This window comes from Rhinolophus sinicus, linkage group LG10 (genome assembly GCF_036562045.2).
Source record: "Rhinolophus sinicus isolate RSC01 linkage group LG10, ASM3656204v1, whole genome shotgun sequence".
Lineage (NCBI taxonomy): Eukaryota > Metazoa > Chordata > Mammalia > Chiroptera > Rhinolophidae > Rhinolophus > Rhinolophus sinicus.
In genome coordinates this window covers 25,295,131-26,448,563 of record NC_133759.1, presented here as the reverse complement: position 1 = coordinate 26,448,563, position 1,153,433 = coordinate 25,295,131, and the positions used below count along the sequence as shown (strand labels likewise).

The window sequence follows — 1,153,433 nt, the reverse complement described above, 5'->3', positions numbered from 1 at the left end:
TTTTACTACCAATTATTAGATCTTGCTTGAAGACAAAATAGCAACAATGTTCAAACATATTCCCTCTTTTTCTTTCCTTTCTACTGCTTGAATAGCATTTGTATTAGCATTATTTAGTAATATTTGAAGATTCCCCATATCTCTCTTTTCTATGGCCTCTGATAAGAACTTAACCAGTCTTCTTCCTCCTCCAATTCCATGTAAAGAGTCAGGCAACTTGGAATTAAGATAGACAACTTGGCACCACAAAGTCTGAGATGATCAAAACATCTTACGGTTGGGTAGGGCTGTGTCCAAAGGGCATCAAAATATGGAGCCATGAAAGAAGGACAGTATAACAGTGGTATGTTGGATCATTGCCCCCAGGTATTCACTCCTTTGGCACGCATCTTTTCATTCCTCCCACTCTGGGCTGGGTATACGCCCGGTCTGACAATGAAGTTCATGAACTTGTTGCAACGATGTTGCTAACCTATTTTGATATCAGAGGGCTTATTCATTATGACTTTGTGCCAATTGGACAAACAGTTAACCAAGTTTACAATTTGGAAGTGCTGAAAAGGCTGCGTGAAAAAGTTAGACGACCTGAACTTTTCGCCAACGATTCATGGCTCTTGCAATATGACAATGTACATTTCACATGGCACTGTCTGTGAGGGAGTTTTCAGCCAGTAAACAAATAGCTGTATTGCAACAGCCTCCCCACTCACCTGATCTGGCCCCCAATGGCTTCTTTCTTGACCAGAAGATAAAATAAATAATGAAAGGAAGACATTTTTATGACATTCAGGACATCAAGGGTAATATGTTGACAGCTCTAATAGCCATTCCAGAAATAGAATTCCAAAATTGCTTTGAAGGGTCGACTAGGTGTTGGCATCAGTGCATGGCTTCCAAAGGGGAGTACTTGGAAAGTGACCACAGTGATATTTAGCAATGAGGTATGGAGCACTTTTTCTAGGATGAGTTCACAAACTTAGTTGTCTGATCTCCCTCACTCCATCAGTGTTGACCTTGGCCATGTGACTTGGTTTGGTCAAGACATGACTTGAAGAAAGGTTTTAAATTTGCTTGCATGGTTTACTTTGCCATCTTTATTCATTGAATGATGAGAAAAAACATGCCTCAGATAGTGGTTGTCCCTTCAGCCTGAGCTCCAGAATGACCCATGGTAGAAAACAGCCATACCTGATCTGTAGCCTGGAGCCAAGTTTAGGCAAACCTATGGAAATCAGCCAAATCGCTGCCAACCTACAGACCTGTATTTCAACAAAATTAGTATTTCTTTATATGTAAGTCACTGAGATTTGGTGTTAGTTTCTATACAGCAAAAAAATCAATGAATAGCCACTTTGGAAAACAATTTGGCAGTTGTTTATAAAGTCAAACAGACACCATTTCACTCAACAATCCTACTCCTAGAGATTTATATAAAAGAAATAAAGAATATATTCACACAAATATGTTCTTAGTAGCTAGAAAGTGGAAACAATACAAATGTCCATCAGTAGGTAAATAAATACATTGTGTATCTATACAATTGAATACAACAATAAACAGAAGAAAAATACTAATACATAGAACAATGTGGATGAATCTCAAAGGCATTTTGCTAAGTCACAGAAACCAGAATTGAAAGACTCTATACAGTATGATTCTATTTATATGAGGTTTTAGAAAAGGCAAAATCATACTGACAAAGCCAGTCAGTGGTTGCCTGTACCCAGGGAAGGGTTAACTGCAAAGAGACACAAAATAACATGTGGATGATAATAATATTACATATTGTTATTGTTGTTGTGTTTCCACAATTTATATTCATTTGCCAAAACTCATCAAATTGTACACTTGTAATTGGTAAATTTTTTGTAAATCTGATTTTTAAAAATTAAATAGAGACAACAAATGTGAAAATGTCACAAATTATGAAAAGTATTATTATAAAAGAGCAACTTAACAAATTATTAAAAGAAAGTAGCAGAAGTTCCTTTTTCGGTTCTTGGTATACTACTAGCTCTAGTGAAATACCTAACGGATCCATTACCTAAATGGGTCAAAACTTTAGTACCGGTGAGTACTTATATTCTAACAACTTAGTAACAGTGTTTAAAAATGATCCTCACAAATTAAAATAAAAATGTTTTTATTTTATTCTTACATAACCATATTTACTAATGCATCTGTTGAGTGCCATGCAATTTCTTAAACTTTTGAATCAGATTGGTTATTGTCACCTTCATTTTTTCTTCCACATTGAGTTTTATGCAGTGCTCGTTTCCATCACAGCAACTGCTAAAACTCAGCTTTACAAAAAATATGGCATCATCAAAAGGGCTGTAGACTGCATGATCTCATGTTGAAACTGAACTACCTCAAGCTAATAATTTGCAGGGTCTGACATACATCATGTTTTCGTGAAAAGTTTAAACTATCCCTCCATGCCACTGTCACGTTGATGTACTGCCATGTGGACCTTAGATTACAAACTGTGAGACTAATACAAGAAGCCATTCTACCACACTCCATGTTTTGGGAGAGAAGGTCTTTGAGATCTCTATAAGCATGAGTTAAAAAAAGTCTTTTGAAATGAGCTTGAGGCATCACATTGATTTCTGCCATAGTGTCCTCAATTTGTACCAAATGACTCTTAGTGCAGGACTTCAAAAAAGAGTGTTGACATCGAGAATCTTATAAGAAAGTTGAAGGATTCTTCTCAAGGAGGGTATCAAGAGTAGACACACAGCGAAGAGAGACCTTCCCAACCCAAGAACATTGTATGAACTTGCATATTTTGTGCAGGTACAGTTCCAAATGATGGGGATAAGAGAAACTGGTCATAATATGCTGTGAAAATGATGTCAAATCCAGACACTCAGAATCCAGCTACAAATATACCATGAATGGGATCCTTTTATTTGGAGTCTGGCAGAATTTGAATGAAAGAATAAAAGGCATTTAAGTAAGAATGGACCTGCTTGTCTTCTTGCTAATATTTATGATTTAAGAAACAAAAGCCACAGAGAGAGAAAATCCTAAATTCAGATATCATACGTGGAATGTATCACAAGGGCAGTGAAATCAAGACCATATGAGTGATGAGAAATGAATTAACTCAGTTCATTTGGTGATACAAAATTCCAGGGATCTCACCAGCTCTTTTGGGATCTTCTATGGGTGGCTTAACTTTTTTGGATATCCATTCCCCCTCTGTAAGTAAATGATGGCTTTGGTTATGAGAATCTCTATGGCCCCTTCCAACACTCACGTCCATAATTTTCTTACGTGCTGTGTATGAGACCCATTATAACTTCCACCAGTATTTACGAGGACAATTCCAAAATCCAAAATTTATGGGAGAAAAATATATTCTTTTATAGGAAAGTAGACTGTATTTTCATATTGGATTATTCAGCATTTCAAAAATGCAAACATAAAAACTTTTCAAAAGGACAAAATGTGCACTTTCAAAGTGTTCTTGGAATAAATGTTTATCATCCTAGTGATAATGTTTTGGTTTGAGAACTAGAGGATTTAATTGTTCATCTAACCATTCTGTAAAGATGACCTGATCATTGCAGTGTAAAAAGTTGATTTGTAGAAGCTATTGTTTTTAATCTTCTCTGAGGAAAAGAAATAATTTGTGTGTGTGTGTGTATGCGTGAAGCCAGAAAGATATCAAAGCCAGTAAGATAACAAATCCCAGATTCGGCTGCTTTTGTAAGCCATAGAAGTCTCTCTGTAATAAAAATGAATAAAATACTTTACCATCATCAACTGAAAGGAGGAAAAAGATAGTTTGATGGCTTTGGTACTAAGGTGCTTATTTCCCCTTCAGTTTTTTACAACAGTTTTCTATTGTAAACCTGGCTTGTCTCTTCTATTCTGTGATAAAGCTCTTTATTGAGTTTGAAGAATGAAGTACAAACAAAACATAATTTTATTATGTGAGGAGTGGTCCTTTCTGAGAACTGTAGACTTCTATTTAACTTCCTAAAATTTTTGAATTTGTTTATCCCAAAGCTGTGTCTTGTGGTACCTGCAGTATAAATGTGTGTGTTTGTAATGGTCCTAGAGTCTTTAAAAACTTTTCCCCCATTTATTATTTTATTTTTGGATTTTCTTAAATATTTATTGAGCTCCTATTATGCTACGGTCATTGAAGACACCAAGATATAAACAATATTGTCTGGTTGAAGAGAGTGGCATGTTAATATCTTGCAACAAAACTAGGATGACTCTGGGAGCTAGAGGGATGTAGGTAAAGGATAGGTATGTATGCATAGTGCTGTACAGGTGAGAGGTTGGAACAGTGGTGATCTACAAACTCTCCACTCAAGGTGTGGTCCATGAACCAGCAGCGTGGGCTTCATCTGGGAGCTGACTAGAAATGCAGAATCTCAGGGTCTAACCTTCAACTGCATAATCTGAATCTTCATTTTATCAAGATGCAAGCTAATTATTATACAGGAAAGTTTGTGAAGCACTGTTCTACATAAAGTTATTTTATATATTAAATAAGAGATAAAGAAATTTACAGAGAGAATGAAATTTGTGAGTAGACTATTGGGGCAAGTGTGGAGAGGAAGAGCCCATGTCTCCTGGGAAACTGGAGAGAATGTTAAAACTTGTGATCAACACTTTGGGAATGGGAATATGGCCACGGGGTGATTTCAAACTTGGGTATTGGCCAGAAACCATATCAGTAGATACACTAATTTACACCATTGTCCCCAACACTGAATTTCTAGCTAGCTACAGAGTACAGAAATCTGTTTGGGAATGCTCCTGGCCTGTGAACTCACAAATATTAAATTTGCCATTTTAAAGTACTAATTGAGTAATTAATTAAAGATCAACAACTACCTCCCATGTCATTATATTTAGAGAAGACAAATGGAGGCACACAAAATGGATGGAAATTTACTCTTTGGAACAACTTTCTTTTTTATCCCATGTACAGTCTAGAATTTGTTGAAATAATTCAGATTTCACTACAATGGAACCATATTTTGAGGGTAAGTTCAGAGTCAATGTACAATGTGAAAATTTTGCATGGTCACAATAATACTTGGAGGTTCCTTGAACATGCATTGGATCAGCAAAAACAGCAATGGCATATTTAATTGGTCCAATAAATCTAGCTCTTCCTCAAATATTAAAACAGATTATTTTCTTTTCTGATGAGCACTGTATGAACTGGTTGGCTTCTGTTGAGGGACAGTTTTGTATGAGAAAATAAGTCTTTAACTTTTGAATCACACTAAATCCTGAACCTTAACTAAATTTCTAAATCATTTCTGTCACAATTTTTATAAGCCAATGTCTTTATGATTTGACTCTGTCAGCCTTGTGAATCCACCTGAATTGTCTCCTCTCCGTCCTCAATGGTTTCCATGGCAGAAACCAAAGATTCAGTGTTTCTTTACCTGGAAGGAAATTAACATATGTTCTAAACAGTATTAATTTACTTTACTGAGACATAATTATCACACTACAAAATGCACAGGAAAAATGCACAGATGTACAATTCTTAGAGATTTCACAGTTAAATACACTCATGTCATTACCACTCAAAACAAAAACATAGAACATTATTATCTCACTAAATTAAATGGGCCTCTTTCCAGTTATCATCGTCAACCTTTTTTTGATGCTGTGACCACAGATTAGTTTTGACTATTCTTGACTTTACACAATGGAATCACATAGCATGTATTGTGTGTGTGTGTGTGTGTGTGTGTGTGTGTGTGTGTGTGTGTCTCATTTCTTTTGCTTACTGTGATATTCTTGAGATTAATCTAAGCCATTTCACATATCAGTAGTTCATTTAGATTTTATTCAGAATAGTGGGTCATTGTATGAATATATTATAGTTTTTTATTCTTCTGTTGATGGATATTAGGATTGTTTCTTGTTTGGAGCTATTACAAAAAAAAGCCTTCTATGAGTATTGTTATGTAAATTTTTGTGAAGATATATTTTTGTGTTTTTTTTGATAGATATTTTATATACTTCATACTAGATCATCAAAAGGGCAACCGGCAAGGTATGAGAATTTAATTTGCTCACCAACTTTAGGTATTATTGGTCTTTTGAATTTTAGCCTCTCTAGTTTTGTATATGTAATGATATTTCAATTGTGGTTTTGATTTTATTTCCTCAATAATTCAGGATTTTAGTCACCTTTTCAGATATTTACTGTGTATCTTCTTTTGTGAGATCTGTTAAAGTCTTTTACCTATTATCTGTTGAGTAGTCTTCATATTACTGATTTGTAGGAATTTGTTCTATATCCTGATAGCATTCTTTTGTCAGATATTTTTGCTAATTTTTTATTTCAGTGTGTGGCTTACTTATTCACTTTAATTAATAGTAGTTTTTGATAGTATAAATATTAAATTTTGATGAAGGCCAGCTAATGTATTTTTATCTTTTATAGTTAGCACTTTTTGTGTCCTGTCAAAAAGTGTTTTTCTACCCCAAGTTTGTAGGGATAGTTTCCTACGTTTTTTAAATTATGATTCTGGTTTTATATTTAGATCTATGATCTATCTCAAATTAATTGTGTATGAAATGAGATAGAGACCAAGGTTCATTTTTTTTGTTTTTTATATATATATAATATTCTATTGTTATAGCAACATTTGTTTGGGGGGAAAAAGGAAAGAAAAAGAAGACTTCTCTCTCTCTCTATTAAAATAGCTTCACACCTTAGTCAAAAATCATTTGACTGTGTATGTGTAGAGCTATTTCTGGGCTCCTATCTTTGATCCTTGATTTATTAGTCTGTCTTTATACCACTAGCACACTGTCTTCATTACTATAGCTTTATAGTTAGGTTTAAAATCAGGTAGTATATGTCCTCTAACTTATTCTTTTCCAAGGTTGCTCAAGCTATTCTATGGCCTTTGCAATTCCATGTAAAATTAGGGTCAGCTTTTCAAAAAAGCCTGATAAAATTTTGATAGGAATTGTGTTTAATCTACTAACCAATTTAGAGAGAATATTGAGTAAATATTGTTTAGGTCTTCTTTATGCATAAATGTAAGTAATTATATACTTAAAGTAAGAAAGTAGAAAAATAAAAATAATGATTAAAAATAAGTTTTATTTAATCAAGAAAGAAAATACATATATTGTTCCTTTTTCTCCTTCTAGTGAAAATTATTATTATTATTATTATTATTAGCAATAAGGTTATAACTATTAGAATAGAAAACAGAAATGTATCTGTTTTCTTGTAAAAAATCTTAGAATTCCTGAAACTAATGTTCCTTGCTGGGGTATTCTGAACCACATTCTATTTATTTGTTATAAATATTCAATTAAATAAAACGTTTTCAATAGTTCATTTGAAATCTTCAATAATAATTTGATTGATATTGGGAATTACTGATTTTCATATTTTCCCACATTGAACATTATATGAGCGAGGAAGATACAGAAGAGTCTTAGAGACTCGCTATTCTTTCTCAGTGTAGGTTTAGATCAATAAGTTACATACTGTTTTTTCCTTAATAAATGACTGTGGTTTTTAGTTTTTCCTAGCCTGCACTCTCACACTGACTTTTTAGCAGTGGGCTATATTCTTTCCTGTCCCTGGGCCATTACATTTCTTTAGCCTGTAATGCTCTCCTCCCAAATCCTCCCATGGCAAACAACTAATTGTTCAGATCTCATCTCAAACCTATCTCATCTGGGATTCTCCCTAACAAATATATGTAAAATGCTCTCTTCTATAATTCTCTATCCCAATACCCTTTGATTTTCATTATTTAGTTTTTCACTTTCTGAAGTCATTCACTCATTTATTACATGTTCACCATCTCTTTTCCCTCCAGTAGAATGTAAGCTCCAAGAGGCAGGAACCACATTATCCTCAGCATGTCGGGTGCATATTAGCAAAGCAAGTAATATCTGCTGAATGAATGAATGGATTTTAAATCGATTATATTCTTACCACCAATATTATATGAGTCCATCTATTCTACCTTTCAAACTTGAACTTCATGTTTGTAGATAGTTATTTTTATTTGCCTTTCTGGGATTCTTGACAATGCCATACATTTTTATACATTATATCAATACTTATTTTTCCTCCTGTGTGATAAAGTGGAATTGGATCTGGCCTAATAGTCAAAACAATGAGTTCAAGTTTTAGTTTTATAACTTACTAATTGTTTAAGCTTGCACAGCCTCTTAACCCTCCTGAGCCTCAGTTTCCTCATATGTAGATTTTAGATAACAATTCTTGCTCTACTCGTTCCATAATATTTTTGTGAAGGTAAAATTAGATATTTATGAAAGTATTCTGTAAAGGGAATATGTAAGGCTTTATTATTAAATTTAATGTATTAATTCATTGCTTAATGGACCAAAACAGCTAATTGTTCTTCCAAAATTATCTAATTTATTTTCAGGGTTGGGGAGAATTCTGTGCAAGGTGCTACTAATAGATAATAATAACTCATTTGTTCCTCTATCATGCCTTTCCTTAGAGGACTCAGAGAGCTTTACTCTATCTCATTAATCCTTAACAGTACCTCTGAATCATTAGACAGCTTGACGATAAGCACTGTTCTCCTGATTTTTACAGCTGGAGCAAATGAGGCACTGAGAAGTTAGGTGATTTTTTTCAAAGTCATACAGAAATCAGTAAGGTTGCTGTGGAAAGGGCAGCACCCTCTAACTGACCGCAGATGACAACATCTAGTGTGGATCATTACTAAGCCCCAGAGGGAGGTCCAAAGAAGAACATGACAGCGGTATTGTCCTCAGTGAGCTTCATTCTTAGAGTGAGAAGAGCATGTAAATTGGCTAAAATGGGAACAGAATTGAAATGCCATGAGTTGTTTTTTTTAAGTGCTCTGAAGTTTCAATATGAGTAGATCTTATTAAATCAGAATAGAAAAGGTGATACTTCCAATACATAACAAAATATTGATGTTTTGAAAGAAGTAAAAGTAGAAAGAAATTAGGTAATATATTTATGAAAGCACTTTGTAAATGGAATATGAAAGGCCTTATTATTAAATTTAATGTATTAATTCATTGTCTAAAAGATAAAAATAGTCAATTGTTCTTTCTATGCAAATGAAACAGAATGAACAAAACATAAGAAAATGACAGACATATCTGAGGAAAAATAACTTATACTCAATAATTTGATATATGCAAATAGCATAACAATGCTAGCTAGGTACATACTAAAAATCACCTAAAATGATCTTTATTGTTATAAGTAATTATAATAATTATTGATTCATAGCTGTCATCGTAGTTAAAATAATATTTATTATCAGTAGTCATCAAACATTAAAGGGAGTAGTAAATAAATAAGGCTGCTGTGATACACTGAAACATGTTTTTCTCTTGTGTCAGAGTATACTTCCTTGACCAGACCTTGGATTTGGGATTCACCCATAGGATTTTCTTTGGCTAATGGAACGTGATCAGACGTGACTCAAGCTGAGGGTTTAAATATGTTCACACAGTTTGGTTTGTCCCTTGCCATAAAACTGGCATAAGAGCTAAAAATCCCAAGAGTAGCTTCTGTTCTAAAAAGGATGAGAGACATGTAGAACAGTTCTGGATCCAGTGCACAGGGTGGATCTAAATCCACTTGAAGCAAAGCTATTCCACCTGACTCACAGACATGCAAGTGAGAAAAAGAAATGCTTACTTTTCTAAGTCATTGTATGGTGGAGTGATTTATTATGCAATCATAGTTGATTAATCTAGTAGCAATGTCTAATGAGGATATACCCTATAAAATGCAGGATGTACTACCTCTCAATTTAGTGAACATAAAAGGTCCTTTTCAACAAGAATTCTTCCTTACAAATAATTCATTCATTGTTAAGCCTATGGATGGGCTCCAGTTCTCATAAATGGAATAAAATGTTAATTTAAATATAGATGTGTATATTTTTCTGCACCATCCCCAAATGATAAGGACCATTATCCTGAAGTGTTACAAATGCAAGAGTAGCATAACTTAAGCTTGAGTTTAATAAGAATCATTGGCTGCGTGTGTAGGACAGATGTAGTATTCGGAGTCCAGGCAGGACAGTATTGCCAATACCTAAGTGATAAGCAATGATTAATTTGGGTAGAAGTAGAAGAAAATGACAGGAAGAAAATCCATGCAGGATGCTTTGCTGGAGTTGACTCTATTGGATGTGACAGCTGACGGGATGATGAGGATAAGAAAAATCAAAAGTGACATGGGTCTTTGAGGCAGCTGTTGCTTGTAAGACTGGTGATGCCATCCTCAGAAATGAAGAAGACAGAGAAGGATGATTAGGTGATTTGAATGATGGAGAGATAATAAGTTTCATTTTTATTATATTGAGTGTGAAGTACAGGCAGGGATTTGAGGAACTGGCATAAAAGATAAAACCATGGAGTCCACTTAACAGATTGTCAAATGATTTTAAATGGAGAGTGTCCTTGATGCCAAGGTGGAAAGTATTGCTCACATATTATATTTCAAACTCCAGACAGAAGTTTTAAGAAGCTAAATCAATGGACTGCTGCTTGAAGCAAAGAAGATTATGGCAAGAGTTTGGTTTTCATTGAAATTCGATTGCCAGTACATTAGCAATCTCTTCATACTGAGAGAGGAAGCCTAGTATGGCCATGCAGGTGCTGCCTTTGGGGGATATTCTAAGTGTGGGACTGATAAAAAATACAGCACTCATACACTTCATCACAGAAAACAAACTTTAAAATTAGTTTTGTATTTAAATATGAAAATGCAATGTTCTACACCTGTTAGTGGTCAGTCAATGATAAAGAATTTTGTAGAGGTGTACTTTACTGGCCAGTAACTTGAGACAAGTGATAACTTATGACCTATAGACTCGGTATAAGAAAGTAGCAGTTGAAAACATTGGCTTTGGAAGCAGCCCACTCTGGGTTGATTCTATGCTCTGCCAGTTACAGTCTATTGATCCATTTATTTAGCAAATATTTGTTGAATTCTTATTATGTTCTATGTATGAGAACAAAAACATACAAAGACCACCACTTTCAGAAGTTTATATCTAATGGAAGGAACTATTCAACAAATACTAAACATAATACATAAATTGCAAAGAATGTCAAAATGTTATAAATGGTTATGGAGAAAAAAGGAGAGGCATATAAGGAGGATTAGAAGTTTGGTCAGAGTGGGGGACAGATTGCATTATTAATACTAGGGTCATCATGATAGATCTCATTGAGATGGTGCTATTTGAGTGAAGACTAGAAGGAGTTAAGAGAGTTAGACAGGAAGACATAAGCAGGTGAAAGATCTGGAGTGCAGGGCCTAAGAGGGAAGTGTGCCTGATATGTTTGATGAACAGCAGAGAGGCTGCAGTGGAATGAGCGGTTTGAAGAGCAGTGGGAAATGAAGTCAGAGAGAAAAATGGGTACCAATCGAGAGGGATTTTGGCTTTTACCCTGAGTGACAAGGAGAGTCATTAGAGGATTATTTTTATTTTCTCTTTATTATAGAAAATTTCAAAAGCATATAAAAGCAGAGAGATGAGTACCATTGAGCCTCATCATCCAGCTTAAATAATTATCAATATGAGGCCAGTAATGTAGCCTTGCTCAGTCCCTCATTCCCGGGTTATTTTAAAACAGATTCAAGGCATTTTATTATTTGACTTGTAAATATTTTAATAATATCTTTAAAAGATAGGACCTGTATGCTTTAAACATAACCACAAAACTATTACACTTAAAAAATAAAGATCTTGATTGTTACCAAATATCCAATCAGTATTTGCTTTCCCCCAATTATTTTAGAGACTTGATTTTTTATTTTTTATTTATTTTGTGAATTAAAAATTATAGAGCATTTTGAACAAAGGGGTAACAGAAACACTCTGGCAGATGTAGTAAGAATATACCTGTGGTGTGGCAAGGAAAGAAGCAGGAAGAACAGCTGGAATCTGTTGTAGTCATTTAGAAGAGAAGTAATGGCAGCTCAAATTAGGATGGTAGCTCCGTAAGTGGTGATAAAGTTTTGATTTCCGAATATATTTTAAAATTAGGGCCAGTTGGTTTTTTCCAAAGATCTTAAATGTGGAATGTGTGAAAGAGAAATCTAATAGGTGTTTGGATTAAGCAGGCTAACAGAGTTAACAGGTTGGTGGGAGATAAAGAGTTAAGTTTGGGTATATTGGGTTAAGATAGCAATTGGGCAGTTCAAGACTGCACGTAAAAATTAAGAGTCATCAGCATATTGTTGATGTCTAGAGATATGAGACTGGATGAAATCACCAATATATTTAGTGTAGATTGAAGAGAGAAGATGACCAAGGACAAAAACCTGGAACATTCCCAAGGTTTTGAGTAAGAGGGAAAACCAGCAAAGAGGAGAAACCAAGGAAGGAAATGTTCTGGGAATCTAGTAGAGGAGGCAGCCATCGACAGTGTCAAAAGTGGGTGTTATATCAACTAAAATGAGAACTGTGATATAGGATAATATTACTTATTCATTCATCTAATTTTGTTTATTTAAAAAAATATGCCTTACTTATTATATTCCCGCCACCAATTAGACACTGCAGATAAAAATGATAACAGGGCATCATTTCTACTGTTGGAAATCTGATACATCAGTGGGTATGCAGACAATTAGAAGAAATTATAAAATGCTGTTATAACTTGCTTATCTTCTTTATACTTCATTTGGTTCACTTATAAAATAGGGCTAATTGTACTGTCATCATCTGTTGTTGTGAGCATTAAACAATATTATGCTTATATAAAAAGGTGAAAAAATTATTCCAGCCTAGAATTATTTGGTTAATTACTCTTCTCATTTGGAAAAAAAAAATAGTAATACATTTGCAGTAAAGGATAAAACCAAGAGGTCAAGTTTAATTAACAAAGATCATCTTTAAGTCGTAGGCTTAAGAAGAGGAAAAAACTATGAGTATCTCTAGAAAGGACTTTGGAAGGAGAGTGAGGGGGCCCAAAATAAAAATAAGTGGGTAGAAGATGAGATCATGGGCTGGCAAGGAACCAGAAGGAGGAAGGCTTGGTGGTCTATGGTTGAAGCAGGACTTAGGGCAAACAGAAACATCTAGAAGGGAATTGCAAATGAATCATTTTTAAACTGTGGAATTGGATTGACATAAGATGAAAAACTGGGACAGCTTGCAAGGGCACAGGACTACTTTCTCCAAAATTCATAAAAATGAAGAAAAGAGTGTAACATTGTCCTAGGCCCTAGAATGGAGTTCTGTTAAATCCAGCGAAGACTTTAAGAGCCAGAAAAAGCTGAGCTGACATCTGGTCTAAATATGTGGAGAGCTTAGCATGGCAAAAGAGTTTAGTAAATGGCAGCATTTACTGTGGCAGGATATACCCAACCCCCAAGAAGTCTATATACCAACGTGTTAGCAGCAGCTGTCTCTTGGTCAGTGGCAATACGCTTGCTTGCTTTTTACATTCTATGTGATGGCTTTTTGTTTGTTTGTTTGTTTTTCTGAAATAAGTTTATATTACTTTTATAATAAGAAAAACAGTATTGAAAACTTTATTGGAAGAGAAATAAAAGTTAGTCATATAAAGCTTATCTAGTTCTTATGAAGCCAGTCTGAAAGTGAGATAAATCCACTCCTGCAATCACCTTGAATACAATTTTCTAATATAAACGAGACCCCAAGGCCTTCCAGATACAATGGTACCACCAGCACTAGTGGTGTCACTGAGTCAGGTGTCCTGATGTTTTCTGTTTGCACCTAATTCTAAGAAAATATGCGCATTTGTAAATATAATCACAATGTCCTCTTTTTGTGTATTCCAACAACCTTAATTCTGATTTTTTAAGTTTTTTGTTTGTTTGTTTGTTTTTAATAATTTATAGGCAAGGCAGGGTGATCAGGGAAAGGGTACATAGAAATACACAGTTTTAAAAATCCTCCGAAGAAGCTTCTAAAATATATTACTTGTAAAGGTAATACTTGAAAAGATTATTCAATTAATTTAAAAAATCCGAATTGACCTTTGTGGAGTGCTGGGAATCTAGACGTGACTAAGACACAGGAACTGTCTCCTACTAGACAGACTAGAGACTGTCTCCTACTGTCTATTCCCTCATTTGTCACTCTCTCACTTATTTGTTATGCAAACAAATAAGTGAGAGAGTGACAAATGAGGGAATAGAAGCATAGAGGAGTTACCTGGAAATGCAAGTTTAAGAGTGATTCATTTTATCTGTAAGTTCAGGAAAATATTTTTGAAGTGGGAGAATCTGTGAGCTCAGGACTAAAAGGAAGATCCTGGGCATCCAAAATGGAAAAATTCATTCTGAATAGTGAATCACACTTGATACTGGATGCAATGTGTTAGAGTAAGTAACAGAGGGCACACTCTAAGACCCTGGGTGTCTCACTGTACTTGATGAGGTACATTTGGCAGTGTGCAGAGAAATGGTTAGGAAGAGCATTAGGGGCAGGCAGCATGTTGCATGAACCGAGGAAGATCTATTACGGCACGTAACAAGATGGCGAGCACCCATCTAAATCCTTTAAACAAAGCAACAAAATGTGCGCATACACTATGCAATAGGGATGAAGAATGAGTGCAGGATTTGGGCAACTTTCAAGAGATGAAAGAGTTGCATATAAAAAAAGAGAAGGTATACGGACATATGAGTTTTGTGATACATGATTGGAACGCTGGGGGATTCTGGATAGGAGAAGATGTCTCAGAGCATAAATAATGTAAGATTAAGAAAACCTTCAAAGCTTGAACATAGGAATTATGTCAGGAAATAACAAGGAATCTGCAATGACAGATTTTGTGGAATTTAACAATTTAAAAAGACTCCTTAAACATACATTCAAAACATTCTTAGTTTCTTTATAAATCAGAGGGAATAAAACGAGTATCAGAGGGAAAAAACAAAACAGGATTCATTGGCTTTAAGTGGACGAATGCTATAAAAGTTTCTTCAAATTTCAGCTCCACAGACATTTTTCTGAGCCTATTATGTGTCAGAAATTGTTTCCTATGATGCTATGGGTATACATTTGTGTGAAGTATTGTACTAATTTCTAAATAACTTGCATTCTACTTGGGTTAGCAGATCGATAAACAGTTATACTGAACATATATTCTCAGTAATATGACATACAGAAAAAGAACAACAACAAAATCCCAAACTCTGTGGAATTGATTAATGCAATTAGTGCAGTAAACTAGTCAGGTAGTCATCATGGATTGCATCATTGTTGTGTAAATTAGCTTAACAGTGTCCCATGACCAGAAGATACTCCTACAATCCAAGCTGACATCCTAAGTTTACCTTTGGGAAAAGATGGGATACCTGATAGGAATAGAAAAGCAATTTAGAGCAAATATCATATGGCTGGGGTATGATGAATGATAATAGTCAGTGAGATAATAACTATCATTTATGGACTGCTGTTCTATGCTTTTAACATGTGTTTTCCTTATTTCGTTGTTATATAGCCCTTAGTGACAATATGAAGTAAATTGCACAATATCACAAGGGCTATCCTGATGGAGTAGGATTTGAACCCAGGCAGTTTGGCTCTGGACTGTATATATTAACCAATATGCTCGATGGCTTCTCAAAAGTCAGAAACAACAATATGTTATAAGAGATTAAATAGGATTAAACACAAGTGAAGGATAAAAAAAAACACAGCACATAGAAAAGTGTATGTGGCTTTTGAAGGGAAGAACTATTGTCTTGTATGGTAATGTGTCTTATGTGGTTGTTTCAAATTGCTAATGTGGTTGTCCAGCTTGGGTGAAGAAGAGTATGTGTGAAGTAAATATGCATGAGCTATTGTGCTGTGGGATTCCAGCACTTGGCAAATTCTTGTTTTAATTTTAAGATCATTCTGGGGACATCCTGTAAGGAACAGAAGGGGGACACGAGGAGACCACATTCACTTAAGGAAAGCCATTGCCTGTGCCACTGGTTCTCAAACTTTATGTGAAGCACGAGCACCTGGAGAACCTATTAAAAATGCATTTGTCTGGTCCCTACCCCAGAGTTTCTGATTGAGCAGGTCTGAAACAGAATTTGCATTTGCATTTTCAGCCAATTCTTGCCTGATGCTGATGCCGCTGGTTCAGAGACCACAGTTTAAGAACCAATGGTCTCTGCTGTTCTCGTACTTTTTTATGCCTACAAAAGGTTTGTAAGTAGCCATCCTTATCTCACCTCTCAGCCTGGCTCTGGCAGCAGTGTGATCTACTCAGCTCAGCAACACGTTGGACCATCTCAGCCCTCCTTTCACAACGGGGGCACTAGAAGCAGGGGCAGCATCTTCTAGTAGGGACAGCATCTCAGAGACCACCATCCACCTGCTCTCTACCAGATGGAAAAGGAGACTCATGCCAAACAGATCTGCTCTCCCTTCCCCCACAGAAGTAGCCCAGCAACATGAGGCAAGTACTTTCTGTCCCCAGAGATGACAGCTGCTGGGATTGATTAGGAGCCCTGGGATCACCAGAAGAATGCAGCAGGCCCAAACAGCATTGCAATGGCTCTAAACTGTCAGTAAAACTAAACCCCACAAAAGTTAGCCAGAACCCAAATCGAAATCTAAAAGGGCATATGGTAGCTAAAATAGAAGGTTTAAAAAAGACTAAAAATCACCTAATACAATAACCATTATGTCCAGGATAAAATGGAAAACTGTATGTCATACCAAAGACAAGGAAAACCATAACTGAAATGAGAAAAACAATAGATGCTAATACTGAATCGAATCAGATGTTGGAATTAGTTGATAAGATTTAAAGCAGCTGTTACAAAAACACGGGAAACAAGAGCAACACAAAAAAACAATTGCATCTATGTATACTGATAATGAGCAAGTGGAAACAAAAATTTCAAATGCAATAATACCACTTTCCATCTCTCCACAGGGGAACAAATACTTACATATAAATCTAACAAAGTATGTACAGAATTTATATAATGAAAATTATAAAATACTGATGAAAGAAATCAAATGGGACCTTAAATCATTGAGAGACACACCATATTTTTGGATTGGAACACTCAGTATAGTAAATATGTCGATTTTCCCTAAATTAATTTACAGGCTTGATCCAAATATTATCAAAATCTCAGAAAAGTTCTTTGTAAACAAGTTTATTCTAAAACTTAGGTAGAAAAATGAAGTCCCTATAATAGCTAAAACAACTTTGAAGAAGAAGAAAAAAAAGTAGGAGGCATAATCAGTCTTCCTAATGTTAATTTTAATATAGCTGCAGAAATCACAGCTGTGTGGTATTGGAGGGGGTGTGGGGGAGACAAATGGATCAATGGAACAGAATAGAGAAGGCAGAAATAGGTCTACACAAATATGTCCACATAATTTTTGACAAAGGAGCACAAGTCAATAAATAGTGTTAGAGCAATTGAACATTCATTAGCAAAAATGAATCTCCATGTAGGCCTTATCTGTTACATACAAGAGATCATGGTCTTGAATATAAAACTTAAGTATATTAACATAGGAGAAACTTATGGGGACCTAGGACTAGGTAAAGAGTTCTTAGATTTGACACCCAAAACACTATTCTTAAAAAGAAAAATTGCTAAACTGAACCCTCATGTAAATTTTAAAAATTTGTACTTTGAAAAACACTGTTAAAAGGATTTAGAAAAAACAGACAGAGGGAAAATATTTTTAAATCATGTATCTAACAAAAATCTTGTATATAGAATATGCTACAAAGAACTCTCAAAACTCAATAGTATAAAACAACAATTGATCCAATTAGAAAAGGGGCAAAAATATGCACAGACATTTTAATAATCTACAGAAGACAAGGGAACACATGAAAAGATGTTCAGCATCATTAGCTAATAGAGAAATGAAAATTAAAACCACAGGGAGATATCATTACACATCTATCAGAATAACTAAAATGAAAAATAGTGGCAACAAATACTGGCAAGGATGTAGAAAAACTGGATCCTTCATACATTGCTGATTTGAATGCAAAATGGTACAGCCACTCTGGAAAATCGGCAGTTCCTTTCAAAACAAAATTAATTTACCATACAGTCGAGCAATGGCACACTTGGACATTTGTTTATTCTCAGAGAAATGAAGACTTACTTTCATGTAAAAATTTGTATGAATATTCTTAACAGTTTCATTCATAATAGCCCAAAACTAGAAATTATCCAGATGTCCTTTACAGGGTGAATGGTTAAACACACTGTGGTACATTCATATCATGGAATACTACTCAGTAATTTTTTTAAAATGAACGACTTACACACTCAAACACTTGGACGAACCTCAAAGAAATTATGCTGAGTGAAAAGAATCAATCTGAAAAGGATACATAACTGCATGATTACAGGAATGTAGCATTTGTGAGATAACATAATTATAAATATGGAGAACAAATTGGTGGTTGCCAGAGGCTAGGGAAGGGAAAGGGGAATGGGGTGACTCTAAAGAGTCATACAAAGAACTCATATGATGATGGTGTATAGTTGAGTATCTTGATTGTGGTGGTGATTACACAAGACTACACATGTGACAAAATTGTGTAGAATTGTGTGGACAGACACAAATGGAGGCATGTATAGTTAGTAAAATCTGACCTGCTCTTTGTATGGTGTCAACGTCAATTTCTTGGTTTTGCTAGTGTTCTCTGGTTCTGTGGGATGTTGGCGTTGTGGGAGGAGCTGACGAAAGGGTGCATGAGATTTCCCTGTACATTTCTTTGCAAACTCCTGTGAATCCATAATTATTTCAAAAAACCACATACATTTTAATTCTTGTGAGTAGAACGATGGATGATCATGAGTTTCGTCTGTCATCTTTGAACACAGGCGCTGTATTATTCACAGTTCTGGGTCCTAACATCCTTTTATATCCAAAGTACAAATCTTATGGTGTAGATGCCTGACCACTGCAGTGTATACCTGAAGCTGAACCTGAAAAATAATGTCAACTATAATTTAATATAGATAGTCACAGGATGTGGAGTACAGCATAGCGAATAGAGTCAGTGGAATTGGAACAGGTATATACGATGTCAAAGCTGTAGCAGATTGGGGGTGGGGAGTTATCACTTAGGGAGGGGTGTAAATGTCTATTACAGTGTTTTGCACACCTGAAATGAATGTTTAAAAAAAAGTACAAATCTTAGCAGTGCAGGCTGAGGAATAACCAGATTTATACTAAAGAAATTCTTTACAGAATACCAATGTGATTGATAGCTCTTACTTTTGCTTCCAATTTTAATCAACACTAATTAACTGGAAAGGGGAGGGGAATTGTGATTTGGGGAAAAAGGCGGGTAAAAAAAAATTCAGAGCAAAAATTAATACTAATATGAACATTTTTGAAATAACCACAATTTTTGAATTTGGGGCAATATTTCCTTTTTGTCTCTGTGACACCAAAGTGTACATGTCCATGTTGCCATTTTATGTTTAGATATATTTTAATTGTTGCATTTATTTGTTGCTCATACCAAAATCTTGGATTTTGTGTCAATATACAGCAAAAGTCAAAGTCTTTATGCAATAAATGAAAAATCTAAGGAAAACGTAAGAATCAGGGAAAATAGATTTTAAAGATGTAGGAGGTAGTAATACTCTTATATTAAACTCCTACCAGCTTTTCTCTTTCTTTTTCCAACATTTTCCTCTTGAATCTTAATATCCATCATTTCCTCCCTTCTCAAAGGGAAAGGACTTAGACTAGAGGTCAAAAAGTTAGAGCACGTGGCTCTATCTCTGTCATATATTAGCTATGTGACTGTCGATTGACTAGCCTCAGTTTCTTCATCAGTTTCATTTTGCAGGGAAGGAAAGATGGCGCAAGAAAGCATTTTGTAATGCTGTACAATTTTTAGGGCACTATTAGTAATAGCTTCTCAGCTTCTAGAAAATTGCCTAGTTTGAAAAAGCTGAAAAACTCGGATTAAGCCAAAGAAACATGAAGAACTTCCATAAGAGGAAGCCCAAATATAAATCTGTTTGTGGAGTGAAATTCTATTGTCCCGTGTAAGGAATATGTGGCAAAAGGATCACATAGCCTACAATATCACCTTTTCATGAAAGTGTGATGAGTATAAGTAAGATGAATTATATGCGAGAACTTACCACTGAAAAGAAAATTTAGCTAAAATAAATTTTAAAATGTAATCTTAAAAACGTTAAAAATAAAAAGATGATCCAGAATAGGAGAATATAAAATAAATACATTATGTTATATGTTCTGAATCTATAGATAAATTGGTCCTTATGTATAAATTTGCTGTAAGTTGGACATTAGTTTTCCATTTTTATTGTAGCTCAATATTTTTCTTGATTTTGAACGCTTTGTGCTCTGATCATTCTTCTTTGGAACGTTTCTAACTGCTTTGGGTAAGAAGCTACCATGTTTATCGCTCTTTGATCTTAGCAAAAATAGCAAATAAAAAATAGCAATCAAGTGAGTTATGACTTTAAACCCAGAAATTACAGACATAAAATAAAATAAAACAGACATTAATGAAAGAAAAATGGTGAGCTCTAAAATATCCCACAGCAAAGAATTTGGTGCTATGAGCAATTGGGGAGCAGGAAAAGGAGGTGACTTTTTGAGTCAAAGATGCACAAAGTAGGTACTGTGTGCTGCAGCTCTCCAGTAAAAGACAAAAGAATCATCAGTTTCCCTGACTGTCCAGCACTAAGGTGTCGGTGGTTTATAGTCCCATAGGGCCAAGACCCAGAACTAGGGCAGGATGGCTGATGCAGTCATCATCTCAGAGAAACCAGATAGTAATTTACTAAAATAGGCCACTTAGAGAAATGGAGTCAGGATAGGCCATTTCCCAGAGATGGATATCATGGCCTTTCTCTGTGTGGCTTTGCACATGAATAGCCTGAAAAATTAGAGGATGATGGAGGGAGAGTTTGAAAAAGCCATAAGGTCATGGAAACTGAAAAACATGATGGAGTAAAGATTTGAGAATCTTAGGTTTAACAGAGGAAGCAGGGGCATTGGAGCAATTTTAAGGCTTGCAGCATGTAGTATGTGGAATCTTTGTCTTACGGGCAAAGATTCTGAAAAAAGGTTAAGAAAATGAAATTAGTTATCTGATATCAATTTTCTCTATAGTTTTTAGATTGGAGATGATCAAATTATTGCAGTACCAGGAGCTCATGTATAAAGTAGTCCCCATCCTTGTGTATTCTGAAGTCTGTTGCTTCTTGGTGGACTTCTTTCCCTATGCCAGGCCCTTCCCCATTACCCTGTGATAAGCCTGAGAAAAAACAAATATGCACGATGTTTCGTCTACATAAAATTGTTTTCTTCCCTGGCTGATATAAGAGATTTTCATTGGAGAGCCCTATTTAAAGATTCAATGTAGATTTCTCTGAAGAATGAGAAAACTCATCACTGCCTTATTATGTCTCCATATGACCATTCCTATTCTTGTTCAATCTGTTCTCTGGACTTGGAATAACATTACCTTCTACTCCTTATTCAAATTCTCCTTATCCTTCAATGCCCAACTCAATTATTAATTTTCCTCTATGAAGCCAACTCCAATTCTTCTCCCTTTCTCCACTCAAGCAATTACTTGTAGCTTGTGGTATTTCCTTAATGTGTTAATGTTCGTATATTAATGTCTTTATTATTGTATTTTTATTTACACACAGCTCTCTTCTCCACTAGACTGAAAAATAATATCTGGCATTTGATTTGTGTTAAAATCCTGATTTAGACACTTCTTAGCTAGATAATCTAAGACAAATCACTTCCAACCTTTTTGTCCTCACTATATTCAAGTAAAATGAGAAAATAATAATAATAATAATAATAATAACCACATATGATTATTGTCAGGATAATGTAAACAAATATAATTAACATACTCCCCAAATGCATGATATATAGTAAGTACTCAATAAATGTCAGCTATTGCTATTTTTATTACTTTCTTTGAGGGCTTCCAGATTTTTACAGTTATTGGCACATGATAGGTTCTCAACAACATTTGTTTGTTACTGAGAAACCCTGATTTTCTCCTAATATACATAGGCACTGGGTTAATCCCTCTTTGGTTTGACATAAGAACAATAGGCTTTTCTGATTAGTCACCACTGTATGATGGCCCACGGCCTGAAAAATTTGTAATCTATACTTGAAACATTAAGATGGGCAGTGCAGGTTTTTTGTTGCTGTTGTTTTTAACTTAATTTTATTATTAGTTTCAGGTGAACAAAGCAGTGAAGTTTTAGGGTAGTGAAAGATTATGCCAGGACCTCCTTTTTCGTGAAAAGGGACATGTTGCTACCATGAATCTGAAGACAGAACAAGAATCACAGTTAGGGCATGTTGTAAAATATTAAGGTATCGTCAAAGTTTAGAATGAGCAAATGCATTGGCACCTGAATCCTGAAGGTTAAGGTGGATGTGGACTAAGTATGGGTCAGAGGCTGACATCAAAAGGTGAAACAGAAAGGTGTGAGTTGAAGTATCATTGGAATAACAAGGGTGGGGAGCTCAGGTTGACCATTGAGATAAAGAATAAGGAGACGAAATTTGGGCTGCCAGTTTAGGAATGGGGCCACAGCAGGCTGGAACACAGAATGCGGTTTGAATCTTCAAGCCTGGCAATGCTCACTGACCTTCTCCCCTGGCTCTAAGCAGCCTCCTTGGTGCGTGCAGATAAGGAATGGCAGGTGTAATCTGCTTCCCTGGGTGAGGGAGAAATTTTCAGATGCCGGTGCCTGCAGGGAAGATTCTTCTCACCAGGGAACTAATATCTGATATTAAGTGCCCAAAGCTAATGGAGGATCCCTAAGGGCAAAGACACGCTGTGATAAAATGCTTAGTCAAGGATTAAGTTCAGTCATTCTAGTTAAATCCATCTTTAAAGACAGGGTGCTTACAGGAGCTTGTTCAATCATGCCTTCATTATCATGATTATTTTCTTAATGCAGCTTCTTCCAAATGTTAATCTATAGTCAATTTATTTACTCAAGTTCTTATTCTTCATCTCCCTAATATTTCCTACACTGTTTCTTTCATGCAATCGATATTACCTTGCTATAAAATCACACCAGTCATTGTCTACTGTAAAGAGGTGATATTTTTTTCCCCTGATCTCAACTTGTATTATAAACTTCCCATATCTTTTCTCAATATGTTTTTCCACAACCCATACTTATTGAGTAGTAGGCCATATTAAATACCTACATGCCCACAGTTGCTTGATCCAAGAAATCAGATTCTCTCTCTTAGGGTTTTGTAATTGAGATTCAGAGACTTTAATGGCTTCCTGTTGATCCCTTGGATTGGGGCATTATTTAAGCTGCTATAGTTCTTTCCTTCCATGTGCACAGAGAAGTAAATAAAGCTATTATATTAGTACTTTTGGTTCCAAGATAGAAATCTAACTCATATTAGGTTAAGCAAAAGAGGACACGTATTATTTCACTGAACAATCCAGAAGTATATAGTATGGATGGCTGGAGCAGGGTGTTTATACATAGTTCTGAAGAACTTTTCATCTTTTAGCTGTGTGTTTTTTCTGTTTATCTTATTCTTAATCAGGAAAAATGGCTCTAGCAGCTAATGTGTATGTGATTCTTAACCTTTTGATCTCAGAAAGAATGAGAGTCCATGTAGCTAATATATATTAAGAACAATTACAACTTAATAATAACCCTATTTTTAAAAGACAAAAGGTCTGAACATTTCACCACAGAAGATATGTGGATTGCAAATTAACATAGAAAGAGATTTTTAATTTAATTAGTTGGCTAAAATAAAAAAAGACTGACCATACTAAATATTGGAGAGAATGTTGAATAACAGAAAAAAATGCTGTACTTTGGAAACTTCAACAAAGTTGAATAAACTATTAAGACTCAGCACAAAATAAATAAAAAGAGAGAAAAGAAAATGTATTGGAAATGTAAGAGACAATAGATTTTACCATACACCCTACAGATGTTGGAAAGATAAAATGAGAAATATTATGAACACATTTTTGCAAATAAGTTCAACAATATGAACAAAATAGATAATTTAAAAAAATCACTATTTACCAAAATTGAAGGAATTTGAAAATCTGTATATTTATAAAATTTAAAAAATTCATTCATAATCAAAATTCTTGTCACAAAGAAAATATCAGATCAGATGGTTGTAAGCAATATTAAAGATTTAAGGAAGGAATAGTACCAATATTATAAAAGCTCTTTCAGAAAATAGAAGGAACAAATCCCAACTTCCTTTTTTAAATCCAGAATAACCCTGACAAGAAAACATGACAAAGACATTATAAGAAAAAAAAAAAAAGATTACAGAACAACATCCCTTATAAATATAGACACAAACGGCCTTTACAAAAATATTGACATATGAAATGTAGAAATATAAAGCAATGAACAAGTAGGATTTATTGCAGAAAGTCATTTGAATTAAAAATAAAAAAAATAAAGCAATGTGATTTATGTTTTTCATATAACAAAGGAAAACATATACATGAAAATTTCAAAGTGAAAAAAAGCAGTTAAGTTTATTTAGCATTTATTCATGATAAATATTCTCAGGAAACTACAAATAGAAGGAACTTTCCCATTTGGAAAAAGGATGTCTACTAACAAATATAGCTAAAATCTTCGTTAATGGTGAACTATCGAACATTTTTTCCTTAAGGTGGAAAACAAGGCAATAATGTTGAATCTTACCACTTTTGTTCAACATTGTACTGGAAGTCCCAGCTAATAAAATAAGACAAGAAAAAGAAATAGAAGCCATAAAATTTGGGGAAAAGAAGTAAATTATTGGCAGGTGATATAACTTTTTATCTTGAACATTCTAGGGAATATTCAACCCAAATACTAGAACTAGTAAGTGAATTTAACATGGTTGCATGATACAAGATCAATATATATAATAATTCATTGTTTTTCTATTTATGAGCAGCAAATACTTGGAAAATAAAATGCAAAACGCAAATGCATTTATAAGTACATCAAAAAGCATAAAATAATTCAGAATAAATTTAATGAAATATATACAAACATATAAACTGTAAACTAAACACATTCCTAAATCCTATATAAGCAGAAATGAACTGTATATGGATTGGAAAACTTAATATTGGTAAAATGTCAACTCTTCTAGATTGGTGAATATATTCCATGTGAACCCAATCATAATTCTAAGACTTTTTCATAAAAAAATTGACATACTGATTCTAAAATTTATTTGGAAATTCAAACGATCTAGAAAAGTGAAAACAATGTTGAAGAAGAAAAAACAAAAATGGAAAAACTGACATTACCTGATTTTAAAACATTGTATAAAACTATAGTAAACAACAGAGTATGATACTTGCATAAAGACTCACAAGCACACATTAATGGAACAGAGTAGGGAGCCCCAAAATAGACACCCATGTATATGGTAAATAGTTATTTGATGAAAGTGCCAGCCAATTTAATGAATAACAAAAAATAGTTTTTTTTTTAAAAATCATGCTGAACAAATTGTATATCCATATGGGAAAAATGAACCTTAGCCCATTCCTTGACCACCCACAGCAGTTAATTATATACATTGACTATAAACATTGCTGAATGTTTATGAGTGAAATGGTACAGCCACCTTGGAAAATATTGGTATTGTCTCATAAAGTTAAAACATAAAAACAAAAGCTATAAAGCCTGTAAAAAGAGGGGGGTGAGGGGTGAGAGATGAGAGTAAGGGAGATCAAATATATGGTGATGGAAGGAGAACTGACTCTGGGTGGTGAACACACAATGGGATTTATAGAAGATGTAATACAGAATTGTACATTGGAAATCTATGTAATTTCACTAACAATTGTCACCCAATAAATTAAAAAAAAAAGAAAAAATAAATATTGGAGAATACATTTGTAAGCTTGGAGTAGAAAAAGATTTCTTAGGGAAGACACAGAAAGCACTAAGGAAAAAGAAATAATTGATAAATTTGACTTCATCAGATTTGAAAGTCCCTGTTTACCTTAAGCTACTGTTAAAAACAAGAAAGGCAAACCACAATCTGGGAGAAAATTTTTTACAATAAATATTTCAGACAAACAGCTTATATCCAGGATATATACCTACAAATTAAAAAGTAAAGCAACAACAGCAACAACAGCAAAAATAACTCCATATGAAAATGGGCAAAAGACTTCTAGAGACATTTAACAAAAGAAGATGCATAAATTAACAATGAGCACATAATATTACTGGTAAGTAGTGAAATGCAAAAATAAATCCACAATGAAATACCACTACTCACATATGGGATGGCTAAAATTAAAAAGACTGATAACATCAATATTGACAAGAGTGTGTGTGATGAGACTAACACTTTCCTACACGGCTGGTGTGCGTATAAAAACATATGGTCATTTTGGAAAATTGTTGTGGCAATTTCTCATATAAAGATTGTTTTACACTATCACACAGCAATTCCACTCCTAGGTATTTACCCAAGAACACTGAAGACATATATCTTATACAAAAAGATTTGTATAAGAATGTTCATAGCAGATTGATTAACAAACAAATGAAAAACTGGAAATAACCCAGGTGTCCATTAAGAGTTGAATGAATAAACAAATTGTTGAGTATACAAACGAATACAACTTAGCAATAAAAAAAAATTAACTACTGATACATGCAACCACATGAATGAATTTCAAAATATTAAGCTGAAGAAGCCAGACACACACATTCACAAAAACACATACAATTACTCTATTTGTAAAAGTTCAACAGCAGGCAAAATTAATTTGTAATCATAGAAATCAGAAAGTGGTTGCCTGGAGAGTGGAACTCACTGAAAAGAGGCACAGAGGAATGTCCTGGGGTGACCAAAGTGTGCACTGCCTTGTTTTATGTGTGGCTATATAGATATGTGCAATTGTCAAAACACATATGTGTGTTTCATTGTTTGAAAAGTGTCCTTCAATTAGAAGCTAACAAAAAAGAAAGAAGAGGTATGTTTTAAAAGTACAGCCAGGATGGTTGCTAGAGAGAGGAGGGTTGGGGAGCTGGGTGTAACAGATGAAGGGATTAAGAAATACAAATTAGTAGTTCCAAACTGGTCAGGGGATGTAAAGTACAGCATAGAGAATTTCATTAAAATGTTGCAACAACTATGGACAGTGCCGGGTGACTACTAGACTAATTGGGGGATTCACTGCACAAATGATAAATCAGGTGTGCTATGCTGTACAACTGAAACTAATGTAAAATAATATTGAATGTCAACTGTAACTCGAGAAAAGAATTAGTTTTGTTTTGTTTTGTTTTGTTTTTAAAAGGAGAAAGTACAATTAGGAGGAGAAAATAGTCAGCAGAATCTCAGCTAAAGACAATTACCTTTCAATTTGTTTGCAGTTCAAACTTTCAGGGAGCTTGGAATAACTGGCCTCAGTCAGTTGGTACACTTGAATTTCAGTTTCTCTTCCTTTGCTTTTTTGCTGTGCTACCCTGGGCCAACTTCTTAACCTTTCTTGACCTTAATCTGTAAAATAAAATAAATAAATAAATAAAATGGACTAAATGCTATCTAAGTTTCCTTCAAACATAGTGAAATGCATTTTAGACAAACGTTGAAAATTCAGTCTCTATCAGTGATATGGCACTCAGCCAAGTTTCCAAATATCTTACTACTGGCACGTCGCTTGTCATCCAGGCATTTGCTATTTTAGCTCAGCGCTGGACTATCCCAGTTGAGAAACAGAACAAACAATGTGTCCCCAGGTGCAGAATTGTGAACTTTCTGCCTTGTGCATAGAGATTCTTTCCTGAGCGGGTATTTAGCCATAGGAAAAAGAATATGACTGTACAGCTTATCTTGATTTTTAAACAGAATTTGGCGATGCCTGTTTAGAGTTCCTGTCCTAATTCTCTGACTGTGGATGAGCCACTTAAAATAATCCACTGAACCTTATTTTTATTATCTTCAAAATAAAGAGGCTTTCCTGGAGGAGGTAGAAAATTCATTACAGCAATTATAATAAATCCCTTCTCACCTGGAGTCTGCACTTTGGTCTCTTTAACTCTACAGGATTATGTTTTCTCAGTGTGAGACTCATTTTACTGCTCCTCAGGTTAAATCTTTGACTGACTCCCTATCGTACCCTTGTACCATGCAGAGCTTTGCACCTGGACATAGTACCTATGTTATCTCCAATTACATCTCCCATTGCAGTCTTTTGAACTACTGAGCATTAGGTGTTCCTCAGATTCACCAGAAAATTAAATATCTCCCCAACTTTGATCATCTGTTCCTTCTGTCTGAGAAACCAATCAACAACTTACGGAATTAGCTGATTTCTATCTTCAAGCTTCTGCTAAAACTTTTCCTGTCTTTGAAGAATGATTTAACCACTTGCTTCCCTTCTGCCTAGCCTCCCTCTCCTTGACCTCTATGTGGAGTGTGGTATCCATTCTTAACACTCTATTTTGTAACTTTGCAGATCTTTATTGAGAAACAAGACCCACCTCCCGGCCACGCATACATACATACACTTACACCTTTATATAAAACAAAAGCTGAATTACCTACTTGCTAAGGAAGGGAAAACTGCCCCTCCTAGGACATACAACCTTGGTTAAGGTTAGAAGTGTGCTGCTTAGGGGTTAGCTGACTTTCAAAAGTAACCGAGTTTACAGAATTGCTGACTTTCCACCTGCCTGGGTATTGAAAGGAGGCTGCTACAGATGGGGTGGAATTAACACTAAATCTGGGGTTACTTATTTATAGTTTGGGGCTAGAGCCAAATAATAGAATATTTAATTCCCACCTTAATCATAAAACTTAACATTTTGTATATTAACCATTGATTTTTTTTTTTTTTTTTGGTCTCTTCTCACTAGACTTACACTCCTTGATGGTAGGAATGCTGTTGAGTTCAACTTTGTATCTAATAGATGCTCAAAAATGAATTAATTATTGAAAATACCATATAATAAAAACAAAAGTTAAAAAACTATAGAGAATATTCATATTTACCAATGGAAACATACAAATTTAACCCTAATATGATGGTCCTAACTCAGTGTATGAAAGTATTTATGGTGCGGCCCCCGCAGAAAAAAGAATAAAGAGCATCTCTGAAAAATTAGCACCAGTTGTAAAATTTTGATATTGGCAATTTGAAAGATTTTTTTTTTTCCCTTAATGCCTCCCTCACTCTCTTTAAAAACTTATTTCCTGTTACAGCAATTGATGCTGGTTGTTTATGTATTATTGTCTGTTAATCTCTGTTTATGATTCCCACTGAGAACATGGCTGGTGGAGAAACACAAAGGAGACCAATAATTAGCAGACAGACAGCCTAAGTAACAATGAAGGAAGTGTGAAATTTCTTTCCTTTATGTTTAGGATTTTAAAATCCAGGAAGAGAAATGAACTACATAAAAGGAAGTGTAAATTACTTTGTCATCGGATAGTTTTCATATGTAAAAATGTAAAAAATTGAAGGCATTCTATTTGCATTGGTGTCAGGGGCTGCCATTTGACATATTTTATATACACAATCTCACATTTGCTAAAAACACCTTTGGTAAGTGTTTTCAGGAATGCCTGTGAAAGGTGATTTACCTGCTGCCTCCCACCTGTAGAGCTCTAAGAGTTGAGATTTATCTGGGGGTGGGGGGGGGAAGCTTGCTTAGAAATACATCACCCATCAGCAGAAAATCACTTAGTTGCAGAATAAGCTTTATGACATTTATGAAATAGAGAGGCCATCTTTCATACAGAACAATCAGACAGAATGGGCGGAGAATTGAACAGCTCATGTTGGCATTCAGCTTTACACCAGACGTTTTCGTTCTGAGAATTTTTCTAAAAGGGATCATGCTTACTCTCTGTCACTTTTTTCAGTTTACCTAAACGATGAATTTAGACAAAAATTTTGTGTTTCTATGAAAATGTTAATAGGTGATCAGCCATATTACTGTGGCCAAATGGTTTTTTCAGGCATGTAACAAGATATGTTAGACACAAAAATAGAAGAAAATATTCCTTCAAACATCATTGCCTTTACATGAAACAACTTTTGAAAGTACTTTGAGTAGATGTAATTGTCCCACTTTCTCTCATTTATGAGCCCACAAGATGGTGTCAGTAGGCATTAGTTGGTGTCCAGAGAGACTTTGATTTGGGGTGTCATTTTTGTGTGTGTTAACACAGTAAAGTCTGGCAGATAAACAATCCTTCCTTTAGAACTCAATGTGGAATTGAAACTGAGGCTTGCTCTGCTATGGGAAACATTCATGTGGCTGGTGTTCAAGCTCCAAAAATGGGTCCTTATTTCCATAGGTCCTTGGGGATTCTGGGATAGTAATGGTAGGCTACCAAGTATCCTATTTGTAATGAGAACTCCACTGGATTTGCCCAGTTGAGGTTTTAGGAAAGGTTCTGAGTGAGAATGATCATATTAGGACTCAGGAATATCCTCAAGAAGATAACTGATGACTGAAACAGTACTCTCCAGAAGAGCCCCGGGTCGAAGCAGGACTGTTCTCACTTGCTTCATGGGCATGCAGTCTGTGAAGTCACAAGGGCCCTGTACTCAATATAATGCCCTGCTATCTGCTGTCTTGAATTTCTTAATTTTTTTTTTTTTTTCAAACAAGGGCTCCACATTTTAACCTTTCATTGGGTTCCACCGATTATGTAGCTGGTTTTGCCTCTCAAGCCAAGAAAAATTCAATGGCCGTCTGTCTTTGTTCCAGGACAACAAACGGGTGTGAGAGAGAAGCATTTCAGTGTTATGCTAAAGAGGTTTACTAGTCTGACACCATGCAAAGCTGTTTAATTCACACAACATGGGACATTGTGCAAAACCTTGCAAGGGAAAGGGTAGCCCCTGGAGTTTGCAGCAATGCTGACAATGAGAAGCAAGGTCACTTTGGGCTGCCACTGGGAGACCTGGAGCTTGAAAGCAGCCCTGGAACTGAGGTCCAAAGTATCTCTGGGCCAGAGAGACTCTTGGTTTGGACACTCACATGGAAGCAATCTGAGCCACTCAGGACACATGTGGAAAAGACAAGACTCATGATTGTCCTCCCAGATGTAACATTCCAGTACAAATGAAGGATACTGCAAGGGTAGGAGGAAGGGGAAACCTACTGAAAGCAGACGTTAGATATTCTGAGTAAAACTGGAATCTTGAAGAATGGGAAATAAAATCAAGACTGAGACTTGCTTCTGCCAGGTACGATCTTGGAAACAAATGTCTGTGTTATAATTTCTATGATTTTAAAACTTCTGTAAAAATAGAGCTGCTTAGTTAGGGCTTGAAGGAAAGTTGAGAGGAGGCCCTTCAAGAAATATCAGGAGCTTAACTGTGTGTTTCCATTACACTTTGTGAAAACTAGAAGGAAAATATCTATTCTAAGCTATTTCTTTAGTGAAAATTTGAGTATTGTGAATATATACAGATTTGCACAAAACAGTCTTCAGGAGAAAAACTGCAAAATTGGAAATTGGTGAAGACTAGTGGAAATGTGGATATAGAATAGGCCATTCACACAGGGATAAATAGATTTTTAAAATATGTCTATAAAGCTGGCTTGGACTTTGTTATAGAAACAGATGGTTTTGTAGACAGTTTGGATTGGAGTGAAAAGAAATATTGCTTGCCATGAGATGGCCCAGCATTCAAATGAGACCAGCACCTCAGTCCAAAAGTAGGGTTGAAATTTGACCATGAAAAGGCACATGGGGGCACAATAATTGCCTTCTTACCACATTTCAATTGTAAACTAACTGAGGGCAGGACCAGCATCTCTCACACAGCGCTGTTGATAATGAATGCACGAGCTTCATGATGACGAGCAGAGCTGTGTTCATGAGCAGCAACATCAATAAACAAATAAAGAGAATATTTAAACCAGTCATGGAAGTTAGTTTGCTTGTGTGATGGGGCAGGACTCCAATTTGTAAAAGTCTAATTAATCATCAAAAACCTTCCCTGCATTATTCAGTGTCCTGCTGGAGTGAAGTTGCTGAAACACTTTTCTTTGCTTAGGTATCATGATATCTGATGAATTGCTCCCAGAGAAATTCTGCTCTGACATCATCATTCAGAGGAGAAATAGATAACAGCAGTTAGCACATGTTCTCCATCTAATCATCTTCAAAAATAAAATATTATGTAGTACAAATGCTTATTTGTAAGAGATGGCTCCGGAATCATGGGTGAGGCCACTGTGTACCTATTGGCTGCAAACATATCTACAGACTTCAGACATTTAGAAGGCTGAGAAACTCAGTTTGCAAGGTAGCCTGGTAAAGCAAAACCAACAAGCAGCCTTGATAAAATGAACTTGGATTTGAATTATAGTCCCATCTATCACTGTCCATGTTATATAGGAATAATTAATGTTTCCTCTCATGTTAATGGACATTAATTATTCTTGATATGCCAGCTTATGTTGCTATAACAAACAATCCTCAAATCTCAATGCCTTTACTCAAAAATGTTTCTTTCTTGCTTATAACACATGTTCACTCTGGGCTGATGTGGCTCTGGATGGTGTAGTCACTTGAGGACCTGGGCTTATGGAGCTTCCATCATGAGAGGTGCTTCCATGGAACCATGGAAAAAGAAAAAGTTCCTGCATATTATGCATTAGATCTTACAGCTTCCACACAAAAACGACACATGTCAGTGTAGTCCCTGTTCATTGGCCAAACAAACCACATTGTCATGACAAACTTCAAAGGGGGGTGAAGTGTACTATCCCACCATGTGTCCAGAGGAGAGAAGAATGGGAATATTTTTGTACAGCACCAGTGACTACCACAGAAAAACAATGCATATGCTGTAGTGTTGTTGTTTAATTGTGTCTGTAAAGCACCATAACTGTAGTAGAGGTTCAATGAATGGTAGTTATTATCTGAAGTAGGTTTGATTAAACGAAATAGGCTTCTAGGTAAGTGTGGCAGATTAAACAGTCATGCAAACTTTCCCCAAATTTAAGTGAATTGATAACTATTATGTAATTATTAACCAAAATTATAACAGTTATTTTTAAAATTATAAACTCACAATAATAAAGAAAGTGGGAGAGTAAATGAGAAGATGAAAAATGTCAAGGATTTTTAAAAGATGCCTCAAGGCATATATAAATGAGCTCAATGAATCAAAGCCAGAAAGCAAGTATGAATGCCAGCTCTGCCTTGGGATTTTAGGAAATTCGGAAATTTTGGAAATTCTTAATGAGGAAGAAATTGGAAGAGTAGGTCTTGAGAATATGCTGAACTGGCAGCTGGAATCCAAGATCCACACATTTCGTTGGAATTTTTGAAGGGCCAAGAGCTTCTGTGAAATATGGATTGAAAAAAATTGTCTGCAGCAAAGTCTACAAGGAAATCTATCAATCTCTGCCACAGTTCTGAATGGAAAAACAAAAATAAAAAATATTCTCCTATAGAATGTTTAAGTAGGATTTGTTCCCAAGCTGGTCTTGGCTCTTAATTTATACTATCTAACCAGTCTGGGAAATTCAGAGCAGACATTAAATTAAAGTGCTTCTAAGTTAGTGGTTCTCCCTCATGCCCAGTGGAAGCAAATATTGTCCTGAGGAAAAGTTGTGGTTGCTAAGAGTCCCATGGGTTAAATTCAGTCAAAACAATGAATTTGCTATTAAAAATTAACACAGACACAGAGAAAAGTCACCATGAACAACAGTAAAAGTTAAAAAGCAGAAGAGAAACCCACGTGATTAGGTCAGTGGTAGAAAAACTACCACTCATGGGCCAAACTTGGTCTGCTGCTGTTTTTAATAAATAAAGCTTTATTGGAACTCAGCCATACTCCTTTATTTATGCATTGTCTGTGGCTACTTTTGCTTTATAGTGCTATAGCTGAGTAGCAGTGAAAGAGATTGTGTAGCCCACAACCTAAAATATTTACTCACTGTCCCTGAACAGAAAGTTAGCCTACCTCAGATTTAGACAGTCAAGAACTTCATGTTTTAGAATTATCAGAATTGGAAAATAAAATACCTCTTTGAAGTGAATAAAGACATATAAACTGATTTTTCTTAAGTGAATAAAGAATAAAAGCCTACCAAAAAATGACAAGGGAACTCTTATATTGTTGCTGGGAGTGTAGATTACTGCAATTTCTTGGTAAACAATTTGGCACTATTTTCTCAGCATGAAGATGCTATCATTTGATCAAACTCTTCTATTTTTAGGAAATCTCTTGCACATGTGACATACACAAAGTATGCATAACAATATTTTCAATAGTAAAAACCTAGTAATACCGAAATATGCACAGCCAGAGTGATTCAATAATTTGGAATATAATCATATAATAGAAGATCATAGAGCAGTGAAGATGAATGGTAGCTATAAACATACATTTTAATAAATCTTAAAACATTGGATGGAAAAATAAAATATAATGCCACATACACAGTTTGAAAACATGGACAACTTATTATAATATGTGGAAATTTACATATTTATGTGTGTATACATTTAATATATATTTATCATTTATAATAAAAAACAAATAATGAAAACAATTTGAAATAGTGGTTACTCTTCATAGAGAGGGAAGATAATACAAATGGGATAAGAATAAAATTGAGACAAGAGCTTGAAAGTTTTGAGAAATATTTCTATTTTTAAGCTGGATGGTATTATACACATATATATGACCACAGTCATCTTAGAAATAAAAATAATTCTATATGTATGTATATATACATATATAATTATTTAATTATATATACTTATATTTAATTATATATAATTACATATGATTATATAATTATATAATATATACATGTATGTAATTATTTATACATATATATGCATATATATGTATACACATAGAGTATTGTTACTGCTGTAAAACAAACTGCTTCAAATTTAGTGGAATAAAATGACAACCATTTCGTTATGCTCATATATTCTTTGAGTCAAGAATTTTGCCAGTGCACAGAGGAATAGCTTGTCTCCGCTCTGTGATGTCAGGAGCCTCATTTGGGAAGACTTGAATGTTGGGGATAACAAAAATGGCGAGGGGATTGAATCATCCTGTGATTTCATCATTCACATGTTTAGCACCATGACTAGAATGCTTTCAAAAGTGAGCTCAGATGGGGTCATCAGCTAGAATACCCATATATGATCTCCACATATGCCATAAAGGGGATGGGTTTCAAGACTGCATTCCTAGATAACCAAATAGAAGCTGCATGGTGTTTTCTTACCTAGCTGTGTGAATAACGCATCAATTTCATTGAATTCATTGGCTACAAGAATGTCATAAGGTCAGCACAGTTTTGAGGGAAATTAGACTCCACCCACTGCTTGATGGGAGAGTGACAAGGTCCCATTGTAGAAAAGTATGTCGAATTTGACATATTTTTATGGCCATTATTGAAAATACAATATGCTCAAATTATTTTAATTTTTAATAAAATATATATTAACCACAACATTTTATCGTATAAAATTATATCTATATATATACACAGATGTACATGTAGAGTATTATGTACACATGTAATTTTACATGTGTATAGGTAAGTGCAGAGGGTACCAAAAAATTTACACACATTTTAAGAAAGGAAAACTGTGTTAAAATTGTAATACTCAATATATACTGAAAACAAAAGATGAATACAAGTCACGTTTGACTTCTGCACTTACAAGAGGTACTCAAAGTGGTTACCATCAGTGTCCGCTTGTATACCTTTTTTTGGCACCCCCTGTATATGCTTATTTATAAATATAATTTTATACATGTGTAAACTTGACCTGAGCTTTGTGGAATGGTAGGGGGTGGAGAGAAACAGTATGTATTCTCATCTAGTAATAAGATTTCCCTTAACACTTTTCCACATATATGTCATCATCTAGTAAAATCCTCATTTGTACTATCACCTTTCAATATTATTTAAAAGTTCAAGATAAGAATTCCTTCGCTTAATATAAACCATTCCAGAAAACTAGTAAATACTTTCCACTGCTATGGTCAGCTCTCTATTGACATTCCATTCCTTGCCATTTCAGGGTTATTTTGTATTGTTCTATAAAAACAAAGCTTTTTGCTCTTAATCTTTTGTCTACTTCTTTAAGCTCTATATTAATATTTCCCCTTGATAGATAACTAGTTGTCTAAGTAGATAGGTAGATGCAGATGGACCATTTTATATTTTGCAAACTCATATCACTAGAGACACAATCTGAAAAAGCTTTTCTTGCTATTGTTGTTTTACTTTAAATTCATATTTTTGTTATTATACTATAAAGCTAGTCACTTTAAATATTAATGAAAAGAGAGTTAGTGATTACTTTTTCACACAGGTTAGTATTGCCATAGGAGAAAAGAATGGTGTAAACAACATGATTTTTAGAAATTCAGTCTCTCTAAGGGAATTTCTTTCTCTTGATGCTTTGATTCACATCTTGTCAATGTCAAAGCTGACCTGCGATTTGAAGAGTGTGACCCCTCCCACAGGGACACATCTTCATATGTTCTTTGCATCTCAACTCTTTAGCTAGGACTTCATTATTCTAATTACATCAATTAAGTTTAAAGATGTGAAATCTTTATATATTGTTTTCTTTAGCCATCATTTTGAAAAAAAATTTACTGAGAGCTTTGACAAATGTGTAATTGTGTAACCACTAACACAGTCAAAATATAGAACGGTTCCATCATACACATAAAATTTTCCTCACATTCCCCATTTGTCAAGCAGCACTGCCCACACCCTCAGCCCTTGGCAACCACTGATTGCTTTTCTGTCCCTATAGTTTTGCCTTTTTCAGAATGAATGCAATCATAAAGTGTACAGCATTTTGGGTCTGGCTTCTTTAATTTAGCACAAAGCATTTGAGAGATTCATCCAGGTTATTGTATTTGTATTTTTTTTCCCATTGTTGTTGAGTGGTATTTCATTGTGTGGGTGCATCACAGTTGGTTTATCCATTCTCCAGTTGAACGATTCTTGGGATTGTATACTCCATACTGAGTGCTATTCTCAACCTTACAGAGCTCATGGTTGTAACTCAACCCTTGGGTCCTTTCATTTTATAATTGATAATTTATTCCAATAAATTAATGAGCTCCAGTACTACCTATTTCTGTGGTAGGTAATGAAAGATATAGAGATGAGAATAGCAGAGTCTCAACCTCATATAATTTACAATTAAATGGGGAAACAAATTAGAAGATAGGTATAATAAAAATTTTATAAAAGAGTTATCCAGTAGTTGTTACAATGTACAATAGAAATGCCTAATTTGCTTAGAAAGATCCAAAATTTTGTTATATATCGTATATAATAAAATGCAGTAACTTCTAGCATATTAAAATTGCTTCATGGTATACTTAGTTGTGAAGTATCTCAGAATTGAACTTTTTAATATGACCTGACAATCAAAGACTAATGTAATGGTGCAATGCAATGAGGGAAATTATATACTGGGGGTATCTTTGCTAAGTCAGAGGAGAAAAGATGCATAGCATTAGAACACTCTTAAGTGAGAAAAGTAAATGGCTTATTTATATATGTCAGTAACTATATATAATATGATATACTTTATAACATAATATATATGATATATTTATATTTAATATATTGACATATATAGTTCATATTTTGATATATTGCTATAGTAATATATAAATATATTACACGTGACATTATATAATAATAAAACATAATGTATAGACTAATTTATATAGTAATCCCATGTATGTAAATCCTAAAGGAATTGCATAAATTTATTTATATAGATCTGTATGTTTATAAGAAAGAGGTTCTATAAGAAAGGGCTTGGTGAACTTCAAATAGATTTTTTTACTTGTCACACATAATTTTTAAAATGTGATTGTTCTAAAGATTATTTTTACTTTTTTGGGGTATATTGGAGTTCAAAATTTGTACAAAAATCACATCAATCCTTCTGCATTGAGCATAACTGGGAATCTAGGTCAGAGTCAACTTTGAGTTCAAGGACCAGGTTCTGGATTTATTTCTGTGAAAAATGGCAACTTACTAAATCCCTGAATGATTTCAAGGAGGCATTCTTATTATTTGATTTATTTCCTAGGAAAAAAAGCTTCACACCTTATGAGTATGTATGATATCAAAGATAATTATTTTCTTTATGTCTCACTGAGCTTAGATTTTAGCTTAGATTAAAGCTTACATTTAGTATATGTAACTGAATGAGGTCAGAGGCTACAGAATTGTTTTCTCAAATATGTATGTTACTAACACAGTCCTAACGTTACTTTTTTACAATCCATCAAGTCTTTTTCAGCACTTCCCATCTTTAAACATTGCAAGTACTTTAGGCAAAAGTAAAATAAAATACTCGAAAGGACAATGCCTGCTTTGATTTGTTCTCATGTTTGCTTCCTTTGAGTTGACATAGCCAGTTCCAGTATTTGCTTTTGTTCCCTCTTCCATTTTTAATGATAGACATATACTGGACCGGTGCACTTAAGGATTCTTCTACAGCCCCTTTAAATCTCATTTTATCTTATATGACTCAATATACTACATGTTCTCCTTTCTGTTCCCTACTCTTAGACTTATTGCTTTCCTGAGGTTTGTGTTCTGCCTCCGTATATTTTCTCATCTGTGGAGTTGAGTTTCTGGGATTGCTGATTTTGATATTTTATATTTCCTGCTCTTCTTAAGTTATTTACTTTTACAATGAGGAAGAGATGTCATATGTGTGACCCTTGGAAACATATTCATTCTACGAAGCTAGCCAAGAGCCTGCTTCATAAACCCTCTCTATCTTCTAATCTTATCCTACCCTTCTCTCTGGTGCATTGCTCTTTTGTACGTCTTAATGCTGTGATCCTTTATGGACACTTATCTCATCACTGCTCTAGTGTAGAAGCACCTACTACAGGTCCCTGGTTGGCTTTGGAGTGAGATTTCACTGTGACTGTGTAAGTTTGAAGAGTGATACATGAGTAGGAATAAGACTTCTAAGCTTTACTTCTCACAGAAAAATCTGAAATCATTGCTCACTCTTTCATCTCTATTTTCTGAATTAAGTATGTGTAAAATCTAATTATGTTATATAAAGTAATGCAAGGGAAAGCTAGTTTTTTAAGAGAAAAGACAAAGGTAGAGAAATGGGGAAGAAAAAGAAAAGAGAGGCACTGATTAAGTACAATGAATCTTTAGTTTTTGCTTCCCCATGACAAATAACCGACTCAGTTGACTTTCTTTTTTTTTAACTGTCTATGTAAGCCTCTCTTGAATTTTAAAGTTAATGTGGATTGTGTAAAGAAAAGGTTCCAATCATGACTAAGGAGCCAATTCACTGTTAACCTTACAAAGGGACTGACTTTCTGGGCCTTAGTTTCCTCTAAACTGAGGTTTTCTAAACTATGTTACTGGGAGTTCTTGGCCGCTCCATGAAGGTGCATGGGAGCCCATCTGCAGTGAGATCTCCCAGAGTGGCTGTGTGTTTAGCTATTTTTACCTATTGCCCTGCTACTTGGGAATGATTTAGAGGAAAATTTCTATGTTGACAGTCAAACTTCTAAGTGATCTCATTCTATGAGTCTATGAAAGCTATCATCTCACCAATTCTTATAAAAGGTGCTTTCAGTGTTAAGCCAATGATTTTCAAGTCTGTCTAGATATCAAAATTATCTTTGAAGGTTGTTTATTTGTTTTTAATAAAGATTCCTGCATTTCTTTTCAAATTACTAAATCAGAATTGTGGGGGAGGAAAAATAATTTCCTTCTGTTGAAATAAAATTCTAGGCTAAGATGGAACTGCTTCTGCCTGGGGTGTCATATCAGAAAACTAAAACTTAGGTAACTTTTGTTTCCCTGTAAATGCTCTGCTTGATCAGAAACATAGTATATCCAGTCAGCCAATTCTCAAATGCCAAGCCAACTCTAGGCTCTATATACTTATTTTCTGGTTTCTTTCCCTTCCCCAAACAAGGTTGATTGTGTAGACCCAGCCAATCAAATATTTTCTATTTGTTGCTTCCTTGTTTTTTATTCTCTATCCTATAATATCTTCTTGCTTTCTGCCCCATTTTGCAGTTTTCCGAAAGGAGACTGTCCACTTCATGAAATGTTAAATAAAATTTGTTTGTATCACCTAAATTGCTTTCCTTTAACCATTTTTAACACATCTACCCTTCATTGTTCTTGGCTGAGACCCCCACCCGCATAAATTTTAATGACTTACATATGTATGGGAGCCCCATAAAGATAATGAGACTCAAAAGGTGACCAGATAGTTGAGGCTGATATACCATCTAAGCTAAGGAAAGGGATAAAGGTGTGGGACTTCAAAGGAAGGAAAGGCAGTTCATAGGAAGTTGAGAAGAGCAAATGTTTGGTCATCAAAGGTTGCCCTGCTGCATATATAAGTCTCCCAGATGAAAAAGTTATCTCTAAAAAAAAAAAAAAAAAGTTATCTCTAGTAATTGCTCTGTTCCTGAAACAGGCCCCCCTTTTAAAGTATATTTTCCTTACAAAAGGGTTACTTCTTTGTTTTCAGATTCCTTCTGTGTCTCCAGTTTCTCAAAATAATCAACTGAAAATGATCCTTATGTCAAAGACACATATTTTGGGGTAGCATATTCTGCTACACTTTAGGATTTCTATGGCAAGGGCTGGGCAACTGCAAGTTTCAAATCACTCCCGGGTCATCCACATATGCAGGCAACATTGGAACCACTGCCTAAGATCCAAAGTGTGGGGCTGAACTCAGAAATTCAGATGTGCCATACCTATAACTTGATATAACAGCTAGCAATTTCTACGTATTTTACCTATAAACGTGAAGTTTACCTATAAACTCATAAACGTGAAGACTCTGATTTAGTAGGTCTGGCATAGCTCCCAGGAAGTTGGGAAAAGAAGCATTAGCATATAATTTTTTAAACTCTCTGTATAATGGGATATATGTGTAAATAATACTTTTTTTTAATTTGTTTTTACCTTTCACACATTTTGAGCATTTTTGTTACGCTAGCTAACAAGTAAAGGTGATTCTTCGGTGTTCCAAAATTTAAACTGACATAAGGGACATTAACAGGAAAAAGCATACAAGTTTATATGTTTTAAATGACACAGGAAGCCTTGTATGGAAGGAAGACTCAAAAAAATTGTGGCCTTTATGCTTTTGTAGTAGTACGAATAAACAGACGCCAACGTGGAAAAGTAACTAAACATTGTGGGGAGGTTAGAGAATAAGAATTATTTTAATAAGGTCTATTTGTATAAGAATCTCTAGGTGTCAACTTCTTGTCCTTGATGATAAAAATGTCATTTACCTTCTGGTACAGGGAGGACATCTTTCACAGGAAAATTTCATGCCCCACTTTTAAGCAAAAGAAAGATCAAGGTGGTTTTTGTTGTTGTTGTTGTTGTTGTTGTTATTTTTAGTACTTTTAACTCAAAATAATGCAAAAGTGGCATATTTTGAGGTGGCATATTCTGCCACTCTTCACTACATAAAAGTGTTATAATTGTTTTTTAGTGCATTTTTGTACCATCATAACATTGCTGAGAGATAGATAATTATCATACCCATTTTATAAGTAAGAAAATGAAAGCACAGAATATACAGGGCACTAATGGAAGGCTGCAAAGCTGGTAAACGTCAGAACTGGGATTCAAACCCAAACTCTGACTTACAATATATGAACTCTAATGTACTTTGCCTCACTTCAAAGTTATTTGGAAAGCACTCACGTCTGGTGGTACTACCATCATCTGGCAAAGCACCCCCTACAAATGGGAATAGAAGAAGTGAAGGAAGATTAGTAGCAATTGATTCATAAGGCTATGTGTTATATAAGACTTTTGCACAGACCTCTAGAGAGAACATATGTTGGTCAGAGACAGAGTTGGAGGTGGAAGTAATAAGAGATAAAAGCAGGTTTGCTGCAACCCACTCCCTACTTATCATTTCCACAGAAGCTTGGTATTGTTGAAGAACATTTTTGCAGTAAGAAAGCTGATTTTGGTCCAGGGTTTTGCTTGGGGATAGGATTTAGAGAAGTTTTTGTATTGCTATTATCATAATAAATAGCAAATTTAAAGACTTTAATTTTATAATTTGCTGGAACCATCTGGACTTGGAATTATACAATAGCGAGAAAATTTGTAAAATCACATTATGTAAACCTTTCCCCTACAAAATCTAAGGAGAAAATATTATTTATTTATAAAGTGGAAATAAAATTATGGGTATGTGAAAGCCAATTATCTAGGATTCTTTTGTCAATCTTACGTTTAGCTCCTGAGTTGGAAATTATACTATTAAATGTTCTTTGAGAGCAGTTCATGGCTTGAAAATGTGCTTGTTCTGGACTTCTTGTAACTTCTTTCCTGCATATCAAATTAAATGTCTATACAACATTTTAAGAAAAAAAAAAATGAAGGTTGTATCAAATTTTTATTTTAGTTTGCTCAATGGTATCTATCACACCTTGAGATCAGGGAAGTAGCTGACCTTCAATCTGGTGCTTAGGAAAGCCCACCCATTCAATTTTGGTTACTTCACTGATTTCTAGCTCTGGATTTGAGAAGAGTGCTTTTAAACTTCTCTTTTGGACAGAGTTGGTTTTAATGATTCTCTTGATAGATGTGATCAGATAGGTGTTTATGACCTTGGTACTCTGAAAGATTATCTTATTGGCCTTCTATATAAAGTAATAGTTGATACTATTCCTACAGTCTGTATGGAATGCATGCTGCTCTCCTTTTCTCCCTCCACTTTAGTCAAGCTCTTTTCTTGGTTTATCTCTTACAATGGTCTCTGAGTTGGTGAGAAGGTACAATTTCCATCAAATAAATATTATATGTCCAGCAATCTAATGTTTGAGCACAGAATACATTATGGCACTACAGCCCCCTACTGTATTCAAGGGAAAGGGCTTTTGGGCTCTTTTCTAAGTCAATCTAGGCAGGATTTATAATTCAGCTATTTTGACACTAATCAGGTTGGAAATTCCTACACTCACACAATTTTTACTTGATTAAAATTTGGCCTAAATATGTCAGGCTGTTTTGTCACAATGCATTACCAAAGCAGGAAAGGAAAAAAAAAGTACCTGGGATTTTTCTTGAGTTCATTGAGTGGTGGGGTGTATGGTATATATCTATGCTTCATGTATATATATTTATTTCCCAATTATTCTACACAAGTTTGATTAATTTGCTCTTAAAGTGCCATGAAACTGTTCTTTATGATAACTGTTTACTTTGAATTATTTATTCAATGAATGTAAACTGATACAGAAAATGATTTACTTATATGAAAGATAATTATGTGACTAAAGATCCTGATTAATTGCATTATTCAATACACATGAATACTGAATCTAAAATGTGGAACCATTCTATTCCATTTAAATGGGGGTGGGGAACTAGCATCACTTTTTAAAAACGAGAGTTGAAGACAGGGTTTTTGTTGCTATGATTATATTTGTGGTTTTAATTGCTGAAAAGTTCATGTTTGAAAAGCATCTGCTGTCAAGGCAGAAAAGCAGTAAATGTTTATAACACTTTTCATACAATGGCAATTACATTGACAATCTATTTTGAGAATAACCAAAATGGTTCCATTTACTGTGTGTTCTGTGAAGGACAATCAGGGTCAATATAATGCCTATGAAAATGTCTGATATAACAGATACTTCTACTATGTCACTTCCATTGATGTTATAAAGGGAAAATGGAGACCTGAACCCTGAAATAATGGAGAAGAAAAGGAGCCTTTTATTATGCTACTATTATCACATCTGGGAGTCACTCCCTTGGGAAGCCATGCAGCAGAAACTTCCATTTGAGCATTTTAATGCTGCTTTTCTTTAGAATATTGAAAAGAAAAAAACAAAAACAAACATAAAAAACCACACTGATATTTCAAAATACATGCAAAAAACTCGGAAATGTTAAATTGTAAAGGCACATTAGTGACCTACCAGTCTATTATTTCTTCAATAAAGTCCTGCTTGAAGACTAGAAGAAAGATAAAAAGAACTTTATGACCCACTTTGATTTTCAAATTATATGATACAGGGAAGCTTTTGGAAAATCTAGAGCAATTAACATCAGCCTTCAAATAAAAACTAAAACAAAACATTTAAGAAACCCTAATCAACCCAAATGAGTTTACTCAATTCCAAAGTATCTAAAATATGTTTTCCTATTTTGTTTTGCTTCTGTTGAGAGTGCTGAAAGGGAAAGCTTTTAGAATGGAGATCCAAGAGGCAGGAAAGATTTCTGGAATTCTGCTTCTTCTTTTCAAGGTAGATGGAGTAAGTCGTAAAGATAGGCTAGCACATATGTACCTGTGGTGAAATGCTGCCGCTGGCTCACCCTGGCTCAGGAGAGTCAGTTGTTAATTTTCAGGAATTTCACAAGTCAGTTGTTCAAGAAAAGAATGATTTGGAATAAATATAAACATAGAATTAAACTATATTAAAACAAAAGTAATAAATATTTAAACTCATCATTTTCCAATTATTTTATTACATTTTACTATTATCTGTGCTTTGGAGATTATTTATGTCTATTGTATCTGTATTATGGAAATACTATAAAACAGCATGCTGCTGCACATTTCTTCCCAAGACTATGTGGATAACTTCTTGGTAGCTTGAAACCACCTATGATGGGAGTATTAGCACATGGTCATGGTAGTAATATTTATACCACATATATCAGATATTGGCAAATGCTATTATAATTCAGACTTAACTTAAAAGTGTGTATTGTTGATTTGAAAAATTGCCAAAGACCTTAACAGACACCTCATCAAAGAAGATATACAGATAGCAAATGTGCATTTGAAAAGATTCTCCACATCATATGACATCAGGAAATTAAAACAACAATGAGATACTAGTAGACATCTATTGCAATGGCCAATGGCCAAAATCCAAAATACTGACAACATCAAATGCTGACAAAAATGAGGGTCTCATACATTGCTGGTGGGAATTCAAAATGATATAGCCGGTTTTGAAGACAGTTTGGAGGTTTCTTAACAAAACTAAACATAGTTTCACAATATGATCCGGCAGTCATTCTCCTTGTCATTTACTCAAAAGAGTTGAAAGCTTATGCTCACATAAAAACCTATAAACAAATGTTTATTGCAGCTCTTCATAACTTCCAAAACTTGCAAGCAACCAGGTTGTCCTTCAGTAGGTGAATGTGTACGTAAACTGTGGTATATCTGGACAATGGAATATTATTCGGCACTAAAAATAAATGAGTTATTGAGCCATGAAAAGACATGGAAGAAACTTAAATGCATAGAAGCCAATCTGCAAGGGCTAGATATTCTACAATTACACCTATCTGACCTTCTGGAAAAGGTGAAACTATGGAAACAGTAAAATGATCAGTAGTTGTGAGGGGTTGGAAGGGAAAAAGGATGAAAAAGCAGAGCACAGAGGATTTTAAGGGCAGTGACAATGCTCTGTGTGGTATTATAATGATGGATATATGTCATTATACATTTGTCCAAACCCATAGAATGTATACAATTCTATGAACTCTAATATAACCTATTGATTTGGGGTGATGACGTGTCAATGCAGTCATCAGTTGTAATAAATGTACCAGTCTAGTGTGGGATGTTGACAGTAGAGAGTCTGTGCCTGTGTGGGGTAAAGAGGGAAATGAGACACTGCTATACCTTCCTTTTAATGTTTCTGTGAACCTAAAACTGCTCTAAAAATAAAACTGCTCTCATAAAAAAAGTGTGTAGTGTCTATAGTTATTACATTGCTATAAATTGTAATAATTTATAAATTGTTACAAATTTCGGGAATATTCTTCCAGGATCCCAAACTGTTATACAACTTAGTCAAGAAATTACCCAGTCATTGGCAAAGCAGTGAAGTTCCAACACACATCATCATTGTTTTACTTTTATCCTAATTAACATAAAGGAGATGTAAACCAACATTCATGTAGGAACTACACTTGTTCATCAATTGCAATATTTGGCTGTTTATGGACACAAAAATTGTGCCAAAATCAATGAAAGCATTCTATGAGAATCAATTGGCTATATGAATTTATAATAAAGAATATTGTGTATTTTAGAATTTGCAAATATGTGCGCTACATATTCTTTTTGTCAAAAAATTTATAATAAACATTTATGAGTGCGTGTACATGCATGCACATATATTTTTCCAGAGCAAATTGTTAAATGTGACCAGCATACCACTGTGTACCTAAATACTATAATTTCAAATAATGTAGCCTAAGAACATCTCTGTCCCACCTACCTGTTGTGAGGCTTGAAATTTCTCCTTTATAGGTGAACTCATTAGCTTAAAATGTTGAACACTTTCAAAATGCAACTGTTTCTCAAAAGGGTACTGATGGAATTTCAATCATGTACACCTAAATTGGAATTAATATGTCAGATAAGGGTTCATTTTAGTGCCTTGCAAGATTTTTTTCTTAATTAAAGTTTATTGGGGTGACAGTTGTTAGCAAAGTTAAATAGATTCAGGTGTACAATTCTGTAATACATCATCTATATATCACATTGTGTGTTCACCACCCAGAGTCAGTTCTCTTTCCATCACCATATATTTGATCCTCTTTACCCTCATTTACCCCTCGCCCCTTACCCTCTGGTAACCACTAAACTATTGTCTGTGTCTATGAGTTTTGTTTCTTCATTTGTTTTTCTTGTTCATTTGTGGTATATATACAAAATGGAATACTATTCTGCCATAAGAAAAAATCAGAGTGCCATTTGCGAAAATATTTTTTTTAAATTGAGATTTTATGATTTTGAATACTAGAAAGATAAAACTCAACAAAACTTAGAAGAGGAAAGTAAGGCTCAGAGAGTTGATGGTCAAGAAATCACAGAAATATTTAAATAATAATAATATGAAAAATTCACTTAATAAATGGTCATTATATGCTATGATCTAAATGTTTGTGTAGCCCCAAAATTCATACATTAAAATCTTAACCATCAAAGGTGCTGGTATTTGGAGATGGGGACTTTGGGATATGATTAGGTCATGAGGCTGGAGATCTCACGAATGGGGTTAGTGCTCATATAAAAGCGACCTCACAGAGCTCCCTAGATCCTTCTGCCATGAGAAGATACAAAGAGAAGTCTATGACCTAACAAGGGCCCTCACCCAGATCATGCTGGCACCCTGACCTCAGACCCCATAACTGGGAGCAGTAAATTTCTGCTGTTTATAAGCCAACTAGTCTATGATATTTCGTTACAGCAATCTGAACAAACTGAGACACAATATGTCATTCAACATACTAAGAACTTAGTACGAATTATTTTATTTAATTCTCCCATTGATCTTCTTTTGGTACTTCACTTTGTCCATTTTACAGGTAGGGAAACTGAGACACAAAGCCTTTTGAAGTAATTTGTTCCCAAGGTCCCACAGTTGGGATCATAAATCTAGGATGTGGGCCACAACTGTATCATTAAAGGACATATTCTTTTTTTCCTCCAGCTTTATTGATAGATAATTGATGTATAGCATTGTATAAGTTTAAGGCATACAATGGATTGATTTGATACAACTACATATTGCAAAATGATTGCCACCATAGTGTTAACTAACACCTCCATTGTGTCACATAATCACCATGTATGTTTTGTGGTTAGAACATTTAAGATTACTATCTTAAAAACTTCAAGTAACAATGCAGTATTATTAACTATAACCACCATGCTTTACATTAGATCCCTAGAATTTATTCATCTGTAACTGGAAGTTTTATCTTTGACCAACATCTTCCTATTTGCCTCAACCTCCAACCCCTGGTAACCACCGTTCTACTCTCTCTTTTTATAAGTTTGACTTTTTAAGTGTCCACATATAAGAGATATTGTTTAGTTTTTGTCTTTCTCTGTCTGACTAATGCCCTTGAGATCCATCCATGTTGTCAGAAATAGCAGGATTTCTTTCTTTCTCATGGATAAATAATATTCCTCTGTGTGTGTGTGTGTGTGTGTGTGTGTGTGTGTGTGTGTGTGTATCAATCACATATTCTTTATCCATTCATCCATTAATGGACACTTACATTGTTTCCATATCTTGGCTAACGTGAATAACGCTGCAATGAACATGGGAGTACAGATATCTCTTCAATATTCTATTTTCATTTCCTTTGGATATTACACAGAAGCAGGATTGCTGAATCATATGATAATTCTATTTAAAAATTTTTGAGGGGCATCCATATGGCTTTCCATAGTGGCTGAACCAACTTGCAATCCCACGAACAGTGCACAAGGGTTCTCCACATCCTCACCAACACTTGTTATCTTTCATCTTCTTGATAATAGACAATCTAATAGGTTTGAAGTGATATCTCATTATCGTTTTGATTTGCATTTCCCTGATGATTAGTGATGTTGAGCATATTTTTATGTACCATTTGACCATTTGCATGTCTTTGAAAAAAGGTTTATTCGTTTCCTCTGTGCATTTTTAAATTGGATTTTTTTTTTTTTTGTATTGAGTTATATGAGTTCTTTTTATATTTTGGATATTAACATACATATGATTTGCAAATATTTTCTCCCATTCCATAGCTTGACTTTTTTATTTTGTTGGTTGTTTCTTTTGCTGTACAGAAATTTTTTAGTTTGATGTAGTCCTATCTTTTAATTATTTGTTATTGTCGATTGCGCTTTTGGTGTCATATCAAAAAAATCATTGCCAAGATCAATGTCAAGATTTCCCCCTATGTTTTCTTCTAGAAGTTTCATAGTATCAGGTCTTGTTTACGTCTTTAATCACTTTCAAGTTAATTTTGCATGTGGTGTAAATTGGGGGCCAATTTCATTCTTCTTCATGTCGTTATCTGGTTTTCCTAGCACCATTCGTTGAAGATACTGTCCTTTCCCCATTGAGTATTCTTGGCTTAAAGAGCTTATTCTTTAATCCATTACTTTTGTATCACTCCTAGAATCCAGAACTTTAATTCCTGAATTAGAGTTTATCATACAATTTTGTGCCCCTCCCTTTAGTATAACTATTACATAATATAAATAAAGGCAGAAAAATTATGTTCTGAAATATTAACTGATTGGAAGAGGTTCAGAAATTGATGCCTAGGTAGCTCCAACGTTAAGAAGTTATATAGAACAGGAGAAATAAGGAGAGGAGGCTACATTTGTTAAGTAAGGCCACAATAATGCTGCATACGAAACAGTCCCCCAAATCTCAGTGGTGTAACAAGTACTTGTCTAGCTTGAATTAGCTGCTCTAGGCTGGGCTTAGCTGATGCTCACTGTGCTCACTCAAGTGTCTACATCCTAGCTGGAAGCTTTGTTTTAGGCAGGGCTGGACCAGAGCAGCTTATCTGCAGTAACTCTGTTCCACAGCAGCTCATGCTGCATTGGGCAAGTCCAGGCGTGTCCTTCTCATAATGATGGCATTTTCATGACTCTACTTACAAAACATTTGCTAATAAACCATTGACCAAAACAAGTCACACAGTGTAACTAAAACTCAAACAAAGGAGAAGTAAGCTACACTCACAATGGTTTGCCATTGTAAAGTATTTTTGTTTTTGCAAAGATGTGTATTGGGGGAGGTAAATGAATCTGTTCACGAAATCTACCTCAGAAGCTAAAGTTCAGTGACCAATGACATTGGAAAAAAACAGTGTTTCACTAGAAGCCAAGTAAAGAAACTGCGTCAAGGAGAATACAAAGGTCAGACAATTAAGTTCCTGAACTCATCCTAGAAAAAGTGCTACAAACCTCATTGCTGAATATCACTATGGTCACCTTTGAAGTGCTCCCCTTGGGAAGGTATGTGCCGACACCAGCACCCAGTCCATCCTTCAAAGCAAGTTTGGAACTCTTTTTTCTGGAATGACCATCAGAGCTGTCATCTTATTACCCTTGATATCCTGAATGTCATCAAAATGTCTTCCTTTCAATACTTCCTTTATCTTCTGTAAAGAAAAAAGTCATCGGGGGCCAGATTAGGTGAGTAGGGAGGGTATTTCCAATACAGTTATTTGTTTACTGGCTAAAAACTCCCTCACAGACAATGTCGTGTGAGCTGGTGCATTGTCGTGATACAAGAGGCATGAATTGTTGGCGACAAGTTTAGGTTGTCTAACTTTTTCATGCAGCTTTTTCAGCACTTACAAATAGTAAACTTGATTAACTGTTTGTCCAGTTGGTACAAATTCATAATGAATAGTAGCTCTGATATCAAAAAAGCTTAGCAACATCATTGCAACAAGTTCTCGAACTTAATTGTCAATACCTGTAGTACAAGGAATAGAGAATTGTTAGCATATGTCTTTGAATAGGCAGGATGGGATAGGGTCTATCATTATTAGAAGGATTGTCTTTATATAGGAGCCTGAAGACTTTATCTAGAGTAACAGAAGGTGGAGTATATCCTGGTATTGGATAGCTGTGGTCATGGGAGTTTGTAGAAATTCCCTAGGATACCACAGACTTCCAAACTGTGGAATTCTGTAGTTTAAATGTGAGAGAACCATCAGCATAATCATTTACAGCTGAACACTTTCACTTTCTGTGACAACTCTCAATTTTACTTTTCATGACTTTCAACTAGCTTATGTATATACTGGAAATCAGCATAAAACATTCCTCCCTCCACTCCAAGAAATCGCATTAAAGCACATCAACTTCTCAATGTTTCTTTTAGACCTGAGAGTTTAAAAGACTTTTTATCCCAACTGAACAAACTGCCTGGTTAAAATTACTCTTGAAGTACCTCTTACAGGATTAAACATCTAAAACATTTAGTGATAAAAATCAACCGCTCCCTTTGTACTGATTGAGTATTAAGAGTTTTCTTTTTCCTGAGACTAGAACTTGATTGACTCAATGAATACGAAATCCCAAGAACACTTGTAGCAACTAAAAGAAAAGAAGGAAAAGAAAGGCTAAGAATGAACAAAATATTCTATAATATCTTAGCACCTACGTGGAATTTTCCAAAGATGCTATTAGTTCTCTTTATTATGAATTTTGTTTTCAGAAAGTAACAAAAAAATGTGTCCCTCCTGAAGTACTCATAGTCTTCAATTAGAGCCTTTCCATATTTAGTCACAAAATATCTGCCTTTTTTTTGTCTCCTGTCATCAATGAAAGCGACCTCTTGCAATAGTCTGCAGTGACCTTATTTTTACATCAGATTGCTTAGCTCAATGTTGGAATGAAAACAGATAATACTACAATATAAATCTGTTCTTATAATAAAAAATTGGAAATGATGAAGGGTGGCAGATGGGTTTCAAACTAAAGGAATCCATTGTCCATGAGCTTTGGCATTTAAAAAGCAGATTCTATGCCAAGGATAAGATGGACATTTGGGACACGTTTGGCCAAGGATCTTGTCCTCATTTCTGTCATTGGGACCATCTTTGTGATACAGGCTTCCATATACATGCTGCATGGTGTGACGTCAGCCTACCTCCTTTGCCAGGTTGTGCAGACTTTGTGTGGGGCTCTCAGTAATCATCATCATCGTCATCTTCATCATCATCATCACCTAGGTGATTTGCTTGGGTGGAAGCACAGCAATGTTTTCTAACTCTGTATTATAGCCTGCTATGGGGAAATTATTTGAAATAACTGCTTTAACACTGAGCCGTCTTTGATGAAATCTTGAAATTTATTTCTTTTACAAAGAGGACATACATACTCATTTAACATGAAAACCAATCTTAAAAATGAGCTGAAACTATGTTCTTTCCATTTTAACTAAAAAAGTCACATTCTTCACACCTTTTGCTAAATCATGTCTAAAGAAAATCCAATATAGTGTTCTCAGAAAGGAACTGGGACTGTTCATGGCAATGTCTGGAGACATGTTTGCATGTCACAGTGTGGGAAGGGGTTGCTCCTTGACCATGAGAGGTAGTACCGGAGACACTGCTCAGCATTTTACAATGCATGGGACAGTCTCCCCCACCCCCCAAAATAATTATCCTTCCCCAAATGTCCATGGTGTAATACTGAGGTTGGGAAACCCTCTGTAAGGAGATAATCATGTCAGATCTTCGTACCACGTCCTAGTGAGTCCAGAAAAAGTTCATTTCCCCCTCAAATACTCAAATAGATCTTCAGTAGATTTCCACCTCTAATGCAGAATGTGAAACGACACAAAAGACCTTCACTGTGGTAACACCAAGGAAAATATAGATAATGTAAAAGTCACACACGTTTATGTGACTATTTCAGAATTCAAGACGCAAGAAAGCCTTGGTGAACTGACTTCCAGAGAATGGAACCCTGCACAGCTGATCAGCGAGCCGCAGCAGGTTCTGGGGCAAAATCGTGTCTGGATATAGATAGATGATGAAGAAAGCCTGCCAGACACCTAAACCTTTGAGGCTGAGAAAAAGACAGCCAAGCTACTGGTAGCAATAGCTGGGAGCAGGTAGGATGGATAGGGGTCTGGAAAATACCCAAACACAATACTTAACAGTTTCCAGGGAACAACAAAGCTCCCTGCTTCTCCTTTCTTCTAATTTTTATGAGAAAAATAAAATGAAAGTAGGACTAAGAAGCAGAAAGAACCCGGGCATTCTCACACACTCTCCAAGTGCCTGGAACAACTGAACCAAATCATTCAGCCTCAGTCCATCCCTTTCTTGGCTTCAAGCCCAGACACTGGTTAAAAAAAAAAAAAAAGTCTAGTCCCTGGATGACAATAGGGGCAGCACCGTAAGAAAGGCAGCAAGAACAAGAGTGGTGGGTGGTCACTCAATTTTCTTAACACTGTGGCTCAGTCACAGACTCATGGTGAAATGTCTTTACTTTAGCAAACAGATGACCAAAAGACTTTCCACTCTCAGGGAACAGTAACAGTCGTAGTAGTATTAGTAGCAGTAGTAGTAATAGTAAATTGGCAATATTCCTCAGCCTCTATTATTCTTCCCTAGATAATATCCCTATGCTATAAAAGAAAAAAAAATTGCAAGACATACAAAGAAGCAAGTAAAGAGAACTTATGTTCATAAAATAACATTTGCTTAGACTAACCTACAAATAACACAGGTATTGAAAGCAGTTGACAAGGACTTGAACATAATTTTTATGGACATGTTGAAGAATTTGAGAAAAGAAGGGAAGAATGAAAGAATAGACAGAGAAGTCCATTAAATAAGTGGAAACTGCAAAAATAGCAAAAAAGAAAATCTAGATATACATCAAAATATATGAAATTTAAAAATACATTAAATTAATAGCTATAAATAACAGAAGAACTGTAAATAGCTCTGTAAATAACAGGATAAATTATCTTAAAAACAGAGCAATAAAATTATCTGAAATGAAGAACAGAGAGAAAAAAGATTTAAAAAGAGCAGAGCACATATCAGCTGTGGGATCAAATGATCAGACAGGCACACTAGGATTAACAGAAGGAGAGGAGAGATTGGACCTGAAAAAATTTTGAAGATAAAAGAGTACATGCTTTATGTTTCAATTTATCTGAATTTCAAGATTGTTTAAAATTCATTATATATTAATTTATAATATAACAATTTATAATATAACACTTATACTATAAATACATAATATAATAGTTTTTAATAGTATTTTATAAATATACAGAGGGTGCCAAGAAAAACGTATACACCTTTTAAGAAAGGAAAACTGTATTAAAATTGTAATAGTCAATATATACCGATAATAAAATATGAATACAAGTCACGTTTGACTTCTGAATTAGAAGAGGTGCTCAAAGTGGTTACCGTCAGCGTCCAGACACTTCTGATTATGGGAAACTACTGCTTGAGCAACGTTGACCAAAGTGTTCACTTGTATACATTTTTTTGGCAATTGGAATACTGGTTTTGGAAGTAAATAGACTGGAAATGATCATTAGGGAACTTTCTAGGACAATTTCATGGCTCTATATTTTGATTGGGGTATTGGCTACAGGATGCACATATTTGTCAATGCTCATTCTATGCACTTAGTATGTATGCATTTTTCTCTTATCTGTGATTTTAAAACGAAATAGTAGTGTCAGAAGCCAATACTAGATACAACTTCCAATAACACGCCTAAGTTATAAAGTACTTTAAAAAAGAATTTCTGATTTCCTTTTATTCCTAAATTTTTTCTGTATGCTACCTGAATAGCTATGAATACAGGCCTTTCTTATTATATTATAATTAACATCTTACTACACTTCCATAATACAACCCCTTCCTGTGCACATGTACTGAATACAGTCCCTTTTCGCACACACACCCCTGGGGAAAATCAGAATACAGTCATGTACCTTTATCCCCAGACTTTAGTATGACAACAGAATTTGAAACTTGGAAGACCACTTTGAAAATTTGCTATTCTTTGATAAAATCAGAACTTTGAAACTTTGTGCCTTCCGGTTTCAATAGCTTTTTCCTACTTAAAAGTTTTCTGTTTAATATTTTTGAAGTATAATATACCTATAGAAAAGTGTACAAAGTATAGAGCTTGATAAGTTTTCACAAAGTAAGTACATGTGTGCAACCATCATCTATTTTCAGAAACAGAACAATTTAGAAGCCCGGATCTGCTCAAATGTAGTCACCATCCCACCTGCAAGGGTAATTAATATCCTGATTTCTAAAAGTGTATTTGAGTTTTGCTAAGTTTAGTACTTTTATATTTATGGGTCTATATACTATGTGCCATTTTGATCTGACTTCCTTTGTTCAATAATACATGTGTGAGAGTCGTATTTCTGTGTAGTTGATTACTTAGTTTCATTGCTATATGGTATGCATTGTAGAACTACCTGATATTTATTTCTAGTTAGAGAAAATTATGAATAGTGCTGCTATGGATACTCTAGAGCATAAAATGTCTTTTGGCAGACAGTTATGTGAATTTCTATTGGATATGTACTTGAGTGGAATTGATGGGTTATACAATATACATATGTTTAGCTAATCAATTTTCCAAAGTGATTGTATCAAATTATACTCTCATAAGTAGTATATGAGAGTTATGGTTGTTCCACTTCAAAGCAACAGTGCGTGTGATCTGACTTTTTCCTTTCAACAGTTCTGTATATGCGTATGTGTGTGTATACGTTTTATTAAGGTACAATCAACATGCAATCATCTTCACATAAAATACACCATTTGCTACATTTTTACAAGTATACAGTAGTCCTCTTTTATCTGTGGACGATAACAACTACCAGGAGAGTTTAGCTCCCATCTTCATGAGACTAAGTCTCCAAAAACAGGCACTGGTTTCTGAAATCAATATGCTGACATTTATAAAACTCTTCTCATGTGCTAGTAGTACTCTTCAAATCATGTTTAATATGTTAAATATTTAATTCACAGAAAAATCCCATAAGATCTGCACTATTATTAGCCCTGTCTGTCAATGTGATTCTCAATCAGAGGCAATCTTACCCCCAGGGGACATTTGGAAATATCTGGACAAATTTTTGATTATCAAAACTCGTGAGAGGAGTGGCAGTGACATTTACTGGGTAGAGAGGCCAGCGATTCAGTTAAATATCCTCTAAGTCACAACAAAGCTTTCCAAACAAACCTTGATAATAAATGACGAAACAAGACAAAAAAAAGCAAGTAACTTGCCCAGGACTACACATCAAGTAAGAGGGAGATTATGCCAGAGCCTCTGCTTTTCCACCGCATTGTACCTCATCATTAAAGTTATCACAAGAAACGGGTTCAACAGGAACAAAATACAAAGATAATAGTAAGAACAGGGTATGTGTGCACACATGCACGCACATGTGTGATGGTGGTACAAAATATAAAGCGTTAAGTATTCAGCTAAGAAATATGTTTATCTAAAGAGCAATACAAAATGTCTATACTTATTAACAAGATGGATATTTTGGAAATTAATTTTAAAAATATATCAGAATGAGGTTAGGTTTGGTGTTAGTTATTATGGATTTAGACTAGGGTGCTGAGACTAAAGAGATCGTATTAAACTAAGAGTGTGAAGAAGGAAAAAAACAATGAAAAGGGCTTGATGGATGAATGACTATTCCAAGTAAAGGAAAGAGAAGAAGTGAAAAAGAAAAAAAAGATTTTGCTATTCTAAACTATAGGGGCTAGGAGGATTATGGTACAATATATAGAGGTGGGAAAATTGAGGGAATAAACTGGCTTGGAAAAAGAAGCATTGATATCCAAACAATGCTGTCTCGTAGCCATCTGGGCATATAGGGTGTAGGCTTAACATAGTTTGGTTCCAGACTTTATATATCCTGGTTTGCCTCAGAAAGTCCCACTATAAGCCTTTGTGTGGACATGATTTTTAATATTGGTCCTTTTACTTATAAAAGTGTCCTGTTTGGATAATAAATTATGCAGTTACCCTAACAGGAATACAGTAAGGTGTGAAATCTTGTAATCCTCTGATATTTCCAGATGATGGTAAGCTTGAGAAATAATGCTAGAGAATTTTGATAAATACTACCATGACTCAGTGGTACAGATAATCTTATCAGCAGACAAACTATATACCTCAGAATGTGGGACATCTCTTCCAAGGTCACAATTAAAATCTGGAAACTAAATTGTTGGTTTTTGTTTTCCAAGGACATGAAAATGCTGTACTTCACATGCAATTAAGTGGGGGTGGTGGAGAGAAGAAGATAATACTAGAAATATATCTTCTATGATGGATCACTGTTGGGGGCATTCATTTAACCAGACAGGGATGGGAAATGTAAACAATGTGTCTGAGAATAGCTTTAATTTATATTATCTTTAACATTGAAAAATAACATCTGTACTATACCTGTATGAGGAATTAGTCTCTACCTGAGTTTAGGAAAACTTGACCGTCTTGACACAACTTTAAACTTTATTTGACCCTAAATTGTTTAAAGTGAATTTTAAAACACAGAAACGGATATCTCTCTGGTTGCTCTCTGACTGTGGAATGTTTTCGGTCAGGCAGAATATTGGAAACAGAGGAAACTAATTTTAGCTTGATAGATTATAATACTATACCTTCAAATCATTCTTATTCTTGCATACTTTACATATTGCATCTGTTTAGGGACCTTTCTCAGTGGAGCAGTATGCAAACCAGATGCAGACTTGGGAGGATGTTAGAAACACCAAGAAGGTCCTATGGACTTCATTCAGCTGAGTACAAAATTTAACATCTCGATCCCAGTTCTGCTACTGCCTTGTAATATCACTCAAGGAAAGATATCTCTCATTCCCTTTGGGCTCCAATACGCTTATTCTTAAGTATTAAGAATGGGAAGCATCCTGATATCAATTGTAGGAGTTGAACATATAATTAGTTAGTTCACTTCAATGAGTTGAGTAAATTTACAAACACAATGTAAACTACAATTAAACTTTGGTCAAGACACACATAATTTATCTTTAGAAATGCCATTGACATCTGTAAATTTGCAAATTCTGCTCCAGGTGTGTTTTTTGTTTGTTTGTTTACAAAATCTTTGGAAGATATGTTGGAAAGATGCTCTTTTCATGAAGCCTCTTCACCTGAAATGGCTGCTTTGGAGCTAGCCAAATTATTGTCTCTAGCTCGTAAATTAGTACTGTCCCATGACTCTATAAAACCCTGCCTCAGTTCTTAAAAATTTGATAGTAACGTCATACATTTTCATTTTAGAAGGAAAAAAAAAAAAAGATAAACAGAAAATTTTAAAATAAAATTACCTGTTAAATCATTACTCAGGAATCTCTTTTAACACTGCATTGTATATACTTTGTCTCATTTTGGGAAGTAGATTTGTAAGTGATATGAGTTTATATATGTATATCATTGTGTATGCATCCTACATTTTCTGATTAACGTACCCTTTCACTATCTAAAACAAGTTTGATTCACATCTTTCCCATGTCTTTAATTTTTTAATGCTATGTCTACCTCTTTGTTCTCAGCAAATGACCTCACCTCTAATATTGAGGAACAAGAGGCCATCAATTGGAAATTATCTCAGCTTCTTGCTACCGGGCCTACAAATTTGACATTTTTGACTATTCTTTCCTTTTTCATCCAGGTGAAATGGAGAGCATGTCAATTTGCCTTCCATGACAATGGATCCAATTGTGCATATTCTCAGGAATCTCATAACAATTATTCTTTCAGCTTCCTCTTCTTTAGTTGATTCACTCACACTGACATTTCAGTTTTTTGTTTTTTTTTTGGATGTGCGGAATGTTGTTTTCATAATAGCTCTCAGAGGCATATTTGAATTACTCATACTCCTCAGTTCATGACTATAATCAATAATTTCACAATTTCTTCCTTTAATCCTAAACTAGTTCCCCTCCAGACAGGGGGGCCTTCTCCAATCTGTTTGTACCCCCACACAATATTATCCTTATATACTTGTAAAATATGTAGTGTATTTGTGTTGGAATTTTCTGCCTCATATTAGAACCAAAAATAGTATTATCAGATGCATATGAAAATATTAGTTTTATGAATAGTAAAAAAGAAGTAGGTAGAGATTTTGGCCCTGGTGTGAAGCCAAATGGACTTGCTGACAGTCTTCTCCACATACCACCCTTTGTTATCTTTTCTTCTCTTGCCTTTTTGCACAGGTTGGGGCTGCCAATGGGATCTTAAATCAAAATTGTGAGATTAGACATCCTTGCCCTGTTCCCAATCTTAGAGAGAGAATATCTGTTTTATCATTATTTAAGATATTAGCTATAGGTTCCTTTATATGTGCTTTTTTTTGTTGTTAGATTGAAGATATTTCATTTAATTCCTAGTTTTATAGAAAGTTTCATCAGGAACTTGTAGATTTTTGTCTAATGCTTTTTCTGCATCTGTTATAATAATTATATATTTCTTTATTCGTCAAATTGTTAATATGGTGAATAATATGGATCAGTTTTCATGTGTTAAATCTATCTTGCATTTGAGGGATAAACCATGTTTGGACATGCTCTAGTAACCTTTTTATGGATTGCTGGATTCAATGTCTAACATTTTGTCTAAGAATTTTTTTTATCTATGTTCATGAGGGATATTGGTGTATAGCTTTGTTTTCCTATAATATCTTTGTCAAGTTTTATGTAGAGTATGACTAGGAGCACAAGATGATTTGGAATGTGTTTTTCTTATCTTCTGTTTTCTATAAAGGTTGGTATGGAATTAGCATTATTTATTTTTTAAACGTTTGTTAGCAGTCCTGGGCCTGCAATTTTCCATGTGTGTTTTATAAACCTTTTAGTAGCTATAGGACCTGGAAAGATAACCTCTCTTATCATTCATAATTTTTCTACTAGATTCTTAAATTAGAAGCTTAGATGATTGATTTTAGCTCTTTTTTTCTTATCTAACGTAACTGTTTAATGATATGTTCTTTCTAAAATCTGCTTTAGCTGAATGTCACATTTTTATTTATTTTCATTTAGTTTAATTTTTGTCTAATTTTCTTTGTGGCTTCTTCTTTGACCTACGGGTTATTTAAATTTTTTTTGTTTAATTTCAAAAGACTTGGCAATTTTCCAGATTTTAGTCTCATGTTCATTTCTACTTAAATTTCATTTTGGTCATAGGTAGGTCTCCTATATCTCTCAGTCTTTGCCAGGTGACCTTATGTAGCATGTGTCCAGTGGTGCAGTCTCCTTTATCACCTGTACATGTGTTGCAGGAGTGTCCCTTGTGTGTTTTGTGTATAGATCTACCTAATACACAGAAGCAAACACAAAGGGGCAGCCAGAACGAGGAAACAAAGAAACATGTCCCAAATAAAATAACAGGAAAAACCTACAAAAAAAGAACTAAACGAAATGGAGGCAACCAACCTAACAGAAGAATGCTTAAGAAACTTAGCAAGAACTTAAACAAGAAGATATTAAGCATAAAGAAGGACATAGAAATAATGAAGAAGAACCAGTCAGAAATAAAGAATACAATAACTGAAATGAAGGATACATTGGAAGGAATCAATAGCAGATTAGAAAAGCAGGAGAGCGAGTCAATGATTGAGAAGACAAGGTAGCAGAAAACACCCAATCAGCACAACAAAAAGAAAAAAGAATTGACAACAACAAAAAAACAAAGATAGTTTAAGGGATCTTTGGGACAACATTGAGTGTAACAACATTCACATCATAGGAGTACCAGAATGAGAAGAGAAGTTGTAGGGCATCGGGAACCTATTTAAAGAAGTAATGACTGAAAACTGAAAACTAAAGGAGAATGAACAACACACACAGACTGAAAGTAAAGGTATGGAAAAAGATATTTCACACAAATGGAAACAAGAAAAAAGCTGGGATAGCATTTCTTATATTGGACAAAATAGACTATGTAATAAACAGTGCAATAAGAGATAAAGGAGAGCATTACATAATGATAAAGAGATCAATCCAGTAAGATTACGTAAACCTAGTAAACATCTATGCACCCAACATAAGAGCACCTAAATATGTAAAGTAACTATTGACTAGCATGAATGCAGAGATTAACAGTAACACAATCATAGTAGGGGACTTTAACACCCCACTGACACCAATGGGCCAAACTTCCAGACATAAAATCAAATAGGAAATGATGGCCTTAAATGATACAATAGGCCAGGTGGATTTAATTGATATTTTTAGAGCATTTCACCATTAAGCAGCACAATATACATCCTTTTCAAGGGCACATGGAACATTTTCCAAGATAGACCACATGCAAGGACACAAAACAAGTCTCAATAAATTTAAGAAGATTGAAATTATATCAAGAGTCATATAACAATGATATGAAACTAGAAATCAATTACAAGAAAAAAACTGAAAAACACAAACAAATGGAGGCTAAATAATATGTTACTAAATAATGAATGGGTCAACAATGAGATAAAGAAAAAAATTAAAAGATACCGTGAGACAAATAAAGATGAAAACACAATGATCCCAAATCTATGTGACATAGCAAAAGCAATCCTAAAATGGAAATTCATAGCAATGCCATTCATTGTAAGGCAAACAACAACAAATCAATAAAACCAAGAGCTTGTTCTTTGAAAAGATAAACAAAATTGATAAATCTTCCCAGACTGATCAAGAAAAAGAGAGGACCCAAATAAATAAAATCAGAAATGAAAAAGGAGATCTGACAATGGACACCCAGGAATACAAAAAAATTAAGAAGATACTATGGGCAACTACCAGGTAGTAAGTGTTCCTACTCAGCAAAAGGCACAGAGCACACTGAGATCAGCTGCCACCTGCCTGGGGCCTACAGACACCACAGAATTGTCCAAGAAAGGCTGCAGTTCAGGCCAATGCCAGCTGCTGAAAGAACTTCCAGCGGTGTGTGAGTTGGGTTGGTCAGGGTCCCAGAGAGTTACTAGGAGCAGAGTTCATCAAGCCAGTGTAGATTCATATTTGACAGTATGGGGCAGAGGTCAACACAAAAAAGATGGCACCCATATGCCAGCTACACAGGCAGACGGTTCAACACAGAGACAATAGCATGTATTCCTCTAGCCTTTGCCATGAAGCCACAGTTTCTCCCTGTATGTCTTTGGCACCTCCCAAGCCTCTATTTCTCTGCCAGAGCCCAGGATGAGTGCCTGGGCGTGAGACAGTCTGTCCACAGGCCCTTTAAGAAGACACCTAAGTTTCCAACAGGACTCCTATCTTAATAAGATTCACCTTCTGCAATCATTCCAGTACTTATTCAGTGCTCTCATGAATACTTTATTCAGTGTGGCAGTAATAAAACGGAGTGCAATTATCCAAAACCACAAATTTCCACCTACCAAGGTTGGCCTGGTTATTGCCACTATTAAGTTCCTAAATTTCCAGAACAGTGATCAGCCTTGAAGTTGTGGAATGGTACAAACACCTGAGAGGGACTAGCAAGTGCCCAGTGGAAGCATGATTATACTAGACCCCTTTTGTCATAGGAAGGGCAGTACAGATTTTTTTCTTATTAGAATAATAGCTATTCTGTTTAGGATTTTTTTTGGCCTGCCATTTTTCTGGACTTAGTACTTAGTGCACCATAATGATGCGATCAATATATCTTCCAGAAAACCCTTATCAAAGTGAAGGATGTAAGGTAGCGAGAATATTCCTATGAGTTTCAGTACTCATATATACTATCACTCACAAATAGCTGGCCTTTCGAAATGGCTCAGTTAAACCTTAATTTCAGTGCCAGCTGGGAAACATTATTCAGCCAAGTGAGGGAGGCTGTGTATACCCTGAAAAAGAAAAAAAAAAAAATGGTGCTATGTTTTCCCTAGTTAAAATATACATTTAGTAATCAAGGATCAGAGATGGGGTGGTGCCTTTTACATTTATACAAAATGACCCATATTTTAAATATTTAGTCCTGTCCTCATGAATAGTATATCTGCTGGGTAAGTTTTAGTGACTGATAGATTGGAAGCTGAGGCTGCCATTTGGCTACTGTGTTCTCCTTTTAAAAAGGGGGGTTAAGGCATTGAGAGTGGTGATTGACATTTACCTTCAAGGGAAAACACAATTGCTTCCAGATACAGCGGATAAGAGGATATGGTTGGAGCTTAGCTATTCCTTATGCTCCTCTTTGTACTTTTGATCCCAGTGGATACAATTTTTAGAAGACTCTACAAACTTACATAGGTAGTATCAAAAGCATATACGCCTCTGGGGCATGAATGTTTGGGTCACATCTATCTGCAAAAACTCCTGACCAACCCGGGGACTGGCTAAAGGACAGAGATATATGGAATATGTTGAAAAAAAAAAAGTGAAAAATTTGGATCTACAGCTTTGTGAGCAATTGACTAAATAAAGGTCATAGTATTTACTGCTATTTTCCTGCTTCCTCTATTATTCCTTATTTTTCCTTTTGACTAATAGCCTATCCTAGATTTTTGAGTTGTGGTTATATTTATCCTGTCATCTGTAGATTGTAGAATAACAATATGGAATAATGAAATTAGAAAAGAGGTGGGCATCAATCAGAGGACCAGTTGCTAAAGCCATCGGCAAGAACTGTGTCATCATGCGCATCTTTTTGGGACTAAGGATAAGAGTTTGTTTGCCCAGCATTATTTCCCTTTCTTTTAGTAATGAAATGCTTCATTTCTTATAGGGATTACACTTGCTCTATTTCATGAGGTTCTGGTGGGATCTGCAATCTTCTGGCACGTGAACTGAGTGAGGACATTCGGATAAAACAAAGGCATCTGAAAAGGTGAGTCTCTAGAGCCCCACCACAAGGCTGCAAACAGTTGGAGCTCAGACCTTGCAGCACCCTGAGGAAACTCCCTATTATTTTCTCCTAACTAGTTCTCGTGGCTTCTTTGCTTTCTCTTCTTTCTGAGATTTTATAAACTCTTGGAATTTATGAGCTTCCCAAAAAACTTTCAATAAATTCACTTTGGCTAAGTTAGCCCAAGTTTGGGACCAAAAAGTCTAACTGGTACCTTTTCTTAATCTATTTCACAGGCTTTTATACCCTGAAAGCAATATTGAATCCTGTTCTTCAGGCTTTCTCTCTTTTTGTTCTTTTATCAAAACAAAATCAAAGGTAATGTTAATTAGCTGGGCAAGTCATTCATCGCTCTAGGCTCAGAGTCTTCATGTATAAAATAAGGTAATTTTGTACCCTACCTAGCTCACAGAACGGTTGTGAAAATTAAATTTTAAGCAATATGAGAACATATTTAGAAGGACATAAGGTATAATCTATAGCACTCATGGGCATAAGCCTAATTAAGACAAGCTTTTATTAGAAGGCTATTTCCCTAGGTTTATCCTCTCAGCACCAGAAGTTTGCTGATAAATAGTTAGGTACAGTCTGGATAGCCCAGGTTGTATTCGTTATAAGACTGTCTCCTATATAAAGGCTTCCACAATGACTGTCCATTTCTTCCTTCCCCCAAAACAATTTCTTTTCCTGTGCTTTGCCCTATATTTTTATAGCATTTTGCACTAACACTACCATAATCTTTACCACACTTAGTATTAAATACTCGTATGTCTTCCTTTCACCTGTTAGTGATTGAACGTTCCCAAAAGACAGTAACCATGTCTTAGTTATCACTTGTCTACATTCAGTTTTCAATTAATTAATAAAAAATAAAAATAAAGATTCAGAGAACAAAGAAAAGCCCAAAGTGGTAATATTAACATTCCACTTGCATGCTTTGATAACTTTCCAACACCAGACATGGTGTTCATAAATGTTACACAATGGAACTGCTCTTACCAGGAGATGGATGCATGAAACTCTTCAGAAAGTATTACTATAAGTCATAATAGGGACATTTTTCAAAAGAGGAGGTAGTTGGTAGTTAGGTTTGTAGGTAGTAGGTAGTTCAATTTTAGGGCAGATATTTTGTTGAAGAGTTGGATAGAAAGACCAACTGTTCATGACATCAGGACACATTACCAGTGCTACTGGGTGTACTACACAAAACAGTCGTCACCCAGATGCCCCCAGAATTACCATCAGAACACTGAGAGGTTTATTACCAGAATAAATAATTCTTCTAACATTGGTAGGAAGCTCTATCTGAGCAAACTCCAACCATTTATGGACAGCTAGGTAAGTAGTTTTTCTTAGGCACTGCTTTCTAAGAGACCATAGGTAATGTAATCTCTTGTGCTAATTTTCATAACATATAAGAGGGTTTCATTGATACTGTGCATGCAATTTTGGTTCATTGAGACCAGGGTCCTATAAATGGGGGAATCAGTGTTATTGCACAGAGCAAATCATTAAGAATCATATTAAGAAAAGGGTGCTAGTTTAACTTCTTAAATAATGTTTACATAAGTTTTAAGTTCAAAAGTGGAATCCCAATTTAAGTAGCTTCTCTGTTTCATTAAAGGGCATAAGAACAGTTAAATTATATCATGGACCTGCCAACGTTTTATTTAATTTCACGCTAAAACCAATCTGAAACAATCTTTATCTCTAAATATTTTTCCTAAGAATTCAAGGGAAGTTATGTTTGAATGGGAGGGAGGCTGGGAATTTTTTTTATTTGAATTTAAAATTTCTATTTCAGTCCTATTTTTGTTCATTGTAATTCAGAGTGTATGTATATTGCTATCATAAGTTTGTGAAGCACTCTTGAAAATCAATGGTGATTTTTACTCACTGCCTTCGTAGAAAAAAAAATGTTGTCCTATGCAAATTAAAATGAAGATAGTTTCATAGAATGAAAAGGGCTTTAGAATTAGAGCAAACATAACTTCATATCTAGGCTCCAACGGTTAGTTACTGTATTATTTAAGTATGTTGCTTGACTTGGCTCTCAGTTTTGACATCAACAAAGTGAGAATGTTTTTAAAAGCCTATTAGAATTTCAGAAGAATTAAATAAAAATAAGTAAATAAATAAAGATGTGGCTCCCAGTAACAGCTGATTATATAAATTTATTTTGACTTTTCCTATTATTTTCTAAGAAAGGGATGGAAGGCAAACAAAATCATAGGGTTCGAGGGCAAGCAGATGGCAGAGCAGCCCCAGATCACTGGAAAGGAGAATAAAACTAATGTGGAACTACATTTTAAGTTTTCCCATATAATGGTGGAGCAGGAGTGAGAATGAGAGTCCCTTGAATCCTGTGTGATATGCAAATGACTGCCTGTCAGTTGCACCATGTCTGACATCCAGGGACTCCTGCATGTGCAAGAGCTCTGTTACGTTCAATGATTAACTATATATTTCTTGACATTTGTTTTATGAAATATTATTTCTATTTAAAATGTAGAAAATATGATTAATGTGCTTCCTTTTAACTTTCATGATTTGAGAAAAAAGCCTGGTCTATATAACATTAAGAAAAATGAGTGTCAGAAGTTTTAAAGGAGGGAGGTTTCTCTATTCAAATCTTTTAATTTATGTAGTAAGTTAGTAATGTGATTTAAAAAAAAAAAAATCAAATTCACTAAACATCTATCCATGCAAAATCCATCTTTTGTTTAATTTATTGTATTATTTTTTTCCAATTCAATCCATATCTTCACAATCTTTGACATGGATATTATTTTCTATTGTTGCTGTAACAGACTACCACAAATGTGGTAGCTTACAATAACATAAACTTATTTATCTTACAGTTTTGTAGGTTAGATGTTTCACACAGGCTCACTGAGCAAAAATAAAAGTCTTTTGGAAGCTGCATTCTATTCTAGAGGTTATAAGGATAAAGAAATAATTTACTTCCTTGCCTTTTCCAGGTTCTGGAGTCCTCATTCCTGGACTCACAACCCCTTTCCTCCATCTGCAAAGTGCACAATGGTGAGTGGAATCCTTTTCACATAGCATCACTCTTACCTCTGCTTCTGCTTTCTTGTTACACTTTTAAGGACCTGTAAGATTATATTTGGCCCACCCAAAGAATTCAGGATAATCTCCCAATCTCAAGGTCCTTAACTTAATCATACTTGCAAAATTATTTATGCCAAGTAAGTTGACATATTTACAGGTTCCAAGAATTGTGATGTGGATTTTTTTGAAGGACAATACTGTGAAGCAGCTGTCCTTGTTTTTATTCTCTCCTTATTCTCCATCCCTCTCTTTCACTTGGTATACTTTAGTGTGTATTAATTTACTTCATTACATCTAAATGCTGCCTGGTGTTCTTTCTTGCACATCTACCATATTTGACTTATCCATTCCCCTGTTGACAGACAAGTAGGTTGACAATACTTCCTGCCAGAAACAAAGCTATTAGGAAGAACCTCATGCATATTCCTTTGTAACCAGCATGGAAGTTTTCTGGAGTATATACCCAGGAACAGGGTTACTGAGTAGAATAGTATAAGCACCCTTAATTTTCATTAAATACTGTGTCAGAGTTCACTCCAGCAGGCAGCAGAAGTTTACACTCCCGTCCCACAGTACATGAAGTTTCTCACAAACCCCTATTGCAAACACTTAATGTTATCTGATTTTATAATTTTTGCCAATATCATGGATATCATGTGGTTTTTAACTTGTATTTTGTTTAATACTCTTTATGTCAATGTGACATACATACATACAGAGCAGAGTACAGATCATAAGTGTACACTTCAATCAATTATTACAAATTGAACATACCTTGTTTAGCCAATACCCTCAAAATAGATGGAGGCCTCCGCATCCCCCCTTTTAGTTACTATCCTCTCCAAGTATAGCTTTTACTCAGATTCTATCTCTATGGAATCATTATCTAAGTAATCTAAATTGGGTCACATTGCATATTTTGTTTATTGTTTGTTTGGCTCTGGCTTTGTTCGCCCAACATGGTTTGTGAGATGTAGCACTAATTTTTTATTTTCATAGTCTCATAGGAAATTAGGTGATTCAATAGTAATGTCTAGTGTATGGTGAACACCCAATGAGTGGTGGTTGTTGTTTCTAGGCTTTTGTGTTTCCAAATCCCTTTCTCTCTTAGTCCCTAGATGTGCAACTCCTGAAATGTGGCTTTCATACAAACTGCTTTCATTGTCAAGTTCAAATTAATTGGACTTTCAGCCCAGTCCCCACCTGCCTTTATCTTTATCTCCCATAACTCAGGCTCCACATCATCATTCACTGTTAACTCACTTGAACTATAATTCCCGCTGCCTGAAATAACTTGTCTGCAGCGATAAATTTCTACAAATTCATTGCATGATTTATTTATATGTTCTACAATAGCTGTACATTTACACTGCTTTTGCATATTATGAATACTGTTATGATAAAAGTAGTGGTAGATGACCTTTGGTGAATATGTGTATGCATCTTTAACGGGTCCATAACTGGTGGTGGAATGGATGGGTCATATTGAATGAGTATGAGTATGTTAATTATCTGTAGATAATATGGTGGTGTAATTCCTCCAGCTTTTTAATTTTTTTATTTGCCTTTGATATCCTTGGTACCTTCCACTTTTGTATTAGTTTGTTCCAGCGGCTATAACAAAGTACCATAGATTGAGTGGCATATGAAAAAACAGAAATTTATTTCTCATAATTCTAGAGGCTGGGAAGTCCAAAAGCAAGGCACCAGCAGATTCAGTATGTAGTGAGGACCCACTTCCTGGACAGCCGTCTTCTCCCTGTATCCTCACATGGTAGAATAGGCAAGGGAGCTCTCTGGGGTCTCTTCTGTAAGGGCACTAATCTCATTCCTGAAGACTCTACCCTCATGACCTAATCCTCTCCCAAAGGCCCACTTCGAAATACCACCATATTGGGGATTAGGTTTAAATATATGAGTTTGGGAAGGGGAGGGTTCAGAAACATGCAGTCTATAGTCTTCTATATGGATTTAAGAATTAGCCAGTAACTATGCATAAAAAATTTCTGGCATTTTTATTGGGATTACAATGAATCTAAAGATCAATTTCTAGAGACTATATACTTTTAAAATAGTATCTTTCAACATGTAAACATAGTATACCTTTATTTATTTATATTGGTTTTCTTTCATTTCTCTTCAAAATTTTTTGTGTCAACAACAAAAATCAAATAACCCAATAAAATATGGGCAAAAGACTCAAATAGATATTTCTCCAAAGATGACATATAAATGGCTAATATCACATGAAAATATACTCAACATTACTAATTCTTAGGGAAATTCAAAATAAAACCACAATAAAATACCATCTCACAAGCATTAGTATGGCCACTATCAAAAAATCAAAATAACAAGTGTTGGCAAGGATGTAGGGTAATTGGAACCCTTGTTCACTGTCGGTGGGAATGAAAATATTTCAGCCTCTATGGAAAACACTACGGTGATTCCTCCAAAATTAAAAATAGAGTTAACATATGATCCAGCAATCCATTTCTGGGTATACACCCAAAATAATTGAAAGCAAGATCTTGAAGAGATATTTTTAAACCCGTGTTGATAGCAGTATTATTCACAATGGAAGCAATCCAAGTGTCCATGAGTGGATGAATACATAAACAATGTGATATCTACATACAGTGGAATATTTTTCATCCTTAAAAAGGAAGGAACTTCTGGCACATGCTATAACAAGATGAAAATTGAGAACATTATGCTAAGTAAAATAAGCCAGTCACGAAAAGATAACTACTGTGTGATTCTACTTATATAAGGCAAATAGAATAACCAAATTCAGAGAGACAGAAAGTAGAATGGTGGTTGTCATGAACTGCAGGAAAGAGGAAATGGGCAGTTATTGTTTCATGTTTATAGTGTTTCAGTTTTGCAAGATAAAGAGTTTTTGACATTAGTTTCACAACAATGTGAATGTATATAACACAACTGAACTATACACTTAAAAATGGTAAAGATGGCAAATTTTATGTTGTTTGTATTTTATCACAATTAAACATTTAAAATGTTTTTGTGGTTTTCATTATAGAGATCTTGCATATTTTTCATTAATTTATTTTTAGATATTTGATTTCTTTTTAAAATGATATTATTAATGGTTTTATTTATAATATTTATTTTCTACTTTTTTGTTACTTATATAAATAAATATAATTGGTTTTGTGAAGTTAGCATCTATCTGGCAATCATGCTAAATTGTTTATCTTAATGTTTTAAAGATTCTTTTATATTTTATATGTACACATGTACAAATAAGAAAAGGTTTGTGTCTTCTTTGGGACTCATATATTGTTTGTTTCATTACATTGGCTAGCACTTCTAGTATAATTTGAAAATAATTGATTTTAAATTTGACTATTTCTCTTTTTAGTTCTGCCAACTTTTGCTTAAATATTTGTTACTGGAACACATACATAGGCAGAGAAGTAAACATAACATAACTGTACCTCTTTGTAAATGTTCATTAACTGCTCCTACTCATATAGTCAGCTCTCAGATTGAGAACAAAATATCATAACTCAAGGAGTTAACATTGCTCTCCAGTCATTATCTCCTGAAGGAAAAATCACAATTCTACCTTCTACACACATTTTACATGTGTTTTAACATTTTTACAAATAGAATCATACTATGTATTCCTTTGCATCTGTCTTCTATGATTGAACATTATGCTTTGAGATTAAACTATGGAATTGCTAGATGTTATAGATTATTCGTTGTTGTTGTTGAATAGTATTCCACTTTCTGAATATACTACATTTTATATATTCATTCCAATGTTGATGGGCATTTAGGTTATTTCCAGTTTGGAGTTATTTCCAGTAGTACTGCAATAAATAGTTTAAAACTAGATTTTGGATAACATGTGTACAAAACTGGGATAGATACATACTTACAAGTAGAATTGATAGATCCTGGGTTTTGCATATGTTCAGCTTCAGTAGGCATTACGAAAGACTATTGCAGAGCAGCTGTACCAGTTTGCACTCTCACCAACAGAGCATGAGCGTTCTGGTTGTTCTGCTGTGCTCAAAAACAGTGGTTATTTTCTGACTTTGGCATTTTAGCCATTCTGACTGGTACATAGCAACTTGTCATTGAGAAATTTGCATTGCTAGGAAAGTTTAACACCAATTCATATGTATGGATATTGTTTTTGTGATTTGTCTGGTCATGTCATTGGCCCATTATCTGCTTTTTCTTATTGATTTGTAAGAGTCCTTTAATTTGAGTTAGGTATTTTATTAAATATAAGAATAATGAGTATAGTTTCCCATTTCATGTGCTGTCTTTTTATTTTGCTAATGGTGTCTTGATAAATATGTTATTTTCTCCATTTTCTTTTTGTCTGTGTGGATAGCACTTTGTGCTCTATTAAGAAATCTTTGCTCACAAATAGGGAATAAAGATTTTCTTCCATTTTTCTCCAAATGGTTTATTTTTTTACATGTCACATTTAATATTTGATTTATCCAGAATTGTTTTTTGATGATGTGTGAGGTAAGAGTCTAATACATATTTTCATATGCCTATCCACTGCATTACAATGTCACCTTTGTCAAAAAACAGGTGATCACAATGTGTGGGTCTCTTTGTGTTCTGTGTATTCCTTTCCATTGGTTTGTATCTCCTTATATCTACACTGAACTCTCTTAATTATAATATCTTTATAATTGATCTTGATAACTTGTACTATATGCCCTTTGTATTGTATCTTTAAAATTGCCTTAGCTAATTTTCATTTGCCAGTCTGATTAGTGAGAAGTGATATCACATTATTTTCATTTTTATTTTTTTGATTACTTTGACTTATGTTGACAAAAAATTCATTTAATCTTTTCTTTACTTATGCATTATTTTGTCTGTTATGTATTAATACAAAATACACATTTGCAAGTTCCAGATAATTACCTTTTATTATTTTAAAATGTTGTACATACTTTTCTCAGTGTGTGTCTTTTTTATTCACTCTTGATCTACAAAAGATTATACATATTAATATGGTCAAATTTATCAGTTTTTACTTTTATAGTCCATGATTTTGTGTTTGTGTTATATTTAAGAACACTACATTCACTTCTAAATTTTATTAAAGCTTGTTTTACTCATTTAAGTCTTGAGTCTACCTGAAATTATTTTTTCTTTATAATATAGGGCGAGACCCCAATTTTATTTTATTTTTTCCATATATTTCGCTAACTGTAACATTTATTGATTAATGTTTATCCTTCATGTGCTTCTATGCAAATGAATCTCAATTATACTTCAGTCTTCGTGTAGAATTGGGTTTATTTCTGGGCTGCTTTTTGTCTATTTTTGAACACCTTTCATCAATATTGCTCATCCTTCTACTCCCTTAATTTCTAAAACTTTTTAAAATATGATTTTGATCTCTGCTACAGCAAGTAATTCCAAGTAACTCCCTGCAGTAATTTCAGTTATAAGGTCTTTAAGGAACAAAGGGATTTTCCATTATTGTTCTGTGAGGACTTGAATGATAAATAGGTATCGAAATTTGTGAAGTGCTTTTACTATAATTCCTTTATTTTGCAAATGAAGACACTGAGGCATAAAAATACTGTTTTGTAAAGCAATAATTCCTGATTTTCAGTATACTTCCTTTATTATGTAAAAACATGCAAAAATGAAGTTATGTGAAAAAAATTATATTGCATTGATTCTCTCAGAAGAATCAAAATAAGTGTGCATTTTTGTTTTGTTTTGGACAACAAAACATGGTCCAAAGAACTATTTCATTTCAAAGCTTAATTAAAATCACAAAATCCAAAACAGGAGCATTGAGTTGCCATTAGTCAAAGTGGGTTTTAACAACAAGTGTACCAGTCATCAGTATGCAACTGAAGACAATTTTTCTATTTATCAATTGGGTGGAACTTGTCTGGTGATTTTAGGTCCCAGCTGATTTTTAGCTCTGTATAATTTTATTATTACATTTTTAAAATAATAGCTATTGCTCATGCTAGTAGAAAGAGTGAAACATCTTTTGTCACGAACAGTTTGTAATTACAAAGAGTTATTTTGAAAGTAAGATCAAGATAATGAATTAATATTAAAGAAGAACAAATAATAGGAGCCAATATGAAAAAAATCAGATGGAATCCTTGTATTGTATGGGTCCCTACACTATCTTGCAACTATATTTAGATTAATTAAAGACAATATAGTTTTACAATTTAAGTTCCTAAATTGTTATTTCTAGTTGGTGATAATAATCTTAAAAATCTTAACACAACATATTTTCTATCTGAATTACTTCATGAAGTAAATGGTAAACTTCTTTAGACAATGAGTTTTCGCTGTACTGTGAATATCTTATCATTGTTATAGATATTTACTCTACTATATGTATCTAGCAATAATATATTTGATCAATATTTAAAAATCATGAGATGTTGTCATAGGATATGACATTGATGGATAGAAATATTTAATTTTCTTGGAATAATATACCAATTAGAAAATACCATCGTACACTAAATAATTAGTTTGTGTCTTTTATACTGTAGGACTGATAAATTTTAGCTTTCTGTCTGGAAGAGTAGGCCTAATGAACAAAAAATATTTTAGAACAAAATAATTATTTTTAAGAATTGATATTTACTTTCTGTTAACTTGTGAGTTATAATTTGAAGTACTTAATATGAGGTCAGTGTTAGAGTATTTATAAAATATTTTTCAGGTTTAGGAATTCTCTAGTTCATTTTGAAAGTATATACAATGGGACTGCTGGATAGATGGTGGTGATGCACTTAAAATCCCCAGAAAGATGGTGACGAAACCTAGAGAAATACGTATTAGGTTGGTGCAAAAGTAATTGCAGTTTTTGTAATTATGTTTAACCTTTAAAACCACAATTACTTTTGTACCAACCTAAGAAAATAAAATTTGGTGAAAACACATCTTATTGTATGTTTAAACATAAATGGCTGGAGACAAGCAAGTAAGAGCTAAACAAGCACTCTAAATATCTGTAGTATGAAACAAAAAGAATGAATAGTTATCTGGGAGACCTAAGAATAGTAGACCCCACACAGCCAGCAGATAGTTACTGCAAAGATCAAGGGGTAGTTTGAAAATAGTAGTTGAAACTGAAAGGCTATTATTACACATGGAAAAATGTTCATGGTAAGATTTGAAGGAGCAGAAGAAGTCTGTGCCCTCCCCATGAATTCCTAAAACCAACACTCCAAGACTACCTTATCAAACAAAGCCAAATACTGAGGAAAGACTACTGAGATTTGGATCTATATTGAATAGGACAGGGCAAAGATAAGGCCCAAATAGAAGTCGCAAATGAACCAGTGCCTCGAGATCTCTGCAAGTATGAGAATATTAAGCAAACTAAAGAGTCTGGAAACTTTGGCTAGAAATAAATGACAAAGATTTTTCAAGGGTCCTAAGATTTGGAAACCCGAAACACAACTAGGCAATCAATACCCAGAGTATTCTGAAGACAAAAAGAAAAGCTAAGAGTCCTTACAGTAAAAAGTATTCTTGAGAAGAATTAGTCTGCTTTCTTACCCTCTGGATTGGTGGGAGTTCTCAGTCAGATATCAGGTGGTATGCATGATGGCTGCCAGGTCGTCTGGAAGATATGTGCCAGGAGGTCTGGTCACATCTGGTGGTCTGGATAATGGATGTCAGGTGGTCTGAATATGTGAGTCCTTCAGGGGGTAATCAGAGGGGGTTATTTGGAGGTCTGTTTTATGTCCAGGAATTGACACGGGACTGGAAAGTTCAAAAGGTTAAGTTCCCAGTATAGTTAAAACATGAATAGAATAATTTCCTTATACCTCAGTTTATTTGATTTTAGTAACTTAGCAACTTGACAATAGAGACTCTATTTTATTTCTTCACTCTATTCCTCAAAACGATATATATATATTTTTTATTAGTTTCAGGTGCACAATACAAAGCAAAACTTAGACGTTTATCATTTATATCCCTCACACTGTGTGAACCCCCCTCCCCCCATCCACTATCCCTCTGTACGTTCCCCAAATTAATTTTCAAACCCCCATGACCATCTTGTGGTTACCGACTATTTTTCAAAACCTCTCACCTTCCCCTTATCCCCACCCCCCCCTCTAGCAACCCTCTGTTTTTCCTCCATGTTTCCAAAACTGTCTCTGATTAGTTCATTCACTTATTCTTTTCTTTAGATTCCGCATATAAGTGAGATCATATGGTATTTGTCTTTCTCTTTCTGACTTATTTCACTTAACATAATGTTCTCTAGGTCCATCCATGTTGTTGCAAATGGTAAGATTTCTTTCTTCTTTATGGCATAATACTCCATTGTATAAATGTACCACAGTTTCTTAATCCAGTCGTCTACTGATGGGCATTTCGGTTGTTTCCAGCTCTTGGCTATTGTGTATAGTGCTGCAATAAACATAGGAGTGCATAAAAATTTTTGAATTGGAGTTTTGGATTTCTCCGGATAGATACCTAGGAGTGGGATTGCTGGATCATAAGGTAGTTCCATTTTCAGATTTTTGAGATACCTCCAAACTGTTTTCCATAGTGGCTGCACCAATCTGCATTCCCACCAACAGTGCACCAGCGTTCCCTTTTCTCCACATCCACGCCAGCACTTGTTGTTTGTTGATTTATTGATGATAGCCATCTTGACTGGGGTGAGGTGGTATCTCATTGTGGTTTTTATTTGCATTTCTCTGATGGTTAGTGAGGTTGAACATTTCTTCATATGTCTGTTTGCCATCTGTATGTCCTTTTTAGAAAAATGTCTCTTCATGTCCTCTGCCCATTTTTTAATTGGGTTGTTTGTTTTTTTGGAGTTGAGTTGAGTGAGTTTTTTATAAATTTGTGATATTAACCCCTTATCAGATATATCATTGGCAAATATCTTTTCCCATTCAGTAGGATCCCTTTTTGTTTTATTGATGGTTTCCTTTGCTGTGAAAAAGCTTTTTAGTTTGATGTAATTCCACATGTTTATTTTTTCTCTTACTTCCCTCGCGCGAGGGGATATATCGGTAAAAATTTTACTCCAGGTAACGTCTGTGAAGTTTCTTCCTATATTTTCTTCTAGGAATTTTATGGTTTCAGATCTTACATTTAAATCTTTAAGCCATTTTGAATTTATTTTTGTATGTGGTGTAAGGAGGTGATCCAGCGTCATCTTTTTGCATGTCTGTCCAAGTTTCCCAGCACCATTTATTGAATAGACTATCTTTACCCCACCGTACATTCTTGCTTCCATTGTCTAGATTAAATGGCCATATAGGCATGGATTTATTTCTGGACTCTCTATTCTGTTCCATTGATCTATGGGTCTGTTTTTATGCCAGTACCATGCTGTTTTGATTACTGTAGCCTTGTAGTATAATTTGAAGTCAGGTATTGTTATACCTCCCACTTTGTTCTTATTTCTCAAGATTGTCAAAACGATATTTTTTGACCACCTCACAAAAGTAAGAGAAGGTGATTCTCTACAGTGTGAAGCTGAAAAACTCTCTTGATCCAACCCTCCTTCTTCAAGTTCATAAACATTAAAATTATATAATAATTAGGAATAGAAAATGTGGTGTTTGAATACCAAACAGAGATATTACCAAAAAAAAACCAAAAAACAAAAAAACAGTATGCCAAACAAATAAACCTGTAACCCACTCTTTCAAAATGGGCTAAAGTAGACTAAGAAAATAATAGAGGGAATAAAATCAAACAGAAAAGCACAAATTACAAATAGGAAAAAATCAGAAATTAAATTGTAGATATCAAAAAAGAATTAAAATTAAAAATTTTTAGAAATTAATATTAAATTAGAAAAGGCATACATAGAAATTCAATCACCAGATGAATAAATTAATTTCTGATATTTTTATTCAAGAAGAATAAAAGTTGAAGAGGAAAACTATTAAAAATGAAAATGATAGGACACATCTCAGATAGAATTTGAAAGAAAATTGTAAATGTAGAAAATATACAGAGGATTTAACATATATATAATAGGAATTCCCAAAGGAGAAAAATCAAAGGACATAAGTACCATTAATAAAATTTAAGAAATTTGAAAGTCACTAGAATGATCAACATTGAGATGTAATCTAGTAAGATATAACAATAAACCTTAAAAATACTTTTAAGACATACAAACAAAAATGCAAATCACTTAAAAGGGAAAGATTATCAAGCCATATGACCTTTTTAATAGCAACACTTTATGTCAGATGACAATGCTTACTCAAGAAAACACATTCAAGAGGAGAATATGTGAATCAAGAATATTATATTATATATTATATTATTATATTATATATTATATTATATCTATTTTCAAAATAAAAGCAGCATTAACAGTTATCAAAATGCAAAATTCCAGAGAATATTATTTCCATAAAACATTTCTAAAAAGTCTGCTACAGAATGAGCTTTATATTACCAAAATAATTTGGAAGATATAGCTTTTAAAAAACACACAAAAAAACAAAACTATGAGCATATAAATAAATTCCATTTAGAACTAAGAATAAATTGTGGTTATAAGGGAGAAATGATAGTATATCATGGTTACATGCTTTGCCAAAAGATATAGTTCAATTATTTTATAAAAATAAGACAATGGAAAGAACATTTCAAAATACATAATGCCAGTTATTACCTGGAGGCAAAATTATATTTTTTCAAATTGTATTCTATGGAAGAGCTTGGAGAAGGGGAATAAAAGATTATTAGCTAATTTCAGTCTTCTTAGGAATACACCAATAAAAAATGATTCTTGAGGGGATGTCATAAAATTGTATTAATATTGAAGATAGGAACAAAAATGCAAATCTCCCTAAAATAAACTGAATATTAAAATATGATAGGCTAGCCTCTATATTATGGGTAATATTGTGTAGTTATTTTCTCTTCCTAAAAAATAAATCATTAATAATTATTAATGTGATAAATGATTAATATTTAATTATTAATTAGTCTGTAAGAATAGGAGGAAATAGAGTTGAGAGAATAAGAATAGAGTTTACACTTATTTAAATGTGAATTATTTGTATATGTGACTTAGAAATATGTAAATATTTTATGTAAAAATGAAACAATATCAAACACTTTTTAAATTTCTAAAATTAAAAATATGATTATCTAAATGAAGTAAATTGGCACGTATTCTAAGTCATTTGGAACACATTAATTTGATACTAATGTGTCACATTCACTTACAAGAAGAACTGCAAAATAAAAATTTATACACTTTTTAGTAATTATATTATCAGTGGTAGTTGTCAGATTATAACTGTGTTTCACTGTGTGTAATGTGAGATAACATTAATGAGTAATTATGTGATATTTTAATTCTAGCATCTCTAGTGTCCTTGACAACTGGAATTTTCCAGCAAAAAATTGAAGAGTATAGATGAAAATGTAAGAAAAGTTATGTAAAAATCGTATAATCCTGACTTTGATTTTAAAGTATCTGCATGATTTCATTACATATTATATTACAAAATTATTTCTTGATATATCTGATAAAAAGGAATAAAAACAACAAATAACCCGGAAGCATTGTGTACACTTAATTCCCAAATTGCGGTCACATCACTAGGAATCAGGGTATTTGAAGAAATTGCTGATTTCAGATCTGGGGCAATAAGTGTATAAATCTGGAACAACTTTACAGACTGATAATGAGAAAATTATCAATGACCACTAGAGTTGTGTCAAAAGAATTCAAAAGACGAATATGAAGAGGCTCTCATGGCCAAAACTGAAACAATTTGTAAACCAATAAAAGTAATAATATCAGAGATTTATAGTTTCAAGTACACTTAATCCATGATTAGAAAATCATTCAAAAAGATTGATCACCATTGGAGAATGATAATTAATTAACTCATTTTTAAAAGACTATAAAAATAAAGGCAAAGAATTATGCATTTATCCTTTTCAGTATGAACTGTACCATGGGGTAAACAAATAGTAAAAGAGGGTGTCTTTTTAAAGAAGTATTCCAGGTAATAAATAAAAAAGAAATAATAGAAGAAAAATATTGTAATTTTGCAATGTATTACATATATATGTGCCTATGCATATTCACTTTATATATTATTCTATAATAGTTAAGAACTTAAAGACCCTGAGGAATAACAGCTGCTAATATCACAAAATGAGAGACAACTAGATATGTATGCCCCTGATGAAAACACTCACCATAATCTCGGAGGTAACGATGTGAAAACCCAAAGCAAAACCAAAGCAAGCTCACATTTGATCAAGATTCTAAATCCAGCTATCAGGTTATAGGACATGCACAGCCCAATGGACCATGTTAAATGCCATGAGTTAAACCCCATGTCAACAAAATCTAAACTATGAAAATTCTATAGGACCACATGTTTTGAACAAATACATTCCACGAAAAGAAAAAGAGAGAAAGCAGTAGAAGTAGGGTAAAGAAAATAAGAGACTTAAAAAATATCAAACATTTGTATTACATGGACATTATTTAAATCTTGGTTCAAACAAACAAAATGTAAATGTAAAAGATCTTTCACATTTATAATGCAACTGAAAATTTGAACTGTCTGCATTTTTGATGATACTAAACTATTGTGTCAGTTTTTAGATGTTATCATGATGATGTGGCTATGTTAAGAAAAGAGCTGTCATGTTTTAGAGACATATAAAATTCTTTAGTGATAAAATTTTACGATATTTGATATTTGAATAAAAAAGGGATGTAGAAAGTGGATGGGAATTAGAATGAAACAAGTTGGCCGTAAATTGATAATACCTGTTTGGTGGTACAGGAGGGTTCATTTCCCACTCTCCACTCTCCCTAGTATTGTGTATGCTTGAAGTGGTCCATAATTAAAAGTTAAAATTATGTAATAGTAACAATAAATACTGATGTTAGGGACAGCAGAGCACATAAATGACATACATGGAAAACAGCCTATCTCCTCTTTCTCCCTGGGCCTTCACGGCGGGTATTTTTATTCCTCTGCCTCCAGGAAAATTCCTTCCGTTTTGTATGCCATACATGCTTAGAGCTGCTCAACCTCTTCTCGTGAGCTGTCAGTCTTAGCATCTCATTTATCTTTTTTTTTTTTGGTCTGTCATTTATAGAGCTTGTCATCCTTCCATCGTGTTTATTATACTAGAACAAACCTTGTCCCTGAGACCATCTGGAGTTCTGTTCTTTAATAACATCTTTCAGCACCTACTAATCCTAAACTGCCTGTGAGCATATTCCTAGGCTAAAATAGACATCTATGTCATGGCCAAGTTCTGTCAAATTTGTTTATTTGAATGTTGTGAGATCAATTTGTTATGGACTTTTGGTTAGATCATTGTATTTCAATTGGCACTAGGCATGCACTGGATTTTAAATATAGCCTTGACATCCCTAGTTTCAATACAACTTATTACCCTGTTCTGGTAAACACCTGCTTTAGAGAAGTCATCCCATTCAAACTTCCAATATGTTTGCCAGGTGTTTCTAATAGACAACACCAGTCACTGGGCTATAAAAGACAGTCATTTTAAGTCCCTTGTAATCATGGAGCCTCCAAGAATTAAAAAGGAAAAATTGATTTATTGAGCAATAACCTGAAATCATGAAGTAGTCTATTTTGAATATGAGTTCAGTTCTATTCGGTTGGTGCAAGCGTAATTGTGGTTTAAAAGGTTAAAAATAATTGCAAAAACCGCAATTACGTTTTCATCAACCTAATATAAGACCAAGTGGACTGGTGAGCAAGAAAACAATTATCTTCTAAAATTAATAGAGAGAATAACGCCATAATTTATTAAGTTTTAAACAAAGCTAATGGTATGTTTTTCCTTATGTTTCAGAAGCAATTTGATTATTTTTTTATTTTTTTATTTTTTAATTAAATTTATTGGGGTGACAATTGTTAGTAAAATTACATAGATTTCAGGTGTACAATTCTGTATTACATCATCTATAAATCCCATTGTGTGTTCACCACCCAGAGTCAGTTCTCCTTCCATCACCATATATTCGATCCCCCTTACCCTCATCTCCCACCCCCCACCCCCCGCCCCCGTAACAGCAAGGATTTTATTCATTTTATTTAAAATATTTTTTTTGCCAAGATGACTCAACTTCAGGATCCAAATAAATTAGAAAATTATATTTCCAGTTACATCAAATTATTAACTTAATCATTGTCTTCTAACTTAAGATGTACATTTCCTTGCAAACTGATCCATTTAATAATTTTACCACATGTTCTTCCTCTCTGATGACCTTGGCAATTATGATCATAGCCATTGTCATCAAAATTTTTACATAAATATGCTATGTCCAAGAAGGTAACATTATATTGTATCCCTGGAGTACATAGACTACAATGAGAATATTGCTCCTTGGAGTTGTGCAAAGTGGTGGCACTGATATTTAAAATGCATATAAGCAAATAGCTTCCACACAAGCCTGAATGTTTTTGTTCCCCCCAAATTCATACCCCCAGTGTGATGACATTTGGAGTTGAGGCCTTAAGAAGATAATTAGATTATGCAGGTGGGGCCCTTATGAGTGAAATCAGTGCCCTTGTAAGGTGCTGAAAAGAACAAAGTTCTACCCTTCTCCTTATGAGGACCGAGTGAGAATATGTCAGTCTATAAACCAGAAAGCAGACCCTCACCAGACACCAAATCCGCAGGCACCTCCATTATGGAATTCCAGAACTGTGAAAAATAAATTTGTGTTGTTTATGAGCCATCTCACCTATGGTATTCTGTTGGGCATCCAGAATGAACTAAGACAGCTCCCCTAAAATGGAACAAGTTAGTGTTCCAAGCTCCACAAAATCTCTAGGAAACATTCTGAAACACACTTACCTTCTCCAATGGTGAATCATTGTTGAACTTCACAGCACATTTTCTCTTTGATTGAAAACATGGATTTTTGAAATAAATTTAATTAAAGGTAAAATGTTTCTTTAATCAAATAAGAGACTGTGATATTTAAACTATAAAGATTCTTATTTAAAGGTAATTGTTGATTTGTTTTTAAGGCTATGGAAGGAATAAAGTAGAAATTTAAATGGCAGGCTTGAGGAAAGAGGTCAAATATTGCCACAGGCAAATAGAATGTGAAGTTTAAAAGCTTCTGTGTCACACTGAACTTCAAAGCTGTTATTTTTAACAGGGCTCTGAAGTTGGCAATCAAAATTCTCCCATCCTTACATGACAAACAATGAATTTAGTTATGCTCTTAAAAATAAATAACTAAAGTGGATGTCTTGGTTACTTTAGAGCTGGATAATCTGATCACAAACCCCAGGAAGAAAGAAGAATAATGTATTTTTGGGAAATGATTTGGAAAGTGAGGACTGCTCTCCTCACACATATTTCCTTTAGCTTAATTACAAAATACTACAGCTAATTTAGGTATTTCCCAGTGATCCTCTTGTGGGCCAATGAATTTTCCCATTTTCTACACAACTTTATATATTTCTGCAGTTAGCTAAACCTGTCTAAAACAAAAGTATCTTCAAAACATAATGTCTAACATGATAAATATGACAGGTCTGCCACATAAATCTCTTGCTTAGAGCTGCTCAACCTCTAAAAGGGGGAGAGATACACATTTTTTAGTGTTTACATTATCATAATGATAATCAGAATGTCTGTTTGTTGGTCAAGTTAGGAGACAATTCCTGACTACCTACTATTCTCTTAAATGGTGCCGTGTATTAAGACAAAAATCTCAATAACCCTCCACATATCAGTCATGCTTCTAAATAGCTATTCATCCAGATTTATGTAAAGTTTGGTTCTAAGAGTATTATCAAATATAAGGATGTAAATTGCTGTGAAAGAGTAAAACATGCTAATGATTGTACTCGGGATTCGTAAAGCTCTCTTTCTCCTCCTGCCATAGTTCACAATCAATAACTCTGACCTTAACATCCTAAAAACCAAAACCAAACAAACAAACAAACAAAAACACTAATTGCTGCCTCTCCGATTGCTTTCAGATTCAAATACAATACAAATTTCTTGACATGGAATACAAAAGCCTTTTACAATTTGGTTTTATTTATTTTGATAATAGATTTCAAAAAGCAAAGATTTCAAAAGCAAGACAACTTTCAACAGCATTATCCATCTCCTAGGTTCCTCACCTAGGTGGTGGGCTCACTGTCAGTACAATAGGAAAACCACTTGGCTGTACTCTTTCAGATGGGATGCACGAGCAAATGGAAAACCAGTATAGTAGATAATGTATGGTCAGACTTTCAAGGTTGAAATTACAACTTCTCTACTTACTGGCTTTATGCACTTAGGCGCATTACTTTTGTGTATTTATCATCATCATACTTACTTTCTTCATAAAATTGTGTGAAGATCAAATCAGATGCCACACAGAAATGGGGTAATCATATAATTTATCATCCCAATTGAGTTACTTCTGAGATTGAAGAGGAGATTGTTAATAATTATGTCAAAACAACAGGTGTTCTATCCTGGGTATTCTACGTATAAAACATCTTAAAAATTGCCTGGCACAAACAAGTGAAGGGAAGATGTTAACTCTTATCATTGTTGTGATATTACTATTGAGTTTTTTTTTTTTTTTCCCCCATTTGATGTCTTGAAAGAGGTGACCCTTAAAGTTTCTTCCTGGCCTTGAGATTCTAAGATTTGGTAATAAATAGCTGTCATTTGCCAGCCCTGGTGAGTCCATTACTAAATGACCCAGCTCAGGAGGGAGCTGAGAGAGGGAGAGGTGAGGAAGAAGGTTTATTTCCAGAATCAATGTACTTTGTCTTCAGCACACCAGCTAAGTGTAAAATGGAGCGTACCTCTGTCAAATGTGTGGGGGAGAGTTTATCATGTTGGCAACTTTCTTTCTTCCTATCAACTTTGTATCATAAAAGATAAGTTAATTGTGCTGATATTCTCTGTTATGACATGCGCTGACATGATTGATATGAATCAACCTTCATGTTGCATACAAGATAAGAAAATAATGGCACCTTGCAGCCAATGGACAGTGTCAGGCACAAATGACTTCTGAGTCTGTGCACAGACTGAGAAACACTGGTGTTCTCATTTGTCCTCAAGCTAAGAAAAAAAATAAAAAAGACGAAATCACATTTTCACAAGATTGGATGTCGTACAGGTACTATGCTAGGTAGTAATTTTTGCTATATTGTTGTTAAAGGATAACTTTCCAAAAAAGTAATATAGTGACTCACAGATAGGTATAAATATTTTATTTAATTCATTCATGAAATAAGGGAACCAGCAGATGTCACGTCAGTTCAAAGGAGAATCCAAAGAACACCATACGTGTAAATTGAGACTATTGAAGTGCACGTGCATGTGGAAAACAAAACTGGCTTCAATGGGAGAAAAAAGTCAGTTGAACCTCTGATAAACAGAATTTGTCTGTCTATGAGCGTGAATTATTCTGCATTATTATTCGTTATCTAACACTAACAGTGTTGGTTGTAAGATCGCTCCCATAGAGTCAGAATCAGATAACTCAAAGGTGAGCTTTAGAATAGGAGTTGGCAAACTATAGCTGAGGGCAAGCCGCCTGTTTTTATAAATCAAGTTTTACTGGAACACAACAATGCTCATTTGTTTATCTATTGCCTATTATCCTAAATGGCAAAGTAAATAGATGTCACCTCATGGTCTGCAAACCTAATATATTTACTATTGGGCCCTTTAAGGAAAATTTGCTGGCCCTTCATATAGCTAATGCATAGGTTTCCATTAGAGCACAATATTTCCCCTATATTGTGTAGTGGTAAATAAAAGATTTGGGAATTAGATAAATCTGGATTCAAATCTTAACTCCATTACTTAATAAATGAATCATTTTAGGCAAGTTACATAAGATTCCAGATATTCTGCTATTAAATAAGTATAAAAACATTATTCTTTATTAAATAAGTAGGATAATGTATCTCTTGCATGGCCAGCATTAGGGTGAACTAAAATAGTAGGTATAAAGAGCTTGGCAGAATTTTCAGATAAAAAGTAAATAAAGAGTCCAAAAATGTTAAATTCTATTCATCATCTTCTATTAGAATTCATCTTTAGGGCCCAAACTACCTGTAAATTAATAGCCTTAAATTACTGGGCTTCTCATCAAAAGAGAGTTGGCCATTTATGCTGCCTCCAATGGAATCTAGCCACCATGCTATTTTTTTCAGATAATAAAAAGCAGCCTAGTGCATCAGCCAGCACACTAAACTGGGGATTAGGAGATTAGAGATCCAGCCTGGTGAACTTGGAAAACTCTCAAATCTCTCTGGTTGTTGATTACCTTATTTTTAAAGGGAAAATGTGGAGTTAGAGGCAGAATAGTGCTGGGGTCCTTTAAGGCTCTGAAATTCTGTGAAATGATGTCATAATAGCCTCTTTCTACTATCATTTCACAGCTGAAAGAGTAAACTTTTGAGTAAACATAAAAGATGACAGGAAACTGTGGCCATATAGAGGGCATTTTTTTTTTTTTTTTTTTTTTTTGACAGTGTTATTGCTTGTTTCTTGTGTTTTCTAACAGGTGTTCCTTTAGGCAGAATGTGATGCCTGATATAGTCTTTGTTATCCACCCATTCTGCTTTTTATAGAATTAATAGAGTTCTGCACACAGTGACAGTTAATAGCCAATGAATACAGAAATAATTCTTTAATGATTAATATCATTAACTCTTCCGCATAACATTACTGGGAAACAATGTCAGTATAAATGCCTTGGTTTTACTCGTGAGAAATCTAAAGCCCAGAGAGGGTGGAGCCACGTGGCTAATGTCACACTTAGTGGTTAGCAGAGCTGGAATAATACTCAGCATTCCAAGTCCTGGGACTTTATTCAAACAAAATTATTTCCACAGCCTGCCAAGGGACTAGGATCCTTGGGGAAAAAACATTCCCCTGAAAAGACCAGAGCCTAATATTGTCAGCCAAAAGCACTGAGTGGAGTGGACTCCTGGGAAGGCATTTATTTCTCACACATTAATATACTATCTCAGTCTTGATGATGATTTCTATATGAAAATGTCCTTGTGATTCCAGGCACCTTGTTAACATGGCTTTCTAATTCTTGGGTGAAAAGTCTAAGCTTAACGGTCATACCCTAGCAATGAGGTTAGTGAGTTTAAAGCACTGATAAGAAAGGAGGTGGCACAGGAAGCATGATCTATTATTTCACTTACTTATCCAACACATATTTATCGAATGCCTACTACTTGCCAGGCACTGATCTAGATATTAGAAATATAGCCATGAGCCAAAATTCCTCTACTGATGGACTTTACAGTCTGGCAGGGATACAGAAAATAAGTAACTATAGACAGAGTTTAGGGAGTTTGTTATTTTTATATGCAATTGTCAGGGAAGGCCTTTCTAAGGAGGTGACATTTGAGAAGAAGCCTAAGTAAATTTAGGAGATGATACTGGAAAAGAGAGTAGCTGGAGGATGTAGCATGTGCCCCACAGCTTCAAGATATCGTATGTTTGGTGTTCATGAACAGCAAGGAGGCCGGTAGGGATGGAGCGTGTGAGTGAAGGGACAAGGTCAGGAAATCATGTGGCAAAGAAAGCTGTCCAGGCCCACGGGCTGAGGTAAAGACTTTGAATTATATTCCAAGTGAGAAGAGAAAGCCTTGGAGGGTTTGAGGCAGAGAAGTAACATGCTGTAATTTATACAGAGGGTGCCAAAAAAATGTACACACATTTTAAAAAGGAAAAAAAATTGTATTAAAATTGTAATAATACATATTGATAAGAAAAGATGAATTCAAGTCAAGTCACATTTTTTTCACACCCCTGGTATTTTACATTTCAGTGGTACTATGAAGAATAGACAACAGTGTAGAGCGAGAGAAGTGAGAATTCATAGGGCATTACGTCGTTGAGGTGAGAACTTATGTGGTGGTTATTGTGGAAGTGATGGATAGCTTGGAATTTAAATATATTTTGAAGATAAAGCCAATTTACTTTCCAATGGATTGGATGTAGAGCATGACAGAAAGAGAAGGGTCATAGAATTCCAAGTACTTTGGCCTAAGCACCTAAGTGTCTAGTGATACAATTTACTGAGCTAGAGAACTCAGTTAAGGAAGAATTGGGGGACAATGCAAAATTTCAGTTTGGGATAAGTTAAATTTGAAACGATTGTTTGAAATCTGAGTGAAGTTGTTCCATAAGCAGTAGGATTTGTGAATTTGTAGTTCAGAGAAGTTGGGACCAAACACATTTTTGAAGTAATTAGTGTGTACATGGAATTTGAAGCCATAAAACTGGTCAAGATCACATGTAGAAAGTTGAATCCTGAGACACAACTTTGCAGTGCTTTGATGCTGGGTAGTGGAGGAAGAGCCATAGAGTAAACAGAAAGAGGAAAAGCCAGGTGAGTGTAGAATCCCAAGGGACAAGTGAAGAGTATTTCAAAAGAGGGCAAGACCACCCATGTCAAATGATGTTGAGAAATTGAATTAGAAGAGGACTGGTAATTGACTGCTGAATTTGGTAGTGTGGACTTTGATAACAAGGTCCTTGATGACTTGATAAAAGTGGTTTTAGTGGAAAGGTAGGAATGAAAGCTTTCTCAGAGAACATTCAAGAGAGAATTGGTGGAGAGATGTTGGAAAGAAAACAATAAAAAATTTCTTTTTCTTTTGAGATTTCCTTTAAAAATATCAGAAATGGAACATTAACTGGATGGTTATATTAGGTAAAGAAATGACTTATTTTTCAATATTGTAGACAGTATATCATGTTTGAATGCCAATGGGAATAATTTAATACAGAGGGGTTTGCCAGGCAAAGGGACAAGGAATGGATGGGGTGATAGGCAATGAAAATGTATAGGACTGATGGATTAGAAATTTTTGTGGGATTAAAAATTCATTGTATTGTATTACTGGAAGGAGTGAGTCGGAAATATAAGAAACAAGAAACTGGGATGCTTGAAGTTAAGATCTTGTTAATAGGGAGTAGAAGAATGAGGCTGTCATCTCCTTGTATGTTATACTTAACAGACTGGTTCTAAGAGGACAGTATTAGTTCTGTTTTCTATTTTCATCATGAACACTCAAAATATAAGTATCTGAAATAAAATCTCAATATAACTAAAATTTTTCTTATTTAGAAGTTTTGATTTCTATATTCATAGCATTCTGTACGGGAAATGAAAATGAATAATGGAGAAGGTATAATTGGTGGAGTTAAGGCTGTGTGTGGGCTCCAGGGCACAGATTGATGGACTGACTTTAGGATTATAGACAATTTATCTACTCTACTGTCAATGAACAATACATCCATTCAGGAGTTTCTGAAGACAAATAGAGGCAAGTTGATAAACTTGGAAGCATTAGGATATGGAAGCTGTGTCTTGATTACAATTTTCTCAGACAAAAGAGAAGCAAGAGCTGGAAAGAAGGGAGAGTGAATTGAGTGGGAAAATGAAGGAGAATTTGTCAGCATCCCTGAGGGCCTGTTTGAAGTTTGTGGTCATAAATAATTTTTTTGAAATAATTTTTTTAAATTGAATTCCCACTTTATCTTTTCTTGCTTACTGCTATCCAACATAATATCTTTAGGCAATGAGAAAAGGATTTTGTTTGCATTGAAAATTGGATGATAAAATTAGGCAGCCCACATTCACTCTTATTCTGAAAGTAAATGGACTCTGTGCTTAAACTAATTTCTTTGCTTCAGTTGAAGAGCTTTTCAGACAAATTGCTTCTTCTAGAGATATGCATGTTAACAGACTTATATTTCATTTAAAAAATGCCAGTTAAAAATATAAGGACATAAAAATCATCAGTGTTCCTATCAACCAGTGATAATCTCTAGTAATGTTTTAGTAAATTTCTTTCTAAGAGTATCTAGATAGATTTTTTTTTCTCTCCTAATGGGGGCCATACTTTAAAAAAGTTCTATTATCTACTTTTTTCATGTAATAACTTATATCCGAAATGTCTTTCAATGTCATTCTTCTAGCATGTCTTTTGAATGAATTTATGTCTGTGGTATTTCTAATCATATTTTGCCGTTTCTTCATGGAACTGACAAATTGATCCTAAAGTTCAAGTGGAGAATATCTTACACAAAGTGTAAGAATATTTTAGACCATTTTTTAAAAGGAAAAACATTCCCATTTTTTAAAAAAGGAAAAACAGCAAGATAGTGAATATCTTTTACCTTAACAATGCCATTTATAAGATATGTTTTATAATAATATTAGTACTTAAAAATAATGTTTGTATAGGGAAATTTACTGAAGCATTTCTTCTAATAATTTAAATTTAGAAATCACTCAAATGTTTTTCAGTAGGTGAACAGGTCAATAAATGATGATACATTCAATTGAAAAGATAGTTTCTAAGACGTATTGTTCAGTGAGAAAAATCTCATCTAATTATACGAAGGATTTTTTTATGTGAAAATGAAATAAAGAAGAAGAATAAACTTTGTATATTTAAATGCCTATAAAAAGAAATCTACAAGGCTGTTTACTAAACCGATAATAGTGGTTATCTCTGGAGCAATAAATGGGATTTAGAGAAAGATGAATAAAGAAATCATGTGGAAAATCCTTGCATTTTTTTCTCTCTGTATATTTGTGATTAGTTTACCTTTATTTATGTTGTTAAGGTGATTGTGCATTATTTATCAGTTATTATTTACACATATATTTTTATAAATAGTATATAATACATTTTATAAAGCACCAAAATAAAAGTATAAATAAAAACAGAATTTATTGGCAAATTTTTGGAGCCTCTTATAGCTCACTTTGGGATATGTGTATTTATGGATAGGGGAAGCTGAGGTTTCACTGAATAAGTGAATTTAAAGTGCAAAGGATTAACATATTAGGCAAAAAATATTACAGATATAGAAAACTATGTAGGAGAGTTCAGAGGTAAGAAAAGTGCATCGTATTTGAGGAACAAAACTAAAGTATGGCTAAAGCATCAAATTAATGGGGAGAACACATAGAATAAGGATGGTGAGATTAGCATAGTTCAGACCGTGAAAGGCCTTAATCTATGCTAAGTATTACAGATCATAGTAGAAAGCAGCATTTAAAGATTCTTTTAAGTGTAGGAGAGACATTATCAGGTTCACATTTTAAAAATCTCAGGTGTGTTTGAGAATGGAGAGTGGATTGGAGGAGGGCATATCTGGATAAGGAAGGTCTGTCTACATGTAGTGGTCCAGGTGAGACATGACAGTAAAATGGACAAGGATGGTAGCAATGGATATGGAAACAACTGCATTGACACAAAAAATATTTACAAATGCAGGAAAATTTACAGGACTTGCTAGCAGGTTGAATATGAAGGTAAAGACAAGAAAAGTCAAGCCTTATCCCTCAAAGAAAAGGCGCATGTAAAACAAACACACAGGAAGGTTGAAAGTTAAACGATGAAAAAATATAGATCAGGCAAGTACTAATCTAGCATCCAAATATTTAAGAACTTCTACAACTTATTAAGAAAAAAAGTCTCATTTATTTATTTATTTATTTATTTATTTATTTATTTATTTACCCAGCTCTATTGAGATATCATTGACATGTAAAATGTGTAATTTTAAGGTATACAACATGATGATTTGATACATGTATGTATTGCAAAATGATTACCACAATAAAGTTAGTTAACACCTCCATCCCCTCACATAATTACTTTTTTGTGGTAATAATACCTAAGATCTACTATCAAAAACTTTCCAGTAATTATTGTCACCATGCTGTACATTATATCCTCAGAACTTATTCATCTTAAATGTGGAAGTTTGTACTCTTTGACTAATATCTCCCTATTTCCCCCACCATTCTTCTCTTGACAACCACTATTTCTTTTTCTATGAGTTTGGCTTTTTTAGGTTCCACATATAAGTGAATAATGCTCTTAAGGTCCATCCATATTTTCATAAAGGGCAAGATTTCCATTTTTATTCCTGAATAATATTCCTGTGTTTGTATATGTGTGTGTATGTGTGTGTACACAGGTGCATGTGTGTGTGTGTGACATTTTCTTTATTGTTCATCCTTCAATGGACACTTAAGTGATTTCCATGTCTTATCTATTGTGAATAACGCTGCAATGAACATGTGAGTGCAGATATCTCTTCGACATAGTGATTGCATTTATTTCATGTGTATATACCCAGAAGTGGGATTGCTGGATTATAAGGTAGTTATATTTTTAATATCTTGAAGTAATGCCATATGTTTTCATAGTCCCTGTACCTAAATTTATTTCCTTTGACAGTGCACAAAGTTTCCCTTTTCTCCACATCCTCACTAGCATTTTTTATCCTTTTTTTTTTTTTGATAATAGCATTAGAAGAGGTGTGAAGTGACATCTCCTTGTGGTTTTTATTTTATTTCCCTGGCGATTAGTGATGTCGAGCATCTTTTCATGTACCTGTTGACCATTTGAATAGCTTCTTTGCAAAAAAAAAAAAAAAATGTCTATTAAAGTCTTCTGATAATTTTTTAATTGAATTGTTTGTTTTTGCTATTAAGTTGCATGAGTTTCTCATATATTTTGGGTATTAAACCCTTATCATGTATGAAGATAAGGTACTTTGCAAATAATTCCTCAGTTCCATAGGCTGCCTCTTCATTTTGCCAATTGTTTCTTTTGCTGTGCGGAAGCTTTTCCATTTGATGTAGTCCCACTTGTTTAGTTTTGCTTTTATTGCTTACCCTTTTGGTATCATATCCAGAAAATCATTGCCAAGACCAACGTGAAGGAGTATTTTCCGTTTTCATCTAGTTTTTGTCATCTTAAAAAGAAACCCTGTATCTTGTACCTCTAACATCTACCTGTGACCCCCTCTCTAGGCAACTGCTAATCTACTATGTGTCTATAGATTTTCATCTTGAAGAAATTTCATATGAATGGAATCCCAAAATACGTGATCTTTTGTGACGGGCTTATTTCACTTAGCATAATGCATTCCCATGTTATAACATGTAGCTATACTTCATTCCTTTTTATGGCTGAAAATTATTCCATTTTAAGTGTCTTAAAAAAACAAACAACAACACGATTACAGGTAAAATTTTTATTTAAAATAAAATAAATTATACTAAATATAAATTTATTTGTTCTATACTAAAAATAGTAATTTGAATACTAGTGATGTGAAGGTCTCTAAGTCCACTGCAAATAATATTCTTTGAGCCTATAATTCATCTTTTCTGTAACTAGAGATCCCACTGAATATTCCTGGTGAACAGGGATCCCAACTCCCTTTATTCTAAAGAGAAGTTGAGTTAGTGTATGATCGCCTTTGGTAGTCTTTTCATGTTAAAGACAACTGTGCCAAATCAAGTCTTCCTCCTTTGCAAAATATAGTGTCCAGGACCTTCCCTTATATGTCAAATCTCTTAAACCAGCAAAAAGATAGTAAAGTGATCATGTCTGTGTTCTTTCTAGAGTTCACCAACTTGGATTTTAATCCTGGTTCCATTATATTCTATCTTTGGGATCTTGGGCAAAATGTATATTCTAAGCTTTAGTATTTTTCATCTATGAAATAAAGTAATAATTACATATGCATCATAGGGCTTTCCTGGAGACAATTTAATGAGACAATATACATAAATTTCAGGCACAGTTTCTGGCATACTGAATGGTAGTAATTTATTCTTCTTCTTCACACTTCAATCCCAAGATGTGGCATAGTGCTTAATACATATTAATTTCTGCCCCTCCAAATATTTGTTTAATGAAAGAATAGATGAATTAAGAAGGCGCTCATGAAAGGGAGCTCTATGTTATATTTGTCTCCTTATTAACCCTGAATTTCACAACAGAGCCATTCGTTTTGTGAAAGTCATTTGGGGAAGCCACTGGGGGAAGTTTGTCTCAATGACGGAAGTTACTACTAATGGGGAAATGTGTCAGCTTCTCTCTTGAACCTCTCACTGTCATCTCAGGTAGAAGAGTAGATGACATGCTGTTTCATTTCTATGTTGATAAATAGTGATGATGTCACATCCCCTGCTCCCCCCCTCCCATGGTGAGATGACAATATCGGAATTCTTGGAAGTATTTCTTCTAGAACCACCTGGCATTGATTTTTTTTTTTTTTTTAAAGTTGGTCTTCCTGAGGACTCAACACATTCACAAAGTAAAAAAAAAATAATAATTAATTTTCTGGCCAAGAAACTGCTGAAATAAAGCCACATGTTCTTTCTATACCCACTGGTAGAACCCAGAGCTAGCCTGACAAAATGCTAAACCCTTACTGCTTGAAACTGTTAATTTCTGAGGAGTGGAGAGCTTCCAGTTCTATCTCTGTATTTTCGTTGTTCTTCATATCTTGTGGGTGTGGGCATTTTCCATTTAATTTTCAAAGTTTTAGGGTGCCTTGATTTCAGACAGGGTAAGCCCAGAGTTGGCTTTTAGGGATAAATTACAATTTAATGAAGGCTTGCTTTTTCTCCGCAAGTTTTTAGATATATAATAAAACATAAACTAGGATTTTTTTCAAAACACTGTGAGGGGAAGATGACACACTTCTGCCTGGTTCTCTAACTTTTGGGTCTAAGCAATTTGGGAGGTTAGATCGTGGTTTTCAGCAAGCATGCGAGTGACACTTTGGAATTTTGTAAGGAGAATGAAATTTAGGAGGGAAGGTTTCAGCTGATCACAGCTGTCTCTCCTTCTGTGTCTTCAGTGCCTGTCTTCCAGTGAGCCACCAGCTCTCCTTCTGGGACTCGCGCTGTCTCCACTCTGCCTCTTCTTTGCACTCATCACAGCCCCTGGGCAGAATGGGGACACATTCTTTTTATGTTCAGGCAAGATAAGCGTGTCGTTTTTCCAAATGACTGTTTTAGAGAAAAGAAAAGAAGAAAGCTAAAACAATACTCAAGAAAACGAATCTCTCCCCAGAGAAAAATAGAGAAAATATATGAAATGGAAGAAATGGAAGCCATAGAGATAGACTCATTGTTCTCAGTGCAGCAATAGATTGGCTCCATGATCATGCCTTAACAGGGATACAACACTTAGTTTCTTCTCTCTGCTTACCTGAAACATCTGCCCTTACTTCAAACCTGTGTTTGCCCTGGACTTTACAAGGACCCCCTAGGAGCTATTTACCTAGTTCAATTCCCTTTGAAGCCACTTGACCCAAATAGTAAGTGTTATCATCCTTGGAGCCTCTGTGCTATAAGTGATGTTTCTTAGAAGGCCTTGCTTAAATCCTGGATTCGCTACATTCTAATTGTATAATATGTCTAGGGCATAATTCCATCAAGTCGAGTAGACTGAAATTCTAAAACCTTCTTTGGAGGGCTGTTGTGAGTATTATTGATATTATCTTCATAGTTATTACTAGAGAGTCTGGCACAATGTAGAAGCTTAGGAAAATGGTAGATATTTTTGTTATTACCATGGCTAATTGGAAATGTCTGTCTCGTATGGCTGAGCTTTGACACCTGTTAGAATGTTTTAAGTTTCCAGCTTCTAGTTTTCAAAACATAAGTGACTGACACATTATGGCGAATCACTTGTTTATTACTTAAGTTTGTTGCGTATCATTTCCGATTATAGTACTTCTTGTTGCTTCTGGTACTTCACAAGACAACTTCTATAAAGTTCCTTCCATAGAGTGAGATGCACAGTAGGCATTTAATTATTTCCTTCTCTGACAGCAATGCTTAATGTTTCCCATCTTGGAGGTGCTAGAGAAGCTTTTGCTCTTGTGAGTACTTACTTGCTTATCAGAGCTGGAAAGGAAAACAAACATGTAAATTCTGCTCTCCTCTTCCGGGCTTATTTGTCTAAGAGTGACTTATCTAATTCATATTCAAATTTCACTTTTCTGTGTTCCATTGGCATTGCCTTAAACACTGAGTAATGTAATAAGCCATGTGTCACACTGTCTTATTTTTAGTTGGGCATCAGCTAGGCTAGGCTTGGGCAGTGAACTGGGCTAGAAGACAAAACCCAAAAGATCTGTGATTTCAAGAATGAAGTATAAGGTGAAGGCATATACTAGGTGTAGAACTGTGTGGCAGACTGACACCACTAATGAGCAGAGCAGGATGTCACAGTGGGGCAATGGTCAAGAGAGCAGGAGCAGTCGCTAGGGAAAAGAACACATTCATAGAGAAACAGAGTTTATTTAACATAAAATGAAGGTTGTTGAAAAGAGTGTGAGTTAGGGCTCAGAGCTGTATTTAGTCTTTTTCATGTCCTGGATATCTGATTATAAGCAAGTCACTTCACCCCTGTAAATTGTATTTTCCTTACTGGGAAAATGGCAATAGTATTTATGTTACCTACCTTCCAAGACTCTAGTGATATAAACATTAGTAAAGCACTTAATAAACAATTGAGTAGTGTGTGCATTATAAGGTGAAATAGCCTGTGGGTTAGATGCCACATGCAGATGTATTTGTTTGCTCAACATGTGGCATCTGACCCATCGGCTACAGACAGTATAGATTTCCTTGAAATACAAAGACCTGGAGCCTCTGAGTTGGTGTTACTGTATAACAATAGGCTGGGCGTTTGGGTTTGTCACCTGTAATAAGAGAGGCATGTGTCCCCTCTGCTCAGTATCCAGACCTGACAGCCCAGGATATGATTAATCAGGGCTCAGGGCTCAGGAGGCAGCTCTCCACACCTGGCAGAGCCTGACAAAAATCTTTGCAATCAGATTAACAGAGCAGTGATAGGATGTTCTGTCAGAGTGGGCACGAACGTGTAACATCATTACGCAGAACAATTCATTAGCATAGCTGACCTTGCACTGGACTTTTGACCGCGTATTGATGTGGCACGCTCACTGAAGATGCCTGGATAAATGCTGTGGCGAAGGCACTGCGAGGGTAATTGGTAGCAGCCAGAAAGCTAGCTCTTTCCACCCCAAACTCAGCTTGAAGACAAACACAATTCTGGGGACATCATTCATTATGGTATTTCTGAGTCCTTTCACCTCTACATCAGCAAGGAACAGTGGCTTCTTTTCTGAATGAATTTTTTTCAGTTTCTCCTTCAATTTTTCTTCCATCCTGGTGGTTTAGATGATTACTGGGATGAGATAATGATGGGGCTGGCAGTTTTTCATTATTTTTTAAAGATACTGTTTCTCCTCTTCTCCTTTTTGAATAGTCCAGGATATACCTGCTTCCTACAGAACCTTCTTTTTCTCAAAGCTTGTTCTCCACACTCAACAGGTCTCTCATGTCATTCACAGGTTGTACCATGTGGCATCACTTCCTTGCATCTACTTTAGGCCGCTGCCTCCAAGCACCAATATATTTTCATGACTGTTTACTGGAATGTCCAGCAAGATTTTTAGAATCATACAGAACTCCAATCATGCTCCAACGTAGTTATTTAATAAAAATGGAGACCTTGGCATAATTTGATTAACTCTTTTGAGCTTTAGTTTCTTCTTTCTTAAAATGGCAATTATGTGGAGAATGAACAGTAAACTCTGTTTCATCTGGCTATTTTCATAGCATTAAAATGCCAAGGTAAAGGGATTAGAAAGTATAAATTTGTAGCCACAATATTGCTGTGGGGAATATGAAAGATAGTTTGGGAGATATAATCAATAATGTTGTAAAGATTTTGTGGGGTGTCAGATGGGCACTTGTCTTATTAGGGAGACCACTTCATAGACTATGTAGATGCCTGGCCACTGTGCTGTACATCTGAAGCTAAAGCTGAATAATATTGAATATTGAATGTCAACTATAATTGTATCTATCGATCGATCGATCGATTGATCGATCGATAGATAGTCACGGGATGTGGAGTACAACATAGGGAATAGAGTCAATGGAATTGTAACAGCTGTGTGTGATGTCAGAGGGATAGTAAATCGGGGGAGAGGGGTCATCACTTTCTGAGGGGTGTAAATGTCTAACTATTACATTGTTTTGTACACCTGAAACTAATAAAGAAAAAAAATGCCATGGATTTCTGGGTGCATAGTGAGATGGTGACCAGCCAGATATCCAGGTTTTAGGGTGCTTGACAGACTTGGTGACCTTAGAGTTAGGAGGGAGGACACAGTGTGTCCCACTGAGACCTACAGTAAGCCACATCCTTCAAACCACATTTATCTGAAGGTTCTTGAGTGCATAGCTCCCTTATAAGAAGCAATTGCAATGGTAGGGGAGTAACAACTAGTTTTATTCACACACCAAAACTGCACCTCATCCAATACAATATTGGTAAAATATGCTCATCGTTTTCAATGAAACAATGTTTGTCACAGGTTAGGTTATCCAGGAAGTGTGCTCTTAGGTTGAAGTTTATATATGGTAAGTTTATTAGAAAATGCTCTTGAGAGCAGTATGCATGGAACAGAAAAGAAGGAAGCAGGATTGGGCAGGAGGAAAGCTTGGTCTATAATGTAATTTCTATTTAATTTTTAGCCAATCCATGGACAAAAATGGCTGAGATAGCTGTTCAGAGTTTTCCTACACATCAGGAGTAAGGGTCATTTACACCCAACATTGACAGATCATGGGTTGGGTGCTACCTCTGAGAAAGGAGTTTAACCTTCAAAGAGGCAAGTCCTTCTAAGCCAGAACAATTGCTTAGAAGGGTCATGGGACAGAAAAGTTGGATGAGTGATAGATTTTATGCTTTTTCTTTGTACAGACATTTCCCCTTTCAACCACTCAGATCTTTACATGTAACAACCCTTTACTTTTGCATAATGCTTTACATTTTACAGACATTATCACATATGTCCTTCCTCCTGACATTCTTTAAAGATGGAGAAGCAGATATCGATCCATTTTAAGAAAGAGGAGCAGAAATTTACAGTCTTTCCAATCACTCCTTCCTTGTTTAGCCTTCAACAAATTATAATCTCTGTAGGACTTAGCTTTCTTTACAACAAAATGGAGGTGAAAACAGTTTACCTACCTAATGATTCATCCTAGCGTTAGGATCATGATTGTGCATTTTGCACAAATTTATGTGTTTGCTAAGCCAACCATAGCATCCACGTCCTGTGGATTACTGCTCCAGGGTTCTTCCTACTGTCTACACCGCCCTGACCTGTCAATAATGGGACTATGCTCTGAGTTTGCAGAGGCAACAGCGTGTGAAAGATCTAGAATGCAATCTGAGAAAATTGCAGTGTACAGGTGTCCTTGGAGTGTTTGGAATTGCTTGAATAACAATGAGCAATGTTTCTGGTGTTACATATTTCCTGAGAGTCTTTCTTCCCTCCCAAATAGAGTGACTTGTGCTCTGAAAGTGAAATCCCATGGAGCAGACTTGGCAGGATTCTATGCAACACTCGTGGCTCAGTTTTTTGAAACAAATTGTTGGCACAAGCCTTTTTGGGGTATTTACGCTATTCTCTAAATTTAGCTTATTCTATTAGTGAGAAACAAAAGCCCTGACGTCCAACTCAAGTCTTTGTCATTCTATCACCCGGGTATTTTAGTTAACACTCTTTTCAGCTGAGACGGTTTAGAGAACCACTCTATATCCGTGGGTAGCATCTGTTCCCCCCCTTCTCCATGAAGGTGACATTTAGCCTACCAGTTTTCTTGCAGTTTTAGCCAGCATTTAGTGCCCAAGCAGATGACTTGAAAAATGAGGGACTGGAGCTGACCCAAGTCAGACCTCATCAACATTCAGCAATATAGGTACAAGGTGAGTGAGAAAAAAAGGCATGACATATGGGAAAGGGTTCTGAGCAAAGAAAACCAGGGAAACAGAATACGGACATATCCAGAATTTTTGGCCCCAGGTTCACATTCCTTACAAGCTGCTTATTACAACAACGCGAGGCTTCCTGACCTACCTAAGTGTGACTTTTCTAATACTATAGTTCTGGTATTTTGGGAAACCTGACTGTGTTGTATAAACTTTGGTTTTAGAGAAAGGAAGCAAAAATATGCAATAGGGTCATCAATTTAAAGGAGAGGATATTTCTAGCTCCCTGACGTGGAAGAAATGGTGTGAGGCAGGAAGGAAAGGGAAACAGTTTTAGTTTTGCTCTGCCTTTGTCCTTGACCACAGTTTTTGGAAGCTTAGGCTGTGAACTACCCTCTTAGACTTGTTTAGATTTTTTTGGATAAACCCTGTTGAATGTCTATTCTTTGTCTCAGGTACTTCTCTCTTAAGCCTTCACTTTGACTTTTGAATCTCTTTGAAGAAATTTCTTAAAGTGTGATACTGGTTTAAATCGCATTCTTTAATATACCAGTTTATTTATTTGTAACCACAGATATTACTAAATGATGCATTTCCCATCATTGGAAGGAGCCAAAGTGTTCTAGTCACAGTAAATACTGAGTTTCACTTTTCTTGTCCCCTCCTAATGTGTTATAGTAATGTGAGCTGAAGTGAAGTCATCAGAGAAAGATGTAAAGTCCCTCAGCCTGAAGTCCTGTCACCTTTTGATGGTCACAGGAACTTATCAGTCAAATTATAGCATTTAGAAATGGGATATAAGATTTGAAGTGAAATTATATGGCCAGCCTGGTTCATAGAGGTCCTATCATAGCCACAGTGGACATGAGCTGGTAATAATAACTTCAGCTATAAGATCAATGTCATATTTTACAAAGGGAAAGAAGAGTTAGAGCTTCCCTAGAATATTGTTGACAGTGTGGTGTGAATTAAACCAAATGGAACTAAACATAACAGTTATGTCAAAAAACATAAATTATGTCAATTATAAACTCTCAGAAGTCACCTCCCAAAGCTATTTTCATCCTCTTCCTATCTTCAGGATTATTCTAATCCTCATTTAGACATCAGGTCTGTCCCATCTTACACAATCAGACAGACCAACAAAACCAGTGAAAGGAATCAGTGATTATTCAAAGAGAAAAAAAATCTTTTAGCCTCAATTTCTCCTCTAGCTATTTAATCATAGCTCACCACTGTCTCTTCTGTTCAGAGTGAAATATCTGAAAACAGTGCGCTCTATTGTAATGTTTAACAATGGGAGAAACTGGGTGTGGAGTCCATAGCAACTCTGCAGGATCTTTGTATGGTTGCGGTAATCGAAAAGCGTTCTAAAGTAAAAAGTTTATTTAAAAAAGACATCAATGTTCTCTCTCCACTGTCTCCATTTTCATCAACTCCCACTCACTCCTCAAACTACTGTATTCTGAGTCACTCAGCACTGAACAGAAATCACTGGGCAAAACTACCAATGATCTCCATGTTGAGAAATCCAGTGATCACTGTTAGTCCTGTCTCCTTTAACTTCTCAGTCAGATTGAACACTGCTGATTCTCTTTTTTGAAACGCAAAGGAAAAGGCTTCTACTTTTAGGTGAAAAAGAAAGCTGAATGTGTTGTCGGGTTAGTAAAGGAGAACTATATTTGAAAAGCACACTCTTTTTCAACAACCAGTAGAATCTGGGGAGGTCTGGAGTACAAAAACAGACAGATTTTTAGAAAGGAATATTTAGGGATAAGTTAAATTCAGCTTTTGAAGATTGATTATTGGAATAAGGCTGTTGCTGATTGGCTGACTTTTAAATATAGGGTTACCAAAACCAGTTGTAGACATGCAAATCGTTACTGATGAACTGAAATGGATTTCAAACTAGCTCTGGAGATTATCTTTCATACCTTGGACTGTGGCCAAAGGACAGCCATTCTTTTTTTCTTTAATTATTGGAGTGAATCAACTTTTTAATTTCTCCCTAGGCCTCTGTTCCTCTCCTAACTTTCCTCCTATGTCATCAATAACCTCTTTGAAGTTTTAATTACCTTTTTAAATGTTGGACATTTAAATCAGAGTCCCTACATTCTATATACTTTATGTGTATGCAATTTCATCCAGCGCTTGGACCTCTTCTCTCCTCATCAATCCCTTGATGATTTCGTTTTGATGATTTTATCATAAGATTACATGGTTTTAAGCACAATTTCCTCACTTATATTTCTCCAAAGTGTATTTCTAGCCGAGGCCTTACCTCTCTACCCCATATTCCGATATCTAACTGCTTCATGAATATCTTCATGAATACCTAATGTACATTTCAAGCTCAGCATTGCCCAAGTGACTCTTTCCTCCTAAAATTCACCTGTATTCATAATCTTGCTCCTATCAGTTAATGGCAATTCAATATTTTTTATTGAGATATAATTGACATAGTCTGTGTAAGTTTAAGGTGTACAACTTGCTGATTTCATACATTTCTATATTGCAATATGATTGCCAGCATAACATTAGCTAACACCTCTTTCATGTCATACAATTATCATTACTTTGTTGTGGTGGGAACACTTAAGGTCTAGTCTCTTAAAAACTTTGAAGTTTGTAATACAATATTGTCATCTATTATCACTATGCTGTGCATTAGCTCTCCAGGACTTTTTTATCCATTAGTTGCAAGTTTGTTCACTTAAACAACATATCTTTAAATTCTCCATTCCCTAGCCTCTGGTAATCACAATTCTACTAGCTGTTTTTAATGAGGTCAGCTCTTTTAGATTCACATATAACTGATATCATACAGTATTGGTCTTAGTATGATTTATCTCAGTTCAAGGTCCACTCATGTTGTCCCAAATGAAAGGATTTGTTTCTTTCTTGTGGCTGAATAATGTATTTGTGTGTGTGTGTGTGTGTGTGTGTGTGTGTGTGTGTGTGTATAATCACTTCTTCCTTTATTTATTTATCTGTTGATGAATACTTAGGTTGTTACCTTATCTTGGCTGTTGTGAATAATGCTGCAGTATACCTGGAAATGCAGATATCTCTTCAATATCCTGTTAATTTTCTTTGGATATACTCATATACCCTGAAGTTTTCTGTCTCTCTGTCTCTCTCCCCATCACTATTTTTTCTCTCTTTCTACCTAGACAGATATGTATATATTTCTCCTTTCTTAACTATATTACTAGACCATCCTACTGGACTTTCAGACTCAATGTATTCAAAGTTTAATTCATTACCTTCCTGCTAAAGCCACACCTCTTCCAGCGTGCTCTATACTAGTGAATGATCAACCATATTTTATATCTGATTATGCAAGCTAGAAACTTGAGAGTTACCTATGCTACTCATTTTTCCATGACCTATTATATCTAAAATCCTGTCCTCCTGAATAAGTGGAATCTCTTCATTTTCCTCCACCTACACTATCAATATCCATGCCCACATTTCTATCATTTCTCAGATGGTAGATCTCCTTAACTGATCTTTTTATTTTATCTTCTCTCCTCTTTTTTATTTATTCTCCACCCTGCAGCCAAGCTGAAACACAAAAATATAATTATGTCACCTCGTGAATACACGCATACTACATCACCATGCTAAAACACTTAAATATGTTTTATTATCTTTAGAATAAATACTAAATCATCAATATGGCCTCTGAGGGCAGGCATGATCTGGCCCTTACCTACCTCAACCTCATCAAGTGCTAACAACCTCCTCCTAGTTTTCCTAATTCTAGTCATAGAACTCAACTGTATTCCTTAAAAGCTTTATTGCCTTTCTGGCTTGAGGCTTTCATACCTGCTTTCTTTCTGTCTGAGATGGTCTCCCTTTCCACCTTTCCCTAATTACTACTTGCTTCAGAGCTTGGTTCAAACATTGATCCCTTTAGAAAACCTTTTATGACTTGAAACCTAATCGTGTCTCTAGATAAGCTCTCATAAAACCATGTGTTTCTCTATATAGTCCTTTCAGAAAGTAATTTAAATAATTAGGTGATCACTTTTTAAATGTTTATCTCCCTACGAAAATATCAGGTATATGAGGAAAGAGACAGTTTATTCTTTTTACTGCTGTTTCTCTAGCATTTAAACAATTTGTCTTAGTCCAGCTGGGCTGCTATGACAAAATACCACAGACTGGCTAGCTTATAAACAACAGAAATTTATTTCTCACAGTTTCTGAGGCTGGAAGTCCAAGATCAGAGTGCCAGCATGGTTATGTTTTGTGGGAGGCCCTCTTCCAGGTTGCAGACTACCAACTTCTAGTTGTGTTTTCATATGTGGAAGGGGCTACTGAGCGCTCTACATTCTATTTTATAAGAGCACTAATCCTGTTCATGAGGGCTCCATTCTCATGACCTAAGTACCGCACAAAGATCTCATCTCCCAATACCATCACATTGGGCATTAGGATTTTAACTTATGAATTTTGATGGAACACAAACGTTGAGATTATAGCACAATGCTTTGCACATTTTAGCTATTCACTAATGTTCATGAATGAATGAATAAATAAATGGAGAGTAAATTCTGTTCGACACTTCCCCAATTTCGTTCTTCCTCTTTCTTCGTTCTCCTTATGATATGTTGATGAAAGTCCTTCAAACTGCATGATAATTATATTTTGAGTATCACATCTAGGCAGCCTTTTTTTCAATAGCGACAAAGAATTACTATCCTTCCCTTGGTAAGCATAGCTGCAAGTTAGTCAGTACCTAATTTTCAAATGTTTATATGTATCATATGTATAAAATAGAAAAATGTCTGCATGCTTTTACCTTAGTATAATATGCTGATGAGGTGGGAAATTTCTGTGAGTGTTGGGATCAGGGTCTCGCAAAATCGAAGAATGAAAGCATGGACCAGAGAGAGGCGAGGAGTTACAAAAGAGGATAGTTTATTAAAGGTAAAGAGTCGCAGCTTTCAAGCAAGAGGGGTTCCCAACTGGGGTGCCTACTGACTAAAGAAAAAGCCTCTTGTATCTTCTCTTGCCCGTTTGGAGAAGGGAGTTGGCAAGTTCAAATGGGATTTGTCTATCAATTTGCTCTGTTTGTCCATCCTGAAGGGATAAACGGAATAATCCATTTTTATCTATCAGATCTGCTTTGTCTGTCCAGCCTAAAGGGATTTGCGAGATAACTTATTAACCTCAGGGAGCCATTACATTTTTGTCCTGGAGTGAATGAGCTATTTCAGAACCCGGAGTTTCAGGATATGCTTGCCTTTGTTTATTCTACCAGGGACCTTCCTGTCTTCCTAACAACATGCTAACTAACCTGTCTCACTGACATGAAGCCAAGATATCAGGAAACTGAAAGCCTGGGAGATACTCTTACCTAAATATGTCATAGGGTCAAATTAGGATGATTAGAGAGTGTCTGAATGGCAGACACCAAGTGCTGACTGGGGTAGTTATCAGAATTATAAGTATAGATAAAAGCAAATGTTAGTAAGGTGAATTACACAACAGAAAATTTCTGCTCAGGGAAAAAACATTAGGCAAATTATTTAAATTCTCTTGGCAAAACCTTGCAGACAATCTTGTAAAAGCTTCAGTCACATATATACTTCTCTTGTCAGCCACATTAAGGTAAGTATCTTATTTGTGGTTATTCCCACCTCCCACTTTGTATTCTTAACAGAAATGTACAGATTTGAGTATATACAATTCCCAAAAGTATTGTAGAAATACGTATTAGGAAACAGAATGTTGCATTTGTTTCTGAAATGAAGGACTATTAGCAGCATTGTACAATTAAGATTAGATCTTCTAACAGAGAATCAAAATAATAATGGCTTAAACAACAAAACAAATTTGAAAAAGTGCACCAATATGTGCACAAGCTGGGTTAGATTTTTCATTATGTTAGGACCCAGATGTAACGCCTGCTCTTCCATCTCCAGGATGCTGCTTACGGGCCATATTAGAGCCTCTGACAAGGGCACCAGGGGACAGGAGGCTCATGCCCTAGAGAGTGCACACATCAATTGTTCTCACGTCTCATTGGTGAGAACTAAGTGGTATACATACCTGTCTCCAAGACAAGTTAAGAAATCCACTTATCATGAATGACCCTGTGCCTACTTAAAAATTGGGGATACTATTACTATGATAAACAAGGAGGGACATGTTTCATGTGAAAACAAGCCATCAATTGTAAGTAAATCAGATCTCATCCATTGTATACAAACTTCTCAACAAACTTTTTTTTTCCTTCTTCCTTCTTTATTTCTGGAGTTAGTTTCAAGGGAAAATATTTTTTTTTTTGGAGTGCTTTCTGCCTTTGGTTAAATAAACCAATAATAATAAGTAAAAATATTGGTAATTCATGTCAACAAGTGAATGAATGCAAATTCTTAAATGAAAAGAATAATTAACAGGAAATGAAGAACACAAGTCAACTGAGTTACTGCGTTTTTTGATGCAAACAAAAATTTGTGAAAATAGACTATGTGTTCTGGAGGCTCTGTATCCATCTTATTTTCTTTTCATGTCCTGAGTGGCTGGTGTTTTTCCTAGTTAATTCTGGCTCTGATCCACAGCAGCCACTGAATTAGGGAGAGAACCATCTTCTATCCCTCTTATGGCACCTCATTTACACATTGCTGAAGCTCAGATGTAGAACATAGTCAATCTTCTTTGATCTCTCTAAAACGTTGCTTCCACAAAGCATTAATGTATATAGCTGAATTTACTGAAGGATTATTTTTTGTAATGCTATGTATATGTTCATGTTATGCATCCATATTGAAGACAGCAAAGTATTATTAGCTTAGTTGTTCCTTAAAGTGTCTCTTTAAAATTTCTGCCAACTTAGTCTTGAGCCTCTCCTCGCTCTTTTCTTTCCCTTCTCTTCTCTCTCTATCCCTCCTCTAACTTACTAATTATTTCCTGTCTAGAACAATTTTGCTTTCTTCTATTTCTTATTTTCTTCTCAGCTCTGCTCATATGAAAGTATTCTTTTAAGCATAGGTGGTTATTAACTAATTTTGGAGACCAAATATTAACAACTGGTGTGTTGTTGTTTTTTGTTTTACTATATGTGTTCTAACTATGTGTACTTCCTGGATCTGAAACATCCAGCAGAAATATAATGGAAGCCACATATTTAACATTTTCTAATATGACATTAACAAATTAAAAATAAACATAATTAATATTAATGGTATATTTTGTTTAACCAAATAAATGTAAACTATTATAACTTTAAGATATAAAAAGATTGAGACATTTAATCTTTTTTGTACTAAATCTTTAAAATCTAGTGTGTATTTTAAACCTGTGGCACATCTCAATTCAGATGCTAAATTTTCATTGGATATGCTTGGTCTCTAATTAGATTTCATAACATTTGTAGTTGAAAGATTAAATTTATACATTCAAGTCATTTCCAACATAAATAACATTTTCTAATAATTAAATTGAATACCAAATAATAATAATTTACCTTTAATATCACATCTACATTAATAAAACTTGTTCATCCTTTATAGGAAACTTGATTTGACTTTGAAACAAAAGCATATCAATTTTAAAACTACTTCTGTTCATTTTAAATTCATAACTCTTGTGTCAATTTGGGATTATTAACATTGAATTCAAACAGGCACTCCATAAATTGAAGAGCAATTCTCAATCTGACAATATGAACCAGTCTTTAAAAAATTTTTCTTGTGGTTTGGCAGCTAATTGGACCACAGTCCATTTTGCATTTTGATAAATATTAGAAAAATTTGTAAAATCATTATTGATTTATATATTAAAGTCTTAATTTCAAAATAAAGTCTTATACCTATATAAACTCTTCCTTTTTTTTGAAGGTTTCAGTTTAGTTCGTACATATGAGTGCAAAAAAAATCTAGTTCATGTTACCATTTTTGTCTTTGATTATTGAATATTTGACAAGCAATTCTTTTGTTTCAAGAAAATTTTGAATTTGAGTTAGCAGTGCAAGTATATATTTTTAAAACTCTTCCATGGCAAACCAATGAGCTTTGGCAAAGAATTTAAGGTGATTAAATATGCTGTCTTCTATTTTTTTCAAAAGTTCCAAAAAGTGTCTATGATTCATGTATTTATAACACGTTTCACATTCTACTTCAAAAACATAAGCATAAATATTTTTAACATGTATCATACAGTGGACTGAAGCAATAGGGAACTATCCATCTCTTGTTTTAAAATCTCAGTAAATCTGGGGGTTTAATCTAATGCAGAGCACTGTTCATAGTTACAAAAATGTTTTTTTCATATCTAGTTGCAATCCTCTTTGAAAGATGTAAAATATTCAAAAGTATGTATGCCTCGAGGTTGATATTGTAGATTGCAAATTGACAACATTGTATCATAAATTTGAAAGTCCATTGAGACAAAACATGCCCAAATCAGTAGTTTATTTTACCATCTCTTGTTCTAAAAATGGCATTTTGTGTATGTGCAAGAATCCAACTTGTTTTACAGCTGACCAATGTCACAGCCTTAGATCCTGTTCAAAAAATAATTTGCACATGTTTGGACATTTAATTTTTATTGTAGATGATTAATTTCTTTAGTTTTTTTGTCTTTTGAGATTAAATTTCTTATCAAATTTATGATGTCCACTTAACATTGTTCTCTTTATTATCCCTAAGATTGATTTTACAAATCATGCAACTTTTTCATTTTGCTCTGCTACAGCTAATTTTAATTACCATATTTGCCTTTTAATTAAAATAATTTATGTACATAATAATTGAAATAATAATAAATAATCCAATTTAATTGACAATTTCAATGTACACAGGTACCACTACAACTCTTGCTATCTACATAAAATATTTAAACAAATACATTACAGTGTTACAATAGTGCATTAAAAAAAATATTCAAACCAAATCAATCCATAGACACCAGCTGGATCGATGATAGGTTTATGTGTAAAACTAGAAATGATGAATATTCCCAGTATGTGCATTATAACTGCATTATTTTACACGATCCACAACAATTAAAGTGAAATGTAGCTCTACCAAAACAATAAAATTGTGTAACACAAAAATATCTTACACTTATTTATATAAATAAATTAAAATTAAGCTAAAAGTTAAGTTCCTTAGTCTCGCTAGCCACATCAAATGTTCAACAGTCATATATAGCTAGTGGCGACCTTATTGGATAGGACAGTTCTATGTGATACACTGACAATAAGTGATACATAAATGTTTATCACATTGTGATTTCTTACATTTCTTAATTGCAATAACTTTTAAAAGAACATATTTCTCTGGATTGTATGAGGTCGGACAATTAAGTTCCAAAGCTCATCCTAGAAAAAGTGCTGTATAACTCATTGATGAATATCACTGTGGTCACTTTCAAAGTACTCCCCTTGGGAAGATATGCACTGACTTCAGCACCTAGTCCACCCTTCAAACCAGTTTTGGACCTCTTTTTCTGGAATGGCCATCAGAGCTGTTGTCATCGTATTACCCTTGATGTCCTGAATTTCATCAAAATGTCTTCCTGTTAGTATTTCCTTTATCTTCAGATAAAGAAAGAAGCCACTGCGGGCCAGATCAGGTGAGTAGGGAGGGTGTTACAATACAGTTGTTTATTGGTTAAAAACTCCCTCACAGGCAGTGCCCTGTGAGTTGGTGCATTGTCATGATGCAAGAGCCATGAATTGTTGGCAACAAGTTCAGGTCGTTTTTGTTTAACTTTTTCACGCAGCTTTTTCAGCACTTCCAAATAGTAAACTTGGTTAACTGTTTGTCCAGTTGATACAAATTCATAACGAATAATCTCTCTGATATCAAAAAAGGTTAGCAACATGTTGCAAAAAGTTCACGAGCGTAATTGTCAGATCTCGTATGCTTTGTCATAAATTAAGTATTCTATGTATTCTTTCTACCTAGCACATAGCCTTGGCCCCGGTTATATTATATGAATGAATAAATAAACAAACGTATACTTTTCCACTGCCTAATATTATTTCCAATGATAACTTTGTCAATATATTTAGAACAACCTTTTTGAAGAAAGAGAAATAACCCATTTAATTCTTCTTTATCTCTCATTTACTATCAGTGTGTTTCAGAAAATTTTACTTGATTCTGTCTTAAAACCTCTTATGAAAATTTCAATCGCAAGAGTAGAATGAAAAATATGAAAATCTCTTCCCTAAATAACCAGATTTAACATTTATTAACATATAGCCAATTTATATCCCCTAAACCCTGGCCCTCCCCAACCCTACAACAACCACTGTTGGATTACCGTAAAGGAAATTACAAACATACTCATGTTTTATTCAGAAATATTTTGACATTTTCCTCCTCAAGATAAAGTATGTTTAAAATATAAACACTGTACCAATTTTACATATAAAATATAATATCATAAAATATCTAGTCAAGGTTTAAATTTCCTAAATTGTCTCATAAAGGAGTTTTAAAGCTAGTTTGTTCAAATATGGATCTAGACAAAACCATATGCCAGTTAATTCTCTTTTAATCTGTTTCTTCTACATCCATGTTATTTCTTGATATTTGTTGAAGAAACACAATCAATTTTCTTGCAAAATTATCCCCATTCTTTATTTTACTGAGGGTATTCCTATGGTGTCATTTAACACATCCATTTTGTGTGAACTGGTAGTCAAATCCACAGACTAGATCAGCTTTATGGCCTTCTCTGCCACAGTCAGCTTTGGTTACAATTCTCTTCAGTCATCTCAATCATTATTCCTCATTTAATGTTTTCCAGTCACCAAACATTGGTGCTATCATTCTCCCATATTCTCCCAGTCCCAGTGGGTTTATATTTTTTAAATATTAACTCGGGTATAGAAATAACTGCTTGTATTCAATTACAACGTTTCCCTTTTCTCCTTCAATTCAATATAATCTGCATTTTAGCTTTCTCTTTATCACAGATACTCTCTCTGAAGTTACCAATTACCTCCACTTTAGCAAATTCCACTGACTGTTTTTTTCCCCATAATATTTTATGAAAGACTTTTATCTCTTCATATTCTGCAGGTAATTTTCTCTTGGTTTTATTTTTGAATTCTTACTTTTTCTTTAATTCTTTTCATTCTTTCCTCTTCTTCTGTTTTTCTCTTAAAAAGCCTCTATTTTCTTGTCAAAACTTTCTTTTTTGTTTGTTTGTTTGTATAGACATTCTTCTTTTCATTCAACTTAAGACTATCCAAAATGGAACTCATTGTTTGCTCACAGACACCATTCTCTTATGTAAACTCTATCCAGGCAGAAAATATGTTTTCTTTGTGTGTAATTTTATTCCCAATTCTAACAACTGTCTGGCATGTGGTAAGTATATAGTAAATGTCATTGAATGGCTTAATCAATGAATGAAAACTCATTTTAAAGGGAACTTTTGTTTTCTTACACCTCTAAATAGATATCTTAAATTTCTTTCTTTGTATTTCTTTTCCTTGCCATCAGTTAAATGTTCTCCACATTTCATCCTAGGCTTCTATTCATCGTACTCCAAACTCCCTTTCTATGTTTTCTCTTAGACAGCCATGACTATGACTGTTATGTTTATATTGGTGACTCCTTGCATTTGATCTCTAGTTCCAAATTTTACAAAAACCTTCAGACTCACGTTTTCAGTTTGCTACTGTATACCATCAGAGTTCACTCTGGCCCCTAAAACTTAACACTTAACATGTCCAAATATCTGTTTTCCACCATCCATCTCAACCTACTCTTTATCTTTAATTCACTATTCCTGGATTATGGAATCACTATCCACAAACTTGTCCAAGATAGACTCTCCCTTTCTCTTCCCGTACCATTGGATCAATCACCAAATCCTATGTTGCCCAATTCATAGAATTTCAAATCCAGTTGCCTTTGTATGTTAAATGCTACTATCTGATTAATATTGCTATTTTCCCTTTCCTCCTAACAACAGTCTTCTAAGTGATCTTCCTGTCACCACTGCTTCCCATCTTAGTCCATTTCCCATATTCCCACATTGTCTAGATGGTTGTCTTCTAAAATAGAACTTGGATGGATATCTCCCTTGAATAATACCTTTTTTTTTTTTGGCTCCCATTATCTACACACAGAAAGATCTCACAACATATTTTTCTAGACTTAGCTCATGACTCCTCCATTCTTAACTCTCCTTTTCCTTCTCTAGTGAGCAATAGTGGGCTCTCTATTAATGAACCCAGTGGAATTCTTTATCCCTGAAACTGCTACCTTCTTTAATGTCTTTCTGTATATATTTTAAGAGAAACATATATATTTCCCTCTGCCTGGAATAACTTTTTGCCTCACCTTCACCTGAGGAATCATTCAATACCCTTTTCAATAGATAGTCAGAGCATATCTGTGGGTTCTAATATAGAAGTGCAGATATAAATCTATCATTATTTGAAAAACAATCTTTCTTTATTTGGGAAAGCCTCTAGCTTCCAGAGGGAAAATATGTGGGAGGAAGGGGACAGTGCCGAACCACACAGGATCAAACAAGTCAATTCTGCTAAGTAGTAGAATGGCAGAAGTGGAGTTTGGCCAGGCTCACACATGGCTTAGAAGCAGCTCAAATCCTATTTCTGCTTTAATGCTTTCTTGCAGGCAGCCAACCACTTTCTGTGTTTTCTTAGCATTCTGCTCATAGTTCCATTAAAACACATATTATTGTATAGTTTTCTAGTCATTTGTCGACATGCCTACTGAGATGGGAATTTCTTATGGAGCAGTTCAATTCATGTTTATATATCAGGATATATAGTTTACTCTAAACTTATTTATTTGTAAATAAATTTGGAATAAAAAAGAGTGAGAGGCATGTTGAAGAACTATGAATAAAAAACATATTCTTGATCTCTCTCAAGTTTCTTAGATTATGTATTTCTAGAAGGTAGACTGTCCCTGCCATGGCAAACATTTTTAGTAAATGGTTCCTACTAAAGTAAGTCTTTAATAAAATATCAGAGCTTCTTATGTCTGCAGATTGAGATTTCAGGTTATCTGGAATAGAACTTATTGGTTAGGAGCATTTTAAACAGCTTCATGTATCAAGATTAGCTCCCCATGGACACTTCTGTGGCAGGAGCAAGGCCACGACTCCTGTGATCACTGGTATGTAAAATTGCTAAATGGGAAGGAGAAAGACGACTTTGCCCAAGAATTCCAGGGTCTACTCAGAAGCAAATGAAAACTGTTTTCCCCCTTCCTCATTCAGTATAAAGGAATATTTTTTTATTTAAAAGTCTGCCTTTATAGACATTGTATAAATACTATTTTAATCATCAGATCATTTATTAGAAAGTATGGTATTATATGGTGATGGAAGGAGATTTGACTTTGAGTGGTGAACACATAATGCATTATAGAGATGATGTATTATAGAACTGTACATTGGGAACTTATATAATTTTATTAGCCAATGCCGCCACAATCCATTTAATAAGACATAAACCATTAACATACTAAAATAAAAGTACGATATTGGCCCCACTGTTAGTCTCTACCCTCTAGGAATATATAATCTAAGAACTTGAGAACTATCAAGAATAGGTTTTACATTTCAGTGTTAGGGAGATTTACTTTAGTGAATTACAGAGCTCTAATCAAGACTGATTGAAGTATGTTTTATAAGGTTCCTCTAATAATATTACCTTAGGGAGGCAGGAAATCTAAGCTTCAGTAACCTGAGTTACTGAGGGCAAGTGTAGGTTTACCTGTGGCTACTTCTGGTAGTTGTTCTAAATCCAAACACTTGTCAAGAAATTTGCTCTGAGGAATACTATCTGTACGTATTAGTGTGAACTAAAACAGCTATAATTTGGAATCCAGAAGTGGCACCACGTTAGAAGCTTTGTAGTCATATAGACCTGGTGATACCCTATGGACAAGTTTCCAAAAGACTGTCGGATTCTGCTACAATAACAGCAATAGTATTTCTACCAGTCTCCAAACCTTTCTATGCTTGGTGTCAAGAGAAAGCTGACTTACCTTTGGCTAGTGGTCAAAGTAAACTTTGGACTGAGTAAACCCCTGGAATTCCTTGAGAATTAAAGGGCAGGGAATAAAGTCTTGATGGAACTGATGAAAATCCTGCTAAGTCAAGGGGCATTTGAATGATTGTAGAATAAAGAGATGTTATATTTATTCTCTGCAATTATGATGAGGCTCTTAATAGTTAAGAGAGCACTTTGTAAAAGCAAAGTTTATATACTTTGTAGAAGTCCAATATGTGACAGCTTTTAGTGAAATGCAGTTATGAATACTTAATAAGTAAAAATACTATACACATAAAAAACTTTATAATATATTATTAGTATGAATTTAGAATTTACATAATATCTATGACAATATTATAGTAGCAGTTACTCTTGAGTAAAATTATTTTCAATAATTTGAATAAAGTAACCTTACCAATATTATTTCCCTGATCTCATACAAGGAAAGTATTTCAGGTGTACATCTTTTATAAACCACTTATCCAAGGCTGTGATACAGATATACTTAAGTCTAACGTGCAAAATGATATATATTTAGGGGAAAAACATATTCCAAATAGGAGAAAAAAGGTAAGACTTTTGTTATCTTTTGTGACACATTTAATCATATTGCTTTACATTCATTGTGGATATCTCTGAATAATGCCAAAATAGACAGGTGAAAAGTAGCAGATTAAATCATGTTCAGTCAACCAGTTGTTTGCCCGCATTGTGCCAAAAATAAATATGCTATTTAATTTTTTTCTTCACCAAGTTGGCTGATTTTTCCCTCACTTTCATTTTTATTATTTTCTTCCTTCTCCTTGATTTGAATTGAGTTTGTTTTTCTGCTAGTTTTTGATGGTAGGAATTTAGGTTATTTACAGCAAATTAAAACACCACACATCTTGCTGTTCTTACGGATAGTCAGCTACTTTTCTCTATTAAATACACCCCAGGTGGCTTTAAGCCTTTGGTTAATTTCCAGAGTTTTAAAAAGTTCATTCTGACAATTATTTTCCAGTTTATTTATTTTTTTAAATTTTATTGAAGGACATACTTTCAAAGGTCCTTAATCCACCATTTTCACTGAAGTCACTATCAATGATTTTTTTTTTTAATTATAGTGATGTTGAGCTCAGGTATATACATAAAAGGAGATTTTAATAACTCAACCTCCAACGTAAAATAATTATATCTATATTGAACACATGTGATTGCAGAGTACTAGGGGATTCATTGTATTATTAGATTTAATCTTTTTAATACCTGAATCTGGTTAGTACCATTATTTACTTCCATTTTATACATAAAGAAACCGAGGAAAAGAAAAAAATAGTGAATTAATTTGCCTAGGGGCCAAAGCTAGCAGACTAACTCAAGATCCATTGCATATGTTAACTATCATGTTACGTTGTCTTTCAAAAATTCAAGTTTAGGATAACTGAAAATTCTCAACAGGATAAATAACATTGATGTTGAGAGCATTTTTGCATTATATGAATGGTAGGTTCAGATGATCTTGGGCATTTACTATACAAAACACTTTACCTATAATGTCATATTAGACCTCAAAACTACTTTATGAGATACTTCTTATCTTTTAAATGTGAAAAATACTTAGAAAGTTTAATGTCCTTCCCAAAAATCAGTTCCACAGATGAAATTTAATCCAGAAATGATTAACTAAAAAATGTCATTATCTTCATCTCAAATCGTTGGACTTAGTGAAGTATTTGGGAGGAAAAATAAATGAGATTATTCTCACATAGTAACCCATTACTTTCCAGGAAATAATTGAAGAAAATGAATGTATAGAAATTCTAATCTTATATTAATATTAACTAGCATCCATTTAGCATCTACTGCATTCTACATTCTTGCCATGTATTATCTCTATTCCTCATGTCAATCCAGTAAGGTAGATATCTTGATTCCTTTTTTATATAAAAACTAAATGTCAGACAATGTAAGTATTGCCTAAAGTTACACAGTAAAAATGGTGAGCTGAAAATCAATTGCAGACTTATCCCAAAGCCCAAGCTTTTCCATTGTGTACAGTTGCTTAGTACTTTGTAGACAAAGTATTTGGGAGACACTGTAGGTGACAAATGGGCATCAATAGCACAGAATAGCAAGGCACCATACTCATGCTAAAACTTAATTGAATGGTTATACAATTTTTTGAGAAGAATTTCTTTCTATTTTGGAAGCTCAAAATGGAAAATTTCAAACTTAACACAAATGGAAACTTATATCCCACTAAGAATACTTCTTTTCAGACACCAGAAAGTGTTCAGATACAATCCAAAATGTACTAATCAATTCTTCTCTTTTAAAACCTGAAGAAAAGCAGAATGAAACAAACAAACAAACAAACAAAAAAACATTTTCTTCTCTGTCCACTGGTGCAATGCCAATCCTCAAAACTACTGCTGGTTCTCAATAACGTGTTTTATTATAATGCCTTTTCCCTAATATTCTGCTAGGTTCTTGGGATACAGAAGGGAAAACTGAATCTCCAATTTCAAGGAGTTCCCATTATTTTTCTAATGAATAAAATATTGCATCATTTCTGTAAAATACATTCACATATTCTATAGATGGAGAAAAGGAAGGGCTGGTAGTCTTCCTTTGTGATTCTCCAATGATTCACAGCCCATGAGTTTAAATCTCAATTTATTCATGTAACATAATGAAGAGACGAAAAATTGATCCATGGGTTCATGAGAATTAAATGTCTTATCATAATGATAGCTATCATTTGATGAGTAATTATTGTGTATAAGACACTATCCTTCCATCACCATATATTCGATCCCCCTTACCCTCATTTCCCACCCCCCACCCCCCGCCCCCCTTACCCCCTGGCAACCACTAAACTATTGTCTGTGTCTATGAGTTTCTGTTTCTCATTTGTTTGTCTTGTTCTTTTGTTGTTTTTGGTTTATATACCACATATCAGTGAAATCACATGGTTCTCTGCTTTTTCTGTCTGACTCTGGGTGATGAACACACAATGGGATTTATAGATGATGTAATACAGAATTGTACACCTGAAATCTATGTAATTTTACTAACAATTGTCACCCCAATAAATTTAATAAAAAAAAAAAAAAAGACACTATCCTAGTTTTACCACCTTCTAGTATCAGCATTACCCTTGCTTTTTGGATTAGAAAATTAAAGCCAGAATGAGTTAAGCAACATGCGAGTACATTAAATCATGCAACAGATGGACATTAGGGATGGGATTTGAACTAAAAAATTTTAGCACCCAAATCCTTTTTATACCACTGCATTATAAAGGCTGACATATGAAGCCAATGAAAGCAAGTATGTACTATTTAATTAAATAATAGTGTCTTGAGCATCAGTAAAGTATGACTCCAGTATGATTAAGGACATAATTAAAATAAGTTACAAAATGGACATATTTGCAAAAGTCTTTGAAACCTATGTGATGGAAAATAATTGGTATCTTAAACATAAAAGTTATTTAAAGTCAATAATAAAATGACATCTTACATATTAAAATAAACTAAGATAAGAAACAAAACAAGAGTTGTAAGTGGCCAATTAGTGCAATACAATAGCTTATATTCCCTGGTAGCTAAAAGAATGCAACTCAAAGTCTCATGAAATGCCAGTTTAACCTATGCAATTAGCAAAGGTTAAAATTTTTAAAAAGCAATTTGCATTTTTGGAGAGTATATAAGATACGTCTCATATGCTCATATGTATATAATGATTTTATTAAGCTTTTGCAACGAATGACACAGGAAACAAAAATATCTGATAAGCAGAAATGCAATTGTCTACATTAAATGAAATATATATAATACCAACATGACTAAGGATATAATTAAAACAGGTTAGAAAAGTAGATGTATGATTCAAACCAAGAGTTTGAAGTATGCCTCGAAGATACATAAAACAAAACACTGTTCTTCCCCCCGAGACTTGTGGAATATTCCCTTAGACCTTATGCTTCTAGTGCTGGCAAGTTTTTCATTCAAAAATTCATGTGTATAATTTTTTTCAATGAAATGTGGAGGAGGAAGAAACTTTCCTCTACCCTCCTAAGTTCTTTTGGCTGGTCTAATAATTAAATCTACATGAGTCAGGTTAGGTTAACAAGAGAAAATAACCAAATTTAATTGCATACAAGAATATGGGACCCCACATACATGAGCGAGTCAGAGATCCCACATACAAGAGAAGTTTAGAGACAGAAAGTTAAAATGAAGTGTATGTGCCATTCTGAGCTAAGGATGAGATAAGGTACCCTGGTGCTTCAAAGGAGAGGAGGGTCATTTGCACAATGATTAGAAGAACAGATTTTCAGTAATTAGATGGTTGCTTTGCAATATAGGTAGATCATGAAAGATTATCTCTGGTGATAACACTTATTATGGGCAAGGCCCCAAATTCAAATTCTTTGAGGGAGAGGTAAATGTTGCTTATAAGACCACAGGGTCTTCATTGCCTTCAGCTCAAAATAATTCACAAGCTAAAGTGGCACATCTTGGGGAGGCCTGTTCTGAGCCCCTTCAGGAATATGGCACTGTGTTTTATAGATTTTAAAGTATCAAGCTTACATGAAATGTAAGTGAGCTGGCTCTAAAACTGGCTCTACATTACCCTTTTTTATTTGAATAGAGTGAGTGTAAGGGACATAGAACAAATCTGAGTCTGAAAAGTGTATGTTGTCACAGTTTTAAAAAATGTTTTATGATAGAAGCAGTAATTATATTACTATTGTAATATGAAAGTCTAATTGAATCCTTAATATGATTTGGAATGAACAGAAACTTCTTTAATGTCCATTAAATCATTCAAATGTACTACCTGTAGTCTCAAACATTATTTAGAAAGAGCTATATTTTCTGTTCGGATATTAAATCCCTAATTTGCAGGTATTTCCTTTCTCTACAGTAATAAAGTACTTATATATACCTTCCTAAAGTGCTTTAATGCATGTTTTCACATCTGATTGTGATAGTTATGTAACGAAAGCAAATATAATCACCTCTATTTTAAATACTAGGAAACCGAGGAATAGTGATTTCAAATGCTATATGTAAGGCTCAGAGAATCCCACAAAGTGTTGTGTTGTTATTTTATTTTAATTTATTTTTGGTCTAACCTTTCATTTTCTTTTCTTTAAGGGTCGTTGAAGCACAGGTTGGGGAAAGTCCTACTCTTTATTCAGTTGTACAGTCATTTAATGAATGACACATTTAAAATTCTATGGAACCAGCTGAACCTCTCTTCTCCTTTCACACTTTCCTGTCAAAGTTACTTTTCTGCATGAGGTTTTGTCATCACATATTTTCCCCTAACCCTGAATTGGGAAGAAAAAATAAAACATGCTATATATCGCTTAGCACAGTATTCTTTAATAGGAGTGTAAAGTTATATATTATAACTTTTCTACATTTAAAAAATTAAAAGAAAGAGTTAAAATTAACTTTTTATTACGTTTTATTTAACCCAATATGTCTAAGGTGTAATTTGAACTTATAATCAATATAGAAATTATTAATGAGATGTTTTCCATTCTTTTTCTGTACTGTCTTTGATATTTCATATATATTTTAAAGTTACAACACATCTCAATTTGAACTAGCCACATTTCCAGTTCTTAGGGTAATAGCTAAATGACTGGACACTACAGTCTGAGAACAATTGGGACCTCTGATTGTCTACTTTGACTCTTAGTGAAATAAAATTTTAAATATTTCCAGACTTTAAATGGACTCTGGGGAATACGAGTATGTCTGCTTGCAAAGTTGCCATTGAAGCTCTGCTACTTAACCTTTCTTCTCATAATCTGTGCATAATTTATTAACTGAAATGTGAACTTTTTTTTTTTAAACTGACTCTGTGCTTTCTTAGCTCCTCACTTTATTCTGACCTTCTTCCTCCTTTCAGTAAGATCTTTCTCATCTTCAGAAGGACAGGAGCAGTAAATCATGTGTCTTGAGAGCAAAGAAGTTTTCTCTTCCAAAAGAATCACATTTCCCTTATTGATGACTGATTTCCACAGAAATTACTTAGTTTCTCTTGCTTATTATTTTATTAATCTACTAGATTAATAGAGATCTGTAGTAGACAAACCCTAAAATTTCAGTTGCTAAATCCATAATTTACTTCTCTCTCAAATAATAGGCCAAATAGGGCTTTTTAGCAAGGGCCTTGGGGAAGGGGTGGTGGCACTTCCATTGCCCACAGTCATTCAGAATCCAAACAGACTAAGGCCTTTCCTTCTTGAACGTATAGTTTCCAAGACAGTATTTTCAAGCATTGACATTCAATAGACAAAGAGCAAAGACAAAGAAGACAATACATTGCCTAACTACCTAAATCTATAAGCAACACACATCATTTTTACTTATGTTCCATTGGCAAGAGCTAGTCACATACTCAGACTAAACGCCAAGGAGGATGGGAAATATACTGTCTGGCGGCTCTGTGTTTCTTAGCATCAGTTCTTGTAAGTGAATATAGGGCATACATCTTTGGTGGAAACTAAGCCTTCTCTGCCGCAAATTCTGATTTCTTTTAACCACAAATCTTCTTGTGGGGGATCCACCTAAATTTAAAAAAGCAGCTGCAATAAACTAGAGATATAGAGACCTGATTTCAAGTTCTGATTCCAGTACTTGAACAAATTAATCAGCTTCACTGAATCTAGTTTTTCCAATGTCTGTCAATATGGTTGGGAATTTTGGTAGAAAGGGAAATGGTTTTCCCAATATCATTATACTCATTTATAAAATGAACCCCAGTTTTGTTGCAGTGGAAAATTCATCCAGCTAAAACCTATATTTACCAGTTGGGGATGAACATATAATTCATTTTTGGCCAATGGCAAAATTGATCATTCATTACTTTTGTTTAGTTAATTTGCTTCCACTTGAGAGTATAAAAAGAAAATCAGAGGTTCAGGTCCTTTCTTAACAGTATATCATAGGGAGTAGGTAAATGTACACAGAATTTCTGAAGAATCAAAAAAATTGTGTACAGGATAGGATAAGCTATGCTATGCTCTAGTAACAAACAATCCCAAATTTCAATGGCTCAGCTCAAAAACTTCTTTATCAATCACACTAATTCTGCTGCAAATTTAGGTAGCTCTTTATGACAACTATTCTCCTTGTAATAGATCAGTAGGAGGGGCTGGAGATGTATTTTCTTTCCCTCAAATCCAGAGATTCCCAGGAGAGCAGCACAGAGACCTGCAATAAGGTGACTTGTGTCTAAACTATGCAGACGTTAAAATCTTACTGACAAGACAATGAAAGAATCTTTACATGTGTGAACGTATCTCTAATATCCTTCAGTTCTGTGTACAATTTGTTAATATGTGTGAAACCTAAAAAACTCCTTTGAGAAGCTTTAAATCATTTTTAATAAGTAGCTTTCATTTCAAAATATATTGTGTGCAATTACTCATCCACTTTGCCACCAACTCTGTGTTCGTTAAATAAACATGATTCTCACGTAAAGACCTCTCTTCAAAAGCTATCTCCAAATCACTATTTTCTGAAAATCTCCAGTTAAAGAGTGACATCTTTCTAAGGTAGCCTAATGGAAGTCAAATTCCATTGTAAAAGCGGAACAGAAATTATGCTTCATGCACATATGGCAACACATCCATTTGTACAGAAGAAAGGCGTGAATAAGATTATGTCCCAAATAATTTATCCACTGATTATGACAATTATCTAGTTGTCATAGGTATTCACTTATCTAATTATCTGCCAAAATTGTGTGCCAGGTGTTTCCTATGTCCAAATTTCCATTATGTTACATTTTATTAACAAATATGCTTCATTTTGAGGAACATTCTTACTTAAAATACACAGACTTGATCAATCTATTTTCTTTCTTTGCGTTCATATTTTAAAGACCCCAATTTACAAAGGAAGCCATTTGAATAATGTATGCAGAATGTGTATAGATTCAAACTCATTTGTCCACATCACAGAAACTGTTTGTACTGGCCCAACTGCTTACTGTGCATGCAGATGTTAAATTGTGCATCCTTGATCATCTGTTTATAATGCGAAATGACAGGTTGACTTGACTTTATGTAGCAGAAATAATTCAGGCATTCACATTGGCAAATTTGACCCAGAAGGTTTTATGAAATGTTTTGCAATGGAACCTGTGGATGAATTAAAATGCATTTCCTCATTTCTGTGTGTGAGCATGTACGTGTATGTGTGTGTTCATTGCACAGTGTTTTAAAAAGACTAGAGATTTTCCTTCTTAAGCTCCACAAAGAAGCAATTTTCCTCATCAATCAAAAGAGTGTAAATAACACTGTTTCTCCCTTTTGGTTTTACCTCCCACTATAAAATAGCTGTGAGCAATATGCTCAGGACTACGGGTACCTGCTTTAGCAAATGTAAAGAAATAAGTTCTTTGAAGCTGCATTTTTATTTATACAGAATTCATGTAAGATTTTACAAAGACTTGTTGGTCTCCACTCTCTTTGTGGTGGTGAATATAACTCCCACTGAAAACAGCAATAAATCTTGTTCTACAAAACAAGTGACTTTAGAGGCCTTTGACTGCATTGTCCAATGTTGTATCAAAAGTACCCATACATCGATGAACACAAAAACAAAAATATCTAAATATAAATGCAAAGAACACAGGGAAAGAAAGCATTAAAAAAAAGAAACTATTTTCTAAATACATGGTTCTGATTTTTGATAGAGCCAGAGTTTACTGTAATTCTTTTCCCATTGTTCCTTTCTACTTCAGATTCTAACTAATTACCTAGACATTTTCAAAACCTAGCTGGTCTTTCTGCCACCTGTGCTGTTCCCAGCCATCAACATTGTGAAATCTAAATAGAGTTTCAAGAGAACATCTTTAAGAGCCTGATCTTATCATCTTATTATGCTATTTCCCTGTGAAGATTGTGTGGGTTTGGGGTTAAGAATAATCTTTGTAAGGCTCATATGGAGAACCAACTCTGAATTATTTACTTAGCTGATGGGGATTCTCTACTATGGAGCTACTAACTGTTTTTCTGGCCTTACTTCTTGCCATATTCCATTCTCTTCCTTTTTCCTACGCATTTCCAGTACCTCAGTAATACTCATTTGAACATTACTCTCCCAAGTAACATATATTGCTCCACGTGAGAATCCTTGCTTATATATATATATATATATATATATATATATATATATATATATATAATATTTATATAATTTATGTGTATTTTACATATAATCATATATATGTGTGTGTGTGTATATATATATATATATATATATATATATATATATATATATCTTTCCTGCAATATCCACTTGTCAAAACATTGGCATATTTTTATAGTTCTGCCAATTCCTCTAAGCAACCAACCTTGCCCATCCGAGCATATCCACAGCACTTTATTAATTTTATTGTCTCATTCATATATCTGTGTTTCATCTCACTATCAGAGGTATTTAAAAATAACTACACTAATAAATTATAAGGTATTACATTTCACTGTGGAAACTATATATTTTCCTTTGTCCTGCCTTCACAATTATCAAGAAGCTGAATGCAGGAGAGGTAATCTTTCTTAAAATTTAATTTAGATCATGTATTTAATAAGCTGTTATTAGTCACTTACATGCTTGGTGTGGAGCTAAGAGTTTAAAAGGAAAATATGAATGAAGCACAGAAATAAAAAATATGTAATTCAGGGAGTGATATCTACAAGATCGTGGAATAGAAAATCCCAGTCCTTGTCCAACATAGAAACACCAATTAATAACCGTATATAGACCAAAATACCTTGATGAGAACCACAAAATCCAGTTAAGAAGATACAGCAGCTCAGAAGAACACAGGATCAGGAACAATCACATTGAAATGGGGAAAAAAAGTAGTTTCACTTCACCTACATCTCCCCTTCCCCAAAATCATCACAGTTAAGCACAGAGAAAGATCACATTGGTGATTTCTTCCCCAAGGGAAAGAGTATGAGGGGATGCATCCAATATTCCCAGCCTCTCAGGGTGCTGCCTGTGAGACTCATTCCTCTCTCACCTTACCCAGAGTGTTGAAGGATCTAGTATAGGTGGAATGCCTTGGAACAACTAAAACAATAGAAGAGATGGGTTACTCTTAGCATATGGCAAGGATCTTAGCAGCCATCCTGGGTCTACAGGACTGAGTAATGGCATACAATTCTGAGACTTCTCTTTCAGGAAGGAGAGAAATGGGACTTACACCCAATATCCCAGCATCTTAATGTACTGCCTTAGACAAAACAGGAAGGGAGCTCTCAAGCACCTGCCAAGGATCTGTGGGATTGGGAAAAGGTGCAGAATCCTGAGACTTTAACCCCAGAGTGAGAAGATCATGCATATCCATAAAAGGGTTTGAGATACTCTCAGAATCTCTACCTAGGTTGATTTATGAAGGTCTTTTCCTGCCAAGGCCAGTCCATAAAGACTGGAAGAGGTAACTGCTTCTTCAAATGTACAGACACCAGTGCAAAGCTATAAGGGACACAACAAATTATGGATATATGACTCTTTCAAAGGTACAAAAAGTGACCAACACTGAAAAAATCCATGAATTGCCTGACAAATAATTAAAAATAATTGTGTTAAAGAAGTTCAGTGAGCTACAACAGAATGCAGATGGATAAGTAACTGAAGTCAGTAAAATGGTACATATACAAAATCAGAATATCAATGAAGAGATAGAAACATAAAAAAAGAATCAAAAAGACATTCTTGAGCTAAAGAATACAATAACTAAATTGAAAAATTCAATAGAGAGCTTTAATAGTATAGTAAATCAAACTGGAGAAATAATCTGAGAACTCAAAGACAAGTTTTTCTTAAATTACCCAGTTAGAGAAACAACAACAACTACAACAACAACAACAAAAGAGTGAAGAAAGCTTTAAGATACCATCAAGATAATCAATATATGCATAATGGGAGTCCCAGAAAGAGAAGAAAGAGAAAAGGGCAGAAAGCTTATTTAGAGAAATAACGGCCAAAAACGTGTGTGTGTGTGTGTGTGTGGTGGTGGTGGTGGTGGGGGGGGAGACGTCCAGATTGAGGAAGTCCAAAGGATTCCAAACAGGTTGGTTCCGAAGAAGTTTACAGTAACACAAATTGTATCAGAAATTTAAAAGTCAAAGACATGGAGAAATAATGATGGAAAACTTCCTTAAACTGGTGAAGGAAATAGACATGCAAGCCCAGGAAGCAAGGGAGTCCCAAACTAGATGAACCCAAAGAGGCCAACACCAAGACACATCATAATTGAAATGCTAAAAGTTAAAGACAAAGAGAGACTCTTTAAAGTAGCAAGAGAAAAGCAGTTAATTACCCACAAGGGAGCCCCCATAAGACTGTCAGATGATTTCTCATCAGAAAGTTTGTAGGCCAGAAGGGGTCAGCACGAAATATTCAAAGAGATGAAAGGCAAGGATCTACAACCAAGTTTACTCTGCTCAGCAAAGCTATCACTTATAATTGAAGGACAGATAAAGATCTTCCCAGACAAGAAAAAGCTAAAAGAGTTCATCCCCACTAAAGCAGTACTATAAGAAAGGTTCCAGGGACTTCTTTAAGACAAAAAAAAAAAATAAAAATAATAATAAAAATATGACTGACATCTAAAATTACTTTCATTGTAAATGGATTAAATGCTCTAATCAAAAGACATAGGGTGGCTGAATGGATAAGAAAACAAGATCCTTACATGTGCTGCTTACAAGACACTCACTTCAGATTGAAAAACACACAGACTGAAAGTAAAGGAATGGAAAAAGATATTTCATGAAAATGGAAAAAAAAGAAAAAAGAAAAAAAAAGGTGGTGTAGCAATATTTATACCAGACAAAATAGTCTTTAAAACAAAGGTGATCACAAGAGACGAAGGACTCAGTAAAAAACAAATACCACACACCTAAGTTAAATTCTCCCCATCAGTTACTGCTAATTGGGATTCTGTTACTTGCAGCTAAATTTTCCTAATTGATACATTCCTGTAAATATTATGAGGCCATACAATGTGTAAAGCATACAAGTAACAAACAGATTTGTATTTTACAAATATCAGTCTTGGTACAGTGGGGGGAAAAACATAGCAGGGGAGAAGAATGGATGTAAGATTAATTAGAAGGCTTTTGTATTAAGATAGGTAAATGATGATGGGAAAATAAAATAAGCACCAAGAGCTATGTTAGAGCACCATTTTCTCACGGGTGTTCCATGGGATGTTAGTTTTGAAGGGTTTTTGTAGAGAGTAAATAGAAAAGTTTGTGGATCGAATAACTTGGAAAAGCACCAGGTTAAGTCAACTTAAATAAACTCTTATTTGCTAAAATGCAGTGTAAACTCTTAACTGCGGTACTGAGTAACAGAATTTACTTTTCACTGTAAAATAATTTTCTTTTCATTGAAGCATTTTGTGGAACTAGTATTTCACAGAACACATTGTTGGAAATTCTAGACTTAGATTATATTTATTTGATAGAATCCCCCAAATCTGGGGATTACGAGATAAAATGCCTCAGTTTCTGTTTAGAGTGGTAGGATGGATAGTGGTACCATTAATTGTGACAGAAACTTTTCTGAGAAGCTAATCATTTCATTCTTGGGCATGCTGAAGTTTGAGTTATCTGTGTGTCATCCAAATGGGAAAATTTCTGACAGCTCTTTGAATATACATCTGAGGTTCAACAGTATTTTTCCTAGCTATGTGGGCAATAATTAAAGTCTTAAGAGTAGAAGAAATTGTTCTATATTCAGTTCTTTAGTATGGGCTTTGATTGAGCTTCCTGTCTGTCTAACTGAAGGCATTTGAGGTTTGGAGAATATTCTTTGCAAATAGAAGTGGGCAGTGAAATATCTAAGGTAGGGAGATATAGGGTTGGTGGAGGCTGCACATTTTTAACATAACTGTTCATCTTATATCTTCTTTCTCCACTGAAAAAGGTATCTTTCAAAAGCATAGATTCACTTGTTAGAGTTTACGGGTAGATAATGAGTGTTAGCCTCCAGCAATATCTGTGATGTACGAACTTTGGGCAATATCATGAAATCTGTCAGATCTCTCAGTCTTGAGTGCAAAGGTTTCTGTTATTAACTTCAGCTGAACTTGAAGCAGGAATCTGGAAATGAAATAACTTGAGCGGACATTATGAGCTCTCTGAGTGACAAGGCCCTATAAACCCAATTAAGTTTTTATTTTTAAAGAGGACAAAAATGTAAACTTAGTATTTTTATTTTATTTTTTAATGTGCTTAAGATATAATGTGCAATGTTATGTCATAATAAGGTTGTGACACCATATTGTTTTCTAGTATATCTGTAATTTTAGGCAGGACAGCAAGAGCACCATTTCGTGGACTCTGGAACAAGTGACTCAAGAAAACCACTAGTAAACACTCTCCCTCCTGAAGGCAGTTTGAGTGTTTATCCCTCTAACATTCCATGTCACAGTGCATACTGAACTCTCTTCTTTCTTATCCAGCTTCTAGGCTTTAGATGATACATGATATGGGAAAACTGCAGAGTAAAATTGCCAAGTCTGCCATCACCTCAGTCTAACTGGCTGAGCCCAGCTATATATAGGTAATGGGATCACTGATGCTATTGCTATGTATTCAGGGAACAACTACTGCAGTGGCTTAAACCTTTGACATAGAAACAAACACAAGCCAATAGTAATGAAACAGGAAAGAGAAAACAGTCAAGTATGTATAGAGCATATATAGGAGATTATATAAAGCATACTTGACAAGAGGAAACACATTATGTAATTTTCCCTCCCAAGATTTACTTCAGTTTCATTTTATTTAGGGTAGTTATACTGAATGTCTGACTTGTTACACTTGGCAAGGAAAAAATCAGTAAGAAGAGGTTCTTACACTACACCTCAGAATTTTGAGGTTAAATAAAATAAGAGATTTAACATTTTCTTATGATACTCAAAATCACTATTGACTAAGCATTTGGTGCACTAAAGATAACTATCAATTATTTGTCACAGCCCTATGAACAAAGGGCATTAATTTGCCCTTTTCTTGCATTTATTTAATTAGTTAATTTAATTAATTTATTTATTTTGTTGTGTGACTATATAAACAATAGAGTGTGATAGAAATCACAGTGTCAGTTGCAAGTTCAGCCTTTGGTTACAAACACTGTTGAAATGCTTTCTCTCAATATTGGTCTTCTGCTCAGAAACCAAAGTCACATGGAGAGGCCATGAATGTAAATTCTTCTCAACAATCTCAATTGAGCTCCCAGCCAAAAGATAGTATCATCTACCAGCCATGTGAAGAAGCCATTTTGGATATTCCAGCCCAAACAAGTTGCCAGATGATGTAGCCTTAGCTTATATCATACAGAATAGAACTACTCAGTTGACCTTGATCAAGATATAGAATCATGAGAAATAATAAAATTGTTATTTTTAGCCACTACATTTTGATATGGTTTGCTATGCAGCAGTTGAGAGTTGAAACAAATAACATAGTTTATTTCTGGGGACAAGTACACTCTTAATTCTTAGAGTCTATTTAGTAACACTGAAGGAAATTCCTGTCAAGTGACACTGATGAGAAAATAAGGAATGGTGCAGTATATCACTTATGAAATACTAGAAATTGATAAGATTCATGATTAGCTGCATTAGGGGATCCAAAGCACACATCAGTCTGTTATCTATAAAAGAAAAACAGAAAAGAACTATGTTGAGCCAAAAAAGTATGGCGAAGCCACTCTCTAGAATATAACATAACCATTTAGAATTATGTAAAGGAAAACCTTATAGTATCAAGGCTAACTGAAAAAGATTGGGATATACCACTTTATATGGAGTATAATTATAACCACATGAACTGAATAAGACAAAAATATGTCTACAAAAAAAAGGCTAAGAACAATGCTTCAAGGTATGCATTAGCTTCCCTAGATATACATGCTTAACTCTTAGGGGTAAAAACAATAGCAAGCAAAATCTATAGAGGTACAAACAAGGAAATAGTTAGATCTCTCCTGGTCAATCAGAGATGGTTTCACTGAGGAGTTTTCATTTCAAATGAGTTTTACAGTACGAGTATGAATTTGTCAGATGGGCAATGGGAAAGAAAATTCTAAGCAGAGGAAGTAACCTATGCAAACTCACGAGAGAGACAAAATGGCAAAGAACACTAACTTCAAGTAATTGCAATTGTTCTGGTGTAGAATTTGTGGAAGGAGACAAGAGATAGGAGGGCAGGTTACAGTATTATCGACCAATCTACTAAACTCAGTAGTTCTATTTGAATTGTTTTCCCCTTTTTCTTTGAATAGCCATGGTACTTTGTTTAATTATCCTTTATATTATAGATATTTGACTGCATTTTTTTTTTTTTTTACATTTTATTCTACATCATAAATTCCTTGTACCTGAGGCATTCATTCAACAAATACCCATGTGCTCACCTAGATTTCCCAGGTTCCCTTTGGTTGTTTAAGCTTTTTACAAAAGACGTTGGGACTCTAACTTTCTAACAGCAGAAAGTGAGCTGAGAACGTTACACAATTCCAAGATGGTCATACTCCACAAAGCCCAGTACAGATTATGGCTGAGAAAGAAAATGGAAGAGGAAGAGAGAAGAGCCAAGGGGAAATGAAAAAATAAGGACTTTTTAGAGAGACAAATCAGGGCCTAATCAAAGGCCTACCTCCCCAACCCCCAGTAGGGTTCCTTGTAATGTTTACCTAGTGGAATTTAGACGTGTTATGTTCCAGAAACTACAGTATGTCTCCCATTCTCTCCCTTCCAAAATACAAAATGTGTATTATTGTAGTTATCCTATTTCAGCATTGGTGTGGAGGGTATGATAACTGGCCTTGTTATTCAGCAATCTCAAGAAAGTGGTGGCTACACCCCTGCTGATAGAGAAACTGCTGCTCCACACCCATAGACTCCAGATTTGGAGGATACAGTGTCTGTGTGGGGCTTTGTGTTGTCTGTGTGGGATTTATTCACTGTATTTGAAAAAAGGAGCAAGGGATTATGTCAGTTCTAGAAATATGACCTATGCTCACCAAATATTTGTATGGTCCCTACTCCTTTCCCAGACATGTTTACAATTAGATTGCAGTCATGTGATTAGATACAGCCAATAAACTGTGAGCAGAACTAATGTGTGTCACTTCTGTAACAGTGCAGTTAAGATCTAGGAGGATGCATCTAACCCTCTCTTCCACTGCTATGACATTTTGAAGTGTATCTGGTTTATACAGTATAGCCAAAGACAGAAAGATATCCTAGCCTGCATTGGACTGTGTTAAATTACTGAATCTGGAAGTTTGTTTATTGCAACAACTAGTGTTAATCACCTTAACGAATGGATTCCTGGGAGAAAGTACTTAACAAGAGCTTTCACATAGCAAGGCTAAAAAAACTAGCATCCCTCGTTTCTTCTCCAATATTACACACATCTTTGTGAGCAATATTTACATCTTTTTTTAAATCTTTGAATCCTTTATTCAATCTCTTCTCCTTTTCCACAATTAATATAACAAAAAGTTTGCTAATTTGGCCTTACACTCTGTGCTTTCTGAAGTGAAGTAACATATCTCTGGCTATGGCCTATTTTCCAAACATGAGTAAATTTATTATCCTACCATCCAGCCAGAAATTACTTTTCCTTCTCTGTTTTGCAATCCAGTCTACTAGATTGTCAGCTGCAGTGTCATAACTTGAAATGTTCTCTCCAACTTGTTGGAGCTACAACATCTCTACTTAAATTGCCAGGGCTGTTGTTTCTCATTGTGTATCTTTGCTTCTGCTAATTTAATATCAGAATACTTCCTTTCTCCCTGCACATTTCTTCAAAAAGAAGGCAGTAGTCCATTTTTAATACAGAACTGAAGAGTTTGAGGGCTCATTCACATATGGTAATGTATTTGATTCTCAAAATAACTCTGTGGAATTGGGCATGAGAGATATTATTTATGCCTTATCCCCATATTCCAGATGAGGGAAATGAGACTCAGGGGACTTTCCCAAGTCCCCTGGCTGTGACTCTGCACCCATAAATTTTTATTTTAAGTCTCATTTTTCCATTATACCTTTATTACCTTTTACCAATTCTCTCGTTGTTCCTGCTCCTGTATCTTGCATGTCCATTAATCACTCCTATGAAATCTAGCATGTTTTGAAATCTGTATTATTATGCCTAAAATTATGTTAATACAACATAATATAATGCTATGCGTTTTAAGGAAGAAAAAATTGAAAATCCAAACAGGAATTAACAAAGCTAATAGTAAAGGAAAGAGAAAAGCAGACATTTGAGTTGCTTCCAGTGGCTTTTGTTTGTTTAGAGTTTGTGTATATGGACGCGTGCTTTGTTTTTATTTTTGCTATTAAAGGCAGTTGTACTGTGGATGCGTTTATTCATCTCTTGATGCTCATAAACAAGCCTAAGTTATAGAGCTTGGAGTGAAAATGCTGGAAAACTTTGAGTGAAAAAAATCAAACAAAGCTATAGATAGATATGCGTGCGTGTGTGTGTGTGTGTGTGTGTGTGTGTGTGTGTATTCACAACTAGCTCAAGGAAGATCCTCAAAAAAGCACAATAACCTTGAAATCAGCAAAACACAATTCAGGCAACGGAAATAATTTCCTTGCTTATGGAAAGCTACTTGCAAAAAGTTATCTGGCAATCAAAAACTTTTTCACTTGGTTGGCCAGAAGGATAATTTTCTGTGCATATTTAGCCAAAAAAAAAAAAAAAAAAAAAGACATTTTAGGTATTTGTTACATTCCAGTATATTGTGTGATATAACAAAACGTACGCTGACTCCTCATTATTATTGTTATTAGTTTATATTGTATTCTACTGGCTTAGGTCAGAAACTTCACTTTCTGTTTTGGAAGTTTACCAACTTCCTTCCTCTAGGTTGTTTACTAACTTAATAGTACCTCAGAAAATAACTAATTGTTTAGAGACTAATTAACGGTGAGAACATGTCTTGCCATAGGTTTCTTCAAATGCTAAGTTCTATGATATAATAAATCCATGATAAAACTGTATGTGTAGGAACCAAAAAACAGGATTGCAACCTGCCTCCAGACTATGAGATATTTGACTACGAGATATTTGAGGGCAGGGGTTGTACCATATTTTTCTTTGTGTTCAACTTTGGAGAGCATTCAGGACTTGTAGGTATTTGTGAAATGTTTCCTATATTGAACTGAAATCTAATTTTTGGTTATTTTGTGCCAGTGAATCAATCTTTATTACACTAAATTTCACTGACAATGATGGCCAATATTTACCATGAGAATTGGATGGGAGTATTTAGAGTTGAATTTCAACGTATATTATTTGAAGGATCTTCCATTCTTTTCACTTTGTCAGGATCTTAAATGAGAATTTGGAGCTGTATGTCGCTAAAATAGCAGAAAGCATTTATTGGACTGCAGATGTTTGGGATTATACCTAATTGCTTTTTTTGCTGCTGCTATTTTTATCAGCCTGCTGAAGGGATTTTTGTAAATGATGGAAGAAAGCCTAACTTTTGAAGGGGTTAAGCTTCTAAACTGCTGTGATCTACAGTCAGTTAGAAGTGACAAATTGTAAGCAAAAGATAATCTCTTCCACTTACAGAAATGCCAGCCCAAATATCATCCATAGGAAGATTTCAGCAACTTTAATATATTCATGTTAGAGAAGCAGAATTTAAAAATAGGTATTTGTGGATCTTTTAGGTCCCTGCTGCTTTATAGATTTTAACTATGCTGCTTAGCAAGTCTTTTCAACTGTGGTCTGATGGTTTACATGGAGACTCTCTCTTTAATGGAGATTTATGAAAAACTTGTACCACAGAGGTTTCCCAGACTCCCAACTTGATGTATCTTCTACACAATGGAACAGAGTTTATGAAGCAAGGGGTCTTGAATCTATTAGGAAAGTTTTAAGCTGCAGGTAACAGCACACTACAAACGTGGCTTTAAAAAAGGAAAAAAATAATAAATTAAATATAAACTATGGAAGTATACTTTTTTTCTGACCAGCATCTCAATTATATCAGGATGCACTTTTTATCATCTCTAGTCCTTCCCTTATGGTTGTAAAACGGCAGCTGTAGCTTCCAGCGAGCAGGGCATGACACGGCACGTTCCAAACAGGAAGGGAAGAAGGAAGGTAGAAAAAGGGCTTTCCTTTTGTTGAGAAGTAAAATCATTTTCAGATTTCCCAAGTAGTCTCTCTTTATGTCCAATTAGCTAAAATCAGATAATATGGCCATCTCCGGGTACAATGGCGGCTGGGAAAGTGAGGAGATGGAAAAGAAGAATGACATACTCATAATTGGCTTAGATAAAGCATGTTTAATTCTATGGACTTGGATGCAGTTTTCCTGTTGAAAAAATTTGAGGATTTTTTAGCAAGGAAAATAGAAAGAAAGCTATAAAATAGCCTTGCAACAGTGTTTGTAAACTCCTAGTCAATCCTCTGATTGTCCTAATTTGAAGGATAGTCAAATAAATTTCTCTACCTGTCTCCATATATCCCAATGTTGAGACTTGTTCAATATGAAAAGACCAACAAACACAAACTTAAATCCAGTAAAAATTGACAACAGTCAAGACACTTAAAACTTATCCATAATTTGATCACAAAAAAAGAACCTGTGTTCAAATTTGCATATTACCATTGACTTGTCCATATTATTTTTCCACAGTTATAATTCTAAAATTTGTATTCTTTTGCATTCTTCTATTTTCATTTGTCATAAATGTTTTGCCATTTCTATATTTTAATTTTCACTTAAGCTTCATAGTTTTTCATCTGTTGTTGTACTCAAGAATATGTAACAACTTTCCTATTATTGGAAGTCAGTGTAGCATAGAGGGAAGCCCCTTAGCAGGTCATGAGCTATAACATAATTCTACCTGGCCTGAAATCTGTTATACCACTTAGAAAGTGGGTGACCTTTCTAAGTTATTTAACTTCCCCGAACTACAGTATGTACATCTGTACAATAAAGTTAATAATAAGACTGTAAAGTTAATAATGATTATGATATTTTAAGTAAATTATTAAGTGCATTTTTATTAATTTAATAATAAAAAGCTGATAATAATTACACAAGATATTTCCTGTAAATTGCTAAATATGGATCTTACTGTGCAGTTCAATATGGTGGTCACCAGCCACATACGACAATTTAGATTTAAGTTTAAATGAATGAAAATGAAATAAATTCAGTTTCTTAGTGGCACAATACACTTTAAGTGCTCTGTAGCCACATGTTGCTACTAGTTACCACTTTCCATAGTGAAGGTAAGGGTCATTCACATCATCATAGGATATTTTATTCGACAACACTGGCTAGAATATAGTAAGAGCTTTATAAGTAGTTGTGGATTTAGCTTTTCCTTCTTCTGAATGTCCTAATGGATTTTCCCTGCTGCATTTGGGACCATTGAGAAACCAGTGAGCTCTTCTCAATCTCTTAGCTAGATTTTATAGTTAATGCTCTTACAGTGTGTGCTTAACTTTGCATAAACAACATTTATCTAAATGTATCTTTTTGAAGTGTTTTTACTGACCAGAAGATGAAAGGTTTTTCAATGTCAGTTTGATATGGATTCTGCTATAGAATGAATGTTTATGTCTTCTCTAAAGTCGTATGTTGAAACCTAGTCTCCAATGCGATGGTATTTGGAGGTGAGGCCTTAGGGAGGTAATTAGGTCATGAAGGTGGAGCCCTCATGAATGGGATTAGTGCCCTTATAAAAGAAATCCAGAGAACTTCCTCTACCCTTAACGCCATGTGAGGATACAGTGAGAAGAGGGCAGTCTGAAACCAGAAAAGGGCTCTCACCGTAATCTGACCATGCCGGCACCAATCTCAAAGTTAAGTCTCAAGAGCTATGAGAAATGAATTTCTGTTGTTTATAAACCTACGCAATCTATGGTACTTTGTTATAGTAGCCCAAACTGACTAAGACGGACTTGAGTTAAATTTAAGTAGAAGTTGACAGAAACTATTGAGGCAGATGATTACATCCCATAAATTCCAATGGCTGAAGCTTTGTGAAATAAAAGAGGCTCAAAGAAAGAAGAATCATGATATATCATTCAGTAAAATGTGTGGATGTTGGGTGATCTGTGTGTTTGTGTCACATATCATCCCAAGGGAAATCAGTCGTTTCTTTTGGTTCCTAAACTATTTCTGGATGAAGCAAAGCAATACAACCTCCTTCCTAAATGAATCGTCACAGATTAAATATAATCATGTTGTTTTACAGTAGGAAGGTCATTTGTAATCTTATTTTCAAACCATTGCTCATGGCTATATGGACCAATTTAAACACATGCTGTGAGCTCACTTTTCTGTATTGTACGTTAACATTTATCACATATATAAAATATTATCTATTATATTGCTTTTAAGTCAGGCAAAATAGTGAGGATCAATTTGGTCTTGATCACTTTCCTTTAAAAATTGTAGAAATGGTGAAATTGATAAAAATATGATATAAATTTAACAAAATTTTCTATAGAAGGAAGTGTCTGTTGTGGACCATGATCACAAATAACTGGTCCAATAAACCCTGATTCTTCTATTTATATAATTTTGTACATGACCCTGAATTAGGAAATTGTAGGGACACAAGAGTTAATCAGGCTTCCCCCCTGGCCAGCTGGTGACCTTGACTGGCGGAGCCTGCCAGTCCGATAAGGTAGAAGGTCGCGCAATCGCTGTCCATCCTGAAGATGTTGGTTGTGTATACCCTCATGTAAACACCATTGGCTGTAAGCCACCTTTGTCTCGGTGGGGTATAAAGGGCACAGCCATTTTAGGGGAGACGGAGGGAGAGCAGGCTGGCGCAGAGACAAAGAGGCAGAAGCAGAGACTTGGCAGAGATCGTGGGCCGTGCCTTATGTGCTGTGTTGCTGACTGTGACCAACAACGGGCCTATGGGGCCTGTGACCAAAAGGTGGCTGCTGTGGGCTGCTGAGAAGCAGGCTGCTGTGAGTTATGAGGCTGCTGCTAGCTGCAGGCTGTAACCTGAGAACGTCCAGCTGTATACAGCAGTAAAAACTCCTGGCTGTATCCCAGGAGGCATGTGAATAAAGTACGTCTACTTTGCCTTGGGCTCCACGCATCTTCTTCTGGCTCCCCGATACTCAGACACCTTACCGCCGGGATGCCATCCACTCGGACATTGACCTGACAGAAATATACCCAGGCTTCTAATAAAAGTATAGAATTGGACCATTATTTTTTAGTATAGGTTATCATAATCTAACTCTATACTTTTTATAATAATGATGCTGATATATCATTTGTTAATTGTCTGATATCTATCAAATTATGAGATGTATCACTTCTGTTTATAAATTAGTGCATTAAACATACAAAAAAAGTTATGTGCATTTATAATCAAGGGTCATAAAAGCCTCAAAGGGCAAGGAGATGGGTGTGTAGATACAGGTATTTGTGCAGCAGTATGATAAGCAGTGGGGTGGAATAAGAAAACTATTGTTGATTGGATAGCTTCTGTGTTCTAAGCACTGTTATGGATATTTTAAATTCATTTATTTATTCTTTGGATACTTTTCACTAATTATATTTGAGGTGTCAATCCACCCAAATATAGCAACATTTTGTCATGAAAAACATCTGAATTGGTCCACTTGGTGGTATTAAAAACAATTCACATTTCATCTTTTGGCAATGCCGTTAGTTTTTGAAGTTAGTATAAATGAGTCTAAATGCTGCTTAGCTATAAACAAATCTTTTAGTCCCAGAAGGAGACTGAAATTAGCATATCTAGTAAACATCCTTATTTAAAAAACAAAACTATTTTTGTTTGTGCCTTTTAGATAAAAATGTGACTGTGTGTATACTCACACAAATTTAGCACAGTATATTAAAATTGATACCTAATATGATATCAAATGTAGTATTTACAGAGGTGGATTAGTCTGTTAGAGCAGCCATAGCATAATACCACAGACTGGGTGGCTTAAATAACAGAAGTTTATTTTCTCCTATTTCTGGAAGCTGGAAGTCCGAGATCAAGGTACCAGCTGACTCATTTTCTGGTAAGGGCTCTCTTTCTGGCTTGCAAATGGCTGCTTTCTCTCTATGTCACATGGCTTCGTCTCTTTGTGCATGTAGAGAGAGATATCTCTGGAATCTCTTCCTCTTCTTACCAGGACACCAACTCTGCTGGATTAGGGCCCCACCTTTAGGGCCTCATTTTACTTTAATTACTTACTAAAGGTCATAGCTCCAAATGTAGTCATACATTAACTCTTTGAGTATTGCCGAACTCTCAGCACATAACTCTCTCAAAATCCCTGCACTAAGAGACTTGACTAAAGTGTATCATGGCTTCTAGCAGCATAATCCATGTCCCTAGTATTACCTCAGAGCTCCCATTAATATACCTGCCTGCAAAAACTCATTGTTGCCCAGCAAATTTACTTTTGTTCTAGCCAACACCGGAGGACAGGCCCCTGACCCCCTTTCTTAGAACATTTGCTAAAAAGGGCTTACAATGCTGAATACGTATCTCTTACAACACGTGTCTTTTTCAAGGACCCAAAAGCCATTCCTTTGAAATACCATCATCAGAAAGAATAGAACCAATGTCTTCCAGTCTTTGTAGGAAGATAGAATCCTAATTTCAATAACTGCCAGCTCACAGACACAGCTGATCTAATTGCATTTACATTAGCAACCATTAGTAATTTTTTACTTCTCTAACCCTACTGAAACCCTAATCTCTCCCCTCCTTCCATATTCCTTGAAAGCATCTAATCACTTTTGCACAAATGAAACAGAGCTCAGTTCTTTCCCTTACTGTCCGTAGTTCTCGAATAAAACCTGTTTCACCACTTTGGTGTCTGTCATGTTTATCTTTGACAACTTCAGCATATGAACTTAGGGGGTCATAATTCAGTCCATAACAAGGAGGTAGCATTAAAACTACAAATAGGTGAATGTAGATGAATACAACAGGTCAGTATGCTTTCTCATTTTTCTAGGAAGAAGAATTGTCAATTGTTTCCTGCCTCCTCTATTGTTGCCTAGAGTGAATTTCTGCCAGTATTTGCCATCAGTCAACTCAACACTGTACTTACCTTTCTGAGTGATGACTTCTCTGCAGTTGGTGTTGGCCAATTAATCTAGTAACTAGGTGCCATGGAAGCATCTAATTCCTTGGAAACTAAAGGAGCACAATCTTTTCCTCATTACCCAGGTCACATGATCATGACAATGGCAACTCGGAAGCTGAAGGAAGCTAACTCTAAGAGGGAGATTAGCATGAAGAAGCTTGAGTGGGGAATACTTTTAGAAGGAAGTGGGAGTGGCAGGAGGGAGAAGCTGAGCTGCAACAGTCTCAATGGAGGTCTCTACTGATGCCACAGGGAGCCCTGGAGCTATGATGACCCTTTCATATTGTGCTGAGTTAGAACAAAGGGAAAGACCCATGTCTGTCACTGTATGCAGACCACTTCAGTTAGGGAGAGTGTGGCTTTCTTCAGCTAAGCAATCCCCAGAGGGGCTGTCAGCTAAGGCTTTCTATTACCAACACTCCCCACATCTGGGAGAAGTCCTTCATTCCTGAAGGGGAATGTCCGTGGTGTGTTACAACATGCACGACAATGCCCAATAACAGATCCCTTTTTGAGAAATTAAATATTGAGCTAATAATACAAGAAAAGACAGAATGGTCAGTATTCATTCATCCTGGTGACAAAATGGCTAGATTTCACAAATCTAATATTCACCAAAAGAAGCCAGAGTCAAAAGAGTACACACCTTATAATTCTGTTTTCCCAAGATTTAAAAATCAACTGGCAAAATCAATATATGAGTGTTAGAAGTCAGAATTACATTTACATTTTTTAATTAGTAGAATTTTTATCATTAATTTGTTAATTTTGGTTGTTATTTATAATTATAAAGAGCTTTAAGTCCAAAAAAATCTACACCTAGTTTTAAATGTGTATATGTAATTCAGCAATATAATATATTAAACTATACTTATTAAATAAATATGTATATATTTATAACATATATTTATAAAGTTAATAAAAATTGGAGGTTTGTAAAAATTTTTATTCAAGAAAAGTCCATCAGTTTTTCAAGCTTTTAAAATACTGTTTTGTACAAATTCAGTTGGTAGAAGCCAATGTTTGGACACAAAGGTATAAGCAGGTAGGAAAAATGGAAGCTTGATTACCTGGGATAAAAGGCAAAATGTGGAATCAGAATGGAGGGACCTGAGGTAAACACTGGAAAGCACAATACTAACTAATAGAAACAGGAAACTAAAAACACAGAGCTGTCATATGAGGTTTGGGGATGATTTTTCACATATAATAATACTAGTATAGTATTACTTCTACTAATAGTAATAGTACTACTACTAATAATAGTAATAATAACTGTGGTATATGGAGCACTTCAGACATCTGGCCCATGCAGTTGAAAAACATTATCTAAAATGTTCAGAACAAAAAAGCTGATATTTTCATCTGAAGTTTTACTGAAGCAGGCAGTGATGCTCAGAGTGGTTAAGTAATATGCCCAAAGTCACGTAACAAAGCATTTGAGGCAAGATTCAACTCAAGTCTGTTCCAGAAAGTTTCTGTTCTCTATATTATCTAATAATGAACTAAAAGTGATTTAAAATATATGCATACACATTAGATATTTTTTTTGTATATAGAAATGTATTTAGCCACAACAGCTGTGACACAAACCATGAGGAATAGATCCCTCAAATTAGAGATAATCTAAGAGAAGCCATTCAATTCCAAGGCCATTCTGTACATACTTTTGTTTCCTTTTTCCTCATTCTAATCAGCAGGGAATTTACTTGGAAGCAAAAACCTTGGTTTCTTAACTATTATTACCCACCTGAAGTCATCACTTCTGTTTATTACATCATAATCAACTCTACTTGCCACCAATTGTACATTCCCAAAGAGGAAATTATGATTTCAAGTGAAGACAATGAAGCAGGAACAGATGTGATGCTAAAAGAGAGACATTCTATTATCCTGAACTCTACTCCACAATGAAGAACAAGGGAAAAGAGATCAGAAGGTATTGTCATATTTCAAAATAGAGTCTGTTCTAGTATCAGGTTTACATTTAACCAGAAAGATATGCTGAAATTTCCACATACCAGTCATAGTACTTTATGCTTGACACTTCATGTACTAGGGAAACTGCAAAAAATTAGAAAAAAAAATTACTCTGCAGCATGTTTGGCAAATCTTTGACTGTTGCCTTTGCACCATTTTTCTGTTTTAATTTTCTTTAGGCAGAGCAAGTGACCCTACTTCCAATTATGACACCTCACTGACTCCCTTATTCTCAAGACAACTGTTGGATTGTACCACCTACTCCTTTAGAGGTCTTCATAAAATATGTGTGTCTTTTTAACTCTAGGGAAGGGGATACTGACAGAATGGGAAACAGGGTAATGTTTCATACTGTTTTTAAAAATGAATATTTGGTCACACCAATTCATTCATAAACGCTGGTCTTAATGTGTGTCAGATATTTGATGGGCTAAAGGTACAGAGATTAAAGACCTGTTTTATAAACTCAAAGCAGCCATGGTAGAGTGAGGGAGACAAATAAGGTAATGGATAATCATAAATCGGCAGGATCAAAGCTATGACAGAGATATTCACTATGTGCAATGGAAGTTCCTTGTAAATACAGACTAAGAAGCAGATCAGCCTGAAAGAGGAAGACAAAAAATGAGCTAGAACAGTGTATGCAAAGATACAGAGGTAAAATCAAGAATGGTATATTAGAGACAGGGTCAAGTACAGTAGTTGCCCCTTACACATGGTTTCACTTTCTGTCATTTCAGTTACCCAAGTCAACTGCAGTGTGAAAATATTAAACGGAAAGTCCCATAAATAAAAAATTCGTAAGTTTTAAATTGTGTGTTATTCTGAGTAGCATGATAAAATCTTGAGCTGTTCTGCCACCCCAGCTAGGACGTGAATCATCCCTTTGTCTAGTGTATACAGGTTGTTTATGCTCCCTGCCCATTTGTCACATAGTAGTAGCCATCTATTAGGTTGGGGCAAAAGTAATTGCAGTTTAACAGGTTAAAAATAATTGCAAAAAAAGCAATTGCTTTTGCTCCAACCTAATAGGTTATCAGATTGGCTGTCACAGTATTGCAGTGCTTGTGTTCATGTAAACCTTTTTACTTAATAATGGCCCCAAAGTGCAAGAGAAGTGATGCTATCAGTTCAGATATGCCAAAGAGAAGCCATAAAGTGCTTCTATTTTATTATTAGTTATTGTTTTTAATCTGTTACATGTCTAATTTAGAAATTAAACTTTATCATAGGTGTTGTATATAGGAAAACCAGTATTTATAAGGTTCAGTACTATCTGTGGTTTCAGGCATATATATACGGTTTCTCATATATATATATATATATATATATATATATATATATATGAGAGTAAAGGGAGAGAGAGAGAGAGAGAGGCTATTGTCTTTGGAAGAGTCAGGTGAAGATAGCAAGGTGGACAAAGCAGGACCAAATGAGTTATTTTTAATCAGTATTAAAATTCACAGACGTTTGTGTTATATCTCGGAAAATCCCTACACTTAATCTGCTGCTGATGTTTTCAAAGCCTTTTGGGAAGCCAGCGAAGATCAACCTGTTTGCTTCTCTGTGAGCTGGCCTGTTATCTTCCTTTCCCAGCTTTGAATACTTTGTGCTATTTTAATGAGAATAGAAACATTCCTTCTGCCATCTCCTTTTCATTTGTCTCTCTTCATCTACCCCTTTCCTATTGGTCTAGTGAGTTCGCTTTAATTGATTCAGGGTCAACTGATTAGTAACATCATTATACCTACAAAATCCCTGGACTGATATACCATCATATCTAAATATTTCGCCCACATCCAGCAAAAAGGGTTGTATGAGGCGTGTGCACCAGCAAACAGGAGTCTTGATGGCCGTCGTAGAATTCTGCCTACCCCATGGACTATCCCACAATGCCTATACCACAGTCTTTTCCACTGTAGGTTCTCAATATATATTTGTCCATTGATCGAGGATATGTATTACCTTTATAACAAAATTATATAAATAATACTTAAAAATTTAATCATGTTGTCTCTCCTCCCTGGGTAAAAGCTCAGCTGGTCATTTAGCACTCTGTATGTCTCTCCCTTTAATCTTTATACATTATAATCACTAGTACTATTTGGATTTTTTCAACATTTTCTCCAGCTTCTGTCAAATGTGGAATTTTTCAATGGTCTGAATAGTCTGGTGCCTACAGATGATGCAGAACAAGCTTGCTTAGGTTTCTGAGTTTTGTTTTGTTTTGTTTTTCAGAACCTAGAGCTGATCTGTTATAGAAACAACCTCATGACTTTTTTAAGGAAAACAAAGTACTTTACTTACTTTAAATATTTCTTTTGGGGAAGAAATTAAGAACCCATAATGATCTCTAGTTGCAAACATTTCTTGTTTTAGTCTGGGCACTGATGGGTAAGTGTTTTCCTATTTTTTAAAAATATTTATTTACTTGTTTATGTATTGACTGATTTTAGAAACACATGGTAAAAGCAAGTATATGTGAATTCTGCAGAAAATGTGTGCTGACTCTTCAAGTTCCGCTTCCGATTGACAACATGCAACACACAAACCAGCAAAACTTGTCTTGTCTTACTTACAAACATGAAATAAAAGTTATAAACTGTTTATTATGCATACTGCTTCATATAAGAAAAATATATTGCTACTTGGTTGTATCGGGGAGTTTCAGATACTAAGTATGGATTTTTTTCTCTCATAATAAACATATAAAATAAAAACATAAGCAGATACACAAAGCTTATATTTTATTAAAATCCATAAAAAGGGAATAGGGAAAGGCAATAAAGTTTACTATACATCTGTCATGTATAGCTGTAGAATTGTGAATGTAAGTGAAAAAAATCATAGTTGCTCTAACACATTTCCCAAAATTTGGGATATAGAGCATAGCTTCATATGCCCATCTAGTTCAGAGAGCGATGCTAATGTAAAGGGACGGAAACAAGGCATAAAATTGTAACATGGTCCTAGTTAACTATAGGAATACTCAAAAATGAAGTATTACATTTACATTAATGTACATTTCTTAAAGTTGATAATTTATGTTGAATTAAGTTGCTTAAAATAGAAATTTGAATGTTCGCTAACTTATTTTTAATTATGAATTCAGTGTGATAAAAATCTAGTACTGACAATACTGAAGAAATCCTCCAAACATGCACCTTATAAAAAGGTGCTGGGATTTATAAAGGACAAGTAAACCAAACTGAGTTAATTTCTTCTGTTGATGGAATTAGCACATGACAATGGGAAGGACTATGTTATATACAGAAGGCACCGAAAAAAAAATGTACATACATTTTAAGAGAGGAAAAAAACTGTATTAAAATTCCGCCGATGGTAACCACTTTGAGCACCTTTTGTACCTGCAGAATTCAAATGTGACTTGTATTCAACTTTTGTTACCAGTATATATTATTACAATTTTAATATGTTTTTTTTCTTTCTTAAAATATGTATACTTTTTTGTTGTTGTTGGCACCCTGTGTGTTTTGAATTTGAATCTGTGAAGTTTCTTAATACAGGGTTCAAGATATTTTGACTTACAAAAATTGATGCAAATTTGGCTAATTTTTTTTTCTTCATTTTTTCACTTGGGCAAGCAACTCAATACCAAGATTGTTTCATGAGACAAATGGGATTGCATTTAACATGAGTTGTGTTCTATTAGCAATGAACTGCATGGGAGAATAAAGGAGACATCCACAGATTGATAATATATTGAAAGATACCATACATTGGAGATAAAATCATACCAGAGACATGAGCAAGGACAGGCAAATTGGGAGTCAGCTTCGAGAGAGCACTTTGTTCTGACAGTGGCAAATTAGTTTGAATCAAGGGTTTGAGTCTTAAAGAAAGAGTGCTTTAAATATCATCACAAATACCACTCTTCCTCCTTTTTGTTACCTAGTTTGGCCTTCTCCTCCACAATTCTCTTTATTCCTACAAGATTTCCACTTTGTTTTATAATTGATTTCTGCAAAGGACTATTAAGCCCTAAGTACACATCAAATTAGGTGGTTCTTTTTAAATAAAAATACTGGCTACCTAAACACAGTATGTATAATACTTGCTTCTTGCTAATATTATTTTCTTCTCATTAATTAGAGTCTTGGATGACTCATCTACATTCACACACATACACACACACACACACACACACACACACACACACACCCCAAATACACAAGCACACAAATGATCCCAAACCTGCTTTTAGCCTGGAAATTGAAAAAGTCATAATTGTTTGGTTGGCAGGATTTTTTTATTTTATTTTAAATCCCCATTACAATTGTTATTTTGCTGTCACATAGGCAGCTATCAACCACTATTTCTTGTGCTGTGCCAAAGTCCAACAAATGAGAAGAAAAATGGAAGGCAATATTTTGGTGATGTCCTTGGGTTTTTCCTTTGCAGCAAAATAGGAGAGAATGGCCGAAGATAGTTATACTCATCTTGCTGGATTTACACAGTATTATATGATTTCATGATGAACCGTGGTGCAACATGTGGAAAGCATACAAAAAGATTAAATAAATAAACCTGAAGGAGAGGAAGGAATCACTCTCCTTCTTAGGAACAAAGCAAGGACTTACAGGCTAATGGTAAGAGAAAGAAGAATTTACTCTGAAAATAGCAGAAATTGATCTGACCACAGTGATAACTTGTCAATGAAAGAAACTGAAAATTCCTTCAATAGTTTTATCCCTAGTGCATTTTTAAACCAGAGTGGAAAGCATACAACAATGTATATTAATACAAACAAAAATAAGCAGGCAGAAGATAGAGTGAGAAACCTCTTAGGTCATTTTCATTATTATTCATCAGTTCTTAAAAATGCATTTGATATCTTAAGAGGTCTTGGAGTTTATAAACACATTGTTCTGCAGTGTTCTAAGCCAAAAAATAATAAAATAAAAAATATCTTGAAAATATCTAATTGTGCCCTGAGAGCAATTTTAACCATTTTCTCAGCACGTTAAACATTTAGAAATGTCTTATGATGCAAATTAATAGAGTATCTTAAGATTTATGTGGCAGTAAGAAATTCCTGGTTCCAGAAACATAAGCCTTACACTTAGCACTTAAAGCTTTTAAAGACCTCATTTCCAAGTTACATTCTGAGAGCATCTTACCATAGCCTATGTTGTTACCAAATGACAACAACAACTCTAGTCTCTTCTCTGCTGATATACCACATGTTTTCAGGGCTCCGTGCAATTGTTAACATGCTTCCACATATCCAGCCACAACCCCACTCACATCCCAAACATTCTCCAACATCCTATTCATTACTCCCCTATGTAAGTTCCCAAAGACCTTTGTTAATGTCTCTTTTCTAGTATGTTCCGTTTTGTGTTTTAATTATTTGTGCATGCACTTTATTTCCACCATAACCGTAGTTCCCCAAACCTAAACCTTCAGCCCTGAGGGAGAAACGGAATTATTGAAGGGGCCCATAAATTTATATGTACGTGTGTATTTTTATTTTCAATCAATAGGGTAGTAAAACTGTAGCCATTGTTGTGTGAAGAAATGTAAAATATGTAGTTTAACAAGAGACAACAAATTATGACTTGTGGGCCAAATTCAGCCTTCTGCCTGCATGAGTGAATGAAATTTTATTAGAGCACAGACACACCCATTCATTTATATATTGTTTATGGTTGCTTTCATGAAATAACAGCAGAATTCAGTGGTTGCAACAGAGACCATATGGCCTACATATATTTATGTAGGCTAAAATATATATTTATGAGGCTAAAATATTTACTCTCTGGCTGCTTACAGAGTAATTTTCGCTACTCCAGGTCTAGAATATAACCATTTTGAGGGCTGTGGTAATATAGTAGATATATTTGCATCACCCCTGTACACAACTTACAGAAAGTTCTCAACCTCTGGAGAATGAATTAAAAAATTATTATATTCCCCTCAAACATGCTCTTCTTCCTCCTTTATTACCACTCTTGCTTACTGTTATCAACAAATATTCACTTGTTTGAGTTTAAAAATATCAATCTAACTCCCTTCTCTTTCCTGTTCATGTCAATTAATCATGTCTTATTAATTTTGTGTTTATTCAATTAAATTGTCTGGATATTCCCTCCTCAATCTCAGTCCCCACCTTTTCCTCAAATGTGACACTTAATTGAAAGTGTATCCTTTCCATACATGATTTCATATTATCAGGATACATCTTTGCACATATCTGTATTCTTAATACAGAGTAGTATTTTTAATGTTTTTAAGAATTTAATTATATGGTATCATATTGTACCTACATTTTATAAAGCAAATATTTTTTTTCCTTCCACTCAACATTGTATTTTTGTGAATTATCCATTTTTTGGACATCTTTTCTGATTCATTCATTCACTGTCCCATTGGAGGACTAGATTATTTATCTATTTCACTACTGATGGATATCCAATCATTCCAAATATTTCTATTACAGATGGCACCAAAATTTCTTGACCACATGAATGCGAGTTTCTTTCAAGCCTATACCTAGATGTAGAAATACTGATCATAGGGCATTATATTAGTTTCTTAGTGCTGTTATGACAAATTACTACAAATCTAGTAGCTTTAAACAACACAAAATGTATTGTCTTACAGTTTTGGAGATCAGGGTCCGAAATAGGTTTCATTGAACCATGATCACTGTGTCAGAGGGGCCATACTTTATCCAGAGGCTCAAGGGATAATTAATTTGCTTGCCTTTTCCATTTTATAGAGGCTGCCTACAAGACTTTTCCCTCCATTTTCAATGCCAGCAGAGTAGTATCTTCAAATCTCTCTGACTCTGACCCCTTACTTCTATCATCATATTTCCTTTGGCTGTGACTCTCCTGCCTTCCTCTTAAAAGGATCCTTTTGATTACATTGGCCCACTCAGATAATCCAGGATAATCTCTCTATATCAATATTTTTAACTTAATCACATTGCAAAGTCCCTTTTACCATGTGAAGTAACATTCTGGACATATTCCAGACATTAGGATGTGGCTATCTTTTCAGGGACACTGTTCAGTTTCCCACAAGTATAGACATCATCAAAGTTATTAAATACAATCAATTTCCTCCTCTATGCAGTTGGAGCAATTTAAACACTCTCTTTGGTGTTTCCAAGTCTTCATCAGTGCTTGGCATTGTCAACCTCTCTGGAAGTTATGAAACCTAAACTTATTGGTATTGCTTATAACTTTAAATTCTGTTATAATTTCAAACATACAGAAAAGTTTCAAGAATAGTAAAACTAGCTCATATACCACCTACTCCATTCTCCTAGTCTTTATATTTTACACTATTTGAGACTAAGTTGAAAATGTATGTCCCTTTTTCTCTAAACATTTCAGGGGGTATTTCCTAAGAACATGGATATTCCATCATTTAGCCACAATGTAATTATGCAAATCAGGAAATTTAATGTTGATTCAATATTTTCACATAATTCCCAGTCACTGTTGAAATCCATCATATCCAAAATATCTTTTGTCGCTATAGCAGTTTCGCAAATAACATTATTTTATGCAATGTCCTTCCCTTATAAGGATGATGAGGAAAAACAGATTGATTCCCGACTGGGGCAACTGTCTGTGTGGAGTTTGCACGTTCTTCCCCATGTCTCCATGGGTTTTCTCCAGCTACTCCAGCTTCCGACCACATCCCAGAGATGTACATGTGAGTTGAAATGGCATGTCTACATTGTCGCAGTCTGAGTGAGTGTGGGTGTGTGTGAGTGTGCCCTATGATGGAAGGGTAACCTGTCCACGTTGTCTTTCTGATTGTGCCCTAATTTCAGTATCCATGGATGACGAATTCCATCATCCATTCTATATTTATTTAAGAAAGAGATTTCCTCTCTTTTCCCATTTATTTACTTATATCCCTTTCAACTCATGTATTTTTATTTTATTCAATGGATTATAATTCATTCGTATAGTTTATTTTTATGTTCCAATTTTCCAACATTTGACTACTTTGAGCCCCCTCAAACTGGCTCAAGGAGTTTTTAACACATTCCCTGAATCACAGGGAGAGACTCTAGCCAACTGCAAGTGACCCTGAACCGGAATAAATGGGTTGGAATATAATTATCTTACTTGTGTTTATTAATCTTTCTTAAATGAATGTATAGCTCATGCTTATTTCAATGTTTAATATTGGAAGTGTTTGGGTCTTTATTTAGAAGTTTGGTGATGTTTTCGTGACCAGAAATATAAGCACTTAACTCTTGTTTGTATCAATTAGGCTATGATAAAATTGGTTTTGTTACACGAGTGTCATTTTGCTTAAAGTTGCAGTTTCCATCAAGTGAGGACTTACTGTATTTTCCTTTTGGTTCACGATTCAACCCAGGATCACATGTTGTATTTTTTTATTGTTTGTTTGTCGTCTCTTAGTAGACTACTACATCTGGAAAATGTCCTCAGTCTGACATTTGTACATAGTACAGGCCAGTTATTATATAGAATGCTCTTCAGTTTGGGTTTGCCTCATATTTCTTCACAATTCTACTCAGGTTATGTACATTTTTGGCAGGAATACCCCAGAAATGATTTTGTTTCCTTCTCAGTGCATCTTTTTAGGAGGTGCATGATATTGATTTATTCCCCAAACTAGTGATATCTTTAGCCACTTGCTTAAATGGTTTCTGCCAGATTTTTTCACTCTGTTATTATTTTTCCCTTTGTAGTTACTAGTAATCTGTGGGGAAATACTTTGATCCTATGCATATATATCTTATTCCTTGTCAAACTTTCACTCACTAATTTCAGTATCCATGGATGACTAATTCCATCATCCATTCTACATTTATTTAAGTAAGAGATTTCCTCTCTTTTTCCATTTATTTTCTTATATCCCTTTCAACTCATGTACTTTTATTTATTCAATGGATTATAATTCATTCATATAATTTAGTTTTATGTTCCAATTTTCCCAGATTTGACTATTTCAAGCCCCCTCAAACTGGCTCAAGGAGTTTTTAACACATTCCCGTCACCCATTGAGCGATCTCTTATTGTATGGCACAAAAAGATGTTTCAGTCTCATCTGTGCCTATATTTGTTTATTTTCTATCTACCTTATCTTACAGTTATGATGAAATAGTGAGTGGCTTGATGGTTAGTCTAAGGAAAATGAATTTGAATACTATAATATGATTATGTAATGATCTAAATCTCCTTAAATAAAGAGAGAAGAGAATGACAGTGATGCTGAGAAGGAAATGATACCAAGAAAATATCAGTATTAAGGTAGTGTTGTATCTAATGAGCATTACTGTACTCCTTGAAAAGTACTGTATTTATTTTACTATTTTCCCTGATGAGGTTTCCTAGGCCTTTTTTATGTAACACTAAAACCCAGAAGAGTTTAGTGAGGCAGTAAGTGATAAAAACGTGTGACAGTACTTAGTTGATCAGAAGGTCTTTCAGCCTCCTGTTTCCTCAACAAAAATATTATGTAAAATTTCGCGTTCGTAAACCAAAGCACTAAGATGCATTCCATAGAATGGTATGTATCTTTCTATACATAATATATAAAATATTGGATATAATTTCAATTAAATATTTTTACATTGAAACTCTGATACATATTTGTCCTTGTGTGTGCATGTCTGTGTGTGTTTATTTTTACTTGTCACTGTCTGTACCATCTTAAACTGTGGCATCATTATACTACAGTTGATTGTGCATTTCTTCATTAATTTATAAAACACACATACACACGCATACACACACATTTACTTGTTGGTATGGTACAGTCACCGTTCTTGGCACTAGTGACAGAGTAGTAGGGGAAATAAATTATTGATTAGCAATATAAGTTTCTTATTGCTGGTATAACAAATTGCCACAAATTTAGTGGCTTAAAGCAGCAAATATTTATTATACACCTCTGTAAGTCAGAAATTCAAAATGGGTGTCACTGGGCTATAATCAAGTGTCAGCAGACCTCTGTTCCTACTGGAGGTTCTAAGGGAGAATCCAGTCAAACACATAACGAGGATTCAATAGGTGAACTATAACTGATAAGCTGAATCCATTTCCTTACCATTTCTAGGTGCTAAAAGTCACTCGCGTTCCTTGGTTTGTGGACCCATTCCTTGATCTTCAAAGCCAGCAATGCTGAGCTAGCTGAGTCTTCCTACTGCCATCAGTTTGGTCATTTATTTAAGAACCTGGATAATCCTATCTTAAAGACAGATGATTAGTAGACTTAATTCAGTCTGCTACTTTAATTCCCCTTCACCACGTAATATAACATATTCAGTTTCTAGAGATTAAAACATGGACATAGTTGAGGGATCATTATTATGTCTACCATAGTTTCTAAGGCTGATAATATCTCTGCCCTGATGGAAATTGTATTTTAATGGGCGAGAAAGTCAGCAAACATTGAAACATGTCATAAATTTCCAAGAATAGGTAAATATTTAAATAGAGCAGGGTAAGTGGAAAGGGATTGATAGGGATTGGAGTTATAAAAAGTTGGCTCTCCCTTTTATAAGTGAAAAATCAAGACTAAGGAGAGTCAGGCAATTTCCCCAGTATTAATGTGGTATCCCTATCTCTCTGTTTCCAAATCTCATGCACTTCCCATGATGCAGCTCTGCCTCATCCTCTTCCCAATTCTCAGGTCAAGATGGGAATTAATCTACCCATGTTACCCATAATTGTTTTAGTAGTGCCTGGCATCATGCTGAAGCACAAGAAAACCTCAATAATTATATGTTCTTGGTGTTGATATTCCTCTAAGCCATTGTCATCTCCTAATTTTTTTATTGTTGCTCTGAGACAAAAGAGTAAGAAAATTATTCTTCAGACAGATACTCAAAAGTTTCCCTTGAAAAATGTCTATGAGAGACAAAGTAATAGAAATATCCATAACCTATAATATTCTCCACATTTATCCACAGATTTTTTTAATGCTCTCTGCAGGTGGGCCAGAGTCAAGGATGAAATATCAGTAAGCAAAAGATATGCCCACTAAGAAAACAAACAGGAGAAAACTGCTAAAAAATTATGACCAAATGGCCCATATAATCATAAGAGGTCATTGTTAATAATACGACATTTCTTTGAAGTAGAGAATAATACTTAAGAACCAGATTGCTTAATTGTTTGAAGAGGAAATAATTTTCTTCACTTTCTTGATATTGCTATTTGAGTCATCCCACTGCTTTAAAGTAAAATCCACTGATTCCTCGTTACCTAAAGTAATCCAAAATCCCTGTCATCACATTCAAGGCCCTTCACAATCTGGACGCAATCTATCATTCCAGCTTCATTTATTACCACCCTGTATTTTATTGTAGACTGCATCATGTTGTATCATGAATTTTCCAACTTCCAAGGAAGTTCCTTGCATTCTACAGTTTCCTAAGAGTGTGAGTTCTATAAAAGCAGGGACAGTGACATGTATTTTTGTAATTCTTGCTTAACACAGAGTCAGGCACATCACAGGAATACAATAGATGAACTATAACTGATAAGCTGAGTAAATAAATAAATTAATTAATTAATGTCCTTATCGGACATTTTGACTGCTCAATAATTCTGGTTTCATTTCTTAGATCTGTAATTGCATTTATCTCTATTAAAAATATGGAACACTTCCTTTATTTTAGTGCTGAATTAGCTCAAGCATGTTCTATTTCTTTTCTTTTTATTGTTTCTTTCTCTTTCTTTCTTTCTTTCTTTCTTTCTTTCTTTCTTTCTTTCTTTCTTTCTTTCTTTTTAATTCAAGGCATTAGCTTGACTATATCTCATGGTGGATGACTCTAAGGAAACTTTGGGCTATATGTGTCCATCCCTTGATCAGCTCCTTACCTTTTTTGGGGGGGTATATTAGCACTTTAATAGAAAGTACCTAGTGTGCAGGTAAAATCAGCAAGAAATGAAATGTAGGTCATTACTCAGTGTTGCAGAGCAGTAAAATGTAAATCATTGATTAATGGAGATGGTTCATGCTCTTTTGCACTTTAAAGTAAGTCTGAAGACTTCGTGTGGCTAAGAGGTCCCAGGGTTCACGTTAGAAAGTTGAGGAGCAAATCTCTTCCCTGTAAGAGTCAACCAGGTACCAGCAACTCTGAGCTCTAGAGAAGGTAAGACTTAGTATTTTTGCCCTGTGCTCTGCAATTGTCTAGCCCTATCCTTTAGGTACATACATTGTAGTATGCGACCTTAAGCCTGTCACTTGGGTTCTCCACACCTCGGCTACTTAATTTATTAAAGGATGATATCATCTATTCTACCTACTTGGGACTATTCTTTTTAAGCATTAAATAAAATGAGCAAAAGGATTTGGGTAGCAGAACTTGTCTGCTTCAACTATTACTCTAGTATTTTTAAGTGTCCTCTGGCCAATACCCAGCTTCCAGTACCTGGAGCTCTGCAGATACTGGCTTTTGTTGCTGTTGCTGCTGGAACTGAAAAAATCCCACCGCCTGTGTTCTCTTGTGTGTATGAGCACATGGAACAGCCGGACTACTGGGGAATTAATACCTCCAGGAGCAGCTCTTGACCATTGGTTCTCCAGCGTTAGTACATAAAATATTCTTATTGCCTAATATTCAGGTTGGCTAATTATGATGTGTGTATTTTGTATCAATTTCCAGCCGGATTTAGCTTAAGTTGCACAACATTACAGCTGGCTTAATAGCATACCTTCCATTGGCTGTTTTCCATTCCTTTTATCATATCTCTACCTGTGTTATCTGAACTTCCCAAATACATGACTTACAAATGAATCCTGGTCTTAATCTGCAATGAGGAGCATGCAAAAGCAGCCTGTACATGGTGAAAAACACCAGAGTGGGGAATAGTGATGCTATTTTGATAAATTAGAAGCCTAAAGCTAAAAGAACTTTCTGTGTTTGGGGCTTCTCAGGGCATAAGGAAGGGATCTGTGAAAAGATCTTGTTGACAGCCTGAGGCAGGGTAAAAGTAGTGCAAAGCAATTGGCTAGCTGAGCCCAAGGATTTAGCCTAAGGACGGATCATCAGACTTCAGCTCAAAAAAACCATTTTTCAAACTCAGTAATGGTCTCCAGTTTCATTTCATGAATATAACTCAGGCAAAGAAAGGAGTGGCAGCAAATTGCACCTCAGGCACATTCCAATGTGTGGGAACATCTATAGCAGAGAACTTTAGACCTGAAAGGGACCTTACCAGCTCACACCAATTTACCCTCATAGTGTTTGTTTGTTTTTGGCTATTTCTAACAGGTTAATTTTCAACATGGTTCCAGAGGGGGAAAAAATGGAGAAAGAAAATAAATAATGATAGTATGGGATGTACCCATCGAGTAAAATAGGCCATGAGTTCATACGGATTAAAAAATATAAAGAAAGAGTAAATAGTTGGGAGGGAATGGTACTTCCTTAAAACAGAATTCCAACTAACAAATTTAGAAGGAATGAAAGAAACATAATAATTATTTCTGTCCAGAATCATCTGTGGATGCTAAGCAAAAGTCTGATGAGAAAAAAGTATGTTTACATAGTTTCAAGCATCAACCCAAATCATACTTACTAAATACAAAGGGAAAAATAGTAACTTTACAGGGGAGAAATTTGGCAGAGTCCACTTTAACTTCACCAGTAATGAGTGTGGGGACAGAGTCCCAGAGAGCAGTTTCCAGGCTCTCGGCCTCCTGTGGGGAGGTGTTGGCTCCCGTAGTGAATGATCATCAACTGTGATTGGTTGGCCATCAGCTGTAACCAGTTAGCCAATTGGCTACTGATGTAACTGCGGGGCTGTGTTGATTGGTCGGTCGGTTGGCAGGCAGAGAAGCGGACAGCAGGTTGCAGGTCGTGTGACTCCAGCCTTCAGTGAGACTATAGTGCCACCAGTGAGAATATAGTGGTATGACTCCACTACCTATGGCTCCTTGGGTGTTCCTTTTTGGCCTTGCCATATCCTGTGTTGCTATGTGGGGAGCAGGACTAGAGACCCCGCAGGCCACCCCACATGACAAATGGCAGAGGGAGCAGGGTCCCTCGCAGGACAATAAGACATCCAGGCATCAGAAGCCTGACATAAGCATGATGCACTGAGATGACACAGCATTTCTTCTGTGGCATTCTTATCAAAAAATACATAGTCATGGCAAAACATCAGAATAAATCAAACTAACATATTACAAATTGACTATCCATTGCTCTTGAAAACTATTAAGGTTATGAAAGACAAAGGTCAATGAAAGAACATTTCAAGATTAAAGGAAAATAAAAAGCCATAGCAACAAAATATACCCTCATCTGATGCTGGGTCCTGGGTCAGTACAAGAATCTTTGTGGGTCAATTGGAAAAATTAGTCTGTAAATTTAATATTAACATTGTGTCAAGGTGAATTTTCTTATTTTGATCATTAAACTGTTGTTATGGAAAATGTTAACATGTAAAGAATCTAGGTAAAGAGTATAAAGAATTCTGTGTACTATTTTTACAATTATTTTGAAGTCTAAAATTATTTCAAAATTACAACTAAAAATAAAAAACTTCTAAAATATTACAGACATAATCACTCAAGGTGACCCATACATTAATCAGAAACATGTCAATGTCAACCTCAAAACTAAGGACCAAAGTTTAGAAATCATACACTGTTTAAATTAAACTTTGGATTTAAATCACAAACTGTTTAATGAAATTATTACATTATCATTCATTTATTTAAAAACATGTTTTATAGGAATTCATTTTGAAAAGGACTCAAAAAAACAATATTTCTGTTTCTACCACTTGGTTATACATCATTGGATGTCTCTGTGTCCATTTATTTCTCTGAAAAAAGAAAAATAACGGAGATAACAATTAACTGCCTCTGAAATCTTGCAAGTACTTATAACTAAGATGATCAAAACAATTGTAATGACATTCCTCTAATGCAGCCCTTGCTATCCTCTGTATACTCAGGTTCAATATTACATTCTGAATTGAATGTGTAAAAATTAAAAAAAGCTACTAGTGTTTTTTTCTTTAAAAGTGAATTATTTTCAAATATCATTACACTTTTCAACAGGTTTTTTTTTTATTGGAACTGGATTTTTTTTAACCCCCAAACCTTTTCAGTTCTCAAGAGGCTGCCTTTTAATTATATCATTCCTTGACCTGGAGTCTTTCTTATTATTTGTTTAAATGTTATTGTTTGGACTTCAATTGATCGCTCCTGTTCAATTTCAGGGTTAGCATTTGCTGCGACACAGAGAGAATTTTTTCTTCCTTTTGCCTTGAGAACACTCATCAGAAACATCATGTTACACTTGATGGAGATTCTCCTGATGAAAAGGTTCACAACAAAGAACAAATTAATTTTTGGTAACAATCAATGGTACCATCCAATGCATTTTCTCATGTCCTTTACTTTTCCATTCTCTTTTTCATTGTCCCCAGTTTCCTGATTCTCTTTTGTAGAAAATGGACTGTAATTTATTTTTAAAGATCTCCCATGGCTGTCTCCTAATCTTAATTAAAACAGAGACTAGTTTATCTGGATTCTTAATCTTGCCATTGAATTCTTAACAAAGAGCTTCAGAACCACAGCTGATACCAGAAAAACACACTAAATAAGTAAAGAATCAAGAGGAATCTATCTGTCATATTGCTAAAGAGAAATGGGCCCTCCGGAATACGAGGACACACATGCTATCACAGTCAACTTCCTTCTCTTATGTTTTAAATACACACACACACACACACACACACACACACAAACACACATATGGGGGTGCCAAAAAATGTATACACATTTTAAGAAAGGAAAAAACTATGAAAATTGTAATACTCAGTATATACCAATAACAAAAGATGAATACAATTCATGTATATACTTTTTTTGGCATAAATATATACATGTACATATATGTATATATATATGTACATGTATATATATACATACATATATGTGAATATATGTATGTATACTCATTTGAAATTTGTTTTGTTGTGGTGTGTTATTTCCACACTAAATGGTGTATTATAAATCTACTTGGAATGGCTAAATTATCTGTGAGTTTATTGTACACTAACTTTTTCACTGCTGTTAATCTTGTGTAGCACTTAGGGGACTTCCTTTATAGTACATAAGCTTGTAGATATAAAATACAGAGTTATTATGACATTGTTCTGCATTCAACGCAACATCAAGGACAGCCAAGCTCACCTGAAATAGCTAATTTACCCAGCTCACTTGGTTAGAGTGGTTTTGCATGTTGAAAATTATCTATTCAACTCAGAAAGAGCATTTTCTCTCACAAATATGTATTTGGTATCCCTATGTGTTGTTAACTGTATGCCAAGTGTTATTCTCCTTAAATTGTTATAAGAAAATCAAATGACCCATGTTTCTGAAGTGTTTTGGATAGAAAAAAAGCAATTCTAATTTAAGAATATACAGTCTAGCCTCTTAAGGGAGCAAGTTTACATCTCTAGAGCACTCAAGCAGTTCTTATAATTTTAATACTCAAAAGGAATTCCCAGTATTCTATATACACTAACTAGTGCCTACATAATAGAATGTATATGGTCCAATGACACCGTAGGGGTAGCACTTGTTGCCTGGAAATTCAGCTTATGATTAAAGAGATTGTTGTGTATTGGTTTTTGTGTTTTTCCCCACAGAGCTAATACCATCTTCAAAATACAGTAAAGAGCACACCAAAGTGCATATCAGTAGAGAAAACTCAGGAGTCTGGATGAAGCCTGTCATGGAAACATCCCAGGTAAGGTAAGAGAAATGGGGAAGAGTAATCACAGAGGGAGGAGAATGGACACATAGATTATAAAAATATGTCCAATTGAGCCATCTGCAGCTTCTCAAGATTAACTTAGGCCAAAGTTATCCTTCTGACATTTCTTAAATGTGGACATAGAATAATTTCTCTTTTACTTATAAATATTCTGAGAGTGTAGGTCATCTGTGTAATGATTTCCATTAAGATTTTTTCAATACTTCTTTCTGTTTGATTTTCATATAAGTTGTGAACATTACCATAGAAAGTTCTGCTAAATTAAAATATTGTTATAGCTAAATGTTACAGGTGTTACATTATAATTCATGATAAAAGGTTATTCATTAGTTCAAGGTTCTGTTCGTACAATCTTTCTGCCTTCATGACTAAGAGGTAACAAACTTTCTTGGTTTTATAATAGTGAGCTAATTGTTCATTTTCCTAATGTTAGCCCTTAAGAAAATGTAAAGAACGTGGTGACAATATTGCTCCTTGCCTAGTTAAGTAAAGCATAGAATAATGTACTTGAAAGAGCTACAATCACAAAGTTAGAAAAACTGGGTTTGAGATTCACCTTCTGTGCCTGTGTGTCATTAAGAAAATAATCTCTTCTTTCTGAATTTGTAAAGTGGGGGTAATAACAATTGAACCTATTTCTCTAAGTGAGACAGGAGAGTTAGCATGTCACTAGGTAGACAGGGAGGTCCCTGGTGGAATAAACAAAGACAGGCATATCCTAAAACATCAGGTTTTGAAATCACTCTTTCACTCCAGGACATAATATAACAAGGCCTTGAGGTTAATCATAAAATTCCTTTTGGCCTGACAAACGGAGCAGATCTGATAGATAAGAGTGGGGTACTTCAGGAATTCCTTTGGGATGGGCAAGCAGAACAAACCTGGCAGACGAATTTCATTAGAAGGCGCCAGTTCCCTTCTTCAAACAGCTCCCCTTCCCCAAACAGGCAAGGGAAGGTATAAAAGTAAGAACTTTTTCCGCAGTCACTGGGCATCCCTATTTGGGACCCCCTCTGGCTCAGGAGCTCTGACTCTTTGCTTTCAATAAACTATCCTCTTTTTAAAACTCTTTGCCTCTCCAGGGTCCATGTTTCCATTTTTCAGTCTCACGAGACAGACACAATCCTGCCCTACACCCAGAAACTGCCGGCAGATCCAACATCATCTACATCATTTGGGGACTCACAGGAAAATATTCCTCCATCGTAAGGATGTTGTGAGACTCAAATGTAATAGTATATGTGATCATGTATGTATGCACTTTAAAGTGTAAGGTATTATTACCATTATCTTTAAATTTTTAAGCATTTGCCTGTGAGTACATACGACCAGCTCCCCCTTCCCAAAGCACCAAAGGCTCTGAACTAATATTATGTTGTGTGTTTTTTTAGATATTCACATGCAATCCACGATACAAGTACACATCTTTAAATAACCATAAATTGTACTCACATTGAAAGCTATTTAAAAGAAGGAAAATATTAGACCACAGATATATTTAATATCATTGGATATTGAAACTTTAGGAAATCATGTGGAATACTTTGATGGGTTCTGATGAACTCTGCCTCCTCCTCAGGCATTCTTGTGTAGTGGGATCGACTGGCACCTACACACATCCCAAGGCTCACAATTTTGTAAGGTGTCTGGAGAACGAAGCTCCATTTTCCTGGGAGGGCAGTGTGTTTTGTTAGGGAATGTCTAAAGATGTAGAACTGGTGAATTTAAATGAATTTCCTCCCTGCTGCAGGGAGGAAATGGGAGCTAGTGGACAGTGAGATCTGGTGTAAGAAAGCAGATCCAGGACCCTGAAACACTCTCACTTCAACAGCTGAGTCCGGAAGAGCCTCTGCATAATGTAAGTGACCAAGGCATTCGGTTAGGGCTTCCACCTTCCTTTCTCCACACTGCACTTTTCTGAGATTTGCCTTGCCATCTATTAGAGATTCTCCTATAACACACTGTAAACCTGACAGGCCTGGAAAAGAGACAGACCTTATTTATTTCCAGTCTTCTCCAGAGGAGCAGTGACCATAGACTTGCTCATCCACACTACCTAAGAGTTTCACCAGGCAGAGGCACCACCCACTGGTAACAACTGCTGTGTGATGCAAGACCTCGCCCCGCCCATCTTGTAAATTTCATCCCGCTCCATTCTCCTGGACTCACTACAGTCTAGACACACCTACCTCCTATTTGTTCTTAGCAAAGGAGATCTTTCTCGCCTCAGGACTTCCACATTTTCTGTATTCTCAGCTGAGAACACTCTTCTCACTCTCCTTCGCATGGTTGGCTTCTCCTCATCCATGAATTATAAACGAATAGACTGGTGGACGAGCGTGGGATCAATAGTAGCCCCACAAATAAGTGCAGCATGGTATACAACAAAGCTGGCATTAACGCTTTGAGAAGAAAGGCTGGACTGTTAAACAAATGGTATTAGGACATTTAGTTATAAAATTCGGAGAAAAATTTAGTTTCTAAAAATGAGTTCAGATGAATTGAAGACCGATATACCACTCCCCGACCCCCCAAGAAAAAGCATTAGAACATAGAGGAAAATGGGTTTTTAAATTTAGAGTAGGAAGGGCGTTCTTAAACGAACACAAATCACAAAATCCTTTATTACTCTCTATAAATTAAAATTCTTCTGGAGGAAAAGCACACGAATAAGGTTAAAATGTAAGCATCAGACCTGAACAAAATATTTTTAATGTGATGTAATTTCAAGGGACTGATATCCTATGACCAAGGTGGCCCTCTCAGCTCCTTCCTGGCTCTAGGTCCTGACCTACCTTCTTTAGAGCATTTTCTTTAGAAAATTGTTGTCTGCCCTTTGAGATATATGTAAATCTTACTTTCACCATTATTATTGTGCTAAAATACACATAACCTAAAATTTACCATCTTAACCATTTAAATACATCATTTAGTGATATTAAATACATTCATAATGTTGTTCAACTACCACCACCTTCGAACTCCATGACTCTTTTCATCTTGTAAAAATTGAACTCTATACCCATTTAAAAAAATCACTTCTCATTCCCTGCCCTCCCAGCCCCTGAAAACTACCTTTTTACTTTCTGTCTCTATGGTTTTCACTATTGTAAGTATCTTATGTAAGTGAAATCATGCGGTATTTGTCTGTTTGTGACTGGCTTGTTTCACTTAGCAAAATGTCCTTAAGCTTCATCCATGTTGTAGCATGTGTCAGAATGTACTTGCTGTTCAAGGCTGAACAATGTTCCATTGTATGTACATGCCACGTTTTGCTCATCCTTCTGTTGATGCACACTTAGATTCCTTCCGTGTATTAACTATGGTGAATAATGTTACTTTGAACAGTAATATACAAATATTTCCTGGAGAATCTGCTTTAAATTCTTTGGGTACGTACCCAGAAGTAGGATTGCTGAATTAGACGGTAATTCTATTTTAAATTTTTTAGGAACCAACGTATTGCCTTTCCCTGGGCATATGTAATCACTTTCTAACTTTTTCCCATACATGCAGTTGTTTTTTAATGTTCTAGTCTTGAATGTGTGGCTCCCAAAATGTAAAAAGAGAGAAAAATGAAGGGGAAGGAAGGGCACTGGCCATTTATATCCTCAGAAATTACTTCAATGGGAGGGGGAGTGTCTTGCAACAGTGGCGGGAGGTGCAACAACAATGGCTGCAGCTTTTTGTCTGCACCTCTGTGACCAGAAGCAGCAGTCAGCAATCAGAGTACTGATCCTTAATATTTGGCATGCAGGGTGCTTTTGTCCATCCTGATTCCCTCAAGCTGTGTGCATAGAACATCTGCATAGCTGTCTACCATGACTGGGGGGTGGAGGATAGGTAGCTGCTATGGCAATAAGAGGTGTAATTGAGCAAAACTAACTACAAGTTACCAACCAAGTCTTCCCCTGGAAGTTGCAAGCTTTCCATAGACTCCAGGTTTCCAAAATAGCTGCAACGGTGCTGGCTTTGGCAGCACATATACAAAATAGCTACAACAGATAGATTGTTCAAGTTCAACTAGTGTCTAGGTGGGGAGGTAGAGTCATGGTCCTTCCTACTCTGCTATCTTCCCAGAATCCTCTCTACAAATCTTTTCAAAAGAATCTTTCTAGTTTTATAACCCAGGAATGTCTTTCTCAAGAACCTGGGAATTATCTCTAAAATGTAAACATCAAGGGAGATAGTTCCCTTATCTCCTGGGTTCTGTGCAAAGGTAGGAGCCTCCTTCCCATTTGTGAACCTACCCTGTCATGAAAATGTAAGAAAGTTTAATTTTCCTTTGGGTAAAGCTATCTAGCAAACACAGACAGCCTGTGTTCTCCATTTCACCCCAGTACTTAAAACTTCTCTGCCCTTTGATTCAGCAGAGTTGAGTTCACACTGAGCTGTGGCCTCTCTACTCTATTGCAATAGCCTTGAACAAAGCCTTTTTTGTGTATTTAATTTTGTCTAGTGCAATTTTTGCTTTGACACCAGAAAATGCAAAGAGCTAACCCAAATCAGAAAAATAAAGAAAACCAAATTTAAGTGGTGAATTAAACAGTATAGTCACATAATAAAAATCTAAACTGGCCAATATACATATTCTTTTATATTTATTAACTATTTTAGGTCATGTTGAATTCTAAGAAAAACTAACAGATTTTTTTTTAACAGGGAATTGCAAATCATAACAATAATAAAACACCAAACTTCAACCAATATTCGAGCGTGGCAAGGGCATGACCATATGGAAATTCTCATATATTACTTGAAGGAGGGGATTTTTAGTGTATGTGTGTGTGTGTGTGTGTGTGTGTGTGTGTGTGTGTTTAATTGGTTGTTATCATCAAAATTTTAAATGGAATACTTTTTTGTCCCAGGAATATAATGTCTTATTATCTACCATAAAGAGTTTCTTACTAATTAGCTATTAAAAATAATAGAAATCATTGGTTAGAATGTTTAATGAGAAAATACTTATATTTTAATGATGAAAAGAAAATTTTAAATTTCAGAAGTCTTTCCTAATTGGAAAAATTACTGAATAGAAATGTAGCACCCAAAATAGTAAACATGGTGGATTTAAGGAATTAGCTATTATTATATTCTTTATACATTTCATACTTTCCATAATTTCTCTTATTAACTTTGTAATCAAAACCAGTACTAAATTATTAGAGCAAAAGTATACAATCAAATTTAAAATTTCGGATAGTATTGACTCACATCAGAATATAAATCCTCAAAATGGATCAAGGACTTAAGCATAAGACCTGACACAATAAACTGCATAGAAGAAAACATAGGTACTAACCTTATGGACCTTGGGTTCAAAGAGCATTTTATGAATTTGACTCCAAAGGCAATGGAAGTAAAAGCTAAAATAAATGAATGGGACTATATGAAACTTAAAAGCTTCTGCACAGCAAGAGAAACCATCGACAAAATAAAGAGGCAACCAACTGAATGGGAGAAGATTTTTGCAAACAGTGCCTCCGATAAGGGGCTAATATCCAAAATATACAAGGAACTCATGAAACTTAACAACAAAAACAAACAAACAACCCAAATGAAAAATAGGCAGAGGATCTGAAGAGACATTTCTCCAACGAGGACATACAAATGGCAAATAGACATGAAAAAACGCTGAACATCACTAATCATCAGAGAAATGCAAATCAAAACCACAATGAGATATCACCTCACCCCAGTCAGAATGGCTATCATTAACAAGACAATTAGTAACAAGTGTTGGAGAGGCTGTGGAGAAAAAGGAACCCTCATACACTGTTGGTGGGAATGCAGACTGGTGCAGCCGTTATGGAAGGCAGTGTGGAGGTTCCTCAAAAAATTACGAATAGAATTACCGTATGACCCAGCAATCCCTCTCCTGGGTATCTACCCAAAAAATCTGAAAACATTTATCCATAAAGACACGTGTTCTCCAATGTTCATTGCAGCTTTGTTTACAGTGGCCAAGACATGGGAACAACCAAAATGTCCTTCGATAGATGAATGGATAAAGAAGTTGTGGTATATATACAACATGGAATTCTATTCAGCGGTAAGAAAAGATGATATAGGAACATTTGTGACAACATGGATGGATCTTGAGAGTATAATGCTAAACGAAATAAATCAGACAGAAAAAGCAGAGAACCATATGATTTCACTGATATGTGGTATATAAGCCAAAAACAACAAAAGAACAAGACAAACAAATGAGAAACAAAAACTCATAGACACAGACAATAGTTTAGTGGTTACCAGGGGGTAAGGGGGTTGGCGGGTGGGAGATGAGGGTAAGGGGATCAAATATATGGTGATGGAAGGAGAACTGACTCTGGGTGGTGAACACACAATGGGATTTATAGATGATGTAATACAGAATTGTACACCTGAAATCTATGTAATTTTACTAACAATTGTCACCCCAATAAATTAAAAAAAAAAGACATACTTTAAAAAAAAAAGAATATAAATCTTAGCTTCAGTGAAGACTGTTTGCCGTAATTCTACAGTAAACTCCCTGAAATTAATGCATTCTCAAAGTGATTTAACATCTTAAATGTAGCACTTGAATAAGTAAGTGCCCCATCCACTTCCTTTACCTCATTTCTGGGAAAAAAAGAGAGAGGGCATACCCTTAAAGTAACATCAAAACTTATTTTGATATCAGGATCATTGCTTACAAAGATTTTCAAATCTCACCTTTGATGCTTTCGAAGGCCTGTTATGCAGGCGGGGAAGTTTCCCACCAGCATGTACAATCTCAAGACTCAGAAATAAGTAGCATCTTTCTGAATATTGCGTGTACCTTGGATGGAGCCTGGGTGTTTGTTTCATCTTTGGCACAGGCTGGCTTTCATCTGCTCCTCTCTTCTGAGGCAGAGTGATGCCTGCAGCCTGTAACACACAAGGCACATTGTGGACACCCTGATAAATAGTAAATGACGATAATGGTAATGACAGAGCCGAGCCCTGTCTTTGCAGCTGTATAATTTTTCCCTTCCATTGTGTGCCTCCGCAGACAGCTGTCATATCCTTGCTTTCAGAAGCAGAGAATCCTTGCCAAATTAAAGCTTGAGAGGAGCACATTACATCCTCCTGTCATCGTGGGAGTGTGAGATGTGAATGCCTACAGCTATACATGTCACTCAGAGACACATCTATTTGATAAATACTGTCTCAAGAGCCAATTCAGATTGATTACCTGGCCAATTCAATCAATTGTACAGATCTCTGATCTAGAGAATTGAGTTTATATGATGCCCAAATTACTGGCAAATTCCAGGGGGAAAAACGCCCGGCACATCTGAGACCTTTTCAGCATAGTTTAGATGAATTATATTAATTAAATAATCATGTATTTTTAGATAAATATTTTTAAACATGCAATTTAATGAACTTGTTTATTGAGGGATTGAGTAGATATCATCAATATCAGCATCAATTTTTACGGAATGGAGAATATTGATAATCGAGACTTACAATTTGCTAAGGACTGTACTAAGGATTTTCCATCCCATTTCTTATTTAATATTCAAACAAAAACCCACTAAAGGTAAATACTAATACCATACTTTTGTACGCGTGGAAAAACCAAGGCCAAGGAAGGGTAAGCAGTTTGCCATGGGTCACAAGTAAGTAAGGGCAGTAGTCCAATTCAGTTTCCTGTGACTCTACTGTTTTTATAAGCTTTTTGGAGAGTACTTTCAGAATAGAAACAACACCTTAACCGTAATATTACTCATTCACTTATGCATTTTAAAAATCTGTTTTTCAAGGTCTAATGAGAAATAAGCATAACCAAAAAGTAAGAATTTCAAGTGTATGTGCTTCATCTAGTAATTCTACTTCTTATATCCATTTTTAAAGCGATAATTCTATTCAAATTACAAAATATCCAGGTCCAATAATAAATGAATGGTTTAAAACTATGTAATGGAATATTCTTCAACCATTAAAATTGAGTATTGCAAAGACTAATAAACTCAAAATGCTGACTATAACACAAAATAAGAAAAACTGGCTGACTACATGATGTTAAAAAAGAGCTGAATAGGAAAAAAGACAGAAAAAATGCAACAAAATATATGTTAGGTTGTTAAAATTATGAGTGGTTTTCTTTCATGTTCCAGTAATTGCTAAAAATGTGTTATGTTAATTTATAATAGAAAACATTTTAAAAAGAGATCCACTATCAATAAAATCAGATCAGCTTTTGTATTCTAACTGGTGGTCTAACTGGTGTAACTAAAGTTTAATCATATGTATATATATATATATAATATATTAATATATATATATATATATATATATATATATATTTGTTCTCAAATAGCTAATTAATTTAGCAAAAATAACAGTCATGATTTATCAAAAGAGTTTTCAAAAAACATTACTTTGCTAAATCATGGGCCAGATTCATTTGCATGATGGATTCTCCTTGATCATACATTTCCAACTATATGCTTACTGAAAAGTTACTTTTTTATAAGGGAGAGAATGTTAGAAATTTTTATTATGATTTATATAATTTCTGATTTACATAGTTGACCATTGCTCTACGTTTTAATTAACTCACCATCACTAGTACATTGAAATTATAATTTTAGTGCACCAGTTGAAAAAAAAGTTGTCATTTTCTGCAGTCATGCAGCTATAAAATTTATTGTCTCTATCATGAGATTAAGGAGTGTCCCATTAGGACAATGATTTTAATCCATGAATTCATGAGGCATTTCCTAAACTTTCCTTGGTTTCTGCTAACCTTGCATAATCATCTAGAGTGTAAAGGCAAGCCACATCAGGAGGACAAATGATTATCGCCTTCTCTTGGGAATAGAAACAGATTCCTACAGAAGCTCCTCATAATGGGACATGAGAAGGCCTGCTGTGAATCCTTGGCATTCAGTCAGACCTCCAGAGAAGTGGCTTGGAAATCAGCAGGGCAGGCAATAGTGGGTAGGAACATCTTGAGGAAAGGGGATGTCAATGCCATCTTTGTAGTAAATCATTTTCTTTAAAAGTATCTTATCTTAACTTTAAATGCTGGCAACTTCTGATATTAATTCCAAACTAACAACATCTACAGTAAAGCTTTTCAACTAGAATTGCTTGTTTAAATTTAGCATTTGTACTATGCAAGAAGGTATTTTATTATTCAAACTTGAAAAATACTGTTCTTGACTTCACAGGATTTGGTTGAACACCATCTACTTATCCACCCATTCATCCATCTGTCTGTCTGTCTGTCTATCTATCTATCTATCTATCTATCTATCTATCTATCTATCTATCTATCTATCATCTGTCTATCTAGTTGCTATTTCCTGCTGAGTATTCTGTTACTTTCCTCACTTATATAATAACAATAAACATAGTCCTTCTTTAAGTACTAAAAAGTCATTATTATTTGTGATAGGAATTATTTATCTTTTTTTCAACCTTTGAGCTACTAATTTCCTTTAAAAATTCTTTCCAAAAATGTCTATATTAATTCTCTGTTCAACTGCACATACCAAAACAAGGATTCAAATTTGTTTCTATTGTTTCTTGTCATAATCCTTAAAATACTCACTCAAAAATATATTGCATTTTAAGAATGGTTTTGTGGGAAAAATAGTTTTGCTTTGCCATTCTAAGGTCTATTATCATAAATATTGCTGTGAAGAAATTAATAGAGACTGAATGCTTTATAAACACAGTGGACAGATTTATTATTCTATTCAGAGATGATAATTTATACTATCCTACTGCTGACTTAAAATGCAATGGTTGAAGATATAGGCACAGACAAAATTGAGTTATATCAAGGTGCTGTGTGTCACAGGTCTAGCCAGGATATCTAATGTAATTTGTCTGTTACAATGTTTATGAAACATTCCATCTGGCACAATAGGCCTCTAAGACAGAAGGTGTTGGCATATTAAAGATGCGAGCATCTCACACATGACTACCCATTTATTATTTCAGCAAAAGGGAAGACAACCTTTAGAATATAGTGGAGAGATTAGGCAACTCGGATATTTGATTCAGATATATATTTGAGGACTACTACATCACAATACATCAAGATATTTTAATAAGAAATGGAATTTTTGTTTTGAAGCTAAAAACGTATAAATCCCAGTGACTTTTTTCCTTTCTATTCACAGATACTGTATTTTTACCTTGCTTGGCTGATTTTCATTTTAAGAAAAAGGGATTTTTAAAATAAAAATTGCAACGTTACAACAAGCTATGTTACTGGAGCAAATTTTCAGACAAAATCCAAGAAGGAAATCACTCTATTACAGATCCAGTTCTCTCATTAAAAACAAACAAACAAAAATTACTAAATGGTTGTTGATTACATTTCATGAGTCTTTAAACAAATTGCTGTGAATGCTATCTTACCATGCATTCCCATCATTTAACTTCACACATTTTTATTTTGTTTTTTATAACTTCCAAGATGGTAAGATATAGAATTACAAGGAGGGAGTGCCATCATTCCATTGAAGGAGAAAAAAGTTAAGTGTCCTATTTTACATACTGGGAATAATGAATATGTTGAAATTAAAAGGATGTTCACATTCTCAACGGCATTCTGTAATTATCATTATTTGAGAAGATACTATGTAGAAGATATCTATCCTGGCACCTCACACACATCATCTTATTTAACCCTCAAAACAAATCTTATGAGGATGCTTTTATTACTCCAATTTGTGTCTGAGGAAACTGAGGTTAAAAGAGGTTAAGCAATTACTCAAGCTTCACTTCATTCCCCAGGAATGTCTTACGCCAACTCGTATATTCCTTCCTTTGAGATTTTTTTGTTTTAATTAAAGTTTATTGGGGTGACAATGGTTAGTAAGGTTACATAGGTTTCAAGTGTACAATTCTGTAATACATCATCTATATATCACATTGTGTGTTCACCACCCACAGTTCTCCTTCCATCACCATCTATTTAATTAATAGTGAAAAACTGAAGCCCTTCACTCTAAGTTCAGGAAAAAGACAGGGTTGGCTGTCCCCTATTACCACTGCTTTTTAACAGGGTTGGTTGTCCTGTTGAAAAGCAGTGGTAATAGGGGACAACGAACCATGTCTTGGGTCCACAGGGTTGTCCCCTATTCCCACTGCCTTTCTTGCTCCGAAAGTCCTAGCCAGAGCAAGCAGGCAAGAGAAGAAATAAAAGGCATCTGAATTGGGAATGAAAAAGTTAAATTGTCACTTTTTGCAGATGATGTGATGCTATATATAGAAAATCCATTGAGATTGTTTGACATTGAATATTCCAGGAGGAAGTCACACTATGGCAGTGTTTTGATAGCATCTGATTTAAAATATTCTACATCCCAATAGAAGCTCGGGGGTTTCCCTGAGTAGATTATTCAATATTATTTCCCTGATTTGATATTTGAAGAGTTCATCAAATGCCAATCCAGTTACCTTACCACTCGAATGCATTCCAACAGATTTGCACCTCTAGCAGTTCTTTTCTGTTTGAACTTCAATTTTTCCCTCTCCTGAACATATCTTTTTAACATGTGAAACAAAACGTATTTCATGTTGACTTGATTTTCCTCTCTGCTAAAGTGTTATTCCCTTTAAATATTCCCGTTGTTGACAAAACCTACTTATGATAATAAACTTGGCATTCTCCCTCCTTTTGGTTTTTCATGTCTTTGTAACAATAGACTCCTGCCATTTCTGACCCACTGCATTGCACAGAAAGATATCTTCTTTTTCAGACCTAAACTGAAAAAGAAACACTTTTAATTTCAAGTATTTTTCTAGATGCCTTCTTTCCCTCATAGGTCTTTATTTGACATCACCCTGCTATCTATAACACACAAGATCTTATCCTGTGAGAACATAATGAAAATATCTTACATAATCAGAACAATACTCCTTACAAACTATTGCCTTAATCTACTTCTCTGATATAATAGTTTCAACTTCTTCTCAAATTAAATAAAAATTCCATGTCATGGCCTTTCCTTTTCTTCATAAGTTAATAAATTAACCCCACCCATCTATACTGGCTGCCTTAATGTCTCCACACAGGAGTTTGTTCTTCTGCAAGATGAACTCTACCTGTCTCTTCTCTTCTTCATGAACATTATATGTATATATTTACAGTTGAACCTTGAACACTGCCAGGAGTAGGGGCACCAACACCCCCACACAGTCAAAACTTGACTCCCCAAAAAACTTAACAACTAATAGCCTATAGTTGACCGGCAGCCTTACCAATAATATAACAGTGGATGAACACATATATTGTATGTCATATGTATTATATACTGTATTCTTACAATAAAATAGGCTAGAGAAACAAAATGTTAAGAAAATCATAAGGAAGAGAAAATACATGTATAATACTGTATGTATTTGTTAAAAAATAACTCCATATAAAAGTGAACACACACAGTTCAAACCTGTTATTCAAGGATCAACTATACGTATATCTGTATAAGTTATTTATATATATATATATATATATACATATGTATCATACATATGTTATATATTTATATATGTTATATATGATAATATAATATACTATGATACAATATAATCATTTCTTTCTCTTTTTTTTTGCAGAGTTCAAAACACTGGTTATAAGGATGCTCAATGATCTCAATCAGAACTTCAACAAACAGACAAGAAACTAAAATGGAGATAGAAAAAAACATATAATCATTTCTAATGCAGGTATTCATGGTGTTGAAATCCTTATTACTATCAATCTCAATGGTAGCATTACCTAATAATTACTAAGTAATGTATTAGGTGCTTTATAGACATTATGTCACGTAATTATTAAAATAACTATGAGGAAGAAATGACAATGAAAGAACTAAAGGTGTGACTTATAAATATTAGTAAGGAGGGGGCTAGATACCTATATGTTGTTTTCTGTGTTTTCTATTGTTAAAAAAATAGATTCAAGATAGTCTGCCAATAAATTAGAATTCAAAAGCAAAGTCACCAATCCTTAATGCTTTAGCCCACTTTTTTTTCATTTCCTGAGGTAGAATTACTACATAGTGAAATGTACAAATCTTAAGTGAATTTTAAAAATGTATATACTCAGTTAACTCCCACGCTATTCATGATATAAAGCATTTCTTCATCACCCCAGAAAGTTCCTGTATGCTCCTTTAAGCCAATCTTCATCAACATAAATGATCAGTGTTCTAATTTCAAACACCATTGATTAGTTTTACCTTATCTTGAATTTTATATTAATTAAATTAAACAATGTACACTGTTTTATATCTGGCTTCTTTCTCTTAACATAATGCTTTTGATTCACTCATATTTTACATATATCATTTGTTCATTGTTTTTATTGCTAAGGAATGGTCCATTGTGTGAATATACCACAGTTTCTTAATTTATTCACCTATGAATTGATATTTGGATTATTTCCAATTATTATATATTATTAAACATTTTTGTGGACATCGGATTTCCTCATTGAGTTTTTAAGAATGACCTGGAAAAGTTATGTTACATTTTTACTTTCTTCCCACCAGGAATACGCATTTAATTTCTCTCTATTCAGCTGTCGTCTTCTGCTAGATTGCAATTATCATGGGTAAAGGGACTGTCTCTTTTTATCTACCTTCCTCTTCTGTCCAGCCAATGGCACATGCTAGATCACAGTCAGTAAGTATTAGCTGAATTAAACTTTGTCAGATGACTGTTAAGACAGCTCCTCTGAGAATCTTGTTTTGATACACAGAACTATCATGAACATTGTTCTGTATTCTGTCCTTTCTGTGACTTTTGTGTGTGAGGCTCTCGGGTCTCTCCTGTACTCTTTAGATAACTTGATTCGTATTTCCTTTATGATGTTCCACAAAGACCTTCACGTGGTTATTACCCACTAAATATGGGTGGCTGCTTTATCAGCCTCATCCCAAGATCACACACACACACACACACACACACACACACACGCACTCACACACACTCACACTCGCACACATTCACACACACTCACCCCAACCATTAACTCTGGGGTGAATGCTCACCTCAGGGAAGAAGGCTGTAATGATTCTGCTCATTCAGATTCATCTCTTTATGGAATTATGTCCCTGAAGGAAGAGGATAAAATATGAAGGAGGAGGGAAAATTCAGAAGCCTCACTCTTTAACCCTGAACAAAAGCATTATAAATCAGAAGACACTGCAGTACCCCAAGCTAGCCACTAATATGAACATCTTTCTCAAAATCACCTTAAGAGTCACAGGATAAGCCTGGAAAAAAATCTTCCAACCAATTAAAATATAAATCTTACTAGCATATGAGAGCAAAAGTTAAAATTTCTGTTCTCTCACAATGGCACAGTATGACAGAAATGATTGATTTTCAGACCACACAAATAGTTCTTAAATTTTAGTGTGCAAAAGAATCTGGAGATTGTGTGGAGAACTCAGATACCCAAACCTTATATTCAAGTGTTCTAATTGAGTAACTATGGCACAGTAATTGCATTTTAAATAAATGTACCAAGTGACTCTTAGACAGGTGTTTAAGCTTTTGTTACAAAATGTGATTTTTGGGCCAGCAATGTCAGCATCATCTGAGAGCCTTGTAAGAGATGCAGTATCTCAGGGCCATCCCTAGACCTACCAAATCAGAATCTACATTTTATGAAAATCCCCAGATTATTCTTATGCCCTATATATTTTGAAAAGTACTGCTCTAAATACACATTGGAAAAAACACCGGGTATTCAAACCAACGAGTGATGGTAATCCTGCTGACTGTTTGCTGGTTATTTCTCAATCCTTAGCAAATTCTAGATGTATGGTAGGTAGTACAGTATAAAAATGACATTCAGCATTAGTTAAGCACCAACAGTGTGCCAAGTCTGCACTGAATGGTTCCCGTAATAATTTCATTTCGCAGTTATTATTTCCTGGTAACTGGAAAGCATTGCATGCTTCAGGAATGAGTACGCCCGTGGGGACTGGACAAGCTTGAGTTTGAATCTTGATTTTTGTTTTACTTGCTAAGACTATAACCTTGAACATGCTTTGTAATCTCTCTAAATATTAGGATTGCTCCTTTGGAAATAACATCTCCACTGCAGAATTTGGTGAGAAGTGGAAGGAAAAACATCCATGAAGTGACTTACCACATGGTAAGTGTTCAGTTTTCTCATTTCTGGATGCAAATAAAATACACACGCATAGCCCATTTACCCTGTCCCCCATGTAATGCTGACTTGTTAGCATTCTTTTTGGTCTTTTAACACTTTAACTATAAATATAGTTATTTTCATTACAGTGCATTGTAATGTCCTGAAGTTTTTTTTCTCATTCATTCAGTCAAGGAATATTCTACCATTCTGTCATGAATCAAATCTTTTCTGCAACGTGTCACTTACTCCACTGCAACCCCTCTTCATTTTGTGTTATCTCAAACTGTTTTGAACCTATAATGGCTGGCAAAAAATTTGCAAGTGATAGTGGTAGACATGCCCCAAATAAATGAGGAGATCATATAATGCTGCTTATTAAAATGCAAGTTTTACATGGAGTACCTGTAAGGAGATTGTTGAGGAAAGAGCTATTAAAGATCAGCCAGCCCATAGGTATAGGTGTGCAGCCTTTGACATTATGAAGACACCATGAGCTTCATTGCACCCTGGAAAGCTGATCAACAATTGTATGACTGAAAGAAACTAGTCCTGGAGGCAGGTCATGACTTTAGAGTCCTAAACAGAATGAAAGATAATTTGACCAAATAATTCTGAAAGCACAGCTACACTGTGACTGGACTATAACAATATCACATAGTACTAATTCCAGCAGTGTTCCTATTTTTAGAAATGCATCTTCATGAAACTAGTCAGAGTCAGATATGGATTCTTTTTTCTTTAGTCAACTTGCTGCTGCAAAGAAGTCATAAGCGGAAAAGGCAGCAATGAAATTGTAGTCATATCCTTAGGATATGAATGCCATTGCGAACTTGAGTCTGAATCAATGCACACAGTCATGGGAAATAATTAAATTATTTCCTAGTAGGGCTATGAAATTTATATGACTAGCTGCCCTCTCGGGAAACCGAGTTATCTTATAATATGGAGCTTTCTTTATACACCTATTGTTGAAACGATTTGTTTCAATTAAGGCAGGGACTGTAACTTGTTTCTATGTTTTTCTGCAAGTAGCACACTGCCTGGTACAGAAAGAGTCCTCAATTAGTGTTTTTGAACTGAACTAAAAATAGTAAAGCAGGCTATAGAAATTGAGATTCTCTGACCCAATGAAAAAAAATTTGGTATTAAAATAAATGATTTTTTCTGTCACAATTTTATATCATATAAAACATTTTAATTGTTAATATTGGCGGATTATTGTCCAATTCTGCTAAATCTGGATAAAATGGTTTATTTACCATTACACCAAGAAGTATTTTCACAAATTACATAAGTAGTTCTTGACCAAAATGTGTTAGACAATAGAACACATGTATTAAAGATATTGGAGAACCTCTTAGAATTAAAACAAATGGGGGAAAAAAAAATCACACATATAAGATGTGACAATTAAATTCGCGAACTTGTGGCAACAATGTTACTAACCATTTTTGATATCAGAAGGATTATTCATTATGAATTTGTACCACTGGGCAAACAGTTAACCACGTTTACCATTTGGAAGTTCTGAAAAGGCTGCCTGAAAAAGTTAGACGAAAATGACCTGAACTTTTCACCAACAATGCATGGCTCTTGCATCACAACAGTGCACCAGCTCATATGGCACTGTCTGTGAGGGAGGTTTTAAGCCAGTAAACAAACAAGTGTATTGGAACAGCCTCCCTACTCACCTGGTCTGGCCCCTCAGTGACTTCTTTCTTTACCTGAAGATAAAGGAAGTATTGAAAGGAAGACATTTTGATGACATTCAGGACATTCAGGAGTATTCAAGGGTAATACGATGACGGCTCTGATGGCCATTCCAAAAAAAGAGTTCCAAAATTTCTTTGAAGGGTGGACTAGGCACTGGTGTCAGTGCATAGCTTCCTAAGGGGAGTACTTCGAAGGTGACCGCAGTGATATTTGGCAATGAGTTATGTAGCACTCTTCCTAGGATGAGTTCGCGAACTTAATTGTCCTACCTCGTATACATTCTTCTATAAGATATCTTTCGCAATTTTAAAATGCCTTTTAAAAATACACAGAAGTAGGATGATATTTGGATTTTTAAAAAATCACTTGGGAAGCTATTGGAATTTTCTAGGAAAGAAGTGATGGTGTCTTGTCCTAGTGGAGACAGAAAAGAATTCATGACTAAGTAGATATACAAAGTGTATTTTTTTCAATGACAGTATTTGTTCTGTGCTTTACTACTGTGATCCAATGAGACTAGTTTTCTAGATTGATTCCCAGTTTATGACCTTGTCCAACGTAATGGATTTTGGAGCCATTTATAGAAAAATAAATAAGTTGGTTTAGGCAAGTATTTTTTTAATCGTCATTCAAATAACTTGGACTTTATTATTTAGCTTAGTGAATATTTGCTAAAAAATAAGTTTATCGTTTTTGAGCTGATATAGTGTTACTTATCTATAGTTAGAATTGCCAATCCTAATAATTTTAATAGCTTGAAATACTTTTATCTATAGACTATAGTTTATATGAGAGCCTATTTGCATGTGTGTTCAAACGACCATATAAGACATCATACTTGAAGTTTCTGTCAGTTACCCGTTTATTTCCTCTCCACACCAAATCCACCCTTTCTTTGTCTGCTTTGTGATATTGTAGCTGGACCATGAAAACATTTCTTCTTTGCAGCTAGGACAATGTTAAGCTTTGTTAAATGGCCCTGGAGGGACACTGCAAAGGAAATAATTTCTTTTCCTGGTTCTACTGTGCTTCCCTGAAAATAGGATCGGGTCTTATATTAATTTTTGCTCCAAAATACGCATTAGGGCGTATTTTCAGGGGATGTCTTATTTTTTCATGTACCACAATCTACATTTATTCAAATACAGTCATATCATCTTCTGGAACATCGTCATAATGTACTAAATGCGTCTGTCTGGCTGATGATCTTAACTGGGGCTTATTTTCAGGGTAGGTCTTATTTTCGGGGAAACATGGTAGTGTGCTTTGCTCTTCCTGTTCCTGCAACACTTGTCTGATGTGCAGGACACCCACAGGCATCTCCTGCAAATGCATTGCAGTGTTTCCCAGAAGGAGGATTCCCAAAGAGCTTTAGTGGTGTCCCTCAAAGCAACTTTTCGGTGCTGCACCTGCACCTTACCTGGCATATTCCTGCCTTCCAGCCCCATCCTGCAGCACCTTGGCAAATTTCTCTGCCATTCAGTGCACTAAAATCACTTTTTCCCCAACAAAGTCTGAATTTCAACCTTGGTTAGGGGTGGGGAACTTCTTCCAAATGTGTTCCTTGAGTTCTGGGTCTTAGCCCTAGAGGTGGTGGATGCTTCCTAAGTCCCCTACTCTTGAATTCTTTAGAGTTCTCTTTATGTCTTAGTAGTTAGTCTCCTGATGTTATTTAATAATACTTTGCATTGAAACTTTTCTTATTCAGTTTACTGTGTGATTTCTATCTCCTTATTGGACCCTGACTGATACAAAGATCAAATCCCTTATTGTGATAAGTGCCCTATAATTGATTTTTCAAGAACTACCTCATCTATCTCCACTTCTGTGTTAATTTGTAGTCTAAATCCCTCTAATCAAAGGCTAACCTATAATTTTGTTTGAATAGTATTTGCTTTCCTTTACCTTTAAATGATCAGGTTTTGTACCTTTTGCATGACTCTGATGGTTTTCTCTGACCTTTGGTGACAGGCAAATTGCCTCTAAAGAGTTCTTCAGAGAGGCAGAATAGCCACAGTTTTTACTGAATATGCTTGTAGATCAGAAAGCTTCATGTTCTTTGAACAGTGAAAATAAATAGTAAAAGATAAATTTTAAAAGCCAATATATTTCAACAAATGATATATTTGTGTGCCACAGAGAATAAATGACTTCAATAATCATAAATGCATGCTGCTGGAATTACAATATTTTTTTCCCCCAACCAGACTTCATTCTAGGAGATAAGTAAACTATGCGTCATCCACTGATTTTGCCTTCATTTGCCACTATGTTTCTGCTCATTGAAAATGAAAGGCCCCCTTTCTTTTCCCTAAATGATTAATGGCACATGCTAATCAAGTCTTTCTTTCTGCATAGTTCATTGCAAGTGTGAGAAATAATGTCAGAAACTAAATGAACCTTTTGGAGTTGACTGATTTCTCCAAATTTTTGTGATTTTACCCAGCATCTAACTGACAATATTATTTTTAAAATAAAGTAAAAGAAGAAAACATGCCCCAAGGTTTTGATTCTGACTCACTTTCCTAAGACAGAAAAAAACATAATCTAAATAAGTTGTTTCTAGAATTTACCTAGTAAAATCTCTTGCCTTTGTAAGGCCTTATCAAAATACATTTAAAAAGCAAATTAATTTTTTTTTTATTATTGTTGCTCCACTTTTTGATTAGGACAAATGTGAATAAGCTATATTTTATCAAAGGTACTCTTCTTCTAAATTTATTGTACCATTCAAACAACAGAAGACATTTGCTAACAAATGTAACATTTTAAATTTAACACATGTTATTTGTAAACAAAGAGAATGAGATGTTGACGGTGTTATTCAATTTTCTGAATATGTCTAATTTGAAAAGTTAAGCATAGTTTAAAAGAATTCACAGAAAACATGCTTATTGACTGATAATCATGAATATTTCATTTATATCTTATACCTATATATATTATTTGTATTTATATAAATATAGAAACACACACAAAGTATATGCATATCTTTATTAAGGATCATTAAAACAGTTTTTAAAAAGTCAAATCCATGGAATTCACATATGTCAAATATTATTATTGAAAGTAAATTGAAATCTTGGGACCATGGTGTTTTTAGAGTCCAATTTGTGATGACCTATGGATTTCTTTCTTTGTTTTGTTTGTTGTTGTTGTTGCTATTGTTTTAATCTGAGATAGAGATGCCTCTCACTAGAGGAAAACTGAGTCCATGGTAGCACAGTGTTTAGAAAAGTGTGGGTCTTCAAGACTAGAGAGTCTGAGTTGAAACCTCATGCTTGCCCTACAACTTTGGACCAATTAGTTTAGTGCTTTGGGCATCAGTATCTTCATCTATAAAACAGAGATAACAATATCCAACTCAGACTGTTGAATATTAGGTGATGCAAGTAAAACCAAAATTTCTTATCACAAAATAGGTCATTTCCCTTCTCTACTACAGCCCCTGCATTTAGGGAACACAATTTAAAAAACTCTTCAAAACAGGATGGAAAGGGCCAGGCCTACATCCTTATGGTACCTTCTGCATTTCAAGGTCCATCTACGGAATACTTACCTGAATGTAACCATGCCTCACTCTTCATCAGTAGCTGGTGGTAAATTCTTGATCCTCATGTATCTATGAGCCCTGACATATTCAGAATGAATTGGTAAGATGCATGAAAACATAGGTCACTTTTGCGTTGTCTATATTGCCCTAAATGTTATTAAAGAACAATCAACATATGGAAAAATCCACAGGCTGATGAACTTTTATACATTAAAAATACTCATGAAACCAGCACAAAGTCCAGGGAACAAACAGTGTGTGAGCTCCAGAAGGCCCCATTTGTTTCTTAGCAGTCAGTCCTCCTAGCTCCACCTTAAGGACAACCACTTTCCTGGATTTTAATGGCAGAGCTTAGTTTTGAGAATATATTCAGTTTTTAAGTCACTTTTTAGTTGTTTAAACATTCAATATTTGTATTCAATAAATATTTATTCAGTAGCTCTTAATGGTCCAATAATTATATGGGTTACATGGTAGTAAATGAAATAAAAATTAGTCCCTGGTCTCGTGGAGCTTGTGATCTAGTAAGAGTTAGAAGACGATGAAATAATAAAAAATCTGATTGAATAATATGCACTTGGTGAGCCAAATTCCAAATTTATTTTCTAGGAGAAGGATACATGCAAATTACTAGTAATTTGTAGTTCTCTGGACCAGTTGTTGATCATGTTTCACACAGAAGACTTTACATTAAGGCACCAGCTCTCTAAATTCTACTCAGGGTTCCATATTGAACTTAGAAACCTTCATGAACAAACAAGAAAGGCTTTAAATAAAATCATAAACATAATTTTAAGAGAAGGGATGGATACGTAGGAGTAGGTCACTTTTCTTTAGCTCATGATATCCAGTTATGTTCTTTCTATATGAGAAGTCGATAACATTCTCCAAAAATATTTCAAAGTTATAAAGATTTAGAAAATAGTGGGTTATACAAAGGTGTTTTATTTTTAATAAATGCTGGGATTTCTCATAGCCTTTAATATGTTCATGTATTTCTAATTATCTAAGGGCAGGGGTTATATATAATATGTATCACTTTCTGAACCTATTAAATTGCAGAACAACTTTTCTTCTTGAATCACTGTAGTAAACAATTTGGTAGGAAATAGATAATGTAGAATAAGGGTTAAGAAAGGGTTTTGGTGTTTGACAGTTCTGTATCTGAATACCTCCCATAGGTACGGCAAGGAACTTGACATGTTCTGAGCTCTAATTATCTCTTCAGTAAAATGGAATTAATTATATATACCGCATAGAATTGCTATCAAAATCAAATGAGAGACCATATATAACATGTTTTATATATTCCTTGTCACAGAGGAAACACATTTGTGTGTGTGTAAAAACAGACAAAGATAGTTATGAAGATAGAATCTCCATTGTATGCAAACAAACCTGGTTTAACCCAGAAGTCAACAATTCGGCTTGCATGGCATGACTTGAGAAGCACAAAACCAAATTGTAGGTTCCCCTCTCCTGTTTTATTTAGTCTTCATTCAAACCTCTCCACTCCCTTGGTGCTCTTAGCCCCACCCCAAAATGTGTCCTCTGTGACCCCGTTCCTCCCCCCAAACATCTACCACAGATGCCCTGATCGTCTGTTCTTTACAAGGAATTAAGGAGCTCATTATCAATAAAATATTTACTGATAATTTCATAGAGAATGGCCCTATCTCAAGAATATATTTAATTGAAAAGAAAATTCATGAAGATACAAAGAATCTTAAAGAGTCAACATAATGAAGCTCTGATGAGAAAATGATGGGATGTCCTTGAGGATTGAGAGAGAGTTTTTATTTTACCCACCCACCTACTGGCTAGGATTATAAACACAGGTTTCTGCATATATGTAATACTTGTTTTCTTTTTTTAAGCTAAGCCTTTGACATAGTCCAAGGATCCAAGTCAGAGCAAAATCCCATTTTGTCCTTAATGCCCACTTTTTACTAGCAGACAAATTAGTGTCCTCAACCATCCTTGCTCTTACCCCCACACCCACCATTGAAATCCCAGAGCTCTCAACAGAGTCCATCCAATTTCAGGAAGGCATCTCTGACAGGTGGACACCACCTAATCTAAACATTTACTTTTTTTTAATTGTTAGTTTCAGGTATACAAAACAATGTAATAGTTAGACATTTATACCCCTCAAAATGTGATAACCCCCTCCCCCAATCTACTACCCCTCTGACATCATATATAGCTGTTACAATTCCACTGACGCTATTCCTTATGCTGTGCTCCACATCCTGTGACTATACATATATATATGTGTATATATATATATATATATATATATATATATATATATATATGATTATAGTTAACATTCATTACTATTCAGCTTCAGCTTCAGGTGTACAGTGCAGTGTTTAAGCACCTACACCATCCATGAAGTGGTCTCCCTAATAAGATAAGTGCCCATTGGATACCCTACAAAATCTTTACATTTTATCTTCTGAAGAGGGTATTTATTTAAAATATTACACACACCTTCATAAAATACCTAGTTTTTATGAGAAACAATGTTTATTCCCAAATGACAGAGTATCCTTAAATAGGCTCAAATTATACCAATCTTGTAGACTTTATGAATTTTAATTACATGATATGATAGAATGCAATGTATAGACATTTTCATGTGTTTGGTTTTCTTTTTTCTAGTTTAATATTCCCCTATTATGATTGCACGATAGCATCAAATGTTAAAATGTTACTTACTGGAAATGGCAGATAATCACAAGGAAAGAAAACTGTGGGAGTTGGGCAAAAATTCCTGGATATGAATAATAACGCTTCCTATTTATAAAGTACTGTTCTTCTCCAAAACTCAAATTGCTTTAATGGTGTTATTCTACTGTATATCTCTCTCACCTTGTAGTAAATAGGGGGCAATACTACCTATTTATTTGTTGAATTAGACTATAGAAAGGAGATCATTTTAGTGCCCTGTAATTCAAAGGTGAATAGCACACATGATATTAGAATTCAGGCATCTAAACTGACCCTCACTCTTGCTAGATTGAATGGGCCTTATTTCATTCATTGACAGTTAAACTTTAACTCTATTACAGCAGCAAGAGATGGCACATTAACCCAGCAGGGTGTTATTATTGTAATGCCATGCATAATTTTATAATAGCTAAACACAATTTGTTTTCCAATGTAATTTTTGTTTTCTTGAGCCTTCAGATGAGGGAGGCAATAAAACACTGACATAAAAATATCATGTGTTTCTTTTTTTTGAAAAACCAAATATGGCAAATGAAAGGAAGCCTCTTTTGATGGTAAAAATAAATGAGTGGTATTTTCTATTTTAGAGGAAGCCATATGGAATTATTCTCATGAAATGGAATCGCAGTAAGGTTGAAAATGGAAGAATATTCAGTGGTTTTTATTTTACTACATTGTGACATATTTAGTATAGACATTATTAGTGGGGTGCTGGTTCTTGTTTAACAACCATTTGTGATCAGTGATTAGAGATGCAGAACAAGGATCCTAGTAGAGTTAAACATGTTTAAATGCAGAAATAAATGCCACTTGTTTGATGACATCCACTTTCAACAGTGAGTTCTTGAGCTTCCCCTGTTCTTCCTTTTTATACTCTTGAGAGAATTTCAGGGCTCATGGACTATTAAATCCAATAAGAAAATAAGTGAGTCAACATGGCGTCATGCACCTTGTATTGTCTATTTATGTGAAGGAATCAAGAGATGAAAAGAGTTTCATTCTCCCCTCTCAGGCATAAAGCTTCTGATGTTTTAAGAACAGAGGAAAGTTGAGGGAATTCTGGTTCTTAAATAAAATGCTGCTAACTTAAAAAGAAACCCACGAAGATTCCATTTTCTTATGATAACTTAAAATGCATCAAACTTTACCTTGCTTTCAAATCATATTTGCTTGTATCTGTTTTGTCTATCTTTTGAAAAATGGTTTCCTGGCTATTGGTAAATTATTATCCCCTCTTATTACTTCTGTAGAGGAGTACTGTTGAGGACAAGGCCACATATACATTTTTATTCCAAAGTTTAGCATACAGCCTGGCATGTAGTAAGTGATTAAAACATATTTCATGAGTAGATGAAAGTTCCTGTTTTAACCTCCATTCCTCTTCCCATTTGCATCTTCCCCATTTTCTTCTGTTTCCATGCCACCAGGGCTTTTGATAAAAAAATAAAGAAAACTGGTATCACAAGGCCTATTCCATTAGACACCACTGATCCCGCAATTTCTTTCTCTCTCTGCTTTCTTCTTAATTCCCTGAATGAAAGTGTAAATAGGAGGAAGATGGGAAAGCAAAAGGGTCACAGAGAAGTCACTGACAAGGGCAAATTTGAGGGATTTTTACTCATTTATTATTGGAGGAGTAGACACTGTATCTCATTTCAGCCTCACAAGGAGGGTAAAAATTATGAACCTGATTTAGAGAATGCTAAAGAATGAGGATAATAAGGTGTGGAGTGAGGGCATGACCTAGTATGATCTATTCATTCATTCCCCATACTTACATATACCTTCTGGAAATTTCTTCCAACTTAAAGGCTAGGGGACCATTTTTTCCTCATCTCTGCTCAGTGTCAGACTCTGCACCCCATTCTTGTTTCTTTACCTCTTTGCTGTTCTCTCTATTAGCCAGTTTCGGTGAAAACCAAGTCCAGTGAAAACTCAGCCAGAATAAATGAGTAACCTGCTAAGTAAAGTTACACAGCTTCTAGTGTAAGGGAATTCGAGACTGCCTTGATGTCTATCTATCAAACCTGCTGAGTGTAATAAAATCAGCCCTCCCATAGTAGAGGTAGATGGGCTGGCTGACCCTGTATCTCAAATGATCCCTGGTAATTTGTGGTTCCTCATGATAATTAGAAGTCCTGCAAGAGGAAAAAAAAAAAAAAAAAAACTTCAAGTGATGGATGCTGTTAAGAAACAGGACTTATATACTTGTATTTCTCTGTGACCCTCTAATCAAGTATCTGGAGCAGCACATTTTGTAAGATGGTAGGTAGATTTGAAATGGCAAAGTGGATAAGATAGAGGGAAACTAGGGGGAAAAAAATTAGGGCTGTCTTGAATTCCACATCTGCCCTTGACTCTGAATGTGGAAGCATCTGCCTTTGTCCATAAGCAGAGCTTAGGACAAGACATATAAACTTCAAGGTGCCTCTTCTCTTCTTGCTAGGCTGGGTGGGGGCGAGTGACAGAATGTCTAGGTAAGGATTTCTGCTTCTGAGAAGATGGACTAGACTTACTTTTCTCGATTCCTCTCACTAAGTACAACTAAAAATATCAGGAGATATAGATATAGATATAGATATAGATATAGATATAGATATAGATATAGATATAGATATAGATATAGATATAGATGGCCAAGAAAATTCACATACATTTTAAGAAAGGAAAAAAACTGTATTAAAATGGTAATACAATGAATGATGCTCGCATTCATTTGATTAATGTCATCTTTTGAGCAAACATCATACTACACATAGCTACTATAATTCAATTCAACTTCAAAAAGTAACACATAGATAACATCTCTTAAAATGTGTACTTTTTGTGGACCCCTGATATATGGAGATATATATATATATATATATATATATATATATATATATCTCCAAAAATATATATACAAGTGGACACTTTGGTCAATGTTGCTCAAGCAGTAGTTCTCTGTAATCAGAAGTGTCTGGACACTGATGGTAACACTCAGCACCTCTTGTAATTGCAGAAGTCAAATAGGAATTGTATTAATCTCTTGTTATTGGGATATATTGAGTATTACAAATTTTAATACAGTTTTCCTTTCTTAAAATGTGTATACATTTTTTGGCATCCTCTGCGTTTGGATATTTATATATATAACATATTATATATATAATGTATATATTACATATATATTATATATGATGTATATAATATATACTACATACACACATATCACTATTCATAGGGGTTCTAAATGTATGTAGAGAAAATATTTAAGAAAATTATATTGTAAACAGAGAGAATAAAGGACATAAAGGGAAGTAAGGCATTTATACTTCATATGACTGGTAAAATGACAACAACAATAGGCTGTAATAAGTTGTGTACATATAATGTAATGCTCAGAGCAACCACTAAAAAAACTTTACAGAGATAGCCTCAAAAAATAACTATGGATAAATAAAAATAGTATTCTAAAACATATACAAATAATCTACAGAAAAGTAAGAAAAGGAAAACAGAAAAACAAAAAGAAGGAATCGAAAACAAAAAATAAATTGGCAGACTGAAAACCTAACACATCAATTATTAAATTAAATATAAAAGACCTAAACATACCAATTAAAAGTGTGGGTTAAAATATGGTACAAGAAATTCACATCACACATGATGTAAGCAGGTTAAAATTCAAAGGATAGAAATATATAAATATATATATATATATATATATATATATATATATATATATATATATGATGCAGACATTAACCAAAAGGAAGCAGAAGTTGCTGTTTTAACATTAAAGTAGACTTCAGAGTAAAGAAAATTACCATAGACAGAAATTTAATTATGTGTGATAACAAAAGGGTTAATCTACCAAGAAGATATAGCAATCTTAATTATGTACATACAAGAGTTACAAGTATGTAAAACAAAAATTGATAGAAGTGAAAGGAGAAACACATAAATTCACAATTATAGTAAGAGAATTCAATGCCCCATCTAGACAACAGAACAACTAGAGAGAAAATCAGGAAGTACATAGAATTCAACAATATCATCAATCAACAGAATCTAATGGACATTTACAGAAAATACCATCCCCAAAAAGCAGAGTACATATTCTTTTCAAGTTCCCATAAAATGCATTTTAGGATAGACCATATATTTGCCCACAACAACCCTCAACAATTTTTTAAATTTAAAATAGTTAGAATATGTTCTTAGAATAAAATGGACTAAAGCCAGAAACAAATCAATAACAAAAATATAACAGGAAAAACTCCCAACACTTAAAAACTAAAAACCATACTTCAGAATGATACTCAGTCAAAAAAGTAAGTCCCAAGGGAAATAAAATTAAGTTACATTGAACTGACTAAAATGAAAATACAACATAGCTTGTGTTGGGATGCAACCAAAAAAGGGCTGAGAGGGAAATTTGTAACCTAAAATGCATACATTATAAAAGAGGGAACGACTCAAATCTGTAATCTAAGCTTCCACCTAAAAAAACAGCAAGTAATAAAAAAGAACAAAATAAACCCAAAACATGTGGAAAGAAGGAAATAATAAAAATAACAGTAAAAAGAAGTGAAATTAAAACCACCAAAACAATAAAGAAAGTCAATTAAACAAATAGGTGTATATTTGAAAAGATCAATAAAATTACAAACTTCTAGCAAGAATGATAAAGAAAAAAATGGTGAAGACACAAATTACCAATATCAAGAATTAAAGGAAGATATCACTAAAGACCCTTTAGACATCAAAATAATAATAAGGGTTTACAACAGACAATTCTAACAGGTGGAGTTAACAAGTTAGACAAAATGGACCAATTCCTTAAAAAACACAGCAAGCAAACTTACCTAATATAAAATAGAGAATTCAAATAGGTCTATAACAATTAAGGAAATTGAATTCATAATTTAAAAATTCCAAAAAGTAAATATCTAGGTCCAGATGGTTTCACTGAAGAATTCTACCAAACATTTAAATAATTCCCATCTACACAATTTTCAGAATATAGAAAAGAAGGAAACACTGATCTATGCATATTATTAAATTAGTATTACCCTGATACCCAAACCAGAAAAAGAATGTAAAATGAGAAAACTACATTCCCTCATAAATAATGATGCAGAATCCCTTTAAAATATTGGGATATAGAGTTCAGAAATATGTTAAAATATTACACACCATGACCAAGTGGGGCTTATTCCAGTAATCAAAGTTTGGTTCAATATTCAGAAATCAAACAATCTAAACCTCCATATGGACAGACGGAAAAAAAAAAAATCCCACGATTATATCAATCTATGCAGTAAAGATTTTGATGAACTTCAACAGTCATTATGATGAAACCTCCAAGAAACATAGGAATAGAAAGGAATGCCAATTTGAAAAAAAAGCATCTATAAAAACCCTGCAGTTAACATTATTTTTAATGGTTAAAGATTGAATGCTTTCTCCCTAAAATAAGGAGCAAGGCAAATAGTGTATATCCATATCACTACACTTAGTGTTGGAAATTCTAGCTAGTGCATTAAGGCAAAAAAAAGAAAAAAAGAAAGAAAAAAAGAAAAGGAGGGAAGGAGGGAGGGAGGGAAGGAAGGAGGGAGAAAAGGAAGAAGGAAGGAAGGAAGGAAGGAAGGAAGGACATTGATCCTAGAAAGGAATAAATAAAACTGTCTATTTGCAGATGACATGATGTTCTATGTAGAACATATTTAAGAATCAGTAAAAATCTCCTAGCACTAAGTGATAAGTGAACTTAGCACGGTTGCAAGATACAAGATCAGCCATCAAATTTTGGTGTACGAAAAATCAATTGTATTTCTATATACTAGCAATGAACATGTAGACACCATGTTTTTTAAAATACCATTTACACTCATTCAAAAGGAAATAAAATAGGGATACATTTAACAAAACACATAGTGCTGAAGCTATACAAATCTGATGAAAGAAATGAGAGAAAATCTCAATAAATGGAGAGATATACTGAATTCATGGGTTGGAAAACTCTACATAGTGAAGTTGTAAATTCTGGTAAATTGATTTACAACTTTACAACAATGCCTGTCAAAATCTCAACAAGAATTTTTGTAGATATAGGCAAGCTGATTCTAAAATTTGTATGCAAAGGCAAAGGAAATACCGTGTTTCCCCGAAAATAAGACCGGGTCTTATATTAATTTTTTGCTCCATTAGGGCTTATATTCAGTGGATGTCTCATTTTTTCATGTACAACAATCTACATTTATTCAAATACAGTCATGTCATCTTTTTCTGGGACATCGTCAGTACTAAATGCGTCCATCTGGCTGAGATCTTAACTGGGGCTTATTTTCGGGGTAGGTCTTATTTTTGGGGAAACATGGTAGATAGCTAAAACAATTAGGGCAAAAAAGAATAAAATGGGGAGAAATCCATTTTCCTTATTTCAAAATTTATTACATATTTATAATAATCAAGACCAACTGGAACTCAGAAATAGACTTACAAATATGCTCAAGTTGCGAAAGCAATGGATTAAAGGAACGATGAAATGGAGGCCTTGTCAAGAAATGAACACCTATAGGTCAAAAGAAAATAGAAAAGCTGATCTAAGCCTCACACCTTATACAAAAAAATAAATAACCAAAATGAATCTTATACATAAATGTAAAACAAAACTACCTATAGAATAATGGAGTGTATAACAAATATTTTAATTTCATTTTTAGTCTTGGATTATCAGGATTTGCTTATCCAAATGTAATAACTATATAAAGAATATTAATTCGAGTAATAAATGTCAACAAATAAAAGACTTAGAATAATCCAGTTAAGTTATACAGTGTTATACAACATTGACTTAAAGATTTATTTAGAATTTGGAAATTAGTGATTTGGACAATTTAGAATTCACTTTTGGATTCTCCATAACAATATTTAATTGAGAGTGTGGTCTGTGCTTGGGGACAAAAATTGAGTAAACAGTATTTTGTATTATTTTTTAAATGTCAGTGATCAGTTAATCAAAAATAAAACAAAATTACGTTTTTCTAACTCTGAGACAGGCTTTTCTAAGTCTGAGGCAGGAGGCTTCAATTAGAACCTAAGTGCTCATATGATTGTTATCTCTGATCTGTGGAAATTTTTTTCATTATTGTTAGGGATTCCATGCTTCAAAAAAGTGAGGGAGATAACATTCTTACAAACACTTGTCATGTATAATCCCATTGCATTGTATCCACTTTCATCTCCCTTATCAGAAACAGGTTTTTTCTTCCCTTGAAAAATCATGCAAACTTTTAAAAAAGGACATTGGAGAAAAGAGAAAATAATTGAAATCTTACCCTTATTTTATACCTTAGAGAAGAGATGTCCAGTAGAAACATGATGTGAGCCACAAACATAAGCCACATATGAAATTTTAAGTTTTTTAGTACCAATATTAAAAAATTAAAAGAAATAGATTAAATTACTTTAACCATATATTTTTTAACCTAATATATTCAAAGTATTATTATTTCAATATGTACTCAACATAAAAATTAGTGAGATATTTTACATGCTTTTCTTGTAGTAAGTCTTTGAAATCTGGTGTGTGTTTTACAGTTGCAGAGCAGTCGTTTCAGACTAGCCACATTCAAGTGCTCAGTAGCCACTGCCTTGTGGCTCTCACATTTGAGCTTTGTGAATAAATAGCAAATGTTTTCTTTGTTCTGAAAGATTTCATGTACTGATTGCAGCCACGGTATTTTTTGGTGTCCCTACAATCTTCATATGTTTATGCTGCTATATTGTTCTACAGATTAGAATGGATGTTTACTAGTAATATACAATTACGTATTCAGGGTTGGTATATTTCTTCATCGGGTCTTTATTTCTGTTTGTGAACTAGAAATTGCCAGTAATTGTGTGGAAAATCAAGAACAAGCTGTAACAGTTTGCAATAGTTCTACATTACATTAATCCCCCTTATCCATGCGGGATATGTTCCAAGACCCTTAGTGGATGCCTGAAACAATAGATAGCACAAAGCCCTATCTATATATACTGTTATTTTTTCCGTATGTACATACCTATGACAAAGTTTAATTTATAAGTTAGGGAATTTCACAGATAGATTTGTTCTTACTGTAGATCTTATCATCCTCAGCATACGATTTTTTTCTTTCTTGAGAACTTTCAGCTTTTCACTTAAAGGAATCACTTTATGGTGTCTCTTCGGTATATTTAAATTGCCAGCATCCCAATTCTTGCACTTTGGGGACATTATTAAGTAAAATAAGAGTGGCTTGAATCCAAGCACTGCAGAACTGTGACAGTCCATCTGATAACTGAAGTGGCTGCTAAGTCACTAACTGGCAGAGCATCTATAGCATGGAGACACTGGACAAAGGGATGATTCACCTCCAGGGTGAGACATGTCTGGATGGAGCGAGATTTCATCTTGCTGCTCTGAACAGTGGGCAATTTGAAACTTATGAATTATTTCTGGAATTTTGTATTTAATATGTTCTGGTTGCTGTTGACCTCCACTAACTAAAACCATGGAAAGTGAAATTGCCAATGGGGGGGTTACTACTGTAGTAATATAGTAATAAATCACATTCATCAAAAAATAAAAGACATGCTCTTGAATTTTTTGAGTTCTCCTAAAAGACATGTGTAAGTAAGTTCTGTAACAGAAAAAGAAATCATGAATTATCACTCAATTGAGAAATAAACTGCTTACTACTTTTCAGCTGGGATTCCAGGGCAATGGAATTGGGTTGGAGGTCCCTAAAGATCCAGAAAATGCAATTATTTTGCCTATGCAAATGGCAAATAGAACAAATGGCTAAACAGAACACCATATTGAATTTGCTCTTCTTTTTTGGGTCTCTCTCTCTCTCTCTCTCTCTCTCTCTCTCTCTCTTTCTCCCCTTCCTTCCTTCCTTCCTTCCTTCCTTCCTTCCTTCCTTCCTTCCTTCCTTCCTTCCTTCCTTCCTTCCTTCCTTCCTTTCTTTTTTACTGTATCGACTCTTGACATATTGCGTTGGTAGACACAGAATCCAACCCCAGCCTCTCACCCCATTGCTACTACCCGTTTCTAAGCCAGCACCATTCCAGTATCAATTCCTATAATTGCTCCTGGAACCTCTTCCTCCCTCTACCTGTGCCCCTCTACAGTCCATTCTGAACATAGCAACCAAGCAAATGTGTCAAATTATGTGATTTCTCTAAGAAAACTTTGCAATGCTTTCATTTTCCTGTAAACACAATGTCTCTGGCCTCCATTACCTCTCAATCTTCAGCTTCTACTCCCCGTTCTCATTCCACCCCAAACACCCTGGTCTCATTGATGTTCTTTGAACAAACTGGCAAACTTCATTCATGGGTTTACACTGGCATTACCCTCTGCCTAGAGTGCTTTTCCCCACATATCTGCCCGACTGCTTCTTGACCTCCCTCAGCTCTTTGCTTGCTTTCACTTTTTCCATGAAATCTACCCTGATCATCATATTTTAATGTGCTACCCATCTCTGTCTCTACCCCTAGCATTCCTAGTTCCCCCTTTATGCTATCTCTCTTTCAACACTTATCATCTTATATAATTTATATATATAGAGAGAATATAATATAAATTATATAATATATTATGTAGTTTATAATTTACTTATTGATCATGTCAGTTTTATTTTTCTGCTGTCAGACATTAGAATGTTAACTCCACCAGGGTAAGGGTTTGTTTTTTTTCTCATATCACCTTTGAGTTAATGAAAGAGTTTTGATATGTACGTTTCTACATGGTAGAAATATTAAATTTTAGATTGTATCCCTCATACTTTCTTTTCCTTTACCCTGCTTTATACTTAGCATTTATCATTTATAACCCTCTTTAACAGGCTGCATATTTCAGTGAGCCCTTTTGTTTAATGGCCCTCATTCCCAGCTGAATATATATTTCCTGACAGCAGAAAATTTGTCTGTTTTGTTCACTGCTGTATCCTCATACCTAGTAGAATGCAATTACATATTCAATATATACTCATTGCATATATGAATGATGCTGAAACTTTTACACTTCAATGGGCTACCTGTTGCATTTGGACTTGTGGATTAGTATCAAAAGAATTTTCACATCTGTGAGAAATCCATCAGATTTGTGCTTCTCCATGGTCTATTCTATTTCATTCATTATATTCTTGCCAATGAATAGTATTGGACCTTTTAATTAGGACTCTGCATACACAAACTTGGCAATGAACAGTAAGAAAAAAGTAACCCCATTTGGCATCTTTAATCAATGACCTGACTATGTTTTCATTCATGCACAATTTCCCAGGCAACATGAAACCAGAATCACTTCAATAAATTGTTAAGATAGTCTATAATGTAGAAGACATACAAATAAGGTAAGATAAGGATTAGCAAAGGAGAAAGTAATCATGTACATACAGAAAGAATCCTTTATTTGAAACCTCCTTGGATTGTGGTTTATCAACCCTAACTGTATCATTGAATTAGTTAAGTAACTAACTGGCAATAATTCACGTGTGTTTGAAGCCAAAGATCGTTAGCAAGGTGTGAGGTTTCAACGAGTTTGGCTAATAGGTTGAAACAGGCTACTCCAGCATGTAAATGCTTAGAGGACACTATGTATTTCTTATAATTCTTTGAGCCATTTTCGAGAACTAGCAGCAGCTCTGAATAAGCAAACCTGAAACCAACGTGTGGAGTCTCTGTTTGGACTTTTGTTTCAAGCTAGTTGGTTAGGCTTTTTCTGTTTCTATTTCAAGTTGGAAAACTCCTTCCTATACATTACAAATTGGCTGGGAGAATATGACTATATATGTTAACCTTACTTTAGATGTCAATAATCACCCCCCGTGTGTTGGATAATTAGCACGAAGATTAAAAGGATGTAGGTTGTTGAAAACTTGAAAATTAAATATGTCAAAGTTTAATTTGGTACTAAATACATCACTTTTGAAACACTCTCCAAAAATAAACATCCTTAAGTCAACTACATGCTACCCAAGAAATCTCTATTTTCTCTGCAATGAATTCCTGCACGCGGAAACTGGATTTAGACTCAAAGAATAAAGTAAAACCAATTATCTGATAAATATAAGTAAACAGTTTCAAAATCTTACTTCAAAAATTTTATAAATGATTGGTTAAAAAATAATGTTTTCTCTTGAATGTTTAGGTCAATACTTTTTGCTGAATTCACATTCTGTGTGGATTCAAAGTCCAAGTAACCCAGAGAAATAGATGAGGAATTTGGTGTCTTGTGGCTTGAGGAATTCATTATGGTAAATCAAAGTGACCAAGGAGGCTTTCTGGAAACAAAGATATGGTAATGCCAGTATTTATTAATAAATTTATCTGCTGTCACATGATATTGTCCATTGTGGGTTTGAAATATATGCATTCCAAGTTTGTTTGGTAAGTTTGAGTACAATACAAAGATGAGATGAAACCTGAACTGTTTCTCTCCCTCATGCTTTGGTTGTGGCACATGGTTTAGAGACTATATAATATACATACAGAAGTATATATTTTTTTTAAAGTTTAAATTTTACACATTCTGAATTTCACAGGAGGAGCCGACACTCAGTACATGAAACCTTCATATTAGCATATACACTAATCATTTGTTTAAGTTTATGTGTATATTAACTCTTGTTGTTGTTTTTTGTTGTTTGTTTGTTTATTTGTTTTCATGAGAATTATACTCAAAAATTTAAAAACTGAAGATATTTCCAAAACATTTTTTCTTCCTTTTTTGACTTAACAGCATCACAGGAAATTAATGAGCACCAGAACCATAGTTATTTAACCCCTGTGTTTTGTTTCTCATTTTTTCTTTTAAAGAACAGTTGAAAGGTCAGTTGCTCTACCGAAGTTTACCATTGATTTTCCTCTTTAGACCTCTATTCATCAGAACTATTACAAAGCTATTTTATGATAAATGTGATCATCATGATACTCATTATCAGTAGTAATGTTTTATAGTCTACAAATTAAAAATATATCTCTTCAAATTAGAAATATTCTACAAATTATAATATAATATACCCTAGATGTCTTTCACAAAGACTTCCAAGAAGAATTCAGAGGAATAGCTTATTGCTTTACAGCTTTAACTATACTGGAATATACTGTATCTTTGTTTTAGATAAGAAGCTCTAGCTACAGTTAAATTGCAATTAATTATACAGGGACTGCTTATTCATTTTATGGATTATCCAAGTCCTTTGCTTCTCCTGTCATTAATTCAAGGCTCATTAGTTCCTCTTTCTTTCAATAAATGGGGAAAGAATGAGGAGCTAGAGCTCAGAGTAGCCTTGGATGCATTTTGATATGGGAGTAAATTAAACTGTTAACCAAGAGGAAGATTGAAATGATCCAGGGACCAGGTCAGTCATACAGTTGAAGCATTTTAGGCAGCTGTTTGTGTGGGGTAAATTAAAGGAAACCTGCCCAAATATTGTGCTAGTGAATCAATGTCTTCATTTCCTACTGCTGCCTTGACAAGTCACCATAAACATAGTGACTTACACAACACAAATTTATTATCTTATAGTCCTATAGTTCAGAAGTCTGATGTGGGTCTCCCTGAGCTAAAATCAAGGTGCAGCATGTCTGCATTTCTTTCTGGAGGTTGTTGGGGAGAATCCATTTTCTTGCCTTTTTCAGTTACTAGATGTTGCCCACATCCCAAGGCTCTTCGCCTCCTTCCTCCATTTTCTAAGCCAGCCATGAGCATCTCTCTGACCTCTCTTCCATCATTACATCTCACTTTGACCAATGCTGGGAAGAGATAATCAGTTTTAAAGACTCATATGTTCAACGTGGTCCACCCAAATAATCTCATCTCAAAGTCTGTACCTAAATCACATCTGCAAAATCCCTTTTGCCATGTAAAGAAAGATATTCACAGATTCCCAGGGATTAGGGCATGGGTATCTTTGAGGAGTCTTCATTCTGCCTGCTGTACTCAGTGAATTCTACATTTTCATATGGCTCTACTTTTTCTGGGTAAAATAGCAAACTACCATGATACTAAGGAACCCAAGAGTAATAGCTCCTATTTACTGAATTCTTATTTTTTAGATACAAATAGTATCACATAATTCTCACAACAACTCCACGATGTAAGCAATATTTTGTTGCCATTTACAGATGAGGAGAGGGAGGACAATAGCTGGGGTGAACTTACACAGCTTCGACCAAACATAGAGGCAAAGCCAATGTTTCATTCCAGATTCTCCTGGCTCCAGGTTCCACTTGACTCTCATACTTTTATAAGTAATTTATGCTCAGATATTTACACCCTGACTCAAAGACCTTTGCTAAATGAAGACCACGAAGGAGATGAAAGGGCATGGCTGAAAGCAATGTTTTTTAAAACTTCTTGTATGTGTATCAAAACCACCAGAGATCACTTGATAAAATGTAGAGTGCCAGGCCCCACCCAAGATTTATGATTCAGCATGTCTGGGGTGGGGCCTGGTAACCTGCATTTCTCCAAATACCCAGGTGATGCTGATGCTGCTGGACCATACTTGGAGAACCACTGGCCTAGAGAATGGAAAGCCTGAGTTAGGCTGAGATTCTGCTCTAAATGTTTTTGGCAGAAAGTGAACATGGAGGAAATGATTGAAAGAAAGGGCAAAAAGTAAAAAAAAAATAATAAAAATAAATAAATAAATAAAGGCGAGAGAAAGAAGTCATAGGACATTATAGAATAGAGGGGTTGGAGAGAAAAACTAATAAGCCATCTTACCCTCTTGACCAGGACAATTTGTTATAGGTGGTGACAGAGCTGGGACTAAAACCCAAGTCTTCACAGGTACAGAACAACTGTTGAGAACAAATATCACTTACGAGAGTATTTTAAGCCTTTCCTTCATCTGACGCTTTAATTATCAACACTGTCTCCATTCTTATGTCAGTAGATGAGTGGAGGCTGGCATCCTAGGTCTATTTGACCAATGCTTTGAAAAACATTTTGGAACACTTGGGTATAAATAAAGACTGAAATCTGTTTTTATAGCCATCATTTTATTAATTTAGGCTGTTCATAAAATACACTCTATTTGAACATGAGGGGGATTTTGCTAATTTTTTTCTCTCAGCGAACGTCATTTTGGAACAAGGTCTTGATGTGCTGTTTCTCATGTTTTTCTCTAAAGTTCCCTGGCAAGGCATGTGCTAACAGCCCGGCCTCACTGAGCATCTGGTTGGCACTAGAACAACGCTAAGAGAGACAGAAGGACCTGCTCTTCATCATGTTTTCAGAAAGGATTTCAAGTCTCTGGAGCTTGGCGGGAAATCACGTCTTTACTTCATTATTTTCTAACATTGGCATTTCTTCTGAAAGCCAATTTATTGAGGTTTCTGAAATGCCTTCTCTGACACCAAGTATGGTCATCATCTGAACATAAGATAATCAAAAGGATCTGGGAAACATTTGGAGTGAAATGTATGGCATGCCTTAGAATTGAGGCAAAAGGGGAAAGTGAGATGAGACAGATGGGAGAGCTATAGCTTATGCACTGCATTTCTAGATGTCAGCAATGTTGAAATATGTAGCTTAAAGCAAATGTAGATCAGCAAAGGCCTGAAATAACACTCTATTTCCTGGGATGATTCATTGAAAGAGGCTATTTATTGTGTATGTAGTTTCAAGACCATGTGCCTATTTTCTTCTACGATTGTTCATACATAAATATATTTTACTGGCCCTAAAAGTAGTCTGACATTTCCTTAAAAAAACAAACAAACAGAAACAAAACAACAACAACAACAAAAATGGTGGGGAAAGAGTTCATCTCTGAAGCCTGCAATGTCAAGGTTTAAACATGTTCAGATTATTGTAGTACCGATTGATATCTTTAACATAAGGTCACCAAGGATATTTGGTCCTTGACTGTTGATTTGCATCAGAGATTAAGTGGAACACAACTCTCCAGGCCAAAGCTTCCTCAGAAAGGATGGCTGGGTAAGAATAACTTTCAACCACATGGAGGGTTAAGCACAGCATTCTTGGGTCAACCACTGGAAGTCTTCCATTTTGGCTCTCCAGTAGAAATCTGCCTAGGAGTTCTCTATCTGTGGTAGTATGGATGGGATATACCCAGAGTTCAACTTTATTTCTGTGGCCTTGATTAAGAATTTGAGCTGATTTAGAGCTCCTTGATTTGAAAGCAAAGCCACTCAGAAAGAGTTGCCAGAAGTCATTAAGTGGGATGCAGGTGTTTCTTAGGCTAGGCTTAAAAAGATTGTGGATTTCCAGCCTGTATATCGAGCCTCACTAAGGAATCAAATCACCTCTTTTTGGTAACATTCCAACAGGCTCTTCTTTTGCTTGGCTAGTTCCGCTTTTTTTTTTTTTTTTTTACCAGTCATGTCATCTCCTTCTATCCAGGAATAGTTCCAGCAATCTACTTATCTACTTAGGATATTTTTATCAGGAGGCTATGCAACAAAGGTATCCTATCTTCTGACTTTCCCCTGCTGTAAGGTCATTCCCCTCCTTCTTCATGTTCCTAAAGTTTATCGTTGCAAACAAGAGTACATTTAAATGACTCTCTACTACCTTTTAGCTTCACAAACGAGCAATGGGTATAACAAACACATAGATTTTGCATTCCATCTGCAGGCTCCTGTTTCAGGATCCATAGCATTTTAAAATTCCACCCTAAACATGAGAAATAATATGAGGGTGAAGACATAGGAATAAGAATTACCTAGGTACAAATAAGTATTAAATTAAATTCAGTTTTATTAAGTATGGTCTCCAGAGAGAAATTGCTAGAGTAGTAAAGAAATGAACTTCATCCCTGCAGTGTTGTACTGAGGTCACAGAAAACATACTCCATATAAAATTTGCTAAGACTTTCTCCTGAGGTTGGCAGAGTGGATGATGATGATGAGGAGGAGGAGGAGGAGGATTATGTTTTTCTAAATGAAATAATTTAATATAATTTGACTAATTATTTAAGTTTGAGGTATATAGTTAACATTTGTATAAAACTCTGGAGTTTCCAGACAGTTTTGTGTGCGTGCGTGTGTGGGTGTGTGTTTGTATTGTGTGCACAAACGCATTCTTAAAAATACCCCAATAAATAATAATCCCAATCAAGTTAGCATTACGATACCCCACTTTTAAAATGAGGAATGTGAGTTACACAGAGTGATGTGGCCTGCCTAGAATCAGACAATCGATGACAGAGATAACCTAGATCCAGTGCTCTTTTCACTACACCAGTGGTTCCAAATCCTGCCTCCAGAGCTTCCTATTACAGGTACCCAGGAAATTCTGGAAAAAAACAACAGAAAAAACAAAATCAGTGCTCAAACCCCAACCCAGGAAAAATAAATCCGAATATCTGAGGGTAGGGTCCAAGAATCAGTATTTTCTAGAAATTCCCTGGCAGATTTGATATGCAGCCAAGGGTGGGGCCTATAGAACTAATTCTCATGGCTTCCTTTAACATAGCTAATATTGGAGCACAGTTTATTTAATCAATTCAACATTTTGTAGCATGGCCAGGCAGGCTAAAAGCAAAACATGAAGCATGCCATTTTTCATCTCCCATTCTCCTTCAGCAAGTATTTTAGGATATGTTTTTAGCAAAGAAGATACGATGAAAACATGGGGATATTTAATACAAATAACTAAACCCTTGGAACAGCAGGAAGAGCATACAAAGCAAGCAAAGAGAAGGTCCTAACTAGGAAACTCTACTGAGTAGTCCAATTCCACTAATGTCATGTGCACAATGCCCTCTTCTCATTGAACCAATCATTGGCATTAACCTTGCCATTACTCATAGGAAAGGTGAAGTGACCAGTGGAACTGCAGTTCCTGACCAGATTTATATCAAATACTTTTTTCTCCAGGTCAGTGGCTATCGAAATGTGAACTTCCATTCAAAATGGCCCTGACCTTTACTTTATTGGTCATTCTAAATGCTCCTACAATTCCTAGTGAAACAGAAAAAGTATTTTGTAAATATCAAGTGTATGCCTTTACTCTTCCCTCACACCTCTTTTTAATCAGTCTTCTTTCTCTGAGACTTAGTCTAGAGGCTTACCTCCTAAAATAGAAGATGGAATAATTTGATATCGATTTGCTTAGCATGACACTAGATTAGAAAATATGATGTGGGGAAAAAAGGGAATTCACTAATTTTCATGATGGTAAGTGGAGCTGCAAAGTTTGACGGAGACTCCTTCTAGTTGCTAAGAATGGAGAGAAGGGACAAAAAAAAAAAAAGATAATATATGGAAGGCCTCAGGTTATGTTCCAATATCCCAGCTTCAGAACTTGGGTAGATTGTGATAGAGTGAAAAGAAGCTCAAGTGCTTCTGTCCTGGTTGACGTTTTTGAAAGAGAACCTGTGCATTAGTTCATCTACTCATTCAACAATATTTATTGAGAGCCTAGTCTGTGCCGATTACAGTTCTCAGTTACAGAGATAGTGCCGCAAACAAAACACACAAAAATCCCTACAATAAGGAGGCCCTCAGGCTTGGTGAGGCTGCTCTACTTTGCACTCTTCAGCCTCACTCAGTTCTCTTGGAGCACCGATGACAGCAGAGGGGAGCATTGTCAGAAGGTTGACTTAAATCTGAAAGAAAGATACAGCTATTGAATTACCCAGAGACTGAGTTAATCATAGAGTCTGAATTATTAAATTGGTCTGTGATTAGTGAACTCAACTGATAGAAAAATGTTGGTTCCCTTCTCCCAGAGGCAGTGTTCTAGAGCATATCATATCACTTCGTTCTAAAAAAACAAAGAAACGAACTAAACTATGTTCCTCAGCCCATATGTTAGTAATTTTGCAAGTGCTCTATCAGGAAATGGGGATGTAGTAAGACGAAGAGTACGTGAGAAAACGACAAGCTGGGGATAGAGTGTTGTTATTGTCATTGTCAACACTGTTTAAGCCTAGCAGGCCTCAGAGAGTCAAGATCATCAAGAAATGAAACGTATGGAGAGATAACATTCTACTGTTGTTTGTGTGTGCTATTGGTGCATTTTCTAAAACTCTCTAGGCTGAGAACTAGAATTGCGTCCCTAGTTACAAAGATCAACTTCCTAGGACAAAGAGCAGGGTAGGTAGCCTGCTTTGGTCATTGAAATTAGGAACTGCCATGCTTGAAGGAATTTGTTTATATTTATGTATATTCTAAGTCATTGAAACAGTTGCTATGAACTGCTATAGATGTCAAAACACTCTCATGATTAGTGGAACCCTCCTATAAAATATGAAAAACACTTACGTCCTCTGCCTAAGCATCATGAGCCACATCTCAGGTTGCATCCTCTGTTGGACATCCATTTAGTATTTGACATCATCTTACTAATGTTTTACTCTCACTAGACTCTCCATATTATTTGTGTGCAGTGTCTCTAAATACACCATTAACAATTCCATAATCAAGGGATTGTATGGGACCGCATCTAAAGATTTAAGAGCTTTGGCAAAATGTAACTACTACTTCAAAGAAGATTCAAGCATGGCAAAAAGACTCTTTTTAGACTTTCCTTTTGCCCATTTAGTGTCAGTTACGTATCTACAGTGCCGGGCATGTTTCCTAAGTATAGCTATATGCAATAAGATACTCAGTGGCATCCAACCACTGCTGCTTAATTTTCTACTTATATATTCAGGAAAGAGCCTGAACTGTGAGGCTATGGGTACAATGAATGCAATTCAGTGGTAATGATGATGAAAGTAAGCAATTCTCCTCCAAGGAAAGATCATCTTTCCCCCTGGTTCATTAATTGGTTAAAGACCTTGGATCAGCATAAAATGCCTTCAGCTGGTAATTAGCATGCAAATAAGCACTGGTGCACAAGCCCAGGGTTTAAAAGAAATGAGGCTGGGCTTCAAAGGAATGCTGGAGACAAGCATACTTTAAGAAAAATTTAAAAAAATAATTCCCAAAGCATTGGTAATATTTGCTTTATGATGTTTTCCTTTATAATTCTGTGAACCCCACTTTAAGAGTTGACTCTGTTATTAACATTCACCATTGAAGTCACTGGAACGAATCTTTTAAGAAATAACTGTGAGAAGAGAACATGTTGTTTCTGGGGAAGACCTGTGGGTTTTCCATTAGGAAGTTTATGAAATATTTATATCTGATGCATAAAGCGAGGGCTTTACACAACAGTACATTTTACAAAGTTTATAAAGTCACTGCTGGGATTAATAAATTTGAAACCCCAGTATCAACTTCGTATTGCAAAACTTGCAATCAACGTTTGTACCAATCACGATAGGCTAGGCTATGGGGCTATAACAAATTAACCCCAGCATTTCAGTGATTTAACACAGCAGAGTTGACTTCTCACTCAGGCTACATTTCTAATGTATATGAGCAGAGGCTACTTCTCTACAATGTCCCGCAGGGACCCGCGCTGTTAGAGGCTCTGCCAATTTGTAGCTGCAACATCTCGAACACACGACACTGACTCTTGAATAGTTCACCCTAAAAGTGAGACTTGTTACTTTTGCTTTGAGCCCATTGGCCAGCACGAGTCATGTGGCCCGACCTAACTGGGAAGGGGCTGAGAAAGCTGGTGGGGCACGCTGTGAACATTACTCTGTGATTCTTCACACAGCAAAGATTTTACCCAAATCTTCACATCCTGCTTTGCTATGAAAACCTTGATCAATCTTAGAATCACCAAAATGATTTTTCAGAACAAAAATAAGAAGAAATGTGGACAGTTTTACCAGAGTGATGTAATAAAACTGTGGGGGGAGGGAGGTAGTGGGGGGAGGGAGGTAGTGCACTGACCACTTTGATGTGATAATTAAAATGTACTAGGCTACACATTAAGTTCGTGAAGTCATCCTAGGAAAAGTACTACATACCTCATTGCTAAATATCGCTACGGTCACCTTCAAAGTACTCACCTTGGAAAGCTATGCACCGGCGCCAGTGCCTAGTCCACCCTTCAAAGCAATTTTGGAACTCTTTTTCTGGAATGACCATCAGAGCTGTCATCATATTACCCTTGATGTCCTGAATGTCATCAAAATGTCTTCCTTTCAATATTTCCTTTATCTTCAAATAAAGAAAGAAGTCATTGGGAGCCAGATCAGGTGAGTAGGGAGAGTGTTCCAATACAGGTATTTGTTTACTGGCTAAAAATCTCCCTCACAGACAGTGCATGAGAGCTTATTATTATTCATAATGAATAAGCCCTCTGACATCAAAAAAGGTTAGCAACATCGTGGCAACAAGTTTGCAAATTTAATTGTCAGACCTCATAGTTTCCGTAGAATTCTGCCAAACTGCTCCTAGTTTTCAACTTTGAAAATTGTTTATCTAGATTAATATTTCTCAATTTCTTTTCATTATCTCCTCCCAAGGAGTCTTTTTAGACATTTGTTTCCTAAATGGCCCCTCATGAAATATTAATACTACAGATATACTAGATATCTGTTTATGTACTATATATATATATATATATATATATATATATATATACATATATATGAGCATTATGCATGAAAACAATAAGGTTTTTTTGTGTGTTTTTTTTGTCACCCAAGAATAAATTTTCACCCCATTGGAGGTGATATCACCGTTCCTCCCCACCCCCCACGGGAATGCATGCTCTAAATTTAGGAGAATATAAAAGAAACATGATCTATATTCTGGAACTGATGTAGTGGATTTCATGTACTTGGGATAGTTCTATCATATTTTATAACGCTATATATTTTTTCTGATGAGCCATTAGGAATCATGTGCCCTCACTCCATTTTCCACTTTTCTCTACTAGTGCTATGAAGGCGGCATAACTGACTGATTCAGAACGCAGGCATGGAATCAAAAAGCACACTTTGAAATCCTACCACGCTCAGTGGGAGATATATTTGATCTTGGACAAGTTATTATAATATTTATAAGTATTATAATATTTTGAACCTCTAGACCTCAGGATTTGTTTGTTTGTTTATTGTTGTTGTTTTTTAATCTATAAATTGATCCTAGAAGAACCTACGTTATAGCATTTTTGGGAAAATGGATATCAATATTTTTGGATATTAACTAGAACATAGTTCGTGGTAAGTAGTCTTGTCGTTGTTTTTTGATGACCTTATGTTTATGTGGGCCTATTTCATAGCCTCCAAATTCCAGAATTCCTTAGTAGGAAGGCCGGAAGCTGAAGCTAAAATTTCTCTATCACACGCCTTAATCCGTGTCACTTTAGGCCCTAATTCTTGTTTTCTCTTTGGCAGTGCTGCATTCCTGGCTTCAGACCCTGAGGTCACCTAGGGCTGTTAGTATTAGGTTCTAAACAAGGAACCTAATACTAACCTAGAAATCCCTTTGGTTTGGGACAAGCCCAAATCTGTGTGGAAGGTCAAATGTTCTTTTTTATAACTGTTGGCCCAAATGCCCTGAAAGTAATAAGATTGAAGGTTAGGACACTCATAAATTTTGAAGAAACAGTTTCCTAGCAGAAAAAACAGCTGAAGGAGAAACAAGTTGCTATGGTTTCTCCAGATCTGTTTATCAGACGCATCTGTGAGTGAGAATGGAGGAAAACACTTCCTGAGCTTGGAGTTCAAAGTTCTGAGTTCAAATCTTAGGAATATCATTTACTAGCTAGGGAAATGGGCAAGTTACTTAATCCTGCCAAGCTTTGGTTTCCTTATCTATCAAATGAGGGGTATGTCTGTCTCACTGAAGGATTTTCTGGGCTCAAACGAGTTAGTCCTAATGTATTGATGAGAATATTCAGTATAGATTAAGACTCTATATTAATTTAAAAGGTTATTATTATTTCTACCTACTTTCACCCATACTTCAGTTCATAAATTTTCCTAATTACTGTGGGAAGGAGGAGATGATTTTTTGATTACAAGTTTTTCTTCTATCTATCTACTTACCTATCAATCCCATATCATGGCCCCATTCAATTAGAACAGGTAATGCTATTGAATTATGAGTACTCAGAGGTCTGATATTAATTTTTAAAATGTCTGAGATGCCCCAAAATGCACTGCCATTTTCCCCTAGTATCTGCCAAATATATTCAAGACTAGATGGATTTGGATGGCAGGAATCCACATCTGCCTTCTCCTTTCCTTTCCTTTTTAGCTAATAGAGTGAAAATCTGTTAAAAAGAACCTATCCCCATACCTTGGACTATTTCCAGCTGTCTCTATAAATAAGGCTATAGGAAGGAATATAAATTGACGTCTTTTGAAGTTTGGCATGGAGCATTAGTACGACTCGTTTGGGAGGATGCTAAAGATCATAAAATGCCAGGAGTTCACAAGCACAGGATTGAATCGGAAATCTCTCAGGATAAAGGGCAAAAGCGGCACGTGCAAATCAATTCACCTGGATAGTTTCCTTCTGCCCTCCTTGCAACATCTCCCTTTCCTCACCATGCAAATGAATGGGAAGAAGTTGATCAAAGAGGCGTGAGAAGTTACTGCAATTGGAATCTTATGAAATTACAAATAGAATTACCATATGACCCAGCAATCCCTCTCCTGGGTATCTACCCAAAAAATCTGAAAACATTTATACATAAAGCCATGGGTGCTCCAATGTTCATTGCAGCTTTATTTACTGTGGCCAAGACATGGAAACAACCAAAATGTCCTTCGATAGATGGATGGATAAAGAAGTTGTGGTGTATAAACACAATGGAATACTATTCGGTGGTAAGAAAAGATGAAATAGGACCGTTTGTGACAACATGGATGGATCTTGAGATTATAATGCTAAGCGAAATAAGTCAGACAGAAAAAGCAGAGAACCATATGATTTCACTGATATGTGGTATATAAACCAAAAACAACAAAAGAACAAGACAAACAAATGAGAAACAAAAACTCATAGACACAGACTCATACCCTCTGGTAACCAGAGGGTAAGGGGGGTGGGGGAGGGAGATGAGGGTAAGGGGATCAAATATATGGTGATGGAAGGAGAACTGACTCTGGGTGGTGAACACACAATGGGATTTATAGATGATGTAATACAGAATTGTACACCTGAAGTCTATGTAATTTTACTAACAATTGTCACCCCAAAACTTTAATTAAAAAAAAAAAAAAGAAAGAAAAGAAAATCTCTCAGAATTGGATACATCAAGGGATATTCGTCCCTCCCATGATGTGAGATGTCCCATAAGGAAAATAACAAGCCCCTGAGCTTGTGCCAATCAGTTCACTTAAGGAGATGATGAAGGAGATGGGATCTGGAATGGGCCTCTGTTTAGCTGACAAAAGGACACTAAATTTCCAATTTTCTGCTGCATTATATACTTTGCCTTGTATCAGCGGGAAAATTTGAGCTGCTTTGCATGAATATTTTTAAAAAATGAATGCAATCAGTATATTATTAATATTTTTAAAGATACGCTATGTCAAGTTTTACCAATACTATACTGTTTTATCCATGACCTGTAAGTTAGCCTTGCTTGGTACCTTGCTCTTGCATCTCTTTCCCCTTGTGTATTTTCCAGGCAGTCTGTTTATCAGGGCAGCTGCCTAGCCATGGGAATTGCGATTCCACAGTGTTTATTTCACTTAGTAAGAAATCTGTGAAGAAGCCAGAGCAGCATTGGTGCAGAGTGGCAGAAAATTGGGGTGTTGAACATTAAGCATAGATACATCTAATAATTTACACAGAATTACTAAGGCACTGGGTTGTTTTTAAGACCTATGATCAAGTGACTGTTACAGATACTATTTACAAAATTGATAGTTTGCTGGGAGACAAGCCAAGATTAGTCATATAATTAAATAGAAATTAAATTGGGGAAAATGCATAATCATATTCTTATTAATATGTTAACTTTGTAAAGATTATTTGCCTATTGCAGGCATTGAGCAAGATAACTAAGGCAAGTTAATTAGATTTCAAGTGAATTGCCACCATGTTAATTCATATTTTATAAGAATAGTAATTAAAATTTACTATGTTATAGCTACCAGTATGGTATTTTATTATATCCTGTACTAACATTTCCTTATAAGTAATTTTAAAACATCAGCTTAACGGATTAGTAAAAGTACAATAGTGTGACTGGGCATTTATTGTTAATAAAATCCAGATTATGAAGTGAATTTTTATTATTCTTAAAGTCATTCACAGCACAATTTTAATGATATAATACATTTGGTCAGGTTTTTTTGTAGCAACTTTGTGCTGCAAATAACTTTCTATATGTATATTTAAATACATATTGGTTTTACATCTATTTCTCTAATCTTATTCATATAAGAAAACGTAATTATCATGGTCTTTGTACTTGAATATCAAGCTCAGTGGTACTATAATATGTCACAAGTTTTGTGCACTGGGATTTTATTTGGTCTGACCATTATAGCAGTTTGCCAGACATTTCCTGTGTTTGAACAAGGGAAAGGATGTAAGGGGTGATTCTGTTTCTTTCATGAAAGATTAATTATAATAAGGATAATGAGACAAATATTAAAACGTGTGAAGTCAGGTCAGGTCTTCCCTCTGGCAGGTAAGCTGCCCCCTTGGTCATTTGCCATTTAGAGAAGAGAAATTTCATGCTCTTCTGACTCAGAGTCTTAGCAGGGTCCTAGTAGTTGAGTCTAGCGTGTATCCACGGAAAAATGTTGCCTAGAAACTAGTGAGAAATCCTATCAGAGAGTTGTTAATCAAATCAGCTTGAAATAGCAGCTATCTTGCTGAGAATCTTGTGCAAAGAGTTTCCATGCTGTTGGTTAGAAGGACTCCCTCTTCTTTTCCCTCAGTGGTTGAGGTCAATGAGGAGATACGGCTCATTTGGCCAAGGGCAGGGTCTTAAACATGTTTCCAATAACATTGCAAGGAATGTATTAATGTTTCCACGTTTCACTTGAGGAAACAAAAGTGTAGCTATGTAATGTGCAGTGCCTAACGGGTCCTAACGGGTCCCGACTTTCCCAGTGAGTGACACTGGTTGCATTCACCTTGTGAATACTTGCTATCAACCTCTCTCAACTGCTGTTCTTGACCCAAATTTCAACCACTTATTTACATTTATACTTTTGTGGCATTTAGGCTCTCTGTACCACTTTACCCAAGTGGAGTTACAGTCTTGTGGTGGATGCTATAACTTGCTGCCCAAATCCTCCTTTGGGAATGAAGGATTTAATCTCCCAGCTGCTGGAGCTTCAGCTTTCAGCCCCCTCCAGGTACATGCTTGGGTACAGAGATCTGTCTCACTCAAAGTCATGTCCACTTCCAGGACAGCCTGCAGTCAATGACTACTCAAAGGTCAAATGAACCCACCATCTAACCCCAAAGTGGGGAAAGTTTTGAAGGAATATCCCATCTTTAAAACTCTCTGCATTGAACTTCAGTTTCTCAGTTTGCCCAATCTTACTCTTTTCCTTTCCCTACCATAGGAAGTGCACTTCCCTTCCAGCGCACTCCCTGATAAACTTCCTGCATGTTTAACTCCACCTCAGAATCGGCTTCCCAGAGAAACCAATTGCAGAAACCTTGTGCTGTTTCTAGAGCTTCTAGATTTGCCATAGTTTTGTGGAGATCATAGAGCTGACTCCACATCAATGTTATTTTGTATTTTCATTTTGAAAATACTTCCTGAATGGCTTAAATAAATGAAAACAACAGTTGAATTTAGATGATGAGGTTAATAAAAGAGATTGAGTTCATAGGTTCAAGACGGCCCTAATCTTAAGGGGCATTAGATAAAATGAGGGAATCTTACAATGAGATATCATTAAATTCAGATGTTGAATGCACTGATTAGAAATCAAGGATATAAATTTAAGTGTCTATCTGAAAACAAGAAGGAACAGTTCCCTTTGCAACCTTCAGTGTTTGATAATAAGATACCAGGCTCAGAAGAAAGTATGTTTTGTCTTGGAAGCTTCAATCATCTGATGACTACTGGAGCAAAGACATCAAGTTTTCTATAGGGAAAGGGGATTGAACAAGTGAGCAAATGTCTCTTGCAGATGCTACCAGTGTATAACACTTAAGCTTATTACTCTTTACACATAACGAAATCATTCACTGAACTTCTTAAGTACTTTTTGGCTAAACACATTCCAGGAAAACAAAATGGAGCATGGTGCCAAGAGGAAAACAAAATTCTTTCATTATAATACTTTTGGAGACATTTCATGGAACATTTCCAAATATTTGGGAAAAAAACCCTAAATAGATTGTTATAAGGAGTTTTATTTTAGCGTTCAGGAACTATCTAAACAGCTATGTAACTATGAGGTCTCTACGAGCTATTATCTATGTTTCTTACACAGATAAGATATCACACAATGTCTATGTTTTTCAGACTAGCTATGAAAGATTCCTATTTTCTCTGAGTATTTTCAGTCCGAGATTCAGGAAGTTTTTATGTTTCTTTTTCTTTCTTTATTTTTCTTCCTTCCTTCCTTCCTTCCTTTCTTCCTTCCTTCCTCTCTTTCTTTCTCTCTCTCTCTTTCTTTCCTTCTTTTTTTTTTTTTTTGTTCGTCATACCTTCCTGATGCCATTAAATCATGGCAGTCTCTGGGCCCCCCGGCCCCCCACGTAATATTTACTGAGGCTTAAAAACTAAAGATTAGCTAGGGTTGTATGTAAATGAGAAGTCTCTAAAATGTGCATTAAGGAAAGTCACTGCCTTCTGTGTCCATGAAGAAGTCTCTGTGATGTGAATTTATTTGCTCTTACACTTATTTTTTTTACAATTTATTGGGGTGACAGTTGTTAGTAAAATTACATAGATTTCAGGTGTACAATTCTGTATTACATCATCTATAAATCCCATTGTGTGTTCACCACCCAGAATCAGTTCTCCTTCCATCACCATATATTTGATCCCCCTTACCCTCATCTCCCACCCCCCACCCCCCTTACCTTCTGGTAACCACTAAACTATTGTCTGGCTCTTACACTTATTTTACTTAAATAATAGTATTAATTATGACTTCAAACAAACAAAAATATTGAAGATAACCTTTGAAACCAAGCAGATTCCGTCCCTACCACCTGTTCTTTTTCTTCCTATTTTTTATTTTCTTCTTCGTATGTATACTCCTTGAGTATATTGTCAACACTGATAGATGCTAATAATGCAAAAATTGGCACATTGACTTTTTCAACAAATATTTATGGGACGTCTATTATGTGCCCAGACATGTGTTAGAAATTTGGAATACATTTATTAACGATGTAAGCATTTCTCTTTCCTAATAATGAAGGGGAGGGAGAGCCATCTTTCTATACTCCTAGGTTTTATGGCTGAACCTAAGATATAAATTGACATAAGACAGATGAACAAGATGAAAGCAAAAAAATAATAATATTTTTATGCGTGTATAGGAGTCTTTAAAAGGAAAATGAAGACACAATGATGTTGTTGGGCCCCAAAACTTATATACCATTGTAAACAAAGAAATTGTCAGGATGTGACAAGGCTAAGGGGCTTGGATTAAGGGTAGTGAATTATGGAGCAGTGACTAGCAATATGTGGGGGAAACTAATGGAAAATAAAGGTTATTTCAGTAGGGTTGTTTGTAAAGATCCATTTTAGTATTGACTCCTAGTCAGGTGATACAATGTCCTACTCAGTATAGGGAGGGCACTTTTCTCATGAGAAATTTTATAACTTGCTTTTAGGTAGAAAGGGGAGGTCAGAGAGACCTTCCTCTGCCTGCTGTTTATCAAGTGGCTTCAGCTCAACATAATCAATTTGCCAAAGCAGCATATTTTGGGGTATCACGTTTTGAAACCCTCCAATAACCTAAAGTGATCCCTGATTTCAAGAGTTCACTATGGAGTAGGAAGCCCAGACATGTGACAGCTATGCATCATATGTGTTATATGTATCCGTTTCTATACAAAAATGAGTTTGAGAATTTCCCAATTCTACTTTCACATTGAGGAAACTATCAGCAAGAAAAAGAAAAACCCATGCAAGGAAACAGCTGTGTAGAGTTCTAGGGGCTTAATGGTAAAATCCTGGAACATAGTTCGAAGGTGCAGAGATGCATGTCTTGCAAAGATGAAACATGGGGAAAGAGGCATGTTTAGCAAAGGGTCATATTAGGAAAGGGCTAGATCATCATCTTGCATTTCTACTCAGAAGTCTGGTGATGGAAATTATGTAAGAGAAAGCAAAGTGACCCTCAAACTTTTGGGGTCTCCTTCTGTCATATAGAATTACTGCTAAAAATAGCTTCCCAGCCAGAGACTACATGTTTTAGTCTCTGGTGAATCTAGATGGTGATTAGTATTCATTAATTGAATGTAAGCAGCAGGGTAATGTGTCATTCCCAGGTCAAGGTGGGGAAAGACCAATCATTTGTCTTATCAACTACCGACAGCACCTGTTTGAATAATGACACCCACGGCAACCTTGGAAGTTACTGACACGTAGAAAATGGCTGTCTGCAGCAACCTGGGTTCTTGAGTGATTGGATGAGGCATAGCCCCCACCTCCACTAACCAAGAACACATACATTGGATACAAGTGAGAAATCAACTTTTATTCTATTATGGCACTGACATTTTCAATTTTCTTGGTCACTGCAGCTAGCTCTACCCTAACTCTACCCTAAGTATTTGGTTGGTGCAAACGTAATTGTGGTTCAAAAGGTTAAAAAAAAAAAATTGCAAAACCCACAATCACTTTTGCACCAACCTACTAATACAAGGGGCCATTAGACAATTTTTCATATAGGTATGACATAATCAGATGTATGCTTTTGAAAAAGGAAGATGTATTGGTGTGGGCAGGAAGGTCATGGTATTGGAAGGCTGCAATCAACTACCAGAAAATTAGGCCTGTCTCATCAGGACTTTTACAGGAAAAGTCCAGGATCTCTTCTGGCAATATTTGCATGGTCCATCCTACAGGAATTTCTTCTAGCTTAGTGAGGGATAAGTTTAGATGGCTCCCAGCTTTTCAAATATGAGTGGCAAGTTTAAAAAAATAATACAGAAATATCCAGTTAATAATAGAACTTGTGGTAGAGGAAACACGCATATTAGATTTGGAGCACCCAAAATATAATGATTAGGGGTGACTGGGTCTTGGACCACCCCATTAAAACATTTGAAATGAAAGATTCTTTTTAATGGAAAATCTACATCTGTTGTAAAAAGGAATACATTTGGTTCAACTCTTCTTCATAGAAAAAGGTTCTTTTGTCATATGGACGTTAGCCACTTCATAAAGATCGGACTGCCATGATATATTTCAGGCATGAGTGCCTGGAGGCTTATAAATGCATGGCGAGTGGAGCTTATAGAGAGAAATCCCCTCTGCCATCATGTAGAAAGCCAGATAATGAATCTTCACGGAGACGACATTACAAATTGGGCTGGAAGAAGAGAAGTCAAGGAAAGAGGAGTCGTTATACAATGAATGATTGTGGTAATTAAGGTTATGGGTAAAGAAGGGTTTAGTTGCAATGCAAATAAATCAGGAGTGTGTTTTAGGCAATGAAACAGTGTGCCTCCTGAAATTTGTCAAGTTTTTGCTTTTTTTCTGTTTCCATATAAACTAATGCTCTAGTCAGGAGGTGTCTTACTCTTGTAAAACATATAGAAAAAAGGTAACTGCTAAAATGTGAAAAGAGGCTTATAGATACACTTACCTGCCTTGAGCCACTTTGGGATTAAAACAACAAAAAAAGACATCAATCATATTTCTCATTCAGCATTTAGCATATCATTACCAACCTTGGCAGGTATAAATGACACATTTGTAGATGATGCTGATGAAGATGACATTTTAAATTCAGACTGACAAAACACAAAGCTTCTACTTGTAAAATAACCCCCAAATGTGATACTGGATCTCTAAGGGAATGTTTGAATCACTAAATCAGAGTATTGTTTAGTTAAATGTTTCATATACAAATTGATTAAAATCTATTTCTCTTTTTTTAAGCCATACTTCAATGAAGTCATATGTGTGTGTGCTGTTTAGTAGTTGTTCTTGCTTTTTGGGATGAGGTGGGATTTTTGTCTTCTGTTATTCCACTGTTAGAAAGCTCAGTGATAGAAAATATAATGTAGCATTCAGGGAATTGTCTCAGCATTTGGGTTTTCAAACTCATTTATGTGATTATGGACAAATTTGCATTTATATTTAGTATAAAAAAGTTTGTTTTTCTCATAAAATTACATGCTCAGTCTATAAAACAAATTATAAAAAGTATAAGAACATTCAAATATTTGTAAATATATGTGCTTTTTTCCCTCTGTGTGCTTTTTTCTGCAATGTTTTATTACATAGTCCTATGTCAAAAATATTACTCGAAACGTGATTTTAATAGTTGCACAATGATCCATCACATAGATGTGTCATATATTTTTTAATAAATCTTTTCTTTCTGAACATATGGAATATTTCTAAAATTTTGCTATTGTAAAACACACACACACACAGACACACACACACACACACACACACACACACACACACACACGAGGAAAACTCCTACATGGATAAGTCTCCTTATAATATATCTATATCTGTATGTGTTGTTTTCTTGCCGAAGATGCCTAGAGATGAAATTTCTACACCAAGGTATGTAAACACCTTTACAGGCTCTGGAAGCATATTGCTAAATTGCCCTCCAAGTCACCTGTAGCAATTTATATTCCCATCAGTGGCCATTGTTAGCTTGGCCTAGCAGCCTTGATTACCCTTACGGTTTCTAACCTGTGTCAATTTGATAGATGAAAAATGGGATCTTACTGTACTTACCATGTTATGTTCATTTCTCTATAAGAGGGAATGGATTTTTTTCATTTGTTAATTAGCCACTCATATTGTTCATTCTTTGAATTGACTTTTTAAAATCTTTGCATATCATTGCTTTCAAGATACTGATTTATAATGGCATATTTTTAGAGATACATATTCTAAGAGCTTTTAAGTTTTATTTTTACTTTTGTCCATATATCTTTTCATTATTCTGTAGATAAATATAAATTCTTCAACTGATAACATCCTTAAAAATCTTTACTCATGATGTAATCATTTAAAAGTTTAGCTCCATTTTCTTCTAGCTATTTTTTCATTTATTTGTATAGTTAATTCTGTAATTTCTAGATTTATTTTGATGTATTTTACTTGATCAACATTTAAGGTGTGTGTGTGTGTGTGTGTGTGTGTGTGTGTGTGTGTGTGTCTGTTGTACTTTCCAAAGTTGTTGGGGAGGGAGTATATAAAGTAACTTGTAGTCTTTAAACTGATAGCTCCTTCATACATTCTTTAATAAATGAATAATTTCTTTCACTGCCCTCTCAATAATATATTTACAATTCCTTAACCATAAGCCTCTCTTTTATGTATAGAATTTATACATAAGTATATAAGTATAACTATGCAATAATATAAATATCTGCTGGTCAGAATTTACAGGCAAATAAGGATTCTAGCATTTATTGGAATATCCATATTCCTTCCCTGTGTTGTTTTGTAATGCTTATTATATAATATTACATATCATATATCATATCATATATTACCATCTTACATATTCTTTGTTCTGTTTCAGAACTACTTATGCTAGCTCACAGATCTATCCCATGTTACACCAATAAATCACTCACTTAATTTTTGTACTTTTGAATACATATATTTTACTCATATTTGATGATGAAAGGTCCTTGTTTTCCTTTTACAAAATAGTTTCTCCAGATGTTTCCAAATAATTTAGATCGTATTTTGTCAAAATCAAATAATTTTCCATTGGGATTTTTAATGAGATTTCAGCCAATGTAAGAAATATTTTGGACATAAATAATGAATCGTTTTCAGTATTCAATCGTTTCATGCAGGGACATTTTATTTCTTCATTTATTTAAATTTTCATAGTGCCTACAAAGTGTTACAGCTTTGCTTATATGAATTAGCATTATTTCTATACACTTTATATATTTACATTGTTTTATTAAAGGAAACTCAATACATTATGTGTTCTAACTAGTTTTACTGATACATAGGAAATCTGTTGCTTTTTTAATTAGCTATTTTACTGAATTCTGCTATTAATTCTATTACAGTTAATCCTCTAGATGCTTTTTAAAAATGGATATGATGAATCGCTGCAATCATGTTGCTTCATTATTTCCACTAGGTTTAACTCTTGTTACTTGTTCTTTTCTTTCTTCCTTCTTTCCTCCCTCCCTCCCTCCCTCCCTCCCTCCCTCCCTCCCTCCCTCCCTTCCTCTCTCTCTCTTTCTTTTTCCTTTTGGCTTTGACCAGAACTCTCAGAATAATGTTAAATAGCAATGGCACTAACAAACTTTATTCTATGATTTAAAAACCGGGTGGAATTCCACTATATCTGTGTTTTCCAAAGTATTATCCTTCGAAAATCAGTCTCTGTAGATGTTCTTGGAAAAAAGGATTCCATGTTGACAAAAGTCTGTAAAACTTCTCATTAAAGAGTTATAATATATTTTTGCATGTTAAAGATCTGAGAAATCCCATAGTAAAAAAAAAAATGTTGAATTTTGTTTTACTTCATTTTCTAACAGATCATAGAATTTTGATAATATTTTAGTTACAAACCATTAGATTTCCTGTTTCATTGAACATCAGCCGTCAATTCAAGCAAAAGTCCTTGTCCTATTTACCCAATTGAGGGAGTACCAAAGGTGGAAGGAGTATTCTGCCCTGAGTACATGCAATAATGGGATACATTCACTGAAAAAAACTTAAAAACAGTAATAAAACCTACAAAGAGCAGTGTTATTACCACGCTGCAGTTTCAGTTCTCACTTCAAAAACCTTTGGTTCGTCTTAAGTTCCAAACTGAAATAATTGTTTCAGTTTCTGTTGTGACTTTGTAATATCTATTTAAGCTTCAAATTTGGGCATTTGTATTATCTTTTAATATGTATTCTATTCCACTTGGAAGTTAATTTGAAATTCTCCCATTTATGTAGTGGGTCCCAACACATGCAGATTCAGCTACATTCAGCTAATTGGTAAAGGATAGAATGGACTTTATTCATTTTGGGTGATGTTTGTATCACTGTGGAGCTACATAGTCTTGCATTTAAATAGTAAATTTGAAATAAACAGCAACAGTGGTAGTAAGGACAAAGATAGAGAATTTGAGTTATTTATTACATAATTCATTGTGACTCGTGTTTTTATTTGTGCTTAAAATTTTAATCAGTCAAAAAAGGTAGGCTGCAATATTTTCATGTAATGCAAGGTCTCAGCTCCCGCTCCCCGCACAAGAACGCAGGATATGGTGAGGCCAAAAAGGAACACCAATGGAGCCATAGATACTATATTCTTGCTGGCAACTGGATTGGAGACACCGAAAGTAGAAGCCACACGATCCGCAACCTGCCGTCTGCTTCTCTGCCAACCAACCTCACTTGCTAACTGCAATCCGCCTCTCTGTAATCCGCAATCCACAGTCTGCTGCTAGCGTAACCATGGCAGCTACATCAGTGGCCAATGGCTAACCGGTAACAGCTGATGGCCAACCAGTCACAGATGAAGGCCATCAAGCACCCGAGCCAGCACCCTTCCACGTGAGACTGAGTCTGGAACCTGCTCTCTGGGACTCTGTCCCCACCTTTCATTTGCTAGATGCAGATTTGAGTTTCTACATGAAACATTTTGCTAAATTATAGAGTCACATATTTAGGTTGATATGCATAACTATTATTAAGGTAGTAGAGCTGGCCTTTTGTGCCCCTGTATCAGTCAGTCACTGGCTGCAGCCTAGGAGTGAGGCGTCTTCCATTAGCAGGTAATTCTCCAGAGAAGAAGCCAGCTGTTGGGCAGTTAGCGCCCACCCCTCATAACAGGTGAGATGGTTCACTGGCCTAGCTTATTAAGGGCTCTGAGTAGGGAACCAACAGAATGTACTGCAGGTTCAAACTTTTCTTCCCTTTTATTCTGTTGAAGAGTTCTTCAATTATTTGTCAGGAAGACACTTAAAACAGCCACATCCTAATCCTTGGAAGCCAGGGATGTTACCTTATATGGCAAAAAAACCCAAAACAACAACAACAACAACAAAAACAATGAAAAAGAGACCTTTACAGGTGTGATGATGAATTTTGAGATGGGGAGAAGAGCCGGGATTATCCAGGTGGACTCTTAATGCAATCACTTGCATCCTTATAAGAGGGAGGCAGAAGGAGATTTTTACGCAAGAGGCATTGAAGATAAGACGGTGTGGGCACAAGTCCAGGAATACTGGCATCTACAAGAAGATGAAAGGGACAAGGAGTGGATTTTGTCTTAGACCCTCCAGAGTGAGGGTAGCCCTGCTAGCACCCTGACTCTGGCCACTGGAGCTATGAAGGAATACATTTCTGTTGTTGGAAGGCACCCAATTTGCTGAAATTTATTACAGCAGCCATGGGAAAGGAATGCAGCAGCCCTGCAATCACATTCACAGGTATGCAGCTCTGAAGTAGGCTGGCCTTTTTATTTAAGTAAGTACACTTACATTTCTGCCGTGTCTGTGAATACCAAACTTTTTTCCTATGTTCATGGATTTTTTTTCCATTAGCAATTTTTTCTGTGTGCATATTGTTGGTACTACAGAAATGAATCTTACTATGTATTACTTATTCATTGTGTATCTATTCTCTTTTATTCATTAGCTTATAAGGTTCTCTTGAGCAGAATTTACTTTGATAAAGGTGGGAAAAAGAGAAGTTTTAAATTCTACTACTCCTAGTTCTGGATTCCAAACGTTAGGCAAATGACTTAATGTATTGAAGCCTCAGTTTCCTTGTGTATAACCTAGTGATGATGATAGTACCTGTGGTATAATAGATAATTAGTGCGTGGACTAAAAGAGATCATCAATACAGAACACCTGGCTCAGTTAAAGGGGCACCCTTACGCCCCCATATTGTTCAAAGGTCAATTGTAATTCAAACTGCAAATTGGTTGCAATGTTTTTTACCAATTGATATTTACAAAAGTTACATACATTATTTACATGCAAACATTATACATTGGAGTAAATGGTGAACTTGGAACATATTTATAGCTATGAGGGTTGCATATTCATTTTTAGCCATATTATGAATCATTTTTGTAGGATGGAGTTGTCAAAATCAGCTGTTAATATCATTTTTGAATCTAATACTTCCTTTGCAATCTGAATGCAAAAATCAACAGTGGTAACTTGGCTTTGGATATACCAAGATGTGTGACTTCTATTTGGTTATTTTGTGTGGTCCAGATATTGCCATCTGTTTCCGTATATGTTAACAGGCTTAACTAATTGTTTAAGTGTTCGTAGGTACTAAAAATACAAGTGGCACATCCAGGCAAGAAGACTCTTTCTGGGGCCTTAGATTGAGACACTTTGGTAAGCAAGAGAAAAAAGAAACAAAAAGAAAGTTAATCAGCTGAAAAGAAAGGTGACTTCAAAAAGACTTGAAATAATTGGGGATAGCATAATATCTGGTAGGCATTTTGGGGCCTCAGTAAGTCCAGGACATGCTGGATATGTAGAAAAGCCTACGGATCTCAAAAGATATATTTCATTACTACAACAGTTTTTTATTTTTTATTTTTATTTTTTAATTTTTTTCCCCTTGTAAACTAAATAGCAAGTGGCTTAGGGTGTGTCCTGTGCTGCTAGATCAAACTGACTTTTGGAGTTAATTAAGTGCTCTAATTTGGTGCTTGACCCATTATGAGTGTTTATCCCAGCCCTACCAGTGAGGTCCTGTGTTGTCTTTGTTTGCCTGTGTGAAATAATAGAATATGCAGTGTATATTCTTTCTCTCTCTCTCTCTCTGCCCCCATATACAAGGTCAGACAATTAAGTTCGCAAACTCATCGTAGAAAAAGTGCTACATACCTCATTGCTGAATATCACTATGGTCACCTTCGAAGTACTCCCCTTGGGAAGCTATGCACTGATGCCAGTTCCTTGTCCACCCTTCAAAGTTATTTTGGAACTCTTTTTCTGGAATGGCCATCAGAGCTGTCGTCATATTACTCTTCATGACCTGAATGGCATCAAAATGTCTTCCTTTCAATATTTCCTTTATCTTCAGGTAAAGAAAAAAGTCATTGGGGGCAAGGTCAGGTGAGTAGGGAGTGTGTTCCAATACAGTTATTTGTTTACTGGCTAAAAACTCCCTCACAGACAGTACCATGTGAGCTGGCGAAAAGTTCAGGTCATCTAACTTTTTCATGCAGTATTTTCAGCACTTCCAACTAGTAAACTTGGTTAACTGTTTGCCCAGTTGGTACAAATTCATAATGAGTAATTCCTCTGATATCAAAAAACGTTAGCAATAGCATTGCAACAAGATCGTGAACTTACTTGTCAGACCTTGTATAAATTCTGCCCCCAGTTCCTGGCACCGGGCTCTTAACACCCTTGTAATGTCCTAAGTGATCAGAGCACTACACTAGGAGCATCTCTTGTTCTAATATTTGGTTTTTGACCCTGATTTCTGATGCAGACTTTCTAAATCTCTTGGAATTTCCTGGGTAATAAAAGTGTCTTTTAATTCTAATGACACTGGCCCTTGGTGGGCTCCTGGAAGGAGGCTAGTCACCAGAAAGATGAAGCCATGATTAAAAGCTTGGAACTTTCAAACCCAGGCCCTATTCTCCAGAGGGGGCAGAGGGTCTAGAAATTGAGATAATGATTGATCATGCCTATGTGATGAAGCCATCATTGAAATCCCAAAGGCACAGGCTCAGGGAGCTTCTGAGTTGGTGCAACTGTCTACATGCATCAGGAATGTGGCATACCCCAACTCCTCAGGGACCGAAGCTCCCGTACTGGGGACCGTCTATGTTCCTTTTCATATCCTTTATAACAAACTGCTAAAGGGAAGTGTTTCCGTCATTCTGTGAGCTGTTTAGCAAATGTTCGAACCCAAGGAAGGGGGTTATGGGAAACCCAATTTATAGCCGGTCAATCAAAAGTACAAGTAATAACCTGGGACTTGTGATTGCTATCTGAATTGGAGGGAGCAATCTTGAGGATCTGAGCCCTTAACTTGTGGGATCTGAGGCTATCCCAGGGAGACAATATCAGAATTGCTTTAAGTTGAAGGATACTCAGCTGGTGCCAGAGAATTGCTTGTGGTGTGGAAAATCCACACACCTAGTGCCAGAAGCATTGTATTCAATAGGAAAAACAAAACAAAAACAAAAACAGAGGCATGTATTTCTTTACATCCTGCAAATTTTGACCAGTAGCAAATGTGTGTCTGTGTGTGTATAGCAGTTATATATGGATGCATATTGTACCTTTTATAAATAAACACTAACCTATACCAGGAATGCCAAGAATTTATTGAGAACTGGGTAAGGGGAAGTGTTCATTTTTAAAGGTTACATATCAGTTTACCGACAAAACAGTTCTTATATACTATATTATTGTGTTCCTTCCAACAATTCCAGGAAAGCAAATTTATTTCTGACTTGTTCCAAATCTCAAAAATGTTATGACTTCCCCTAAGTCGTGAAACTAGTAAATGAAAGTGTTGTGGCTCAGAGCCAGAGAGGCCCAGTGCTCTTATCCATCCCTTACATTTTTCTCAGAGAGAAACTCCAGGAACTTAAGTGACAGGGATGTCAGGAAGTCACGTGCGCTTCAGAAGCAGCTTTCCAGCACATTGGAGGGTAAGAACGGTGACACCGAAGGAGAAAATGCTTATCTGAGTTGGGATGGCACTGGGGTAAACCTTGTTGGGGTTTCTCACATTCCTGAAATCTATTTAGTATTCCCAGAGGGTTCCTGAAAGACTCAGCAGACACAACACAGGGGAAGTTCTATGCAAAGGAGCACTTGTTAATGAACATGACTTTTACCTGAAAGAACAGCCAAGAGCCCCAGAAGTTCAAAAGGCCTTCCTGAGTCAAATGTCTTTCTTCCCTTCTACAAAATCCCATACAACCCTCTGAGTTAAAAAAACAAACAAAAAAAACAACAAAAAACAAAACAAAACAAAAAACAACCACTGCTTTTTATCCTTTTTATCATTCCACCATTCCCGTCATACCCAATTACTCTTCAATTCAACTTTGAGATTATGCAATTTTGAAAGAGAAGAAAGCTCACTTATACCATTCTATCTGTTTGTAGCTGAATCTGTCTGTCTCTATCCATCCATCCTTTTCTGATTTCTATTGAATTTCATTCCTTTCCCATTACTTGCATTTTGGAAAAATGTCATGGTTGCAACTTTGCTTTTCCACTGTGTCTAACTCCTTGGTGGTTAATTGGATGCATTCTAGAACTCGCTCTTTGAAAAGGTTGAGACAACTGGAGAGAGATATACAACAGAGTCCCAGTTTTCACAAATCAGCTGAGTATTAGTTGTGCTTGCTAGCTTGCCATCTGATTCCCTATTTGTGATTAAACTGACACATGTAGTAAAAATTGTTTCCACAAAGGAGAATTGTGTTTGATACCATGTGTAAAAGGACTCAGGACCTTGAAGTAATCACTGTACAGATGTGAAACTGTACACAGTTGTTTGGTGACTATTCTATCAACTCTCTATCTAGTGAAGCTCCCGTAGATGGGCCATGTCTCAGGATATCATTTCAGACATCATCATGACATCACACACATAATTAGCTTAGAGAAAATAATCTCCTTTTCAACCAATTTAGAAGAGACTGTAATGGCCAGTGTCTGCCCTGAACTTAAATCATTCATAGAACATGTTTTATTTACATTATCACATTAAATGTTCTATATAATACTGTGAATTGATTAGTCCTTTTATCTCCATTTTAAATCATAGTTTAGCAAGGGCAAAATATTCAGAAATTGTGAGTTTAAAAAAAATGGCATATGTGGTGCTAAAATGTAGGTCCTCTGGCTTTAAATCTTATTATTTCCAATCTTAGAACATTCTATATTTATGTACAATTTTCATTACTGAATGAAGGAGAAATAAGAGCTTAAAAATTATGATGTAAAGGAGATGTGAAAGAAATATGCCTACTGTAGTGAATAAACTTGTTCAATGCCTGTTCTATTTAGAATCCATTTCCGTTTGCCACATTATCTACTTTGGGGATTTGAGAGTCAACTCTGAAATATCCAACTTAAAAAACAAACAAACAAACAAACAAATGGTTGTGTAATGAACTAGCAATGTGTTAGAACATAAGCAGAATGAAGTTCTACGAATTAAAAGAAAGGGTAGGAACTTTGCCAAAGACTGTAACACTTAGATTATTGCCCTTTATCAGTTTAACTCTCAGATGGTGATTGTCTTCCAAAAGGGAGAACTCGTTCTAATGCGGAGTAGAGTGCTATTTTCTAATATATTTTCTTTCATCACTACCTTGCTGAACTATTGATATATTTGATATCTTAAAACAAAATATAACTTAATTTATGAGTACCTAATATTAAGACAGCACAGGATGACTATGCATATTCACTCATTTCCTCAACAAAGAATAAATACATTGCTACCATGTGTTCAGTCACTAGGTTGGTTGGGATGCTGAGGTGAAAGGAACATAGCATTATTTGCTTTCAGTGAGCTCAAATACTACCAATGGAGCATGGAAAGCATGCATATATCTATCATATAGCATGAGATATATAACAACTGAGATATAGGCAAAGTGCTTTGATAGCAGCAAGTGGGGAATAATTGTCTCTAACTGTAAATGTTGAAGGAAAATTCACATAACAGATCAACTTGATCTATTTAAGTTGAATTTTGTCAGATAGGAAAAAATGAGGTGGTGTGAAGCATTCCGGACTTGTGGAAAGACACATATAGGTGAAAAGAAACAGAGTGTGATTGAGCATGGAGTATTCAAGAAACTATGAATTCTCTGATAATGGCTGGATTGTGTCAAATGCAGGCGCCCCAAAATATAAGCAAACATCCAGGTTGGAAGACAAAATGAAGTTTATTGCTGACCTCCATAACAGATATATGTACCTCCGTAGTAGTAGTGACAGAGAGGGAAGGGCAAAGTTGGAATATTTATTGAAAGTTTGAAATCAAATTTAAGGCTTGTTTTTAAATGTGAGGGTTGTAACAATCACATAATTGGGATTGGTACACAACAACAAGGCAAGGATTTTGAAGCTAGGGGTTCAAAGCGTCTTAGGGTATTGTTTGACACTTTCTATTGAAGAGCAACTTAACTTGCTCATGAACCTAATACAAAGTGGTCATGGTGCTTTATCCCATGGCGAGTACTTCTGGAGGCATGTGTCTCCTGACCAGGTCTTTTTTTCTTTATCCAATTTCATTGTAATTTATTTGAGCTCCTTTTTCTCACATTTTATATAGAAATGAACATGGAGCTCTTCAGTACATGATTGAGGCAAGATTTGAATTTCCTAATCAGTAGCCTCATTTAAGGATAGGTATATTTTTAGACTAGCTTAACACTAAATAGATTTATAGACGGGGACAAAGGCAAACCATCACCCATTTTCACCAGTGACTTGGACAATCATGTGAACAAGTTGCAGCATTTCCTTGCATCTCAATTATTTATGCATAAATGGGCATTGCAATGCCAACTCCACAAAGTTTTTGTGATGCATTTTTTAAGTATAAAGTACTTTACAGGGGCATTTTTACATTTTTTTTGGTGAATATAGATTTCATATCATCACTCCAATGCAATTCTGTATTCTGAATCAGTCTATTTTGAAACTTGCAAGTTTATCTCGATTCTGTTTTTAGGCAAGTCACATTCTCTTTATCGTTTTTCAATCTGATGTATCTGCCTTCATAAATCATAAATAAAGTTGATAAAAGTAAAGAGCACAGCCTTAGGAAAATCCAACAGGTCTGCAGCTATTTATAATTTGGCAATTTATGAGAACAAATGTCTCCATTACATAAATAATTCCCTTGCATTTCATTTGCGTACACACCATTATTTCTATAAGTTTGCCACAAAAAGAATGGAGATCGATTTATCTTCTTAGCTGGCACAATAGGTAAATGTGAGCACAGTACATTCTTTTAGTTCTGTTTGCTAGGAAGGTAATAATAATCTTTTATTTTACAAAGACATACCTGATTTTTTGCCAAAGGTTAATGATGGGAAAAAAAACAAAAACAAAAAACATAAAAAGCCCTATGAGTAATTTGACCTTGAGCTTCTTCTGTGTACTCCAGTGATCACTTGGCTAGTTCCACCAGAGTCACTGTCTTTGAATGGAAATGCGAATTGATCTTACACGTTATTTAGCCTTTTATCTTATCAGCATAAGAGTAAGAGTGATATTATAGAATTGTTTTAGGGCATGTTTGTGGGCCTATGCATAGGTAAAAAGAGGATTGCATATTTTGAAGATCAGGTAACCTATGTTCTAATCATGATCTCTTATTGTTCTAATCATGACCACTTATTGGACATCCTTGTGCCAGTCACTGACAGCATTCTGAGAATCATTTATAAAATAAAGATCAGGTATATCTATTTATAAAATCACTTATAAGTGATTTTAAAATCATATCATTTATAAATGATAACATCATTTATAAAATAAGGAGACTAGACTATGTGCTTAAATATGTTTTATCAACTTGGCTAAGATTGGAAGCTATATTTCCCAGAATCCCCTTACCTGTATGGTTCCAGAATAGAGTTGGCTAAGAAAGGAACTTGTACAAGGTTGGAAGGCAGAAATGAACCCAAAGCCATTATTCTTAGAAGGAACATGGCAGTTGGACCTTAAGACAGCAGACCAGAAATGTCCAGGGAAATCCAGTTGATCTTTACTCTCCTCTCAGAGTCCATCTTGTCTTAATTACTGGCCCTGTCAATTTTCAGTGAACCCAAGCCCACCAGTAGGCACTTGACTACAAGCCCAGAAAGGCACCAGTTATAAATAGGCACCAGTGTCCTCAGAAGGGGTAGTTGTGACATGTCTCCCACAAGTTCTCCCTTCATGACCCCACTTAGATGTCCAGGGGTACTTTGCTTCTAGAATTTTCCTGCAAGCTCTAAATTGTCCATGTGCTCCAGTACTTCAGGCTGACATGGTTAGTGACTATTTTTCAGATCTCCCCTTCTTCACTTTCTCCCACATTTATGTGAGATCTAATTCCTGTTATACACTGTTCCCAAAATACTTGTAAGTGGCTCCATTCTCCTGACAGAACCCAGACTGAGACAGACCAGGATTCATCAGGTCTCTTCTAGTTACCACATAAAATGGTTCTATAACTTTTTTACAGAGTCAACAAATTAACCTAAGAGTGATAATTCGTTTTTATTTAATCCTCAGGGCAAGTATACAAACTAGGTATTATTAATAGGCTCCTTTTATATGTGAGGGAACACACTGTAAGCGTAATATCTAATTTGATTCTTATAATTCAAACACAATGTGTCTCCAAAATAGAAGTTCTCAGGTTGCACAGATATCTACAGATCCATAGATGTGACTCAGATCATCTGTGAAAACTTGTGAAGTATGTGTTTGCATTAAACATTTCTTTAGGTTGTAGAGGTCCATAGTTTTCAGCACAGTTATACAGAATTCTATAAGCTCAAATATTAAAATTAATGCTTCAAACTATACTATGCAATGTGGCCTCCACTGATGACATGTGGCTACTTAAATTTAATTTAAAAAGATAAAGGGGTTAGAAAGTACAAATTGTAGTCACAAAATCGTCACAGGGATATGAAATACAGTGTGGGGAATATAATCATTAATGTTGTAAAGACTATGTGTGGTGTCAGATGGGTACTGGACTTATTGGGGGATCACTTCATAGATTATATAAATGCCTAACCACTGTGTTGTACACCTGAAACTAATATTAAATAACATTGAATGTCAAATATATATATAGTCACAGGATGTAAAGTGCAGCATAGCATAGGCAATATAGTCAATGGTATTGTAATAGCTATATACAATGTCAGATGGCTAGTAGACTTGGTGGGGTTATCACTTTGTGAGGGATGTGTCTAACATGTTATTTACACCTGAAACTAATAAAAAAATAATAAAATTAAAAATTCAGTTTCTTAGTTATACTAGTCAATTTTCAAATGCTCAGTAGCCATGTATGGCTAATGGCTACTATAATTGGACAGTCCGGGTAGAAAATATGTCCATCATCACAGAAAGTTCTATTAGACAGTGCTAATTGAGGATAATCAATGTTTTAAGGAAATGCAAAATGTCCATTGCTCTCTCTATATTAAATGAGCCAAATCCCTTTTTTTTTTCTGTTCCCTAAACCCTGCATGTCTCCCCAAAACACAAAATCCCCATTCAAGTAGAACATGAATTTATTGAAGAGCTCAGGAGAAGGTCTTATTTCCCTTTACAAAGGTCAGTGCTTTTCTTACAGCGTGGTTGCATACAGAGTTGAAAAACAGATCCAATTCACCTACAGAGCCATATAAATATTTTAAGACTGTGTTTTATAAACTGTAAACTTTATTATAGGCTTTGCTTCCAGAGCAGGTGAAGTCTATATATCATTGAGTCCCACCACTCATGGCTATTGTTTTAGTAGCCTGCTTCTTCACTTGTGCCATACACACCCCAGCCGACTGGATTCATAGCTCTCCAGGGCCCCTTTCTACCTTCCAGGAGAAATGCTGATTGAACCAGAAGCAAATTCCTCCTTCTCTGACTTTTGTGCATAAAAGAAAAAAACCTAGGATTTACCAACAGAACAATAGACTACAAACAGGAAACCGATCACCTTCTTTAGGGAGAGCACTAAAGAGTTTATCATCTTTTCAGGCCAGGAAGGTTTTGAGTGGTGAACACACGCCTTTACAGCTGCAACAGACTTCTTTGCATTTTTAAGGAGCAACATAATAGCATTCCCCATTAGGAACTAATTAGAAAAATAAGTAGCGGTTCTACAATTTTGGCAGCTATCCCTCAGAAAGCAATCAAAACACTTGAAATTCACCTGCATAAAGAAGAAGTGGAGTGGGTATCAACATCAGTTCTGTCAAAAGCGGAAATATAGTCAGTTGTCTTAAAGTGCACTCGCCTTTTTTCCATGCAGCCTTTTTAGGAATAGCTTCTCTGCTTCCCTATGGTAGTCATTCAAAAAACAATGTAGGTACAATTTGAGGTCTGAGAATGTTTTCTACTAAACTATTTCTTAAACTGGGATGTCTGTAGAACTAGGGTCTGGAAAGTACTTGGAATTTTGTAATATCTATAAGAATTTAAAAATTTTGTAGTTTAATTAAAATATGAATATATTATAATTTATTAGGAGTATCATAGTCTTTAAAAATATCTTACCAGTTACAAAGATACACTTTCTTTGCCATTATGATTTTCAATTGAAAGATAGTTTCATAGAATTAGACATTCTCTGTTCAGGTCAGTGTTTCTCAAGCTGGGGTGCATGGATGGTAGGATATATTTTTAAAGGTCCTTCAGAACTTTGAAAGGGTTTCTTCTACTACTTAGGTCTGAGATAAAAATTTACTTGACTGGGAATTTATTAAAATGCACTGAGATCTAAAGTCAGATTGGGGGTGACCTGGAATATGTTATTTGGTGGCTATTTGCCTCAATTTATTTATTTTGCAAATACAAAGTCTGCCAATTAAGTTCACGAACTGGTTGCAACAATGTTGCCAACATTTTTTGATATCAGAAGGATTATTATGAATTTGTACAAGCTGGACAAACAGTTAACTAAGTTACTATTTAGAAATGCTGAAAGGCTGCGTGAAAAAGTTAGATTACTTGAACTTTTCGCCAACAATTCAAGGCTCCTGCATCACAACAATGCACCAGCTCACACAGCACTGTCTGTGAGGGAGTTTTTAGCTAGTAAATAAATAACTGTATTGGAACACCCACACTATTCACCTGATCTTGCCCCCAGTGACTTCTTTCTTTACCCAAAGAAAAAAGAAATATTGAAAGAAAGACATTTTGATGACATTCAGGACATCAAGGGTTATATGATGACAGCTCTGATGGCCATTCCAGAAAAAGAGTTCCTAAATTGCTTTGAAGGGTATACTGGGCACTGGTGTCAGAGCATAGCTTCCCAAGGGGAGTACTTCGAAGGCGATGTAGTGATATTCAGCAATGAGATATGTAGCATTTTTTCTAGGATGAGTTTGAGAACTTAATTGCCAGACCGCGTATCCCTGGCACTTTTTGAGATGCTGCCCCTTCACTGGAGCTTAACATGAGTGAGTTTGTTCACTGGCCTTTTAAGAGCAGCATGTCTTGGTCTCCTGCAGCCCTTTTTTTCTCTGGGACACAAACCCCACTGGGTTTCACACCCAGATGTTATGGGGACTTCTCTTCCTAGCACTGATGCCCAGACTGGAGCCTCTGGTGTGATCCCTCCAGCTGAAATATCCCTCCAGTTTCTTAATCGCCACACCATTGGTGTGAGATCTGACTGGTCTGCAACTCTGCCCCCTTACTAATGTCCATGTGGCTTCTTCTTTATATCCTTAGTTATAGAAAATCTGTTCAGCTAGTCTTCAAATGGTTCTCAATTATGGTTGTTCTGTAATTTAATTGTAATTTTGATGTTATCATGGGAAGAGATTACCTCTGAGGTTACCTACTCTGCTATCTTGACCAGAAGAACTATTTGTAATACTTTTAATGTGCCATAGAATTGATCTGCTAGTATTGAGGATTTTTGCAACGATAGTCATCAGAGACATTGTTCTGTAGTTTTCTTATAGTATATTTGTCTGGCTTTAGCATCAAGGTAATGTTGGTCTTGTAATGTGTTTGGAAGTGTTCCCTCAATTTTTTTGGAAAAGTTTGAAGAAAAATATAATTTGGTGAGATTTTTTCTATAATTTTTGGTAGAATTCTCGAAATTCATTGAAGCCATCTGGTCCTGAGCTTTTCTTAGTTGGGAGTTTTCTGATTACTGATTCAATCTCTTTACTAATTATAACTCTGTACAGATATTTTATATCTTCATGATTTAGTCCTGGTAGGTTGTATGTTTCTAAGAATTTATTCATTTCTTCTTGGCTATCAATTTGTTCACATATAGTTGTTCATAGTAGTTTCTTATAATCCTTTTTATTTCTGCAGCATCATTTGCAATGCCTTCTCTTTTAGTTCTGATTTTAGTTATGTAAGATTTCTCTCTTTTGTTCTTAGTTATTCTAGCCAAAAGTTTGTCAATTTGGGGAATATTTAAAAAACAACAACAATTGTTTCATTGTTTTTCTATTTTCTTATTCTCTATTTTATTTCTGCTCTAATCTGTATTTCCTTCCTTCTGCTAACTGTGGATTTAGTTTGCTCTTCTTTTTCTAGGTACTTGAGGTATATATAATGTTAGATTGTTTATTTGAGATCTGTGTTTGAGATACTTCTTTTTTTAACATAGGCATTTATCACTATAAACTGTCCTCTTAATATTGCTTTCATGGTGTTCCATATGTTTTGGTATGCTATGTTTTTGTTTTTATTTGTCTCAAGATACTTTCTAGCATCCTTTGTGAGTTTTTCTTTGGCACATTGGTTGTTTAAGAGTCTTTAATTCGCACATATTTGTGCATTTTATAGTTTTTCTTCTGCTATTGATTTTTAGTTTTATACCATTTTCGTTGGAGAGCATGGTTTGCATGATTTCAATCATCTTAAATTTATTAAGACTTGTTTTGTAGCCTTACATGTAATCTATCCTAGAGAATAGTCTACGTGTGCTTTGAGAAAAATGTATATTCAGCTGTTATTGAGTGATCTATTCTGTTACATCTGTTAGGCTTAATTGTTCTTTAGTGTTACACAAGTCCTTTTTTAAAAAAAAATTGATCTTACATTTGGTTGTGTATCCATTATTGAAAATGTTGTACTGAATTATCTTACTATTATTGTGTTGCTATGTATTTCTCCCTTCAACTCTGTCAATGTTCACTTCATCTATTTGGGATCTGCCCTGCTGTTAAATGTGTATGTATTTATAATTGTTATATATTCCTGGTGAATTGGCCTCTTTATCATTATGTAACATCATTATTTGTCTCTTGGGACAAGTTATTGACCTATGTATATTTTGTCTGATAAATATGGCCACCTCTACTCCGTTTTGGTTACCATTTGCATGGAATATCTTTTATCATCCTTTCTCTTTCAGCCTATGTATACCCTTACATCTAAAGTGAGTCTCTTGTAGACAGCATATAGATAGGTCTTGTTATTTTATCTATTCAGTCAATCTGTCTTTTGATTGGGAGTTTAATCCACTTCTATTTAAAGTAATTACTAATAGCAACAGAATTTCTATTGCCATTTTTTTTAATAATAGTTTCTCTGGTATTGTAGCTATTTTGTTCCTTACTAGCTTCCTTTGTGTTCTCTCTCTCTCTGTGTGTGTGTGTGTGTGTGTGTGTGTGTGTGTGTGTATATATATATATATATATACATATGTATATATATATATATATACATACACACATATACATAAAATTTTTTTTTGGTAGTGAAATTCTTTGATTCCATTCTCATTTTTTTGTGTGTGTATCTTCTAGAGGGAATTTTGGGAGTGTTTCCATGAGGCTTACATATAATATCTTAAAGTTATAGTAGTCTATTTTAAACTTGCATTACATACACAGACTCTATTTGTTTACATCTCCACACCCTCCACTTTGTTACTGATGACACAAATTACATATTTTTATATTGTTTATCAATTATCATTGTTTTACGGTTATTTTTTATGCTTTGAAAATTATTTACCAAAATTAAAATTGATTTATACTCAAACATTAAATGCTATAGGACTGTATATTTGTTTATATATTTACCTTTATCAGAGAACTTTATATTTTGTATGTATTAATTTCCTGTCTAGCATCCTTTTCTTTCAAATTTAAGGACTTCCATAAACATTTTGGTACGCCAAGTCTTATGGTGATGAGTTCCCTCACCTTTTGTTTACCTGGGAAAGTCTTAATTTCTCATTCATTTTTGAAGGACAGTTTTGACTGACACAGTATTCTTGGTTCGCAGGTCTTTCTTTCTTTCTTTTTTCTTTTTTCCTTTCATTACTTTGAATATCACTTCCCACTCTCTTTTGACAGATACCTCCCTCTTCAAAATCAACATTGTGGCTGGACAAGCCTTTATGGTTCTTATTATGATTGCAAGACACCCTCAGCAATAATCATCAGGAAGCCTTGGGAAAAAAACAAAAGAAAGCAAAACAAACACACAAAGTTTATCACTCTCAAGTCCTGGAGGGTACACAGCATACCTGGGGCCACACATCAAAGTCACAGGGGTTGGGGAGGGGGAGGAGAGAGAGAGAGAAAAAGAGTGAGAGAATGGACCTGGGGTTCTGCTTGTATTGGGCTCATGTGCTGGGATCTAGAGGTTCACAGCTCTTTATTGGTGAATTTAAAACACAAGAGCAGAACTTAAAGCATGGAAAGGGAAAACAAGCAGCCAAACGGTCAGTTATCTAACTCAACCAGAGATCTCTGAAACAAAGGAAACTTTAGGGGGAGGGTGGCCTGGTCTTTTATCTGATAATGTGGCTGGCAATGTGTACATTTGAGATAGCTGTCTTTGAAGTAGATGCCTTGGCAATCCAAAAAAGCTTAAGTAAGGCATTTGCATTATAATAAAAAAACAACCCTCGGTTGCTGACATTACAATCCCAAATAAGGTGAACTCACATAATAAATGCTTGATATCTTTGCCGAACAGAATGGAAAAGGTGCTCATATCAATGGCATTGAAGAGGTTCAGCTATTATATAAAGTAATCTAATGTAGCTAGAATATTCTGTGAACATACCAAACTCAAAAAAAGCAACCAGCAAGCATTGGTACCTCTTTCAATATGCTTATTAGAGGGCACTCTCTAGGTCCCTACCTCCCCCAATTTTTATCCTTTTTTAGTAAGTTCTCCATTTGCCAGCTAGACATTTTGATGTCAGGACAGAACTAGGAGAGCTTAATCAATAGTTTGGTAGCTGTGGGGCATGTGCAATGGATGGCTTCGGGGCAAGAGGTGGCCTGCAATCGATTTGTCAGGAGCCTCCAGTTTTATATTCAAAAGCTCTCTTGCTTTAGTTCTGACATTTCAGGTGTGACGAGCAAGTAAGCAAGTTCTCTTAGTGAATATTAAAAAATTATGCCAGAAGACTCTCGGGAGGAGATGGGGAAGCAAAAGGCAGGTAGTGACAGGAAAATATATAAGAGAAGTCTTTCAAGGGAAAGGGAAGACCATCAAGCATTCTGATATGGAGAGCCACTGTCCAGGGATACTTAGGCTTTTTCTGGGGCAGGAAGGAATCTATTCTTTCTTTTGCAGTCATTCCCAAATGCCTTACAGACAAATAAAATGATAGAAACATATTCTTCTTAAAGTACAATGTGGACATTATTTGGATAATCTTATGGTGTTTTTTTGTGTGTGTGTGGTTTTTTTTTTAAATATTTCTTCTCTGATGGTGAGAGAATGCGTTTATAAAACTCAGAGGAAAAAACAAGTAAGTCATCCTAGACCAAAGTGGAGCTTGCAAAATCTTTTGCCCTTCTTTCAACCTTTATCTCAATTTTAGGGCCCCACTGACCCATCTTATGTTGGATATTTTAAAACCATCAACCAACCTATGTCCCTTAAAGCATTAGAATCAAATGCGTTGGAATATAGACTCTAGATGGAAAACAAATGAGCTACATGGGCTTAAAGGAATGATGGTTTAACGGTGGCATTTCCAGTGTGAGGATGATTTTTCAATGCCTCTTGAATCCTTACATTTTAACAACCATCTATTCCACTATTGTATCCATAGAGGGTTTTTGTTTTTGTTTTGTTTTTGTACAAAAGTAGAGAGAGAAAATTGGGGGACTCTAAGTTCCAGTGGTATAAACCCCAGATAGAACCCAACTTAAGTGATCTGTGTACATGGTATTTATCTAATATTTAAAATTAATCTTTTTTTGTTCAAATTAAAAGTTCAATCTTTTTGTTCAAATTGATATTCTACACTGACTAATTTTATAACAATGGGATATGGTACATGCTATCATGCAACTTATTGTCAATCCTCTGAATCCTACCTACCCTCTAAGGAACAGACTTGGATATAAGCCTACTTGACATGTTTCCTGATCACCCCAACCTTCTGATGTCTTTCTTTTCACTCATGCCCTATAAATCTTTTTATCCATATATATTTAGCACTTATATCCTCTCTCAAATTTCAGTTTTTTAAGGATGTATTTTGTGGCCTCATTTAAAGGTTATGCTCCTGTAAAGCCAAAGTCATGCCTTACGTTATTTGTCTGATGTATTGGTCCAGTGGCTCTGTGCTTGACTGATCATGTTCAGCCCAACTTAACAAAAATATATTGAGCATTTACTATGTGTTAAAAACGGAGTTTCAGAGATGGATAAAATAATATCCCTGCCCTTATGAAGATAACTGGCTAGTCCAGAAAGAAATAGGAGCTGGGTTTTCAGCAGCCAAGATCGTTTCCAACAAAGCACATTAGAATGTGAAGCCCTTGAGATCAGAGACTGTGCTAATTCATGTTTGTGACTTCAGCATGTAACACAGTCAAGCCCTGACTTCACTGTTGGGCACCAGACTCATACACCCAATGGCCTGCATGACCTTTCTGATGTAACAGGCCTCTCTTGCTTACCACATCCCACAGAGAACTGTTGGTCTTCACTCCACAGGAAGCCTGCTTCTCCTATTTGCAAATGACAACTTCTGGCTAGCTGCTAAAAACCTAGGAGCTACCTTGACACTCGCATTATCAGCCAATCACATTGATTTTAGATCTAAAAAAAATATGCCTAGATATCACCAGCTCTCTTTCCATAGTTGAAGCCAGCAAGTGTTTCTCTGTAATAAATACAGCAAACTCCTAATGCATTTCCTTGCTTCCTCACTCATCTCCTTTCTGTTTGTTTTGTTCCACACAAAGGTTATTTCCACCTCAGGGTTTCTGGCTTCGCTGTCACCCTTGCCTGGAATTCTCTTTTTCTAGGATAGAAATTTTGTCTCATGTACCACTAAATCCCTAACATATAGGAGATTTCCTGGTACAAAACAAGAAATCAATATTTTGGTGATTGTTGCTGAATATATGTAGACATAAATGAATGACTTGGGTACCCATTGGTTGTGTGGCTAGGAGCTGACATAGTCTCTGACCTCAAGAAGGTTATGGCTTCAATATGTTTGATTATATGGGCTCTCTGTATAAATAAATGAGTAATCCTCTGCTAGGCATTAAATGGGTGATGGAAATAGTAGGTCCTGGGTGAGCTCAGAAAACCAATGGCAGTCAAGCACAATAGTTCAGATGGTTTTCATCTTCAGTACCTGCTTTTATGTTAATAGAAGCTTACTCTTAGCCAGATGGAATTACCTTTAGCCTTTTAGGGCTGGAAAAGTTCCCAAGTGAGCAAACATCAATTTCATGATTTATCCTACTGACTACATAAATCAGTAATTTCCTGGAAACTGTAATATGTTGAAAAGAAGTCTGGATTTGCGCCCCTGTCTACAAATCTCTTCCTCTTTTAATCCTTTACTTGATCTCAGATTTTTTTTTTTTACTTTTTTTTCCCTGAAAATTGGGAATATAGTAGTAACTACTGAAGGAATGGTTGTGTAGCTTTAGGATAGTAATGCACATAAATGAATTATGACAGGGTCTGGTACAGGTCTGGTACTAAGTCCTCATAAAGATACCATGATGACAATGATGTATTAAAGCATTTCAGCTGTAGAATCCTTTATCAATATAAGGAAGAAGATATCAAGGCCTTGAAAATAGAATGTCTTGTTTCTGACATAGAGTCTAGATCACTTTGTATCGTACATAGATTTTACTATTTTAGCCATGCATATACTAGGTACTCAATAAAACTTTTTGTAAAAAAAAGTACGTTTAGGGTTTTTCAAAAGAGAGTCAGAGAAATTCAGGAACATTTTCTTTTTTATTGAAAAAATAATTCATATCACATTGAAATTGTCCAGATTATAACTAACTCTTGGGAGATCTGCATATTCCTTGGAGTAATTGAAATAATAGTGACATTTTCTGCAAAAAGACCTAATTCAAAACCTATATTTTGTTCTAGCCAAGTTTAAATTTTATTCACGGTCTTCTTTAAAGAGTAAATTTAAGGCATAGGATTTTCAGGCAAGCCTTTTTAAGAAAAGGTTTTATTTTGTCACAATTTGACCTTGATTGCACTTTCATAGTTTTCATTATTTACTTTAGCCATACTCAATATAAGGGCCCAATACATGTCTCTTAAATAAATGAACAAATGTGTTCAGGAATGATACATATAAGCTTCATGTGACCTAAGAGACAAGTATGTAGATGGTTGCAAAGTCCTTAGTCCCTTGTGACAGAGCCCATTTGTCATGACTGATAATGTCTATGGCATGGCTTCTTCACCTTAGTTTTGCAGTCCCTGCTTTCAAAGAACTTACCCATTTCTAGGAGTTGCACCCCAGGCTGCTCAGCATGAAGCTGCTGTTTTTCAAGCTTCCCACTGATAAAAAAAAATAACAATAATAATAATAAATAATAATAATAATAATAATGCTCCTTAAACCTGTGGTGACTTCCTTCCAGCTCTCTATTATAAAGTGTCTATGGCACTCTGATACCCACCCACATAGACTGGTCACAGGAAGCCTAGCCTTTGAGGCTCCGCAGATACAGGAAGCTAAATTACACCAAGATTGTGAGAATAAGCTGGCTGAGTGATTGAGCACCACTCCAGGCCTAATGGGGTCTCGGACTGGCCTCAGGAAGGCTTTCAGCTGCCTCCGACTTAAGCAGACAGCTGTATTAAAAAGATGCTCTTTCCTGGGTGGCCTGTTGGCTCAGTTGGTTGGAACACAGTGCTCATAACACCCTGGTCGCCAGTTCGATTCCCACATGGGCCAGTGAGCTGCGCCCTCCACAACTAGAGTGAAAAACAATGGCTTGACTTGGAGCTGAGCTGTGCCCTCCATAACTAGATTGAAAAACAAAACAAAACAAACAACAGCTCCACAACTACATTGAAAACAACGACTTGACTTGGAGCTGATGGGTCCTGGAAAAACACATTGTTCCCCAATATTCCCCAATAAAAATTTAAAAAAAAAAAGTTATTTCCTTACAGAGCACCATTCATCATAAGCACCATTCCCCCTCATTCATGACTCTTAACATACTGAAATCCCCTGTGAGGAGCTCTACCTAAGTTCACAAAGTTTGTTTTTAGAGTGGGTCTCTTAAAACCAGTTTTAAAAAATGACAGTATTGACTGAAAACCTAGGCAGAAAGATTTAAATGTTTCTTATTGGATTTCTGCTCAACAGAATACAAAACTGGGATTTGTCAGAAGAGCAAATGAAGATATGCTTTTGGCTCTAAAACAGGTCCCTTGCTTTAAATGTATCTACCAACATTAAAACTAGGACTTGATAACAGTCCCTTCACCTAGTACTTTGCCAGAAATTGTATTATAATCTTGTGGAAAAATTAATCTAGATATCTGTCTGTCACTTCTTGCCTGCACTGGCTATTGGCATGTTTAGCCACTGTAGGCCCAGGGACATTAAAATATCTGGTGGAACTTCCCTGCCCTGGACTGGGGTTTTAGAAGCCTTGTATCTTCACACAGTGTTTCAAATGAGTGAATCTGGTCCTGAATGCAAAATAAACACCAGATGTGCAGCCTCTTTATTTAAATTTCACTCCATGTAGACAGACAGTTTCTGCTTTGGTTTTCAGTGACCTCTCCAGTTTCCCATCAGGACTGTATCTGAGTTCAAGCATGGTCACGTGAGATAGTCTCTCCTTTGCCTTTTATTTTCCCCCTGCCAGTTCCTTCCCCTAACCTGGATTAGTATCTCTTACATCAAAGCAGATGATTACCTCTTTCATAAGACCTTGACACTCAACCTGATCATGAGAAACACCACAATCAATATGTTTAGCACTGCTGAAAATATGACCCTGAATTTTACTCAAGTTAATTATATCATCTCTTCTATAGCCCCTTTGGCTTCTGGCCCCTCCATCTGTTCTGTCCCCAGCTCTAAGAAACAGATCCCGACATTTTGCATGGCTTGGGCAACACAATTCAAACTAGAGTAAGACTGGGTATTCGATTCTACTGCTAAGAACACAGCTTCCTGGTTTGAGTAGCCCCAGAAGTGATGATAATAATTCTAAGTGATCCTAAAGTAATTCAATTGTCCTGACTTCAGGGAAGGAGTTGGATTTTATTTCCTTTATATGACCTACATGTGTTATGCAAAACCAAGCTTTTTAAAGAATGGGAATGTGGCCAAAGAAGGCCTTAGGCGTTTCATCTTGCACCCTGCCCTCCCCATTGCTCAGGAGGCAGCTGCTGAGGAGGCCACGTTGCTTTTCCCCAGGGGCCAGCTAGGACCCCAGATACTAAACCAGAGGAATGCATCTTCCTCCTTGTCTCTGGCAAAAATTTATCATGAAGAAAAGTAGTTTTACTTTATAGTTTTTTGGGTTCTGGTCACTGGATCTATCTGACCAGGATAAAACCAGAGGAAAAGGGAAAGAATGAAAAGGGAAGTTTTTTGGGTTTTTTTCTTCCAGTCAAGTGAAGAATTTTTAGCCAGTTTTATATTCCCATGGTTTCCAAGCTGTTTTGAATGAAAACCAGCCTTCCAGCTAACTCTTATGGGTGCAATATTGATCAAATAAAAGAGCTCGTGAAACAGTTGGTTGGAGGCCCAGTGAAAAGAACTGTGACAAGTTTCCCACAGATTCCTCAACCAAACGGATAAAGGGTGTGAGTTCACTGAGAAACAGCAAAGCATTTAATGGGAACTCTCTCAAACAGTGCCTGCCCAAGGAGTTCCCAAGAATTCCCCTCTCGCCCAGGGCTCCCTGTTATGAGCATGAAAGATTTTTGATCATGTCATTTCAATTTGTCCTACAAAACATGTCTCAAAGAGTGAAAAAGGGAAGTATTCACTTCACAAACGCTAGCTGTTAGCCCAGCTAGTATATTTTTTTACACTTTTTCTTTCTTGTTTCACTAGAGATGTCTCCTGAAGGTTTACTGCTTCCTGCACTCACCAGCGTCTTCTGTATGATGGCAGGATTCAAAATAACAGTTGAAGAAAGTGGGAAATAAAAAAATAATAATAATACATCACCTTAAAGGAAGTCATATTCTCAAGTCTATTACTTCTGTACTCAGGTCTGCAAAGTCTGATTGATCTATTTACTTCAGGCAGCTTATTCTGGGAGGGGCAAGTTAGTTGCCTATAAATCAGAGTGAGTTGAACAGGAGAAGCTACAAGGTCAAATCACAGAAGTATTTTGTAGGGCTGCTAAGAAAAGGCAAGCTCCAGCTCTGACGCTTCCTGCAAAGTTGATTTGTCAGCTATTTTCCCTCTGACAGATAAGAAGTCTAATTGGTCTCTCTGTCTAAGCAAACGGTGATTTGTTATGGCTCTGAATAAATTTAATTTTTAGCAACCAGTGAGCCTTATACTCAGAAAAAAATCAAAATAATTTGGATGAAAGATAATGCTTTAAAAATAATCATCATTATCCTTACAAACAAATGTTTTGGTTCCCTAAGTAGAAAAATATAAATTGTCTCTTAAAAACGTACAATCTAAAATAGAAAACTTTGATTCTGCTCTTACATTATTATTATTTTTATTTTATTTTATTTCATTCTCTTTGTCAAATTTGGTCTGCATTGCAAATGATTGACCTTGAGAAGGTTACATAGTCCCTGTATATCTCAGTGTCCTCATCTATCAAAGGGGCTGATAATGGTACCTACCTCATTGGGTAGTTAAAGATATTAAATGAGATACTGAGGCCAGTGTATGGTAAGCCCCAGCTGCAATAACTTGGTGAAATATGAGTTTAAAGTAATTGCAGACAATATTAGTTTTCTATATGCCAGGCACTATCCTAAATGCTTAACACAGATAAGCTCATGTAATTCTAACAGCCCTGTATATATTAGTCTATTTTTCATATGCAGGAAATGAGGCACAGAAAGGCCAAATAAACTGCACAAGCTCATACAGTTAATAAATGTTTGTCTTCTGTTCTAAACTATGAACATCTTGAAGATTGGGGCCTTGTTTTATAGATGTTTGTACATAAGTGCTTGAACCACTGTAGGCTCTTAATAAATATTTGTTGAAGTAAGTGTAAAGGGTGGATTTGTTTTTTAAACATGGTGAGAAGAAAAAGGCATATATATATATATATATATATAAAAATACATACATACATATATATGTGTGTGTATATATATACACATACATATATGCGTGTGTATATATATATAAAAGTGCCTCTATAGGCCATATTTTTTGAGTATTCTGTTCTCTTCCCATATTCTCTACCCATAACAAGGTGAATGAGAAGATAGAATTCTACTTATGTATCAAGATGAATTCACAGCAGGGTAAATTCTTAAGGGAACAAAGATTGCCTTCAATATTGAAAAAGAAGAGGAAATGCATTCTCTAAACTGTTATTATCACTTGTCTCCAGGGAGGGTAATAGAAATTCATTGGGGGAGGGGCACAGTGGTGAATAGTAAGTTTGTGTTGTACTCCATGTACTTTATGTACTTCCACAGTATTAGAGGGTTTTTTTTTTATATGCATATTTTACTTTTAAACTTAAAAAAGTATTTAAAAATAAAACAAAGGAAAACAGAAGATAGAAATAATCAAAGATCGTCGACTGCACACCCCTATCTTATCACGGGGTGTGCCATCAATCTTTGATTATTCCATTCATTCTTTGCACTCTGTTATCACCTTAGTCCAAGAACTCAATACCATATTCTTAAATTATTGAAATTTACCTTGTCATGCTGTTTCTAGTCTTTTTCTTGTCTTCAATCTTTTATTTTTCTAGTTTTATTGAGCTGTAATTGACATATATCAGTGTATGAGATTAAGGTGTAAAGTATAATGGTTTGATTTACATATATTGTGAAATGATTACTGCAATGAGTTTAGTTAGCATCCATCATCTTATATAGAAACAATATAAAGAGAAAGAAGAGAAAAATATATTTTCCTTGAGATGAGAACTCTTAGGATTTACCCTAACAACATATGTATATATCATACAGCAGTGTTAACTATAGTCATCATACTGTATATGCCGATTACTTACTTATCTTTTAATTGGAGGTTAGTAACTTTTGACCACCTTCCTTCAATTCCTCCTCTCCCTACCTCTGGTAACCACAAAACTGGTCTCTTTTTCTACTATGGATAGTTTGTCTTTTCTTTCTTTCTTTCTTTCTTTCTTTCTTTCTTTCTTTCTTTCTTTCTTTCTTTCTTTTTTGATGGTTTCTTTTGCTATGCAGGACTTTTTTATTTCCACGTCATCCTACTTTCTTATTTTTTATTTTATGGCTTGTGCTTTAGGTGTCATAACCAAAAAGTAATTGCCAAAAAACCATGTCAAAGAGCTTTTTTCCCTAGGTTTCCTTCTAGGAGTTTCATGGTTTCAGGTATCACATTCAGGTTTTGTTCCATCATCAATTGGCTGTGTATGCTTGGGTTTCTTTCTGGGCTCTCAATTGTTTTCTGTTGGTCTATTTGCCTGTTTTTATGCTAGTACCATACTGTTTTGATTACTATAGCTTTATAGTATAACTTGATAGGAGGAAGTGTAATGTCTCCTGCTTTGTTCTTTTTTTTCAAGATTGCATTGATTATTTGAGATCTTTTGTGGTTCCATATAAATTTTAGAATTGTCTGTTATACTTCTGTAAAAAATGCATTAGTATCTTGACTGGGATTACATTGAATTAATATTGTTAAAATGCCCATACTTTTAATAATTCTTCCAATACATGAACACCAGATACCTTTCGGTTTATTTGTGTCTTCTTTGATTTCTTTCACTGATGTCTTGTAGTTTCCAGAGTAGAGATGTTCACCTCCTTGGTTACATTTATTCATAAGTATTTATTGTTTTTGGTACTACTGTAAAATAGTATTGCTTTCTTTATTTTAAAGATAATTTGTTAGTATATAGAAATGGTACTGATTATTGTACATTAATTTTGTATGCTGCAGCTTTATTGAATTCTTTGCCTAAATGTAACAGTTTTTGGTGGAGTCTTTTGGATTTTCTATACAGTTATGTCGCATAACAATGGGAATAAGTTGTGAGAAATGTGTATTTAGGCGATTATGTTGCTGTGCAAACACTTAGGAGCCATGATGAACGAAACAGCCCAACATTAAACCAAATACAGTAGAAAACTGTAATCAACAGATGCAGTAAACACAAAATGTATGAGGATGCTACTAGCACAACAGGGCATACTATGTTACAGCAACTTCTTTTATAAATAGAAAGAGTACACTCTAAAATAACAATAAAAATAATAGTATGGTACATAAACCAGTAACATAGCCATTTATTACAATTATCAAGTATTATTTGATCATTTGAGCGAATATCATTATCAAATATTCTTGTACATAATTGTATGTGCTATGCTGTCATAAGACTGGCAGTACAGTAGGTTTATGAGTGAACCTGTGAGTAATGTGTTGCACTATATTGATATGATGGCTATGATATCGCTAGGCAATACAATATTTTAGCTCCAGTATAATCTTATTGGACCACTATCATGTATGCAGTCTGTCGTTGACTAAAATGTCAATATGTGTCACATGACTATATAAAATTTTGTCATCTGCAAATAGAGAAAATTTTACTTTTTCCTTTCTAATTCTTGTCTCTTTTGTCTTCTTGTCTGACTGCTCTGACAAAGACTTCCAGTACCATGTTGAATAGGAGTGGTGAGAATGGGTCTTGTTCCTAATCTTAGATGAAAAGATTTCAACCTTTCATCACTGAGTGTGATGTTAGCTGTGGGCTTTTTGTATATGGCCTTTATTATGTTGAGATATCTTCTTTCTATACCTAATTTTTTTAAGAGTTTTTATCATGAACATATACTTATGTCAAATGCTTTTTCTATGTCCATTGAGATGATCATATGATTTTTTTCTTTCACTTTATTAATGTGATATATTCATTGGTTGATTTGAGTATGTTAAACCATCCTTAAATCCCAGTTACAAATCCCACTTGATCACGGTGAATAATCCTTTATAATGTGCTGCTGAATTCAGTTTGCTAGAGTTTTGATGATAATTTTTGCATCTATCTTCATTGGGGATATTGGTCTGCAATTCTCTTTTCTGATAATGTTCTTATCTGGCTTTGGTATCGTATAATTGCTGGCCTCATAAAATGAGTTTAGGAGTGTTCCCTTCTCTTTGATTTTGAGAAGAGTTTGTGAAAGATTGGCATTAGTTCTTCTTTAAATGTTTGTTAAAACTCACCAATGAAGTCATCTGGTCCTGGACTATTTTTTGTTGGGAGATTTTTGATTACTGATTCAAATTTGTCTGTTCAGAATTTTCTAATCTTCCTGATTCAGTCATGGTAAGTTGTATGTTTCTAGAATTGTTCCATTACTCCTAGATTGTCCAGTTTGTTGGCATATAGTTAATTGTAGCTGCTTATGTTCCTTTATATTTCTGTGGTATCAGTTGTAAAGTCTCTTTTTTCACTTCTAATTTCATTGATTTGGGTCTTCTCTTTTTTCCTTGGTTAGTTCAGCTAGGTTTTTTCAATTTTGATTATCTTTTCAAAGAACCAACTCTTATTTTGGTCAATCTTTCCTATTATTTTCTGTTCTCTAGTTAATTTATTTCTGCTGTAATCTTTATTATTTACTTCCTTCTGCTAATTTGGGGATTAGTTGTCCTTAATTTTTCAGTTCCTCAAGGCATAGTTAGGTTGTTTGGGATGTTTCTTGCAGTTTAATGTAGGCATTTATTGCTATGAGGTTTTCTCTTAGAAATACTTTTGCTGCATCCCATAAGTCGTGGTATGTTGTTTTTTTCCTTTTTGTCTCACAAAACTTTTTATTTCCCCTTAAATTTCTTCCTTCATCAGCACTGTTTGTTCAGGAGAGTGTTGTTTGCTTCCCAGGTGTTTATTTTCCTGTTTTCTTCGTGTTATTGATTTCTAGTTTCATGCCATTGTGGTCATAGAAGATACTTGGTATGGTTTCAGTCTTTTAAAATTTGTTAAGTCTTGTTTTGTGGCCTAACATATGATCTATCCTTGAAAATGTTCCATATATGCTTGACAAGAATGTGTGATCTGTGGTTGTCAGACAAAATGTTCTGCACATAACTGTTAGGTCCATTTGATCTGTAGTGTTGTTCATATTTCTTATTTCCTTACTGATTCTCTGTACGGATTATCTATTCATTATAGGAAGTGGGGTATTAAACTAATAAGTATTGTTGCCTTGCTCCTAAGTTTTTCTGTTAGTTTTTAGCTCTTTTAGTTTTTGGTTTATGTATTTAGGTGCTCCAATGTGGGGCACATAAATATTTACAATTGTTATAGCTTCTTTATGTATTGACCCCTTTATAATTATATAATGAGTTTCTTTGTGTACCTTTTTACATGTATGGTTTAAAGTCTATTTTGTCGAATATAAATATAGCTACTCCTGATTTTTTTGGTCACCATTTGCTTGAAATATCTTTTTTCATCCCTTCACTCTATGTGTGTCTTTAAAGCTAAAGTGAGTCTTTTGTAGGCAGCATATTGTTGTGTTTGCTTTTTGATCCATTCCACCATTCTACTCGTATGTCTTTTGATTAAGTAACTTAATCTGTTTGTTATTACGGTGATTATTGTTAAATATGAACTTACTATTGCCATTTTGTTGTTTTCTGGTTGTTTTGTACATCCATTATTTTTTGTTTCTTATCCTACTGTCTTTTGTGTTTTGATATCTTGTGGTATCTTTGCATGCTTTGAGTTCTCTGTTAGGTTCTTTAGCATAATTACTACAGGTTTCTTTTTCTTGTGGTTACCATGAGGCGTACATTAAATATCTTAAAATTATAACACGCTATTTTAAACTAACAACAACTTAACTTCAATAGAATTCCTTAGCTTTAGACTTTTAATTTCTCTTCATTTAGCTGTCTTTGTGTTCTTATGGTTCCCTAAACTTTAGGAGAATAACTCTGAATTCACTGTCTGACAGTTCATGCATCTCCATTTCTTTAAGGTCCATTATTGGCACTTGATTAGTTTCTTTTGGTGATTTTTTTTTTTTTTTTACCTGATTGTTTATGATCCTTGATTCCTTCCATTGGTATCTGTGCATTTGAGTAAGTGGTCTCCTCTTCCAGACTTTGCAGGTTTGCTTTGGCAGAGACAGTTCTACACCAGTCAACTCAGTTTGGGACTTTGGACAAGTCAGCTGGTAGTGTCTCTGGGCAGGTTGGGCCTGATTTAGGGTCTATTTTGGGGCAAGGCAACTGTTTGAACTCTAAGGTTGGAGGTCAGAGTGTGTACCATTAGCTGAGAACAGCTGAATAGAACTGCTGGCCTGGTTCCCTGCTCAAATGAGGCTGTGGTATTAGCTTCACAATTGCCTAGATTCTGGTCAGGCTCACCAGAAGGCTGGGACTGGGTACTATACTCAGTAGTAGGTGGGGATGTGAATTAGCTTCCTGGCTCTGGCAGGGCATCAGGATGGGACCCTGGGCCTGTATGGCTCATTGTTGGGGGACCTGAATTGGTCAAGAGTGTGCACTGAATTCCTTGGACAGGTAAGGCCACTGGTTTTGCTGTGTTGAAGGGTAGAGACACGAGTTATGCTCTCTGTCAAGTGCCATTGTAAGCAGGGCTGTTGGATGAGCTACACAGCTTCCCATATGCTCTGATTAGGTTTTCTGGTCAGGTAGGTTGAGGCTAGAGTCAGCAATGAGTGGGGCTATGAATTAGTTTCCCAGTTTGACCATAGCAGGAGAAGCAGCTCAGCTCTAAAGCTGGTAAAGCTCTCTGTTTCTTGTATTAATTCAAGCTCACTTGTACCCACGTTTCCTGACTGAGCAGGTCAGTTATCATTTCCTCATTATGTCCTCCTTGTCATATCATTTAACTCCTCAAGTACTCCAAGATTCATAGTCAGACAGTCATTGATGGTAGAATCCACAAGTTTTTACTGAATAATATAGACTTTGTATTCAGTATAATATTGACTTGTTAATTGTTTTATGTGTAAATATTGACTCTCCCACTGCTAGGTTACGGTTTGGCTCTTCTGCTGCTTTTAAAAAACATTGTAACTAGTGTTATGCTAAATGTATAGACGGTATGCAATTTGGTTGGATTGCTTAAAATAAAAGAATGACTTTGACAATTATATTTTTAGGAAATGGTCCAGTGTGTTAGGTTGTTGTGGGGTTATCTGAGGACAAATGGGTGTTGTAGGGGGAAAAAATTCACACTCAAATTATACTCTGTAGACATCCAACTCACTTTTTTTTTCAACCCACTAATTTTTTTTACTGTTTTAAGAATGAATGGGGTCATATACATTCATAATATTTGAAGCAGTCCAGATTTAGGTATTTGTATGTTTCACGTGCTTAAAGTCTTATGAAAGAACCCAGAATATAAATGTGCCAAATACTAGGCTAATGCGATGTCTACATGTAGTTCAGCTATTGTATTAGATGTGAGTCATGTGCATTTGGTACAAGATGGACTATCATATGTCAAAGCATATGCCTGCCACTGAAGCCAAATGCAGATAATGTACACTTGGAAGTAAAATATTTGTAAGTTTTATTGCTTATCAAAAATTAATTAGAACAACTGTGAGTGTTTATACTATTTGGGGTTTGTAAACAGACCAGCAGGGTTAATTGTAGCAACTGTTTTTGCAAAACAGTCAAGTATAGCCTTTTCAAGCTGTGATGCTATGTTTCTACACCTCCACTCTGAAACACACACCCACCCACCCCTCTCCACACAAGCACACATGTACCAACACATATTTACTGTGGGGGTGGGGTAACTATCAGAAGCCTTATGAATAGATCCTCTAGCTCAGAGTTTCTTTACTCCACAGTGTAGGAGACTGATCATTAAAAGTACATTTCATAGTAGGTTTTGATAGAGCCAGGCCTTGAACCTTTATCTGCTGCCTCCACCTCCAGTGCAGTTTCCACTGCGTGTAGCTATTCTGCATCATTAGAGAGTGATATCCTATTAGACAGTTGATGTATGGATTCATTGCTTCACAGGGGATGAGAGCTGGGATAGTTGTGTTGGGCATTATCACCACCATGCCTGCCATTTGTGAATCTCAGGAGAACGTTTGGTACACAGAGGTTTGGCTGCACCTTCAGGGCATGCATGCAGCGATGCCTTTGGTCCTTTCAAAGGTGATGACATTTCCTCTTTTCAAACAAAACTATCTGCAAACTGAGTACTTACTCAGTCTAATTCCATGGTGTACTTCACAGCAGATAGGTGGTGTGGACTCTTCCTAAACCCCTACATTTAATTATTATTCAAATCATGACTATTTTATTTCCATTATATCCATTATACACTCTCTCCTCTATCTTACCTGTACACTTCCCGTCGGGCCTCCATCACTTTTCTCTAGGACTAGGTTAAAATCCTCTAAATGAATTCCTGGCCTTAGTCTCTCCTTTTTCAATTATACCTTGCACATTGCCATGGTAGTTATTTTCTTAGTGAAAATCTGATCAAGTCTCGTACAATCTCATTTGTTCTCAAGAATCTTCCAAGCACAAGAAATTATATGTATTTTTCTAATTATGGTATCAGGAATAATCAGCATTTTTTTTATCCTACCTATGCTTGTGCTGAGGCAAGGTTGCTGTATGTACATATTGTACATTTTAAGTCCTGTCTAACTCTTTAAACCAAGTACCAGATAGATTGTAATACATACAGAGAGCTTAGGACACTATTGGCTATTCTACTCTTAGCCTAGAAAAACATTGCTCAAGCCATTTATGTAATTCTAGTAAGTATATTAAACAAAATTTAAAAGAAATAGATTAATGTTACTGGTAATTTTACTGAGCCTACTATAGCTAATATATTTCTATTTCAACATATAATCAATACAAACATTATTAGTGAGATATTTCCTGTGTTAATACTAAGTATCTGAAGTCAAATAATTTTATGTTTTTACTTACAGCACATCTCAATTCAAACTAACCACCATTCAAGTGCTCAGTAACTACATGTGACTATTAGCTGCCACATTTGACAGCACCATTCTAGAACTCCCTGTCCAGCTGCCTTCTCTCTCTGTCATTTCATGGCCAGACTTACAGAAAATGTCTGTTCTTGTTCTCTGGACGTAATCACCATTCATTATCTTCAACCCCAGCAGTCTTATTTTTGCCACACCTATATGCTAACATGATTCTTGCCAAAATCCCCCACAATTTTCTTGTTGCCATATGAATACTAGTTTTCTCTAATCACCAGGAGTTCTGAATCAATTAAGGTCCAACCAGGAACACGCAAACTATGCCGGATGCTTCAAATGGAGGGGATTGAATACAAGCAAGCTCTTTGAAAAGTGGAAGTATTAAAATAACCTTACATCTGTTTAGAACATTGACTTTAAAAGGGGGAATAGCCTGGTGCAAACTGAAACTAGAAACTTATTCAGAGAAAGATAAAGCAGTCTTGCAAGCCATGCTTAGAAATTTGAGTTTTGGTGGGCTGAGGGAGCCTAGTTAGTATAGGAAGTAACTCCAGGAAATTTTAGCTGTCCCTAGGGTAAATAAGACCAGAAGTAGTTTTGCCACCCCTCAGGAGCACACTTACAGCTGACAATGGTGGAAGTGAATGCTACTGTTTTTAAAACCTATGCCCCTGGCTACCAAAGTCACTGTTGCTGAGACATTGTCAGAAAGAGCGACCAAAAAAGAGCAGTAGTTTCTCCTTTCGTCACATCTTCCAATTTCTGGTAGGCATCTCTCATTGCCCAAACCAAAGTGGAAGCTAACTAGCAAAGAAATCTGTGAAATATAGTTTTGAGTGGTTCATTCTCCTGCACAACACAGCTGACCACAGAATGGGGATGAACTGACTAAAAACAGGTAAATGACAAGCTGAACATTCTAGTGACATTTGGTACAGAAAAGATTTTTTTTCTTCATCTCTGACCACTCCCCCACTCAATCCCTTTACCACGCTATTTTTCCTCCTAAATATTATTCAATGTTAACCTAAGTTCTATACTAGGTCCCTTCCCTCTTCTAGGCCTACCTTTAGTAGATGATTTTTATACACTCTCCCTGGACCCCCTCCCCCCACCCCCCTGTTACCACTTATATTCTTTATACTGATTATTCTTAAATCTCAATTTCTCTATCTTCTCTGAACTTTGGATTCAAACCAAACAAACTGCCCACTGGAGAACCCCACTTGGATATACCATGCACATATAAAATTCAGAATTTTGAAATAGAAGTCATTCTATCCTCCCTGTCCTCCAAAGACTGTCTTCATCCTCTATCATAGTTATTCCATCTTGGCCAACAAACAACATAATCCAAGCTGAAACGAATCAAAGTTCTCTCTCATCCCAGCATCCAGTCAACAAGCCATATCTACTCTACTTACTAAAGATTTTTCAAAATTGCCCCTTTCCACAATCCACGGATGTTTTCCTAGCTCAAGATATCATCTTTTGTTTGGGTCACTGCATCAGTTTCTTAGCTGGTTTCATTCTGCTCATGTATTTTCCATATAGCAGTCTGAGCGATTGCTTTAATATGCAGATCATATCACATTATTTTTCTGTATTAACCCTACTGGGCCCTGTAAGATCTTCTCTGCTTATATGTCTAGCCTCATTTCATGCCATTTCCTGCCATCTTTAGAGGTCACCACTTGGACAAAACTGAATTAATTCCATTTTCTGCTTTTTCTTTTTTCTTAACCTTGGTGTTTGCTATTTCTTTTGGGTGCCACAAAACCCTCGTCCTCTTCTTTGCTTCATTCCTCACTGCTCTCCTTATCTGAATACTCCTACTCATAACTCAGATCTCATATATGTTTCCTCATCTAAAAAGACAAGCTTGATTCCTGGCACCCCCACATCTCCATCTATCATAAGAGAAAGAATTACCTGTCTTAACTGCCTGCTCCCATTGTCCTGCACTAAAATATAAGAATTTATCAGTTTTCTTTCTTAGCATAATATTTGGCACATACTAGATGTTTAATAAATATTTTTTTAATAAAAATGGTTAAATGGTTGAATGGAGACGTGTGGCTAGATGGAGCCATGGATGAATTCCCTAGCAGCCTTTAAAGTATTTACTCTTTTCACTCTGATATATTGCTTCAACACAGATTGCTCATCATATTTTAGTCCATCCTATCTTCTTGGACCTAACACTTGAATGGTAAAAGGGCATATTCAATTTCAAGTGATTTCCTCGGCATCCCCTTTTCTAAGTAACAAATTAAGAAACAGTATACCAGGCCAATGGGGGATTTATGACTTTCTTGATAATTGTGTCTCCCAATATGTGATTCTGGGCTTCATTAACATTAATGATGACTGGGAAGAGATTTTTATTCACTTTGGCAGTTCTCACAGCGCCCAGGACTCAGTTGGTGTCCCACGACCATTTGATGAATGAAGTAATAAGTGAAGGCATAATGAATGAAAGTTTGTGTTCTAAGGTATAAAACTTGGTGTAAATTGTGCTCAAGAACCACTTTCTTAAAAGAAAGAAAACCCCTATCAACCTGAGAAAGCAGGTCATTGGGTTTGGGAGTTGTTGCAAGTACTTTATTAAAGCCTTAGAGCACTGGGCTTAAGCAGTTGGACTGTAAAACCAATGGTTATTTGCCAACGTTCATAAATTCAGCAAACTATTCACTTTTCATGGAATGGGTGCTTACGAAATAATTAAATTAACAAGAAAAAAATGACTCTGTGTGAGAGTTCTGCTACTAATATTTATTCCATTTTTAAACTTAATTTGGGACTACAAACAGGCACAAACAGGCATATCTTAAGATGTCTCTCTCCCCATAAAAGCATAAAATGCGAAATTGGAAAGGGGCCTTGAAAATTCTCTTGTTTAACCCACCTTCCAACACCATAACTTTATATTATAGATAAACAAATTGGTGTCCAGAAAAGCCAGGTGATTTTCCCAAACCCACATAGTTCTTATGACTCTCCTGGGACTCTAACATAAGTTTCCATGGATCAAATAAGAAGCAATGACTACCGCACGCACTGAGAACTTACTATGTATTTGGAAGTAGCTAAGCATTGTAGCGTTTAGGCTTCCGTTCAACAAATGTAATTATTCACACAAACACTGACTTTAACCTAAATTTCTGCCAAGATGTATTGGCATCCAACAGGCAGATACTGAGCACTACTTTAGTTATGAGATTGAAGTGAAAAGGGTAAACTAAAAATAGTGCATAGAACAAACTGCTAGAGCTACCTTATCTCCTTAGTCTTAGAATCCCAAATTATAGTGACACATTTCAAGATAATTCTATTTAGTGTTTTCCCTGAGTGCCTGCTGAAGAAAAAAAAAAGAAAAAGTTGCACACTGATGGGCACCTTGAAACCAGGCAGTTGCTTTGGAAGAAAATTTGAAACAATGTGAAAGAGGTGACCTAGAATAGTAAATTTGAAGGTGGGTGTACAGCAAAACAGTGCCCAATGAAGTGGTTACATGCATTCCAACTCTCTCTATTTCTATCCCTTTTATTCAGTAAGGACTAGTGCAGGGTATCTGCTGTTGACCCACATAGCACTCCACCAGGTGCTACACTGTCACTTGGGCAGCCACAAATCTGCAGTGATATCAGAAACAAATGTGTTTATTGACATCTCCATTTACTGCTATCTAAAACATTCATGTAAAAACACCCACCTGACCCCCTGCCCACCTCTCCATTTGCACACTGCTGGCAAAGGGAAAACTCAGCTAAAATCTCTCTTTGAGTCCCCACCATTCAGCCAGCTTTCTGAGTGGAGATGCTGGCTTCTGGGAGGGACACCTAAGGTCCAAGGATGCATTAAATGACGCTGTGCAGGAAGCCAACCTTCTGTGGCAGAGCCGCACAGCCCTGAACTCTCCTAGGAAGGTGAACACATCCCCTAAGGAAATGAAGCTGATGGGGTAATGCAGCGAAGCAGCTGCCTCCAGCATTCCCCAGCCTGCAGTCACATGGGGCTCAAATCCGTGTTTCTAATTCACCCGCTCTAATTTTGATGGATTAGAAGAACATGCAAAGCACGCTGCCTTTTTCAGGAAAAGCTTTGGAGGTCATCAAGGATCACAACATTTAACAAACTCAGGCATATCCTAATAAGGAAAAAGAGTGGGGCCTGTCTTGGCAGAGGAACTAGAACCTTTGTAAGAAACACAGATCTCAAACGATCCTCATTTTCTGATAAAAACAAAGAGTTTATGGATCAGATAACTTGTATTAGCTAACATCTGAGTGAGTGATTATAGAGGACAATAGTCAAAATGATTGTGTTGTCCACTTGAAAGAGATAATATCTTCTGGAAAAAAAATAGTCCAATATGTAATATTTGGCTACATCAATTGAATAATTGGACACATTTTTATTCACACAAGGCCTCTCAGGGGATTTCTGAACATTCAAAATATATCAAGTCCCCTTCACCAACAGAAACTTGAGTAAATCAGCTTGGTCTAGCAGTCACCTTAGTTGTAAACTACATAGACTTGAAACTACACTCAAAAATAATTTTATGGGTCCATGATTGTCCTATGGAGACCCTGCAATCTCAGAAAAAGATCTGATCACTCAAGCCCAAAGGCAAAAACATGTAAAAGAAGGATATTTCTCTTCCCTGTTCCCTAAATGACCCGAATCCATGAGTTTTGTAATAATTTTAATAACTATGAGTTTTTTTGAGTCAAATAATCGGTTTGATGCTGTTCAATTGCAAAAATACTTAAATATGAATTACGTTCCTTTGCTATGTGTGGTAATAAGTAAGACAAGAATCTTACCCTCAAAAAGTTTAACTTCCTTCTTAATTTAAAATACATTTGAAATAGTTACAAAACATTATGAGATTTCCATAAGAGGTAAAGATAAAATGTGTGCAAAGCCAGGAATTAAGGAAGAAACAAAGAGAAGACTAGAACTATTATAATGGCTTTATTTAGAAAAAAAGAATGCTGCTGGTGTCTTGAAGAATGAATGAACTCTTATGTGGAGAAAGGGAGGGGGAGATTCAGTGAATGAAGTTGAATATTGTCAAATAAATTGGGCTGAATCAGGTAGAGAACAATGATGTGTGGAGAATACCACTTCATTGGGAGATAGAGTTGGGTAGATAATATGAGCCTGTTCACAAGGAGACAAGAATGGATTCTTAAGTAGTTAAGAACATGCTAAACAATTATTATTTGGGGAAGAATTACTCTAGAATTGCTTTGAGATTGTTTTTAATGCCATAAGAAACATATTTGTCTCATGGGTACTGTCAGCACCTTTTTGAGTTCAAAATGTGTGGAGAGTTCTCCAAAGTTGTACTAAAAGTGGCCCAAATTCTGACCTTCTTGGACTTAATCTGGTGTTCTTGCTCCATCCTTTTTCCATCCTTACTTTCATTCTAGAGATGATTTTCTTTCATGGAGGCTGTAGCACAGGGACCAAAAATTTGGCTGTACCCTGCCGTTTTACTGAGAATTCTGTTTTTATTCCAGTTCTAGTTCTTAACATCACCTCGTGCATAAGCAGCATGAGAAGTCATATGTGCATTGGAACCAAATGAAAACCCCAACAATAACCAGTTACTCTCTAGGAGTAATGCACTGTTTCCAGAGGACTTCAGTTTCAATGCAAATATGTTCCTTCATTCATTGAACATTTACTGGATGTTTTCTTTGAGCTATGTAGTATGACAGGAACTCTAAAGCACAAATCCACTGACAACTAACAGTACCTAACAGCTAGTAATTTTTTCCCTGAGTGTGTCAATCACAGTGACACATTGACAAGCATCTTCATAGAATAAGAGTTCAGGTTTGTAGGTGCAATTTATGAATGGTTGACAAAGACCCATCAAGATGCTTCTAGCTAGGAAGGAGTTGTAAAACTGGTGGGTACTGCTCTACAGGATAGACATTAGGGTACTTGGGGCAGTAGAGAAGGGACACCTAAAGAAAATTATTCCTAGTTTTATGTTTGCCCTGAGGCCAAGTCTACTCTCTGTACCATCGGGGAGTAGTACATTCTTTGTTAATCTAGTTCAAGGCCCAACTGTAGAGGGTCCATACATACATCTTCCACATTCCAGAAGACCTTATCTGTCAATAGAAGTAGTAAATGTTACATTTTTAGAGATTGAGGTCCTAAAATTACATGCAGCTGGCAGCAAAGTTGGGACAACAGCTTTTGTGTGTGGTCAGGGCAATCTACCTTTGCTTGGAAAAAAAAAAAAAATCAGAGAAAAGACAAAATGGGAAAAGGGAAGGAAAAAACTTTCCTTCTGGGTTTTTTTTTTTTTTTTTTGCCAAAAAAAGAATATTAAAATAATTTCAGCTGGCTGATGAAGGGTGAAATATCCCAGGCAGGGAGCTGCACAGCTCAAAGAAAATTAATTTTGTAGTTTTCTGCCAATTTTTTTTCTTCCTAACCTCTCTCCCACAGAAACGCTTATGTCTTAGTCACATACTGGATGAATAAAATAAGCGCATAGCTTGCTGTAAAGAGCTGGGGTTTTGGTCATCGTTTTCTTTGGAAGACAGTCAAGAATTAATTAGGCAAGTCTCTCCCCCTATCAAGTTTTGACAATCTGGAAATTTGGTGGCAGCACAAGAAGAGGTCTGCCAGTGGAGACTCTTGACAGTTTTCAAGACCGAGAGACTTACAAAGTTAGGCATCTGGTATTATTTGTCCTATTGCTTGCTTCCTGTCTCTCCTACAGTGGTGCTATTAAAATCTGGCTAATGATTGGATCCATTGGGGAATATTTTTTTCTTCAAATGTGTGTGTGCTCAACCTCCACTTTAGATTTTGTGAATAAGAGTTTCTCAGGGCGGGTATCAATAATCTACAATTTCAAAAACGTGTCCTAAGTATTTCTAATAATCACCCAAATTACACATCCACAATCTAAGATGATGATAAGACTTTAACTGGAGGGGTCCCCTACTCCAGGATAGAGCCACAAAAGAAGGAACGCTTTTCTGTTTTATATACGAGGTCTGACAATTATGTTTGTGAACTTGCCACTGTGTGCTTACATTGGCCGCACTGTACAAACAGCTCAGTAAGGTTTCATAACCCTGGTATATTAGTGTCTCACAGCTGTGTTCATGTCAACGTGTGGTGGTGTCTTGCTGAGTGGCATTCATTATTGTTGCGTGATTTTGTGTACCATCGCAAGAATATCTGAGCTTGAAGTAGAGCAATGAACAAACATTAAAGTTCTTGTTAAACTTGCCAAGGGTGGAACTGAAATCAGGAACAAGTTAGTCCAAGTTTGTGGGGACTCCTCTTCCCAGCACTGGTGCTTTGGGCTGGGTTGCTTGGTGTGGGGCTGGGATTGCTTGCTCCTCAGGGGAGACCTCCCTCAACCAAGGTATCCCTCCTGACTCTTAACTGCCACACTTGGTTGCAGGACCAGCCTGTTTCATACTGTCCCTCTTGCCAGTCTTGTTATGGCAGCTTATTTATATCTTTAGTTACAGGAATTATATTCAGCTTGTCTTCAGGTAGTTCTTAAGGTGGATGTTTTGTAATTTAGTTGTAATTTTGATGTGATCATTGAAGGAGGCAAGTATAGCATTTACCTACTCCCCCATCTTGACCAGAAATCATTTAGTGACTATTTTCAGAAATTATTCACTCAGCAGTAAACAACACCCTGATAGGTAAACATTTGGGATATGGCCACCAGTGTTTGTCAAATATCACATTTTTAAACCAAGTACCTTTCCAGGTGTCCTCTGGTTGTCAGATATTCTCTTAGGACACTGAACCTCTCTCCCAGAGAGAATATTCAGTGCCTTCCTTGTCATGTTGGGTCACTCCACAAGTTAGGAATGATATCCTGGCACCCACCTGAATGACTGTAATCTCTCCATTCCCACTGAATTATTGAATGTATTCAGCTGGGGTTTTTTTTGTTTTTGTTTTCTATTTCTGAAAAAAATACCATTGGAATCTTGATATGAAATGCATTGAACTTTTAGAAGGCTTTTGGTATTTTAATAGTAATAATTCTTCCAACCCTTGAACCCTTTCCATTTATTTGTCTTCAGTTTATATTATGAATGTCTTGTACTTTCATAATAGAGATCTTTCATCTCCTTGATTAAATCTATTTCTAGGTATTTTATTGTTTTTGATGCTATTATAAATCTTATCAATAAATTTCTTTTTTCTTGGCTTGAGCTTTAGTCATTACGCCAGCTGCCAGGTGATTTTACCAGCTCTTTTAGTGTGATGGTGCTCAGGAGTCATAGTGGTTGGGGTATGTTTCAGTTCACTTCCTTGGGCAAGATGGGTAAGGGTCACTCTAGGCAACTCACAGTTCTTTTCAAGCAGGTTTTCTGGTGAGGACTGATCAGGCCTACCACTTTCTACAGTGGCTATGAATTATTCCCCTGTCTGGGCATAACAGAGGAACTCTCTGGTCCCAGGACTGGCTTTGCTCTGCAGACAAAGCTCTACTGACCCACGTCTTAGCCCGAGTGTTGTTTTGTATGCTTTAGGTGCTCTTGCCAGCCCCTTTAGCCAGTTGGGACTGGGAGACACACTTCCCAGTGGATGGGTCTATGACTCAGGCACTTGCTTTGACATGGGCAAACCAGTCTCTAGGGCTGGCAAATATGTACTCCAATGACTAACCTGGTCAGAGTGTACCACCAACTTGGTTCATCTGATGAGCAAAGTTGTTGGTCGGGGTCACTACTTGGGTACTTCAGGTCAGTGTGTAACTACTACTCTTACCCTTCTAATGAGGTCTATCTTGGTCTCTGTGGTGCAGGGGCAGGGCAAAGGGGTTTCTTAAGCCTTACCCCTGTGTTCCAGGATTCTTTCAGCGGTATCTTGTTCATTAGTTGTTAGTTGTTGTTCTTAATTGCAGGGGGGGGGGGTGAAGTCAGGAATGAGCTCACCATTGTGATGTCACCCCTGTGTAATGTTTTTATTTAGAAGCTAGGTCACCAATTTATTATAATAATTTATTATCAGTTCAGGAATGGCAAGATGGAAGAGACCTATAGTACAAGGTATGTGGGAAAGAGCATGGAACTTCCATGCCCTTTCCAAGGGAGCCACTCTACCCAAATTTCCATGTGTTCACCAACCCAGAAACTCCCATTGTGTTAATTTAGATAAAGACAGTTTACAAGGAACTCTGGAAGAAGCAGCCCACCAACTCTGAGTCAAGGTCCAATTTGTGTCTGTGTTTGATTGCAGAATGATGCTTCTCCTTGTACAGGAAAGGTTTCTGTCCTCCCCAAATGGTCTGCAGTGCTAGGGGATAGGGTCTATAGCTTGTGGTTCCACACACATGATAGGGCACATCATGATCAGATGGCAATAGAATGCTTTCTTAGAGGTTTATCTGCTATTTACCAAGATAAGACTTTCTGTATAGCTGGAGCTGCTCTTCTTGAAAAGGGCTATTGCATTCATCCCAGTGCTAAGATTGTATCTCTTCACTTAGCCATTAACCCTCTTCACAGTTCCCCACCTTCAACTTTCTAATCCAATGTGTCAGCCGCATAGACAGCTGTGATTATAATTAATGATGGAAAATCAGTGCATGTTCACGTGTGAAAAGTGGCTGCAATGGGGACTGACATGTTGAGAATTCAGTGCTATTTGGCCGAAAGTAGAGTCTGCTGGCTCTGCACTGCTTCAAGGATAGGCAGCAGCTACATCTCAATTTCTGGCAGAAAGCATCAGGGACTCAGGATTCCAAAATCTTCTGCAGAGATGACTATTTCTCCATGTTCCCCTTGCTATGTATAAAGTATTAAAGGCAAAAGAGTCAAGAAATCCAATTAGAAGAGTATGGCCAACAAAATATATTTGGTTGTTCCTGACAATAAACAACGGAATCTTGAATGAATGTGGGATAAGTCCAAATAATAATGTCACTGTAGTTTAGAAAGATGATTAATCTCAGTGGCTACATAAGTTGAAGCCAAGAGAGAATGCTGGAGACAGGAAAATGAGTTTCCAAAAATGGAAAGAAAAAGGAAAAAAAAGATAGCAGTCACTAAGTCAAGAAGAGAGAATGAACATCCAATGTAACTTAGGCTCGAAATATCTGTCATCAAGAGACTGCTTTTCTGCTATTAACCCCCAAATGATATAAAATTTGGATAAGATGTATGACTTCTCTTTTTAACTACTTTTTAAAAACATTTCTTATATTTATCCCTAAAAAAAAAAATTCCCACTGTTACTATCCTAACTCAGAGACAAACTGTAGCTTACAGGAGGTATCTGATTTTTCTAGTTTGCCTAGGCCAGTGGTTTTCAAAGTGTATTCCCCAGAACAGCAGAATCAGCATCTCCTGAGAACTTATTAGAAATACATTATTTTCAGTTCCACTAGAGATCTACTAAATTTGATGCATGCTCAAGTTTGAGAGCCACTAAACTGATTTATGCTATAGAAGTAACCCTAAATCTCAGAGGCATAACCTACTGTATATAGCCAAATATATTTTTTATCACTCATATAGTCTGTTACTGTGACCTCTTCAGTGCAGCACCTTACCAAACGGTGATTCAGAAATTCAAACTTCTTTTTATCATATGGCTTTTACTATTTCAACGTGAGGCCTCCAGGACCCCCAAGACAAAAGAAGAGAGATCTGGATAGTTACAGTCTATTCATGAATTACCTTGGAGGCAACACATTTCCAACCATAGTTCATTGGCCTCTCACACTTACAAGGAAGATAGGGAAGAACATGGATATTGAGTGAGCATGACCCATAATTAATGGATTTAGTGCCAGTCTTTTCCTTGATCAGTATAGTCCACATAAAGATAAGAGGATACATTTTCTAACCAATGTTTCCTTTATGGCTTTTCTTCTTTGAGAATTATCAGTTTCCACTGTCTACAGTCTAATGGGTAAGTGTAAATTATTGTCATAATATTCAATAATTTTCACAAACTAGTTCCTTCCTACTTTCCCAATTATTGCACTTAAACACAAATTTGCAGTATTAACATGCATTATCTGTTCACTAATGTCTTTCTTTTGCTTCCTCATAAATTCTTCTCATGAGATGTGTCCTCTCATTTCACAGTGCCTTCTTTTTCTACTTTCCTATTCACATATTTCTCATCCTCGAAGACTGAAGTCAGCAATTCTTGCATGTATATCACTGTTAGAGATACTCCTGCTTTAGGAATATCCCCCTGGTGCCATGTGTACATTATTTGACTCTTCTCCCTTGGTCATAGCTAATGGAGCCAGAGGTACACATGTACCCATCTGAGACACTCACATTTTTGAAGCAAACATTTAACTGTATATTGTCAATAACACTGAGAAGTCTCCTAATGATTGTATACTTGATTGTGTACTTTAAGATTAAAGAACGTTTAATCTTAGAGTTCATGGATCACGAGTTCTGTTAATACCTCGTATATATGCATTATTAAGGAACCTATACTTAACCAAGTTATATATACCGGGGTGCCAAAAAATGCATACACATGACTTGTATTCATCTTTTGTTATCAGTATATATCGAGTATTACAATTTTAATACAATTTTTTCCTTTCTTAAAATGTGTATACATTTTTGGGGGGCTCTCTCTCGCTCTCTACTCGTGTGTGTGTGTGTGTGTGTGTGTGTGTGTATACACACATATATATGCACAAAATCATATTGAGGTTTCAGTTTAATATACTGCCTGTAATAAGCAGCAGTATATGTTTTATTTTCTTTTAGGCGCATCGCTTTCACAAAAGGAAAGATGTATTTTGATCCTAGTATCCACTCCTGTTAGAGACATTGAAAATTTCCCAGAATATTATCTGCTAGCTCCCCAGTTAGGAGAGAGAAAAGAAAAATGCTTCATCACCTCCTTGTGTCAATAAAACCAAGTGGTTTCAAAATCAATTCTCTTGTCCCCGTCATAGAAACAATTTTTTTAATTAGAGTTTGCCATATCACAGCTTCTGCTTGGTAGTCCATTATTTGCAGCCTAAGTTTCAGAGAAGAGACTAATCCACTAGGTCTTTTAATGAGTTTCCAGAATTATCTGAGACAGATAATTCTGTGAGGTTAAATAACTGAAATAGTAATTGACCTTTGTCTTCTCAAATTCAGGTATAATTCCTTCCTCAGTAGCTTATACCTAGATTGCACTATGGAGATTTATATATTTCTGACCTTGGTCCAGACTTTATCTCTTTTGCATTAATTGACTATGCATGTTGCACACTTAGGGAACACTATCACCTCAAGTGAGGTTTATTGTATATGCTTACATTGCAAACTTCCCAAAAAATAGATTGGAATAAATTCAAGAATATATACATGAAGGAAATTACCTTTGCTATCTATATAGTTGATCATATAGTATATTTTTCATTAACTTTTTGAATGCATAATTTAATTGCTTGAAACACTCTACCAGTTTTGTTTATATTTTATTTACAGTTACAATTTTCATGGGTTTTTTTTGTGATTCTTTTTAAGTAGCTTGATTATGTTTCTGTGTACTAAAAGATAGACATAAATTATAGAAGCATTTCTTCCTGAAAATGGGGTTATTTTTCCATAATTTTCACAAATATAGAAATCATAATTAAAACAGCTGGACATTAAATAAAAACTGTTAAAGAAAAATGTGTTTAAAGAAAACTGCTTATTTTTTTGTATTATGATTTTGAAAAGAAAAATAAAATGAATTGTTGTACAAAAAATTTACATAGTGACAAAGGAAAAAGCCAAACTCATATGAATATCTTGCCACCACTAAAATTATCAGTTTAAAATTATTGTCATATGTCTGTTTTATATAAGCAGCAATAAGACCATATATACAAGCTTACCTCTTCTTATTTTTAATCTAAAATGTTTATATTCTTGAACTATTTATCTTCATAGTCATAATTTTAATTTTTATATTTTGTCCCAATATATGATGTTTTCGTAATTAATTATTCACACATAATTAAACATGTGTATTGTTTATTTCACCGTTACAACATAAAAGTCACCGTTACAATTTTTCACCATTACAACATAAAAGTCAAGTTTTTGTATACTAATATTTTTCTATATTCTGAGTTATCTTCTTAGAAGAAAGTCCAGAAGTTTTACTACAGAATTGGAAAATATAAACATTTATATAACACTTGCTATACATTGTCTAATTGCTCTTGAGAAAAAGCTGTAGGCCATAGCGTCAGAAGGAAAAGGTCAATGCTACCATATTTCTATTTCTTCAGACAATGTTAATATTAACAGCATCATTTTTATTTTAATCTTTATTTAATTAACAGATAAAAATGTCTAATTGCTTTTGATCTGTTCCTTTATCATTAGATTTTCCATTTTCATACGTTTTAATAGTTACTAGTTACTCTTTAATACTTAAGTATTCATGTTTTTATCCTTCATTGAGAGCTAAATGTTTTCGTTATTAATGTCGATGAAAGAATGTCCAGCATATAAAAAAGTTTTATGAGTTTATTTGAGCCAAAATTTTGAGGACATGATCAGAAGCAAAATTTCAACAGATTGAGAAAATGCCTGGAGAATGGCAGTTCTGAAGCTTTTATACATTGGAACAAAAGAAGATGTAGAGAGGGTCACATGAAATTCATTGGTGGTAGATTAAGGTGGCAGGAGAAAGCTAAGTGGGAAAATCTCTAAGAATGGATAAAAAACAAAATGGAGACACACACATACTTCTTTTACATCAGTGGGTACAAGATAGTTCATAACTAACATTTATAGCACATAGAGATGCTATGTGGGCAACAGGATAACAGTGAGGGGTTCTGTGGTCCTGTGTTCTGGTGCTAGCAGTTGTGCCTTCAAGGTGTTTAGAAAAGAAAATTACTCTGACATTTCAGAGATATGTTATCCTAAATGCACAGAGACAATAGACAAGAATTAGTTAAGGTGAAGATTGGCCTTTATCAAAGAAGGCCTATGATGTGACTGCCCACCATGACCCACTCAGTTAGGGATTTTTATGTTCAGGCCAATCTGTGTGGTTCCTTTTAGTCAATTTGTAAGGCCTGCCATTCAGGTCCCCTGTGAAGATGTCAGGTTTGCATGGTACATGATCCCTTTTGTGTTCACATGAATATTATAAATATTTTACGTAATAAAATAGGCTTCTGTTTGTCATATTTAAAGTAATTAGGTTTCAATATAGTTTTGCCAATTTATTTATGGGGAAGATTAAGGGAATTGCAAATACTTTTAATTTCTAAGAAGTCAAATGTATCTAAATTTTTTTTAAAAAATTGTGTGTGGTTTTTATGAATAGTCATCCCCATTTTCCTTGACATACCTTCTCCCTAAATTATTTTCAGTAATGTGTTTCCATCTATGGGCTGACTTTTTTTTTTTTTTTTTTAATATTTGAATTTCCATCTGTATTAGTCAGGGTTCTTCAGAAAAACAGAATATACATACTGAAAGAAATTCATTTTAGGGACTTGGCTCATGCTTTATAGGTGTTTCCCTCTCTGTACTAGGAAGAGGAAGATAACCAAATCTCTAGAGACCTTTATCAATGGAGAAGGCATCAATTTAAATCTGCTTAACAACCATACTGTCATTTACTGTGCTTTGCCACATAAACTCCCATAACTGACTCTCCCTGACCCCATCTTTTGTCTTTTGCTGAAGATGGTATTTAAGGTGGTAGCTTAGGCCACTTGGGCCACTTAGTCAGTTTTTGTGGAGGTACACATGTTATTAAACTTCTGTTTGCTCTTATCCTGCTAATCTGCCTTTTATTACAGGGCAAGAGGGAGCATTTAGGCTAAGAACTGGAAGGGTAGAGGGAAAATTATTTTTTCTCCCCTACAGATTGGCGATTTATGATAAGACCTGCTGAGCCTGCTGATAGGAAAACTGGCAGAAGCCAGCAAACAGTAAGAATTCTTACAAAAGTCAGCACTCCCCAATTTCACTCTGTAGTGCCCAGTTGAGAGAGGAAGGTAAAAATTTAATCTTGTCCTTTCCTTTCCGAATGTAGAAATTAGCAGGAGAAAATATGTGAACTAGTTCCTCTGGTAAAGATTTGTTATGCGTACTCTTGTTTTCTATTGATACTTCCCCCCCCCCGTGGTCATTATTTTCTTTTGTCTCTGTCTTTTGTATCATTTGTCATAAGAGGAGAACCATGCATAGGCACATGAGGTTTTCCTTTTGTTTTGTTTTATGTCTTGAGAGCTTGGCTTTGCGACTAGTGACAATACTTTCACTGGTCTCTGCCAGCCAGAAGATACGTGTGTTGGCATTCATCTGGTGGACAGCTGAACAGGCTATGGATCTTGGAAGCAGCATGTTCTTTTTCCACCATGCCAGCTTTCAAGGGAGTTGGTCATAAGGAGCCTTTGTCACCTCAACCGTTATTGTCTTGTTAGCTCTGGAAAACTTTCATTCCAGTAATGCCTCTCTTGTATTAAGATTAGTGAGTCTGTGACTGGAGGTGTCTCATGTTTTTATGGGGAAATGAGAGACACTGTTTTCACCATAACATTCTTACTGCCTGTGACATGGAAGGTCTTTGCCTTTTTAGGCTAACCCTGAAAGTGAAATTTTTGGATCTTGTGAGGGCTGCATCCTTTGCATCCTCTTTGAGATGCCTCTTACATCCATGGTTAAGCCATTAAAAGGCTTACTGGTTTGACACTTTGAGATTAATATAAGATCCTTCTTGTCAATGGAAGATTAGATTCTATTGCTGTTAATTCTTTGTGGTTTTGTTTCCTACCTGTAAACTGGGCTGGGTCTTGAATTACTCTAGAGGTCTCAAATATCTAACTATGAATCTCCAAACGAACATTTCTAATTTTCTTCCAAACTTTTGACTTGGAATCACGAAGAACAAAAAGTTTTCTTTCCCTTAAGCTCTGCAAACTGATGGGAACAACTTGATATAAACTTCAGAGAAATTACCACAATAGCTTACATTTAGATAATCCTTGGACCTGTTGCTATGTGGTCACTCAGAAAGTTTACCTCAACATAAAAGATATCAATCTGAGATATTCAAACTGCAAATGATTCTTTGAGCCCAGCATCTAGAAACCTGGAATGGACCCAGACTACGTTTATAGTCTGCTCCAACATTAATCTTTGTTTTTCTTTTGTCTCAATAGAAATGCCTCTTATTAAATACCTGATTGCTCACATCACATAGCCTACATTTGGAAGCCCACCTACTGAAATGAGAGACACACTGTTTCACTAGACTGACCTATCCTCAGGACTGAGAGATGGGCTCAATGAGAGATAGAGCAACTATCAAATTGACTTCTGAAACTTCACTTGAAGTTTCAAAGTTAGGACTGAAAAGGAGCACATATCACCCTAAAATATGCCTCTTTGGCATAAGGATACTTTTTAGCTGGTTATTTTTAAGAAACAGCAGACATAGAAAAAGCTCCAAAAATGAAGTAGAAATTACCCTTTAGTAAGAGACATTTATTTACAAGGGAAATCTGTTTAAGGGTGTCTCCCTCAGGGTCCCAGGTATGAGAATAACCAACTCGCCAGACATTCTTACCAGTGGAGAGGGCACCAACTTAATTGGCATAACAACCCTGCCCTCAATAACTGTGCTTTGGCCTGACAACTCTCCATAACAGCCCCACACCCCCAACATCTTTTCTTTTCTTTTTTTCTTTTTGTCTTTAGTTCAAGGTAGTATTTACGATGGTGTCTTAGGCCATTTGGGGAAGTCGTTCAGTTTTCCTGGATATCTCCCATGTACACAGGAGCTATATATGTAATTAAACTTCTGTTTGTTTTTCTCCTAGTAAGCCACCTTTTATTACAGGGGGATCTCAGCCAAAAACCTAGAAGGGTAGAGGGAAAATTATTTTTTCTCCTCATAATATTGTAGTCTTGCGACTGAACGCTGAAATATTCAGGCAAAATTTCTAGATTACAGACTGGAGGCTGAATTCCTTCCTCTGTAGGATCCTCAGGCTTTTCTCAAGGGCCTTAAACTGATTGGATGAGGACCACAGACATTATAGAGGATAATCTGCTTTATTCAAAATCTACTGATTTAAGTATTAATCACAGGAGTGAAGTCACCAGAATGACAGCATAGGACATTCCTGACTTTGCTTCTCCTTACAGAAATAACAACTAGTCATGAAGAAGACTTCACTGAGAGAGAGAATGCTGGATCACAGGGGTGAGGCTGAAGTACCCCACTGTACCACAGAGACCAAGAATTCACTACAAGGTAAGAGAAGCAGCCACACACTGACTGTGTTGCTCCTCCCCGGGCCAGCACAACACCATGCAGAGGGGTCTCCCCTCAGCCTCTGGTTCCTCCAGTAGGAGAAGGGAGCACAGGGGGATCAAGCAGCCCCCCAGTATGAGGTTTGCTTTATGGGAGACCCTGTTCTGGTTTTGCTCTGTAGTGACTGCAGGGGAACATATGGGCACAACCACTGGAAACCTGACTATGATGGGGAGGGGCTTCAAACAACAGGATCTTGGCAAACTGAGTGCACAAGTAGTGCCAGCAGAGACTTTGCTCATAACACAATCAAGTCAGTGACAGGCTGACCAGGGAACTTGGGGAGATGCAGATCTGCTTGACTTGGGTCCTCAAACAAAGATTTTTTGCCGGCCCTAGACCTGGTTTGCACATACCCAGGCAAGGAGCTGAGTCATAGCACTACCCACTGGGGAAGAGTATCTCCTGCCCCATATGGCCAGAGGGGTGGCAAGAGCTCCTGGAAGCCATTCAGCCAAGCAGTGCTCAAGCTGAGGAGAGGCTTAGGGGAGCTGATCACTCCCAGAGCAAAACCAGTATTGGGCTTGGAAGGTTCCTCTGGTACACCCAGCAAGGGAAATAATTCATAGCAAAGGTTGAGGGTAGTATGGACTTCTAGCCAGAAAGCCTGCTTGAAAAAATTTGGGAGTTGCCTAGCGTGGTCCCTTCTCACCCCACCCAGGCAGGTGAGCTGAAACATGGCCCCCTCTGTCCAGAAGGGCTGGCAAAAACACATGGAAACTATATTCACCTGCAATGCTCAAGCTGAGAGAAGGGCAGGTAAAGCCAATAGTCTGCAGATGAAAGACAGTGGCCCTGTTTGACAAAGAAATTTGGATTACAGTTTGGCTTGAGTTAGGAAAATAAAGAGCTTTATGGCTGCTTCTTCCACTGTGCCTGAGAGGGAAAATAATTCGTAGCCCCACTCATTGCTAAATATTGCTGTTAGCCTGCCCAACCAGGGAAACTAATCAGAGCCCACTGGACACTGTGGAGTGTATCCAACAGCTCTGCTACAGTGGCAAGTGAAAGGCGAGCACAGCCCTTGGCTCCCCACCTGCAGAGCAAAACCAGTGAACTCACCTGACCAGCAAGATCAGTGCACACTGTTGCCTGATTTGGGTCCTCAACAAATAAGTCATACAGACCTGTCATGCTGTCCTGCCAGGGCAGGGTAGCTAATTCACACTCTGTCTACTACTGAAATATAGTACCCAGTCTACACCATTCTAGTAATACTGACCAGAGAATCAAGTCAACCACAAATCCCATCTCAAAGCTTCACTTGGGTAGAGAATAAAACCAGCAGTTCTACTCAGCTGTTCTCAGCCATTGGCACACCTACCCTTGTATCCTTGACCTCAGAGTTTGAAAATTCACCCTGCCCATAAAATGACCCTCATAGCAGGCCCCATGTGCCAAAGGCCAATGCCAGAAGACACACCCAAAAACCAAACTGAGATGATCTGTCTCTGTCAAAGCAAACTTGTGCATTCTGGAAAAGGAGCCTGATTACTCAAAAGTGCAGATACCAATGTAAAGAGTCAAGGATCACACACACACACACAAAAAAAAAATTAGGTAAATAAGACAGAACCAAAGGAAACGAATAAAAGCTCTTATAAATGACCCTAAAGAAATGGAGATCTATGAACTGTCAGACAAAGAATTCAAAGTAATCCTCTTCACAAAGTCTAGCAAAGTACAAGAACACAGAGACAGACAACTAAACAAATTGGAAAAACAATACATGAACAAAATGAGAAGTTTGACAAAGGAAAACCATAAAAAAACTAAATAAATAAATAACAGAAATCTTAGAGTTGAATTTTTCAGTTCAGTTATATTATTTTTGATAGTTTCAAAAGCAGACTTGACTTGCAGAAGAAAATATCAGCAACCTGGAGGATAGGACATTTGAAATTATCCAGTGAGAAAAACAAAAAGACAATAAAAGAATAAAAAGAGTGAAGAAAGCTTTCAGGATTTATGGGACACAATGAGAAGATACAATATTTGCACTGTGAGAAATGCAAAGGAGAAAAGAAAGTATATTTAAAGTAATAATGGCTGAAAACTTTCCAAACCTGGTAAGAGAAATGACTGTCCACATCCATGAGGCCCAAAGGACCCCAAAAAGGTTGAGCTCTTATAGGGCTTTACCAAGACACATTATAATTAAATTGTCAAAAGTTTAAGACAAAAAAAGGACTTTAAAAGTAGCAAGAGAAAAGAGAGAAGTTCTATACAAGAAAACCCCCATAAGAGTATCAGTGGATTTCTCCATTGAAACTTTTCAGGCAAGGAAATAATGGGAGGACACATTCAAAACATTAAAAGACAAAAACCATCAACCAAGAATTGTATCCCAGGAGAAGCTGTATTTTTAGCAATATTAAGGAGGTATAATGACCTCAAAAAAAAAACCCACAAGAGCTGAGGGATTCATAACCACTAGACCTGCTTTACAAGAAATGCTAAAGGGAGTTCTTTAGTGGAAGTAAGAGGATGCTAATTAACAGCATAAAAATATAAAAAGTAGTGTAAAACTCCATTAATAGTAAATATATACCCAAAGTTAAATTCCGTAATATGGTAGTAATGCTACATAATTCACTTACAACTCTAGCTCAAAAGTTTAAAAATAAAATAACTATAAGTACAATAACCTATTAATTGCACAATATTTTAAAAAGAATGTAAATTGTAACAGCAACAACCTCAAATGTGAGAGGAAGGAGAATTAAAAATAAAAACTTTAGAAATTCTATTGAAGTTATCAGTTTAATTAGTGTTTTATGATTTTAACATACTTTATGCAATTCTCATGGTAACCACAAGGAAAAAACTTGTAGCACTTATACAAAAGAACATGACAGAGAAATAAAAAGATACTGATAAAGAAAGACATCAAAATACTGAAAAATACAGCAGGGTAGGAAACAAGGAACAAAGAATTTACAAGACAGCCAAAAACAAGTGAACAAAATGGCAATATTATACCTTATTTATAAGCACTTTAAATTAAAACAGTAAACAGATTAAAGTATCTAATTAAAAGACAAAGAATGGCTAAATTAAACAGATTCAACAATGTATTGTCTATAAGATTTTAATGTTAGCCTTAAAAACACACATAAACTGATAGTTAAGGGATAGAAAAAGACATTTAAACAAATGGTAACCAAAAAAACAGGGATAACTATACTTATCAGATAAAATAGACCTTAAACTATACAATGGTAAAAAGAGAAAAGAAGGTCATTATATAATGGTAAAAGAGTCAATACATCAAGAAGATACAACAATTTTATATATTTATGCACTCAATATTGAAGCACTTGAGTATGTAAAGCAAAAACTAACAGCTAAAAGAGAAACAGTAATACAATAATACCTGGGAACTTTAATATCCCACTTTCAACAATGGATATATCATCCAGAAAATCAATAAGAAAAGAGCAGATTTAAGCAACATTATAGACTAATGGATCTAATAGACATAGAATGTTCTGTAACCTTCTATCTGACAACCACAGAATACATATTCTTGTCAAGCACATATGGAACATTTTCAAGGATACACCATATTTTAGGTCCCCAAATGAGTCTTCACAAATTCAAAAAGATTAAAATCATACCAAGTATCTACTCTGACCACAATGGCATGAAACTAAAAATTAATAACAAGGAAAACTGGAAAAATCAGAAATATATGGAAATTAAACAATACTCCTAAACAACAGTGTGATCAAAGATAAGTTAAAGGGGAAATAAAAATGTTTCTTGAGACAAACAAAAATGGAAACACAGAATAACAGAACATATGGGATGAAGTAACAGCAGTTATAAAAGGGAAGTTCATAGCAATAAACACCTACATTAAGAAGCAAGAAAGATCCCAAATAAAGAACCTAACTTCACAACTTTAAACTAAAAAAAGAATAAACTGAGCCCAAAGTTAGAAGGAAGGAAATAATAAAGATTACAGCAGAAATTAACTAAAGAACAGAAAATAATAGAAAAGATTAATCAAACTAAGAGTTGGTTCTATATAAAGAAAAACCCTTATACTAATCAGGAAAACAAAAACAAAACAAAACAAAACAAAACAAAAAGGAGACTTTACAACTGATACCACAGAAATACAAAGAAACATAAGCAGCCGCAATTAACAACTATACATCAACAAACTAGACAACCTAGAAATAATGGAACAATTCTTGGAAGCATACAATTTACCAAGACTGAATTAGGAAGATTAGAAAATCTGAATAGACAAATCAATAGTAAGGAAAGTGAATCAGTAATCAAAACCTCCAACAAAGAATAGCCCAGGCCCAGATGACATCACTGGTGAATTTTACTAAACATTTAAAGAATTACCACCAATCCTTCTCAAACTCTTCCAAAAAGTTGAAGAGGAGGGAACACTCTCAAATTCATTTTAGGAGGCCAGCATTACTCTGACACCAACGCCATATAAGAACAGTACGAGGAAAAAAGAAAACAATTACTCTTCAATATCCCTGATGAATGTAGATGCAAAAATTCTCAACAAAATGCTAGTAAACAGAATTCAGCAGCACATTAGCAAATTTATTCACCATGACCAAGTGTGAATTATCCCTGGGATACAAGGATGTTTCAACACATGCAAATCAATCAATGCAATACATTACATTAATAGGATAAAAGTAAAGAATCATATGATCATCTCAATAGATGCCAAAAAAGCTTTTGGCAAAATTCAACATCTGCTTATGATAAAAGTACTTAAAAATTAAGCATATCTCAACATAACAAAGGCCATATATGACAAGCGCATAGCTACCATCATACTCAATGGTAAAGTGTTAGAAGCTTTTTTTCCTAAGATCAGGAATAAGACAAGGGTGCCCACTTTCACCATTCCTAGTCAACATAGTACTTAAAGTACTAGCTAGAGCAATTAGGCAATTAAACAAAATAAAATGCATTAAATTTGGAAAGGAATTAAAATCATCTCTATTTGCAGAAGACATAATTTTATGTGGAGAAAATTCTAATGACTCAACCAAAAACTGCTAGGAAAAACTTACTAATTCAGTAAATTTGCAGGATACAAATTTATATACAAATATCAGGAGCGTTACTATACAATAAGAACAAAGTTTTTTTAAAAGGAAATTGATTCCATTTACAACATCAGCAAAAACAATAAAATAATTAGGAATTAACCAAGGGAGTGAACGATCTCAACTCTGAAAATATAAAGCATTGATGATGAAAGAAATCAAGAAGGCACAAATAAATGGAAAGGTATTTTATGTTCAGGGATTGGAAGAGTTAATATAGATAAAATGTCCAGACTATAGAGTCAATGCAATCCCCATCAAGATTCCTATGGCATTTTTTGCATAAGTAGAAAAAACAATCCTAAAATTTATATGAAACCATCAAAGAACCTGAATAGCCAAAGTAATTCTGAGAAAGAAGTAAAAATCAGGAGACATCACACTTTCTGATTTCAAGCTATACTATAAAACTATAGTGATTAAAATACTGTGCTTTTGGAATTAAAACAGACAACTAGATCAATGGGACAATCAAAAGCCCATAAAAACCCAAGCATATATGGTCAACTAATATTTGACAAAGGAGCCAAGAATACTCAATGGAGAAAAAGACAGTATGTTCAACAATAAATAGTGCTGAGAAAACTGGATATTAACATGTAAAAGAGTAAAACTTGACCCCTATCTTATACCACTCAGAAAAATTAACTCAAAATGTATTACATGCTTAAACATAAGAGCTGAAACCATGAAATTTCTAGGAGAAAAGAGGAAAAAAATTCTCCTTGACATGAGTCTTGTAATGATTTTATGGCCCTTACAACTAAAGCACAAGCAACAAAATTAAAAATAAACAAATGGGAATATATCTAACTAAAAAGTTTCTGCACAGCAAGGTAACCATCAACAAAATGAAAAGGCAACCTGCTGAATGAGAGACAATACTTGCTAGTGTTATATCAAATTAGGAGATAATAGCCATTCTATATAAAGAACTCATAAAATTCAACATCAAAAAACCCCACAAACAATCCAATTAAAGAATGAGCAACTTACCTGATTAGACACTTCTCCAAAGAAAACTTGAAGATAGCCAACAGACACATGAAAAGATACTCAACATTACTAACTACTAATCATCAGGGCAATACAAATCACAACCACAATGAAAAATGACCTCACACCTGGCAGAATGGCTATTATGAAAAAGACAACCAAGAGCAAATGTTGGTGAGGCTGTAGAGAGAAGGCAACCCTTGGTGGGATTATAAAGTATTGCAGCTACTATAGGAAAACTGAATGGAGATTCCTCCAAAAATTAAAATAGAGCTGTCATAGGACCCAGCAGTTTCACTTCTGGGTAATTATCTGAAGAAAGCAAAAACATTTGAAAAGATATAGGCACCCACGTTCATTTCAGTATTGTTTACAATAGCCAAGATATGGGAGCAACCTAGGTGCTCATCAACAGATGAATGTATAAAGAATTAGTGATATATCTATACAATGGGATATTACTTGGCCATAAAAAATGATGAACTCTTGACATTTACAACAACTTGGATGGACCCAGAGAGTATTATACTAAGTGAAATATGTTGGACAGAGAAAGACAAATACCATATGCTTTCACTTATATATGAAATGTAAGAACAAAACAAACAAACACACAGAATGAAACAGAAACAAAGTCATAGCTACTAAAGCAAACTAATGTTTGCCAGAGAGGAAGGGGATGGCGGAATAGGCAGAAAAGGGCAAGGGGATTAAGAAGTACAAACTTCCAAGTATAAAATTAGTCATGGGGATGTAATGTACAGCATAGGGAATATAGTCAATAATATTGTAATAACTATGTTGACAGATGGTTACTAGACTTATTGTGGTGACTATTTCATAAAGTATGTAAATCTTGAATCAATATGTTGTGTGAAACTAATATAATATTGTGTGTCAACTATAACTAAAAGGAAAAAAAAAGAAGAAAATTCCTGAAAATCTAATAGAAAACCACCAATAAATCTATGGAAAAATAAGATTGCTTAAAGATATGTTAGACATTTGATAGAAAAGGAAATAAACATACTACTAAATGAATGTGCCTCCTTTTGAGTTAATCATCGTTAGTAGTAAGATAAATTCAAATTAAAACCACATTAAATTGGGTAGACTTACCACAATGGTCCCTCAGTGAATCATACCTCCAAGTAGTAATGCTCTTGTGAGGTTCCCTCCGTTTTGACTCTGCGCTGGAACATATAACTTGCTTTGCCATTAGAACATCTGAAAATGTGGGGCACGTTTGGGATTACCTCTTGGAATGCTGCTGCCACCCTGTGAGAATACACAGTATGACCTCTTTTAGGATTAAAGACCACACAGAGAGAGATGACCAGCTTTGGAGCTGTCTCAGAGGGACCAGCCCCAGCAGTCCCTTCTGCTACATGTAGCCAAACAAATAAACCCAGGAAAAACCAGCAGAAATGACCAGCCAACCCAGAGAATGGTGAGAAATAATGTCATGGTTTTTTTTAGTTTTTTTTAATGAGTGTGTTTTTTGGGGGGTGGGGGTGTCACATATTAATAGATTAAACATTACACTGATATACCATTTTTACTTATGGAATTGGTAGAAATCCAAGTTTCACAATTCACTTTGGTGATAAGCTATGGGGAAAACATACACCGTCATGCACTGCTGGTGGGAGCATAAATTGAAACAATCCCCTGTAGAAGGCAATTCAGTAATATCTACTCACATTTCAAAAGTTCATTCTTTTCTACGCAACAATGACATTTCTAGAGATTTATTCTACAGATACATTTTCTCAGCCAATCATCTCCACCCCTCCATTTCCGAAAATTTTCATCTCATTTAATAAAAAAATATATATTCAAGTATCCCCAATTATCCCTAAATGTCCTTTACAGGTTGTTTGTTCAAAACAGTATCCAGTACAAGCCCACATATTACATCTGGCTTCTGTACCCTAATTCAACGTAGTAAAAAATGATTGACTGTGTCATGTTAAGGCAAAGCTTTCATTTTTTCATCTTTTTAAACCATTGTTAATTTGGTCTTTATTTCTGCATCTGATCTTATATAAGAACCAATCTACAATTTGCTATTTAGAAGTGAGGTGCTGCTACAAGATAATTTAAAATAAATAGCTTTGGCTTAGTAGGTGGTCAATAGTGAAGACAAGCAGAATGGAAAACTGTAACCTTGTGATTTTAGGACAAAGTTTTGGTTAAATTGTCCTCTAGTTATATTTTGGAATCTGTTGTATTTGTAACTCAAGTGAAATGGGTTGAAAATTTTAAAATGTAGGTATAAATGGCCTAATTGTTGTAGTTTTGTTTTTTAATCAAATTACTACAAGAGACAATCATTTAACTCATACGAGTTTAAAAGGTACTTCCACAGAGACAACCCAGGTATTTTATGAGCCTGTGCCTCTACTCATTATTTCCTGGTGAGTTGATCATCAAATTAAGGATTGTGCCTCCTCATCCCCAGCAGACCCTGTCAGCACTCTGCCAGTATTTATTGTGATCCCTTTACTGTTTTAGTGCACACCAGCTCCAGCACTGCTTCCTTTCCCTCTAGTCAACACCTGCATCTCTTTTTTGGCAGGCTGCTTTGCCTCAAACTATATTAGAGCCAGAAATGCCTGTGAATGCAAATTCCTTCATTTAACCTGGGGCAGCCCCAAAACAATGACCAATGAACGCAGAAGTATAAATATTCCAGCTGCCTTGTTACTTGATTAGGACATCATTAAGGTTGTGACTGCCACCATTTTACCACCTCCAAAGCTTCCCTGGGCAATTGAGGCAATGTTGCCCTCCACTGGCATTCCTTGTCATCCTTAATATCCTGTCCCACTTTCCCACCCCATTTTTGGTTTTCCTTGATCATACTTGCTAACGAATCATTTTCTCATGAATACTTGTCTCAGGTTCTACTTCCTGTGAGTCCAGTTGAAGATGTCATCCAAGATCATTATTTTAATAGGATTCCCTTGTTCTTCTAATTCAGGTGAAAAAGATGGAGATGGGTAAATCATTGAGATTAAGAAATAAAGGAGCAAAATTTTAAAGTAGAAAAAATACAGAGGGTGTCAAAAATGTTTACACATTTTAAGAAAGGAAAAAGATTATTAAAATTGTAATACTCAATATATACCGATAACAAAAGATGAATACAAGTCACGTTTGACTTCTGCAATTACAAGAGATGCTTAAAGTGGTTACCATCAGCGTCCAGACACTTCTGATTACAGTGAACTACTGCTTGAGCACATTGACCAAAGTGCCCACTTGTATACATTTTTTGGAACCCCCAGTATATATGTGTGTGAGTGTGTGTGTGTGTGTGTGTGTGTGTATATATATATATATATATATATATTTTATTATTATATCATTAGCCATGTTTCTGGAACATAGGCTTGACTGAAAGCAAATAGATTAGAAACCTACCATATCGTTGAGGTTATTTTTACTATTCAAGAAACTACAAGCCTGTAGCTGTTTGACACCTAAAGCCAACCCAGGGTTACATAGGCCTCAAGAAGGGAATTTTCTCCAATGCCCATTTCTGAGGTAGCCATGGGGGATGAAATACAAGGCATAAAACCTGAAGAGGAAAATTCCTGAACCATAGAAGAAAATGGACCCCAAAACAAATTAACAACAACTAGATGTGCTAAGTGAGAAACTTAACTCATGGGCAGGACTAAGAATGTTCAAAGTTCTTGCTCAGTAAGATTTAATAACTGTTATGAAGAGCAACTGCTGTGTGTTCCCCATTCCAAACCTTCTCCAAAGAGAAGATTTTATTGTAGATATTCCATGCCCACTCATTCTCCATCATTCTGTATTGGGTATAGTGAGGATTGAATTGGAAGTAAAATATTTATATTTTAGTTTTTAGGTTGTAAGGCAATAAGAGTATACACTCAGAACTGATGGAAAGCACCTTCTACAAACTGAAGACCTTGGATCTTGAGCTGAAGGCAATAACTAGATGGGATTTTACTTCGTTGGGAAGGAGTGAGTGAGTCTATCCCCAAAGAAGCTTCAGTAAGTATAATAAGGGTGCCTGTACAAGATAGTTTTCCACGCATATCTATTCTTCTTTTATTCTTCCATTCTTCTACCTTAGTAATAGAATCTCTAAATTTTGATGGGATGTGGATTTAGCATGGCTTCCCACTAAAGTCATTTCCCAACCTCCTTTGCAGATAGGTGAGACCAGCTAAGTTTTGACCAAAAGTATATGAACAGAAATGAGTTCAGCTTTCAGTTTATGCCCTCAAGGAAAATTGGTGTGTCTTCCCTCGCCCTTTTCTCTTGTTACTGCAGCTAGAATGTGCTTGTGATAGTGAGATCTGAATGGCATGACCATACCAGACCTGGACTACTTATGATTGGAATATTAAACAACAGAGAAATAAATCTCTACCTTTTTAAACCACTTTTATCTGGGGCTTTGTGTTGGCTGCTTATCTGAGGAATTATTCTAAGGAATAATAAGAATATATTTGAATACACTCATGAATTTGAACTTCTGGGAGCACATACATCACCTCATTCATCTTCTTGACTTTAACCAGATAAAGATTAGTTGTAAACGGACTTCAAGTTCTCTAGGCTTCCCAGACCCAACACTGTCAGGCGTCTGCAACCTTCTAGCCACTTTGATCCTAGAAAGACAAAAATGACGTGCATCAATTATTTTAGGCTTGTGGATAAGGCTACCAAGGATAGACTTTTCATTTACCATAATAAACTATCATAAATTTCATAATGATAAAGTATTTCATTATCATTTCTAAGCTCTTTCTTTACATTTTTTTTTTTCAATCCTTGCAACATTCTATGAAGTTTGTACTATTACTATTCCTGTTTTAGAAATGAGGAAACTAAAACAGAGGTAACAGCTAGGATTAGAATCCAAGCAATTGGAACCAATATTCTGGGCTTCTAACCACCACTCCCTACTCCTTTGCTACATCAGGTAATATGCTAAGGACTTGCAGGAGAAACTTTATTTTCATATAACATTATTTTCATATAAACTTTATGAAAACACTGATGTGTCTGGACTACATAACAGATCTAAGGAGGATTATTAAGAGACCTCTCAAAACCCATATAGCTTGGGGCCCAAGGCTATAAATATCTACTTTTGTTTGGAAAACATGTTTGTCAATGAATTAAAAGGGGTAGATATGCAAATACAAAATATTTTGTTAGGTTGAATTTAAAGGTCATTTCACCTGACTTCTGTTCTGAAGAGGTGGTGAACAGAATCAGAAGACCTCAATAAAAAAAGTGCCAGCTTAACCTCATCACGGGAAAGTAAAAAGATGTGTAAAGTTGGGGGGTGAGGGGCAGTGGGCATTAAAGGCCAGTGATGACACAGTTTAGAATCAATGAAAGCATAGGAAAAGGAGACAAAGAACTATGAAAGAAGGTAAGCAAAGTACCTGGAATTGGATTTAGCCTGGAAGAGGAAAAGAAACATGATTATTCCAAAAATGCTGTGCAGACTAGCTGAAAAAAAATTCCAAGCGAAGCTGAGGATAGGAGTATATGTTAAAAGCAAATGTCTTTCAATGCATAAACTCACTGAAATGTCAAATGTACATTAATTATCTAGGAACCACTATGATGAGATCCTATTGTTAATTCATTTGTCAGACAGCAAGAGTTAGCAGCTCCCAGAAGGAAACCATCAAATGTGTAGCAGACAGGGAGAGTTGGCAGGCAGGCAGGGAGACTTCGGCCAAGCCAATACTAAACCACTTAAGGAAATGTAAAACTTAAGACTGTCCTGAGTAAGTCCCGGAACTTGCCACCTGGCAGATTTAGGCCCCAAGGACAAAAATATATATTCACTTACATATGTAGGAATAGGACTCTTGGAAACTGACCTAATTTAATACAGGTTTATATGCTTGACAGTTTTGCTCTTCCTCACATACAAGTTATGACAGTTAAGTTCGCAAACTTGTGGCAACGATGTTGCTTACCTTTTTTTGATATCAGAGGGATTATTCATTATGAATTTGGGCCAACTGGGAAAACAGTTAACCAAGTTTACTATTTGGAAGTGCTGAAAAGGCTGTGTGAAGAAATTAGCCGACCTGAAATTTTCGCCAACAATTCATGGCTCTTGCATCACGACAGTGCACCAGCTCACAGGGCACTGTCTGTGAGGGGGCTTTTAGCCAGTAAACAAATAACTGCATTGGAACACCCACCCTACTCACCTGATCTGGCCCCCAATGACTTCTTTCTTTACCTGAAGATAAGGGAAATATTGAAAGGAAGATATTTTGATGACATTCAGGACATCAAGGGTAATATGATGACAGTTCTGATGTCCATTCCATAAAAAGTTCCAAAATTGCTTTGAAGGGTAGACTAGGTGCTGGCATCGGTGCATAGCTTCCCAAGAGGAGTACTTCGAAGGTGGCCATAGTGATATTCAGCAATGAGGTATGTAGCACTTTTTCTAGGATGAGTTCCCAAACGTAATTGTCTGACCTCGTACAACCTTTCATGTAATAATAACAAATGCTTTTTCTGGTTCTAGTTTGCAATATACGTCACAAAGAATTATATCTATATATCTATATCTATCTATATCTATATTTATATCTGTATCTGTATTTCAATCTCTATCTCTATATCTATAGCTATATATATGTTGGTGCAAAAGTAATTGCGGTTTGAAAGGTTAAAAAAATTGCAAAAACCATAATTACTTTTGTACCAACCTAATATAGATGATATAGATATAGATATATAGATATGTAGATATAGCTATAGATATAGATAGATATAGATCTATCTTTCTTCTTACTCACCGCATTATTTTAGCTCTGAAGACACTTAACCTAAACAAAATGCCCCTGCAAAAACATGATGTAATTTCCCCAGTTGCTTAGGAAAGTAGATAGGGACTTGAAAATTTCAGAGGATGAGATTTAGACAGTGCAGGGTCAGGCTTCGTTATTTGATTCCAGGGGGCTATCTTCCTCTTTCCTTGCTCGTAGAGAAGCCCAGATACATCCAGCTTTAGCACTGACATGTGAAAGTTACACGATTGCCTGTTTCATACTAGGCAGGGAACACTGAGTTCAGGAAGGCCCTGATTTGAATAGGTTTATTTAAGATAATGCTCCAGAAATGATTCTTAGAGAGATGTTCTGAATACCTTGTCCAACAGAGAACAGCTGTTTAGATTGGGGCTATAGGAGATGTGTATCACTTCTACATGGAATTCTGCATGAAATAGTGCTGTGTGACCCAGAAAGTGACATAAGCGCTCCAGACAATCCTTGCAGCTCAAAAATGAGCAACAATGACTGGAGAGTCACTAAAGTTACTTAGGAAACTAATACTCCATAAATTAACACTTCAATGTCCTACACGGAGGAAGACTTTGGAAAAGGATCTCCTAATCCCCAAAGGAAAAATTAAGATATTGAAGATCTCTTAATTGCCACGTGCATTCTTTTCTCAAAGCATTATAATTATCCTTCACATAATTCTTTTCTTTCACTGTTTTATTCTTGTTTAAGACACATTTAATGTCCATTTTTAAAAGGATAATTCTTTTTCTTACAGCACACTTCATTTACTCTTTATTCAGTAACCTTCAACAGGAAGTAGCTCAGCTTTTAATGGATTTGTTGAACAAGTGTTCTGGAAAGTCCTTAGACTAGTGCTGTCCAATAGAATTTTCTGAGATGATGCAAATGGTCTTCTATCTCTTTGTTGTCCATTACAGTACCCACTAGTAACTTGCCGCATTGAGCTCTTGAAATATGGCTAGTGTGAATAAGAAACTGAATTGTAATTAATTTAAATAGCCACAGGTGGCTAACTAGTGGCTACCATATTGGATACTGTAGCCTAGAAGATCAGAAAACCTGCCAGCAGAATTCTATTAAACAAAATCTGAGTGACTGTTTATCTCACATTTAAATGGAAAACTTGCCTGAAGTGTTCAAGTAGATATTAGGACTGGTGGTATGTTCAAAGCAGAAGAATTTGTGGGGATTAGAAGTCCAGTTTTTTCACCTAGCCGAGGTAGGGTGTTTGACAGAAACTGATTCTGTCTGTATTAATCAAAGAAGGGCAATTTATGTGAATTTATAGGGAATCTTGTAGAATCAGAAAACAAAGCTGAGTAGCCAGGCCTCAGAAAGTGTAGCATCCAGTGATGGTTCAGAGAAATGGGCAGTGGGAGTAAATGGAGAACCTCTTCTGGAATGTTCCATTAGGAGGAGACCCTTCCAACTATGTTCCTTCTTGGAGCTTTCTTTCCCAAATTCAAACTCCAGCTGTGAATTGGTGGTCAGATTGGGCTAGCTTGGATCACAAAGCGCATGTTCAGAGAAAGTCAGGTACCTCGGTTAAGAATCCTACCATTAATTTTCCTAAAAGAAAAACCCAGGGGCTGCTAACAGAAGTCAGGACAACCAATGATAGATGTCAGTTTTTATAAACTGGCAAGTTTAACAAATGCCATTTTCTAATTACAGATTTGCCCCACTACAAAGACATCTCCGTCCTCTTGGCCTTCATACTTAGTATATTACAAGTCTAAATACAAAGAGGTATGATATCAAGCCTTCATCATATTAGGTGCTTTGATATACACTATCTCATTTAAGTCTTAACAGAAAATTTTTGAGGGAGGTATTACAGTTTTCCATTTTTCTTTCCATGTGAAAACCGCCAGCCGTTTCAAGGGCTATTGAGCCCTTGAAATGTGGCTAGTCTGAATGGAAATATGTTGTAAGTATAAAATATATACTGACTTTTGCAGCTCTAGTGTGAAAAAATAATGTAAAATAATCATTTTTAAATTGATTACATGTCAACATAAGTAAAATATATGTTTAAAAATAACCACTTATTTCTTTTAATTTTTTAATGTGGGTATTAGAAAAGAAAATCCAAAAATATATTATGTGGCTTATAGTTGTTGCTTGAATTTTAACTAATTGGACAGCACTGATCTAGAAGGTTAAATGACTTACTCCAGTGCTCAGAGCTAGAGAGTAAGTAGCAAGGTAGGAATCAAACCTAGTTTCTTGTGACTTTCCCCCACCAGTGTTGCAGCTGTGCCTTTGCTGTCCTGATACTTTCTTGCTTTTTTTTTCCTGTTGGTATTCTACATAACATCTTTCTGTCCCTCTAAAAAATATTGAACCTCTCAATTATGTAAAGTTGATTAGCTGTAATTATTATAATTAAGAAACCACAGCCCAATAAAAAAACACTAGGCAAGGAGAAATTATGTCAATTCATTCTTTTTTCAAATTCAGATGAGATAAGCATTAAGGGACATGTGACCCTGAAATACCTATACACTGGTTTTAAATATCGTCCCCCAGAAATTAGGTGTTGCACCATTTCATGCCTTACCTTGAAGATGGCTCAAGAGTAGCTGGGTCACAGCAGCTGTCCAGGTTTACATATATTAATGTTAATTTAAATATAAACCTCCTTCCTCTCCTCTATTCCTTTGCATTAGCATTTGGGAATCTTTAAAGGTAATTCCCTACCCCACCCTTTCTTTTGTACATGGCGGCAGAGGATTCCTACGTCAGCCTAGGAAGGCCTCTCACAAAGCCATCAGCAGGTAGATACACTTAGGAGCTGGCTGTCCAGCTGCTCTGAGAAGAAAGAGACACCGCCAGGGAGGTGCTTAGGGAGGACTTAATGACTCCTCCAACCTGGAAACAGAGGAGTGCTCCATGTGGACTGATAACCAATAGAGTTCTAGAGACTAGAGATTTCAGGTATTTAAACTCACTAACATACCTGGAGAGATGGTGAGAAATGTGGGAACTGTCTTTTCAACATGTTTTACTTTGCATTCCTCAATCCAGTTCTATTTGCAAGGAAGTGAGGGAATGAATTGACACATTTTCAGTTATTTAGACAGGAACTCAAAACTCATACCATGTTTCCCTGAAAATAAGACCTAGCCGGACAATCAGCTCTAACGCGTCTTTTGGAGCAAAAATTAATATAAGACCCAGTCTTATTTTACTATAATATAAGACCGGGTCTTTATAATCATATCATATCATATCATATCATAAATATAATACCAGGTCTTATATTAATTCTTTGCTTCAAAAGACACATTAGAGCTGATTGTCTGGCTAGGTCTTATTTTGGGGGCAACAGGGTATATATATATATATATATATATATATATATATATATATGCAGTAAAACCAGCATACCTCACAAAGAATAATAGTTTTTAAAATGTGCTAAGCATCTTTTGGTAAATATTTAACCTCATATGCCTATGTTGTGAAGAAGACATGAAAATCTTCTGAACCTATTGCTGCAAAAACAAAATCTCCAGACATGACTGTCTTACTTACCTTCCTACAAGTATGTGCCCCAAATCATCACAGTGAGTCAATTACATCCTTAGGCTATAGCAAAAATCGGTCCCATTTTGGAGGGCAGTTATCAATAGTGTCAGTTTCAATCTGAATCCAGTCATCCAGGTTTTGTTGATCTTTAGGTGATCACTATGTATTTTTAAAATTAATCCTAAGAGGAAAAAAAAATCCCAATTAGTTCAATTATTCTCATTATAATAAATATTTAAATAAATAGAAAGGAAGGAAGGAAGGAAGGAAGGAAGGAAGGAAGGAAGGAAGGAAGGAAGGGAGGGAGGAAGGAAGGGAAGAAAGAAAAGAAAGATAGAAAGAAAAGAAAGAAAGAAAGAAAGAAAGAAAGAGAAGAAAGACAGAAAGACAAGGGGAGGGAGGGGGGAGAGAAAAAAGAGAGGAAGGAAGAAAGAAAGAGAGGAGAGGGGGAGGAATCAGATATTGAACAGAAACAAAGCTTTTCTTAAAACTGAGTTGTCGTAAAGCTTCTTTTTTTTTTCATTTATAAAGGAGTAATCATACACTCTTGGAACTGGTATGAGAAGTAAATAAAATAATACACGGGTTTTTTAAAAATACTACTTGAAATAATGACACAGTATTACTAGATAATTTTTTTTAAGTGTATCTGACTCCTCATCCAAACTATCTCTTTTTTAATTCCTCTCACTTGTCCATTATTGGTGCCAAGAACAAACTGAGGTCCCAGGGAAAGAAGACTATTGATAATTGATAAAACTGTATCATAAAAATTAGGATTTTACTATACATTTCATCATTTGAAGGCATTTTTCAGCAAATGTTTTGGCAATGTATTTCTGAACTTTTAATTGAGTAGCTTCATTGAGAATTTATTACATACCATGTTCTCTTTATGTTACAATCACACAATGTTTCTAGTAACTCTGTGGAACAGGTAATTTCTATCTCCTTTTTGGATATGAAGACACCTAACGTCGGAGGAACAAAGTGTCTTCCAAGGTTGTGAAGCTACTTTATACTACAACTGAGATTTTAACATTTGTTTTCTGACTCAAAGGTCTATCCAATTTCTTTCTACCATACTAAAAATATTTCTCAAACTCTATGTACGCACAGTTGTATATTATATATGCAATATAGCAGTGCATTTAACACCTCGTTTGTTATCCTCACTTTTTAATCTCTAGTAAATGTGAAGTAAATAACGTTATTCATGCTGCCTGCTTGCTTCCAATATCTTTCTTGTTTTGAATTTATTATTTCTATCATCAGTAGAAGTTAGAGAGAGAGAGAGAGAGAGAGAGAGAGAGAGAGAATATTTCTCAGCATGTTTATTCCATTTGGCTCTCACTTCCTTAAACCTATGCTCATAGTGTACAATGCTGTGAATACAAAGGAATGTGTTTTATAGTTAATTTGACTCTTTGACTCAGAGAAAGTCAACCAGGAAGCTGAGAAATATCTGGAACAGATAATGCATTTATTAACTTCCACTTTAAAAGGTAGAATAACCTCAAAGATAAGGTTGTCTCAGGATGTATTGAGACTTTTAAACAGGGGACACACAAGCTAAGTGACCTGGCCTAAGACAATACTCTGACTAAGTAAATGTGTACGAGCCAGTTGTGTTTCTTGGAACAATTCACCAGGAAAATATATATATATATATTTTTAAATATGGCCATTAAAGCTGAGCTTAACAATTTAAGACCTGAGAAATGGGATGAGAGTTTTGAAAAAAGAAGAATTTACTTGCCACTAGAATAGGAATTACTGAAATAATAGATCAAAATTTCACTTTATTATTATATTTGGAATTTTAAAAACTTTTGTTGCTCTTTTTGCACTTGTTCTGTTTGGATTTCACAATATGGATATTATTAAGGTAAATTTTGCAAATTCTTTTCATCATTTGATATATGAATATTTACATTTAAAAGACTGATGAGTAATTTCAAAATGTGTATCTTTGTTTTCCTTAATTTGTTTTCTTTAAAATGTCAATGCATAAACTCCTCCATATCATATCAAATAGTGGCACCATCGAGTTGATGCCGATAATAAGTAATAAAAAGATTAAAAAGAGCTTCACAGTTTGCTTAAAACATCAACGATGGAGCTACATTTAGAAAATCAATTGATCATGATGTCAACCTCTTACATAAAACTCTTCTTTTTTTAGGGGGGAGGGCACAGCTCACGGTGGTCCATGCAGGGATTGAACCAGCAACCTTGGTACTACCAGCACGACACTCTAACCAACTGAGCTAGCTGGCCACTCCCCTTACATAAATCTCTTAATATTGAGAAAGAGAGAGAGAGAGTGAAAAAGAAATTAAGTCCAGTTATAACCAGTTGGAAACATACCCCTCCCACCCCAAGTGCTGCACTTCCTACCTTGCAGGGTAAATGCCAATCAAGGCATGAGTAAGTCAGAAGGAATGCCTATCAGAGGAAGAGATGCATGCATGGCATTTAATCGCCATGGCACATTTTGAGGCTCCAATTGCTCTATTAGGAGATGCATAAGCATTATTGCATGAGTAGTTTAAAAGGTTCCTGACAGAAAGCTCAGGGTAGAGTTCTATGGGGATCCATTCTTCTTTGACAAAGGGCAGCTGAAGGAGAGGCATGAGAATTTCTATAAATAATTTACATTAATTCATGAGCATTACTCACTCGGCACAATCAAATTTAAGTCAGTTGGGGGATATCAATGTTCATTGCCATGATTGCATATTTGCTGCAGTTCCATTATTTAAAACCTTTCTCTCACTTTGATTCTAAATAATAATATTTTGAAAGTTCTTTTCAGAGAACAGGCACTTCAATCATCTAAGCCACTTTCAACAGTAAAGTTTTGACTTTGTATGCATTGCTGTCCCTCAAAACCCATTAGTAAAATCTGGCAGGTCAAAACTCACAATTCTGGATACATTATTGTTTTTCTTCCTTGTTTTGCTGCCATCTTCGTAACAATTGAATCACACAGGTTTTGAGTTGGGGTCTTAACTGAATCAGCTCCATCCTATCCGCAAAGCAAGGCCACTTACCTCTTCATTGGTGTGTGTAAAACAATTTGCTCAGCTCTGTCCCTTTTATTTCAGTGAAATAACGAACTCTAATCATTTAACATGATAGGAAATGAAATCCAAACATCAGCTTGGCACTCAGCTTAATAGACCATTTTCAAATTCTGCCCTTGCCAAACTTTGTTCCAGATCTGATGTCATGCAACCCAAAGAGAGTTCATTTCTCCTTCCTTTGAACTTCTTACAACTGAGCAAACAGTTTAATTGAGGCCAAGACAGAAAGAAGGAGGGGCTTGAGGAAGCCTGGGGGAAGCCCTAAACAAGAGTTGCTCTTAAAAATCTGAAATTGCTAAAGCGAAAAAACCATTAGCTTTTGCATACATCCACAGACCCCCTCAGGGTTGGAAGAGTTTTAGGTAAAGTAGGAACCAGATGTAGAAGGAAGGCTTATTATTGGGACCATCTAAGCCTACTGCAAGTTTTAAAAAATGCTGTTGTTAATCTGTTTCTAAAAGAGAGAAATAATTGCAATAGGTTTAATTAATTAATTTATTAACTGATTGATTGATTAAAAGAGCAGGAGTGTTATCTCAGTACAGATTTCACAAACCTTCTCTCAACAGTGTCAACAACTCTTCCAAACTCTCAAATCCTTTCTAAGCAGACAGAGATGCAGGTACTTTCTCACAATGTCAGATACACCCGATTTACTGGATTAAGAAATTTGCAAAATATTTACCTTTGTGAGAAATTTGTAGTTTTAAGAATTTCTAAGACAAAAACACTGTATTGGCTGAACTACAAGTCCATTTTTGTTCTCTCAAACACCTTGAACAGGTTGCCGTTTAATTCTTAATACTACTTGCCTTTTATGTTCAAGGCTTTTTGGAGATCATGCCATAATTATGAAATAATGAATTTCCTAGTTCCCTTGTTGATGACCTTGAGATCAGATCATTCACACCCTAGTGAACTTCAGCGCCAAGCTTCAGTCAGGTAGGTAGATTTTGGAAATTTCAAGCTGCAGTTTCAATCCTTCCTATTGCTTCACCAAAATTGCTTCACCACTTGAACTTCTCCCACGCCACCTGTCTGATTAAATCGTAGAAATTTCCACCCTGGATACCTTAACTTGTGTACATTCCTGCTGTGCTCTTTTCCAGCAGGGAAGGGCAAAGAGCATTTCAGTGGACTAGTAAGATTCAGAGACTACATCATTTAGTTCTGAGGGTGTACTTGATAGGCCTGTGATGATATATGCTATCTGGTCTGTGTTGTATTCCTCCTGAATGTATCATGGTGTCTAATCAGAGCCCAGGTGAATGCTAAATGATTCGGGATCTATCTGTTTGCTGGGAATAATGTATAGAGTTGTCCACTTTGAGATTCAGAGGGAGATTGTTGTCTGTGCACAAATGAGGAGTAGCCAGGACTGACACTCAATGCACAAGATTATTCTTATTGATCTACCTCAGAAAAAGAAAGCTTGTATTCTTGGGTGTCAGAAGGAATGCGGGTTCCATTTAATTACGGAGAGAAATGTGCTTACACAACTGTCCTCAAAACAAATCCACTGCCTTGGAGAAATCTAAACATACCAAACTGTTCCTGATGACTGCAATGTGAGTGGAGGGACTAGGGGAAGGGAGGGAGGGAGGGAAGGAAAGAAGAATACACTGATTTCCAGAATTCACGTGTGGAGAAAGAGCTTTTACACTTAGGATAAGTGATATTTTTTCCATGTTTGTCGTTAATCCTCAGACCCAAGGTAAGCTAATTGAAAAGAAGCAGAGGTATTTTTCCTCTCTTATGGAGGTAGCTTAGAAAGATCAAATTACATCAGGCCCTCAGTTTAACCAAGCCCTACGGAAAATGTGATCTCATTCTTCTTTCCTCTAACTTTCCAAATCCCTGCAGCCTGGTAACATAGCAAGAGATACTCAGATGCAGAAACTGAGGCAAGTTCTAATAATACCTAAATCCATAACACTTCTTGTTCAGGCTGCTCATTTGGCAATTGGTCATGTACTGCTATGTACCCTCACACATTCTTGTAGTGATTTTTAAACTTTGAAAATTAATTCAGTATTTATTGCTTTTAACATGTCTTTCTGTATTATGCATGTATATAACTATTTATATTCAATCTTCTTTTATTGTCATTTCCCTCTGATCTTACCAAAAACAAACAAACAAAAACACACACATTTTCTTTCCACGTTGACTCTTATTTATCTTCCATACTCTGCAGTCAGACTTTTCAAAATAATCACAAGAATTATTTGATACTCACGGCTTTCTAATTTTCAATTTTCACCTCTCCTTAGCATCCATCTGAAATTCTATCTTTGCCACACGGTTCAAACTGCTCTTACAAAGGTAACCACAAACCTCTTAACTCCTTGGCCATAGGACTTACTTTCAGAAGGGTAGATATTATTTTTAATGCTTACACCTTCTGGAATGTTCTTCCTCCTTTCTAAATCTATCCTATCACTTCCATCTGGTTTTCTTCTGGTTTTTATTCAAATTTTGTATATTTTGTTCTCTGCTGATTTCTGTTTCTCATCTACAGGCCTCTCTTTGCTTTCAGATCTCCTCATATTTTTACTTTCAGCAGTTACATGTATGCCATTGGCCCTCCCCTTGAGTTCTGGACATTGGACGAGCAATTGTTTGGATGTTTCACACTTCACACTTAACATCTCCAAATTCTCCCTAAGCCTGCCACTTCTCATGCATTTCTTCTCACAGTTAAAGGCAAAATTCTTCATCCAGTTGTCTCAGATACAATTCTTGGAGTCGTATATAAATCCTCATCTTTCCAATCTTGACTAGCAGTACCTCACAGAGCTTCTATGTTTGTAAAGTTCATCACCTCCACTTCCTAAGACTTCATCCTTTCCTGCCTGGACCCTGGATTATTAAAAAAGTTTCCTAACTTATTTCAGTGTTACTCTTATCCTCACTATTAGTAACCTTATACTGATTCCAGAGACATGGCTGCCACATATATAATTTGTACACACAAAAAAAAAAAAGCCACACCTTACAACCACCATTTACATGTCTGACATTATAGATTTTTATATTGCATTATGGCAAATTTCCAGCAGATGATAAAGTGCTTTGTTCTAAAAGAAATCAGTATATTGAAACATTTTTTTCTAATGTATGGAAGGAAAGGGACTTAAGAAAGGAATGTCTTTTACAAATTTGAACCCAGGTACCATAGGTTGAACTGTGACATTTCTCTTGTCGGGTCTTCTATTGCTGCTGCTTGTATAATAGACTCTAAACTTCTTAGCAAGTTGGACAAGGTTTCGGGCACTCTGGCCCAACTTTTTTCAAGTACATCTTTCATATTCACCTTGCGCTTCAGCCCCACTAAGGAGGATTTGGTGTCATAACAATCTCTGTTTTACCCACTTGGATACTCTGTATCCCCTCTCTTCTGTCCTCTAGCTGCTTATCAAAATCTGAATAGAAATGTGTCTTTCTGATGACTCCCAGGTAGCATTGATGTCTTGACCTGTGAATTTATATTTATAACAAGTGTGCAGCTGTCCAGAATTTTAATTTGTAGTAAATTGGACTTAACATGTAGGTTGGATCATATAAAATTACCATAAAAATATGGTCAACTATTGGCAATTTCATTTGGCTCAAACTATTGTTTTTCCATTTGTTAATGAAACCATCTTTTGTATATTATTTATTTGTTCATTAAACCAAGGATCTGCTTTTGTATGATTGTGACCCTAGAATGGTTTTTACACTTTAAATGATTCTAAAACACTAAGAAAAAGCATAGAGCAGAGACTGTATATAGCAAATATATATATATGATATTTATACATGGATTGTATACAGAAAAGTTTGCAGACTATGACACTAAATCATTACCAACTGTGGGTAGATCTTTGTTTTATCATCATATAACTCAGTACTGGGACTCTATAGTCTCAGTAAATGCTTTTCAAACTGAACTAAAATTTCTTAAGAAAAAGTCTGATAAAAATGGTCCTAATTTTCCTCTGTTTTCTCAATGAAGCCTGTTTGAAAAATAGAAAACACAAATATTACTATTTTGAGCACACTTTGCAGCTCACCTAAACCCAAGACTCTGTGACCAAGCATGTTACAATAGTTCCCCCCAATCCATGGGGGATACATTCCAAGACCCCCACTGGATGCCTGAAACCAAGGATAGTACCAAATATATACGTGTGTGTGTATATACACACACACACACACACACACATATATACATATATATGTACATATATATATACACATACACATGTGTTATGTTTTTTCCATACATACGTATGCATGATGAAGTTTAATTTATAAATTAGGCCCAGTAAGCCATTTACAATAACTAATAATAAAATATAATAATTATTAAAGTATACTTTAATAAAATTTCATCAATATGGTCTATCTGTTTCTCAAAATATCTTATTGTACTGAACTCACCTTTTCACTTAAAGGAAGCACTTCCAGTTTCTCTTTGGCATATCTGAATTGCCAGCATCATTGCTGTTATGCTTTGGGGCCATTATTAAGTAAAATAAGGGTTACTTGAACAGAAGCACTGAGATACCAAGACAGTGATCTGATAACCAAGGAGGTTAAGTGACTCGTAGGTGGGGAGTGTATACAGTGTGGAAATACTGGACAAAGGATTGTTTCACTCCCTGGGCAGGACTGAACAAGATTTCGTTATGCTATTCAAAATGGCACACAATTTAAAATTTATGATTTGTTTATTTTTGGAATTTTCCATTTAATATTTTTGGATCACGGTTGACCACAGGTAACTAACACTGCAAAAAGTGAAACTGGATAACGGGGGACTATTGTACAGTCAAATAATCTAAAGCAAGGGTTTTCTTATGCGGCCAGCAACAAGGCCACTGTGTCAGAACTATCTGTCAGTAATCCAAATAAATCCTGGGAGGAACTAGGGATGGTGGTGGGAAAGGGTGTGTGTAACATAGGGCTGCTATTAGCTTTAAAATTTGTTGACACTGTAAGTCTTAAAAAATATAAATAAATAAACCTCTTCCTGAACTGCATCATTGCAAAGTGCTTAAGAACCTGGTCCAAGAGCCCAAGCACTTCATCACTGGCCACAGTCCCACTGAAGAAATGATCTAGAGAAAATAGCTCTTAAATCAAAAAATGTGAACTTGTACTTGGCAGCCCCAATGCAGGGAAGAAAAATCCTGCTTGGAACAACAGCCTTTTTCCTCTATTTTGTACACTCACTTTCTTCTTCTTTTCTCTCTCTTTTTATTTTTATGTTTGGTGTATCCTGACAGCTTCGAGAAAAGAGTTCTTTTTCAGAATCTTTTTGAAAATGGCATCTTTTGAACGAGTTTAGTGAGTTAAATCCATCCCTTACAGTTAATCTCAAAAGGTATTGTTGGTATTTTCACCACAACATTTAAGAAGTACTTTGGAAATGTAGAATTACTGAAACACTCATTTCCTGTTTTAGGTCTGTGCCATATCACAGCTGTGCTCAATTAAGGCTTTTTGAAAAGCAGCAGACAGGAAAGAAAACAATGCCTTTTTCACTCTATTCTTTGTAATTCTTTGTGATAAATAAATAAATAAACCGAACACTTCCAACTAGAACCCCTCCCCCAATACTTTTAGAATTATAGACATATTAAGATATAATTTCTAAACACTAGAAAAAAGCAGCACATTTCTCACGAAACAGCCCAGTGTATGGAAGCCCTTTATTTCCAACCATGTCCCACACATGCTAGTTCCTTTTTGAACTTATAACTGCCAAACTCAGTCATTTCAAACTCAACATGAAAAGCTTCTTTATGTTGCAAGTACAACAGTGAGTCAGGGCCTAGGTATACAAGGTAGAATCTTCTTCAAGACAGTAAAAGGCATGAGGAATTTAAACAGTAGCTGCAACACTCAGTCCAGGTTGAAGAGTTTATCCAACATATTGGCGTGTATTATTCCCCCATGCTGATGCACAAACATCAAAGAAATCTTTCTAAAACATGGATGTAACAATGTCACTGCCTGTCCCCATGGGATCAGTGACTCCCAGTGACTAAATGTGGTGATTATGACTTTGGATGGGCATCAAAATATCCTGCAGAGTTTTAAAAATGTGCCTATGCTCTTTTCCACTCCAAAAGTTTCTAGGTTATTGGGTCTGGGTTGGGAATATAGGCATCTGCATATTTAAAACGCATCCAGGGGATTCTGAGGCATAAAACTCATGCAAAAAAAAACCAAAAACCCAAAACAAAACAAACAAACAAACAAAATCACTGGACCACAGAACAAGAGGCGAATCCTTTAGCAGCATGTATAACACTTCACAGTTGGGCTTCTTATGTTTCAAGCCCAGTGAGTGCATTTTAGGACCTATCTTCATTGACTTCTGGACAGAATTGATAGCATTGACTTAGAAAATGTTTTTCCCTTTGCATTTTGATAACATAGATAACATTTTCCCCTCTCTCCCCCCACTTTTTTTTAAAAATATCTTTTTCTTTTTGTTTCAATCTTTGAAATCTTGGTGATATTTGAGAGCCCTGGGTCCTCTCCAAGACTGCTTCTATCATCACTACATATTTCCCTTGGGTCATTTATTAACCTGCCTATGGCTTCAATTACCTTGGTGGTTAAGAGCATGGATCCTGGGGCCAGGTCGTTTGGATTCAAACTGGCTCTGTCATTTACTAACCTCTCTGTGACTTTGTTTTCTCATTCATAAAAGGGGAATAAAAATAATCACTATATCAAAGGGTTATTATAAGAATTTAAGGAATTCCTGTGAGTAAAGTACTTAAAATTGTGATTAGGATACAGAAGTTCTAAATAAGCATTTAGTTTTCTTCTCATTATTGTGTTTATGTTGGTGACCTACTAGCTTATTGCTTGTGTTCAAACCTCTCTCTTAAGTCCAACAACTACCACATCTGGCTGCCTACTTGACATTTCCATTCAGAGGTCACTCAAACTCCAGACTTAACTTTCCTGAAACCAAATCCCTGTTCTTGTCTGCCAATCACAGTTTGCTCTTTTTTCTGGGGTCCATAACTCACCTAATGACCACCAATTCAAGTGCTTAACATGGAAAATTGGGCATCGAATCTGATAACTTTCTAATTCTCTCCACATCAAATCCATCTCCAAGTCCCGTTGATCCTATGTACACGTATGACTCAAATTCTTTCATTTCTCTTGAATGCCACTTGTCACAACCCTATATACAGTGTTTCCTTGAAAATAAAACCTATCCTGAAAATAAGCCCCAGTTAAGATCATCAGCCAGACGGACGCATTTAGTACATTATGACAATGTTCCAGAAGATGACATGACTGTATTTGAATAAGTGTAGATTGTTGTACATGAAAAAATAAGACATCCCCTGAAAATATTCCCTAATGTGTCTTTTGGAGCAAAAATTAGTATGAGACCCAATCTTATTTTCGGGGAAGCACAGTATCAAACCACATCAACCTTTTATATATGCCTTCCTTTCTAAGTATGTTGCCTGTGATGCTATCAAATATCCCATTTTCCTTCTATAATTCTACATGTCAGTCATTGTCTACATTCTAAAGCGTGTCAACTAAAGATGTCCAGTGGCTTCCCATTGCCTTCAGAATTAATTTAGGTGTCCTTATCATGGCTAACCATATCCTTCAGGGTCTTTCATGCTGACCTCTCCAGCCTAATCCTATATTATTCTCCATGCTGTACTCTACACTCAGCTTAGGCTGAAATCTCTCCAGTGTCCTAGCATCATCTCCAAGGAGATGGACTTCTGCATGATTTCCTCTCTGCCTGGAATACTCTATTACCCTCCAGTTTGCCTCAGCTAGGATGTAGCTCCTTCGGGCAGCTCTCTTAACATACCAGGTCCCATTTAGGTGTTCTCTCTCTGGGTATCCCATTATAACTGTTGTATTAGGTTGGTGCAAAAGTAATTGCCGTTTTTGCAATTTTTTTAACCTTTTAAACCGCAATTACTTTTGTACCAACCTAATATTTATTACGTTATTTTGTAATTGCTCTATCTTCTCTTAAAATGTTACCGTGAATGCAAGATCTTAACTGTCTATCTATTCATTGCAATTAGCACACTGCCTGGCACGTAGTAAACATTTAAACAATCTGTGATGAATAAAGGAATGGATAAATATATGAATACATAAATCCTTATCACACACTTTGCTTTTCATCCATGTCAAAACTTGGTTCTAACCACACCTATATTAAGACCTCTGATGATTGATTTTTCCTAGTATGTGTAAATATAAATAAGATAAATTTCAAACTTCTAAAACAAGTAACATCTGTTAAGTACTATTTGTGATACAGATGTAGAGTGTTACCATTCTTTAATAAAATAGATCTGTTACGAAAAAAATATTTGCAATAGCAGGGTTTCAAAGTCCTATAAGTACTGGTCCCTTGGGCATTTACCCAAAACCTTCTCTGACAATGAGTAACCACAGCATCTTTGACATTAATCGGAGCATCTTATGAGATTTTCAGTTCTTCCTCATTTCTGCTTTCTGGTTCAATTAGCTTATAAAACCTGGATTTTGTTGATTTAGTACCTCATTTTAGAAGAAAAATGAACAAAAAATACATGAAATGAACATATGGGAAAGATATTACTTAAGTTTGCAAGGAGTGTCAATGCTTATAAAATACATAATATGAAAACTGGAAGAGATTTTAAATATCACCAAGTCCAACCCAGTCATTCTGTAGATGAAGCGAGCTACTACTTAGCCAGAGAGGCTAGGTAATGGGCCACAAATTACCAAGCTACTTATTCGCAGAGCTGGGTTTGAATTGGTTTAATCCTGAGCACTTTCTGCTTACTCATATGACTTAGCAAGACTTTTACATACAGCTTTAGAGGACTATAAATTTATTTGTATGAGGCTAGTGATTGATTACTAAGAAAGATTCACAGATAGCACTGGCTGTGAAAGTATGGAAGAAAATACCACTGTGATCATCTTCATACATCCTGTCTACTTTTAAAGAAATTCTTAGCCTTGAGGTCAATGCGTACTTGCTTGGCTCAGGTGGGAACGAGGGGGACAACTTAGTGGGTTAGACTATGCAGAGGAATGAAAATGTGGCAAGGGTCAAGCAAAGTAACAAACAAACAACAAGCAAAGCCAATAATATTTTGGAGAAATTTTTTCTGTAAAGATTTTTTTTTTAAATGTAAAATGTATTGTTTAATTTTACCCAGTTCTCTTTGAAACCCTGATTCCATATACTTCCAAGGAATAGAAAGAAGAGATACTTGGTTACTATGGGTCAAAAAAAATACGCTTCTATATTTGCTTTCCTCGTGTCTTTAGACAGTCTGAGGACTATAGTTGTCCAGTCCAGGATGAGAATTTTTATTCAGATTCCTGCCTATGACATGTCTGCTTTTTAATTGGTTTCCCATTCTCAGGTCTTGCTCTGATCCAATACATTCTTCATGCTGCCACCAGATTTTTTTTGCAAACCAGAGTTTATAATCTGGTCAGAGTTTATAAGGGGTCATAATCATAGACTTTGATAGTCCCAATGAATCTCGCCTTCCACTGTTCATGGTTGTTGTTTAAAGCCAATACATTTTAATGCTGTAGTTATCTAGCAATAGGTAACTTAGCAATAGGTAACTAAAACATTGGTCATGTCATTCTTCAGCGTAAATTGCCTTGCAGAAGCTCCATATTGTCTATAATCCTTTGCCTGGTAGACAAGTTCATTTATTTTCTGGCCAAAACCTACCTTTCCAGTCTCATTTTCTCTCAGTATTCCACTTCCCCACCCACCTAAGTAGAACTAGACTCTCACACTGCTTTTACCAGTCACGCCAATACCCCTTGAACATGTCTCACACTGTTCATCAACTCCTCCTGTCTGCAAAGCATTGCCTGGTTCTGCTCATCAGGAAATAATCTAAGAGACCTCAAAGAATAGCTTTAGCTTAATGAATTTTAGCTTTAGCTTAAATATTCATTAAAGCTTTAGCTCAATGAACAAGACATTAAAAGTCTTGTTTCTTGGCATTCTAAGACCATTTTCACCTCTGAAGAACAGATTCATATTAAACATCTCATAATACTAATAAATAAAGATTGAATGCCCTAATCATTTTTTTTTCCTTTGAAGGAAACTCCTAATTCAGTTCTCCAATTTATCACATTATCCCTGTAAGCAGAATCCCTGGAGAGCCAGTTTATAATTAGAAGGTGGTCTAGACACTGAGATTAGACACTGAGATTAGACACCGAGATTAGAACAGGGTGTGAGGACATTCATGAGTTTAATGTCACCATGTCAACTCAGCCAGATTCATCCTTCTTCACAACAGGAAGTCACAGGGGAAATCATTTTGTTCAATACCTCTCCTTGGGCAGAGTTTTCAGGAGCTCTGCCAGTTCCTTTTTGAATTCTCATGTCACTCATTTCCATAGCTGATCAACCCATTCTCTTTTTAGCCATGTTTACACCTTCGTTCATATTGCATTTTAGTGTCACTGACCTGAAAGCCAATCTTTTAAAGATTATTTTACAGATGGATGTATTAATACATAATGTGTTTATTTTCAAGTTCAAAGAGGACAGTTTTGTTTTCCTGTGTTTCAATCTCTATGAAAAGTTTTCTGCCCCATAAACTGACCTCATTGCTTTAATATATATTTATCAAAGTATATTATAGTTATTTCTGTATGTTTTCAGAGCAATAATATGACCTTACTTAATAAGAACAAACATCATATATTTTTATAAAAGATACTCATCTATCTGAGTGAATTATTTTGATGAGTGATAAGAAATTAAATATCTTAAAAATAACTTACTAGAAAGTTGCCACAGAGTCTAAATTTTCCATCATTACAACTCAGGTTAATTAAATTTAGGCAGACTAAAATGCTTTAAAATAGAGGGGGAAACTAATATTTATTGAAAGCCTACTATGTATCAGATACTTTACATAAGTTTTATTTCAGTATTGAAAACTAGTAAGAGATTAAAAAAGAATAAGGCAAAATGAGAATTAGCATCTTCCAGGAAACTGAAGATCAAAAAGAATAAATAACCCCAGTCATGTTACTACTAAAACAGATTTTAAAATCAGGTTTTTATACCAAATTTTACTATATTGTGGTGTCAGGAGAAAAGGAGAGAGGGTATATTTAAGGAGCATGGTGCTGAAATATAATTAGGCCTATGAGATATTGTATAAAGGTTTTGGACTTTGCAAGGAAAAATAAAGAGGCTAAAAGAGAGCCTCCTTCATAAGACTACCAGAAAGCTAAAGACCAAACTTGACTCTAATGGATGCGATTGAGTTCTGATCTAACCGAAACTGCAGGAGCTGTCAGCCAGTCAGCCCATCACTTCATAATGAGCTTTATGAAGAAAGAGGGCAATGAGCTAGGTTTTAAGAGACACGTATATATTTTTGGAACTTTTTTTTTTTCTCCTCATAAGAATGGAGTAACTTTCCACTACTTTTCTTCTGAGTAATTTCCTATAGGTGTTTATTTTCAGAAATGACACTTTACCTATAATTTTAAAATAAACAAAAAAACCCACAGAGCAACTAAAGAAGAACTTCCTCAACTTGATAAAGAACATCTACAAAAACCTGGAGGTAGCATTATGCTAAGTGGTATGAACTCAGTTCTTTCCCTTTAAGATTGGGAACAAGGTAATGGGAACACCAGTGCTATTCATCATTGTGCTGGAAGTCCTAGCTAGTGCAGGAAGATAAGGAAGTAGAAGGTATACAAATTGGCAAGGAAGAAATAAAACTGTCTTTGTTCACAGTTGACACAATCGTCTATGTAGAAAGGCCCAAAGAATCAGAAAACATATTCCAGAAACTAAAAAGCAATTATAGCAATGTTGCATGACATAAGATTAATATGCAAAAGTCAATTGCTGTCCTATATGCCTACAACTAACAATAGAATTTGAAACTAAAAACACAGTGCCATTTATAATGACATCAAAAATAACAATAGGTGTAAACCTAACAAAATATGTACCAGGTAATCATGCAGAAAACTATAAAACTCTGAAGAAAGAAATCAAAGAATATTTAATAGAGAGATAGTCTGTGTTCATTAACTAGAAGGCTTAATATTTTTAACGTCAGTTTTTCCAAACTCAATCTGCAGATTCAATGCAATCTCAATCAAAATCTCATCTAGCTATTTTGTAGATCTCAGCAAAGTGGTTCTAAAGTTTATATGGAAAGTAAAAAGACAAAACAATCAATGTGACGCTGAAGAAAAAGAATAAAGTTAGAGGACTGATACTAATCGACATCAAGATAGTATAAAGCTAGAGTAATCAAGACAATGTAGTTAGTGTTGGTGAAAATATAGACACACAGATCAATGGAACAAAACAGAGAGCCCAGAAGTAAATTCACACAAATATAGTTAACTGGTCTTTTACAAAGGAGCAAAAGCAATTCAATACATGAAGAAAAGAGTTTTCCAACAAATGGTGCTGGAATAATTGCATCTCCATATGCAAAATATAAAACAAGACACAGACCTTACTCTTTCACAAAAATGAAATAACAATGAATTGCAGACATAAGTATAAATTGAAAAACTATAAAATTTTAGAAGAAAACACAGGAGAAAATCTAAGGGACCTTGTGTTTGGCAATGAGTTTTTAGATACAACACCTGAAGCACAGAACATACAGAAAAAGTGACAAGTTGGACTTCATTAAAATTAAAGACTTATATCCTGAGAAAGATACTCACTGTTAAGAGAATAAAAAGACAAGCCATAGACTTGGAGAAAATATTTGCAAAACACATATCTGATAAAAGCCTTGTGTCCAAAATCTACAAAGAACTCTTAAGATGAAACAATAAAACAGAATCCAACTTAAAAATGGGCATGAGATCTGAACAGAAAATCAACATATGGAAAATATGCATTGGAAAAGATACATCATTTGTCATTAAGAAACTGCAAATTAGAACAACAATGAGATCCTGTTGTACACCTAATAGAAAGGCTAAAATCCAAAAAACTGACTAGACATAAGGTTGGTGAGAGTGCAGTGCAGCAGGAGCTCTCATCCATTGCTGGTTGGAATGCAAAATGGTACAGGCACTTTGGAAGACAATTTGGCAGTTTCTTACAAAGCTAACATAATTTTGCTGGACAATTCATCAATCCTGCTCTGAGTAGTTAACCAACCAATTTTAAATTTATGTCCACACAAACATCTGTGTATGAATGTTTATAGCAATTTTACTAATAATCACCCAAACTGGAAGCAACCCAAATGCCTTTCAATAGGTTAATGATAAAACACTATGGTACACCCATACAATGGGATATTATTCAGTGGTGAGAAGAAATGAGATGTCAAGCAACAAAAAGATATGGATACATCTTAAATGTATATTGCTAAATAAAAGACACCAGTCTGGAAAAATCACTACATACCGTAGGATTTCAATTATATGACATTCTGGGAAAAGCAAAACTATAGAGATGGTATAAAGAAAAATGGTTGCCAGGGGGAAGAGAGAGGAATGAAGCGTTAAATAGGTGAATCACAGAATTTTTCAGGCAGTGAGTCAACTGTGTATGATGCCCAATGGTGCAAACATGACATTATGCATTTGTCAAAACCCATAGAACTTTATTGCCTAAAATGAAAGCCTTAATGTATTAAAATTAAAAGAAAAACAACTTAGTAGTTCGGGGATCCAAGAAGGAATAAAAACTATGACAAGAGAATCTTGCTGTATTAAAACATATGTTAACTAGATGTTAACATTTTTATTATGATTAATGTGACTTATTGTGATTATTTTGCAACATACACAAATATAAAATCATTATGTCATACACCTAATGTTATATATCAATTATACCTCAATTAAAAAATGTATGAAACCACATTTCTGAAAGGTATGGGGGAAAAGGTGCTAATGTAAGAACTTTTAGAAATTAGTGAAGTCTACAAAACTAAAAGCAAAAAGTACTCTACATTAGCACTGTACATTCACTGATACAGTTGTCTCCAGTGGGGGTTTGGATTAAGAACTCTAATGTATTCTGGAATTAAAGGGTTCAGTAAATGGATGGGCAATGATGGGATCTAGATTTCTCCCTACAGGAGTGTGCGACTGCAGATGAGCAACTGAAGAAAACTAAAATAATCCATGTAAGAATAAATCAGAGCTCAAGACATTCATATGAATTTACGTTTACTTCAAATAGATACAGATGGCTACCTGCAGAAATATTTATAGGTACGTGCATATACAGAGCTTCCTATAGAGCTCCATGTGCTTGCTCTGTTGGATGAAAGGACATGAATGGCAACTCAGTAGCAAGGAGCACATCTAATCCAGATCATGGTTTCTGCTAAAAGAACCCAGGACTACTCCTCTGGGAAATGACTGATTCTAGGACTGGGACAGGAAATATGGAAGATGACTACAGAGCCTCTTAGAGTGCCAGAAAGTCAGGAAGTGCTAAAATAAAAACAAACAAATCACACGGAGGGAATATGTCAAGGGGACACGAGTGCCAACTTTTAGTTTCAGCTCTTTCTGAGCTCCAAATGGCTAAAGCCAAAATAATTTGAGCATAAAAAAAGTAGAATTGTTATATAACCCAAAATGTAAAATAAACATCCATGATTCCATAACGACATAAATAAATACCTGAGTAAATTAAATAAGTAAATAAATGGGGAAAGATAGACATATTCCTACTCAGAAGAATTCCAAATAGCCAATGTAAATATTGCCCTCAAGGAGAACAAGCATACGTACCCGTTCCTTAAGTGCGCACTCTGTGTAATCACTTCCTTCCCAAAAGTGAAGGAAAGGGAGGGCATAAAAAGAGTAGATTTACAGCGGAGAAACAGTACTCAAGGTTAACATCAACAGTGACAAACCATGTTGCTGGTATGTACTCTTGATGTGATGTGATGAAAATGACAATTTACCCCTCTCCAAATCTCATAACGACAGTTTAGTTATGAAAAATATACCAGGAAAATTCCAGTAGAAGGGTATCCTTCAAAATGCCTGATAAATACTCCTCAGAAAATATCAAGGTCATCAAAATTAAGGAAAGTCTGAGAAACAAACCATCATAGCTAAGGGACACAACAAATAAATGCAATGTGGTATACTGAATGGGATCCTAGAACAGAAAAGGGACATTCGGCAAAAACTAAAGAAATCGGAATAAACTATTAATTATAACAATTGTATTATACTAATGTAGGATGTTAATCACCGGAGAAACTGGAGGTATATGAGAACTTCGTGTACTATTTTCATAAATCTGAAACTATTCTAAAGAATAAATTTTACTTAAAACAACAGCAAATAAAATCAAAACACTTAATGGGTTTAGGTGGGGCAGTTTTAGCAATAAAATAAATAATGATAGTATTGGATTGTAATCCTAAAAATAAAATAAATATCCTTGGGTCCACACCAATGAAAACAAAAATAAGAATGTGGAAGCAATAGTGAAAATAGAAAGTTCTCATTAGAACATCACAGTAATAGTTGCTGCGAGCACGAACCATGGAAAGATGTTGAAATTAGGGGACAGAGTTTTAGGGGAACAGGATATTTGCATAGTCTCAAAGCACCTACACTAAATATTTATTAACCGCAAACATTACAAAAGGAAAAATAATAACTTTAGAGTGGAGAAACTTCGACAGACACCACTTTAACCAGGGATAAAAGGTAACATCACCAGTAACTAGACATTTTGACCTCCTGTACCCGTGATACAATACACTGAGAAAACCACCACATCGCTCTGTGGTTCTCTTGCTAATAATGCATAACCCCAATGTAGTCATGAGAAAACATTAGACACTTAAACAAGGGACATGATACAGAATAATCATTCAGTAATATTCAAAAGTATCAAGGTCATAAAAGACAAGGAACAACTGAGGAACTATCATGTTTGGAGGAGAATAAGGTGACAATGAAAACTAAATGCAATGTGTGATCCTGGATTAGATTCTGGAACAGGATGAAATATAAAAAAGGTGTGTAGTTTAGTTAATAATGGCATTGCCACGTTAACTTGCTAGTCTGGATAACTGTAGTAGTTTTATAAGATGTTAACATAAGGAGAGCCAGGACGAAGGGAATAAGGGAAATTGCTGTACTATTTTTGTAGCTCTTCTACAATTCTAAAAATATCTCAGAATAAAAAGTTAAAAAACAAAGTGAAACAAAACTTCTTTACAAAATATTTTATACCAGTAAGGGTTTGCCCATTTTGTTTGAGACTATTATTTTGAGGCCGTGTCTTTTTAAGCTAAGTGGTGGCATTTAGCAGTGAACCACCAAGGGACAAATAATCCCTGAGCACTTAATTAAATGACAATATTTTCCTCCTTCAAGAATGTAGTAACTCCTTCAAAATAAGTCTTGTTCCCTCATTTTTAAATAACAGATTTCTTGTCCTTTTTAGTGTGTTCTAGTGTATTTAAGTTTGGGAAGATTTGGTTCACAGTCAGGTGGATTTCAATTCTTTGAGAAACTGTTTTTACCTATGACTTAAAGCCAGGTGCATAATAGATGCCAAGGGAAGAAATTACTCATCCAGACAATTCCTACTTCCAATGACTTTCTTTAACCCAATAAACTATTACATCCAATGTATATAAACATAAGACCTCAATTTATCAACAGCCGAATCTCTTTAGACACAATGTGACTTGGAGTATATCATAAATTCATTCATTCCAACAGTAATTTTACTGACGAAATACCCTTATGTATATAAAGCTTATGTACACATAAGCTTTATAAGTTACATGCAAATTCTAGAGGAGTTTGTAAGTAGAAACACCAGAGATTTTAATCTAATAGTCCAGAAACTTGATGGTAGGACTAGATATAAAACTCATGTCTTTTGGTACTCTTCCCAAAGTTTTGTTCCTATTTTCAAGGCCAACTATAAATGAACTGCTAGGCACTGAAAAGATACCGTTCCCTTTCATAGAATGTTCTCCTTCTCATCCCACCCTTAGGCCTTTTGCACCTACTCAAATATCCCTTTCTCCGTTTGCTTTCTTGAACCACATATCTTTATTCTTCCTTAATTCATTTATGTATTCCACAAATATTTATCATTTATCAGAACCTACTTTGTGCTACGTACATGAAAAGGAAGCAACACATTCACATATTAGTGGGGGTGATGTGCATGTAAACTCATCACAATTCTATTTGAAAAGTTTATCAATTGGAGCCTTGGAGTAACACTGAGATGGCGCAGACTGGGGATGATGCACCATGGGGAGAGGGGTGGTAAAGCTGCCAGGAGAAGTATGGCAGTTCTCTATTGTCCTCATTGAACTATGCTGCTCTTGGGGATCATATTTTCCTCACATTCCATTAGAATGACTAAAAGTTACTAATGATGAGTGAAAGAATGAATGAATGAATGAATGAATGAATGAATGAATGAGCAAGCTTTATTTTGGCCTTTCCAATGGAAGCTCTAATGTAGATAATAGCTGGCATACCCACATTTGAACAGTGCCCTTTTCTGGGTCACTGTGAAGGAGTATTTCTACAAAGCATTTCCTAATTAGTCATTTTAATTAAGAGTGATTGATTCTAAAGCTCTGACTCATGCTAATCTGTCACTAAACTCATGGGAAATTTAACCTGATAATGTGTCTCAGAATTAGGTTCAAATTACCCCAGAACCACCAATAATTTTTTCGGTTGCTCTTTTTCAACTGTAGATAGCTAAAAATGTCAGGAAAATACAATTTTCATCAAGTGTGTATGAAATCATTTATGATTTTTTTCCCCCAATCTCTGCCTAATAGTGTTATATTTATTTGCCTTGGGCCATTGTGCTAATCACTGTGACTAATTATTCTATAGAGCCTCAGCATGCAAAGCCTTGAACCTGAAACTGAGGCAAATTATGGGGATTTAGATAAGGAAGTATTGCTTTGGGCTGGAGGTAGGAATCAACATATGATATACAGAGGAGATGGCAGTTGAGATAGAACTTGACACTTATTAAAGGAGGCATTACAATTGGAGGAAGCAACATAAGATTAGAAACCAGAGTATACAGAAAGAAATAGGACGCCATTAGTTACCAGCCAAGTAGGATGATAAAAAAATGAATGAGTCTGTGATGGAATTCTTTTCCTCACAGAACCCAGTCTAATGAGATATTCCTGGAAATTCACTATATAGTGAGATATGCCTAGAAAGGCAAGTTAGGAATATGGTTTTGAGAAGTGGCTGGGATTATTCTTCAAGATATAGAGAGCTACTGAAGGTTTTTAATTAGGAAAATTAGGTGCTCAGAACTATGCTTTATAAAATTTAAGCATGAAGAACTATTTAGGACAGGTTGAAATGTGGACAAGAGACAGATTGACAAGTCATATAACATGAGTCTTATAAAATGTTATTTTGTGGGGGTGGCCAGATGGCTCAGTTGGTTAGAGCACGAGCTCTGAACAACAGGGTTGCTGGTTCGATTCTCACATGGGTCAGTGAGCTGCACCCTCCACAACTAGATTGAAGACAACGAGCTGCCGCTGAGCTTCTGGAGGGGCTGCCAGATTGCTCAGTTGCTTAGAAAGCAAGCTTTCAACAACAAGGTTGCTGGTTCAAGGGATGGTGGGCTGCGCCCCCTGCAACTAAAGATTGAAAATGACGACTGGCCTTGGAGCTGAGCTGCGCCCTCCACAACTAGATGGAAGGACAATGACTTGGAGCTGATGGGCCCTGGAGAAACACACTGTTCCCCAATATTCCCCCAATAAAAATGTAAAAAAGGTTAAAAAAAAAAAGTTATTTTGCAAGGTAGAGAGGTTTTTTAAATCCTAGGAGTCTATAAACTCCAGGGGTACAAACTATATCTGCTTTCCTCACCAAATACAAAGTAGGATGCCCTTTACTGAGGAGGAGGAGACATTGTACATGGATCACAGTATGAGCAATAGGGTGTACTTGGACATACATGTAGATTGCTAAGATAAAGCTCCAGGAACACCTACAGCAGTTCCATTAAATGATCTTGAATATATAAGATAAACGTGTTTGATTCCATTCAATACCTATTGTAGTTCACCAAGAACTGATAGCAAATGGCATGAACTTCTAGGAACATTAATTTGATTAAAATGATTTAGAAGATAAGGTGACAGCATCCAGAGTGCCCAGGTAAAAGGGTAACATATATAAACAAGAGATGAAAAGCCCTTGAATTGATTTCCAGTTTCTAGGCCAGGATATAAGAAGCTGGAAGTTGACAGTCCATCCTAAACAATAAGTCAAAAGCTGAACTGGGAAATCAACAATTCTTCTTGGAACCAACAGAGAAGTGAGGTCACCACCAGGCAAACCACTGCCCTCCAAGTTGGAAACCAACAGGCAAATACAGAGAATCATGACTTACCACAAGCACATACTTCTTCAGGAACCAGTTCCAGGATAGAAAATCCTGAACTCTGTTGACCAATTGCTGGAGGCTCAGTGTAGACAAATCAGAGAGATAAATACTCCTGGGGCACACAGTTATCAGGAACTCCCAAATTTTATGAATTTTGCCTCCTGGAGTTCAAGCAACTTTTTATAGTAAAAAGAGAACTATCCCCTTTCCTTCCAGAAGAGGGCGAGAAAAAGGAACTACAGTAGTACCTCGGTTTTCAAACGTCTCCATTGATGAACATTTCGGTTTACGAATGCCATCAATTTTATGGATCTATGGTATCATTAGACAGTAAAAGTCATGCTAAATTTGCAGTTTTAGGGGTTGATTTTAAAGGTCTGGAATGGATTAATCCATTTTGCATTACTTTCTATGGGGAAACTGTGCCTCAGTTTTCGAACATTTCAGAAGTCGAACAGTCTTCCAGAATGGATTATGTTAGAAAACCGAGGTACCGCTGTATTTTGAAACAGGCCAGAGCAGTCTGTTCTTCTTAACAAGGTCTGCCCTCAGGAGAAGCTGTTTAAGCAGAGCCTAACATGCTGGGGTTTTATCAGTAACTAAAACTGTGTATGCAGCTAACAATACAAGGGCACTGTTCAGGGCAGGGAAATACCCAATTCCAGCTGACTCCACACTGGAAGGGATGGGGAGGGGAGACTGAGATGCCGGTGTGAAGTTTATCATCCAGAGGCACAGACTCACTAAAAGACTGCTGAGATGCTGAGACCAACTATAGAACTATAGAATGCTTCTCTTCCTCACCACCTTACCACCACATTACAAAACATCTATCTACAGCAGTTCCATTTACTGAGTACATTATTTCCAGCTATAATATATATATATATATATATGACATACTAAAAGTCAAAAAACAAAATTTGAAGAAACAGAACAAGCATCAGAAGCAGACTTAGATATGGCAAGTATGTTGGAATTATCAGACCAAGAATTTAAAACAATTATGACTAAGATGCTAATGGCTCTGATGGATATAGTAGACAGCATGCACGGACAGATAGACATTGTAAGTAGAAAGATAGAAATTGTAAGAAAGAACCAAAAAGAAATGCTAGAGCTCAATAACAGTATACGAGAAATAATGATTTTGATGGGCTTATTAGGAGACTGGCTATAGCTGAAGAAAGAACCTCTGAGCTTGAAGATATCTCAGTAGAAACCTCCAAAGCTTAAATGCACAGGGGGGTAAAAAAGTCTGAGAAAAACTAAAACAAAATATCCAATAATTGTGGAACAACTACAAGAGGAGTAACATAGGAATGTAATACGAATTTTAGAATGAGAAGAAAGAAAGAAACAGGAGAAATATTTTTAAAAATAATGACTGAATATTCCCCAAAATTAATCTTGGATATTAAACCACAGATTCAAGAAGTTCAGAGAACACAGAGCAAGATAAATGCAAAAAACAAACAAACAAAAAACAAATAAAACCAAAAAACCCTACACATAGGCATATCATTTTCACACTATAGAAAATCAAAGATAAAGAAAAAATCCAAAAAGCCAATGGGGAAACAAAACAAAACAAAACAACATCAAAAAACCCACTTTACCTATAGAGGAACAACTTCGCTTCTGATCGTGAAAGCAAGAAGAGAATGTAATAAAATATTTAAAGTGTTGAGAGAAAAAAATTATGACTTAGAATTCTGTGCACTGCAAAACTATGTTTCAAAATTGAAGAAGTAAACTTTCTCAGACAAACAAAAATTGAGGAAATTTGTGGCCAGTATACCTGCCTTGCAAGAAATGCTAAAAAACATTCTTTAGAGAGAAGGAAAACAATAAGAGTCAGCAACTCAGATCTACCTTAAGAGATAAAAAGCATCAAAGAAGGCATAAGATTAAAACAAAATTATTTCTTTTATTCTTAATTGCTCTTACATAAGTCTGTTCAAAATAGTAATAGCATCAATGTACTCAATTACCTATGCTTATGTATATATGAGGTCAGACACCTAAGTTTGTGAACTCATCCTAGAAAAAATGCTCCATACCTCATTGCTGAATATCACTACAGTCACCTATGAAGTACTCCCCTTGGGAAGCTATGCACTGACACCAGTGCCTAGTCCACCCTTCAAAGCAATTTTGGAACTGTTTTTCTGGAATGGCCATTAGAGCTGTCGTCATATTACACTTGATGTCCTGAATTTCATCAAAATGTCTTCCTTTTAATATTTCCTTTATCTTCAGGTAAAGAAAGAAGTCATTGGGGGACAGATCAGGTGAGTAGGGAGGGTGTTCCAATACAGTTATTTGTTTACTGGCTAAACACTCCCTCACAGACAGTGTCATGTGAGCTGGTGCATTGTCGTGATGCAAGAGCCATGAATTGTTGGCAAAAAGTTCTGGTCATTTTCATCTAACTTTTTCATGCAGCCTTTTCAGCACTTCCAAATAGTAAACATGTTTGTTCAGTTGGTACAGATTCATAATGAATAATCCCTCTGATATCAAAAAAGGTTAGCCACATCATTTTGACTCTTGATTTGGACTGATGGAAATTTTTTGATCGTGGAGAATTGACTGACTTCTATCGTGTACTGTGTTGCTTTGTTTCAGGGTCATATTGATACACTCATCATGTTTTATCACCAGTGATAACACAGCTTAAAACATCATCTTGCCTCTCCAAAAGGTCTTGGCAAACTTCAACTCTCCTTTGCTTTTGCTCATTGATGAGCTCCTTCAGGACCATTTTTATACACACTTTTCTTATCCCAAGATTTTCAGTTAAGATTTTCCTAACTATTTCTCTATTGATGTTTACTTGTCTGCGATGATTTTGATGCACAATTAGACAAAGTTTTGCAATGTTTTAATCAGTTCTGCTTGTTTCTGGCCTCCCTGACCTCTCTTCATCAGTGACTCGGTCTCTCCCCTCAGAAAAACATTTAATCCATTTGTACACTGCCATTTTCTTCAAGGCATTATCCCCATAAACTTGGACTAACATGTCCCTGATTCACTTCCACTCTTGCCAAGTTGGACAAGAAATTCAATGTCTGTTCATTGCTCTAATCCAAGCTCAGACATTTTAACGACAGCACACAAAAACAACAATAATGAATGCCACTCAGCAAGATACTGCCACACGTTGACACGGACACAGCTGGGAGACTCTGATACACCAGGGTTATGAAACCTTACCCAGCTGTTTGTACAGTGCCAATGTAAGCACATGGTAGCAAGTTCTCAAATTTAATTGTCACACCTCGTATGTATACATGAAATGAATGACAGCAATGATACATGGAACAGGAGGGAGAAATTAGAATCATTTTATTGTTACTGGCCTATCTGCGAAGTGATAAATATTATTTGATTAGTTGTAAATGTATATTGCAAATTTTAAAGCAACCATGAATAAATGTAAAAAATAAAATTAAAAAGTATAACTGATATATTAATGAAAGAGATAAAATGGAATTATATGAAATGCTCAATTAAAACCCCAAAAGACAAAAAAAAAAAGGTGTGGAAGACAAAAATAGGAACAAGGAACAATAGCAACAGTAGTAACAGAAAACAGTAACAAATATGGCAGATATTAATCCAACTATATCAATAATCACTTTGAACATCAGTAGTCTAAATGCACCAAATCAAAGAGATTGTCAGAGTGGACCAATAAATTAAACCTGACTATATGCTAACTAGAAGAAGCCCACTTTAAATATAAAGACATATATAGATCAAAAGTAAATGGATGGAGAAAGATACAGCAAGCTATAACACTAATCAAAAGAAAACAGGGAAAGCTATATTAATTTCAGACAGAGTAGATTTCAAACCAAGAAACGTTATCAGGACCAAGAGAGGCATTACATAATAACAAAAGGGTCAGTTCTCCAAGAGGACAGAAAATCCTTAAGCTAACAACAGCACATTTGATAAAATCCCACCCATTTTCATGATAAAAATCATTCAACAAACTAGGAATAAAAGGTAAATGTCTCAACATGATGAAGAGCATTTATAAAAAACAAAAACAATGAAACCAAAACCAAAAAACCTCACCACTAACATCATACTCAATGGTGAAAGATTGAAAACTTTTCCTCTAAGGTAAGGACAAAAACAAGAATGCCTATTTTTGCCACCCTAATCAGAATTGTACTGGAAGTCCTACTGAGATGAATTAGAAAAGAAAGAGAAATAGAAGGCATCCAAATTGGAAAGGAAAAACTAATACTATCTCCATTCACGGTTACATACATACACATAGATATAGATATAGATATAGATATAGATATAGATATAGATATAGATATAGATATAGATATAGATATAGATATAGATATAGATATAGATATAGATATAGATATAGATATAGATAGATATAGATATCCATCCATATATATATATATCCATATATGTGTGTGTGTGTGTGTGTATATATATATATTCATATTCCTCAAGAATCCACCAAAAAACCCCAGGAACTATTAGAGATAATAAATTCAGCAAAGTTGCAGGATACAAATAAACACACAAAATCAGTTGTATTTCTACACAAAAGAACAACTAAACAGTAAGAACAGAACTTCAAAACAAGCTATAAACTGATAGAACTGCAAGGATATATAGATGAATCCACTATAATAGTTGGAGACATCAACACCTCTCTGTCAGAAATGGACAGATCTGGCAGGCAGAAAATCATTAAGGTCATAGTTGAACACAACAATATCATCAATCAACTGGATATGATATATCTATAGACTACTTCATTCAACAACAGCAGAAAACATAGTCTTCTCAAGTTCACATGGGACATTCACCAAGATAGATCACATTGTGGCCCATAAAACACACCATCACAAATTTAAAACGAGACAAATCATAAAATGTAGGCTCTTAGACTACAATGGAATTAAAATAAAAATCAATAACAGAAAAATAGCTGCAAAATCCCCAAATACTTGGATATTAAACATCACTCTTCTAAACAGCACATAGGTCAAAGAACCCTCTAGACAACTTAAAAAACACCGGGGCAAGGTATGTATTGACTATGAAGAAGTTTCTGAGTAGGATTTCGATTTTATTTAAGTCTCATTTTTCTCCTCAATGTTCCATTTCTTTTTTCGCAATATTGGCATTTTATATTTTAACAAAAATGTACCTAATTCAACCATATTTTTATGAAGTAATATTGTCAAAGGTTTTCAGATGTATTAGGCTCTTTAAGGAACCAGATTTTAGGATTTTTAAGTCATTGCTATTAGGTTTTAGATCATTATGTGTTTCTATATTTTTCATACAAATTATTGTACTTTTTTGTTTTGTTTGTGTTGTAATTTTTATAGATTCTATATCTAAACAATCAGCTCATTTGAACTCTTTCCCCTTTTATTTAAATTTTTAGCCTTATTAATGTACAATGTGATGACTGTAGTTAACACTACTCTGTGAAACATAGAAAAGTCGTTAAGAGAGTAGATCCTAAAAGCTGTCATCACAAGATTTTTTTCTTTCCTTTTCCTTTTCATTGTATCAATGACATGATAGCTGTTAACGAAATATATTGTGCTAATCATTTCACAATATACGCAAATCAAACCATCATGCTATACACCTGAAACTCATAAAGTGGTGTATGTCAATTTTTTCTCAGTAAAACTGGGACAAAAATAATTAGATATGTAGCATTCAGAGTTGTTCTCACTTGCTCCTACTTTCTTATTTTTCCCTGAGTTAGTGATGAAATAATATTGAACTATTTTATGCCTAAATTCATTTGTATGTATATTCAAACTTTTATTTCTCATATACACAAATCTCATATAGATATCTCTTGTATCTATCCAAAATTCAAATTGTAATGTGCAAACTCTTCTATAAAACATTTTTCAAGACTGTTCTTTGAATGAAATGAATGTCATCCATACTCTTGCCTCTGAACCCGCTACCCTGTTATAATGTGTTTCTCTTTTTTGTCTGCTTTTATGAAAACAACCACTCCCAGAGCTTAGCTCAAGTTATTCTTCTTTGAAGGACTTGTTCTTTCTCGTTTTATTCTTTCTTACTACCTATCCACATTTAAATTCTTGTGTTGCTTTCATAATATTTACTTGGTACATGTGCTTTCTTGTTTTGTCAATCTCTTTTTGTATGTGTCTTCTCTATCTAAGAGAAAGCTCTACTTTTCTACCACTGAGGGGAAGGACAGTTTTCCTATCTGTAATATATATATATATATACACACACACACATATATATATATATATATTATTTCCTATCTGTAATATATATGTGTATATATATATATATATATATTCGATTCATTTATTCAACATTATGTGTGTGTGTATACATGAATCGAATATATGAATCGAATATATTAATGATAATTTTAGCATATGCATATTCTTTTTTATTATAATTTATTGTTGTGACAATGGTCAACAAAATTATATAAGTTTCAAGTGTACAATTTTATAATACATCATCTATATATCACATTGTGTGTTCACCACCCAGAGTCAGTTCTCCTTCCAGCACCATATATTTGACCCCCTTTACCATCTTTTATACTCCCCTCCCCCCTTACCCTCTGGTAACAACTAAACTGTTGTCTGAGTCTATGAGCTTTTGTTTCTTTATTTGTTTGCCTTGTTCCTTTGTTGCCTTCAGTTTTATATCCCACATATGAGTGAAGTCATATGGTTCTTGACTTTTCCTGTCTGACTTATTACACTTAGCATAATAATCTCAAGATCCATCCATGTTGTTGCAATAGCAATATTTCATCTTTTCTTGTGGTAGAATGTAAATTGGCACAGCTGCTATGGAACAGTATAGAGGTTCCTCAAAAAATTAAGAATGAAATTACTGTATTACCCAGCAATCCCTCTCCTGGGTATCTACCCAAAAAATCTGAAAACATTTATCTGTAAAGATATATGTGCTCCGATGTTCACTGCAGCATTATTTATGGTGGCCAAGTGTCCTTCTACTGATGATTAGATAAAGAAGATGTGGTATATATACACCATGCATATTCTTTAGGAATAGGTTGCTCATATCCTTATTCTCTGAATTTTTAAAAGATTTATCTACAGGATTTTGTATCACTGAAATTGCTCAGTCATATTTTTGGCTTACGAAAACCAACGTAGGAGATACATTGACCCTATTTAAAGTTTGTTTCCCAGAGCTCACATTCTGCCCCACAAATAGCGAAAGCTACATTAACTGTGTGTAGTTAGTTGTTCTTGGTGATGGTACATTTTGCTATTGCAGTTTGTATTCAAGTCTTTTCCTTATTTGAGGAAATGGGCATTATTTCCTTTCAAGGGTATTTGCATTTTAACCAGAAGAAAATAAAATTAGAGTAATAATGGTTTGAGAAATGTTAAGTAGCAGGCTGCAGATTTTTAAGGGGGTTGTATAAACTACTTCCATTTATATTCTTCTGTTGCAAAGGAAGACCTAACACCATAAAAGAGTAGTGACATTGGGCTGATAATCCAGGTCCAATGAAGGAGATAATAAATTACTGCTACAAGCTCTCATTAGGTAAAAATTCTTCCTATTCAAGTTTGTTGTCTTTAAGTTAAATTGATCAGTCATGATATTGAACCTCACCTGGTATAGCTGTGAGTCCTTGGTGTGATGGGAACATGAGTTAAGTGTAGTGTTTTCTATGGCAGTTCTGTTAAGCCCATCCTTAACACTCCTATTCCCATATTAGCAACATGGGAAGCAGTGTTTTCTTTCCACCGTTATTATGTTTGACCCTCGTACCCGGAATGGAAGCAAAAAAGCCCTTAGTCCTTGCTGCTCTTCTCTCATTCGTTTGGTAACTTGAGACCAAACCTAAGGTGCTTAGGAGATCCCCCTCAACTCAGAAAAAGCTATGTTTGAATTCAATCTGGTATTACAATGTTTACTGAGGCTCTTTAGAGTCAAAACATATTTAAAAAATTAGTTGAAGTGTCGTTATTACAGTTGTGTCTCTATTCTAATGCTATGATTATTTCTGAAATTGGTTCCATTGCTAAAATTTCAACCTTAAAAAGACTGAATAGATATTTAGATTTTCAATGGATATTTAGATTTTTGCCTTCTGTGTGATTTATGTTTCTGCTTGTATATGAGTTTCTTAAACAACGTCAGATTGCAGTGCGGGACTTCTGTAGATGGCTGTGGATTCTTACTCTGTGAAAACTAAAAAGAGAGTAGGTTTACATTTTCATTTACCTTCTCTCTTTTTTCAGTTCATTTACTTTGTCTAACATGGTAATGAAATACTCTCCTTTGTGAAGGTTCTATATACACAGCCCTAAATTAAAGGTGATAATTGTTTTCTGTGGCAAAGTTTCAAAATATGAGAAAAGTTCTCCAAAATAGACTTGGAGAAAAGAAATGAAATGTTATATTTGAACACCCGTAAGCACATTTTTCTTCATCAAAAAGAAAATGGTTAGAAAAAAATAAGCTTAAAAGTTAGCCTAAAACAGATTAATTTTAATTAAGGCTCAGAGAAAGATGACAAGTATATTGAAAAATGACTTTCTTTTCTTTGCTTTCCTTTTCATTTCCTTTCATGGTTTATGCTTGAGGTCAGAAGATTTTCTAGGCTTCAGTAGATGCTCATTATGGAGTAAAAAATGTTTCAGGTATTCCAAGTAAGGATCTGCTAGTATTGGGAAAGGTGGATGATACATACTTACCCAGACTTCACAATTGTTTTAGTCTAACATATTTATTCATTGAGCAATTGCTAACCCAAAGACACTGATCTATGTATCATAAATACTACAGAGAGGGATCAACTTCAAAAACATACAGTGCTATTGACATGAATGTACATAGTCTATGTAAGTGGAGGCAGGGAACTGGGTTAGAAGTTCATGACAGGTAAAGAAGTGAACGAGGCTTCAAGACGACCAATGAATACTGCAGTGCCCAGAGGGGGTGCTACATCCACATGGGCCTTTTAAACCTGGAACTAAAGTATACAGGGGAAAGGAAACTATGGAGGGGGACCAAAGTTTTGTCATCCCAAAATATGCCTTTTGGGATATTGATTTTAAGCTGGTTATTATTAAGAAACAAGAGTCAGAAAGAACCTTTCATTTACCCCTTTACCTGCCTAAAGGAAATCAGATAGAAAAATCTTGCATATTCATCGGAGCATTTTTATATTAAGTGTGTCAAACAGGGAGCAATCTAGTGAAGCCTGTTTGTTAAACTCCTCTCTGTGTCCCATTGTTTCTTGGGGGCTCTGCAAGAATTTGTTTACCACATGCTTGCTCTTTTTCATCTATCTGTGAATTGCCTATTTTCCCTGTGAAATCCCAGACCCCTGCCTCTCTCTCCTTTATTCAGAATGGCATGTAAACCTCAAATGCTCAGTGTGTTCTTGGGTCTCATATTCTTATGGCACCCCCATATGTATATATGTAACAAATTTGAACGTTGTCTCCTATTACTCTATTTAATATTTATTTGATTATTAGTCCAGCCAGATGAACTTCTAAGAGTGGGAGAAAAATTATTTTTGTGCCCTCATACTACTATTGATTAAGCACCTACTATGAGTTCAGCACTTTGGTGAGTGATTGATATATGCTTTCTCATTTAATTTTCACAGTAGTTATATGAAATAGACATTACCCCAGATGAGAAAACTGAGACTCAAAATGAATATATAATTCCCTCTAGTAGATGTCACTAATTACAATCTATGTATTTCAACATGGTTTCTGTGCTGTCAGTGAGACAAAAAGTGAAAAGAGATAAAATTGCTGGTGATTCTTTTATGTATTTATTATGCATATGCCACTTTATTATAATACTATACTCTTCAGCAAGAAATCTCAACCATTTATCTATTATAAGATATATCATGGCAGGTAATGTTTAGAGTTAAGAACATTCTTCCAGAGATATAATCAGAACTATCCCCTTTCCCCTCCCCCCAAAAAAACACCTTAATTTTGAAAAAATAAGTCAAACTTACTGAAGTTAGATTCAACAGTTAGATTCAAAATTTTGGAACGTTTGCTCTATCACTCCTTTTCTATTTCTTTCACTCTCTCTTTCCCTCTTTCCCTCCCTCCCTCACTCCCTCGCTCCCTCCCTCCCTCCCTCTCTTCCTCCCTCTCTCCCTTTCTCCCTCTGTCTGTTGTCTTATAAAACATCCTATAATCATGTTTTTTGATTATATCCTCATGATTAGATTCAGGAGAAACATATTTTTTTTTTTGGGCAAGAACACCACATAGGTGAGATTATTTACTTTCCATTGTATCATATTGGAGGCATATGATATCTGTTTGATTCATAAATGGCCATTCTAACTTTTGTCTCCGAGTTTAGATGAATTCTACCACGTATCTCCCTTATAAAAGAAACTTTTCCCCTTTTATAAGTAATAGTCTATGGGGCATATGACATGAAACTTAATGAACAAATATTTTGTTTCCCAATAACTTTTCGCTCACCAACTTTTGCATTTATTGGATGCCCTTTGCCCGAATCAAATATACATTATAGTTGTGTAATGGTGATTCTGAAATTCTAACATTTCTGCCATATATTTCAGATGGCATATAGCAATGTGCTTTGGGGTTTATAATATATGTAAGAATAAAGTTTATGACAATTATAGCACATGGTCAAGAAGAAAAAACTGAACTATATTATTGCAAGTTTGCTATATGTGCAGTAATATAGTATCACTTAAACTAGATTATAATAAATTAAAGATACACAATATGAATCCTAAAATGACCATTAAAATAACAATAAAAATAATTATAAATGAGAGGCCAGAAAAGGGAATTCACTGAAGTCATTTTTAAAAAAATCAGTTAATCCAAAAGAAGGCAGAAAAAAGGGGGAAAAACACAAATTATTGCAGGTGGTTCAAGACATAGGAAAATCTTAAAATCATATTCTCTCATGGACACAACGAATCAATAGTAACAAATGAAAAAATTGTTCTGAAAAAGACATGAAAACTAGCTGAACAGTTTCTTCAAATCAGCAAAGGACAAAAGGGCCACACTGAGGCAGGTCGGAGAGGCTAATATGCAATCTCACCACAAACCCCACCCTTGGCACAGCCACCCACAATCTGGAGGGAACTCACAATTCTGGCACTTCTCTCTGTGGAGCAAAGGGTTTATACCTCAGACTAGGCACCCCAGCTTTAAAGACCTGCACATGAGAAACAAGCCCCTGAAACATCTGGCTTTGAAAATCAACAGGGCTTGCTTCCATGAGATCCAAAAGGCCTTAGCGAACTGAGAAACTGCTTTTAAAGGGTTTGTGCACAGACTCACTCATCTCAGGGCCCAAAACAAAGCAGTAGTTTGAAAACCTCCCAGACTATATGTGATGGTGATTCTTTTGTTAATCTTATAGCATCTGTCAAAGGCATAGAGGTCTATTGACATACTCTGCAGGGACAGAGTCACTACTAGGTATCATTTTTGTGTGTTCCCTCTACCTTGTTAAAGCCAGTAAGCACAATTTTTTTTTTTCTTCCTCACTGGGGACCATCTTCATGCTTTCCTGCTTAGTCACACTCCAGTGTCAGATCTACCAAAGGAGAGCTTTCACATATATGTCTAGTGCCCCAGTGTTTGCAGCTGTGGCTCAGGAAACACCCCTTGATTGCCTGCCTCTGGAGGTCAAGGGGCTTGCATTCCTGGGTCCCATGGAGTTGTAACAATTGACGAGATAGTTCTTGGCAGCCTACCACCCCTAGAGCACTACACAGAGACCATACTGAAATACAGCCCCAGTCTTTCTGAGAAAGAGGCCTATTTGTGTGTCCAAGCACTTTGGCCTGATCAGGATTCTGGTCTGGCCTATGGAGGTGCTCTCAGGGAGTGGAGGCCAGTGGATGCAGTCTTTGGGCTTACCCTCTGCCGCACTCCAGCTTGCTGGGATCTCCCAGAAAGGAGCTTACACACTTGTCTGTTGCTCTAATTTTTGCAACTGCTTCCAGGGGACACCTGTACATCACCTGGCTCAGGTGGCCAATGGAGAAAGAGTTCTTAAGCAGTCTCCACCCTCTGGGTATATACAGCAAGAAGCAAAAGACCCAGGAGCTCAGTCTTCCTGTGAAGGAAGCCTATTAGCTTATTATCACAGTTGCAGACTCAGGAGAAAGCTTCTAATTAAACACTCATCTGAGAGCTGATTGTATACCTTTCCAGAGACCTTGGAATATGAGTGCTATCTTTGTACATGCCCTCTTCCATCTTCCAGAGCACCAATACCTATTGCAGGAGAGCTCCATCACGTGTCTGGTGCCCCCAGGTTTCACATCTAAAAGCAGAAGTATACACGTTTTTCTCAAGTACACGTGTGATATTCTTCAGGATAGACCATATGTTAGGCCACAAAGCAAGTCTTAATAAATTTAAATCATACCAAGCATCAATAGTATGAAACTAGAAATCAATAACGTGAATAAAACTAGAAAATTCACAAATATGTGGAGATTTAACAACATGCTTCTGAACAACCAATGAGTCAACGAAAAAAAAAATCAAAGGAGAAATCAAGAAACGTACTTTGAGACAAATGAAAACTGATTTGATGCAGTAAAGGCAGTTCTAAGAGGGAAGTTCATAGCGATAAGTATCTACCTCAAGAAACAAGGGAAAAAACCTCAAATGCACAACCTAACTTTATATTGCAAAGGACTAGAAAAAGAAGAAGAAACAAAGCCCAAAGTTAGTAGAATAAAGGAATAACAATGATCATAGTAGCAATAAATGAAATAGAGACTGAGAGGACAGTAGAAAAGATTAATGAAACTAAGAGCTGGTTCTTTGAAAAATAAATAAAATCAACAAACCTTTAGTTAGACTCACCAAGACAAACAAAGCAAAACAAAACAAAAAACAGAAAACAGAGAGGGCTTACATAAATATCGAGAATGAAAGAGGAGATGTTACAATTGATACCACAAAAATAAGAGACTACTATGATCAGAAGAGACTACTTTCAACAATTATACGTGAACAGGTAGGATAACCTAGAAGAAATGGATAAATTCCTAGAAACACACAACCTTCCAGAATTGAATCATGAAGATATAGAAATTTGGAATAGACAAATTACTAGTAAAGAGATTGAATCGGTAATCAAAAACATCCCAACAAACAAAAGTCTGGTACCAGACAGCTTCTATGGTAAATTATAACAAATTCCTAAATGAATTAATATCATTTTTTCCTCAAATTCAAAAAAGAAGAGAATGGAATGCTTCCTAACTCATTTTATAAGGCCAGCATTACTCTGATAACAAAATCAGACAAGTAGACCACATACACAAAGAAAAAATTATAGGCCAATATCCCTGATAAACACAGATGCAAAAATTCACAACAAAGTATTAGCAAACTGATTCATCAATACTTTGAAGAATAATATACCACAATCACGTGGGATTTATTCTAGGGATACAAGAATAGTTCAACATTTGTAAATGATCAGTGTGATACACCACATTAACAAAATGAAGGATAAAAATCATATGATCATCTCAATAGATGCAGAAAAAGCATTTGACAAAATTCAACATCCATTTATGATAAAAACTCTCAATAAATTAAACACAGAGGAAATGCACCTCAAAATAATAAAGACCATATAAAAAAGGCCACGGCTAACATAACTCTCAACAATGAACTACGGAAAGCCTTTCCTCTAAAAACTCAGGAGCAAGACAAGAATGTCCATTCTCACTACTTTTATTCAATATAGGATAGTGAGTCCTATCTAGAGCAATTAGAAAAGAAAGAAAAAAACATAAATGAAATAAAGGGCATCAAAATTGGAAAGGGAGAATTGAAACTGTCACTATTTGTAGATAATATAATATTTCTTGAGAAAGAACAAAGATGGAGGCATTATGCAATCTGATGTTGAAGATTCTAAAGATTCCACCAAAAAACAGTTAGGATAAATGAGTTCAGTAACTGTGCAGGATACAAAAATCAATATACATGCTCTGTTGTGTTTCTATATACTAACAGTGAACTATCAGAAAGAGAAATTAACAAGCAAACAACCCCATTGATAATTGCATCAAAAAAAGACTGAACACCTAGGTAGGAATAAATTTAATCAAGAAGGTGAGGTACCTGTACATTTAAAAGTATAAAACATTGATGACAGAAATTGAAGAAGACACAAATAAATGGAAAGATATACATGCTCATGGATTAGATTTAATGTTGTTAAAATGTTCATACTGCCTAACACAATCTACAGATTCAATGCAGTCTCTATCCAAATTTCAATGGCATTTTTCACAGAATTAAAACACACAATTCTAAAATTTGTATGGAACCACAAAAGACCCCAATTAGCCAAAGAAATTCTTGAGAAAGAAGAACAAAGATAGAGGCATTATGCAATCTGATTTCAAACTATATTACAAAGCTATAGTAATCAAAACGGTATGGCAAAACAGACACATAGATCAATGAAATAGAATCGAGAGCTCAGAAAATAATCCCAAGAATATGTGGTCAATTCATTTACAACAAAGTATGAGAGGATATACAATGGGGAAAGGACACGGTCTTCCGTAAATGGTGTTGGGAAAATTGGACAGCCATATACAAAATAATGAAATGAGAACACTGTCTTACATCATATACAAAATTAACCCTAAAGGGAGTGAAGACTTAAATGTAAGACCTGAATTCATAAAATCCTAGAAGAAAACATAGGCAGTAAGCTCCTTAACATTGGTCTTAATGATTACATTTTGGATTTGACACCAAAGGCAACAAAAGGAAAAATAAACAAGGTGGACTAAATCAACACACCCCTCACCCCCCTCCCAAAAACAAACAAACAAAAAAAAACTTCTGCAAAGCAAAGGAAACCATCAGTAAAATGAAAAAACAGCCTATTGAATGGGAAAAAATATTTGCAAATCACATATCTGATAAGGGGTAAATATTCAAATTATATAAAGAACTCATACAACTCAATGGCAAAACAACAACAACAACAAAAACAACAACAACAAAAACCACCAAACAAACATACAATTTAAAAATGGGCATAGGGTCTAAATAGACATTTTTCTAAAGAAGACATACAAACTGCCAATAGGCACATGAAAAAATGCTCAACATCACTAATCATCATGGAATTGCAAATAAAAACCACAACGCGATAATACCTCATGCCTGTTAGGGTTGTTATTATAAAAAAGACAAGAAATAACAAGTGCTGGCAAGGATGTGGAGAAAAAAGAGGCATTGTGCACTATTAATGGGAATGTAAACTGCTTCAGTCACTATGAAAAACAGCATGGAGTTTCCTCAAAAAAAAATACAAATAAAGCTACCATATAATCTAGCAATTCCACTTCTTGATATTTATTCAGAGGAAACAAAAGCAGTAATTTGAAAAAATATATCTACCCCCATATTTGTTGCAGCATTATTTACAATAGCGAAGATATGGAAACAGCCTACGTGTCTTTCTACGGATAAAGAAAATGTGGTGTATATATAGAATGGAATACTTAATCAGCCATGAAAAGAATGAAGCCTTGCCATTTGCAACAACATGGAAAGATTGTGAAGAAATTATGCTAAGTGAAATAAGTCAGACAGAGAAAGACAAATACCAACTGATGTCACTTATATGTGGAATCTAAACAACAACAAAAAAACAAAGTCATAGCTACAGAGAACCGATTAATTGGTGGTTAATGAGAGAGTGGATCTTAAACTCTTCATCACAAGAAAAAAAAAAAGAAAAAATCTGTAACTATGAATGGTGACTGATGTTAGCTAGACTTATTGTGGTAATCAATTTGCAATGTGTACAAATATTGAATCAGTATGTTGCACACCTGAAACTAATTTTATATGCCAATTATACCTCAACTGAAAAAGTAGAAACGGCATAAGTGTAAACCAAATAAAATGATGATAGATTTAAAGCTAATCATATCAATAATCAAATTTAATGTGAATGACATAAACACCCCAGTTAAATGACAGAGATTGTTGTGTTGGATAAATTCACAAGATTCAACTATATGCTGCTTACAAGAAACTTTAGATATAAAGACACGAATAGGCTAAACCTAAAAGGATGGGAAAACATATACTATGCTAACAGTAATCAAAACAATACTAAAGTGACTATATTAATATCAGACAAAGGAGAGTGCACAGTAAAGAATATTAGTGAGGTAAAGAATATAATTTCATAATCATAAAGGGATCAACTTATTAATATAACAGCATTTTTAAAAAAAATTACGAAAGTAACACTGCTTCAATATACGAAAGGAAAAAAAATTATAAAACTTCAAGGAAAAGAAGACAAATCCACAATTACAGTTACAAATTGCAATGCTGCGTTCTCAATAAATGAACAGGTAAAATTATCAAGAGTCTGAGAAACTTGAAGAACTCTATCAACTTACTTGACTTAATTGACATTTTTAAAACACTCCACCCAACAATAGAACACATATTTTTTTCAAGTGTACTTGGAATATTTATAAAGGTAGACTATATTCTGGGTCAGAAATCAAGTCTCAATAGATTAAAAAAAGATAAAGGTAATACAAAGTACTTCTCTGATCACAATGGAATTAAATTAGAAATGTACAACGAAGGATACTGAGGAAATTTAGAAGACTGATCATACCAAAACACTGACAAGAATGTGGAGCAGTTAGAACTCTCATAAACTACTTGTGGCACATTCATTTCGTTAAAAAGTTTAGCAGTTTCTTAAAAAGTTAAACATACATCTCCCACACGATCTATCAACTCCACTCCTCGAGAATTAAATGCATACATCCATAAAAGTTTTATACTTGAATTTTCACAGTAGCATTATTTGTTATAGTCAAAAACCAGAAACAAATGTAGTTAACAGTTGAATGGATTAAAAAAATTGTTGTACATACATACTACTCAACAATAAAAAGAAATAAACTATTATCACATACAACAACATGGATGGATCGCTACATAATACGCTCAAACAAATAAGCAAGAAAAAACGAATATATGTTGTATTATTCCATTTATATATAATTCTGGAAATTGCAAACCAATCTAGAGTGACAATCAAAACTTATCCAATCATACAATTTAAATCTGTATAATTCATTTAGTGTCAATTGTTCTTTAATAAAGCTGTTAAAAACTAAGTAAATTTAAATTAATGGCTCAAAAAAATTTGAATGTATATATACTTCAGAGTAGTTTCACCTCCATCTCTGTATCTTTCACCATATACTATATAACAGAATAAATTACTAATGCATAAGACACAGAAAAAAGAAACATGTAAGTCCTAGAAAAAAATATATGAATATCTTTTAAGTAGGTATTGTTTGAATATAAGAAGGTATTGTTTGAATATAATTTGGATTTGGGTACTTCGATTTTATATTTTCTTCCATTCTAAATTGTCTTATCATTTGTGTTACCTCTATCATGGATTGTCTTGTGTATGCCTTAGCATAGGAAGAATAGAGAGGTTTACTTCTCCAATTCTTATGCCTCTATGATAGATTTGCTAAGCACAGCTCCACTATAAAAATCTACGTTTGTGCAGAATGCCAAAAGATTCACAAACCTTTCATGAGCAAAACATAATCTAGTTCTCTTTCTTATTACATATCGAGAAATAAAATCTCCTAACTGGGGCAGTGTTTAAGAGTACACATTCGTATACCTAGTATTTAAGGAGGCAGAGTTACAAAATGAAGTTATGTATTTCCAAAAAATGTAAGTTGTATGTACACTGGTTGTAGTATAAACAAAACTCTTAGGAGTAAAAAAAAGATAGGGCAGAACAATATTTTTCACGTATTACCTCATCTAATTCTCAAAACATTCCCCAGTAATAAGTGATATTATTACTCTTATTTTATAAATAAAGTCTCTGAGATTCAGAGGCTGTGAAGAAGCTGACCATACTAACCCAATAACTAATTTTAGAGGCACTATGTCAGCTCAGGTCTGTCTGATTTCAAGGTACATGATCTGACCACTACCCTTGGCTAATCCAGATTATACATTTTAGAAATTATTCCAATGATCTGTCATTGCGTAACAAACCACCCCAAAACTTAATGGCCTAAAATAACAACTTAACTCACAAACCTGCTGTTTAGACAGGGTTCAGGAAGGAAGGCTCCTTTACTCCACACGGCATCAGAAGGGATGGCTTGAGTGGGATGGAACTGATGGATCCGCTTTTAAAACGGCTCATTCACGTTCTAGGCAAATTGGTTCCAGCTGTCAGCTGAGAGCTTACCTAGGATAGTTGGCTGAAATAGGGTCTCTTCAAGTGGCCTTCCTGCATAGGCTTGTTGTAGTTTCCTTACATGTGTAGCAGCTGGGTTCCAAAAGCAAGCCTCCCAAAAGTACCAGGTGGAAACTGTATCATCCTTTATAACGCAGCACCAAGAGTTATATAGCAGAGTCACAGCTCACCCAGATTCAAAGGTACGTTACTTACATAAACCCTACCTCTCAATGGGAAGTGTCTCAATACCACATTATAAAAAGAACAGGTGAGGTGAAATATAATGTGGGAGCCATCTTTTAAAAGTGCTATCTACCATAGAAATCACCTAGAATATTGTTTCTCAAGATCTGCATACCATCTCAAGAAAATTACTGCCGGAGATACTCAAATGATGATTCTTAGGTACCTGCTGAGAAATACATAATTTAAAACTTTGAGATCAAGGCCCAGGATCGCACATTTTAAATAAATTATTCGGGTATGTTTTATGCATCACAAAATTTGAGAACCTCGTACCTAGTCCAACTTTCTCACTTGAAATAAAAAGAAAATAAAAACTAGAGACATTAAAAGACTTGCAAGAACGAGTTAAATATGCTATTTTCAGTCTTTCTTTAGGGGTGGGTTACTGTTGAATTATTAAGAACAAGTTTCTTTATGATTTCTATCATAAAGATCATAAAGAGTAAGGCCAGGAAAGACCATTGCAAACTCAAAGCCTACAGGGCAAGGAGGTGATGTAAATGCCTGTGGCAGACCTGATGTAAGATAAAATAAGAAACCAGGCCATTAACTGGAAACAGAATAATCAAAAACCTAGGGGAAGATAAGGTTTCAATCAGGACCCAGTTCACTTGGAAATAAGGCAAAATAAGGCAAATAAGGCAAAGATGATGGCCACAACAGTAAAAAGTTCACACAATGATAGATAAACGAAAGATCCCATGGAGGTCATAAAATGCCTTTTGTCCAAGGGATAGTTGCTGAATGTTTATTGAATAAAATGTATGATTGGGAAGAGAAATCAGAGTTCAGGGTCTCCAATTATTTCCTCTTTGAGTACACGCACACACAAATAATCAAACATACATGCTAATACCAATATAAGCCTTTATAACCTTAATTATACAGAAAAAATTCCTTTAGTGTTTATAATTCTATGAACATTCTTCGTCACTTCTGTAGATATGAAATCAAGCAGGAGTTTATTGTTCTCCCCAACAGGTATAAATTATCCAAAAGGTTGTTATCAGTGGTCCCCCAGAGGCAGGATCCCTGCTGACTTGTTCAGGAACCCTCCAACAAACGTGTTACCCTTTCAAGAAATTGTCAATTATCATTTTTCAATGGCCCCTTATTATGGAAACAAACAGCTTGCCCTCTCAAGGCCCACTGGATCAAAAGCCAATTCTCTTGTTTTTATGCAAGAGAACAAAGAAAAATATTCTTGAATCCTGCTGAAGAGTACTCATCAAAGTACTTCTAAATGCAGCAGAAACAACGACCGCCTTAAAAAAAAAAAAATTCCAATAAGACCCACTGTGTACACTTCTGGGAGACAGAATAAAATGCATTTAAAAGAACCCGAACCAGCTGAAAAGAGGTTGCGCAGCTGCTGTTGGAATCTCTGCTGTTGTGAGCCCTTCCCTGGCCTCCGCCTGTCAGGGGCGGTTGAGGTCCATCCACATGCTCACTTTATCTCTCTGCCACGGCTGATTGCTAATTTTCTGCATATTAATTACAAAGTTCAGTCCTTCTCCTACTGAGTCTGAAATAGAGAATGAGGGCTAACTTTAGAACAAAAGCTGTCAAGTTCCCCCATCTACTGAGTACATTTAAGGCCAAGGACACGCAAAGCTGAGACCCAGTCCTCCCCTTTCAGGAAATTAGGATGACTCAAACTTTCCTCGTATGTCCTTAAAATAAAGGGTGAGTTGTTAAAGGCATTCTGTTTTTGAATGGCCCTAAAAAATCTTTTTCTGGGAGATCTAGAAAGAGGGGTAAAATTATCTCAGCTCATTGCACACAAATAAATGTTCTGGCCATCCTTTCCCGCATGATTGAACCATTGTCTTAGTCACAGCCTGGTGTCTAATTCCCAAACGAATGCATTGCCTTAGCTGTGAGGAGAGAAGAAGGAAAAGAACTTTGAGATAATTAACTTTTTTACTTTTGATTTCTGGGACAAATGACATACTCTGGGGCTGCCAGTTCCTGGTTTCAGCCACAAGGTTCAATTTGCAGCACCTCCTCAGACCTCCTTACCAAGAATTGGTTTCCTTGTTAACAATTCCAATATAGAACAGAAAGGAGAGTCAGAGAGAGAAAGGGCCAATCTACCATATTAGCAGATGTGGCAGGTGGCAATGATGTAAGAGTGTAAATTAGCCACAAACATTATGTGACTCAAGTGTATTATCAGGGGGCTTACATTACAGCAAAATACACTTTCCATGTTAAAAAAAACAAAAAAACAAAATCCCAAGCAATTACAATAAAGTGAAAGGAGAAGCTAGGAGCAAGTCAAATCATTAAATTGTGTACGTGCATCCAAGTCTTAGGAACTGAGACTTCCCTTAGGAAAGATTATTAAAACTCTATAAAATTAAAACAAACAAACAAACAAACAAAAACCCCTAAAACTACAGACTAAAACTTGAAAATCAATCTCAGTATTATTCAGTGACTCTATGACTCAGTCTAGTCAAAATCATTAACCTTCTCTAGGGCCCCTATTTCCTCATCTTTACAATGAGAGATGCTAGACTGGCCAAATGGTTCCCAATCTATATGCTTTAAATTTCTAAGGATATGCCCTGTTTCAAAAGCCTGCTGCAAATTGTTTCTATACCTGAAATAAAGATGCCCATCTAGCTAGTCATCCTTGCCTTATTTTTAGCTAGATTTAAATCTATTCTAAAATGTGAGTGTAATAATCTTACTCTGGTCAGAAGGCAAAGGTCAGCTTGAGGCCCTCTGACATACTGAGAGCTACAAGAAATCAGCCCCATTTAGCTCATGACCACCCACACCTGGGGCAATCTCACCTTCTCATCATTTTGAACATGATTTGACACTTGGTCCCTTAATGTCTGCATACCACACAGTATATGAATGATGATAACATGTTGGCTAATCTTCTACCATTTCCTGGCAGCTCTTTTCTCTCTCCTCCTTTTCCCACTATTTGTTCCTCTCTTTTTTGCTCTCTCTCTCTCTCTCTCTCTCTCTCTCTCTCTGGAGCAAAATATGTGTCATTTAAAGCCATTTAGCCATCCTTTTTTGAAACTTTGTTGTACGTTCTCATTTTCCACCCAACATAGCTTAAGTATATTTTTCTCTTTCAAACTAATATGGGTGTTGAAAATATATTTTCTCTACCTTATACTACATTTGATGAACAAAAATAATAAAATAACTATATTAGCCAGGGTCCTCCAGACTAGTGTTTGACCAAATATCTGGTGACTATGACCTAGCCAAGTTGGTACATAAAAGTAGCCATTATAATGAAATGTTACTCGTTGAATATAATTTGATAAATCAATTCTTTCAAAAATATGAATCCCAGAGGATGAAAAGTTTGAAGACTATGGACAAAGAAGTTTCCTGAGATCTTTCCCTCCTCAAGGAAGAAGAGAAACCCAGACTCAGCTGACTTTGTTGAGTGGTTTGACAGTAGTAAGGGTTTCTTCTAGCCTTTTAAGTATCTTCTGAGAGGACTTGTTCAAGGTCCTCTACCTGTATCCTCTGGACTGAGTGATAATGGTCTGTTTTTATCTGATACTTTCCTCCTTTTCCCTTATATCTCTCAACTTTTTTTTATTGTTTTGCTAATGTTTATTTATTTATCTTTTGCAAAGATATTCTTAGAACCAGAAGAAAGTATGTGTGTGTGTGGGGTAGGTGGGGGATGCTGATTATCCTAGAGCTTATCTCTTAGGAGATTTTAAGGATGTGTAAATACGGAAAACCTTTAAGCACTGAGGAATTAAAAATAAAGTCAAAATAGAAATAAAAATATAGTAATTGCTTTTGCATTTTCACTGAATGAACCTACGTAAGTTTTGAAGTCACTTTGGAATAAGCTCTGTGGCAATCAACATTTTCTTCTCTTAGTCCTGGAAAGTTTTGCCTTCAAAATCTGGTCAATCAGAAACAAATGGTGGTGACAGTTTTTACCATATGCTGCCTGGATCACGGTTCTCTGCTATTTTTCATAATGTCTGTGAAGGGAACCAAAATTCTGCCACCTAGAAACTGCATTATGGGATATTTATTTTAAGGTATTTATTAAAATAAAAGCCTCAGAAAGAAACTTTGGCCCCCTACTCATTTCCTGCCAAAGAGATTCAGAGAAACCTGCTCCAGGAAGAAAACCTTAGAATGCTGCCTTAGCTTGATTTGAATTAAGTGCAGTGAATAAGCCGGCTTCAGGCAGGTGCCTGTTAGCTAGATACCAGCTGTGTCTCGTTGTTTCTGAGTCGCCCAGCAAAATTTTGCCTGCCACGTACCCTGTTTCCCCAAACATAAGACCTAGCTGGCCCATCAGCTCTAATGCGTCTTTTGGAGGAAAAATTAATATAAGACCTGGTCTTATTTTACTATAAGACCTGGTCTTATTTTACTAGTATGTTTTTACTAACATAACATTATATTATGTTATGTTAGACCGGGTCTTATCTAACATAACGTAATATAAAGCTGGGTCTTATATTAATTTTTGCTCCAAAAGACACATTAGAGCTGATTGTCCGGAGAGGTCTTATTTTCGGGGAAACACAGTACGTTTCAACTCTTCCTCAACTACATATAAATTGCCCATTCTCACTTCTGAAATCTAATAACCCTGCCCCCACTTTCTCTTTTGTCCAAAAAAAAAAAAAAAAAATGTCTTATATAGCCAAAGTTGCCTCACTGTCTTTGGAATTTTCATGCTTATGTGAATGCCCCACGCACATGTATTAAAACTTTGATTTTTTTTCCCCCTGTGACTCTGTCTCTGTTAATTTGATTATTAGCCCAGCTAGGAGACTTAGAAGGTGAGAGGAAAAGTATTAATATTTTTTTAGCCCCCACATCTGCATCTCTGAAAAGTTTGCCACAGAATAATTCTCCTCTAAATGGATAAATGGCTGCAATCAAATTATTGTATTATATTATACTTGGTTTGTAAATATAGATAAAATTAGATCTAGATATACATTTAAATTAGATAAAAGTATGAATACCTGTCTTCCCATAATACAACAGCCCTCTTTAACTGGGAAAAGGAAAAGCCCATGCACATTCCAGGTCCCAATTTGAAAATCAGTGTACATCTTTTAAAATACTTTTTAGAATTAATGTGCTGTGTTAGAGATAAAAATGGGAAAATCATTAGACACTGTCTTCCTTATTTGCAGTCTTCAGACACATTCCTGATTAAACCAAACTAGTAGGATGTTATTTATTTATTTTTCCATTGGTGGTATTTTTTTGTGGAGTTGTAATTAAGTCTCAGCCGTGAAGAGTGACCCACCAGCACCATAGGAAAGCCATTTGCTGAGACAGAGCTCTCAACCAAACTGTCTAACAGGCAGTGTTTGTGAAATGAGGATGTTTGTGCAAAGTCACAAAGGCTGTGTTACATTAGAACTGACATTCATAAGCTCCAAAAGGTAGAGTTGAGCCTGAATTTCTCTCTGGAAGCTGCTGAGATCCAGCCATTATTTCCCTGATGTGTGTTTGTACATGTGTGCATTGCGACTGAAAAGGGAGGAATCCAAAAACTTTGTAAACTTGCAAATACAGAATGTGCAAATCATTGAACTCAGTTACAGTGTCTGTTGGATGAAGTTGGCAAGAAGCCGGAGCTGAAAGTAATGATGTGGACAGCCTCACCCCATTACTTTCAAAGCAATTGATTCTGTTGTAGCCATTATATCACTCTCGATTTAAAAAGAAAAAAAAAGAAGGAGGTGGTTTATCATCTATCCATTCTAATGGATAGGAATGAGAGCAAATTCACGCTCTCAATGTGGGATAAGTGAACTAAATTTAAGATGCTCTGTCACTCTCTGTATCTGACCAATGATGGGATGACATATGCTCAGCTCAGTTGCCAACATTCATATTTGCTTCCTGTGTGAGGGACTACTGGGTTGTGTACTTGTCTAAAATGGCTTCTGAGAATCAGATTGGCTTAAAGGAAAAAGAGATACTTATCAAAGTCTGTCATTCCTCAATGCTTGAATATAATGTATCATGTGATGGTAAGACAGAGGATATTTTAGGGTCTGGCACCATTACTATTGTTTATCTTAGGGTGTGTGATTTTTGTTGTTTACTGTACCATTAGCCAGAAACAGATATTATTGAATAAAGGCATTTATATTGTCCTACAGAGCAAATATTTAAAAACAAGCTGAAGAAAAATAAAATTCTCTACTCAATGCCAAACACATAGTTACTCAAACATACAAGATAGGCTTTTTGTTCTAAAGTTGTTCCGACAACACTGCTCTAAAAACAAACAAATAAACAAACAGACCCACTCCAGAAAACAATATGATATGAGAAGGCAAAGTCAAAAGGGTAAATTAAGAACAAGGAGAATCAGATACATTTTATATCTGTCTAGTTGCTTGGTTAATTGTTTAAGTGAACTGTTCTATGCCTGCTGGTTTGGTTGCTGGGTATGAAAGGAGAAATGTAGACAAGGTTAGAAAGGACTGTGCAGCAGTGTTTCCGTTTGGTTAGGTAATGATCAGTTCATGTCTCTGGGTTTAACACAATTGTTCTCAAACTCACTGCCTATTGCAATGAATTTGGAACTTTAAAACATACTGCTGTCAGCTCCTAGAGATTTGGATTTAAATACGAATTCTAGGTTTCGGCCTGTTATCAGGATGTTTTCTTTTTTCCTTTCCTTTTTTTTTTTTTTTTATATATGTTCAGTTGCAAAAATATCTTTGTAAGTAATAATTCAATGATTTATAAAGGTTCTGTTTAACATTTACTTTGGAAAGCATGATAATATTTTGATAAAATGTCATAAGAATGTTAAAACTCTGAGAGATATACTTTGTCATTGATGTTATTTTTAAGGGTCATAATTCAGAAATTAGTATTATAGAATTCAGTATCTACCTCTATGTATTGATTCTTAAATATTTTTATATCACAGACTTCCTTGAAGAACTAATAAAAACTACAATAGTTCTCTCTGGAAAAACTGCACATTGTTGCATTTTGAATACCATTTTAAGAAATTCACAGACTCTCAGAGCCCAGATAAAAGCTGTGCTCAATTAAATGGGTATAAGAATTCAACTGATATAAAGTATTCTATTTAAATAGAGTCATTTCAGACAAAGAAACTTTAAGTGAAATCATTATTTTTTAATGCAGAAATTTTTTTGTTTAAAGAGTGACAGTGCCTGACGTGTTTATTGCTCTCTGTATAACTCAGATTTAAGAGACTGCTTATTTCCTCTTTAGGCATTTTGCCAATATATTGCAATACAGGACTAGAATCAACTGACTACTGACAGCTGGTAAAAGAGTAAGCTAACACCTAGTTTTGGTAGAATTAATAATGAAAGAAAAACATATATACTCAATTATCTTAAAAACAAGCAAATCAATGACTCTTCTCGTAAGAGATAAAGTTAAATGAGTTTAGAGAACTCTCCAAAGTAGTTTTAATAGACATTGTGGTTCCATTTGATTTCTTTTTCACTCATATCACATACTGAATTTAATTTAACATTGTTATTACACCCACTTTAAGATATACTCTCAAATCACCCTAAATTGTTACAAATCTTAGTGTTTCATCTTCCCCAGAATTCATTGGGAATGTTTAAAGCTTCAGTGCTTTGTATTAAAAATAGCACATAGATGATTTCTGGTTTCAGTTCTGACCTGTAAGAGCTTGGAAGCTTGTCACTTCAGTCCTTACAAGAAAGTTTGACAGCTGAAAAATCAATGATTATTCTTGGACTCAGCAGAGAACTATCACTGCGAGGGAAACCCTTGCCCCCAAATCTAGAGACAGGCACATCAGAGAGATGCAGCAGCTGCTCTGCTTACCTAGAACAGAAGCTACTTGAGACATAAACAGGTAATAATACTTAAATGGTAATTTTGACGAATGACTAAAGATGGAGTGTGGACTAGCATGAGAGTGAAGTAAGAAATGCCGGGGGACCACCGTCGTAGGGGATCTCCCATACTTTTGTGGATGCTACCTCTAGGAAATACACTAGATGCTCACAGTAAAAAATCTAAGATTCCCTTTTGGCTGTGCCCCGAGGAGGAGTAGAAAAATCATTGTTAAATATGCCAGGAATCTCTCTGTGAAAAAGGCCTTGTCTCCAGGAGTAACGGCTTTGCCAGAACTTTATCTCAGCTGGAGGATCTTCCCTACTTCAGACCTTTTAGCCATTCTGCAGCACCAAATGAGGAACAAATCATAGTCAATGAGAGTCAGGCTTCAAGGAAATAGATTAGGAACACTATAGAAGAGATGAGTTCAAGGCAACAGGGGAGAAAGAACTCTATCAATGGAGAAACATTTGTGAAGTTCACAGCCCCGCTAACACACGGAGATATAATTAGAAGATTATAAAATGCCTCCCACCTTAACACCTTACCCCTACACCAACAGGGCTCAAGTATAATAACAGTGTGTTGCAACTTGAAAGAGCTGCAAGATAATGATTCTCTACAAGGAGTAGTCAATAAGGAAGCCTGAAGTCACGAAAGGAGACAAATATAAGGACACTAGAGGAATTTGAAGCTTCTAGCATGTATAGGTGCACAAACATTAAACACAGCCCCACTCCTAGATAGATAAGCATAAATCCTCACAGTAAAGGCCACTTACATTATTACATCAGTTACTGTTACCCAAAACACCATACCTGGCTTTCAACAAGAAAGTTACAAGGCATGACAAAAGGAAAAAAACGAAAAACACACCCACAGTCTGAAGAGACAAAGCAATGATCAGAACTAGATTCAGATTTGACAGAGGTTGGTATTATCAGACAGGAAATTTAAAATAACTATGGTTAATATGTTAAGGGCTCTAAGTTAAAAAGTAGACAAATATGCAAGAATGGATGGGTAATATAGGCAGAGAAATGGAAACTCTAAGGAGGAATAAAAAGTAAATGGTAAAAATCAAAAGGACTGTAATGAAATTAAAATATGCCTTTGATAGTCATCAGCAAGCTGGACCAACTGAGGCAAGAATCAGTAAGCTTGAAGATATGCCAATAGAAACTGACAATACCAATTTCTGATGAGAATTTGGAGCAACAGGAACTCACGTTCATTACTGGTAGGCAGTTAGGCAGTTTCTCACAAAGACAAACATAGCAGTCATCCTTCTAGGTATTTACTCAATTAATTTGAAAGCTTATGTGCATAAAAATACTTCCATACAAATATTTATAGCCACTTTCTTCATAATTGCCCCAAACTGGAAGCAACCACGATGTTATTCAGTAGATGACTGGATAAACAAACTGTAATATATCCATGCAATAGAATATTCTTCATCAATAAAAAAAAAACAATGAACTATCTAGTGACACAAAGATATGGATGAATAGTAAATTATATTTCTAAGTGAAAGAAGTCAGTCTGAAAAAGCTGCATATTTATGATTCCAATTAGATGACATTCTGCAAAGAGCAAAATTATAGAGATTGTAAACAGATCAACAGTTCAAAATGGGAGTGGGGTTGAATAGGTCAAGCACAGGGATTTTTTGAGGGGGAGTGACACTATTCTATGTGATTTTGTAATAGTGGATATATGACACTGAATTTGTCAAATGCACAGAACTTTAAACAATGATGCTTAATGTGCATACATTTTAAAAATCATTTAGGAGGTTGACATAGTCCATTGTAGAAAGCAGAATATGTCAAACATATAACTATATTACAAATATTTTAAATTATTTCACTGAACAGGATGTGGGGGTGGAGGGGAGGTGTTGACCTAAATAACTTTGGAAATGGAGTTTGTACAACCCAAAGTGAAAGTTACCTAGTCACTGTACTCTAGTTGCTAAAGTTGTTCCCCATGGGGATACAAGTAAACAATTCTGAAATCACTTTACATGTATATTGGAATTAAGCGATTAAGGAAATGGATGTGAATGGTGGGAGGCAGATTTTTCACTGTTGGTGTGTGAGATTCCAGATAAGTAATGAGAGGAGGCCAGAATGATCCATGAGGTAATGGATTACAATAGGAGACATCATTATTCATTCCTGTTTATCTTAATACAAATAAAATGGTTAGGAATAAAAATATTTGTATATATATATATATATATATATATATATATATATATATATATATATATGGGTTAGTATATATAAACATGTATTTTCTTCTCTGTCAGCTGACAGCATCTAGAAGCAATGATACCCCAGTAGAAATGTGAACACCTAGTGCCTAGAACTTGGTTTGTAATATCATTATACAATAAAAGGAACCAGAAATTCTTACAGAAGTGGCTGATTCTAGGACTGAGCAGGAAATATTTAAGATAAGCATGGAGAACATTTAGTAGTGAGGGAAAGTAAGGAAGAACCAAACCAAACAAAAATCACAATGATGAGATATGTCAAAGGGACATAGGAGTCAACTTAAAAATCTCCCAATGGTCAAAGCTGGAGCAATTTAACCAACAAAATAAAGTAGTATTGGATTATAACCTAAAGTATAAGGTCCATAGTAATATAAATAACTGATTGAGTAAATACTGAACAATAGACTAAACTCCCTCTCAGTACATACTCTACTCACAATGTATTGACACATAACTCCTCACTCTCAGTGTGACCTGCACACAGTGACTTCCTTCCAAAAAGTACAGTGTAGACAGCAGGAAAAAAGTACCTTACAGTAAAGAAATCTGGGGAATACTACCTTATCCAGGTGATAAAGATTAATAGCAGTAGTGATAAATCTTATTAATTGTATGTACCCTTAATATGATGTGATTTACCTCCATGGTCTTCCTTCCAAAAATTCAATCTAATCATGAGAAAAAAACAGACAAACCCCAACTGGGGAATGTTTTACAAAATACCTGACCAACACTCCTCAAACTTTCGAGGTCATCAAAAACAAGTAAAATCTGAGAAGTTGTCACAGCCAAGAGGAGCCTAAGGAGACAAGATAACTAAATATAATGTGGTGTCCTGGGTGAGAACCTGGAACAGAAAAATGACATTACGTAAAAACTAAAGAAGTCTGAATAAAGTAGGGACTTTAGTTAATATTATATCAACACTGGTTCATTAATTGTGATAAATAGACCACACTATTTTATTATAAGATGTTAATAGTAGGAGAAACTGGGTAAAGAATACATGAGAATTCTGTATTTTCTTTGTAAATTTTCTGTAAATCTAAAACTATTCTAAAATAAAAAAGTTGATTTTAAAAACTTGCATAGAACATTTATCATTTGTCAAATTCTTATGTTTCAAAAGCATAAATCATCTATTCCTTGCTAGAATGTTATATATACCAAAAACCTTACTTTCCACTTACTCCTCTACACCTCATTTTTCTCTTTATTGGTCTCTGTATATATGTGTATATTATATATAATTTACTATATTCACAACAACATAAATCTTATAGAGCCTTCTGGTTTTATCATAAAAAATTTGGTAATTTCCCAGTTTGCTTTGCTAAGGGTCTGTGACATGTCTTTAGATAGATGTATACTAATATTTTAATTATTTCTCATGTTAATTTTTGGAGAAGACTACATTTTTGTTGTGACAAATGTGGATTAGAGTCAAATTATTTTGTCTTGAACTAGTTTAAATTCACTAGAATAACTTTTAACAACATATTTAAACATAAGTTACAAAACTGAGCTATAAATAGTTTCAATATACACATGCATCATGCTTGATCTTTAAATGATCAACAGGAGTAAATTTAATAATAGAGATTCATTAACCTTGCTCATTTCCCTCATTCTCTGAACTTGATTCTGCAGTCTAGCGGACTGTGAAAACACGATGAAATTCTGAGTGTCTGCCTTCTGGAGACACATTTACTACTGCACCTGAACACAAACATAGGCAGAATCATAAAATGGTAAATTGCATGTTCAGATGCCAAACTGCAAGACCAGGTTGATATTTACATCTGCAATTACAACCCAAAGTACACGGCACATTATATGTTCCAAGGAGATATGTGATCACATTCCACAGGCACAGCCTGACTGCTGGAAAGCATGTCTTTCCCTGACACACAATGAGTTTCCGTGCCTATAATCCTGATTGCAGTGACGTGACCATTTTAGAGTTATGATTTGAAGGAAAGTCTTCCATAATATGTTCCACCTTTAAGGATACTTTTGCAGAAGTGATGGATTAATCATTGTAACTAAAATAACTAAGAGGATAATTTGTATTCATGGGTGATAAAGATTTTTTTCATTTTGGATCTCTGAAAGCCTCAGAGTCATTTTTAAAAGTTTACTTCAATATAGACTTCAGAAGAACAAAAGAAATGAAAGAATTACATAAAAAAAGAAGTGGGTACAACATTTACTGGGTGAAATTCTATCTCATGATGGGAATTACATGGGATCTTAAATCATACAGATTTTCTAGCTGCCAAAACATGGAGGAAAAAGTAGGGAGGGTGAAAGGAACATATGCAAGATATAGATTCAAGGAGACATAGCCAAGGAAAAGGGGAGACATTCAAATAAACATTTCTTAATTTCTCTAAGAAATTTATGAAAATACAATATCTCCAGATAATGGCTCAAGAAAAAGACGGGAATATTCAAAGAATATTTCAAGAACCCAGAATATGAAACATAGTTTAAAAAAAAGTCTAAATATGAGAGAGGTGTGAGTTGCAATATGGAAGATGGCAAAATTAATACGAATTAAAACATAATCAGTGATGTGATGGAAAGATCATGGAAAATAAAACAAAATAGCAAAGAACTAAGTTACAGATGTTATTATAAGTAAAATGATAGCTATAGAAGGCAAAGGAGAGGTAAATTCCTGAAGATCAGAACTAAATAAAATAGAAAACATTAGAAATATAGCATAAGTAAACTATGGAATCTGCATATCCTAGGTCAAAAGAATTCAGCATATCCTAGGATTTACTAATGGAGAGCGAAATTATAACCAAGTGATGAAAGCTTTGGATCAGTTTTAGACAGCACCAGTATTGAAGGGAGAGGTAGGTTCAGGTAGAGACACTTAATTTGTGGTTCCTTAGCTATCCATTCTAATGAGGTATTAAGTAGGCAGTTGCATGTGTAGGTCTTTACTTCAAAAGAAGTATATAAATATATGTATACATATATATATACGTATATATGTGTGTGTGTGTATATATATATATATACATATACATATATGCACACATATATTTCTTATATGGGATTTTTCTGGAATTTAGTAAATAAATAGATAACATATATAATAATATGATATATTATATATATATATATATATATATATATATATATATAATAGCTGTGCTTATCATACAAAAAGCAATTAAAGAATCCACAGACTATTGGAAAAGTCACATTACATGACTATGCATGTTCAAATGCCAAACTGGATGCAAAGAAATTGATTTTTTTTTTTTAAAAGGCAGTTTCTCTGCTAGTCTCTTCATGGTATTGGTTACCCTAGTTGGACTGTGAAGGATAGAAAGTATGGGAGCAGATAAAACATAAGAGTTCCTTTTGCCATATTCTAATGGTTTGTGCTTCAGTTTCTGATTGGTTAGACTAACTAAGCATTTTACCTTTTCTCTAATGTAGGTGGCCCTCATCCAGTCAACTGAATGCCCGAACAGAACAAAAAGTCTCGGCAAGAAGGCACTTCTCTGTGATTGTTAGGAGCTGGAACACTAGTCTTCTCCTGCCATCAGACTCAGACAGACTGCAACTATGCCATCAGGACTCCGGGGCCTCCAACTTGCCAAGTGCAGATCTTGGGACTTCTCTGCTTCCATAATCATGTGAAGGAATTCCTTATAATAAATCTCTATCTATCTACCTATCTATTTATCTATCGCTCTATCATCTATCTCCTTTATATATAGATACAGATATACATATACTCGTATACTACTGGTTCTGTTTCTCTGGAAAACACTGACTAATATAGTTTCAGAGTAAAATAGAGTTAGGACTTATATTAAAAGTATGAAATCAACAAATCTACATTTGTCAGACATCAAGATGAGGGAATGGACAAGGCATGCTATTGTTCAGCAACTAAAGAACCAGGGTAATAGTCTCAAACCAAACATAGATACTTAAAACACAGTTTTGAAACAGAATTAATTTCTTACTTATTCAGAAATTTGTGTTCTTCTAGGATAGAGGCCAATTAAAATATATAGCCATCCAGGTAGAAGCAGATGGGACACATTTCAAATTTGGTAATTTAAAAACTCGACTAAAGGACAGTCTAAATATAAGAATGTCTTCTTATGGCAACATTTCATTTGTAAATGGGTAATAGCAGGTTTTTTATATTAAAAAATATAAAAGCTAGCAAAGAAAAGCCACATAAATTAAAATGTCATGACTAGGTTATCTATCTATGAATATTTATTAAAATATTTATCAAAATTGGACATAACTTAGTTATACTCATATGCAGTGGACACTGTGCTGTATCACCCAGACAATCCATGTAGGACAGAAGGGCCTGTTCTCCCAGCTGCTTAGAATACTGTCAGCTGACTGACCTCAGCTATCATCTCTCTCCAAGTATTGCCTTTATCTGAAGAAAGTCACCTTGCCCAAGACCACCATCCCTTCTCTAAAGCAGCTTACATCCACTCAGTGGTTGATGTGAAGGCCTCAACCTCTTTGCCTCTCTTAAAGACAACACTGAAAATCTATCTGAGTTGTAGATCCTCCCTAAGGGATCCCCTGAAATTTTTGTTAAGACTTTGTTGTGATGACATTGCATCTTATTATTTCCTCCTGGGCAGTCTTGCTTCTTTACCTTTCCTCCATAGATGCCGTCTTCCCTCAAGTTATGGTTGAGGTAACAGCTTAAAGACAATACCGTGTAAGGATGAGATTTTATGCAGAATGTACTCTAAACCAAATTGTATTATATCATGCTCTGCTCCCAAAAGTAGAAATCATGGTCTATAAACCAAAGGGTGAAAATGGGGAAATGGGGGCAGCTTTGCTAAGCATCAGTTTGAGTAACCCATTTGGGAAAATTCTGCTTCCCATACCCACAAATCCAAGCTCTAGAATTTTATAAGTCCTATTTCCCAAATGGTAATTCTTCCATCAGGGGACACAGAAAGATTCCCATGGAATTTTAAGGTGTGGTTGCCACCAGTTACTTCAAACTCCTTAAGGTGCTAAGGAACCAGTGCAAAGTCACAGGAGTAATTGACCCAAATCAACAAGAGGAAGTAGGGCTCCTCTAACACAAAGGAAGTATGACTGAATGTGTTCAGTATCTAAACAATCCCCTTAGGCAACTCGTGGCACTCCCTTGCCCAATTTTGATTGTAAATGGACAAGTGCAACAACCAAGCGATGAGATGCGCATAGTAACAAGAGATCTAGATACTTTAGAAGTGAGGATCTGAGTCAAACCAGCAGAGGCGGTAGCTAAGGGTGAGAGGAAACTGGAATGGTTAGTAGAGGAGGGAAATAATGAATATCGGTTTTGGGAGGCCAGCTTCAGCAGCAGGAACTATCATTTATCCCACTAATCACCCTCTTATAAATTCACTTGAGGAAGATGAGACCATAATCATCAAAGGGTTGCTTCCAGAACTTAAATAAAGAAGTGTATTTGAGTAATGTAAGAGGTGGACCTAGAAGTTGCATCACTCAGATACCCCTTCAGCACTGATTAACCTATTTCTCTAGCTGCTGAGAGTACTGTGACTAACACACTGGGTTTGGTCAATGGGAAAACATCTAATCAAAATGCATGAACTATCTGGACATTATAACATGAGTTTTGTCAAGTTGGCCACAGCAGATGCTATCTAGTTGCCAGCAGCTGAAGAGACTTGCTTCTCCCGAGGTCTTACCACCTTTTTGGGTAGCTTGCATCTGATGAAATATGGTTATAAAGGCCTGGCCCTTTTGGGATAACTAGGAAGGTACAATCCCCACTTCACAGTACTCTGTGGGGTCATCTGAGGCCTTTATATGATTGTATCATGGACCAACTTCTTGCTCTGCCCATCCTGCTTCATTTCTTCCCTACACTAGTATAAATCCAGAAGGCATTCCCTAATTAACTTCCCGAATGTTAATCTTTGTCTCAAGGTTGGTTTCCTGGGTAATTCAATCTGCAATATTGTCCAAAAATAAGAGAAGATTGAGTGGTTCACATTTTTCAAGCTAGAATGAGTATAACCGCATACTATCATGATTTTGAATAATACTTGATAATGTACATAAATGTTTATAACGTAATGTTGAGTGAAGAAGCAAGGCATAGCATATGAAGACGAGAGAGAAGCAAAGAATGAGAGAGAACTGAAAGAAAATACCCCAAGATATTTACATAAGTTATCTAGATTTAAGTAAAAATTATGATTTTTTTTCCTTTATGCCATTCTGTGTTTCTGAACATGCCACAGTTAATGTGTATTAATTTTTAATTAGAAAGGACACATTTATTTGGCATTTTAATGCTTGGTCTGATAGCATTGTACATTTTAGGAAATTTTTGTGTCAATGTGATTTTCACACATAGCTAGGATGACTTTTTCATTTATCATTTTATGAGAGCTATGGGCTTGTCTATTTTAGCCAGTGTAGTAAGTTTTGATGGTTAAGCTACATTTTCTGCCTTTCTTTAAGATGAAATATTGAAGAAGCACCACCTGCCCTCCCCACGGGAGAGCTTCGCAGCCTAACTTCTGACTTGTCTTCTTTTAGGACAAAGAGACCAAGAGGTGCACGTTGCACTTCTCACAGTGCTCAGATGACAGGATGGGGATGTGTGCAGGCTGCTGTTCTTGGGCTGTGACAAAGCATTTAATCCACAGGCATCAACTCTCTGGCCATTAGAATCCAGGCTTTCTAAAGATGGTTCCTAGGGATGCTCTCTACTTTCCAATTTCAAGCTACACTCCCTCATACTACATGCAGCCTCCTCATGAGTCAATTCCTACCTAATGAATTTATTATCCCCTCTCATTACTTTAATACTGCTATTTAACCTTGGACCCAAGAGCAGTAGAAGCAGTTGAAAAGGAGGGGTGGTGTGTGTGTGTGTGTGTGTGTGTGTGTGTGTGTGTGTGTGTGTGTCAGAAGGAAGGTGCTGTCTTTTCTAACCACCAATTCTCTCAAGAGCTGATTTCTTCTAAATTGGAAAGATCCTTTATTTTGAATGACGGGCTGATGTGATGTCAGGTTAAGTGATTGCCTTCTGAGTGCTGGCTCTAGTGACTGATACAGGCTGACAAGCCCAGGTAACCAAAATAAGCATCTACTGCCAGCTGTTGTTAAATGAAGCAAGGAAAGAAGAGGATTAAAATATCCCACAACTGTGTTCCCAAGAATGAAAATATAGCAACACAGCAGTAACAGGAGCAGAGATGAGGCATTAACTAGCTTTCATGTCTTGTTACCATTTTAAGATGAGATGGCTCTGCATTTTGGAGGTAAATTTCACTCTTGTTACGTATTTCCTAAAACTCACATGATTTCTGCAAGTGCCGTGTTGTCCAGAATCAGCCACATGCATTCCATTCCTTTTGTTCTTTTTTTACATTCTCCCCCAGCAAAATAATTTTTTTTCCAGCAAACAGAAAATGAGGCATGTGACATTAGTCATCAGAAATGAAAAGACATACTCTTGCCTTGCTTTTGGTATTTCATTTCTACCTTTTCATATTCATGTTTAGTTTTAGTTATCATTTTGAACTAACGTGAGCTTTTAAAACTGGCCTAATAACTTGCATGGTATATAGAGATATAAAAGAAACCTGAATCTGGACATAGCTTGCTAGCAAATTTAGGAGGCAGATTATTACCCAACAAATGTCACTATAACGTGAGGTTCCACATTATAAAATTTCCCAAGGCCTAATCAGCAGTTCATCTATTTTCAGCAATATTTGACACAGCATAATGTTACTGCATCAAAGGCATGTGGGCACTCTTACAGCATTCCTGTGATGGATTTAACTAAGTGAAGAAGGTTTGGGTTTATTCTGGAATCTTTGCTTCAAGTGCAAGCAATTTAGAGCTGAGTATGCTTGAAATAGTCTACTGCATTTCCCCCTATGCTAAATTTAGGTGTACACATAAGCAATTTGCCCTAAGTAAAAAGTAGCGGATTCACCACACATCTTATTACTGCTTGTCAAAGAGGCCAAACTCAGCATCTTCATTGAGGGTAATTGAAGTCACTAGATAATAAAAAGTTCATAATCAGATTAGGTTAACTACATGGCTGTGTGTGTGTGTGTGTGTGTGTGTGTGTGTGTGTGTGTGTGTTTAACTTAAAAAGAGAATACAAAATAATCAAGAGCTGAATGTTTGATTTAATTCCATCGACAAACACAATGTTTGAAATGGAAATCAAGGGAACTATCTTGATAATTGCTTTCACAGCAAATGAGACAAAAATGTTACTGACATATTCAAATAGTTGTTTTACTTATCCATCTCATTTTGTACTTCAAAATAGAGATTTTCAGACCTCAGCTATTCAAAACTTATCAAATGCATAGTCATTAAAAGGAGAAATAGGTTTCTGCATATAAGCGAGATTTAAAAAAATAAATAAACTAAAAAAAATGAATGTAAATTAACGAAGCTGGTAGCTATTCAGTGCCTTCTAAGTTTCAAAGATTTTTACACATATGATTTAAGTGATCATTGTTAATAATACGACATAGACAAAACTCAAATTTGAGAATTCAGTTGGTTTCTTAATTTCTCACCACCACCACAAATCCATCCAAAGCTGTACCTCAATTATTTACAAAATAAGGACAGAAGGATATAGAAATATGTAACTCCTGACTTACCCCCAGGTACAACTTCACTCATCTAAACTTCTCTCTTTTCTTGCAGTCATGCATTCTTTCCATCCATTTAACAAACATTCATCACCCCCAATATTATGCTGAAACTGTGATATATACAAAAAATAAATAAATCTAAAGTTTGGTTTCTGAATTCTAGGTGTTTATTCCATGTATAATAGGCTGCATGATATAGAAATGAGTAAATCAGGGAGATATGCGTTAAGATTCTGAATATGCCATTTTCTAGCTGTGTGTAGTTGAGATTATTAGTTGTCTGGCCCAAATTCATCTTTGACTTTGCTTTAGAAATGAAAACGTTTTCTTCCTCCCCGCCTTCCCCACCAGCAGCATTGCACTCATTCCTATGATACTATGACTGACCAATGGAACTTGAAAGAGTGTTATTTGTGTGTGTTGGGGGGATGGGAGGATGGGAGGGCTGGACCTTCCGGAAAAGCCCTTAAGCGGGGGACACATAGCTGCAGTGGGCCTGTTCTGTCCTCCTGCTTCCTGAGTGGAATATAAATGTGATTTCCATAACTCCAGAAGCCATTGTGGGTAATGAGGCAAACTTGAGAATGAATCTCAAGTACATACCGTGTTTCCCCAAAAATAAGACCGGGTCTTATATTAATTTTTACTCTAAAAGACGCATTAGGGCTTATGTTCAGGGGATGTCATGCTGAAAAATCATGCTAGGGCTTGTTTTCCAGTTAGGTCTTATTTTCATGGAAACACGGTAAGTTGGCAGAGCAGGAAGGGAAAGAGCAGGAGTCCATGCTGCCTCGTTGGCGTCTCCATACAAATCATGGGCTCCCTACTTCTAAATAGTTTTAACTTGTGAATGGAATTAATTTCTATTATGTGTAAGTTAACAGTTCATTAACAACAGTTACTGATTAATGAAATGTGTAATCGTGGTGAGTCCCCTATTCTCTCTGAGCTTCCTTCTCTTTAACTTTAAAACAACACCAGTTTTGTGGAATTTTCAATTAAAAGGTTTAATGTCTATAAGGCAGCCAGCACACAATAGGTATATGCACAACAGATATTCCCTGGGCCTGGAACACTCTGACACAGTCTGGATTACGATGAGTTCTGTTTTGATTGGTCAGAATTTATGTCTTACCAGGGATTGATTTGGCTTTGAATATCATCTCAGAATGTCATAGAAATTAGCTCCTAATCTAAAGAGAAGTTTTATTTATATGAAAGCTAAAATTGTAATAGGATTTCAGTAAGAGAGAAAACCAACAGAGATGTCAGAAAGTAATATCAGTGAGGGCTTCACGATTTGGTAACACACATAAGTGTTTTTGCCTTTGGAGATCTATGACTTGTTAGAGTTATTGGGAATTAAAAAATACCAATGAGGAATATTTATCTTCTCTCCATGGCATGTTGTCATTTACAGGAGATGAAGCCATTAGAAAAATTATCAAAAAAATATAAGATGTACATCCTACTACGATGAGAATTGAAAAGTAGGAAAATCCCATACAGAATAGCCATGGGATTACATATTGTCCAAATTGCTATTGTTTAAACCAAATGCAGGTTCTGCACATGTTTTTAAAGTTCAATTCTTAATCATCTCAAGTACTCCTCAAATATATGTATCCTTTTAAACCTGCATCAAATACTTTTTGGAAATAAGTAAGTATACACCAAACAGTATTTAAAACAAATGAATTGACAAATGTATACTACTGAAATGGAAATAGATAATGATTAGTTTTGTCTTTGGCTTTAGGTATAAAGGATTTATTATTGCAACCTGGTCATGAAATGCAAAACACTTCCAAAATAATGTTTGTAAGTTTGTTTTAAAACCTGACATTTCACCTCATTAACACACAAAAAGGAAATGATAATACACAGTAGGTTCTACATAGTGTTTATGGCTCTCAGTGTGATGAATGAGGGAAAATAACTGGCATTTTGAGTGATATAATCACTAAATAGGGAAAGAAGAGGGATCTGTTGTCACATCATATGTAAGAGGAAGACGTGCTAAGAACACAGACCACCTCAGGACTTGCACAAAATCTGCTCAAGACCAGAGGAAGAAACAGATGAATGTCTTTGTGCTCTGTCATTTTAGGAGAGTTGCGTCACCAATGACCCTGCAAAATACTTCCCTTAGTACTTTGCCATAGGATAAACACAATTTAAGTAGTGCACAGCCTTAGACTCTTCAGTTGAAGAAGTGGGAGAAAGTATCAGTCACAGTATCACAGACAGAGGTGGAAGACTCTTGGAGATCCAAACTTTCATTTTGTGAATGAGGAAACCAACACCAAGAAGAGCAGTAGTAATTTTTTTAGGAAGTTTTGTGAAACAAGAAAATGTGGGTTGGGGCTTTTAGGGTCAAAGTATACCATGGGCATCTAAAAAGAAAAATATCAATAAATTTCTATTGTGTTTCAAGTAGTTTGAGGAGAATTTCTGTCATCTGTAAGTGAAAAAACATTGACTAATTCAATTTTCAAAACTTCTCCATTTTTAAATCAATGAATAGCAATAATATAATAAAAATAGTTAGACCATTGATTTCTGTTTATAGGATAGGCTAATAAGCTAATATGTTTTAATGATGAAATAAAATGTACTGCTTTAGGGCATTTTGCTAATACTGAGGGTAATAGTGTGTGTGGTATGGGGAGAGGGGGTGAGTACAGGATAAGATTCAGAATGAATAACTGGATATGTACACAAATATTCAGGAAAGGTACAGGGGTTTTTTGTTAGTTGTAGTAGGTATCGGGTAGATATTTACCAATCGCTTTGACAAGAAAAATTTAAATTGAATTTTAAGTTAAGTTTAATTTTTCTTACAATGAAATTAATTTCCAAGACAAACTGAAATGTATACAAATGGCTACATCTCAAAGAAGTATGCTTAAGCAGCTAAATTATTTTAGCCTAAAGCTTTCATATAGTGCTTTTGCAGAATTTAACAGAGAATTTTTGTTGTTTTATTTTCAACTACACACTAGTTGTAAACTTATTTCCCTGATTCTTCAACCATGACCTAATCTAATAGGAGGTTATCACATTTCAAGCATTTCTGGGGTTCTGTAAAAGAGGAAAACATAGATGGAAAATTGTAGCCATACCCGCAGGCTGCCATGGAGAATCTTAAAATGAGAAGCTAGAAACCACCATGCATTTCAATTTAAATAAATATCCAGAGCAGTATTAGAAGAGATAGAAGACAGTGAGTGAAGGACGAAAATGAAAGGACATGTTGGTGATGAGATGGGAAATAACTGAGGAATTCCCATGCTCCATCAAATTCATTTTACTAATTTTATTCTGCTATCACCTGACAGTTTTATTCTCCTCTCCAACCTGCTCTTCATTATTTCTATTTGACTTTGCGGCTATACATAACCTCACACAACTTCAAGCTTCTGATACAATTTTTATGTGCTAGGAAGGACCCTGATTATAAGAACTTTCAAAGTTCCCTAAGAGCCAAGGTATATTCCAATAGTGAATCCTATTGTGTAATGGAAAATGCGCTGGACTCACTCCCAGAAGACTCACTTCTCACTCTTACAAGGTGCATTTGGGTGAGCCACTTAACCTTTCTGAGCCTCTATTCTTGCTGTATGTAACAGGGGAAATAGCAATCCCTTCATCTCAAGGTTGTTGTGAATACTGAAATGAGATAATAATGTTATACTCTTGATGCCTAAAGGCTCTGTATACCTGAAGAGCTGCTTCATGAGGGAGCTATCGATCAGATATTACTGCAATGAGATAAAAGGGGTAACCGCTCCTAATTATCATCTCCAAAACCCAAATATATTTACACCATGCAGTAGGTATATATGTGTGTCTCTGTGTTATACTCTATATTTTGATTGTATGGTGAGTTGACTGCTTCCTTTTAAAATGAAATTTTGTAAATGTACCTTTAGGTTCAGGCCATAGAGACAGGTCACAAGAATAATAAGACAAAATGAGTTTCATAGTAAATATTTCTATATTTCTTCTATGTCTATGATAGTAAATATTTGATATATATATATATATATATATATATATATATATATATTCAATATAAAAGTGAATTATTTTCTGTTACTCTGGAATATAATTTCACATGGACAATTCCTCACTGTCAGCAGGTTCCTTGTTTAGGTTATAATGAATGGGAGTCATTTGTATCATATGGCACCTACTATACTCAATAATGGACCAAGTTTTAAAATTGGATTGAGCTCAGGTTGTGTCTAAATGACAACTAACTTATACAAGACTGACGATTGTAAATCATACAGAATCAGACACTAATATGGCAAGCACTTTGTTAAGGGCTTTACTTATATCATCTCACTTCATCATCATAAAATCTCCAGAGAAGTTGACATTATTGCCTTTTATATTGAAGTGCTTTGTAAGCATTATCACATTGAATCATCACAACAAACCTTGTGGATACCATTATCCTCCCCCATTTGGGAGGAAATGAGGAAACTAACATTGAGAGAGGTTGAAGCAGTTGAGTGAGATCCCTTAGGTAGTAAGTACTAGACATCAAATTCAAACTCAGATCTAACTTTACACTTTTCCAAATGGCATAGTTTTGGCAGAAATAAGTATGAAGGTCGTCTTCATACTTGCAGGTAGAACAGGTAGTCTATGTTGAGGTTCCAGACTCAGGGCATTTGGTAAATTTAAAAGAGAAATCATCTATTAGGATCTCAATAAAACCAAGTTGCATTTGTCAAGTGACAACTTTCCTCTATGCCTTGTGGAATTTTATACTTGAAAAGCACCATTACAGTATTGCACTATGAGAAAAATAAAATAACTTTCGGTGCTGAGGAACACGGGAGCAAGAGGAGAAAAAAGAGGAGAAAAACAAATAAAATAATTTTTTAAATGATATTATGGCAGGAATGCAGAATGATAACTGTGATATATGAAATGCATATTAAGATAACTACAGCATGTTCTTTCTATGGAAGGCAAAAATAACTATAATTAAAGTCTCTAAAAAAGGAAATTGAAATAGTGGATCAAAATTCATAATTAAATATTTCAAAATTTAAATACTAAACCCTGTCCACAGAATGATTAATAATAGAAAAAAAAAAGGAGACCACTAATATACAAAACAACTTTAAAAAACAAAACATGTGAAACAGTATATTTTAGGTAATGAAAATTTTCCTCTCAAAATCAACCATGAAATGTAAGAATCCTGTAACATCTCTTAGTAGCTTAAAAAACAATATAATTTTACTATATTATAGCTCTGTGTGCCAGAAGTCAAAAACCAATTTCACTGGGTTAACTCTGAGGTGCTAGTAGAGTTATTTTCTTCTAGAGGAAAGTCTCTAGGAAAGAATCAATTTATTTGCTTTTTCTAACTTCTGGAAGCCGCCTGCATCCCTTGGCTTGTGACCCTTGCTCATATCACTCCAACCTCTTGCTTCTATCATCACATCTCTTACCTCCTCTTCTAAAGCCAAATCTTCCTCTGCTTCTATTTTATAAGATTACTTATAATTTTAATATGGTCAATCCAGATAATACAGGATAATCTCCCCAGGATTACATTCATAATCCTTAGTGTAATCACATCTACAATTTTCCTTTTGCCATATAAGGTAACATTCTTAAATTCCAGGGATTGGGACATGTATTCTTATTAGGACAGGGATTCTTATTCACCCTGCTATGGTCACACTCTAAATTAAATTTAATATCCTAATACATACCTGTAAAATATACAAAATAATTTGAATCTGTTACTCAAAACTTAAACACAGATATGGAAAAATCAGGAAGAAATTGAATGTGTTGAATGGATTTCAAAAGATACAGAAGAAGAAAAATACAAAATCATATCTGAAATGAAGATAAAATTATAGGGTACCCAAGGAAAAATAAATGTAAAGTAAAATTAAATAAACAACATTATAAACAGACAAGAGACTGAAAATGAGGTAAAGAAAACATAAAAAAAAGTCAGAGAGAAAGTGGTTGAAATGGGAAAAAATAAAGGAAAGGAGTCACCATAAAAAGTACTAAAAAAAAATGAAAACATTGGAACAAAGCAAATGTGTAAAACTATGACCCAAGAAAAATTTCTAGATGTGATAGAAAACCTGGATGCTTCCACCAACTTACTGAAAACATTGACTGGCAAGAATCAATTTTGAGATACATGCTAGAAAGATTCAAATTCAAAGGTAAAGAAGACAGCCTTAGTGTCTCCAGGAAAAAGATAAAATAATTCAGAAGGACAAGATAATTCCACTGATATCAGAGTCTTCAAAAACAACATATGAATCAAGACACAACGGAGAAGCATTTTCTAAAAACAAATCAAAGAAAGTGTGAATGAAAGATTTTCTATTAAGTATATGTGGAGGTAGTTGAAGCACACACACACCAGGCTATAAAATGGTCCACTGTGTATCAGTAAGGGAACCCCTGGCTTAACTTTTGCAAATTAGATTGGGTTTCCAAAATGGTGAGTAGGCAAAATCAGAGAGCTTTTCCCTGGGGCCACATAAACAAGAAATTTTTCATTAGAGCACTAAAAGAAGGGGGAAAAAAAAAAGGAAGGAGGAAAGAGAGGAAGGGAGAGTGCAAGAGGTAAAAAAGAAAGGAGAGAGTGAGGGAGAGAGAGCGAGAGAGTCTTGTATATATTTATAGATTTTTAAATGCCACACAATTTGGCCTTTGAATATCACTAGAATGTACCTGTCTTCAGCTTTTGCATTATGTATTTATGTAAAATACATTTATCCAGGAGAAGCCTTTGAAATTCTCATTACTATTCCATGAGGAAAAATTATAAACTTATTCCTGCTCATACAGACTCAGAGAGAGTTGTCTGAGCTCCTCTGCAATTTATTTAATCTGAATCTAACCGTAATATGTCTCTTTTCTCTTTCTTGCCATCTGATTGATTGATATGAAATTATCTCAGTTACTATATTTCACTAATGCCTTTGGGTCCTTGTTCCCATTTGTTGTGCCGTCATTTGATTTCAAATGCATTAGGTATGATCAGTTTAATTCCAGCTATACTATACCTAATAGTTTGTCACTTATAGAATTTTCCGGTGTATTTTCAGTTCACAGAGTAGAGAACACTGGGGTCCTCAGCCCTGACTGTACTCATTGGAATAGAAGAAACTGAAAGAATTGACACTCAAAGGTACAAGCTGTTTTTATTTTGCAAACATCGAAGATTTGAAGACAACTTTAAGCATATGCTTTATCAGATATTACAAAACCACCTGAATGAACTATTTATTTATGCAATCATAAAGCAAAGTCTATAATATAAATGCAAATATTGGGTTACTTGTGACCATACGGCCTAAACGATGTGATAATATATAGCTACAACTTAAGTGTGTTGTATTCATGAGTTTTAATAGTCCGTCTTTGATTTTGTCTGTATGCTTTGTATCAGGATAATGCAAATTTAATTTTTAATGCTGTAAATGTTGTGATCATGTTTTCTAAGGCTTTAGATAACGAAAATGAGAACAATTCCAATTCCACTGTGAACATGACCCAGATATGACACCAAAAAGGAAGGCTAAATGTCTGTTATTTCAATAACAGATGGAAGTACAACTGGACTAGGAAGGCAAATGATCAAAACAGAGCATATTAAATAACATGCTGGAAAGAATTTGGGAATAGGCAGGGTGGAGTGGGAGATATGAAAGCACATATGGAGACCAAATCTCACAAGTTTGGGATAAGACAGGCAAGTACTTTTAAATCAATTGAAAGTTTTTTCACAAACAAATAAAGAAACAAAAACTCATAGACACAGACAATAGTTTAGTGGTTACCAGAAGGTAAGGAGGAGGAGGGTGGTAGATGAGGGTAAACAGGATTAAATATATGGTGATATAATAGAAGGAGAACTGACTCTGGGTGGTGAACAAACAATGTGATATATAGAAGGTGTATTACAGAATTGTACACCCGAAACCTACGTAACTTTACTAACTATTATCACCTCAATAAACTTAAAAAAAAAAAAAAAGAGCTTTTTTCATCTCCCAAAAAGATATCAATGCTCAGTCAAAAATAACAGCCACTGAATTCACTTGGGTTTTCCTCACAAATGGACAAACACACATATCTGATGTGATTTTGCTAAATTAAATTTGGTAAGTAGAGTCCTGGGGTGTTAAATAGCGAGCCTTAGTTCAACAAAAGACCACAAAGGAAATTGAAAGAAAGAAGTTTAATACTCACAGGTTCTGAAAGAAGTACATGGCATGCCTTGAGGGACCACATAGGGAGGTAAGGCTGAGGGGATTAGAGAACATGGGACACATACATTTATTAGGGTTATTGGGTGGGTTGCTTTGAGCTCCCAGGCTAAGGCTGGATTGGATTGGTCAATTCAAACCAAAAAGAATGGGGTTTTAGTAAGCTCCACGGGGGTCTTCACACTAGGGAGGGCCCTGGATAGCTGTGGAGAATTTATCACAAGGGCCACTGAGAAAGTCAAATTAGAAACTTACATTTACTTGTGACTCTATAAGCTGTTATCCAGGATATGAAAGGATTTCTATCTAAAAAGGATATGAAAGAGAATCTCAGGCATGCACCCTCTGGAAAAGAAAACTTAACTGAGAAACTTATTTCCCATAAATTCCTGACTTTCAGAAAACCAGGACTTATTTCCTGACCAATGAACATCCACCAAGAATGTCTCTCCATCCTCAAGCCAATGAACTTACTGCTTAAACTCTGGCTGGACGCCTCCCTCTCTGCCTTGGTACTCCTTGCTAATAAATGCAGCCCTCCCCAAACATTCTGTGGACTTGCCTGCAGCTTGCTGCAGTGTGCATTTCCTGCATTGCAGTGCCTCTGCTATTCCTGAAGAAACTCCAATTCTGATAATTCAAGCTTGCCTCAGTTTACCTCTTTATTTAGGTTGACAAGGGTGTGCACTTGGATGAGGGGCAAATGTTAGTTTAAGGTCCCCACTTGGCCAAACAAAATGGATGCCGAGACAACAATACTATGCAGTAACTTAGCTGCACTCTTGACAATATCATATCATTCCTTGTACTGTTCTGTGAGAATGAGTCAAGTTACATTTTCTGCTTCAGAGATTGAAACTACAATGTCATGTGAGTAAACAAGGAAAAAACATTCTGAAAATAGGTATGTACAGTTTTTTGTGTCAGATCTTATCAATGATCATACTTTCTACAGTGTAGCAAGTGATAAGCTAAATCATGGAAAAAAAAATATCCCTAGCTATTAGGTACTTTGAATTTTAAAGTTGTAGTTTGAAATCATTTTCTAAAATTGATGAAGATTTTAATTAAACATAAGTAAATGTAAAATAAAAGATTGTTGGTATCTTCCCCAAATACCCTGTACATTCTGCTTATCAATCTGCATATTTGGCCAATTAGGGCAGATGTAAATTTTGGAAAATTCCATTAAGTTTATAAATTTCTTATAAAAGAAAATAAAAAGATTTAACCAGTTAAATTTCCTGCACACCTCATACATAGCAATGTTAAAAAAGGATGTGATTTGCTTATCTCTGGATATTGAAGATTTTGTAATGAAAAATTTTTATCATTTTACAGTCTCTTGAAAACGTGCAGAAGCAGTTAATGATTTTTTTAGACTTTATTGAAGTTAAAGGAGGTAGCCTTCCACATGTCTTCAGCACGGAGCTCATTGATGTTAGCCATAGGAAAGATTAAAATGTTGGCCTATTGTAAAATCATATTTTCAAAGTTTGAGACAGGAAAAATGTTTTCCAATTTAGAAATATGTTGAAGATGAGAAATGGGAAAAGGGTTACTTAACAGAAACTTATATACTGTTTGCCCAAAACTGTTTAATGATCTTTGAAGGGCCATAAAGGATAAACTGACTGCAACTGAATTATTTGATACTATGTGTAGGTTGCAACAAAAACTCATACAGTGAAAAACAGGACTCATTTCTTGGAAATAAGACTGCTTCAGAATGCAAAGTATGTTTACAGAGAAGGGGAGCTGATTTTCATAGGACTTTCTCAATACCTTTACTAAAACTGTAAGTTATTTGGAATCTAGTTTTGATTTCAAAATTCAAATTACCTCTGTATTAAAACCACTTTCTCAGAGAGAGTTAAATGATGATGAAATTCAATGTGCTTCTGAATGCTTAAAAGTGATGAACATTTTAAACCTGGATAATCTATATGATAAATTTTTAGATGCAAAAAACCTGATTGACAAATAGCTCATCTATCAAAAGAAAAACATAGATTCAAAGTGGATGACCTTATTGTCAGTGTTTTTTATTTTAGTCATTATGACACGTGTAGTTGTATCCGATTTTAATTTGCATTTCACTAAAGACATATGAGTTGGACATCTTCTCATATGCTTATTTGACATATGTATATCTTATTAGCTGAGGTTCAGATCTTTAGTACATTTTATAAGTGGGCTGTTTGTTTCTTTATTGTTGAGATTTAAGAGTTCTTTATATAATATATTTTGAATATAAGTCCTTTATCAGATGTTTTTAGCAAATGTTTTCTCTTAATCTGCAAATTATCTGTTTATTCTCTTAACAGTATCTTCACAGAGTTTTTAATTTTAATGAAGTTCCACTTATCTTTTTTTTTTTTTTTTTTCTTTCATGGGTTGTGCTTTTGGTGTTATATATAAAAATCTCATTGCCAAACCCAAGATCACCTACATTTTTTCCTATGTTATCTTCTGGGATGTTTATATTTTTTGCATTTTACATTTAGATTTATGATAAATTTAGAATGAATTTTTGTGAAGCGTTTAAGGTTTTTAGATTCTCTTTTCTTTCTCTCTCTCTCTCTCTTTTTTTTTGTACATGGTGCCCAGTTGTTTCAGAACCATCTTTTGAAAAGTCTGTCCTTTCTCCATTGAATCACCCTTGCTCTTTTGTCAAAGATTAATTGACTATATTTGTGTGGGTCTATATCTAGACTCTCTAGTCTGTCCCACTGATCAAATTTCTATTCTTGCACAAATACCACACTGTCTTGATTGTCATAGCTTTGTAATAAGTGAAATCAGGCAGTGTCAATCCTCCAATATTGTTATTTTTCAGTATTGTGTTGGTTATTCTGAGTCTTTTGCCTCTCCATATATACTTTTGAATATGTTGTTAATATTTACAAAATCACGCGCTGGGATTTGGACTGGGATTGTGTTGAATCTATAGATCAAGTTGAGAAGAACTGATGTCTTAATAATATTGAGTCTTCCTACCCATAAACATGAACTATCTCTCCATTTAGTTTTTCTTTGCTTTCTTTTGTCAGAGTTTTGTAGTTATCTTCATAAAGCTCTTCTACATATTTTGTTAGATTTATGCCTAAATATTTGATTTTGGGGGTGCTAATGTAAATGGTACTCTGTTTTTTACTTCAATTTCCAATTTTTCGTTGCTGGTGTATGGGGAAGAATTGGCGTTTGTATTTAACCTCGTATCCTGCAACCCTGCTATAATTGCTTATTAGTTCCAGGAATTTGTTGTTGTTGTCATTGAGTATTTGGGATATTCAACATAGACAAACATGACAATGACAATTATATTTCTTCTTTTTGAATCAATTGGTGTACCTTTTACTTCTTTTTCTTGTCTTATTGCATTATTTAGGACTTTCTGTATATTACTGAACAGAAGTGATGAAAGGGAACATCTTTACTTTGTTTCTGATTTTTAGGGAGAAAGCATCTAGTTTCCCACCATTAAGTATGATGCTATCTGTAGGTTATGTTTACTGTTTATTTTATCTGAAGGTTTCAGAGGCTAAAATTTCCTTTAGAGTTCCTTTTTGGTCTCCATGTTATCTTTACATTTTCTTAGAGACACCTTAAATAGTGCTTGAGTGTAGTTCTTTCAGCTGTAATCTCCTATTTTTATAAGAGAGCTCAATCTATGCGGTAGTAAATTGTGGGAGGCAGGGGAGCATTCTATAATTTTATGATTAGGTCTCAGTCTTTTAGAGAACCTGTGCCCCTCTGATAAGAACCAAGTATCTTAGGCTCTAGCAAAATAGCTGAGGATGGACTGTTAAGGGGAACAGAATGTTCTAAACGTAGTTCAAAATTGCCACTTTCCCCCTCCCTATTCCAAAAGCATGAGGAAATTTTTCTCTGATCTTCACTCTCAGAATCTGGTAGGGCTCTTAAACATGAAACCCACAAAAGTGTGCTCTCCTTGCCCTAGAACTGGGGCCCCTGGAGCTTTTAACTCTTAAATTCATCAGTGGTGAACCTCCAGCAATTCATCCATCATAGCTTAAGTGTTCCTGTTGGTACTGGCTCCAGGTAAGTATGTGAATATCTTTATCCAACTCTCTATCCAATTGTAGGGTAGCGTCTTGATCTGTGACTTCAGTTCTTTGATGGGTTGAGGAATAGATGGTGATTTTCTTTCCTTCCTTCCTTCCTTCCTTCCTTCCTTCCTTCCTTCCTTCCTTCCTTCCTTCCTTCCTCCTTCTCTCTGTCTGTCTGTCTGTCTGTCTGTCTGTCTCTCTCTTTCTTTTTTTTTTTTTTTGTCTTTTTCTTATTGTAAAGACAGGAAACACAACTTCCAAGAGGTTAATTCACCTGGGGGAAGTGAAATACCAATTCAGGTGATCACTTCTGTCACTTGCATACAAAATTCAGATCTCCTTCAGCCTCCTGTCTCACCTAGAAGGGTAAAAATAAAGACAGAGAAGCACTTGTGAAGGAGAATATATACTCTACATACAGGCAGGGCGCCAGGATGAAAATTAGGAGGAGGCATTTACAGCTTTGGGGCTCAGAGGAAATGATAAGAACAAGTTTCTGAAAAGAAGTTAATCACAGGTGAGGTACGAGTCTATAGTATCACACAACCAGAATGACAAAGGAGGGCTTTTACAGAGCTAGAGTGGCAGTCACAATAGCTTAAAAATTACCTGAGGACATGTGGACCTTTATAGACTCCTAGAACTATTAGAAGGAATAAGAACGTTTAAATAACTTGCATCATTTGGGGCAGGGTATAAGGCTAGAGAATAGATTGCTATAAAGATGGGAGCTGCAAGCTAGCAAAAACAAAATACACATATTAATATGACCTTATTTGCACATAAGGAGGGTAAAGCTTTGTGACACTCAGGTGGTCTGTATCTGTAAAGTTAACGTTATTAATTGTATTTTTCAAATTTTTGTAGTGGACATACATTGCTTGTTTCGGTTTAGCTTTTTTTCCTTTGGAAACTAATACCTTCCTTTCTCTAGGTGAATCGCCTTATTATCCATATGGTTTGAGTGAGACTGCTCTTACCCCAGCCTGAGTGAAGCATGTGACTAAGTCCTAGGCAACCAGAACATTCTAGATCTGGTCACAGGGACTGAATCACAGAAGTTCAGTTGACTCATAACAGGCAGATATAACCATATGCATTTGCTAGAACTTTTAGCAAGGACAAGATCTCTTTATATCTGTATTGTCAGTTTATATGGATGATGTGAACGTGAAGCTGCTTATGCAGAGCAAAAAGCAAAATATGGGAATGTAGAGCTTAGAGGTGGAGAAAGAAAGTGAGAGAAAGAAAAGATGAGACAAAGAGGGTGTGGGGAAGAGAGAGAGAAATATTCAGTAATAATAATATCATTGAAAAAAGATGTCTGAATCCTATCTCTGTACTTTCATCAGTAGATCCCTTACCTGAGTACTAACTTTTAGGTCACTTCTGTCACTTGCATACAAAAGAATTCTAAAACAATCCTCTATATTTACTCTGAATAATTAAAGCCTAATAAATATATTAAAGCCTTACAGTATTAATGTATTTCTTTCAACTTATTGCTGTTCTTTAAAAAAAATTTGTTTTATATATTTGGTTACAAGGTTCCTAAAGGTTTACGACCATAATATCTTCCATATAAACTTTCTGCTCAGTGTACTTTAATTATTTTTAACGTGGAACTATATTTAATTTAATATTAATAGGAATTCTAATTAATTCTGTTTACATTTTAATGTTATAATTTTGTCCATCCTTTTTGTATGTCAACATTACCTAATCAGTTTTTCATTAGTCCCTTATAGACACCTCAAGATGAGATTTTGTTTTATATTAAGTGGTATTGTGTTTATTGATTGCATCATTCCATTTTCAGTTATTTCATGATTTATTTATTGTCTTATTTTTGTCATTTTGTTCTGTTTTCTGGTTACCACTTGATCATGATATAAAATTCATTTTTTATAATGCTGACTTCTATTTGCTAATATTTTATTAAGGAATTTTGCATCTATATTCAGGAGGGATATTGGTCTAAAGTTTTCTTATTTGTACTGTCTTTGTCTATTTTTGGTATTATGGTATAATACAACTTCACAAAATAAATTGAGAGGTGTTCTCTCCATTTCAATTTTCTGGAAGAGATGGTCAGAATTGCTGTTAATTCTGCTTTAAACATTTGCTAGAATTGTCCAATGAAACCATGTGGACTTGGGGATTTCCTTTTGGAGAATTAATTACAAATTTAATTTATTTAATAGTTATAAGGTATTTCAAATGATCTATTTCATATTGTGTGAGTTGCAGTATTTTGTGTTTCTGAGAAATTGGTTCATTTTGTTTAAGTTGTCAAATTTATGGTTGTAGAATTGTTTGCAGTATTCCTTTATTATTATTATATCATCATTTTGATGTTTGTGCATTTTGTAGTAATATTTCCTATTTCATTCCTAATATTGGTAATTTGGGTTATCTCTCTCTTTTCTTTTTTAGTCTTGCTAGGGGTTTGACAATTTTGTTGACATTTCAAAGAGCTGGATCTTTGTTTCACTGATTTTCATCTATGGTTTTTCTCTTTTCAATTTCATTGACTTCTGCTATTATCTTTATTATTTTCTACCTTTTTACTTTGGAATCATTTTGTTTTTCTTTTTCTAGGTCCTTGAAGTCTGAACTTAGATTACTGCTTTGAGGCTTTCCCTCATTTGTAGTGTATGTATTTAACACTGTAAATATTCCTCTCAACACTGCTACAGTTATGTCCACAACTTTTATGTGGCATTTTTATTCAAGTTCAATGTATTTTTAATTTTTTTAAACTAAAGGCTTCCTCTTTGACTCAAGAGTTGCTTAGAAATGTCTTATTTAGTTTACAAGTATTTGGAGATTTTCCACTTATGTTTCTGTTATTACTTTCTACTCTAATTACAATGTGCTCAAAAATAATTTTTGTGAGTCTTTTCAAGTTGTTGAGGTTTGTGTTTTGGTACAGGGTACAGCCTATCTTGGTACATCTTCCATGGTTACTTGAAAGAATATTTATTCTGCTGTTGTTGAGTGAAATGTTTTATAAATATAATGTAGATCCTTTTGGCTGATGGTTTGGAGTTCCCATATATCTTACTGATTGCCTGTTTATTTGTTCTGTAAATTGCTGTGAGAGAGGTGTTAAAGCCTCCAAATAAAATTTTGGATTTTTCTATTTCTCTTTCCATTTTTGTCCATTTTGGTTCACATATTTGGCAGTTCTGTTGTTTGGTGCATACGTATTTAGTTAGGATTGCTATGGCTTCATGTTGGATTGCCCTTTAATCACTGTATAAAGTGCTTCTCTTTCTCTAGTAATTTTCTTTGTTCTAAAGACTACTTTATATAATAATATTAATATACTCACCCTTGATTTCTCATGATATATGTTTGAAAGATATATCTTCTTCCATTCTTTTGTTGTTAAGCTACCTATGGGTAAAGTGTGTTTCTTATAGACAGCATATAGTTGGATCATGTTTTAAAAAATATATTAGGAAATTGTTTTTCTTTTCTGGAAGTTGACCACATCACCAGGATGGTCCAGTCATGTTGGTAAGATGTTGGTTTCAAAAACGTTTTGTGATTTATAGACACTAGGTTTGGTGAGGTCACATACGTTGTTCCTCCTATGCAGTTACTTTTACAACTATTAGACTGGAAGTGTGAAGGTGGTACCAATTTGGTTTATCCCTATATCCTCCTGATCTTTCTTAACCTATAGACCATATTCTCTCAGATTTAGAAGAAGTAACCTCTGATATCAAGAGGAACTGGTATAATTTATTATTAAGAAAGTAAATTACAGAAAAACTATACAGATTTACTTTTTTTTTCTTTCTAATTCTGCAAATACAAGCCTGAAGTACTAGTAATCTATAACTATGTGAATCATACTTCAGCTTCAGGGCCTTTGCACTTGCTGTTCCTACTACCTGGAATTTTTTTCTTTTTTAATATTTACATGGCTAACTCACTCATTTTATTTAGAGCCATACTGAAATGTCACTTCCTCAAAGATTCCTTCCCCAGTATCTCCTTTGATAAGATTTTCTCTCCCTTTTTACCTTCTTGGACTATTTCATTTTTATTTATTGCACTAAACACTACCTAGAATTCTAGCTTATAAATCTATTTATTTCTCCTTTTTTGTTTCCTCTCTAGAATGTAAGATCTGTTAGAGCATAGGTTCTGTCTGCCTAGATCACTATGATGTCACCAGCACCTTAAAACAGTGCCTGACTCAGAAGAGGCATTGGATAGATGTTTGTCAGAATGTGTCCAGAAAGGAAAATCAACATAGTTGCCTCCTTACTTCTCTAGAATCTTTTAGCAAATGTGTTTGAGTTATGGGATTTTATTATGTTTGGCTCAAACTATGCAATTATGGGAATAACTTATCTTTCTCTTGGACAAAAAAAAACATGCCTTGGGCCTTGATATCTACTTTCAAAACAATCTAATCAGTACTATATATAGCAGAAAGCTCTCTAGATTTGTTATAAGAAATCTGGAGCATTCCTTAGGTGTGTAACTATTAAATTACTAACAGTTTTCCCAAGTTCTAAGACTTAAAATCTGCTTAGCTTTTTTTTTTTTTTTATGGAAAATGTGAAAGGCAAATAAGATAGAATCCTACAATAAACCCCCAGTTACCCATCACTTTTATGATCTTTTTGCCAATCTTTTTTTCATCCATAGACACACACATTTAAACTTAGATTATTTTAAAGAAAATCTCAAAAATCCTTTCATTTGAACCACAAATATTTTACTATGTTTCTCTAAAAATTAAGAAATTTTGTTTTTCATATAATCACAACTGTATTATCTTTCCTAATAACAAATTGACCATAATTCCTTAATATCATCAAATATCCCTTTGGGGATAATTTCTCAAGGCAGATACAGAGCAAAAATGGGGAAAAAACAAATGAAACAAATTGAAAACAACAAAGTAATAAATGAGAACAGGACAGTATTATAATCACATTAACTCGAAATAGTTCAAACACTCAATTAAAAAGCAGCAATTGTGAGATTGGTTAAAAGAGCAAGACTCAACTATATGCAGCCTAGAAGAAACCCACTTATAAAAATAATAATAAAAAAATACCCTATATTAAAAATAAAGAATAGATAACATGGGGCAGGGTGATAGATTTCAATATCATCAGTGTTTCAGAGTTCAAAAATTGGATGACAGAGTAGGTAAACATTGCTCACCTCCTCTCAGGACCACATCAATTACAACTAAACTACAGAACATCATTGAGAATCACCTGAAGTCCAGCTGAAATGAAGCCCTACAACTAGAGACATAAAAAGGAAGCCAGCTCAAGACTGGTAGGGAGGGCAGACATACAAAATGGGCTAGTCCCACACCTGCATGTGACCATTAAAAATCAGGAGGGATATCTTGGCTGCAGAGTTTCCTCCCCCAAGGAGTAAGGGGTCCCATCCCCACATCAGCCTCCTCAGCCCAGGGTTCCAGGGCCAGAGAGAGAAGTCCCCATAACTTCCAATGTGAAAACCAGCAGTGATTGTGGCTGAGTGAGTCAGAGGGCAGCTGCCGTCCCATGTTCCTCTTAAAGGGCCTGCACATGGACCTTCTTGCTGATGGACTTGATCACTCTGAGCTCCAGAGCTGGGGCAGCAGCTCAAAAGGCACCAGGGAAACACAGGGAGGAACTGAGTTGTCTGACCTCACATTAAGGGCTCGAGGGGCAGCTTCTTCAGGATGGAGAAGCCATTGGCAGAATCCATTGTTTCTTTGTTGAGCCCCCTCCTTCCTGCATGCAGACACAGGCAGACCTCATATCTGAGTCTCAATCAAAGTGGCCATAACCTTTCCTTGCTCCACCTTAGTGATTCCCTGAGATTCTGCCCCATCCAACTTTGAGGCACACTGAAGTTGTTTCCTGTGGCTTTTCCATACAAACAAGACATCTTGGCTCATGCTGCAGACATTACTAAAATTTCTTAAAGGTTCACAAACCCCAAACAAGCAGCATCTGGTTTGGGCATGCCCCCTGTCTCTGGCTGAGCAACCCTAAGCCTATCACTAACAACACGGTTCACAGATTGACCTCATGAGGCCCCTCTAAACTCAGTGTGGGTATTGGTCATCTGCAAAATTGCTTTGTTTGGCTCTTACCAGGTGGCTCTGGGAAGTCCACAATCTGTAGCTAAATTTGGCCTGCACTGGGTTCCTTCCCAGGAGGCCCCAGGGCTGGCATGCCTGGTGGCAAGCTTTGGACCAAGCCAGAGCATCACCGGCCACCTCCAAGGATGATACACCCAAACAGGAGACTGGGCAGGCACCAGAGCCATGCTAAAGGAAATCCTGCTTTGGTTCAGTCTTAAACCAAAGCTCTTCTACTGCAGTCATGGCCAGTAGACACAAACAATCAGCCTAAGGATCAATCCTCCCTACTGATGTGCAAACAACAACCAAGGCTCAACTATAACAGGAGGGCACACACAAGGGACACACCTAGAGCATCCGGATCTAGTAACCAGGGCGACTGCAACTGGACACCTACTACATAAGGCTACTCTACTAAGACTGGGAGACATAGCAACCCTACCTAATGCATAGAAACAAACACTGGGAGGCAGCCAAAATGGGGAGACCAAGAAACATGTCCCAAATAAAAGAATAGAATAAAGCTCCAGAAAAAGAACTAAAGTTAAAGACAAAGAGAGAATCTTAAAAGCAGCAAGAGAAAAGTAGCTACCTACAAGGAAGCCCCCATAAGACTGTCAGCTGATTTCTCAACAGAAACTTTGCAGGCCAGAAGGGATTGGCAGGAAATATTCAAGTGATGAGAAGCAAGGATCTACAAAATGGATTACTCTACCCCGCAAAGCTATGATTTAGAATGTAAGGACAGATAAACACCTTCCCAGACAGGAAAAAACTAAAAGAGTTCATCAACACCAAACCACTATTACAAGCCATCTTAGAGGGACTTCTTTAAGATGAAAAGGAAAAAAGAAATGACAAAAAATATGAATTACAAAATGGCAATTAGTACATATGTATCAACAATTACTTTAAATGCAAATGGATTAAATGTTCCAATCAAAAAGGAAACAAGACTTACATATGCTGGCTACAGGAGACTCACTTCGGATCAAAAGGCACACACAGACTTAAAGTGAAGGGATAGGAAAATATGTTTCATGAAAATGGAAACAAACTAAAGAGCTGAGGGATCAATACTTATATCAGACAATAGACTTCAAAACAAAGGTTATAATAAGAGACAAGGAAGGGCCCAGTAATCTCACTTCTGGGTATTTATCCAAAGAAATCCAAAATGCTGCTTTGTGGAAACAATTGCATCCATATGTTCATTACAGCATTGTTTATCATTGTCAAGAGGTGGAGGCAGCCTGGATGTCTATCGATGGATGGATGGATAAAGAGTATATATATATATATATATATATATATATAATGGAATATTGCTCAGCCATAGATGAGAATAGGTTCTTGACATCTGTGGAGGCATTGATGCACCTGGCGTGTGTTGTGCTGAATGGAGTATGTAAGATAAAGACAGATGCAATGTGATTTTGCTTATATGGGGGAATCTAAAGAAAATAAATAAGCAAACAAAACAGAAACAAATTCATAAATACAGAGAACAATTTGATGGTTGCCAGGTGGGATTGGGGTTGGGGGTGAGTGAAAAAGGGGAAGTAATTAAGAAGTACAAATTGGTTGTTACACAGTAGTCATGTGGATGTATGGTACAGCGTAAAGAATATAGCCAATAATATTGTAATAACTATGTTTGGTGTCAGATGGGCACTGGATTCATCAGAGTGATAGATGAGAGAGGGTTGGGACAGGGTGAAAAAGGTGAAGGAATTAAGAACTACAAATTGGTAGCTACAAAATAGTCATGGGGATGTAAAACATAGAGAATATAATCAATAATATGGTAGTAACTATGTATAGTGCCAGAAGGGTACTATACTAGACAGGGACATCACTTCCTAAATTATAGAAATGTCTAACCACTATGCTATACACCTACAATTAATATAAAATAATACTGAATGTCAAAATAAATAAATAAAATGTAAAAAATTCAATAAAAAATGGAAACATATGCAAATTTTATATATAAAAATGCACCATGATAATAATTAAAAAGTGAGTTTGTATATTAATGACAAATAAAGGAGATCTTAAAGCAAAGAATATTATCATGGATAAAAAAAGTCATTTTATAATGACAAAGGGGTCAATTTTCCAAGTACCTAGAAGTAACAATCCTAAATATATTTCACATTATAACAGTGCTTAAATATAGATGAAGCAAAAACTGATAGAACTGAAAAGAGAGATAGGCACATCTGTTATTATCATTAGATATTTCAATAAGCTTCTCTCAATAATTGATAGAAGAAGATAAACAGAAACTCAGTAAAGATGCAGAATACTTGAACAAGATTATCAATCACTTGCCCTAATCGACATTTATTGAACACTCCAAGCAAAACCAGCAGAATAGATATTCTTTTCAAGTGCTCATAGGATTTTCACCAAAGTAGACCATATTGTTGACCATAAAACAAACATTAATGCATTTAGAATTTTCGAATAATGTAATGTATATTTCTTGATGAAAATGGAATTAATTTAGATATCAATAACAGGATATTTGGAAAACTCACATATATTTTGTAATTAAACAACAGACTTCTAAATAACAAATGGTTCTAAGAAGAAATCACAAGGGAAGTTAGAAAGTATTTTGAACGTCTATAAATTATAATGCATAGGATATAGCTAATGGAATACAGACAGAGATACATGGTGCTAAATGCTCATATTAGAAGAAAGAAAGGACAAAAGGTAGATGAAAGAAAGAAGGAAAGAAAGAGAAGGAAGGAAGGAAGGAAGGAAGGAAGGAAGGAAGGAAGGAAGGAAGGAAGGAAGGAAGGACTGAAGGAAAGGATTTCAAATCAAAGAGCTCAGCTTCCAGCTATAGAAATAAAAATGAAAACATAGTAAAAAGAAGAGGAAAATAATAAGTTAGAGCAGATTTCAATGGACATCAGAATAATAGAGAAACATCAAAGAAATCAAAGTGGGTTCATGAAATTAAAAATGTTGATCAATACTGGCCAGATTAATCACAAAAAGGAGAAACTCAGATTACAATATCAAGTATGAGATGACATCAATGCAGATTCTATAGATATTAAAAAGATAACAAAGGAATATTGTAAACAATTATATGTTGATATACTTGATAACTAGGTAAAATGAGCAAATCCCTTAAACACACAAACTTCTACAGCTCAATGGAAAATAATTATATAACATATATAGTCCTGTATTTATTAATAAAATTGAACTTGTAGTTAAAATTCTCCCCATGATGAAAACTTTAGGACCACTTAAGGCATTCTACCAAACACTTAAGGAATAAACAATACAAATTTTATACAAAATATTCAGATAATTAAAGAGGAGAGTATACTTCCTACTTCATTCTATGAGGCAAGAATTAGTCTGATACAAAATGAAAGAGGGAGAGAGGAAGAGGGAGAAGAAGAGAGAGAGGGAGAGAGAGAGAAAGAAAGAGAGAGAGATTACAAGAAAAGTAAACTACAGACCAAATTCCCCATTAACATAGATAAAAATTCTTAACAAAATTTTTAGCAAGTTAAACAATACATAAACAGGATGATATATCATTACCAAGTAAGATTTATCTGAGAAATGCAAAGTTGGCTTGGCATTAAAAAATTCACCATATTGCCATATTATGAAAGAAAAACCATATTAACATCTCAATAGATTCAGAAAAAGGTTTTGACAAAATCCAACATCCATTCATGATAAATAATTTGCACAAATGAGGAAAAGAAAGGAACTTCCTGAACTTAATAAAAGGCATCTATGAAAAAACCTTCAGCTAGCATTATACTTAATAATGAGATACTAAACGATTTTCCTCTAAGAAATAAATAAGCTTTATTTATAATACCCTCAAACTTGAAGCAAGCCTTCTATTTAGCATTGCATTGGAGCTCTAGCTAGTGCAATGATTCAAGGAAAAAAAAACAAAACTTTCAGACAGGAAAGATAGAAGCCAGTGGGTCAATATACACAGATAGCATGATTGTCTATGTAGAAAATCTGATGGCATCTACAAAAAAATAGTATTAAAATTAATAAATGAACTTATCAAGATTTTAGGAAATGAGTGTACAAAATCAGTTATATTTCTATATATTTATAACAATTAAGATATTGAAAGTTTAAAGATACCATTTAGAGTATCATAAAAACATGAAATATGTGCATGGAGATAAATGTGACAAAATGACAAAAATGTGAAAGATTGTAGCTGAAAACTTTCAAACAATACTGAAAGAAATTAAAGAAAACCAAAATAAATGGGGTGATACACCAGCTTCATACCAATTCTCCCCAAATTTATATAAATATCCTACATATTTCCAATCAAAACTCTGATACACTGTTTTGTAGAAATTGGCAAGCTGAATTTAAAATCCATATAGAAATGCAGAGTTTGTGTTTTTTTAAAGATCAAAGTTAGAGGACTAAAACTACCTGATTTAAAACATTGTAAAACTACAGTAATCAAGACAGTATGATATTTACACCAAGACAGACTAATTAAACAGAATCTGCAATTAAACAGAATAGCTCGCCCAGAAATATATATATATATATATATATATATATATATATATATATATATATATATGTGTGTGTGTGTGTGTGTGTGTGTGTTCCAACTGATCGTAAGTGTGCAAAGACAATTCAACGGAGAAATTATTTTTAACACATACTCTTGAAATAATTTGGTATCCACATGCAAAAAAATAGTTTGGATTTATATTTTGTACCATATATGAAAATCTATACAATTGGTTCAAAGATCCAAATGTAAACCTTAGTACTATAAAACTTTTAGAAGAAACACAGGAGAAAACCTCTGTGACCATTGGTAAGCAAAGATTTCTTAGATTTGACACCAAAATCTTGACTCATAAAAGAAAAAATAAATAAATTAGATGTCATTGCAATTAAGAACTTCTGCTTTTCGAATGTCACTATTGAAAGCATGAAAAGAAAAGCCATGGAATGGGGAATAAACAATCCCTGCAAAGCATATATCTGATGAAGGGCTCAATTTCAGAATATATAAATATTCTTCAGAATTCATTAATAAGAAAATAAACAACCCAATTAAAAGTGAGTGATGTGTGATGTGGGCAACAGATTTGAAGACACACTTCACCAAAGAAGACATCTGGAGGACACATAGGTACCCAGAATTCTTACATTGTTAGTCTTTAGAACAAGTCAATTAAACCACAATAAGATACCACCACTCATCTACTAGAATAATACAATTAAGAGGACAGTGGTAGGAATGTAGAACAATTGAAAACTCTCATAAACTGCTGATGGAAAACAACGACTTTGACAAACCATTTGGCATATTTCTTAAAAAGTAAAATATATGCCCAACCTATGACCTTACCATTTTAGTCTTAGGTATTTACCCAAACGAAATGAAATCAAATTTCAATGCCATAGCCTATTCACAAATGTTCATAGTAGCTTTATTAGTAGTGGCCCCAAACTGGAAGCAACCCAAATGTCCATCAATAAGTGAATGAATAAAGAAACTGTGGTGTGCTGATGTTAAAACAGTGAAAGACTTCACAGAAAAAGGATTACTTATTGCCTCAAATGCCCTCATGTTTGTTGCCTAGATAATGCTTAATTGTTTTTCAACAAAATTCAATTATCATTTCTTTCAGGAAGTCTTTTTCTCACCCTCTTCACTACGCATCCCAGGCTAAAGTTTTCGGTTCTGCTTTGTGTTTGTATCTTCACTCTGGGTTGCAGATGCTCTTTGGATGCTCATAAACCATTTCCTTCTCCCTGGACTCATAGCTACCATGTTTCCCCGAAAATAAGACCTAGCCAGACAATCAGCTCTAATGCATCTTTTGGAGCAAAAATTGATATAAGACCTAGTCTTATTTTACTATAATATAAGGCTGGGAATATAATATAATATAATAATATAATATAATATAATATAATACCAGGTATAATATAACATAACATAACAACATAACATAGCATAACATAACACCAGGTATAATATAATATAATATAATATAATATAATATAATATAATATAAGACCTGGTCTTGTATTAATTTTTGCTCCAAAAGAGGCATTAGAGCTGATTGTCTGGCTAGGTCTTATTTTCGGGGAAACACGGTAGATAGCATTTCCCAGTTTCCCTTGAAGTCAAGTGCAGGTATGTAATTGATGTCTAGCCAATGGAATTCAAGCAGAAGTGACACGTGATTCTTCCAGTACTGGCTTTGGAGAACCTCTCTAGTGCAATCCTCCATCCTCTCTGTCCACTACACTGAAGATTAAGCAATGTTTTCAGAAAAGGATGGAGGCATAAGATGAAAGGATTCTGGGTACTAAGCGAACCCAGGAAGCCCACTGACCTTAGGAAACCATGTTGAAATCATTAATGAAAGTGTTAAACTGTTGAGGTCTAGAGATTTATCTGTTATAGCAGTTAGCATTACCCCAACAAATACACTAGGCAATCATACTGAAAACATTGTTTTGAAATTATATTTTTATACCTTTGAATCTCTTATTAGACTGTTGCAACAATTCTGAGTTCAGAGACAGTGCCATGTCTCACTCATATTTGTATCCCTAAGTAAATACAGATATTCAATAAATGCTTGACTTGAATCATTCAACAAATGACTTGAATTTCCATATTCATGGCAATGACATGTTTTAGGTAATTTGTAAAAGTTATCTCATTTAATTATCACAACATTGCTTGTGGTATGTATCATTTTCTCTATATTATAAGCAAGGAAAGAAATATGTGAAGGCAAGTAATTTGGGCAAGGTTGACAACCAACACATTGAGAATGAGAAATGACACCTAGATCTACTTTAATCTAAAGCCCACATTGTGAAAATCTGCAGTTCATATCCATAACCTGTGTCTTGTCTTTTTCAGAAACACTTTAGTCATATTTGGGTTCCGTAGATGAACACTTTCAAAAATCGCAAGAATAACCTTACATTTTTGGAAAGCTTATTAGAAGTTACTATTTCCCGAAATATTTCAAGTCTATCATGTGCATCTATTTTGTTTTTAAAAAGTGTGTAGGATTATTCTTTGAATAAGTTCTTCATTTTTTTTTAGGGGAGGGAGAAGGCAATTATTCTTTAAACAACGAGGTAGTTTATGATTTAATCGAAAATAAAATACCAGTGACTTGTTATCTTCCAACAAGAACTCTGCAGTCCTTTGCTTGCACACTCCTTATTAGTCTCCTTGGCAACGGGTAATCACTTGTTTCCCTTAAATAGATGAGATGCCAACAAATATGTAATAGTGGTTTGATACATCAGCAAAGAAAAGTGCTATAATGACAGCATAATAAATCTGAACATGAAAAGTTAATAGCCACATTAGTGACAGCCTAACTATAGTGGGAGAAGCACATGGAGCTGAATTTTCAGCTTCCATTTCATTCTTTGTGTGATACTCAGTTCTCTCTTGAATGCCCTCCTTCCTCCCGTTCCCCTTTTCATAGTCCCAAACCTATAAAGGGATAGAAACCTTTTTAAAATTAAATTAGACCTGTTAATAATTTCTTATTTCCCCCCCATAAGAAAGAATGGTAAATACCTGGATCCAGGTAAATATTTTTAATAAAAAATTATGACATCAAGATCATCCTTGAAGAGTTAAATATATAATTTGAACCGAATATGTTTACCTAAATAGGTTGTATTTTGGGGAACAAATCACCTTGATTTGTTCCAGCAGGGTCATTAATCGCTATTAGGATATTTTCTCTGCTCTCTGATTAAGTATCACAGCTCTCTCGTAAAGGCCAATGCAGAACTCACCATGGTTCTGTCACCGGGGAGCCTGGGATAGCTGGGGCAGACTTACAATCCCTGCCTCTGAAGTTTTAACTACGAACGGTGACCGCATAGGGAGCCATCTCCTCATCCTTGCTGGGCATATATGGGCATTTTGCCATGACCAATGGACAACCATTGCTTTCATTCACCCTCAGAATTAACTGTGCTTAGCAGTGGCGCCAGATTTAAGCCAAAAGGAGAAGCCAGTCACACAGTTCTCCTACAACTCCTCCCTTTATTTTTAGCTTGGCTTCCTCCACTTCCAATAGTTCTTTCTAGTCTTTTCTATCTTCCCTTAACCTAGGGTACCCGGTTCTGTCTTTTCCCTTGACAGAGTAACAGCCACATGAAAAAATGTGTCTCCTCTAATACGTTCAGTAGCCCAACATAAAAAGGTGAGACTAGAGAATAAAACAGATTAGAAAAGTAAAAACCTAAATAAACATAAATATCATTATAATATCAGAAATTATTTCTATCATCGGCCAAGTATTGACCATGTGACAACCAATGGGCTAAATTCTATATACATTATTTCCACCAAATCCTTACAATGCGGATATTACTATCTTAATTGTACAGGCAACTGAGGCTTCCACACAGATGTTAAACATCTTCTCCAGGGTCACATAACTAGAAAATGGCAGAGTCAGCATCTTACTCTATATCAGCTTGTTTCCAAAGCCAATGTAGAATTGAAAGGGTCATTCAAGGCCAATGAGTAATTTTCTAAAACTGTGGTCATCCTTCATCCAGAATTCTTAGAGGGTGATCAACCAAATTTGGAACAGTTCTAGGTCCCTGTCTTCCTAGGCTTCTACTCCATTATTAATAATAAGAGGAGAAATAGCTACTATTTATGTAATGCTTTCAATGTGCCAGGGACATTCCTGACCCAAAACATGATCAGTGACTACAACCATGGTTTCTGGAATAAGACTGCCTGGGTTGAATCCTTATTCCACCATTGTGAGACCTTGGGCCTCTGTACCTTACTTAACTCCTCAGTTTTCTAATTTATAATGTGGGGAATAATAGCACTAATATAGGGTTATCATGAGAGTTAGATGAGGTAATACATGTATAACTCTTGGGACTGTGATTGCATGTGGGAGACATTCAGTAAAACTTAACTAGATTATAAGTTGTTTTTATTGTTGTTGTATGCAAGGTAATGTGCTTAGCAATTTATACACATTCTTTCACCTGTTCCTATTAGTAGTTCTATGAATTATGCACTATGGTTATCCTCATTTTACAATTAAGAATAATGAGGCACAAAGGGGTCATATAATTTTCCTCAAGATACAGAGCAGGAAGTGGCCGAACCAGGATTCTAACTCAGGCACTGTAGCTTCAAGCCTGCCTTCTAGGCAGCTGGTATTCTGACTGTTAGACAATACTGTTGATTACAAAGCATGTTTCTATTTGAAGCCAAAATGGTGTCCATAAAACTTTACCCCCTTGATCTTAGTGTTGTGTTAATTTGCACGCATTACGGAACCATGAGAATTTTTTCTCCTTCTTCGCATCTAATGAGCCACGACCCTCTTGACTCAATCTATCCTAACACTCCTACTTCACTAACTTTTCGTCACCAGTCATTTGTTAAAGATAGTCTAAGGAAATGTACAAAACGAATATATGTACTTAAAAGCAAGAAAACAGAATTTCCATGTGTTTGACCAAAAGCCTGTTTTAAATTTAACGAATACAGATCTATTGAGATATCAATGTTTTTCTTATGATGGAAAATAATAGCAGAGGCAATCCATTGACTCTGGGAAGTTCTCAGCCAATTCTCTAAGTCAGTTCTGTATGCATCTTTGCCCACCAGGGGAGGGACACACATGTTCAAATTTCACTCTGCCTTGAGGGAATAGGAAGTTCTGCTTGACAGCCCATGTCACTATATACTCACAATGCACAAGTACTGCCTTTCAAGAATCAGCAACTTTAGAGAACTTATGTGACTGTTGCAAATTTGTATCATAGCAACATGTACATTTTTCATAAATAAATTGTTCTCCAAATAACTTTATTCACTGAGGAGAGATTTCAAGTTCTTGTCTCTCAGTCTGAATAGCACTTGATGTTCTGTTCTTCCTGTGTTGAATCTAAAAAACACACAAATTTTCTTCCCCCTCTGTAAATTATTATCACAAGTGGAAAATGCCTTGGTTTTCAGGGGATGGTAAAACATTGTTTTTCAAAATTCTCCAGAGTTATTAAAGAAACAATGTCAGGGATGAGAGTTTGATTTAAAAGGATGAAACTCTGTCAGATGTCATTTCTGAATTCGCCGCTAGCACACTGGCGTGGCTAAGCAGATACTTTGATTTCATTACCCGTCAAGTTGTACTTTGAGTGTTCCTTCCAAGCATCTTGAAGTTTAGTGGCAGAGAGGGATTGTGGAGGGGAATGACAGAAAAATATATATATACGCTACAAGATAGAACATTAAATAATTTTTTTCACACAAAATTACATGAGGAATCATGCAATTGAACCAATGAAATCAGGCTAAATTTCAAGTAATCTCTATTGAAATGCCAATTATCTCTTTTTTCATTCATACCTCATCCTAACCCACTTCTGTCCTCCCTGGTCTACAGAGAGTGGATCTAACATAAACCAAAGACTCTGCCTACAAAAATGTCTCCAACAGTCTAAAAAATACTTGCCTAGCCTCTATAGACTAGAATTTCATCATTTAGAAAGATCCTGGCATCCTTTCCTCTGTGGCTCTAAACAAATTTCAGCTCATCTTTTACCTTTCTGAAATGCTGTCGTCTGGAAGCTTTCCCGACCTCCCTTCTTCCATTTCACCTGGAAGTTCCATGCTCTCTATTTTGGTTCCCATAGCACTTTGCGTATCTCACTAGCATAATGTACACTTATTTGTCTGCATGTTCATTTCCTTTCTAAAGTGTGAACTTCTCATGACAAATGCTATGCCTTAGGCTTTTTCTTTTTTTTTTTTTTTAATTGCAATTTCTTAGCAAGTTGTTGCTTCAAGAAATGTTTGTTGGGTGGCTGGCTAGATGAATTAAATGATAAGTCTAATAGTAGAAATCTTGGCATCACTACCTTTAAGGCTCACTAATTAAACATTCATTAATTTAGGAGATGATTCAACAGAGTGAAAAAAGCAACTGGCTTTGAAAATAAAAAAGACATGGGCTTAAATACCTACAACAGCTTCTACTTGCTATTTGGTCTTGCTCTGATTCCTGAACTTCTTAGACTATGAACTGTCTGTTTTATAAATTGGGACTAGTAAAGCTTACCTTAAAGGACTTTTATAAAAATTAAACAAGACTTTATATATATATATATATATATATATATATATATATATATATATATATATGAAGATTCTGGTCACTCGCAAGTGTTCAATAAATGGTAACTATAATTATTTATAAACTTAAGAACCTCTCTATACTTTAAAACATATTTTTGTTTCTAAATAAAAATTACTGAAGACCTCCCAGCACATGCAAATACATGTGTAATCATTCTCTCTTTAACACTAATGTTCCAACTAATAGATGGTTTATCACACATGCACGTACACACACACACACACACACACACACACACACAATTATGAGGACAAAATGTCTGTTGTTCCCTAAAACTACCAGTTTGGGGTTAGGAATTCTTGCTTATTTGTTTGTACAAGGCAGCAGACAGAAAATAATAATAATATTTACATAGGGCTTATTGTGTGCCCAGTACTGTTTTAAGCTCGCTAATTACTTTATATATATATATGTATATTAAGTTAGTGAATGGACACAAGAACAGTATAATGTAGATGTGCTATTAGTATCACTATTTAACAGATGGGGAAACATAAGCACAGAGTAATTGAGTAACTGGCACGAGCTCATACAGTTTGTGAATAGCATAGTAGTTGGGCAAGTTCTTTAAGGTAGCTCATTATGAACAGGTGGCCGGATAGGAGCTATTCAATATTTGCAGAACAGAATATACCCAGTCTTATCAAGCTGAACATCATGGAAAGGAATAGTGACTTACGGAAGCATACTATGCTAGTCCAAGATATGCCTGATTGAAACAGGCTCACATTTCCACCCAAGTGGATGATGTCCTTTTATTGCTTGCTATCTACTGTCCCCTGAAGTTGCAAGTCTCACAGGAATGGCGGATGGCAGGCAGGAATACTCAGTGTAGGCAGCCAGGGTGTTACTGGATTTGGAGCTCACAATAGTTTGGATGTGGTTTGTCCCTGCAGTAGAATACATGATATCTGGGGCATATAAACTTGTTAGAAGCTGCCTCAGCTATGTAATCATATAAGCTGGTATCTAAACCCTCCCATTTTTATTCTGGTCTGTCTGTCTAATGCTTATATCTATGAAACACAATTTACCTATCTTTTATTATAGAGACCTATGGAGTCATCATAGACATTCCTCCCGCCCCAGTTGTTTGTTTTATCTGTGGATGAGGTGTGGTATCAATGAACACGAATTCCAAAATAATGTAGCTTTCACCTAAATAATATCTCTATCCACTTCAGAAGATTTATACCAAAGTGGAAAAATCCATTTTGGGGAAAAAGCCTACACACAGTGGTGACAGTATTTCAACATGTTTCATGCCAAAGATTATGAAGGAAGGCCACTAAAGAACATCAAAACTAGGAGCTCTTTTAGACAGTGGTTTAGTGCACAGAAGAATCACCCGGAGAGTTAGAAACAGGAAGGACATCTTGTCAAAGATTCTGAATCTCTCTCTTAAGTGGAGCTTGAGAATTTTCATAATGAGCTTTCCTGGCAATTGGGATGGGGGTGGCCTGTGTACCAAACTTGGGCAAACACTGCTCATGGGTACCTTTAGGTGTTTAATAGTTAACACCATTTGTTTTAAATGCTTCACAAACCATGAAGAATTAATTACAAAAATGACCTCTTTTTAGTCCTCAGAGCTTTCAGAGTGCCATCAGGAAGGCAAATTTGGCTTTATTCAAATTTTTTCTACCTTATTTAAAATGTCCATTTCTGTCATACATTTTACCTGCACTGGTTGGAGCCCTTGCTCGTAGACAGTAGGAGCAGACAAAATGCCACGTCCAGAAACCTTGGGGTTCTGTGATTTCTAACTGCTGTTAAAGAATTCATTTAGTTCAGCAGGGCCTCTCCTTCATGTTGTGTGATTGAAGACCCCTCTAACATTAATCTTACTGAATTAAAGTGACTACAACACTCTGAAGTCTACCTAAAATAAATTCGAGATTTGAATACAACAGGTATTGCTAAGAGCAGTGAAAGGGTGTAGATTTTGCACTTTGGTCTCAACATCTTAGATTACTCTCCTGCAAAAGGAAAGATGGCTGACGGGGAAGTGGTCTGAGTCTGAAATGAGCTCAGAGTCATCAGCACACCCTCACCACTATCATTGTGACTGTTGACAACATTATTATTCCTCAACGAATTGAATCAAAAGTGGTGTCCTTTGCCTGTACTACAAACAATTTCTAGTTATCTATTCTTAAGCTAGAGTCTGACATGTCGTTATCCTCTCTATGAAAGAGCCTGATCAAAATTTTGTATTGCACAGTAGAAAAAAAAATAGGCATTGGAGTTCTTGATCTAAATATTGTCTCCAAAGTTCACTTACTATTTATCTTGGGGCAGCTGATTGACTTCTTCAATTTTATTTTACATTTTTAATATGGGAATGGTAATATTTTGCCCCTGTGATCATTGAGGCGATGAAATCATTTTAAAAAAATAGAAGTATAGAATTTGGCATAGAACCTGGCACCGAACATATTTTAGTTACTTTCCCCTTCCTGATCCAATATAGTATAGGGTATGTTATAACTGCACAGGAATAAAGGGTGAATGAATGAATGGGTGGGAGAGGAAAGAATGGACAAATAAGAAATTCTATAATTTCATTTATACCCTGTTTCCCTGAAAATAAGACCTAACTGGACAATCACCTCAAATGCATCTTTTGGAGCAAAAATTAATATAAGGCCCGGTCTTACATTATACTATATTATATAAGACCCAGTCTTATGTTTTAGTAAAATAAGACCGGGTCTTATATTAATTTTTGCTCCAAAAGATGTATTAGAGCTGATTGTTCAGCTAGGTCTTATCTTTGGGGAAACACGGTCAAGAAAAGGGTCCTTATATAATATAAGACCCAGTCTTATTAATTTTTGCTCCAAAAGATGCATTATAACTGATTGTCCGGCTAGATCTTATTTTGGGGGAAACATGGTAATTTTAGATATTGACTACTTCTCTAGGAGACACGTTCCATCTCCTTCCAAAGTGGATTCCCTCAAAAAGCAACGTGTTTTATTAAGTACAAAGTACGATGACTAAAATTTTATTATTGCTAGTATCCTTATATATTATCTATTTCAACCCATTCATTCCATAAATTGGAAAAAAAGGAGAGTCGAAAATAAACTGTCTATACAATTTATCAACCCAGCCAGGACACTTTTGGGCTTCAAATGAAGAACTATTAATTATTACACCAGTATAACAAATATAAACTGGAATTCCAGGAAAACTAGGCTTACTAATCAGTTTACCCAAAGATGGTTCATGACTTGTCAATGGTCCTTTTAACCATCCCCTTTTTTCTTAGTTCAGCATTTTTTCTGACCACACATCTCTTTTAATTATTCATCCTTGGATTATATTAATGATCAAATAATTTAAAAATGATTGAAAATGTTCAGAGCTTACTATGAGACCAGTCTGAAGTTAGTCCTTAGCTTTCCTCACTGGCCCTATCTTGCTTCCCTTATTCCTTCTCTCCTGAGAGCACACCCTCAGTAAAAAAAGAACAACTTTCATGAAAATCTCATTTTAGTCTCTGCTTCTAGAGGACCAACCAAAGACAACAGGATTGGCTGTGGATAGTAAAGAACAGAATTTTTGAGAAATAGAAAAATAGAGGAATAGTTTTCAGGGCCCTGTTCTCCACCTCAAACTTCAATGATAAAGGTGGAGGCATTGATGGTACTGCTTTGGCTCAAGAATTAGGCAAGTCCCCAAATTGCAAATAACACCTTAAAAGGTACAAATTGTCTATGTAAGTTCTCTGGGAAATGTGAAATAAGCCTAACGTGGGTTGAGCTGTCTCCCCCAAAATGGCATGTTGAAGTCCTACCTCTGGAACCTGAGAACGTGAACTTATTTGGAAATAGAATCTTTGCAGATGTCATTAGTTAAGATGAGGTCATACTGAAAGAGGGTGCGCGCTACACCTGATGGGCGTCCTCATAAGAAAAGGAGAAGAGACACCATTCTGTAGAGGAAGACACCATCCTGTGATATGAAGACACATGGGGAGCACCCCAGTGTGAAAATGAAAGCAGAGATGGGAGTGTGCATATACTATTCAAATACTTTTGGTGACCACCAGAAACTAAGAGAAAGCATGGAACAGATGCTGCCTCTGAGCCACTAAGAAGGAACCAATCCTGCTGACAACTTGGTTTTGGACTGTTAGCCTCCGGAACTGGGAGAGAATGAATTTCTGTTGTTTTAAGCCATCAAATTGTACAGTAATTTGTTTCAGCAGCCCTAAGAGATTAATATACCTAAGAATATGATGGCAGTAAATTAGCATAAAGTAGGATTTCCTTCATAAATCTGGCAGAACCATATCTATACCAGGTATTGTTGGCAATTGTGTCCCCTGTCTCACCCACTTGTCACTTAGAGGGAATCCAGAGAAAAGGAAACAGTGTCCAAAATAGACTTCATTTTCCCCTACTACCCTGTACAGCATTTTGCGTCTGTTAAGTTCTGACTCCGGCTAAATAAAGCAAACTCACAGAGGGTATGTTTATGTCGCCTTCCCCATCATAACCCACGCACCTGAAATGCTCTGACACTCTTGAAAATAATTCCAATTAATGAATAAAACATGATAAACTGATAATTAGCTTTTGAAGGTGAACTCTTTCACAGGAGGGTAATTCAGTAATGTTCTAATTGTTTTCCCCAGCATCAGACCTTAGCTGACATTTGGTTTTAGCATTAGCATAACAATTCCCAGGCTATGTTTAGAAAGACCACGAGCAATTTCCTAGCACTTGGCCAGAAATTATTCACAATGCCTAGATTATACACTTTGAAAAATGTGGAGTTGTATGTTGGTCAAAATTCTAAATCTAGCTTTGGCTTTAGGCTCCTGGCTTGGAATACTCAACAGAAACTTATGATCAGCCTTGTTTTTTAATTTCCAAGCAAAACAACATGAAAGAGACCTTTGCCAGAAGCTAATTAGCAATTTAAAAGTCATGGATGTTAATATCACTGTCAATATGTCAGTTTATTGCCCAGGCAGATAAGGATTGCTATTTTGCATGCTAAGGGTAATTGTACATTTTAAATGCTGTTCCTAAATGTGGGAAGAAAAAGGAGTTAGTTCAAAAGTTAATACAAATATTTTCATATGGGTTTTTTTCAAATTGATAGTCTGGAAGCTTACATGTATCTGCGGGAAAGTTGTCTGTGGCCCTAACAAAAAACCAAATGTATTCAGCAAAGACATGTTCAGAAACATTATTATTTCTGAAATGTTCTTCATATTTTACTTGAAGAAAGAATAGAAGAGATAGGGACTTGTTCTTGTATAAAATATGCTTGGTGTTTCTTCCTACAATCCAATTTCTGCTAATAGCTGAAGCCAAACCCTCCTGTAGGGAAACACAAATAAATGACAGAATCCCTTTTTTGAAAAGAGTCACCCACTGCCTAAGTCAAATCATTTCTGGGTGTCAATTCTAAGAAATCCCACACACACTCCAGTCATTAATTTGTCACAGGTCATATTCTGGTGAAGGGAGACTTAATGAAAGTGATGATTGCAAAACACTGCTCTGTACAAAACTGCCATTCCAAAATGAGAAAAACATTACAAGACGAACCCAACAATAATGAACTGGGGGAGAGGATAGAGGCATGATGAGGGCCCTGAAAACTAGGCGGCAAAAGAGTATGTGGTGGTTGAGAACCAATAATCTCTGCTGGCAGTTGCAAACCAAATAAGCACAGGGGTCTGGTGGGAAACAATTACTGGTGTCTGAGTGTAGATCCTAATAAATTGCAAAACTCTGTTCAAAGGGGCAATCACAGTTTAATTGCAGCTAATAGATGTCTAGTATGGATGCAATACCTAGGCTCTCAGATTTTTCTAGTAGAAATCAGAATTTTTAATACAAAAAAAAAATCCTTTATTTTTTTAGATGTTTGGGAGCTAATTAAAGTTGTTTTAAAAAAACACTGTTAAGCAAAACAAAACAAAACAAAGACACAGAAAAACCACTTTTTCAGTTCTATGGAAACACAGACTATTATTTTGCAACCTCTTATCTTCATTGAAGTTTTATTTCAGCAAGGACCAACCATAAGGTTTTAAAGTTATAAATAAGACAGTAATTGTGCTGCCTTACACTTAATTGAAATGTACTACCTTGTTTCCCCGAAAATAAGACTGAGTCTTATATTAATTTTTGCTCCAAAAGGTGCATTAGGGCTTATGTTCAGGGGACGTCATCCTGAAAAATCATGGTAGGGCTTATTTTCCAGTTAGGTGTTATTTTTGGGGAAACACGGTAAGCAGTTTAAAGACGAGAACTCTTGTCTTTCTAACACGCGAGAAGGGACAATGGAATAGGCGTCATCTTTTTCTCCCCCCTTCAAACAACACATTCCTTTTGAGAAACAGTCATGAGACACATTTTCTGCAAGTCACTAAAAGTATTATTTGGTACTTGGGACAATCGTGTTATGCAGGTTTTCTATATTTCTCGAAATGCTAAGATATCACAAACAAGAACAGTGAACATGTAGAATACACATTTAATATGACCTATTAGTCCCCTCTCAAAGAGCCTTAGAACTTAAACTAAGAAGGAAAAATGTTTCCCAAATTGGATATATTGCTATGGATTATTTATGGATGAGAGGAAAATAAGCAACCATCTTTATTTCACAAATTTAGTGAAGTATAAGGATGTAGTATACCAATTTCCTGAAACCACCAGTTACGTTTATCTGGACAATTTTGATATTGTCAGAAAGAGAGAAGATGATGGCTAAGGATATTCCTAGAGCTGCTGGAAGAATCAGGGAGCTGTCATCACATAGAAATATCACTAGTGTCTTTCTTTTATTGAAACTGAAAAGTTCTTGAAGAATTTGTGATAAAAATAAAGCTTAATTTGTTCACAGCTGCAAGTTTAACTTAGTACAGGGCCAGAGACAGGATAAAATGCGCTGTTTTATACTTCTGAGTCAATAACATTGATAGCAACATCTTTTCATATTGGGGGAATTGGCATATGAGAAAATTTTACTACATGGCTTAAAACAGAAGAATAGCATGATACAAATAATGTAGATTGCCCTGATCGTTATTTTGAATTTAGGGCTTTACTGGCATACGAAGGGCATTTCTTTGGGCCTACAATTAAAATAAATAATAACAATACAAATAATCATAATTCAAGTATCAAAATACAAAACACAAAAAAATTCCATCTCAACAGTCTAAGTCCACCTGGGGCCATCTAAAACCTCTGACTAAAGGTTATTCAGCATGATTTGGCAAGAAGAAAAGAGCAAAGTCAGTTACTGAACACATGGGCTGAAAAGGTGGCACAAATTTGCAGCCTGAGCATTTTGGCTTCTGCTGCTCAAATCAAGCTCCCAAATCTGCAGACAGAGATGGAACATGCTCGTTCTATAGCAATGTGGCATCAGTGTAGATGACTATTGAATCAGAGACCCGTGTGACTATAGGCAAATCAATTTCTTTATTCCTTGGTTTCTTTTTCTCTTCTTTTTTTATTTTTTTTCTTTTAAATCAAGAAAGACATACCTACTGTACTTCTTCAATATTTGTGGTAATGCTCTGTCAAATGTAAGACATTATTGTTATAAGGTAAAACCTTATAAAACCTTTTACCAGGTGGTTGATACTGGAGAAAGTCCTGCTTGAGTTTTTTAAGCTATGAGATTTTAAGGGAAGAAAAATCCATTTTTCCCCCTTTGGTAGTTTTTTGCAGGGTTACAAAAATATGGGACAAACCATAATCTACTGTTTTAAATTTCAAAATATTATTCAATTTTTTGAATGTTACTTCCAAAATCTCTAATCAGAAGCCTGGTTGTCAAAAACAAATACTGCCTTTAATTTGTGATCAGTAAATACATGTGGATTAAGCTATTTTTAGTCTTTAGACAAAGGCTCAAACTGGCTCATGTCAGTAAATAAGCATAGCCATCACTGAATTCATTTGATAGGGTTGGTTTGTAGTTCTATTGTTAAGAATAACCATTTAAAAATAACCAAGACTCCAGTGTTCATGAGAGTTGACTATTTCATCACACAATGGCTAATATTAAATTTTCCATTAACCATTCTTAGGAGGGAATTTAAAATTAATTGTAAAATTCCAGTAAATTAAATATTACTAGCAGAAATGATTAACTACAATTAAATAAGAAAACCTTAGCTAAATTAGCAGATTTCAACTGATAAAATAAATTTTTAAAAATATGATTAACAAATATCCCGAGAAAAACAATGTTCTTAGTATATAGCTTTATATAGATAATAAAATATTTCTTTAAAAATCTACCTTTTTTTTTTCAGAACAAAATTGTCTATATAGCCATATATGACTTTGCTTTGGCATCAGATCAGTCTAATTTCAAATACATAGGAATATGAACATTGTAAGTGTAAAATACATTTTAAAATAATTTTATTGAAACTTACAGGAATTAAGCTTAAGATTTTGTAACCAGTTTTAAGAGGCAAACAACTTGTTTTTGCTAAATTCAGCCTTTCTAAAAGCATATCTTTGTAATCTCATTAACCTTATATATATATCTTTTTTCTTTCTTTTTTTTTTTTTTTTTTTTTCAGAAGGGAATCATCAAAATAACATGTGAGTTGGCCCAGGTTCCTCCCAGATAATTTGTGCTGAAGCCAGAAACCATGTTCATTGTGCTGTAATCATCAATCTAGTACCCAAATCCCTTGGCCACAAAGCTTTTCCCCCATGTTCAACACTTCCACACATTTTTCCATAATCCCTTTGAAAAGCAGATGTTATCCCATGAAATTCTTTTTAACTCTTTCATGAAAGTTAAACTTTCCATAATCTCAAGAACTTTATTTATTTTCTATCTCTAATAATATTAGCTCAGACTCACAGAGACACAAAGCATTTAATGGAGGGTCTTTGTCCAATATTAACCTCCCCTAGCCCTAGTGTCTTATGCTGAAATTATACAATAACATATTTTAAACTGAGTTGACAAGAATCCAATAAAACCTACATTGTCATTTTTGGTTAATAAAATTCCATACAATCTCACCATGTCCTAAAAACTCTATAGCAACATCATTTCTCAATTGATTTATGTCTCAAGAAATTTGTACAAATAGTTGAGTGACTTAAAACAAGCAAACAAATGTTTCCTGGAGAAAAATAAGCAAACAAACAAACAAACAAACAAAAAAACGCAATCTGGGTCCCCATTAAAGGATTCTCTTTGTTAATTTCCTTTAGTCCTGTTTTACTATGTCTGCACAGTACCTGATTTTGAAGATTTGATAAGGTTCAATGTCTATGCTTAAAATCAAAAGGATAAAATGCATTATCCAACTAAAATTGCTAGCATAATCGTATTACTAGAGAGCATAGTACCTTGGTATTTTATCTACTTATCAACCTCTCCAAAGCCCTAAAGTGATTAAGATTCCTTAGAACTGGTCACTGTACAAGTACTTTGAGTTATACTTTTTGTTCACAAATCATTTCAGTCTTACTCTTCAGAAATTGCTTTTAGAGCTGACTTGTCAGTCATGAAAAGAATGTCATCCCATTTTATAAGGTCTTATAAAATTGACCAAACTCTATGGTACTCCATTTGATCATACATCTTAATCATCAGATTTGGCTTCAAATGCATTTTGACAGTTTCAACTTGACTATCCAAGAATGATGGCTTTCCATAACTGAGAAGAGGGAAAAGAAGACACTCAGATTGAAGGTAACTCTTGGACCTTTCACACCTGAGTATCCATGAGCCAACCAAGGAATTCTTTAAACTGTGACCCTTTGTAACCTGCTCAAACTTCTAATCAAATAGCACATACGAGGTTTTCCCGGAGCAGAACCTGTTTTCTACCACCATTCATAATTCCGGTAAGGTACACATCCATTCCTGGAAGTAACAACGTTATAGGCCTCCTGAGGATGATATATCACCATCTCCGTCTTTCACTGAAAGCTTTGATATCATTCTCAGAACTAGTAAGTAGGCAATGGAGACTTGTCATATAAATGATCCATTTCACTGCCTGGTAGAAGTCTCTGTAGTTATGGAAGCTTACCTTAGAAAGACCAGCAGAGATGCTCCAGAAATAAGTCTCTCCCTTTAATAAAAACCAATAACAATATGTAAAACATTCATTGTTAGGACTCAATTACAGGCATATCTTGGAAATATGGAGGATTCAGTTCCAAAGCACCACAATAAAGCAGGTCTCGCGATAAAGCAAGCTCTAATCCTTTTGCTGGTGGAGGGTCTTGCCTTCAATTTGTAAAAAACCTAACACCTGTGAAGTTTAATAAAGCGTAGTGCAATAAAAGAAGGCATGCATGCCTGTAATTCTTGTAACAATGGGGAGAGGATATAACTAATATCCTTTGGTTGTGGGGATGTGGTCTTAATAAGTTGGCCATTAGCTAAAACACCTGCAAAATCTGGGCAGAACTAGTGAGGAGGTACCTTTCTACTGCAGGGAGAAAGCACAGCCAAAGGAATGAGGCATGAGGCAAAGCATGAGGCATTTAAATCTGTTGCTTCCTTCCACACCCACATTGCCAAATTTCTATTGCTCTGATTGGGTTTTGTTTTGTTCAGAATTATGTTTTAGATTGAGAATATTGATGCAGTATATCCTTGATGACTTCGTTATAACCCAATGTCAATTAGCAACTCCTCTGATAGTTGTTAGTGATGTCTACATTCTGATTAATCGGATGAATGGCCAACTGTGTGGTATACGCTCAGGATGGAAAGAAATACAGAGCACTTTTCTGGACACATGCAAATGTTTGAATAGTTGTATAGTTCACCACAAGAAATCAGTTTCATTCCTAAGAGAAGGAGAGAACTGGTCCTTTAAATGCAGAAATAGTAAACCAGCTTAGCCTTTACTCACCCATTAATGATGAAGAAATTAAGGACAAAGCATTAGTTGACTATTCAATTGTTACCCTGCTGATCAGAAACTAAGTCTATAATAGACTCACTTCCTTCAGGCTCATTGTTTTCTCCATTTTATAATGCTTTTCTGTACATAAATAGTTATTAATACAATGTTACCCATGCTTATGAATAGAAAGGTATTGCCATAAATCAATTCAGATTTGAAGGGTCTCTCTAATCCGTTTGAGTCACCTTTTAGCTTTGTAATCTGATTTATTCAGGAAAATTGAAATGTTACATAGGTATGGAGATGAATATACTAATTCAAAATGTAAGTGAAATTTAATGCTCACGTCTGTTATGTATTGGTTCTCTACCTTAGAAACTTACATGGAGACATCCACAATAAACTTGGAATGATCCTATTTTTAAAACTTTGTCTTTTAATTTTTAATCCTTTGTTTTGTGATTTACTGCTTTTAATTTCCAAATGAATATAAACACTCTCTTGGCTAAATAGTTCCTTGGCAGCAAAATATGTAGCACCTTTCAAAAATCCAAATTATATCTCTGATGATAACGGCAGTGAATTATTACAATAGATTTGGGAAAGCCCCATAGTATCGAAAGAGTACATCCTTTCAGATGAGGCAGTGTTGATATAAACTGCCAAAAGCCAACTGTGTTTGCTTATGTGAATAGAACAACCACTCTTCAAAGTTTAGAACCAATGAGAGGAGCAATTTATTTTGTGTAATCACCTGTTTTCTCAAAAGAGAAATACAATACCTCCCCAACAACTGTTTCTCATTTGTCTGGATGAACTGGATGAGGTGCAACGATGCTTTTTCCAGAGGCATTTGAGCCTTGCAATGCATTTATATTTGTTTCAAATCAGAGATGCTTTCTCTATCACTTCCTTGTCGTGGCTGTGATGCATGGGATGGGGTATATAAACCATAAAGACAGACCACCCTTGGGGATCTTCAGAGCACCACAGCTGACCAGTCTGAATTATTGATCTTTATTCATGAAGAAAGTTCCCTAAGGGAAAGCATATAACTTTATAGCCGTCTGAAATGTAATAGATGTTGAACTGGTGTTGATAAATACATGGAGTGGGAGGAAACAATTCACAGAGAATCCACTGTAAGTTCTAAGGTTAGGCTTCATCCTTTATTAGGTAGTGAGTAAAAGACAACTGATGATTACAACTCCAATTTAAGAGACCATTTAAACAAAAATGGTTCCATAGCGCAGTGAGGCAGAAAGGATTTACGTATTTCTAGGTTTTCTCATATGGCTGATGGAGAAAATATGGCTGATTTGTTTGTTCCCAGCAAATCATTTCACCTTGTGAACCACGACTCTTGTATCCCACAGGCCCTGACTTCTAGTGGGCTGGCTCATTCACTTCAGTGAAAATGGGGAAGAACAGGGAAAGCACATGCAGTGAGATCTCATCAATAAACACTAAGTTCTCCAACAGTAAGAGGTTTTATCAGATGTAGGTCATTGGACAAGGTTTCTGAAAAAGAAAACTAAAGTTCTAAAGTGGTCAGAAGCTAGTCACATGAGATACAGACAGAGTCCCAAACAACAAATCATGAAGAACTCTCCATCTGGCTGAACTAGCAGAGTGTGGGTGAAAAAAAGCAAACAATTGCTAAGACCAGAGAGTCCAGATATTGGTAAATGCAAAATCACCAGATACTCTCAGAAACAAATTTTAATGCTAACCAACATGTTTAACCAAAATGTGTAATTTAAAATTCTTTTTCGCAAAGAATGATGAAATAGTTTTCCTTCTCCTTCCTTCCTGCTTGCCTTCCCTCCTCCCTTCTGTCCCCTTTTTTTTCTTTTGTTTTGGTTGTTTGTTTAACAAAAGTTATATAAAGCCGACAGCTTTAAAGATATGTGTACATGACAAACGTCTATAGCTAGATGGTAGAGGACTCCAAAGACCATGATTAATGTTGAGCACCAAGCACGCTATGGGTGTTTCTTAAATATAAAATGACAAATGCTAAATACCTATCTCTCAAAGGGTTTCACTTTGAATCTTTAGACCTCTCAAAAGGTAAGTATCGTTTAGATAAGAGCAGTTTCAGGAAGGCCATACCCAGCCCTTCCTATGTTTTTAAATAGTCTTTACAAAACCTTTTCAAAAATATTTTTTTTTCTCTAAACCTAAATCATGTAGGGTTGATTTGTACACATTTTATCATTGTTCTAAGTTTGAGTGCCATTGTTTTTATTAATGCAACAGACTGGCTGCATCGAATCCCATCATAGTGATAGGTATATGTTAGCTATCTATGGGAAAAAGCAAAGAGCCTTTATCACAAATTAAAGGCACAGCTATTTTTATGCCATTTGTTACCAACTTAATGATAACATGTAACAGGGATGGTTATATAATTATTTTATATAGATTTTCTTTTTATAAGTTATTCTCTTAATCTTTCTAACATATATACAATATACATATATTTACATATACCCCTGATAAATCTTGTTTTAAAGGTAAAACATCAACTCCTTTCAGCCTGTGGTGAATATCAAAGGCTGTATTTCACAACTCCTCTAAAGAAATGATGGTCAAGTGCATTTTACCAGTATTTTTTTAACACCATATCCTTGGTCTGCAATTAACTCGAATTCATTTTTCTTGTTTTACTAACATTTAAATATATATTAATTGTTTATATCATGTCAATAGGAAATAAAAAGACAACAAAAAACCCACAATAGCTAATGTCTACCATCATATTCAAAGCAGAAACCTTTGCCTAAGAGACAACCCTACTGATATAAAGGGGGATGCAGAGATACAAGTCTCTGTTTTTACTGGATATGAACTAACATGAAAAATCTTTACTTTGCATTGTCATCCTAGGTTATGATTGTCCCTTATCCATGAAACAGAAGAGTTGTACTGGTTTCTTTTTATAAACACCCATGATGCATGGTTTTACCTGTTTTTCAGATATAGGTTCGTTACAAACACTTTCCTATTTCCAGCAATATTGCTTCAGGTGGGAAAATGCTACTTTGTAAGAAATCATCTTCATTAACATCTCCCCTACCTCTATGCTTGGTCCTTTTCTGTTGTTTGAAGTTAGTCTTGTCTGAGCTGGATAGGAAGGGCAGAACGTGGATACCCGACACCTCCACAACACCATTGTTTGTTTTTTTTTTGTTTTTTTTTTAAGTGCTTACTGGCATGAAATAGTTGTTCATTCTACCTTTTGCAATTCTTTAAAATCTAGTGGCATAGATTGAGACACAGCACTATTGTTTTACAAGACATCTACTGTATCTACTTTTGTTGGGATAAATACCCAGTAATTGCTGTCATAGCAAGAGGACCAGCACGGGTACTACTATTCACAGTGTTGCTTTTGTTTTTTTTGTTTTTTTCTTTCTTCTTTTTTGTGTGTGTGTATTATGTGAATCTACAGGGTAAATTATTATATATACATTGGAACCAGTTAATGCCCTTAGACAATATATAGTTGTCTCATAAAGCAGGAAGGACAATGCAGAGGGAAATAGGTGCCCAAAAGCACAGTCACAAAGGCTTCAGACGTTCTAGATACCACTACAAGTCAATGCTGGAGATCACTTCTAAAACAATCAATGTTCAAGAGGAATGCTTGAATTTGGAGAAAAGACCACCCCTGCCCTCCCACCCCTAAACCTCCCTCCTTTGTGTTTTTTTTTTTAATAATCTTTTAAATTCACTATCAAAAGTCCTGGCTCTTCAGATATACTTTAAACTATAAATAAACACTGCATAGTTCTCTTTTGTTTTTTGAAAAATTATTGCAGTTACAGGAACTCCCGTTTGGAATTCAGTAAGGAGCAAACAGCACAGGAGTGTGAGCGGTCCGAATGGGTCCCGGAGCTGGCCGAAGGAGTGCCGGCGGAAGCGCGGATGTCTGGAACAGGGTTGCTGCGGGGGCAGTTCGAAGACTGAAGGGGGAGTTCACTGCCACGGCCGCAGCGGCTGCAGCAGCTGCCAGAGGGTTTGGTAGGATTCGTGGAGCCAATGGCTTTGAAGGTTCTTTTGAAAATACTAATTTCACCTGCAAGAAAGGAAAGAAAGAAAAAAAAATGAGTAGAACAAAAGTTTGGAGTCCACTCTTGGAATCCAAAATAGTGTGCGGTTTTAAAAATATAGCAGTAAACAGTTAAAAATACCAACTTTTACTTGTGAACTGACAATGAAAATACTGGCAAGTGCAGTTATGTCTTTCCTTTGGAAGATGCCTGAAAATGGACGACCTAAGACGTCGAAAAGCCCTCCAGAAAAATACTCAGCAAACTTATTTTATTTTTGTGGATAAATATACATACTGAAGAAAGTATTCATCTTGAGAAAAAAACTAGGAACTTTTTACTCCACCCTTTACACACACACATGAACTGTCATGGAAATGACATTTTTAAAGAGAGATTCATTAAGGCTGATGGTTACCATTCGGCTACCCAAGTGTGTTTGTTAACAGCAGTATAGAGAGGTGCTAATCAAGAAAAAATAAAAACAACAAAATTCCGCTTTCAATAAAGAGATAAAGAAAACTTATCTCTCCCAAAGTTTGACATGTTTTGCTTTTTCTTTGGGCAAGTGATAACATTCTCTCAATCTTTCTCTGCAAAACCAGTTCCTCTTCTGGCTAGTAGCATCATGAAGATGGCTGCTCTGATGAAGAGAACGTTCCCACTTATAGAGACAGTGACACAGTGATAGTTAAGGAGGTTTTGAATACTAATGTTAATACTAATATTAAAACGATTTGACTTTGTTTATTTAAGAACCATTCACTTGATTATTCAAAGCTGCATCTATGCTGGTCAGAGACAGCACTCAAGGTTACCACTAGTGCTGTTGAATTCACAGCCTTGCAATGCAGCTAAAATCATTTCTGTACAAGAGTAAAGTGACTTCATTTGCATAAAAATGACTGATACTACTAAATCAACTGGGTCAACTCATACTTAGGTCTCATGATAGATGACTGCAGTTTCCTTTATATTTTCATGTCTTAACAACACACAATAGCACCAATTACAGTTGACCCTTGTACAACACTGGGGCTTAGGGAGATGACCACCCCTCAGCACAGTAAAAGACATGCATATAACTTTTGTTTTCCCCAAAACTTAACTACAGTTGGCCCTCCACATGTGCAGATTCCCAACTGTGGATCAAAAGTATTGGTTGAACCCACGGGTGCAAAACCTACAGATACAGAGGGCCCACTGTATTAATTGAAAAAAATCTGCATATAAGTGGTCCTGTATAGTTCAAACCCATGTTGTTCAAGGGTCAACTGTGTTAATCAGATCTATTTTGAAGAAAACGGATTTCAAAATACACAATTTAGCACATACTATAAATCAGTTGTCCTTAACTTTCCATTGTGTCCTGGGTGTCTCTGATAAAAGCTATGGTCTATTTGGGCAAACTGGTGGCGCAGGCAGTTAGAGCTCCATGCTCCTAACTCCAAAGGCTGCCGGTTAGATTCCCATATGGGCCAGTGGGCTCTCAACCACAAGGTTGCCAATTCAATTCCTCGAGTCCCTCAACGGATGGTGGGCAGCGCCCCCTGCAACTAAGATTGAACACGGCACCTTGAGCTGAGCTCCTGGATGGCTCAGTTGGTTGGACTGCGTCTTCTCAACCAAAAAGTTGCCGGTTCAACTTCTGCAAGGGGTGGTGGGCTGTGCCCCCTGCAACTAGCAACAGCAACTGGACCTGGAGCTGAGCTGCACCCTCCACAACTAAGACTGAAAGGACAACAACTTGAAGCTGAATGGCACCCTCCACAACTAAGATTAAAAGGACAACAACTTGACTTGGAAAAAAGTCCTGGAAGTACACACTGTTCCCAATTTAAAAAAAAAAAAAAAAGTCCTGTTCCCCTTCCCCAATAAAATCTTAAAAAAAAAAAGCTATGGGCTATTCAATAAGGGAGAAAAAAAAAGCACATGCTCATAAATATTAATCTAAGATGTCAGGAGGTTCACATTTTCCCCCTAAAGTCCTACAAAAATTCCAAGTCAAGACATCAGTATTATTATATTTACTAATCTAAAAGTTACATTTGGAGTAATAGGAAGAGGGTATTTCCCAGGCATTATGTAGAGATCTTGGGTGAATAATTAAATAAGCTGTGCCTTTGAGACTGTGTCACACAAAATCCAAAATACTGTTGAGGTTATCAATAATACCAATGCTTTGTCTCTTAAAAATATTAAAAAAGAGATGCAAAAACCTGTTTTCCATTGATGTTCTTTCCTAAAAGTATCTGCTAATGTCAAAACCAGATTTTAGGTGATTAGTTACCTGACTCAGAAGAGTTTGGCTTTTCTCCCTTCCCCTTGCTCTGTCATAAATCTGAACCCAACTCAAGAAGATAAGATACTGGGCTGTGGCTAAAGGTGGCAAAACACACAAACAACTTATGAAACCAATAATTCTGCAGGGGTTGGACTCTCAAATCAATTGTCTGTCCTTACTTAAGTACTTCTCATTTATTTCATTTGGTAACTAATAACAAACACAAAATCCCAAACGAACTCAAGTTCAGCAAACTGTGGGGTATTAAAGGCTACTATCTTTTAGGAAGCAAAAATGATACTCACCCCCAGTGGATGTGCTGCCTTCTGTAGTTTGTTGTAAGGACTGTATTTAGGTTTCGGGGGCTTCCCAGCAGCTCTGTCTTTGTGCCTTCTACTGCTAATGTGCTATTAAAAGCAATGAAAAAATGACAGCTTTAAAAAAACATCATCCCCAAAACCTTCACCAATATTGCTTTAAATTGGGGAAGTATATTAATTATTTCATGCAAGTTTCAGAAAGACAAAAATGAAAAAAAAAAAGAAAGCATGCACTTTTGTCCTTGGATTGTGATGCCTTGAAGATATGTACTTTTATGCTCTCAATTTTAGTATATATATTTTTTAACAAATAGAAGGATCTTCTTCCTCCTTATCATTGCACAGATCTCTTTTTTTTAGAAGTTTGCAAAGGACAGCAATGTTGAAGGAATTTTATGTGCAGATAAACAAAGATGCCCAGGCAAGCATGTATTTATCTCCATACCAATATGTATCCTCATATTGGTACAGCCAAATGTCAACCTGTAAAATTCTAAAGATAAGTAACTAAGGTGCATAAAATCAGTACAAGATAATATATATGCATGTAAAACACAACACAATATGAGGGCTGGGCCTTCAATTGGCAATGTATGAATGATCTCTTTGGAAGGCTACTCAGAGTAAAAGTGAATGCAACATGATTAGTCATCCCTTCGGCAGGTGGCTGCAGGATTTAGAAATACAGTAGAACACCATATAATAAACGACATAAAATAAAAGAATAGCACAGTTTAATGTTAGTTGTGGCATGTAAATATCTAAACAAGTAAACATGGAACGTTGCAATTTGAACTGCAAAGAAAACCAACACTTTTCTGTGGGAAACCTGGTAGAAAAAAGACCTAATACCCTTTTTCCTCCCCCTCTTCATTTATAAGAATAGTACACATTCACTTCAGATCATTTCTGAAAGGTCTGAGAAGCCATTATATTACAGTATTTCCTCAGCAACTAAAATAAGCATAAATGAATAAGGACAGTGAATAGAAAGTAAGTGGATGGATGGATGAATGGGTAATGGGAGGAAACATAGAAAGAAAGGGAATAAAGGAAGCACAGACATCCTGCTCATCAGGGTGTTCCGTTTTCATTTCTACAGTATGTGCCACCTACCTGTTTAAGTTGTGTTTCCGAGTTGACGTGCACATCACAGATTTCACAGTGAAATGTTTTGTTCTGCAGGCCCGTATTTCCCTTATTAAGTGGTCCTTTACCTTTCACCCCTGCCCTAGGAAAGGCTTTGATAGTCCCACTTCCATTCCGGGCTTCTAGCATGGTTTTGTGCTTAGTACCTGCCAGGAATATTTAGAAAAAGAGAAAGGAAAAAGAGGGGAAACATCTTAGCTAGCATATACCTTCAATAAACAATACAATAACAAAACGTGATGCCTCGTTTTAGTGCAGTTCTTCCAGAGATTATGGTTGAAGTATCTTATGACATGGGAGACTGTAACTGTATGCTCTCACTACCCTTATATAACATTACTTACTTACTTTGTAATGTTTTTAAATAATAGTGCACATTACAAATAAGCATCATCAGTGCAGTTACTCAACTCGAGTCCTGAGATGAAATTAAATGGGTGTGACTTAATTTCATTTCCTCTTGATGCTAATAAGACATAAATGATGAAGAGTGATTTAGCTGTTAAAGGTATAGTTGAAAGTGATGTGTAACAAATGTAATCACTTTCAACACAGTATGTTTACAGAAGTGGCACTAATTAAATACCCAGTTTCTAAACAGAATACAAACAAGCTTTCCTGGCTATGTGTTTTAGGTTCCAAGAGGAAGAGTAATAGTATAAAGATTATAATCACTCTGAAAAAAAGCCCTATTAGAATAGTAAAGCCCACACTGATTGGCTACATAACTTCAGATATAAACAAATGACTAAGAAGATGAGGGTAGAATCATAGGCTAAGCAGATACACTACAAATAAATACATCTTTTAAATAAACCAGTAGCATCTTTGGACTGTCTAATACACATAACTAATGTAACTCAACTTATCAACATTTTTCTTTTTAATCACTAAAGTTCATAATGGGAGTTTTCTCGCAAAATTTTGCTCACAATTTTGTTTTCTCAGAGTTGATAAGTATTCCTTGTTTTTCTCACTTAGTCATGTGGTTTTTTTGCTATGAAATTTTCTCTTGTAATCATTTATGTCCTTTCTGTCATTCTGGTTTTCAAAACTTTTTTTAGTGGTTTCTCCATCCTAAATTTATTTATTATATTTTTATCAGTTCTGCAAGCATAAAAGAAGATTCTTAGCTTATGATTCTTAGACCAGCCTCCCAGAACTACTGAATACTAATGAGGAAAACATATTGGAGGGGGCACTCTAGATCAGTGCCAATCACTTTCATCTTAAATGAGATGCAATGAATACATGAAACAGGCTTATAGCCACATGGGTCTTTCAAAATGATTATAACATTACTGATTCCAATATAAAAAACACATATTTTTAAAACTTAGATTCCCTACTTTGAATACCATATTGTTATGTATAGCCATGAAAATATTCATATCGCAACATATTAAGAGGAAAATGTCAACATCTGTGAGAAGATTGTAGGGACTGAAATATAGAGCCACAGAACTGCTCTGTGGTGGTGGTTGTGAAGTCTGGCTGAGGTTTGCTGTCACCCACTTACCTGGCAAGAGAGTGATGGGAACACTTTCTGCTCTGTGTGAAGATGGCATAGTGAGAGTAGGTCAAAAGAATGTTCAAAAGTTGAAGCAAGATATACCATGTTTCCCTGAAAATAAGACCTAACCGGAAAATAAGCCCTAGCATGATTTTTTTCAGGGTGACATCCCCTGAACATAAGCCCTAATGTGTCTTTTGGAGCAAACCTTAATATAAGACCCAGTCTTATTTTCAGGGAAACATGATATATATATATGTATATGTATATGTATATGTATATGTATATGTATATGTATATGTATATGTATATGTATATATACATATGTATATATATACACACATATATATAAGTATATATATATATGAAATATATACATTGTGTTTGCGTGCGTGCGTGTGTGTGTGTGTGTGTGTGTGTGTAGATGGTTGTTCAACCTTCTTTACCCAAACAGATGATTTTATCAAAATATCTTTTTCCATGCAGCTTCTAATTAAAGTGAAAAGCATTCCTGGGGCCAGTTTGGCTTACAAATGCCTAAAAGTAGTCAATCAGAGACTAATTCTCACACATACTTTCTTGAGGGACGCTTGATTCACTTTAGTTAATATCTTTGTGATTGGGAGTCGGTGTTTGGTAGGTGGGATCTGGATAGACCAGAAAACTGTTTAACCTATTTAACAATATTTAAGTAGTTTATCCTGCCTGAGAGAAGACAAAAAGCCAGATATAGATGATTTGCCTCAGGACTAAGTGTCAGGTGAGTTAGGGAGATGAGAGATAATTCAAAGGATTTGACCCCAATAGTAGGGGCTTAGAAACAGTAGGCAACAATTCAAAAATTAAATTCTCCCCATAATATCTTTGGCAAGCTAAGTCTCACCTATGTCATCTGCCCAGGGAAAGAGTAGAAATGGGATATCTGTGAACACTTGAGAAATACACATCTCAGAAAATCATTAGATTGTTAGCACCATTATTTCAGCAGTCTCTCCACAAAAGACAGCAAAGATAGGAAAATTAAACATACCAACTCATACATGCCTTACATGCAAACACACACACACGGTTAGAAATGTGGCAAGATTGTGTGAAAAACCTCAACTCACAGCTTTGATTCTAGGGTTACTATTCATCATAAGTAGAGTGGAACTTTTGTACCATATAACCTCCTCTATTTTGTAGCAGATTAGAAGTCATAATTAAATAGCTATTAGACAGTTTCAAAGATTTTAAAGCTTGAATAAGCTGCAACAGTGGCTGTATTTCCTCCAAGTATAGCTAAAATTAAGAGACTATTCTTAATTTTAAAGCATTTACATTTTTGAGAGATCAAATGTGCATTAATGATATAAAAATAGTGGTTATTAAGAGAACTCATACCTATTTTACATTTTAAACATTGCACATATTGTACAAAATTATTTACTTGCTCACTGCTGCTTTATGAGTTAGGTGCCATTATTATACCCATTTTAGAGATAACAAACTGTGACTCAGAAAGGTTAAGTTGTTTGCCTGGCTTATAAAGCAAGTACTACTGGAAGTTCCTCGTAGGTAGACAGAGGATTTCTAACCAGATTCCTACAGCTATGGGGACTTGGCTAGAAGCCCACTAAGAGCTTCTGAACCAGCTGAATTCCAGTCACACACGAATCTCTCAGAGCACCTTTCATATTCTATTTTGTTAATGCAGTCTTTTCAAAACTTGGATTTTAGTTTGAGTCTTTAAAGCTCCACCCCTACCCCACCCCAGCTTTTTTTATTTTATTTTTTCCTCGGTCTTGCAATGTTTCTTTCTGCTCAGCAGAGTACCATGAAACATGATGCTTGATAGAAAGGCTGTGGCTCTGTCATGGCCAGTTTGATCACATCTTTGATCACCTCTGGTTCAACATGGTGTAAACATCTCACGAGGCTCTTGCCGTCCTCTGTGGTTGCACAGCAGGTAAGTCAGAAGTCTGCTTTTGTATTTTATTCCTTCTTCCTCGGGACAGAATCTGCAAGAAGCTAAATGGACTATTTTCTTCCTATCACTTTTAAAAGACTGACATTGACCTTCATTTGATGCTTCATGGTTCCTGAAATGTGAAACCATACTGCAACCATGGTTTTAATTCAGCAAATCATAATGCTTCAAGAAATGCTGTTTGCTTTTTTGTTTGTTTGCTTTTGATGACCTTGGTCCAGATAGTTATTTATCTAATATCTGCAAAAATCAAAGTAAAATGTTGGGGGTGGTGAAAAGAGGCTAGGCTTTCCTTTTATTTCCCATCATCTTTGCAACTTCCCTTTTTGTAGATGGATCTTCAGTTAGGTACAAAGAAAAGCAGGTAAGCAAGAAAATTGGCAAATTACTTTGAAAAATAAAATAAACCATTCCTTAGGTCATCAGAAAAATTGAGAAACACTTTTTAAAAATGAAAAAAAAATCATAATTCCACCAAGGCAAGGTATCAAAATATTAATAGTAGTTATAATGTTCCAGTCCTTTATTTCTATTTGCATATTTTTAAAAAAGTTTGGATAACTTAAAGTGACTTTGTATAGAAAGTCCCATGGAATTACATATACATTTAGAAATATACATGAATTTTTAATGACAGCACAGGCTTACAATATATAGATGTGGTATATTTAACCATGTGTTTAATATTAGACATTTGTATTGTTTCCTTTTTCTTCCTACATAATTAGGTTATAATGAACATCCCACTCGTTAAATCTTTTATCCCATATTTGGTTGTTTCCTTAGGATAGATTTTCATAAGGGGTATTATAGGGACAAGAATATGACTATTTTTAAGTTGCTTTATTCAAGCTGCCTAACTACTTGCTAAACATTACAGAGGAATTCATTTTATAGGGAAATGTGTCCTGGTACAGTCTGCAAAATTTGCCCCTCTATAAAATAAATTTCAACACCTTAAAATTCAATTTTCCTGATACCTATAAAATTATATTTAGTAGTGTTAGACTAGACTCTTAACAAACCCATGCAACTGCCAGCAGTTATTTAGTTACCTTCTCATTGACAAGTTTGGATGATTCAGCTTATAGACAAAGGGGCAGGAAAGTGGTCAGTCTCCATACAAAGAGCAAACTACAAAGGTGTTTTTTTGATGTGCTTATTTATGACATTTGATATAATGGCATTATATTCCAACTCTGGTGTGCCCTACGGAAGAAGAGTTCTCTTGAATCTATACACCTGAACTGTATAATTGGCATCAAAAGCCTCCATGTTATATTTCTTTTTATCCTCCAAATGTCAAATTAACCCTTTAGTACCCTGACCTCCAATATAATATGTATTTTTCATGTTAATCATATTTGCATTTTGTCTTAGAGATAAAAACTTTATCAGCATATCAACAAACATTAAGCACCCAAAACAACATCTATGATATCAGGTAACCAAGTAATGCCTCAAAGGAGTAAAAAATACTGTATTATTTCTGTTAGCTTTCTGGTTGAAAGTAATTTGCTGATTCCACCAGTAATATATTTAAAGTCCAATTTGCAGAGGTGAAAAAAGAGATAAGGAAGACAAGAAATCTAAAACAGAGGAAAAGAGAAATTTGCTTTTAGCATCAGAAATGGCCCCAGATGAAAAGCTATGAAGTTGAGATGGGATGGAAGACAAGCTACACAGAGCACTGCCAGTAGGATGGACTTGGTGAACAAAAGAACCCCAGGAAAGAACTCTGTAGGCTCAGGGACCCAATGGGCACAGCACAGGCTGTGTCTGATGGGAGATAAACACATGGGACTGAAATAGCAGTAACCTCTGAAATGCCAGTATGTGAGGAGAACTGCAAGGCATCCAGAAAGCCTCGTTTACCCATAATAACTGACTATAGGGAACACTGAGGCTTTCCTGTACCGCTTTCTACATGTATTAACACTCTTTAGGTACACACGTCTCATTTCCTTAAAACACGGCCCTAAGCGCCTGGGAAAATGCCACATTGCTTTTATCTCCATTACCCAAGAAAGCATAGCAAAAAGGTCTTCACACAATAAACACTAAAGAATCAATAAATGGACAAATTAGACACACTTCCATAGTATGACAGAACAGATATGATGCTGTCTTAGTGATTTATAAATGCTGTGTTTTTCTTTACTTTTTGTGTAAACTAGGTTTATCTTTAATTTTTAAAATTATTTTTGATGAAAGTAAAACATGCTTTTAGTAGAAAATTCAAAGAGCATTTAAAGTGAAAAGCTGCATGTCCTCAGTAGTGACACCTTTTCAGGTGTAAATTTCCTGATATATTCTAAACATCAATCAATGACTGTATATTAGACATGAGTAGGAAAAATAATATTGGTTGAACATTCCACCAGGTTTGAACATGAAACCACTTTTCATGTAAAAGTCATATAAAAGTACAAAGCAAGAAAATTCACCTTGACTCTACTTTCCAGTCACTCCGATGTCACTAACCTTGAGTGCTCACAGGTCTGCAACAATTCTTCTTATTAGGTCATATACTACATATCACAATCCTCCAAGCAGTATTTATGAATTATAGCGCTAGTATACTGATAGAAACTTCTGTGGTAACGGAAATGTTCCCTTTCTGTACAGTCCACTATGGTGGCTATTAGTTATATGTGGCTCTTGAACACTTGAAATGAGGCTACTGCAACCATGAAACTGAATTTGTAATTAATTTAAATTTAATAGTCACCTGAGGAGGCTGGTGGTTACCATACTAGATAGTATAACTCTAGTACTCAAATATGCCTTACCTGGGCATGTGGGAAACAGGAGGTATGAGGCTGATTTTTTTTTTTTTTTTAAATCATCTGTAAAAAGTTTAAAGAAGACATAATAGTAGAATTGTGATAGGAGAGTCTCTATCTTTATTTTTAATCAAACGGAAGTCTTACCATTATCATAGAAAATGCTGAACAAGAGTGGAAGATATCTTTGAGCCTTAATAACAATAAGGATCTGAACACTGGCCGCTGCAGCTGACTGGCTGAAATGAGTTTTTCACTTGAAATGTGAAATGGCAGATCTCTTGATGCAACACGTCTTTACATATTCTAATCCTGAATAGAGAGGAACAAACTAGACATGGGCTTCTTGAAGGCAACTCCCAAGTTTTGTTCATATTTGTATTGTCAGTGCCCAACACATAATAGATGATCAGTGAAGATTAGCTGAAGTATTAGATATTAATAAAATTCAACAAACGAATATTTGTAAAGAGAGTTGTGAGCTCAGGCTCTGGAACAGTGTAAGTCAGAATGTGCTCTCATTAGCTGTGGGGTTTAGATTTCCTTTTGCCTCAATGTCCTTGGCTACAAAAAAGGAAATTATCTGCTCCATTGAAATGTTGTATTAAATGCATTTATTGTTTTAAGGACTCAGTAAATTTTAGTCAATTTTGTCCTTCTTAACAATGTTGTTCTTGTTTGGCAAAAATTTAGAAATTGCTAAGTGTTGTAAAATTTAGTAAAGGTCATCCTTTGATAACTGTGATTTCTGTATATTAAAATTAATGAGGGATAGAATAAGCTTTGTCTAGAGACAGAAAAGTTGGAATGAGCTTAGTGGAAACTAGCCAATGTTACCACGTGAAGTCAATACCAGAAAAATCTGCCCAAATTAGTAATGAATGTTAACTAAAAACATTTCAAAGTTTTTTTTTTTGTTGTTTGTTTTTTCAATTATATAGAGAAAAATCATCAAAAGTAGCTAAGCAAAGCATTACCTAATAGGCTGTTTTGGGAGGATTTTTTTAAAACAAAAAGACAAAACATATCTTTTGTAATGTCTGTGTCTATAACATACAATAAAAGAGGACTTTCAGATCTCTTAAAAAGAATACGTTCTCTTAAAAAGATTACATTCTCTTAAGGAGTTTAAACCACGCTTACGCCGTTTTTTCAATCCTGTTAGCAAACTCAGGAGAGCTACTTCTCTTCCCAAATTCGAAAAATGCAAGGTAGGAATGCCTCTGCAAATCCTGTATTCTAATGTTATGGAATGTAAGTCAATTAACTGCAACTTTGAATGGTTACACATTTGTGGGAAAAAAAAAAGAGGGAGAGAGAGAAAGAAAATGAGATACACTTCATCTCTGAATAATGGTAGCAGCAGCTGTGGTTTTACTAATAATTATGCCACAATATTTGATCCTTAAAGTGTGCCATATGGCCTCTTAACTCTATGAGAGAGAGAGAGAGAGAGAGAGAAGCCCAAAGAGGACAATTGACTCACACAGATTTACATAGAAAAGCTTTCTGTAGATGTGAGGTAAAAACTAGGTCTGATCACTTCTAGTCCATTCTAGTTCATTCTACTGAACAATACCGCAAGCAGTGTTTAAGGGAAGTTGTATTCCCAAAATTTATTTATGATTAAGAATGCATTTTCCAAGGTTAAAAGGAAAACGTGTTTTGAAAGGTCATTAGCTTCCCATGAGCAGACCATGAATGCATAATTTAACTCAGTGATACAGGCCTTATTTTATATATATATATATATATATATATATATATATATATATATATATATATACACACACACATATATATATGTATATGTGTATATATATATAATGTGTTTCTAAAGGGGGAAAATATACTTCGAATTACAATTTGGATGCAAATAACATATCTCCCCACCCTGCATCCTGGTTGCTTCTGATCAGAATTGGCATTTAAACCTAGTTCCCTGGAAAACACAGTCCAATCTTAATAGCGGTTTCCTAATATGTATCTGGCTTAGAAGAAAGCAGAGAAGTCCTTTAGAGTTATATTGGAGGGGTGCGGGTAAGTGTAGGGGGCAGTAAGGGTGGTCTGTTCTGAGTGCAGGTCATAAGGGCATACACAACAGAGAACTAGAAAACAAACGGATTTCAAAAAGGGAATCTGCTTTCCACTAGCTGGCAACTCTAAATGTCAGTGACAAAGGACTGCTCCCTAAAAATATTTTGTTGGTCTAAATTCTAAATAATTGATGTGGTTGCTGTAAAGATTTCATATAGATTAAATTAGCACATTTTATTACTTATCCCATAATACAAATCATATGAAACATGGGCATTAATCTGTAGAACTCTCCATTATACAGTCAGCCCCTGACACACATGAATTTGGTATAAGCTTTTGTTTCATTAGTAAGTTCCTAACATTTCGAAATCCTTGGAGCCTACAAAGGCTGCATTTCATGCATTCAACCCCTGTGGTACTATATATTTTTTAATGTAGACAATAGATTATTAAAAAAGCAATGGTAGCACAGTGATTGTGAAGATGAAGAAACAATATTTGAATTCATTCAGTTCTGTCATTTTATGTGAACACTTGAAGTTTCTATGTTTAAAATGTGAAACAGAGTGTGAGCCGTGCGGTGTATGGGTTTGGTTTGGTGAGCTCCAGTTGCCCCCGTTGGTAACTGGCTACATGATGCACCCTTCCCTGACTGTCTTCCCTTCCTTTTCCCACACCACTAACTGGTTTCCTTCATGTCCCCTAAAAGCTATTGGTCCTCAAATCTTTATCTCAGAGTCTGCTTCTGAGGGCTCCTGGACTAATCCTGCAACTACTATTCCTATTTGTGACAGGAAAGTGAGCATGATCTAGAACCTTTCTCTTTTACACACACCCCATGGTGTCCCCATACCAGACCCTAAGGGACAGATGCAGGTCGCCAGTGCACACGTGGCAGTATCTGGATACAGGAAGGACTGCATTCACCTTCATCTACACTGAGAGGAAGTCCCAGACCCAACAAGCCTCCCAACACTGCTGCAGTTACACATACCACAACTGAATCTGGAGCTCAAAAATGGTGCACGAAGAGGGTCCAGGATACCCTGCTTGTATGTCTTTTCTTCCTCCTTTGCCATCTCCAGTTCTGGCACAGTTGGCTCCTGCAAGTCTAGGGTGAGGCCTAAAATCAGCTGGACCCCTGGACCCTGGAAAAAGATCTCTGACACGGGAAGGGAAATACAGGGGTAAGGAAACCCATGCAACAGCTTTGAGGGAAGGGGAGTGGATGCAGTCCCCTGACTAACTGAAGGGTTGAAAGGGACACCCCTATAAAGGGATTCAAGTAAATAAGGGTGACAACTACATTTACCACCAAACTGTCAGATGAGATGGTTATAGTACTTTTCAGCTCTGACTATACAACACTTGTGAACTTTTAAAAAATTTTCCAAACACTATAGCTTCCCAGATGCTGGATATATAATAAATTAGAATGCTTCGATATAGGAAATATATATTTATATGTAGAAATGTATGTTTATATTTAAAATATATTTAAATAAATGTAAATACATTTGTATAATATATGGACATATTTTATATTCATATAAAATATATGAATATATACATTTTTAAAGCATCATGGGTGAATATGTTTTTTAAAGCTCCATGGGTAATTCTGACACACAAAGCAGAGATGAAGACCATAGACTTCTAATACGAAAAATGTTGACCTGACGTGATATAATCAAGTAAGCAATTCCTCTTTGCTTCTTAATTAGATGTTTCTGACAATAATTCAGGAAGGATATCCAAATTCTTAATAATTAACTCTAACCTCAAAGCGTATGGTCTGTGCCCTTCCCTACCCCCCATGAATGTGTTTCTCAGTCACTATGCAAAAAGATCAAGAATTCTTGAGAAATAAATGGACTTTCCGTGATGTTTATGCTCCCCCAATTATCTTACATCCAGGAAGAATGTATTTGTATGAGTAAACACGAGACGGCTCTGCATGGTATAGATTCTGACTTGGGGCCAGATGTTTGTCTGTGTTTCTCAGCCCCTGAACTCATGACCTCTCGCTGACTATAACAAACGTTGTGTGTAGGAGGAAGGTATGTGCTGAAGGGATTGTTCTCCACCTGCAATTACTCCCTTAGAGTCTTGAAGTCAATACCTGAACATTACTAGTGCAGCACAATGATTGGTCAATGACTCAGTCAACATACAGCTGTAATGTTCACTTAGGATATAATTCACAAATGATTCTTTTACTATTGTAACTGCTGACAGAGTCCTGGCGATGAACCCAGTCTTTTAGAGAAAAGCTGATCTTGGGCCAAAGGGCTGGCTAAAATCTCAGGCAGGACATAAACAAACAAAACAAACAAATAAACTATTATTTATCTCTCTCTCTCTCTACATCTATATCTATATCTATATATATATTTCTATAGATACATATAGATATAGATATATAGATAGATGATAGATAAGTATAGATCTAAATATATATAATATCTTGATATAGAACAGGTGGATGATCTCAAAATATATTGGGAAAGCATTTCATCCTTGCTTATCAGTATTTTCTGTTATGCTATATTAAAGTTTAGTGTTTACATGAGCAAAACTTGGGTTTGAATCATGGCTCAGTCACTTAAGTTACCATGTGCTTTCTCTGAGCCCCAATCAAATAAGAGGGATAGTACCTTGAGGTTGTCAGAAAGAGTAAATAAATTATTACATGTAAAGATCATACCTCAACGACTGCCCATAACAAGCACTTTCTTGGGTTTAATTGTCCAGGTCATAGAGATCTACCCCGAACAATATTACTTGCCATAAAAAATGCAATAAGGAGGTTTTAACCAAAAATACATGGAGTCACGCAACCAAATTTTGCAACTATATTATTGGTACAACTTTAGAAAACTTCATTTAGAAGAAAATGCATGGAAGTATTTAGCAATCTAAAAATCAAATAAATGCAAAGCTTATACTTAGAATTATATTTTATTTTATCTTCTAATGTTTAATAACACATCAACACACACACACACACACACACACACACACACACACACACACACCACAGCACAGGCACTCTGGAAATCCTCCCTTACCCCATGTAAATGACACGTTGCATGTCATTTTTATTTTTCAATGGTTAATGAATCCTATGTAAAAATTACCAGTTTTTGCCACCTCTTTGTTCCCTGATGCAAAAGATCTAATCTATTCAGAGGAACATAATTGCAGAGCTGTTGAGACAGAAAAGAAATTGCTGTATCTCACCACTGTTGTGTGCCTCCAGCTGCGAGGCAGAGTTGACAGCAACCTTGCATAGCGAACAGTAAAGAAGCCGTTTTGCCTTTTCTTCCTCAGTTTCTGTGGAAGGACACGAGCTATTGCCACTGGCTGTTGTGGGGCTTTTGTCCACTTTAGAGGTGATCTCAGTTGTCATAATGCTGCTTTTGCGAATTTCCACCGAGGTTGTTGATATTGCTGGTGTCCCTGTGGTACTGTCTGCATTCAAAATCACATAGGGAAAAACAGTGGTATTAGCTTTCCCTATTTGTACATGCATCACTAATAATACAATTTGCTAATAACGTTAAGAGTAGGTAGCAATTGCTGCTTGTCAACTGTGAATCAATCACTTCATGAGGAAATTTATATAGATGACCACATGTAGTTTCGTATATTGATATAAAACACTCAGACCATACTTGAAAATATACAAATACACTTTACATTTTTTTCTATGGGGTAAATAAATATACCCAAAACTTTCTCTTGTTAACATATGGTCTTAGTAAAATAATCTTTTCAATGTATTATACTTTGTATACATACATTTCTACACAGATGACTTTTAAAATAATAAATTAGAAGATAAATACTTTTAAGATATTTTTTTCATTTACGACTTGTCTTTCTATTTTCCTTCTACAATTCTTTAATTTAAAAAAAGAAAAAGTACTGATCCTTTTGTATATACTTGTACAAAAGAAAGAAGATTGGAATCCTGATGATATATTGCTTTGTCCAGATCAATAGTTTAGAAAATCATGGCCCTATTTACAAAGAGTTGTATATTCAAAACCAGGTACAAAAATCATCAATATACAAATAAAAGATATTCTAGTATGGCATATTTATTAAATGCATATTCTATACCAGACTGTGTTCTGGGAGTTTGTGACATAGTATTCAATGGCCACTCCTTACAAGGAATTCACAGACTGGTCCCACCATGTTAATGTCAAATGGTTTCAAGAGCTTGATGACCAGGAAAGTGCTGATACATTATAACCCTACAACCCTCTGGCTCCAAAGTCGGATCTTAATCTGGAGAGGTCAACCTCTGAAGCGAAACTACCTTGTCCTAACTTCACTTGGGTAGACACAGCTCTCATTTCAAATATGCCAATTACCGTGATGTTAGTAATGTTTACATATCCAACAACAAGCTGTAAATGAGCTCTACGCTCATATCCATTTCTACTCTTATACTACTTATCCTGCCTCCTGGCTGGCTGGTTCTTAACCTCCTATTGACAATATGCATATGCTGTTTGTCCCGCTACAGCTGTTCTTGCAACTGTTTCTCATTCCACATGCTGCTGTGGTCACTACCTAATGCCACACTGAAAAGTCCATGATAAATGGATTGGGTGGTGACAATCAAGGACTGTAGTCTGCCTTCAATGAAATGTCGTCCTTATAAATGCTTACTTCTTGTAAAGCTCATACTACCAAGAGTTGATTACAGTTATAGGATGTCTTTTAACTTGGATATCTTCTTTGATCCTGATAAAGAGGTGGAAATATAGGAGAGATTGATTATGGCTTCTTTCCCAAAAATGGCATCAGAAACACTAGTCAATAAGAAGAGAAATGAAGTCTGTGTTGAGGGCTGTTATATAAAACTGTTCATCTGGATCTTATTTCCTTTGCCTGACACTTCACACTCTTTTAATCACTTCTTTTAGCTTCTAAAATCATCAAGTAAGTTTCCTTCCTTCAGTGCCATGGAGAGTCTCTGCCAACCATGTTAAAAAAAACCCCAAAAAACACAAATAACAACAACAACAAAACAGTCTCTCATGGCGAGAGGAAAATAAATGAAATTACTGTAACACACCAATTTTTCCATCAAAATTAATTTATTCCTTTGAACACTGAGAGGTCCATTTCTTGATTAGTTTTTACTTGTCTAATAAGGTACCTGATTAAAACTGAAATATCAGGTAATAGCCAGAAAATATTTCTGAGAAGCTAGATATGGCCTAAAACACAATGCCTACTTTAAGATAGTGTACTAGCTGTTCATTACGCCTAACAAACCAGAAATGATTTTTTGAAAGCATGCGTATATCTGTGAATAAATAACAAACAGCTAGTTAATTTGCTAAGCATTTTATACACATAATTTCATTTAACCGTCACACAAACTTGTGCAAATGAGTAAATTACAGAATTTAAGGAAATTTCCCAAGGTCACACAAGTACTATGTGGTAAGCCAGGGAAAAATGCTCCATGGAATGAAGAAATTAGGGATTTTGCAAAACAAAATGTGAATGATACCACTGGCCATGATAGTGACTCACCACAGTCAGGTCACAAACACCAGTGAGCTAAAACCATTAAATTTTTATTGTGATCAGCTCTTTGTGGAGTGACAACTGTAAATATAGAGATACTAGAACTCAGTGTGGCCACATGCTGGAGCTAGAATGTGACATGGTGGGTATTATTACATTTAAATCTAAATAAAGATATTCCTAATAATACCCTCCTTCTAACAAATTTTCCTGAGTTGGCCATGTTTATTTTGTCTTGACCTGACTACATCGCAATCCTAAACCAACTTCCCTATTTACAGTGACATTCATAACAAAAGTACAGACTAAAGAAAACCATGAATCTTCCAATTCTTGTGACAGCTGCATTAGTGTCTTTCCTAATGCCAGAGGATAATGTACATTTATACCAAAGATGCCATGAGATTAGAGATACCAGATTCTCTATGCCTAGGGCTTAGTGAAGTATTAACATTTCTTAAGGCAAGTCCCTTGCATGAGACAGACTTAGGGGAATTAGCATCAAAACGCTTAACTTCCAATGTTTCTATTTTGTTGCATCCTTTAGACAACATAGCTGAGCACAGATCTGTTATTGTCATTTGCAGTAAATCTGGAAGTAATGCAACCAGTTATATTTTTTATCTTAAATTTAATACATAGATCTTGAGTCCATAAGGGTAGGGTTACTATCAATTTGTAACCAGACATGGATTTTTCACTTACATTTCATTTATAACTAGTGAAGAGGACTTCTTAAAATAATTTAAAAAAATAAGGTAAATATATTTTAAGATTAAGCCATATTCAAAGAGAACCAACTGTTTTATAATTCAATAAAAAATGATATATAGCAGAGATTTTCCTTAATATGATATATTAAATTACCAATTATATATAATTCTTATCCACTCATTCAAATTGAATCTTAAATCAGTGATCATGTTAAAAGCATATACTCAATATGATGGGATGAGAATTACCTCTGTGACCTTCCTCCCCCAAACTCTTAACTCCTGTATTACCATGAGAAAAGCAAAAAACAAACCTAAACTTAAAGACATTCTACAAAATTCCTGCCCAATAGTCCTCAAAACTGTCAAGATCAACAAAACAAGGAAGTCTGAGAAACTGTCATAGTCCAGAAGCGTTTAAGTTGACATGATGACTAAACATAATGTGGTCTTCTGGTTGGGATCCTGGGGCAAAAAAAGAAAAAAAGAAAAGGAAAAAAAAAAGTACATTACATAAAAACTTAAGAAATCTGAATAGAGTATGGACTTTATTTAATAATAATATATCAATATTGGTTCATTAGTTTTGGCAAATGAACTAGGAATGCAACATGTTGATAATAAGGGAAACTGGGTACAGGGTATACAGGAACCCTCTAATATTCTTGCAACTTTTCTGAAAATCTATTCTAAAATTAAAAGTTCATTAACATTAAAAAATAGAATTATAATCAGTCAACTAATAGTGCATCATTTTACTTACTTTGTAGAATCATAGTCAGAAGGGATCTTAGAACACAGTCAGAAGCTATAGTATAGTTTTCTTGGTTTTTAGATTAAGAAATTTCAGTAAATCTGTCAAGGTCACATAGTGCTCTAGGGGAGAAACTGGGACTTGACATTGCATCTCCCAATTCCGAATCCAGTGCTTCTTATCCTACATTGCAATGACTTATGTGTTTAAATTTCATTCCATCAGCATTTATTAAGCAGCTATTTTGTGCTAGTTTCTATATTAAGCCACTAAGAATGACAAAGCCAATAAATATCCATCATATACTAAAGTGCTTTATGATACATCCCATAATGACTTGAAATAAAAATAATAAACTTAATCCTTAATAAGTTTTATTCATTGCTATATCCTTGCATTTATACTTGGCATGAAAAAGGCACTCCATAAAGATGTATTGAATGAATGAATGAATGAATGAATGAATGAATAGAAGAACAATTACAGATAATGCTTGTGGAAGCACTTTTAAAGCATTTATAAGTACTAACTCATTCAATCCTCACGGAAACCTAAGAGGGGCATACCATTTTTTATCCCCACCTAGAGAAGAAATTGAGGTCTAGAGAGATTTGGGAACTTGCCCAAATCCAGAACTTCCAGCTGTAGCTCAATGATTTGATCTCAGTCTGACTCAGAAGCACATGATCTTCATTTATTTTCTAGTGCTAAAATTTTGTTTTTTCATGAAAGAATTGACTACCTCCCCTTCAGTTAATTCACATTGGTTATGATTTATTATTCATGTTTGAAGATAGCATCCTAAAAATTTGACTTTAAAAGAGACTACACATGGCCTGAGCCACAGTCCATCATGTACATCCAATCATCTGTTTTTATGCTAAAGTATTAAGTTACTGGAATCCATGTAGGAAGAGGGGAGAAAAGAAAAACTACCACTCCCAAATAACCTTTTGAGCAAATGGTAAGAGTAAACCACAGACCTTCCTTACTGCATCTTTTTCTTTCTTTCTTTTTTTTTACTTTAAAGATGAACAACTAGAATAATAATTCATTTTTCTTAATATTTCCCAAAGGCAAATTCAAATTTCTTTGCACTATTCAACGAATGACCCTCTAGGAACAATACATGTGAGAGGGAGCTAAAAATAATGGGTGCAGTTCAGTGGGAAAAGAAAGGTTTGAGATGATTTGGGTTTGCATTTCTGTGCTGTTTACCAGTGCCCAGCAGCAAATATTCATTATTGTAACTGTCACAATTTGGCTTTGGCTTCAAAACAGACTGCTAATACTTTGTGGAATGAGGATTTAGTTGAGAATGAAAGGCAACTTGACAGTACTCAGAGTGGCCCATTTGTGGTTCTCATCCTTGTATAAAAATACTGTAGATACAAAAAAATCCACAAAGCATAAAAAAAGATTCCTGAAAATACCAACAATTTGAATTCCAGATAATAAAAAAGAGCAGGCAAATGACATGGTCTGGGTGAAAAATTTGTTCTCCTAGATACAGACCTCATAACCCAAGTGGGAGAACCAGAGCTGAGTTATTTAAGTTTTCTCCTCGGTAACAGGAATTAATATTATGACCCAGTGATGCTCATAATGTTTTCCTGTAAATTGAAGACTCAGATTTATATACTATTTATTTCCTTCTTCCCTGTGTGAATTTGTCTCACACAGTCTTGCTAACAAGTGAGTAAAACAGCTGCTTCCTCTTAAATATGCTGACACTCTGAAGTATAAAAGGGTGCTTCATGACCAAAAAAAAAAAACAAAAAAAACCCCCAAAAACAAGTTTTTAGAAATTATTACTGGCGTTTTTTTCCCCCATGGATTTTATTTAATTTAACCAATGTTTATTGAGCACAATATCCCACTCTTAGACCCAGGCAAGTCTAAGCATTGAACTCTGTACTTTAGAGGATTCCACATATCACAAGCCACTGAAATTAAAGTCTGTTTTGTGTCTTTTGATTTTGTAAAAGAGTTTGTATATCTTGTAGAGAGTGATAACCCATTGAGTGAATGGGAAATGTAGAAAAGGAAGTGAGAGCTGAACTGGGTGCCCCAAAGTCCAGAGTATAGAGTCTGAGAGTTCACAAGCTTGTGTGTCTATATCTTTGTGATTGTGTGTGTGTCTATGTGTGTCTGTGCGTGTGTATATACCACATGTGTGTGCATGTGTGGCTAGGTGTGCCGAGAGGAGGGAGGAGATCACAGCCTCTGTACGGAAACCGGAGGAGATTGGTTGGTTTAAACTCAACTACCTCAAATCACTAAACTATATGTTTAAGCAAAGTTCCCCCCAAAACATTCACTCCCTCCCCTCTGCTATGATGGTATAGGAAGGGCTTCCAACTGCCTGGGAATTCTGAATCCACAAAATGAGGTTGGGGAGAAAGAATACCTTCTCCAGCAGGCTACCTGATGTAGGTGGGTCCAGTCATCACCCAACGTCCTGACTTCGGGAACAGCTTCTGTCCTGTCTCTGCAGATCTGTGGTACCACTTGGTAGGACTCAGGAGAGTAGATTCCTTATCCTGCAGGTCACAAGGGCAATCCCCAGGCTGTGGGGCTCCTAGGTGAAGCTTGATCTATAACGTGTAAATATTTAGCTGTATGGCATATGGTCTCAATTTGTAGTCTTGTCGTGGCCCTGAAACTTTTGGGGTGGGATTGATTGAACTCTCCTTTGTCAGACCCTGTGCTGATCTCTGGAGGTGAAGAAATAAACATGATATAGTTTGTATACTAAAGAGTGGTAGGGCTCTAACGTAATGGCAGTGAAAGGAACCTGTATTTGCTCTCTTTGAGGAGGGTGAAGAGGAGATAGCATCACTAGAAAACATCAGAAAAATAGGTCGTACTGCAAACTGATTTATCACACTTCTACTACTTTGTGCCATGCAAAGTCATCCACTGTACTTTTATAATCGAGTGGAATATTCTGTCCTATACTAAAGAACACACAAAAGTAGTACATTATACCACCCTGAGCCGTTCCTGTCATTTTAGACATACAGGTCCACTTTTACCAGATGCTTTGATGATTATTTTGATAAAAGCCAAAAAGTTTTATGTAAAATTTCCAAATTTTAAATTTTTAGCAAGTGGTGTGTGTGTGTGTGTGTGTGTGTGTGTGTGGGTGTGTGTGCTTAGGTTGTCCCTCAGACGGTAAGGTTTCTATTTTAAGGAGAGATACACTGATGACAGCTAGTCTTTGTTTTTAACCAGATAATTTGCCCTCGTTCCTTTCTTTCAAGTTCACAGGAAGAGAGTCATTCCAGGGCAGAAGACTTGGTATGTCTCGTCAGCTATGTGTAAGGTTCATAACTTAATACCCCGGTGATATTCTTGGTTGGTAACAGTTACCTCAGCAGTCTCTAATGTCTTATCACATTGGAGCCTTCCAAGTAGTTTCTGAAAGTCAATGGGGATTTTATTCCCTACTTCTATAGTATAATACACACACACACAGACACACACACACACAGACACACACACACACACACAAACCAGGGGTGCAAAAAAAAATGTATACACATTTAAGATATGTTATTATATCTATGCTCAACCAGTAGTTCACCATACTCAGAAGTGTCTAGATGCTGATGGTAACCGCTTTGAACACCTCTTGTAATTGCAGAAGTCAAACGTGGCTTGTATTAATCTTTTGTTATAAGTATATATTGAATATTACAATTAATATAGTGTTTTTCCTTCTTAAAATATGTATACAATTTTTTGGCACCCTCTGTATTATGTATACATACACACACACACTCACTCTGTAACACAACTGGAACAAAACTTGCCTTATATTTGGTAATTGTTAAACACAGAGGCTGCTGTTAAAACATTTGTTCTGTTAGACATTTGCCCTTCTTTGAAAAGTTGAGGTCTTATCCTCGAAAGGCACTAGACTGAAACTGGCATAGTAATATAAATAGCAAATCTCTGACTTGCTAACCCAACTTTTCACCCTTAATCATTTTTGCCTTATAATTTTTAAAACTCTTGCTTCTTTCATTCTGTTTTCTCTATGGTCTTTTGGCTCTCCCCACATCCAACAATGATGGGGCCAAGATGTTGGAAACTTGTGAATCCGAAATAATCCTGTTCCTGGAAACTAGTGGTTCTAAAATTTCCATAACCATCACACTCACCCTGGGGGTTTGATAAAGCACAGACTTTGGACTCCAGAGTTTATGATTCCTAGGTATGGCTTGGGGCCTGGGTATATGCATTTCTAACAAGTACCCAAGTGTCGCTGCTACTGGTACTCTGAGGACAACACTTCAGGAACCGCTACTGACAGATCTGCCAATTGATTTCTGCTTTAGCTTAAATGGGCTTAGCTTTAGAGCTACAATATCACTTAAACAGACAATCATGAAAGTCAAAAAGGGAAATGAGGGAGCGGGTGACCACTGTCCTATTTTTGCCTGCGACTAAGGGAGTTCCTGAGACATGGGAATTTCAGTACCTAAACAGATCAAGTTCCCGACAAGCCAAGTTGATCACCCCAAGGGAGATTTCAGAATAAATTAGAAAACAACTCTTTAAAAAATATTTTGAATACTACCTAAGTAAGCAATGCACATTCCTATTGAAAGATGAATTTTTGGAAATATACGCACTGATAAATGAGGGAGGATGGAGACACATTCAGATCCTGGAAGCAGAAATAAACAACCATGCAGCTTACTTAACCTCCCACTTAGCAGTGAAACCTGGGGTGCATTTATAAGAATGTAGTCTTCTCTACCTAACTTAAGAGTCTATGTTTCCAAGGGAATTAAATTTCCTATATTGCTCACAGACTATGTGCTTTATCCCTACTGAATGTAAATTAATTCAAAACAAATTAATTCAAAACGAAGTTAATCAGAAGGTAAGATGGCTAGGCCTTGAGGGTTAATTGAGTGGGTCTGCCCCCTGGATATAAACTTGATAAACACCAAGAAGGGGTTCGTTTTGTCAGAATTTGTGAACTTTCTGATAAATAGTACAAAAGAGAAAGAAAAAAAGAGAAAGAAAAGGGAAGACAAAAAGAAAATCAATTTATTCCAAAGCTATTTTAAGTAGCTTGGATGCCACTAGAGTAGGGACCAGCCTTTATAGGCTTCTAATGGAGATTCCTGGCCCAGCCCCTTTGTCCCTCTCTCCCCCCACCCCGCCCCCTTCAATAAGGCAGAAGAAAAACCAAAAGTTTTTTAAAATCTGTAAATGGTGCTTTCCCTGTTCCAAGAGCTTTCAGAGGGGAAGAAAAGTGTTGTGTGCCACAGTAAAAGTTGCCATTTCATTAATGAGAAGACCTGTGTATTGAATAAACTGAATTTGAAATCCGAGCAGAAGTCAAGGGATGGTTTTTCAGTGAAAACCTCTGGTAGTTTATCTGTTCATAGTGGCAGTCTTCTTTCTTTTGGCCAGGTGCTTTAGGATAAAAGTAACGGTCTGCCTGTGTCCTTAACTTTCATATCTAACTACTAAGGCTTATGACATGATACATCAGGAACCTTGAAACCTTTTACTAACTGAAATTGAACACAAAGTGAGGGAGAATGTGCCTGCTGACTAGTGAATTTAGAATGTGTAGAGAATTGAGAGAGTGGAGACAGTCACGCCCAGCCATTTAGGATACCATGCTTGCTGTAGAATCCTGTTTGGCAGCCCATAGTATAAAAAGGAAGTAATACTTGTCAGTGCTTCAACTTCTTTGTACCTTAGAGCTGGGCTGAAGATAGGAAAACAAGCTCTCCTAATGGATGGCACCATGATAAAATATTTAGTGTGGATAATAATTTAGAACATTATTCCATCTGGTCTCAGGCATTTTATTGAATGTGTAAGAGTTACTTAGCAGTTTTCATTACAATGTTAGTGTTTCATAGATTAACTATGCAGAAAACATTTAAATCACCAGAAAGAAACCATGATGTAACTGATGTGCATTTGTCACATTCAGACATCTAGATTTAAAAAAAAAAAATGTTTTTTCAAATTTCAGGGGATCAGGAGAGTCGTTTTCCGGGAGTAAGTTCCACTACATAAATTATGGGAAATGGTTGGCAAAGATGAGAGAAATACAGGAAAAGAGAGGGCCTTTAAAAAATTGAGAAAACATATTATACATTTTTAAATGACAATTTTTCAACCACCACTAAGCATTCCATTTAAACGATAAACTGTGTTATCTCAAGAACCAAACTACCGTCATTTCACCCCAAACAGAAAGTTATTATTTTTCCCTCCGCAGAACACAGAACAAGAGGGAGGTCATCATAAATGCAATCACTTTTTGATAGAATTTCTCTCTTCACAGTAGTTGTTTCCATGTAACGTTAATATAATTCAGCCAAGAAAAAAATTAAGAGTTGGAGGACACATAAAAATCAGGGAAAATGTACACATCAAAACAGAACAGGAGAAATCAGAATTTTCCTCATTATTTACTGAAAGGTTGGCTGCTGAAAAATGAATAGAACTGCTTGGAAACTAATAAAATTCTAGAGCAAATGCCTCTCAGTGAAGCCAACAGACCTATTTCTAAAATGGTAAGAGTCCCTTTTTATCTGCAGAAACCATATAAACCAGATTTTCATGAAATTACAGATATAAAATTATCTCTCCTATTATTTCAATAAACTATCACACTGTTGAAGAAATTCTAAGCTGTAACAGACTCTTGCACAATAATTCACCACACTGTGTATTCTGTTTGTTTTTGATGATACATTCATTGTAATTGTATCACCATGTCACCGAAACACTCATTGAAACACTCAAAAAAATGTCAGTCTCATTTTCGTTTAAATAATGTAGAATGACCATTTTGATTTTTCTTTGCCTCATTTAAGATACAAGTTATTTTGGCATTATTAAACAGGTCCAAATCCAATTGCTTATTTTGAGTATATATTTGGGGGCAGGAAACTTCTTGGTTAGCTCTAGCAAGATGTAACTCAATTTTTTAAGATGGGTATATTTTTAATGTAGAGCTATATTAAAGGATAGAACATTTGATAATTCATTTCAAAATAAATTTGTATAATCTCTGATGGTTAGTACTAGCCATTTTGATGTAGAATGCTGAGTATTTTTATGGCCACCAAAGGATAGAAATCTAGTTCCATGTGACTAGACCTCTCAAGGGATGATGACATTTTTATTCCATTTTATTCTTTGGGATCTTGTTTCATGAGTCAAATCTTAGAGATGCTTTAATACAAATAGACATTCTGAAATTCCATCATTAATTTAGATAAAATAATTTAAATGTATAATTCTTTGTTAAGCCTTAGTAAACAATCTTTATTTTATTTAGGATACATATTTGTATAGCTGTTTTTAATTATCACTATTTCCACTTTTAACAAAAACCCAACTGTGAATTCAAAATTAAAAGCCAGCACTTTGGGTAAACAACTTTGTTTTATAGCTCCCTTTTTAAAAATTAATTTTCTTGGAATATATTTTCTTTGTTTATGCATCCTGTTTTCTGTACACCTGTTTAAAATCAACATTAGGTTCTTTTGATGATGTTTCTCTAGAAATGGAATGACTAGTCTTACTGAAATGTGTGACTAGTTTTGTTCACATCCTTACTGGCAGGCTCCTCTTGCTCGAGGAGAAAGCCAGGCCAAGAGTGCTAGCAGTCCAGGAGGTGTGGAGTGAAAAGTCGGAGTGGAGAGGAGTGTGTGAGGCAGACCACATCTAAGCCTGGCACTTGAAAAGCTGTTGCCAAGGAGTCAAGATCACAGCCAAGTCATGACAGCCAATTCACAGGGCTGGGGAGAGAAGTCAGAGCCAGAAGTCAAGCTGGGTGAGAAGAAACAGCACCGGGGTATTTGAGGACATGGCATAAGACCATGGCAAGTTATTTTTAGCATGAAAGCCTTACCTCTTGGACAACTCTGTCACGGTTTTACCTAGGAAAGAGTACTCATGGCTACTGACAGGCCCCTCCCAGAGAAGAGGAGAAGAGGCAGAGGAAGAGAATGGTAGCTGTGTGTCTAGAGATTTGGGGCCTTATGCTCCTGGATCACACTTTAGGAAACTGGTATGAGCAGGTGGACAAAGCAAGCACAGGGCTTAAGCTCCTTTCTCTTTCCCTCTTTGGCTCAACTCACCTACTCCCAACCTCATCAAAAATAAAATAACAATACAAATAAATAAATAAAAACACATGTATATGTGTATCTCTCCCTTTGAGATTTCAATTTGCTCCCATAAGCTGTCCCTCATTAAGGATATTTCTAAAAAAAGCAAATTAAAAATTCCAGATTGGATTGGGGGAGGGAAAAAGAAAGAAAAGAAAAATGACCAAGGATTGGGCGGATCAGCTACTAGGGTTGAGTTGTATCAGTTGGTTCAGCAAAATCATCTTTTCTCAGAAGTTCACCTGGAGAACACTGCTGCTTAGGCCTAGCTTTGTAAAAATACAGTGTTTTTTAACCAAAATTGGAGCCAAAGTAAATTCACCTAGATAACTTAAGTGCACAGATAATTCTAAGTATTGGGGAACTTATTGAAAAATGCGTAGACATAAACAATAATGTATTTTCTTTCATACATCTTTAGTTTCACTTGACATATGGTATATTTTACCTTTAGCATTGCAATGCCATAATTTCAGTGGTCATTTGCTTTTACTTACTGTGTTTCCCCAAAAATAAACCCGGGTCTTATACTAAGTTGTGCTCCAAAAGACGCATTAGGCCTTATGTTCAGGGCATGTCATCCTGAAAAAATAATGGCTTATTTTCTGGTTAGGTCTTATTTTCGGGGAAACATGGTAACACTTCAGAAAAATTCCATTGTGACTTAACCTTCAAAATACAATTCTAAAGCCAGTAAAAGTCTCTTCTCTGCCTGATGTGTCAATCTGGGTTAATATAAATGTTTCCTCAGACTGGAAGTTTAATTAAGTTGAGTTGATCTGAACGAGATAGAAATTATTTGTATTTGCTTATTAGCTCTGTTTTTTGCAAGATAAGAGAGAGCTAGAAGGAAAAGAAACAAGAGAGAAGAGTTAGAGAGATGTGTGTGTTTCATTTGCCCTTCTAAATGATAGATTTTATAGGAAGAAAACCTTTGTGAGCTTCTCCTCTTAAAGGATATTTTTATCAGTCAGCCCAGATGGATCAATGTGATAAACCAATCCATAGGATTTGGATGAAATTCTTCTCCCTCGATACTTGAAGTTCCCATCATTACAGATGCTCTGTTTCTACTGAGGGATATATCCTGTTAAGATTCCTGAGATGCTAATGGAAAAGGTGCCACCAGAAATAACGATTTATGAATTCTGATGTGAATATCGCTAAAACACACAAATGAATGGTAAATGCCAAAAAAGTCTACACCTGATTTTGCAAGATATATGTTATACAATATACTCACAATGATAGATAATGAATTACTCAAAATGAGAAAAAGGCTGCTTCTTCAACAGTAATGAAATTTAGAATAAGGATGTGAAAAACTAGACAGCAGTTAGTCCAACAGCCTAACTGCTGCCTAGTTTTATACATCCTTATTCCAAATTTCATTACTGTTACATGAATCAGCTATCATGTATAACAGTACATTCCCTTTAAAAGTAAACCTAAATAATTATAAAATCAAACAAATATGTAATAAAGATGCAAGTAAGAGTAATGCCCAACATTTGTTTAGTCATTCTTAGTTTTCAAATAAATTTTATACATATGTCTCTTTCTATCCTCAAAACAATACAGTGAGATAGACACTTCGGTTCTTAATTTATAAAAGAGAAAATTGGCTCGTTGATATAAAGTCACTTGCTAGAACCATATAGCTATTAATTAGGAAAGCTATCATCAGTATCAAGATTTTTCAGGGTTTATTGTTGCCTCCTGGTAGAAAATATTCAATCATCAAGAGCTATGTGAAAAAAGAAAATTACCTAATATCAATAGGAATTTACAGAATCATATAGTAATATTTATTTCTACAAAAAACATTATTGCTAAGACAATGTATATGACTGGAACACATTATATATTTAGTTTGAAACTAATTTTATAGTACTTAGATTAAAGACATATGTATTAAACATTTTTGTGTAACAATATTACTATATTATTTAAACTTAATGAACCATGTAAGATTTTTAATACCACTTCTATTTACTAAGGTTTCTAGCCTCACTTTCAGAAATTATAATCATTTAAAACAAGCAAACAAACAAAAAAAGATAAAGATATCCTTTTAAAATATGGGTTACATTACATTCTCTCTTCTTCTCAAACTATGACAGTGTCTCCTTACTTGACCCCAAACAGTAGCCAGTGTCCAACTGAAAGCTTCCCTCCTTAGATCAGGAAAAAGACAAGAATGTTCCTTTCATCACTGCTATTCAACATTGTACGGAAAGTTCTAGCGAGGACTATTAAGCAAGAAAAAGAAATAAAAGCTATCCACCTTGGAAAGGAAAAAGTAAGACTATTCACAGATGGTGTGATCTTATATATAGAAAACCCTAAAGAATCTTAAAAAAAAATAATAGAGCTAATGGACAAGTTCAGCCAAGTTTGCATAATGTACAAAATCAACGTACAAAAATCAGTTGTATTTCTATAGACTAGCAATGAGCTACCTGAAAATGAAACTAGAAAAACAATTCGCTTTACCATAGCATGGAAAAGAATAAAATACTTAGGAATATATATAATCAATGAAATGGAAAACTTGTACTCTGAAAACTATAAAACATTGTTGAAAGAAATTTTAAACCACCCAAATAAATGGAAAGATATTCCTTACTCATGGACTGGAAGACAACATTGCCAAGAGGGTAATACCTCCTGAAGTAATCTACAGCTTAAATGCAAAATCTATCAAATTTCCAATAAACTTTTTTTGTAAAAATGGGTAAGCTGACTTAAAGTTCATATAGAAAAGAAAGGAGCCCAAATAACCAAACCGATATTGAAAAAGAAAAATAACGTTGGAGTACTAACACTTCCTGATTTCAAAACTTACTAAAAAGTTACAGTAATCAAAACTAACATTTCCTGATTTCAAAATTTACTAAAAAGTTATAGCAATCAAACCAGTGTGGCGTAAGGATAGACAGACATACAGATCAATGGAATAAAATTGAGAGTTTAGAAATAAATGCATATATCTATGTTCAATTGATTTTTGACAAGGGTGACAAGACTATTTAATGTGAAAGAATAGTCTTTTCAGCAAATGGTGGTGGAACAGCAGATATCCACATGTAAAAGCATGAAGCTGGACCCATGTCTCATATCATATACCGCTCAAAATGAATCAACAACCATATGTAAGAGCTAAAATTATAAAACTCTTAAAAGGAAACATAGTTGTAAATATATATGTGACCTTGGATTAAGCAATGGTTTCTTAAAAATCATAGTAAAAGTACAAGAAACAGGAAAAAATAAATAAATTGGACTTCATCAAAATTAAAACCTCGTGTGTGTGTCAAAATAGTGATAAAAATAATCCATAGATGGGAGAGAATATTTGCAAATCATATATCTGCTAAGGCTCTAGTGTCCAGAAAATATAGAGAACTCCTACAATTCAACAATAAAAACATAAACAACCAAATTAAAACATGTACAAAAGATCTGAATAGACATTTCTCCAAATAAGAAATACAAATGGCCAATAAATACACGAAAAGATGTTCAACACCATTAGTCATTAGAAAAATCCTGATCAAAAACACGATGAGATATTATTTTATATCCATTAGGATGGCTGTATTAATGATAAAAAATTAAATAAAAAGAAAACAAAAAATAAGTGTTAACAAGAACGTGGAGAAACTGGAATCCTCATGCATTTTTTGTGGGAATATGAAATGATGCAGTGGTTGTGGAAAAGTTTGGTAGTTTCTGAAAAAGTTAACTATAGAGGTAACATCTGAAAAAGTTAAATATAGAGATAACATTCCACTTCTAAGTCTATACCCAAGACAAATGAAAATATATTTTAAAACACAAACTTGTAAATGAATGCTTATAGCAACACTTCACAATTATCAAAAAATGGAAACAAAGCAAATATCCACCAATTAGTGAATGGACACAAAAGTGGTATGCCCATATAATGGATTATAATTCATTCATATGAAGAAATGAAGTACTAATACGTGTGACGACACAAATGAATCTTGAACGCATTATGCTAAGTGAAAGAAGTCAATCACAAAAGACCACATATTGCATGATTCCATTTACCAGAACAGCCAAATCCATAAAAACAGAAAGTACATTGGTAGTTGCGAAAGAATGGGGCATAGGGGAAATTAAGAGAGATGTTTTTTGTTTTTTTTTTGGTGGTGATGGAAATATTCTGGAATTTGATAGTTGTAATGGTTGCATATCATTGTGAATATTCTAAAACCCTCTATTGTACACTTTAAAATGGTTAAAATCGTGAATTATGTTATGTGAATTTTATCTCTATATTTTTAAAATTAATGTCCTTGCAATGGCCAGAAGGCCTTATATAGTCTAGTCCTCCATTATCTATATGATTTTATCTTTTTCTGCCCTCCTTTTGTACCCTCTGTAATAACCACATTGCACTGGCCTTTTTGTACTTCTTCAAGCACTCCAAGTATGCTCGCACCTTAGAAATTTTGAGTTTGTTATTCCATCTATCTATAATACTCTTCCCCAAGTAGTCAGATTATACATCCCCTCCCCATTCAAAAATCTGTGTCACATTCTCAGCGAGGCTTTATCTTACCCTGGATAAAATCATATCCCTGTATCCATGCCAGTAATTCCTCTTTCTCTACCCTTTCTTGTACTCCCTAAAATTTATCACATGAAATATATAACAATCTAAGTGTTGTTTATTATCAGTTTCCCCCCCGTGGAATGAAACTCTACAATGGCAGGAGGTTTTAGTTATTTTATTCTCTGTTGATCCTTAGCATCTAGTATGATACTTGAAACAAAATAGATTCCCAATAAATATTTATTCAGTGAATGAATGAATGAATGAATGAACGAACAAAACAATTCAGGAAATGAAATGACGCTTGAAAAGGAAGAATGGATACTAGGATGAGGCAGAGAAGACCCAACATCAGTGTGTGATTGCATTTATGTGGAAATTATTTTTGAATCTCTCAAGTTTCTGCTTTGTTTGCTCAAGTGTGATTTAATTAGATTTAAGAAAGGTGTTATGAGTTTTTTAAATGCGGAATCTTGTTACATGAGTTTTGAAGTCCTAAAATAACATGATGCTCTGAAAAACAGGATGTTTATAAAAACTCAGCTGTACAGCACACTAAGTTTCTAAAACAAAGTGATTAAGTTAATTTGAGAATTATATTATACATAGGTAATTTCTTCACTAGCCATTCCATTACCAAAGACTAATTGCTAAATTAGCTAGGGTTTGTGTGGACAACTGATTTCCTGCATTTGGGAAGTTATGCAAGAAATCATACCAAGGAATTATTGTCCTGCTTTTTCTTTCCCCCCAAATCTGCTAGGTCAGGAAGAAATGGTTGATATAGTCCAGAAAACAAAGTTTCTGAAATTCTTCTTGAGGAATAAAAAACAACAACAACAAAAACAAACAAACAAACAAACCAAAAAAACCAAACTTTAAGCAGCTGAAAAGGGGATTAAGATAAAAACTAACACAAGAACAAAGGGGGAATATTTGAACTCTTTAGCATCAAGTAGCTGTGTGAAACCTAAGAAACGTGACTCAATATTAAGAAACAAATTAAGGTATCTCTTTAAAGCCATAGGTAAAATTACCAAAAAAAGTTACTTTCACTAAATAGTGTGGTTGTTTAAGTCTTATTCTAAACATAAATGATTTTTATACATATTATTAGGACTACTTAGCAGTTATACATTATGTTTATCCATTTCATTTTTTTAACAGAAACATCATCATTGAGTAAAAATATACCCTGATTTTTTTTTTTTCAGTTAGTTAATTCTAAGGGAGTTTACCTGCTAAGAGTATCAACCTATAGATACTTTACAAGCAATTTTTGACCTGGTAGCTGAGAATAAATAATCTCAAACCTAATAGCCAATAAATTGGTACAGCTACTTTGAAAACTATTTTGACACAGTTCCTCAAAAGGTTAAACATAGAGATACCATATGACCCATTGATTCTAACCCTACCCAATTCCACACATACTTAAGAGAAAGGAAAACATATGTCTACACAGAAACTTGCACACAAATGTTCATAGTAGCATTGTTCATAATACTCCAAAAGTAGAAACATCTAAACATCCAACTCACAAAAGGAAAAATAAAATGCGGTAGGTATAACCATATAATGGATATTTTGCCCCAAAGAGAAATGAAGTCATGACACATGACACATTATGAATGAACACTGAAAACATTATAAGTAGCATAAATCAGTCACAAAATACCAATTATCATGTGATTTCATTTTTATGAAATCTCCAGCATTGACAAATCTACAGAAAGTTTATTAGTGATTGCCAGGGGAGATGGAGATGGGGGAGTAAAGGAGAGTGACCACTAATGGGAATGAGGTATCTTTTGGGGGTTCTAACATTGATTGTGGTTATGAGTGCACAATTCTGAATACACTAAAAAACACTGAATTGTTTACTTTAAACAGGTGAATTGATGGTATGTGAATTATGTCCCAATATAGCAGTTATTTTAAAAAACATAAGCTGTAAAATCTCCTCTTAAATTCTAGCTCCTTCAGTTCTGGTTTACTATGATGAAGCATAACCATATGCTGACCATCCTATCGCCAGGGAGGACAGAGGGGAGAGCAGGTACCTGTGTTTTGCCATGTACGATGCTCACTTTTTGGCCCAAATTTGTTAGAGAAAAATAAGGACGTGCATTAGTACTACATGGGAAATACTAATTCTGTATCTATATGAATGCTTTTCATTCTTTTAATTTATGTTTATGAGTTAAAAGTGTAACTCTAGAAATCAATAACAATAGCCGTATGCAAAAGAATACCCTGGAATACAATAATCGGTTTTGTGGAGCTTACAATGAACTTGCAAGGACAAAGAGTTTTTGGCCTTCTATGATGCATAAATATTGTAAAGTTGTTAAACGGTATATAAAATTTCTTGTACCTTATATCTGTTCTTGTGTTTTGTAATTATTTGTTACATAACATTTCTTGTACCATAATATGTTTAAAAATTGCTAAAATTCCTTTATAATACAACAAACAAGTACCTAAATATAAACAAATAAATGTTTGAATTAAAAATTAAAACAAAATATATTTTCCCTGAAAGTGTGGGCCAAAAACATTGGTGCGCGTTATACATGGCAAAATATGGTATATCAACTCGAATACTGGTTCAGTGGTGGACTTCAGAAGTATCAAGGTGGGGGTGGGGAGAGCCCCTTGTACTATTTATGCCTTCAGGTTGCTCTGTTGGGAGGCTGAGCCTTATAACTTAATACAAACAAATGGGATGGTAGTTATCATGCATCTCAAAACAAAAAACGTCTTCCTGAAAGACAACTATAATCACCCCTCAGCTCAAAACCTTGGAGAAGAAAATCTAAGCTACTATCTAACATACCTGTCTGGCCCTTGAGAGTTTTCGAGCTTCAATTCCAGTTCCTCATCCACACACTTCATTTTAATCTTGACAAAATATCCCAGTTGACCAAAATGCTATGCTCTTCCCTAGCATTGTGTGCACCCTTTGACCAAGGCTTAGAACAAATGTCATTGTAAAAATTCGGTGATTCCTTCTCCGTGTGCTTGTAACACCGTGTCCGTATTCCTATTTAGGTACTAATCATGTTACTCTAATGATTTTTTTAATTAGTAATCGTTTCCCCAGACTATGAGTCTCTCATGAGCAATATCTGGTACATGGTAAGTGCTTAAATAAAGTACTTATTACTTGGCTGGATGAATGGATGATTGAATCTAGAGTTGCATTTAACTATCTCTGCTTGATATCTCTGCTCCATAGAGAAGGAAGAGGGAGGGTGGAGTGAAACAATACCTCATAAATAAAATGTAAGTTTAAAATTATTTAAATGGAGTGAGCAATCACAAATTAAATGGGTCAACAATAATGTAGAATAAGCACAAGACTTACAGTTAGGATATATTTTACTCTTAATTAGTTCTCAACCCCTGATGAGACAGCATTCCACCATGGTAAGTATATTTTATTTTTAAACAACAGGGCCTAAGAACACAAGCCAACTGCCTCATCTAGTGCTCTTGCAGTGGACTATCATCTATTATATTGCTTGATGAAAATGGACGCAGCTGGGAACTCAAGAGAGATGAGATAGCTAAACCCAACTGCCACCTATCTAAGGTATGTTCAAAGGTAACTATGGTAATATGTATTTTTCACCTTAGGTGAAAACTTTAGAACCCACTTCCCATGTTAGATGGAACTCTACTTTTCAGGTCTGGGAATGCACAATTCTGTTTCCAGGTCCCAGACTGACCACTTACAACCTCTCACAGTGGTCCTTCCCAACCAAGGCTAGACCCACATCACTAACATTGTGTTTCCCCGAAAATAAGACCTAGCTGGACCATCAGCTCTAAAGTGTCTTTTGGAGCAAAAATTAATATAAGACCCAGTCTTATGTGATATAAGCGATATTTTGCTCCAAGAGACGCTTTAGAGCTGATGGTCCAGCTAGGTCTTATTTTTGGGGAAACATGGTATTACTGGCTGCTGCTAAATCACCTGTCAAATTTTCTGAATTTTCAGTCAATTTACTCTGAATGTGAAGCTTGATCTTTTGTGTCCATATTTCTGTTGATGCTGTTTACATAAGGATTCCTAAGAGACAGGGGCCTGACCTCAGTTTCATACTCAGATGCTCGTTCAGTAACCCCATCTTTTTTCTTTCCGGTATTAGACAAAATGAAATTCAAATATAGTTTAGTGTCGTATGCCCTAGCTTGCATGAATGACTGATGTAGATTGGGAGCAGAATGCTTTTGGTTTCTTTATCTGCCTGAAATTCAGATGCCTAATGCTGTGTAATATTTCATAGATATTACATCATATGAGAAATAGTGTAGAGAGCAATAAAGCACTTGGTGGCTACTGGACATTTATCATTTAATTATGCTTATATCAGATTATATTCAGTACAAAGCTTTGACAACATGCTTTTAAACTGAGTACTTCAATAGGGACAAAAAGAACAAAGCGATTGATTTTTCTTTAAAACACTATATTGCATTCAACTTAGAAATTAAATTTGTATGTAATTTTGTGATGAAGCTACAACAACAAATGGGTCTTCTAATAAACACTTAAGTGTTTACATGTGTGGTCTTTGTGCTGAAAGTAAGAATATTTTGTATCATTTTCTATTGACTACTGATTATTTTTAAGGAAAGGAGACAAAGTTACTTAGAGAAATTGTAATCTCTGAAATTTAAGGTTTTCTATTTTGACATACAGTCATGACATAGAACTTTTTTTAAAAAAGGAGCAATTAATTAAGGAAACTGGATTTCTGATCTAGTTCATGAAAGACTCAAGACTCACCTTTCTGTCATGAAAAAAATATTAAGTTGATTGCCTTAATAATATCTAAGAATTGTTTAACACTGTACAAATTGCTAAATGCTTTTTATACCCATTCATTCTCAAAATTCTTTCAAATGAGAGCAGAACCTATTTTTACTACTTATAAAATGTGACTATAGTTGGTAACACTATGTCGTATAATTTAAATTTGTTAAGAGTAGCATTTAAGTGTTTTCACCAAGACAAATAAATAAATGAACAAATGAATATATAAATAAAGTGATGGATATGTTAGTTAGATGAGGGGAATCCTTTCCCAGTGTATGTGTATCAAATCTCTCTCCACCAGGTACAATTTAAATATCTTACAATTTTATATGCCAATTATATCTCAACAAAACTGAAGTTTAATAAAATGAAAATAAAATGTAGAAACAAAAACTGGGAGATTTGAACTAACTCACCTAAAGACACAGAAATTGCTTTGCCAAGACCATAGTGTACCTCTCCCATCATATATTAGATACCTTAGGGAATTAAGGTAAGGAAAGGATGTAAAATGAAAGAAGACTCTCTGCTTTCTTTCATCTTTTAATATCACTTTCACTGTTTAGTTTTTCATTTTGGTCTTATTTTAGAGATGTGAATATTTTTTTTTTCGTTTAAAATTCCTCTTTGAAATTAAGTTTTAATTTTGAAGAAGCCAATTTAAGAGAGTAATTCTTGTACAGTTGCTATAAATTCAAATTATTCATGTTGGGCCAAATGTTAAATAGTAACTTAATTGCCTTCACATTTGCACAGCAACTAATTAGGCCTCTAGCCAGTTGAAATCACACATTATCAACTTCTAGCTGTACATTGCAAATGTTCACAGAAAGGAGTCAGATACTCTTTTGACAGCATGCTTCCTGGATAGCTGCAGATATCTAGTAAAGCTGCTTGCTGGTGCAAACTGGGAGAAAAGCACATATGCAGCCATATGAAAGTATTTTAAAACTCTGAGCACTTAATGTCTGGCTTAGATACTCCCTGCGACTTTCTAGTTCTTCACATAATAGATTAAAAGTAGGCACCTGCCATATAGTAGTTGCTTAACAAATATTTTGTGAGTGAGCTATTTTTTGGTCCTTACAACACTTCATAGCTGAAATTTGACAGCTATGTACAACGGCTACAACAATCAACAGCAAATCCCTGAGACTAGGAACTCCAGAGCACCCCATAGCGGCCTGGTAGTTGGAATTGTCATATTAAAATCTAAACATAACCTTTCCTACTTGTAATTTATTCTCCTCCTATTTCCCCACCCTCCCCCCCAAACCCTGGCACCAGAGACAGGATGCAAAAATTCTCTGGTATTTAAGATTTCTCAGACTACAATGTTGTGAGCCAGGGTTTGTCCCTAGGGGAAAAGTTATAGGAGTATCTAGAGCAGTTGTCATGGAAGTAACTGCGGTTGGGGGGACATTTACTTCAGAATTGACCCTGATATGCTTGCTTGCAATTAAGTAAGTCAAGAGAAGAAATATAATTTATAAGCAGAGAGAGATAACAGATATACAGCTAAATATTATTTGAAAGTAGATATTAAAATATGTGCAACATTACGCTAGAAGTAAATAGCAATTTTTAGGAGGCTAAGGATAAAAACATATTAGAGACAATAGACAATAAATTCAAATAAATTTTAAATGCTAAAGAGTTTGAATTATATAAGTCTATCCTATAATTACATATTATAATTACAATAATTATATACTATAATTATGTAATTTATACATTATGTATAACTACAAATAATTACATATGTAATATGTAATTATATATGTAATATATAATTATATGTAATAATTATTATATAATGCTTTACATGGTAAGCTAAAAAGGCTAAACAGGCAACACCAAGTAATCTTTAAAATATCGTTTGATGAAAAAACTATACTGACTTCAATGATTTGAAAAGCAGATAGTTACAATGATATTAAGGGTAATGCATATACTTTTATTAGTCTAGGTAATTAAAATAGTAAATACACAAACATAATATAGCTTAAGAAAAAATAAAGTAGAATAGAAAATATTCCATAACATACGATTGCAAAACATTATGTGTAATGTGATCCCATTTTTATAAAAAACACAGCCTATATACTATTTTTTAAACGGAGACTAGAAGGATCTATAAGTGATTGAAGCAATCTTTTTTTTCCCTATATTAACACAGATACGGAATTCATTGCTTTCACAATTAGGAAAAATACTAATTATTTAAAATAACAAAGAGACAGAGCGCGCAGACAGCAGAACAGCAAAACAGCCACCCAGGTCTCGGCAGCTGAGAGCTGCACACTATGGGTGAGTGAGGAGCAGCTAAGCCCCTTCAGGTCAGGCCTTGAAGGCAGCTCCCTGTAACAGCTGGCTGGTTTTCCCTCACTCATGACTCCAGACTCACTAGCCTTCTCCACAGATGCCTACAGATATAAAAAGATGCCTATTTCCAGGTGGGTACACTACAGCCCCAACATCTGGGAATCAGGAGAAACCTCTTCAGATCCGAGGTCCCTCATTTTTTCAGTGACAGACATTACTAGATGAAATCCAAAATTATTGATAGGGTTAAATGTTTACCTTTTTATTAGAGATTACATGTTTCTTCCTAGGTTGGAACTATCCTATAGTGTACTCCTGGGAGACCCACTTAACCTCAGTTTCTTCATACGCAATAGGAATAACAGAATATGTCTCACACTATCTTATTTATAGGTGACAGCACACATGTAGATGAAACAATGGAAACACAGCAATGAACTAAAGTGAGTTCAGTTGAGGTAAATGCTACATACAATTCTTGGCTTAACCAAAGGAAGCAGAGGTTACAATGAGCCATATACCCTTTTTAATATGTACGTAAAGCAAAAATTTTGGATTATAAAATTTGATAAAGCAATACTTCAAATGCATAAAGCACACTTTTGAGAAAGTAATTACAGAAATTTCAAAATAATTTTATGGTACCTGATTGGAAGTCTAATGCAGAATAAAACTTTATATACATACACTTTTATGTTGACTATGTAATCTTATATTCTTAAATGGAAAACCAAAAGCCTTCTTTGAAATGGGTCTAATTTGAAGCAAATAAATGTTAACACTAACAAATGCATTTTTATATTAAAAAGAAAACCAAAAATATATCCCCGTGTTAGCTCCCTATCTTCCTGTCTGTCCCTCTTTCTCTCTGGCACATGCACATCCGCCCAGAGAACCTCAATCAAATGTTTATTGCTTTTTCCCCCCCTCTAGAACATTGCATTAGCTTCAGAAACAATAGCAGTCAACTCTTCTCCAAATAGAGCAGGCTCTATCTAGATTGCAGTTTTAAAACCACAGCTGTTAGAAACTGCAATCCAACGTTAATATGTTTATGCCATGTTTTCAACTCATGGTCTCCAAAAATCCCTTTTTTGTGAAAAACATAGGCACACATACTCAATTTCTTACAGCCACCAGAAAATTAAATACACATGCATGCGTGTGCGTGGACACACACACACACACACACACACACACTTACATAACTCATGGACAACAGTTCTGGAATAATTTCTGGAGTAAAATAAAAACAATCATAGCAGATGTGTAACATATTAAAAAGGTCACAGAAATATAACCCACGTGAAAATGAAATAATAGCTGTGCTTACCACACATTACTCGGCTACTCTCTGCTCTTCAGTGGATGCAGGCAGAGGGATCCAAGTAAATTTATGAGGCTGTCATGGGATCCCACTCCTGGCCAAAGACTCTGCTTCAAAGTAAGATACTATAAATTTCTTTCTCATTAAATACTTAGTCATCTTCACCAACCAATTTTATATCCAAGTATTCTACATCCTGTGGTTAACAGATTTCCATCCATCTCTCTCTATACAGGACATTTTCTGTTAAATATTTCTTTGCCTATGTTTTCACTGTCCCTCTGACTCCCTAAACCTGCATTTTATTTCCATGTAGGCAACTATATTTATCTTAGAGTCTTCCCAATTTCTTTTGCTTTTAGATTACGTTTTTATGTGACCTATTAAGTGTTTAATGAAAAACACACTAATTTTTAAAGACTGTTCTCTGCACTGAATATTTTTGTTCAGAACCATGGTTTATAGAATGTAGGTGCTACAAATTGGTCTACCAGTGCCACATACAGTCTCAGTTAATTTGAAGTACATTTTCTCTTCTCCCTGGGAAGAATCACGTATTGAAATATTTCATGCACAGCTTAGATCTAATCGGCCTCTCTTTTCCCATCCATACATTTGCAAGCCCCCACCCTCCCCAAGAGGGCCATAGCCTCTCACCACCTGGCAAAGATCCATAACACAAGACAAAACATTTTAAAGCCCAGGAAAAGTCATAAAATAATGAATGGATCAGACCCCAAACCTGTCAATTATTACCAGGACTTAAGCTTCAGTTCTCAAATAATTCCTCCAAGAATGTATTAGTTATTTATTTTTCTTGGCACTCCTGTTTCACATCTGTGTGAGCCTCAAAGCATCTTATTCTCTGTCCTGACCCTGCTTCTTTCTTTACTGTGAGAAGCAATCCATTCAGGGTCTACCTGTGTGAATTTTATAACATGTCTATAATTTGTTTCTTTATCATCCATTTTACATTTGCGATTAATCGCACAGTCGACCTGAACAGGGCACTGGGGATACGATTTGGCACATAACCAGACTTATTACCTGCAGGCTGACCTGCTCTCTCAGGCTAGATAACACTCAGACTCCATCATACTTCAGGCTACAGAAACTGCTGTGAGAATGAATAAAGATGCCATTCTTCTGCATGAATTCCTGCCAGGCACCTCACAGGGGTTTGTGAGGATCTTGAAAAGTTGTTGTCTCCATCTATTTCAAAAGCAAAGTTCAGAGGACTATCATTTCTCACCTGCACCACTGAAACAGCTCTGCAAATGATGTCTGTGTGTCTTCTATTGCACCACCCCAATCTATTTTAATATGCAAACCTATTATAATTTTTACCTTATACTGTGTTCATCTGCTCAACATTTTGGGAACCAAATCCAACTATCTTAATATGGCTGATAAGATCCTTGAGAACCTGGTCTGCTCAATTTTCTAGCTTCACCTTTCCCCTTGCCAACTCCTCCATATATCCGTCTACTTTGTTCTAGTCATAAGGAATTTCTTTCATTTTCTAGGAAATCATTCTTATCTCGAGGTTTCAAAACTTATGTCACGTCTGCCCTTACCATCATTCCTTTGCAGCATCTGGGTAATGCCTATTTATCTCTCAGCTAAGATAATTCTTTTTCCAGGAAGCCTTCAAGGAGCACCCCCAGATGGGCTGTCAAACCCTCCTGCACACTGTTGCTGACAATCGTGGCTTTCAACATCTATATCTCAATTTTCTGCTTACTAGTTGCATTCCTCACTAAATTGAAAGCTCCATAAGAACTGGTAACGTATTTATCTTGGTCTCCATTATGTCTTGTGATTCCTACTCAAGGCATTTATTAGACACAAAAATTTGTTAAATTAATGAAAAAATGTTTTCATCTCCTTCAACTCCATGTTCTCTTCCATTTACCTATGACTTCTTTCTTCCTGCCTTAGGTCTCCATGAGTTATTGGCCTTGATAAATAAATACAGAAACACTCAAAGGAATGGAAATTTAGGAGAATAACTATTACTGTCTCACAGTTTGACCAGTGAATGTGCACTAATCCAACAAAATGAGACAATGTGCCCAGGGGATTGAGCTGAAGCAGACGCAGGCTCTGGACCTGAACCCAAGTCTTCTAAATCCCTGGTCTATGTTCTCTTGACTACACCAAGCTGCTTACCAATGATCAGGAATTTCTTATCAACTCCCTCCGACAAGTTCTTGTGCCCCTGGTCCTAATATTTACACTCTTAGCCATGTAAAATACTGGTGGGGGTAGGTAGCTCTTTTCATTAACGTTTCTTCATTGATGTGCTCATCAATAACAGGTGAAAGCAAAATTAAGAAGGGAACTTAGTGAAATTCTGTGTCGAAACTTGAACACTTATCTTTTCTATGGCACGAACTCGATGCTTTTTCAAAAAATGAAAACTAAGAACAGTTTTGTTTTTGTTGGTGCTGTAGTTATTGTTGCTAGAAGTTTACAAAATATCATGGATATGAAGTTGTTTTTTTGTCAAAACAATAATCTGATTCTAAGTGCACATAAGTTGAAAGACTAAGACAGTTTCTTTGAGACATTATTACGTATGCATGCAGACTTTATAGTACTTAGGGAACAAAACGGTGTTTAAAAAAGTTTAAGCGTTTCTTTTTTTTTTTTTTTTCCTATCAATCTTAAGCATCTCCCACTGAGTCTAACTTGGAGAACAAGGAAAAAGAGCAGTGCTAGCAAACATGCTGATTTCAGTTCACTTCCACAACTGGAGCTTTGTTCTGGTCTTAGATGCCTCGTGTCAGTGACACCTTTTTGTGGGATTTCCCTGATAATTGAAATATCCTGGTTCTGTCAGCAATCCCATGATTCCCCTCAAAGACCATTTGAGGCTCATTTCGGTGCCACATTCTTCAGGACCCAGAGATTCTCCTTGTGAGAATATGCATAGTAACTAAGAATACATTAGTAATGCTGGTTCTGCCACTTGTGCATGGTGTGGACTTCTAAACTACAGTTTCTGCATCTACAGAATGGGTGTATTAACCACAATGAGATAGCACATCATACCCACTTAGAAAGGCTAAAATTTCAAAGATTGACAATTCCATTTGTTGGCAAAGATATAGGGCAAACAAGACTTATCTATTGTCTATGGGATGTAAAATGATACAATCGCTTCAGAAAAACGTTTGACAGCTTCTGGTGAAGTGAAACATATTCCTTTCCTAGAGCACAGCCATTCTACTTCTAGGTATTTACCAAGAAAAAACAAAATATGTCCACCCCCAAAAACTACACACAACTGTTCAGAGCAGCTTTGTATATAAAACCACCAGTGGGAAGCATCCCAAATAGCCATGACCAAGTAAATAGACAATCTGTGGTATATTCATAAAATGGGCTACTATTCAGCAATAAAAAGAAACGAATTGATAGCAAAAAGAAAACAAAAACCATGGGTGAAACTCAAAAACTCTATGCACAAAAGACACTGGGCACAAAAGAGCACATAGTATGATTCGATTTATATCACGTTCTAAAAAAGGCCAAAGTAGTCTACCATGATAGAAAGCAGATCAGTGTTTGCCTCTGAGTCGGGAGGGGATTGACTGGAATGGAGCATGTGAATTTTCAGGGGTGATGGAAAGGCCCTATTTCTTGACTAGGTGATAGTTATCCTGGGGAACAGATTTGTCTAAACTCATTTAAAATCTGTGCATTCAGGTGTATATAAAGTACGACTCAGTAAAACAGTAAAGTAACTGAAATTTGTTCACTCACACTGTTTCTTACAGTATTGTAAATGGAACATGGGAGGAGGTCATGAACTTGGAAAACAATCCCAGTCACACTGTTATTTCGCCAAGGTAAATGCCACCCTGAACCCTCACCACAACCTGCCAAAGTTGGAGTTCACCTCCCGCTGACTCCATGCTTCACAGAATACATTTTGGTACATGTTGCTTTCTTTTTGAGGACGAAATATAAGCACATTATACTCATCCTTTTTTCAACAGCTTTTTTTTTCCCCCCAAAGGAAATGATCAAGTTCCTTTCCTTTTTAAAAATAACTATACAGAGTGATGGAAGATCAGTTACTTGAGAGAAGTTTTTAAGTTTTCTTTTCCTTATCTTAGTGTAACAAATAATTTGTCACAGGCATGGCCACTTAAAGCTCAAGAAAGAATTATTAAAATGGAACTCAAGGTATTAAACAACCATACAAAGAAGACTTAAAGAGAGAGAAAAGAAGTCAGTAATTGTTTGTGGTCTACAAGTTTAATACCGGAGATCCAAAGCAATCTCTCATTTCTTGCAAAGTACTCCACATAGCAGGTGCATTAAGAAAAAATTGATGGGTAAGAGGACTAAGAATATAGCTACTAATGGAATGTGTTGATTTTAAAGTTGGATAAAATGGAAGTCATATCTACTAAGTATAACTGCTTTTCTCTCAGCACTTTGCTTGCCACATGTCATATTAGGCACTTACAGCACTTATTTCTTCCTTGAAAATATAAGTTCATTGTGTAATCGTGGTAAGGGAACATATCATGTACTTCTTTTCTGTTTTCTTGCTTTGCCTAATACAGTGCTGCACAGAGCAACTCTTCCACAAATACGTGCTGATACAACTAAAGAATTAAGAGCACATTATGAAAGACTTTTACATTAAAAATGTTCTGGATACAAGTAATTATCTAGGTAGTTTGAGGAAAGTAGGCAGCTGCCCAGGTTTAGAATTTTCAGCACAGAGTCACTGGTATTGTTCTCAAATGTGACGGGGGTGGGTGCATTCTGCCCACATTATCCTCAAATTTCTATAAAGCTGTCAAGAGCATAAAATGACTGAGAAAACACAATATAAATTTCCATGTAAACTTTTTTCAAATTTTAAAATATTGTTTCTAGAATTAGTATCAAAAGACATCATTCAAAAATAAATTGATAACATGAAATATATATAAAGAAAAGGCCAAATTAAGTGTGATATGTACCTAATATGATTTCTATCTTTTAATTTTTTTGGGGAAAGCAAAATCAAATGGTTTTCCTAACATTTAATAAGAGACTGTTCTTTATTGTCAAATCACGGATCCTAACTGAGCCAGACCTACAATTTGAAAGCTGTTCCTGCATATAGAAGACATGTCCTCTGGGACTATGGAGATGAAAAAAATATAGGACACAGCAAAATACTAAGGCAAAGGCCTGGAGTCAATTACCTCTTTGTGGTACAATTGTTTTTGAATGATTGTTCCTAACCTTCAGCCACCATGGGGCCCAAGGTACCTATATATGTGGAACACACTTTGAGAAAGTTTGCAATTACATTCCAACCCAATGGGACTATTAGAGTCTGACAGTAGACTATAAAGCAAGTAGTAGGGCTCCAAATTCATATCACATATTCAATTCTTAAAGACAACATAGGCTAGTGATTCATAAAATCATTGCATTTTAGAGCTGGACTGTGGATCTCATAATTCTCTCAATTTAATATGAAAAAACAGAGGTCTAGAAAAGCACCAACAAGTTGCCCAAGATAACATATCCATGTCACGTGATAGCCAGGGTCAGTCCCAAATTCTCCTGAGTTCTGAGTTACGGCTTCTTTCATGGCACGTTTTCTTACCATTACTTGGCAAGATCAATTCATACAATATTCATATTGAATATTGATCTATTCAATATTTTCATGAATGAAGTTCAAAGCCATAGTTTGCTGATATTGCAGAGGTTCCACTAATATATAATTCTTAAAGCAGCCCTGATAACTCTTATTAAAAAGCCCAGAACAAATAAGCAAACTAATTTCTCTGTAATAAAATGTCAGCCTTTTGTATTTGTAGTGAAAATATTTTTCTGTCCATTAATCTATTATATGAAGGCTTCGAACAATCAAAAATTCCCAGAGGATGGAGTACAGAGAACACTTCTCACTCCTCAAGTTAAAACATCAAAACATTTTTATTATAATCAGTTTTGTCTTCTTCAAAATAGCCTGCCGTATGTAGGGTAACATTTCCCTTAAGACTCTTTAGTTTTGACACAATTGGAAAAATGATTTCTTTCTCAGTATATTTACAGGGTCTTTCTGAATATTTTGTGCATGAAAAATTCAGAGAGACAAAGGAAATCAATTATTGTTTGCTGGTGAAGGTTTTCCCCTTCCTTTTGGAGGGAAACATAATTATTTCTTCCTGTTTTATTACATACATAAGTTCAGAAAAGAAAATGCTAAGTTTGCTAAATTCTTTATTTAATTATGGAGACACAGTGCTTGTATGAGAATTGGTTAGTATTATTGTCATCTTGAAGTATATTCAAGACAGTGTGGCCTGAGTGTTTAAACTTTACCTCATATTACACTGACGCATTCTCAAGATTCAACTTTTCCTATAAGCTTTTAAAGTGGTAATTCCTTACGTAATGAAGTAATGTCTCCAAAAGTGAGAATGTGACAAAGGAAGAAACATGTAATTATCTGTTAACATTTTTTGACATAAGGGTCTGTGCTAGGCACTTCAAGGGGATACAAAACTAAGTTTTCTTTAAAAAAACATGACAAGAAATCTCTACTCTTGAAGAGCTTAAAACTAAGAAAACGAAGTAGACAAGAACTTCACCCAATGGCACTTCAAGGGGACGTAAGGGGAGGGCTACAGCAAGTAATATATTATGGGACCCCAAAGAGAAAGCGATGACTCCAATTTAGAAAATATAATCCTCAGTCACAAATGGCACCACCATGCAGCCAACTGCTTAAGTCTGGACCTGGTCTGTCCTCGTCACCTCCAATCCATCAAGTCCTCTTGTTTCTCTTATCAAAATGTACTTTAAGTCCACCCACAACTTCTGTTGCCATACTATTCCCAGTCACCATCACTTCTTGCCTAGACTGGTGTAATCAATCACCTTCAATCAGTCTCTCCAATTCTATTCCTAATTTCGAATCTACTTCTTGCACTACAACCAGCATAACCGTTTGTGAAACATGAAAAACAATTATGCCTACCTAAAACCCTAATGGATTCTCATGGCTCTTAGAAGTCTAACTATTTGTATAAAACCCCATGATGAGCTGGTTCCTGCCTGACTACACATCATCTCCTCTTTCGTAGAGGATGTGGTGGCCTTACTCAGCATCTGTGCAGGAGGCTGGCGAGCTACAAACTGTCCCAGATTCACTCCCACATAGGTCCTGGATATGTTGGTTTCTACCAATGAGATTGCATGGGGTTGGAGAAAGGGATTTAGACAACATTTCTGTCCCTTTTTTTCTCTCTCTTTTCTGGCAGGCAGTGTAAAGGAAGGGTCTGATTTTTCAGGGGATGTTTCTTGGTGGCTGTTTCTTACTTACAGTGTCTCCCTGACCCTGGATGTGGCCCCTTACTGGCCCAACTTTACAGCTTAGTTTAGAGTTTGTTTCTTTCCTTAGCTTTCCTAATGAATCTGTAATCCATTTTGTGCTTCCACTACTAAAACTAGCTCAGGGAAATTCTAAATCTTGCTATTCAACCCTGAATGGTACATTTATTTTCAGTTTTTCTAAGATACCAAACACTTTGTTGTTGTTATTCTAAAGTCTTTGCACATTCTTCCTTGACTGGGCTGGCCTTCTATGGGCTACTTCTCATATTTCACTTATTAATGCAAATTTTATCTCTTTAGAGATACTTTCCTTGGTTAACGGACCCAACTTAGATACTCCCCAATTTTCTATTAAATACTCTGCTTTTTAATTTAATAGTTAATATAAGCTACAGTATATAAACATATATCATACAATATCAGATAGTTTGTATCCTATATATAAGATGTATCTACACATCTATCTATATCTAATGTATATAGTCTTGTTTATCATGTTCAGCTACTAAATTGTAAGTTCTGCCACTTGCTCAGCAATGTATGCCTAGTACCTTGGAGAGTGCCAGGCACAACTATTTTTATAATAAATCTATGTTGCTGCTAAGAGTTTCCCAACTTATCAACCAGCCCATTCTTCTTTCATTGCTTTTCATCGACCATGGCTTAGCTAGGGAAACCAAGAGGGAGGTCTCTATCCAGAGCGGTAGGGAAGTTCCCCCAGGACACAGAACAGCATCAAGGCAAATCATAGTGAGACTGTAGGAGACGGAGAGGGTCACAGGTGACCCTGTATACTGCATCGCTATACTGCCCTATTTCCCTAGCACCTAGCAAGGTCTCTGAACTTTGAGTAGGTGCTAGAGAAATGAATGTTTGGTAAATGAAGTGATCTCATTCTTTCCTTTCATCTGAGAGTAAAACAAAGTCCAGGGAGGTTAAAATTATTTGACGAAGATCAAATATGTTGTTTGGAGATGACTCTAGATCCAGTATCATCGGATACACAGAAACTGTCCTTTTTCCTACACCATTCTCTTACAGTTCAAACTGCCATATCTCTGATATCTCTCACATTTTGCTTCTGAGACTAGAAATATATTTCATTTATTTTAAATCCTGAGAAAATTAAATAGCTGCTTTCAAGACTTAAACTTTAAAATGTACAGAATATTTTCTAATCAAAGCCCTCTCACAAGTCTTGCTTTTCTCAAAATCCAAAGTGACTTTATACTACTTGAAACCCATATCTAGGTCTTTGTTAACAGAATTATACATAAATAATATAGTTTTCATATTAATGATTATATTTCTCATGACATGCTTTGTTGATTAGTTGTATATTTTAATTATAACTAGGATATATTTGAGGTAGTTGATAAGGACCCTTTTCTCTACCATGTTTCCCCGAAAATAAGACCTAGCTGGACAATCAGCTCTAATGCGTCTTTTGGAGCAAAAATTAATATAAGACCCAGTCTTATTTTACTATAATATGGGACCGGGTCTTACATAATATTATATAAGACCTGGTCTTATATTAATTTTTGCTCCAAAGACACATTAGATTTGATTGTCCGGCTAGGTCTTATTTTCGGGGAAACAGGGTATCTGTTGATAAAGAAAATACAGAATAAATTTTTAAAACATTTTTTGTTCTGTTTTGCAGTGAAATCTGAGACATTATTTATTGTTAACATGGTATACAGAATGATAAAATGCTACTGAGATAGAAAATTAAAAGAAAAAAATAGCAAAAGCATGCAGTTGGGGAGGCAATAATTGTTTTGTGCTATTCCATTTATCATTACTAGTATTTGAATTGACATTTATATTGGACAATGTGATTAGACTAAGAATTTCATATATATATATTCTATAACAACATGTCTAAAGACATCTATTTCAAATCTGTAGCAGTCAATTCCTGTTTTCGATGTTCAGGTAAATAACGTCACATGTAAAATAAGAATATACGTTCATTTAAAATATCTAATGGATCTTCTGTTCAACTTTTGTCTTCAGGGAATTAGGGATTTGATACACATTTTAAAATCTTTCATAGCTACTAAAACAAAAGGTTTCTCTTTAAAAAAAAATCCAAACCATTATTTAGGCTGACCTCTCTAACATAAAAAAGATCTAAGAGAAAAGACCTTCCCAGATCCAACATTCTAAAATTGTATAAAATTTCAAGATACCTCTATTTCTCTTGAGTCAAAAGCTTCATTCTGCTCAAAATTAAATATATACATATTTAAAGCATTAGGTTCATTAACTATTTTAGTACCCTAAAAATATAATCAATGCATACCTATATTCGTGTTAATAAACTTTAAGACAGGGAAAAAATGTTACATTTTTGTAGATATTTAAATTTTGAATTTAAAGTAGACTTTGCTGGCACTCTCAGGAAAATCTATTTCTTTCCTCTTGGTTTTTATGGCTTGATAAAAATCATTTTCAGTGTATTATGTATGGAAAAGACCTCATCTTTTAGATACAGCTCATGTGTATATGCATTTTGCATGCCCAGTAAAATCATCAACAGATAGAAAAGCATGTTGCTTTCTCAGCTATTGTTGTTTGTACGGATTACTACGAGACAGAACACTGTTAAATATTCCTGATTATTTGAACATAGCTCTGTAAACATTCCTCAACTCTGAACTGCAGGGTTAGCTTTTTAAACGATTGAAATTTATTTGGGCAGAGAAGCTGCAAGCTATGATAGCGTGCGTGCGTGGCAGCTTTACTTTTTTAAACCATAGCATTTTAAACACAGAATTAAATCACTTTAGTTGTATTGTCAGGCTAGATTTAAACATTGTCTCCATGAAGGAAGGCCACTCTTTAGTTAATCATTCACTTGACCCCTAAAATAGACCAGAAAAGTAAACATGAAAGGGGACTGATCAAAGGAATAATTGTCAAATTTATTATTTACCTAAAAATTTTAAAAATTAGACCCTCTACTCCCCTCACATATAAATTGAATATTTTTAAAATGATGTTGAGCTCAAAGTTCTCCTTCTTACAGGAGAAGATACTACATATATTTGTTTGAATTATATTTTTAAGATACCCTCAGGGTGGTGTGTGTGTGCATGTGCATGTGTGTGTTGGAAAGAGACATATTCCGTTTTTTATTTTCCATTGGTAGCAGATGAAATTTAACTGTTTTTAGGTAAGAATGGCTACCCTTTTCTAATTACAGAACCTGAACTTAGGTTATAATTAAAATAGAACACTTCTCTTCTATGGAAGAAAAACATTTCTTTATTCAAAATCTGTTTCTTATCTCCTTTCTTCTTTCATTTTGGCGAATTCTCCCCCAAAAACTAGTTCCAAGAAACTCTCTTTCTTTCCTATCCATGGAAGGCATTCCAGGATGTCTGTACTCCTGGATGCAGAATCTCATCCATATCCACACCTCTCTCTGTTCCCATCGCTTGAAGAGTTACTCTGATCATTCTCTGCCACCAACGACCTTGACCATTTTTGTAACTGTTCCACAACTCTAATAGCTTCCAACTCACAGTCTTTAAGGCACTGTTACCGCCTCCATTACTATATTTGATAGACCAAGTCCACCAGACTCCAATTCCACTCCAGCTCACCCCTTCCTTTCCTGTCCTATTAACACCCCCATATTCAGGGTAGTGATTGCATCATATTTACAACATACAATTTAGCAAAGATCTCCCCAACATAGTTTCTTCTTTATGTCATTGCTGACTCCCAAATATCCTACCCAGTCAGATTGGCCTCTCTAATGCCAAGCCCTGAGTGCTTAATCCACCTTATCTTCCTTTTCTTGCTAGAGTTCCATCATCCCTATCCAACCCTAGCATTCTAACTCCCATCCACCAACATAATGTTTATTCCTGTATCCCTGTTTTTGTTCATGGTTACTTCTACCAGGCTTGCTTTTTCCCTGACATCCCAAAAATCCGTGCCCAAGCAAATGTTTCCTTTAAATTTTACATCTTTCAAGGAGCCTCACCCCCAGAAACTAAAACCAGTAAACACATATGCATAGCCACCAATTTTCTTCCCAATTTTATGCTACTACCCACATTAAAAGACAAATTTATGGGCTATGGTGACTTTCTCTATTACAATGGAAATGGAGGGTGCATCTTCCAGAAGTGCTCAGAATCTCCAGGGATGTTTATGAGAATGTCCTTGGTTCATTTCTTGCTACCTAATCCCTAATGAGGTTTCTTTCAGAAACAAATATTTGCAGTCTCTATGAAAGTAGAATAAAATTTCCATCAACACAATACTCAGGAAAATGTGTGTTATTTATTACTCTAGCTTAAACCCTAGTACAGACCTTAGCACATATCAGATGTTCAAAAATATGTATTAAATAAACAGATATGCAATGTGTGGATGATAGCATCATTGTTGCAAGGATTCAAACCCTTCCTCTGCAGCGCCCTTCCCCACCATAGCATTGTTATGCTGGTGTCCCACTGACATTAGGACTCAACATGTGACTGACTTTGGCCCCCCAACAAAAATGTGAGCAAAAGTGATCCATGCCATCTCCTAGCAGGTAATGTGTGGCTTACCATTTTTTTTCCCCTGTACCATAAGATGAGCAAGGCACAGATACACCTATTCCATCAGACTATGTCCAGAGTCCAATGCATATTCAGCAGAGTCATGGCAAAGAACAAAGCTTTGTTTTTATCTATTACCATAACATAGCTTAGCCAAAGCTGTCTGATACAAAAAGAATCAAATATGTGAAGTAGAATTATGTTCTCCTAGTCCTGGCTATTGCCTCTGAAAGAAAAGACAATCCCTTTTATTCAAATTTGTGAAGATCTTCAATACAAAAACAGTGTCCCCAGTAAAACAGGAAACTTACTCACTGAACGGAAAAAAAGAGAGATGAGGCATTTTTCTCTTTACCTTTGAATTTGGTAATAGGAGAAATTTGTGGAAAAGGGTATTACAGGAAGTTTTTTATCTTTTAGGTCATACAAATCTTATAAAATGTCTATAAGGAACTTGTATTATGTATAATTAAAAAATAATAATAAAATAAATATATGAGAAGATAAAGTGACAACCATAAATTCTCATAGACATTGGGTAGAAACATTTTTGTGAATATGTATATTAACTATTTCAGATACCAAAACATAAATTATCAAGTTAATGTTTTTCTACTTGAACTGGTAGCCTAGAAGTATTGGTATTATTCCTTCTATGGATAACTTCAGAGGAAGATTTTAGAACTGTTAAGTTAATTTAGTCCAATATTCAGGCAGGAAATACATATCTCTCTGTATAATTTCATCTAGGATACCACTTGAGAAATTTATCTCTGCTTTATGTAACTTTTGTGGAAAATTTCCTTCTCAGATTTGATCCATAACTTAGCATGTGTAATTAACACACGTAATGATGTGTTAATGATCTCTTATTTATACAGCATCTAGCTTCAATGAACACAAAGTACTCTATTTACTTAATTTATTCTCTAAACATATGCATCTGGAACTAACTTTGGACTTAAATTAACTCCACTAAAGAGTAGATTTCTGTAAAACAAGATTTATTTAAAGGCAAGAATAAAAATATTAAGACGTGCAAATATTCTTTTGCATGACAAATTTATTTAAAGCTTTTGATTTACAATTAAGGGTACCTAAAAAGTATTTCCTACCTCCTATCAGTGTTCAGCAATCTCCTAAAGGCTATCACAACCTTGCATTTTTATTAACATCATAAGAACTTAATTTGTAATGAAAAGCTACTTTGCAGTCGCAGCTAATTCTACATTTACTTGCTCCTATAATTTACTTACGGCTGTATCTTACATTAATATTCATCACCAAAGCCCCTTTCTAATATTACTTGATTTGACAGAAATGCATTAGCTATGACAAATGCTTCATAATGTACTCATATTATTGCAAGCAGAATCTATGGTAATTATTGCTATTTAAACACAGATTACCCCTTCTGGTTTTCTTAAAAAAAAAAAAAGGAAAATAAAATCTATAGCCACCAGAGATTAGAAATATCTGCTTTTAAAATACACTTTGTATTAATATAATTTCCCAAAAACAGACAAATATACAGAGGTAGTGAATATAATAATCATGGTGGACCCATACATTTATTTGAAGAAAAGAAGAAAATAAAAAAGAATAAACTCTTCACTTGTATGGGAAAAAGAGGGATCTCAGGAGGATGAGTTACTTGGTATAACAGCCAGATTAAGGCCTTTTGTTACTCAATATCAATTCATCCTCCAGAGGTACCTTTCTTTAGCTGTTCTGTCCTCGTCACATATAGCCCGATCACAAGCTCCTTCCAATAAAGAAAGACCCAGAAGATGAAGAGGGATTTCCTTTGTACTTTAATGATCACTAAAAAGCATAACACAGTGGCCTGATTAACTAGTAAGTTATTTGATTGGCGGTATTTGATATTTGACTTGTTCAATTTTGTAAGCTAAGCCGGCAAACATAGTCATCTCCCATTATTCAATTTATTTCAGGAGGCATGGATCATTTCAAAGTAGCAAGTAATTTAAAGTTATCTTAGGATTCAAATATATTCAGAGAGATATTTAGATATGGTGTTCTCAACTATTTTTTAATCAAATAGCAGTATCATTAACTGTCATTTCATGTTATATAAATCACTAAATTTCATTTTCAAAAAGCACACTTCGAGTTTACTTATCACACATGACAATCCTTAATTATTTACTTTATCTTCTAGGTTTTCCAGATTTGTGAATTGATTTATTGAGGCTGACTTTGGCCTAGGCAGTGAATGGTGACAAGAAACAGAAAGCGTCTAAGGCACTGGCTGAGAAATCACTGAGTGACTGAATCACCTGGAAAGGATAAGAATACCATTTCAATTATCATAAAATGGGGATCTAGACTGAATTCTGTTGAATTATAGGAACATAAACAACATGTTATATGTCAGAATGTACAGACAGTAAAAAAATTGAGCACAAAAGGGATGCGATGCAATACATGAGATAAACCACTTATGTAGAAATAAAAGGCAATGTTCAAAAAAAGTGAAAACAAGGTACTATCGAAATAGGTATTATTTCCAAAAGAAAATATAATCTTTGGGATTCCTATAAATTGTCTCTTCAGATCTATGGACTTCTGATCATGTATTTTAATTTTGAAGTGTTTCATTTGCTCCTGCCTACTTTGGTAAAACAACAGAAACTCAAATTTAGAAGGGACATCTCTCACAGGGCATTTGATTGAAATCATTATCTTAGTGGTTTTAAAATGAATTTTTAGCCAAGGGGCTCTTTCTTCAGACAAAGATTATGCAGAAGTCCAACTGTTAATAGATAAACACAGAGATGGAAACTGGGTTGAGGAATCTGGAGCTCTGAGCGCCACACACCAGGGTCCCTTACGGAGCTTACTGAGAGCCCGAGGGCCCATGGAACAGATTGTGAACCACTGCCCCATGCACGCTCCCCACTAAAATGCCCCAGGCCAGTTTAATCTATTATTTAGATTGTTTTTCCACAACTTTCTCAAAGTTTGAGAATTCAGCACCTCCCAAGGTAGCCCAGTCCATTTTCGGGTAGCTTTTAATGTTTAGAGAAGCCTTTCTTATTGAATTGAAATCCAACTTTCTGCAACTGCCTATCACCATCCAGTTAGCTAGTGTATCTCTAGGGCCTAGAACAGCATCTGAATGTAGTAAGTGTTCGATATGGAGTTCTTGGAAAAATCAGTGAATAAACAAACCTCTTTCTTTTACTTTTTCTTTAAGTCACAAACTTCATAATCTCTTTTCCAAATAACGAAGTATTTGCACATCATTCTCAACATTTTCTTCGGGTTCAGGGTGCCAGTTGCTCCAAGTGCTTTCCCCATGGTGGAGTTTCCCCAGATCCTTCACCGTCCTGGGCGGTTTGTTCTGGCCTTGAACAATTTCCTCAACTTCCTTTGCCATGAGGAGACCAGAACTAAGCACAATGTACGAAGCATCATTTGGCAAGAGCACAGTAAGTACAGCCACTGGTTTTATAAGTCTGGACTCACTTGTTCATTAATTCTGAAAGGGGATTACAAAAACTCATAAGCTAGGATCATCACAGGGGCGACTCCTACTAAGTATGTGGTTCACTCAATTCTTTAAATGGTCAGTGAATCATGGCCTATAGGCCAACTCTGTCCCACTGTCTGTTTTTATAAATAAAGTCTTACTGGAATATAGGCCCATCCATTCATTTATGTATTATCTATGGCTGCTTTCGCCCTACAATGGCAGAGCTGAGGAGGTAGGACCAGGACTATGTGGCCTGCACAGCCTGAAATGTTTCCACCTGGTCCTTCATAGAAAAAAAAAAACTTTGTCAAATCCACTCTAAAACATTCTTGCCGAGAATCAATTAAGGTTCAGGCCAAGATAAACAGTGCCACCAAATACCATGAACCCAGGGAACCTAAGAAAATATTCCCTGCAAAGAAAAGCTCACTTTTACTTTAGAATTCCTTTAAATCAGCATTTCTCCAAACTCTGTAATCGGTAGAATTATCTGTGAAAGTTTTAAAAAGTGCCAATTCCTGGGCCTCTAACTAGGTCAACTGACTTGGGAACTCTAAGGTATGACTTTGAGTCATCCCTGGCATCAGCACATGTGTCGTAGGCCTGTCCTTCTCCCATGGTCCCCTTCAGTATATTTCTGTTTTTATTGTTACTATTGTGATTGTCTGTTTGCTTAATTTTTACTGGGAAATAATTTTTTCAACCCACAGAGAAGTTGTGAAAAGAGTACAGAAAGCATTCCTGTGTAAGCTTCATCCGGATTCCTCCCATGGTAACATCTTGTATACCACAGCAGAATTATCAAAACCAGAAAACTGACGTTGGCCACTACTATTAAACTGAACTACAGATTTTATTCAGATTTTACCGGTTTTAACATGCAATCTATGAAAATGCCTATTTCCTTGAAATTGTTGCACATGTATAGACTCTTGTAATCGGCACCACAATCAGGAAGTAGACTATTATATTACTCCAAACAAACATGCTCACGCTTCCCATTGCAGCCATAGCCTTCCTCCAACTCTATACCCTGAAAACTACGACTGTCCAGTATAATTTGGGAAATGCTACATAAATGGAACAATCAAGTCGGGGACCTTTTGAGATTGGTCTTGTTCACTCACCACAATGCCTTTCCTATCTGCCCACGTTGTTGCATGTAACAATAGTGTATTCTTCTTTATTGTTCTGTAGCACTCCAATGTATTGATGTACCACAATTGGTTAATCCGTTTGTCCAGCCAAGGACATCTGGGTTGTTTCCAGTATTTTTTGCTGAGTTTTAATAGAACTGCTATAAAAGTTTGTATCCAGGTTTTTGAGTGAACGTAAGTTTTCAGTTCTTTTGGGTAAATCCCCAGGAGTAAGACTGTTGGGTCACATGACAAGTCTATGTTTACCTTTATAAGAAACTGCCAACTGTTTTCCTCAGTGCCTATACCAGCAGTAATGTATTTCAGCTGCTTTTCATTGTCATCAGTGCTTGGCATTGTAGGATTTATTTATTTTTGCCATTCTAGTTGGTGTGAAGAAGGACCTTACTATGGCTTTAATTTGCGTTTACCTAATAGCTAACGGTGTTGACTATCTTCTCATATACTGACCAACCATAGGTGCATTCTTTGGTAGAAGAGGTGGTCAAGCCTTTTGACCATTTTGTAATAGGATTGTTGGCCTTCTTACTCTTGAGTTTAATGTGTTCTTTATATATTCTGGATATAAGATCTTTGTTAGATATGTGAATAGAAAATATTTTTTTCTAGACTGAGCTTTGTCTATGGCAGAGAAAGTTTTAATTTTGAGGAAGTGCAATTGATCATTTTTTTTTTCTTTTATGGATCACATTTTTGGTGTCATTCTTTACCAGTCAGGGTTCAATCAGGAGAGAGAAACTACACAGAAATTTGAATATGGAAAGTTTAGTAATAACTGTACCAGGGGATTGCTTAATGATGGTTGGCTAGTAAGAAAAAGAGAGATCTCTAGATAATACAGGACTAGCAGGTAGAAGAAACAGCCACCTAAGGGTGAGGTCCTCTGCTTAAGGAAGAGCCCACCCCTCCCAGGCCTGAACTCTAGACCTTGTGGCAGAGGGTGTGGCCATGGCTTTCCCAGTGGTTGAGAGATTGCTATTGGGTCTCGCTGGTGGAATTTGCTGGAAACCCGCCCTCTGGGTACCAGGAAAAGCTATTCATGGGTAGGTATCTCACTGGAGGCATAAAGCTATCAAACTGCCAGAGAGGTGTGTTGGGAGAAGCTTCTGGCCTATGAGTGCTCCTTGTCACCATTCACATCAGGGGCTGGGTACCTATGGGAGAAGATGTCCATATTGCAAGAGTCTGGCCATGAGTATTTGAGACCAGGAAGAAAAACCCCTTCCTCTTGCAATGTCTCTCCAGTGCCCTCTACTGACAAAGCTTAAAATCATGCCAGTTAGTCAAGGAAGAATATTTAAAGGGTCCAGATCGATATTCTCAGGGTGGAGTTGGTCAACAAGGCTCTGCCTGCAGTTTTCACAGTGCCTGTTGGATAGGGACCCTGCCTCTTCTTGCATCAGTTCTGAGCACGGATGGTCAACAGGAGTCTTCCCCCCGTTTTTGAAGTGTCCAGTGGGAAGGGGGAGAGGAGTGGTTTCTTTGAAATGTTCACCTGCAGCAAAGTGTGTATAGTCAAAACGGTTCTAGGGCTACTGTTTCCCAAGTCTAGAAGAAGACTAGAAAGAACAGAATTTCCTTGGGGCTGTTGTGTCTGCAACCAGTTCCAGTTCCAGGTTATAGTCTGCTCTACAGCCCAGACTGACATATACAGGAGACAAAACAAAAGAAACAAACAAAAACAGAAACAAAGCAAAACAGAAAAAGGGACTTCCCACTGGGTCATCCTGAAGTCCATAGTCAGTCCTACTTCTCTCCACCCTTCAAAGTCTTCTTAGCGTTATCTTATTTATTTTGTCCAGGGTTCATAGTTGCAACTTGGATGAATATAGGATGAAATGAGCTTACTCCATCTTCTCTGGAACCAGATACTACCGTTGGCCTATGTTTAAATTGATTTATTTCCTTAGACTGCATGTAAAGGCTTGTTCCACATGTAAATGTTTCTGAGCCTCGCTCAGGGACATTCTTTCTAAAAAAAAATGCTTATCCTGATCTACAAGGCTTTCTTATTTGCTAATGCTGGAAACGAGCCATAATGTGGGGTAAGAAAGGGACAGCCACAGTATTATGAAGATCAAGCTCTACCGAACACTGGAGCTGACCCGAGGGAAAAACTGAAATTGTCCAAAACTGCCAGCTGGTGGTGGCAAATATTCATTTGGCATCATTGATTCACACCTTTGTAACATAGCAAAGGTCCTGGAATGCCTCGGCACTCTTTCAGCTAAACCACCATTTCTGACCTTGCTAGCTATCAACTTTCCCCATGGTGTTTCCTTTTTATAGATGACATCTTTTTAATGCTCCCTGTCACGTTTTTCCGCATTTGTGTAGACTACAGAGGAGTGGGATTCTATCTCAAATTTACACATAAATTTAACATGATGATAATAATGATCACAGCAATCAATGATCAGCTGAGTGGAAGGGATGCTACCGTTTCATAGGGCCTACTGTGTGCCAGTCATTATAATAGGCGTCTTAACTGCATTATTGATCATTCTCCCTACAATTTATTAGCTTACAGACGAAGAAAATTAAATGGTACAGCAGGTTGGAAACCTAGAGTCTTGTTCCAAATGTCATTTACTTTTCCCCAAACCATCCCTTGACTTTACCTGCTTTACACACCCTCCCACGTCTCTGCCACTCCTTTTGTTGTACCTTTAAGCATAAGTTGTAGCATTTTGATTTTAATTTAATCTACAAAACAATACTGCGACCTCCTTGATGGCAGTGAATTACCATCGGTCTTCAAACACCTACCCGACGCAGAATCCTGTTTTAGACACTGAGTGGCTACTGATTTTTCATAGCTGTCGGTTTAGAGGCTGTCCCTCTCTGGAAACTGACTTAGCAGAGAGATGAAAATAATTTATCTAGAGAGTCACAAATCCATTCAATGATCCGCTGAGTGGAAGGGATGCTCAGTGATTAATGAGGCTAATCTGACTGATGATCAAAATTTGACCATGCATACACATGAGCACATAACTTGAGAAGAGGTGTCACTGTATGCATTAATTTAAAGCGCCATATGAAGAAATGGAGCCCAGTGTCATAAATGCAAGTACAAGCCTTTCAAATACACAAGTTTCAGAGACACATATATGATGATGACACATGATAAAGGCTCACATCAGTCATGCCACAGCCTCCCGTCCTGATTACAAAGTACACGCTGTCCATTTCTCTGAACATGATGACATGTTATCAAAAGATGATAAATGTCCTCACAAACAGGTAGGGCTAAAAAAAAAAAAATGCTTGCTATATTTCTCTGTGGTTTTGCAACAACAAGCATCTTGACTGGACTTCCTACCTGCTGGGGAATAAAAAAGCAAAAGGCTTTAAACTACCAGGAAAGCTCAAATGTAAAGAGATAAAAATCAGAGGATCAGAGCATTGGAATGGACATTACATTACATCTACTACAACCCATTACATCTACTACAACCACAATCCAGAGCTGGAACTTGCTCCAAAACTTTCTTAACAACTAGTATACATCCTGTACCTGAATTCCTCCATAGTCAGGGAAATATCTAGAGTGCTCTATGTGATAGAAAGTTCTTTTGTTTGTTTATTTGTTCATTCATTCATTCATTCATTTGCTGAATATTTACATTATTATTTTTTTTTTTTTTGAGACAAGTCTATGCAAGGCACTAGGAAAATAGCCATGAACAAGACAGACGTATTTCTACTCTTAAGAAACTTCTAGTCTATTAGAGGTAGCAGACAAACAAAACTATACAAGAAATATATCATTTACAAATGTACTAGAGAGTCCGTATGTGGTCTAAAAAATAACTTATTTTTTTTAATATTGAACCTAGTGAGTTCCTCTGAATTTTTAACCAATTAACCTAGGTTGTACACTTTCGTGCCATACAGAATGAGGCTTTTCTCTTTCTTCTACATGGTGACATACCAGATATGTGAGGACAGCTAGCATTTTACCTTCAAAACTTCTCCCTGACAAATGCCTCCAGAATTTTAAAAATTCTTTCACATTTGATAAAACGTTGTGGCCCTTAATTCACCGCTCTGGTCCACCATGCTAGTTTTTTTCTCTGTGAACACAGTGGCTCACAATCTATCACATCTGTTCACAGTCACATTTGTTACAATGAATTACATGGCCCCAATATAAATGCTAGAGGGGCTTTAAAATGCAGGGGAATACATGCATATTTAGTGAGAACTGTCTCCACAGTAAATCGCAAATCTCACCTAACAGTATTATTTTCCTCATTGTCAATCGTACACCTTTATTGTATTATTTCCAAATGTAATCACTGACGTGCACTATAATATGCACATACATAACAGCATTAAAATGGTAATAGAATGGAGAAAACTTGATTGAGGAAAGAGAATCAAATATGCTTACTGGAAATACAACACATGGAGCTTCATCATAACCTTGCATCACAGAGGCAACATGCCGACTGCTCAGGATCAGGCCTCTGGAGCCAGGTTTGCTAGATTCCAACGCTGATTCCATCATTACGAGTTGTGTGACTCTGGGCAAATACCTAACCTCTCCGTTCCTTAGTGTCTTCATTCACAGAATAAAAATAAGATCAGAACCTTTGTCGAGCTGCTGTGAGAATTAAATAAGTCAATCTCTGTAAGATCTTAGAGGGCTTGACTCATAGTAAGTGTTACAGATGTGTACATTATTGTTGTTATTACAATTAAATGTGTGATGAAAATGCAATTTTTTTATTTGCTAAAACCAAGTCAGTCTTCCTTAAGAGCTTCCCTCTAAGTTGGAAAAGGGTGGAAGGAAGCGTTTTCACATTGAACATATGTGTTAACGTCATCACACTCTTTCTAGGTTGAACAGGTTCTTTTGGATTTTTTTAAAAAAACTGTATGGAACAGAGATATCATTTATTTCTCTTTCTCTTCAAGAGGTAGAGAGATCTACCTCTCCCTCTTCCCTTCAATTAACTTCGGGTGGCTTACAATTGTTCATAACATTTGTTCTAATCTTCCTGGCAGTCGAGGCAAAAAGAAAAACGAAACTCCCAGTATGACAAAGGAGGAAGTGTGTCAGTTCCACGGAGAGCTAATATCAGTTTAGTTTTTCTGGTGCCTGCAGGTATCGCCGTATCTAGAATAGAATCTTTGACCACACTACAACCAAGGTAAAACTCATAATCTTTGTGCTAGTGCATCTGACTCTGTAGAAGAACTGAAACGCATTTCTCCAATTAACCTGGTAGTTAACCTTCTGTTCATCCAATGTCACAGCTCTGTAGAAACAGGACAGAGATGACATTAAAGAGCTTGCAGTTGGAATAGACTCGAGCCCACTGGGCAGTTTGCTGCTGAAGTCTTGGCTGTTTTCTTAGGCCAGGGGTTTTAGAGCATGAATAAATCCAACTCTCTGGAAGGAAAGTTTCAGCATTTATTTGTTTAATCTCTCCAAACAGTCCAAAAGTATCACCTGAAGGTAGAACTCAGAATTGAATTTCTAGTCCCAGAGGACACTGCTGTTGCTGCCAGAGTCGGCCGAAAGCCCTAGCATATAACAAGCACATTTGCAGTGAGAGTCTATTAATAAACTGATGAAAGCTCACCAGTTAAAAGTGGAAGAATGCTAGTTAATGCTCTCTGTTGCTTTTAATAGACTGAAACCTGTTAAAACACTGCTAAATAATAAGGCACATTTTTCTTGCCATTGATAGAAAAAAGAGGGACAAGAGCACACACACAATTGAGAGAGTAATTTCATTAGGCTCTCTACCAAAAGCAGCTGGAATGGAGCAAAACCTAGAGTCCAGAGGGTCCAAGGAGCCCCCACAGTAAGTCTGGAGATAAAACCCAAGATGTTTCACTCAGACAGAACTCTATGATTACATTATCAACTTTTCCTGCAGCTATTAAATCAGTGGAGCAAAAAATAGGCACATTTGGTCCGCTGATAGAGAGAGCTGGGTACAGCAGAAAGAAGATTGAAATGGAACAACAGATGTCTCAGGGCTCTCGTATCAAGGTGCATGCTCGGAAGGGCTCTTCCGGGGGCTCTAATGCAGAGAATGGCTTATTGAGCACAAAAATGAGAGAAGTTAGAAGATGGAGTTTTAAAGACTTTCCTCATTCTTTAAGTTCCCAGATGGGCTGTTTCATCTATTTTTGGATTTGTGATGTCAAACCAACCAGCTGATGCAGCCATTTCAGTGAGATTTTTGCTTTTGTGACACTTGTCAGGATTTAGCTTCAGAGTCAACACTTGGTTCTCCCTCTCTAGCTAGGAACATTCGTCCGTCGGCCCCACCCTAAGTCATGAGTTGTCCAGACCTCCAGAAGATTCTGAAGCTCTTGGTAGGATCAGAATGTGGCTTCAATGTCAAAGGGGCCTCACTCCTCTAGTCATGGAGGCCTCATTCCTGATTTCCTGTCTCACTGTCTGAATTTGGATTCACAACCTCCCTTTGAAAACATGCAGCTATCCATTCATCTTTTACAGATACAGTATTCCTAAAATTCTTTTGCTTCCATGCATGGCTCCGGTGTGTTGAATCTTACACCAACCTGGGTTTACCTCCTGCTTGCCTTAGCCACCATGATCAATGTGTCCTTATTACCGTCTCAATTTCTCCCTTTCTCTCTAAGTCTTTTTGTCGTGTCTTTTCTATTTCTGCTGTATAAAATAGAATAGAAAACCACCGTGGCAGATTTTATTACACAAAGATGACCTCAGAGCTCCCATCTCACATGACCGTCTTACATTGTGACTTTGACACTCCGCCATCACTGGGTGGAATCTGCGATATTATGCCTGTAGAGGTGAGGTCATAAAAGGAAAGGAAGCCTCAGCCTGGCCGTCTTTTTGGAACCCAGACGCCATGCTGTGAGAAGCCAAGGACATAGAGAAGCCACCAGTAGCTGCTCAGTAGTCCCGTTGATGTTCCAGCCAACAGGCAACATCGACAGCCTGACGTGTGAGTGAGGAAAGCTTTGAGGTGACTCCAGCACAACTTATCCTTTCACTATAACTACACCCCTGCTCCCTCACCCAAGCACCCCCCCCCCCATTTAACCTCAGAATCATGAGCGATATCAATACTATAATACTGGTGATACTATTAAGATACTAATAATTATGAGAGATAGTAAGATACATGATTTTGGTTTTTTCCCCTACGAAGTCTGTAGTGGTTTGTTTTCTATACACAAAACACATTAAATAGCTGATTATTAAAGGTCTCTAGACCAGGTATTCACAAAATATGGCCCTTGGGCCAAATCCAGCCTATTGCATATTTTAGTAAATAAAGTTTTATTGGAACATAGCTCCTTCATTTACATATGTCAGTGGCTGCTTTCATGTGACAGTGTCAGAACTGAGTAGTTGTAACAGAGATGACATGATCTACAAAGGCTAACATTTAATACCTGACTCCCTTAAAGAAGCAAAGTTTTCTAAACCATGATCTAGACAAATGGTTGACTTTTTATTTTCAACTTTTTTTTGGTAACTTTTTACCATTTTGCTGCCTAATATACTTATATCCTACCCAGCTACGTAAAGTTTTATTTTAATTTGCACACTAAAGGAAAAGCTACATATGTATACTCATGCATTTGAGTAAAGCTCTCATTAAATTGAAATACACCAAGAGTTTATAAATAGCCATGTATGTGATTTTCATTATGCTAATGTTGAATTGAGTATGAGGTGATTACCCAAAAGTAAATACATTCATTGACCAACCAGGGATTGTGACACATTATAGTCAATGTTTTGTTTTTCTTTCTGGAATAAGAAGACAGCCGATACAACTGGATGCATTTTGAGAGTGTCGTGTTAAGTGAAGTTAATCAGGTGGAAAAGGACAAGAACCATATGATTTCACTCATATGTGGGATATAAAACAGAAAGCAACAAATGAACAAACACATAGACATAGACAACAGTATGGTGGTTACCAGAGGGGAAGGAGGAACAAGGGGAGGATAAACAGGTTTAAGGGGGTCAAATATATGGTGATGGCGGGAGACTAGCCTTTGGGTGATGGGCACACAATGCAAAACAGACGATGAATTGCAGAATTGTACACCTGAAACTTATATAATGTTATTAACCAATGTAATCCCCAATAAATGTAATTTAAAAAAAGACACCTGAAAAAAAAAACCAAAAAAAAAACAAACCCAGAAACTCCTGACTATTCAGAAGTTTACACTAGGTGGGATTTTGATGAAAATAAAACAAAAGCTTTCTTAGGTTTTTAAGTAAAGACAAATATTCTGATAAAAAACCAACATCTCAACTGCATTGCCCTGATGACAAAGTACCTACAGATTGAACAGGCATGCTTTATGGATTCTAAATGAAAAAAGAACTTTGTCAATCAAGTCCCACTTGACTTCTTTCCTTCATTACTGTTTGGATTATTAGAAATAAATAAATGTCTGCAGGATACAATTTAGGAAAACTCTTCTCCTCCCCCATTAACTGCAAGTTTGACGAAAGATGCTACCTTTACCCTTTTGAATAAAAGGAATAATAGTGAACAGACATACTCAATGGTCTGAGAGCCATGCAAATAAACTGTTCTATCAGTGTTCCAACCATAGCTAATAGATTAGTGATTTTTAACACAAAGACACATACTCTGGTTAGAATCTTGGATTACCTTGAAGTAAGAAACCAGTTTTCACCTACAGTTTCAAAAAACTTTTTCAGATCCACTCATCCTAGGTCACAAAAGTTAACACATACTAGTATCTGGGAATAAGTAACAGATCTACATGACAAATGTATTTTCCCACAATATTTGGCAAATGAGAAATTTATGAGATGTTTCTACTAATAGGGAGACAACTATGACTTCTGTCCCATTTCTGATACTCAGTCTCCTGCAAAGCAAATTCTTTAAAATGGGGATAGAAATAACTTAGAAATAATTCTTTACATATTTTTTAAAAATTCTGTGTGAGGCTAAAACATGATAATTTATATGATGCCATATTGAAATTTTAAAAGGTATATAAGTAAAAACTATACTGCTTTTCCTGTTTAGGACATTATCGACTTTATAGTGAAAACTATTCATGATGTTGAACTCTAGACTACATTACCGTATTTTTAAATACCACTATAGATTGATCTAAAATGTCTTAACTTACATAAGAGAAAGCTTGCATTTATGGGCCCTGAACCAATCCTTTCTAGGTTAGTAGATTTTCAGTTACCAAAATAACTGCACTAAATATTACCTTAGTTACCTGAAAGAATTAAAGCACTTTTTCAAAGTGAAAACTCCTAGGAGATAATACCATCCTGTGAGAATCTAATCTCTTTTAATGTAGATAATCTTATATCTTTATTTGATAATTTTGTGTACTCATTTAGAAAAATTAATGTGCTATGGGGAAAAACAAACAAACAAACAAACAAACAAAAACACAGAAGACTTTCTTTCCCTTTGTATTTAGGACCCAATTTTGTTTTTCCAGGTAATTATGTCATTGTCTAGAAAGAACTACAAAATCAACATATACAGAAAAGCTAAAGTTAAAATGGCTTTACGGGCAACTTCTAAATTATCTGCTATAAATTTTACATAGCGAGATCAAAGATGTTACTTTTCAATACACATGAATCATTTGTCTGGTAAAATTATAAAAATGACAGTATGGTTTTCATTAACAAAATATAGCCTAGCAAAAAGCTGTGGCCCTTAAACTTATCTTCTCTTACCAGCTTCCATGCAGGTGAAAACCACAATCAAGACATCAAGAACATAAATGTGGGCAGACACACACATTCGAATTTTGAACAGGTCCAACAGCTGATAGGCAAAAGGCCACTATTTATAGTGGCCTCCTTAGGGGTGTCAGCGGCTTTCACAAAATAAGAAGAACTATCCTGAAAAATCCAACAGACATGGTGATTATCAGTTAGCAACCCAAACTGGGGCTAGTGCTAATAAAGATTATGGGAGGAATAAACATGTTGCTGCCTAAGAGGTGACAGCAAGGCAAAAGGCCCTGGGAGGAATCAGAACGCGGTTCAAATCCTAGCTTTGCCTCTTACACATTTATTCACTTCAGTCAAGTTACTTCACTCAGAACCTGGTTTCTTTATCTGCACATCAAGAACATCTATTTCCAAGAGTTAGGTTGTCCCATAACTTTCACAAGCCTCTGGCATAGAATTTCTAAATCACTTTGTTCTGTCTCCTGCACTAAAGTGAGTCACTGGAGGATAGGAGCCACATCTGAAGACGAACAAATACTGAGTACTCATTAAATGTTGTTTAAAGGAAACATTTTATCTAAGGAGTTATTTTAAGGATTACATACCTTTGACATTAAGCTTAGCCTATGCTGGTTAATAATATTTGTGTCCCCTTCTACCTACTTCACATGAAAGGTCATTCTACTTGTTCTAGACTTTCATGGTATCATATCTGCGATTTTCTCGTGACAAACCATTACCTATCCTGAATTATATTTGGGGTCTATTTCTTGTTTTCTCAACCTTGAGGGTAGAATTCGTATTCTGCATCTTTGTTTTCATCCCTCCAGTATCTTGTATATTGCAAAAATACTTGAAGATGAATGGGTGTGGGTGGATAAAAGAACAAATAAATAACCTTAAGTTCACAAATCAGACTCAAATATCTGACCATTTCAGAGAAGAATGGAAAAGTTTTTCTTTTCCACAAGTTCTCCTACTTCCTGGGTAGCATGAAAGAAATGCATTTTTTTTTTCCTGGTTTTACTTAATTCTACTAGAGAGCTGGCAGGGAAAGAGAAAACTGGACAAAAATAAAGTAAGGTTTAAGTGGGTATCATTACTGCTACACATTCTGCATCTTGACCTTCACCTTGGAGTTTGGCCAGACACCAACTGTTAATCTGAGGGTATTTGATTTGAGCAATCACGTAAGTGTGAAATGTTGTCGAGGCTGCCCCCAAACTGAGTCATAACAAAAGTAAACTTGAGCACTGGCTGTGTTCTGGCCAAGAGGCATGGACATCACCCCACAGAGTTAAAGATGCTCTCTGCCCTCAAATTTAATCCGATACCAATGTCACAACTTGAAGTTAGTATATAATCAATCTGACTCAACAGAGCTTTTTAAAATGTTCTTAACCCTCATTAGAAACTGAAGTAGTACAGTAATATAATGATGAATCTAAATGCAATTATGATAATTAAAATAGCAACTTAATTTTATGCTGTCTTGGAATATATTCAACCCAAGGGTTGCACATTCAAATTCTGAGTTACCCTGGTTAATGTCTTTGACTTGTATTACAAAGTAGTTACATGTAATAAACTTCGATTAGTAAAACTTCTTGACTATGTGCATTCAAATTGTTACTATATATTTTAGAGTGTATTAGTTTTTACTATTAAAATAATTCTTAGGATGATCTTCTAGAAAATAAAAGTAATATATCACTGTTCAATAAGAGTTTTAGTTTAAAACTGCAAGTTGCTGTGATAAAGACATACAGGATAAAGGTGTATGCTCCATCAAGGAGCTGGAAATTTGATGGGGTTGACAAGCAGGAAGATATACAATTTCCACATGTGCCAGGCCGGAGCTTACAAAGAAGCCTGGATGTAGGAATCACCCAGGCAGAGTGTGCATGTATTTGTACATTTGTGTGAATCCATGCCTGTCTGTACTGGCACACGGCAGGTGCATCCTCTGTGTATTGCGTACATGATGCACAGGATGGGGTGAGGTATAATGGAGGACTTGGCCAGGTAAAAGATGAATACATCTTGCTCCCAATTCTCAGGTGATCTCATTGGGCTGTAGTTAAGGAGAGATTTGGAGGCCAGCCAGAAATGGTAGATCGCAAAAAATTTCTAATGCCACATTAAAGAGTTTGGAACTCACAGGACACAAATGCAATTCTTAAGTCTTAATTTAAATATCTGTTTCAGTTTGGGTTTTACTAAGAATTCAGTAGAGGCTTATGTCTCCTGACTGTAAGAAATGTGCTGTGAACATGTTTTGTTTCACATTTCGTGCCTATTACTATTAAATATCAAACCCTTCCTTTTTCTATTTTGGAGAAAAAGTTCTCTAATGATCCACGTGTTTTTTTACAGGTGCTCATTTCAAATTCTGTCATATTTAAGATTGCTTAACTTTTTTTGTTATGGTTAAATTTCTACCTTTAAGAATTATTATTTTGCAATTGAAATATGTTGTCATTATTTAAGCTTATGCTTACTCAATTTCTAAGAACAGTATAAAAATAGAAAAAAAAGCACACCCCTTCAGAAATTAAAAAACAAAACAAAACAAAACATACAAATGCACATGGAGACACAGATGTTTTTACCAATATAGCATCTGTAGACAAAGCTACTGGGAATTTAATTTAATTTTAAAAAATTCATCCAGATGTCTAGTATTCCACAGATACGGATTAGGTGTCTAGTTTATTTATTTTACAGATTTGATATTTATGGTAAAGAAAGACAAATAGTTATACATACAGTGTGTATACATACACAGGCATGCATACACACATATACACATACAAGTAAGGGACCCAGTTGCTTTGGATTATAACACAAAATTATATACGAGCTTGTCAATTTGGTCTTAATTTCCCTCTTCTCTTGCACACCATACACCAACACCCAAATAAAGCTCTCTGACAGGTTCTTTAACAAGTTTAGGCCCTTACTGCTTCATTCATTCATTATGTTGAATAAGACATGTTCTTGTCCAGATGAATTCATTGTAAAACTCTTTTGTGCTTATGTGTAATGTTATCTAGGCTACAATTTTTATCAGTCTAATGGAAGCAGCAAAAAAATATTCATCTTGATTTCCTCATGAACAAAAAGAGCAGGATGGAATATTTTGTGTTATTCCATGTCATCCCTAACATACAATTTGTTATCACTGATTCACATACAAAGATTCTGGAACCCCAATATTCAAATGAGCTTTACGTATTTTCTTTTCCCCCTTCTGAATTTCCTTTCTATTTTTTCAATCTCTCTAGGTATCTGCTACCAGCACACTCTGCTGGCACTTGTCACCTATCTTGAGAAAGGAACACTTGATAAAGTCTCTTTCTTTGACCAATCTGAAGCTTGTCATGAGCCAGTGCTAAGAAAAGAAAAAGCACTTTCTTTTAAAATAAATGATCTCACAATGGTGCTTCAACTCCTGCGCCAAGATGCTTGCAATAGGGTCCTTTATCACAGAGTAGTGATTGTCCCAGGGAGGCTTTGTCTGGGAGAATGGGTCAGAAAAGAAAAACCCCAGGCGCTAGCACAATTTCCACTGTGCCAAGCGGGGCATTTGTACACCACTGCACCAGATCTATAAGTGCTGATAGAAATGTGTCCCTTTTCAAATGGCTTTATATTGCCTCTTAAACTACAACAGAGCTATAGATTCATAAGCCACAAAAATCTATGTTTTTCTTCTTAAAGAAAATGTGCGAAGCTGATTATAAAGATCTGGTGCAGTAGGATATTTAAAGGACGGGTATTAATGACAGAATCTTGCATATAAGTAAATGTGTGTATAAAATATTTATACATACTATATCATATATATACACATATATATACACATATGTATATGTGTATATATATACATATGTGTATATATATACATATATATGTGTGTGTATATATATACATATGTGTGTGTGTGTGTGTGTGTATATATATATATATATATATATATATATATATATGATACAATATCAAAGACACATGGCCATCTGATGTCAAGTCCAGCTTGTACTTCATTATAATTTCCAAAATTTGGGGCATCTGTTTGAAGCCTACGTCAAGAAAAGCAAACTTTTCCCATCTTCCCTTTGAAAACAGAAACAAAGCTAATTCCGACTTGTCCTCTGCTGAAAACTGTGTGTCCGTTTTCTAAATGACATTGGGGTTGACTTTTCCTTATAAACTATTCATCTACACCTTTATTTGCAGACCACCATTCCAATGATCTCACTTCTGACTAAATGGAAAGGGAAAAAATATGTGTGCCTAGCTTTACCTGGCACTGGGTCTGATGTAAATATGAATGTAAATAGCTGGCTCCAGAGGGTCACGCTCAGGATAAAAAAGATCCCAGACTTTGTGACCTTATAATTGAATGATTATCCCAAAGAGGCTTTGTTTCCTGATGTATTTGTTTGCAGTCACTGGTCATCATTTTACATCAGATTATCTTCTTTATCACTAGAGAAGTCTCTTTATCACTTTAAGCCCCTGAACAAATAATGTGAATTCCAATAAGCACCAGAGTCAATTATTAATCCAGAGCAAATAAATGCTCCTTTGCATTCAGAGACCTTCTCAACAATAGATTCAAAAGTATTCCACTGTTAGCATCCTTGAGTCAGGTGAGTACAACATCCCTGGATTATAATTTTATATTTAAGAAAAGAACAAGAGAGGAAAAGATAGATACAAAAATACTGAATCTTAAGAGTGAGAACTACACACTTAAATTGTCACATGGTAGCTTTTTCTAATGAATGTATTTGCAATTCAGTGAGACTTGATAAAGAGAATTATGTAATGGGACCTGGGAGAAACATTCTCAGTTCTTACGAACTAGATGACTAGGGTAAATCTATATACATAATACGCTGATTAACTCCTGATTGATAGTCACTGAAGGGGCATTAGAAGTGTCAAGTGTTCTTTACCTGTGAAACTAGAGAATCTCAACAAACAAACAAACTTTAGGGGTTAGATGTCACGATCTTTACGAAAACTTGGATTAATGAGAATCATCTACTCACAAATAATAAAGTGTAAATTTTGCTATGCTTCAAGAATAAAAACATAAAACAGATTGCTTCAAATTTAAAACTACTTATGCATTATCTGTTGTATAAAAAGTATTGCGTAAATAAAAGATAGACAAATGGATTATTCAAGAATGTACCATCAACGAACATACCATTTAGCAACAGAAGGTAAAGAAATAAAAATTATATTTTAAGAAAACTACGAAAGCATAGTTAGAAAGGTATGGATTCTTACAGAAATTCTTAGGCAGAAAGAAGTGATATGCTTTTAAGAAATTTAGAAACGAAGACGATAAACCATACTGTGTCTCTGGGGAAAATATTGCAGGTGAGCAGTAGGAGAAAAGTTTAGAAAGGTAAGCTGTGGCCAAACTTTGGAGGGCCACAAGGTTCAGCATAAAGGCAAATTGAAGGTTTATGAATGAGTAAGTGCTATGACCTATGCATGTCTAGTATAAACAGAATGAAGGATATGCAAGAATGGGGGCCAGGACAATTGCATGGGCAAGACACAGACCTATAAGGGCAGGCAATAGTTAATAACCACGTGTGAAAGATGTTTTCTGGGGACTGGATTCCAACAACTGCACCAATGAATGGGCTGAGATAGGGAGACAAGACAAAGACAGCTAGAAGGTTTCAACTTGGTGAACTGCTGGATGCAAAATAAAACTAGATAAAGACAGGATGAAGAGAAAGTTGGGGATGATGGTTAAGATTTGGTCGACTTTTTGAAAAACCTATAACATTGAGGTCCTGACAAACCATCCATGTGAGTGACCAATAAGCCACAGAAAACCAGGTCAGGATTTAGGAAAAGAACAAGGCTAGAGATGTGGAATGCTGAGAAAGCTAAGCACAAGTGACAGTGGAAGCCATGGTGGAATGTTGTATCTTATTGCTCACTAATATCTGCTTCCCTCCCTGGAGGAGATTATTCTTCTTTGACCGTTATAATCAGGCTTGACCATGTGAGTTGCCAATGAAAGTGAGAGGAGTATTATATGTCACTTCCACGAAAAAGCTTTAAAAGCCTATTGTTTCACAATCCTTTTTCTCTCTTCCATGCAATCGGTAATGTCCACCTAGTCAGTGCTTCACTAGGTTGGCCCTGGAGTTAACATGGAAGAAAACCACAGCTGATATGTAATGTGAGAAATAATTAGCTGTAAAAGCCCCTAGGATTTCAAAGTTAGCCTAGCCTAACCTAACTGATAGGCCATGGGAATAAGATTTCCCAAAAATAGAAAGTAAAGAAAGATCACAGGATGACCTAGCATAAGACTAATTCAGACAACTTTGAATTTGTCATTTCATAGAGAAAAAAAAAAGTTACATTTGTTAAGTTAGTTTGAGCATAATTTCTTTATTTTTGGCACTACTTTTTCTGTATAAAATTTTTGTATTAAAAAAACAAACTTGCTAGATTAGACAAAGTTATTCTCGCCAACTTTGAAAATATTTGTTCTATGAAATATTCTGCAATAAATAGAAACCACCTTCACATACCAACACTTTTGAGTGTTCAAAATTGTTTTAAAAATATTATTTTGCCTGTAAATTTTTCTTTGTGTAAATTCACCAACCTAATATTTCTCATTAGATCACAAGAACTAAAATTATGTTTTAATATTAAGGAGTATCTTTCTTGCTTACAGATAGGGGAACTAGGCTTTCTATAAGCAGTTAGTGGTTGATCTTTGAATATTAGCTATTGCTCACTACTCCAGCATGCAGACTGACATAAAAAATGAAAAAGAATTCCAAGATCAAAAAGCTAGTGAATAAAAGCTTACCCCATGTGTCACTTAGACATATGTATTAGCCCAAGGCAGCAATTAAAACCCATAATATATGATTTAGGAATTCAAGAGGAATTGTTTGTCACAGTTCTCTTTTTATCGAGTAGATTCACAATGAAAATTTGTTTTATATGAGTATTCTATTCCTTGTATGTTAGAAAAACCCAGGAAAACTTCCAATTCAATTTTCTAATTCAAGTTGACACTACTTTTTGCCCTTTTCACTGTGGCCCACCCTTAAGGTTCTTGTTGGTCGAACAAATAATTACATATGTAGACTTTTTAAAAACAATTAGCTTTTTATATAGTTGGATTAATTTTATTAAGAATAATTTGGTAAAATTTATAAAATGTGATTTAATACATCTGTATATTTCATGTATGAATAAGCCCACAAATCACAAAACAACCTTGTGCATTAAGTAGAATGTTAATATATTTTATGATTAAAAATACAGGATATTTAATTCTAGACCCTTATCTCTCTCTCCATCTCCAAATGTTTATCCTTTCTAGGAAACTCGCTCAGAGACACATCTTCTTTTCCAGACTGTACTTCTTTCTAACCAGTATGAGGAAGCAGGCAGTAATAAAAAGGAGAAGTGATAAGTTTTAAGAAAACTCCAGTTTGTCAGCATAGATGTCTCTGATTTATATTGCAATACAAATAGAACAATAACCTATGAAATGACAGGAGCTTTCTTGGGCTACTTCTCATAGGTAGTTTTGTGGAAATCTCAGTTTGATACAATTTGGCTTAAAGCATCTAGTGAGTGTGTAGAATCCTTAGTCTTTCAACCTATGGGGCTGTTTTGATTGATTGATTGATTGATTGACTGACTGATTGACTGATTGATTGATTGATGTAGCTCCTATAGATTAGGAGAGCGATGTCCATCTTGATGCCCATTATTTCCTTCCTTTGACTTTAGAGTATTTGTACCAACTTCATGGATTTTACTATCCTTTCTGCCTTTCTGGAATTTTCCCTAGCTCCAGCTTGAAAGGGTATGTCACCATTTCAATGCCATTCCAACCATTAGTTAAATTCTGGCATCTCCACTGGAAATCTGTTTACCTTATGTAGGCTGTCTCCCACAGCCCAACCCCAAAATTGTTTCAGTTCAACTTCTAAAAGGACAGAGCCTTGATGACTGCCACCCTTTATATTTAGTCTCAAAGTTGAGGGATGCAAGAATGGGTTCATAGCTCTCTTACATAATCGAAACAACACATGTGGCAGCCTTTCCCGTAACCCAAGTTAGCAGTTCCACCCACAAAGTATATAAATATCTTTAAATGATATGCACCCTCAAGGTAACAGGGATTTTTTGCATTTTTAAGAGGAGTCAAGATAACACCAATAGCCATTATTGATTAAAACATCCAGGAGTAGAAAAGTTCAGGGGCAAGAAAAACACTTTACATTAAACTCTGTACATCAAACTCATTTCTTCACATTAAACCCTATCTGCTATTATTCTCCCTACTCACTATCTTTCTGCAAATGAAAGACATTTCTTTATGGGAAGTATGGCTTTTAGGGATGCCAATTTGTGCCCCAAAATCTGGGAGCAAAAATTGTACTCACCTGCTTCATTACTGTTCATTCCCCTACAGCCCCCAAAATAAGGCAGTGAGTTTTCAATAACAGAGGAAAGATTAATGCTTTCCCTGTAAGGTTTTACATCCAAATTAGTAAAACGGCATAATCCAGCTCTTACTCGGGATACCAAAGAAGTGAACATGACAGCACTTCTTTTTTTCCTTAAGTATGTTGTGACACAAAATTGAATGACTCAGAGAATCAAAGAGGTGAGAGACAATTCAGCCATCCAACAGACATTTTACTCAGCACCTACACCCAGAGCCAGGGTACAAAGATGACAGATGCACTCAGCCTCAGAGAGTACACAGGGTTCTCAGGGAGGACAGCATGATGCATCGACCAATAATACCTGGGAAAAGGACAACACTTTTGTCATGGGAACTTGGCGAGAATATCATTATGCCTTACAGATTCACATAGCAGTCAGCATCTCCCAGATCCTTTGAGTAGCATATTTATGTCTAATGGCTGCCACCATGGGTAATAAAGTCGCTGTAATCTGTTCTAGTTATTCACTGTAGCATTTTATGTTTTCATCAGTCATGGCCAGAAGAATCTCTTCTAGTTAAGACATTACTATCTATGATGATATGAATGTTTCCTGACCAGTGCCATTTGTAGGGACTAGAAAACCACCAACATGTACTGGCCCTTATGTTCTAGAGAGTGATTTATTAAAGGTTCATCCATGAATCACACAGTACTTCCTTTCATGTAAATTCCGAAGACAAGTGTTCTTATATTTTAAAATGCCAGCTTAGGGAAACCCCACTGGCTTCCCCTGCCATGAATAAACTGATTGTTTGCAGGAACTATCTCAAGGGGCCATTCAGAGGCCATTATTTCACTGTGAAGACTCTGTTAAAAAGAATAATTGGTATCAATAACACTTACCTGTGTATGCAGAGAGAAGGTTACCCAGCCATAACAAGCCCAGAATTACACAGTCACTACTTAAAACATTGCAATGCTTGGGATTTATGAGAATAAGGCCTGTCAGTAATGCCCTTATTGGGGCCTTCTCAATTCATTTGGCATACTTCGCTGTGGATTCACAGTTAAATCAAATCTGCCATGCAGTTATAGGCGAGGGTGCTGCGTAGGCGATGCAAACGAGACCCACGGAAAAGGTTCACTTTTCAAAAATGGTTACTGGGGACACGGCTTCAAATGCTTTCATGACTGTCGTGCTCCTTTAAAACAGACACAGGATTGTTTCAAAGGCAACATCTGCCGCATAACTAGGGATTATCTTAATGTCTTCAGGGTATTAGAAAAACGAGGGGAAACAATTACCATTACACAGAAAGATGGATCAAGCATGAATCGGTGCGGCAGGAATATAAGTAAACAGACACGGGATGACAAGGGAAGGCGTCCCAAACAACAGCTACGACGATGGTGACAACGACGACGACCAACAACAACAACAACAACAACAACAACAAAAGATCATCGCTTAACCTGTTTTGTCAGAGCTGGTATTGATGGTATTGGTAGTGATGGAGGTGAAGGTAGTCTTTGCGCTGTCCTTGGCAGATACAGATTTCTGCTTATTTTTCATGGCTTCCAGTGCTTTGAGCTTCTTGGCATGTTTCGTGCCTTTGTAGTGGGCCGCAGCCTGGCTCTACAAAGGAGAACAAAATGAACCATGCAATCAGGCTCATTTCTAAACTAGCATTCTCTGTATTATTGCAAATACAGACTCCCTTTCAATAATAGGTACCATTCAAGCTCATTCTGGCCATGGCCAAACAGTGGGCTTCTATTTAGAATGATGCTAGAAAGCAATGGGAATCATGTGCTAAAACCTCTGGATGGGAGGAAGAAATAGTCTATTGCTTCTCTTAAGAGAAATATAGTTGAACACTAACATGTGAACAACATTTTCTCTGTGGAGTGGGGAAAAAAAAAAAAGAATTTACACCTGTATTGCCTTTGTTCTGCCACAGAAGATGCTGGGCACCCAAAGATTAACAAGGGCCCTAGAAAAGAATAGCTCTCACCTTCTTGGCTTGGGAAATGTGTTTTCTCTTTCTACAATGTGTCTTATTAATACAGTCCCCAACAGGTGTCTGCAAGGAAAAGTTTGCATATAACAAGGGAAGTGGGCACCCTGGAGACGGAGACTGAAGCTTCAGAGTTCAAAAGCAAATGCACTGCCTACATCCAAATGGAGTACGGCGGAAGCTGGGCAATTTTCTTACTCTTTCTTTCTCCTTGCTTCCTACAGAGGGGAGTCTGAGAAATTCAAGGTAGTGGCATCCTTTCAACATGTGAGTCTTTCATACCCTGACCCACTATAAAGAGGATCCAGTGTGTTCTGACTACCTTATGGGCCCAATGCAATTCTTTTGCTTGTGCCTTCTGAGACTTTTTAAAAAACAGTAATATACACTTTCCTAAGCTTATATTTCAGTAAGACTATTGGGGGGGGGGTACTTAAGAGATACATTAATTGAGACAGAAAATTAGCTTAAAGTAATCTCTATTTATTAATGTTTATTTATAGGAAAAAACAAAAACAAAGCCTGTGTGGCTTGGGGTGGGGCTGGGAGTGGACAGGGAGATTCTTAGATCAGAAAGTTTTCCAGCTCAAAAAGTTTAAAAATGCCACCTCACAAAGCATATCTCAGTGGAGGATTGTGCCTGCTAGATTGCCCATTATTTCCCATGGCTTATTGAAACTCAATGCTCCATTTTGTCAGAAAAATAATAATCCCATTTTCCTCTTCATCACAGCAACTGTGGTAGATAGGGTGTTGCAGTATATAGCATCTTTTTACAAAGGATAAATAATGCACACCTTCATCTGCATCATTCTGACAAGTATCCTTGAAGAACTAGGTACCCTTATTGAAAGAACACTGGACAAGGATATTATATATTAGAAACAGTTTGAACAGAGAGGACATTCATGCATCGGTTACAAGTTTTTCAACAACACATAACATTAAAAGACATAGCGTGAGCCAAAATATGAAATTAAGACTTGCTATAGTTAATTGAAGAACCAGTGACAGATTGTTTCAAAGTCTACATGGAGAACTCTACTTCGATAGACAGAGGCATGCATGCCCTTCCCCTTTTATTTCCTGCCTAGTTCTCCTTTTTAATAAATCAAGTCCTTTGACCACATCTCTGAGGGTATTATGCTATAGTCAATTAAATCCACAATATAGTTGGTCATCTTCTCTAGGCAGCTGGCTATATACTTTCCTTTTAAAGCAAAGTGCCTCTCTTCTGTCAGCATCCTTACACATGCTATAGAAGTGAATGTTTTATATATACTACATATTGAAAAAATAGGGTTGAAATGAACAGTGATATTTCTAATTATACTTCCAAAATATACATTTTAAGGTTTCTAGCAAGTATGCATTCTTGGTGGTATTTCAAATCAGATAAAACCTTTGTTTTAATACAACAGGGGCCCAGGTGAATGTCATTATTTTGGAAATTAAGAAATTTACTCCAAGAGAACCCTGTAAATAGAGTATTTATACTCTCCAAATACTCTCTGCACAAGTACAGCTAAACCAATGCTTCCAACACGTGAAACGGCTCGGGCAGTTACAGGGAGGACGAGATAATAAAATGACCAATAGTTAGTGTGTCCCAATTGAGACACCTGATATATTGAAAAGCAAAACAAAACAAAATAATAAAATAATGCATACTAATTTATTAATTGAATAAAAGTCCCAAAGCACCTTGATAATAATTATCTCAACTGAATTTTTCTGATTAAAAAAAAGACAACTGGGCCTCCCACAAATTTGATTAAAAAATCCAATGATATGAAGGTTCCAAGTGCCATAGAGAACCCAGGACATGTGGAATTTAGGGGAATGATGGAGTACAGAAAGGGTGACAGCACTAGAAGTGATCAATGTGATGATGGTACAGGGTGTGTGTTAGAATGGAAGTGGACATACAAGTTGGAAACCAAATGCAGAGAGATAACCTTTCTGGATATTAAAAATTTTCTTTGTCATCAACCTTTATTTAATGTTTGTAGAATTTACTGGACTGCTCTCGGGTTATACTAGTACTGAATTTTCTCTCTATGTATATCGACCCCGTAACTCTTGGTCCACCGTGATACAGGTGTGTTGTATAAAGGTGTGCTTCTTGTGTAAAAAGAGAAAACTCAGCTCTCCTCACCCCTTTCGGCCACTTCACTGGACTGGATAGGTTATTCAGCCACATCTAATTTTTCTGTGACTGTAGATAAAGCTGCAGCCTGAGAAAGAATCCTGCTGGGGGATTTTTAAAAAGCAGCAGTTGGCCAGAGATGTTTCTTTGGGCCTCATCAGCTTTTCCTTTGGGCAGAGAAGCGCTGGATGCAATATAGCACATGATATTCCCTCCAATGTTGTTTCTTGTTATTTATTAGCCAGTCTCTGAGTCAAGACTTTCCCAGAAATCTGGGAACCATCAGACACAAGCAAATAGTTATTTTTCACAGGAATGATTTCAAGGTTAAAGAAGTATACTACTTCATTATGGCATGTTTCAGAATTCTGTATTTTAAAACTAAAACAGAATCAAATGATCTTAGTACACACAGAAGTGAACAAAACAATAAAAAAATTGGGCTTTGACAACTTACTTTTAAATAATAAGTGGAATATTGGTGTATTGTGTAACATAAATCACTACTACCGACCTTGAAAGAGCACATGACACCAAGAAATCTAACAAGTGTCATCACAGAGGCAAGTGCTGCTGACATTAAAGATATGCACACGCATTTCTGTAGAAAAGAATGATGTCATTTTAAATGTCATTGCCACATCCTAGTCATCAGTAGCCAGTCAGACTTTTCATCATCAAATTTTATCTTCAGTATGTCAAAATGGCTTCCAGTTTAAAAACAACTGAAGTGCCAAAGTAGATAAAAATAACTGTTAAATGGCTAACATTTGGGAGTAGGGTTTCATCCTTTTGAAACACATTTATTTTACTTATCTAGGATGCTTCTTTATAAGTCACTACTACTCTGTGAAACTCACTGGATACTTAATATTTATGTACCATTTTATTCCTTTAGCGCCAATACCTTGTACACTTTTACTCTGCATCTCTTTTATATAAAGGTGTTTTAATATGTTTTTCTAAATCTAGGGGGTGTATTGTGAGCATACATATCTGGTTACCATAACCAACTAATTTTTATAAACACGTGATTTCAAAAGGAACAAGGTGATCTTTGTTAGTTTGTGATAATCATGTAATTTTACCACATATTCAATTTATTAAAATAATAAAACAACCATTATATGAAAACGTAACATCAGAAAAAGGAAGAGTAGGTATTAAAGAAGTCACCATCCTCTTTGGGGAGGGGAGAGGTGACACTTGAACCAGAGGAATTTTTTTTTTTTTTTAAAGAAAAAATCTGAGTTTTAAAATTTTAGCTTAGACTATTGTTTTGAAGATGAAGACAACATCAAATGATAACATGTGATATAGCATTCAAACTCTGAAATGCTTATTTTAATTTTATATTTTGAGAACTATTAAAAAATTACAACAGGAAAAAGGTTTAAAATTTTGCTTCATCCACGTACAGTTGTTTTTATGTTACATACACTCACTGAAGTCTAATATTGAGGCAGCGTGCACAGGCTCAGCCATATAGATTAAGACCAGTATGCATTCTAATTGGTCAGTGGCTTGTTAAATATTTTGAATATCACTTTTGTATACACCAGTAGAAGATTTCCAAGTCCTTATTCTATTTTAACTCCTTTTTTGTTTTTTTAAAAAATCAACTCTCAGCTTAATTTACCATTCATATAAAGCATTAGTTCTCAAAGTGTGGTCCCCAGACCAGTAGCAGCAGCATCATCAGTAGCAGCAGCATCATCAATAGCAGCAGCTGGGAGGGAGTTTGTTAGAAATGTAAATTCTCTATCTCCATCCCAGACCTATTGAATCAGAAACTACAGAGCAATCTGTGATGTACAAGTTTTCCAGGTGATTCTTAAGCATACTAAAGCTTCATAACCATTCATCTTAAATATTAGCTCATTTTCTCCAAAGATGAACCCTTCTTATGTAAGCAACCAGAGTCTACATTTTTTAAGATTGATGCATTATCATTTGAAGATTGAACATTTAGATAGGTCTAAATGTGAGCAATATGTATCAACTGCCCTCCCCCAAAATGAAAAGTTTCTTTTCTTAAAAACCAGTCATAAAAAGAAGTTAAAAATAACTCAGATACATGTGTAACTGGGAAACTTCTATCCAAGAAGGATGCACAGAAAATAGCAAATCAACCTTGGAAATCTCAATACAATTCGGAAACCCCATATAAGTGCTTTGCAAGTTCTAGTGATTTTCTTTTTCTAGTTTTTACCTTTCCTCTCCAAGCTAATTATTGTTGCAGCATGATCCTCTGACACCATTATTTATACCTCTATACTGAATGCATTACCATGATCCATTCTGTGGGAGCTGGGGGAATCCCCAGTTCTATGAAAAGAGAAGCTAAGCCAAGCCCTGTGTCACAATTCTTCAAACTTCACTATTACAAGTATCTAATTCACTATTTTATTTGCATTAGTGTTAGTGTTATTGATTTAGTGCTAGTCATGTGCAAGTTCTTTCATTATATACTTAGGGCTCTTTTATTGAGAAACATGTCTTGCCAGCAGGCAAATAAAAGCCACTCCAGTAAGCCAAGAAGAGTGCCTGAAGTGGAGTAAGAATGCCACTTAACAAAACAGCTAAGAAGAAATTTAGAGACAGAACAGTTCATTGTTTTATATTTTCCTTACTGCTAGGAAAACATGTACCTTTCAAATTCTCTTACACAATAAGGGAAATAATGTGATATACATATTTTCATTCCTTAATTACATGTCCCATAAAGAGTATTTAATAATTTAACTTGTGATTATGTAATTTACATGGAAGTAGATGACTGCATTATGAATAAAAATGAAAATTCACTGGCATTGAGTCCCAAAGTAAAAAACACGATTCAATTAAGAGCATTCTCTCTGAGCTCAAGTGATTGATGCCTCACTTTAAATGTGTTCCTGTCTTCTGTACTCTTCAATACAGAAAGAACAATAACAGTAACAGAAATAGAAAAATTGAAAAAAAAAAAAAAGATAATACCACACGAGTAAAGTGATTTTTATACACTACCACTACTCACTGAAAAAAAAAGATATAGATAAACATTTTATAAGCAAAGAAAATACCTTGTCACTTATGTGGTTGCATAAAGATAATCTAGATGGACTCACTTATCTTCTCAAAGCTTCTCATCTACAAATGTCACGATTTTGAAACATTAAGTATTTAATGTTTTCAAGTATCTAATGTGAGTGATAAAGTACCACTTATTTGAGTGAAAGAAGCTAATGTGAGAGATTTTTCCTGCTTCCTGTTGTGAAACTACCGTTTTTTATATATTTAGAATCCAAACAGCTGCTTTATTGACTTCTAATGGTGGGGCCCTGATTGGGGTACACCCAGCTAACCGTAGTCTAGGGAAGTTGGTACACATCACCTAATGGAACCAGAATACTTGGCTCGCTAAGTTTGCTCAATATATTTGGAAGCTTTAGGTAAGCCAGAAATCACAAATCAGTTTTAACTCTAGTGATCAAACATTTCTTGTATCGAACTGAGAGAAATCAGAAAAAATAACACTTTGTCTAACTACTCAGCCAATGTTCAATATCCCTTCACAATGTCTATAGCTTAATACTTCACTTAGAGTGTGATTGTCCCATACCATTTAAAAATTTTGCGGCAATTAGAAATGTTGCATCTAATTACGTCCGAAGGTCAAGCTGTCATAGGCATCGGTATCGGTAACAGAGATAAACATTTTTATTTCCTCGCACGACGTGCATGCCTCCTCTAAGTAACACTCAACTTCCTCCTGCAGGTAACCTACCTGCCCCATGCCTCTACCTGCCCCAATGTCTGAGAATAACTGCTTGTGATATAGATAAATGAGGAATAATCTTCCCTTTTATTCTCTTAAGAAAAATACCATAGGGAGAAATCATTTTCAAGCTTTTGTATGACGAGTTCCTTTTGCCTAGAGCACCTTAACTTGCTTGACAGATTTCCATTCATCACATGTCACTTCCTCCATGTCGTGTTGATATGCCTGCATTGTAGAACTTATGTCACTTCCATAAGAAGGGTTAAATGTCTGTTTCTTCTCATAAAGAGTGAATCCCTCAACAGAGAGAGAAAGCCTGACATTACTTGTCATTCTATCCCTAGGTCCTAGTCTAGATCTCTAAATAGGTGCCTATTAAATGCACTTTGAGTTAGCTTCACATTTTGATTTTAAAATGGAAATATGCATATGGTGTCTCAGTGGATTTTATATGTGAACAGGGTTCAACTTAATTCTCTGCCATTCTTTGGCACTTTGCCTTTTCTGTTGAACACACTTCAGGGAATTTTTATGGCACTTAATACTGGAAAAGCATCTGGCACAAACACAAACTATTATTTTTTTTCTCAGGCTGAAGCTTATCATCAATTGCAAATTGTGCTATTTACAGGAGCTCTCTTTGCATGAGATGTAGCAAAGGAATAATATGGAGATTTTTCACTTTTTAAAAAAAAAGATGAATAACTAACAAGTTTTGTTTTTTAATCTGGGAAATGCAATGAGTAATTCCAGTGATGACTGAAGCATTTTAAGATTTATATAAAATACTCAATTGTTTTAAATACACATATAGAAATTTTCAGTACTTAGAGAACGCTATTTCTCTAACACCATTTTTTAACTCTCAAAATGGAATACTTTATGATCTGTAACAATATGAGAAATTAACTCTTACATCATTAACCCATTTTCCTCCTTTCAAATCCGCATAATATATATCCTGTATTTGTGGAAGAACACCTTCCACTAAAGAAAATGATTAAATTCTCTACTTCTCCATAAATAAATCTTTTTATAGGTTCGTAGTATTTCAAATTTCTAAATCTGAGAATTTTTTTCAATTGTTCCCGTAATGAACTTGTCCCAAAGATCACCTCAAAAATATGCTATTGTTAGTGAGATTCTTCAGGTCCACAAAATAATGGTTTATATTTGAGCCAGATATTTTGTCAATGTTAAGAACCATAACAGTTTTCTTAAGCACTTTAAATACACTGGGCAAAGATGGAGAATGAGACCACAAATGACATCAATAACCTAGACTTGTAGGCAGAATCCACCCTTATGTTAGTCCCTTTGCTGTTCATTCATTCACAAAGGACTCACTGACCCACGCTCTGATACTACTGTCATGGCGACAGAGTAGAGAACAAGTCAAACTGAAAAATTAAACTACATTTACAAATTACTCTATTAAAAAATACCATAGGCAAAGTAAAAAGGTTTGAAAAAAATACGAACAAAAATATTTGTAAGTCCTATTGCAAAGGGGATAAACTTCACGTTACATAACAAAAATTTGAAAATCAACAGAAAAAAACACCAACCAATAGAAAAAATTGGCAAAGTCTTCATCTGATTCAATGAGATCAATTATGTCAAAGTACCTAAGGCTTCTTGGATAAAAGAGGGGCTTAAATAACAAGAACAAGTGTCCATGCTGGGTCAAAATAAAGGGACACTAATGTTCATCTGTATAAATTAATTTGGCACCAGGTTAGAACACTGGAAATGGATAAACACTGTGAATAAACTGTCCTTTTACGGAAATTGTGGATTTAGGAAAAAAGGAAAAGGAAATGCTTTTACAGTAGAGAAATTTGGCTGACCTGACCCAACCTCAGAACATCCCTTTGATCAGAGAGATCTGAAGTGAAATGTTTTATGGGTAAAACTTGGGGAAGTCACCGACTTCTCAAATAATGTTCTCTTCATGGACTTAGGAAAATATCTGGCAGACAGAAAAAAGCATTTGTTGTTGTTGCTTTTAACTTTTATAAAACCAAAGTTGCAGAAACAAATGGCTTTGGCATTGGCTTAACTTTTAGAGGAAGGATGAGCTGGTAAGAGACAGTGGTAATAACTCTTAGAAGACTGAGTTATCTGGACATGTATAAATGCCTGATTTCTTGTTGTACCAAAATTTCTTCTTATTGCAAAATAAATAAATAAATAAATAAATAAATAAATAAATAAATAAAATTGTTTATGTTTCAAGATTGACCATTGTAGATGGTAGATGTGGATGTAGATTGTAGATGAGTTATGTTAGCAAGAAAAAGTTCTAATCCCAAGAGTTTAGTGTTCAGAGAAAATGTCCACAATTAGGTGCTAGCTAACAGCACAATATCTCAAAAGAGCATTCAGTAGTGCTTGGTAGAATGTTGGGCCAGAGGGTTTTTTTTTCCCCTGGGTCATGTTTACAGGAAGAGTTTAGTATGTTATAATGGTATTAAGGAAACCCTGTTGCTCCTTTACACAGTGGATATTTATGTGAGGCATTTATAAATGCTTATCTGTGACAGCTACTATGCAAAAGGCTTTTTATGAATATTCTCACTTATTCCTTACAAAGACCTATGAGGGAATGACAGTTACCATGGGCACTTTATAGAGGCCAAGACTGATACTCTGAAAGCTAGACTAACTCAACCACATAGTAAGGGCAAAACAGGGCATATTTTCATCTGTTGACCTTCAAAGACAATGTTTGTAGCTCTTCTTCTCCATCCAAAAGGGAGTAGACAATGGAAAATAACCATATTATGTGCCTTTATAGTGGCTCACCTTGCAGAGGACATAATTAAAACTAAAGAGTGCATAGAGATTGAGCTCATTAATAAGAAACTATTATTGATTTTTGTGGTCAATAATTCATAAAATTTCACTCTATCTTAGGCCCATGCTAGCTAGCATCAGGCTATCTCAGCATTCACCAAGCTCAATTATTTCAATATAAGCTCCAATAAATTAATGCTGATGTGCTAAACAAAGTGTGTAAAACTATGTTATGTTTGTTTACATCCCAATATGAGAAGCCTTTAGGATCAGGAAGTATCATCGGGCACAAGTCAGCTCTTGCAAAGAGCTTTGTAGGCTTGGGTAAGGATTATGTTCTTCACTCTGTTCAAACGGAAGGCTGCTCAAAGGTTTTCTGAAATACAGATACATAAACATGTTTGCATTTTTATGAGATCACTTTGGCAGGAACAGAGAGGTGGGATGAGAGGAGGAGGGCAAGAATGGGGAGGAGCAGAGGGTTGGATTATGATTGCAGTGGTTCAAGAAAGAGATGTCCACAGCCAAGAATTTGATGATGGCAGTGACAGCAAAGAGGGAAGAATACACATATTTGATTAATATGTAAGTTAAAAACTGTCAAGAACCAATGGCGAATTTTGAGGGGTGGTCTCAAAGATGCCTCACAGGTTTCTGCTTCTTGCAAATGTATGCTTGGAGGTTCCATTTCCTAGATGTGTTGATATTCAGAGAGGTCCAAATGTTTGGGGGAAGAGTATGACTCGGGTTGGGGTATGCTGAGTTGGAGGAGTCTTTAAAACATCTAAATGGCTCTACAATCAGCTATGTGGTCTAGAGCTTAGAGATGAAGTCTAGGCTGTAGCTAAATTGGGGACTTTTCAGCAACAGATGGTAACTGAAACCACTGGGAAATTCCATTTGAAAGGCAAATAAAATATTTTTTCCTGTTTAACCACTGAAATACAATCCTTAATCAGCTGCAACATTTGAATGAATGAACTAAGAATCCAAATGACAGTGTATGAGATAACATATTTCTAAATTCTTCATTGAGCTGAAGTATACTTCATCACTTAGCTTTAAAAAATCTGTCTTTTCTTAAAGTGTTTAAAGTTTTCAAGTTTCAGCCACAAAATGAATCACTTCCATTTTATCCTCACACCAAAGTAAGTTAACTAGAAGGAAAGGACCCACTTCTCTCAGCTGTATAGAATATAATATCTCAGCATTTGTTCTCTAGAGGCTAGATTCATAAGGATAAAAATTCTATCACTAGAGCAGCAAAATGAGGATGGATAAAGTCTATTGGATGTTCGCTCAGTTAAAATTGTAGTGGATATAATTAGCCATTTATGGGGAACTTATTAAAGGGTAGGTCAAAAGTAACAAGGCAGGATGGGAGAAATAATCCAGGGCTGACTAAATATAAAAGAGAGCTGTGCTTAATGAATATTATTAACATGTCTCAAATAATACTGTCTTGGTTGAATATGTTTCATCCTGGCATCCAGAAAAAGGGAATTTAAAGATTTACATCATACTGATTTATTTATCTCCCCTGATAAATATAGGAGGAAAAAAAACAAACAAAACAAAACCTAATGCCATCTGTATCTATTATGTCCAATGGAGAAAGGGTTTGTTCTGTAAATCATATTTTTAAAAATTTTATAAATGTAACATTTAAAAGTCTCAATAACTATAAAATTTAAGCACATTCTGGCTTTCACATGTGAAGAAATAAAAAGCTACAACTTAGTGAGATTACTAAAACTAAGATTCTAGTCTACATTTTTTCAGTATTTTCAAATGTTAATTTTTAATTTTTAAACACATCTAATTTCAACGCTTTGGGGGATGGTGTCAAAAGAGGAGCTTCACTTGACACATTTTTTCCAATAGTATATGTGATTAACACTAAAAAGAAGTAAACAAAAACACAAAAGTTCTCTCTAAGTAAGAATTATGAAAACTTTGACTTTGTAAATATTAAGAAATTTCTAACCATAGGATTTCCTATGATGTTATCTGAATCTCTAAATTGTTTGAATTTACCAAGGTCAAAGTTAACAAAATTAGTAAACATCTATATTTTCATGACAGATTGGGATATTTTGAATCCAATTTTAAATACAGAGGTTTTCTAAGTGATGCTTGTTAATATCACTGCTTCTATGGCTTAAACCAGGAAAAGATTTCCCCCCTTGGGCATATATTAACAATTTACTTTTTGCAGGCAAGTGCACAAATATGATTAGCTTTTGCAAATTGCTCTATATTCTGTTACTGGTAAGTAATTTTTATATTATTACAGTGTAAACAGATGCTATTTTCCACTACATATTCAGCTGTAATGAGCTACTTTAACGTGTTGAAAACAACAAAAGAACTTCAAGAATGCTTCAGTGACTCAAGCTTCATGGAAACCAAGAGAAAAATCAAGCACAAAGTTTGCAAAATTATTTGAAGATTCAGTTTTCAATAAAGAATTGTGGAGGCCCTGTTCTTTGAGGTCGTTTCTTCTAAGTTGTGTTTTCACCTTTGCAGGGTGCGTCCTGCAAACAATTTACAAGTTTCCTCTGCTGTTGTGCTTCTGAAAGTCCCACTATTAGTACCAGTCCTTTAGGTTAAAAATTAGATTTATTAGTTTGGTTATTTATCTGTTCATTTAAATATTGATGTATTTAACAAATGCTTATGCTGTGGGGCATTCCAACATATGGATTGGTATTGCAGGAAGTGAGCGATAAAAGGAGATGAAAAGATGCAGGAAATACCTGAAAAATCTGAATCATGGAAGCCAAGAGAAATAATAGCTGTGGGAAGGAATGGTTTTCACTATTGACTGCTGCTGCCACATCAGATAAAAGGAGAGCATAGAATGCTCATTGGATTTTGCAACATGTATATTGTTAGTGATTGTGATACAGGACAGGACAATTTAATGGTTAATTATTTGGAACAATGGATTTAGGAAAGGTATGGAATAAATGAAAGATCTGACTGCTTGATTATGGAGTTGTCGATTCAGGTAACCTCCAGATGCAAACTTCATCTACCTGACACTCATTCTGAACTGAGCACTATTGCCTTATTTAATTGTACTAATATATGTTTCCATATTATATATAAGTGGATCTCTGGAAACAGACCTGCACTTGACTCATCTATCATTTATAAAAGCAAAACAAAGAGGTAATATGCTTAATAACATCAATGAGTTAGCTTAAAATACTTTAATTGCTTTGAAAAGTCCATTAAGTAGACAATTTTAAAAGTTTAAATAAAAAGAAGGAATGATATACAATAACCTGTGAAAAAAATCATCCAGTGTTAATCCTTTCAGACTTTCAGGGACTTTATTCTGTCAGTAGGTGCATGATAGATGTTCAATATCTATTTGTTGAGTGCTAATGATATATTAGTATACAAACCTGAGGTCACCTTTTTTACTGTTATTTAAAATACTTAATTCACTTATTAATATACATTAAACATGTCTACACTTGATTGATATTTTTTGGATCACATCTTTAGGATAAGTGCTACTCTTAGGGAGAGGTGACGTACACAGTAAGTAACAAGCTAGAAATGTTAAGGCACAGCCACCAAGAGTCTCCTAACTTTATTCATGTATCTAATGTAAATCATTTCACCTGCAATATGAAATTTTCTTCATCACTAAAATAGAACCCTGTTACAAAAGGTTTTATCAGGTTACTGAGTGATATGGTTTATTAGTTATTTTGAAACTATATTTTAAGATAAAGACTTAATCTTAATTATCCATAGAAATATTAACTTTAGGCTATCCTCCACAGATTAGTATTTTAAATTGGCTACCCTCTGTCTTCAGTATCCTCAATGTCTGCCATGGACATGACTTGCTCAATCACCAAAACCACATGGAGCACAGCTGCCTGACAACCAGAAATGCTCACTGCAGAAAGACTGTATAAGAGAAATAAACGTCTATGTTCTCGAAGCCTGTCTAGTTTGGGGTCTATTTGTTATAGCAGCTGAGTGTTAACATAACTAGTACATATCCTTTCCATAGATTTCAGGTGGGGAACAAAACACTTTGTTGCCCTAATAATGACAGTACAGTAAACACACCCTTATCTATGGAAGATATGCTCCAAGCCCCACCACAGAGGCCTAAAACCAAAAATGTTACCCAAACCTCTATATTTTTTCCTATCCCTACATACCTTTTCACTTAAAGAAAGCACTTTACAGCTTCTCTTTGGCATATCTGAATTGCCAGCATCACTACTCTTGAGGTTTAGGGCCATTATGAAGTAAAATAAGAGTTACTTGAATCTTATGTATACTATGTTTTTTTCTACACATACATATCTATAATAAAGTTTAATTTATAAATTAGACACAAAGAGCAACAAACAATAACTAATAAAAAATAGAACAATTATAACAATACAAATATACTCTAAGAAAATTTATGTGAATGGCTTTGGGGCCGTTGTTAAGTAAAATAAGGGTTACTTGAACATAAGCACTATGATACTGGGACAGGTGATTTGATAACCCAGAAGGCTACTAAGTGACTAATGGGCAGGTAGCAGGTACATTGTGAATAACTGGATGGAGGGGCGATTCATGTCCTGGGAGAGATGGAGTAGGATTTCATCACAGTACTCAGGGCAGTGTGAAATCTAATACTTATTGTTTATTTCTCAAAATTTTAATTTAATGTTTTCTGATTGCAGTTGACCGCAGGTAACTTAAACCACAGAAAGCAAAAATATGGACAGGGAGGAACTACTGTGATAACCATAAAATATTTTCAAACTAATAAACTCTATGCACTGTTGAAGGGGTTTTACATCAAGTTCATAGTTTCCCTCAAACTTAGAATTTATTATATCCATTTCACAGATGAGGAAGCTGAGGTTCACAATGTTTAAGTGACTTGCTCAAGGTCCATAAGGAGAAAGCCACACAGAAAAGATTTGAAACCATGTCTGTCTTCCCCCAAGGCTCATGATCCTTCTATAACACCATGAAGAATTTTTCAAATATTTCTGTCTTCAACGCAGATATTTAGCAAAATTAAAAAAAAAAAAAGATCCAGGAAGGGGAAATATATTTTTTAAAAGTCTATTTCTGATAGAGCAGATTCCCTACCTTAGTCTATGACCCTCTATCTTTTACCACAGAAACTTAACAGAATACTTTCTGTAATATTCCAGCTAATTTCTGGGGTACAATGTCAGGGACTCACAGAAGATTCTTCTGTGAAGAAGAAAGAAAACACAGAGTCAGACTACACTACTTTTACACTTAAGGGGCTATCAGATTGAGTTAGAGACAATGAATAGGAGGGGAAGTGATCTGCAATATTCAGCCTTGGTTTACTAAAACTTTCCCAGCATAGTTTTCTAGGCTCTTTCCCATTTTGCCTGTTTGATGCAAACAAGCATAGACACTTGGAAGCTGCACATTAAAGATGTTAAAACCACAAGATGGAAGGGCCTGGACTCCTGAATCACCACTTGGAAGAGATGTGCCAATGGATGCAGGACACATATTTCTGATATTACATAAGCAAAATTCAAATATCTATTATTAGAGCTATGATACGTTGATGGATTTATAGGACAGCCAGAGTTACATTAACCTAATGAATGCGTCTACCTTCTTATTATGCTTTAAATCTAGGAAAACATAGAGTTGCAAGCCAAGGAAAAGAAGAGAGGGTGCTTTAGCAGAGAAGCACAATTAAGTTTTCAAAATTTAATTTTTAGCTAAACTTTGCCTAAGTGAAGCACCACATCACTCTGAAAATCTACATGTTCTAAGATTTTAAGAAACATATCATGTTTTTCTTTGGGCCTTGGGTAGTTCTTGGATAGCCTAGAGGAAAGAACTATCTAGGAGAGGTGCTGAACCGCTGATCTGGAGAGACCCAAATCACCCTTTGTATATAATTATTTGGTAATTCTTAATAAACCTACCATATTGGTAGGCCTGCTCAGTTTCCCCAATTGCTCTTTCAACCTGAAACCAAAGGTGCAACCATTACTGGAGGGTTTTCTCAGTCTTCCTACTACAGTGTAATAGGATTTTAGTTTTTGATATCCCGTTTGACTTTGACAAAATAAAACAAAAGACACTGCTCCTTTCTAAAGAGACCTGCAAATGATTGATGAAACTCCCCCAAATTTTAATATCATGCACTTCAAAAATAAGTACTACTTTTATTTCAGGAACCCTTCAAATACATAGCTTTTTATGTTTCCTCATTTTTTTCCTAGCTGTCCTTTCTCATCACACATTTAGAAAGATTAAAAATATGAAATAATTTACCTACATGTCTTTAAAAATATCTTCTCAGGAAACATAGAGAGAATCTTGTGAGTCTGTTTTCAATTTTACATGAATTTCATCTATTGATCTCAAGTCTCTTTTGCAAACATTCATTCGTTTTTCACTATCTTCAAGTGAAGAAGATAAGAAACACTGCCTTGTGATAGGTGTGTAAATGCAAAAAAAATGAATGAATCCTTGCACAAATCTTAATACAACCTGGGAGATCACAACACCAAGTCTATAAACTAAGCATTAGGTGTTAAATTTTATTCTAAATTACATGGAATGAAACTAAGTTTTAATTTAATTATCCTGAGTTTAAATTTTGGTTTTCCAGTCATGTACTGTGTAACCTTGAATAAGTTACTATTCTCCAAACCTCATTTTTTTCATTGGAAAAATTATTATAGCAAAGGCTATTTTTTACTTTGTGAGGATAACATTAGAGAATCAAAATTTCAGTGCCTTGAAAAAAGACTAAACATGCGTCAGAAGTTCTAGAGTCTCCACCCTGGTCTTTGATTTACTTATTCATTATTACATTAGAACACTTTTGTGGAATAAATAGCTTTTTCTTCATCCAACTCTCAGATTCATCCCCTCTTGGGAACCTCAACTAACTGCTCCCAATCAGGTCTAAAATATGCTAATGTTAAAAGAGAACAGTAGTTGTCTTAGCAAGGTAGAAAAAAAAAGGTGCTAAGAATGTTTTCATAATAACTTATAAGAGGTACGCTAAAATAGATACTCATCATGAGGGAAAAAAGTTTGCTTCCTGGGTATTTCACGCTAAGGAACTTGCGAAGTCTAAGTCCCCCTTCCAGAGCCCAGAGGATGCAAGATCTAAAGTTGCCCGGCCCTACTGCGGTTACATCTAAAGGAAAATAAAATGGGAGGAGATGACTGAGCGTCAGCTCTGGGGGAAGTGCAGCGAGAACTTGCCTGGGAGTTAATAGACCCAGAGGACAGGAAGATAGGAAATGAAGAAGAGGAGATCCGGGAGAAAGGAATCACTGATTCTCATCCAAAGGGACTAACGGATGACTTTATGAACTGATCGATGACTAGAAAGGAGAGGTAAATAAATTTGTAAACACGCATCTTCATCTAATATTTCATTTCCTTACTGGCAAGAAGTTAGATCTTGTCAACCTAAAATTAAGAGCTTAGCTACATTCTTGAAGGTTCCTGCAAAAATAATCATTCTTACTTGTATATAAAAACAAAATGGAGAGGAGCTGCTCTCGTACAAGTTAGGTGTGAAAAGAGATGGGAAAATGATCCTCAACTTCCTGGTCTTCCTCCCCACAGAGGCTAGTTGATCCCATTCCAGATACTTACTGATAGCTTTATTTAGGAACCTTCAGACTCAAGGAGGAGGGATGGAGAAAAGGGATGTTCTCAGAGGTACCTTTTAGGTAAAATATTATACGCCAGATATGTTTTGCTTCAGAAACATTCCTTTTTCTTCCTAGAATATTTTAATTCTTGTGAAAGCTACTTGTAAAGACACATTCTAGATTTCTGTTTTTCTTTTATTTTTTTGGTGTGACAATAAACAATGTATTTCTTTGGTTGTTATGTTGTTTCAATTAAACATTGGCTTAACTCCCATCACAGTTTCAACTCCCACTTTCTCATTTTCCTTATAATCCAGATCTATGTCACATTTTCCCAAGACCGTTGAAGAAAACAGAAAACAAACTCACAGTTCAATCTGCCAAAAGATGTGTCTTCCCTTTTGTGGGGGTTATACAGAAGCACTATATTTAATGAAAGGCATGGACTTTGTGGTCAGAAGACTTGGTTCCAGTCCTAGCTCTTGCCGGTCTGGGGGATTTACATATAGCCTTTTGAAAGTCCGAGCTTCTCATTGGCAAAGGAGAAATAACAGTGAATGATTGTTTGTTCATTCACTTTTGCATCAATGTTGTTAAAATCCATACCATGTACAAAACTGTGCTAGGTACTAGTGGTGGTGAAAAACACAGACTCAGTCACTGTCCATGGTGAGCTGGACATCATAAGGATTAAAGGAGACCTGGAATTTAAAAAGAAACATTAAGTTCTCAATATGTGATTGCTATAGCTATTATTGTTCTGGGCAATGTTATTATGACACATAGACCAGTCTTCGTGGAGGTTATGAGGCTTTCAGGAAGTTTCAAGATTTCCATTAAAAAAAAAAACTAGCAAAAAAGAGCAATTTGCTTTCAGATGAAGTGTGTTTCTCCCAGCCTGCATTGCCATTAGAATAACCAAAATGTATTTGCACACACATATTTATGAATCATATTATATTGCCAGCATTTGACCAGTTTTGACCTATACAACCAGTGATTTCATATGCCCCTCCTAGTATATCAGCAGTTGGGGAAGGGGTGCATGAAAAGGTATGTGTGGGAAGGAGAACAGAGTGATGAATCATAGACATTGCAAAAATTTCAGTCTATTCAATCTCATAGTTAACTAAATAAAGAGTCCTGATAATTACATTTTAAGACATCCTTAAAAAGGGAACATACTGGCTTTCTTCTTGCTTTAGCTCCAATATGAATTCTCAAAGGCTAATGAAAAATGCTTTTGAAATGGAATCCTCTACACCCCATATCTGAAACAAATGCAGGCAGCATTTGTACAAATTTTACATCTGTCAGTTGTCCATAGCATAATATTCTGAGTAAATATTCCAAAGAGAAATAGATCCAGCAACTTCTAGGGTCATTTTCTTCTACACATTTCTATTTATCCTTCACCAATTCATTCCAGTGTTTATTGAGTTCATTCAACACTTATTGAATGCCTATGCTGGCCAGAAACTATTCTAGGTACTGTGTATTCAAAAACACACTGAAGGTAGTAAATCCAAGCATTTTACACAGACAAATAGCCTACAGAATTCATTATCTGGCACTCCAAAATATATGTTTGGAGAGATTGTGCAACTGCCTCACAGAGGTCCAGAAAGTTGAGTGTTAAAGATTTTGTGACTCAAACCCTGAGTCTATATTCCGTGAAGATGGATATAATCACTGTCGTAAATTGATGAGTTATGCATAAAGCTGCAGTGACAAACAAGGCCACAAGCTTTCACAGGTCCCTGCAGTTACTAATGTACTTCCAAACCTCCAGTGGCCCTCGCACAGGAGGCCGCAGTTCTAAATCTTCCCAATGGACTGGCAAATAAGCACTTCACCGTTTAACATGAGCAGAGGAAGTCACTTCATCACTGGCTTGTCCCATGAATTGCTGACACAAGAAACTTTCCCCTACTTAGAAAACCACAAGTACCATGCGATTGCTTATCAATTGGAAAATACCTGTTGTTTTTTTGCCCATGTTGTCTTTTATTTGAGACTAAAGGCCAGTTCTCTTTGAGGAACATTGTGATGCACTAAGCATTTGAACTCCAGTTATCCTCTACTAATCTTACAGCAATAAACCTTCCGTGAATCTGTCAATGGTATAGGCATTTAGTTGTAACTATAGCTGTGTATTTATTATCCATCTATTTGACTCCAAATGCCAACTGTCTGATACCTGAGCAGCAACTCACTGAATACCATTTTGGAACCAGGTTAGGTCAAACCTATATTTATAAGACAACATCTGGAGGCTTTGAATTAGAAAGCCAGGGAGAGAAAACCCAGAAGCAACCTGTCAGATACTGAGTCAAGCTATAAACTGTTCCCAGAATTAATCTATATTACCCACCTATACTTTTAAAAGTAACTTAATGACTGCATATGTTCAAAGTTTTAATGAAAGGAAGAATTGGCCAAAAGGATAGAATACACTGGCAGTGCCAAATTAACACTCAATTATCTAATTGAGACAGAAAAATTGAAGAAGTATTGGACATTTAGCAATCTTTACCAAAGACACATAATTTGTGATTTTGGAAAGATATCGAGTATGGAAAAATTACTATTTGCAAATATCGAATATAAGAAGGAAATAAAATTAATGATAAATACCTATTGTGAATCTATTGCTTTGCTTACAATATTCCTTTTAATTCTCACAGACATCTTACACGGTAGTGTCATCACCTCCACCATACAACTGAGAATCTGAGAATTATAGAAGGTAAAAAACAAAATGGCTCGGTATCATACCACTAATAAGCGCGGAGACAGGATTAGCCTGATCCAAGTCTTTCCACATCATGAGCTGGAACAAATAGTAATCTGGAAAATAACTCCTTTCTCATCTGAACTTGCATTGTGAATTAGGTGTGAGCCTGAAACCATAGTCTTGGTGATTTATCAAAGGATCATCCAAAGATGTGAACAGATTGCTCCATCCACATTCTAAAATGCTCATTCCAGCAGGCTGAATAGGATCTTCCCTTCCCCACCCTCCCACATCCAACAAAAGGTGGCTCAGCTCTCTGCTACAAAGAAACTGGAACTGAACTCAATTTACTCAGCAGCAAATCATCACGTGCTGCCTGGAGAAGGAGAGAGCCTGAGGAGTGCTTTTACACATGCTGCTCACTCCATAAGCACAGCTGGGCTGAGGAGACCTCTTTTCCTAAATTCTGTTGCCAAGTTCAATTTTATGATCTTCCCTGGCAGATGATCAAATGCAAACTCTTAACTTACAGCCAAGTTATTTTACAGCAGCTGCTGGAAGAACTAATTTAGAATGCAAATCTAGTCCTTAATCTATGGGAAAACTGTTGCAGTGATGGATGGCTTTTGAAGCAATAGTTCATGAAAGACACCCCTGATACCCTCTAGCATTATGGAAGAATAAATACTTAGGTGCCATTTGTTTTCTACTGAGCAACTGCCCTTACAGGGGGGATTGGAGTCCCATGGAAAGAGGATCTAGGTTTTTAAAATCTGCCTCAACTCTCTTTTCCATAGAAGTAAAACTGAGATCAAAAGACAGATCTGTAGACTAATTTCAGGTAATGTCTTCTTAGTATCTAGGACTCCACTACTGTAGGCTAAATCATTTAAAGGACGAGGCAACTGGGATGTAACAATTTGCCTAGAATTGTTTGTGATGTCAAGAAAGTAGAAACATTAGCACCTGCCATTGATCCTACCTCTAAAGAATCCTGTTACTCTAGGTATGAATTACCAGTTAAAGTTGATAAAGTCTTTTTCAATATCTTTTTTATTCACTGAACTGTCAGCTAACAGGGACCTTCTAGAATACTTAATAAAGAGTTCACTGAATCATTCCACAGCTTTGACCTTCATCTCTTCAGTTGAACAAAATCTCATAAAATACCCAGTCCTGGCTATTAGGAAGTTTCATATTCCATTGAGTTACTAAAGAAACCTGGGCTAGTACAATATCTGTGAAGATCTCATCTCTTGGCAACTGTAGGAGTTAATGCAAGAGAAAAATGTACATCTTTACCTGTTCCTGTTTTGTTCGGCATGGAGAATGCTTATTGTGGAACTTCAATACAATTCAAAGAATTATTAGAATAAGAATAATAGGAAATTGCTATAATGAGTAAAGAATTAGAAAGGGGAAGATATACCCACTTTAATTTGTGTTGTTGTTCTTTCAGCTTGTCTTTGTATAGAACAGAGAAACACTTGTAGCTAACTTTGATTATAAGACTACAAACTCTCTTAATCCATGGTGTGTCTCTAACTAGTCACTGTCATATGTGCTCACTGTTCCACATGAGCTAACATGCACACACACAAGAAAACCAAAATGGTGCCACTACTACTCGTATTTGTTGTCCTGCATTTCCCTGACCCTATCCCATCAATGTCATCTCTAGTTTTCTTAGCCACAGGGCTAAGGTCTATATTACTGATCTACAAGAGTCTGTGGAAGAGAAGGTAGGGCTTCTGTTAGGATTAGGAAAATATTGTGGATTCCCCACAATCACAACAGGAACCTGGAGCCGGATCTATTATAGTTAACAAATCACCTTACATTTTCTTGGTGATTTATCTGGAAATACAGTGCACTGCTATTTCATTTTACTATTGCCCTAGTTGACAAATGAGAACTTACATAATTAGGCATTCATCTCATTTGTTGATGCAGTGCAGATGGAAGAGCCTAACAAAGTGTCTGGTGTTAAGATACCAAGAAAAGCCTGAATCCACCGTGAAACTACCTAATGTCTATAAACAGACCAAATACTGTGAGGTCAGAAAATGAGGTGAGTTCACAGGAGGAGACTGTATGCATTCACCAAGGATGAAACTTAGGAAACTAGGGTTCGCCCATCTTTCCTAAGAAGGTCTCCATTTCATGTCATGGGGTATGAGCTTTGTTCATATGAATAGGAAAGAAGAGGATGACAAATTGGGAGAGAGCTAAAATATTGTAAAGATTGGGTGAAATAAAGCTTGGATATAGACATATAGATATATATATGTCTATAGATCTATATATGTATACCTATAGATCTATATATCTATATATCTACATCTATATCTATATATCTTGTAAACATGATATTCATTTAGTCATTAATATATGCACTCAATAAATATTTATTATGCACTATACATTTGCTCTAAAGTACTTGAATAAAGCAGTGAACCAAATAGGTGCATATCTTTGACCTGAAAAGAGCTTACATACTAATTGACAGTGGACAATAAATATAATAAATAAGACATTATTTAGTATATTAGAAGGTAATTATTCTTAAGAGAAAAGCCATCAGATAAGAAGAGTGGGGAAGACAGGGATTGAAATTCTAAATTCAGTGGCTGTAGTAAGCCTCATGAGGTGGTGCCATCTCAGTAAAGCTGAAGAAAATAAATCGTGTACAAATCTGAGGAAAGCGTATTCCAGGCAGAAAGGAGAAGTTCATGCAAAGGCCTACAGGTGGGAGTGAGCCTGGTGTATTCAAGGAACAGTAAGGGCAGGGCTGGACTCAGGTGGAGAGGGGTGAATTACTTACCTCAGGAGAAAAAAATACTAAAAACCTCATTAATCAAGATGAATAACACTTTAATTCAGTGTTTTTTAAAAAATTAAAGTCAAAGTAATAAACAAAATCCATGGTGAAAAAAATATCAAAATTTTAAATATGACAGGATCTGACCCAGCACTTGTACAACCTTGCCTCACTTGCTTGGTTCCAATAAAATATGTTGACCAAAAGAGGTCGCCAGTCTGCGGGGCACAATTTGCCAATTTTATCCTTTTAATATTCCATTTATTAAATATATATGTCCTGATTACTGAGATTTTAGCAACCCTAAGTTTTGCGCCCAGGTGCCTCCGTTGTCTTGCCCTCGTCCCAAAGAGGCCAATGTGGCTACAGAGGAGCAACTGAGGGGGTGACAGAAGGAGATGAGGTCAGAAAGGGACCTAGAGGCCATATTTCATAGGGCTGTGCAGCCATAGGAAGGATCCTGTCACCCTAAGTGAAATGCACCACCACTGGAAGGTTTTAAACCAGAGAAAAACCAGTCACCTGGTCTCAATTTACATTTTTTAAATGATGAAAGAAAGGAGGAGAAACAGGGAGAATGATTAAGAGGATGTTTATAATAATCCAGAGGAGAGATGATGGTGGCTTGGACCAGAGTGATAACATGAAGATGGTGAAAAGTGGTCAGATTCTGGCTATATTTTGGAGGTAGAACTCACATGATTTGTGGAGTATTGGATATAGCTTGTGATAGGAAGGATGATTCTAGCGTTGTCACCAGATAAACCAGAAAGATGGAGATGTCATTATCAGAGAAATGCTGTCTACAGAGTAGGTGTGGGGAATGAGTTGTGGCGTTTAGTCTTGAACGTTTTGTTTGAGGTACTTGATTTGAGGAATCTATTAGCTAATCAAGTGAAGGTACTCAGTGAGCAGTTGATATTCAAGTATGAAGTTGAGGAAGCAATTTCAGCTGGAGACATAAATATGGACGTCATCGTGAAATTTATATCGCTAACAGTCTTTTCTTCTAACTCTAAATACTGAAGCCATTCTTCTGTGAACTAGAATTGAGAAATATTTTACGGAGAATATATCTCTTCCTAAGATAGGACTATGTTAGCCTCCACTCTTTGAAGACTCTTCAGTGGCCTAGGAGTTTGTTAAAAAAACAAAAGAAACGGAATTCTGTACCTGAAATACCTTTGGTGGAATCTCTGTTTCACGAAGGTTTTAATTTTTAGCATTTTTTTCAATTTAAATATTGGCAAGAAGTTTCAAGTTAGAGAAGATGACAGGGCCAAAATTTTAGGAACCAGATCCCACCACAAATGTGTCAAATCTGCATGAAATTTTCTGCCAACATATAAGGTGCTAATAGAATTACAATATAACTAAACAACTCCATAGTGGAAAAATTGGAGAGAGAGACAGAGAGACAGAAAGCAAGAGAGAGAGAGAGAGAGAGAGAGAGAAATCTTCCCTGAATTATTTACTTAAAATAAAGATCTGTCATTTTATACCAGTCTCCAATAAATGGTAATAAGTTTTCAGACAATTTATGTGTTTTATGAATATACAAACATGGCCACTTAGGCTGATTTTCAAATTTAGGCATTAAGTCATACACTGTGGCTACTGTTAAAAAGTATAAAAATCATACGTCAAGCTAAGATGACAAGTTCTTTGTGACAAACCATGTGATTAGCTTCTCTGGGCTAAGGAAAAATGAACTGTTTTGACGTACTCTTTATGACAAGATCCAGTCTGCTGACAGCTAAGAAAAAGAGACAAGAGTGGGTGCAGCAAAATATTCACATTAATTATTAAACTTGCATAATGACAAAGTACCCATTGACAAAACTGATCTGGTCTTGAGAAGATTCAAGGCCACAGATGTATCATGGACCAGTTTGAGCTCCTAGCTCAACTTTTCAAAGCCAAATTCAATTCAGTGTTGTGTGGTTTATATGTTCCTACATGGCTTACTTTCTCATCATTGATGCCATTTACCCCTGTTTTGTTCAATAGATTAAGGTAAGAATGGATAATACCTAAATACTGAAAACAAATGAAAACAGCCATCTCTCTTTGTTGCCCTATTTTACTCAAAAATAGAAGTATATCATTATCATAGGAAGTTTAGCCATAGAAGAAATTTAGGTTCTAATTAATTCTCTTAATAGTGAGGCAGGATTTCTAATCAAATCCACATTATTCTATATCTTCATATTCTATCCAGTTTTCTTTATATTTTGCACTCTAAATGTTAAAATATTTTATAATATTTTATACTTCTTTAAATTATTGTTTCAGCTTTTATAAAGTAATAAAAACACAGCAAAATACAAGAGTGTCTTTGTGGAATACGCAAAGGACATATTAAATGCTTATTTAATCAGATATTTATTTTAAATACTTTATTAAATCAATAAATAGTTTACGATGATAGTGCCAACACTGCTCCAAAAAACGCTACTATTTTAAGAAATATGAGTTGGCTTATTGAAATAAGAAATACTTTTACTGCATACAACATATATCACAGACACAGCTAAGAGTAATGCCGACTTTGAGCAACTGATTTTAAAATATTTACTTCTCTTTTTAAACTATGAAGATAGCTAGTTAGTGTTACTTAAAATGAGATGAAAATTAAAGATAAATATTCCCTAGCCCACGTTAAAACATAAAACAAAAAGCCTAACTTAGGAAACCATTAAAAATCAACAAAATTAGACTTGCAAACATTCTACTAAAACATATGCTAAACTGTTCCTTACAGCAGTACTGCATATTCATTGAATTATAATTCATATGATTTTAATTTCTACAATAACTACATTAAGAATGGGGAGAGGTTAATATGAAAATAAGGAAACAACAGATCATAGCTATTCTTTCGCATTTACGAAGGCAAAAGCATGATAATAATAACAATATAGTACAAATTATCAACCACACTTTGCAAGTTATTTCTGGAGAATATTTTATGTAAGAGAGCAGATAGAGTCAAAGATAGACATGACAACTCAATGAGACCCAAATGTAAATGATAAAACCATCGACAAAAGCCTTGAAGGAAAAACACTTTTCCCATCGAGGGATGATTTGTACTGGCCTCCAGGTGTAATATTATGTGCACTGATGAGCTGATCAACAGAACAGAACTTCTACCCAGCTGTAATCAAGAGTGATTGATGGTTGGGACAAAAAAGTTGATTATCATGACAAGTTCACTGATGCAGAGAAAATAAGCTCTGCTTCAGAAATGGATAAAACCTGTTCAGAGACTACCTTCTGGAACCTTATTTATAAAGAAATATAAGAGAAGGTCAAATTTGTACAGATGGACCTGATATTCCAATAAACCTGATAAGAGTAAATTTTCCATACGTCAATTTCCACGGGTTTCTTATGGATGGAATTTAAAAGCTCATTTAGGCCCAATAAAAAGTAAACCATATAATGCACAATTACATGTGTGATTCTTAAAAGTTATCTCTCTGCTTCTCAAAGTATCACTGAAAGTCATACATGGACACAGAAAATCAAACTTTCATAGCATACCATGCCTCCATTTGCTCTCTTCAGCTCCCTCCTCACAAGGAATGAGTTCCCCAAATGACTGCAACCTTTACCACAATCAGATTCAATTTACATCAAAGCACAGATTTGGACTGGGACAACAGATCCCAGAGGCGGTATTTTGCATTTAAAATGAGGTTTGGCAGACTTGAAAAAGGTAAATCTGGGCCAGAATCTTGGGTGTAAGTACAGTGTTGTAAAACAGTAGCTAGACTGTGCAAAGAATTATAGAATATGAAGAAATACATCCATCTTTTCAAGTTCTGATTCTAATGTCATAAAAGAAAGTCCAGCATTGTGATCCAAAGGTAGTGTGCAATTCATAGCATGTCTCGTATAATTTCATTCTCCTTAAGCTGGTGATGGAACCTAACACAGCCGTGCCTCACCTAGTCACCATAAGGAACTTTGAGTGTGAAGAAAGTAAAATGAATGGGTAGGCTCATTTCATCTATACAGAGATCTTTGGCCATGTGGACACTTGAGAAAGGGAAATGTATTATATCACAATTACTCCAGTTAATTTAATGCAGAGACTAGGACTCAGCAAAGGAGACAATACCAAATAGCAACTGTTAAGAAAGGCAGGATATAAAGGGCCACAGAACCCAAAATGACTCAAGCATAACCACTAATATGAATTACCTTTTTCTCAATTTCCTTTGCTCCTCTGTCCAGGCACAAATCCCTCTATTGTCCTCATTTCCAGGGCAGTGGTGAAACTGATGATTTATTAAATGTTAGAATGAAATAGAAGAAAAAGTGCAACGGGCCTGATAGATAGTGACTACAATGAATGGAAAGGAATGAACAAATTTTACTTTTGAGACCTTTAATTACTGGCGATCATTAATACAGTTTCTATGTTTGGTCTCTGCAAGTATTGTTGGCGCTAAGTAATACTTTGAGAAATGAATATAATTATAAAAATAGAAACAAAACAATTGATGGCATTTATATTAGAGATGTATATCAAGCAATTTCTGAGCAACTGGGTTACATCAAGGATTTTCTTCCGTGGCTAATAAGATTTCATTAGTCAGGCAGTAATTAGATTGCTGGTGTGCTCTGAAATCTTTCGGGTATAATCATAAAGTTAAAATTGGGGATTTGTGACTACACTGATTTTTTTCCCCAATAACCCAAAGTACAGAGGTCACTACATGGCAAGTTTTCAAAATCATAACAATCAGTTTCTAGGCTGTGCTCAAGTTTAATTTCACTTATTCATTTCCCTTTCAGATCATGCGAATTTTCATTTTTAGGTTTTAGGGAACCTGTTGGTTAGGATATACATCTTGCATTGCAGAGGAATCAGGCACTGGGGAAAAGGCAACCCCAAATTCCATTTTTATCAAAATGTAGCAGCAATTATTCTAAATGCTCTTAGTGAAGCTGAGACTTGGACCATCTCAGACATTCTTGTTTCTACCTTCATTTGCTTGTTATGGCAATAAACAAAAATGTTTCCTGTCTTGAGCACTTCATTCATTTATGTAGTCAACACTTTTTGAGTGATATCTAAGACTTGTAGAGCTTTCCTAACGTTAATAAGCTTCTGGACTCATCTTTTGGGGACATGTGGACAATGTTTAGTGCATTTAATTGGAAACATACCTCTTGTTTCACCAAGTTTGACCCTGCCCATCACAGTCTCTCCCTCCATACTTTGCCCATGCTTAACCCTCTTCTCAAACTCTTTGCATTCAATAGGTGGCACTTGATGAAACAGATTCTGCACAGGTTCTCTTTTGCCCCCTTCAATACTTGACTACAATGTTGTTGCCCTTTAAGTGGTTCCCTATTTTGAAATGTGTTTCCATATTTTAGCTATTTGTATTACTAGCAATATAGCTACGAGTGTACTACTGATATTAACCATGCTTAACTTCTGTATTCTGTGTAGAACTTAAGTGATCAATTGTCTTAGCAGAAAATAGCTGATGCCAATGCAAGTCTCAAAGTAAGTTTCCCTTAGGGCATGCCACCTGAGATGATAAAAAAAAGTGCTATGCTGGAATTTAAGAGCCCTGTTTCTAGTCCAACCAGCTGTTTCAACAACTTAAACACCTTGAAAAAGTCAACTAAATATTCTGGCCTTTGGTTTTTCCATCTATACAGTCCATAAAATGGATAGAATGGCTTCCTAGACATCTCAAAATCCTAATATACATCAATCTCTGGGGTGCTCATAGTACTCCATAGAAATAAAAATATCTCTTTGATTACTGAAGGTTATGTACACATGTCATGCAGGGTCTCAGCTCCTGTTCCCCGCACAAGAATGCAGGACAAGGTGAGGCCAAAAAGGAACAACAATGGAGTCATAGATAGGGGAGTCATACCACTATATTCTCGCTGGTGGCTGGGTTAGAGACACAGGAAGCAAGAGCCACAATCTGCCATCCGCTTCTCTGCCAACCAACCAATCAACTGACCAACCAAATTACCTAGCGTAGCCACGGCAGTTATATTAGTGGCTAATGGCTAACCGGTAACAGCTGATGGCGACCCAGCCACAGCAGAAGGCTATCTGATTACAGCGGATGGCCATCTAATAACTGAGCCAGCACCTTTCCACACGAGGCCAAGAGCTTGGAAACTGCATTCCTGGCTCTGTCCCCACAACACATCTACTCATCATATCTAAGAGTGACTTTCTCTTTCTACACTTTCAGGGTCATATTTTCCATATCTAGAAGAATTCAATAGAAAAGTGAATTGTATTATTTTGTTTTTCTTTGTTTACAAAAAAAAAAGCCCAGAGAAATTTAGAGACTCTTTTAGAAAGCGTTCTCTTTTCTCAATCTTTTAGAAAGCGTTCTCTTTTCTCAATCTTCATTCCATCTACCAATGAAACTCTGATATATCAAAGCCTGATTTCAGAATCCTAAAATGTTCCAATGTCAAAGTTTTATTTTTAAAAGCCTTTCAAAGATGTACACTGCTTAAATAGATTCCTATGCTCTTGATGGGCTCATTTTCTCCTGAAATCTAGCAGCCAGACCAAATATTTCCTGCTTGGTCTTTCTGTTCAAGTTTTGTGTTTTCTGAGAATTCCCGACAGAGCTGTAGGTTCCATTTAAGAAGTGGAAGCTAGTGAAGCTGAGGGATAAAATATGGCTGAAACGCACACTCAGATATAATCTCTTCAAAAGAGATGCCCCAGTCACTTGTTTCAAACTAGTCACAACCTGCAGTCCATCACCACACACTCAAGGGCTAGCTCCTCACCCAAGGGGAACCTGACAACCTCACTAAACCTCATCAGGTTCCAGACGTGTTCCCTCTTTTACAGAAGCTGAAGGGCACTGTCAGAGTTGCTTTTGAAGAAGAAAAGCACCCAGTGGGAAGGCCATAGTGCACAGGCCAAAGCTCCAAATAGCTCTGTGAGTCCTGAAGATTAACAGAGGACACTCTCTTATGAAAGAGATCTTTCAAAGCTGCCCGAAAATTTAATTTATAACTGGGTCCCTCAGATCCTTTGGGACTTAGCAGCAGCAGCAACAGACTTAAAGAGGATGAGAGTTTTTAATAAACGCAGCTTTGCCAGGGATAAGTTGTCCCTGCAGTTTTGGAAAGGTAAAAGGTAAAGATTTGCCAGGAGTGAGAAACTCAAGTCAACATAAAAATGCACTAAATATGACACTTTCAATAGGGTAGATCCCTTTAAATGCTTTTCTTAAAGACAGAAAAAGTCTTTTCAAACCTTTATATTTCTTAAGAAGTAATTTAATATTCAGGAAAAAAAAATTGTAACTGCATTCTTTATCCCATAAAATAAAAATGACCTTTCCATTGAATTCACCATAGTTTTTATAATCCAATTGCCTATATGTTGTATTTTATAATGCTTACAACATGGCTGTAAGGAAGGGCTGGTCTTTTTAAATGAGATGATTAAAGAATCTGTAAGTTCAATGAAGAGCTCAAGGACACATGGCCAATAAAGAGAAGGCAGATGTAGACAATGGATAGTTATAGTCCTAATTGGATGACTTTCCTACCATTTCACTCTGCTTCTATGGATACTGTTTTTAGGTTTGGGGTTAGATGCATATCCTCCATGCATAGATTTTTATTAACCTTTCTCCTACTGTGTGTAATAAAATTCTGAAATCTGAACGAGACAACTATATGAACTCTCCTGGGTATGTTTGGAAGACTGCAGACATTGCCAGAAATAAACAAGAAGTATTTAGAAAATTACAACTGAGGCCTTCAAAATGAAATTTAGAATTTGTGTCAAAACATGCAGCTTCAAAACCATAATATAATAGCAGATACACTAATTCTTTTTCCTTTCATAAAATTTAAGCATGCTTACAAAGAAGATCTGGAAAATAAAAGCAGAAAGAAGTAAAAGGATAGTTCTTCAACTCCAATATAACTACCATCAGGTTTTTTTTTGCTCTCCCTCTAAGTGGTATTTCCCTTACATAACAGCCCCTGTGGATGATACTGATTTAAATACTTAACACCTATGTCTTAAGACATGACATTAACAAAGTTTAATTATTTAATTTGGTCATTCGGTAGGGAAAGAAAAAATTCCTAGTCACATCTTCCTCATTATATTGCTACATTTGGTGGAAGTTAAGACAGAGATAGGAATTAAATTCAGATATATTGCTTAGTTTCAGTACATTTCTGGGTTCTAAAATGCAGAACAAGAATAATGACTTCTATTACATTTTATAATACCATTGGAAATTTATCAATTATATTGACGATGATCCCAAGGAGACCCCCTTTGGCGGGGGCCGGGAGGGGGTGTAGTGTGAGGCCTCTAAGCAATGTTATCTTCTAATAGGGTTGTTTTCCCTTCCGTTTATAAGATAGTCCCCTGTACTAATTGATGCTTGATAGTCCTGAGTCCTAAAGGACAGGTTGCTACTGTATTATATAGTTCAGCAATTCGCATTTATATTTAAATTTTCACCATGTTTATGACTGACTTGTGAGTGCGCCTGAACTCAAGTGAAGCTATTTGACAGGCCTTGCCTGGGCTGTGAATGTCTTTCTACAACAGCTCTGCCTGCATCCAGTTAGTTCTATAAGGGAAGGAGCCCTCAGGCCCTCTCCTGGGGTAGCCCGAATGGGCAGGAAACACACAGGTCTCTATCCATGCTATTGTTGTAGAGTCTGCTGGATGGACTTGCTGCTCTACTTGGACTAGACAAGGCAGCAGCATCCAAAAAATGGACATGGGCCCTGTGAGGCCAGCTACTAGTCAAATGGCCTTGGATAAACAAATCCCCCACATTCTCCACACTTCAGTTTCCACGTGTGACATTAGCAAAAGTTTTCTTCTGTCTCTAACATACTAAGAAATGCTGTTGTGAGGAGGTGAACCATAGTGACTCTTAGATGCTACAATGGTATGTTTCCTTAGTTTGGGGTTTGAGATCTTATTTCCTATTCTATAAACAGTCATTAAGTAATCATTCTCTACTTAATAATCTTACATCCATGCTGGCCTTGCTAGAAATTGTCTTTCAAAGGCATACTTACTAACTTGCCCAGGCCCTTGGTAATATTATGCTTATTTTAAGATGCTGATAAAATAATTGTGCAAATTACAAGCTTTCAGGCTTTAATGGGAAGCATTTTGCATAATCCCATGTGTGTTTCATATAAATGTCAAGACTTTTTTTTTTTTTTTTTTTTTTAAGAAAAGCCTACACCGGAAGAAGACAATCTGATTTAAAGTACAGACACTATAATGCGACTTTTAAAAAGATTATCTGCAGGGTCAAAAATGGAAAATGCACTATATAGGAAATTGATATGGCATACCACTAAGCTACATAGTTTATAATACAAAGGGTTAAACAAAATAAAGCTTAGGAGAAAAGGAAATTGAATTTTCATGATGCAGAGATGAAAAGAACTATAAGATATTATTTTCATTGGAAGGGGAAGAAGCTTTGAAATGTAAAAAGGTTCATAAGGCAAAAATACTCTCCTATTTGATACAGGATTCAACCAAGCATACAAGTAAATTGCAGTGTTACATTTCCAGAAAGATTCTAGGTTTAAAAATGGAAACAGGAAGATAAATTCCAGATTTACCTGGACAGAGCAGAGGCAGTTGCATTAGGGTTATAAAGTCTTTTCTTGGGATTAAAATGATCCAATATGATATTCTGGGGGTGCTAAAAAATGCATACATTTTAAGAGACGTTATCTATGTATTACTTTTCGAAGCTGAATTGTATTACAGTAGTAATGTACATAGTATGATGTTCACTCAAAAGATGGCATAAATCAAATGAACACTAGCATCACTCATTGTATTACATTTTTAATACAGTTTTTACCTTTCTTAAAATGTGTATACATTTTTTGGCACCCTCTGTATGTATGTATGTATATATGTAAGTGTATAAATATTTCATAAAATTAGTTATTTATAGATATGACCAATCAATAAGTAAGCACATCTAATATTTCCAGCAGATTAGTTCCCTTATTGACATAATAATGCTACAGAGATCTTTTTTTAAGACTCTAAAGAGGCTTCTACTCCTGAATTACAATTTTGCAATAATTCTATTTTTTAAGACCTAGTTTAAAAGGTTGCTATGTCATTTATAAACTCAGTTACATCGAGTCTTGATGATTTAAAAAAAATGAATTTTAAAAGTTAGCACTGCATAGTGAATTTATATTGAAGATCAAGATAAGGAAAAACGTGAGGGCAACATATTCACATGTGTTCAGTTTAGATAGACCTACGAAACTGGACTGAGTGATTACCTGATAAATTTAGGTAGTCATGAAATTCCGTTCAAACCTAAATCAAACGTCCAAATGAGTATCTATGGTAGGCAGAAGAATAATATTTAAATCCTAATCCCTGGAAACTATGAATATGCTATGTAACATGACAAAGGGGGATTGAGTTAGCAGATGAAATTAGGTTGCTAATCAGCTGAATTTAAACAGAGATATTACCCTGCGATATACAGGTGGGTCCACTGCGTTCACAGAGTCCTTAAACGTGGAAGAGGGAGGCAGAAGAGTGAGAATCAGAGCAATGAAATGGAGAAAGACTCGACTGGCCATTGCTGGCTTTGAAGATGGAAGGGAGTCATGAGCCAAGGAAAGAAGTCAGCCTCTAAAAGTTAGAAAAGAAAGGCAAGGGACACAGCTCTCCCCTAGAGTTTCTTTTCCTCCAGAAGGAATGTCATTCTGCCAGTATCTTGATTGTAGCACAATGAGACCTATTTCTGAATTCCTATCTCTAGATGATCCATTTCTGTTGTTTTAAATCACCAAATGTGTAGTCATTTGTTACAGAAGCAATAGAAGATTAATATAGCAAATATTTAGTGAATGGTCACGCCTGTCATTGTTCATTATGACCCAGACTGATTAGTCTAAAGTTTCCAAACACTTTGGTTATTTTCCTTTTACCACATGCTAGACAAACCTGAAAGCGAAGTTGTGAGAATGAGTTTGTCCCTAATAAACATACATTGATTCCTACATCACCATGAAACTTCATTAGTAAAATAAATTGCTATTCTTTCTTACCAAGGAAATAGCATAAGATTACATTTTAGAAAAGAAGTGTGTAAATGTTCTTTATATTATGGTGTATTCTTTATGTTACTGTTAATAATCACCTATGGAAGTATATAATGTATTTTTAAATCATATTTGGTGATATTTCTAAAGTCTTTAAACATAACTTTGATATCTATCTATGGAATCAGAAACACTCAAAAAAAAACAAACCAAAAAAAAAACTGTCTTCAAGTGGTGAGTGACCCATCCCTGGGGATAGTCAGCCAAAAGAACTAGCCTGATGTGGCAGATGGTTTTATTACATTTAGTGGGATATCAGAGTCAATGAGCTTGAACTCTTTTTCCAAGTCCCAGTTTACAGGAAGTTTTAATACAGAGGAAAATATTACAGTAAAATTGTTGGCAGGAGGGGTCTTTAAAATGGTCCCCATTGGATGTAAGAAGCTGGCAACATGGCTCTTGGGAGACTTTTGCATCATTATAAGCTAGGTTCCAAAGGGAAATACCAGTACGATTTAAGAAGAAAAATGAACCAATAAAGAGTCACTTAAACATATAATTACATAACTATATGATTGTTTGGTGATTGTTTAAAGGTGATCAAAATTGCACCTACAGTTGACTCTTGACCAACACAGGGGTTAGGGGCACTGATGCCCTGCACAGTCGAAATTCCACATATAACTTTTGACTCCAAAATACTTAACTACTAATAGCCTATTGTTCACTGGAAGCCTTACTGATAACATAAATGGTTGATTAACACATATTTGTATATTACATGTACTATATGTATTACTGTATTCTTATAATAAAGCTAGAAAAAACCGTGTTATTAAAAATCACAAGGAAGAAAAAATACATTGATTGTATTTACTGAAAAAAAATCCATGTGTAAGTGGACCTGAGCAGTTCAAAACCATGTTATTCAAGGGTCAACTGTATTGAATTAAGGGGCCATTTTGATAGGACAGGGTCCTCTGTTTGCCTAGAGTGTTCACAAGGTGTTCAATTCGTATTTCTTTCCATCCAGTGTTCCATCTCTTTTCTGTATTTCTCAGGACCAACTCCACACCTAAGCAGGTTGGGGGTGGGGCAGTATTGTTCACACTGGCCACAAACCAACATTAGCTTCACTGTGATGGATTGAGAGTCCACCTGACCCTGAGAAAAGGTATGAAAGATGGGAATAACTCCCTCTGAATAATTTGCAAAACACTGGTCAGGTCCACAAATGTCTCCCTTCTGTCATGTTCATCATGGAAGTTTCATTCGTTAGGGGCATGAGTACTTTGAGGTCTTTAGGACCCCTGTGAAAATGCTAATACTTCTACGAAAGTAAATTGAGGGCTCTAACATAATCAAGGACACAGGGCTGATCTGGAATTGTGCACCACCACGGCAGGCAAAAAGAATGTACAAAGCCAAAATCTTGGCCTTGAAATATAATCTGGGACCTATCTTACTTCAGCGGTGTAATTTATTGAAAATGTCATTGTTCCTAAATTGACTATTCCCCAAAGGGAAAGTATATTACCTACATTTAGCACTCTCAAGAGACTAAAACAATACCATAAACGGCAAATACATAAGACTATATATGTGCAATTTTTTCCATAGAAGTAAAAAAACAAACATAATATAATAAACTTCAAAATTAAAGTACATAAGGAGTTAAAATGTTATCTTTGAATTTTGACATGCTCCATTTTGGAGAAAATGTTTAAAAAAATCTTCTCTGAGGTTAGAACAGCATAACATATTTTTTTAGTGCATACTAAATGATAAACTTACATCGGAATTAAATCTCAACTGGCAAATGTTGCATGATATAATTTGCTTTCTTCGATGAGGAAGAGGAACGCCAAATGTATGATTTATTACAGCTTTCTGAATCGGGTCCATCTGTAATGAGAAAAAAAATACAACAAATAGAAATAAAGCTTGTCAGTTCCATTGGGGTGTTGCCTATTTCATTAAAGAGCCAATCTATACAGCTTCAATCTACTGCTCACATTATAAAAAGAAACAAACATTTTTATTCTAAGAACTGGTATTTCTACTTTCTCAAAAAATAGCAAACAATAAGCTCAAAGCTCTCTATGATAAGGAAAATAATAAATGCACCCGTTAGAGTCTGCATACTAACTGTGTTTCTCATTTAGGATCAACAGTTGTCTCAGGTTGGTAATCCTAAAATATAATTAAAGATTTACCAAAACACAAGTTATCACAAATTCCAGTATCTTGCACAGAAGTGCGTCTACACCCTTCCCCCAAATGTACTTCAAAATAGACTTGGTCAGATGATCAGCTTTGAAAATAAATGATGCACCATTACCCAACATTAAGCTTATGCTGTGTTTGGTATCTTTCCTGCTTTAAGACTATAGTATACACTTGCTGCTTTCCAAGAATTCAAACATTTATTGTCCACCTAACAGATACTGTGATCTTACGGATTTATTACTTCAGGTTCTAAGAGTTTGGGCCAGATTTCTCTCTCTCCATCTCATTTTCCCAGGACAGGACAAGTGACATCAAACACAAAAGGTCAACAATCCAGCTCTAATAAAACTTAATTCTCCTTAACGAGCTCTGTCCTACAGTCCATATCAGTAGTTCTCCACTGTTCAAATCAGATAAAATTTTTGATCTGCTTCTTAATACTTGTGCAACCTCTTTGCAGAGCTGTGTCTATATCTTAAGGTTGTGATGAGGTTTAAAAGTGTCATTCATGAAATTTACTTAGCACAGTCTGTGCTAGGTACATTAATAAGTCAATAAATGTTGGGTATTATGTTTTCTCTGTTGCAACACATGTGAAGATCAATGTTAACATGAGTCTCATGATCCTATAGTCATTGTTGCCAGACTACCCATTTCTGAAGTGGCCAAGAAACATTTCAAAATAATTTAAATGTTCTACCTGTAGTCTTGACTTCTGTTGATTGCCTGCAAACTTTGGAACTCCTCACTCTCATCAGATATAAAGTTCTTATGAGAGTCCTCAGAATGGGTGGATATTTCAGAAATTATTTGACACACACACCTCCACAAGCTAAGAATACGTCTGTGAAATGATGCTTTAATATCTAGCTTTTGTGATACACTATAGTTTGTTAATTACTCTAAATAACTCTTTGATAAATTCTACCTACTTTTGTGTATTTCAAATCATCAGAACAACCTAACTCATAGGCTCTCTTTACTGGAACGTAGGAAGAAGTTTCTGTCTATATTCACAACTCCCATTGGGTTATCAAGGTACTCTTAATATAGTATTCTAAGCAACAGCAATAGCAATAACAATAATAGTATTCAACATTGACTAAGTGCCTTTTATGTGCTCAGCACTAGGCTCAGTGGTTTATATATTAAACAGTTACAATGATAAAAAAGAACTCATTGTGTAATCATTTTTATCTTCCACCGTCACTTTTTATCTGATATGAATTCTTGCCCAGATTCTCGATGAAACTCAGCTATCTGTGATTTTTCTGGTCACTTCCAGGTATTAACAAATTCTAGTATCTCCTCTCCCCTTACTAGTGAATTCTACCATACTTTCTTTTTAACCAGTTTTATTTAAGCATAATTTACATACAATAAAATTCACCAATGTTAACATTTGAATTACCTGGAACAATTCCTTCCTGCCCCCCTGTGGTCAATCCCTGCCTCCCACCTCCAGTCTCTGAAACCACTAGTCTGCTTTCTGTGACTATAGTTTTGCCTTTTCTCAAAGTTCATATAGAAAGAATCATACAATATGTGATCTTCTGTGTCTGGCATCTTTCATTTAACATAATGCCTTTAGGATTTAACCATGTTGGTGCATGTAGCAGTAGCTTATTCCTTGTTATTGCTGAGTAGTATTCCTTTGTATGGCTAGACTATCATGTGATAAATGGATACATTTATCAGTTAATGAACATTTGAATCATTTCCAGTAAATTGTATAATCTTTTCAAGTCTTCATATAAAATCTAAAGTTCATTTGTAAATTCAGTTCAGACTCTTAATCCAAAAATTGAAATTAATTTAAAACTACAGTCTCTTTTCCTTATGTTGGACCTAGTATCAGATAGTAGTTTGAAAGGACACAGGGCATGGTACAGGATTCTAATCTCTCTCTCTCTCTCTCTCTCTCTCTCTCCCTCCCTTCCTGCACACACACACACACACACACACACACACACACACTTCTCCAAGTCCTGCACCCCAACTAAACTTCCAAACCTTTGTCAACCCCATCTCACCTCTATTTCCTTAGACCCAAAACGCACAAGGCACAGAGCCTGAGAGAGCCAACAGCCACACAAACCTATGAATCTGGGCTGTTTCAATAGCCTTCATTCTGCTTCCCAGGATCATTCTTATACTACTTTACACATGCCATCACACTGCTTCTATGACAACAATTACAGAGAAAATGGGGGAATAATTTCCCTTTCAGTCAACAGCTAAAGAAAATTAAAACCAGAAGAGGTCACTGACTGAGACGTAGTTGTCTTGTCACGTTATATTGCATCTGTTCTGTGCATAAATGGAGCCCATTTCTATCAGGGGAGAAAGTGAATTATGCCTACAGCCCACTTAGGGATATTGAAGTTGTCTTATAATAATACTATGAAACAAAAATGAATCACACATTTATATTAAAGATGCTCTCTGAAATGTAGTGCTGAGTATTTATCATATATTAATGAGCAGCATATTTTTTGGTCTTTCAGTAACATAAGGAAAGCAGTGACCACATTCAACCACATTTGTGTAGGAGGTATTTTGGAACTAGACACCATGCAAATGTGGCATATTCTCTAGATTTAATTATTTTCTTTGAATTGAATGATGTTCTGATCCCTGTGACTACGAAATCAAATTTCACAATGCAAAGTCGTGTATTCTTCTTTGGAGACAAATTTGTTTCCCAGTATACTTAAAAAAATGCACTAAACTGAATAATATTTTAAAAATGAATTTCACAAAATATAGTTACAACAACAAAAGTATGTACTTTTTATAATTTTAGGAATCTAGTACAACAAAATAAGTTTAATGCCTTTATTAATGAATATAAATCATATTCATCTAACATATACATCTATAAATACAGAGGGTGCCACAAAAAGGTATACACCTTTTAAGAAAGGAAAAAACTATTTAAATTGCAATACTCAATATATACCAATAACAAAAGATGCCTACATGTCATGTTTGACTTCTGTAATTATAGGAGGTGCCCAAACCATCTGCATCCAGACATTTGTGATTACGGCAACCTACTACTTGATCAACGCTGACCACAGTGTCCACTTGTATACATTGTTTTGGCACCCTTGGTATATGTAAAACCATTTACAACAAGGAATTATGAACGGGAAAAACCTAAATTATAACCAGTTCTGTTGTTACATAGTTAATTAAATGAATCCACGTGGTATGTAACAGAAAGTAGCATCTAATAACAACTCAGAAGGCACACAGCCACTTTGATCATTTTATCTAAATATACCATTATATACCATTGTAATCAAACATTTTGTTTAAAACAAAAATCATATACGTTAATTTTCCTCCATGAACAAATAGGTCTGATCTGTCAAAACAATCACACCATATTGTGTGTGTGCATATTACCATTAGGAGTTTTTCTACAAAATCCGTTTCAAGAGATGCCAATGTGTGTCGGCAAGAAAAAAGGGGGTTCTTGGGTCAAATAAGTTGTAGAAAACCTTGATATTACAGCCTGGACTGTAATTCACAGTGCACAATACAATATTAAATTCTGTGAGATGTCCCACATAAAAATATGTTTTAAATAAATAATACCTAAAATAATATAACCACAGCTTTTGTTGGTTTCTTTGTTTGTTTTTAAATTTAGCATTCCTGGTTCAATGTATGCAGTTTAGCAAATAGTAATCTGGAAAAATAAAATCACTTAAAAATATGAATAAAATGTAAAGCCTAAAATATCAGTACAAAAGACACTAAACTGAAAAGGTAATACATAGAAATCAGATCAAAAATAGCTTCGATACATTTCACTTATCCCATGCAGCACTGAATTAAAAACTGAAAGAAATGGTAAAATATACATGGTATTTTAAGATATATTTATATAATTTCTAAAGAAGGATATTTTGAAAGCTAAAATTTTCTAAACACAATATTCAATCCCCCCAAACAAACAAAAGCAAAGAATGACACACTACCTATTGATATGCTTAACCAAACTCTAGACTAAAATTCAATTTCAAACTCTGCCTATGTCCTTATTTAAAGCCAAATGAATATATTTTTCTTCATTTCAGTCTTACAGATCTTTGCATTTCTATCTCAAGCCCCACTTTTCCCTTCCCTCCCCTCTGGGCATTGTGCTAAATTGATTTGTAAATAGGTGTACCAGGCACAGCCTCAGGTGAGCAACCACAGCTCAAGGCTCCCTTCTCTAGAATGCCTGCTGTATTTTCAGAGGACAGGGCTTAAGCCTGAGTTTACACTTCCTGCTCTAAGAGGCCTCCTCTCTTTTTGCCCCTATTATGATCATGGCTTTCAGTTTTAAAATCAAAGAATAAGAACTTAAATGCCAGGAAGTTTAGAAATCCAGAAATACAAAGGTTGTCTCTTCCAGCTGGTATTTCTATGTAACAATCACCACTAACAATAACTTTAAAGGTTATACATACTTAAAGGCACTTAGAGTGTGTATTGATGTGTACACACATTATTCCTACCCTAACACCTTACCCCTTGCCTAAAATAATACAACTACAAATGGCAAAGCCAGCTCTCATTGCCCCTTGCCTAAAATAGGAAGTAAATGGTTAAGCTCTATTCTAAAATCTTCCTTCTTTTATTTGCTGCCTGTTTTATTTTAATGTTTCAAGAGTATATTTCCTCCCCTCTAAAATGGAGGTGATAATACACCTACAAGTGGCAAAGCCAGCTAACACCCAGTCTCCCACTCCTGACCCTTCCTTTGCCCCCAGATAGGAAGCAACAAATGGTTAAGCTCTACTCTAAAATCCTCCTTCCTCTATGTGCTGCCTGTTTTATTTTAATGCTTCTAAGACTGTATTTCCTCCCCTCTAAAATGGGGTTGATAATCACTGCTGGGTTATGGTGAATAACGAATTATATTAAATGTATACACACTCTAGCACTGTGTCTGACACATAGAAAGCACTCAATAAATGTAGCTGCTTCTGCAATTATTATTTGATAGCAATAATAGTAAGCATCACCATTACTTTCCAGAAGCAGAAAACCTAGATAGAAAGAGTAGAAAGATGCCACAAAGTATCTGTGTGATCCAAAACCATCCATAAAAGATACATAAATTCAACCACATTAAACTTTAAGTTATATTTTAAGAAAACAATATTTAACTAACTGTAGGTGAGCAAGCACTTAGATGTGAGTCACTGTCGATTGGGGCTCTATGTCATATCTCCTTAGGTCTTCACAGCATCCCTACAAGGTAGATACTTTGTTTTTCTTTTTCTTTTTAATTAACGTTATTTTTAGAACAGTTTTAGGTTCACAGCAAAACTGAGCAGTAAGCACAGTGGTAGATACTTTTTTTGCTACCATTTTACATATGAAAATGTTTAGGTACAGAGAAATGAAGTTAATTGGATTAGGGTTTCACAGCCTGTGATTTGAATTCAGGGAATTTGACACCCCCACCTTGAGTCTCAAACACTGTGCTATATTTTCTTTCATCAGCAAATGACAAAATAAATATGAATACACAAAAAAGAGATGGGGAGAAAATGTAACATCTAAATCAAGCATATGTACTCCAGCTAGATAGAGGAGCTCTGAAAATCATTAGGTGAAAATAAAGCTAAAATACCAATGACAAAATGATCAAGGCACACTAAAAGGCAATTCATAGAGGAACATATCGGAAAGATCAGTAAAAAATAAAATGCACTGGTTATTGTGAATATGGAATTTAAAATAACAAGGAGATCGTTTTTACGCAGACAGTGGGGGCAAGAAGTCAGTATTTGGTATTAACAAGGATTTCGGGAAGGTGGAGAAGAATTTGGCAGCACCTAGTAGTAAAATTGAAAATGAATTGAGCATGTGACCTAAACATTCAACTTCTGGAGAAACTCTGGCTCATGTGCACCATGAGATCATTAGATGGGAGTTCCCTGAACTTTGGTTTGTATTAGCAAAAATTTGGAAACAACCTAAATAGCTATCAATAAGTGAAATGACAAATGGTCAAAGAGCTGTAAGATCAAATGCCAATACAGAAGTTACAAGAAATTCCTTAAGTATTTCTTAAGTATCAGCATGGACAGAGAAACAAAAAGAAAATGCATAAGAATATCTACATGAGAACATGAGACATACACACACACACACACACACACACACACACACACACACACACAAAATCACACATCCATAGTCAATAAATAAAGTAGAAGGGAAAACTTAGGATAGCAGCATTTTATAACTCCTAAAGAAATAATGCATCTCGGCAATGACCACCAATTACTGCTGATGAACAAAAAGAGACAGTCAGACATTATCTGTCTCCTGAGAAATACCACCTATGAGGAAGTCTGGTCCAAAATAACAAACCTGAATCTAATAAAGCCTATAGGTGTACTTACCTGTTTGCAGGAAATAGAGAACAAGAACATGGTTCTCTACATGGTAGAAAACTCTCTACATGATTAAAATCAGTAAAGTCCAAACTGTGGGAAACTACAGAACAAATGACATGCCTTTTTGAACAAATAAAAAGCTAGAACATAATGGGGGGAGACCTATAACTTGTAAGATAGTTAAGAGAAACAGTAATGAATTCCACGCAAGGGGCCTTACATAGCTTATGATTCTAACAAACTATTAAATAAATACTGGGAGACAATTGGGGGAAAATAAAACTGAATATTTATAACAACAAGGCATTATTTTTTTATTTTAAATTGTGATAATTGCAGCGTGTTTAAAAAGTGACTATCATGTAAAAACATACAGTGAAATATATACTGAGTAAAGGCTATTATGACTGAGATTTGTTTCAAAATAATGTAGGGTATTTGGGGGATAAGTGGGAGGGGATATAAATGAAACAAAATTGGTCGTGAATTGCTGAAGCTAGAGGTTGGCTAGGTGGTGTTGTTTTTTTTATTAATCAACGCTAGTCTGTACATGTTGGAAATATTCCATAATAAGAAATTAACAATAATCACACATCAAAAAAATCTATAAATTGTTTGAGAATGCATATATTTGTATATAAAAGTATGAAAACTACAATGGAAAGAAGAGCACATATCAAACTCATAATAGTTGTTGTCTTTTGAGGATCTAAGAACTGGACTAGGGCTGTAACTAAAAAGGACTAGCACCTCATCCATAATGTTTCACTTCTTCTAAAATATGAAACAACTGCAAACAAAAATGATAAAATATCTACACTTACAAACTTCTGATTGAATATGGGTGTTGTTATAATATTTATCATACTTTTTATTTCTTTCTAAAACGAAATCTAAAAATAAAAGTTTATGTACAAACCTTCAGTAGAACAGACACAAGTAAAAATCATTGGTGGGATGATGCCTTTATTTTACTTTCGATAGGATTTGTGTTGGTAGGGAGTTTAACAGGAATGACAATCAACCAAGTCCATAACACAGCTCTGAGGGGGGTATATTGGGGCAGGGGCATTACTGGAGGTATACATGAAGTCTGATGGTTTCTTTGTTCTTGTGAAATAGTAAAAGACATGCATGACATTTTTTCAATACAGAAATTCATTTAACCAGAGGTAGGTTCATTTCCATTAATCTCTTTAGTCAGGTCGAGCCCAAATCTGCTAATTTAAATCAAGTAAGAAATATAACACGTACCAGTCACATGAATACATTGAGGGCACCGCCAATTTTTCAATGCATCAAGCTCTCCTTTACCTTCAAGTCTTCAGCACATTCATTCTACTTCCTCTGCCTTGAAAACCCTTTTCCCCATGCTTCCTAGTTCATCTTTCCCGGGCTAAGGCCTACCCACTATTTTAAGTCTCCAATTAGGACCCATCGTTTTTCCAGAATTCATAGCTGACCTCCTTCAAGTGGGCGAGATGCCCCCACTCATCTTTCACAACCCTCCCTCACACATATGAAGAGATCTCTTGACTTGTTTGTCTCTCTCAACACAGTGTAAAGTCAAGGAAGGCCTGGGTCCTATTGCTCTTGTACCCAGCAATTAGCACAGTGGCTCACACTTATCAAAGGTGTAAAACGTATCAGTTGCTAAATGAACTGAAGCCCAATACCATCACATAATAGCGTTGGAATGGTATGAATAATAGTAGTGGGAAAACCTGGATTAACAAGGAAACCTTAAAAAATAGAGGGTGACGAGAGATTATTGGAAGCAGAGGGATGTGGGAAATGACTCTGTGATACAATTTCGGATACAGGATATAGATGCTGAGAGTAGAATCTACAACTGCAAGCCACCAAGCAGAATTTGCATATAATCTATTGTCATCTAAGTAACGGAAATGGTCCATAGGCTTTTACACTTATGTGCCAACATCAGACTATTCTTCCACCAGGCATCTTCCTAGACAAAGGTTAAGAGACATACTGACCCCTTGATCAGTTAGGAAGCTGATTTTGTTCAGAAAACCAATAACTTAAATGAGCAACAGCATTTGGATGCTCTCTAAGTGCTCAACAGGACATGGGTACACGTAAGAGACATTTCATGGTCAGTAGCTTTCTGCCATGGCTATTTTCCCTAATGTTCTATGAGTAGGCTAAGAAAGTAAAACATTGATAGTTCAAAATAAAGGATAGGTGAGCTTGAGGGGATCCTAAGACAATTTTCTTAGAATCATTTATGTGCTCAAGTAAACTGCACTTAACCAGCGTTCTGTGGCGCTGTCATGGAAAGCCCACTGATATCTGCATTCAGAAATTTGTAAGTGGATATATGGCATTGTTACCAAGACAATTTCTTAGTCATGGAAGTTTAATCCTGGGCACACCTTTAGAAATCATCTATTTGTGGTATTTTCAGTGGGTAGGGTGTTAGGTTTCACCCATGTTAATATCCTGTGTGGTTCTCATTACTTTCTCTGGAACCCAGCAAGCGCTCAATATATATTTACATTTTACTGAAATTTCTTATTTTATGAATGAGAAAAGCTATACCTTAAGCATGAAAATAAAGGCCTAAGCAGGGTGGGGGGGGAGGAAGGAAAGAATGTAATTTCATTCTATTGATGGTCTTCCTTTTTCTGCAACAATATTTTTTGTAGCAAAAAACAAACAAACAGAAAAACAAACAAACAAAAAACAGTTTCTTTATAAAGAATGCATGCTGCCTGATCATACTAGTATTATCCTGTGGAGAAGACTCCAGTGTTCAATTCGTACAATTTAGATACTAAAAGCCACTGTGAAATTTTACTCAGGCACTAATTCTAGGATTTCTTGGTTAAAAGGAAAATACAAATTAAAATAAGTTTTCTTGTCTTAGTGGCTAAAACTAAAAGGGAAAATTTGAACAATCAATGGATCACTGAGGCCGTTCCTTGCCTGCCTTCTCCCTAACATGATCAATTTTAGCCGCAAATTGTTTTGTGATCCCCAAGGGTCTGGGAAGAAGAAACAAGTCCAAGGAATTGAAATGTACAGAGAGACGAGGATAATGCAATTTCAAGAAGTAGTACAGATCATTACTAGTGAGCCTGCAAATAATTTAAATGAGGTATTTTTGAAATTTCACAAAACCAAAGTTATTAGATCTACAGAAAAACTGAACAATGGTACATTCGTATGAACTATGTGAGTGATTATCCTAATGTTAATTATTCGGTTAAATTAGAAAAGACATAAATTTGGGGCTACATGGTTTGCATTGTACTTTTTCTTTCTTGCTACTTTGCTTGTTTGTTTCCTTGTTTAAATCACCATTTAATTCCTTTGAAAGCATATAATGATGCGTGGGATGGCGCTTTTTAAACAAATTCCATCTCTGTAGATAATTTATATGATCTCTTCTAGCATGAAAATTCCAAGATAATGCATATATATATGGAATTATGCATGTAAGAATATCCTTGCTTTGTTTGTTCTGTTCAAAAATGTAAATAGATATACATGTCTGTATATATATATATGTACATATATATGTGCATATATATGTGCATATATATATATATATATATATATATATGTATATATGTTTATATGTTTGTGGTGTATACAAATGCAGCAAACATATTATTTATGTACCAGTATTTATCCACCAATTACCTATATAAAAATTCTCACTGCTTGGAATTTGGCATTACTCAAATTCTTTTGTTGTGTTTGGGCTAGACTTGATAATTGCTTGAAATATTCTACTTCTTGCACTGAAGTATTCATTCACTAACTTACATACACAATTCCCCCGCCACCCCCATGGGTGGTACATATATCCCTTTCTCCGAGCCAGTGATGTGTAATTCAAGCCACACAGGGCATTTTATGTTGGCAAACACTGCCTTCCATGAACTTGCCAGGGACCACATCTCTGGATTCATTTCCATTCCTCCTTGCCTCCGAAATTTTGCTCCTATAATACAGACATGCTGGCAATTCCTTGCATAATCCAGAGTGGTTTATTGTCTTTTTATCTTTTGTAAGTTTCTTTAATTTTTTCAATATTTATTACTTACATATTACTTGTCTAATTCCTGTTTATCCTTCAAAACGCTATTTTTCCAAGAGGATCGATTCCCCTCTAGTCTCTCAGTAGGTCAGGCTAATTACCCCTTTCCCCAGTCCCCACAACACCCTATACATTCTAGCGTCATCATATACTATCCACCACTCAAATACTCTGTTTCTAGTTCTCCTCTCACAAAATTGCAAAAGATGTAGTTTTGTCATTGAAAAACAAGTGTCTGAGCACAGAAAATTCTCAAGAATGTTTTGTTATGAAAGAAACTAGATAAGTAAAAGCAGCTACTCCAGCCAACTGTCCATCATTTTAGGGACAAAAAAGTGGTTCAAGATATAATTCTTAGTTGAAGCCATTTTGTTCAATTTTGTGGAAAAATTGCATTGTTATCAAATTGTATTGTCATCTGAAGCTGATTTGGGGCCTTCATGTAAATGTGCAACATGAACTGCATGTTTTAAAGTAAAAATGATAATCTGTCTCTTAAAATGCTTGGCACATATTTAAGGCAATCATTCGCAACCCTGGCTATACACTGGGAATTACCCAGGGAGCCTGGTAAAGGTATAGAGCCAGAGCCCCAACACAAGGCAAATCTGTTCAATGTTTAAAGGATCCGTGGGGAACGGCTAAGAAGTACTGGTCAAAACCTTGCTATTAGCATCAACTTCCTTTGATTAAAACTTTTTCACCATATGTTTCCAGGAAACCAATGCCTTCTTTTCCACCAATAAAATTTTTTTTAGGAAAATAATCCTATAAAGGATGTGATATTATATTTGTTTAACAGAACTGGAAACTCAGGAATAGCCAGGATAAGTGACATGTCATGGTAACCTATTTATTGCCAGGCAGCTCCAAGATTTAAATCCAGGTTTATTAAAATCCAGTGTTCTTCCCACATATCACACTGACTCTCAAACATGTGTAGCAGCTCAATAAACTTCTGAACTCAATGTAAAAACTGGATCTGAATTTGGAGTTCTTGGGAATTGGCAAACCACAGGCAGGAACACATATACATTAAAAAAAAAAAAAAATAGAACTGCTGGAGAAAGGTAAACCAGAACAGCTTGAAATAAATACGGGCTATTATAAAGTATTTCCAACAATTGACTTGCTTTCATTATGTTGCAGTCTGCTTTTAATCCCCAAAGTGTCGTTAAAGCAGCTTCACTTCTCTTTCTACTCTATAGGTTTCTCTACTCTGCCTATTTTTCCCTTCCTGACCTTTTTTAAGATCCTAAAGAAACTAATGCAAGTTGAACTATAGCAAGAAGCTTGAATATGACATAATGAAAGCCAAGTGATCAACAAGATGTTTTCAACTGTGGAGATGAAGGAAGAATGAAGCAGAGGCAACTGCACCCGAAGCAAAGGTAACCCAATACCTGAGAACCTCTTTTCACCATGAAGGTATAGTTACATTTTGGCTGTATTTTAAACACACGTATTTTTTTAAAAAAGCAAAAACAAACAAAAAAACAAATATAGTATCATGGAACTATTGGTGGCTTATTGTATAAACTAAATCATAAACTGTATAAACCAAAATATAACCACTTCATATGACCCAAAGGAGTTTGAGAATCTCTGATGGATTCCCTTGAGCAAGCAATCGAGAGCCACTGATTTAAGAGGTTATTTTGTTAGTTGGAACACTACCTAGTACATTTTGTATTTCCCATGCATTTCAAGTCTTCTTACACAGGGACTCTGGGAATACATAGTTCTATAATTTCTTTTCCAGTTTTGCTTATTTTTTTATCAAATGATACATACATGGTAACAAACCTAAGAGTACAAAAGAGCTTTAGATGAAAAGCAAAATTCTCCCACTCTAACCCTCCGAGGCCAGAGGTAAATGCTTGAAATATTTTATTATTTTATTATTATTATTATTACTATTACTATTTTCTGCCAGTTGATATCATTGCTTGAAATAACATACTAGCATATTTATATCTCTAGACATTAATAAAGATGAAAATTTAATAGGTTAAGTAGACACCATTACACTTTGTATTTCTTTCCATATTCCTTTATACAACCTTTCAATGTTCTGTTGATTTCAATATTCACTTATTATTTTATAATACTGTATAGTATCTTTCTACCTTTATGTTTGGTTCCATTAGTTTGAGGATCTCAAACTTCTACTTTGTTTTTTTCCTTATTATTTAAGTTATTTTTCTTGTCTATCTTTTCTTTTTCCAATTTCCAAACTCTGTTAACTAGACTTACACTTTTAGATGTCAAATTTTTCTAAATGAAATATTTTGTCCTCTAACTATAATCCATTCTTACCGGCATTGTTCAAGGATGACTCTAAAATTTAAAAACTCATAAAATTATCATTGTTTTGACTTTATCAAAATTTTTGTCTGCTAGCCAGGTAATGTGACAGGATTCCGGTTATTGTTCTATGTTTCCAATGCTACAAATCTTGGCACATTCAAAAGAGAATTTTTATTTTTGCTTTGAGCAAAGTAGCGTCTATTATCTTGTTATACATTAATTCCTTTAAATTCTGTCCTATTTCAACTAATACATATATAAACCATGCTCTTCTATTATTTCTTTTTTGCCTGTGTGTGTGTGTGTATGTGTGTGTGTGTGTGTGTGTGATGTTTTTATCTTAAAACAGATTTTTATCTTCTCAATCAACCCCCATGTTTTGAGCCCTACCTGTCTCATGCTTTCTGCTATATCCACTAACCAGTATACCTGGAGACCCTAATTCCAGACTTTCTACAAGGTACTGACTTCATACTTTCTCTGCTTTCTTTTTCTATGCATTTCCATCTACCATCTATTTGATTTACAGAAATGTTTAAGCCTCCACCTGTTGCCAACTCAAAACACCTTTGTTCTATTGCAGCTATGTCTCCTTTTTATGTTTCTTTGGGTTTATTTCAAGGAAATCTTGGGAGTAAAGGAAATGTACTTGTATGACCTTTGTCCCATTTTGAAAGAAAACCAGAAGTTATTTCGAAATGTGTTTTAATAAAAAATCTGAAGAAAAGTACGTGTACTAAAAAGATACACTAGTCCAAATTACATGATATCTGACATCAATAAATTATAGTTTGCAGGTGAAGGATTATTGTTGCTCCCATTTGATCAGAAAAATCTACTCCTTTAAATAATCACCCTTCCAAACACATTTTAACATCAATAACATGATTTAGGATCATATCACTTTCTCTGAAATATTCTGGGAACTCTCAGTGAAAGCTGCTTTCTTCTACTTCTTAGAATATGTATTTTTTTCATCATGAAAATAATACATGATGCCTAAAAACTACAGTTTCATCCTTCCTCTCTTGCTAAGTTTACTTTGTATTTTAAATGCAGTTTCTAATCCAATTCTTCAGATCCTTCTAGATAACAATTGCATTTTGTGGGGGGGAAAAAAGTCCTTTGCTAAAGAGGAGCAAACATAAAAATGGCACTCACAATGAGGAAAATATACTAGTACTAAAGACTTTCTGCTCATTACCTGGCAAAATAATCTGGCTGCCTCAGTACGTCTGGGATGGCAATGTTAACTCTTAAGAAAAACGTAACAGAGATCCAGTGTCACGCTGCTAAGCTAGATTTTAAACAACTCCAAAACAGATAGGAAAGGACCGTGCACTGCATGACACAGGTTGGCAAGAGTTCCTGTAACCATATGCACTTGATCATATAAATCCACACAGTAATAATAATAATAATAATAATAATAGACAACACAGGTTTCAAAAAGGTGGTGAAGGGGATAGCTGAGAATTGAACAATGGGGAGATAAAATTCATTAAAAAAAAAAAAAAAGAGATATCCTGGAATATAAATCTTGTGGTGGATAGTCTTGGATTTACATCAGAAATGGCCCTACTAATTTTTTGACCTTGGGAAAGATCACTGAGAGGAACAAATGAGATGATATATGGGAAGCACTTGAAACAGAGCCAGGCATGTTCAAGATTCATAATGACACTTTGGTTTGCAGACACCATCATCTTCCAGATATTGAGGGCCAAGTAAGAGGGAGAAATAATAATTCCTATACTGGTTTTCCAGTGCTCAAGACCATGTCTGAAATATAGAGTCATTAAAAAATATTCTGTATTGATTGTTGAGAGATTAGTTAATATGATAAATTGAAAGCAATGCATTAAAGACAAATTGAAAGGGTTGATCAGTTTGATAGGCTTTAAGGAAGAACCTGAACACACAGGCCTCCAAGACGGATGGCATTTCATCAGTGCTGATGAGATGGAACGGTGTCCTATGAAGGGACAGAAGACATTTTCTGGACCTCTGTGGACTTTTGTCTGAGGAAGAATATGCATTCTGACTGCTGGGGCAGACACAATAATGCAAAACAAATGGTTTTGATCTCCAGAAAAGAAGTTACAATAATGAAAGCTAGAAAAACATGTAAACAAATTTTAGTTCAAATCTACAAGTGTTGCAATAAAGATATGAGCAAAGTGCCATGGAAGCAGAGGAAAGGAGGTAGTTACTCAGTTTGGGGTGTCCTGGAAGATGTCAAATAAATGATCATACTTGGGTTACATGAGTAGGAATTATTTAGATTAAAAAAAGGGGGAAATGACAATTATAATAGAAAGTGCCTATGTAAGGGCATAAAAGAATGTGATGGTTACAGTAAACATATAAACTTAAGGTATGAATGGAGGACAGTATGAGTGGAAGATATGAAAATGACAGGGTACATTGGGGTATGTGCATTACATGTGTGCTGGGTAATGAAGTTGGACTTCTGTCCTTTGAGCAATGTTAAATTATAGAACCACATGTGGCTCAAAAGTATATGTAACACTATTTGCATTGTTAGAAAAGTAATTTAAACCAGAACCTGAAGGGGTAAAATCAATATGGAGTCAGGAAGACAAATCAGGAGGGTATTGCAGTAATACAGCTGCAAACTGCAGGTCATACTTCAGCCAGTAGCAACTGGGAGATTGAGGGACAGATTGGGAAGATTTTTGGAAGATAGGCTTTTAAGTCAGCATTAACTTTTTGAAATAAAGCCCAAGGAAGACTGATTCTTCTCATTTGGGTAACTGAGTGGATAGTGACACCATTAACCATCACATAAATAAAGGAAGAATGGCACATTTCAGAAAGGTATGTGTGTAGGTGTATGTGTGGGTAGGGGAATGAATAAGTTCATTATTAGGGACATATTAAATTTTATCTGCTAACGGCCAGTTTTATATGAGGTATGTAGTAGATATGAGGAAATTATAAATAAGTCTCAGAAGTTTATAAAAATGTTTAATGTTGAAATTACACATTTCTAATTATTAGTGTAACTGAAGACACAGGAATGAATAATATGGAATAGACTTTTGAGTAAAATTAGAAGAGAGGGCACTACAAAGGGATTCCTGGAGGAGCAGTGATGTTTCTGGGGGTGGCAGTGGGAAAAGATATAACAAAGGAGCTGAAAAGGAGAGAGAAGGAGGGAAATAAGAGAATGGAACAATCATATCTAAGAGGAGAGAGGATCTGGAAGGAAGGATTTATCATACAGGCCAATCTCTGTGTAATTTTTGAAGACTTTTTTGAGAGTAGATTATATTATTTTTTGGATACCCAATTCTAATGTCTAAAAGCTTATAGTGCCTATATTCTACATGGCAGGCACTGTGACTGAGCCTGCTGACACGAAGACAAGATAAAGTCTCTGGTCTCAATGAATGTACAGTCCAGTGGGGAAGACGGATGTATGTAGAGACAATTACAGCACAAGACAATATTATGATAATTACTGTAAAACAGGGTCGTAATTAGAAATACAAGGGAGAAAATAATAAATTTGATTGGAGGTGGATCATATATGGCTTCATAGTGGGAGAAAAGATGCAAGCTAAGAATAAAGTGGTTTTCTCCTTAAGCCTTCTCAGTAATTCTAATTAGGTTATTCTTTTTGGATTCTCATCGTTTAGCTAAATGGAAATTTTCTGATGACTTACAATTAGTAGCTTCTGTCAAAATTTTGCCTTTATTCATAAATCTGTGATATTTTATGATTTAATTTTTAGAATGTATGGTGTCTATGTTGAAAGATAAGGAATCCTGATTTAATTAAAGAATATATGAATAATTGAACAATGTCTGGAAGAATAATAAGAATTTATCACAGTGCATAATCTTATAGAGATAATTTTTAAAAATATATTGAAAGACATTAAAGAACTAAATAAATGAGAGATATATCATATTAATGGCTAGAAAGATTCAAAATAATAATAAAAAAATGTCAATGCAAAGAGAATCAAACAACCATGAGGTTTTTCATGAGGCTTGATAGGATAATTCTAAAATTGACAAGGGAGAAGCAATTACCAAGAATAAACCACCCTTATAGAACGTGAACATGGAGAGGCCATGTCCTATCAGACATCAAACTTTATTCTAAAACTATAGACTAAGATAACGGTGCTCACTCAGAGAATAGACCAATGAAACAGGCCTGAAGTTTATGAATAGATCTGTTTTCAAAATGAAATATGCTCCTTCATCTACTCAGTCAATAATGTATTAATGAGTGCTGATTATGTGCAGGGGTTTTATAGGTGCTGGGGTTCCATTAGTAAACAAAACAGACATAAACCTTTCTCTTCTTTGGGCTTCAGTGGGGGAGATATACAATCAAATAAACAAATGTATACAAATGCAAATAGTCCTAAGAACAATGAGAAAAATAAAGCAGGGAAGAGGGATTGAATATGTTTGAAGAAGAGTTGAATTTTAACTATAAATGGGTGCTGTCTCACTGAAAAGCGACTTTAGAGAAAAAGCCTGAAGAAGGTGAGGAAGGGAGCATGTAGCTACCTGAGGAAGAGAACTTCAGATATGGAGCAAAACAAGTGCAAGACCCTGAGTGGGAGTGTACCTGAGGTTGCTATATCGTGGAGACATAAATGACACAACAATGAATGAGATGGGATATTTGCTTACCTTTATGAAAAAAGTGAAATTGGATTTATACCTCACTGTACACAAAAAAAACTACTCCCCAGTAGATTATAGACTTAAATATGAGAGGTGAAACTTTACCTTTTAGAAGACAAGAATATTCTAATGGCCTTAAGGTAAAAAATGTTTTACTTAAGACATCAAAAGGTTCAAACAACTGTGAAACTAAGAATATTTGTTCCTCAAAAGTCAATGTAAAGAAAGCAAAACTACAAGTTATAAATCCGAGAAAGGATTAATATCCTTAATATAAAGAACTTCGACAATTCAGTAAGAAAAAAATCATAAAAATAAACGCGGACATTTCACAGAAAAAGAAAAATAGCCAATAAACATATGAAAAATTGATCCGCACTGTTAGTAATCAGAGGAATTTTTGAAAACAAAATACCTTTAGGATTCTATTTTTCATCCAACATATTAACATAATTTTTTAAAAATGCACAACAACATCAACCATTATTGCAGAACAAAAAGACCACTTACACACCCAGGTGGGAGTAAAACCTTTTACCACTTTTTGGTAACATCTACTAGTACATCCTAGTATTATAAGACCCAACAATTCCATTTTTAGGCAATAACTCATGTAGTTGTGCACAAACAGGCATACGCGAAAGCATTAATGGTAGTCTTATACCAGCAAAATCCTAGATCCAGATATTCACATCTGTAGGACAATAGACCTATACCCTATTGTCTACTTATAAAATAGATTAGCCCTGCAGCCTGATAAGAAACGGAAGACAACTAAATGTGTGGATATGGATGAACACGCAGACACACGGTATGGAGTGGAAAAATAAGTGACAGAGGATATACATAATGATATTTCTGTGATGCCAAAAAACAAACAGAACTTACTGATCCTTTATTTAAGGTTATATCCTTAGGGGCTAAAACACCAAAAAGAAAACAAACTGAAAAACATGGGAATGATGAATAAACATTTTGGATACTGGTTACCTCTGATCTGGAGGCAAGAGGTTATGATCAGCAGGGAGAAAGAATGAATTATTTTAAAAGTTAATGTTCAATTTCTCAGGCTGGATAGAAGGTTCATGATGTTTACATTATCTTATGCTTTATAACTTGTACAACAAGCACATATACTTGTAGGCATCACATATTTCATTTGAAAAAGACCAAAGAGAGTTTATAAAATAATATTTACAATCACCCTTTAAAAAATGCACCATGAAAAAATGAATTACATTGCTTTTATCTATTGAATTTTTGTCCTGAAGATTCACTGAAAAATGGCTCATATTACCACAAATTTCAGCTCATTAAAATGGACTAAGTGGAGGCAGTGGTTATTTCTTCTATTTGTCCTCCTTTTTCTTCATTTGGCGGTGGGAGAGGAATAGGGAGTAGGAGGGATCTAGCTGCTATGGTGTGCTGGAGTCCCCCCCCAAAAAAAAAACAAAACACACCCTGTAATAGTTATTATCCATCTAATCAAGGAAAACACACACACACACACACACACACACACACACACACACACACTCAAAAGAACTTCAAGTCCATTACAGTTTTTAGAAAATAAATTAAAGTTTTAAGTATATGCACAATATCTTAAAATCACATGCTAGACATGGCAATGCAGAAAAATAAGTACTAAAAGTGATTCTTGAGTTTCTTCACATTCTCTTTGAATTACATTGTAATAAACTGAAATTCCACATTATAAATTTTTCTTTTTTTCACAAGTGAGCCTTTGTCTCCTCAATAAAGAAAACTATTTTACAATGTTCTCTTTTACCTAATGAAAAGGAAATAAAATGTCTACTTATTCATGTATTACTTAAATACCTCTTAGGGGGGAGGGGGAATTATTGAATAATTATGGAAATAAAAGGAAATGAAAGAAATTTAATAGCTTTCCAAAAATCATTATTCACTCAGACTTACCCTTAACAAGTTTATTACGTGATTAAATACTATGACAAGCAATGCTCAGTTTTAAAAGCCAACAATATTAAGTCCAATAGGAATATAACGTAACTTACTAGGTACCTATGAATGTTCACTATGTTGTCCTGATATAGAGAAAACACACTTGCAATTAATGTAGCATGTATTAAACTAGCCTTAAGGTCACACCCTAAACCTTGATTTACCAGGAACCCCGCCCCCCCCACCCCCGCCCCAGGCCTCTGAAATCTTACATGTGCCCTTCACTCTGTCCACAGTCTGCTTCAAGTTCTGCTCCATTTTTTTTTCTCATTGCTTCCTGTTGTTTTAGTGTTTCTTCAGAACACTAGTTGTTTCTAGTTGTAACTCTTTTCCCAATATCGAGGCTAGAAGCCGTTCACATCAATGGCTTTCATGCCTCATTGTACCACTATACTGCCATCATATTTCTTCTTTAAAATGCCCATCATAGATCAACCAAACATCTGAATTCTTAGCTCTTTTGATTACTACCGTTTATTTTTTACCAGGTGCTCAAGCCTCATACTCCTGCAAGTATCAACTCCTCTTACTAAGGTACTAGACAAGTTAACCTTTTTAAGCCTGAGCATTTATAATTATGATAATAACATGTGACATATAGGTATGCTGAAGGAGATCAAGCGAGATTATATTTGCAAAATGCTTTATGAGAATATTTTTCTGGCACATAAGAAATTCTCATAATTATCATTTATGATTATTAGTAGCTCTATTTACTTATCTGAGACAAATAAAACCCTCATGTCGATTTCCTGCTTGGTTTCCACACTCTTGCTGCTTTTCTATAAATTCTATTACAAGATCCTGTTTCTCTGCCTATCTCTTAAATAATACCATTCTCCAATATTCCATCTGTATTCAAATCTGATGACTTATTTATCTATTACTATTTAGGGTCCTTGTAAAAAAATACTACTTTTAAAATTATAAACAAACATCAAGAAAAATAAGTTAATGATTGCCATAGATGGCAAATATTGATGTGTCTTATATTTCCCCCTTCTCACTGTGTCCACTGTATTTTCTCATAAAACCTTCTCTCTTTCATAACTTTGTCTTAAATGGCCCCCCAAAAAATGTTTTGTATTATGTGTAATTTTCTGCTGTTTGACAAAAAACAACAACAACAACAAAAACACAAAAAAAAAACCTTAAAAAAAAAATCTATGCACATTGAAGCTTTTTGGTTTCCTCAAACTCCTGTTCTCACATCAGATCTTTTAGATATGAAAGGAATGGCAACTTCTATTTTAAGATTTCAAATCTCAGCAACAGGTAACTTTCAAGAATAAAACCTATTCCATTTTCTTCTAAGTAGAAAGCAGTTAGAATCTGTCAATCAACGTACAAAACTTCAACACGGGAAAAGCATTCTAGAACATAAAGCCATTCATTGATCTAAATCAAATGAAAAAGTGGATCTCTGAGGCAGGCCCTGTTCTGAATGTGCTCTATTCCCTACACTGACTAAGGGACAAGGGCTGGATACAGCTCAGCAAGCTGCTGAGAAACCGTGAAATGACACCTCGCATGGCAGATTCCTACATGACCTCAGAGTGCCCCCAAAATTTACAGCCAAGCAGAGAATAATAGCCCCAGGTCACAGAATGCTTTCTCCCCCTACTGCTGTGTAGCATGTTTCTACTCTCCCCTCTTCTCTAGTTACTCCCAACTAGTCCTGCTTGAGAGCTCTCAAATCAATTCCACTTCTCATTTTGCAGTAGAAGCTCTGATTTTGTCTCTTTAAGGAAGGGCTGGTGGACTAGTGGTGGGGTGTGGTGACCAGGGGTCTGGCTTATCTTCATCTTCCCCTACCTCTTCTGGCTCCAATGGTAGTGATCTTAGCAATGTGTCTGGCTCCCCTTCCATCACTTCACTTCCCAGACAAATCTTCCATCTTGCTTTCTTCACCCTTGAACCAGATACAATTCTGGGCCAAAACATCGAAAACAACTTCTGAAATATAAATGACTCTTAGTCCATCTTTTGTGGACAAAGTTCCATCTTTGACCTAAAAACAAGGCATCTTAATTAAATAGCGTTTGCTTTAAAAGTGAAGCTATCTTTCAGTTCGAGGTTTAATAAACTAGTTATAATTTAAAACCTAATTAATTAGTGGCTTCATTTTCTTTTCTAGTGGGAACACTGAGAGATTATTTTCAAGTAGTGTTACCATGTGACTCAAGAAGTCCTGTAATTCACACTGTATTTGATATTTACTAAATGGAATAAGCAAAATTCCTACAGCTGCATTCAACTTATGAGAGCTAGAAACCGTGTTATTAAAAAACAAACAAAAAGGATATAAAGAAAAATGAGACATTATCTCTACTCCCATAAAACTTACGAACAGAATGCACACTATAACAAACACATACACATACACATAAAATGGCATAGAAATTCAGAAGGGAGAAAGAAAATGAGAGTAATTTCTGACAGGAGTAAAGAAGGAAGATTTCAGGGAAGAATGGCTTTAAAGCTTAGACTTGAGAGTTGGGTAGGATCATAAAAATGGAAGATGTGATGAGAAACACATCAGACAAGGCAACTACATATGAAAATGGGTGGAATGGACAAGCCATGGAGGTAACAAATCATTTTCAGTCAAGTGAACAGTTTGTAATTTATCTGGAGTATGAGTAGGCATAGGTGATAAACCTAGGAAGGTTGTTTTCCGGTGAGCTCGCCAAAGACCTTGAATGTGTTTTTGAATGGATGGAGAATTGCATTATAGACAGTCTTTAGAAAGTTCAACCCAATGTTAATTTAGAGAGATGGTTGAATAGAAAGAAAGAAGACACAGAAACCTAAGATATATCTGAAAATGATCCAGGCAACATTTAATGAGTGATGAAAAAGAATAGGTGAACTGGAAAGATGACTGAGATTGCCAAAAAAAAGAATTAAATGGAATTAGTAAGATACTGATTCACATATCACCTTAAGAAAAGAGAAAAAAACCTACTACAGGTAACCTCTGTATAACATGGCTATTAGGTTCCTAAAAAAATGTCGTGTTATGCGAATCTGTGGTATACAAAACAAACAACTAGTACAAATAAGGGGCTTAGTTTCCAAAACTTAAAAAAAAAAACACATGCTATTATATTTTTATAATTAAGATAAAATCTTTATTAAAGCACTTGTCACAAAAAGAATAACATATTAATATGTATTAAATAATGTTTTCTTCATCATCACTACTAACTGAGGGTGTTTTCTTTTTGACAAGATAGCTTCATCCTCTGAACTTAATATCTCACGAACAAAATGGATTTAAAATTCTAATAAATTTTAAAATTGTGCAGTCAAATCTGATATGACATACACGCTTGAATGAAACATTTCAAATCAGATACCTTTTGCTCTTAAAAGCTCTTATTACGTTTCGTGTTGTTTGGGGATTTCCCTAATTTTGAATGAGATATTTTTCACTCTTAAAAGCTCTTATTATGCTCTGTGTTGTTCGGGAATTTCTCTAATTCTCAAACCGTGTTAGAGTGAAACTGTGCTCTAGGATGCCGTGTTGTACGAGGGTTTCCCCCAATTCTTGAACCAGTGTTAGAGCAAAACCGTGTTATAGAAGTGCCATGTTATACGGAGGTTGCCTGTATTACTTTATAGAACACTTATTACCAAATACATTTATGATAATTCATAAGGGGCTGAATTATTTATGATAGAAAATAACCACAGGAGTCTTAGAGAAAGCAGTCTTGGAAATAAGTGATTTTTTTCATCTTTTAAAAACTTAATATTTATAAGAATATGTTTAGCTTAATATTTATATGGACAAAATTATACAAATGCATCTTATTACTAAACTATTTTCAAAGAATTCTAGATTTAAAATAGTGTTTCCAAAAGGTAACAATAGACAATAGTAGAGAATCACATACATGAAGTTTTAGCTTAACGGGAGAAAAATCCACGATAATAATTTTGGAAAACACAGAAGCATTTTCAGCTTGGTCATTAAGAAGGAAATTTAGGAGAAAGAGCTGGCAAGCTGTAACTGCATAACATATTCCCAACTGGATCATTTATATGTGAATAAACAATATAACTGAACCAAATACTATAATTGGATTGAATGACAGTGGAGAAAAGTCATTGCTCAGAACACAAGAAAGTGGGATTTCTGCCCAACAGACAAGAGACTAGAATCTCAAATAATTTCTGTTGACTTGAATACTGAAAAGAAAAAAATTCAAGCATCAATTTATGCTTTTTGTGAATTATGACTATATGAACTTATGTGCTTTAGTTTAAAGCACAAATTAGGTACTGTGCCTTGGGTAAAGTAAATAAATATTTGGGGACTTAAAAAGTGAATGCAAATTTTTAATATAAAACACTTAGGGTCACCAGAGTTTCTCCTGGCCTCTCAGACAAATACACATCTATTCAATTTAAAAACTGTATGTTATTTATTCACCTTCTTTAATAATTCAAGACAAATTTACTATGTGTTCTAATGTTCAGAAAAATCTTAAATAGGGATTAACTATATAGCTGACCTGAAAGGAACAAGGAATCCTGCATCTACACACCATGTTTAAAACTATTTCCAATGTTGTATTTATAAAAATGGCTGAAGAGAATTACCCTAAAAAGGCAGTGCTTTCCAAATAAATGTCAACTATTCTTTAATGTGAATCAGGGGTCACATATAAACTTTTCTATACAAGGTCATTGAAAAGTAAATGCTGGATCCCATTGCAGACTGGCTCTGCTGTTTACAGACAGACATCCAGCCCACTTACAGCAAACAGAGCATAAACCATTTTATATAGATTTGGTTAAAATACTGTTATTGCATATGTGAGAATGAGAAGGTTGAGAAAGGATTCTGGAAAAGATAAAGTACAGTGCTTTCAAAGGATCTTAACAGTGCTCACAAATACCAGATACTGAACAGATATTTATTGAATAGGTGAGTTATGTGTAGTATCAAAAGATAAACACATTAAACATGAAGAGTCTGCATTTTATACTTTTAAACCAAAGTTTTTCCTAAGTCGCCAAGTATTTCCTTCAAGGATTACAGGAGACAATTTCTCTAGGTGAACTGGAATGGCTCCTCTTTATTGAGAATCTGCCATGTGCTAAGCTTTTTGCTGTTTCTAATTCTGATCTATTGTACAAATTTGAAGTTCAGTGTTATTATTCCTGTTTTACAGATGAAAAAAATGATTATCAGAGAGATTATTTACATAAAGTCACAGAGTATGTAGAACAAATGTTTAAGGCTGACCAAAAAGTACTTTTGTTGAAAGAAAATAGTAGTCTGAGGACTTTTTGATTTTTAACAGTAGAACATTTCTTTTTTGATATACAGAGGGTGCCAAAAATGTGTGTGTGTGTGTGTGTGTGTGTATATTTTAAGAAATGAAAAAACTATTAAAATTGTAATACTCAATATATATTGATAACAAAAGATGAATACAAATCACATTTGACTTCTGTGATTACAAGAGGTGCTCAAAGTGGTTTACCATCAGCGTCCAGACACTTCTGCTTTCGGCGTACTACTGCTTGAGCAACATTGACCAGCGTCCACTTATATACATTTTTTTGGCACTCCCAATATGTCCAATCATTTTTCCATTTAAAAACATTTTCAAATAAGGCCTTTTACTCTGATATATTTTCTTCAAGATATCATGAAATATATTGATTACACAAGTTATGTAAAATCAATTGATATAAATCAGTATCACTATAAGATACCAATATGCCTTATTTTTATTTTTAATGTAAAATTTTAAAATATCAATTTCATAATAAACTAATTTATATTTATTCATTAAATCTACTATAAAGATGCATCAATCATTTAATTTATTGCTTTTTTAAAAGAAAAATAAACCATGGTAATCAAGTAAAATTCTATAACCAAATATGGATTATACTTTTGGACAGGTCTGGACTAACAGTATAAATTTCTATGCAACATATTGCTAAATGATCATTTTTTTAAGGATAGAAACATTAAATTCTTAAGAAATTTGAATTTCTAAGGTGGTCAGCACAATTTCTAAATTGAAGATTTGAAGAAAGTCAAATACTAAGCATTATTTTATGGAATCAAATTCAAATGGAAGTTGATGCAACTCTATGATAGATGGGAGATACATATACTTCTGTCTCTTTCTCCCTTGATTTATCACCTGAAAAAAATCAATGAACACAAGAACCAGAATCAAAATCTCTATGTGGGATCATACTAGGAGACATGTTCTTGTACCACAAATATGGAATAAAGTGAAAAAAAGATGAGGTCTAAAGATTTCAAGAGAGAGAGAGGAAACAACAACAACAATAAACAGTCTGAGTTAGCCGTCAGTCATAGTGAGAGCATTAGAAGTTTGTGACACCAGCTACCTTTGAGGTGGCACTGAGGGCTATAAAAATAGTGGGTGTTATATAAGGAGTGATTAGATTTGCAGGTCCCATCTCCATTTCCTATTTCATGCTTACTCATGATCCATCATCACGGGAAGCAAAAGGTATTCTTTGGAAATGTTCAAGACCATACGATACCAATCGCAGTGGTCATCTGGAGTGGAGTAATTGACTAAGTGGGAGTTTAGTAAAGGTCAGTAGAATAACTGGTGAACTTTCCTAGCCCCCTTCTTCGTCCCAACACCTAGAACTGTGCTGTTCAATATGGTAACCACTAGCTGGATGTGGCTATTGAAATTAAATCAAACAAAGACCTAGTTCCTCAATTGCATTCGCTATGTTCCAAGTGCTCAACAGCTACATGTGGCTAGTGGCTACTGTACTAGACAGCACAGGTATAGACCCACAGGGCAGACAGTTCTACTGGGCAACACTGAAGAAATGAGCAATCTGTGTTACAGCCACCAGACAGAAGATTAAATGATGCTTCTCAATAACATTTGAAAGTCCCAGAATAAGCCCTATAATCCCTAATGTCTTCTAATGAAAAATACCTCTGTCTTATTATCCTACATCGCTTATCCTTCCACTCACACAGGGCATGAAGTGAGCCTTTCCGTGATTTACTCATGAAAATTAATCTAACAAGGATGATCATGAGACATTTGAAAAAACTTTCCAAAATGAAAGACAGAGACCTAAACAAATACAATAACAACACACACACACACACACACACACACACACACACACACACAATTTACAGAAAACAGGAGCAGTGTAGGGAACAGAAAAATAATTTAATTTACATGATAAATAACAGAATATAGTCACACATGGAATTAGAAGATGCTGTTAAAAACGAATATTCAAATGCAAAAAAGCTCGAGAATTTATAAACATGAAAGTTTATACACACAAAAAAGTAGTAGAAAATTTTAAAGATAAACTTGAGGAAAAAATCCTCATAATTTAACAGAAAATAAAAACTAAGTCAAAGGTATGAATAATAGATGAAAAAAATAAGATAATTAAAGATTAATCCTAAAGAGCTCACATTTGACTAATGGGAAGGAGTTCAAGAAAAAAGAAAATCTTGAGAAAATATGCATGAATGTTGTAGTAAAGCACAGAGAATATTTATTATTTTTATTGTTGTTATTTTTAGGAACATTCTGTTATTATTACTTTTACCATATATGTGAATCACATTGATAAAAATTAAAATAGTTATTATGTGGAAACCCAAAAACAATTTTATAAAACAAGCTGAATCCATATATTCTACTGGATGGATGACCAAGTTATTTACAAAGTGCGTATTTGAGAGGGGTTCCTGAGGATGAACCCAAAAGATTTTTCACTTTAGAAAGCAGAACACAGCCTGACCATTGTGCTATACACCTTAAGCTGAATAATGCTAAATGTCAACTGTAATTAAATACACACACACACACACACACACACACACACACACACACGCACGCACACAGTCAGGTGATGTGGAATACCACATAAGGAATAGAGTCAATGGAATTGTAACAGCTATATACAATGTCAGGGGAGTAGTAGATTGGGGGAGGGGTTATCACTTTGTGAGGGGTATAAATTTCTAACTATTATTACTACATTGTTCTGTACACATGAAACTAACTTAAAGAAAAAAAACTCTATCAAAGGAGGTTAAACTGAAAAAAAAAAAAAGCAGAAAATAAACCATAGGCCAAGACAGATCTGAATTCTTCATGCTGATCCATTTGTATGAATGAAGCAAAACACTCAAAACCTCAAGAAAGATAAAAACTCCAGCTAATGAGGCCATTTGTGCAATTTCATTAGCATAAATACTTCCAATTGAATAGCACAAAGTGTTACAAGGAAACCTCAAGAGTAAAATGTTACATAGAAGATTGGAGTCTGCTCTCCCAAGACAGAGAAAGCCCCTAGGGATGAGGCACTGGGGAGTGAAGAAAAGCATCTGGCCTCCTTTGCAAATGAAAAATCTCAAAAAACAACATCTACTAGTACTTACAAGACTGGATTACAGCAAATGCTTCACTTCTATCAAGTTACTAAATGTGAAATCAGTTATGGAAAGCAAATTTGTAAAATGTTACCATTATTTTATAAACCTTTTGGACAGGTCTGGACTAAAACATCATTTTTGCTCACAAGCATCCAAAGGTGCCCTGCCCCCTGCCAAGCCAAGTAGCTGCATTTCTTTAGTGATCTGGAAGACACATTTGACCCCTGAGATGATTGTAGCTGCCCCTTCCTCTAAAAAGAGCAGACAGCACATACTGTGGGGGTGAGATGCTCCAACCAATGGTACCCAGGCATCCTTATATGTCTCCATTTGGAGCACTTCTCACAATATTGTAATGACTCTTCATTTGGTCCCTATTCTCCATGATACTTTATGTTCAGAGAGAATTAGGAATCAGGCTATCTTATCCACTGTTGGACCCATATTGCTAATAAACTGTGTAGCACATCTTAGCAGGTATACAAATACTGGAAAGAATGAATGGAAAGAATGGAAAATAAATGAACTCTTCATTTTAGAGATGATGAAATGCAGTGCTAGAGATGCAAATGCATCAATCTAGGGTTAGTTAGCAGAAAAGAACAGGAGCAGAACTTAGAGGTCTTTTGTTTTCCTGCTTATTGCTTTTTAAAGCATTAAAACAAATTTAATACTAATTATTTATAAATTTAAAGTGTGAAAACAGAACATGTTAGTCCACATTCAAGAGCCATAATTGGCTAAACTAATATAATATGTCAACTATAATTGAAAAATAAATAAAAAAAGTTACACAAGCCTTTTTTTTTTAAGTAACTTGTTAATATAAAATAGGGAAGCATAATCACAACACATTGTTATCAGTGGAGTGGAATTATGGGAGAACTTTACATGACTGGCTTTACATATTTCTATAATGTTTTAATTTTCTCTAAGCACTATTTCATAAACAAAAATCCAAAAAAGAAAAGAGCCACAAAAAAGTGATTATAACCTTCTTCTCAACTACTTACCTTCTATTACTCTTACACCTCCAGACAAAAAGATCTGTTGACTGGTTTGACAAAGTCAGCCTACTCCCTCCTACTCCTCTCTTTAATGCCTCTGTTGATACCAGGAATCTCCTGCCTTTATCTTTAGCTACCCCAAACCTACTATCATTCAGGGTCCAGCTTCAATACCATCATGTGCAATTCCAAAAGATACAAAGAAATTAAATAAAACACTGAACACTTTCTATGTACCAAGCAAGAGAGGAGAAAAAAGTAAAAAAAGGATAATAAATGGACTTCCTTAAAGAAGCTTACAATTTAATTATGTGATTAAAAGGTTGATAATATCTCGAGTTGGTAAGAGGGTGAAGAAAAAAAGGTTTATACAATATTGGTAGGGATGTAAAGCAGTGCCACGGTTTTGTTTTCTTTTATTTTGGGGGGAGAGAATTTGACTATGTGTCCCTGAGTTAAAAGTAAGTGAGTGTCCCATCATCAATTTTGCTTCTATGTAGTAACTGCTTATGAAGATATTCTCCAATATGTGTTTAATTCTTTTTTACATTAATGATGACAGTAGCAGTTTTTCTAAGAGGCCAAAATGATAAAATAAGTGTCCATTTATAGGATGAGGGTAACATAAATTGTGTTATATCTACATTGATAATATTTTATGTGTAAAAAAGAATGAGCTAGTTCTCTATGAGCTAATACAGAAAAAAAATCAAACATATGAAGTAAAATAGCAAAATACAGAACAATATATGTCTAATATGATTCAAATTTGTTTAAAAATATCTATGCATATATGCCTTTACATGCATTAAAATTATCAAGGTATAGTTGAAAGTGTACAAGCAGTGATCAGCTGTCTCTAGGAAGTGGGATTGGGAATTTGGGGTGGGGAATTGGTCTACTTTTTTATTTTTTATTCTTCAATAATTGAATTTTTAACCACATACAGCTGTTATATTCAGAATTACTTACTTATTAAAATAATGAAAGTTTTAAAAAGTCTGAGAATATTTACCTAAGTAATGGGAAAGTGAATATTGGCAAAAGATTAAAGGAGATAATGATATTTTATACTGGCCTAGAAGGGTAGGTAGTGTTTTAATAAGCAGAGATGGTGGAAGGATTTTGTGCATAGATGGACTATGCCTCCCTCCCAGCACATGGCCATTAGGTAAGGCCATGGGATTTGTTCTAGCCAATGAAATGTGAGTAGAAGTGACATATCTCATCTCCATGGTGAGGCAGTGAAAGCTCTTGTATAATTTGATTCAATCATAGAGAAGGACTTGTGTCGAATTGGTGGAACAAGATTGCTTAGTAACTTGAAAAAGAACAGCTGCCCTGTTGTGTCAATAAATCCTCAAGAGTGAAAATCAACTTTCACTATGTAAAACCAATGAGATTTGGAGCTGTACATTAGCATAGCCAAGCCTAGCCTGACTGATACAGACAACATGAGAAGAGGAAATAACATTAGAAAGAATGATTTTAAAAATGGGGGTCTATATTTATAACAGAGAATATCTACTATGTGTGCACACGTAAAGATGCAGGAGATGCTCTGAAAGTGGCCTGGAGATGAAAGGCAGATTAAATTGACCACCATAAATGATAGATTACATTTAATTTATTTGAATTAACAAGTCGCTGAAAGTTTTTTGTTTACAAATTCTTTTTGTTTTAATTGTAAACTGAAAAGTGACATAATCAAGGTTTATGAATTTCAATTACTTAGGGAGACTAGTCAGGCAGGGCTATGCTAAGAGGGATACCTAGTTTAAAAACGGAAGAGGAATACTCAGCAAAGACGACAGAACAGAGTAAAAGTAGGAGTATTTTGTGTTCTAGAATCCAAGGACAAAGGAAGAAATAGATGGTTTGCAATGTAAAACCCATGGGGATGAAATAAGGGAAGGCCTGAGAATTAAGTGATTCTGGTGATTAACAAAGGAACTTAGAGAAAGTAATTAGTAGAGTAAGGTGGAAAGAAACTAGGTTGTACAAGTTTCAACAGTGAGTAGGTGGTAAGGAAATGGGGTCACTTAGTGTAGGAAACTCTCTAAAGAAATCTACAAAAAGAGATGTGGAAGCAGAGAAAAATTTTGAAAAGTTAGAGAAATTTGTTTGTTAATTTATTTAGCTATTTGTTTAGCTAGGGAAGATGAAAAAATATTTATGGACAAAGAGGAGTCAAGTTAAGAGGTTAGAAAGGATGATAGAGAGTGGTAATTACTACCAGTTCATGGTCCACAGAAGTTAGCAATGGATAAAATCAAAAGCATTGCCGAAGAGAGGAGCCTTGGCAGGTTTCTGACATGAGCAAGAAGCATGAGCGTATGCACAAACCCACTAAAAGATTCTGAAGTGCAGAAGACAGAACTTCAATGGAAAATAAACTTAGTCCTAACTCTTCTTAATAGAAGAAACAAAAGGCATGCCCTTTGCATCAGAGTCTGGAGGGTGCAAGTAGAATTTAAGAGTGAGATCATTGGATGGGGCGGTGTGGGAGTTGGGGACATTTAACTTCCAGGAACAGGCAGGGAGTCAGGAAGAAAAAAAAAAAAAAAAAAAGGATATCTGAGCCCCACTGAGGGTTCAAATACAAAGAAAAAGGATTGGATTGGACCCAATACAGATATTTGGTAAATATCTCTAGTTAGGTACAGGAGCCTGGAAACAGAGTGGATAAATCAGAGAACTGGGGTCTCGTTGGGTTTAAATTACACGAGAAGAGTAAGGCAAAGGTGATTCACAAAGTATGTCTGTCATTGAATTTTCTATATTGACTGGCTCACATGGCTAGGGTAGGGAATTATAAGTGTGTTGGTCACAGATGATGGGCCAAACAGAGGGGACAGAAGAATGGCAGTAATAGATGAACTAGTTAATGAAGCTTTTCCTGGTCACACTGAAAAAAGGATCATTCCCTCTTCAGGTGTTTTTCAACATTTTTGTCTGACTTACTCCCAGGGCATTTATACTCTCTCCATGCCTCAGTTTCTTCATCTGTAAGGTATAATACTATCAAGCACCCATAGGGTTAATGTGAAGATTAACTGTTATTTTTGTCTCACTTAATCATTACTACCATCTGGTGAGTTAGGTATTATCATTAATTACAAAGTTATAGGTGAAGAAATTGAAAGATTCTTACCCCAATCTTTAATAATTTCATTAAAATATTTGAACATAAGCATTTCATAACAACAGCTTGTTCTACTCACCACTATTTAACATTTGATGAAACATGCAAATGATTCACCTATACTACATATTAGAAAACCACATTGTACACATCTGGGAATGTGCAGGCCGGACTGGTTATTCTCTGCTTGCCACCTCCATCCAGTCCCTGATGTTCTCTTGCCTCTGTTCCCTGAGAGGGTTCACTCTATGGGATCCATCACCTGCTCCCTTCCACCTGACTTCTGGTTGTATTTAGCTGATAGAGGCACCAACAGGAGAACTGAGGGATAGAGGTGAGAGGGGTCAGAGTACATCTACCGCAGCACACTCTAAACGTCCATACCACCTGACAGTAACTTCTCTTTAAGACCATAGCTTAAGCCCTGCAGCCCATCCTGCAGTGCAGCTCTCCAGAGCTCCAGCAGCATTATTTCCTCCCCAACATCCTTTCAGGTCCAGGGGAGGCCATGATACCACCTCTGGGTACCTCGACACAACTTGTTTGCTCCTTCAGCATTGCTCTCACTTCTGAGCAGCATCCTTTTATTAATTCTTTTCTATTAAACCTTTTGAGTAGATTTTTTTTCCCCTTTCATACCCTGACTGATCGATCCACAGAGTAGAATGACACACCATATATTTTGTGTATAAAACGGAACATCGATAATAGATTTTAGATCCATAAGTGACTTGAGGATGTATTTGAAACATTTGAAACATATATTTGAGGCCTACAGAAGTAAACTGGCTCCCAGGCTGCAAAGCTAGCAAGAGCAAGTGGAGAAGGGACAGGTCTCCTGAGTCTCAGCACAGGGGACATGTGCTCCATCATGCGGTCTCCCTCACGGAGGTACCTGAATGGGAAAAACAAGTTTCCTATTATAGGAAGCAGCTACAAGACAGTGACTGTGGCTTCTATTAAATAAACTCCACTGTCAGACCTTTCTACCCCATTGTCAGAACAGACCTACCAACTCTCTCTGTGGAGATAATTAGAATTTAACCTCCATGTTGAAGGCAGAAAGCTGCTAGATTTCAAAAAGAGATGTTACTTACGGGTCAAAACTATTTTCTTTTGATCAATTCTGCTGCAAATGGATAGAGTTATTGTATCTGCTTCTTGTTGGAGGAGTGGAAGGGGATACTGTTCTCGCTCCTTCTCTGGCATACTTACAGCATCTCATGTATCAGCAGGCAAAGTTAAGGGATACAGTCTTTAATTAAAACAATTCCTCAATTCTGATGCATTTACAGAGCAGATAATTTATTTATATGAATCAAAATTAACTTCCTTGCTGTTTCGTTCTCCACAAGATTATTCTTAAAATTCATGGTGTGCACAATAATTGATGGCATGTTAAATACACACACAACACACACACAAACACACATAGAAATATATGGAAATGTATACACACAAGTTTATACAGACATATACACACAAATATAATCTTTAAAAAGTGATGTAAACTTGATTAGTTTAATCTACAATAAAGAACAATGAACATTTATTTATTGTTTAGTTGGGGGAAACTTTCGCATTAATGACTTAATGGAATATTCCAATAACTGGAGGTGGCATTTCTTATTGCTGTCAAGTTGTACCAGAGAGAACTACATATAGAGACAGATTGCAAATGCGTATTTTCAAAGACAAACATAGATGAGAGACCATTTATTAGGTTGGTGCAAAAGTAATTGCGGTTTTCGCAATTATTTTAACCTTTTAAACCACAATTACTTTTGCACCAACCTAAGAGTTCTGGAGAGAGGGTGTAAGTAATCCAGGTCCCTGATGGCTTTCTGGCTTTGTCTTTTAAGAGGTGTGATTGTTAGGTCCTGCCTTTGAGTGCCAGGAGATATCCCTTTATTCTTTTAGTAATTTATCTCTTCCTTTAATTTACATAAACACATTTAAATAATTTTGTGGTACTTGCACCCAAGTGGCCCATAATGAAAAAATATACTTTTTTTTTTCTTCTGATAATTATGGGTGTCTTCTAGGAATGTGATTAAATACATCCATTCTGAGTGTTGTTGGATATTAAACCATAAGTGTTAATGGAATATCAGCTAAGTAAAAATGTAGACTTATCAATAGTGTTTAAAAGTGTGGACTCTGAATTCAGGTTTCCCAGGTTCAAACCTTTGCATCAGTATAACATTAAACAAGTTATTTTTTACCTACTATGTTTCTGCTGTCTCTGCTGTAGAATATGGAAAATAAAAGAATTTGCCTGAAAAGGCTGTTAAAAGAATAAAGTGATATATGAAAAGCAGCTGTCACAGTAACTGACCCAAAAAAGAACTCAACAATTGTCAGTTGTTGTTTTTGTTGTTATTTTTACTCTGATCATCCTCACAGTTATGTTTCCCTGTCTTACTGTCTAGATAAAGCTTCATTTTAGGGTACATGTAGAAGTGTCAAAACCCCATCTACAAATGAAAGTAGATTCAAATTCAACTGTGAAATAAGATCAAGGTCTGTCATAGTCATTAGTATTAACGTCCATTGTTCTTTATCTTTGTTTAAATTTCCAATAAGTTCCACTCATCCTCATGAGAACGAGTAGGGATGATGAGACTTCCCTGAGACCAGGAGGGAAATCCTTTTTAAACATCTTGTCAATGATAAATCAGACAACCTTGGGATATAATCAGGTACCTAATATGAAAATAATTGTGCCATCATTCATAAATGTAAATGACTGCCAACCACTTCCGCGAGGAGTTACCCTGGACTTGTGTTTCTAGCTGTGCTAAAGAGAATGGTGCTAACTAATTTTGCTTGTTCTGTCCTATATCCCAAAGCAAAGCAAGCATTTTCAGAAGAAGAAGGTTAGAGTAAAAGTCGAGTTTCTATTCCAGCATGAGTGAAACCTACTGGTCCACATAGGGGTATACACACCACATCAGGCTCATTAACACACAGCTCTCGCCAATTGAGCTAAATAATTAGGGTCAGCTATAGATAGAATTACCATTAATTGTTTCCAGATTTCAATCTCTGGGCCTTTCATTCCAGAATTACTAATTAAAAGAAGATAGAAAAAAAAGTGCTCAGAAGTGTGGAGTAAATTTATGCTTCATAATCATCTATTAGCAAGCCAAGTGGCTCATTTATGGAGAATGCCATCCAAATCAGGTTATCCAGTAGTCAATATTTAAATTCGAGGCACTTGAGAAAAATATTGCTAAATAAATTCTAGAGAAACCACTCTTCTGTCTAGTTAACATGTCTTCCCACTTTTCTTCCGGGAATAGTTCCACTTATGAACTTTTTTGAGCATCTAGAGCAGGGGTGTCCAAACTGCGGCCTGTGGGCCAACTGCGGTCCGCAATCCATTGTTAATTGGCCCGCAGCAAATTCCAAAAATATATTTAGTTTACTTAAATAAACCAGGTGAGGCAATATGTACTTCACGTCGAGTGAGTAGCCCAGCTGTTTGTGTATTTTACCGCATATGGCCCTTGGTAAAAAACGTTGAAAAAAGTTTGGACACCCCTGATCTAGAGTATATTGCCCCATGGTGGTTACACTCAATGGTCTCAGGTGTTGTACAGAACCTGAGAGGTCAATGATACTCATTTTTGGGATTCTTTTTAAGAAGAAACAAAGAGCAATGGCGTTCTGGACACTCTGGTCTTGGAACTGTTAATGTATAAGCTAGATTGGCTTGCATCCATGTCCAAAGCTACATGGAGATAAATGAAACCCACATGCAGAGAGAAACAGAAATGAGATACAGAGAAAGATAAAAAGAGAGGCCTGATGACATTTGAATTCCCCCCCTTCTATCTATCCCTTGCTTTACTCTTTCCATTGCGAGTTATACATTTTAATAAAATTTCCCATTTTTTCTTAAACGAATCCACTACACTAGGATTACTTTCTTTAAATATGTTGAGAATTGCTTCATTGCAAAGACCCTAGAATTACAGGGACAATTTAGACAGTAGTCATAGCTCCAAAAATCATACACATATATAAATATGCATAAACATAGGAATATATCTTTATAAAAGCCTAATAGTAAGCTTCTAGGAGACTGTATTACAGCAAAGGCACCACAGAACAAACTATATAAAAACACAAATACATCAGGATATGATCTAAAAATCTCTATATTACTAGATTAAAGAATAAAGCATAATGATAATACTAACTTTTATTGCATTATTATAATGTGCCTGCCATAGAAATAATCACTTTACAACTATTACTGGATTTAATCCCACAGTAGTTCTATAAGGGCGAATTAAATATCTACTAATGTATGACAATCTAATTATAAATTTAGTGGCTGAAACCAACATGCACTTATTATCTCACAGTTTCTGAGAATCAGGAGTCCCAATACACCTTAGTTGGGTCCTCTGCAAGACTGCAATCAAGGTACCAGCCTGGGGTGCAGTCTCATCTGAGGCTTAGATGGGGAAGGATCTGCTTCTTCTCTTAGTTGGTTGTTGGCTGCATTCAGCTGCTTGGGGACTATTGAATTGGGCTTCATTTTCTTGCTGGCTATTAGCCTGGGGCTGCCCCAAGTTCCTTGTCAGGGAGATCTCTCTATAAACAACTCACAACATGACAACCTGCTTCTTTAAAAGCAGTAAGAGAGAGCATCTCCTTGTAAGACTGGTGTTTCAATCATATGTAACATAATCATGGTCACATAATCACGTTTGTCCTATCACCTTTGCCATATTCTATTGGTTAAAAGTATATCATAGGCCCTGCCCCCCATGTAAGAGGAGGGTCTGATGGTAGCCCTCCTAGGGTCTGTCTGCCACAGAGGTGTATATTATTTCTCATTTTATAGATGATGCATCCTAACACAGAAGTTAAGATGCAGAGCTATACCTCAATTCAGGCAGGCAGTTTCTACTATGTTACTCTTTAGGGGAAAAAGAAAATCATACTGCAAATGGCAAGTCCAATACCAGTATCAGACCTAATGTTTACTAGATGTGTAGGCTGGGACAAAAGTCTTAATCTCTCTGATATTCATTTATTTTTTTCTTCAATAAAACAAAACAAAAAAAACCTGATAAATAAAAACATTTCTGGCTTTATGTAATGGCCAAATGGAAAAATGTATATAAATATACTTTGAAAGTGTAAGAATGTTGTTAAAAATATTACCCTGTATCCCTATGACATATTTGATATATGCTATCTCATGGTAGAATTAATTTATGCAATTGTCAAATCACCCAGGAGGAATTAAGCTATAATGTATCAGTCACAGATGTAAAAGCACTGAGAGATCAGATTGAATGTTACAGCATTTGGAAAGAGAAACCATTTACTTGGGACTCAAAAGACATCTATCCTACATCTGGCTGTATTGGAAATTCGTCATGTGTCCAAGCCCATTGATTTGGATTCTATAGTCCAAGGCTCAAGTTTTCCTCTGCAAAAATGGCACCAATATCCTCTGCTCTGTTTTTTTTTTTTTTTTTTAAAGCAGCTATTAGAACAAAATAAATTAATATGTCTGTAAAAATAAAGCAGTATAACCATAAGGAATTATCACAGTTATGGGTAAACAAATCCAATCTTAGACCCATTTAGCTTTAAATAATGGTCAAAAAAAAGACACCCTCATGCAACATCTCCTTTCACCAGAGTACTTAACACACTCTGTATATGAGATAACGACTTTGAAGCCTGTCAAATTTAATTGTAAATGTAAAAAATGTACAAGAAAGAACTACATTAAATAAATAACTCTGGCTTCTAATCATTACCCACCCACAACTGGACTAATTTCAGAGAATGATGATACAATTTTATGAGCTGCAAAGAGATACAGGCATTCTATTTACAGAGAAATGTTTTCCTCTAAATGTTTCAGGTTTCATTTAAAAACATGATGGGTTTTAATAATACTGAGCTTCACACACCTACTTTCTTATAATATCTCTGTGTATCTGGGACTACATGGGAGAGAAATGGCACTTTTTCTCTGGGTCCCTGAAAGAGCCAGGAATACCAGTGGAAACTGAGTTCCACACAGTTGAATCAAAACAAACAAAGAAACAAAAACAACAGTAACAACAAACTAATGTTTTCATGATTAGGGCTGCCCTACATTGGAAAGGAAAGACCTATGGTTGAGGTGATAGATTCTTGTCACTAGGAAAGTGGAAGCAAAGGCTTCCTGGGGTAGATTCAGGTATTGTACATTCTAAAGGAGAAGTTGATGCAATTGTCATGAGCACGTTAAAAAAACAAAAAAACAAGTACTTACAAATACAAAATTAGATTGGAAAAGGAATAGTAAGTGATAATGAGGAACTGTACAACAAGCTCCAATTATTAAGAAAAAAACAAAAATAAAATACCTGACAGACACTACAAACATAAAGTTCAGAAAAATAATATTTTTTAATTAACCCGCCTTGGTAACACCTTTTTTTTACCCCTCTACATCTTTTGGATGCATACTCTTTGATTGCTTATTTATAGGACAATGATTTTATATGAAAATTTTTAATGAAGAGACTAAAAAAAAAATCTGTCTTTCTTCTTGAGTGGTTCGCCCATTTTTAAAAAAATAATTGTTTTAGAACAGTTTTACCTTCAACTTCAAAACAACTTACCATTGATAATGTAAGACAAATTTTTAGAATTGTTGTCAAATTTGGGACACTTCTATTAGGTCTCTTTTATATTTGAGCTATAAGATTTAGAATTATTTTCCATAGACTAGTCCTGGCCCCATATATTTCAAACCTCATTTCTCCTCTACTACACACACACACACACCTTTAGTGCTAGGCTTTTTAGAATCAGTGCATATTAAATCAAAATGCTGTTAATGTTACTCTGTGTGTTACTGATAATATAGAAGACAACCCAATATCACATGAAGTTTGGTCAAGAAGACCCTTTGTGGACTTTCTTCCATTGTTATATATAAACTTCTGTCTTTTTATTCATTAAATAATCTTTTGGACTTTTGAAGCAGTAAACAGGCAGATTTGTTTTATCAGATTGGGACGGAGTGAGAATATTGGGGTTTAAAATCCCATTCCTTGAGCTGGAACATATGGCTATACTCACAAGGGAAGATGGGAAACTTAGTATCCCCGGGAGCTACCTCCCAGCAAAAGCTCACACAATAGAAGGTAGAACACATTTTGGTGGGTAGGTAGAACATCTCTGCCATAGCATGTATTATATAATCTGTAGGCTCTTTATTAAAATGTAGCACAGAGTCTCACATAGTAAGAACTCAATAAATATGATTTTATTTCATTTAACTTCTATCTCTTGCTCTCTTCCTTTAATATTCTTGATCTTGCCCTCTAGCCGTGTCCTTGATTTACTTTTTTTTTCAACTTCAAAAAACTAGAGTTGTGTTGTTGCAGTTGTCCTTTTGGTTTATCTTTCATTTTCCATTTAAAAGTCATTCCATGGTTAGGGTTTCAGGTGGGGAAATAATTTTATATAGTTGCCTCTATCTAATCTCTGGAGAGAATAACTGTATAGAAAGTGTGTTTGCGTGCCTGTGTGTGTGTGTGTGTGTGTGTGTGTGTGTGTGTGTGTGTTGGAAGAATGATGGAAAAAAAAACAACGGAGTATTTAAAAAAGACCTCATTATTCAATGAAAGAGGGGAAAAGGCATAACAAGCTAACTTAAGTGCGGCTTCAGCAATCTGAGCAGTTTTATTTAACTAGGATACGAGCAAACAACTTTCTGAAAGGCTAATCAGAATTAATGAATAGAAAAAATTAAGGAATAGTATTAATGCTTGGAAAACAGGAAAAGAAAAATTGTAATCAGGCATCAAGCTTGCTCTATTTAAATAAGCTGAAATCTATTAGAATTTACAAAATAAAATCACTTTAAGATTTCCCTCCTCCTTAATATTAAAAAAAAATAAATAAGTAAAATAAAAGACTTAAAAAAGAAAAGGAAATCTAATAGTAATCATATAATGTGCATGATGTGATGAAAATAAAGGTCAACTGAATGGGTGAAAACACCCAATATTAGGTGATTTGAGAATTCAGGGTATCCACAATTGCTACTATTTCCTTACAAAGGACTCTGAGTAATAAAAACAGGGTAAGGATTGGCTAATTCTTGTTTACGACTGGGAATATACAGACATCTGACTCATTGATAGTGATAAATTAGTTGCTTCTCCACTGATGCTAAAGATACCCTTCAGTACCTTCCATCAGAAAATCAATTTCCTTGCAGGAGAGTTTCTGAAGGAGGCCTGGGGACCTTCTATAACTAGTTGTAGCAAAACACACTTTCATTCCTAAAATGACCTCCACAAAATCGGGTGCATTTATGCTTGCAAATCACAAATGTTTCTCTATTCTTTAAATCAAACTAGTTTTGCAATTTAACAAAAAATTAAAACAACAATTTATGTTCTCGTGCTTATTTTTTTTTATTACCGTTACACTTAATAAGTGGTTCATTAAAATATCTACAAATAATAATGAACAGCTCTGGAAATTGTGTGTGTGTGTGTATATGTGTGTATATAAGGCTCACTCATTAACTACATTATTTGGTATCTAAATGCACAGAACAAAATACTTTTCATGATATTTGTATGCTTTTGATAAATAAGACAGAAATTACCAATATAATCCACGTTGAAGGTGGAACTTCAATTTGTTATGAAAATAATGTGTACATTGTTATCAGTTAGGAATCTGCAATCAAGTTCTTCATTGCAGCAAGCATCCAAATTATTACTACCTCTTTGCTGATTATTTTTTGAAAGCTCTAAAAAAAGCCAGAAGGTGCCACATCTGATTAAATCACTAGAGTACATCCATTTTGCCCGTTTATATTTTAAAAATACAAACCTGATATTTTCATTCTTTGCAACAGCTTAAATTTCAGCAATCTCCTCTCTGACCTTGAAGCTTGTGCCATCAATAATAATTTCTCTGTTTACAAGCCTTAATGTGTTGAGCAATAGAAAATTCTGGCTTTTCTAGCCATGAAGGATACCCACTTTTCGTTTCTATTTAATACAGGTGTCTCAAATCCCATGTGCTCAAACCAATCAGCTAAGTTCTTTGTGAAAGTTTTCTGGCAAGAACTGGGGGTGCAATATGGGTTCTGGGTTCCAGAGAGATAGGTTTGAGTCTAGCTCTGTTATTAAACGTTAAATATGTGTGACCTATTGAATACTTGTGATACAAGTCACAACACTTAGGACCTCTTGTGCACAAGTGGAAAGGAGGGTAGTTGGACGAGATAATTGCTAGTGATAGCAAATGTTACAGAGTGCCTCTTGTGGCCCCAATACTTCCCTGTGCTTTGCATGTATTAGGTCACTACCACCTCCGAACAACCCCAAGAACAAGGTACCTTTATAACCTTTGTTCTATAAATGTAGAAACCAAGGCATGATGAAGTTAATAATCTTGCCCAAGGTCAAAACAGCAAGTGAGTGGGAAGCAGGGCCAACCCAGGAGTAAATGCTCTTAGCCACCCCATCACACTGCTAAAGTCTCTTCTAGCACCAATGTGCTTTGATGTATATTGACAGAAGGGAAAGGCAACGGGCCTTCTCTCCCTCCTAAACTCTTAAGAAGTTGTGTGCAGCCAGGAAGGAGGCCAATAAATTTCCTATGCCTCACAAATCCTTAAAATCCCTTCTAGTTCTCCATCTGTGGGATTTGCATTCTGAATTAAATAATGCATCACTCACTGTGAACAGAAGTCTAGATTCCTGATATAATGGGTTCTTTCCTCCTACGGAGGGGGCTGAACGGTGGCCTCCCAAAAGATATGACCATGTCCTAACCCCTGGAACCTGTGAATGTTTCCTTATATAGCAACAGAGTAAATGTTAACTTATTTGTGAAAGGGGTCTTTGCAATGTAATTAAGTTAAGAATCTTGAGATGAGATTTTCCTGGATTATCCAGGTGAGCCCTAAATGCTAAATAACTAGTCACAGCAAAACATATTTTCATTCCTAAAATGACCTTTACAAAACACTTTCATTCCTAGAAGGACCTCTACAAAAAAGAGGTTAGTCTTATAAATCACAAATGTTTCTCTAGCCTTTAAACGAGGGGTGTCCAAACTTTTTTCAACGGTTTTTACCAAGGTATAAAACCATATGCGGTAAAACGCCATATGCAGTAAAATACACAAACAGCCGGGCCACTCACTCGATGTGAAGTACATATTGACTTACCTATTTTATTTAAGTAAACTAAATATATTTTTGGAATTTGCTGCGGGCCAATTAAAAATGGATTGTGGGCCGCAGTTGGTCCGCGGGCCGCAGTTTGGACACCCCTGTTTTAAACCTAACCTTTTTTTTTTTTTTTTTTAACCTTCAACAAATTGAAAAATAGCTCATATGAGTGTACTTTTAAGATCGAGGCAGAGGGAGATTTCACACACGGACACACAGAGGACATGAGAAGATGGAGGCAGAGATGGGAGTGATGCAGCTACAAACCAAGGAATGCCAAAGATTTCTGAGAGCCCGCAGAAGCTAGAAGAGGCAAGGAAGGATTCTTTTCTAGAGCCCTAGAAGGAACCAACCCTGCCTATTACCTGATTATACATTGCTAGCCTCCAGAACTGTGAGAAAATGAGTTTCTCTTGTTTTAAGATAAAAGCCATTGGTGATAATTTGTTGCAGTAGCCCTATCAAACTAATACAGTACTCTAATCAGAATGAATTGGGTAAATCAAAGAGTGGTATCTGAAATATATTTATGTCCAGTGATCGCATAGTAAGTGAGCAAGAAATATATTCTTTTAAATATAAAATCATCTCATAGAAATTAATATACTTTAGGCCCTTTAAGTATAAACTGGGAAACTCTAGCAAGGACTGGTAATTTTAAATAAAGAAAAAGCCCATCAGTAAAAGAACAATTGTCTACCTAATACAAAGCAATATAGTCGAGACTTGAAATTTAAACTTAATGTCTTTTGGCCTCAACTTTTATGTGTTGTGAATACGAGTATGTGTATATGTGTGAGTACACACATATTTAGATATAACCAGGCATGCCTGTAGTTTTTCCTTTCTAAATGCATAATCTATATCCAGACAAAGCAACATTGATAAAACATAAATCTGATGATCACATTATTCTCTGGTTTACCACTAATGATGTTGTAAAAAAAAAAAAAAAAGCCCATTGGAATTAGCACTGTCAGTACTCAAAAGCCTGTTAGCAAAACAGGCTTGCATATATTTCAGTGTTAGGGAGTTACTTTAGAAGGCAATGAATAGTACAGCAGAAATACAGCATGGGGAATTTTATGTTTTAAAACAAACATAGTCAGAGATCTCTGGATACTCTGTATTTCAAATTGAGGCCAGAAAATCTAGGCACTGGATCTCCTACATCTTGTGTTCAAAACAGAGGACCAATGGCTAAAATTGAGGTATTCACCATTCAAATGAATCATCATAACTCATTAGAAAAGAATCCTATTTTTGCAAATTTGTAAAATCTTTACCCTCTCTTCCCCATATCCTCTGTGCCTTCTTAGTGACTCTTTTTCTGTAACTAGACATACAGTTGGGGTGGGACTTTTTCAAGCTGCCTTAGCAGGAAGCATTGTGCTAATGAAGTGCCATTTTATACTAACAAGCCAATCATTAGTCTCCTTCAAAGCAGTCACTGAGCCAGGTTTCAATGCTGGGGCATTTTTCTTCCAGCACCTGGGCCTGTCCTTTCAGCATCAGGTAGCACAGAATGGCAAGCAAAACAACTTGAATCTCAGCCCATGTTTTTTCCTTTTCATTTGAATGCCCTTTGCCTCTCTGAGTCTGTGTTTTGGTTTTGCAAATATGCTGAATCCTGAGTCATACACCCAACAGGAACATGGCTGGCTGTGATATAATGCTTGCCAGACATTTCACCCCTGAAATGTCACAGTAGTAGGAGACAGTTTTCCACAAAGGGCCCAAGAGGCAGAACTGGCAAGGGACTCTACATCCAAAACTAGAGGGCTGCATAAGCAAACTAATAGTGTGTTATTGCTATGCAAATCTGTGTAGGCGAACTCATCACAAATCAAACACAGTAGGCAAGCAAAGCTGTGTATGCCAGCATGTGCTGTCCACGTGTGCGTGTGCATACACACACACACACACATACACATACACACACACACACACACACACACACACACACACACACTAAGTAATTACTTTCTGAAGCAGTGAATACCTAGCATGGGTTAACCATTAAGTTATGAGAAGGAACTGTTTCCTTATAAAAACCTACACTATTTACCATGATGTTAATAAGAAGGCTGCAAAAGAAACATTTGGAAAGCTGGACTCCTTGCTGCAAATACTGGGTGGCTTTTTCCCTTGATAATTATGTATTTGCTGTCTAAGATTAATCAGGGAAGTTAATGATGCAAAAAATTACATTTATAATCCAGTCTGAATACAGCTGTACTGCAAGCTAAGTTCTAAGTCCTATTAAAGTAAATGGAATTAATGGGCTGTCACCGGCAATCTTTATATCTATCAGTTACTAATTAACATTCTTCGGTAAAGAATAGTTTGTGGTGGGGAAAAAATAAAATATACCTTAGTGGCAGCAATGGTAAAACTTTAAGTACAGTCGTTAAGACAGGCCAAAGCAGTGGCTGCTATGGATTACACTGCTGGGTGTTCACCATACGGTGAGCAAGAAATTGTCAATCTGGTGTGTCATCAGTTAAAAAAAAACCCAAAACCAAAAAAAAACCTGTGTGTGTGTGTGTGTGTGTATGTGTGTGTGTGTGTGTAAAGGTTTTTGTTTTACACGGAGGCCAATAATCACTACTAAGGACGACCTTTCAGTAGGAAATGTCGATGTCAGCTAATAATGCAAGAACAGAGGCACGTGAGCTGTGAAACAGGAGAGTTCAATTAGCTACTGAGGACAAATGAATGTGGCACGTCATCTTTAGAGAGATGTAAGCACATTTGCTGCTCTCATCAGAAAAAGGCCCCAAGTTTGATTACGCATTTTAAATTATTTTCTGTTCTTGTACAAATTTGAAGTATCCCTTCCTTTCCATCCTTTAGTACTGTGTGTGTGCACATTTGTGTGTGGTGTGTGTGTTTGTATGTGTTTGTTCATTTGGTCCTTAGTACACAAGGGGAATATATTACTCTTCTGGATTTTAATTTTTTTTGTTTTTTGTATTTTTTGTTTTGTTTTAATTTCCTTGGCCAGAAACATGTGCTTTGTCACTTTACAGTCCAGAAGGGACTGAATTTGCTAATAAAAGATGGAGTTTCTTTTATAGGAGACATAGAAGAGTTTCCACTCATTCTTTTATTACTCACAAATTGAGACTCTGATGTAATAAAATCTCCCTTAGGTCTCATCACAGATAAAATACGAATGTATTTTAATAGAAAAAAACAAAACAAACAAAAAAAACAATAAGTGAGAAAGAAGGCATTCAAAAATAACGCTTTAAAAAGAAAATGAGGTCAAGACCATTTACCCTCAAATTTTCAATATTCCCAATTTGCCTTGACACAAACAGTTACCACTTCGTCTGAAGAGATCATTTGTTTGTAAAGTTTCCAGATGTGCAGGCCTTATTTTTTTGTTTGTTTGATTGTGTGTTTTTTTCTGTTAGATTCATACCAAACCTCACAAAGCAGAGGAAAAGCAAATATTTTGAGAAGTCAAGTGATGGAATAAATTGAGTCCTGAATTTTGAGTGAAAAGATCAAGACTGAAATTGTATCTGTCACTTACTAGGAGAAAAAACCTAAAAGCTAGATTTTTTTCATCTATTAAAAAGGGATAAAGCAGCAGATGACCTTTCCTCCTATGGAGGTATTAAGAAGTTAAAAGACTTCATGTGAGATCACGAATAGAAAAAGTGTTCAAAAATGAAAATTAATTCTCTGTGGTGACTTCAGTCCATCTATATAGCTATCAAGAGACAGATGTATCTTTAGGGCAGGCCCAGTCGATCCTAATCCCCAGGGCTGGGGCAGAGGCCTTGGATCTGGGAAGGAAGCCAACCTGTCCCAAGTCTTGCACTTAGGGGCACTTTCCTCAAAATTTTCCAAGTTCTGAATGAGTGCCTGGATTCACAGGAGCTGTCTGGTTCGTCCTCTGGAGCACCATGAGTGGGAACCTGGATGCAGGTGCCCACAGAGCTCAGTGACTTGTGTCTTTCAGGTCGTCATAACATCAGTGGCCAGCGTGGTTTCAGGACGGCAGCCTGGAACACTTCTGCTGCCATGCACACTGTTTCTTACATGTAAGATCAGGCCATCTATGGTGCTGACAACTGAGGTGGAGTGATGACTCACAAGGAACACAAGGCATGTTTGGGGCTCTGGGCTACCCACCATCCACCGTCGCCCCTGTTTGAGTTCCATGAATAGGCCCTGAGTAGTTCTCACTTCTATTCTGAAACTGTAGGTCTGCAGCAGTGATGGGGGAGGGCCACACCCTTGGCCCTGTGCACCCTCACAGCTGATACCCAGGACAGCTACCCATCCCCACCACTGGCTCCACCAGCTTCACCGGCTTCCTAGTGGCTTTCCGGGCTATTCCTCCTCAAGCCAACAAACGCTGCTGGTCAGTGTCCTCTTGTCTCCCACTGATGTCTCCTACCTCAAGCTGTCCCTGTTGTCTCAGGACTTGCTTGATGAGTATGAACATGTTTTGCCAGAATGGAACTGTTCCTCTTGCTTTTTCTACAGCCAGCTGCCTTGTGGGCTGATGGCCTTGTGTGGCTGGCAGGGGTGCAGTCCCCATTGAAAAGAGAGCACATTTTAGAAACACAATGATTATTGCTTGATTGTTCAGAACACAGTGGGAGATACTGTACTTGTACATTTATGCTAGAAAATTCAAACAGTAAATTTGACGTCAACAAAAAAGAATTACTCTTCACATTTTTTGACATAACTCAGGAAGGCTTGCATTTCCTGTCATCATCAAGGGGGAAGCACAGTAGCAAACTCCGAGTGGGTCACTGGGAGTCAGTCTTCACTTGGAGCCGATGGATGAGGGAGCTCATCAGTAACAATGCAACAGCGCTGAAATTAATGGCGTCAGGGAATAGTAGAAGCAAGATCTATCTGTTTTAATAGCAACTGGCTTTGAAAAGCCCTGGCATTGTAATCATGATGCTGTCCTTTTCTTCTTACAGCGGGACATATGAAATCAAATAGGAAAGGTGCATTGAGAAATAAGCAACAGGAAAAGAGTGTATCTATACCCTAGGAAGAATCTTCATATGCACTGACTGAACAACAAATAAATATATAATTAGCAATTCTCTACCCATTATTCTAAATTTTCTTCAATAAATCACTATACCTCATATGACCATGAATTTTGTTACATGTTTTACAATGAACATGTTTTATAGACAGGAACCAGGCCAAACGGTATTTTCCCAGGCTCTGCACATGCTGAAAACAATTCTGAGGGGCATCCTGTTTTGTTTCCCCTTCCCCCCAAAAAAGATATACACATACCTATATACATGTCTGTATCTATAGCAATACCTATATACTGTCAAATTAATTCTCCATGTTGAATGCAGTCCATCTATATAGCACAAGCGATCTTAATTTTAATTCTTGGGACACAATTATTATTTTGCTTTTTAATGTAAAGTAAATGCTGTCGTTTGCCTTGTCGTCACTTTACTTGATGATGGCTATAATACTTCTATATTCTAGTCTCATTTTAACTAAGACTCACGTCTTTAAACTAATTCATCTGTTCTTTCAAAATGATTTATGTGGGCGCTCCAAGCAAAATGTAATGGCAAAGGGAAATAACAATTTAAAATCCTTGCCCCCAAATGAAAAAGAAAATGTTTATTAGCCTTTCTTTCTCAATTTGTCAGTGAAACAAAGTGATGATAAAATAACGTACTCCTCAAGGAGAACTACCTTTTTTTTTCCTTTTTCTTTCTTTCTTTTTTTTTTAATAGTTAGAAGCAGTATCACTTGTGTTTGAGAACAGGGGCTCAGATTTTACACTGCCATCATTCACATGGCAGTTCTGGTCTTTATTAACTGTGTGCTTGCTTGAGTGTGGCTCTCAGTTTTCTCGTCTGTATATTAAGACAACACAGCACCCACTTCATTGGGTGATTGTAAGGGTCCAAAGAAATCATTTATGTCAAGCATGTATGTATAGTACCTAGAATCTAGAATGTGTTGAATAAATACAAGTTCCTATTATTTTATCATAGATCATAAAATGAGGTTTTGCCTTAATAACACTTTTATTACACATTAATAACAAATCTCAGGAAAAGTGACTTTACATATGATCCCTAAATATTGCTACAGTATATAGTACAGTTAGTTGCAAGTTCCACAGCAGTTTTGCTTTGTGTCATTTTATAGCACATGGCCCAATGACACTGATTTTAAATAATTTTCCCCATTTAGTTTGTCATGACCATCTGAGCTACAGATTCTCTGTTGAGCAAAAGTAAAGGAACAAAACTGACAAAAATTAGTACTGAAGTATGCATGCCAATGGGTTTGAAGTAAAAAGCTGATATATATTAAAATCATCGGGAGTGACGTCACAGAAATGGCGGTATGAAGGGGGCTTTTTGCGATCTCCCCTGTAAGTTACCACAAATTGAACACCTATAATTCATCAAAGGATTCTCTGCTCATCACACAGAACAGCTAAGAGACACACACGAGGATTACCTGAACGTGGGCAAACTGGGTGAGCGGGAGAAGATAGAAGGGAGAAATGCGGAGACGCGGCCCACAGCCATGGAGTCTTGGCCTACAGCGGTGGAGAAGTGAAGCCACAGGATGTAGACAGGAGATCGCAATAGCCAGGCTGTGGGCTCTCTTCCTATGCCCCACAGTCCTGCCAAGGGATCAGAATACAGGACGGGGGTGCCCAGCATTTGAGGCAGAGACTTCAGCTAAGAAACACAGCTTAAGCTCTCATGGTCAGTCAGAAAGCAGAGAAAGCATGGTGCCTGGATACTTCCCCCCACCCTTCCCCAGAGTTTTCCTCACCCCCACCATTCCAGGGTTTTAAGCAGGTCCCAGAAATTGAAGGAGTAGTGTCAGATTACAGAGGAACAGTGGCCCTCAAGAACTGGAAAAGGCAGTTTGACAACTGTGGCCCAGGGAAGAGGCTTGGACAAGTGTGATACTGCTGGGCTGGCCAGAGAGACAAAAGCAACTGCCTACCCATCCTCCACCTTTTCTGGAGGGCTTGCAGGGCAATTAGAGCTGCTGAGACACACAAAGGTGTTAGCACTGAATTGCAGAGGCAACTCTGGGCTTTCAGAAGCTCAGAAATCTCACACTCTGCACATCCCCCAATGGAAGCAGTGCCCTAAGACCCAGGCAACCTGATCACAGAGAGGAAGCCCACCTCCTGGTGGCTGGCTGTGGTGGTCTCTGCGTGGGTTTGTGCAGGTGAGAGCAGAAACTGCACTGACTTTGTAAAATCTACCAACAACACCCCATAGCCCCACCCACCTAGAACTGCATTGCCAGGGTCACGCTGAGCACCAGGTGGCTGGCTCCACCCCCACAAGATGGAGAGATTTTCTACAGCAGGTGGCAACCCAGAGTCAGCTGGGAATGGCACTGTTTTTTATTTTATTATTATCATTTTTATATATATATTTTTTTCCTCCCCCCCTTACTCTATCTCTTCTTTTCTTTTTTTCTTTTCCTTGCTCTAGTTCTTTTTGTTTCAGTATTTTTTTATTGCTGTTTTTTGTTTTGTTTTTTATATTTTTGATAATTTTGTTTATGTTGAGTATTGGTTGTTGGTTGTTTTTTATGTGTGAGTGTATTTGTTTTTGTTGTTGTTGTTGTTTTTGTTCTGCTTATTGGTTTGTTTTGTTCTGAAATCATGCTTCACTAGAGCCCAGCCCAAGAGGCACAAGAATCAACATACCCAGAGGTGAGCTTCAGACGAAACCAGAGCATTACCTGGTTTGAACCACAAGTGACACACCCAAGGGAATTCTCAACAGGCACAAGAGCTCACAGAGGTGAAACCTCCACTGAGGGGTCAGCCCTCACACAGCAGCTCACACACTGTGGGCATTACCAATCCTCATAGCTACTGAGCCTGGGACCCAATTCCGCCCACTGAGAAGCTAAAAGCAATCAAGGTTCAACTACAACATGAGAACAACCACAACACAGAGGACACCTCTGGAACACATGCATTGGAGATTAGAGACACTGAACAAGTCAACTACAAAGGTCAAGTACTACAAAAGGTCTCCCAGCAAAGACTGAGAGACATAGGTGATCTACTTAATACATAGAAACAAAAACAAAGTGACAGCCAGAATGAGGAAAATGCAATGACCCCAAAGCTATGGGAAAGCAGTCCTAAGAGGGAAATTCATAGCAATGAAGGCCTATCTAAAGAAGAAAGAAAAAGTCTCAAATCAACAGTTTATCCTTACACCTAAGGGAACTAGAAAAAGCACAATGAAATAAGCCCAAAGGAGTACAAGGAAGGAAATAGTAAAGATCAGTGTGGAAATAAATGAAATAGAGACCACCAAAAACACAATACAAAAGATCAATGAAACCAAGAGCTCTTGTTTTTAAAAGATGAACAAAATCGACAAATCTTTAGCCAGACTCATCAAGAAAAAGAGACAGAGGACCCAAATTAATAAAATCAGAAATGAAAGAGGAGAAGTGACAACTGACATCACAGAAACACAAAAAAAATTAAGAAAATACTACAAGCCAACAAATAACACAATCTGGAAGAAACGGACAATTTTCTAGAAGCATATAACCTTACAAGGCTAACTCAAGAGGAAACGGAATCTGATTACTACCAGTGAAATTGAATCATAAATCAACAAGCTCCCAACAGACAAAACCCTGGACTAGATGGCTTTACAGGTGAATTTTACCAAACATTCAAAAAAGAATTATCACCTATTCTCCTCAAACTGCTCCAAAAAATCTGGAAGGAGGGAAAGCTCCCAAACATTTTTTATGAAGCCACTGTCACCCTGATCCCCAAATCAGACAAAGACATTACAAAAAAAGAAAACTACAGGCCTATATCCCTAATGAACATAGATGCAAAAATCCTCAACAAAATATTAGCAAACAGAATTCAGCAATACATTAAAAAGATCATACACTACAATCAAGTGGGATTCATTCCTGGTATGCAAGGGTGGTTCAATGCCGGCAAATCAATTAATGTGATACACATTAACAAAATGAAAAATAAAAGTTATATGGCCATATCAATACATGCAGAAAAAGCATTTGACAAAATCCAGCCACCATTTATGATAAAAACTCTTAGCAAAGTGGGAATAGAGGGATCATATCTCAACATAATAAAGGCCATATATGATAAGCCCACAGCTAACATCATACTCAATGAGAAAAAGTTAAAACCATTCCCCTTAAGATCAGGAACAAGACAAGGTTGCCCACTTCCATCACTTTTATTCAACATAATTCTGTAAGTTCTAGCCACAACAATCAAACAAGGAAAAGAAATAAAAGGTATTCAAATTGGAAAACAGGAAGTAAAATTGTCATTATATGCGGATGACATGATACTATATATAGCGAACCCCAAAGACTCCACCAAAAAAACTATTAGAAGTGATAAATGACTTTAATAATGTAGCAGGATATAAAATTAATATTCAGAAATCAGTTGCATTTGTATACACCCATAATAAACTATTGGGAGGAGAAATTAAGAAAACAATCCCATTTGCAATTGCTTCAAAAACTATAAAATACTTAGGAATAAGTTTAACCAAAGTAGTAAAAGACCAGTACTCAGAAAATTATAAGACACTGAAGAGAGAAATTAAAGAAGATGCAAATAAATGGAAACACATGCCACACTCATGGATAGGAACAATTAACATAGTTAAACTGTCCATAATACCTAATGAAATATTTAGATTCAATGCAATTCCTATCATAAACTACCAATGACGTTTTTCACAGAAATAGTATATATAATCCTAAAATTTATATGGAATTATGAAAAATCTTATACATCTACGGAAATCTTGGGAAATAAAAACAAAGTGGGAGGTATCATGCTACCTGACATCAAATCATACTACAAGGCTATAGTAATCAAAACAGCATGGTACTGGCGTAAAATCAGACACAAAGATCAATAGAACAGCATAGAAAGCCCAGAAATAAATCCATACCTATATGGTACTTTAATCTATGACAAGAGAAGCAATAATTTACATTGGGGTAAAGACAGTGTATTCATTAAATCATGCTGGGAAAACTGGACAGACACATGCAAAAAAGTGAAGGTGGACCACATCTTTATGCTATATATGAGAATATATTCAAAATGGATTAAAGAATTAAATGTAAGACTCTAAACCATAAAACTCTTAGAAGAAAATATCGGAAGTACATTTGTAGACATTGCCACTTAGTAATATTCTTACTGATATATCCCCTCAGGCAAGGGAAGTACAATAAAAAGTAAACATATGGGATTATATCTAACTAAAAAGTTTTTTCACAGCAAACGAAACCATCACTAAAACAAAAAGGCATCCTGCTGAATATGAGAAGATATTTGTCAGTGATAAATCTGATAAAGGGTTAATATCAGATTTATAATAAAATTTATAAAAAACTCATTCAACTCAACGCCAAAAAAAACACCAAAGAACCCAATTAAAAAATGGGCAGAGGACATGAAGAGACATTTTTCTAAAGAGGACATACAGATGGCCAACGGCATACGAAAAAATGCTCAACCTCACTAATCATCAGAGAAATGCAAATAAAAACCACAATGAGATATCACCTCACTCTGGTCAGAATGGGTATCATCAATAAATCAACAAACAACAAATGCTAGTGAGGATGTAGAGAAAAGGGAACACTTGTGCACTGTTGGTGGGATTGCAGATTGGTGCAGCCACTATGGAAATCAGTATGGAGGTATCTCAAAAAACTAGAAATGAAACTACCTTATGACCCAGCATTTCCGCTCTTACGTATCTATCCAGAGAAATCAAAAAAACATATATGCACCCCTATGTTTATTGCAGCACTATTCACAATAGCCAAAATATAGAAACAATTGAAATGCCCATCGGTAGACAACTGGATTAAGAAACTGTGGTACATTTACACAATGGAGAATTACTCGGCCATAAAGAATGAAATCTTACCCTTTGCAACCATATGGATGGACCTAGAGCACATTATGCTAAGTGAAATAAGTCAGACGGAGAAAGACAAATACCATCTGATCCCACTTATATGTGGAATCTAAAGAACAGAATAAATGAGCAAACTAAACAGAAATAGTCTTAGACATATAGAGAAAACACTGATGGTTGCTAGATGGGAGGGGGGTGGGCATGAAGGAGAAGGTGAGGGGATTAGAAAGCACAAATTGGTAGCCACAGTATTGCCACGAGGATACGTAAGACAGTTTGGGGAATATAATCAATAATGTTGCAAAGATTTTGTGCGGTGTCAGATGGGTACTTGTCTTATTAGGGAGACCACTTCCTGGACTGTATAGATGCCTGACTACTGTGCTGTACATCTGAAGCTGAATAATATTGAATGCCAACTATAACTATATAATATATATACACACATATAGTCACAGGATGTGGAGTACAGCACAGAGAATAGAATCGATGGAATTCTTACAGCTTTATATGATGTCAGAGGGGTAGTAGATTGGGGGAGAGGGTTATTACTTTGTAAGGAGTGCAAATATTTAACTATCACATTATGCACCTGAAATTAATTTTTAAAAAAATCATCAGGGTCTATTGAGAAATGGGAGGAATGGCCCTAAGGTGATTCTCGGTGCTTTGTTTTTTCAGGGACATAAATAGATTGAACCATTCAGTTCAACTTCTTATTCCCAGTTCACATGCAACCAATCAACATTATTTAATGAAAACCAACAGCACTATTTTAAGATATACCTCTATTCATAAAAGTGCTTTTTATCACCATCACAACACAGTTTTGGAAATTACAGTTTGGTCTGACTTTGGAGCACCCCAGGTTGGCCACAAACCTTAAAACGAGGCCCAGCTTTCCCCCATATGGAGGATTACCCTGTCATGTATCTGTTTTCTGGGCGACTTACAAAATTAGTCCAATGTTAAAAATTGGCATTAAAGGAAGTATTTTTATTTTTTTCAAAAAGTGCTGCAATAAAAATAAAAATGCTATTTCCAGTCAACTAGATACAAATAAAAGATGAGAAAGATACATTACCTAAATTGAAAAAGATTTAATTTATTTTAAAATAACAGAAAAATGGGAAATAATCGTACTCTAAGGCCTTATAATGGCGACTGGAAAGAACTGGATGGGTGGAAATCCAGGCAGCTGGGAAAATCCTGGCTCAACAACTTTACAGAGAAACCTTGAGTCCTTACATAGAACTCAGGAAGGAAACCATCACTCACCCCCCCAGCTCTCACCCACCAACCTCAGAAGACTCAACTCAAACATCACGCAGGTTTACTGCTGAATATTCCAGGAAAACCATGAGCCAGCTGCAATTTGAACCCTGGAAGGTGAGGAAAGAACCTCTTATTTCAATTGCAGTCACACTGTAGCCTTTACACTGTTTCCTACTTGAGTTGAAGCCAAGTTTGAATCCATTAAAGAATAGAGGTAAAAATGTCCTTCTCCTTACAGTGACCTGCAAACATACCCTATCCCCACTCCCAAACATGCAGCTTTGAAAGGAAGGATTACGATTCCATAAATACTGGATCTTGTAAGCATCCATTCATCCATGAACATTTTCAGACTCAACTTTTTGCCTAGCTCTCATACTTTAGTCAAATACTTTCTCTGACCTGGTTTTAAGTGTAAGCATCCCACAGTTATTATGTAACAAGATAGCACAGATGAGTTTTTAGCAAATACTAAACTATTGTGATGGTAGACTCCAATAGTAAATAAACTAGTAAAGATATAATTGAATTGGCTTTATAAATAAGAAACAAAGAAAACATTTCTGTTATTCCAAATTCAGGACAGGGGATTCTCTCAGTTTTCCCAAGATTTGTATGCCTGCAGTTGCAGCCATTTACCTGTTTTTGCTCTCCCTGTTGACAGAATATGAAACGATCCACATGTGGAACAACCAGGAAGGTCTACATGAGAATTCTGTAGGGCATGCTCCAATGGAAAGTTTCTAAATCAGCCACAGGGTACAGCTTTCAGGAATTCAGGGACAAAATCAACCTCTGAATTTTTTTTCTGAGTCTAGTCCTCTTAAACAGAAGTACTTAACACCACTTTTTCCTTCTATCACTGGTGGCTATAGAAACACAGATATATTCACTAAATTTGAACAGTTCAAGAGAATAATGTGACTTGACTATATTACAAAAAAGGAGTCTTGACTAGATCCCATATTTAGCCCTTGGCAAATAGCAAAGTATTAACAATCATTTTTGTTCATTTCCATAGCTGAGTGACTGAGACACACACACAAAAATCATAGAGCTTCTATTCCTGTGCTGTCCAATACTGTGGACACTTGTTACATGTGATTATTTACATTTAAATTCATTAAAACTGAACATTCAGTTGCTTGATCTGAATTGAACATTTCCTGTGTCCAACAGTCACACGCGGTAAGTGGAGATCACAATGGACAGAAATGGGACACTTCTATCATCACAGAAATTTCTAATGGAAAGAGCTGCCAAGGTAATCAAAGCAATTTGAGGTTGTCTTTCAAGCCCTCTCTCCTTTCAAATCTCTTAAAATTTCCCTTTTATGTAAGTCATACTATTGGCTAGATACCTTCCACATTTTATCTCCACTAATTCTCAGAGATACACAGTGAGATAAATGATACAATTCTCATTATACAGATGAAGACATTGGAGTTGAGGGAGGTTAAACACATTGTCCCAGGTTGCATACCAAGGATTGAATGCCAGGCCCACCTAGCTCAGAGTTCCTGCTCTATGTACAATGCTGTGAGGCTCCTGGAGTTTATACTCACTGGTCCAGGACATTTCAGAGACACAGCCAAGGAGAACAAACTTACACAAAGGCTCTTCATATGTGTCCTTTGCGTGAAAACGGGACAAGGCACGGAAGTAGAAAAGGAATTAACATGGTCTAAGAGTCACCTCTGTGCCAGGAACTATGCCAGATATGTTGTCTCAATTTTCACAAAAACCCCATACAATGTATATACATAACACAGCCAGGCAAAATGATTGCGCTTAAAGGAAATTTTCTATTATTGTTGTACCAGTCACTCCTGTGGAAAGAGGTCTGCTGGTCAACCAAGTAATAAAATGAGTTAGTTATTGAACTGCATGAAATGTCATTTCCTGAGGTCAGATTTGGTTCTGATGGTTGGTATTATCTCTCTCTCTTTGTGGAATGTTCCCCTCTGATTTGAGTCCGATTCCCAGAGGCTATGGCAGGATAAAGCACTGAGGAGATTTATCACTACCACCATCTTGTGGCAACCTTGGCCACTGCAGGAACTCTCGGCCCTGAAGGGAAGGATAGGTGTGTAGCGGAAGTACCTCTTTCCTGTGGATGAGGTACATGAATGTGAAGGGCAGTATCAAGGTGGAACCTGAAACGGGAGTCCATGATGGATGCCAATACAAGAAAACCTAAAGCACATATGTGGAGGCAGAGTGGAGAACCAGGAAACAAAGATGGCAGACAAGTAAGTGCATTAGAATGTGTAAATGGGCTGTGATCCAAATAGACCTCAGAGCCAGGGGCCAAGGCTGGTGGGCTAGTAACAAGCTTCCATGCACATGGATATGGTCCTGTGGTCCACACCTAAAGGCCCATTTCAAGATTTAAAGGATTCGGGTATTGGGAAACTTCGGGATAAAAAGCAAATGACAGTTAGGGATTTGGTGCCTATCAATGATGAGTTTTTCAGTGTTTTGCAATAAACTACAATTTAAAAATTAGGACAGTTTAGGGAAGGTTTTATTTTTTCTCCATAAATCTAAATGATTACAATTACAGGATTATCTTTTTTTTTTCCTTCTTCTTCTTCTTGAGGTTATGTCTTATGGTTTTTATATATGCATATATAAAATGAAATGACATTGATAGCATATTCTAGGCTGTTAGTTTTAATGCTCGTTGGCCACATTAAATACTGGCAAACTTATGTTAAACAATTGTGTGTGTGTGCGTGTGTGTGAGAGAGAGAGAGAGAGAGAGAGAGAGAGAGAGAGAGAATTATTCCGGGTTCATGAGGCCAAATCTAGGAACCATTGTGTTATGGGACCACTAGTGAGGAAGTGAAGCCCAGCCTGTATATTCTAAGGCTCCCCACATATTCCAATTTACAGTGCATCCTGAATATTTTTTAAAATGACCTTTTTATCAGTGTGTTATGTTTTATGAGGGAAGCTGAGAGTTTACAACACTAAAAGAAAAATCCGTGAAAATCAGGTGGTAGATCAAGTGTCTTTTTCTCACTATCCAACCCCATCCAATTACTGAAATTCGACGTGCTTCGTTTATTGGGGCTTCTAAGCTGTGCATATCACAAACAACAGAATAGACAAAAATAAAAAGTTTAAAAAGGATTAGAAATACTGCCTGAGGCAATGCACCGCAGTATGAGGCAGACATGGTTTTCCCAGGAAACAGCCTATCAAAATGTGTGCCATTGGAGCAAGCAACACCCATGGAACAAGCATCACTACTGTTCTGAAGTGGAGGGAAATTTTCTATTATTGTTGTACCAGTTACTCCTGTGGAAAGAGGTCTGGTGGTCATCCAACTGCCTTCGAATCAAGCAACAATATATGTCGATTTTGATGTCTACCACAACTATAATCTAATCTAAAGAGTTTATTTTAAATTTTGTGGTACGGACGACAAGCAGAGTGGACCAAAAATGTCAAGTGTTTTCTTTGGAAATATATTCTAAAACAAAGAGAATCTCCTTGTCTGAGATTCGCAAGACGAAATTGAACAATGACTTGAAATTGAACAATGACCAACTAGCGCATTCCCCATTCTGCCTTAACACTGTGGACAAAGGCTGTTGAATGTTTGGAAGTTTGAGAAGCATGTAGGGGGGCAATGCAGTGAGCAAACCTGAAGCTGGACTTGAATAAAGGCTGTTGCAAAAAGTCTTCACTCTGACACCATGGGCTTTAAGTGGCATTTCATTATTGGATGGGATCCAGTTTAATTGCTTACAAGTACCAGCGCTGCTGTAAGGGGAAGTGACATTAACTGAGAAAGCCTGTTGGGTTCAACAGAGGAAATATTAACTGGTTGTGGGAAAAAAAGGAGGATTTATTCCCAAATCTGCCACCCACTGGGTATGCTACCTTAGGCAAGTCATTTTTATTCATTTCCTAAGAGTACTGTCAGCGAAAAAGGTAGCTTTTATGAACAATCTAGATAAAAGAAAAAAGTCAATAAGAAAAAAGAAGAAAAAGGGAGTTGCTTACTTTCTCCAAGCTCCCATTTACTGTTTTCTAAGAAAAGCAAGGTGAGTCTGTCAGTAGTTGCAGAATTCTATTCCACGGCTTAGTGACTGACTGCCAATATCAGAATAACCTGGGGTCCTCTTCATTACACAGACTCCCTGGAACCACTCCTAAAACTTTAACTTAGCAAATATGAGAACACTGGAATCTGAATTGTTACAAGCACTCCAGCTGATCCTAACATATAACCCAAAGTAGAAGCAGCTGCAGTAATAATAATGATAAAAACAATAGGCAAAGTTTCACAGTGCTTACTAGGTATGAGACTCTATTAAAATAATATATGCATATATCTTCAAATATGACCTATAATAACCTTTCTAACTCTATGATTTTATGACTCTATGTACCTTCTCATTGATATTTTGCCGGTGAAACATTTATGCAGGGCAGTAATTTATTTTTCAAAGTCCTCCAACAAGCACTATATAAAAATTTTAAAAAACACTATTATTAGTTATTAATAATAATTACTATTATTATTATAATGAATAGATAGAAAGTGTTGGTTGAAATGCAGAGAATCAAACTAAAATCTCTTTTCCTTGTGATCTCTTCCTAGTCAACTCTGGGGAGAATGAGTCTCTCATATTGGGGAGTTGTACTCTCTCTTTTCCTGGATATTTGCCAAAAGTCTCCTCTTGCTATGGGCAGGAAAACCAAAACTGGTGCCGGAGTTGTCCTTGGGCCTCTTCTGGCCAGGTCTGCCTCGACCTCGGAGTGGAGGTTGGGGGCCCTAAGAAGCTCATTCAGCTCATGGTTCTTCCCCAAACACTACCCTATGAAAATCTACTTCTTATATTCCTGTTTTTCTCTGGGCCTACTTTTCTATTATGAGGTAAGAAGACTCATTCTTAAAACAAAAGGAAAAATAAGACCATATACATATTCCATATTCCATGTTCCCTTGTTCACTTTGAAAATGAAAAGAAAGCACATGAAAAACGACCCCTTGACCAGGTAATGGGAACTGCTGCCAGTGACTGCTTAATCAAGCACACACTTCTACCTGCCCATGTGGAATTTCTTATTTCTCTTCTTTTTCTTTTTCTTTTTCAGGCTTCCTTCTAGGAAAAGGGGCCTCAAATTCCACCAAAAGATAGGTGGCCTCCCATGTGGGTTACTATGTTAAGCTCTATAGGCAACTTGTTTCCAGTATTTATCAAAGAGGAGAATCTAAGATTCAACCCATAACACAAACTCATGTAGGTTTCGAAACTCTAGTCATGGATTAAACAAAAAGATGCAAAACTGGAACACACTGTACCGGCTTACTCCAGAAATGCTTTAATGCAATTGTATTCTGACATCATTTCACGGGACTCTGCCAAATAAGACTGAGGAAACACATCACAATATTTGCTGCAAGGATGTGATTAAATATTTATCATATTTATGCTTTTCCTCTGGGAGGACCCATGGAGAAAGTGTCCCTTTGTATGCATTTCCTCACTGCATCCTCCCGACCATTGTGTGAAGTAGGTTTTATCATCATCATCATCATTATTTGACAGGAGAAGCAGAGATTATAAAATTTAAGAAAATTTCACATAATTATTTCGCTAGTAAACAGAGGAACCAGTGTTCAAAGTCAAGATTTTCCAGAGGCACAACCTTTCCTTTCAAGTTTAGTTGAACTTCTGAAACACCACACAAATCTCAGTGTCACGAACATACCATGTACACACAGGCAAGTCACTTCATCTTTTTAAGCCTCACTTTGCTCATCTATAAAATAGGGAGATGAAGCTAAATAAACTCGAAAGTGCATTTGAGTTTGGATGTTATGATGACTTTGGAATCATTGTTCTCATCAGAAATGTAGAATTCAAGTTCATCTTCATCATAATCATCTGCATCATCATAACAATCTCCATCACCAATGTCTACTGAGCACACATTATATGTTATTCACCGTGTAGAATTCTACTTCTCTAACACACCCTGTGATCTAGGTATTATTGATTTCTCTACTTTAAAGATAAGAGAGAATTAAAGAGATGAAATTATTTTCCAAGTCCACATAATTAGTAGGTAATAAGGATAAGGTAAAAATCCAAATAGTCTACTAAGTTTCACAAATAGATACCAGAGAACAGCCCTTCAACTCATGTAAAGGGATGTTCTAAAGGATACTTATATTTACATTTAATGGTTTGTACCATGGGTGTGCAAACTTACCCATTTGTGTTTTGGCTTGTGAGGAGAGTGAGGTATATCAATGTGACATTAGATCACACTGACACACAGACACACTCACGTGAGTACACTGAGTAGTAGTTTTTGGTGATGATTTCCTTTTCCATGCTGGACTTCCGTGGAAGGTCGGACAGCAGTAGCATGTGGCTCCTCACTTGCCCCCTCACAGACAATGCCACACAGATCCAGAATTCTTCTCCTTACCCCTCTAAGACTGGTCAACCTTAAAGTACCTAACGACAATCAGTATTTCCAGGTCACGTCTCTGGAACTTCCTGTATTCTGTATTACCACAACAGCAGACCCATCTCTTATCACCCTCTCTCCCCACCCTAGCAGCACCATTTTAGGTGGGGTGTTGATATATTTGGAACAAAGCAAAAAAGATTTTTAAAACTCTCTTTTTTTTGGAGGAATATCTCCTTTAATACCAAGGAGATCATCACAAATGAGTTTTTCTTCTCTTTTTGCGGCCAGTAGTCTGTCCTTTTGCTCATTAAAAAAAAAAGTGTGTGTGTGTGTGTGTGTGTATGTATATATAAATATATATATATATATATATATATATATATATATATATATATATATATATATATGTAATTGCATATGTTTTTCTAAATGTCCATAGTGCTTTGGACAATCTAATAGCCTTCAGAACCTCAATTTCATCTGTTTTAGACAGATATCAAAAGGCATTTCGAGCTTGCAAAACCTTTGAATTTGTGGATTCCTTTTTAAATTAATTCAAGATTTGAGCTCGGGTGGAGAAGCTTCCTAAAGCCAGAACTTGAATATAAAATCAGCAGGTACTCCTGGTAAGCACTGGAGTAAAGTTTTTAACAGTGTTTATTCTCCTCAGGTTACTAGATATAAAAGCTTTTCCTTTAAGGCTTCAGATTCCCAGAGACGGATCCTTGTTCATTTGGAGCTTATATAAAGTCCAAATGTATGTAAGCATATGGATAGTACATATATGTCTATGAACATCCAATAAAGATTTCCCTTCTTTGACCAGTATTTATTGAATTCCTAATATGTGCCAGGTACTGTCCTAGGCACCAGTGACATGGTAGTGAACAAAAACAAAACAAAAAAATCCCCACTGTCAGAGATTACAATCTAGTGGTGGGAGAGACAGTCAATTAAGAATTAACCAGATATACTGTGATGATCATTTTGCAATGTATATAAATATTGAATCATTATATTGTACCTCTGAAACTAATATAATGTTATATGTCAATTATACCTCAATAAAAAATAATGAAATACAATTTAAAATGGGGGAAAATATAACATTTCTACCCTCGGACAGCTTATATCTCATGGTGGAAAGATACATATTAAACAAACAAATATGTAAAATAATGTCAGATATTGGTAAGTATCACGTAGAAAAACAGTATTGGCAAGGAAACGGCATACTGTTGAAGCAATGGAAGCTGATAAATTTTAATTAAAAGTGACCAATCTGAGACTACTTTTCTTAATTTGTTCATTTACTGAGTTTATACTATTAGTTTAAACCGTTGGGAAATATATTAAATTTTTACTTACTTCTCATGCTGATTTTTGTCAATTCAAAACAATTCTGCATGAAATACATTAAGTTAATTTCCAAGAAAATGTAGTTATGGGGGAAAAAGGCAATATAATAGCATTTTGCTCTGGGAGATTGAACAATAATGTGTGATACGAATTGGACCATGGAGTATATATTTTAATGAAAGAAACCAGAGAAAGGAGACATAACAAATCTATTTTCAGATTCAGTTGACATGGACTGTTGCTTCTTCCTAATTTGTAGTGGAGCATACATTATTTCAGTTTGATTGGATGTGACAAAATTTGGGGACAGAAAATAGAAACTGCTGTTTCGTATGAAAATTGGAATCAACTTATAATGACAGCAAGCAATGTGAAGTCCTGAGAAATTATTTTTCTGTATCTTAGTCAAATATCATAATCTCCATAACTGAGGCATTTGCATTATATCTATTTTATTTACTTGATGAATTAATTTATATGAAAGTTATCCTTATATGTTTATTCCAGTGTATTTATTATAAACAAATTGATGATGTCACCAGAGTGGAACTTTTTTAACTTATTAGACAGTGAACAGACAGAAAGAAATCTAAAATTCAGTATATTTTCAAGATTTAACAGGAAGATCACCAATTTTCTAGTTATCTTAAGCTGGTATTGAAGGCAGAGAAAGAAAAATATATACTCACTCATTTTGGTCCCTTATACGTGAGTGAAATTAAAATTAAATCATTAGAAACATAGCAGTTTCTACTTTACTCTTATTATTTTATCTTTATTTTACTCTACTATTCATGATTATTCAAATTCCTTGAATAAGACCTGGAACTTGAATTATACAAAGTCATATAAATGTTTGTGTCAAAATGATGGAGCTTTAAATTGGAGTATGTATGCAAATGTGAAAAACACAACAACCTAACCATAAAACAAACAAACAAAAAAGGTAAAAAGGGGGAACAGAAAATAAAAAAACCTTTCATATATTTCTCTGTATTTAGCTATTGTGCCAAACTACTATTTTCAGTCCATTCTGAATATTAGTTCTGGATGCCCCAACTTCACTGAAGAAACTTCAGATCATATCTTAAATTATTTAGATAATTAATAAATTCTTTAAGATTTTGAAAGATGGAGCTTTTAGCATTGTGTTCTTATAAAGATTCTAGTAAACAGAAAAAATTATAATAAAGTACAAACATTTCCTAAAACTGCAAATTTCCTCCAACACTAACCTCTCTATAATGTATATATTGCATTATTCAGAACATATTGATAAACCTAATGAATCTTTGATCATATATTTAAATAATGTCTTTGTTAATGTTTTAATCCACTGGTACTGGTGTCCAAGCAAAGCAAATAAAAGGAGATGACTTTTCGTTTTCATAATGAACTAAACCAAAAAATCAGCCATAAAGAAAATTCATGATCTTCTAGTTCTAAATAGCATTGTATGCTACACATCTCTGCAGTAAAAAACATTAGTATATATGTTTAGCATTAAATTTGAGAAGTACTTATCATATCAAAAGTTAATTCTCATTTTCCAGTCAATAAAAAGATTATATGATATACTTAGTTAAGAAGGACATAAAGGCTAAGTAACACCCTTCTAGTTTTTCCAACTAGATAATAACACTTTGGATAAACTGCACGCATATTACGTCATTGTGATGGCTTCTTAAGTACACACATATCCAGCTAATCAAATTACATATAAGTAAATCAACGTTTTCAAACCTGACATTTTCCTTCAGTGTATTCTATAATTTAAGGCTTACTCTTGTCTTGTAATGCGATATATTTTCTTTTAGATTTCATTTTACAGAGAGAAAAAAAAAACAGTCACTTAGAAGAAATGTAATTTAAAATGTGACTCAAGAAAATGAATATATTCATGTACATCAGGGTAACTTGTATCAATTAGCTTATGATTTCAATGGAAGCAAACCATAGCTTCCTTCTTCAGGTCTAATTGTGCTATCAAAATGAACTTCCCTAAAAGTCAAAACCGATTCTTATGCAAACAGAACACTATATACATATACACATATGTACAGAATATTATCACAGCCATTCTCTAGTCTGTGATTCTGTTTCAGGATTTTAATTAAAATATATTTATTTTATTTACCCATTTAATAAATATTGATCAAGCATCTACTTTGTATGAGGCATTGTAGTTGCCTAAAAATATAATACACATCAAGCTAGATTAGGTTCCTGCTTTTATAGAATCAAATGGATTTAGAAATGTCATTAGTTTCTAATGAAAAAAATCACAAACAATTAGCTGATATCCAGTAACTAAAATGTACTGAGTGCCCATCATATACATGGCTCTGTTCAAATTACTTAATGAGTATCAACTAATTTAATCATTGCAACAATCTTACAAGTTATATGTTTCATTAGCAGCCCTTCTGTGTAGATGAGGAAATTATGGCACAATGAATTTAAGTGACTTGTCCCAAACTACATAGCTATTAGGGTGGCTGGGATGGAATTCTAGCTTACGCAGTTTTTCTCCAGAGCCCACACTCTTAAAAACTCTTAAACACTGCATGAAGTTCAGTAACTAACCCTGTGGATGCACCAGCACCAATCCATATGCCCCAAGTAACTTTCATTGTGGAGTTTAAAGAATGTATTATCTCCAAAAGGCCCAGATTTCTTTTCTAATTCTGCTTTTCTCCCCTAACATTACTCTCCACAAAATCTAGAGTCTAGAATTTAGATGATTTCAATGGGTGATCCTCAGGGGAAGTTGCTTCTTTGTTAAAGTAGGAAATCAAATTTTAAGAGACTCCTGATTATTTCCACAAATCCGAAATCTCCACTTCTGACTCTGGATCTAAACTGAATCTGAAATTTAATCCGAATGCATGTGTCTCTGTACTCTCCTATCCTTATCTGTGATTAAACATGTCAGCCACAAACATTCCAAATGAAAATCAGAGAAAATCAAAAGAAACATAGCAGTAAAAATGAAATACTAGGCATTACATTATACTGTGTACATATTCCTGAAGATATTTTAGCCTGCATTTTCCCTAAACATATGAACAAATATGAATAAACTCAAGCAAACACACAAAGTTTAAGAAAATACAAATAACTTACCAAGAAAATTTAACGTGCAATATTCAATAGGGAGAAACCTCTCCCTAGATTTTGTTTCTGCACTTCTTCTGAGCCAAGGGCCTTGACAGATTTGTTCTAGAATATCGTTTCAAGGCTGTTGGTATAACGAACAGCCTTGGAAGTTAGATAATGTCTCTCTCTGGGCAGAGGGCAGATTTGTTTCCTGACCAGTATAATAAAGATAATGTGTTTCTTTGGGGCAAAAGTTAAGCAGCTTTGCTAGGAATTTCCTTTAAAAGATTATGGTTTTGCTAAGTTCAGGGGTTCTCCGCTGTGACACAAGAGCACTTCACGTGCAGGATCAACCTGAATCCACCTCCTGCATCACTCTGTGGACTTTGCAGGCAAAGCAAACCAATGTGAACATGAAACTCATGGTGCCTGATGTGCGGTCCGTAATACAGTCATTTGTCTCTGACCTAGGAATCTCATGTCCTCTGCCAGCATCTGTGGTGAAACTTACTTGTTAGCTTGCAAGTAGGGTAAGTCTCAGATCCTGTACTGTTCTTGACACATTCAAATTCCATAGCAGTACACTGGTGTTCTACACAGAAAGCTATTCTCATTATACTTTATTTAAATCGTTATCCACCTCTTGTAATCCTCAGATTTCTATTAGAATGCATAGTGAAATATAGGCTTGTACTTGACTTTGACAAGAAATGTCCCAATGACAATCATGTATGAAACTTTTTACCTAGAGAAATGTCCTTAATAACTGAAGAATACACACGTATTCATTGATATGAAGCCACAAAAACATGGCAGTTCTGATAAACATTGCAAAAACCAATTTGCCAAACACAGTAGACAAAGACACACACGTGTACACACACACACACGTTCCTACTTCAAAAAAGAGTTAACCTCATGTTCCCATTTAGTCCAAGTACCACTCTGTGACGTATCAGAATTTCAGAACATGGATAGCACAAATTACGATTTTTCAAATTATTTGAGAACAATTAACATAATTGCTATATATAACATTTTCATAGTCAAGTCCTACAATAACGTAAAAATATATATCCATCACTCCCACATTCACTACATCTCTTCTGCTTTATTTTTTTCTAGAGCACTTAGCTCCATCTGACATACTTTTTATATGTATCTTGTTTATTTACTTATTATCTTCCTCCCTTCACTAAAATGTAAGATTCTTAAGGCTATAACAGAATATGATACGTAGTACCCAATAAATGTTTGCTGAATGAATTACTAAATACATTAAATAGATATGTTAATTGATTTTTTACAATTAGGAAGCTATTGAAATGTTTTATATTATGCTTTATAAACTATCATGAACCTTTCCCTATTCATTAAATATTCTTTCAAACCATTATTTTTTATGACAACATAAAATTCCATTTTACCGATCTACCATAACTGAAGTATTTCCTCATATGTAAGCTTTTGTCCAGTACTTTCATATTATAAATAACTGCCCCATACTTCTATGAATATTAATTTTTGGTTATCTTAACACTGCTAATGCATGGTATTCTCATTTTAGTGAACTCCAATATATACAATTTTACATGAAAACCAACTGTAACACAGACCTGCCCTACTTTAAAATGTTTTGGATAATGTGCAATTATTTGTATTACGGATTTTTTTGTTTGTTTGTTTTTCACTTTAAAAATGTTCATCATATGAGCCTCCTGAAAAGAAATACCTTCACCACACTCTTACAGTTTTGAAAAAAAGAAAATTAAGTACAAACATCTTAGACATAGTTTTATTATAGAATGAATAGTCCAAACAGACTATAGCTTTCAAATGATCTTTCTGTATTATTTCTCTCTCCCAACAGTTTAAGTAATTAAATGTTTAGATTGTTAACTCAAAATTATCTTGGATTTTAAAATTGGAGTCCTTTACCCCCTTGTTTAAAGCTTTAACTTATTTTCGTTTTCCAAATCTTTGAGAAAGAAAAAAAGCTTGAAATCCACTCTGGTTCGTGGGAATTTTGCAGATCTTACATTGGTCCTCCCAATATTTTCAATTCACATACTATGTTACAGTTAACATGGTGGAAAGTGGGCCTTCCAGTTGAAATACACACACACTTATCAAGATTATCACAGAAGTTTATCACCATAGTTTTGCCTCTCTGGTTGTTTTGTATTATCTGATTAAACCACAATAACAGGAGAAAAAAAGAAAAAAAAAGTGTGAAAGAGTGTCCCACCCGATACAAACCATACTCCTAATGTCTATTTTCAAATAATGGACCATCTCTCTTGAATGGTTCACCTCTCTTGAAACTCAGATGCTTACTATTTCCCAAATGTATTATATCGTTCTTCTAGGCACTAAGAAGTACAACGGCTAGTGAAGGTAAAAGTGCCTCTTGTGATTGGGAGCTATCAACTAAATGATTATAATCACAATCCAGAAATGTGTGTAATGGCACATGTATGTGACGACACACGTGAGAACCTACAGCTTTGCCTCCTAGGAAACATGGATAAAGGGGTGGGATGGAATGATGACTTTAACAGTGAAAAGATTTCACTCTTTTCTTACAAACTCTGTGAAGAACCCTTACAAGAAGTGAGAGCTTCTTTGTAACAAAAGCTGTTGTAGGTTGGCCCTTCTGTTTTTTGACTGCAGGGTCAGAGTCACTTTAACAGTAAATTCAAGTGTTTCACACCAGTGACGGCATTATTCAGTGGTCTGTAAACTGGCTATATGGAGAGCTAAGAGCTACGGGAAGCAATACTTGATACATGCTATTATAATGCAAACAGAACTGGAATGGGACTCAGTCTAGACTAGAGGTTGACAAACTTTCTCTGTAAAGAGCCAGAAAATGAATAGTTTAGGCTTTGTGGGCCATAAGGTCTCTGTCTCAACTACTCAACTCTGCTGTTGTAGCATGAAAGCAACCATAGATGACATGTAAACTAACAAGTGTCGTTGTGTTCCAATAACATTTTATTTACAAATATTGGTGGCTCACTGGATTTGGCCCACAGGCTATACTATAGTTTGCTGACTCTCAGTTTTGATTCTGGCTTGGTGACTAAGCACAGGTAAGTTACCTAACTAATCTGGTCCTTAAATTCACAATCTATAAAAATATTTATACAATTCTAGAGTGTTAATGTACTAAAGGATACTGGCATGTGTGTCCACACAGAAAAGACAATCACACATTGACCTCCAAATACTTTTGTTATAAATCCACAGGCACATGTGGATTTGATAAAATGTACATTTAATGTCTCTGCTTCAGTTCCTCCAAAGGCATCTTTTGAGTATCAAATCAGAAAAAAATATCGTCTGAAGCATGGATCTGTCAAATCCAGCTTTGTGAATATAGGTAAGTTAATTATTAATGTATAAATATGTCCTTTTATAAAATGGGGATAATTTAACTACACATAATTGGTCTAACTATATGTGCAACCAAGATGTTGAAATCTAGTTGGCCCAAGTCATTTTGTCTTTCAGTCTACTCATTCACCAGCACGAGTGTCTTGATGCCTGTCTTAATGTGGCAGAATGCCCCAAATTCTCAGCAACATCTCCAAAGGCTAGAAATAGAGTTACAGTTTTCCTATAGGTGCCTTTGTTGTAACTACTTCCCCACTAACCCCTGCAGCGAGCATCCTTTCTCATTGGTCTGCTTTTGTCCACACTGGAGATTACCCTTCATCTTTATTTTTCCTGGAGCTTTTGTGCTTAGTAGAGTGTTATAAAAAAAATAATAATAAGGGGTATCGAGAATAAATTTAGCATGAGGAAGGAAGCATAGTACTAGACAAGTTCGAGTAGAAGGTGGATGAGGACAAGGAGGAGAAGAAGGAGAAGGGGAGGAGAGAGAAGAAGAGGAGAAAGAGGAGGGGAGAGGAAGGGAAAGGAAACAGAAAAAGAAAAAAAATAACAATGATTATTATTATTTTATTTCTTATCACTGGGAATTTTTTATCACTCTATTGTCTAGTCCTCATGCCATGTACTCAGGTTCTTCCTTCTTGTTAAATCATTACAACTCCCCATTGTATCGATTCCCACTTTCTACAACCAGACAATCTATAATTTTTCTCACTATGTGAAACAAATCATATATGCTTTTAAGCCATATCCTTAAAATCCCCTTATAAGTCAAGATGCACTTGGAGATATTTTTACTCTAACCCCATTTAGACAGCAGTGTTCATGAGGTAAGAGAAACCAGAGACTTCTGGGTAATACTCAAAACATTTGAAAGCAGGGACTTGAACAGATATTTGTACACCTATGTTCATAGCAACATTACTCACAATACCAAAAAGGTGGAAATAACCCAACTATCCATCGGTGAGTGAACGGATAAATAAAATGTGATATATACATACAATGGAATATTATTTGGCCTTTAAAAGGATGGAATTTCTGACACATGTTACAACATGAATGAACCCTGAAGAAATCCAAAGTGAAATAAGCCAGATACAAAAGGACAAACATTGTATAATTACACTTATATGAGGTACCTAGAGTATTCAAACTAGAGACAGAAAGTGGAATGGTGGTTGCCAGGGACTGTGGGAGAGAAAAACAGGTAGTTGTTATTTAATGGGTACAAAGTTTCAGATTTGCAAGATAAAAAAGTTCTGGTGGTGGATGGTGGTGATGGTTGTACAACAATGTGAATATACTTAATGTCACCGATCTGTATACTTAGAAATGGTTAAAATGGTAAATTTTATAATATACGTATAGTGTTAATATGTATTTATATATTATATGTTAATATATATTTTTATTGTGTTAATACATATTTTTATTGTGTTAAATATATTAATTATATATTAAATATATAATATATTTAACACAATAAAAAAAGACAAAGCAGAGAAAATGCACTTGATTTTCAATACCCAATGTGTTTGAATTCTAAGAGCTGGGCTTTTGAGTTTAAAGGCATAAGCTCTAAAGGCCACAGTGTATAAAGTTTCCACCATAAAAAAAAAGACTCAGAAAAATTCATGCTAGTGTAAAAGCCATTTTTCTCACTTCAAAAGATAACACCATTCTCTGGCCTAGAGAAGGCAGCAGAGTCAGAGAAGACAAAAACTTATTAGAGATGGTTGGTTAATAATAAGAGTGAAGCTGAGTAGCAAGACAACAGGACCATCAGATTTGGGGTGGGGGGAAAATAGAGAAAAAGAGACCTATTTCAGCTTCATCTCCCACCTGAACCCCCTGACACCCAGAAGGGACAGTAACACAGCAAGAGCCCAGAGATTCCTTGTGCCCACCATAATTCAGAAGCAAAATATATGTCTGCATGGGGCGTAGAGGGAGCTAAACAAATGAGTGAATCAAGCTCACAGAATTCCAGAATGTTCCAGCGATGTGAAGTTCAGTAGAATGACTTTTCATGCATACCAGAGTAGCACTGAACCTAGTATGGCCTTAGAGAGCCCCCTAAATAATCCAAGGATCTAGACTGTCAAGGAGAAATGACTGAATTTATGTGAAGATCCTTCCCAGTGTGTGGAAATAGCTGGGGGTGAAGTGACCTGCAGAGACCCCATGGCTTAGAACTCTGCTGTCCAATACAGGGGCCGCTAGCCATGTGCGGCCCTTTAAATGTAAGTACATTTAAATACAATACAATTAAATGTTCAGGTACTCAGTTGCTTTAGCCGCATTTCAAGTGCTCAATAGCTACATGGGGCTGGTGGCTACCCAATCAGAGCAGATCGAGACCGTTTTGAACAGTACAGAAAGTTTCACTGGATAATGCTGGTTTAGAAGAAAGAGCTACGATACCAATGTATGTGGCGGGACAACCAAGAATCCCGCCAACATGGACAGAAAAGGACGAAGGATCAGAAGTCTCCTGACCCTGACATTTTTTTAAGCATCCAAAATATAAATATAATCCAGGAAAGTAAAGGGAAAGGCTCTGAAGTACCTAAAATAGTATTTTTACTGCACATAGCATGGAAGTTCAAAATAGATACAAAGTTCTTTTAGGGAAAAAAAAGTAAAGTTCCCTGGACACATAGGCTTACAGATTAAAATTTATATCCCATCACATGTAAATCACACGTCCCTGAAATAAAACAGACCACATTATTGTGTCAAAGTGACTGCAGCACCTTTTAGTGCTCAGCTTATAGGCATAGTTTATGGATGGCTCTCAAACATGGTAGCTTTTCTGATTATTACTCCCTAAACACATCTTTGTTATCAACACACTGAAGTATGTATCTGAGACGAAGCAAAACCTCAGTATCTAAAAACAACAAAACCACCTTTGAGAATAAGCCAATTAGAGCCAAGAGACCTTGAAGTCAGAATACGCTGCATGTCTTTGATGCAATGGTCCCTGAGGAAGTTTCGTGAATTCCAAATTGTCGAATATACCAGGTTCTTGCACCCAGTGGTAGTACCGGAATTGGCAACAGCTGTGCTGTCAAATTCACACTAATCACTTAAGAGTTGTCCAAATCAAATTGCCGCCAAGGTTGTTAGAGTGGCTGATAAACAGCTGTTGAGAAGGAGATGGTACAAGTGGTGAGGTCACACTAGTGGCTGGGATCTGGGGTGTGAATGAAGAAGCACAGGAGGTAAGAGGTCAGCTGAGACCCTGAGACCCACACATTTGTAGACTCTAGTATAACTAACCTACTAACTCTTCTATCTCCAATCCTACTCATTGTGGGAGATCTTAACTATAGTTGGAATTGACAGAGAAAGAAAGGACAAATGGACAAATGAACCTTAAGGATATTATTCCTGACACACAGCCTCCATTTTTGAGGGTGAGAGTGGGAATTAGACATGAATAATAAACCTCAGAATTCAGTGACAGGCCAAATTGGGAATTCAAAGCTAGGTTGGGAATTTGAGAAAAATACAGCTATTGAATCAGCCAGTTGGTACAACTACAGCAGAAGTGTGTGACCTAAGAGTTTTTTGGAAAAGCTGAAGTCCCTTGTAGTCCCCACCTAGTCCCAAGGCAGCCACTAACCCTCACTACTCTTAGCCAAGTTTAATGCCAACAGTCCCTGTGAGGGGGAAGACAAGATAGGAAGAACGGCAATTGAACCAAGATAAAGTGACTTCACTTGAACTAACTGTTTTCAGTTTTGTTTTGTTTTTTCTCTCTCATTACCAAGTTGCAGCTGTTGAGTCTTGTTTTAAATGTATGTTTTCTACATCCACGTTCAGCATTCAGTACAGAGAAAAACCGTACATTAACAAAACTTAGCAAATGTCCCACCAGCAAAATTTTGGTTTTTGCATTAGTATATAATTCAATGTAGATGAATCTCAAACTTGTCTTCTTCCTCAAAGGGCAGGCAACACCAAGAAGTGAGTTTAAATGAGCATCTTGCAAAGCTGCAAGAAGTGTGGTACTAGTTTACAGGGACTGAGAAAAGACCTGAAAGGGCAGTGACTGCCAGTGGCCACAGGGCCAAATTGCTTTTCTTAAGAAGGGAAAGTTTAGGGAAATTTTAAAACACTGTTTTTCCGTTCAAAAATTGAGGAAGACTGTTATATAATTTTGGGGTGTGGACATAAGCTGTGGAGGTAAACGCAATCAGGGATTCGGTGATCATGGATTTGGTTATGTTTAAGAACATGAAGAAGGGAAGAAAATGTCATTTCCTGAGCACCTGTTCATCTGGCACTTACTTAGTACTATATAAAGTTTTTAGATGGGAGGTTCTGTGTCGTACGGTGTCCCACAGTATTATCCTTATTTTATAGGGGAGGAATTAGTCACTCAGGAAGCTGTAAAGTACACAGACCAGGAGCCACATCTGGTAAGTGGCAATGCTTGGATTTGAACCCAGCTGTTTATCTTCAAAGGTAAGCTACACATTTCAAAGAGGACTTCTCAACACAGACTAGTTTTAGCAGTAACTGAGACTAATTCATTCACCCCGAACTAAGGGAACGTCTATTGTGTGTTAAACACTGCTATGGGACAATGGCAAATAGTGGATTTTGGAAGCGTGTCAAACCTAGAGAAAATCTAAGTTTTGACAACTCTACAATCTCCACCTACTTCTGAGGCAGTTAGAAAGAAAGAAACTAATCTTTCTTCCCTCTTCTACCATCAGAGACCTGTATAGGCCATTCCATTTATTTTCCTCACATATATCATCTGAGAATGTTTCCAACCAGTATTCAGAGCCAACAGCTTCAGCATGTTGGGTCACAAATAGAAAATTCTAGAAAGTACTGGTTGTTGCCTGTAATGGCAGCACTGCCCAGCCCCACTCTGTCTGGCTCTATGGCTTGCTGAAATCAAGGCTAGACGGAATTGAAAACTAGTCCAATGTGATTCTGTAATCTGTCATTTATGCTAGGCTACCAGTGATCTTTTTATTGCTAATCAATTTCTTAGTGACATATATATAGTTTCTCAATCCTAAGCAAAACAGAACACTCAAGGAAAACCAGGTATAGACAGATCTAAGATTTTCAATGCTATATGTACAGATAATACAAATGTCCAGAATAATTCTTGTTATCTAAATTCTGATATGGCTGTTTAGTAAATTATAGGCATTTTCTAAGTACTAATCTCTTAAAGGGATTGCTTAAATAGCATGCAATAAAAACAACAGAAAACCTCAATATGAGAGTTTCCTTATTATCTTGCTGTAAATCATTCCAGACCTACATTTCTTTGACAGAATGTTCTAAAATGGCAGTGATGAATCAATCCTTCCTTTCTTATTTCCCTCCTTTCCTCCTTTGCCCTTCTTTTCTTCCTTCCCTCTTTCTCTTCATCCTTCCATCTATTTACCACCACAAATACAACAAACCCATGCTTATTTTTCAAGAGTACTTTAAGTTCTAAAGAATATTAGGTAATACGGCTAATTAAATAATACCCATTAACACCGCTCAATTCTTAAAGTAATGATTTTCTTCCATTTTCATTATCTGTAAGTCTGTTTCTTTTACCCACAGAATTAATTGTGGTGGTAAAATTTGCTCTCCCTTTATATTCTTGACTAGTTTAATCAAATTATTTCTTAAAGTACATCACTTTACATTTTAAATGTAGCTTTAAAAAAACAAGTTAACAACTGTCTACATTTAACTGTAGATTTTATGTGCTATAATATTATATGGCATCCATTGCCAATTTTATAGGCTTAGCAGAAAAAAATAATCATTGATCTTTTTTCATATGAATGCTATTTAAAAAACATGGTGTAAACTTCAACTGATTCAAATGTTACTTAAGATGCTTTATTAAAATTTATTTTAAAGCGATTTTTCTCATTAAGACTTGACAAATCTGGAGAGCACTTCATTTAATCTCCTTTATGAGGGTGTTTTGCACATTGAAGGACTGTAAGATTCCAGAGACTTGGGCGGTCTAGAGTTACTGGAATCTGTAGACAGTTATTTCTTGCAGATCTGTGCAAATTGCTTCTTACACAAATCAAAGTGGAGAGAAAGATCAGGGAATCATAACCTTGTTTGTAGGTTTAGGTTTCTATAAACATTGATAACAAATGAAGAAGAGAACTGCCAATTAAAATCTGCGTGATTCTTACACATCTCTTATGATTGCATGAATAAAATAGCCCATAACAGGAATTCAACATACTCAAAGGATGTTAGAATGTGACAAAAGAACTGGAAAAAAATCCATCAAGAAATAACAAAGATGCAATCATCAGTGCCATTCTCACAAATACTCAAAGCCTGTGCAACAGTCTTGAGGTTAGGTGTATTCCAGGAGATAAGATAACCACATTTAATCCACAAATAACCCATGAGGCAGTTTGCAGTATTACTTCCATTTCACAAATGCAGAAACTGACACATAGGGAGACCAAGTAACTTCCCCACCATTACATAGTTAGTAAGAAGTGAATCTAGAACATAAACCTTAGACTCTGATTCCAAAATCCACCATCTTAAGCTCTACAGCCTTGCTCGTCAATGTGTGGTCCATGCACAAGCACCACCAGCTTCACCTGTGACTCTGTTAGAAGTGCATGCTCTGTCTTAATTGCATACTGAAGTTCAAGAGCACTGCTCTCTATCCTACAACAATCATATGAATCATAATTGCATATGTTACATTAAATTTTTCTTTATAGCTTAAAAGTATGTGCACATATACTACTAGGTTGGTGCAAAAATAATTGCAGTTTAAAAGGTTAAAAACAATTGCAAAAACCGCAACTACTTTTTCACCAACCTAATACTTAACTGTGGAAAAGTCAAGGTTAAAAGACAAGTAAGCAGAGTGTTCTGGAAGAAACAGTAATGTCACCAGAGGGTGTTTTGTCTTGAAGTTTATAAGACTACATAGAGGTGCTGCTGTATTCTTGCGGGATTATGAAGGGAGGGGCCATGGATGCATGTCCCCAGAAACTATTCAGTAGGATGACATCATGGGAACTTGCAGAACTTGCCGAGAAAAGGTTGTCCAACCACATCAAAAAGCTATTTTACCAAAAGTGACACAATATGTCCTTTCTGAGGATATAAGGAAAGAAACCCATTTCATGACAGTTTCCATTTATACAAGGAGAAATCTTGGCAAAGCAACTCTTCAAAACCAGAAAATATTTAAAGCTCCAATCTCATATTGAATATTTTAAATGGCTCAAAAACCACATTTAATTAATCTATATTGAATGCAAAACTGGATATCATTCTTTTATCATAAATACAAGTTAGGTGAAAATGATGGGACAGGATAGATTTATTTTTTACAATTCTTTGACTTTGTCCAAATAAGAGCCAATTCATTAAAGGGAAGCAATCTGTCACATTAGTAGTACCAAATTTACTACTTAAATTATTTAAAATGTGTCGGTTTCTTGTGCTTGCCTGGACAAATAAGTTACGAACTTTATTCTTCATTTATTCTACAACATTCCATGAACATTTATGAATTGTCTGATATCTGCAACTCTAAGAGTGCTTGGCTATATTAGTCATGTAGTAAATAAACGCTTATTGACTCATGAATTAAAATACAATTGTATTCAAATTTCCTAGATCAAGACTCTTAAGTTCCTTGAAGGAAAGGGCTGGGTCTTAGTCATTGTATCTCCCATGATTAGAACTGTGACAGTAACAGAATATTTACTGAATTAATCGAAGAGTAAAAGGTTGGAGAGAAATAGGAAGTTACCATGCTCTTGAAAGGTACCATGAAATATGTTAATTCCAATAAATAATGCCCATTTTGATGGCAAAAATGTAAATATTTTCCATTTTAAAATATAAATTAACAGTGGAACCCTTATGTCTTAAATACCTGTCAGTTCAATTAGATAGGCTAGCTATTGTCAATGTTTTCAGTTTATATTGATGTTCTACAAGTTCAAATAATTTGTGGTTCAATATTATCTTCTAGCAATCAAATCGATAAACACATTTATGTATTTATAAATGTTTCTTTTATTTCCCAAAGTTAACTTCTACTTAATACATTCTCAAGAGCCAAAATTTATGAGAGGAAAGCTCACAATTATAAAACATACATTAATAATTTCAATAGCATAATTCCTTAGGTCAGGTCCTTTTTAAACATCAGTATTCCATATAAAGATGTTTTGTAAAAAATGGCATAAGTAAAACACAGGTTTTTGTCATAAAAGGTGTTTTTCAGAGCATTTCACATCTATAGATTTTTGTTTATGCCATTCTTTTAAGAATCAGAAAAAGAAGAAAATAATGCGATATGCTCAGGACATGAGAGAAATTTAGAGCCATTTGTTCTTCCACGTCACCTACTCAAAAACACAAGTTGCCAATGTCAGTTAAAAATAATGGCTACCAATCAGCCAATATATCCGTATAAAGAAAGAAAACAGATCTTTCAAAGCAGGCCAGTGTATGAAAGATGGAATTAGATAGTGATTACAGAGTTAAATACCATATTTACAGTAAAACATTGACTTTGGCAAGAAGATCCAAAGATGTGATGAGAAGGGAAGCATCCTGGACTGCTAGTTATTTCAAAATCTGAAAGTGTGGGGAAGATGACCAAAATAAAAGCAGCATGCGGAGGAGGAATTACATATATAATCAACATTCCCCAAAACCTATAGAATTGTATATTAAATATAAACAAATTTTAAGTTTGTCAATGTTAAATCTCTGGAATGATTTCAGGAGCCAAAACTCAACTTGGAACATTTTTGTTTGCTCCCGCGGTCTTTTTCTTCAGGATGTTCTGAAAGGTTAACCTGACTCTATTAAGGGTAAAGCTAATGCCTTCTCCTGGCCACTACTGTGAGGGGCCTTCTTCACCAGTTAAAAACAGGCAGCCCTATATGCAGATGAGAAAGAGACAGCTACATTCATTTCTGTTCTTTATTAGGCATGGAAGTTTTTAAAACATGATTTTTAAAATTTCCTCCAAACAGCTCATAGGCCTCTGCAAAGGACATACTATTTAGGATGGCATATACAATGCATCACACACTTTCAAAAGAATTCGGAGAGCAACATGGGCTCTCCAATTCTGCGTGTTCTGTCACAGATCCCCAAAACTTTTTAATGAAGTTGGCAATCAGCTAGTATAACACAAAGCAATCAGTTTTCCTCCTCATTTTGAACTTGCTAATGTTTGCTGAGAAGAGTGAATTTGAGTGAAGGTCATCACGTAACGCAACACTTAAAGAATTTGTCAGTGGATTGGAAGTTTGTTGATGTGGGTTGTTTTCTTCTTAGGGAGTTCGTTAGCTTTAACATTTTTATTTTTGCCAGAAACATGCTTGTTAGGCTCTTAAAATTATCTTCAATTTTTTTTTTTTTTTAAGAAAGAAATGAAGAGAAATTCTGGAGCTAACACCTATAAAATATGATCTTGTTTATGTTCTAGCTTATGTTATTTTCATTCAGCTAAAATTGAATATTTTCATCAGATGTACCACACGCTGTATTTATGACCACTAAATTCTGTTGTGTGGAAGAAATGGTTTTATGGTTCTGTTTGGGTTGGTATGTACAGCAGTCTGATATTTTATATTTATTTCTTCTTTTGGTGGTGGAGAGAGGACCCCACAAGTTATTTGTATAACTATTTAGAATAATGGTATTTATATAGTAAGTTGAATGTATAAACAAGTCTGGTCAACCAACTTTAAATTTAAATTGGGTTGTTTAACTTCATTCAGGAATTCTATAACAGATATGTTATAGTGAGCTCAGTGACCCTTGCTTTCAAAATAAAACATTTCCGAACATTCAAAACCCAGTGGTTATCTGAAACCTACAACAATTCCTTAAAAATTATAGAGTGTTCAACAAAAACTTTAGTCTCAACATGACAGTTTTGCTTGTTGGACCGATTTGTTTTAAGGAAGTGTGAATAAAGTTGACCACTTCTGAGAAATGATTCAAAGGCATTGTTTGAACGGTGATATTGGTTTCCCCAAGACTTTAAAATACCATCCCTACTATACTATGAAATGATGTAAGCTAGAGTACCATTGCGATCAAATTCCATTACAATTAATATTAATGATAAAACCCAGAAATGTTACTAACCTCTTTGACTTTCAGTGAATGTACAAGTATTTAAATGATATTTTTTTAATCAGTAAATTTGAATTAGATTTTAGGAGTAAGTTGCCAAGCTTGGTCAACACATTTTCGGATTACATTTACAATGTCATCTAAATAGTAGAAGGTTACAAGAATCACTATCCTTTCTACCTGGATATTAATCTAGATAGTTCTACTAGAAGACCTTTGAGCAAGCCAAATCATAAGTGTATCATAGAAATCTCAGAGTTGAGGGCATGTTGACCAGAAAATATAAACTAGTATCTGACATTGGCACATTTAAATTATTTATAGTGGGGCCCTGAACTAATAACATGTTATAGGTAGTACATGTTGCTATTAAGCAGTTTACTGAAGACACATGCAATATAAAACTAAGTTTTTTATACATAAATTATGTAGACTATTATAAATAACCATGTACTGATACCTAGATTAAAATATAATTAACAACTCTTTACTTTTGTTATAGATATTTCTTTTTTAAATTATAAAACTTGAGCATTACAGATATGCTGAAATCTCCTTTGTTCCCATCTCAACACCTAGTCTCTCATTCACTCTTTAGAAACACTGCAAATAAGGATTTGATGTGTGTTTTTCCAGTCCATGTTGTTATATACTGTAAATCAATCTCTCTCTCTCTCTCTCTCTCTCTCTCTCTCTCTCTCTTTCTCTCTCTTTCTTTCCGTCATTGCCATGTGATTTTAAAATACACACTTGCACACATATATTCTAAAACTCTGCATGCAGTCTGCAACTATTTCCTCCCTAGCCGATATTACGCTTTTATGATATTTGCACATTAAAACAAAAATTCTTTCATTTCAAATATCTTTTTAGGTACATTTTATAAATAGATCTCAATTTACATATCCATTTCCCCATTGAAATCATATTGATTGTTATGCATTGTTTTTGTTTTCATATTGTGTTTTGTTAATAAAAACATTGCTGCAATAATCATCTTTGGATTGAGCCTTTTAACACATATATGCAAGAGTTTGTTTACATACTTGGGTTCAGTACTTTAAACCATGATCCACAGTAGAAAGCATCCACATATGCATAAACATATACAGACATGTACATACCTGTGTATATGTTTTGTTTTTCAAAATTCTAAAGGTTTTCTATGATTTTAGATAAGTAGAATTAAAAACAAACTCTAAGCTCAAAATCATTCTATTTTATATCTCTGCCTCAATCCAAACCAGGATTTCCAAACAGAATGTCTTTCTAAGACCTTATAGATCATCTAAGAGATAATTAAGTTTATTCTGAAAATCAAATTAGTATTTTCTGAACTTTTTCCTTTACTTAAAAAAGGCAAGCAGGATTATCTGGAGAAAGTGGCAGCAACCTTCCCATATAGACTATTATACCCAAACACCATTTATCCAACTATATAAATTCTACATATATAGAAAGTGCTAGAAACTGCTGGTTACCTCTCTTGTTTGTCTTTTCTATTACAAGTTCTTAGGAAAGCAAAGACAGTTCCTTTTCAATGTAGTAGTTGACAAAAGTCACAGAAACACTGAAACAGTAGATATGCACAGATGCTCTAAAGAACAGGAGAATGTTTTGGTGAAACTTATTATCTTTCTATGTGAGTTACTTGAAAAAACACCTTTAAAAGTGTCCCTGACCTATTGTAATACTAGATTATTGTTTATTCTAGTTTCTATTAAAAATAATTTGGATTAGAAATCAAACAATAGCATTTCTTATCCCCACATATACTCACTTAAATTTTGCATTTTTTTTTTCTTTTTAGTTTCTTAAAATCCCTCAGTGAGTTCCTTGAAGTAAATCCATTTGAAAGTATTCAAGAAAGGAAGCTCAAGAAATAATTACTAATTTTACCGCTTCATTATTTGCCTAAACTGAAGATAAAATGTGGCATAAGGGGTTATGCTTCAAAGAGAGACATGACGCAATTCATCTTCCTTTTGATTCTACTACTGTCTTGATTTATGAGTTTCCGAGAGAGCCGCTGCCACTGCCACACCTTACCAGGATCAGGGAAACTGGACAGAGTGAAAGGAATTTAAAGCAAATTGCATTTGTGGCTTTCTCAACCATACATTGTGCGAATTCCCTAAATAACTGCTTCCAAGTCTCCTTCACTTTCTAACTAGACTCAGAATTCTGACATCCTTCACGGAGTAGTGCTTCTCCCTTCTCTTTGCTGAAGGACCAGAACTGGCCCCATCAGTCACAGGCTGCTACTTTTATAAAATATCATAAAAGTGAATTAGCAGGAGAAATAGAATGAAAAAGACATGCACAATATAAGCCACAATTCTTTATTACCTTCACCAGATGTAAAATTGCTCTCTTAAGTTGCCATGAAAATTTCTAAACGCTGCTCACTCTCAATTTCTGTACTTATCTCACTACAGACCTGTAAACAGTCGTTGGACAAGTACAGATGTACAGAACCACACTTTGAGAAGCACTGAGTCATGAAACAAAATAGTCTTGCTGGCAAAAAGTTCTCATTTCTTTGACTAAGAGGAATAACAAATAGTGTTAGCATCGTTCTTTACATTTGTATTGAGGCGGAAGGGTGAAAAAGACAACTTTCCTCAAAAGATAGTCTGAGAAGGTTGTTCATTCATCTGTACTTAGCTGTGAAAATGGATTTTCCCGCCAATTTTGGCCACAGGGTGGAATGCAGTGATTCTCAACACTTAAGGGGCAAAAAAATCATCTTGGGGAGGTTGTAAAAACATGCTCATTAGGGTCCCAACACCAGAGACTCTGATTTAATAGATTTCCTTCATGCCTACTATTTCTGTAGCAGTTTCAATCTTTAACACCTTTAGACACTCATACAAGGTCAATATAATTACTCCTAATTTCACAGATGAGGAAATGTGGACTCAGGGTTTTGCCACAGATAAAGTATTAAACATAGAATTCAAACCTTTTAGATTCTAAGATTAGTATTATTTATTCTACGTGTGCAAATGGGTCTTGAGTCTTAAAAAGTCTAAACTGTTACTGGGATAGGAATAGATTTTTTTAACTTACCGCCACTTAAAGTTATTTATTCCCCTAACAATGATTGCCCATATACAATATAAATGTTTCTGAAGGTGACAAAATGTACAGTCCTTTGATGCTGTAAATGTTCTTTTTCATAACAATTCAGTCACAGTCAGAATATTATTCAAGAAATAGCTTACTTTCTTGGAGTTATGTCTTCTAAGGAATTAGAGATTATTTAATTAATTAGCTATTACAGTGTACCAAGGCTCTGACAGCTGATTAAAGAAAGTACTACTCTTTGCAGGCAGGAGATCAGCACCGTATGTCTTGATGAAATTGCACTGGACTTCGATCACTGAACCTAAATCTAGCCATAATTCAGTGATTCACTATTTGTATGATTTGGGACAAATTACTTTATCTGTCACCTACTGGTTTCTTTACTGATGTCATTCAGATAACACCTACAACATGCAAGGCTCTTATGAAATTAGATTTAAAAACAGTGAGTGTAAAATTGCCTTCCTTATTAGCCCCTGTCAATTAGTTTGTGATACACACACACACACACACACACGGATTTTTTTTTAATAAAAAGGTACACATTGTGTATTATCATCTTCCTTGATTTATAGCAGTTACAGGGAACTTGCAGTGGCTCCCAATGGAGAACTTCTTTACAGTGTAGGTGATCTAGAGTGTAGAGTCTGTCTCCCCCAGGGCTTGGCTTATTTATTATCACTGGAGATAAGTAAAAAGCTGGACTGCAAGTTGTCACAAATATTGTAGAGCTTGGCAAGTACAGGTAGGTAGATGAGATGGTTCTAAGAATCCTGTATTGTCAGGGCTGTATACCATAGTACTACAAACTGGGTGGCTTAAACAACAGATACTTATTTGCTCAGAGTTCTGGAGGCTAGAAGTCCAAAATCAAAGGGTCAGCAGGGCTGGTTCCTTCTGAGGGCTGTGAGGAAAGGATTTGGAAGTTCCCGGACTCTCTCTTGGCGTCTATTAGGTTGGTGCAGAAGTAGTTGCGGTTTTAACAATGATTTTTAACCTTTAAACCTCAGTTACTTTTGCTCCAACCTAATAGATGATGTTCTCCCTGTGTCTTCACATCATCTCCCCTCTATGCGTGCCTCTGTGTCAATTTCCCATTTTTATAAGTATACCAGTCACAGGACTCACTAATGATCTCATCTTAATTACATCTTCACCAACCCTATTTCTAAATAAGGTTATAATCTAAGGCACTGTGGTTATGAATTTTGGGGGGACACAATTCAACTCATAACGCTATGGATCGATGATGAGCATCCTTATGAGAAAGATAAGTCATAAATCTCAGTTTTCTCTTAGTTCTACACTTACTAGCCACAAAACTGGAAACCTCTCAATCATCCTAGGCTTAGCTGTAAACCATTAGGTTGGTGCAAAAGTAATTGCAGTCTAAAAGGTTAAAAATAATTGCAAAAACTGCAATTATTTTTGCACCAACCTAATAAGTGAGTTGGAGTAGGCACAAACTAAGCCTAAAAAGTTTCTTTCATTTAAAAAATGTTTATATCTGAGTGTGAGCAGGGATCTCCAAAAGAGCTCTTGGTTCACAGGATAAGCTATGAGCTTAGATATTCTCTTATTCAAGTCCCCTTACTTACCCAGAATCACAGTTAGTAAGAATAGGTCAAATTTTTGCAAGAGCAAAGCGTCAGCTCATTATGCTTAGATTGACTGATAGAGGAAAATAAATGTATAATGTTGATTATACCACAATCTTTAGTGAGAGGAAGATATTCATACATCACAGTATCTCTGGAAGGATAGATACAAAAGCAATTCACCACACAGATTGTCACTTATGAGAGAACCGAGTAGCACGGAAGAGCAGTAAGGGAAACATTTTTCTTTTTATGTTTGAATCATAGGAAAATGTGTTACCTGCTCAAAGAGGAAGCAAGTGTTTAAACAGAAAAATATTCGTGTATTTTGTATTTGTTTAGCCTTTTATTAAGTCACTTTGTGTTTTGGGGGTCATAATAAGTAGGTATGATTTTTATAAATTTTTGGTTTCACAGAAAGCTGCAGAGCTCAGCAAACACGCTTATATATTTGTTTCAGTGTAAAAACATATGATGAAAGGAGACTTCATAAGCAGATGTTTCTGAAGAGGCTTTTGCTCTACAAATATGTCACACTCAATGCACAGAACTAGCTAGCAATCTGCTACATCTGTCTTCAAAGGACAAAGAACCTAGCAATCAATACCATATGTACTATGGCATTTTCACCTGATAAATGTCCACACCCTCTACCAGTTGTGGCTAAGAAAGACAGGCTTATTTTTCTACCCATAATTTCAACTTGGCTGCCTACCTATTTTAGTGACAGCAGCAGTTGGAAACTTAGTAAGAGCAGTTATTGATGTGTAAACTGAATTTAATTAATATCTCTTTGAACCAAACAAATGCAAGTGTGCTTAACCACTGTTTCTATAACTCCACCACTGGCAGATGATGGGAGACATCTCCATATCTGGAGCAGGTAACAAAGTACAGGGATACTGAACAGAGCAATAGTTATGAAAATTTTTTGAAAGGGAAGGAAACAAAGTGTAACAATAAATATGATGGCATTTCCATTTTAAAGATGGAGAAAATGAAAATCCTGAAGGATATATATCCAAGAATAACAAAAACTTGAATTTGAAATTTCCTATTTTGGGTTCTGTATTTTTTTCATATACCTATAATATTATAAGTGCATATTCAAGCTATAGTTGTAGAATAATCTCTACATATTAAGCACATTTAATGCTACTCTTTTAGAGTCGTAGAAAATCCTGAAGGATATATAGATCCAAGAATAACAAGCTCTTGAATTTGAAATTTCCTATTTGGGGTTCCATATTTTTGTCATTCACCTATAAAATTATAAATGCATATTTAAGCTATAGTTGTAGTATAATCTCTATATATTAAGCACATTTAATGCTATGCTTTTAGAGACCTGAAGTGCCTCCCCAATATTTTATAGTGACAGCCATTCTGGATTCACATGAAATAATTGATGGATATTATAAAGGATGGATTTTAGAGTACATTCTTTAGACAATCACTAGGGGTTTCATATCGCTGCTCTTTTACATAGCCAGAGTAAATACATACATGAGTCAACAAAACACTATGGATGAAAATTAAAGGGATGGCTTGATGCTATCTATGATTGCTTATATTTCCTAATAATTGCTTAAATTAATAATTTTGATTAGATGTAAATAATCTACTGTATAAAACCAGTGAGTACTTTAGATTTGTTTTTGAGACCTTTCCATCAATTGTATTTCTCATGGTACAACTGTAATAGCTATTTCTTTATATTAATTATCTGTCGTGCATTTTTCTTACCTATTTATCTATCCATCCATCCAGGTATCTATCTATTCTCCACTCATTCATTAAACAAATGTGGGTTGAGTCTTTGAGATGTTTCAGGCTCTGTATAATGGCTACCTTACCAAACAAGATAAATATGATATAAGCTCATATCAGCTCCCAAATTAAACCTTAACCTTTACCCTATAGCTTCCCTTTGGCCACCTCCAAGTGACCTCCCCATCCCTTGAAGTCAGGGAGCATTTACTTTCAAAGGAATTTACTTAAGCATTAATTACAGAGTGCTTTATGGAATAATTTACCTCCTCCACCCCATAAATGAGGCAACCTATATAGATAGATAGGGTTCCTGCTTGCATAGGGCTCATTGGTAAAACATCTAGATGTTTCACCAGTGAATGATAGAAGTGTTTCAAAGAGTGAATTATCAATTATGTCAACGCCATGGATACAAGAATCATTCCTCCTCCTCCACCCCCTTTTTCTCCTCCTCTTCCTCCTCCTCCTCCTCTTCCTCTTGGTCCTTCTCCTCCTCTTTCTCCTCCTTCTCCTTCCCCTTCTCGTTTTTGTATTTCTAGGGTCTACTGTAGTGCCAGGCATATAGTCAGTGCTCAATAAATACCCAATGAGTGAATCATAGAGTGAGAGACGAATAACCTCTTCCTCCTCATATTCTCCATTCTGTTTATTAGCGCTATCCTTATAACAGATGCTTTTGATTAAGTCCAATGTATGTCATCATTCTTTTTGTTTTCCTTCCCTCTACCCACAAATGTTGAAAATCTCAGTCCCCACCCCTGAAGTACGGGATCAGAATCTGCCTTTTAACCCGCTTCCCTCTGTGATTCATATGCACCCCCAGAGGGTGAGAAGCACTGCTACAACTCACATAAACTTCACCTTCCCGTCCCCACACTGATAAAACTCTTGAACCCAAACTAACACTACACTCAAGTTTCTAGGGAAATTGGTGTTTTTCAGAAACATGAATAGTAAGAACTAGAATAGAGTCACATGGTAGGATTTGATCTCTTTTCCTCCCTCAGTTTTTCTCTTTCCCTTCCCTTCTCCCTCCTGCTGCCCTTTGCACCCTCTCCTATAATGAAATCTTATTATACAGAGGAGCAGCACAGAGTCAAAATTCTGCACTCATTTACTTTTTTTAATGTTGAAGAATATTAGCCAAAGCTAACGGAATGCGAGATAGACACGCTCCTCTATTTGCCCACATTTCTGCCTCTTCGCCCTCTGTGCAACCAACCTCCTTACTTTTCCTTGTGCATCTCCTTGAAGGGAGGGCTCAATATTTACTGAGTACCAGGTATAGGCAGGTGCACTAGGTCAGTTTATTCATTTAATCTTTGTGCCAACAGGAAACACAGCTATGGAAGGAGAGCAGGGAGTCAGGCTCACAGTCAGTGCCCATGAACACATTCCCCAAAAGTTGTACCTTTCCAACAACATTTTGAAGGTCCATTCATGTCATAACTGCTGATCAAAATATGAAGAAAATATGTTAGAAAAAAGAAAAACAAAAGGGCAACCGTGAGATCCCGGGGGGAAATGATCAAGGAGGATAGCCATGTTTTAATGATTAGCTCCCATTCTAAACAACAGCCCAAGGCCTTACTCAAGCCCATTCTTGGTGTCAGTCTCCAGCCTTTTAAAACTCATCTACCCTCTGATAACAAACCTAAGAGATATTTAGCGATTCTCGTTTTACAGGACAGGACACTGGAGTGCCAGTGGATTTAGCCTCATGCCCACGATTACAGACATGTTCAGGTTTTTCTGAGTCCACTTAGCCCTTTCCATTCAGCCATCATGGCATGTCTGCTGTTGGCAACTCAGCACCGCCTCCCTTCTTCTGTGTTCTCCCTCCCACCACAAAGACTGGAAGCCCGAGGTTTACACGACCACATATCTCTGCCAGCAGTGCTCAGGCTTCGATTCCACTAAGGATTACATTTAATGGGATATGGATGAAAGCAACTGGGTGTTACTGGATGTCCTGTAGTGCTACAACTTTCTGATTCCATGAAAGGAAGCAGAGAAAACCAAGAGCCAGCAACAACTTTCTCTGACCTTTGTTCATCCAGCACCTCCAAAGGTATTGTAAGCACTTAAATCCATATATGAAGCCCTTTTCTACTTACATGCCTAAAATCGTTGCTATTTTTCTCACCAAACCCTCATTAAGACAACCACACAGCGTGTCACTACTGTCCCCAAGCTGACATTTTATCCTATGTACATCTTTCTTCATAAAAGCACCCATATTTACAAACATGTCTTTACTTGTCCAACTTCTCCTTTATAAACTGAATTATTTCATGGCAGAGGTCATAACATGATTTTTGTTATCACTGTTTCTCCCACATAGTAGATGCTTAATAAACAGCAATTAACTGAATGGACCAAGTTCACACCATCCCCTAACATTTCTTCCCTAAACATCATCTTACTCCTAGGATCGGTTCCTTTCAAGAAATAAATACTCCGAATGGGATCACGGGGATCAGAATGGTCCTAAGCACTGAAACTCCAATATCTTAAGAGACTGAGGAAGATGGGAGTATAGGAGGAATTCAAGGAAAGCTATCTCTTGTCTGAAAGTTCCTGGAACATTTAGTGATACCATATCCCTAGGTCAAGAGAACAGCTTCTGTTGCTATTCCTTAAAAGCTGGCTTTGAGTAGAGTAAGGGAGTCTGATGGTTTTATCAAATATCCTCTTTTACATCCATATCCCAGCTCAGATCCTACATCTGTTTTCCTTCCCCCTCTAAGTGTGCTTATTTTTACAGATGTTTCATTAGTCTTCCTGACTCACATTCAAACCCAGCGGATTATGCTCTTGTGGAAGGATAACGATCAGATATCCATTTATGTTTTTATACATTTTATTTTACATGTGTATATTTCTTACATATTTCCTTCACCATTCTGCTTCACTCTCCCCCAAACAGACAGATAATTCCATACTCATTTCTTCAGAAGAGGAATAGAATAGGGAGACAGTTTCCGATCATCATGGACTTTGTTTCAAAAAGGTCAAGTGGGGGAAGGTCGTTGGGTTGCAGAGGGGTTCATCATTTTCTTGGCAAAATCGTTATAGCAGTATGGCACATCCAGGCAGGAGGGACCACAGACAATCTCAGTTTGTGTGCCCAAATCTGACAGCTGGGGCCAAAAGGGCCATGCTGACCAGGTGTGGACCCTCACATGAACGCCTCTTTGGAGAAACAACTTGATGACCAGAGGAATTCTCCTACCAAAAGCTAGGTGGATAACCTTTAGATTCCTGACTCTTAACACACCTTGACAGAATTAAATTGCATTTCCTTCCAGTCTGATGGCATGAGCTTTTGAACCAGAAATAAAATCAACTTGCATTAAAAAAAAAAAAAAAATATATATATATATATATATATATATGTTTCATACACCTTGAATTTGTGGATTAAGATCCACAGTTGCTACAACATCAAGAACTCAGGCTTTTATTTAGAGAGATGCTCTATGCCTTAATTCTGAGTCCAAAGCCACCTAATTATATACTTTGTAACCACTCTCCTCAGCAGAAGCAAGGAGTGTCTTAATCCATGGCTGACTATACCTTGAATAGAAGGAAATAATAGGTGTAGCAATAGAGGGTCTCTTGGTTTAAATGCAACAAATACCAATTCAACACAAAATCCATCATGTGAAAAAAAAAGGATCAAGTCAAACTTTGGCAATTAGTTAGTCAGTGAACTGCCACATTCAAAATAAGAAGGGTTTACAGTCTATTTTTGAACATAATACCTGTTATGCAAGTAGTGCTTGCTATATGCTGAGCCCTATTCCAAATGATTTAACCCACATTCGCATCACCACACATCGATAAAGTAGGTTGTTAGTCCCATTTTACAGATGAAGATATTGAGATATACAGGGATTATGTGACTTACCCCAGGTCATATTGACTGTAAGAAGCATCTCTGAGATTTGAATTTACACAGTCTAGCGACAGAGTCCAGCTTGACCACCACCCAAAGCTGCCTTTGCCCACGAAAGCTCAAATATTTTGGTATAACTCTCAAAGGTAGAAATTATCAGGTCCACTCCCTTTGTTTTAAAGAGGAGGGCAGAGACAGTAACAAAGAGGGTAAAGAGATTTGCTCAGTGTCTAGAACTCAGCATATCACTCAACTTTGTTTTATGACAAACAACACTCAATCAAATTAATCATTTTACTTTTAATGTTTCCCAAAGAGCAAATCAAAAATTTTAAACCCAGCCCTTTACAGCCTTCCAGCAATTTCACTTCAACTGCTCTAAAGCTGACATGAGATCTGAGGGACAGGATGCCAAGTGGTCTCAGAGGCCAGCACCTTGATGGATCATCCACGGGGGTCTTGGAAGCCAGACTGTGCCAGGAAGCCACTTAACAGAAAAGCAGACAAGGAGCTCAAAGAACGGGAATCCAGGGACCTTCAGTGAGGTCATTTAAGAATCAGGAAATGTGATGCTGAGCAATTTGTTTTCTACTTTTACTGAAGCACCTAGGATTAGAAACCTCCACTTTGGAAATAGGATCTCTTCATTCATTCTTCATGCTGTTCTATTTATGTACCATTTCTTTCAAAATAAGATTCCTTTGGAAAATCCCTCACCTCCCCCCACCCCCCAAAAAAAGCAAAAAAAAAAAAGCAAAGCAATGATTGTGATTCTCCCTTTTTCCTTAATAAGGACTAGCACATAAGTATATGTCCCAAGTCACCATGACAAACTTTTATTAAAGAAAAGAGGACCCAGTACTGTCTTATGAAGGAGAATGATCTAATTTGGGGCAGAATTTTTTTTTTATTAAATCCATCATGGAGGCAAGGTGTTGCAACAACAAATCTGTATTATTTAGATCACTGACTATTCAGTGACCTCCCACTTTAGTCCTCTTTGCTTTGATTGTGTTGACATGTCCTGTCATTGATAAGTTCAGACCTGCATTATAATAACTACTGAAAGCTGAATCAGACCGTATTAGGGGGGGAAAAATGTCATTTACTGGTTTCTAACCTTTTCAACTCGTATTTCTATTTTCTTCCTAAGAATATGCTCAGTCGCACAAAAACAATGATGAATATGAGGAATCTGCCAACGTATAAAGACATGCTTAAGAGTGAAAATAGAGACAAGTAAGTAATTGAACTTGTGTTGAGAAAGCTGCTGACAAAGCCCCCAAAACCAAGGTAATTTAAGAAAGACTTAACCTGAGCAACTGCGGCGAGTAGGAGAAAAGAAAGAAAACTCTTGCTACTAGAACCCTGAGTTGTTTTAACTTAAGGAGGAAAAAAAAAAAGTGTTCTACACGTGGAATGAATCACTGCTGTGAATATCAGGGTACTCTTTATTCAATTAGAAAAGAAGTAATAGATTTTAAAATTAAAGTAGAGAGCCCAGATAGAAAAACCACACGTTTCAGTTTTTAGACATCTACTTGAATTCGAATGCTCTCTGTAACAAATTCATTAAATTTCAATTTCGATATATTCCCTCAAAATAATACAATTTATAGTGTTACCCAGAAAGACACTATCAGGGAGACATGAACTCATGATCAACCCCATCGATTGAATATCTTTTCATTTTCCTTGAAGGAGCCTGGCTGGGTGGGTGCGGGGGGGGGGGGGGGACTTATATAACCAGGCAGGCACCTAACTTCATCGGGCTTTCAGACAATCATGGAATAAACAACTTAGCAAAGTAGAGGTAGAGACCAACTCACCCCTGGCCTATAAGGTTTTCCAGTCCTTAGAACTCTGGCATATGCAAATTTGACAGTGGGACTTACCGCATTAAAATTGGGGAACAGGTTGACTGCAGCCGCAGTGTCAAGAGGAAAAGGAAGAAATGGTTTAATATCCAGCGATGGTTGTAAAGGAGGGGCTGGTGGACGGACCAGGGCTGGGAGGGCAGGGCTCTGGCATGTACCACCTGCGGAGAGGAGAGCAAAGGGAGTAATCAGGGACATCTAGCACATTTAAAAAAAACCTAAAAACCAGAAACAAAACAAAACAAACAAAAAAACAAGGTCTCTTTTGAGACCAAAAGACCAGCTTTGCGGGTCACTGGAAAAAAAACAAAACAAGACATGGAGTATGTTGACCTCAGCTGGGAACTGGCCAGTGAGCAGATCTGCCATTAGGCAGAGGAAGCTGGTTGAGTTGCTCCTTTTTCCTCCTTGGATTATAACTCTCTGGTTATGTAAGTAACAGTTAACATTTCAAACAATTCATACTCCCCAATCTACCCTTCTTTTCCTGCCTAGAGCTCTGGCTTGAGTCAACCACAAATCTGTCACCAAAATCCCTCCATTCAAAAGGAAAAGCCCTCCACGGCACCCCCATTCCTCTTTGTAAACTAACTTCTGCTCAGAATATGCATCCGGTCTGAGTGATGATTTTACAGACCTGCTCTTTTCCATCACATCCAAGTCTCTGGCAGCAAGATGACATGACCTGGCACAGAAAAGAAACTTAACCACAAACACAGGCAGTCATACCTTACTGCCCCGGCCAATGGAGGATTAAAACCAGAGCACCCAGGTCCAAGTGAGAGCAATTCCTGAGCTGTTCAGCAGCCCTGTGGCTCTGAGCATTCAAGGTCTACCTGCCCCCTTTCCCATCATGAGTAGGTGGACTTCAGAAGGTCACCTATGAGCAGGTAGTGCAAATATCATGCCAACAAGGTCACCCCCTTTGCATACCACAAAGGAACACATACTTTTGCCCCCATCACAAATGAACACCACTGCACTCACAGGCTGGAAGGCTGCAAGCCCACCTCGGCATTCCATCTCCCATCGTTTTGTAACATTCCCAAACATCAATTTTCTGTTAATTAAAGGCTGTCTGAATCCTACAAAATTCTTAAAATATGCAAGCATTCTTCTAATCTGAGAGGCAAGCAACAGACTGTAAAAACCTGCTGGTGAGAATCCAAGAAGCATTAGGAAAATAAAATGCAGTGTTTTTTTTCCCCTTACAGAAAAGAATTCTAAGAGACAGAAAAGAGAGGTTCATGTCTGTGTCACTTACTTGCCTATCATCTTGTTTTAAAAACAAAGCAATGTGGGACCACCACCACTCTCCCCGCCCCCTTTATGAATTACCTTTACAAATCTCACAAGCATCTCTCTGGCTAAAAGAACACAGACCATCAGCATTGTGCCCTAAGTTACCAGCACACAAGGTAAAATTTTAAAAATGATTCCCCAATGGTAAATCCATCCCTATTAGACCAGAGGAGCTGCTAACAAGGTGGGTGACTTAATACCTACAACAGAAGCCGTCAGCACAGGATTTAATTAACCATACCACAAAACCATTAGCTCTCCTACTTGCAGGTATAAAATCAGCTGGAGCCAAATTAACAAAAACAGTATTTTTCCCACTGATTTTACTTCCCTCTTCAAATATTTCTCAACAATAGCAAGGCCAACAATAGCAAGTTTGAATCAGCAAAACAATTAAAATAAAAAGTAGTAAAAGTCAGGAAACAGAGGGCAGATATTAAAGCAGAGATAAAAGCAAAATATAACAAGTCTACATTCACCAGAACACACCATAAACTTCTTTTATTGTCCACCTGGTAGTATGTTGAGTGTGGGTGTGTAAACTTTGTTAGAGAGGATAGCCATAAAACTTTGGTAAAAGACGTGTCATGAGTTTAGTATTGCTAAACATTTCTGTTTTGATGAAAAGTTCAAGAACCAAAATGTTGCCCCTTTAGAAAACTCAGATGTAAAAAGAAGTATTGGTTGAAATCAGTGGTGTGGCTTAGTATGTCCACAGATAATAGTGAGCTTTAATAAATAATTTAAAATTATTTTTATCTGTGACACATGTCATGATCTATAAAAGGTACTCATCACATTGATCCCAGAAATCTCAGAAATGAGGTAAGGGCTAATATAACATCATGGAGAGAAAAATAAGTTGGTAAACTCTTGAGCTGTTTATGTTTCTTCCAAAGAAATATTCCATTCTTATAATTACAAGAATGCAATTTAGCAGGAACATGCTTTGTAATAATTTCATTTATAAATCCTCATCTAGTTCAAGATATCCAAAGAGATTAAGAGATAGCACAAGCTTATTTTTTCGTCCAGCACAATGCTTGGCACAAAGGAGAACTATATGTTGATTTGATTGCTATGTAATCTTGATTTCCATCTCCACTCTTCTGCTAGGATCTGTATTTCATTTACACTTACACATATAGTTCAAGACCCTTCCTCAATTTTGCGACCGGGGTTTCCTACCTGGGGATAAAAAAACATCAGGGTAGATCATAAATCTTTGGGAGGCTGGAGAAACTATTTGGGTTCATCTCTTCCTACCTGTTTGAAGAGAGAAACCTAGATCATTGGAAAGCACATGACACGTGACTATTCTTTGGCCACTTGCTATACAGTTCTTCCCAGAGCCCCCGTCAGGGCTGAAGCACTCATTCTCCCGGCTGCTGGGAGAGCTGGTAGCTGATGACTTACCTGAGATGCTCTTCACAAATTGTCTTGGGCCAAAGGAAGCTGCCTCACCCAAGGTCAAACCCTCTCCCAAGTGGTGGGGTTAGTAGTTCACAAAGACTTATTAATGCAGAGGTTTAATGGCTTCTCCCCACCCCCACCCCCTTGTCTCAAGGCAGAACAACTCAGAAGCTCTGCTCTATTTAGATTTAAAAGAGAGTGTTTAGCTCCTCAGAGTATCTAGAATAGATTGAGGACTATGTTGTAATTGCATCACAATTCAACTTCTCTCTGCCCAATCCTGCATCGCTCACTCTTTATAGGAGATGTTCCCAAGAGCATTCCCAGTAAAGCCTGAGTCCATTTCCAGAAGAACATGACCTGTGACACCAAGGTATAACAATTCATAAGTCTAAGTGAAATGCTCAGTTGCTTTAAATATATAGGCACAAAATTGAAGTTACCTCTTAAAAATTAGCTGTGACTAACACTTCTCCTTTGAAATTTAGATCAGTCCTGAAATATTTTACTTGTTCCGATCTGTACACGCTCAGAATATTATCTGCAAATAGTACAAAATCAAAACCAGCAAATATAGCATTTCATCTGTAAAGCAGATTAAAATATACTCCTTGAGAAAATAGCTATTTCATTCCTTCATTTTTTTGAATAGTAACTATGGCATTTAGGATATGAATATATGTTTATTACCTGTTTCCTTATTACTAGTTTCCTTATCTTGACAGTAATAAACATCAAAATACATAGTAAATTCATAGACATTTCTGTAGGTTAAAAGAGTTCTTTTGTTGTTCTTGTTTACGAACAGTGTTGCTTCATGCATTGGAATGTCACACTTCTAGAAATAATGATATTCTTAATCTGAGGAAAGCATTTTGAAATCTCCATGGGTGGGAACTGAAAAAGATAATAAATCCATGCCCTTTGTGTATGAAACTCTGCCTATATCTAGTTGCAGGTATTTCATAGCCTACGCAATTTTACCTTATGCAGTTTTACAAGTTAAATTATATCAAATTATTCTGATTTCAGAGCAATTACTCTCTCTATCTCAAATTTCTTATGTCATTAAATTCAACCAAAACATTCACTGAGTATCAAATAATTATTGAACAATGAGTAAGATGCTAAATAATGAAAGTAAATAGGTAAACAGGATAAAGCGACCATTAAAACTCACAAAACTGTCCCTTCTTTGATGTTTGTTTCTGTTAGATCATATTTGAAATTTAGATTGAACTATAGCACAAAGGTATTAAATATCACTTTGCTCTATTCACAAGATAGCTGTGTATTCACAAAGTACAAATTTGTGATTTTGAAAAATATACTGGCGTAACCTCTTAGTTAACAGAGTATTTAAAAACAGAGACTATCTGCGAAAGAGACACATTCATTTCAAAAGTTTGGATTTTTGATCTCAAATTAAAATGTAAATGAGGAAGCCTTCGTTTTAACAATTTATGCAGATAAATAGGAATTCTAAACCAGTGGTTGTCAGTTAAAGCTTTTCATAGTAGAGATAATGTATATAAATTGCATAGCACAGTACCTGGGCAATTGATGCTCTCTAAGTATTTTTTTAATGAACCTAATAAATTCGAAAGGGGCTGTTCGGGTGAGTCCAGACATAAATCTGACTCTGAAAAGTCAATCAAGATAATTTTAAAGTAACTTCATATTCTTCACTTTTTTTTTTTTTTTTAAACATGCAGGAGATTCTTTACAATAAGAGGTTACTTTGTAAATATTTTGAAATATTCCTCCAGCGCGGCGGGCGGCGTAGTGTTCCTTCCATAATACAACACTTTTAACCTTGAACTTCTGCACTTGATCCATTCAGAGTTCATCAGTCACACATTCACAGGCTTCCTGTCAGACAGCTTAACTTACTACTTAATCTTTCATTTTCCTAAAGGACAAAACCTAAATTCAAAATGATCAGGGGTTGCTGCTGTTAAATATTCATGCCAGTGTATGCTTCAGAACCATGAGTCAGATAGATAGATAGATAGATAGATAGATAGATAGATAGATAGATAGATGATAGATAGATAGATATCAATAGTGAGCTGTTACTAAACTACTTAGAATATTCATACCTGAGCATTCATATAACGTCAAGTCCTAAGTAGTTACTTGCAAAGCAATGAATTTGGTACACAGGGAACACTACTCAGTTTCACTTCGAACTATTTCAGTTAGAATTCACCATGTCCATTGTGGGAGGGAGGGGAACACTAGAAATTCTGGGGTATATGTGAAAGTGGGAATTAAAAAATTAGATCTGATACTACAAATATGAAAGTAGAAAAGAAATGATGGATTTGGGGCATGAAGGCAAAACTTGATTTGACTCAAAACCCTGGCCCTAGAGTGTTATAGTCAGTGAAACTGGCCAGCCAGAGTGGGTAGGAGTGATTATAGAGAATACAGCTAAATTTTATAAATCTGTTGAGTAATTGGCATGGACTAGGCCTGCTATTCCCTTAATTCCCTTACAATGCAAAATAACTCTGCCAGGTTGAAATACCCAATTTTCAAACTCAAAAATCAAGGCTCTTGGACACAAAGTATGTTACTTAAAATCACATAGGTAATGGCATTGATCTGAACCTGAGCAACCTTAACACTGCTCAATGCACAGATGCAAATAGCATCTTAATGAAAACAAGAACAAACTAATATATAAGAACAAAAAAGAACAATCTACGAAGTCAGTTTTGTTATATTAGGCAAGCCAGTTCCCTTGCACCCAGAATGTAATGCATTAAAACCAGAAATCTTGTGAGAAGCTTTTAATGCTCCTCAAAAAAAGAGTGGACACAATCCTTATAAAGGAGACGATAAAGGAATATTCAGTATTTATCACCAATATTTATCTACCATGGGAACATGCTGGCACTGCCCTATATTTGAGAAAGAATCCAGAAAGACCCACATATCATATCCAACATGTTTCAAAATCCCTTGAGTTTACATTCTTTAACATCTACTTGCTAACTCAGAAAAATCAATATGTGTTTGTTGTGTTCCTTTGTTTTTCTGCCTCTCAAATACTCAAGGTTGTTGGTTGGGGATTACAATGGTAAGTTCGTTATTTTTTACACCTTGGTTCAGAAAAAAAGTATGTTTACCATGTTTCCTTAAACCTCAGTGATACAAGTTCCTATTCAGTCCCTATCTTTGTTTAAGTGTTGTTTCCCAACTGTATGATAAAACTAGAAACTTATTTTGAGATAAAATTTGAATTTAGTGTGAGTTGCTCACAATTGTTCTCTTTTGTTTTTATGTCTCCCCTCTGCTTTGGAGTGTTGCTTCACCTACTCATTTTTTTTTTTTTTGAAAGGTGATCTGGAACTTTCTACCTAAGGATGAAAGTACTCATCAGCCTGAAGTGACTTGCCCTTGGCAGGTCAATTCAAATGTTAAAGCAAGGTCTGATCAACAGGGGCCTTTTGTAGCATTAAACCACACAGGATGGTGACTGCTTGTTCACACATCCTGCTCTTGACCACAGAGTGGAATGAGGTGAGAATGAAAGTATGAGTCAGGGCAACTTGAGCACCATTCCGGAAACACTGATTCAAAACCATTTGCCCAAATCAACGGGTCAGTGACTTGATCTTTACCCATGAAAGAAAACAAATGTGAGTGATCCACATTTTCCCTTGTCCAAATTCTTAGTTTAGTCATTTAAAGTTGTATTTAAATATTCTAGTAAGTCACCTCAAAATTCATTTTGGAAGGAAGCTAAGAAAGTAGGACTAATATTATTTTCTATGTCACTGCCATTGAACTCCATGACCAAAATTAAAATACTGCTATTATCTATTTGCCAATATCCTGAGTCAAGAAAAGTGGAATCTCTCACTTCTTTAACCAATGGTCATGGCAATTTCTGGTACCTGGGAAACACTGGAGAAGGTTCCATTAAGTGTCTGAGTTAGGAGTTTTAGTGGCTTACCTCTAAATAGTCCTCTGTCCTTCTGCCCTTTGCCAAATAGTGTGTAAATCAGAATAAATACCGCCTCACAGGAAATCAAAAGATTTTGCTCAGAAACCTGCTCTCCAGTCAGTACTAGTGAATGTAAAAATATAACATTTTTCCTCTAGAGGAATTTCCCAGGATGTAATTTCACAAAATCAATTATAACTAATAAAAAAGGTGCTCAAGTGCTGAGCTGTGCAATATGAGAGTCATTAGCCATATGTGGCTATTTAAATTAAAATTAAGTAAAATGAAAAATTCAGTTTCACAGTCATACTAGCCACACTTCAAATGCTCAATAGCAATGTGGCTAGAGGCTACCATGTTGCATACTGCAGTTAAAAAAACATTCCCATCATTGCATCTATTGGACATTACAGCTCCAGTGCAAAACCGACATTCTCTAGTGAAGCGTCATTTACAGATAAGGTGCCTGATATAGTCTGTTTCAGAATGCATGGCAGATAGGAGAGGAAGTCTGGCTTTCTCCTGGGCCGTTCACCTTTCGGGATTGAAGAGGAGTGCTTTCCCAGAGCCAAACATGGTCACTGGCAGAAGGTAGACACTGTTGGGATCATGCCAGAAAGGATTAGTCCTCCATTCTTAGGGAAGACAATGGCCAATTTATGAATCTTCATGTGATCAATGATGATAATACTCAAAGGGAAAACTGACTCCGGGTGATAAACACACAATGGGATTTATAGATGATGTATTACAGAATTGTACACCTGAAATCTATGTAATTTTACTAACAATTGTCACCCCAATAAATTTAATTTTAAAAAATGTACTTTTTACTGTAAAAAAAATTTTTTTTCAATGTTGAAATCAATACTAATGAATAATGAGCGTTTTGGAAAAAACTGATACCACATCTTCAAATAAAGGATGCCAAAAGAGGCAAGTATGGGGTAAAAGGATGTTTATTACTATCTGATAATTCCTGCGAGTGCTATCGCAAAGCTTTTATTTTACCAAATTGTGTCACAATCCAGTCTCAATAATAACTGTTTAAAGCTGGCTAAGGTGGGTAGTTAAGCCTGCCTACCTATGTCTGTCTCTCAGAGTAATTTTTCCACAATACCTAGGCTTCACTCATCTCATTCTTTAAGGAGAGAGAGAGAGAGAAACAAAAAGTTTTGTTACATGGTCTTGTTTGTCCATGATCTGTTCCTTTCAACTGGGACGTGCCTACATCTCCTTTACGCCACTAGAGCTGGATACGTGCTTCCTCCGTAGCCTGATAAATATCTTCTTTTCCCATGTTTTTTCCACATGATGTAACTTAGATTCTCTGCTTCATCTCTAAGCACTTGCCAATCTGTGTAGGCCCAAAAATGTGATCTAAGGTATTAATGAAAACAGTTCCTGAGTTTAAACAGTTCCTGGTTTAGTGTGGTTTTCCCAGTACCATCAAGGTGAGTCAAGTAAGAAGCATACAAATTAGGGAACACCTACATTTATATCTCACTAAAGCGTCCTTATTATGTATTAGGTTGGTGCAAAAGCAATTGTGGTTTTTGCAATTACTTTTAACCTTTTAAACCACAATTACTTTTGCACCAACTAAATAGATGGTCATGCTATCACTTGAGATAGAGAACACCTGAGGGAACAACTGGTCTAAGAGAAGACAAGCTAAGATTTTGATATGAGTTTGAGGTATAAGCAGAAATGTGGCCATTGGATAAGTGAGACTAGTGCTTGGAAGATAGTTCTGGGCTGACTTCATGCCGAGGAAACATTGGAGAGTCATCAGTTCAGCACTGAAATTGTGGACAAAAACGATTTCCTTGGGAAAGTGTAGAATAAAGAGACCAGAGTCTAAGCCTAAAGATCTTTAGTCCAGTGAAGACAACTGAGAAAAATTGGCAAAAGAGCAAGCAAGAGGAGGGAGAACGTGATCACCCAGAGGCAAAGGGAGAGACTGTTTAGAAAAGGAAGGGAGTGTTCAACACTGTCAAATGCAGAGAGATCAAGTAAGATAGCAACCCTGCTTAGATGTAAAGTCCTGAAGATTTTTGGTGAGCTTTCAGAGTCATCTAACTGCCATTGAAGTTGGTAACATCAAAGGGGAGCCACTTTTGAGAAGGATCAGGAGTGGACAAGGGATTCAGAAGGGAGACTAGTAGACAAAATTATTTTGAAAAATTTGACTGGGAAGGAAAAGCAGTGTAGTAAATGACTGAATTACTACTTCCTTGAAGAACTACAAAAGACACAGGCACTAATCAATCAGAGTGTATTGGAGTGCATTGCTAAAAGGTGAGGAACATTTTACCATATATTTTTAGTTCAACTGAGCTTCCATTGTTGATTTTTTTCTTAAAAAATAAATGGTCCAAATATAAGACACACTAATCTTTTATAATTTTCGTAACACTTTTTTTTCTCTGCATAAGTTTCTTAAACATGGATTTCATTTTCAGGGATAAATTTAATCTATCTTGTAAGCACTCCCTTTTCCTCCATAGAGATAAAAGCAATAGCATTTCGGCTCCTGCACACAAGTGCTGTGCTGGGTACTCTGTAGTATGTCTCCTTTGTCCTTTCATTGCCTTATGAATATGAAAATGGAGCAACGGTGAAGCTAAGACAATTGCTGCAGGTCATACAGTTATTAAGCTGTAAAGCCAGGATTCAACACCAAATATTCTGCTTCCATCATCTAAGCTCTTTTATCTACATTTTATTCAGAGATTCGCATTTTTTCAATAACAGGTGGTGGAGAAAAATGTTTCTACAAACATAAAACTTTCAATTAAACTTTGTCAAAGCAAATCAAATCAACATATACTAAGAGATACTCATTTGAAAGTCACTAGACTACTCAAGAAGCAATTTCACCTGTTTCTTGCCTGCACTGAAGCGTATAATACAGTATAATGCATATATTGTGTCTACCAGATACCATAAGAGTATAGATTAAATATTTGTGTCCCTCCAAAATTAATATGGTGAAACCTAACCCGCAATGTGATAGTATTTGGAAGTGAGGCCTTAGGGAGTTGATTAGGTCATGAGGGTAGAACCCTCAAGAATAGGATCAATAGGGGGTAGCCGGTTAGCTCAGTTAGAATGGGTGCTAATAACACCAACGTTGCTGGTTCAATCCCCACATGGGCCAGTGTGAGCTGCACACTCCTTAAAAAAATAAATAAATAAGAATGGGATCAATAATGTCCTTATTAAAGAGTCCCCAAAGAGGTCCCTCACCATTTCCATCATCTGTGGTGGCCATATATGAACCAGGAAGTGGGGTCTCAATAGACACCAGATGTGTTGGCACTTTGATCTTGGACTTCCAAGTTTCTAAACCTGTGAGAAATGAATGCTTATTGATTATAAGCCACCCAGTCTATGATACTGTGCTATAGCAGCCAAATAGACTAATATATCTGTGTTCATCCACAAGTATCAGATTTTTATTCTATTTGAATTAACCAAATTTTGGTTCAGTTCTCCCTTTCACTTTGTCTACATAGTCCAGGAGAGCAAAGTAGAAACTAAATTTATATGTAACGTAATTAATTTTATTGAAATTAATGGTAATACCTTCTAGATCATTTGCTTGATTGTGAATGTTTTCATTCAATGTTTCACTGTAATTTTGTTTTCACATTTCAACTGAATTTTCTATCACAATAGGCATGGCACAAAATTCCTAGGAAATGACACTGGAGTTCACATTGGGTGACATTTAGAACCATGGAAGAAGAGACTACGTACTATCACTATTATCAAATTAAATGTATTAAGAACAGTGAAGATCACATTGTTGCTATCTTAAGGGTCCTATACTTAGCATATCCCATTTGTAGCATCCATTAGCTTCCAAAATTTAGGAACTGTGAGTCCTGGTTTCCACTGCTTTGGTGAATGTTCTTACAAACCATAATAGCAAAAAGAAATTGTGATTTCAATTTCCTCAAGAACATTCCCTGTGGAGCAGACATGTGTTCTGTTTAGTCTCAGCCTCAATGTGATTGTTTCTCCTGGCAGGTTTTGCTTAAAACAAACCTAACTTTGTATGTTCTTTTAATTCTGAAACATTTGGGCCTTGGAAAAGATGTAAAATCAATTACTAATGGAATTGTAGTAATTGTGGTATCCTCAATATAACTGGCTTTAAATGGAAGAGAAATAAAATGCTTGTAAGTGATTGCACCCAAGGAGATACACATAGCCATATTTTATTTTTTATAAGAAGTCCTGTCATTTTGAGCACTGAGTCTATTCTAGGCTCTGTGTTAGATGGCTTTACATAGATCATTTATATAAACAATAAAGATATCTTTGTTCTCATTTCACAGGTTAAGAAATGGAGGCTTATTGAAATCAATTTTACTGAAGATAAACCACCTTGTTAAATGGTAGAGCCAACAAGAATTAGAAACCAGAGATGTCTGATTCCAAAGCCTATAGTCTTTTTTTTAGTATATCCTTCTCCCTTTCAAATACCTAACACGTTGTGATTCCTACCAATCTGAAAGAGGAATTGATGGGAGCAGAAATTGCCTCTGAGGAAAGGACCTAAGTTTTCACATTCAAATAGCCAGGAGGTTGTGGGTACATGATACAAATCCAGAAAACCAACCAACCAACCAACCAACCAACCAACCAACAAACGCAACAAAAATTGCTTATAGCCTCAATGAGGAGAAAGTCGTCACTCCCAGGTTATGAAGCCATCACCAAGATGCAACACAATGAAAAGGGACATCTATCTATATTGTGATAAAATAAAAAGACTTCACAAAACAGTGCAGTTAAATACAGGATTAAAACTAATCTGAAATGAACGGGAAGCAGGTAACCAGTGGGAGTTGCCATTCCTGACAGCCATATTGGTAGATATGATGGGCATTAAAGGTTAAATCCGGAGAGACCCTGAGCTCAGAGGATGGACCAGGTATGGACCAGAAGTCCAAGATCAGAGGCCAAGGTAATACGAGAACACAGGTTTCCTTGTTGCCATGATCAAGTTCTCACCTGTCTGTGATTACAGCCTAAAATATACAGTTGTTGACATGTCATGACACACATACACATCTTGCCTTGGGTTAATAATTTCCATCGATTTTGCTCAACTCAGACTGAGCCAGAATTAATTGATGGATGTAGGAACACCACAAAAATTGTCTCTGATTTTTCTTTGAATGCAAGTTTACGAAAAGCATGTCCTCTTATTATTCCTTAGAATTAGGGTGTCCAGAGTAGCACAGTCCTAAGTAAATGTCTAAGAGAAAATGTTACTTTGAAATGAGAGTAAAATATTCTAGTAATAAAATTGTACTGTGCTGGCATGTGGTGGACCATATAAACAAAATTATTTAAAGCAGTCCTGATTTTAAAAAATAATGATAACTACTAAAATAATCATAACTCCAATTATATAATAAATACACGCATGATTTTAATTCTCACAACAATTCTGTTCATTCTCACAAATTTAGTTTTTTAGTAGTGTAAACCGGGCTTATGAGGATAAGTACTTGGTAGTAGCTAATTCAATGTACAAATGCAAACATAGGTTCACTGACTTCAATACTCCTGCTCTTTATAAAAAATCATATTTTATCCATTGCCCCATAAGCCAAGGATAGAAATCCATAATATGCTTTCCTTTCTAGTACCCAGGGCATATGTTACCAATCAATCCTATTTCTAGTTGGCCTCAGAATCCTTCTAATACAACATACCAGAATCTAATTCAGTTGATCAGTTTGCTGTTCCCAACATAAATGCTCAAAGTGATCGAAACATGGTAACATTAGGGCATCCTAAACTCTACGTTTATGTTCATCAGTCAGGTTACAAGATATACAGCAAACCTTGGTAACCATTGGACGATGGATAGTGGAACAATCTTCATGGTTTTCTAATACTAAGCCATCTGGCAAAGTGTTCAGCATTCTTATGGGTAGAATCTGATGAGAGGACAGAGAAGAGCATTTGACTTTTTGGCCAAAGCCTGCCCAAGTTATTAGGATAACTGGAGATTTGCATTTGCTCCTCTGTAAGAAGAAGGCTCTTCCATTCCTCGGCTTTCTGCAACAGTGAGTGTTGACATACTAAACGTATTTTCTGAGATCCCCTCATGACTCAGATGCAACTAAATGTCTTCAGACTATCCAGCTCCTCACTGTTATTCTTCCTTATTGATCTGTCTTAAGATAGCGGAAGCCTGTGGATTGGCCTGATCAATGTAAACCCCCCAAATTCTATGGAAAACAAAATAGCTACTGGCCCTAAAAAGAAACTTGAGAAAGCTATCTGATCACAGGACCAGAAAATTGGAGTTAGTCTTTTCAAATTCATGGGTCCGTTTGCCTTAAATTGTAAAGATTATTTTGTGCTTTTGAAGTACATTAATCCCAAAGGAAAGACAAAACCGAATGAGTCAAATTGCTTTGAGCAGAAATGTCTGCTGAGAGAAGAGAAATTCTGTAAGAAATGTCTCTTCTGAAATTGGCCCCACATTTTCCTGAATGATTCAGATCTGTCCTGCTTATCATTTTCCAAAGTCATTATGCCTTCCATTACGCTAACTATCTGTCTCCCATGTTATCAATGTCATTATGACCTTTTCTTGCCTATTCATACTATTTAGTGGCCTCCTCATATAACTAAGAGAAGGAAAATACTTTTTTTCTTTTTTCTTTTCTTTTTTTTTTTTCTTTTAATTTGTGTCATTTCTTTAACTCCTCCCTGTCCTTCAAGCTTTAACTTGCCCCTGTCCTGGCTTCCCCCTGTCCATTTAACACCATAATCAATTTTCTCTTTTGCAAACTTCCACAGAATATTTTAAGTGGTTATGAGAACAGACTTTGTCATCAGAAACCTGAATCTAAATTCTAACGTTTTCATGTCTTAAGGAACTAAACAGCTATTTACTGTCTTCTTCTGTAAGTTAAGGGAAATACAACCTAAATCACAGGATTTCTGGAAGGAGTACATGGAGAAATATTTAACAGAATAAATACCAAACTATAGTAACTACTCTTATTGCTCTTTTTATTCATTGTTATTTTCTTGAAACAATAGGAAATTAATATATATTTTATTACACTTGATTTGATTAAAGTTATTGTTTTAATCATTAATCATTTTGCCTCTTATGAGTCTTACTTTTTGTTTAGAAGAACAGTCATTCAGGTGTGACTTAAAAGTTTTTAAGGAAACTATGTCTGTATAACCTGATTTTTTTTTCCATGATGCCTAAAAAAGTGCTTTGAAAATTGTAGGCATTCAAGTGTTCTTGAATAAATGAATGAATACATAAATGAACAAGTGAATGCATAGTGTTTATTTGAAAGCTTATCTAAAGGGAATAAGTGGAAATGGCAAACTATATTTAATTTCATTAATACTATTTGGTTGATTCCTGCTAAGAATATGAACTATTCATTGATGTGTTTCCATTGTATGAGCACTGTGGTAGTCAGCATAGGAAACGATATTTAAAAGAGAGAGAAAAATAAAAAGGCAGTAAAGAAGGAAGAAAGTAATGGAGAGAGAGATGATGGGGAGTTGGGAAAATAATTATCTGGGGAAATAATTATCAGATGTGCAGATGATTCACGTGAACTAGACAGAAATTTTACTGAAACAGCCTCCTATAAACAACAATGGAAAATGCCCTGAAATATATCATATATGGAAATACCTATTAAAAAGATCTCATTGTAACCTACAGAAATATTTCCATTATTTAAATTGAAAAATAATCAATCGAGAACATAACAAAGTATTATGTGGGATAGAGACTAGCTCAGTATCTACTACACAGTGGATATTCAACATATGATAGCTGTCTAGCAATCTGGGATGGAAACCTTTACTAGCATTGTTTTCGGTTAGTTGAAAAATGGACACACACTAATTCACATTCACCCTTTTTTTGCTTTGTTCTCAAATACTTACCTGCTCTGTCATCTTCCTTACTGCCTCTCACTTGTCTTTCCTCTCAGATTTATTTCTTGGTTCATTCATTCTTTCTCACAAACATATATCAAATATTTATTGGTTGTCCAGTCTCTTGACTGTACTGGTTAAGTTTCAATAACAGTAAATATGATTTTAAACCCTTTAAAGAAGGATAAAACAAAAGCAATAGCAGGAAATAAGCACAACTTTTTTCCCCCATATCTGTTCTCTTCAGCTGCCCCTTTGGAGTAACAGTTTTCTCATTTAATAAAATGGAATCCTTTCCTGAAACATCAAGTAAAACAACAGCAATTTGTTAATATTAGTATATATTGACAAAAGCAAGCTAGCTTCTAACTGGACATTGGTTGGTCTTAATTTGGTCTTTTCTCATTATTTTCAAATAGTTTGAAATCCACTTCTTTAGCAAGGAGTCATATGTGATGTTTAATTAACAGTATCAGATATGACTGACACATGGACTAGAGTCAAGGCCACTCAAGTTTATGAGTGGCTTACTTGTCTATTTGCTACATTTACACCAACTGTCCCAGGTAAAGTTTTAAATGACATATTGGCACTGGGGAAATCTTGATAATAATTTTGTTGTTGTTGCTGGCAGTCTTGCCTGTAGCTAGAGAATTCAATTAGTCCAGCCAAAATTTTAGTTGACTCTGTTTTTCAAATACTCCTAGCCAAATCCTGACTGCTACACAGTTCTACACAGAAATATTCTTTCTTCTCTACCCTTATACACAAGCTCATAATCTTGTATTTCTTCTCCACACCCCCTCCCACCCCCTACCCCCATGCCCCAGACTGTTGTATACACAGTCTTTCTTCAATGGCCACTGTCACAAAGCCAGGTAGACATTTGGGATATTTTATAATTTTGTTTTTAATTTTGTATCCCATTTTGAATTGTCCTTGGCTACAATTTCATTTGGCTCATTTGGGTTGGGTCTCAACTGATTGATAAATTCTAGTTATAGGTATGTGCAGAGTAGAACTGTTTACAAAGAACTCAGACTCTCTTATCACATTTCAGAGTATTATACTGTTACAACATAGCTGATGTACTTCCCTGATAACAAACGTGTGGTTAAGTAAATTTTCTTAAGAAACATGATATTTTTATTTAAGTCATATGTTAAGAAAGCTTATCTGAATATATTCTATGATTAAAAACCTACATTTTTTGCACATGGGATGCAGATGTGATTGGCATGAAGCAAATTATGTTATTCATTATGTTTCTGGAAAGGTAAAGGATGTACAATTGGTAAATTAAAAGTGATTTTTTTAGTAATGAGATATTTCAAATAAGCAGGCTTTAATCTGCTAAAGGAAATGACAGGATGTACCTCAAGGGGCAAGCTTAGGAAAGCTGGCTGTCCCTCAAAGAAATCCATAATACCGAGAGCACAAACGTACATCACAGATAAAGTGGGAAACCAAAAGGGACGGAATGACAGCTCTGCATATATTTGGAACACACACATACACACACACACACACACACACACACACACACACACACACACACGGTTTCTAGAAGAATTTAGACAAAGAATAATAAAATAAATACCAAAAAAGCTGAAGCAAAACAACCAAACAGAAACAATCATGTATATTTTCGTGCCACAAATCAGAAAATAATGACTAAAGACGGAACTTGACTGATGAAAGGAAAGAAAGAGAAAGCAGAGATTTCATTGATTATTTGATTGATTACTGATTGATTTGCCAGGCGTTGAGAACATGGATGAAAATGAGAAAAGGGTTATAAAATTAGAGTGGGGCACCTAGAGCATGTTGAACCAATCGGCTGGCCAATTTAAAATACCAGATGCCAAATGTGTGGCATCATTGAATAGAGCCTCAGAAAGCAGGGATTAACTATATCAAGTCTGATTGTTGGATTGAGTTTGGAGAGAAAGCGATATAAAGTAAGGGACGCAGGCCACATTTAGTGAACATCAAGCAAAGGAAGGCTCAAAAGATACACGATTACATGGAACTCAACAAAATAAAGAACTGAAACCTGGGCTATTGGAGGGTTAGGTTGCTTGTTGTTTCGTTTTAATGTAGAAGTCAGAAAGATTGCCTAAGTATGTTCAGAGTCTAATAACTTATGAAAGATGTACACAGACTATAACATTTCCAAAGCAGATAAAAAGACATGATTAAAGGATATGCAAATAGGAAATGGGAAAGAATGGGGGACAGCTAAAGATACTGTATTGGTAATGTCAGCCCGAAGGGAAGAGACTCACGTGACTTATCAACAATTTGAAAAGTAAAATAGGAAAGATGGTGAACAGATGTTCTCCATTTTTACTTAAGAGAGAAAAAAGGAGACAGAGGACTGAAAGTTCAAAGGAAGGATAAATATTTATTTTAATTGCAATCATGTCTGCAGAAAATAGACACACTTTCAGGCCCTCTAATAGGAATGGCTGTCAAGGGTTAATCCTTTTTAGGAGAATGTGCCTCTAAATTCCATATGTAATTTTGTAGGATTCATATGGGAAGAGCTGCAAAATTAGAACAAGTTAGAATTGGGTGGGATTTAAGGAATCAAGTAATCTACTTCCTGAGCAGGGGTAGACAAACTTTTTTGTTTTTGAAAGGGTCAAATAATAAATATTTTAGGCTATGTGGGCCATATGGTCTATACTGTAATTTTACTATTGTTGTGTGAAAGCAGCCACAGGACAATATGTAAACAAATGGGTATGACTGTTCTAATAAAATTTTATTTACTGAAACAGTCATCACTCCAGATTTAGCTCTTTGGCACCAGCTGTAGTTTGCTAACCCTGGACTAAAGTGTTGGTTCTCAAACTTTTGAGCATCAGAAATATTCCTGGAAGACTTGCTAAAACACAAACTGCTGAGGCCTCTTCCTACGTAGAGTTTCTCATTGAATCTTGAGAAAGGCCTGCTAATAGGCATTTCTTGTGCTTATCATTTCTGTTCTCTGGCTTCGGGGTTCTCAGTGTGTAGTCACTGAGGTGAGGATGTGTGTGTCTCTGTGTGTTGAGCAGAATTCTAACATGGCCCCTAAGATGTCCTGCCTCCTGGTGTACACACTGCATAATCCCCAGGACTGTGCATTTCATGGATACTACTCCTGTGTTTAGGTTATGCTACAAAACATTACCTCCAAACTGGGAGATTATCAGAATAGGCCTGAGCTAATCCCATCTACAAAAGCAAAGAACATTTTCCAGCAGGTCACAAAAGCACCCAAAGGATTTAATGTACTGTTTTTGGTTTTGAAATAGAGGCTATGTGTTAAGGAGCTAAGAGGAACCCCAGGTTGACAGTAGCAAGGACATAAGAGACCTCAGTCCTACAACCACAGGAACTGAATTATGACAGCAAAAATGAGCTTGGAAACAGATTTCTTTTTGCCCCCCAGAGTCTTCAGATCAAAATTCAGCCCAGCCAACATCGTGATTCCAGCCTTATCATGCCCTGAGAAGAAAACACAGTCACACCAGTGCTGGCCTTCAGCTCAACGTAACTGTGAGCTAATAGATGAGTGTTGTTTCAAGCCACTGAGTTTCTGGTAGATGTACTACACAGTAAGAAAAATCTCACATTGTGAATGTGTGGTATGTGAACGTCCTTAGACATAAACCTCCCTAGCTGAACCGGTTATATATGCACTGCCAAACGTCATTATTAACTCCAACGATTTCCAGGCTCTACCCACTGCCCCCTTTACACGAATTCTCCCCAAAGCACTGTGTTTAGGAAGCATCTTCCTTTGTATTAAAACATCCTCCAAATGCTCTTCTGGTCAGGGGCTCAAAGAAACGGAGGTAATCCATAGACTATATGTTTGCAAGCTTAATGATACTAAACCTAAAAATTGTTAACTGTTCTTTCTTTCCAAGTACCATTACATGCTTTAGCTCTAATTCAAGCCAACTCTATTTCAATGACAGAACCCCTTTAGGGATCTTTAATAAGCCTCAAAATTCAGAAAAAGTTCAAAAATACCCTCAACAGTTAAGTATTATAAAATCACATTAATTTAAAAGCATTACATTTTCTGACATTTAAAAAGTCTCTGACATGGCATATCCATAGTTTGATTTTTCTAATGTTCTTATAAAGGTCATGTTTATGGTATAATAAGCACACATTTGCAAGGGTTATTAATCAGAGCAAAGCTAGGTTGCAAACAGATTTCCAAAGAATTTCCCATTTTTATTCTGAACATATTAGCTACTTAAGAATGTCACATTTTTTGAGAGCCTACTTGGAAAAAAAATTAATGATTAATTTTGTTCAAAAGGATGTCTTCATTTTAAAGGAAGTGGGAGTGCAGCTTAGGAACATAAATGACAGGGATGTATTCTATTCCGCTAGTTCAGCAAACTTGCACGGTAATTTGGAAAATTCTAATTTTTATGCTAATGCTTTAGGACAGGTACATTGCCAGTTAGCGAGGAAATGGATGGGGTCTGGAAGCTATAAAGAATCCAGTGGGTATCGGCAATAGGCTTTTCTAATTTGTAAGCTGCAAGCAACGCTAAGAAATGCTGCAAAAATCCTGGTCCATACAGGTGTTAAACTTTATTTTCTCAAACAATTACTTTCCCATTTTGTCTTAGTAAGACAGATACTAGATAGACTCTTTGTTATTGGAAAAAAAAGACTTATTTTAATATTCAAGAAGTAACAAAAGGAATATGTGTGTGTTTGTTTATTTGTTTATTTAATTTATTTTGGCTTCGAGCTGTTTAGAAACATCATCTGCCTTCCTGACAAGAAATATAAGCACACTTTCAAAATATTTAAGCTTAACAGAAACAAACCAAACACATGATGTGGCACAGCCTAGCAGTTCATGAAAGACAGCAGAAGTGACAGACTTTTCAGCATCTGATTTTCAAATTTCTGTATCTCTCTTCAGTTGTTCCATATGAGCTTCTCTAACTTTGAGTGTGATGAACTTTACAAACAAAACAAAAGGGCACATGCAATTTTGCTGCAACAAGAAGAAGTATTGGCTCCAAAGAGCTGCTCCACCTGATAGGTGTTTAAACCAAATGCTCCAGCCAGATTCCAAGGGCTCCAAACAGCACAGTTCATAAAAAGACAAAGTACAAACCCATTAGAAAATGATGAAATTAGTCATTGGCATCGCCAAATTACTAATCACACGAGATTTCTGGAAAACATTTCTCTTATGGAACAACACATCTGCCTCTCTTAATTTAGAAAATGAAGTACTATAAGTACAAATGAGCAACGACCCTGAGATTTTGGCCAAGGGGCCAGGAAAGCAGTAAGGCAAGAATCACCACATCAAGACAGGTGAATTCCATGGGCAATAATTTATCAGCTGAGACAATCAGAGCAGGAAGAATGGGTCTACCAAGAAAGAAGAAGAACAATGGTGAAAACTGTCAGGTAGGCATCTTTGGCTGTCATGGATTTCCAGCCTGGGTTTCCACATGGATCAGAGATAAAGGCAAATTGAAACATCCTAGCCTTTCAAGTGACCCATATAATAAATAAAGATAAATAGTACAGAAAATAGAAACACAATGAAAATTAAGAAAGTAACTTTTTTAAAAATGTCAAGTGCTTTGGTAGTTGGAAATAATATAATAATGTGCATAATGTGTACCAATTTGTAATAGTTTCTTTCTAAGTTTCTTCACTAATATAAGATCAAATAATTATTGTGTTCGGATTCCAAGGTTGCTATAATTCTTTTTGGCTAGTGCAGATTATACACTGATATTAAGAGATTTCAAGTTACATTTTGAAATTACATATGGTCTCAAGCCATGTAATTGAAAAAATCACCATTGGTAGGGGTTATGAGAGACTGTATGAAAAATGTTCGTGTATAGAGTGACACTGGCCAATTGCAACATAATGTGAGCCTCAGACGTGAGTCACATGTATAATTATAAATTTCTTAGTAGCCACATGAAAAAAATAAAAAAGAAACAGGTGAAGTGAATTGAGTAATATGTTGTATGTAATTCAATATACATAAAAGATAATTTTCACATATAAGCCATCTAAGAAAAGACCTATTATACACTTTTTTTTCCTGTATTAAGTCTTCATAAACCACTTTACACTCACAACACACTTCAACTGACACTAGCCGATTTTAAATCTGTAATAGCCACATGTGACTAGTAGCTATTGTATTTGGCAGTGCAGGCACAGAAGTTAAGAAATCAGGCTTTGGAGTCAGACTTTGAATTTAAATCCTGTCTCCACCATTAACTACCAGTGTCTAGGTATCATGGTTAATATTTCTTAACCTAATTTTCCTTATCTGTAAAATGGAAAAAGTAATAGTATCTACCCTTAGTGTTATTCTGTCAGATAAATGAAATAATTCATATAAAATAATGGAAATATTGACTTGATACTTACTAAACATTTAATAGTTTTTAATTTGAATAACAATATTTTAATAGGACATTGGAATTACTTATAGTTTCAATATGTGAGAGCTATAGAACACTTTTTATTGACAACTATGGGATTCTGCCTTTTACAGTTTGGTCAGCCCTTGTGGCAAGTTAAATATGGCTACTAATACTTTGCTGATCTTCCTATCATGATGAAAAGCCTATTTTCTTATCCCATGAGTTATCACTGGTCTCATGACCTGCTTTCCCAATAGAATATGGCAGAAGTGATGCCACGTGCAATCCAGTGCCTGGGCCTCAAGAGGCCTTGCCTTCCTGCCCTTGCTCTCTGGTAACACTGCCTGGAGAGCATTCGGTAAAAAAGCTGGTCGATCCTGATGGAGAATGAGAGGCCCAAACCAGGAGAACCAGGGTCCACAGTCAACAGCCAGCACCAACCTCCAGAAAGGTGAGTGAGGTCATCGTGGCCCTTACAACCCAGCAGACCCTCCAGATAGTTGCTGCTATGTGAATGAGCCAGGTAAAACAAGCAGAGGAAGTGCTCAAACCCCAAATATCACTAGAACTATGGCATACTGCTATTGTAGTAAGCCAGTTAGTTTTGGAGTTGGTGTATAAGGACGCAATAGCTAACAAAACTATTACCCAGAACCCATGATAATATTTTTTGGGTAAAGCAAAAAGCACTTTGAAATTTATAGGGAATAAGCATGAAAAGGAAACACAATGTTTCATCAACAATGATCATATACAATTTTGATTTGTTCCATTTGAGAAATTGCTAAATGGCTTAATGATGCTTTATGGTCATTGCACAAAATTAAGACAATGTAAATAAGTAAAGAATAGAAAAAAAAATTTCAGTTGCTATAATCTCACTACTAGAAGTCATAGCTGTTATTTTTGGCATCTCTATTGCTTTGCTCTGTTTTAAAAATATATATTTGAGGAGGGCAAACCTATTAATTTACAGTAACAAACTCATTTGAAGCTGCCTTTGTTCTATTGAGAATAAATGCACATGTTAGTAAGTATACTTCTAAAACATCATTTTAAATTCTGAAAAGTACTTTGTTATTGAGATACACCATAACTAATTTAACTAATGCCCATCATTGGGCATTTATAGTATGTCCTATTTTTGCATTACAAGGGAAATTGATATATAATAATTTCACTGGCATAAATAGGTTATTTCAAATGAAACAAAATAAGGCAATGAATAAATTGGGGGGAGAAGATAAGGCATGCCATGAAATACATAATGACATTATTCATTAGTTATCTTTTTATAATTAAAGTTATGAAGTCTATCATAGCTAGACTTTAACTACATTTTTCCAAATCTCAGCTGCTTAAAGTTATCAATGTATCTATTTCCATAATGCATACCTACAGATAAAATCCATGAATTCAGCCATATCTATAATAAACAATGTGAATTCTTAGAAAATTATTATAAATTCTAATATTCAGTTCATAGTCTAGTATTCAATTAATAATTCCAGAAACACAACATGAAAGCTAAATACAAAGCCATATAATGTTAAAAAACAACAAAGAGAAATTTCTCAGTTCCCACTCAACGGCTTTGTACTATACTATATGTTTAGAAAATCATTAAGAACACACCAGGGTATCTGAAAACAGTATGTGCATACTATGAAATTATTATAATGTGCTTGTGTTCCCAACATCATACTTCAGTATGTATAGAGCGACAGTCCTTAGCCAGGAAGACTGTTGTCTAGTTAAACAAATAAGCTAAGAAAAATATTCTCCATCACAATGGAAGAGAACTTGGATGTACAAATTACATGCTTCCATAGCTGAGGCTACACAATCTCGACATCCAGAGAATTTTCTGCTGTCCAAATATTTAGAATCATCTAGCTTGCTCTACCTTCTTGAAACATGAAGATATTATATTATCACATTTAAAGACTGAACAACTAAATTTCAGAGCAGTTATGCCAAGCTGACTGTGTTCTAATACAATACTATAAAAGTAGAGAGCAGAGAGAGACTTCTGCTATGTTTATCTCATATTGTCCAGAGAACACACCAAATTTATGAACCACTAGAATTCAATCACTGGAGAGGTGTGTTCTGTTGTGGGGTAGCCTAAGCCCCATTAAACTTACAATGTCTAGATGAACTGTCGCTCAAAATGATCAACCGCCCTACTCTCCCATGCTCACCAAGCAACCTACAGATTGATTGGGCCCTTGGAGCAACTTGGAAGAAATGGACTTGAAAAGCAGCTATAAATATAATAGTCACTGGAAATTCAATGTAGACCAAATTTCATATTAGTAATTAGACACTTAGGTTGAGATTTCCTGTGCATTCAGTTCATAGGTGTCAATCTTTGAGAATGTGTTTGCTTCTTCTTGCAGTAGTAACTGATTATAGGGGAGGCCAGTCAGTTGCGTAGCTGCCTGAGGCATGAATCTATAAACAGCTTGAAAGCAGTGATGCTCAAACATTATTGAATCACTTGATGAGCTGAAAAAAAAACATTTCTGGGCCCCACCACCTGAGAATTTGTACGTCCAAGAACTTCCCAGGTGATGCTGAGGCTGGTGATTTGGTGACCTTATTTTGAGAGTCACTGCCCTAAAATATCCTCAGATTACATTGGGAATGTTATGGCAGTTTATACCGGTTTCTAAATATGACTCTACAGATCCCGTGAAATGTAATTGCTTCTGCTGCTGCCAAAGTAGACAGTGCCCTTGAGTTATGTCTCAGTCCTGGTTCCTTAGGTAATAGAGCCTAAGACTAGTCTTAGGTGTTCATGCTTTATTTGGGAAGTGCAGGGCCAGGGCAGTAAGAGGGAGGAAAAGGGATGTGAGGCCGGGAAGGATGGCAAGCAATGCAAGGGAATGCATCGTCATGTTGGCCGCTGCTTCCGGACAACCAACTCTGCTGAACTACATGTGACATCTCCAAACAGGCTATTCAGAGAACCTGTACCTTGGAGTAGTCCATTAGCAAAAGAGGAAGGGGAGGGAATTTAGCTGCCTTCCTTTTCTTTCTCTTCATTGTCCTAGATGTGCTCCACAGGAAGGTAGCCCCCTGTTCTTCCAGTTTGCATCATCTGACCTCCTTGGGATAAAACCAATTCCACTTTTCAAAAGGTGTGGCATCTCATCCAAGTCTGGAAGTTTCAAGAGAAGCCATAAACCCAGAGCTCAGCACTGACTGAACTAGCATTGTAACAGCAGCCTAGAAGGAGGGATTGGCCTAACCAGACCAGCTATGAGTCTGCACACCAGGTGATAGAACTATGAGGGCCCAGGTACAGTTTTTTTTTACTGTGATGGTGGGTGATGCACAGAAAGAAGCAGAGGGTCTAGAAAACGGAGGTGCTGAGAATTTCCAAGAAAGCCCATAAAATCTGTCTAATGCCAGTAGAAACTGAAAACGGTACCTCAGTTTTACCCACTCATGTCCTAAGAACAGGGGCAGCATAAGCCCCATTCAACTCTGAAATGACAGATCCTGCTACCAAGTCTAATATCAATGAGCTCACGGTTGCCTGAAAATACGAGATACACATCATCAGCTGAAATTCTAAGGCTGAATAGTAGGTACCATAGTACTGCTTACTGGGAACAAGAAGACTATTTTCATTATTTTGAAAACCTAAAATTAAAACTCTTTAATGTGTCATCTAAAATACTGAATGGGTCAAAAAATTGAAAAGAAAAAGGAAAGTCTTTTTCTGTTTTGTTTGTTTTGTTTTTGTTTTAGTGGAAAACATTTGCAATAAGAATAATGAGGACTTTTAAACATATTTTGAATGAGACTTTACAACTGTCTTAATGAATGTGATCTACTAAACATGTTTTTGTGATGGAAAGACTGAAAATTAAGTACATCAAATTTATGAAGTATATGTAAAAAAATCCTTTATTCTAGATATAAAATTTGTACACAATTTATTATCCATATAAAATTTTATTTTTAGCAGAAAGATCTATTTTTTTCATTTTATTTACTAAATAAATATAATTTTATCATAGAATAAATATATATGGATAAACATGTACATCCATATAATAAAAATCCAAAGAATATGATTTGAAGGGGCACTAAATCCTCAAACCATCTAGGATGTATATATAACTCAATATATCCTTGTGTGGAGATCCTTAGGGAATGTGAGCCTGTAGACTCAGTGCCTGACACACAAAGGTGTGAACACTATGTAAGGCCCTGATTGGATGGTAAACTAGTCAACCTAGCAGAGATCTCCTGCTTACCCTTCACCCTCCTTATCATCATCTTCAGACCCCAGGTCATTTCCTCGCATTCTTTGAAAACTTGAGCATCTGGAACACAGCCCACCTTCTTCATCTTCTGCCATGTATAACACTTACATTGAAGAACCACCCTACCCTCTACTCACGGACTTTTCTCTAAGCTCTACTCCAGTGCTTCTCAAAGTGTGGTCCTCAGGCCAGCAGCATCAACATCAAATGAAAACGTGTTAGAAATACAAATTCATTGGCCCCTCCCCAGACCTACGGAATCAGAAACTCTGGGTGTTAGAGCCAGCAAAGCATGTTTGAAAGGACCTCAAGTAATTCTGATGGGCCTAAAGTTTGAGAACCACAGCTCTACAACATTCACACCCACCTGGCTTTAGCCCGGGCACTTATCGGATCAATATCTGGAACTCCTCCTCCTCCACAATCTTGAACTCGGGCATTCTAACTTCTGATTGCAATCCATGTCTACTGTGTTTTTCCCTTTACTAAATAAAATTCCTGGGCCTTTGAAAGCTTCCAGGTCTCCTCGCAGACTCTTAATCCCTCTTCTTTGCTCTCTTTCCTCTCCGGCCTGGACTACATGGTCAACCAATTAAATCGTATTCTCATGATTAGTCTTAATCCCCTCAACTCTTTAACTTTTGACCGCAACTGTCTTGCCAATCACATACCCTAAATCAATCCAGCTGCCTGGTTCTCCAAGTTGTTTCTGCATTGCCAAGTACTACTAGAGAAAATGACATAGCCATGCTCACTGGCTCCATTACAAATGTATCCTATCCAACCCCAGCTGGCTCCTCTCTGCTACTTGGAAATTGTTTGAGTCTTCCCCTGTCTGTTTCCTTTCTTTTCCACAGCTCTGTAACGTTCCCCATGCCCCCAACCTCACCTGCAATGTTCACACTCCACCAAGAGAAGAAAGTCACCAGGCAGAAGCCTCCTAAAGCTCCTTCCCCTCTACATCAAAATGGACTTGAATATTTGTGCTCATCCTTTTCTCCGTTTATTCCCTCTGAGATACGGTGTTTGACCTCCTTTCCTAGGCCATCCCACGCATCCCCCTTTTCTCCTATTCCACATTCACCAAGATCTAATGCCTCTCTATTGATCATTCTGATATTTATTGCTGTGAAACTGTGTTATTTGTATGTACTGCCCACCTTAATTCTCACAACACTTTATTTTTTCATTGCAGTAAAATATACATAACATAACACCTACCATTTTAAGCAACTTTAAGTGCATAGTTCAGTGGCATGAAGTCCATTTGCATTGTTATGTAGTCACACCACTACCTCTTGAAAACTTCTTCATCCCACAGGGAAACTTTATTTGACTATTCTACCTTATATACGGGCAATCATAAAATATTTATTTGTACTTTAGTGTCCAGCTTATTTCACTTAGCATCACGTTTTCAAGGGTCATCCATGTTGTAGCATGTATCAGAATTTCATTCCTTCTTAATGCTGAATAATATTCCATTGTGTGCATCTATCGTGTTTTGTTCATCCATTCACCTATCAAAGGATATCTGGGGTGTTTCCTCTTACAAAACTTTTGTGTGGTGTCTATTTTTAACCTCATGTTTAGATGAAGATCATGAGGTTTACAGAGGTTAAATTGTTCACATCCACATAGCTGTTAATCAGATGGAGTAATCAGATCTAAAAATCTGTAACTTTCTATCTGTGGCTTTTTTCGGCTATATCCCAAAGAGTCTATCTCAAACATTTCCATTTCTCTAGAAATTATAGTACATCAGCTTTTCGTCCCCAGTCAAGCTTTCTCCCTCACTACCCACACCTTTCTAAAATGTACTCAATTCCGTTTAATGCTATAAATCATTGTTTAACTTCTCACTTTCAATTTACTTCCCAAACTCTCCCAAATTGGGTCGTCAGTGCTCACCAATGATATTCTCATCAATGGTCACCAACGATATTCTAAGTGTCTCTTCTCTCTCCTCTTCCTACTAACTGCCAGTCATTTTGTGCTTTCACACTGCACCACCAATGTACCTTTCAAGCCTCATTTGCCAATGACACCCTCGCTGACTCTGCATAGAGTGCCACAGGCATGCAGCATGCCTATCGCTCCCAAACAGTGCACATCTCCGGTCTTCTCCCTGCATTCCCCTTAGAATGTACTTTTTAAATTAAATTAAATTATTTTTTGTTATTGCCATTCCTCCTTCTGACAAACACATGTTCAGGCCCAGGCCTTCACAGGCCTTCCTCACTCCCACCTGTGTGAGGCACAGTAACCATGTCTTTTTTTGAGCTACCGTTATTTATCCTATTGCCCAGCATTTTCTTATCATTGTCTGAACATCTGTCATCCTCCTCCAATATATTCTGAACTCCCTGAAGGCAATCACTATTTTTAGATAGAATAGAAAACATACAGTGGCTACTTCTTGTGACCTCCACAAAACCTCTGAGCCATTTTTTTTTCCCAGCTTATAGTTGTGACAACTAGCTCTGCACAGCTATAACCAGACAACTCCTTGCTTCAGCAACAATGGTTATCTCTTGTTTTCTTCCCTAGGGCTTTTTTGATACCTCCGTGAGGGATCCCTACGGAAGGCTGAGCTCCCAGAGATGTTCAGATGTGAATTTATGCGGGAGTTATCCCATGTTGCCACCCATACCCAAGGGGAATGGGACCTGGTGAGCTGCCTCTTTCAGTCTTTTGGGTGGAAATTTCTGAGGCTACTGGATACAGCGACTCAGATCGTCCCGGTTAGACTGAGCCTTGTTGCCCACACCTGTGATCAGCTTGACAGCTTACCTTCCTTTCACTCGTCCCAGTCCTCCATTGTTGTTCCGTGTGATCCCTTCTCAAAATAAATTATGGTTGACCCTTGAACAACATGTGTTTGAACTGTGTGGGTCCACATAATGTGGATTTTTTTATTTTTCAGTAATTCAGCTGGCTCTTCCTAAAGGCAAGTTTTGCATCTGCTAGAAAACGATATTTTAGCATTCCCAGCCTCAGATTCTCAATCTGGTTGGAAAATACTGTTTTCAGTCCACGGTTGTTTGAATCTGCGGACGTGAAGTGCCCACTGTAGAATCAAGTTACGCATGGATTTTTTTTTTTTTTTTTTTTTTTTTTACAAAAAGCATTAGAGGGAATTTTATTTTATTAAGTTAGCCAAAACACTTAAACAGGAAGTGAAATATGTTAAATTTATGAATATGCATAGATTTTTGACAACATGGAGAATGAGCTCCCTTACTCTCCAAACCCCGTATTGTTCAAGAGTCGACTGTGCTTGTGACACAAACCCTTCTCTCAAGGTCTGCTTTCCAGGAGATCTCAAACTTACAATGAGAACACTAAATCTTGACCATGACTTTGCCATTTATAAGCTGTGTAACTTTGTGCAAGTCACCTGACCTCCCAGTGATTCAGTTTTTCTCATTCGTAAAGAGGAGATATGGGAATTATGCTAAAGCTCAAAAACTAAAGAAGTATATGTCCTTTGTAAAGTGTAACAGGTTTTAGAAGTATTAGAAGTATTTATTTCCATGTTGATAGTTTTAAAGTTTAATTCCCCCCTCACATATTTATGCAAATCAACAAAAGCCAATAAACACTGTATGGATCTGTTTTTAAATAAGAAAAAAAAAAAGATGTATCATTTAGCTAGAGAGAAAAAGAAATTGTAGTCAACATTTTTGCTACAGAAAAACTTAGGAAATCTTTCAGTACAATCTCTTGAGGCATGCCTCCTGATATAGTAAAGGCGCATGGGAGACATACCCTAGAGCATCCTAACAAACTGGAAGGAGCTCAGATTAGAAGGTATCTTTCTCCAGGTGGCCCAAATCTGCTTTCTCTTAGCCCTTCTGAAACTGGTCCTACAGCTGACTAACTGGTCTTACAGCCAGATGTTAGCACTCGGGGAGGATTCTTGGGTCTTGGAATATCCCACACATGACAGAGGAAGACAATATGGAAAAGAGGTGAAAGAGGGCAAGAAAGTAAAACAGAGAGAGAGAGAGAGAGAGAGAGAGAGAGAGAGAGAGAGAAATTTGAACTATGGTGCACTAATTCTCTGGATGGTAAGTTGAGTACTCATTTGTGTATATATAGACAAAAGATGGACTTCTGTGTGTTTGAGCACCTGACAATGAATGGGATAACTTAGAAAGCTTGTGATGGATTTTCATTAATCAAGCTCGCAATTTTAATTAATCCACCTCTTACTAATTGGGCAGGGTCAAGCTGGTTATTTAAGTTCACTGAGTCTCATTAAAACAAACAAACAAAAAGATGATTTTTAAAAGGAAAATAAAGTGGAAGGAAGGAAAGGGAATGAAAATAGAGATAAAGGGAAAAAAGGAAAAAGGAAGGAAAGGGGGAAGGAGGGAAGAAGGAGGATAAGCTTGGCTTTTGAAGTGAGGCCAACCTGGGCTTGGATCCTAGCTCTACCACAGAATTGCTTTTGTAATTTTATACGTCATTTAACTTATCTGTAAAATGAGAGCATTATCTTGGAGATTAGATGTGGGGTATATAAAATGCCTGAAACATAGGAGTTGTGCCTAAATGGACGTCACCTTCCTTGCCGTCATCACCATCATCATTACAGGTATTAGCATCATATCCCCTCCCAGAATGTGAAAGTGCAACAAAAAAAGCCGAGAGTCAGGCGTCTGAAAGGACATCAAAAGAAGAGCAATGTAATGGAGTTATTTTTCTCTTCTAAAGTAGCTTTCAGAAATTACCTTTCTTTTCCCTTTTAAATTAATCTTCAAATGCCTCTGGAGACAGGTAATTTTCAAGAGCTGAGCAAAAGTGAAGCTGATCCATAGTGGATGGTAATACCTAGGGGATACAGTCTGGTTTGCAGAATGTGTGTCATCAGCAAGATACCACCCATGCAGCACGTTTTAGTTCAAAGGTTGCAGCCTCATGCGGTTTTAAGCAAGCATCACTGCAGGATACAGTATGTATTAAAGCTTAAGTAGAACTGACCAATCACCCATCCAGCTAACACCAGGCCTCTACCTCAAATAATGCCAGACGCTTCGATAGAAAGTACACAATGGGTCAAAAATTCATCACCATGCTCCACAACACCAAAGAGAATATATTCTTGACCTCAGCCAGTCATAGAGCCGTGCCCAGGGGCATGAGATCTTACAGCCCTCCTAATAATTTTATCCTTGGCGCCAAACTGCGCATGTTAGGAAGTATATTTATACACATATAGACTCCATAGAGATATTTCATTGTATTACTTTACAATGCCCTCCCTTTTAATTCTGATTGCTGCTACCTCTTGTTATGGTGCAAAGATGTAAATAAGAACACCATTTTATTCTCCTGAAGTACAATTATAGCGATAATTGTCATTATTGTGTCTTCTCAATGCCAGACCCTGTGCTAACCATCTCCCATAACTGTACTAGTGGGATGACAGCACTAGTCTACCAATAAGAAGAGTAGGGTTCTCAGTAGGTTAATCATTTTGTCCAATTTCCTACAGTAGCCATGTGTCAGAGTTGGGTGGGAACTCAGTTCTGTCTGGCTCCAAGGCCATCAGAGTGCACTTCCTTTGCAGTGCCTTCACAGAGTAGAGAGAGGGGGAGGTGAATTAGGATGCTTAAAATGGAAGGGAGGAGATCACTGCCCTGTACACCTGAAGCTGATGTAGAATAATATTGGATGTCAACTAAAATTAAATATATGTCTATATATCTATATCTATATCTATATCTATATCTATATCTATATCTATATGGCCACGGATGTAAAGTACAGCATAGGGAATATAGTCAATAGCATTGTAATAGCTGTGTATAGTGTCAGATGGGTAGTAGACTGTGAGGGGGGGTTATCACTTTGTCAGGGCTGTTATGTCTAATCATTATGTTGTTTCGTACACCTGAAACTAATAAAAATAAATTAAATTAAATGTAAAAGATGTAAGGGAGGGGAGCGGGAAGGTTGAATATGGACTTCGGAATGGGATCATTCAAGTCAGAGCATTGACATTAGGCAGGTGTGTGACCTTGGGGAACTTATTTCATCTTTCCGTGCCTCAGTCACTCTGTCTGTTGAATGGAGACTGCTTAGGCATGCTTGAGATAATCCCCGACCTCATACGTATCTGGCATAAAGAAAACATGAAACAAATGCTGGTTGTTATTTTGATACCCATTGTCTTGTGACAGCATATGGTCATTATATACTCATGCAGAAACTGGCCTGTAGGAGTGAAACCAAGATGGTAAATTCAGCCACTGTCCAGAGCATTTAAACATTTTTCTCTTACACCACTTGATCAATGAATAATAGGCTTTCTGATCTAATCAGCATAACTGTGTGTCCACATAACGTACCCACATCCATCAAACTGAAACCCTCTAAACAACCGATCATTGTCTATCAAGCCCGTATAATGCATCTCCAGTGAATTAGCCAACAAAATAATGAGAACTTAGCTTCTACCAAACAATGCTTTATTGTGGGAAGAAAATCTGCTCCTGAGCCAACCGCCCCATAAATCAGTAAAGCGTGCAATTACTGGGACCTGAAGGGAACAAGGTCATTACCGCTGAACCAGCCCTCTCTGGCTCGCTATAAAGGACCTGAAGTTATTATTTTATTTGTCAGTTTGTGTCTTGTTCATATTTCTTTTGTTCATATTTCTTTGTTTATTTGAAACAGGAGAATTATGAGAAAAACATTAGGAAGTGACAGTTTATCATTCTCATCAATGTGTTTGTGTATTTTTTTAGTTCAGCAGAACGGCTTAGATTAAGTACATGCTCTTTAAAGAGCAGGTTCCCTGGATAGAAACTAGTTGTGTGGTGTGAGGAGAGGAACTTCTCTTCCTGTGCCAGTGCTTCCTCCTCCTGCAGGGAGGGGGGAGGGTCAAAGCTGAATCTATTTCATCAGATTGCTATTCATCCAACAAAGATTTCAATGCTTACTTTCAGTGAGATGCTATTCCACATATTGTAGACACAACCGTGAATACAACAGACTCATTTTCCTGCCCTTAAAAAGTTTATAACCACATGAAGACAATAGGTCAATATGTAATATGTCAAAGGGATAAGCTGAGCTCTAGCTTTAGTTCAGATAGTAATAACTTTGTGATCTGTTCTGAGCAACTCATTTGGCTTTGCTGAGCCTCATAATAATAATAATAATAATAAAAAGTAAAGTGGGGTCAAGGGCACAGAGCTGCACCATCCATTATGGTACCACTAATCCCATGTGGGCTGCCGAACACTTAAGATGTGGCTGGCCCAAACAGAAATGTGCTCCAAGTATAAATACAGTGTATTTACCAGATGTGCCCTAAGTGTAAGTGCCAGATGTTAAAAACTTAAGTATGAAAAGAGAATATAAAATATCTCATGAATATTTTATATTAACTATGTTGAAACGATAATATCTCAGGTATATTTAGTTAAATAAAATACATTATTTAAATTATTTTTTTATTTATTTCTTTTTGCTTTTTTTAAGTGTACCAAAAAATTTTAAATTACCTATGTGTTTTGCATTTGTGGCTTGTTTTATATCTGTTTCTATTGGGCTAGAGGGTGATGGGGGCCAGGTTTGGTGAAGGGTGGAATATAGATTGGTCAGGGAAGACCTCTCTTAATAGCATAATATTGGGGCAGGGACCAGAAGAAAGTGAGGAAATAATGTAGCTTTCCGAGGAAGCAGCATTTCAGGCTGACGGTAAAGAGTAAATGAAATAATGTATGCTACACAACTAAAAAGGGACTTGATACCTGGTTAAAGGGTAAATTTTAGCTCTAGTGATTATTTAAGACTCAAAAGCCTGGACTAATGTTTACAGAATTGGTAACGTATGATAAGTTTTAAAAATTAGTTTTGAATCTTTTTTCTAAGAAGGAACATCCAGGATTAAAAATCATGAGGGATTATGGAAAAGCAGCTGGACGGGACAGAAGAGCAAAAGACCTGAGTGCTCACAGCTCTGACAAGCTTTGTGACCTTGTGACATTCAATAACTCACTTGGCCTTTCTGAGTCTCATGCACTGCTGTGCAAAATGGAGAGGAAAAATAAACAAGAATATTTGCTCTGCCTTCTGCAGAGAATTATTGTGAAGTTTTAGAAAGTGATTTAAATTATACAATGCAATAAAAATCACCTTGGAATGTTCGAACAATAGGTACATGTCAATTTCACAATTATGAAATTGACATGTACAAGGGAGGTGTCCAAAACAGTTCTAGTTCATCTGCGTTGCAATCGCCTATAACACTTCATAGTGAAAAGAGTTTCTTTCATATTTAAAGAAAAAAATCTTTTCTGTAACTATTCTGGATATTTGCTCTTTGTTCTTCCATGTGTACTCTCAAGCTTTCCCCAGTCTTGGCTGTAACCTGAAGGCAGACTGAGTATGACTTTGGGAGTTTTGTTCTCGGATGGGTCTCCGTTGGTTGCCGTGTCTGACTACCAAATCTCCTGTGAGGCAGTCCTCCTGCACCATTCTTATCCTCATGCAGGGTACTGCTTAACCCTAGTGGTGTCCTTAAATCTTACCCGACCTTTGTAAATAACCCCTTTATTAAGGGGTTATTCATAATTATGCAGTTTTAGTGTGCCATCTGTTTCTTAGTGGATCCCTGACTTTCAATGGCTAAGTGTGTGTACAATAAACTATTGAAATGAGAAAGCAGTTATTACAAACTTATAAAAGTAGCTTATGCTGTGTCCCCTGTGACAAAAAAAATCTAGGACATCCGTCCTCCTGTGTAAAGACCGCATTGTTAATAGTGCTTTTTCACATTGTTTCTATGAGCCTGATCTCAAGGCTGGTGAGTTGGTCAAATTTGTTATTTGTGGCTCCTCCTCTTCCTAACTTTGGGTCTTCAACTGAACCCAGACACTTACATATCAGCAATTAGCTGCTACTCCTGAATGGCCAACTCTCACCACTTCCTTCCCTAAAGCATACGCTCTAGTGCTATGAAGGAATACCTTTCAGATCATCAAGAAGGCAAAACTCCCTTCAGACTGTGCGTCTTGCACACTGTGCCATCTGTCAGCAGTGTCCACACCTGCTCTCTGCACACCTCCATGTGCTCAGGTCCTTTACTAACCACATATACTAAAAAGAAACCATGTGCCCCTTTTCCGTATGCACTTACAACAATTCTCAATAAAAGACAAAGTGCGTGTATTTAAAAATTAGAGTTTCTAGGGTTTCTGATCCCATTTAAGTCCCATGAGACCAAAATTTTCTTATTTTTGAGGTGACATTGCATGGCTGTTTAACTTAGTTTGTGGTTGGTTTGTCTTCTCAGTCACCTACCAATGCTCCCCTCCGCTCGCCAAGATTCTAGTCAGGTGCAATTTCCTGCTAAATGCTGTCAAGAAATCCTAGTCTTTGGACTCAGAGCCCTACTTCTCGTGTACAAGAAACACACGCTGTGTACCTCCAGCAGAGTCCTGAGCATACCCTAGTCTCATCACTGGGACCTGTCTCCCTCCTACCCTGTTTCCCTGAAAATAAGACCATGCCAGACAATCAGCTCTAATGTGTCTTTTGGAGCAAAACCTAATATAAGACTTGATATTATATTATATTATTATATTATATTGTATTATATTATATTATTATATTATTATACCCAGTCTTATATTATAGTAATATAAGACCGGGTCTTATATTAATTTTTGCTCCAAAACATGCATTAGAGCTGATTGTCCAGCTAGATCTTATTTTCAGGGAAACACGGTAAGTGCCACTTCATCCTCTTTCCCTACTTTATTTCATAGTCTTTCTCAACACTTGATATTATTTATTTGCTTTTTCATTCATTATCCTTTTTTTTTCACTAAAGTGTAAGTTCATGAAATCATGTTTTATTCATCATAGCATCCCAAGTACCTAGAACCTGACACATAGTAGGCCCTCAAATATCTGTATTCATGAATGAACAAATAATCTCACATTTCTCACAGAGTGTTGAACAGAGTAGGTGTTTGATAAATACTTGTTTGAATGCTGAGTAATTTCATTCTAGTACCCCACTGCAGTGGCCTGCTGACTACCTCATGTATCTCCAAGAAGAAGTCTAATATGGTGTGCATGTAACCATGGTGAACTGGAGAGAGTTCGAGCCATCCAGAAGGGATACCTGGAACTCAACACCAGGCATTTACTATCACTTGAGAATGTAGGTTTGATGCTGCCAAATCTTCCCATATTTTGAGAAAAGCCAAAATCTTTGATATTTCTATATTGAAATCTCTCCATTTTAAAAAGTGGTAATGAAGTAAAATTATTAAATTTCATGTGACCTAAATGAAATTTCCACAGTGTAATGCAGCCAGTGGGCTACCAGTTTGAGAACTCTGCCCCACATCCCTGCCCTATAAAATGTATCCATAAAAGCAGGCAAACTTGAATAAATATCAACACCATGGACTAGTGAGCTCCTTTAAAAACATCAAAAGTAATTTCTTAATATAGATTAAGAAGGACCAGCAAATGCTCACACACACACACACACACACACACACACACACACACGGTGCCCAAAAAATCTATAGACATTTTAGAAAGGGAAAAAAAAAAACTGTATTAAAGTTGTAATAATATATACTGATAACAGAAAAATGAATACAAGTCATGTGTATACATTTTTTGGCGTCCCCGACATATATTTCAAATTTCTCTTGCATAGTCATAGAATATGATATGAAAAAACACTAATTAGAACTTAATTTGAAACATAATCAAAAGTGAATTCTACTGTGCTAAAAACTCAATGACCTCAAGGAGCCCATGACCTTCAGTTCTTTTGTACTGTGTTTTTCTTCTTCCTAAATGGGCATAGGATGACACAGAATATGAGAGTAAGAAGAGTTCACCAAAAGTCATTTTGCCAATCGCTCCTTTTCACAGTTGAGGAAATGAAGAGTGGTTGAATAAGAGACTCACCTGAGATCACGTGATGGCAAAGCTGGAAACAGAACCCACTCTGTCCCACTGCCTCTTTATAACACCCCTACCATCCACTTGCTCCACTGTGCCTCTCCTGTGGTTTGGACCCTGTGTATTAGATATGGACCTTGCTGTGCTACTCACATGTTTGGGTTTAACTCTCTGGACTACCCGCTGCTTCCTGCCCCAGAAGTATTCAACGGCTCCATTCCTGCCACTCCCACACCAAGCCCCGGTTGCCAAAGCCTCATCCTGGGACATGTGCCCAGATGAGCTCAGTCTCCACGGAGAAAGCATACCCTGACTAATGATGGCGGAGGTGGGGGTGGGAAGTGGAAATTTACCATCCCTGTACACTGCGGAACATCTGATGCGCTGCTTTCCCTCCTCCAAGGGTCTAACTCCCTTCCACATAATTACTCGTCCTTAAAATAGGTACTCATTGGTCACAGGACTAAAAGTGACTGAAAAATCACCTTACTTTCCCCGCAGGATCGAAACAGAACAGACTGCAACAAGGCTGTACAACCTCATGTGGTTACACATTGACTTACCACAAAGCTTTTGTTGACAATTTTGCCAGCTTTAACTTTTTTTCCCCTTTTTTTCTAACAGTTTGATTAAGACATTGTTCATATACCATAGAATTCATCCCTTTAAAAAACAATCAACTTTTGATAGTTCATCTCTAACTTCTTACACTGGAGTCAATGAAAAGCCAGAGTTCTACAAAAAGCTGTATCTTTTGGTAGAAACTGCAGTGAGGCCAGAGATTAAGTTTGCATTAGTCACAGTGTATTTATGATTTGAGCGTACAAAAGAGCAGTTTTTTCTGACTTTTTCTAAGCATTAGCTGATCCTGTGAATAGAGGCAGAAATTAGGGCTCGAAGGTCACATTCTTAAATTCATGTCTATATAAGCTTTATAAGCTGATGATCAGAAGTGACCATGAACCAGGAGGGTTCAATTCCAGTTTCTAATCTTTTTTGGTGCTAAAGAGTCAATTATAAGGAAGACCAACACCCAGAAACCTAAAACATTGCTTTGCATGCATCATGAAGGCAGCTGTTCAGGTAATAAGAGTGCCACATCCCTTAATAACCCATTTCTGGGGAAGAGGCATTTAGATAGATAGATGATAGATAGATAGATAGATAGATAGATAGATAGATAGATAGATAGATAGATAGATAGATAGGAAACATTAACCAAGATAGACAGAAATGTGGAATCTAATACCAGAGATAAAATGAGGTTTAGGGTTTAGAGAGCTGACAGTTTATGTCTTCCTTCTTCAAGTAGCTGCCTCAGCCTGCATTCCTCTGAACATGTAGCTAGACATAGCCATAGAGACAATCTGAAAAGCTTGACAAAGTTTAAGTTCAAAGGTTTTCGGTAGCTTACCGCTAATAAAACCCAGATGTGATTCCAACATGAGTGCGTCTTACTTGCCAACAGTATTTGTTATTATTTAAAGCAAAACTGAGTGAGCCGAGGATCCGAATCACACTGACGGGGGAGCGAGATGCTTGGTTTAAATAATTATTATTCTTGTTAAATAACTCCTATTTAGATTGGCTTCATTATGTGACTTACAAATCACAGCATCTTTATTAAAGGCACTTAAAATATTCAACATGAAGTGAAATTCCAAATGCTTGATTTACTACAAATTGTGCACAGGTGTGAATTGTTTACAGTCCTTTGGTACCGTAGGAAGTCAAGCTTTCATCTATATTTCATGGTGCAGTGAGTACCGTTTAACTCTGAAATATTAGGATCGTTACAAGGAGGCGTAAAATATGAAGCCACTGTCAGTGCAGATCAACTTTAAGACTAAACCATCGTCATGGTATCTCCCTAAAAGACACTGCAAGTGCTTCTTTGTTAGAAGCTTGAAAGGGACGATCTCTACATCCAGAAAATATTTAAACCCCGACATGCTCTAGGGAGAAAAAAAGACTGCAGATTAGACAAGTGTACGCTAATATGGGCAAAACCTGAAACGGGCTCCTCTGGGACAGCAGCCCTTGGAAAGGCCATGGCCGATCTGAGGACAACTATAAATTTCTTCTGAAGGTAAGATCATTTGAGAAGGTATTGGTCTCTTTAACTGTGTCTTGCTTCATTTTTCCAATTAGTAATACCTAGTCCCTAAGCAGCCCTCAGAGACTGGACAAATACAAATTGTAGAAGACGACAGATAGATCAGCTCTTTTAAAAGATGAAGAATGAGTAGGATTGTGTGTGTGTGTGTGTGTGTGTGTGTGCGCGCGCGCGCGCTCAGTGACTTGAAGTCATTTATTCCATGATGAAGAGGAGGAGCTCTGGGCTGGGCCCAGACAGCTGGGGTTTAGTGCTGGCTCTGTACTAAAGTCATGTGGGACCTCGGATAGTAACAACCCCTCTGTGACTGTTTGTGTATCTGTCAAAGGAGAAGCTGGAAATCATGTCTGGACTTCCTGTTAATTCCCACACTCTACGACAAGGTAAGTTTTAATATTAGGCCAAAGCTCCTGAGTAGCAACTTAAAATTGTTGGTGATCGTGAGTAAAAAAGAAAAAAAAAAAGTCGCTTAGGGTTAATTTTGGTTACTATTACTAACATGGGCAGCAGCAGTAACTATGGAACACTTACTATATTCAAGATACTGAGCTATGAAACTTGCAAGCTCACGTAGTTGCCTCTAGACTAAGGTAAAGTAACGTACCCAGGATGGCACAGCTCAAAAGTGGCAGAAATCGGATTTAAACTCAGGTAACTCAGGTTACTCTGGCTCAGTACCACTACTCTTAACCATTATCATATCCTCATGTAATTTGGGATTCCTGAATGTTCCAGCCAATCCCATAGCTTCCTCTCACCTATGGACATTTAAGATACTTTTATATTTGACCAATTTTTTTCTTTAAGACATTGTTTATTTCAAGTCTCAGAGCATGGAAGTAAACTTGATATTATTGTTTTATATATTACTCAGATTTAAAAAGACGTTTAACTCCTTCCTTTTCATTTCATTTATTTATGTTTTTTCATTGCTTTTTTTGGTATTAAACGTTAAAAATTATTTTATTAGCATATGGTTTGAATCCATTCAATCCTAATGTTTATATTTCATCACCAACTACTGAAAAAAATGTATTTAATTGTAAGAATTTCAACTGAGTTGTGCCGACAGTTTTCATTGGCTCTTCTTTTTGCCATAAGCCTGTTTAATTGAGCCAATGATTAAAATATCTGGTGTGTTACACACACACCCACACACACACAGACACACACCCACACACACACACACACACACACACACAGCAATACATTGATCATAATGTCCTTACTAGGACTTAAATATCATAGAGCAATTTTTCCTTGAAGGCAAGGTTTGCTTCCAAAGCCTCTATGGTAGAAGACCACAAATACATGTCATTGCATTACACATTTTACACTAGGGGTAGTGGGTATCAAACTGTTTACTTCTGTGTCCCATCTCCTTCAGTTTCTCACACACCTTTAGTAACGATGACGCACATAAATTCATTTTGCTTTGATGAAGCAAGTAAATACACTGCAAGGCAGGTATATTGCTTATATTCAGTGTCATATCCTCCTTCCAAATGTTCAACCCCTTTCTGATTTTATGATCCAGAGTCATCTGCACCTACTTCTCACTAATACCTTGGCCCCTAAGTTTCCAGAAAGTCCCTTTAATCCTCAGCTCACTTACCATCCTCTTAACAGAAGCAGGGGCTCTCTCACACAACTATACCCCTTCCTAGGCTTGCTTGGGGAAAAAAAAAAACAAAACACACACACACACAAAAAAAACCTCACATCTTTCTTTAGTCTCTTTTTCTATTCCCAAAGCATCAGTTTCCTCGATTCCTAATTCTTTTCAACAGAAGTGACTCTTGCATGATATTGGTACTAAAAAAACTTCAAAGTTTTATAGGTTATAAGAGAAAACCTTCAGATACTATACTTAACAAAAGAAAATGTATGGATGGGAGGGACTACTGTAAATGTTTTCAATATTTATTTTTAAAGTAAACATTTTTTTCCCCAGTTTCTTATAATGTTAAGTACCATATATGTTTACAATATGTCCCAGCTCTCCCAGTCCTAGGTATTTTCCCACTATTTCTGAATGTACGGAGTGGAGTTATTTATAATCAAGAACTGAAAACAAGGAAACTGTCCTTCAACAAGTGAATGGATTGACAAAATATAGAACACCCATACATGAAATACTATATGTAAATCAGTAAACAAATAAAAATAAACAAATTAGAAGAAATTATTGGTACACAAAACTACATGGATGAATCTCGGTTTTCAGCTACGTGAAAGGAGCCTGTCTCCAAAGATTACATACTCTATGGTTTCATTTATAGGCTATCCTGGAAAAGACAAAACTACAGGGGCAGAAATGCTTCCCAGAGCTGGGGACTGAAGTAGCTGTTTACTGTTAGACAGCATGAAGAAATTTGGGGAGAAAATGGAAAATGTTCTCTGTTTTAATTGTGGTGTTAGTTATGTGACTATATGCATTTGTCACAACTTGGAGAACTACAGACTACAAGGATGAATTCTACCTTAATAAAAATAAATAGATAACAATACCGTTTAAAAGTAAATTGGGTCTGCCAAACCCAATAATCTGGTGAAACAGGTGTCTAGGGATACAGGTTATAAAATGTCAGCGATAGGACTGCAAGGAGAAAATTCTGAGAATAACAGTCTCTTTCTAAGGGAAAAGACTAAGGACGGAGTGACATGTTCTGAATCTTGTGATTTGGCCTTGTCTCTCCCTGGCCACAGAGGCACAGACACAGAGTGAGAGTTAATGCCGGGGCAGCTTTATGAAGTCTCTGTGATATAGGCTACATGGAGCTTAAAAAAAACAAACAAACAAAAAAACGCCCTAGACTTTAGCTTGGGCTCTCGGAACTGCTTTGGAGAATTTGACCTGGAAAAAGAAAATCGGGTAGTTGAAGAGTGACAACATAGTCATGAAGAACAGAAGCAGTAGTTGAAGTCAGGTCATGAAAGAAGCACTAGAAAGAGGCCACGTGAACTGCTGCTGAGGAGACATCAAGCTGACCTGCTCAATTCCCAAAACCCATTTTGTCTTCACACGGCCCAGCTGTGTGGCTTTTTCTGAGTTTGCATGAGGTGATTTGACCTCTTTCTATCTCCTGAATCTTTCTCATAAGCCCCCGTTACCTGAGGACTGGATTGTTCAACTCTACAATGACTGTTGGTGGGCAGTGCCTAATGTGCACCCCATTTTTAAATTAAGTGTGTCACAGTCCTCATGTTTGAGTCCACCTACACTCAGGCATGTTTGTGACAGGATTCGTTAAATTATAGCCAGAATAAAGAAGGGATCTGTGCTAATTCTGCAGACTCTCAATGTAGGAAGTGACATAAGGTTTTGGAACCATGGATGCTTGAATATCTCCTCTATAATATTTCCTCCAAGGAGTTATCTAGCCTGTAGGATGGAGGAACTCATCACTACCTGTGCTAGGCTGATTAATTATTTTGTAGCCCTGATGTTAAGAAGTTCTTTCTAAAATTCGATCATTCCTCATGAACTGAAATACTCAAATCGTTTTTACTAATCTATAGCCTTTCTGATTTTCCTTTATTCCCTCCTCTAGCACAGCTATGTGACCTTTGTCCTTGGGAGATGAAAACCTCCCTGGGCCTAACTTTCCCCATCTCTCCGAAGGTTTTCTAGAAATAAAACAGATACTCTTTGTTCCCTATAATGATTTCAGAATTTCTTATATCTGATTAAAAAGATTGTAAAGATTGGAGAAATGGTGAGGATTTCACCATTTCAACACTTTTTTGGTTGTTGTTTTTACAACAGTAATTACAGAAAAATTACTGTTGTAAGTAATCTAGTTCTGACAGCCCCAGAGCCATACATCATTGACATGTGGTCTGTAGCTATCATGTGGAGAAAATGAACAGAATATTTGCTAAAAACCACTCATTCATTCTGCCTTTTCAAATTTTAAAACACATCCAAGTAATCTGGGTGTTTGGATTTAGATTTACTGACATATTGACTTCCAAAGATATTGAAGGGAAAATAAACAACATCCAAAGCCAACCTCTGTCTCCTCAAGAGGGGGAGAGAGAATTCTGAGACTTGTGGAGATATACAACATCACTGGGGCTGCAGCTGCATCTGGAAAACCCATTTTTCTGCTTTTCCTATATCACTGGGCATGGCAATGAACACATAAAATTATAGGATAACTACTGTGCTCAAAACATACAATGCCATGAATGTCATTTTGCTAATTAAAACCCTTCCACCATTCCCTATAACCCATTAAACAATAATATCTAAACCTGTATTTGACGGAGCACTGAGGCCTTTTCTAAAGGCGCCATCCAATTTTCGGTCTCTTCTGCCACCACCTACCACCATACTATAGCCCTGATTCTCTAGGGCAATAGACAAGTGGTGACCCCCTAAACTTGCCATGTTTTTTCACATCCTGCACCTCTGTTCACTATGGTCATTCTGCCCTAAAATATCCTTCCCTCTCAGAAAACCACTATGGGTGTCCAAAATCCTCCCCTCTTCTCTTGGACATGTCTGCTTCCAAGACATCACTGAAGGAATGTGATGCTAATGTTAGAGACCAGGAACTCTGCTCCTTAAGGCCAGGTGTCCTCCATTCCTTATTCTTCAGCAAGCACCTCACCCACCTGCCCTAGCATAGCCCGTTGGCCAGTTGAGCTCATGGTCTCTTCTTGTCTTACTTCTTTATGTGGAATGTCACGCTCATCCCCACATTTCAACTTGTAATGTTTCTACAACCTGTAACATCTTCATATTTGCTCGATTTAAACTATCATGAAATAATAGTATTTTAAATAACAGAAAAGTATAGATCTAAGAAAAATATTTCTCAATAATTTATACATCCTTGCAAAATTCTATTCAATAAACATTGATTTTGAGAATTTTCATTCTATACATATTGGTATCCAATGTAAAAATTGCATGCTGAAAGAAACGAGAATAGTTCATATAGAGATTATTCAGGTTTGCAAATATGCTCACTCTTGAAAACCTAGATTTTACTGTTGTCTAAATACCAAAGACTTATTGGCTGCCTTTATCCACTCTGAGAATATATAGTTTTTTCTACTCAATCAAGAGTAATTTATTTCTTGCATCCATTATATCCTTTCAGCCTCCACTGGCAGTGAATTAATTCATTCTCTATTTATCTCCTGAAATATTGCAATGGACTCCTAAATGGCTTTGATGCTTTTAGTCTGAACCCACTACACACAAAAAAGCACATACATGCATTCTCCCTTTTCAAGTTACCAGTGGTGCCAGATTTTTAAATACAGTGGACTCTTGAACAACATGGGTTTGAACTGTGTGGGCCCACTTATACCTACATGTTTTTCAGTAGATGCCGTCCGCCCTTCCTATCTGCAGATTTTGCATCCATGGATTCAACCAACCCCAAGTTGAAAACAGTATTTTCACATTCACAATAGTTTTGAACCATGGATTTCCAACTACAGACCAAAAATACCGTTTGTGGTTGATTAAATCCACGAATAGGAAGGACCTGACTAGTTAGGGTTTGTCAGAGGCAAAAGTTTTAGGGGTATTTTTGACTCCATGGGGATCTGTGTCCATAACACCCCTGTTGTTCAAGGGTCAGCTGTATAAGGATCACTTTCAATGTAAAAAGAATTTTCTTTCACTTACCTACCATGCCAATATGACCAACCTTGGTGCCTCCAACAGTGAGAGCCACCAGAATAAATTAAGATGATTCCTCTATTCCCATTGTCAGAAACCAAGGACAAATCTACGAACATGGAGTAATAATCCTTTCACAAATTCCCAAAGACTCTACCAGCTAAGTATAAGCGAAGTCCCATTCTAGAGAAAAGATGGCCCCTCTGTAAACCTTCACTTGTCAAGTGGCAGCTTTTAAACTCTGTGTGCTCCTGCAAACTTCTTCTGTGATGTTTCCTTTCACCGTCTTCATTGAGTCACTATATTCCCTTTAAACCTTTAATGTGGTGGTTGTTTCTCTTCCACCCTCCTTGTACCACTGGGCATGAAGGTGGATTATATGTTCTCCTTGCCTCTCATCACCATTACCACGGAATACTCCTTCTCCACCCCCCAGCTTTAAATTTTCCATGTTCAGAGCAACCACTGTAGCTGTCACAATCATTGTTGCCATTACTACTAATCCCCAGGATGCTCCTGTTCTTTTATTGATGGTGTCAGCACTTGTTTTTCTACTACGATCTCCTACACTATTTTTGATATACCTTCTGATTTCAATATACCCATAAAACCCAATACTTCCAGTAAACTGGAGTTTCTGCTGTCTGGCCTCCTATTCTCCAACAATCTTGTTTTGTACTCTACTTCCCCAGTGTTTCTCATAGTCGTAGACTAGACCTCATCATTTACAATAAACTGCAACTTCACCATAATATCAAAGCTTTAAGTTTCAAACACAGTCCTCCAAACAACACCTTCTTTATTTACTGGTCACTCCTACTACACCAACTCAAATGATCGTTCATCCCACAAGTACCTATAATCTGTAGATCTCAACACATTTTCAGTCTTTCACCCTGTTCCTGCTTTTCTCTATCTTTACTCGGCTTAAAGATTTGGTTAATCATTATAACACTCTTAGATGTGCCGTTAACTCCCAAATCCTTTCTTGCTTCATTATTCCCTTGAGTAAATGAAACCAAGCTTAAATTTAAATATTTATCTACTCATGCCCACACTCATGCAGCTGATTGGGCAAGAGAAGAAATTAAAGTTGCCATAATTACTGCTCTCAATTTAAACCCATGTTAGCATCCAGTGGACCCTTCATGCTGCCCATTAAATAAGCTACAATTTCCGAGTCTGTTCACTTACTCTCCTTTTTTCCCTAGATGAATGTTTCATTTTTATTCTCCTTTCTCTTGAAACTTCCAATACCTCTTCCCCAACCCACCTCTGAGCCAATGGCCTTGCTTCACATGTCACTGCAAAAAGGGAAGTAAAAAAGATAAATACCATAAATTCCCATAATCTCATCTGTGGCTACATCCTCTACCACCCCTACTTTCCATTGAAGGAATTGTATTCCCAGCTAAGGCCAATCCCTCCTCTTGATCCCTGACCTGAAGTCTGAACACAAACAACACTCCTTCACTCTCCCCTCTCTTTCCTGCATCATCAAATTTCCCTCCCTACGTGTCAGTCCTATTAATTTTCAAAAACGTTATTATTTCTTCCATCTTCAAAGATAAAAACGAGCAAAAAATTTTCCTGATCCCACATCCTTCTCCAGCTAACACTTAATTCTCTCCTTCCCTTTACAGCAAAGTTCCTTGAGAGCACTGTCTATACGGGCTGTTTCCAAAAATCCCAGTTCCTATTCTCTCTTAATCCCACCAACCAAGTATTTGCTCACAGCATGCCCCAGAAACTGCTCTTACTAAGATCACTAAAGACAATGCCCAGTCCTCGTACTACCTAACTGACTGAGCCTTTCTCTTTGAATTGAAGGTATTGGTTTTCCTCCTCCTGCCCTAGCTGCTCTTTCTCATTCTCCTTTGCTGGTTCTACCTCATCCCCCAGGGCCCCTAAATGTTGAAAAACCTTAAGATTGGATCCTTGTAACTTACTAATAATTTCTTTGGCACTCTCTTCCAGTCTCATGTTTTAAATACTATCTATATGCTGATGACTCCCATTTCTAGCCAAAACCTTCCCCCTAGACTTAGGACTCAGTACATCCAAATGCCTACTCAATATTTCATATGCATATTTTCCATTTTCCATCTAACAGGCCTTTCAAGACTTCATGTTCAAAATCAAACTCCTGCTATTCACCCTTCAGATCTGCTCTTCTCAACATTATCTTCATGTCAGGAAATGGAAGCTTCATCCATCTAGTACTCAAGCCCCACCAAAACATTGAACCATCCTCAACATCCCACACCTAAGTCAGCAAATCCTGTCAACTCTACTTTTAAAATACACATTTCCCATCACCTCTGCTGTTGCCACCCTTGTCCAGTGCACTATCATGCCTCAAATGAAATATTTTGATAGTTTCCTAGCGGGTTTCCTTGTTTCCACCCTTGTCCATGTTCAAGCTATCCCTACACAGCAGCCAGAATGATGCTACTATTCAAACACATGTCAGATCATTTCTGTCCTCTCCTAGGAAACTATTAGTATCTTCCCATCTTTCTCAGAGTAATATCAAAGGTCATATAACACCCAAGGTTCTTATAAAATCACGCTGTTCTCTCCCTCTATGATCTCTACCACTACCACCCTCACCCATTCAAAGTTCATCTTCTGCAACTCTGTACCCCTCTCACGCTACTCCAGCCACACTGGCCTCCATGTACTTCCTCTAACAGGTCAGCAACAGTTTTCCCTCAGACCTTTTACATTTGCCATTGCCTGTGTGGGGAGTAATTTTTGCCCATATATCTGCCTAGCTTCACAGCTTCCTAAATATATCTTTTAACGTTCACCTTTTCATTAAAATCTTCCCTAAATTCCCAACATTTCTCTTCACCCTTTCTTCCTTTAATTTTCTACTTAAAAGTTTATTCCTACATAACATAGGAAACATTTTACTTATTTAGCTTCTTATATCTCTCTACCCCACAAGAATGTAGGTTCCATCAGACTAGGGAATTTTGTTCGTTTTTGTTCATTGTTTGGTCTCAAGTGCCTAAAGAAGTTTCTGGCACTTCTTTAATATTTAGCAATCCTTATTAAATATTGAATGAATAAATGCTGTACCTCCAGCTATCAGTTGGTTGAAAAAATATATGGCGAAAGTTTCTTATAACTACAATTATGTCTTTGAATGGAATTGCCTTATTGAATCATAAAATCATTTAGTACATTCAAGGAAGAGTAGAATGGATATGACAAGAGAATTCTCTGAGGCTCTCTGGAATTTTCAAACTTGCCAACAATATTTGGAACCATGTGAGACTTCCAAATCTCTTGTGATAGCTTCCTGATCTCTCTGTAGTCCTGACCCACAGATTAGAACCAATGCTCCATTGTTCTGCCAAGGTAACCTTCCCAAAATGTAAAACCCCATCATATCACTTCTCCAGTTAAAATCCTTTAAGCTTGTCTACGCCTCGAGCAGTGCTTCACCGATTTTCACCTGCATCACCATCACCTGGAGGACTCCTTAAGCCAGACTTCTGGGTCCCACCCCACAGTTTCAAATTCAGTCAGCCTGAGGTGGGGGACAGAGAATTTGCATTTCAGACAAGTTCTCAGGAGATCCAGTTGCTACTGGTGCTGGGACCACATTTTGGGAACCACTGGGATAAAAATGAACATGTTTCCTTGTCACATGATGTCTTCTGCACATGAAGCTACAATACACTTCCGAAAAGGTAGTCTGGGGCCCTCCAAGCCAACTCACTAGGAGCTTTCCCTGAACACTCATCCAAGTTTGCTCCTGACCAGTCCTTCAGCTCCTAGTCCGACAACTCCACTCTGCAATTTGCTGCCCTGGGGTTGATACGAAGAATGGTCCTGATTTGGTCTCCTGAGAAAGCCTTCCAGGGACATTCCTGAGAGACAAGTCACAGGCTGAAGTCCTGGGAATCATTGGTGTTTACACCAGTCATTCAGCTGTAGCCACCAGCCAATGAAGCAGGATAACAATGAAAGCCAGTATTGATTAAAGTGCTTACTAAGCACCTGGATATTTGCTAAGAACTTTCCATATATCAGTTTATTAAATCCTCTTAAAACCCCTACAAGGCAGGTACCATTATTATCTCCATTTTATAGATGAGGCAACTGAACCTCATCAAGATTAAGTATCGGGCTCATAATTAAATAGCTTACTAGGGGCAAAGCCTGAACTTGAGCCCAGATGTTCTGATTCCAGAAGCCAAAATTGTAATCATAATGCTATAACACCTTCTCCTAAATATGAAATCAGGAAAGAGGAAAACGAAAACAATTAAATTGTTTATATCCCAACATGATTTGGGAATGTTCAGGCAAAACTGAAAAACCGAATTGATTTTAAAAACAATTAGCTTTGTGGAGGTGAGCTCCAAATCGCTCAATTTTTACTTTTTTCTTATATTTAAACTATATTTTCAGCAGAAAGTTGAAAAAAATATTAAATTACTAAAATTCTAACCTAAAGAAATGAAGGAAGGACAATTATGCAAAACCTCTAAAATTTTCAATGGCTGAAAATTGTTCTAACATTGTTGCCTAAGATACGCCAAATTCCCTTGTAGTATCTATTATCTTATACTTGAGGTCATGGTTTCTATTATATTTACATTTAAAATACTATTAAAGCCCAGATAAAAGTACATTTCAACCTCATTATTAAAGAGTGGCCTACAAACCAGCTGTATGGATCAAACCTGGGGTCTTGTTCTGCAGACTCTCAGACCTCACCCTAGATCTCCTGGGACAGAATCCACGTTTTTAACAAGATCTCAGGCCACTCTATGTGATGCAATTGTTGCTAAATTTTAAATCTAGGCATCCTGGTAAAGAAATGTTATGTTATGTTTTGAAAGTGCTCTGGTCTAGACAGAACTCTCTCTCATCACAGCTGTATGATCCCAGATGCTGTCACTTTTCTTGGCCACATTTCTTCATTGAAAAATAAGGAGACAGCAAGATGGACCTAGAAAGTGGTTTTCCAACTTAGCTGCCCATTGGGATCATTTGAGGTACTTGTAAAAAATACTGATGCCTAGTTCTCACTTCTAGAGCATCTAATTTACATTGGTCAGTAGTGTGGCCTCGGCATTGGTACTTAGAAACTTCCCCCCGTGATTCAAATGTGCAGCCAACGTTGAGAACCACCGGCCTAGAAGAGTGGTTCTTAAAGTGTGTTCCCTGAACCAGCAGCTGCAGCATCACCTGGAAATTTGTTAGAAACACAAATTCTCAGGTCCAACCACAGACCTACTGACTGAACCAGAACCTCAGGGGTAGAGCCCAGCAATCCGTGTTCAACAAGTCCGCTGGGTGATTCTGCTGTGAACTCCAGTTTGAGAACACTGACCTGGAGAAATCATCAAGGTCCCTTTCATTCTGTAAAGCAGCTGCAATTTTAGCACATATTTCTGATCGGATATGTTAATGGTGTATTTGTCCCCTGAGTCCTATAACATCTAATTTGAAGACTTTCCATTTTGGGGTAGTGGTGAGGAAGGAAGAGGAGATCTTCAGGGATATATGCAAATGGTGACAAAAAAAAAAAAAAATCCTAGATAGCAACTATGTAATTATTTGCACCTTTTTCCTGTAAGGTCAACTTCACAATAGACGGGGCATGAATAGAATATATCCATCTGCTGAATGACAAACTTTGCTTAGACTCTCCTTTTTATCACATCTCTCATTATCGTGAAAAAGTTGTAATATAATTTATTTTTCTAATGAGCAGAGTTTAAATGTAAATATAACCCTGAGGTCTGTATCCCTGGAAAGGGGCATGCCCACCTCCTCTGCTCCATTGCTGGCGTGGTTGCCTAGAAGTCCCCTATCTCAGCCAGTGTTAGCCCTTATTCTGCCTGTTCCAAGACCCAGGGCCAGTCAGAGAATTTAAGATTTCCACCTGCAGACAGAGTCAAAGCAGAGTACGTGGTTGGACATTTCATTGGACAGGAAAAAAGGGCAAGTGAAATCCTTTGGACAGGCTGTGTCTCTCAATGGTCTAAAACATCCTTCCCATAGTTACAAAAAGAAGTAACCCAGAGAAGAGAGTATCAAATTGGCGTATCCTAAAAATGACTCCACAAAAACAGGAAAATCCCCCTTGTTAAATATAAAGAAAGAGTTATCTTGTGCCTTGTGTTTCTTTGAGGTTTTAGAATAAAAATGAGTACAAGAATATCCTATTTTGGAGAGTACCTAATTTATTTTAAAATGCTTTTGATCCCTAAATCCCTTAGAAAGGATAGTAATATTAAGTTAGACTATTTTAAGTGGTGGAAGTGAAACGTTACACTTTATGAAAAAGATGTTTATAAATACACAAAGACTCTCAACTGTATTTTATAAAGATCAGATGGAATCTGACGGCCAGCCTGACATTTTATGTCTGAACTGTAATAGTGTCTCATCTTCCAGAGGTATTTGCAAACAAATAGCAGGGCGGCAGGGATGGTGCCTGGTCCCCAAAGGAAATGAGTAATGTAAATCACTGTTTTTAACAGACAGGCAGTACAATAGTAGTTCCCTCCTTTCTGGTTGCAGGAACCAGCGAGCAGCTCTGGATAAAAACTTTTCCTTAGACACCACAGTGTATATAATAGATATTTTATATGATAAGCATACATAGCCCTCTTCCTCTCTATCTCCCTCTCCCCTCTCTACCTTAGAAAACAATGCTTTTGGATATCTGTGCTTAGGCCTTATCTGTGGGCCTTGCCTCTTCTTTTCTGTTTTTCTGCAGCAGGAAATGCAATGGTACCCATAAAGCAGGCTCAGGGCTACCTGACAGATGAGAGCCTGAATTCTTAGCAGCCTGGGTCCCTCCTGCTGGAGGACGATAGAATTCTATCTTGCCCTCAGCTATGGAGGGCACTGTGACCTCTGAGATGTAGCTTTGATTTTCCTCATCTCACCCCTTTCTGGGGCCCATTAGGGTTACATGCCTCACCTTCAAACTCCTTCTAGCTCCTGTCCCCTGATGTAACCTAGAATGTCTTGCCAACCTCCATACCAAGGAGACTGGATCATTTTCTCCAGGTTTCAAGCCAATTTTGAAGACTGCTGGCACTGAACAAAGGTCCTAAAATCTGCAAGTAGCCCTGATTGACTCCAAATCTACAGTGTAATTTGCCTCATTCACTAGATTTTCTTGTCTTCCTCTCCGCCATTCAACATACCTTTGAGAGCTTGAGCGTCCTTTGGATTGTGGGTCTCTGACCTACCTGTCCTTGATTAGTTTCCCAGGCCCGTGCAGTCCTGGCTTACCCTTCTGCCTACCCAATTATGTGTTGCCTTCTGCCTTGACACCTCACATCAAGCCTACTCAGGTTAGGACCCACGTAGTTTCTCCAATATTGTATAAGGTAAAAGGAAGAAAACTTCAGATGTCCACCTAACCAGTATGGTGGCATTTTCTTTCCCAGCATCAGATTACGGGGGAAAAAAAAAAAAAAAAGAACAAACAAACAAAAAAACCACCAAGGTTTTACCAGATTTCAGAAGCTCAAAGCCTGTGTGACAGGACACATTCCAAATGAAAAAATACATTCAACTAAAAACTATTGTTCTTACCTTTTAAAAACAAAAGTTAAGACCACCTGAATGTGAAATAATAAAACAAGCAATAAAAACCCTACAGCTTTCTGAGGATCTACTATAGGTCAGTTGCTTTACTGAGGTTTGTCCATTTAATTCCCCCCACAGCACAAGTTACACATTTTTGCTATTTCACAGGTGAGAAGAGTATGGTCAGGGCTTCTGCCCAACTTATTCACCTAGTTAGTGGCCGAGGAGGGATTCAACTCATTCCAATCTTGGCTCAAATATGACCTTCATAATGAGGCCCCCCCAGTAAGCTGGCCCACGTCCCTAGGGCTTTGCCAAATCAATTTTGAATTGTGCTTCCCACCTATAGCACTTACTATATTCTAACATACTGTATGCTTTATTTATTATGTCTGTTGTTTAATGTCTGTTTCTTCCCAAGAAAACGTAAATTCTTCAAGGGCAAGGATCTTTTTTTTGTTTGTTTACTGATGTTCCTCTAATGTCTAGAACATTGCCTGGGACATGGCAGAACTCCGCATACATGTGAGGAAGCTTCCAAAAAAAAAAATAAAAAAATGGTTGAATGCATTTATTGCCTATGCTCGTAACTACTGCTCTATCCTGCCTCTGTTCTGTGTGCAGAAATAGAAATTCTATTTCATACCATGCTGAGTCATTCTCTCTGGTAATGATTCAGGAAGGGTGAGGGGGAGGTCTTCTCCCACCATTCTGGTCTTACTGATGGTAAAAATCTAAGTTATGAGTATTCAAGTATGCCTTACGCCTTGCAGTATAAAGATTTATAAACAATGAGAACTTAAAAGCAATAAAACCCTAAAAACTAATTTCTCACTAGGGCATATTTAAATATTTGATAGTCATTGGCTAACGAATAGGCAATACTTATTTTATAACTTGCAGTGAAAATGGATTATCTTCCCATTGCACTGTCTTTCATGATAAACCTGTTATTTCCACAAGCAGTGGAAGACAGTGTGAATCAAGGACCTTGGAAATCTTGTCAACTCTGAGGAGCTCTGGTGGGATTGAAGCTTCTTTCTGCCCACCAAATATTTTAAAGATAAGGTCTTTGGCTCTCTCAGTGCTTTGCCAAGCTTCTATAATCTCTCAGAATCCAGTCCTGGATAGGACTGTCAGTTGACTGAGTAGGAAATCTGGCACAAGACAAAAACAAGGGAGGTTTAGAAGGATAACAACAGCCCAGAAAGGCAGAGCAATAAAGAGGAAATGTCTTAATAATCCAAGAGATGACACCACGCAAAATACAGGCTAGGAAACAGACCTGCGATAATAAGTGACATGGCTAAGGAGGAAGAAATGGAGACCAAGACCTCATTGTAGATTGAAGGAGGTTAATTGTATGTCCAGTTTGGAATAAATCACCAGATGATTTTTCATTAAAATCCCTCCAGAGCTATGAGACGCAGGAGAGCCTGTGTCAGGCCTCCCATTACAATGCATGAGCTTCATTCTTCCATTTATCCCTTCTCCGTTCATTCAGTAATCATTTACTGACTACATCAACTCATGCTAGAAAACCAACTGCTACCGTCTAACACTAAGAACATTTTATTATACATATTATATCCATTATTTCATTCAAGAACAACCCTATGAGGAAACTCAGACACAAACGTCAAGCATCAGGGGATTTGGCCAGGGTCACTCAGCTGACAAGCACAAGAGGTGGGACTAAAACAAGGCAACCTGACAACAGAACATGGGACTGAAATCATTTGTCAGCACTGTTCAAAAAATGCCTCTACCTGCAAAGGCCTGCAACCTAAAAGCAGAGATGAGGCCTAACCACAAACATCTGTCCTGCTATCTGAGCAAGACACTTCCCAAAAAGGGAAAAGATGATGCACCAACAGTGCTCCCCAACTCTGGCTGGGCATCAGAACCCTCTGGGAAGCTCTTACATATATTTCATAATCATTTTGAACTAGTATAGTTCTTATCTTTGTTAATGCAGGGTAAAATAAACAAGAGAACAACAACAAAAAAGTGGCTCATATCCCAAAGACAGATAACCCTTGATGAGAGAAAAAACTAAACCAGTCATTCCACATACAGCGATCGAGCACCTGTGATGTGGCAGGCATGCTTCTCATGGTGGGCACAGGGCACTGAATGAAACAGACATGGGCTCCTGGCCTAGGGGAGCAATCTATTTGCACGGAATGATTTAAAAAGCAGAAGTCCCACCCAACTCTACCAACTGCTAACAAGTTCATATATTTCTTTTTGGAAATGGATATATCAGTATCACTATCAAAAACACTTTCTTAAATTTTTACTCCCAAAAGGATTTATTTCGAGATTCTTCTTTACCCTTCCTGGTCTTGCTTTTACTGCTGCGACATTTTTTTTTTTCTTTTCCTGATCACACTATGAATATAGATTTATGTTTCATGGCCACACACTATTCCAACATTTTAAATGTACCATAATTTTATGTAATGTATCCCCTACAGATGTCCACTTTTATTGTTTCTAGTTTGGGCTTTAAAAATCTACTTTGCACTTAGCTTCCTTAATCATGTGCGTGAGTGACCATTTGGGAATATATAGTGTGTTCTTCTTAGTAACAAGCTTACTAGGCAAAGAGTACTTGCTATAAATAATATGAATATATAAGTATTATCAAATCACCTGTGCAGAGAAATACAATTATCTTACATACAACTGAGTGGCCGCTCCCTCAAGCAACTCTTAAAAACTTGTGCAACTTTTAAATGTTTACCAATCTGCTAACTAAAGGACTAAATATATCCCATTATTTTTATTTATAGTTTGTTAATCATGAGTGAAACTGAATGTAGTTTTATATGTTCATTGGCAATATATATGTCTTTATTTGTAATGTGTTCATTCATATTCTTCATTTTTCTTTTGAGTTGTCTTTTCCTATTGATTCTTACGAGCTTTTTATTAAAGAAATTAGCCATTTATCTGACATTGGTGTTTAAATACTGTTTTCCAATTTTGTCATTTGTTCTTTTTTTTACTTAGGTTTTCAATTATTTTTGCCTAACACAAGTTATTAATTTTATGCAGTTAGATTTATCATTTGTCCCCTTTATAGTTTTGGGTTTGTATCTTGATTACAAAGGCCTTTTCCATTGTAAGAGCATAAATTTATTCACACAAGCTTCCTTCTATAAATTTATGACTTCAGTTTTTATGTTTGAATATTTGTTCAATCCGTAATTTATTTCAGTGTGAGAAGTAGAATAGGAATCCACTTTATTTATTTGACTAAATGTTTATCCATTTGTATCCAAACCATTTATTTAATACTTCCTGTTTTCAACAATGAACTGAAATGTCACTTTTATCGTAGTCTAAAATCGCATATTAAGGTTTACTTCTAGATATTCTAATCTTTTTATTGCCTATCATTCAGGACCAAATTAATTATTATGGTTTTATAGTATAATTTAGGATAAGCCTCTCCTGTCAGAACACTCCTCCTTCACAATTTCCTGGAGTGTTTGCTTATGTTTCTTCTTTCAGATAAACTGTCATATAATTTTGTTAGTTCACAATTAAGTCTTATTAGTATTTTAAATGCAATTGCATTATATTTATAGGTTTATTTATGGAGAGCTGGCAATTTTGTGATATTAAATTGGGGGGGACTTCTTGAAAATACTGATTCCTGGGCTCTATCCCTGGAGATTCTGACTCAGTAAATTTTTAAAACATGCCAAGCTTTTGCTCAGGCAGGTTTTGGCAATACCATACATGGAAACTTAGAGAGGAGGTGTTTACTTCTTTTATAAAGAATTAGATGGTCTTCCTAAAGATCGTGCCTTTGCAGTGGACCTTCTTGAAGAATTTGTAAGGTTTTGTTTTTACATAAAATATTTAAAGGACAGAAAAGAAAAAGTGAAAAAAGAAAAACAATAAATGCTTAGATTTTTGGAGACCCAGAGGCAAAAACACGTCACGTTATCAGGTAAGAAGGACAACATGAGGCAAAGTTTCAAAAGGGTTAAGAAACAGGGAGTGGTTCTTCAGAGCTTAAGATGAGATAAGAAGAGTTTTGTAAAAATAAAACTGTAAGGTGAAATAGGGACAGGACCTGGACTGCACTGACCACCTGGATAAGGAGTTTGAAGCTCTATATCAGACACAAAGGACCACCGAGGCATCTGAGTATGTATGTGTGTCAGGGGGTGGGTAGCATGTCTGTAACTATGCCTTGGGTCAGCCAAGTGCTGGTTGAGTTGGAAGCATAAGAGTATGAAGTCAGGAGACTCATTAGGGATGATTATAGCAGTTCACACAAGAGATAAATGATGTGTATTGCTGACTGTGAGGAATGGAAGGAGAGAGACTTGATTGTGCTTTTGGGATTCAATGTTGGCTGTGTTGATTTATTGCTCCAATGAATTCAACCCTTTTATCCCCATAGCTATTATAGGATTAGAGAATTTTAGGGCTGGGGGGATCTTTGAATTAATACAGACCCTGAGAGAGACAGCGATCCACCCACATTTAAACCTAATGCACATAATAGAAGATTGAAGCCTTAAAAAGAGGAGTCAGAGAGGAGGGGTAGACAGTGTGTGAGCCTGGTTCAACTCCTGGCTCCCAAACTTTCTGTACAACCTTGGGGCAGTAACTTAATGACAGTTTCCTCATCTACAAAACTGAGAAGATTAATTTCATTTGTTATATTTGTTGTAAAGAAAGACTAAGCCAAGGAACATCCACCTTCATTCCAAGGAGGGCAAATGGTACTGGGAAGGTACCAAATGACCTGAATTGTAGGCAGCCCAGCTTCAGCACTCACTATTAACTCTTTATTTGGGTTAAATAATTATGCCTGTCATCTTCCTTTCTCTCACCTATAAATACAAAAATGTCAGATGTTAGATGAGATCCTAAGCCGCCATCCAGACATAAGATTCTTTTCATTGCATATTATACAACACTTTTATGGTCATGAGGGTTGGGGGGAACTTTCAATGGCTCAATGAACAGAAAGGATGTAAATTAGAACACTAGACAGTGAATGCTACACAGCATTTCTAATTAGCATATCATAAAGTACAATGATTTACTGATTTCCTTCATCTAAATTGTGTTGCTTTGACAGCATTGGGGACTGTCAGGATGGTCCAAAGAGACAGCGGGTAACATGGGAGACTCTCTCTCCAACAGAAGAGAGAACTGATAACTCGTCACCCCTTCCTCCTCAGAGTCCCCACTATAGGGTAGGGCTCTTAGTACTATTTATACCGTAGCAGGAATTGCTGTGATCTTCCTTAAGACTCTTCGACTGCAAAGGCCAGGAAAGTGAGAATGTCCACTTTATATAAATGTTCCCTACTACCGATATTCCACAGAAGTAGCCCAAGATTAGTGTGCTGGACAGAAAATACCAAAGTGTGGTGTCATTTTGGCACACAAGATGTCCAATCAGATGGTTTGGGGTTTGAATCCTATGCCTGCCATTTTCAATTTATGTGATCTTGAGCAAGAAAATTAACTGTTAATAACATCTTTCCTCTTTTATGAAGTAGAGAGAATGACATTCAACTCATTAAAACAATACCATTCCTTTAGAGAATAAATGTGTTGATATTTGTAAAGAGCTCAAGAACTCAATAAATGGTGACCATCATCATGACTTAGGGATTTTGTTTCTTTAACAAATGTGGCATTTTTACTACAGAGACGTGGTATAAACATTCCAGGTTATTCCTAAACCGAATGTGTTATAAATAGAGATGCTGAAAAAGGAAAAATAGAATATGGAGTTAGAAATAGAAGGAAAAATACTGAAATGTCAAATTATGCAAATGTGCTTTTACCTTTTCACGTGCAATGGCTCCAAAGAAAATATAACTTCCAACCATATTTGGCATTAGCTCTAAATGATTTAGAGATCTTTCAAGTATCAACATTCAGGAGGGTATAATGTCACTTACAAGATGCATTCTTTCTGTTATATTTATCCCCATTCTTAATCATCGGGAATCTTTCAATTTTACAGCACCATTGCTTTTTTGAATATTGAAACTAATATCCATTCGGAAATTGCACAATGGAAGTGAAATGGAAACGTAGATTGGGGAGAAGAGAGCAAGGACGAAAAAGAGGGAAGCTGCTTCACTTTGTTCCACTTTGAAAACCTGAACTCTGAGAAGGATGCCAGGAAGTTTTCACATAGACAGTTACCAGATTGAAATCAGTTATTTTACTCTTTAATGACAGAAATACATGGAGAAATTACCACGAGAATTAAATATGCCTTGCCCCATAAATTCCACTTCTAAGAATTTACCCTATAGATGCATGTCCATGTGCCCAAAGAATTATGTATGAAAATGATTGTCATTGTTTTTATTAGTGAAAGATGGAAAAATAATTTGTCTTTTAAAGGGACCAGTAAAATAAATTTCAACCTGTTTCTTCATTAGAATAGTATGTAGCCATAGAATAAAAATAATGAGAAAAATCAATAGATGCTAAATAAAGCGATATGCAAAACAGGTAATATGCTTCTATTCCATGTAAAAATGAGGGGAGATTTATTCATATACCCTTCCAGAGAATTTTATTTTTTTCAAGTTGTATTGAGATATAATTGACTCATGATATTATGTAAGTTTTAAAATGTACAACATAATGATTTCATACATGTATATACTGAGAAATGATCACCATAGTAAGTTTAATTTATAACCACTACCTCACATAGTTTCATTATTTTTCCTTGTGAGAACTTGTAAGATCTACTCCCTTAGAAACTTTCAAATATACAATACAGAATTATTAACTATCGCCACCATGCTGTACATTATAGCCCCAGGACTTATCTATCTTATAACGGGAAGATAGTACCTCTTCACTACTTTCAACCATTTCCCCTACTTTTCTTCCTACCCCCACACCTGCCTTCCATAGAATTTAGTATCTCAAATGCAACAAACTGTACTAGGTTACAAGCAGGAGGTTTAGTTTTCACTATCTATCCATTTATAACATTTGATTTTTAAAACTGCATACGTATTATATTTTTGAAAACTAGAAAACATTCTATTGACGGTATTGAAAGATTTCATGGTCTCTCTCCGTTCCTGGTGTTTCAGGGACCAGAAAGTTCGGGTTATCTGAGAAGAAAAGACCACCCCCCATGTGGCACACTACCTGACGTGCCCAGGAAGCAGTGAGAAAGGCAATCTCTGGCTGCATTTGGAAGAGTGGGGTCCCCTATATCAGGCCCAAAGCCATGCGGAAAGGCCGCAGCTCATCCCCCAGCACACAGAAGCCAGTTCTGTTTGTGAGTAGCATCATTTGTAAGCCAGGATTTGGGAGAATTGCTGGGACTGGGACTGTATGTTTCCGGAACAAGATCGTGTATCTCCTGCCCTGTGCAGCCTCTCTGGAAGGGAACTGGGATCGTTCCCTGAGCTCAGCCTCAGGCCCCTCCACCAGGTGGCTGCTTGGCTGCAAGCCGAGAGTTTTGCTTGTGTGTTGGTTCACTTTTCAGTTTGTTGTCTACTTCAAAAGACTGCTGCTCTATCTGAATAGTGAGAAAATACTCCTGGGCTTTGGCTTTCAGAGGCCCGGATTTACTCAAGGTCACACAAAACAGCGTGGTGGGGGACCCTGCACTAGGGAGCCAAACCTCTTGGGTATGACGAAGCTCAGCTGCTTACCGTAGTCTTATCGCTTAAACTCTCTGTACCTCTGTTTCCTCATCTGTAAAACAGGCGTAGTGATCATTCCTCTGTCACAGGGCTGGTAGGAGAATTGGTTGAGCTGATATACTTAGAAGAATGGCTGGCAGGGACTAAGTACTTAATAAACTTTAGTTTTTTTTTAAGTAATTATAGCTCTGCCTTATGAGGTAGGGTGAGTTACATTAACTCAATTTACTGATTTGGAAGCTGAGGCTCAGGGCAATTCATCCAAATTCAGACCACTAGATGAAGACTTGGTTTTAATTTTCTGTTTGAGTATTGGTACTAGCCAGATGTATACATTAACTAATCACTTGGCCTCCATTTTCCTGTCTATGAAATGGAGACTTTGGCTCCATATGTTTAACGATGGCATAGGCTATGACAATAGTAATCAGAGATGGGATCAGAGCCAAAATCTCCCAATTTTGCCTCTAAAATGAACATCAGTGTAAAGTGGGATCGTGTTGGGCCCTTTCTGCAATTGCATTTTATGCTCGAGAAAAGCAAGAGTAGCTTCTGCTTTGTTGTTCATTTGTTTTCTTGTCTAAAATGCTAGTCGGCAGCAGTTCAGGCCTGGTAACCCCTACTGTGGAATAATTTGCTTCCAGTAGCAGCCCTACTTACTATTCATAACAGAAAAACAAAAGCGCACTTTGCTCCGCGTATAAAAGTCACATATTTGGCAGACTAAGTGCTCTGATAAGTGGATGGCATTTGACAGGAGGTGAGTGAATTGGCTTTCCTAGGAAAGGACTGGCAAAGACAGCCTCATTCACTCAACACCAGCCAATTGAGCATGAGGAAGGGGAACCTCAGGTCTCTCTTGGAAATTCATCAAAGACAGAGATGCCCACGGCTTGGCAATACACTCAACCAACATTTACAATTTCCAGTGTCCATGTGCCAGACTTTGTGCTAGGAAGTGTATGAGTTAAAAGTCTCTTTTTTTCTTCTCCATGGGCATTGTAGTGGAGGCTGCAGTGGAGGTGCTGCCTTGTTTGTTTGTGTGTGTGTTGTTTTAAGGGTATCGATTGTTAACACAATGATAGGTCAGGAGATGGAAGGCACAGTCATTAGCTGCAGAAGCCCTCATATGTTGTTACCGAGCTTGGAAAAACACTAATGGATAAACAAGGTCAACAGGAACACAAGGGGCCAGTTGAAAATGTCCCCAGGTGGCTCAGCCTTAGCTAGGCCTTTCTTACCCCAAACAGCAAACAAAAACCATTAGTATTGATATTCAGGGTAGGCAAACTGTGCACTGAACCAAGAATGACTTCACCCCAGCTTGCCCATCAGATCTCAGGGCAGAAAGTGATTTACAAGCTGCCCTCTCTGGATGGAGATGGTACAATAAAGATGATTCATGACCATTTATACACGATCTTAGAGGTATATTTTCTTTTCAGTCATGGAGAGGAATGCAGAGTCAGGTCTATGAATTCGTGGTAACATAGACCTGGTAACAGCCATTGCTAACGTGAGTGAGAATGAACATTATGACAGAGTGCTGAGTGCTTTGCCAATGCCATCTAATTAAATCCTTATAATTATTCTAGAAAGTTGCATTTATTATTCCTGTTTCCCTGATTGGGAAACTGAGGCTCAAAGAAATCAAGTTACTTGCGAAAGTTCTCTAAGAGGAAATTGGTCTTGAGAGTCGAAGCTAGAATTCAAACACGATCTACTGGAGTTAGGGTGACCAATTCACCCCCGTCTGCATGAGACTTCCTTCATTACAGCAGTGAATGTCCCACGTCCAGGGAACCTTGTTAGTCTCAGGCAAAATGGGATGGTTGATTACCGTAAGGGGAACTCTAACCATGGACCATTCAGTATCTTGTAGAATAGAAATAGAGCCATGTAGGTTAGAGACTTTGACGTGATTTCCTATCCCTGCAGAAGGCAGTACACAAAGTTCTAAAGCCTTCCCACTTAAAGTGTGGTCAGCAGACCAGCAGCACTGATGTCACCTGGGAGCTTGTTTGAAAGGTAGGATCCTGGGCTGCACCTCAGACCTACTGAATCAAGACATACAATTTAATATGATCCTTGAGTGATTTATACCAACACTAAATTTTGAGAAGCACGGTTCCAAAATCCTTTCCAGAACCATATCACTATGATCCTGAATCAGCTAGTGTAGCATGAATCTCTTTTGGGTGCTAGCTCTATAAAGGGTCCCGAGTAGAGAGGAAGGGGACCATCTATAGACTTCCACTCTGGAAACCAAGGGGTCAGCACCGGGCACTTTGTAAGCAGGCCCAGACTTCATGCCATGGACTGATTTCCATAAGCGGAGACAGTGCACTGGGGAGGAAAGAACACAGGCTTTAAATTCAGATTGACCTGGGTGGAAATCAAGTGGAGTCCTGATCCAGATGCCTGGGTGACCCGGGGCAAGCTGGGAACTCCTAGGACACAAGATGCAGTCTATAAAGTGGTGAAATGACCCATCTCCGTGGTTCTCAATTCTGGCCATCCTTCAGCATCTACTGAAGGGTCTTCAAAGAAAATGCAGACGCCTGGGCTCCACTCCCAGAGAAGCAGATTTAATTGGACTGTGATGGGGGCCTTGACAATAACATCATTTCAAAGTCCCCCAGGGGATTCGTTTGTGCAGCCAGGAGTTAGAGCCAATGATCTTCCTCTTAAGGATGGTGGTGAAGTGCCAAGGAAATAACTCACACCAGCACCTGGCACCAAGCAGGCGTTCAGGCTCTTTTAAATCCCCTTTCTGTCAGCGGTGGTCACATCACCTATCTGTATCAGGGCTGCTCTCCACCAATAGGAGGTGAGGAATCCTCTAAGGAAATCAAGAGACTCATAAAGCCTATGCCTTGGGCTGGTCACTCCAATTTTCTTACTTAATAAGTATGTTACAGTTAGGAAATATCAAGCAACAGTGCCAAAAAAAAAAGAAGTAATTTACCAGAAGGTTAGTGTTTATGATCTTACATGACATCTTTTTCAAAAGGAAACAATAAATAAACAAACAAAGAAGCAAACAAACTGCTTTCAATGTACCTTTTAACAGCTAAAACTGCCTTCAGATATGTCTCTTGGGAATCCCCACCTCTCTCTAAGTTATACCCTCCCATGCCTCAGGGCAGCTACTTCAAACCCCTAGTGGTAATCATTGCCTTCCATAGTGTACACAGCCAGGGGGCACCGCTCCCAGCAGCTACCATGGCAAAGCCTCAAAACAACAGCACCTTCAGTTAGGAACTGTCCCAGGGCTTTACCAGCAGGCTTTAGAGGGATGTTAACGATTCCATACGGAAAGGGCAGAATGTTTTGCTTTATTTATTTATTTATTTATTTATTTATTTATTTATTTATATACTGTTTTTAATAGGAGGGCTGGTCAGCAAAAGAAATCAGTGTTTAGAATTCCCGCAACACAAAGAAGGATAGATAAAAAATCAATACCAAATCTGCTTTCCTTCCAAACAACTATTAATAAACTCTCCCAGCTTTCAAGGTGTCTATCCCCATTAGAGTCCTGGAGAGGAAGGAAAATGAGGCAGGGTATTTTTAGGAAGGGTTTTCTGCCCAGCTCACTTTCTCTCCACTGCCTCTGCTTCTGCAATTTCCCTTTGTTATGGAATAATGACAAATAACAGATTAGAAGTAGCCTCAAAGGTACATCTAACCCATAATACAAGGGGCTATTTGAGAAAGTAACCAAATGCTCCTTTCCTCAGTGCACTAGAAATCTCTGCTGGAATGCTAAGCTGCATAGCTGAATATATTTCCAAATTGTTATTTTTCTTTCAAACTCCGCTGTTTTCCCAATTCGCTTGGTTTTTTACATCCTTATAACAAGCCCCTTTTATATGGCACTTTGCAGATTACGAAGCTCACATTCAACATCTCATTGAACCTTGCTGTTAGACAGACTTTTTAACCCATTGTTAAAGGGAAAAGTTGACACAGAGAAGAGATTCACTAACGTGTTCGATGACACATTACCAGAAAGTGACAAAGTAGGTACTTGAACTGGGAGGCATTGCTGAAAGCTCTTCAGCTATACTCCTTTCCCTCTCACTTTTATCTCCCTCAAGTGAAACCCTCACTGATAAACTGAGACTTTTTTGCAGAGACCCTGTCGCATTTAAAGTGCTACTTAAATCAGGTATAAGAGCTCTCTCCAGGTGCTTGACCAGTTTGCCCTGAGATCTGTTTCTTGACCTTTCCCTGGACTGCCCAGGTGCTGATACCTACAAGACGCATTGCCCAGGTTGCCTCGTGAGTTGGCCTCTGTCTCGGTTCCACCAATGACAGGCAGAGGCAGTGCATGGGAAGATGAGCAAAAGGGAGAGCCCAGGGTATTCCTCTGTCTCTGTCTGCTCTTAAGGCTAAATCTTTCCATTCTTCAATGTCTTTGGCTTGCCATGATTCCATCTCCTGCCAGAAGGCCCCAGGCCCTGGCCTCCAGGATGCCATCTCCTCTTTCCATTTCACAGCTACCAGTTTCTTGTTATTGCTAATTTCTGGGTTGCCTTATCATCCCTCATGAGGCTTCCCAGCTCTTCTATCACCCATATAACAAATTATCTGCATTAAAGTCCTTCTCTGGGAATTAGTTGGCATGGTTCCTGTTTTCTGGTTGTCCCAACAGAAATAATCTTTTTTTTTTTTTGAATTTTTAGACATTGGTATATTGTGTTGGATAGAGTGGGAAAAGCAAGAAAGAATCAAATTTTACTGACAGCTTAACATGCACTTCCTGGGGCTTGACACTTTTATATGCCTTGTATATTTCAGTCCTCAAAATAGAACTGTGGGAAACATATTATCATTATTCTCCTTGCCCCCCACCCCCAAAAAAATCTGGATATCAAAAAAGTGTGGTGGCCTTCCCAAAGACACAAAGCCAGTAAGTGGAACAGCTAAGGCTGTAACATAGGCCATTTTTTCCCTCTTTATCAGTCATGCAATAAAGACTAGGCCAGGACTCCATCTTGAACAAATCCTAGAGATGGTGTCATTGTAAATATCATTTTATACCACAAATGACTTTTTTTCTTTTTTTAAACAAGCATTGAGTTAAATAGTGAGATAGGCGTAATATATAATATATAATTAAACAAGCCTTAATACATGACACTGTCTTGGAAAAGCAAGCAGTAGAGAAAACCTGGGTCCTGCCTGAGGCCGATTCATGCCTTCTAATTAGTATTTTTTTCCTGATTATTATTAACTATTTGATGTAAAAAGATAAGGCAGAATAAATAAAAGTATGAATTATGTTCAGGTCTCTGTTATTAATTGGATTCCACAAAGTTGAAACACAAATACAGCTTAGATCCCAATCATGTGTATTAATTTCTTTAGCTATCAGCTGGGATACTTGTTTCTAGCATTATTATTACAGACAATCTTCCATTTATAAAATATCCCCTGGGCTCTGCTGTAAAGAATAAAGAGCACTGAAGTAAGCCTCAGAAGTACTGAATTAGAATCTTGGCCTTAACATTTACTAGCTGTGTGACCTTGAGAAAGTTGTTTCAGTCATCTGAGGCTCAGATTCCTCATCTAAAAATAGGAATATTTATATTTTCTTTACCTCCTGCAATGGGTCATTTTGAGGATTAAAAAAAAGCATAATGTTGATGCATTTGAAAAACACAAATTGCTAAAAAAGTGTAAGGGATCATGTTAATTAAAGTACGTTTACATTCATTGTTGTGTTTTGGTCCTCAGAGCACTCTGCCACAAGTACTTGCCCTCATCAGCAAAAGCCATGAATATGAAAAAGGTTAAGCATGAAGAACAATTTTACAAAAGCCTTGCAAACAGTGTCAAAATTATCACCATGTTCTTCAGACTTAACAAACAGCAGTCTTGGTGACCGTCCTGGGCATTTTCCGTGACTTGTACAGAGAGGGTTTTCCTACCTGTCCCAGCCTCATGACAATACCAACAACTGGGGCAAATCCACTGAACCAAGTGAAGCTAAGAACTGAAGTGGTAATCAGGTAATTGATACAAAATGTAATTCTACCATCTTCTGTGATGATTTTAGGTCTTCTTCAGACTTTTTGGTACCTTGGTGTTAATATTCTAATAGATCTGTGTCTCTTTTTATATTGTAGAATCCTATGAGAAAGAAGTAAATGGAAGCAGAAAAAAGATTGTGACATTCCTTACATTTCTTGTGAGATCTAATTTTAAAGGTCTAGTCCTTACCTTTACAGATTAAAAACAAACAAACAAACAAACAAAACAGCTAATGTTTCAGGAGCAGGAATGTTTCTCTTTTAAACAACATAAACACGCTTTCACAGGGAACATCAGCCTTAAAGGATCTGCTGAGGAAGTGGATTCCCTTGACCTCTAATCTCCAATACCCCTTCAATCTTGCACATTCAACACCTATTTTTAAGGGTCTATGTGCCTAGCACTGAGCTGACTAGGGAGCTAGGATACAGATTAAATAATAGTTATCCATTGAAGAACTCAGACCACCAAACCCCACCTAACCCCACAGCCCCCATCTCCCACCAGGCACAAAGGTGTTTTGGGGCAGACAGCATTTTCTCAGAGCACCAATCCTGACACTGCTGTTGATTTCCCTTCTGACCTTGGCCAGGTTACTTTGCTCTTTCCTCCTTACTTACAGAAATGTGATATTGCAAGTGGGCGAAAAAAGAGAAAACTGAAATGTTGATAAGGAGAAGGGGTTCAATGCATTCCACCCAGTGCTCTGAGGAAGGTTCATATGCATTTCAGGTTTTGGAATCAAGAGGGTTTCATGGTAATAGCTCCAATTTTAAAGGCTGTGCAAACCTGGAGTTCACAATGAAGGCCGACTTCCAGCTGCTTCATAACGATTTTAACGCTGCGACAGAGCAAAGCGTATTCCTATTTTCAACCCTAGCAATTTGGTTCAAGCATGATCTCAACCACTTTAAGCTTTGATATTTCTAGCCACCTCTTATGCTGTATTTCCTCTTAATGCCACCAATCATGTGTGAAATTCTGTTGCAAAACTAATCTTTGTGGGAAATGATATGTAATGGCCTCTTTAAAAAGACAGAGGGAGAGGGAGGGCAGCGACTATGACCTTTGTTGTTTTTTGACATGTTTTTCATAGTGTAAAACAAATGGAAACATCTCTTTCTCAAGGTCAAAGTCGAAATAGGTTTCTGCTTATATAAACACCGCTCTTTTTTAAGCTGGAAAAACCTTGAAAATTATTCTTATGACTTGATTTTAAAAACCTCTCATGTATGTAATGGTTGTCAAACTTGATAGCTAGCTGCACTCAAAAATAGTTTAATTTCCTTATTAAGTCAGTACTTAATGTTTTACCTTTAAATCATGTGAATAGATTTAGGAATACACAAAAGATGTGAATGAGGAATAATGTTTGAGTATTTATATGAGGCACTATTCAACAATCCAGTGTTAAACACACACACACACACACACACACACACACACACACACACACACATTAGCCAACACATCTCCTCTTATCAAGGGAGGATTCAGTCAAAAGCAGCTGTGACCAAATCTTCTGGAAAGGAAGTCAGAAACCACTAATTTAAATTTCTCATTTGTTTTTTTTTTTCTTTTTTTTTTTGAACAATTATGCCACCTACAAAAGGGTAACTTTGCAAGTCATCATTATCTCATGAATTTTGGAACTTATCCCTTAAATAAACCCATCTCATTTCCATATAATTACAGCAACTAAGAAGATCTATTAAAAAAAAAACCATACACACAGAGGAAAATTTTTAGCTCAAAATTTAAGGATGTAATAAGGAATTCATGTTACAGGCATATTGATCAAATTTGGGATTTTATTCTTTAAAATAAGAATTTCATATGAATTTAAAGGAGAACAATATTGAGGGAGAAATCTTTATCAGTTTTGAAGTTCTCTTAGATTTCATGTTCCTACATATTATACTTCCCGACAGTATTCACTAGTCATATTCTCCCTGTTATATGGTAGTAATGTATTGCATGTCATTTAGATTCATTTGTAATAAAACATAACGATAATGACTTCAAACTTTTAAAGGGGGGGGGGTCTGCACTAACAAGGTCCTTCCTGAATTATTCTCTCCCCCTGTCAGTCTCAGGAAGACAGAAACACCTCCAGAGTGTTTAGAAGACTGTTGTGGACCTAATTCCCCATAACAGATCATTCAGTACAAACTAATTAGGACAAGTTAAATGTTTCCACTGAAAACACCAAAAAAAAAGAGGAATGTTTTTCATTGCTGCCTGCTGCTTTCTGCTCATTTCCTTGCTCATAACCTTGCCACTTAACTGTTTTCCGAACATACTGCTTTAGAGGTGAACCTTGGTCCAGCCACCAAGAAAAGTATAAATGCTGGAGGGAAAAAAAAAAAAAAAAGTGTAAATCCCAGGGGAAGAACAAAAGTCTTTCTTATGACAATGTACAAACGTGACTATTATAGACAGGGGAGTACGTTTTTGGTGCAGAATTTTCCTAGATGTTTTCCTAGTTATTGTATTGAAAGCTTCCTCAATTAACTATTTCTTGCTTTGATAGGCACATCACTAAGTATTTTGCCTATTTTCTTAAGCAGTTTTAGACAGCTGATCCACAATTAACACCAAGCTGAACTCAAATGGCTCATTCCTGCTCTCTAAATTTTACTCTCCCTTCCCCCCAGGTTTAATTACTATGCCATTAATAGTAGCATTTGGAGTGAGCTCTAATATTTGTCGCTCAGTTCTGTTCATTTGTTTAAGGTGTATCATTTCTTTTATCACTTCTCTCTTCATGTGGTTGATATGGGGCCTAATAATGTCCTGATTTTCGGTCACATAGAATTTCCCCAGTGCAGTCAGCGGCCCATTTTCTCTCCTGATGGCAAAGGGTTACAACATGGCACCTCTCTGGCCAACCATGGACAGTTTGTGAGGTTGACATGACCACTGGCAACGACTCACCACTCCAGCAGTGGAGAAATGTGTTGGGCCAGATGGAAAGGGGGAGATGATTCAGACATACGGTGCTTAGACCTGGAGACAGTACACAGTTACAACCTTCTGCCAGGCTCTGAGAAATAGCTGGGATGCACTCAAGCAAAGAACCTGCCCTTCATACCAGCACACTCCTCTTAACCAAACTGTAACCCAGCGGCTCCGGTCTGTTGTGCTGACAACCACCCAAGGCCTCTCTTCCTTAATCTGGGGAGAAGTCTCCCAACTGCCTGGCTTTTATTTCTGGATAAATTTTTAATGGCTATTCATCCTTGGCACATGTAATTTTTAACTATGTAAAATATTTATGAGGGTGGAGAGGGTAACTTCATAAGCATTTATTACTTTCCCTTGCATTTACAGTAAATCCTAGTCAGGTTGCTGACTGGGATTTTCCTTACTTCTTTCTCCCATGTGAACCTTATTTTTAAATCTAAGTAATGAATGCAAGATCAATAGAATAAGTAACAAAAGTATCCAGGGTGACTGAACAGCAAACTCTTAAATCACGGTGCAGTAAGTGCAAATGTTAACAATTATTGAAAACACTGCACTAAAATTTCAATAGGAGATAAGAGTGAGGCTTAAGCCATTAAAAAGGTTCCATTAGTCATGTAAATCTGAGACCGCACACTCAAAACATGAGCTAGTCTTAAGAACTGGTAATATTACTATATTCTACCAAGTTGCATATACACAACTGACTCCAACTGAGCAAGGACGAGATCCAACTGTCCAGTCCCTAAGAGTAAGGAGGTACACAGAGAGGCAGACAGGCTGAGCTAGCCAGTTCAGGCAATGATTCTTCAGCTACATTTGAAGGCAGGGGTACAACACTGCCAAATTAGATTATTCAGAAGGGAAGTAAATATCCTGCTTGCATATCAGTTTACCCATGTTACCATCATGCTCTTCATCACTCCCGGCTCAGGACACAAATAAAAGAATTCTGACACCTCTACCCCAGGTCCACAAATCACCGGAAAAGCCCAAGAATGCAGTCCCGCTTTCCCTTTGTTCCTGTTCTCCCTGACTTGATAAATCATTTGCAGTTCAAAAATGAAGAGAAAGTAATGGACAACCAAAACGCAAAAAGCATTGTTTTGAAAAATTATCTGAAATGGCTAAAATTTGGGATACACACATATAAATACATGCACATAAATACACACACACACACACACACTAATCTAGTCTTAGGGATTTGCCTACATTAGAGTGCTACTGAATCTCAACATGCGTGGGTTGGATTGCTTCTTGCCCTCATTCTTTGCCACGCATTTTATTAGAGACAGGTGGGCTCTCAGCGTTCTTCATGCCTAACAGCTTGAGCAAGGGGCTGCATAGCATAACCTGAAAGAAATGGCATTCCTGAATACACACGATTTCCTCCTGGAATAGAAAAACATATCTCACGCTGGAATGATGGTAAGACTGAACCATGCTCGTGACACAGAGGGCAACTTTAGCCTTGCCTTTAAAAGAGTATAGTTTCATCTGAAGTAGGACATCACATTTCAATTTGTACTATTAAAAACATGCATTGCACAGTGAAACCAACTGCCCTGTGAATCACCCTGCTTTACAAGACGGCCGGACTAACGTGCAGTTAGTAACATGAGCTAACCCAGTGAACATTTCTCCAATGGCCACATGATAATCCAGTACAGCACTATCTGACTAGTACTTTCAGACTATTGTCCTACTCCGGTTAACACTACTTCTTCACCACAATCACATAAGAAATTGTTGCAAGACGCTGAAAACTTAAAGTAAAATTATAATCTACTTTCCATTCCTCAAATATCATTACAGATACCAAAACTGTATTTTGTCCAAAAGGCCTATGAGCTTTACAAGCTTTTCCATTTAACAAAAATATATTCACAATAAATGATAAACACTTGCTACTTAATTGCCAATAAACAAGGTTTTCACGTCCATTGATACCCCCGGGGAAAGAGGCGTTGTTTTACGCCTGGGTTCTGCTTATATTTGGCTCTGAAATGAGGATTGTTTCTTCCAAACCAATTTTAGTCATTTTAAGACTTCTTTCCTAATATGACACAAACTGTAGGGAAATCAAAACTACTGTCAAGACAGCCAAAGGCGTTCAGCTTTTGCAACTTGTGTTCCTTTCATACTTTTGCAAGTGTTTCAAAGGCGCAAGAAAACAAAACAAAGCAAATAGTACACAAAAATAAATACCCAAGAAACTAATATTGCCTCAACGTGCTTATTTAAATATCTTTTTAATCTGAAAAATGACTCTCGATTTCATGTTTCAAGCCAATCAAGAAATCACCCGGAACGTTTTCTTCTTGGCATCAATCCTTCCTTAGCCCCTCTCCAGTTACTCTCACAAATCTATTAGTATCAGATAGATGCCCTTAGATGATGCTGCGGGATGAAACTTACAGAAGGAAAGCATAACTTCAAGGAGGAGGAAAGGCTATTCAGTCCTAATCCTGGGCTTCTTATTCAGTGAAGGGATTTTGCCTTCTCTCCTAGCAGTTAAGTTGCAGCGTTACAGTGCAAATGTACCGCTCCCCGCCCGCTTAAAACGCTCCACTGATAGCCCAGATCTCAGCCTCAACATGTTTTCTGGAAATGCAGGCAGCTCCGCTGAAAACCTAAGGGAGCCTTCCACCGTGGCACACAACTATGTTGCACAAATATTTAATAGCTCCGAGACCTCTAAAGATTTAAAATAATATGCATTTTGGGCTACGCTGCTCTAGTTAGACGGAAAACTGGGATGGTATGGAGGAGTGTTCTCAGCTGCTCAATCACTGCACGCCGAAGAATGTTTTCCCTTTCTGCCTCAGAATTAAGGAAATGCCAAGATGCTTAATGAAACGCTGATATTGACTAAGCTTTCATAGCATCAGTGGTATAAGAACTTTGTTTTGCATTCCATTAAGTTAGCCCATGACTTCCCACGCCGCACCATTTCTCCTTCTTCACTTACCGGTAGCTAAAAAAAGCCAACTTCATGCAGACAAATCAAGGCAAAGTTTATCCACCCACACCCCTGTCTCTTTTCTTTTCCAACTTAAACTCGTCCAGGACTAATAAACAGCCCCAATTGTAGCACAAAGGAAGCTTTGAAGGCTGCACCCGCTTGGTCCTCCAGTTGCCAACTGGAGGTAGGTTTAATGTAATAGATTCTCGCGGTTTAAAGATTTTTTAACAGGCTTGTCTGCACCCCCAGAATTACATCATCAGAGTTAACACTCACCAAAATACATTATGTTTCTCATTAATCAGACAGCTGGAACCCCACCGCGGCGTCTTCAGCATCAGCTAGCACCCAAGGCTGACACGCAGAGCAGAACCCTTTCATGCTACACTCGGCTGAGACGTCCCCGGCGTGGAGAGCAGCGAGCGCCAAGCGTGCGTCCTCCGCGGGATGAGCGCCTTGCAGGCTGCCTTGCCCGGGTTACGATCCCCGGCAGCTGGAGCGTGCGCTCGGGCTGCCTGCTGCACTGCCCATCCTTGCTGTAATCCGACTCCTCCTTGCGATGTCCTTGCCGCGCCTGTGACATCAGGACTGAGAGTACCACAAACAGACCCCCCTCCACCCCACCCCACCCAACCCCCGGTTAGCAGCGGCTCCATGAGGTGCTCCGATTGCCTGCTTGGACCAACCATGGCTCTCGGGAAGCTTTGACGAGCCCAGAAACCGGGAGGGGGCGGAGTGAGGGGCGCAGGAGGTTCTCTTAAAGAGAGAAGGGTCTCTGGATCCATAGAGGAGCACACGGGGTATGCAGCGTGCGGATGGGGACGTGGTTAAGGCGAGGTCTGCCATTAACGTGTAATTAGACACACTTTTTATCCCGCCCCTCCCGTAAATGTCATCATCCTCGCCAAAATTTAGCGTCCCCTACCAAGTTAAAAAGGTAGTGGGAAGAGGAATGGTGCCTTGTGTGCCTGCGTTCTCTCTGCTGTGGGCTTGAGGGTTTCTTGCTGTTGGTGATGTTTATACCCAAGAGGAATAAAAGACTCAAGGGACCATTGCTAGGGTAATAGAGGTTTTTTCCACTTAGAAGTGATCAGATCATAGAAAGTTGCCGAAGAGTTATTTTCATTTCTTATTTTCTGAGCTACTAGGTTGATGGAGAAATGTGAAGAAATATAACTGGTAATAAAAGTCTCCTCCCAGTTTCACAGGATCACATTTGCTGCCTCCCTTAGTAGGTAGTACTGAGGCTGAAATGATCTTTGACCCCTAAAGGGGAGAGACATTTAGCCTAAAAAGCAACCAAGATTGTGTCATAATTGCACTCCGGTCACCAGTATAATACACACACACACACACACACACACACAATTACATTTGTAATCAACAGTCGAGAAAGGCAAAGCTTAGCAAAGCCTCTGGCTCCTCCAATGGTCTAATGAATTGCCGTTCTTATCCTACATAGAAAAAGGCTGTTAGAAAGAAATCCCTGAAAGCTGTGCTGATTAATACTTAAATGCTCAGCAGGGAAAATAAACCCACAGAGCAAGTTCAGTTTCCTAAGGACTCCTCACTTTGCAACCCAACTTACCTACTGGGCTATTTAAACTTAAAGAACTCTACAACATGTTATGAATTTAAGAACTGAAGATAAAGAAGTGTAGCCTATGAAAGGAAGCAATTGATATAGTTTTAATATGGGTGTTCATAAGCCATGTTAGCAGATATTTTTACATTTTGATATTAAAATATTTAAAGGTCTTTTTTGCACAGTACTGTATCTGTTGATGGATTTAATGCATATTAGAAGTAAGGGGCTGAAGCTCCTAATAACAGCTTTCTGTGCCATCTTGCAAAACAGCTTAACCCCCTATTTCCTCTGGGTGAAAGGAACACTCTCACCAATATCCTCTCTCACAATGAATGATACAGAATTTGGTGAATGTGATAGGTAATCATATATAAATCAGAAACATTGCAGTGAGTTTCAGGATGAATCTAGCGATGTTCTTTTAGAAAGAGTACTCTTCATGTAAAAAGATTTGGAGGAAGACAATGTAATAGTAAAGAATATTTACTTTTTCACTCCTTTTTTAAAATTAAAAATAAAAAAAAAGTTACAGAAAAATACTAAAGAAAACACAGAAGTGTTCCCCCCGCGTGCCCCCCCTCCCCCTTTGGACAGATGGAAATCATCCAAAAGCACAATTAATGGCCCTTCCCTCAGGCAGGAGAACCATCTGTGGCCGAGCTTATTCATGATATTCATCAGCTGTCTTGACCGCCTACAGGGGCTAGGGGGCACTGTAGTTTAATGTTAGAGTTTTTGGTCCTTTTGAGTTCCTGTAGTTAGGAGATGCAAGCATTGAGAGTGGAGTTTAAAACAGATTTGAGAAACGAAAGGACCGTCTTAATAATTAATAACACCCTTGCATTTGCATGGTATTTTGCATTTACAAGGTACTTTCACTAATGTTATCGTACTTACGAACTGAGGTATAGAAATGTGGATAGTATCAAAGTCACAAATGAAAAACCTGAGGCTCAGGGACGCAACTTTTTCAATGATGTGGTTAGTAAGGAACAGTTGTTTTACTATTTGTATATGAAATTTATGCTAGAGTCCCCAGCACGTTTCTTTACTCAAAAAGTAAATTATGAATTTCCCATTTTTAATGGCTCAGGTAATGGTCTTCCCCAATTAAATTATGTCACTGCCTGTTACAGAAAAAATATATGTCTACATCGTCACGAATATACAGGCAGAGCATATCTGGTAATAGAACATTCCAACCTCTGCCTGGTTTATAGACGATTATGCCTGAAAGAGCAGCGTGTAGACTCCAAAAGTGAATGGCATCCAAGAAGCAAATGAGTGTTACATCCCCACAAAGGAATTCTATTCAACCAAAGGAAGGTGTTCTCTTTATTTAAAGGTGTGTGCCCCTCCGCCCTTCAATTAAGGATTATCTGGAATGCCAAGGCCTCAGATAGAAGCACTGCTTATCTCTGGATGGACTATAAGTGATTTTAATTTTAATTTATGATTTCACTTAATTTTTTGTATATATTATAATTATAAAAGGAAAAACGCAACTATTTTTATTTTAAAACAGAATAGCATCTAAATCATGGCACAGCTAGACATGGGGTTGGGGACCTGCCAGGTGTGCCTGAGACACTCCTATATGTCAACTCAAGAACAGAACCCAGCAGTTTCCAGGGAAGGACTTGGCTCCCTGGCCTTTACTTCTCCATAAGAAGATCTCAGAAGCTGGGAGATTCTGACGGTCATTGCTTGCCAAGTAGAAATACACATTTCACTATTAAAGGACGACCGAAAAACAGTTACATATTTGGGGTTAAAACTTCAATAAATCTAAAACAAAAATCCTAAGTGATAAAAAAAAAAAAAAATGATGGTAAGATGAGGACTTGCTTTCATCAGCTCAGCTATCCAGATGGCTGCCTGCCGGAATCCCTCACCTTGTTCATATCTTGCTGAAAGGTTTGTCCTACTCTCCGTTTTCAGACTGCCATGGACCCTCCCCTGGCATTTCCTAACCTTCTACTTTTCCTTATCATTCCCCATAACATTTACCACTATCTGACACACTACTGTAGACATCTGTTTCTTTTGGTCTCTCTTCACTGGAATATAATCTCCATGAAGGCAGAGTTTTTTTGTTTGTTGTTCACTGTTGTATCTACATCCCACACAAAGGTATCTAGCACCTGCTATTCAATAAATATTTGTGAAAGAATGAATGAACATACTGAGTACAACTGTATTGTGTGTAAAACATCATGCTTTTCTATGTGCCTGCAGTCAGTTCTTCGAGGTTGATGGTGTCTTATGCAAAGTGTTGACACAAATTGAATTTGTTCTTGCTTAGCAACAGCTGTAATCTTAAATTCCATGCAATACAGATGCTAGGTGGGACAGCAGGCCATAGTTTGGGAGATTGCTTGTCTTTTTGAATTCTCATAGCTGAACGCAACAGAAATTTAGTGTTGAGTTAGCACAGCCCAGTTGTGTCTTGCCATTGCCTTCCCCTGAGCCTTAGTTTAGTCCACTTTCATCTCTTACTTATACTGCAGCAATAAAATTTTATCTGATGTTCCTGTCTCCAAGCTTGCCCAATTCCAATCCATTCTCTATATTAGATCCATTATTATCTTTTCAAAACAGAGATGGTCAAGTCACTCCCTTACTCAGTACCCTTCACTGTCTGTCTATTTCATGTACGAGGGTATAGAAGGCCTTTCACAACCAGGTCCCTGATTACTCCTCCATTTGTAAATTATCCCTCACACTCTTCACTCCAATCCTATCACATGACTACAGTTCCCTTAAAGACTGTATTCCCTCTTACCTCTCTCTTTACCTGGACAGTTCCTATTCAACCTTGGGTCTCTGTTCAAGATTTATTTCTCTGAGTCCACTTTCCTAAACTTGAGACTGAATGAGGTGATGCTGCTATTTTTTTTTCCATATGGCATACAACATTAATTCCTACTCTAGCACTTAAGTATAGTGTGGGAATTTCCCTGTACTTCTCTGTCTCCAAAATGAAAGAGGATGCTCTTTTATCTCCATGCCCTAACACAAATCGGTATTTAATAAATGAATCCATTTACCTATTCATTCAGTTAATATTTATTGAGTAAATCCAATATTTTCTGAATGCCTACCTTATGCAATGAATTGTTCTAGGTGCTGGATCTGGATAAAGAGCGCTGCAGAAAGTTGACAGGGCATGCCTGAGGGGTATCTGGAAGAGCAACAAGGCCATTGTGCTACAACAAAGTAGGTACTAAAGAGTATACTAAGAGTTGAAGTTGAATGAGTCACATGGAGCCTAATTCAGGAGTATTTTGTAGGCCATATTGGAAAGACTTTAAGTTTTATTCTGATTTATATAGGATGCCTTTGTAGTAACATGATTTGGCATATTTTAATAGGTTCATTATAGTGAATGTATGGAGACTGGACAAAAGAAAACAAGGGAAGAGGCAAGGTGACCATTTAGGAAGTCTTTGTAATAATCTAGACAAGAGTTGGTGGCTTGGACCAGAGTAGGAGTAGTAGAGGCGATAAAAAGTGGCTGGAGTCTATACATATGTCAAAACGGGTCAATAGGCAATGGAAGAGGAAAAAAAAGGATTATTCATGATTGGGGATTGAGCAACTGAAAGGATGGCATTTCCACTCATTGATACGGAGAAGACTATGGAAGAACACACTTGCATGGGAGTTAGATGGTAGTCAATGGGGGGCATATTTTGTTTGAGATTCTTCTTATATATTCAAGTGGAAATATTCCATAGCAGTTTGACTATGAGTCTGGAGTTTGGGGGAGAAGTTTGGGTTTCATATTTAAAATTGTAAGTCATCAATTTAGAGATGGTAATTAAATCACTAGATCAGATGATATTTGCAAGGGAGTATAGATGAAAATGGAGAAGGGGGTTAAGACTGAGCCCTTGGACATTAAAAGCAAGAGACCAAGTATGTGAGTATTTGGTGATTGAATATTTGTTGAAAGACTAATAATATGTTGAATGAATACTTGCTGACATATGAATGACATTTGATGGAAGGCTATTTGTTTTAAGCCTGAGTTTGCCTCTGTCTGATATACCACCATCCACTGTCAAAACAGTTTGAAAAGTGGAGAAATAAGTAATTTGTCAATATGAGAATAAATGCCTAGTTCAATCGATCTATGTAGTGTTTTGATCAGAATTTTTAGATTGTGTAGACACAGCTAAAAACTCATAAATCATTTTTAATCCTAGATTCTCACTTAGTGCTTCCATTGAAATTAATACCTAGGGACCATAGTCTAGAAAATTAATTGCCTACCAGAAAAGACTTGATAATATCTTGATAAGAATAAAAACCTATAAATACTATAAAAACCTATAAATTCTTCATCTCATTCATTCATTAGTTACAGTTTCTTGCTTCTTTCCACCCCCAAAAATGGGCATGAGTGCAGGGCACATCTACGACATTCATGCTGTATCCAGGGCCTCAAACAGTGTCTAAACATAGGAGGTATGCAAGAAATACTTATTGAGTAAACAAATATCTCCAAAGTCTTCTACTTCTAGATGATGTTCCATCTTGATCCTACTGAGAATATAGTTATATTCTACTTGAAATGTCCTTTTTTATTCCCCTTTGTTTGTCTAACTAGTTATATTCACCACCCAAAACTACCCAGATATTTGACTTATGTATGACTCACATGTCCTTCTAATGAGCTGCAAAGCATTCTTTGCATAAATATTACAATATATATCAGATTGCATTTCAATGACCTGTTCAATTGTCAATACCCCCCAAGTTAATGAAGGCCCTTTGGAATCATGGAAAAAGTGAGATAAATTTTAATTCCTTGAGTGTTTTAACATACCCCAGAACATAGTAGAAATGTATGCCAAAGACTAAGGACATGGTATTTTGGGTTAGTGACTGGATTATGCCATTAACATCAGACATTGCCCAGAATTTAGGAAGAAGCAACCTTTGCTGTGGTTGGAGATAAGAATTGTGATTACACAGACAAGGAGGAGACATCAAGAATAATCTTAAGATAGAGAGAGAAATCCCAAAGATCTGAGAAAATGCCAGCCAGAAACCAGAGGGCTAATCAGACATCAGGCAAGAGACAGATCAGAAATTTTGTGCGTGGAGCAAGCAGGTCAGGAGGCAAAAATGGGAGCCAAGTACCAGAGTCAAGGACATAAAAGTTTAGGTAGAGTGATTCAGAGGAAGCTAATCACCTAGCTGCTTTTATAGGTGGCTTTCATTAGTACATTTGCCCTGATTGATTGATATAGTACCGATTCCCTTATAGCAGGAAGCATCACAAGCCACAAGCTTCCTTTCTGAAGGCTGTCAGATTATCTCCCTGCCATGCCTCCCTTTCTTTTTTTTTCTTTTTCCCCCCAAAGCCCTTCAGGAAGCTGTTTATATTTTTATACAGTGTTTTATAAGGTCAACTCCGGCCTCTTGTTGGTAGCCCCAGACCACCTAGTTTGGTGCCTCACTCATGGAAAGTTAAACTGTTATAAATATCATCATCACTGGAAGAAGGAGAAAAAGAGGCATGGGGAGGGTGAGGGAGAGGGGGAAAGGGAGAAGGAAAGATCCTATATAACAAGGCACTGAACTCTAATGTTTAAGCAATCACTCTAAAGCACTTAGTATCTTATTTAAGGAGATGAAGCATATATCTAAAAACATAAGTAAAATCAAATGTAATATAAAGTAAAAGACAGGTGAATAATTTAGGAAGTGTATGTAAGGGTTTGGTAAAATATTAAATTATGATGGCTTCAGGCAAACCTGGACAACTGCAGAAGAGGTAGAACTTAAGCTGTGTCTTTTAATATTTGCTCAGATTGATACAATGCATAAAAAGTTGCCAAACGACAGAAAGTGGGTAGGATTGTGAATGACATGTCTTGGCGACCAAGAACAAATTAGGGTATTTAAGGGCAATTTTCATAAAAGATTTTCATGCAAAGAAAAGTTGGAGAGGAAAACACAAAAGTCATACTGGATGTAATCTCACATTCCAGGTTAAAGGATTTGAATTTTATTTGGCAGATAATATAGGAAGTGTTAGCTGAATGAATACATAAATGAGCCTAAAAATTCTTCCAAGGACGGAAATGTAATAATATGGCTCCTAAGTTATTTGGTGACACAATAGTGTGAGTTAATACATCTTGTATAGCAGGTTGAAAGATCTTATACACTCCAGAGGTTTCCAATTTTTCTTAAAATAAAATTAATTTATGGTTCCTGGGCAGCAATTTGAAAATCAGCCCTCTTCCCATCCAGCCCCATAGCAAATGTATTTGCAAAAAAAAAAAAAAAATGGAAGAAGAAAACAGCATCATATTGAATTTATTCTTTTGCTTAAAAAAAAAAAAAAATCCTTCAAGATAAATTGAGTACAGCTGTAGTAAATTTGGATGCTTTAGGTCATGGGCATTCCATTTTTGTATATACTTTGATAATAACTATATAAAGTGAGCAGAGAGACAGTGAAACTCTGCCCCAATGTTGCAAGAATTCACAAAGTAATTGAAAGTGTCTCCAAGTGTGTATAATTCTGTGCCTCCAGTCAAATACAGTAGATGGAAATTTGTTTGGTTTCCTCTGTCAAATGTCTAAAACACATAAAGGAAATGTGTAAACAGAAAACAAAATATTACAGTTTCAACATTCTTTTAATTTTATCCCAATTTCAATCTTGGCTTTGCTCAAACATACTAATAATCCTAAGGGTTCATCTCTGATCCTTTTGGTGAATAAAATAACCGAATGTGATTTTTACCCTTGACTCAAAAGTGTCAGTTCTGGAAATCTACGGTATTTGTCACCATGAATACCATTTAACTGCAGCAGTACCCAAAGGAACTCTGCACAGCCACACGTGAATACAACTGGAGGAACTTAATTAATCTTGCTGTCACTTCCATGATGCTTTTCATTAGTTTTGCTGCTATCTGATCAACCGGCCTTCTCCGTATTGGAAATGTTACCCACAGTCTCTTGTAAAAGCATTTTCAAAAGGTAAACAAAGACTCACCTCTGTGGTAGGGAGCTTTTATGCAGATGGACATTATTACTACTACTCTAATATGGAGGTAACCCTCACATTTCATGTTTAAGATTATAAAGTCACAGGAAACATAAATATCTGGTCTGTCCCCAACTGAAAAAGTGTTTTAAACTCTAAACACAGATTATGTATTTGAAATAGAAGGTCATATTTTTCTTTATGTTCTTTTTCATGAGTACTGATGCTTAGTGCAGTATCAGGAACTGTACTGACTAAATATAGAATTTAATTCATAAGAAATCTAGACTTTTTCACTGACCACTGGAAAACAGATTAGTTAAAAGTAGATTAGATTAGACATTTTGACAGAGGAAATGAGGATTTATCTGATAGAATGAAGAAAGTGATAATTCAGTGATAATATTGGCCTTCTTGGAGTCATATTTTTAAAAGATTGGTTTAATATGTGTATATTTTAAGTATAATTTTATATGCATTCTTTTTTTGCATTATTTTGTCAATGCTGACCATAGTTTAATTTCCTTAAATTTGGATTTTATAAAATGTTATCACATTTTGACTACAATTGACCCTTGAATAACAAAGGGGTAAGGAGTCCTGACCCCCGCAACAGTCAAAAATTTGCATATAACTTTTGACTCTCCTAAAACTTAACTACTAATAGTCTACTACTGACCAGAAGCCTTACCAATAACAAAAATTGTCAATTAACACATCTTTTATATGGCCTATGTATTATATAATGTATTCTTACAATAAGAAAACTAGATAAAATAAAACATTATTAGGAAAATCATCAGGAAGAGAAAATACATGTATAGCATTTGTGAAAAAAACTTCACATATTAGTGGGCCTATATAGTTCGAACCCATGTTGCTCAAGGGCCACCGGTATATGATAATCAATTCATACCTCTGGGATAGCCATGAGAACTAGAAAAGGAACTCACCAATAGCTCAACATATGTGGTGGACTCTGTTGGAGAAATATAAGAAAATAATGTGGCCCCTTTTCTCCTTTGCGGAAGCCAGCCTCCAGAATAGTCCCGAGTGATTCTTGTTCCCCAGTAATTACATTCTGTATAGCCCCTTCCCACTGAGACTTTCAATCAACCTCCAGCATCAACTTGCCAGGCATGTGAGTAAGCCATCTTGGAAGTGGATCCTTCACCTTGGGTCAAGCCTTCAGATACCTGTAGCCATAACCAACATTTTAAACAAAACTCCTAAGAGACCCCAAATCAGAACTAGCCACCTGAGCAACCCTCAAATTCCTGATCCACAACAACTGTGTGTGATAATAAACATTCATTGTTGTTTGAAGCGTCTGAGCTTGGGGTGGCTTTGAAAACAAACAAACAAACAAATACAAAAAAATTAATAGATGACTAATATATCATGGAAATTTACAGTCTAGTTGTAACAATGAGATTTCGGTACATTAGTTAAAATTATGAAAATGTGATCTAGAGATCAGCTAAGATAGAGATAGATATAGGGCCTTGAGGATATATATTCTTTTGGGTCCTGGTTTCTTAATCCATACAATGATGGTGTGGGAATGAGTAAGGGTCACCAATGCAAGAGCATATAGTGGTGAGGGAAGTAACACAGCTGCATAGGGTTTATAGAGAGTTATCAGAGTTTTGGAGGATTAAAGAGGGTGCCATCTGTCAAGGGGTACCTGTTACTTAGCTTCAATTGACAGGATGCCATGAGGGAATGTAGACCCAGTGTTGCCAGATTCTTCCATTTTTTTTCCCTAGCTTTTACATTCTATGACTAAAACATTACCCATTTGATAAAAATTTTCACTTAACTTCAATTTGAAACCATGGTGGTTGAAAGTTATAGTTGAAAATTTTTCTTTTTTTTCCATATACTTTTTTTTTTTTTTTTTTGCATTTTCCAATATCTTTAAAACTTTATACAAGGATTTATTTTACTGCATTCTGGTGTTCCACCCATTCTTCTCTTCCACAATCATCTCTACCCTTTTCTCTCTCTCTCACAATTAAACTTCTAGCATTCATCTACCAACAAATGTTACTCTCTTGATGGTCCACTCATGGTGCCTCTTCTAGGAGGCTTTTCTTGATTGCTACAGTCATAATTAGTGAATACTTCTCTTATGTCTCAAGAATTCTTTATCCCTTGAGTCCTACTGGGTGTATCTCCCTGTTTTTAATGTGAAATTCCATTAGGCAAAATTAATGTATCTTGTTTATTTTATTGTCCACGGCTGGAGATGAGGATCAGAATTATCCAAAAATGCCTATCTGAGATGTACTTCCCAGACCTCCCTAAAATGACAGACTTGTTGTTCAGCTCTAGGAGTACTGTAGACAGATGGCTTTCAACTGTCAGGCCCTCTAGTTATTGTTTCAACTGCTGGAAGCTGTCTTGCCAAGGTTTCACCCCTTCGTGATGAACCGTATCCAACAATAAGTGTGGGAGTAAAATATTGGGCCACTCAAAATCTCGAGTATCCAAAACTATCTTTGGATCTGCAGCACAGCTCAACTTCTTCCTCTCCCCACTCCAATTCCTCTTCCCCTTCCCACAGTGCTGACCCAGATCACTCCCTAATAAACATCGTGCACGTGAACCTTCATCTGAGTCTGTTTCCTGGAGAACCTATCCTGTGGCACTCTCACTGAGTAAGTACTCAATAAATGCATGGGGGTATAAATTTAAGTCCCAAAGGTTTACAGACAAACAAGACTAATTTCTCAAAGAAGAGAGCATGGTTATTCTCCCAGAAGCCCTTGAAATTCCTGGGTAATTTAGGAAGTAAGCCCATCTATTCTCCAGAGACTTGTTGCTTTTGGAATTAATGTGAGAAAAGGAAAGCCTAAAATTTAAATAAATGCCGTGGTCCGTGTACTCTGTCTGAGTAATAGTGATGGTTCTGAGCTGTCAGGTCTCCCAGGAGATATTCAATCATGATGCTCTCCTTTTTCTCTTGAACAAGGGTAATCACTCAGCATTTTATCTTTTCTAGAAGGTGTCATTACTTTGAAAGACAATAAAAGTCTCACAAGTGTTTCTATACAGTGGAAAGTTTTCTCTTCACCTTCAAGGGAAAAAAAAAAAAAGAAAGAAAGAAAACTAAAGGAAAAAAAACCCTAATTATTCTGAGTGTGAAGAAATACATTAGCTTTGAGGAACTTCCATAATTTTGAAGTATAAAATTTCTTGGTAAGTTCTTTCAAACTGAGTAATTGATCATGTTCTTTAGTGCCTGTAATATATATAACATATCCTTTAAAATTAAATTGTTTTAGTTAAGTAACTAAACCATTCTTTCTGGAGGAAAAAATAAACTTTGCTTTAGAAAATCTGTGATGCAGAGATATGTATGGAAAGTCTACCCTAAACAAACCATCAAGAATATGTTCCTCTTAACCTCTGACTACATGTTACCAACATGTAGCGTGGAGTAAAACCAAGCAGTTTATCACCTAGTTTCAAGTCCAATGCTTAATCTGGAATTCATTTAACTTTTTTCATTCAATTACTAATTTCACAAATATTCATGAGTATCCATGTGTCAAGCATTGTGCTTGGGGCTAGGGATATAGGAGTGATCAAGATAGATATTGTCTGTGTCTTCATGGAACTTACCATTTTCCAAAGAATGGAGGATTGTAATGAAAGATGAATCAATGGCTGCAATAATCTGTTGAGATGCAGAAAGAGAGAAAAAGGTGGGCAGTCAAGGAGGTTAGAAAAGGACTTTTGAGAATATAACATACAAGTTGAAGGGTGAGGATAATTTACCCTGAAATTAGTTAGATAAAAATCAGGGAAGAGTATCCCAAGCACAGTTAGTAGCATGGGCAAAGGTGCAGAAGAAAAAGGAGTATGGGACACAAGCTAAGAGATGTTCAGTAAGGAGAGGCAGGAGACAGTGGTATAGAATGAGGTAGGACAGCTAGTTTGGAGGCTATCATGAAACTGAAAGAAGGATTTGAAAAAACAGAGAGGATTTAATCAGGAAAGTGATGGACTGCATGGTTATACATTCAAAAGGTACTAGAATAGTTAACTACTAAGAATTCTGTGGAAATAAAGCTCTCATGTAACCATGCAACTCTGAGATAAGCATACACAGTAATACCATAAATCTCTGGTGTAAGCCAAGTTTTGTTCGGTTCAGGTTTTCTATGTGCCATCCAGTGAAATACAATAGGCAAGAAAAGAAGAAAAAAAAAAAAGAAAGAAAAACAATGTCATGCATGGCTGGGCTTGTCTTGGGAATCACCAATTCAACTAGTAGTTTCCAGGTATATCAGCTTTTTTAGCTGTCATAGATGCTGAACGTTGAATAAAAGGACAAAAAATAAACAGCTGATTGTTTGACATTTGACCCAGATTAGCATTCAAATGATGGAGTCAGTGTGCTGGCTAGATTGGATTCTGTGCCACACACATATTGGCACTGAAATACTACAATATTTATATCACATGTATGATAAATATAGATAACATGCATATTATCTGTATCTATCTATCTATATCTGTATCTATATATAAAATTCATAGAAGAAAATGGGGGAAATGACACTGAGTCTTATACCATAACTTTTTATGTTTATAGTCAAAGTGTGGCATAATTTTATATTTCTGGCTTCCAAGCACATTTTTTCCCCCAATTTTTCACTTATCTTCTGCCTACAAATTTTCTAAATAACTTCTGTCACACATGAGGGGCCTTGTTTTTGAAGTTCCTCAAGCACTAAAGAATATCTTAGACTGCCATTACCTATAGTTGCCTCAAGGAAATAGTCCTAGATATTTGCAGTGGCCAGAAATGTCTTGTTTCTTCTCTTAAGTTTCACAAATAAGTATCTCTCTAATCTCAGCAATATTTTCACAAAATAAGTTGGCTATTGCATTTATTTCAGAAAAAAACAAAAGCAGCCATTTCCAAAAGGTTATGTATGTAAAGCACCCACAAACTCTATAGCTGTAATGTGAGTATGTGAGCTTTCACTCTCACTTTTCTACAAACATAAGTACGGCATCAATCTTGATGAGAAATATGGGCAACTTTGACATATATCAGGGTGGCTGCCAAGCAATCCTCCTCTCTGGGGAAATTCCTTTTGTGTTTGAAATATGCAGGCCTTACTCACCCCTGGACATGACTGATTTGATTAGGATGACCTTCGAATAGAATTTTCTGAGATGTATGACCTATATGACCTAACTTGAAATGATAAACTGAGATAATCATATGTTTGTCCTCGAAAATATAAACTGAGAGGTAGAGAAGGAACTTGTCAATTGGTGATGGGCCCTGGAATTAGGAGGTCATACAGACTCAACTATATGGATTCATGTGCAAAATGGGTAAGAAGAGGAAAGTAGAAAAGAGAGGAAGAGGCCGAGAGAAAGAGTGTACATGCTGGATGCAGGATGGAGAGAGAGGCAGGTTCCTATAGGTAGGTAGGTATTGGTTATTCAATGGTTTCTTTTCACATGCATCTTTCTAATAGTTTAATTTTCCCCTTGAGGCAACTTTAATTGGTCTCTATTCCTTCAATAATAATATATTTTATTACACCCTTAGTTACTTGAAAGAGGTATAATAAAAGGAGAAGTCATGGTCAAGTGTTGTGTACTAGCCTTTTGACTACTTCTCCTTAACAGGAGAACACAAGATGGGAGCATTCTGATGAAGGGAAAGATGGTGGTTTAGAGAAAAAAGGAAGAGTCAGTCATGCCTGGGTGGGTGAGGGGAAATCCAGGGCATTCAGGAAGTGAATTGAGAGTGGTGACAGGATTAATAATGATTTCAACAAGGAAAAAATAATAGCTTCTAGCTCTCCAAGTCAAAGACCTATTGTCTTCTGACCTTTATTTTCCACTAATATTCTGTGAACATGTACATGTAAACAATAAATAAAGATTTTTGACTCTTAGTATTGATAAGTAGCCTCTATTCCTTATGTTTTTATGAATTATCTCACTGATCATCAAACCTCTTTTATTAATAGAGTGATGAAGAGCATTGACTTTTGTCGATCAGATGATTTCCTATCTGTTATGGATGAGGGAAATGCTTATTGAAGAGTTAGAACCCAAAAGTATGGTCAGCATACTTTTTAGAGATGAGTTTGTGTTTTAGCTAAGAGTAGGAGCATATTAGTGGCCATAAGTAACATGGATTCATTGACTCTCTCCTTTGTCTCAATTTCTGGTAGTTCACAATAGATCTGTTATAAGATGCAAATCTAAGGGGACATCTTGTAGGAGAAATAGAAAAAAATATAAACCACTACAGAAAGTCAGTAATGGGATACAAGATAAGAGAGAAATAAGTAGTAAGGACAAGAGTAAATTAAAACACATAAAATTTAAAAAGAAGGGATATTAAATGGAGTAAAGGTAGAATGAAAGGATATAACAAGTTAGAAGGTGGGATAAATAAGTAGACATCTTTGAAGTCAAGAACACAGTTAAAAGTGTATTTACTAGAAAAGTCACATGTAGTGAACCAATGCACTCGAAAGGATCAGTGGCTATGGTTAAAGAGGACAGCCAGATGAGGTTCTATTAATATAAATCTTACCTAGTCTAATACTTGATTCAAGTTGTGGGCTCAATGACTATATATTATGTAGCTACCAAATATAAGATCTTTTTTCATTCCAATCTTTTCTTTTTACTCATAAAAAGTAGCTAAAAGAAAGTGTTTATAAAACTCCCTCCTCCCTCACACGCACACCCCAGCTATTTCTGTAGCTATTTCTGTACCCCAGAATTTGGTAGCAAATATAATCAATTGCGAGCCTTACAGAAATCACAGTTCTTAGAGAAATACTAGGACAGTGTGAGACAGCCACCTTTAAATAAGACTGAAGCTACACATATTTTTTTTTTAGGTTTGCATAATTATCCTACAAAATATATTTCTCCTTTTAGCTCAAATCCTTCTTGTATTTGACAAATTTTACACGTTCTTTACCTCCAGACTTAGATACCATTTCTTCCAGAGCATTTTATGACTCTGCTGATGAATCTCCTGCATATGCTTCTTTAGCACACTCTTCTTAGCGATAATACATTTGTTTTAATTCCCTCTGACACTTGCCCATTACTTCACAAGACTGTAAGGTTCTTGAAGGCAGATTCATGGTGAATTCATCACTGTATCTGCAGCATCTAATGTGTAATTCACGGGAAGTACCCAATACACACTTGTTAAATGGATGGGTGGATGGATGGGAAGGTGGGGTGGAGTGTGGGATGGGGAAATAAAGAGGAGGAAGAAAGAGGATGTGATGTGAGTATATGAAGTGATAGTTGTAGGTATTTGGATAACAGACAAATAGGACCTTTCTTTTGGAGCACTTTAGTAATTAAAGAAGTGAACTACCTTGCTAGGTTAAAGCACAAAAATGCACGTAATAATTTTATATTACGATGAACATCCATCACATACCCAATGGACTAGCCACTTATGAATTTTATCCAACAATGAAAAGACTGTTTATATGTTTACATTATTACAAATTGTTGTAATTATCCACAAGTACATTCTAAACATGAAGGTATTATGCAAACATCTACTTGTCTCTCATTTAGAGGGAGAGCTCTTAGTGGGACATGGAGACAGGTGAATGTAATGAATTCTCAAGGTCATTCATGCCGTGTTACCTATGACTGCACTCTGGTTATGGGCAAAGATGAAGGATCTTCTTGAAGACAGAGTCATGACCCATTTTATAACCAGAATAGAGCATTTAAAAGGGAGTGATGTACCATGATTAAATATACAAAAAATAAAATAAAGAAAGAAAGAAAGGAAGAAAGAAAAGAAGAAAGGAAGAAAGGGAGTTGATAATTAATAAGAACTTACTAAACTGAAATAACATTCTTAAATTGAAATACTGTATTTTTTCTTGCTAGCTTCTATCTTTTCATTTCTACTTAAAGAACCAGAATCAAGGAGCAATCATCAAGTTTGTCCATGCTAGGCAAGATTTACCATAAGGAATAAAACTCTAAAGAAAGTCTTTCTTGACTACCTTTTCCCAAAGAAGAGATAGGGCTTTACATCTTTCTCCATCAATTTCAATCTAAACACAATTGTCTTGAAGCTTTGATCATAGTCTGTGGTATATCTTTCTTTGTGTCCTTTCCCTTCACTAAACTGGGTATTCCTTGAGTGCAGAGTATTCATCTCTTTATTTATCTTACTCACATCTGGGCTCCTGATACCCACAACAGTGGCTGGTACATAATGAACTCTCAACAAATGTTTCTTAGATGAGTGAATAAATGTATGTGTAAGGAGTGAATGAATGAATGCAAGAGGTAGAAGAGTTACCACTGACCATGTGACCTAGAATCTGTGTATTTATTCTGATGAATCTCTGGAAAAGATGGTAAAGAAATATTTTAGAATGAAACTTTGCCATGAGCATTTGTTTTGTTGTCTTTGCTTTGTTTATACCAAAAGTAATTATTACTGTCTTCAGGTAGGAAAGCTCTTTTTCCAATGACTGATATGCCACTGTTCCCTATCTAAGACTGTCTCCCTTTCCTAATATAATTTAATCTGAAGAATAGAAATACTAGTTAGTTAATTGGTTGTTCCTCAGGAACATAACATCAGACCAAAGGAAGATGGAAAGACATATGGGTTTATCCAGGTCATAGTCTTCAGTAAAACTCCTATCTTAAATCCGTAATGTTTATGTCATTAAAACATAGCATCCTACTCACATGGACAGTGTTGGACAGATATTGCCAACTTTGAGGCACTCATTTATTATTATTATTTAACCACAAAAGTCCTATGAAACTACTTTATTCCAAATCTGGTTTTACAGTGTTCCATTAAAGAAATATATATCTTAATTAAGGTGGTGGTTACATGGGGTACATTTGTTAAAAATTAAACTTTAAACTTAAGAACTGTGTTTTTTAATTAAATGTAAATTATATTCCGAAAAAGAGAAATGGAGAAAAATAAGTGTTATACACACACATGCATACACACACACACACACACACACACACACACACACAAACTGGATTGGGTAAACATAAACTTAAAAGTTAGAGTTAGCTATGAGATATGGTCATAAAATTAAACAAAATCAAAATGAATCTTAAATGTATAACAACGTTTTCATTGTTGGCACCAACAGCCCCTGCTACTTCCCAAGGTCATCTTGAATGAATTTGTTACAATACCAAAAGCAATGAGTCCCTAGGGTTTAATGACAGGCAAAATGTTATAGTAGAAAAAATGTGGGTTTGGAGTAATACTGACCTAGGATTGAATCCAAGCATTGCCACTCAAAAGCTGTGTGGCCCTATGAAAGTTACTGAACCTTTAAGACTGTATTTCATCATCTGTAAAACAGGAATAATAATCCTTACTTTGCTTTGTGGTTTTGAATAGTTGGTTCATATAGGTGCTTAATAAATAGCTGCTATCATCATTATTATCATCTTAATAACAATATTAATGTCTGTAAATTCAAAGTTTCAGTAATACGCATTCAAAACAATTTACTATTTTGTGCTTTCATGCCTGGCAACTTCAGGCTTCTTTAGTATTCTCCTCCCTGAAGTGGGTTTCTCTTTAAAAATAGGGGTCAAATAGAAGTAACACCTTTAAAAAGAGAGACCTTGGGACACTGTGATGGAAGCAGGAAAGGGGAAATAGGGAAAAAAGTCTCAATTCCATGGTATCACAAAGCTCAAAGACTAGTTAAAAAGAAATAACAATTCCCGGGAAGGATATTATGGTAGGTGCAGAGATAGACTGATTTCAGAAATACTGAAGAGATTTTGTTGACTAACTGCATAGATGATAATAGGTGGTGCCAGGGTTGATGAAGGAGTAGATATGATTAAGAATAACTTAGGGTTTTGACTTTTCCAATTCAGTGTCTGTCACTCATATGGGTACTTGGGGAACTTTAAAGATGCCTAGTAGAGGGGAGAAAGTTAACAGATTTGGATAAGATCTTTGTGGTATCTTTGAAACAAGGAAATGGAAACAACAGAGGCAGTTGAACAAAGGGTCTGAAACTGAGAAGACAGATCTAGGACAGTGGTATGCTGGTAAATGTTTAACAACTGTTTCTCCAGGGGAACAAAGCCCTGATTTGTAGCATTTGCCAATCTCCATGGTTTAAATATTCCCACCAAGACACAGATCTCATGTTATAAACACAACCAACATAGCTTTGGGAGAGATGTGCACAATTGGCTTTTGTAAGGGGTGTACAGCCCAGCTCCATCACATAAGGGGTGATTCAAGAAACAGGACATAGTCAAAAGTGTAAAGTATTCATGGAAAGTTGAGTAAATTCATTTGGATGAAGGATGGCTTTTGCATATTTTTGCATCTGTTTCACTTGTGTTTTCTTTTATATTAACTCTTTCTTGCAGGGTTACATAGTATTTGCAGGAAGAATTGGCATATGTTCCTTAAATCAGCTTAGAGCTTTCATTGTTGGCGCCAACAACACCGGCTACTTCCCAAGGTCATCTGAAGGTTAGGGTAAATAAAGAATAGCTTCTCCTTACTTAAAAAAAGGAGTGGGGAGAGGCAGAAAGGAAAACAATGGAAACTGCTTTTCTGACAATATATTCCAACAGTAGTGTAAACTCTATGAACCTAATTGCACCTATCTGAAGTTAAATACCCTCTGGCTATCTCCTTCAACAAATAGGACCCTGTATGTGATTTCATTTCCAAATTTAAATCTTCTACAATTTTATCGTGACTATTTTGGTTATTTGTGCATCTTTCCCTCCTCCATACATTTTTGCTGTTTTTGTGTCTCTAGAAATTAAATTTTTATACTGACATACTTGTAGTTTTCAAAGACAAGAAAATAATAACTTTTTTACTGATATCAGGATATGATTCTAGACCACATTTTTGGACTATATAAGGTAAAAATAGTATACATTTCCTTTTAGAGCTCCTTTTTTAAAATAGCCCTTTTCAATAAATATAAAATTATGAACTGCTCCTGTTAAAGAATTTGGAAAATTCAGAGGAAAAGTAAAGAAGAAAATAAGAACCCATAAGCCCATACACAAACATTTTAATGGTATTTCCTTTCAGGTAGTAAACTATATAGTTTATATTCACAATGGCATATATTGCTTACATATTAAATATTTATAGTATTTCTTTGTATTCTGAAATTTTAATATTGTACTATCATCTTTCCCATGTCACTAAAATTCTGTAAATTATAACCTTAATTGTAGAACAATATCCTCTGAATATCTTAAACATTGTTCTATTTTAGGGTACTTAGATGGTTTCCAAGTTTTCATTATTATAAATGAAATGGCAATGGACACCCTCTTCCATTAGTTTTTGTGCTTATTACTCATTGTTTCCTTGGATAAAGTCCTAGAAATGTAATTACCAGGTTAAAGGGTAAAATTGCTGCAAAGAATTTTGGTACATAGTGTTCTATTGTGCTCTCAAACCAATTGTACTGATTTACAACCATATCAACACTGTATGCGTGTCTATTTTCACTCTACCATCACCATCACTGAATGCTATCATTAAAGGAATATGATTGTGTGTGCGTGTGTGTGTGTGCGTGTGTGTGTGTATTCTGTTTGATAAGGAAAACTGGCATTCCATTGTTATTTGCATTTCTTTTTCTTTTATTAAGCTAGGTTAATGTTTTTATAGAAGAAGTTTCGATATTTGTGGAATTTCTCTTCATATCCCTTACTCAGTTTTCCTACTGATGTTTAACATTTCACTTTACCTAAGGAATTTGATGTAATTTAAAGGTAATTTAAATAATAAACTATATTTGATTTTCTGGAAATATAATTTCTAAATGGAGCATCGGCAATTACCATAAAAAAGAAAATAAAGCTAAGCTGTGAAAGTGATTTTTACAAATCATAATTACATAAAGCAAAAGGAACATTATCCCTTACAGCTATTAGGACCCCATGAGAAAGGCACATTTACTACCCCTTTGCGTTGATATTGAAGTTTTTTCTTCTGTCTGTGGATGCAGTTGGATTTTAGAGTGAAACCCAGATTCAGAAGGGTTCCCAGGTTCCTCCCCATCACTGGCACACAGGGCTGCAGAGGAATCCTTGCAAACATTTGCTGTGAGTTTTTGATATGATTTTCTAATTTTCCCTTGGCCCCCAAACATGCTACTTCCTCAGCCTTTTCATCACATGGGGTCATGTTGCCAATAATGTCTTTGGGATAAATTTGAATTCATCAAGCTTGAATTTAATTACATTATGTAAACTAGAAAATGTCCCCAGTAGGCTTTGAAGGAATAGCTTCTGTATGCAATTGCAAAGTCCTATTTTGTTTAAAATATTTGCATTTTGATAAATTCACTCTGACTCCAAACCCTTTTTTTGATCTTTGTCAGTAACTCATTTTCATCACATCAGCCTGAATTTACTTTTTTAAAAAAGTAAATATTTGCAAAATGTTGCATAAGCCCCTTTTGTCTATTCCACATCCTTCCCAAATGCCTCTCTCTTTACTTGGGCTGGGGAAGGTGGAAAGAGTAGATGGACAAAGCACCATTTTTACAGAGTATCCCCCCAGAAGTTGACAAATATTAACCAAGGTATGAACAGAGAGTTCTTAGACAGTGCGAAGGGAAAAAAATGCTTTCAAAATGATCAAACTAGGAAAGAGGAATCATTTGAAACACTAAATGGACTCTATACTTAGGTTCATTTCGACTCTACATTTAGGTTCATCTGTGAAGTTACTCCTATAAATCCCCCACTGTAGATTGTACCAATGGCCCAAATTTTCACCCCTTCCCATAACTATGCTGTTTGTCATGTAACTCTGTAGTTCTCCCATCTAATGGGCATATTATATTTCAACCCCTGCCTTATTTTGGGCTTGGCTTTGTGACCAATTTTGATTAATGGAAGGAGGTGTGCCATATTTGAGCCTCGCTCTCTTACACCTCCAATATCACTATGAGAAGAACCTTGCTTGGCAAACCTGCTAGCCCAAGGAGAATGAGAAACATGTGGAACAGAGACAACCCAGCTGGCTCTAAACCTGCAAGGAGAAGCAGAGTTGCCCAGTAATCGCAGCCTGAAGCAAACCCATGCAGCTGAGCCAAGCCTAGATCAGCTGAACCCTGGCCGATATGCAGCGCGAGTCCAAGAAGAAAGGCCATAAGTAGTTGTTGTTTCAAGTCAATGAGTTCTGGGATAGTTTGTTAAACAGCAATAACAAACTAATATAATGCCCTAGAAGTTTCAGAAATGTATAACTTACATACTCAATTAAAACACTAAAAATTCCTCAGTTAGGAAGAACGCCAGTCAGTAACACTCATTTAGAAATGGCGGTATTCAATTTTCCCAGGTTCTTATTTACAGTTCCAGAGATGTGCCTGCCACTGGAAGCGTTTCTGTTCATTGGCTTTTAAAGAAACATTTCTCACTACAAATACTCCACTTTTTCCCCCCTCAACACAACTAACCATCTCTCTTCTAAGCTCCTCCCAACTCCTTCACTCTTTTCCTACCCACAGAGATGCAAGGAGCCTAAATGAAAGGTGGAGATGATTGAGTTTAGAAATAAAGCAAGCCTTTCCATTTCCTATTCACCTCACAGGGGTACTTTCAATGCTGAAGTACTCTGTAGTCAATCAGGTAAACTCTCACTGCCAGCTCTTGAAAGATTCAGAGAAACAATTCTGATTCAGTGCATGGCTCATGAAAAGCAAAATCTACAATCACAGAAAAAGAAACAAAAAACAAAAAACATATGTACCCCTGTCTCAAAGGAGGCAGAAAAAACACATCCATATCTTTTGTAGCATTTCTGATTTCTCATAAAAGAAAAAAAAAAAAATGTGTTTATTTTATAATTTAATTAAAATAAATTTTAAAAAATACATTTTAAAATCACAATCCAAACTCTCCAATTGTCACATTTTGACTCAGTTTTACCAAAATCAATAAGCCAATTGTGGCTAAGTGTTTTATAAACAGTCAGCAAGCTGAAGGGAAAATATTGTGATTAAAAGACTATTTTCATAAAGCAAAATCACCATCTGGCACATAGTCTGGAACATTACTATATGTGGACCAGATCCTATTAATATCCCTGCTTTTCTAAGAACAACAAACCTAGCCTGTTTTGTTAGACAGAATTAAATCTTCCCCACAGAGAACAGGTTGGATGATATTCTTTTAGCAATATTCAGGAAGTGGTGATCTGGTGACTGACGCAGACAGAGGCATACCACTTTTAGCCTGGAGCAGAAAAAAAAAACCCAACCATAGTCATGGCTGGAACAGACAACAGCCTAGGGATTCCCTATTGTACACGACTTTCTCAGCACCAATGACAAAGCCACGATCAGTGTCATTAAGCAGTAGTGAGTGTTTCAGGATAGAAACATTCCAAATGCTCTATTCTCTGCAAAACACAATTGAGCAGATTCTGCAAGTCAAATCAATTTCTATCTCAATGATCATAAGCCCCTCATGGTTCAAAGGTTTGCATTCAGAAACATGTCTAAATAGCCCGCAGGGAGAAATACATTTACTTTTTTCTGTTTTTTAAAAATGTGAGGACAAAATCATTAAGAAAGCCTGACTGTTGTCTTTCTATAAATGATATAGCCTAAAGTTAGTACAGGGATCTACTAACTCAGTTATGCAAAATAACTTTCTTTTTTTTTTGTCTTTACCATATACTCAAATTTCCTTAGACTTAGTTTAAAAATTAAATTTACATTAAAACAAAAAACAAAAAAACAGACTCAGAAGAAACCCAGGCTCCAAATGTAATTTCCAGGCATTGTCTTATGAGGCTTTCTTGCTCACTGAGAAGAATAAAGAAAGATGGGTTTATCGATTGCGTTATGTGAAAGTGACTTTCAGGATCTAAGTAGTATTTTAGTGAATAGTCCACACAGAGACACACACAACCATCTATATAGGAAGTAAACTCTTCTGGAGAGCCAACAACAATAGTAAAAACAACAAACATATAGCATTCATCAAGTGACAGGCACTGTTCTAAATACTTTACTTTTATTAACTATTGTAATCTTCCTAACAATCCTGTGAGATAAGTTTCACACATTTCAAAAGGAAGTAACAGCTTAACAGAGTGCTAACAGCCAAAGTTAATACTAGATGTAGAGCACACCATCATACTATCAAGGGACTCATGTCACAGTTTATGGAGTTTTTCTCTGACATTTCCCTCTCTCCCTCACCTACTTTTGCTTCTACTGCTCATACTCAGACTGTTATTCTTCTATCTCGGTATTTTCCATATATAAATATATTATATATTTATACTGTATATTGATATGATTTGTTTACTGAAAATATGAATATGTTTCCTTTCTTCGTTTCAAGAATGAATTTGCTGAGTATTTACTTTTTCTTTCTCTTTAAATACTTAACATATGTTAGGAACCAATAATAGTACAAATACAAATGTGCTACTAAGACACATGACATCTTTCAAATGTCTACCAGTGTAGCATTAGTGACTCTAACAACATTCTAGTAGACTAACCCTCAGGACCTCCAATGGAGGTACTGCATTGTCCTCCAATGACGCCTTTTTCTCCAACTTTGACCTGAGGAAACATTTTCTGAAACTGTCTCTATCAGGTGACTAATACCGCTATTCAGATATTAACAACAACAACAACAACAAAAACAAGGACTTCCTGTGATTGCTGGTTGTATATTTCCAAAGCTGTCATAGCAATTACTTAATACATGAGCATTTGAAACAATCAGTTTTAGATCCACCATACTTGAGAGAAAATTTGAGGCAATGATTTTACTGGATTCCCCCAAGTTGGATGGAGAAGCTAGGGAATTATAACAGGAGATAACTCAGAAGAGAGAGGTAAAGTCCACTATATTAATATTTCAGAAAATTAAAGAAAAGGACAGAAAATAAATACGAAGTCTAAGAACAGGGTAGCTATCTCCTTGTTTGAAAGATAGAGAAGAGGGAAAAGAGTGAACCTCAGCAAGAGAACAAATAAAATAACAGCATTCTCAGGGAAAAAATTGTCAGAAGGAATGTGAGATAGAAATCTAAAGTTCTTGCTTATGTAGGATGGGCAGCAGCCTCTCTGTATCTAAAATGGAAACATTGCATAAAATATGCCAAAAATTCCTGATTTATTTCATCTCCCTCTAGGCTTCATCTGGAACCAAATCACATACAGCAAACATTAAATGTACTGAAAGCTCTGCCAAGGAGTGTCAGGTCTTGAGTGTCCATATACTATGTAATATTTTGAGAAAACAAATAATTCTTTATAGAAAACTTTTTTGAATAATGGTTCCTTTACAAGTCATTTGGGACAAATGTTTCATGAGTCTCAGTTCTAATAATACCTCATATAAATTCAGGCCAGAGAATGACTAAGGATTCCTTGCTGTTCTTGATGACATAAGCCAGACACCTTGAACAAGCACTTAAGTCTGCTTATTATGATGATGATTCCTAAATTCTTAATATTAAAGGTTGTAAATATCTCAGAAGCATGGGTTTTAGAGGTTCATCCCTTTACCAGACTGACAGAGAAAAGTTCTTATAAGTAGGCATCTAGGCCATGGGTCAAGAAGAGTCAAATAATCGACATCCTCAGCAATGTCATTTGACCAAGGAAAAAGCTTTAGCAATAAAGTGAAAGCTGAAAAGGCTAAATGGGCATGGAACAACTAGCAACTTTCCTCACCCCTCAGACTGATCAAAATTGCCTCTATCAGTAGAATAGGCTCCTCACTTGCTTGGCTTTCTCTCCTCTCCACCAGGGCGAAGACTCATGTGCACCATTTACCCTACACTCTCTGCTCTTTCTCTTTGATGACAAGGGACTCATTTCATGACTTGGATCAAAAAGCGAAAGCCTCTCATCATCAAATGCGCCATTAGCAAAATCCTAGTTGTTTCCCTGCTTTTCATGGAGGTCAATAGCTACTCCAGTAAGAGCTGTGCATATGTGCCTGTTGGTATTCAGTATCCTGGGCAATATTTAGTGGTGACTGCCAAGGAGAGGGCACAATATGTGCACTTGTCTTCATGAGACATCAGCATGAAATCTCCAAGCTTGGAACTGAGAGAAATGATCTGTCTCCTGGAGAAAATTTAGGGATTAGAGAATTTAAATACATCTTTGCTAAAGTGAGGAAACAGGCTTAGCAAGATTAAGAGGTTTGTTGAAGGTCACCAGTTGATTCAAGACAAAAGGACCTCTAATTCAGGGTATTTTCATCTAGACTCTGATCATTTTCATGTTCATTCTATGGATAGATCATCAATTTAATTTTGTCTCCTTTTCCAACTTGTCTTTACCTTTATACTTCTTCAGATGTGCTAGCTGCGTGACTCTGAGGAGGTTACTAAACCTCTCTGAAATTATTTCCTTGTAAGTAAAAGTATGCATTATAATATGTATGATTAATATACCCATATTCTTCTTAGGATTATTCAAATAATTGAATTAGACAGCTCTTTTAGAAATCATGGTCTATGACTTATCTGATATAATAAGTATTTGATAAATATTAGTTCCTTACCATTACTCTTTGGGCGAGAGTGATAAAGGCATTGAAATAATGAATATGTAGCTTATGGTATGTTTGAACAGAGGATAAGAGGGAATGTGAAGCAGGCACTTAATTTAACCTGGTCACTTCACATCTTGGATGATTGGGCTTACCTACCCGCAAATTTGTTATGCAGTTGTAATTGCATTCAGACTTGGAAAAGCACGACTTCACTAAAATATTCATGCTTCACCTTCATTTCCTACTCAGAGCCCTGCTGTTTTGCTTGATCTTCATGATTAGTGACTGATCAGCATTCTTCCTGATTTTGGCTCAATATTCCAAGATCATCATAGAAGGAGAATACTATATTCCTTTGATAAATTCGAGCCCTCAGGTATTGTGATTTTCTGGTGTTGTAAATAGAGGGATATCTGAAATAACTGACATATGAGTAACCTGGATAAGTAACGAACAAACAATTAACTCAGACAAAGTTTTATGGGGGAAGGTTTTAGTTTGATTAGGGCTTCTATTAAATTATATTCAAAATTAAATTCTCCCAGACAGTCTCAAACAGTCCATCAGAACAGTGAAAAGAGAAGTGCCTGAGAAGACATCTTCTTTGAAAATCTTCCAAGTAGAGGGAAAATAGTACCTTCTCTTAGGAAGTCACTTTGATATTATTACACATTGCCATTTGGCAAAAAAAAACATTTTCAGACAGTCCTAATTGTGTGTAGACTGTCCACCTAGATCATGATTCTAAAAAAAAAATCATCTGCAAATATCTCAGATGATCTAACAACACAGTTTAATGTATAAGCACTCAGCCCTTGGAAAGTGCATCTGTCTCATTTCATAATAAGCCAACAGTTTTTTTTTCCATCTTTGTTCCCACAGTGTCAGGCTCCTTACCTGGCCTTTCTGTATTGAAGAGAAACACCATTACAGAAGCACAAAGATACCAGGTAAAAGATGCTCTTTACAAAAATTAATAAGTAAGTAAAATAGCAACCCTGGAAAAAGTCAACTGATCTTTTCCCCTTGCGAATGTGGGGTATTTATTTGAATAAGGAAATATTCAAAAGCTTACAATATAGTTGGGGAAAGTTACACTTTTTCCTAAAATATCTTGGTTGGCACCCAGTTCCTCTGTCAAGACTAAAAATATAGCATGTAAGCACGTCTTCCAGAAAGTTGTGGCAGTGATTTTTTTCTTTTTTTCTTTTCCTCTTTTCTATCAGACCTCATAGACTGCAGTACGGTGTTATCAGCACTGCCAGACTAATTCAGCGGGCAGTCAGGTTCTCTCATACATGTGCTTATCAGTCTCCTGTAAGAAGTTTATCATTTAGTGCACTATGGGTATTAGGACTGAGGCATTGGGAGAAAATTCTGCCAAGAATAAAACTTTAAAAATCAGCCTATAGAGAAGAATAATGTCATTATGGCTTCAAACTCCATATATTTAAAAGAAAACTATTATCAGCCATTGGATGGGTATTGTTAAAAATGGGAATGTCTCTTACTACACACCTCTCCATGTGGGCTACTTACCGTATTTACTTAGCTAAAGATCGATCTTGTGTTGTTACTTTTCAAGATGCCGGCATAATCATAGTCACCATTTTATTGTCACCTGGAGTTTCTAAGGTTGATGGCACCTCTATTCTTCATGGCTTAAATATGGTTATTTAATACATGGATTTCAGACAAATGAAGCTATTAAGAGTTTCATAGAGTACTGGGGTAATGGCCACACACTTACATAGGTAGACAGGGAATTAGGGAATGACCTTGGGGGAGGGAAGTGAGTACCCATCTTGGGAGCAAAATTTAAGAAGGCACCAAACATCTCTGTAATTAACATAAAATATTTTAATATACCTTTTAAAAATAAATTAATGAAAAAATACACGTAATGAAGAAAATTTTTAAAAAATTACATAAAGGCAGAATCAGTCTTACTGATATCGCCTCCTGACTTAGGCTCCTCACAGCACTGCTACTGATCGTGACTTTTATTTAAAACTTTCACATTTTGTTTGTCATGGACTTTTTAGCCTTTTATTAAAAAAAAATTGTGTTAAAATATTATTTATCTTGATGATTGCGCTTGTGGGTGATCCCTTACATGTTGTGACTGAAGCAAGTGCCTCACTCACCTTCCCCGAGTCTGGTCCCGAGAGAAATGCACACGTAGGCTCAGTGCTATGGCCGTCACTTGTGGCATCACATCTGGTCCTCCCCATAGCCCAAGCAGAGTAGAGTTGTGAAAACTGAATGTTAGAGTGCTTTCCTAACTTGCCCTAAATCACCTAACTGTTTAACAGGGCACCTAGGATGTGGACGCTGGTCTGTGTCATACCTGCGCCCCACATGTAACTATTCTGCTACACTGCCTCTCCCTCTCTGTCTAGGGTTATCACAACATAATTCCCCCTGCCTAACCTCCACTCACATAAATCATATTAACTGATACTTCACTTGTGAGAAAGGGAGGAAAAAATGCAAGAAACATCCTGAGTACAGTGTGTCAGTTAATGGCCTGACCAGAAATGTTCTTAATAGCCCCGTCTGAGAAAGCCAAGAACTACTTGTGAGTTTCGAGTAAGTAGTACTTCTCAAGGGAAGTCAGGCTTCTTTTTTTTTTAATCTTTATTGTTTGATTTGGCATATTTCAGATTTTAAACATATAAAAACACACAGCAAATGGGATATTGTGCCTCTAGCAGGAATTATTCAAAAGGCTTTAATCAGAAATTTTATTCTCATTCCCAGTGCCCTGAAACTATTAATATATATCCTGTCTTTGTCAGTACATTAACTGAATCAATCTATGGTAGGCCATCAATGAGAAAAACAACTTTCAAATACCTCCCATTGTGCAAAAAGTATGATCTGGAACAGTCTAGCATCAGTGGTGACAGAATAATAAGATCGTTTATAATTTTCTGTTGGGTAATTCATAAAACCAAGTTGCATCTGTGTAACTATTAAACACTAAGCTCTGCCATGTCTGTAGACATATGCGAATAAATGAAGTAAACAGATTTTTTTTTTTGTATAAATGAATCTTATCTTTTAAACCAAGAACAAATTCCCAAGCTAAATCCCCAAATATATTTTCCTAAGCCCATGAGAAGTATTCTATTATGTTATTTTAGGAATTAGGCCACAAAAATAAAAGATGAAAAAATTACATTTATTTAAGCCTAATAATAAAACAGAGTAGATTGAACACATGTGTTTATCTTTCTTCTTGCCTGAAACCACACTTAAATGACAGAAAAAAAAAAAAAAAAAAGAGAGAGAGAGAGAGAAAATTATTAATCCATAAGGGTAAAAAATAAGAGCAAACAAAACAATATATAAGTAATGTCAACTCATTTTTGCAAGACAAAAAAAGAATAAAAAAAAAATATGTGGTCAAGCAAAGTAGTGGAAACTGATACTAAGTATCCAGCGGAGATACTAATGAGAGATCAGCCTTTTGAACTTCCAGAACTCTCGAAAGGCTCAGGAATTGGAGGTGTCTGGTACCCTTCGGTACCTCCTCCGAAGGCATGCGTATAACCAGAGAGTGCTTCTACTCTATCTTTTGCAGAAGAAAGATTTCAAAGATTCACCAAGTAGGGGCCTGAAGCACAGAGAAGGGAGGCGGTGAGAAGCTGAAATAAAAACAGTAGTATTTAATGAAAGTCTGAAAACCAAATGGGAATATACACCCCACCCCAAACCCTCTGCTCTGCTCATCATTCAGATACTAGTACCCAGCACACCAGGGACCACACACCACTCTGCCCTGTGGGACATTAGAAACTCACTATCAGGATAAACAGACATATCCCAGAAAATTGCCATTCAGATGCTAACATTTTGGAAACTGCCAAGAAAAAGCCAGCTTTCTACCCCATCACCCCAATAAATCCAGTACCCATCTAACACCATACATAGTTACTACAATACTACTGATTACTCGTATATTCCCCAGCTATATTCCACATCCCCATGATTACTTTGTAACTACCAATTTGTACTATCTTTATTTCCACTACAGGAGACAATTCATTCTAAGGAAGTAGTAATCATGCCAGAGAAAACATGGAATCCAGGCAGAAGGTATCAAGGAATCGAACACCTGTTGAAATTTGGAACTTTCCCAGGTGATGGCTAATGAGATGGTGTGATAAAACAGCAACACAGGAGGCTTAGAGGGCTCCTGGTTTATATTAGGGAAGGAAGTCAGAGGGTATCAGGAAGGAGGAATAGAAACAGAATGGATCAGATAGAGAATTTGACAGACTAGACGATGCAAGATAATAAAAGTATTCTGAAAGCCCTAAGCAAGTGATGAATTGAAAAATGTTATAGAAAAAACAAAAAGAAATTATACAGTAAAGTACAAGTGATTATAGCCCATTACTTGGCCTCACCATGACTAAAATGTCCAAGGCATAATAAATAAAACATAAAATACTGATTAAATTAAAACCATAATATAATTATTTTTGGAGGATGGAGAAGGGTATGCGTGCCACACACTTATTAATTTAGGGATTCAAGACATACTGTCTAAAATGATAAATGAACCAAAAGCAATAAACTCCTGTTATTGATAAAACAATAAAATAAAATAAAACCTGGAAGAAGTATGTAGAAGAATTGAAAGTAGTAGGTTCTGGTGTGTAGGACTTGAGAGTGGAGATAGTTAGGGTAGAGAGTTGTCTTGTTGTTGATCTAAATCTCAAAGCACTATGGACATGCATTCATTTGTTAAATATATAAAGTCATAACAAATCATAACATTAATAGATGCTTTTGTACTGTATTACTGCAAATAAATCCCCTTGAAAAAGAAAGGCAGACATCACTGATATACAAGGTCAGAAAACAATCTTAGCTGCTTATCAATTCTGGATTTGCATGTTATGTAAAAAAAGAAGAAGAAGGAGAAGAAAATTAAATACTAAACAAAGATCTAAAGATTAAAGTATTTAGCAGATTATTGCATATTTCTTGCATGTATTATATGCTATACTGTGACAAATTTTGGACATAATTAATGAATATTCTATCACCTTCATGTATATGACTTCTTGGCCTCTTTTAATTTGTCAGTGTTGTCAGAGCATGGCAAGAGAAGAGGGAAAAGGGACTCAAAACTCTTTAACAGGAAATTGATTAAGTATATTCAGACTTTAAAATGAAAACATTTTGAACCTGTTATGAGGCTGAGATAGATTTATATGAAATGATCTCCAGCAAATATTAAGTAAAATAATCAAGATGTAGACAACAGCGTGTATTCTGTGATACCTTTTGTATACACACACATATACACACACATAACTATTAGTCTTTGTGGGTGCACAGACTGATTTTGAAAGGACACTTATATAGTAACAGTGGCCTCTCAGGAAGAAATTGCAGGGGAAAGATTCATATTTCATTCAAAACTTTAATACTCCGATTTTTAAACCTTATGTATATATGGTTCATTTTCAATAAAACAGTGATTCATAAAGATAAGTAAAATGTTGATTCTTATGCTGCTGTTAAAATAGATGAGTTTGAAGAAGAATGGAAAGATTGATCAAGTTACAGAAAGAGGAAAAGGAATTATGATCATATTTATATAAAACGAACAGAGTTATTTGTGAGTCATATGATTTACAGTGATTCCTGTTTCTTCTTTCCAGTTTTTTTTTTTAAGTTTACAAATTTTTCTACAGTTACATTTCTATTACCTTTTAAATGAAAATAATACTATTAAAATGTAAAAAGAAGAGGAAAAACATTCCATTCCGTTATCAGTTCTCTAGGACACAGAAGATGTACGGTTAAAATGTAGCCTTTCTGGAAGGGGAGAGTGAGCATCTGGCGATTACATTTGCAGATGGACTTCATACAAAGCATATGGTAGATTTTCTCAAGGAAAATTGTTGCTGTAGAGGCACAAGTTGCTATTTAAACCTTGGCAGAGTAGGCCTTTTTCATGCTCGACTTTTTTCTTTCCAATATGTGAATTAGGCATCTGCTTAGATTTTCCCCCATTATTGAAATTATTATTTTTTTCTTTGTAAAGATTGTAAATTATAGAATGTGAAATTTTGATAGCGGGATGATCGAGGGGGATAATTTTTAAACTTGTCCTTTAGGCCTATGTATTTCTTCTTTCTGCTTCCGAAGTTGCCAGATACATTAAAACAAGGGCAAAGGAAAACAAAACACTATAAGCCGGTATGAAGATATTCATAGCACCAAGCAGGCATAGCACCAATTCAGAATAACAAGCAACTTCATTCTCAATTTACCAGAGGTTATAGCTCAAAAAATCACAAGTACTTTTCATGGAAAGAAAAATGCTGTTATAAAGGTCAACACCGAATTTATCAACTGTATTGCATGTTTCCTGTCCTTTCTTTAGGTATGTAAAAGGAACACAATAAAAGATTTTTTGTTGTTTTTTAAAATCTCTTTCTGCAACATGACTAACATGACTAGATAGAGCAACCGCTTTGCTTCCACGTCAGTAAGTTGTTTTGATAAGTTGTAGGCCCATTTTTAACAATAAACAAACCTACCTTCCAGGGTTCAAACTAAGAAACAGACATAAAGCGTGCAGTGACAATGTGAGATAGACAGAAGAGAATCACAAATATTTACCCAGGAGAAAAAATGATAGATGCGGGAGGTATTGCAGAAATGTCTTCACTGCAGATAACTGACCCCTTCCATTCAGAGTTTTCAGGTGCAAGTTTTAAGAGACACTCCCTTCCCCAAAGAAGAAATCTGGCTCTTTCAATTTCCCGTTCTGCTTTGGGGACAAAAATCTGGAACTCTGCCAATGCTTAGAGTCCGCTACGGGATATTTTACAAAACATTAGCAACTCTAATGGTTTTCATTATTTAAGGATTTCTGACATTATGTATCTGAATGATATAACTAAAGCAAAGTTTAGAAACTTTATGTATTAGTGACTTACAGTCTACATATTGGGACTGACTTCAGTCATTTTCATATTCTCTTTGGCTTTTCATGCAAAAGATATTTGATAATCAAAGATGGGGGCTCAGTTTTAAAATTCTTTCATCTGTAAATTGTATTGTTTTGAGCAATTAGCTTCTCTGGGCCTTAAATTTTCATATCTGTAAAATGAAGTGATAGGTAAATAAACTGATGTCCCTCCTGACTTTATTATTCAATGGCAAAGAAATGCTTTTCTCTATGGCATACTTTGCACCCTCCATTAAAAGAACATGGGGATTTATAAAGTCATAACAACTACTCTCTGTCTTTAGGTAGGTAAATGTTTGTCTGGGGAAGGGATCAGCATATGTCAGCCCACTGGCTGAAATTGACCAGCCACTGTTTCTGTAGATAATGTTTTACCAGAACACAGCCACACCTGCGTATGTGTTTGCTTATTGTCTATGGCTGCTTTCAGACTACAGCGGTACAGTTGACTATTGGCACCAGACACCATTTTGGCATGCAAAGCCTAAAATATTCACTAGCCGGCCCTTTATAGAAAGAATCAACCCATCCCTGGTCTAGAAGCTCTTTCAGCTTCTATGGACTTTGTTGGCCCTGGGTGTGGTGGGGACCTGAGTCAGGTGTCCAGGGCAAAGATATTCACACACAGCCAAAGGTGGGCCTCACATCCCCTCTTAGCTATTTTCCATCCTGCTCACTCCTCAAGGATGGACCCCCACCACCACTCCCACAGCCCCTTCAACTGAGCAAAACCTAATATCCAGATTCTTTAGATTAAAAGACAAGCTTTCATCAGGACCACTCAACTATATAATACCAAATGATTGTTTTCATCTTTAAAAATTGCTCTCAATTCTCCTTGTTTTGTATATTTTAACTAATCTCTGACAAGTACTCAAACTTTTTGGTTGGTCACTGACCTTTTTAAGAATCTGATGACAATGTGCTTGCATAATTCAGATAACATTTTACAACCAATTTTCTAGGTGGCGGTGGTAGTTCATATTAGTCTGAGACTTCAGAACACATAGCTGCCATATCTTCTAAATGAAATAATTTATACATTATCATCATAAAGGTCAACACTACCATACAAGGTTGAATGCCAATGTGACATAACAGAATGAATATCAGCTGAGGAGCCAAAAGAACAAGTTTATGCATTGTCTCTGCTACTAACTAGACATGACAGGCTACTGAAGTGATCCATTCCTTGAGTTCCCCATTTATTAATTAGCAAAAATAATAAATGTCCTGTCTACACCACAGGCCATGATAAAAATCCGATTAGGTAATGTATAAGATAAATTTTTATAAACTCTTCCCATTTGAGTGGTGAGGGATTTGATGACCCATTTCCCAGGAGGGAACAAAGAACCATGGGTACTTTATATTCAAAGTGTGATCCGTGGACCAGTGGCATCACCATCATCTCGAAGCTTGTTAGAAATGCAGATTCCCAGGCCCCTCTCCAAACCGAGTGAATCAGAATATGCATTGTAAAAAGCTCACCAAGGGATTTGTGTGCATGTTAAAGCTTGAGGGATTTTATCATAAAGAGCTCTCTGCAAAGTACAAACTACTGCCTAGAGCTGATCTCCTTCAGATAAGGAAACTGGGGTCCACAAAAATGACAGGACATGCTGAGGTTTTACACAAGTTACATCATTAAGTAAACACAACATGCTGTGGGATGCTTAAAAATAGCTCGACCGGGTCACTGAAATCCACAAAGAGTTGCCATCTATTATTATGAGGTCATGGAACCATTGTCAGGGCAAGCCTCAGATTTCTAGATCTTTTTTATCTGCAAAGTTGTCATATGGGAAGTAGCATATCTATTTCCCTGTACTATCTCATTGAGATGGAGTAAAATAATATAGGCTTTATTGGCTGCACTCCCTACCACTGATCACTTCTGTTTCCAAAGCAGAATTTTTAGAAAATAACAAGATTAAGGACACAGCATAGAAGAAGATGTGGAGAGGAACAAGAATGACTGAGAATATTTAAAAACAAAAAAAACTGTTATTGACAGTATAACCAAGAAAAATCATTGAGGGAATATACGTGGGAAACAATGTTTCTTTGGGTGACAGAGGAGGGCACCCTATTTCCACCTTCCCATTCTCTGCTACCAGGTGCAACTTGCCAGGTTCAGGAGGTAGCAGTAGGGATGAGAAGGGAGAACAAATGAATAAGTGTTAAACCAAAGAGAGCATAAACTGAGGGCAAATGGGTGTGGTTTATCCTATTGGGAACTTCTGCTCTAGTAAGATCACTGGACATCTCTGATGATTACTGGGTTCTGAGGCATCTCTTCTCTTAACTAGGGGTGCCACAGTGCCACTCAAAGGATAGAAAACAAAGAATGGGTTGAGAGGTTTCACCTCCAGTTTAAAGGACAGACTGCTTCTAGACTGTCCATCTCAGACCACCAAGTTCAGGGAGCAACAGAGATTCAGAACAGAAGCCGTATCCGGAGAGACAGTAATATATACCTTACAAATTCGGTTAAGACATTTTCCTTAGCTTTTGTCTCTCAAAACCCTGAGCATGGTAGATGGGAATAGATGGAAGAATAAGCCAAGAGGTGAAAAAATTTAAAAAATGATATAACCTTTGAAGCTGCTGTTGCTACTCACTTTGGGGGCGTAACAGAAAGGGCAGAGTTTGGAATCAAAGAAGTCTAAGTTTGAAACCCAGTTCTGCAACTTACCACTGCTGTGTGATCTAGGTAGCACAATCACCATCTCTGAGCTTCACCTGAAGACCGCAAATTATTGTCACATATCACCTATTGTTACAACAATTAAGGGAAATAATGATCATAAAGTGTCAGCACATTGCAAGTGCCCATGACATTCGTTCCTTCCTCTTCCTTTCTTCCTCGGGCTGCATTTGTTGGTCCATATGTGTGCACAGTCTGCATCCACTGTGTGCTGAGTTATTGTATGGAGCGATTCATTCAGGGTCCTCAATTAAAACAGAATGAAAAGGTTCTTTAAAAACGCTTGTTTCAGTGTCCTAGCCCTGGCTGTCCTCAGCTCACCCTTCACGTTGAGTTATCTAACCACCGTATTAGCTGCTCTAAGATCGCCCAGTGTGAATGGAGAGTCATCGAAATCTTTCATCTAATTACACTCACAGTTGCTGTAGGCCTCAGGGGCCTCATTGGCCCTCTAATAGCGAAGGAGTTGGGAAAGGCTGTACCTCACAAATTACAGCACTGCCAGGCTATGGACTCACCCCAGTAACAGATGGTTTTATTAGTGGACACTGCCAGACACTTGGCTGAGAGGGTGGGGCACGTGGCCATTAGCGTCTGTTCCACTTTGGTGGCGTAGTAGCTATGTGCACAAGCAAAGCTGGGTCTGAGAATAGTTGCCAGTGAGGCAGACAATGCTCTCTTGATGTCACCTAGGGAGAAAACAAGCTAAAAGGAAAAAGAACAAAACAAACAAACAAACAAAACTTTCCTTGAGCTCCTAAAACAGAAAACATAAGCCCAAATAATGGTGTTATTTCCGTGTAACAGGAAGGTCAGGATGTCTCTTAGTGGTAGAAAAATAAAGCAGGGAATACGATGTCTCAGTGAATTTGAGAGAACATTCTGGCTAATTGAAAAACAACATAAAACAAAAGTTTTCTCCATCTACCACTTCCTCAAATTATAGACACTCAAATGTGGTGAAGGGACGACTGTCAGAGAGCATGCAAAAGGAAAGGCAAATTCCATCCTCACTGGCAAAACATGTATTTTTAACCCAAACAAAGGGACATAAATATTTAAGGCCAGGAAAGCAAAAGCTGGTAGTTAGCTACAAACCTAAGTATTTAAGACATACATGTAAAAGATCTAGGAGTTTATGGTCTTCCACTCAAACAAAAGTAGATTTGCAGTAATAGCATTGTTGCAAAGCCCAGATAGCACTCCATTTCTTCTTCCACTTGGCATCTGGATGTAAACTGTCACCAGATGTTTGTTTTTATTTTTAATCAAGTTCTAGTAGATTTCTCTAGCTCTTTGGAGCTTTCAGAGTCTGAGTGTATTAGAGAACTTCACTGCAGTGAAAGCTCTCTATCCATCTTGGTTTTCTATTGCTGTGTGACAAATTACCACAAAATAAGCAGCCTAAAACAACTCAAATTCATTTTCTAACAGTTACGTGGGTAGGACTCCAGGCACAGGTGAGTTGGTTCCTATGCTTATGACCTCACTAGGCTGAAATCAAGACATTGCCGAGACCCGCTATCTCAAGAATGACAGGATATTTAAAAAACAAAACAAAACTGTTATTGACAATTTCTCCAAATCTACTGGTTGATCACAGGATTGGTAACTTAAGTCTGTACAACTGAGGTTCCCATTGTCTTGCTCCCTCTAGATCAGTGGTCACTCTCAGCTCCTAGAGGCCATTGTCGGGTCCTTACCACATGGCCCCATTCTCATGGCAGCTTACTTCTTCAAGGCTAGTAGGAGAGGCATGTGCTACAGCAGATTGTCACTTTGAATGAATCACCTAATTAAGTCAGGCCCACTCAGGATAGCTTCCCTTTTTATTGACTCAAAATCAACTAATTACGAATCTTAGTTATATCTGTAAAACTCAACTTTGCCACATAATGTAACTTAATCATAACGTAATATATTATCATATTCACAGGCTCTGCTTCCACTCAAGGGAAAGGGATCATGCAAGGTATGCACATGAGGGAGTGGGAACCTTGGGGTCTATCTATGAATTGTGTGATGCACCTCCCTCGCTCCCTCCTTCTCTGTTTTCCTTCCTTCCTTTCTCCCTTCAGTACCCTTCCATTCTTCCCATTTTGCTTTTGTTGGTCATACCAATCTAAACTCTTTTCACATTTAGTACATAAGAAGAGAATGTTATGATACAGGTGTACAGTAACACTCATATTGATATGGACTCCAACACCATTTTGTCAAGACTCTTGCTCATTCCCTTTCTAAAATACTATCATAATAACCAGAAACACCCTCTAAGAATTCCTGTTTACTAAGTCATCTGGACCACCCATTTGATTTTTAAAATCTCCTTTCTCTATTAAACATAATACTATTATTTTAACTAGTTAATTAGGACCAGAAGAAACTATGTGGACTAGAGAGAGCTTGTTTTATGGTTAATTGAAATCATAACAAAAGTACACATAAAGTTAGTGTTATCTTTATAGGGGGATGGCGCAGAATGTCATTCTAGAGCTCTTCCTATAAACCACACTGGCCTAATACTTCCACAGATTTTGTTGTCAGTGCAAGGAAACATATGATACATAGTAATGAAATTTAATTTTTAAACCAACTCATAAGAATTTGTGTTTCTATCTCCCTCTATTAGTGGTTTCCCAACTTTTCTAGTCAGAAAACCCAATGCTCTTGTTGAAAATACAAACCCTGGAACCTTCCCCTTGGTCTGAAGAAGAATCTCAAGGAGAGAAATTTTAACATTCTTATGTTCAGACAACATCAACAGTGATTCTTACAATGAGAGCCAAGTTTGGAAACCATTAATTTATCTCTAGAATGGTAATTTCATTGCCTATGTGTGCTTTTTCTGAAATCAATGCTAACCTCCCCCCGATTTTTCTGATGTGAACCTAGTCCATTTCATAGTCCACCCTATTGTGGAAACCAGAAGAAAGAAAGAGGGAGGAAACAAAGGATTTAGAATAGCACTGTCCAATAAAAATATGCCAGACACATGTGTAATTTTCTGTTTTCTAGAAGCCACATTTTAAAAAGTAAAAAAAAAAATAATGGAAACTAATAGTATATTTTAATGGTATATTTTATATAACAATATATCTAAGGCATTATCATTTCAATATCTAACTAATATAAAAATATTGAGAAAACTTGCATTCCTTTTTATAACAAAGTCTTAGAAGTCTGATTTGTACCTCAAACATACTTCTATTTGGACTTGCCACTTTTTATGTGTTCAATGGCCACTGTATCCAGTGCAGCTTTAACATATATTGGTTTATAACACCATGAAAATAAATAGTAACTCTAATCTGTCCTACTATTTATCTTGTAAAAAAATTACAACATTTTGTTTGCATCTTAATGATGATTTGACTTGCAGAGATTGAAAGTAAAGAGAAAACCAGGGACACAGTTTACAAAAACCATATGTCCTGGCTTTAGAGTTTTTTGTAGATAATATTTCATTTTCATCACATAAAAATAATATTGAGTTAAGAAATAAAATAGAGAATATATTCTAATTCATATTAGCAGCTATTAAGTATTAAGTCTTACCATGACAATAATACATTATACTTAAAATATATATATATGTAATTAATTCCTTTACTGTGACGTTCGGCTATATCCAAATGAATATTTATATTTGCTGACTGCAGCGTTAGAGTTTACTCCATGAGCTCAAAAACTTTTCTTCTACTGCGGAGTTCGAGTATATATGCATAAAATAGTCAAAATATCAACTTTTTATTTCTTGTGGATTTTTGAAACATTTTGGAAAAAAAACAAACTTGAAATCAATTAAAGCAGTGAAAAGGTTAAGTTGAGTATTAGTGGAACAGGATAATGGGGAATATGTTGCTTTGAATCTTTCCTTCTTTCTTCATTTATATTTTTAACAAAGAGTTCTGTTTATACTATTTCTTAAACTTTTCAGAATACCAGCTACTGTTTTTCAGTGGTATCTCTAAATACTTTAGTTTTTTGAAAAGGTCACACTTCTGTAAGGTTTGAGGAATGTCTCTGAGATGCCATTGCAGTTCTTACAAAAGCACTTTTCTCAATTTCCATATGTAATCCCTGAAAATAAGGCCTAGATATATTTTCCTTGTTCTCTTATTAAAATAAAGAATATAGACTAAGTCCAACATCAGGACAAGAATTCCAACTTCAATCCATTTCCTTGACAATATGTGGAGACAGATTTATTTCTTGAGTTAGACAAAGTCATAATAAGCATTATAAGGTCAAAGTTACCTAGATGCTTACCCTAAATTCAAAATCTGTATTATTTTAGGATATAAACTGAACTTACAGAAGAAAATGATTTCTTGGATATTTGCATCATGCCGATAATGCAAATCTTAATTTTGTATTATATATGGCCACATGTGTCCAAAAACAAATAGCTTGATACTGGTTTTAGTTTTATCACTGCTCCCTGATACTTAATGAAATTATCAAGAGATAGGAAGCCAAAAGTACGATTATGGAGAAAAGTACAAAACCTAATTTGCCAATCAAAAATGCATAATTAATAGTAGTAATGTATTCCTTTTTTAAAATTTTGTCATTGTATACATGTGTTTCCTACGTTTTCATATATGTACCAACACACAATCACATACGAACATAAATTTTGCATGAAAATTTGAAAGAAATTGGCATATATCATAATGAACACAGGAGCACATATTTTAGCTAACTTGACACTCTCTAATCTTCTAGTTCTGTTTACAAATAGGACTCCAGCTAAGTTGAGGGGGTCAGTATATCCCAGCCTACCTTAGAGTTAGTGCTGCCCATGTGACACAGTGACAATTAAATGTAAGCAGTTCTCATTGGGGCACTTAAATACATCCTTTACATTAGGAAAGACCCAGATAGTTTGTCTCTTTTTTCACTACCCTTCACATTTCCTCTTGTTGCCTAGACTGTAGAGTTGATGTCTGCAGTTAAATTAGCCCTTTTTATCTTCAGATCGAATGGCATGAGGATGGTGGCTTGCCCTAACAATGGTGAAGGAAAATGTCAGAATAATCTTGAGCCTACTGACATCGCGGATTACTGCTCCTGTACCAGCCTTCTTTACTTAAAGCTGAAATTAGTCCACTTAGTAACTTTTCCTGAAAATATGATGAGTCTTGGGAAAACAGGAATTCTTCTGAATTTATTAGCAACATTATCACTTTTTAGAAGGAACACTTAACTCGATGATAATGATATTCTCTCCTCTTCATGACAGTTGCCTCAAATAGTAAAAATAATAAAATGATCCCCTGATTTCCTGAATCTTTCTCACTGGTATAATTTTACCTATGGACATTGGCTCATGTCTTATTAACACATGACATGATGAAATTATGGGTAGAAACCAATGATTAGGAAGAAAGTTTTGAGAAATTTTCCCATGGGCATTAAAGATAATAGTAGGGGCATCTTAACTTTGTTAAGGGACTGAGTTGAAAAAAACCAGAAAGCAGTTCACTTTGACTCAAATGTCTCTAAACACTGTCAGAAACTTCCTACAGTGTCCACAAACGGGAGCTGCATTGTGCTGATAAGAAATAGAAAGTCATTTCTTATATATAATACATAAACTCCTTAAATTGATTTTTTAAATCTGCTCTTTCCAAATTGTCTATTCCATGACTTATCCTGATATTCTCGTTGCCTCTAAAAGTCTATCGTGAAGGCCATTGCATGCCAAGCACAAAGCCTTGTCTTCCTTGACTTATAAGAAAATGTATGATTGTGCATCTGCTTCAGATACAAAAGCTTTATCAGATGTTGGATTCCACAAGGAAGATGAGAGATGTCAGTCACCAATTTTAGTATGCATTTTATGAAGTAGATTTTACAACAACCTACAAGTTTTCTTTCCAAAATAAACAATTTATGCTATCAATAAATTTTATGTGTGAGGGAAAATATTTGTAGAGAACTAACAGTTTTCAAAATAAAAAAACAAACAAATAGTTAGGGAAAATATTAGGTTTAGGTTGATGTAAAAGTAATTTGGGTTTTTGCAATTATTTTTAACCTTTTAAACCGCAATTACTTTTTTACCAACCTAATAAAGTTAACACATTATGAAAATGTATGATTTATAAAAATATATTATCATATGTTATATTAAATTTTATATGCTATATGCAGAAATTATATAATTTATGAATTTGAATATGCCAATGGTCAAAGATAAGGGAGTGATTGTATATTTTAATATGAAAATTAATATGAATGAGATCTACATAAAAGGTCATACATACATACGTAATCATTAGCATAAATCTTTAAGAAGTATGTATAGCATAACAAAATTCTAGAAACCATGAAAACCATGAGATTTAACTATTACTCTGGTAGTTTAAAAAATAAGAATAACGGCAAGAATTAAAGCTTAGAGAGTTTATTAAGGAGCTCAGTTCTTTAGATTAAAAAGACAAAATGTTCTTCTATTCATTATACTTATATGTGAGATAAAAGTAATACAGTATAAACAAACATGTATTGGAATTCTTTCAAATATATAAAAATCCAATTTAAAGATGCTTGAAGAATTCAATTAAGCAAATAATATACTAAATTATTTATACACACAATATATATATATGAGCTGTGATCAAACGATATGGTGAATGTTCAAATAAAAAAATATTACAGTACAAGACACATTGACATTAATCCCCCTCACAATACTCCCCCCTGCTTCAAACATACTTATCCTATCATTCTTGCCACTTTCTGAAACAGTTCTGGAAGTCTTCTTTCCTGAGTGTTTTTCGTTGTGGTGTCATGGCTGCCTCAATGTCCTGAATCATTTTGACTTTGGGGAAGAGCCAGAAGTCACACAGTGCCTCATCCAGTGCAAAACGTGGATGAGGATACACTGTTTTCATTTGACAGAAATTGACGTACCAGAAGCGATGTGTGATACAGAGCATTGTCATGATGGAGGATGATTTATGGTACACTTTAAAACACACCTTCTCTGAACCATAGCTCATACCCGACTGACTGTACCAAACAAGTTGAAACTTGTCACATCTTGTTACTAAGGTTCAATGCACCCCTTTCCATATTGAAGATCCCTTTCCATATTGAAGATCACTCGGCAGCAGCTTTCACCATATTTTGTGATCACAATAGAAAGGCTCTGTGTCATACATCACTTCTGGTACGGCAATTTCTGTCAAATAAAAACATTACAGTGTGTCCTCATCCACCTTATTCACCAGATCTGGCACCGTGCGACCTCTGGCTCTTCCCCAAAGTCAAAATGACTCAGGACATCGAGGAAGCCACCACTGCACAACTAAAGACACTCAGGAAAGAGGACTTCCAGAACTGCTTCAGAAAGTGGCAAGAATGATGGGATAAATGTGTTTGAAGCAACGGGGAATGTTTTGAGAGGGATTAATGGCACTATGTCTTTTAGTGTAATAATATTTTTAATTTAAATATTCACTGTAGTTTTCCATATATATTATATATAATATATGTATATTATATATATTAAATATATATAATATAAATATATAATAAAATATATATATATATATATATATATATATATATATATATATATATATATTATTAAAAGTCATCACAAAACATCCTTCAACCCCTTTCAAATTCTCCAACCTTTATAAAAGGACCTGGGACATAAAATCCTTTGGAATATACCTGACCCACAGTAGACAAACACCAGAAGCTGTAATTCCCAACTCCCTGCTCTGTACTGTGGCCTCTGAGACTGTGGGAAGTTGTCCATTGACCATCCCCTCCCTCTATTAAGAGAATGCAAGCTGAGATGGCATCCATCACACTCACCTCTGGGCATGGCAATTGCAGAGAATGAGGAGAACCCTGTTGGATATCTCCACTGTGCACTAATGTAAGCAAAACATACCACCCTTTCCCTTTGTCAGTGCTGTGGCCATAGAGATTGTTGAGTGGAACATTGTCAATTATTTGTCTCCTGCCCGAAGGTTATGACAGCAAGGGGGAAAATCACCTCACTCTCCTAACTAGAGAGTGGGTGAAAGATTATGGAAAAGGTGAGGTGAATAAAGCAATGTTTTAAATCAGTGTATGAAGTACCATGGAACACCCTGGAGCAACCTGTGCATGAAACCAAACAGAATCAACACAGCAAAAGACTTGAGAACTGAGCAGTGGGGTGAAACACTATCCAGGTTTCAGACTGACCTCTGGGAAGCACACAAGTAGGACAGACGACATAGTACTGGAAAAACTTTGAAAACTAAAATGACCTTTGAACCACAGCCCATAAAGTAGAGCCGGGACATAAATTCTAAATTCAGTGGTTTGCCTGCATTCCATAACCGAAGATTTAAATAGGAAACAGAGTCTCATATTATAAAATGCCCAGAATATAATGCAAAATTGCTCATCATGTCTAGAACTAGAAAAATCTCAACTGAAATGAGAAATGATAATCAAAATATACCAACTGTCAAGATAACAAACATATTAGAATTATCTATGAATACTTTAAAATAGCTATCATGGAATGTTCCAGCAAGCAGTTCCAGCAAACACTCTTGGGGTAGAAAAAGGGAAAATAAAAGTCTCAAAAAAGATCAAAAAAGGAATTCTGGAAGTTTTCAGAAATAAAGAGCAATACAGATGATAAATAAATATCTAGCTGAATATAATACACTATTCTCATTCTTGAGTTTTTAAAATTAAGTTTGATGATTGTACGCAAAAAGTATAACATCGTATGATGTGATTTTCAGTGCATGGACAGGTAATATTTAAGATAATTATATTATAAAAGTGGAGGAAGAAGAAGCATGAAAAGAGTGTTTATGGTTTTACATTACTCTCAAAGTCATAAAGTATTGAAATGAGATAATAAATTGTGATAATGTAGGAATGTATGAAACCCCTAGAGTAACCACTGAAATCACTATACAAATATATATGTATACACTCAACAACACTAAAGATAAATTAAAATTGAATACTGAAAATGAACAAGAAGGCAAGGAAGGAGAGAATGGAAAAATACAGAGGGAATACATCAACAACCAATAGATAACCTGAATAGAGCTATAACTAAAAAGAAAATTAAATTTGTAGGGGGAAAAAAAAAATCTTTTGAAGCAAAATATCTAGGCACAGATTGTTTCACTGGAGAATACTTCCAAATATTTCAGGAAGAAATAACACCCATTTTACACAATGTCTTTCAGAAAATAGAATTTATCAATTCATTTTGAGACCATCATTGCCTAATAACAAAATGAGACAACAGTGACATCAGATACATAGCAGAGTGAGGGGGTCCTCCTTGATCTCTCTCCTTGAAGTTACAGCGAGTTGAACAGCTGTAATTCAACCAATTCCCTACGCAACACAGAAACACATCTGAGAGAGCTGTGCATCAAAACATCTGAAGGTGGGTGAATGGGGGCAACAGGGGATGAGAGGAGGGAGAAGAGTAGAGACAGGGCCTGCAGACATAGCCCAGAGTTCACTGTGGTCTTAGAGAGGGGAGGACTGACACTGTGGATGTACTTTCTGGCCCCAAGCAATCCTGATTGCGTGATCAGCATATAATATGGCTGAACCCAGCAATTGGGGCAAACTGGATACTCAAATCCAAGAGGCAAACAGAACACCTAATTACTTCAACCCTAAAAGGCCTCCTCCAAGGCACATTATATAAAAACTGTCAAAAATTAATGACAAAGAAAAAATTCTCAAGGCAGCCAGGGCAAAGCAGATGGTAACCTGTAAAGGAAAGCCCATTACATTATCATCAGATTTTTCATCAGAAGCTCTATAAGCTAGGAGAGAGTGGAATGGAATATTCAAACTAGTGAAGCCAAGAATAATATATCCTGCAAAGTTATCCTTTAGATATGAAAGTGTAATAAAGCCCTTTCCAGATATACAGAAGCTGAAGGAATTTTCCACCACAAGGCCTTCATTACAGGAAAAACTGAAGGAAGTCTTTTTACCTGAAGCAAAAAGACAAAAGGATACAAAACTAAGGATACAATGGACTGAACTCACTAACAAAATATCACAGAGTAGCAGACTGGACCTAAAAACAAAATCCAATGATATGCTGCCTTCAAGAGACACATCTCAGCTGCAAGAATAAATATAGACTCAAAAGTGAAAGGGTGGAAAACAATACTCCAAGCAAATGGCATCCAGAGAAAAGTGGTTGTAGTCATACTTATATCTCACAAAACAGACTTCAGGATAAAAAAGATAACAAGAGACAAAGATGGACATTTCATAATGATAAAGGAGACAATACAACAAGAACACATAATGCATATGCTCTCAATCAGAAAGCACCAAAATATGTATATAAAGCAACTACTAACAGAATTAAAGGGAGGAACTGGCAAAAAAACAATTAGAGTAGGGGAACTAAATATCCTATTGACAGCCATGGATAGATCATCCAAAGAGAAAATCAATAAGAAACTATCAGCCTTAAATGACACATTAGACCAAATGGACATAATTGACATTTACAGAGCCTTTCATCCTAGAACACCAGACCATACATTCTTTTCTAGTGCACACAGAGTATTCTCAAGGATAGATTATATGTTGGGACATAGAACTAGCCTCAGTAAATTTAAGAAGATTGAAATCATACCAAGCATATTCTCCAACCACAATGCTTTGAAATTGGAGATCAGCTGCAAAAAGAAAGCAGGAAAACACACAAATATGTGGAGATTAAACAACATGTTACTAAAGAATGACTGGGTCAAAGAAGAAATGAAAAAAGAGATCAAAATATGCATAGAAACAAATGAAAAGGAAAATACGTCATATCAAAACTATTGGGATGTTGCCAAAAAAGTATTAAGAGGGAAATTTATACAATTATAGGTCTACCTTAAGAAACAAGAAAAATCCCAAATAAACAACTTAATGTCACATCATAAAAAAAAAAAACTAGAAAAAAGGAGAACAAATGAAACCCAAAGTCAACAGAAGGAAGGGAATAATAAAAAATAGAGTAGAATTAAATGAAATAGAGAACAAAAGGGCAATAGAAAAAATAATGCAACAAAGCTAGTTCTTTGAGAAGATTAATAAAACTGATCAACCTCTGGCTAGGTTAACTAAGGAAAAAAGAGGAAAGACACAAAATTAGAAATGGAGGAGAAGTTATAACAGATACCGCTGAAATACAAAAGATCATACAAGAATACTATGAAGGAGTATATGCCACCAAATTCAATAACCTAGAAGAAATTAATAAGTTCTTAGAAATATATAATCTTCCTAGACTGAATCATGAAGAATTGGAAAATCCAATAGACCAATTAACAGTAAGGAAATTGAAACAATTAACTAAATCCTCCCCAAAAGCAAAAGTCCAGGACCAGAGGCTTTACTAGTGAATTCTACCACACATTCAAAAATGATTTAATACCTGTCCTATGCAAACTCTTCCAAAAAAAATTGAAGAAGAAGCAGTACTTCCTAACTCATTTTATGAGGCCAACATTACCTGATTCCAAAACCTGGTAAGAATAACACACAAAGAAAAGAAAACTACAGACCAATATCTCTGATAAATACCGATGAAAAAATCCTAAAAAAAAAACTAGCAAATCAGATACAACAATATATTAAAAAGATTATATATCACATTCAAGTGGGAGTCATTCCAGTGGCACAAGGGTGCTGCAACATACACAAACTGATCAATGTGATACACCAGTTAAACAAAATAAAGGATAAAAATCATGTGATCATATCAATAATTGCACAAAGAGCATCTGGCATCTGGCATCCATTTATGATTAAGACACTTAATAAAATATCTATAGAAGGAAAACACCTCAACATAATAAAGGCCATATAGAACAAATCCTCAGCTAATATCATACTTAATGGTGAAAAACTGAAAGCTTTTCTTTTAAGATCAGGAATAAGACAGGGATGCCCCCTCTGACAACTGTTACTCAATATAATATTGGAAGTCCTAGCCAGAGCAATCAGGCAAGAGAAAGATATAAAAGGCATCCAAATTGGGAATGAAGAAGTTAAATTGTCACTTTTTTGCAGATGGCATGATTATTTATGAAAAAAAAAAAATTCCTAAAGACTCTACCAAAAAACTATTAGAAATAAAAACAAAATAGAGTAAAGTTGCAGAATACGAAATCAATGTACAAAAATCCATTGCATTCCTGTATAGTAACAATGAAATTTCAGAAAAATAAATGAAAAAAATCAATTCATTCTGCAATTGCAACTAAAAGAATAAAATACTTAGGAATAAACTTAACAAAGGATGTGAAGGACCTATACACTGAAAACTATAAGATATTAGTAGATGAAATTGATGAAGACACAAGGATATGGTGAGATATTCCATGTTCATAGATTGGAAGAGCAACATAGCTAAAATGGTCATATTATCCAAAGCAGTTACAGATTTACTGGAGTCCTATCAAAATACCAATGGCAACTGTAAAGAAATAGAATACAAAATAATTAGATTTGTATGGAACCACAAAAGACCTCAAATAGCCAAAGCAATCCTAAGAAAACAGAACAAGCCCCAAGGTATCAGACTCCCTGATTTCAATTTATACTACAAAGTGACAATAATGAAAACAACATGGTATTGGCAGAAAAACAAACAGACCAGTGGGACAGAATTGAGAATGCAGAAACAAACCCTCACATACATGCACAGATAATTTTCAACAAAGGAGCCAAAAACATACAGCGGAGGAAAGACAACCTCTTCAATAAATGGTGCTGGGAAAATTGGAAAGCCCCACACAAGAGAATGAAACTAAGCTGGTATCTCTTACCATATATCAAAATTAACTCAAAATGGATCAATGACCTAAACATAAGACTGGAAACAATAAAATGCATAAATGAAAGCATAGGTACTGAACTTATTGAACCCTGGGTTCAGTGAGGACTTTATGAATTTGACATCAAGGGAAGCAAAAGCAAAAATAAATGAATGGGACTATATCAAACCAAAGAGCTTCTGCACAGAAAAAGAAACTGACAAAACAAAGAGGCATCTGACCAAATGGGAGAAGATACTTGCAAACAACACCTCTGATAAGGGACTAATATCCAAAATATATAAAGAACTCATATAACTCAACAACAGTAAAACAAACAATCTGATTAAAAAACGGGCAGAAAACCTGAACGGACACTTCTCCCAAAAAGATACAAACAGCCAAAAGATATATGAAAAAATGCTCAATTCACTAGCTATTAGGGAAATGTACATCAAAACTACAATGAGATACCACCTCACACCTATTAGAATGGCTATTATCAACAAGACAAGTAACAAATGTTGGAGAGGCTGTGGAGAAAAAGGAACCCTCATTCACTGCTATTGGGAATATAAATTGGTATAGCCACTACGGAAAACAGTATGGCGGTTCCTCAAAAAATTACAAAAATAGTATTTGCATGTGACTCAGCAATCCGTCGCCTGGGTATATACCCAAAAGATCTGAAAACATTTATCCATAAAGATATATGTACCCTTCTATTTATTCCAGCATTATTCATGGTGTACCAAGACATGGAAACATTCAAAGTGTCCTATGATAGATGATTGGTTAATAACTATATATGTATGTATGCTCACACATGTATATACATATAGACTTATATTAAAAATGTAAAGCAAAAGTAAAGCAACTGGTTATCTATGAGGAAGAAACAGAACAAGCTAGAGAGAAAAGAGATAGAAAGTGGATTCTCTGAATATACCTTGTTTTTTAGTTTGGTTTTGAATCCTTATAAATGTTTTATGTAACTATTAAACAAAATGAATTAAATGAAACTAGCTGTATACCAATTTGGAGACTTAACTACACAGGTAAGAATAATTTTGAGTGAATTTAAACAAAGAACTTTAAATATACATTCCTGGTGAATATATACAAAGGATAATATAAATTACAAAGATAAGTTGAATGGTAATCATATTATTCTATATATTAGTATGAAATAAATAATTATGTCAAGGTCTTTAGTAACCATAATTTCCATGTTGGAGGAAGAACATAGAAAATGGATAGAATCATAAAAATTAAAGAAATTAATAAAAGTAACTTGAAATCTTATATGTGACTCAAAAAATAGTCCAAACTTATTTTATTCTATTTAACATAAATCCTATTACTTTGCTCATACCATGAAAAATTCTGAAAGCAATGACAAATGCAGTAGCAGTGAACATCCTAATCACTGAGATTGTGGTCTGTAAGTAACATTTCCAATTTAGAAGAACCAGAAATCCTTGGGAAAATAGCCAATTCTCAGAATTGGGAGGAGAATTATTCAAGACAAGAACAGAATATATTTTTATATTGAAAAGCAAGAATGCTACCAAAGACTGCCACTTCTGAAGAAGAGGCTCCCACTTCTCAAGAAGGAACAATTTTAATAAAGAAAAACATAATGAATGTAATTTATTAACTATATAAAAATAAAATGTGAGAACTCAATAAAACAACACAAAATAAATTGGAAATCAAACATACTTGGAGGTTGCTAATATATGGTACCAATTCATTATTCTGAAAATTCATAAAGAAAGGAAATCATCTAGCATTTACTGTATAAACTGTACCTCAGGAAACCAAATTGATAAGGAATGGAACCTTCATAAAATAATTTCAGCTAACTGATGCAAAAGAAAAGATAGAGTTAGAATGTCACCATTTTGCAAACTCTACTTAAATTAGGTACCTAGGCAATGATTAACAACTGTTGCTAAATTATTTCGCAAAAGGCTGATTGATGGTGAACTGTATAATGAATGGATGAGGGTAACAAAACCTAAACCCACTGATCAAGTTTAATACCACAAGAAAAGAGGCACTAGAACATTTTGCACCATCTGACAGAATGCAATAGAAAGTACACAGAATTACCTATGAAATATTTTTGCAAAAAAAAGAAAATCTATCTTGAACCTCATCAAGTTGGTAGATATAACGATTAGTTTATAAGAAACACAAGGAACAGAAGCACAAGTTAAATGCCACCAAAACGATGTAATCAATCAAATTCAGAACATGGAAAATTTTACAGAAAAGGATAATCTGGTTCCTTTAATTAAAAAAAAGGGGGGTCTTATAGATTAAAAGACCCTTTAAAACACATGTAAGAGACCAATCAACCAAATGTTTGACCTTGTTTGAAATTTGACTTATATAATCAACTGTCAAAATATATTAATGGCACAACTGGGGAAATTTTAAACAACTGAATACTAAATGGTAGTAAGCAATTATTTTTTAAATTTAGGTGTGATCCTGATAATGTGCTAATTTTTAAATAAAGAGTTGTTAGCTCTTAGGGATGCATTTTGAAAATTTTAGATTAAAATATAACTAGGATTCACTTGAAATAATTCATTAGGGTATGAAGTGTAGTGAGAAAATGGGAGAAGGGTAACACTGAAATAATATATATGGCCTCCATCAGGCCATATGCTGGGTAATGAGCATTCATTATACAATTTTCTTCTTTTATGTATATATTTTTAAATTTTGCATATTAATAGACAAAGTAATTTCATTTAGAAGAAAATGCCAGAAGAAAGGAGGGGGATTAAAAATGAATGATGAGGAAAGAAATTGAGAACATTGGGATGAATCTATACCAACATTATCATATGAAGCAATAAAAAACTGTTTAATTTTTCATATCAAAAATAAAATAAAACTTAAGCTATGATAGAGAACTGCATATAAGCTATTAGGAGGTGATTGACATTAACAAGTTCTAAGGGGCTTCTTTGTTTTTGGAAAAGATATTTACATTTACACTTCGTTATAATGAATATGCTGTTAGATGTTTTAGAGTAACCAAAAAAATAGAAAAGAAACAGAAAAAAAGAACAACAAAAAAAGGCAAAAAGAGGAGAAAAAAGGAAACATAAAGGAAGGAGAATAAATAAAGAGCACACAATACATGATAGGAATGAATTCAAATATACCAGTAATTGCAATCAATGTTAATAGACTAAACTCTAGAATTAAAAGATTGTGAGGCAAGATATGAGTAAACAATATTTGTATGCTCTTTAACAAAAACTCAAAACTAAGATAAGATACACAAAAAATCTGAAAGTAAAACAATGGCAAATATGTACTCGCCAAATACTAAATATAAAGAAAATTTGAGGTTGTTACATTAACATAAGAAAAATTATGTTTCAAGAAAAATAAATTGATAGAGAGTAAAATGATCAACATTTAATAGAGTTAATTTCCCAGAAATAAACAAATTATACAGAATAACATTACTTCAAAATTAGAAAGCAAAATCTGACACAACTAGAAGAAGAAATTAATGAATAATAACAATATGGAGCTATATTATCTAAATATACTTTTTAGTAATAATAGATTAATTGTATAAAACCAGTAGGAAAATAGAATATATGAATAACATTTAATATGCTTTATCTAATGGACATATTTCTAACACTTCATTTCAACATTTTAGAATATACATTCTTTTAAAGCACAATAAATGAGTAGTATTAAGAATGAATCAAGAAAACATTAAAAAAACTCAATAAACTCACAATAAACTAAATCAAATTAATCATTTAAAATATTTCAACAGGCACAGATGGTTTCTCAGAGGTGTTCTACCAAACTTCAACAAGTAGATAATTCCAATCTTTTATAAATACTATCCTTACATTTAATTTTACATGGAAAATGTTCTAAGTAATTTAATGAGACAAATATAGTGGAAGGCATTATGTTGCAGGACAACCTCACTCATAAGCTTAGATGAAAAAATCTTCAACAAGGGATGAACAAGTCAAATCCAGTAGGATACTTAAAAATATAAGCTACCATAAGTAAATTGGTTTTATCTCAATAGAGCAAGTTTAGCTCAGGTTCAAAAAAACAAATGATCATCCTACTATTGGAAAATTATTAAGCATTTGACAATTTTTAAAAAGTCTTTTAGGATAAAACAGAAAAAAACTCTAACCTCCTGAAAGTTGAAGGGAACTCTTGTTACCAAAAAAGGGGACTTAGAATTTTTAAAATCTGCATCAAACATCACATTTAATAATGAAATATAAAATCTATTCACTTTAAAATCCGAAATGAGATAAGAATTCTGATAAACCCAGTGGAAAATTTGGCAGAAATTTGAGTAAGCATCTCAGAGAAGAAAACAAAAATTGTCATCATGCTGTGAAATGAAGTTCCACCTCATTGGCAATCAGAAAAATGCAAATTAAAATCACAAGATGATGCCAATGCACCATCACCAACTTGTTCAAAATTAAAAAGTTGGCTACACGTAGGTATTAGTGAATTGACAGTTACCTTCATTGTTTGCTAATGGGCATGTAAATTTGTACAACCATTTTGCAAAACAATTTTTTATTATCAAGTAAAGTCAAAGATGCCTGCATCCTGTAACCCAGTGATTCTATTCCTATAGGTCTGCAATCTATAGAATTTGTGCAAAGGTACCAAAGATGACCTGTATAAGAAAGGTGACAGTGGCATTATTAACATAGCAAACTGGAAACAAGAAAAATGCATAGTTCTAGTAAAATAGCTTAATGAATTTTAGTGTACCTACAGATTGGAAAAGAACAGGAAAGGGAAGGAAGTATGGTCACATGCATCAACATAGATGAATTTCAAAAACATAACGTGTAAAAAAAAAGCAAGTGACAAACGAATGCATATGGAATCATACACTTACAGAAAGATCAAAAGCCAGCAGGCAAAACTTCATAAAATATCGCTTAGAGATATGTACACATACAATAAAGTTAATCAACAAAAGGGAAATGGACCACTCAAAATTCAGGATAGTAGTTACCAAGTAAGGGAGCAAGAAGAGAAGGAGTTTGCAATCAAAAAGGGTAACCCAGGAAACTTCAAAGATATTGCAATTTTCTACTTTTCAAGCTACATATTGTCATACTTATACTGCATACATATGCTGCATAAAACCCTTCAAAGACTGTATAATTAGAAAGTAGGTAGAAATGTCAACATCATAGTTTATGTAATTGTTTATTCACACCAAACCGGATGTTATACAAATTAGTAACATATGATTTCAGCAACTTTAGGCTTAAATCATTGTAGCCAAATCTTCACTGTGATAACTTTCTAGGTGTTGGCAATTCCTATTTGTATCTTTATTTACCGGATCTGCATTCATCGTATGTCCAACACCTATGTGCCTCCTTCTAGGCCCCCCAAACACACATACGATCCGTACATAGTACATAAACACATTTTGTTTTAATTCACTTCTTTTTTCATCAGATATCACAGGCTCTCTCTGGGGATGAAGTCAAGTATTGCTATGTTCAGATGAATTTTCTGGCCCAAGGAGATAATTTTGCACACAGTCAATAGCAATATCCCAGAAGTGAACCAGAAAACTCAACCAGTGAAACAAAATTCAATAGCAATATCAGAGCAGAAAACTCCTTAACCACAGAGGGCATGTTTTCCAAAGAACACACCAGTAAATGCAAATGGAGCACATAATACCTACATATGATCTAAGCTGATTGTGCCACACTGTCAGATAAGGCTGCAACAGGAAACAAATAATTACGCCTCTGTAACTCCCAAGGGGGTCTCTATTGCTTAGGTTTACTGAGAGTCAATTTATGTTAATGGGTTGTACATCAAACCTGAGGTGAAGTTATCATTTTATTGAGAAATCATATACTATTTAATGATGCATGAAAAGAAAATGCAATTGTAAAGAAAAGCATTTGGGGTATATAGACAATGTGTTTTAGAATTGCAAAATGGCGCATTTCTGTCAATTCTGCAAACACAGCATGGCCATCTGTGCAAACCTAAAACTGAAAGGAGATGACAAAAGGTGACTAATTAAAACATGACTTCTTTCACAATTCATTATATCACAGTACAGTGCACCACCCAAGGCCTTGAGACTTCTGAGACAAACTGCAAATCTCACCCATCACATTGTTTAAATTAACTTTATATTGAAAATGAAATATCTATGCCTTTGAGAATTTTTATTAAAAAGACTACATAGCAATAGTGTTTTTATGAAAACAACAGTTGGGGCACACATTTGTCATATACATGAGTACAACAATGTAAGAATACGCATACCTAGGAAAATTACTGGTATACAAAAATCAATAAAAAACAAAAATTTCTTCTTTAAGCCAAAAGATCATACACACGTGTGTGTGTATGTGCATATATATACTACATATGCATGCATTCATATACATATATGTCTATATATATGCCTCACTTAGTCTTATATATCCTGGATATATACATATATATGTATATATATACACACACATATATAGTTATAGTTATATATATATAGTTATATATTACATCTGTGTAACTATATATACTGAGGGCGCCAAAAAAAGTATACACATGACTTGTATTCATCTTTTGTTATCGGTATATATTGAGTATTACAATTTTAATACAGTTTTTTCCTTTCTTAAAATGTGTATACATTTTTGGCACCCTCTGTATGTTTACTTATGCAGTAATATATATAGCCTAGATTTTTTTGAAGAACTTGATACAGAATGGCAGTAAAACTCAACAGAAACTGAAATCATTCCACGTGGTGGTGGTGTCAATGCGTATGTTCCAGTAGGTAAAAAATATTAGCTATGAATGAAAATGGAATAGTTTAATATCTTACTAAATAATTTAGAAATTTAAGGCACAGACTAAAATTGTTCTAAAATTTCTAGCTGAGAAGACTTGATGACTGTTTTTACATTATAAGGAAATGGCAGGGAAATTCTGGCATGCTCCTTGTGTACAATAATGCTGATTGTAACTATAATATGATAATGTGACATTTTAAACAAAATTGCTTTCATTAAAAATGTTATGTATAAGTGTTTTTTAGGAAATTAGTATGTTCAGATTGCTGAAGGTAAAAGAAACTCCCATGTGATTTAACTATTGATCCCATCATCAATTTGAGATTGTTCAATGTTCGTTAGGAACCAGTACCATACAGGTCATTCACAAAGAAAAAGCATCTTCTAATATTTACATCATTTTCCCCTACCGATATTTAATAAATACATATCTCAACGCAACCAAGAACAGTAACACAATTTTTTTCCCCGAAAGACGGTTCTAAAGTGACAAGTATTCCTAATGGGAATGTCAAAAGGAACTTGAGGTCCAAGTGAAGCTGCATGACCTCCATGAAGCTTGCATCAAACTCATGTGTCCTTGCCGTTCTTACCTACTGCATTTATTGCCAGAACGATTTTGCCACCTGAGTACACACTATTATGTGTTCTTCTCAAATTATTTCTAGTGTCTGTGCTTTGCTGCCTCATATAAGTCAAATTGCTTTGAGTTTCAAGCAACACAAAATGAACCTAGAACTGTCTAAACATTTGATATTGTTTACCAGTAACAAAACTCTCCAGCAGAATTTCCCTTATGTTTCTTTGATCAAGAAGTAGGTCACGTGATCGTTTACAGGGGCAAATGAAGCTGGGAAAGTAAGCGTTTGGACTTTGTCGCCTCTATCATGAAAGGCTGACTACCAACAAGTAGATGGAAGAGAAGAATGGTGGGTAGGAAACCAAAAGTATCCACTGCAATGCCCCACCTGATTGTGAGTTACCTGTAGATTGGGCCTGGTCATATATTACTTATGTTTCCAGCGGAGCAGCCTGTTCAGTGCTTGGAGCTTTACACCGCCGGTACAATTCTGACGAGGCAGCATTAGTCAGAAGAAACATTTCACAGGGCACACAGAGAGCCATACAGCTACTGTTGTCTACCAGTGGCAGCGGTCGGGGAGGGTTCAGCCAGCAGTTCACTTGGTAGTTATTCCCTTTCTTCGTAAAGTGTGGGTGAACTAAGGTACCTTCTGTCACCATATAGACAGGCCAGAAAATAAGTAAGGTTGTAATCAGACACAACAGTTATTCTGCAGAACATGAAGTATAATGGAAAGTGGAGATGCAGTCCTTAAATTCCAAAATTTTATCAAATGATGGAGGTTTTATACAGTAACGGTGACTGTTGATCACTAACCAACTGCAGAATGAAAGCTACAAAACTCTCTGCAATTTTATAAAGAGAAAAGAAATGAGAGGCGTGTTAAGAATCAGGAAACTGACAGAAACTCTCCTAGAGGACACGGGTGGAGGTGTCTTAGGGTCCTCTACTGAATGTACCTGAATGAAACAGTGACCGGTACAGTCTTCAAGGTCAAAGTGCCTGAGCAGAGAGTTTGGCTCTTCCACTTGCTCAACTATACAGCTTTTATCAATTCAATGTCTTTGTGCCTCTATTTCCATATCCCTGAAGCAGGGATTCTAACAATACTCCTCTCTTACAGTTCTGAGGACGAAATTTAGGTAACACATATTAACATGCTTTGAACGTTGACACACTGTAAGTACTCAATTCTTGTCAACTTCTGTCACCACCATCCATACTCTTAAGCCACACCTGACTCAGGGATTGGCAGTCATTCCTGAAGAGATTTGAAATCAATGCTACAAAATTTTAATATATTTCATTGGATCATTGTAAACCTCTTACAGGCTTCAGAGTCCTAACTTAATAAGATGCCTTCAAATAGTTTTTAAGAGACCAACTGGCACTTATGGGCAAGCAGTACCCCTTATAACAGGTGTTAGTTAGAGTTTACTCATATCTCAAGATGTTACATGCTACACTAGACCAGTAAAATCACTTGATCTAAATTCACATACTAAGTAGTCTATATTTCATCCAGATTTCATATAGGAAGGAGATTAGAAATCATACCAACAGCCTCCTTATATTAATATACTGGAGGGCCTCAATTTTGAAGCATTACAAGTATTCTTGGAATGCTGGAGGATGACAAATTACAAAAACAATAGTTCTCCCAGGAGTTACAATTCTAGGAAAGAAGTCTTCGAAATGTGCATGACATTCGGCTCTTCATTCAAATGCAATTTCTGATCCTTTGAAGTTTGCCTTTCACTAGTGAAATATATAGTGAAGGAAGGAACATGCTGAATTTGTAGCATATGTTTCTTTCCATATTCAGAATATTGGTAAAACAGTTCCACATATTGAGGACAATTAATCTGCAGCTTATTTACTTGGATAAGTGCCATTATGAGTCAGTAGTATTGAATATTAAGAAAAACTTGAGTTACAGTTTATACATTTTCTTCTGATTAACTTACCCGCCCCGCCTCCCCACTTTCTTACACTGTACTTACAACTAAGCTCATGGGACTATCATGTCAATAAACTAATCAGAAATAAACCATAAATAACCACCATGCATTTTACAAAGGAACAAATCCATGCATAACACTGTTGGTTATAATTTCTAAAAACCTGAGTTATATTTCCTACACAAAATATTCCATTTAAACCAATATGTTCATCTGTGCTGAGACGTTTATGGCCTTACAGGCACATATATCCTTCCTGCATGTGCTATCTCTGTCCAAGGGCAAGATGAAAGGAGACACAAAGAGCAAGGCTGTGCCCTAAGCAAATAGGTCTCTGTAAATCACAATAAAAAGCTTAAATTGTATCCAAATTAGAATGGGAAGGAAGCAAAGGAGAATTTTGATCAATGAGAAGATATGGTATCGTTTATCCTTTGAGAAGATCACTTTGGCTTTTGTATAAAACTATGGACTACAGAGGATCAAGATGGTGGCAGTGGTTTGGATTGAGAGGAGCATTTGCAGTAGCCCCGGTAGGATGTGACAATGTCTTGGATTAGGGTTTTCACGGGGGAGATGCTGAGAAGTTATGGAATATATTTTAGAATAGCTCCAAAAAGATTTGCATGTAAGCCTTGGATTACTCTAGCAAAAATGCAATCTTTATATCCACCAAACTGACACTGTCTACTATGTATATACATAACAGACATGAGTACTTTGGGATTGCTTTCTAGTTAATTGGTCTGGCAGCTGATTCGCCTTATATTTGTTTAACTGAGTTGACCAGCTGTTTGGCTGAATGAATTGGATTGATCTGTTATTTTAGCAATGTTGACGTAGCTGTCAGCATCTCTAGGGTATCCTAGCCTCTACATTTATATTCCTTTGATATAAAGCTACTTGTAATCATTTTAGTTAATATTCTCTTGGCTACACTGGGAAAGCCTCTGCGTATAATTTGTACTGATGGCAGTTTGATGTCAAATCATTTCTATAGCCCAAACTGTATTTGCTTAGCCATTCTTACTCAGTGTTTGCTTTCCTTCTTCAAATCCCTGCCCCTGTCTGTCCAAGATGAGGCAAATTCTGGCCAACATCTTGCTCAAAGTATCTTATTAGCCGAGTTGTAGAATATGCCGGAAAATTTTAAGTAGGTGTTCCATGTTTGTGATTTCTTTCCCTTAGCAAATGTTTGTGTCTGGAAACTTTGCTTGCAGCATACAAAGAAACCTTGTCTCTAGTCTCGGGAGACTTCTGGGGGGGGGGGGGGAAGCATCTCCGTATTTGCCATTGCCTTGGGACAGACAGAAATCCTGGAATGTGTCTGGAGGAAAATATTCATACAATTGGTCTAATTTATTTACCCAAGCTCATTTGGAGGATATAATGTCATAAATTGGCTTTAAAAGCTAGTACATAAAATATTCTGTTATAAAACTAGTATTTGGGTTTCAAGAGTCAAGTTTTATAAAACTAAACGAGTCAGATTCCAGGACTTCAGAATTTATGTATACAGCGATACTGGAGAATGAATCTAAGCATGAAAGGAAATGTTTTCTTGACATTTCTTTTGAAAACAAATCAACACTTGAAGTTGTTTTTAGAGGCACAATTCAATACTGTGTAAAAACATTTTGCTTAAAAATTCTCTCTCCTTTGCTACCTGGAATGCCCTTTCTCTTAGGTTTTATCATTTACGGCAAAATTCAAGTGTTCCAGAACTCTTCTGGGATTAACTTGTGGTGGAAAGGCGCAGAAATTGTATTTACCTCATAGGATGCTGTGATAAAAAGGAAAATATATACCAAGTCACGTGGCAGAGACACAGAAGAGTTATGTATTTTATTTTTTTTTAAATATTCCTTTTGTCCTTTTATGGTTAATTGATTCACTGGCAAATTGCAGTTGATGGATGAGCCCTGCAGTGAGAATAAGAAAACTTCAGCTTTGTTCCAAGTTGGTGGTAGTGTTTGAACTTATACCCAGACCTTTCCACGCTCAATTCAGAGGTCATCCATCCCACTTAGCTACTCACTTATTCAGTAAATATTTACTGAGTTTCAATCTGGTTCAAATTAGCCACATTTTATCCATGAACACATCCTGTGGGAACAAAGATAGTAGGAATCTTCCTACTCGTCTAAAAATTGGGAAGGTAGACTGCTTTTCCCTCTGTGGGATGTAAATGTGCATGGCAGCCCTTCACAGGCCATAGATTCAACACTGAAGTCAGATGACTGAGTCTGATCAATTCTGGACTTTTAGGTGGGTTTCACTACAGAGAATTTCAATTATGCTATTTTAGGAATATATTTAATATGACATAACTCTGTGCTCACACCAAAATAACCTGTGGTTTGAAATATTAAAAGAACCATACATACACAGGTTTATAATTAAACGTCTGATGAGAAAAGGGGTAAGAAATATGCTTTTAAAATGTTTTTTTGACATTAAAATGCACTAGCCCTTTAACTAGCATGGATATCATCTTTCCAGACTGGATTTTATAAAAACATTAAAAATCAACCCAATATATTTTATACAGCATTGTTAAATAATTTAATTTTTGCTTATTTCTGTCTTGTGTTCTTCAAGCCCATATATTTGATTTTTTTTTCTTTTTATTAAATTTGACAATGCTGAATATGCTAATAAACCACGTCTTATTTGATTCTTTTTTCTTCACATCTACTTTCATTTAAAAATGATTCAATGAAAACATGAAAAACAATTACAGAACTTTTCTTTAATGTAACAATTTTTATAGCAAATCAACTCATCTCTATAGTGTTGCCTGCCTTTTAACATTTTATATGTTAGACTCATTCACATTCTGTCAGGGTTTTACGATAAATAATAAACATTGTTTTCAAGAAATAATTTGGAAATCACTGGTGCTTGGGCCCTACTTCTGAGTAGAAATTACCTTCAAGTTAACAGATTGCCTTGAATTCTCATGGATCAGAAAAGCAAGTAACCTCTCATGATCATAGAAATTTACAACATGGGAAGTTGCTCTCCCATTGCTAGGAGACTCTCCCCTAAAACTTAGAAATTATAGCTGTCCCAGACAATGACCTGTGTAACTGGCAGCATACATTTGAAGCTTTGTGTTATTCACCTTCACCCTCCTGGATCAGCCCAATAATAAGATGGGCTGAACAGTCAGGTGATGTGACCCTCAGCATTGGGGAGTTTAAATGGAAGCGGTCACAAGCGTGATAATTAGTCATCGGGTATGAAATTGGACTAGACAACATTTCAGGTCCTTTCAAACTCGAAGACAATATGATTCTATACTCCCTTTTGTGTCTTCTTCTGTATCCTACCCATAAGGGTCATGCAACAGATACTCAGTTATTTTTCGGACTTCAAAAGCTTTTTTTATTATGAGAACATCTGAATACCTTATATAAAATCAGTCTCACTTCCTCAGCTATATTCTTCATTCACAGCTTCTTTTCAATGGGAAGGCACATCCTACCAGTATCCAGACACTTCCCACTTCCAAATCCTGAAGTGTTTACTCATTCATTCATCCATTTAACAAATATTTATTGAGCACATACTATGTCAGACATCATGTTGTGTTGTGTTGGATACTAGGAATATAGTACAGGTCAAGATACACTGGAATCCTGTATCACTGAGTTTTCTTTTAATCAGGTTTCTAGCTTGGTGTATTTAACAGGCTGAAATGTGGCCCCATTGGTATATCCATATCCCAGTCTCTGGAACCAGTGGTTAATATTGCATAGGGCAAAAGAGTGACTAATAACTTACATGGCAAAACATGGGATTAAATTTAGGATCTTGAGAGGAGAAATTTATCCTGGATTATACAGGTGGGTTATAAATATAATCACATGTACCCTTACAAGAGTAAAGAGAGGGAGCTATTCACAGTGGAGAAGGTCATGTGAAAACGGAGCAGAGAGGAATGCCAGCCACCACCAGAAGCTGGAAGAGACAAGGAATGGATTCTGCCCTAGAGCTTGCAGAGACAGTGTGTTCCTATAGAAACCCTAATTTTTTATTTCTAGCCTCCAGAGCTGTGGGAGAATAAATTTCTGTTGTTTAATTCACTCAGGTTGCACTAGTTTGTTACAACTCCAGGAAGCAAAATAATATAGAAAATCAGGATTTGGGAGCCCAAAGACTTGGGAACTCTGAGCTCTGCAACCTATTAGGTTTGTTCAAAAGTAATTGTGGTTTAAAAAGCTAAAAGTAATTGCAAAAACCACAGTTATTTTTGCACCAACTAGTAAATGCATGGCTTTGGGCAAATCACTTAGGTTTTCTGGTTCTTAGTTGACTAATCTGTAAAACAGGAAAATACTATCTACTTCCTAGTCATTGGCTTAAAAGTATAAATTTGAGTGACAAGCCTAGACCATAGGAAGCATGCAATAATGGTAGGCTTCCAATATGCTAGCCAGCAGTCATTTAAATAATTATGTAAAAAATAAAGTTACTTTAGAGGAATTATTCAATTGAAATACAGAATAGTCCTTTTAGAATTACGTTTGTGGTAACAGTGAAATGACTACACGTAAAACCTTTTATCTAATTGTGATCATTGATAATCACAACAAAATCAAAAGAAGACAATAAAGTGGGGCTGAAGTTGTTCTATAACATTAAAGTTCATTGCATTTTACAAACATAAAGTTGGCTGAACTGTATACTGTTATTTAGTTACCAGACATCTATTCCTTTCTCTTCCTTTTCTGCAGTACCCTAGTAGTTGTGTTTAAACAGCCACACAGCCTATGTGACTCAGAGCTGACGTCCTCTCCTCATTTTGAGCTCCAAGTCTAAGCACCAAAACCCTTTCCTCTTTACCAAGGACTGGCTCAGGAGTGAACACATGCCATGATTTCACCAATGAGACCCAAAGGACACATTTACTGAGGGATTCTTGGAAAGGTCTTTTTTGCTTATCTGGGAAAGAGTCTAGGAACTTCTTTTTCTTAAACTCCATATGAATAAGGAAGAATGCTACTGTTGCCATCCTATGACATGTTAGGATGATGGTGGTACTTTGGGCAGCAGAATGGAGAGATGGTTGATTATTCTATCACTGATCTTTTGAATCCATCAACACAGAGCTTCGCTTTACCTTTGTGTTCCTGGTGAAGCAAGCAAATAAAAAGTTTCATTGTTAAAAGGCAATTTTGTACATACGTAATTTTATTTGCACATAGTCTAAATGATAGAAGGGCCTGGCACATGCTAGGCACAGTTCTGGCCCTAAATAAATCTACTGGTTCATTGGCATGTAATGATAGCTCGAAATAAACACCTAATTACTGCAATTTAGTCATTATTTAAATTCAAATCTCATGAAGGTAGTGTCATATGTAGGATCTAACTAGAAAACAAGGGACTCTCAACAGCTAAGAAGAAAAGATAGAAAGCAGTAGGAATATTTATGTTTTGTGTATATATATATATATATATATATATATATATATATATATATATATGGGTTTGGGGAAAAGAAGCAAAATGAGATATAGTTCATAGTACTAAATAGATTCTGTGCTACAGTATAGCAAATGGCTCATGATCCTTCCACCGTAAAATTTGCTTAGAACAAGTCTTCCCTACAAAAGTTGTTATAATAGCATATGTTGCCTCCAAAATTCTCCAACGGAATAATGTTCCCAGCTGAAATACTGTTAGCCCTTACAGGAATGTGGTAAACACAATGTGACTTGGAAAATGGATCAAAGTGAGACAATTTTTTAAAAACACCGAAACCAGGTACACATGTTCACTAAGGTAAAAAACACAAGTAATAAATAGTACCATATCATCTAACAGGAAAAACTGAAAAAAATTATGAGGAAGGAGGCACACAGCCTAAAAGAGGGAAGGTTTTATGTGTAATTTGGAAAGGTTCTTGGTGAGCCAGAACTTATACTTGACACTATGTCGTTACAGGTCAAGACGACTTATTTTCCCTTCTTCCATTCATAAGTAATAGTGTGTCGTTTCCAGGAAAAATAAATAAGTCTTCTAACAATTACTGTTCCTCTAACCAATGTATCTTTCAATTTGGTATTCTGAGATTATATTCCATAACTCCTTAACTGTTGCAGAAGCTAAGTATATTAATGGATTCTGAATATGATTTTAAAAGAAATCATATGGTGCTTTAGGAGCACCTTTTGAGTGAGGGTGGAAAGGAGGCAGAGTCTAGGGATACCTTGGAGTCTGTCAAGGTCAGGCAGGTAAGGAAACTGCTTTTAGCTTTTTCATTTATATATTTACTTATCTTTTGTCAACTACACAGTCATAAGAAGACCTTGTGGAGAACTTCTAACTGCTGATGATGGAAGCAAACAGGAAAGAAAAAGGTTATTTTTTAGGGCTAATGCTGTTAGCTTTTGCTATGCCAGCTCTTTAAAAACAGTTTTGGTCTATAAACAAAAATGTTATTTTGAAGACGTATGAAGAGAAAAATGTAAATATGGAGTTTTTAAGAGTCACTTCTCCAATCGTTATTATCAAACACTTAATCTGTGATCTACTGCTCTCTTGCTCTGTCTCCTTCCCTTATCTATTCCCCTAACCACATTTAGGACTTAAACACCTTTACACTTCTCCATGTTAGACCAGCAAGCTGTGAGGACATTGGGTGGAGAAAGTCAGCTAGGTGTGTTTCTTTATAGGTTCACAAATACTGCAATGAAGTATAACACATTACAGCAGCCTAAAAAGAAAATGCTCAAATTACATGATAGGCCAAGAATGGGCAAACTTTTTCTATAAAGAGCCAGATAATAAACACATTAAGGTTTGCATACACATCTCTATCATAATTATTCAGTTCTGTTGTTGGAGTGAAAAAATAGCCATAGACAATATGCAAATGAAGGAGCATTGCTGTGTTCTCATAAAACTTTGTTTATGGACACTGAAATTTGAATTTCATATAACTTACACATGCCATAAAATATTAATCTTTTGATTTTCTCTTTCAAGCATTTAAAAAACGTTATATATATATAAAAAAAGCAAAACACCTACTCTTAGCTCATAGGCATACAAGAACATATGGTGGGCAGATTTAGCCCCCGGGCCATAGTTTGAGACCTATTTCTAGATCCACTCTATTTTAAATATCTGAGAATAAAAACCAGAAAGTATCATCCAGCTTATTCTAGGCTTCTTCCTCTCCCCACTCCTCAAGCTGATCATCTCACTTTCATTTGTTGCAGCAGGAGAAATCGTTACGTAGGGATGTGAGACTTGTTTGAAGAGTACTTTGTGATGATTTTATAAAATGGTTGTAAAAAATTCATACTGTTTATCTTTATAGCTCTATAAAGTATAGAGTCTTTCCACGTCATAAACATTTAAGTAACAGAAACAAAAGTTAAAAAAAAGTTACATGAAACTTTTTATTTTTCATGTTTCATTGTTGGATGTCTCTCTACAGGCCTCCTTCTTTTGGTCTCTAATTCAGAGAAATGCCTTCTAGCTATTGAAAGCCTTTGACTTCTTTCAGTCACCTTTTGGTGTGTAAAACAACAGCAATTGATTATGTCTAGCAATATGGTGGGTTGGCTGTGGGGTTTTACTGTTGGTCTCACCTCGGCTGACTCATGTAGCTGTGTTCAGCTGGTAGGTAGATAGGGGTCTACACCCATCTGGGACAGTTGGAATAGCTAGGTCTTTCTCTTTACTATCCCAGGCTTCTTCATGGTATGGTGAGCTTAGGGCAGCTTTCCAGGAGAGCATAGATGGAAGCTGCAAAGCCTCTTGAGGCCCAGGCTCCAGAATTTGCATAGCATCATTTCTTCCACATTCCCTTGTTCAACGTGAGTCAGAATACCCGTCTAAATTTGACAGAGAATTTGAGGCCACCAAACAACCTACCATATCACACTTATCTCAGGGCTTGTGGAGCCTATGGGCTCAAATTATCCCTTTTATTTTGAAGCATTTAGATTTTCATAACTGGATATTAAGAGAAACAACCTTAATGATATTGTTATAAAGCTTAATGATGAACCTTTAGGACAACACATATGAACGCCATTTATAAGACTAGGTGTTGCCATAGAATTGGTTTGTGTTGCCTGTTGTCATTTTGGTCATGTGGAAAATTCAAGATGATTGCCTACGGAGACAATGCTGAGGATGAGCATGAACAAAATACTGGTGAGAACCTCAGATACATCAGGGAGACGGTTCAGGACAGGTACTTGAAGGATTTGGGAGAAAGGCAGCCATGTAGAGTATACATTATAGAGACAAATGTTTTGATCATGGTCAGTCAAAAAGATGGATCGGGAAGAGCTCCCAGAAGCTGTCAGAGTGAATTTAGGCGTGAGTCGATAATAAAGAGGCCAGCCTCCCTTGCTATAGTACTTTCAGTTAAGATCTGAGACTTCTTTGTCTAGGAGATCACATTAGCTCTTTACAATAATGGAAAACACATTTTCAAAGGTCTCTAGGAAACAACTGGGGTTCTCAGTTTCATTGCTCAAGTGATGGGAAGGAGAGAGGCAGCATGGTAATGATACAGTGGCAGGATGGCAATCTGACCCCATTCATTCTGAGATTACAGCTCAAGTCAGCTCCACCCAGAATCTAATTAATGGTATTTATACTAACCTGTTTCTTTAAATCTAAGGTGCCATCTATTGTAAGTTGTTTCCTGATTTGCATACCATTCAACAACTATAATTATAAGATGCCACCAATTGTAAGATATGTCCTGATTTATTTCAAAGATAAGTTGTGGGAAAACATGCTTTTTAGAGGTGACGGCATTTGCTAATAATAATAACAAAAACAAAATGAACTAAATAATAAGATAAGAGCATGGTAAGCTTTTTTCATATTTTTTCTGTCAATGCTTATAACAGTCTGTGAGGGGCTTTCTATTATTGTAACTCCAGTTGTACGGACAAGGCAACTGGGGCTAAAGAGATTATGTCATCTATTCAAGTTCAGATGGCTAGTAAATGCAAAGCCAAGATTTTATCTTTCATCTTTCTAACTCCAAAACCTGAACACTTAATCACTAAGCTCTATGACTTTTCCTGCAAATTAGTCACAGACACGGGGCAAGATATGGCTCAATGAACCCTCACAAAAACAGACAAGAAAAATTAAAACTTCAGAGACCTAAAATTAAAACAGAGTGGACAAAAACTGCAGGCAAGTGGGGCCATTTTCACTTTTCCACCCAACAGAGGGCAGTGTAAGGAATTTGATCATTGCATAAAAGGTAGCGTGCTTTGTGTGCCCAGACACCTTCCTGGAGACATTTCATTCCTTCCTTTCGTGTAATCCAGTAGGGCTTAAACTTCAGCAAGTATAAGAATTGCTGTATACACAATCCTAGAAATTTTGTACCTTATGGGAAATTTCAAAAAAAGTTTTGTCTTTAGTCAATGTTGGTGTACAAATAAATTTTGGATTTAATAATCCTTAAGCTAGATACTATTGCTCCTACATTAAAGCACCTAGCAGAGGACGTTCATCAGTGTTTGGTGATGCTCCATCCAATTATATTATTCTACCATTATTAATTTAAGCATCAACTTTTGAAATGGGGCTAAAGAGATTACGTCACCTGTTCAAGTTCAGATTTATCCATTAACAAAGTTTGATAAATCACCTCTCATGTCAGATACTATATCTAAATATCATGCTGAGGATGTTGTGATACAACATACAGTTCCTGGCTACAAAGAGTCTGTGGTCTACAAGAAATTAAGAATTGAATACATGGCCATGACTGAGGTATGCTCAGGATAATTGGGCAGAACAGGTAACGGACACATATCCCGTCTGGACTGATCAATTCAGTTTGTCTGAGAAGCTGAGGCTCCCACTGCATGTGTAAGAATATGTAAGAATTAGACCAGCTAGATGGTGAGAAATTACTTGAAACAGGGGAAAGCAACTCAAAGGCAAGGAGACAAAGACATTAGAGAGAAAGGACATTCAAGACCAGGTATTCATATTACTCTGCAGCTTGTAGTTTTCACTCCACTGCTTATCATGATCATTCCTACTGATCAGTGAGAGCAGACTTAACCTACTCTTTCTGGTTGCTACATCGTGATCCCAAGACTAGAGGCACTTTTTTTTTTGGTATTCAACCGTTCCTGTTCCAGTGGACACTCAGATTATTTCCAGGGTTTTTCTACTTCAGTGTTGAGTCACTGAACATTTTTGAGTCAAAGGATATCTCATTCTTAAAAATGCCCAACTACTCTATCAATTTATCTGTTTAGCTAGCAGTATAGCTTACAAATCCTACTAAATTTTGTTAATTTTATGAGCACAATAATAACAGCTCTTCATTGGAATTTGTAATTACCTGACCACTGATGATGTTAAAATGGTTTCCTTTCCTGCGATTTGCCTGTTTATATTCACTGGGCATTTTTCCATTTTATTTTTCTTGTCATTTTGTTTTGTTTTGTTTTGTTTTTGAATATTTAGATTATCATCCATGGTCTTTCAAATTATACATACTTTCCTATTGTTTGTCTTTTGATCTTTTTAGGATGCCTTTAACACTGTTGACATCTTTTATGATGTATTTTATGATAACATTATTTTAATTTGTTAATAAATGTATATGCATTTTTCTTGGCTCATATACATTTTTCAGTTTCTGATCTTCCTTTAGTAGGTTCCCATGCCTTGAAGTTATATACATATTAATTTAAAATTTATTCTAGTATTTTCTCCATTTCTAAAATTTAGATCCATTGTTTGTGTTAAAAGCATATATCATTTTAGGATTCCTTTATCTTTCAGATAACTACATAAACAATGACAGATACCTGGTTTTGGTACAAATAATGATTAATTATATATTTTCTCACCAGTGTAGGTCAGGTGGGACTTGACTCTGTTCTATTCTCAGACCCAAACTGACAGAATAGCCACTCTGTAGAACAATAAGAATGTGGCTTGGGACACCTCTCAATTTGGATGGATGTGGTAACAGGAAGTCAGGAGAGGAAGGATGAAGGTACACAGCAAAAGGAATTTTATCCTGAAGTCTGGTTTCTGATTCCAATTTCTTATGTGGATTTACCCCCACCTCATTCCCAGCAGTAATGAATTGAATTTGACCCATTTTTAAAAGGCCAGGCGGTGACTATAGACATGAAAGATCACTTCAAAGTCAATCTGGACAAGCAGAGGTTCTGTGCGGTCATAGTAGACACTCAGGGTAATGTTTCTTTATATTGATGCTTCAATTAGATCTTTGGCATGTTTGCTTGTATACTGACTGGTCTAAGGGTGTTGTTTTTTTATCCAAAGGGATGTTTTAAAGTTGTAAAACTTTGTAAGTGGAATGAAAGTCTTCCCTTGCTTAATTCAGTTTCACAGTCAATCCATCACCTTTCAAATGTCAAAATAGTACAGAAATACAGTACTTTTTCAGCTTTGGTTACCTCTACATTTGATCTGCTGTCAAACAGCAGTTAAGCGGATGCAGGAGGATTATTTTGATAAGGCCATTTCTAAAGACAGAATTCAAAACAAGGACATTATGGTCTCCCTATTAATATCAAATAAACGGTATTTTGCCGGACATTGTTGGGGGACTTCTGAAAATCTGTTCTCTTTCAAATTGACCTGCATTATATTTTCTGAAGAATGCTTGGTCACTGTTTCAAATAGTTTAGAGTAAAAGCTATTAAGAACAGTTTCTTTAGAAGCTGGGCTGGCTTTTATTGGAAACTGTGGTTTATTCAAAAGAGTAGTTCCTGGATAATTGCTAGAGAATGATATTGGACCTAATTTCAGGACAAGTTGAATAGTACCACCCCTGTGCAGGGAGCTCTGCACAGTTAGAAGATGGGGTAAGGAGGACCCTGAGCTCTTAGGTGTGGGAGAGAGGGCTTCAGAATCAGCGGGTGGGGAATCCATCTTAGCTCCTTTATCATTTTGCTCTTTACTGAGGGTCTTAAAATGGGTCTAGTCAAAAATGTGGTGTTTATGGCACAGGAGTTATTCTGGCCACTTAGGTTATATCCAGGGCTATGTTTCAGCCCAGGAGAAATGCAAGCCTATTGCCTATTTTAGAAAAGTAAGCTCTAGGGATACAACGCCATTTGTACTTCTCACGATCTGTAGCCCAAGCAAGTGAGAGGCAGACTCTGATTCAAAGGTGAAAACAATTGACAACATTTATTTGTTAATTCAACTAAAACTTATTGAATATACAGGACACTATACTAGGCACTGCAAGAAAATCCAAGGAGTTATCTAAGAGTGGGCATACATGAAAGTCAGAATATGGTGAAGAGGAATAATCAAGGCAATACCAATTTTGAAAAGGAAAGAAATCCCAGCAGATGTTGAATTCTTAATGAAAGAGGTATTTGATATGAACTATGACAGGTAGAAACAATTCCAAGGGTCCCAGGTGGAAATAAGAGGACTGGTACTTCCAAAGTGAGAGGAGAGCATTCATTCTAACTTTCACACTAATCACTATCAGCTCTATTCAAAGCATCATATTTCCTACTGGAGAACAAATCTGAAACACACATAAACTGTGCAGGAAGTAACTCCAGTAGGGAGACAAGATACAGTCATAAATAAACATGATGCAAGATAGAAAGTAATGCATTACATAGACAGTATAGATCCTTGTTGTGGGAATTTTGTTAGAATTTAGAGAGATGGTACTTGGCAGGGCAGGACACCAGAGCAGGGATTTGGAGAGCCTTACATACATCTTACAGCATTTTTACTATGTTATCTTATTTTAATCATTAAAGAACTGTGAGAGGTAGACAATACAGGGCAGACTAAGATTTATTAGCCCTGTTTTACAGATGAGGAAACAGGTCAAGAGCAGATGGATTTTGTTATTATTTTTTGTTGTAGTGTTGTTTTACTCCTCAACATATACAGCTGACCTTTGAGCAACACACGTTTGAACTGCATGGGTCCACTTATATACAGAGTTTTTTTTGTGTGTGTGTGTGTTTTTTTTCAATTGACTGCAATTCCGTTGACCCTTACAGTTTAAATCTGTATTGTTCAAGAGTCAGCTGGTGACCGGGAATCCTCTATGTGAAAGGCCAACTTAAGTTATACGTGAATTTTCAACTGTGGAGGTGGTTGGCACCCTAACTCCCATGTTTTTCAAGGGTTACTTGTAGTTTCACAAGAGTCTTCGTACCAAAGAGAATTCATCCCCAGTTGGGACCAGAGAATCAGGTGCTTTATTCTAGCTAATCAGCTGATTGGACATTATGTGTGATTGGGTGATGCTTTTTAGAGCTTTTGTTTTTGTTTTCATCTCCATTAAATTTATTGGGGTAACATTGGTTAGTCAAATTATATAGGTTTCAAGGGTACATTTCTATAATACATCATCTATATATTATATTGTGTGTTCACCACCCAAAGTCAATTCTCCTTCCATCACCATATATTTTCCCCCCTTTACCCTCTTCTACCACCTTCCCGTGCCCCCTTACCCTCTGGTAACCACTAAATTGTTGTCTGTGTCGATGAGTTTTTGTTTGTTTGTTTGTTTGTTGGCATCCTGTATGCTGAAGTTGTCTGAAGCTCAGTTTTCTCATGTGTCAACTGAGGGTGGGCATGTAATAAAACCTACCCTACTTTTTAAAAAAAATTAAACAGGAAAGCCCTTTAAAAATGATAAATCACCACACAAAGGCAAGGTGTTAAGTTTTGCATGGTGAACATTCAGTCCTAAGTCAATATCATGACATCCCTTTTAAAATCCATTTCAGAGAAAGACGCTTAAAACCTGAAATATTAAGACCTACGAGGAATTGGTCACAATCAGCAATATTGCACTATTGGTAAATTGTTCATATTCTACTTGGAGCTAGTATTTTCATTTAGCTTTGAAAGGCAAAAGAGATCAATTTTACTGTAATTTTACAGAGCTGCCACGTTCAGCCTCACAAACAGATAAACATCAATATACAGCACCACTGTGACTATGCTGAGATAATTGAAGAGATCCCGATGGACCTAGAATTGGTTTTATAGATGTTGGTTTCACTTACAGTACTATTGTACTTCTGACACTTTAAAACATGTGTTGATGTACTGCTAAACCATGAACAGAGGCAAAAAATAAAAATAAAAACAATAGTAACAACAAAGAAACGGCTCTTGTTAATCCCTGACACACAGGTCTTAATGTTACTTTGCAATATTTTTTCTTACAGAGAATCACTTAGCGTTAAAATGGTGAGAACTATTATTAGTTATTTCCTCTCCAGTCTAGTTCTCTGAATGCCAGATCACAGGTTGCATATCTGTGCTGCAAATTTGCAGTCTATAATAGAATAGAGAGAGTTCCCTGAGATTAAAAATAAAGGGAAAACAAAGTGTGGAGATTTAAATTTGCCTGGTGGCAAGATTTTTCTACACAAATGTGACTGTTGGTGTAATGGAATATAATAGGGATGATAATTTTGGTTGTGGCCTGGATTTGCACATAAAAGCACCAAGTATGCATTAGCTCTTACAGCTACAGCTATTATATTCCCTCCTCCATCCTTTTCTCCATCTTCTCTTTCTTCTTTAAATCCCTTTTCACTTAGGAAATCTACTCTTTGAACTGATATGGAGATCTTTCTAAGCAAAAATAAATTTATTCCGTGTTAAATTTTAGAAAGGTGAACTGAACAAACAAACCATTCCAGTTTTCATTAATCCAGGCAACCTTTCAGCATGATAATCTCTCCCAGGAAGGAAATATTTTTGCAGTGTCGTAAGTGCTTGCTGATGTATAAATGTACCCCGGAAAAGACACCTGAATAACCTCAGTCACAATTGCCATATTATAATATCAGGGTATTCGGTGAGAGGGCTTAAAAGATTTGATTACTAGAGATGGGATTTTGGTGGTTAATGAGAGCTCCTAAGAACCAACATCTCTGGCTTTTAAAGGAGAGAGCCTGACTGCAATTTCTACATCAATGTCAAGTCAAGAAAATACACCTGGATATAGGAAAATATTTGGAGATCCACACAAAACGAGGTCACAAGAGTAAAAATAAATGAATCTAATTAATGACGGCCATGGAGTAACTTCATATAATGCACACAGGACCTAAATCTTGCTAGAGCTGACAATAAAGCTGCAGTTCTGATTACTTGGGAGACTGTTAGTAACATACAGAGAAAACGTCTGCTCCAAAGTCAGAATGAACATGTAGGCTGTAACAACCCAGGCTACAGAAGTACCACATTAGCCTTTGCTGTGGAAAGGCTTCCTAGTTACAACTGTTCAACTGTGGAAACTGAATTGGTAGTGTGGAGGATTTGGAAAAAGTATTTGAGAAGTGGAGCTCTCTGGATGCTCATAGCTAATTAATATATCCTATAGCCTTTCACATTTTCATCCTACATCTTTGCTCAACACTGGGACAGGTAATAGACAGACAATTCAAAAGTCTTTAAAGCCTGGGGTAGAGTTTCCCATAAACTAGTACTGTGGGGAAATAATTTATATTAAATTGTCTATGCTTTCTTGATTTTTATTTTCTTTTGTCTTTAAGTTCAAGCAGGTAGCAAGAGTTTGCAGTGTATTGCTTTAGGGTTTTTGCCATGGCTGAGAGGTGAAGCAGCCTTTTCCTCCAGCATGTGAAAAACAGAAATTTATTGAGAAGATGATGACATGTTGCCGAAAGGGCAGGGAGCATCAGAGTACCTTTGTGATGTAGGGGAGATCTAGGAGAATGGAAAGTGACTGAGATTTCTCTAGGTCTCTGGGTTTGGCATCTAGGCATTATCTATTCCCAATTCACCCTCATGTTTGGAGAACAAGAATGGGAAATGTGCAAAGGAGTGTCTTAGTGGTATACCTAAAGACTCTTGAACCTCGCACAAATCAGAGCCCAAAGCCACAGACACTTGGAGCCTGAAAGGACCTTGCAGGCTGAGGTAGTGAGTGTCCTATCAGAAGCCAATGAGTAGCGATGGCTTATTATTGCTGTACTTGATTTTCACAACACTATGGATTTATGACTTAACAAAGATCATATGACTAGTTAAAGGCAAAACAAAAGCAAGAATCCAGATCTTCTCAAGCCGCATTCAGATTCCCTTCTCTTATAGGGCTCTAACCTCAACTTTTCAGTTGAGAAAAATTCTAATTTCACATCAGCTGCCAATGAATTTACCTCTAGAATTCCAGCTACTAAAGCTATTTTCACCAGTAGGAATATGAAATAATTTATATTTTTATGACTGATTTCCAAGAGACCCTGAGCAAATTAAAAGCTATATAAAGAGAGAGCTTTCTTTAATTTTTTGGAAGAATCCCATTATCTACGAGGCCAGACAATTAAGTTTGTGAACTCATACTAGAAAAGGTGCTACATACCCCATTGCTAAATATCATTACCATCACCTTCGGAGTACTCCCCTTGGAAAGCTATGCACCGATGCCAGCGCCTAGTCCACCCTTCAAAGCAATTTTGGAACTCTTTCTGGAATGGCCATCAGAGCTGTTGTCGTATTACCCTTGAAGGCCTGAATGTCATCAAAATGTCTTCCTTTCAATATTTCCTTTATCTTTGGGTGAAAAAAGAAGTCACTGGGGGCCTGATCAGGTGAGTAGGGAGGGTGTTCCAATACAGTTATTTGATTATTGGCTAAAAACTTCCTCACACACAGTGCTGTGTGAGCTGGTGCACTGTCGCGATGCAAGAGCTGTGAATTGTTGGCGAAAAGTTCAGGTCATCTACCTTTTTCATGAAGTCTTTTCAGCACTTTCAAATAGTAAGCTTGGTTAACTGTCAATTGGTACAAATTCATAATGAATAATCCCTCTGATATCAAAAAGGTTAGCAACATCGTTGCAACAAGTTCGCGACCTTAATTGTCAGACCTATGAAAGTGGAGGAGTTGTAAATTGCTTTCCTTAGAAGAATTCATACAAACGAGTACCCTTTAGAATGACTACCCCCGGGGGTAACATTGCTGGTCTTAGGACCACTGCTCTAACAGACCTTCATTCTTAACTCTTGCCTCCTGCAGTGTATTCTCTTGACAGCCGCCTAAATGATATTTTTGGCAATAAAAATCAATTAAAATGTTTTTTCCTTCTTTCCTATTCATTAAAAACCCTCCTCTAGGTTACTCACTGCAAACAGAATAAAATATGAGCTCTTCAACTCTGTGGCTAGTTTCTTCTTTATCATTTTGTACCTCTTTCCTTCTCCATTTCTGGGTTGTTGATGTATACATCCGTCTGTTTCTGAGATATATCAAGTTCACACCTGCCTCAACCTTTGTTCCCTGGTTACTCAACCTGCAGTGGTCCCTGTAGATATTTGTTGTCTTACTGCTCTGTTTCACCTTCCCAACTTTTATCACTGTCTGCTATTGCTTGTTTCCCTCTTCTAATATGCGTCATGATAGCAAAATCAAAATCATCTTGTCTTTGTTTTTTTTTGTTTTGTTTTGTTTGTTTGTTTTTCTCTACATTACCTAGAACTACGCCTGGTAGGGTCTCAAAGCCTATTTTTCAATTGGGTGAATGAGCCAGTGAATTAATACCTGTAGTTTTTATAAGTATTTGTTTTTAGAAGACATTTTGATATTATTGAACAACAACAATTGCTCTATTTTCCAATGTGAATTTATTGTTTCCTAAAGCTATAGGATACACATGGCGTGTCTCTCGTTTGGTTGTACATCTCTAAGGAATCTTTGAGTACGAGACAATTTAGAGAAAGTACAATTTTCAACAAGTTCAATTAATTGCACAGTAGTTTCCCTTAGGACATTTCCATCACTGTTCCTAGGTCTTATTCATAAAAGAACTTCCCTAAGTGACTGTAATAGACAGCATTCAATTGAAAACTGTCACCTCTAGACCTGTGGCTTTATTGATTTCTACATTGCTTTTACTTTTGAGGCATCAAAGTCAGAAGCAAAATGAATATAATGTTAAATGGTTGATTGTAAAGGGGATTATTTTCTCCAAAGAATTCTGAAGAAATGTTGTGATTCTAAAATGGATAAGATTAGGCAATAATTACTATCCTGAGCTGAGAGTAGTTTCTGTTATTTCTACAGTCGTATTAAAGACAAATGATGCAGTAATTACTAAAAATTGACTAAGAATAAAATGGTGGACAAACTGAGAAGATAGGAATTGAGGAACTATTTCAAGGGATAAAGATCAGAATGAAATAATTAAACCTTAATGGAGAAGGGAATAAAGCAGGGGTTAGGATATTGAAAGATAATGGGATTAGAAGGAAATTATATCCATAGAGAATGCTCCCCCTTAAGCCCCTGATAAGGTCATCATGAAATACAATGGGATTAGCCGATGAGGAAAATAGGTTAAATATCCACATTGAGAAATACTGTGGGAGACCTGAATTCAGTTATAATTTCTTCTACTTGATTCCTCTACACACTAATGCAAAATCCATTTTTACCTACTTCTAAGATTTTGTTACCCAGTGGTAAAAGCCAATTATAGTTCTACATACATGTCAAAAATGAGACTTCCAAAGAAATTAAAAGTGGTTCATGATAAAGTTAAACAAACAATAAAAAATACATTCTGAGCATTTTTTAAAAAAATGGCAAATATGTATTAACATTAGATGTGATTGAAGTTATATAGCCTTACCTGTTTAAGGGGATAAACCTTTCCTTAATTTTGGTAAGAAATTCCTACAGGTATTTTCAGTGAAAGAGGAGTAAAAAGTCTAGAAAAATATATGTGACTTTTTTTTCAACTACCTATTTTATTGTTTGATGGACTGCAAAAATTGTTTTGAAGAAAAAAGGTGGCTGTCTGTATTAACTCAGAAATAGAATATTTGGTAACCAATCCACTTTCATATTTATAGCATGATGATAATAAAGTCATTATAATTAGTAATGAAAATGCTGAAGTTTTCACGTTTTAGAATTTAATTTTCTCAAAATTTGCTTTCCTGTTCTTTTGTGTTCTGCAGTATCACTTAATTGGATTATAAATGCCCAAGTGGGCAGTTGTGGGGGAAAAAAAAAATTGGAAGGGAAATTTGGCTTAGAGTTGGAAAAATGGATTTTGAGCCCTGATTTTATTACTGGTTAATCACGTGATGTGACATTATTTCAAAATTGTGGGTATTAATTTCCTCATCTGTAAAAAGGAGAACTAAACATAATTTCCTCACAGTATTACTATAAGGATTCACTGAAAATATGGCTACAAGTCATTCATGAAAACATAAGGTGTGAAGCAAAAGGAAGAGTATATACTGCATGACTCCACTTCTCTGGAGTTCAAGAAAGGCAAAACAAAGGCATAGTGATAAAAATCTGAACAGTGATTACTGGGGAGTTAGACTTTTGTCTTGAAAGGCACACAGGGAACACACCATTCTATACTTTTATATAGGTGGTAGTTAAAACATTACATACAATATAAAATGTCATAGGGATGTGCACTTAAGATTTGTGTCTTTTGTGGTGAATTAAACCTCACTAAAATAAATAGGAGGAAGCTATTACTCCGATACTTAGGCACAGGCAGAAAGGCAGTCATGACCTGCTTCTTGTCTACTTTTCTCCTCTCAAATCTGGCCACTCCATTCTCTTCCTTCAATCAACTTTTGAACCATTTATCATTTCCTGGCCACAACATTTGCTTTTTTACAGATAAAAAGAAATTATAACAGGTCCAACTCTTTGCTTATTTATATCCTAATCCAACCAAGTTCTCTCACAAATCAGAGCTCACATGCCACTTATTCCAAAAATCTTTCCAGAAATATTCATCACAGATAATCAGATAATCTTCCTTTGCAGGAGTAGCTTCAGGGCATGCAACCTGGGTGGTACTTCAGAGCCCCATGCTTAGAAAGGCCTTGCACTTGGGTAATGCTCTGCTATAGCCTCACTGAACCTCTTAATTCTTCATCAAGGGCACCTGCACTTTCATTTTGCACTGGGTCTTGAAATTATGTACCAGAGCATACTCTTCTGACCTTTTCCTGTACCTGTACCAGCATCGTTTTTTGTTGGGATTTATTATTTACTTTTCTGACGTCTTGACTTACCAAGAATCTCTTTAATCATGACTATGGCTTTCCATTTGCATTCCAAGAATCCAGCATAACTCTTAGCATTTAATAGGCAGGGAATGAGTATTTGTTGATTGATAGGTTAACTAACTGACCCACTAATTGGATGAATTAATAACAGAGTGAGTTAATTAATGTTATTGAATAAGAGAGTGATATGGCAAGCTAAGAAATGATAACAGAGTTGAATAGTAAAATGAAAACTGTAATCACTCATTAATCAGATCTGTAAATTAATTCAACAAACATTAAGTACCTACTCTGTACCAGAAGACTTGATTAGCTGGCAATCGCATCTATCATTTCCCCTCCTTGACAGACTGATTTGACTGGCCTCCTCCCCGTATGCCTGGGCTAAAGCAGCAGAAAACACCGCCTCTGGGCAGCATATCCCTGGAGACCATGCAAAGAACTGAAGGTAACACTGGGCAAAATCAGTGAGTTTTAGGCACGCTGCCATATTGTTTTCAAGCTTACTTTCTACCTGTCGTTTAAACGCTACTCATCTGATATCCTCATAAAAATCACTCCTCAGCAACTCCCTTGGTAATTTATTCCTTGTCAATGGAGTGAAAAACAGAAGAGGAGAAAATGGCTAGGGAAGTGGTATTGGAGACATTGCAATATCCAAATTGTTTCAGAGGCAGCCCTTTTATAAGGCAACAGTTGGAGACATCATGGTTTTTACCATGTCCAAACTCCACCAGAGTTCTCACTGAGCCATTCTTGGTCGCTTCTAGGTCTTCTAAACAATAGGCAATGCTGCCATCAAAGCTACATTACCACTCCCCAAATCCATACCCATCCCCGAAAACAACTTAGCATACTGTTACTTTCTTGAAGAATTTGCTTACAATCTAGGCCTTACATAGTGTCTTAAAATAATTTGCTACCCTTCCCTTAATTTTTTTATTTTTTACTTGATAAAAATTTCACTCTTTGGCATTCCAAACTGCCCTACTCAAGCGGAGGTTGTGTCTGGACCACCCAAAGAATTAATCTCAGCGTGGTGTGTGACAGGGCATAAACTCTCCACAGACTGCTCCAATGTTGCATTTCTTCATAAAAACGAAGTTACTATAGGCTCCACATCATTTCTTCTCTGTGCAGCTAAGGCTTTCCTTGTCATTTCTAGTGTTTTAATACTGTAAGTCTGGATTTTATTTCTTTCCTATTTTCACAGGAAATTAGAGTCACAATCCTCTGAAAGCACAGTTTCAGTGTTCTTCCTTCCCACACATAGAAAAGTTATCCAAATGAGATGCAGACCTAGAACCCTTCTACTTGTAGAATCACCCATTCAATCTATCCCAAAGACTTTTTACTTAAAGCAATCAGTTGCGCACCCTTCTATTGAATGTAAATATGCTTTAAGGGCTAGAAGTTGATTGAGATGGTGTTTGAAATTTCATAGTAATGATGTGTATTTCTGCTATGACTTTAATATATTGTGATGCTAAATCAGATTATTTACATCTTGCTGAAGGTGCCAAAAGGAGGTAGCTAATAAAAATATACCACCACACACAGGGCTGGACAAAATCTATCATCTATCTTCATATATATATACATAGAATATACAATGTGAGTACAGCATATGTGTGTTTATATATGTATATATGTTTATGTATGTACATATATATGTTTATGTTTACATATGTACATATATTATGTCTGTGTATTGTGTGTGTATCTGGTTCTAAGAGTTCTACTAGTTGAAAAAAAAGTGGAAGAGTATAAATTACACAGCGCTCATTGTTTAAGAGGAGAAATTTTTCTTGCTATGATCCTCAAGAGAAATTATTCACATGAGGTATTTATAGCACCATTTGACATCAAACTTTCCTAGTGTTATTCCTTACTCATTGGTCATTTCTTCATAACCTGTTTTTAGTGGGTTTGCTTTAATAACTGAAGTTTAGCCACTGGAGTGTCCAGGATTATTTCCACGGGATCTCTATATTTCTCTATGTGCATTCACCACCGCACCCTCACCATGCACACGTGGTAATCTCATCTAGTTCCTTGGCTTTAAGTAACATTCCCAACTTTTTATCTTCTTCCTGGACTCCTTCTGGGAACTTCAAACTCAATTACCCCTGGGACATCTTTATTGGAATATCAATAAACACTTCGGAATTAACATGCATAATGTGAAACTCCTGCTCTCCCCTTCAAAATCCACTCTAATTGCAGTCTATCCCATCCTTTCAGCCAATAGGCCAGAAATCTTGGAATACTGAAATTTTATTTCCGAATTCTTCTCTTTCATATGCCAAATATAATCCATCAGAAATTCTGCTGCCTCCACATTCAGAATCAATTCAGAATTTGACCACTACTCATCCCTTCCACCATTGCCACCCAGCCCTAGCCACCATCATCTTTTGCCTGAATTACTGCAGTGTATCCCTAAGTAGTTGACCCATTTCTCCTCTTGTCCCTAAACCTCTGAGAAGACAAATGAGTGACAACCAGTGTGTAGGTCCTCAACAAAGAGCTTTTGAACAAGTTCAAGGCAAAGTCCTTAAATCATGGTCTCAAAGGAAATGCAGAAATTGATTCCAATGACTATCTCAGAAATCTTTTTTTAAAAAGTCACAGACATAAAGTAAAATGAAACTCAAGAGAGACAATTTGAAGTGGAACTACAATAAGTAACTGAAGAAGGGTACTATTCATAACAGAAACACAATTTCCATGCCTCTGCTCATTAAGATCTTTCTTCACCATTGTATTTGAAACTGTCCTAACCTAATCTCAGCCCTCACTGGTTCCCCCTATCCCCTTGATCGTTTTTTATGTGACTGCATAGTACCATCAACACAGTACATATTCAGTTATTTATTTACTTCTGTATTTTTAATTGTTGGTTTCTCCTATTTAGAATATAATGACACGAGGGCATATGTTTTTGATGTTTTGTTCACATTGTATCCCCAGGTCTAAAACAGTGCCTAGCATATAGCAAGTTGTATTGTTTAGGTCCAAGGAGAAAAATAGAATTCTACTGAAATGGTCAGGTTTTTGTTTTGTTTTGTTTTGTTATTTTTTAGCTAGTATGTAGGGAGGTGTGTAAAGAAATCAACAAGGGATTTGAGGGCACCCAGAAATTAGCAGCCAGAGAAATTCCCTAATTGTGAGGCACCAAGAGGTATATAGGGGAAGCTAAAGAGGTATTGACACTCAGTGAAAGCTGAAGTCAAAGTGGGGGGTTGCCTGGCAGGAGTTGTAGTCCTAAAAAGAAAGGGAATGGCTACCATTACACAGCCTAACATAGCAAGGGAGAAGTGGATCTATGCCCTGACCTCTGTTATCTCCTACCCTGAATTTGCTGCTCTTGCTGTCCACTGGCCAAAGCCAGTGGAAGGCAACGGTGAATGGAGCCCAGCGATTTAGGCCAAGGATCAGCCTCCTAGGACACACAGTCAGTCAGAGAAGGACAGAAATGGACCTAGGGACAATCAGAGAACAACCATCTAATGTGCTTTAATATATAGCCATGGAACAAACGCAAGGTGATGACCTTAAAATATGATTTCAAAGGAAACTTAGAAATTGAATCCAGATGACTATTTATCTCAGAGACCTTAAAAAATGGCAAGGGCAATAAAATCAAAATAAAACCCAGAGAAGGCAATTCTGAGAGGGGTAAAGTTAAGGAGGTTCTGACATGAGCTGCCGAGAAAGGGTTATTTGTACAGTGGACCCTTTGGTCAAATTAAAATGTTCACATGGATGGGTATATATGCACGTCCCCAAGCCTCATAGTCCTTTATAAGTTTTACCTCTAACTCATCCGTTTAACTAGGCAGCATTCATGGATTATATCATTAACTCAACTTTCTGCCATAGTGCAGCTCTCTGCGGCTCACCTAGCACACGGACAAGGCAGAAGGGCTTCACAGTGACAACTGATCAGATAACAGGGCCAATCTGTAAATGCCATGTAGTTCCTGCTTTACTTGACTGTGTATCCCACTTTTGGAGAGCTCTGCTTTATGTCAAGAGACCTAGGAACTGATTTGATATCAGGAAGCCAGAATAGCAGACATCGCAGGCATCACCCCCTACAAACAACAGGGAAAAAAATGCAAATGTCAACTTTCAGATCTGAGGTAAGCGGAAGGGATTCTTTTAAAATGGCAATGCCACCTGGAACTGGGATTTATTATTTCTGTAAATAGTAAGGAAACACAGGTAGGCAATGAAAACCACAAAACAGCTACTGAGCCTTTCTGCTGTGCGGGATCCCAGAAGCTCAAAGAACTTCCCTCAGCAGAACTGCACTTTATACTCTGCAGATTTACTTCTGCTTCTGAAAGAAAGCTTGCAGAAACAGGCTATGGAGCGCTCAGAGGTTGCAGAGTTGGGGGTTATGCATGTGTTGATCTATCTTTCCTCTTAAGTAGTTGGGTTTGGAAAAAAAAAAGTAGAAAAAGCCAGAAAACAATAAAGGGAGAAATTACTGTTGCCCATTTTTATGGTCATGTAGATAAAATGGACATTCTGCTGTCTTTGCTCTCATCAGAGGCCCACGAGATAAGGCATTCAGGAAGAAAGAGACAAACCAGCACGTCTCACGCCATGTCACAGTGCAGGCACACCCCTCCAGCAGCCTGCAGGGCTGTCCTCCCTGCAAAGGGCCTGCTTCTGACACGTTATTGCTGCCTTTGACTCAGAAAGCTCTAAAGGATTTTTTTTTCCCCCTGTAGCTGTGAGGTGCTGACCTCACTGCTGGAATTGGAAGATAAGAAAAATGTTTTAATCCGTATGTTAATTACTGAAATTAGAACTGCAAACAAATATTTTGAGAAACTTCAACTTCAAGTTGCTTCCAAACGTGGCACTTTCCATTTTAAGCCCAAAGTATAATTGTGTATTCAAAGGCTCAGATCTTCCCTAAGATTCATGCATTATGTATGCCGTACTTCCCTGGGACACGGAGGATGTCACGCTCTGCATCCCGCTGAAATGGGGAAATAATTTCAGACAGAGTTTGACTTGAAAAAGCATCAAAACTTAAAAAAGAAAAGAAAAAAAAATTGGAACTCACTTTTAGGGACTCAGAAACTTTAATAATATAGAGGATCTCTGTTGGGTAAAAATAAATGAAATTAAGATGAATGTTGAAATAGCACTGTAACAACTACAGAAGTACATTCTTTTATGGCCTCCTGTCGCCCCCCCCAAAAAAAAAAGTATTTCTGATAGAGATTGTTAGTGACGAAGGTTCAGCCCACTTTTTCTGTATAGAGCCAGATACTAAATAGTTTAGGCTTTGTGATGACATGATTCCATCATAAATATCATTTCAGTGCAAAAACAGACATATGTGAACAAAAGGGCAGTGTTCCAATTAAAAGTATATTTACAAGGACAGGTGGTCAAACAGATTTGGCCTGCAGGCTACAGTTTGACAAACCGTGATGTGAAATAAATACTTTTACAGATGAATTAATATTTTTGCTATGCCAGTTAAATGTTTAAAAACATACACTATTGCCTACTTTTGTCAGGTGATTACTCCCTTATAGATTCCTGGCCTCTTTTATCAGGTGGACGAGTCCAGATTTCCCCACGTCAACATCAATTAAGGAGGGGGACATTTACATTGCCAACATCAAAGTGCTCCTGGGAACAGATCACGCATTCTGTCTGTATTAGATTTAACATTTCCATCATCAGGTTTAATAAAGTTTTAATAATTTTCAAAGCCAGGCCCACAAACATTTTCTCTAACTCCTGCCTCAAAATCAGATATTAATTTTAGCCCTTGGTACCCTGGGCAGTTTCTACTGCAATGGTTTTCTGCTGCTCCAGGGAAGGCCAGGCTAAGGGAATTTGAACATCTGTCTGTAGCAACTCCACTCAGAGTCTCTGTTCGGAGATTTCTGTCAAACCAAATGGAAAGGGGCAGAATGCAATAACATCCCTCTAGATTCACTGCTGATTCTCATTTAGTTGTCCTGATTTCTTTTAGTCTCTGGGTACATCTGCCAGTGCTTATTTTTATGGCTGATTTATGGTAGAGGTTTGATTAAGCTACCTCCGTATCTTGCAATGCTTAATATGCAGCCTGGACTAGGCAAAGAGCAGAGTTTAAATGGTCAATTCAAGGTTAAACTAACATATTTTCGTCCATACAGCCAAGCCAATGAGGTTGGCCGACTCACTAGTCTATTCACACACAAGAAGCCTCCTGCTTCTGTGACACATAGTTGGTGCATCTGGGAAACCCAAGGAAACAGACTGCTTTTAAAACAAGCTCTATTTTTTTATCATGCCACAGCACAGGTGTTTCAACTGTATCGTTACAGTCTGTCATCATAAACTGGAAAATTCAGAATAATTACATTTTTTTCTGTGTTCAGAAGTAAGTGAAAATTTTCATTTAGGAGCATCAGTTGCTGCTCATGAAAATGCATTTATCGAATTGCCCTCACTCACTCATATCATTTAATGTGCTGTACTCTGATGACATTTCTCATATGACCTTGAAAACAGGTAAACTGTCTGTGTGCAGAGTGAAAATTTAAATAACTGCAATTAATTAAAATGAGTATGGGGAGAATGTGACCGATATATAAGTGAGTTGAAACAGCTTAACACAAAAAGCACTGACCACGCAGCCTTGTTTTGTAAACTCTAGCTGGGAAAGCCAGATAACATATGGTGGATGAACCCTTCCAATAGCCATATGTGGATGTGGCATCAAAAAATTAGGAGAGTGTAGTGAATGCTGTGCTTGTCTCCCCAAGAGCCTTTCCTTCTCTCATTTTATGATATGTGTGACTTTGTAGGTAGAATCTGCTTTGTTTCACCCACTCAAGGTAATCCCATCCCCTTGCTACAGGGTCGGTTGGGGTAACCTATTCTATGCCAATCAGCACATAGCATTCCCTTGGTACTTTGCATACATAATTAGGGCCAGTGAGATAGGAACAAAAGTTCTAACAATTATATTAAAAAGAGGTTACTCCCACGCCAGGAAAACCATGCCATGCCTTGAAGAACACTGATGCTAGATCATCTGGCCATATGACCTAAATAATCCCTTTACTGTTTTTTAAGTATAGTTTATATTTTTAAATTATAAAGGATTTCAAATATACAAAAAAGCAGGTAAACACTCAGACAAACACCTAACTACTTCATTTATATTAGGAAATGTCAATACTTTACTACATTGATATGAACTCAATGGTATCAATGTAGAAAAGTGTTGACATTTTTTTAAAGGTGTTTCAAATGTTGTTGAATACTGTACTCAAGTAATTAAGAATAGAAATAGCACTACCATGGAAGCATTATTGATGCATAAATTCTGGGTACTAGCGGCTGGATACCCCTAGTTTTTACCAAGTTCAGGGTAAAAGTCTAAGATAAATGCAGTAAATACAATTGCTTTGAAACTGAAAACATGATGGAGTCATGTTTTGAGTCATCATGGAATGCTGACCAGTTGGAGATTCTTATGTCATGCTAGGATTATAAGAATGAAGAATGAGCAACAGAAAGCGAACAAATTATTTTCCTTTGTCATTCCTCACCAAAGATATGTCAACACTTCGATGAGGCCACAGGTAACTTCTACCATTGCCACATCATGGGGAACATTAAATGATGAGTTCTCTTCTTTTCACATCCTCATTATGCTGTGTGTATGGGATTCCAGCACAAAGACTTAGGCTAAAGAGAGGTAATTAAATTAGAAGAAACCAAAGAACCTTGGAGACCACCATTTTGCACCCGGATAAAGCTGTCCGGGCAAGCAGTGTTACCTCCTTATACAGATCCTTTTCCTGTTTGCATGGGCCCTGTTATATCTACCACTGCAGATCTGAGAGTGCTGTGCTTACAGCTCTACTAATCTAAGACACACCTAACTTCAAGTCAAGCTGAGCTCAAGTACAACTGGTCTCAGTTGTTTCTAGGATTTCCGGAGCCTAATGGAGATACACTAATTGTCATCCTACAACCCTCTCCACTTAGGTTTGTCTGAAAAATCCACTTTCCTTTCCTTCCTGGACTTTACCTCAATTTGTGTACAAATATGTGAAAATATATGCAAATAATATGCTTGCAAAGGGGTATACACATTTGAAAATACATACATAAATATTCATAGAGTCCACTGTCCTCAAAATCCCAGAGGCCAGGAGTATATAATTAGGTTGGGAAATCATATTAGAGCTCATATATAAGCAAAATAATGTACTGATATTGGATTGCAAGTATAATTTAAAAATAAAACTATATGCTGATAGTTTAATTTCTTTTCTTTCTGTATTTCATCACTTACCTCATTTATTTCAATTTTGTCAAACTGAATGTTCAAAATGTTGACATTCTTTTATAAAATAAATGTCAGTATTTGATTATATTTTTTAATACATCGTCTCTTTCCTAGACTATTGTAGGTACTCATTATATGTTGAGTGCATGGGTGGATGAAGAAATTAATAATGTCAAAATGCTCATATTAAACATTCGTCTTCGTCCTTTGAGCACCTTTCTTGGTTATGATAAGTAATGGTATTCACATTTAACACACATAGAATGCTCATCAAATTGTAGGCTTATTTTGCAGGGCTAACCAGTATTTAACCAAATAGCATTTAACTCAAGAGTTGGGAAAATTTAACAGTGGAGATAAGAAGCTATGAAGGGTCAATTGAATACTGGAAAGAGTTGTTCAGCAAGGACTTAACTCAGAAAAGCACAAGGACTTCTAAAAAAGACAGTGAATATATGCCAGTAAAACATATGATGTAGAAAAGCCAACATTTTTAAGTGGGACTCATATTGCCAGCAGAGAAAGAAACTAAGAGCTATTAATGTATCTGTGCAGACACAAGGAAGTGGCCAGCCAGACCCAGACATCTGTAGAGTATGAACATCATGAATTAACAGTGTCTCTCAAACACTAACGTGCATATGAATCATTTGGAATCTTGTTCAAAATGCAGACTCTGATGCACTGTGTCTGGGGGAAGTCTACTTCAACAAGCTTCCAGATGACGCCCATGATGTTTGTTCATGGACCACACATTTCGTAGCAAAGAAACATGACCCTTACAATGAATAAAGATGATCCAGGTAATGACTATGCCTTACAACATATACGTTGTGTACATAATTTGCTTCTGTGCGTGCACACACACACATACACACACACACACACACACACAGAGTTCATTTCATAATTTAATTCTCAACTAGTTCTGTTATTACCATTTTAAAAACCCAGGTCTTTTAAAGAACATACATTTGACCTTTATCATGAAATCTTATTGCTCGGTCAGGTAAGCATCTTTTTCATACCAATCCCATTTATGTTAAAAAAAGGAATGCATTGGATAAAGAGTCTTAGGAAAGTTACAAATTCTCTGAGCATCAGTTACATCATCTATAATTTGGGATGTTTGCCTTGCCTCTCTGAGTCGTTGCTTCTCTAATTCCAGCAGAATATCTAGAAAAGTTGCCTGATCTTTATGAGCCTCTGTTTCCCTATTTCTAAATTATTGATAAAATGGTATATACTTTTGAAGATCAAACAGGCTAATATATTTAAAATGCTTAGCACAGTCTTTTTCATATCATAAATTATCATTAAATGACAGTGCTACAAATACCAGTAAAATAATCTAATGCTATTATCCATTTTTAAAGGACTATTCAGATTTACTATTATTGTTATGGCTCTAAAATTAGTCTTTTGGCTGTGGGTGTGCCTAAAGATAACTATAAAGCTTTCCATTCCATTATTTATTACCTTCTGCCACCTTGTTTAATTCTATTCATCGTGTCTTTTTACTAAGAAGCTTAGTATGCGAGCCTAAAAATGTCCTTGTAGAATATCATTCTTTATTATGTCAGTAACTCAGAAATATAGGTCAAGTAAATACAAGTGGTGTGTGAAATGAAGCCTTCAGAGTTAATAGCGCTCCTGACCAAATAGTCAAACACCGTTAGGGTGATTATGACAGCCTGGAGGAGCCCTCCTACCTTCAGAGCAAGGCTTTTCTTCTCTTTTACAGCAAATACTCTGGGGGTGAGGTCGGGGGAGGACATTTTTTTTTTTTTTTACTTTCAGAAGAGTCTACCACTTGCCACATCTCCTTTAATTTGGTGTAATACAGTTGCTTTTCTTGAAGTCATTATAAAGCATTAGCCCATTACAGCACTGCAAGTAATTAGACCGTTTGATATGCATTATGGGCTTCCAGAGCCTTTAAGAAACACCATGAATCTGCCCTACAAACTTTAAATAGATGGAATCGATACACAGTGAAACCTCAAAAACTCATGCCCTGCTAGTTTAGAATCTGTGATATATTCAACATAAGTCTGACTGAATTTGCTGTTGTATTACCTGTGGAAGGAAAAGAAAATCTTTGCTAAGCAATTGAACAAGGTTATTATTTACTTTTCTTAAAGAATACAGTCATGTGTCACATAATGACATTTCAGTCAACGGTGTACCACATACACAGTGGTGGTCCCATAAGATTATAATGGAGCAGAACAATTCTTCTCACCTAGTGAGATCGCCGCTGCCATGTACTAGCCCAACACAATGCTCCCATGTTTCTGGTGACACTGTATAAACACACCTGCACTGCCAGTCACACGAAAGTATAGCAAACACAGTTACATACAGTACATAAGACGTGATAGTGATAATAAGTGAATATGTGACTGGTTTATGTGTTTACTATACCATACTTTTCATTGTTGTTTTAGAGTGTGCTCTTTCTACTTAATTAAAAAACAAAAAGTCTGTTGTAAAACAGGACGCTGTGTTATGCTGGCAGCAGCCTCATACATCTCATGTTTACTATGTCTCTGGATTGAATCATTTTCTCTTGGGTTTAAATTAATCTCTTGTTGTTTTATAAATTTAGTGTAGCCTAAGTGGACAGTGTTTATAAAGCCCACAATAGGGCAGAGTAATATCCTCGGCCTTCACACTCACTCACCGCTCACTCACTGACTCACCCAGAGCAACTGCCAGTCCTGCAGGCTCCATTTATGGTAAGTGCCCTATACAGGTGGACCATGTTTTGTCTTTCATACTGCATTTCTACTGTACCTTTTCTATGTTTAGATACACAAATAGCTATTATTGTGCTATAATTGCCTACAGCATTCAGTACAGTAACAGGCTGTATAGGTTTGTAGACTAGGAGCAATACGCTGTACCATAGAGCCTAGGTGTGTAGGAGGCTAGACCATCTAGGTGTGTGTAAGTGCACTCTACGATGTTTGCACAAAGACGAAATGTCCTAATGATCCATTTCTCAGAACACATACCCATCATTAAGTGGCACACGACTGTATATTATATTAAGGCATCTTAAACAGGTCTAAGTGGATAAACACCAATGCTGCTTTCAGTTCATTAAAGCAGAATCTGCAAATCTTCTTTGACAATATTGTTAATGTGCCTTCTTGAATATTACAAAATAAAGTTTTAGAAATCATTCAGAACGTCCATATTGAGAACTTGCTAAAGTGGGGTAGAGAGCTGAACACTGCTGGGTGATCTGCTAAATTAGAAGGTTTGACAGCCTGAAGAACTCCCTTTGTGGAAGAAGTGGAGCTTTCACTTACACAGACTGAATTTCTTTCACATTCAATTTACCTTTTTCGATACAAAGGTACCTGAAATTCAAGTACAGTACTGCTTAACTGATCTAGTCACTTTATTTAAATGTGCACACTTTCCTACTTCACTTTGAACAAGAGATCTTTAAGTGCAAAACATAAATATTTTATTTGCAGCTTTGAGCTATAATTTATTCTGTTTGGGTTACCTGATCTCATGACAGTGCAAAGGACACTAACAAAATTTACATCAAGTGGCTTCAAGTAACGAAACACTAGCTTGGAAAATAATACTAAATTCTATCATGATTGAGAACTATAAACATAATATGCTGGTATCCTTCAATACTTTAGTATGTATACATATAAATATATACATTGGTAATTAAAAAAATAGTTACAAAATTGAGAAAATCGTTTTATTTTGATTTCATAAACATGGAATTTAAAAAAAAAAATGCTGCCTAGGTTTCATGAGTCCATCACTATGCATCCAGGACATTTGTTTTCAAACTTGACTTAACTGGAGGGAGAGCTTGTTAAGAGTTTCTGATTCAGTCAGTCTGGGGTGGAAACCAAGAACTCACATTTGTGACAAGGCCCCCCCAGCTGATACTGAGGCTGCTGGTCCCGGCATGCACACCTCCTATTTTTATCTGGCATCCATAGTAGCTAGAAGTTCTCTTTTGACTCTTGATTTTTCTCCATTACAGTATATGTCATCATATTCCTTAAATCGATTATTAGAATCATCTGAGTATTTTTTAATATATGACTACCTGGACCTCACATCTTTAGGCTTCAGGAGAGGCCAGGCATTTTACATCAGTGGTTCTCAGACTTCGATGCCTATCAGAATTCTCCAGGGAGCTTTTCAAAATCCTGAGTCCCAGGCTGTACCCCATACCAATTAATTCAGAATCTCTGTGGGTGGGACGTGGTTCTCACTAAATCTCTAGGTGATTCCAGTATGCAGACAAAGTTGAGAGCCAATCTGTGTGCTTGAGAACCGCAACGTTAGGAGTCTTTATTCCCGAGTATACCCTGCTGCTCTCTTCCAATGAGGATTACAGTAATCACAAAGAAATCCATCTCTCTCTCTCTTTCTCTCTGCCAAACTGTACCTTGATCACACATTTGTATTATATCTATTTACTACATTTAAATCTCTAGTTGTTCAGTATTTATAAATATTTATAAATAAATATTCTATTGGTGATGTACATATTTCAATGTTTATTTATAAATAAGACATGCTATTTTTATTAGCTTATTTTAATGCCTTTCAATCTCTCACTTTATGCAAAGAAGATATATGTTAGTAGGAAAAAAAAGCAACAAGATTTTTTAGTCAGTTTTGAGACCTTAGATTAGAGCTGTCCAGTAGAACTTTCTGAGTTAATGGAAATTTTCTATCCGTGCTGTTTAATACAGTAGCCACTGATCACATGTGACTTTTGAACACTTAAAATGTAGCTAGTGTGTCTAAGACACTGAACTTAAAAATTTTGTTTAACTTTAATTAATTTAAATTTTAATAGCCACGTGGACTAGTGGCCACCATATTGGACAGGATAGTCTTAAACAATAAACTTAATCTAGCACAAAACTGTTCTGCAACAAGTAGCAGTAAATATTTTTTAAACTTCTAATACTATATGTATACGTATATACATACAATGGTTCTTTAAAATTTACTATGTGTTAGGAATGACGTGCATTATTTGATTTGATTTTCATAGTAAGCAGCTGATAAAATATTTCTGTGGAGACAGAGAGAAGCATTTTAAGCTGTTGGGCCATATAATCTCTGACACAACTTTGCTACTGTAGTGAAAGCATCCATAGACAATAAATGGCTGTGGCAATGTACTAATAACACTTCATGTATAAAATTGATAAGCAGTTAAGAGTTGGCCCATGGGGCATAATTTGTAGACCCCCATTCATGATAATCCTACAATTTTATAGGTGGAGAGATAATAGTGAGTGCACAGCCACTCCGAGTAAGGATTCATTTCTACTACAAACACTTGCTTCAACATTTACCTCCCTACTTCTGATTATCAGTTTATTGGAAACAGAGAGGAAACTTCTTGACATGAATTGTCCAAAATAATGAATGTCTTCCTCCATTTGTCTTTCTGGTCATGTGTTCAGAGACAAATGTCCTTATACTGTTATTAGGCCCACTAATATTATGTGCTTGTAAACAAGAATATTCTGGTGCAATTCATTATTCCAACTATTGGACAGAAAGGAGAGCTATTCTACAGCAGTTAAACATTTATGTGAGTGTATGTATACTGTTATTAAATACAGATATAAGAAGCTGGTCTGCCATATATGTTTATTAATTCACCTAACAGTAATTAAATGACCACTATACTCAAGGTCAATGCTGGGTATTATTGTGGAATACATTAGGATACAATACAGCATGATTCTTCCTAGGGAACTTAGAGTTTGAGTAGGGAAGTGCAATGGGCATAATTCACTGTAACACAAGTAGACTTACGAGAGCAGAGCTTAGGTATTTAGGAGTTCAGAGAAGCTAGAGACCACCTTCCCCTTGAACTGAATTCAATTCAGTTAATGTTCCCCTATTAAATGTCTACTTTGCTGGAAATTTTGCTAGGCTACCGATAGAAAAAACAAAGAATAAAAATATTAGGTTTCTCATTTCTTTAGTTTAAGATGTGATTAAATAAGAAAAGCGTAAACACATTCTTCAAACAACTGATAGGAATTCCAAGGGGCTAGTTTCAAAACTAATCTATAAACTATATAACATAGCTAGTCAAGGAAATCAAAAGTAAGGAAGACGATTGCAAAATGTAATTAGCCTGTGAAGACTCATATCCTATGGGAGGACCAAAGCCCAGGACTAAAAAGTTTGTGTCCACACAAGAAACAATGTCATAATTTATCATCATGTGATATCCTGGTTTATAATACAAAAGAATTTTAGGTCAAATTGCCATAACTATCATCCAGCCATCGATAGGGTCAAAGACCTTCAAGTCTTTAGATTGTGCAATCTAAAACAAACTATGTCAAAGTGGGTAGTCGACATCAGAATCTTAGCTCTCTTGTGGTAGAATTGTATGATGCATGAGGTGAAGACTTTCATGGTAACTGTGACTAGATGAGGGATGGTAAAGTCCAGTAATTATTACTGGGGCGAAAGCCAATTTGGTATATATCTGTTCTAAAGCACAAAGGATTCAATACAGCTGAAACAAACCATTTACACGACTGATATGGTAACAACAATGAGAATCCCTTAGTACACACGCTAATTTTTCATCCACATTTTACAATATTCTTGTTACTTCAGTATATAACAATATACTTATTCTTTGTCTCTCCTTCTCCTCCCTTATTTTTCTTCTTACTGTTTCTTGTAAATGTACCATGTGGCCATTTTCAGTTATTGCTTAGCAACCCTACTAGACTTTTTTTTTTTTTTTTTTGCCATTTAAGAAAATTCTAAATATGCTGCCATCAATCTAAAATGTATATTTAAAAGTATCATGGTGAGGAAAAGCACATTATTGCATACCTGTAAATCAGATAGGAAGTAAAAACTATTTTCTCAGCATCTAAATAGGTTGGTTCAAGATACTATGTTTTTACCTGAATAGAACATAGTGTTCAATTATAGTAATAGTTTCTTTAACTGCATTCTTATTTCACTGTGGACATGTTATTTGTCTGTTATATGGATATTTGAGGCAAAATGTGCCTTCCTGAATAAAATCCTATTTTCAGAGGTGAAATTTTAGGCTCTTGTATTTTGTAGGTTGCCTAAAAGACGAAGTATTGTTATATCAGCTGGCAAAAAAATTATGGGAAAAAAGATTAATTTTATCTCTATTTTAATTGGAGTTTATCAGTATTTTTTTTAACTTAAAGTGCCTGTTTTTCCTCCTTCAAAAGTATTGTACTGCATAACAATGCTTTGAGGGACGCAGAAACAACATTATACAAACTCATTAGCACATAGATTAAGCCAACAGAAAGAGGTTACTTTATTGTTTCATTTAAAGACTATCATTCCAGTGCTAATCAGTTGGTATATTCTGATAAGGCAGAGGTTCAATGTCAAACAGTATCACATCCAGATGAGACTTGAAACTCTCTTTAGAGGGGATGTTCACACATTTTATCCTAACACATAATCTTCAAGATATTTTTTAATTATAGTTATTGTTATTAACTATAATGTCCACTAAAACTATCACAAACCCTCAAATCAAATATCTCTTCAACATGTGACACCTCCACATCCCATAGAGGCATCTTTCCTGTAATGGAAATACGTATTACATTTGGAGCAACCCTGACACTGTCGGGTTTGAAGGTTGGCAAAATCCACTAAAATGAATAAGCATCACTAAACTATATTCTGAAAGATCAATAATAATTGACAAGCTAAATGCAGGTTTACAAAGTATTACAAGTTTGAAATGATGCAATTCAGATGCACTCAGTGAAAAACTTGCATAATATTCTTAGCTTTGAATGCTATATAAGAAGAAAAATAGCTTACATATTACAGTAATTTGTTAATGTCACCTGTGTAAGTACAGAATATATTCTTGCACCAAAAGACAGAAAATTTAGCCTGGAGCCAATCTAAGATATTATTTAAATACATTTCTCATCAGAGCAGTATTAAAAGCAGTTCAATAAAGTAGTTGTAGATCTCTTAAAAAGAGAATTGCAACTTAGCATTAGGGCACATTTTTCTTTAGCTTAGATGAAAACCCATAATCTCAAAATTGGTAAAATACGGTTTGTAAGTAAAGATGATAAACAGAAAAGATACCATGCTTTTAAAATACTGTGTGAATTTAAAAATAAGTTTTCTAACTATACAGAACACATATTCACAGCTTTAAATCTAAATAGTCAATCCAAAAATATCCACTACATAAATTACAGGGCAAATTTAAAGAATGTTTCAGTAGTATATAGCTAAATATTTTAGTAATGATGTTCCCCCACTGGAACTTTATATTCTTTTTAACTGAGATTACAAATTTCAACAAGCACTGCTGGACACTGTGACCCCTTTTCAACAGCTATAAATTAAAATGTCTATGCAAGCTAGGTTGGTTGTACAGAAACTAAGCAATTTCTACTTGATGTGTCTTTTTAGTTAGGTGGTAGCCCTGAAGTAAAGGCCAAGGCCTAACTCTTGGTTTTATCATGATAACAGTAAGACTAGATTCAAGATACGGATGCCTTTACGTCCGTCAATGAATAAATTCTTCCTGCTATCATGCCTAAACAAATCTACAGCATGTACATATGTGTTAGTCATAGAAAAAGTAGCACTACTGTTAAGTCTGATTTCAGACTTTATAACTTGCAATTTGGGGTTCAAATTTACAATCGATAATATCTTTTTCTGGAGTATCTGAATTTGTAGGGCACCATTCGCCACATGGACCCCTTGTTCCGATGTATTGTTACTGGTATCAAACTTTAGTATGCATCATAATTACTTGGAATATTTGCTAAAAAACAGACAATTGGACTATACCCCTAGAGATTCTGATTCAATAGGTTTGACCTTGGGCCCTTAGCCTGCATTTCTAACAAGTTCATAGGTGATGGCTGCTGTTGCTGTTCCACAGAACACACTTGGACTAACAGAACTAGAGGTTGTTTATCTGGGGTTGACAATGTATGTCTTTGAAGATATATAATATCTTTTCTTTGAAGAGTCACAAGAGTTCCACAAATAAATTTCATTCACACAATGGAGCTTGTATTTAATTTCAGAATATTTCAAATAAACTCTCCAAATTTGGTGAAATTCTTGTTACTGTCATGAGATAGAATAACAGAATGACACAACATTAATAAACTAACTAAAATCCCTTTTCCATAATGTTTATAATGACTTGGTCAATATATAATATTGAGATTGTTTAAATTTAAGTATGGTCGGTATACAATTTATATTACTTATATTAGTTTCATGTGTACAGCATAGTGATTCGACATTTGTATACCATACAATGTGATCACCCCATTAAATCTAGTAATCATCTGTCATCGTGCAAACATATCACAATTTTATTGACTATATTCCCTTTCCCCTTTTCACCCATCCCCCTACCCCCATCGTTCTGGTAACCATTCCTTTGTTCTCTGTTTTTATGAGTCTGTTTTAGTTTTATTTTGTTTGTTTTGTTTTTTGATTCCACATATAAGTGAAACCATATGGTATTTGCCTTTCTCTGCCTGACTTATTTCTCACTTAGTATAATACCCTCTAGATCCATTCATGTTGTCACAAATGGCAATATTTCACTCTTCTTTATTGCCGCATAATATTGCATTGCATATATATATATAATATATAATATACAGAGACATATATATCTATATCCTATCTATATCTATATCTATATCTATCACACCTTCTCTATCTGTCTATCAATGGACACCTAGGTTGCTTCCATATCTTGTTTATTATAAATAATGCTGCAATGATCATAGGGGTGCATATATCTTTTTGAATTAGTGTTTTTGTTTCTTTGGATAAATACCCAGAAACTGGGTTGTGTGATATATAAATGTTTACATTTTTGAGGCATCTCCATACCGTTTTCCATAAGGGCTGTGCAAGTCCCACCAGCAGTGCACAAGAGCTCCCTTTCTGCACATCCTCACTAACAAGTTATTAATTGATTTTTTGAAAATAACCATTCTGACTGATGTGAGGTGGTATCTTATTGTGGTTTTAATTTGCATTTTCTTGCTGATGAACCATCATTAATGGAGGGTATTACACCCAAAAGCCATATATCAAGAATTATAATTTAGCTATATGTAGAAAGAAAAAAAAATAAAAGATTGACTTCTAGCATCACCTCCAACTTGTAGAAAGCTTGGAAGCCATCACTCCCAACTTCACAAAAAGAAAAAAGCTGAACAAACTGAAATTCAGTGACTTTCTTCGATCCACCTCAGAATTGAGGGCAAACAACCACACCCAAATCTGGAGAGACAGGTGAATACAGCAAATCACACTTAAGGTCAGTTTACATGAAGAAGTAGCCCTTGAAGCTAGTAACTGATAGGGACATTTAAATGGTAAATTGATAAGTTGTTGGAGGCTGAGTGCAGACTGGTTAGAGAGTTAAAGAGTCATGAGGACTACATTTTAGGAAGGACACCCCACACTCTCACGGGTTTTATCTCCAAGAATCACCACAGGTTCTAAAGAGTGAAGATTGGAGAATAAACTACTCTTGTGTTGAGTAGATGGAGGAGAAAAATAAACATTTTGAAATACCACTAGAACATTCTCTACAAAAAAAGCCCCACCATTTCAGGGTACTATATCAGAGGCTTATCTGGCTTGAAAAAAGGGACAATACAACAACTCTAGGCTACTGTAGCCCACCTGCTCCACCTAATGGAAGGGGGTAAGGGGAGGTGGAAAAAGGCTGAATAATTTGAAAGTCACAACCAAGGGACTCTGGTGAATTAAAAAACTGAGATTAAATCATAAGACTAAAGAATGCTTCTCCTTCCCTATCCACATCATACCACCATAGCATCAGGGCTTCAGGATAACAGTGGACCACAACTGAGAAAGTTGCAAGAGACGTACATTATATAAGAAGGAGTTCTTAGGGAATCCCAAAGATATACTGGGAAGGAAAACAAAAAGGTAACTGCAGGAAATGAAGTCTCTGAAGCCTACAGCTAAGATAAACATTAAACACAGACCAGCTTTTACTCAAATGAATATAAATTTTCACACTAGAAATCTGATTATTACCTCAGTTTTTGCAAGCAGAAACATGTCCCACTTTCACACAAAAATTACAAAGTATATTAAAAGACAGGACAAACAACAGTCTAAAGAGACAAAGCAAGTGTCAGAATCAGATTCAGATATGACATATATTTTGGAATTATCAGATAGGGAATTTAAATAATTATGAATAATATGTTAGCCGTTATGATAGAAAGAGTAGACAGTGTGCAAGAAAAGACAGATAATGTTAGCAGAGAAATGAAAACTCTAAGACAGAACAAAAATATGCTAGAAATAAAAAAAGACAAAAGAATATAGTCATAAACGATATAACATTTCGGTCAATGACGGTGGCTCTATAAGATTATAATGGAGCTGAAAATTTCCTATTACATAGTGACATAGTAGCCATTGAAACATCATAGCACAACTAATTACTCACATGTTTTATGTGATACTGGGTAAACAAACCTACTGTGCTGCCAGTCCTATAAAAATATAATTATGTACAGTGCATAATACTCGATAGTGGTCATAAATTACTATGTTACTGGTTTATGTATTTATTATACTATAGTTTTGGTCATTGTTTTCGTGTGTACTCTTTGTACTTAAAAAAAGTGTTTGCTGTAAAACAATATGCCATGTTATGCCAGTAGAGTCACATACATGTGTTGACTGTCTATCTGGATTGCATCCTTATCTCTTATGCTTGATTTAAAATCATGTTGTTTTGTTCATCATGGCCCCTAAGTGTACAAAATGCACTGCTAATGTTGACAATAAGAGGCCACGTCAAGTGATTGGCCAAAAAACAATTTTAAACATGATTAAGGATTATGGAGGTAGAAAATCAGTGAAGGTTATTGCTTACCATGCCAGCATGTCCCTTTCCATCATAGCTACAATCTTCAGGAACAGTGATAGATGTTGTTAAACGATCTGCTTCATTGAAGACAATGAGATTAAACACAATTTGAGAAGGGCCTACATCAGAGAAAAAGTTCTATATCAGAAAAATGTTCCAAAGGCCTGGATTAAAGACCAGACACAGAAGCATATCTGTCTCAGCACTATGTCTAGAATAGCCAAAACAAAAAGTTTGTTTGCAATGTTAAAAGAAAAGGCTGGACCCGATTACAATGTTTAACTTACTAATAGCTCTGAGTGGTTTAAATGATTCAAGAATCATTATTCATTACACAATGGAAACGTTAATGGTGAAGTATGTGAGTACTGTTATGAAGGCAGCTGAAGAATTTTTGGAAACTCTAGATAAGCTGATTGTGGAAGAAAATTATTTGCCAGAACAAATATTCAGTATGACTGAAACTTCCCTACTCTGGAAACAAATGCCTGAAAGGAGTTTCATCCATAAGGAGGACAAATCAATACCAGGTTTCAAGGCTTTTAAAAACAAGATAATAGTCTTGCTTGGGGAAAATATTGCAGGCTACACAATGAAACTCTTTGTGATCTGACACAGTTAGAACCCCAGGGTCTTTAAGCATATCAGTAAGTACACATTGCCCGTGTCCTACAGAACCAATAAGAAGCCATGGATGACCCATCTCCTCTCCCAAGATGTTCTCCTGAATGGCTATGCCAAAAAAATTGAGAAGTACTGTTGGGAGAAGAGCATTCTTTCAAGATTTTCTTATTGTTGTAATGCTCCCAGACATCCTCCTGTAATTAGTGATCTTCATCCCACTATCAAAGTGATGTTTGTCCCTCCAAACACCACCTCTTTGATCCAGTCATTGGTTCAAGGAACTTTAGCAGCTGTTAAGGCTTACTACCTGAGAAGGACCTTTGCTCAGGCTGTTGTTGCAACTGAGAAAGACACTGAGAAGACAGTGATTGAATTCTGAAAGGATCACAACATCAATGATTGCATCAAAACCTTGCTTGGGAATGGGGAGATGTTACCAAGGAGTGTATGAATGGCATCTAAAAGAAGACACTCAAGAAGTTCATCCATGACTTCAGAGGATTTGTCAAGGATGAGGAGGTTACAAAAATCAACAAGGTTGTGGTTAAGATAGCAAACAACTTGAACTTGGATATGGACAAGGATGACATTGAGAACCTCCTAGAGGTGGTTCCTTAGGAATTGACTAATGATTTGTTGGACTGGAATAGGAATGCATAGTTGAAGAAGAAGCAAGAGAAAAGGAAACTAAAGGAGAAGAAAAAGAAGAAACCCCAAGAAAAGTCACAGTGAAGGGTTTAGCAAAAGCATTTGTAAACATCAAGATCCTTAAAATGTTTGATAAAATGGACCCAACACTGATAGTTTTTCAAAATAGAAAAGAATGTTCTTGTTGCATTATCCCCTTATAAGCACATCGATGATGACAAAAGCAAACAAACAAACAAAAACAAAAAGAACAAGCAAACCACCATGGACATATTTTTGAAAATAGTGACACCTCCTCAACAGAAATAAGTTTTTAAAAGAAGTATAAATGACACTCAGAGAGGATATCATCTATGTTTACACAGAATGATCAAATAAAACCAGAGAAGGCAGAAAAGCAATAGAAGACATAAAATAAAAGAGCGAAGGCAATGAATAGAAAAGTTACAAATATGGTAGATATTACTCCAACTACATCAATAAATTATATCAATAGTCACTTAGAATGTAAATGGTCTACGAGCAAGTAGATGGAAAACATTAAATGGTCTACGAGCCAGTAATGATGGAAAACATTAAAGATAAAGACTGTCAGTGGATAAAAGAAGACACAACTATATATTATGTATGAAAAGACCACTTTAAATGTAAAGACACAGATAGATTAAAAGCTAAGGGATGGAGAAAGATGTATCATAACACTAATCACAAGAAAGCTTAAGTAACTGTATTAGTTTCAGACAAAGCTAACTTCAGAGCAAGAAAAATTATCAGTGATAAAGTGGGTCAATATATAATGATAAAGGGGCCAATTCTCCAAGAAGAAATAGCAGTCTTTAATGGTTATGTTACTAACAACAGAGTATCAAAATACGAGGCAAAAAATGATGGAAATTCATGGAGTGACAGAATAAACCATTATTATAGTTGGAAACTTCAACACTCCTCTATCAGTGATTGACAGATCCAACAGGCAGAAAATCAGTAAGTATACAGAACAGCAGCATCAATCAACTGGATCTAATTTATATTTACAGGATATTTCATCCTAAAACAACACAATACTCATTCTTCTCAAGCTCACAGGGAATATTCATTGAGAGACTATATTTTAGGTCATAAAACACAACTTGCCAAACTCAAAGGAATAGATATACAAAGGATGTTTTCAGACCACAGTGACAGTAAAGTGTTGAAAAAAGAAAACACCCACGTGAGATTCTTCAAAAGAATTAGAAATTAATAATAGAAAGATAGATGAAAGATCTTCAAATATTTGAAGATTAAGTCACACACTTCTAAATAACACATGGGTCTAATAACAAGAAGTCTTAAGAGAAAAAAATATGTTTTGAAACAGATAAAAATAAACTGATCACTATTTGTGAGATACAGCAAAAGTAGTACTCAGAGGGAAACTTATAGCATTGAATGCATATATTAGAAAAGAAGAAAAATCTAAATTTGATAATGTAAGCTTCCACCTTAGGGAACTAGGAAGGAAGAGAAAGATGAAAAAAAGAAATTAAAAAAAGTACAAGAGAAATCAATGAAATTGAAAACAAGGAATCAATAGAGAAAAATCAACAAAACCAGAACTTCCTTCTTTGAAAACATCAATACAATTGATTAACCTCTAGCCAGGCTAAGAAAAAAAGAGAGAAGAAACAATACTATTACCAGAAATAAAAGAGGGCAGTCACTACAAGTCTTATAGACATTAAAATAATAATAAAGGAATATGATGAACAGATCTATGCCTACAAATTGAATAACTTAGATAAAATGCACCAATTTATTGAAAGACAAATGACCAAAATTCCAACAAAGACCAATAGATCAGCTAAACAGGCCTATACAAATTTAATAAATAAAATTAACCTTCCAAAAAGAAAGCACCACACTCAGATGGGTTCACTGGTGAAGACTACCAGACATTTAAGGAAGAAATTATATAACTTCTCTATAATCTCTTCTGGAAATGGAAACAAAGGGAAAAACACCCTAACTCATTCTATGAAATCAACAGTTTCCTAATATCAACACCAGACAAAGACCTTATAAGAAAGAGAAACTACAGATAAATACATCTTATAAACTTAGAAGCAAAATCCTCAAAAAGTTCACAAACTGAATCCAACAATGTATAAATAGAATTATATGACATGACCAAATGAGATTTATTCCAGTTGTGGGCAAGGCTGGCTTAACATTCAAAATCAATTAATGTAATCCATTTCATCAACAGACTACAGAAGAAAAATCACATGAGCATATCAATAGATGCAGAAAAAGCATTTGAAAAAAAAATCTAACATCCATTCATAAAACTCTGACCACACTAGAAATAAAGAGGAACTTCCTCAACTTGATAATGAACATCTACAAAAATCCCTAAAACAGCATCAGACTTAAAGGTAAGACAGGATGATGAGATTAATGGGCAGCTTTTCCAATAAGATCAGTAACAAGGCAGGTATACCCTCTTTCACCACTCTTATTCAATTGGTGAATGATGCAATGAAACAAGAAAAGGAAACAAAAAGTATACAAATTATGAGGGAAGTAATAAAACTGACATTAATTGTACTGTATATGCAGAAAATCCCAAGGCATTGATTGACAAAACAAAACAAAACAACGAATTCAAGAGTTTTTGTTGTTGTTATTTTTTTTTTGCTTTCCTATATGACAGCAACAAGCAATTGAAATTTTAAATTAATACCATTAACATTAGCAATAACAACAACAACAAAAGAAACCCATAAGCATAAAACTAACAAAATACGTCCAGGATCTATATGAGGAAGACCACAATCTCTTATGAAATAAATCAAAGAATATCTAAATAAGTTCAGGGGTAGGAAGACTCAATACAGTTAAGAAGTCAATTCTTCCCTACTCGATCGATAGATATAACACAATCTCAATGAAAAGCCCAGCAATTTATTTTGTAGCTGCTGCCAAACTGATTCTAAAGTTGATATAGAAAGGCGAAAGACCCAGAGGAGCCAAGAGTATATTGAAGAAGAACAAAGTTGAAGGCCTGACACTACTGAATTGAAGATTTATTATTAAGTCTAGGCAATCAGGGCAGCATGGTGTTGGTGTATGAATAGACACATAGATAAATGAAACACAATATAGTCCAGAAATAGACAAACACAAATGTAGTTAACTGATCTTTGATAGAGAAGCAAAGGTAATTCAATGGAGAGCAGATAGTCCTTTCAACAAAGCATGCTGGAACAACTAGACATCCACATGCAAACAAACAAACAAACAAACATACAAAAAACTTTAACAAAAGTTATTTCAAAATGGATGATGGACATAAAGGTAAATACAAAGGTATAAAACTAAAAGATAACACAGGAGAAAACGTAGATGATTGTAAATTAGGAGACGAAAATTTAGGTACCAAAAAGCAAGAATCATGAAAAAAATTGATAAGCTAGATTTTATTAAAATTAAATATGTCTGCTGTTCAAAAGACACTGTTAAGAAAATGAAAAGACAAGCCACAGACTGGGAGAAGATATCAGAATGACACCTGTCTGTTAAAGGATTTGTATTAAAAAATACAAAGAAATTTTAAAATTCAACAATGTAAAAACAAACAATCTGAATAAAAATGGACAACAGATCTAAATGGACACCTCAAAAAGGAGGATACGTAGATGTTAAATAGTATTATGAAAAGTACTGAATATCATATGTCACTAGGTAATTTCAAATTAAAGCCATAATGAGATACCACTGCATACCAATTAACTTTTTCAAAATTAAAAAATCTGAAAATATCAAATGCTAGTGAGTATGTGAAGCAACAAAACCTCTCATTCATAGAGGTGGGAATGTCAAATAGTACAGTCACTTTCAAAGCCAGTTTGGTAGTTTCTTAAAAAGCTAAATGTAGTTTTCACCATATGACCCAGTAATCACAGTTCTATATGTTTACTCAGTTGAGTTGAAAATTTATGTCCATACCAAAACCTGCACACAAATGTTTGTAGCAGCTTTATTAATAACTGCAAAAGTCTGTAAGCAACGAGCATCTCCTTCAATATGTGAATTAATAAACTGTGGTACATCTACACAGTAGAATATTATTCAGTGAATAAAAGAAATGAGCCATGAAGCCATGAAAAGACATGGAGGAACCTTAACTGCATATTGTTACATGAAAAAAGCCAGTCTGAAAAGATGGCATAATGTATGATTCCAACTATACGGCATTCTATAAAAAAGGCAAAACTATAGAGAAACTAAAAAGAATAGTGGTTTCAGGGATTCACAGGAAGGTGAAGGTGAGGACACATGAGTAAGTGAAGCCCAGGGGACTTTTAAGGTGATAAAACTAATCTGTATGATACTGTAATGGTGAGTACATGAAATGTATTTGTCAACACACATAGAACTGCAAGGCACAGAGTGAATCTTAATGCAAACTATGGACTTCAGATTATAGCAACGCATCCATTTTGGTTCAAATTGTAACAAAATATTATATTGATGCAAAGTGTTAATAATAGGAAAACTATGTTTGTGTAGAGGGAGGATATATGGGAATTCTCTACTCTCTGCTCAATTGTTCTATAAATCTAAACCTTCTAGAAAGTCTATTAATTAAGAAAATTCTATTAATTTTGTCAACTTAAAATTTAAAATGCTTGTTAATAATCCTAATGTAAAATATTAGGATTATTTTATATAAACACAGACCACTGTTTCCCCTGTGAGCTAGATGTTAACGTTGCCTGCACACTATTGCTTAGAGTACTCCTTATACCTGCTCTTTCTTTCTCATCCTTGAGCACAAAACTTTGTCTATGATATTCCTTGCTTGGTCCTCACACTTTTAAACAGTGCTTGGCATGCAGTAGGTACTCAATAAATACTTGCTGAACAAATCAGTGTGTGAAGAAATGGATGAGTATTATGATTAACAATCTAAATAATGGTTACATTTTCTATTGGATCTACGGGGTGTGATCAAAGAATATGGTGAATGTTTAAATAAAAAACAATTATTACAGTAAAAAACATTGCCCTTAATTCCCCTCAAAATACTCCCCATCTCTTCTAACACACTCATCCCATTGTTCTCACTGCTTTCTGAAGCAGTTCTGGAAGTCCTCTTTCCTGAGTGTCTTTAGTTGCACTGTCGTGGCTGCCTCGATGTCCTGAATTGATTCAAAATATTTACCTTTTATGGTCGTTTTGACTTTGGAGAAGAGCCAGAAGTTGCGCAATGCCAAATCCAGTGAATAAGTTGGATGAGGACACACTGTAATGTTTTTATCTGACAGAAATTGCTGTACCAGAAGCGATGTGTGACACAGAGCATTGTCATGATGGAGGATGATTTACAGTACACTTTAAAACACACCTTCTCTGAACCATAGCTCACACCCGACTGACTGCACTAAACAAGTTGACACTTGTCATACACTGTTACTAAGGTTATGCACCACTTCCTATATTGAAGATCCCTGTTTTTCCATTGGAAGGCACTGGGCAGCAGCTTTCACCAGATTTTGTGATCACAACGGAAAGGCTCCATGTCACATATCACTTCTGGTATAGCAATTTCTGCCTAATAAAAACATTATGGTGTGTTTTCACCCACCTTATTCACCAAATCTGGCACCATGAGACTTCTGGCTCTTCCCCAAACTCAAAATGACCATGAAAGGTAAACATTTTGAATTGATTCAGGACATAGAGGCAGCCACTACAGTGCAACTAAAGACACTCATGAAAGAGGAGAGGACTTCCAGAACTGCTTCAGAAAGTGGCAAGGACGATGGGATAAGCGTGTTCAAGGTGAGGGGAGTATTTTGAGGGGGATTAATGGCAAGGTGTCTTTTACTGTAATAAGTTTTTTTATTTACACATTAAATGTATTGTTTGATCACAGCTCATATGTATCTTCATGAGAGAGTTGATTAATATAGCAATTTCAATCAAGTATATTTTAAAAACTGAATTTAGAAACAAACTTTGGAATTACTCCATCATTTTGATTAATGGTAACATATTTTCTATAAAGATTTAATTGAAATCATGTAATTTAGAGTATTGAAGGTGCAAAGCTGATAATGTCAGTATTAATAACAGAGGATGCTCTTAAAACAACTTTAACTTCTATTTACAGTGAATGGTTATGGTGTGCATTCAAAACAGATGACACAATTGTTACCACTATTCTCTACCAGTTGATTTGTGTAAAAGGAGAGCATAGACCCAGGTCAAGTCAAGGTCACTGCACCACAGAATTTTAAGTGATTCTCTCTTTTAAAGTTTATCTGTATTTGTATCAAATGGATTTCATAACTGTAAATATGTTTTGGAATGAAAGAGTATATATTTTATAGACAATGAGATGATAGAAAGATAATGCTATGGTTTAATATATGGACACACAGATATGTATGTTCATGTAACTCACACATGTGCTATTAAACGCTTTACATATATTATGCATATTACATGTGTTGTAGCACTCAAAATCGCTGTGAACTCATGAGGTATATGTTTGTAAAGTTAGTTTATAGATAAAGCAAGCTTCTAAATTTGAAATATCCAAACGTACACAGCTAGCAAGCAGCAGAGCCATATCACTGCAATTCTTTGTCTGTTCTCACACAGATTATACTGTTCCCATATTTCCACTTATGACTATATTTTCATGGTTACATAATCTTTCACCCTTTTCTCTTCTGCATCCCTTCAACAGATTACAGATTTCCTCTATCTTCCTTCATTATATTTCTTGCATCCATTCCTTTTGGTCACTCTAGTTTAGATTCTTTTCTCCTCACATCTTGAATATTGAACTGTATTTCTCCTTCAACGTATCCCTCCTGAAGTTGCCAAGTGTGGCATCTTGAAATACCAGTTTAAGCCTGTCACTCACTTGCTAAAACCCCATATCCTTCAAGATCTCACTCTTCAATCTTGTTTTCTGAAGGTATCTGATCTCCTTCAGTGTGAAATGATACTGATGCTGCCATGTGACTCTCATCTCACTTTTGCTCAGGCTTTGACATAGATGCAATGTACGCTTACTTCCCCCTCAACTATCTCAAGTCCAGTCCAGACTTTTATACCCAACTCTGAGCCCACTCTGAGTAGCAGCAGCAGTGGCATTGTCACTGTTGTAATCATTATGTCATCATCATCATCATCATCATCATCATCATTATCATCATCATCGTCTAAGCTCTGTACAGACACTAATATCATCTCAACTCAAAAAGTAAACCCTGGGAGACTCTGGGCAGTCAGAAAACTGTTTTCTACTGCTCCATAAGAAGATAAGACTGAAAGTAAAATAAAGGATTTAGAAACCTTGATATAAATTTAACACTGCTGTGACATTGACATGTAGTGGTTTAAAAGTATCAGCTTTTCATGGATTAAAAATTAAAAACAAGGAAAAAAAAGAGCTGGTCCTTCATCATAGATGGTTTCAGAAGTATCACTTTATAGTCTTTCAAAGCATTTTCACACATTACATAAGCATTCTATTTATGCTGAGGTATCAAGAATAGGAATTGTTTTCATCTTATAAAAATCAAAAGAAAATGCAAAACAAAACTGAAGGACAGAAAGTGTATGTGATTTGCCAAAACAAAAATCTTGTTAGCTGTGGAACTTTTTAATCCAAATCTAGTGATTCTTCCTCTGTCCTGTCACTTAGATGAGAGAGGAAACACATAGTGACTGTCCTCCACCTGCCTAATCAAACTGGGATAGACAAAATCACTTACCTTAGATCACTAAAGCACTACTGGAGGCCTAAATAAGTTTTACCTATCAATACAAATGAATCAAACATTTGTCTCCAAAACAATGAAAGCAAAATACATATTTATTCTACTAAGAATTATTCTAAAGGCTAACTTACATTCTCATGCATTCATTTATCGTTTCAATCAGCTAACACTTTCATTGGGCTCAGAGCTGGGTATACATGAAGAACAGAACAGCTTTTCTACAATGAGTTCATAGGTGGAATATAACAGGTTTGGACACGTTTTCTCATATTTCATGTAATTTTGTGTATAATTTGGAATCATTGCAAACTCAATTCTCCTGTTTTGTAGGACAAAAGCTTTGAAAAGATTCTATCTAATATAGAAATAAAATCTGTGCAGCTTCCCCTGCTGCAAGCTACTGAGTATTAGCTTCTGTCTAAATGTTCTTTCTTTCTGTAATTGCTTTCTTTAGGATCACTAATCTTCTAGAGGATCATTGTTTACATTACGCCTTTGCCCATTAACCAGAGAGGCATTTCTTTTCTCCCTTTCCCCATGTCCAGGAAGGATTAAGAGCAACAGTTAACACAATTAAAGCTCAGTTTAATTTCTATGAACCATTTGCATTTGCAGTAAAACACCACGACTGTGGACTCCTGGAGGGTTTCAAGTTCCATAGGATCAGGTTTGTTCTTCCTTAAGTGACCTGTACAGCAAAAAGGCAAGGCTTTTCATGTGGAACAACAAAACACTCAGATTCCCTAAGCAAGGTCATTTGAATGCTCTGTTTGCATAGGAATAAACATTATAATAACCACTCTTTTTTGAATCTATGAAGCTGAGAATCAACTCAGCAAACACAGTATTCAAATACCTATTGCAGCCTGATGCCTCAAAAGCACAGTGGCCTGAAATTATGATCCACTAAGGAAATCAATTCAAAAGCAAAAGCCTTTTATATATGACTCATTGTCGGAGCCTGTGATTCTAGGTAGTGCACACATTCCCAGAAACATGTTAGATTAGAAAGATGACAGTGGTGTCACCCAAACTTTGGTAGTTATTTAAAGTTAATTAATTTAACCTGACCCTTCCCCATAACCATAGGCGCAATAGAGAACTAATGATAATTAATTATGGAGTGCCTCTGAAATAGTTCAAGGAAAACACAGGTGTGCTGTGTAACAGCACTTGTTTGCTCTGGATTATAAACTATTTTCAGTACTTAGTTAATAAAGGTGATTTTCTTAAGGGACCTGTAGTGGAATGCGTGAATTGCCATGCCATACTGTTGGAATTGGGATTTGCAATGGATGAACCTAAGAAAATTGACTCCACCAATGCTGCCTGACTTTTAGAGCTGAGGCATTAGTGTGCCTGCTTGTGATGATATCTAAGGGAGACAGTTAGAGCTTATTTCATGCTTTTCCAAAGTAAATCTACTTTTGAAGTCACAGATGGACTTAATAAAGCCCATCTCCTTTTTCTTATTTTATGCATTGATGTTTTATTAATTTTGATTATAACAGCAATACGTAAAGATCTCATTATATAACGATAAGCAACCTATATAAAGGGTTTCTTGTAAAAGCTTGACATATATCTTCCAACTTTAAAATGCTCATCTTTTTGCATTTTGATATCTTTGAAGTTGATGATGTATGATAGCAATCTATCTTAGAATCGATGACATCTTATGTTCAGTATAATATGGCAACTGGTATAATTAGTAATTTTCTAAAGGAGGTATCCAAGGTGATATACTGAGTAAATAGCAAAGCTGTGATTTAAACATGATAAATCTGGTTCCAGATTCAAATTGTTAATTACTGTGACACTTTGTCTCATGGACCTATTTAGATATAACTCAAGTGCCATTTGAATAAGATCTTCCAATAAAGAACTACCATTATTAGTTTCATTCATGTTCCATCTGTAGAAAGAGGACATTAATAAGTATTAAATATACATATATATATATATATATATATATATAGTATTCTGTGTATCTACAGAAGAGTCTATCATACTATGAAAATCTTTCTATTTTGTTTTCATCACTCAATAATTTTTGAATGAAGGCTTTTTAACTTTTTGACTTTCTTCTTAAGTGCTGCATAGTATTCCATTACATAAACGACTATATAAGTGATATCCAAGTTTACATTATCATAAACAGTCCTGTAATAAAACATGGTTAAATGTTCTCATTTAAACAAATTATTCTCTAGGTACATATCCAGAATTAGAATTTCTGGGTCCTGGATATGCTTGTATTTGCTTTTTGGAAAATTTACATATTTTAGCTACAGTACACCAAGACTGTTATATAGCACTTTGTCCCGAAACGCAGCAAGTAATTTACCACTATATATTAGAACAGTTATTTCTCAGACTCATTTCAAGGGCTTTTCTGTGTTATGCAGAGAATCCTTTATAATACATTTTTATTTATGTTCACAAACCTTAAAGATATTTTGTATAAAGAGCTCTGTACGAGTACATGTGGAAGGCAGAGGGATAAGACAAGACATGCTGCCAATAGTAGTTCTTCTGTGATATACCACCAGAAAAAAGAGGTGTACTTGTTATTTTTCATCATTCATATGCCTCTCAGATTTGTAAAACATGTCAAGATGGTGACATTTTGCTTGTCACAAACAGCATTAACAAGGAATAAAATTATGTGATAATTTACCATTTATTGGATCAAAAAAATTCTGAATGAGAAAGAAAAATCCTATGTTTGTCATATTCTTTTAGCACAATGAGTTTAGTTCTAACTCCAAAGTGTTTGTTTTCATAAATTATTTCTGACAAACTGCAGCCTTGTCTAAATGACAGAATGTCTGTTCCAGAGAGGACGGCGTGGGATCTGTTTATTGCCATCCCTGGGATTAAAATGCTTTCTCTCAGCTACCTTTACAGATGCTTCTTGTCTGTGTTCTTCATATAGTTGTTTAGCATTAAAATAGTTATGTCATTATAACACCTAATATGAATAAGAGTGCTGTAATCTTGAAATAGTATAGGTTTTTGTGTATTAGCTGATCTGCTATAAACCAACTTTCCTTCAAAGGCAGGAAGCTATTAAGATGAATTTATTAACTTAAGTATCAAGTCCTTCACACACTCTCTAAATACAACACTTTTCTCACAGCTGCTATAACACAATGACACTTCAATTAAAAAATAAATAGTCACACGTTTTAGGAATAATAAACTAAAATAGCTGTCTCTGAGCCACTGCATGCTATATTTAAAAGGGCACTAGAGGGTCATCATTTGGAAAGTTGCTTACAAACTTCAGCATCGGAGGACACATAAATATGCAAGACTTCAGTTGGTTTCATGATGTTACTCCTTTAGCCTTCCCATGGAGAGAAGGGAGACGAGAGTTGACATTCTTTCTCTTCTTAATGTGCCAGAAGGAGCACAAACCCTTCTCCCATTATACCTTTGAACTACTAAGTCAGCCCACTAAATTAGCTCTTGGCCATAATTTGGCTCTGCATGGCAAAAATAAAGCTAATAAGTTACATAATTTTTAGAAAGGTAAAACTAATGATATGCAAATAGCATTAAACTTTGAGAAGCACTGCCCTATATCACAGAGTCAGTAATCATTTTGTTTTTAATTGTCATTAGACCATGTATACAACTAGTTGCAACACTGTGCTTTGCTTAGCTGAACATGTGGGCATTGCTTTAAAGAGCACAGCTACATGGAAACTTGCCCAGTTCCTCCAGTTGGCCTCAAAAAAGTGTACAAGAATGTTTCAATGAAGGTAAAAAGTGAATAAGAAAATGATATTAATAGCATTTATATTTAGAATATTTATTCTGAAGAATGGAGTATAATTTAACATTTCTCACTATTTAACAAAACTGCCACTAAAAGATAATCCTGAAAAAATAGTATTTATGGTTATTTTGGAGGTGACAGATTTATTCTTTGACTCCTACCACATAAAGGAAGTGTCTTAAGAAAATACCATGTATCATTTATGGGTTAGTTTGTATGTAAATAAGATTATTATTCCACCATTTTGTCTAGATTTATGACAATGACTTGATAGTTTGTCTTCTCAAGAACTTATTTATTTATTTATTTGTTTATTTAATAATCATTTGTTCCATAGTTAGTGGTGTGTTGGAGCCAGATCATAGTGGCTTACCAGAGATAATTTTTAAATTTTCAGAAATTTTGCAAGCCATCTGTTCAACATAGCCAATATAAAAATTATGTTATATATACTTATAATTGAATTATGTCAAAACAAAGGTAATCAATAGTCAAAACTAATCAGTTCTAAATTACTTTACTATCGTTTGTTCTCTAGAGGAAATTTATGTGTATTGCATATGTATATTAAAAATACTATACAAAGGTGTGGTATTATACATCTCCTTACAACTCTACGTTCAGTGACATTATGTTGGTAGCTTGATATCAGCCATGATGGGAATATCTACACAATGGAAATCAGCAAACACTACAAATCAAAGTTTGATTTCATTGATTGTTGATTTCTAGACTAGGGGACAGAAAAGTACAACAGTTCAGCAACAATTGACCTCCCACTCATTTCTGTTAATATACTTTAATGAAATACAGCCATGCTCATTAATTTACAATTGTCATGGCTACTTTTGAACTGCAATGGCAGAATTGAGCAGTTGAGACTGAGAGACTACATGGCCCACAAAGATTAAAACTAGCCATTTAAACAAAAAGTTTACCAACTCCTTCTTTAGATTTAAGAAAGTGATGAAAAAAATGTTGATACTTTAAACTAAACTCAAAAGTGTGCCCTATCTGTACCTATTACACTGAAAATAGCACAGACATTTTTTTCCAGTATTCTAAAACTATTATCCAATTCAGTAAAGAAGCCAAAATGAACTTCCAAAATATATCTTTGTTTTTCCACTTTTGTCTTATTTATTAATTGAAATTAAAATATTAACCAATACTCATGTCAAACTATACATGTTCACAATGATATACGTGGCTTCTCTGCTGAATCAAATAATAACCAAAGATTTATTTGTAGTCTGATTTTGTGACACAATTATTAGCAATAGAATTTTATAAAAATGATAGATTTTACAAAGTCACATACCAGGTTTTATCATAATACAATTATTGGAAAAAGAGGGAGCAGATTGGGATATAGCTCCATTTGTCAAATCATGGTTAAAGTGCAACCATAGGTTAGCGATGGATACAACAGTTTGTCAAAAACCAAGAAAGCAGTTGACACGCAGTTGACTATGAGGAATTTACAGTGAAGAGTTTTTTTAATATATTTTATTATTTTTTTATATTGGGTGCTACACTAGTTTTATATCAGTAAAATTTATAAACATATATATATGTATATATATTGTATGTATATGTATGTATATATTGTATTAATCGCAGTTCTCCAGGGAAAAAGAATTAACAAGTTATTTATGAGTGTGGGATTATATATAGATAGATCGATATCTATATCATCTATCTACCTATCTATCTATCAATCATGTATCATGTATTTATTTTAAGGTATTGGCTCACATATTGTGGAGGCTTGGTAAGTTCAAAGTCTACACAATATGCTAGAGGTGTGGAGACCCAGGGAAGAGTCCAAAGGAAGTTGGTTAGCAGAATGCCCCCTTGGCCAGAGGAGGGCAGTCTGTGTTCTGTTAAGGCCTTCAATTGATTGAATGATGCCCTCTCACATTATGGAAAATAATCTGCTTCACTCGAAGTCCACTGATTTAAATATTACTCTCATCCAAAAACCACCTTCAGAGAAACATCCAGAATAATGTTGACCAAATATCTGGGTGGCATTACTCAGAGAAGCTGACACATAAAATGAACCATTACATTTATTTATTTATATATATATATATATATATATAATGTATGTATGTATATATATTCATATGTACGTATGTATGTATGTATATTTGTTTTTCTAGAAGTGCCATTTAAATATTGACAAGCACACACAGACCCTGGCCTACCCCCAACTCTGCATATTCTGCAGTGGCCTGTCTATTTCATGCATGCTCTTCAGCTCCGCACTTCAAAGTTAGGGCTGAAAGATGGAAGAAGCTCCTCCCTTCTATGAGTCATGGAACACATGAGCTCCTGCACTCAATTTACTGCACAGTGATCCTGGGTATAGCAGCTGGATCTGGGTGTGACTGATGAATGGAGAGAAGGAGGAAAAACCTTCCCTCCCCCTTCTTGGTTTAAAACTGGTAACCTTTTGAAGTGAGCTCCGTCTGTATTTGGCATCCTTGAAACCCTCTTGTCTGAGCAGTACCCCTCCCTCACTGATGTCCCTGTGACTAGCTCTCGCCCTTATCCTTTCTGAGGAAACAGGTCTCAGGTATATGTGAGATATATGGCTCCAAAAACCCTAGCAGATTTTAAAATTATGAGTCCTTATAAATCTTAGCATGTTTTTTTCTTCATATCGAACCAGAGTGCATCTATACCAAGAAATGGAGCCATGGACAGCTGATATATATTTATGAAATTCCCTTTGGTTTATATTTGGCAAAGACTATAATAAGTTGATGAGATCTAAGTTCAAACATATGATTAGCATTGGCCCTGCATAAGCAAACCTAAAATGAGCTGCGGATTTTTTTCGTAGTTCTTTCTATCTAATGGTATCAACTTAATCTTTACCTGTAGTAATGATTGCACCTACAGTGTCCCTGTGGATCCCCTTCCAGAGTGTCCTTTCATTCATATGTACAGACCACCGGGCTAGAACGTCTGCCACCCCATTGGATGCCAGACCTTTTCAAGAGACTTGGCAATTGTTCCTTCCCTTCCTCACCTCTTCAAGGATATCCCTCTGAAAGGAGCTTTTTATTAGTTCTTTCTTATTAATGTTTCAAGTTACTCCATTATGTACCTTCCTGGAGAAAAGAAACGGTTCCTGCTCTCTGGGGTGGGGGTGGGACTTGCATAATTTTTTAACCTTTGGGAAACATTTATGAGGAAAAGGCTTTAACTTAGGTTTTTGTGGTTTATAGACTCTCAATTGTGCATGTATTGAAATGTCATGAAAGATGTTTGATTTTTGTGAATTTAGTCTTAAATACCAGAGTTTGTTTCTGAGTGTGCCCTTTAGTTATCTACTACCAATAATTGATTCTAATATTTTGGAAATCATTCGAGGAACATAATTGTACTGTTTACTGGCATAGTTTATAAAAGTGAATTTATGGAATGTAGAGAGAATACCTGTGTATGGAGAATTTAGAAGAACAAAAATCAGCCACAACTAAAACCTTGAAGTTTCTTAAGTCTAGCAGATTAATGAACGCTATAGAAATAAACCAAAAATAGAATTTTGTTTTATTTTTAAGAAACCGTTTTATAATAATTATATATCAGCTGCTACAGGCTGGGGAGGCAAATATTAACAACATGGATGATTTTTGTTCTCCTGTAAGTTGTTTAGGGGCAAACAGTGTGATAAAAGAAAAAAGAAAAAAAGAAGTAATATGAATAACAATCATTCAGCAAAGGGAACAGGGAAATAAAGAATTGAAAATCATCTAACAAAGTGATTAAGATTTGGCTGAACCTATGATGATTGCCAAATAAACAATGCATAGAAAAGATACTTCTAAAATGCCAGCCATTTTTTTCTCATATCAGTAGGAATAATATAAGGAATTGAAGAGAGAAGAAAAAGCATGATTAAGAAATCAGTAAAATTATTTAAAATGGTGCTTTAAAAAATTGCAACAAAAGATTTCCAAATGGGTGACACATTTCAACTGAAAGTATATTAATATATTATAACTCGAATATTTGTGGCAGAAAATTACATTACAATGAATAAAATTCCTTTTAAAATAAAGTGATTAAATGACTAAGAATGTATTTCTTTTTCATTTTTCCCTTTTATTCAAACTCAATAATTGTTCCTCTTCTTTTCTGAGACTATCTCCTCAGTGTTTTCAATTGCATGTAATTCTTCCTCAATTATCTAGATTGCAGAATTTTTGTATCAAGAATAATAGTTCAAAATTGTAGCGCTTCAAGAATGTTCATTAGTTGGTTAAATAGATTAGATTTTTAAATAGCCATCTGGAATTTAGGAAACGGAGCTAGCATGGACCTTCTGTTTTGGAAATGATTAGAGCAAAAACTTTCATATTGGATTAAATTGCAAAGAGACAAAACAAACAAACAACCAAAAAAACATTTCCAAGGAAGAAACCTGAAGAACACTAGCATTTCATGAAGGTTAGAGGAAGAGGGAGTTTGGAAAGGAAATGAAGAAGATAGAAAAGAGAGAGAGAGGAATGTCAGAGAACACAGTGGGCACAGTTTTAAAAAGGAAAGAGAAATTCACAGTGGTTCACAGAGGTTCAAAACTGCAAGAGAGTGGCCAGAACTGAGAAATGAACATTGGATAGAGCAGTCAAGAGTTTATTAGTAATTTCTTTCAGGAGAGTTTTCAGTGTTGCTGTAGGAACAGAAGACAGAGCTGTGAATTGCGGAGTAAGTGAAAGAAAATAGGAACGAAGTCTAGCTCCTTCTTTGAGGAAGGTTGGCTGAAAAGGAAAAAGAAATAAAGTGTAGAGGCAGGCAGACAGGTAGATGATGACTATACATGATAACAGCATGTTAAAAGTGAACCTGTTTTTCATTTCATCCAAGAGCTCAAATTGACAGCAAAGTAATAAGTGGCGAGTTTTTCCAAAGTGAGATGCCAGTTCACCTAAGTTCGGGGACTCAAGGAGGTGACAGATGAGCGAGATCTGTGGCTCTTATCTGATCACCCACACGCAGGCAATTACCTACCTGTTCAGAAAGCAGGACTTGCAGGATGACATCAGAAAAATAACTTTACTCTCCCCACCACCCCATTGCAATAAAAGAGGCTGGAAGCCTAGAGTTACTTAGAAAACTAGACAATTTCTTTAAAGAGTGTAGGTATTGTGAGTCCCTTTGACATCTGGTGAGAGGCACGGTAAGAAGACTTCTCAGAGACCTTGATAAGAGCAATTAGGGACCCAGTGGACAAGCATCTAACATTAAAAGCAGCCTATAGAGAGGCAATTAGCTGAAGCCGCTTGTGGTACCAGAATGGAATATCTGAAATACCAACAACCCCTCTGATATCAAGTGGAAGGTACGTGTCTCCCATGTACCAGATGTGACACACATGAGAAACAGAGAAGACCTGGCATGGCTGTACAGCCTGTCTAAGAGGTCTATCTGGAAGGGCAAGGAGACCTCTGCAACAAGATGATGGAGGTGAGGTGCCAGATAGCCCGGCCTGAATCAGCATCCTAACCAATGGTGGAAAATGATTGAAACAGATACTTTCATAGTGCCCTCAAAAAAGCAAGAGTTGGCTACTTGTAGTCTGTCATCAATGTGTCTGCAGGGCTATGCTCTGCTCCCTCTGAAGGCACTAGGAGAAGGTATGTTCCAAGCCTCTCTTACAGCTTTTCTAGTAGTACTTTAGCTTGTGGCAAACTAACTCTTCACAGGGCATCTGTGTGTGTGTGTGTGTGTGTGTGTGTGTGTGTGTGTGTGTGTGTGTGTGAGTCTCTGTGTCCAACGTTCTCCTTTTTTATAAAAACATGAGTCATATTGAGTTCGGGTCCATCGTAATGACCTCATTTTAACTTGATTACCTCTTTAATGACCTATCTCCAAATAAGGTCACATTGTGATGTACCAGCCGTCAGAATTCCAGCTGGTGGGGGTACAATTCAACCCACACTACTTAACAAGTCCTAATTTCTGAATATGCATATTACACAAACAAAAGAGGAAATAATTGACATACAGCAGGAGAGAGAAAATTCAAAATTAATACATAAGTCACACAATGGAGAAAAAAAAAGTCTCTTTTAAGACCAGAAAGAACTAGCAAAGAAAGCTAGTGCTAGGCTTGGGTGGGTATCCGGAGGCCAAAGAAAACAAAAACCATGAAATGGCAGTGGCCTCAGACCATACTGGTTGTGTGATTTTGTTTTTGGTTTTTGTCCCCAGAAGCACTTAAGTGTTGAGAGTGGGAGATAAGAAAGGGAATTTTTGAAGCACCATAGTAGAGTAGCAAGCCAATTTGGAGTTGGATAGCTATAGGTTTGAATTTTGTCTTTGACACTCCCTGTATAGCAAGTTTATAGTCTTTCTAGAAAGTAAGTTATGTTTCCATTGTTTACAAAGTGGTTTAAATGATACTTTCTTTACAAGGTCTTTATGAAAAATAAAATGATAGAAGGAAAGTGTTTATCTAATACATTGCTTGGCACACAGTAGGTACTCAATTAGTAGATGTTTTTATGACTGTTATTTTTGTTCCTTTTCAGTGTTAAGATTCTCATCATCATCATCATCATTTTTCAGGTTTGGAGTTCTGATCAATGGGAAAAAAAGATTATGGAGGAGTAATAATGTGTTTTTATTAGTTTGTTGTTGTTGTTGTTCTTGCTGCTATGTAAATATTACCCACAACTTAACAGCTTAAAGAAACACATATTTATCTCTCAATATTTCCACCCACCAGGACTTCAGACATGCTTAGCTCAGTCCTCTGCTCAAAGTCTCGCAAGGCTGCAATCAAGCTGTTGGGCTGCATTCTTATCTGGAGGCTAAACTGGGGAAGAATCCACTTTTAAACTCAGTCAGGTTGTTGGCAGAATTCATTTCCTTGATGCTGTCTGACCTGGAGCCCTGGCTTATTACTGGCTATCGTTGGAGTTCAACTCAGATGATACTGGCATCCCACACAGTTCCTAGAGACCACTCAGAGTTCCTTGGCAAATTCATTGTACTATGTTTTCTCCAACATGGCCACTTACTTCATCAAGCCCATAGGATAATCTCTAGCTCCAATCTGTTAAGATAGAGTCATATATAATATATAGTATATTAAAAGGAGTGACATCTCATTCCCTTAGTCACATTCTCTGGGTAGGAGCAAGTCACAAGTCCTACTCACACTCCATTGTAAGGGCTTACACAAAAGAGAGAACACCAGGAGGCAGTAATAGATGGTTGTCACCTTAGGGTCTGTCTGCCATAATTACATCAGGACATCCTCAGTGAGTAACCAGTTCACAAAATTGACTGACTTGATCTGTCTGTTCTGTCCTTATCCTATAATTATTAATAAACATCTCCACTTACTTTTGACCACTGATCATGTTGGCTCTGCTCTGCAAGGTAGGTAGGAAAAACACAAACACTTGATTTAAATGGCAATATTTTGCCCTTGTTGCTACCTTCTACTAAAAACAAACCCCAAAATAACCAAGAACAAAACAATCCATCAAGGTATGCTTGTAAATCAAATAAAAGACCTTCAAAACAAAAACTTAATTATCCTAAAAGAATCACAACTAGATATCAATATGGCCAATATGCAGATAAAATGGAAAGCCTGCCAAGCAATGGTGTTCTCATGTAACCCTACCATCTTAGGCAGTTTCTAGGGAAAGTTCTGCAACATTGCTCCTGGGCAACACTGAACATTAAATGGAAATCTCTCTGATTAGGAATGCCTAAAGGCAAGCCATTTGCCAGCATTCAAGTGCACGGTATTCTAACTCTCCTATATAGAATGTACAAGGGTCAGTGAATTGGAGACATAAGTAGGGAAATAAAATAAATCCATTTTGACACCTTGAAGCACAGCTGTCAAGATAGGGTGTGAAGAAACAAAACTCATAGACACAGACAATACTTTAGTGGTTACCAGAGGATAAGGGGGTAGAGGGGTGGTAGATGAGGGAAAAGGGGATCAAACATTTGGTGATGTAAAGAGAACTGACTCTGGGTGGTGAACACACAGTGTGATAAATAGATGAGGTAATACAGAATTATACACCTGAAATCTATGTAACTTTACTAACAATTGTCACCCAAATAAACTTTAATTAAAAAAAAAAAAAGAGACAGGGCATGCCTAGTTCAAATATCTCTTCCCCAGAGGGGTCTTCACTGCCATCCTGATTAAAATACCTCCTACCTTTCACTTTTCAACACCATAAACTCTTGTTTTTTCCTGAAAGTCTTAATCACAACCAGACTATATTATGTGGTTATTTTTTTTTATTATGATTTTCCTGTCTAACGAGAAGGTAAATGATATAAATGTGAGTTTTTGTCTGTTTCTCTTGTGTGTATCTATCTAGTGCTTAGAACAGAGCCTAGCACACAGGAAATAATAAACATTCACTGAAGAATGAACGCCATGACTTTATAGCAGCAGAAAGTATTCAGCGAACGCTCCACTCAAGTGGCTGAATCAGTTTGAAATCAAGCTGTGAGGGCTTAAAATGTCATAATTATCTGAGATATGAATTAATGAGGTTATACTCTACTATCATTATTACTAAATGGTATAGGTCTAAAATTCTGAAGATGCAGTAAGTTTTTATTATTTTAAAATCTACACTAATTCATCCAATTCAGTAATCCACAGAAGGATTATCCATCATTGATGTGATTTAGAAAAGTTCCACCCCATCTGCTTAATAGCCTTTTGAAACAGAGATCCAAGCTGATCACAAAATACTAAATAAAAAGAATATCATTAAACACATCAGCGATATTGGTCTCCATGTGTGTATGCAAAATACCCATTTTAATTCAACTGTAGCTTATGTGATATCTATTCATGTCAAGGGCAACTAAAATTTACTTTAAAAAATATGTTACAATACTTGCTTCATGGGGTAGGAGGCATTCTGAATGAAAATATTACTAAAAGCAGTGGGAAGGAAAATACCTAAATGAAACTTTATTTTAATAATTGAAATGGAAGAATCCCAATTTTCAGAAAGTGAGAGATGCTCGCCTGAATTTCTCAAACCTTTTAGTTTAGAGCCTTGAAAATCTAGTGTCAGAGATATGCTGGTTCAGCACATAAATCTCAAGGGAAAAAACTATAGTAAACGACTGCCTCAGGTTTGCCCAAATAAATTCCTCAAGAAATGTCTAAGGATGGAACAACACGTAAAAATCATTCTGAAAATACAGTCTTATCCTTATCTCAGTATTACTTCTCCAAATAAATGTGTTTATTTGTTGTTCTCATTAGATTTAAAACTATTATTATCCTTACTGATTTAATTTGACAAAACTCATGTTAATATAATCATGATGTTTCTCAAAACACACTTGAAGACATATCAAGATTAAGATTTATTGGTTTCCTGCCACATCAAATTTTATTTACATTCAAAGGAACTAAACATAGGTCTTTATGGATTTTAAAGCTAAATTTAAGACACTGACTCGCTCTATCAACATTTTTACTCCTTTTACCTCAACTGGTCCATGACTCTCTGAAGTTAATTTCCAAAAAACTATTTATTTACTCAGAAAGATTAAGTCCAGAAGTAAAGTGAAGATTAGTGTTTTTCTAACCTCGGGTTGTGACCAATTAGTGGATTGTGCAACCAATTTATTGTTTTATGTATTACAAAATGAAATAGAATGGAATGCAAAATATCAGAGTAAAGCACATGTTGTAAAGACTAGTATTCTTTGGAAATGCTTTAATTGTGTGTATCTGCTTTTGGTCTCATGTAAAATGTGTTCTTTAGAATAGATCCCAATCAGAAAAGTTTGAAAAACACAGGAGCAGAGAAGAGAGTGGAATTCAGAGGCAAACAGCGCTAACCTGAATGCTGGCTTAACACTCCCTGCGTGACATTGAGTAATAACTTCTCGGAGCCTTAAATGGTGGTGATAATTCCAGTTGGTGAAGTGGAAGAATATTGGTAGATTACAACCACTTTGAACATGAGACAGAACAAACAGGACTGACATTACATCTCATCTGCTTCTGCTTTTATTATGGATATACCTTATTTGAAATATGAAGTGCATATTTATGGAAGTGAGGGAGATCTGGCACAAAATTTAAAACACTGGGAAAAATACCAGCAAACAAAAAAGGGTGTCTTCTACATTGCACCTGGCCAACTGACTTTTAATGGGCACCCGTCATCAATCTATTTAATTTAACAGTGCTGTACTGTGGTCTGGGAACAAGCACATGACATATTCAAACATGAGTCATGATCTCCGCGGATAATATTTTAAAAGGCTAAACAATAAAAATAGCTTAGCATTTATGTGAAATATAAAACTCTTTAAACATTTTAATGTGTCCTCAAATAATTTGGCTCATGAATGTCTTTCCTCTGAACTTATTCAAATTAATTATCTTGAGAAGTCCAGTGGAGAAAACATCAATAGTGTCCTGAAGTTTGAAAGTTGTTTTGTAGATAAATTTGAAATTGAGAGCCAACGATAATTAAAATCCCCTTTTTGTTAGGCCTAGCTGTCTCAGAACTTAGGGAATTAATAAAAAGACATTATGTTTTATCAAAGCTACTATGATAAATTCTAGACTCTGAATTAGGCAATCATCCGTTTCTACTCTGCAGACTTTCAATAACACATCACTTGAGACTGAATTTAGTTTTTTGATTTTATCATCCAAAAGGAAAATTATTTTGATTATACAGGCTATAGATCAATCTAAAGATAATCACACTTCCTTAGATAACTTACAAAAGCAACTTTTTAATATATTCAAAATCTTCACCTAACTTAGTAAGTTCTGAAAGGTCCAATGATAGAATATTTGTACATGTGTTGCTAGGCAATTAGCTATATGTTTCACATTTCATAAAAACCTCAGATTTTTGAACATACATAATCATGTATATTAAATCATATTTTTAAATTGCCTTTATCTAGACAATTTCTGATTTTTTAACTTTGACCAATATAACAAGAAAGACAACAGCATTATCTTTATCATAATTAATTAAAATGAAAGAAATTCAGGCCACTAAGTTAATAACAAACCATTCCAAATTACCACTAATACTGTTTTTAAGAACTAATATGTTAGAATTGGTCTACTCATCTAATATCACCTCTTCAAAAACACGTTTAAAATAAAACGTTTAAAGGTTATTATGTTGTCATAAAAGCAAATGAAAACTGTTGAACCAGTGTTTCAAGCCAAAAACACCCGTGAATTGTGACTTTCCTATTTCTTTCCCATTTGTTCTCTTCCTTGTCTCCTGTACCATGATTTGTCTTTGTGATAAAAACAGTTTGATTTGATTTCCTTTCAGCTTACAAATTAGTTTAGTTATCATTTTAGCGGCATAAACCACCTTATTTTAAATTTAAAGATCAACTTTATAATTCTTTTTAATTAATAGACTTTGTGAGTGGTAATAATTCTCTAAATTCATGGTTTATGGGCTCCCTCCAGTGGCTAAATTAACATCCACGGATCTCTTGAAATAGCCATTTTAAAGTACTAAGCTTATTTCAGCCATCACGATCAGCTATGGTTCCAGAATCTCTGAGTTTAAATCTTACAAGACACAATAAGTATCAGGTGAGCATGTAGCTGTAAACCATTGATCTGTTTATTCATTTAACAAAAAATGGTAGAACTTAAAACACATGCCAGGCACCATGCCAACCTCTGGAGATTCAAGATAGGAGGCAACCTCTCTCTCATGCTAAATTTGAAGAGGTGACGCAGATGTTTATAAATAATGACAGGCACCACCAATCAGAGCTCAGTGAACTCTGCACACAATGGTGGCATGTATACAGGGGAGTAGAGACCACACATAGTCAGTAAATAATCCTAGACAGAAAGATGAGGCAAGGCTTCTCAAGAGATCACAACATAAGAATATGTGGTTTTGAACAAAGGGCATTCTAAGCAAAGAGAACAGCATGTTCGGAAGCCTAGATTCAAAAAATAGTTCGGCGTATATGAAAATTTAAGTATTTCTGTTGGACTGACTAGAGTTCACCTGGGTAACTGGTAAAAGCTAAGAGTGTTCAGGAAGATAGGAATCAGAATGTGGAGGACACAAGATTCCTACACAGTAGCTGGAAAATTCCCTCCTGGCATGATGGACCACTGAAGTATTTTTTAAAAGGCAGTGATATGGACAGATTTGCATTTGGGAAAAGGAAATTGCAGTGGTGATGTGTAGAACACATTGGAGCAGGGAGTGAAACCAAGTTCAGGGGATTCAGGTAGGTCATTCTGAGGCAAGAACTAAATGATAAGAAGAAAGTGAATACCAGAGATTGTAAGATAGAAACAAGCAGAGAGCGAAGGGATGTTAAGGTCTTAGATATACGGCAGGGAGCGGCATATGTGTTTGTGATGTCTCGTAGAAGTCTGGTTTACATTAAATTCAAACCAGTGTCTAATTTGTAGAACATTTAAAATTTAAAATGATGTAATTGAAAATGTATGTAATGTCATCAATTATATTTAATTATATTTAATGAGTGGAATAGTTCGGACCATATTATTCGGACCATATTAACGTTAAGTTTTGGGCACAGGGAAGGGATTCCGCTCTTTAACACTGGGGATAGTGATAGTCCTGAGATATTCTGTTCCCATGTCAATAAAAGAAATTTTGTGAAACTATGCTTCTTCTGGCAGGAATGTTGATGAAAACCAGGAAAAGAGAAACTTGGGAAACCTGCAATTTCAGGACTCGAGTAGTTTACTCTATGAATATGTTAAGTTTGAGTGGGTAATAGCTGTCCTTCAGAAAACACTGATACTTTGGATATATTTCATTTATGGCTGCCCCCAAACTCCATAATTTGATAGTTTTCCACAGTATAGATACCACCTTCCCAAAGTAGAATTGAAAAAAGAAAAAAAAAAAACTACATACTTTTCCCAGCCTCCCTTAATACTAAGGCACATACATTTGATTTGGGTTCCAAAATCAGATATATCCATGGAAGACTTTGATTTTCAACTGAGTTATGTGGGGGGAATGAGGAAGGGCTGGGGCTATTGGTTTTTTACTGGTCCACTTTATGAAAAGGCAGTGTTTCCCTGGAACCAACAGCTGTGAAAGCAGCTTCCTACTTAGGAGCTCCTTGATGGTGGTAGAGGTTGTGTGGTTTTAGACTTAGCAACCATGTGGTGGTTTCCTGATGCAATGATGCCTGATTGTGACAGAGGCAGCAGTTCCTTGCAGGGAATGGCAAGGATTGGGGAGGAGAGTGATACAATGTGGGAAAATGGTCTTGACACTTACCATTGAGTCTGTTTATTTATCCAATGTATTCTTAATCAATTTATGCTTAAACTAGGCAGAGGTGAGTTGGTTGTCTATGATTTTGAATTCTGGCCAAAACACAAACTGCCAGTAGAAGTCATTGTAGGCACCGGGATCTTAAGGAAACAAGAAACTTGGACAGGTTTCCTGATGGCTGGTTTTATAGGCAGTGAGGAACCACTTATCATTAGCGGACGGAACATTGGTAGTCCATAAAAAGCACTCATGAAACAGCTACTGCAATTGTCATCCAAGAGCACATGGAATGCGGAGTCTACTGAAGACAGGCTTAGTTGATCAGGTAGAGGCTTCAATAGACTTACCACTTTGGGCTTTGCTAATTTAGAGGTTTTTGAATAACTGAATAAGAATGCTTAGACCAGTGACTACAACAATGGGTCTCCTGGGACTGCCACATGGCTATTTCAGACTCCTCTGGCTATTGAAAAACAGGCAAAAGGGGATTAATACGTTGCCTGGGTGACTGATCTTGATTATCAAGTGAAAATAGAGTGCTGTACAATATTTAGGAAAGAATATACATTGAATCCAGGCAATCCACCAGGATTATTTTGAGTATTTATAACTTCTTGACCAGCTGCAGAAATCAAGACTATCGCAGTGATTCTAATTTTCTTCCTTCCTTACTGTGTCATGTATTTATTTACATATACTTGCTAATTCTCCTTTCTCCTTCTTCTCTTTCTTTTACTATTTTTTATAGGCTATGCTGGCTGTCATTCATTTTATACCATATTTCCCAGATTTCAGAGTATTGAGAGGATTGTGACTGAGCAAGAGGAGAAATGAACATCAAGCAGGGATTCTTGTTTTGGAATTAAGTGTGTGAACCTCATCTAGATGTATTTATATGACCATCATGTTAATTCAACTAGGACTGAGAGTTGGATTTGATCACTATGCTTGTAGGAAAGGGATGGGCTAAATCCTAATCAATAACCAACATGGAGTTATTCCTTTTTGTTTTTATTATTCATTAGTTTTAAAACAGCTGTACTGTCTAGTTTCTATCTTTATATTAACCGAAACTTGTTCCTCATTTTTTCCCACCTAAAGTTTCTTTATGTAAACATAGATGAGTGAATAATGAACACTGAGACTGTAGTTTTGTTCATTCAAATGTTAGACTGTGAAATATGTGAATCAAAATGTACAATTTTCCTTTCCTCTAGCATTTACCTTTGAGGCCAATTATTTTAAAACAAACAAACAAAAAAGCACCAATGTGCAATAAAGAGATAACATTACATTTCAGTGATGTTGAATCTCTCTCTCTCTCTCTCACACACACACACACACACAATTCATTATTACTAAACAGTAAAGATACCTGGGCACATATTCACTAATAAACCCCCCTGAGATCTATCATAATGGCACTACTCTACACTAAAATAGCTCATTGTAATGGAATTTTCCGAATATTGATATCCTGAATGTGATTTTTGGAGAGTTTCATTGTCATTGCTATAGGAAGACAAACTTCATACATAAACATATAAGAAAATGTTGTTCATGCATAAACTACTTGCAGATTATCTTTTCTGTATAGTTTAGTATTGTTTCATAGTATTTATATCTGTAGTTTGCTACAATTCAGTTATTTGAAAAGGACTAAGATACATACATATTATAACTTCCCATTACCAGAATATGTAAATGCAATACCTGCAGTTATATTGCCTATATCAGTTAGGATGTTTTAGCTCCAAGTTACACAAACCAACTACAGATTCCAAAAACAATAGGTTATCTTCTCAAATAACAAGAGGTCTGATGGTGGCTGTTTTCTGCATCTATTGATGTGGTAGATCAATTACAACAAGTTCTCTCTGATCTTATAGGCATTCCCCAGATGGTACAAGGGCTGCCATAGCTCCAAGCATCACACCTATTCAAAAGACAATGTCCAAAGAGAAGGAAGATAGGAGACATTTCCTCCTGTTCATCCCCAATTTACTGAAAGGAAAACCTTTCTGAGGACTTCTCAGAAGGCCAGAACTAGGTTCTATGCGTCTACTCCTATCAAAGGCAGTCTTTGATTGTGATTCTCAGATTAGAACATCTGAGTCATACCCTAGGGCAGTGATTCAAGAAAAAGGGGGTTATGCCCTCAAGGGACATTAGGCACTACCTGGAGACATGTCTGGTTGTTACAACTTGGGGGGGAGGTGTGTTTCTAGAATCCAGTGATGAGCAGGCAGGCATTCTACAATGCACAGGACAATACCCCACAGCCAAAAAGTATCTGGCCCAACATATCAATAGTACCAAGGTTGAAAAACGCTGTCATTGGATTTCATTCACCTTCCCTGGTTAGATTGCTTTTTGATAAGTAAACAAAATCAAGAGTTTGCTAAAAGAAACCAATGGTTGCTCCCACAGGAGAAAAGACTCTATTAGATCAGTGGTTCTCATCCTTTAGAAAACATGAGCATTACCTGAAGGGCTTGTTAAATACAGACTGCTGGACCCCATTCCAAGACATTGTGATTTAGTAGTTCTGTGGTGAAGGCTCAAAAATTTCCATTTCTAGCAGGTTTCCAGGTGATGCTTATGCTGTTGGTCCATATACTACACTGTTGAGAACCGCTATATTTCATCATGTCTCAGTAGATTGTGAATAAGCATTCATCAAATTGTGACATTGTGTACTAACTTAACTTCTCTGTTTTTTTTTTTTTGCTTTCTTACTGGTAAAATAAGCAATAAATTAAAGGAACAGTCTAAGTACAAAACTAGAAAAGCAACTTTAATGAAAAATAATAAAATGTTCAACCTAGCCAACAAAGAAATGCCAATTAAAACAACCATGAGACACTTTCAGTGTTTTGACAAAGATAAAAGCAAACAAGGAAAACAGTGAATGTTGGAAAAAGAGTTGGAGCCACACCTGACACTATTTAGCAAACTTCATTCTAGAAGGATGGCAGAATCAAATAAAGCAAAATTATAGAAAAGAAATCAAACAGGAAATACAATGGGATATTTACTGGTTCTATGGCAGAATGACAACCAACTTGAAAACAAGAAAACAACATTTCATCATGATGATGTTCATGATGATGATATTAATATATATTTCCTTATTAACATACTAAAAGAAAAAATACCATATTTTTGCCATGTATAATGTGCTCCTGTGTATAATGCACACCCGTGGTTTAGGCCCAGACTTTCAGGGAAATGGAATTAGTACCACCTATGTATAACGGGCATCCTTATTTTTCCTGCACAAATTTGAGCAAAAAAGTACGCATTATATATGGCAAAATCCGGTATATTAAAAAATTATTCATTTAAATCGTTCAGGAAAGTGGGCAATATACATACTTTATAAGTGCTATTGAGGTGTAAAGGAAAAATAACAAAGCAAAGGATAGGAAAACAATAAGACCGTATGTGTCATACAAGATGAATGGTAATATGGAACTAAGCCAAGGAGGTAAATTAAAAAAATAAAAATAGTGGTATTATGGGTGGGGTTGTTGCAGTGGATACATTTGTTTACATATATAAAAACATATAAAAAAGAAAAGGAATTCAGTTGTTCACCAGATAGGCCAGATAAAATGTCTGTATTGACTGACATTGGCCTTGGACTGGGATAGGCTGGTGATTATTAACGTCCCCGGGCCTGGTGCTTCTTCAGGACGTTATCTAATTTTGTGCATACAACAGGCCTCTCAAGAAAGCATTATTATTTCCTTTTAATAGATGAAGACACTGAAGTTCAGAGAGGTGAAGTGACCAGCCCAGCCCTGCCGGCATTAAAGTCTGTGCTCTTCGTACTGTAATTTGGGTGTTGTCATTTGATGGTGATAATAAACACCATAACATTACTGACTAACATTTATCGAGTAGCTATTGCTATGCTAAGCAAATTGCCTGCATCATCCCATTTAAGTCTCATAACAATCCTCTAAGGTACATACATCTGTAACTCCATTTTACAGAAAAGCGAAGTGATGGCTTAAAATGAGATGGCTTAGAATGGTTATGTAAACTATTGACTGGTTGAGTTAGGATTTTATTCCCCAACTACTTAGCTCCAAAGCATAGTGCTCAACCAGTGTGCTAAACTGCAAATCAGGCAGCTTTGTAGAAAGCTGTGAGTCAGAAGTATTAGGACTCAAGTTACTACAGGAAGATCCAGATTGACCGATTATTTTAAGGGTGAATAGGAAGGTAGGAAGACTGACAATGGGTGAAGGATCTCAGGAAAAGAAAGGAAGACGCAGATGAGCCTGCAGCCTGGTATTAAAATGCCCCGTGTACATCATTTCTTTGCCAGTATCAGCTTCCATAATGGCAGGGATATTCAGTTTCCCCATCCACTGGATAATAGGCTGTTATTCATGGTTCTTTTCGTGTCACCTGAAACACACTAAACTTCAAGTTCCACTTAGTAGTGAAGGCTGTTCAAGTAAAGTCCCATGTTGGACTTACATAATTACAATAGATCAAAAGCTGCTTTTCTCCATGTCAAAATATTTATCATAGTATGCATTACCTATCTGCATTTAAAATTTTATTCATTCCCAGTTAGCTTTAAATTAAGTGCAAAACCTTCAAGGATGCACAATTTTTTGTGTAGGTCTCAGCGACACATAGAAGCCCCAAAGTATTTTTCAGCCAACATGAAATAGCTTAATAACTGATGGGAAAAGATCAAGTTATATGAGTTTATATTCTGTTCCTTCTTCCTTTTATAGAACAAAATTGTTTTCAATTAAAAAAAAAAAGGAAGCAGAATTTAATGGAGTTTGGGAGTAGAAATTAATGGTGCTTTTCCAATAACTAATAGAACGATATGACTAAAAGTTACTGTTCCTTGAATTATCATTTGTATTTATTTTTAATATTTTTATTTTCTAGGAAGCAAGGCAAAGATGTCTGAAAGAAAATGGTATTTTAAAACGAGATTTATGATACAGTTATTTAATAGGACTAAGTAGCTGCTTTACTTATTTTTTGTAGAATTATGCTGTCCTTTAATTAGCCTCATCAGTATAAGCCTCTTTCTTTAGTCTTTGAGAACATCATTCAAGCTTCACCATTGTCCTAGTGGAAGAATAATTTAGTTTCTGGCATGGTGATTTGTAAGAAAACAACATTTGCAGTGCTATCTTTGTAACTCCGCACCTATAAAACGATTGCATCTGTCACAGCACGATGACATGAGGTCTTGAGACTACATGATAAACCAAACCACCCATCTTTCTAAAAAGGAAAGACCCATCTTAATAACTAGCAATATGCACAAGCTCTTTAGCCTTAGGGCAGAAACTAATCATTAGAAAGACTGGGGAAGGTATTTCCTCCTCGTTCAATCACAGTATCACAGAATTGGATGTGTGTGTGAGGAGGCTCACCTCAAATAAGAACCATTGCTGGGGGCATAATACAGTATTTGATGCAATGATTCAGTCATTTAAAATAAGACCTGAGCTCTGTTGTGTCACATTTACACCTGTGCTCTATTTTAAAATGATCCTCAGAGACTGTGAGGCTGGCTTAACAGCCCCATCACAGGCAGACAAAAGGTCAAGAGCCTAAGCAAGCATTCTATGAAAATCAAAATTGATGGCTGACAGAGAACATGATTTGTTGAAGGAATTGTTCTGAATTTTAATTGTGGTGCTGGTTACACTGGTGTAAACATTTCTCGAAATTCAATGAACCATACGTTTAAAATGGTGTGTTTCATTGTGTGGAAATTATACTTCAATAAAGTTGATTTAAAAAAATGACAGCTGTCCATGTCGACCATGAATACATACCCCTCTGGCAAAAGCAATAGAAACCGTGAAGTGAGCTCTGGGTGCACACTAATAAAGATTAAATATAGCATTTAAGGCTTTGTGCAGTCATGAACAGAAGGACTTCCTTGTGAGAAACTGGTGGTGATAACCAAAAATCTTCTGGGAACTTTATTTTACCCTCAAAGACAAAAATTGTCACTACGCATGAGCCTCTGGAATTTGTCTTTTCCTTTATCAAACCAAACAGAGTACATCAGCATGTTCAACGGCTTTCCGAAGGTTTGTATCCTCCCATATGCACACAATTCATCATTAAAACTGGTAAAGCTCAAGCTCAATATGCATATTAATTATGAAAAGTACCTCTTCTTATTTCAAGAAAATAAATAGCCTAGTTCTCTGGGATTCCTGAAAATATGTCTAAGACATATAATTATGAAACATAATTTCCTAACTATGTAGTATTTTACAGAGAGGCAACACGTAGTTCTAGAAACCACCTTTAATTGTGTGACTTTGGCAAAGTTATATCACATCTATGGATTCATCTATATTTTTGTTTCTGTAAAATAAGCAGACTAGACCACATAAAACCCTAGGACACAGAACATCATAAATCATACTTATCCCATGGATTAGAAGCTCTATTTTTACTAACTGGAAATTCTCTCTTTTTATCACCTAATATTTTCTTTCATCATATGAGATATGGAGAAAGGACAGTGCTGATGAGAGAATGAGAAAAAAGAATAATTATTTCATTGATACACACAACAGACTCTCTAAAATTAATTTATTTTCAGCAGAGTCTGTATGATAGGAGAAATATTGTAGAGTTCAAGTTGTCGGGAAAGTATTAGGAAGAAAAAGTATATTATTGATGAAGAAAAAATAAAAAAGAAGTGACAGTATGATTCATCTTACTAATATTTTAACAAAAGATCTACAATAGATTAAAATACCTTTCATTGGAAAAAGTTAAACACGTCTTTCACTTTCGTGGAAATAACTTTGTTTTAGAAATTAAGACATTATAGAATGTTGGATTTCCAAGGGAATATGTATGATCACCAATACTAGCTTCACACTTAGAATCTGATGATGCCCCAATATTTTAATATAAAATACAAAAATACTCAAACCTGCCTTGATCATTTTACTATTGTAAAGGAAAATGTACAAAAATTTCACACACCTGTCACTTTGCATGTGTAAGCCAAGCTGTGATTAATATTTTAGAGATAAATATCCAGATATAGCAGCAAGAGCTTTTTCTTATCACGTAGTGACTAAATTTGATCCAAGGTTGCATTTATTCATTTACTTTAACTTGTCAGCATCAGACAGTCTTTCTCAATTTCAAACTAGGGAACACTTCTTGACCTAAGAAGAGCTGATAGAATAATGGATTTGCCTAGGGAATCCATTTTATCCTCCCCTTGGAGTCTGGAGGATAAAAAAAAAAAAAAAAAAAATCAAGGAAAACAAATGATAGAAGTCCAGAACACCAAAAAAAATTATCTAAAACTTGGACTTAAAGTGCAAAGGTGGTGGCACGTGTTTTTCAATGTCATGTGGGGGAAAAAGACACCCAAAGATCATCTGCAGAAATGTACTCAAGTCTATCCATTGTTTACTATTGATTAAGGGTCTCAAACTTAGTAAAGTTACTTGTTTATTTGTTAATGATTTTTGTCTGCTAGAAGTGCAAGTACAATTTTATTTTATTTTTATTTTTTGCTAAAACATATAACTCCAAAATGTATGGCCTTTTGTACATTTATCAGTATTTTTTAAAAATAAAGTTATCTTAGCCTACTATTACTTTGTTAAATGGTCTATATATACCTAACTTCTCAAATACTCTCTGAACAGATTCTAACATCTTAGGCTTTGTCTCATTAACTAATGAGTTAAATGAAATAAAAGATTTCACATGTTCACTTTATATTTGCCTGACAATTATGACTCATCATTTCAAAATGTAGAGTATGTAGGCTTTAAAATTAAATTTAGTTGTAGAATTCCATCCTATTTGATAAATAAGTATGTACGTACAGTTGCTTGAAGTAAGAAATAAACATAATGCTCTTTAATTAGTCAAAAAACTACATGGTGTTTTCTAAAGTTCCTAAGAGTAAAATGTGTATGTGTTTGAATGTATACCATGTATTGGAGGAGGATGGTGGTTAGGAAACAGGGTCTCTATGTGTTTTCAAAATGATATAACTTTACAATCTCTTAAATAATATTTGAGCTGTTAAAGCTCAAAATGAATTTGTAAATACTGACAACTAAAACTGGAAATAGTTGGGTAATGATAGAACTTAACAGGAGTAATTGCTATTTTTAAATAAACTAAAAAAATGAGGTTTCATGAGACCTCATTCACTATTATTACAATACTTAACACTTGTAAGAAATATTAGTAAAGCTTATGAGGTGTGATAAAAAAACACAGTGAATATTCAAATTAAAAACCATTTAATACCGTAAAAGACACATTGTCATTAATCCCCCTCAAAATACTCCCCTTGTTTTGAACGCACATATCCCACTGTTGTTGCCACTTTCTGAAGCAGTTCTGGAAGTCGTCTTTCCTGAGTGTTTTCTGTTACTCTGTTGTGGCTGCCTCGATGTCCTGAATCATTTTGACTTTGGGGAAGAGCCAGAAGTCGTGTGGTGACAGATCCTGTGAATAGGTGGATGAGGATACACTGTAATGTTTTTATTTGACAGAAATTGCTGTACCAGAAGTGATATGTGACACGGAGCCTGGGATCACAAAATACAGTGAATGCTGCCTCCGAGTGCCATCCAATGGAAAGGCAGGATCTTCAATACAGGAAGCAGCGCATCCAACCTCAGTAACAGTGTGTGAAAAGTTTCAACTTGTTGGGTGCAGTCAGTCGGGTATGAGCTATGGTTGAGAGGTGTGTTTTAACGTGTGTCGTAAATCATCCTCCATCATAACAAAGTTCATCACACATCATTTCTGGTATATGGCAATTTCTGTCCAACAAAAACATTATGGTGTGTCCTCACCCACCTTATTCACCAGATTTGGCACCGTGTGACTTCTGGCTCTTCCCCAAAGTCAAAACGATTCAGGACATCGAGGCAGCCACAACAGCACAACTAGTCCTCATGAAAGAGGACTTTCAGAACTGCTTCAGAAAGTGGCAAGGACAATGAAATGAGTATGTTTGAAGAGACAGGGAATATTTTGAGTGGGATTAATGGCAATGTGTCTTTTAATATATATATGTATATATATTTTTTTTCTTTTAATTTAAACATTCACCATATTGGTTGATCATACCTTGTACTGTTGTTTCTAAATGAAGTAAAAAAAAAAAAAGTAAAGTGTTTTGTAGATCACCAATTTTATGGTGCCAATATGTCCATGTGACAAGGCAATGCTGTGAGGAGTCTGCAGATAAGTTCATATTCTCGTTCTGCCTTCTACTAGATATATGACTATGGAAAAATTACATAAGTTCTTAAGGTTTTCTATTTGTAATATGGGCATATTCTTAATATTCACCTCATGAAGTTGTTTTGAGAATCAAATGATCTAAGATGGTACTCATAAATCATTCAACATGACAAATTTGAAATACTCAACATATTTTTGCATTATTAATGAAAACTAAGAGCTACATTGCAGAAACTGTACAGTATTTTTAACATTTTGACTGAATTTTATTTCCTCTTCAGTTCTATTGAGATAAATTGGCATATAACATTGTGTAAGTTTAAGGTATACAACATGATTTGATAAAGCATATATTGTGAAATGATAACCACAAAAGGTTTAGTTAATGCTTCCATCACCTCACATAATTACCTTTTCTGTGTGTGTTTGGTAAGAACATTTAAGATCTACTATCTTAGCATTGTACATTTTTTATTACTGTTAAAAGCCACTAAATAATTACCCTATTTAATTATTTGCCAACAAGTTACGTTATTAAAATTGGAGAGGCGTGGAGGATTTATCACTTATCCATAAATAGGTATTTATCTTACTTGGAAATCATCTCAAGGTTTAAGAGAATTGTATTTTATAAGACAGATCTCTGTGATTACTTTTGTTAAATATCTCAGAAGTTACTGAAGATAATTATGTGGACATTTATCAATATATCAAACTAAAAATAAACCCAAGAGTGAATTAAAACTTTGAAAATAAAATTGGTGAAAATTTAAACCGAAATAAGGTCCCTTCTCTGTGGTAAACAATATTCGAACTAAACAAAATTAACCTAGTTTCTTACTCCAAGAAATTCTTGCTCCTGGAATCTAAGACTGAACCAACTGAAAAGCCTATTTACCAAGACTAACAACTTGGTGATTCTGTGTCCTTATATTTCTGTTCACACCAACCCAAAACTGAACTTGGCTCAATCTCAACTATCTGTCTACCTTGCAAGGCCTATCTTAAAATTATTCACCCCAGTCCCTAACACTGGTTAAATACTATACCCTAACATCCTATTCTGAGATATTATTAACTTTAAGTGATAGACTCTCTTGCTGCAGTAGGTCTAATAAACTTAGCTTTGCTTTATCAACAAATTTTTCTAGTAGACTTTTAAGGAGTTGACATCAAAATTTTTAAGACATGATTTATGGATTCTAGAGAGACAAGATCTGAATACCTTATACCCTCATGATGGTAAAAGGCAGACTGTTCTCCTTTTTTGTGTGCAGATAAATCTGGATATGTGCAGAACAGACGAAACAAACTATCATGCTTTGATCTGGGAGTCGTGTGCCATTCAGAGCTACCCAGTACATATTCTCTAGCATATGCAAGTCAGGAGACAGATATCTAATTATGAATCAATAGGAAATGGATACCATTAGAACTATGTCCACCCTTCTGGAACTTAAACAAGGAGAAAACCCAATTAATTACATTATATTCTGCAATATATTGACAATAAATTATGCTACACTTCGGTGTCTATAGAAAAGTTGTTAATAAGACAGATTGGCATTCCTATTCTATTATGTGCCCCTCTACTCTTGAACCCTTCTCTGAAATAGCATTTGGCTCCCTACCAAGAATACAGAGAAAAATCTTAAATTGTCCTGGCTTCCACATCTAAGAAATTGAAATAGTACTGACGATCTTACTGTGGTTTGAGAAGATTAGAAATAGAATTGCAATGATGATAAGAAAAGAGTAAATTGTTCACTTTCTGGATGGGACTCTCACTGTTGCGGACCAGTGGATAATCACTCTGGAAGAGGGTGCTGGAAAAGTATTCTGGAGGAGTGATTGAACCAAAAGGAATCTTCTGGCTGGAGAGGCAGTGTTCCTCCAAGTGTGAGTAATTGGCTACCTTCTCACCTGGAGAATGAATCCTTGTGAGCCCTGGGAGTAGGTGCAGTGGGGAAAAGAAAATCAGGGAGAGGGGAGGGACATCATGCTGTGCTATAACGTGTCCTAGGTTACACCTTGGGACAGTTACACCACAGACTACAGAATGAAATTCTTGTGGTTTTATCCTCCTTATATAAAACTACTTCCCCAGGTAATCAGTCTGTTGGTGTATGAAGTAATCAATTAACAGAAAAACTCAGCAAATTTCCCATTTCCCAAACCTGATATCGGAAGGAGACTACCTATGTGAATTTCTGAGTTTTATATTGGTAATTCATTCAAAAGCATTTACTAAATGACCATTATATTACCATCCCTAAAGCGATGGCTTTTAATGTTCCAATAGAAAAGCTATGTTTCAATAAACAGATACTTGTACCATTTTATTTTGTTTATCTTTGGAAAGCTTCTATACCAAAAGCCTTGTCTTGATTAAACTGTAAATCAAAAGTTATTTACTACTTCTTTTGTTCACACAGAAGTTATTGTGTTTCTATCAATTTGGGATGAAAGTATCAAATGCTTGGCTTTCTAAAGAGAGATTAGTACTCTTACTTGGTGGGGATGAATAATTCCACCTCCCTCACCAATCACTCCACGACCATCCTCCCAACCTTTGATCACAATGTTACTTCATTATAAACCCATCCCTCAGAATGAACCATCTGTCTAGATTTCTTCATCAGTAGTTGTTAAAATTAGGCAAGGATTTGTTGGTTATTTTTATTCATAACCACATTAATGCACCCCAAAGTAATCAGCTTGTATTGTGTGGCCTTTCATGCAGGGTGCACAGATTTGCAGCTTGTTTGGTTTATCTAGGCTCATGCTTGTGAGGCAGCTGTTCAGCATTTAGTTAATAAATTCCTCTTCCTCCAGGGAACTGTTCTTTGTCCATTCACAAGGAGACACATGTAGCCTATAGTTCAACACTAGAAGCATTTTAAATCACTCTTCTTTTTTTTTTTTTTTTTTTAATGAAGCCAACTCCAGAATTTTGGTGGACAGGTTCTCTAAAACTAGCTAACTAATTCAAGTATGACAAAACTTGGTCACTGTGTTTCTTCATTGAAGGGAGTGGGTTAATACTTCATATTCTATTTTTGAGCTAAAGCACATTGACTGCATGTGTCAGTAAGTAAATAATCTTTGAGTATTTAAACTATTCAGCTTCTAACCTATCTTTTGTTCAGTGAGTCTGTTTCACATTTTTTTTTAATCAGGGAGGGGTCTTATCTGTCTTTTTCAAAAATTGAAGAAAATGAAAATAGGAGACTAAATCTTTTCTCATTTGATTGTGTCCCTGCCAAAAGATCATATCAGTGAAAACTCATTGAAATACTTCATTAAAATTCAGTCCTTGGATGAGCAAATTTAATTGGCATAAAGTCAAGATACATAATTATTTAAATTATGAACATTTCTAGAAACAAACTTATGATGAAAGGCATCTATTTACATTGTCTCATTCCCTTATGTCAGAAATTACAATAAAAACCAATACTGTGTGTATTACTGCTATAAAGGAAGTGAATATAAACTTATGAATATACAGCATCTTTAAAACAGACAAGCTTATTTAAAATACCTTTAATGCCCTTTCGCTCATTTGTATTGAAAAGCAGCTTCATTATCTAAAAAATACAGTCTTTCTTTATGAAGAGTTCAGTTCAAGTCTAAAATATATTGTGACAAATTACCCTGATGTTTATAGCACAGACAGCTTTTGACATGAAGAATGGCAAAATAAAACTTCAATAAAAAAATATTGAAAACTATTAATGTACTCTTACCATGAGCATGGGGAGAAGTGTGCGACTTGGTTAACATGAGTTACCAAAATCATATTCAATAGGAAGCCAGAGTATGAAAATTAATGGAAGAATTAGTGAAAACACAATACAAAAAGAGAAATGCATGTATCTCAATACCCTGAACTTCTCTGTCATTTCATCACATGGCATATTTTTTTTACTACCCAGGGACATTGGGTAGTACTCCTTGACAGTACTGTGGTTCACTGGGAATAAGATAAATACTTTCAGATTCTCAGAAAAAAGCACTTATAGTTTATCAAAATTCAACACACTATACAACTGCTAACACTCTACTTTTTCATTTGCCAAAAGACACCTTGGGTTGAGGTTATTTTTCTTATGTTAAGATTGGTATTATTATTATTATTATTATTATTATTGCAGGTATGTGTTACTTAGTCCGTGACAATGTGAATAGAATTGTAAGCATAAAACCTCGAACAGCATTGTGTAACTTTAGAAATGCTACTATGCTTCTTTATAATGCAAGTGTATCTCTTTCATTTTTATTCTTTTATGTTATTGTTTTAACTATTAATTTTCTGTTACCAGGTGAAATGAATAGAGCTTCTAAAAACTGTCCGTATCGATGGTTTATATTAGTAGATACGGTAGAGCAACTGGTTCATTCAAGAGACATGAAACTAGCCCCACCCCTTTCCAACCCCCCAATAAAAGGAAAAACGAAAGCATGAAAAACAACAAAAGTGGTATCTATCCCTATAAACAAGCAACAAAGGTATCAATTGAATAGAGAGTTCAAAGGCAGAATATAAATGGTAGGTTAGAAAGTAAACAGAAAGCAGAGATATTGTTCACATCTCAGACCTTTTATAAAACTCATGGCAAACAGGGAAGTTGGAAAATTTTTGTCCCTTCAAGACATGACTCTGAAATTAGTTTCTTGCTGAATGTACCATGGCTATGACTCATGAAAATCACAACTGACAATTTAAGAGGTAAACTGGTTCCATAAAATTCTCCCTTAAAACCAGAAAAGATGACCAATAACAACCAGGTATACATTAGACTGCTTTAGTACATAGATTTCAAACTTCTTACTTTAATTTCAGAAAAAAGAAATGATTGTTTCTAAATGTTCATGATTATTGAAAGTATGTTGGCTCATCTCAAAAGTTTAATCTATATCAAAAGGTAAAAACTCCATATAGGTCATATTATACCAGAAAGCAACAAAACTTTAAATTTATAATAAAAGAATAAAGAAAATTACAATATTGGAGAGTAATAAAAGTTTTCTGGATAGATGTTATCAACTTAAATAATGAATATTGTGTTCACTTTTTTGATAGTATTTGAATCTTATTTCTGATTTCATTTTTTGTTATTTCTCAAACTAATCTTCCGTATTCTTTAGTAGCTTCTCATTGGGTTGATTTAATACTCAGCTGCTTCTGATGCATATTTTTAATTGTGCATTTATATTTAAAATATGATCTTTACACAAAGAATACATATTATAGACTTTAGAGAATAGAATAAACAAAAAGAACAACAAAAAAACACATATATTCCAATACCCAAAAGTAACTATTTTAACCACTTATAATGTTCTTGTATATAGTCAGTTGTATGTATATCCTTTGGCATAAATTTTTCCATTGTAGCATGTGTACTGCTTTGTTACTTTAATTTTAACACTTTACTGTGAATCTTTTCAAGTAATTAAACCTTCTCTTCAAAAACAGTTTCTATTAATTCATAACAATTATTGTAAAGGTCTACAACAATTTATCTACCCAGTTTCTTATTGTTTGATATCTGGGTATTGGAAGAAGTTATTATTATTATTATTATTATTATTATTATTATTACTTATTTTGGTTCTTTTAGTCAAGCATGCAGAATCAGTAACTTTTTCAGAGGAGCTGGTAATTCTAAAATTGCCTTCCTTGATGTTTCATAAAGTTGTAGGTGATTTGCTGAATGGCACATTAAGTATTTTTATCCCACTAATTGAAGAATGTATGTGAAAAATTCACAATTGTCATTTTGACACTAATGTCATTAGCTCTAGTGAGCAGCATATCTGATATGAAAAGTGAAATAATGACACAGGGGGTTACGTGGTCTGTGGTTTAAAAAAACACAAAAAACTCCATTTTCTTTGACATTGTTCCTCTCTTCCTCTTTGTGCCAATATCATTTTACAACTGTACAATATATTATGTTTATCTTTGGTTGGCTGAAGTGTGCAGTGTTTAAGTCATTTTATCTTCTTTTAATTTTTAATCATTTCAGTTACATTGGCAGCTTGAAATGACTTTTTGACATGGAGATACTATGATATTAATCAATGTCTTTATCTCCAGGCTCAGCCTTTGTTATTTATTAGCTCCAAGGTTATTTCAAATGCTTGCCCCAGATCCCAACATCTAAGAGGCAATATTCAAATCCTTCCTATTCCTATTAAATAAAGACAGCCTTAATTTAAAATCTCTTCACTTGCTATCAGATGGTTTCATAATGCATTAAATAGTATCAGGAACATGGTCTTCTCTAATAACATTTGTTTGAATAGTTGTCCCTCATATCTTGTCTTTGACAGTTTCATTATAAAGTCACTGAGGGATTTAGAGAATGTTGAAGAATGATGTCGGAATTTAGTCCTAAGTTATTCATTAACCAACAAGCATGTATTATGGTCAACCACGGATCAGAAACAAAGCTTGGCATTAGGAGTTCAAAGTAGCAATATACAGACCTGTACCACTTAATGACAGGGATACATTCTGAGAAATGAGTCATTAGGTGATTTCCTCCTTGTGTAAACATGATAAAGTGCGCTTACATAAATCTAGATGGTATAGCCTCTTACACACCTAGGCTCTATGTGCTAGGTGTCTATAGCTTATTGCTCCTAGACTACAAACCTGTGCAGCATGCTACTGTACTGAATACTGTAGGCAACTGTAACACAATGGTTAGTATTTGTGTATCTAAACATAAAATAGGTGCACTAAATGTATGTTATACAAGATTTTAAAAAAAAGGATACACCTATATAGAGTACTTACCATGAATAGAGTTTGCATGATCAGAAGTTGCTCTGGGTGAGTCCGTGAGTGAGCGGTGAGTGAGTGTGAGAGGTGAGTCGGCCATTACTGTAGCCTACTGTAGACTTTATAAACACTGTACATTTAGGCTATATTAAATTTATAAAGCATTTTTTTCTTTCTCAATAACAAATTAACCTTAGGTTACTGTAACTTTATAATCATATGAGATCACCATCATATATGAGGCTTGCCATTGACCAAAATATCATTATGCAGTGAGTGACCGTACATGTTGCCTGGCATCAAGGAGTTTCACATTTGGCTGTAGACACAAACAATTACAATTATAATGCACTTTGAAAGTGGTTTATAATGCCCTAGTGGCTGGGATTGGCCTTCCAGGAGCGCTGCCTCTATTTACTAGCTATGTTAAGTGGAGCAAATTAATTTGCGCAAGTCAGTTGTCAAATATGTAAAATGGAAATTATAACTGTACATAACCCATGGAGTTGGGTGAGGGTTAAATGACATTCTTGGGTAAGGAGTTTAGCACAAACTCTGGCACACAGCAAACATTCAATACATATAAATTATCATCATTACTAACACTGACACCTTCTATGGGAGAATGAAATATACAGCCTTGTGAAACACTGGACCTTGAATAGCTTACACGGCCTCTTGATATGGTGAAGGCTTTGCAGAGAAGGAGATAACTGAGCTGAAACTATAGGGATAAGTAGGAGTTTACCTTAGAGATGGGGAGAGAGGGCTTTCACAGAGAGAGGACAGCTAGAACAAAAGCACGAAGATAAAAGTGCATGACACGATCATCTGTGACTTATCAAAAGTAGGAAGTAAATAAATTGCTGCTTAACAAAATGGTGATGGTTATATAAATAACTGTGAACCTACGTAAGGGGTTGGCAATTTTGCATGTAAAGGGTGGGTAAGACAGCAAATATTTTAATCTTTGGGAGTCAAACAGTTTCTGTCACAACTTCTCAACTCTGCTGTGATAGTGGGGAAACAGCCATCGATAATACATAAACAAATGAGTGTGGCTATGTTCGAATAAAACTTTACCTCCAGAAACTCAAATTGAATTTCAAGTGATTTTCACGTGTCATAAAATATTATTATATTATTATATTATTACTATTAGTTTGATGTTTTCAATACTTTACAAGTATAAAATACATTGTTTTGCTCATGGGCTATATAAAAACTGTCTGTGGGACAGATGTGGACTACAGATTATAGTTTGTCAATCTCTAGTCTATATACTGAAATCTTATGCATCATTTAAAATATTGTATTGATTTAGAAGTATTGATTAGTAGTATACCAAAGTGTACCTGCTTGATAATCTGAAGCATAAAGAAAAGACTGAGAGAAAATGCACCAAAAAGTCAATAGTAGCTTATTCTCAGTGTTATAGATTATATTACATTATACTGATTTTTTCATTCTTTCCCAAATTCTAAGCTGAGCAGGAATTAGTTTTAAAATTAGAAATACAGCCTTTATATTTTAATATGTACTCAAAGTTGTTAATTGATAAGTGGTTCAGTGTGTGTTTAGTAGATGTTCATTCAAAATAAAATTCAAATATTTAAAATAGAAATAAAATCTGTATTCCCAACCTCAACCATATTTTCTGTTTTACATTTGCTTTTTCTATTTTAATCTGCATGGAGTGAAAAAATGACTGGTCACAGATGAGTTTGGGAACTTAATATATATATAAACTATGTGTTAATATTTAGGGTTTCTTAACTTTCTAGTCTGCCTTGTATTACACACACAGTTGTTCTGGGAAAATAATATCATATAGTGGCAATCCATCCTGGACATTAATGACATTTTCTTATGAGAAGAGGAGTGGATACTGATAAATGGAAGCCCAAAGAAAATACAAGGGAGAAGAATCAGGATTTTAGGTAAGCATAAACTTTGGGAAGAAATTATTTTCTTTATTCTACCTTAACATCCCAAAAATAGACAAATAAAAACTCCTTAGAAACAGAATCATTCAAAATGAAATATGATACTTCTGAGAAACATAACCAATTTTAGGGTCATTCATTCACAAGTACTTATTAAATCTCAACTATGGTCTAGTCATTGATATAATCACTGAAGATAACATTGAGACAAAGTCACGATATTTAATGTGAAAAGAATCCCTTTAAATCGAGAATGAGACAAGTATCCCTACTACCACCACTTGTACTCAACACAAACATCCCAGTTAGTACAATAACAATGACAAAAATAATTTTAAAAGCTCTAAGGTATGCCAAAGGAAAAATACAAATGTGATTACTTGTCAATATACTCCAGAAAACAACAAGAATCTATGAATTATTAAGAATAGAAATATTTAGCAATGTAGTTAGGTTCATGATCAGTATAAAATCAATTCTGTTCCTACACAACAAAAGTAAAGGTTGAACATTAAATTAGAAAAGGTAACACTATCATAGCAACTCACATATAAGCTACCTATCAATAAAGCCATAACAAAAACTCTGTAGGATCTTTTTTGGAGATAACAGTACTTAAATACATCAAATAAGAAATAAATGAAGGCCAAACTATGTTATCACTTATTATTCCTTCAAAATTAAAATATAAATTTAATTCAACTTCAATCTAAATCTCAAAATATATTTTATAGTGTTTGAGAATGATGGCCAAATTTGCATGGAAGAGAGGAAGCAATAGCCAAAACAATCTTGAAGATGTACAAAATGAAAAGACTTCCCCTATCAGATAACAAGAATAGTTACAAAGCTACAGTAACTTAGAGTATGTGGTATTGGTACTAGCATAAAATAGATTAATAGTTGCAGAACAGAATGGAGAGACCAGAAATATACTTATGTTGATCAGTACTTAAAAATTATTTAATAATTCATGTAGGAAAACATTATTAGATTCCTGCATAATACAATATGCAAATGTAAAATCTTTCATATATATATTTCCATGGTACAAAAAGTAAAATAAATTAGCTAGGCTCTGACAGATGGTCCTTAATCTACATTTTGACCCATGAGATAGCATGAACCATTATCAAAGTCAGTCTGATTGCATTGTTTATTATTCCATCCCAAGATTATGGGTAGTCTGTGATTCCATGGGCCTTAAGCTTTTGATACCATAGTGTTCTTTTAGTAAAAATCACTCGAAGTTGTAAACTAAACTATATAAGAACACATACGTGAGATTCACTGAAGATGCTATAACTGATTCCTCATTTCTTCTTAACCTGCATGTCATGGAATCAGCTCAAAATTCTCAGGTCCAATGGTTCCTTCTTCTAGTAAAATACCGGTTATCTAAAAAAACAAAAAATAAAAAGCAAACAAACAAAAAACCCTACCTCCCCCTTATCTTATGCAGCTGTAAGTGATTAATTGTACAACTATTGTTGAGAGGAATTTTCACCATGTTTCCCTGAAAACAAGACCGGGTCTTATACTAAATTTTGCTCCAAAAAATGCATTAGGGCTTATGTACAGGGAATGTCATCCTGAAACATCATGCTAGGGCTTATTTTCCAGTTAGGTCTTAGTTTTGGGGAAACGGCATTCTCTTGGAGATTATGAGAGACTCTGCAGAGCCAAATTTGCACCAGAATATGATGTAACTCTAGAGATACTGGACTTGACATATGGCCAATAGCATGACTCTAAGAACCTGCCTGCCTTTCTAGAATGAATATTCTGTACGTCGCTACTGTGGGCTACATGAATGTATCCATTTGCCCATACTCATTGAACTGTACATTTAAGATCCATTTAACTCATTATGCGTAAATTATATCTCAGTAAAAAGGTTCTCAAGGAAAAAAAAAGTGGTATGGTGAGGTGGGGAGCTTGGTCAAAGAAGTTTGCACACTATTTCTTTCCATACCCATATTCCCTCTTGGAAAAAGTGCAATACACAAGAATATTAAAGTCTGATGAATGCTGCAGGAAGACTTGAGATTAGCTTTGTTAATATAGTGTGATACTGACATAAGGAAAGGCAACAGACAAAGCTGAGACCAGAAATGAATGCTTGTCTTTTATCCAATTGATTCTTGGCAGTGATGCCAAGGCAATTTAGCGCGACAAAGAATAGTCTTTCCAACAATTCGTGCTAGGAAAATTGGATATCCATGTGCAAAACATAAATTTCAACGCTTACTTCACACCAGAAACAACAACAAAAAAAATAACTCAAAATTTATTATAGGCCTAAATGTTAAGAGATAAACTATACAACATATGGGGAAAATGTAGGAGAATGTCTGCAGGACTTTTGGTTAGGCAAAGATTTATTAGCGATGACACCGGAAGCATAATCCATTAACAGATATATAATTTTGATTTCATCACAATATAAAACATTTATGTTTTAAAAGACCACATTAAGACAATAAAAAGCCAAGTTATGCAATAGGAGAAAATGCACAGAAATTATATTTCATAAAGGACTTGTATTCAGAATATATAAACAATTTTTCCGACTCAATTTCAAAAAGACAATCCAGAGATTTCTGGACAAAATGGCAATGTAGGTAAATGCTATGCTCACTGCCTCTCAGGACCACATCAATTACAACTAAACTACAGAACGACCATCATTGAGAATTGCCTGCAGTCTAGCTGAACCAAAGCATTACAACTAAGGATATATAGAAGAAGCCACCTCAAGACAGTAAGAGGGACAGAGAAGCAGAACCAGCTGGTCCCACACCCATATGTGATAATCAAAAAACTGGAGGAATATCTCGGTTGCAGAGGTCCCCCCCGAGGAGGGAGGGGTCCCTGCTCCTCCTCAGCCCAGAGTTTCAGTGCCAGGGAGAGAACTCCTCATAACTTCTGGTTGTGAAAACTAGCAGAGATTGTGGCAGAGTGAGATGGAGGGCGGTTGCCCTCCCAAGTGCTCTTGAAAGGACCACACATGGACTTACTGATGGACTTACTTGCTCTGAGCTCCAGTGCTGGGACAGAAGCTTGAAAGGCACCAGGAACATATGGAGAAGAACTGAATTGTCTACCTTCAGAGTGACAGCTGGGGGGCAGCTTTCTCTGGGACAGAGGAGGTGGCAGAAGCCATTGTTTCTTTGTCGAACCCTCCCATTTTCTACATGCAGATGCAGGCATATGCCATATTTGAGATTCCATCTAACTGGTTATCTTTATCTGTCTGCTGCAGTCAAGTCCTGCTCTCACTCTCACTCATGATAATTACTAATCTGTTTTCTTTCTCTATAGATTTTTGTATAAATGAACTCACACAGTGCGAGTGCCTATGCATCTGGCATCTTTCATAGTGTTTTGGGGGAGATTAAGAAATACAAATTGGTTGTTACAATGTAGTTATGGGGATATAGGGGATAGTATAAAGGATACAGTAAATAATATTATAATAAGTATGTATGGTGTCAGATGAATACTAGATTTAATGGGATGATAGATGGGAAGAGGTTTGGGGGACAGGATAAAAAATGTGAAGGGGTTAAGAAGTACAAATTGGTAGTTAGAAAATAGTCATAGGGATGTAAAGTAAAGCATTGGAAATATAGTCAATAATATGTTAATAACTATGTATAGTGCTAGGTGGGTGCTAGACTAGTCAGGGGGACCACTTCTTAAATTATGTTAGGTTGATGCAAAAGTAATTGTGGTTTAAAAGGTTAAAAAATTGCAAAAACCACAATTACTTTTGCACCAACCTAATATAAATGTCTAATCATACGCTGTACACCTGCAGTTAATATAAAATAATATTGAAAGTCAACTGTTATTGAAAAGTTGAAAAATGGGGGGGAGGAGGTAAAGGGGAATAGAAGGTTTAAATTCCCAGGTATAAAACAAATAAGTCATGGGGATGTAATGTACAGCATGGGGAATATGGCCAATACTATTGTGATAGCATAGTATGGTGTCAGATGGTTGGTTGCTGGACTTATCACGGTGGTCACTTCTTTAGGTATATAAATTTTGAATAACTATGGTGTACCCCTGAAATGAATATAATATTGTATGTCAGCTATATTTTAATAAAAATCTTGAAAAATAAAACATAAAATAAAAAGACAACCCCATTTAAAAATGGGCAAAGCATCTTAACATCAAAAGAAGATATACAAACTTCTATCTAATAAAAAGAATGATCACCATCATTAGTAACTAGGAAAATGCAAATTAAAACTACAATGAGATATGATTTCTCACCCAAAAGAAAAGCTATAATAAAAAAAAACAGGCAGTAACAGTGTTGGAGAGATTGCAGAGACACTAGAGCCCTCATGTGTAGCTAGGGGGAATGTAAAATGATATAGTCACTTTAGAAAACAATTTGGAAGCTTCAAAAGTGATCAGATGACCCAGGAATTCCATTCCCAGGTATCCAGCTAAGAGAAATGAAAAACATAAGTCCACATGAGGATGTGTATGTAAATGTTTATAACAATCAAAAGTTGAAACAATCCAACATTTCCATCTATTGGTGAATGGGTATTTTAATTTATCCATACAGTGGAATTCATTCAGCAATAACTAGGAACATGCTACAACATGGATGAACCCCCAAAACACGATGAAAGATGCCAGATGCACAGGCACTCACACTGTGTGATTTCATTTATACAAAAATCTAGAGACAGAAAACAGGTTAGTAATTATCACGAGTGAGAGTGAGAGCAGGACTTGACTGCAGCAGACACGAATGATATTTTAGGCACGATGCAAATGTTCAATCTGTATTGTGAGGTTTGCACAATTCAGTAAATGTACTAAATGTCCCTGAATTGTATACATAAATGGGTGTACTTTATGGAATGTAAATTACACCTCAATAAAGCTGTTAAAAAAAGTGTGAGTCGATCAAAGCAAATAAAAGAGAAGGGGCTCTTTCTGATACAGAAAAAAATACTTTGAACATCATCTTTACAATAAATATCACATTTAGCTGCTTTTTAATGTTCCTAAATCTAGGCCTATGGAACAAATGTGAAAATAAAATTAAGTGCAAGGAAGTTTTCAGCACATGATACAGCACTCTGATTGTAGCTTAAACCAGGGATAGACTTTTTTTACATTTGAGGGCTGGGTGGCATCTCCGTCAGGCTTTCTGCCATAGGTATTATATCTCTGTCCCCAGCTTTAGATTAGATATTGAATAGCAGTGAGTTTGAGGTTATAATCCTTGACAAATATCTGGAGAGCAGTTATTCTGTGTGGCTGGTTAAATTGGGAACCATCAGCTTTAACAGCCAATTGAGCTGACGTCAGGATTACTCTTTTCTTGAGGAAATTAAGTAGCTTGAAAAAACACATGCTTCAATAGAAAGGAATTCATGTTAATTCTAAGTGATCATAGGATCGCCAGGAATTTTGAAGGAGATATGCATACAAGGGACTTAGCAAAGTTGATTCGTGCATTGTTGTCACTCAATTACTGAGCTATTATTATTATTATTATTATTATTTACAAGTAATTCATTGGTAATAGTGACACTTTGGGCAGAAAAAGTGTTAGAAAATAAAAATTTAGAGAGAAAACTGTTTTTCAGTATTTAAGAAAGCTGAGTATTTTACACAAGGGAAAATAACCAATATTCAACATATCCTATAATTTTTTCCTTAGCTCCAAAAAGCAAATATTACAAGTTTTGTTGAATCTTATTTTCAAAACCATCTGAAGACAACTATTGTTGGATTATATTTCTCTTTTTGGATGGAAATATTCTTCAAATGAGGGAAAATCTACAAAACTTAGAATACCAGGGGCTGTATTTGGTTGACATATGATCTATGCTCTGTGTATTCTCCACATAAGAAGAGTTTGCTAGAAATAAGTTAATATTATAGATTATCTGATTTCCAAGGAAATTTATGTTGTTTTTTTAAATTACTAGCATCCATCATCAATTATTTCTTCTGAGATTTGTAAGAAAGATCTTGGTTTTTTACTAGATGATTCCTTCCTACAATCTCATTGGCAAAAAATTGATGTAGCTTTAAGTTCTATGACTAAAACTATTTATTGACTATATCATGGAGATATTAAAATATATCAACAATCAAAATTTCTCTACAGATTGATAACACAGCATGAGAGAATCCTAGTGATATAGAAGAGTTTAGATTTTGGGACCAAATTGCTCAGGTTATGGGATAATTAAACAATTTCAGCCCCGGGGAAGGCTGCTTCAGCTGGCAGCCTCACTGTACTAACAGATGAACTTGTTTTGCAAGCAAATGAGTAAACAATCTGTTAAATATAATTAATTTGGTTTGTACACATTGTTCCTCCACTTTTTATTTACCAAATAATTCTCATCTCCACTTAAACATAGAGAACTGATTGCACAAGTATTAGCTACGGCTTAAATGACACAAATAAGAAATTGAGCAAAAACTGTTTTTACTTCACTGTTGTTCCATGATATTTGGCATACTGCTTGATCTTAGCTGTACTGTCACTATTAAAGATGTTCCTTAAAACCACACCACAATTAATTTACCTGATTTATCTAATAAGTTCCCATTATAGATGATTTATCTAGTTAAATGTGCAATTATCTAGTAATAAATTGTACAGAAGGAAAAGACGGTGTAGGAGCATTTGCCCTCCAAACATAAAAAAAAGCTTATACTGTTGGTACTAGTGATTAACAACTCAAATTTCAGTCCTACACATGCCTTAATCTTCATGAGAACATCCTTTCAATAAAACACTGATTCATTTATTTTACATACAAACACATAGCTCAGCAACACGCATTGTTCTAAGTGCTTTATTAACTCATTTATTCCTCAAAATAACCACAGAATGAGGTATCATTTCTATATGATGAAGGACACGGACATAAAGTGAAGTAACTCCCTGAGGTCACAAAGCTAATATGTGGGTTTGAATACAGACAGCCAGATACATCTGTTGGTGCTTTCAATGTTGTCTCCTTAGAGTTCATTTCAGAACTGTACACTTTAGAGATTTTTTGACTAAATAAAATTTCCTATCAGTCTGCTTTCTTGAATGAACTAAAAGTTGCTTGTCTGTTCAGAAGTGATATTTTCTTAGCACGTAGAATGACAGACTCAATTTCCATAAAAGATCAGCCCGACGAGAGCAAAATTAAAGCGGATTGAACAGACACTGGACCTGGGTCTAAGCTTTATCTTGCCACCTTGTTTTCAGTTGGGCACACTTCACAAGAATATTCTTCTTTGGCTGGCCCTTGACATGTAAGCGTCCTAGGGACCACACCATATGATGTTTTGGAGTTTTTTTTACAACATAACGTAGAGTCAGATTTTAAAGAATCTTGAAGATTGAGTTTGAAGTCTTCAGTCTAAATTGCAAGAGAATGGGGGTGCCACTGAAGATTCTGAGTGAAGAAATGGCAGATGGAAGCCATGTCTAAGGACAAGTTTGAATTGGAGGAGGGCATGGAAATGGCCAGAGAGATAAATTATACAGGTAACTTGGGTGAGGAGGCCAGAGAGGGAGTGTGAGGTAAAGAGAGAAATGTTAAGGTGATTCCAGAGCTTCAAGTGGGGTAACTAGAAGGATGGCAGTTTACTCTCTTCACTCCATAGGAAAAATCTGGTCTGGTAGGAGAGAAGATAGATGATGGAGGTGACAGAGGTGTAACTAGCCCTACTCTGTGAGGTAATCGATCAAAATTGGTACCTCCTATTACTTTCTCATGGAGTCCAGATATTTTCCTCCATAGCATTTATCATAATGTGTAATTATATAGTCATTTATGTGTTTACTTGTTAAATGTTTGTTTCCTCTACTTGACTGAAATCTTCATGAAGCCATGGACTTTATCTTATTTTATAGCAATGTGTATCTAGTTATTAACATAGTTTATGTTATAGATGAATAAATTAATGATCCAGGTTTCTTCTCCACACTAAAAGCTAAGATTTTTTTTTTTTTACATCGTCAGACTAGAAAACTAAGATAATTACCTCGGAGATGTTATTCACTTTACTGTGATAAAAAAGAAAATGAAAGTTAAGTCTATAAACTTCCTGGACTTTTTATTAGAAATCAAAGATTAGGAAAAGTTGCAACAAAGTTAGCAGTGAATTGCCAATTTTAAACATTCCTCTTCTAAGTGGTTAAACTCTATTAACATTTCAACCATTCAGGTTCTCAGATATAAAATGTTTATGAATATAAAAGTTTGTAATATAATGTTATAATAAACAGAGAACAAAGCACTACCCTGGTTCAGAGAGATTTAAATTATAACTAATAGAAGTTAGCTTAACAGCTGGCATGCTACAAAAATAAAAAAGTACTTCTTGAGATGGAAAAAAATGTGTGTTCATAGAAGTTCAAATATTTCAATCAAAGTATAGTACAACATATACTAATTTTTTCCCCACAGATGAAAGACCCAAATAAAGCAAGCTTTAAAAAAATCAAAGTACAATAAAGGTCTGTGATCCAGAACATCTTCAATCACAGTCTCTTATTCTGCTCTGTCATCTAATTTCACCATTCTCCACTCCAGTGCCTTTGACCTTCGGAGAACAATAATGCCAATGACTTTTACAGTTACTTGCCCCCATTGTGCCACTGTAATTGAGTTCACCTAAGGACCTGCTTGATATTGTATTAATAATTGTTTGTGCAAGAAGAATCTTAGCCACACTAATAAGTCTTTGTAAAATTGAATCAAGAAAGTTGAGATGCTTTGTGCTATTAGTGATGAGGCATCCTCAACTACATTGAATTTCTCACTATTGTTCAAATTTTAAAAATGTATGTATCTGTACATTTATGTTTAGAAATAAAAACACAGGGGACATTTTTACTTTATTATGTTATTTTATCTTAAAATGAAAGGAAAACTTCTGAAAACAGAACTGTTCCTGTAGATTGATATTAACAAGAAAACTATTAAGGTTTTCCTTTTGATGATGAATGAAGTACATGCATCAGTAATTATAATTGTTTTATACAATCTCAAAGTTATCATTCCAACATTCTCTTAAAACATATTCAATATTAAGTATGTATACAGCTTAAGGTAATCTCTACAAATAAGCATTTTTCAATCACCTCAAGCAAAAAGGCCTAAAGTAGGAAATAATACTCTTCAAAAACTCTCTCTCCTCCTTTACAAGTGTTCAAACTTTTGCAAATACCAAACATGTAATTTCCAGAAATATTAATACAGCACCCAATCTCCATGTAAAAAAGGTCATTTTTTTGTTTGCTTCAAGTAATACTCAATAAAAGCCCAATGCACAGAATAGTGTGAACAATTTCAATTTTAATATAATTTTATTTATCTATTCAACAAAGATTTTTAAAGCGACCTATTTAAGTGAAAAACTCACTCTAACACCAAAGTAGGCGCTGACCTTATAGCAGGCAAGGGCTTTCTCCCAGTCAGGCCAAGACCTGAATAACAACCACGAAGAACGTTTTCATGTACTGACACAGGTAAGGCTGGCAGAGGAGAGAGCCTCCGGGTAGTCTGTCTAATGTCATTGAAGTGTATCAGTCCAAGCCTGAATGAGTCTCTTATGAAGGTGTGTGGACTACAATTGTGAGGAGGGCAGTGATTGAAGAACAAACGTAGAAAATTGCTTGTCAATTATTGCCTGTCCACCTCTCATACATGAATTAGCCCTTTGTCAGGCTAATTAATCATATACTTCCCAGACAATAAACATGTGATTTTTTTTATCCACTCTCTACGCCCTCACCATACACTACTGTGTACATTTTAAGTATGTCTATACTTTGGCCATGGTCTTCCTTTTCAAAGGTGTCAGACATCTGCCCTGTCAGCCAGTCGCGCTCACTGCTCATCAGTCACTACACGTACTGAACTCACGCATTCCTCCTTGTGTTTCAAATGCACTTTGCCATCCCAACATTTTAATCAGAAATGGTCATCTTTCTAGCTTTACTCAATACAAAGTCCATCATCCCTCAAAGCCAAGATCGATTTCACTTTTATTTGTCCAATTTTACGGAACTGGTTTTCCATGCTGTCCACTGAACAGGAAGTAGAAATCCACGCAGTTAAGCCAAGGCCTAGTAGACAACCACTTTGTACTGTCACCGTTAGGGTAAGAAGAGTAGTGCAACCCCTATATCTGCCTACTGAAGCACCAACGAACAGCAATACCGTCCAGCAGGTATACCAACTCTATTTTACAGAAGAGGAAAAGGAGTCTTAGAGTAGGGAAGTTTTAAACACCATTCATCAGTTAAGACTGGAGAAAATGAATAAAAACTTAATTTGGTCTGACTCTAAAGCTTTTTACCACAGAACTCTAGAAAGATGTTGGCCTTTTAAAAAGTATGGATTGCTCACAAAAGCATTAATCATCAACAAAATCAGTCATCAGTAATTTATTAGTCATACATTATTTATAAACAATAATCATTCAATCAATCCTTGTTGAGTGCCTAGATAGTGTAAAATATACAAGGAATTAAAATATACAGCTCTTATAATTAAGAATAAAATTTAGATGAATGGCAAGAAATCAAGAGTAACATAAAATATAAAATAAGAAATGTCTTAAAAGCAATAGGTGATATTTCTAATAAGTGGTGCCATGAGTTTTTAGGGGGGTAATGGTCACTGCTAGCTAAAAGCTTCAAGAAAAAGGGGCTCGGAGAAAGATCTTGGAAAATAAATGGCAAGTATTTCTATTTCTATGATGAGAAAAGAAGTCTGCAGAGTTGGGAGGAGATCTGCTTAAGTAAACCACAGATTCTGGTTCAGGTGGTACTGAGTGAACTCATTTGACAAAGGAGAAGGTCCAGATAGAGCGGGATGGATGGAAGTCTGGAAAGTTGTCCTAAGGAAAGAGAAAGACAAGTCCTTCTGGACTAGTGTGGCAGGAATAGTTGTAATTAAAAGACTGTTCTCTGCGCATGCATGCCTCCCTTTCTTCCAAGTCTTTCCTGTCTTTTCTTTTCTTCCCTGGGCGTTTCTCCTTTAGAAGACTCTCATTTTGTTTATGTTGGAGACTCTCATTTTGTTTATGTTCTTTTGTAAGTTTCTGGCCAATCATGAACCGTGACATTGTTTACCAGTGTTTCTTATCCTACCCCACCCCTTCCTTTCCTTTTACATGTGAAAGAAAAAAATTTTTGCAAGTGTAATGTATTATCAGACAATGTGATATAGCAAAAAGGTATTCACAGGTTTTGAAGGCAGATAAAGCTGGATTTGACTCCAGTGGAGACACTTTGTATCAAGTTGCTTAGTTTTTATGTATCTTCACAGCCTTAGTCTATACAATGGTGAAAATAACAACTACTTGACAAGTTTAATGTGTAAATTAGGAAGTATATGTGCAAAGCATCATTTTCGCAATACAGTAAATGCAATATTAGCTCTAGGTATTAACAGTTCATTCAACATTCATGACAGAAGCTTTCTTATTATAATACAGCAACAACAAAACAAAACAGTCTACATGCTGTCAATGAACTTACATTCTAGTTAGGGAAATAGAAAACTTTCAGATAATAAATATGCAATATACTTTCAGTTATAGTTAAATGCTGTGAAAAAAAAAATAAGACAGGCTATGGGGTATGAATGATGCACCTAGGTCAGGGATGTCCTAATATATAAATTTGTCCTTAATGAAGAAAATACCATGTCACAATATGCTATATAAAATATTAATCAACAAAGAAATGATACAGAAAAGTGTTAAGCACTACAAAAATATTATTAACTTTATAAGAATTTGATGTATATCAAATAGATATACATCAAAGATGATAGGTACATCCAAGCACTTTTGGATGATTAGTTTTTTATCAATAACTGAAAGCAAGGAATATTAAATCTAAAGTATTTGAAACCAGTGACTGATAAAGATGAATGAGAAACAAAAACAATTTGTCTTTGAAACTGTGATTTCAACCAGTGAAATAATATGATACATTTTCTTGTAGGCATTTACCTGATGTCCTTTCAAGAACCAACTATCACTGAGTTGAGTGCTGTCTCTACTGTGTGGTGGTTAAAAGAGAAGCTTCAGGAAACAAAATATCTGGGTTCCCAAGCTCTGATTTTTCTTAGCCATGTTGTCTATTTAGCTTATATAAATTATATGTTGCTTTGTTGATGATGCCAGTTTTGTGGAAATTTCATTTTTATAACAAGACCAATGCGCTCTATGGCAAAAATGTGATCTCTTTGGAAATAGAGTGGCATTATATGTACTCATACATGCTAAGCTGAATCAAATGTCAGCTCTAATAAAATCTCCTGCTTAGCTAAAACAAGTGAAGAAAATAATGGTCTATAAAACATGGTGATTAGGTTGGATAGTTTCTATGACCTTTTTGAATTTTAATTCCATGACTCTTTAATTTCTTTATATATTATATGGGACCTGCCTTACTATACAATTAATTTGAGGCAACAATTTCTTTAAGCATTACAACTGAGAAGAAAAATAAAGTAAAAAAATGCATTGTGCTCGTTCTTTCTCTTTTATAGACTCATATTCTTCTACAAAGTAGAATAACTAGATGCCGTCAGATTGCATACAATTATCCTCTTTGATTTTGGGAAATTCTACTTTACATACTTTTTTCTTTATTAAAGAAAATGTATATAACATACACATATGTTTGTAAATGTGTACACTGTAACTGAGAACATGGCAAAACAACAACACTGTAACTATGTTAGTATTTTTTCAAGCAAATGATAATTTACCAACAAACTTATGGATAATTTTTAACAATTTCTGATAAAGTAATAAATTCTCATTTTCAGAGAAATGATCCCCACTGGGTACTCTACTAGTTTGTATTTGAAATAAAATGACACTTTTTTTTTCTCTTCTTTTGAGCAGTCAGAGGAAAATAAGCAAATAGTTTTTCTTTCAAGTTCCTTTCCTAACTGAGGGCGCTTGTACAAGTCCCTTTAAGATTATGCTCCACATTCTAGCTGCTGGTGAGTCATCCTTCTGTCCTATAAAATATGATACAAACAGAATGCAGGGACTCATCCTCCAGCTCATGCATTGTTTAGAGACTTACTAACTTTGGATGAGAGCACATGGCCATGAGGATACAAGAAAATCTGAGCACTGCAGAAGCAACCACGTAATTTGCTTCTTGATTTATTACATCTTTGGCAGGCAATGCTCCAAGCTTCCATGCATATATGGGCAATTGGGGCATCTGTGATGAAGTGCTGTTGACAGAAGTATGGCCCGTGGTAACATGATTGCTATAATAAGGAACAACGGTAAGTCAGACAGCTGTATCAATGGTTATTCTCTGCTCTGATATTTCAAAATGTCAATGCATCATCACAGACCGTTAGGGGAAACAAATTTAAAGATGTGGGGAGAGGAAAGAACACTTCTATCTGAAGTTCTTCAATCAAGTCATTGTTTGAGATGTCCCTAATCACAAATATAACACATGAAGTTCTACCACTTATCTAAAAAAAAAAGAGGATTTCACCAAAAGCTGAATGCCAAGTTCATCAGTCTTATTTTAAAGTCATCTTTTATTTGCCTTGTAATGCATTATAACTTAACCCTTCTAGGTCCATACTAGGATATTCTTGACAATATGTAAGAACTGATAACTATAATATGCCTCACATAAAAACATGTATTTTATATATAAAGACTGTATATGAGAAGGAAGAAAAAGTCTTAGCTTTTTGGGTTGAATTTAGCTATTTTGTATCTGAAGACCTAAAAATAAGGGAAGAATTAATTTAGCTTGCCAATTGCACATTTGGGTTCTTTCTAACCTACAGAAAAAAAAAAATATCTTAAAGAAGTAACTAACTGGTTCAAATAACTAACTATTCGTATTTGATTCATCCTGTTTTTCTAGTCTCTTTATCTGTGCTCCAATTCATCAAATATTGAACTTTAAAGTATTAATGACTTCTGCAGTAATAACGTCAAATAAACAAATGATATATTTACTGACTATTAATAATATATTCCATATATTTCATCAATCCTTTAATTCAGGAATTAGTCCACATGATAAAATATAGAATAAGTTTTAAAAAAAACAACAACTAAGAACAACATGTAACCAAAATTATAAAGTGTATAGCAGATGAAATCACTTTGTAAGGGAGGTGCCTTGCTTTAATACATATATAATATATAAATACATTCATAGGTCAGTATACAGTGCTTTATCAAATAGAAACATGTATATTTTTTTCAACACATGTTCAGAGATTTTACTAACCAGATATATATTTTCTAGTAAAGGATGCTCTATGAATAGTGATTTAGTTCTGGAGTTTTAATGCAATGACCAAACTAAGCCTGAAAATACTGATGTGTTTTGTTGTATATAGAAATACAAAGAAATCATTAAATATTGTTACATTCCATGACAAGAACAATGATTGTGCTGAAAATTCAATCAGGTTTCCTTGCCAGTCCAATAACAATAATTTTAACATGTTCATACCAAAAAACCAGTGAACCATGGTATTGCATTCAACAAACAATGAAACCAGATACTAAGTCTATGATTTAGAAAATACAAAAGTATATTTACTATATGTCTTTATGCTTTCAGCTGTTTTCTATTTGAGTTAAGTAAAAGGACAGTTTTTAAAAACAGAAAATTCATATATGTAGCACTTTGCTTTTTTATAGCCTTACACATTAACTTACCCAAAAGCATTGCACTTGCTGCTAATGAAAAGGGAGCAGGCTGTACAAATCTTCTTAAGTCTCCTGTGGCAAGAAAACTATTACAGAAATGAATAGAAGGAAGCCTCTGGAGCATCCCCCTGCCTTCTTGTTTTACCAAAGGCTGTTAGGATCACACTGAGAACTGTCAAAGCTGAATAAACCACTGGCAATTGGGTTTATACCCTTTGGGCAGTCAGGCTTTCATAGGGGATGATTCGACTTTGTCCAAGCACCAATACATTAGAAACAATATGAAAACTCCCAGAGACTGGAGCATGGCTTTTCACTGTAGACAAAGAGGCACTCTGCTGCTGGTATTTGCAAGAGAGGGTTTGTCAGAGAGAGTTAATTCAAGTAGCCCGAAATTACATCAAACCCGGTTAATCTGCAGCTTTGCACATTGTATTTTTAAAGCTGTTCAGCTGCAGGGTGGGAGAACAGCTGTCTTTACAGAATCATTTAGAAATGTAAAATTTCTTAACTCCTGTCATTGACAAGAAAATGCTCATTAAGTTGTATGGGGTGAGGTGGGAGGGATGGCTTCCAAGCTGCCTCTAGGAAATTATTTGAAAGTCAAATTCAGATTACTATTTTATAACATCTCCTGAACAAATTTATTTATTTGCAGAACAAATGAGTGAACTCACTGAAAACTAGAATTATAGAAATATAGATAAACATGGAAGGTACTTGGGAGGTCAAGACCTTTTTGTACATTTTACAGATGAGTATATGTAAGTTTTTCACAATGAGTTTTGGAAATCCCATTTATATAGAAAATATTGCAAACAAACTATTGATGAGAATAATTTGAAATTATTGTTTATTTTCAATTTATACTTAGGTAGACTCTTAGAAAATATACATCATAATGTTAATATTTCCCAAACACGGAATGCATACAATTCACTAACTGTATATACAAATGCACATATATGCACATTCAAATGTGCAGAGAGAGAGGGAGCGGGAGAGAGAAGAGAGAGATTTTCCTATGCCAAAGCAAGCATTTCCTGACTGGGACAGGAAAATGGTATCTCACTTAATAGAGTTTATGAATTATTTGTATCCTTCAATATTGTCTGGACTTTCATAGAATTTTTATAACCAATATGGATGTTCATGCATATACAATGCATGTTTATGGAGAACTTTGCCACCTTATTTAAAACCTTAATTTCAAATTCTATAAAACAGAAATCATAATATCTAATTAGAAGGCTGTCAAGATTTAATTATTTTGCTCATGTCAAAGAATACGACATAAAGTAGGTAGAACAAATGTTAGTTTTTCTAGACTCAGGATTTTACATGATGGAAAAAATTTATCTTCAAAGTGTATTTTGTGCTTGTATTAGAATGTGTCTTTGCTCAATGGCCCCATGCCTAATTGATGTACCATCTTAATCATACCCTTAACTAGAATTCTCATATAAGCCTATATCATCTAATTGCTAAACTTTGTGAAAATATCTTAGAAGATATTTAAATATGTGCACTGATATATCAAGTTGATGACCTGGTACTATGTGTTTATTCCAGAAACATTAGTAACTTTGCTTCATTTCCTCTTTAAGCAATTCACATTAATAAGAATAAATTTCACATTTTGCATTACGCTGCTCGATTTCAGAGCTCTCTAAAAATTAAGAAACCAATTCACAGTAATATGAATTTAAGCTGAACCCAGTAATCACCTCTTAATTTTACTTAATGCAGTGTGTATATTCACATGGCGAATTAGCTGATTTAGCTGACCCCTGCTCAATGCATGGATCAGTTCACCAAATGTATTTATATATTTCTCTGAAGTTATACACCAGTGAACCACAAAATTAGGATCTCTTCTTTTGAGGATGCATTGGTTCCTTGATTTTCCAACTTTTCTCTTTTAACTTAATCATTTCCATTCTTTATAACAAAACAATTAGACAGTGAATAATGGAATAGCTTGTTAGTTATTTTATATTATTTATGTATAAAAACATTTTTACATCTATTCAATGCTTTGCATTAGGTACAAGAAAACCAATACAAAAATCAGTCTACACTTTCACCTATTTCGTTACAGGTATACCAATGTTGAAATTACATTTTATTATATTCTGAAGCTACACAGTCATTGAATAGCTGTGTTGAATTTTTATTTATTTTCTCCTGCAAGTATTTTTAAATAGATTATCCTAAAAGCTGATTTTAAAAAAACTTACACTATATTAAGAAAGAGTTTCTAATTTTGTAGAATCTTCTATGGAAGCAATTTTAAGAGGCCATATAATATTGCAATGGGTAGGTCTACCATAATCCTTTAAATAATTACCTTGTCTGAGATATAGGGATTAATGCCAATTTGATCCTCCTGACAAAACATCAATTTGAACATTCCTGAGAAATATCTTTATACATCTCGCTGATTTACTCCTTAAATATTTCAAAATGGCAGAGGTGATGGGAATGCTTCAGCTTGCCCTCATGAAACTTTGAAATAATTCATATACCACTTGTGTATAAGAATGCCTGAATATTTTATGTATAACTCTACACACAATGTCAAATTGATAGACAAAAATATTAAAATTATAATTTAAATATATTTTTGAACTGCTTGTTTATAAATGTTGATAAATTTACATTATATTAGCCACTCTAATGAATTCATAACATTGTTTTTCAAACTTAGTTCTTTTAAAAAGTGGGGCTATGGATGCACCCATATAAGCTTTTTTCTGATCCTATTTTTATTATGTATTAAGATAAACTCTCCAAAATTTTATTCCTTTTTTTTTTGTACATAATGCCTTTTCAAAATTCTTGGCTTAAATGCTGTTTTTTTTTGTTTGTTTGTTTGTTTTTTCTACTTGTCAGGTTTTTTCTATTCTTTTATTTAGCTCTTATAAAAAGAAATGGAAGAAAAACTTTCCACTTCACTAGTACTTGCCTAGAATATATTAAAACTGGACATTATGTTTCCCCCAAACGAGTTCTAATCAGCTGAGGCTGTTAAAGAACCAAGTACTTTGAGGTCCCTCGGTATGTCAGACCCTCATTGGACTTAACTGAAGACTTTCTTGAACAAATAACAGTGGGACTTGTTTTAACCAACTATATACCAATAACCTCATATCTTTCTATCTAGAATGAAGCTTTCAATACTTAGACAGGATAAGAATGTTGGAGCCCCTTCCCCTTCTGGTGTTTAAAAACCCTAACTTCACTCCAGTAGAATACTGTGGTTTTTTCCACTGATCTGTGTTCCCTTGCCTGGTAGCTTCCCCACTCCCAAGACCTGGTGATCTTGGCTTTATTCTCTAACATTTCCTTGATTCTCAGACACCATACATTTTTAAGACACATCATAGATTTAACATGTCTTTATTGGGGAAAGGCATTAATAAATATAAGCCTGATATAAAATTAATTACATTAATTTTTAACTAAAATTTGATTTCAGAATTGTTGAGATGTGGGGGAAAATAATCTCAGGCTCTAAGGTCAAATGGGTTGGGTTCAAGTCCTGATACCATGACTTATTGTTCAAATCTTGGAATTTCCCTGGACTTCAGTTTTCTCCTCCTTAAAATGGCGACAATAATAGAACCCAACTCAATGATTGTTTGTGATTATTAAACAAAATAATTCAAATTAAGCTCCTAATTCAGAGTTTGGCACAAAACAACACTCAGTGAATGTTAATTAATGTAAGTATAAATTAATTATTAAGGATTGGTATCAAAGTTTTATTATACAATAGTATAATAAAATGCACCTGATTGTTATATTTTATGATGCTTTCGAAGAAGTTCTAAACGTAAGCCTTATCCATATACCTTGTATTTCTACAGATAAACTAAATTTAAAGGAAGGAAGTTTAGATGCTGAAGGTAGAATTGCTAGGTACATGAAAAATTTTGATGATCTCTGAGGTCATTTGCAAGACTTCCAGAGGTTTTCCATGGTGCCTTAAATATATTCTCTTCCTCTCTCCTTAGTGAACACATTCAACAAGCACAAAATCAGGGTTACAGGTGGCTGACTTCTTTCTTTTCTAACTTTATGTTCTTCATTGGGTTACAAACTATTAGAATCATCAAACTTGAATACTCTACTATATTATCTCTTCTGCTGTTTTTAACTCATGTCTCCCTACCCCCTTGTTTCTGTCTAATGAAATGTAATAAAACATTTGTAAAGGTCATGTAGGAAACGTACATTTCAAGTAGCAGCACTTACAAACTAGAGGCTCAAAATATAGTGTGTTTTTTTCCTTTCAAAAGTCACATTAAGTTCAATGGGTAATTTTTTAGTTTTCAAGCAGCAGTAAAACATCTGGGGAAAAAAGTGGAATTGACTGGCTCTTTGCGTTCCATCTGAGTTTTCCTGATATCATTATACATTGACTTGTCTTTCATGACTACAATCATTACGACATACCATCGTTGAAATCTCCTGAATAATTATGACTTCAGTAAGATTAAGTAGTTACCTCCAAGTAAAACTTTTCAAAAAATTGCACCAAATGTCTAAAATATGATATTTGAGAAAAGCTTTGGTTATCTCTGAATATTTTCAAATAATGTAGCTTCCAGGAAAATGGCATTCTCATATTTTTGGTTTGACATAAATCCTGTATTTTCTAAATGTCCAAGGAATACAGAGCAGCTTTTGTATTTCATTTAATTTTAGCAAATATAGACCCATCCATTCATTATTTTAATGTTCATATAACTAAAATGAATATGGGCCAAGAGAGCAATTTATTTAGGCTTATACAGAGATATCACTGCAGTATTTGGATATTAGAGAAAATTAGAACAGCTGATTTCTAATTAGAATAGTAAACACACACACACACACACACCATACACACACAGAAAGCACATGTAGTCTGCAACAAAACACTGCCAGAGACTTGTTTTAAAATGAGACCCTTTCCAACCTGTTTTGCTGAGCCATATTTATATCATGAACAAATACGAGTTGGTTGCAAACAAAAAACAAAGACAGATGGATACTCTTAAATTATTTCTAATTGAATTTCTTTGGTTAAAAGTTAGATTTGAGTTTAGTTTATTTAATTACAGGATACGAGTTACACTCCTTCCCTCTTTAGAAGATAATAAAGACATGCTATATGTCATCAAAAAGCACAATTTTGAGCCCCAGTCTTCTCATTGATTTACTGTAAATAAAACTCTCCTTGCCTCAGTTTCTTTGCTGTGCCAAAGGTCTTATAATAATAGTGAAAACTTTAAAGGCTGACAATTTAATTTTAACACATTTTATTGGGTGATATATGACCCATAGTCAGTGGAATTTATCTCTAAGTAATCAATCCCAATATAGTTTGTTTTTTTCTTGAAGTAATCACATGAGGATCGATTTGCTCAAAATTGCAGTTCTTGATAGATTCTCATAATGGTGATTTTTGAGTTATTTCATAGACTCACAGGGATCTAAAGGGCAAGTAGAATAACTCCTTAGTTCAGAGGGTTCCAAAATTTCTCCTTTTGTGGCACTTTTAGTGTCTTAGTAATTTTCACATTATACTCCCAGGTCAAAAAAAATATGTGAATCCTGTTTATTAAGCAGTTGGTTTCAAATAAATTAATAATTATTTATGTCCTAACAACTTAGTATACCAATGGTTAAATAACATGTATTAATAAAAGTAAAACATTATTTTATTTCATTCTTAAATGACTGGAATTACTTACTAATGGGATGCACACACCTGTTGAGCTTGACAAAATTTTTCAAACTTTGGAATGAGATTGATTGAACACCTTCACCCTCATTTCCTGCTCTTTATTGACTTTTGTGTTGCATTTGTTTTTATCACAGCAATTACTAAAAGCTAAGCTTTGCAAAAATATGACGTCATGAAAAATAATGTATGTGATTTAATGTTGAAACTCTGTACAGTCTCAATCAAGTGTTTGTGCAGTGTTTGACAAAAAACAAACAAACAAAAAAACTAAAATATCTTTAAAAAAACTGAAATATCTGCTGATGTTCCTGTGAGTTTTTTGAAGTGCTTTGGGCCATCTTCACACACAATTTGGGAACCCTAACCTTAAACAACTATTTCTTTTTAATCATGAAAATTCAAGGTATATTATTATCAAAGAAAGTTTTTGTCCTACTACCAGTGGAGTGTCATTGTGAAGAGGTATGACAAGCTCTTTCCTCAAACATAGGAAAACAACTAGATGAAATTCTTGTTCCTCTCTATAATCAATGCATTGCTATCGATGATTGGATTCTTATCCTTGTTTCTGGCACTGTTCTCAAAATGGTTGGGAAGAGATGGTGGTACAGGAGGTGGCAGTTTAAGTTCCTAATTTCTTATGGGGTATAAGATAGGACATGAAGGGGAGAACAAGGCTGGATGGAAAATGCAGGTAACTCCAGCCCAAGAATTAGAGAGGGGGAAGATGGGTCCTCTCATCTCCCATATTCTTCCATACTTATCTCCCCAAATCTGGCCAACATGTATCAACTAAACAGGTGATTCCTTAAGGCCTTGATAGACTCCAGGAAGCCCCTGCTAGCCACTGGATCCAGAATCATTTCTGCCCATACTTAGATAAACATCACCAGATGGTCTCAAACCAAGGACAAACTTGGATTTGTCTAAACGTTTCAGTCTATTCCCAAATTCCTAGCTAGCGAGCCACATAGGCTTATCCTGGCCATTTCATTAACTCACATTTTATAGAACTGAGTATTTTAAATCCACTCATCAAGTTATGGGAGTAGGAAGGTTAACTTTATCATGTAGTAGATTATCTACTGGAAGCCCATTCTGTACTAGCACAGGCTAGCTGCTCCAGGAGCGATACAGAATATTAACTCTTCATAATTCAGAGAACATAATATATTTTCAGGTTTCTCACAAGAAGACAGAATTTATTCATCCAGAGTCCTAGTCAGGAGCCAGATCCTTGTCCCCAGTACCAAAGCTGAGACATCCAAACTTTTGCCAATAGGGCCAGACCTTGGAGAGCTCAGGAAGCCTGGTGAAATCTACAGTCATGCCAGAAGACAGGCGTCTACCAGGAATAGGAAGAGTACCCTCCTACTCTAAAATATAATTGAAACTGGAATAAGTATATAGAGAATATCATTGATTTTTTTCAATATTTATTATATATTTAATCATCTTATTGAATTTAAAATGGTTTTTAGTAGTACTTTGGTTGTCACATTGTCAAATGTGTGTTACCTTATTGTAAGATTTATACCTCTCTTTTTAAATTGAATTGACTAGAACTTTCAGAGTAATGTAAAATGATATTACTAATAATGAACAAATTTAGATGTCCCTCTCTTTAATGGAAATCTTTGTAATGTTGTACTGTTAAATATATTTCTGGCAACATATTTTAATTAAAAAATTGTGCAATAGGTATTAATGTAGTTTATATTTACTTTTTATTTACTGTCATACAAATACACAATGTTTTTGTCAGCATGCCTATGTCGGAAACAGGTATTTTTTCACTAAAGCACATTCCATTACATAAAAAATGTGCAATACAACAAGAAACAAATACTATTTATAGTGCTTTGTTATTTTCATTAAAACAACAAAATAGTAACAATAATTCAAGACAAGTATCATTCCTCAAGACCTCTCTATGTATTTATTACTTTTTTATTTTTCTAACAGCCAACATTTGGATTTATGACCTATCACTGGCTAGTTGTAACCTAAAAGTTCAAAAATTAAACCATTGAAACTTATATTTGAATGAGGTAATTTTTAAAAAATCAATTAGCACTAATGTCTGTGGTAACAAGAAGTATTAGGCAATTTAAGTTCAATATTTTTGCTTTTAGTCTGTTGAAATCAAAGCAAGTAACAATCAGGCCAAAACACAGACATCAGGGCTTTGATAACCTACCAGATGGTGGGCAGACTACAAAGATAAGACTCAATTCAGTTAATTTTGCTACTTGTCAGCTGTGCTGATAATGTGAGGGTTGGCAGAAACTGTTTAAAGGAGGTGATGAAGTGTCCCATTTATTTAAATGATATAGCTCTTTATTAGTGCCTATTTATCATAGATAAATTAAATGGTAGGAATATTTTATAGTCATAGTTAAATATTTAGCAGATTGCTAGGGCTCAAGAAAAATATAGCAGATCTTAAAAGATCAATGGGTTTGAAAGAATTAGGTCTTTTAATAATCATTGTTGCACATATTCAGACACCCTTAGGGTTCGTGTAAAATATTTTTCGAGTATGTTTGTTCTATTTCTGCCCCAGTATTTCAAACTACATGCTGGCTTTAGACATCCTTTGGTTTATTGTCAATTAACATATCTTGTTCCAACTTCTTCTAATCTATAGGTGAAAATTAAAGCTATAAACCAAACTGGAATAATATTTTTCAAAAGCATTATTAAAACACTGAGATAACACTGTAATGATCAAATGTGGCCTACTAACTTTGACATAGTATCCATTACCTTAAAAATGTGAAAATTATCAAATATTTCCATAAGAATGGATTTTACAAAACCATGCTTAGAGTAAATATAAAGAGCTATAGAATCATGATAAACACTGATTCAATTTATTTAATTTCCTAATGACTGATTGGGGTAGAAAATGGCTTCTATATTTTTATAAAGTTATTTCTACTTTCACCTTACTAAGTGGTTTGGTTCTTTTCAATCCTATCACTTTTGTTTTACAAATGTGATATTCTCAATTGCTTTTAAGTTATAGTAATAAAAAGAAGATGGAGACAACTTAAAAAAAAATGATAATAAAGTTAGGGTGGGGGGTGGAAAGGAACGAGTAACCTTCTATAGTGACCTAATTGTAAACATTTAAAAAGGAGACAACACAAAGTTACCCAGGGAAAATGAAATACTTTCCATTATACTTAGCATTCCAATAATTGAGAGAATGTTCCTGGCCAACAGTGGTATATTTAAAGCAATTGATATGTCAGAGAAACCTGTTCACAGTGATGGATGAACCTCCTGCTTTTGGATATACATGTGCATAGAGAAAGAGTGATTCATGATTCTGGTAATTTGAGGAGTGTTATGCTATGCATGGTCTCAAAATAATCATGAAATGAGCCTGCTTTCGGAAACAGGGATGCATGGCTACAGGGGCCAATGCCTGACCTTCAATGAAAAAGGTCTCCATGCCTCCAGCAGAAAGCACTCTGTACTATTTTCTCATGTGATCTGTGGTTGCTTCTCAACAGGTGATCCAATTTAACCATGACTTGAGGTTTACTATGTCTGGCTATTCTCTATCCTTAGCCTTGGTATTCTGATTGCGTCTTACATTATGGTTGTCCTTACCTTGTAAGTGATTAACAAAATTCAGTAATTGCAGTACCCAGTTATACTCCTCCCTTAGAATTCCACTTCTATTTCACAACTTTGTCCTGGTAATGACCCCATGACAAGTTCATTGCTTCCTGGTTTCAAAGCCCCAGGTCTTGTCCCATTACTAAGCTTCATAAATCTGCCTACCTTATGAACAATGACATTCATGGGAATTGTAATAACTCTCACCCATGTCTACAAGAGGACATTCTTCAAGAGGAAGAGCTCTCTGCTGCAATTCTACTAAACAGTCTTAAAAGTAAAATTAGGCTCTTTCCTACCTCCGTGAAGTCACATGGCACAGGTCTGCCCAGGTCCCTGAGAATATGAATAAGATATTGCTGGAATGCTGTGCTGTGTGGTTTGGGGAAATACTGCAAGGTTTGTCTTCAACCCTCAGCCTCTGAACATCACCCTCTGTTCATCCCTTATTTCCATCTCATTTCCTCCTACACAGCTTTTCCCTCAAGTCTTAGAGGCCGATAACGCATTTCAGGCTGCCTGCCCAGTGTTTTGCTTCTGCTTTTACTCCTTCAAGTCTCCATTCTGCAGTCCACAGGAAGGTGTCCCAGCCCCTGCCATCACTCCACTGGTAAATAAAATGTCCCAGTAGCAAACACATTACTTACATTCAGTGTACTCACGGACCACCTATGAAACAGTTCTATTTAAATCAGCACCGTGATTCTTCAAGATCACTCCTCGTGTATCCAAGTGCTACTCCACACAATTTCACACATGTACACACTCATACATTAAGGAGAAACAGGCGGTGGGAGCAAGGTAGCTATGAAGAGATCCTTTTAATAAAATTATTAGAATTTATTAGAATGGACCTGAGTAGGCTTATCTCTCTCCTCCCTGAAAGTCTTTGTCTCCTTAGTAGTTTTCAAAATTAATGTAACTAAGCCTTGTATATCATATTCCATCTTTTCAACCTAAGGTTACCGGTTTGCACAAGTTATCAGCAAAATCATTTTGTTAGCTGATCACAATACCGAGACATATATTTTGTAGTTAGGGACATTGAATAGTGACAACAGAGGTCAGGAACATGAGTTTTGCTCTCAGACAGACCAGAGCTCAAACTTTGTTGCTTTCCAGCTGCAGGAATGTGTCTAAGTTTCATATCTCAAAACCTCAGTACCTTCATTTAAAACGGGGATAACTGCTTCTCCACAGGCTTGCTGGGAGAACAAAGGAGAGAATATTTATATGGTGCCACCTTGCTGGGCAAATGTTAGATAACTAATAAATGGTAGCTCTTATTTTAAAGCTATTATCATCACTGTTACTGATATGAAGCTGTATACCTAATTTTAAAAAAAAAAAGCTCTTAGTCAATGAAAATGAATATTTTCACTTGTAATATAATCCCAGGGTAGAAGTACATTTTACTGCCACATTACATAATAACTAACTGGATAATCTTTTTTTCCAAATTATTACAGAAAGTTTTACAATTGAAATAAAAGTTCAAATAAATATTAAAGCCAGAAAGGGTTGGCTTGGGATTTAGCAATCAGGAAATTTGCTAACTATAAACCATGGATATTTATAATACATTTTTCTTTCTTAGTAATGTGCCAGTATTTTTTTTTTTCATTACAATAATACAAGGAAAAGACACCATTGAAAGCAAATAAAACACTGTCACATTTTCTATAATGGGAAAAAAATACAAACCATGATGTTCTCCCTTTAAGTTCCTGAGATTTTATAACACATCATTACAAGATAACACCTACTGGGATTGCAGCATAAAATATATGCTTCTAGCATTTGTTGTTTTTATTCCATGTGGTTAATAAAGTGACATTTAAAGTGTTTTGGGAACCAATAGTTCAGTTACAAGTTACATAAACACCTTTGCTCTGACAGCATCACAAATAACGTGAAATCCAAGTCAGAATCTAACAATTTCATATTTCTATGCTTTTCATTATTCAGACATCTATTTAAATTAGCTAATCAGAATGAAGCTTAGTGCTTCAAAAGACAGAAAAAACATACTTCAAATAGGACTAAATGGACAGCCAAAAACAAGTGAATATGCTGAATGCAATTAAAGAAATGCAATTTTTCCTTCAAGATTTATTTTCTGTCAGGCCAAAATGATGAGAAAATAATTCATAAAGTTGTAAAATATCACAGTGCTTCTGATGAAAGAGTCAGAAACGTAATCTCTTTTCCCTCTAGCTGAGAATACAGGCAATTAAGGCATTCATTTCAATTTGATATTTTCGGAGCACTGGAAACAACCATCTGATGTTCTCACCCTAACTCCAGTCAGAGCAGTGGAAGTATTTAAAGCCCATCAATGTGATGCAGGGGACACTGTCACCCATCTCCTCCCATGGAGGATGGGGGGCTGGCCCCACGGGCCATAGGGTAAAGGAGCCTCAGACCAGTGTGACTGCCTGAGATGCAGGGGGGGAGGGGGGGGAGACCAGAAGGCAGCTTATCTAACTGCTTTTCTTACCCCAGGACAAAACAGAGAATCTGACTCAGAAAGAGAAAATGACTTACTTGCCCAAGATTCGCCTGAGCTCCACAGAGGGCAGAAGACTTCTCTGTCTTACTCAGTTTTGGTTTACCAGATTCTAGAAGAGTACTTGGCATATAAAATTCTTGGTGACTAGCTATTAAGTGAATGAGTGAACAGGAACTTACTTAAGGGACAAGCTTTGTTCTGTTTTGTTTTGTTTTCCTGTCACCAATTTGGCCAATTTCATATCACTCTTAAAGAAAACAGGACTTCACAAAAATTTAAGTTGATATTTTTCTTTCTTCTTGTTTTGGTTTTCCCCCGGTATTTGAACAAAAATACTTTTAAAAAGGAATCCGGTTTAATTATAAATTCTAAGTAACTGTATAATCGGTTCAATTGCAATGAAACAAATTACGGCAAGGCAATAAAAATGCCCTTAAAACAAACTATATTGGTAAATTGAATGAATATATTTTTCATTTTAATTATAATGCCTTTCATTTGTCTACAACTATACGATTTCTAAAGTAGTGCTATACACATTATTATATCATAGCATTGTTATATTTCAATAGATGAATAACTGATTCCCTATTGCTTTGTAAGTGAATGGATTGCAGTCTCCAGGCAATTATTTAATTATTAATCATTAATCATGCACATGACCTGCCATAAAAACGCTACGCCCAATTCAGAGTGCTATGGAAAGTCAAAGCATGTGAAAGCAACAAAACGTAACTCCTCCTTACACTACAAGACAACTAAATACAAATGAAAATGGTGAGGGAAAGAAGTGCTTCAAGTTACGGTTCCAAAGTCTAGAAAGATTATATTTCTGCACTGTTCAAGTTGACGTGAATAAAGAGCGAAAGAGCCTCTGTCTTTGGAATTGTTGTGGAATGACAAAAGTAATAAAAACGTAAGTTATCTTTTAAAGTCCAAGCATGTTCAAAACTCATAGAATGAGGACACAATTGTATACATTCATGTTTTTAAAATTTAGTAATCCATTTATCCATTTGTTCATCCATTGATCTATCCACCCACCTACTTATCTGTCCATTCATCTATGCAAGATTTGTTCACTCATTCAACTACTAAGGGTGGTGAAAAATATTATCCTTGTGTTTAATTCAAAAGAGATAGGCAAGCATTTAATAACTAACCAATTAAGTAGTAGATTAGAATTGTGATAAATATTACGAGTGTAGAAATGTAGGGTGCTATGACTGCTTATGTCAGGAGTTTCTGAAATTATTTGGGGGTCAGGAAAGACATTAGTTCTGAAGGATACACACAAATCCATGATTTAGTGGAAGAGCCTGGGGAACAATTTTGAAAGGAGGTGGAGTATCTTTAGAATGCTGAAATGAAAAGGACCATAGAACTTGGGAAAAATTGTAGAAAGACTAATGTGACTAAAAGGAAGAGAATACTAGGAAGAGAGGTCACCCCAAGAAGAAGTGAGTTAGGTTGTCAGGAGATCATTCAGGGTCTTGTGGACCAGTTTAAGGAACTTGGCCTTAATCCTTAAAGCAACCAGAAGATGCTGAAGATTGCAACACAGGGCTAAGACATGTTCATATGAGTGTCATTCAAAGAGCCTGCTCACTGGAGTGTGGAGAACAGATTATGGGGATGTAAAAACAGGCAGGAAATGTTAAAGGGGCTATTACTGGAAAGAGACGAATATATACTCAAATATAATACTGGTGATAGACATAAAGAGAAGTAGATAAATAAAGGTTTCAGAGGTGAGCAACATGCTGTTCAGAAGGAGATTTGGTCTGGATTTTAAGTACTTAGTATAGAAAATTGGGTTCCTTGCCTCCTTTTTAAGAACATAAAACTTGGAGGTACTGAAGTTCCTTTATACATAATCCAGCAATTAAGTTCCCAGAAGGGAAATTTCATACAGTATTCATGCTGGCTGCTGGACATTTTCGTTAGCCAGTGAGGTGTCTGGTCTTCTGTGGAAATGCATTTATTTTTTGTACCAGATGATCATATAGCTTCTTCTGTTATAACTTCTTTGGTTATCATATATTCTCATAGTTTTTCTCGTTTTGAAACTGCTTTTTGATGAAGGTATATTAATATGTACTTGGGAAATGTTTTATTAAACAAAGTTAAATTGATTTTGATCTTGCAAGACAGCTTAGAGTCACTATTAGTCTAATGTGTGAGGGGGATACAGTAATGACAGATTTCTCTAATTATTTGAACAAGGAACTTTTTTTCCCCAAGATTGTCTCTTACAATTACTGCTTTACGAATGAACATTGGGCAAGTTTTTGGTAAGCAGCAGTCTCTTGCTCTGAGCAGTATCTTTTATTTAATAGTCCCAACTTTACTAACAATTATCACCCCAATAAGCTTTAATTTTAAAAAAAAATAGCCACAATGGTCCTTTCCCAAGACAGTCAATAGGACTTGCCTGGAAATACTTTAAAAAAAAAGGTTATTTGCTTTTCAAACTGTTAAAGCTTGAGCAAACTGTGGTGTGCCACGTATAACTCTGTTGCAGTGATCATTTGGGAAGGGTTTATCACCTGTTTAGCATGTCATCTTTCATCCTTGTGGTGGCATCGACTCTGCATCCAGTGTGTTAGAGGTACGTTGGAAGTAGGGTAGAGGCGGTGGTCAGGAGGAGGGTGAGTAGTATTTACTCTATATTTTTCAGAGTATAATCAATGGTCTAGCTATGGCATGTTGTAAGAAAGTAGTTATGGATAGAGAGGGAAAAGAGTTCCTATCGCATCTTCTATTCCTGGCTTCCCATCCTTACCCAACTTAATATCCCTATGGCCTAAGACTCTGAACGCATTATCACTTCTATAAAAACTTCTAAACAATCTACATTCTGCAAATCTATATCAATCAAAACAGAGAACTTCACTTCTAAAAACATTAAAAACATAATAATAATTTGCTGCCCCTGATGATCAAATAATTTCTTCATCCATCTGCCTTTAAGATAATACAATGAATATGCAAGAGATCTCTTTATGAGAGCTTTATGTATTTCTTCTCTCTGGTAATTAAAAATGTCTGTATACACAGGATTCCAGAGATATAAATTAAAAGCAACAAAGCATAAATAAAAACGATAGTTCTGGCAATAAAGATCAAAATAAAAGAACAAATTCAGAAATACAACTATAAACTCAGAGCAATTTTAGAATGGCTGCTAATATTAATGTTATGTTATATACTATACTACTAATCCAGATACAGAGTATCATAAAGGCATTAACGCAGAAGGGACTAAATATTACTGAAAATTTTTAAATAAACAAGCTATACTCAGCCAATTGTCAGTAAACTGTTCAGCTCACTGCCTGGAATATAACAGATGGTATATAAATGCTATCTATTATCACCATTCTTTTTGAACTCTTCTAATTCAATTTTGTACAATAGTCCACTTGGCCCACAATTCAATTTAAAAACTTGAATATATAATGAATCAAATATCATTAACCAGGATTTAAAAAATCCAGATTAATAAGTTTAAACTCTTTCAAATATGAAATAGAAAGTTTATTTCTTTCTGCATCTCTTTCATCCACTAAAACCTGGAGTTGGCCTCATTATATGTGCAACAAAGGGAAAACATTTCCACAAATGGAAAAAAAAATCCGTGGGCTCGTCATAAACACTTGCTTCAGAGACTTTTTCCTAGGAACTTGCTTTACAGTTGGTCCTTCAAGAAAAGAAAATGAGAAGAATCTCCAATTTCAAAGATTTTGAAGCAACTGAATATCTTGTTTTATGTTCAAAGGTAATTGCTATTCTTACAGACTATATTTGGAGTCTAGCAATATGAGACTCTGAAACATCCTTAGAAGCTACTGAACTTAGGAAGATGCATGTGTTTATGTATTAAGCAGATAAAAATAACTTTAACTCTTAGGTTTCCTTCATTCCATTCAGCTACAGTTGTCCTTTAATAGATTGCCAGCATAATCAGTTCCAAAGTTGACCTTGGAATAGAGAAGGATGCTCAGAAGATGGAAAAATCTCTACTCAAGAGTGAGCACAGTAGGAGATATTTGACCAAGAGAGATAGGGCTTCCAATCATAGTTCTGCAACTTAACAGTTTTGTGTAACTTTGGTGATTAGTAGACTCTGATCCTAAGTTTCCTTATCTGTAAAATGGGTTTAAGAATAATTAGATTTCAAAGCTGTAGCAAGGGCTCAAAATGAAGTAATATTTGCATAAAGTGCATGTCACATATAAGAACACATTTACTCAAAAATCAATTATTGAGCACGTGTTATGCATTAAGTCACAGTCCTAATGATGAGGAAACACCAACGAACACGATAGATATATTTCCTACACATGTTCTACCAAGGCATACAGAGAGTAACCAAGTGAACAAATACATTTTAAAAACATAATGTCAGAAATACAAATTTACGAACATTCTTTAGAATAATTGGCTTGTAATCCTCACAAATGTCAAGACAAGAAAGATAAAGAAAGGCTTGAGAATGATTTCATCATAAAAATCTAAAGAACATGAAAACTAAAGGCAATGCATGATCCCAGATTGGATTTTGAACACAGAATAAATAGGTACAGAGGACATTACTGGAATAATTGACAAATTTGAATATGAGCTTTGGATTTGGTGATATAACAATGTTAAATATCCTGATTTGGATAACTGTTCTGTGATAATAGGGTATTCTAGCCCTTAGGAAGAAACACTGAAGTATTTAGGGGTAAAAGTGCAAAATGGTTCCAACTTAGCAAATCTTGGTCAAGTATATGAGAGACTTCCTTGTACTATTCCTGCTAATTTTCCATATATTTTAAATTATATAAAAATCAAAAAGGTACTTTGTTTGAGGTAAGGTAGAGAGTTATTCAACAAATACCATTTCCTTTTTCTATTCTCTTGGATCCTGCCTTTTTGGAGTAAATGTTTCTAGTCTTATTTCAAATTTCAGCAGGAGAAACAGACACATATACTTTTATAGGTCCTCCATATTGAGTATTCCAGTACTACCTCAATGGATTTGACAAAACTGTTAATTTATAGTAATGAAAGTTAGGTAGAATTATATTACTACATGAATGAGTTGAAACACATCCCTAAACACCTGGCACGGCTTCTAAAACTGGTGATTTGTTTGGAAAACAAACTCAGTATGTAGCAAATATAAAGCACATATTGATATTTCAAGGCTATGGAACTGACCTCATCTTTACTTCCCATAACAAGTGAGAGAAATGAAGAACTTCAGGTTAATGAAGATGCATCTGTGGTTTTCAGTTTAATTACGCTAGCATTTCTTGGTCTGGGGCAAGTCTATAATGTGCCTCACAGGCTCTCCAATCCGAACTGCTCATTTTATATTCATTTCCTGATTATTCTAAGATTAATAGTGTCTCATATAAACCCACTGGTATTAACTACCAGATTTACTTCTGATTTTTTAGAATAAGTGTGTGTGCATATACACATGAATTTATGAGTTTGTGTTTTAGAGCAGACAACCATGGATACAAAAGAACATATTTAAAACAGGCAAAAACATTTACAGTATGGAAAAAATAAGGCCAAATAATTGTGAAAACTACTGAACATCATATGTTCTATAAAGAAAATTTCTACCTTTAACTTGTGAAAAGTGGGTATTTGTGAAAATATAGAATCGAGAAGTATTGTAATGGTTATTATTTAAAAATTTTAGCTTTGGTATTGCTGGCCTCTTTTGACTTACTTCAGTCTTGGGAAAGAAAATAATAACTGGTCTATTTTACTCAAATCCCTTAAAATTCAATAATGTGAAGACAATTTATTGCTCTGAAATTTACTGCCTTTAATGTTGGCAACAGTTTAATTTTATTATCATTTGAGCGTTTATTCTAGAACTTAAGATATGAAAATTCAAGCCTGGAACTTCCACTTCCAATTATGTTGGAGTATCTTATAGCAGATCTATAATCCTGCTAAGAATAAAACATCACAATGCAATTTTATACAATGAATTTTAAAGCACGAGAGAGCTGTTACGGTAGCCAGTTTTGAAAAGCCAGTACCTGGACAGAAGGAAATCTTATCCAGGTAAGCTAAATTTTCTGCACATTTTCTTTCTCCTTAGGACATTTACTGATTTTTGATGTATGCCAGGATGTGACTAAGCTGGGTACAGAAGCTGCTAAGAGTCCTAAAACACAAAAGAGCTTTTGGTGATTTCATAGGGTTGGGGACACAGAAATAGAGTTCTGGTAACAAGGCATCCAAAACTTGATTGACCAAATTTCCAGTTGAATAAGATTCACAGAAGTGAGACTGGCATTCAAAATCTGTTGTCCCATTGAGCCATTGGTCGACTAAACTACATAGGAAAAGATGTAAAGGAGCCAAGCAGAAAGTGTGTGAAAAGAAGGCAAATATAAGTAAAGAGTTGTGTGGAGTTTTCGGCATACCTACCCACAGTGCTAGGAAGACCAAAATTAGCTTTCAGGACCTCCAATGAGGACTGGCACTAGCAAATACTCAAGGATCTAACTGAGACCCCTGGAGGAATATATGTACATAGGTGTGGGAGTAAACCAGAGATAGACTGAACCTTGCCAAGACTGAAAAGCAACATCAAGTTCATTCAAGATATGACTGGATTTAGGTTATTTGATTTAGGTGATATGACTGGATTTTTGGCCTGCCAGATGACAGGGTAAATCATCATTTAAATTTGTTATACACAAGATTGGCAGTGAAAGCAAAATTGTTTGGGACATTAAGAAATAGGACCAGAAGGGAAAAAAAGCAGGCAATACAAAGTGACACAAATAATAGAGCTATCAGCTGAAATTTTAAAATAACTGTGATTAATATGTTTAAGAAAATGGATGACCAGGTAGAGAATATTAATAGAAAAATAAAAAAGAATCAAATGAAAATTTTTGAATTGAAAAATACAATAACTGAAATCACAGCATGGTAGATGAGACACAGCTGAAGAGAGGATGGGTGAAGTGGAAGACAGATCAATACAAAATATATAGACTACAACACAGAGGGCAAAACAGGTGAACAGTACAGATAGGAACATTAGAGACCTACTGCATGCAACAGAAAAGCATAAAAAACATATACCACATTGTTCGTGTCTGCTTTAGTTATAATAGTCCCAAATGTTTCATCAATAGTGGAATGGATAACTACATTTCAGTATGTCCATACAATGGAGAACTATTTATTATTGAGAAATAATGTACCACTGCTCCACACAAAAATAATGATGACACATTCAAACGTAATATTATACAAAAGAAGTCATATACAAAAGAGTACATGCTGCATGGTGTCATTTATATACAACTCAGAATGGATGGAATCAATGCATTATTATCAGACAGGAATTAATTAGTGAGGCCACTGGGGGTGCTTTTGATATTCTACATGTTGACTCAATGATGGTTACAGAAATATATTTGCTTTGTGAAAATCCACTGAATTGTTTACTTATGATTTGTGTGATTTTGTGTATATATGCTAAACTTCAATTTTTTTTAAAAAAAGGATTTTAAACAATTAAAGCCTGAGTATGTTAAAGTTCAAATGAAAATGAAAGTTTGGTGGAATAGTCACTTTCATTCTCCCACAATATAGTCCCTTTGGACATCGATTGCTTTTAGCTTTCAAGGAATGTGATGAATTAATCAGAAGAGAAATTGTCAAATAATGAAAAAGAAAGTAATAAGAGACTGAGTGGGGGATGTCTGTTTACTTGAAAGACTACTCAATAGCCCTGTATAGCTTTAAAGAAATGAGGAGAGTCAAGGCTGCTTAAGAACAAGCAAGCTGCTTCACCACTGGTTTCCAACTCTAGTTGTTCAGCAGAGCCAGGGATAGTTGATGAGGCCAAAGGCAAGAATCAGAAATACCAGATATTAATGACACTACTATATAATTTATAAACAAATAATAAATCAAAGTTCTTCCAGTCTGCTTTTCTGGATAAAGACTTAAACTATTTTGTTTTCCTCTGTGGTTATTTTGTTTGCTTGTTCTCTTTTTTTTTTTTTTTTAATTACCATTTCTGGAGGTAAGATGTCTCAAATTTATCTGGCATCTCTTTCATGGCTTTATACTCTTTTGATTAGGAGCTCTTGATTCTAGATTCAGCTCCTAGAGAAGAGGGTCTGTTTCTTAGTTGTATATCTACATTCCCTAGTAAGTTCCAGGCTTGAATCCACCTGTCAAAGAGTGAGTACTAAAAACATGTGTTGCCTATTACTAGCACAATCTAAACCCAGGTCTAATATTGTAGCATTTTAGATGTTATTAATATATATGTTTTGACTTTGTTTTCTTTTTATTCCCTGGAAAGAGAGAGAAAAATAACCCAGGAATTATACCATCATTGGCAAACACAGATTAGAATGTGTTAGTCCTGGTGTGACTTAAACTCTTGTTAAATTTTCTCTAAGATTAAGGTTTTGTCTGTGTGCTGACACACGTTTATGACCAGATTTCATATTTGTCTCCAGACCAGACTTGATATTAGTAAAAATGTCCATGTATCTTTTTCTCTGATTACTCTTTGAGAGTACAAGGCATTTCCATTAATTATGTCTCTAGATGGCTTCCCCCAAATGTGATTAGTAAGAACATCAAATATTGGCAAATTGACACTTTAAAAAGTCATCCTCGGGAATAAGGCTAGGTGGCATGTGAAAACTATCTTAACGTGTTCAGTATTACCACAAATGTCCCCTGCACAGCTGACCTCAATTTTATAAAAATATGCACCAATGTACCCTACAAGAGTATAAAATCTATGAAGAAACAAAACACATTTGGTTCATGGTAATATCAAAGTCAGAACTTTATATTTAAAAGTTGATTTGCTCTGGATACAGCATTCAAGAATCCAGGTTCACCAGTTCCTATAGCCTGACATTGGACATGGAGAACAATAGAAATTAATTACGACTGACTCTGGCACATGCCAATCTTCTTTTTCAATGGTCACTCTGACCAAATGATACAAGGCTGATGATTCATTTGCCTGGAGCATTTTCTGGGCTAGGTCCAAACAATACAGCAAAAGGATACGCTAGCTATTTTGTCACTGCCCTGTACAATTGTACCCAAACAGGAGGAAAAACAAATTCTGTGCTCTTATATACATTTGATTCCCTATATCACTATTAACCATGATCATATTTTCACTATTAAATAAGACCTTAGGTTATCCTAACACAGAGGTAAGGAACACTGCAGTCATAGATAGAGCTTCTTGCCCAAGACAGTTAATAACTAAGTTGAACCACAACTTAGTTACTCTGGCCAACAACAGGAGGTTTTCCCCTAACAAACTGTTGGGGCAGCTCTTTTCAAACTGTATGATTTTGAGGTTTGAAGGAAATAGGGAAGGAGTGAAACTCTTGCTCCACTCCAGTAAAACTAGCGTTACTTTCTAATTTGCAATGTTCAGGAATAATTATCTCTTAGGTCCCTGAAACAACTACTACTTTTCAGGTGGTCCATCTCAACAAGAATGCTGAGAAAAGGAAGATAGAAGAATGAAGTCTTTGTAGGAACACTCAAATTGCTTAAAAGAAGGTAAATATTCAGAGAAAGAGAGCACCGGGGCAGAAAAATATGTGTCAATCCTTGGGCTACAGGGACCTGTGTTGAAAATATTGTATGAAGATCAATTATATGGTTGCAGGGAGAGCAACTATTGCTATCGTGGTTTTAAAATATGCCCACAGATTCTTTGAGACTCCTCCCTTCAAATAGCAGAACCAAACTCCCCTCTTCTTTGTTTTGGGCTGGACTTAGTGATCCATTTATAATGAATACAATATGGCAGACATTATGTTGCCTTAATTCTAAGATGCGATCACAGAAGGCAAATTTCTTTAAAGAATAATGTAACATTCTGCCATAAATTTCTTTGCCACTCATAATAGTGATACCTTTCTAGTACAATTATATTCTCTTGCATATAATCGATTTTCAAACCAGATCCTTCTCCAAGAAAAAGCAAAAGCTTTCCCAATGTATACGAGATCTGACAATTACGTTCGTGAACTTGTTGCAACGATGTTGCTCACCTTTTTTGGTATCAGAGGGAGTATTCATTATGAATTTGTACCAACTGGACAAACAATTAGCCAAGTTTACTATTTGGAAGCGCTGAAAAGGATGTGTGAAAAAGTTGACGACCTGAACTTTTCGCCAACAATTCATGGCTCTTGCATCACGACAGTGCACCAGCTCACAGGGCACTGTCTATGAGGGAATCATTAACCAGTAAACAAATAACTGTATTGGAACACCCTCCCTACTCACCTGATCTGGCCTCCAATAACTTCTTTTTTTACCCGAAGATAAAGGAAATATTGAAAGGAAGACATTTTGATGACATCCAGGATATTAAGGATAATACAACAGCTCTGATGGCCATTCCAGAAAAAGAGTTTCAAAATTGCTTTGAAGGGTGGACTAGACACTGGTATCAGTGCATAGCTTCCCAAGGGGAGTACTTTGAAGGTGACTATAGTGATATTCAGCAATGAGGCATGTAGCACTTTTCCTAGGATGAGTTCGCAAACGATTGTTAGACCTCGTATGATTCAACCTACTATACAGGAGCCCTACCAATTTGTTTCATTCCTGATTTGGACTGGACTTTGGTCTCCCAGGATGCTTTTGTTCAATATGCTTGTCATTTTCCAAATTGTAATCACATTACAATACAGTCGTGATTTTCTGACACAATGATTTGACACAACAGTTGGAAACAAAATATTTGTGGATTCCCTCTTGGTTTAGACATGTAAAAGATAATTATTAGCAAATGATGATCATTCTCTTTTTCAAAAAATATTTTGGGTTTTGGACTTGGGACAAATATTTGAATTAATAATGAAATATGCTTCAAATATCTTACATAATGCCAAGTACAAAAAGCTATTTCCTTCTGATGCTTAGAAGTACTGGGTGAATAGTCTTAGGATATCATGGGTTTTTTTGTTTGTTTGTTTTTCTGTACTAAAAAATAAAACAAACAAACAAAACAAAAAATAGACAAACCAGCCAGTCTGTAAGTATGTAATTGCCTTTGAATGTTCTCATTTTAATCCATTAAAATTAGCCCTTAAAAACTTACTGTCTTTTTTTGGGGGGTGTGGTGCAGAAACTTTGCCGTTTCTACATTTCTATTGATGGTATATATCAAACTGGTGAGTAATAATTTATTTCTGCATCTAGTCTCCCTGGAGCTTTCATGTGTGTTTGATTTAATGCACAGCTTTCTGTGTAACCGTTCTAGCACCAGATCACAACAAATTCTCACTTACCTTTTTCAGTTTCAGTTTTAATTGAGGGAAAAATCTTAAATGGCAAGTTCTAAAAAATTAATACCTTTTACCCTGACCCAAAATGCAAGACTGTTATTCTTTTCAAGAGCTTTCATCAGTTACTTTCTTAAGATTTGTGGGGATATATTACATATCAATAATTGCTATAGGGTGCTTATTTTCTTTGAAAAAAATGCCCTAAGCTAAAATTTTTGACTTGCTAATGAAATTACTCAGTCATCATAGGGATCTATTGACAGAGGAACAAATGTACTTACTTTTTCTCATGATTGTATCTAGCAAACGTTTGGTCAATACTGGAAATTAAATGGAAGCAAGAAGAAACTCTTCACAAATTCGGTTTGAAAACACATTACACTTTGTGCATTGCCAGAGCATGAACTGACCTAACTTCTTAGTAAGAGATCATAATGTTCATTGTGCCTTTTACTGGGTAATGAGATTAGAACTGAACTTTATTTCCATTTCTGCTCGTTTCTATTGCTTCATATTAACTTTAAGAGTTACTAGGTTACTTCTAGTTTGTTATATAAACATGTAACTATTAGTAATCCTATTTGCACTTATGTAATTTCTATGTGATAAATTACATAGATGCAAATAGGTTTACTAATATGTGATAAATTATATCTGTGTAAACAAAGTAACTAGCTGGCACACTGATACTAGAACAAATATATAAAATCATCAATTGACTCAATTGTAGGGACAGAAGTCTTATTTTATTTTCTTTCTTTCCTTTTTATAGAGCTCAGCCTATCTCCACATCCTCTACAGAGAAAGATTATGAGTAGAAGCACTTACTGCTACCCACTGGGGGGAATTCTGAGCTTCTTCAACATTGAAAACTGTGCAGCTTGGACTTCCTTTGAAAACAGAATGCTGCATTAAAGGACAACAGACCTTCTGGCACAAACTCAAACTTAATAGGTTGCTGCAGCAAATCCATACCCAGTGTGTGATCTGACAGCAGTATCAATAGTGCACTGTACCGAGAAAGAAAATGCTATATTAAACCTGCTAATTTGCAGTGGCTTTTATGGAGCTATAATTTTCCATTTAAAATGTAAAATTCCCTGTACAAAAACAATTGAATAATTAAGAAAATGTAAGTAATCCTTTGCAAAAAGTAATTATGTTGAGGGAGACTTTTCTTTGCCTTCAGTGTTTTATGCATGTATTTGGTTCCATAAGTAAACTAATTAAAATGTTGCAAGACACACTGAAATGTTGGAATTTCAGAGGAAGCATAGTTGTCCTCCTGGCAAAAACTGTTTCATGTTTCTAAGGAATTTTTATATTATAGTGATAATAAACTATTCAGTCACGCAAATCAAAAACAAGAGCCCAAATCACGTGCTCCACTTTGATTGAGAGCTGTAGCCACATGCTCATGCTACCACAAAGCTGTGAATTTTAGTATAAAGTGAGAGAAAAACACATTTGTTTAGTTAACAAACATTTGGGGAAGGGGAGATAAAACTGTAGTATTTACATAACTACAATTTAAAAAAATAATAATAATAATAATAATTCTGAAGTCATCTTATTTAATCTATTTGTTTCTATGATTTAGAAATGACTGGCAAATGTTTCCACCACAAATAGGAATGCTCGAGCATGACAGCTAGTAGAGTGGGGAGCTGCATTCAGCCTGAACAATGGGTACTTGACCTGAGAGCCCAGGAGGTAAAAAGCAGCTGCAGAACGATTATCAGGAGTGCTGCTTGTAGCAGACGGTACTTGGAATCTGAAATGTCCATCCTCTTCCCTCTTTGGTCAGTCAGTCATACTTTGAACAAGATTTATTGAGCTGCTACTTTATATCAATCACAGGGGTAGGAAGTGAAGTTTCAGCGGTCTGAGTCCGACACACTGACTGCCTGCATGGATTGTACAGGTTCATGTATTAATGAATTATGGACTCCAGAGCCAGACCACGTGGGCTTGTCCACTGATAGCTTGTCCACTAATTTTCTGTGTGATATCAGACAAGTTAACTAATCTCGCCAGTATGCTCATCTGTGGTATGAGAATAATAACAGTTCTGCTTCATGTAGCTGCTATGAAAATTAAATGAGTTAACCCAGGTGTAAATGCATAATGCCTGGCACTCAGTATTATATAAGTTATTTGTTATTATTTTACCTCCAACCCAGGAGTGCTATAAATATTGCCTACTAAATGACAGAATATCTAATTTTACAGAAGGTGACTATCCACTAGAGGTCAAAGACCAGAAAAAGCCCTAGAGGGTATCTAATAGCTGTGGGCATGGGAAGCCTTTACTATTTACTCTGCACGTAAAACATAAGGATAGAGTCAGACCATTACCCAAACAAGGTCGTGCTAAACACAATAGAAGACACACAAATAACAGCTGACAGCAGCAGGAAGCGGTAGAAGAACCATTTCTAATGAGACAGAAGAAAAAGAGCAGTTTGAAATTACATCGTATCATTTATTCAGTTCTTACTATGGAGCCAGGCACTAACTAACCTCTTTAACGGCCATCCCAAGCAGCCCTATGGAGCAAGTACTATTATTTTACCCATTGCACAGATGAAGATGTTGAGACCCAGATAACTTAGGCAACTTTCCCCAGACTATATGGACAATTAGTGTTGAAGATGTGACAAGAACTCAGGTCCTCTGAGGCTACAGCACATGTTATCATACTCTACTGTAACTCATATGATATTATGAATGTGTCGTCACATCATTACATATGCTTCATAAAACATGTTTTCTAATGGCTGCAAAGTGTCTTAGTCTATGGCTGTACCATAATTTATTTACCCCTTTCTGTTCTGTTGAATATTTACGTTGTTTCTAGTTCCTTAGCTATTGTAAATGATTTGAAAGAAAAAAATCTTCATGTATAAATCTTTGTATACAAAGCTGATGTTCCTTTAGCAAAGTATGAATTCCAAGTGGAGTCACCAAAACAAAGGATTTGAATGTTTCTGAAACTGTTTACACAAATTGCCATGTCACCCACCACAAATATTACAGCGATTTTTTTTTCTCCCTTCAGCAATTTTTAAACTTGCTTATTTCACCGCATCCTTACTAATCTTGACTATTACCAATGTACCTTTTCTAAAAGATATTTATCAATGTGCCGGACTAGAAGAAATATCCCCTACTGATTTAATTTGTATTTTTATTTTCACCAGGGTGCTTAGAGAGAAAAGTATCACATTAAAAACAAAACATGTGGACAATATTTTAACAGTCATAGCTATCTCCATTCCTCAACTTTCTCCTTGCATTCACTCTTTGCTTTTCCTTGAACAGAATTTCATAAAACTCCAAGTCACAATTTAATTGACAATGTTTGGAAAGTTTTCCCAAGTTGTCTAGATGAAGTTTGTTACTTTCTCTGATCTGTGCACATGCCATTATGTTCTCATTTGTTCCATTGTGGAGAAAGCACTGTTTACCTCTCTCTGGTCTATTCTACATTATGAACTACTGGAGAACACATGATCTTAACACTTCCCACAAAAATATGTTAACTCTAGATTTCAATCAATTTTTTATTATTTGCTTCAATTATGGATTTACTAGTCATTAATCAACCATGTACTTGATGAGTGCTATGAGACAGTTTTAAAAATAAAGACATGTAACACAATTACCTTGTTCTAAAAGAACTGTACTGTGAGAACGTAAAAATTAGCCTTGCTGTTCATCAGAATGTGACGTTCCTAGCAAAACAAGAACAATATTTTCAATAGGACATTGCTCAGGCCACATACACAATGTTTCTTCCATCATCTCACAGCTATAAAATGACTAACACCTCCTTTTTGAGTCATTTATGGATTTTACCAATACCTAATACAGCCCCGTTTCATTCATCTTGTCTCCTCCGTGAAGCTGCCCAATGGTGAGGCAACCAACTGCTGAGCCGGCCCATGCCTGGAAAGTACCCACTCTGACTGGGGTTGGCTGCTGCTTTCCCAGACCCTCCTTGCTTTTTATTGATAAAAATAACAATAAAACGGCAAGGGGAATGCTGCAGATCCGTGAGCCTGACTGATGTGTATGGCTGGACTTTTACCTTGCTAAAATCAAAGGAGAAATGAGTATGTTTGTTAACGGCAGACAGGATTTAGGAAGTACAGCAAGACCTTTTAAAAAACTAAACCCAGGGAACCAATGCTACATTATTCTTCTTTCAAAGAGTATGCATTGCAAAAGAAAATTTCTGCCTTACTATACTTGTATAAATGAATGCAAGAACACCTCAGAGTACGTGTGAGAGTGCCTGCAATGGACCCTGTTGGCAGTCGATTCAAGCCTATGCACTTCTAACAAGGATGGTTTCAAATACCTAAAGTATTAAAATGGAAATAGTACAAAGCAAACTAATTACATTAAAATACCATTGTCAAAATATTTTAAAAATGTGATATAATCGGATAGGTTCTTGCTTATTTGCACACTAAATAACAGATATCTTGGCAGATCTAATAACAATTGGTACTTCGAGGTGGTGATAAGTACAAGCTATAGGTCAACATGGCTGCAACAACAACAGGTTTCTATTTTGTCTATTGGTGACAACGTCACAGGAATTGCCACTAGTACTGTGGTTTGCCATCTCCATTCATAGTTGAAAGAAATGTGATATTTCCCTTAAGGATGCTAAAAATAAAGATGTAATTTTTTTCTTTCTAATTACACACACACACACACACACACACACACAACCACACACACACCCCAACAACAAAAACATCAACAAAAAAACACCAACCCCCCCAAAAAAAAACACTGGAGTCTATACATAGACCTCCAAGTGAAGAACTCCTATACTAATATGTTTCTACTTTAAAATACATTTTGCCTTTTCCTTGAAAATGTAAAGCAAATTAAATTATCCTGTTGGGATTTCAAGTAAATAAAACTCTGATTACTTGAAAGACGGAAAAGATGAGAGAGAAATTAACTGTGATATGAGAACACACGAAACACGCTTGTACATATGGAAACTAATTGAACAAGTTTGGAAATGAAATAGTTAAGATACATAGTAGATCAATCATTTTTATTGATCTTTAGAGTCTAGCGTCAGTCCAACGAAGCTAGTATTGTTTTCTTGTGATGTTTTAAATTTTACAACATGTTGCCAAGGATGTAATATGTTCCATTTTTTTTCCTTTTGCCTGCCTGAGTCACATTCTCTCTCTCCCTCCCTACGACTTCTCCTTTTAATACTGTTTCACCTCCCTGCAGGAAAATAGTTATGCTTAAGGAAAATCTTTGGATTAACAATAATCACAGTTTAAAAAATGCTACCCTTTGATGGTCTTATTATGGGATGAACTTTAAACAACATTGCTTTAATGTCTCAAGAAATCGAAATTTAGATGTGTGGGTTGGCAGTAAACCCGAACTCTTTTCATGGACAGTGATCCCAGAATTAAGGTATTGGTTAATTATTGAGACAGAAAAGCAATGAATTCATCATTTATTTTTTTCAAACAGAAATACATGAGACAGAGAAGCAATGAAATCATCTCTTTTTTCTTTCCAATCAGGAATACATATGAATCTGTTAATCCTATTTACTCTTATATCGAATAGACACCCTTATAAGTAAGGTTAAGCTAACATTTTAAAATTTTAGGGCTTTTTCTAACCTAAGCCAAAAAAAAAAATGACATCTTCTAAGATAAAAGGAATACTTTTGAATGAGAAGTGACTTCCTACAAATTTACAGAAGAGTAAATCTGAAGAAATCGATGGAAGGGCAAGGCTATGCTAATATGACCTAAAAACATTCTTGGGAAATAAATGTGTGCCAGTGAGTGCCCACTCATTAAAATAATTGCTTAAGGTTTGAAAATGATAGATTATTTTCATAGAATGTGTGTCAGTGGCTGCAATTCAACATTCAATGTTCTCCCCTTTCATCCTCCCTGCCTCTGCTTAAGGAATAGTCCTCTATTAGTTCTGAAAATACAGCATAATGAAGGAAGGAAGGCAAAAGGAAACAAACAAAAAAAGGAGAACAATTTTTAGAACACTAAGTGTGAAATATCAAAGTACTACTATTTTACTGAAAATGCCCACGCCATTGTTCCAACCAGCCTTTGTAGAGATGGGGATGAGCTTTGGAGTATTTAAAAGCAGAAGAAATATAGAAAAGGCCATTATTTTGGTGTCTGTCTATCTCTAATGACTAATTCACAGATGTTTAAAGTTTTAAAAGCTTTTTCCCCATCTTGAATGTGCTTTTTTGAGCTTTGACTGTAAATGTAAATGGAAAGAATAGAACTTTTATGCATTTAACAGCCCAAGAAACACAACTTCTAATTCCACATGATGGTCTAGGCTTGGATTATTCACACACACACACCCCACATTTCAATAAATCATGTCTGATTTTTTTCCTCTCCCTTCTTTTCCTGCCCCCCTACCCCCAATGAAAATACCATCTATTCAGAACTGAGTCTACATGATAGATTCCTGGACAGAATATTTCAACAGATCATAACTGAAAAGGTCGCATTTCTAATATAACTCACTGATGACATGATACATGGATTTCTATAAATTTTGTTAATGAATCATCCCTAAATTATCCCCAGAAGCACAATAAATAATTACGCAGAACTTGATTTATTTTTGCATATATTTGCAGTAATTTATGAGTAAATTCCACTGTGTTTATTGTTACTAAAATAATATATGTAGCAAAAAAGTCCCTAATAAGAAAGCTTTTTATGGAAATAAATACAAAGTGTGGCTAGATGAATTATTTAAAAAAATAGAAAATATTAAAGAACAGTATACTTATTCTTAGAAAAAAGTCATGTCTCTATATTTCATCAGAAACTTACCAACTGTTTCCAAATACATCTATCATTAGAACAGAAGCACACTGACCAAGAATGAACCCAATACTGGGTTATTACACACCTGACTCCCATTTCCTCACACAGATGAGTTTGTCAGATTCGGCTCAAGGCAAGAACAGAACAACTCTTACTATCATGGGATGTAATGGACACACAGAAATGAGAAACACACGATAGAGTTTGATATTCCTTAGGGACTTTTAACTGTGATGCATAAAGTTGTGGATAATCAGAGGAAAATTTTGGTATCTAAATAACAGTAAATTAGGAAAGTGGTTTTATTAATATATATGGTTGTACATATCTATTAATGTAATATTTACATCTATAATTTACAAAACAGCCATTTAATATTTACAACAGTCCTTTGAAGACCATAGGAAATTATCCTTATTCCATTTTAAGGAGAGAGTTACTGAGACATGTGGTAACAGTGATTTACCTAACATCACACTTTTGGTAAGTTCCAGAGCTGAAGTACCAAGTGTTAAAACTATGATTATGCTATTACAATACATCTTTTATCGAGCAGACAAATTACACATTTTTTATAAAGGACCTGAGCAGACAGCAGCTTTTCTTCCTCTTCCCTCACTCCCTTTCTTCTTTTATTTGTTTCAAATATTATGCTTCAAAATATACATAAAATAATCAGTGCATGTGCATGATGTCAAACATGGAATTATATTAACTTTCTACAACAAGAGTTCCTAACTTGGGATCCACAGATGGGCTCCAGAGAGCCCACCATCCTTCTGGAATCCTTAACACCATTTGGTTTTCATTTTTCAGGAGAGAAGTACCCGTTTTCTTATAGACTCTTAAAAGGGTACAACATACCTGTTCCTTGACATTTTAATAATTATTGGCCTAAGGTCTTCACATATGCCAGCTAAGAATGAGAAAATTCTGAACTTTACCCTAAGTATTGGTTCCATTAACAAATGTTTGGTCAATCCTAAGAACATAATACACTAAATATTTTCCCCAAATGTGTTTCACTACTAAAAACTAAGTTACTTTATTAACATTTCTCTCTCTCTCTCTCTCTCTCTCTCTCTCTCTCTCTCTCTCTCTCTCTCTCCTTCCTCTCTCCTTCCCTCCCTCTCATGTTTCTCTTTCCTCTCTCTCTCTCTCTTCTAGAAATGCATGTACTCCAGAAAATATCACATAATTGGGAATTATATAGATGAGTAAATTATGATCTATAGATTATAGTCTAATGAAAACACCAAACTTATAATCAAACAAATATTACAAACATTTACTATAAGACAGAAATATAGATGTGATACCACAGCTTGGTGTGCACTTTCCAGAGCTGGTTTCACTTTCATTCTCATTCAGCGAGAAACTATAATGCTTTATTGTGGTCTTTGGATACATTCTGATTCCTCCAGGAGTACTCACTCCACCATGTTACAGTATAGGGTTAAGAACATTCTCCATGAGCTGCTAAATACAGAATTCCTAGGAACAGGGGATCAGTTTCTGCCTAACTTTAAGTACCGGCAATATATTATATTTATTTAAAATATATATGCTACAATTGAGTGTTTTTGAAACAAAAGTGATTACAGGCTCCTGGTCAAAAACAGCTGACTTAACAACTGTGTTTAATTTTTCTATCTCCCCCAATCCCATTAAAATGATAGAAGAAATGTAAAATTAAAAATAAATCAATATTAGCACTGGAAAATCGAAGATGAGCATTGGAGAACAAAAGTTTGAGGACTTTCTGGAAGGTGTAATGTAAATAAACTCAAATGGAGCGTAAAATGCTAAAGAGATTGGAAATGTACAATCTGCACAGGTTAAAGAGAGGTTCCGTGCTTCAGATCATAAATATGTTTCAGTACTGAAAAAATATATTGGTTTCAAAATACAGGAAGTGCAAACCTTGAATAAAAAATAATACACTTGTTTGAATATCCTCTGACCTTAAAATTCTAATAATTGTCTTCATTGTTATACATAACATCTATAAAAACTCGATTACATTTGCTAATGAAGTTAGATATTCTCACTTTGCAAAAATTCCCAAGCATAATAATGATTACCGAGAAACTAGAGTCAACTGTATTAAGTTAGTTTAGGCCAAATATTTTTTTAATTAATATTTTAATTTTTTTGTTGTGCTACAAAATGTTTACATTTATTGTTGATGTGGGAACACTTGAATGTGTTTGATATTTGGGCTGGGGCCTCCAAAAACTAATTGGAAAAAGTAAATTTTCTCTATAGACCTTTGTGATAGCTCCAATAGCTCAAGTAGAAAGGGGAGAAGAAAATCAGCTCATGGGTGACAGGAATAAAACTTAATTAAGGAAATGATTAGTCGAGAAGTTCCAGCCAAGTTAAAGCTTTAAGTGCACCTTGCTAAATAATGGAGGCAGTCCTCTAAGAAACTCAGAGAGTGAGTGGGCTGGAGGATGAAGCAGGGTTGTACCTCAGGGAGCCTTTGTCTCATGCTGGCAAAGGAGACCCCCCCCTCTTAGAACACAAGTGTTCCTCAGTCCTAGAAAAATAAGCCAACTAGACTGTAGGTTACCATCAGTGGCATCTAATTAATTAGACAGGCCTTCAAGAGTTTGAGCCCATCAATAGCTTTGGTCACTTAAGACTGTCATTTACATATTTAAACAAACTGCCAACTCATCAAATGTTTGAGGAAAGTCTTCCTCAGGAAAGACTTCAAAAACAAGGAGTAATCACAGGAGACAGAAATAAATCAGGAATGAGAAGAAATTTTTGAGAAATGCGTACTTTGTATCTTCGAAGAGTTTCAGAATGCTCCGACATAACTAAAAATAGAAGGCCCTGTTATTTAAAAAACAAAACCAAAACACCCAAGGTACTTAGAATGAGAAACATAGCTGCTGATTGTTTTTTGAAGGAAAAAAAGAAAAGAAAGGAAATAAAAAGGAACTCAACAAAAGAAGAGAATTACTCAATAGTAAATACAGTTAAAAGCGGTAAAATCAGAAATATAACCAAAGATGAAATCAATGTATTAGAAGTTTAAAACAGGGCAACAGATTCTTCCAAAACACAAAATACAAAAGTGTTAGTGTATCCTCATTCCCTGAGTGTATCTACATTCACTTGTAGATAGTGAAATCTCCAAGAACAAAAAACAAAATCCTACAAGCTACCAGAGAGAAGAAAGATAATACTTAAGAAGAAATGTGAACTGAAGTCATTTATAAAAAGAGGATGAAGGGGGTCAAATATATGGTGATGGAAGGAGAACTGACTCTGGTTGGTGAACACAATGTGATATATAGATGATGTATTACAGAATTGTGCACTTGAAACCTGTGTAATTTTATTAACCATTGTCACCCCAATACGTTTTTTTTAAGAATGCTAATAAAAGAAAAATAAACAAAACTACAAAACACCAGGGCAGCAATATTTAAAAACATGCTAAAGTAAGACATTTTGAAGCTGAAAACTACACGCATCCACCCCCAAAATGTTTAAAATAGAGAAAGCATTGCATGCACAAATACTCAGAAAAAAATATCACTTATGGAACTTTAAAAAAGAACTATGGTGACATGGAAAACAAATTTTAAAATGAATTAAAGAGAAAGAGAAGACATGATACCATGTTTCCCCGAAAATAAGATCTAACCGGAAAATAAGCCACAGCATGATTTTTCAGGATGATATCCCCTGAACATAAGCCCTAATGAGTCTTTTGGAACAAACCTTAATATAAGACTCAGTATTATTTTCAGGGAAACACGGTATACGAGAAATAAGAACGAGAAAACAAAACTTCTAATGATAATGATTAACTTAATGTATTTGTTAATAATGGAATTTCTATGTAAATATTCACAGAAATACAAATTGCAATAAAAATAGAAATTAATGAGTCACAAAAAGTAACTTTTTGGAAACAGACTTCACATAAATTAAAAAAGAATAACATAAAAGTGAAGATAATAAATTAATCTGAAAGCTGTTTACAGTTTTAAAGTGACTCTTACAAAGATTTGGACAGTGGATTAGAAGCAGAAGAGAGAATTTCCAGTTTTGACATAGTTTTTATTATGTGGGTCAGTCATGATGAGCATATATATTATTCCTTTTTAAAAAAAATAAACATTGCTGTGTCTATAGGATCGGTATTTGCTATTTGCCTAAGCAAATAATTTATAGGATTAAGATAGTAAAGAATTACCTCCCTGCCAATTACAGGATTCAATTTAAACTAGGTTTAGTATCAAGCATTAAACAAGATGCCAGAGCATTTATTTTATAGCACCACTTTTTCAGTTTATTATACCATGAATTAGCATATAAATATCGATAATGGCTAAACAGATGGACAACACATACATTGCACCATAATTTTTACTTCCCTGTGCTCTATAATGCATCACGTAAGAATACAAACTCGTTCTTTTTATTAACACCTAATGGAATTTGAAAGAAAATATCTAGGCTTGTCATAACTGAACTTATTATCTCCTTTCTCTCTTCTTAGCAATAATGCTGAGGAACTTTGTCTCCACCCTCCTTAGGCAGCCTCACTGCTCACTGGTATTCATTTCCAATTTTCTGGTTTATTAACTTAGTGGTTGGTGACTCTCAGTCCCATTCCTGTCTATTCATCCAGTGGGGCATCATTGTACTTAGATCTCCCAGCCCAGAAATTTGAGCTGAGGACACACATCTGTGAGTGAACACAAACATCATCACTTCTTGTTTATTTCCAACAAGAATTGCTTTATTCTGGAAACCACCTGGCTCAGGGTTTTTGGTCTTTCTCTTGTTTTCACCATCCTAAAATGTTCTTTCAACATTACATCTCTGGCAATTGATCCCCATCTCTTGTCTTCCCTCTGAAAACTGGCTTGAATTCACTCTTATGCTTTTGATGTTTGAGCCACCACGCCAGGGTTCTAAAGAAACATCCCAAGGCTGCATTTTCTGGCTGGCACTTTGGTTTATGTGCCCACAGTCTTGGCAACAGGGGATATTTCCCCACTGACACAGGCAACGATAGACATTCTATAGGAGTATATAATTGTCATCCTTTTGGGAGCAAACCAAAAAGGGAGAGTGTCTCATACTTTGTGACAGTCATGGGTAAATCAATTTAAATTTGAAGATAAACTTATTTGTATTCCAAACAGCTGCTACTTCTTATTATAGAATCTCATAGATTTATAATCTATTCTATGAAATAGTTCTTTTGTTATTTTTTTAGAACTGTGTCTTTCAACTTGGAACAGTTTTTCCTCTAGGGGACATGGCAAGGTCTGGAGATATTTGGAGTTGCCATAATTGGGAGATACCACTGGCATTTAGTAGGTAGAGTCCAGGGATGTTTCTAAATATTTTACAGTGTATAGAACTGTCCCCTACAACAAAGAATTATCCAGTCCAAAATGTCAGTAGTGTTGAGGTCAAAAAATCTTGATCTAGACTTTATACTCAACTGCTAATTCAATGATTGATTTTACACAACAAGCTAAACAAATATTTCTAGTTCTTCTTTCCTTTCTGTTAATTCATTTCCTTTTTGAAGTTAGGTATGGCTATCTGACTTTTTTAAATTTTAAATTCATTTACTTTATTTTTAAATTAAACTTGTTGTGGTAACATCGGTTAATGACATTATATAAATTTCAGGTGCACAATGCTATAATTCATCATCCATATATTGTGTTGTGTGCTCACCACCCAGAGTCTAGTCTCCTTCCATTTGACTTTCTTTCATCAACAAATACAAGGGAGAGCGAAAATATTCAAGAGTAAGATCATTTAAGAATTGGCATGTGATTCTTTAATCTTTTCATTTTATCAAAAGTTTGTGTTCCATAAATTGTGGGGGCTTTCTCAGCCCACATAAACCTCAGAAGAATAGCTCTGGAGAATCATCTGAATTAACAATGGTCTTTTTATAATTTTAAAACAGTCCTTTGTGTTAAACCACTTAAGTTTCTGAGATTATTTGTTTCTGCAGCATAATCTAGCCCATGCCCTGACATTCCCCTTTACATTCCAAGTCCCTAGCCTGCTTTCATGGCTGGAAAATTGTAGGCATTTAACAAATGGTTACTGGTTATTAATGAATTTATACATATATAAATATAAATGATATAAATGTGTACACACACACATCCATAAAACTCTGGCTTAGTTCAAACGGCGTAATTGAAACAACAGCTTCCCAATTTTTAAGGTACAAAAGCCACTCTTCAAACTTTTTAACTGTTATTGGAAAACATTTCAAACATAAAAAATATACAAAGAATAATATGAAGACACAAGTGTACCTGCCTCTCAGATTTAATATAGGTTAACGTTTGTTATATATTTTACAGATCTTAAGACAAACAAATGAGAAACAGAAACTCATAGACACAGACAATGGTTTGGTGGTTGCCAAAGGGTAAGGGGGGTGGGGAGTGGGGGTGGGAGATGAGGGTAAGGGGGATCGAATATATGGTGATGGAAGGAGAACTGACTCTGGGTGATGAACACACAATGGGATTTATAGATGATGTAATACAGAATTGTACACCTGAAATCTATGTAATTTTACTAACAATTGTCACCTCAATAAATTAAAAAAAAAAAAGAAATAACATATTATAGCTAAAACTGAAGCTCATTTTTCTTTCATCAGCTTTTGCTTTATATATGTTTTAGGCCACGTTAAGTTCACATCTGTTTGGTATTACATGAAGACAGAGAATTATTCCTTTTTTCAGAATGAAATAACTCTCTTCATTCTAGGTAATACTTTTTGAAATCCATTTTGTCTCATATTAATATTACTATACATGTATTCTTTTGATTAGCAGATCTCTTTCCCGATCTGCTTTCAACTTCTCTATGCTGTTACCTTTTAACTATATCTCTTGTAACCAAGGTTCTGTTCTATTTTGTTTCAAATTCTGTCAATAATTTCTGCATAACTATAAAATCCACAAGTTTAGATTTACTCTGACTGATTGAGATTTATTTCTACCACATATTTTTGTCACCATTGCTTCCTTTCCTATTCCCCCTTCTTCTGATAATCTTAGATTTATAGATTTTAATTTATTCATCTTCTCCTCTCCACCCATTTGCAATAAATGAATTTGCTATTTTTAATGCCTTTGTGCAATTACATGTAATTGTTAAGTTGTACACTTGGCAACAAAATCTAAAGTTAATGACATACCCATATTTCTCCCCTAGTTTCATTTCTATTTTTATTTTTTATGTATTTATTAGTATTATAGCATGCCTTGTTTTTAACACCCTGCCCAAAAGAATATTTTCTTATTATTTTTCATTCATCTATACTTCTTTGGCTTATTAATATGTTTATGTATTTGAACCAAATTCCTCCTTGTATCTATCTTGTTTATTACAAATACAATTTATTTCTTACTAAACTAAAACTTTGGCATTTGTTTCAGTGTAGTTCTCTGAGTGGAAAACAGACTTTATTTTATCTGCATTGAATAATATGTAGCTGGATATAAGATTTTACAATGTTATTTTCCCATTAACACTCTGAAGGTAATATTTCATTAACTTCTAGTTGATAAGAATTCAACACTCAATCAAATTAACTTTTACTTGTAGTTAAAACTGTGTTTTTTTTCTGGTTTCTTATAAGAATTTCTCTCAATTTTAAGATGTTTTTAAAATATGTTTTGCAGTATAAATTACTCTACTTAGAACTACATGTAATTATTGTCTGTGAAGGATGTATGGTTTTCTTTAACCAATTTCAGAAAATCATTGGTTCTCATCTCTTTTCTTCATTATCTCTTCTTTATTCAATTTCACTATGGAAATTCTATTAACATACAGATTGTGTCTTATTCTATACTCCATTTCTATTAACCTTCCTATTATAATTATCTTGTTTTCATAGCTCTGTAATGTTTTCTGGTAATTTTAGCATATGTACCTTCCGATACACTAATAACTCCTTCTTTAAAAACTGTCAGATCTGCCTATTAATTTGTCTATTGAGGTTTAAATATCCCAACAAATTTTTTCATTTGTAATTATATTTGATTATCTTGTAATTCTCTAATTGTTTTTCATTGTCTTTTATTATATACTGGAGTTTCCCATCACTTTAATAATGTTAGAAGTTACAATTTACTGTTTCTTTGAGGGCATCCATTTTATCTACCTTTCAAGCGTGAATCCTCCTGTTTCCTGTGTTTGCTTTCTCTCCCAAAGTAGGACCTATTCATATTTGTCAATCATGTGTTTATCTTTAGTTTGGAATGCATTGTACTAGAGGAAGCTGCATGTGCTGGGGTTTGGAAGTGTCCCTACAAAGACATTTGACCTTTGCTTTTGAAGGGTGACCCACCTGTTTCACAGAATTTGGTGGAGTTTAAATGCTAATGTTTGAGCTTACATTCACAACTCACAGGCTGTGCTAATTTGGACTCTATATCTACTGTACTCTTACAGTATTTGAAGGGGTATTTCCAATACCGCCCCCTCCCATCCTTCCCTTCTCTCCACACACACACTTATAGCCCTAATAGAAATATAACTTCCTTGACACTTCCCAGTTTCGTGGGATGTTATTGAAATCCCTTTTTATGAAGGAGTTGTCCCTAAAGTGGCCTGGCATCATGCAGGAACCTCTATTCTAGTTTCTTGTCTCCTATACATGGGTGGGTAATTAACCAAGGCCCTAGGGCACAGGACCTATATGTGATCTGAAATCCTCCAGAGTAAAGCATTCCCACCTTGTTTCTGGAATATGCAAATTTCTTTAAACTCAAATGCATATTCTTGTAAAGTTATTACATTTTCATATACTTTTATCTCTATGGGCAGAGATGGGAAAGTTTATTTTAATTTATTCACATAGGTTCAAAACAGGTCAGCAATTATGTCAAGGACACCTTTAATATCAAAATATATGTTTAACCCCCCTCACATAGTAATTTCAACTCTAGCATCGGTGGATTCAGTAATGATACTAAATGAAGTTGTTTGTGCTGTATTGATTACAACTACATACATGAAAAATGTGAGGATGTATATATTTACAAAACATGATTATTCAGCCTAATTCTAAAGGAAATTTGTTTCTTATGTATTCATTTCTATATTTATTACCATAACCAAAAGATCTTTTAGTTGTCTCTGACCAACATGGTCGATGCTAGGAGCCCAAATACCCCCCAAGTTCTGCTTAACCATTTTGGAGACTCTAAGTTTATGCTTACATGCGTCCCCTTTATGCAGGACCAGCCACATGAGCCTATGCTCCTATACATAATTTGTGGGAACTGGTGAAAAATGAAAATGTGGGGTCCTTCTTTACAAGCTATTAAGAATTTCAAGATATAACAGCAGAGCATGAAGCTGCCTTCTGACCATGGGGCCCTATATGACTGCACAAGGCACAGGCCCACGAAGCAGGCTTTGTTTCTGTGTACACTACCACGCATGCCACCTCTAGATCTAGTAAACCTAATACATTCATTGATTCAATGTGTTTTTATTAATTTCTACATCCCCAGTGCTGTGATATAAAATGAACCAAAGAAAATAGCAACTTGTAATTAAGTTACTGCATCAATATTTTATAACTTTTACTAATTAAATTAAAATGAGCAACTCTGTTGATTTTAGAAGCAAACTTCATAAAATTTCAAAAATACAATAAATATTTAATTTATATTCTTTTCTAATAAGAATCTTTCATTAATGGATGCTTAGGAAACTCTGGATTCTGTGTAACAATTCCATGATTTGTCATGAAACACAGATAAGGGATTCTTAAAGGGGTGTGAAGTTACAGAGCTGTGACTGGGAGTTAAGAACATAACAAAAGAGTGACAGCCAGCAAGATCTCCTCTGAAAGGGGAACCAGGTAGCAGGGCAAAGCTGGATGCATATGGAGTCTTTCTCTCTCCCTTTCTCCTCTCTGTCTCACAACATGGAAAACACAAGATAGAGATAGTTTCTGTGTTCTAGCAGTTTCATCAGCAAGAACAGCTGGAACTTAAACATAGGTTAGGCTCTAAGTTCAGCAGTTAGTGTAAATAATAAGACTCAAAATGGGAAGAAACCAGAGTTCTGCCAAACATGGATGCTCTAAGTCTCAAAGCTGCGGGAGGAGACAGGGTTAGCAAACAGACACCCACAACACAAACAGGCTCCCAGGCATTATAAGGATAGAAACAAAGAGCAATCAGCTCAAAATAGAGATAATGACTGTGATGCCCGGAGTCCCAGCATCTGGGCTCTGAGGCAAGCCCACTTGAGTTTTGAACGGCCCCACCACGAATGAGGTGTGTGACTTTGAGCATGTTGCTTTAGTTCTCTTAGTCTCAGTTTTTTCATATACTTCATGGGAGGACTGAGTGAGATAACCCAGGCAAAGATCTCAGTTCAATGCAAGGTCCATAACAAGTACTCAATACCAGTTGAAGCACGAAGATTCTTTTGGGAATCACCAATCAACACAGGGTACCTAACATAATGAAAAATGGCTTAGGACTTAGGACAGTTTGGCTCATTCCAAGCCTTTCCTCTAACTTAGTGGTTCCCAAACTTGTCCACATATTGGAATCCCATGGGGAGATTCAGAAATTTGTGATGTTTATGTCCTTCTCTCTGAGATAGTGATTTAATCACTATTGGGTGTGGACTAGACTTGGAATAGTTAAAATAATCCTCAGTTGTTTCTAATGCTCAGACAAATCTGGGAACCCTGTTCTAACTTGTTCTGTGAGGTTGTGAAACTCATGAAATCTCACTGAGCGTCAGTTTCCCTATGAAATATGCGGGGGCAAAGAGGAGTATAGAATAAAGACAGTTTGGTTAATAGCATCAAAATGGAGACCAGAACCAATTGTGTATGAATAAGGTTTTAGTCACTGACGAGCTCTGCAGTGTTAGGCAATTTAATTACTCTGCACTTTAGTTTTCCCATCTGTAAATAAGGGACCTCCACTACAAACCTCAGAGGGTTATAAAAACTAAAAGAGATAACCCATATAAACTATGTAAAGTACAGTGACTAGCACATGGGCAAACTTCTAAAGAATGTTGATTACCATTTTTCTCCAAAAATAAGACCTAGCTGGACCATCAGCTCTAATGCATCTTTTGCAGCAAAAATTAATATAAGACCTGGTCTTATTTTACTATAACATGAGACCAGGTCTTATATAACATAATATAATATAATATAATATAATATAATATAATATAATATAATACCGGGTATAATATAATATAATACCAGGTATAATATAACATAATATAATATGATATAATGCTGGGTCTTATATTAATTTTTGCTCCAAAAGATGCATTAGAGGTGATGGTTCAGCTAGGTCTTATTTTCGGGGAAATACAGTATTAATATTACTATCATCATTTGTAACTCATGAGCATTTCACACATTATTTATTGAATTGCGAATTTGCAGCCCCATTTCTGTGTTGATTTTTTGACTTCGACATGGAGTTTATAAAAAAGACCCTCCCCAAACTCTGACTTTCTCAACTTGGGGTTACTCTGTGAACTTTCTACTCTTGGTTCCTCAAAATTTGAGAAAATTAATAGCATCAAGAAATAACACACTACTCTATGATCCTACTTCAGCTTTTTGTACCTATAACAAATTCACCCGAAAGGAAATCAATGAAAAAAAGAAATGACACATCAAAAATTCCTAAGATCGGCAAATTAACAGCATGTACACTATGATACATACCCTGCATTTTATTAGAAATCTAAAGTTCTAGAAAGGAAATAATATCTGTCTTAAGCAATCTTATGTTCTACATCATGTAGTAGATTTACATTTTTTTAAGAATGAAAAAGGAATTAAAAACAGAAATCAGAAAAGAAAAATGTCACAGAAAACCTCTAATTTAAAAAAAAAAATTTAGAAACAGCACCTGTTCTCTCAAAAAGCATATGCAAAATAGTTACCTTGAAAAAGAAAGAGAATTTTTTTCTTTTTTGAGAGCCAAGGCCACCATAGGTTGTTTATTTATTTAGCATGGAAGGCAGTGAAGGTTCACATTGTCAGAATCAGGCGAGAGGCAAAGGACTGAAGATAAAAGTGGGGAATCTAGAGGAGGCAAATAAAGAAAAACTAAAAATACACAGTTCTTTGTACCTCAAAAATAGCACGTATTTCAGTCTGCTCTTTACAAATGCTCTCCCCTTACTGAGGCCTTTTCTAATTTTTATCTTCCTTACCCATCCCTTGTCTATAGCATGGTATTGTGAACCTTTCATTAATATGGTTAAATTGAAATAGTAACTGTAGAGTTGGAGAAGAAGGAGACGGTGAGGGTTAAAACACAGGTGAGAACAACAGGAAGCAGTATGCAACTGAGCCCAGGCAGGAATCACCTCAAGTCTCACTGAGGCTTAGTGTCACCACTTAGCTCAGTCTATTTAGAGACCATATGCTTTAAACTCAAAGACCAGGACTGAGGGAAGTATTCATAATGTTATTATCATGCACATACACTTTTATATTAACATTTGAAAACCCAGCGGCATAGAACACTAAAAAGAATCACACTGAGAAACTAAATCTGATTTCTCCTTTCAAATTAAATCTTTACATCAAAACCCATTTTCACTGAGAATAAAATGGAGTCATTTTGACAATGTTTCTTCCCTCTGCGCATTTAAATAAATTACAAAGCTGATTCAGGCTGAGAGCAAATCAAAAAAAGTTGATCAAAACAAACAAAAAGACATTCTAAACATGGTTTGAAAGTAAAGAAATATATTTTATATCAAAATGATGATTCAGTGAATTTCAATAGAAATTACTTTATTCTATTATGGATTCTAATATGTTGCAGGTTGAGTCATGTACATCCCACATTGCTAAACGGTACAATTTGTTATACACAAAGGCTGAAAGTGAGAACTTCAAAGAATGCTCTGTAGCTGGCATGGTGCTTTATAGGACAAGTGATGCGGTCATTCTGGGACTCTGTATATGTAAGGTCCAAGCACTGTTTAGAATTGATAATAGAGGTGACTTTCTTCATTCTTAGATGCTTAGATTTTAACAGAGATCTGCCAAATTAACTTACTGACAAATACTAACCAATTAAGTAAAATTAGAGTGTGGGTTTGTGGTGTCTTACTATAAAGATCAGATAAAAAATAATCAAGATTAGGAATACAAATGCTTAAATACTACTTACTGTATGTTATGAACTGACTTAAATTCTTTAGATGCATTCATTTTAATCTTCACAATATCCCCTGAGAAGCAGAGATCCTATTGTTGCCCTAATTAAGCTTTTGAGAGAACTGAAACACAGAGAGTTGAAGTAATTTGCCAAGTCCCTTACCTGGCAAACAGTATTTCTAAGGTTTGAGTGACACTATCTAATTGCGAAGTTTTTGCTCTTAGCTACCACATCCTACTGCGGACAAAGAGGAAGAAGACTGAGCTGAAACTCAGAGATTGAGTTCTTATCCAAACCATTTAAATTGTATGGTGTGAGGATCCAAGAATAGAGAACTAACACGCTGATGAGTTGAAGACAGAAGTCAATAGAACCAGACAAAACTTGGAGAAAAGGGAAAGGCATATTTTTAAAAGACCTTAAGTTTCACTGAAGTGAAGAGTACATACCAGAAGCAGATGTTATTTGTTAGTGTTCAGAGTATAGCTAACTCCACTAGGAGGAATGCATTCTGAGAGCAAAAGGCAAACTGAAATGATTCCATGGGCTAGGCTAGCATCATAGAAATTAAGGGATTATACTGGTAAAAAAATAATAATAATAAAAAAATAAATAAATTCCACAAATACTTCCTTGAACAATCACTATTGATCAAGAATAAATCACTAATTTATCAAGAATAAATTAAAAACATACAAAAAAATGCCAATAAAAACTTGAACATAAAGACATGTGTGCTCCAATGTTCATTGCAGCTTTATTTATGGTGGCCAAGACATGGAAACAACCAAAATGTCCTTCGCTAGATATTTTAGATATTGGATAAAGAAGTTATGATATATATATATATATATATATATATATATATATATATATATGTATAGATATAGATATAGATATAGATATAGACATATATGTGTATATATACAACAGAATACTATTCGGTGGTAAGAAAAGATGAAATAGGACCATTTGTGACAACGTGGATGGATCTTGAGAGTATAATGCTGAGCGAAATAAGTCAGACAGAAAAAGTAGAGAACTATATGATTTCACTCATATGTGGTATATAAGACTGAAAACAACAAAAGAACAAGACAAACAAATGAAGGAACAAAAACTCATAGACACAGACAATAGTTTAGGGGTTACCAGAGGGTAAAGGGAGAGGGGGCTCTAGAAGAGGGTAAACGAGGTCTAATATATGGTGATGGAAAGAGAACTGACTCTAGGTGGTGAACACACAATGTGAGATATAGATAATGTATTACACAATTGTACACCTAAAATCTAGGTAACTTTACTAACAATTGTCACTCCAATAAAATTTAATTAAAAAAATTTTTTGAACAGTCTGAATGCACTAAGTCACACCAAATTTTCTTTAATATTCAATTAAATACCAAGTACCATAGCCAAAAGTGCTCTAAATTAAAAACTAACAATTAGGATGAAGGGTCACTAATCATCCTGGTTCACCTAAAACTTTTCTCATCTTAACAGTGAAAATCCTGCATCCTGGAAATGCTTCTGTATCCCGGCAAAATGGGATGGTTTATCCAGGATGGTTTCAATTTTAAAATGGTAAGGCCTGTACCCAGACAACCCTGTCAGATCTGGGAAAACTAGATGGTTGATCATCTTATCACAATAATACGTTACATTAAATTCTCATCATAATTATCATGAATTGGATCTCAAATGGGAGAATTTACATAATTAAAAATTATTGACAGAAAGATATTTAAAATGAGGAAGAAATAAATCAAAGATTTAAAACATTGTGCAACAAAAATAAATAGATGTTGGAGCTATCAAATGATCTCATAAGTGGCATCATGGCAGGCTATTTCACACCACCTTTCCTACAGACATACTATTTTCAAGAATATTCTAATTACCACAGATGTTTGAATTCAGGAATAACTCAATAAATATTAAAAAGAACTAGCATTAAAGGTGGTAAAAACAATAACCATGGAAATAAAATATTGTAGATTTTAAAGCTGTCATTGGTATTCTAGGCAAAGGAAATTTATGTGATAATTGAATAAAAATATCTAAAGTCAGTCCGGAGGTGTGTTGAATGTATTCTTTAGTATGACAGTATTTCAAGATTTAGATGTAAAATACTTTTAAACATGTGTTTAATAGAAAAATTCATAAAATGGCACCACTTAATCATTTTATATTGCTTTTAGGTTACCCAAAAGTTTTACACATAAAGTCAGCATTACAGATTTATATACTGCTGTCTGTGCAAGAAAATCACTGAACATGGAAGATCTAATGTTATCCTACATCTGGGTATCAACGAACTGTATAGTGAACATAAAATGTTCTGGATGAAGTGTGTTAAATTACTTATATCATTTAGGTTGATTTCCATTAAAAAGCAATCAAGTTCAAAACAACTAGTGGAGTACAAAGAAATACTAGAAAAACAGACAAAACTTTCCAACACTGTCCTCATAGGTCCAAATAATGTGAAATGATCATGAGACACAGAGCTGGTCAGCCTTGTTCCCAGAGCTCACCTAAAAACCCTCCCTCCCCACCTTTTAACAATATTTTGAATGTTACGCAAAATGCTACACTATATCTAAGCATAATAACCTTTCAATTAAAAACAAAAAACCTTATCATTAAACCCCATCAGAAACAGCATATCAGAACATGCACACAAAAAGGTGGTTCCTTGAAAACATTTTAACCAGGGTAAAGAATTATGGGACTAAGGTCTTAATTATATTTTGGGAGACTTGTCATTTGATATTCCAGATTTTTGTCAACAACAACAACAACAAAAATACAGAGAGACAGACTTTTTAAATTTGGTGATGATACAAAGCTGGGATAAAAGACTAATAAAATCAGGAATTTAAAAAGTTATGAGACAGTGGGAAATTCCCTTATTCTCTGGAACCTCATTTTTCCATCTATAGAATGAGAATAATAGTCTAACCCTTTTGCAGATGCTGTATTAAATTACTAAAACCCACAGAACACTTAAATTAGTGTATGGCCCATATTGTGTTCAAAGTTAATTATTATTACTATATAGTTGATCATGGATATCTTACTTTCTTTGCTATACAGCTCAGTTGCTATATCTAGCTGTGATATATTAAGAAAAGTTTTTTATTTTTGTTACTAAACATATGGTTAGTTGAGGACCTTAAATTATTGTTCTATAGCAAAAGAGACTATAAGATAGTCATCTAATCCTTTTGCAACAAGCCATTTCCTCGAGCTTGTAGTCATTCAGGTCCAATTCTTGACAATGCTATGGAGTCCTGGTGATGTATTTCTCTGCTGGGAAAGCCCATAAAAGAACCATTGCTTGTCTTCCAACACTTCTCTCCTCTAAAGAATCAAAAGTCTAAATCTCACTAAGAAAGACATTGGCCAGAAGTCAATAACTACATCCTCAGAAGTTACTGGGAAGACCCGATTTAAGAAAGAACATCTAGATTTTTATATAGCTTCGGAATAAAACAAACTCCATGTCCAAGACTTGCCTTGTTTGGTTATCTTTGGAAAATCACAGACTTGTGTCAAATACTAACTATTCAACCTCTTTTTGTTTTACTATGCTTAGCGTGTGAGGTATGAGCTTTGGAATCACCAAATCTAGGGACTAAATTCAAATTCTAATTCTCACAGACAGAATTGGTTGTGGTCATCTAATTTATTGGACCCGATTAACAAGGCTATAGTTTGCAGTATTCTAGAGCCGACAAACCTCCAAACTGAGAAGTCCCTTGCAGCTCAGTTTGCCACAATTATCTCTCAGAGAATAAAAGCCACTGTCACCTGGTTTACAAGGAACAAAGCAAAAAGCGTTGGAAGTTATGTATCCCAAATGCATATGTAGGTAGGGGCAGGGAGTATGTGAAAATCTTTGTAACTTCTACTCAATTTTGCTATGAACCTAAAACTGCTGTAAAAAAAATTGTCTTTTAAAATAAGAAAACTAAAATAAAAAGACAAGCACTTCAGCTAAATGTGAGGAATGAGAGTAAGAGCAGAAATGAATTAGTCCTCTTGATGACAGAAAGAGACGATGAATGTATAAAGTTCCTTGTAATGACTTACTGTACAGACATACCTTAGCCATATTGTGGGTTCGGTTCTAAACGACCTCAATAAAGTGAATATCACAATAAAACAAGTCACGCACATTTTTGTCTTCCCAGTGCATAAAAAAGTTATGTTTATATTATACTGTAGTCAATTAAATTGGCAATAGCAATATGTCTAAAAAATACATGTCTGATCTAAAAATATTGTATTGCTAAGAATGCTAACCATTATCTGAATCTTTAGCGAGTTGTAATCATCTTTGCTGATGAAGAGTCTTGCCTCTATGTTGACGGCTGCTGACTGATCATAGTGGTGGTTGCTGAAAGTTTTGGAGGCTGTGGCAATTTCTTAAGATAAGACAACAATGAAATTTGCTACATTGATTAACTTCCTTTCACAATTTCTCTGTAGCATGCAATGCTGTTTGATAGCATTTTACCCACAGTAGGACTTCTTTCAAAACTAGAATCAATTCTCTCAAACCCTGCCACTGCTTTATCAACTAAGTTTATGTAATAGTATAAATTTTGTTTGTTTTCATTTCAATAATGTTTCCAACATCTTCAGCAGGAATAGATTCTGTCTAAGAAACCACTTGCTCATCCATAAGAAGCAATTCCTCACCCGTTAAAGTTTTATCATACGATTGACACAAATCAGACCCATCTTTAGGTTCTAATTCTAGTTCTCATGCTATTTCCACTACATCTGCAGTTACTTCCTCCACTGAAGTCTTGAACCCCTCCAAGTCATCCATGAGGCTGGAATTGACTTCTTTCAAACTCCTGTTAATGTTGGTATTTTGACTTCCCATGAATCACACTTGTTCTTAATGGCATTGAGAATGGGTGAACCCTTTCCAGAAGTTTTTGACTATGCCTGGATCCATTAGAGTAATCACTATCTATGGCAGCTATAGCCTTATAAAATATGTTTATTAAATAATGTCTCAAAAGTCAAAATTATTCCTTGATTCACAGGCTGCAGAATGGAAGTTGTGTTAGCAGGCATGAAAACATGAATCATTGTGTATCTCCATCAGAGCTCGTGGGTGACCAAGTACATTGTCAATAAGCAGTCACGTTTTGAATGGATCTTTTCTTCTGAGATGTAGGTCTCAATAGTGGGCTTAAAATATTCAATAAATGACATTGTAAACAGATGTGCTGTCATCCAGGCTTTGTTGTTCCATTTATAGAGCACAGGCAGAGTAGATTTTGCATAATTCTGAAGGGCTGTAGAATTTTCAAAATGGTAAATGACCACTGGCTTCAACTTAAAGTCACCAGCTACATTAGCCCCTAAGAAGAGAGTCAGCCTGTCCTTTAAAGCTTTGAAGCCAGGCATTGACTTTTCCTGCCTAGCTATGAAAGTTCTAGATGGTACCTTCTTCCAATATAAGGCTGTTTTGTCAACATTAAAAATCTGTTGTTTAGGAGGCTCTGCATTAATTATCTTAGCAAGATCTCCTGTGTAACTTGCTGCTTCTCCTTGCAGCAAGGTTATGGAGATGGCTTCTCTCCTTAAACCTCATGAACTGACCTCTGCCAGCTTCAAACTTTTATCCTGCAGCTTCCTCAGCTCTCTCAATCTTCATAGAATGATGAGAGTTAGGCTTTGGCTTAAGGGAATGTTGTGGCTGGTTTGATGTATCCAGACAACTAAAACTTTCTCCCTATCATCAATGAGGCTTTTTGCTTTCTTATTGTTTGTGTGTTCACTGGAGTAGCACTTTTCCTTCAAGAACTTTTCATTTGGATTCACACCTTGGTAACTGTTTGGTGCAAGAGGCCCAGATTTGGGCTTTGGCTTTCAACATGCCTTTCTCACTAAACTTAATCATTTCTAGCTTTTGATTAAAAGTAAGAGATGTGCAACTCTTCCTTTAATTTGAACACTTAGAGGTCATTGTAGGGCTATTCATTGGCCTAATTTCAATATTGCTGTGTCTCAGGGAATACAGAGGCCAGAAGAGAAGGAGAGAAATGGGGAACGAGCTGGCCTGTGGAGCAGTCAAAACATATATAGCATTTATCCATTAAATTTGCTGTTGTATATGGGAGTGGTTTGTGATACCCCAAAACAATTATAAAAGTAAAATGAAAGATCACTAATCACAGATAACCATCACAAACAGCAATAATGAAAAGCTCTGAAGTATTGAGAAAATTACTGAAATGTAACACAAAGACAGGAAGTGAGCAAATGCTGTTGGAAAAAAGGTTACTGGACACAGGGTTGCCACAAACCTTCAATTTGTAAAAAATGCAATATCTACAAAGTGCAATAAAGTGAAGAACAATATATCAAAGAGGGTTGGTGCAAAGGACTCTTTTATGCTTAGTGAGATTTAGGGTAGTATACACACATGCACACACAAACACACACACTCACACAGGGAAATCTTTCAACAGAGAGAAAGAGATAATTGAGAGGTGTTCTTGAGAAAAGGGAAGAGAGATGCAATCCAGAATGCAAAACAAAATTTAGTCTTCCATTGTATTTGGAACTCTTCTTCCAATGTCAACCTGGGAAGAGAATGCTATAGGCTCCTATCTTTTAAATTTTCACTTCATTTCCAGTTGCTGACAAGTTATTTAGAGATTCAAAGATATGAGTTCTACATATACAACTTTTAATTCTAATACTACCCCATAATGTAAGACATTTTCTATAGGTTTCATTATCATTTCTAATGCTGAGGTAAAGTGATATTTAAAAACATATTTTATTTATAAAATGCTGTAATTACATTTGAATATTATTCAGAATATTTAGCTTTTATGGTTTTCCCTCTCTATTTTGGTTTCTAGACCTTCCCCCCAACCATTGAAGCTTAGAGACACTGGGGTTATGACCAGGCTGACTATGTGTAGCTACTTGGCACCCTAGTTTTCCTGAAAAATGAGATTCAAATCTCTTTGCCATTAATCAGAAACACAATTAAACTGAGATCTAAACAAATTTCTCTATCTCTAAGCCCCAGGTGAAGAGCTAGGGACTGTTCATATCAGTTGCCTCCAGGGAAGAAAAATAATGAGGGAGGCAATCTGAATGACTGAACATTACTGAACAAGCACTTGTTAGTATAATAATTGTCAGCCTTGGCAGATTCAACTGGGAGGAAAATTGATGATAGTGGCTCAGCACAACTGTTCCAACCAAGATGACAGTGAAGTGGGCAGCAGGGGATCTGCTAAGTGGAATGAACAAATGGCCACTGAGAGGAAAAAGTCAAAGGGAAATATTCACTTAGGGTTTCAATTCAAAACACCAATACACATTTTTGCAAACCAGATAAACTTCTCTTCTCTAAAACTGCTTACTTTTGCTGCAATTTCATTAACTATATGTTTTCAGGCCTATTATTCCTCATTGTGTCTCATTGTTCCAGAATACTCCATGCAGACATTCTGTAAAAAGAAAGACAATGATTTGGCAGCCCATTACATACCATGACTCAAATTCTCTTTAAGGTAGTTTGTTGACATTTATTCAAAATGGACAATTCCTAGTCATTTTTTCCCATGTTTGCTATCTGAAATGTGTAGGGAACTGCCGTTAAGGATATTTCCTTCTGTTCTTCCATTGATGTTGTAGTGTTTCATTTTCATTCAAATAAGCAATTGCAAATACATTGAGATTTACTGAATAAGTTACTTTTAATAACTATGAAATTCAACATCTGTTCATTACTTCATCCAACAAAAGTTATATTCCAGCAGTGATGGGTAGAGTTGAGTATCTTCTTGTCTGCAGCTCACTAGTAATTTATAATTTCATCTGGGTATTTAGTTAAGGCCCTATAACAAAAATGACTGGTGTTTAGGTGAACTGTTGCCCATCTTCATAGCAAAAAGTTTGGTATTTCACCTTAACTCAAGCCTTTTCCTCTAGCATTATGTAGAGGGATACCTGATAGCCTAGAGTGTAATTGAGCTCACAGGAGTTTTATTTTAATCACTCCTAAACCTCTTACTAGCTCTGATTTAAGGAAAAGGACAACCATGTGATACACCATTTAGTGGACAGCCATGCAGCCAGGGCACCACTTGCTGACCTGGCTCAAGAACTAACCTATCAGGAGTTGTGTCTTCAAAATGGCACGATATAATCATTGGAGGTGACTGTCCTTCTGGTTGGCACTGCGTATTAAAATAATAATAATAATAATAATAATAATAATAATAATAATTCTTATTTAAGTGAAAGGTGTATAGTTGGGGAGGGAGGGAAAAAGAAGCACACAGAACAACAGAGACTCTGTGTGTGAGTGTGGGGGTGAGTGTGTGAGCAAGAACCAGTAGATTACAGTTATTCACTTTCTTAACATCAACACCAATCTTGCAGTTGTCTCTGGATGATTGTCTTCCATGAAATAATACAGAGAAATGAGATATGTAAGGTAGCACATGGGTGACCAGGTCTCTTTTTTTTTTTTTTTCAAAGCTAGAGAATGTCTGTCGTGATAAGGTTGGTGGTGTGGATTGATTGGGCAGGAATCACTTGCCAGGGACTTTCTCAGGTATATTCATTTTAGAAAAGAGTATGCACAGAGTTGAAAACCTGGAAATGTATTCCCTTACATTCTTCAGCTTCTCGGAATGTCTTTGGGTCCTCCAATGGGTATACGGACTCCAATGTGAAGACCATGTATGTGCAGAGTTGAAGATCATTTTGAAGACCATGTTGCACAGAGCTGAAAACCTGGAAATGTATTTCTTTACATTCTTCAGCTTCTGGGAATGCCTTTGGGTCCTCCAATGGGCATATGGACTCCACTTTGAAGACCATGTATAAGTTCCGAAGGGCAGGAATTGTGTCAGTTTTGTTTACTGCTATATCTATGGACCTAAGCACCCATAATAGGTGTTCAATACTTTTTTAAAATTAATTATAGTGACTAAATTCAAACTGAATTCTACAACAATTAATATATACTCTATTTTCCATAAATAAATGGAATAATATCAACAAAGGAATTAGGGAAGCAAGCCATTTTCTAAAGGGGAAAATAAACCATTCCATGGTCAATTTTTAATTTTGTAAATTATATTTCCTCTTTGGAAATTGAAAAGGCACATTTATATACTAAATGCTCTAGAAAATTCTGAGGAGTTTTTTGTTGCTGTTGAACTTTGTTCACATTTTCAAAACTTATTTGAACAATGAATGCATTTTAATTCTCATTTAAAACCTGTTAACACCCATGGGAACTAGTGATCTTAGAGCAAGAGGAAATAAAGTTTGGATTAAAACTAAAGGTTGATACATAACATAACATAACACAACACAACATAACATGGATTATTGTTAGAACATAAGAGAAAAAGCTAATAAGAAAAAACATCCACATAAGTGCTTTTATGAAAACAGTAACTATTAATTAAAGAAAAGAGTGTTGAGCTCTAGTTTTAATTGCTTCATTATTCAATTACCAGACAGAGAATATTTTGGCTTTTATAGTAAAATATAAAAAATGTTATCAAAGAAACCATAAATTGATAATAAAGTTAATTTTATATCAAATTAAGTAATGACATTTTTACTGAGTAACCTTTGTATAAATGTATAATGAACTGATAATCATAGATATTTAAAAGCTTTATTGATTTCCTCATTTCTAAGGGCAGTATTAATGTGGTTATAGCTTGGGTAATAAAAGAAATGTTAATCATTTGAGAGTTGTAAAGAACTAAAAATAGACCATTTAGTATATTAATTTGAATTTTCAAGCAGGACTCCATAAGTTTGTTTCCTGCTTATTTCTTTAAGGGGAAAAAGAAAGTCTGAAAGCATTTTAGCAGTGAACGTAAAGTAGTCATTTATAGATTAACTGAATAGTGTCTTATGGCCAAAAAAAGCCTTTGGGTTTCCTTTTAGTCTTTTTTCTCTCCTGTCCAAATATATCTGAGCCTAACCATTTATTTCCCCTTTCCTGCTTCCTCCTATTCTCAGACACTGTTATCTGCAGACTATTGCAGTCATCTCCCAGCTGGGAGTTCTGCTTGAACTTTTACCCCACTAGAGTTTATTCTGCAAAGAGCAGCTAGCATCTTGCTTTTAAATGTACATCTGATCGTGTCACTCTCACATTTTTAAGCCTTCCTCGGTTTATATAACACTTAAAGTAAAACTCAAAGTCTTTAATTCCTGTAGCCTGGTTCCTGGCTACATTTCCAACCTCATTTCTTTTCACTCCCTTCCAAGATTTCAGCCATACTATCTTCCATCTTGTTCCTTGAACACAGCAAGTGCCATCTTGTCAGAGGGCTTCCATGACCCTCATATCAAAACTATGCCCTCTCTTCCTCTTCCCTACCATTCCCCGGTCCTCTACCACTGTCCCTGAACAAATACACTTCACCCCCTAGTACTTTACCCTGATGAATAGCTCCTTTCACAAATTAGATTATTTTTCTAATCTGGTTATTGTTTATAATATGTCTCTGCCAGTAAAACATAAGATGGATGAATGCATATCCTGATCACTGTTTTGTTTGTTGCTTTATCCCCAGCACCTGGAACAGTACTGGTGAATAGCATGTACTCAGTAAATAGTCACTGGATAAATTCATAAATAAGATCATTGAAAACATGAAAATATTTATTGCTACATTAAAACAATGTTTTACTTAGAATATTCAAAATTGCCATAAGGAATTAACATTCGTTCCACTTCGTAACATTTAGTATGAGCAAATCTATGTTCATTATTAAGTAAATATCACCATATATATATATATATTTGCTTCTCACAGCCATCAAGAAAGTTGGTTCAATTATAACGACCCCAACTTGTGATAACATTTTTGAAAATTAAGCATGCATACTACTTTAACATATGTAACATTGTAGTGGTTTAAAAATATCTACAAATTCTTTGCTGACCCAACTACCTCTCCACCCCAAAAATGCTACCCATCTCGACCCTGTAACTATGGGCCAAACTTTGTGATTCACTTTTCAGGAAGAGAATGTGGCAGAATTGACAGAGGGTGACTTGTGAGAATAGGTCACTAAAGACATTGCCATTTTCTCCTTGCTCTACGTCTGAGGGATACCAGCTGCCATGTTGCAAGGACAAGGAGCCATATGGAATCACCCATGTGGCAAGTAACTGAGGCCTTCTACCAGCAGCCTTATGAGTGAGCCAGAATGGAAGTGGATCCTCTACCTTAGTCAAGTCTTTCAGTGACTACAACCTGGGTCGACGTCTCAACACTAGCCTAATGAGAAACCATGAGCCAGAACCACCCTACTAAGGTACCATTCCCACGACCCACAGACATTATGTGGGATAATAACTATCTATTATTTAACCCATCACCTTAGAGTAATTGTTACGCAGCCATGTATAACTAATACAGACTGATAATGTACCATTTTCACTGAGAATTCCTGAAGCAGCCTCTTCGTATGTAATTTTGGCTAATTTATTTAACCTCTCTGAACCTGTGTCTTCATCTGAATAATGGAAGTGATATTATCTATCACACTGGTTTCCTGTGAAGGTTAAATAGTTTTTATCTATACAGTGCCTAGAAAGAACACTGTCTAACTAATTTCAAATTATTAGGTTAGTGCAAAAGTAATTGCGGTTTTTGCAATTATTTTTAACCTTTTAAACCACAATTAGTTTTGTGCCAATCGAATGCTTACTTTTTCATCACTGAGAAGCCAGCAAACACATTGTATCATTTTGTTTACTCTTGTCTTAAAAAGATTGATTAAAAATGGAGTGAAGCCTCAGAGTTATAGAGAGCCTAATTTAGAAAAGCAACATGATACAAAATCTAGGGCATAAACAGTTTATTTGAAATAGATTTTCTCATGAAAAAAAAAAACAAATGTCTAGGTACAAAGAGTATAACAATTGGAAAGTTCACTGACACCTATTAAGAATTATAAAGTCCTCAAAGTACTTAAATTGAAATAGCAATGGAATGATAACATAATATAGCATTCTGTGCTCAGATGCCCCTTTGAGAATGAAGGATTTGTGTCCAGCTGCTGGGATGCTGCCTGCTGAAGCCCTTAGCTCTCAGCCTTCTCCAGGAATTATACTCAGCTGAAAATAGCTAGCTGCCTTACCCAAAGTCACACCCCTTCCCCGAGCAGCCAGCATCCAACAGTTAGTTCATGGGGTATTGTAAATATCCAGCTCCCTTGATCTAACTCAGTACAATTCTGAAGAGGCATCCCAGCTACAGGGCTCCCCTGGGACTGGCTGTGAGGCCATTGTTGTGACTGCAGAACAGCCCAACTTTTCCCTGTGCCCATACTTTCTTTCTTTTCTGTAACCAACAGGTCTCAATCCTGAGAGCACGGCCCAGGAAACTTCCTGCAGGCAAATCTCCATCTCTGAATCTGCTTCCTGGGAACTCACATGGTGACATTTTGGAGTGTAGTGTGTATCCTCAGGGGTCTCACTTTGACCTTGCCTCCAGGAGCCTGCTGAGACCGAGTCTAGTTTTAGGTCAAGAAGCAGATAGGTGTGGGGTGGGTTCTGAGGTGACTCAGCATTGTCTTATATGGCAACTGTTTTAAGAAAGCACATTACAATAAAAAAGCCCTTAGGCAATACATGATTAATTTCTCAGAGGGGAGAAAAAGACATTGTTCTCCCTCATAGGAATGGCGGCAGCGGGCCGTACTTTTTGAGTTCTCCTCCGGATCTTATCACAAACGGGACATCTATAACCCATCAAAGGACTCTCTGCTCATCACACAGAACAGCTAAGAGACTTGTGCAAGGATTACTTGAAGGTGGGCAAATTGGGCGAGCAGGGGAAGAGGGAAGGGAGCAGAGTGGAGATGCGCCCCACATCTGTGGTGGTGGAAACGCGGCCGGCATCCACAGCTGCAGAGACACAGGGGATCCCAGGACGGAACAGAGAACACAAAAGTCAGGAGGTGGGCTCTTTCCCTGCATCCCACAGCTGATCTCTCCCGCTGAGGGTGCAGCATATCGAGCATTTGAGGCAATAACCTCAGCTGAGACCTCCAGTTGGGCCCTAGGCCGGACAAAGGACAGAAACTCCATACCTAGGCCCCTACCCCCACTCTTCCAATCCTATCCCCGCCCTTCCAGAGACTTAAACTGGCCCCTGAACTGAGGAGTAGAGTCAGATTACAGAGGAGCCTTAGTGCTCAGGCTCTGGGAAGACTGGTGTGCAGCTCTGACCCAGGGAAGAGGCTGGGAAGAGTGTGATTTTTGCTGGGCTAGGAGGCAAGAGACTCCTCCACCCCCAGCCACCACCTTTTCTGGCCTGCGGGAAGAGTGTGACACGACTGGGCTGGGAGAGAGAAGACCCCTCCATCCCCAGCCCCCACCCTTTCTGGCCTGCCTAGGGCAGGGCAATTACAACTGTGGAGGCACTCCCAGGGATCAGCAGTAAGCGGCAGACACAGCTCTGGGCTTTCAGCAGCTCAGAAATCTCCCGCCACACACACACACACAGACACACACAGAAGAAGTGCCCTAAGACTCAGGAGAACTGGACACAGGGCTGGTGGTGCTACTCTCAGTGCGCATATATGCAGGCGAGGGCAGAAACAGCACTGACTTTGTAGAAACTACCATCCAGACCCCTCAGCCCCATGCATCTAAATCTGCAGTCCCAATGTCAGTCTGGGCACCAGGTGACCGGCTCTGCCTGCACAACATGCAGAGGACTCTTTGGTACAGCAGAGGACAACCTGGAGATTACTTGGTGGGCTTAAGCCAAGACTGGCGCTGCTTTTTTGTTTTGTTTCATTTTGTTTTGTCTTTATATTTTTGATATCTTTGCCTGTGTTGAGTGTGGGTTGTCGGTTGTTTTTACATGTGAATGTATTTGATTTTTTTCTTTGTTGTTATTGTTGTGCTTGGTGATTTGCTTTGTTCTGAAATTGCCCTGCCAGGGCCCAGCTTAAGAGGCACAAGATTCAACAAACCCAGAGACCAACTCCAGACCAAACCAGAGTACTACCGGGTTTGACCTACAAGTGACACACCCAGAGGGAATTCTCTACAGGCACAAGAGCCCATAGAGGCCAAACCACATTTAAGTGGTCAACCCTCATGCAACAGAACACCCTGCGGTGGGCAGAGCCAAGTCTCACAACTAGTCAGCCTAGGAGTTAATCCCACCTACTCACAAGCGAAAAGCAATTAAAGAACTTCTTTAACAGGACAATATACACAACACAAGAGTCACATTTGGAACACACGCAGAGGAGAAGAACAAAGTAGATGCAAGTCAAATATAAAGGACACATACTACATAAGATAACCCAACAAGAACTAAGAACTCTAGGGAATCTACCTAATACATCGAAGCAAACACAGAGTCCGGAATGGGGAAACAAAGAAACATGTCCCAAATAAAAGAACAGAAGAAACCTCCAGAAATGGAACCAAATAAAACAGAGGTAACCAACCTACCAGAGTCAGAGTTCAGAACACTGATGATAAGAATGTTTAAGGAGCTTAGAGAAGACATAAAGAAGGATAGAGAAATCATAATGAACAACCAGTTAGAACTAAAGAACACAATTACTGAAATAAAGAACTCACTTGAAGGAATTAACAGCAGGTTAGATGAAGCAGAGGATTGAATCAGCGACTTAGAAGACAAGTTAGCAGAGATCACCCAAACAGAACAACAGAAAGAAAAAAGAATAAAAAAAACAATGAAGATGATGTAAGAGACCTCTGGGATAACATCAAGCACAACAATATGTGCATCATAGGAATATCAGAAGGTGAAGAGAGGAAGCAAGGGATTGAGAACATATTTGAAGTAATAATGTCCGAAAACTTCCCTAACCTGATGAAGGAAACCAACATACAAGCCCAGGAAGTGCAGAGAGTTCCAACCAGGATAAACCCAAACAGGTCCACACCAAGACACATTATAGTTAAAATGGCAAAGGTTAAAGACAAAGAGAGAATCCTAAAAGCAGCAAGAGAAAGACAGAGGGTTACATACAAGGGAACTCCCATAAGACTATCAAATGACTTTTCTACAGAAACATTGAAGGCCAGGAGGGAGTGGCAGGAGATACTCAAAGTGATGGAAAACAAAGGCCTACAACCTAGATTGCTTTATCCAGCAAGGCTATCATTTAAAGTTGATGGAGAGATAAAGAGCTTCCCAGAAAAGAATAAGCTAAAGGAATTTATTACCACCAAGCCAGCATTGCAAGAAATACTAAAAGGACTTCTGTAAATACAGATGAAAACAATCTAACTACAAATTTAAAAATGGCAATAACTATGTACCTGTCAATAATCACTTTAAATGTAAACGGATTAAATGCTCCAATCAAGAGACATAGGGTGGCTGAGAGGATAAGAAAGCAAGACCCTTGCGTATGCTGTATACAAGAGACTCACCTCAGATCAAAAGACACACACAGGCTGAAAGTGAAGGGTTGGAGTAAGATATTTCATGCAAATGGAATGAGAAAAAAGTAGAGTTGCAATACGTATATCTGACAAAATAGACTTTAAAATGAAGAACATATTAAAAGACAAAGATGGGCACTATATAATAATAAAGGGATCGATCCGACAAGAGGACATAACCTTAGTAAACATCTATGCACCCAACATAGGAGCACCTAAATACATAAAACAGATATTGACTGACATAAAGACAGAGATCAACAGTAACACTATCATAGTAGGGGACTTCAATACACCTCTGACAACAAGGGATAGGTCTTCCAGACAGAAAATCAATATGGAAAAAACAGCCTTAAATGATACATTAGACCACTTGGATTTAATTGATATTTTCAGAGCATTTCACCCCAAAGCTGCAGAATACACGTTCTTCTCAAGCACACATGGAACATTTTCCAAGATAGACCACATGTTAGGCCACAAAACAAGTCTTGATAAATTTAAGAAAATTGAAATCATACCAATTGTCTTCTCTGACCACAGTGCTATGAAATTAGAAATGAACTACAGGAAAAAAACTGGAAGACACACCAATTCATGGAGGCTCAATAACATGTTACTAAATAATGAATGGGTCAACCAGGAGATCAAGGAAGAAATCAAAAGATATCTCAAGACAAACAAAAATGAAAATATGACGACCCAAAATCTATGGGATGCCATGAAAGCAGTCCTAAGAGGGAAATTCATAGCATTGCAGGCCTACCTAAAGAAATAAGAAAAATCACTAATCAACAGTTTATCTTCACACTTAAGGGATCTGGAAAAAGAACAGCAAAATAAGCTTAAAGGGAGTACAAGGAAGGAGATAATAAAGATCAGAGTGTAAATAAATGAAATAGAAACCAGAAAAACAATACAAAAGATCAATGAATACAAGAGTTTGTTCTTAGAGAAGATAAACAAAATCGACAAACCTTTAGCTAGACTCATTAAAAAAAAGAGAGGACCCAAATTAATAAAATCAGAAATGAAAGAGGAGAAGTGATAACAGATCCCCCAGAAATACAAAATAATTTAAGAAATTACTATGAGCAACTATATGCCAACAAATTTGACAATCTGGAAGAACTGTACAATTTTCTAGAGGTGTACAACCTTCCAAGGCTAACTCAAGAAGAAACAGAAAACCTGAATAGACAGATTCCCACCAGGGAAATTGAATCAGTAATCAACAATCTCCTAACGAACAAAAGCTCTGGACCAGATGGCTTTACAGGTGAATTTTATAAAACATTCAAAAAAAAATTATCACCTATTCTCCTCACGCTCTTCCAAAAAATCCAGAAGGAGAGAAGACTCCCAAACACTTTTTACAAAGCCACTATCACCCTGACCCCAAAATCAGACAAAGACACCACAAAAAATGAAAACTGCAGGCCAATATATCTAATGAACATACATGCAAAAATCCTCAACAAAATATTAGCAAACAGAATTCAGCAATACATTAAAGAGATCATACACCATGATCAAGTGGGATTCATCCCTGGTATGCAAGGGTGGTTCAACATCCACAAATCAATTAATGTGATACACCACATTAACAAAATTAAAAATAAAAATCACATGATCATATCAATAGATGCAGAAAAGCATTTGATAAAATCCAGGAGTCATTTATGATAAAAACCCTTAAGAAAGTGGGAATAGAGGGATCATATCTCAACATAATAAAGGCCATATATGATAAACCCACAGCTAACATCATACTCAATGGGGAAAAGCTAAAACCATTTCCCTTAAGATCAGGAACAAGGCAAGGTTGCCCACTTTCTCCACTTCTATTCAACATAGTGCTGGAAGCTCTAGCCACAGCAAACAAACAAGAAAAAGAAATAAAAGGCATCCAAATCGGTAAGAAGGAAGTAAAATTGTCATTATATGCAGATGACATACTATATATAGAGAACCCTAAAGATGCCACCAAGAAACTATTAGAGCTGATAGATGAATTTAGTAAAGTAGCAGGATACAAAATTAATATTCAGAAATCAGTTGCATTTTATATACCAATAATAAACATCAGAAGGAGAAATTAAAAAAACAATCCCATTTACAACTGCTTCAAAGACTATAAAATACCTGGGAATAAATTTAACCAAAGAAGTAAAAGATCTGTACTCAGAAAATTATAAGACACTGAAGAAAGAAATGAAAGAAGATATAAATAGATGGAAACACATACCATGTTCATGGATAGGAAGAATTAATATAGTTAAAATGTCCATACTGCCTAAGGCAATATACATATTCAATGCAATTCCTATCAAACTACCAACCACGTTTTTCACAGAAATAGAACATATAATCCTAAAATTTATATGGGACCATAAAAGACCCCGGATAGCCTCAGCAATCTTGAGAAATAAGAACAAAGTGGGAGGTATAACAATACCTGACATCAAATTATACTACAAGGCTACAGTAATCAAAACAGCATGGTACTGGCATAAAAACAGACACATAGATCAATGGAACAGAATAGAGAGTCCAGAAATAAATCCATGCCTATATGGCCATTTAATCTACGACAATGGAAGCAAGAATGTACGGTGGGGTAAAGACAGTCTATTCAATAAATGGTGCTGGGAAACCTGGACAGACACATGCAAAAAAATGAAGCTGGACCACTTCCTTACACCATATACAAAAATAAATTCAAAATGGCTTAAAGACTTAAATGTAAGATCTGAAACCAATAAACTCCTAGAAGAAAATATAGGAAGAAACTTCACAGACATTACCTGGAGTAAGATTTTTTACTGATATATCCCCTCACGTGAGGGAAATAAGAGAAAAAATAAACATGTGGGATTACATCAAACTAAAAAGTTTTTTCACAGAAAACAAAACCATCAATAAAACAAAAAGGGATCCTATTTATCTGATAAGGGGTTAATATCACAAATTTATAAAAAAAAAAACTCACTCAACTCAACACCAAAAAAACAAACAACCCAATTAAAAAATGGGCAGAGGACATGAAGAGACATTTTTTTAAAAAGGACATACAGATGGCAAACAGACATATGAAGAAATGCTCAACCTCACTAACCATCAGAGAAATGCAAATAAAAACCACAATGAGATACAACCTCACCCCAGTCAAAATGGCTATCATCAATAAATCAACAAACAACAAACAACTGCGGATGTGGAGAAAAGGAAACACTTGTGCACTGTTGGTGGGATTGCAAATTGGTGCAGTCACTATGGAAAACAGTATGGAGGTATCTCAAAAATCTGAAAATTGAACTACCTTATGATTCAGCAATTCCTCTCCTAGGTATCTATTTGGAGAAATCCAAAACTCTAATTCAAAAAACTTTATGCACTCCTATGTTTATTGCAGCACTATACACAATAGCCAAGACATGGAAACAACCGAAATGCCCATCGGTAGACGACTGGATTAAGAAACTGTGATACATTTATACAATGGAGTATTACACAACCATAAAGAAGAAAGAAATCTTACCATTTGCAACAACATGGATGGACCTAGAAAACATTATGTTAAGTGAAATAAGTCAGACAGAGAAAGACAAATACCATATGATCTCACTTATATGTGGAATCTAAAAAAAAAGAATAAGTTAATGAACTAATCAAAAAACAGTTCTGGACAACTAGAGGAAAAACTGAGGGTTGCTGGATGGGGGGGTGGGGATAAGGGGGAAGGTGAGGAGATTAGAAAAGAGTCAGTAACCACAAGACGGCCACAGGGTTTTGAAAATTAATTTGGGGAATGTAATCAATAATGTAAAGATTTTGTAGGGTATCCGATGGACACTTGTCCCATTTGGGAGACCACCTAGGGATGATGTAGATGCCTGATCACTGCACTGTACACCTGAAGCTGAAGCTGAACAATAATGAATGTCATCTAGAATTATAGATAGATAGATAGATAGATAGATAGATAGATAGATAGACATCTATATATCTCTCTCTCTATATATATATGTATATACTTATAAGAAGCGGAGTACAGCATTAGGAATAGAGTCAGTGGAAATGTAATGGCTCTGTGCGATGTCAGAGGGATAGTAGATGGGAGGAGGGGGGTTCACACAGTGTGAGGGGTATAAATGATAAACGTCTAAGTATTACTTTGTCTTGTGCACCTGAAACTAATAAAAAAATAATAAAATAATTAAATAATTAAAAAAGCACTAAATGCTGAAAAAAAAAGACATTGTTCTCTAACCTAGGTGCTATTATTTAAGGAATAGCAAATTTAATTAGAAGAGCACAGAGGCGCAGAAAGTTTTGTGATCATCTGCATCCTAATTCAAGAACAATTTCAAGAATAAGTAAAAAGTAATGCATTAGTTGCTTATTAGAAGTATCTCTTTAAGAATTTTATGTCTCCTTAATGCGAATGTATCAATCACGTGATTCACTTAGACAAACACAAATCATGTTTACACAGTATAGTGTCATAATTAGAATCTTAGAAATTTGAGTTCAAATTCCAACCATTCTATTTACAAGCTATAAGTCTTTAAACACATTACTCAACCTTTTCCAGCTTTGATTTACATATCTGTATAATGGGGAATATAAGATCTACCTCTGAAAACTATTATGATCACTAAATGAGATACCTATAAAGGAGGTGAGATACCCCTCACCTACTTTTATTCAATAAATTTAGCTGTGTGTTACCACATTATGTCAGAAAACCGTAATGCTTGGTGATTATTTTTATTATAAATGCATAAAGTAAGAGGTTTTCCTAACATTTGCACTGGGCCATCTTAAAAGACAGGAGAAAAGAAGAAATATAACAATGTTTTACGGTGAGTCCTTTACTCATGTCTCAGAAATTTGGCCGAAGCCTCCAAACATGAGAAAAACGGGATATGTGCACCTCCATATTCTAGATAATCCCCCACAAGATTCTCTAAGATGTGGCCAGATGGGCCCTTCTGTCCCTCACCTACTTTTATTCAATAAATACAAATATAATGTAAATATAAATAAGATACATATTGCGTAAGAGTAAACATAAATAGAAACATACACATTAGCTTAAACATATACAGAAGAGGAAGTTATTTAGCAAGGTACATGGTTAATAAGACTTAGACTCAAAAAAAAACTTTGGCTTTCCTCTGACTCTCCTCTCCAACTCTAAGGGATCTGCCAGGAGTAATACTAATAGAGAATGAGGACCTTTGAGAGGCTGAGATGTACATCCTATTACCCAGTTACATAAAGGCCTGCAAAAGGTGCAGAGACAATCAAACCTACACCAGAATTCACATCTCCAGTGTAGGTTTGAGAGTGCTTGGGAGAATGTGTCACTCTATATGATTGTAAAGACTGGTGACTTCTTTTCCAGAAAATTCTGAAGGTGAGAAGCAGCTAGAACATCATTCCACAATGCAAGTGTAAAAAGTAGGGACAAGAGTTTATGGCCTGCACTCCTATGTTGGTGCAGCTGGGATAAGTGAGTGTTTCCTTTAACAAGTGGACACTCAATAACATCCTAAATGTGAGCCAGCTTGCTTGGGCATGGCAAAAAGATTGATTTGTTGAGGAAAGGAATGGGTGTGAGAGTGCACAAGTAGTAAGATGGAGTATGCATTGTTCCAATTAGGCAACTGCACAGGACCAGAAATCTGGGTGTGTGGGTGGATGGTGGAAAAGGGGTATTTCTAAATAACATAAAACACTGCGTCAGAGAACCGGCACATAAATGCCTGTCATGACTGAAGGTACCAGAAGCCACAAATTGTACTGGTCATAAAAAAAGGTTTTATCCTTTTTTCTCCTAATGTCTACCTCTCTATGTTGATTTTGGAAAAGTCAGAAGGGAAAGAGAAAGGATGTAAAGAATAAAAGCACAGATCGCAGCCTCCATCTAAAATGGTCCAAGCTAGGTAGAATAGGGGGCGGGGGTCTGAATAGTATCCAGGTTGAATTTTGTAATTGGATCACCTAGCATTGTTCATTCCTGAAAGTGAGAATTATCAAAAACTAAGACAGTTCTGATCATTGAAAGTGAGAAGAGATATAATGTATATCCCAGAGATGTCTTCAGTGAGCAGGGAAGGGAGAGCCAAGAGAAATGTTGAAAGAAATAATGGGAGAAAAAAAATAAAGCATTTTGCTGTGGCCAATTATGTCCAGCCCACTCAATAAATGGGTTTAGAGTTAAAAGATCAAAGATGAAGGCAAGGAAACAAAAAAAGATGTACTCTTCCTTGTTGCTAAGGAAAGAAAAAAGAGGTGAAAAGAGGTTGGGTGAGATGGTTCCCCATCTGTGCACCGGGGGGCACCATAAGATCAGGGCAGCTTTGTTGTAGGCAGTAATAGACCAGAAGAGGAAATGGAGTTAGGGAAGATTAAATGGTGTGTGTGCACTTAGCTGTTAACCTTTAGGTGATGCTCCCTAGTTGATTTTGTCTATTCTGAGATGCATCTATTTTCGGACTAGAGTAAGCCACATGAAATAGAAAAATAACTTGAAAATACATTTCTTTGGAAACATAATCCCGACTGCTAAATAAGTTTCACCTCCACTGGATGCTTCATCAAAATCAATGATGCCTGTAATCAGAAGTGCCCCATTCCTGTTTAGTTTCCCTGCTTTCTAACATCCATAAATTCAGCAATGGATTACGAAAGTCTAGATCACATTGGGGCACTTAATGTGACTATAAAGAAGCATTCTTTTCCTCCGTGGAATTACTCTTTAATGTTCTTGCTTTCCAATTTACATCAGTTAGAAGCTGTTAAAGTAATGGCATAGGCATTAGAAAAATAAAGGGAATATGGAAAGGAAGATTGCTCACGTCTGTGTTTTATTCATCACACTGCCTGTTGAGTTTATATCACTGGCTTCAGATTTATCCAGTTTCTATTTTTTTATGACTGAAGACATTAAAGGCAACCTGTCAGTTCTGTAAAATAACATTTGTAGTACTCTGAATCTTCTCAGTGTAATCTTTAATAACTGTCTTATGTTCAAGTTGACAGCAAGCAAGTAATAAAATGCCTAATACCATTTTATAGGTCACATAATACAACAGTTTATTTTAGTTCAACAGGGCAATAACAGGTAACAGATAATGAAGTCACTATAGATTTGTATAACATACTTTCTCAGTTGGCAGCAGTTTCAGAAAAGCCTTAGAAATCTTCCTTTGAGCTATAACAAAACAGAAGTATGTTTCCCATTTTCTCCCTTTCTAATGATTCATAACACTAAAGTTAACCTCGGAGACGGTGCACTTCAATTTCCAAAACTTGAGATATTATTATGCAATCAAATTTTAATGGGAAAATATGTCTTTATCCCAGTACTTCAAATTACATAAGTGAAAAAAGCAAAGAAACCATTACTCTATATAACTGTTCAGAAATACGAAAATATCTAAGACATCTCTATCCAGTATAGTCATCTGACAACTTGTGACTATTGAAATTGAAATGCAAATTAATTGAAATGAAATAAAATTTAAAATTCAGCAACTTTAACAAAGGTCACTTTATTATTATGGGTTGTCTACCTTATATTGATTTTATAAGTGTAAACATAGTTGCTTTAGAGGCTTTTTCAGATAGTTGCATTATTTCTAGATACAGTGATTTAATGCTATTCTCTGTTGCACTTAGTAACACTACTCCTTCATAGGAATGGGTCCCGTGTAGCAGTTTTAGTCCAGCTCAACACATTTAGCAACATTACAATTCTTGTCACCTCTTGGGCATTAAAATTCAAGGTGTTACCCTTAGGGTCTATATCCATACATATACAGACCTACTTTAGCAGTTTGGTGTGCCTGGCTCCCTACAAGTTCAATGCAATTTACTCACACCCTTTCTGGTTAGTGATTTTTGTTTGATCTCTTTTGGATTTTCTTTTCCCCATCTCTCTCCACATACATATGTATAAGTTCTAATTTTTATAATAAATTTTTCATTCTATATACTCCTAGTTGAACTCTTATGCAAAGGATAATTGAATTTCTACAGCTGATACATTAGGAAGAATGCACAGAAGTGTTGGAAAATATACAACCATGGAGAAATGTTTCCAGCTACCAGTAAGAGAGAGTCTAATAAAAGTAGCTTAGATCACAGTGTCATGTAAAGCTAACTGAACAATAAATATAGAAGAAGGTATCTCAGATTTTGTACAGACACTTCAGGATGTCATTACATTCCCAGGTTGTACCTGTAATCTCCATCACCCTCAGCTCTAATCCTTTGTTTTTATGCTCAGTGTGTCATTGTCACAAGATGGCTTCCATGTCTCCAGAAATTACATCTATGTCCAAGTAGTAAAAAAGCATAAAGTACGGGATAAGCTGCAGGTGTCGCTTGGGTAACAAAATCCAAAGTTGTAATAAATTTTCCCCTAACTCACGCCTCCTTATATCTCATTGGTCAGTATTAAGTCAATGGAAAAATGAGGTCACGGTGACTGGCTTGGGCTAATATGAGTAGTCTTGGAACAGGAAGAGAGTCTATATACCCTCACAACAAAACAGCTCTTGCCACTGGTCAACAAATCAAGGTTCTGATAGTAAGAAAGGAATATTTTAGGGGGAAGCAGAATGAGTTTGGGGTGGGAGATCAACTGTGTCAGCCTTGGGGTGGAGGGAGGAGGAGCAGGATATATTCAGGATAAGGCAAGACCCCAAAAGGGGCTGGCTTGTGTAGCATCTAGGTGAAATAAAGATAAAATAAACTACAAAATGGCATGCTAAAATTTTTGGACCTGACTCTTTAGAAAACTGAAGTTACTAGAAGAGTTTGAAACAAAAGAATGGCACAAACATATCAGTGTTTTAGAATGCTATCTAGTAGAAATTGTTGTTCTTGAAGGAAAAATAAAATATATCCACAATGACTCCCTCTCCCTATAATCTTTCCCTAAGGAGGAGGAATGAAGAAGGAAGAAGAAACCCCAGGATTCTGGACCCCTTTTCTAGATCTGGAGGTAGTAGATGTTAAGTAAAGTGGGACTCCTCTAACTGGCCCTCTTTTTCTCTTTTGTTCCAGGAAACAGCCAGATCTAAGCCAGCACCCTCAGGAACAGTGACTGAAGACAGGCATGTTCCTTAGCTTTCCCTATATCCTCTCTTGCTTTTCTGCTGCTGTCTGGTATAGGATGGGTTTGAGACTGCTAAGCTCTTAGCTGCACTTAGAGGAAGAACAAGCTAGGGCAAACGGGCCTTCGCTTGCTCCCCTATTCTCACTGCTTTACTTTTGGTGACATATATTAGCTAACTCTGTATTGTGCCCTCGCATTGATAATGGCACTTTCCTAGAATTAGAAACACATTAAATTCTTTTTTCGTTAATAATTGCCACAAATATTTCACTTAGAACTTTAAAAATAAGAATGCATATTTTTTTTATATAAACATTATTCACACATTAAAAAAGAAGAAAAATCTGTGGTCTTATCCATTTAAAGTATAATTTAGGTCCTGAATAAAGCAATAGGTCCACTTATTCTTAAAAGGCACCACCTAAAATTACTGTGTTCTTTTTTTAAAAAAAAAGAGAAGACAATCAATATATAATAGATGTATGTAAAGGAACTGCTTTCCAGATACACTGTTCCTAAATTTTAAAACTTTATATTAAACATGTCATCAGATGGCACACACATTACTAATTGTTTCCACTATAACTTATAAGAGGGAGTGGTGCACTCTGCTCATTATTTCAAATTTACACTTAGAAAAATGAAATGGGTGTCTATGAGTATTCCCCCCATTCTTGGACACATCATGATGAGGGGACAAAAGAGTGAACCTATTTCCAAGCAAACAAACAGTTGTTCTAGTCACAGGAAATACTATAGTCTCTCGAGGATGAAGGCAAGAAAAAATAGGAAATAAAAATATTGAAGAAACAAACAGAAGTTTCAAATAAGCTCAGAATATTTATAATGTTGAAAATCTGTTAGAGTCAAAAGAATCTGGATAAATGGCATTGCCAAAGCAAACCCATGCAGAATCTCCAGGTTTACAGGTAAGTTATGAAATTACAGAAAACATAATAATTCATGAACAAGGTCACTTCCAGTTATATTATTTGTAACAAGTTATAATTTCAGCTAGATTCAATTCAATCACTTTTATTAAACTCTTTTCTTATGTGTCTTTGGAAAGTCTTTACATTGAAACATTTAAAAAATTGTTTTATTAAGAGCGTAGTTGTTAACCTATTAATCTAGTAAGAAGAAAACATTGAGTCTAGCATTTTCCATAGTCTCCAAAGGTAGAAACTTAAAACTTTCTACATTTATTTATTGTTGTCATGCAGCAGCCTACCCATCTGTCCCCTTGTACCTGCCCTTAAAGAAAGGAGAGTCTGTGAGACGGATCATTTCAGGGACTTTGCTTCACCTTTGTGCTTACATCTTATGTCTCCCTGTTTGGCCCCAAAAAGATGGCTGGCTAGTCAATGACGGGTAAGATTCCTCAAGGGAGGAACAACCTAAGACAGGCACAGTTGCACAGGGGCCATCTGGAGAACTCACGGGGTTGATAGAGGTGGGCACAGACCCCCACCTTCCCCCAGTTAAGAAGAGCTTCTGCCTCTATGGCTGTATTCCTTCCCACAACCTGCTTGGGAAGTGATTCAATGATGTGATAACATCAGTTCTCCATCTATTCATATCAGTAAGTTTCAGCATAAAGGTTTTGTCCCTTGGGGAGGTACATACAATTACTAAGACATCCTTGGTTTTTGGTTCCTGCTGTTTGCAGGCAAGGGTGATTGGTTTGAATCAGTTTCCTAGTATAATGTATGAAATTCACAGACAATGTTACTTCCTTGTGTGCACATCCATAAAAGCCACAAGGTGGCCCTATTCAGGGCTCTCCGTCCTTTAAGACTGTGAGAACCTTGGCCCCTTAGTGCATAAATCTCTTGACTTCTGTTTCTTTGTTAATCCTTAGCCACCCCTTCTCATTCTCTCACTGCCCATGCTGCGCTGGACTCTACAATTTATCAAATCTATGAATAGAGTACAAAGTATCTGTGGACTGAACACTTCAAAAAAGAAAGACAACAATATTTATGAGGTGGCTCAATCATGGATGCTGAATGGAATGGTTCTGTGCTGGCTTTGCACAGGGTTAAAGAATGCATATTTCTGCATTGCAACTTACCCTCACCTCTTCCTCTCAGAACTAAATTCATAATATCTGACAGATTAATAATAGTCTAAAGTTCTCATCCTATTCTTCAGTATCTTTTGTTCATCTTAATCATACTTCTACCTAATGCAGGAATATGAATAATATTCATGGTAGATGGCAACTTATCCAAACAATGGCAGTCCATTATTTCCCTCAAAGTATCAAACAGTAGTTTAGACACAAACCTGAGAAAGAAGATTTCATCTACCTTCATACTAGAGGTCATTGGATGGCTAAAGAGAAATTGCTGGCATATGCCTCCCAACCGTACCTTTGATTATTAAACCCACTGCAAATCTGCCATCACTGGTCCTCCCTCCACTTTTCTGGAGCTACCTTTGAAGTTAATTTTACTCATTGATCTATATGCTTTTCATTTTCCGGAGAATAAACATTAGCTCTATATTTCAATGTACTTAGAAAATATCCCTGATTATTTTTTAGTTAGCCCACATTCTCCTGGGTTGGCAGCTGAAAAACGCTGAAGCACAGAACATATCTTTTATCCAAGGACCCAAAGAAGGTCAGTAAAAGCCCCAAAGCTAAGTTTCCTTTTCTAGATGTGTAGTTAAATGCCTAATATACATGCTCAGGTTATATCCAAGCTGCCTGTGGTGCTTTTGATGATGGGTTCATCACAGACTCCTTTGAAGTAAGTCAAAGGCAATTAATACACTAACCCTCTGATGCCTTCCTTTAGTAACTGATGCTGTTTATCAGAATATCTGTGGGAAGCTATCAAATTCAGAAAAAAAAAATATGATGTAAAAATCTTTTCTTGAGAAGGACGATAATTTATAGCTATAAAGTCCATGGTAGGTAAATTTTGAAATATCATTTTTTTCGTTTCCCCATTTTAGTGACAATGATGAATTTAAGCATTAAGGAAACTAAATTATGGGATGGTAAATTAGATTATTTTATTCCAAATTAGTGTTATGAAGCTATCCAGTGGTAAGAAATACTGCAGAAGGGTAGAATTTTATCATTGAACATGCAAAATCCTTAATTGGACATGGGCAAAAGCTGTGTGCAATGGACTATTGGGACTAAACTTTGGCATTATATACTCCCTAGAAGTTACTTGGCGATTGAAACATAAAAAGGAGTGTGACTATCATATTAAACGACTCAAGATTTTGGTCACATAAGAAACTTCTTCTGGTTCTCCAAGCAGAATCTAGTGTTGTCTAAAGAATGCCATCAAAGATCACGAGAACCCAAGAATAATAACTGCTTACTGAAGAGCTGATACAAAAAGAAATATTATGCTTACTAAATTTTCTTCTATGGATCAGGTTACACAGTTAAAACATTTTTAAAGCAAAACTATTTTTAAATCTAAGATATATTGTTATATAAAGTCAGAAAAATTGAACAAAAGAAGTAAAGGGATGGGGCAGTTGGGTGGCTCAGTTGGTTAGAGCACAAGCTCGGGACAACAGGGTTGCCAGTTTGATTCCCACATGGGCCAGTGAGCTGTGCCGTCCACAACTAGATTGAAGGACAACAAGCTGCCCCTGAGCTTCCGGAGGGTGGCCGGATGGCTCAGTTAGTTAGAGCACAAAGTCAACAACAAGTTTGCAGGTTCAATTCCCACTATCGGATGGTGGGCTATACCCCCTGCAACTAAAGATTACAAAACAGCGACTGGACTTGGAGCTGAGCTGCGCCCTCCACAACTAGATTGAAGGACAATGACTTGGAGCTGATGGGCCCTGGAGAAACACACTGTTCCCCAGTACTCCCCAATGAATCTTTAAAAAAAAATAGTAAGAGATGGGAGTTAGATCCAAAGGAAGGAAGACAAAGGGAAGAAAGGGAAGGAGTGGAGAAGAAGGAAGGGAGGAAGGGAAGAGAAGGAGAAGGGGGAGGGAGGGTGACAAGACAAGTCAAACAAAGAAAATAAAGAAGAAATATTAAATGCTGGGGGAAGAGTGTGATGAAGGAGGGGAACTAAGGAAACTAAGAATAAAAAGAAAATGTCTAAGTTGATTTCTATTGTGCCCTGGAATACACATGCTTCCCTGAAGCTGTGCTATTTGATTCTGAATTGAGGTTCCCTGGGAAACTCAGGCCCAGCTAAAAGCCCCTGCTCTCAGTGCATAGAGAAGAAAGGCTGTGATTGGCTAGCCTCTCAGGTGGTCTCCAGGCACTTTCATTGTTTTCAGAAGTTCAGACTTCTAGATCCAAGCACCTCAAATTACCACTGAACTATAGAGCTCTTCAGTCATAAAAAAGCTGCTTCCCTCAGGGCAGAGACAATCAGACTTGGTAAGGCTGAAAGAACCCTCAGAATACACCTGCTGGAAACAGAACTAGATTTTGGTCAAGATCCAGACCTTTAATCCTCTTTAAACCCCAAATTATTAACTAAAATCCTAATTTTGAGAAAAATCCAATATTTCCCTTTCAAGTGTCTGCTTTTAATTTTCTAAATTGCTTTAGGTTAAAATTAGTTTTCTGTAAAGAGAATTGGCAGTGAAAGAAAAGGAAATGAGAATAATTTCCTCTGAAGGAGAATGCGGTGGGCGAGAAGGGTAAAATGCCATGATTTCTGCACTGTTTATGCTTTATTCCTTAGGGTAAAAGTAGTTTAAATTTCAAGAAACTCAGCCTTTCCTGAAATTTAATATTGCTTTATTTTTAAAAAGTATGAAAAGCCACACTCAACCTTTCTAGGGGAGAAAAACATTGGCAAGAAATCCAAATCCTGGTCCTATGTCCCATTGCTGGCACCAATTATAAGGCTATGCAAATAATTTAGGCTCTTTATTTTTCTTCACTTGTAAGAGGAGCATATTAGTTTCCCTATCTTACAAGTTTGTAGTGGAAATTAAAGGAATGGGGAGCTTGCACAGTAGGAATTAAGAACTGTTTATTGAATTGAAGAATACATTTGGAAGCTCTCTGAATATTAAAAGCACACTATTTTCAGTATTGTTAAAATATGCAAAAAGAGGTTAACTGCCCATCCCAGACCCTTCTCCAAGGCAATATATTAATTTATACCAAGAGAAACATTTCTCTCTTATAAAGCAACTTTTCCGATCAAGATTGTTTTATATAATCCATGAATGGTTTTGCATCCTTTAAAAGGGTGGTTTGTGCTCAGCTATTGAAAGGAACATCATTATTAGAATTCTGTTACTTCATTTTTTTTTTTCTGTTTATAGTTAAGTACACTGATTTAATGGTCCCTACACTGGATCCTGAATATCCTGGTACTCTAAGTAACTCTCAGTAGACATCAATAATTTCCTAGAATATATCTTTCTCTGGCTGTGTACCTATAAAATGAAGACATCCAGAGATCCCAGAGGGTTTTTCAGAAACAAGCATCAACAGCTGTGTAATTTGCTTGCCTGTGCTCTGAAGAGAAAAGGCAAGGACAATCTGATCCCACAATGATCAGCTGGAGTGAAGGCATTGATTATGTCAATACAAGAATAATTAGATACACAGTTACCATAAACAACCTTTGAAGTGGTTCAATGGCTATAATCCCATCCATTGCTATCATCTAGCTCTTGGCAGAGAAGCCAACTCTCAATTTTTCTATGGATGAATCTGTGCAAAAGAATCGTGTCCGCTGCATATTACTAGAAGATTGCTAACAAAAGGTAGTTGAACAAGAATCACACATATTGGTCATTTTTAACTGTTGTAAGGGAAAACTATACAAGCAGCTGACTGTATTCCCTTTTAACTTTCCTGTTTCAGAACTCAAATGGGGGATGCCTGGTATCCCTACTATATTTCCATAGTTTGCTTAATATGTACAATATAAGAAAATAACCTTCCTCTTTTCTTAGATCTTTTGAGCGTCAGTTCCCACACCCACTCTCATTTGATTACCTCACATACACTTCATTGAAATGGCCATGCCCTGGCCTCCCCATCACAGATCAATCTTATATTTCCCGTCATCAGTTTGCCTTCCTGTGATATTGGAGGAAGTGAGCCTCTGTCTGTCAAGGGTACTTCCACTTATACTCTGGACACCTTTCCTTGCACACTTTTATAGGGGGTTCCTTCATTCTGTTCAGTGCTTTTCAAAATGTAGTCCTCAGACCAGTGATGTTGACATCACTAAGGTAAGAAATCAGAAACTCTGCAGGGTGACTCTGAAGTTTGAGAAACTTGTGAGTTAGTTGAGGGGTCTTGAACACTAACTACTATCTGAATCATGTGGGGGATTTTTCAAAATGCCAACTCTAAGGCCTCACTCCCAGAGATTCTGATTCATTGGTCTGGGATTGGCCCAATCATTCATATTTTTAAAATCTTCCCAAGTGATTCTAATGTGACACCAGGGTTGAATCACTGATGCTAGTAGCCTTTCTCCTGTATTGTCAATCTCATTCCTACCATTGGATTATTCCCACAAACATCCATGTACACCCTAATCAATTATATTTACACTCTTTCCCCTCAAGATACTTTGTATCTGAACCCATACACAATCACCTCCCCTTTCTCACATCCCACTCACTCTTCAACACACAGCCACCTAAATTCTATTCTTAACATGCCACTGAAAGTGCTCTTGCAAAAGTTGTCAATGAACTTCATGTTGCCAAGTCCAAGTTATGCTCCTCTGCCTTCATCACCCCTCATCACTTTTTCTCTCTCTTCTTTACAAACCTTCTTTGTTGGATTTTATAACACTCCCTGACCTTGGATTTCCTCTTCTAGAATACCCGCTCTGTTCAGTATCATTTGTCAGACTGTCCTTCTCTGTCCAAAAGCTGAAGCTTGCAGATCCTCAGGGCTTATGCCTGGGTTCTCTTTTCTTTCTTGGATACGCTTTCCAAAGAGGTCTGATTCACTGCCTTGGCTTTGACCATCATTTAAGTTAAAAAACAAAACAAAACAAAAACAAAACTCCAATCTATCCCTAATTTTTCTCTGAGCTTCAGATTAAAATGTCTAATTGTATTTCCCACTTTCTTTTGCAAGTATCACAGCTCTGTCCATCTTCACACGCACAAACCTGAGTTATTACATATGAGTATAACTCTTCTTGTCTTCCATAACTGAGTAAATATCATCCTTATCCACCCAAGTCTTTGAGCTGGATACCAATCTCTGAATACTTTAAGAACATTTTTTTCTTGCTTCTTTAATTCCCCATGACCCCAAATCAGCAAGTCCTATAGATTCAAACTGCAAAATAGAACTAAAGTGTATCCACCTTTTATCTCTAGCATTACTGCCTGACTCCAAACCATTATGATTTCTTTCCAAGACTGTTGTCTTTTAATCTCACTTTATATTTCCAGTTTGATCCTCTTCCACTCTATTCTCCACAGAGCTGCCAGAATAATTGGTGGTATAGCACAGGGTAAAGGCATAATTGTGACCAAAAATGCATGGGAACCTCAGGTGGAGGCTTTGTCTGGGACCATGGGCTCCAATGGTGGAAGCTACTGCCCCACCAAAAATACCCCAAGATAAAACCTTAGTAGTAAAGGAGAAAAACAGACAACATTGCAGCAAGATCCAATGAGAATTCAGGAAACAGTGAAAAGTGAGAATTGAGATCCTTCTATAAGTTGTCTTGCCCATAAACCTAAATACCAACAAGAAAAGACCATAGAAAGGGGGAAGGGATCAAAAAGAATGAGCATTATATTTAAAAGGACTGAGTTTATCTAAAATTATATATATTTTTAAATTTCATTCAAGATTGTAAATTGTAAAACTTACATTATAATATTTTTCCTCTTACCCAGTGGGTAGGGATCATAAGAAAAATTAGGTAAGCTAGAACAACCAATAAAGATGTACATTTTCTTTATACATCTAAGTATTGTGTGAGTTAATTCGCTAGATCACTTACATTTACAACATTCAAAGTGAAGATATTCCAGACACTGCATTTAAAAAATTGTACTAAAGAGCTTTAGAACAGAATATTTTCTTAAAAGACTACAATGATTTGTGTATATCTATTATTTCCGAGATCTGGAAAAGAGTAAAAGAGCTATATCAACATGAAATAGCATGAGGCTAAGTAAATTACTGGAAACTTCCTTTAGGTAACTTCTGAGATAAATCTATCAACATATTCCAAATTCAGAGTATCCATATCTTCCTCTTATTCTTTCTTGTAAGCAATCTGTTAAAATGTCATGTTTGTTGGGCCACCAATGAATTGAATAGGCTTAGTTCAGAGTCCTCAATGATTCTCTCTTCTGTTTCTTTTGTCATCATTTTTGTTATTACAATTATTATTATTATCATTATTATTATCTTGATCCTAGTAAGATTTCTTCACCCATTTATCATCATCAGGAAGAAAAAAAAATGGCTCATTCTCCTACATTCTCTACATTATATTAAAGCATATGTTCATAGTTCCTGAGTAAATTTATCTGAAAACATAATCTTATTTGAATGTCGTTCTGCGATAGCCACTGATTTTTATCTTTTAGTTTAAATCCACCCTTCATTGTTTATTCTGTAATAATGTTGATAGACCCTGTAAATATTTCTAATTTGTTAGCTGGCAGGATGTTAAATCTTGTCATTAGAAAATGCTAACGTGACCCTGGGAGAGGAAACGGTTTCTTTTCCTGATTCTGGTGAGCCCTGGAGCCAGACTCCTGCAGGACTAGCAGTTTCTATAACACTTGGCTCCTGCAGTGTGCAAGGCTTCTGCAGAGGTGCTTTCAGTGGTGGCTAGCAGCACACAGTAGTTCCCTGGCAGCAACTTCCTTGGCACAACCCCAGGTGGCTCGTGACCTCACTATACGTTCTGCTATCCAGTGAGCCATGAATGCACTCTCCAGTGAGGTTTAGATCTCAACCCTGGGAAAGTGTGGTCTCCCAACTCCTAAAGATTCCTTGGCTATATTATCTCAGCCTAGGTAGTAATGGGTTCTCTATGTATGTGCTTTTCCTACGAGGTCAGAAAATTATGTTCACGAACTTATCCTAGAAAAAGTCCTACATATGTCATTGCTGAGTATCACTATGGTCACCTTCAAAGTACTCCTCTTAGGAAGCTGTGCACTGATGCCAGAGCCTAGTCCACCCTTCAAAGCAGTTTTAGAATTCTTTTTCTGGAATGGCCATCAGAGCTGTCATTGTACTACCGTTGATGTCTTGAATGTCATCAAAATGTCTTCATTTCAATATTTCCTTTATCTTTGTGTAAAGAAAGAAGTCACTGGGGGCCAGATCAGGTGAGTAGGGAGGCTGTTCCAATACAGTTATTTATTTACTGGCTAAAAACTCCCTCACAGACAGTGCCCTATGAGCTGGTGCATTGTCTTGATGCAAGAGCCATGAATTGTTGGCGAAAAGTTCAGGTCATCTAACTTTTCACACACCCTTTTCAGCACTCCCAAATAGTGAATTTGGTTAACTGTTTGTCCAGTTGGTAGAAATTCATAATGAATAATACCCCTGATAGCAAAAAATTTAGCAACACGTTGCAACAAGTTCGTGAACTTAAATATCAAACCTTCATATATTCTTTAGAGTCCTGATTGATCATTACTAGCCTGTCTCCCATTACCTCAATCCCTCGTTGTAAGTAACAATTCTTTATATTAAACTTTTCCTGTTCAAATTACTATGAGGTTTCTGTCCTGGAAGTGGTCTCAGATGGTAGACTTGCAAAGTTGGGATTTAGGGAGTGGTTTTGTTGCACCCTTAGGCTTGATTGCAGTGCTGAGCTCCTTGCTGATAGCAAACAGGATTCTAGGAATCCATAGCATGCAGTGATGTCACAATTAGTCAAACTACCACCTGTGGTATATTGTAATAAAGTGCCAACTGAGGCAAGTATCTTGAGAGCCCAAGTGGCTGCTGCACTTGACCATGATGGCAATAATGACTGTGGTATAAACAGATTTTTCTGAGTTCACTTGAGTATTTACAGAGTAAAAAATGACAAGCTCTCAGCTCAAGTCACAGCCTGAGGAACAGAAAGCTACCATAACAACCAAGAAAGAATATTTTACTTATTGTAGCCACAGGGCTGATATTGCTGAAAGTCAAACACGATATTTAATTGTGCGAGTTGCTAAATGACAGCACCCGTTGCAAATCCACAATTCATAGCCTTCTCTATGACAGTGGAGCTGGACCTGTTAGCAGTTCTCCCTTGACAGTTGGCACAGTGTTCAGCTTTGTCCACAGCAAGCACAAAAGGGACACTGAAGGGGGAATGGGTTTCTCTTCTGGGTTCTGGTATGATGCTGGAGGCAGTTTCCTGAAACACACCTAATCTCTGCAGTGTCTGGTTCCAGCCACATCCACAATGTTTGCAGGGACAGCTCTGGGCGTTCAGGGAGTGGTGACTTTGGAGCCTCTCAGTGCAGAGTATTGCTGCCATGACCTGTCCTTGTGAATGGCTTCACTGATATCCCCTTGAGCAGCTTTGCAGCCTCAGAAAACTCTGCCCTCCAGATAGTCATGGCCATGACCTCTCCAATGAAGTCTGGATCTCAGTATGTGATGTGGGGGCTTCTTCTAGATGCTGTTCCATCTATTGTACACTATTTAAGATGTAGGGATGCATATAGTGGCCGTACTTCTATACATGCTATTAGTATATCCTTTACAGTTCCGCTTAGTCATTGCTAACCAGATAATACTTTATTTTGCTCCGATTTCTGTGTGGGTTCATCTCCTGATACCTGACTGACAGACCTCTTAAAATTTTAATATTTCAGTTGTGCAAAAAGAAAGTATTATAACTAAGATCCAACTTAATCATGACCTCCCAGAAATCACTCATTTTTAGTTTTTTATCATTTATAATTCATTTGTTCTTATCTAAAATTATCTAAAGTAAATTAGTTGTAATGAAATAATTATTTTGAATGTTACTTAAAGTAAGCCTATCGAAACTTAGTATTACCAAAAAAGAAATAAAAATTTGTATAAGAAGAATGTACAAGATTCAATTTTGACCTATTCCTTGATAAAAAAAAATAAAAAAAAATACTGAATATATTAAGAGTTTAGTGAAGCCCAAATCTTGGAAAGATATATCAAAATAAGGAGCAAATGTTTTATATATGTAATTCTTGTGGAAAGATTAAACAAACAAAACAAATGGAATATAATTGAAATACAACTTTAGCTCTCGCTGTCAATATCATTTTAAACTCTAGTGGCAGCCCATTTTTCTCTTAATCCAGGATGAAATCTTGGAATCCAGTAGGTTCCTTTACTTACTGGCTGATTAAAAAAAAAATACAAAGTTTTCTCATGGCTTTAATCATAAACACTGTGTCAACTGACAAGTCTCCAAGAATTGATACCTTATTCACTACACTTAAAGTAAAGAAACACAAGGCCTTCTACTCCATTTAGGAAAAAGATGGGATTCTCATCTCTCTAGGGGTGCAATAGTAGTGAAACTATAGAGTTTGATAACTTTATATTTCATTCTGCTGTTTTATTCTGTATGTGCATCTTCTATGGCATCTACCTGGCTTCTTTCCACTGTGATAAAATGTGAAATGAGGGAACGGGGATTTGCTATGTCTCCACTCTTATCCCCCAGGAAATAAAAGCCAGTATTGTGATTTTATAGGTCCACACAGAGGAAATTAGGCCGAAACATCTCTGAGTGGAAGGAGATGGGTTCTTGGAGAAGTGGAAGAAGAAACAGATACTCCTGAAATAATTTGTGCTATACCCCTTATGACAGAGAATGAAGAACTCTGGGCACCAAGAGACTCAATTTCTTCCAGATACCCCTGGAAAACCAGTGCTTAGAGTAACCATGGCCTTGACAGGAAGAACAATAACATCCCTTGCCCGCAATAACAGACATAGTGGAGCTACAATCCTTCAGAAGGTCATGTGGGCTTGGGCAAGGAGCACACCAGTGTTGATCAATGGCTGTTGAAAACCAGAGGCCTTTTTCCACAGTGTTCTAAACTGCTAACACCACTGAGGCTGAGGGGATACCCAGGGTGGGTACATGTGAGTGATGGTGAATGTTAGGGAGGAAAGATCCACAAAACACGACTGAAGTAGAATTTCCTCCTAGCTAGGCAGATAGTGGAGTTCAAGGTACACTAAATTATTGTGAGCAATAAAGTATGATAGGACTTATAGCCTCATGCCATGGCCAAAAATGTGTGTCTCTAACAACTCCCAGAAAACCCTGGCATGAGAAACATTGGCCATTCAAGTTGACTCAATTGTTCTGGGAGGAGTGAGACCAACAAATCAAATACTTTAGGAAAGTGCAAGAACTTTAAGTGAATGGATTTTCATTTCAAGTTACAGATAATGGCTTTCGAAATACATATTATCAACTCAGTGTTTAAGAGAAGGAAGCATTTGGGACAGGGGAAGATTTTCCTCCTATTTGTTGGAAGAAAACATGCTAAAGGTATGAAGGTAATTAGAAATTGATTTAAGTGCTAGATGTTTAACCAACTTCCAGAAGTCTCTCTGAGAACGGTCATCTTACCAACACCAAATCGAAAGTTTCAAGGCTTCTATTTTTTAATTGGATGGTCCTCATTTGAAGTTTCTACCTGGGAAGCAGGAACTTGTCATTTCGTCGTGGGTGCAAATGATATGAAGAGTCTATTCCAAGAGAGGCAATGTCACATATTGAGTAAACATATGAAAAACTGTTTAATCTCCTTAATAATTGAGAAAATATACCCTAAATAAAGAAGAACATATTTTTTGACTAGCAAAAAAAAAAAGGTAAAAAAGAAATGCTCACATACAGTGCTAATGACAGTGCAGAAAAATAGGAGAATACTGAGGCATCAGTTAGACAAAAATTCCTGGGGAAAAAAATTGGCACTGTTTATCAAAAATTTTAACACTTGCATATTATTTAAACCAGAAATTCCCATTTTAATGCTTTCTACTAAAGACATAATTAGAATTGTGTACTACTTCTTTGTGAATGTTTCGATTTGCTATTTGTAATAGAAAAAAAAATTGCTTGTTCAAAGTTGGGGGGCTGCTTAAATAAAGTATGATATTCCTAAACAATGAAACATTTAGCAGACAATGAAAATATCCAAATATCCACACTACTATGTCAGTTGATATGGGAAAAGGTCCATGATATTTTTTAAGTGAAACAGCAAACTACAAAATAGAGAGCACAGTGTTATACTACTGTGTGTGTGTGTGTTTGTATCTATATGAGCATACCCTGTGAAAATGGAATAGATGTCTTGAGCAATGTTCTGAAGGTTTAGAATGATACATAGTCCACGGAAAAGGAAGCAGAACAGATAAGAATAGTGTAAAGGCATTTTTGATATACTTAAAATAATATGAGTTGTAATTAATGATCAGAATATTATAGTGATAGCAGTCAGCCAGAATAAGCAATATTCTTCAGCTTGTTTCAAAGCCTTCACAAATGAATTGAGAAGGGGGATGACTGCATTTATCTAGAGACGTTGGGATTTGTAGGAAAAGTGTGAGTGCATGACAAGTGCTACACCTAATTTAAGGGATAAATTAATTCAGTGGAAATGGAAATAATCCCTCATGTGTCCACATAGAATAAATGCTAAGGTAAGCAGTCATCCTGGGTTTTATGAAGACTTTGGATTTGCAGTAGACCTTGAAGCATACGAGTACGAAGGATACCAACAGATGGATTGACTAGTAAAAAGACCCAATACCAAAAAAGGTGGATGTATCTTGATTGGGGTCCCTGGGAAGGCCAGAGGCTCTGTAGTTCCACTGTCAATGAGTGGGAGCTACTACTATAAAAATAAATAGATTGGGGCCTAGTTGTAGAATCTTTAAAACGCTAGGTAAAAGAACTGAGATTCTGGTAAATGCCCTTGATCAAAAAAGTTCAATGCGTTTTGTTCAATGTTAAATATTAGTTTTTAAGATATTTTCAGAAATAATAAGACTTTGAGGGTTGTGCTAGAGATTTTAGGAATAAATAAAATGGCAAATGATAAGTCAGGAAGTGTATTATTGACTACAAATACTCAGGTCTGCAATGCAATACAAGAGGCCTATTATAAATGGACTATCCAAAAAGCTTTCGATGCTACAGTTTCTAAATTACATTCAGTTGAAATAGAAGCTTCGAGAAAATGAGATTCAGTTGACTCATAATGCTCATAAATAATAAGGTTCTATTTGGACTAAAATTTTTATAAAAATCAATAATCTGCTGTCTCCTCTAGTAGTATTCAAAACGCATTTGGGAGATAAAAACAAGAAAAATTTGCCATGAAGTAATGAATAAAAATGCTCAACTTATAGCAAAGTACAAAACAATAAGATATATAAAGAGATATATCTATCTATCTAGACTTTTATGAGTCTGTATATAATATGAGATGCTGGCAAAAAGGCAAAATAAAGAGATGTCAGTTCACTAAGCAGGTAGCATGTACCAGCCTGGGTGCTAAGTGTCTTCAAAGAAATGAAATAACATTCCTACTGTCATACTGGTAGTAAACAGTAGAAATGGGATTTAAACATTAATATAAATGACTGTGAAACAGCATCTTACTACTCCTACACCGAACCATTTCCCTTTAAGTTCTATTTATACTGTGCTAAGACCGGAAACACAAGAATACAAGCTGACATATTTGATTTTGACAATGATAGCTTCTTAAAACAACAACAACAACAAAAAAAAAACTGTTGCAAAGTATCAGTTGAGCTACAAACCACAGAAAGGATTCTCTGGTAAAAAAAAAAAAAAAAAAATACCAACTCAGCAATGCTCTTGTTCCTATAAATTGTAGACCCTAAAGAAGATGAAATCAATTATCAAAAAATTTACACTTCTTGGAAACCTTAGAATGAATCCAAGGACACATTTTAAATCATCTGATGACTACAGACGTCGTTTTACAAATGACTAAGTGAAAGAGTCCAGAGAGACAATGTGATTTATGCCAAGTAACAGAATGAGTTAGTGGACAATTCGGGCTTCTATAGAGATCAAGTTTTATGGGATTTAGCATCCAGTTACCTTTTCATTGGACCACATAAAGCTTTTTTTTTCCTTCCTTTCTCTTAATAGAATGAAAATAAAAGTGTTTCTCTTAATAGAATGAAAATAAAAGTGGGAAACGTAGTCCTGATATGAAAGAAAAGCATGAACTATGGTAAGTTCTCCTTTAGAACTCAAAATACCCCAGGATTGATAGATAGTCAAGACAATTGATTTGTCTGTGATTTTCCCCCCAATGGAATACCTTTCATCCACTGTGAGGGCTGGTAGTACTTCCCACACTAGCCAATATTTATTGAAGCCCTGGATAGGTGCCAGACACCATACTAAATGCTTTGCATTCACGATTTCATTTCATTCTTTTAGTTACCATATGAAATAAGTTGAATTATTTTTATTCCCATTTCAAAGGTGAAGAAATCAAAATAGAAAAAAGCAATAAGGACAAGTTTGCACAGATAGTCAGAGTTCAAATCTAAATCTCTGCAGTGTGAGCCAAGAGTCCCTGTACTTTTTGGTTAGAGTAAACCATTTCCCTATCTCCCACATAACTGAGCATCGATGCATAATTTTTTACTCAAATATATTTTAAAACCACGGGAAGCTGGCTCTTGAGAACTGAAAACCCCCCTAGAAGTTATCAACTTCTTTGGTGTTATTGGCCAAACAATAGGCAAAGATGAGAAAAATATACATTGCCAACAGGGAAACTGAGGTAGAAAAGATAAAGAAGAAAGGCTTCAACTCATTTTTCACCTAAGAGGGTATTTTGATTGAAAAATGGGTTAAAGACTTTCTCCAAGTCCCTGCTAACTGTATGATTAAAACAGTATCACATGACTTTCTATGTTTTCTCACAGTACCTTGTACATACTTATTTGGTCATTGTAATACAACTTATTTGCTTTGTGGCTATTTTTCAAAATATATGTTTGTCTCTCTTAATAAACTCTGAGTTTCTTGAGGGCAAGAGCCATATAAAAATTATCATTAGCTCACCAGTGCCTACCATTTTGCCTGGAATAGGTAAGTATTCAGTACATGTTTGGGAAAAAGTAAGAATAAAATTGTTACAAAATATTTGCCCGACATACTACCCAAGACTCCCAGGATGCCTATGGCTGCCCTAGAGGTGATATTAATTATTTGGCCATTTTGATAATCTCATGTTCTCAGTCTATCTCTTTGGTATTCAAACTGAGTCTGAGGACATGATCTCAGGATATCAAGAAATTCTCTTCAATAATTTATTTTTAGATGGCTTGTTTGCATTTTGATGATCTGGAAAAACAACATAATGTTATGGATCATCTAAGTGATCCACAGAATGAAACTGAATCCTGTTTTGTAACTTCAGTGCCCATGTTTGGGTGGATACTTGTGGTCACATTGATAACATGGGAAAGTCAAGCAATATCACTGGTGAAATAAAAATCTTATGATAGTACAACCAGAAACAAGTGGTAGAATACCAAGTTCTCACAGGGCTCATGTCGTAAGAGCAAACTATGCTTTAGCATAGTCATGAGGGGTACTTTCACATGGAAAGGGGTAATCTCATCCTGAGAAAACACTAATAGGCATCCTATTAAGTTAACATAATTAACTTGAATTGTATAATTTTCAAGTTTCACTTGAATTTAATAGGTAAATCAGTTTGGGCTCCCATTGCATAAATGCTAGCAGAATCAGGAATTTATCCTTCACTTATAATTAATATAAATCATATATTATGTGTAATGTATGTGATTACATTATATATTATATATAGTATATTAAAATAATAAAAAAATAATTTGCCCACCTTGGGAAGGGAAGGAGGTCTATGAGAGACTTTCCTTTTCTTCTTTAAAAGGTGTCCATATGTTATTCAAGTAGGAAAGAAACTGGTCCAGCTCTTATGGAAAATGCATTCTGCCAATGCATTTGCTATCACTTCCATGATGGGTTCCAGTGGATCTACAGAAGGTTTCTTCCTTCTTACATATGGCACCCTCTGCAGAGTGTTATCACTCTCGGCTTTCATGTGCACTGAAATTCACTGAGTGTGCCTCCTGCTATCAAAAGACTGCTTGGAAAAAAGAGAATGTTTTATTGTCCACTATAATCTACTTTGTTGATTCTTGTCATTGCCCTGCTTTAGAGGAAGAATAATGCCATTTTTCTGCAGGTAATATTATGATGCTTGAACTCTTTTTTTAACATAGTAATTTCTTCTATTTCACTGACTACAAATGTTTCATTCAATACTTTACAACCCCCTGAGTTTGGTAGGCAGTTCCTGTCGAGATGTGTACTTCTTAGTATTGTTTCCTTTTTTTTTTTTAGAATTATACATTTCTATTGCATTCTACATAAAAACTAGAACATGAAACAGTAGCATAAAAATGAGCCAAAAGCTGTTACTCTCTGCCTGCCCATACTAGAAAGAAAAAAAAAAAAATGTTCCAATCAAAGGCACTAGAAAATAAAGAATTGTTATGGGTGATAAATTGAACCATCTAGCAAGTATGAATCATATTCTGTGCCACAAGGCATACTGCTGAAAGTATATTGTCTGAAATCACAAAAAGAGAGTCTGTGAACTCGAGTGAATTAACCAAAAGGGGATTTTTTTTCCCAGGGAATCAGGTGACTGCTGCTGTAACTGAAGAAAATTCTAAGTAGTTGATGTTTTACCAAAGCCTTGTTGTTACTTCCCATGACATTTTTATAATGTCCCAGTATTATTAGAGGATTAAAGGGCTCAGAATATTAAAATTGCTGATATGTTTGAAATGAAACTATTTTAACAATGAAAATAAATAAAATTCCTTTAGGAAGAGATTTGGGAAGTGGGATAAGTGTTCACTTTTACAATCTATTCTTAGATACTGTTTATTCATTCATTCATTCATTCATTCATTCATTCATTCATTCATTCATTTATAAATGTAAGATCTGTGAGCCATAGGCAAAGGAATTATGATCTTCTGTATCTAAGAATCATGAAATAGTATAATTAGCATGATACATTTCTCTATTGTGAATACAAGTGCCAATTAGTACATTTTTACACACCTAAGACAATCACACTCTGTGTTTATTGGACAGATTTTTTCCCCTCAGAGACTAGTTTATTAGTTATTTTAGTTCCAAGCCTGTGAAGTTATCTAATTAAATATTATACATTTGTTACTATTGTGTTATTCTAAGTAATCATAAATAATGACTTGAGCCTGAGAAATTCTAATTCAATAGGACTGGAGTGGAGCTCAGGAATTTGCAGCTACAAAAAGCTCCATGGGCTATTCTCACTTGCTACCTGAGTTGAAAACTACTGGTATAAGCATTAAGTTTTACAGGAACTGTCATTAAAAATAAGCAAGTTTTCCCAATAACAAACCTAAGCACTTGACACATATTAGTTATTCCACACAACACTTGGGTGAGGTGGTGACAATTACTACTTCCATTCAACAGATGAGGAAACTGAGGTAAGGTCAGTTGGTTAGTGACTGTCCTTTGGGTTCAGATGTGGGGACTAAAAACCTGTGTCTTGCAGGCTCACTCTCATACACCAGAGAGAACCTGAATGGATGACATATTAGAAACCGCTGCTTCATATTGCCGTGAGTGTCCAGAAAGTGTTCACTGTCCTCTCTCCTACTGTGGTTTAGTTCGTGGGTGTCTGTTCGGAGGCTCCTGTTAGTTCACTTGAGTTCAATACCAGTTCATGCAAGCCCAGCCCTGAACCTGCATCCAGCTGGTGGAAGGCCTGACCAATTGCCTGGTACTTGCTGGCCCTCACCCTTACAGTTGCATGTCTTCTAGCATCCCCTCAAATTGCCTCATATGGCCCATCTGCATCTATAACTCTTATCTGACGCTGAGAAGCCTGACCAGTTTGGATCAGTATCAACTTAGAGTAAACTCAGAGTCACTCTGATGCCTTAACTTGGTGATTTAGACACACATTCATCACTGGAGGGGTCAGCTAACCTTTCCTCCACTTCCCCAGTCCCATTTAGTTGCTGCTCTCTCTCTTATAGCTTCACTGATAGGCGCTCCCAGTAATCATCATCTACCTGATGCAGCTACCTTATCCAGTTATGCAGAACATTTGCAATTACAGTTTTTAAAAGGCAGTTGACAGAAAGTTATGTTAAACTTTCTAGATTCTTTCTGAAAGCGTGGGGATTAAAACCAGAACTGATACATAAAAAAGAGTATAAGAAGAAAGCAGACATTAAACATGGAAACATATTTTAGAAACTGCAAACTTTTGTAAAGGGGATCAAATATATGGTGATGGAAAGAAAACTGACACTGGTTGGTGAACACACAATGTGATATATAGATGATGTATTACAGAATTGTATACCTGAAATCTATGTAACTTTACTAACAACTGTCACCCAAATAAACTTTAATTTAAAAAAATCAGTAATTTTCTTAAATAAAATGGGGTCAGTTAACAATTAAAAGCTTTATGTGCAAACAGGAACCTAACATGAGGTGACTTATTTAATAACCATAATTCCATTCTTTATTTAAATTATAAAAACAAAGTATGCTTACTGTAAAATATGTACATTAAAATTGAGTAACCTCATCAATAGCTAGTAATTTGTAATGGTTGGCATAATTCCTCCTAGACTTTTATGTTTCTGTTCATGTGATGTATGATGCCAGCTTTATGAACATGTGTTATTTAATATATATGTAGTATAATTTTAATAACGTTAGTCTATGTAGATACTTATATACAGAATAAACAGAAATATTTGCATGTTTGCATACTTACACAAACTAAATATCACAGAACATATAATTTTTTTAACCTTGCTTTATTTTCAATAGCAATTTCCCTTTTATTTTAATCCACAGTTTTAGTCAGAATAGCTGTCAAGTGTGTGGTTTTCTCCCAAGAGGTGATTTTCAATACAAACCTGTATATATATGATGGAGGTTCTTTTGCATGGTCTGTTAAGGCATAAAATTCCTTAAGAGAGAAGAAGTATGGTGGTGAAATGAACTTATAGCTTGACAGGAACAGAGAGAGAACAATTTGAATGGCTGGACAAACTTTTTATCCTGATCACCATAAAATGATTGCCAAATTAGTGCACTGGGTACGAGCTAAGGCTTTTGCAATTGGACACACTGCAGTTCAAATTTAGGCTTTGCAGGTCATTATCAGAGTGGCTTTATAAAAGTTATTTAACTTCTTTGAGCTCAGTTCTCTCATCTGTGAAATGGATATAATTTATAATTACTTCACAGTGCTGTTATAAAATCTAAATAAGATTAATATGAAAAACATTAAGCAATGATGCTTGCACAGGGTGAAATATTATAATTTGCCTCCTACTTTAATACAACCATATCTTTGAGGTGTACCCCTCGGGGAAAGAAACTCTACTTGACTTTTGCTCCTTGAATCTGTAGATGACTAAAATCAACTCTTACTGATGGAAGGGCATTTTGGAAGAACGGCTCAGACAGAGGCCTAACCCCGCACATTCATTCATTCATTCACTCATTCATTTATTTAGTTATTCATACTCATTCACTCAATAATGATTTATTGATTTCCTAGTATGTGCCAGGTATTACAAGGATATGGACATATAAGTACAAAATATTGCCCTGTGTCAGATCACACTGACATGTGATCTAAGCTACTAATGTGCCATAAGAACCATTACAGAAGCATGTACACAGTAAATCTTGAGCTATTTGAGGAAGGCTTATTATTGGGTAGTAAAGCGAGAGCTTCTTAGAGCAAATAATTTTTGAACCAAATTTTGGTAATGCATAGGTATTTGCCAGAAAAATGGTGCTGTAGTAAGAATAATAGGTTTTCTTTTCCCAGTGGAAAAAGTAAAGGTGAAGGGAATATGAAAAAAAAAAAAAAAAGATGTCAAGGGAATTACAGGTACAGCAAAGGGTACAAGGTATACTGAGGGGAGGGGGTTAGAAAAGGAGATATAGCTATCAAGAGAGGCCGGATTTAGCTGAGAGTCTTGTATGTAAGGACAAAATTTTGAAACGGATTCTGTAGATGATTTTGAAAAGGAGAGTACTGAAGAATTTTCAGCTGTGTGTGTAGTGTCATCAGGTTGTTTGAGAAAAGCCACTCTGATGTCAATGTTAAAGGCAGATTAAAAAGGTGTAAATTTAGAGACGGAGACTAAGATTATTATAAGAATTCAACCTAAAATGGATGAGTATTCAAACTAAGGCCATGACATAATTGGGCTGTTTTATACTTTCCAAATGTGGAAAAGAATGTTTCTGTTGTTAGACTTATACGGTGTTGGTAAATAGCAAGCTTAACCCCATAAAAAGGAGAAGTCATCAGATCAAATGTTTATTTTCTCTTGTATTTCTTCTGACCATTTTCCAAATGCTTTTGCTCAAGACTCATGAAAATCTGAACAACGAAGTATGGAGTTAACTCACTGTTCTTTTGGTTTTGTAAAGCATAGACACACAGGCTGAGTTTATTGGACAGAGAACAAACTATTGACCAGTGAAAAAGCATAGGACATGTTACATTCAGTTTTAGTGCTGGCTTGTTAACCTCCATTAAATGTACTCTAGTCATTAAAAAATAGAAAAGCTGGCTACAATAATATACTAAATTAATCAGACACTTTTTATCCCATTTACCCTAATCTCAAGGGCTTGCAAACAAATTTACTTGACTTGATAGTAATGAAGAAAAGTCAAGATGCTGCAGCAAAAACCAATAAATAGATTATACATTGACATCTAAATGCAACTAAAGTAGCAGTTTCCTGAACTTAGAAACTGTTCAGGCTATTGTTTAATAGAGGATTATTTATTACCCTTGTATCTAAATAGCTTTAGTTGCAAACTTAAGCCTAGTTTTTGTATAAATAATAAGTAGAATGATTTCTGAATTTCATAGTCTAGGAAATTAAAATAATTAATGAGTAACCGTGAGGATTCTTTTCAGTAAATAACAATTTTAGATTGATTATTTTCCTCTAACCATCAGAAAAAATAATGCATAAAACAATTATATAGCATAGAATTTTTAGAACATAAAATGATAGTGGTGGGTCATGACTTTACTAATCACATTACTAATTCTTTATTTCTTGTTGATAAACAAAATTATATTTATCAATTTCATCTATTTAACACATATATATCATCTACTAATATTTTTATAATGATCTATTTATATCAATTACATAAGTATTAGGACTCAGCATGACTATTTTCTGATTTAGCTTTATTTTTCCTCTTTATAAATAAGTGAGGGCTGAATACAACAGATGCAATCTGAAACAATGAACCTAGGTGTTATTTTGAGAAAGCTACGCACAGAGGATCAAGTGACATGAGTTCTAATCTTGGAAAAGGGTAAAAAATTTGAATGGAGTATCGAGAAATACAGGTTCCATTCTTGGTTCAGCCTCTGTTTTACTCAGGGGCTTTGTCACTTTTCTCATGGCAGAAAAAGAGAGAAGCAATTTTCTACCTAGTTCATGTTCTCTTTAGTGAATCCAGAGATGAAAAAATGATAGAGTGATACAACATACATGGGTAGTGAAAGTGAGCATTCCCAGGAAATACAGACTTTTATTTTGTTCTTCAACGAACTAGCTGTGTGGCTTTGGTCAACCCCATTAATCTCTCTGTGCCTCATGTATAAAAACGTGGAAACAGATTAGGTCCAGAATGACAAATCATTTCACATCAGTGCCTATGAAGAAGTTCTTTGGTGTTTTGTGTTGAAATAGATTGTACACTGTTGTCATGGTTCAGTGAGTAAGAACCAGGTGAGGTAGGGGCTTTGGCAGTTCAAGTGCTGCTTATTTGCTATTACTGAATTGGCTTATCTTTGGATAATTTCTAGTTCTAAATCTCTCTGACTCTATAATTAGATACCAAGATAATAGACAATGCTGAAACACATAGAGGAAGCAAGCAATCTTTTAACAGATTTTAGGAAAAGTCCCAGTATTTAAAAACATCAACTTCAATTGCATTGCCTTCCACAGTGTTTAATTTTTTTCTAGCTGTTCATCCCTTTGGTGAAGGTGATAAAAACAGCTATTATCAGATTGATATATTACTAATCATTAACACCTTGGTTCAAATTAATTGATCAATATAGCTAACCTAGGATGATAGAAGACCTTGGAAAAAATGAGATCTATGAATAAATATGTTTGCATAAGTAAAAACGAGAAAGGTCTTACATGTGGGATATTACTATCAGTAAGAGAAGTGTAGACTGAAATAGACAGTGAGCAATCCAGGAACTAAAAAATCGTGGGACTTGTCTTATTGCCAAATACTAGGAGTATGTCTAGAAGTCAAGGATGTGGGTGGTGGAAGATTGACCAAATGACACTCCCAGATAGAAAAGAAAGCTCGTCTGTTTCTACAGTGTTACTCAGGGCCTGTTTTGCTAAAGGAAGTTAATAATATTTGGCTCTTTTTCAATAAATATACCAAGAGATCATTTCTACTACCCAGGATTAAAGTGCATGGCTCTACTTTGCTAATCGAGATCAGAAGAATTAAACTGAAATACTACAGTCCACTTATCAGACATAGAGTCACCAATCCCAGCCATGGCAGTGGTTTATTGGTTGTATTTGCCCTTAATATAATCAAATTGAGAATAGTGGTAAATCTGATTATATAAATGTTATTATGATCAACAGTATTAAAATTCATTAATAACTATTTAACAAGGGAAATGAGAAAACATAAATCACATTCTTTATGAACATTTAAAATTAAATGTATATAGTAATTGAATGAAAACATAAATATCTAAATTTCAAATCACTGCTAGAGGCTAAGTGAAAATAATTATGTCTGTTTGTTGTATATTTTTCTATAAAAATTATCTATAGGTAAGGATGTATATAATATTAAATATTTATGAGTACATATATATACAAGTAGATATTTGCATATATAAAATGTGAGTACTTATATGTGATACACAGGCTGCATATATATGTATATGGATATGGGTATATAATTTACATGTATATGCACAGAAATAAGGAGTATTAACAAATTACATTTGATTACTTCTATATTTGAAAGGACAAACTGCACTAATCTCTTTCGTCAACTGCTTTGACTGGTAGGAGATTTCAGGAAACATATTCTGAGAAAGATTTGAAGAATGTTTGTGCTCTCAGTAGAATGAATGCTCTGATTGATTATTGACGTCTGCCAAAGGCAGAGCAGTACAGTTTGATACCCATTTCATGTATTCGATATCCCTATTCTGTGTACTAAGGTATGGAATAATCACTACTCAAAAAAATACTTTCAGTCTTTCAAATTATATTTTAATGCTAAAACCCATGATAAGTAAATAATGATTAGTTGAAAAGGTGTCAAAATATGAGGGAGTAAAAAACATCCCCCAAATATCTAAGGAAATACAAACTTCAATCATAACCACCAGAATAACTGCACAGGATAAAGTAATAAAAAATCACAAAAACCCTACACTTTCTAGAATTCTAGGGCAATATTACGGTCCGTAGAATTGTAGTACTTGAGGAATTAAGAAATAATGTCTGCAAAAATTGTTATATAATAAATTTTGCTAGAAATACAAGCTATTGTTAAAACATTTGGAAAGATAGCTTTTAAATTGTTCAATTTTATGTTGTTCTTAAAGTTCAAGACTATACAGCAGCTATGATGATCAAGAATTTAATGCTAACAGTGAGAAACAAGAACAAAGTGGGAGATACTAACAATACCTGACATCAAATTATACTACAAGCCTATAGTAATCAAAACAGCATGCTACTGGCATAAAAACAGACACATAGATCAATGAAACAGAACAGAACGCCCAGAAATAAATCCATAACTATATGGTCATGTAGTCTATGACAACAGAAGCAAGAATTTACATTGGGGTAAAGACAGCCTATTCAATAAATGTTGCTGGGAAATCTGGACAACACATGCAAAAAAATGAAGGTGACCACATATTTATGCTACATATCAGAATAAATTCAAAATGGATTAAAGACTTAAATGTAAGATCTGAAACCATAAAACTCCAAGAAGAAAATATAGGAAGTAAATTTGCAGACATTACCCTTAGCAATATTTTTACTGATATATCCCCCTCGGACAAGGGAAGAAGAGAAAAAAATAAACATATGGGATTACATCGAACTAAAAAGTTTTTTCACAGCAAAGGAAGCTATCAAAAAAACAAAAAGACATCCCACTGAATGGGAGAGGATATTTGTCAGTGATACATCTGATAAAGGGTTAACTTCCAGAATTTATTAAAAAAAACTCATTCATCTCAACACCAGAAAAACAAACAACTCAATTAAAAAATGGGCAGGGGACATGAAGAGACACTTTACTAAAGATGACATACAGATGACCAGCAGACATATGAAAATAAATGCTCAACCTCACTAATCATTGGAGAAATGCAAATAAAAACCACAATGAGATACCACTTCACTCCAGTCAGAATGGCCATCATCAATCAATTAAAAAAAAACAAAAAACAAGTGCTAGAGAGGATGTGGAGAAAAAGGCTCCCTCGTGCACTATTGGTGGGATTGCAGATTGGTGCAGTCACTGTGGAAATCAGTATGGAGGTACCTCAAATAACTGGAAACAGAACTACCTTATGATCCAGCAATTCTACTCTTAGGTATCTATCCAGAGAAATCCAAAATGTTCATTTGAAAAAAATTATGCATGCCTATGTTTATTGCAGCACTATTCACACTAGCCAAGATGTGGAAACAACCAAAATGCCCATCAGTAAATGACTGAATTAAGAAATTGTGGTACATTTATACAATAGAGTATTACGCAGCCATAAAGAAGAATGAAATCTTACCCTTTGCAATGATATGGAAGGACTTAACGAACATTATGCTAAGTAAAATAAGTCAGATGGAGAAAGACAAATACCATATGATCTCACTTATATGTGGAATCTAAAGAATAGACTAAATGAACAAATAATCAGAAACAGTCTTAGAGATATAGAGAAAAACTGAGGGTTGCTAGATGGGAGAGGGGTGGGGCTGAGGGAGATGGTAAGGGGATTAGAAAGCACAAATTGGTAATCACAGGATTGCAATGGGGATACGAAAGACAGTTTGGCGAATATAATCAATAACATTGTAAAGATTTTGTAGGGTATCTGATAGACACATGTCTTATTAGGGAGACCACTTTAGAGACGGTGTAGATGCCTGACCACTGCAGTGTACACCTGAAGCTGAATAACAATGAATATCAACTATAATTTAGTATATACGTAGTCACAGGATGTGGAGTACAGCGTAAGGAATAGAGTCAATGGAATTGTAACAGCTACATGTGGTGTCAGAGGGGTAGTAGACTGGGGGGGTTATCACTTTGTGAGGGGTGTAAATGTCTAACTATTACATTGTTTTGTACACCTGAAACTAATAAAAAAAAGAATTTAATGCTAAAAGATTACTTTAAAGTAATCAGGGTATGTAATGTTTATGTTAAAGTATTATTTTTCATTTTTATACACAATGAACATATAACACTTGGAATGTTCATATAAAATTATTATACAGATTTTCTGAGGATATTAACTCAGTAATGTTTTACATGATCTATAGACCATGAAGCAGATTACTATAAATAGAAAAATCATAATGTGTGCCTTTTAAAAAGAAAACTTTCATAAATAACACCATTCACATTTTGCCTTAAATGAAACAGAGGGTGCCAAAAAAATGTATACACATTTTAAGAAAGGAAAACTGTATTAAAATTGCAATACTCAATATATACTGATAACAAAAGATGAATACAAGTCACATTTGACTTCTGCAATTACAAGAGGTGCTCAAAGTGGTTACCATCAACATCCAGACACTTCTGATTTAAATGAACTACTGCTTGAGCAACACTGACCAAGTGTCCACTTGTATACATTTTTTGGCACCCCTTATGTAGATAACAGAAGCACCTTTTTTCCTTCATCTGTATCTGATTTTTCTTCTTACGATAGCAATTACGTAGAATTTAGTATGATTATGGTTTAAAGTGACAATACCATGACAGATTTCTTTTTTTTTGGATTGAATTCAACTCAAAGTGCATTATCAGTTTTCCATAAAGATCTGTACAAAATAGCTAAACTGGCCTTTCTGCATATGAAGGACAATGAAAATTTCCCTTTCTCTCAGTTACTGTGACACAGGACTTTATCTAGCTATTAAATTATCTTATGTTGATATTACATGAAGCAAGAAGATAACTTTGAGGAAATGGAAAAAAAATATTTAGACTGTTTCCTTTGCTTTATTTCCTAACTCTAATATATACATATATACGATATATAATTATATCTAATTATGTCACTATAATATGTATTGTATCATATCTATATTCGGTATTTAATATTAAATAATATTTTTATTGAGGTAATAATTACTACAATCCACACAATGAAATCCTTAATGATTAATATATACTACCTTCCTTTTCAATAAATTAGAAAGTTTGCTCCTCAGCAATCACTCAGATTGATTTTGTTCATTTGCCTGCATGGATGAATGCACTTCATAACTAGTCCAAGAATTTAAAGGCCTCTTGCAAAAATATACAAAATAAAATTTAATAGAAGTGGATTAAGAAATAAGAAAAATGGGAAATGCATGTAAAGAAGAAGATATAAAGAAATATGAGAGGGTAAATTATACAAAATTTGCTAGAAATGAAGCAAAATTTTGTATGTAAGCTTTGTAACAATTAATGTAAAGATAGAACCACTGCAGACAGTTAATTCAAAGTGATCATCAAATAATGCCGAATGAATTGTATGACAATTGTATGGCAGTGCTAAAATTAGAGGCACGTTTCTTCCATGGGGCTTAGTAACATAGTGACAATATCCTCAAAAACTTTTTCTATAAATATGACCATAGGTTTTATAAGACTATTTCTAAAGTCCTTTTATAGAAACTACATGAAACACTAAAACTAATAATATAAACATTTATTAAGTTGTTCCTATATGCTAGTCACTTTATTAAGTGACATTTATCCATCATAACCACCTCATGTAATAGGCAAAATTATTATCCTTTTTCAACAGATCAGGGAAATGGCTAAGGAAGGTTACATAAATTTTCCAGGATCACTTACCCATCAGTGGGACAGACAGGATTCAGACTGATGACTCCAAACTCAGGCACTAAGATCGGAGTCTTTAGTATTTCCCAGTGTTTATGAACAGAAAAATCCAGCAATATGAAGCTTATAGAAATGCCTTAAATTATTACAAGTAGGATATGCTTTTGATATCCTGAGATTTATGCTCTCTAGGAGATTAGAGTAAATAGGAACTCAGTAAACCACTTATAAGCCATGTTTTGAGCCATATAACTTCGTAATATTCCCTCTAAGATAAGCAGGTTGCCGAATGGGTCCCTTGTAATCGAGTTAATTTACTATGTGGGAATGTTAGCTTTGAGCGAACTTAAATATGGGGGATAATTATACAAATGATTTTGAAATTAAGAAAATGATTATCTCTCTGGCCAAAGGAGGAAGAGATGAAGGACAGATATCTTGCTCAACCATAATTAGTATTAAACAAGTAACAGGTTAAATAGAAAAGCTGTATGAATTCACATTGACTTGTACAGCTGAATTTTTTGTTTTGTTTTCACAAACAGTTGATATTTTCCCAATTGAAAAAAAAATAGATCCCAGTTAAATATTTTAGATATTTGCTTTTAAATAAACTTAATGATCATAAACCTCTAACTTGATGAACATTACTTGTATTATTACCATTGGTTACTATTAATGAATAGGAAGAATTTACATGAGAAGATTCCACTATTGTCAATAAAAGAAGAAACTAAGAAAAATATTTATTTTTCTATATGACAACATTTAGCTGACAAAGGTCTATATTTCTTTAGTCTAATATGATTGTAATAGTCACTCGAAGGTTGCATTTTTTTTTTTTTTAAATTTCATGTGGCACCATTTCTACCATCTGAACCAGGTACTCTACTGCCCTCTCCTGGATAATATACAAGTAGCATGAAGGATAAATTCACGTTCAGAGGCTCAACAACAGGAATTTTGTTTAAATGAAGCCTGTGACAAGTAACATTATTAGCACCATAAAATAAAAAAAGTACTGTTTTCTTCATGAAGAATGTTAGATTTACAATAAATGTCACAAAATATTTAGACACAGATACTTGCAATAATTGTAAAGTCAAATAAATGTACACTTTACTTACGGTATTATGATTTATGGAGCTACTAACGTCCCTTTCACTTCTAAAATCCTATGATTCTAAAGTATGCTATTATTTCCCTGAGTTTGGTAATCTCAGATGACTGGCCGAAAACAAATGACTTCAGGTTGGTAATCACTCCAAATGATAAATAGTATTGTCATATTGATAAATTCCTTCACCGAGCAAGAGGTAAGAAATCTTAGGAAATAGCAATATAAATAGAAATACAAGAAGGGTACTCAAGTAAGAGCTTGAGGTTGTAGCGGTGGGGGGAAGGAGTGAGAGGAAGGATGCCGCATACAGTTGAATAGATTATAGACTATATCCCCAAAGAGTGTTGTGTGTATAAGGTAGTTTTAAATGATAGCACGCATAAAAATTGTAATGTTAGGCGTTCAAATCCTTTGAATTAAAAACTCAAACTTTTTTTCCCCCCCAATGATATCACTGGGAGGTTAAAACAATTCCTTGGTCCTGGTAACAATTCCTTGGTCCTGTAAGTGCAGCCTACGCACTGTTAAGATCAGCACGGAGCAGAGAGGTGTAGCATCTCTGAAGCACATTCTCAACCCAACTTAGCACACCCTCCGCTAACAGTAGCAGTTCTGGGTTTAGAATTTCACAGGCCGTAGGAACATGATGTAAGCACCATTTAACACTAGTTCATTCCAAACATAGAAATACGAGCATTCCACACATGCTTTCTACTACTATTTGTTTGGGTGAAAGTTTTTGGAAACAGTTACAAGTCTTATACTATTGTCAACCAAATTGAAAATACTTTTGGTTGTTGAACATATACTAGGACCCAAACCATGGGAAACTGTCACCTGTTATTTGTATTGTTTCTTCGGGGATCACCTAATTCTAAAAGAAGAGATCATTAATTATCCCGCATACCAATGAATTGAGTCCAGATTAACTGTCCTAGAGGAACTACAGAACTCACTCATCAGATGCCCATGTGGAGCTGCCAAGAATGCCACCTGCTACGTGAACTTTGCCATTGGCTCTGCCTTCAAAAGGGATTTGCTTAGAACCTAATATAAGATAAATACCTAGTCAGCTACTCAGCATGGATTAAGGATAAAAGTAAACATCCTCCTTTCTATAAAACGAAGAAGAAACATCAAGTAAACGTTAAAAGAAGGCATGGAGCTTTGCCACATTGTAACAAATGTACAGTCACATTTCCATGGCACATGAACAGGAACTCATTCTAGAGTAATTTACTTCCATTTGAAATGCCCATGAAACATTTAGAAATTATTGTTTGTGTATGTGTCTGCTGGAATAATTTTTATTAAAAATTATCATCACAGTTTATGGATCTCGTCTGTTTCTTTAATTGGTTCTGCTTCCTCAGTAGGCGCCTCATCTACTATGGTTTCAGAGTTGTTGCTCTCCTTTGAGCCACACGCTCTCCCTCAATAACTTCAAATCATTTGCTCTGCTTCCAGGGACTTCTTAGAGCTCCTTCAGTCACTGCACAGATCCAGATGGTAGGGCCTCTCAAGTCATGGTGGATTGGAAAATATTGGCTCTTTATCATCAGTTCAATGGATTTGCTGTCACAGGATTGGTTGGGATCTCTCTGCTGACTTGTTTTGGCAGGTGTTTGAATGAGCTTCTGTTAGTAAATATGTAATTAGTTTCTATTGTACACTAGGTATTGTGGCAAATTTTTGAAAAATGTTTGGGACTTCAGGCACCTAGGAAAAGCACAGTGTCTCCGTGGGGTAAGGCTGTCATTTGCATTATCACAAACTGGCTGGCTTCAACAATAGAAAGGTACTTCTCACAGCTCTGGAGGGAGAAAGACACCAGAAAGGTGTACAGTTTTGATTTCTCTTGGGACAACTCTCCCTGGCTTGAAGATGGCCAGCTTCTCCTTCTATCCTCACATGACCTTTTCTTTTTCTCTGTGTGCCACGTGCGTTTCTGATATTTCTTCCTCTTCTTATAAAGGCACCAATCATGTTCGATTAGGGACCACCTTTATGACCTCATTTAACCTTAATTACCTTTTAAAGACCCTATCTCCAAATACAGTGATAGTGGGGTTAGGGTTTCAACATGTGAATTAGATGGTGGCAGAGGGATGCAATTCAGTCCATAACACACAGCATAGCACATAAATGTTCCAGCTTTGAATTCAGGCCACCATAGTTTGAATGCCATCTCTACCTCTGAGCAGCTATGTGATGTGGCACAAATCATTTAAAGGAAAACTAAGCTGTCTTCTTCATCTATATTTTGTGACCATGTAGTAACAACCTATTTCATAGTACTATTGCTTATCTTATTTAATGCTCATAACACCCCTATGAGGTTAATTCCTAAAGAAAAATATGTTTGAAAATATCCTCTTATTGACTTCTGATATTTCTAGGACATTACATAGGACTTGAAACAAACAGGCCCTTAAAAAGCATTTGTTATAAAATGAGTACAATATTAGAAGTGTGACTCTCAAAGGAGCTTTGAGACCATCTATTTTTACACCCATAAACCAAAATGAGTCACCAAGTTTATGTTTTCCTTCAGACTGGGCTGTATTCAATATCTGGAAGCCCAATGAAAATAACACATAGAAATGCCAGGTGGCTTTCTATCAAATTTATTTTTATTTCTAAACCCTAATTAATCTACCTGGTTTCTACCCACTGTGATATATCTGTTTCTTTAAAACAATGTGTTTTCGTTTTATCAACTTCATCATTAACGCCAAACTCTATGCACAGGAAATTCAGTCTCCTTCTTTCACCTGGTCCTGCACACTCACTGTCTCAGTGATCTGTAAATAACGGACCAGGCAAAGACTGGAGCACAAAGGCAAATAAATCAATACCCCTCCTGCAAGTGCTTACAGCACAGAGAGAAACGCTGCTTCCCTTCATTTCCTACCATAGAGGGCCTCAGCTATGAATCAATTCACAGTCAGCAGCCCCCAGATTTAATTCAGCATGCATAATCAGCAACAGTTGCTGAAGTCTTTGATTAAACTTTTAAATTGCCTTTTAATATGATGTAAATGGAAAAAGGTATTGATTAAAGAATCTTAAAATGGTAACCTGTTCAGATGAGAAAGGAAAATGCTTTGAGCTGGTGAGCCTGCTTGGCAAGATAAACAGTGTGAACAATGCTAAAAGGATTTCCAATGCACAGATGCAAAACGAGCCATAAAAATACCTACTGGTCATCATGTTCATGGTTTAAAATAAAACTTAGAAAAACTTATTAAATGGTGTGGCCTGTATTTATAATAAAGATGTGATAGACACCCTCAAAACATAATCCCTTAAAACCTAAAAATGATTTGAGTTTTATCCTAGAAAATCATTTGTGTTTTTCTAACATAATTGTTTCTGGGTTTTACAGAGTGACTAGTTGTAGCTGTCATTTCTCAATAGTATTCTCTCAAATAAAGTTATAACAATTATATCAAATGGATTCTTTTACTGCATAAAGAATTTACCATTTGCTCTAATCACTGAACAACTATTATTGAGCATATAATGTAAGCCCATAGCCTTTCTAGGTATTGAATATACAGCAATGAACAAAACTGATAAATCTCTTTGCCTTCATGGAGCTTAGTTTCAAGTATGGAAGAGAGAAAATAAATAAAATAAACAAGTACAATATATGGTTTGTTGTATGCTGATAAGTCCTACCTATGGTCAAAATGAAAAATAGGATGTTTATGGAGGGGTCACAATTTGGATACATAAAGTGTGAAGAAAGGTCTACTGAAATGATGATGTTTAAGTAAAGACTGAATTTGGTAAGGGAATGAGTCATGCAATTTTCTGGATAAAAAAATAATTTAAATAGAAGAATAGTAAGTGCAAAGGTCCTGAGGTGATATCAAGCCGGTTTGCATCAGAGAAAGAAATAGCCTCGTATACCTGGTATGATATAAGTGAAGGGGAAAGGATCAAGAAATGAGGTAAGAAAGGTATTAAGGGAATCAGATTACATGGGGCTTTGGAGGCCATCATAAGGATTTTGCTTTTATTCCAAGTGCAATGGAAAACCACTGAAGGATTTTGAGCAGAAGAGAAACATAATCTGACTTCTGTTCTGACAGGAACTCTTGGTTGATGTATGGAAGATAGATTGTTGGGAGTTATTAGAATAGTATAGAATGGGATAAGATGGGATGGGATGGGATGGGATGGGATGGGATGGGACCGGATTGGATAGGATCGAAGAGAATACAAAATTGTCAAGAAGTTAAGAGGAACAGATATTAAACAGAAAAGATCAGGAGCTCATTTTATACAGGCTACATTTGAGAGATTGATTGATGAGTTAAATGCATATTAATATAGGCCTTAAGTAGCAATCAGCTATATGGGTCTCATATGTCTATATGCATTCAGGGGAGAGATGCAAACTAGAAATGCAATTTGAGAATCACCAGTGTTTAGAAAGCACTTAAAGTCATGACACTGGATGAAATCACCAAGGAAACAAAATGGATAGAACAAAAAAAAGTTCCCAGGGCTAAGCCCTGTGGTACTCCAACATTTAGAGGTCAAGGAAGTGAGGAACCCACTACAAATGGAGAAGGTATGGTCAGGAAGTTAAGAGGAAAACAAGATTAGAGCCACAGTAAAGATCTTCTTTCAATGAGAAGGGAGTGATCTCTTTCTAATAAGTCATGTATGACAAGGATTGAGGGTTGACCTTCAGATGTATCAGCATTGGTGACTTTGAAAGAACAATTTCAATGAATAAATGAAGGAAGCCATGCATGTTTAGAGTCGATTCGAGAAAAAAAAAATGGAAGGGAAAGTTGGAGATAGCTAGCATAAATAGGTATTCCAAGGAGATTTTCTATAAAGGGAAAGAGAGAAGCAGGGTTGAAGGTAGAGGAGAAAATGAAGTGAAGGGAATAATTTTAAGATGAAAGAATTAATAGGATGTTTGACTAGGGATAGGGAATAGCCACCAGAAAATGAAAAATCGATGTGTCAGGAGATAATGGGGGAAACTGCTGCAGGACTGGACTAGGAAAGGACAGGATCTAGGGCATAGGGGAGGGGAAGGCCATTGCCAAGAATACAGATGTTTATCCAGAATAAGAGGAACGGAGGAACACCATATATGGGCACAGAGGTAAGTAAGTAAGAAGATGCCATAGCGGGAGCTCATGGATGTTCTTGGCTGATCTCTTCTATTTTTATAGTGAAATAAATAAGCAGTAAATTCATCAGTCAAGACAAAAAGACGGGAAGAAAGCTATGAAGGTTTGTTTGAGGAGTGAGGGAAAATATGAAAGAGGCACGGAGTGGATTAGGAGAAGAAAAACATACAGGGAAATATAGTATGATTACCCAGCACCATTGAGAGCCCCCTGGAAGTCAATAATCATAAATTTAAAATGGAACAAGTCATCATGGGGGTCTTTGTATATGTTTGTCAAATATATTCACCTGCATGGGTGCAGGCCTAAAGTAGAAAAAGAGTGGCATGGTTGAATTAGAGTTGATATTTTGTCCACTAACTGAGAAAAGAGGAAAAAAGTTTAGGGTACATACAAGAGAGTGATTATAATGGTAAATTGTGTAATTTAAGCTAGATAAGGAGAAAACTAAGGAAAAGATAAGGGTAACTTTAAGTGGATAGATGGTAAAAGCAATACAAGGGCTTGTTTAACCCAAACTTATTTCGACATTCACCTCACTCCTCATATACCAGTGTTCCAACCAATGTTCCATTAAATATATTTCATAAAAACATTCCTGTAGATGAATTGTAGCAACATTCCTGAAGAATAATAACAATTAATGGTCTTTCATTGATTAACATTGCAGAAACTTACTGCCTAGTGATTTAGTACCTAGGATATATTAATACTTAAAAAATGTAATAATGTAACCATCTGTGTTTAGTAACTTACATATAATAGTAACTTATCTAGAAGGCATTAAAATATATTTATAATGTATTAGTTATTTCTTCCTATTATGAAATTCCAGAAAATGTACCTTGTAAAAAATGTTGAAGATATTTAACATTTAAGGAGACATTAACTAGTCCAAGTTACTCACTGAAAATTCTGTTGACTTACAGAAATATAACACAATAGATTCATACTGCATAAATATTATGAAGTTGGCTCAAATTGTTCCTTTTTTAAAATGAAAGAATTAGAATAGAAAAATCACTAGTGGTCCTTCCAAGGACTAAAAGTTCAGATGTTTATGTAACCTCTTAAATGGCTTCATAGCTTGAAGTACAGTTAATTTATCTCCTTTAATAAAATAGTAGTTTTATATAAGTCATCTTTAAAAAAAAAAAATACCTTCAAATATCCCCTGCCTTGCAGGGGTAAACAAAGGATTTAGATTCTCAAATTAAGTATTTTTTTATTTTTGCTTTGGGGAATACTTCATATCTTCAACATCCTTTTTTGTTTGTTTGTTTTAATCTCCACAGATAAAGATTCCTTAATATCTTACTCAATAAGATGAAGACTCTGAGGTTTAAAAAAAAAAATCAGTCAGACTATGGAGTAGAATACTGAACATGTACCCTGTATTTGGCTGTGCAGAAGTGTGCATGCATGTGACTGGGGGCGGGGGGACAGACTATACAAAAACAGACAATACAAAAATTGCTATTATTTTATTTTATGCTATACTAGAGCACAGTACAATGGCCATGTTAAAATAGAATGATTAAGAAATTTGATACAGATCACACTTCTGGTGTGAGGCAAGATAAAGTGCACACATTCTACCTTATGCCTCCTACTAAGTACAACTGAACACCCTGGCAAAACTGCAAAAAGCAACCACAAGACTGAAAGATACAGAAAACAAGGCAGACTGGGTAGAGACCTCAGAACTCAAGGAATGATCCCTTTCCCACCCTGCAATAACATAGTAGAAACCAGCACCCTCCCCTTCTCCATAGACACAGCAATTGCAGAGTTCGGGAAGGAGCCGGGTTGATCATCCTCTCCATAGTCATAAAACAGTAAATGACAGTAAAGAGTAGCGCCTCACCTCCCCTCCCAACTATAGAGTGAAAGGAGAATTATGGGAGATGACATTGCTAGTGAAAGGGATTCTTTAAGCTGTGTATGAACATCTGAGAAGATTCATAAGTGGCCCATGTAAAAAACCAAATAAAATATTCAGTAATCTACAGGAAGATAGGAAAGATGAAACAGTAAGAAAAATCAGAGAGAACAGAAAACACATAAATGATGAACTTGAATGCTAATAGATCAATAATTTTGGTAAATATAAATGATTTAAACAAACCAATAAAGGTAGATTATCATAAATTTGATACAGATTAAAAATTGATTCAACTATATACAATCTACAAAAATACACTTCAAATATGATATAGGGAGGTTTAAATGATCAATGAATAAATAGGAAAGAAAATGTGAGATATATATTATATATGTGAAATTATATATATTATTATGTATAAAGTTATATATAATTATATGTATATAATATAAATATGTGTATATATAAATATTAATGTATATATAAATTCAGGCATACATAAAAAAGGAAATCCTGCCATTTGTGTCAACATGATGGATGGGAATTCTGCTAAATGAAATAAGTCAGACAGAGAAAGACAAATGTTTTTATGATCTCACTTTTATGTAGAATCTTAAAAAGCCAGACACATAGAAATAGAGAATAGAATGGTAGTTATTAGGGGATGAAAGAAATGGGGAGATGGTGGTCTAACGGTACAAACTCCAGTTATAGGATGAATAAATTCTGAGGATCTAGAACACATCATGATGTGTGAATATAGCTAGGAATACATAGATGACAGTTGCTAAGAAAGTAGATCTTCAATGATCTCACCTCAAAAAAGGGTAATTATGTGAGGTGATGGATGTGTTAGGTAACCTTTTTATGGCAATAATTTTGCAATATATATATGTAGCAAATCATCATATTGTACACCTTAAACTTACATAATATTATTTCAATTATATATGAACAAAGCTGAAAAAAATAAAAGAATAGGAAAAGAAATTGCATATAAATATTCGTCAAAGAAAGCTGAAGTACTATGTTAATATTAGACAAAATAAAATTCAGAACAAAGAAAATCACCAAGGGTCAACTCACAAAGCAGATATAACAATGCTAAATGGTATGTAGCCAACAACAGAGCTTCAAAATACATGAACTAAAAGGAGAAATTTCGCTAGCAACTCCAAAACCTTTCTTTCAATAATCACAAAAACTACTAAACAGAATATTATAAATAAAAAGAAGATCTAAACACCATCAATTCACAAAATCAAATTAGCAATAACAGAACACTCCACCAAACAGCAGTAGAATACACGTTCTTTACCAGGTTTTTGTATCAGGATAATGTTGGCAAAACATGGTAAGAATAATACAAAAAAAAACACAAAAAAAAAGCTACAGACCAGTATTCCTGATTAATACAGTTGCAAAAATCATAAACAAAATATTAGCAAATTGAATACAATACATTAAAAAGATTATACATCACAGTCAAGTAGGGTTCATTCCAGGGGCACAAGGATGGATTAACATATTCAAGTCAATTAATGTGATACACCACATAAACAATATAAAGAATAAAAATCATATGATCATATTAATAGATGCAGAAAAAGCATTTGATAAGATACAACATCCATTTATGATTAAAACTTAATAAAATGGGTATAGAAGGAAAGTACCTCAACATAATCAAGGTCACACAGGACAAACCCTCAGTTAATATACTTAATAATGAAAAAAATGAAAGCTTTTTCTCTAAGATCAGGAACAAGACAGAGATGCCCCCATCATCACTGTTTTTCACCATAGTATTGGAACTCCTAAACAGAGCAATCAGGCAAGAGAAAGAAATAAAAGGCATCCAAATTGAGACTGAAGAACTCAAACTGTAACTTTTTACAGATGACACAATTCTTTATATAGAAAACCGGAAAGACTCCACCAAAAAACAAAAACAAACAAACAAAAATGTTAATAGACAAATACAGTAAAGTTGCAGGATTCAAAATCAATGTACAAAAATTCATATTCATTGCATTCCTATAAACTAACAATGAAATTTCAGAAACAGAAATTAAAATAAAAATCAATTCCTTTTGCAATTGCAACAAAAGAAAAAAAAATACCTAGGAATAAACTTAACAAAGGATGTGAAGGCCTGATAACACTGAAAACTATGACATTATTAAAAGAAATTGAAGAAGATACAAAGAAATGGTAAAAATATTCCATGTTCATGGATTGGAAGAATCAACATAATTAAAATGGCTATATTACCCAAAGCAATATACAGATTTAATGCAATCCCCATTAAAATCCCATGGCATTAAAAAAAAAAAAAAATAGAACAAAAGAAATCAGATTGGTATGGAATAACAAAAGACCCTGAATAGCCAAAGCAATCCTAATGGGAAGAGTGGGGGAAGAGCGGATGTGTCACACTCCCTGACTTCAAACTATACTACAAAGCTACAATAATCAAAACAGCGTGGTCTTGGCAGATAAACAGACACACTTATCAATGGAACAGAATTGAGAACCTAGAAATAAACGTGTGTGTGTGTGTGTGTGTGTGTGTGTGTGTGTGTGTGTGCTATTCAACAAAGGAGCCAAAAACATACAATGGAGGAAAGGAAGCCTCTTCAATAAATGGTGCTGTGGAAATTGGAAAGCCACTTGCAAAAAGAATGAAATTAGACTGTTATCTGTCACCATACCCCAAAGTTTACCCAAAATGGATCAAAGTTCTGAATATAAGACCTGAAACAATAAATTGCATAGAAGAGCATATAGTTACCAAACTTAAGGACGTTGGGTTTAGAGAAGATTTTATGAATTTGACCTCAAAAGCAAGGGAAGTAAAAGCAAAAAATAAATGAATGAGGCATCAAACTGAAAAGCTTCTGCACAACAAAAGAAACCATCAATAAAACAAAGAGGGAGCCAATTGAATGGTAGAAGATATTTGGAAATACCACCTCCAATAAGGGGCTAAGACTCAAAATACATAAAGAACTCATAAAACTCAACAACAACAATAAAAAAAAAAAAATCCAATTTAAAAATGGAAAGAGGACCTGAACAGACACTTCTCCCAAGAAGACATACAAATGGCCAACATATATATGAAAAGATGTTTAATTTTGGTAGCTATTAGGGAAATGCAAATCAAAACCACAATGAGATGCCACCTCACACATTTTAGAATGGCTATTATCAACAGGTCAAGCAATAACAAGTGTTGGAGAGGCTGTGGCGCAAAAAGGAACCCTCATAAACTGCTGATGGGAATGTAAACTGGCACAGCCACATTGGAAAACAGTATGGACGTTCCTCAAAAAATTAAGAATAGAATTACCATATGATTCAGCAATCTTTTTTTTGGATATCTACTCAAAAAACCTGAAAACACATATCCATAAAGACATATGTACTCCTATGTTCATTGCAGCATTATTCATGGAGGTGAAGACATGTATACCTCCAAATTGTCCTTCAATAGATGACTGCATAAAGAAGATGTGGTACTTATATACAATAGAATTATTACTCAGCCATAATAAAAGATGAAATATTGCCATTTGTGACAACCTGGATGGATCTTGAGATTACCATGTTAAGCAAAATAAGTCAGACAGAAAATGTGGAGAACCATATGATTTAACTCATATATGGGATATAAAACTGAAAGCAATAATTGAACAAGAAAAACAAATAAACAAAAACTTACAGACACCCACAAAACAGCTTAGTGTTTACCACAAGGCTTAGTGATAGAAAAAGGTAAAGGGGGTCAGATATATGGTGATGAAAGGAGAACTAACTTTGGGTGGTAAATAGCATGCAATATATATATGATGTATTATAGAATTGTACACTTGGAACCTATATTATTTCAATAATTGGTGTCAGCCCAATGAGTTTAATGAAAATAAATAAAAAAATAAAATATTTCTCTTTGCTGCATATACCAAGATATGACTAAAAGATAACATAATATTTAATTTTTGTATTGTTGGAGACAACGGTTTTAATAAATTTCTATGTATCTGCTAAAAAGATTACACGTTCTTTTCAACTGCACATGGGACTGAGTCCACATCTTGGCCAATAAAACAAACTTCAACAAATTTAAAATAATTAAAAATTATGCAAATTATATTCCCTGATCATAAGGAAATCATATCAAAAATCTTATAAATGAAATAGGAAAGTCTCTGAACATTTGGACAGTTGCTCTTTCTATTCCTATTCAATATCACACTGGAAATTTAGCCAGTGCAATAAAGCAAGAAAAACAAATAAAAGATACAGATTCAAAAGAAGGAAACAAAATCTTGCCTATTTACAGGTGTTATAATTATCTGCATAGAAATCTGCAAGTAATATACAAGATAATTCCTAGAACTATTAAGAGAGTTTAGTAAGGTGCACCACACACACACACACACACACAACTTATTTCTACATACAAGCAATGTACAATTGAAAACAGAATTAATAATTCAATTATAATTGTTCCAAAATTATAATACTAAATTATAAGCCTAAGAGTATACAGAATTTATATGCTACAGCTACAAAGATCTAAATAAATGAGGAGACACACTATGTTCATAGACTGGAAGACTCACATAATACTGAAGTCAAATCTCTTCAATCTGATCCATAGGTTTAGTATATTTCTATCAAAATCTCAGAAAGATTTTTTTCTATATAGATAAGCTGAATCTACCATTTAAAGAAATTAAGACTCATTTAAAGGAAAAAGAACTAAGAGACTATATTCACTAAAATTATTTTGAAAAAGAATAAAGTTTGAGTCATTATATTACCCAATGCAAGACTTATATTACTAAGAGCTACAGTAATTGGGACATGATGGTATTGGCAAAAGAGCATGTTTTTGATCAACAGAACAAAATAGAGAGTCCAAAAGTAGATCCACACAAGTGCAGCCAATTAATAATGGACAAAGGTGCAATTAAATGAAGAAAGGTTAGCTTCTCAACAAATGGCATTGAGTCAGTCAGACATCCATAGGCAAAATAATAACAAAATAATAATTTCAACCTCAAATTAACACCTTATACAACATTAACTGAAAACGGATCAAAACTCTTAATGTAAAATATAGCACTACAAAACTAATAAAATAAAATAAAATAGGAGAAAATGTTTTTTACCTAAAGTTAGTAAAGAGTTCTTGTGCATGGCATAAAAGCTCAATCCATAAAGGAAAAATATCAATAACCCAGACACCAGCAGATTAAAACCTTTTGCTCAGTGAAACACATTGTTACGATAATGAAAAGATAAGTCACAGATCGGGAGAAAATATTTCCAAATGACCCATATCCAACAGAGAACCTGTTTCTAGTATATATAAAGAACTCTGTAAAATCAATAATAAAAGAAGAAATCCAGTTAATAAGTGGGCAAAAGACTTAACAGATTTGAATAAAGAGGATACGTGGATAATACGCATATGAAAAAACATTGAATATCATTTTTTTCAGAAATGCAAATTAAAGCCACAATGAAAAACTTCTATCCTCTTATTAGAACTGACGAGACTGAAAAAAAAAAAAGACAGAAAAAAATAATACTAACAGGTTAAATCAAGTGCTAATGACGATATGGAGAAACAGCTACTGTGAAACTGGATGTAGCAGTTTCTCATAAAGTTAAACGTATATCACCATACAACTAAGTAATGCACTACTGGGTATTTACTCTGGAAAAATAAAAACTTATGTCCGCACAAAAACCTGTGCATCAGTGTTTATCGCAGCTTTATTTGCAATAGCCAAATGTCTTCAGTTGGTGGATGAATACGTACCCTTCAGTACGCCTATACAATGGAATTCTACTCACCAATAAAACGGTGTGTTATTAAAACACACTACTTGGATGATCTCAAATTCATTATGCTGCATAAAAAGGCCATTTGAAAAAGTTATACACTGTATTAATCTACTTATATAACATTCTTGAAATGACAAAAGTATGGTAATTTACAATAGATCAGTGGTTGGGGAAAGGTAGTTAAGGTTTAGCATTATAAGGTTAGAGTTCCTTTATGGTAATAGAGCAATTCTGTATGTGGCTGTGGTGGTGGTTATATAAATCCAGCCATGTGGTAAATTTTCTTAGAACTTTACACAGCCAAATGGAGAAAGAGTGTATGTCAAAACTGGTACAATCCAAATAAGTTTGTAGTTTTATAGTATTATCTCAATGCCAATTTCCTGGTGTGATAAAATACTGTGGTTGCATAAGCTGTTATCATAGAGGAAAGCTAGGAAAAAAGCACATATATTAAAAAAAATAAAATGCATATGGAAAAATAAAACAAAAGTTCATAAATTTATAATAAATATGAATCAATATACAGCTTAAGTACGTTGCCATTTCTAAAACTACTTACTTGAAGGCTAAGTGCAGGCCAAAGTTTTGCGAGAGTTGGTTACATTTTTATCCAACAAATAGGGCAATACCCTATTTCTATAATCCCTCATATTTTGGGGTTGCTGACCCTTGGTTTATGTGAAATAAAGTACATTGAAGCTCATATAATTGTTAAACTTAAATACAAATTGTACATCAAGGCCACCAGGATTCACTTCCTGTGCAATTTATAGTACAATAAATTACTCAGGGATTAAAAGATTTACTGTAACTCATTTAGAAGCCAAATGTTTAAAGAGCAACATATTTCATTATTTAAAAATACAAGAGAGGTTGTACAGCTTCTAAAGTAATTGGAAAAAAAAAAAACACTTCACAAGAAAATTAAAAATTCTCTTGGATGCTCTATACACACACATAAAAAGTCACTAGTTCTTTATGGAGTAGAAAATGTAATGACTCCAAAACATTTTCTTTAAAAAATGTTAAAAAAAAAATTTCTGGCAAGACTTGTTCTCAAAGAATATATTTTCTTTCTCTTGAAATCATCTCACTAATAGGGCAAAAAGACAAAATAATAATAATAGTAATAACTTTCTTATTTAAAAATACACACCTTGAAAGTATATGAATTAGTTCCCCATCGACCTTGTTCTAAATACTGATTTGCTTACATTTAGGGCAAAGACAAAGCAGGAATCCTAGCTACTTTTTTTCCATTTGCTGAACTTTTTGAGATTAAGGGGACCCATTCTCAAATAGGTACACCAATGGAGGAAACCACTGTCATGGAAAGTAGAAAATGCTTATAAGTCGGCCTGGTGAATCTTAGACCTCCAGGGCCTCTCTCCTGAGACTAGCAATAGTTTATTTGTCTGCTGTTCACCTCTTGAAGGAAAGAATCGGACTAAGAACTGAAAGCACCACCCTAGGGAAGCAAGTGGAGGCCAGCACATCAAGGAAGGTTTCCTGTGATGAACAAACATGATGAACCAACACTTAGTCTGTTATCTCAGTGAATATACAGCAGCTCCAGAAGTTACTCATTTCTCAGTTTTATCAGTGAGGAAACTAAGGCTTAGAGACAGTAAATACCTTGACCAAGGACACACAATTAGCCAAATTAAATTCAGGTCTCTTTATCCTAAAATGTAGTACTCTGCCTTGTGTCATTTCATGGCCTCTTGAGTATGTACACATTGTAAGACATTGACTGACTGACTACATTTCCACATTTATCCACATGACCCGTGGTTAGATGATAGTCAATTTTAGAGATAGCTAAAGAGCATCATCAGGCTGTCAGCTTCTTCAGAGTAAGTGCAACATGAAAACACTACAATTGTCAAGCAGAAAAAAAAAAAAAAAAAAAAAGACTTCTGAATGATAGGAACTGTGGAAAACATCCAAGCCTACCCTAGGAAGTGTCTCTATTTGGGGTTTAATGTTTAGCCCACAGTATTATTTTGGGTTTCTTCTTTTTGTTGTTCATTATTTTATTTTCATACTACTTTTTTTTGTTTGTTTGTTTGTTTTCCAGGGTATTTTTTACTAAACTATTTTATATTAGGAATATTTACTCGTTGTTTTTCTATTAGTTTTTTTTTTTAATTAGAAGTTTATATGTATGATGAGTTTGATTCTGTAGGTTTCATTTCAAATTCAACTTTTATGTTTTCTTTGTTTGTTTGTTTTTATCTCCATACCTATTTTCCTTAAAGTATGAAAAAGGACACATTTAAATTGGTGCTGCATAATAAATTTCAATGTGGAAACCAAATCAAACCACAAAATGGGGAACTTATCCTGAACTTATGAACAAAATACACCTATGAAATTAATTTAATAATATGTCTATGTACACATACACTTTTATTTGTTTAAATTTTTATTTACTGCATTATTTTGATCCCGTAGCTACTGTCTCCATCCTCCTCTACTTTGACCTCCTACCTCACAAACTTCCTTGTATAGACCATATCTATGAGTGTCTTTGCTTTCCGGTAGCCGTCAGCCAATGGAGAGCCACAGCAGGAGATGGGAGCAGGGAAAACGAATGAGGTCGGTGAGCTCAGGATGTTGTGGTGTTTTATTTCCCAGTTCCCTCCCTGCAGATCACATGGCTCCAGCTGTGTCTCCAGGCCTAAGAACACAACTTCTCTCAAAACAGCCTTCTCAAAAGGATTTCTCCTGCCTTTTGGGGGGTTACAAAAACCCTTTGCCCGTAGTCCTTCACAAATAGTCAGAATTTCTCACAATTAATAGCCCATGTTTCCCTTTTCAATGTCCACTCTTTTGAGTATGTCATTTGCCTATGCTTTCTGTCCATGGAGATTGGCCATAAGTCAAAGCAGCGTTTAGTGAATGTCATCCTGAAGCTTTTGTTGTAATAATAGGAAAGAGATATTCTCTTTTGTTGAGCTTGAGGTTGGGAAAATAGAAGCCTGGAGCTGCTGTCAGTGTGGCTTCAATACAGAAGAAGGTTCACCAGAGGAATGGGGACTTAAAAACAAAGTTTCTGAGGCTGAAATTGAGTCAATATTGCATTTCTGTGATAACTGTTTTATGATTACTTATTATAAAAACATACGTTGATTATGGCTTATCTTTAGTATTCAATACCACTCTAGACTAAGAGCTTCATGACTACAGTTCCAACTGTGTAAAATCTGTCTAATAACCTTAACATAAGACCACATAATACAAGGAAACACAAGTGAGTTAGAAATTGTGCTTGATAAATTTGTTTTCAGCCATGTAAAATGGGAGAATCAAATTTACCAAACCTAAAACAAGAGTCCAGAAGCAGTAAAAAGTCTTACACTTCAATGGGTTCTACTTAAATAAGTTGTACTACTTCTACTCTGTCATACCACATTTTTAAACACTTAGCTGCTGGTTAAAGGAAAGACCCACTCAGCTTCATCTATTAAAATGTAGACCATATTTTCATTTGTTCCTTGGACAACCCTTGAAACTGTCAAAGGATAGGCTAACCAGAATTAAATATAATTTAATTGTTTTAAAATTCCCCTTGGTGGATACCTACCAAGAATCTATGTACATGAGTAAAGAAAACTAAGTTGAGTCAGAAAAGTAAATGTGAAAGGTTTACTCAGCAAAGCAGAAGCATGGACTCTTCTAGATGAGTTTGCAAAGTTAGATCTACTTAATGGTAGTTATATATGGCTTGTCTAATTCATCTGTCTCACCTTTTATTTAGTCCAGCAGTACTATCTGTCTCCCTCTGAGTTAGGCAATTGATGGGAAATGACCATAAAACTTTAAGAATGTATTAATACTTTCCAAATTCTCTTTTCTGAGAAGTCTTAAATTGTTTCGTAAGAAAGATGGACAAAACTACAACTCAAGGGAATAAACCATATGAACTCTGGAGAGTTCCAACTTGCTACCTTGTATCCTTTGACTTTCCTATGAGCATTCAAACTTCTTTTTCAGATTGCAAAGAACTGTCAAGAGGAAGTAAAAGTGGCCATGGCAAGATCCTTGCTGTTCAAAGTATGGTCCCTGGACCAGAAGCAATGGCATCACCTGGCAGCTGAATAAAAATGTTGAATATCAGGCCCTGTCCCAGACTTACCTGAATCAGAATGTGCATTTTCAATCCACCATGTAATTTGTATAAAGGTCAAAGTGTTAGAGGTCCCTAAACAATGTTTTTAAGGACACTATGCATCCTACAAGTCTATGTCTATATATATATATATATATACTAATATATATATACTAATATATATATATATATATATATATATATATATATATATATATATATATATATATATTAGTTTCCCAAACTTTGCTTTTCCAGCATTGAACAGAGATAACCATAATTATAGCTAACACTTATTTTATTGAAGGTTAACTGCATAGGTACTTGCACTAAACACATTAGATAAATTACCTTATGTAATCATAACATTTTTGCTTCTGAGATTGCATTTGTTACATAGGGCAGTGAGTCTCAAACCTGAGCTAGCAACAGAAGCACCTGAAGGTCTCTTTCATACATAGATTACTCAGCCTACCCGAAAGTTTCTGACTCAATAAATTTGTGGTAGGCCCCCAAGTATTGGGTTTTACTAACTACTCAGGTGACGCTGACTAGAACTACTGATGCAGAGGCCTCAAATACACGTGTCTGTCAATTCAACTACCTGGGCCCACACCTCAGATGCAGGCTATTTTGTTCTTCACGCTCTTTCTAATTTTTGTTTTGGCTAATCCTAGGGATTCTGTTTATGTTCCCCTCCTTCCCATGGTTGTCACTGATCATTTCCCCTCTTTTCTCAGGCTGCCTGTAAAAGCCAATGCCCTTTTTCATCTCCTCCTCCTTACTGTCCAATAAGTTTCAAATCTTTTGACTTTGATGTTATCAATGGTAAGTACTGCACAGTGACGGGTAATTTTGTGTGTAAGAAACATGCCAGAAATCTCACAAATCTTGAGTTTTTCCTTTTATTTTTACTCCAGGTTTTAACATGGAATCAAATTCCTATAAATTCTTAGATCCCTTTATATTCAAATAACTCAGAGTGACTTCAGAGGAAATACCTAAAGTTCACATCTTTGTAAAAATAAAAAAAAGAGAGAGAGTATGTTGAAACACTTCCACCTACATTACCTCATTTGCTTCTTTCAAGAATCTTATTAAATAAGCAAGGTAAATAAAATAATGCCAGAAATTATTAAAAAGAAGTGGGCATAGAGCAGCAATAGCATAATTAGTCTTAGTTTAGAAAGATCCTTCTTTCAGAATACCCCTATTTCCATCTTTTCCAACATGTTGGATCAGGGCCTACATGTGCCTCAAAAGTACAAAGTGATTTTTAGTTGTGTGTGTGTGTGTGTGTGTGTGTGTGTGTGTGTACATACATATACATACATAGTTTTACTGCTTTATGTACATAAACAGTCCTCAGTAGGAAAAAGCTGTGTATACACCAAATTTTACCTAAGGAAATCAAGTATTAGATACTTGGAATAACATTCCCAGAAATATGAAAATAGGCAAAAAATTTTTCTCCGATAAATAATTAATGGTGAGAATTCATGCTTACTTCCCCTCTCTCCTAGGTTCATAAAGGAATTGTTTACATAGAAGACATATCCATTGCATTGAGTATTAAGTAGAAGATAAATATTTTTAATTTCTTCCTTCAGGACACTTACCCAATTAGTCTGTTAACACATGAAATTACAGAAGACTTAACAAGCTTGCTAAGAACTCACATAATAGTTTTTAAAATATATTTAATATTCTAATAGGAGCTATCCAGAATAAAATTTAAAGATGTATAACAAGTAGAGGCTTTAGCTTAATCTGAACTATACTCATATGAAAAATCTAGACTACCTGACCATGTGTAAAGTGCATATGTGGGTGGGTCCCTCAGTAGACAATGTGACTGAACATTAAGCTTCTTGGCAAGGCTTTTGTCATAGGGACTAAATGTCAACCATTCTGGGAGCACCGAAGGAAAAGAATGATTCTCAATGAACATCTATTTATATTGTGTATTTACTAACAAAATTTAATTATAGTTACTTTTAATACTTCATCTTGCACTAGAATTAAAAGTGATTACCCATCACTGTCATGGTAATAGACTATTCTGTTGTTTCTATATATCAGTTACCACTGGGTTTCATGATGTCACATTGTTAAGGTTAAATAAGCACTAAGGCTAACTAAGCATTTGTGTCCTATTGTTGCTATAACAAATTACGACCAATTTGGTGGCTTAAAACAAAATAAATTTATCTTACAGTTCTGGAGGTCAGAAGCCTGAAGTGGGTCCTAAAGGCCCAAATCACGGTGTCAGCAGGGTATCTTTCTTCTGGAGATTCTAAAGGGAAATCCATTTCCTTTCCTTTTCCAGCTTCTAAAAGTCACCAGCACTCCTAGACCCTTCCTCCATCTTGGAAGTGCATCACTCCAACCTCCGCTTTTGTCGTCACATCTCCCTCTGACCTTCTGGCTTCCCTCTTATAAGGGCCCTCTGATTACATTTGTCCCACCGGATAATCCAAGATAATCTCCCCATCTCAATATCTGTAATTTAATCACATCTTCAACATCCCCTTTCCTATGTAAGATTACATATTCATAGGTATCAAGGATTAGGACATTGGGAAGGGGATATTATTTCGCCTACCACAATAGTCAGCACATACACGTCCTTGTGCTACCCTGTTTCCCCAAAAATAAGACCTAGCCGGACCATCAGCTCTAATGCGTCTTTTGGAGCAAAAATTAATATAAGACCTGGTATTATATTATATTATATTATATTATATTATATTATATTATATTACATTACATTACATTACATTGTATTTGTTATATTATAGACCTGGTCTTATATTACAGTAAAATAAGACCTGGTATTATATTATATTACATTACTTTACATTATATTATATTAGACCCGGTCTTATAGTAAAATAAAAGCTGGTCTTATATTAATTTTTGCTCCAAAAGACACATTAGAGCTGATTCCACTAGATCTATAAATAAGTCCGGTTACATCTTATTTTCAGGGAAACACGGTATCATCTGAACCCGCTGGTCACACATGCAAGCAGGGATTTGGTGAAGCCTTGCGATGGCTCACAAGAACCAATTGTGTGCATTTCTTCCCTACTCTGTGGTCTGTGATGCCATGTTAGTAGCTTGAAACCAGCCATAGTGAGAAAGAGGTAAATGTTACAAATCATGACTTTTAATTTCTGGAGAGTGAGATGTTAAACATTCACTAACATACAACCACAAACAACCATTTTGCACATCATTATTTGGCTCCCTGCACACCTCCAATGTACAAATCTGTGACTGGGGAATTCATGTTCTAGTCTCTTGCTTTGGAAATGCTTCCACAGAGAATGAGCTACATCTCCTATGCTGACTGGGCTCCAGTCCTCTTCTCTTGGTACCACAGTCCCCCTTGAGTCAAACTGGTACTCCCATTACATGCTGAATTGAGTGGTCTGACCTGTAGCCATTGCCCAGCGTCCATGTCTTCCCTGAGGCCTTAACCCCATCATGTAAGCTCACAGCCAGGGCCAGCTTCATGACCTCACATCACAATGGCCCTCTGTATGGTTTAATGCTCTACTGTCAGCATCTTGAATTTCTTAATAGAATTTGAGCATGTGCCCACACATTTCCATTTTGCACTGAGCTCTGCAAATGATGTGGCTGGTTCTGCTCACAGTCAACATCCTCAATTACATAGTAACAGGAACTTCTGATAACTTTTACCACCACACCATGTGGGGCACATAGCAGAGTTGCAAATTAATCTAAATGTGCTAATCATGGTAGCTCTCTCTCTCTCTCTCTCTCTCTCTCTCTCTCTCTATTCAAATGCCCACTTTTGAATAATCTAGTCCACTTTTAGTTTTAGTATTTATTCTTTCAGCTTAATATGTTTCCTCTGCTCCTGTTCAAGGAAGTTTTTGGTATCTGGAGCCAGTCTTATGTGAACAAATTTCAAGTTAAGGGTGATCTCTGGCCTCATAATTTTGGTCCTTGAGACTATGATGGCTGATGTCTGCTGGGGAGTGGTGGGTTGGGTACTCATCTGAGGATATTTGTCTGCTACTGAAGTCACGTTGCTACAACTGAAGCTCATTCCATTTCCATCTAGATCAGGACCCAGGAGATCTGCCTGCTAACTGAACTTATATTGATTCATGTTGATGCTCCAACCCAATCTATAATATTGAACCAAGCCCAAGTCTAGGATGTGGGTTTTCCTTGCCCCTCACCATGGCAGACCCCACAGCATGACCTCAGCTATGTAGGGCTCACCATGTAGTGTTATAGAGGGTTATCTGAGTCTCTCCTCTCCATCAGAAAAAAAATGAAGAATGCTCTAGTATGCAATCTAAGTTCTCTTTGTCTGATCTGTTTACTTGGCACAAACTCACCAGACAAACTAGAATTATCCTGGAGTCCTAAATGAAGTCTGAGCCAAGAAGCTCCTTCAGTTCTTGATGTTTCTATACATTTTACCTCTATGGGACTTCTTGTCTCACTTCCAGTTTTGCCCTATATCTGTCCCCCTTCTTTTTATTTTAACACCTCCCCAAATTACATATGATAAGCAAATATCAGTATTGCTCATAATAGTAAATAATACAGGAATACTTTAGATATCTTTATTCTTCTTAAAATTTGAAAATCCTTCAACTGTTGGATTCCTAACACCACACTGCCATAGGGAACAAAGAAGAATTCTTTTCCTATAATGTTAAAATAAATATGTTGTTCGGTTTATCAAATTTGATTATAATCGAAGCTCAAATAAATTAATGTTATAGCATGTAATATTTGGTGATAGACTTTTATATTAAGTTAATAAAGATAGTCATTAAACAGTATAATGAGAAAAGAGGTTTTTAAGCATCACTGAATAAGTCAATCAATCTGATTATGTGATGGACAACAGCAATATTATTGATAGTTTGGTAATAAAGTTATTTCAGGGCGAGGCAGATGGGCTGTAGAGGCTCCTGTTTCATTTTTTATTTCCATCTCAGAAAGAAAATAGAATTAAAATAGACCCCAATGTTCATATTCATAAGAATATTATACATTATTAAGACGTAGTTGGAACTAAAGAAATTTCTTAAGGACATTGTATTTAAGAAGTAAGAAAAAAAATTTCATGGAAGTAAGATTAAAAACTTGATAGCAGAAACTACAATCATTGGGACACTTTCAATAGTCATTTTGACAAGTGGGGTCTTTGAAGAGTTGAGTAAATAAAATGTGCTTGACAGGATTATAATCATAAATTAATATTTATTGAGTACCTGTAAGATGTGTTAAGTTTTTTTTTTGACACTATTCTAATTTATTGTCTCAAACTTAGACAATCCTGGTAAAATATTTAAATAACAAAGAGAAAAACGTTACTACTCTCATAAAACTATGATTTTTTTGTGTTAAAAAATGGAGTTTAAAATTAGACTAAGAATAATTGTAAATTTCCTATTGTCTTGATACAAAATGATGGTAGCAATAGTTCTTCAACATTCATTGAAATAAAATATGAATAATATAGTTTGTTGTTAATTTTTTTTCAATTTGGGTCTCTTTTACATTTAATAATAGGTAAATTAAACATAAGGAAAAGTAACAGTATTTAAAAAAGTATTCATGTACCCCAGGTTAAAATCAATTTATCAAGTATAGAATTTAAATTTTAGATAGGAGAAGAAATGAAAGAAAGATATTAAAGGTCCCTTGCCCCAGTAACTCTCTCAGGCACAAAGACATCCCAGAAGTAGACTCTAGCACATGTGTGACAGGTATAAGAAAAGAGTGAAAGAGACATGCCAGAATATCCGGCATCGGCATATGCTGATAATTGTACAATGAGTATTTATCAGATTAAACATGTGAATGTATTTCTGGGAAAGTAGTAACCTACCACAATATGAAGACAACAGCCTCAACATATGAAGATGTAAGAAGAATAAAAACAAAAAGCATAAAAAATATTGCTGGAAGGAAGCAGTTTGGGATGATATATACACACTTGGACATTCTTTGATGATAAAGTTTTAAAATGGGATGCTTAGAATGCCAAGCAAAAGAGCAAGACCAGAGGGAAAATGTGGTGTGCAGAACCCTCGTACCCCTCACAGATGGATGATCTGCTCCTTAAATTACCTGCAATGCTGGGGACCCACTCACAACCATTTAGAGAGGGACAGCCATTTGGTTTCATGATTTGTAGATCTGTGTGAGTCCCTAAAACATCACTGAAAATATAACAAGAAGAAAACACTTTGATTAGCCTCTTAGGCTTGTAATTAGTCTTTCCACAGCACACGTTAAAAGAAAAACAGATGGTCACTAAAAGGCCTGTAGAGCAGAGTTTTTGTTGGGAATGAAATATTTAAATTAGGCCATTCTTATTGATTGTCCATTTCCCCTTATTGATTTTTCTATTTCTTCTAACTAAATATTACTGGAGAATCCCAATTAAAGGCGCTTGGAATGTCTACCTGGGGGATCTGAATTTTAAAAGCACTCAGAGTGGTTCTGAAACAGGTGGTCTAAAGACCAATGATTAGACAAACGCTATATAAGTTCTCAAAATCTGATTCTGCTTTCCCCCACTTCACTGAGTTAATTTCTTAAAGATAACCTGTCATTTTATAATGTCTGGGTCTCTAATAGAGGTTGCCTTTCTTGACTTCTCTGAAAAAAAGCCTTCAACACTCAATAGTAACCACTGCCTTTTTTTCTGAAACTCTCTCCTCCTTTGGCTTCTGAACTCTGGAACAATCCTAGTTGTTTTCTGGTGTGAGAGATGACATAGCATTGTGAATACGACTATGGATTCTGGAGCCGGCTTACCATGGTTCAGGGACTGGCTTGACCCCTCTCTACCTAGGTCACCTTGAGCAAAATATCTTTCTTTGTGTCAGTTTACTAATCTACATAATGGATACCAATAACTATACTAATTCATAAAAATATAATTACATAAACATACATAGTTATTAGGATAATACCTACAACAAAGTAAATGCACAATGAATGTTACTCATTTACATTTCTGATATCATTATTATCTCCTTAGGATACCCTTTCTCTTCCTTCTACAAGAAATAAATGTTAAGGTTGCTTCCCTTCTTTCTTTTGGCTGTTTTATAACTCCCTCAGATGTAGCTATTCTACCAGTGAGGATAAAACCCACGTCTTAGTACTACAAATCGAATATGTACATACGTCAAGTTACCATCTTTGTTACCTTCCAATCAGCTTTTTGTCCATGCGATTTCTGAACATCAACCACATTATTCTAAACTAATGTAAAAGCAACGGCACAGCATACAGACAGGGTTCTAATCTAGAACCTTGTTAATTCCTCATTCAGGCTGTATTCACCATTTTATTCCTCTTGCTAGTTACATCTTTTGCACCAATGGTCTTTGTTAGAAGACTATAGGTGATCTTCTTTGGAATTGGTGAATATAAAGTATTCATCAGAATTACTATTGCATACATGAGTGTTTGTTTGATATATTTTGGGGAAGTTAAGTGTTCTTATATTAATTTTGCTTGTATTCTTCTCTTTTTGAAATCAGTCTTTTTACCTCTTACTCATGATTAGTTAACACAATCCTCTGTATTTCTATAGTTCTATTGAATCACTGACTTCAAATCTTGAAGTAAAACCATGTTATTTTTTCATCACGTTTTCTGTCAAGTGCAATCTTGATTTGAAATTTATGTTCATATACTCTTTCCTCTAAGGTGGGCAAATTTTAAACAAGAGTAGTAACTGCATCTTGCTCATATCTTTGAACTCAACACTAGGCCTGATGCAAGTAGTTGCAAATGGGAGATGCATTCGGAATCCATTCTTTGTCTTTTTACCTGCATACACATAGCAACCTCAACCTGGGTAGTCTTGGTACCCATTTCAGTGCCCCAGGAAGAAATCTAATTTCACCTAAAAATGCCAGTAAGCAAAGTTGTCTTTACTGAAGATTCCATAGGTGAGATGTGAGAGGGAATTAAAGCACACACTACAAAGGTAACAGATTAAAAATTCATATTACACATTCTGTTCCCTCTATTCTCTCTTATCCTTGACCATAACAGGGAATTCACTCTGACCTTTCTGGCTCATTAGTCCCCAGACTCATTTGTTCTTTATTTTCCAATACTAGGTTGGGCAGGTCAGTTATGTCCCATTTCTTACTGAAAACCAACATGAGTAATTCATCAGTGTTCATCGAACAGTGAGCCCCACCTTTAAGGCTATTTCAGAAGTTTTGTTGGAAACCTAAGTTATAAGGCCCTTATTTTCTACCTCTCGGGGTTTCCTTATTTGTACTTAGATTCTGTTTTTTACATCATTTTCATCCCATTTCCTTGATATGTTCCACAAATTCCTCACTATTTTACTCTTCTCAAGTTTGCAGTGCTGCTATGGATTTATTTAATTTGTCCTCAAATTTCTTGTGTCACATCATTGCAATTTTGGAAAAAAGAAGAGGAAATGAATGTATCTAGGGTGATATTTGTGCAAATTACTTTCTTATCTCTTAAAGACTTAAAATTAATATTTTAAAAGTCTTTAATACATCAATCTATAGTATCATCTTAAACACACACACACACACACACACACACACACACACACACACCATTGCTTACTGTTTTTGAGAAACATGCACAAAAAGATGAAGCATCCCATTCCTGGGATGAAGCTATAGAAACTGGGGAGCTAATTTAAATAGGCTTTGCCTCTAAATGCAAAATAACTTGTTCAGAAAAAAGAAATTCATATTTTAAAAAACCCCACCTCTATTACCAACTAGCTCTGTTATCATGGGCAAATTCTTTTTAGGGGAAATATAAAGCAAACAGAACAAAAGTGGGAAAAAAACATACTTTCAAACTTAGAAATGTGGAAAAGTGATTACTTTTCTAAGGTTGAAGGGTAGAGTAACACTAGGGCTGGAAGTGGTTGGTGATTGAAAAAAGCAAAAGATGAGGAAACAAGGGGTGAGTCTACCTACGCTAAACAGAAGTGTAGTTCAGATGCACAAAATCATTTTTCTACACTCTCAGTTTTATACTGCCATTGCTCTAAGCTCCAATTTCAATTCTTCAAATGTCCCCAAACATACGAGGTCTGACAATTAAGTTCTTGAACTTGTTACAACGCTGTTTCTAACCTTTTTTGATATCAGAGGGATTATTCATTATGAATTTCTACCAATTGGATAAACAGTTAACCAAGTTTGCTATTTGGAAATGTTGAAAAGACTGCATGAAAAAGTTAGACGACCTGAAATTTTTGCGAACAATTCATGGCTCTCGCATCATGACAAGGCACCAGCTCACACGGCACTGTCTGTGAGGGAGTTTTTAGCCAGTAAACAAATAACTGGATTGGAACACCCTCCCTACTTACCTGATCTCACCCCGAGTAAATTCTTTTTTTTACCCCAAAATAAAGGAAATATTGAAAGGAAGACATTTTGATGGCATCCAGGACATCAAGGGTGATACGACAATAGCTCTGATGGCCAGTCCAGAAAAAGAGTTCCAGAATTGCTTTGAAGGGTGGACTAGGTGCTGGTACTGGTGCATAGCTTCCCAAGGGCAGTACTTGGAAGGTGACCATAGTGATATTCAGCAGTTAGGTATGTAGCACTTTTTCTAGGATGAGTTCGTGAACTTAATTGTCTGACCTCGTACATGTACATTATACCCACAGAGAATCACAAATGGAAATCTCTTCTATCCCAGATAAATTCTATCCCCAAACTAGAGTATGTATTTAATTCATCCTTTTTTTTCTGCTTCTTAAGGCTTCCCTTAACAGCCATTTCATCTAATTTTCCACGGATAGCAAGAGTCATGAAGAAATAGAGTTCACTTCTGGGGCACAGTAGCCCAATGGGGTGTTCCCCTGATAGAGTTCAGGCGGGATTATCAGCATCAGATTGTGAAACCTCACCATTATCCCAGTAAAGAGGGGTTTAACAGGGAAAGATTGGATAAAGAAATCTCTGTTTTGAAAAAGATGATATCATCCAATGTAATTTATATTAGGTCCAGGTGAAGCAAGTGGCTAGTGGCTAATACTCTCTCCCTTTTAAAATGGTCACTGTGTGTTCTCTTTAGGGAAAAAGAAAATCAGTAACCAAAGCCAGAAACCTATCTAAAATTTGAACACAGTACAATTAGCACTTATCACTCTCTCCCATATTTTTATCCTTCAATGATAAGAAAGAAACTTAGATCACTCCAACAAGAACAAAATGTCATTATATAATGTTGGGCAATTTAATATCAGCATTTTTTTCAGTGCACCCCCTTGGCTGAAACGTCTAAAGGATATGATAGATATGATAGAGAAAGGGAAGTATGAGCAAAGTATTATACCATATTGCATATGTGATATACTAATTCAGATAAAAAATACTTAAGAAGACAGTTATCATTATTAAATAAAATGATCCCAAAATGGATTACTATGAATTCACAAGTATACTGGCAAGTTTTAATTAGTCTATTGACATTCTATAAAAGCACAAATAGTCTTTGAAGATCAAAAGATGAGACAAATTTATGTGCAAATGAGTTTATATATAAAATCAAATCTTGAGGTACTAGAAAATTCTATAAATCTATTTTGGTGTTATTAACTACCAATGTTGCAGAAGAAGGAACATCTTGTAAGTTGAAAATCTACTGACACTTTAAACCTCATCTGGGACAATCAATTGAAAAAGAGAATAGTGAGAGCTGGAAGGTAAAATTTTATTTAGCTTTTCTGTTAAATAAAAGAAAATTTAATGCCAAGAGTATAGATAAGGGTGACAATACTTTAGATTTATGTGCTACAAAACAATGAGCACTAAAATACTCTGGAATACTGTTAGATAAAATGGATTATTTCATAGTGGTTTCAGCCCAATAAAAACCAGGCTTAATAAAATAACTCAAATATGACAAAGATACTGTGAATAAAATAAAGCTGCCACAATAGGTCAACCTGTTACTCAGTCCTTCAAAGCATTAAGAACAGCTTAACCATGTGAGCACATGACATTGAATTAAATTATTTGGCCATAGAAACTTCCAACATCCTGAAAGCTGTACCCTTTGTAATAGGCATTCCAAGTGCTCTTCTGAACCAAAGATTTTTTTCCAATCTTCAAATTTTTATTTATTTATTTTTTTATAAAACCCCTTAAAATGATACTTCATTTTAAACTTCATTACAAAGTCAAGGTTTTTCCATTATAGAATATATCACATAGTTGGAAAGCCAATGACAAACATGAGCACAATCTCAACATTTAGCCATAAATTTTGCTCCATTATTAATTTCTTTACAGTAATTTAAAAATATGCACCTATAAAAAGGTGATGATTTGCAAACACTATTATGTTATAATGCATATAATATTGTACATATAATATTGGTTATTCATATTTATTTGCATACCTGGTAGAAATGTGACAAAGATTTAGAAGTAGTTAGCTTTATAGGATTCTTGGTGATTTTTATTTTATTTTTGTACATTTTGTGTACAGCCCAGATAGAATATTATTTTTATCATCAGAGAATAATTATTTATAAAACTTAACTTTTGCATAAATATAAAATCAAAAACCATCCAAAGAGAAAGTTAGGAAGCTATGCAGATTATATTTCAATTTCTTTAGCTTATTGTTTTCATGAGAAGGTGACATGTGGAATCTCTAGAAGAGGATAGAATCTACACATTTAAGCAACTTTCAATTACAGACCACCCTTATGCCACTTCTTTATCTTACCTTTTATTTGAAAAGTGTGCTAACAAAAATAAGTGTATTTCTGGAATAATAGGGAATATACAGAGGGTGCCAAAAAATGTATACACATTTTAAGAAAGGAAAAATAAACTATTAACTGTTTTATTCTCAATATATACCAATAACAAAAAATGAATACAAGTCACATCTGACTTCTGCAATTACAAGAGGTGCTCAAAGTGGTTACATTCAGCATCCAGACACTTCTGATTATGGTGAACTACTGCTTAGCGTAGATAACGTCTTTTAAAATGTGTATACATTTGTTTTGGCACCCCTGGTATAGTCATAAGTTACAAAATGATCCATTCATATGATTATTTATTCTGCACAAAGCAGTTATATTTGGTGAAGAAAATTTCAGGAAACATCAGCTTTGTTGTAATAATGTATGTTAAGTGCTTTTAAAAATATCACATAAAGTCAATAATATAAGAAAATACCCACATGCACGGCATAAATTTGTTTACAGTTGAATATAAATTTACCAGCAAGATTAGTATGTTGCTAATAATGTAGACATGTACAACTTTATAAATAAAAAAGACAAGTTATTTGGCAAATCTCTTAGTCCTTTTGATTCTTGCTATCTTATTTGTAAAATAGAATAACATTTGCTCTGCAGAATTATTAATTGGGGCTCCGTAGATGATGTATATAAAATACCTGGACAACAAATGGTAGTTCGTTTTTTGTTCGCTTTGCTTTTGTGATGATAAAATTCATATACAGGCATCACATAGAAAAAAACATACGGGGAAAATACTAAATTTTGTTGCTTTTGCACAGGAATGCGTATTATCCATTTTACTTATTAAGATGTAAAAAGCATTGTTGGTATCTTAGATGGATTCCCCAGGAAGTAAACTCCGAGATGTCTTTGTGGGCAAGTGGCGGATTAGGAATCTAGACCTGTGTTGCAGGAGGAAAGCAGGACTGGGTAAAGGGGGAGGGTGAACTGTGATAGAATTACCACCCTGGAATCAGCTTCCGAGCTGGAATGGCCTTCAGGAAATAGCTACCCACTTTTGAGGCTAGGGGATGGTAAGCTTTGCAGTCTGCCTGCAGGTAGGGACAAAATTCAGGAGAGGTCTTTCCCTTTGCCTGAGGGCAAAGATTGGGGAGGAACTCAGCAGGCAACATTCCCAACTCATCAGGAGGGACCTTGGAGGTTCATGTCAGCACTACTCAGGTGATGAACTTGGTTTCCATATAACTTTACTTCTGCGAAGAGTGCAGCACTGTCAGAAATTGAAGTTAAGACTTATCTGTGAGAAGAATGGGCTCCTAATTAGTTAGTGCACATATTTTTTTTTTCACTGTGATCAATAGATGATCATTTCCTCTAATAAGTGAGATGATATGAGAAACACCCTATTTTGCTCAGAAATACAGAAACTATATTTTAGAAATGGTGATGTCTGTTACATGCCTCTAGACATGTAATTATATGTTCTACATTCATTCAAGACAGAAATAATATTACATTTTTCCATTCCTGAATGAATAATAAAATCTGTTCCATGTCAATTATTTATTTTATTTGCATCCTTAAGTAAACAACTTATGAACAAAGTTGGATGAATTCAGGTAAACATCTTTATTCTTATAGTCATTCCTTGCCACTGCTATATTTAATTATTTCCCATTTGAAATCTAAATTGAGGTGAAGATTTTTCTGAAGATGGAAGAAATTCACAGCAGTCGTTTTGGTAAGGGTACATGTTCAAGAAGAATGAAACAACTCCCATATCTTTCACTAAATAAGCTAAAAATGATAATCTTCTTGACTAAGACTTTATAGGATCCTTTATTCTGGGGAATTCCTGTTTTTAGCTTGGTCTTTGTGTAGTTAAAGGAATTGCCATTAATATACCATTAATATGTATATAAGGCTTAAAATTGGGTTCCTTTCTTATTCTCAACATGCCTGAAAAGGTACATTTTTAGAGTGGGGAGATGGGGAATATGTAAAATAAATAATATGTTTCTATATTAATGTGAATATTAACTCAATAGTGAGGTCAATTCCCTGTAGTTAGATCCACTTGTAAAGGTGAGGGTTCCTCTGAAGTATAATATCAGGTCAAACTAATATGACCTAAACCAAGTGCTCTCATTAATTCATGATTGTTTTTAATGACTTTACTAAAAGAGCCTTGGAAAAAAATAATATGGATAGAAAACATAGCAATAAAATTTTGCTATGCACCATATTGATCAATGTATTGTTGGGAATGTGACGGAATTTTATTTCCTAGTTGCTCATAAAATGATTTCTCTCCTTGAATAAAGAAAGACACAGTTTCTACAGACTATTCATTTTGGGGAGACAATATTTTAGAAGTGCAGTTATTGAAATGAATAAGACCCGAGTTGGCTAATTTGACCTGTTAATTGTTGTGTGACCTTCAGCACCCTATTCAATCGGTGTTATCCTTAAGTTTGACATTTATATGAGGAAGATAATGGCAACATCTCTGTGGTTGTAAAAAAATAAATAAATAAAAATAAGAAAATATACATAAAACCTTTAGTACAATGCTACCCCATAATAAGTGCATTGGTGTAATTATTTTAAAATATTTGATTTGAGGAAACTAATTCCTCAGATCGTAGCTTGAAAGTTTGTGATCATTCTTAATTTGGTCTGGGAATAGTTCTGAGTTGAGTTTCTAAACCAGGCATGCCTTGAATCCTGGTTTCTTCCTATGATATCATCCATGACTTCTCCAAAAGACATTTGTAAATGTCAGGGTAGGTAAAATAAAACACCAAAGTTGACACTACCATCTCTTATCACGTAAACTTAAAGAAAAAAAAACTTGAAATGGAATCATGTTGTGCTTAAGACGATTTTACCTAAATGTCAATGATAAGGAATAGATTTTCCTTAAGAAGTTCAAACTTAGAGGTTATGAAATGTATATGTTTACACATGACTTAATAAGCACATTTGCCTTAATAATGCCTACAGAATTTAGTAGTTCTCCATAACTTTCTGATGACTGTTTTTTATTTTTACATCTCTTTGACCAATAACACCCATGATTAACTATCTGCCATGAAATAGAAGAGGAATACGGAGTTTTTTCTACCAAAATATTCTAGCTTAATACTAAAAATATCACAAAGCAAGGTAGAAATAATTTCCATTTTAAAAATGTGCTTTTTTTTTTCTCTTCTCACGATTTGGTAGCCTTGATGAAAATTACAAAATTACATTTAAATATCTTCATGATGCAAAATACTTGAATAGATCAAAATTCAGTATAATTTTTAAATTTCATTAACATTTTAATAAACTATATCTTTTTTATTAAATACGAAACATCCAAACAGAATACAATATTGTAACTCTTTGTAGTTGCTACTGTTTTAGCTCTCCAAAGGCCTCTATGGATGGAGGAATCCAACCCCCTCTCCCTTACCTTTCCACACATTTTCTAATAAGCTTCCATTTGTTGCAAAAGTATTTTTGTGCTATTTTTTAAATTTGTTTACTGCTAAATTCAACATGTACTTTAAAACAGTAGTCTAAAGTGATTAAACAAACCACGAATTTTCACTAGCAAATTTAAGTAATCTGTATGTATTAATGGATGCTATTTTATTGGTTAAAACACAACTTACAAGGATGTGTATTGTTTTCAAGCCAGTTGCAATCTTACTAACCGGTGGCAGCCCCTAACATGCATATGAGAAGGAGAAAATTCTGAGATGTACTAAATTAAGTTACAGCAAGCCGGAGTGTAGAAGGAAGAGGCAAGAGAAGTTAATCAGTTAACAACTACAGGGCAAAACCAACACAAGCCTGCACACTTTCCTGTATGTATGTTGAAACTTTGAATTACCTTCCAGGTGGCTATTTCCCTGATTATCTGAAGAGAATAACCAGGCACCACTAACCGCTAGGCACCACGGACCACCAGACACCTCTGCTTCTCGCTTACCCATGAATTTTCCAGACTGTTGCCCATGCAAAGGAGCAGATATTTCTTATGGCCTGTGCACCTATCACAGAACTAGCCCCACGTCACCTTCTCCCACCCCCTTTATCGATCACCAATATAAATTCTATTAAAACAATGCACATCTGTCTTCCTCAAACTCTTTCCATAATGAGCCCTTCAACTCCAGGACAACAGACATTTTTGTCTTTTCCAAAGAGCCGTGTGCTGTTGGTGGTTCAGATTACAGGTCCCAAGACTTGGTTGGTACTTTCCTGGCTAGCATTTTGGCTCAATAAAAACAGTCTTTCAGAAAAGCTTTCGGCCATGCAAGTTTTTTTGTTTAACACATGAAACAAACAAAAAAGCACATTATTTTATATAAAATGCACAAGGATGTCCATTTCCAAATAACTGCATTAAAGGCAAATGTCAAGGAACTCTCATGTCAACGTTTTCCAATGATAACAAAAGTCCTGGTAGTCATGATCACAATCTTAATACTATCAGGTATACACAACACACAAAAATTTTCCTTTCCTCCAAAAGCTGAGAGAAATTATTTAGTCTAATGCACTGTGCTAATAAAGTTTTTATCTAATGTTTCCCGCTCCCACCAGGTTTTAAAAAATAGAGATTAATCCATCTCTTACCTTCACATCGACAGGTACACAGATAACTTAAGTTGATGATGTAAAGATGAGAATATATTTTTAGAAAAGCTTACCATTGTCGTTTTTCAGGATCCCGTTGCTCAGTTGCTTTAATCTCTTTTGATGTGACTTGCCATTATAGTGGATCTGGGCCTGAGCGGTCGAATTCAGCTGGATGTTACACACGTTGCACAAAGTGAAATTAGTATGTTTCTTTTCTCGTTCTGGTTTTTCTTCAAAGTCATCAGATAAAAATTCTGCCTCACTCTCTCCATCTTGTGCACAAGGGAAATCTAGGGTTGCAAAGAAAGTTATGAACGAGCCGATCAAGATTTCTGGATTCCTTTATATTATGAAATTAGGTAGCAAATAAAGATGATCTAGACACTTAGAATTCAAAATTTCCACTACATCCCATTTTTATAGGTTGCTTTTTTAGTATCCAAATGTGAATAGCCTATTTAATAGAATAGAAATGGTAAATATTTTATTTTTTCTATGTTAAATACTGCTTTAAATGTCTGACAAGAGTTTAACACGTTATCTCATTTAATCATTGTAACACTAGGTTAGGTACTTTAGGTTTTCCTGTTTCATAGCTGAGGAAACTACGGTTTAGAGTAGTTAAATAACTTGCCTAGGGTTATACAGCTAATAAATGGTATAGTTGGGATAAGCATTCAGTTTTATTCATCTCCAAATCCCAAGTTCTTAATCATCTTGTTCGTTAGCATTTATTAATGTATTCTATACTTTCCTTTTGATTCAACCAAATAAAATCATTTTATTTTTCTATTCCTTGGAATTAAGTCACATCTGGATGGGCATACCCTACATACACAAACATGCTAAAACTGTTTTAACATCTAAAATTTTATATTTTATATCAGAAGTATAAAAGAGGTTCTGAATACCTCAGACAGCCTCAGTCAGAACCAGGGTACAGAAATGTGTAATGAATCTCTGAATTATATTTGCATATATTATTTTTCGATAAATACATGCTTTGTATACTCAAATAAAAGAGAAAGGGGCAAATGATAATTCTATCACCTCTGGCCTTAAGATGTTAATAATTAAGTAACTATTGCAATATATATTTTACTACTCACTTACAAATCACATAAAATAATAATGGCTCCGTCTTAAAACGTTTCTGTATTTTCACTGCACAACACTCAGCAGAACTCTTATAATCCAAATATGATTTCTCCATTCCAAATTTCCAGATTCTTCAAGGATTTATTTTGTAGTCTTTGGAAATATTGACAGAAGGAAGCAATTATTACTTTAATGTGCACTTATTAATTGCCTACTATGTGGCAGGTGCTCTTTAGGCAATGGAGATAAACTGATGAGCAGGAAAAGGATGGCCCTTGTCGTTATACAACTTACTGATGATGATGGGATGAGCACAGACTTTGGCATCACAAAGATGAGATGAGAAATGCCCCAATAATGTTAACAACATGCAATAATTGGTTTACTAGTAATTGTTTCTTTAAAAAGCTAACTACTGAACTTAAGTCAAATACCTACTATTTTAATTGCTTAAAAGATAGTAAGGGCACTATTCAATTTCTAAAAGGAGCAAAATATTTTTAAGTATATAATCCATGCTTCTTTGTGGACTAATTTATTTAAAAGGCAATTTTGTCTTTTACATGATGACCTCCAATTACATTTATTAGGAAAAACAAATCAATGTATTTGAAAGAAAGAGGGGGAGAGAGAGAGAGAGAGAGAGAGAGAGAGAGAGAGAGAGAGAGAGAGAGAGAGAACACTTTATTCTACAGAAAAAAAAAATTGTTTAGGTTTGTCAGATCTAGGCCAAACTATAGAGATAGCCCCAGTACTTGAGCCCTTATGACACATCAATGACACACCATTTTTGCTAAATGTATGTGTATGGAACATTTTCTTCCTCGATTCTTATTTCTACTTGACTCATAAAATATGAATGTCTGCCAACAATTTAGCAGAGGAAAACATTGGAGGAGAAATGTTCTTCCAAGTCTGTAAGACTTATTTACTTATACATAAGGGTTTCCCTGATCATAAGACACAATGAAGACCATGTCCCTAGACAGAGGCAACAATTAAGTTTGCAGTGGGAGAGGGACGGGCAAGGACAACAACTCTTAAAGGAAATAGAAGGTAAGATGTGTTAGCTATGTGGTGTGGACACTAGAGGAAAAAGGGAATCTCAAATAAACTGTTATGACTGGGTATGACATCACCAAACATTTATAGATTTTGTAAGAAAGCTGCAGTGCTTCAAAAGGCACTCTCTGAAGTTGGAAGCAATGTGCAGAAGTGATTTTTTTCCCCATGTGGTAAAAGTATCATGTTCAAATTCTAGAAGGGAAATTTTGCTCATTTGAGTTCCACTGAGAAAGAAAAATGCAGTGGTTATACATAGGTTTTAGGCAACTTGGAACACCCCCCCCCTCAAATTTCATAAATTTGTCCATGTTTTTTTCCACCTAACCTCCACCTCCCCCAACCCAGAACCACTAAGACACTATGTAAGTTTGTGGTTTAATGTAACAATGTGGATATAGATTATATCATATAATAGGCTCAAGGACTATACTTATACTAGGGATGATTACTGTAGGAATTAAGTATTTGCTTGCCTGTGTTTTTAATTTTGTAGTTGTAGAATTTAAATTAATCTTACAGAATTATAGAAATCATTAATGTGGCATACATAGGAGAACTCATCTTTGGTATGGTACAGTTAAACTATGTATCGAAGCATAATTTGAGTAAAATAAAACTGGAAATAATAATTTTCCTGGGAGGCAACACAGTTCTTGAGGTTGATAGTCCATTATTTTGACCCACTTGAGAGCCTTCTGAAATAAAAGCCGAAATGTCAGTCCTTGTACCAAAGCACGAGGTTTGGTATCAAGACTGCCTTGAAAACTGCTGATCATCTCTTCCCCACCCCACCCCCAGGGTAACAGTCCATATCCCTGGTGGACCCTAACATAGCCCAACTGATTAATAATCAAAAGTTGGAGAATAGATACAAAAGGTAAATGAAGAAGATTCCAATGACCAAAGCTGGAACAACAACCTAAAAATCATATTATTGAATTATAACCCAAACTATAAGATAAATATCAATAGATACATATGATATAAAAAATTGGAAAGAAGACAGAAACCTACCCAACAAAAGTATTTCAAATATTTTAAGTAGATACACACTCTTAAGGAGGGATGGAGCAGAACTCTCTACCCCTGGAGTGTAGGCTATACTTAGTGATTTGCTTCCAAACAGTACAGTAAGGAAAGACCAAAAAAGGCACTCCACAGTGGACAAACTTGACAAACACAACATCATCCATTTAATCGAGGCTAACGGTAGTGATAAGTCACGTTGATAGATGTATCCTTGATATCCTGGGTTGAGTATGGCACGCCACCTTTGAGGTCTGACTCACAAAAATGTATAATCCAAGTCAAATCATGGGAAAAACATCAGATAAACCCAAAATGAGGGACATTCTATAAAATACTCATATCTGACCATTACTCCTGAAAACTGTCAAGGTTATCAAAAAACAAAGAAAGTGAGAAATTATCACAGCCCAGGGGAACCTAAAGAAATATCAAAACTAAATAAAATGTGGTACCCTGGATGGGACTGTGGAACCATATAAGAACACTGGGTGAAAACAAACAATGAAATCTAAAGTATGGAGTTTAACTAATCATAATATATGCTTTGTCCATTAATTGTAACAAATACACCATACTATCTGTCAACAGCAGAGGAAACTGGGTGGGTGAGGTATATGGGAATTCTACTAACTTGGCAACTTTTGTGCAAATCTAAAACTATTCTAACATAAACTTTAGCAGTATTTACATATTTTTTTAAAGTTGGGGAATAGGGCAGGGACCACACTCTATTTCTCTCCTTGATCCTTAAAACAGGAATATCTCTATTTTTATAAACTTGCCAACTTGTACTCTAGGAGAAAACTAAAGAAAGCAGCTTTTCATCTTTTCTTTGTCCCTTGCTCTTTCATTTCCACAGTAGAAGAAGTAAATTCTGTGGTCGGGAGGGTGAGAGAAAGGACCACTGCCTTATGTGTGACCCTCCTTCTATGTGTTTCAAAATTAGCCTAAATTATATTCTCTTGTCTTCTCAGCTGCTATGTATGAACTTAAAGTGTAAAGGCTTCACATCCCTGAATGGGAGGCCCAAAATTCTCCAGCTGTCCTACAACTGGGAGAGATAAATACAATTCAGGAAGGAAAGTGTGAGAAATCTAATATGGACCATGGTTCCAAGCCATTTTCTCTAATTCAACTTTGCATACTAAATAAATAACCAACCAACCTACCAACAAAAAATCTAACACACCTCAACTGAGTCCTTGAGTCTATTGAAAATCTGTTCCAATCAAGATGAAGAAGGAGCTATTCACACACACACACACACACACACACACACACACACACGCGCGCGCATTCACTGTGTTACCCAACAAATCTCCACGTAAGAATTCATAAACTTCCATTTTTGTTTAGTATTTCAACTCTATCACAACTCCAACAACCATCAATAAAAAACAAAAGTATCTAAAAGAATGTATAGTAGTTGACAACAATACTTAATTTTATCGAGTGGAGAACTTCCTACAAATAATTTCAATGTTTTATTTCAAAGTTATGAACCAGGTTCCACAGTTTTCCCATGCTTGGTGTTTCTCCTTGTTCTTGGATCTGCTACCTTGTCAAAATGTAAAGCCTCTAAAATCTCTAAGAATCTTGAGGTTCAAAACAATGTGAAATGCAGTATGGGGAATATAATCGATAATGTTGTATACATTGATGCCAGATGGGCACTGGAGTTATCGGGGGATCACTTCATAGATTGTGTTCATGTCTGACCACTGCACTGTACACCTGAAGCTAAAGTAGAATAATACTGAATGTCAACTAATATTATATACATGTGTGTGTATATATATATATATATATATATATATATATATATATATACACACATATATATAGTATACATGAAACAAATATAAAAAAATAAAAAATAAATGAAATGACAGTAGATGGCACCTGCTAATCTGAAGTTTAGATCACAATAAACATTACTTTAAAAGTTTTAAAAATTACCTACAAAATCATACAACTGTAAATGACATAAGTAAGCTAAAATAAATATTCTTGTTTTTGCTGTGGCTTCTTCAACCAGAATATATATTTTAAATGAGATAGGTAGAGACTTTTAAGTCTAGAACACATTTAGCACAGACTTGCTCTCTTAAATCATGGGAAAAAACAATACTTTCAAAACCTTGGTTTGAAACTGTATCTAACAATCATTTTTCACCAAGAAGATAAACTTAAACTACAGTTATTTTATGATGACACAGTTGAAAATTGATGGTGACTGACAACCAGCTACTTACTAAAAAACATAAATCGTATGTTCTTTGATAATGTTTTAAGTATCTTAGTTTTAATAGTATTTCTACAGAGATTAACAAGTGATACATTTTTGCAATTTCTTTCAAAATGAATTTATTTTAGAAAATGAAAATGAATGTCTAAATATTGCCCAAAGGCAAGACAAAAATGTGTTTTCAAAAATTCTCTCTGAAAGGGGAATCTACTGATATTAAATGCCCTAGAGTCTATTATATTAAGAGCTGTCTCAATTGCTTTATTATTTTAAAAAGGTACTCTTTGGGGAGGACACATTAATCTTGACTATTTTTCTAAAGGAAACTTGTACTTTGTATAATCTGTACAAGTTCTTATAGGGTTTGTAGTTCATATACAACTATTCTTGAGTGACTTACTTTGAAAGAAGGTAAAAAAATGCATAACAAAGATATAGTGATTATTTATGAGAATATGATTTGCAACTGTAAGATGTCATTTTGCAAAAAAACCTTTTCAACATCATCTTAAAAATTAATAAAAGGTCATGGAGATCATGAATAAACATTTACAGACTGAAATAATTTAAAAATTATTATATTACCATTACGTGATTGGATACTGGTTACTTGCAATAAAATTTCCAGAGATGACATTATAAACGAATTTTAAAATCATACATTTAATTTGAAATAAACTAGAAAAAAAATTAAAAAAAAAAGATTAGGTATTTGAACGTTGGTTCTAGTGCTGACAAAGACATTGTAGTGGAAGGTGCCTGCGCTGAGTTTAAATAAAATTGCTTCATAAAATTAAGATCATTAATCAAAACATTACAAGCAAATATTTAAAAATCTAGTGCCCATTCTTGAAATTTATGGAGAAAAACTAGTTATTCTTTCATCCTCTTGGTAGAAAAAATGAGGGCTTAATTTTAGTCAACATTTCCTTATATTTGAAATTACATGGCATAAGTTACATCTTTATGTATAAAGTGTGATCAAAAGGTATGGTGAATGTTTAAATTTTTAAAAAAAATTACAATAAAAGACATATTGCCATCAATCCTACTCAAAATAGTCCCCCTTGCTTCAAGCACGTTTATCCCATGATTCTTGCCACTTTCTGAAGCAGTTCTGGAAGTCCTCTTTCTTGAGTTTTTTTAGCTGCACTGTTGTGGCTGCCTCGATGTCCTGAATCGATTCAAGACGTTTTCCTTTCTTGGTCATTTTGACTTTGGGGAAGAGCTAGAAGTCGCATGATGCCAAATCCGGCGAATAAGGTGGATGCGGACACACCATAATATTTTTATTTGACAGAAATTGCCATCCCAGAAGCGATGTCCGAGAATGACACGGAGTGTGTCAGGATGGAAGATGAAGTAAAGACACTCAGGAAAGAGGACGTCCAGAACTGCTTCAGAAAGTGGCAAGAACGATGGGATAAGTGTGTTTCGAAGGGAGGGGGAGTAATTTGAGAGGGATTAATGGCAATGTGTCTTTTACTGTAATAAATTTTTTTATTTAAACATTCACCATATGTTTTGATCATACCACATACATACTTATATATATTTCAAATATGCTGTGCAAAATCAAAAGAACTATTTTAGTAGTTAGCTTTTCTCTATCTCCATAACCAATTTAGAGACAAATAATATGGTACTGTAATGGTCAAATATTAAATACATATTACATAAATAATATATGACTTATATTTATACCATTTCACCTTTGAGAAAATTATACATCACAGCATTCTTCACTTTTAAAATTGTAAATAGTGCATAATTAGTGCTATAAAGTATCAATATAAGAACAATTTTGCATTGACCTTATTCCCCACTAGAGTGCAGTATGAATTTAAAATTAAAACCACAGCATCTGGAGATTCCCATAACACTGGGCATAAAAATAGCATTACTGTAATTTTGTAAATATATAATATACACATATTCATATACACAATATTCAGCTTTAGTGGCGTATATATATATATATATATATATATATATATATATATATATATATTATAATGTATTCAACAGAAATTCACCAAAATGTAGCTACAATAATCAGACATTAAAGATAAATTGGAGAAAAGTCAGAAAAGCAGGCAATATAAATCAATCATCATATATTATCTTAAGTTTTTTATTAATAAGCTGAAATTGTTTTATGGTGTCCTGACTTAAATATCATTTTGGAACATTTAAAATGAAGACGTTTTAATTGTAATATCTTACTTTATGATAGCAAAATGATATTATAGAAGATTACATGAGACAAATCAAGGTTAATGGATTGTTACTTCGATTACAGTTTTTATTACATCATGGTATCAGACTAAATTTGTCACTCAATAAGATTATGGTTTTCACAAGGTGAAAGATAGCTTACTGGATATCCATGGATTCACATACAAAAGTTAACCTAGGAGTGGCAGGATGAGATATAGGATGAAACTTTTAAATGTATTCCTTTCCCTTTTGTAAGCAGTAGGCTTTTAAGATTGTAAACTCAGAATCAGAATTTGTATCATGAAACCTCAGATAAAGAAAATTGTACCTTATTCTTTAAGTGACTCATCATGAAATCATGGCTAGACTATCTTTGAGACCAAACAAGAGCTCATAGTTTTATCTCAAAAATAAAAATGAAGGCAATTCTTATGTATTTACAAAAGTCATTCTTCGCTTATAACCTATATTTAATAATAGGTCAGCTATATCTTAAATTTCAATGTAATTAATATTATCCTTCAGTTTCAAAGTCCTATGAATAAACTGCATTATTATTATTATTGTTATTATTATTATCATTTTTACAAACAAGATGTAAATATTTTTCTATATTTGACCTGTTTTTCAATTTTTTTTTCTGTTAGAAATCGCTCCTTGAATCAGGGTCTCCTTGGCAAAACACGGCCCCTGGATTTATGCCACCCAGGATACCTGCCATCCTACTACCAGGGATGTTGAGGCTGAATTATACTCTTAAGGTTTCAGGCCATATATATGTATATGTGTGTGTGTGTGTGTGTGTGTGTGTGTGTGTGTGTGTGTATATATATATATGTATATATATATAAAATATTTAATATTAATATATATATATATTTAATGAGGCTACTTTAAATATTAACCTTGTTCCCTTGAGAATGCAGCAAATATCTCTGTGCTTTCACCTGCATCCTACTTTGTATCTAAAACAGTTTATACAAAATTTAAGAGTGGTTTACCCCCCAAAAAAACTTCTGGACACCTAAATTAAGGAGGGATTGTTTGGGCTTATATCTGGTAAAAAGTTACGTCAAAGAAGAAAATAAGAGATCATTGAAAAGTGATTTGACAAATATATTTTAAGCTCCTCCAGTGTCCGGCACTCTTTTAGGCACTTGGGATATTAGCACATCACACAGCAAATATCCTAGTTTTCTGTGGAGTGTGAGAAGAAAGTGAAAATGTACATTATAGGGACTTTAGGATGACTTTTGATAGTCAGTTACATGCTAAGGAAGAGTAAAAGTGTGGCATGTGTTGTGGTTAAGGTTTGGGCTTGCAAATTCAGCAGTCAGATGTTTGAGTTGTTAGTTTAAGAAAGTTTTGATTTTTTTCTATTCATAATGCTTAAAGTCCCAGGATTTTCTTTCTTTCTCCCTCTCTTTCTCTTTCACTTTCTCTCTTCCTTCCTTCCTTCCTTCCTTTCTTTCTTCCTTCCTTCCTTCCTTCCTTCCTTCCTTCCTTCCTTCCTTCCTTCCTTCCCCTCCCTCCCTCCCTCCCTCCCTCCCTCCCTCCCTTCCTTTTTCTTTTCATAGACTCTATCATCTTAAAATATATTTTAATGTTTTGGTGATTTTAGCTGCTGTCCATGTCTAGTCTTTTTATAATATAGACTTTCTCACCATGCTGCCTTCATCCAGTTTTATCATAACCATTCTTATGAAGTACATAATTACTCTTAGTTCAATATTTCCTTTCACACACCACCCCCCTCAGTATCAGAGGAGCAGGGTAGATACCATTAATGATTCAGGATATCTTGCGGCTGCTTGAGAATATTTTCTCATATCAAGGGAAAGTTTCCTGAAAATTGTTGCATTCCAACTGCGGCCGACATACTCTAAGATGGCCCCTGTGATTTCTACCTAATGGTAGTCAGACCTTGGCATACTTCACTCTCTTGGAATGAAGGCAGAACCTGTAACTCACTTCTATCAATAGAATAAAGTAGAGGGGATGGGATGTATGTGATTACATGTATGGGATGCATAGGATTGTGTAGCATTCAACAGTCATGCCATCTTGTGAGGAGAGACTTTCTTTCCCTTGCTAGCTTTGAAAAACCAAGCTGCCTTGTCATCAATTTCTCTATGGAGAGACCTACTTAGCAAGGAGTTTAGGGCCAACAGCCAGGATGAAACTGAGGCCGACATAAACAGCTAAGTACTACCAACAACCACATGAGTTAGGAGGAGGAAGCGGTTCCTTCCCCAAACCTTAGAGGAGACCAGTTCTGGCCGATATCTTGGTCACTTCTAGAAGCTTAACGGAATCAAAAGGCCAGCCACAACCTCCTTTCATCAGCTTTCTTATTCAGTATTACATATGCACATTTACCCTATGCTCTCAGATGATACATTTTGATTAGAGCCATTTTGCTCCAAAACTGTACGCCCACAGAGAATAACTAGCATGTCACTGAGTAATTTGACTCTGAGTCAGAGCATTTGAACAAAATGATACTTTATGTTTAACTTTTCTCTTTTTGCTCATCAGCTGCAAGCTGGAGGAGGACCCAGAGGCATCCAGCTAAGCAATGTCTGGACTCCTGATGCTCAGAAGTGATGAGATAATAAATCTGTGTTGTTTGAAGCCATTAAGTTTGCTGTAATAACATTATGCATCAATAGATAACTAAACACCACCTAACACTCCTGCATTAATTAATAGTGAAATAAGGAATTAAACCAAACTTTCAAGAAAATGTCTTTGTTTCCCAACAAAAGTCCCATAATACCTTACCACCTCAGCTTTTTAAAAGTGACTTAAGTCATTTTTCCTTTACAAGGTTTAAAACATCCCAGCTATACCCTAACCCCAAATATATAAAGCATGTTTGTGGAAAAAAAAAAGAGAGAAAAATAAATAAATGATTTCCCTCCATGAAGATCTAGATCACCTGGCAGGCAGACATCACTAAGAATTAGGACACCCTTTCCTTCAGAGCCTGGGTTTGGTTTCACACACTCAATAACTCAGTGTATGGACTCACAGATTGTTCAGATGTGCCATATGATATAAAAATGCATTTGCTATACTGGATACACTGACTAATATGTTTGTTTTTTCAAATTTGACTAAGGGAGAAACAGAAACCCATTAAAAAAAGGATGAAACTATGTTGTACTCATCGTTCATGATAGCACCATTTAACATATTTTTTTCCATATTATCTGAAAATTGTTAAGTTTGTAGAACTCAATAATTCTACACTCTGTAAAAAGAGTCCAGAACTGAAATAACTTTGTTAAATTACAGCAGTTGTTATAAATTAAAAAAGTAATGTCGTGTGGTGAATTTGAGACAAATAGCTATACAAACACAATTGAGATTTTTTTTAATAAGGGGAAGAAATATTTCATTATACTTATGTTTTTTAAATGCATTATATTCAGATTTAAGCTCTAAATAGAGACTTGATGGGTATGAATATAGGTCTATGAAGAAATTTGAAAGATCATTAAATGTTAGAGACTAGATTTATAAATTTAAATTATTTTTAAAAAGTGTTTCTTAGATCTAAAAAGAACACTAAGAAGAAACTTAACAACAGTTTTGAAATACATAAAGAAATCTTAAGTTGAAGGTGGTTTTCAGCTTCTATCCATTTCTATGAATGAAGGTAAAAGAACACGAGTTTAAACTATGTCATGAATAATTTAGGGTGCACACATCATTATCATTAAAAAGGAAGTTTCTTGGTTGCGCTGTGTTTGCTTGTTTTGTTTATAATATATTTTCATTCATCTAGCGTAGTTAAAATTAAATCCTTCTACAGGTTAAAGGATGGATTCTGTTCTTTTCCAGTGCTTTAATCTCCAGAGAACGAAGTTTCAGTAATAAAGATTCTTCAGGAAATGAAAAATTCCTTATAAAAATATATTCATATCCCACCAATCCTAAATGCACTTTAACTTTAAAAACTAATTTTAGTAAGCAAATAAACCATAATTCTCCCTTTGAATGTTGCTTTTTAATTGAAATGGAATTTAGCAAAATATTGGGTTTTAGCACTATTAGTGATTTTTTTTCCACCTTCTCGTAGCTTGAGTTTTTTTCTGAATTCAGTTTTCAACAATATACATATTTCATGTTTTTGTTATTTCACTTTAATAACCTGGAAAAAAAATTTAATTTTATTTTTTTTAATTTTAAAAAAGAAAGTTCCCATTTTTATACAGTTTAAGGTTTTATTTAAGAGACGTGCAGTACAAAACCACAATTTCCATCTTGTCAGTACTTGGATTTTACCTAAATATCAACTCCAAGTCTCTGGTGAATTCAAAGATCACTTTAAAGGGTTCTGATGATCAATTTACAGTAGTTGTGCAAAGAACAAGTCTCAGCAAAGTACGCTGACTCTAACATTTTCCAGGCGTGTGTTCTCCAGAAAACCCTTCACTCTTGTTTTCACATTTGTAGAATGAGGGAGGTGGGAACATTACCCTGTTCTCTTCTCATGCTAAAATGTCGCCCAGTTTAGGAAAGACACAGTTTACACTCACGCCCATGCTGCCATTATCGCCCTCAGTGCAACCCAGTGCTTTTTTATTTAGAATAAATATTTTTAATCTGATATTTGTTTGGATTCTAAAGGTTGATACACCATTTTCACAAACATTTCCATACTCAATTTTTCTCTAATTGTGCCAGATCTTAAATCTTCCGCAATTTGTGGTTCATTGATAAGACTATTGCTTTTGATTGAATTAAACTCTTCAAATTAAACTACACAAGCAGTCTTGATGGTCCAAAAGCCAAAAGCAGGCAAGTGCACTAGATTGCTGTGAAGTTCCTTCGCACTCCAATATTTTATAAATTTGTCATTCCATGTAACTCTAATTTTTAAATTTATGGCAGTGTGTTGTGGCTATCAAAAATCCTTTTTCAACTCTAACTTTTGAGGTATGTTTAAATTAAAATGTTTTAAATAAACATGGCTTTCCTTCCAGAAATGCCGCAATCAGCAAAAATGTTGCTATACATTGAAATGTTATTTACTACCAACTTCAGTTGATTATAACTGTAATTTTACTGAGTGAGACAGTGATCTACTTTATCTGATCCAAAGTGCCAGTAACAAAAATGAAAAATGCTGTGGAAACTTTAAAATTGTGAATTTTAAGAAATAAATGTATAGAGCAACCGTGACTAGGAGAGAAATGGAATGCTAAGAGAACAGTTAAGCCAAATGAAACAGTGCAGTAGATAAATGTTTAGATATAGTATTTTCAGCCTCATCCTTATTTCCAAATCAATCATGCTTATCAGTAAAACAACTTTTATCTCAGCCTTAGTGCAAACCAGACTATAATTTCATGTGCAAAATGCATGCATAGTGACTATCTTTTTTTTTTCTCAAAACAGTTCACAAGTATATAAATATGAGGCAAACCTTTCAGCATTCAAATAAATTCTAGTTTGGGAAAGAATTCCTCCCCCACCTGGAAAAGAAGGCTGTTGTCATGTTGTATCTGAAATCTGTCCAGGAAAGAAAGGGAATTTATTGGTGATTGTCTCTAGCTGTAATCATGTGTTTACCTGAGAACTCTACATCACATAACGACAAGGCAATGGCAGAAACTGGCATGAAAGAGTAGATCTGTACTAAACCCATGTTGCTTATTTTTATGCAACTGTTAATAACAATACTTTGCTAAATTGGAAATAAGCGTAACTCAAGAGGTTCCTGGTCAGTTACATTCTTTTATGTACTGCAAAATACAACTTAGTTTTACATTCTGATTACTTAATCAAGTAAGTTTACTCAATGTCCATTGGCGATAGGAAGTGATGCTGCTTCTTGAAAATAAGAAAAGTCTCTGAAGAAGCAGCCTTTGAAATCAATACGTAAAGGATCAGAAAAGAGATTCACAAAGTTACAGTGGAGAGAAAGAATGCTCCCAGGACAGCTTCAAGTTTAACGATAACTTGAAGTGACTTGGACAAAAGCATCCAGATATATGAAGAAATATTGGTTTCAAGGGATTGGTCAACTAGGGAAACACATGAAAGAGTCAGAGAGGCAAGTGTCACCTGGATCTGTGAAAGCACCATAGGGGAAACGATCCCACAGAAAAGAACTGGCCATTGTTATGACCATTTTTGTTCTGAGAGATGTTGCAGATTTTAATGTCCTGATATCATAAAACTCTTGGTTCATTTCACTCTCCCTGCCCTGATTAGAGGACCAGCAAGTAACCTGTTGAGTTTGATCTGGCTCTCCTTATGCGTATCTAAGGGGAGATGTGTATACAAAGGGAAAATGAGCTGACCATAGAAAGTTGATATGTTTTTGGTCCTATGGTCCCGTGGCAGCAATTTCCAACTAAAATCCTGGTGTCTTAATTCATTTTATGCTCTGACTGGATGGACTACACCACAGTATTCATCAAATAGTCTTCTTCAAAACAAGTGTTCAGAATACTTGGCACCGATACCATATTTGAAATGTGTTCACAATTAAGTGGGGTTTTATGATTAACACTATTGAAAATACCAGTGTTTGATTTTTAAAAAACTAATAATTTAGAAACACTTATGTACTATTTGCTAGGTGCCACACACTTTTAAACACTTTACAAATATTAATTCATTTAAGCCTCAAAACATCGCCAGCGAGGTAAATTCTATAACTAATCCAAATTTTACAGATGAGGAAATCGAGGCATAGCCAATAAGTGGCAGCGCTGGGTTTTGGAGTCAGAGCCTAATGATATCTTCAATAACAAATGAGCAGAACTATATGGCCATTCTTTACTGAATTTTTTTCATTTCTTGGTTCAGTACCTTTATCCAGCAGCAACTTTTAACTGACATCTTCAAGTCCGCATACACTGCAGTCATTTATTCGAGGTTTATTAAAACAAGGTCACTAAGCACTAATCAACACCATATGTTTTTCAATTAACTGAATATATGTGTGTGTGTATATATATATATATATATATATATATATACATATATATACACACATGTGTGTGTATATACACCTACACGTATACATAAATGTGTATATATATATATATATATATATATATATATATATATATTTGTATTTATATTTATATTTTTAAAGCTCATGCTACCTAATGGGGCATTTTGGTTGGTTTAGAACTATTTAAGACCTAAATTAATTTACAAAAAGTAACTTGTAAAATATGAAATATCTCCTGTAGTGATTCTCTCTCTCTCTCTCTCTCTCTCTCTCTCTCTCTCTCCCCCCCTTCCCTCTCTCTTTCTCTCTCTCTCCTCTTCCCTCCCTACTTACATACATATATCTATACATATACACACATATATACATATACATGATTTTAAAATAATATTTAATTTCATAGACTTGTGCCAATTCATAGTATTCCAACTTCCATTTAAAGGGGAACATGATTACTGATGGGAGATTTGAAATCAGGAGCAGAGGGACTCAAAAGAGAAAGAAAAAGAGGGGGAAGGGGAATTTTGACAATATTGGACAAATTTGGATGAGTTTGTGGATTTGTCAACCTAAAGCTTTAATCAATCAATTCACATTATCTAGAGAAAGGTTTTACAAGTCTTTATTCTTCTCACTATCACAAATTTTACATTTTAAGACTTCTCTTGTATATCTCTCTTTAGGTGATTACAATAAATCAAATTTAAGTAGCTCAAAGTTGTTTTGTTTGGCATCTGCAAAAGCAGCAATTAATAGACACGGGACCTGAGTACGAGATGATTCTAAATTGCTTTGTGTCCTGTGTAAGGTGTTCTGTTGTACATTAACCACAAACGCTGCCTCACAAATGATATTAGGATATCCTAGAAAGTGTGCTCTACTTACAGAGCTATGTATATGCTAACCCTCATATGCCCTCTGTCATTATTTACTAATTGTAACACACTTTTGCCCTGATGTGTTTGCACTGTTTGGAAAATGAACACTCACCAATTAAATTCAACAATAAAAATGGCCCAGGGAGTGTAATGAAGCAATAAAAATGGTATTCTTGGTAAGTGTTGCCATCACAGTTTGAGATTTTATATTGCTACTGAGGAGTAATTTCTAAAACAATTACTTGTGGGCAAATATATTAATAATATTCAAATACAGTCAATGTTGGAAAGCAAATCTACAAGATGGGAAATTTGAAGTTCAGCCTGACATCCTACCATGATATAACACATCCCCTGGGCTCAGATCCGGCAGCATGTATTAATTTTATTTTGACTTGTGCCCTCTGTGATGACAGCTGCATTTATGAGGTATAGCAAATAGATTTTTTAAGAACAATTCTTTTTTGTTACTAACTTATTTTTAGTTCAGATGTTGGTAATCTTGAGTTCATTTTAAATGAGTAAAGAGTTATTTTTAAAGTGTCTACAAGTAATTTCTCCAAATGAGTGTGTTCAGGATTTTGCCGTGGTCACTGAGCATAATGTCTAGGTGTCACATAAAGCAATCACTAATATCATAAGCTTTAAAGGGTCAGGTTACAGAAATAGTAATCTAGCGATATAGAAAAAACCCCTACAATTATCTAGAGTAATCTCATATTAAGGTAAAATTGAATATATATATATATATATATATTCACTTCAAAAATATGTATGTATATATACATATATATGCTTTTTGAATATATATATATATATATATATATATATATATATGCTTTTTCAGTATTTCTTCATGAAGTTGCAGTCATATAAACACTTCCATCCATAGGAAATGACAAGTATTAATAATACGATATACATAGGGGCCTTCTCTCTCTCTGCATGGACAGCTTTTCATTGTTGTAAATTTGGGTACAACTTAAGCTATTTTAAAGTAATAATAGCATGACCTATCATTTTACAATTTCTATTTAAAAAGGATATTTTGTGAAATTTTAAAATTTCCAAAACAATGCTTAAAAAATACCTAAAATACATATGCAAACAAGTTTTCCCCCCTCAGATTTCATGACTCTTGTTATTTATCTATAAGATCCATGCTTAATTTTAATGAAAATGGCAGTAATTTATTATTGTAATTGTTGGTTTAACACAGTGAATTAAGGACAGTGCTAACTTTATTTTCTTTCTAAACATAGGGAATGTAAAGCAGAAACTGCTTTCCATATTGTTAACTGGGCTAGATAATTATTATTGGTCTAGTTAAATATACTTTTAAATAGTGTATTATACTGACTTTTAAAAACTATCTTGCTTAATGTGCTCACGTAGAGGTATTCCTAGAGCATATTCTTCTTTTAGAGTTAATTCTAGCTTGAGAATATTATGACAGAATATGTATGACCTTTTGTTTTTATATCTCTCTCTATTGTTTTTAAGTCTTTAAACTGATAGTTTTTTGGGTTTTTTTTACAAAAAATCAGGAGACAGGAGTAAAATGGGGTACTTGCAAAACAGTAATTTATGACTAAATGTTTTGACGCATAGTCTAAAGAAATAAAGACTATAATTAGAAGTATTTCAGTAAAGTAATAAAATCACCTAGATATTAGTAATGCAAGCATCCTAAAATGTATACTTTATGAGAAAACACTAAGAAACCATACAAATATCTTACTACTGATGCTTATAGAGTCATCCTGAAATGCCAGTCTCTAATAATTCGATGTTAATTCCGAGATCCATATTATAAAGCGAGATTCTTTGCATACAGAACTCTCTCCCATATTGATGTTGGTATGATGATAATGATAAAGATATAATTTCTTCTGCTGAGCTACCCTCAAAAGTCTGCACTCATTCTTCTGCTTCTCCATCCCACTTACAGGATTTAAGTGAATCTATCTACTATAGACCCTGCCCAGGACTCCGAGGTTAGGAGGATGACCCCAGAACTAAGAAACCATGGTGACTTGTTCCAGAGGACAAAGGACCCAAAAGTGGGCCAGTCAGAGACCTGTGAGAGTTGATGTCTGGATGCTGAGACAGCGTTACTTGCTTTTCCCTAGATTATAAGTTGTGATGCCAGTATTAAATGTCAAGAGCCATTGCTCTCCCGTGATTAAAGAAATCCTATTATAGCCTAAGAAAATGAAGTGGTGCTTAGCTAGATCCCAAAACTGTTGTCACTGATCCTCACTTCTTTGTAGTCAGGCTGTTGCGTAGTCCCCTTCCACAACTAACAAGGCTAACATATGTAACCAATAAGACATATTGCAAAAATGATGGTGTGTGACTCCTGAAGCTAGATCAAACGGCTTCTGCCTTGTACCCTCTTGGATCATTTGTTCAGAGAGAAAGCAGCTGCCACATAATGAGGACACTCAAGTAGTTGTTTGGAAGGAGTACTCATGGCAAGGAACTGAGACCTCGTGCCAAAATCAAGCCCCAACTCACCCACCATACATGTAACCCACCTTATAAATGGATGCTCCAGCCCTGATCAGGCATTTAGAGATTACTAATGTCATGGCCAATATCTTGACTGCACCCTCATGAGAAACTGACCCAGAACCATCTAGCTAAGGGGCTCCTGAATTCCAATCCTACAGAAAATGTGTAAGATGACAAATGTTTATTGTTTCACACTGCCAAGTTTGGGAATAATCTGTTGCACAGAGACTGATAAGTAATGCTGACATTCAGCAGAGTCACGAAGAAATGAGAAGCAAAAAAGGTAAGAGAGAACTCTGGCAGAGGTGTTTAACCTTGAGCCGCTTTACTTGACATTACCTTTCCCCCTTTACGTTACCCAGCATCGTTCCCATTTATAAGTGTCAATAAATTTTTTATTATTTTCCTTGCTCAGGTACTTGATTTGGTTTTAAGTCACTTGGAACTTAGAGAGTATTAATAGGGATGATGATGATGATGATGATGATGATGATGACGACAGCTACCATTTAGGGACACCTCTAAAGAACGAGGCAGTGTAAGAGATTTGAAAACTATTGTCTCTAATCCCTTAACAACTCTGCTTTTGTCATTTTTATCATCAAATCACAACTGTGTGCTCAAGAACATTGACCAAAAAACAAAACTTTTTTTAGACATAGGTCTATTTAATACAAAAGCCCAATTTTTTTCCATTATGATTCTACTGTTTATATTTCCATATAACTGGACAGTGTTTAATCTCAGATAAGGTATGAATAACTATATCACTCTACATTCACAGGCAATTATTAGTTAACACAAATTAAATTTTAGTCATTAGAAAATTAATAATTCTTCTAATGGATAGTTCTCAACCAGTTTGAGCAAGTCCCTTACTTTACTAAAGGCTTTCTTGCAACATTTCTTCTCCAGGCAGAATGAATTATCCTATCACTTTGCTAAGTTAGAAGTTCATTCATACAGCTAACATAGCCTTTTCACAACATAGCTTTTATTAATTAGAAACGGCTTTCTCTCTCCAATAGATTATGAACATTTTTAGGGTAGTAATTTCAGCTTAGTCAGTTTTTGTCATTTTACGTATCCTTCTATTAAAAAGTAATACAAACATACCAATTTTGAAATTAAGGAAAACATTAAAATATAAACACAAATTTTCTAATGCTGTTTCTTTTAAAATCCATTAGTAAGGTGTTAACAGTATTATATGGGAAATATGAGATTGCAGGACAAAGTAGTTTGGGGAAATCTGAGTTAAACAAGTTAAGTAGAATTCTATCCTGCAAAACAGAAATCTTAGAATCTTTAATATATAGATTTTTCTTGTGACTTTACAAATGAAGAAAATACTATGCAGGATTTTTCCTAATTTATTTGACCATAGAACCCTTTTTATCACAAAGCTGTATTATTTCTATAATCTAGTACTCAATGGAAATTTGGGAATAAGTGGAATATTCTATTACATATTTAAGTTCTTTTCATTTTTTTTCGCTCTTTTATAAATAAGCCCAGAATAAAAATCTACACATATACATTATTTTTCACCTATTCTGGATAATTTCTTTAAATTAGAGATTCAGATATGTAAGTATTATTTCAAATATTATGAGCAACTTAAGTTTGTTATCTATATTGTTAAGTGGCTTTCAAAATGATCTTACCCATTTTTACACTACAATGAAGTTGTGAGAATGGCAGTTTCATTGAACTTTTGTCAGCATTAGGTATTATAGTTTATCCTTAGTTTTGCTAGTGAAATGAGTGGAAAATTATAACACATAGCTATAAATATTTTTAATATTTTATTAGGAGGTAGGATATTTCTATACATATGTCTATTAGTAGAATTTCCTCTTTATGAAATACATATTCCTGTACCTTACTCATGTATGCATGGCAATTGGGGGCCTTAAGTGTCTTTTAAAAAAGCAGTTTTATATTTTATTGTCCAGTAAGTATTAACTACTAGGTCATAGCTATTGATATTTTAATATTAATTTTAATTTATATATATTTAATTTACATATAAAATTGTAATGTAAAGATATATCTATTTTTAAATGTAGAATAAGCCATCTTTATGTTCAGGCTAATAAAATTATTAAACTTAAATTAATTATATATATAATACGTTTGTGATAAATCCTATTTGCCTTAGTTTTAAGGCCAAACCTAAGTGGAAGATTGGGTGGGTGGAATAGTGGATTACATAATAAGGATGTCAAATAATATGAAATGTACACATGAATTAACATTTTGCTTCTAAACATGAAAACAAACAACTCTACTTTTGGGGAGGGGGAACTAGCACCAGGCAAGCTGTGCTAACTTTTGACAACTTTTCAGTTTTAATTACCAAAACTCACAAAATTTTCATCTCTCTTAAGTATATTTCAACAACAGTTTCATAACCCTGATGTTGCTTCTCCATCATATTCACAATAGAGATACTGTAGAAGAAAATTTAAAGGTTAAAACGTAAAGATATACATACATACACACACAATACACACGTTGTGTATGTACATATGCTGGAAAGAAGTCTCTTGTTGGCAGGTCCCGATTTAAGGGCATTTAACAGGTGAAGTCAGATGGGGCCTCAAGCTCAGAGGGGCCCTGTTTTTAGAGTTTAGCATTCTATGATCATTGTCTCAAAATGGTTAATAATTCTACCTTTGAATTGTTTGCCAGTTTGTTTGTTTGTTTTTGCAAGTGAATTCCAACAGAACACTGAAGTATGCAAAAGGGGCTTAGGGCTTCAACTTAGATGCCACTTTTGTGTCTTCTCAGGACAGGGACCTGGCTGCCCACTCCCCACTCTCCAGTGTCCCCAGCCTTGCTGAACTTCCCCTGCCTAAGCCCACACTACAGCTGCTGTCACCCTCTGTGTTTGCAGGAGCTGGGCTGCATTCTTCCCTGGACTCCAGGGGAGGTCTGGGCACAGGCAGGGTGCAGGGTCAGAGCTGGGTACACATACTCTGTTGTATCTTGGGGTGGGGAATGTTGCTGGCCATCCTTACCCTGGGCTCCCACGACTACGGGACACTCAGTGACTCAGCACAGGTACCAATCCAGGTACCCAGCAGAGGTTACAACCTGTTAAATATCACCCCTGTCATAGGTTGGGGTTGGGGTGGTGAGCCTGTGGAAAGTGGAGATTGACTTCCCAGCCTTCAGCCAGGCTCCAGTGTGTCGGCCCCTGAGGGAGCAAGACATGGTAACAAATAAAAACACTTCTTAAATTATATAACTGTCTAACCGCTATGCTGTACACCTGAAACTAATATAATATTGTGTTAGCGATATTTTAATAAAAATCCTAAAACACGATGACAGCAGGGAAGTGGTGAATATGTGGAGCACAGAGGACTTTTATTTCATTTTTATGTCCATTCACCTCACATTGCAGCCATAGGAGTCTAAGATTTGCCTCCAACTGTTGATCCCTCACCCTGCAGCTTCCTCCTGAGCAGCCCCAACAGTGCACGCCCCCTCTTTCTTCCTATACACAGGCCGCTTTTTCTTACTTGGTTATGTGTGTTTTTATTTAATGGAACCATATTTTTCTCTCCATTATCTTAGAAGTATTAACAGGCAGAACAAAACAAAATAGGTGAAGACAGACCAGCCCTGGTAAATAAGAATACCTACTTAACAATATGCCATTCTCGCAGGGGAACTTTGATATAGAGTATACTCCATGTGCTGAAATAGAACAACAGGAACTGAAGAAAGACAACATTTTAATAACACGGGAAAAGTTTACTCCACTTTATATCCATAGATAAGCGATTTACAAGTGTCAGTTGCCAGAAAACTGGAAAAGAAGACTTCTCTCTGCCACCCGTATCAAATTCATTATACATGAAAATTGCTTTATGATTTCTAGGTACAACAGTAAGGCATAATCTATAAAAGAAATAATTAATAAACTGAACTTCATTAAAATTAATTACTTGTGCTCTGCAAAAGACAATGTTAAGAGAATGAGGAAACAAGTCACATACTCAGAGAAAATATATGCAAAAGACACTTTGGGTTAAGAACCATTATCTAAAATAGACAGAAACATAAAATCCTTTTCTGAATGATAAGCCTGACTACTTACTGTGATAACTGTCATTAAATCCATTCTTTACACGAAAATCCTTCAATCATTGCCTAAATACATAAAAGTAACAAAAGAGCAAAATATACTCAAAGAACGCTTAAAATGCAAAAATAAGAACACAATCTGATTTATAAAATGGGTCAAAGGTCTTAACAGACATCCCACCAAAGAAGATACACAGATGACAAATAAGCATATGAAACTAAGCTCCATATCAGAAGTCATTAAGAAGATGCAAATTGAAAAAAAAAAGGATATTGCTATGCACCTATTAGAATGGCCAGAATCCAGAACGCTGATTGTACTAAATGCTGATGAGCATATGGAGCAACAGGACCTCTCATCCAATGCTGGTAGGAGTGCAAAATGGTCCAGCCACTTTGGAAGATAATTTGACAGCTTCTTACAAAACTAAACATACTCTTAACATATAATCCGGCAGTCAAGCTCCTTTTTATCTACTCATGGGAGTTTAAAACTTATGTCCCCATAAAAATCTGCACAGAGATATAGCTGTATGCATAATTGCCAAAATTGGAAGCAACCAAGATATCCTTCAGTAGGTGAAGGGATAAATAAACTGTGGTGCATTCAGATAATAGACTGTTATTCAGTGCTAACAGGAAATGAGCTATCAAGTCATGAAAACACATGGAGGAATCTTCAATGCATATTCCTAAGTGAAAGAAGCCAATCTGAGAAGGCTGTATACTGTATGATTCCAACTATCTGACAGTTTGTAAAAAGGGCAAAATGATGACAGGAAAAAGATCAGTGGTGGCCAGGAGTTGGAAAAGGGGTGGCGGTTATGACTAGGCAAAGCAAAGCGTACTTTTAAGGCACTGAACATACTCTGCATGATATAATAATGATAGGTATCTATCATTACACATTTGTCAAAACCCATAGAATGCACAACACCAAGAATGAACCCTAAGGTAAACTATGGACTTTGGGTGGTAATAATGTGTCATTATGTTCATTAGTCATTCATCAGTTGTAACAAATGTACCCATTAGTAGGGGACATTGATAATAGGGAGGGCATTCATGTGTGGGACAGAAGGTATATGGGAAATCTCTGTACTTTCCTTTAAATTTTACTATGAACCTAAGCTGCTCTAAAAATAGTTGTTAAAAAAAATACTATGAAGATTGAGAGGAAATCTGCAAAAGATAAATTTTATGTTTTAGTGAACTGAATGACACTTTTTCCTGCTTTTTGAACAAGAGACCCTGTATTTTCATTTTGCACTGGGCTCACAGATCATGTAGACAGAACTCTTTGTTGGATATGTGCTTTGTAAATATCTTCTCCCAGTCTGTAATATGTCTTTTCATTCTCTCAACAGGGCATTTTGCAGAGCAAAGATTTTAAATTTTGATGAAGTAGAATTTATCATTTTTTTCTTTAATGGATTGTGCTACTGGTGGCATGTGTACGAGCACTTATCCAGACCCACTTCAGAGATTTTCTCCTAAATTTTTTACTAAAAGTTTTAGAGTTTTACATTTTAATTGTAGAGATCTATGATCTAAACATTAGGAGCAACTTATGTTTTAATCTATATTATTTCTACTCAAGACTCTCTCTCCTCTTCTGGAACTATATTTATACCAAATCAGAACTTTTCTCAGTGAACCGTATATCGCCATCTTTTTCTTTTCTTTTCTGTAGTTTCAACATTTTGTTTCTGACTAGCGCTTCATTCCAAATGCTTCTACCGAGTTGTATGACCATTCTGAAAACACTTTTCCATTTGACTAATTTCAGATCAGATCATTTATTTTTGTCAACATTTTATCTTAGTTATATTTGATATCTCCAATATCTGAATAATCTGTGGTCTATATTTCTATTCTTTCTCTCTTTTTTTTTTTTTTTTTTTGGTAATTTTTCCTGACATGCTTGAAAAACTGTATTAAATGGTGGGAAATGAGTACAAAAATTTACAGGGGCTCCAGAAGATGGTTGTACCCTCCAGAGAGAATTACTTTTCTTCTGGCTTTCAACTAGCATTGAAGCAGATCCTCTTGATTCAATCAAAAAATGAAGTTTTAGAAGTTTAATAGTGTGGCCTTCTGGCCTTTTCTCTACAGTGTAAGTCTTCAGGAGTCTCAGATGAAAGTGGTGTAATGTACCCTAGATTTTCCTCCAGACCATGAACTCCAATGTTTGTCTTTCCATCTCTGTGAGTCTGTCAGAAGCTCTCCTTATAATTTCAGCATCCTTGTACCTTCATTCATTTCAAGTCTCTGAGAATCATGACCTCATACATTTAATATTAGAAAACTATCTTTACAAACAAAAGCTGCTTGAAATATCTATCTCACTTCTTTTTGGTTTCTTTTTCTCTGGCATCTTTCTTCCAATAGTTGTTCCTTCCTTTATTGTGTCCAGTTTCAAACAACCTTTTGTTGTTATTTTATGTAGCTATTACAGTTGTGCTTGAAGGGAGGATTGGCTTGATAGAATCCACTCGGCCATTGTCAGAAATGGTGCCCTCTTTTACTTTATAGCCTATATATTTATGTGCTGCTTTTCAACAAGTATGTGTTCATGAATAACTTGTATACAAGTTATAAAGGAAAGTAAGATGTTTTAATAACCCAGATTAAAAGGCTGGGGAACACAAACAGATATTGTGTATACAGTCATAAAGATATGAAAATATTTAAACAATTATCTAGAAAAGAGAATCAAAATGAACAACGAACTTTTAAAACCTGGATTTGGCAGATTTACCTAGTAAGTTAAAAGGTAAGATTAAGTTTAAAGGTAGAGAAAGGACTTTCACTGATTTCACATTTAGAAGGAACAGAACAATAGTATTCTTAATTTATGGTGTTGAGGCAACCACTGATATTTGCAGCAAAGACATACTAAACTTGATTTGTGAAAGAACATTCAAGAGATAGCTTCAGGATAATTAATGATCAGGTACTAAGCATATTGTGAAAGAGACACTAAGTCGTTTATACATAGAAGATAATTGATGAGTTCTTGATTGTATAAATAAGCTTTCAGGGAATGGAAAATGAGAGAGAAGTTAGGTTTTGTTTAAATTAATGAATGATTGTAAGTATTCATAATCAAGGAAATTAAAAAAAAAAAAAACAACAACTCCTCAACAGAAGCATTGCTTTAGCATGTTTCAAATCTCCTTTCAGACTTCTTATATTGTTTTTTTTTCTCTCTTGTATTTCTTGATAATACAAATTTTAAACAAATAATCACATAGTTGTATTACTATTATTAAAATATGCGCATGGCAGGCAAGCATGGCAATAAAACAGGCATTTACTATAAAAGTAAACAATTCAACTAATAACCTTTCCTCAGTCTTAATTTATGAGAGTTTGCCCCATCATTAACTTCCTTCTCATAAATTAAATTTCACCATTTCTTTAAAATGGAAAACAGTGGTTGGAAAATGTACCATATTGTCCTTATGCTACATATTAATTGAAGGAAAGGCACAGTAGCAACTTCCTTGTTGTTGAAAATTTCTTTAAGTCTGTCTTCTTTAACATCTGCAAAAATATAAATTCTACACCACTGACTGCTCTTCAACACATCTCATGATTATGGAACATTACACTTCTCATTGACTAGACCTCACATGACTTGCTTGTCTTTTAAAATTTCTGCAAATTCCAGAATTTCTGAGTTTTGGTGGGGGAGGGAGGAATAAAACCAAACAAACGAAAAGCACAATCCCCTCTTCACATTATTTTTCCCATTTTATGGTATGAAGTGTTGCCCCCTCCCCAATCCCTGCTCTTTGTTTCACCAAGCTATAATTGTCTGCCCAACGTAGATCACATTTTACATCTCAGATCAGGAAAACGTGTGGAAGGAAACGCATAAGTTATAAATAACATGAATCGAATGTTTTATTCAATGCATACTTAAATAGGCAGCATCATTAACAACACTGACTGACAATACGGCTGAATGCAAGAGCTATCCAAAATGGGAGTGTTTGTCTCTGCAAAAGAACAAGGCAGGAGGCTATGGAAACAGTCCAAGTTTGAAGTTGCACATGGCAGGGTCCACAGAGCCAAGGAATTAGACTTGCTGACTTCAGGTGTAGCATTAGTACACAAGAGTACATTTAAGAAGGGAAAGATGGAAGGAACTAGCACGAATACATTCTTACTATCCTGCACGGCGTGTCCTATTGTCACCTTCATTGTTCCAATAGGAAAACTCAAGCCAAACATTTTAAGTAAATTTGCTGAAGGGAGACAGATTCTCAAAGCCAGAGTTCTGACTTAAAGGAGGTATGGCTAACCGCAAGGCCAAGAATTGAAGAGAATTAATATAATATAGTTAACCAAAAAAAACCCCACAAATATATATTCATATATATGATGTATAGGCAGAATTTATAAATTATAGTCCAAATAATAAACAGGATAAAATATGGAGCTTTATGGAAAAAGACTCAAAATATTATGATGGCAACTAATATTTAACATTATGGATATTTATTATATGCTGGAAACTCTTTTAGGATTTTACCTGCCTTGATGTATTTCATCATCAAAGAAACCCCAAGGAATAGATACTAGTATTTTTTCTGATTTGATTGGAGGTCACAGAAAGTTTAAAAATCATAGAACTTGAAGCTGTCAGAGAGGAAACTAGAACCTCCAGAATCCATGCCCTGACCATTACACCACACAGCCTTAAGAGAATTCACATATGGTAAGTTTGATTAGGAAACTAAGCAAAAGAAGTCAATTCACTTTCATTCAACTTTAATCATGGTAATCTCAGAGTCAACCAAGAGAAGATGTTTAAAATAGACATTTTGTTTCATTCTTGTTTTAATTCTTAAAGTTTAAATAGTATTCAATCACTGATTTTCTATTCTCCTAGCCATAAAAAAAAAAAGTTTTAACTCATATATAAAAAAGGAAAATGTAGAGATGGCTATCCTGAGAAAATAAATATGAAAATTACTTTAATTTGATAATTTTGACAAATAAATGTATTTTGGCATCTCCCCTTTGTACTTAAATGTAAAGAAAATCAGTTATTAACTGGAGGAAAAAACACATGCAAAAATAAACAACAGTAATACAAAAAGCAGTGTGTGTGTTAGACAAATTGCTATGCTAAATGAGGCTTTATGAAATTTATCTAAATGTTCTATGGTGGCTTTTACAGCAAAGACTTTTTTTTTTCCTATTTGAGACCAGCAAACTGGGAATCTAGAGGACTTCAGACTGATGATTTACTTTCCATCTGAGTTTTATTTTATATATTTTTAAATCTACACAATAACAGTTCACCACTGACACTATATTGGGGTGATATAAGAATGAACTGAATTAAAATACAGCATACAAGAACGCTCATGGCAGAGCCTACCAATAAGCTTTATTGAAACCATTGTTCCTGGACTTTGATACTGACCTTATAAAAGGTCTTTGGAAAAAATTGATAATGCAGAGTTCAGATTCATCTATGCCTCCTTCATCTCACGATCAAGCTAAGGACTTTTCAAAGAAGATGACAGAAAATGGTAGGAAAATCTCCTGCTGCCACTCAGGAAAGTGACCCTGGGTGAAGTGAGAAATAAGGGCTTCAGGGCATTTTAAGTTGCTTATTGTGCATGACAGCTTTCTGATAGGTTCTATCAGCCACCAGACGTGACGTGATCAGCAGTTTCCAAAACATATAAAGTGACAAAACCAAGGAGAAAGAGGAGTTATATTCCAGTCCCTAAAGGTAGAAAGGCTCCTCAAGGATGAGACGATGGCTTTCTAATGAGATATCAGGGAATCTGCGTTGCCAGTTTTGCAATGATTGTTGCCAGTTTATTGTCCCACTTGCCGATTCCAAGGTGATCCCCACTTTATGAGACTATAAATATTAAGTGTCTCAGTCTTTGATATGGCCACCCAGAGTCACTGACAATGGTATTACAGTGGAGAACCGCAGGACATAAAATCATCCTGCTTCTCAGATTCAGTCAACTCATAATATTTACTCAAGGCACACTGTGAACAAAAACATTGTGATACATATTATATATGCATACATAAATATACATATACGTATGTATATACATATATACATATACATATATGTGTGTATATATACATATATATATATATATGTATACACATATGTATATATACAGAGAGAGAGCGAGAGAGAGAGAATTACCCAAAGAAGAGCAGATATGACACATTCCCTTGAAAAGCGTCAAGTTACAAAACAGAAAGCTTTTTAAAGACATGTCACAAATGTTCCTTCATGTTTGGTCTTATAAATATAAAATGAAATAAACTGGTAGAATAAACTTACAAGTGGAAGCTAATTAAACAAGAGTGGTGAACACAATAGGAGTTGATTCAATTGTAGAGTATATGTATACCAATACTCCAAAGACATTCATGTTTAGTAAAAACATTGTGTGTATTTAATTAGTAAGGCTTTTAAATACCTCTATACTACATCTGGTATGTTATTTATATTAGTATATTTTTATAATAAAATTGGTTTGGGGAGAAAAAAATATAAACATGAAGCTATAAGCAAGCCATTTTTTTTTCTGTGAACTGACACTTTTTGGGGGGAATTTTTCCAAAAATATTCATCATAAGTATTCCTGAAATAATTTTATTCTTTTACATTTATTTTTGAGAACTCTAACAGAATATCAAGTTACTGCTGACTCTACAACGATCCTCCTAAATATACTCATTTTCTTGGTTTTCATTTGTGATTTAATTTTTAATAAAACAATGAATTCTTGTTTTGCTTTGTTTTGTTTTTACTTAACTAAGCAACAGTACAAACATACACATAAAAGTCAACTCAGGATATATGTGGAAATTATAAGGCAATTATTTATTCAGGCTTACTATTGAGAGGGTATAAGCATAAATATTCATTTTAGAAAACCAGTTGTTTACCACAGTAATGAGACATATGTAATGTCCAATCTTAATTCTAAGACATCGTGAAAACCCATTTATCCATAATTATATTAAGTTATATTCAATTAAGAGTATTGTATTCTGTATCATATTTTGCTATGTACTAAGATGTTTTGAATGGAACATCTATAGAAAGCTATAGAAAACTAAAGAGCTAGTTTCACATGATTTATATCAGTCAACCTTTGGCAAAGGACAGGGAGGAGTCATTGAGTAGCAATTGCCCTGCTGTGCTTACTACTCATTTAGAGACCTGCATTAGTAATCAGTATGAGGTATCTCCAAATATCAAATACATATCATGCTTTTGCATTGATTAATATCTTAAGTAGCTAATATTATAATAGGGATCATTTTTTTATTTAATTTTAGAAAGCATAAAAATAATGACATTTGTGTAATAGTCCTACACTTCTATTCCTGAAGTAACAGAGTCATCTGTAAGTGAACTGGGAATTAGAAAAGTCTTATAATTAACATAAATCAGCATAAGGGCTTAGTCAGTTAAAATATATTTACTGATCACCCAAAGAACCCATAAAGCTGCAAGAGAAAAAAATGTGTATTATCTAAAATATCATACCAAGACAGATGATTCAGGTTAAGAAAAAATACGTTCTTTCATCTGAAGAAGACTGCAATCCATTGGAATTAAATGGATATGGAAAAGTGTAGTCACACAACAGCCTAGCCGTCTGTCCCCCGGTACCTTTCCTTAAGGAAAGAAGAGTCTGTGGGACTGTGCTTCTCTGGGATTGAGCTTGTTACACCTTGTGTCTCTCTGTCTGGTCTCCATAAGAAGGTCTGCAGCCAATGACGAGTAAGATTCCCCACGGGGGGGGGGGGGGACAACTCAAGCCCTCAAGCCAGGCCGGAACCTACAGAGACCCCCCGATGAGCTGCCTTATGAGATCTGGGAAGGGGCCTTGCCACCCCTTTCCCCATGCTTGAGAAAAGTTGCTGCTGCCTCTGGCTGCTCCCTCTCACCTAATTGTGAGAGAGGTCTTTAGAGCGATAAGATCAAGCTCTTTCTGCTCAGCTCATGGAATTGTTTCACCACGAGAGACTTTGCCCCCCAGGGAGGTGCATACCGCAGCTTAGTCATCATGGGACTATATGCTTTGGCTGTTTTGGGACAAATAATTTCGGTTTGAGGTAATTTTCTGATGTAGTGAAAGAGTGTCACAGACCGTGTTTAAGACAATGCCACTTCCTGTGTGTAATCAATAAAAGCCATCAGTCGGTCCAATTCGGGGCTCCAGTCTTTTAAGGCTGCGAGACCCTTGGCACTCTGAGATTTAACCGCATCGAGTCTCTGTTTCTTTCTTAAAGCTTAACCCAAAGCTGCCTCTTCTTGCCTCCCCACAGCCTGTGTTGCACTGGATGCGACAGAAAAGTATAAAATCAATATAACTAATGTGTCAGGCATTATATTTTTCTTATGCATATTTTTCAGAAATGAACTCTGTCAATACACAAAAGCCTACTAAGAGGTAATTCACTACCCTCCCTTTCAACCCCCCAAACTGTCTTCCTCTGTCCAATTCACACTTCATGCTTTGACATTAAGAAACAAGACTTGTTCCCTCATATCTCTGAATCTGCACTTGAACTAAGACTGAAATACCCTAAGTCCATGCACAGAATTGCAAATTTCCTAAACATCAATGTTATCATATGAACAATTCAGTAAAATTATAAAACTCATTATGTATCCATAAACATAATGTATTCATATTGAATATGTATTGAATGTATTCTTATTGAAAGGATGATATGTCTTAAAACAAGTTTTGATAATACGCAAGTTTGGCAAATTGATCCTTTGGTGAATTGGCTTTTTGACAAATTGTTCTTTTTGACAACTGATTTTAATCAAATGTATAGATCCTGAACTTTACAGCTCCCAACTTTCTCCATCTGCTAACTTCTATTCATCATTTAATACATGTCTTATCTCTCACTTGCTTTTCCTGAACTCTTTCAAGTCCCCCAAAACTTCTTTAATGGACACTCTGTGTTTACCCAGATGAGGAAATGATTTTGGTAGAAGGAAAGTGTTTGCAGACCTGTTTGGTAGTCTCAGTAGATTTTAAATTCCTTAAAAGAAAGGACTGTATCTTATTCCTCATTATATATCTAGCCCATACCAGTTGCTCAATAAACCATTTGATGAATGAATAACTATTTCTCAATGTTCACAATGATGGAAAACCAAATAAGTGTCCTGAATATGTAGATATCAGTAGCCACTTTTTTCACCCTGCTGTCCCATCTTTAATCTCCTTTCATGGACCCCCTCGCATAGCCAATGGATCCGGTAACTGCACCCCAGATATTGCAGTACATTCATGTCACAAGTGAGCAGCTGACCCAAACAGGAACAATCAGATTCCTTTATGTTAGCATTCGGAATTTAGATTCAGAGTCTAGACTTAAAGTTTTGTTTAGGTGTTTGAACTAGGAAGGGATACAGAGTCGGAGGAGCAAATGTGTGTATTCTGTCTGCATATGACACCAAAAAAATCAAGTCTATAAGGTAAGAAAGTGTAATGCTGCCTTGGGGCAGAAAGAAACAGCAGGAAAGACCCACAGAGAGGGTAGGAAAACGGGATTATGGAGGATAGTGGGGCAGAGAGGGGATGAGCAAGAAAGGTTCCTGTGGTTCCAGAGCTTCTTATATTTCTTGTGTTCACTTATAGAGGGACGTTATTAAGTTTCTTGTAGTAGCATCTGTTAAGATCACCCTGCATATTTCCAGCAAATTCCTTCATCTCCCTTTTCCTTTCTAACTCTGGTTTGACTAGGTTTCTAATTCAACCAAATGATCCCTGACTCTGGCAGCAGGTACCCAAGCAATGTGCTCCATTCAGAAATCTTTTTCAACTTTCTCTGCCCTAAAAATACTCTTTAGACATGAGATAATTAAAACGGTAATTTTCTAAGATGTGGTGTCAATAGAGAAGTACTGTTTTTGCAGCATCATTATAGCGAGCTTTTCCCCCACAAAACTCTATTTTCTGTTACAAGTATAAGCAAAGCCTGACAGTCTCTCTCTGTTATTACCAGTGAACTGCCAAAGACAGAGGAAAAGGAAGGAAGATAAATGGGTAGAAGAAGCGGGTGGATCATCAAACACTTCATCGTATGTATTTACACCTACTTACAACAGCTCAGCCTCTGTTCTAACCATCTATCAATCCCCGCTCCACAAGAGAACAAAAACAACTATAACACTTCTGTGCTTTCATCTCTTCATGCCATCTCGCTACATTTCCATACACATATGTCTTGCTGTAATGATTTTTAAATCAAGACGATTGGAGGAAAAAAGAAATTGATTAGCCCAGATCAAGTGGCTCTGATTCATCCTTTATAAGGTAATAAATTGTTGACCTTTGGGAAGCACATTAGTGATGTTTCACTTAACAGATTCTCTTTTCTTGGAACCAATATGTCTCTAAAATGTCAGGCTCTATTCCCTCATCATTAAACAAATCAGCCTTAATATGTTTCGCCTCTTAAGTGACTATTTTAAATAAGTCAAAAAGGCCTTCCTAATGTCAATATAAAAATTTCAGGTGAGAAAATGTAAAGGTAAATGAAAGTGCATCTTGGGATTAAGTAATGTATAACGCATGTTTTCTTTTTATAATTAGAAAAGTAAAATTAGGGCAAAGCTAATTATATAACTACAGTTAATATGGAATTATCCAAACTAAAAACATTCACTTGTTCTTTTATTTATAGCCCTTCGGAGAATAAATCACTAAGTAATACTTAACTGCAAAATATTGGGCTACGATGCACATCCAAATTAATTACATTAACTAAGGTAAAAAGAACATAAAATCTGTTAATTTGAAACCAATGAAAGATTACTTAAACATAATGGTTAGAGTGCATTTATTTGGAGGGAGTAAGATGCTAATTTTTTATTTTTCTATTTATTTTTTTGTAGCTACTGCTGATTAAAATGCATATTAATCTGTGGAAGTTTATCAATCACATTCTTTTCAGAAAATTCCTTTCATATGGAACGTACATATCTCAAGGAACAGACATAATTATAGGAAATTAGTCACATGACAATGTAATTGGTAAAGTATCATAATATCACAGTTTGGTTTGGTCATCTACAGTAGAGGTTGAGAAATATTTTCCATAAAAGTCTAAGTAGTAAATAATTTAGGATTTATGGCCACACATTCTCTCTGTTGCATATTCTTCCCTCTCTTTATTTTTTCAGTTTTTTATTTGTTTGTATTTACAAGCTTTTAAGAATGTTAAAACCACCTTTAGCTCATTGGCAGTACAAAAACAAGCCAGAGATCATATTTGCCCCATGAGCTGTAGTTTATTCTTCTAAAGCAAAGGGTGATTGGGTTGTACCATAACCAGACACAAGTTCCCTCTAGAAGTAGAATACAGTGTATATTGCACAATCATGTTGATTCCTAATTGAACAAATAATAATGCATGGCCTATTACTAATAAAGCCCTGGGGAGGCACTGTAGATATCAGGGTGAATCTCTTAGATCCAGTATTCAAAGTCATTATGGTGAATCTATTTTAACATACCCGAACTATAACACAAGGTTATAGTTCTAATGTATAAATAAGTTTACATAAGTTCTAATGTTGTATAAGTTCTAATGTGTAAATGCATTATTAAAATAATTTCTACAGTTCTGAAAATCAAACAAAGGTGTCTTTGTGTTTACATATGTGAAGTTCTTTAAAGATTTCTTAGAACTATTTCATTTTGTTAAAAAAACACACACATACACATTAAAGTATATCTTACTACTGAAGTTTTGGTCCACTTTCTTTCAGTATACCCAGCAACAATTTTAAAAAGTGTTTTCCATGTAACAACCCAAGAAACTGAGTCATACACTATACACTAGTTGCTTAATTAAGCTGGAATATGGTATCAGAGTATTTGATTTCTTAATGTATTATTTATAAGCTTAAGGCTCAAAATATGGCAATGGAAGACATGCAGGATAGTCTGTTATTTCTATCACAAGGTAGAAAGTGATAAATGCCATAAGAAAGCTTCAGGCTATTGATATTAGTACATGTTGTTCATTAGGTCACTGTAACTCCAAATATCTCAGAGGACAAATTTTCCATGGACCAGATTCTGGCATTCAGTAAAAAAAAAACCCCCAAAAAAAAACAAACAAAAAAAACCCCACAGTTTTACCAGAATACCAAAAATGAGAAGTCCCAGGGAGATTAATGTATAATAAGTAAAATCATAAAAATCTGATTAAAGTCCCAAACGGCAAATGCTTGTATATTTGTGGCCTGTGTAGTCTCCCATTCTCAAACAGATTTATGTGGAAAGCCAATTTATGAAGCACAGATTGCTTGGTAGCAATAGTTTGTTGAGTCCGATTTTTCAATTATTCAGAACCCATTCATCACACCTGGGGTGTGTCTGCCACAGATAATGACTGCACAGCTCTGTGGGTTGGACTCACCTTCTCTTGGACAGGGCTACAGAGTTGCTATGGTTCTGCTTCTATAACCTTACCATGTTCTGTGTTGCAGGCAAAATATATGCCTTCTAACTGACTCCCTCTTCTCCCTTTATCCAACTCACTTACCCCTTTTAACCTCTAAAGTTCACATCATGTCCTCTGAAACAGTTTAGATATTTAAGTAGAATCTACCTTTAAATAGAATCACTCTCATTCTTGTTTCCAGAATGTTTTTTTTCTTATGCTAAAGGAACTTTTTTATATTTATCAAATTTTATAGTTTAATACCAACTTTAATAAATGTTTTTATAGTTTCATAAATATAAACATTCATTCAGTTTCCAGTTTAGGTCTCAGATTTTCAGAGCTGTCTTGTCCATAACACTGCCTTTCTGGATAAATACCATGGGAATCCCAAAGTGGGAAAACACTTTTCATTTGAAGTCATGGAATGTATGACTTCATTTGACGACAGTGATATGAGAAGAAAAATTCTCCATGGAGAGGTCGGAGTGAGGAGACAGGGATTTCAGATAAAAGGAAATCTTGAGTATTGACCTATATTGAGATATAAACAATATCTCATTTTGGCTTAAACAAAGTTCATAAAAAGAGTGAGTGTGAAGTACAAGTTGGGAAAGTAGATTGGATTGTATCATGGAAAAAACTGAATATCATGCACTAAAGACTGCAGCTCACTCAGTCATTTCTTTTTCCTTGATGATAACAGATGGAAGATACTTCCCAGTCTCCCTCGTAGTTAGATATGACAAGATGACTAAAGCCTAGTCAGTGAAGAATGACTAGAAATGATCTGTGGCGACTCCAGGTCTGACACCTAAAAGCCTCCCATGCATGATTCTTCATCCACTTTTGGCTTCTGTGACCAGGTTGAAAGCTGTACGTTGAAGATGGGTAAGCTGGAAATCACAACTGAGAAGAGCAGCAGCATCTTTCTTGACTTTTCACAAATAAGAATTAAACTTTGATTGTGTTAAAACACTTTGATTTTCTGTGTGTTTGCTGGAGCACCTAGTATGCCCTTAGCCTTTGGGGACTATCCTGAAGGTAAAAGAAAACCATGAAAGAAAAATGCATGTAAAAGAGCAGGAGAGACCAATTAGAGAACGGTTTCAATACTCTCCAGGAGAATATACCCCACTCTCCACAAATCAGAGTACAGATTGTGAAGTTAGAGAGGGAGAGAAAATTTACCAAATATTACACAGCTGATATCATTATAAATTCTGCAACGTCCACATAAAACCTATTTTTAAATCATCTCCCCAACTCTCTGCCATGCTCAAGTCATGCTCTACTCCTCCTTTTTAATCTTACCATTCTCTCCAATACATGCTTTATACATTTGCCATCTCATATACTACAGTCTTATGTCACATGAAGTTTTCAGATTTTTTTAAAACTCAAAAATGTCTACAAATAAAAGAATGCTATTGACCCCTGTTATGGATTGAATTACGTCACCCAAAAGTTCATATGTGAAGCCCTAATTACCATAACCACAGAATGTGACCTTATTTAAAATAGGGTCATTGCAGAGTTCACTGGTTAAGACACGGTCATGCTGGAATGGAATGGACCTCTGTATTAATGCAACTGGGATTTCCATGAATCAGGTATGTTGAGGCCAACAGATCAGGAGACGACTGCCACAAAGGAAGTACAGTGGTACCTCGGTTTTCAAATGTAATCCACGAGTTGAAAAGTTCGAAAACAGCTGACAGCTAGGCCTCAGGATCTTGCACTCAGCGGAAGCCATGTGACATGTTCTACTTCTGAGTCATGCTCAAAAACAGAAGCATTTACTTCCGGGTTTACGGCGTTCATACACCAAAATGTTCGTCAAGGAGACGTTCAAAAACCGAGGTACTACTGTAGTTTTCTCGTAGTTCCATAGAAACAGTAGGAAATGCATCCCACACAGGGCCACATGGAGAAGCACCTGGGTCAGTTCAGGAGACAGGAGTGAGGGGAAAGCATGGATTAAAGCCTTTATTGTGGTTTTATGGGAAGGAATGGGTAAGCGGGGAGAGAGGGGAAACAGGCTGACCAGGTTTGAGATTGGCTAGCTTAAATATTTTAGAGGACTTCTAGTTATCTGATGCCCCTGGAATGAGGGCAGAGGAATATTCCCTTCAGGAGTGTAAAAGCCAGTTAGAGGAGGTGGCTCAGAAAATGGGCTCTAAATTGGTTGGTTTGCATATCAAAGATGTGTTGATAAGCGAGTTATTTACTATCTAAAGGAATTAGCAGGCCCCAGAAGAGGCAGTTCCTCTAGGATTAGCAGTATCCCCAAATGTCAAACCACCACAAAATATAGAAAAATTATAAAACATGATTATACAGATTAGACATTATTATTCTATCTTCCTAAAGTCATTTTGTGCCATAATATGACAAGTTTTCTGAAGTATTGGTTTTAGTAGATTTGTTTAAAAACATTGTGGTTACACAATGGTTCTAGCTGCAGTGTTTTTATAAACCATCTAATTTTAAATTAAATACATGTTAGCAATATCGTTGGACCTATTTTCTGGAAAGTGCTTAACATGACTGCCTATATAATGGTTATATATTTTAAGTACTAAATTTTAACTGTAATTAGACTTAAAGGATTGATTTCTTCTCTTATTTCTGTGACTGTAGAGCTGATAATTTCAAATCCTAAGGTGTACCAAAGGAACCACCATGTGTGGTAAAATTTGTGATGCTGTCCATTCATGTGCTGGCCGCAGGTGGTCAGGAGCACATTCTGGCCTAAACCTTGGAGTGCAGCATATTGTGGTATAAGCCAGAGGTCTCTGGGTCTCAACTTGGCCATGTTCTAGCTACATGGCTTTCAGAAAACTCTGAAATTGCTCTGTCTTCCATGTTTCACAGATAAAAATAGTTAAATTTAGGACCCAGCATAGTTGTAATGATGAAGTGAGGTAATGGTGTGGAACAATGCCTAGAACAGTGTCTGGTCCACAGTAAATCCTAAACCAAGTATGGAAACACTCAAATAATAAAAACCCCTAATTCAAAAAAGTGACATTTAAAATATTCAGCCACCAGGGCAGGCAAACTTTCCATTTGTGTATCAGTCATGCTGGATCAATTAAATGGCTGACCTGTATAACTCACCGCTGGGAAAATAAAATTTCTTGGGGCAGCACAAAGCCCTTCTCACATACAAATGTACATGCACAAAATGGAAGACTGGCTTTCATTTCAGGTTCACAGTGGATGTAACTGCAACTCCCAGACACTTTAACAAAAGAGGCGGCCCTTCTTTGGAGTACTGCGTAAGTAGCAGTTAGGGCAATTAGCAGTGACCCAATGCAGCTGGTAGGTGATCTTAGTATAACTACAGCTATTAAGCAGCAGCTGGGGGGAAAGTCTATCTCCAGTGCCCAAAAAAGGTGGAGGTAGGTAGCATCTACACCACAGAAGTTCAGATGAAAGTACATAACAAGTTAACTTTTATCCCATTTTATAGAGAGTTAAAATTTCATTCATTGAAAAACTATTTACTCATAAACTACATTTGCTAAACACTGTACTAGGCACTGAGGTAAAGTGTTAAACAAAATAGACGTGATTTTGCCCTAACGGCACTGAAGAGCTGTAGTTTGCCACATAACCATTAGCCACGATATTTGAAAATGCTTTGTGTTAGCCAGAGACCTGTCTAGTCCTGCCTTTCTGTATATTATTTTTTGTCGTGGAATGCTTACCAACTTTCCACAGCAACCTGAGTGATTGTCACTGGCTTCAGAGATACCCAACTTAATGTACTAAATAAAGTACATGACAGTGATAGATACGAGGAGAATCATGCTAGTGCTGCTTTGGTGCTTTGAAACCAGACATCTCATCCCATACTTCTTCTAACTTGTGAAGAAAACAAGCATAAGATAGACCAAAAAAAAATAAAACAACAACAACAACAACAACAACAAAAAAGCGGGGGGGATGATTAGTTTACCTTTTCTAGATGAAGTGGGGTGTTGTCATATGAGAATAAATCTTTGGAATATTATTGAAACATCTAGCCCAAGTATCCACTAACCAATATTTAGTGAGTCTTGATTCTAAATTCAAATGTAAACAAAAGTAATCAGTTATTTGAATACTAATGCCTAGCTATATTTACACCATAAAATCATGACAATTCAAGAAGCAATTTAACCCTATCAATATAGATATAAATAAACAAGTATGTCCATGAATGTCTATATATGTCTGTCTTTCTTTCTCTGTATGTATATTATACATATGTGTGTATATATAATATATGAATATGTATTATATATATACTCATTCAATTATATTCATATATATTTATAAGTTTTTAGAGTAAAAAGAAAATGGTATGGGAATGAATGATTGTAGAAAGCTCCATGAAGAAGGGGAAGAGGTTGACATCTTTTAAATACATTTTCCTTTAAAATCAGCATGCCTACTGTAGACAATAAAGAAAATAAATAATTACATCAGAAAGAAAACTTAAATAACATATTTTGGTTTATGTCCTATTATTCATATATAGAGTCACATGCATAGGCAATGTTATATCAGTTTCAACATAATTCCGTATTTTGAGTATTTAATGGCCAAACAATATAAATGTTACATAATTGATTTTAAAATTCTTGACTGTTAGGCATTTAGGTTATTTCAAATGTACATTCATCCACTGCTGTTATTTACCAGGGATAGAGCCTTAGAGAAATAGTAGTTCAAGGACTGAAACATTCTTACCAAACTATTTTCCAAAAGTGTGTACCTATTTACAACACTGAGATACTGTATAAATGTAAAAATATTACCAGTATTTCTTCAATATTGAGTATATGAGGGCCAGTTTTGATAAGTGGTAGCTTGCTTTAATTTGCAATAGTTGATTTCAAAGGAAACTCATTTTCTTGTTTCTCTGTCATCTGTGGCTCTTCTTTTGTGAACGGCCTATTCACATAATTGTCCCCTTTTTTTTATTGGAATGTTTTGCTCCTATTTATTGTCAAGAGCTTTTCAGATGACAGCAATACTATTATCTAACTTTTATGCTTTTTAAAATATTTCCCTAGAGCTGCCATTTGTCACTTTTATGTATTTCTTTAATACAGAAAATTTTTATATCTATGTAGTCAAACCTTACATGATTTCATGATTGTTCTTACGTTAAAAAAATCCTCTCTACATCAAAATTTAATATTTTCTTTTATTTTCTCCCAGTTTTTATTCCATTTTCTTCCTTTTCACTTCCAAATCTTCAAAAGATCAGGACATATATTTCTATATTAGTTGCTGGCTCTCAGCATCTTTCTTTTTTTTTTTTTTAACTAACTTGATAGTTCTATATTGCTTTCAAGAAGAATTTTCAAATGTAGATCTTTGTCCAGAATTTCTATTTGAGCAAGATCTGAACATAGGCCCATCTGAATTATCTAGTCAGTTATTATTAGAGACCTAACGCTTCACCACTAAAAATAAAGAAATTGAAGAAGACAAAAAGAAATGGAAAGATACTCTGTGTTTATAGACTAGAAGAACAAACATAGTTAAAATGGCTATATTACCCAAAGCAATATACATGTTTAATGCAATCCCCATCAAAATCCCAATGGCATTTAAAAAAAAATAGAACAAAAAATTCATTAGATTTGTATGGAGCCACAAAAGACCCTGAATAGCCAAAGCAATCTTAATAAATAACAAAGCCAAAGCAATCTTAATAAATACCAATAGCTAAAGCAATCTTTAAAAATTACAAAGCTGGAGGTATCACACTCCATAACTTCAAATTATATTGCAAAGCAACAATAATCAAAACAGCATGGTAGTGGCAGAAAAACAGACACACAGACCAATGGAATAGAATTGAGAGCCCAGAAATAAATCTGGGCAAATAATTTTCAACAAAGGAGCTAAGAAACATACAATGGGGGAAAAAACCCTCTTCAATAAATTGTGCTGGGAAAATTGGAAAGCCATGTGCAAAAGAATGAAACTAGACTGCTATTTGTCACCATGCACCAAAATTAACTCAAAATGGATCAAAGACATAAATATAAGCAATGAAACAATAAAACACATGAAGAAAACATAGGCCCAAAACTTATGGATCTTTTTCTGAAAGAGGATTTTATGAATTTGACCTCAAAGGCAAGAGAAGTAAAAGCAAAAATAAATGAATAGGATTCTCAAACTAAAAAGCTTCCACACAGCAAAAGAAACCATCAACAAAAGAAAGAGACAACCAACCGAATGGGAGAGGATCTTTGCAAACAATACCTGTGATAAGAGGTTAATATCCAAATTATATAAAGAACTCATATAATTCAACTACACAAATACAAACAATCCAATTAAAAATGGGCAGAGGACCTGAAGAGACAGTTTTTACAAGAAGACATACAAATGGCTGACAGATGTATGAAAAGATGCTCAACTTCAGTACCTATGAGGGAAATGCAAATCAAAATCACAATGAGCGACCACTTCACACCTGTTCGAATGGCTATTATCAACAAGACAATAATAACAAGAGATGGGGAGGTTGTGAAGGAAAAGGAACCCTTATACACTGCTGGTGGGAATGTAAATTGGTACAGCTGCTATGGTACAGTATGAAAATTCATCAAAAAATTACAAATAGAGCTACCAAGTGACCCAGCAATTCCTCTTCTGGAACCTGTAAATGATGATGATATGATGATGATGATGATGATGTCACCATTCACTTAGAGGTTAGAAAATTAAGGCTTAGAAAAGTGAAGAAAATTAGCCAAGGTCACTCTAATTGTAAGTTGCAGTAGAGCTGAGATTTAAATTTAGGGAGCCTACTCTTAGAGCCCTCACTAAAAACTACTCTGCTTGTATAAAGTACATTATACTCTAAAAACATAATATAAAATTATTACCAAAAGTTAAACTCAATAAGGTGGGCTGATGTCAAAACTGTCTCTAGGGTGGCTTGTTTACTAAATTCCAAAGGACCTCCTTATAGCAAGGTTTTTGCTTATTATAAAAGCAACCACAATATCATATTGCATAAAAAAAGAGTAAAATTCTAATGAAACACTGCCTATTTGTCTTTATTATATGAGTTTTTATCCTGATTTTGCCAGAAAAAATAATACACACACACACAAATGCACATGCACACACACGAATACTACTCAGCCATAAGAATAGATGAAATACTGCCATTTGCAACAACATGGATGGATATTGACAATATCATGATAAATGAAGTAAGTCAGATGGAAAAAGACAGGCACCACATGATTTCACTCACATATGGGATATAAAACAGAAAGCAACAAACGAACAAACAAGAAAGACAAATAAAAAACTCATAGACATAGACAACAGTATGGTGGTCACCAGAGGGGAAAAGGGTAGGAGGAGGTAGAGAAAAATAAAGGGGTTCAAATATATGGTGATGGAAGAGACTTGAATTTGGGTGGTGAACACACAATGTAATATATAGATGATATTTTAAAAACTATAGAATTGAAACTTATATAATCTTATTAATCAATGTCACCCCCAATAAATTTTATAAAATTTAAAAAAAAGAAAGAAAGAAAGGAAAAGAAATGTCACAAAATAGGCCATCCAATTAGTCAATATACTTGACTTACGTAGTGGTTGTATGGGTTAGTTCATATTGTGATTTATCAAGCTGTAAACTTAAAATGTGTACCCTTATAGGGCCTTATACTTCAATAAAATAGTTTACACAAAAATAAAAAACGCACATCTTGGAGATTTTTCCCTGTAACCAAGAAGGCGAATGTTCAGCTCAGCTTATCTAAACTTTAGACAAGTTTCTTCCTAACTAAAGGCCTGACCTCACTTTTTTTTAGAACATGTTCCCTTTGAAATAGAAATCTTTTCCCAACCTCTTGCCTGCTTTCCAATCCAGGCATGATTTCTCCAAGATCTGAGAACTATCCCTTTGAAATGTAAAGAAAGGTATCACCCCTATCACCAAGAAAGGTATCATCAAGAAAGGTATCGCCTCTATTTCCAAGTCTTTGAGGGATGGTAGTAGTCTAATTTAGATAATTGCCAATTAGCGAACACAGATTGCTTAATCTAATAGATCAACCTCCCCCTGCCTAGTTCCAGTATATTTCCATAGCTCACCCCAGTGCTTCATAACTCTCTCAGTTGAGTTCCATCTCTTTCCCCTAATGCAGTAATCTTGACCTCTGTTGCAATAGTCTTGAATAAAACCTTTTTTGCCTATTTAACTCTGCATGGTACAATTATCCTTTGATACATATTAGTACCTAAAAATTGACCTCACTCTTTTTATTCACTACAGAAAATTACATGGTATAAATGTATCATAATTTAGCCGTTCTTTTTCTGATAGGTATTTCAATTGCGTATTCTCAAAGCTTAAGCTACAAGCAAGGCAAATCAAGTGACATAAGCTAGTATGGTGATGAGCTGGTACTTTCTGCAATTCTTTTTTGGCTGAAAAAGGTATTTATTCTGTTTCACACATCCTAGAACTGACATTGAAGAAATGTTATTCTTTAATAATTTGCAATAAATTTGGTAGAAATTTTCTATAAAGATGCATTAGAAACACTATGTTCACTACAAAACTATTCTTTCAACCCTTTCCTAGCAACACCTGTGATACTTTTAGTTTTTGTTTATATATCAACTTCAGAGTTCCCCCCTTCCATGTTTTCATGTGTATTGTCAGGGGACAAGCACTAGGAAAATTGAAAGTATATTCTGCCTAGTCCACATGTGAGTCAATCATGGATCGCTTTTGCCTGACACCATTCGTTTTACAACCTATTCTGCAGATAATGATAATGCCCAGAAAGGTCACACTTGAATTTAATGAAGTTATTTTACTTGTTAAGAGACTAGGTGGCATCTTATTAAATAGTATTATAAATCCATAATCCCTATCCAGAAACTGTTAGGACTATACATGTTTTGATATTCAGAATATTTTGGATTTTATAAAGATAGTAAGGTACATTCACCATGTATTTTATAACACTCTCGGCTCTTTCTAGTTCAATGACTCATAATTAAACACATTAATATTTCTGCATAAAATGTATGAATATTTATACCAACTAGAATAAATGAAGATTTTTGAATAGTTTTGGATCAATTCAAGAAATGGTTTGCTCAAATTCAGACACAGACAGAAGGCTCATTACCAGAGGGGAAGAGAGTGGGGGAGGATGGAAAAGGAAAAAGGGATCAAATATATAGTGACAGAGGGAGACTAGACTTTGGGTGGTAAACACACAGTGCTATGCAGTTGATGTATTATAGAATTATCCATTTGAAATTTATATAATGTTATTAACCAATAGCACCCCAATACACTTAATTAAAAAATTAAAATAAAAAAAGGAAACGGTTTGCCACTAAATGAGTTTTGGTAATAAACCAGTGAAAAATGTCCTGGTTTCAGAAATTTGTAGATTTTGGAATTATAGGTAAGTGATTATGTATTCTATAACCCTTTGCCCAAATTAAAAATTCAAGTCTTCTTTTTTTTTTTTTTTTTTTTGATAACTTCTTCCTCTTTTTTCGGTATTTTCAACAAGAGTTAGTTCCATTTCTAATTATCTTTTAATGTAGTCTGTCTGTAGTGTCACTGCCTAAATTTCCACCTTTGTCTCTCTCAACTGGACAGTTATTATTACTTCCTAATAGATATCTCTGACTCTAATCTCTCCAGTTTCAATCAGAATTCTATAGCAATAATGCAAAAATGACCATCTAGAACTCAACTGGAAATATTGTCTTTCAATGTAAAGCCATTAATGCAGCCCACCTCCTACAGGTAAAAGTCCACAATCATTTGGATCTTTCGTCCTTTCTAGATTTTTAAAAATATGTTTTAATGCACATAGTATTCCCAAGTCATATTAGTCTTAGAATTTTCCATATACACCACTATTCTTCATACTTCCAGGTCTTCACATGTGTGGTCTCCTCTGTATAGAATTTCATTTTACTTCTCTATCATATAAACTGTTACAGACTCATTCAATGTTAAATCTCTGAAGCCCTTAACCATCCACTTCCCCAACACACATCACCACCACCAGTGTCATCACTTTCACTAAGTATTATTTTCTACTATGTTACTATGGTTATTTGGAGGTTTTGTTTGTTTGTTTTTAATAGAATTTAATTTTTAATAATTTTTGTTCTACCACCCCAGGTATGATCTATTTATTTTCCAAAAAACATTACCTGGAAAAATGCATTATTTTTCCATTTTCCCTTAGGGAAGAACTGATTCTCACATAGATATTATTTTCCATTTTGCTTTAGAAAAGAACTGATTCTCACAGAGATGATTAAAGTAATCTCTAGAGAGCAGAAAAATAAAAGTCTCCTTTGATCTCTATATGTGGTAGCTTAATTTCTTCCAAAACATTGCAACAATAGCAAGTAATCAGATTTAAAATATTTATTCACCATGTTCTCCAGTTAAAAATGACATTTGTGTGTATATGTACATATGCATATATGCACAAATACAGAAAAATACGCATGCATACATAACCACACATAGACAAATAGTTAATGTATATTATTAGAATGATAAACTATTTTTCTTATTATTTTACTTACAGATAAAAACATTATGATGAATTTCATGTATTCATTGTCCAGCTTCAACAATTACCAGTTCATGGCTATCAATTCATCTATACCCCTATGCAATTCCTTACCCCAACCTCATTTATTTTGAAGCAAATCCCAGCTATCATAATATTCCATTTATAAATATGGTAATCTGTATGCACATTAATATTTGACAAGCATTGCAAATCTTTACTAACTTTCAAATTCACAGAGGCAATTTTGATAAACGATGGTTTAATTTCATTTTGCTTTATTTTATAGAGATTTCTAATCACTTCAGGGCTTATGAGAAAATAGATTTTTTTTGTAGCTGTATTTTTTTGATCGTTTTAATAAAAAAGACTACTCACTTGTTCTTTTTAACTTGTTAATATTGACATTCTAATCGTATAGAGTCTGCATAGCTGACAGTAACTAAATTATGAGGTATATGTACAAAGAGCTGGTGCAAAGATTGAAAAAATGTAAATTTAATTTAAATTCATCTTTGTTTGATTGATTTAATATAATCTTTGTCTTCTTTATTCATCAATGCCTCTAAGATATCCATAAAAGAAATATCTCCATGACTGAGTAGCAGAAATGAATGCCCTTAATGAATGCATAGACAAACCATAGGTTTTCTAGGATCTTTTCCAAACTATTTATACAGAAGATATCATCAGCCAACCTTAATTCTGCTGACCATAAAAACCACATAGTTTTCACTAGCTAGCCCCAAAAGCAAAAAAGTCTGAGATGTCAGCCTGGTGAATGAACAAAAATCTATATTCACTTATTTAAAGTCAGCATAAAAACATAGTATGTTCTGGGGTCAAATATTCAAATTAAGGGCCTTTGGAGGTAAAGCTTATTTCTGCTTATATCTTCATAAGGACAATGACAGTAAGAGTGGGACCAACACCTCCATTTCGAACTTGGTTAGGTTGGAATTGAACTGAGGTTATATAACTAGCAGGACAGTAGGTAAGCTACACAAACTTAGGCAGGTCACGTACTGGCTTTTAGCCTCAGGAGCTTCAGCTATTAAATGATAATAACAACAACCCACCTTCCATAGCTGTTGTGGAAACCAAAGAATGTAAATATATAAAAATGCTTTTCAAATTATAAAGCTCTAAGTAAGATGTGAGTTTTTATTTACTAGGTAATTTATAGTCCTGAGCAATTTAGATGGATTAAAGGGTGCTTTTTATTGCTACCAAAATAAGAACCACAGAAGACTTTTCAAAATAATGAAATCCCAAGACTGCTGAGGCCTCTTCTGCCAGTAGTGCTCACCTAAATATTCAATGTTGATATTACATAACTCAGTTAGCAGAACACAATTTATCCTTTTTATGTGACTGTGTTTTAACCATCTGATAATTATCCTGGAAGTCTTCTCTCAGTCAATTATCCGTTTTCCAAACTCAGTTCAGTTAGGTATGCCATTATTTCCATTTTTTCAGATATTAAGTTTAGTGCCATCAATCCATTATTTTTTTAATAATATCATTTAATGTGTGACTATAAGAACTACGATAATTACATTTCAGTTCTCTGGTTTTTTATTAGCCCTCCTCCAGTTTTCACAAGGAAATATTTAGGTTTTAATAATAAATGTTCTCAGCCTGTCTTAAATGAAGGTGGGCCAATTAAATGCAGATAAGACAGCTAAGGAGAAATTTAATAAATTGTGCTTGTATTTTTCTTCATGATTTCTATATCTGTATCATTTGTTGTAGAAATTATTGATAATTATCATAAGTGTAGTTATGCCTTCTGGCAAACTGAGTTACTATAAGCTACTGTATAGTGTTTAAGAATGTAGGCTCTAAAATGAAACAAATCTTTATTTCTGTACATCACACTTGCTTAATGATATGGCATTTGATGCATTATTTAATTTTTTGGACCTCAAATTTAATCTGTAAATTAAAGATAATAACAATGATTATATCATAGGATTGTTAAAAAAGTTAAGTAGGGGTGATTGAAAAGAATGTGTCAGGATTCCTGACCATTAACAGAACATAATGTATTTAACATTAATAAACAGCATTTATGGAAGGCATAGTATGTGCCAGATACTGTGTTTAGCACTAAATATACCTTAGTAAATTTAAACAAGTCAAATGCACGTGACAGAGAAACAAAGATGTCTAAGAATGTATCAATGGAAAATAAGGTGAATGAAAAACTTAAACGTTAAATTGAATGTATGTAGCTTAATGATTTTGGACTATCATCTGTAAAATTACAAGATGCTATATATATTTTTTCATTTAATCTAAAGTATCCTAATAATTTTACTGATTGGTAGATTGACTGATTTTTTTTTTTAACCTTATGCCAACCTCACTAGAATGAAGCCACATACAGTCAGGGGCCTCACCTATTTTAGTCACCATTTTACACTTCCTATCTGCAGCACTTGATACCTTGTTCATACAATAACCCCATAAGTAGTTGTATGAACAATGAATGTATATAAAATGAATAAAATCTTGACATTCCCTGTATATGCAAGACACTGGCCTAAATACTTTGAGGCAAAGATAAACTGGTCATGAATTTGATCCTCAATAGTAGAAATGAGGAGAAAGGACATTCATAATAAGACAATAAGATATAAATATAAGTAAATTCAATATACATAAATTCAAAGGAGTGAAATACTATTTCAACCCTCAAAGAGAGAAGATTAAACTGAAGTTTTTATTTATTATATTTTTACTCTTCATTGGAGCAGTAGTCACAAACCTGCTATGTACCACCTTAGCATACCTTGCATGTATATTTTATTTGGGTGAGTGATGAAAACATCTGAATTTCAATATCTTTCATTGAACCGTGTATTCTCCATCTCATTTTAAACTCTACCTCTCTATGCTGTCATTTCTTCAAGACACTCCAAACGGTTTTACTGCTGTTCTGAACCTGAAGGCACAGTAGATAAGCCGGTGTCTATTAAGCTTCGCAGTGACTGGCTAAGGATAATGAAGGGCTAGCAGGCCCACGGAGAACACAGTTTAGACACAATTCAGACACAATGATGCACAAGCTGGAAACCCAAGGAAACTCTAGAGGGAAAGCAAAAACACGTGGAAGACCCTCATCAGCGAGTCAGGACAAGATCCTATCAAAGTTAAGCTATTGTTAAAGTGGTCTCATCACTACCCACAGATAGGTGACGTTTCAGACCTGGTTCCAGTAGGTTTGAGAGCAAGTAGGTTTAAGACCAAGGCACCAGTCCACCCCAGCTCACTGAACTCTGCAGTAGAGCACTACCGACCTATCCCGGGGACCACCACTACACCTCGGCTCACTACAGTTTGGTTACCAACTTTGTTCATCACAAACAGTAATACACATTTCTATGTCTTCTTTTGTTCTTAAAGACTAAAATATGTCATCAGAAAATCCTATTCCTAAAAACAGAGCAACACGTTCCTAGTAGATTTAATTCTCAAGAAAAATAGTCTGATAAGTTTCTAATTATATTAATAATGGATGTATATTTACTACAATCACAGCTAAAACTGTGTTCCAAAAGCTTTTTTCTCCCTTTCATATCTCTAAATTCCTGACTTCACATAGTGATCATTTACTTCCTTTACTTTCCTTCTTACATTCAAAAACAATTCTGATTGAGTAGCACGTACTTATAGGAAAAGATGACGCATGTAAACTGGAACTCAATATGATAAACGGTAGATACTGTCAGTGCCCCATCCATATTCTTCCACTGTTACTACTCCACCATGCACCAGCCCAATGTCCTCATGCTGGCACATGCCTTTTTTGCCCGAGGCTGTCTTGCAACCTGAGCCTACCCTGTACCTTGTGGCAGGCCCATAGTGCCAGAGGATTAACTCTCCTTTTCCAAAGGAAGCAACTTGCAATAGCTGATGGGGGTTTGTTTATAACCCAATCCCCTTGGCCTTCATGGTGGATGTGTGTAGGGTCAGGAGTGTGGGAGTGGGGGGTGTAACACTGAGATATGTGAGGTATATGTTCTACACTGGCTCCCCAGGTTTCTTTCGGGGTGTTAAGCAACAATTGCCCACTGTGGCACCTGCATGATAATACCCCCTGAAGGCTGCTTTTCCCTCTCTGTCCCCAGTTTTCCGTTTCTCTATCAGTATTTGCTGGGTTCAGCAGCCAAAGAAACTATTTAACCCCACATCCTTGTCACAGGTCCAACTCTCAGGGAACCTAAACTAAGATAGATAAATTCACTCAGATGTAAAAAGTATTTATTTGCTAGACTTAAAGAAATGTGATCTTGCTAATATTTATCAAATGCTCTTTGCCCATAATACTAATATGTTCAGTATGTTTAGTAGCTGAAATGACGTTTGTACATACACCTCTTTACAGTAGTTTCTATTGTATCTGAAAGAGCTTAGGAAGCCGTTCTCTAAACCACTCCTTCTACCTTAACCTACCTCTGATTCCCATTGAAATTAAAAGCCCACTGACTATTTCCATATGCATAATTATTGTATTTCCGCATCACCCAACATGAAAAGAAAGTACAAGTGGAAAAGAATCATAAATTACCTCTCCCAAAATCAATGGAAGTTAAAGAAAGAGTATGTAAGTACTGCTCATTTTATATCGATGCTCCCTTTTCCAAGTTTGATCCTATAGAAAGGGGGGAAAAAACCCTCAATTCCTTTTTTAAGAGCATTCACTTTTACCACAGCTGGACCCAGAAATTATAAGCAAGTTCTCAGTAGCAATAAAGGTACTTAGAAGCATGGGGCCTCAGCGTGACAGGTCAGTGAAATCTTAGAATCATAAACAGACAATGGGAAGGACAGTCAACTAAGATACACACAGCACAAGCAAAGCAAGCACAGGAAAAAATAGTTGAGGATTCCCTGATTTGAGAAGGTTATTGTTTTATACAGCCTTCAGAAGTTATCTTCCAAACTCAACTGTTTTGCTCTCCTATCTGTAGGTGAGAAAACACACTTAAATTGTGAAAACAGTAACCTTGGCAACACACGTATAATAATTACTTTTTCTTTGTTTCGGAATCTGCGATTCAAATTACCAAGCAGAACGTTAATTTCATTTGTTTGTGATGTGTTTCGCTCTGACGTTTTTCCCTCTAGGCAAGCTTTCAACAGTTGCCTCTTTTGAAGTCTAGGTCATCCATTTATAGCAACCTTTCTACGTACTTGTCAGTCATGATTTTATTTTCACCACATTCTTTTACCCTTTTCACTTGTCTTGCTTTTCTCTCTACCTCGTCATCTGTCATTTTATTATACAGCATTAGTTAGCATCTCTGTTGATTTCTACCTAATAGTACAATGTTGACAACTCCAATGACCTTAATATTTTCTCCATTCAATCTTTCTACGTTTAATCATATCTTTGAGCTCATCTTTCATTGACATTTTTCTGCTTGCCAAGGCCAAGATGGAGAAGTATAGACTAGACCCTTGCTACTCACAGTGTAACTCAAGCACATCAATATATGGTGGTAGCTCGCTAGAAATGCAGAGTCTCAGGGCTCAGTCCAGAACTACTAAATCAGATTCTGCATTTAATAAGACCTCACATTATTCATATGTACATTATAGATGGAGAAGCTTTAATATAAGTAATATAGATGGTGATGGGTAGGATTTATAGCTGTTTTAAGTTTTCACCCTATAGGTATTCATTACTGGATCAGGGTCAAGTGGTAAAGGAGGAACTGCAAGGATTTCACTGAGAAGAAACGAGAAGCACTTGACCATAGGGCATTCTGGGAGCTCCACATCACAGAAAAGGAAGGCAGCTGAATGCCAGACAGTGCTGAGTTTTTCTGAGCAAGTACATGTGATTTCAGTCACTTAGTCTTCAGAGAATTCTACTCCAACCCAGGAAAGCATCAATCACCAAAGGAACCTATCTTAAAGAGAGGACACACTGGTGTCTTACTGATGGATCAGTAGATTTATACAAGGTTCAATTAATTGAACATTATTCTTCACTGTTTTCCCTGTTCCCTCAGTCCATTGCTCTTCTTTGTCTCCCCATCCGTCAACTTCCTGGACTTCTTTTCCCTCTCAATCTAGTTCCCAGAGTTAATGTTTTAAATGATGCTTCCTGTAACACACTGAAAACCTTTATATTCTTGACCTCATACTCTACTCCTTGTGCAAGCTCCAAATACAAGATTGTCAGTGTTTAATATCCCCTACTTTTCAAATGTTGCTAGAATACATAAGAAATATACTGAGTATACTAAGAAGTCATCAGCTGGTTCTATGTTCCATGTTAATAAACTGGCCTTATCCTCAAATTTCCAATCCTAACTCTACATTTCTCATTCTCAGAGAATAGCTTCACTTTCTACTTTCTTACAAGGAAAATCGAGGCCATTTATTGTACATTTTCTCTGCTATCTTCTCTTTGTCAAAATTCTTGACATATTCTTTACATCCTGAAGATTTCTATTTTTAAATCATTTTATCTCCTTTGCTCTGGTTAAAGAAACATTTATTCCCTTTTCTGTTGTTTTGTTTATTTGTTTTTAAATTCTAAGGCTAAATTCCCTACTTGTACTCTTATTTAATGGCCTTTTTCCTCTTATAACGCATGGTCTTCTGGGAATATTTTAAACAAGTTACTTCTTTTTAAATATCCCCTATTTAATTTTTTTATTGAGTCTTTTTTTCTCTACTTATAAACACTCTCTGTTTTTTTGCAATCTCAAAAAGAGTAAATTTATTTGTATTTGTCTCCTATGGCCTAAACTTTACCTCACTAATAAAACTTCTCAAAAACATATTGTACATACTCAATAATAAAAGAGAATAGATAGATTACTGATACATACAACAACATGAATGAATCTCAAAATCATGCTGAGTGCAAAAGGCTAGACACAAAAGATTACATACTATATGACTGCATTTATAAGAAATTCTAGAAAAGACAAATATAATCTGTGGTGAATGAAAGTTTATCAGTGGTTGCCTGGGGCAACAAGTTAGGGAATTGAATTGAAAAGGGTCACAAGATCACTTTTGGGAGTAATGAAAGTATTCTGTATCTTGATTGTACTGGTCTGCATAAATTCATCCAAACTCGCTGAAATGCACAATTGGTGCATATTATTGCATATCATTTATTCTTCAATAAAGTTGATTTAAAAATATTCCCCACTTATTGTGTATATGACGTCGAAACTAGATTATTAACCCCTGGGAAATCTGGTTTCAGCTCATTCCACTTCACTGAAATTATTTTACTGAATGTCACAAATACAGTCCTAGTAGTCTCTACTTTCTTAAAGTTTCTCTTCTTTTGACTTCTAAGAGGTAAATGGCTTATTTAACCTTCTATTTATTTGAACGCCCCTTCCCCTAACTCTTTTTTCCTCTATTCTTATTCTGATATTTGGAATCATTTTAATGGTTGTATTAAAAGCCTATTGCCTTGCTTATGAATTACCATGGTTTCCTAAAGTTTTAATCATCCTCTTCTTTGTGATGAGATCAAACTCTCAATTCTCCTGTCTCCTAATCTGCTGTGCATAGCTTCACTTCAAAGTTCACATATTTGAAAAAAAAATAACTCTGCATTCTTGAACAAGCCACTGCTCCCGACTTCTCTGACAATTTTTCAGTCATTCAACTTAAAAAATTCAAAATAATTTTATCTGCACCTATTCACACAAAACATCAACCAGGTATGCAAATGCATTATTTGTATTGACTTTCAAATTCAAATTTTACTCTCCAATTCCATTACATCTATCTGAACTCAGGCCTTTATCTGCTGCCTTAAAAGTACAACTGGTCTCCTTCACTCCAGAACTCCCATTTTAAACATAGTCTCCTCTGTGTGTTCTATTTACTGCCACCAGATTTACTGCCTAAAATGCACTGTAGTGGTTGTTCCACTGAGCAGCTCAATAAACCACAAGGATCATCCCCATGCCTTTTGCAGACAGTCTCAAATCTTGAGCCTTGGCCATCTCTTCCTCTGTAGCACTATTAAATTCTATCCTCAAACCCAAATCACACATTCCAACCAGTCTGAAAGAATCACTGTTGCTCAAGAATGTCAATGTCCTCCTAGATTTTTTTCACTCCTGAACTACTGTTTTATTCTTTTCTTTGATGGAAAATTACCCCACCATAATCTTTGCCTACAGATGTCTTGTGATGACCAGCAATGCCTTGATGACAGAGCAGGTCTCAACTCCCTCAGAATGACTTTATTTATGATTGTTTAAGGGATAAACCCCCTACATGTTCCTAAATTATTTGTTTATCCCAATATTTGGCAATTATATACTCTTTAATATGTGTTTTATTTTTTCAGATGATACAATCACTGAATGGAAACACTGTGAAGATATTGCAGTATTACTAATAATACTATGAATGCTTTGCAATAGAGGGCTAACACGGACCTACAAATTGTAGGTGCTCAATAAATATGGCAACTCAATAATATTTCACCAACCATGCTGTATTATAATCCTGTTAATTCTCAAATAATGTATATAGGGCTACTTTTGATACCTAGGCAGGCAAAATATTTCAGGTAAACATGTTTGTGGCACCAAATAAGTAAATGTAAAATTTCTTCATTTCATTTTGGGTACCACATTTCACCCATCTAACAGGTAGATTTTAAATGATGTTAAGATAGATTGGAGCAGTTAAAGCATGAGTCAATTTTTGGTAAAAGAACTCCTGGTAGGTCAATTAAGGACTATACCTATGTGTGTACGGGATTTTGTGTGTGTATCTATCTGTGTGTGTGTGTGTGTGTGTGTGTGTGTGTATACAAATGTGTGTTTATCTAACCAAAAAATAAAAATAAAGTTTTTCTATGAGAACCCAGAATTGTACCTTCAGCCTGATCCAAATCTATGTCTTTTGCATATTTTCATATCCATGTACTATGTCTTCTTTATATATTAAAAAAGTAATATATACATTAACGAAATGATAGAAAAATATAGAAAAGTATAAAGAAGGGATTTAAAATCTTCAACAATCAAGTAACCCAGAGTAATCATTTTCAAATTGTGATGTTTCCTCTTCTGTAGTACCTCCATATTAAGTATATGCTTTTAACAAATCAAAGTGAAGTATAATTAGTTTGTTTCCACATCCATTATTTCTGTTACACTATGAATGCCTTCTACAACCTTACACACACGTTAGGCCATCTGTGAATGTCCCTTCAATTGAGTAAATTTATGCATTTTGAATCCTGAACACTGAGACAGGAGCTCATAGGTAGTAGAGACTGAGTATATGTTTGATAGAGGATATTTAACCTCTATCTTGTTGTATAATAAACCCTCCTTATTGTATTCTAAGAAACTCAACTAGCCTAACTGTTCTGAAACTTATTTACCCCTCTTTTCCCAAAATAAGTGCCAAATAACGTTCTTAGAAAACCAATCACGACATTGAAAGTGAAAGAAAGCTGAGTATGGGGGCAGGGGCAGGGCTTTGGTTTCCATAAATAGAACCAATTTCTAGAGGGCACTGTCCCCATGCACTCATTCTCCCTGATTCCTCACCTTATTTCTCATATCCTATCTTCATAACAATTCTCCCTTGGCTTTGACCTTATCCCATTCCATGTTCCCAGTCTTTTTGTTTACCTTCACCTGGATTTATCTCTTGTCTGGATGATTAGTATTGGCCCAACTCAAATCAGTTTCCAAATTATGGACAAGATTTATTTTGTGGGTTCTATTTAACATTTGAGTTTTGTCAGCTTCAGGTTTTTTATTTATTATTTCTAAGCCTGTAGCCCCTTGGACGTTACTGAATTCACCTATCTTTTTGGCTTGGGAAATGATGTTACCTCCCATATCCATTCTTTTCTGGCAGGGAGGCAAGAATGCTTTCATATTATTTTCACTTAATTGAAGCTTAAGTGAGGAATACTTAAGACAACTTATTTTCTCTAGAAAAAAATAACAAAAAGCTACATAGTGGTTAATACATATTCTACAAGGTAATGCTCATCGTTTGAAATCCCAGACACAATGTACAGATAACTCTCACATATTCTGAATGTAGTACTTCTGTCCATATTTTATAACAGTAATATTTATTGTGAAAGAGCTTCTTTAAACAAGAGGGACAACTATTCTAAATAATCACATCCTAAAAAGTAGAATATTGTTTGTGGGAGAAGTTTAAATTTAGGATGAAAACCATAACAATTTACTCTGTAGTTAAGAGACTGTTTCTCAGTTATCAAAACATAGCTAGGAATTCAATGGAGAAAGGATACTTTTCAACAAATAGTCATGGAACAATTGGACATCCACAGGTGAAAAAAAAATGATCTTAGTGCATTACTTGCATTTTACACAAAAATTAACTAAAAATTCGTCATAGACTTGTGTAAAATGTAAAAATATAAATGTTTGAGAAAAAATAGAACATGTTTGTGACCTTGAGGTTTTAGGTGAGACACCAAAAGCACAATCCATAAGAGGGAAATGTTGATAAACTGGACTTTGTCAAAATTAAACCTCTTTGTGACAGCTCTATGAAAGATACTATTAAGAGAATAGAAAAACAACTATAGACTACAAGAAAATATTTGCAAATTATATTCAGGTAAAGGACTTGTATCTAGAATATATATAAGAACACTTTACCAAAGATGACAAATTAATGACATATAAGAATATTAAAATATGCTCAGTATCATTAATTATTAGGAAAATGTAAATTGAAACCACAATGAGATGCAACTGCACACCTATTACAATGGTTAAAAACAAACAGGCAAAAACTGACAATATGAAATGTTGGTGACATTGAAGAATAGTAGCCTCTCATTAATTGCTGATGAAAATGCCAAATGGTGTAGCCACTTTCAAAAGCAGTTTGTTGTTTTTGTTTTTTATATAGTTAGATATACATTTACCATATGACCTAATGATCCTACTTCTATTTCTTCATGTCACATAGATGAATGAACCTTAAATGATTTTTGCTGGAGGAAGGAAGCCAGAACCTAAAAGGTAGAGCTTGTAATTATTTACATGAAATCCCAAAAAAGGTAAAACTATACGAAAAACAGATTAGTAGTTGCCAGAAGTTGGAAAAGGGGTGTCAACTACAAAATGGCCACACAAGGAGTTGTTAGCGTGATGGAAATGTTCTGTATGCTACTGTGGTGGTGAACACATGACTACAAATTTTTCAAACTGCATAGAACTATACATGACAAAGAGTGAATTTTACAACATGCAGTTTTTTAAAAAGAAAATCAGCTGATGGCAGGGGATCCCAGGACAGAACACAGATTGTTACAAATGAATCTAATGGCACTGGAAATGTTTAACCGAACCTCACTGAAGAGGGTGGGGGGAAAAGAAGCCGATCTAAGTAATTCTGGGAAACGGTATTTTGACTGAACACTGGAAGGCTAAACATAAATGCATTGTACATACAAACACTGCAAGAGTTAGTTATTCCAAAACTACTTCCCAGGTAGTTTAGGGCTGAACAAATAGAAGTATTCCCCCACTGCCAATCCCAACTAAAAATGTGTTGCTTCATCATACAAAGGTATAAATAATGGGTAATTAGCAAAATAAGAAACAATTTATAGAATTAGAAACTTTGGAACTCAGAGACTCTGAATTAAAGTTCCAAAACATAAGAGAAGCTGTAGAGTTGTAGAATCTAAAGAACTTGATTTGTGGTGTTGAAAGCGATTGACAGGTTTGAAGGAAAAAAGAGCTATCAGTATTTAGGATATAGAGGCCAGTTAGTCTATGAACAAGGTGAAACTTATACTGGGACTAGGCAATTTAAAAGGTGTGAAAAGTATCCCACACTACACCTAGATGTATATATATTTTGTGTAAGAAGTCCAATTCATATACATGTTCTACCTTTAGAAACAACACCTATAAGTTGGCAAACTCACAAGTGACATGAAAATACAAAGTACTTTTAAAAACAAAGGAAAATGATACAACAGAAGTTTTCTTTCTTGATTTTGTGTTCTATTTGCTTCTAAGAGCACATTTAAAGCCAAGAAATAAAGACAAACACTTCTTCCTCTCACTATTACAGCCTTGAATGAGGATTGTGAATTCATGAGGTGGTTAAAGAGAAAATCCAAGTTCAAGTATTTACTGAAAACAAGTAAGTAATGGGAAATACACCCTAAGAGGCTGAGGTCTGGGCTAAGTTAATGGTGCAAGTCACCATCAGCAATTCACTGAAGTAATCCTCCAGGGCAGATGTTAGTCCACATTCCTGGTGTCCCTGAAGGGAAAATCTATATTTGTGTTTCCTTAAAATGGTTTCCTCAGGGATACAAGATTCTCTGGGTAATGTACGTGTAGGGAAAGTCATAAACCTGGCACTAAAAACAGAAGAAATACATATCATCGTTTCCATTAAGTAGCTGTGTCTCTGCCTTAAAGCGAGAATTAAAATTTTAAGAACTATTTTCTTCTGTGAAGTAGCTACATGTGCGTGCATGCAATTACTACATAAAGAAAAAATTCCATTTACTAATAATCCTCTATTACATACTGGTTTCATAAGAGCAAAGCATTTAAAATATCACTGTTAAGGAGAGGGCAACTAATACATTTTTGGTAACTGCTGTGTACCAAGAATATTTTAGGTGCTTTATAACTAGTATTTTACTTAATCTTCAAAATAACCTAGCACTAGTCTTATGTTTACTTTACAGATGAGAAAACAAGCTGAAGTTTAGGAAAGAAGGTCCCTCTTGACTCCATATGCCCCTATTAGCATAAATAAGTATTTTCCTCCTGGGTGTGCTTGAGACAATCCAGAATACCAAAAATAACCTACGTCAATCTAAACACATAGCTTGTGTTTCTTCAGAATTGATTGGCATGTTTGCTTAGTCAAAATAAATACATGGTTACACGTAATTATGTAAGGAATTGTACTAGAAAAAGTGGAAAATTCAAAGAAAAAGAAAATATCCTGTCTAGTCCCAAGAATCTTCAGATCTTTTTTTTTTTTTTTTTTGGGGGGGGACAAAATGAAAACATAGAAAAATAAACATTAATACATTTTAAAATAATTTTTAAGACTGCAATAACATAAATGTCCTAAGAAATTAATTCACGATTAAGTATTAAATGACCTGCCTGTAGAAGGGAGTAGGACATTTGCTAGATCATTGTTCCATGGCAGCAATAGATAGTCACATTTTTCAGTTAGCCAGCCGGCTCAGCCTCTCTGTCCCTGGGGTGTAGGCATCGAAGTACGCTATGTGGTAGCTTTCTCATTCCTCTACCACCTCTGATTATCCTTGCTCAACACCTGACTGCACAGACTAACTAAAACTAATACTAGTGCCACTCCAAGTGTAATCCATAGATGAATGCTAGTCTGGTCACTATTTGTTAAAACAAAATAAACTTAGACACTGCAAGTTAATACTTAACAACTTCTATAGTGATTGGACAAGATAATGTGATGGCTGTTGATTCTTATAAGACATGTCTACCTGTTCTTTAAATATCCTTGTTTTATTCATTCCATTTTTCTAGTAATTCATTTTTGTTTTGTTTTGTAAAAGTACAAGTCTACAGACAGTTGGAAGTAAAAACTTTTTAAAGAATAAATAACTGGTCCTTCACTACAGATGGTTTGAGAAACATCCTGCCAGAGTTATTGGCCATTGGAGGAGAGTTGTCCTTAATGAACAGACTGCTGAGGAAAATTCAAGTTACAAATCAAACTTATGCCTCCTGAAGATCAGTAGGTAACAAGCAACTACTTTCAAAGAAGGGCCCACTTAGATGGTAGCGAGATAAAACTTCAGTGAAGTTTCTTATTGATCTCTTGTCCATGTGATTTATCTCTTTTTCTTCTCCAGCCCCTGGAATATTAACCAGAGTGAGAAAACGAGAACTCACATTTCAAACGTTTACCCATTTATTTCTGTCTTATACCCAAACTATCAGCATTTATGCTTAAGTGCTAAGAATACACGTAAGTGCTTTCATTTCCCCTCAAAGTCGACAAGACTCCGCAAAACCTACAGATCCAAAATCTGTGCAAGAACCTTCCTAAGGGAAAAAATTAATTAGCTATTATTAAACTTCTGCTTCAGGGTTTACAATACTGCAGTTCGTCACAATGTGTTGCTTTGCTATAACTGCCTAAGACTTGAGAAGTGATTTATCTTAAAATTGTGTTAGTCTTTGGAGAGTTGCAAGAAATATTCTTTACTTAGCTTTTTAGAAAATGATTCCAGACATTGAACAAAAATAAAATAGAAAATATCAAAAGCGCAAAAGTAAAGTATAATAAATACTTGAAGGTGTGTTCTTATTGTCGATCCAGAAAAGAAACTTCTTTATCTTTTGCATCTTAACAGATTTTCCATTCAAAGTGAAACCTTTAACTACTTTGAATCAGAGTCGTCAGGTCTAAAATGAGAGGCTTAGAATGATTAATATTTAATGTCTCTTTCAGGCACACCAGCTCCCAATGTACAATTGGTAAATGTGAAGTAGTATAAGTTTCAAAGTATGTTTAATCCCATTTCAATACAAACAACTGCACAGTCTATAACTCTACACTGAATTTGCTAGTTCATGGAATTTTCCAAATGCAGGCATTTCACACCTCATAAGTATATTCAAAAGTAATAGCAAGTACTAAAACCATTCTAGGTACAGCTATTACTTTTCAGGTACATTTTTTTGGATTAGTTTTCCTAGTTCATCTGCTATCCAACTTGACCTGCTATGTACCCAAGTGAATAAACATCAGATCATTGACTTTTCCAAGGTCTCAATACCAGTTGTGATTTCCAAAGTTTATGCTAGAGGAACTGTGATCTTGGCATACCTCAGATCCAAAATGGCCTAACTCATTCTTTATCAGTAGTCTCTACTTGCATCAAAAGTGCCAAAGAAATGCAAAACTGATTTCCAAGTGAATAAAAAAGACCTATGTCTGTTAAGTCCTAACTCAATGACCAGCTAGAAATTTTGTGTTATAGACTAAGTGTGTCCCAACCCCCAAGATTCACATGTTGAAACCCTACCCCCTAATGTGATGGAATTAGGAGGTGAGGCCTTTGGAGGGTAATGAAGTCATGAGGGTGAAGCTCTCAAGAATGGGATTGAGAAGAGATTGAAGTATTTACACTCATTCATTCTGCTCTTCTCAGATAGGATACAAGAAGAAGCTGACCATCTATAAGCCAGGAAGCAGATTTCAGCAGACACCAGATCTGCAGGCCCCTTAATCTTAGACTTCCCAGCCTCCAAAATTGTGAGAAATAAAGATGTGTCATATAAGCCACTTGGTCTGTGGTGTTCTGTTATAGCCACCTAAGCTGACTAATGTATACTGTGCATTGCGTTCAAGGAAACTGTGAATTCCAGTTAGAAGAGAAAGCCCAAATAATAGATGATTTCAGTGACTTCATTATTATTATTTTTTAACTTTCAGTTGGTAAATGTGAAAAAATTTATACACACACACACACACACACACACACACACACACACACACACATATTCACAGTGAAAAGAGAGATGGTATTTATATCTTGATTTTTCCCCACCATTCTGGCCTCTGCATTCCTACCACACGACACTAGTGTCCTGGTGCTGGTCCTGCTGTGATTCCTGCGTTCTAAGGGAAGCAGACTGCTGGCTTCACTGCAGCAAATTCCATCTAAATCAGTGCGTTCCCAAATATTTAGAAGCAGTGCAATATGACTCAGCTATTTGATTTTGCAAGGACAGGATAAGCAAAAAAAAAAAGCTGAAAAGAATTAGAGAGCACATTTCCTCTTCCATTCTCCTTATTCAGCATTTTAAAGTCACCTGGTGAAAGCCTTTTAATTTTAACATGGCAAATTTGTTTCAGATTTAACAGCTCACTATAATCTATAATAGACGATAGACGGATATATGCTGCATAGCAACAATGATGGATTTAGTGAAAACATCAGAAGAAAAGTGGTTTGGCAAATTGTTCATTTTCTGTTCCTTTTTTAAAAAGTTTTGTTTTCTTTTTTTAAGTCTGTGTGAAAAATATTTAGTTCCACCTGCTTTATCAGGATGATGATGAACTTTGTGAGTCGGACACAAATTAGAAGGAACTATAATTGAAGTTGACATGAAGAACCACTCTAATCAAGTGATAATCACTTGGAATCATTTCCAGGAAAATCTCCAAAATGGTTTGTTCTTATGTGTCATGGTTAAATCTGTGCTCCTTATGAAGGGAGATGTCTAAGTTCCAATCAGTCTCAGTGATAGTGACAGTGCCATGAAGCCAGCCTACCCCACTTTTACGTCCTGACATACAATATCTGTCCAAGCAATTTGGACACCATGATGGATGCTGGATCGTATTTCTGAAACCATAGATAATGAGAGAATGTTATAAACGTAAAGTTTTATTCAAACATTTGATTGCAGGTATTTTCAACGTTCACACAAGAAGAAATATATTTCTTTTCAAATGTGAGTCTCTTTCTCTAGAATATCTGAATCAGATCTATGGCTTTGTATGGCTCATAGCAAAATCATTTTTCAGTCCTTGATTTTCTTGTAGAAGGCCTAAATTTGCCTTTTTGCTGACATCTGTCCACTCTGAAGCACGTTGCCTGCCACAGGCAAAATGATTTACCTTGTTCTTGTAAATGGCTTCCTCCACACCAGAAAGCATTGACTACATGTAGGGGGCCCACAAAACCACACAGATATATTTGCCAAAGGAAACTCAACCACCAAGTTAAGAACCACACTCTGAACCATACTGATGAACTTCAAAGATACATGTTCTCTCACTCCAAATCCTAGAACTGACTTTGTTATAAAACTAACTGAAATGCTCTAGTGTTGTTAACTTTATGATATAAGATTTAAGGTTAGAATCTCTATTGCCTGCCATGCACACTAAAACATTCAAACAAAAAGAGCTTTGAGTAGCTTTTATTTTCCTTAACTATGATCAAATGGGGAGAAAAAAGAGTATTGCATTTTGATAATCCTATGATGAAGATGGGGAAAAAGGAAACCCTTTCGAAAATGACTTTGAGAGATACTCTACCAATCAATTTTCTTTTTATGTTTTAAACACGTCTCTCCTCAAGTCTTTTTTTTTTTTTTTATCTTTTTCTGATAAACAATGGCTGTGCTTCCTTAGAAATCTTGTGACTGTAACTGTTGGGTTTAAATTCTCAAATAAGCTTTTCAGAACTAACATGCTCTGTTTAGATATATTTTTAGCATATATAATTGCACCTTTTTGTCAATTATATGCATATATACAACACTCACACTGTTCAATTTATATACACACCCAGTTCAATTTATCTACCCCCCCAACACTCACAATTTCATTTATACACATATAAATTTGTATTTATATACATACACACAGAGTTTCATTTGCCTTTTATTTTCTGTTAGACTTTAAATTTCTGGGTATGAAGAAGTATAACTAACCATAATGGTTATTTCATCCAATTACCTTGGGCTATAAAAATGACACCTTATTTCCCATTTTCTTTCTTACTACAACCTTTGGAGTGCTGATTATTTAATATATTAAGCTGACTGATTAGTAGAAAAATAATTTTAGCTAATTGAAAAACTAGAAATAGGAACATTTTTCTTTAAATTAAGTCTAAAAACTTAAGTAAATGTGGTAAAAGAAAAAAGTGTGCACATTTGGCATGTATGTAAATATAACAAGCTTTAAATCACATTTTTAAATTTTATGAAAAATTGTTGCGGATGACTAATTTAAGCTCTATATAACCTACATCAACAATTGCATCAATGAAAAATATGAGACCTTGAAAATACATATTTTGATGAAAATTTGTTAGAGATGTTTTAGAAAGCAGTCTTATTCTTAAAAAATCACACAAACTTAACTTACTCTTTTTTTAAATATTTAACACATTGGTTTTTAGATACCAAAACTTTCAGTTTCTTAATATGACAATTTGAATAAACCAAGAATTTTACTGTATACTCTAAACAAATAAGTTCACAAAAAGCATATAATATAATTCTATGTTTACAAAAAGTGACAACATTTTTCAATGGTCCTCCATCAAATTTATGCAGTGGTTTGTTAACTACAGAAATTTTCTCTCTGAATATTCTGTTCCCTGGAATTAGGCAAATCTCATCATTTAGCATTCCAATGTAATCAAGTTTATTCCAGACAATCGTTCACTTTGCTAGTGGGAGAGAATTCCAACAATAACCACTCACCTGTAAGGGATATCATAACCACACATTTTGTACAGGACCACAAAGTTGGATGGAAAGAGAAGCTAAGCTTTATCCAAACTTGATGAAATTGAATGTTTATACTTGGATTCTTTTAATACATATTTATTGAGCTTTAATTTCTGCTTTGGGGTTATAGGGAAGAAGACAGACATAGGACTCACCTTTCTATGGGGGGAAGCAGAACGTTAAAGAAAATCACACCAGTAATTATATATATACAATTAAAATCAAGGTTATGATAGAGAAGTGGAAATTGAGGCTCTCTAAATTGACATTTATTCTTCAGGAAGCATAGGCTTTTGGATTTGGATTCTGATTTTGTTATTTACTTGCTCTGTTCCCCAATGCAGTAATGGAAATTAATTCCTATCTGTGGAGGATTTAAAGGGGAACTGCAAACTTTTTGCCATACCACTCATGAAAAGATGTTATGTTTCTTTACTGAAATTTAGACAGTGATTGCTGTGACCAATAGACGTGATGCTCTTCTCTTCAGGTGAGGTCAGTAAGGACAAGCAGCTACACCTGTGTCTCTCGGATGCGTCCTCTCAGAAGGCATCTATCAGGCTGAGAGAAGCCCAAGCCATAGGGAGAGACTGTAAGTTTGCTGGTTAACGTTCCAGCTTAGCCACCCCTCATAGGTGGATAAACAATTTAGAAGTACATAGATACTCCAGAAGCTTTTAAGTTTGATCTAATCCAACTTCTTTATTTTTGCTTGTGTTTTCTATGCTTTTGGTGTCATAGCCACAAAAAACAAAACAAAAAAAAAACAACAACAAAAAAACGAAAAAAACAAAAACCACACAAGAAAAACCAAATCATTAAATCATTGTTCAGAAGCTTTTTCCTTGTTTTCTTCTAGAAGTTTCACAGTTTCAGGTCTTACATTTCACTTTTTAATGAATTTCAAGTTCTTTTTTGTGTATAATATAAGAATCCAGTTTTCCCAGCACAATTTATTGGACATTGTCATTTTCCCATTGTGTATTCTTAATGACCTTGTCAAAGATCAGTTGACCACAGATATGTGGGTTTATTTAGGACTATTTTGTTTCATTGGTCTATGTGTCTGCTTTTAGGACAGTCGCATACTGTTTTGATTACTGCTTTACAACATAGGTTGAAATCAGGAAGTATAATGCCTCTAGCTTTGTTCTTCTTTCATAAGATTGCTATCCCCAAAAGTTCCACCCACGTGTTCCACTCACTCCCAGCCATGTGAGACACCTCAGTTGAGAAGCCCAGGTTTGTGGAATAGACAAGCCATGTTTATTCAGAATCCCCTATGTAATTCCCTAATGTTGGAATCTATAAGCATGATACAATGGCTGCTGTTTTATGCCCGTAAGTTTTTGGGTTGGCATGTTACATAGCAATGGATCATCAGAATCCCATCCTACACCATAGCAACTGTGGTAATAAATGTAAAGCAGACAGTACAGTGTCTTGAACACAGTAGGCTCTAAGTAAAGGGAACTATTTTCATTACATGGCTTGTCAGAAAATCAAAAGAAGTGTTGTATACATGGTAGTAAGACAATCTCCTAAGCATTAAGCTAACACTTTACAACCTGCAGGGCATTTCTCTATTATAATTCTTATCTTTATTTAAAGAATCTACTAATATGAAATATTATTTTTAATACATGTGTAAGTAAAAGAATGCAATGCACACCCCACCACACATCACTCTATAGGTAGGTATGAGGTCAGCCATTATTATCCTGGAAATTGAGGATAGAGATTGACATACTGTAGATAAATCCATAAATAACTGAAGAGCAACAGCAACAGTTTTTGACAAACCCTTTCAAAGCTCTGAGAAATGTGCAAATGTGCATTATTTGAAATTATGCTGAGCTTCAACTTCTAAATGTTGGAAGCTAAAATAGCATTGCCTCTATTTATACTTAAGTCCACAAGAGTCCACCTAAAACAAGAACAGGATGGATATGCCATGTCAGCTTTTCCCTTCTGCAGAGAAGCCTCTCCATCACATGGCCCACAGGGATATTGATCACTCCTTCTAGGCTAACTGGGCACAGAAGCTCCTCTCAGGCAGAGCTTATCCAAATTACCCAAAGTGAGTACATGGAATGGAAACTTACTTCTGCCAAAAAACAAATTTCAACCTTCATACGGCAGTTAAATGAAGGCTATTCCTAAGTGTTTACCGTTATTCACTCTCGAATTTATAATCTGGGAAAGAACAAAGCAAAGATGTAATCAACATAAGGTACTTTTCCTAAAATGTATTTATATATAGCAAAACACAGTGCTACATTATTATATAAGATACAATGGAAAATATCTTTAGAGATAATTTCTAGAATTCCCTGAGTGGGCTATACCATTTTTTAATTGCAAAAGGTGTTTAAAAATGTTTAATTCTTATTTTAATAGGGATGCTGAAACGGATTTATCAATTTAGATTTTTAACAAACATTGCATGCAACGATGATTTTTTGCTGACAGGTATATTCCTTATTATTTCTCCCCCGCCCTTTATAGTAAAACAAATATCATTTATTCAGATTGGAATTACTTGGCTTTTAACTGATCTATTGGGACTGCCTGGGACTACTTCCCCAATACTCCACATACTCAACCTGACAATATGTAAGCAAAACGTACTTGCTGCACATGAACCAGCTATATAATTTGGAAACCCAGTGCAAAATGAAAATGTAGGCCCCTGGTTAAGAATTTCAAAATGATGACAAAAAGAACATTAAAGAAAGTACAAGGCCTTTCTAAACATGGTTCCTGTGCACGGTGTAGGTCACGCATTCATGAATCCAGCTCTGGTTGCAAAATATTTAAAGACTCCACTGTATGAACTAAGTGGACTGAGCAGAAGACAAAATCGTCTATCAGGGGAGCATTCTGGTGTGAATCTGCCGGTACCTTTGGTTTTAAAATGGAATCATCCTTGCCAAGAAAACTTTACTCCAAAAACCCCTCCATAACTTTACTAATTGAGGTTTTAGAATCTATCAAACACTTTAAGAAACTGGGTTTCCACACTGGTTTGCCCATCCATGGACCCCCCGGTGCATAAATCTTGGGATCAAGACAAGACCAAGTAGTTATTCTTGCCTCAGCAAAATGAAAACATCAAGCTTGAAAATGCATTAAACTGCTGAGCCACTTAGAATTTAAATATTAACTCAGGTTAAGAAGTATCCTATACCAAATTTAAGAGTTAGCTGATATCCATTGGCTAAAATAATTAAGACCACAATTAATAAGTCCTGACAACCTGATATTGTAAAGTAGATATGTAAAAATAAGTATTCCTGCTTCACGATCATCTTTACACGACCGTAAGCGGCAATATTTTTTCTCTGAACAATTTATGATGAGCGTTGCTTGTTTTAAGTTCTATAAGAGAAATAGGCACTCCAACATCAGCATTTTCATCATAATGCATGTCTTACACAAAACAATACATTATCATATATTGGTATTTTCCTAAGTGAGTCTCCACAATTTTAGAATTGTCTCTTTACCTTATACTAACCAGGGTTTGTCAGCTTCAGCACTAGTGACATTTTGAACCAGATAATACTTTGTTGTTGGTGGGCTGTCTTGGGTTTTATCGTAGGCCAGCATGTCTGGCCTCTACCCACTGATGTTAGCAGCATCATCCCTCCTGGTTGTAAGAACCAAAAATGTGACCAGATATTCCCAAACACCCCATGAGGAAAAGTCACCCCCCCATCTCCATTGAAAACTATTGCCTTAGGCCCACTTCTACTAACAATGAAGTGAATAAAACAGTGCTTCAGCGATTCGGTCTGGGATCTATAGATAATATTTTTAGTTCCATGTCTGTCACTCAGATGTTGTATGGACCTGGGAAATTCACATGATCTCTTTAAAGATAGATTTCCTCCTTTGTAAAATAGAGTTCATAGGTTTTACCTATAGGGCCGTGTTCAAGACTAAATGGAAAATGCTTACAAAGTGCTTAGCTTAGTACCTGGCACATATTAAGCATTCGATAAATATTATTTGAAAACTGCAATTGAAATGCAACCTCATTCAAATTGATAAAGTGATAATAAAGAACTAAGGGATAGAAGAGAGAGTGATCCATTTCCAAAACGCAAGACTTGTTTTCCTCCATTTGGATGTGAACTTTGGATGTGATATTGTATTATTTGTTTCAGAATTTCAAAATTTGATTTAGGAAGCTTTAAATCTTTTTTTTTTTTAATTAAAGTTTATTGGGGTGACAATTGTTAGTAAAGTTACATAGATTTCAGGTGTACAGTTCTGTAATACCTCATCTATAGCTCCCATTTAAATAAAATCTTAGCACTTGTTTCAGTTCATCCTTATAAAGGGAAATTGGAGGGAAGAATACTGGTAATTAGATTTTATATCAATATACTGAATTTTCTTCAAGTTGAAAATTGTTTGATATTCATTTATCTAATCAGAAAAGAGTAAGTAGTCACCATTCTGTGCAAAAATAAACCCAACAGAAAGCAGTTTGAGATGCTGATCATGACTTCTTATGAGTCTAGACTTAAGTCGGGGTGGATGTGCTTCAGTGTATCATTATATCACAGCATAAGTGATGCAACAGTACAAACAATCCAAGGGGACAAAGATAAGAAAACTACTGTGGTTAAAGCAATTATCATTTATTTAGAGAATCTTAGGTGCTGAGCATTGTACTAAGTACTTAATATATTATGTCATTTAACTAACACTATGTGGGTAGCTGAGGACGGCAGCATACACGGGCCCTGGGTATTGAAGAATGATTCATGTTCATCCAATATAGGGAAAAATGAAGAGCATTACAGGAAAAAGGAAAACCATTTACACATAGGTGCTAAAATGTGTGCCACGTGTGAGTAAGTTTGAGAAGTTTAGTGTGGTTGAAGCACGGGTGCGTTTCTGAGTTGAAAAGATAGACAGGAAATCCAAGAGGCATATTGGCCAAGATATCTCTTACTCTAGGCTAAAGAATTTATTTTTTTATTCTATGGGCATCAGGAAATAACGAATGAGTATGTTACGTCCCAGCACGACACTGTTAAAATTTATTCTTAACATGACCGTGGTGGCACAGTGTAAACCTGAATTGAAGAACAATTGATAACTGATAGGATGTTAGAAGATGAAGAAAAAGTGTTCTGGAAAAATATTCATCTTCTACTCTGAGGGAATGGATAGACTGTGATAACAATAACTGAGCTAGGAATATGTTAAGTTTTGGGATTTGGAGCCACCTAGGAAAGACTATTCATTTGCTTGTTGGAAATAACTGTTGAATCTTGCTAGTTGAGTGGAAAGTATTAAGATACAGATGTAAAAACTCTTGTAGAATAGATTGTAATTGAAACTATAAGGTTAATTGTAATCAAGAGAGCAACTAAGTTGACCAGTTCACAGGTTTTAAATTTCAACTTCAACATCTTAGCAATTCTGAATCATGAAAACATTTCTTATTAGCAAGCCATAACATCACTTACAAAGATTGGAGAGTTTTCAACCAATACTGTAATAGCAGTTGTCCTTGTAATACTGTTGTGAGCATTAAATAAAAATCTGCCTAATGGTAAGTAATACATATCATATTCCCATGATATGGGAGACTCACCGAAGACAAGATTCCAATTTCTGTCTATTAAACTATATAGTTTTAATGCAATTTAATTTGAAATCTCAAATGAGGTTATTTTGTCAGTCACTCAAAGCTTGATCGGGAAGAATAAGTAGACAATAAAAATCAAGAAAATACTGCATAAGTGGACACATTAGAAAATATAACTACTGAAATAGTGTAGCACTGGCCCAAGAAAGACCAGACAGATTGCTAGAGTAAGACAGAAAATCAAGAAACAAGCATAAATATGGTAAGTGAAGCAGTTTGAATCAGTAGGAAAATAAAACATTATTCAATTTGTGCCGGCATAACTACTAGGAAGTTAAAGTAAAATTAAAGCCCCCCTCATCCAACATATCAAAGGGAAAAAAAGTCCTTTCCTAAGCAAAAAAGAAAAATAGGTATTTGGGTAGTCATGGCTATCTAAAACTATTTTTTTCAGTATGTTTAAAACAACACACCATAAACAAATTAAAACACACGTAATTAACTGAGGAAAATATTTGCAATGTGTATAATCAAAGGAAAAGCATTGGTGACTTTAATGTACACAGTTCTCTTATGATCACTTAGAGAGAGAGAGAGAGGAGAGTCTCTTGTAAAAGCAAATGCAACAAGAGACATACCTAAATGATTTATACAAGAAGGAATGAAAATGACTAATAAATATTTCAAAACTTTAGAGTCTTACTAGCAATTATAATTATGAAAATTTTTAAAAGTAATGGATAACTTGCTTATTAAAATGGCCAGTATATATGTACATATTTAATTTTATTTCTCAATATAGGCAGATGACATATATATAATACGGGGTGTCCCCTCCACTGAGCGTAGCCTTCCCAAGTGTGTGACAATTTCTATCAGGAGTCATTTGTGCGTTTTCCTTGACCTCGCAAGTCTCTTCTGTGTTTATATTAAGGTTATTTGTTTTTCCATTTCCTTACATATTTCATTATAATATGTGTATTATTTCCTAAATACACAAGACATTTTATTTATTGTATAAACCTTTAAAAATATTGATAAGCAAAAACAAGTTTTGTAATCACCAAATACCCTGAGGCAAACCAGGACTGACTCTCACTTTATAATCATGTAAGATTTCCCGCCACAAATGGGATTTTGTAGTATTTTTTTAAAACCTGTAGTTTTCCCTCCCTTTATGTAATGTGGATATTAATAAATAGACGTGTATATTGTTTTACTTCTGGGTATATTTCATCTTATAGATATAAAATAATTTACTTTGATTTAGCATTTAGGGTATTGATTTTCTTTTTATCTATATTCTTAACAAGGCAAGATACATATTATTGGATATATCTCTTTGTAAACATTCCAAATATTTCTTTAAGAAAAATTATCAGCAATGGACTGTTTTGACAAAGGTTTTTTTGATGCATATTTCCAAGTAGTTGCCAAAATGTTCACATCACTTTACACTTCTTCATGCCTATTCCTCAGCCTTTAAAAATACCACAACATCACAATGAAAAACAATTACCATTCTGATAATAAAATTTAGTATTTAATGTGTATTTCTTATCCATCTAATGTGCATTTCTTTGAGAAGTAGTAAGGTTTTATATGTATGTTTAATAATAGTTTGTATTTATTCTCTTGAGAGTTTAAATTTCAGACCCTTAACTTTTTTTTTTTAAATTGGGACTCATGTTTCCCTTATTTATCTAAAACAATGATTATTTTATTAATAAAAATCTTCCCAAAAACATCACAACTGCTTTTTTGCTTTTCCATTTACACTTGGATTTTGTTAATGGGGGAGGCTTTTGATTATCACCACACATCATGAATGATATGCATAAAATTTGAAACTATCAATCTTTTTTCTTTTGAGATTTTTTCCGAAAGGGTCATACTTCAGGTAATTCTTTCCCAATTTTATTGTATGCTTTTGGATTTTCTTTGATTGTGAATCTATGTGTTTACAAGTCATGAGTGCAATATAAGTCCCTTCTTTCTACAAATGGCATAATGATAAATTACAGTGCCTGTCACATAACCTTTCTTGGCGCCATTACTATTTGTAATGCAGCTGTTGTTGTATTGATAAGTAGTCACTCTTGTAAGACTACATTTCTATAACCAGAATTTTCAGGTGCTGTCTTTATTATAGTCTTATTCATTTCACTAATGTTTTAGTGACTGCCTTCTGTGTGCCAATTCCTTTCACTATTCTTGGATATATGTGATGAACCAAAAACACTCCCAGGTTCATGGAGTTTGCATTTCCTTAGAGGAGATAACGTAACACAAGACAATGTATGATGGCACATTTTGTATTCCTGTAAAGTTCAAAAAAGGAGCTCCTAAGTACAGAGAATCTTTTTAAGGTTAAGAAAGATTTCTCGGAGCCAAAGTTATCCACGACCTGACACCTCATAGGTGAATGGGTGTTTTTCCAGTCAGAAAGAAGAATAAAATTCCTGGAAAGACATAAAAGTGATGTTTTCAAAGACCACACAGAAGGCACATGTGGCTGAAGTTCCATGACCTCACTAGGCTTTCTCCCAGTTTCCCAAGGCTATTTCCAGATGACAGTCTATAGGTTTCTTAGTTCCAACAGAGGAAAACCTGCCTCCATAACCCCAACTTCTTTTTGATAGACTCCTTACCTCATCCTGTAACTGTGTTCAAGGCTCCTGTCCTTTAATAGGACATTTCAATTCTACACTCAAAGTATAAATTTCTTCCATTCCTTTACATTTCTCAAATTAAAGAAAACACCATCAGGCATTACCACTCTCAGAAATGCTATAAAAATACCAAAAGTTTTCAGTCACCATAGTAGTCGACCTCTCAATATTTTGTCCACGGGCCTAATCTTGTCTTGAAACTTTCTCTTCCCTTAATTGCAATTGTATCACCATTTCCTCTTCTATTTTTTTCTGTTGATTCCTCCTCTGTTTTCTATACTCTGCATCTTTCTATTTTAAATGTAGGTTTTCTCTAGCATTCAGATGTGGTGATTATCTATGTGCAGTCTATATAATTTGAAAGGTTCATATCTGTTGGAGATGAAGAAAAATAATTAATAACACCTCCACTCTGCCCAGCAGTTGGGTAAAGCATGTGAAGACGGAGTCCTGTCAATCTTCTCTTCCCTCCAAAACTCCTTTTACATTTTTAAATATTTCATCCTTCTCACACATACTCTCACTTTCTTGGCTCAGATCGTCTTCCTCTTCCCTCTGGACTACTGCAGCGATTTGCCCTCCACGCTTCTCTTTTGTAGAGCCAGCTTCCAATTTCTCAATCACTGCTCTCTTTAAACCCTTCTATGGCGCACATGTGCTTACAGGATAAAGTCAAACCCTCCCCTAAGCTGGCTTTATTCTATTTCTCAGCCCCGTTTGTCTTCCAAGCCTCATTCAATAATCGGTACTTCATCAATACAAAGGAAACTGTAAATCAGTTTGTAAATATATTGGTTCATATTTCTGAGGTTTCTACAAATGTTATTTCTCTGACTGAAATATCCATACTATGTGTATTCCCCCCAAAAAAAAATGATTTTTATCTTACTAAACCATGTTAAGATATAGCACCTTCAGTAAGGCATTCCAAATTTTCCTCCAATCCTCCCCAAACTAAACCACTCTTCCTTTGTGCTATATCTGAATTTTGTACACAATTAATACATTACATTAATCACTATGTCATGCATGTTTATAATCCTATATCTATGCAACACGGTTGCTTCTTTTGACAATGAATCCTGTAAGGACTGAAACACAACATACAAGGTCTGACAATTAAGTCCGTGAACATGTTATAATGATGTTGCTAACCTTTTTTGATATCAGAGGGATTATTTATTATGAATTTGTACCAACTGGACAAACAGTTAACGAAGTTTAATATCTGGAAATGCTGAAAAGGCTGCATGAAAAAGTTGATGACCTGAACTTTTCGCCAACAATTCATAGCTCTCGCATCACGACAATGCACCAGCTCACACAGTAGTGCCTGTAAGGGAGTTTGTAGCCAGTAAGCAAATAACTGTATTGGAACACCTTCCCTACTCACCTGATCTGGCCCCCAGTGACTTCTTTCTTTACTCGAAGATAAAGGAAATATTGAAAAGAAGACATTTTGATGACATTCAGGACATCAAGGGTAATACAACGACAGCTCTGATGGCCATTCCAGAAAAAGAGTTCCAAAATTGCTTTGAAGGGTGGACTAGGCACTGGAGTCAGTGCATAGCTTCCTGAGGGGAGTACTTCAAAGGTGACCCTAGTGATATTCAGCAATGTGGTATGTAGCACTTTTTCTAGGATGACTTCACGAACTTAATTGTCCAACCTTGTATCACTTAGAATAAATAAATGGAGAGTAGAATTGTTGTTATACTGACTCTGATTCTCATCAGGTGATTGAAATGCTAAAGAAATACAAAATTCTCAGTGACTACCTCAAGAACACACATTCAATGCCGAGTTATTTTCTATTGACTTTTACAAAAGAAAAATCAGGTCAGCAAATGCTACAAAATATCCTACATTATATTTAATGTATTAATTAGTTGAGGTTATGCAGAACGATTTAATAGTAAGATAGTTATGCATTATGCAGGAGATGTGTTAAAAGACCGACTCAAAGCTTAACGTTTCCTATAGAGGTACAATGGGATATTGACTAAACTGATGAGTTTGCGATTTGGGATGGAGAAAGGTTAATTTTTTATAACTAGAGCAGATTATACTTTTAGTCTGCCTAGGGAAAACTTTGCCAAAGGAAGTTAATTAGAATAATTTGTTTTGCTAGGATTGGGGTTTACTACTGTGAACAAGCTATAAATATCAGAGGTAGCATGCGCTCTAAAGGGGGGGGGGCATAAAAAAAAGAAGAAATTGTCCATGAAGCCACACTTATGCACCATTCCATTAAGAATACTAAGAGGAGAAAGAATAGTGCACTATTTTCTCAAGTCAGGATTTATGAATATTTAAATAGAGCTCAAAAGTAAGTTGTGAAACAAATATATACATACATACATATATATATATATATATATATATATATATACACACATATGTATATGTATATATATATATATATATGGTTGCTATTTTGAAAAAGATTCACAATGCACGTACAGTATGATGAAACAATGTTTAGCTTTTAACATAAAATTTATTATTTTTAAAGAATGACAAGAAAGACCTCTCTGGGCAACAGAACTTATAATACTCTCCCACCTCCGCAAAAAAAGGCATCTACAAACAGATTTGTCTTACTGTAGAAGCTGTCAAACTTTTGATCTCAGAATTTCTTTTTACTCTTAAAAATTATTGAAAATACCAAAGAGGTTTTATTTATATGGGTTATATCTATTGCTTCTTGCCATATTAGAAATAAAAACTGAAACAGTTTAAATATTAATTAATTTCAAAAAACTATAATCCCATTGCATGTTAAAATACATAATAAGTTTTATAAAATCTTCCATATTATCTAAAACATAAAAGATGAGGAATAAGAGTGACACTGTTGTACAATTGTACAAATCTCTTTGCTTTTGTACTCAAACTGTTGTAATATACTGCTTGGCTTGAATTACATGAAGAAAAGTCAGTCTCCTGAAGGCCTATAGTTGGACAAAAAAGAACCCTTTGAAGTTCTTCTGCAGATAATTGTGGATATTATTTTTGATACTACAATAAACCTCAACACCTGGTAGTTCTGTAAAGTTAAGCTGTTATATGGACTCTGTTATCTTATCAAGAAACTATTATAAATTAGTCTATCTTACTTTGAGTAAATCTTTCATGCATGATTTTAAAACATTATGCACAACTCATTTGGAAAAAAGATTGGTTCACTAAGTTAGTTATACTGAACTTGCAAATGTAGGTGTATTTCACATATATGCATATATATATATACATATATATATATATATACACACACACACACATATATATATATATGGTTACAATGATCACTGAGCTAATCAGAAAAGCCATTAAGAATTGGGACGATGTCCAACTCATGGTGGCAGATTCAAGTTTTCCAAAATCCTAGTTTTTCCTTGAAAACTTGAATTTTATCATTGTCTGAAAATACTGAGAGTTGCTTTCCTTCAAATGATAAGCTCACTTCATTCTGCCAATTACCAGCGTCTGAAGAATCACAGTTTGTCAGTTGTTCTTTCAAGTATAATTGACATTTCATGATAAAAGTTGCTACTTTAGCCTGCAATTCCATCACACCAGTGCTTTTCCTGGCGATAGCTGTCATATGTTGGTTTGTAGCAGCAGTAATTTATGTGTAGTTCCTGTTTTTGTCACTAGAGTATTAAAAAGATGTGTATACTTAAGGTTTAAGATTTAATAAAAATAACAAGTTTTACTGCTTCATAGGAGAAACTCTTAAATAAGAGGACTTTTAGAGCAGCAAAAATATTCTGTATGAAACCATCGGGCTAGATACACATCACTAAATACACTGTCCAAACCCATAGCATGAACAAGACAAAAAATAATCAAAATGTAAAATACAGACTTGGAGTAATTATGGGGTTTACTTTGTAGGTTCACCAATTATAACAAATGTGCCCTCTGGTGGGGGATGCTGATAATGGGGGAGATTGTGTATTGGGGAGGGGCAAGAGGTACACGGGATATCTCTGTACCTTCTCTTCAATTTTACTCTGAACCTGAAACTGCTCTAAAAATAAAGTCTTAATAATTTAAAAATATAGTTTGCACATGGTGTGAATAATTCAATGACCACTACTATAGTCAGTCATTGATTTGTGCTAAGCACTGGCATTTTTACCACCATTGCTTTGTTCATTACCACTGGAAAAGTCATCACAGTGAAAAAAAGGAAATAAAAATCATGGTTTTATTATGAAAATAGTTTTCCCCTCTCAGCCTCTCTAAATGAGAATTACCAACCTTGTGCTTCTCTATTTTCAAGAACCTCAAAATCCACATAAAAGAGAAAAGGGTTGTTGGGACATAAAAATGTAATAAAGGAAATGGAAATTCAATGTGTGAAAGAGATACGCACCTAGTGTGTACAATTAATAATATAAAGACAAAATTAATCAGGTTATTTTCAATGTGTTCCACTCTAGGTAGTAAGTTATTCAAACACATCTCATTCAGGCTTTCTGCGCTAATACAGACTTTAAAGGAAAATTAAATTATGTTCTAATTAAAACTAGTGATTACTGTACCCAATAAATGAAAATTACATTAGAATTGATTTTGATAGCTTATAAATCATTTTGTAATCTCACAAGAATAAAATGGGTATGGATTTGATAGTATATTTTAGGAATTCTATTTAATACTGAACAAGTTTTCATTGGTAAAATGGTTATAAATTTTCCTGCTCTCTAAAAGGAAGAATTTTTACCTAACATAATAAATATTTTTTCATTTTACTCTATATAATAATGCTATTTCAACTATAAATTTTTGGTTATGGTTTTAACATTGAATGTGATAGTCCTACTATTTATCAAACTCAAAAAGTATAGCCATTTTCACTTCTGAAGAAATGTGTTTTTACCAATGTTTTGATGGAAATAATTTTTAGTGAAGCAATATGTTTAATAAACCTGGCTATTACGCTTTTGTTTCAAAATTACATTAAAACATTTGTCATGGAATCCTTTAGAATCTTGAAAAAAATTAAAATGGTTATTTAATATTATTCAAATGATGGAAATTATTTGACTAATACGTATAATAAACTGAAATTAATTTAATCAACAGTGTTTCTTCCAAACTGACTGACTATAGTAGTGGTCATTGAATTATTCACACCGTGTGCAAACTATATTTTTAAAGTATTAAGACTTATTTATATTATCCCCCACTCCCTGCTCTTTCACACCCTTCCAACAGCAAAGTAGAGTAAAGGTGTAAGATCAGACCTTGAGATATATGTAAGTAGTTGGAGAGAGAGAAAAAGCCAGAGAGACTGTAACATCATAGTTAAAGATTAGGTGGAAAATAATGCAGTATAATATCAGAAAATCAGTTCACGACGTGCCTTTAAAATGCAAAGCAGCATGCAAATAAATTGAGTGGCATTTGGTTTGAGAAGAGTTGGTTGTATTCGTTTGGTTGGTAAAGTTTGTACAGTCAGTATTAAAAGTAATTTCAGAGGAACAGATGAGGATATCAGATCAAACGTGTTTCAGGAGCTAATATATGTAAAAAATATACAAAAAAAAAGATGAAAAAAAGGCAGTGTCAATGTGTCAATGAGTGTGCAGAATTTGCCTCTCCAGAACCAAGTCTTCACCATTCCTCACTATATTTATTCTCTGCCAGGGAGCCTGACCGGCCTCAATGGGCCTCTTGTTTTCTGACTGGACTGAGCCATGCAGGTGGGGGTGGGGGCTGTCACAGACACCTGAAGGTGGGGGAAAGTGTGGCTGAAATCTTCATCTGGCCCTGCCATATTGCCTCAAGTTCACTGCTATTTTCTGTCAAAAGCCACAGTTCCCATCTGTTGGCCTCTTCCAACAGAGGTTCTCTCCGAGTTTCTGAAACCCATCCTCCCACTTCCCCCTCAGGCCTAAAGGTGACAGTTTGCTTCTAGCCCTGTAGTACATCTAATCCCCTGTTGATTTATCTTAACCTTTCTCTTCTCATTAAATTCTCCTCACCTACCTTATTTGAGTGTGCTACCTGGTTCTTACAAGAACACTGACTGATCCATTTATATATATGTATGTGTGTGTGTGTGTATATATATATATATATATATATATATATATATATATATACATACATATATACACACACATATATACATATATATGTATATATGTATATGTATATGTATACATATACATGTTAAAAAACAACATATATACATATATGTATATATGTTGTTTTTTAATTCTAACATGTCATCATAGAAAGTATTCAAAAATAATATTCTGAAAGCATTTCACAAATGGTGGCTTTTTTCAACATTAAAAATCTTCTAAATATTATTTTTCAATGTTACTTTTTTTTTCCTTAGCGATCCAGTAAAGGCAGAATAGAAAACATTCGGATTTTCGTAGCAATATAATAGGTGCTTTGAGGAAAGAGATCTCTGCTAGCATGTGAATGATCATTGCACCGCTAGAGGCCTGGAGACCTGCAGGAATTAACTATGAGGGGAACATTTAAGAAAATCTTCCAAACGATTTATAGAATTAACTCACACTGATAAATGGGGTAAGAAAAAAGACCAGAATCCAAGAATGGTCTTTGGAGAAAGTTGATCAGATTATGTTATGGTAAATCTAATCACTCATTTATTTTTTTCATAATTTCACCCTTCACTTTAACAGTAATAGAGAAAAAAAGATTTAAGAGTTTTTAGATACATGCATTTTCAGTCTGGACTTGTACTTACTTTCTATTTGCTGCAAAGTATAATAGCAAATGCTTTATGTTCTACCATTTTAACATTAACGAAACCTGAGAAAATAATTTGGCAACTGTACCTAAGGGTACTACTTCAGTTTCAATTTAAAGCCCTGATTGTTGAGTACAAATACTCATTCACTCAAGATTTGCATTTCAGGTTCTTCATTTGAAAAATTAATGTTTACACCAATGTCCCCTACACACTTTGTCTTGAGGAAAAACAGATAATTGAGGTAAAATTAACCGCTTATGCTCAACATCCCCACTAATTGCCATTTCATACTTACAAGATCCAAAACTAAGTTCTTAACCCCATCCAGCCTGTTCCTCCCCTAATCTTGTCCATCTCAGAAAATGCAACAAGAGTCACCTCGGTCCTCGTGCCTGTGAATCATCCACAGCCTTTGTTTTGTTCACATCCAACATCCAATCCATCGGCAGGTACAGCTAGGCCTTCCTTCAAATGACGCCTCTTAATTCAACATCTCACCACCTCCAGTATCATCACCCTAGTTCCAGCAATCATCTTCTCCCATTTATCCTCTCACAATAACCTCCTAATGGGTCTCTTCAATCCCATTATTGGCTCCTTTACTGCTGTTGATCCTGTCCAAAGCAAACAGAGTATCTCTTTCTGATTAAATATCAGATCTCATTACTTCCCAGTTCAAAGCTCTCCTGTGAGTTCTCATCTCCCCCAGGACCTATCAGTCTGACCCAGTTGTTCTTCCCTCAACTCCAGCTATACTGGCACTCTTGAGGTTTCTCAGTTACAACAAGCTTGTCTCCTTCTCAGGGACTTTCTACTTTCTGCAATGATTTCGTCTAAGATCTTCACAAACAAAACAAAACCAGACCAAACAAAACAAAAAAACCCTCTCAACTTCCCTGTCTTTATGTCTCTGCTTAAAAGTTATCTCCTCAGAAAGACTATCTTTCACTATCTCTAAAATAATGCTTTGCCTCCTTGCTTTCTTTCACTTTATTGTACTTTTCATGAACTGACATTATGTTCATGGTTTTTTTTATTTATTTATTACATTTTCCCTCTAAAAAAAATGTGAGCACTATAAAGGCAAAATTTTTGTCTCTATTTATTATAGGTGTATCTTAATTCCTTGAATAGTTTCTGACTCCAAGTAGTTGCTCAATAAATATTTGTTAAATGAATTAATAAATGAGTAGGTAAAACATACCTTGGTTACTAGAAAGCATACTTAATCTCATTGGTGAAATTTTGACCCCAGGGGACCTTTGCCAATGTCTGAACACATATTGGTTATTGTAGCTCAGATGTGGTTGCTACTGGCATCTAGCAGTTATAGGCCAGGGATGCTGCTAAACATCCTACAATGCACAGGACAGACCCCCACAACATAGAATTATCTGACATAAAATTGCAATCGTTGAGGATGAGAAACTCTGATCAAAAGGTTAAAAAATATAAATATGTCCGGCTACAATATTTCATAATCATCAGCAAGATAAATATATAAATATGGAACACACAGGGGCATGGGATGGAGCAAGGAAGGTAGAGAGAAAAGACAGACTCAAAGCAAAAGAAGACAGGAAGAATATGTATCTGACCAAAATCCAACTTACTAGTAAGGTAAATTTGGGCTAAGCCCTGACAGAAACCCAGGAAGTATGTGACAACATGAGGCTGGCAGTAGAGTGAAAGCCTTCATTAATTAACCCACAACAGGCAATGAGCCAGCAGCTACTATACAGGAAACCGTGTGCTTCTCCTTATATAAAGGATTAGCAGAGAGGTAGCTGGCAGGATCCTAGGCAAAGGGGTGGGTCTCAGGGCAGGACACCAATCCCACTGGAGAGGTGAAAGCTTACTAGGTCCCAGGACAATCTGTGTGGCAAGGACTAAGGATGATGGGAAGCCAGTAATGCTTGGGTGTAGAGTATCAGAGCAGAGTGGCTAATTGCTGATGATATGGTGGGACTGAAGATCCGAATTTCACTTCCTTAGAAAGAGTTTGAAAGACTTTTCTCCCCATAGTTAAAATTGGGTTTTCCACTTGCTTTCTTCATTATCCTTGTCACCATATACAGTAATATATTCACACGTATGTTTACTTAATTAATGTGGGTCTCCCCTTTGCATTCTAAAGTCTACTGGAGAATGACCCCTGTCTGTGTAGTGCTTGGTACACAGTGTCTGCTTGATGATTATTTGCTGAACGACTAACGAATAAAAGTACACCTTGCAATGCATATCAACGTAATTTAAAAAAAATTCACTATCAAAAATGAATGCTCAGGTCTCTAACATTCATCTTTCCATCCCAGTATAACACACAAGAATTCAAAAATTACATCAATCCCCTTCAAGCCAGCAGCCTTCCAAGCCAGGTTCTGTAATAGATTCAGGATTTCCTTGTTGCCTTCTATTCCAAATTCCTCTGAGAAGGGATGGTTTCATTTTGTTTTGTTTTGTTTCAACATATATTTTATTTAAACACCTTCTATGTGCCACGATTGGAACTGGGTGCTTGGGATAGAATAATGAGCAAAACAGACTTCGCCCCAGTTCTCATGGAGTTTACAAACCAGTGAAGGAAGCAAACATTCACAAATGTAATTACAGATTGTCACTGGTGTCATGAAAAAATAAACAAAAACTACAGCCAAAGATAAAGAACTACAAGAGAACCTACTCAGATAATAAAATTAGCAAAAACCTCTCTGAGGTGGTGATGTTTTAAGCTAAGAATATGTAAGGATTTAAAAAAGCCAGTGCTGGAATCATTTGTACATGAGTAAAAACACTTAAGCTTTCATCATGAAATTACAGAATCTTTTCGAGAAACATTATTGGCCAGTGATGTTAAATGAACTCTTTTGTATCTAAATAATAAACATTTGTTGAGTAGAAACATTTAAAACTCTCCAGGCCTTTTAAGGTCTTCACATACCAGAGGAACAAAGTTGATTACTTACAGAGGAAAGCAAATCGAACTCAATTGACCTTGCAGCCATTAACCTAACACACACTATCAAATCAATTTTTGTCACACAAGGATTATGACACAGAGCTTGTGAGTCAGCAGGCTAAACTCACTGAATGATAGAATTATGGACATGAAAGGAAGGAGCAATCAAAAAGGATTAGCTTGAATATCAATGTTTTGGGGCTTCTTCGAGAAAGTGTTACTAATTTCATGCCTACTATGTGTTAGGCACTTCAGTAAGTATTTTAACATTTGCCTTCTCATTTCAGGCCTGTGTGTAGTGGGTACCATTTTTACAGGTGTGGAAATAGGGTGATATAGAGGCCAAGCCATTTACCTCAGTCTCAGAAAACAATAATTAACTACGTTAGGACTTGAACCAACTTCTATACACTCGCAAAGCTTGTTTCTTTTGATATTAACATGCTGTCTCTGTTCCAGAACAAGTTTGCTCTATAGCTCATCTTGGCCTCCATTTTACCATCTATAAAATGAGTATAGATCTATAATATTCCCTTGTATGCATGCTTGCTGAGATTCACTCAAATAACTCTTACAGCTCTGGATTTCTGTCAATGGCTAAAGTTTCCCTCCACTCAATTGATACCTTCAGAATAAAAAAAATTGTCTGTTCATTTGGTCCTTGTTAAATTTATTTTTTATTAAGTTTATTGGGGTGACATTGGTAAAGAAAATCATACCGGTTTCAAACGTACAATTCTATAATACATCATCTATAAATCACATTATGTGTTCACCACCCAGGGTCAGTTCTCCTTCCATCACCTTATGTTTGACCCCCTTTACCTTCCTCTATCACCCTCGCCTCCCTCTTACCCTCTGGTAACCACTAAACTGTTGCTTGTGCCTAGGAGTTTTTGTTTCCTTGTTGTGTTCATTTGTTGTTTTCAGTTTTATATCCCACATATGAGTGAAGTTATATGGGTCTCAACATTTTCTGACTTATTTCACTTAGCATGATAATCTCAAGATCCATCCATGTTGTTGCAAAAGGCAGTATTTCATCTTTTTTATGGCAGAGTAATATTCCATTGTGTGTATGTACCACTTCTTTATCAAATCTACTGAAGGATACTTTGCTTGTTTTCATATCATGGCCACCATGAATAATGCTGGAATGAACATAGGGGTACATATCTTTATGGATAACTGTTTTCAGATTTGGGGGTAGATACCCAGGAGAGGGATTGCTGAGTCATATGGTAATTCTATTCTTAGTGTTTTGAGGAACATCCATCCTGTTTTCCATAGTGGCTGTACCAATCTAAATTCCCACCAGAAGTATATCAGGGTTTCTTTTTCTCCACAACCTCTTCAACACTTGTTATTATTGGTCTTGTTGACAATAGCCATTCTAACCGGTGTGAGGGGATATCTCATTGTGGATTTTATTTGCATTTCTCTGACGATTAGTGATATTGAGCATTTTTTAGTATGTCTATTGACCATTTGTATGTCCTATTTGAAGAAATGTCTGTTCAGGTCCTCTGCTCATTTTTTAATTGGATTGTTTGTTTTTGTTGTTGAGTTGTATGAGTTCCTTATATATTTTGGATATCTTCTCCCATTCGGTTAGTTGCCTCTTTATTTTCTCGATGGTTTCTTTTGCTGAGCAGAAGCTTTTTAGTTTGATATAGTCCCATTCATTTATTTTAGCTTTTACTTCCCTTGCCTTTTCAAATTCATAAAATACTCTTTGAACCCAAAGTCCATAAGTTTAGTGCCTATTTTCTTCTATGCAGTTTATTGTTTCAGGTTTTACATTTAGGTCTTTGATCCATCTTGAGTTAATTTTGGTATATGGTGATAGATAGCAGTCTAGTTTCATTCTTTTGCATGTGGCTTTCCAATTCTCACAGCACCATTTATTGAAGAGGCTTTCTTTTCTCCTTTGTATGTTTTTGGCTCCACATATTTGTGGTTTTTTCCGCTTTCTTTTTGCAGTCGATATCCAATTTCAAAGCACTGTTGTTGGAAAATATGCTCGTGATGACTTCAGTATTCTTAAATTTGCTTAGGCTAGTATTGTTTCCCAACATGTGGTCTATCTTTGAGTATGTTCCACGTGAACTAAAAAAGAATGTATAGTCTGGTGTTCTAGGATGAAAGAGTCTGTAAATGTCAATTACGTACATTTGGTCTAATGTGTCATTTAAGGCTGATATTTCCCTACTGATTTCCTGTTCCTTAATAAATTTCACTTGCATTTCTCTGATGATTAGTCATGTTGAGCATTTTTTCATATGTCTATTTACCATTTGTATGTCATCTTTGGAGAAATGTCTCTTCAGGTCATCTGCCCATTTTTCAATTGGGTTGTTTGTTTTTTTGTTGTTGAGTTTCATGAGTTTCTTGTATATTTTGGATATTAGCCCCTTATCGGAGGCACTGTTTGCAAAATCTTCTCCCATTCAGTTGGTTGCCTTTTTATTTTGTCGATGGTTTCTTTTGCTGTGCAGAAGATTTTAAGTTTACCATATGACCCAGCAATCCCTTTCCTGGGTATCTACCCAAAAAATCTGAAAACATTTATACATAAAGACACGTGTGCTCCGGTGTTTATTGCAGCTTTGTTTATGGTGGCCAAGACATGGAAACAACCAAAATGTCCTTCGATAGATAATTGGATAAAGAAGTTGTGGTATATATACACAATGGAATACTATTCGGCAGTAAGAAAAGATGAAATAGGACCATTTGTGACAACATGGATGGATCTTGAGAGTATAATGCTAAGCGAAATAAGTCAGACAGAAAAAGCAGAGAACCACATGATTTCACTGATATGTGGTATATAAACCAAAAACAACAAAAGAACAAGACAAACAAATGAGAAACAAAAACTCATAGACACAGACAATAGTTTAGTGGTTACCAGAGGGCAAGGGGGTTAGGGGGGTGGGAGATGAGGGTAAGGGGGATGAAATATATGGTGATGGAAGGAGAACTGACTCTGGGTGGTGAACACACAATCGGATTTATAGATGATGTAATACAGAATTGTACACCTGAAGTCTATGTAATTTTACTAACAATTGTCACCCCAATAAATTAAAAAAAAAAAAAAGAAAAGAAAAGAAAAGAAAAGAAAAAAAAATTCAATGCCTCTTTTCTGTAGAAGAGAACTGGGTCTGGAAATTTACAGCAGTCATACTCTCTTATCCAAAATGGTACCCACTGGAGAAAACAATAATAAATTGAGGATACTAACTTTTACTCAGGCTCACAATACTTCTTAATGCACTGCTCCTGATTAGAATGTAAAAGCAAAATTAACTCCTTTCTCCCCAGAACTAGAGCTTAAACAAAACCAGCTTATAGAAGAAGAGGCATGTGGATTAGAATTCTTGTTTACATATGTTGACTTGCTTACTGCTGTCTTATTTTAGCTTGACGGGGCTACTAGTATCTTCTAATTAGTAATAATACCTGGGAAAATAACTGAGAAACATGAGAAAGCACAGTTAGAAAGTAGACAGGTCATTTTAAGAGGACCATTGTTAGGAAAGTTTGAGAGTCATGGATTAAATTCAACAGTTAGGATAGGTAAATGGTATGCAATGAAAACTTTCTATTCCCTTGGCCACTGCTTTCAACTTTATCATTATTTGCTAAACCTGCTCAAATATTGTCAGGAATAAGTTTCTGAGTATATGATGATGCACAATAGCCAACTGGAGTCAGATTCTCTTTCCTGGTAAAGGAATGTCATCCATCATTTTCATTCTATTCACAAAATTGAGCAAAACAAAACAAACTACCATGAATATGCAATGACAAAAAATAGTACCCAGTGCTTTGCCACAATATTCTAAATATCCAAAGTTCACATGCATTATTTAAAGCAAAACATAAATAAATTAGGCTATTCTCTTCTGAATATTCATTTGTAAAACATAAAGAAGTCAATTTACGTACTCAAATGAACTACTTTCATATGAGTTTACTTTCATAAATGAACAAAGCTGAGTCATGGCTTTCTTCAGAGAAGAATCAGAAAAGAAAGTTAAATTTGCATCAATGTCCATGAGAAAAAGTATTTGAGAAATAGCTACTGTGTGTGCAATTTAACCATATAGTTAAACTTCAAAGGGTAAATACCACACAAAGTCTAAACCACTCTAAGTAAAATTTATGTATATTTAATTTCACAGATTCATTTCTTGTCATAATCTTAAAGCAATCTCTTAATTTCTAATTCTAACCAAACTGGTGTTCATTACATTTATCAAAGAACATGATTTTAAAAACTGCTTATTTGGATACCACTTTTCTTTTAAGAAACAGAAGGTAAAAATAATCTGCATATGTAACAGTCATTGTACTTATTTTCTTATTTTGAAAAGGTTTGAGTAGTCTACTTTCAAAAACTATAGTTTCAGTGAAAATAAGATCAATAGTCATATCAATATTTCTCTTTAAGAAACATAAATTCACACCTCCAGATAAACAATAAGAGAATAATTAATAAAAAATTCATGTTAGCTTTATTAAAACACTGTTATTTTTGTTTTAATTACACTTCCCTTTATTTGTCATGTAAAAAGATTTTGTGCAAATGATTAACTGCTTTCCCTAAATGCACTCCCAGATTAGAATGATGCATATTCAATTAAATGCTTTTTGATTTAATTTAATCTATTAAATTATTAAAAACAAATTAAGGTCTAAGTAATTAAAGTACTAAAAAAATACTCAAAGCACACTTTTCATATTTTATGTGAAACAAAAGGCAATAAAAAGCATTGATGGAACAGGATAAATATTGAATGTATTCCCACTTACAGTGAAAAAAATTAAAATAAAACTGACTTGTCAATATTTCAGTTTTTTCAAGTCTTGGCATTCTAATAACTGAAATAAGGAAAATATTCTTTTTCCTCTCTTCCAATTACAGTGTAAGTATGCATTACAAGAGGCAAACTATTATGCAAATGTACTTTGTAGTTTGGGGTTATGCTAAATAATTACTAACAAAACTGCTTTATTTAGCTTGTGGACATAAAACAACAATAAAAGAAAGTGGTAACTTGCTACTTTATGTATGACAATCTCAGTTTTACAAAACCAGGATCACTGATGCCATTATCAGGGACACTCAGCAATGGCACAAACCAGCTGAGCCATTGGAAAGAAAGGATTGTTTATCCTTTCTTACTGAAACTATGAGAAAATCACATGACTGAAATATAAGTAATTTCTTCATTTTCTCCCATTAAGTTTCATTACAAATATTATGTCAGTATAAGGAAGCATTACTGCTCAAAAATATTTTTATGTTTATAATGTAAGCTACAAATTGAGTTTGAACAAGGGCTGGCAATTTTACTTTGAAAAGCCAGATAATAAACATTTTAGGCTTTTCCGGTCAGAAGATCTCTGCCACAACGACTGGACCATGTCATTTTAGCACAAAAGCAGTCATGGGCGAAATATAAACAAATGGGCACGGCTGTGTTCCGAGAAAAATTTTATTTACAGGATAAATTTTGCATGGGCCATCGCTTATAGACCTCTGGCATAGAAGAGAGTGGGAAGAGGTATTAGAATATAAAATGAAGGAAGTATTACTTTCACTTATCCAAAAAGATATTGAGGGGCACTTTATGTTATAGGCAACAATGTGTTTCAAAGTGAATCTTATGAGGTGGGGATTGTGAAGACTACAATTGAATCTGAGCTCTTCCACTTGACAGCAATATGGCCCAGGCCAGTCACTTAATTCTGTCTTCTTAACTTCCTGACCTGGAAAATGGGTTTATTGTGAGGTTTAAGGGAGCTAATGTAGGTAATCCACTCTGAGCCATGCCTGGTAAAGAATAAGAGCTAAGTAATATTATTTATCATAAATGTTAATTTTTGTACACCATAGCCTGTCAGGGGAAAAAAGCCCTATTCATCGTTTCCAGCTTTCCCTTGTCATCAGAAAATAAATAATAAACAAACAAATAAGTGTATAAGCACTGCAGGCATATAAGCTATCTGTATGTATAAAATCATTCTAAGTTCCCCAAGGGCCATACCCAAGCACTAAGCTACTGTCTAACATAGAGATGGGAAATGGGAAATGAATGGGGGAAGTGCCTGACTGAATCTATGAATATAAGAACTACCAGATACATCCCTGGTAGCTAATGACTACAGAGAAAACCAGGCCCCCGAGAGTTAATTAATGACAGAAGACCCGATTAGACAGTGACATGCTAACATCAGACATATCTTAAAAATTAGGGGCACAATTGGGGGTGATGGAGGCATGGACAAATACATACATATCGTAAGGAATTCAACGTCAGAGCTAGGATACAGTCAAGGAAGTTCAGACTCCACCCGATGACTTCAGAATGACTTTCTAGAGAGCATGGAAAGTCAGGAATGCTTTGACTGACAGGGAGAGAGTGCTGGCGACCTGACACATAAGTGGTATTCCACAAAAAGCTGCCGATTACAAGGTGAAACTGGAATTAAATGACAACATGAGGAAAAGGATTTTTCCAGCTTCTTCAAGGTCTCTAAAGAAAAAATACAATTGAACATTTTTTGGTAGGTGCAGAACTGTCAATATGACTTCCAAATACTATGCTACAAAATCATCTTTCCACATTTTTAATTGTGCTTCTGGTCTACATTCCAATGCTAACTCCAAACCCTAATGAATCTTAAGTGGCAAGTCTTGGCTTGCTCTCACTTGCATCACTTCCTGAACACCTGGTAATCAGCCGTTTTATCCTGGGCTGACAATGCAACCTAGATGCCCTTCAATGCTCCTTAGTAATAAGCAAGAGAGATTCTCAGACTAGAAGGCATGTGGTGCATCGAGGCATCTGGTCAAGTGCAGATTCAGGCTCAGAAGGTCTGGGTTAGAGTCTGAGCATCCGTACTTCTACTAAGGAGCTGCTGATCCGTGAGCCCCATTTTGAGGAACAAAGGTGTAGAGAGCATTGAATTCTTACTTTGTGCCTAATGTCATTCTGCTCTTTTCCCTGGAAAAAGACTTCTACCCGGTTCACAGCTCAAATGAAACATTAGTGGTCACTTACACTTTCTACCTTCACATTATGGACGTAGCTACAATTTCCCTCAATTGCCTAAAGGGATTTGCAGAGTTAGGGATTTAGGCCAGATTCTTACAGTTTTCAAAAATTGAAGCTACCTAACCAGGCTTTCAAATACAGCTTTTGATCTTGAAAAGCCTGTTTTGCTCCTCCTCTGTTAAATTCTACCACACAACCTTTTTTTCTCTCTCAATTTTTCTTTTTCTTAACACACCCGAAAATGTTTATGTGAGCTTATTCCCTTTTGTATATACCTATATTTAAATTAAAAAGCAGTGCCTAGTCCTCATTTAAATTACATTATTATAGAGAATGAATGACTGTGTAATATAAATACATGTCAAGGTATAATAAAATTTAAATTTTCTATTGCTCTAGTAAAGAAACTTATAGAAACAAAAAGCTATATGACATGAAACCTGCTTATGACTCTACTATCTGTGGTCATAACCTATATCGTTTATGCTTCTTTGTTTCACTGATACAATTGTACAATAATATGTTACATTATACCTCTTGAATAAGGTATATTCAATCTTCCCCAGATTTTAATTATTTTAAATGTATGCACCTTTAATAAATGTATTAAATTCACTTACAAAATTTTCCTGCTCTTGATCTTTTGAAGTTAAGAACCCATATCACATGAACATCTTGCTATGTCCACTTTGGACCCATTTCTCAGTTGATCTCCAAGTGTATCCTTTGTTGGTTCTGCCTCTTAACAGTCTCCATTCTTGGTGTTACCTGTGTAACACTCTTTGATGTTTTACTCATGTACCTCAGCTTGGTCCCACATCCCTGCAAACTTTTTCTGGGACAATCCCTGTCTTGAACTAGAGATCCTGCCATCTGTCCATCTATTCAGTCACCTATTCATTCATGTCTTCATATCCATTGATATTGTCTTATAAACCCACTTGGTAATACAGTGGGCATTGTCTTTTGGGCTATTATAGACAGGACACAGCAATAACAGCTTTCCTTTAGAGGAGGGAAAGGAGGAAGGAGAGGAAAGAGAGAAAAAAAAGGAAGAGGTAAAAGAAGGAAAAAAAAGAGATGTTGGAGAAGACTAACTTCGGTTCATTTTCCACAGTTTTTCTATACAGACATTTCTTTTCACTCTAAAAGTTTTTTTTTCCTAATGCAAACATTTTTCTTCAAACTCTTTAAAGATTTTCTAAGACAAAAAAAAATCTAAATAAAAACAAGAAAATAAACCTGATTGCACAGAGAAAAAAAAATTCCCCTTGAAACAATACATAGATTTCTTACCATGACCTCCAAGTCCCCACTTCACCTGTTCAACCTTATAAAACCTGTGATTGAGTTTAGGTAGGGATATTCTGAGGACATCTATCTACCACCATGCTATCAGCATGACCTTCTACTCATAATTGTTATTTCCTAATTCCTTTTGGAATAACTGTCAAAAGATTTTTTGCATTAGGACCTGGTATATTTGTTTCCTATGGACTATATCTGAATAACTGTACTCCTTGTTTGGCTTAACTACAGTATCTTGGACCTATCTTAAATATAAGTATCTTTTCTAACCTATATTATATACTATGTGTCTATATAGATATAGATATAGATATAGATATAGATATAGATATAGATATAGATATAGATATAGATATATATGTTTGGTATTTTTTATTGGGGAAGGGGAACAGGACTTTATTGGGGAACAGTGTGTACTTCCAGGACTTTTTTCCATATCAAGTTGTTGTCCTTTCAATCTTAGTTGTGGAGGGTGCTGTTCAGCTTCAAGTTGTCCTTTCAGTCTTAGTTGTGGAGGGCGCAGCTCAGCTCCAGGTCCAGTTGCCGTTGCTAGTTGCAGGGGGCACAGCCCACCATCCCTTGTGGGAGTCGAACTGGCAACCTTGTGGTTGAGAGGACGCGCTCCAACCAACTGAGCCATCCAGGAGGCAGCTCAAGGCACCATGTTCAATCTTAGTTGCAGGGGGCACAGCCCACCATCCCTTGTGGGAGTCGAACTGGCAACCTTGTGGTTGAGAGGACGTGCTCCAACCAACTGAGCCATCTGGGAGCTCAGCTCAAGGCACCATGTTCAATCTTAGTTGCAGGGGCCAGAGCCCACCATCCCTGCGGGACTCGAGGAATTGAACTGGCAACCTTGTGGTTGAGAGCCCACTGGCACATGTGGGAATCGAACTGTCAGCCTTTGGAGTTAGGAGCACAGAGCTCCGACAGCCTGAGCCACCGGGCCGGCCCCAAAATATATTCTAAGAGCTCATATAATTTCTCATTTAATCTTTCATTTGTGGGTTTCCTCCATTGCCAATTTCCAGGAACTCTCAGGGTGAACAGAGAACCATATGAATGATGACTATTTTCACATGCACACCTATTGCTGACTTATTTCCTAGATATTTAGCACACTCTTATGCCATGACTAGAGTCATTATTTAACTCAAATGGAAAAAAATTGGAGAAAAGAGAGGATGAAAAGAGAAAAACAGGTGAAACAAGAGAAAATAATTTGTTAAGTAGCAAAAAACATTTTCAAGGACTAAAAGGTAAACAAGAATCTAAATAAAAAAGATATAATCCTAAATGGAATTAGCTGGAAGTTTCCTAAATTTATGATTGGCCTTATTAACAAACAATCGTGTATGTGTGTGTACGTGTGCACACACATACACGTGTGTGCTATCAATAAACATTAGTTAAATGATAAACAAGCAGAAGACATTAATTTTGTAGGAAATTATAGCATATATATTTTACTTCAGAGCAGTGGTTCTCAATCAGGGGTGATTTTCAATATTCTCAAATGGACCTTTCCGAATGCCTACAGATATTTCTGGTTGCCACAAGTGAGGGGTCCTACCGGCATCTATAGGTAAAGGCCTGAGAAGCTGCTAAATATCCTACAATGCACAGAACATCTCTCACAACAAAGAATCGTCTAACCCAAAATGTAATAATACTGACACTGAAAACATCTGCCCTAGAGAAAGATAATTGATAATTTGATAATGATAATTTTCAAAAAAGAATAAAGTCAGGATTCTCATACAGATATAAAATGTATATGTCTTAAAGATTTTATTTCAATCAGTCAATGAGGGAACCAGACGGATATTATAAGTGGTTTTAAAGAGAATCTGAAAAACAAATTTATAGGTTAGGAATTTGAAATGTATGTGCAAATGAAGGCAAAACTGCTTTTTAAAAAAAATATTGATGCAACACAAAGTAATAACCAAATTGTGTACAGTAAAAATACTGTATTGCATTTAATAGCTCAAGGCAAAACAATTTTTTCCACCTGATGGGGAATTAATTTAACTGAACCTCTATTGGAATAGTAGAGGTTATCGACCGTTTACAGCACTGTAAAATAGTTCCCACTGAGTCAGAATAAGGTAAGACTAAAGGGTGTACTATGGACAATGCATATTTTTCCACTGAAGGACACACTTTTTTTCCCTACAGAAAGTAGAAGAGGTAAAGACACAGGTCATAATCATATGCTATCAGTGGCCAAATATATGTTGGTGGCTTTTGGGTAATCACCAGAGAATAAGTTTAGTCAGCATATAAACATTATTTACCTGGTCTTTCAAATAAATTTATTCTAGTTCAAGGCTATCCAAAAATGGATCCCCTTCTCCTGGAAGATGCACACTTAAAACAGATTTCTTAAGTTGGATTTTATGTTCTCCGCCTCCATATTAACAAGTTTGAGCTCCATCAGAATATAGCACAGGACTCTGGGTGGTGAACACACCATGTAATATATAGATGATGTATTACAGAATTGTACACCTTTAACTCTAACTTTACTAACAACTGTCACCCCAATAAACTTTAATTAAAAAAAAAGACTATAGCTCATGGGAGCAAGAAAAAAGAATGCCTGTATTGTATTGCTTTTGTCTGCCTAGATACTAAAACTAGAATCAAATGTATTGTCTTTTTAGATGGACCTTATGGAAGAAGACATCATTTTTCATTATAATATAGCCATGAGGACACTATAATATTTCATAATAATCTATATGGAGGACAAATTAATGATTCATAGAAAATCAGAGGCCTGGAAATAATGATTGAGACAATCAGTTTAACAGAGACTATTCAGAATGTCCAGTATAGGCCCCTAAGGAAGCATGGGTAATTCAACTTCATATAAATCACTTAGTGGCTCACCCTCTTAACTTCATTTATGTGTGAATTGTTTCACCAAGGTTGGCCAAGAGTGCATTGCAATCAAGATGTTAAATCCCTTTGGCTTTCTAACAGTTTGGTTGATTGAACATGAAAATGATATCTTCAGTCAACGATATCAAATGTGTTCACTTTACTAAATTCGGGAAAAAATGAAAGTGAAACACACATATATATGTATGAAACTCTGCACTTAACATAATCTTTTCTATTTAATCATGTAGTAGAAATGAAAATTTTGGCCGGGATTCAAACAAATTTAATCTTCATTTTATTAAAAGTTTTCTTTCTTATTCTCTTTAAAGTATTTAAATCTTCAAGAATATTTCTAGCTAGCCTTCAGAATGACAGCGCTACCAAAACTATAATCAAAATTGAAAACATTTAAATATAAAAATACTAAGATCAACATACTAAATTACATCTGAATTTAATTGGGTAAAGAAACAAGAGGGGTCTATACACCATAGATCAATTGATTAGAGGGGATAAGACAAACCTAGCAGATAGCTGTCATGCTTACTGAAAGGTTATTTTACTATTGAACCTAAACCTTAGACTAATACCATCACTAATTTAAAACTTAGAATTGAACATGCCGTATTTGTCATCTGGGTTCTATTATCACTCTATTGTCATTTCTCAATTACTTAAGAATATTATTGGTGTCAGTGCTAGGTTCAGAATTTGACCAAAAATAAATAAACAAAATCATCCAGACTTACAAATGCTTGCACAAAAAGAAAAAGCCTGATGAGAAACTGAAAAACATAATAGAATCAGTAACTACCAAAAAAAAAATTATATCTCACAAATACATACTGGTAATACATAGTAAAGATAAAAAGCTTTTGCTACACTAGTGAGAGCATACTTTTAGTGAGGGACATTTTGTATTGTATTCTATTTCCTTAAATGATGACTGTGGCATTAATCAAAAGGAAACCTGATTAGCAAATTAAAACTTTGATTAGCTCTTTGCAGAATGAGAAAAAATATATTAATCAAAGACTATCATTAGGGCATAACTGGTCCCCTACTTCGACCAGTACCTGCTGGCTGGAAACAGGGAGATAATGGCTGTTAACACATGAGAGTTTGAGAGCCCTCTGATTGCTGTGAAACCATTTTTATTCTTCTTTAATCAAGGTAATTGCAGAGTACAGTGGTTCTTCAAGGCTTATACTGTATTTATCAAAGTAAGATTGAGGTGCTTTTAAAACACAGTTCACTTATGCTGAGGTTAAAAAATACATCTCTACCAGTCCTGCAGTTGTAAACTTTGCTTTCCATTTCAAAACGTTAAAAGCCAGATTAATATTCTTATCTGAAAAAAAAAATCACATTTTACCTTTGATAGCATAAATGTTTAGAATGGGGGAAAGGCAATAATGATATTTTTGTCAACCTTAAAAATTATGGAAAACCCACAGCCTTATATTTGGTGTTGTCAAAAGACTTTCATGGCCAAATTTCAAGGTGGGCAACTTTGAACAAATCAGCATGTTCATTTCCTTTAAAGAATTAGGAGAACTGAAATGGTGACCGCCATGAGCGGCTCTGACACAAAAATGAAAATTGTTTCTTTATTATGAATGAATTGAATTTTGTTTGTAATGTTCATTTCAATACTTCTGGGATGTTATGGAGGAAGCACTAGGACCAATCCTTTGCATGAAAGTTCAGAATTTTAATTAGGAATTCATCCTCCTATGAGTGTGTGCATTAATGGCCACTGGACATTATAACTTATGATAGCCACTCTTATTATTTATACACTCAGTAAATGCTTCAAAAGTGTTCTTCTTGGTGTAGTAATCTCACAAAGAAGTAAAGGGGTATAACAGACTGAGGCCTTGACCGAGAATCATCAGACCTATATTTGAGATCCAGTTCTACTAACTCTTTGGCCAGGTAAACTCAGGCAACACATTTAAAGATACTAAGTCAAATTTTATCTCTTAAAATTGACAATCATGGTATACTCCCTGCTTATATCACAGTGCCACTTTATGGATTCAATGGGGATATGCATTTGGGACATGTTGGGAAAAATCACAGTAAAAATTTGTGATTTACCTAATCATCGCTATGCACTTCACTATTGGTGACACAAATGGCCAGAGACTATTTGCATCTCCATTTTTTGTTCATCAGGCCAGAGTGCTGGCTTTTGCTGCTGATGGATGGCAAGCTCATGAAAACCAAAAACTATCAGTATGAGGCTATCAGGGGCAAGAGAGAAAGAATGGAATCAAATCACAACGGATAACATCTTAACCTTCTATTCTGTTCTAAAATGCATGAGTAAAACAGATCGTATGAGTAAACTTATAAGAAATAAAAAGTGATCAGATATTTCAACCACGTTAATACCTTACTGGACATGGTTGGCAATGAAAAACAGAAAAAATAAGCAGGACGTAAATATAATGTCATATTTCACTGCATTAGTTTGTGATTCTTTCTTTCTGTCTTTACAAAGCATGAGAATGCTCAAAATTCTAATCCTGAGCAACAGAATTAACCCTTTCCACACCAAAATGATCTTAAAAGTTCCCAGAAAGAAGTAAAACATGAAATGAAGACAGAGCTGGGGGAATGAGAGCGTGTCACGGCAGCAAGATTAGCAGTGGTGAGAGTAGAGAGAGAGCTGTGGGTTACAAGGGAACCAGAGGGGGAAAATAAATGACTCTAAAGAGAAGGATTGAGAACACAGGATTTAAGTAGTTTCAAGATGCTCAGCCTAGAAGATTCCCTGGCTGCAATCCATACAGGGGAAGGAATATTTTTATGGAATGTCAGGGTCTGAGCTGTAGCCCGGAAAATTGTAGTTAAAGGCAACAGGCCCATTCAGGCTAGCCCTAGGGAGCTCATGAACAATAAAATCATCAAATTCAAGAAAGCAGAGAGAAGAAAGGAGTGCCAAAAGCCAAAATAATCACACACTGATTAATGATTCCTAAAAACTACCGATTGAATTAATGCAGCAAATATTTATTCTGCACCTACCAGTTGCTAGACGTACAAGAGGGAAGAAAATAGGATTCTCGGTCTCATGAAGCTTATAATTTCCTGGGTTGTAAAGGAATGAATGACACTAATATAGATGTTAAAAGCTGAAGTATTATCAATGAGCACAGGTATCGTTGAAATGCCCTGAACCTTTTGCATGTCATATATCATGTATCAATTCTAAATTGTATGGTAGACCACAAAGAAGAGTGACCCTTCAATAACCATTAAACACCGCGGCTGATTCTAATTTCAAAGGCACAGCAAAAATTGGAAAACCTTTTCATTTCGTGTCAAATAAAGAAAAAGCAAGCGTGAACCAACCACACTGCCCAAACAAAGCTATGTCCTACTTCAGTATTTTTGCTCTATGAATCATTCATTCTTGTGGAAAGACATAAGAAAAAATTTAAAATCATAATTTCAGAATATCCAGGGAGAGGAGAAGAATATGAATCTGGCATGCTTCAAAACAAAACTACTTTCTGATAGTCTATTTTGATAAGCCAAAATCATTTTAGATAAAGAATACTTCATTATGTTATAAGGGCAGACAGAAAAAATAAATGACAAAAGAAAAAAGTGAATATGGGAAGAACAAGATGCAGAGAAAATAAGCAAAGAAGGGAAAAAGTTACAGGATAAGTGTTTGGGTTACTGAATAATGAGTTAAATGTTGTGACTAATCCATTGGAAACTGGTCTTGAACAAACTCAAAAGATAGAAAAAGGAACTTCTCAACAGTGATTAGAGGTGGTGGTTCCCTGACAGAGGAACTGAATTATTAACTTGGTTATAAATAAGATTTGTATCTTTAGAAAAGTATCTTCAAATAGACTATGTTGTAAGTGCTTCTGACCTGCAATGTTTCCGGTGATAAGAGGCTCACCCGACTTTCCCCTTCTCACACACTCCCCCATATCTTCAACATCATGTATCCATCGCTAAGTAGAGACACTTGACTAACACCTGACAAAACTTTATTTTCCATTTAGTTGGTTAAAAATATTGGATACATTTGAAAGCTGAGTGTTTTTATTTTAATATCATTCTTCCCCTTCTGAGGAATTAAGGTTGAATTACGAAGAAATTTTCTAATTGGAAAGCAGTATCCCATCCACATACAAACCAGGACAATTGTCACCCCAATAAACTTTAATATAAAAAAAAAAGAAAGAACGGGGTAGTTTGCTTTGCTTTCATACAAAGACTGCTTTAGCACTCCGGCAATTTGCTCTCATCCAAGGGACACAGTGTCCTGAAAATACATACCTAGTATTAATATTATCACTTAATGCTTGAAGAAGTATCTGCTGGAAATCTTATGTCAAACCATATTCTGAGCAAACAGAAGCTACACATAAATTCAGATGGCTTGGTCACCTAGGAAAAAATTGAATCTTAATACCTCCCCAGGGCATTACTTTTTAAATGTATTTCCCTTGTAAATAGATGGAGTTAGGACACACTGGGAAGGTTTGAAATAAGAAACTACAGTGATGGATGGATAGCACTTACTCTAATATCTTTTGATTCAATGTATTGATTGTTTTTCATAATGTGTAGGGTACTTTCAGCATTATTATTTATCAATGTATATATAAAATCTGGCAAACATATTTTAGGTTTATTTTTAAGATCAGTTAAGTGACATTCTCCTAATTCTTCTTCTTGAATGTGTCATGTACTAATACCGTGTTTCCCTGAAAATAAGACCTAGTCATACCATCAGCTTTAATGGGTCTTTTGGAGCAAAAATCAATGTAAGACCCGGTCTTATTTTACTATAAGACCGGGTATAATATAATATAATATAATATAATATAATATAATATAATATAATATAATATAAAATATAATACTGGGTCTTATATTAACTTTTGCTCCAAAAGACGCATTAGAGCTGATGTCCAACTAGGTCTTATTTTGGGGGAAACAGGGTACCTGAACTCTTATACAAAGCAGAATGAACAAAATGAAACAAAATCTTGTTTTTTAAAAAATATTCATAGAAAGGGTCTCTCTGAATTACTGAGTTTCCTGGAAATAATCATTTTGTTTCAAATGTCATTTAAAAACTCAATGGTAGATTCTCATACTCAGAAAAAATATGTTGACGCTAAATGAAGTTTTGTTGTTCATATTATTGGGTTGTTGACTGAAAGTATTTCAGCTCCCTCAGTGTCATAAAAGTAAACATCAGCGATCATTGTAAATGTAGATGTAACTGGTACCAATAAACTGTCCCAGAACATTCCCTGAAATGTTGATTTTCACACACACACACACACACACACACACACTTTTGTATGTACAATTGAATGTGATACTAAATATGTGCTTATTTTATTATAATTTAACTATCCTAAAAGAGTAGAAAAATTCCTGTTAACTCAAGGTTCCGAGGAATTTGGAATTTTATTTGGAACACAACTGAATTTTCAAGAGTGCAATGAGGCTTAGAAACAAGAATTAAGAGGCATAGCTTTTCGCACGTTTTTCAACCTTGGATACACACTAAAATCATCTGACCACTACGTCTGACAAACTTCTAATCAAAATAAATTAAAAAGAGTGGGGCCTTCATTTTCTTGCCTTTTCTGACAGTATAATCTATTCAATAATACCCAGAAAATATTTTTCAAACATGTTTATAGTCTCTGGCACAATACACAATTTGTATTACATATGCAAAGCATGCAATTGTAAAAAAGGTAATATGCCGTCTCATGAATTAAAACAACATTTTGAATATTTTTGGAACTTTGAATACAGTTCTTTAAGAAATTTCTTAAAATAACTAGATTAAAATTTTCACACTGAATGTCATACATTTATTTGGCCATGAGATTACATTCCCCAACTCCCTAACTACCCCATGCACAGTGGCTTCCAAATTTTGGAACTATTTCCTAAGAACCTTATGAAAACAATTTTATGAACCTCTAGATGCTCAGCAAAGTGACTGAAACAAGAATCACAACCAGATAGCTGTGAAAGGCCAGAAGCAAAAGAGGGGATCAGACGCTCAGGGAAGAAAGTGTGTCTCATCAGCATACAGTTGTTACAAGCCTCAAAGGATAATGTGGCACCACTTGTGCTCTATAGCCTTCTTGTCTCAGTGCTACAGTGAATGCAGGAAGGACTGGTAAGGAATGAAGAGGCAAAAACAGGGTACAAGCGATTCACAGAAATTTAAAGTCAGCAGGAGCCTTATAGATACGCTCATTTAAGCATGTTTTAAAGCTGTAATCATAACACAATATTACACAACCTAGATGCATATACCATCTACGTACGTCACTCTATTCACTGCGGGCAGACACCAGCAGGCTTTCCAGCAGCCTCAGGTGAGCTCTTTATCCCCATCATGGCTTCTCTGACATGACAAATGCCTACATTGACTTTGAGAAGAGATTTCAAAGATGTATCAAACTAAAAAGAAGCAATATTAATTAAAGCTTCATTAATAAAAAAATTTTCTAACATATATTCTTAAATGAAAATAGCAACATGCAGAATACTAAAAAATGTGACATATACTTTGTGTACTACTTTAAAATATACTTCTATTCTCTTTACAATGTGATCTGGGCATTTCATATTTTAAAATCACTGAGAATTTTTAATGATTGCATAGTATCCCATAGCATGGATTTGCCAAGATTTGCCAAGATTTTCCACTAACTAATATGTATATTTTTGTGTGCCCTTGTAATTATGTCCTTTGGATAAATTCCTAAAAGAGAAATAACTTCAAGTCAAAATACATACACCTATTTTTCAATTGCCTTCCAGAAATATACCAAGAGCAAAAGTGTATAACAGCATATTTCCTGGCATCTTTACCAAAATGTTGAGTTTGTGTCTGTATTCATACCTCCCCAAATCTACGTTAAATGATTACTCACTTATACTTTACTTGCATTTTTTATTACTATCAAGTCTAAATGTTTTTCATATATGTGAATACTGACTACATTTGTCTTTTACAAATCACATACTAATGGCATTTGTCCACTTTGTCCATTGGGTGTTTTTCAATCTTTTCCTTTTGATTTGTAAGATGATTTCACATATTAAAAGATAGTGATTTTTGCCACATACGTTGCAAATTTTACAAAAGTTGTATAATTTTGTGCTTTGACTAAGTAACTTGAAATAGGGATCCAACTCTACTTCCTCCAATATTATTTGTCTACATTCCATTTTTGAAAAATTGTATCTATTCTTTTCGATAACTTCTCTGTAATATTCTAAAGTCTACTAGTTTCTAGGATCTGTTTTTCTGTTATTCATCGGCTCAGTTCTCTCTATATTGAGAGCTCATTTTAATTTCCTTTCTTCCTTTCTTCCTCCCTTCCTTCCATCTGCCTGATTTTTTTTTCTCTTGCTCCCTTCCCTCCTCTTTTCCTTCCCTTTCTTTTTCCTTCTTTCCCGCTTTTCTCTTTCTCACTTCTCTACCTTTTGTGAGCTTTTCCCTCCCACTATTATTTTATCTTTCTTCTCTTCTTTTATTTCCTCTCCTCTCTGATGTCTCTGCCAGAAATCTGCTAGTAACTGGGTGTTGCTCTTGATTTTTCTCTTGAAGTTCCAGGTCTGTGGGCAAAGCTTATAGAATTTTGCTACCTCATCAACCACATCTGACAGCTGCACCAAACTGAAGATCCCATATCAATCTCAACTGAATAGACTGGAAAGGGGGAAGACAAAAATAGAATGTAAATAAGTTTGCTAGTGACAAAGGTCCACCCATATTAAATATCTGACCACAAGAAGTTGAACGAGTTCTGCCATCTAACCTTCTTAATACATGCTCAATAAATATTCAGTTATCAGCATTTTGAATTCAGATTATCAATGTCTTGATGATTTTAACTTTAGAAAATTTCATTTTTTTGTTTTGTTAATGTAATCCTCACTTCCTCCCCACCTCTACTCATCCTTACTCTTCTTTGTGGAAATGATCTTTAATGTTTTCTGATTTGCTTTCTTAAAATGAACTTGAATTCATTTTGCAATGCTTCCTTCCCCCACCAAAAAAAAATCACTGAATATTCATTGTCATTATGCTAAAAAGTACATTGATCAGAGAAAAATATTACACATACTATTATATAACAAATAACCATCAAGACTTTTCTTCTGCCCTTTTGAGTTTTTTCTTTTGTTTAATCATTTGGGTCCTGTGTATTTCTTCATAAACTTATTTCAAGGTACATTAAATTATTTAATAGTAAATTATTAAATGAAATAATTTTCTATTCAATTTTATATATTACCATATGTAAATTAATAGCTTCCCTAGATAGCTTTTATAATTGAGTATCCTAGTGAACTTTATTTCCAATAGGTTTTATTTGATTAAGTGTGTTATTTGCAAATAATGATAGTTTTATACTATTCATTACAATAGTTAAAATTATTATACCTCCTCGCTGTCTTATTGCATTACCAATAAATTCTGGAGTTGTTTTAAATATTTTGGAGTTTTTGATAATGGGTATCTCTGCTGCTTTTTCTTCCACTTCTTTAGGAACACTTCCTATTGTATGACATGATGCTTTATAACAAATTTCATAGCACTGAAACATTTTTGCATTGTTAGGATAAACTCTACTTGGTTATCAACTATTACTCTTTCACTATGCAAAAATTCAACTTTAACTTTTTATGTATTCATATATTTATTTATTTATTTCAATTTGCATATTTGAAAATGATCAGGAATTTTCTTTTTTTTATAGTTCTAAGATTTTGGTATCATGATCATGCTGGATTCATAAAATTGATTGAGGATTAATCTTCACACAAGATAATCACATATTATGTACTCCGTTATCTCCCTGAGAATATTGGATATTGAAGCTTCTCCTCTTTGAATTTTTATCTCTAACCCTTCCCTTGAAAGCTGGGTGAATTCCTAATGTTGGTTTCCGATATAGACAATGTTTGTCTCTCCAAAATTCACATGTTGAAATCCTAACTCCCAATATGATGGTATTGGGAGGTGGGGTTTTGGTGATTAGGTCATGAGGGTGGAGCCCTCATGAATGGGATTCGTGCCCTTATAAAAATGACTCACTCGCTCTTCACCATGTGAGGTTACAGGGAGAAGACAGCCATCCATTAACTGCAAAACAGGCTCTCACCGAACATCAAACCTGACTTCCCAGCCTCCAGAACAGTGCAAAATAAATATTTGTTATTAAGAAACCCAGTCTATGTTATTTTTGTTATAACAGCCCAAGCAATGAGGACAATTTCTAACTGACTAATTTTGCAGTATCTAATATACTTTCTACGACCTCAGTTATTTTCTAACTTACAATATACTTTAGAAAAAGTACTTATTCCCAAGAAGGGAATATGGAAAGTTTACCTTCTGAGCCCAAACATACACACATCAATTTTTTTTTTTTTTTTGGTCGTTGCTGCTTTAACATATAAAATGCTGTATATTTGGGTAGTTGTATTTTCATCTCACATTTCTTTAACTATTTCTCAATTGTAGTCTGGAATTAAGTATTGTACAAAGGCTATTTATCGTTGAATAGACTGTATTCTTTAACATGCATTTTTTGTCGTTGCTGTTGTTAGCTATGGATGGCACTTGATAGCCCAGTACTGGGACCATTGTGAGGAACTACATGACAGGTTCTATAGACCTTTAATTGAAAATAACATGCCCCCATGAGTGTCAAAATGAAAACTTTTTATTTGTCTGTAATTTTACAGGGCCAATTTAAAGATCTAAAGGCTTCAAGAGGTAAATAAGAGAAGGGGTCAGATACAGCTAAGGTCGTGGCATACAGTTTTATTTCCATAACAAACGTATGTTTTCTGTATATGATAGTTATGAAATTATGAAGGATGTGCTAGAGCCCCATTTTTTCCCTTGGTTTTGATTTTTTTTTCTTTCTATTAACTCATCTGCTCTACTTCTACTACTTCCATTACTGACTGGGACCAAAATTCTATAGCAATAACAATAAAATCAAGAGCTGATTCTAAGTAGCAGCTGTTATAATTATTCCAGTTCCAGATCTCCAAGGGAATGCATTTTTGAATTTTCCCCATCCCAGGTTCCAGTTTTTGTTTTCCCCTGGACATGATGCCAATGAGTTATGTCCATTGATTTGAAGAATTACATGGAGAATCAATAGTTAGTAGTAAGTGCCAAGGAACTCTCTCAAATGCGTATGTTAAACTTTACTCTTTTATATACAACTCAAATACCATCTCATCATCATTTTTACATTATAAATTCCTACAAAAATCTTCCACAGAAATCCCCCAAATCTGACCTTATATATTAAGATCCTCACTCTCATGTGTCGTTATAATTTCACTACATTGGAGAGCAAGCTCCATTGTTAGGGCAACCAGACATCAGAAATATATTGAACCCTTTGCTTCCTTTGATTAAACTCCAACTATGTCCTTGGCTCACCTCAATTAGTGGTCATGTGAATTCCTAATTTAGTCTTCCTCTTCTCTCCCTAAGACTTAATAAATTATCCATATTCCTTTTAGTTTAGAATGTTCAGACATTCTCTTTCTGGTAACTAAACCTAATACTTTTTCCTAAGCAATTACAATAGATTGCTCTTTGGTCCTTGATGCTTTGTCAGGAATTGTTCATAAAAGCTAATTGTGGAAGTATCTGTGGTTGTAACTAGCGTAACATATAGGCTCAATGTAAGCTGGAAATAAGTCCCCCAGTGGTATTTGATGCCACACATTATCCTTTCTGCCAAATGAGTGCTTTCTGGAGATTTTCCCCAACTAGTCTACAGCATTATTTTCCTATGTTAGATGTGATTCTCAAAGTGCAGTCCCCAGACCAGCAGAATCAACTTAGCATTAGCATCACTTGGGACCTTTCTGGAAAAGAAAAGTCATGGGCCTCACTCCAGAGCTACTGAATTAGAAACCCTGGTGGTAGAGCCCAACATTTTGTTCCAGGTGATTCAAATGAATGCTAAAGATTACAAATATTGGTCTAAGGGTTTGACTGGCTTCCATACATATTTTTTTTATTTTATTTCACCTATGTTAAATTTTGGGTCAGTGATATTTTTTCTTCAGACATTGGTAATTCTATCCTTTCCTAGGCTGTGGTACTTGATACTCTCCCCTGCCCAATTTATTATATCCGCTTGGGTATGGAGGATGAGTGTTGAATACATACTGTGTTTCCCCCAAAATAAGACCTAACCAGAAAATAAGCCCTAGCATGATTTTTCAGGATGACACCCCCTGAACATAAGGCCTAATGCATCTTTTGGAGCAAAAAATAGTATAAGACCTGGTCTTATTTTCGGGGCAACACAATACACTCAAGATCCCTTCAGGTCAATGTAAAGATAAGCTTGATGGTGCATTACGTACTTCTACTGGGTAGGTATAAGAAACAAAAGAATGGCAGGAAACCCCAGAAAAGTGTCTCTAATAGGAGGTGGATACAGTTTTAGGTTCCCCACAACTTAACACTCCTGTTTGTATAATTTCTCTCCTTGATAAGCCTCCAGTAAGGATAAGCCTAAGTGACATTTTTATTATTTTTTTCCACCAGGATCTCTCCTGATAGGAAAATTGTGCCTGTGATTCTATTCCTCATATTATTATTAGGGTGTGTTTATGTTATTTTTCCATTCCTTCACAATCCTAAGTGGCTAGCTAAACGAATACACTGATTTAAGACTTCAAGCTAAAATAAATCAAATAAAAGAAAACATGATATTCAGGGTCAAATAGAGCAGGATTTTAATGCTGGTGCTAAAAATTACTAGGTATGTGTTTATGGGTGAGCTACTTAATGCCTCTAAGGCTCCACTTTCTCAATTGCAAAGAAAAAAAGTTGATGCAAAATTCTAGATGTTGTAAGAATTCAAAATAAATACGTAAAACATTAAGACTTAGTAGGAATTCAACACATTTTGGCTTTTGTTACAAAGTTACTAAATTCTCTAATCTATTATTATTATTAGATTTCGTTATCATTATTAGATATCTTATTAATCCAGAGAACTGGGAGAATTAAATTCCTGGTTTCTATTACAAGGAATAACTATTTACATCTGTCTGTCTACTCATACACACACTAACACACATCTTTCACTACAAGACGATAATTGGTTTCAAAATGGCCCATTAATTTCTATTACTAATAGTGGGAAAACTCCAGTGTTCCAATTAATGGAAAAGTCATCATGCTGGTAACAACAATAACATGTGTTTGGAATTACATACCATAGGTAACAATAAATTCTTTCTCTAAACTTGAATAATAAACTATAAAAATTCCTAACCTAAACTTGGCAGTCTTTCAGAAGATGGATAAATTACAGTAAAAATAGTACTTAAAACATCCCTGATATGTTTAGGTGTAATTTTTGCACAAAATAAGGCGATATTCTAGGGAAAATGTTTGAATTTTGATGCAAACACATGAAATATGGAGTAACTAGCGTTCACATACTAGGAAGAAAAACTGATGAAAGAGTCTATCTTACATGGGTCCAAAGGCTATAATCGGGCTCCAGGCCCTCTTAGAGAACTGCATTGAAAAAAATTAAGTAAGGTGAAATAAAAATAAATCTTTGCAAAATAAAATTGGAAATATATTCATGTGTATGGCTCAAACTACCAAAAAGTGACAATAAGAACATTCACAAGAAAGCAATTAAACTTCAGGAAGGAAGTTTCTATCATCAGTGGGATGATTCCAGGGCTGAACCCGTGGAAGGACGTGGCCCTGAACATTTGCTTGGTAGCAAAACATGAACATAAAAGAAAATGTACCACCTCTTTTGATTACTTGGCACATCACACAGTCTAAGCTCCTATGTTTCGGGCTCATAGTTATCAATTTTTCATCCACCATTTTCCATCACCCTCTTAGCAAACCCGAACAGCCATAACCTTTGGAAGATGTGTTAGGGAAACCTACCAACCCTGCCCCCTGGTCCCTCCCAATAGTGTTTCTGATCAAGGGGTACAAAAGAAAATCTTTGAAGGAGATGGACGTTTAAAAAATGGAAAACATAACACGAGAAAGTACATGAGAATATTCAAAGCAATGAAGAAGATAAGAAACAGTAAAGTTTCACAGGAACCAATGTTCCTACGAGTAAACTACTAAAATGTAGTATATTCTCCTACCTTGATGAATATAATCTCCTAAGGACCAAGTTCAAGTTTAGAATTCTCACATTTCTCAGTTTTTCACATGAGACTATTATGGTACAGGGAGACTGACTGATTTCTAGTCCCCAGCTCCCAGACAGGCCCTGCACCTTTATTCTCAACCCCAGCTCCCTCCAGTAGTTCCTATCACACATATGTCTAGACACCCCAGAAAACATCCCAAATACATTCAGCCCCTCCACCCTTCCTTTCATCTGGGAATTCCAGGATCTTCATACCCACAGCAAAGCCTAGAGGGGCAGATGTGTTATAACAGGGCAAGCTTCTTGATGTGCAGACATCTTGCCTCAGAGTTCATGGTCAGAGGAGGGCTCTACAAAGGACAAAGGCCAGAACAAAATCCCCCTTGTCTGGGCAATACTGGCTAATGATCTAGGAATTGTTAATGGGAGTGGGTACTGTAAGACCTGATACCCCCCCTTTCTTTCTCAGATCCTTCTTTGAAATACCATAACCACTCAAGCAAACACATGTAGGAGAACGTATAACAATTGGGCATGTTCTTATATAGTGCAGAAAAGTTTATAAATATGTGTATTTAAACTATATAAAAAATAACTATTAAAATGAAATGAAGAGCCATGACTATCTGAATTGATTTAAATGTACAATATAGGATTGCCTTACAAAAGCACACTTAAATGTGCAATGTATATTTTTGTCCAATATTGATAGATAGTGAAACAAAGCTGAAAAATAATCTGTGTGTATATTAATATGTTTCTATAGCTTTGAGCAGAGGGAAAATCAAGTATTGACAGTTACCAGCCTATAAACACTGATCACTTCTTTTGAGGAAAGGATCATTGGAGGGTGCAGGATTGGAAAGGGGGGCTTTCAGAGCTTCTTCTCACATGTATCTCTCTGATGTGCTTTATTAAAATAGGCATACTTTTCCACACCTTAAAAAAATTAAGTCAAATAATTTAAAGTTATAGAAAACAGAAGCTATTAACAAAATATTCTTTTTTTAAAGGTTGTTATGGTGTGTTTAAAAGACACATAGTAGTCAAAGAGAATAAAGACTGAAGAAAAGTCATCAGATTTGGTGACTTAAAGGTCCCTGGTACAATGTGCCATTTGATCAGAGTAGTAGAGGTAGGAAGTTGACAGAGACGTAAAAAGCAAGTGGAGAGTGAGGAAAAGAAGCACTGTGACCATCCACTGTCCTGCCCCCTCTTCTCTTAGTAAGTCCCGTCAGTGCTTCTCAAGCTAAGTTCTGTGAATAACGTTAATGGACACGCCTAAAATAAAAAACAAATGCAAAACAAAAAATTGCAAATGATCAGATTTCAATTTGGGGCATTCAATTTTTATAGTATCACAATAATAAAAAGCTCTGAGAAATATTTTTAACTCTATTTAAAAGTTTCCTGAACATACTTGGCAGGGACTTAGCAATCTTTCCTTTTATTTTTCCACCAAACTCATGTAATTATAACTGTATATTGTCAGTTCTAAAAAAATTGCAACATTCTTTGGATTCCGCTTAATTCTAAACAAAAACGTATTTGATGGAGGGGACATAGGGACAGCCAAGGCCATTTTATGATTAAAAAATATTATAGAGCAGTTTCCACCATAATTCAAATTCTGTGAGGTTGTGTCAGGAAGAGAATATGCTTCTATCAATAATGAACTGGCATCTCCTCTCAAATTGCTTTCAGGGTTCACTGGGTCTGTGGAAATTAAAGAGGCTGATGGTGACTTTAATAACCAATAAAATGACTAACATCTACACAGGTTTGTTGTGGAAATCACTATCCATTCTCTTAAGGTTATAATTTATATGATGATTACAATTTAGAATATATCTACAGTAACTGACAAAACCCAAAAAAGTAAAATTGAAGAAGTCTACTCTCAAAATAACTTTTTAGGTCACTACTTTACTATGGGCTTAGAGGAACTCAAATACTAGGTATGTTTCCCATAGAATTACACTACAGACAGAGAATAGAGAAATAAATACGGGTAACATTAAACAATCCCTAAGTTAAAAAACAGCAAAAGTAGAACATCGTATAAGAATACCAATAAAAGTAAATTATTTTTTGGTGCAAGAAAGTTTAGACATACAAAAAAGGGAAGAAAAAAAAATCCTATGTATTTACCAACAAGTTTAAGAAGTGTAACAGAAAATGTAGCTGAGTCCGCTGTCCTAATTCCTCACCCTTGCAGCCATCCAGACGATGCCATTATTACAGATAGGGTTTATCATTACAAGCTACCGCATATGAACTTGGAATTATATAAAAATATATATTATTTAGCAATATATACTATCATCTTGCATATTGTAAAACTCATATAAAATGTATCGTACTGCATGTATCATGTGCAAATTGCTCTTCTTTGCTCTACACAGTGTTTTTGAGATTATTTTCTGTGCCAATCCATGTAGACTTTGTTTTATTTCACTAGTATTTCATTATTTATCCAGAGTGTGCACTTATTATTTATTCATTCTCCTATTTATTGACATTTATGTTGTTTCCATGTCTACATGATAAGAACACTCCTGCTTGTATTTCCTTATGCATGAGAGTTTTTCTAAACTGTATAACTGGACTCACACGTCCAGAATGTAGGGCTGCAAATTTTCAATTTTACTATCTCTTGACAAATTTATAGCAAAAAAATGCTATACCAATTTTCATTATCACCAGCTATCTGGGAATGATCCTGTTTCTGGAACCGTCCTGTTGCTCCATATCCTCATCAATATTTAATAGTGTCAGAGTTTTACAATCTCTGATTCCAGTTTTTGTGTGTGACTTGATTTCTCCTTGTGATCTTAATTTGTATTTCTATCAATATATTTTTACTACTGATTGATGGAAATACAATTAAGATCACAATGAGAAATCATATATATATATATATATATATATATATATATATATAGTAATCATATATATATAATTATATATATATAGTAAAATTATATATAATTTTATGTAATTCAGTCATTCATAGTCATTCTATGTCTTCAAAAGGTTTTTGGTTAATTTTTGATCCTTTGATCTTTCATTAAAATTTGGAATAAAATTTTCAATTCATAAAACACATTTATGTTAGGATTTTAATTGAATTACATTGAATTTGTAGATTAATTTGGAGATCCTTACCACATTAGACATTATATCCTTGCACATGGATCTCTGATTATTTATATATTTTCTATATATCTTTCCCAAAAGTTCTAGCATTTTTTCATAAATACCTAAATATCTTTTATTAAATTCATTCTTAAACAACATTTTTGTTTTTATTTTAAATGAAATATTTAAAATGTTTTATTTTTCTAGCTAAAGAAACTAGTAAAATGTCTTATAGTAGCTATAACAGCAAGTTTTTTCCTATTCTTAATTTTATAAGTTTTCATGAAAAAAGTGTAAAATTTTAAGTGTAAAATTTTAATTTCCAAATTTGAATGGCAACAGTATCTTTTGTTAACATTGCTAACTCAACTATATTTTGATAAGAGAACGTGATTAGAGCATACCAATTCTTTGATAGTTGTCAGGATTTGACCCACACACAAGAAGCTGCCTTTGCACCCCCCAATATTCATTCCCTTCATTCCTCTGTAATAAGATCATTGGCCAAACATTTTGTTACTGAGGGTGATAACCTCTTCCCAGGCTCCTTTGCAGCTATGTGTATTGTCTATCATCAGAGACTGGCTTATTTGGCTTATTAATAGGATTTCCCACTTTGCAAACAACGTGGATGTTGTCCCCTCTCCTCACTTCCTTCCCATACAAATATGACCTATGAACAGCAAAATTTCTACACACCAGGGATCTGTTTGCAGACCCAGGAGTGCTGTTAGCTCTACAGCCCTTCCAATTATCTTGACTCATTCTTTTTAGCTTATGAGAATTTTCCTTGACTTTTATAAGCTAGATTAAGCACTTAAAGAGATTTTTAAAGCGTAGTCTATACAGTATTTATTAACTTTTCTGTTCCAGGAGAGTTTACAGTTTACCTACTAAACCATATTGCTGTAATTAAAGTCAAAATATTGATTTTGTCGTTTTGTGTTCTACAAAAGTTAATGGTATATTTTTAATGTAGACAACCATATAACCTCAATTAATAATTTTGTTTTCTCTTTTCCGGTTTTTGCAGCTAATTTAGATTTCTTTTTTGATGTATAGATCCTCCAGTATTTTTCAATAAAAATGCTTACAACAGGCTTTTTGTTTTGTCGTCTACTTAAATGAATGTTCCTATAATGCATTTTCCTATTAAGTGTGACTTTTTGTTAGAAATTGCTTGAATGTAACAAACAACATTTTACTTTCTGATTTAACAGATATAATACTTTAAAAGTCGAATTATTTTTGTTCATAATTTATATCCTATTGAATTATAATTATTTGCATTTTATTTAAGCTTCTTGAATATATATATTTTAGCTGGCATTGATGTGCAATTTTCTTTTTCGTTTGTTTCTGCTATAAATATTAATGGTGTGTGAACACTGTAAAATACATTGGAGACTTTTCTCTTTATGTGTCAGAAATTTTGAAATAACTTTTAAATCTGTCTGAGGCCAGGGTTCTCATAGAGATAATTATTTGATTAACTTTTAATATATTTCATGGTTAGTAATATAGTTACGCTTACCACTTGTTCTAGTACCAATTTTGGTAATTTATCTTTTCTTGAACAATGATTACTATAGTGAGATTTCTAACTATATCGAATACTCCCTTTTCAAAAAAAATTCATATTTATGGCTAAAGTAGCTTTTCTTACTGCTATTTTCAGTATTTCCTATTCTCTCTTTTACCTGTAAGAACTATTTCTTTTTCATTCTTAAGTAGCCAGATATTTTATTTTACATTGCCACTCTTGTTTCCCTATATTTCAATTAATATTTGCTTTAACAGTCATCAAATTTAAATCTTGTTTGTTATATTAGAATCATTAGTTCATTTATTTACTTATTTTTTATAATGAAAGCATTGAGTCTTTACTGCAATACTATTTTGCTTTTTCTATACTTGTTATTATATCCAACAAAGATTTCCATTTCACTTTTGAATTTTAATCTCCAAATATTGATTTTATCTCATCCAGCTGCCTTTTAATCTCAACTTTCATCTTAGGCAACTTCCTTTAATTTTTTTTCTCACTTTATTCTTTGTAATCTCTTTATTCATGAATTACTAGTTTATTAGATTTTACTGAGAACCCAAAACAGATGTTTTCTAAATGGGTATATAATTCTGTTTTTTCTCCTAAACTATGCTGTTATTTATTTACTCCTGGAGTATTATGCTACTTCTTTTGTTGTTGTTTCAAATGTCTCATAGTCTCTAGAGGGTTTTGTTTTTTGTTTTTCTGGGGTTTTTTTGGTTTTTTTTTCTTCCTTTAAATTCATTCATCCTTTCATGAATACTACGCTTAACAGTTCTTGGGTTTACCAACTATATCAGGTCAAGATTCAGTAACAACCAACCTCAGAAACTTACTAGCTTAAAACAAGTGTTGACTTCTTCCTCATACCGTATAGTCACATTGTAATCAAGTGTTGACTTCTTCCTGCTTCATGTCAGTATCATGCAGAATCTCCTACTGATAGAGACTCCCACCAGTTACCATAGCACAGAAAATCTTGTGCCTGGACATTTGTCACTGCTGCATATATGTCATTGGTCTAAACATGTCACATGGCCACACCTAACTTCAAGGAGGCTTGAAAGTATATTTCTACCATATGCTCAGAAATAGTAGAGAACTAAAAATATCCAAGAGCAACCAATTACTATCAAACCAATAAAGATGGTAGGCATACTTTCTCTGGTTTTTCACTGTCCCCCTGTGTGTTGTTACAATCCTTTCCTTGAATCTTAAACTAGAGGAAACTCATCAAATGTAACTTCTAAATATTATATTCAGCCTCAATTTTCTACTTCATCACTAATTTTTTTCTAATATGGTTGTTACACTACATAAAGATGTTTATCTTGCTCCTGCTAACTGTTTTTCTTACTGATTGAGGGCAAATTCTCCCCCAAATAATTTGAAAAAATTATTGTTAGAAATTACATTTCAGAGGAACTACTCCTGTCTTCAAGGCAACCTCACTTTGATAAGAGAAAAACACAACTCCAGAAATACATTCAAGGCTGTTTGAAGTGTTTTCAGAGGTTTTGTATAAAAGCGCATTAGAGCTCCAAAAATATAAAGATGATATCCCATTGATGGCTCTGCAAAGGGGATTTAATTTAAAAGTCATATGAAGGAACTGAACCCCATTTATTCCTCTAAAGTCTAGGTTTAAACTATAGGAATAGACCCAAGGTTTATAAGCATGGGAGTTGAGCCCTGAAGAGCAGAACAGGAAAGTAACTGACAGACAAAAGTTAACTACCTGTGAAAAGTCCTTCTAGGATGGGGAGTTGTGTTTGAGACAGAATCCGTTTAATTCAAACAGGGAGAAGAAAAAAACACAAGAATGAAGGTGAGTTTAATGACAGACTAGAGTCATAATGCAGAAAGCCTTCAAAGCCAAAATAAAGACATTAAACTTAATAATATGGGAAATAAAATAAAAAAATTTGATCGCAGAATTGACATTTAAGAGTGCAATTGAACTAGAGATGTAGATTTTGGAAACCTTCAGGACACCAATGGCTGAAAGTCACCCCTCCAGAAAGAAGAATTGAAATTATGGGGAAAGATGTGATTTTTATGGAGACTATATGAGCACTGTGTGTGTGTGTATGTGCGCGCGCGCGCTCGCGCGTTCACGCACACTGACCTAGAAGTAAAAGCTAAGGTATTTTTTTGTTTGCTGTTTATTTTAAAATCATATCCTCAAGATACTTAGAATTTATTCTGCTTTTTAAAAAATAAAATGTTTTCTTAAGGTAATTCAAACTAGGTAAGATTTTAGGCAACTACCTAAGACATGTATGCAAAGAAGCAATGTTGTTTATTTGCAGGGAAGGTTAATTACATCACCAAGTCAGAATATGTTTCTAAGGGGAAAATTATAAAAGATAAATGAGGCTCTTTATAGCCAAATAAAATTAAAATTACCCTTAATCTTTAACTAGTTGAGCTAGAATTTTTTCAGTGTATAATCAAATCCCATACCATATTTTAGGCCTCATGAAAGCTCCATTTACTTTTAGGTCAGGAGAATAAAGCAGGAGCTAGTGTAGTTTAAAGCACTGAATAGTAATTCAAGAGCTCTCTGGTGATCTTAAGTTACCACACTTTCCAATAGAGTGCATATTATTTAAAGCACAAAGAAAGTCTACTTTAGATGCCAAAAATGCTGAAACAATTATTACATTAGAAAATAATTAACTCCCAACTGCATTGTATTCTTTATTTCAGGTTATTATTCATCTGTCTGAAAGGAATTTTGTAATGTAAAAAAATTAGATCATTTTTTTTTTCTTTCATTCATGTAAATTCGCTATTTTCTTCATATAAACTCCAAACAATAACAGCCAAGTTTACTATCCTGGCTAAATAAATTTTAAAAACCATATTCTTACCACAACAACAAAAAATTGTAAGAACACCACAACTTGCCTTTTTTTTTTTTTTTTTTTCTAGGAGAGAAAGATGGCATCACTGCCCTGAATTCCATTAAATGATTCCTGGTAAACAAATGAGAAAACTTGGTGATGGAAAAGGTAGAAAGTGCCCTAAAGATGGAACACATGATCATCCCTGACAGAGTACTGTTCAGATGGGGCAGAGAGATGGGTGAGAAACCCCCAACTGAGAGAGCAAGAGGAAAATGGTGCTGAGATTGGAGTGTATGTACTAAAAGGAATGTATTTACTAAGAGAAGATCTCATGCCAGAGTTGAAATGTTCTGGAAAAAAACAAAGTAGTGGCAAAAGGAAGCCATGTTGGAGAATGGAAACATGGAGATTTTAACAAAGACTTAACAAAAATATTACCATGCAGAACATGAACGTGCAGCCAATCCATTTTTCATGAAAGGTTCCAATTTTCTCTCAGCAACAAAGAAAACAAATATAACCAAAAATTTTTCTGCAGATTGCAAATTAATAAATTCCAAAAGTTTGCTTAATAATTTAGGGATATTTTCTAACTGCAAACTGATTAATCCCTGCATTGCTTCTACAATAAAATGTGCGGCTATAAAGATAATTTTTCCATTTTCTGTATTTGTATTAAAATATTGCCAGAAAAGAAATAATAACCCCAGAAAACCACACTGTGCAGCTCGAAGGGTGCCAAGTTATTCCACTAATGGATTTGAAACAAAAAAAGGGAAAGCAGCCCTGCGTTAATCTCCAGGCTATTCACCATTTTGAATAAGTACACTCAAATGGGAAAAGGAGGAAGGTACCTGTCTTTCTTAGAAAAAAAATCTGCACCATCTTAAATTCTGCAGCTGCTTTTACTTTAAATAAAAATGAGTTTTTGCTTGTAGTTATTTACTTATCTTTGCCCTGTACATTTAAAACTTTAATTATTCATGTGGTAATCCTTTTTATAATAAAGCATTCAAAGGAAGGGGAGAAGCAAGTACAAATAAAACATTTCTTGGATTTAATAGGACATGACCTCGTCCTAGCTTTTCACTTCTAAAGGTGAATATTAGGACATCAAACTATTTTGGTTTAAGCTATACTATATACAAAATTAATATAATTATAAGGTCAAAAGTATATCTTATTTGAGAGTTGAAATACATAAGTAAAGTTTAAATTAAAATACAGGTGCCCAGATGAATCATGGTCAGGTATAGAATAAACTAAAATGCATCTATACAGCATTCTTGTATTATGAAATAATTAAAAAACGTCAATGTCGACAGTCGATAATTATGCTGCCAAAACTCACTTTTGAGTTATGTCCTGTTTTTGGTAAATCTCAAAGGTTTGCCATTCTTTTGGAAAGAATATTGTCCCTGTCTTCTCTGTAATGGACTAATCTATTTCAGCCTTTCAAAAGTCACTCTTTTCACATTTCAGGTTTCTATTTTTCCTACTTGGCACCTTATTATTTCAAACCTGAATTGATAACCAAGAGAAAAAGGAATCAATGGCCAAAAGGGTGGAATTTTACATCCCCAGCAGGAGCAGATATTACAAGGCTCAAAATAAGTAGAAGTGTGTCAATCCCCAATAAAGGTATGGAGGTTTGATACTCTGCTTGAAGGACCAAATAGTACCTCTCTTGAGAGGTTAGTTGCATGCACTGGAACAGGGGTTGATCCAACAGATCTAAGAACCCCCAGTAAACACTTCTGCTTGTCTGGATTTTACACTATATTAAGCAGACTATCATATTGGTTGTCACAATATTGGATTGTGACCGTTGACCATTCTGGTGACAGTATAGTATAGAAGTTCAAAGTGGGCACCAGAGACAATTTCCTGGATTTGTATCCAGGCTTCACAGATGACTTACTGTACAAACAAAGTCAAGTAATTTAAATTCTCTGAGCTTCATTTTACTTAAAACAGAAAAATTATCTTTGCTGGACGGTTGTGAGAGTGATATATTACCTTAAAGACCTCAGCATGGGGCCTGACACACAAAACATGACTTTTACATGGTAACTTTTATTACTTTTACATAACTAAAAATTTTGAAAATGTATTTCGTGTATACTATGATGTGTTATTAAATTTTGAACACTTACACTATTTCTACATAATCGCTGTTGTACATATTGGGCAATTAACCCCACAGTTGCATCACAATTATTAGTTGCCTAAGACAAATCCCAGAAGCAGAATTATTGACTCAAATAAAATAAAATAAAAGTAAACATCTGTAAATATTTTGATATTTACTGTTAAATTCTTGCTTTCAAGGAACAATGAAATTCCATTCATTTATCTTTCTCATCTTACCATTAGGAACATTGTTTTCTAATGCTGTCAAATTTGCAAGTGAAAATTATATATGTTGTTTTCATTTGTAGGACTTTTATGATTGTTGGGGTTCAACAATTCTTTCATAGTTTTACTTTCCATTCTATATTAATGTATAATGCTGTTAATCCTCTTTTAATTAACTTTTTAAAATTTATAAGTATAATTTTTATATTAAGGGCTTTTGTTCTGTTTGTCATATCATTTACATACAATTATTTCAGTTTTTAATTTTGCATATGAAGCTTTTCATGAAGAGTTATTAAATTTAATAAATTCAAATGTATCAGTCTTTCCTTTCTAGCACCATACAATGATTTCATGCTTAGAATGTCTTTACCATATCCAGATATAAACAATTATATAAATATTAATACATTTATTTTTAGATTAAACACTTCAATTCATCTTGAATAAAATTACATGTAGTGAAAAACAGAAAGATAACTTGATTTTATGTAAATGCGATTCTTCTCTCCTTGACATGGGATGTTTAAAAAACTCTGTATTAGGTTGCTGTATATATTAATATTTCCAACATTCTATCATTTTAATAGTAAGTGTGGCTTCATAATGTGTTTTAATTTTTGAAGGGACAGTTTTATTTTTTATTTTTATTTTTAAGAATAGTCTCAGATATATTTACTTGTTTATTCTTTCAGCTAAATTTTGTTTTTAAGCCAAACCTAGGCAAAGACAGAGAAAAAGAAATGGAAAAAAAAATCCTAAATATACAGATGTAAACTCTATAGAATCTCATACTTAGTTTGCATATATAAACTAATAATATTAATTCTGGCTGAAAAGGGTAAAATTTTAAAGTTCTCACTACATAAATAATTGCAAGCATGTGATGTGATGGAAGTGTTAACTAACCTTACTGTGGTAATCATTTTGCAATATATACACATATAAAATCGCGACATTTTATACCTTAAACTTACATAATATTATATGTCAGTTACATCTCAATAAAGCTGGAAAAAATTCTGGTAGAAGATATGATTCAAAAGAGTGAAGAAAAAGTAGACAATATTGATGCTTTGCTATCTCATAATATGATGCAAACCTAGTATTCTTTGGAAGTTTCAGAAAGTCACATTTGCTCCAACGAAATGTGTCAATTTTTACTATTATGATATCCATCAGGCTATGAAATCAGTATTCCCTAAAACACAGTTGTGCACCTACAATTTTGTCAAGAGGCATACTTGTCTTTAGTCTGATGAAAGATGTTAGTTCCAACAAAAATTAGCTCCAATTGATGCATTATGCAACAGAACATCACTTGTGGACACTGGAGCCCTATAATTATCCTTTCCTAGTACCAACCACCCTTTTAGAACACTGTGCTGGTAGCTCTCAGTTATCCACTCACTTTCTACTCCCTCAAGGTAGCAAAATTGCCTAAGTATGTAGCGACTCAGTTAATTCATCATTTAGGAAATTCTATATCTCTTTCCTTTGGGTTAAGTTTTGTTTCCCTTGACTTGTGTAGATAATGTGCTGATAATCAACTTCCCTTGTCTTTTGAAAAACAGTGAAGAAAAATCAGATCTGCACAGCAATTTGCTACTGAAAATGCAATTAAATCAATTTTCTTGAGGAGTTCTGATTTTGAAAGTATTCTACTAGAACCCAGAGATAAAATTGAATTAAACAGTCTTCCAAAAAAATCCAAAATCTCTAGGATATAGACATATTAAAATTTTAAAAATTACAACATGAAGAATTCTAAAATAAATTTATGGATCAATTTCCATTATAGTATGGTGTGGGAGAAATTCATTGAAGAATATGGTATAGATACCATATTTAATATGTCTTAAAAAGTTTATAATGCAGAAACTCAAAAACATAGCTAAGAAAAACGTGTAAGCTAAGACAAAGAGGTATGAATGTATAATTTATGATAAAATTGAAAGAGAAGATGAATAGTAGGGAAGTATGTATGAACATGAGACAGAGTCAGAATATCTTTAAGAGCTGTTACTGTAGGAAGTTATTAAAAAATAATAACACCAACAACTCAAATGGCTTAAGTAAAAATGGGAATTTGCTGTCTATCTGATTACAAAGTCCAGGATTAGTTCTCACTTCAGAAATTGCAGAATTCAGAGGTGCAAAGGATTCATCAGAAATCAACCACTCCCATTCATCCCCGGGTTTACTTTCTCTTTTTGGCTCTGCTCTGAAACACACTACTGCTTTGTGGTATTAGAGGGCTACCAAATCTCAAACACGGATTTATTTATTTATTTATTTATTTATTTATTTATTTATTTATTTATTTATTTTTCAGATGTCAGCCTTGCAGGAGATGGTAGTACTTCTCTCTTTCAGTCACTCTATCTCAGTATTTCCCCCAAATTTTTCATTATCATTCCCCTAAAAAGACTTTTAACACATTTTTTTCCTAATTGTCCTCCTCCTACGAAATTAAGGAATAAGAGTTTGTCAGGTAGAGTTGAGAAGTAGAGTTGAACTTCAGAGTGCCACATAACTATTGTAATATTTACGATTTTCTCACATATACCCCAAGAACCAATTTTTACCCCCTTAGGGGAAATATCCCCCCATTGAGAATACATATTCTAGTTGAAGTCTTAATGGCTCTAGGTCTCAGTGGCTCTAAATCTAAACTAATCATCATGGTCATTTGCTGATTGGCCAGTACCCTATTGGTGACGATGGAGTCAGTCCCACATAAACAAAACAGGTGTTGGAAGAATTGTTCAACAAAGGGAAATTTACAATATTATGATAAAGAGAAAATACTGATGTAGAGTAAGGATTAAAAAAAGAAAAAAAACAAAACAAAACATAATGGTCCATCACATCTAGGTTTTGATGCAGAGTAAGTGTTAAAAAACAAAAAACATGAAGGTCAATCACATCCAGGTTTTGAAGAAAGGCCTGTTTATACATCACCACTATGGCAAAGACTGAATTGAATAAGGGAATGACTAAAGGCAAGCAATCAGGTTATTGTGGTAGGTAATATTAACAAAGAGAGATGATGAAATCAGTGGTACAGGCGAGAGAAAAGGAGAAAAAGGAAGCAGAATCTCACTAAAGCAGAAACAATAGGATTTGGTGACCAAATGACTACAATAAAGGGAATTAATATTGGTAAATTGGAATTGAAATTGATAAAGGAAAAGTAGAAGCCAAAGCATATTAGCCAATTGAGTGGATGGCAATGACTTTGATGAAGACATGTCAGGCAGAGTCAATAAATTTCCCAGGGAAATAATGACCCGTTTTATGGATATTTTGATTGCCCTTAGGACCTTCAGGTAGAGACGACTAGGAAGCAATTGGAAATTCAGGTCTGGCTATTAAGAAAGGCTTCAAAATTAATGTTTATATTAGGGAGACACTGACCTACATAGATGGTATTTGAATCCAAAGATGTGATACCCAGAAGATAGATTACATAGCACACAATATCCAAAGACAGAACCTTAGGGAAAACACTATCTGGGGGGAGACTCAGTATAGAGTGAGAAGAGTGGTGTCAGCCGACCACAATATCAGAGGAAAGTAGAAAGAAGAGTGATCCAAAATGAAGAAGTCGTCTCACTGACAATGTCCAACACCACAGAAGTCAGAGGTAAGACAGGGTTTTAAATGAAGCAGGTCAATGGGTTGGGCACAATAATGTGATTAAACCCTAAACCAAGCATGAAACATTTAAGAAACCAAAGGTAGATTCCCCCAACCCCCAATATGTTTAATAATAAAAAGGAAGGGGAGTGACAGTATAGGAACTAGATGCTTAGGAATATTTGCTTTGGAGTTATACAGGCCTAGGCTTGAGTCCCATTTTTGACTTTTATTTGGCTTCTCTAAGACTCAGTTTGCTCATCTATAAATGGAACTACTAACAGTATTTGCCACATACGATTATCTTAGTGATCAAATTGAATAATTAATGTAAAATCTGCCATAGAGTTTCAGTACATTGGGCGTACTCAATATGTTTTGGCTATTATTTTTTTTAATTGAAAGGAAGAATTCTGAGAAAAATTACAATAGTGAAAATGCTACAGGTGGAGAATAAATGACATAGCACGGTGCAAATGGAAGCAGACAATGATTGTATTGAGTGCCCAAGTGGAATGCAAGCTTTGAGTAGAATGAAATAAGATTCTTCCTCAAAGATAAAAGGCACGATGGAGAAAATGGATGAACATTCAGGGAAAATTTGATGTGGAAAGGAAGACCATGAAGAGTGCAAAGATCAGATGACCTTGATAAATCAATAAAGAATCAGAGAAGCTTGCCTCCAGAGTGACGAGAGTTAGGTCAGAGGCTTGAGGTAAATGGAAAATCATGAAGCTAGAGATGCAGAGAATAAACTAGGAGATAAATTCAAGTTGAGTATAAGTGTTCCTGATTGAGAGAGGAGCCAAGATGAATTAGCACTAAGTGAACTAGTGGTCGAATAAGCTGGCCGGCTGCCTGACATTTTTCAGCAATATTTTGGAAGCAGCAAGCAAAGAAATACATATTAAGTGGAAGGAATTATTCAAGATTGAATATCTGCAACACAAGACTAAAAAAACAAAAAAAAACAAAAAACAAACAAAAAAAAAGAACAATCCCAAGAAGTCTTGAATTTTTGAGAGAAAGGAATCACAGTCCACGGTACTGAACATTGTTGAAATAGTGAATATGAAATGAAGTGAATATGAACTATATATGAAATGAAGATGTATTATAAAAAAGCAGTGATTAGGGAGCTGGAGATCATGATGAGGATAAAGATAAGTATCATCAGAAATTAGGGAAATGGAAGTTTGGTAGCTTTAGTCAGAGAATAAATATTCAGAGGTTAAGTACTCTAGAATGCATGATTTTTTTTAAGTAAAATACTTTGCCTTTTAAAAGCACATATATTTTCCTTATAAATAACCAAAGAGGTTACCTTAAATGCCTGCAGTACAGGTTTTTAGAAACTGTTCCATTTCAGAAAATATGCCAAAAATTAGCACAAAGCAAAGCTAAATTTATAACTATCATGCAGTTGCCTAATATAAACACCATGGAGAACAATAGACGGTAGTCCCAAATCCTTCCTTTTGGTTGTTATGAATGCAATAAATTCTAGCCTAAGGGACTATTTCTCCAGTATTCCCGGAATACTAGAGTACACTAGAGTGAGAAACTTTATTTTTATTAAAACTTTTAATAGATTGAATTAAATTTTCAAAAATTGATTTTAAGATTTAGCTTTCTTTAAACAATATTATTATTTTGTCCTTTAATTTTAATAGATAACTTTATAATTCTGCAAAGTCCAGTCAAGTTTCCTAAAGAAGTCAAACTTATTGTCCTTCTGTTTCAGAGCACTGGGATATAGAGGAGAGTGTAATAGTGTCTAAGCCTCAGAGAGAAAGCACTGCAATAAAATATTACTATACCCAGTCAAGATGTCCTCTATTACACGGAAGAAAAATAACTGAGGATATAAACAATTCAAAGAGTATATCCTATGTTCCTGTCTGAAGAAAGTATTTAAGACTATAAATAACAAACAACAGATAGCACAAGTCCGGGAAAAATAAAGAAGAGTGTAAAACAGTGGTGAGAAATGGTATATATGATATTGGAAAAGATACAGTGCCTGGGAATACGTGATATATAAATGTGAGTGAAGGCTTCTAACAAATATATGTGCTAACCCAATTTAGTAATAGCTCAGACCTAAAAGGCCTAAGCAATGTCAAAAAAAAAAAAAAAAAAATCCAAACAGTGAGTTGGGGGAGGAAGAAATTTTTCTAAATATCTGATTTTAATAGGGAATATGAGGGTAATAAGAGTGGGAAAGAAAGATGATGAACAAAAATGGGATAAATAGTTTGTATAGGTAGGGAACATAATAATCTTTTAAAAAATTATATTAGTAGTATTGAGACACTCAATCAAAATTGTGTACCTATTAACTATTAACAGAATGGAGCCCATTAAAGGAATGGAAAAGTACAATAGACTCCTACTTAGCAAGGGGAAGAGTGAAAAGAATAGTAGATTGTTAACACCAGCAAATGAAAGAAAAAGGAAAAAAAAAAATTCAGAAACAGCACTTGAAATAAGTAATAAAGCAAGCTAACGGATTGAAATAAAGAATATCAGTCATTACATTAAATACAAATACCTGAATTCTTTCATTAAAATGTAGGGACCTTAACCCTGCAGAAAGGGTTAAAAAAGGGGATATATCTTACACATGGAACAAACTTAAAATAAAATGATAATGATAGGTTGATTATAAAGTGGTGGCAAAAATATCTTACTTAGAAAGTGGCAAAAGAAAAAAAAAAGGAAGGTCAGCAGTGTAAGTATCAGATAAGGTGAAATTTAGGTTTAAGAAATCCATAAAACATATGAAGTAATAATAAAATGTATGATTTGTGAAACAGTTATAAAAATCAGGAGCTTATGTACCAAACCACATACCATGATTTATTCATTATGTTTTTCCATAAATTGATTTTTCTTGCTTTAATTTTGACAAAATGCTTAATTATATTATTGTAATCAATTTTTACAGTAAGAGACATATCTAAGCAATTAAAAAGAATTATATTAAAATGTATAAAATTTAAGTGTATTTTCATAAAAAATAGACATAAATGCAAATATTAAAACCCGAAAAATTAATTTACGTAAGATCATTACAGTTACTTTCCTTTTAAAGTATTTAAAGTTATCTATTAAAATTAAAGGACAAAATAATAATATTGTTTAAAGAAAGCTAAATCTTAAAATCAATTTTTGAAAATTTAATTCAATCTATTAAATGTTTTAATAAAAACAAAATTTCTCACTCTAGTGTACTCTAGTATTCCAGGAATACTAGAGAAATAGTCCTTTAGGCTAGAATTTATTGCATTCATTACAACCAAAAGGAAGGATTTGGGACAAGTTAATTTGTCTTGTCCTTTAATGGAGTACTAATCCCATTCAAATTATCTTTGACCTCTAAATCAATGTTCATGTCCGATATTAGCTCACAAACCTTGATAACATTTAGAAAGAGTCACTTTTAGTTTCAAGGACGTAGGTTAGGCGATGGGGAGAGTGTTTTTCCCCGGGGCCTTATCAGTGTAAGTCACAAGAGTAGAAGCTGAGGCTGTGCGGACCATCAGATCCCACGTGAAGCACACATACACTCTTTCAAAAAAGTTTATGCGCCTGTGTTTTGCGATATGAAGGGTCTTCCAAAACAGTGCCCAGGGCAGGGGTCCCTTTTGCCTGGGTTGAAGGTAGTTCTGATTATAACATGTTTCATGTTAACATCTAGGTGACAGCAACAGCTTCTCTCAAAGGAAAATGGATAATTCAAATGCTACCATTTAAAAAAGTCTGTCAGAAATGGAAGTAACTTCAAGACCAACTCCTTCGTGTCCAAGGTAAGTCAAGGTGACGAGGGTATCAGCTTTGTGCTCGTTGTGGCCTTTGGATGCCCAATCTGTCCTTGTCCTTTTGAGAATTTTCTTGATATTTTCATAGGATGCTATCCAGGTACTTCCTGGGAACATAGCTTTTCACACAGTAGGTTGTGATTCACTATTCAGGGATTCACAAGCTAGAGCCCATGAACTGTGGGGCAATCTGTGGATCCCTTTACATTGTAAACACACACTTTTTCCTTTTTTAAGTAATTTATATTAATTTTGTCCAAATTTTATAATTTCTGGCAAGCCCCTTTCATAGAAAAAAATTAATATTGCATAATATTCTATAACATTATTCTATAGGTGTTAATTGTGAAATTTTTAGACATGAATATCCATTCAAAAGAACTTTTTTGAATTAAATAATACTCATGTTACTATGTTAATTTAATTAATGAATATTTCAGATAATATTTGGCAAAACTGTATAAAGCTCTTGTTATATAGTAAAGATTAGGTTAAAAATAGGATTTTGGCCTTTTATCCCACCTTATGCCTTTAAAAAACTACCATCTATTGTTCTCCATGGTGTTTATATTAGGCAACTGCATGATAGTTATAAATTTAGCTTTGCTTTGTGCTAATTTTTGGCATATTTTCTGAAATGGAACGATTTCTAAAAACCTGTACTGCAGGCATTTAAGGTAACCTCTTTGGTTATTTATAAGGAAAATATACGTGCTTTTAAAAGGCAAAGTATTTTACTTAAAAAAAATCATGCATTCTAGAGTACTTAACCTCTGAATATTTATTCTCTGACTAAAGCTACCAAACTTCCATTTCCCTAATTTCTAATGATACTTATCTTTATCCTCATCATGATCTCCAGCTCCCTAATCACTGCCTTTTTTCATAATACATCTTCATTTCATATATAGTTCATATTCACTTCATTTTATATTCACGGTTTCAGTACAGGAATATTTTATTCTATTATTTAATTTTTGTCCTTCCTTTATCTATGTTTTTCTCTCCCACTGGCATACCATTATTTGCATACAATATCTATTGTCTACATGATCTGATTCTCTCACAAATATTGTCTCACAAGCTACCCATCTTTATATTTTGCTTTTCCATTTGCTTACCCATGCAGTGATTTTCTTCTTCTTCAAGTCTTCTCCTAAATTTTTAATTTCAGAGATATTTTTAAGTTCTACATAGATATTCTTCACATAAATACTTTTCATTATTTTTAGTCAGATTGTCACCTGTCTTGGCTATCAACCCTGGCTAGATGTTCTGTTTGTTCTGCTCTGTCTTTCTCATTGCTAGGGCACCTCAAATGGACTTTCATTGTTCTGGATTCTCTCCCTGGGACCTGTAGGTCTGTAGGTGACTACAATCCTAAAGACAGTGGAAAGGAGGCAGTTTCTATCCTCACAGCCAGGAAATGTGTAAATGGCCTCTGCAGAGGAATCCTCTTGATTCTGGTCTTCCTGCACTGCTAGGGAAAGGAGGGACTTGCCCACCCTCTTCATGGCTTACAGGGAGATCTGGCACAAACATTTCGGGTTACTATCAACCATCCCACACCCAGGGCCCACAGGATTCTACAGTCAAGCTCTTGCTAGGATGTATCCTTTACTGGTCTTTGCCCAGGGCTCTCGATCATTGGTTTATAGGAATATGCCTGGCTCATAACTGAGAAAACGTCTCCCATTTTCTCTGATAGTTATACAACTCCATAGGGTTCAAGATAATAGGTAAGTGAGAGTGGGGAATAGAGTGGAAACGGGGGGAAGTGCTGGCTTATAAGATTCCACCACCCTATATGGTTTCTGATCACCAGCTGACTGTGTATAATGCTTGCACATTTAGTTATAACAAGCATCTAGCCTTCAAACCTCAATAGCACAAAAAGGGGAGGAGGAAGAGGAATACTGAGTGTGGAATTCAGTCAAAAGATGGCTAAGTTTCTTATTTTCAAAGGGCGAAGTACTATTATTTCATTTAAAGATAATTAAAAATAGATTTTTAAAAACCAAAGCTAACAAGAATTTTACACAGCAACCTCATTTATGGATACAGATGCAAAATCATACAAAAATAATAAATTGAATCTGTTTGTTAATAAAAATAATAGCAGAAAACCTTGATGATGTATTTACAATGAGTAGGGCAATGTACTAAGTTATGAATATGAATCATACCCCAACTGTCTAGAACTAATAAGATGTTTCAGTAAAATATCCATTTGTGAAATAAATATACAGAATTTAATGACTCTTCTGTATACCAGGAATAGGATTTATAACATAATGGAAGTCCATTTATAGTAGCAACACAAATAAAACTAGAAATAAATAACAGAAATCTGTACAATTTAGATGAAGAAATATACAAATTTGCTAATATAAAAGAAGAAATTAAAATGGAAAAACATTTCATGAGCCTGTGAGCAGTCTCAGTATTCTAAAGATTTTCAGTTCTTACCAAATCTATATATTTAGTGCAACCCCAGTCAAAATCGCAACAGCATTCTTTTATGGAATTTGATGAGCTATTTCTAAAGTGCACTTGGAAAAGAAAATATAAAATATAGCAAGAGCATTTGGGGAAAAGAGATCTTTTACTTCCCCCTACAAACCTTGACCTCCACTCACCACAAATGTAACCGCCCCAATTTTGCCTGCCCTTTGACTTATTATCACCATTATCTACATGAGGCATCAGACTGACAAAGTAGTCTTTTTAGAGACAATAAATATAGTGACTAGAAGCAGAAATCCAGGAGCAGACAAGATGCCAGAATTAGACTCTGAGCTCTACTACTTACCACCTGTGTGACCTTGAGCAAGTGCCTTAACTTCTCTGTGCATCAGTTTCCTCTTTGGTAAAATGGAAATGAGAACTATAATAACAGTTCCCATTTTACAGGTTTCTTGTGAAGATGAAACAAATGAAACTGTCAAGTCCTTAGCACAGTGCAAGCTACAGAGGCTACATGATTATTATTATCGAAGGAAAGGAAGTCCACGGGTTTGGCCCTGAGTTTTAGAAGAAAATGGTTCCAGGAATTTTTAAACTTTGGGATGAAAAATAAACTAGTCAGAAAACTCCAGCTTTAGCACTTTTAAATGTGGTTAGGGGTGTTGGAGGTGTTGAATGCACTTTTGTTCTTATTTTAGCGGGGATAGGGGGCAGGTGGGAGAAGCCCTTGAATTACTCACTTAGTTATACAACAATAAAGTAAGAATCTATCCTAAATGACTAACTCAGGAAAATTATGCAACAAATCTTTATATATTTGATACACGTACTGTAATCTGATAAAACTAGGCCCTCTTGCCCTCTTTTAACGCCAATCTCAGTATCATAAGGGAACCAAAAAACAATCGTATTTTTTTTCTCTAAAGGCCTAGCAGTTTTTAACAGAAAGTGTTCTTGAGAGATGGCATAGAGGAAATTGACCACATAACACAAGGAAAAATGTCCTAATAATTATCATTATCCATCTCTCCTGAAAATATTATACCTCATAGTAGTTCCGTAATCTCCTCTTTCTCATAAACAGTCTGGACACAATGATTCGCTTCCATCTCAGTCTCGAGTTTCCAATTGTAAAGGCAGGTCAACTCTCCTTCCCTCTTAGAATTTGGCTTGGGTCTGTATCTCCATTCATTACGTGACACGGGGAAAGGCTGTGAATACTTACACTCCAGTTACTGTCTTATATAAGAAGGTGCATCCATTGTGGTCAAAGATCCTATCTGACTTTGGGGTATACTTGAGTCTGAGAAGTAAGGGGAAAATCCCCTTCCCCAACCCCTAGAGAAGTTTGGGGAACCAGAATCCCAGCTAAAGGTGAAGGAAACTGCCAAAGAAATTCCCATGGCCCATCGGAGCAAGGGGAGGGGTGTCTGTCTCCACAGCGCAATGCCACTTCTTGAGCCACACTGAGCACCAGCCAAGAGCCCGTGCAGAGGGCAGCAGCCATGAAAATTGGCTTCTCCTCTCTATCTCCCAGCCATCTCTGCTCGTGGTTTAGTTCTTTTCTGTTCTTCCCCAGGAATGTTTTATTAAAGTCTATTCTCCTCTTTGCTTCGGGACTAAAGGGAGAAGTCTGAGTCCACATGAAGGACAAGGTAGAATGGGGAGAGTTAAAAAGGCAAGAAGTTAGAGTTAAAGGAAGTTAAAAAGACAAGAAGGCATCAGTCAATAATGGAGCATCGGTATCAGATGGATGGTTAAAAGATGGGACAAATAACACCTACATGGATTGGTGTTTTCAAAAGATAGCATTTCTGTTTGAAAACGTTTTAGTGAATACATATACTCATAAAAAGGTATTGATCATAATGTTCAGCTTGATAAGTTTTCACAAACTAAACAGTGTGAAAGGAGCATCTGTAACCCAGTTCAAGAAACAGAACGTTCCCAACCCCCAGAATTTCCCTCTGCTCCCTGTCAATCACTACCTGCCCTATTTAAGGGATAAATGGAATTAGACTGTACATAATCTTCTGTGTTTGGCTCTTGTCACTCAATATTTTGCTTGTAAGAGAATCTCTCCTAATTTATATGTACTTATAGATAGCTTACCTTACTGCTTTGTAGCATCAAGAAAACATTCTTTAGAAATATTCGAACTTTTGAGAAGAGGAAACTGATAAAACATTGCATTTGCTTCCCTAAAGGGGAAAAAAAGAAGGACTAGTGCCACTTGGATATTTAAGAGGAAAATTATTTCTTTTATTAAATATTCCTATCTCGAAAATGGTCCGTGGCCGTGTTAACTGTGTTACATGAATTATCTCATTTTGTCCTCACAACGAACCTGTAAATTATGATGATGTGATGATGATGATGATGATGATGTCACCGTTCACTTAGAGGTTAGAAAATTAAGGCTTAGAAAAGTGAAGAAAATTAGCCAAGGTCACTCTAATTGTAAGTTTCAGTACAGCTGAGATTTAAATTTAGGGAGCCTACTCTTAGAGCCCTCACTAAAAACTACTCTGCTTGTATTAAAGTACATTATACCCTAAAAACATAATACAAAATTATTACCAAAAGTTAAACTCAATAAAGTGGGCTGATGTCAAAACTGTCGCTAGGGTGGCTTGTTTACTAAATTCCAAAGGACCGCCTTATAGCAAGGTTTTTGCTTATTATAAAAGCAACCACAATATCATATTGCATAAAAAAAGAGTAAAATTCTAATGAAACACTGCCTATTAGTTTTTATCATGTGAGCTTTTATCTTGATTTTGCCAGAAAAAAATAAGTAAGATTATGACAATAAAACACATGAAGCATTTTATATTATTTATTCACACCTATGTCTACATTTATCATAAGGCTGAAAGCAAGTTGATAAAAGCAGCTGGGGTGCCAGAAAATAGGAAATTACCTCATGTTTAAACTCTTTAAACTATTTGCAAGGTTCCAGGTCTTTTTGCTTCGGGTCATTAACACCTTCACTACAGGGGAAAGAGGGACAGTAGATTGAAGTGAAATTCAAATGACTTATTTTTGAAACCTATTTTAAATTCTGGTAAAGAAATGAATGAGAACAGTGCAGAAATTATTGGCTAAAATGAGGTTTAGAGATTTTCGGAGGGTTTCTTTTTATCAGTCAACCACCCTTACTAATTTGCAAGTATAACTGAGAAGGAGCCACAAAAATCAATTTGAAAACTGGTTCTCAGGAGCGTTAAACCTTACAAGTTGAATAATGTAAGGACAGCTTTACCTCGAAAGAGAGTCGGGGGCAAAAGTGTCTTTCAGATGACAATTACGTTAAATTAAGAAATCTACTTTCCCAAGTTAAAGTAAAAGTAGGGAAAATAAAAAAATGTGAAAGCTTATATTTCCATTTCCTCTTGCAATTTCCATGCACACGCATTAACGAACGGATCCTACAGTGGTGGTATTAAAATTTGAGGAGAAATCAACCTTTCCAGAATGTGATGAGAGTTATTCACCTATCACACTGAACAAAGAATGCATATAGCCACATTTTTGCATTTTATTTCAGGGAGTCAAAGGATTTCCTGAAGTCTCATATGAATCTCCAAATAGATCCATCTACTAGTTAAGCATTTCTTCTCCAGACTAGGATCTCCATAGGACAGAGGGTGCCATGTTTTCTTACTCTGCTCACCAGGTAGCAGACTGCACACTGCTTGGCAGATCAGAGCCTGATGGGTATTTAAACTGAGCTCCAGGCCACAGTAATGTTGCTTTATAGTTAAGTGATGGCTGAGGAAAGGTAAATTATCACCTTTACCCCTATGCGTTGTAAATGTTGACCTTGTACGCAAAAGAAGATTATTTCTTAAGGTGTTCCTTTCCATTTTGTCTGTTTCAACACTTTGAGGTACACAATAATGAACCTAATGATTTTAATATGAAAACTTATATCATCTGGAAGAAAATCATGAAATAATTCCTAGTATGTGGTTTGCAGTCTTCTAAGCATATAGTGTTATCTCTTCCCTTTTTTTGGTTTGTTTTGCTGTTATGTGAGTCTTTTACAAATTTTTTTTTTAATTTAGGTTATATTTCTTTCCATCTGATAATTTGTGACTTTTAAGCAATGTTTAAACCACTTCCATAGGAAGTGATTATTGAAGCATTTGGACTCTAAAAAATCTGTTTCGTATTTTTGGCTTACCTTATATTTTCCCTACCTCTTTTTTTCCCTTCCTCACTTCATGCTCCTGTTGGATTGATACATTGTTATGGAATCCTTTCTTCTTCTATTCTATTTTGGAAACTATATATTACATTTATATTCTTTTAGGGATTACCATTAGTTTCGTAATTCATATTCTTGATTTTAAATGAATCAGTATTTCTATACCCCTGGTGTTAGCATACTCTATATACGGAACACTTGTCTGACTCATTTTACTACTTTTACCCAACTTGACCTATTTTGAAATGAAAAAAAAGTTAACTAAAATTAGTAATATTGTATCACATTCTAGACTCTCTGCTATTTCTCATACCTCATTCCTTCCTCTGTTCCGCTGCCCTTGCTGATGTACATCCCTGAGAGGATCTATGAATGGTAAACTAATTACATGTCATTTATTTAAAATATGTTTTTTTCTTATTATTTTTTCTTTATACTGGAATATTTAGTTTGGTACAACATAGTTAGATCAGCAGCAGTTAGTTTTGCTCACCAATTTAAATATGTAATTCCATTGTCTATAGCCTCCACAGGAGACCACCGTCAGTACCATTGGTTTTTCATCGGTAACCTGCTGGTGTAGTCTAATGGTTTTAAAATTATATGTTATTTGACAAGATAATTCCTATGGATCTATCTTCAATTTTACTGATTTTTTTTCTGTGTTCTCCATTCTGATATGTAGCTCATCTTGAGAGTTTTTTGTTTTGTTTTTTGGGAGGGGGGAAGGGGAACAGGACTTTATTGGGGAACAGTGTGTACTTCCAGGACTTTTTTCCAAGTCAAGCTGTTGTCTTTCAATCTTAGTTGTGGAGGGTGCAGCTCAGCTCCAGGTCCAGTTGCCATTGCTAGTTGCAGGGGGCGCTGCCCACCATCCATTGCGGGACTGAAGGAGTTGAACCGACAACCTTATGGTTGAGAGCCCACTGGCGCATGTGGGAATCGAACCGGCAGCCTTCGGAGTTAGGAGCACAGAGCTCCAACCGTAGGCCTGAGAGTTTTTTATTTATTTTCCAGTTCTAAAATTTCCTATTTGGTTGTCCTTTATATATCTTCCATTTCTTTCCTGAGATTTTCTATATTTCCATTAATTTCAATACTTTTTTATTATAGTTAGTATAAAAGTTGTATTAGTTTGAGGTATACAACATAGTGATTTGATATTTATGTATCTTACAATGTGATTACCACGCTGAGTCTAGTAACCATCTGTCTCTTTTTAAAGTCATTTCAATATTTTTAGCCCTACTCACTGGAGCATTTTTATAAGAGCTACCACTGCCATTACAGAAAGAACTCCTTTCACACTCCTCAGTGCTCAACTAGACGATTCCTCCTGGAGCTGTCTCATTCTGTGCTGATGCAGACATTGCAGAGACTCAGCCAACAATTCAGTGTAGGCTGATAGATACTAGAGAGAAGAAAGGGTAAATCCACTGCCAGCTGGGTGGCACTACAAATTCCGGTTGTTTTACCCAATCTCTCCACTACTACTTAATTTTCAAAGCCCTCAGGTAGTTGGTCCGTACATTCTCTCCGGGTTTTATAGCTATATTCAGTAGGAAGGGCAGGTTAAACAATGATAATTTCAGCTTACCTGGAATACCAACTCTATACATACTTGTCTCTTAAACTTTATACATGAAGATATTTCAGGCATGTCACTTGTAAATTCAGACTGATAAACTTTATCTATTTATATTAGTAATTATTTTATATTTACTGTCACTGATATATTTGGTTTTAAAGCAACTGTTACCTGAAATCCATTATTTTATTTCTGGGTGTCCTGCCCGTTCTATGTTATTTTTTCTCCCTTTTCTTGCCTTATTTGGATTCTTTTTAATAATCCATTTTTCACTTCTATTAGCTTGACAGTTCTATATTCTATTACTATGTGTCCAGTGACTATCATAGAGAGAAGGAAAGTATTATTTACTTATCAAAGCCTAAGAATGAAAGGACTTTAGAAAACTTAAACTCCATTTATCTTTTCTAAATGTATATGTGTGTATACACATATATATGATTTTATATATGACTTTATTTAGATATGTATCTGACTTTATTTATAAATTAAATATATTTAAACATAAATTATATGTATATTTAAAAAACTTTATTTTTAGATCAGTTTTAGGTGAATAGCAAATTTGAGCCAAAAGTACAGAGAGTCCCCATGTACCCATATTCCCCACCCATGAATGGCTTCCCCCCTTTACCTACATCCCCACTACAGTGGTACATTTGTTATAATCGATGAACCTACACATCATAACCACCCAAAGTCCACAATTTACATTACAGTTCACTCTTGGTGTTGCCCATTCTATTATATTCATTCAACAAATACTGAGCCGCTTCTATGACTCAAGCAGATTTGTAGGCTCTGGAAATAACAACAATGAAGAGAAAAAAGTTCCTGCTCTCATATGTTTTACATTGAGTATAAAATATGATCTTAATATATGAGAAAGAGAAAAGCAGCGCCTGTGACCCAGGAGTTAGGCCTTTTCACGGTTTTCAGTGGTCCTGGCACTCACCGATAGGTCTTGAGCTATTGATGAACGCAAACAATTTCACAGAACATCAACAATCAGATAAGGCCACTCTATGATTGTGATGGTTTCACACAAAAATAAGATCGCTTCATAAAGTCTGAACACAGACAAATTACGAACCTTATCAAACTACAAAATAACCAACCATTCTACTATCCTGGCTATTAGGAGGGGCTGTTATTTCTGTGCCAATGACAGCATTAGTTTCAATCTAATCTTCTAGGTAGATTCATTAGGATACTCAAGCACAGGAATTGCCTGCTTCCTGGCAGCATCCAATCCAAAGCAAATCCTGGCTTCTTTAAACCCTCCTCCAAATCACCTAACCAAAGCCTGCATCCTATACCCAGTCCGTACACTATTGCGATCCTTTTTAATCCTCCCTTGCCCACCAGTTCCCCATGTGATACAGTCTCCCTCCCTCAACAGGCATTAAGCCCAGCTTGTTCAACCACAGGTGTGATCCCAGTGGTCTCTGATTGAAGGGCACTGACATGTATTAACCTATGTGTGGAAATAAAACCGCAAGAAAATTAACTAACAGGTCTGTTGCACTTATTTCTGAGGAAGATTTTTCTTCTACTTTTATTTTCCAGATTTCTATTGAACATATTTCTTTGCAAATTAAAAAAAGGATTTAAAATATGGGAATTTTTATTACATAGTATTAAGTAAATGTACCTAAGGTCCCTTTTAAAATATTTTTTGCCTAAAATTCAGTAACCTTTGTGTTGTCTGCAAGATGACAACACTAAGTATATCTGGGTGATTGATGGGCTCGGGGATAATTTATATTTTTACTTTTGGCTTTTCTGAATTTTATAAATTTTCTTAAATGTACATGTACTCAGTATTCAGAGTCCACTAAAACAAATCAATTCTACTCAAAAACTATCCAACACTAATGTTATAGATGAAATAAACTATTGACTTAGATTAAGTAATATGTATTATTATGACTAATCTTCACCAAAGGAAACTGGACAATGTGTTTGTCTCCTGATTAGATAAGGCTTACATGGTGAAATTGTTGGTTTGAAATTGTTGGTTTGAAGGAGAAAGACACAATAGGGAATAAAATAAAATCCAGAAATTTTAAACATGTAAACAAAGATATAGTCCTTTTACATTGTAATGCAATATGGAACTTTAAGTAAAATATCTAAAGTAGAGCTGGTCTCCTAGGGTAATAATGGAAAAATTATTGAAAGTTACACAATAACAAAACCTAATTTTGTATTTATTTGTTGGAACTCGAAAACCATCCAAGTGTATCAGCAACAGTTTAATGGAACTGACTTATTCAGCGGTAACTCTAAATTAGCATGTGCCTTCTGATTTTTTGGGTTTTGTGTTTACACACAGGCTTACTTATATACTTCCAGTGACTTTTTCTGAAGAATCCAAGTTACTACTTTCAAAAGTTCAACTGGTGATCTACAGAGCAAATTATGTATTTTTATCTTGTCACATCTGATCGCTCTTTTCCACAACATATTACCAAACATTTTACTACGTATCAAATGTTCATATTTATAACTAGTACAATTAAATACCAATCTAGACCAAAATTGTGTCTGTATTATTCTAATTATAAAAAAGAAACAATTTTATTACAGCATTGCTAAAAGCAGAGCCATATTTTGCACCAAAGTTAATATAATGTGCTTTAGTAATCTTGAAACACCAAGTTTTAATATGTAGGACCAGAGTGCTCAAGGGAAATGCCACCTGTGCCTAAAACAGTTTATTACAGACATAATGGTAATTAGTGACATCCTTGACACCATTTGCAAAGAGTGCTTTATTTTTCCCTAAGGCAAAGCATCCTTAGTGTTAGCTGTTAGGGCCTATTTTATGCACCTTTAATGAACACCTCTAACAGCTTTCTTTACCAACAATTATTCAAATAAAGAGTCTTAAAAGCCCATTCATTTGCCTGCTGTTGAAGAGTGGAAAGTCATTAAAAATTATACATTTAGTAAACTTTGTAAATTATTCTAATGATGTTTTATAAATCACTTCAACATTTGGAAATAAAGCTTAACATTTTCCTGACTGTTTTCTAATGTTCTATGTTCACTATACAAGTGGATAATGCCACATTTTATCAAAACAAATACAGTCAGGATACCCACTTGGTATTACAACCTACTACAAATTTACCAATTAGCTCAATGGTCAGAGAAAAGTGGACAGACTTGACATGGACTTTAGAAACGCTTATTGATTTTAGGTTAAGACCTATTCTAATAGAAATCAAGCAGCAGGATCGCAATAAAAAACAAAATGAAATAAATGAGATAATGTATAGGAAGCCCATCGTATGGAGCTTAGCACATAATAAATACATAATATATTAAAAAAATAAGCGGCAGAAATAATTAATAACTTATATTTTCTCTACTTTCTTTTGTCCTTTTCCTTTACATGTATTTGTATATTTGTACGGATTCATAGCATTTCAAAAGGGCAAGTGAGGAATGGCACCACATTAATTTTATAGCCCCGAGGTGACAGAAAGACCTAGAAATGGCCAGAACTATCACCGTCTGGTTTTGCATCCAGTTATTCTTTGACGGGAAGGTAGTCTGACCTTGTGGACAAAAAGTAGATCCTTTGACTTTTCAACAACTAACTTTTTGTGCACTTTTTGTATGCTGACGGAAGGAAAAAAGAGACAGTGTGTATTTCCCAACTGGAGTAGGAGTTACAGCAGAGTAGGAATTCTATCTCATCTATACATCATTTGTCTCAGAGCCTCTAAAAAAAATGTTGAAAGCATAAAACTTCTGACTTACTAAAATGTGGTTGAAATGTTTTTCTAAAAGGTTGAGAAACATGAAGGAAATTTGGAAGAAAGTGACTATTAATACCAAAGAGAACTGCATCTGGTCTCTTTTAAGTTATTTCTTAACTAATTAGCACTTAGTGTATGCCTAATTTGACATACAGCATAAAACATGATTAAAGTAAATAACATCTAAAAAAACTATTTGCTGAGAAAAACTTCGTTTTTTTCATGTGTGATTTCTATGCAAATTTCTAAATTAGTAATTCAACTAGAGACATCAACAAATAAGAGAAAATCTCTTCATTTTAATAATGTAATTTCTTAATAGTTCAGTAATTTAAGATCTATATAGATACAGGTGGCACTTTTGCCATATGGAAATAAGTGTGAAAAGTGTGATTTTTTTACAAAGGATAAACAAAGAAATTACAGAAATATCAGTGTAAAAGGAATGGATATTGATACTGAATCAGGAAAAAGTTGAATATAAATAGCTATAGCTACTTCTAGTCCTTTCTACTTTGAGGGGTGCTTTCAGAGCATAGAATGTAACAAGATTTTTAGTCCTGAAATTCATTATAAAGCAATATAGTAAGAATGTAGAGGAAACAAAGATAATGTGCAGCAAAACAAGGTGTACTAGCTTTTTAAAAAAGAAACAAGCGTTGATGTTTAAATATATGTTTATAGTGTTTAACTTAAGCACATTATACATATGTATATACACTTTTACATGCATGCATGTTCCACTTGTGTGTGTGTTTAAAGTATGTGCTCCTGCATGCTGCCATGCTTAGGAACTTCCCCTCCCTGTTTTGTTTTGCCATCATTTATCAAGTTCAGTAGATTTTGCTGAAGCACAATAACTAAACACTACAAAAGCCTGACACCACAAAACAACAAAAGGCATTCAAGTTGTCAAGGTGCACAGCTAGAATATTTGGAAATTACTGATGGTTATATTGGTGGAGCCCACTATTGTCCATATCATTCTCTCATTGATTCTGAGATATCCATTGTCCTTCTAATAATTCCCATCCCACTTAGGTTAACTAAAATCAGTTCCTATGCTTGCTTCTAAGAATTATAAATAATACACCTAGGATACTTTATGATTTTTATTTTCATTAGAAAACAATGTCAAATTCCGTGCCCCTAAGCACTTGAATATAGATCCAGATCTCCTGGGGGCTTGTGAAAACACTGCTGGGCTTTAACCCTAGTCTCTGATGTAGTAGGTGGGGCCCTAGAATCTTCATTTTTTAACAAGTTCTAGGCTGATGCTGATGCTGCTGGATCGTGTTGAAATGCAGATTCTGATTCAGCAGATCTGGGGTGGGGCCTGAGATTCTGCATTTCTAACAAGCTCCCAGATGGTGCTGATATTTCTGGCCTATGGACCACATTTTGAGTAGCAAGACTTCAGAGCATATGTAACATTTATCACCTCTGTTTTTTAAAGCTGAAAAACTAAAAAGATTCTTTCTACTTCTTAGCCACTTTCCACTCATTTAAGATCCAACTCAATCCTCCTTCCTCATGATGTCTTCCTAAAGGATAGAGATTCCTCTTTGCAGTGACCTTATTGCTTATACTATATACTATTCCTGAGAAAATGAATGACGAACTCTTCTAATTTGTCTACTGAATTTGGCTGAGAGTGTGTGTGTGTGTGTGTGTGTGTGTGTGTGTGTGTGAGTTAAATTACATGGCAGGGAAGCCTCCCAGTCCAGTAGAAAGGAAATGGGCTTTGGAGTCATAGCTGGATTAGAATTTCTTTTTCACTCATTACTAACTGCTGTACTACTAATTCTGAGCTCAGTGTCATTTTTAAAGCAAAAATAACAGTACCTACCTTTCAGTCCTTTTTGGTTAGGATTAAATAAAATTAATGAAGATAACACCAAACAACAGTCTTGGTACAAAACAGGTGATGAACAAGATTATATTCCCCTTCTTTCCCTTTTATGGTCTATTCATCAATTACCAACTTAACAATTGATCTAAAACTTTAGTGTCCATGAGAGTGACCTGGGCAGATTCTGAAAAATGCAGCTGCCCAGCCTTATATCAGTGAGATGCTTTGGGCCCCTAACTCCTACTTTTACATGATTCCTATGTGATTCAGGCATGATGGTGTGGGGACCTTATTTTGAGAAGCATTAGCTCTAAATTTCCACAAGGTACAATTGTTTAAGATCACCATGGGTGCTGATATAAGATTTCCTACACATTGGTATTCAAAAGATACAGACTATATGATGCAGTATTAGCTATAACAATAAAACCAACAATAATAGTAATAAATACAAACCATATTTATATTGATTAATGGCATTATTGTTTTCATTATGAACTGCCTCTGTGGTAATTCTCTAATAACCCAATTATTTTAATGTCTAGGTAATTCCATTATTAGATCATAATAGATATAGAACAGGAAGTTCTCAATTCCTCAGTTTGCCTTATAATAATAAATTTCTTTGGACTTCCAAAATAAAACACCTACTTGTCCAATGACTAAAAACTATGTAATCACTCACCTCATTCATTATGCATGAAATAAAATCCTTATTTTTACAATACCAATGTTTCAATTTCTTTGATAAATGAATATTTTGGATAACTTTTTATGACATTAAGTGACCACAATATCCCAGCACCACTTTAGGCAATGACGATACACAAGACAGGCATGTCCCTAATATCATAGGGGTTTCATTCTGGTGAAATAATAGACAATAACTAAGTAAGTGGATACTTACTATAACTTATATATGAAAGAAATAAAAGTTATGTCCAGGAATGGCTGTGCTGTGGGTTCAGGGCTGCACTACCCAGATGCCCCCGGCAGAACTAAATGACTTTATCGTTCCACTTCTAGAAATGTTATCGGCTGACACTCAGCTGTCATATCTCCCCAGCTATGTCACTCAGACGAAGAGAGTACCAATAAACTCCTTGCATACTAATCTCCTCCCAGAGTCTGCTTCCCAAGAAACTCAACTGCAGTGGACTGGAAATGGAAATTGAATGTCTGCTTGACTCTCTTGGCATCTCCTTGCATACCAGAATTTATATAAACGTTCCTATTCCCATTAGCCTTTATACTCATAGAATTCCTTAATTTATAAGCCAGACTCTCTATAAATTTATGTCTACCATTTCTTCAGCAAAAAAAAAAAAAAATGGATCGACTTTTTACCTCAAAAACATACTCATTACTTTCTCCAAAAATCTGAAATACAAATAATGATTTATCTGTTAGAAGAAAAAAAAATCTGGAATATTTGAGCCACTATACTGGAAAATCTCCACTCTATTCTGAAGTGTTTTAATAACAATCATAGCAAGTTACTTTTATAGGGCATTTTCTATGCATCAAATATGTGAAGTGCTTTTATATTCATTATTTCATTTTATCCCAAGGAAACCTTTATGAGCTACAAATTATTATTATCCCATTATACTAAGAATGAAATTAGTGTAAATAAGGTATCCAGTGAACCAGATCCGGTATGTAACAAAATTTTCATTTAAAGCCAGGCAGTGGTCCCTCAGCCACCATTTAGTACTGCCTTTCACATCATTTAAGAGCTCTTCTAAGGGTTAGGTTCCATTTCATATATTCATTTTTGAATTCCCATTCTCTTTTCTCATCCCAAAAGGAATCCAGTATGTTTTATATTAATCATGAAAATAGACCACCAGTAGTATACAGATATGTAAATTTCAAATCTCACCTGACACTTTTTCCTACTGAAAAAAAAAAAAAAAGTCCTGTCTTCTCCAGAGTGCTATAATTCACTATCATAATGACCTTTTATTCTGTTCTGTTTTAGGATCAGTCAGATGTTAATATGCTAGTGGGGCAATCATAATCCAAGTACCCAAATAAGGCAATGACCACTTGAGATTTTAATCCCAGCTAATACAATGTTGAAACAAGGAGTACAATCTCAAGTATTAGGGTAAGATAACGCAAAAAAGAAAGCAACATAAAGAAGAGAAATATAGTATATTGTGTACTATATAGTATTTTTTCATTACCCTTTCCAAAATCTATTTCATTTTGAGCTACTACAGAATATAATCATATGATTTGGTCCACAACATATCTATTCACATTTCAACCATTCATATTTAAACAAGTCATTTAATTAAATTCATCATGTGTATTCTTTTTAAAAATATGATTTTTAAAAAAAAACACCTATAAGTTATAGGAAACTATATCACTGGTAGCATTGGAACACAGTTATTTTAGGTCAAACCACCACAGGAAAGAAAGATTTATCTCTCTGAGTTTTGATCTATACAGTTCTGATCTGAAGTCAAAAAGTCTCTCTTAGAATCATAAAAGTAAACTATGCTTGATCGATAGCCCCCAAAGAAGAGAAAGCAAAGTTGATGCTAAGTCAATTTAGGAAAGGCTAGGTAACATTGGAAAAACTGCACAGTTTTAAAACAATCAGACATAGCAGTAGAAGCTTAGGCCATTTATTGCTCAGCAAAGTCAAATTCTGAGTTGGAAGTGGAATGAAAATGACTCTCCAACTTGGTAGTATCATTAGAAAGATCAGGTTAAGTTGTTGGTAAGTTTCTAAAAGGATGATAAGATTTATGTGTTCCATAACAATACATAATTCACAAAAGGAGAATGAAGGAAATGCTCAGTCATGAAATCTTAAAAAAAAAATTATTCTTAGTGGTTACCAGAGGGTAAGGGGGGTGGGGGGTGGGAGATGAGGGTTAGGGGGATCAAATATATGGTGATGGAAAGAGAACTGACTCTGGGTGGTGAACACACAATGATGTAATACAGAATTGTACACCTGAAATCTATGTAATTTTACTAACAATTGTCACCCCAATAAATTTTTTAAAAAGTTGATTACAATACAAAAAAAAAATTTTTTTCTAAAACCACATTTATATCAGAGTATATAGTGTCTCAAATAATAAACTTAAATTTTGCATATAAATAAACAAAATTCTAATTTTTAAAATATAAACTCAACCATCAATCAAACAACTAGATTGGACAAAATGGAATCAACAAATCTAGATTTGCCTTCAAATACTTGTTGAAGACACACTATGTGCAAAATACCATTTAGCTATTATCTTCACGAAACTTATAATTTGGTGGAGAAAATAAGTATATGCTCAGGTAACGATATTCTAAGAGATAATATGTCCTATAAATAAGATAAACATTTTGAGCTTTTCCATACACAATTATAGCTTCCTTTATGAAATGGATCCATTTCTTGAAAGCGTGCCCATTTTAAATGTATAAATATTGGATAGTGTCCATTGTGTTTTGCCGTGTGGGAGATGTATTCTACTGCAATAATAATAATAATAATAATAATAATAACAATAATCACTGTCTAGTGAGTGCCAGGTACACTCTCAGCCAGAGTGCATCTAAAATCATCCTGAGAGGTCTAAATTGTTATCCTCATTTCATTGATGAAGAAACTTGTTCTCGGTGAGGCGTATAACTAGGACGTGTCAAAGCAGATTCAATAGACAGACCTGCTTCTCTCTGACTCAGCATATACTACTCTTATCCACAATGTTATATTATCATCAAAAAGTCATTAGTATAATTTACAATTGCATGTGTATCTACAATTAGCTCAAAATAAAAAGCTTAATTGAAAAAAAAGTAATTAGCCTGATAAAAAAACTACCCAGCTTAGAAAACAGGAATGCAAAGTAGCCAGAATTATTTGTTTGCCACAAAAATAGCAATTTTAGTTTAGCTAAATGAATACACTGCATTCTAAAATCACTGAGATTCTATCACAACTCTTCCCTGAGAAGCATAGCAATATAATGTTCACCTTTCATTTGTCCTTAGACTACTCTTTTATCTGGAAATTTCCATAGTTCAGAAATGAGCAGTTTGTTCAAAGACAAGAGCTATTCAGACACAAGAGATATAATTACTAAAAATTAGCAAGCATAATTGCTAAAACATTTGGCCAAACTAGCCGACAAATACTTTAAGGATCATTTTCTAGACACAGCATTTCAAAAATCCTAATCAGATTTTTATACACCACGCTGCAGTATAAGCAGTATGCTTCCCATAACTAAGTTGCTTCAAAAACAGATACATCCAAGAACTCTATATAATGAAAGTAAGCTGAAAATCCAATGTAAGCAAGCCAACAGTGAAAAATTGTAGTAGTTTAACTCTAAATAAATACCCAGCAGCACAAAGCACATTTAAGATTAACTCATATCTTCGACATAGATTTTAAACAATGGCACAATTATGAAATTCACAGAATTCATAGTCCAAACATTTAAATTGCTTCCCTCTCTACCAAAAACAAACAAGCAAACAAACAAAGGCAATGCAAAAATCAGGTTAAGTGTAAAGGAGAGATTTAAAGATAGTTTTCCTTCCAAATATGGAATGAAAAGGGTGCCAACTTAAAGAGAAAGAAAAGAATTGCTTCTCCTCTTCTCGCTGACCCTTAAGTGAGGCTTTCTTTTATATTTATTTTGTATCATTACCTCGCATAGTTCATGTAGCCAACATAAAAGGATATGTGGATTTTCCTTATCTGAGCCAGCCACAGACCTTTCTGCGGAGGCAAGAAAGAAATGACTCCCCAGCACAATGGATGTCACAGACTCTCTTCCTCCCTGCAAGACTGAGAAGTCTGTAATAACTTCAAATAGGAGGGAGTTTACGATCCTTACTTTTCCTGGCACATATAAAATTAAACCTGAAGAAGAAAAAAGTAAGACACAAGTTACCAGTTTCCTACTTAAACTCTACGGAATTCCTTCCATTACGCATCTACTAAGCTGATGAACATGTTCAATTATGTACATGAGCAGAGCTCACAAAAGCATTGCAAAGTGTTCGTATAAGAGTTTATATCCATTGATGGTAGCAGAGCCCCATTTTCACAATCCACGTGATCATGACAGGGTGTGACTGAGGTGTGCATTTTCTGAACTGAGAAGTATACTTCACAGCCCGGATAGGAGAGTTGTCCTAAGATTTTTGGATTCCAAATTAAAAGACTTCTTTGGATCTTCGATTCCTGCAACCTAATTATTCCCTAACACATTTTTAGAGGAGGCTTCATCTTGACCCAATGAAGACACAGGCACCAGCTAAGCTTCTATAATTTCCCTTCACTAAAGATCTATGTATAAATGGCTTAGGTATTAAGTACCCAATATTGAATTGTAATAGAATCTAAGTTATTCATTCGCTCCACAAATATTGTCAGGAAAAATTTGGGGGCACAGTGTCTAGAAACTGTTCCCAAATATTTTCCATAGAAGTTGCCTTTTCCATTAGGTAACAGACTCCCCTAATAACACTTGAGTCAAGTTCTATAACCTGTGAGGCCTTTTCAGTTAAGAGTCATTCATCCTTATTTTGAAACTTCAGTCTTATGTTTGGTTAAAAGCTCTGGTGTTCTATGGGGAGAGACAGGAGGCCTCATCTGATGCAACAACTTCTTTTTTTCTAAAAGCTTTTTTCACTCCACTGAAGATAGGGTAGGTAGAAAAAAGAGGCAGAAAAGATGTTTCTGGCTGTGCCAGCTCATGAAGATTTAGTTGTCTTCTCTATATGATTGTTTGTTCTTTACATGAACAAAGACTCAGATATATTTTATATCACATGCATCCTTTCTAGCATAGTTACTTGTTAGGTATTCCAGTAAAATAACAATAAGATCGAGAAAAATGATGATATGGGATATAAGAAATAGGAAAAAACAGGAGGGTACAAAAACGAAATACAGTCTAGGAGTGGCAGCTCTTTAAGAGGCTTGGAAAGTAACTGAGGCTAAGAACCTAGTGAGCTTCATGAAAACTTAAAGAAGGAACCTTGAATGTATTCCAAACAATTTAAGAAGCTGGACAATGTTAGCAAGATGATGAAGAAAAATATCCTCTATAAAAAATAAAAAAGAAAGAAAGAAAAAAGAAAGAAAATTACCAGGAAAAAGTCTCTTAAACCAACAACAATATCATAATCAAATATGAAGCAAATTAAAGTGTATTATGACTTTGAATCATCTGTAGAGTGCAAGAAAAGATTATTCATTTGTCTTCAATCCAAGGAACAAATAAAGGGTTTTTAGCATGTACAGTATACAACCATGTCACAAATTTAACAGTAGAGCCTGTTGACAAAGAACAATATATTTCCATATCGTGAACTACAGAAGCTATGATACGTGAAAAACAACTGTACTACAACAAAAAGACACATAAATCAGTAAATTCCTTGTGTTCATTTAAGTAGTATTTTTCTTTTTTGCTAACAGTTTACAAATACTTCTGACCTCCTTCCAAAGAACAGATATGTCAGAAACGTGGAATAATAAAAACTCTTAATTCATATATGTGCATGTGTCTGTGTCAACACCTGTGCATGTTATAAGCAACTTGAAATTCAATTATTTTGGCTTCTAGCAACTAGCTAGAGTTGGGAATCAAGAGACCAAACCATGCAAGCATTACTTAACCAAAGCATCTGTGTTTATACATCACAGATACCCTGATTTGCTGTATTGTTGAGCATTTGTAAAATGGTCCTCACACAAAAAAGCAAACTGCATGGGAGGTATACTTTGATGCATATGGAATGTAAAATTTTAGCTATACTTTTTGTTTTGAGTGTTGTCTTTTTGTAATTTTTCTTTTACTATCCCATTCATTTCTTAAAGAAAGAGTTTTAAATGGGGTATTAGGAGGTAGGGTAACAGATGGGGAGGTCAGGCCTAAGAGAAGTGAAGAAAGAGGAGGCGAAGAGAAAAGAGGCCAAAAGCAGTGGTGTCCTTTTCTTATGACCACAGAAACTTCTGTCTTAATGAAATTAGTAAGCCTTGTGTGCCAGAATTCTGTTTCCAATTGATTATCTTTATAGCTAAGCATTCAAGGAAATGTAAGATATGGTTGTAAGTATCAAAACTAGATTAGATACATAGATAGAGAGGATTGTCACAGTTAAATCATTTAAGAGGTAGAGATAAAGGAGTATATGACATATATGAACACACATCGAAGGTAAAGCCACTCTAGTGGAATATTTCTGAGTTTAGTACACTCAAAGCTATCCTCAATTATATAATAATTGAACATATTACAAAGTCAGTCTTTGGTTAAATATTTAAAAGAGGAGAAAAGATGATATAAAATATCAAGAATAAGAGGTAAGCATGGTAACAGAATCAGAGGCTACCATTCAGTGAACAAAACATTCACTATCCAGGCAAGGCCCTCTCTTCATTAAGAATAGGAAATGAGATAGCAAGTTATAATAGGACCTATGTTATTGTGAGCATAGTAATTATATGAGAAGTGTAGGAATAAGTATTAGCACATAAAAAGAAAATTCCATCATTGAGATTATCAAGTTCACACACATAATTACATAGCATTGTTCCAGCCTTAACACAATGAAGCTTTCAGATAGGAAGAAAAATAGACCAAAGCATATTATTATCCCCAAATCTCTAAATGAACTTGAATTGTTTTTAAGTCTCCAGAAGTTTGTAGAGAAAGAAATACAAACTTCAGAGTAGCCATAAATTACAATCACAAGTACATTAAGAAATGTATATATTTGGTTCTGAATGATTTTCTCACAGATTCTCTACAAACTATCAGTTACATGAAAGACAGCTAAATTTAATTACCTAGGAATTATTTTCGTATGTTTAAGAATTTTTTTTTTTAAATATGGTGAGTCTAAGGTGATTTGGAACATCCAGTTTGAAAAGACTAGTGGTAAGCTTGGAAGTCCAGATACAAATGCTTCAAAGCACTTTATTTACATTTTCATATAGCACGGTGTCAGTTAGGATACGCTAGATTTTGCTGCAGTAACAAAATCTTAAAATCTTAGTGATTAAAGAAACAAAAACTAAATTCTCGCCACATAGTATGTTCATCTCAGCTCAGCAGGTCCTCAATTCCAAGTTACGCTGACTCAGAGTCACAGGGTAGCAAAGCCTCTAGCATCTGAAATATGGTTAGTCTCTGTAACAGTGTGTGTTGGTGTGGGGTGGGTGGTGGTGGGGGGGAACAAATCTAACAAATCACACCACTTTTTAAAGTCTTCTGCCAAAAAATGACATGTCATGTCCTTTCATGTTTTCTTGGCCACACCAAATAACATGTCATAACCTTACTTCAGCGGGTGTAGGGGGATGGAGAATTGCAATCCTTCCAAGTGACTGGAAAGAAGAAAATAACAAATATTGTAGACAGATCTAATCACTATAAGTAGTTGATATGCTCTATTTTAAATGCTCTATTTCCTCATTTCCCAGTTAAGTTTGAGTTCCTGGAAAGAAAATGTTGAATCTTATCTATATTTCCAGGATTTGCTCTAGGCACTCAGTAACTATTTGCTGAATGAATAACAAGGACAGACAGCTTTATCATATATCTTAGCATGTTCAAGAAGAAGTAATACTGAAAAGAGACCTTTGGAATTGACATAAAGTTCATGTGTGATAATTCAAAAGTATCTCAGAAATATGACAAATTGAGGTGAGAAAATGATGGAAAACATGGAGACTGCCCTTTCAAAAAGATTGACAATGATTCCAAGCAGAGCTTTGAGACAGGAGATTAAAGGAAGTTGCTCTATGTAGAAAAGAATACAGCAGGTCTGGAGGTAGAACAGATGGAAGGAAAGAGTGAAGTTTTGAGAGAGAGATGAGTAATTGATGAAATGTTTAGAAGGTACCAGGAGGAAGTGGGATCTAAAACAGATAAGTGGGATTTGGGACAGCAATACTTTTGAGATATAGATTAGGATGGTTATAAATAATATGAATTAGGATGGTTATAAATAAAACTGACTGGTAATAAAAGAAAAAAATATTTGAAGATATGCCAGTCTAATGGTCTTTATTTCATGAGAAGCAGAAACCAGGTAACACGCTAAATGTAAGAACAGGAATTGGGCAAAGGACTTGAACGACACAACAAAATTTAGAATGGCCTTTATATAGAAAGGTGGTTCCTGGGAATTATAAAAATGACTAAGAAGCATTGAGAATGGATGTCTAGTGGGAGATGAAATGGCAAAAGCAAAATATGCATTTCCACAGTAATTAGAACCATCTCTATGATTTAGTGACTTAATATCATGATCTTACAAACCATCTGGTTACACATCCAGGCCCAGACCCAGGAAACACAAACAAATGACCTCTTTCTGACATCCAGCAAAAAGGGTAATGTTCTGACTCCCTGTACAAAAAAAAAAAATCTAAAACTATCATTGATCATTTTGATTTAATGATCAGGAACAAAATAAAAATGAAATTGTAAAATGTCTTCCCTCAGTGGCTATTTTAAATCTACTACCATTGGGTATTTCTAGAAGGAAACTGAAATTGATTCAATTGACCTAAAATACATACAGGTGTATTATTATGCAACTTCCAAGGGATTTTTTCCTGTCTTGTAAAATCCAATTCTTCCTTTAAAATGAGCTATTAGCCTTTTAAAAGAAGGAAAATTAAAATACACCACTTTCATTTTACCAAAAAATGTAGCTAAATCTTCCTTGACTACAGACACTCTGCTACCTTAGGCATATTGATGGAATTTAGTATTAGTCTCAGCCATAGTGAGATCTGAAAATGAAATGTCATGATACTAACTACATGATCTTTTTTAGGTTCCGCACGATTATTAATGTCTGATGATAATAGGCAATCATTGTAGAGACATAGTAAGTGAAGATTAGTTTTTGCTGTTTAAATGTATAGAAATAAACTCTAAGAAAACAGAATTGGTATTGAAAGAGTCAATCCAGAAGTAGAGTTGAATTTAGGGGCAAAATGATGAATTCAGTTTGAGATGACAATGGAAATGCCCCCAGAAATGATAAAGGAATGATGCCCTCTGGACACAGGAAACGTCTCATTGGCAAGGAAACTAATTATGAATTGTATATAAAACAGCAAATGCATAATATCATGTATGTTTTTGGCCATATGACTAATTTTTTTACACAGGTTAATACGACAGAATTAGATATATGCATTAAAAGCAGCTTAGTGCCAATTAAAAGGTAATTTTAATGTAGAGTTTTCAACATTGTTTATGGGACCACTTTTTTACTTGAATGGAAGGAGAAAGAACAGCTGCAAACAATATGACGCGATGCGGTTGGGATTACCGGGATGATTCAAGTCACAGCTACTTGACTAGATTTAATAATATTCTCTTTGGGGACACTTTCATTGTTATCTTGGAAAGTACTCACAGGTGAACTCATAACTTGTTTCTCTTTCTGAAAAATTTCAGAAACTAATAGAGCAAGAAATAAATCAGTCTTCGCTAGATTAAAAGCAATGATCTCTTATTTTAAAATGTGTGCCTGGTAATTTTATTCTTATAGACCAAACGACTTTTATAATTTTACACAAAAGTATGCCGAGCTACCCTCAAACTAACCTCTCAATGATTTCCAAACTGCTTTAGCTTGTAGACACACATTACACTCCCATTATATACATAGCCATATTCATAGAATCAGTACCACAGCTCCAGTTTCAGACACAATAAGTATGGCATGGTGCTTGGCAATATCCTAAAGGATGTACTTCACTATGGTCTCTATACACAGTATGACAGTCAACCAAATTTCAATAATTTATTACCACCATCACTTATTAGACTCTACTTATTGACACCTCAGTAAGAGCCAACTTCCAGGATTCATTGCTATTTATTTTAATGACAAAGCAATGGCATGATCTTCAAAATTAATTCAAAATGGAATGAATACCAATGTCCCTGTGTGAGAAGGGACATTGGTATTCATTCCATTTCAAATTAATGGGCTACAGGGAGTGTGAGAAGCACGTTGTGTTGGCATACGTTGTCTCACTGTTTGTCCCTCTGTTCACCTCATTTAACCGTTAAAAACAAAGAAATAACACTTCAACCTTAATGTGTTGGCTCTCTTTTAGTGGGAATTAATGAAATAAAAATGAGTAACTGTGTATTCCTATGAGACTCTAATAATCAGGGTGATCATTCAGTTGGCACATTTCTGTTTTCTCCAGGTTATAAAAATTGAGAGCCTTCTAAATACTATTTGATTATGCTGCCCCTCTAGAGATCACTAGCTATTATTACCTTAAACGTTTTATTATTCTGAAACACACAATGTCAATTATTAAAATATTCCAATTGATTTATAAAGATAAAAAAAATCACAGCACTTTGCTGCTCAAAACAAAACTAGTTGATGTTGCATCACAAATACATTTGGGAAAGCAGTTAAGTTGTTAGGTTTCAAATAATCAAAGGGATAAGGTAAAAACAAATTCATTGAATAACACAGAATTTCCAAACTCAGCTAATGGACAAGATGATTCATTGTTCTGATGTGGCAAGACCAAATGGAAAGCCAACAACTGGGAAAGTACAAAAATGCAGAGACTGGAAACTTTTAACTTGGGCATGGAAAGCAAGTAATTTGCTGTAATCGGAATGTAATAGGCAGCATTTATAGGAAGATGCCCTTTGGAGCATCAAATTACCCTAATCTATTTAGAGTCTTATTAATGATCCTGACAATTTTCCTTAAGGACCACATCAAGGTATAGAAAATAACTGCTAAAGTCACTAGCATTTGCATAAAATTAGTTTATCTTCACATCAAATCTGACTATGGTTATAAAGCCTATATTAGAGCATATTTTGGAGTAATTTTCAAATTAATGTTTCATTAGTGCTCCCTTCATACTGTCATTTATTGATTATTCTCATCTCTATTTCATTCATATATGATCACTGTCCCCTGTTAAATCACTCCAATGTATGACAAACTTAACAGAAGCTATTTCCCTGTGTACATGGAAAGAAAAAGGAGAAACCATTCAGGATAGCACAGAGAACATCAGGCTTTGAATCAGACGAGGTTACTTCATGATCCAATTTTGCCACCTACAAATTACTTGGCTTTGCAAAATCACTTATCCTTCCTTAGTTTTGTTCCCTTGTCTTAAAAAAGAAAATGTAAATGTGGGTAAAAGTAATACCTACCCACCAAATTTGTGGGAAGAAACAAATGAGAAATTATAGGTCATTTTTTTTTCAATTCTGTGAAACACTATTTCAATACAATATTTTAGGATGTGCATTAAGAGGAAAAGATGAAAACAATTTTGCTTTAAGTGGACACAGGAATTTTAATCTCACTATTTGTAAATGGCAACATTTTCTATCCTGAATATTATTTAGTTTTTTTCTCAAATTTTCTTATGCATGATAAAAGAAAATCCTTATTAGGGAAACTTTTATTCTGCTTAAAGATGATACCTTAAGAAAGGAAATTTTTCTTTGACTTGCTCAGAGTTCTGAGGGTTCCTTTTCAACTTTTGAAAATTTAAATTAAGAAGACATGTTCTAATTTATGATCTAAAAGGAGAAAACATATTTTATATTTCCTGTATCATCTCTTCAGGCTAACTTGTTCTGGTTACTCTACTTATGAATAGTCAAAGAAGGCTACATTGGCATCTCACATAATTCATGATTAATAAATAATTAAGAATTATGCCAGTAATTAAAAAAGAATTTTTACAAATACAAAGTGCTCATCAAAATCCATAGGAACTGAAAATGGTATTTTGAAAGCAGTTTCCTAAGATCAAATTCTTCTTCATGAGATGCTAAAAAAGTTTACTCAACCTACTAAAAAACATCAATTAATCAGTAATTGGACTGTATCTACTTTATTCCAGAGAGAACAAAAGTTATTCTGATAGATTATTACACTCTTTTTAAGGGAATTTTCATATTATCTTTAGATTCTGATAGCTATTTTGCTTGAGTTTCTACAAATTCTATGTCTACCACATAGCAGAATTTCATTATTTATTCACTGGACAAATGTTTTGGACGCCTACTTGTTCAAAGCAAGGACAAACATTGCAGGAGGTTAAAAGATTAAAAAACACAGTCCCTTTCATAATGGGATTATATCTATTATAATCTAAATTATTGATGCTCAAGGAGACCTGTGAAGAACTGAAATATCAAGGGAAAGCCAAGTTAGGTCACTTTACCCTACATATTAATTCTTAAGGCAAATATGAATTTGCCCACTGTTCCCATCTCAGAGATACCATTACCATTCCTGAAAATTATCCATTTTCCCAGGTTCCCCAAAGAGTCAAGCTGACTCCAACTTTTAACTCATCACAGAAATACCAGCACTCAGAATTTGTCAAAGTAAGTAGGCTCAAACTCAGTGCCATGGCTAAAAATGTCATTAAAGGGAGTAAAATGTATGAAGTATTGTCTAAGGGTACATAGCCCTCCCATCCTTCTAGAAACTTTGAAATGTTTGACATTAAGTCAGAACAGTAGGCATCCCAGTAAGTAAACTGCTCTTTACTGTGTAAGAAAGATTCCTACCCAAGTCTCTGTTATATTAACAAAGATAGAGCTCACTGTACCATTCAGTTCCCTCTTCATGAAGACTCATGGGAAAAATTATCTCCAGTCTCAGTACTAGGAATGGTCTTTTTTCCTTGACCAATAGAGTTCTGATTATATCAGCTCCTATGGGTCTAATGGTTGTTTAAAACCTTCAGGGCATATCTAGTACAACCAGAAGGAACAGAGTTCAAAAGCTGTCCCTTTCCAGCTGTGTATATGTACATTACTTGGCTCAGTTCCTTATCTCTAAAGTGAATGTAATAGTAAGATTTTGCTCCTAAAATTTTGAGGTTAAGCATAAAGAACCAACTATAGCCAATAAGACTACTCGTTAAAAGGTAGCACTATGATCTTGGATTATCAGGGTAGGCCCTAAATGCAAGCACAAATACCCTTGTAAGAGAAAAACAGAGGGAAAGCAGACTCCGAGGAGAAGACAATGAATGGGAAGGCAAAGCCAAAGATTGGTGGGATGTGACCACAAACCAGGGAATGCCAACAATCACCAGGAGCTGCAAGAGGCAACCTACAGATTCTCCCCTAGAGACTGAGGGAGCACCACCTCGCTGACACCATGATTTCAGCCCAGGGATACTGATTCCAGACTCCTGACCTCCAGAACTGGGGGTGAATCCATTTCTGTTATTTGAAGCCACCACGTCTTTGATAATTTGGCTCAGTAGCCACAGGAAACTCATACATGATGATAATTAAAAGTAGCTTACATCTACAACATATTCACTTTGTACTGGACACTATTTGAAGCACTTTACAGATATTATCTTATTAAGCCTTCAATCATTCTAAGAGATAGGTCATTTATTATCACCATTTTTTATGGGTGAGGACACTAAATCAAAGAGATGTACAATAAGCTTACTAAATTGTCACTACTTACAAGGCACAGAGCAAGGATTCAAACTCAGGCTTTCTTTAATTCACACTCTTAAATGCTACATCATGTTAAGTCCCTATTTGTCCCTATGACTTTAATGTCAAATTTTATTATGAATGTAAAATTGGAATCACCTGAGAACGCAACCCAGTATCTACAGCCTTTATTCTTTAAATTCTACGTATCTGGATAGATTTAGTACACCGAGACTAACTCCTAGAAGTTGTTCTCAGCAAATGCAGTTTTAAAATTCAGATTTTTCAGGATTCCCTCTGAAGTTTCATGTGTATTCCTATGTCTACGTAAAAGTAAACATACTATAGACATTTCATTAATTTTCCTTTCGTTTCAGTTAAGAGTGGATGAGAAATTACTAAAAGAAAAAGAAATCTCTAATAATTTTAATAATACATTATAAAATAGCAAATAATTCTTTAAATATAAAAACAGAACACATGACAATATGACAAAGACCTAAACAAAGAACATTTCACCCCATGTCATGAAAAACCCTTAGGAAAATCCTCAAATGGACCTCCCTAACACTGCACTGTAGTAATATTTTTTCTTCTTATGGGGACAGATAGGTCTAATGGGTAATCAAGATATGCTACGATTAGTACTGTTTACTGGAAGATGGGCTACATAACTACTTGGAAAGAAAATACAAACTCACTTTTACTGCAAATTTGTTACTTAAAAGATCTGTTTAGGAATGCTGCATGCTTGCTTGTCTTCGTAGATATAATTCCATACATAGATTATGGAGAACTACCCCTTTGTTTTCTGAATAGGCAAAAAAAAATTAAACATACATTTGGATGACACTATAGGCAAAGTAATAAAGTCGTTAAATGGTCTAGACGTCCCTATTCCATCCCAGAACTGTGTTCTAGTATTCTCTACACATTCACTAGTAGGTTAAGAATAAGATATTCTTTTAAACCCATCCTCAATCTGGGCAAAATACTAAAAGTTGTACAGAATTTTCTGGATATTATTAAAATCATATTTAAAATGGGATCAAGATTTTGTAAAGAATTGTGATTCATCTCTGCCTCTCCATATCCTTAAACTTCTCACTTTGTAATTAAAAAAAAAAAAAAAAGTAGTTAAGGCTGGGCTATTCCAGAAAGGAGAGTTATTGCTAATTTTAGCAGTCCCTAAAAGACACAAATGAATAAATAAATATATATATATATATATATATATATATATATATATATATGTATATATATATATATTCACATTATATATATTCAAATGAATATATATTTTATTGGGGAAGGGGAACAGGACTTTATTGGGGAACAGTGTGTACTTCCAGGCCTTTTTTCCAAGTCAAGTTGTTGTCCTTTCAATCTTAATTGTGGATTTTGCATTTTTTTTTGCATATTTTTTTTAATTTTATTAAATTTATTGGGGTGACAATTGTTAGTAAAATTACATAGATTTCAGGTGTACAATTCTGTATTACATCATCTATAAATCCCATTGTGTGTTCATCACCCAGAGTCAGTTCTCCTTCCATCACCATATATTCGATCCCCCTTACCCTCATCTCCCACCCCCCACCCCCCACCCAATAAATTTTTAATGTACTGAAATTTTAAAAGTGATCTCTAATGTGTTATCTACTTGTTCAAAAGATTAATTTCACTAACAGATTTTAGCCATGTACTCTATTTGAGGTTGTTTAAGTGCTTCCTTGATTTTCAACACATAGGCTTTAATTTATTCAAATTGTCACTTTGAAAATTTTGTCAAAAAAGTAAGAATTGTTACCCACACTGAGTTCTGAGCTCTTAAAACACTCAAAATTACAAATCCTTCTCCAATATTAGTTTCTTCAGTCTGTGATATAAATGTGACTCAGACGTCCAATTTAAACCACTTTTCAAAGATCTGGTTGTTCAAATCCCCAAATAATATCAAATAAACTACTAGTCTAATTGTGCAAATATGGAACTTAGAAAATTTGTAAAACGCAGTAGAACATATGTTTATGTGATGATAAGGTTAATCCATTTACAAGACTCCTGATGTCGTAAAATATTTGGCAATTCAAAAATTCAAGTTTATAATTAGTTTGATATTTTACTACCACAGTTAAATATGTTAGCCACCATAACAACCTAATTATCCACTTCCAAAAAACAAATAAAACCTCTAGGTGAGTTATTACTATGCTATTTTTACACTCTTTTGCTAAACCCTTACATATTCAGAAATATCTTGTTTCTGTTAAGTAAGCAAAGTGATTTTTTTTTTTACTTCAACTATATTAGGAGAAGAAACAAAAACTTCTATTTCATGCAATGCTAGGATACTACTAGAAAACACAATTTAACCCTAAAACAAAAGAGAGATCATGGTAATGAACTTTGGTTTAATGGAACAGAGAAATGTAGTTTTATTTGAAAACAATAAGATAGCATGCAATTGCATTGAAACATGTAAAATATCTTCAACTTCCCCAAATATCTCTATATTTCCAAATCTGCTCTCACATATTAGATATTAACATCATTAGTGTCCTAATGAATTTATGTACTTTTATTTGATAATTCCATTCATGTGCAGGCAAATTGTATCTGGGACTTAAAATACTATATCACTAATCCCAAAACAAGCAAAATTCCAGCTTGTGAAAAAATATCCCAAATGCATTTTATTTGCTGTTCTTGCTCTTAGTTTTAAAAATTCAAATTTTAGACAGGCACTAATATAACTTATCTGAAGAACTCATGAGTAATGGATTTATAAAGTTAGAGATTACAAGAAAAAAAGAGATGTGTACTCAGCTGCATGTACTTTGCAATAAGAAATGCAATATCTTAATTAAACTTCAAATAAAATAAGTACTAAATGAGACATGAATCTTTTAGCCTGAGTTGTTATTATAGATGAAACTATGTTTTGTTAAATAGCAAACAGTTTTTATTATTGAACTTTTGATGCACCTTGTAAATAGCAAATCCCAGCAGGGTGTGTAATTGTCTTGAAAATGTTGAAAATAAAAAGTAAATTTTGAAACATGATTCTAGTATCTCTTAATAGAAATCCAACATTTTGTTAGGATCTGAGCATTAATTATAAGCTGGCTGAAATATAAGAATGTTTAGGTAGACCTCAGGATAACTCTATACAGTCATAAAAATGTCTCTCAGCATTTAGCCCTCTCTAGAGCCAGCAGGCCGAATTCTATAAACACCACACAATTTTCATTTGAATTCAAGTCTTGTGTTCCACATTTCTGTTACATTAATCATTTGAAATTGTTGTGGATGAATCAATCTATGATATTATCATCACTGTACTAATTTTTCATGGGACTTAGAACTTAGGGAGGTCATCCTTCCACTTTTCAAATGGAGCTCAGAAAGGTTGTGCAGTGTTTGTGTAGTTGTGAAACCGACTTTGGAGTCCCGTAGTCCTTGTTTCCAAAACACTAACTGTGGAACTTTTACAAATTTGACATCTCTAAGGCTACCTCTTCCTTATGAACAAAATGGAGATGGTGAAGATGCTGTCTTCTTGGGGTTGTTACGAATTTGCAGGGGCTGTAAAGCCCTTACCACGTTTCTTGGTGTGCAATGAATGGAAAAACAAATATTAGATAGTACTAGTAGTGGTAATAGTAGTATTAAATGACCCCAAAAGTCCTTTAGTCACTTTGCAATAGAGCAAAAATAATCCAAAATTCCTAACTTTTGGCTTAGGGGAACACAGAGAGCTTCAAACACTTCATTTACTTCAATCTAAGATAACATTAACTCAAGATATTTGCCCATTCCCCCTGTCTATATGTAAGCTCCATGAATAAAGTTAATTTCTGAGGATCACCTGGAACGAAACGCAAAGAAATTGCAGCAAACCCCAGACACACTGTGCTGCATCAATCTACATAATTTGAAATGACCCATATTTGCCTTTCAGGCTTAGCGACCACAGTATAGTGACTGAATGACCCAGTACAGGGCAGGGGTGGCGTGAAAACCCAAAGGGAGCCACGTCTTTCCAGTTGACTTCAGGGAACGTGGTATACCATGATTGAGTGGACATGTGAAAGGCACATCCAACAGACCAATAGGAAATACTCTCAAGAGAAGAGAGAGAAATTTCCCCTATCACATCCCCAGAAAATGCCACAGGAGAGTCATAGATGAGCTTCATCTCTGGGGTTAAACCTACAGAAGGTGGGGTAGTTTTCAAAGTCAGTTCAGGGTTCCAGAATTTAGAGCCGCTCAAACACCTAGGAACAGCACATCACATGTTGTTATTTTAGCTACAGCTCAGAATAAAGCAGACATAAACACCGCTACCAGAAATACGTGATGCTACAAGTCTGAATTGTAAGGAGGACAGATAGGGAATGAGGCATTTCACAAGGGGTGACACCATATTAGGGACAGTGGGTTTCCTCTGACCTCAATTCGCACCCACAATAAAACTTCTTCCAAAATGCAAGAAGTCACAAGGTGCACAGACCCTGTGCTCTCTCTTCTAATTGGGTCTCTGGCCCTGAAAGGTGATCGGATTCATAGGGCACTGGTTCACCAGTAGCTTCCCCAATACAAACTAAATATCAACGTGATACTCCTGGAGGGAGGCTTCTATAGCTCAATAGCTTCTCAGGGTGCCCTCAAATTGTGTATATCCCAAAGAGAGACTAATAATAATAATAATAATAATAATAATAATAATAGTAATAATAATAATGGAAAAAAATAGGAAGACAATCACAAAGCTGGCCCTCTGTGCTTTCTGATCCCAAAACTTCGCCAGGTTTCCCAGGGAGTGCATCCACACACACCCAATAGGAGACAGGCAGCAGGGCGTCCATCCGAGGTGGCCCAGCCCTAGACACCAGCCAGAGCCCGGCTGACCCTGTCGCCCCCACTGCACCTTGGTCCTCCGCAGCGCACAGTGTCCCGAGACCCTCAAGCTCTGCACTCTACACTCCAGCCCCAGTAACCTCACATTTCTTCTTGGCACCAAGCAGCAGGGGCAAGGGTGCTGACGGATGGTGTGGGGTGTGAGTGGGGGGATGGTCCTGGATCCAGACAGCACAAATGCCCATTTCGCGTGCCCGGAATCCCGCAGGAGCACATCGCCAGAGCGGTACCCAGCACCGCAGCCAACTCCACCGCCCCAGCCCAGACACCTATTTTGCGCTCAACTTACCTGGGCCAGGCTGAGCTTTCGGTGCCCCCAGTAGCTTTTCTCTCCTTCCTCCCACCGAGCCCTTCATCCTCCGGCTGGCTGCCGCCCGGCGCCCTGGCCCTGGCATCCGGGAGGAGCAGCAGCCCAGGCTGGCAGTCCCTGAGGGCGCACGGCTGCCCACCCGCGGCTTCGGCGGCGGCGGTCCTGCGAGGCGTGAGCGTTAGCGTTAGCGGAGAACGGTCCCTTAGGCTCCGCGGTGCTGTTCCCCAGGAGCCGGCTGGAGGTGGCAGTCAGCGCGCCTCCGCCTCCGCCGGGTCCACGGCGCTCCGCATGAGTCCCGCACCCGCGCCAGCCTCAGGTGCACCCGGCTGGGGAGAGGTGCGGGCGCACTGAGGGAGGGGCCCGGCCCGGGGGCGCCTCGAGAGGGAGAGGGCTGAGAAGGAGGAAAGACACCGGGAGGCGAGGAACTAGCTTTACGGGAGTGAGTGGATCCTGGGTGTTCTGAGGAAACGCGAGGGGAAGTGCACTCAGAAACTAGAGATGTTGGAAATGAGCTCGAGCGAGCTGCTTCAGGAGGCGCAGGAAAGGGGCTCTGCTTTTGTGCTTGTCGTTTGGGTACTATTAGCTGACAAACCCCCCTCCATCTCTCTCTCTCTCTCTCTCTCTCTCTCTCTCTCTCTCTCTCTCTCTCTCTCTCTCTCTCTCTCTCTCCTTTGTCTTTTTTCTCTTTCTTTCTTTCTTTCTTTCTTTCTCTTTCTTCCTCTCTCTCTCTCTCTCTCTCTCTCTCTCTCTCTCTCTCTCTCTCTCTCTCTTCTTTCTTTAATACTGTATACTATATAACAGTTAACCTCAATAACCTAAGTTACAGCGTGTTTCGGTGAAGCTATTGCAAATATGTAGGGAAGTCCTGCCTCCACAAAACCCAAATGTTCACTCCTTTTTGACAGACTCATATCCTATTGAGATTTTCCTCTCTCTCTCTCTCTCTCTCTCTCTCTCCACACACACACACACACACACACACACACACACACACACACACACACGCTCATTACAATACCCTGGGGATGAAAAATATACCTTCTGTTGCCTGAATCTAGAATTTAGAGGAGTGATTTTCACACTTTACTGGCACAGGAAATCACCTAGTGATCTTGTTGAAGTTCAGATTCTGATCTAATAGATTTGGAGTGGGGCCCGATGTTCTGCAGTTCTAATGATGTGGCAGATGCCACTAATCCAAGGACCACATTTTGAGTTGCAAAACACTAACAAACAAAATAAACCTGTTTTCTAATATCAGCTTTGCCACTAACTACTTATTGGATGATCTTAAATAACAAATTGCTAAGGCAGTTTTTCATGGGGTTTCAAGAAGCTATGGAGGCCAAATAAATTATAAACATAAATACAGTACAAAAGGATAAAATACCCTACAGATACAAGGCTATCATGAGCGCCATTAATTACTACTATTGATGAAATCATTATGACTACGAATGCTCATCAAAGTGTAGAGAGATATTGGTAATTTGCCACTCTATATGTTCTCAAGAAAAGCTCTAAAAATCAACAGTGACCACCCCACAAAAACAGAAATAAAATTCTAAGTAGCATCCTCTGAGGGGCAGTCTATTCTTCCTCTGAGACAGTTGTTGACTTTCACTGAGGTGCAGTACTGCTCAAGTGTGTACTATTATCAAGTAGTTAAATTGCTTATCAAACTAATAGCTAAAGCAAACAGAGAAAAGCAAATGCCAAGAACAAAGTAATAAAAAAGAATCGTACCCAATGCACCGAAAGATGTTATATCTCAACTTACCATGACTATATTAGCTTAGTTTGATTCTCATATTCTCTCTCTCTCTCTCTCTCTCTCTCTCCCCCCCCCTTCATGCTTTCACCTGGACTTAAACTCTCATATCACCATTTCAATTCTGCAACTGTTAATAAGCTTTTACCATGGTATAGGCCTTTCCTGGAGGTGAACAGAATCTGATATAGTTCCTGCTTTGAAAGAGCAATTTGAAAATATACGAATTAACAGCATTTTAGGCAGCCTCTGGTGCCAGAAGAAAAAAATCAAATACATTACCTCAAAGAGTTCAAAAGGCAGTGAGGTCTGGAGAGATTTCATGGAAGGGAGATCATTTGAGATAATCCTTAAAATGTGATCTGATTCTATCAGGCAGAGGTAAAAAGCAGGGACATTTAAGATGAAAGAGTGAAGACAGAAAATACAGGGAGTAGTGGACCCTTTTGCCCAGAATAGTGCATGGACGAAGGTAGAAGAAATGGCTTGCAAATTTGGCAGGGGCTAAGACTGCTATCCTGAGCAGTTTTTACTTTACTTCAGCAGTTTATACTTTCACTTCATATAACAGGTTAATAGGGTGTCCTAGAACCAGAAAGTAATGGAGCTGTAGAAAGCTCTTAGGAGGCAGTGGAAACCGTGTGTAAGGGACCATGAGGGTAGGAACAATAACAGTTGTGGGAAATGAAATATAAAGATGATTAAAAGGAGATATTGCTGAGACATAATTAACAGTATATAACATTTATGTGGAGGAGAGGGATTTGTTCCATATAGCTCTAAGATATTGTGCCTGGAGGGCTAGAAAAATGGTGACACCATTAAGAATTGAGAAGACGGGAACTTATAGTTGTTTAGTTTTATCTTTATGTTTCTTTGGGAAAAGCTGCCAAATAATAAGTTCTCTTGGACATTTTCAGTCAGGGGTTTAAGGGAGATATAAGGGTGCGAATGTTCACACAGTTAGAAATTCAAGCCTTGCTCTGAGGAAATGGGTTCTAGGTTAGAGCTTGTGTTTGCTCTTATGTTTGAGAATCCTGAATATGTATGTGAAGTTAAATGGTTGGGAGAATGTGAGGTTAATGAGGAAGAATGGGAAAGGAAAAGTGCTTAGGACAGAAGCTTGGAGCTCTGTGACCTCCCTGTTCCTCAGTATCGTGATCTGTAAAACATGAATATTACCTTCTGCATAAAGCCATTGTGAGGATTAAGTGAGATAGCGTACTGCGTTCTCATTCATATTTTTTGCATTAACCTATAGAGTCTGAGAGGACGGGAACATATGTATCATGTTCACTGTTGTAGCCCCAACACCTAACTTAGTGTTTGGTTCATAGTAGATTTTAAAATATTCACTGAGTGAAATTAATAACTTGAGAGAAAGAAGGAGAGACACGAAAGCATAACCAAAAAGATGGGAAGAGATGCCTAAATGGCTTCTGTTATTTCAATGTCATAGAAACCAAGTCAGGAAAAAGTTTTGTTACAGAGATGAACATTGGTACCAGATGGGACCAAGAGACTAAAAGGGAAACATTAATATACATTGGGAAAGCTTTTGGTTTTGTTTTGGAGAAGGATCTGGTTTGAAAGTTAATTGATTATATACAAGAGAATATAATTGCACTAGGAAGGTATCACTTTCATGAGTGGCAAAGGAATTGACGGAAGAATGTTAAGTTATTCTTTAAAGAAATTTGACAGTGAACTGAACATAAAAAAGAGACTGGGTGTAGAGGGCTGGTAGCAGAATTGCAGAAGGCTGTTTCACTTAAGTCCAAACATACCTTATTGATAGGGTTAGGGGCCAAAAGTATAGGAGAGAAGTTCCAGGCAAGAAAGGGAGAATTGATTGAGCAATATCTGAAAAAGAAAACTAGTGAACCAAGAGTGTAAATAATCAATCTTAACAGAGAAAAGGGTCACCTGTTCCTTGGAAGCAAGAACAAGGGAGTAGAAATAAGAAAAAGTACTGAGATTCTAAAGTAGAATGGCATGAAGTGAAAAGGCTCACGTTATCTTACCTCTGTATCTCCAGGAAAAGAGAGATGAGACCTTCTAATGATATCTTGTAAGAAACAAGAAATAGCATTGTGAGCTAGATAAATGTGGAGAATATTGGAGGAAGTTTTAACAGGGATATCGTAACGAATCCATAACAGAAGGGGAGAAAGTTCACCCCTCAAGTGACCCAACCAGGTGAGAACCTGCCTAAAACATGCACATTTATTATCATAAAGACAATCATCATTTTTATTTGTTACTCGCCCAGCAGTATTCAAAGACCTAAGTGCAGAAACAAAGTGTGCAGCATGGTTTAACCAAGTTTAGTCATCAACAAAGTAGAAGATCAAACAAGTGAGGAATTTCATGAAGTAGGACTTCAGGGGATGAAGTCTCAAATTTATAAAAAACAGTCACAGAGATGGAAAGGATAGCACAGGGAATGTAGTCAATAATATCATAATAACTATGTATGGTGTCAGATGGGTACTAGACTTATCGGGATGATAATTTCCTAAGTTACATAAATGTCTAATCACTATATTGTACATCATGCCTTGTAAATCATTTAACACAATGTCTGGTACACAGTAAGTACTAAATACATGGTGACTAGTGTTCACAGTTGGTGGTCAATTAATGGTATGACAGTTGAAGATAGAATCCAAGCTGAAAAGGAAATAAACATGAAGGTGAGTGATGGACAGGGACTGTTGGGAGAGACAGAGAATTCAAAAGTCATAAAAATGAAGATCATACTGAGAGTGTGAAGGGAGTTATGGGACAGATTCAATATCAGGAGGTTTTGACCAGGGAGAGAATTCAAGAGTTCAGAATCTTGAAGATCAATTTATATTTAGCCTAACACGTAAAAGGGTGGTATATAATAAAATACCAAGGCCGAAAAAATAAAATCAGATCACAGAAAGAGAAAATTGGGTCAAGGGAGAACAGCAGACCTGTCAAAAGAGTGGGTCAACACCACAGATGTGACTGAACACAGAGCCAGGATCTCGGCTTTGGAAGCCACTGAAAAGCAATAGTTAGGTGACGTTATATAACTGTCAGTGTCTGAAGCAAAGATTTGTAAATCCCAGTCTCTCCTGCTGGAAAAAAATTTTCCTACTCTCAAACTCAGAAGAAAATCTCACTCCTGGAGCATTAAGTAACTTGGAATTCACATGGCTTCTTTAAGTAGGAAACTTCAACATAAATCAAGGCATAGTATTACAACAGAATGAATAAAAAGCACACCAGGGAGGGGTTAAGAAGATGTGCCCCAGATATTTAGCCTTCTAGAGATTCAACTTTACCAACTTATAGGCCTCCATTTTCTGAACACCTGAATATTGTCAAAAGCTGTGGTAGGTGCTTTATGCATATTTGAGCTGTCTTTAATCTTAGTAAGATCCCTCTTCCAAGATGAAAAAAACAGGCTGGAAGAGATTAAGGAATTTCCCTGAGATGTTATCTGATTCGCTCCAATCTCTCTGATTATAAAACATATAGATTTCCACTATAAAGCATTGCCTCTAAAAAAATGAATCAATAAATGTGGGCAGTCCACATTTTGTCTTAGGTTGGGTTCTCTAGGAAGCAGAATCTGGAGACATGAAAATTTGTGTGCAGGAAGTTTATAGAGAGAGCCCCTGAGACCAAGAGCTATGAAAGAGTAAAGGAAGCAGGATAGGATAAAGGAAGAAATTGAACTTCTATGCAATCTCAACAAAGACCTCAGCCAATCCCCAGGAGCTCTCAGGTAAATCAGCCCTTCAAACTTATCCTGAACTCATATGGTTCTTGACTTTTTATGTCTGACTTATTTCGCTTAGCATAATAATCTCAAGATCCATCCATGTTGTTGCAAATGGCACTATTTCATCTTTTCTTATGGAGCAATAGTATTCCATTGTATATATATATATATATATACACCACATCTGTGATATGTGGTATATAAAACTGAAAACAACAAAGGAACAAGACAACCAAATGAAGAAACAAAAACTCATAGACACAGACAATAGTTTAGCAGTTACCAGAGGGTAAGGGGGGAGAGGGGTGGTAGATGAGGGTAAAAGGGATCAAATACATGGTGATGGAAGGAGAACTGACTCTGGGTGGTGAACAAACAACATGATATATACATGATGCATTACAGAATTGTACACTTGAAACCTATGCAACTACTAACAATTGTCACCCCAATAAACTTTAATTAAATATATATATATATATATATATATATATATATATATATATATATGTGTGTGTGTATATATATATATATATATATATATATATATATATATATTATATATATATCTATATCCTAAGGATGGAGAACTAGGTCTTTTTACCCTTGTGTGAATCAGTCATTCTTAATAATCAGAGTTTAGTTCACAGAGAAGCCTATAGAACTAACCTGTTCAAATGTTTGAATATTTTATCATCACTGCTTTATAGCACCTCAAAGAAGACTATTATGAATACAGCAATTATTTTAATAAACATTACTATTTGCAATCCCTATGATGGGTACTTTGGGGGAACACAAATGTACTTAAATCACGTGCTTGATGTCATGTAACTTAAATTTAGAAGTAAAATAAACTATACAAAAGTAAATTGCCTGTAAAATGGATAAAATAATAATATCTACCTCTTAGGGAGATTTTGAGGATTTAAAAAAACTGCCATGAAATAAATATTATAAAAGTAATCGGGTTTTTTATTTTCTAACAACAATAGATGGTAATGAAAGCTTTTGTGAAATAAAAATGACAAAGTACAAACAAGTATGCAATAAGTTCAGGGTAAGAAGTTCTCCCTTTATCTGAGAAAGTTTAATGAAGGAGAAAGAATTTAGTTGAGTCTTCAAGAACGGAAAACAATGGTGAGGACAATAGGTACGCCAGAGATAACAAATAGGATGAATAAATGTGTAGGACAGGAAGGCTCAGAATTTTCCTAGTCCAGCTAATGGACTAGCTTGTCAAGAATAGAGGTGAAAGGATGGGGATGCTGCTGATGACTTCCAGTTTCTGGTGAATTATTATGGCTTTATTTAGAAGAAAATGAAGAGTGGAAATTGTGAGAAAATTAGAAATATGAACAAACTGGTGTTAGATGAAAACTAACCTGTGCACAATTGAAAATGAAAGAAATTAAAAGCAAAACAACCCTGTTTCTTGTTCCTGACTAATGCTAACGTTTCTCTCTGGAGGATGTTCTGTCTAAGGTAGTAGTTCTTGAAGTGTGGTCACTGGACCAACAGCATCAGCATCACCTGGGGACTTATTAGAAATCCAAATTCCCTGGCTCCACCCTTGACCTACTGAAACAGGAACTCTGGGTGTGGGTCCCAGCAATCTTTGTTTTAATAAGCCCTCCAGGTGATCCTGATACACGTTCAAATTTGAGAATCATGGTTATATTGTTTCTATAATGCATTTTTCTCCTGGAGCAAATATCTTCTGGAATATTCTGGAATATCCTGAAGCAATTTTCTTCTCTCTCTAACTCTCTAGACAGTATGATTGCTGTCTACTAACATCTTTTCCAGACTGTCTCTGACCAAATGACTCAGCACTGAACGATGCTATTGCTAATATATGGATCAGATTGTTTTCAAACAATTTTTCAGAATAAATCTTTAATACAAAGTGTCTTCTGTTTGTCTTGGATGTAGTACACCTCAAGATCAGTGTGCCTAATTTACAAGAAGACACCAGGAAAATTCCTCAGGAAAAAAATATCTTATAGGGCACCAGAAAGGGGCCACTGATTAATATATATTTTCCACGATTAAAAAAAGCAAACAAAAAAATTCAAAAGCTCTTTGCCATTACTAGTAAAACTCTGGAATAACTAATGAAAATTTATATAAAATATAGCAAAAACAACAACAACAACAACGTTTCAACATAACTAGAGCTTGGATATTGAAGAAGAAACTATGGTTGACAGAAAATAATACATGTTAAATGAAAAAGATCAATAGTGGCTAAATGCAGAACATATTTGTGAGTTTCTGGGGCGGCAGGATCTTTTTTGAACAATGGATGGGAATCACATGTTTGTGATGAAGTGACAAGGAGTGAACTTATGTTGAAGGAGAACATCAAGAGGACATGCCCACCTGTTGACCCCCAAGCAGGAATCCGGCAATTGGAGGCCACCTGCCCCCTCCTCTGTCCTTGGAATGTACATTCTGCCCTTTCCTGCACTAGTAGCCACTTCAAGGACACAACCTTGAGAGTATTGTTGATGCCATCTGGACCATATCAATGACTGAATCCAGCTAAGTTCTCTAGAAAAACTCAAGATTCTGGTGGGCTAATGCAGAGAGCTACTGGTCTTGCAGCTGCTAAGACAAAACTTATAAGTACATCCCCTTGCTTGTTAAAACGGCCACCTACCAATCTTGAGTGGTCTGCCTCTGTCTTTGGGCTCCCCTTGCCTTCTGTGTAAGGGTAGCCAGTTTCAGATTTCACTCTACGGAACACCCCCAGGCTGCAAACAAACAACTTAGCACTTGGTGTATCCAAGTACGTGAGGGGCATGCTTTGACCTGCATATAGAAACCTCATAGAGTGGTAATAAATTCACTGCACATTTTGCAGACACACAAAAAAATCACATACAAGCACAATGTGCTACGTATATAATCCATTCATGCTTCAAAATATTTTTATTTTGCTAATCAAATATGAATCTCTCCCAAAAGGACTGTATCGATTACTATTTAGCTGTACAAATTAACAAAGACTGAAATTTGTCTTAACTATGTAAGCATAAATTATGTGTATTACAGCTTGCCCATCTAGCTGTCTTCCCAAGGAGATTTATGGAAATTTGCATTTTTTGGATTTTTAAGAACAGTGCTATGTTGGATGTCTAGAAGCAATAATATGGTAACCCATAAATCCTACCTTATCTCAAAGTCTGTGTGTCTCTTTCAGCAACATTTCCTCCTACTGACTCCTCTTTTGCTGACAGTGGTATCCCCATTCTGTCAGACTTAAAAATCTCAAAGCCATTGTTAATCACTTTTTGTCTTCCATTGTAACCTCCAGCCAAGTGGCTTTCCACCTCTCTATTGGTCTCAGATTTTTTCTACTTCTCCCTCATAGTTAGAATACCAGTACCCTGATTCAGGCTCTCCTTTAGATTAATTGCATGGGTTAATTTATAAGTCTTTACTGAGTTCCCAGCCCTAAATCTTGATTTTCCTCAAACTGCAGTACATCGGTGTCAGCTAAATCGGCCCGAATCATTCTTTCCACCATGTTACTGCCAGTGCTCCATGTCACATGCCTCATCACTGCCTGGAGATGATAGTCAAACCTCAGCTCAGCATTCAAAGCTCCATATTCTCATTACAAACTGCCACTCCTATCCTTCCACCCATGACTCTCCTAGAGCCAAATGGTTGCCTCCTTGTGACTCAGGTATGCTTTTCAAAGCTGTTCCTGTCGCCTGGGAAGTTCAGTCCTCTTTTCCACCGAATGAAATTCAGCTCATCTTTCAGAACCAGGTTAAAAAGAGCAGGCAGGTATATAGGAAGGGAAGGAAGAAAGAAAGGGGAAGGAGGAGGTAGAGAAAGAAGAAGAGAAAGAGAGAAGGAAAATAGAAGGAAAGAAAATCAACACAAAGGGAAATGAAGGTAGAATATTAACGCGTATTTGTCCCCCAAAAGGCAGGTGCCATCACCCCTATCTCTAATATGAGGAAATTAAACCTCAGAGAAGCAAATAAGTTGCCTGAGCTCACAGTTAAAAATTAGCAGAGAAAGGCTGAAACCAGATCTTTGTCTGGTACAGTGTTTTCAAACTTGAGTGTGAAAGGGATGGTGAAACACAGATTACTGGGCCTCAGCCCCAGAATTTCTGAAAAAGTAAGTCCGGGGTAAGGCCTGAGAATTTGCATTTCTAACACATTCCTAGCTGGTGCTGAAGCTGCAGATCTAGAGATCACAATGTGAGAACGACTGGCCTAGCAGCCCCTCCACTGTCTTCCCTGTTAAATGACACCTCGTAGTCACTCCATGATTATTTGTTGAAAAGATAAAGCTATGAAACCCACAGTTTCTGAGGGCTTTCCTAGTCACCCCTGTTGGCAGAGACAGCTCTCATCTCTGAAACCCTCTAACACATATTGTCTATATCAGTCAGTCTACACTTACACTGTCCTATGACAGATTTCCCAGAAGCACACCTTGAGTCGAAGACTTGTGTGGAAATGATTTATTATGGGAATTCTCCAGGAGAAATGAGTAATAGAGTGGTAGAAGAAGGAAAGAGGAAGAATTGTGGTGTTTTAATTAAGATTTTATTTCTGTAAATAACAAATTCTACTTGAAAAGCAAAAGAATATGGAATTGCCATTCCAGTTAGCCAAAAGTCCTAAAGTAGAAAACCTCCAGAGTTGTTTAACACAGCAAATTCATCAAGTCATTCTATTTCATTTCCACCTTTCTGTCCAACCATTTATAGTTTATTGGTGAATTTCCTTCATGGAATCACAATGGGTGCAGCAGCTCAAGGCATTCCATCCTCATAAATCAAAACTAAAGATCTAAAAGGGATCATTAGACCCCCTGTGCATTGCCTTTTAAGAGCAAAGACATTTTTCAAAGAAGTTCCCCAGGTTTCTTTTGTGTCTCATTGGCCAGGAGCTGGTTATATATCTAACACCATTTGCTGGCAAGGTAGAGAGTTACCCAATTCATTTGGGAAAGGAGAGGATGCCAGGAAAAAAGAAAAGAAAAAAGTTATGCGTGGCATGAAAGAGGGGAATAGGAAACCGATACCATGTGTTCTAGGTAGATTATGTATCCTGGATTAATCAAGATACATAGCAAGGAATACCCATACTAAAAGAAAGATTTTTTGCCCTACATTAAAAAAATAATAATAATTGGTGAATGAATGTACATTCATTTGCATTAAGTCAAAAATAAAAATGTTTAAGTTATGTGTATGCCCTGTTTTACCTGACTTTCACTGGCCTACTGATCCTGACCACACCACATAAAAGTTTCTAATACACTTAATGTACTTCATTGCAAATGTTTAGAGTGTGCAGCACAGTCCCATACATAGTATGTAGTCAATAGGTATTAACAGTGTTGATTTTACATATTTGGTACAACAGGAACTCAATTAGTGCCTATTGATTTATGATAGAAGGGAAATGTTACCTATGACTGCGAAGTGGCTCTTCCCTACCTGGGAAATCACATCTAGTGCCAAGCAAATGTCTCTTCTTCCAATATTAAAGATTTTTTTACCTTTAAGATTATTATTTCCATTAAAACTTTGAAAGCTAACAGTGGGAAAAAAAAAAAAAAAAAAAAAGAATGCTGAACGTTCACCAAGCCATCTACCTTCCCTCCTGGGAACATGGACAAACTACTCTTCCCACCCTTCTGGCATCTAGAAGCCTTATGATTATTTTTGCCTAAGAAAATGTCAACAGAAAACAATGGCCCCAAGTCTTGGCCCCAAGTATCTCTTGGGATTTTTGCTCAAACATCTGTTCACACATTCTTCCGCCCCTTGTCATCTATCTATTTGAAGCAGAGGAACAATGGAGGACTCCAAGTTCCAAGGATCTGACAGAGTCATCATCCTGTAGGAATGTGCTCTTTTGTATTAATTTCATGAGATGGTACAGTCATTAGAGTAGTTAGCACCTACATATACAGAATAAAAAAATAGGAGTGATTAGAGCCATAATTGTGAAGTGCAGGATACTGGTTTTTAAGCATGTCTGTCCTTTCACTTTTCTGAAAATTTGTCTCCCCCCCCAATTTTTTAATATCTTACTGTATTTCACTCCAAACACCTAAAAATATGTATGCTGCTATGCTGTGGAAAGAATCCATCTAATATTTGCAGCCACTCTAAATTGTAAAGAACTTACTTTGGTTGCATTCTTTCATGTTCATTTGCATTTTAAACAGCCTCGAAAAGGACCACCATGCTTGCACCTAGAAAGTGAATCACTAATGGTTGAAAATCAATAATCAGAAGGAGAAATAATATTACAATAAAAAGCACACCATACAGGCAATAGTCTACTTAAATTAGAACTCCAGTCCTGAATAGAAATTAAGTTTATATTTTAATTTTTTTCTAAAATAAATACAAAAAAAGAAAGAAAGATGTCTTTCTGTGCAAGGTTCTTAATACATATTTATTTACAATACGCTAACTAAAATTCTTTAAAACTGGAAAGTTTTTATTGTATTTATTCCTATATCTAATGAATTTTAAAATATCTAAAATAGAGAAAGATAATTAAGGAAACGATTGCATACAATTTAATTGCACAAATGAACAATATTTACTAACTATGTAATGAACTCAGAAGTGCTCTAATTATATTCAGAAATGTTTATACCACTGTTAATTCTAAACTGTAAGCAATTCCAGGGCAAGAACTTGTACTTTATTGTATCCATGTTGTGTGGTATCGTGTACAAATTCCTATTAGGATTAATTCTTTCCTTTTGAAAAAGGTGGCAATTTTTACACATGTGGTGAGGCTGAATTCATATCACACAATTAAGATGTTTAAAAAACAAACACAAAAAATTAGCTCCTCTATGTCTCTGAAATCCAGCAACTTCCTGTTGAGTCTACATCCCCGCTGATGGGATGTGGGGGGAGACAGGCAGAATAGAAGAGGAAAGAAACTTATATTTATAATCAAGATTAATTCATTCTCTTCTAGTTTCAAACAATCTCTCCTGAGTAAATATTCAGTAAACTCCAAGTTCCATTTTTTTTTAAGATTTTTTTCTCTCTCAAAATTTCTCCCTGCTCTACATTCCTTCCCAAATGGCATCTGTCTCCCAGGGAAAATGATATTTTCATGGCTCTGTGGGAGATGAGTAACTAGGGGTACTGAGTCTCCCTGCCCTAAAGTTGATGAAAAATGCTATCCTTCTTCTAGACAGAGGTAGCCTCATGCCAGGTTGCCAGGCTGGGATTTCAGGCTCCACTTGTCACCTAAATTTGCACCTTGCAAATTTACAATGGTCTCTAATGAGTTAAAAACTCCCTTTTAAAAAGATGGCCTGAGAGGTAATTTTCAAACAGCCAGTTGTTATTCATGCTTTTTGAGAGGCAATTTATGACCACAAAGTATTATGAAACAGTAAAACTATTTTATTTTTACATTGTTTTGAAAAGGGAGAAGATGGAAATGATGAATGTTAATTACAAACGTTTGTCTGATGTGCTGTGCACTGAATTGGGGGTTAAAATTTCTAGATCTGATATTGCTCTGTGTTACTTTCAACCTTCTTTAGATCCATTATTTAAACAAGTGGACCTTAGTATTTCACCTAAATGGGTGACAATGTGTCTGTTTCCTGTATTGACTATGCTAATATATTTCAAAACTCTTTGGAAATAGTCAAATACGATACAGACGGAAAACACTCTGTCTTCCATCTTTGTGTGCCATCTCCTATCTAGATTGTAAACTCCTTGGGGCCAGTGGCAATATCTCACCCTTCCATGAACCCTCACATACTCTTCACATAATAAAATTTCACTAAATGTCCCATAGACTGATGATTGATTTGCCAAAGAGCAACTCAGGTAACTATGCTAGCTGGTATGGGAGTGAGTATAGATTGTCTGATAAAAGAACTCTGTGGAGTAGAGAAGAGTTTTAGAAATCTCTGTTTTGAATGTTGATGAAACACTTTCAGAGCGCAATTCAAAATAAAATAAAGTGAGGTTTACTTATATTAAAGAAGGTTATCATCTGCAAAGAAAATAAATTCAGATCAGCAATGGTTGAAACCTGGAGTTCTCAAAGTATGCTACTACCACATGAGTGTCACCGTGAACCTGATAGAAATGCAAACTATCAAGCTCCTTTTCAGACGTACAGAATCAGAAATTCTTGAGTTAGAGTCCAGTAATTGGCATCTTAACAAGCCCTACAGGTAATTCTGATGCATGGTAAAGTTTGAGAATCACTGGATTCAATGACAGACACAGTCATTATCTGACCTATAAGAAGATCAGGGTAATTGGTTGCAAGTACTGGTTCTGCTGTTGAATGTGGTCCGTAAGCCTTAGGCTCTTGTTGATTATGCCACCCCTGTGGCCTTAGCTGGCTGACTTTTTGCCCTCAAAGTCATCATTTCAAGGTTGCAATATGGCGGCTTTTGCCCCAGTAATCATGTTCTCGCTCTAGACAGGAAGAAAGGTCATAAAAGGAGAAGGGACAATGCCAATAGGTAAGATCACTTTTATTAGGAAACTAAGTGCTTTCCCAGAAACTCTGCAGCTGAACTCTCCTGACATCTCATTAGCAAGACCTGAATCTCATGATTACCCTTTGTTGCTTTTCAAACTTTATTTTGGAGGCAGGTAATGGAGAAGGGAGTTAAGAACAGGTACTTAGTTAGCTAGCCAACAGTGTCCTCAAATAAATGGAGGATTATAACATAAACCCAACAATTTAGAAGATTTAGCCTAGAAATGAGAAAACATATGGAAAATGAGATAGCTGTCTTTAAATAGTGTATTTGAAAGGCTGCCATGTGGAATAAAGTCCAATGTTATATGAAACTCCATGAGCCAGAAACAATAGATGAAAGTTAGAGATCACAGATGTTGGCTCAATAAGAAAGAATTTTTCTAATGATTAGAACTGTTCAAAGGGAAATAGGATGCTAATGGAATAGTGAGCAACCTATTACTCTACAACCATTTCTCAAAAACATAGTGGAGAGAATTCCTATAATGAATCTCTTCTAAGACGGTAGATTTTAACTGACTGAAATCAAAGTATGTTATGACAATAATAATTACTAATACTTGGTACACATTCACTTGATCCTTGACACTGTATTAAGTACTGTACATTCTTTTATTTTCTACCACAACAACCTTATGAGATGAGCACTATCATTATTCCCATTTGAAGAAACTGAGACATCGAGAAATAATATACTTTGTTCAAAGTCATGGAGTGTGAGCCCAGGCAGTATGACTTCAGAAGTCATACTCTATCCTTGCAACCGTCTCCTGGATTTAAAGAATCCCACAATTTGGAAAATTTAAGAAACAAAATGAAAATTCCTCATTTAGCTATAAGTTCAGTTTTGCACCTTACTCCCCTCGAGTTACAGTAACAAAACCAAGTGTTTGAACATGCCATTCTTGCATGCTAACAGTCCCATGCCCTTATTTCCACAGCCCCCACTTAGGTCTTCACTCTTCTAGAACCCAGTTCAAATGATTAGAGAATCTGTCCTGGTTAATTAATTTGACTCCTCCTCAATATTTTTCTTTTAGAAAACTGTCCTCTGGGGGTGACTGTCCCTCACCATGTCTCTGTACTTATTAAGAAGCAAAAATCCTGACTGTTGAGAATACTTTCAGAGAAGAATGTATCTTCATTTCCAAGTGCTGGACTGATCTGAGAATAGTTTTGGCAACTTGTCTATTTTTACTTCCAGTTTCAAATGCTAACACAAGGTAGTTATTAACTGAAAATTGGTTGAATGAAGGAATGAATTCATAGATCTTAAACTCAATGACTTTTTTGAAGCAATATATGAATACAGTCTCACACATATCATTCTTCGGACCATTTGTGTGTGTGTGTGTGTGTGTGTGTGTGTGTGTGTGTGTGCACACTAGCCTAGAAATAACAGCAGACCATTTCTGACACATTTGGTGAAAACAAAACGAAACTATTTGTTTCCATACTCGTACGATGGTGTTAACTCTGTACTATCAATAGAGACGATACATATACCACAAATTACCATATTGGGATGATGTAAGCAAAACACATAATGAGAATGCATACCTGAAACTGATTGGGTCCAACTTGAAACCTAGACTCAATCTTCCAGAACCACACCCACAAACATAACAGGAACTCAGTGTTCAGAAACTAAGAAGTGAACCTAGTTTCACTAATTGCTAAATAAATGGTAACGGTGAAAATGAAGACAATGGAGAACAGAATCCCTAAGCTTAACAAAACAGATAAGCAAGAAAAGGAGAATGACAGACCCAAAATGTTTTTAAAAGAGGTGGACTAAGTGCCTCACCACCACAAGCACTGGAAGCAGCATCCCAGTCCCAGTGTCTTGAATTCATCTGTGTTTGGTGCTGTCTTCTAACACTACTACTGCTGAAATCCCCGTTAGGACCATATATTTCACTATTAAATTAGAATATTTCAGAAAGGAAATATGCTGAAAGAAGTAATATATTTTTGCAAGAGGAAGTTTATCCTCCTGACTTACAGCAACAATTACAGATGTCAAATTCATGTCCCCAAAATAGGTTCAGTAAAAATTATGGATAGCGTTATTTAGAAATGAATACCAATGTGAATTCATTAAAGTATCATCATTGGATCATTCTGCTTTTTTGGCATCAGACAGAAAAAGAGAATGCAGTGGATCTGTAGGTTATTTCTGCAAGATCTTAACAAAATATATTTAAAAAATAAATTTGCCAACTGATGACGTAGGTTAAAAGTCAATTCTTAAACACCAACCAAAATCAAGGGCCCTAGACGCTTAAGGAAGGACCATGTGTCTAGGTTTTCTGTGAACAATACCAAGAAGATAGATGAAGCACTTCAAGGACATGCAAAATCCTAAAAACATTCAGGTTGACAGCTGAGAAATTACGGCAGACCCATCATTTTGACATACAGCAATCAGCAATAAGGTGTTTCAGGTAGAATAAAAACTCTCTGCTATACTTATGCCCAAAAGACAGGTTGTGACTAGGGATTTACAGAAACAACTATTTATGTGCATGAAAGTGGAAAGTTCTGCAGATAATAAATCCGTCTTGACAGTGATGTCATTGACCTTAGAGTTTTAAAGCTGGAAGGGAACTTCTGTTCCAAACTATTTATTCAGCAATTAAGGAAACTGGTTATCCAAAGAAGGTAAGTGAATTATTTAAGGTTATCCATCTGATTAATGACAAAGCTAGAATGAGATCCAGTATAATTTGCCTATGTTCTTCCTATCCATTAGGGATATTTTCCCCCCAATCACAGAATGGGAAGGGAGGCAAGTAAGAGAGGGGCTAATTAATTTTCCTTCAACATCACCATCATTTTAATCTACATGCATACACTAGAGCGTTGCTAGCACAAAGGGACATTAAAAGGTAAAAGGTGTAATTTTAATTGGGGAGTTTATAATTCAGTGGAGGGAAAATATCGCTTTCCTATAGTCTAGAACACTACACTTTCAATACGAAACACCCTAAAATATTGTCTCCTCTCCTTTTCACAGCCTTCCGTGACACTGATTCTATTATAGCTCCTCCTTTAACCCTCTCTATTTTTCAAATTTGCTTTTGTTAAAAATTATTGTAATGAATACAACAAATAAGGCACAATTAACTTATAACAAGCATTATGTTCCACCATGCACCTGAAGGAAAAGAAAATAATGAAGTCCCTTCCCTCAGGCTTTGAATATAACTATTTGTCATAGTTATACATACATACATGCATACATACATACATACATACAGAGGATGCCAAAAAATGTATACACATTTTAAGAAAGGAAAAATCTGTACTAAAATTGTAATACTCAATATATACCGATAACAAAAAACGGATATAAGTCATGTGTATATATATTTTTGGCACACCTGGTATACACAGTATATTGTTAAGTTTTATAGATTTTGGACTTTATAAAGGGTAACATGTTGTATATATACTTCTATAATTAGTATATTTATTCAACTTTATATTTTCAAAATTCAACCATATTTGCAGGTGAACTATAATAGCTCATAGTCTCCATTGTATGTAATTACATTGTATGACTGACACAATATATTTATTTGCCTAAAAATAAGTCTTTAAGTAGCTTCTGATTATTTTTTTGTTTTATGACTTTTTATTTTACTATTACAAACAACTGTCAGTATTTTACAGCTATATTGTTGAACATACTTAGGAATATCTTTGGGGCATGTGCAAGATACTACCACAAGGCATTTAGAAGTGGTTATACTCATAAACATACATTCCCATCCTTACAATCAGTAAGGATGAGTTCCCATTTCTCAATAATCTCAGTGCATTTGGTGCCATCTGACTTTTTAGATGTTGCCAGTTTGGTTAGTGCAAATTGTATCTCAGTGTGGTTTTAATTTGCATTTTGCTGTTTACTGATATTGAGCATCTTTTTATATGTTAATTAGCCTTTTGGGTTTTCTCTTCTATGAAATGCAAGTTCATGCCTGTTGCCCATTTTTCTATTAGCTGTTTTTCATTTTTTATTGATTTGTAGCAATGTTATTCTCAAAATGAATGATTTTTGCTTATATGTGTTGCAGATATCTTCACCTAGGTTATAACCTGCAGTTGCATCATTTTTAACATTCTTTTAAAAAATGGAATATTCAATTTTAATATAATTATATTTACCATCTTTTCATTTATGGTTACTGAATTCTGTGTCCTGATTATGAAATCTTTCCCTACAATAGTCATGAGGACAGTGACTGCTCCATTCCTCCAGACCCTAATTTAATTCTAGTCCTTATTAAGCTCTGCCAAATGCAATGGCATTACAAATAACCTCTTTGACTCCATTCTCTATTCTTTAATCTATATTCCAAATTGCAGTCTACTGCATCTCTAACGTGTTGCAATCCTGCAGTGAAACCTTTCCCACCTTTATGGTCTTAGGTCTTTTGCCCCCTCACATTCACACCTCCCCTTCCCTGCTTGACCTGTTTGGTAAGGGATGAGGGCTGACTTTTTATGAACATTTAACAGGCTTCTGCTATTTGTCCACTGGGAGACAGTGGCCAGAGAGTGGAGGACTGTGAACAATTCCTCCAATCGCCTGCCCTAATGACTCGGCAGTATCTCTGGCAACAGCTGCTTTCCCTCCACCACAGTGAAGGCTCAAATGGATCCAACCTCAACCAGTAATTCTGAGTCATGGGGTCTAGTAACACCACTGCCATCCTTTGTGCCTCTGACCTAGGGGCCTCATGGATTCCTGCTGTGATTAACATCTGATTTCCTCACCTTCCCTTGCTTGGCTTTCAACTCCTCCATTATCAGTGTGGCCAGTTCCCAGATGAAGTTCCTCCTGATGGAAATATTTGGAAGTCTATTCTGTTTTCTTGGTTCCAACCCCAAGTGATGCTCTCCTCATAATCCACATTCTAATCTTCTCATATTGCTTATAATACCCTTCAGAATTCAGCCCTTTTTCCCTCTCCAATTGTATCCCCCGTTTCTCCCTGCCCTTAATGTTTGTCATATAAAAAAGCCAAACTTCATTTGCCTTTTTCCCCCCACCCTGTGGCTTCTCTGACTAGAAGATGCCACCACCACCACACCTTTGTTTTTCTTATCTTCTTGGGAAAACTACTCACTCTTCAAAACTCTGCTCATTGCAATGTGAATTTCTAAATCAGCCAGAATTAATCAATCCCTCTTCTTTAAGAACATATAAGAACTTCCATTTTACATCATACAGGGAGGAGGGGCAGCTATAGCCTAACAGTTAAGCACACTGATGCTTGAGCCAGGTTTTCATTGGTTCAAAACCAGCTCCTCTGTCTTAGTGATATAAGAAGCACTCAATAAAGGGCTATCAGTATAGCTTCATACTGACTCATAATTTTGGATTAAACACCTCTGCACGTTTTCATGAGGAGGCTAGGGACCACGGCTTTTTGTTGTTCTTATTGTTTTTCTTGTATTGTTTAGCAGCCCTCTAACTTAACACTTTGCTTTGCATCTAATAAATATTCTATATATCTGTGTTAAAAGGTACAAATCTGTTCCAACCCTCAGGTAGGATAGGGCAGGGAGGGAGGTTGAAGATCAGGAAGCATTCTCTTCTCATCTCACCTTCCACTTGTCACAACCTTTCGGAGTGTTTACCTTTCTATTCTTACATATCCAGTCTCTCAGCTCCCAAATACATTTAAATAGCAAAAAATCTAACAGCATGCCCCGTTTACCTCTCTGGGGGGATGGGCAAGCAGGAAATTCACTATATCTGCAAAACCTTCACTTGCCAAAATATATACAGGAATACCATTTACAAAACACACACTAGTCTCAGAAACTAAGGGAAGATTCCCGCCCTAAGTATTATCAGCAGTGGGTGAGAAACTCAGCAAAAGCTCATTACCATTGGTGGCAATACCCAGAGCAAAGGGGAGAACCATGCTGACCCTTTCAAAACAACAAAGTGACACATTTAACAGAGGGTCTATAAGGAAGGTCACCTGAAAAGCAAGTCAGTGTGAGAGCAATCCAGATGACCAGTCTCTAGAAGTTTTACTCAGACTGGGTCTGGTGATTAGCAAACTTTTCTCAGCCTAATACCCAGATTTTGTACTACTCCCTTTTAGAATCAAGAAAAGCGAATAACTGAAAATTCTTAGTTCCATAAAATTAGGCATGATCACTCCTATTAATCAAAACTCTATATCCTTAAAATAGGCAGTACATAGTTCCTAAAGAATTTGAAGCACCAATCACAACAGAAATTTCTATGAGTTTGCCAAGACACCAGTAGGATTTTAGGCTTTACAACATAGGGAAAGAAATTATCCAAGTTAGAGTTCACAAATTCAGGTTTTGCTGGTACTGAAAAAGAATCTTGTCATTGCTGAAGCATAAGAGGAGTTTCAGATCTTTAGTTAATCTGTGGATATTGGGGCATCTTCTTTCAACATTCTATATGTCAGGTGCAGCAAGTGTCAAGACAAATCATTAAGTTATCTTGCTATTAACAATAAAAACCAGAGTGGTGTGCCACTATAAATCTTGCTGAAAGTTAAGAGATTAAACTTGAAAAAAAAAAAACAAAAAAAAAAAACTGCCTTCCTTCCCCTCAAGCTTTTTCCATATTACATACTTGGTAGAATTGATGCTGATAAAATTCACCACAATTAAAAAGAAGAAAATGAAACAACCAAGCCAGCATCAGGACATATAACAATATTACTGACCAGCAAGTTTCCCAGCATCAGTAAACTTCTAAGGAAAATTAATTTCATGCTTGTCTGCTCTGGTAAAACCCCTTACTGAGTTGTTATAAAAAGAGAAAATTGAGATTGGCTGCGGGAATACCAAAAAGAGTTGATGCAGCTAAAAAATACTGTCATTATTACATATTTTATTGCATTAGGTCCCACAGCCACCTAGAACCTTTAGTAAGGTTGCCTGTTTCCTGACATCAGAGTTCAAAAGTATTGCCCACATGGGTCCTCAAAAAATTTCCAGAAAGTTGAATGAATAACTACAGTAAGTAAATGATGACAATGATAATCATGATGACGATGATGATGATGATGATGAAATGATTCACCCCTTTAAAGAACAGGTAGATAAAATTGCTATGCAAGAAATGAGCCAATCTTTGGCAAATCTGTATACTACACAGAGCTTATACTTCTATTATCTAATATTTTTGTTTCCTATTATTTGTTTCACACGTCTAAGTCTAGGGTACATTCATTTAGGTTAGGGAGCTGAGTACCTTTTCAAATTCTGTAGAAAAAATCCTTAGCAGAAACTAAACATATCATTTTGTTTATTTTTAGGAAACAATTTGTTTCAAGGTGAAATTTTTAAAAAATGTACCTCCCAAATCATTTCACATTTTGTATTATCATGCATTTGAAAACAGCTTGGGCATGACATACCACACCTTCTGCTCTTCTAAATAAGACTGAGGAACAGATGGCTACTGACCTTTCTCGCCACTCAAGTTCTGCCTGCATGCGTATTATCTTATTCGTAAAAATTAATCTTCTTACCTTCTACTGTTTTTCAAATTGGAACAGTTGATTCAAGAGTCTATCAGGAATCAACATAATTATTAAAAGCTTGACACCCATGCATATTCTCCCATGAATTCCTGTTTAGAAAATTAACTTTTTTGATATTTTTAACAATCAAAAACCCCACTTGGAGATATAAAAGAATAAGTATATTTGTAAAACCCTAAAACGCTCTGGTACATTTATCAGACAAATGGACCAACCATTCAAAGATCAACAAAGAAAAAACAATTTTCAATGGTCCAGGTCACATAGGAAAATTTACCGTTATGGAAAACACGTATTGTCCTCATTCTAAAGCATGTAATTAACCAAAAAAGGAAGGCACTCTATACATGAAACTATGTATTTAGCAATTAAGCATACATTTTATGAAGATAAAATTGACATGCTTCACAGGAAATATTTGTAAAAACTGGAAGTTTATCTCTACATGACTGTAGACACACACAGACCTAGGGAAGAGTTAAGTCAGCGATAGCTATATCCCTTCTCAAAAGGTTACAAATTCGTTAACATATATTTTCTCAGTTCATCTTTACATCTTAAGTAGTATATATTAGATTCTGGTAGGTGGCAGTCTACAGAACGAACATACACACATATTAAAAAACAAGTAGCAATACTCTATATACTTCAGAAGACATTTTCTTAGAACTGAAATATCCAAACTTATCCCAAATTGTACTTTGCATATGAAGATCCAAGCATCATGTGGTATATTCAGAGAGGACAAAATGGTAGTACAATAAGTAATTGAGGATAACAACTGTTCCAGAATTGTAAGATTTTTTGACAAGTTTTATGGTCGCACAATAATTTTTCCCAAATTAACAGTGATTTATATAACTCACCCCTGGGAGAGGACTTAAAGTTTGCTCTCTTTATGCTGGTATAATTTTTATAAGACAACTAAGTCAGGCTAAAGTCTTAGCATTACCTATACAACATTTTACATAGTTTTTTTGTTATTGTTTGTTTTTTTGTTGCTGTTTATTTTTATGATAGCATCATCATCTCGATATTTTCTACTTTAAAAGAAAGCAAATTTTCAGGGTAAACATTGCTGTAGAGGTTTAATTTTTTACCAGTGTGCCCACATATTCAATTCAGTATGACAATTTACAAATAGCATAAAGTAAAAAGTTACTCACTATATGGAAGTCTGTTGAAATATTTCTTTTGATCCCAAAAGTAATTAAAATAATGTAGATGATAAGGTCAGAGTTCAGAATTTCACCGCTATGAGTTTTCTTTAGAACTAACTACAAACATTCAAATACTCTTTGAAAAAGAAAATTATAATTGTTCACCTATCTTGGCTTATTAATAGCTTAAAGCAAAACTCAACAGTTCAAACTGCAATTATAAAAAACTAATGGCACTAGTATTTCCCTAAAGTATTACTAAAAAATGAATACCAGTTCATCATTAAAAGTTTACAATGGTATATATTCAAGATAATTAATACTCTTATGGGTAAATTTTGTTTAATTGCATTTTTAAAAAATCTAACAAAAAGGGATGGGATTTAAGAAATGACCAACATATCTATTTCATATCACATGTTTAATGCCCTGAAATACAAAATGCATGTAAATAATATACCCTAAATACTTATTTTATTTTAAAACTTTGTAAATATAATTTATACTAAACTATTTTAAAGGGTTATAGCTTATAAATGATAATAATGAATAACACATTTATTTGTTGATAACCAGGGATCTTAAATAAAAGACATTATTAAGAATGTATAAAGACAAATAGTAATAAAAGCAGATATTACAAAATCAATGCATTTCAGCCCCAGATGTTTGAGACTTCTTAAATTTTCTCCATCAAAGTATATCTAAAGTTTTGACATGTACTATAGCATACTTGAGGAACTAATCCAAAGGAGACAAGACACTAATTCTAAATTTCTTTTAATTTACATATTTTGTTTTAAAACCTGGTAACATACTACTCATACTATTATTAATCAGGTAATGTGTCTTTCCCAAATTTTTGAGTGAAAATGTGCACTAGATGTTGTGCCCATATTAATGCTGTGGATTTTTTGTTTTATCAGTTTCAGTTGTACAAAACAATATAATAGTAAGGCATTTCACTCCTCATAACATGATAACCCCTCTCCCCCATCTATTGTCCCTCTGACATCATATATATCTATTATAATTCCATTGATTCTATTCCCTATGTTGTACTCCATAGCCCGTGATTATATATGTATATTAAATTATGGTTGACATACAACATTATTCAGCTTCAGCTTCAGGTGTACAGCACAGTGGTCAGGCATCTACACTGTCTATGAAGTGGTCTCCCTAATAAGACATGTGCCCATCTGACAACCTAATTGCTGTGGATTTTTTAAATGTTTTGCTGTCACAACACCCCAAAATCCTGGAATTTGAGTATCTTTAAGTAAAAGGCATAGATTTAATTCAATCTCTACTTAGACCCAGGTAGGTTAAGTTGAACTTGAGCAAGGCCAGAAGCTACACAATGGTCATACTAAAACAATAACTCTATTTCTTTACTCCCAGTCTATTTCTGTCTCCTGTATCACATCTTGCCCCCCAACAGATTTGTATTTGTGGCTACAATTCAGGAACTACAGATTTTACTTACAGTGTTACATGGAAACCTATTTATAACACAGTTTGGTATTAAATACATCAAGATATTACATAAATTAAAATTAATTCCATCAACAGCCTTACCATAAATAATAAAAAATACATAAAGCAGGTAAATCATATTTATCCTAAAGAGTTGTCTAGTGCCTTGAAACTTCTGGAATGTTTCTAAATCTAAAAAGTAGACAATGGGAAAGGAAGAGAAGATATACTACATTCGTTGGTAGGAAAGAGGAAAATATGAGTATTTAATAATGACAAAAATAATGACATTTATTGAAACTTTACTCAAATCCAGACATATTGATAGATACTTTGCATAACTTAATCTCCTTGGTCCTCACCATAACTCTATGAGGTCATTATTATTAACAACCCCATTTTTGCAAATGGGGAAAAATGGAGTCCCTGAGGATTTAAATAAAGATATGTACACATTAAGTAATCAGAAAGTGGCAGATAGAGAATTTGAATTCAAGCCATTAGGCTGCCAAGAGTGCACTCTAAATCACCACGATCTAAGCCTTGCAAAATAAAAATGGACTGCTAAAACATGAAAATTATCCCATTACATACCATGAGTAATTAATTCACCGACTAGAAATTATGGAAAGTTCAGAACCATTGCCACAGCCCATCAGTAGGTAGTCTCAGTGATGTCTCAGACACTTAAGTGAGAAATCTGGGGGTCATCCTTGATGTCATCCATGGTGCCCATGAGAATGTACTCAGAGACAACAACCACAGAGCTACAGCTGATACACTTTGAAATCCATCACCATATTTGTACTGAGCCCATGATTCTTCAGAAGCAATGTTGTAGTGCCTCAGGGAAACCATGCTAGAACAATTACTGGAGACAAAAGATCCTTCTGATGGCCAACTTTAGCTCAAGGACTCACTAAAAACTTTGCAGAAAGTTTGTTAGACTGTACAGTAATCTAGGAAACCTCCACCTAACTTTCTCTCTCCTTCTCTTAGTGTCAGATTATATCATGATCCACTGGTTCTCCCAACCTTACCCAGATCCCTCCCTATTTTATCTCACACAGATATTTCCTCTAATAAAATTATTTCATGTTTAATCCTATGCTTGCTTCTGCTTCTACGAGTATCTACCCTAATACACTATCTTCTCCTTCTTATCTAAGTCCAGTTGATCCTTTTTCCTAGATGTGCCCTGATTTCATTCTCATTGCCATTGATATGGTAGACCAGGCCACCAGCAGTTTTTATCTATTATATTTAATAAAACAGTTTCATTGAGATATAATTAAAATACCATATATTCACTCATGTAAAGTGTACAATCCAATGATTTTTACTATAGTCACAGAATAGTGCAACTATTCTCAAAATCAATTTTATAACATTTTTTTTCACCCCAAAAAGAAACCCCATAATCTTTTAGCAGTCACTTCTATTTTCCTTTAAAACTCTCAGATCTAGGCAACCACTAATACACTTTTTGTTTCTCTATATTTGCCTATTCTGGACATTTCACATAAATAGAATCATACAATGTGGTCTTTGTGATTGACTACTTTCACTTTGCCTAACGTTTCAAAGTTCACATATCATGCAGCATGCATTAATATCGCATTAATTCCTCATTCATTTTTTATTGCTGAATAATCTTCCATTGTATGAATATGCCACATCTTATTTATTCATTCACAGATTGAAAGAAATTTGTTTTTTTCCAATTTGTAGCTATTATTAATAATTTTGCTATGAATATTCATGTACAAGTTTCTGCATAGACATGTCTTTTCATTTCTCTTAGATACATACCTGCATAAAGAGTAAGAAGAAGTGAGTGAAATTACTCTTCACGTGGTAACTCAATGCTTAACCTTTTGAGAAACTGTTTTCTATAATGTTTACACAATAATACATTTACACCAGCAGTGTATGAGGGCTCCAATTTATTCATATTCTCACCAACAACTATCATTGCTGGTCTTCTTAAATTATATATATGCTGGGAGATTTGAGTGGTATCTCACCGTGATTTTGACTTGCATTTCCTGGTGAATAGTGATATTGGGCATCTTTTCATGTGCTTGATGGCTATGTATGTATCTTCTTTGAAGAAATGTCTACTCAGACAATCTTATTCCCATCTTTATGTCATTGAATTGTCAGAATTCTTTACCTATTCTAGATATAAGTCACTTATAAGATATGTGATTTGCAATATTTTCTCTTGTTCTGTTGGTTGTCTGTTCATTTTCTTGGTGATGTCCTTTGCTAAACAAAAGTTTTCGAGTTTGGTAAAGGCCAACTTCTTTTTCTTTTCCTCCTCCTCCTCCTCCTCCTCCTCCTCCTCCTCCTCCTCCTCCTCCCTTCTCCCTTCTCCCTTCTCCCTTCTCCCTTCTCCTTCCCCTTTATCTTCTCCGTCTCCTCCACCTCTTCCTCCTTATTAAATTATTATGATTATCATTATTATTATTATTATTATTATTATTATTATTATTTTGCTTTGTTGTTTGTGCTTTTGGTGCCATATTAAGAAACTCTTGCTAATTCAAGGTCACAAAGATTTATACCTATGTTTTAGGCATTATAGAATTTTAGCTCTTACATTTAGTCTCTAATCTACTTTCAGTTAATCTTTGTATATGGCGTGAGGAAGGCATCTTTATTGTTTTGCCTGTGAACATCCAATAACCTTGACACTATTTGTCGAAAGTCTATTATTTCCCCCATTGAATTATCTCAGCAATCCTTGTTGAAAATGAATGGATCATCAATGTTATGGTTTATTTCTGGACTTTTCATGCTATACTATTTATCTACTTATCCAGCCTTATGCCAGTTCCACAGTTTTGATTACCAGAGCTTTACATCAAGTTTTGAAATCAGAAAGTGTGAATCCTCCAATTTTTTTCTTAAAAAAAAAAAAAAGGTTGTTTTGGATACTCTGAGTCCCTTGAATTTCTATATGAATTTAAGTATCAGCTTACCAATTTCTGCAGAGAAGCTCAGATTTTAGTAGGGGCTATACTGAACTTATAAATTTGAAGGATACTACAATTTTAACAAAATTAAGTCTCCCAATACATAAATATGTGATGTCTTTCCATTTGTTTAAGACTTCTATAATTTCTTTTAACAATATTTTATAGTTTTCAGGATATTATTTTTTAAATATATATATTTTTAATTGGCGAATATTGAGAAACTGTTTTTTCAGGACCCATCAGCTCCAAGTCATTGTCCTTTGATCTAGTTGTGGCGGGTGCAGCTCAGCTCCAAGTCCAGTCGCTGTCTTCAGTCTTCAGTTGCAGGGGGTGCAGCCCACCATCCCATGCAGGAACCGAACGGTCAACCCTGTTGTTAAGAGTTCACGTGCCAACCAACTGAGCCATCTGGCCACCACTCCAGCAGCTCAGCAGCAGCTCGCTGTCCTCGATTAACTGTGGAGGGTACAGCCCACCCGATTCTCATGTGAGAATCGAACCCGCAACCCTGTTGTTCAGAGCCGACGTTACAACCAATTGAGCCATCTGGCTGCCCCAGTGTATTTATTTACACTTATTTTATTAAATGTATTCCTAAATATTTTATCTCTTTTGATGCTGTTGTAAATGGAATTGTTTTCTTAATTTCATTTTTTAATTGTTCATTGTGAGTGTACAAAAATACACTTAATTTTTGTATATTGATTTTATATCTTATAACCTTGCTGAACTCATTTATTAGTTTTAATAGATTTTAGTAGAGTTAGCCTAGATTATTGCAATAGTTTTCAATCTAGTCTATAGTTTTTGGTTCAGTCCGATTTGTTCAGAGTATATCCATTGATTTTGTAAAGTATGTGTCTGAACTAATAATGCCCCCATTTAGAAGTCCTCAGTCACTCTCTATTGATCTTGGGATAAAGTAAATTTCACAGTTATTTATAAGTTCTAGCTTCTTAACATACGCTTTTTCTCTCTATCTTCCAGGCTTATTTCTTGCTATTCCCTTCCTTGGACTCTATGAATCAGTGATACTGATTTTTCTTAGGTTTTTCTTTTTTTTTTTTTTTTTTCAGGATCACAAACACAACATGCTTTCTTTTTGCTCCATGCTTTTCAGTCATGTTTTCCCTATATCTAGAGCACTACTTTTTTTTTCTTCATTTTCACCTGCTATATTCTCTTATTTTTCAGAGCTCTGCTTAAATAAGGTTTCCACTAACCATCAATTAGCCTTGAATATGAAATCCTGCTCCTACCCCATCACAAATATCCTACTTAAGACTATTCTTTCTAATTTTTCTTTGTGTAATTGTGTGTCTGCCATAGAAAAATTTTAGCTCCATTGTTCATTATTATTCCACTTTCATCATTAAATCATTCAACAGATGTTGCAGATACATTGGTGAATAGGACAGTTGTGATTTTTAGACTCAAGGAGTTTACTATCTAAGAATTAAAATTAATGAATGCATACTTTAAAGCTATGAAGAAAAAACTTACTGGAATTGAAATAAACTTTTTTTCTGTTTGGCTCATTGTCATATTTCTAGCACTGAGTATAGTCCTATCATCTGGGAGGAGTACAATAAATATTTATTGATAAAATAATATGGAAGAAGAAAGGAGCAAAGAACTTAGAAGGAGACAGACAGGACATTATGAGAAACCTATAGATAGAAGATGAGAAACAGCCTATTAGGGAATATAGCATTTAAAGTGAGAACTAAATAATAAAGAAGACTGCTATTTTAAAAATGAAGGAAAGAACATTCTAACCAAAGAAAATAGAATGTGTAAAATCCCTGATGGATGGTTGATGCACATATGGATGGATGGATACACAGGCAGAGAGATAAATAATAGATAAAGACATATTCTCTGCATTTATTAGGAATGACTCACAAATGACTGGTCTTGAATTCTTGAATTTGGACGAGGTTTAGAAACATATAAGCCAAGTTAGACTTGTGGAAGATGGCTTTAGGCTCCTACCCTATTCCCATAGTTAGGTCTAAAATAAGGTGTGTTAACCAAATTTATCTTGTTCTTCTCTGGCCTCGAGTCCATCAGTGATTCCCACTGTCTTATCTATCCCACACCTGCCCACTTCACTTGGGAATCAGACTCCATGTCCTAAACCAGCTGTCACCCCGTTTTTGCCCATTTGAGGTTAATACCAAGAGTCTCCTGCTGCAATGACCCACTTCTCAGATAATATCTAATTGTGTCTTTTCTGTCCTCAGCCAAGTTCTAATTCAGTACACCCTTTGAATACTATATTAATAATACCTAAGAGCTTGTTAGAAATGCAGGTTTCCAGACTTACTGAATTATTGTCTACATTTTAAGAGAATTCCTTAGATAATGTGTATATACATTCAAGTTTGAGAAGCACTGCTCTAACTAGGCTGTTCCTCATGTTCCACTTTCACTTGTTTTCAGCATCCTGATTCTTCTCACTTACAGGGTTATGAAAGCATCAGAGTGACTCATACTGAACATTTCTGAAATTTTGCATTCCTATGGATAATTTCTCTTTTGCTTTCATTAAGGAAAACTGTCTGTTGACATGGCTGGCAGGGGTGGGGGGAGCAGAAGGAATTAATTCTAGGGTATTGTTATAGCAAAAAATAACTGTTTTGATGAAAACTTGAACAACTCCTGTTACTCTGGTTAGCAGTACAATCCACATTATAGCAAATGAGAAAGGAGCCTATTAAAACTAAAAGAAATTTATTTTTCTGATGCAATTGTAAATGGGAGTGTTTTCTTAATTTCTTCTGATAGTTTGTTATTGGTACATAAAAATGCAACCAACTTCGGAATATTAATTTTGTATCCTGCTACTTTACTAAATTCTTTTCCCAGTTCTAATAGCTTTTTAGTAGCATTTTGGGGGTTCTCTATAAGTATCATGCCATCTGCAAATAATGACAGTTTTACTTCTTCCTTTCCAATTTGGATGGCTTTTATTTCTTCTAGTTGTCTGATTGCTGTGGCTAGGACTTCCAATACTATGTTGAAAAAAAAATGGTAAAAGTGGAAATCCTTGTCTTGTTCCTGATCTTAAGGAGAATGCTTTTAGCTTTTTCTAATTGAGTATGATGTTAGCTGTGGGTTTGTCACATATGGCCTTTATTATGTTGAAATGTGTTCCCTCTATTCCCACTTTGCTGAGAGTTTTTATCATAAATAGATACTGGATTTTGTCTTTTTTTTGTGTGTGTGCATCTATTGATATGATCACATGATTTTTATTTTTCATTTTGTTTATGTGGTGTATCATGTTAATTGATTTGCAGATATTGAACCAACCTTGCATACCAGGAATGAATCCCACTTGATCATGGTGTCTGATTTTTTAACATATTTCTGAATTTGGTTTGCTAATATTTTGTTAAGGAGTTTTTTATGTATCAGGGATACCAGCCAATAGTTTTCTTTTTTCATAATGCCTTTATACCGAGGAATAAATTTAACCAAATAAGTAAAAACCTGTACTCAGAAAAGTATAAGGCACTGGAAAGAGAAAGTAAAGAAGATACAAATAAATGAAAGCATATACCATGCTCATGGATGGGAAGAATTAATATAGGTAAAAAGTCCATAGTACCCAAAGCAATCTATAGAGTCAACACAATCCCAATCAAAATATCAACAGTATTTTTCACAGAACTAGAACAAGTAATCCTAATATTTATATGGAACCATAAAAGACCCTGAATAGCCATGACAATCTTGAGGAAGAATAACAAAGCTGGAGGTATCATACTACCTAATATCAAATCAAAAGGCCCTAGTAATCAAAACAGCATGGTACTGACATGGAGACAGACATATAGATCAATGGAAGAGAATAGAGAGCCCAGAAATAAAACTATGCCTATATGGTCATTTAATCTATGACACTGAAAGCAAGAATATACATTGGGGTAAAGACAGCCTATTCAATAAATGGTTTTGGGAAAACTAGACAGATACATGTGAAAAAATGAAACTGGACCACCTTCTTATTCCATGTACAAGAATAAACTCAAAATGGATTAAAGACTTAAATGTAACACCCCAAACCAGAAAACTCCTTGAAAACATAGGCGGTAAACTCTCAGATATTAACCTTAGTAATATTCTTTCTCATATATCTCCTTGGGCAAGGGAAACAAAAGAAAAAATAAATAAATGGGACTACATCAAACTAAAAAGTTTTTGCACAGCGAAGTAAACCACAAACAAAAAATAAGACATCCTACTGAATGGGAGAAGATATTCACCAATGATACATCTGATAAAGGGTTGATATTCAAAAATTTATTAAAAAACTCATACAACTCAACACCAAAAAGCAAACAATCCAATTAAAAAATGGACAGAGGACCTAAATAGACATTTCTCCAAAGAGGACATCAGATGATCAATAGACATACAAAAAAAAAAAAAAAAAAAGTACTCAATGTCACTAATCATCTGAGAAACATAAATAAAAAGCACAGTGAGATATCACCTCACACCTGTCAGAATGGCCATCATCAATAAATCAACACACAACAAGTGCTGGTGAGGATATAGAGAAAGGGAACCTTTGTGCACTGTTGGTGGGATTGTAAATTGGTGCAGACTCTATGCAAAATGGTATGGAGTTTCCACAAAATAAGTTATAAATAGAACTACCTTATGATCCAGCAATTCCACTCCTGGATATTTATCGAAAGAAATCTAAAACACTAATTTGAAAAGATATATGCACGCCTATCTTCACTATAGTGCTATTTACAATAGACAAGATATAGAAACTGAAATGCCCATCAATAGACAACTGGATGAAGAAATTGTGGTACATATGTGCAATGGAATATTACTCTGCCATAAAAAATGAAATCTTACCATTTGCAACAATATGGCTGGACCTAGAGGGTGTTACGCTAAGTGAAGTAAGTCAGACTGAGAAAGACAAATATGATATGATCTCACTTATGTGTGGAATCTAAAGAACAATATAAACAACAACAAAAAATAAAACAGAAACTCTCACAGATAGAGAACAAACTGATGGCTACTAGAAGGGAGGGGTATTGGAGGGCTAGATGAGAAAGGTGAAGGGATTAAGAAGTACAAAATGAAAAAAAAAAGAAGTACAAAATGGTAGCTTCAAAAGAGTCACAGGGATACATATATATAGTATAGTATGGGGAATATAGTCAATAATATTGTAAAAATTATGTAGTGTCAGATGGGTACTAGACTTATCTGGGGGGGTCACTTCATAAATTATATAAATGTCTAACAAATACACTGTACACTTGAAACTAATATAAAATAATATTGAATGCCATGTATTTAAAAATAGTCATGGGGATGTAAAGTACAATATAGGGAATATAGTCAATAATATTACTATAACTGTATACAGTGTCAGATGGGTAATAGATTTATGGGGATTATGACTCTGTGAGGTATATAATGTCTAATCACCATGTTGTTTTGTACACCTGAAACTAATAAAAACAAATTAAAATGAAAACAAAACAAAAACTAAATGGAGGTGGGGTTGGTATAAAGCCTTCTCAAGCTCTGTAATAAGATCCCTCTAAGAACTACTTCAAGGCCTTTGGTGCACTCTAAGTTCACATGAGTTGCATTGAGCATCATGCTTTATTAGAGCAGGATCTTCAAATGTTTTTCCATCATATCAACATCATAATACCAGAGGTGACAAAAAATATGTATACAAGTGAACTCTTTGGTCAACGTTGCTCAAGCAGTGGTTTGCCGTAATCAGAAGTGTCCTGACACTGATGGTAACCACTTTGACCACCTCTTGTAATTGCAGAAGTCAAATGTGACTTTGTATTTATCTTTGTTATTGGTATATATTGAGTAATACAATTTTAATACTGTTTTCCTTTCTTAAAATATGTATACATTTTGGCACCCTCTGTATATTTGCCATCCATTCTTCACTTAGAAACAGGATATTTGATAGACTTGTGCGATTCTAGATAATCTCTTCACCAACAGCATCTGCTACAAGTAAGTTTTAAATGTCATAAGAAAAACCCATAATCTTCTATGAACATAAGTGCTTATAGTAAAGAGCCAAGCCATCAAAACAAGTACCTGGACTCACCAATGCAGCCCTCTGTACTAGTGAATCAAACTTGGAGTCCGTTAGGATTCAGGGGCCATTTCATAGAAGGAGAGGTCAGGTGACTGACTCATAAACACTTGATTCATTTCTCAACCACACATTATCTATCAACACTACGAACTCAAACACAACTATGGTCCAAGGTAGAATAAAAGAAGACTAAACATTTCATAAGCTCCATTGTTGCACAATAGTCTTCAGTTCCTTCCCAATTCCTTCTTTCTGACCTTATCACCACATAATAATAAAGAAGGAAGACATGATGTTTCAGATATTTATCTTACTCAGGGGTCTTATCCTGTCCTTTGATTTCCATAATTTATACCACCAAGGAGTCATAGCCGGAATCCTTATCACCTCAGGCAATAAATCTAAGTCTTAAGTCACACAGATGGTGTTTTTTATACCAGCTAGGGGAAGCATACATTTTTCACCTTCCTCTAATTATATTCTTGATCATAGCATATCAAAACAGATCCTAGGTACCATCCAAAGGGGAAATTTGTGTGCGGAAAATAGTAATCTTTATAATCACTAGCTTAATTTCTATTACAATTATAAATATGATTTTTTTCTTAAATCCCCTAACCTCAACTTATAAATTTTGCTATTTTATTTATAAATCTGGTGATATGGGTTAATTAAAATTAAAAATATTCATTTTTACTTTTTTCTTTGATTAGTTTATAAATCTGCCAATTTTATGTTCCCTAAACCTGTGTAACCATTTTCATATTTAGTTGATTAAATTCCATTAAATAATGTAAATGTTAATCATAATTTCCCTAATCAATTAAAACACCTACAATTTAAATCATGGTTTTCCTAAGAATCAAAAACACCTTAAGAAGCAGGGAAAAAAATCTACACAAGTTATAAAATGTTTACAAATATTATTAATATAATTATAGTTGAATCAAATTAGTTTGGCTCATTTATTCATTATCTTTATCCTTTCTTACTTTCACTGGGACTGTAAAATCCTTTAACACTATGGAAAGTGGAATTAACAGTACCAATTCCAACCATGTCTTATCAGTAGAAAATTTAAGACTAGGAAACAATTACACATTGGGGCTATAAATTGGAGAGCTGTACCTAGGACAAATAAACCTGGGAACTTTCCAGGATAACTTGAATAGAGCTAACATATAAAGGCTAGTGCCCTTGTCATAGATTTTTTTCTAAGTCTATGTTTTTTTCCTCCAGATCGTGCATCATACATCCCCTGGATGTGCTTAGTTTTTTATCTTCCATAATTATTACTGTGCCTTCGACAATAAGTTTTACAAACATGTTCTTTAGCCTCTATCACAATTTCGCTTCCCAAGCCTTTTGTAACCCAAACCTGGACTACATTTTACAGCTGGTAGTAGCTACAGTTAATTCCTCTCAACTATCCATTACACCCGTCCTCATTCTTAATAGAAACTGATTTTGTTCAGGAATTCATTACAGGTAATCAGAGGAGTCCAAATTCATCCTCAGATTCAAGGGTGTTTCCTAATGAATTTAAGTCAATTAAAGCAAAGGCAGACAGCTGGAGGATCTTACAAGAAAGTCCTGGATCATTCTGAAATTCCTGTCACAAGGAACTCTCATTCCTTTTGAGAAAAGGACAGTATTAGAGACCAACATCTGAATGCAAATAGGTTTTGCCACATGATTAATGGTAGTTTTTAAAAAATGGTACCTCTTGCAGCCCCATTCAGTAATACAGTTAGGAAATATTTTTAAAGGTAATAAATTCATATTGATAAATCTGATATAACTCTTAAAAACAAATCCTTTTACAGATTTGTATACCAAAATAGGCAAGACTAAGACTAGAATGTTCATTTTGTAAGAAAGAGCCTTTCAACTTTAGAAAATATCAAGGAATGGAGGAAAGGGTAAATACAAGCTCCCTTGCTCTCCAAGTTCATTCCAAACTTCCAGTTGTGTTTGCATATAATGATATTAGGGGCTCTGTGAGCATAATTCTCATCTTAACATACCAGTACTTTATCATACCATCTGTATAAACCCTGAAATTTAAGGGGTCCATAAATAAGCTGCAGGCTCATCTTCTGTGTGGAATATACAATGCAGCACTCCAGTGATGCATTCTGACGGAAATGAATACAACATTTACAATGTCCGTAAAAAGCATCAGGCAGTAAGGCTGTGTCTTTATATGGTAGACAATTTTTTTTAAGTAGCTTATAATACACATATGCAATAAACAAGCTTGCAAATAGATAGCCTAAAATGTGCCGCATACTTGAAGGAAAGAAAGTGGAAATCAGAATACTGGGAATATGCTCTCTATAGTATCTACTGGGTACACCAGCCCCACACCTGCCTTATAGTTTCCAGAGGGCAAAAGTATATATTCTACAGAAGGAAGGGATACTTTCTGATACTAAACCTTTTGAACATAATTCAAAATTATTAGAAAGCAGCAATTTGTCATCACATTATATGATATGCTCACTTACATGGCAAACACAAGAAATTTATGAATTCTGAAAGTACAAGGTCTGACAATTAAGTTTGCGAACTTGCCACTGTGTGCTTCCATTGGCAGCACTGTATAAACAGCTCAGTAAGGTTTCATAACCTTGGTATATCGATGTCTCACAGCTGACTTTGTGTCAAAGCATAGTGGTGTCTCACCGAGTGGCATTCATTGTTGTTGTTGTGTGTTTTTGTGTGCAGTTGCAAGAATGTCTGAGCTTGAATTGGAGCAATGAACAAACATTAAAATTCTTGTTAAACTTGGCTGGAGTGGAAGTGAAATCAGGGACATGTTAATCCATGCTTATGGGGATAATGCCATAGAAAAAATAGCAGTGTACAAATGGATTAAATGTTTTTCTGAGGGGAGAGAAAGTGTCACTGATGAAGAGAGGTCAGGGTGGCCAGTAATGAGCAGAACTGACGAAAACATTGCAAAAATTGTTGAATTACACATAAAAATCATCGGCTGACCGTGAAAAGCATAGCAGACCAAGAAAACATCAATAGGGAAAGTTAAGAAAATCTTGGCATGAGAAAGGTGCATGCAAAAATGGTCCCGAAAGAGCTCACCAATGAACAAAAGCAAAGGAGAGTCAAAGTTTGCCAAGACCTTTTGGAGAGGCAGATGATGTTTTGGGCCATGTTAAAACTGGTGATGAAACATGGGTGTACCAATACAACCGTAAAACAAAGCGTCAAATTGCACAATGGAAGTCAGCCAATTCTCCATGATCAAAAAACTTTTGTCAGTCCAAATCAAGAGTCAAAAGAATGTTGCTAACCTTTTTTGATATCGGAGGGATTATTCATTATGAATTTGTACCAACTGGACAAACAAGTAACCAAGTTTACTATTTGGAAGTGCTAAAAAGGCTGTATGAAAAAGTTAGACAAACTGAATTTTAGGCAACAGTTCGTGGCTCTTGCATCACGACAATGCACCAGCTCACACGGCACTGTCTGTGAGGGAGTTTTTAGCCAGTAAACAAATAACTGTATTGGAACACCCTCCCTACTCACTTGATCTGGCCCCCAATGACTTCTTTCTTTACCCAAAGATAAAGGAAGTATTGAAAGGAAGACATTTTGATGACATTCAGGACATCAAGGATAATATGATGACAGCTCTGATGGCCATTCCAGAAAAAGAGTTCCAAAATTGCTTTAAAGGGTGGACTAGGTGCTGGCATCAAAGCGTAGCTTCCCAAGGGGAGTACTTCAAAAGTGACTATAGTGATATTCAGTAATGAGGTATGTAGCACTTTTTCTAGGATGAGTTCATGAAGTTAATTGTCAGAGCTCATATTAGAATATAGAATATGTATGATCAAATGTGTAACGTGGATATTGGTCCATGTTATATTTAACACAACTTCTATATTTTCTCAAAAGAAAGGCCTTTCTCAAGTGACTGGACATCATGGCATTCTTGAATGTGTCCATGATCAAAATGATGCTATAGCTGGGTGTTGTCATGAGCATAGGAGGCAGAACGCTTTCACAGGAAAGATTTCACTCACCACAGGAAGGGGAAGCACAAATGGAGGAAGAAAAAAGTGTTCACATCAAGAAAAGAAAAAATAATCAGAGCACAAAGCATTTTACCATTAAAACAGCGTGATTAAGGAAACTGGAAACTATCAATAGTTTTCTTAAATTACACTCAGAAGAACTGAGCTCTTTAGTGAGACAAGGAATCCAGCATGATTCCATCTGGATCCAACATTTGCACTAATTTACTTGAACTCTAATAGCATATGTGATGCTTGAAGAAATAAAACTGAGGACTACTTTGAGCCTCTAATCAAAGCAGGCACCCTTGAGTCGGTTACACAGGGAAATTTACCAGCATATGTCCTGTCTTGATTGCCATATCTTTGAATGTTTTGCTAAGGTGAGCTTTATGAAGGCCACAGAATGATAATGTCCTTGAGAAGCACAAATAGTTTAATAGGCTTTAGAACTAGTCATATCTGGATTCAGATCCTTACTCAGGTAATTCTTATTAGTTGTGTGAGTTTGATAAAAGACCTAAGTATCTGTACCTTGTTTTCAAAGTAAGCATGATAAAGTGCTTGGCAGCAAGGTTGGAGGAAATAAACTACATAATATCCAAAAGCAGAGGGCATAGTACCTGAGGAATTAAGGCTATTGATAAAACCAATATAAGTTATCTGCCCAAAAGTGATAGAAAAGTTGGATGTTTTTCCAGGAAGCATCTGTCATACTGCTTTAGCCATACTCTATGGAGCATATTGACAAATTGTTAAATAAAATTATTCTCTTTAAGTTGTACCTGATTTACATATTGAAATGAGTATCAAGGATTGCAGCATTCTCTATGTATATTTGGCATAATTGATGAAAGTCATCTAAAATAATAGTGAAGTATTCATCCTGAATTTTGTAAGTTTTATAAGCAAAGAATGAGGTATTCTGACGTGCTCCTTGAATCGGTATTAGTATCTATTGTTGTATAACAAATTATCCCGAAACTTAGTGGCTAAAAACAATATTTAGCATCTAGCTTCTGTGAGTCAGACATCCAGGTATGTTATTTTAGGTTTAGAATATGGCAAAACTCAGTACGTTTCATAAATATCAACATTAATGTCATTGTGTGTCCTTCCACAAAGTGGAGGTACTCAGGAAGAGTGAAGCTTTGCACTTCGGCTCGGCTCACATCAGACGCAAGATACCACGAGAATTAACCATCGTGGACCATGGGACCTGCCACCCAGGCCACCTGTCTTAGCGCTCAGTGCTTTATGCTCTAGACAGTGGATACTCCCCAAAGTGTGTAAGACAGACTGACTGTCCCACTGCCCTTTGCATTTCCCACAAAACAATATTCCGCTTCAAGCGAAAGCTGCATACTTAGGAAACATGAATACTTAGGCTTACAAAAGTATATTAGAGGTAAAAGTGAATAACTTACTTTTAGGAGGTAACTTTATCCAGGGACTGTTGCATTTTTCTACTTCACCCCTTGCAAAATGTGTATTATCCTCATTTTTCATTGTGGAAGGATTTTGTGCAACGTAAAAGTTACCCGTTCACGTCCTCCTATAAGGGAAGAAGGAAAAAAATTGAGCAAAAAAATTCACTAAGGATTTCATAATTAATATAGTTTGGACTTAGATTTTATTTGATAATTTTATATTTAGAAAATGGATCAATAGATGTGCCAAATCACATAAATTATAAAAATCTCTCATGTAGAAGTAAACTTGCTTTGCTATAACAGTATAGTCAAAGAATATCTTTTAAAAGCTACTCTTCAAAAGCTTTCTTGGACAAGCCTCAGCTCACCTTGATTTTTATTATATTTCCCTGTATCTTCAACATTAAATTAGTTGACTTTTCCTCATCTGTATAATGACTTAAGCCTTTTACTTGCGAGAATGTCTTTTTCATCGATATAAACTCTATCCTTTTGTGCCCAATACAGTTTTCAATACCTAAAGAGTACTGCATTCACTTGGCTAATTGACTATGAGTTTGAATATTTGCACCAGATTTTCTCATCCATACAGTAAGACTTGATGGTAAGTTGACCAAATTCATAAGCTGCATCAAGCAGAGTATGACAATAGCACCTCATCTAGAAAATAACTGTTCAAACTTATATTGCTTCCAAAATGCCCAATTAATTCTCAAGATTTTTTTTTTTATTTCCTGGAATAGTCTATCTTATTAAATTTATGTTTCTTCAAATTAAAATATTGTTTTAAAATAAAGGATGTTACACGTTCAGTATCCCTTTGTTCTTCAGATGAGATACCCCAAATGTGACTGTAATTAGTTTAATTTTGTTCTATAGCGTTTTATAATTTTTAAAGTACTTCCATACTTGCTCTACATTCAGGTCCCGTGAATCAACCAGACCCAGCATTTTTTACTTTATCTGACAGTGTTAAAGTAGGGACTTGGAGAAATAAAGTGATTTTTATAAGGTCACATTACTAATCAGAGGCAAAGCTAGCACCTGTCCCAATGCGATTTCCAATATCCCACCATGCCTTTCTCTCATCAGTATTTTTTGTGATGTTATATACTCCACATGAGCCTACATATCCACACATAATTAGGTATAGGCTACTGGAATGTCATTATTTTCAAACTCTCTCTCTTTTTTATGGCAAGAGAAATAACCTGAGTCTACTACACATATTTCTTCTCCTGCCGCAGCAACTTTCCCAGGGTAAATATGTATTTAATGATGCCCATCTGAACAGGGTGATAGAGGTAGTGGAAGGAGGGAGAGGAACGCTTCTGCTAGTTTTAAAGGCACCCTTCATTACCTCTTTTCTCCACTCCATTACATATACTTTAGGAGTTGAGAAAACAAGTCAGACAGAAGAAAATCAAGCACCATATGACTTTACCCATATATGGGATATAAAACTGAAAACAACAAATGAACAAAACAAAAACTCATCAACACAGACAACAGTTTAGTGGTTACCAGAGAGTAAGGGGTGAGGGGGGATGGTAGAAGAGGATAGGACAATGGGGGGGGTGTTAAATACATACATATATATATATATACACACACACACGTATACATATATATACATACATGTATATATATATACACACATACATACATACATATATGGAAGGAGAACTGACTCTGGGTGAACACACGATACAATATATAAATGATGTATTATAGAAATGTACACTTGAAGCCTATATAACCAATGTTACCCCAATAAATTTAATAAAAATTTTATAAAAACAGAAAACAAATTAGCATAACTCACATCAGGCAGCATGTTTGTAAATGAGAAAAAGGAAGAAGGAATCATTTTCCTCCGGAAGGGTAAGGATGAAAAGGTAGACAAGAATGGTGAAGGAAAGCTCTGCCTTTATCACAGGCTCATATGCTATTTGTGTGAACAATGATTATAAAGGGAAATGAACAAAGATAATTCAATAGAACTAAATATACATTTGCCTTTGCAGTCCTGTCACACCAATATATTCCAATGAAATTAAAGAAAAAAAAGTGGCAGAACAAATAAGACATTTACATTCTGAGCTCACCAGGATAGGGATTTTCGGATTGTTTCTACTAACAATTTGAGTGTGCCATCATTGAAGTGGGTTCTCTCTTTTTGTTACCTTTATTTTAAATTTCAATTTAAAAAAAAATTAAGGAAAATAATACTTCATTATAGGAAAAATAAAGTCCCAGCTAAATTATCAGAACTTTCCTGAGGAGTCTTAGAAGCAAATGAAGGAAACCATTAAACAAAAATACAGCAAATAAACTCAATTAGGAGGTTTATGTTCAGGATAAAAAGTTAATAAGTGCTGCCAAATCTAAAGTTGCTTCTTCCTTTTGAATGATTTTTGAACATTTTGCATGAGGAAAACTTATTTTTAGCATAATTTAACTGAGCAATTTACTTGACCTCTTTGGATCCCTGACTCCTTACTCCTGCGTACCTCGGTGAGTTTTCACTAGAATTAAGTAAGTCAGGTTATGTGAAAGCATCTTATAGGTACACATGCTTTACCTCTCACTCTACTCAAGAGAAGAGTGAAAATACTGGGGGGTGCAAAAAAAAATGTATACACACATTTCATCTTTTGTTATCAGTATATATTATTACAATTTTAATACAGTTGTTTCCTTTCTTAAAATATGTGTACATTTTTTGGCACCCTCTGTATTTTAGCTATACAGTCCTAATATCCAGGCCTCTCATATTCTTTCTTCCTAGACTATTTATGTTATCACAGTGGCATATGGTCTCTTCTGGTTTAAAGTTTTTGGTGTTACTTTCATTTCTTATGTAAAAAAAAACATTAGGGTAGAGTATGTCGGCTCAATCAAATGGGGCACTCAGATGAGCCTGTCATCCCACCATTCAGAGTTAAGCACACCGCAGCCAGAGGTCTATGATATATTAGGCAGACAAGGCTCTGTACCAATTCAGGGATACTTAAACCCCCATCAATACACAATGATTTATATGGGGCCCGCAAGTCCTGTAGGAAAGATCTTCAACTTTGTCCACAATTTAGATTCAGAAATACATAAGCAGATAGATTGGGGCTTTGAGAGGTTTAATTACCAAAGGCAGCCACTGAGAGGAACAAAGAGGACCCAAAAAGGAAAATCCCTGTGAGTGAGGGAGAAGTCTGACAGAATGGACTAGAGTCCATTGGGTTTCCGAGGGAAGTGATTCCAGGTACAATCTGAGGGCCTCAAACTAGCTTTTCCTACCAAAATGCCTGTGCACCCCTGAAAAGGAGATAAAAGAGGAGCCCAGGCAGCAGTGCTGAGGGAGTGCTGTCTTGTGGAAGTTGGCACAAGTACAGCTTTTTTTAAATTATCTTGTTTGTTGTTCTTTGTTTTTCTTATTGGCTACAAAAAGGTATAAACACTTACGCTTCATGGACAGATTCTCGCCTGAAAAGTTCTGACATGACAGCTCAAGTTTATCTAGACAGTTAAGGCCTACAGGACCATAAAACTTAGTGCATTTTCCCCTCACAAAACCCACGTATGTATGCCCTATTCCTAAATATCTATTATCCTACCAGCAAGACATAGGGAAAAGGGAAGTAAACTAGGAATTTTTAATTTGGTGTCAAGATAGACCTCCCATCCAGACCCAACTCCAGCTTGGATGAAGATATCTCTACACTAGTGTAATAAGTATAACAACAGGATAAGGTGCAGCGTTTGAGAATCAGCATGGAAGGCTGCAAGCTTCAGGTAACTCTCTGAATCGTTTCAATCCATTTTGTAATATATATATTTTTTAATGAAACCCAGCATGTAACTCATCCAACTGGTTTCCTGATTGGTTTTATGGACATAATGATGGAAAGGCAGATACCTTTAAAAATTTCCCCAGAGTCTGCCTCAGTGGTAGGAGACTGAGCACTCCAGGTGGATCAGAAACAATCCACACCTTTGGGAAGACAGGAAATAGTGATAAATACTAAGTCACTGGGTGGGGTTGGGGGTGTTCAGCCTCCAAATTCTCCAAGGTCACACCAGAAGCCAAAGGGGCATTAGCAACTATGTGTGTGTGTATGTGTGTGTGTGTGTGCGCTCCCGCAGTCCTGGAGATTCAGGAGCTGACTGACAATGTGGCAAGAAATGGTCCACAATTAGCACAACAATTAGGGGTATACAAAAGTTTAAAAGGAAACAGACAATGGCCCAAATCCCACCGAGGTCAAGAGATGACGAAGAGAGAACACAGCCATTCTTGTCTAAATTCCTTGTCGGGTCTATTAACCTATAAAAACAATATCTTGGACTGAGAAGTCCAATGTGGTAGCCACTAGCTGCACACACATGGCTATTTAAATTTACATAAAATGAAAAGCTCTGTTTCTCAGTCACATTAGCTAAAGATCAAATACTCAATTCACATGTGTCTAGTGGTTGATACTAGATGAAACAATACATCTATAGAGCAATCCCATCATCACAAAAAATTCTACTGACCACCACTTATCTAGATGTGACCTTATTTATGATTAAGATACTACTGCCTAGAGAACACTTGAATGAAACATGTAAGGATTTTAAGTGATACCTAAATTGTGCATGTGCTAAATCAATAATTTTTGACTTAATGAAAGGGGAGAAAGCATCAGTAATACTAGAATTCCTACTGTTCAAACAAATGGAAACAAGAAGTGTTACTGATAAGGTGACCCTTATAGTATAAGCAGAATGCTCCAGCTACGTCTGTCATGATATTCAGATGCTTAGGAACAATAATGATGATGGTAGAGTAAAATTATATTTGTTCACACACACTTGCATTTCCAAGGCTAGAACTAGATGCCACTACACTTAGGTGTTTGCTTTTTTTTTTTTTTTTTTAATTGCTTGTATGTATGAACATCTTATTGTGTATGACTGCATACTGCAATCACCACTACATTGTGTAATGGAGAAAAAATAAAGCAATTCCAAAATAGGCCTCCGGGGCATTTTGGTAATGGCTTTCAGGGGCTCCAGTCCTCTTTCCCAAATATGAGCAGTGAAATATAAATATGTGCATTAATAATCGTGGTAAGACAAACTTTAAGAATTTACTCACCTTCAGTGTCAATGAATAGCTTTACAAGTAAGAAATGTTTCTAACATTCAGATTAGGTAAGTATCATCAGTGTTCTAGCCTAGTAAACAATGCTCTGCTTTTAAAATTATTTTACACAAAGAAAATATCATTAAACCTAAAATTATTTTAAGGATATGAAGTCATAGGCTTCATTACACAGCGAAGAGCATTTTAGGAATAATTCCTTTCAAGCAACAGAAATCAATTCAAATAAATATTATTCAAACAAAGCTTTAGATGTGTCCCTAATACAATTAAAACATGGATGTGTAAGCTGAAAGAGACATTCTAGTTTTCTTTCTTTTGAAACTACTCCATCCAATATGTCTACACAAAAGCTGTAGCTATTGAAGCTTTATAATATTCAGCATTTCTGTGGCTCATCTGAACTGGAAGAACATATCACTGAAGTGTACTGAAATTGAGTTCACACCCTGACCCAGGAAAGATAAATAATTAGAACCAGCTGCAAGGTATGAAAATACACTTTTTATCAGTTACTCCACACCCACCCCAGTGAATTCAATAAATTTCCTTACACAGTAAAAAATACTGTGTGTGCATGATATAAGCTAAGATGCACAACAAAGCGGTCATTATTTATAAATGCATTTGGTTAAAATGACAGTAAGGAAGCAAAACAAAGAAGTTTCTCTCTCTATGTATAAATTAGATTTATAGAAAGAAATGTCTATCCTATAACTATAAAGTAAATATTTTGCCATGGCTAGGCTTCTCCCATATACTTAGCATTGATTTCAAGTGCTACTGACATAAATTAATGCCTTCACTTCACTTATTTAACACATATGAATTAAGTACCTATTATTTGCTATGGCAAACTTGAAAAAAAAAAAGGAAACTAAAAAGAAGGTAGTGCAGGAGACAGAATTTAAAGTTCTGTGGAGGCCAGGCATCTTAAAATAGGGTGACAAAGGACAATCTCATTTGGAAGGTGAACATTGGAGAAAAAATTTAGAGGTAAATGTTGAGGGTGGTAGTCATGAGAATCTTTGGGGAAACTGTATCCCAGAAAGGAAGAAAAGTCGCAGCAAAGGCCTCAACATGGGAGCATGCCTGGTCTATTAAAGAAGAGCAAGGCAAGAAGTGTGGCTGGGCAAAATGAGTGTGGAAAAGAGATTTCAGAAGAAGCCAACAGGTAACTGGAGGCCAGATCAGGTAAAGCCTTACAGGTCGTAAATAACTTTTGCTTTTCCTTGGGGTGAAGTTGCAGATTTCAGCTGAGAGGAACATTACTGAACGTACCTTTAAAAGGATCACTCCAGCTTCTTTATTGAGAATAGACTGTAAAGGGGCAGGGAACAAAACAAGGAGACCAGCTAAAATGTTATCTGGGATAACCCAGGGGAGAGAAGGTAATGTCTGGGACTGGTATGATAATATTAGACATGATAAAAATTGGTCAGATTATCCATCTACTTGGAAAATAGGATTAATTGAATTGTCTGATGGAAAATAGAATTTTCTGATGTCAATGTCTCATTGTAAGCTAATAAATTCTTAGAAACAATATAAATTCATATACACATATATACCTGATAGATCCACTATCACATCCTACTTATAATATTTAGAAGAGACTGCTCTGTTCTTCTCCAGCAAATTGTCAATAAATACTCTATACCATGCAGGCGGGAGGTCAGACTTTTCAAACAGATCAAGATAACTCTTCAAAAGGATGAAGTTCTTTTGTGACCAAAGCTACTTTTAGAGAATTCATGGAGTTATGGTAAAATGAACATTTTATCCTTTTATGGCAGCTGCAATTGGACCTTGGGCATTACAACAGTAAATGAAAATGCATCACAGCTTTTGTTGTCTTCATTTAATAATATTAATAGCCATGGTCTCAATTTTTTAATTGAAGTGCTCCTGCTCCCAAAGATACAATAGATTCCTAATTGATCCATTTTTCAGGTTCTGCACTTGTGCTCTCTGTGATATTATCTTTTAATAGCTAACACTGCTTTACATCACCCCCTTGAGAATATCTGAATCTTGCCTCTCATTAAAAAGTCTTTGACAGTCTTCCTGGGATCTTGATTGTGTAGAAAAAAATAAAAAGTACTAAAGGAAAGATGATTTTGATAAAATAAAGAACAGATGTTTTTAGGTATCTATTATTAATATATGATTATATAATTGTATATTTAAAATCCCAATGATAAACCATTCTTAAATTGACTAACATTTATAGGAAAAATTGACCACATACACAATTCTTAATCACAATTCTTTCAGAATGAAATAGGCAAATAGAACACACATTTAAAAGCAATAAAAATATGAAATATGTGTTAAGAGTACAGCTAACATATGGTATGCTGAATATGGCATAAACTTTTGGGGTTTGCTATATTAAATACAGAAGAGAAAATGTAATTTAAATCTGTGCCAACAACTTTATTTGCAAAGATAAGATATCAACCCAAATAGTTTAAACACTAAGAAATAAAATTTTCTGTAGCCTGAATTACTAACAGGAAACAATGAAACAATATATTCATGAAAATTTGGTTTAGAACATTTTGGTTATATTATATTTTGAAGCCTTTTGTATTTTGAAAGCAGAAAGTCCTCTCAAATTGGTTTAATGGAACAATAGACAGCCAGGTGATAGAGCGTATCGGAAGTGGTCCTGCTCCCTAACCACGTGCATGCATTCACTGAGAGTGGACAAATATATTGTTGAAATGAGAATAATCAGGAAAATACCATGGCTGGAAATGTGCTGCAAAATAATACAGATATAAAAGTTTTTTTTTTAAAAATGTCCACAGTGCTATTTATTGTTGTTTTGTTGTTTATTAAAATGGAGAAGAGCAAAACCTGGAAGAAAGTAGATCCGGGCATTGATTTTAGGGAGAAGGTTTAATAAATTTCTGTTCATTATGTCATTAGTGACTGAATGCTAGATACTTAGAATGGGACCACCTCGGGTATTTGAAGAGGAAAGATCAACAATCTATTACTTGTTTCCCTAGAGGCCAAGCGATGACAGGAAAAGGAAAGCTACCAGAAAGAATAAAATGAATAGAACTGGAAGGAGAAGCCATCCAGCCTTACATGTATTTGATCTATATAATAATCTTCATTATACATTATAAACAACTGTTAAAATACAATGTATCTAATGATTTACCCAGGAGGAACAAAGGGGATTGAACTACCTTCCCAGTGCCACAGATTAAGAAAGAAAACACCCCATTCTAATCCTGTTGGTGGTATCGGTAAACCATGCCATGGGCAATCTCAGATACATTTGGGTATAATACAATCTAATAATGATTTCAGAGGGAGAGTACAGATTTTCAAAGTTAATAAGCCAATCGATCATAGCCTTACCTCTCATTAATATAAGGAGCCATCATATCACATGACCAGTTTTGTAAGGTCTATTCTATAGACTCTCTCTACCCCTATAAAAAGTCTGAAATATAAAATACAAATGTGGGCTTCTTCTTTTAACAAGACTCATTAACAAGAAATACATTTATGCTCCCACATAAAACAACCAAAAAAAAAAAAAAGGATAAAATATTTGATACAATAATTTTCAAGACAATGGTCCTCAGGTAAAGAAGGATGGTGATCCCTGAGAAATGGGAAACAAACAAGATGAGTCCTATAATTGCCCCAGCTTGAGAAAGTTCCAACAGAGAACAGAAACCAGGCAGAAACTGGTGATCTCAATGAGTTAAGGAGATGGAAACTACAGTATGGGAAAACCAAAACAACTAGAGTACCAGAGAGGAGAGAGTTGCACAGAAAGAGAACTCTAGAGAACTGTATTGAGTCTTGACTATTTAGTAAAGTACTAATCAACACAAGTGCATGAGGAAACTTATAAAGGCCTGGAAAAGAATCACCAGAAAGGATTAAACAGAAAAGTGTGCATTTACACCAGGCTAAGAACAATGCCTACTTCACCAGGAAAAAAACCATCATTCATGCATAGTGCACTTGGGAAAGTCTTGCCTCAGCAGTGGGAAATAACTAGTTCTAGACTGAGCATAACTCCAGATAAACCTAACAAAGCATAAATGCAAGACCTGAAAAGATAAACCATTTCCAAGTAATTTAACTTACCCCCGAAAAAGTACAAGAATATTTATAAGATTATAAAAATATTTAATACTCAACAAGGTAAAATTCACAATGTCTACCATCCAATAAAATAAGAAGACGAATGCAAAGAAGCAGAAAAAAAACATGGCCCATTATGAGAAAAACAGTCAAATAACAGTGATTAAGTATTGTCACAGATATTATGTTCAAAGCATTAAACAGACAAATGAAAGATTTGTTTTTAAAAAATAGATTGAACTTCTAGAGGTGCAATATTTCAGTGTAAAATATACTGGCTAGAATTAAGAGCACATTAAACATTCCAGAAGAAAACAATAGTGAACTTGGGAAATAGTAGTAAAAAACTACATAGATTAAAAAAGAGAGAAAAAAAAAAAAGAGAATTAAAAATAAATAAATAAACACAATTTCAGTGAGTTGTAGGACAACTTCAAGCAGGATAATACACATGTAATTCAGAATTCTCAAAGAAGAAGAGAAAAGGAAGAACAGAAAAAAATGTTTAAGAAAATAATGGTTGATGATTTTTCAAAATTGCTTAAAATTATAAACATGAAGGTCTAAGGAGCTTGGCAAATTCTAAGCAAAACAATATTAAAGTAGCACATCATAATCAAATTTCTCAAAACCAGTGGGAAAAAAAACAAAAACTCACAACTAGCCAGAGTAAAACAATGTTATGTACAAAGAAAGAGAGACAGGTGACAGCAGACTTGTCATCAGAAACAATGCAAGCAAGATGACAGTGGTGAAATAACTTTAAAATACTAAAAGAAAAAAAGAAAAACCTATAACTTCATGCTAACATTAGTCAAATGCAAGCTGGAGTGGCTATGAAAATATCAGAAAAGTCGATTTTGCAGCAAAGAATATCATTAGCGATACTAGAAGATCAATTTATCAAAGGTCATAGCAATTCTCAATGTTTATCTATAACAGATCTTCAAAATATATGAAGCAAAACTGATTAAACCACAAAAAGAAATAGATAAATCTACAATTATAGTCAGGTATTTAAATACTCTCACTAAATAATTGATAGAACAAGTAGAAAAAAATCAAAAACAACATTATCAACCAACTTGACCAAATTGACTTTAAATAAACTTTCTACCCAACAAACTCAGAATACATATTCTCTTCAAATGCACATAGAACATTTACCAGCATATTCTGAATCATAAGGCAAATCTCAATATTTTTTAAATGATTTAAGTAGGTATTTTTCAGACACTGAGTAGAGAGAGAAGGGTTATGTTTCTGGTTCCTTTGTCCATCCAAAGGAACAAATCTGAAGAACTTAAATGATGGATTTTTGTTTCACAGAGTTTGGGTTGCCTTAGTCAAGAGTAAGACTAAGACTCTATACATATGTGTGTTTTATAGAAAATTATACATACACACAAAAACACATAGCAAGAATAGACAGAAATAGAATATGCCCCCAAAACAGACCTACTGATGGAAAAATAGTTCCCAAGAACAAGTCATTTCTAAGATAAGTTGCATGGATAGCAATCCTGTTCCTGAGTGAGAGAAGCTTTATTCATGTGACCCAGATACCCAGCAATCCCCACTTGTATTCTATTGTCATTTATCACTACTCTTGAAGATCTTCACAAATCTTCCATATAATCCACTCACAAAAATCATTACTGAGTAATGAAGAGATTATCAAACATTTCATGGGAAGACATAGGAGAGACAGTTCACTGAAACAGAGCAAATCCCATAGCAAACCCACTTAAGTCGTCATCAACAGCTAAGGCAGGTACCCCAAATATTTTTCTCACATATCCTGCTTCCTGAAGTATTGCTTCTCTGTCATTCTAGTGTCCTGGTCCTACACATCCATACCACATTCATATCATTGTCTGGTAAAACAAATGCCCCCTAATTAAAGGGGTATCTTTTCTTCCTTAAAAGATAGCTTATTTTTGAATGAGCATGCTCTGTGCGAGTTTTATCCCCTACCACAAATTTACCCACACTGAAATACTCCTCCTGAGAGAGAAATGCACCAGGATGAATGTCCTTTTGAATCTTGATTAGGAAAATTCACAATATGGATGGAACTTCTCACCCTCAGTTCAAATTACAAAAGAAAAAGTCTGGAAATATTTTATTTTAATACCTCATACATTTTAATTTTTGAAATATTTCTTCAATCTTCAGTATACTTTACTCAAAATGAAACTATAGTAAGGCTATATTACCTTTATTTAAATACTGACTAAGTGACTAATAAATCTGATTGTCTAATGTCCTTTTCCAAATATAACAAAGTAATAACTCCAAGAAAAAGACAAGCTCTTGTCCAAAATTCAAGGGCAGTGGGTGTATGAGTATGTAAGACCATTGGGCTAGAAAATGATACTTCCAATCTGAAGCAAAGTGCTACCTATTTGGTTTTAACATGCCACGTAAGCTATTTTCTTTTTAATAGTGAAAAAAAAATCTGGAGAGAAGAAGTAGAAAAAAGAAGTCTTATCTTCTAAATTTACCTTTAATTTTCAAGGAAGTGAAATGACAATTCAGCACCCCTGAAAGACATATGAGGTCAGACAATTAAGTTCATGAACTCATCCGAGAAAAAGTGCTTCATACCTCATTGCTGAATATCACCATGGTCACTTTCAAAATACTCCTCTTGGGAAACTATGCACCGATGCCAGTGCCTAGTCCACCCTTCAAAGCAATTTTAGAACTCTTTTTCTGTGATGGCCATCAGAGAGTTCGCCATATTACCCTTGATGTCCTGAATGTCATCAAAATGTCTTCCTTTCAAGATTTTCTTTATCTCCGGGTAAAGAAAGAAGTCATTGAGGGCCAGATCAGGTGAGTAGGGAGGGTGTTCCAATACAGTTATTTGTTTACTGGCTAAAAACTCCCCCACACACAGTGCTGTGTAGCTGGTGCATTGTCATGATGCAAGAGGCACGAAATCTTGGTGAAAAGTTCAGGTTGTTTTTGTCTTTTACACACAGCCTTTTCAGCATTTCTAAATAGTAAACTTGGTTAACTGTCCAGTTGGTACAAATTCATAATGAATAATCCCTCTGATATCAAAAATGGTTAGCAACATCGTTGCAACAAGTTCGCGAACTTAAAATTGTTAGTCTCCTCATGTCTGTATCTTCATGTTACTAGGCATCAAAAGGTGATAAAATCTGTTTAACTGCATCACTGCATGCTTCATAAAGAATTGATTTAAATGAATATTAGCAAATCAAGATATTATAATAATGCCAGGAGTTTCTTAAGGTGAAAACTTTTGGAATAGCTGTTACAGAAAGAGGATTACTGCTTCCTGAAAGAGTTATTTGGATAATGATAGTCTCTAATTTGATTTCATCTTTTATTCAGAAATTTTGATCCCTTATATGTAATTTTTTTCAAAATTCATTAAAACATATTTTAATTACACAATAAGTAATTATATTTCACACACATATAGTTTGGAAATGTAGCTTATTTGACTAAACTGATCTCTTTAGTTCAGTAGTCCTGACATCAGAATCTGCTTTTTAATTTTCCAAGTTAGTCACTCAATTACTTATTGACAATATCCACACAAGCATTAACTTAGCAAATTGGTATTGTTAATCTCAGTCACTGGGGGAAAACAATATCATTACTGTCAAATTATTAATGGCATGGTGTCTGGTCAAATCAGTAAGTTTGCTGTTTCATAATAAATTAAGTTAATGGTTTGCTTTGCAAATGTAAACGTCAAAATTAATCGTTCAAATAGTATAAAACCATTACTTGATATGACATAGTTTAATGATCAAAAAGTATTTACTAGTTTTACCAAAAACCTTGATCCAGGCAAGTCAAAACAGACTGTGAATTGCGTTACTTACATTTAAAAAAAAAAAAAAAAAAGTCTAGTTTTTTTTTTTAAATTAAAATATTTTCAGAATATGTCAATAATGTGTGTAATTAAAAGATAAGAAACCAAAATACAAACTTAAAACCGTATCCACATCTTGATGAGCATTAATCTATTGAGTATCTACTATATATTAGATGCTGTGAAAAAAGCTGGGGATTTAAAAACAAATGAATCTAACAGGTCCTGTTTCTGAAAGCACAAAACTAAGTAAGTCTTTTAGAGAATACAAGGACTAGGTAGATTGGTGAGAAACAGGAAATCTCTAATGCAGTTTGGTAAGTGTGGTGAGTGACAGAGTACAGGAGCACAAAAGGGAAAGGTGATGGAGGAAACTTTCTGGATGAAAATGATGTCAAAACTCAGTCCTTAGGTTGAATAGATATTGAGGAAAAGGGTGAAGCCCTAGTGGGTGAATATACCTAGCAGGCATATTCAGAGAAAGCTAAGAAGGAAACTTTTAAAAGGCTAATGTGAAAGGAATATGCAAGTATTACTATGATGGTCACATTCAAGCTATTTATAACATCATGACTAAACTTCTGTCCTAAAGAAATTCTGCAAAGGAGCCTTAATGTCAAATTTTTATTGTTTGTTTGTTTGTTTTCCCATCAGTGATCCACAAATCAAGATGAGCCTGAATTCTTGGTCCTGCCTGAGGGAATCCAGTTAGACGCCACTAACATTTAAACTCACGAACAGGTTACTTGAATATAACTCTCCAGATCCAGACAGCTCTCAATTGAAAGCGGGGTCTAAATATTCTGTTATTCAGTATTCTATTTGTTGAGTATTAAAATTCTAAACAGTCTTATTAGATGTTTTGGTTTGCTGTTTACTCAATTTAACAATTTGGCTATTTTCTTCTACTTGCCTGTTCAAATCTAATCTCAATTCCAGTGACACACTCTGATTAAAAGATAATAACATTAGGACCATGAGAAATTTAAAATAAATCAGGTGCTAACGTCATATAAGCTATTCCAACTTTGATGCTAAACATGAATGACTCTCAAAACAAAATGTTTGTTTATTTTTTAAATTCTTCTCATCTTGAACT

General features: G+C 35.5%; 1 protein-coding gene and 2 long non-coding RNA genes across 7 annotated transcripts; 2 read left to right on the top strand and 1 right to left on the bottom strand.

Annotated features, from left to right (window-relative positions):
• Nucleotides 1-30,946: 30,946 nt before the first annotated feature.
• On the top strand, nt 30,947-136,147 carry LOC141567099 (uncharacterized). The gene is made up of 4 exons (XR_012489496.1): nt 30,947-31,236; nt 63,102-63,203; nt 66,203-66,263; nt 136,015-136,147. It is a non-coding gene; the product is annotated as an uncharacterized LOC141567099 (long non-coding RNA).
• Nucleotides 136,148-145,698: 9,551 nt separating this feature from the next.
• On the top strand, nt 145,699-266,960 carry LOC109444555 (uncharacterized). 2 transcript variants are annotated; one of them, XR_012489495.1, is made up of 7 exons: nt 145,699-145,818; nt 154,767-154,867; nt 155,977-156,752; nt 167,486-167,596; nt 169,955-170,039; nt 259,256-259,364; nt 266,826-266,960. It is a non-coding gene; the product is annotated as an uncharacterized LOC109444555 (long non-coding RNA). The 2 variants fall into 2 exon arrangements; XR_012489494.1 differs by lacking the exons at nt 259,256-259,364; nt 266,826-266,960 and adding an exon at nt 192,204-192,854.
• Nucleotides 266,961-377,540: 110,580 nt separating this feature from the next.
• ZNF385D (zinc finger protein 385D) lies at nt 377,541-1,100,841 on the bottom strand. Of its 4 annotated transcripts, none has more exons than XM_019726024.2 (9): nt 1,100,352-1,100,841; nt 943,451-943,669; nt 584,052-584,194; nt 492,399-492,509; nt 457,033-457,195; nt 395,760-395,990; nt 384,176-384,354; nt 383,045-383,146; nt 377,541-380,481 (listed from the first exon to the last, which is right to left on the bottom strand). In XM_019726024.2, the coding sequence occupies exons 1-9, from the start codon at nt 1,100,455-1,100,457 to the stop codon at nt 380,248-380,250; spliced, it is 1,488 nt and encodes a 495-aa protein (XP_019581583.1). In that variant the 5' UTR covers nt 1,100,458-1,100,841; the 3' UTR covers nt 377,541-380,247. The 4 variants fall into 4 exon arrangements, with proteins under 4 accessions (XP_019581583.1, XP_074168888.1, XP_019581584.1 ...); XM_074312787.1 differs by lacking the exon at nt 1,100,352-1,100,841 and adding an exon at nt 1,085,333-1,085,354; XM_019726025.2 differs by lacking the exons at nt 943,451-943,669; nt 1,100,352-1,100,841 and adding an exon at nt 655,585-655,920.
• Between the last annotated feature and the right edge of the window lie 52,592 nt (nt 1,100,842-1,153,433).

Coding starts and splice junctions, on each gene's coding strand:
- ZNF385D (XM_019726024.2), bottom strand. CDS start 1,100,457: ATGCCAGGGCCAGGGCGCCGGGCGGCAGCCAGCCGGAGGATGAAGGGC. Junction 457,196..492,398: donor AGTTGAGATTTAATTCCGAT/GTAAGTTTATCA, acceptor TCTCCTTTGTAG/AGCCAGGCTGCGGCCCACTA. Junction 380,482..383,044: donor AGGCAGCACATCCACTGGGG/GTGAGTATCATT, acceptor CCTTTCTTGCAG/GTGAAATTAGTATTTTCAAA.